Source organism: Sciurus carolinensis, chromosome 3 (genome assembly GCF_902686445.1).
Source record: "Sciurus carolinensis chromosome 3, mSciCar1.2, whole genome shotgun sequence".
Taxonomy (NCBI): Eukaryota; Metazoa; Chordata; class Mammalia; order Rodentia; family Sciuridae; genus Sciurus; species Sciurus carolinensis.
In genome coordinates, this window is record NC_062215.1 from 62,055,254 (window position 1) to 63,190,393 (window position 1,135,140).

Here is a 1,135,140-nt window from a genome sequence, read left to right on the forward strand (position 1 = left end):
GAAACTGACACAACAGTCTGAGCCCCAAAGCCTGACCCTGGGTGGAGCAGCCATTTGGTCCCAAGACATGGTCACTCTGAACCCATGCAGTTTTCTGCTGTAGGGTGTGTCAGGCAGACGCTGGGATCCCACAGTAGGGATGAAAAACTGAGGCTCAGGAGGTTAAGTGACCTGCTCAGTACCGCTGGAATGGGAAGTGGCAGGGCTGGATTTGGACCAGGTCTGGTGACACCCAAGCTCAATTGGCTAATCTGCTCTGCTGCCTTTCTTTCTTCAAGACAGAGAAGGAAACATGGAGAGAAAGGAGGCAGATGGATGAGAGGGATGGACATCAGGACAGACTTTTGCATTCCTTTATGGTCCTACATATATTCACAAACACTTCCATTCCCTGCTGGGCGTGTGTGCCTGTGTGGATCTAGACCTCTTTGGGCACATGTGCCTCTACTGGGTGTGCACCCATGGTGTGTACACGTGCATGCCTGTGGCCTTGTGGATGCATGTGGGTGTGTGTGCATACACACCAGTATGAACCCATGCCCAGGTGTGTATACACACACACACACACACACACACACACACACACTTAGCTGAACAAACATTCAACTAATCAGAGTTGGTGTTCAGAGGTCCTTTGTTGCTTAGGTTTAAGAGAATGTGTGTGTGTGTGTGTGTGTGTGTGTGTGTGCGCGCGCGCGTGCAGGTGTGTGGGTGGAAGTTGGCATTGAGGTGTATGTGTGGTGGGGGATGGGAGCTCAGCTTCCCCCCACCTCTTCAGGGCCCTTCCCTGCAGGGTTCCTTCCAGCTGTGGGGGCTGGGCCTCAGGGCCCCACAGCCCTCTTCCACCAGGGGCTTCCAAAAAAGTAATGTTTCAGCACCTGGGAAACGGCACCGGCACCGGGGCGGATCTCTGGGGACCACGTTGCCGGGAGTGAACTCCACCGCGTCTTCTCCCTGGCCTGGATGCTCCACCGCTGAAGACCGTTCCTATCCCTGGAGGAGCTGCAGGGCCTGTAGGAGCTCCAACTCAAGAGCAGCCGCGCACAAGGGTGGGGCGCACGCATCGCCCCCACCGGCCTCCTTCCCAGAGGCTCCAGCTTCCAACCCGGCTCTGTCTGTCCTCCTTGGTCGCTGCACCGCCGGGCACAGAGGACCCTCAACCCGGCCCACGCAGCAACTGCGGCCACCCAGACCTGGAGTTCTGGTAACCCATCTCCACTTCTGAGTCCTGCCTCCGCAGTTTGCCAAAGCTAATAAGCTGACCCGTTCACGATGAAACTTCTCCCAGCCATGACAAGTGGGAGAAGCAGAGGACAAACCGGCAACTTTTCACAAAGCTTAATTCTACTAATTTAAAAAACGGCCCTTTTCTGTACTCTCCCCCCTTTTCTTTCCCAAAACGAGTATGATCTTATACATTGGTGATGGTTTTATATTCTTAGTTGGCAAGATAAAAATGGGTGGTGGCCCAGGAGGCTGAGGCAGGAGGATAGCAAGTTCAAGGCCAGCCTCAGCAACTTAGCAAGGCCCTGTCTCAAAATAAAAATTAAATAAATAAATAAATAAAAAGGGCTGGGAATGTGGCTCAGAGTTTAAGCACCCCTGTGTTCAACCCCTGGGGAAGGAAGGAAAGAAAGAAGGAAGAAAGGAAGGGAGGGAGGAAGGAAAGAAGGAAGGAAGGCAGGCAGGAAGGAAGGAAGATGTGGACATGCCAGGCCCCCAATCTGGGGAAGATATTTTTCAGCTTACAGACCCCTCAAGTTTGGGACTTTCGCTCCGTCCACCTGTGCCTAGGATCAGGCGTTCTTTGTCTTTGGCATTTGTCTCTCCCCCGGGTTTCATGCTTGTATTTGCCCAAATAATCTAGTTGAGGAAATCCTGCCTAGGATTCAAAAAATCTTTATGCTCAGACTCTGGATTGAGTCAACAACAAATAGAGGAAAACTCTCTTTCTTATCCAGCGGTTAAACTTCAAGGGAACGCAGCCAGTCCCTGGGAAGTGGAGGGATCAAAGGCCTCGAGACAGTCAAGACTCTTTAGCGCAGAGCTGGCTTCAGAGCCTCTCTGGTCTCCCTGCAAGCGCGGAGCCACCATTTGGTGGAGCTTGCTTATCTCTGTCCACCAGTGGAGGCTCGGTCTCCCCAGGAGCATGGGCAGCTGGGTCCAGAGGAGGCTGGCTGGGTCTGATCTCTTAATGTATTTATTTAGAAGACAACTGTAGCTCCACCTCTCTGGGGCCATTTAGCATGGGGGCAGAGTTCTCCCTTTTTTCCAAAGCACCCTGAGAAATCAGAGTTTTACAAGACATTTGTATGCTGATCTGGGAAAAGGGAGTGCTACTAATCCACGCTGGAAAGATTTCCATAGAGGCTGGGGTGCAACCCTGCTTGCCACGTGCATGGCCTTGGGTTCTATCCCTAGAACCAGCAGGAAAAACAGATTTCTATAAAACTGGCTAAAAAGCAATCATAAAGCCAAATAAAATTCAAGCAGACAAACAAAAGGATTAACTTCAGTTTTCTAGAGAGTGGAATGTACCCGCGGCTGAGTGTCTGACTGGGTGGGAGGTGGGGGAGTCAGACCAGGACCTCAGAATTAGCAGTCCTGTGCAGGATAGGAGCTCACCTCAGAGAGGTTAAGTTACTCATGTAAGGTCACACAGCTTAGAGTCAGTGCTGGGAAGAGAACACAGTTTGTCTCACCTCAGGGCCTCAGCTTTTGGTCCTTGACTCCCTGGCCTCTTCAGTCAGCTGGTGGTAGGTCCTGCTGCTTGGGGTCACTAAGGAGGACAGGCTTGCTTGGGGCCAGCCTGGGATTGACTTCACACTCTTTTTTCACACCTGGGGGCTGCGCTGAGAGCACAGGCAGAAAGCCTTCATCTCTTTTTCCCCAGATACCAGCTCTGACACCTCCAATTTCCACCACAACCACTGCGTTTCTGAGTCAAGCAGGGTATAAGGAAAATCGCTCTTTTCCTGGAATAATTTATCATCTTGTTATTTCCATTAGCTGACCCTGTTTGAGCCTATTCTGGGCTGAGCTGTTTGAATTCCCAGCTTGGAAATCCCCAGGTTGGGCGGGAAAATGCTGCTTCCTGCCTTCAAGGGGATGTGGGAGGTGCTGCCTGCAGCTGTGTGTGTGGGGGGGGGGCACTGGAACACAGTGGGGAGGGGGCTAAGGACAGGAATCAGGGGGCATTTTAGTTTCTTCTGACTTGGGGGACAGGTGTGCTGTGGAGGCCCTTGGGCAGTGACTGAGGGTTGCTGGGAGGGGTTGGTATTCCAGGAAGTCAGAACCACTGACCGGAATGGGGAGGGGGCTCCAGGAAGCTCAGGCCCTCCTAGGCCAGGCCGTGCGCAGGGCACAGAGTAACGCTCAGGATACCGACTGTGTTTTCCACAGGTTGAGTGTCTTCAGGAGACTGAGTAGATGAGTGTTATGTTTTAGGTCATTTTCTGTTTTGGGTGCTGGGGATCAAACCCAGAGCCTTGGGCACGCTAGGCAAGTGCTCTACCACCAAGCCACTTACCTAGTCCTTCTTATTTTATTTTGAGACAGGGTCTTGCTAAGTTGCCCAGCTGGTCCTTGAACTTGTGATCCTTCTGCCTCAGCCTCTCAAGCTGCTGGGATTACCGGTATGAGCCACTGCACAGGGCCCTTTACTTAGGTTAGGAAATTTATTTTTCCTTTCTTTTCTTCTTTCCTTCACTTTCTTCTTCTTTTAAATGCTTACTTTTTTTTTTTTTTTTAAAGTTGTAGATGGAATGGACGGCATGCCTTTATTTTATTTGTTTATTTTTGGGTGCTGCCGAGGATCGAACCCAGTGCCTCACACGTGCTATGCAAGGGCTCTGCCACTGAGCTCCAGCCCCAGCCTGCCCCCTCTTTCTTTGAGACAGAGTCTCACTGTTGCCCAGGCTGTGGCCTCAGGGATCAGGCTGTGTCCTGCATCGGCTCCTGAGTAGCTGGGGTCACACTGTGCGACTATGCGTGGTTTTATGGTTTGGACCTTAAGTGTTGTCCTAAGACTTGTAGCTAGCTAGGTCCCAGCGGCTGGTGCTACTGGGGGCTGGTAGAACCTGCAAGAGGTGGACCTCTTACAGGAAGGAAGTTAGGTCACTAACTTGTTGGGGTCCGGCCCCTCCTCCCTCTGTCTGCTTCTGGCTGTCATCAGGTGACAGCTTTGTGCTACCACGTGCTCCCCACTGTGAAGTTCAACCTCTCCACAGGCCCAAAGTGATGTGGCCAAGTGACAAGGGATGGAAACTTCTATAGACAGTGACCAGAAATAAATTTTTCTCTTTTTAAGTTGTTTATCACAGATAGTTTGTCACAGTGACAGAAAGCTGACTGACATGAACATGCAGCTTAAACACAGGTTTTTTTTTTTTTTATGAGACAGAATCTTGCCAAGTTGTTGAGGCTGGCCTCAAACTTGAGATCCTCCTGCCTCAGCCTCTGGAGTTGCTGGGATCACAGGCATGCACTGCCTGCTGCACCTGGCAGCACAGGGGTCTTGAGCTTGAATCTTTGTTCTGCCACTTGCTGGCTGTGCTGTCTTCTGTGAGCTGCTTCACCTCTCTCAGTCTCAACTTCTTGGTGGTGAAGTGGTGTAGAGAGTGGACACTATCTACCTCCCAGTGTTAAGGGGATTATCGCCTAAGGTGAAGTACGTAAGGCTGGGTCTGGCCTCCACCAGGACAGCATGAGCACCAGGTGCCAGCTGTTCGGGGAGATCAATGCTCTCCAGTTTGGGGACTTTACTAGTTTTACCCCTGAAAATACAGCAGCCCAAGAAACTTCCAAGTTCTGGGGAAACTGGAATGGTGCTGGGCACAGTGGTACATGCCTGTAATCCCAGCGCCTTGGGGAGACGAAGGCAGGAGGACCTTAAGTTCAGGGCCAACCTGGGCAACCCACTGAGACTCTGACTCAAAAGAAAAAATAAAAAGGGCTAGCTAGGGATGTAACTCAGCCGTAGATCCCCTCCAGGTTCAATCCCAGCACCCCAAAGAAACAAACTGGTGTGGCTCCGTTATCCCACTCCACAAGAGGTGCCACCAGAGTCCACATCAGTGTCCTGGAGAAGGCCAAAGACCTTGCAAAGGTGTCTGCAAATGGCTGGAGCTCTCTGCATCCCCTCTGCTGAGGCCAGCCTCGTCTTAGCTAACTCTGCCCTGGGGGTAGAAGGGTCCACATTCAGGTTTCTGAATCACAGAGACACGGCTGTGTCACACAGCCCCTTCTGCCCCCAAATCCATTTCCACAAGGCATCAGGGCACATGGGAGACATCTAGGGTTGGACATCTACGGTGGACATCTAGGGTTGACATCACTGCAGTGGAATTACTGTCACGTGAAATGTGACGCAGCCACCCTGGGGAGCGCGGGGAGGTGGTGGGCAGTGGGGCTTCACTACAGAGTTCCCCATCTCTCTGACGTCTCTTCTTTCCTCTAAATGCTGTTCGTTCTGTTGTCCCTTCTGTGGCCCTGCTGATCCATGTTCTTGGCCTCATTTAAAGTATTTTCCAGGAGCTGGGTGTCCCAGCTACTTGGGAGGCTGAGGCAGGAGGATTTCTTGAGCCCATTTGTTTGGGCCAGCCTGGGCAACATAGTGAGACTGTGTCTTTTTAAAAATAATAATAAAAATGAAAGTCTTTTTCCTGGGCTGGGGTTGTGGCTCAATGGTAGAGCGCTTGCCTAGCATGTGTGAGGCCCTGGGTTCGATCCTCAGCACCACATAAAAATAAAATAAAGGTATTGTGTCCACCTACAACTAAAAAAGTATTTAAAAAAAATAAATTACAAAAGTAAATGAGGGGCTGGAGAGATAGCTCAGTTGGTAGAGTGCTTGCCTCACAAGTACAAGGCCCTGGGTTCAATCCCCAGCACCGCAAAAAAAAAAAAAAGTAAATGAAAGCATTTTCCTAAACAAAGTTTCCTCCTCAAAAGGAAATGTGGGGCCACCTGTTCAGATAATCCAAACATGTTCCACATGAAATTGTGTCAAATTCTCTGTTGAGAAGTGGAAGGCCCTAAGAATTGGGAAAGGTTACTTCTGTGGTTTATTTCAGGCTCTTTCGGAGGTAGCTGGCTCTGGGTCCAGCAGTCTGGCTGATTTCTTTGGGCTTGGGTAATGGTCTTGTCCCTAGCTCCTGCCTTTGAGGGGCCTGGGAACCATGCCTGCGCTGACCCCATTTCCAGGGATGAGACACTACCAAGCCAGAGCTCCTGGAGCACACTGGCTCACCCTGAGCTGAGCCCCACACTGGCAAGGCCACCTGTCCATATATCCATGTCGGAGAGCAGCGCCATAGCATATTTGAATGACTTATTTTAAAATACTTGTGTGTGAGTGAGTTTCTGGAGAGATCTGCATACACATTTAGGGTTGACTAATGAACATGTGAAGTTAATCCCAGTTAATCCTCAGCTGCACAAGCACTTCAGGGTTTCTGATTGACATAAGGAATGCGGGAGTGGTTTTGATGGGTAGAATTTGTGGGGTTTAGGGTAGGGTATCAGGAGGGATTATGCAAACTCTGGAGGGGGGTTGCTGAGGTGGGCTGGGTAGGGGCACAGGGAACCAGCGCCTCAACATGGGCCCTTCCCACCGGGAGCCCCCTCAGCTCCTGGTGAGCCAGTCTGGGTGGGTAGGTGAAGGGCAAGCAGGCCAGACCTGTGACTCTTCTCCTCAGGCGGTGGCTGCTTTTAGAGACCTGGTCTGGTCCCCAGGCTGTGTCATAATTAAGGTCCCTCAAACTGGGTCCTTGGTGGCCTGCGGGGCATGTTTCAAAATCAGCTCTTTCTGGAGACTTTCAGTTACTCTGAGCTGAATGATTCCCACGTCAGAAATCCATGGCTCTGGGAAGGGTAGGTTTGGGTTTGTGATCTGATGTCTTTTTCCTAGGGACAGGCCAGGAACCTGGGGGTGTTTTCATCTAACGGTCCCTCCACGCATGCACACACATATCCATCTCCCCAATGGGACAGTATCCATCCTTCTGTCCTTTGGTACACTGATCCACCGAGAACAGTCATCCACCAATCTTTCCATCCATCTGCCAAATGCCCCATCAATCCACTCCCCATCTATCAACTCACCTGCTCGTCTACCTTCCTGTCCATCCATCCATCCATCCATCCAGCAATATTTCTAGATAACTAACCAGTCATTCAAATATGAGTAAGACATGGCTTCTGTGTTTAAGGGGCCAGCAGAAGGCAGGGGCTATAGGGAACATGTCTTTGCCCCACCACATCTAGAAGCATGGCCCGGGCGGGTGGTATAGGGTGCTGATCCGTGTAGGCCCTCCCTTGCGGGCAGGACTCACACCACACAGCTTTGGGTCCCTTTTCCCCTGATGGAGGCTGGGAGAGAGGGAGGAGATGGGAGGGAGGAAAGCAGGAGGGAGAAGAGATGAGAGGCTTCACTTGTCAGCGGCTCAGCAGGTACAGTCAGACTTAAAATGTCCCCAAAGAGTGTCTGCGGAGATGCAGGGGTGAGCACACCGAATGATTTCTCCAGTAATTGGCGCTGAAGAAGCTGCAGACGTCCTGGGGTCTGCATCAAAGGGCTCCGAGCTTCGGCCTGTCTTCGGCCTATCTTCGTGAAGATGAGGGGAGTGTGTGGGGGCTCCTGGGGCTCTCTCCCCTCCTCCTGCCGGCTCTCCTCTCCCTCCTCTGTGGAGCGGCATGGGGGTGGGGTGGGGCTGGGAGGATGCTCTCCGTCCCTTTCAGCACAGCACGGCCTGGGGGTGGGGCTGGTGCAGCGGGCAGGGGAGGCCTGGAGAGCCCTAGGGAAAGGGAGGAGGGAGGGCGCACAGGCCTTTTCTGCAGGGACTCCAGGATCTAGCCTTGGAGAGGGCATCTGTCAATGTTCTGTCTACAGGGCCTGCCAGGGTCCTTCTCTCCGCATGGTATGGGCAAGGCCAAGGTTCCCTTTGGTCTCCCCGACCTGTGCAGAAGAGCCATCCATAGCTAGTCCTTGGATGAGCAGTGTGATCAACTGGCCATACTAGTTTATAAAGAGTTGAATCTATCTGTGTGTGTGTGTGTGTGTGTGTGTGTGTGTGTGTGTGTCGATGGCAAGGGCCCTTCCCATTGCACTTCTGCCTTGTGCCTGGGCACTTTGCTAGCAGCTGGGCCCTCTACCTGGTCACCTCATCCTGGTGGCTTCTCCTGCTGCAGCAGGAGAGGGCAGGGCAGGTGCAGCCCGGGCTGGGGACCCAGACAGGTGGACTCCCCAGCCCAATCTTGGCATCTGTCTGTTGTGGAGCCCAATTGTCAGGGAGGGAACTTATCTTTTCCTTCCACCCACCCACATTGGCTGGGGCCACTGCACACCAGTCAGATTAACAAGAGAAAGAATGCACCTTTATTTAATGAGTGTTATGTGATACTGGGGTCTTCACACGGAAATGAAGACCCAAAGAAAACTGTTTTTTGTAGCAGGGCTGATGACGGGTGGACCTTGTGGAGACCCAAGACAGGACAAAGGGGGTAGGAGCTAGATGTGGGGGGAACAGCAGCCTGCTTCCCCCACTCCCCGCTGCGTGCTGTCATTGGAGAGGACACTCCTTTCCTCTGGGTAAATGGAGGGCACCTCTTACTCAGGGTCTTTTGACCAGCTTTAAAGGAAGGCCAGAAAATCCTTCCTAGGATTTGTGACCTGCTTCCGGGAAAGATCAAAAAGAGTTTCCTGCACATGCAGCTCCTCAGATTCCTTCAGCTCCAAATACTCACTATTCCAAGGTGCCATATTTTGGGTAGCGTGTCCTGAACTCTGTGATGATGCCCCGGCAAGAGTGTCAAAGGGGAGCCCCTATGTTGTCAGCAGGGAGTGGGATGGGTTTAAACCTCCCTCTGGGTCTTCTCATCATCTGTTCCTGCTCCTTAAATTCTGGGGAACACAGTTCCGCTCTTCTTGACAGATGAGGGTAACAAACACACAGGGCTAGCAGCAGGTCCAGGTGAGGACCCGGGTCCCCAGACACACAGTCAGAGGCTCTTGTCACCTCCCTAGGCTGTCCCTCAGCAGAGAGTCTGAGGATTCACTCCATCAGGCCTTGATCAGGCCCTATTTACAGAGGCTGCATCCAGAAAGACACAGTCAGGCTTGTTAGGACCAGTTATATAATTTGCGGGCCCAGGATCAAATGAAGATAAGAGGCCCCTTATTCAAAATCATTAGGCATTTCCAGACACCAAGAGCAATGCAGGGGCCATGTGTGACTGGCTGCACAGGGAGCGTGCCCCTGCAGCCAGCACCGAGGCCGGGAGCACCGCCGCCGTGGTGGGAGCTGCCAACGTTCCCTGGTGCTCACCTGTTTCTTGTGAACGTGGGCCAGTGGGGGCAGGTGCTGGGGGCTAGTGAGAAAACTCAGAGGACAGTACTCTGCTTTAAAAGGTGACATAGACTCTTATGCACTGCTGGTGGTGCATATAATGGTGCAGCAGTTGTGGAAAAATTAAACACAAGAGCCACGCATGCTGGTGTCCACCTGTTCTCCCAGCTACTTGGGAGGCTGAGGCAGGAGGATCGTTAACTCAAGGTCAGCTTGGACAACATAGTGAGACCCCATCTCAAAATAAACGTGTGTGTGTACATATATATATATATATATATACATATATATATATATATATATATTAAACCCAATCAATAAAATGGGCAAAGGAACTGAACAGACACTTTACAGAAGAAGAAATACAATTGGTCTACAAATATATGAAAAAAATGTCCAACATCTCTAGCAGTTAGAAAAATGCAAATTAAAACTACACTGAGATTTCATCTCACTCCAGTCAGAATGGCAATGATCAAGAACACAAGTAACAATAAATGTTGGCGAGGATGTAGGGTAACAGGTTCATTCATACATTGCTGGTGGAACTGCAAATTGGTGCAACCACTTTGGAAAGCAGTATGGAGACTCCTTAAAAAACTTGGAACCACCATTTGACCCAGCTATCCCATTCCTTGGTATTTAACCAAAGGACTTAAAATCAGCCACAAGCACATCTATGTTTATAGCAGCTCAATTCACAGTAGCTGAACTAGGGAACTGACCTACATGCCCTTCAACAGATGAATGAATTAAAAAAATATATGGTACATACACACAATGGAATATTACTCAGTCACAAAGAAGAATAAAATTTTGACATTTGCTGGTAAATGGATAGAACTGGAAACTATCATGCTAAGTGAAAAAAGTCAATCCCCAGAAACCAAAAATCGAATGTTCTCTCTGATATGCGGATGCTAACTTACAATAAGTGGGGGGAGGGAAGGATAGAAATACTATGGATTAGACAAAAGGGAATGAAGGGAAGAGAAGAGGATGGGAATGGGAAAGACAGTAGAATGAATCAGACATTACCTTCCTGTGTTCATATATGAATATATGACCAATGTAATTCTACATCATGTACAACCACAAGAATGGAAGCTGTACTCTATGTATGTATAATATGTCCACATTCTACTACTATATATAACTGAAAAGAGGAAATAAAAAAATTTTTAAACACAGAATGATCACATGATCTAGTAATTCCACTTCTGGGTTTATACTCAAAGAATTGGAAACAGGGACTTGAACAGATATTTACAAGCTCCTGTTCACGGCAGCACTAGTCACAACAGCCAAAAGGTGGAAACAAATCAAACAATTCATAGTTAGATGACTGGATAAGCAAAATCCATCCATATATACAAAATCCATATCCATACCGTGGCCTGACATTCAGCCGTGCAATGGAATTCAGCAATTCCAATGTGGATGGACCTTGAAAACAGCATTCCAAGTGAAATCAGCAATACAAATGGACCACGGTGAGATGAGGTACTCAGAGTCGTCAGAAAAAGGAGAGGTGGAACGGTGTGTTTTCGTCAGTTTTTTCGCTGCTGTGACTGAAGGACCCGATAAGAACAACTGTAGAGGAGGAAGGTTTATTTGAGGCCTCGAGGTTTCAGAGGTCTTCCTCTGCAGAAGGCCGGCTCCATTCCTCAGGGATCCAGGTGAGGCTGAACCTCATGACCGGAGAGTGTGGCAGAAGGAAGCAGCTCACGTGGTGATCGGGAAGCAGAGAGACAGACGCCACTGGCCAGATACAAATATATACCAAAGCCACACCCTGATTCCCCTGCCTCCAGTCACCCCTGCGGCTTCAGTTACCACTCAGTTAATCCCTATCCGGGAATTAATTCACTAATTGGGTTAAGACTCTTATAGCCAGTCACTTCTACTCTGAACCTTCTTGTGCTGTCTCACACGTGAGCTTTTGGGGGACGCTACATCTAAACCACAGTACTGTGGTTGTGGGGCTGGACAAAGGAAAGAGGAGTCATTATTTAATGCGTACAGAGTTCCAGTTTGGGATGATGGAAAATTTCTGGAAATGGACGGTGGTTACTGTTATGCAATATTGTGAATGTATTTAATGCCACCAAACCATGCACTGAAAAATGGCTGAAATGGTGAATTATATGTAGTTTCACCACCAAATAATAAAAAGAAGGGGAGTGCCCACGGGATGATGAGATGGTTGTGGGCACTCCTGAGATGAGCTAGGGGGTCGAATTACAGGTCCCGTCTTGGAGCTCAGGTGACACATTTGTGGTCCAGCTCCTATAACTTTGTGAGGTGCAGGTCAGTTGAAAAATAGGTCCTGGGCTCCAAAAGCCTCACAGGCTACTTGGTTATTAGAAGCTCCTAGAAACCCTCTAAGCCAAATCCACCCCTGCACCTGCCCACACATGGCTGGAAAGGACAGCTGCTTCACCAAACCCACCCCCAGGTCCCAAAGAAGGAAGACTGATGTTAGTACCTGGGGCTCTCAGTCACCTTGGGACATGAGGCAATTTCCAACAAGGTGGTAAAACCTCTGTGTAATCACTAGGTTTTATTCTCATTTGTCACAACAGCAGTGGGAAATTTGCCAGTGGGACAAGGGACTGATTTCTCCCCTACCCACCCAGAAATTCCCATCTATGCTGCTGATACCACTCTAACCCTGCCCGGGGGGCCCCTGATTTGTTCTCACATGCAAATTCCAACCCCATACTGCAGTCTGGAGGGCACAGTCTTTGGCATCTGAGGACCCTGGATGCAAATGGAGCTCTCTTGACCTCTCTGGGTCTCAGTTGCCTCCTCTGTAAAATGGGAATAGTGAAAGTATCCGACCCTAGGTTGGTGAGGTTTCCCTACAGCTCGCAGCAGGTGTCTGACTTGACAAATGGTGGCTACGGCGGTTATTATCTTCCCTCCGCACAAAATGCTTCATCTCTCCGTGGCCTTGGCTCAGTGGAATTGAAGGCTCTGTTTGTTGTCAGCAAACAAAGCCCAGCCGGCGAGGAGGCGGGGGCGGCGAAGGAGGCGAGGGAGCCGCTGCCTGGAGTCCTCGGCGGGTCTCCCTCCCCAGCCGGGCAGCTTCTGCTGCGCCCTGCGGTCGGGCAGAACGCAGCGCTGACCAGTCACAGGAAGAGGCAGAAGCAGATAATGCAGGCTTCTGGAGTGCTGGAGAGGCAACGCCAGACCGCGGACGTTTTCCATTAGGGAAAGACGCCAGCCCTCACTTTTTGGGGTGGAAATGGCTCTAATTTGCTGAGTCTGTAGGAGGTGAATCCGCTGCGGATGCTCTTTGTTCCAGGGCTGCGCCGGCTCAGGGCAACACATCTGTCCGGGGACGGCACACAGCAGCAGATCTGTGTTTCCAGGAGTCATTTGGAGACGGGTTCACCCCTCAGCCTGTGGGGGCTGCGTCACCTCCCCCGCTTCCCCTGCCAGTGTCGGTGGCACATCCCCTAGCTGGTGTGGGTTTAGGGATGCTGGCCCTAGCAAATGCAGGTAACCCCCGTGGGTTCCACTGCATCAGTGGCTCTCAAAGTGAGGTCTCCCAATGGGGAAACTCAGTGTCACCTGGGAACTTAAAAATGTACCTCTCAGCCCAGCCACCTAGACCCTGACTCTGGAGAGGGGACCAGTGATCTGTTTTAAAAGTCCACTAGGTGATTCAGAGGCAGTAGGAGGGCAGGGGCTGTCTCTGTTTTGTGCACCATTAAGCTCCAGCCTATAACCCTGCACTGACCCCCAGCTGACGCCCAGTTACTGGTGATGTGTGAATGACCTCGGGGAGCAGCACTGTTCCCAAGCCCCCGGCAGAGCATGCACCATGCAACCACTATACTCCCTCCTTATCTCATCCCAAAACAATGCTCAAGGTAGGTGCTACATTTGGATCCTACAGGAGAAATAACAGGTGCCATTAATGTGCTGGTCGCAATGACAGGACCTGTGTAGGTTTTCATGGTCTTTATTTATTTATTTATTTTTGCAGTACTGGGTATAGAGCCCAGGGGTGCTTTACCACTACACTACGTCCCCAGTCCTTTATAGTTTTTATTTTGAGGCAGGGTCTTGCTAAGTTGTCCAGCCTGTCCTCTAACTTGTGATCCTCTTGCCTCAGCCTCCAGAGTCGCTGGGGGCTTTCATGTTTTCAATGTTCACAATAATCCTGTGAAGAAAGTATTATCTCCATTTTACAGATGAGAAAACTAAAGCATCCATAATTTGAGGTACTAGGTAGAAGGGCTGGGACTGGAAACCAGGTGTCTGAAGTTCACAAGCGTGCCACCTGCTGCCTCTTTTAGGGACTTCTTGGACTTTCTGGTATTTGGAACACGTTGGTCACTTCTTGTGCTATCTGATCTTTACTGACATCACAGGACACCCTCTGCTTCCCACCTGGCTCAGTTAATTTGTAAGTTACTTGGGACTCAGTGTTTTCTTGTTAGAAAGAATTTCTTGGTTCTCAGACCAGCCTGCAGAGAACTTTTGACTCTGCAAGTCTCTCCTGAGCCCCCACAGTAGGGCCTGGATCCCATCTTCATCCTAAAGCTGAGACTTCCAGGATTGATTTATGATGAAACTGTCTCTAGGAAATGAATTTGGAATTTACCCTAGGGCTGTAGGGTGGGGGTCCCTGTCCTGGGCTAGGTCTGGCCCAGGCCTGGGATTCTGTGGGGGCTGAATGTGGGGGTTCATGCTGCATGAAGCCTGAAAGGGATTTGGTGCCTCACAGAGACATAGGTAGAGTACCTGTAGCTTAGAAATGGAAGCGACAGCCACCTGCAGGTCAGGTGTTTCCCAGGTAGAGTGTGTGGCTACAGGATCTCCTGGTCTTTGGATGGGGTTATGTTCCTATAAACCCATGCTAAACTGAAAATATCCTAAGGTAAAAATGCACTGAATACACCTAACGTCCCGAGACGTCGTAGCTTAGCAACACCGCACTCTGTGGAGCGTGGGTCGTTTCCCCTCCTGACTGTGGGCTGACCGGGAGCTACAGCTCACTGCTACTGCCCAGCATGGTGGGAGAGGACCAACTGCATACAGAGAGCCGGAAAAAGATCAAAATTAAAAGTCCAAAGTCCACTTGCCATTCAATGTGGATTGCTTTTGCATCATTGCCAAAAAATTGCAGGTTGAACCATCCTAAGTCCAGGAGGTCTGTATAGGGAGCCGAGCTGTATTTTCTTGCCTGGCTGGAACTCACAGCCTCCACCCCCTGCCCTGTGGGTTTATCAAGAATTTGGGGGGCTGGGGAGATAGCTCAGTCGGTAGAGTGCTTGCCTTGTAAGCACAAGGCCCTGGGTTCGATCCCCAGCACCCAAAAAAAAAAAAAAAAAAAAAAAAAAAAAAAAAAAAGAATTTGGTATGTATTTTTCCATTAATTTTTTTTATTGTTATAAATGTAGGATATAGTTTTAAAAGGGCAACTGTCGTACAACGTTTATAACCTAGAGTAGCAGTTTCCTGCCCACTTCAGGTCCCTCTCTGGGCAAAACCGAGAACTCTTCCAGTTCCTTTGTACCTAAATCTCACACTGATTCTATTTCTTGACTTTTCAATTTTATACGATTACAAAATACAATAGGATTTAGCTCTTATTTGCAATCTACCCAATATACACGTTTCTTGTATATCCTTGTCTGTCTCCCCTGTCCTGTGCCAAGCCACACATCTTCACCATCACCTGGATATTCTCTGCCTCTCTCCCGGGTGTGTCCTCTTTATCCTCTTTCATGGTTTTCTTCTTTATCTGGTTGGAGCGCATCCTGCAGTAGCTGCCTGAGAAAGACTACAAGAGAGGTGAAATTTTTCAAGAATTCACGTATCTGAAAATACCTTCATTTTCCCTTTACACGTCACTAATATTTGGCTGAATATAAAAGTCTAGATTAGGAATAATTTCCCCTCTGAATTCAAAAGGATATTTCTTTACTGTGTGCTGGCTTCAAATTTTACTTTGAGAATGTCAAGGACATTTTAATTCCGGATCTTTTGTCTGTATGGGATCTATTTTTTCCCTCTTTGGAAGGTTTTAGGATTTTTTTCCCATTTATCCTGATATCTGGAAATTTCATCATATGAAGGCTTAAGTCTTCATGATTCAAGCATGGACCCAAAGGGAAGAGGAGAGGAATAAGATCACCATGCACCTGTCACTAGAGAACAGCATACACAGAACTGATGGGGAGGGCAGACTCCTACAGAGACCTGAAAGTCAATTCCAATAAGGTTGCAGGATAGATTCAATATTTGGTCAGTTTCAAGCAGGCAGGCCTTTTATTATTATTTTTTATCTTATGTTACTGGCTAGAGATGTTAACAAAAGGTAGAACAGAAGTGGTAAAAGTGAGCTTTGCCATTATTTAAACCAATATATATTATTCAAGCCATTACTGAGTACCCAAGATACAGAAATGACCTAAATGTCTACTGAGAGATGAAAGAATAAAACGAATGTGGTATATACACATATTGGAATATTATTCAGCCTTAAAAAAGGAGAAATCCTGCCAGGTGAGGTGGCACTTGCCTGTAATCCCTGTGGCTCAGGAGGCTGAGGCAGGAGGATCACAAGGTCAAAGCCAGCCTCAGCAAAAAGCGAGGCACTAAGCAACTCAGTGAGCTCCTCTCTCTAAATAAAATACAAAATAGGGCAGGGGATGTGGCCCAGTGGGCGAGTGCCCCTGAGTTCAATCCCCAGTACCCCCCACATCCCCCAAGAAAAGGAAAGATCCTACCATTTGCAATAAGGGGAATGAACCTCTAGGACATTGTGCTAAGTGAAATAAGCCAGTCAGAGAAGTGCCTGATTCCACTTACATGAGGTATCTAAAATAATTCACCTCATAAACACAAAAAGCAGATGGTGGCTTCCAGGGCTGGGGGTGGGCAATGGGGAATTGCTGTTAAATTGATAGAAAGTTTCAGTTATGCAGATGAACAGTGTATAGAGATCTGCTCCACTATGTTGTGTTAACAATGTCACATCATGTAATTACAGGTTTGTCATAATGATAAAAAAAGATTTGATACAGTTCCTTAAACTTCTTACTTTAAAAGATCTGACACAGAAAAATAATACAAATGTATATGTAGTATATATTCACATATATAAAGTATAATATTACAAACTTACATCCCCATTACTGAGCATTAAAACATACACTGAGTATTGAAACCCCCCTGCTCTTTTTGGGGGGGGTACTAGGGATTGATCCCAGGGTGCTCTACCACTGAGATACAGGCCCAGTCTTTTTTCATTTTTTATTTTACTTATTTGACAGCTCACTAAGTTGCAGAGGCTGGCCTCAAGTTTGTGATCCTCTTGCCTCAGCCTCCCCAGTTGTTACAGCTGTGCCCTGACATGCCAGGTGAAACACTTTAATTGCATCCCTCTTTTCCCCAGGTTGTGTCCTCAATCTGCTGCTTATCCTTCCATTTATTTATTCTTTCACTATGTAGTGTGTGTATATATATATATATATATATATATATATATATATGTATATATATATATATATATATATATATATATATATTGGTACCAGGGATTGAATCCAGGGATGCTCAACCACTGAGCCACATCCCCAGCCCTTTTTATTTTTTGACTCAGGGTCTGGCTAAGTTGCCCAGCCTGGCCTCAAACTTGCAATCCTTCTGCCTCAGCCTCCTGAGTCACTGGGATTACAGGTGGCACCACCCATCCAGCTAATATCTAAAATTTTTGCATGTTTTAAAATCATAACGAATGTATTTTCCAGCCATCTGTTTCTTTGCTCACCATGTTTGTGAGGTTCATCTATCTTAAGTATGGACTTATTTTCCACCAGTGCATAATATTCCACTCTTTACATATATCAGCATTTCTGCATCAATTCTTCTCTCAGTGGTAGACTGTTTCTGGTTTTTAGCTAAACATTCTACGCATGTCTCCCAGAACCTAGTAGAAGAGTAGGGAAATGGCTCTCAGCTCTCTCAGAAACCTGGCATTATCTGGTGAATTTTAAAATTCCTGATGTTAAGACTTCTTCCAAAATTAAACCAGAATTTCTGGTACTGGATCTGGCATGAATACATTTAAACTTCCCAGGTGATTCCAGGGAGCAGCTAAAGGTGACAACCACCGCTGTTGACCAGGGGTGCTCAAGCTGTGGCCTTTCCCCTGGAAGGATGTTCAAGGTTCACGCTCAGCTGCTCTAGCCCGCGAGGGAACTCTAGGTGTGGTGTGACAGCGCCCCCTCACCCGTTAGCAGGCGTTGTCAATCAAGCTCGCCGAGGCTGCGCGGGCCACACGGGCGGAGGTGTCATGTCTCTGTGCTGGGCACTGGCAGGCGTTCATTGCCTTTAGTCCTAGGAAGTACCCCTTTATTTTTTTCTGATCTAGTTTCCTTTTCAGTGTTCTGGGGGAGGGAACCCAGGGCCTCCTGTATGCAAGGCAAATGCTCTACCACTAGGTTACGTGCATGGCTTCTTATTCCTTTTTTTAATTTTTAAAACTGACACACACAACATATGAATTATACATATTTATGAGGTGCCATGTGATATTTTGATATGCCTATACACTGTGTAATGTTTAAATCAGGGTGACTATATCTCCTCAAATATTTATCATTCCTTTATGGTGGAAACATTCAAGACCTTTTTTTCTAGCCCCCCACCACCCCAACTTTGTGGAGCTGGGAATTGAACTCAGGAGCCCCCTACCACTGAGCTGCACCCCCACCTCTTTTATTTTTGAGATGGGGTCTTCCTAAGTTGCTGTGGCTGGCCCTCAACTTGGAATCCTCCTGCCCCAATCTTCTGAGTTGCGGAGATTATAGGCGTGTACCATGCCTGGCTTCTTCTACCTTTTCAAAATACGCAGTACATTACGGTTACCTATAGTCACCCTACTATGCAATACAAGCCCAGAACTTCTTGCTCCTAACTGTAAGTACTCATCTGGAAAAAAATTCAGTAATTTTCTCTCCTTTGCTTTCTGTTTCTTAGTTTGAAGTTCCTATTAGTTGGAAGTCAAACCTATACCAATCATTCTTTTTGTTTTTGTTTTTGTTTTTTTTGTATATTGTTCTTGACTTTTTCTTCTTTTTTTTTTTCTCTCAATGCCAAGATATTTTATAACTTGCTGGAACTCAGGTCAGTCCATCAGACTTTTTTCTCTTTTACATCTTTGTTTTTGTATTTTACTTTCCGGGAGAATCTCTTTGATCTCATGATCCATTCTCCTCACATATTTTAAAATCTCTGCTCTCAGCCAAGTGCACTGGTGCACACCTATAGTCCTAGCCACTTAGAAGGCTGAGGCAGGAGGATTGCCAATTTAGGCCAGCCTCAGCAACTTAGTGAGACCCTGTCCCAAAATAAAATAAAAAGATTTGGGTATGTAGCTCAGTTGTGGGTTCAGTCCACAGTATTCACCCTCCAAAATACTATTTTATTTTTAATTTTCAAGAGCACAGATACTTCCTTTAATAAAAAAAAGCTGCTTTTTGTTTCACATGTGCAGGAGCTTCAGAGGACTCTCCTGACTCCTGTTCTCCTGTGGATTGGAAGCTCTGTTTCCAGTTATTGAACTTAGTCCACTCCTGGGTGCCCTTGGCTTTTCACGCAATGAGTGAAACATGACGGGGCTCACAGGCAGCTCTGTACAGACGGCAGGGTATGTGGATGAGGAGCCCACAGAGGTGACTGGGTGGAGACCCACTGTTAGACTGGAGGACCTACCAGGTCAAATATGTCCACCTGTCCTCTTCAGTCAGTTTCCCAGAGACAAATTCAGAATGTCCTGCCTTGGGGGAAGGTGGGTGGGAAAGAGGTTTTGGGACTGAAGCTTTTCCCATTCATTCCCAAGCTTAGTAAAGCACCTCACTGTAGCCTTTGGCTGGGCTTGGGCTCCCTCACTCAGAATCTTTCTAGTTCAACTTCAGCCATCAGTAAACTGTCCTTCACCAGGTTAGGGACGAGCAGTCACCTGGCTGGTGGGCCACTTCTATTTTTTTTTTTTTTTTTTCACTGTTGAAGATGGAACCCAGGGCCTCCATGGGCTAGCCAAGTGCCGTCACAAGCTGCACCCCAGCCCCTTTAACGCGTCCTTCCACCAGTACCATTTTCAGACCCATCCTGAACATCTACCCAGTGCCTCCAAGTTCTGAGCATTCGGGGGATTCTGCAGAGCGAGAGGGCCTGTTGCCAGAGGGCTTCCTCCCTTCTAGGCACTTCGGGAGCAGGAAAGTTGACCCTAGACACGTTATACTGTCCTGTCTTCCAGAGGCCTTCAGATCTCTCATCCCCTGCCCTCTTCTCTCCCGTGCTTTTTCTGTGGTTTATGCCATTTTCATTGCTTTATGTCACTTCAGTGGGACTTTGGGGGACAGAAGTCTACTTAAATTTTTATTACAGATGTACATATAAATCTGATTATAAATCTGATATAAATCTGTGTAACTCCTTTTTTGTTTTGTTGCATAGATGATTTTTTCCCCATTCAACATTAGCTTTGTGAACTCCGTTAAAAATCACAGATCTGGCTCATTTCTTTTACCGTGATTTAAATCAATGTTACCACATCCCCCCCCCCCCATCCATTTCTCTCCTACTGCATCTCAGAAACAAGCAATTGTGGTCTTTGGGCCAACACTGGCTTAATGCAAATTCTAATCTTTATTGTTTTAATTCTGAAGCATAACATGTCTGTCACAGGGAAACAAGAGTTTCAGAGCTCAAGGTGGGGACACGAGGGCTCCTGGCCTGGAGACAAGGAGGCCCCTGGAGAACTGGTACCTGGGGACAGAGGGGAGGGTGTAGATACTAACACACAGGAACACATGTTCTCTTGGGGAAGGGTTTTCCAGAAGCATTTGCCTGCATTTTGAGTATTTTTCATGCCGAACCAAACCTGCTGAAGAGAAGTGAACTGTGTCTTCAGGAGTCTCCTGCCCTGGCTGAGCACAACCTGGGGAGGCCACTGTGGGTCAGAGAAACCTAACAAGGAGACAGGTTTCAAGCCGGCCCCTGGGCCAGCCCCAGGGGAGACAGGAGAGACACCCTTTTTGCTTCCCTGGGAGCTGAGGATGGGGGAAGGGGTACGCAGGTCTCTCATGCCACCTGCTCTGGGCTCTAACCTTCGCACCTTGAGGGGCCAAGCTCAGTTTGAGAGGGAACACTCAGGGTTGTATGTCTTCTTGCCATAAATACAAACACGCGGAAAGGCCCGTGGAGCATCCCCGCGGAAACTTCAGTGCACATGGGAAGGGCCCTCACGATGGGTGTGAAGGCCCTCCCGGCCCAACCCAAGACCCAAGCAGACTTAAAGATGGGTTAGAGTGGGGTGGGGCAGGGCTGGGGACAATAAATAAAGGTGAGTGACTGAGTGGGCTGGAGGGAGGGGAGTGGTGGTGAGGAGGGCTCCTTGGCAGAGGGGCACAGAAAGGCACTGGGTGGGGGTGAGCAGACTGGCCCCCGAACACTGGTTTGTTGATTCAGAGGTGATGGCACTGGGTGGCTGGTGAGAGCTGGAGGCTTGGCCAGGACGAGCCGGGAAGGCCTGGCTCCAGCTTCCTTTCTCTCTCTCAAAATCTTCCTCTGGAAAGTCTGCTCCATGCATCAAAGCCCCAGGAGCCACGTCAGCAGCGGGGACTCGCCCGGGTGTGTCTTTTGCCTTGGGAGGAAAGAGAAAAAGGCCACTGCACAGTGAGCAGGCATGGATTCCCTCCGTGGTGACAGCTGGACCTCTGGGAATGAAATGGCAGGCTCCTTACTGGAACTGTCCCTGCACCTGCTGCACAGTGACCTCAGGATGTCAGGAGGAGCCCTGGACATGGGAATGTAAGTTCTCTTCTAAGCCGGTCCTTTCCAGGTTGTTTCTTAAGCGTGGAACCCTGTCTATGCACGGGCCACATCTGGACATTTGCTGAGGACCTACTCAGGGTAGGCAGCCCCCAGGGACCCTGGAGCTCACCTTCCCCACAACCCCACGAGGGACATGCCAATGATAATGGAACTGTACAGAGGGTCTGCTGACGTTTGACTGCTTTTGACCTATAAACCACAGTTTCATTTGGTTCAACCTGATGGTTTGCCAAAATTCACATGGCTGTGGGTGGCAGGTTGGGCCTAGAACTTGGACATTCTTCATTCCAAAGTGACCTCTGTGGAGGACTTCAGGAGGCTGGAGGGAGAGGACAGGGTCTATTCCAAGAACACAGATGCCTCCACTGCCTCCCTGCCAAATGCCCTGGGAAAGCATCAGAGGAGGGCGGATGTGGGGAGCGTGGGTCCCTGTGGGTGGCTGCTGGGGTGCACAGGCTCCTGGAAGGGGACCCCTGCCCTGCTGGCAGGAGATCAGCTGCTGCCCTGGGCACATGTGCCTGTGGATCTTTGACCAGGGCGGTGCCCAGTTCAGTTAGGGCTTCTTCCGTAAGGGATATGGGGCTGGCCCTGAAGGTGCAGATTTCGTGACAGCCCCCTTCACTACCTGATGATCCTGGGCTGGGCCAGAGCCGGCAGGTGGGGCACTTGGGTTCTTGCCCTTACCCCCTGTGCCTTAGTTTCCCCTCCTATCAAATGGGGACAGTAAGACTCCCAACTAATCTGTCAACAGAATGAAAGTTGTCCTTGGAGGAGCGAGGGCAGGCTGGGCTCTGGGATCCTGGCTCCAGCACCCCCAAGATCTTTGTCCTAGGATCTGGGCCACTCCTGCTGGGCTGGGAGGGCTGAGTCAGCTTCCTCATTGATGTGGCGGGTTTCTGAAGGACAAGGACTGACCACAGCCCCCCATCCCAGGTCAGGCTGGCACATGATGGGGCTCGGTGAGAACTGGATGCCTGGCATGGAGTGGGCATGAGGTGGGAGTTCCTGTGACTGTTATGGAGATGGGGAGCGGCTTGGACAGACTGTGGATTCTGCTAAGCAGAGATTGGTAACGACCAGGGCTGAATTTACTGATGGGAGGGTTGCTACTGTTACTTGGGTTCCTCTCTCTGGTCAGGGCCAGCAGGGAAGGGATCTGGCTGACCTTTTGTCCCAGTGCACTTGGTAAACATCAAGAACTGAAAAACTGTCACCCTGCAGTCTTGGAGGAGGGAGTGACAGGACAGGGCTGTCCCGGGAGTGGGCAGAAGATGGGGAAGAAGGTGGTGAGTGGGTACTCACCAGGGCCCTTGGGCTCAGGCCAGGGCGGGGTGCCCCACTGAGGGTCTGCAGAGCCCATCCCCGTCTCACTGGCCAGGCTGCTCTGGCTTCCTGAGAGGAGGCTGGGCGGGTGGGTCAGCCCCATCCTGGGCGACTCCGTGCTGCCACCTGCAAGGACCATAAGTCATGTTTCACAGTAACAAGTCACTGACATGAAAATTCACAATTATTATTTTTTCCTGCTGTCATAGGATGAGGGTGTGTGTGTGGGGTAGGGTGTGTATGTTAGTTAATCCAGTGAGGCAGAGGGCCAGGGAGACTGCTGACTTTACTCACTAAAGAACCCTCAAATAGGGTTGTTAGGTCTCACCCAGCCGAGAGTAGAAATGGAGCCTGTACTATTTCTCTGTACTATTTTCTCCCAATCCCAATCCTTTCCTGTCCCCTGGTCGTGCTTGGTCACAGCTGAGAGTGGTGCGAAGGGAGGAATAAGAGCCCTCAGGAAGGAGGAGAGTGGGAACCAAGACTGGCATGGGGATTTCCTTTACACTTTTCTGTTTGTTTTGGGACTAGGGTTTGAACTCAACGGTGCTAATGGAGCTATGTCCCCAGCCCTTTTTATTTTTCATTTTAAGACAGGGTCTCACTGAGTTGCTTAGGGCCTCACTAAGTTGCTGAGGCTGGCTTTGAACTCGCGATCCTCTTGCCTCAGCCTCCAAGCTGCTGGGATTACAGGTGAGCACCACCGTGTCCGACCCCTTTGCACTATTCTTTCTTCCTGCAGTGCTGGGGATTGAATCCAGTGCCTTGTGCAGGCAAGGCAAGCCCTCTACCACCTGAGCCGTATGCCCAGCCCCCTTTTACACTTTTCTAATGAAGAATTTTGGGACTAAAGGGGCGGAATCTAGGGGCAGTTTTTATCTTTTGCAATCATCTCTGCCTGTTGATACCAACCAGTTGGAATACTGCACTGAGGACTCCAAGTCCCCAGCAGGGCTCAAAGAACCATGACCACCTAGTACTGTGCCACAGGCCCAGGACTGAGAGTGGTAAAAGGAGTGCCAGGCTTTGCCATCTCTGATCTTGCCCAAACTTCCATATGGGGCAGGAATTCCTTTCACACCAGTCTGGCAGATCACCTAGTCTTAGCCTCAGGACGGCAGCCCAAGGCACTTCATTCCGGTTTGGGGCAGTTATTCAGCCAGCTAGCCTCTCTCTCTTAAACTGTACCTTAAACTCAGCCTCCTGAAGTTTCTTTCACAGATCCTACTTCTCACCTGGGAATAAGTCTGAATGAAGCTGCTCCTTTTCCAGGAAGGTCCTTCGTGTGTGTACAGGGAAGGGAACGCCTTTCCTTTCCTCTCTAGGGCATTCTCTGCTTCTGCCTCAATGCTGAAGTTAACCCTCTGTCACATGGTAGAGTCACAGAGGTGAACTCAGCAATGTCAAAATCAGAGGAAACGCTGGAGACCACCTTCTCTGTTTCCCTTGTGCTAAAGAGAAGGAAGTATCACCTGGAGGCAGTGGCACACACTGGGGACCCCACTGTGGCTCCGTGGCAGAACAGAGCTAGTTCAGGGAACTTTCACAGCCTTTACTGTTCACAAGGCAAAGATCTCAGCTAGGGAATGCTCAGGGGGAGCATGGGAGGAGTCCCAGGTTCACAGGCAGAGGGTGTGGCCTGGCTGGCCCTGTCTCTTGTCCTTTGCACCCCGAGATACAGATGAGCCTGGTTCTACACCCTGCTCTTCAGGGGTGCTGAGACTTTAGCTTCTAGTGGACCCAGCCCCAGGTCCTCGCCGACCCCCGTCTATAACAACTCACATACCAGCCTGGAAGCCACCTCCAAGGAAGCGGCAAAGCCACCTGGCACCTGGGGCTTTGGAAACAGTGTCACACCCCACACTTACCTGATTCCCCCACGGGCTTGTCACCTTTTGTGTTCCTGACCCTGGTGGGTGGGAGTCTGTCCTCCAGGCTGGAGGAGCTGAGATCAGAGTCACTGTCACTGGAAACCACTGGAAAAGACAGACACAGGCAGAGGGGTCACCCCTGTGGGCCACTGCTTGGACAGAGGGGACCAGAAAGGATTCCCTCCTTTGGTGACAAAGGGCTCTTGCGGGGGCACTCCTTTCTGCTAAAGAGTTGAGGCCCGGTGTGGGGAGGCTGGGATGTGGGCCGCGCCTGTCCAGCGTCCGCAGGGAGGGCTCGCCCCTTGCCCAGCCATCTCTACATGTAGCGGAACTGGAACCTGCCTGCCTGGTAGAAGCTGATGACCACCTTTGCTGCAAGCACAATGCCTCTGGCCCCTAGCTGGCAAGGTCTAAAGGCAAAAGGTGACACTCTGCAGGGACGAGAATCAGGTTGCAGCTGACCCTCACGCAGCTTTCCAGGATTTTACACTTAGGAATTTGTGGGAGCTTCAAAACAACCCTGTGCGATAGGAGATATCATCATCCCATCTCTCAGATGAGGAAACTGAGGCAGGCACCCGAGGTCGTAAGTGGAGGAGCTGGAATCCTAGCCCAGGCAAGCTGGCTCCAGGACTGTGCACCTGACCATACTTGTTCCCCTGGAAGAGCAACCGGGGAGCCAGAAGGCCTGGGTTCTCTCAGTCTCTTCCAGTCCAGCTCACAGTGGGCCTTGCGAATGCAGAAGGAGCCGCCAGGCGGGGGTGGAGTCCCAGGGAGGGCGAGGGAGGGGGTGCTCCCGGTGAACAGTCTCTTCTTCACTCAGTAAGACCATATTTGGCTGGTTCATCAACAGTGGGCGTCATAATACAGAATATATTCATCCTTTAAACACTCTATTTTAATTTTAAACATAGAAATGTACATCCATTTGCCAACCTTTTGCGGCAGGCCTTGGTGCTTCTTTGAGGCTGGGCCCACACGGCCTTTCCTGTACAAACCACGTCCACGCTGCCTTGTCGATGGCTCCAGCTTCAGTTTCTTGAAATCAGAGCAGGAACTTGAAGACACTTGCTGGGAAAGCAATCTGACTGCAGAATCTTTCTATATTTTTCCCTTTCTTCCTCTTGTTTTTCACAGTTGTCCTGCCCACACCTAATTCAATAGATTTTTTTTTAAAAGAGCCAAGTTGCTTTTATCAAGGCTTTACAAGATCTTGGTTTTAATGAAACAGCCCTGATCTCTTCTCTCTTTTCATCAATTTACATAACGTTTAATTAAGTGATATAAGGATAATAAGGACAAATGACAGAAACCAGCTCTCACAGGTGATGGACTCAGCAGATGGGGCAGGATTCCAAGGTTTCTGTTTGTCTGATTTACTTTGAAATGCAAAATGCAGGTCACAGAGGGAGGATAGGAGGCTAGGCACTGGGCTAGGCACTTAGCAAGCCGATTTATGCAGTCTTCTCCCAGTCCTGAGCTGTAGGTACACAATGGTAGAAGATAAGATTAGAAGCAGAATTGATCTGTACAACGGAAGCTAATAGTTTGATCTGCCAAGCCCTGTCTGGAGCAGCCTGTAGGGAATTCTGAGACTGCATTGAAGTTCAGCAGGAGGAAGCGCCTGGTCATTTAGGGGAATCCACTGTGAGTATAGGAGGGGGAAATGGCAGCTTCTGTATGGATCTAGAGCCTTCTGGAAAGTCTCTGCGCCTTTAGCCTCTGTCATCTTTCAGCTAAGGGAGTCACAGGTCACAGATGAAAGCAGTCAGGTCGGAGCTGGGCTGACCATTTCAGCCCTAAGAGATTCTAATCCTGGTCTTCCACAGCACAGCGGCCGGCATACAGTAGGGGCTTCACGGAGGCAGGATGACAGGTGGTACTTGCCTCTGTCATCGTCACATCCTGCCAATTTCACCATGAAAATGGATCTTGGATCTGCTGCCTCCTTACCATCACGGTTAGCTCCTCCAGCAGGGACTCCTGTGACAGGTCCTGGTGGGGCCCCACCTGCAGGTCTTCCCTGTCAGTTCTCCCTCCGCACAGGGGATGTGCCAGCTTCCCCCTCTTTAAAGGCTCCTATGTGTGCAAGTCCAAATTCCTGCCCACCAGTGAGGGCGCATGGATCTTCTTTCTGTGGACAAACCCAGAGGCTGGGGTGAGCCAGGACCATGTGACTCTTCCTGACTTTTTCCCTCTTCTGTCTGTTCAAGGATCCTAACCTTTTCTGCTCTGGTTCTTCCCTTCCCCTGCCTGCTAGGAAGACTTCTTTGGCTATATGATCTTTTGTGCTTTAGAACTAAGGTGGACCTTGTGCCCCTTCACAGCACCTGAGAAACTGGACTGATCTCAGTTGCTTTTCTGGGCCTGGACTGAGCAGCTTTGAACATGAATCTGCCGAGACTGGACTTTGCGTCGGAAGCATTTGCGTAGTTTTGACTCATCTCCTGACTGACTAAACACCAACCCTGTGGGTCCCTGGATGAAACAGGTGGGAGGAGGTGGGCGGCAGGAAGAGATGCCTGTGGTTAATCCTCAAGAGCAGGGGAGATGGAACATTCTACCACTGTAGATCTCCGTGGTGGGACAGTCCCTGCAGAGACCTGGTGACCGACTTCCGCATTGGTTTTCCCATCTCTCTGGAGAGACGCTTAAACATGATCCATTTATGCTTCCTGACTTGGAATGGTCTGTCTTTCCCCTGGCTGACATACAGGATCATCTGTGCACTTCGGCGTTGGGGTGGGCTCGGGGCTCTGTGGCGTCAATAATGCCTGATCCTTTGGTGCTAAAGAGCAGACGCCAAAGGGGTCAGCAGGAGATGATGAAAAGGGCTGTCCCAGGACTCAGATTATGGTGGCAAGCTCATTTACCCCATTTCTCTGCCCCTTGCTCATTCTGTCGTCTGTTGTACGTGGTTACAGAGGTGGGCTTGGAAGAAGGCTAAAACTGCAAGATACCTGTTCCATGCCACATTGGGAGGACAGCATTTGTTGTGAGCTGTATGTTTTGTCCAAAATGGCAACCCTGGAAATGGGGTTAAGGTGCCAAACTGCCTTGTCCCCAAGGGGTACCTGTGTTGCATAAGGGTTAAAAAAATTTCCCTAAGTTACTGTCACTTGGCTTGTTCTTGAACTCCTGCTATAGACCCCAGAGGGCCCCAGCCATGGGAAAGTAGAGAACAGCATCAGATGACAACTGAGCTCACAATGGTGTCACAGAGCAGGGGCCAGCCAGCTGTCGGCAAGACTCATTTCTTTCAGACGCGCTGTCTCTCTCGGCTCAGGCAGCTTTGCTCATTGTATCTGGGATTTCAAGCTGGGGCCAGGTCTCAGCTTAGAGGTCTTTATGGTACAGACCCAAATCCCATTTCTAATCCACTCTCATAAACCCCACTTGAAAGAAACAAACCAAAAGCATCAGCCAGTGCCCAGCCGTGGCACTTACTGTCACTGATGGAGAAGATGCTTCTGAGAGGGCCTGGGTCTCACAAGGCCCTTTACCCAAATAGCCCCCGCTTTCTTCAGCAGCCAAGGAAGTAGTTCTTTCTTTTCCTGTCCCCAAGATGCTCCAAACCTTGGCTAATTTGCCATTCGATTGCCACCGCCACTTCTCCTCCTGCACAGCAGCTGGGATCGTAAATCTTCCAGGTCTATTAACAAAGCTTTGAGGCTCATAAATCTTTTGGCCCTTGCTCTTCCATCTTCCACGACACACTCCAAGGGTCTGAGGGCTGAGTTTTCTTCTTTCCTTTAATTCCCCAAAGGCTGTGTCCAGGATGGCTCAGTGATGAGAGCTTGTATTCTGCCCACGCCTGATCTTTCAGATCGAGGATGGGGAAACCCCTGGGAGAAGGCGGTCCCGGAGCCTTCTGGAAGAGAAGTAGCATTGCATGGATCCAGGGGGCTTTGCTGTGAGGCAGGGAGAGGGGAGGTCTCTCCTGGCCCTCCTCCAGGGTCCTGAGCTCCTTGATCGCTTGCCATGGAACCTGGCATCCCTGAGATTTCCCCCATCATGCCCAGGAGGGTGGCCCTGCTCTTCTGGGTGCTCATCCTCAGCAGTGGACAGACAGCCCAATACCAGCTGTGTCCACTTCTCCAGGGATGGGCAGGCGTCCCCCCACCTCCAGCTCCCTCTTGGATGGATTTGCAATTTGTCGATCACCATGGAAACTCAGAGTTTGGGTACATGAAGCGGGGGGGAAGACTCTTGCTTTTTGGAAAGTCTCTCTTGACAGCCTCAAAGGACACAGGTGGCAGCTGCTGTCCTGTGGAGGTAACTTGCGTGGGATGGGCCAGGGGACAGGCCGGATGGTGCTATGTGGCTTCACATTATTGCACTGGGACCTTGGGGACCTGCCTCCAGGCTCTGCTTGGCCACTGCTTCTCTCTGTGACTCCAGACATCTCTCCAGGCTTCATGGCCAAAACCAAGATGCGTACTTGGCAGTCGCTAGGAGTCTGAATCCTGGGACTCGGTTTGGAGTCAACTAGTCCAGCCGTGGAGAGACCCCGATGCCTCTTCCTGGTTGAGAGGCAGGGAATGCCCTTCTGTGCCACCCCACATCCGTCTGCCTGGCACAAGGACAGCAGGCAGCCTGTGAGCCCGGGAAGCACTTGTGAGCTATGGCTGCTCTGCTTGGAGGCTCCCAAAGCCCCCAGAAATTATGGGAATTAGAGAGGAAGGGAGATATTTTCAGCAAACATTCTGCCAAGGCAAAGCAGATGGTGGAAAATTTTGCATACTAAAAACACAAGAAAAACATTTTTTTAATGTAAAGGAATGATGATAAGGCCCTGGGGAGTGCAGAGACATTTCCAAGTAGTCCTCCAGAGCCCACCAGGCTGAGCGGCTGCAAATGTAGAGCTGTCCCTGCTGGGACAGAGGATGGCTGCCCCACTTGCACACAGGCCTGGGTCTGTGGCCTGAAATTTTACTGAGATGCCTCCCACATCTGAGGCTCTGTTTTGGTGGCAGCGGGAGGGGAGTGTGGGGTGGGGAAGAGGCACTGACTCTGAGTCAGACACTTGGGTCTGTGTCCTGTCTTTGCCACTTCCCAGCTGTGTGACTTTGGACCAGTTTCTTTACCTCTCTGTGTGCTTGGTAGGCTCAGCAATGAAATGGGGGATGAGGATCCCCTCCCTGGGTGTCTGAGCATTAAGAGGTAATAGAAGCTGTGTCTGGCACGTGGCAGGTGCTTGAGAGAGGAGACTATTTTATTTGTGTGCACGTGTTTGTGTGTATGTGTATGATCTCATAGGGCCATACTGCCTGGTGCAGGGCTGACCTTGGGGTTCACCATGTTTAGTGCCCAGGAGCACAGGTCCCGAAACTCTGCTTTGTAGGATGTCGAGGTCACAGGATACCTCCAGTCTGAGCTGGGTTGTGAACCAGGGCTATCCATTGCCAGGACCATGGCTCCCCCACCTCACCCAGTACCCAGAGGGCACCCACCGTCTCATCCTAATGTCTCTGCTCCTTTAGAAAATCTCCTTGTGCCAGGCATGGTGGCAGACATCTGTAATCCCAGCGACTCGGGAGGCTGAGGCAGGAGGTTTGTGAGTTCAAAGTCGGCCTTAGCAACTTAGCAAGGCACTAAGCAACTCAGCAAGACCCTGTCTCTAAATCAAAAATAATAAGGGTTGGGGATGTGGTTAGGCACCCCTGGGTTCAATCCCTGCTACAAGGAAAGAAGGAAGGAAGGGAAGGAAGGAAAGGAAGGAAGGAAGGAAAGGAAGGAAAGGAAAAGAACGAACTCCTCTCTAGGCAGCCAGTTGCCTCTCTACACCAACATTCCCCTCTGGGTCCTCTCTGGGCCTTTCCCTGTGAGTCAGAGGCTGTGTGTAGTATGAGAGGGAGACTTCTAGCTCATTCTCAGACACCTAGGGTAGAACTTGGGCTCTGCTTTGGATGCACCTGGAAAAATATCTCAGATTTCTGAACCTCAGTCTTTTCATCTATAAAATGGAGACAAAAATAACTACAAATAAAGTAAGGTTAAGCAGGACAAAAAGTTATACGAGGGCTGGGATGTAGCTCGATGGTGAAGCGCTTGCCTAGTTGGTGCGGGGGCCCTGCCTTGGATCCCTAGCACTACATACAAACGCGCACACACACATACATACATAGCTACTAGCTGCACATCTTCAAATGTTTTTAAAAGGTGGAATCTAATTTAGCCTCCAGCAGCCCAAACTATAGCCTCGATAGTCTCCTCTGCCCTGAGAAAGGAGGTATGAAAAGTGACCTCTCTCCTCTTCTGACATTGTATTTCTTTTCCTTCCAAAGCCTGCCTTGACTTCCCAGCCAAGCCAGGAACCACTGAGGGCAAGGCCACATCTGACTCCTTCCTTGAGCTTGACTAGTGGGCCGTAGGCAAAGCAGGCACAGGAGACCCCAGGGCCCTAATTGTCACCTCTGTCCCCATGAAGAGCTGGACATTCTACCATGCAGGCACCTCTCACTGCCTCCCCCTTGAAGGACATTCAAGGTGGACAAGCCAGGTCACAGGTATCCTCAGACTGAGCAGGGACAGGGCTGGGGGTGGGGGAGGGTCGGTCAGAGTCCGGTTGCCATGGACATTGAATGAGTGGGTCCTGGGGAGAGGCCCCGCTCTTGAGGGTCGGGTGGGAAGGGAGAAATGGATCTTCTTTTGGTTTGGAAATCCCCTAGGGCCTGAACAGGGAGAAAAGTGGCCCCAAGGCCCAGGGAGCCTGTCCTCCCAGGGATGGGTCTGCTGACAGCCAGGAGATGCTCAGAACCGGGCTGTCCCTCCCTCCCAGGCTCTGGGGTCAGGCGATCTGGTGTGCTCCCAGCATTCAGATGGCCACCAACCTGACCACCTCATCTGCAATTCAGGGAGGGTTACAGGACCACCTGGGAGGCCTGGGTGAGGCCGTGGCACCTGTGTGATGGTGAGGCAGGTGGGGCGCCCCCTTCTAGTTGCCACTGGAGGACCCTGAGGTGGCCGAAGGGTGGGTCAGAGGAGCAGCACAGACTGGGACGGGAAGGCAGACATGGAGAGTGGAGGGCTTCCTGTGCTTATTCATTCGCCATCGATTTTAATTTCCTCCTGCTCTCAGGCTCACAGACAGGTAGGAGGCACCACATAACGAAGATAAATCCTCAGATGGATAGAGATGTGGTTGCCAGCATAGAAATCCCGTGGCCTCTCCCTCGTTTGAGACGCTCTGGATAGAACAGGAGGTAGACGGATACAAGCTCAGAGCTGCTCCTCCAGAGAGAACGTGATACATAAGATTGTGGGATGGCGGCCTTCAGGGACATGGGAAGTCAGGGAGGGCTTCCTGAAAGAGGTGGAATTTAAGGATGGGTATGATTTAGGCAGGTATGAAAGCTGGGGTGGGGGCGTGCCAGGCATCCCAGATGGAGACCAGGAAAAGCCAAGGCCAGGCCCGTTCCCTGGCTCAGGCACTTGGGGTCCAGGGGGCCGGGCTGGGCTGGCCTGGGTGTTCTCTGCATCGGTAGGAGGCAGATTTTGCTTCTGGCTTCTGGCAGACATAAAACACAGCTAGTGCCCGCCTCCTGCCTCCTCCTCTGCTGGGATGAACGGTGTCTTCTGCCGTTCCCCGACTGCAGTGATTTCTTTTATTTAATCTCTTTGTGCCTCTCGCTGATGTTTCCCAAAATCTCTCTCTGCCTTTGCATTTCTTATCTGTATTTCCCCTCTCTTCTGGGTCTCCATGTGTTCTGAGTCTTCCTGGGTCTGTTTCTTGGTTCTTTTTCAGTTTCTATCTCTAGTCCAGATGGATTAGAGACCTCTGTCTCTGGACCTGTCTCTCTCTTCCCCCAGGGCGCTCTGCCATAGAGGCCAGGCTTCTGTGGCCTCTAGGGCTTGTGCCTGTTTCCTCACCTGGGCCAGAACCTCAGCCCCACCTCAGCCCCAGGGAATCTGCCCAGAGCCATGGTGTAAGGTGGGCCACCTGCCTTGCCTGGGTCCCATGGTTACCCAGGGGTACCCAAGGCAGAGGAAGCCTCTCCCCTTCCTGTGTGGACCCTCGGTCTCTGCTGCCTGCTCCTGGATCAGCCCCATCTGAAAGGCTGGCCTCACCCTGGGATGGGCAGGAGGCCCCAGAAGGACCTGCCAAGCACATCACTGCGAAGCTGGCACTGTTACTGCCCAGGGTTTTATTGGAGACAGACAAAGCAGGAGGCCCAGATTCATCCACTTCACGTGGGTTCCCCAAGGCCACTAAATCTAGAGTGGATGGAATTAAGTTGTAAGTTCACTGGGCAAGACAGGTGAGCAGCTGGAGAGGTCGGCTGTCTGCATGAGGAGCCCAGCGCCGCCCTGGCCCCGGAGGCGGTGCTACGCCCCTCGCTGCACTGGAGCCAGAGGCATGCTTTCCTGTTTCAGTTCATCGGGGGGTGAGAAACCCCAAGACCTCACCTTGCACTGGAATCTCCAGTCAGCTGAGGCCATCATCAGGTTTGGGCAAATTAGAGGTGACAGCTGTGCCCCATCCTGTGGTATGGCTAATGAGGGCCTTCTGCCCTTGTAAAATCAATCTCCAAGGCGGTGAGGACACCCAGGACAGGCAGGAGGGCTGCTGGGGAAGGGGAGGTGTGGCAGTGGGGGCTGGGGTGCCCTGGAGGTGGCCCTGCTGTTCAATGACACTGCACTTGTGTTTGGCTTAAACAAGGGCTCCAGGACAAGCCAAATTCATATGCAGGGTGCATGGGCTTCCCTTCCAAAACACAGCCGTCTTAAGATACGGCTGGGCCTGTTTCTCTGAGATTTAAGGAAGGGCAGAGTTTCCTGAAAGCTCAGGTCTCTCTCTTCCCTTTCTTGCTGAGATGACAGAGAAGGTTATTTGACCTCTTCATACTTTAGTATCCTCTTCTGTAAAGTGGACAATGCTGGAGTCCCACCAGGTTGTGGGGATCACAAGAAATACTAGATGCACTGTCCTGTCATGAGCAACCATGGAGTCTATGGCAGCTGCCACTGGGACTGCTTTCTTTCCTTCCTTTTCTTTCCTCCCTCCCTCCCTCCCTTCTTTCCTCTCTCCTTCCCTTCCTCCCTCCCTCCCTTCCTCCCTTCCTTCCCTCTCGCTTTCTATCTTTTTTTTTTCCCCCAACACAGAGTCTTGCTAAGTCTCCCAGGCTGGCTTCCAACTTGGGATCCTCCTGCCTCAGGCTCCTGAATAGTTGGGATGATAGGCATGCACCACTGCACCCAGCTTGGAGCTGTTTTATTTCACTTCACTAAGGTCCAAAGAAGTCCCATCCCTGTACAGTATGAAGACAAAAGGCACCCAAGCCCTCCCTGGTCCTGGTTGAGTGACAACCACAGGAGAAGACCAAGGAAGGACCAATGGTCAGTGTCTTCTCTTGTGGGGCTCCTGGGCTTGGGCTTCCTCAGCATGTTTTCCTGCCTCCATCATTCAAGTCCCCAAACAGCTGGCGGGGGCTACAGACAAGATGGCCTGACTACAACCTTTGCTCATTTGCTTACTGATTTTCTTGACTCAAATAGCAGTCCTCATAAAGGCCAGGCGCTTGTGTGTACCACGTGGCACCTGCACACCCCTTTCAGATGGTGCACAGCTTGCCCGTCCTCCTCTCCAGCCCCGCCTGGCTCATGTGTCTGTGTGTGTGGCTGGTGGCTTCTGTTATCTTTACATAAAAAAAAAAAAAAAAAAAATCAACAACCAGTCCAGGTACTTCCAGCTCCCCACGCAGGGAGAAAAATGAAGAGAGACGGGAAGTGGTGATTAAGCCTAAGCAGCGATCCCGCAGACGGGACCCGACAGGCAGCTCAGAAGCACTTAGCGAAAGTGGGGTGGGTGGGGTGGGACTGGGTGGCAGCACGGGCCTGGAGGACGTGTGTGACATGTGCAGGTGCCTGTGTTTGGGTGGGAGGCGATGTGGAAATGGGGCCGGTCAAGGCTGCTTCATGAGGGGATCTGAGCGCTGCTCTGCCACCTGCCTGAAATTCCTTTGCAAGGGTGCATGACCTTGGATTTGCACTTCAAGAAAACTGGAAGAGAATGGACTCCTGCCCTAGCTCCTCATCCATCCAACTCATGGGAATCCAACACCCAGAGGGAAAAAGACACCCCAAACCAAGGCTTTCCTTGTGGGGTGGCCCTGTAAGCCCCCACTGGCAAGGCCATGGAGGTGATGGTGGTGGGTCACCTCTTGCTCCCAACAGACACAGAGACACTATAGGCAGTGGTCATGGGTTACGATTAGGTGCAGGGACTCAGACATGTGACATGGTCGGGCTCCTGCCTTCAATTGACCAGGTAGAAGGTCAGAGCGTGCAGTAAGTGGGTGAGATATGAGAAGCCCTCACTTCTACAGAGAAGCCTGTCCACTTTTCTTACAACAGGTGCCCCTGATGATCCACCTCTATTCTCTTTCTTTTTATCAGGCTCCTCACTAAATTGCTTAGGATCTTGCTAAGTTTGCTGAGGCTGGTCTCAAACTTGCCATCCTCCTGCCTCAGCCTCCCGCATCACTGGGATTACAGGTGTGCACCATTATACCTGGCTCCTTTCTTGTTAATAACCCTGCAAGGGTGACGTTAGAAGAAAGTCAGAGATAATAGGGAGGGGTCAAGACTGCAGCAAACCAAAGAATGTGAGCCCTATGTAAAGGCAGAAGCTGCTACAAACCTGGGCCAATTTTTTAAAGAGTGGGGCAGACCTCCCACTTTCAAAAAAGAAGCCAGAGCTCCATTAAAAAAAAAAAAGTCAGATTTTTCCAAATTTAAAAAAGTTGACAATGAATTTTGAGCAGTAAGCTAGATTGAGTCACTGCTCTACCAGTCTGTGACCTATAGCATAGGCAAATGTCTAACCTTGCATGGACAGATGGCATCCCACCTCCCAACATGGATGCCTCCTGCTCTGCCCTGCCTCCTTCCACCTCTTCAGGTAGCCTGGCCTCCTGTAAGGACACACACTCCGAGGTGCTCTAAAGGCTTCTGGGAATTCAGGAACTATGGCCAGGCAATGTGATCAAAGTGGCAAGTTCAGAGTCCACTGGGGAAATACTAGGGAGGGGAGAGGTCGGTTGGGCGCTCTGAGGAGCTTCCAAAATGCTAATTTCCCAGAAACAGAGAAAGAAGGAAGGCAGCATAGCAACAGCTGGCTCTGGGCAGTGAGCAATCCTGTCTGAAAATAAAACATTTTACAATCCACAACTGAGGCTCATTAAGAATGAATGGATCTACTGGTATAAATAGCACGCTGTGTTAAGAAGTCAGGAAACAGCATATGCATTTGATGGAAAAACGGCTGCCACGGAACTGCTTATTAGCTCTGTCGGCTGCGGCTCTGTGCTAACAAGACAGAGGTCGCGGGTTCAAAGCCTGCGTGGGCCACGTGGCTTCTCCAGTCTTGGGTCACAGAATATATCTTCTGCCCTGGACCTGGTGCCAATATGTGGGCATAACACAGAGTTTTTTCCAGTTCTGGATCCATAGGACTCCCACTATAATATCTAGCCTCTGTTTGACTGCTCTCCATAACAGGGAGCTCACTACCCTGTCAGATACAAAACACTCCATTCTGTGGTTAGATGACTATAGATCAAGAGCTAGAACTTTCCTGTCCTGCTCCATCTCTACTTGGGGGAAGGTGGCCTTCACCAGCTGTGTCCTCTCTCATGTCTGACTGTGGACTGGATGCAAAAGGGGTGCTCTGAGCAGAAGTGAGGAGCCAATCACATCCTGCCCCGAGTGTGGATGGGGGGACAGGTGCAGAGACTGAAGGGCATGTGGGCTCGGGCTGAGCGCAAGCTGCTGAGCAGGCAGAGGGCAGGAATGGGGCTGAGATGCAGAAGCAGCTGTGGCCGCCCCTCCCTCTCTGGGGATGCTCCTCGGCAACCTGGCAGCAACCCCTTTACTCAAGCCAGTCTTGTGGGTGGGGTGGTCTGTTCCCAGTGTTCAAAAATCCTCTGTCCCAGTCAGAAAGGAAAAGCCAGCCTAGTGGTGATGTGGGCAGGAGCTTCACTCTGTCCCACAGGGAAGAGCAAGAGACTGGGATTCAGAAGCCTGGGTCCCCGGCCCTCATGGCCGCAGCCCGGCCGCCTACGTGACCTTAGGCAGACTTCCCCTCTTCATCCATCATGAAGAGTCAATTTCACCGTCTGTAGCTGCCCCATGGCTGTTCTGAGCATCAAATGAGATAATGACCATGAGTCACAGAGGGCTCTGAGGCCAGCACAGACCTGGATGACTCGGCTCCTCCAGGAGCACAGGGAGATGGCGCGCTTGGCGGGTGGGTAGACGGGTTAGCCAGGGGGTCACTCAGTCAGGGCAGCCCCGGATAAACCTCTGTGGCCTGAGCTGATCCAGACTGCTCAACCCCAACGGAACCCCGAAGCTCACTTTCACTGGAACACAGTTTGGGATTTTGAAAAAAATTTGCTTAAACTCTAGTGAATCACTGAAATGATAACAAAACTCCTATTTTTCTTCAAGTTACCCAAATGGAACAAATCCAAAACCTCGAAGTACTTTTCTAGAACAGACCTTGAAGAGAACCAGCATCATTCTGTTTGAAGCGGTCCAGGAGGCCAGTGTCCAGCACAGGAGAACGAGGGCAGGTGGGGGCTGGTGCATATGGGGGGGCTCCTGGGCAGGGGGCGGGGGTGGTTCTGGGGAGAGACTGTGACCCAGGCAGACCCAGACTCACAGAGAAGGGAAGTGCATTGGGCTCACAGCTTCAGGAAGTCCAGGCATTTGAAGCAGACTGTGCCCAAGATGGGGCCCTTTTTGTGTCTCTGCCATCCCAGAGGGGAGAGGTGAGGAGGAACTGGGTATTTGTATCTTGTGAACAAAGCTTTTTAGGATCTGGAGAAAAGGTGGGCCCAGCTCTACAGAGATGATGACCGTGAGCCCTCAGTACTGGTTCTGCCATTTATACCTCATGCCTCACAGAGAAACAGACCGGGCAGAAACAACAGCTGACTTTATTTATCACTGCTATAAACCTGGAGCAATAAATGATCTGCCAGGCAAAAGCAGCCTGGAACACACACTCCACACACCTCGATTGGGCAGGAGGGTGGAGAACTGTCCCCAGAGACGGCCAGGTCAGATTCTGGGGCCAGTTACCAGGAGGGACTCAGGTTGTGCTGTTCACTACCCCTTTCTGTGGCGAGAATGAGTGTCTGCTGTGGGCAGCCTTCCTGGGACCACCAAGGGGTCTGCAGGTAAATGCTTGGCTCAAATCAACACACAGAATCCAGAAAGGGGATCAGAGCAAACCCAGAGAGTCAGTTCCCTGTCCTCTGGGGCCACAGCAGTCACCAGCTGTCTTCAAGGTAACAGAGGAGAGGGCCATGTCTCCTCTTTCCTTGACACTTTCATGGCTTTGTTTATTTTTAGGTGGCAGCCTCGAAGTCCTGGACTCCTGGGCTCAAGGAATCTTCTTCCCTCAGCCTTCAGACTATGGGTACATGCCACTGTACCCAGCTTTCTTTCTTTTTTTTTATTCTATACTGGGAATTAAACCCATGGCCTTGCGCATGCTGGGCAAGTGTTCTATACTGAACTACATCCCCAGTCATTTTTGTTTATTTTGAGACAGGGTTTTACCAAGTTGCCCAGACTGGTTTTGAACTTGTGACCCTCTTGTTTCTTTTGAATAGCTAGGATTTTAGGCGTGCAACACCGTGCCCAGTTCATTGTCATTATTATTATTTTTATTTTCACAGAAATGGGATCGAACCCAGGGCCTCGAGCAAGTTAGGCGAGCACTCTGCCATCAAACTATGTTTTCAGCCCTCCATTATTTTATTTGTACATTTAGACCTTAAATGTGTTTCTGAATTAATATAAAAGGGGATGGAAATCTAATTACGCTAGCTCCAGTTATTAAACTGTTATTTTCCCATCGAAGTGAAAAGCTACCTAAATTCAGCTTTTACACATTCTTAGGTCTATTCTTCCTCTATTATAGTCTACTTATCTATTTATTTATTCTATAATAAATAAGCTATTCTCTAATTTCCTTATGAATTTTTAAATTCAGATATAATTCTTATCCCATAAAGTTTACCCTTTGAAAGTATACAATATAGTGGTTTTTAGTACAGTCATAAAGTTGTATAACCATCACCACTATCTAATTTTAGAACATTTTTATCATCTCTAGAAGAAATTCTGTACCCATTAGCAGTCATTCTCCACATCCCCCCACAGTCCCCAACCCCTGGAAATCGCAATCTACTTGCTGTCTCTATGGATTTGTCTATTCTGAACATTTTGTATAAAAGGGATCATACAATATGTGGCTCCTTTTGGTGTTTGGGTGTCGTACTAGGAATTGAACCTAGGACCCCATACATGCTAGGCAAATGCTCTACCACTGAGCTGCAGCCCTAGTCCTTAAATTTTCTTTTGAGACAGGGTCTAAATTGTCCAGACCTCAAATTTGTAATCCTCCCGCCTCAGTCTCCTGAGTCTTTGGGATTATAGGCGTGTGCCCCTGTGCCCAGCACATGGCCAAGTGACTCTGGCTTCTTTGACTTAGGTAATGTTTTCAGGATTCATTCATGTTACAGCATCTATCAGTACTTCATCCCTTTTCAGACCTGAGTAATTTCATTGATTATGTCACATTCTGTTTATCCTTCATTAGGCGATACTCATTTGGGTTGTTTCTACTTTTTGGATACTATGAATAGTGTTGTAAGAACACTTGTATTTCTGTGAACTTTAAAAAAATCAACTTATTCATTCCTTCCTAATAAATCCACTGAGAATCTGACAGGAATTATAATATGCTTATAAATTGGGAAGGGTTGAGATTCTTACCTGCCTCTCAGTTCAGGGCTTATTTTTTGTCCTTTGATAAGTGTTATAGACTAAATATTTGTGTCCTCTCCCCGACCCCAATTCATGTCAAAACTCTAAACCTCAGTGTGGTCATATTTGGAGATGGGGACTCAAAGGAAGAAATTAGGGTCAAAGGAGGTCGTAGGGCAGGGTCTATGGATTAGTGTCCTCATAAAAGAGACTAGAGAGTGCTATTTCCCCCTGTCCTTGAATTCATGCACTGAGCAAGAAGGCAGCCCACTGCATCCAAGAGCAGGGCCCTCACCAGGCAGCAGCCTGCTGGCACCTTGATCTTGGCCCTCCGGCTTCCAGGACTGAGAGGAAAACAAAGTGCTGTTGTTTAAGACCCCCAGCCTGGTGTTTTGTTATAGCAGTCCAAGCAGACTAGTACAATAATACTTTATGATTTTCTTAAAAATTTTTTTTTCTTGGTATTTAATTATTTTCGTTGGAATTACGAATGGGGTTTCCATTTTCTACTTCTAATTAGTGTAGGTTGAAGCTATTGACTTTGTTATAGATGTAGCTTAGGTCCTGGCAATTTCCAATTTTTCTTATTCATTCTAGAGGGTTGTTTTAGTAGAACCTGTTGAGTTTTCTTGCTATAGAATCACATCATCTGCAAACAGGTGAACCACTTTTCTTCTCTTCCGATATTAACAGATAATTTTATTTTCTTGATTACATTAGTTAAAAATTATATGGGCTAGGGGCGTTAGCTCAATGATAGAGTGCTTGCCTTGTATGTGTGAGGCCCTGAGTTTGACAACCAGCACTGGTAACAACAACAAACTATAAAATACTGTTGAATGATGAGGTATTCTTTTTTTTTTTTTTTTTTTTTTCAGTACCAGGGAATGAACCCCGGAGACATTCAACCTCTAAGCTTTATAAGCTATATCCCCAGTTCTTTCTATTTTGAGATAGGTTCTAAGTTGCTCAGGCTGGCCTCAAACTTGCGATCTTCCTGCCTCAGCCTCCCAAGCTGCTGAGATTACAGGTATGTGCATTCACACCTGGTGATGATGGGGTATTCTTGACTTGAATTTTAATTGAACATGGTTTGACTGCTTTAAAAATTAATATGGTATTTGATTTTTATATATTTTTTCCTTTTTTGGTAGTTTTATCAGGTACAGTTTCCTTTTACTTTCACATCACTTCAACTTTTTATTTAGCAAAATTGTTTGGAAATGTTCAGGCAAGGGAGACCTTTCAAAGTAAGACAGGAAACAGACACCACAAATCAAAAGACACACTTGACTTCACACACACAGAACTGTTTTTGAATGGTGAAAGATACTATCATAAAGGCTAAAACCTAAACCAGACCAAGTGGAAAGTTAAGAAGAGGAGAAAAATATTTGCAGCCCATTTGGTACCATGTGATATTCCTAACATATACGGAGCTCTGACAAATCAAGATTAAGAAAACAAATTAGCAGAAAATGAGCCATGGATTTGAATAGACCATTTTTAAAAGAGGAAATCTGAATAATCAATAGATAACAGACAAAAGAAGAGATATTTGAATGTCCACATTAAAACAATGAAACCCCACTTCTCATCCTGCATCTTGGCTCAGTAATATTCATGACCAGCCAAGATGCAGGTAGATGTGTCTCACAGGGGTGAGTAAAAATGACTAGAACAGCTTTATAATATAGTTGGCAACATCTGTTGCAATTTAAAACACGCCCCCCCCCCCATTTTTGAAAACTATACCACACATAAAAAAGCTGTGGTTAGAGCTGGGTGTGGTGGTGCATGCCTGTAATCCCAGCAACTTGGGAGGCTGAGGCAGGAGGATTGTGAATTCAAAGCCAGCCTCAGCAACTTAGTGAGGCCCTCAGCAACTTAGGGAGACCCTGTCTCTAAATAAAATATGAAAAGGGCTGGGGACGTGGCTCAGTGGTTAAGCGCCCCTGGGTTCAATTCCTAGTACCAAAAAAAAAAAAAAAAAAAAAAGAAAGAAAGCAAGCAAGCAAAAAGCTTTCGCTTACGGCATTTTATCCATAAATACATTTTGGAATTGCTTGCAGTGGTGAAAGGGGAGAAACCATCTGAATGTCCGTGAATAATGAAATCACGGTGCACTATTCTATGGGATTTTATTCATCCATTCACATGAATGAAGTAAAATCTATATCTAGTGGTCTGGAGGGATGCCCGAGATAGTCTTTTAAAAACAACGAAGTCATGGGTAAGAGTCTATTTTTGTGGCTCAACAAAAGCAAAACTAAAAATCTTACTGCTTAGATTTGTGTCTGTTTGTAGGGAATAGTGAGAAAGGGGTTTGGACGAGAGCAAGTAGAAGAGATGATTAGTTTTCATACCCTGTTGAATTATTTAACTTGTATTCTTATGTAATTAAAAATGAACAAAGAAAATCCAGAGGAGGAGGAACAGGAGCGCACATCAGAAACATCAATACGTTCTCGCGGTTGCTCTGAGGATTGAAAAGTTCATGGCTCGCCTCTATCGATTTTCCCTCCTCTTCCAACTGGGCACAGGAAAAAATGGGGCGGGCGGCGGGGTGGGGAGAAGTTGGGGGGAGCTGCAGGTGCGAGAGCCCAAGGGCTGAGAGGCAGAGGGAGAAGAGGGGAGATGGAGGGAAGAGCGTCAGAGAGACGGAGAGGCCGAGGGAGGTGGTGAGTGAGCTGGCGCTGGGATCTGCCCCATGCCCTTGAGAGGGGCTGTGGGCAGGAGGATGCTGGCCTAGGGGTCTCACAGGCCACGAAGAGAGTCGCCTTGGGAGAGAGAGTGTTTGTAGCAGCCTCCCAGTGTCACCTGGGGCTGTCCAGGAGACCCTGGGCCCAGAGGAACGTGCTGCACCTAATGAAAATCCCCCACGGGTCTCCTTGCAAATGCCCTGAAGCAGGTGGGTGGTTCATTCATCCATTTGTGCTCTTATCCAATAAGCTTCTATCCCGGGCTGCCCCCATGCTATGTGCTGAGGAACTGGCCTGACAGGACAGACGTGGCCCTTAGTTAGCTCAGTCTGGACCCACACCATGGCTGCAGCCCTGAGGCCCCAAGTCCAGCAGACTGCCTGGCCCCGGGGCCTGGATGCTGGGGCTCAGGTGGAGGGGAAGCCACACAGAGCCAGAAGATCACCAACAGGACATCCCGTCAGAGGTGTCCTGCGGGTTGCCTGCTGCCTGCTCCCTGAGCCCAATAGCTAGGATGGCAGCCAGCAGAGACTGAAACAGCTGGCAGCTTGGGGACCTTCCCAGAGGCTTCTGCCACTTCATCTTGAGGCCATGTGAACTATTAGGAAACCACAGGAGGGCTTTGGAGGGCCCTCCCTGCCCCCAAGCTCAGGACTGCTGCTATAAGGACTCAGGCTCCCCAGGGCCTTCTGCTCTCCCAGAAGCATCTAGAAGCCATCCTAGACCCCTGTGAGTACATGACCAGACCTGGGATAGCCAGAGGACTCAACTCCATTGGAAAGCACTGACCCCAGTTTTTGCACAAGATAACCATAGAGGACACAAAAATCACCCAGGAACAGGCTTTGGAGCAGCTCAGGGACAGTTAGCCATCTGTGGTTCTCCTGTGCCCTTCCTTGCCCACCTAGCATGGCGGCTCCCTCGGCTCACTGTGTCTCCTGGACCCTGCCTCCTCTGCCTCTGCCACCAGTTCCTCTTCCTGCCTCCACCCAAATTTGGTCCTGCTCACCCCCACTGCACGTCGTATCCCAGTGCTGCCCCTCTCAGTGTGGATGCAGGTGCCCTGGGCCACCACAACCAGACAGGCCACCAGTCCTCTTTGTCTGGCTGCCCGTGGGATGATATGTGTCAGGACTTTCACATCCCTGGCACAGGCCTGGTACAGAGGAGCCCGGTGCAGGGTGGGTATTGCTATCTGGTACTTCAGAGAACACGTTCCCACGGGGGAGCCTCTACATGGCCTGGTCTGGCCTTGGTGCAAATTGGTAAGAAACAGTGCTGATTTCAAGGTGTGGGGCACCCGCCTCCTTGCCCACATAATGAAAAGGCCATCTGTGTTTGTGTGGCTGAGGAGGTGGCAGGGGCTCTGCTCCTGTCCAGAGCATGTGTGTGCGTCTGTCAGCACCTATGGTGCTTGTGAGTGTGTGTGTGCGTGCACAAGCATGCACGTGTGTCTGTAAGCTTGTGTGTGTGCTTGTGAGTGGGTGTGCATGTGCTGATCTGGAGCAGACAGTGTAGTGATGACCCCTTGGGGTGCTCACAGGGACCTCAGGGCTTCTCCTCCTCAACCTGCTCAAAGCAACATTCTGATTCTGCTAGTGTCCACCAGCTTGTTTCCAAGGTCACATCTCTTCCCTCAGACAGAGGGACAAAGACACATCCAGACAGGGTTCCAGAGAAAGCCCAGCTTTGAGGGTGGAAAAGGGACAGGATGGAAGATGGCCCCTTCCTGAGGGCTGCCAGCCAGGGCACTTCCCTCGGGCCAGTGTCTGAGCTGGGTGAGTCCCCTCCCGCCTCCTGCAGGGACTCTCGCTGCCCTCTCTGCCCGGGGGTCTGTGACGTTCTGGAAGCTGAACTCATGGGAATTAGAAGTAGATAGTAGAGTAGAATGTGGAAGGAATGCAGGCTGCAGAAGGAGCAGGGCCATGGAGGAAAAAACGCCTGGAGAAGAGACAGGGAGGAGTTAACTCTGGTTCTGTCTGGAAGGGTCGACACACAGGGAGTTTTTGCCTCCTAGAGTATATTGCTTGACAACCTTCACATTTTTATTATAAACCTGAATTACTCTTGTAATAAAAAAAAAAAAAGGCCCAAGTGCTATAGTCAGATGTAGATCATTATCCACAGAGGTTCAAAGCCCCTGAGAAGCAGCTGCTAGGCGAAGCATCTTGGGGCTCCTTCCCCCAAGGAGCCTGCCCCTCTGGCTGCTATCTCACTTAGGACTCTGAGACCCCGGGTCCTGGGCTAAAACACGGTCGCGGCAGGGCGGGAAGGTAAGGGCCTGCCTTTGAACCCGGCTCTGCCATGCACTAGCTGGGCCAGGCCTCCCTCTTTGGGCCACAGGCTATTCCTCTGTAAAACGGGGCTATTAAATACCTTCCCTGTCTACCTGTCTACCTCTTGAGTTTGCTTGAGACCAGAAACCTTGAAAAGAAGCCTAGAAACACAAAAACATCACAAAACTGTGGAGAGCCCTCTACAGCACCAGGTGCTGTCCCAAGAGGACACATCCACCTCAGTGCAGCCACCACAAATGGCAAGGGCACTGGGCACAAAGTTACCTTGCTCATTAGGGACAGGAAGCCATTCCTGAGACACAAGATGAATGTAGGGAGGAGGTGGCCTTTTTACCTCTTGCAAGAAAACTTTACCTGACATCCTATTTCCGCAAAGATCTTTAGTGTTGCCTGTAGTACCCCTGCCTCTGAATGAGTGCTTGTTTGGGAAACTGCCCCCCTGAGAACTCTCCTGCCAGAGTGAGTGATCACTATTTGGGGGATCAGAGTTGCCCTCTCACTCGGGTGCAGGTGGGGAGCCAGGAGCACAGGAGGGGACAGCAGGGCACGGGCATGTGGAAGGTACAGTGGCACTGACCTTGCACCCAGGCAATGCCTGACTGGCTGACGGCCTGCAGGTCATCAGTGACGATTCTGGGACAGAGGGCCACGGGGTCTTACCTCTCCCTCGAGCCCACGTGTAGATGCGGCTGACCTCAGTGCTTCTGGGTTCTGGCTCTGCTGGCTCCACAGGCAAAGGTCGGAAATGGGGGTCATCAGCCCGACCAGGAGTCTTCAGGGGCAAGATGTATTTAGGGAGTCCTTTGTAGAACCAGGCCCCAGACCTCTTCCAAACCTGGGGGAGAGATATCAACTTGGAGCACAAGATGCAGAGTCCCCTGTGCTGTCCTGCCTTCTCTCTGGCTTCAGTCCCATGCTTTCCAATGACAGGAAGTGGGAGAGCAGAGAGCCATCAGAGTGGGAAGGGACTCCTGCCTCTGCCCTCCCTGGTCAATGGGCTGGGGCGGTCACTTACCTCTCAAGGACCCAGGACAAGTGGGAATTAATTCCATGGACTCTCCCCACCCACTTTAGGGACAACCCCACATTCTCTCTTCTCTCTCTTGCAAAGTGTGACCTCAGTGGGGTGACATTGAAGCATGTGGAACACGCTTATGAAAACTGTCCATGGCTGCCATCTCTGTCCTTTTCAGTTCTCAGATTCCTGGAGACGTCTAGTCAACCCCCTGCCCATCCCCAGTCCTTTCCAGCCTCTGCTGGAGACCTCCAGTCTCTAGCTGTGGAGAAACTTCAGGGCGCTGAGGAGTTTCTGACAGATCTGCCTGTGACAGGCTCCCGCCTTGCCAGCTGGCCTCGCCTGCACCTTTTCCCACTGGCCCCATGTCAGACCTGCTCAGCCACCAAACAGCTGCAGGGGTCAACCTCGCCCACCACCCACTGGTCACTGAGGTTCCTCGGCATGCTGCTCAGACCCCAGCTTCTCGAGGATGTTTGGTGGTTCCTCAGGTGTCCTGTGCCCCCTCCATCTAGCCACTCCTGTGGCTCATGTTTGTCACTGTCCCTCAAAGAGGGGCTCAGAAGTGGCGGCAAAGTTCCAGGCTTGGGTGGCTGCCCCCAGGGCACAGCCATTGGCTTCACCTTCCTCTTTCTTGCTTGATGCTGCCCTCGTTAGGTCCTGGTCCCCAGGAACCCCTCTCCACCCTGCCCTCTAGGAACTCTTAGAGTCGTGGAGGTCAGATGATGCTTGTTGGATCCCAAGCACATGCAAAAGCATCCTTCATCATTCCCCTTGGAAGAGGTCTGGGGGTGGGGAGGCAGTGAGAAGAGATCACACTAAGCTTGGAGGTGGGTACCCCTGGAGGCTAGGCAGAGCTCCAGGGAACTGAGGATGTTCACCTTCATACTGAACAAGAATGACAGGGCAGGAGATATTTGGAATCTGGGACCTGTAGCCTCTTGGGTCCTTAGGAGTCCCTCTGTGCCCCTATCACCCTCAGCAGGGTCACTCAGGCTTCTCCCTCCTGCTCATCTCTGGAAACAAGGTAGAATCAAACAGTTTCTCTACACATTCTGTGTGGCTTTGGGTGAATTACTTAACCTCTCTGAGTCTAATTCTTCATCGGCAAAGCACGATAACAATGCTTGTCTAACGGCTGCTGAGAAAGTTGGAGAATGCTCAGCACAGAGCCCAGCACAGTGATCAGTAGGTGCCACCTGCCTTCCTCTGACCAGCCCTTTCCCATGATGCACTGGACAGAGTGACAAGAGGCTTAAAGAAAATCCAGGCCAGGCCACATCACAGTATTTGAAAGCTCTTCCTTGAGGGCTTTTGCAGCAGGCACAGAAAGAAGTTGAATCTCAGAGAGCCTCAGGTTAGAATTCAGAGCAGCAACTGAGATAAGGTCCCTAAACTCTTAATGCCTACTTCAGAAAATACCAAGTCCTCCATAATCTCTTTCCCTGTGGAGGAAATACATTCGAGGTATTGAGTAAGGAGGGCTGGGAGCATGTGAAGGACTCATGTCACCTTGTCAGAGAAGAACAGGCCCTGCCTGTTCTAAGCAGAGTTTGAATCCTAGGTTTGTCACACGTACCAAGCAGCTGCTTGACTTGAACACGTCCACCTCCCTGACCCTCAGTTTCCTCATCAGCAGGCAGGGCATAGGACAGTGCTCTGTTCACAGGCGGCCAAGAGGATCAGACCCCAGAATGGTCAGAGCTGCCACCCACAGCTGTGAAGCTCATGATCACTGTGTCACCTTTTCCTCCCAGCTGACAAACACAGCCAGCTTATCACCAATGGACCAAATCCCCTACCAGAAAGAAAGAGTTTAAAATCAGAAGGCCAGAGTTGGCCAGATCTCTCCAAGACACTCCCACCCCTCAAATGCCCTCAGCCCCACACTGATGCCATGGGATGTTAATAAGAGCCAAGCTGGAAGGAAGGAAGGAAGGAAGGAAGGAAGGGAGGGAGGGAGGGAGGGAGGGAGGGAGGGAGGAAGGAAGGGAGAGGTGTGAGTGAGCTCCCTGGTCACACACACTTGGGAAGCACTAACCTCCACCAGCCTGCTGTCGCTCAACTTCTCAGAGCCTTCAATCTGCTAACACAGAATTTTCCAACAGGGCAAAAGAACATGCCATGCCCCCTGATGGGTCTTTCTATGCCGGCTGCAGAAACTTGACCCCAGTAATAAGTCTACATAAACTCATCACTTCCGTGTGCACCACTAACTTGCTGAGTGAGCTGCATCTCTTTCTCCAATTAGATGGAGTTGCTTCTATGCTCTGGAGTGCCAGGCACAGGACTACCGAGTCCAGAACATGCCCCTGGCACGAATCACTCATTGCTCCTCCCAACATCCCTGCACAGAAGGGCCTGGTTTGATGCAGTTCTTGAACAGCAAGGACTTGAGGAATGAATGCTTGCTGGAGCCCCTTTGGAAAGCATTCTGCAACCCAGGGCTGAATGCTTGGACCCACCAGAGCTTAGGTTTAAATTTAATGCACATATTCATGTGTTAATGGTATTTGGAGGTGGGACCTTCGGGAGGTAACTGGCATGAGATGAGTTTGTGAGGGTGGGGTCCCCACGATGACATCAGCTGTCTTATAAGAGGAAGAGCTAGCACGTTTGCTGTCTCACAACATGATACAAAGGCCCTGGCCTGATGCCAGCACCATGCTCTTAGACTTCCCAGTCTCCAGAACCACGAGCCAAATACATACTACTCAGTTACCGGTGCTTTGTTATTGCAAAATAAAATAGACTAAGAGAGTTATGAATGCACAAGTTCTAAAATCCACAGGGGCAAAAGTCTCCTCCCCTTCCCTGCGGTGTCTGGCAATAAGAGTTCATTGAGGAAGCTTTGTCATTACTCACTTTCCAGACGGGAACACTGAGGCTCCAACAAGTTCAGCAACTTGCCCAAAGTCAACGCGCCATTTTATTGGCCTCAACCCCATCCCAGGGGCTCAGTCTCACTTCCATGGATGCACAGCTGATGCTCACTGAATTGTAGTTGTAAGTAAATAAATCCTCAGTGGGTCAGGGAAGGCCACCAAAGCTAAGTGTCCTACAGACTGGATGCCCAGAGGGGAGGGAAGTGCCAGACAGGGAGAGGGATAACAGAGCGTCCAAGGCCACTCTGTCCCTGGAGAGCTGCTGAATGGCTCATGAGAACAGGCCACAGCAAGACAGCTGGGGCCTGAGCTGCCTGCAAGGGACTCACTCAGCCTCCCCTCCCCGCTCAGCAAAGGTCTAAATGGCCGCTAGTGCCAGCCTTGCCTGCCCCAGCCTGAGCAGGCCAGCTCCCTGTCCTCCAACATGGGCTGGGCTTCAGGGCCCCAAATGAAGTGGGCACGGACAGCCATCTGTGAGCAGGGGGCAGCGTGGGCTTGGGACCTGTGGTGCATCACCTCCCGCGCTCCATGGAAATTGCTTTGTCTTCTTTTCTTTCCTGAGAAATACATACAGAGCATGTAAAATCAGGACAATAACGATGAATTCAAATGAAGAAAACTACAGGTTGCTTATAACATGATCACAGAGAGCCCTGCTTAAACCATGGTGTGAGTTTCTTTTCTATTTCTTATTTAGGGCATATGCACACTTTTTTGTTTTATTTGAAAAATAAGATAGTAGATATGACTCATCCCCCCTACCACCCATGTATCATGGGATTGTTCTCTGTTAATAAGTCATGGACTCCACCATCAGTTTTTAATGGCTCTATAGTTTGGATTTATTAAATTTAATTCACCCAGCCCCGCCACTGATGGACATTGAAAGCATTTCCAATTTTGCACTCTCTCTCTTTTTTTCTTTTTTCCGTACCAGGAGCACTTAACCACCGAACCGCATCCCCAACCCTTTTTTGTATTTTGTTTGTTTGTTTGTTTTTGTGGTGCTGGGGATTGAACCCAGGGCCTTGTGTTTGCGAGGCAAGCACTCTACTAGCTGAGCTATAGCCCCAGGCCAACTTTACACTCTTAAGAGCAGGGCCATGGCCATCATCTTGGGTCCTGTGTCATTGGATGGTAGGGGTTATTGCCTTAGGTAATATTCCCAGAAGTGGGATTGCAGGCCGAGGGATGTCAATACATCTAGATGAGGATGCATATCAGCAGCTTGGGCTCCAGGAAGAAAGGTCACATCCCAGTGTGACACATAAGTGTCTTCAGGGTGGAGACCTTATCATATGTTTCCTGGGTCTAGTATGTGGACCCTGCTTGGAGTAGTTTCCCAGGGTTGGTGGGCTAGGGAGAAAGGCATTTGTCCAGTCCCAAGGTCGCAGGATTTAGGTGCCCTAGGAGGGACAATGGAGTCTCCCTGCTACTCCTAAGATGGATCTTCAAGAATGGGAGAGCACAGGGACAAGGACCCGATCCATGCCCAATGAGGCTTTGAGGACAGCGTTCAGCCCTCTGCAGCATGGGACCATGGTCCTGCTCACAAGTGTGTATGGTTCTTTTGGAAAAAAAAAAAAATTAAAATTCTTATTATGTTAAAATATATATAAAACTGACCACCTTAACCATTTTTCAGTGTATAGTCTGGTAGCATTAAGTACATTCAATCTCCAGTTCTTTCTATCTTGCAAACTGAAACTCTGTAGCCATTAAACAATTCCATCTCTCAGTACCCGGCAACTTTCCTTCTCCTTTCTGTCTCCATGAACTTGACTACCTCTACTCTGGCTGCCTCATGTAAGTGGAATCAGACAGTGTCTGCTTTCGTGATTGGCTTATTTCACTTAGCATAATGTCTTCAAGGTTCATCTGCGGTGTAGACCTGTCAGAACTTCTTTTTTGAGGCTGAAAAATATTCCATTTTATGGATGGATAAGTGTCTTCTTGATCCATTCATCCATCCATGGGCACTTGGGTTACCTCTACCTTTTGGTTGGTTTTTTTCTTTTTCTTTTTTTTTTCCTTGTAGTACTAGGGATTAAACCTAGAGGTGTTCTACCACTTAGCTATACACCCCCAGTCCTTTTTACGTTTTATTCTGAGTTCAGGTCTTGTTAAGTTGCTGAGGCTGACCTTGAACTTGTGATGCCCCTGCTTCAGCCTCCTGGGTTGCTGGGATTACAGGCATGCTCCATCACGCTGGGTTAGTGGTCCTTCCATTTTTAACTGTCTCCCTGCTAGACCCTACCACCCAGGAGGAAAGGTCATGGCTGTTTGCTCTTCCCTGTATCTTCGAGCTCCTAGCACATATTTGGCACATAGTAGGTACTCAATAAAAACTGGTTAAATGACTGGCGCCATGGGTAGTTTGTTGAATACGTGCACAGAGTCTGTTGGCATCCTGGGGAAGTGGCCTGGGGGTTTCACCCAAGTTCTTGGAATGAACCAAATGGACGACTACAGATTAAAGGAAGGATACAGAGGAAGGGCCCAGCAGAGTGTGCTGGTGGAGAGCAAGTCCCAGGGCCCCTCCCTGACTTGTGTGCACCCAGGCCCTCCTGCCCTAGCCTCCTTAGCTGCTCCTGTCTCCCCTGACATAGTGCAGACTCCAGGCCCCAAGCCTTAGCCTCAACTTCTGCCATAACAATCCATCTTCATTCCACCCCCACTAAAAAGAAGCACTGATCAGTAAGGTGCTTTTGGAAGACAAGATAAAAAGCACAGGACCCAAAGTATCAGGTTGAATTGCAAGCTCTTTGTTGAGGGGGGATTCAACCCCACAAACCTAGAAAAACTTCATCAATACAATATAATTCACTTATTATTTATGCTCAGTAGAGCAATGTCCCCACAGATCGTTCATTCCTGTGAGTCCACTGTAGTGGGGGCTCTGAGACTCTTCTCTGAAGTCCAGGAGGATGGTCTGATGGCCTTGACTGCCAAGATTGGCTGGCATCCTGGACTCGTGAGAGAAGTGGCAGCTCTCAAGTCCCTGCGTCAGAGGGCTCGGAGCACACAGGTGTATCACCCAGTACAGGAGACGCACCTGTGCAGATGTGCATAAAACAACACTGTCAGTATTTGGAAAACGCCTTCCGCGTGGGTGAGCAGGCCTGGCGAGGCGAGGACTGAGGATGCCAGCTGGGCTGAGTTCAGCGGAGCGACACCCTCCCCATGCCAAGCCACGCACACCCCGACCTTCTGCCTCGCTGCCCTCTGCCATTCTGCAAAATGCACAACAGTAACTGTCAATCATGTGACTTCTGCTTGGTGCATCCAGCCCCATCACCCACTGCCTGGCATCAACACCTGGCCCCTTCCCCAAGAAGAAGGGAGTAGGAAGACCCTGCGTGGGAACTAGCCCCTCGCCACTGCACCCTGGGCCAGCCCTGCAGACTGGAAAACACTGCCTTTCTGGCGGAGCCCAGCGCTTCAGTGAAACCCTACTCTGCTCCCCATGCGTGGTTTGCTGTGATAAGGCCAGCAAAGCAGCCAGCCTTGAAAATGCCATTTAATGAGAAAAGACCCACACAGCCACCATGGCACTTGCAGGGGGTGTCTGGCAGCATTTAATGCTCCCTGGTACCACTGCTTTGTGCTCTGCTTCGAGGTTTTCATTACGATTTCAGCTCACGGCCAACCTGACTGCAGATACTGATGGATATTAGCCAAGCTGTTCCCAGGGAATTTTAATTACCGCGATAACAATCACTAATCACTGGCATTTCCTAAATGGCTGTGGCTGGAGAAGGTGGTAATTGCCAGAGCCCTGTTGGGAAGAAGGGGAGGCCTAGTGGAACGGAGAGGGTGGGGTAGAGGAGCCTCGAGACCTCTGTCTGTCCACTGCTCCACGACTTCCGTGTGTGACCCCCTCGCTGCTTCCCACACACCTGGCATGACTCAGGTAAGCGTCTTCACTGGCTCGGGTGACTACTCTCTCTGCCGCACAGGTCAGAGCAGCGACAGTCCGTGACCTTTTCCATGTTGTTCCTATCACCTGTGATCCCTTCATCTGGGCTCCAAATAGGCAGCCACACTTCCCCTGGGAAGGCTTCTGAGCCACCTTGTGCAGAATCAGGGTCCCTCTGCTGTGTTGCCAGAGGGACAGCATGTCACACCTGGGCTGGAGTTCACGCTCGCCCATCTTCCTGACTAGGAAGCTGTGTGCTCTTCAAGGGCAGGGTTGTGCCTGAATCATCTCTGGATGCCCAGGAGCCAGCAGGAGCCTGCAATGTTGTTGACACTCCAGATGAACAGACAGAGGACCAAGCAAAGGAATGGTTTCCAGGGGACAGAAGGTGGGACCATGTCTTCGGGGAGACCGTGTTCTGTCTGCCTCACAAGTCCCAGGTTGACCCTGCCTTGAAAAGCATGGGAAATGGGTTTTACACCGTGGTCACTTTAAGGGTCTCTATAAGGATCAACCCACGATGGTGAAGCAGTGGTGCCCAACCCCGACCTCATCACCCAAACGCACCCACACGGAGCTGGCCTCCCGGGACTACCAGGCAAGCTGCACTGCACAGCACGGTCCTTGTCCCCACTCCTCCCCAACATCCAGGCACAGCTACTCTCATGCCCTCGACCACGCTGAGCTCTCTGCTGCCCTCAGGACTTTGTAGATGCTGTTCCATCCCCCTTCCCAAAGCTTCTATTACGCCATTGGGAAACCACTGTTATCCAGAAGCTTCCACAGGCAGAACCTTGCAGTGCCCCCAAGTGCACCTTCCTGTGCTAAGACTGCCTATTGACGTGTCTGGTTCCTGCTAGATCAAAAGGTCCACAACGGCAGGAGACACCCAGGGCACCCAGCACATGCCAGCACACAGTAGGTAACCAACAAATATGGCAGCTGATGGCAGAGAGGTGTGATGTTCATATTTCAAGACTTTAAATAACTGAGGTCACTTAGGAGATTCACAGGCTCTTACAGTGTGTTAGGGACTATACGGTGTCTCTCCTAACTTTTTATGCTAAGGCCCTAGCCCTCAATGTGATGGTGTGTGGAGGTGGGCCTTGGGGAGAGTATTTGGTTTAGAAGAGGTGATGAGGATAGGGTCTTCATTAGAGATTGGTGGTGTCCTTAGAAGAGACCTGGGGAGAGCTTGCTACCTGTATCTTTTTCTCTGCCAGGTGAGGACACAACAAGAAGGCAGCCATCTGCAAGCCAGAAAGAAGGCCCTCATCGTGGGATGAACTCAGCCTTGAGCTTGGACTTCTTGCTTTCTAGAAATGTGAGAAAGAAGTTTCTGGGTTGGGGGTGTGTAGCTCAGTGGTAGAGCATTTACCTAGCATGAGTGAGGCCCTGCATTTGAGCACTAGCACCACAAAACAAACTAACAAAAAACAACAAAGAGAAATTCTTATTGTCTAAGTTACTCAGCCTGTGGTATTTTGTTACAGCAACTCCAGCTAACTAATACAGAGGAAGTGCCTAGGGGGTTATAGTAGATGAAACAATGGCCCCAAATTATTGTATTCTCTACTCTTCAAGAAGTGGAGTCTATTTCCCACCCCTGTAATCTGGTCTAGTCTTATGACTAGCTTTGACAATAGGATATGGTAGAGGTAGCATGTGACTTCTGATACATCCTCCAGAACGTCTTAGAACACTGCCACCAATGTGTCACAGTGCCTAGTCAAGTGTACAAAGGAATAAGAAGCCACATGGAGGTGATCTAAGACACCCCAGCCACCAGCAGCTGCAGAAGGTCCCCCTGGACCTTCCTGAGTTGAGCTGTCTGAGGGCTACAGCTGCTAAGGACTCCAGGAGAGGTCAGCAAGAGAACCACCCTGCTCAGCCCAGCTCAAACTGCAGAGCCATGATCAAAGAAGGAATGGTCCTTCTAAGTCATTTAAGTTTTTGCACCATCCATCATGTTTTACCACTTTTAGAAAAAGTATCAGATATGTTGCTAATTAGCTGAGTGAAGTAGGATAGTCAAAGTTCAGGGATTTAAAAAGGCTTATTCACCAAATAAGAAAGTTGTTCTTATGCTATGAAAAAGGAACAGTTGGAGAATAAGGAAAGGAATGAAAAATATAATGCAGAAATGTAAATGCAAAATAAAGACTGGAAATTAAAAATGAGAAAATTGGGAATGTAGAGCACAAAGACCAAACAACAGAAAAATGTGAAAGAAATGATAAGTGACAAAGAGGCTCAATTTGAGGGGTTCAATTCCTAATAAAAAGAATTGAGAGAGCAACAGGAAAAAGAAATTCCTGGGGCTGAAAGGAGGACAAGTCTTCACAAAATGTTTTACTGATTCTAAGGCAAGAAAAATGAAAATTTAGAAAGCCATGTAGGCTGGAGATGTGCGAACCTCTGTGCGAGGCCCTTGCCACACACATGTCCAACCAAGAGCAATAGACACATAACAACAAAATCACTTAGTTAAAAATGTGAAAAATTGGGCCGGGAATATAGCTCAGTGGGTAGAGTGCTGGCCTTGCAAGCACAGGGCCCTGGGTTCAATCCCCAGCACCGCTCCCACCCCCAAAAATGTGAAAAATTCTAGAAACTTCCAAAAAAGAAGGAAAAAAAAAAAGGTTTTCTACAAGGAAACCAAAATCAGAATGACCTCAGACTTAATCATTGGCAATACTGCATGCTAAAAGATGCTGCATCTAGAATTCTGCCAAACTCAATGTGAAGGCAGAATCGACATTTTAAAACTCACAAGAATGCCACGTCTCCCTTGTACCCTTTTCAAGAAGTTACTTAAGGATGGGTTCCAGATCAATACAGGTGGAAAACAATAAAGAGGAAGACAGGATCCTGAAAACAGAGTCTCCAACTTAAGAAGACAAAGGGATATTCCTTCAGCGGGACTTTCCATGAAGACAGTTTTCTTAGAGGTCCAGGATAGAGCTGGGATCTGGAGGGATTCTCACAGGAGAAGAGAAGGCTGCACACAGTCAAGAATAAAACTGACGGCTGGGCGATTATCAAGAACACAAGCAACAATAGGTGTTGGCGAGGATGTGGGGAGAAAGGAACACTCATACATTGCTGGTGGGGCTGCAAATTAATGCAGCCACTCTGGAAAGCAGTATGGAGATTCCTCAGAAAAGCTTGGAATGGAAACACCATTTGACCCAGCTATCCCACTCCTTGGCCTATACCCGAAGGACTAAAATCAGCATACTACAGAGATACAGCCACATCGATGTTCATAGCTGCTCAATTCACAATAGCCAGAGTGTGGAACCAACCTAGATGTCCTTCAATTGATGAATGGATAAAGAAACTGTGGTATATATATAAAATGGAATATTACTCAGCCATAAAGAATAATAAAATTATGGCATTTGCAGGCAAATGAATGAAATTGGAGAATATCATGCTAAGTGAGATAAGCCAATCTTAAAAAAACCAAAGGATGAATGATCTCGTTGATAAGCAGATGATGACACATAATGGAGGGTGGGAGGGAGGTAAGAATGAAGGAAGGAGGGACTGTACAGAGGGAAAAGAGGGGTGGGAGGGGTGGGGAGGAAAGAAAAAATAACAGAATGAATCAAACATCATTACCCTATGTAAATGTAGGTTACACAAATGGTACGCCTCTACTTCATGTACAAACAGAGAAACAAGTTGTATCCCATTTGTTTACAATAAAAATACATTTAAAAAAATTGGGATTGTGGCTCAGTGGTAGAGTGCTTGCCTAGCATGCATGAGGCACTAGGTTCGATTCTCAGCTCTGCATATAAGTAAGTAAATAACTGAAATAAAAGGTCCATCAACAACTAAAAAATATATTTTTTAAAAAAGTAATATTTAGGAGCTGCATGACAAAAGATATAAAGTTTCATTATTCTATTCTTTTGTGAACAAGAAAACAATGTCAATAAAAACTCCAGAAAAAACTAAAAGTTACCCAAGAATACCATGGTCCAAATATCAGGTAAATAAAAATGTGACATAATTTTAAGAAATTAAGAGCTAAAAAGGAATCTATTTGATCATGATAGTAGGAATATTTTCCTTTGGGTGGTCCAGAGGTTAAGGTAGTTAACCAAAATGAAATTCTTACATACCATTGGACCTTGAGATATTTAACTTAAATTTAATAAAATAAATTAAAAAATTTAACTCCCTAATAATTATTGAGTACTTTGCACATGCCAGGTACCATTCTAGGAATTTTATCCACAAATTATTTAACTTTCACAAAAGTCCTAAGTAGTAGATATTTTTATTATCTCTATTTTACAGACGATGAAACCAGGTAGAAAGAACAAGTAACTCAAATAGCAAGGAATGGAACAAAAATCAGAACACAGGCAGTCCAGCTAGACAGAGCCTGCTTACCTAACCTTGTTATAAAACCATATAGAGTTTTACTCTATTAAATACTACTCACTGATCTTTAACTCTTAGGACTAACTAGAGATAAAATATTCTGTTTTCTTAGATTCTGTATTTGTCTACTTGGCAACCATTAACCACAGGACCAAATTAATGGAAAAATTTAATGGCATCTAAAAATAAGATTATCCAACTAATCCTGAGTCCACACCCCCAACCATTTCCTTTGTCTAACTTTCACACAAAGCCAGTATTTCCCCTGCCCTCAATCAACGTAGGGCCAGGTGCCACACAAGCAGGGACAGACTTGACACCCCAAAGGCTGCCAGAGTCATTCAAACTAGCTGGCCTCCAGCCGCCCCTGCCCAGCCTTTCCTGCAGAAACCCTGATCATGCTGTGCCCCATCCTGGCTCCTTTGCCTCCTGAGCGACACTCTGCTTCCCTGTGGTCCTGCCTGGTGTGCTGAGCCCCTCCTCCTGGGAGCTGTAGGCCCTGAATCCTTTCCATGGCCTTAGCCTTTTATTGTCATCGCTCAATCACCCTTATAAACGAAGACCTGGGCACACATCACCAAGCATGGAAGGATTAATTAACTGCTAAAGATCAGAATCTAAATGCGGAATTCCGGCAATCTCCTAGGAAAGATATAATCTAGAAAAGGAGGAGGTGGGTGTGCGGGAGGGAAGAAGAGGGACCTTGGTACCCACAAGTCACCTGGAAGGAGCCGAGTGTGCATGCTAAGGCCTTTGGGAGAAGAAAGAGGAAAACGTTATGTAAAGTGATACATTTACCCGAAGTGCTAAGAATAATAAAGTCATCAAAAATTAGGAGGGAGGGAGGGAGCAGGTAGTCCAAGCTAGCTAGCCGGCTGTTCACCTTTCCCAGCGCGAGCCGACGGGTCAAGAGGAGCAAGAAAGGCACCAGAAACCAGCATGGGGACAAACACGCACGTTTGATGGTGATGGACGGCGAGGGAGGAGCTGCGGGCGACTGCCTTCACCAGCAGATGCTTTCCCCAACAATTTGATTTTTTTTTTCTTAAATCACATGCATTACTTTGATTAAAATTAAAATATACCAGATTGGTAATTGAATGTTGATGTTATTCAATCCTTGGGCCACATGGCAGGTCGACACGTGGGGAGTTGGAACAGTCTCTGGCTGGCATATTGAATCTGGATGTGGCTTTAGGGAGAAGAGCTGCGAGCTCAGGAGAGGAAAGAAAAGCATAGATATATATATATATATATATATATATTTTTTTTTTTTTTTCTCTTTTTTTAGAGGAGTAAGATGGGAAAAGACTTAGTGAAGCTATGGTTAGTTTGAAAACATTAGCATGAGTTCATAATGTTGACATTTCTGTCCCTGAACAAAGTCAAGTCCCCCTGGCATGTCACTGTACCCACCTACCCTCCAGGAGTCAGAATCTTGGCAGCAGGAACCAAGCCTTTACTGCATGAAGATGGGCAAAGCTGGATCTGGTAGAAAACAGGAAGGGCCTGGGGCCCCACGCAGTTGGTCAAAGCAATCTTGCTCTCCAAGGCTGTTGGACAGTGCCCTGTGACCAGGTTTCTGAGGTGACAGGCTGAGTATGAGGAGCTATGATTATACCCAAGGCAAGAAACTGGGCTTGCTGTAGGACCTGAATGTCCCCAGAGGCTTGGTCCTTTGCCTGTGATGCTATTGAGAGGTGGTGAGACCTTTAAGAGGTGGGGCTTTGTGGGAGGTTGTCAAGTCCTGGGGGAGTGTCCTTGAAGGGGACAGTTGGACTTCCAATCCTTTTTTCTTTCCCCCTTTCACTTCCCAGCCTCAAGATGAGCAGTTTTTCTTGGTCACACACTCCTGCCATATGTGCTGACCCTCTTCTCAACCAGAAGCCAAAAAGCAACAGGTCTGCCTGATCCTGGACTGGAACCTCCAAAATGATTAGTCAAAATAAACCTTTTCTCTTCATAAATTGAGTATCTAGGGTATTTGTTATAGTAACAGAAAACTAACTAATATAGGACTCTGTAAGAGCCTTGGGCCCATGGAAATACTGAAAGCAAGTCAATGTGAGATGTACTAATGCAACATACATGTTTGTTTTTTATGTTTTAATCTCTATGATCATTTATTACTTTTTGACATCTTTTAAATATGTTTGAGTAGTCCATTCTTTCCTAAATACTTATCTCTTAGGTTTAAAATTTTTTTTTTATTTTTACAGACTGCATTTTGATTCATTGTACACAAATGGGGTACAACTTTTCATTTCTATGGTTGGTCATGATGTAGATTCATACCATTCGTGTAATCATACATGGACATAGGGTAATGATGTCTGTCTCATTCCACCATCTTTCATACCCCCACCCCTTCCTCCCTCTCATTTCCCTCTACATAATCTAAAATTCCTCCATTCTTCTCTTACCCACCACCCCTCACCCCCATTATGTATCATCATCCGCTTATCAGGGAAAACATTTGGCTTTTGATTTTTTGGGATTGGCTTATTTTTCTTAGCATGATATTCTTCAATTTCATCCATTTATCTGCAAATACCATAATATTCTTCTTCTTTATGGCTGAATAATATTCCATTGTATATATACACCACAGCTTCTTTATCCACTCATCTGTTGAAAGGCATCTTTGTTTCTAGTTCTGTTTTTTTTTAGTTATGGATGGACCTTTATTTACTTTTATGTGGTCCTGAGGATCAAACACAGTGCCTCATGCATGCTAGGGAAGGACTCTTCTACTGAGATACAACCCTAGCCCTCTAGTACTGTTTTCTGCTAGAAATGTTGTCACTCAAACCAGATTGGAACCATCTTACCCCCAAGTTCTGACTAACTGCTGGATTACCTGCTGCCCCACAAGCCTCCAGACTCATTTAAGTTGGATGGAGACTCAATTCATCCTGGGTATGACTACTGTGCAATGGGTAGTACATTTGTTCAGTTTTTCTGAGAAAGGGTACAAAGCAGGTCACAGGTCTATAACCACAGCAGCAGCACAGGAAAGAGACTGGTATCTACTCTTCCAAGAGCCTAGGGTGGTAGTTCCACCTGCCTCTGTCATCCAGAGAATGGCTGAGACTGATCTCTAACGGGTACTGTGACTCCATGGGCAAAAAGACAACTCAGAGAGGCATCCACGTCCCCTAAAACACTGCTCAAAGGTATAACAGGTCAGTTGGCCAATAGAAGAACTAAACAGCTCAGCCAGGGGGCACTCACGGGAGCAGAAAAATTCATGACGAAGGCAGAATTCAGTCCAAATAACTAATGAAAATATAGCTACAAAACATAAAAATGTGAAATTATGTTAAAAGGACAGAGTTAAAGTTAACAATAATCTGGGACTGGGGCTGTAGCTCAGTGGTAGAGCCCTTGCCTAGCATGTGTGAGGCACTGGGTTCGATCCTCAGCATCACATAAAAATAAATAAGTGAAGTCATGCTGTCCATCTACAACTACAAAAAAATTTAATTAAAAAAGTGAGTAATCTGATCCAGAATTTCAGATTATCTCAATGACAATCAACTGGTTGGAAATAAAAGCATTGGATTCCTCCTAGTAAGGGAGTTTAATATTTTTTTCTATTATAATGGAAGTAATTAGACAAACATTGCTTTGACTATTCAAAAAGTTACATACATGCATGTATATATCTAAGACAACTAGTAAAATTAAAACTAAGAAAAAGTGGCTGATGATACAAAATGGGGGTGGAGGGATGGGGGTGAGAGAAGAATGGAGGAACTTTAGATTACGTAGAGGGAAATGAGAGGGAGGGGGTGTGAAGATGGAGGAATGAGACAGACTTCATTGCTCTATGTCCATGTATGATTGATTACAAGAATGGTATGAATCTACATCGTGCACAACCATAGAAACGAAATGATGTCCCCCATTCGTGTACAAAGAGTCAACATGCAGTCTGTAAAAAATAAAAAAAATAAATAATTCAAAAGAAAAAAGAAAAAGACCGTTGGACATATTTAATTTTCTCAGTTTTCTTGCCTTCTCTTTTCCTTCCCCCTCCCTGTTTTCCTTGATTCCTTCCTTCTGTTTTGTTTGCAATTTTTGTTACCTTTTTTCTTTTGGCAGGGATTAAGTTTAGAGTAATTATCTTTTTTTTTGTTTGCTTCCCTGGAAGATGAACAACTCTGAAGGGGGAGTTTATTAATTCATTCAAATATCATCTATTAAGCTCCTCCTATGTGTTAAGATTGAGCTAGGTGGGGGCTGGGGAGATAACTCAGTTGGTAGAGTGCTTGCCTTGTAAGCACAAGGCCCTGGGTTCGATCCCCAGCACCCCCCCCCCAAAAAAAAAAAAAAAAAAAGGTTGAACTAGGAAACTAAAACCACACGTGGCCCCCGGCCTAAGTCCACAAACGGCTGTTTTTCTCTCCTGCCTGGGAGCGTGGTCGTGGTCTGGGTTGGTGTAGCTCACATCCACCCCACCCCAGGGAGAGCCACTGCATACATTCCGCTGGCCACGTTCAGCAAAGCCAGCCATCTGGAGCCCTCGGAAGAGGTGGTTGAGAAGTGTCAGACTTGCTGGGTAAAGCTGTCAAGGCCCGGGTCTCCTGCTCCCTTCTTCTGGCCCAGACAACAATCCGGTTCTGATCCTGCCTAAAGTGTTATCTCCTAATCGAAGTTGAGACATCCCTCCCCCTGAAGCATTAGCATATTTGTATTTTAAAGAATTTTTAAAAAATTACAGTAGTGGGACTCAAACATGCTCTACCACTGAGCTATACTCCAAGTCCCAGGATAACACTTTCAAATCCCCTGGAGAGCTGGGCTTGGAGGCACACACCTGTAATCCTAGCAACTGGGGAGGCTGAGGCAGGAGGATAGCAAGTTCGAGGCCAGCCTTAGCAAAAATAAAAATAAAAAGGGATGAGGATGTGGCTCAGTGGTAGAACACCCCTGAGTTTAATGCCCCATACCAAAACCAAAACCAACTCACAGATTTGTTTGTGTGTGTGAGCCAGAGCACACCCGCCTCACAGCAGTGAACAAATTCATTCTGCCTGGAGAGTCGCCTGCCTCTGGGTCTTGCTAGAGGCTGGCTGGCTCCCGTCTGGGTTCGCCAAGGCTCTGTGCAAGGTCCCAGACCTCCCCAGAACAGAAGGCAGGCTGGAGATCCAGCCCCAGCAAAGGCACAGCGCTCACACAGCCGCCCTTTCTTCCTGCCCAGCCCAGTGGAGCGCAGGTTTTCCGAGTTTCCTCTTCATTTCAAGTGAGGTTTTTGAGCAACCAGGTCAGTCTGGGAGGCAGGCAATCGCCAGCACAGCGGAAAGGAAAAAATGCAGTGAGAGAAAATATGATGAGGGTGCTATCTGTTTTCTTGACAGATAATTTAAACACCTTGGCTGGATCATTTCAGAACCAGAGGAAATGCTTTGGCTTCCATTAACCCCTGGCGAGGGGCTGCTCTGGTGAGGTTTCTGCACAATCACCACAGTTACTGGTGAGGAGCGTTTGCAAGCACCACGGGAGGAGCCTCCCTCGCTGGCTCCCCAAGACGGCCAGGGGTCTGTGCACCCTGGATTAGGGAGAGGCCCTGGGGCAGGCTTGCTAAGCTCAGAGCCTAGCCTCACCCGCTCCTCGTAGCCCACCCTTGGGGTCTGTGTCCTGTGGTGGAAACCTCAGTCCTTGCATCTCCCACATTCTCTGGGGTGTGGAAAGGTTCCCACAAATCACTAAAAACGGACGCTTATCTTCTCCCTCCAGCCCCCAGTGACATCTCCTCCCTTTGTCCTGATGGTCTTGCAAGTTTGGCAAATCCAAGGAGTCGAAAGACTCTGAGCCACTGTTCTTAATTATTTGCACTGTCAACATTTTGCAAACACTTCCCCTTAACCCTTAATTCCTGAGCAGCATGAAATCTTTGTGAATTCCCTGTTCCCACACAGGTCTGAGAGAACCTGTTTTGGTGAGGTTTGGTGGGGAAGCCAAGCTCTGTCCCCCGATGGAGCGGGCTGCACACAGGAAATGAATAGAGGCTGGAAGCAGAAAATTGGACAGGCCAATTACACCCAGCCAGGTCTTTACAGAGGAGCTTCATGATTTTGATTCAATTCCCAGAACAACAAATATGTCTATGTTTAAACACAGTCTCAGAAATATGTTCCAAAGCCAAAGTGAGACCGTTTCTGAGCTGACCCCTCCTGGGCAGGGGAGCAGGGGGGCTTCCGCTCAAGGACGCTTTCCTCATTCACGCATTCGATTATTGCTTCATTTCCAATCCAGTCTCGGTCCCTCCTCGGGAAAACCTCTAATTCTGAGGTTGCATGGTCTTCTCTGCTCTCCACGTTCAGCCTTCCCTAATCTAGTTCAGTTTTTTTATTCCCCCAGCTCCCAGCAATCTGGGAGACCTTACAGGATTTCCTCCATATCACTGATTTGAGCTTATTATTGTCTGATTTTTGTGATCTCCTGTATCTTTTGGGTTTGTGCCTGTGAAATCTAGCATACGTATGAAAACATTTCACACATAGCACATTGCAAAGAATCATATTCGAGTTAACACCTGTAAACTCATCAAGAAACCAAATATTAGAGGATCTGAGAAGACCCCGCAAGCCCACCCTCCCTTCCAAAGGTAAGCAGTATCTGGAATTCTGTGGTAAGCAATCTCTTGCTTTTCATTTTCAATTAAAAAAACAAGACAAGACAAGACAAAAAACTCCATTCAGGTTTGGTGGTACAGGCCTGTAATCCTAGTCACTTGGGAGGCTGAGGCAAGAGGACTGCAAGTTTGAGGCCAGCCTCAGCAACTTAGCAAGGCCCTAATCAACTTAGTGAAACCCTGCCTCAAAATAAAATATAAAAAGGGCTAGGGATGTGGCTTAGTGGTAATATGCCCCTGGGTTCACTCCCCAATACCAAACCAAAACAAAGTTACTCCAGTGAATGCATTTCTAAATTAAGAAAGCATTCCTTATTCCTTATTACCTGTTTTTTGAATGTCATGTTTTTGAGTCATTGTTCATTCTTTGGAAACTTGCTATTTTTTGCTTATTGTCTTTCTGAATCAACCTTTGGTGAGCTTAGCTGTCTGTTTTCTCTGCTATATAGTTTTTCATTACCAGAATCAATCTATCCATTCTCCTGTAAAAGGGCATTCGGTTGTTTCCAGATTTTTTGCTATTACAAGAAATGCTGCAACATGTATTTCTGGCATGTTTCCTGGAGAGCAAGTGTGCCCCACTGGCTGGGTTGAAGGGCATGCACGGGAGATGAAGCTGAGAAGGAGCTCACGTGGTGCCAACTGCAACAGGAAGAGGTACCAGCTGAGACTCCTACAGAAGAGGCTTTGTCATTTCTTTTGCAAACAGGGAGTACTGGGAGCTAGCCCATGACCATGACCATGACACTGACCTCAAGCTGATGCAGTGTCAGGAGCACAGGCAGAAGTTCAAGGGTCAGAGGGTTAACCAAGTCCTGAGACCCAAAGCAAGAGTCAGAGATGCAAATAGTTAGATAAGGGTCAGGGCCAGGCTGGGTGTTAGTTGTGGGTGCATTGACCAACTCTGTGACATAAAGACTTATAAAGTCAGGGCAAGAGGCCGCAGGGACCTGGAATCTCCAGAGTTGGGAATCACTGGGGGAAGATGAGGCTGAAGGACCACCTCTGTTCATCTGTCCTTCCTCCAACCTGCAGGTCAGTCCTGGAGCGGGAGGTCTGTGGACTTATCGCTGAGGTGGGGGTCACTGGTGTGGTAGAAATCATGAGGCGGAAGCTGGTCTAGAGGAAAGAGCCTGTTGGATAGCCCAGGTTCACATGCCAGCTCTGCATGTCCTGGAAGTGCCACCATGGACTTGTCACTGAAGGTCCAGGAGTTTCCATTTAGCTAGAAAATAGGACATTAATGCCCATCTCACTGAGTCTTGTGCCCAGCCTGCAGAAGGATCTCACGCAAAGGCCAGTTCTTCCTGTTTCCCTTCCTTATCCGATGAAATTTCTGGCAGCTCAGTAGGATGTGCATAGGAGAGGGGATGGGTGTGTTGTTCCAGAGCTCAGCACCACCTAGGAGCTTAATAAATACTTCCTGAAGGATGGAACCACCCTCAATTCCCCAGTCTCCATCTGTGAGACAGCTGGCTAGGGGGAGGGGCCCAACTGTGCCAGCCAATGTCACTTGGCATCTAAAAAATGGGCAGGAAAGTTGGATCCAATTTTTATTCAAATTCAGATGCTTCCCCCTGCTTTATACTCCCTTCCCCAGGGGCATGCATGGGAGGGTACCGCAGCAGGATGTGGCGTGCCCCACAGACAGGCACAGAGGGGCCGGTGGGGGCTGCATCAGGACAGTATCACATCAGCTGCCCCATGGAGACAGAGAGGGACCCTGCACCTTGCTGTGGTCAAGACTGGCCCGCAGACTAGAGTGTTCCCAACACCACCAACCTCTGAGCATAGCTAATGTGACTGAGTATCTGGGGGATGCTGGTAGAGTGACAGAGCCAAACGCTAGGAGCTGTGGGCCATGTCAACCCCAAAAAGCCTTCTGCTACCACTCCCAGCACTCGCCTCAGGGAAGCCCAGGGCTCGGCACCTAGAAGGTGGGGAGCCCCGAGCTCTACGGATACGTCAGGCTGACCGTCCCCCTTGCCCAGCCCGCCTCAAGTCTTTGCCGGAACTGAACCTTCTCAAAGAGGCCCATCCGGGCTAATGTAGTTTATATTTTTCTCTTAACCGTGGTTAAAACATACAGCACATAGAATCTGCCAGTCTAACCGTTTTTTGGTACACAGTTCAGGCACCTCCTGAACTTCTTCATCTTCCCAGACTGCGACTCTGCACCACTGAACACTACCTCCCCGCCCCCGGCACCCGCCATCCTACTTCCCGACCCTATGAATCTGACTGATGCTCTAGGCATCTCATCTGAGTGGCATCCTATGGTATTTGTCCTTTTATAAATGGCTTATTTCACTCAGCACAATGTCCTCGAGGTTCATCCAGGCAGCAGCATATGTCAGAATATCATTTCTTTTTGAGGCCAAATAATATGAATAATATTATGTATGTACCACATTTTGTTTATCCATTCATTTGATGATAGACACTTGGGTTGCTTCCATGTTTGGGCTATTGTGAATAATGCTGCTATGAACACATGTGTATCAGTATCTGTTCGAGTCCCTGCTTTCAATTCCTTTGCAGAGATGCCCCGAGGTAGAGATCCTGGAGACTGGGTAATTCCACCTAATTTTTTGAGGAACCAGCCACCGCCATGCTGCTGTCCACAGTGCTGCACCATTTCACACCCTGACCCTCAGCGCACAGGGTTCTGACCTCTCCACAGTCTCACCAACACTTGGTAGTTTCTGCTTTTCTATAACAGCCACCCTGATGAGTGTGACTTTAACATGACCACCTCCCTCCCTCCCATGCCCAATACTCCTGACCCCGGTGCTACTTTTTTTTTTGTTTGTTTCCATCCAGCAGGCTGTATAATTTGCTCACGTTTTACTGTCTGATTCTTACCCTTTATCCCTGGCCTCTTATCAGAACATAAGCCCTAGGCAGGAATATTGGGGTGTTTTGCTTATTGCTGTTTTCCAAGGGCCTAACACAGTGCCTAGCCTATTGCTAATACCTGACGGATACTGGAATATTGGATGAATGAAGGAAGAACAGAAAATAAGTCGTTGCCCAGTGTTTGCAGGAAGGTACATCTGGTTTCAACTTCTGGCTTCATCAATTACTCTCTGATGTTCGGGTTAGTGGCCTCCCTTCTCTGAGCCTCAGTTTCTGCATCTGTCACAGGGAACAACAGCTCCTTCTGTGTATATCACTGTGTTCCTGTGAGGATGAGAGATGTTCACTGCTGGGCTCTAGCTGGCACTCAGCTGATGCCCACTATCAATAATTGGGCTGCTTTGGTGCGCATGGTACAGGCAATTAGCTCGGAGGACTAAAGCAGTGTGCCGATGGCGTCAGGCCCCTCTTGGGTTGGCCAGCACATCACAGAGAAAAACTCTTTCTCCAGTGCAGACACTCGGGTAGGCACCCCAAATAAAGGGTGGGGAATGGGGTGGGAGGTTCAGTATCCAGGAGAGGGAGCATCGGAGGGTCCACACTAGGCAGAGTGCTCTGAGGGTTGCTGGGCGTCAGGAGCCTCCTCCTTCTGCCACCTGTACGTGTGTGGGAGGCTGGGAGGCAGCACGGATAGCGGGTCTCCTTGGCAGAGCCACAGCGGCGTGGGAGGCAACCAACACACTGAGGAAGTGTGACCATCCGGGTCCCCCGGGGACGCCGCGACAGCAGCCCAGAGTGAGCCAGGCGCAGATGGCAGGGTGCTCAGGCAGCCATCCGCCCCAGCGCCAGCCACCCACTCCAGAGCGCACTCACGGGCCTGCGGAGGGGGCCCTCCAGCAAAGCTGTTTGCAGCAAAAATCCAAACTGCAAGTAACAGCGGGACCAGGAGAGAACCAGCGTGGAGAAGCAGATGGCAGCTTGCAGCAAGCACAGGCCACCCTCCCGGCAGGCAGGTGCCAAGGATGCTGGGCTCGGCTGGCACAGCTAGTTACCTGACTCTCTGTGAGCTGGAGATGGTTTCAGTATTACTTGGGGAGTCACTTTCCTTTTTCACAATTCCCTCTGCCTGTCAATCAATAAGCAGGAGAGGGGGGCCAGGCGGAGGGAACACAGACGCTGTCTCATGGGCACTTTGGTCCCAGCCGGGGTTGCCTGCTATAAAACTCCAGGGAAATCAAAAGCACCTGCTGGGAAAAGGTTCTAAAGCGATCAGAGCAAGGACATTTCTTTGCAAATTTCTCTTTCAACCAGCAAACATTTCCTGAGCACCTTTATATGCAAAACACTGCAGGAGACTAAGTGTTGGCCTCTAATCAGGGTGCGTATGAGATCTGAACGCTAAGCCAAGGCTGAACAAAGGGGAATGCTCTAATTGTATTAATCAGCTTTCAATTACCTACAAATTGGTCTTTACCCCTTCCTAGCTCACCCCCACCTGAGTCCGCCAAAACCTTCTTATGCCACAGGTACCTGTTAAGAGGCTGGAGGAAGGGTTTCTAGAATCCGGGGGAATCCATTTAGTTCTTCCCCTGATTACATTACAATGTTCACTGAGTCACTCTGGTTTTTTGAAAATGGGTAGAGACAAAAGGCTAAATGATAAATTAAATGAATTTTCAATTTGCAACATTGTGTGTTTAGAAGTTCACCCCTCCTCCCACAGTCCCTCCCAACCCCAACTAACACACCCATGAAAAGAGGTGAAAAAAAGATCACAGTTGCCAGAGTTGGAGGGATGTGACAGTGGGGCCCCAGACAGCACCTCTCAATCACAGGTGACGGATGGGTAGAGTGTATGGTGGCACACGGAGGACTTGCCTGTCTGTCAGGGGGCAGGGGAAGGGCTCAGAAGCCTTCGGAGCAGCCTTCCTGACCCAGAAGGGTGCAGGTTTCTGGAACCACACAGGGGCTGTCCTCCCTCCTGCAGCTCTGCCATCGTCCCCAGGAGATTTGACTCCCAGACACAGCCAGGCTGGCAATGTGCACTGCATCTGGGAAGGTGGATTTCATCAGGCTCAGTGTGGGAGAGCAGAGAGGAAGAGCTGAGGGGAAGGCACAGACCGGGGGCTACTGTCCTTCATGTCCTCCCCAGTTCCAAAGGCCCTTGAAGGCCCAGGCACAGGAGAGCCAAAGGGGCCTCCTCCACGGAGCAGAGCATCACAGGTGAAATCCCAGACAAAGGGAAGTGCTGGGAGAGATCTGTCCATAGCCTCTGGGTCAACCCTGGAGGGCTGAGTTCAACACACCTGAGACGCACCTGAGAACGAACTGGGGCCAGGGAAAACTACCAGAGCAGTGTGTGTGTGGGGGGGGCACGTGCCTTTCAGAAGACTCAGAAAGAGAGAAAAGCCTGGAGAATGTCAGTACCTGTGAATATGCACGCCAGGTTTCGGAGAGAAGTAGACGACGGGCACCTTGGAAAGCTGAAGACTGTCCGTCTATGAACTAGCCAAAAGAAGAACACAGGCCAAAGGAGGGGAAGATGGAGGACCCAAGCCGAGGCAGGAGAGCAGAAAAGACCAGGGAGAACAGGAAGTGCTGGAGAGAGAACTCTGGTCACCTGCTCGCAGGAGCACCTGCTGGTCCAACTGCTTTGGAATATGATTGGGAATACCTAATGAAGCTGAATGTGAGCACATGTCCTGGCCCAAGAGACGCCCTCTCAGGTGTAGATGCTGGAGAAACTCTCATACCTGTGTTCTGGGAGAGATGGAGGGTGACAGAATTATTCCTAATAGCAAAGGAGTGGAGTCACTGACAAATCAACAGAAGGAATAAGCAGCTAGGGCTGTATTCATCACAGGGAACCCAGACAGCAACGAGAGGAATGAATATGGCCAGGTGCATCAATGTGATGAATTTCAAAATCACAATATTGAGGCCAGGCCTGGTGGCCCACACCTGGAATCCCAGCAGATCATGAAGCTAAGGCAGGTTTGAGGTCAGCCTGGGCCGCTTAGTGAGGCCCTAAGCAACTTAGTGAGACCCTGTCTCAAAATAAAAAAAACAAAGGGTTGGGGATGTGGCTCAGTGGTGGAGTGCCCCTGGGTTCAATACCTGGTACCAAACTTTACACTGTGCCACTGCCCACTAGCTCTTGTCTTGTCCTTACTCTCAGCTGTGACTTCATGGGTGTCCTCTGTTTGTCCTTCCATGCCACATCCTTGAACTGCCTTCTGGTTCCTGAGGTCCTTCCCCCATGAGCCTGATGTGCTATCTAACCAGCCCACTGGAGGGACACTTGGTTCCCTTTCTTGTTTCTCTCAATCTTGAACACGTGTCAGAGTTTATGAATTTGCCAGCAAGGAAACCAGGCAAGTGACTAAAGAAAGTGCCAGTCCACAGAGTTCCTGGAATGAGAATGGACACAGAGGGACATTCTGTGGGAAATGGAATGCACGTGTAGACGGCTAGTTTACAAAAGCCAAGCAGCTAGTTAGGCAAACAGAGTCTGGTGTAGTCACAGATGAATCGTGTTCTTTTTTGTTTGATTTTTGTTTTGCAGTGCTGGGCTGGAACCCAGGGGCTTGTGCATGCTACAGAGCCCCAGTCCCAACACTGCATCATATTTTTGAGAGCTGGGCTCTAGGAAATCACAGGCAAGGTAGTTGGGAGCACCAAACAGGAATTAAAAAAAAAAAATTGATAAGGCAAATGATAAGCCAATGTCTGTGGCCATAAATGAGAATGATAAGGTTTGTTGCTCTAAGAAATGATTGAAGTATATAGTTCAAGTGAGTTTTATGATACATTTTTAGAAAGAAAATGGTTCTTTTTCAAATTTACCCATACTTTTCTCAAAGGGTCTGTTCAATTTGATTTCTATTCCTTCTTTTAGTTAATTAATTAATTTTTAAAAAACCTTATCTATAGTCTCTTTTACAGGTTTTGTTTCTCCCCTTCCCTGGATATTACTTCCCCTAATTGCCAACTCTCCCTGATGATGGTTCTTCAGGTAGACAAAGAGGTAAAGGGTACAGAATTGAGTGGGAAATATTCTGATCAACTGTATTATCAGTCAAGTTGTGCTTTATGTAGCAAGGCAACAGTTATCAGAGAGCAAAGGACTCAGAAAACACACCATCCACGTGCCCTTATTTTGAAAAATTGCATCAAATTGCACACCAGGTACTTATGAATTAAATAAAAACAATAATGCCAGGGTCTATCAGGAAAGAGGGAAAGTGAACCCTAGGAATTCATTCTGAGGCTGAAATCTAAAAGGTAGGCCAAGGCTGGGTTGTCGCTCAGTGGTGGGACACTTGCCTGGAACGCACCAGGCCCTGGGTCCCATCCCTGGCGCTGCAAAATAAATATGTGAAGGAATTCAATTAAATAAAATGCATGCAAAAAGTTTTACATACAGTTGCTAATAAGAGAAAGAAATGGAAACAAATGTCCTAAATTAGAAGAGCCATATGACAGACTATGGTTGAGAATGTTTACAAAGAGTTCTTGATTACACTGGGAAATACTTAAGATCCAATGTTGATTGAAAACACAGGTTCAACAGTCTAAACAAGAAAGGCACAGAAAGAGGCAAATATGCCAAAACGTTGACAGCAGTTTCTTTGGATAGTAAGATTATGGATTTTTTTAGTGTTTTTTTTTTTTTTAATGCTTCTCTAAACATTATAAAGGTTTCTTGATGATCCATATTAATTCCAGAAAAGACTAAAATATATACACATTGTAAAAATGAAAGCTTCTAAGGGTAGCAACTGATAAAAAACAGATACCTGAGCAACATTCAATAGGAAAAATAAAATACTGTATACTGCTCTGACATGATAGCCTACAATTTATTCTCAGCACAGCGGCCAGCATTCTTTAAGAACAGGGAGGGATAGATCACATCCCTCCTCTCCCTGAGACCCTCCAAGGGCTCCTCATTTCACTGACTATAAAAGCCAAAGTGCTCACAGAGGTCTGAAAGGACCACTATGATCTTACCTCCTCCTACATCTCTGAACACCTCTCCAACCCTAATGTCGCTCCAGTTCAGCTGGACTCCTTGCTGCTGCTCAAATCCACCAAGCACAAACCCACCCAGGGCCTTTGCACTTGCTGTACCCTCTACTTGCCAAGTGCCCTCCCCACAGTCACAGAGTGTGCTTCAGATCTCGGCTCAAATGTCCTTTTATCAGTGAGCCCCTCTGTGACCCTACTACTAATCTCAACACCTCTTTTCCCTTTGCCTTGAGCACTTCATCGTCATCTCTGAGGTTACAGAATGTACTTGACTCTGCATGTGTTCTTTCTCTCCCATTAGAGAAGCAGTTTGGCCGGGCACATAGAAGATGCTCAATAAATATGTGTTGACTACCTGAATGAATAAATGTATTAGATTATAAACCCCTCAAGAGCGGAGGGACTAAGGCTCACGTTGCTCTACAGTTCAAGTGCATAAAATGGGCAGCAATACCAAACTGACAGTCCCAGGAACATTTGACCCGCATTTGACTCACTCCAGGAAAAAAAAAAAAAAAAAAAAAAAAAAAGATAGCAAGAGATGATGGAAGTGAAGCACCAAAAGGAAAGGAAGATCAGAGCACCTGGGCAGAGTGGAACAAGTTTCCATCAGAAAACCCAAGTTCTTCCATTAGGATTTGGCCTTTGCCGTGGGACAGAATGCCAAATTCTTATCACAGTCTCAGAACCAGTGCTTAAAATCTGACAATTTAAATGCCCTATTATGCTATCTCTTTATGATTAGATATTTTTCTAAGAAAAAAAGGCATTAGGAAACCTTTCACCCTGCCCCTCTTCCTACCCCAAAAGCAGACAGAAAACACAACACATGGATGTGGTACCCGTCGGCTCATATAGCATGAGCACATTTACAGCCCCAACCCTACCTACTATGTGTCCAAAGAATGCCTGACGCTGAGGACAAGGAACATTCTTGATCTTGCTAAGTTTTATTGGATTCTAAAAATTCAAGGACAAACTGATAGCCTAATGCATAACCTCATATTCTTTGCCTTGGGAAAGATAAGAAAATTCATCCTAAGCTATTTTGGACTTTTCTGGGCCCTGGAGTGCTCTGGAGATTAGGAAAGGCTGGAGGGGGCCTTCCCTGCATGTGGTAGGTCAGGACTATTAAGGAGCATGGAGGTAACTCGTGATGTGGCTGGGCAGAGCAGTGGCCTCAGCGGCCCTCCGCTAGCTGATTAAGTCTGCAAAATTTGTCTTTCCTTCCCCACTTTCTTTTCCTTGACAGCTCCTTGACCTCTGACCTCCCACAGTTCACTTGTAACCATCATTTCATCCTGCAAAAGTGTCTCCCCACAAGATCACGCGTGAAGGAATTTCCTCTCTGGAAGATATTAAACATCAGAACCTTGAAAGGGCTTCACTGAAGACCCAAAGGCTTCCTGTTCAAAGAGGGACTTTCTGAACGGGGGAAGAGAAGTTTCTAATATTGAAGGAGTGCCAGACATTTTGGCACCCTTTAAAGATCTTGCTGAATTCTTGCAGCATCTCCATGAAGCAGGCATTGTCATCACCATTTGGGGACAAGGCACAGGGACCACCAGGCAAGACCAAAGACTAGTTCACTCTCCCAGGCTCTGCTTGTTGCATTCTCTCTTCCAAACACACAGCAATGACAGATGGAAATATTTTTAAAACAACAAAAGGAAAATTACATGTGTTCAAAACCAAGATGTATCTCTCAATATATCTTGTGACGTGAAGGCCCTGCTGGCAGAGGGCCAGACCCAGAAGCAGGTGGAGGCACCTGGGAGATGGTCCCTCCAGGATTCAGGTACTTAAAGTGCCCCATGAGAGGTGGAGGGCCAGGGTCAAGACACTAAAAATGGGGCTGGTGAGGAGGTTTCACAGCTGGAAGAGGGCTGGGGGTGAGGGAGCACCATCAGTGGGCAGCAGAGCCGAGGGAGCTGGACAGGATGGACGAAGAAGTTGCCAAGCGTATGATCTTCAGAAGGGGAAAGATGAAATGGCACAACAGCAACGTTCAAAGGTGCTATGAGTGAGCATTTTCCAGGACTGCAAAATTTCATGGATCCTCAGATGATGAGCACAAACTAAGTGCCAAGAAAAATAAATAGAAAGATAAACCCATATCTGGAAAGTCAGGGACATGCTCCCTTGACCAGTCTCCTTCTGTCCCCATTCTGCCTCCCCATGGCCCTCCCCAGAAGCCACCTCTCTAGTCCTGTTGTTTCTGATCCTCCCTGATCGTGGGGTAATGAGGAAAGCCCTTAGCTTGGGGCTGGGAGACACAGTTCTAGCCTCCCCTTGCCCCCCGCTTCTGCCTCATTCACCCTCAATTTCCACCCCTGAAATGGGGTCAGAACAGGAAATGACAGAACCCTAGCCCCAGAAAGGACCTGGGGGTGGCACACTGCAGCAGGCCCTGGCTACGCCTGGTTTCCCACTACCCGCAGCCGTCCCCCACTAGCTCAGTGTCCACAAGTCACTGAGCCACTGTGCCTCCATTTCCCAATCAGGAAAAAGGGATACAAATAGTGCCCACTGACAGGGCTGAATAAGGAGGAAATGAACATATAAACCTAAGGGACTTATCAGCATAAGGTCAAGAGCTTAGTAAACATTCAACCTGGGCAGCTACTACAATCGCTGCAGTTACAGGCCCCCTCCAATTGCCACATACCACTGAAACCACGGACCCCACAAGCATAGAAGCAGGGCCCATATGGACGTGGTGGGCAAACCAAGCCGGTTGTCCCTTCCCACCCTTCTTCCCCGGACATCCCTGGATGGTTCCTCCTTGACCTCCAGAGAGGCCGCTGCCAGCAACCAACCATGTAATCCCCACACAGGAGTGTGCCCAGACCCCGCTGCCCTACCTCTCTTTGCTCACTGCAGATCTTACACAGCCACAGGGGCCGCTTCTGGCCAGGGGAGGTCTCGATCCCACATTTGGTGCAGACTTTCTACAAGAGAGAGGACACAGGGGCATTAATCCGTTAGCTGCTTAACCCTCAGGTGAGGGACTGGGACAATGGTAAACAAGAGTCACCTCGGCATCTTCCCAGGGATGATGGATTTTGCTTCAGGCTACAAGGACAGATCGTCCCAGAGGCATGGAAACCCTTGGCTAGCTCTGGGGTCCAGTGGATGTGTGCTGCCCACGCTATAAATTCCACCCCCATAATTATGTTCTATTAGGGCCTCATAAAAAAAAAGCCTGCTGATATTCACAGCTCCATCATTTTCAGCAGCAAAGAACTGGAAATAACCCAAACGCCCAACAGCAGGGGAAGATCCAGGCAAACACAACGGAATGCGGTATGGCCTTCACACAGCACGTGCTGCTACCGGACATGTGGGCAGGAAAGAATGTCATCCAGCAAAGAAGACACCTGTTTGTACATAACCATGCAGAAAGCTCACACGCCTGCCTGACAGGTTAGAGGACCCCATAGCGGGAAGTGCCCGTGAGGACTTGAGCATGTACTTTATGCCAAACCCTCTTTCCTAAATGGTCCTAAGACCCCCTTATACAAGCTGAAGGCCCATTTTACAGGTGAGGAATCTGGACTGTGATGGAATTTGAGAATTTGCCCAACATCATGTGGCAAGTTCGGACTAGGTTTGGGACTGACTTGGGACTGACTCTGGAGCCATGATATCATTTCCTCAGGATACATAAATAGCAAGAACCCAGATTCTAGTGTTTTTCCTTCTCTTGTTTAAGCATGGAATTTCTAAATACATATTTTGCTTCCCCTAGAGGCACTGCAACAAGCAATACCGAGGAGGCCAGAACAAACACAGGGAGGCAGAGGTGGATTTGTTGGGGCTGAGACTGGTTCCTGGCCCACCCCAGGCATGATTCAGCGATGGTGACAGTGGCTCCTCTGCAGGGGACTCAGAGCCTGCAGTTCCTGCAGGGGAGGGGGCTTTCTCCAGTCCCTACCCCCAGGCGAGGGAAGGCTGGATCTGTTACTTGGCCTTTTCTGCAGGCTGCCAACTGAGCAAGGAGCACACCTCTCCACAGAGAGGGAAATGTCACCAACTTGGCTTCCCAAAGCGTGTGTCACCAGCCTGATTGGGTGGCTGAGCCTGGGCACTGCGGGAGGGGTGGAGGGAGGGAGTCTGCACGCAGAAGAGAGGCTGTGACACACTGGCGGGGGCATGGACTGGCCACATTCCAAGCTCAGGTGTGAGAAACGTCATTTCTTTTTTTCTCTTATTTTTCCAAATAAAACAGAAAGTGCTCCAAGCTCCCATCCCTCTGTGCTGGCAGAGAAGTCAGTCCCTTCAGGTCCTGCTCGTCACAGGGGTCCCTCCCCAGCTCTTGGGAGGGTTCTAGGCTTAGGGTCTTTGGCGATCCAGTTCATCTGGGGAGGGTCTCCTGGGCACTGTTCGCGACTATTTTCTTGCCCTCTGAGTGATCATGGTTCTTGAAAGGGGTGGGGATGGCCCCCTGTCAGTCCTGGGCGTGGGATCTTTGCCCTGTTGAAGGTGAGCCCTCTACGGACCAGCAGCCTGTCTCCCTAGACCCGAGCTGCCATCCCGACCTTCCCCTCAGGGCTGCCTCTCTTTACCCCTGCACCTCTCATCCCCAATCCCGCTACTTCTAGGGCAGCACGGCCCATCAGCCAAGGTGGGCCTGGAGCCAGCTCCTTCCCTGAGGAGAGGAAGCAGGGGCTAAAGCTGGCTGCCTTTGTCGTCCTTGCTGATTTCCACCAGCCCCTATACAGATGGCAGGTGTGTAAAACGGCCCTCAGAGAGGCCAGATCTCCCTGCTGCATTCTTAGGGGTTTTGTTGACAGCTCACCCCAAAACAAAGTGTGCTCTTCCTCCCCAGGCTGTTGAATGAGACTGTGGTCTTTTAGATCAGGTGGCAATAAAACACCAATGGCTACCAGATATGTGTGTGTAAGAGGCACGGCAACCCTGGACATGAAGTATGGAGTGGGGGTTACGATCCCTATTGTACAGATGAAGCAGCGGAGGCTGCTCAGCAATGTCATGGACTGCTTCAGTTCTCAGCTAGTTAATGGCAAAGCAGGATATTTTTTCAGAGCTCAGGGGAGCAATCATGCCCTCCCCTCCCAGAAGCAGGTGCCCATGGCAATCAGGGGGTTGGTTCTGCTCAGGCGGGTACCTGAGGATGTGGCTGATGGCTCTCAAATGACTGGGCAGAGAAGGGACACAGAATGACCCTGGGACAAAGACTTCCCTGGGCATGCAGGTGCAGCCAACACAAGCTCATACACTCCCCAATGCTGGTTCTAGGCCAGACAGTTGGCTTTGTCCTGAGCAAGTGAGCTATCTATCTATCTATCTATCCATCCATCCATCCATCCATCCATCCATCCCATAGGAGGAAAGGGAGAAGTTTCCAGCAGCTCCGCTCACACCCCCCACAGGGTCTCCTCAGCCTGACTGCCACCTTCCCTACACACACAGCCAAGGGGGCGGGACAGTGCAGTCCTGCCCCTATCTTAAGCTCTGTCTGCTATAATAAAACTAATCTAGACTGGGTGGTTTGGACAACAGAAACTTCTTTCTCACTCAGATCAGAGTGTCCACATGGTGGGTTCTGGTGAGGGCCCTCCTCCTGGTTTACAGACAGCAGTCTGTGTCCTCACGTGGTGGAGGGAGAGAAGAGGCTCTGGTCTCTTCTTATAAAGGCACCAGGAGGGGGGTCCACTCTTGTGACCTCATCTAACCCTAATGATCTCCCAAAAGTCTCACCTCCAAATATTACCCAATAGGAGGAGAGGCTTTAACACAGGGATTTAAGGCAATACATTCAGTCCCTAGCAACCCCCACCAGGACTGGGCTCTTCCCTCTGCTTTTGCATGTTGGAAGCTCTAGAAATGGGTGCATTATCATCTCTCTCAATCCTGGAGTCATTTAAGAGTCCCCAGTTCTCCTTGGTGCTCTAATCCCCGTGACCCTGAACTTGGTCACCAATGTTGTGTTTCTGAAATGCTGTTCTCAGCTCATGCTGAGGCAGTGTAGCATGGTGCCTGTTACACAGGCTTTGGGTGGACTCTTGGGTAAACTACTCAAAACCTCTCCAAGACTCAGTTGTTCTCATCCATAAATGGGATAATGTTTATTCTCAGGATTGCTTTGAAAATTCACTTAGATATACATGAAAAGCAACCAGCACATCATAAACACTCAAACACCAGGGTTGTGATTAGTGAAACCCCTTGTCAGAACTTGTTTTAAAACTTTGCATGTTTCCCCCTATTAGGAGATAGCCTTCTGCTATCTAATGTAGTAGCCACCAGCCACAGGTGAATATTTAAAGTGAAATTAGGGGCTGAGGGTGTAGAACACTTGCCTAGTATGTGTGAGACACTGGGATTGAACTTCAGGACCAAAAAAACAGTTCAACGAAACAAAACAGTTCCTCAGTGGGACTAAGCTCTTTTTAGGTACTCAACTGTCACATCTGGCTGGTGGCCAGATATGAGACAGAACAGAAACAGGACATTTACATCATGGCTGGAAGTTCTTCTGGGTGGCAGGGGGCTGCAGGACTCAGCCTTAGCATGCAGGACTTGTGTTCTGCCTCCAAAGAACAGCAGTTCCCAAAATGACCCACTTCCAAGTAGCCAAATGTGTCCTGTGCTGGATGAGTCTGCGCCCCACCCATCTGCCTCTTCCTTGTTCTCTGATTTCGTAGTCCATGTGACCATCACCTGTGGGCACCTGAGGAGCACAGCTGTGTTAAGAGACACTGGTGAACAGGGCAGCGCCAGGCCTCACTGAGCCCCTGGTGATGCTTGACAGCTCAAAGTTCACCCGGCCCAGGCTGACAGGTGTTTGGCTGTATCACAGGGGTGAGGAGCAAGCAGGGTTCTGAAGGATGAAGGTGCACATGACCTTGGTAAATACTGTCTGATTGATCACACATCTATGCTGCTGGGGGCAGGGAACGAAAGTAGGAGGGAGGGACTGAAAACTGTCCTGTTCTCCATCCCTAGACCCAGGAACACGGAAGCCCAGCCTGGGGACAGGAGCAGGATGGATCAGTCACCCTCCAGAAGCAGGCTCAAAGGTTGTTGATCAGCTCCAGTCTGGGGTAGGATGTGGGGAAAGGGGAGAGTGACTTGTTCTTGCTGGGGTTAGGAACCCCCACTTTCCCAACAGAGTGTGGGTACAGTGCTGCTTGTTCCCCAGGTTCCAATAAGGGCTGTGGTTTCCAGGCAGGGAGAAAGCCCCTCCAGTTCCACCTTAGGCAGGCAGGGTGGCGGTAGGGGTTTCTGGAATGTCCCCTCTACCCCTTGCTTTGGGGAGCCCCATGCAGGCTAGGTAAGGTGGCATGACAAAGCATACCAACCTCCTTGAGTGCACAACCCTGTGTTCCAGCTACCAGCCATCACTGGGGGACCCTGCAGCCAGTTCCTGCCATCTCTTCGTCATGTCTAAGCACCTATTGTGTCTGTGGCAGGTATGGGAATAAGATGCTCCTAAGAGGCCAGGGCCACAAAAAGACAACAGGCTCCAGTTCAAACAATACATAATTGCTGCTCTATTAAATCTCAGATCAATAAGAGGCTAATGAGCCTTTTCCCCTTATGGGTTTTGTCTTTGTTTCCAGGTTCCAATACCCAAAATTAAACAGCTGGCATTTTAAAAAGCATATGTGCACGAGAGGCTAGGCCCGCCTCTGACTCACAGAAATGAAGCCCCTCACTGTCAAGGAGAGCCCCAGGTCCCAGGGAAAGCCACCTGCTTCCTGCAGGGGCTGCGTTTCCCTGGAGTGGAATTGCTCTGGGCACGTGAGCACTGGTTTCTGGGGCTCGACCGCCTCCTGCATCTTGCAGCCTGGATCTGTGTCTGGCTCGCTGCTGGGCCCGACTCAAAGCAGAAGGGACAAAAATCAAGGCCTACAGACTGTGTGTCCTCTCTCATCACCCTGTCTCAACCCCTCCATTCACCCGTTTGCAGGTGTGTGTCCCAGCCCTGAGCGCACAGGGAAAGGGGTGCCTTGGGGTTTAGCCCTGGGACACAGGACAGAGCCCTTTGGAGGCAATCCTGACCTGGGCACTTACCTCGGCCTCATCTCCTCATCTGTAAATCAGTGGTGACAGGCAGGGCCCCAGTTGGGAAGGCTAGGGAGACAGTTTGTGAATGGGCTTAGCTCACTGCGAGGTGCCGAGCAGGCAACAACCACAGCTCTTTCCATCGGATGTAGAGCCAAACACCCAGCCAGCACCCTGGGTGTTCACTCTCCTTCACCCTGCCCAAACGGTCCATCTCCAAGAACTCCAGATGTCCCTCCAACCTGCAGCACCCCTCCCCGATCCACACAGCCACCACCCCATGCATGGCCTATGCCACAAACCCCTTGGCAGGAGTCCCCACCCTCACCTTGGCCTGCTTCCAAGTGGCTCTTGACATACAGCCCAACTGATCTTTTCAAGATACAAATCAAATCATATCATTTCTCCCATCCCTGCCAGCTCAGCAGCCTTCAGAGGCTTCCTGATTGTCTTTGAAGACCCCCCACACCTTCTGCACGGTGAGGATGCCTGTTCAGGCTGGACCCTTCCTCCTCGCCAGCCTCTCTCACACCTGTCTCCTGTTCCACCCTGCTCTTTATCCTCTTCAGGTTGGCCTTCCTTCAGTCCCTGGTCCTTGCTCTGCCAATGCCACAGGACCTTCACATGTGCCGCAGCCTCTGTCTGGAATGCATCTGACCACTGTCTCCTCATCAGCCTACGCATCCTGCAGACCTCAGCAGAAACACCAGCTTGTTTTTTGCTGAGGCATTTTACCACTTAGCTACATCTCCAGTCCTTTTTATTTATGTGTTTTTATTTTGAGATAGGATCTCACTAAGTTGCTGAGGTTGACCTTGAACTTGCTATCCTTCTGCCTCAGTTTTCCAAGTTGCTGGGATTATAGGTATGTGCCACCACACCTGACTTCGAAATCTGTCAGCTCCCCAGGAGCAGAGGCCGTGTCTATTTCTCTTCACTGTCTTGTTCCTAATGACTAGCACAAGGACTATTTGCAGAATAAAGGCCCAAGCAGGCAGGAACTACTTAGAGTATCACAACTGAGAAGGTGAGATGTGGTCTCTCCTGGAACAGGCCAATCTGCTGGGGAGATAGGACACATGGAGACACGAAACACTCCTTCTGCAGCGCTGGGCAGGGAAGCTCAAATCCACACCAAGTGGTGCCGACCAGTGGGTGATGGAGGTCTGGAGAAGGTGGGTCTGCTGGCCACATGGGCTCCATTAGCATGAATCCAACTGGCCAGGCCCAGAGGAAATGACACTGAGGGCTATTGGCTAAGAGTGGGGAAAGGGATGTCTACCCATCACTCCGGGGTGTACCCTGTAGGCCACCTATGTGTGCAGGCCTGTTCCAAGGCCTGATCAGGTGCCCTCCTCAATGTCCTAATCTGAGGCATTTAAGTTATGTCACAACTTCCATAAGATGGAACCCCCATCTCATGCCTTCCCCATCACAGACTCCAGCTAAGAATCAGAAAGCACCAAAGCACAGACACTCTGCACCAAGGTCAGCCTGAAGGGCCTCACTGGACATCCCGGCCATTCCACCCAGGTCCCACCAAGGTCCATGGACAGCTTCCCAAGTTGCTTCTGCCACCAAGGACACAGAAGGAGAGGAGGGAAGGAAATTGTTCTGAGAGCAGGCACCACCACCTCATGGAACAGTTGTGTGGGACAATTTACTCACTGGGCAAGTGGCCCCACATACCTCCATGGGCCCTGAGGACTTCATGATATCACGAACCACACACAAAATGATGTTCATGAGGCTGTGTCAACCAAAAAGGATGAAACTGCGTTCAAACCTTCTATACAAAGAGGCCCAGAAAATGTACACTGCACTGCATAAATTAATATTGAAGATAGTTAATTTTTACAGGGTCTTGCTATGATTGCTCAGGATGGCCTCAAACTCCTAGCCTCAAGTGACTCTCCAGACTCAGGTTCTCTAGTAGCTGCGACTACAGGCAGTGCTGCTGCCTGAGATGCTTAATTAAAAAACATTAGGTGCTTCAATTCAACATTTATTCAATACTGCATGTAAGGAATTGTTCTGGGAATTTTAAGGATGAACAAGATATAACCCTTTGTCCTAAATGAGTATCATATTGGAAAGAGTTTATAAACTAGCAAAACATCTGGAAAATAACTTTCCTGACTGGTTGTGATGGTGCACACCTGTAATCCCAGTGACTTGGGAGGCTAAGGCAGGAGGATCACAAGTTTGAGGCCAGCCTGGGCAACTTGGTGAGACCCTGTCTCATAAAATAAAAGGGTGGGGGGGCTGGGGAGATAGCTCAGCTGGTAGAGTGCTTGCCTTGTAAGCACAAGGCCCTGGGTTCAATCCCCAGTACCAAAAAAAAAAAAAAAAAAAAAAAAAAAAGGGTGGGCCAGGGATGTAGCTCAGTGGTAAAATGCCCCTGGGTATCAAATTAAAAAAAAAAAAAAAAAAGGAAATGACTTTCCATAGAATTGTAACAAATTGAAGTTTCTCATCAGGAACTATACTGCAAATGATGATGGCAGAGGACCCATCCACATATGCCAATTAAGTGGGAGGAAAATAGGTATGTTCCAATGCCTTCTGTGCGCACAAAGCAACGTGAAGAACAGGGCTCCAGGTTTGTGTTCCCTGCCACATGCTGTGTTCCTGATGCTAGAATCAAATCTGCAAGATGAAAAATCTTCTCGTGTTTTGTGGAAAACTATACCAGCAATAAAAATGATGACGATGGAAATAGAAACGTGACAAAAATAATGACAAAGCTGTATATATAATGAAATGGAGTGATGTGTGCAATAAAGTAAAAAAAAAAAAAAAAAGCTCATAAACAGTCTGCATAGTATGATACTCCACCATAGAAATACATGCATATACGTGGTCAAATTAAAAGTTCACACACAGACAACTATCTGGGAGGATATTGGCTGAAACATGAATCAAATTGTGCAAAGTCAAATCGGTTTTTTGGTAGTGGGGCCTTAACCACTGAGCCACATCTCCAGTCCTATTTTGTATTCTATTTAGAGACAGGGTCTCACTGACTTGCTTAGGTGCCTTGCTGTTGCTGAGGCTGGCTTTGAACTCTCAATCCTCCTGCCTCAGCCTCCTGAGATGCTGGGATTACAGGTGCGCCACCGCACCAGCCTCAGAATCTATTTTAAATAGATATATAGCATTCCTATTTAAAGGAAGCCTATGCTAAATGTTTTGGGAAATTACTTGCCCCAATCCCTTCTTCCTCTCCATCTCCTTTTTTTCAGTGCTGGGGATTGAATCCAGAGCCTCACAAATGTTAGGTAGGTGCTCTTCCACCCCCAGTCTCCCAAATCCATTTTCTGATCAGCTCTGGACTTCTGCAGGCCAGGACAGACTTAAGCTAGCAGCACACACACACATCCAGGAGACAGAGCTTGGCTGATGACTGAAGCTCAAATGAAGGCAGTTAGCCTCATGCACAGCAACCCCCTACTTCCCAGACACTGTCACTGGGTCACTGACCCCACCCCCCACAATCATAAGTTCAGTCATGCTCAACCCCAGAAACACGGTCAGCCAGGCTTGCAGATGCTCAGCAGCCCTGTTGGGTGGAGAGGCTGGAAATAGTCTTGTTGCTATAGACTCAGTATGGGGAGACCGGGTCCTGCTGCCAAACAACTTTAAGTACATATAGTTCAGATATTGATGTACACATTATAAATATTTATACACTTTATTAGGTGCTTATGCTATGCTAGGCACCATGATGGCTGTTTTCTGAAGAATCTCATTTAATTTTCACAACCTTATAAAGTGGGTATTACTGTCTCTGTTTTATAAACAAGGGATCTGAGGCTTGAGGTTAAGTAACTTGACCATGGGGAGCTGGGATGTGACCCCTGTTCCCTCTGAGCCTCAGATGTAGGCTCCAGCTGTCCCAACCAGGTCTGGTTGCCAGGGCAGGATGCTTTTCCAAGCCCTTATCCTGCTGCCTGGCCCTGATTTCATCCTCCCCCTCTGAGCTAAGGCAGAGCTTGTTCCTGGTCCCCACACCCCCCTCTAGAAGTACAACTGACATTGAACCTCAGCCTGGCCCCTCTTCCCATTAATTAGGACATAGCCCAGGCAGCCAGCAGGGCTGAAGGTATGTGGAGTCCCTGACCTTACCCTGATCATCCACAAATACCGTCACAGACAGGACCCAAAGAAATACATCCTTAAGCACATCAGTTACCTGCTGTGTGGTCTGAGCTAGAAGCAGAAAGTGATTAGAGAGAGATTTTGGAAGAAAGGGGCATTTCTCTCTACACTTCTCACCTGCATCCCCTGCCAGGGACTCCAGTCTTTTCCTCCCAGGGTGCCAGTGGCCAGGTGAATCAGCCGGGCAGGGCCAGTCCTCCTCACCCAGGCTTCCTGAGCACCCTTGGTCAGAGCAGCTGCTGATGTGGCAGGCACTGCCTGCAAGCCCCAAGCTCCTGCCAGTCCCCCAACCACCTCTCCTAGTTGAATGAAAGCACCTTCATTTTCTGCTGATTTCAAGACACGCCTCCCTCCGCCTGCCACTCAGTCATCACCACCTCTGAGTAGAGGGGAGGGTTAAAGAAGTCAATAGCTTCAGCTCTTGATTATTAACATTCACGGAGCACATAATAAGCTATCACGACTCCATGTGGCTTCGGATCATTTCTGTGACTGTCTCACTGTCTGACAGGGAAATCAGGGGACTGAGACAAGTTGAGCCGTGGGGCTGGCTGGAGGCAGGTGGGCAGGGAGGACAGGGTCCCAGCATGTTGCCTCTGTTAACCCTTCCTGATCCTGGCTCATCTCCACATTCCCTGGCAGACAGGGGGACTTTTTTGGGTTTCTGCCTCGTTTCCAGTGGGCCATCTGGAACTGGTTGGTGAGGTGTGCACATTGGGTGGCAGGAACCACAGTGGAGGCTGAGATGCTTTCAACAAAAGCTTGGGCAAAGGGAAGGGGCTGTCCAATCAGAAGGTGAGAGGAGGGTTTGAAGACAATAGAGAATATAATAAAGTGCAGTCGAAGGGAGAAACAAAATGTGGCATGTGGCCTGAAGGAATTGATTCATTCAACAGGTATTGGTGGGGGACACAGTGGTGCTAGATGTGACCCCATATGAGGTATTAAGAAGTACCCATGGTGCTGGGTTGCATCTCAGGGGTAGAGCGCTTGCTTCACATGTGCTGGGTTATGGATTCGATCCTCAGCACCACATAAATAAATAAAATAAAGACATTGTGTCCATCTACAACTAAATAAAAAAAAAGAAGTACCACGGGAGTACTGAGTACTGAGGAAGAGACATATAAACACTAGTCTGAATGGAAAGAGCAGAAGGTCTGACCAAGACTGGAGAGTGCACTCACAGAAACACGTGCACAGAAAGAATTATGCACATAAACATGGAAGGGATGAAGGAGATGTCCCTAGAGGGCCAGAAGAGACAGCCCACAACAGCTTCCTAGTGCTGGCCATCTTGGGTAAGGGCCTGATGTTGATCCCAAAGGCTGGTGAGTCCCTCACAGGCTCATTTCCACTAAGGTCCCACTGTGGCCACCACTCTGTGACTCCATCCAGGTTCCCTCTCCTATAAGGGGTGCCAGAACCTCTGGGTTCAAAGCATGGGACACATGCAGCAGGAAAAGCAGAGTCAACATCATGATCACTATTTTGAAATTTCAATAGCATGAAAAAAGAAGGTGGAAAGTTTTTGTATTTATCTGAAGGGAGCCTGCCTGGGTTTTGGAAAGTTATAGATGCAGCTGTAAAGTCCCCCAGCAGAAGGAAGAGGAGCCTAGCAACTCCTGGCCCATAGGGTAGACTCCAGAATCATCTCCTTTACCCATCAAAGGATCTCGTGGGACTTTGTATGGGGACAAGTAATGACACTGATTCTCCACAGGGGTGACAGAAGACTGAAAATCAATGTGCATAAGCACTGAGAACTCCACTGAGGTCCGTTCTATCTGGGTTCTCAAACATAACTCTCTTGCCCTGTCACTGAGCCAACCTACAATGAATCCTTTGGAGGCTACAGTCCTGGAGCCCTCCTCGGCTTCTTCTAGCCCTAAAAGAAGCTGTCTCTGGCTTTTGCACCCTTCCCGCCTCCTCCAGCCTGGCCTCCTGAAGTGATGGCTAAGCCAGAGCTGTCAGCATGCCCTCCAGGCTGTAGACCCGTGTGCATCCGCCCATATCACTGGGGGCCTAACACTCAGCCCCACTGTCTCTCAGGACCACCACCATCCCACAGTGGCTGGCAGCTCTCCCACCGCAGCCGCCCTTGTCTTTCCAAGTCAAATTGCTTCAGGGCTGGGAGGCAGTCCAGGCAGGGGAAGGCCCAGGTGGCGAGGGAAACTGGCTTCACATCAATCTTGTTCTCCACCGTGTAACTTAGACTCACAACTCCTAATAACGATAATGGCCGCCATTTATTGAGCACTTATTCCACGCCTGGCACCACGCTCAGCGTTCAACACACATTATCATTACCACATTTAATCTCGTTGACTTTCACAACAGCCCCTTAAGGGAGGCTTGATGATCTGAATGTCACAGATGAGGAATCAAAGACCCAGAGATGCTGGGGTGCTTGGCCAAGTTCAGTGAGGAGGAGGTGGCAGAGCCAGGATGGGGACCCTGAAACATAATAATAAACACGAGAGTTCGGGCTGGGGGTGCAGGTCAGTGGTAGAGTGCCCGCTTAGCATGTATGAGGTCCTGAGTTCAATCCCCAGCACTGCACAAAAAAAAAAAGTTAAAAATAAAAAAGGGCAAGAGCTTATATAAGGGATGTTTTGTGTTGGACTCAGTGTGAGTGCTTTACAGGGATCATGCTTTTGGCAAGAATGGAACTGAAGCACAGGCTGCTCAGGGCATTTGTCAGGGGCCACACAGGTTATACGTGGAGGGCGAAGTTGTGCCTCACCCCCAGTTTCACTTCTCACTTATGCTATAGGACCTACACACTTGTTGAGAAGGATGCTAATGGGCCTCACTTGTTCTGAGTGAGCCAGGGAGAAAGCAGGAGGATGGAGCTATCCCCTGGAGACAAATGGCAAAAGCTTTCCAGATACTGGCCAGGCCAGGAACACAAAGCCCCATAGCCAGCTCTGCCTCCCCCAGCCCAGTCCTAGTTGCATAACAAACCTCTGCTTTCAGCAACCTGGGTTGGGCCTCCCACAGACACTGTCTGACCAGAAGCACCTGCATCCTGGGAACCACTCAGTCCAGGCTCTATTAAGGGAGTCTGGTTCTCAGATACCAAGAAACAAGAGGCCAGGTTGTTTGTTTTCCATGTCTCCATTCTGTATTCTGAAAGTGTCCTGTCCCTTCAGCTGCCTGAGCTCATGGCTGCAAGTAAGCCTGATATTCATGAGGACTGCCTTGAAGCCTCATCTCAGATGGGACTCCCTGTGGTCAGCCTTGACCATGCAAGGACCTGGGGCAGGCAGAGAAGATCCTAGAGCCAAAGTTCCAGAACATCTAATCAGTCTGTGGACCTGTGATACTATGAAATAAATATTTAGGTGGGCAAGGTGATATGTACCTCTAAACCCAGTGACTTGGGGGTCCAAAGCAGGAGGACAGCAAGTTTGAGGCCAGTCTTTCTCAAGATAAAAAATAAAAAGGGCTGGGTATGTATCTCATTGGGAAAGTGGATTGGGTTCAATCCCCAGTACACACACGCACACACGCACACACACACATATATATCTGGTCTATATTCCTGTTTCTTGACATAGAGCTCTAAAACTCTGGAAATCTCCAGAGTGGTAAGAGTGACTTGTTTGCTAACAAAGTGGCTGGTGATCCTCAAGATAGCTTTAGGATGGAGGCTGGTCACCAGAAAGACCAAGGCATGATTAGAGGGTTGGGATTTTCAGCTTCACCCACAACCTCAGAGAAGGGGAGAAGGGATGAAACTGATCACTTGTGGCCCAGGATGTCATCAGTCATGCCTGTGTAAAGAAACCTCCGTAAAAACTCAAGAGGACAGGGTTCTGGGGGCTTCTGGGTAGCAGAGCACATGGAGGAAGGCTCCCGGAGGGCAGTGCACCCAGCGGGGCATGGAAGCTCTGCACCCTCCCCCAGACCTTGCTCCACACGTGTCTGTCTGTGTGCTTTATAATACCCTTTACAATAAACCAGTAAATCTGAGTTCTGCAAGCTGACCTAGCAAACTAATTGAATCTAATAATGGGTTCTGGAAACCCTAATTTATAGCCAGCTGGTCCTCTACATTATTGCAACTGGCATCTTAAGTGGGGTACAGTCCTACCTATGGGCTGACCCTAGCTCCACATAGCAAGTATCGGGGTTGAATTGGGGGACACCTGGCTGGAGAATCTGGTGAATTTATTGGTAGTTGGTAGGAAGAGGTTCCCACACTTTTGGGTGACCAGGGATTACAGAAGTGTGCTGTATTGAGTAACTGTGTAAAAATAAGAAAAAGCCCTGTAATTGTTTTTTCCCCATATTGTCATGGCCTGACCTCAAAGATGTGAAGTCATAACCGTGCTTTGGGAAGTTTTAAAATCTCCATGGGAGGGGAAGGCCAGAGTCTCTAGTTAACCCTCCACTGTCCTATCCCTAGAACCTGGACAGCACCGTTAGCTAAGATCAGGGCCAAAGATGTCAAGGACATCAGCAAACACTTCTTAAGTTCCTGCTACTACTAGGCCCTGGACTGTCCCCTGAAGGAACAGTGAAGCTCACAGGCTGCTGGGGACAGACAAGAAAATGATGTACTTTATGTATAAGTATGTGCACGTCACACACGTGCACACACGATTGCATCTTCTTGCTTGGCCCCCACCTAGCTCTCTGGTCTCATCTCCCCCTCATGTCACCAAGGCCACCACACCCACATTCTTGTTACTTTTCTGCCTCTGGGCTTTTTCCCAAGTTGTGCCTCATGCTTGGTGAACATCTTTGTATCCTTCAGGGCCAACTTGGATGCCTCCTCCTCCTCTGTGACCCTTCCTCGGGTTTCCCCCAGGAAGTACTAGTTTCTACCTCCTGTGTCCCCACAGTGGGCTGCCATTCCCAGAGCGCCACTGAGTGCATCACACTGGAATTGTCTCTGGCTGTGAGACCTTTGAGAGAGAGGACTTTTGTTTTGTTTTGTTTTAGTGCTAGTGAAGTCAGAATTGGGAACAGGCAGTTAGTGTAGAAATAGGGGATCAGGTCAAATAGAGGAAATGGAGGCCATGAAAGCCATCTGCCTCTGGAAGTTGGAGACTGTCCCTGGGAGAATGGAATGTCAAAGATCTCTGGAGCCCATTGATTCCAAATTTACTTCAAAAAGGAAAGAGAGATAAGGGGGGAGAGAACAGAACAAAGGAGATCCTAATCTGTAAGAGTTGTAGGGCATGCTCACTTCTGGGGTATTCTAGAACATCAGCCGTGGCCCCCTTCTCCCTCCCAGGAGAGGTCTGTATTACTACTACTTTTAAATAAAATCTGCTTAATATGCTTGCCTTGGCGCGCTTCTCTGATGTCATACAACACCTGAGGAAGCAGAACTTGCCACTGGTAAAGGTGGTTCACTAGGGATTGAACCGGGGGCCTTGGGCACACTGGGTAAATGCTCTTCCACTAAGCCACAGTCCCAGCCCTCAACACAGTTCACATTTAATCCCCAGAGTCTGGCAGACACCTGATGCAGTCAGGTGGGAAGGAAGGACAGGGCTCAGTGATGAGTCCAAGTTACTGCGAGGGTTGGAATTCCTGAGATTCATGGGCCCTCTGGCAGCATTTAAGTAGGGGAGCACCACAATCTGACCTGGGTTTCAGGGAGAGGGCCTTTGCTGAGAATATGAACCCAGTCCTTCTCCCAGTAGATCTGTCCTCCACATTCTTAGTAGAGGCTTGTTTTCTGGAACATTCCAAGATACCTATGGAATTCCTAGAGCCCCATGGGAGGGAAGGGAAAGAAAGGAAGGACTGCGGGGTTGTTCCAAGACCACCGGGCTGGCCATCAGGATGGGCGGAAGTTGTGTGAACAAGAAGACAACATGGGGGCACTGATATTTGTGAAGTTTGTCCCTGGACACTGTTGGAAGAGCCGTATAGCAGCGGGTGATAGACAGGACCAGGACTTGGGAGAAAGGTTGGGGTGACAGATACAGGAGAGGGAAGGGCAGTACGCGGTGGGGAGTGGAGAGGCCTTGGGGATCTGCGCACTCCAGTACCATGTGCGCCACCTGCTGTCCATCTCACCACCTCCCAACAGGTGTTTCTGGAGGCCCAGGTTTTGCCTGCCTGGTTCTCAGATGTAGCACCAGAACTGGACCAGTCCCCAGCACACTCCAGATGCTCCATAAACATTTAAGTGAGGGAAGAAAGCATTAAGAAGTGGCTAAGGGCAGACCCTGGAGAAGCAGCACCCTTACTGGGGACAGAGGTGGCAGGGAAGGTGTTTGGGGCTGGGAGCCAGGTGCCAATGGGGTTGAGGTGAGAGGAAGAGGCCACATCCCTGCCTGCTCTCTAGAAGGCCCGTGGGGAGCAGACAGAGAGATTGGGGCTTGAGAGATGAATCTGAAGCTGGAGCTGGCAGGATGGAGAATGTTACAAAATGTAGGGCCCAAGTGGGATCAGGCCCTAGAGGAAGGAGGCAGAAGGGGCCCAGAACATAGCCATGTAGCCTGAAGCTGAACACCAGACTGCCACCTGACTAACTTGAATTGCTGGACCCCAGAGAACACAGTGAGGAGTCAGGGAGGTCTCTGAGTGCAGATAAAAACGGCCCGTCCAGAAACCAAGTCAGCCCAGAGCCCCGCCACACTCAGGAGACTGCCCCTGCCAACTCAGTGTGGGACTTTTGTGCCCTTCAGAAGCTCCACCTGTCCCAGAGGTAGCACACTGGCCTGTCTGCCTTTCTGGGATTCCTGTAACCCTCAAAAGGCTGGCCCATGAGAAAACACTCTCTTCTCTGTCCTCTTTCCAGCACTAGAGATGCAGTAAATATCTTCCGAGCCAACCAAAGCCTGTTAGAACTGTTTTGCTTTGTTTTTAATTTGAAAAACACAGCAGACTAGATAAACACCCTGGTGCTTCTTTACATTCTAAGAGCAACAGCGCTAATGGTCAATTAGAGACCCTGATGATGGGCAGGACAGAGCTCCAAGGAAAGCCCTGACAGGCCAGGCCCGGGTGGAGCCAGCACTCACAGCCACGAGTTCCATTTATGCTGCTAAAGTCAGCAGATCACAGCGGGAAAGGGACTGAGGGCTGTGGGCACTGCGTGGCAGCATCTAGACTTTATTTTGCAGGCATTATGGGGAGCCACTGAATACTTCAGGGAGAGCAGGAGAGTGACATAATCAGAGCTGCACTCGAGCAAGATGAATAAGCAGACCAGAGAATGAGCTGGAAAGCGAACCACAGTCAGAGACCTGGTAGGGGGTCCGATGATGGCATCCGCACAGCAGCCCCTCCTCTGGGCTAGCAACCCAGGTGCTCAGGCCTCACTCCCTGGAGGGTCCAACTACAGTCCTGTCTGTGCTTGGATGTGGTTTCTGTGCAGAAGGGTCCCCAGAAGGGTTGGCAGATCATCATCCCCCTCAGCCCCAGTTTCCACATTAATAATGCTGGGAGGATTGTCTCTCCCACAGAAGGTGGGATGATAAGGGTAAGGAAAGAGTGTGGGAGGGAGAGGGCTAAGCTTTTTAAAGGGTTATCATCTTCTCTTTTTCTTTCTGTGGTGCTGGGGATGGAACCTGGGCCTCACCCATGCTAGGCAAGTGCTCTGCCACTGAGCCACATCCCCAGCCCTTGGGTCTTGGTTTTGAGGTTAAAGGCACCATTGGGGAGAGGAACCAGCTTCACATCCTCCCTGGTGTGCAGTCCCTTGGGCCTGCCTTTGGGGCACAGAAGGACAGGCTAAATACAGCTCGGGCTACAGTCAGTGAATAAATCCAACAGCTGTAGGGAAACATCGTGGCCGGAAACAAAGGGGCGATTTGAAAGCAAAGAAGAATCCCAGGCCTCTGAAGTGTGGCAGCTGGCAGGCAGCAGAGAGGTGTGTGGCGCCAAGCCACGCCACAGCCTGGAAATGTCATTATCTGCTATTTACCACAACAGAGGACAAGAGGCTGCACAAAATCACCGTCCCCGGTATCAGCTGCCAAACAGATTTGCCAACAGCGCTTCCTGCTGCCAGGGCCTCTCACAGCTATAACGACCAGACCTGGGGAAAACTGCCACTGAGTGCTGTGGCAAGGGCCCGAGGGGGCACCAGGCAGGTGTCCTCAGGGAGAAGTCACAATGGGACAGACTGGATGAGCCCACAGAGCCGGCTGGTGTCACCAACACCCCAGCCAAAGGTTATAGGAGCTTTAACCATTCAATGAGGGGGCCAACCCGTGTCCACGAGGCAACAACCAAAACCCCCTGAAAACCTCCACGTGTAACCAGGAAAAGGTCTCAGGCCTTGGGGGAGCCCGGGCTGGCACCCCTCCTTACTGTATAGTCTGCCCTAGTGGCTGTGTGTCCCTCCCCAGCATTCAGGGCACAAAGTCATCAGCCTTAGCACCAAATGTCACCATCCTTTGGGGATCGCCTGCCTGCCTTCAGCTCTCTTGAATCCTAGGAAGTATGTAGGCAATGTTCTGAACTGAGCTGCAGGAGGAACTGGAGGAATGAGTCTTCTCTCTGAATCTGTTTCTCCATCTGGAGAAAGGTTAAAAACTCTGCCTTTCACCTATATGTCCTCAGGAGTGGGGGGCATAAGGGACACAGGCTTTCATAGTAGCGTCAGAGGCACAAGCCAACCCTTTGCTTCCTTCTGCTTGGAGGATATGGGCTCAATCCCAGGCTGAGCCCAAGCGAGCTGGGAAGCCAGCCCACCGATGCCTCACAGCAACGTCGAAGCGAGCGAGCTGCAGGGGGGAGGGAAATAACCTCAGCCCCCAGCTGTGGCTCGGGATCTGCAGCTGGTCACACTGCAAGGGCTGGACTGAGTCCGGGGGCTATGGGAAGAATCTGCAGAAAGGGCCCAAGAGACTCTAGGCCAACCCTTTCCTTTTACAGGAAGGTCCAGAGAGGGGACCTTATCCAAGGTCACATGGAAAGTTCAGAGCAGTCACTATCAGGCCAGCTGTGCTCAGCTGTATAACATGTTACCTGTGAATTTGGGCCACATGGTCCCACCCTGCCCTACCTGCTCTCTGTCTTCTGATCTGCAAGAGGACCCAGGAGGCTTTTGAGAACTGGATTTCGGATGGGTGGGTATGCCGGTGGGGGTGGGGGAGGGGGAGGCAGAGGAGGGCAGCAGAAGCCAAGTTGCAGAGGGCTGTGCCCCCTGGGAGAGGTTCAGTCTTAGTGAGAAACAGAATGGGAAGGGCCTGTGATCGGAGGGGTGGTGCAGGCACCACCCGTTTTTACTTGCTGGCAATGGGCTCCAAGGCATCCTCCGGCACAAGGACAGGGAGGTGGCAAGAGCCATCTAATCTAAAAACCACAGAATCAGAGCCTGGCGTCCTGGCACTGGCAGAGTTGGGCAAGGCCAAAATGGAGCATGAAAGCTATAATCTTTTGGTGGCTGAACTTGGGACAAACTGTGCCCTGCTGTGCTGCAGATGGCCCCACTGGGGTGGCCTCACAGGTGAGGGGCTGGGAGGGAAGAAACACCCCTTCCTGGTGGCCTAGCTCGCACCCACCTGGTCTGACTCCTAGGCCCCTCTGGGCAGTTTCATGGGGCTACAAGGTTGGTCCTTCTTGATTTTGACTCCTAACACACCTGGTCCCAACACATGTAGGTGTCCCCTGACTGGTCTTGGTTCACTTATTATAAAGAGGGGCTCTGACACTTCAACAGCAGGATGCCTCAGGATATGAGATCACAGAAGTATCTCCAGACAGGCCACAAGCCCCTTCCCCACACCTGCTCCTGTCCTGGCACTGCCCCGTGGCAAGCCCTGGCCATGTGTGCAACCTGGTGGGTGAGGCCATCAGACCCGCCCATCATGTGACCTGGCAAGGGATGTCTCTTCCACTTAGCATCGCTTTCTTCATCTGCAAAGAGCAGATGGCAGATGGTGACCTCCCAGAGTGGTTTGGATGATTAAGTGGGCAGGGGCCTGGCATGGAGAGAGCTGTCAATCACTGCAGCTTTTGTTATTTCTAACTCTTACCTGTCTTTGAGTCTCCACACCAGGTGTGCCAGGCCCTGGCCACTGTGAACTGGACAATTCAGTCTCTGCATGCTCGCTCCCACCTATTACACAGTCCTTTCAAATCTGCGTGTGAACTTAACCTCCCCCGAAGACCCCTGGAACTCATCTCCCTGCTCAGCGTTCCTGGAGGGCTCTGCTGCCAACAGGAGAAAACCCAAACTCCTCAGCCTGGCAGGTGGTGCCCTTTGTGATGTGCCTGCCATTCCCTCCCTCAGTCTGCCTCTGGTCCCTCACAGCCCTCGTGTGCTTTCTCCCCTTTCCCTTCCTCCCTTTTCTTCCCTCAGTCTGCCTTCTTCCTCCCTCCCCATCTCACTCTCCCACATACCCAAAGGAGCAGTGAGGCCATGTGCCCCCAGCCCTGCATCTCCTCCACAGAGCTGGGCCTCCCTGGCCCTCATCACGCCCTCCCAGGACAGCTCAAGGGCTAGCTCCACTCTGCAATGGAGCCCTGCCTGGTCTCTCTCCAGGGTCTGCTTCCAGTTGCTCCCTGTCTTCCACTTCTACAGTGCTTCTCACTCTGTGCTGCATCATCTGTCACCAACTCTTGAAGGGCAGGGTCTGGCATCTCCAGCTCCTCCCCCTGGGGGCCTGGGAAGATGCTTCATGTGCCTGGCTAAGTGGGCACAGTCTCCAGCGAATTGCAAAACTGACCCACAGGACAGTAAGGAAGGTCTCAGTATAGAAAACTGTGGGCCTTGTTGCGGGGGTGGGGGGCGCATGTGGTCCCTAAGCCCATCTTCCTTTGTCCTGATGATCCTGAGGATCAGTGGCATGCTGGTGGCCTGCTGGGGTGAACAGAATGGACTCTGAATTGCACCAAGTGACAGTTCTTTATTTCTTCCTTTGGGGGAAGAAAAGCCACCCTCTGGGTACCTAAATGGCAAGAAAAAAGTGCAACTTAATGGAGATGTTCTGCTCTCAGAGCCCTAGCAAGACAGATGTCCCAAGATGCTGTGCGGTATCTGGTCCTCTGACCCCAGCAACAGGAGCCAAGTCAATTCCTGCCAAACAGCCTTGGCAAACGTGCAAGCAGCAGAGAGGCCCCTCAGGGCAGATGAATTAAGTGACTTTTTCCGGGAATTTAGGAAACATCAGTAGCTGAATGAAAAAATCCATCTTTGTAATGAGACACAAACACATGTCTTCTGCATTGAATTAGGTTGAGGAGGAAAAAGGACATCGTGAGGCCAATTTGAAGGCAACACAGATGAAACGGCTTTTGCTCAAGGAAGCTGCTGTTTCCGTGGCTCAACCTGAGGGACTGAGGTGCTCAAGATTAGTTAAGGGAAAGGGAGTAGTTGAGAGGGAAGCCCTGCACAAAACTGATCTCCTAACCCTTATACACTGCTGGTCAGAAAGTGAAATGGTGCAGCCATGTGGAAAACAGTACAGCAACTCCTCAAAACAACATAGAATTTCCATAAGATCCAGAAATTCCACTGCTGTGTATATATCCCCAAAAAACTGGAAGCAGGATCTCAAAGAGATATTTGCACAACCATATACATAGCTAAAATATTACAACAGCCTAAAATATGAACGCAACCATCACAGATGAATGGATAAGCAAAATGTGGTGCATACACACAACGGAATATTATTTGCCCTTTAAAAAGAAGGAAATTCTGACACACACTACATTGCAGACATTATGCTGGGGGGGGTCTAATTAAAAAGCAGATTCGAATGCATAAGGTCTGAGGGGACCTGAGAATCTGCATCTTTAATGAGCAACAAGCGATGTTCACACTGCTGGTCCTGGCCCACACTTTGAGTAGCAAAGACCCTAACGGCACCTGAATTCTCTACAACTGCCCCAATGCCTCCAATTTTGGGAGGAGCTGGGGAAACTGGGGCAGGGGTCGGGTGGGGTTGAGACTCCCAAGCTTCATAGCCTGGAAGCGATATCCTTCTCAGAGGTCAGCAGGCTCTTTAGAAACTGCCATCTCTGAGTGGAAGGCTAAGTGCTGGGAATAAAAGTGATGGAGAGGGCAGGGCTCTGCCTCCTTTGATTATTCAGTCCAGTGAGCAGGCGGGAGAGTAACGAAGAACTTCCATTTGCTCCTGCCTCGGCTCAGCAGCCATAGTCCCCAACACTGAACAGAGAGGGGAGATTTTAGGGGAAAACAGCACAGCCTCCAGGGTTACTGCCAGCTTTCTTGATGGAGGTCTGGACCTATCATCAGCAGGACACACCTCCTCTTAGGGCAAAGGGGCCAGAGCCCAGCCCCTTCCCTGCAGTGCTTCCCTGGGCTGGGGCCACATCTGCTCCCATGCATCTGGACTTCCCTAAAGGCCTTTGAGCAAAATGCAAGCTGACCTCAGAGCCTCTTTCACTAGGACTTAGCACACAAGGTTCCAGGTCACCTCGCAGACAGGCTCCCCTGTGCCCATATCATAGGATCCCTTTGATTGAGACCAGAAAAAAAATCCAATTGTTTCCCTGAAATGGTGACAAGGACATCATGGGCTCAGATGGGTCCTTCCACAGCCCTGCATGGCCTCCCCATGGCTGGCGGAGCTGGACTCTCAATTAAACCAAAGGCTGCCTGACTCAGATCCTAAGCAATTAGGAGCGCCAGGCCTCTCTAATTAGCCAGCCAGCCCCTCTCCCTTCCCACTTCGGCCTTCAGATAATGAGGGTGGGCAGCCTGGGCGTGCAGACCCAATTACAGAGGGGACACAGCTCGGAGGACGGCATCGCCTTCCACTCATGCTCATTAGCTTGTGGTTACTGAATGCTGCCAGGGCTCTTGCTGGGATGCCTCTGTGTCCCCAGGACCACCTGAGGGTCTGTCCTTCCCCATTGGGCCTCGTGCTGGACAATTCCTGTATCAGGGATCTCCACAGCATTCTTTCTCCACAGCTTGCCCAACCCACACCTTCCCGTCCCAGGGGTGTGGCCCTCAGCAAAGGTGAGGAGGGGGAAAGCAGAGACGGAAATAACAGAGAGCCTCCCCCAAAAGGAGCGAGCCCAGAGTGGAGGGCTCCTGATGCCGGCGAGGCCCAGCAGTCTGTTAGAGCCCTGCCAGCCCTCCAGGGCTGCGTCCTTAACCCCAGGCCTCACTGTAATTAAATATGCATAATCAATTAACTTCCCTTCCTTGGGAGGTGAGGATCCTTTAACTGCATCCCCTTGCTAACACCAGCAGGCATATGAGAAGCATTTGTTGGATGAGTGAATGGATGACGTCATCCCTGCCCTCTCAGACTTCAGAAAGCCTGCAAGGGCTAAAGTTTGCAGGACTACATCGTGGCCCCTCTAATTATCAGGGGATTCAGATCCTAAGCGATCACTGCCTAGACATCTGTGCTTCTGTGACCATCTTCTGGAGATGGCAGGGCCCTACAGACCTGTCTCTGCTCAAACTTGTCCCCAAAATGGCCTTATGCCTTAGCTTCTCAAAGGTCTCAGCTCAGGTTACATCTCCTGGACCCTAGGACCTCACCCCTGGAGGTCACTAGAGCATGCTTCCTCCCTCCTCCAAGCCCCCCGTTCCTAAGTCAAACACCCTTGCCACATCCATGTCCTCGCTGCCATCCAGTTGTCCTGCTCCTCTCCACCCTCATGCCTCAGCTGTGCTGTCCTCCCTCCCTGATTGATGACCTTTCTCTCGATCTGCAAGGGGCCAGTTCCCCCAGGTGGCTCTCCCAGCTGCTCTTGGTCCTGGGAACTCAGGTCCCAACAACAGGGAGTGTTACTCCAGAGAATCCTGTCCACCTTGACTGCAGGATCTAGGGTAAGAGACACCTTCCTTTTTGAATTCCCCTTGGCCAGGAGTCACAGGATAGGCTGAACTAGTGATTGAGTGATAGCAGGTATAAGACACCAGCACGAAAACAGAGGGGCTTCCTGCCAGCTCCGGATCTCTGATGCTGGAGAGCGACAAAGGTGTCCAGAGGGTTTTACATAAATTTTGGAAAATAGGGAACTCACTGTGGAAGCTTCAATTTTAAGTTCAAGTTGAAAACATGAATTCTATTAAAGAACACATGGGCTGCTATGGACTGAATTGTGTCCCCTCAAAATTCACATATTGAAGCCATAACCCCAAAGGTGACATATCTGGAGAAAGTATCCTTAGGCAGTCATTAACGTCAAATGAGGTCATAAGGGTGGGGCCCTAATCCAAGGGGATCTGTGTCTTCACAGGAAGAGGAAGAGAGACCAGAGCTGACTCAGCATTTGTAGGCCAGGAAGAGAGCCCTCAGCAGACACTGAACCAGCTCAGACTTCCCAGCCTCCAACCACCAGGAAGTCAATGTCTGCTGTTTAAGGCACCCAGTCTGTGGTGTTTCGTCACGGCAGCCAGAGCCGACCAGTCCATGGCATGTCACTCCATCTCTCACAAAGCCCACAGGAGAGCAGGTCTGTGCTCTATAGCACCTATGCAGTCCGAGAAGGTGGGACCCTGGGGTGGTCTAGTCAGAACAATGATGGGAACAGCATAGCCAGGACCCTTCACCAGGCTTGCAAGGGACCACGTGCTGCTGGGGGCATCCATTTTCTACTTCATCCACTCTTCATATCCACCTGGAGCTGATGGAAGGTTTGTGACCCTATTTTACCGATGGAGATGTGGAGGTTCAGAGTGGTTAAGTGACATGTCCTGGACCACTCCTCGGTGCCAAGCTGGGATCTCATTCCAAGTCTGTCTGGACCTATAGTTCTGGACACAAGCACCTCGGGATCCTGCTGTTGGGGAAGAAAGAAGTTGGCCCTTCCCTGTCCATGCAGGAACATGGAGACACTCCTCAAGTGCAGAATGAGGCCCTTGGCCGCAGCTGGGAGCCCACACGCTGCAGAGTCTGTGTGGGAACAGTGGTTACTGGCACGCCTGGGGAGACCTGCAGCTCCTGAGACAGAGTGGACTAACAGCCCCTTGTCCTGTCTCCAGCAGCCTACGACTCTTTGCAGGCCGGGGTCCTCATTCTTTCCCATCTGCTTTGAATATACTGAAGAAACTGACCGTCTCAGCACAGGGCCTCTGTCTCTATGATGCCTTGTCCCCAAGCGCACCATCTCTCAGTGACAGCCATCACACCAAACCTGCCTCCATCACCACCAACCTGTCTCCTACTTGTCCTGTGTCCCCTGCAGTCCACTCAACATACAGCAGCTAGGATCTACCCTTAAAAGACAAATCAGATCACATCACACCCCTGCTCACACACTCCGCTGACATCGCATTTAACTTCCAATACCATTCCAGCTCCTGACCTTGAATTACAGTCATGCTAACCCCTTGCTCCTACTGTCCCGGATACCTTCATTAGTTCCTTGAACAAGCCCAGCTGGTTCTGTCTCAGGGCTTTTGTGCTTACCGGTCCCTCTGCCTAGGATACTTTTCCACCCAGATCTTCCCAGGGCTGACTCCTGCTTCGTGTCTGAGCTCAGAGAAGCCTCCCAGAGCACCCAGTTATATGCAATTACATCACTTTGCTTGAATTCCATATAGAGTCGTCAGTCTACTTGACATTATTTTAGGTTTATCCATTCATTTATTTCTCCTCTCCTACCCCTGAGAAATAAACTCCAAGAGAGCAAAGACTTCGTCTAACTTGGTCCAGGTATGGCCCAGGGCCTAACATGGGTCCTGCCCACAATGGGCCCCGTATTACTTAAAGAATGAGTGATGATGAATGAATGATGCAATCTTCTCAAAGACAGATGAAGAAAACTGCCGGATGCCCCTCATCAGCAGGGGCTCATCCAGTAGCCTCTCTTCCCGCCTCTGCTTGGGTGCAAGTCCTCTCAGAAGCTCAAAGAGCTCCTCTGCCTCCTGCCCAGTCCAGGACCTAGTCCTCAGCAAGTTGCAGAGTAAGAACCCCTTTGGCAAGGCGAAGTGGCACATGCCTATCATCCCAGCTCTTCAGGAGGTTGAGGAAAGTGGATCAGAAGTTCCAGGCCAACCTCAGCAACTTAGAGAGACCCTGTCTCAATAAAGAAGAAAGGGTAGGGTGTAGCTCAGTGGCACAGTGCTTGCCTAACACATGCACTGAAAAGAAACAGAGTGAGAGAGAGAAGAGAGAACAAATGAACACCACTTCAAATAGAAAAGTCCTCCTGACTAGCCCAGTGCTCCAGGGCACCAGGCTGTGGGGTGGTGAGAGAGACTGGCAGAACATTTCCCCATAGCCCCACATCCAGCTGAGGTCCTCCCCTGGCATTGCCACTGTTGCCTAGGAAATGGCTCTCCAAGGAGCAGCTAGCGTTAACTCTTCACAGCCAGGGGCAGTAGCTGGCCTCTCGGAGGCTCTGGAGGTTTCCAGGGAAGAAGAGAAGGTTCTGCCCTTGCTCATGGTGCCACGGACCTGCAACATCTGGAGCAGTGTAGGGCTGAGAGGCAGGAGGAGGAAACAGGCTGCCCGGCCTATTCTCCCAGGAAGAAATCACAAAACAACTCCACCTGCTCCAGTCCTGAGTCCCCCTGCCCGCAGTTTACACTGGTCTCCAGTCCAGGGTCTGTAGAGAGGCTGGCACACCATGACACCCGGGGCCCTGTCATACCTCCACCATACTTGGGCCAATTAATCCATGTTCGTCAGTCGAATTCACCACATGTGACAAAGTCAGGGGAAAAATGACCATACCTGAAATTCTCACCTTTCCTCTTATTAATTGGTTATATTAACCTCCTTCTCATTCAGCCTAAATGACACTGAAAATGCCCATCAAAGTTGCCAATGGCCTCCATGTTCCAAGTTCATATTTCCTTGACTGTTCTATCTCTTACAGTTCTCTCAACCTTTATCGCCCAGATTCCACTCTACCCCTAGTCTTAGATCTCCTGTTATTCCTTCCCAGGATTTATTACTTCTTGAAATCATTTATTTGATTGTTACTTGTTTTTAGTTTCCTCACCCAATGTCATCTCAAGAGATAAGGTTCTTTTTTTCTGTCTGGTTCACTGTAACAACTCCAGATTCAAAACAGTGACAGACACATGGAAGTTACTTGAGGATGGGTTCCAGCAAAAGTAGGATGAAAACAAAAAAGAGGAAGACATGGTATCTTGGGAGTCCTCTAACCTGGGAGGACAGCAAAGGGAAGTTCCACAATTGCTGTGTCATGACTATTCTAGACTGGAGCAGGCATAAGAATCTAAAAAGAGTTCTGTCAGGAGAAAAATAGGAAGTAGGTTCCATGTGATAGAGAGTAAAACTGAGATACTGAATATATATTGAAGATCAGAAGGTACATATTTCTTTGCGCAATAAGAAAAAGAAAGGCAATTAGAAACTTCAGAGAAAACTAAAATCAATCTCTTTCTCTCTCTCCTCTCTCACACACTATATATATATATATATATATATATACATATATATATACACATATGTATATATATGTGTGTGTGTATATATATATATATATATGTCTTGGACTCAATATGAAACAATTTAATATGTGACACAATTTACAATAAGGAGAAAATCTATTTGCTCTTGCTGCAAAGATCATTCTCCATAGTGTGACTAGAGACCAAGGGAGTAGACCAATAGAATAGAAACCATATTCCTAGCATATCACTTGGCCCTGAGGAAAATAGTACTTACCTAATAACATTTTTTTGGGTGCCTCTGTACCGGGAAAATTTCAAGAATCTTGAATTTAATATATCTAATCTTCACAGTTCTCCAAGGTACGTGTTATCATTACCCCTACTTACAGATGAGGAAATTGAGGCTTGAAATAGTAGACAAGTTTTCTGAGGTCATATGGCTAGTGTAAGAGCCAGAGTCATACCCAAAAGTCCACTTCTTAGAACTGACCCTCAAAGCAGGTCATCTCATCTTCAGGCTCTAGTCCTGCTGGCCAAGAAGCAGAGAATCTGACATGCATGCATAAACGTATGCGTGCACATACACACTCTCTCTCACTCCTGGGAACCAGGATGCAAAGCCACAGAGCAGCAGAGCTGGTCAAGGCAGGAGAGCTAGAATAGAAGGGTCAGAGCAAGGCCTTACCTTCCTGCAGTCTTTGCAGAATACTGATGAGCTGCCCAGGAAGCCGAGCACCTCCCCACAGAGCAGACACTGGGAGAGGCCATTCCCCATCACATTCCGTCTCATGGTCTCCAGTCGCTCCACCAGGCGCCTGCGGCACAGGACATGTAGTCAGAAGGAATGTGCTTCCTGTCCCCAAACAACCACTGCCTGGGCAGGGCCCCGACACTGGACCAGGCCACACACACTGTTCCCTCACTTAGGTAGATGTCCCCTCCCCGGCTCCTTCCCCTGGCTAACTCCTGACCATTCATTTATTCACCAGCTATCAACCAAGCACCTACAATGTCCCAGTCCCTGGGGATATTGTAGCAAACTAGCCAGAGAAAGACACGGCCTCAGCTTTCATGGAACTTACACTCAATAAGAGAAAATCCATAAACAAGCAAACTGGGTTCAGATAGGGAGAAGCACTATGGAATGCTAAGAGTGGGGTGTGGGGAGGGAGATTGAGGGGGCCAGAGGCACCGGTGACCAGAGAAGGCTCTGAGAACATGTGACCTGAGTGAGAGCTGAAGGATGGCCAGGACCCAGCCACCTGCAGAGGGAACAGCAAGTACTAAGTTTAGGGCTGAGAAACGGCCACCAGTAAGAAGGCCACCAGGGCTACTTCCTCAGGAGCAGGCAGTGATCCAGTGAGGCTGCAGGGGCGAGCAGGGGTCAGATCACGGGGGTTTCAGGTCACAAAATGGAGTCTAGATTTTTTTCTAAGTTCAATCTGAAGTCACTGAAGAGTTTTAAAGAGTGGAGTGATTTGATCTAAGTGACATTTTAAAAAGCTCACTCTGGCTTCTGTGCAAAGCTGGGATAACAGGGAGAGTGGAAGGGAGGAAGCCAGGAGGAGCTGCGGCTGTGGCCCCAGGAGGGAGGACAGAGACTGGGTGGGCTGCATTTCTGAAGCACCATGCCTGGCTTGGTGGTGGGGGAGGGGAGCAAGATCCAGGATGACATGGAGGCTTTGGATCTTAGCACTGGAGCAGATGAGAAGTTGTTACAGGATAGAAAAAAATGGCACCTCTTTGAAACCCTGAGATGGTGAGCATCTCGGGGGCTTCCCTGAACCCTGTCAAGCTTGGGCAGGTGCCTCTCCTACAGCCTCAGGTCACACCATAGACCCTGCCGCTCCCAACCGTGCAAACCCTACAGGCTCCATAGAACGGATGTTCTTAGCCACTGTATTGCCAATAGCCAGAGGCCACTTGGGGAAATTCTTGAGGGAAGGACAACATGTAGGCATATTAGGTCTCTAATCGTTACAGCCCCAGTGGAGGCCATGCTGTATTTCCTATTTCAGAGATGAAGAGACTGAAGCTCCACAATGTGACTGCTTGCTGGGGTCACAAAGCTCCCAAGAGTTGCAGCCCTCGTCACAGCCCCACCCTTCCCCTAAGATGAGCTGCTGCCACAGGAGCTGAGGGACAGCAGACTGGGCCGTACGGCTGCCTCTGCACACACCCTCCAGCAAGCACTCGTGGCTTCCACAGGGGTTCAGGTTCCTCACTCGGGGACCTGCAGGGCCTGGGGCAAACCTAGCTCCAGCCCTGGCAAGACCCACTTGTTCTTGGGGACCTTCTGTCACTGCACCCCAAGTTTCTGTGTGTCACACAAACACACAGGATGCACCTCTTCCATATGAACCATAAGTCTGTGTGGTGGCCTTCTGCGTCACTCCACGTCCCTGCCAACCCAGCACTTGCAGTAGAACCAGGCAACAGGAGGGACTCCTTAAAGCTGCTCAGAAAGGCAAAGGCAGCACCCTTGTGGCTGAGGGGACCCATGAACGCTCTCTTCCACCATGAAGGCTTCCTGGGGGAATCAGGAGCCCAGAGGTCAATCACCAGTACCTGAGGTTGGGGTTCCAGCCAGGTTAGATGAAAAAAATGAATAAACAGAAAGCAAAATCCAACCAGCCTTATATAAGCTCTTTTTGTGTTAAAATGGTATGTCCCTATTACTAAGGCACGTCCAAGAAACTGCATACAGCAGTCATCTTTATAAAAGTGCCTTTCTCTCCCAAACTGTGCATTTCTATAATGTCTGATTTTTAAGAGGGACCCCATAACTAATTGAAAAATATAAACAGAAAAAAAAAAAAGAGAGATCCGAATGAAATGAATTCCTGCCTAATGTAATGCAGTGCCACTGTGTTTTTCTGCTTGGACTTTTCTTATTTTTGAGACTTTTATAGGAAATATGAATTATTTTTATAATTACAGAAAGACACCACAAAAAAAGTTGGACAAATGAATTGTAGTCTACTCTGGATATCACAGGCGCTTAGAACAAGCTGCAGGCCTTGGGTGGAGTTGTTCGGGTTCAGCCATGATGTGAACCTGTCCCTTGGCTGAGCTGTGGCCGACAGGCAAGCGTGTGGAGCCCAACAGCCCTTGACGTGGCTCACCAGGCTCCTTCATGCGCCGTGACCTGGGCCTGTACGTCAGCTGCTCCCCCCAGCTTACAGAGGGGTGTACTGGGGCTTTGAGGGGTTAGGTTCTCGCCTGTTCTCCAGGGGTGTCTGCAGCGGAGCTAGGGGCCTCCCGACCGGCTCCTAGACGGGGCGAGCCCAGCCCCACAACCCGCTGGGCTCACACCAAGCGGCCTTGTCTTTCTCCCACCAGGTTCACCGCTGCCAGGCCGGTCTAGTCCTTACCCAATTCTCTGCTGCTCCATGACATCTAGCCGCTCGGCTCTCTGGATGACCTGCAGAATGGCGTCCACCTCGGCTGGGCTGAGGCTCTGGCTCCTCCTCTGCTTCTCCGTCTGGTAGGTGTGCACAGACCAGCCTGTCTGCAGCCTTGGGAGAGAACACCACTACTGACAGTGAGGCCTGCAAACCCCAGCACCCTCACCACATCCACAGAGCTCCCCGAGAATGGCCTGGGGACAGTCCAGGTGCCACATGTTCAGAGTCAGGTGCCATGTGAGAGCTCCTATAAGGCATGGGTGTGTGCCCGTCGCTAGGCTGCGTTATGTGACACCTGCTATCTCTCCCTCCAGAATGGGAGTTTCTAGAAAGTCAGACCCTGCCCCATCTGGTCCTGGCCCACCCCCCATCCTCCTTGTACGCTGTTCATCCCTCATTCCCTACATCCACAGAGCAGCCTCCTGTCAGCACACCTTCATGCCATGTTCTCTTCACCTCAGGGCCTTTGCACATGCTATTCCTTCAGCCTAAAACTTCCCCCTGTATCTCTAGCTAACATTTACTCCTCCCTTGAGTCTCGACACTGGAAGGAAGTCTCTTCTGATCCCCAGACTAAGTTAGCACCCACAACACAGGCCCCCACTGCCAATGATCACTGTGAAAATAGCTGAGCCACAAGAGTATTTGTACAAAGTTCTCCTCTCTGTCTTTGCTTTGAGACGTGGGACCGTATTGGTCTTGTTCACTGCTATACAACCAGTCCTGCATAGGGCCAGAGGACTGGTGGGAAGGCCTGCACTGGAGCAGGGAGGGGACTTCCCTTGGGTCCCACAGGGCCCAGTTCCCAGCTCTGCAGCCCAGGATTTGTACTACTGTCCTGGAGACTGCCAGGCTCTACTGGCAGCACACCCTGGGGAGGAGGCAAGAGCATTTGCTTTTCTGGAAGATTCCCTGACAGCTTTCAGCTGCCACTGAGCGAGAGACACAGTCAGGGAGAAGGCGGGGACGCAGGAGCGGTGAGCAGGGCACACCAGGCCCTATCAGAGCTCAAGCAGCTGAGCTCTCCCCAGACACTTTGCCCTTCCAGGCAGGACTCACTGTCTGCTGGGTTGGAGAGAGGGAGGGGGCCCGCCTTGTGTCCCTGGTCATTCTCCCTGCAGGAGAGAGTGGAGGCAGCTAAAGGGAGCTGAGCCATCCCGGCGAACAGGACAAATTAACTGTGGGGCAACGATTCCTGCAAATCACGCGTGACACCACTCTTCCTGGGCGTTTCAGATTAATTTTTCTATTCCCCTTTGAAGTTTTGGCTCTGTCCCCCTGAAGGCTCATAACATCTAATTGCAAATTTCTTACACTTGGTCCCTTTTGGGAAATGCTGGTTCCCATAATTGGCATAGTTTGACAGAGGCAAGGACACTCTAGAACTTACCAGATGCCAGGAACCCCCACCCCTCAGAGGGTAAAGAGGGATGGGAAGGGAGGAGATGTGTCTGAGAGCCACATTCCCAGCCCAGGAAAGTCCAGAGGGACATGGAAGGAGGTAGCAGGGTTTAACCAGAGCTGAGGGGACACCTGGCTCAGGGTCAACGGGAAAACGAGGACTCCCCAGTGCACAGACCAGAGCCAGGGAAGTAGAGAACCCTGCTAAGAGCACAGGAGAGACCTGAGAAAGAGTCCAGCTGTGTTGTGGCCTGAGGGACAGCTCTTCATTCCTAGAACAAGCCTTGGTCCTGTACTGTGTGACCATGCCAGGCACTAGCTCTGCAGTGGGCATCCAGAGACCACTCTGGATGAGACCGCTCTGCCTCAAGGGACGTTTGCACTCAAGGCTCAGTGACAGGAGAAAGGGAAAATGAGGTGGTCTGGTCCCCTACGGCCTGTGGTGATCACACAGAGACCTGAGAGTAAGCTGGACCCAGGTGTGGGCCCCAACCCGGACCACCCACATGTTAAATGACGGGCAAGGAGCTCAGCCTCACTTCCCTCATCTGAGGAATGGGAATAAATTCCACATGGTGGGTAAATGACTAAAGGAGTGAAGTGCCCAGCTCAGGTAGAGTGTGGCATGCATTTAATGGACACTTCTCCAAACTTTGCTTCAACTCTGGGGAATGAATCTTTCCAAAGAAAGGAAGGAAGCAGGGAGGGAAGGGGAAGGGACATCCTGGTGTGGCCTTGGAAGTACTCACTTGGCTCGCAGGGCAAGCTGCCGGTCATTAGGGCAAACCCACTGATCGTTCCCACTGCCAAAGATGGTGTCAGCCATGGCTTGGAGCACCCAGACAGGGGCAGGGAGTCACATCTAGATGAAAAAAGGGAGAAGACAAGGGAGCATGTCATTGGCTGGGAGGCAGATGGCAGACAGAATCCCTCTGCACTCAGGCACCAGACACTTGCGTTCCCACTGATGGCCTCTCGTTCCTCCAGCAAAACAAGCTCCCTCCAAGCTCCAGAATTCTGGGTGGGGTGACTGGGTGGATCATGTGGCTAGATGACCAGAGCGGACATGGCTGGCAAGACATCAAAGGGAAGTTCAGAAAGAGAAGACGTCTAGCCCCAGTGATTTTCAACTCGCTTGGCAAGGTCTAGAGGGCTTTCCATCCCTGACCTTCCAGCACAGCTCCTGCCAAGAGGGGTCCAACCGGGGGACAGGGAGCTAGACAGCTGGGGAAAGCCCTACCCGTTCCCAAACCTCAGGGATCCAGAATGGCAACCCCTGACATCCAAGCTGCATGCTCCCCAAGGGATCACACCAGAGACCACAGCACTCTGTGGAGCAGGGAAGGGGACAGGGAGGTGGCAGCGGCAGCAAAGACCTCCACCAGGCACAGCTCCAAGGGGCACTGTACCAGGGACCACCCCAGGAATCCTGCTCCAGAAAAACCTGATGGTTTAACACGAGCATGGTCTAGCTTAGCCACCAAGGACAGGGCCACCTCTTTAAGGGTCTATTATGAGAAGGCTGCTTGTGCATTCTGAAGGGAGGGTGTGTGTGTGTTGGGAGGAAAGAGCTGAGCTTGGGCTAGGGTGAGCAAGGAGAGTCACCCTCACTGGCCTGTTCTGATCTAATCTAGACCAGTGAGTGATTCCAAAACTCAGCATGTTCAAAATCCTGAGGTGGCCAGGTGTGGCAGCGCACACCTATCTCCCAGCAACTTGGGAGGCTGAGGTAGGAAGATTGCAAGTTCTAAGCTAGCCTGGGCAACTTAGCAAGGCCCCCAATAACTTAGCCAAAAAGAGAAAAGAGAAAAGGTGAAAAGGCTGGGGATGCAAAAATGTAGCTCAGTGGTAGAGTGCCCCTTGGTTCAATCCCCAGTACCAAGAAAAGAGTGAGGCTGGACATTTGTTTGCTATTTTCTCAAAATGTTAAACACAGACTTATGACTGAGAGTATGAAAACCTATTTTCCCACAAAAACCAGTACAGGAATATTCATAGCTACATATTCATAATAGTCAAAAAAAGTAAAAACAATTCAAACTCTCAACAACTGATGAATAAATAAAATGTGCCAAATGTATACAATAAATATTCTTTGGCCATAATAAGGAATAACATTCTAATACCTGCTACAATACGACTGAACCTTGAAAACATGATGTTAAGTATAAAAAGACCACATATTGTATGATCCCATTTATAGGAAATATCCAGATTAAGTCAATCTGTAGGGTTAGTGGCTGACAGGGGCTGAAGGAAGAGGGCAACGGGGAGTTCCCATCCCCCTCTCCCTGCCCCTCAAAAAAGCATGAACTTTTTGGCATATGAATTACAACTCATTTGATGTTTCGTTGTTGTTGTTTGTGGTACTGATTGAATTCAGGACCTCACTCCACCAGTGAGCTACATTCTTAGCCCTGTTTTAAGATATTTTTTATTTTGAGACAGGGTCTTGCTAAGTTGCCCAGGCTGACCTTGAACTTTTGATCCTTCTGCCTCAGCCTCCCAAGTAGCTGGGATTACAGGTGTATACCGTAGGCCCAGCTAAATGTTAGAAAATTTTTTTGAGGACTCCAACATATCCGGATTATATTTATTGGTATAAAATATAAAATATATAAAATTGGTATAAACATAAAACTGAAAACAAATTTAAAAACTTTTGTTAATTCATTAAAACTAATAAACCCAGGGCTGGGGAGATAGCTCAGTCGGTAGAGTGCTTGCCTTGTAAGCACAAGGCCCTGGGTTCGATCCCCAGCACCAAAAAAAAAAAAAAAAAAAAAAAAAAAAAAAAAAAAAAACTAATAAACCTATTAGGTATTTATTTTATGAAAATATCTGTTTCCAAAACAAACAATTAGTGAGATGAATGGCACTGTTTTACATTTTTTGAATCTATTTATGGCTTAACAAAAGACAACTGGATGTTCCTGTTTGATTTTTCATTCAACCTTTTGTGATATGTTGTTTTGTTAAAGTCCATTCAGAGTGTCACAGGTATGCAAGACAGTTAGAAAAGGGAGGAGGATTTTGATAGTTTTTCCAGATAATTGTGGCTATTTTTCCTTTGATATAGCATCAACACTCAACAGATATCGGTTTCTTAAAGATTCCAGTGTGGTATCTAAAGCCAAATGAATGAACTTTTCATTTTCTGAAAAACTGCGAGAGAACGATCAAGAGTCTTATTATGATAAGAAAAGTAGTATTCATCTCCTGGATCCGGGAAAGGTGCTGGACCACGCTTAGAGAACTGCTTCCAGGCCAACATCACCCCGTTGCTGTGAAGACCAGCAGGGGGCAGTGTGCAGAACACAGCTAACTGGCCTAAGCAGCAGCCAAGTCCAGGACCTTACCCACACTGGCCTCTCTGTCCTACAGGCACATCCAGATACCTGCTCTTGCAGGTTGGATCTGACATTCCACTGTGAGCCACCTCAGGAAAGAGACCAGGGCAACCCAGATCCCAAAGAGCCAGGTGTGGAGACCCCACAGGCAGGCCCCCACCGGCAGACCCAGGGGCTGGCCAGATACCAAGGGCCTCCCCAGATATCACCCCTGGGTCTTCTCCCAAGAGATGGTAACATACAAGCCAGGAAATTACAGGCTCAAAAAACAGGATTCCTCAAACCTCTTTAAACCTGTGCCCCAGCTCCAGCCTTTGACGCACTGTGGATTTCAGAGGATTTTGTTTTTGTTTTAAATTTGTTATCTTGTGAATAGCAGAGTCACACTGCTATGTGGGTGTGAAATGCATTACTCTGTTCAAAGCAAACATTTAAAACGTACTACAACTCCATACCCCTGTTTCTTTTTTTAATATTCTGGGAGCTTCAAGAAACGGAGGGGGCAGAACAATTCCTGCTCTGACCTGCAGGGGGCGCTACTGCCTGGGCCACTGCACTCAGAACAGCAAATTCTCAGCCTTCCTGCTCATACCTGCTGGGGTTGGACACAGTGAGGGTGGGGTGACCACTCTGCTCTGCCAGGCACCCGGCAGACACCCGGGAGTAATGGGGCAATGACAATCCAGAAAACCTCGGGGTTGCCCTACAGAAGACCCCATCTCTGCAGAAGCTTTTTAACTAAAAGGATATGGAACTGCAGGGAGGGGAAATGGAAAGAGAGGAGCCCCGATCTCTGATGCTGAAACCTTCATCACCTTGAGAGGAACTGGGAGCACCCAGAAGATGGTGGCCCCCCAAAACAGATGGGAGATGCTCTTCACAGCCCAAACCAATCACCCCCACACAAATCTCTAGGGAATGAACTTCTTGTCCCCTTTGGGGTTACTTCCTAGTGAGACCAGAGTTTTGGGATCACTGGCAAGGGACACCTCAAGCTGACCTTTGGCTGTGCTTTGATTCCCTGGGGGTCTATTCCTTTAAAAAATAATAACAATAACTTGAGCCAAAACAAGCCATCAATCTATGGCCACTCACAGGCTACTCTGCTCAGTTCTTCCTAAATCTCATCATTCTTCTTTGTTTGACAGATGAGAAGAGTGAGGTTAAGAGGCTGAGAAAAGGCGCAGCGAGCTGCGTGAGTCCTCGGCCCTCAGACTAGAACTGCTTTCTCTGCAACACGGCACCTTCTGCAGTAAACCCAGGGGTGGAGGAGGGCTTCGTGGCAGTGAGAGGTGGAAAGAAGAGGACCTGCGCACGTCTGGCTTTTGTGCAAACTTACTAGAAACCCAGGGACAAGTCAATTAGCTTCCTGGGGCCTCTGTTTCCCCCTCAGTACTCAAGAGAGCTGAGGGGGACAGGCTGGAAGGGAGCTAGCACAATTATGACACCTGATCCCCATCCTGCTGAGCTGCTTAAGGAAGGCTTAAGAAGAATGATGAGATTTAGGAAGAACTGAGCCCCTGCCCCAACCTAGTCCACAAAACAATAAGGTCCTCCCGCCTGCCACCTCTGTCACTGCTGGAGCTTCAGGAGAGACAAGTCCAGAGTCACATGCCATAGAGAGGTCAAGGGAAGTGGAAAGATGTCACCCAGGGGCTCAGTTTCATGGCACTGGCTAGGAAGGTTCATCTCAGATGCAAGTCTGTGGCTGAGCATGTCCCCAGGGGTGGCTCTGAGCAAAGGTCAGAAAAGAGAACATAGGAGCGTTCAGGTCCCAGCGCTGGGACCACAACACTCACCCCAGACTGGCTGGCATCTGGGAAGACACGACTGTCCTTTACCCACACAGAGCAGCCTCAGGACAGATGGGGAGAGGAAGAATAATTCCAAGAGGAACATTTTTGGAATCTGCCAACAGCCAGCATAGTTCTCCAAACCTCTTCAGCCTGAGCTGCCAGCCCCCCGATTCGGCAGCAGAGGAGGACCTCACCACAGACCCTGTTCCTGGTTCCTGACCCCTTTACCAGGGGCCTCCCTGGCCGAATGGTGTGCTCATCACCACCCTGACACTCCTGAGCTCTGTTCCTCCTCAAGGGGCGTCTCAAACAAGCGAGACAGTCAGTACAACCCACATCCTAAGAGGTCCTCCAAACTTGCACAGAGCAGTATTACATGTATTAAATACGCACTGTACCCTTGTAATAATGGCAATCAACTAGACCAACGTTAACTTATCAGGGAACCAAATGACCTTATAGAAGGTGGTTGAAAAAGCAGGGAGGTGCAATTCACAATAGCTAAGCTATGGAACTGACCTAGGTGCCCTTCAATGGATGGATGGATAAAGAAAAGGTGGTATATACACACAATGGAATATTACCCAGCCCATAAAGGAGGAGGAAATTATGGCATTTGTCAGTAAATGGATGAAGCTAGAGGCCATCATGCTAAGTAAAATAAGTCAATCCCCAAAAACCAAATCTGAACGTTCTCTGAAATGGGGATGCTGACTCACAATAAGTAGGGAGATGGCAGTGGGTGGGGAGGTTTACTGGATTGGACAGGGGGAAATGGAGGGAAGAGAGGAGGGGTAGGAATGGGAAAGACAGTAGAATGAATCAGACATAACTTTCCTATGTTCATGTATGCACACAGGACAGTGTAACTCCACATCACATACAACTGAAAGAATGGGAAGTTATACTCCATGTATGTATGTCAAAATACAGTCTACTGTCATGTGTAACTAAAAACAATGACAACAACAACAACAACAACAAAAAAACGGGCAAGGAGGTGAACCCACTCACTGGGGAGAGAGGGAAGGAACTGGCTTGGAGGGGAACAGAGGGAAGGTTTGTGGACCAGGGCTGGTTGGGTGGAGCTCTGGTCACCTCCTCTGTAAACCAGGGAGAGATGGCACAGAGGGTCTCTGAGGTCCTCTCAGCTGTAACAGGAATGGGGCATGTGCACCCGAGTGTGTTTGATGAACACAGCTAAGGCTGCTGCTGGGCAGGGCACACCTGTCACAACCAGCCCAGAGGTCCTGGTCCGACTGACACACTGTTTCCATCTCCTCCCCGGAAGAGCCATGGGCTCCCTGGAAGCCCTGCATCCCCCTCTCACCATCCCAGGGGCCCAGTACAGGCCCTGAGCAGACAAGCAGGGATTCAGGAAACAGACCAGACGTGCGAAGAACAGAAGGGGACTCTAGCACGCTCTGTGACTTGTTGACTCACAGGCAGTTTGTTCCTGGGGATTCCCTACGGGGTAGTCAGTCGCACGGCAGTGGTGGCGGCGGCTCCGTCTGACAGCTGAGCTGATTACCCGCCCAGGGGCTGCTGCACCCACCAGCCCTTCCTGTGCCAGGAAGCTGCAGCCTCCTGGTGCCATGTTGACCTCTGCTGGGTGAGACAAGCTGAATGGAGCTGCACCCAGCTGGCCAGGCTGGCAGACAGACAGACACTCAGACAGTCTGTAATGCAGAGACTAAAGGGGCTCTAGCAGAGGGACAGGAACAGGAGGGGTCTGTGATAATTTCCTGAGAAAATTCTTCCAGGATAGAGGCTCATATGCCTTGGGCAACTTTTGGAACCAGGTTTGTAAAAAATAAACACATTCTTAAAGGGAGATCAATTCTGTCCCTAAAGTCAAAAGCTTATTGCCTGGGCATTAGTCACCTAGGCAAATGCTGCAATCAGGGGGGACTGCCCCCCCACCCAGCAACCGTCATTATACAACCTCACTTGGCCATTTCCTGGGCACTACAGGATGGTATAAAGAAAATGCCTCCAAATTCACTCATCACCCACCCCCCATGATGACTCTTAACATCTTAAGGGTACATCTTCCAATATTTCCTTGGTATGTAAATGCAGATTTTTAATAAAATTGGGTGCTTACTACTTACATCATTTACTATTTTCTACTATTTGATACTCTCCCACATTATTAAAATTCTTCAAAAGTATGATTTTAACTATAATTTAGTATTATGGATATATTCTACCATTTTCCTCCAGATTTCTAAAGAGCAATATTACATGTATTAAATATGTGCTGTACGTTGTTCTTCATGGCAATAATTAACTGGACAAAAATTAATTTCTGAGGCAACAAAACAGGGGCTTAAAGAAGGTGGTTGAAAAAGTGGGGATGTGAAACCACCAACCAGGGAGAGGGGGAAAGGCGGGGAGGGAATTGGCTTAGAGGGAAACAGAGGCCAGTTTGGGGACACATAGATGATTTCCAATTTTGCTCTATATATTCAACACTAAAATGGATATCCTGGGAGATAAATCCTAGTGCCCATCTCTGATGACTTCCTTAGGATACATTCCCAAAAGGGAAAGGAAATGTGCATTTTTTGGAAACGTACTTTTGAGTCAGCTTTTCTACGGTAATGTTCACAGCCACTCAAAGCTGTCAGCTGCAGGCAGGCCTCCTGCCCGTTCTTTCCAAAGTGCATCTAGAATTGTCCATCATGAGAAATTGGCTGGAGGCAGCTGTGCCCTGTTGGCCTGATGTGGATTTTGTATTTCTGACCTCAGAACTAAGAGATGCAAGAAGCTATCTCTAGATCTCCTATTAGTTGGTTTTAATAACACGTACAGTGCACTAATTGCTTACCTTGGGGGTGGGGGGAAAGGCCTCTTTGCAAACACTCGTATCCACTTGAAAGAAGGTCTCTACCTCCTGAACAGATTTCGTGGACTAAGAGTCAATAAAGCCAGTACTGGTTTTAGCACTCTGAGTGGTGACCAAGAGGTCCAGGCAGGTCATGTAGCTGCTGGCCAGCAGAATATTCCCCACTAAACAGGGACATGGGCCGGCTGAGGCAGGAAGATCACAAGTTCAAGGCCAGCCTGGCCAACTTGGCAAGACCCTGTCTCAAAATAAAAAATAAAAGGGCCAGGGATGTCACTCAGTGGTAGAGCACCCCTGAGTTCAATCCCTAGCACCAAAAAAAAAAAAAAAATGGGGTGAAGACCTCCCCATGGGGTCCTGGTGAGGACACTGAAAGCATATTTCTGTGATGCTCAGAGCAGCACGAATAGTCATTATCTCAGGAAAACTGCTGTTCAACCCCCAACCTTCCAAACTTGAAATAGCTATAACAGAATATGAAAATATGACCCATCTGCAGCTGCTTCTAGCGTGCACCAGACTTGGAAGCAGACGCGCAGAGGGCAAAACCACCTGCCCTTAGAGAAGCATGACACACACTGGTGGCACCTCTGTCCGCAAAGGGGACTGGGTCAGAGACAAAGGCAACCCACCTCCTGAGACAGCTCCTACTACTCCCATCTTTTCTCTGGTGCTGCTCTCTCTCCTCCTTCGGACCCAGGTGTTCTCACCTCCTTGACTTCGTTTCAGAGATGCTTTTGTGGATACAACTGAGCCAATGAACTCTCCAGGGTGTGTCCCAAATGAACCAACTTGCATGGAGCCGTGGGGTGCAAGCAGCCGTGACAGCAGGCATTTGCTTGGCCAGGGGTCTGCCTTGATGAAGTCGCAAGTGGGACCCCATGAAAGACCCTCACAGAAACAAATCCGCAAGCCCAGGCATGAGGGTATGGACAGGACAGACCATCTCCAGTAAGAGAAGAGCAAGACAGAGGCAGGCAGGGGAAGGCTGGAAGGAAGCCGTGTGCCTAGGAGGGGACACCAACATGCAAGGGTGAACACAGGCCACCAGCAAGTACACAACCCTGGTTCCTAACAGCCACAGAGAGAGAGCTCAAGCACTTACAGCCACTGCAGCATTATCATGGCAATATCTAACAAATGACATTTGGCAAATAAAACCCCTACTCTGGCCTCAATATCCAGCTAAAAGCCCTTCCTGAACTATCCTGAGTTAATTTTCCACTTGCAGTGAAAAGACCAAAAGCCTGGCTATGGGGCAAACAGAGGAGGACGGCAAAACCCACTCCCCTCCCCACCACATGCCTGGGGAAGAGGACAGGGCACTGGGGAGGAGCTGGGCATGAGCAGGTCGCATCTGTGAGGCTGGGAAACAGGCTTCATCTGAGCCCCCGCTTGGAGAGCGCATGACAAAGACGTCTCAGCCTCCATGGGAAAGAATGCGGTGATCCATTAGTCATGTCTGCCCTGGTGTGGGAGGGAGAGAGGTTGTATATTTGCTATTGCCAAGTTTGCCACCCCAAGACAGCTAGCTGTGCATAGACAGGGGTGACAGGGGAGAAGAGGAGGGTGGAAAGGAAGGAGAAAAAGCCAGGATAAATATGAAAGTATACTTGCCACCAAGCTGGTGCTTCCGAGGGCCTCAAAGGCACTGTGTGAAAGCCCTCCGTTCTACACCCAGTTATTAATATTCCAGGGAACCCTTAGCAACAGGCCTTGACATCTGCTCTGTTACTATGATACGGGAAACAGGGTGATAGCCATGAGATAAGGTGAGCCCAGACATCAACATTTTCCCCATCTGTCAGCCCTGCTGGGAGGATGAAAGATTCAGACAGGCAGCCTCCAAGGCCTGTCTGAAACCTGACGGGACCACTCACTTGGAAGCGTCTTGGGCTCATTATGCATAAGGCAGAACCTGAGTAAATTCCGAAGATGAGACAAGAGCCCCGGGGAAGCCAGTGCCTGACAAATGTCCCTAAAACTCTGCCCTGTCATCATACATCCTGCCAGATCTGCCTCCTCCGGGTGGCTCTCCCATCCTCTTCTCACATCCACTTCTCCTCTTCTCTTGCCCAGATGGTGGGGAAAGTTTCCTAACAGGTCTTTGAACTTCCTGGGGCTTACCCTGCCCCTCTTCATGTGCAGCCAGAGAAATTCTCCTTACAATCTGGGTTAGACTGTGTGATTCCCCTTCTCAAAAACTTCAATGGCTCCCTGCTACCACAGGGAAAAAACCCAAGCTGTACTTGAGGCTGTCCATGACTTGGCCCAAATATCCTTCCCCTCTCACCTGCCACCACTTCCCTGCACAAAACTCAGGCTCCAGTCACTGGGACCTGGACGTGTTCTAGGTGCTCAGCCCTGTCCCCGCATCATTCATGTTGAACTCCTTTTCTTCCTCCCGTCTCGCTGCAGATGCCCAGCCCACCTGCTGTGAACATTCTCCAGCTCCTCCTTACTTGAGCCCTATCCGAATTGACCCCCACTTCCCTCTCCTCAGTGCTCCTGCTTGTATCCTTGTGGGTCTTCGCTCTGCTATCTCTATAAAGACCATGGTTCTGGGGATGTGTCTAGATGTCCCTAGGCTGGCACAGTGCCTGGAGCATGGCAAGTGTCTAGTACATCTTTACGGAACTGACACGAACCCTGAAGAGTTCACTGTGGCCCATGGAATAAGCCCAGCCTCCTCCACCTGGAATTTCAGACCCAACCTCCTTCACCATCTCAGCCACACACGGGCCCACCCCCTGAATGGCTCTTGCTTTTCTGCTTCTGGCCCACCCCGCCAAAACCACAGGATTTCCAGAAAGGACTCCAACTCTTGAGGAATGGTCAGCCATGCCATATATCCAGACACAATGTCATGGGCAATGTCCAAAACAGCAAATGACCTGGGAAAGGGTACACAGCATGATCAGGTGCCAGAAGTGGAATTGAACAGCTGACACAGAATCACAGCCACATTCCAACCATGGAAAACGCAGCGTTCACAGGTCAGAGTAGGAGGAGGGATTGTGAGAGGGCTTATTTCTTGAATCATCCTCAAAGAATGATTTAGTAATAGATAAACAAGGGTGCCCTACCCATCTTTGCAGCTCCCACTAAGATTCCTCCTCTTAGGTGGGCCCTCGAAGTCCCCAAGCCACCGCTCAGACTGCTGGACCCTCCTTTGCTGCGTCCTTGGAGGATCAGTCAATCCTGGACACCCCATGACCCATGCCACTGGTGCATCCTGACTCAGTCACAGACCTAAGAGTTTATTATTGTCCTCAGCAGGACAAGAAAGAGCAAAATTTGGGTTCACTGCAACATTCAATCAACACTCACCAGGCGCTGCTGAGCACCAGGCCTGGGCCCCAGCCACCTCAGTGCCATTTCTTGTGAGGCAAAGCCCAGGTTGGTTTCTTTTTTTTTTTGTACCCCTTAAGACTCACATGGTACACATACAGGAGATCTCACTTAATGCTGTGGGGGCATTTTGTTTTTGTTTTAAACCCAGGAAAGTAAAATTTCAGGAAACTTTAATAGCTTGAGGCACCCATTCCAGTAGGCCCCAAATCCCTTCCTGTCTCTTTAACTGGAAACCATTTTCTTCTTCCCAGGCCGACATGCTATGCAAAGCCTCCACCAGAAATGAGATGCAAAATATCCTTCTTCTTCCCCCTCTCCCTGGAGCTGCATGCTCTGCCCACACATTCCCAGAGGCGTAGCTTACTTTTGTTATTTCTGAAAGGTCTGACACAGGGCAGGTAATCAAGGCAGGGACTCCAGAGTAACCAGACTCCTGCCGCTGGTCACTCTGTGAAGGCCCAGGGAGGACGGAAGCCTCACGGGCTGGTTTCCCGCCCCAGAGCAGCCTCCATTCCCCCTGGCACCATGCAGTGTGTCCCCCACTCCATGCTGTCTCTTAAAGTACGATGCACTTTGTGGCTTACGCAGTTCTAGAACCTAGTTGTCCTTATAAAAAAAAAAAATACTGGGGATTGAATCCAGGGGCACTTTACCATTAAGCTACATCCCTAGCCCTTTATTTTTATTTTGAGATAGGGTGTCACTAAATCGCTGAGGCTGGCACCTGCCTCAGCCTCCAATTCCCTGGGATTACAGGCGCATGCCACCGTGCGGGACTTAGAACCTAGAAGTCTTAGTCCAGGTATCAGCAGGGCCAAGCTCTCTCTGACGAATCAGGGAAGGATGTGTGCCGAGCCTGTGTGTCAGTATCTGTTGCTTGCAGGCAAACCTTGGCAACCCCTGGTCTGCAGCTGCATTCCCAGAGCCTGTCTTCAGCTTCGCAAGGTGTTCTTGTCCCTGCGTCTCTCTTCAGGTGGGCTCTCCTTTCTGTGTCTCTCTTCTTTAACAGACACTTGTCATATTGGATTAAGGGCCCATCCTACTCCAGAATGATCTCGTCTTAACTGATTACATCTGCAGTGATCCTATTTCCAAAGGTCATATTCTTTGAAAGTACTGGGAGTTAGAACTTCAGCAGATTCTTTGGGGGAGACACTTTCCTTTTTTCTTTTCTAATTTTTTTTTTTTTGTGTGTGTGTGTGTGTGTGTGTGTGTGTGGTAGTGGGGATTCACCCGCTGAGCTACATTCCCAGCCCTTTCTGTTTTGAGACAGGGTCTCACAAAGTTACCCAGGTTGGTTGTGCACTTGGGGTCCTCCTGTCTCAGTCTTCAGAGTAGCTGGTACAGGGCATGAGTCACCATGTCCAGCTTGGGGGGCACATTTCAACCCATAACATGAACTCCATCTAGGGTGTAGGTGGACACAGGTGCAGTGCACACACAGATGATTATATTGGTCTAAAATGCCCCCGCCTGGAGATGCCATGGATCTGGAGAGGTGTCTAAATTTGGGGACAGGAGATATTATAGTTGATACAAAGAGAAGATTCAAGAAAATAACCTCCTTTGATTATTGCTTGTCATGGGGGTTCTTAACAAAGGATCCATGAATTTAGATGGGGAAAAATATATACCTTTATTTTCACTAGCCTGCAACTGAAATTTTCTATTTCTTTTAGTTATGAGAAATATTGTCTGTCCCTGTGCCCTGGTCATCAAAAGGATAACAGATTCTTTCCTATAAACACTGAAGAGTAGCGGATACCTTAAAATATTTACACTCGTTGCTATAAATATTTAAAAATTAAAATAGTGGACCTACTATAAGGTTGTTTGCTTAACATCAACAAAGTAGCACATGGATTACAATATCACAAGCTTTCTTAATTATTCTAATAAGTCAATATAATTGGTTTCCTCTGAATCTTATTTGTGAATTTTAAGCTACTATTTCACCATAATGTCAAAAAAGGATCCATGGCACCAAAAAAAAAAAAAAAAAAGAAAAAAAGAAAGAACAGGAAATGGAATTAGAACTTAGCTAAACAGTTATGGAAATAATATCAAGTCACCGGGGTAAGCAAGTCTTCACTCAGAAAATGCCCAAATTCTTCCAGGGGTTGCCTAGCACCTGGCTGGGGACACACAGTGAGGGTCATTAATTCTGTTTGTCTCTTAATGCAAAAACACAACCTGCTTTCATTTGTGTGATTTATGTGGGTCTGGAAAGTCCCAGGCAAACTAAATTTTTGCAAAGGAAATCTGATTCTAGCTCACACCTAGGTGTTGTTATTTAAGGAGCCCAGGAGAAACCTCTCCATGAAGCAGAGACACCTCTAGAAAGAAACCTGACCCACACCTCCTTACCTGCCAGTAGACCCAATCCTCAGGTTTGCTGACAGGGCAGACTCTAGGTCTGGGGAGCAGCTTCCCTCACTGCCACCTCCCACAGTGGCCTCTGCACAGTCCACCCAGCCACCAGCTCTCAGGTGGCTCTCCTGGGACACTGCCAGGTTCTTCTCCATCCTTCTCCTGCCCAAGCCCCTGGTCCTGGCTGTTTGCTTAAAGTCAGCAGCCAAGGCAACCCCCAACTGACTTAGCCTGCTATCTGCGGGCCAGCTGTCCCCTCTCATTCATGGAAACACAAACAGACGGTTTTCTGTTCCAACTCCAAGGTCAAGCACCGCACTGCCTGGGAACCAGCTGTCCATTTGCTACACACTCCCTGTGCCCCTGGCAGAGGTTCAGACGCCAAATAAGTGGGGATGCCATCATGAACAACCATTGCCAAGGACTCAGGTGGCAGTGGGGGCCACCTGAGAGTCAGAAAGGGGATCACCCCAGACCAGGGCTTGGTACATAGCAGGTGAACACGGGGAAGGGTCAAACAGAACCCATGGCATCTCGCCAGGAGTTTTCAAGGCTTAAGAGGAGCCGTCAAATAAAAACCACCCCTGCCTGTGTGCACTGCTTGGCCTGCCCCCGAACTACCAAATCAGGAAGAGAGCAGCCAGCAGCACCAGGTGCTGGCACCTGCCATGAGCTGACCAACTGGAACCATCATAAGCCCAAGGGTGACATGATGGTCACTGAAGAAACCAACCCTTGAGAGGCATAATCCCTTGCTCAATGCCACAGGGCTGGCACCTAGGGCCTCACTTGACTTAACTTACTGGTCTGAGCCCAGGTGCTTTCTCTCACCTTTTCCTGCCTCCAGTACTTCTGCAGCAAGTACTGCCTAATCGAAGCAACGAACCAGGGGATTTTCCCCAGCATTTACCACGCGCCCAGCACTCAGGAGTGTGCCAGGAGTTCACAGAAACTGAGTTGGGCAGGAACTGGCCAAAGAGGAATTCTGAGAAGGCTCGGGGTTACTTGGGCCAGAGCAACCTGGAAGGGGGGACGCTGGTGTGGCTGCCCAGGGCAGGCAACAGCTGGGATTGAGGTGCACAGACTGTGAGACTGGCCTGCAGTGCTGCTGACACTGTCCCCCCACCCCCGCGGCCCACAAAGCAGAGAGACTAAAGGGAGGCGTCTCTGAGAAGGTCTGAGATCTTTTAAAGACAACCCCTGCTCCACACGCTGCCCACCATCTGAGCCAGGTACTCACCAGATCTGAGGCACCTTATGATCCTAAGGGTTCCTCTGCCTCCGCCTCCGCCTCCCCTGCTCAGACCCAGCCTACTCTGCCTCCAAAGGCTCCACTCTGCTTAGGCGATTTCAAATCAAGCCCATGGTCCTCACCTGGAAGTTCACAGCCATCCACAAGCTCTACCTTCCATGCCAAATTGGTCTCCGAACAGGAACACTTGGCATCATCCCCCAAGCCTGTGTCTCCGCCCACTCCCCACCCACTGCCTCCGCCTCAAGCAACTGCCCCCTCCTTGGCATTAAGGTTATTTTTACTTCTTCCCAGTATCTCCCAGTTCAGTGGTTTGTGACTGTGTCTGACCTCTCCTGTTGTCCCTGAGAGTAGGACATACCCCATGCCCAGATAGGACTAGAAACACGGGACGTGGGGAGAGGAGGAGATCCAGAACAAAACCTGAACATGTAAGGCCAACTGGTTTTCAATAAGGATGTCAAGACTATTCAATGCAGGAAGATTAGTCTTCCAACAAATGCTGCTGGGAAAGCTGGAGAGCCACAGATGGAAGAAGGAAGTTGGACCCTTATTTACATCACCCTGGTTACAAAAATTAACTTAAAAGAGTTCAAAGGCCTTAATGGAAGAACTAAAACTGTAAACTCCTAGAAAAAAAAACACAGGGGTAAATCTTCACAACTTCAGATTTGGCAGTGATTTCTTAGATAACACCAAGAATATAAGTAAAAAAGAAAAAAAAGAAAAAACTAGACTTAATCAAAATTAACTTTTGGGGATCAAATGATAATATTGAGAGGGTGAAAAGATGACCCACAGAATGGGAGAAAATATTTGCAAGTCATATATATGATAGGGTTTGGTGTCTAAAACATATAAATAACTCTCACAACAACATAATGACAATTTAAAAATGGGCAAGGGATGTCAACAGAGGAGACACATAAGGACCCTGAAATCAACATTGTTAGCTGTCAGGGAAATACAAATCAGAACCACAAGGAGATACTATTTCATATCTGCAAGGGTGGATTTAATCAAAGAAAGGAAGGCTAAAGCGTTGGCCAGGACGTGCAGAGAATGAACCTTTGTGCATTGTGGATGGGAATGCAAAATGGTGCAACCACTGTGGGAAATGGTTTGGGAGCTTCTCAAAAAGTTGAACTTAGAATTATGATCCAACAATTCCACCCCTACATATATATCCAAAAGAACTGAAAACAGAACTGAGCACAGAGGCACAAGCCTATAATCCCAGCGACTTAGGAGGCTGAGGCAGGAGGATTGCAAGTTTGAGGCCAGCCTCAGCAACTCACTGAGAATTGTCTCAAAATAACAATAATAATGATAATAATAATTAAGGGTTGTAGCTCAGTGATAGAGCAACCCTGGGTTCAATCCCCAGGACTGAAAATAAAAAAATCCAAAGAATTGAAAACAGGTGTTTGAACAAAAACTTCTGTGCAGATGTTTGCAGCAGCATTATGTTTAATAGCCAAAAGGTGGAAACAACCCAAATATCCATCAACAGGTGAAGGGATTAACAAAATGTGGGATCACCATGCAAGGAATATTATTTGGCAATGAAAGGAAATATTCATTCATGCTACAGCACAATGAACCTCCAGAAGACGTTATAAGAATCCAGTCACAAAAGACCGTATTATATGATTTCACTTAAATGAAATGATCAGAATAGGCAAATTTATAGACAGAATGTAGACTAACAGTTGCCCAAGGCTTATTGGGGTGAGCTGAAAACAACGGCTGGAAATACAGGGTTCTCTTTATGGGGATGAAAATATTCTAAAACTGACTGTGATGTTCACACATACTATGAACATATTAAAAACCAATGAGAGCAGGGTGCATGGCCCCCACCTGTAATGGCTCGGGAGGCTGAGGCAGGAGATCAAGAGTTCAAAGCCAGCCTCAGCAACAGCGAGGTGCTAAGCAACTCAGTGAGACGCTGTCTCTAAATAAAATACAAAATAGGGCTGGGGGTGTGGCTCAGTGGTTAAGTGTCCCTGGGTTCAATCCCTGGTACCAAAAACAAAAACAAAGAGCTGGGTGTAGTGTTGCTCACCTATGATCCCAGCTATTTGGGAGGCTGAGGAGAGTTCAAGGCCAGCCTGGGCAAGACCCCGTCTCCCCAAAACAAAAAACAATGAATTGAACACTTTAAATACGAGTAAAGTGTATAGCGTGTGAATTGTATCTCAAAGCTGTTAAAAAAAAAAAAAAAAAAAAAAAAAAGTGGCAAAACAAAGAAGGAATCTGAGACCTAAACAGCAGCCACACAGGCTGTATCCAGGGCAGGAGGAGCTGGCCACTGACATTTTACTGTCAATTCACAATAGTCTGTCCCAATAGTCTGGGGACAGATTAACTGCAAATTAACCCTGATTAAAAATAAAAAAAACAAACAAACAAAAAACCAAACAGATGGTGCATTTGTGAAAACACTGCGTGAGGAGGAAGGAGAGGGGAGGAGAAAGGGGAGGAGCGGAGGGAGAAGCAAGAAAGCAACTGCAGTCAAGTTCAAAGAACCACTAGAATCCAGGAGGAAGGCGACAGGGGTTCTTTGTGTTGCTCTTCAGATTTTTCCACAATGGCTGAAAGCTTTCATTTAAAAAAAAACTTGCATAATGTGCTGTCGGTGGCTAAAGTTTGAATAATCTGAACAAAATAGAAGAATACTATTGAATTATAACCCATAAAACCAAATATCTAGTCTATGATATGTGAAAAAATACAGGTGAGGAGACAGTCCTCTCTTACGGGAAAGTTCCAATTAGTAAATGTAGAAGGAATGAAGGAAATAGACAAATCACCGTTAGAACTCTATAGTAGTTAGGGCTGGGCAGGGTGGTGCACCCCTGTAATCAGGCTGGAGGATCAAGAGTTCAAAGCCAGTCTCAGCAATGCAAGGCACTAAGCAACTCAGTGAGACCCTGTCTCTGAATAAAATACAAAAGAGCTTTTGGGATGTGGCTCAGTGGTTAAATGCTCCTGGGTTCAACCCCTGGTACCAAAACAAACAAAACACTATAGTACTGATTGTTATGGGCAAGATCCACTGATGGAAGTGAAATTAGTAGGCACACTTGGAGAAGCAGGATGTTGCAGGGTGTCTCTCCTACCTTTGTATTAATTACAAAGGAAAAACTAGTACCTTTATAGTGAAGGAAACTGGCAGACACCATGTGGCCCCAGTGATGGAGATCAAGACCCCCAGGGATAAAACATGGACATCATGAGGCCCCTGATCTGATGCACTGAGGACCCAGTGTCCTTCTGAGGAATTCTCCCCAAATGCAAACCTCAACCGAATCATGAGAAAATATCAGACAAACTCGAATGAAGGGACATGCTACGAAATAACCGACCAGTCCTCTTCAAAAACATCAAGGTCATGAAAAATAAATGAGGAGCTAAGGTTCTAAATATAACAGGAGAAGCTCAGTAAAGGGTGTACAGTAATTCCCTGGAGCATTTTTGAAATTTTCTGCAAGTCCGAAATTATTTCAAAATGAGAAGCTTTAAAAATCCCCCCAATTTTTCATGATTAAAAAAACTTTATATTATAAAGGTGTGTGTTGTTCGGAATTGCCTATACCAAGAGGCCAAGCGATCTGTCCCCAAGGAGGTGCCTGCAGAATACCCCTTCCCCCACATGAAGCCCTTGAGAAAGAGGGTGGGGAAGAGTGTGGGGGGGTAAGCCAAGACATGACTGTGGGTCTCCCCCACTCCACAGATCTGGGCTGGAGGGAGAAGGAATCTCTGAGGAAGGAATAAGAGTGGGAACTGTCTATCAAGGTCTTTGCTTATTTCTGAAAAAACAAACAAACAAATAAATAAATAAGAGGGTTTCACAAAAGGAAAACCAAGTACAGTAATCTAGAATTTCATGGCCAAAATGTAGCCTTGGTTTTATCAAGCAATTTGTACTTGTATTGGTTGAAAGTATGTATTTGTATTATTTCTTTTTTTTTTAATTTTTTCTTTTGTTATTGATGGACCTTTATTTTATTTATTTATTTATGTGATGCTGAGGATCCAACCCAGTGCCTCACACGTGCTGGGCGAGCACTCTACCACTGAGCCACAACCCCAGCCCCTCTTTGTATTATTTCTTTTTTTTTTTTTTTTTTTTGCGGTGCTGGGATTGAACTCAGGGCCTTGTGCTTGCAATGCAAGCACTCTACCAACTGAACCATATCCCCAGCCCAGCCCTGTATTATTTCTTTATTTCAAGATAGCATCAATTAAATCCTGGACATTTGTTGCAGGGGGGGGCGGGGGGGGTTGCTGGGGACTGAACCCAGGGCCTCATACATGCTAAGCACGTGCTGTACCACTGAGCTACATCCCCAGCCCTGGGTGACATTTTAAACTACTTTCAATCTACGCAGTAGCCTGTTGACTAAAAACTCGGTAACTTTTTTTTGTGATTTTTTTTTTTTTTATCTCTTCCGTCAATGCAATTAATGAAGATCAACTTTGTCTCATGACTACTCCATGTTACCAATTTATTCTCCTCCTAGACAATTTATGGTGCTCTCTGTGACCCACAAGGCAGAGCTGAGGCTGAGCTGGAAAGGGACACACTGAGTGATGAAGGGACCGTAGTACAGTGTTCATGACTGAGTCTAAGTGGGCAGGCAGGTATTCCCAGTCAAATTCTTTCGACTTGGGTGTATGTGTTTAATTTTTCATAATGAATTATTTTTAAGTGAAAAATACTTTTTATTTGTTCTAATTAATCATAATAAATTATTCATTTGCGACATTCAACCCATAACCTTAGACACAACCTCAGTGGGAGAAAACAGACGGTGAACTTAGGTGGCCTCATTTGCAGAAAAACATACTAGTGCCTGTTCCTCCTCCTCCCAGGGGTCTACGGGTGACAGGATGTCTAAAGGAAGTGGAGGGCCTTCTGGCACGGCACAGGTCTGGACCTGTGGAGTCTCCATAGAAATACAGTCAGCTCTTCAGGTTCAAATCAAATCAGAAAACAGGCAGCAGACGCTGTATTTCTTAGCTCCCAAGGAATTTGACATTGGATGCCTAGGTTGACCAAGCAGACCCCAACCTGGACGTTCTCTAGGTGGCTCTGCCAAGGGGCTGAGGAAATAAATGGCCCTGGTTATAAGTCCAAGTTTTGCATTCTGGCTCTGTGAATTATTTGCTGAGCGACCCTGGGAAACTTCATTCACATCTCTGAGCCTTACTTTGCCTCATCTGTACAATGAGTAACTGCCTGCTGGGGCTGTTGGAAAGAACAAATTAGATCGGGTACAGAGTCAGGGGGATTTTATCCCCAAAGAGACATCTAGCAATATCCACAGACATTGGGAGAGGTGCTCCGGATTGCTACCCAGTGGGGCGAGACCAGGGATGCTGCTCCTCCTACAACGCACAGAACAGCCCCTGTAACAGGGAATCACCCAACCTAAATGTGAATGCACTGAGGTTGAGAAACTCTAGCTGGTACAGGCAACACGAGCAGTTCAGGACCCATATTGGTGTGCACTCAGGGCAGGACGGTCATCAAAGTCGCCATCATCATCATCGTCACCAGCACCATCATCACTATCACCGTCATCACCACCATCAATGTCATCGTAAGTAGCACCATTGTCAGCATCCTTGGAAGGCCCAATACTCAGAAGAGCACAGACAGAAGGCATAAACTAAGGTTGCTGTGCTGACTGAACTACCAGGTCATTTCTCTGGGTTAAGGATTACCCTCTTCCAAAATGTGCACTTCTCTGAGGGAGCCAAAGCAGCTGGAGGTGGGGAGGTGGGAGGCAGTAGGGGGAGTGGGAGTGGAGTACCCTGGGGCACTGGGAGAGGGTCTAAGCCAATGACGATGATACCAGCCAACAGCCTCCCTCCACACTGAGTCCTAGCATCTCATATGAGTGAATTTATCTGACTCTCAACAACCTGGCAGGTCAGTGCAAATAGAGTAACATATCTCCCTTCCCCTAAACACTCAACTTCTGCTTCCCTGGCAGGAGGGAGCAGTGGCTTCACAGAATTTACCCCTGACCTCTGGCCAGCCCTGCCCCTGCTCTGACCGCTGTACAAGAAGGCACAGTTCTGGCCGGGCGTGGTGGCACACGCCTGCAATTCCAGCAGTCAGGAGGCTGAGGCAGGAGGATTGAGAGTTCACAGCCAGCCTCAGCAACTTAGCGAGGCCCTAAGCAACTCAGTGAGACCCTGTCTCTAATTTAAAAAGGGCTGGGGACAGGGTTCAGTGGTTAAGTGCCCCTGGGTTCAATTCCCAGTACCAAAAAAAAAAAAAAAAAAAAAAGGCACAGTTCTGTGTCCACGCTCTAATGGGGGCCTTTTCCTGACCTTCCCTTGCTGTACTGTGGGAAATGCCAGAGGGGCTCCTTTCTGGGCAGTGCAGAGGGCTGGTGAACCGAAGGTGCCTACACTGGCAGAGAAGCCAGTTTCAGGAAAAGGCCACGTGGTCTCCCTGAGAGGGACAGGAGGGTCTGGTAACAGGGCCACACCAAAAAACCAACCCCCAAAACCATCACCAAAAATGCAAGGAGCCCAAAATGTCTAGAGACACCGTGGAGAGAACTCTGTCCACCTGATCACTTTCTGGCCTTTGTGACTTCTTACCAGGACTCCCTCAAAACAGGAACGAACCCCCTGGAGCTCATCCACACAGAAGCTGCAGTGGGGGTGCCCACACTTGTAGCCAGGCTGCGAGGAAGAGAAGCAGCAGCCCAGGAGACATGGTGGGCAGGAGAAGTGGCCAGAGAGTTATGAATGGATGAGTCCCAGGGCTTGTGACAACATGAACACTTATGAAGTGACAGGCAGCCAGCAGCAGGGTCCCTGAGACTGAGAAGGGATGCCTCTTGGAGCGTGACATACTCCCCCTGGCACACACACACCAACTCTGTCCTGTAAGGACAGACAGAATTCTAGTGGACTCTGGCTCTCAAAGACCAGGACAAGAGGGAGACACAGAATGTCCCAGGGGAACTGAAGTTTTGCCTGTTAATTACCACTGACGGAGCACTTACCATCTACAAAGCTTGGTGCCAACTGCTTTCCAGAATCATCTCCTTTATCTTCCAAAGCAACCCTATGAGACAGGGGGTTTTCCCCTGTCCCTTTTGCTTTGTCTTAAAATATATTTTATTTATTTATATATTTATTTAGCAGTGCTGGGGATAGAACCCAGAAGCGTTCTACCACTAAGCTATATTCCCAGTCCTTTTAAGTTTTTGAGACAGGGCTTCACTTAGTTGCCCAGTCTGGTCTTGAACTTGTGATCCTCCTGCCTCAGCCTCTGGAGGACCTGGGCTTACAGTTGTGTGTCACTACACCAGGCTGAGATAAATTTTTTTTTGGTACTAGGGATTAAACTCAGGGGCACTTGACCACTTGACCACTGAGCCACATCCCCAGCCCTATTTTGTATTTTATTTAGAGACAGGATCTCAATGAGTTACTTAGCTTCTGCCTTTTGCTGAGGCTGGCTTTGATCCTCCTGCCTCAGTCTCCCGAGCCACTAGGATTATAGGCATGCACCACCACACCTGACCTGAGATACATTTAAAAAATTTTTTTAATTTGTTGATGAACCTTTATTTTATTCATTTCTTTATATGTGGTGCTGTGAATCAAACCTAGTGCCTCACCACTGAGTCACAACCCCAGCCCCTGAGATACATTTTTAACATCCTTATTTGACAGCAAACTGAGGCTCCAAGAGGTGAATAGCTTAGTCTGTTAAGTGGCAAAGCCCCGGGATTTAAACTCCGAGTTCAAGGTCTTAACCACGGGGCACCTGACCTCCTCAGCATTTTCAGGACACTTCCTTACTAAACAGAACAACGTGTGCTCGGAGGCTTTTCCCCATCAAAGTCATCCCACATACACATGATGATCTTTTTTTTTTTTTTTCTGTCCTATCAAATAAATTGGTACCGTTGAATTAGATCCTAAATGAGGAAGTCATATTTTTTCAAAAGTAAGAAAACATACCACTCAGCTAAAAGTCGGCAAAAGATTTGAAAAGGGGCTGGGGATACAGCTCAGGGGCAGAGCTCTGGCTTAGCATGCACGTAGCTCCGAGTTCATTCCCAACACCACACACAAAAAGAAAACACCTGGGCAGACAGCTCACCAAAGATGGCAAACAAATGGCAAACAAGCATAGAACAGGTGTTCAACATCATGAGTGATTAGAGAATTACAGATTACAACAAAAATGAGATTCTTCTACCCAACTATTAGTGTTGCCAACATCTAAAACATGACCATGACAACATCGAATGCTGGTGAGGATGAGGAGCCACAGGAACCCTCAATCACTGCAAAGTGGTGCAGCCACTATGGAAACCAGTTTCTTACAAAACTAAACATAAGAGCGGTCCCCCTTATCTGAGGAAGATACAGTCTAAAACCTGCAGTGGATTCCTGAAACCCCACATATACTATCAAACCCGACATATACTATGCTGTGTTCTAGAAATGCGTAAACCTTTAATAAAGTTTAATTTACAAATTAGACACAGTAAGAGGTAAATGACAATAATTACTAAATAAAATAGAACAATTTTAAACAATATACTGCAATAAAAGGTGTGTGAGTGTGGTATATCTGTCTCTCTCCCTCTTTTCAAATTTTTTTTTTTTTGGTGCTGGGGATTAAACCCAGGGGTGCTCTACCACTAAGCTACATCCCCAGCCCTTTTTATTTTTTATTTTGAGACAGAGTCTAAGGTCTAAGTTGCTGAGGCTGGCCTTGAATTTGTGATCCTCCTGCCTCAGCCTCCCAAATTGCTGGGATTACAGGTGTACTCTACCACACCCAGCCCAAATATCTTAATTCTTCATTGCACTACAGTAATATTTTTGGACCATGGTTGACCAGGGGTAACTGGAAATAGAAAAGAAAAACCATGAATAAGGGGAACTATTGTATTTTTACAATATGATCCACAAATGGTACGGAAACGAAAGCTATGTCTATAGGAGAACTAGCACACTAACGTCTTTAGCAGTTTTATTCATAACTGTGGAAACTTGGAAGCAACAAGATTTCCTTCAACAGGAGAATAAACAAAATGTGGTTTATCTCTACACCGAAATATAATCGGCACTGAAAAATGAGCTAGTGACACTGTTGTTTGAGCTGAGATTCCTTTAATGGTTTCATCTCCTCTGCTCTGGCTGGGAAGTGATTCGTCTTTGCTAAACGAGAAAGAGAAAGTGGAATCTATTTTATCCTATTAGTCCACTTTGAAGTAAAGTTGCCATGGGACAACTTGGAACATTAGACTCTGCTGCTGATTGCATCTTTATTTCACTGAACTGACAATAAAGTAACTGACGTTTAACACACTGTGCATAAAAGAAGTAGCAAAACAAATGAAACTACCATGGAAAACATACAGTGTCTGGGGGTTTTTTGCTTTTTTTTATTTTGTCCCCCCACCCCCGTATAAAGGTTTGAACGTATAGAGGGGTGCTCTACCATCAAGCTACACTCCAGCCCTTTTTATTTTTCATTTTGAAACAGGTACAGGGCCTAAGTTGTGGAGGCTGACCTCCAACTTGTGATCCTCCTGCCTCAGCCTCCAGACTTGCTAGGATTATATGTATACAGTTGTCTTGAGAATTACAGAACCCTGTTTCCTTCTGTCATTTGAGAAGTCATAGTGGTAAAAACCAAGACACCTGTTTAATCACAAATTATCTCTTTTATGTAAAGGCCTATATGATCAGTTATGTTATATAATAAAGGATAAAGTTTTTTCAAAAAAATTTTTTTCGTGGTTCAAAATACAGTCAAGCAGGGCTGGGGTTGTAGGTCAGTGGCAAAGCACTTAACTAACCTGTGTGAGACCCTGGGTTGAGTCCTTAGCACTGCAAAAATTCACAACAACAATAAAACAAACAAAAAAAGCAATCAGCAATTTTAAAACACCCAAAATACAATCACCCTATGTTTCTCTGTGTGTAACACCAATTTTTATTTTCCTCATCATCTTGAAGAAACACAATACGATATACTAAGAGAAGAAGTCATCTGATAAATGGGCCTCTTGTCCTTTCAAATCCCCTCCAAATATTTTCAGATGTTCCCAGGGTATGCTTCATAGAATAATACCCAAAACACTGATTACCAGCTACCTGATCAGGTCTCCTGTTGCCACTGCCATTCAGTCCGTCTTCCCTGGACACGCTAAGTTACTGCTTCCCTTCATCCCTTCTGAATACCACCTGCAGGGAACTCAAATCTTTTCTTTGTTCAGTACTGGGGATTGAACCCAGGGTCTTGTGCATGCTAAGCAAGCTCTACCACTGAGCTATGATCCCACCCACTTTCATTTCATTTTGAGATTGAATTGCGGAGGCTGGTCTTGAACTTGCAATCCTCCTGCCTTAGCCTCCTAAAATTACAGGCATGTGCCACTCTGCCTGACTTCATGAACTAAAATCTTGAAGCCCAAAGAGAATATGTTTTTCCTGACTTTTTACTTTTTCTTTTTTTTTTTTACTGGGGATTGAACTCAGAGGCACTTGACCACTGAGCCACATCCCCAGTCCTATTTTCTATTTTATTTAGAGACAGGGTCTCACCAAGTTGCTTAGCACCTCACTTTTGCTGAGGCTGGCTTTAAACTCTCAATCCTCCTGTCTCAGCCTCCCAAGCCAGTGGGATTATAGGCGTGCAACACCATGCCCAGCTACTTTTTAGACTTTTATTCTTTAGTTGGAGAAATACCAAAACAAGACCTCATCCTTCTGGCATCTTACAGAACAGTAATGAAATAGTTTCTCCTCATTTAATTTATGTTTTTTTCTCTAGGATTGGCTCCTTTGTTAATGGAGTTAGACTAGGAGTATTTCTGAGTCATAGGTAAAAATTTATATGAACACTCATATTTTCTATGAGGACTAAGGTTTTGTCACTGGATCAGACTATATGTGTAAGCTTGCTTTAGTATAAGGCCTTTCCTAGGAAGTTTATCCCACAAGCAGCACGGTGGAGCAAGTCCTACAGGTTTTTTCTCCCTGAGTTGTATCTCCAGTCCACCCTCTTTTATTTTCTTTTTGAGACTGGGTCTCACTAAGTTGCTCAGGCTGACCTCACACTTGCAATCCTGTCTCAGCCTCCCAAGTCGCTAGGATCGCAGGCATGCACCACGCCTAGCAAGCCTAGCAATTCCACTGGATAAGCCCGTTTTGGTATGTGCACAGTAATGACCCAATTACACTTAAGCCTTAATTCACAAAATCCATACATGTCTTTTGTCTTTCAGCAATTAGGAGCTTAGAACCAATGCATAATACCTGCCTGTGAAATTTTGGTGATATAATACATGTATAAATTATAAGTCAAGAAACAAAAGAAAGTAAACTAAATGGAGCAAGCCACCAAAAAAAAAAAAAAAAAAAAGAAAGAAAGAAACCTTAATTCTGATACGGCGGGGAGTTTACTCCAAAGGAGTGACTTAATTACTTAGCACAGAAAGGTAGAAAACAAAATGCCAGGCCTCCGCTCTGCAGAGCAAAACTGCTGTCGCTGAGGATCTGCCACCACTTATCAGACATCTACCCACCGACAAGAAGTGCCTGCCAAGTCTGTGGTGGAGAGTGGGTCTCCATTCCTCAATCCCAAAAAAGAGAAAGGAATGGCCTTAAAATTATATCAATGGTGAGGACACAAAAGAGGAAGAGCAACAGCCATGAACACAATTTCATGTTGAGTAACTGCAGCCTTGATTTCAGCAAACTCATGGAAGCCAAACCAAATGGATATAGACCCACTTCTGAGAAAGGTTCTCAGTCCTATGAACTCCCTTTTTGTAGAAGGAAAGGGGCCAGTCTGTAAGGGCAGCCACATCCAGGTAAAACTGTAGCCCGGCTGCTGTCAGCAAGGGGGTCGGCACCGGAGGAGGGTGAGATACTCCTTGCCCTACACAGGAGACGGGCTCTCAGGGCACGAGACGCAAGCTCAAGGTCACACAGCTCCGAATCTTGAGAAGAGACTTTTCAGACACACGGTTTGCTTTCTGCTAAGATAAGGAATGCATCACGTTGCCAGAGTACAACTTTTTACAAATTATTATATAAAGTTGTATATGTGCCATTGTTACCTGGGAAAAAAAAGGAACCTTGAACACATACTGTTAAGTGAAAGAATTGTCCGAAAGAACTTCATAACTATGATCCCAACTGTGTGACATTCTGAAAAAGGCAAAAGTACGGAAACCAAGAAGTTCAGAGATCTGGAGACGGAGAGGGAAGGAGTACACGGAGCACAGGCCTCCAGGGCAGGGAAGCCACGTCTCTCTGCAATACCACAATGGCAGATACCTGTCCCGGCACACCTGCTGAAACCCACAGCATGTACAGCTGAGGGCGGAACCTAAGGAAAACTATGAATTTGAATTAATAATAATGTATCAATATTGGCTCATCAATTGTAATAAAAGTATCATGCAAAATATTAATAATGGGTAATTGGGGGATCCAGCGGGTATTTAGGAGGAACTCTGTACTCCAGTGTGGAGTTGTGTGTGTGTGTGGTACTGGGAATTAAACCCAGGACCCTGTGCATGCTAGGCAGGTGCTCTACCACTACGCCACAACCCAGCCCTTTATTTTAATTATTTTATTTTGAGTAATTTCTGTTTTTTTATTTTGTCATTGATTTCTACTCTCATTCCATTATTTTGAGACAGGGTCTTGCTAAGTTGCCTAGGCTGGCCTTGTCCTTAGGATCCTCAAGCCTCAGTCTCCCAAGTACCTAGGGCTGCAGGTGTGTGACACCATATCCTGTGGAAATTTTTTTCTAATTTTTAAATTTTCTTCTCCACAGAGAAATAAAAACCCCATTCAACCTTCATGGGTGGGAAAGGCCCTCACCCCCTGCTAACAGTACATCTGCACACTGGGTTACTCCCTGCAGAAGGCTCTATCCGTGAACTACCTGTATCATGCTAGACGCAGCATGCGCATGTTGGGTCTTTATTTCTCTAACATTCACTTGGTCCCACCACGTGGCCCTCCCTGGGGACCCAGCCTAATGCAGTAGAAAGGTCACCAGTATAAATTCCCAATTCTTTCTTTACATCGCATGTATCATAATTTGAATCTGTGCATTTATCTCTTTGTTTACCTGTTAATCTCTGAGGCCCATGGGGAGCAGGGTCACCTCTATTTTTGCTTGCTCTGAACACCCAGTACGTGCTGCAGGGTGCACAGGATGAATCCCAAATGAATCCGACCGTGCTAATAAAAGTCAGAGTTGCAAAAGAACAATGAGGCCCAGAAAAGGTGCAGTGAGGAGCTTCCCCTGCCTCAGTCCCCCGGGGACTTCATAAAGGAGGAGTCTGTTCTCCAGGGCTTCCAGGGAGAGGCAGGATCCTGGCAGGCAGAGGTCAGGCAATCCAGGGACAGGAATGTCAAAGGAAGTGCCAAAGGAAGGGGCCTCCCAGGCTCCCTCTCTTCCCCAAATTTTAGAACAGGAAGTTGACTCAGAGAACTCATCAGGAAGGAAACTGCTGGGGCAGGTTAATCACTGCAGGGAGGTCACAGCCTCTGGCACCAACTTTGGACTGAGCGAGGATGCTCAGGAAGCAGTGCACCCCGATTCTCAAGTCTTCCCCAAAGTAAGGCCGATGAGAGGGACAGTGAGCGCCAACACACTCCCCCTCCCCACAGCACACAACATCCCCCAACGTGCAGACCCAGGGGTGTGGCCAGAAACAGCCAGTCCAAACAGGAAATGTCTCCAAGGTCAAGTTTTCACATTCTAACCCAATAAGAGTTATTATTGTAAAATTCAAGGAATGCTTCTCTCACGCCCTCAGTGATATTTTCCCAGAAATGTCTTCAGGTAAAACTGATTTTCTGGACAGTACAGACTCCTGTCTTATGTAACACTGGTAGCAGCAGCTAACCTTACCTACAGCATGACTCAGGACATCCCACCAGAATGCTGAGCGGTGCCACCAGCACCCCGTTTTGCAGGGCAGCCCCTACCCACACAGAGGAGCGTGGACAGGAATGTATTCTGTCCAAGGTAGAGATCCTGTCCACAGTCTGGCTACCACGGCCAACAGGCGGGGATGAGTCTGGAGTCAGAGGCTGCGACTAACCAACGGTATCATCCAGGACTAGTGAAGTGTTCCCACCTTGTCCAGGTTTGTCCAGGGTGAACCGGGAGAAGAGAATAAAGCTCCAAACACAGTATCCAGCACATAGTAGGCTCTCGAAGGAGAAAAAAAAGTATTTTAAGCCAAGTTGGTGTCTGAATGACTGATGGGTTTCTCTACCCTACAAGAAATGGGAGAGTTAAAAAAAAAAAAAGAAGAAGAGAGACCTAGATGACTCCAGGCCCTGCTGATGAATGAAACCTGGCCCGGGGCTATCAGCCAAGGCAGGAAACTGCACACTTCCTGCTCCTACAAGAATTCTGGCTCAGAGAGGAGTTTCCTCTAGCTGACCCCACCTACTTCCCCCAGAACATTCCAGAACATTCCGTGCTATGCCAGGAGAGAGCAGGAACAGGTCACTGGGCTGCTCCTCCCACCTCCTTCCAGCCCATCCAGGAGAGGTGCCCTCCTCCCCCTTTCCCAGGCCTCCATCCACAACTTCTGACCTATAGCCCAGCTTCCAGTATCTTCCAGACAGACCAAGGCTTGGCTCATCTACCTCAGACCTGCCTCTCTCCAATGTGTCTGGGCTGCAGGCCAGAGCCAGCAGGAAGGAGACAGGCCAGGTGGGTATGGTCCTAGTTTGACCTCTTAATACTCTTTTTTACTTAGGTCCCCAAGAGGTCATTCGGCCTCCAGTCCTAATGAGACAGTCAGGCCCCCTCTAAAAAGGGTAAATGCCCCCCAGGATCTTCACTCACAACTTGTTAGCTATTAAGAGTGTGGTGTGTGCCTTTCCCGACCCTCTAGCTCACTCGTACTCTAACAGCCTTGGTGGCCTCAAATACCAGGAGCATCATTAAAGCCAAGATGTCCTGGTCATGACTCTCCAAAGATAAACAAAGGAAAGATAAAACTGTTCAGGAGGCACCTAAACAGCAAATTCCCTGCACCCTTAACCTGTTACTCACATGATTTGTGTTTTCTTCCACTCCCCACCTATGTGTTCTCAACAGCTGCATCGACTCATCCTTATCCCAAGGCAAAGATGATTACACAGGGAGAGATGTGACATCTGGGTCCAGAGTGACTAGCCTTCCTTCGAGGCTGAGGTGCTTGCACAGGACTCGCTGAGAAAACACCTTAGAAAATGCGCCCAGAGCCCATTAAAATTCCCAGACCCTGGCCCACCCCTGCAAGCTGCCCTTTTGCATAAATAAAAGCAGCTCTCTCCGTGGGCCAGACACCCGCTTGACACCTCCTCAGTCAATGCTGTGTGTTCCTTCTGCTCAAGCAAGAGGTCCCAATAAAGGGTCTTGTTCCTGTCATAGTTGTGCCTTTATCTGATTCTTCTGATGGAGAGCACGAGAGCTGGCAACACTGGTACCCATCACAGCCGGGGTGCCTCCATCAGGACACTCAAGATCAGAGCCCGTGCCCTGAGGCAGATGGTTCTCAACACTATAATCCCAATCCACCCTACAGTCCTGACAGAACTTATCTGTCACAACCAAAATGGATTACACCAAAATTCACGCCCATATTTCTGGACCAGACATCCAGACATCCTCTTCTCTCTGCCTCGCTGGGTTCTGTCGCTCCCCACCTCAACAGATCCTTCCAAGAGACCGCTTCTGTTCTCATCTCTGAATCTTCCAGTATGTTGTTCCCAAACCTCAGGCATTTACATGCCACCTGCCACCGTCATGTGGCTCCTGTACCATTTTTCGCTCAACATTTTTCTTTAAATCAATTCGACATTTACTTAAATTTATTTTCAAAGGAAATTTTATAGCTCCACTATAAACATACAACAGTATCATTTACCATAAGAAGCAAATAAAAAAACAAGTTATGCTTTAATACCTGTGAACATACTCATTAAAATATTTAAACGCCTGTCTGTATACCACTTCAAATCCTCACACATTCTGCCTTGTCTATTTTTGCTTCCTCTGTGGCCCTTGGACTTGGGGGCCTTGTGGGGAGGGAGGATTTGTCACAGTCTCAAGTACTCAGAAACACACATCCTGCTGCCCCTATTACAGTCCTACATGAGGCACGGCATGCAGCAAAGTATTTGTCAGAACGTTCCAATTTGCTCAGTGGTAGGGTCCCATTTCCAACCTGAGCCCAGGCCCACCTGCTGCTAACCTTTGACCAAAACACACAAGCCTGGCACCTGGCAGCCCACATTCAAATCCAGCCCTGTCTACTGGGTATTCTGAAGGATGGTGCGGAGCATAGCAACAGGTCTCAGGAGGCGCCAGGAGGCTCCTGGCTCTCCTCCAACTTCCTCTCACAGCAGGGCCCGGGGAAGCCTAGAAAAGCAAGTTTCTAGTCAACCATTAACCAAACACTCCCCAACACAGACACATACCCTCTCCCTTTGGGAGGAGAAAAGTTCTGGAAAAACCTCTGCATGAACTGGGCCCCAAGCTCCAGAAAACAGAAAGCCATCTTGCTGGGTCCTCAGAGCCATGAGACCCAGAAAGACCTACCAGGAAGCCACAGTCGCTGGGGAAGGCCCCTGCTGAGCCCCAGACAGGACAAGGGCGCACTCCCTCCCACACGTTGTCAGGGGCGACCCAGGTGCTCCAGATGCAGATCTGAATCACTCAGACTAAGTCAATAAGTGGCAGCCACCAGGAAGGCCCAGCTGGAGCCAAACCAAGGCCTGGATTCTCTTTGGTGGATGGAAGCCTGGCCAAGATTACCCCAGAGCTGTTCCCCTGGCAACGAAGTCTTTAAAACTGAAAAGATGCAGGACATTTCCAATCAGAGGACAGTCCTCTTGGGGGATTTTTGCATCCTTTTTGGTGTGTGGGGTTGTTTCTTTTGTTTTATCACTCTAGACACTATTTTATGAAATTCAAGATTTTTCTTGGTTAGGAAGGGCACATTTTCTGGAAAGTTCTCTAAAACACTCATTATAGGCAGTAGTGCTGCACAGCAAGTCAGCATCTCAAAACTTCCTAAAGCCACCACTGCAAGGGTAGGGCCCCACCTGGTCATGGCTCCTCTCATGGAAGAGGGTAAACCGAGGCACAGGTAATTTGACCAATATTGTAAGAGGAACAGCCTCCCCAAAACACCTCACAGAGGTAATGAAATGCGGGCTCGCATGGCTGGGGAGCGCCTACCCCCTGACATCTGCCTGCAGTGAGAAGGAAGATGACAAGGACCTCCCTGTTGACCTTTTCATAGTACAAACAAGCCAGAGAAGGAAGAAAATGTTTTGGTGATAAGAAAAACACAACATTGGCAACCTTGTCCCTACGGGGGATGAAAACAGGTGTTACTGAGAAACTGATGACATATTCGCCCAGGGGTTCTCAAACTGGGTTCCGAGGAGCCCTAGAGGGTATCCGATACCTCTTTGAAGCTACTGCAGCTGAAGTAAAGAGGTGGGAATAAGGAGGGGCAGTATTCCAACTCAACCCAGAACAATTGGGCTTTGGTCTGCTTTATATATCAGGTTTCCAGATAAGACTTCATTTGAAGAAAAGATTCTATAGTTAAAAATGTTGAGAAGTGGGCAGGGGGTTGGGCCGGCCTATTATGTGGGAGGCCCTGGGTTCCAACCACAGCACTACAGTGGGGAAAGAATTAGGGAAAAAAAATTGCTAAGAGCTGCCAGTCATATAGAAGAGGAGAAGTGACAGGCATCGTCTCTGAGTTTTCAGGATGCAGCTGCCAGGTGTGCTAGGAACCACCTTTGAGCTGCAGTGCTCTGAGTTCAAAAGCAATGCAAGAGAGGGGCCTCATTTTCCAGGATCCAGCTTGGCCACTTTGTCCTTCCCCTGGCAGTACCCCGGGTTGGATGGACCAGTTCAGAAACTACAGGTGACACTAAAATCAAGTCAAGCCTTGAGCCAAGTCAAGCATTAGGAGGTGACTCAAATCCCAGCTGGGAGGGCAGCCCAATGTAGACATCAGAGCCAGGTCCTGGATCCAGAGGCCAAGTGGTGCCAGTGACCAGAGGCAATCTTGGACAATCCTGTGACAAGAGTGGGAGTGAAAGCTGGCTTCCCATGACCACAGCAGCTTGGGTATAGAAAGCCTAGTTCCAATGTGAAGGTCAAGATGGACCAGACATGAACGTGGGAAGAAACCTGAGTGTTTGTACTCTGCACACCTGAGAACTGCAGTGTCAATGGCAGCCTTGGCACTGTGCCTCCAGGGTCCAGGTGGCTGTGCACTGGTGTGCTGGGGGGTCAATTCTATCTTTAGCAGAGGAAAGACCAGGGGCCTCTGCTGGCTCTGTGCAGTGCACAAACATTTTGCCTGCCCAGCATTCCTTTCTTTGAGGAAGATTCTTTCTCCAGGCCAAATGTATCACGTCTGGTCCTTCTGGGTAAGAGAAACTGGTCCTGGCTGCCAATTCTTCAGGGGTGAATGTGACTGGGGCCCACCCATGAACATAGCCCCACTCCCTGGGCAGTGATTGGCTCATGGGTTGGGATGTGACAAAGGCCCAGACAGACAGAGTCTTCCCTTTGTCTGTGACAGCTGTGAGAATAGTATTGGCTTGGGATGGCCAAGAAACAGCCTGTCCACAAATGAAGCTCAGGGGAGTTGTGAGATGGAAGTAAATAATCCCAATGGCATTATCCACAGCTGGATCCAGCCATGCCTGAACCACTATTTAGGTTTCCAAGTTGCCAGGACCACAGATCCCCCTTTTTGCTTAAACTACTATGAGCTGGGTTCTTGTCATTTACAATCAAGACCCCTAGGGAGGTTACAGACATCTTCATGGATACAACGTGAGCCCTGGAAGTGAGCTTTCTGCTCCTGTTCCCAGCTATCCTTTGGAGGTCTGGGCCAGCAACAAGATGCCAGAGCAGTGGCTGCTTTCCTTCCAAACACCAATGTCCACTCCTAGAATTTGGCTCCTCTGCAGCAGTCTCATGGCCCAAGGGGAGCCCCTTTCCTGTGAGCTACTTCCACCAGCTGATATGACAGCCTCCTCTGTCACCAATATGACCTGCTCTCCCAGCATCTACCCACTTGCCCATGCCCCCAGGGACACCTGAAGCTGTCCCAGTCATCCCAGGCCTTAGTCCATCTCCCAGGCTCCATGCTGAAGCTCTGCCAACCACCTCCAACCACCTCTGGTCTGCCAGGCTAGTGCGACCAGACTCAAGGTGGGAAGGAGGCCTGATGCAGACATGAGAATCTTCAGCACTCACACGTGGGAAGCGCACAGCCGTTAGCGTCTGTCAAGCCAGCTTCAAGTGGGGATGCTGGCCTTGCAAGTAACAGACGCCCCAGCTTCTCACTGTCCGGTCAAATGGGTCTGGACAGGAGAGCAGATGCCAAATCCTTCATAATCTTCACAGTAACATTTGCAAGGAGGAGGCAAAACCAGATAAACTCAATCAGACATTGATTATACAATAAGTTAGTAAATTGATAAGTGATATAAATAGTAAGTCTGGGGTTATGGCTCAGTGGTGGAGCACTTGCCTCGCATGTGTGAAGCACTGGGTTCAATCATCGGCATCACATAAAAATAAATAAAATAAAGGCATTGTGTCCATCTACAACTAAAAAAATTATACGTGTGTATATAGATGTATATGTATATATGTGTGTGTGTGTGTGTGTGTGTGTATTATATATATATATATATATATGAAATTAAAAGTCCTTAGCTTAGTGATGGAGACACTTTAGAAAGTTCAAGAGGAGCCAGGCACAGTGGTGTACACCTGTAATCCCAGTAGCTTGGGAGGCTGAGGCAGGAAGATCTCAAGTTCAAAGCCAGCCTCAGAAACTTAGCAAGGCCCTTGGCAACTCAGCAAGATCCTGTCTCAAAATTTTTTAAAAAAAGGGGATGTGGTTCAGTGGTTGAGCACCCCTGGGTTCAATTCCTGGTACCTCCCCTGCAAAAAAAAAAAAAAAAAAAAAAAAAAAAAAGCTCAAGAGGAGGGAAATGAGGAGAATAAACCTATAACTGCAAAATAAAAGCATTAACAGAAACCCTGCTCAAGATCAAATGCTGTAAGTGTGATAAACACATATTTATTTTAAACTTCAGCAACGTGTTGGCAAGGATGTTAGTGAACTAGCTGCATGAAGCCCCTCTGGAGGGCTGGACCAGGCCAGCAGGAGGGTAGCCAGCATGACAGGGACTGGTCTGGGGTCCCAGGGCCAGAGCCTGCTGAACGGTGGTCCCCCAGGGTAACAGGCATGGGAGAGACAGGATGTAGATGGAGTCCAGAGATGAAGGCCGTGTGTTTCCCCAGGGAATATCCTCCACCACTGCCAGGCCAAGCTCAACCCTACTTGCTTTCCCCAGCTCTTGGCCACCCTGACCCTGCCTTCCTAAAGTCACGCTCACCCCATCATGGCTCCACTCCCGAGTCTGCTTTCTCCTGCCCAGTCAAGCTGGTGGCAAGTCTCCAGCAACTGGCCACTCCCCATGACCACCCTAAGAGCAACCCACATGAATCCTAACTCTTCTCTCCTCCAGTTCCACCTCTCTGCCTTTGCTCCTGCTGCACCAGGACCCCAGAGGTGCCTCCCCATTTCATCCTTCAAGCCAGTGAATGGCACCACTCCTCGAAGCCTTCCCAGACTGCCCCTTCCTTCTGAAAGGTACCTCTCCCTTCCCTGAAGTTCCCTCAACTGTTCACCTGTCCCTCTCTTCCAGCACTGAGCAAGTGCCAACTTACTGTATTTATGTCTATCTTCCCCTGCATCTGCACCGTCTTTGCACCCTCTGTATTCTTTCATTCATTCATTCCACATATATTAATTGAGCACCTACTACATGCCAGACCTTGTACTAGGACTGAGGAGATAAGGATGAGCAAGACAGATGCTGCCTCTGCTATCTTGGAACGCACATCTTGAAAGAGGAGAGGGAAAAAAAAATAAAACCACTAAACAAATAAACGTAAATATTTCAGGACAGGCTATGATCACAGCTATGACAAAAAGATGCTAGGTGATATGAACATGAATGCCCCGTGCAGATGGAAGAGTCGGAGAGGTGACACAGAGGAAGTGACCTTAAACTGGGGCCAGAGAGGTGAGTAGAGAGTCAGGCACACTTTCTAGGCATATAATAGGTACCTGCTAAAGACTTGTGGAATAACCATCAGGAATCCCCAGTGTGCACTGCGTTGCTCCGGACACCTCCCCGGCCTCTCCTCTGGAGTGTCTTGCCACACTCCCACTGGACCTGGGGGAGTTTTACAGCCAACACACCCCAACAGATGATAGGATATGTTCACCTGCGTCACCCTGCAGAGGCACTGGCCACAGTTGAAGGTGGCTCTCCACTCAGAATCCCCCATCACTCCCAATGGTGCCACCAGCACCTGTGCTGGAAGGACAAATGGGTTTCATCTTGTGGGCAGACTCCGAACCCCTGAGAATGGCTGCCTGGAACATAACACTGAGAAGGGCAGAAAGGCTACCTGGTCTAAGTGGGAAAGTGCCACGAATGATTAGTGATGTCTGGCAGGAGAGCAGGAACAGCAGCGGCACACGTGCCTCGCGTTTTCCTTGCCTCGGGTCCCATAGATGACTATCCAGGCAAGAAAGCTGCTTCAGCTCTAATGGTCTGGAAGCGCCTTCAGCCCCTGGCACCCCCTTCCTCACGGACTACAGGAACCACGACACAAATATTTTTTTCCTTGACTGCTCATCGGCTCAGAGGTCAGAGTCTAGTTCAAATACAGTAAACTGCGTGCGCATCCATGGCCTGAGAATGGATTCTAACTCCCCTCCTGGATTTAACCTTCTAGATAACCTTTATTTTTCCTGAACTTATTTTTATGGGTTTCTGTTTAATTATACATACTTATATACATACATACAGTATAAACATGCCTATAAGTATAGATACACATATGCACATATATATACATGTATAAAGCTACACAAAGGTCTGGTATAGAACACCTACTTTACCTTTTTATTATAAATCCATATTTTTATGGGTTTTTTTTTCAGTGCTGGGGATCACACCCCGGGCCTCACACATGCTAAGCAAGCACTCTACTACTGAGCTACCTCTCAGTCTTATATTCCTTATACAAGATACATACAAGATACTGGACAAATATATATTCTCATAGGCATCCTCTTGTGGGCAATTTCTTTCTTTCTTTTTTTTTCCAGTACTGGGGGTTGAACTCAGGGATGCTGTAACACTGAGCTATATCCCCAGCCCTTTTTTTTTAAATTAATTAATTAATTAATTTGTTCAAATTAGTTAAACATGACAGTACAATGCATTTTATGCATTTTGATGAGTCATACATAAATGGAGTATAATTTCTTATTTTTCTGATTGTACATGTTGCAGGATCACATCAGTCATGCAGTCGTATATGTACACGAGGTAATAATGTCTGTTTCTCTCCACTCTCCTTCCTATCCTCATGCCCTTCCCCTCCCTTCACTCCCTTCTACCTACTGTAAAGGAACTCTATTCTTCCCTAGCACCCCCCATCACCACTTATTGTGAATTAGAATCTGCATATCAGAGAAAACATTTGTCCTTTGGGTTTTGGGGTTTGGTTTATTTCTCTTAGTATGATATTCTCCAGTTTCATCCATTTACTAGCAAATGCCCCCAGTCCTTTTTAAATTTAAAAATTTTGAGACAGGGTCTAAGTTGCTGAGGCTGATGTTGAACCTGCAGTCCTCCGGCCTCGGCCTTCTGAGTAGCTGGGATTAAAGTGTTCACCACCATGCCTGGGGCACCCTCAATTTCTTTTTCTTTCTCTCTCTCTCTTTTTTTTTTTTTGGTACCAGGGATTGAACCCAGGGGCACTTAACCACTGAGCCACATCCCCCAACTCTTTTTATTTTTTTATTTTGAGACAGAATCTCCCTGATTTGCTTAAGGTCTCACTAAGTTACTGAGGTTGACCTTGAACTCATGACCCTCCTGCCTCAGCCTCCCAAGTTGCTGGGATTACAGACATGGGCCACCGCCACCCTCAATTTCTTTATGGAACATGATGGAGGAATGAATGGATAGACGGAAAGATAACAGACAGGGAAAACAAGAAAGAATAAGGCAGAGTCTTTGCCCGAAAGAATCAGGATTCACTTGCACCCTGATGAACACAGCCTTTTAGTTTCAGCTCTTATCAGCTATGCGACTGTGAAGGGAAAAAATTGCACACTCAGACACACACACACACACACACACACACACACACACACACCCCACCGGTCAACCCAAGGTTTTATCGACTACTAAATGCCCATCCCACAGGTAGCAAATTAACCGCGGAGGTTGGTGGCTGCACTAGGCAGCACCGGTCTACACGCGCTGCCGGCAATTAGTATTGGAAGCAAGATTCTAGGCAACAGCATTCAGCCATAAATAATAAGGCACCCAACTGCATGCCCTCCTTATAAATGCTGCAGGAATTCAAAGAGAAAGGAGCCATTAGAAGCTACATCTGCATTCAGAGTGTCCTTGTCCCCTCCCTCTGATGTCTGAGGGCAGTGGCTGACTGAAGGACTTCAATTCCTTGCTTCTCCCAGCAAGAGAGAAAGCCCCAGCCAAGATCAATCGTATTCCTCAGGACTGGAGGCGGCTGCCCCTGCGGCCAAGAGTCTGGGCCCCATGGCCTGGCAGTCTCCTGACCACAGAGTCTCCACAGAAGGGGTGGCACCGGGCATATCACCTGCGCCAGTTGAAAGGGGATGAGAGACAGCTGCCAACAGTGGGTTGTGTGGGTGGTGGACCCTTGCACTCGCCTCCTACCGGACTTCACAGACATTTCACGTCTCCTCCTGTCCCCAGTCACAGGCCCATTTATTCCACAATCACCAGGGCTCCAGCCGCCTGAATCAGCACCACTGTGCGTCAAACAGCAGGTGAAAATGAGACAATGACAGTAACTGGGGTCCTTTTCAACAAGTTATTCAGGAGGGCAACAGCCAGGCGTTTCTTTTCTGGAGGAACTAACAGAATTCACAAAGATAATAAGACTATTTCAAAATTCTGGAATATTCCCTGCCCAGTGAAAGGCTGAGAATAAAGGCGAAAAATTCAAGTGACAAAGTCTTGTGTAGTTCATCCCTAGTGGCCGACTGATAGGGCCCTAAGCTATCCAAAGTGGGCATGGAGACAACTTTTGAAATAAGATAGCGGGGCTTTCTGCCTCACCTGGTGTGGCTTACACTGTGACTAGTCCCCTTCAGACGGCTGACTCTCCCAGAGTGCACCTGGGTCAAGTCTCTCTGTCAAAGTCCTCCCTTAAGAATCTGGAAAATGGGGAGGGGCTTGGCTCACTGGTAGTGCACTTGCCTAGCAAGTACAAGACACTGGGTTCGGTTCTCAGTACCAGGGGGAAAAAATCTGGGAAGTGATTTGGGAGACTAAGGCAGGAGAATCAGAAGTTTGAGGTCTTAGCAACTCAGTGAGACGCCGTCTCAAAACTATTTATTTATTTATTTTATTTTATTTTTTACTTACTGATTGATTGTGAAAAGAGGCTGGTGCTGGCGCTCAGTGGTAGAGCGCCTGCCAACTGTGCATGTGGCCCTGGATTCAAACCCCCAGCACCACCAAAAAGAAGAAGAAAGAAAATGGCGGTGGGGGGTGCTCAGTCAAAAGACACAGAAAAGTCATCTGCAGTGCAAGAAAGAAGGGGCAATACAAAGACTGGGGCAGACACAGGCCGAAAAAGGGCTCCCAGTTTCCCCTAGTCCATGCACTGAGCCAGCCCTCCTGAGGCCTGGGTGTTCAGATCCTCCTCTGCTTCTACAATATATTCTGGTCTTTGGCAATGAACCCCCCTTTCTTTTCTGTCTCTACCTTTGAAACCAGGCCTGGTCAGCATCTTGTTCTCATAGCCTGACCAATATGACTGCCACTTGCTTCCCTACCCCCAGGTCATTCTCTGGGCTGATTAAGGATATCTGTGGGGGGCTGGGGCTATAGCTCAGTGACAGAGTGCCTGCCTAGCATGTGTGAAGCACTGGGTTTCATCCTCAGCACCACATAAAAATAAACAAATAAAATAAAGGTATTGTGTTTAAAGAAAAGAAAGAAAGAAAAGAAAAAGAATACCTGTGGGAGCCGGGTGCAGTGGCACACACCTATAATCCCATCCCAGTGGTTCGGGAGGCTGAGGCAGGAGGCTTGTGAGTTCAAAGTCAGTCTCACCAAAAAGTGAGGCGCCAACTCAGTGAGACCCTGTCTCTAAATGAAATATTAAAAAAGGGCTGGGGATGTGGCTCAGTGGTTCAATGCCCCTGAGTTCACTCCCCAGTACCAAAACAAACAAACAAACAAACAAACTGTGGGAGCCAGGTGCTGCCTGTAATACCAGCAACTTGGAAGGCTGAAGCAAGAGGATCATGAGTTCAAAGCCAGCCTCAGCTACTTAGCAAGGAGCTGAGCAACTCAGTGAGACCCTGTCTCAAAATATAAAACAGAGCTGGGGATGTGGCTCAGTGGTTAAGCACTCCTGAGTTCAATCCCTGGTACACACTCCCCCCCAAAAAAAAAATACCTGTGGGAGCAGTCCTAACGGATTTTTCTGATGAGCACGTCTTGTGAATCTGCCATTGTGCTTCATCCTATCACACGTGCATTTTTCATGTTAAACCACAATTACTGAAATTCTTGCCATCTTTCTAAATTAATTTTCCGGAGTTGGAGTGTAGTCTCTGCCCTTAGGCTAAGAATTCATTGAGGCTTTCTTTTCGCCGGGACTTTATAATGTCTAGTACACAGTATTTCTACTCCCCACATCTTTGCTCTGCAGAGTCACCTGGCTCTTCCTCCCACCACCTAAGGAAAAGAGATGGTCAACTAACAGGCAAAGTGCACAAGGTGTCTGTGTGTTTTGTGTAGCTTCAGAGTCAGACTGATATTGCCAGGCACAGATTTAGTCTTGTAATTTTGTTTACACATTGGGGAAAAAAAATTGGGTTTATGAAACGTTTCATGTAATTGCATCCAAGTTTTGCCAAGCTGGAAACTTGGACCTGTGTAGTGACTTTTTAATTCTAGTTTTCATAACCTGGAGATCAGACTGTTGCTTTCCCATGATGTATGTAGTGTCTCATGACTGGAGTTTGCATTGTGTTTGCTTCGTTTTATAGTATCTGTACTTCTTGTATTTTTCAAGAGTTATTTTGTAAACAGATGATGTATTTCTCCATTGAAAACACAATAAAATTTAAAAAAAGAATATCCATGGGCAGTTAGGCCACTGTCAAATTCTAGAACATTTTCATCATGTTCTGGTGGCACAAGTCTATAATCCCAGTAACTCAGGAGGTTGAGGGCAGAAGATCACAGATTGGAGGCCAGACTGGGTAATGTACAGAGGTCTAGTCTCAAAAGTAAGAAATAAAAAGGGCTGGGAATGTAGCTCAGTGGTAGCACACCCATGAGTTTAATCACCGGTACCACAAACATCAACTAACCTGGGGGCATTCAAATCAGTGGCTAGGAAGAGCAGAGATTTCAGTGCCAGAGGCTCCAGGGTGTATCTCCATCTAGCAGGGTGACCTGGAATAACATACCTCCCTGAAATGCAGGTGTCTCACACCTCAGCCTCTGCAGCTACATCCCAGGTCCTCTCCTGACCCTCTCCAGTCTGCCCTATTGTCACAGTGAGATCTTCAAAATGCCAGCCCTGTCTTGAAACTACCCTGCTTGAAATCTCCCCGGTGCACTGAGAATAAAACCAAAATCCCTTCCCACCTGGGCCTCTGCGTTCCCTTCAATACCATTCCCTGCTTGGGACCCGCAAGCACCCCAGTACTCCTACATGGGAAGTATTTCCCCTAACCCTCTCCCCACAATCTCTTTTGCCTAATTAGCTCCATCTAAAAATGTTTTTTTTATTAGTCCCATCATTGAGATATAACTCACAAACCATAAAACTTGCCCTTTTAAGTTTGCAGTTTGGTGAGTTTTAGTAGGTTCATAGTTGTGTAAGCATCACCAATATCAAATTCCAGAACATTTTCATCACTCCACAAAGAAACCATTAGCAGTCATTCCCATCCCTCTCTCCTTCATGGCCCCTGGAAACCACTGATCTACTTTCTGTCTTAAGGATTTGCATATTCTGGGCATTGAATATAAATGGAATCATAAAATATGTGACCCTTTTTATTCCCTACTTCATTTTTTTTCTGTTCTAATCTTTATTGTTTTTTCCCCTTCTCGTGCTGTGGTTAAACCTGCTGTTCTTTTTTTATTTTCTTAAAGTGGAAGATTATTAATTTGAGGTCTTTCTTCTTAATAGAGGCATGTACATAGCTATAAATTTTGCAAGTTTGGTATATTTTCATTTTCATTCATCGCAAGGCTTTTTTTTTTTTTTTTAATGGTACTGGGGATTGAACCTGGGATGCTCTTCCACTGAGTTACATCCCTTCCCCCCTTTTTTAAAGTTTTTGAGACAGGATCTTGCTCAGTAGCAGAAGCTGGCTCTGGACTTTTGAGCCTCCTGCCTCAATCTCCTGAGTAGCTGGGATTACAGGCGTGCACCACTGTGCCTGGCTTATTTCAAAGTACTTTCTAATTTCTCTTGAAATTTCTTCTTTGATCCACTGATTATTTAGGAGTGTTTACTTTCCACATTTGTGAATTCCCCAAATTTCTTTTCATTTTTGATTTCTTATTTTCATTCCCCTTTATCAGAGAACACACTTTGGATAACTTCAGTCCTTTTCAATGTATTGAGACTTGTTTTACAGCATCTCTCCTAGAGGATGTTTCAAATGCACCTCAGAGGAACCACTCTATTGCTGCAAAGTGGTCCACAGATGTCTGTTAAGCCTGGTTGCTTTATAGTGTTATTCAAATCTTTTATTTTCTTATTCATACTCTTCCTGCTTGTTCTATTCATTATTCAAAGTAAGACCTTGAAGTCTCCAACTTTTATTGTTGAACTATTATTTCTCCCTTCATTTGTTAGTTTTGCTTCATGTATTTTGAGGATCTGTTATTAGGTGCATATATGTTTATAATTTTTATGTTATCTTGAAAGATTTTCTCTTTCAATCATTACAAAATGTTCTTATTAGTCTTCAGTAACAATTTTTGCCTTGAAGTTGATTAGTCTAATATTTTAGTTACTTTAATTATTTTAGTTACTGCTTGCATAGTACATATTTTTTCATCCTTTTACTTTCTATTGGTGTCTCTGGTGACAGTTTGATCATATTTTTTATTGTTTTTTAAATCCACTCTGAAATCCCTGTCTTTTTATTGGAGGGTTCAGTCCATCTGAATTTAATATAGTTACAAATAAGACAGAATTTATCATATTTTGCTATTTGTTTTCTATAGTCTTATGTCTTTTTGTCCCTATAGTCTTTTTAAAATTTTTAAAAATATATGTATGTGTTTTTAGTTGTCAATGGACATTTATTAATTTATATGCGGTGCTGACAATCAAACCCAGTACTTCACATATGCTAGGTAAGCATTCTACCACTGAGCTACAACCCCAGCTCTATCCCTATATTCTTGAATATCTGTCTTCTTTTGTGTTAATTGGTGTTTTCTAGCATACATTTTAACTATCTCTTATCACATTTTAAAGTTATTTTCTTAGCAGTTACCTTAGAGATTACAATTATCTTTTTTTTTTTTTTTTTTTTTTTTCCAGTGCTGGTAATTGAACCCAGGGCCTCATGCACACTAAGCAAGCACTGTACCACAGAGCCATATCTCCAGCTCATATAATTAACATTTTAATTTAAAAGTCTAACTTGGATCAATAGTGACTTAATTTCAATTGTCTGCTCTAACAAACAGCCATGTGCTACATAATGTATTAATCAATGGTAGAGCATATAACAACAGTGGTCCTGTAAGATCACATCACCTAGTGGTGTGGTAGCCATCTCGTGTAAGAACACGCTTATGATATTTGCACAATGACAAAACTGCCTAGTGATGTGTTTCTTAAAACATGTCCCTGTCATTAAGTGATGTGTACCTTCTTTTCCCTCCTACTTCCTTTGTACTTCTATTGTCATACAAATTATCTTTGCACATTATGAGCCTGTCAATAAAGTTTTGTAATTATTGCTTTATGCAGTCATCTTTTTAATCAGGAGAAGAAAGGAATTACAAACAAAATGGATTTATACCTTTAAAAGTGCTTTTTATTTCCTCAAGTAGATTTGAGTCACTCTCTAGTCTTTTCAAATCAGCCTGAAGCACTCCCCTTTACAATTTTTATAGGGCATGTCTGCTAACAACAAATTTTCTGTTTGATTTATCTCAGATGCCTTGATTTCTCCTTTGTTTTTGAGGAATAGTTTTTCTGAATATAGAATTTCTGGCTGACTATTTCTTTTTTTTTTTTTTTTTTCTTGCAGTGCTGGGGATTGAACCCAGGGCCCTGTGCTTTCAAGGCAAGCACTTTACCAACTGAGCTATCTCCCCAGCCCCTGGCTGACTATTTCTTTCAGCACTTTTAACTTCGTCATTCCACTGCCTTCTGGCTTCCATGACGTCTGAGGAGACGTCAGCAGTGAAGTTGACCGTGTTAAGGAGTCCTCACCTAATGACTGAGGAACTCTAACTCTTCAGTTCTGAGCACAGCCATCTCCTGCTCCCTGGATCAGGTCAGACTCTTTGGTCCCTATACTCTTATGCTTTGAGCTCTCCTTTGTAGTTATTATTGCAAATGTAATTAAATAATGATAGAAATAGCTCTTTAATATGTGCTCATAAGTTCCATAAGACAAAAATCAGGCCTGCTCCCCAGAAGCAGCACAGTGCCTGGCATGCTGTGAACTTTCAATAAAAATTTACTGAGTGAACGAATAAAATTCTTAAAGGAAGCCGAATTACTGGTCTCAACTTTTCCCTCCCTCTATTAGTATAAAAGAGCCACAGCCTACGTGGGCCTGCTGGTGGGAATGTGCTTTCCTGCCCCCTGGCTTGGGGTTAGCCATGTGACTGGCTGTGGCCAAGGAGCTGTTCATGATATGCGGGGAGAAAAGGCTTGAGTAATTGAGCTCTCTCTCTTATACTCCTGCCTGTCACCCTGAAACAAACATGCCTTGGGTGTCACTGGTTCAAGGGGGATCAGAGAACAGGGAACAAACCTAAACCCAACTCACAGCATGAAGCCAAACAAGTCCCCCTGAGAATAGCCTAGCTCAGCAAAACCTCACCCAACCCACAGTTCTGTGAGAGAGAAATAAATACTTATTGCCATATGCCAGCAGGTTTCGGGTGCTTTGTTACGCTACAATATTGTGGCAATCGATGCCTAAGACATATGCACTGGCAAATCTGAAGACTGAGAGGAAGTCCTGGGGAAGGTCTTCCATGTGGTCCTTCATATGGCCCACAATTGGGTCCAGATGGATTCTCTGGGTAATTACGCTTCCCTGCTCCTCAACCTTTGGAGATGTGTCTTACCTTCCTCCCTCAACAAACCTGCACCCCCAGCACACTCCCCTTGCCAGCCCAGCCCTCCCCAAGTCTACTTCCAGCTCCTCTAGACTTGCCTCCACTTGCTGTCCATCCTCAGGTCTGTCCCAGAGCCCAGCACTAACCCTTAAGGGTCCATGACTACATCTTTTAGTAGAACTCACAGAATCAACTTCCCAGAATTTGACAGTCCCATAACTGGGATACTCATCTCTAGTACCAGCCTCCTGAAACAGTCCAGAGAGTACTAAGCACCTAGCACAGTGCAAGGCGCACACAATGGCTGCTTGATTAGAGTTAGGCTAAGTCCTCCCTACTCTGCCCCTTACCAATTCCACCACTTGGCCTGAGAGTGCAACTTCACAGCAGAAAGCCTGCAGTTCTTTCTCTGCTATGGGGCTGAGAGGCGGATACACCCTCACCTGTCCCAGAGGCTGAGATGTCTTACTACCTGGTCTGATACCCCAGATTCAGTGACAAGGAGGGGATGGGACAGAAGCAGGCAGAGCACACCTCCTTCTATTACAACTCTGCTCAATGCCTGGTCTAAAATTTTTTTTTTCATTCCAAATGTTAACTGCCTTTTTCAAGTGGGGCGTGAGACAGTTTATGGGCTAAACATAATAAAAAATAAACAACTTAAGGATCAAAGAGAACAGAGGCTAAGCAGAAAGCAGAAAGGGAAGATGTCACCGGAAATCTGGTGATTAGACTGAGCAACACATCTGGCTACAAGCTCTCCAGCAGCCACAGAGACAAGGCAGTGGAGGGGTTATGGAGCTCAACAGGAACCCAAAGACAGCAGCAGCCCTGAGAGGGAACCCCACTCAGATAGCTCCAAGCCCAAAAGGACACTGCAAACTGGGGAGACCCCCAACACTATCAATAATAACCACCACCTATGGGTCACAGGCTTTTCTCTTTTGCATGTGACTTCTCATTTAATGCTCAGATGAGGACACTAGGGCCCACAGAGGCAAAGCAATGTCTCAAGGTGACAAAATGGGGAAGAGGTAGAACCAGGATGAAAACCCAGGGCTCGGGGTACAACTCAGTGGTAGAGCATTTGCTTACTACGTTTCAGGCCCTGGGTCCAATCCCCAGCACCAGACAATAAATGTAACCTATAAAAAGTACCTTCACTGAAACATCCTGATTAACACTGCCAGCTGCGGTGGTAAACACCAAAATCTCAGCTACTTGGGAAGCTGAGGCTGGAGACTCATACATTTGAGGCCAGCCTGGGCAACTTAGCAAGGATTTATCTCTAAATAAAAATATTTTTTAAAAGGGCTGAGCATGTGGTCAGTGGTAGAACACTTGCCTATGCACTAGGCCCTGGGTTCATTACCCAGTACGACAAAAAAAAAAAAAAAAAAAAAAAAAAAAAAAAAAAAAAAAGGAGAGAGACAGAATCCAGAGCCTCAACCCTTAACCTATAACCAGCTGGCTCTTGTGGGACCTACCATATCCTTCTACCCTGAGTAGAGGCCTCTGGGTCTGCGCAGGCCCTTTTCCCTATTGAGGCCTCATTCCCCACACTTCTAAAGGTCTGCCCATCGTAGAGCCCCTTGGTGAGCGCTTGCCTATATTCACTGCCAACCTGTATGGACATGTCAAACCTGCCCCCCCTCACACTCCCCTTGCCAGCCTAGCCCTCCTCCCAGCATCGAATTGTCTCCGCTTGCTATTCGCCCCCCAGGCCTATCCCAGAGCCCAACACTAACCCCAAGTGTCTCTACTAACAGCTCCTCATGGAAGAATATCATACGGCAAAACTTGTCAAAGGCAAGGAGCCCCAACAGTGGAAACCTTTAAACCCTGGCTGAGCTGCTGCATGAGCCCACACTCTCAACATCAGAAAAAGTGGTGTCAGCCCATGGTTGAGTATTGGCTGCTCCCTTGACCTGTCCTTTCTATCCTGACCTCAGAGCATGACCTGGATGGAAATTCAATTTACAAAGGCAACTTCTTCTCCACAAAGGGTCTTTTCACTCCTAAGTTTCCCCCTTTGCTAAATTAGTTCCCAATCACCCTATCAAGGGTGACCTAGCTCTGTCCCAACAATGGCAACCTGAGGCCAGCCCAGCCCACAGGAATCCTGTGTGAATCAGAAGAGGTGTCCCTGTGTGGAGATGCTTAGAAACTCTGATAAACTGATAAGGCTAAAACAGGACATTTCACATCCATTTGCCAGAAAATAGACCTAAGTCATACAAATCAAAACTCTCGTCCACATGGTGTCCTCAGCTGGTGCTTAACCTACAAAAGCAACCTGGGCACCCTCAGCCTGTGCACCACTTCAGCTCAGAACGAATGAGAAACTCAAGTAGTTACCTCCTCAGTAGAACCTAAGAAAGGGAGACAGCCAGGATCTGAATGTTCTTCCCCCCAAATTTGTTTTGAAATCTTAACCCCTAAGGTGATAGTGTCGGGAAGTGGGGCCTTTGGCAGGTGATTAAGTAACAAGGGTGGGGCCTCTGTGAAGGAGATTAATGTCCTTATAGAAGAGACCAGAGGGAGGGAATGTTGGGGTGGGAGGTGTAGCCCAGTGGTAGAGCTGTTGCCTAGCATGTGCAAGGTCTGGTTCAATCCCAGCACTGCAAAAAATAAACAAAAAAAGGTCCAAGGAAGCTCAGAGGCCTATGAGAACACGGTGAGAAGGCACCTTCAAGGAACCAGGAAGTGGGCCCTCAACAGTCACTGAACCTGCCTACTCCTTAATCTTGAACTTCCCAGCCTCCAGGATTGTGAGAAGTAAATTTCTGTTTTTAATAAGCCACCGAATTTGCCCCAGCAGCTGGGGAGGCTGAGTCAGGAGGATTGAGAGTTCAAAGCCAGCTTCAGCAAAAGCGAGGTGCTCAGCGACTCAGTGAGACCCTGTCTCTAAATAAAATACAAAATAGGGTTGGGGACGTGGCTCAGTGGTCGAGTGCCCCTGAGTTCAATCCCTGGAAACCATCCCCCCACACACACACAAACAAAGGCAGCGAATTTATAGTATTTAACTAGAGCAGCCCAAATAGACTAGGACAGACATTCAAAGGCAAAGAATCAAGCCTTTTTTTTCCCTGTTTTTTTTTTTTTTCTTTTTCTTTCTTTCTTTTTCTTTTTTCTTTCTTTTTTTTTTTTTTTTTTTTTTGTTGTTGTTTTTGTTGCAATACTGGGAATTGCACCACTGAGCTACATTCCCAACCCTTTTTATTTTTTAAATTTTGAGACAGGGCCTTGCTGAGTTGCCCAGGCTGACCTTTAACTAGCATCCTCCTGTCGCAGCCTCCTGAATCACTTGGGATTCCAGGTGTGTACCACTGCTCCCTGCACCATGCCTTGTCTCTGCTTGGCTCAAGTTAAAAGTGCAAGGTCAGAATAAACCCAGAGAGTGGGAGGTCTTTGTGTCTAAGTCAAGGTCATGGTACTCCAGAGGAGTGGCTTCTGGAAATTAGGAAAACCTGCAGCAGAATTGGAAATGGCAGATGGAGAAAGGTCACTCTGAGATCCAAAAAGGGCCACAGTGGTGGGGAGGGAAGAAGCGAGACATGGGGAAACATGGGCAACCCGGTGGGCTCCGGGCCACAACCGGGACCAGTTCTTACCATGTGGGGTTAGAAATCATTTCACATTCATCTCTGACCTTTTCTTGGCCAGCTTTATGGTGGCACCTTCCTCTGATCAAATGCTCCCAGACACTGACATTAACAAGGACAAGCACTGTGACAATTCAGAGACCAGTGGAAACTGGGTCTTTTTCTGTCACTAATCTGTGTGATTCAATAACATTTAAAAAAGAAACCAGAAGAGAATTCATTTCCCTTTTCATTTTCAGATGAGGTCACACTTGGGGCAGAACAATTTAGATGTGAGTCTTTTTAAGCAAACAGTCCCTGAGGAATGGCATGAAAGAACTTTGGATGGAACACTTGTTTTCTGATCACTGCACCAAACACCCCCTCACCTAATCCCTCTCTGCACTATATCAAGGAGCAAGAGGGATGAACCCGGGTTCCAGAATTTAAGTCCAGAAAATAATACACATTTCGACATTTCACCTTCTAAATTAAGCCAGTGTTCTCCATTAGCTTTCCACTGGGGACCGACAGAAAATTGTTTCAAACTGGAAATTTAATTTAAAGTAAGGAGAGGGAAAGGAAAAAAAAAAAAAAAAAAAAAAAAAAAAGCAGCTCACCAAGCCCAATGTTGGAAGTAGTTTGCTACAAACTCTTTTTTTTTTTTTTTTCCCCCAGTGGAGGTGATTGAACTCAGGGCCTAGTAAAAGTTAGGCAAGTGCTCTACCACTAAGCTACACTCCCAGCCTGCGGCGAGCTTTTAAAATTAGCTTTAAAGTGATCTAAAGTGACTGCCTGTTTGAGAGTTCACTTTGTCAGCCCAGGAATCCAACTGTTCAAATGGGGTCATGGGGCTGAGGCTATAGCTCAGTGGGTACAGTGCATGCTTAGCATGCATGAAGCCCTGGGCTTGATTCCCAGCACCAAAACAAAGCAAAATGAGAAAACTAATGGGGTCATGTAAAAACTCAGCTTTGTAAAAGCAAGACAGACAGTATACTTCGGATGTGTGCAGCTTTCTGAATGGACGTTGTGCTTCAATTTAAAAGATAAACTTACAATTAGCCTAGGACCCACCAATTCTAAGAAAATTAAATCATGTAAAAGAAATAATATCTATAAAAGGAATTAAAAATATGTCAACATGAAGATTTATAGCTACTCCATTTATAACTCAAAAACAGGGCTGGGGTTGTGGTTCTGTGATAGAGTGCTTGCCTAGCATGTGTGAGGTCCTGGGTTCGATTCTCAGCACCACATATAAATAAATGAATAAAATAAAAGTCTATAAACATCTAAAAAATTAAAAGAAAAAAACTAAAAACAACTCAGGCATCCATCAACAGGTGATTGGATGAGCAAGCTGCACATCTTCATACAAAGAAATACCATAAAGCAATAAAAAGGAGGAGATCCAAGATGGCGGACTAGAGGGAGGCTGCGTTCCTTGTCACTCCATAACTCTGGTTTCAAGCAGAGGATATCTGTTTCTTGGTGAGGCAGTTTTTGCTGCATATTGAGCCCCTGGTGTTTACCCCATTTGTCTGCTGTGATCACCTGTAATCTGCCAGCATATCGACGCCTTTTTTGAGTGCAGATTGCTCACTGTCAGGCGCCTATCATCCACCATTTGCCTGCCTCTCGCCTGTCCATCGCCTGCCTTTCACCTATCCATCACCCAATGCACGAGGTTCACCTCCCAATCGTCCGACAACAGTTAGCAAACTGATTGCTGACCACCAGTGGAGCACCAGCTGCCTGCTGTTGCCTGGAAGTTCACTGTTACAGTACCTGCAGGTTTGATTACACGTGGCTGCCGCCATTTTGAGACAACAGCCAGGCCCCGTAGGACCCCTGGTTGGACTGACTGAGCCCTGTCTCCAGGATCCCTCAGCCCGACCAATCACTCCCTGCCTCTGGGGCCCTCCCATGGACTGACTTCTCCCTGCTGCCAGGACCCCCAGATCAAATGACTGTGCCCGATCACCGGGACCCCAGACTGACTGACTGCAACTGGCCTCCAGGATCCCACAACCACACCAAACACACCCAACCTCCAGGACCCCTGCCTGACCAACCGCATCCCACCTCCAGGACCTCCTGCTGACCACAGCCACACCCGGAGCTGCAACTCCCCATTTGCCAACACATTTGGAAGCCAGAGCAGCCATCTTGGATAATCCTGGAAGCCATAGCTCCGATCTTTAGGTGGGGCAAAACCCATCCTGAGACGCCTGCTGGAGGCTTAAAGCTCATTGTCAGATACCTCTCATGCATCAGGCTACTGAACACTGGGAGGTTTCATTACTATATGACTGTAATACTGTAGATTTTCTCTTTTCTCCTTATGGAAAAAATTTAAGTTTTTAATTCTTTACTTTTCTTGTTCTCTTTTCCTTTTGTTTACCAGTTCCCTCAGAGTCTCTTTCTCCCTTTTTTGCATGCTAACATCCAATTTCTTTTGATTACACTCTCACCCTTTCTATTATCTAGAACTTCTGTATATTCTTTTCTTATCCCATTAACAGCCACATTCTACATCGCTCTGCATCCTCTTTGTCCTCCATTAGAAACTGCAGACCTTATTGCAAACCTGTTTGTTTTACTGAAGATAATATTTGAACTCATTCTGTTTATTATGACAATTTTGTTATTGTCCTCATAGGGGCTATTTGGTCTAGGATTGCATAGTGTCTGAATTGGGCACTGCTAATATTGATCTCCCCTTAAAGAAAGGGTTTAGGAAACCTATAGGGCCACTATAAGTCTATAGCGGGAAATCTGCAATACCCCAGTTCTGCACTGCTAGAGGGGAAGATACATGAACAACATGAAAAAACAAGGGAAGAAAATGATCCAAACAAATCTAGATTCTATATTAATAGAATCCAATGACAGTATGTTAGAAGAAATGTCAGAAAAGGACTTCAGATTATACATGATTAAGATGATTCATGAAGCAAAGGATGAGATAAGAGAGCAAATGCAGGCAATGAAAGATAATACCAATAAGCTGAAAAAGCAAGTGCAGGAAGCAAGAGATCATTTCAACAAAGAGATAGAGATTCTCAAAAAAAAAAACCAAACAAAAATCCTTGAAATGAAGGAAACAATAAACCAAATAAAAAACTCAACGGAAAGCATCACCAAAACACTAGACCACTTGGAAGACAGAACCTCAGACAATGAAGACAAAATATTTAATCTTGAAAATAAAGTTGCCCAAACAGAGAAGATGGTAAGAAATCATGAACAGAATCTCCAAGAACTATGGGACATCATGAAAGACCAAATTTAAGAATTATTGGAATTGAAGAAGGCACAGATATACAAACCAAAGGAATGAACAAACTATTCAATGAAATAATATCAGAAAATTTCCCAAACCTGAAGAATGAAATGGAAAATCAAATACAGGAGGCTTACAGAACATCAAATGCACAAAATCACAATAGATCCACACCAAGGCACAGTATAATGAAAATGCCTAACATTCAAAATAAAGATAGGATTTTGAAGCTGCGAGAGAAAAGCATCAGATTACATATAGAGGGAGACCAATACGGATAGCAGCCAACTTCTCAACCCAGACTCTAAAAGCTAGAAGGGCCTGGACCAACATATTTCAAGCTCTGAAAGAACATGGTTGCCAACCAAGAATCCTATACCCAGCAAAACTAACCTTCCGATTTGAAGATGAAATAAAATCCTTCCATGATCAACAAAAGTTAAAAGAATTTACAAATAGAAAGCCTGCACTACAGAATGTTCTCAACAAAATATTCCATGAGGAGGAAATGAAAAACAACAATGGAGGTCAGCAAAGGAAGGAACTACCTTAGAGAAAAACCACTCAAAGGAGAAACCAAGCCAACTTAAAAACCAAAGATAAGCCAAATGACTGGGAATACAAATCATCTCAATAATAACCCTGAACATTAATGGCCTAAACACATCAATCAAAAGACACAGACTGGCAGAATGGATTAAAAAGAAAGATCCAACAATATGCTGCCTGTAAGAGACTCATCTCATAGAAAAAGACATCCACAGACTAAAGGTGAAAGGATGGGAAAAAACCTACCACACACATGGACTCAGTAAAAAAGCGGGGTTTCCATCCTTATATCAGATAAAGTGGACTTCAAGCCAAAGTTAGTCAGAAGGGATAAAGAAGGACATTTCATACTGCTTAAGGGAACCATAAATCAGGAAGACATAACGATAGTAAATATTTATGCCCCAAACAATGGTGCATCCCTGTACATCAAAAAAAATCCTTCTCATTTTCAGGAATCACATAGACCACAACACAATAATTCTGGGTGACTTTAACGCACCGCTGTCACCACTAGATAGATCTTCCAAACAAAATCCAACCAAAGACACCATAGAACTCAATAACACAATCAATAACCTAGACTTAATAGACATATATAGAATATTCCATCCATCAACGAGCAGATTCACTTTCTTCTCAGCAGCACATGGAACCTTCTCGAAAATAGACCATATGTTATGCCACAAAGCAGTCCTTAGGAAATGCAGAAAAATAGAGATACTGCCTTGAGTTCTATCAGATCATAATGGACTGAGAGTAGAAATAATGACAAAATAAAAAACAGAAATTACTCCAACACCTGGAGACTAAATAATATGCTATTGAATGAAACATGGATAACAAAAAAAATCAGGGAGGAGATAAAAAAAATTCTTAGAGGTCAATGAGAACGATGATACAACATATCAAAATCTCTGGGACACTATGAAAGCAGTACTAAGAGGGAAATTCATTGCATAGAGCGCATTCCAGAAAAGAATGAAAAGTCAACAACTAAATGACCTAACGTTACAGCTCAAAGCCCTAGAAAAAGAAGAACAGAATAACAGCAAAAGTAGTAGAAGACAGGAAATAATTAAAATCAGAGCTGAAATCAATAAAATTGAAACAAAAGAAACACTTCAAAAAATTGACAAAACAAAAAGTTGGTTCTTTGAGAAAGTAAACAAAATAGACAAACCCTTAGCCACACTAACAAAGAGAAGGAGAGAGAAAACTCAAATTACTAAAATTCGTGATGAAAAAGGAAATATCACGACAGACACCACTGAGATACAGAACATGATGGAAGCTACTTTGAAAATCTGTATTCCAACAAAATAGAAACTACCGAAGACATTGACAAATTTCTAGAGACATATGCTCCTCCCAAACTGAACCAGGACATACACAAATTAAACAGATCAATATCAAGCAATGAAATAGAAGAAGCCATTAAAAATCTACCATCCAAGAAAAGCCCAGGACCAGATGGATTCTCAGCCGAGTTCTACAAGACCTTCAAAGAAGAACTCATTCCAATACTTCTCAAAGTATTCCAGGAAATAGAAAAGGAGGGTACCCTACCGAACTCATTCTATGAAGCTAATATCACCCTCATACCCAAACCAGGAAAAGACACATCAAGGAAAGAAAATTTTAAATCAATATCCTTGATGAATATAGATGCAAAGATCCTTAACAAAATTTTGGCAAACCGTATCCAAAAACATATTAAGAAAATTGTGCACCACGATTCCAGGGATGTGGGGTTCATCCCTGGAATGCAAGGATGGTTTAACATTCATAAATCAATAAACGTAATCCATCATGTCAATAGACTTAAGGATAAGAATCATATGGTTATTTCAATTGACACAGAAAAAGCGTTTGACAAAATACAACACCCCTTCATGCTCAAAACACTAGAAAAAATAGGGATAGTTGTAACATACCTGAACATTGTAAAGGCTATTTATGCTAAGCCCATGGCCAACATCATTCTAAATGGAGAAAAACTGAAACCATTCCCTTTAAAAATGGGAACAAAACAGGGATGTCCTCTTTCACCACTTCTATTCAACATTGTCCTTGAAACTCTAGCCAGAGCAATTAGGCAGACCAAAGAAATTAAAGGAATACGAATAGGAAAAGAGGAACTTAAGCTGTCACTATTTGTGGATGACATGATTCTATATTTAGAGGATCCAAAAACCTCCTCCAGAAAACTTCTAGACCTCATCAATGAATTCAGCAAAATAGCAGGCTATAAAATCAACACACATAAATCTAAAGCATTTTTATACGCAAGCGACGAAATGGCTGAAAGGGAAATGAGGAAAACAACTCCATTTGCAATAGCCTCAAAAAAAATAAAATACTTGGGAATCAATCTAACCAAAGAGGTAAAAGATCTCTACAATGAAAACTACAAAACATTGAAGAAAGAAATTGAGGAAGACCTTAGAAGATGGAAAGATCTCCCATGTTCTTGGATAGGCAGAATTAATATTGTCAAAATGGCCATACTACTAAAAGTGCTATACAGATTCAATGCAATTCCAATTAAAATCCCAATGACATACCTTACAGAAATAGAGCAAGCAATCATGAAATTCATCTGGAAGAATAAGAAACCCAGAATAGCTAAAGCAATCCTTAGCAGGAAGAATGAAGAAGGGGGTATCGCAATACCAGAACTTCAACTATACTACAAAGCAATAGTAACAAAAACAGCATGGTATTGGCACCAAAATAGACAGGTAGATCAATGGTACAGAATAGAGGACACAGACACAAACCCAAATAAATAAAAAATTTTAATACTAGTCAAAGGTGCCAAAAATATGCAATGGAGAAAAGATAGCCTCTTCAACAAATGGTGCTGGGAAAACTGGAAAACCATATGCAACAGAATGAAACTAAACCCCTATCTCTCACCCTGCACAAAAATCAACTCACAATGGATCAAGGACCTTGAAATCAGACCAGAGACCCTGCATCTTATAGAAGAAAAAGTAGGTCCAAATCTTCAACTTGGCTTAGGATCAGACTTCCTTAACAGGACTCCCATAGCACAAGAAATAAAAGCAAGAATCAATAACTGGGATAGATTCAAACTAAATAGCTTTCTCTCAGCAAAGGAAACTATCAGCAATGCGAAGAGAGAGCCTACAGAGTGAGAGAAAATCTTTGCCACTCATACTTCAGATAGAGCACTAATATCCAGAATATATAAAGAACTCAAAAAACTCTACACCAAGAATACAAATAACCCAATTAACAAATGGACTAAGGATATGAACAGATGCTTCACAGAAGAAGATCTACAAGCAATCAACAAACATATGAAAAAATGTTCACCATCTTTAATAATAAGAGAAATGCAAATCAAAACTACACTAAGATTCCATCTCACCCCCATTAGAATGGCGATTATCAAGAATACAAGCAACAATAGATTTTGGAGAGGATGTGGGGAAAAAGGTACATTCATACATTGCTGGTGGGGCTGCAAATTAGTGCAGCCACTCTGGAAAGCAGTGTGGAGATTCCTTAGAAAACTTGGAATGGACCTACCATTTGATCCAGCTATCCCACTCCTCAGCCTATACCCAAAGGACTTAAAATCAGCATACTACAGAGATACAGCCACATCAATGTTCATAGCTGCTCAATTCACAATAGCCAGACTATGGAACCAACCTAGATGTCCTTCAATTGATGAATGGATAAAGAAACTGTGGAATATTGGAATGGAATATTACTCAGCTATAAAGAATAATAAAATTATGGCATTTGCAGTCAAATGGATGAAATTGGAGAATATCATGCTAAATGAGATAAGCCAATCTCAAAAACCCAAAAGACAAATGATCTCACTGATAAGTGGATGATGACACATAATGGGGGGTGGGAGGGGGGCAAGAATGGAGGAAGGAGGGACTGTATAGAGGGAAAAGAGAGGTGGGAGGGGTGGGGGGAAGGAAAAAATAACAGAATGAATCAAACATCATTATCCTATGTAAATGTATGATTACGCAAATGGTATGCTTTTACTCCATGTACAAACAGAAACAACATGTATCCCATTTGTTTACAATAAAAATTTTTAAAATAAATAAAATAAATAAAAAGGAAGCCAATACTGATAATCTCAAAAACATTTAGTCAAGTGAGAAGCCTTTCACAAAAGGACACATATTGTATGATTCCATTTAAATGAAATTCTAGTTCAGGCAAATTAACCTACAATGGAAAAGGAATCAAAATAGAGGCTGTTTCTGGGGGAGTTTGGATGGGGATTGACCAGGAAGGGTCACGAAGGAACTTTCTGAGCTCATGGTTATGTTCTCTATCTTCATGGGGGTCTGGTTCACTCAGGTCTATGCATTTATCTGAGCTCATTGGAAGGAACATGTAAGATTTGTGCATTTCATTGTATGCACATTTTACCACAAAATAATCATAAACAAATATTGAATTTTAGTTAGGGGCAAGATTGCTGAAGTATCTGACTGTTTTGTTCATCAAAAGATGCTATTAAGATGGTGAAAAGGCAAGCCACATACTGAGAGAAGTATTTGCAACACATAATAGGCACTGGATTAGTACCACGATGTGAATGCATTAAGATCTCCTAGGAATCGATAACAATCTAATAAGGAAAAAAGCGGGCAAAGAAAAGTACAAGACATGTAAAGGAGAAAACACAAATAGCCCATAAACACACTCAGCCTCAATAATAATCAGTGACATGCCAATTTAAATCACAATGAGCCATCGGTTCACACAGGCCAGGTTGGCGTAAATTAGAAGTGTGGATGAAACTAAGTGCCAGCGAGGACATGGGGCAACAGGTACTGTGACCCTTGACTGGAGGAACACACAGTGCTCTGGACTTTGGGGACAGACAGGAGATGAAGATACACACAGCCTGTCCCCTTATAATTCCACTCCTAGGTAGACAGCCTGGAGAACCTACACCTGGAAAGGATGTTGGTAACAGGAGAGAAAAGCAGAAACAATCCAAATGCCCACCAACAAGTGGAAGGGATAAATCAGGCATCTTTACACAAGGCAGTAAAAAATGGACTCCAGCAACATTCAACAAGAGGATGAGTCTCAAGAGCACACGTGCGGGTTGGGGTTGTGGCTCAGAGGTGAAGCGCTAGCCTAGCATGCGTGGGCACTGGGTTCAATCCTCAGCACCACATATAAATAAAAAAATAAAATAAAAGTATCGTGTCCAGCTACAACTAAAAAAAAAAAAAAATGAACACACATGCTTACCAATGTAGCTATTAAAAACTTGGAACACAGTACAATTCCATTTATACAAGTTCAAATGCATGCAAAATCAAACAATCAATTAAGGATATAAGTCTGTGTTGTAAGGCTATAAAGAACAACACAATAATAATTATAATGAAATTGAGGCGAGCATTTCCCCTGAGGATAGGAAGGGGAAAAGATCCTTTTAAGGAGAGGTATAAAATCAAGTTTTAAAGGGTTAGCAGGTGCTCTCTTAAGTAAGCTGGGCAAATGACTGCTTTATTAGTCTTCTTAAACTATTCATATATGTTTTATATATTCTTTTTTTTCGGGGCGGGGGACCAGGGATTGAACCCAGGGTGCTTAACCACTGAGTCACATCCCTAGCCCTTTTTATGTTTTATTTTGAGACAGGGTCTTGATAAGCTGCTTAGGATCTCACTAAGTTGCTGAAGGTGGCTTTGAACTTGAAGTCCTCCTGCTTTACGCAGCCTCCCAAGTTGTTGGCATTACAGGTGTGTGCCACCACACCTGGCTGTTTTATATGGCCTTTATATGTATATTTCATAATTACAAATTTATCAACCTTCAGCTAAGACAGAGGAGCACAGCTACTTGGGAGGCTAAGGTGGGCGGATTAACTGAGTCCAGGAGTTTGAGACCAGCCTGGGCAACACAGTGAGACCCTGCCTCAAACAAAATGTAAACATACATACATATATATGAAAACATTATCTATATATATATATGAAATTTTTATATAAAAATATAAGAAAGTTATGTATATATGCATATATATGTATATAAAACATATATATACATATGTATACATATAGAAAACTTTCTTATATTCCAACAATATTCAATTACAAAGAAAATGACGGCATGGTGGTACAGCTCAATGTTGGAACACTTGGCCTAGCATGCTTAAAGCCCTGGGTTCTATCCCCAGCATGAAAGAAAGAAAGAAGAGAGAAAGAGAAAGGGAAAAGAAAAGAAAGAAAATTAGGGGAAAACATTATATTCCCAACAGCAATGAAACAACACAAAACAGGACTGGAGTTGTGGCTCAGTGGTGGAGCACTTGCCTGGCACAGGTGAGGCACTGAGTTGGATCCTCAGCACCACATAAAAATAAATAAATAAAATAAAGGCATCGTGTCCATTTACAGCTAAAAATTTTTTAAAAACGCATACATACAAAACACCTAGGAAGTGGGCTGGGGAGATAGCTCAGCTGGTAGAGTGCTTGCCTCGCAAGCACAAGGCCCTGAGTTCGATCCCCAGTACCGCAAAAAAAAAAAAAAAAAAAAAAAAAAAAACACCTAGGAAAACACCTAGAAACAAACCTAACAAAAAATACACATTTTCCATTAAAAAAAAAAAAACAAAAAAAAAACATGAAACCCTACTGGGTGCTATAAAAGGAGAGATGACAGAAAACAAGACATGAGGCTGGAATTGGTGGGTCATACCTATAATCCCAGAGGCTAAGGCAGGAGGATCGCAAGTTCAAAGCCAATCTAAGCAAAAAGCAAGGTGCTAAGTAACTCAGTGAGACCCTGTCTCTAAATAAAATACAAAATAGGGCTGGGGATGTGGCTCTGGTCAAGTGCCCTGAGTTCAATACCCAGTACCAAAAACAAAAACAAAAACAAGACATGAAGGAATACAGGATGGTCCATACTTCTGAATAGGAAAACTCAATCTATTTATTATTTTATAAGTTTAATGAGGTTTTGATGGTATTTATAGAAAAAAAGCAATGGAATGACTATAACCTTCATGCAGAAGAATGAATAAAGAGGGAAGCATCACCAAGGAAAGCCAGAAACCGAATTTGCATGGCCAGACATCAAAATATATAAAGTCATAACAAAAAAATATAACAGTGAAGGGAAAAGAGACAGACTAATGAAAAAACAGAAAGCTGGAAACCAACATGTTTGCACACTCTAATAAAGCTGACATTTCAAGTCAGTCGGAGGAAAGAGGAAGCATCCCTAAAAATCCCCTACTGGAGCTGGGAGGCTGAGACCGAGGAAGAGGAGGTTCTCACTGTTCCTCTTCTGTACCTTCTGGCTGTTGAACAAGACAATGGTATAAACTGAACATTCCCAATCCGAAAATCCAAAATCTAAAATGCTCCAAAACCCAAAACTTTTTGAGTGCTGATATGATACCACAAGCAGAAAATTCCATACTATGAAACTTGCTTTGTGCATAAAATTACCTTCAGAGTATGCATATGAGGTGTATATGAGATAGAAATAAATCTCATATTTAGGCTTGGGTCCCACCCCCAAGATGCTTTATTATGTATTTACAAATATTTCAGAATCCAAAAACATCCAAAATCCCAAACTCTTCTTGGTCCAAGCATTTAGGATAATGGATACTCGACCTGTCATGCATATTCAAAAACTTAAACTAAACAAAAAAAATTAAATTCAAAACATAGCTATTGGGGAAAGAACGTAAACAGAAAGAACTGGTTGACAATTTGTACAAACCAGGGGCTTACCTTGTATCCTAAACTAAAATAAATTTCAACTGGATTAGAATTGAACATAGAGGAGAATAGGAAGACTGAAACCAAAAAAGAAAATACAGGTGAATATACATCTGACCTTGAGGTGGCGAAGGCCTTTCAAACTCAAAAGCAAAGGAAGAAATCATAAAATGAAAGAACTGAGAGACTGAACAGCATGTGTTGGTCAGTTCGGGATGCTCTAACCAAGTACTGTAGGCTGGTGGCTTACTCCACAGCTATTCTATTTCTCCTAGGTCTGTAGCTGCTAAGTCCAAGGTCAAGGAGCCAGTTGATTCAGTTCCTGGTGAGGGCTCTCTTCCTGACTGGCAGACTGCTGCCTTCTCCCCATGTCCTCGCATGACCTTTCCTTGGCAGGGATAGGAAGAGAGCTGTCTGCTGCCCCTTCTTATAAGGACACTAATCCTACTGATCAGGGCCCTACCTTTATGACCCCTTTTAACCCTAATTACTTCCTTACTCTGAGTAACCCACACTAGGGCTTTAGCCTCTGGATTGGGGGAGGGGATACATTCAATACATAAACATTTAAAACTTCTCAATGTTAATAATAATAATAGTAATAATAATAATAAAAGAAAAAGACCAAACTGAGGGGGAAATATTTGTTACATATGTCAATCAATACTTTAAAAAAATTTTTTTTAGTTGTCCATGGACCTTTATTATATTTATTTATATGTGGTACTGAGGATCGAACCCAGGGCCTCACACATGTCAGGCAAGCGCTCTACCACTGAGTCACAACCCCAGTCCCCAATCAGTACTTTTATAGATAAGTAACAGTAAATAAAACACAGGTTATAAAATCCTTTCCACAGTGTGATCTAAAGAAAATTTTTGTAATGGTGCTGGGGATCCAACCAGGGCCTCACACATGTTAGGCAAGTGCTCTACCACTGAGCTACATCCCAGCCCACTACACAACTTTCAGAAGACGGGGGAGCCTGGCACGGGACAGAGTCCTTGATGTGTGACCCATGTTACCAAAGACCCAGCAAGAAACCCCTGAAAAAGGCCTGGAGGAAGAGGGCATGATGGGGAGAAATTCTTTCCCTGTGGAAAAAGGAAGGCTTATTCGTGATGGGACAGACTCAAAAGCTCTATTATTGAGCTATTTCCCCAGCCCCTATTATATATTTTTATTAAAAACATACTACATTTATCAGTTTGCAACTTGCTCTTTTCACTTTACAATCTTAGAGATTCAACCATGTTGTTACATAAAGATCTAAGCCTTTTTCAAAGTTGCATGGTATTCTTTTTTTTTTTTTTTTTTGGGGGGGGGGTGCTGGGGATCAAACCCAGGGCTTTGTGCTTGCAAGGCAAGCACTCTACCGACTGAGCTATCTCCCCAGCCCCAGTTGCATGGTATTCTAACATTTGAAAATATGGGTTCCTGCAGTTCTCCCTCCACACCACCAGCAGACAAACAAACTGTACCATTTTCACCACTGCAAACTGCACAGAGCCTGTTCTAGAATCTGCCACCTGTGCACAGCTACCAGAGTGGTGTTTGTTTATTTGTTTGTTTGTTTTGGGGGGGGTACTGGTGCTAAAGATTGAACCTAGAGCTTCACGCATGCTAAGAATGTTCTACCACTGAGCTAACCCCTCACATATGCCAGTTTCTTTAGGGTAGGTCCCGAGTGGTAGAATAACTATGCTGTAAGGCAGTCACCCTTTTTATTTTGACAGGCCCTGCCCAATTGGGTCACTGTGATGCTCCTTTCCTAGCCTCATAGCCCATGGATTTATCCACCAGATCACTATCAAGTTTCTCTTTTTGGTTTCTGCCCAACACTTTGGCCTACCTGGCTTTTTTTGAACCTTGGTTTTGCCCCATAGTTTTTCCTCATTATTCAAATTACCATCTAACAATGAGAGCTGCTGTCCCCATCACTGGCAGCAGCATTGAAGTTCAAACCAAATGGTCTCCTGGTCACCCATCCTCGCTTCTGATCGATAGGACCCTTGAACGGGGCAGGAAGTTCTTCCAACTCCAAAATGCTGCATCTTGGTGTGCCAGAGGATATGCCGGCAGTGAACGGGGGAAGGGGGCTAAGCAAGGGGAAACTTTACAAATCCTGGATTAACCTAACCACTGGGATGGGCCAGACCCAAAGATGAGATCGCACCAACATGGAAATGAGGCAGGAGCGCCGCTGCGTGAGTCCGGCAGGGGGCGCTCTCCAAGGGTGTTCACCTCCTCGCTAGGCAAACCCACCACCAACTTCGTGCTGCCCACAGTGGTCACAGCGGCGTGCGACTGATTGTCTTGGGTGTAAGAGTGCTTTTATGTAAGGTGCCAACTACAGAACTGTGGACTTACATAAGGCGCTTGGGTATTTTTAGCAGCACATAACTGCCGTGTGAATGGCGGAGCCGCTCTCAGCGCCAGCGCCGCTACTTTACAGGCGGCGCAGTCCTTGAAATGCTGGCGTTTGCAGGCTGGGGCTGCTGCTGCAAGGCCGAGGCTGGGCTGCGGCACCACCCACATTCTGCAGCTCCTCCAGGACAGCCTGACTCCCGCAACCAGCAGGAAGTGAACACTTCCCCTCACTTACCCCCAGGGCATCCAGGGAGCAGGCCAGGGCTGCATGGGGACTGGGCACAGCCCCCCAGTCACCTGCTAGCTACACAGGCTCCCTACAAAGCCAGTGGGATAGAAAAGACGGGACGAAACTAGAGCTGACCCTGGCTCTAATCCCACATCCCAACCAGACCCGCTCTAGAATGTGGGTGCACACCCTCATGTCACCTCGCACCCATCATGAGAAATCCAAGGTTCCAGGTACAGTCAAGTCAAAGGTGTGGCCTCCTATTTCCTCTTGTATTCACAAGGGTTTAGGGTCACTGCTGTCTTTTTTGCTATTATGGTACATTTTATTCATGTGTAACAAATAGAGAAGGACACATAAAAATTGATGAATTCTGACAATATGAACACATCTATGTGACCAACACCTAGATTAAAAAAAAAAAAAAATCAGCCAACAGTGGCACAGGCCTGAAGTTCCACGAACTGGGGAAGCTGAGGCAGGAGGATGACTTGGGCCCAGGAGTTCAGGGCCAGCCTGGGCAACACAGTCCAGGCTATGTTTGATTGTTTTCAGTCCTGGGGATTGAACCCAGGGTGCTCCACCACTGAGCCACATCCCTAGCCCTTTTTTATATTTTATTTGAGACAGGTCTCGTTAAGTTGCTGAGGCTGGCCTCAAACTTGCGATCCTCCTGCCTCAGCCCCCCCAAGTTGCTGGGATTACAGGCGTGTTCCACCACACCCAACAAGATATCATCTCTAAAACAGAACAAAACATACATGACCAGCCTCCCACAGCCTTCCTCATGCCTCCCTAATTCTACTAGCCTGACTCCCAACACCTTAGATCTGTTTGCCTTTTTTAAACTTCACATAAAAACTAAATCATACAATAAGTGCTCTTTTACATGGAATCATACAATAAGTGCTCTTTTGCATCTGGTTCCTTTCGCTCAGTATTCTGCTTGTGGGATTCATCGTGTTGTCGTGGGTGGGTGTAGGCTGTTCATTCTCAGTGTGGTAGGGTTCCACAGTTTGCATGAATCCCAATTTATGCATTCATTCTACTACTGACAGACACTGGGTGATTTCCGGTTTTATTGGTTGTTACAAATAGTGCTACAATGAATGTTCTAATTCGTGCCTTTCCCTGCAGCCTATTGCCCATTGAAAGATATCATAAAACACGGAAAATCAATCCATTTTTGGTTCATTTGTTTTTTGTTTGGTTTTGGTTTTGATGTGTTTTGTTTTGTTTTTTCTTTTTTTGCAGTGCTGGGGATTGAACCCAGGGATACTTTACCATTGAGCTACATCCCCGCCCTTTTTTTTTTTTTATTTTGAGAGAATCTTGCTAAATTACTGAGGGTCTTGCTAAATTGACCAGGTTGTCCTTGAACTTGCCATCCTCCTGCCTCAGTCTCCCAAGTCCCTGGGACCACAAGCATGTGCCACCACCCCAGCACACCCATTCATTCTTGAAACAAAGTTCTTCCTTATCCATATAGTGCCAAGCAGACTACTGGCCATGGGAGTCAGACCTAGGATTACAGCCTCACCCCTTCACGTCCTTGTTGTATGTCTTTTAAGAAACACTCAACCTCTCTATGCATCATTTTCCCTGCCTGTAACATGGGAACAATATAATACTTCTTTCTTTTATTTTGATTCTGGGGATTGAAACCACAGGCATTTTACCACTGAGCTCCATCCTGGTCCTTTATACATATATTTTTAATTTTGAGACAGGGTCTTGCTAAGTTACTGAGGGTCTCACTAAATTGCTGTGGCTGGCCTCAAACTCAGGATCCTCCTACCTCAGTCTCCCAGGATGCTGGGAGTACAGGCCCAGGGCTTCACACGTGCAAGGTGAGCTCTCTAGCAACTGAGCTGCAACCCCAGCCCAGCAATCATAGTACTTCTAATTCTACTTCATTGAGGATTAAATAAGAGAAGTGTCAGCACCTGAGCACTCGGTCAGCATCAGCAGCTCTGACCACTGCCAAAGGCACCCTATCCTTAACACCTCAGAGGTACTACCCTGCGTGGGGTGGTTCCTGCCAGGATGTCTGTGAGCAAAGACCTCAGACAGGAGGAGACAGCAACTGAAGACAGGCCCTACGACACCTCCGCCTGGAGCTGGGCTGCAGCAGTAAGCATCCTGCTGCACAGACGCCTCCTGGTCCCTCTTTCTCTCCAGCATCCAAACTGCTGTCCTTTTACCACAGGGCACCATGAGTCACTCAAAATGTCACCTAAACCACGGTCATCATTTCAGGGGCACTATTAATGGTGGGCCAGCAGCCTGCTGACAACCTGCTAGGGCACCAACAATATCCCGGAATCACTGCCTGGAAAAAAATTCTTTTTTCTTTTGTTTTAGTGTCTATGCAAAAGGAAAGTAAAGAGGAGCGATTTTTTTTTTTAAGCGACAAAGATTGAAAAAGCCCCTTGAAGCATACAGTGCAGAGACCTAGGAGCAAGAGACTTAGGACTCACACTACTGGTTGTCATGGTAACGGGATTTCACAGCAGGAGCTCATTTTCATATGACAGTGACCTGTGGGAGAAAGGAAGGACGTCTCCTAAAGAAACTTAGTTGAAGGCCTTCTGAGGTGGAGGGTTAGTTTTGTTTGCCAAAAAAGGCATTTAAAGGTGCCTTAGGGGACAGAAATGACCCCAGGGTCCTTGCGAGGCTCTCCCTTTATTCCACAATTCTTATTTAAACTGATACCAGAAACAGCTCCTTTCCAAGACCTCCTGGGGATGTCAGTCTCCCTGAGTCACTGGTCCCACCTAACCATCTGTCTGTTACTAAGTCCTTTCCTGGGGTCCAGCGGAGTCCCAAGCAACCAACAAACTAAGCCACCAGTATGTCCTGCACAAGCAGGCCAGGTGCTGAGAGGGCACTGAAGATGTGGACCATACATGTGTTCTGGACAAACAAAATCACCCTATCTCAAAACAGTCTCAAAAGACTCTAAAAAAAAAAAAAAAAAAAAAAAAAGGACAGAATTAAGTTTCAACCTCCACTCTACCCCTGCCAACTGTGTGATTCCCGCATGTCCCTGGTCCTTTCCACATTTGCATCCTCAAGGGCAGGAGGAGCACAATGATCCTAATGCTAAAGGGCTGGGGTTGAGGCTCCTGGCAGAACTCTTAAGTAGCCCGTGTGAGGCCCTGGGTTCATTCCTCAGTGCCGCGAAAAAAAAAAAAAAAAGCAGAGAAAATCAGATTAAGCCTAATGCCTACTCTCTGAGTAGTGCAAGGACAACACAAAACGAGGGACTGTTCAGGCTAATTAACACACTGCTCAACACAGGACACAGAACAAGCCACTCAATAAACAGCTGCTATGGTTAAGAGCCGGAGAGGCATGTCTCAGTGTCCCTACCCAACACAATGGGAGGCTAACAGCAGAGAACAAAGTATTGAATTGTGTGGTGAAACCTGTAACCAGCCCATCAGTGAGGCCAGCAAGAGGAGACTGACTGGAATCTGGAAGAATGAACAGTCTTGGAGGGATATGGAGATTGAACTGGACGCTGAAGGATGGTAGGAGATGGTTTGGAGGTGGGAATGCCTTTATCAAGCATCCACAGGGTGCTGGGACCTAGGAATTCAGGGAGAAAGGGAACAGGCTTCCATCAGGGACAGGAGGGGTGGTGAATCAGCAGACAGATGCAGACAGCCACGGCTGGAGGGCACAGGGCCAGGAATGGGGCCCCAGTGCAGCAGGAGGGAGGTGGGAGAACCAAGCTTTGCAAAGAAACAGCATCTGAGCCAAGTACCACAGGGTAGGGCCAAGAAGGCAACAACAGGTAGAGAGGTAACTGGAAACAGTTTGAGACTGAGGCCACATGACTGAGACCCTTCACGCGCAGGAGAGGAGCTGAGGTCTAAAACCGAAGAAATCCAGGGCCTTCTCAAGCGAGGGGGCAAGTGACAAGGTAAAAGGAACATCATTTTAGAGGTGACACGCTGCATGGGGCTGGCAACAGAAAGGCCAGTCAAGAAACTTCTGAACTCTGGCCTAAGATGTTCCAGGACTGGAAGAGTGAGTCACAAAGGAGAGGGAGAGTCAAAGACACTTTAGAGACAAGTGTGGCATGACAGAGGGGGAAACCCACAGATGACAAGTGAGAGAGGACACTGCCTGAGAGGAAGAGTCCAGACTTGGATGTGCTGGGTTTGTGGTGGCCCAGGGGCATCCCACTAGAGCCCAACAGAACAGGGGTGGACCCCAGAGCGGGTGTTCCTGGAGGACTCCTGCAGAAAGCCCCATACACAGGGCCTGGAAAACGGTCCCAGAAAAGAGGTAAGAGGGTTCAGAAAAGGAAAAAGAACAATGAAGAACAAAGAACCAAGCCTGGGTAGGAGAGAAACTACCCAGAAATGACAGCAGAGAAGGCTGCAAAGAGGACACAGGCATACAGGGGTCAGCTTCCCAGGGGACAGGAGAATGGAGGGCCCACAAAAGAGCAGTGTTTGGAAACAAGATGACTTTCAGGAAAGCGGTTTAGCAGTTTCAGCAAAGTGGCAGGGCCAGCAGCCAGGCTGCAGAGGATTAAGGGAAGGGTGGAGGGAAGGAGGCGCAGGTGCAGAGCACTTGTCGGGAAAATGTGACAGTGAGAAAAGAGGAGGCAGAGCTTATTGCTCAGGCGCATGGTTTTCTTTTTTTTCCATGAGAAGTCAAGTGGATGTCAGAGCAGGGGGATGGAGGGCCTGGACACACAGGTGAGGGTGCGATCTCTCCAGGTATGGGAGCAGGCTGGGCAGAGCCTGGATTGCAGTGCTAGCCCGTCCAATGCTCTCACCAGGGTCTCTAAGGATATCTTTTCATTCCTCCTCCCCTGAGACTGCTAGGAGGATCAAAGTTCTTTGCAGACGGAGGGTGACACTTACCATTCACCTGAACCCCCCTAGCTTTGATCTCAGAGAGGGCAGGTTTCCAACTTCAGCAACCCCTGGGGGTGTGACAGACCACTAGGTGGATAATCAGGTCGCTCTGCCATCTGAGCAGACAGGCAGGAGTCAACAACCCAGGACTTCCCAACACAGCGCTCTCTATAGTCCAAGAAAGGAGGTTTCTGCACCACTGCGCAGGTGCCCTGGCCTCACTGCGAACCCAGGGCCATCGTCCTGAGTAAAGAGACGCTGTGCTTGGACTCAGACACTTCCCCCAAACCTCAGCCTGCGCTGGAAATAGGTTTCCGGAGTGGAAAACAAGCTAGGGGCAGGACTGTCGGGATGAAAGAGATGGGCAGGGCGCACGGTGGGATCCTCTCACCAGAGACAAATACTTCATCGCGCACTCGCACACACTGGGCGCCAACTGCCCTGGGAATCCCATTCCCGACCACCTAATCACGGGCGAAAGCAACGTCCAACGCGCAGAACCGCCACGGAGCCCCACGCCAATCATCTGGAGAGTTCGGTAGCCATCCTTAGCCAGGCCAAGCGCTGAGAGGCAGGGTCATGCCATCCCCACGCAGGTCCCCGTAGGCCGCCAAGACCCCGAGGCCCCTCCCGCCGCACGTGCGCGCCTGCTCGGCGCTGGGTAAACACAGCACTTGTTGACTCCTCTACGGCAACGCTCACCCCAGCGCCGCCTGGCGTCCGCAGTCGCCCGCGCCCTCCCCCATTCGGCCGTCCCCGCCTCGCCCGTCACCCCGAGCTGGGGGCGCATGATCTGCTCCACCAAGGACCCCGGACAGGTTGCGGGCAAGTGCACAAGCCAAGCGTGCAGGAGGCCTGGTCCAGGTGCTGTCCCGGGCAACTTTGGTGCAGCCCCAGGCTCGGGCGAGGCCATCGGCCGGCGCGGCCGGGAAGGGCAGCAGGGCTCCGGCCCTGCCCGCGCCCCGCGGCCCCTAGGGCTCGCCCCCAACCCAGGCGTACAGAATTCCCAGGTCCCAGCCGCCGCTCGGGCGCCTTCCTGCGCGCCCCCTCCGGCCCCCGCCGCGGAGCCAAACGCACTCCCAGGAGCCCAGAGGCTGGGCCCGGAAAGGGGGGCGGCCCCACTTTAGCCACACTTACCTGGGGGCTCGGCCCAGCCGCCTGGGCGCGCTCTCTGGCTGCCCTCTGGCGGCGGCAGCGGGTACTGGGCGCGCGCCCTGCCCCGCCCCGCCCCGCCTCTCTGCGACCTGGTACCTGTTGCCGCCGGCTGGAGAGCCTGGAACGAGTTACCTGGTAGACAAGGGGACCTCTGGATGGCTATTGTCTTCCCAGAACCGGTCTTAAGGGGTCCTCCTTGTTACTGGATAGCTAATAGCACTATCTTCTTCGAGCAGCTTCAAATCCCTAAATCCAATTCTGACGCCTGTTTTTATAGAAATTACCCATTCTAACAACCCCAGGAGACAAAAGAAAGGCAGCTATGGTTTCTGGGACCCGGAATAGTGCCTGGCACTTGCTGGAGCTCAGCATCTGTTTGTTGAGTGAAGGAGTAATCAACTGATGTGGCACAGAGGAAACTTGGTGCAGTCCGTAAAGGAAGGAGCCATAAAAAGCTAAAGTCCTCGTCAGCTTTGTCTTGGCTCCACTGACTCAAAACTAATGTGCTGTGAACTCCATTTCCACCCATTTTTAAGCCTCCATGACTGGTTCAGTATCCAGGTAGGGTGAGAGTAGTATTAAGCCCTACTACTTTCCATTCTTTACGTGGGAAACAATGATACCAAACATTTTTAGCTTCTGAGAAATCAGTAGCTGAGTGAAAACCAAATCTGGGAGTCCTGGTTACCAGCAACCTCCACCAGGACCTGGTTCTTTATGACCATTTGGATGCCAGACCTTCCCCGTGGGAACTGTGCTCTTGGACAGTAGAGCAGATCTGTGTAAGCTAGCACTGCCCCGTGGGCTTTTTGCATTATAGAAATGTATGGTTTCATTGACCACTGGCCACTAGCCATGCGGCATTGAATTTTTAATTTCATTTACTTTTACTCAAATTTAAATTGCCAGTGCAGCTACTGGCTGTGTATTAGTGCAGCCTAAACTTCATGTGCAAAATGGATATAACAATAGTCCTACTTTGAGGATCAAATGAGAACTTGTAGGGGAAGCCCCTAACACAAGGTGTGGCTCACTATGTAAGGGCTCAATCCTCGGGAGTTATTAATGTCATCATCACCACCCTCATCACCTACTAACCCCCAAATCTTTTTTTGTTTGTTTGTTTGTTTGTTTGTTTTTGCGGTGCTGGGGATCGAACCCAGGGCCTTGTGCTTACAAGGTAAGCACTTTACCAACTGAGCTATATCCCCAGCCCTAACCCCCAAATCTTGAGGGTGCAAGGACCACCTACCCACCCACAACCCCGCTCCTGCAGTTGCTTGAACCACTGCTTGCACAGTACACAACCCTATGACAGAGCACTCCTGGTCTATGGGGTGACAAGGCCTCTCTTTGGACCACTGACCACATGAAATGACACTCTGGCCTGAGGTCGCCTCCTGCAGCACCTCCCCTGCTCATGGCTGTGCCCCTTTGGAGCCATGTAAAGCGAAGCCTTTCATTCCGGCACTAATAAAGCTTTGCCTGAACTCTCCTTGCTCCTCTGCTGAGTGCTCTGGCCAGACTGCAGACTCACAGGTTTCACTTAACCCTTCTTTCTCCAGGTGTTCCATGACAGTAACAAAACAGCCTTTATCTGTCTATGCCCTGGGGGCATCTCCCGTGTGAAAGCCAACCTGGCCTCCCAGCTAACTCAAGAAGCTCTCTTTTCTTTTCCCCAATGTGAGCTGACCTCATCCTTACTCACTGGGGACTCACTGCCAAGGGGACCTGCACTTCCACACCCATATCTGCATGTGTGCACACACCCTGGACCAGCCACCAAACTGCACAGTCTCTTACTCCAAAGTCATGGACACGCTTCTGCCTCCAAGGAGTTTACAGGCCAGAGAGGGAAGCAGACTCCAAACAAACAAATGAACCTCACTCTGCATTGGATGGGACATTTTCTGTTGTCTCAGAATTCCTACTGGAGAATGAGACTCCAACTCAGATGGACAGGTGATAAGGAACCTTGCCAAGACTTCCCAAGAGGAGACCACCCTGATCCTTGGAACCTCTCCCCATCCTTGTGAAAGCAGTGGACAGAGTTCCTTGGGAGGGAGCTACCAGGGTGCAGTCAGGGGTGTGAGTGCTTGTCTCCGACACCCATGCTGCCTTCTTCGCTACTACCCTCCCCAGAAGACCTGCCAAGAAATTGAGGATGCCTGCAAGGTAGGAATCCCTGTCCCCAGCAGAATGAACTCTCGCCCCTCTATAGCTCCAGGAGCAGAGTATAGTAAAAGAAGAAAGTTGGGGTGACAGGGAAGTGGAATTGGTCTCCTGGAGTATGGCAGCAGCTACAGAGCTATATAGCAGGGTCACTCAACCACAGTACTGTTGACATTTGGAACTGAGTAATCATTTATTATAGGGGCCTTCCCATGTATTGTGGGATGTTTAGCAGCATCCCTGGTCTCTCTGCTCACTAAACAGTAATAGTACATGCCTACCCCTCAGTTGAGACAATAAAAAGTGTCTCCAGCCCAGCATGGTGGCGCATGCCTGTAATCCCAGTGACTCTGAGGCAAGATCACAAGTTTCAGATCAGCCTGGGCAACTAGCCAGACCCTGTCTCGAAATAAAAACTAAAAAGAGCTGGGGAGGTAGCTCAGTGATAGAGCCCCTGCTCCGGTTTAATCCTCAGTACCTCTCCCCCCAAAAAAGAAAGAAAAATGTTTTCAGATATTGTCAAATGTCCCCTGTGGGTCACCCTACCCTGTCACTCACCCCTCAGTGAGAACCATGCACCCACAGCCTGGTGCCTATTTCTAGCCTAGAGATTTATGGAAGGGGAGGGGGAGGAGCTCTATTCCCACCATTCCACCAGGGGAGTTTCCCAGTGACTAAGAGGAAACTGTGGAAGAAAACTGGAGTTGAGCAGCCTCGAAGAAACCCCAGCCCCGAAAGGAGGCCAGGAACCAAGGGGACCCAGCTGTCAGAGGCTGAGGGATGTCCCTCTGGAAGCTGGTGCTCAGAGGAGATCAGGAAGCCAGCCTGGCAGAAGGATTGCAAGTTCAAAGCCAGTCTCAGCAACATAGCAACACCCTAAAGCAACTCAGTGAGACCCTGTGTTTAAATAAAATATAAAAAGAGCTGGGGATGTGGCTCAGTGGTTAAGCACCCCTGAGTTCAATCCCTGGTACCAAAAAAAAAAAAAAAAAAAAAAAAAAAAAGGCTAGCCCAAGAGTATCACGAAATCACAAAGGGGCTTTGGAAAAACCCAAGTGCCCAAATATGGAGGAGACAGAAACAGAAGGATGAGGAAGAGAGAGAAGAGGGATCTCCCTCCCCACTGCCAGCCCAGTGCTGCAGGGAGAGGGGAGGGGTGGAGTTGGAAAAGAGGATGGAGCTTGGAGTTACAGATCTAGTGGGCAAATGATGACCTGGAATAGATATATCCCCATCCTAAGCTCCAGAACCTGTGACTGTGACCTTATTTGGAAAAGGGGTCTTTGCAGATGGGTCATTATATTAAGGCTCTCGCAATAAGACATCCTAGATATCTATTGGGCCCTAAATGAAATGACCTGTGTCCTCAGAAGAGATACACAGAGACCTGGGGATGCAGCACAGGGTCCTGGGTTCTAGCCCCAGCACAGGGAGGGAGGGAGGGAAGATAGATACACAGAGGGGAAGGCCATGTGAAGGTGGAGGCAGACAGTGAAGTGACATAGCCACAAGCCAAGGAACACCTGGAGCCTCCAGAGCTGGAAGAAGAAAGGAAGGATTCTCTGCCAGAGTCTTCAGAGGGAACCCTGCACTGCTCACACTTTGATTTCAGACTTCTGGTTGCCAGAACAGTGACAGAATACATTTATTATGTTTAAAACTCCCAGCTTGTGGTAATTTGTCAGAGCAGCCCAAGAAACTGGTAGAGTAGAAAACTGAAATTTGATCTGCAGGGGAGAAAATCTTCAGTAAAGTCTATTTTTCTCTGTGACACTTTTTTTGTGATAGATTTTGGTGAAGAATTCAAAGAAGGGTTGCATTCCAAGAGTCCAAGACAGCAGAGACAGGGTGGGTCCTGAAGCAAGAACCTCCTTCGAGAGCTAGAACCTCATGTTAGGGATGGAGCCTGCTTTGATTTCAAGAATTGCTGAAGCCACAGCTGATGTCTGCGTATTTAGAGTTCTTTCACAGAATATTGTTTGTTCTTTCTCCAAATCCGTCAAAAATGCACAGCATTTCCAAGAGGGCAGCAAGTGTGTGACTTGGACAGGTGCTAAGATCAGTAACACGAGGAAGATGGTGCAATGCCTGCTTTCCCAGACCCTCATTGTGAACAGGAAAGAAGAGAAACATGAAGGAATATCTGTACAATGTCAAGCCCGCTGTAAGATGATGGCTGCTGTGTTCTGATCACACTGGTACCAGATGAGGAAGGACCTCGTTTATCCCCACTTCACTGCTATGAAAATGGAGACATAAGGACCTTAAGTGATTTCCCCAAGGTCATATCGACAGGGAATGTCAGAACCAGGGTTTCGACCTGGGTACTCTGACACCAGAGCCCATTCTTAACCACTATGCTATCCTACCCCTGTGGCCTGAATAGGCCACAAAAGCACAGAGCAAAATGCAGAGGGTGCTTTTGGGGAGACTTGAAGGATGAGTAGGAGTTTTCCGGGTGGGCCACATGGGGAAGGCCATTGCAGGTAGAAGGAACAGCAGGTACAAAGACACAGGGAAGGTCCATGATGAATGTTAAAAAGTTGGTTTGTGGCAAATAGGGAGAGAAAGCAGAAGAGGAGGCCAGAGAAGGGCCCTGCCCACCATGTGGATTGTAGAGAGATGATTATTTCCAGTCTGGATCCTTGAATTCTGACACTCCATCAGGAAGAGAATCCACAATCAATCTTTTGTGTGTGTGTGTGTGTGTGTGTGCAGACACCTCTTTTCTATTGAATGGATGAGACAAGGATAAATTGATACTGGATTACATAAATGACTCCTCCAGGTGGGACCTCTTGCTAACTGAAGACTTTATGAATATGTATGTGGAATGCATCTTCATTACCACTGATTTATGTAATACATAATCCGCACCATAGATATTCATGCCTTAGGTGTAGATGGGTTCATTTATGGTCCCAAAGACAGACTGGCAGAAATTAGTGATTATACCTCAAACTCACTTCGTATTTCAAGGCACTTGGTATCCTTTTGGTCCAATAAACCATAGCTCCTTCTGGATGTTTCCTAAGATATAATTCACACATACAGTGGGACAGTGAAGGAGGAAAATCTATTTTTTATATTTCAAAAAGTCATGCGATGGGCTGGGGATATAACTCAACGGTAAAGTGCTTGCCTAGCATGTGTGAGGCCCTGGGTTCAATCCCCAGCATTGCAAAAAAAGCGGGGAAAGTTAGATAAAATCATGCATTTATATACTTTTAACCCCAAAGACTCACACCTCAAGTGTCTATTTGGGGTTTGAATGGTTTTATCTCCGGGGATGATGCTGGGTACTGTCCTGTGTTGATGAGAAGCCTGCCTATTATTGACCATTTATTTGTTCAGCAATGTTTCTGAAGCATTTTCTATGGATCGGTGCCTGTGCTGGGGACTAGCGACAAAAAAGAAGGGACAGTACCTGATCCTGAGGACTGTGGCTTAAGAGATGGATGATAAAAACAAGCAGACAGGCCTCTACGAACAACATAAACTTTGCTATAGAGGAGCTGCATTCACACCACAACCCTAGGGACCCCCCTCCCTACAGCAGATGGGGCAGCAGGCTGTGCGGGCAGGACTCAGCCCTCAGGGGTCTTCTTGCAGTGAGAGCATCCTGGGGGCAGATTTGAGGCCTCTGTTTCTACTCTGTGGGAGAAAGCCAGGAATGACACAAAAAGGAATCGAAGGCTCTTTAATTCCCTGATGGAGTTGGATTCCGTCGTCCTCTTCAGAAGATTGGAGCTGCGGGGAAGCAGGTGGGCACGTTGTTATAAACTGACAGAATGTTCTGAGAGTCCAGTATTCTCTAGGGAGTCCTTGCCAGTCCAGGACCACACTGGCTAGCACCCCTTGCCACATTGTCTAATGGAAAACCCAGAAACCCTCTTTCCCAGCTTCCCAAAATGCATCTTGGAAGGTTGGTTTGGAGCAACAGAGATACTGACAGCCCAGTACATTTTGGCGAGTACTCTATTCCCTGTGGAGCCATTGTGGGTGATATGGAGGGGGACTGACCCTCACCTTCCTTCCCTGAGATCCCAGAAGCACAGGCACAGCTGGAGATCCCCACTACTCTTTTTCTTCCCACTTTGACATTCTTTCTTCTTTAAATAGACTTTATTTTTAAAACAGCTTCAGATTTATGGGAAAATTGAACAGACAATATAGAGAAACGCCCCCCCCCCACACACAATTTTCTCTATTATTAACATCACACATTAGGCTGACTGTGATGATGTGTGCCTGTAATCCCAGCAGCTTGGGAGGCTGAGGCAGAAGGATGGCAAGCTGGAGGCCAGCCTTAGCAACTTAGTGAGACCCTGTTTCAAAATGTAAAAATAAAAAGGGCTGTCAATGGAACTCAGTGGTAGAGCATCCCTGGCTTCAATCCCAGTACCACAAAAACAAAACAAAAACAAAAACAAAGCCTGCGTTAAGAAGGTAGCACTGTTATAATTAATGAATTGATACATCGTTACAGAGCTCCTTCCTTTGTGCCCTATGCCCTTTGCCTGTTACAGGATTCCCTCTAAGACATCACATTACTTTTAGTTGTCCTGTTTCCTTAGTCTCTTCTTGGCTGTGACAGTTTCTCAGACTTCCCTGGTTTTCGATGACCTTGACAGTTCTGAGGAGTCCTTGTCAAGTGTATGGTAGGGTGCCCGTCTATTGGAATCTGTGTGGTGTTTTTCTTATGAGGAGACTGGATTTGTGGGTTTGAGGAGGAGGATAATAGAAGTGAAGAGCCATTTTTATCACATCGGACCAAGAGTACATATTATCAGTGTGACATCACTGTTAAACGTAACCTTGAACACCAGCAGAGGTAGTGCTCTTCAGGTTTCTGTATTACAAGGCTGCCCTTTCCCCCACTTTCCTTGCTGAACGGAAGTAGTGGGCAGTTATGTTCCTCCTTCTTTAGGGTGGTGTGATCTACATTAACTATTGGCTGATTTGTCTGTCTTTCCCCCTTTTTTTTTTTTTTTTTTGCTGTCCTGGGGATCGAACTCAGGGCCTTGTGCTTGCAAGGCAAGCACTCTACTAACTGAGCTATCTCCCCAGCCCTCTCTCCCCATTTTTTAATTTAGTCAATCCTTGATTTATATCTATTTTGTCTTTGTGGATATCTATTTTATATTTATTTATTTTTATATTTATTTATTTTATTGGGTTATAATCTGATTTGACTTTATTTATTTATTTATTCATTTGTATTATTTTGCTTTCATTTGGTTCCCACGCACCCTATCAATGTGGGGTTTTTGGTTTTCGGTTTTTTAGGGTAGGGAGATAGTTACTACCTTACTTTCTGTCATTACAAGATACTTGAGGCTCATTTTATATATTTCTCTGCCCCAATCCATTTCTCTGAGGAGCTGTGATTTCTTTTATTAGAGAATAATATATGTGTGGGTATACTCTTTGCTAGTGGACCCTTTTATTTTTAAATTTTTTTTTATTTTATTTTTAAAAATTTTTGGTACTGGGAATTGAACCACAGAGCCACGTCCCCAGCCCTATGCTGTATTTTATTTACAGACAGGCTCTTGCTGAATTGCTTAGGGCCTCACTAAGTTTCTAAGGCTGGCTTTGCTTTTTTTGTTTTGTTTTGTTTTGTTTTTTGTGGTGCCAGAGATTTAAGGCTGGCTTTGAATGCTGAATTGCTTAGGGCCTCACTAAGTTGCTAAGGCTGGCTTTGAACTCACAATCTTCCTGCCTCGGCCTCCTGAGCTCTGGGATTACAGCTGGGACTCAAACCCAGGGCCTCACACATGCTAAGCACATACTCTACCACCGAGCTACACCCCAGTCTCTGCTTTTTATCATGATAAACTACAGCAGGTCAAGGGAAGTTAAACCTCCCTACCCACAGAATGTTCCCATCTGCTTATTTAGGACCTTGGCTTCAAGGACAGGTCCTGGACTCCAGGCTGTGGAAAGGAGGGGGACAGTGGGAAGGGGGTCTCAGTACACTGGGAAGCCTCAGAGTGGCCTGCAGGCCGAGGTGCAGTCCTGGAGGGTGACACAGGGTGGGTTGGATAATGAACACAGCCCGTAGGTATGTGAACCCTGGAAAAGCAAATAGCAGCCTGAGGGTATCCCAGCAGGCACAAGAATGCCAGAGTTTCTAGGGCAAGGGTTTATTACCTTGGGTACTTGGTGGACCACAGCTTCAGGCCCTGCATGTGTCTTGAGACAATTAAATCTGCTTTGCAAATGACCATTTGTGGTCAGAATGCTGGTGAGCGCTTGTGGTATGCAGATTCCCAGGCCCTGGTAGTAAATCTGGAGGCAGGGCTTGAGATCTGCATTTTGATTAGTTTTACTAAGCATTCTGATGTACACTAAGGTTAGCTCTGCAGAAAGGCTGAAAATCTAGTCAGGCTACCATGTAAAAAAGTCTATTGGTGCCAACTAGATCTGATGTTCTCCGTTCTTTTTTGGCCTTGTGCAGAACACTGAAACCAAACATATTGCTTATTTTTGAGCCTCTGAAAAACTCAGTAAGGGCAATGTCATTGATTTCTCCTTTTTTTTTGGTGGGAGGTGGGGTACCAGTGATTTAACTCAGAGGCACTCAATCACTGAACTACATCCCTAGTCCTATTTTGTATTTTATTTAGAGACAGGGTCTCACTGAGTTGCTTAGCACCTCACCATTGCTGAGGCTGGCTTTGAACTTGCAATCCTCCTGCTTCAGCCTCCCGAGCTGCTGGGATCACAGGCATGTGCCGGTGCCTGGTGCCCAGTGATTTCTCCTTTCCTCTCTATAAACACTCTCTGATCAAACATCAGCCAGGCTCTTCTGAGTCAAGCCCCTCCACTTTTCTTTTCCTGTGCTGGGGACTGAATCCAGAGCCTCAGGCTTGCTAGGCAAGCGCCCTACTGCTGAACCACATCCCCAGAATCTGAGCCCTTTTCTTGACTAGACCTCAACCTTGGCTTATAAGAACTACTAACCTGCTGGGTGCTGTGGGCAATTCTGTAATAAAAGCTCCCTGGGAGGCTGAGGCAGGAGGATTGCAAGTTTGAGGCCAGCATGGGCAACTTTGCCAGACCCTGTCTCAAAAGGACGGGTGATGTAGCTCAGTTGTAGAGGGCCCAGGGTTCAATCCTTAGTAGCAGGATTGGATAGGGTATTGAGGGAAGAACAGCAACTTTCAGCACAAGGATTTCATCCACTTCCCTCCCCCCACATACAAAGAGACTTGAAAAAAATCTATCATGGTTTCAGTAGCCTAAAGCCTGGGATGACCCAGCCTCCTTGAGTTCCATTCTGAAAGAGCTCAAGGCTACCAAAATAACCGCTGGCATAGACTTTGGGCCTCCCTTTGGTTTAAAACTTTAAAAATTTTTAATTCTTTCTTTGCCCTCTGAGATTTGTATGTGTCCCCTAGAGGCCAGGACTGTCTTTCTCTAGGACCTGAGAGCTATTTCTTTGAAATGCAGTGGTAAGGAAGGATAGGACCCTGTCTTCCAGTCTCAGTGGGAGGGTAGGAGTCTAACTTCAGTAAGTGCCAGTTATGGGAACAGATGGCCTAATCATGAGGACATTGACCACTCACCCACTCTAATTTTTCACTTCCCTGACTGCTGGAGCCTGGCTCACTCCCCAGACATTCTCCCTTTCAAAGGCCAGGTCACCTCTACACAGATCAAAATTGAGCTCAGTTATATACTGAAATCTCTTTCCTTACTGTATTAGCACTTAATACAATCTGCCTTTACTCCTTTAATTAGTGTCCAGCTCCCCACCCCACCCCCACCCCCAGTCCAGTGCTGGAGATTGAACCCAGGGCCTCTGTGCATGCTAGGCAAGCACTCTACCACTGAGCTACATCCCCAACCTGTTCTGTTCTGTTCAACATAAGGTCTCCAAATCACCCAAAGCTGGCCTTAACTTTGCCATCCCCCTACCACAATCTCCGAGTCTCTGGAATTACAGGCCTGAGCCACCACGCCTGACCAGGTTTGCTTTGCTTTAACACTTTCCAGGAATTATGTTGGCCGCCCTTGCAGGTCCTTCTCGGCCTCAGACTAGCAGCGTCTGGGCTTGGTCATGTAGCAGCCCACAGAGGCAAGCATGAAGCCATGCTGAGCTATCAGCCAGCAAGACCTAGATCTAGTCACACAGAAGTCACCTGACACACTCCACTTTCCCTACTCAGGTGGGAGAGTTCCTGAGAGACTTCCTATAAGGAGAGGAGCAAAAATCAACACCAAATAAAGCAGGAGAGCTGAGGTCTTAGAATTCTGGAAACAGCCTGGGAGTGGTGGAGTAGATGCAGCAATTAATATTTTAAAGGCAATTAAATGTCAAAGAGGTGCCCCAGCTTCCTCTGAACCACGTATGGTGCATGGCAGAGACTGTGTAAACAGAATTGCTTCCTGGGACTTGCAATATGGGAGAGACAAGTAGAAATGGCCCAGAGAGCAACATGAGGAGGAATCACTGATATTCCCAGGCCCTGTGCGATCACTTTCTGTGCATTACCTCATTTCAACTTCACAAGGCCACTTTCCGACCCAAGAACTATTACTGGCCCCACTTCACAGGAAGCGACCCAAGACTTGGAAAGACTAAAGTTACTTACCCAAGGTCACAGAGCTAATAAGTGGTAGATCCAGGGTTCCAAGCAAGTTATCTCCAGGGCTGGCTCTTTATGGTTCCAGCACACTGCCAGCTCTGCCAGGGTTACCTTGCGAAAGGATCGGCCCCCGTGACTCCTCTGCTGGTCTAGGAGCAGGAAGTCCATTCATCTCAGACCCTCCTGTGCACTCTGGTGCCACTTTCCTGAGTTCCACAGGCCAAGCCCCCTTTCCTGATACCTAAGCTGTGGGGGACTAGGTGAAGGCCAAGGTCCTGGGGAGGGGGTTGTTTGCTCTGGCTACCTAGAAAGGGACAGGTATCATTTCAATGCAGGAAGGGAGACACTTGAGGCGTGTCCAGGTAACTGCCTCTGGGCGGGGCTGAAACAGTCATTAGGTCATTGCATTTGTAAGGTGAGGTCCTGAGGGAAACACCTCGGTGCCAGGGCTGGAGCCCTGGCCTTGATACTGGCTGTCACTGTCATTGGTTTTAGCAAATTGCACAAAATGTACTGAAAATTTGCATTTTCGAGCAACAAATGTTATCCTTCAGGAACAGCCAGGAGTTGAGGATGTCTCCTCACTGATCCACACACAGGTCATTTTGTGCAAAGAAACAGATACTGTCCTGAGGCTTAGCGCAAAGTGAGGCAAAATACAGCTGCACACGTGCACCAGGGGCCATGAGCAAGGGCTAAATGTTTTTCAAGTAATAACCCATTTAATCCTCTCAACAACCCTAGGGTGTGAGTACTCCTGTTATCGTGACTATTTTAAAAGATGAGGAAACTGAAGACTTTCCACGGTCCCCTGGCATTTGCACTGACATTTCTTCTTCTGGAACCCCCAGCTCCCGCCGGCTCTAGGCCTTGGTCTTGAAAGATGGGTTTTAAAAATGCCAAAAATGGGAGATGAGGAGGGTGACAGTGACCACGAGCCTTTAGCAAATGACAGGTCTCTGGGCCCTTCCAGCCTGTTTCTGTGTTGGATTTCTCAGCTCCGATGGCTAAACACACCATAAAAGTCACGTGGTAAGCCAGGTATACCATGGTGGAAAACAGGAAGTGAGAAAAGTGAAGCAATGGATCTGAGGTGAGGGGACTGGAGAAGGTAGAGGACAAAAGGAACTGTATTCATTTTCGAGGCTCCTGTAACACAGCCCACAGACCTGGTGGCTTAACCGACAATGTCACTGACTCCAGTTGTAAAGGAAGACAGTCCGAGATGGAGGGTTCAGCAAGTTGGTTTCCTCTGAGGTTTCCCTTGCAGGTGGCATCTTCTCACTGCGTCTTCTCCCCATGCGTTTCTGTGTTTTTTATTTATTTATTTTGGTACCAGGGATTGAACTCAGTTGCGCTTAACAACAGAGTCACATCCCCAGCCCTTTTTATTTTGATACAGGGTCTCCCAAAGTTGCTTAGAGCCTGGCTACATTGCTAAGGCTGGCTTTGAATTTGGGATCCTCCTGCCTCAGCCTCCAAGTTGCTGGGATTACAGGCGTGCCCCACCATGCCCGGCTAAATCTCCTCTTCTTATAAAGACATCTTTTATGTTGGATTCAGGCTACCTGGATGTCCTCGCATTAACTTATTACCCCTTTAAAGTTTCCATCTCTGAGTATGGTCACTGTCTAAGGTACAAGGGTTAGAACTTCAACGTGTGAATTTGAGGGGTGGGGGCACAACTCGACCTGTAATAGGATCATAAGGCTAGAGTTTTGTGAGGTTTCAAATTGCTGTTAGGAAACATTTTAGACATACTAAGGAATAATATGAAATATAACAATATACCCACTGCTGGGCATGGTGGCATATGCCTATAATTCCAGTGATTCTGGAGGCTGAGGCAGGAGGATCCCAAGTTCTAGGTCAGCCTGGGCAACTTAGTGAAACCCTGCCTCAAAATAAAAAAAAAATAAAAAGGGCTGGGGATGTAGCTCAGTGATAAAGTGCCCCTGAATTCAATCCCTAGTACAGCAAAATAACGATAATAATAATAATAATGTTTTATATTATTACTTATTTATTGCAGTACTGGAGATTGAACCCAGGAGTGCTCTACCACTGAGCCACTTCCCAGTCCTTTTTATTTTGAAATAGGGTCTCACTAAATTGCCCAGGCTAGCCTTGAACTTGGGATCCTCCTGCCTCACCCTTCCAATGGCAAGCATCACAGCAACTAGCTCCAGATCCTTTAAATAATCACTGCCAATGACTCCTCTGGCAACCACTAATCTGCTTTCTGTCTCCATGGATTTGACTTTTTGTATTTTTTTGCCAATTTCCTTTTTTGTTCAGCATTTAAGAGATCCATCTCTGTGGTCACGTTTGACCAGAATTTGTTTTTCATTATTGTGTAATACTCCATCGTGGGGCTCAACCAGATCTTCAAAATTCTTTCCTTTCATAAATTTATAGAATGTTAAAAATAATTTTCAAAATTAGTATTTTATGTATATGATAACAAGTCAAGCATCACAAAAGAAGACAGAGTGAAGTTATGTGTCTTTTCCTCTCTTTTCAACAATTTCACTGATTTCCTATATATCTTTTAGGAATATTCCAGGCATAGACATATATGAAGATTCAATATACACTTTTTTTAACCCATATGTTTATTTGGTAAATATTTATGGAGTGCTTGTTCTATGTAGCCCCTGCTTTAGATTTGGGAGTACAGCAGTGAACAAAACAAAGTTCCCAGCTTAGACTCAAGTAAAGACAGATAATATAGAAATAAACAATTCCATGTGTATGTCAAGTGGCAATAAGCGAGCAGAGGGGAAAGAAGGTAGGGAAAGGACTCTAAGCAAATTATGTGCACACATGAACATGTCACAACAAAGCCCACTATTATGTATGATTATAATGCACCAATAAAAAATGGCAGTAAGTACTGTGGAGGAAAATAAGGACAGCAAAGGGGCATGGAGGGGACATAGTCAGGGAAGCTCTCTGATAAGATGACTTTAGAATGGAGGGAGACTAGGTAGGGTAAGAAAGTTACAGCTGGGCTTGGGATGTAGCTCAGGAGCATAGTCTTGCCTAACATGGGTGAGGACCATTTCCAGCACCACCGGACAGGGTGGCTCACACCTGTAACCCCAGCGACTTGAGAGACTGAGGCAGGAGGATCACAGGAGGAGTTCAAAGCCAGCCTCAGCAACTCAGCAAGACCCTGTCTCTAAATGAAAAATGAAAAGGGCTGGGGATGTGGCTCAGTGATCAAGCACCCCTGGGTTTAATTCCTAGTACCAAAAAAAAAAAAAAAAAAAAAATACAGCCAGGAGGGAGCAGCAAATGGCAGGACCTGAGTTGAGAGGTGCTCCGCATGTTGGAGAAGCTGTAAGGGGATCAAGGCTGAGGTGAGAGGTGGCAGGTGCTGGCAACCCTGACGCTGCGCTCCACTTCAGTCCTTTTCCCAGAACACTCTCTTGATCTTCGCCCCACGTCAGCCTATATCAAGGGGCCTTGTTCTCTCTTGGAAGCTGCCGGGTAGTCTCCACCACATGGAAATGGTGCAATTTATCTAACTGGTGTTGGGGTTCATCTATATCTTTTCCTTTTTTTTTTTTTTTTTTTTTTTTTGTAGGTGCTTTGAGGTATGAAGTGAAAATCAGGAAGCAGTTGGACTGAGTATAAAAGAAGAAGAAAGAAAGAACAGCCCCGCTGCCAACAGTTGCAAAGCCCGGGGCAAAAGCAGACGTAGAGAATCAAGCACCATGTGTGTAACTATTAAATGTTTTAAATTAAATTGACAAACTGTTAAGAAAAATACATACTATTCTCCTACCTTGACAAATATACCTTCCTTACAACCAGAAGGGCCAGATTTCAATTTTGAATTTCAGACTCTTGGTGGCTCTGCACTGGCGCGTGGTTGCCTCCTCCTCTCCCGCTCCCAGCTCCATCCTGAGACGGGTGTCCCAGTGTGTCTGTCCAGGTTCCATCAACACTGCCCTGGGCCTAGGGTACCCAGGAGGGTACACCCACACGGGCATTTAAGCAGGCTGGGGCCATTGAGCAAGAAATTTCAAGGTCGCAGGCACTCAGATTGTAGGCTAGGAGAGAGAGGAGGAGGAGCTCTGGGTGGGCAGGACCCCTTTATGCAACAGAATTCCTGTCCCCTAGGAGATAGCAGCTGGAGTAGAGGAGGAGCAGGAAGCTGTGAGGCACACGACCCAGGGCAGGGACTCTTTTTGCCCAAGTCTAAGGCTGGTACTGCTTGAAAAGTGGACACTGGCTGTCTGCCTCGGGGAAGACACTGACAGTGTGGTCAGGACACAGCTGGAGGTGGAACCAGCAGGCCAGCCAGCTGAAGGGACCCAGGCTGCATGGACCCAGAAAGGCACAGAGCCACAGGCTCGACCCAAGGTGTGCCCACAGCAGTTAGAGCCAAAGCGGGAAGCTCAACTCAGTAGTCCTCAGCTTTCCCCTACTCATAACAACTGCAGCCACTGAGACCACAGGAGAAAGAATAAACAAGGAGGCAGAGCCAGGAAATGAAAATGCCCCCATCTCTCCTGTCGGCCAGCGAACATCATTGTAAAATCTACTGCTTTCCTGCAAGGCGTGCAGAATTGGGTCTGGAGTGTAGCCCAGTGGTTAAGCGCAGGCAAGAGGCCTTTGGTTCCATCCCCAGCACTGAAAAAAAAGGTAGAACTGTGAAAGTGGAATCCACCCCACGTGGAGACCAATGAGCACTGAGAGGTCAAACCATGTCTCAGTTTCCTCATCTATCAAGTAGGGATACACTCATGCGACCTCTCTCAGCGTTGTGAAAGTCTCATTGTCTCTACCTTGTTCACTCATTCACTTACAGAACATCAGCTCCATGCCAGGGCTGACCGTGGGAACAGAGATAAACATGCCACACTCTGATCTCAAGGAACTTGATCTGATAGAAAAGACCTACAGACAAATAGCTGCTCTCTAGAAGTAACCAGTTTCCTGTTACACTTCATCAGGATCAGAGTATTGTCTAGATGAATAAATAGAAGTTGATAAAATGTTTTGTTTGTTTTGAGTTGGGGTCTCACTATGTTGCCCTGGTTGGTCTCAAATGCCTGGGGTCCAGTGGTCCTCCCAACTCAGCCTCCTCAGTAGCGGGGATTATGGGCATGTGCCACTGTATCTAGCAGTAAAAATGGTTTTTGTTTGTTTACTAGTACTGGGAAATGAATCCAGGGGTGCTTAATGTTTAACCACTGAGTTATATCCCCAGTCCTTCTTATTTTTTATTTTGAGACAGGGTCTCTCTAAATTGCTTAGGGCCTCCCTAATCGCTGAGGCTGGTCTTGAACTTGTGATCCTCCGCCTCAGCTTCCCTGTTTGCTGGGATTACAGGTGTACCCCATCACACCTAGCCGTTTGTTTGTTTTTAAGTAAAAGTAAACAGTATTTTATTTCTGTGCTAAATTACAGTTTTCATAAAGATCAAATCTTGACTGAGGTAAAATTTTACTCAATACTTTCATTGATGAAGAAACAAATAAGCTAAAACTGGTTCAAAGAAGAATTTGAAGAACAGTATACACACTTCAAAAATGCTGAAATGAAGTTGCTAATAAATGTAAAGCTTGTTAATTTTTTAATATCCTACAATCAATAAAATGTAATGTTTTTGATCACCTTTTCCACCAGGTGTAATTCATTTGTATCCTTAACTAACAAAATTCATTTGTATGTTTGTGGGAAAGAATCATTTGCATTACTTTAAGTTTTTTACAGCTTAACTGCCTCCCCTATGGAATTAGAAAATAGCCTAGTTATTGGACAATCAAAGGTGTACCTGCCTAGAATCAGGTAATCCTCAAGAGTTAGCAGGACAACACTTGGCATTCCCTGGAGAAGACACCCAGCATTCTCTTTAGCCTCATTTCTAAAATACTTTTTTTTTTTTTTTTTTTTTTTTTTGCTACTGAAGATTAAACCCAGGGATGCTTTACCACTGAGCCACATCCCCAACCCTTTTTGCATTTTATTTAGAGACAGGGTCTCACTAAATTGCTTAGGGCCTCACAAAGTTGCTGAGTTGCTTTGAACCCTTGATCCTCCTGCCTCAGCCTCCCGAGCTCCTGGGATCACAGGTGTGCCTGGCTTTCCCATTTCTAAGTCTTGAACAATTGCTTCTGACACTGGCAAAATCAAGGGTGTTATCCTCGACCACGCCTGTGGCTCTCTCAGGTGGAACAGATGACCTCTCAAAGAATGTGCATTTTTTGTTTGCTTTTGAGGAAGTGTCGCCCCTTCTTGTCCACACTTCATTTGGTCACTGAAAGGTCTTCCAATCTTAGCTCTGAATCAGGTTCCTTGATCATCTTCTTTGGTCACTCCCACTCATCTTCAACCCTTAGCTTGAGCATCAGCTGTGGAATTTTCTTCTTTGCATGTAGCATTATATTTCTGCTGGGGGGTGTAGCTCTGGCAGAGCGCATGTATGGAGCCCTAGGTTCAATCCCTAGCACTAAAAAAAAAAAATATATATATATATATATATAATAATATATATAATATAAATTATATATAATAATATATGATATATAATTATTATATATTATAATATAATATATAATATATATAAAATATATATATATTTCCAAGATTCATTTATGTTGCAGGGATAGTTATAGTTCATTCTTACACTGATGTGCAATACTCCACGCACGATTATGTCAGAGTTGCTTCCAGTTTTTTACTGGTGTAAACATTGCTGATGCGAACCTCTTGCCAGTTCCCCATGACCACGTGCAAGAGTTTTGCTTGTATGTATCTGGAGGTCTGGGGTTCCCAGACACTCTCCCATCCTTGGCACACTGACTTTGTACTCAGAGGAGCTCTCGTCATGATTGCAATATATCTGTCAGAGTCCCAGGCACCAGATCCACAGCAGAAGAGGAGCACTTTCCTAGCAGCCTCCAGTAGATGTCCTTCAAGTCTCACTCGCCAGGAGTAGGTTCCAAGTTCCCTCTTCCACGTGCCATCGACTCGGCATGTACGTGTGAGGCCAGGATTACTACAAGGCTCAGAGGTTTCAGGAGTCTTCCCTGAAGTCATGGGCAGGGTGTATTTGCAGTACCGCCACCAGAACAAGACCAGAGCTCTGCAGGCAAGGGCTGGGGGTGTCAAGGTTGGTGGCTCCTGCTCCACCCCAGCCCTGACATTCACCTCCACTTGCCAAAGGCTTTTTCCTCCCAACACCTGCAACTCTACCTGAAGGCTTTTCTCTGGCTGTGGAAGGATGTTGGGCCTAGGCAGAGAGAGCCAGAAGCACTGGAATCTCTCAAGGTCCGCCAAAGGAGCCTCTTCTGAGTGGTGGTGGATAATCACCAGCTCCATTACCTCTCAGTTGGGATCCCTCTGAGCAGGTTTTGCACCACCTCGCAGAGTTCTCCAGAAGGACTGAGCTGTGGCTGCACACAGAGGTAACCAGCAGAATGACGAGCCCTGCATATCTGCCCTGCCTCTGCCTCACTCATCTACCCTCTACTGGTGTTCCAAGTAAAAACTTTGCTCTTGATTTCTTTTTCTTTCTTTCTTCATTTATGCGTTTATTTTTTGGTGCTGGGGATTGAACCCAGGGGTGCTATCACTGAGTTTTACATACATCCCCAGCCCTTTTTATTTATTTTGAGACAGGGTCTAAGTTGCTGAGGCTGGCTTCCAGTGTCCAATTCTGCTGCCTCAGCTTCCTGAGTCATTGAGATTACAGGTGTGTGTCACAACACCCAATCGTACTCAATTTCTTGTCCTAGAGTTTGTTTTGGGGCAAATCTGAACCATTCATTCCTATAGTCAATGGTGTCTGCCTAGGGATGTCTGAGCAAGGTGGAGGTTGGATCCATTGGATGTTGGATATTGGATATATGGTTCCAGGCTAAAGACAGAAAATTAAAAGTGATCAGCACATAGGAAATGGTTGAAATGTAGATCAGACTCTCTTAAGAAAATATACAGGTCAGGTGCAATGGTGCACGCCTTAATCTCCATGACTCGGGAGGCTGAGGCAAGAGGATCACAAGTTCAAAGCCAGCCTCAGCAATTTAAGGAAGCCCTAAGCAACTTAGTGAGAACTTGTCTCAAAATTAAAAAATCAAAAAGGACTGGGGTGGAAAAAAAGGGTGGAGGATGGTTAAGTGCCCCTCATTCAGTCCCTGGTGCCCACCCCCCAAAAAATAAAAGAAAATATATAGGCAGAGCTTCATGAATTGAGTCCTTAGGCCAGACCTGAAGAAGCCCAATGTTCAGTGGCTGAGAAGGAGGGATTAACGTGCAGAGAGACTGAGTGACCAGGGGACCATGTGTGAGGCTGTCGTTTGGGTTTTAAGTGTCTCCCAAAGATCCATGTGGTAAAGACTTGCTTCCCAAAGTGTCACTATAGGCCGGCTGTAAAAACTTTAAGAGGTGGGGCTACTAGGAGGTCTCTGGGACGCTGGAGGGGTGCCCTCGAGGGCAGCTGTGGAGCCCCAGTCCCTTCTTTCTCTCTCTCTCGTTCTCCGGCCATGAGGTCAGTGGTTTTGCTCCACTAGGCACTTCTACCATGATATATGGCCTCACACAGGCCCCAGGCAAAACGAGCCAATCATTATGGACTGAAACCTTCAAAACTATGAGCCAACAGTGGTCAAGTGCCCTGAGGTTCAATCCCTGGTACACAACAACAAAAACAAAACAAAACAAAAATAAACCTATGATCCAAAAGGAACCTTTTCTCTTTAAAAGTTGATTCACAGGTTGGGGAGATAGCTCAGTCGATAGAGTGCTTGCCTTGCATGCACAAGGCCCTGGGTTCAATCCCCAGCACCACCCCCCCCAAAAAAAAAAAGTTGATTCACCTCAGTTAATCATCAGAGTAACAGGAAGCTAACTGACACCTGGGTATCCCAAAAACCAAGCAAATATACTATTTCAAAAAAGAAGGAGAAGCCAGGTGGCACAGTAGTGTATGCCTGTAATACAAGTGGCTCGGGAGGCTGAGGCAGGAGGATCCCAAGTTCAAAGCCAGCCCCAGCAATTTAGCGAGGCCCTAAGCAACTCAGTGAGACCCTGTCTCTAAATAAAATACAAAAAAGGACTGGAAATGTGGCTCAGTGGCTGAGTACCCTTGAGTTCAATCTCGATTCCCACCCATCCCGGACAAAAAAAGGAGAGATCAGCAGTGCCCAATGTTGCTGACCAGTCAAGTACAACAAGGAAAGAGGTTGTCCATTGGATTCAGTGACATGGAAGAACACTGGTGACCTTGTGAAGCTGTTTTTTTAAAGTGATGGGGCTAGAACTCCAATCTGCAGGAGGTTGAAGAGGGCAAGGAGGAGACAGAGACAGCTGATGGGAACCAAATGAAGTGACATGCGATTGAAATACCATAAACATTTAAATAGCCTTCCTCACAAAGCATTTTATGATTGATAATAAAGTGTATTCATTGGCTGGAGGTGACTTTTCTCTTTCATAGCCCACTGGCTCGCTCAACAGAACTTCAATGCAACCTTCATGAAAATTGGAAGAGAAATGGCCAAGCTGTCTCCAGCCAGCTAAGCATTCAGGCAAGGAGGACCAGACAAGAGGGAAGACAGGCGGGAGGGCAGCCAGCCCTTCCAAGCACCTGTCTGCAAGCACCAGAGTGAGTACAGGACATGTGAAAAGCAAGCCCAGACATCTCAACTAGCAGCTGGTCAACTGCACAAAGGACTTCTGTCATTTATATTTTACTTAGCTCCTCAGGACAAGAGCAGACAGGCAAGAGGCAGATACTGAGCGCTCACGGCAGGCAGAACTGTGTTGGACACATTAAGGAGCTTGACAATGGGTGGGAGGACTGCAGGCATGCGCATAAACTAGCAGAAGGGCCCTTTGGAGTACAATCCATCCACACATACAGTCTGTGGATCAATACTAATGACTGTCATTTACTGAGTACTAAGAGTGCCAAAATTTATAGATCTGATGCAGTCCTCATCAAAACCTCTACAGGCTATTGTGAAGAAATAGACAAGAAGATTTGAAAATGTACACTAAAAAGCAAAGGCCCTAGCATAGTCAAAATAAGATTTGAAAAGAACCCAGTTGGAAAACTGACTATATGGATGTCAAGACTTACTATAAAGGCAAATAACCAAGACAATGTGGTATTGCTATAAGGATAGACAAGCCAGGAAAAATGGAACAAGCCAGGCATGGTGCTGTACCCCTATAGTCCCAGTGACTGGGGAGGCTGAGGCAGGAGGATCGAAAGTTCAACGCCAACCTCAGCAACTTAGTGAGGCCCTAAGCAACCTGGTAAGACCCTGTCTGCAAACAAAAAAATAAAAAGAACTGAGGCTGTAGCCCAGTGGTAAAGAGAGCCCCTGGATTCAATCCCCAGTATCAAAAAAAAAAAAAAAAAAGATCCATATGTATATAGTTAACTGATTTTCTACACAAGTGCTGAATCAAGTCAAGGGGTGGTGGATGTCTTCTCAAGGAAAGTTCCTGGAAGAACTGGGTATCCATTTGGGAAAAAATGACTCGGGGCCTCCCTGACTTTATTAACAAAATTAATTTGAGATGGATTATAGGCCTAACCTTAAAATTCAGAATCATAAAACTTCTAGAAAACAGTATACTATCTTTGTAATTTATGGGTAAGCAAAGATTTCTTGGGCAAGATACAAAAAAAGATATCAATAAAATTGTTTCATCAGAATTTTAAATGTCATCATTTAAAAGACGCCCTTAAGAAAATAAATAACCCGGTACGGTGGCACAAATAATGAGACCTAGCCACAAAATAAAAAGGGTGTGGTGGCACACACCTGTAAGCCCAGCAACTCGGAAGGACTGCAAGTTCAAAGCCAGTCTCTGCAACTTAGCGAGGCTCGAAACAACTTAGCAAGATCCTGCCTCAAAATAAAAAATAAAAAAGGGTCGGGTATGTGGCTCAGTGGTTAAGTGCTCCTGGGTTCAATTCCCAGTAACAAAAAAAAAGGGCTGAGGATGGGGATGTACCTCAGTAGTAAAGTACACCAGCTGGGTTCAATCTCCAGTACTGGAAAAATAAATAAACAAAAATAAAGGGGTTGGGATGTCGCTCAGTGGTAGAGGGCTTGCTTAGCAAGGCCCTGGGCTCCATCCCCAGTACCACTAAAACAAAACAAAAGTGCTCAATATCATTAGTCATCAGGGACTGGAACTTAAAGCCACATGGATGCATGGGTACACAGATCAGTGGTATACTGTTGGCTTAGCATGATCAAGGCCCAGGACTTGATTCCCAGCACAGCAAGAAGAACAAAACAAAGCAAAGCAAAACAAAAAAGACCCAGGGAAACACAACTTCTTATATACTAGAATGGCTAAAGTCAAAGGTTGGTATTATCTATTGTCCCTGTTATCTTTTGTTACAAAACATATCACTCCAAAACGTAGTAATTTAAACAATTAACAATCACTATTATGCCTCACTGTTTTCTTGAGTCAGGAATTAGGAAAGAATGGTTGGGTGGATTTGGCGGTGTGTGTGTGTGTGTGTATGTGTGTGTGTGTGTGTGTGTGTGTGTGTGTGTGTGTGTGTCTCTTTCCTGCTATACAGACTCCCCACCAGGAGGGGCTGAACCCAGGAACATCCTCCCACTGAGCTACACCCCCAATCCTTTTATTTTTTATTTACTTTATTTTACTTATTTATTTATTTCAGTACCGGAGATTGAATTCAGGGATGCTCTCCACTGGGCCACATCTCCTGCCCTTTTTATATTTTATTTTGAAACTGAGTCTCATTAAGTTGCCCAGGCTGGCCTTGAACTTGTGATCCTCCTGCCTCAGCCTCTCAACTTGCTGGGATTATAGGTGTGCGCCAATTCTGCTATTCAATGCAGAAAAGTAGGTGGTGGAATAACGGGAGCATCTCTCTCTCTCTCTCTCCCCACACACACTCCTCTTCACCCCCTCTCTCTCTACATAATGTCAGTGTGCTCTCCATGTGCTCTAGTTGGGGTTTCCTCACATCATGCCAGCCTCAGGGTCTTGGGAGTCCTTACCAGGAGGCTCCAGTCATAGGCTAACAAGGTGGGTGGATGCTGTGCCACTTTTTACGACCTAGCCTAAGAAGTCATACAGTGCCACTTCTGCCACATACTTTTGGTTACAAGTTAGTCAACAAACTAACCCAGATTAAAGGGAGGTAGATGTAGGCCCACTCTTGGGGGAATGAACAAATCTAGAAGAGCTTGTGGGATAAGAGATATAATTGCAACTGCGCTTGGATAATACAATGTGTGGTGGATACACCTGGAAAGAAAAGCAGGCAGCAGATCATCTCAGGCCATGTGAGCCACAGCCACCAAACAGTATTGACAAGAATTGTGATGAGGGGCTGGGTTGTGGTTCAGTGGTAGAGCGCTTGTCTAGCACATGTGAGGCACTGGGTTTAATCTTCAGCACCACATAAAAATAAATAAATAAAATGAAGGTATTTCTTAAAAAAAGAATTGTGATGAGGGACCCCTGGAAGGTTTTAAGCAAGAGAGTAAATGACTCCCCCCACTTTACTCCACCCCCACCTTTTTTTTTTTTTTTTTTTTTTTTTTTTTTTTTTTTGAGATAGGACCTCCCTAGGCTGCCCAGGTTGGCCCAGAATTCCTGGGTTCAAGTGATCCTCCTGAGTAGCTGGGACAACAGGCACATGCCACCACAAAAAAAATCTTGAGGGGAGGGTTTGAAAGCAAAGAGACAAGTTTAAGAATGGAGCCAATTCCAAGTGACAGCCATGGCGGTCAGCCTAGCCTAGGTGAGGGCGAAGGGCGAGAGTGAGAAATACAGGTTTCCAAGTGCTGGCCTATCCAGCTGCTTTATCCACTGAGACGGGAAGCAGTGAAGTGTGATTTGGATGTGTTGGCTTCCACAGTTCAGGGTGGAACAAGACTGGAACTCGCACAATAAAAATTTAGTTAAGAATAAACAGTACTTTAGAAGACCTAGGAGTGGGACCGGGCACAGTGTTGCATGCCTGTAATCCTGGGAGGCTTAGGCAGGAGGATCACAAGTACGAGGCCAGCCTCAACAATTTAGCTAGGCCCTAAGCAACTTACCGAGCCCCTATCTCAAAATAAAAATTAAAAAGGGCTGGGGATGTGGCTCAGTGGTGAGGCGCCCATGGGTTCAAACCCCAGTACCAAAGGGGGAAAAAAGGCATGGAGAGAACAAGATACGTCAGCCCAAGGATCTAGAACCTCTACCACCCTCATCCTCTGCACTGCGGACGGTAAGTAGGTGTTAAACTTATTGAAACACGCATGCGCACACCGATGTCTACGGGGGCGGGGCGTACCCGGCGGCAGTCTCCCGATTGCGCACGCGAGATGTAGGGCTGTTGCCATGGAGACGCGTGGTCCCCACCCGGCAGTCAGCGCCGGGATCGTCCCACCCGGCGGCCGCGGGTCCTGGGCTTCCCCGGATGAGCCGCCGCGGTGGGGTCGGGGCGGCGGGGTTCAGCGAAGAGTGCGAGGAGGACGATGAGGAAGAGGAGGCTCAGGGCGGCGGCGCTGCGGGCTCTCCGGGCTCCAGGCTCCCTCCCATCGCGGTCAGCACCTCAGAACTGGTCAAACGGAAGGTGAAGAAGAAGAAGAAGAAGAAAAAGACCAAGGGGTCGGGCAAGGGGGACGGTAAGAGAAGCAGCTAGCGCGGCCGCTTCAGCCATCTGACCTGAGATTCCTCCCCGAGGACCCACCTCCTCCCAGAGATGCCCTTCTACCTCGATGGCTTCAAACCAAACAGAAACTCTCCAATCCCAGACAGTGGTCCCCCCTGTCCCCACACATGACAGTTAAGTTGGCACAGTGATGCCCAGACCTACGCATTATGACTATCGTGTCCACAGCGACTGTCCTTCCAAGAGACTCCTTAAAGGTCACAGAAGTACAAATTTATAGTTTCCCAGAGATCCCACATGGCTACACTGGGAGTTCTCAATATGCACATAATTCCTCAACCCCTCACAGCACCCCCACAGATACCCACATTCCCAAGAGCCTCCCAGCCCCACAGATACCCTCTCAACTTCCAAGTCCCTCAGTCCAACTTCAGTCCTAAATACCCACACCCTCCCTGCAGAAACGTCAAGCCCTCTCTACAAAGAGAGATTTCTCCTGACCTAAGACACTGACAGACACTCACACAGACAGACTCCTGCCTTCCCCCAAGAGGTCCTCCTCACACCCTCATGCATGAAGGGGCACCTGCTTCTGGATGCTGGGTGGACACCCACACCCAGGTAAATGCTTATGAAGAATCCTTCCTGCATGGAGCCATCCATCCACCAAGGTGCAGCCCTGCTGTACACCAGACACTGCCCCATCCTCTTATCCCTTCCTAACACACCCTCATGTCAATGACACCATGCAGTGAAACTAAAGCAGGGCTACCCCATCAGGCACGTACACTACAGTCTACAAACACACAGCTACTGTTAGACACCCACATGCATGGTGTACACCCTGTATGCTTACCAGCATATCCATGCAGGTACTCCAGCCTCTCTGACAGCTTCACAGAGTCCCTGCGCTTCACCAAGCTCTTCTCATAGGACCCCAGATTTCTCCACAAAGGCGCTGAGTGCCCACTTTGAGGAGAGAGTGTGACAGTGACATAGAATTCATCTGCCCATGACTACAGTGATTCCATTGTCACTTGTGTGGTCCATCTCAGGGGATTTGATCATCAGGGAAATGACCCTGACCTCCCGTGTGGCTGGTTCAGACTCAAGTTTCTGGAACCTGGCTCTCTGTGTGCACGGTTGGAGGCAGAGGAATGGTAATCATCCCAGCGTCATCCTTGTCGTTTGGGGAAGGGAGCAAGGGGAAGGTTATAATGACTTCTTCAGGTGGAATTGTAATAAAAAGGAAAAAAAATCAATTCCGGAATATAAAGCAAAAGACCCTCTTGTGTATCTACAAAGCAAAATCAGGAAGTGCATTGTCTTTTCCGTGTATAACTTTGGACTGTTGAAATTATAGTGGCGTGTACCTAATACTGTCAGCAGGGGACACCAAATAGTTTTGGGGAAGTAGGAAGGTAAAGGAATGTCAAGACAGGAATTTTCCCCCTTCTTTTCTTTGCTTTCCTGCCTCCTGTTTTGCTGAGGGAGGTATTTCTGTCTCCTAAAAACTAGAAGGATGAGCTGATAAAAGAACCACAACTTGTAGTATTTATATGAATGTCATATAATTCTGAAATATGAAAGAAAGAAAGAAAGAAAGAAAGAAAGAAAGAAAGAAAGAAAGAAAGAAAGAAAGAAAGAAAAGAAAGAAAGAAAGGTGCACAGCAGAAGTATTTCCGGGTTGGCATAATACTGTTGTTTGATGTTGGCAGTTAGTGAAGCTCTTGGGTCCTTAGTTTCCTCCTGGAGAATAGGACTGATAGCTTCTATCCAGAGGACCTGCTTTCCAGTAGGTGCTCAGTGGTTGCCCGGGGCTGGGATGTAGCTTGTTGGCAGGGTGTGTGCTTAGTATGCACAAGACCCTGGTTCCATCCCCAAAACCATGAAAGGAAGGAAGGGAGGGAGGGGCGGGGGAGAGAGAGAAAAGAAAGAAAGAAAGAGAGAGAAAAAGAGAGAGAGAGAGAGAGAGAGAGAGAGAGAGAGAGAGACTGACTGACTCCTCTAGCCCCCAAATGATTTGACCCAAAACACATAGGTTGTACGAGACCAGTGGACTGGGCAATCTGAGCCCTGGGTGAAGAGGGGTCCCCATGCCCCTTCCATCTTGGATGGTTCAGGCATCATTCCAAGCAGGCTTAGGACAGATACGGTCAAAAACATTAACCTCCTCATCTATTCAGCAGATAAACATCAGAGCCGAGGCCTGAAGAGTCAGCCATTGTCTTCATCCTTCCACGACATCTTAAATCCCAGCAAAGACCATGGCCCAAGGTCAGAGCCCAAACAGGACAAAGAGGCAAGCAAGCACAGCCCTTCCTACTCCTGCACCGTGAGTCTCCCCCACTTTGCCGAAGTAGAAGAGAACCTTTCCAACCAGATCAACGAAAGCCTGCGCTGGGATGGGGTTCTCACCGACCCAGAGGCAGAAAAAGAAAGGATTCGCATATATAAAGTGAACAGGAGGAAGCGCTACCGGATTTTGGCTCTCAAGAGCTTCCACTCTGATCCCTCTGCCGAGGACAACCCTGAGAACTTACCCTACCTCTCAGACAAGGACTGCAAAGCCAGCAGCAGGCCACCAGCCCCGAAAGCTGATTGCCCTCATCGCTACTTTGAAGGAAATCTTTCTGCAAAGTTCCTATACTCTGATTTAGCCACTGCTCTGCCAGAGTGAGATCTACCCACAACACTGAATGATAAGAAAAGGAAATCAGACCCGTATCGGACGCAGCAGAAGTATGGTGTGTGGAGATAACCAAACTCTCCTTCACCAAGAGGCACCAAGGTGCCCAGGAGAGTCACGCTGCTGAAGAACACAGGAAATTTAGTGAACACACGCTTCCCAGAATTGCCTTCTTCTTAAGCTGACATCTCTCTTTGTTATGCAATTTCTCATCATAGTTGGCTGTCTATCATCTGCCCCTAAAAGGAAAAGAAACTGTAGATTATGCAAATTCTTGGTCTCAAACTAAGTTCATGGATAAACTCATACAGTACGTGCGTCTGTATACCTGTGAAAATGCCCTGAATATCCTGGAGACTTTAAATTAAACACACCACTTAAACTTATGTTTAAGAATAGTGGATTTCAGAATTTCATCCTTGGGAGGTCACAGTGGGAGGTCCCCAAAGGAATATTGCTGCTTTTATAAATACACTCCTTCCCTAATCCCCCCAAACGGCATTTTAAGCAAAGTTCTGGAGCATTAAAAAATACCTTACTATAGGTATGGTAGTACACACCTGTAATCCCAGAACTCAGGAGGTTGAGGCAGGAGGATGGCAAGTTCGAGGCCAGCCTCAGCAACTTAGCAAAACCTTGTCTCAAAATAAAAAATAAAAAGGGGATGTAGCTCAGTGGTAGAGTACCTCTGGATTCAACTTCTAGTACAAAAAAAAAAAAACAAGCCTTACAATGCTACTTATCCTTATCGTAAATTTTTATTCTTCCCTTTCACAAATATTTATTAAGTGAGTGCTATGTGCATCCTTCCAGAAGCAAGCCCTGATTCAAAGGCAAGGGAATTATTTGGAACATTGCCAAGTAATTGGTGCGTGGAAGAGAAGAACGGTGGCAAAGGGAGACAGCCAATCCAGGGATCGGCATTAAGCCACCTTTCATACTGGGCAACTGGAGCTTAATCCTATGGGGAGGTGCTGGGAAACCATTCAAAACCCAGATCTCAGAAGTATCACATCTGAGGGTGAGGGAGCTAGGGTATTATTCTCCCCAAAGGCATTGGCCGAGGGCTGGCCCTGGGCAAGGGGTGCTAATTCCCTGGCATTTCTAGCCTGCCTAACCGTGTGGGCCTGGAAGCCTGTGTCAGTTATGGGGAGAAGTCGCTTTCAGGCACAAAGAGGCAGATGGATGGGTCCAAAGGATCGGGGTGGTATCTGGGTTAGCATGAGTTACCTTCGAGGGGCAGAGTGAGGTCTGAAGAGAACCGCCTTCCAAAGTGTCCGAATGCTTTGGGACAGCTGAGACAGTGTACACGGGAGGGGTTAAAACCAGTACGAAACACCACAGAATGCTTATCTGAAAGCTGAGCAAAGCTCCCATCTTGGTTCTGCTGGCCCTTGGCTCACAGCAGCCCTCTTCTCTCCCTGTCCTGAAAGTCCAGTTACAGAGTTTCCACGTTTTTGCAATTTAGCAAAATATTCCCAAGGAACTTTTGGAAGAGTCCTCTCCTGCCCTGGAGAATGGTGAGCAGCGAGGCCTGGCCAGGACCCTGAAGTAGACAGGAGTGGTCTTCCCTGTGCTTAGTCCAGGCCTGTCCTCTCCACTGTCCATGGAACAGAAGTGTGCCCTGCCCAGCCACATGACCCTGCTGATGCCCCAGGGTATCCAGGTAAAGACAGCCGGTGGGGAGCACCTGGGCTGGCATCTCACATGCCCTCCAGATCCGTGGTGGTGGCTGGAGGTGTGCTGCGAGGAGGAGGCGGGGGCACGCCAGACCTGAAGAGGCCTAGGGAGCTCAGCAAAATCCTTCCTGGGTGGTGAGAGGCTCAGGAGGTGGCCTATGGTGACAAGGTATCATTCTGGGATAGTGGTTAAGATTATGAGTTCTTTTTTTGGTGGGGGGAGTCAGAATGTTAGGGTGTGGTTTCCTGCTGTTGCTATAACAAATTACCACAAACTTGGTGGCTTAAAAGAACACAAAGCTGTTCTCCTACAGTTCTGGAGGTCAGAAGTCCACACTGGATTTCAACGGGTCAAAGACAAGGTCTGGGCACTGCTGCAGTCTCTTGGGGGCTCCACAGGATAATTTTATTTCCAGGCTTTTTTCAGCTTGTAGAGCTGAATATTCCTTGGCTTGTAGCCTCTTCTTCATCTCCCAAGCCAGCAGCGTGGCAGCTTCAGGTCTCCCCCTTTCTATTGTCCTCACACCGCCTTTTCTTTCTTCTGCAGCCAGAACTATTATATAAAGACACTAGTGACTACACTTATGGACGCATCTAGAAACCCCGGATGACCTGCCCATCTGAAGATGCTTACTTGTGCTGCAAAGCCCTTTTTTTTCATAGAAGTTAATTGTTCCAATGAAATTATGTCATTTGCAGGAAAATGGATGGAACTTGGGAGCATTATGTTAAGAAATATAAGCCAGACTCAGAAGGTCATGTGTTTTCTCTGATATGTGGAAGCATGGGGACTCACTAGTGTGACTCCACAGATTCATCTTGGAGGTACAGGAGAGCTGAGTCAGTGACTTTAGCCGGATCTTCCTGATCTTCTCCCGACTTCGTCCTACCTCCCCCAGCTCATACACACCAAGTTCTCTCTCTCCTTTTGCAGCTGGATTCAGAGGTCTTAGTCCACAGAAGACTGACTCCATTGCTCTATTGGTGAGATGAAGCTGAACATCATGGTGGAAAGGCATGGAGGAGGGAAGCAACTTGGGACGTGGCAACAAGGAAGCAGAGAGCTAAGAGGATAAGCTTTGCCATCAGAGCTGACTGCGTCTCTTTTCCACCATGTGCTTTGTCACCTCAGGCAAATTGCTTAACTTCTCTGAGCCTTGGTTTCCCTTCGTTGTGAGAACCAAATGCTGTAATTATATAAGCATTTAGCATGGTGCCTGGCACCCGGAGAGCACTCGGTCTAGTCTTGAGAATTGTGACCAACGATGTTTTAGGCTGGCATAGCTAGACAGCCACTGCAGAGGCTGGCCTGGCGCTGGTGAAGACCACACCTCATTGAAGGGTGAGCTTCACAAAGAAATGTGACTTTAATGGGTGACTAACATACCATTCAAACAGGCCACACAACAAATTACAGGGGTCTGGAATATAGAGATTGTAGGAGGAATGAAGCAAAAAGTTAGTGTTCCAGGGAGGGGCCTTGGATCAGACAAAACAGTGCCCACTTGGAGCCTGGCACCAAATGGAGCCTGTGCTTAAGACAAAGATGGAGAAGCAGGAAGGGATTAAAGCTCCAGGGAACACAGAAGTGGCTCCAATTCCAAATATCTTGGATTAGAAATTGTATTTTTCTCACACCCAGGCTGTATCCAAGGACTCTTCCAGTAACAGAGAACAGAAAACACAATGAAAATTTGCTTACAAAGGGGAGTGATTTACTTATAAGACTCACAGTCCAACCAGGTATGGTGGCCATACCTGTAGTACCAGTCACTCAGGAGGCTGAGGCAGGAGAATTGAAAGTTCAAGGTTGGCTTTAGCAGCCTAGTGAGACCCTGTCTCAAAATAAAAAAATAAAAAGGGCCTGGGATGCAGCTTGGTGGCAGAGTGCCCCGGATTCAATCTCTGCTACTGCAAAACAAAACAAAAAACTAACGGTCCAGCCAGGCATGGTGGTGCACACCTGTAATCCTAGCGACTCTGGAGGCTGAGGCAGGAGGAGCACGAGTTCAAAGCCAGCCTCTGCAAAAGTGAGGCCCTAAGCAACTCAGTGAGACTCTGTCTCTAAATAAAATACAAAATAGGGCTGGGGATGTGGTTCAGTGATCGAGTGCCCCTGGATTCAATCCCCGGTACCCCCCCAAACAAAATAAAACAAAAAACTAATGGGCCAGTATTGTCTGTGGCTTCAGGCATAGCTAGACCCAAGAGTCACACTAGTTCATCGGAATTTCTCTCTCTCTACATCTCTCACCTCTGTCTCCTCTCTATTAGCTTCACTTTCAGGTGGGTTCTTACCACAAGGTGTCAAAAGTGGTCACATTCTTATAGTTGTGCAAAGAAAAGATTTACTCCTGTGTCCCTACTCAGTGTTCATATCGACTCAGAGCAGGTCTCTGGCCTGGCGAGGAGTGTGTACTCATCACTGGACTAATCCCCATGGTCGCGGAATGGAGTATGTGATGACCGACAGACCTAGAGTGTGATGGGGAGGTGAGGGGTCCCATGTCCACTGGCTGCGTGATCTGAACAGATTGTTGTAGAATCTAAGCAGAACCTATGCAGAGTGGCTCCTTAGATGCCAAGTAGACAGAGACTGGTCCATTGCTCTCCAGATGAAGATTGATTTTTTTTGGCAGTACTGGGGATTGAACCCAGAGGCACTTTACCACTGAGCTATACCCCCAGCACTTTAAATTTTTTTTTAATTTTGAGCCAGTGTCTAAGTTGCTTACGGCCTCACTAAGTTACTGAGGCTGGCCTCGAACTTGTAATCCTCCTGCCTCAGCCTCCTAAGTGACTGGAATTACAGGCATGCACCATCACACCTGCCCTAAAACTGATTCACTTTTTTAAAGGCCTGATCAAAGGTCATGGGAGTGGCCTGCATGGCAGGAGTTAATCTCAAGTAATTCAGATTGACTGCATGCTTATCTCCAGAACCACTGACCGTTGGCCAATGCCAAGAAATCTATCAACCAAAAATAAACAAGGTCTGAACCTCAAGTCCATGAGTTGTTTGGGAGCAGAAGGCATCAGGCAGTTGGCCCTATTTAGTAATAATAATTGGGTTGATGATTTGTACCTAATTTGGTGAAGCCTGGAGTTAGGCTTGAACCTTTAAGACTGGTCACAGCTAGGATGTGTGCAGGTGACCCTCTCACTATGAGACCCCTGGTGTGAGCAGAGAGCTAGACATTGACACTTCACACACACATCAATAGGGGTTGCAGACCTGGGAACAAGCACTCCTGTGTGAGCCTCAAGAGCCAGCACCTCTGGAGAAGAGACTGCAGGGCAGACCCACAGCGAACTCTGCGTGGCTCTTCACACTCTTCCCTTGAATATGGGCCGAATGGATGGACTCTAATGAATCAAACACGGCAAAAACCATGGGATGCTATTTGCAAGAGGAGGTTATAAAAAGAGACCGTGTTTAGGGGGTGGTCAGGGAAGGAGTGATTTTTGGGGGGGTGGCTGTGAAACTATTCTGCAGAATACTTCCATGAGGGACGCTTGCCATTATACGTTTATCCAAAACTGTAGAATGCACAGTGAACCCCAGTGCAAACTCTGCACTGCAGTTAAAATGATGCATCAATATCAACTCGTCAGTTACAACAATCATATCAAATGATTGCAAAGCGGCAAAATGAGGGAACCTAAGGGCATCATGGGGGTGTGTGGGAAATCTTCATAATTTCCACTCAACTTTTTTTTTTCTTTTCTTTTTTTTGGGGGGGGGATTGAAACCGGGGTGCTTTATCACTAAGCTACATCCCAGCCCTTTTTATTTTTTAGTTTGAGACGGGGTTTTGCTAAGTTGCTTAGGGCCTTGCTAAATTGCTGAGTCTGTCCTTGAACTTGCAATCCTCCTGTTTCAGCCTCCCGAGTTGCTGGCATTACAGGCATGCACCATCATGCCAAGCTTCCACTCAATTTTTTGGTAAACTTAACTGTCCTTAAAAATAAAATCTACTCAAACCTGTAGAGACAGAAGGTAGATCAGCGGTTGCTTAGGGATGAGGGAGGGGGTAAAGAAAGAAAAATAAATAAAGTCTACAATGAGAGGGAGACAACACGCACTGTGGCTTCCACGTGGCACACACTCTTTCCTTCTCTCCATGCTTTTGTCTGCCGGCTGCCACGTTGTGGGCCACCTAAGGAGAGGCTCAGTGGCACGGAACCGATGTCTGAAGAACTGCAGTGAGGGCCTGAGACCTGCTGCCCACCGCATGAGTGAGTTTGGAAGCAGGTCCGCTGCCAGGCGACCCTTGAGATAGCTTGCAGCTCCAGCTGATGGCTTGGTGACAGCTTTGCGAGAGACCCAGAGCCAGAGGCAGCCAGGCAGGCTGCACCCAGGTTCCTGGCCCTCAGAAAATGTGTGCTAATAAAGTTGGGGGTTTGGTTGTGTGTTTTTTTTTTTTTTTTTTTTTTTTTTTTTTTTTGCGGTGCTGGGGATTGAACCCAGGGCCTTGTGCTTTCAAGGCAAGCACTCTACCAACTGAGCTATATCCCCAGCCCGTGTGTTTTGTTTTTTGAGTCAGGGTCTCACTATGTTGCCCAGACTAGGCTCAAGAGATCCTCCTGCCTCAGCCTTCCAAGGAGCTGGGATCACAAACATGCAACACTGTGGCCAGTTTAATAAAGTGGTTTTAAGTCACTAAATTTGGGGATCATTTTTTTTGACAAGTGAAAACGATCAGTTAAAAAAACAGCTGGTCTCTCCCTCACTGCCAGCTGTGCTCTCAGCAAGCTGCCTCACCCCTCATGAGAGCTGGAAAATCCAACCCCAGAGCTTGTCCTAAGAAGTGGCGCCCTCCTGTAATCCCGGCAACTTGAGAGGTTGAGGCAGGAGGATCACGTTTGAGGCCAGTCTCAACAGTTTAGCAAATCCTGTCTCAAAATTATAAAAAATTAAAAGTGCTGGGCATGAAGTCCCCCTGCGTTCAATCTCCAGTACCAAATTAAAAACAAAAAACAAAAAACATATTTTAAATAAGCACCACAGACACCCACTTCTGGTGCTTGGAAGACTTTCCAAAAGTGATGCTGTGTCCTATAAGGTTGAGATCACTGTTGGGCTAATTCAGAGCTAGATTAGACTGAATGGGCCTCCTCAGCTTCCTTATTTTTGTTAATTATATGCCAATAAAGCTGCTTCTTCTTTTTTTTTTTTTTTTTTTCGGTACTGGGGATCAAACTCAGGGCCTTGTGCTTGTGAGGCAAGCACTCTACCAGCTGAGCTATTTCCCCAGCCCCTGGTGGCTTCTACTTGTTACGCTCATCCCAGGATAAGCGTATGTAGCTATTTGTATTGTTTTCTGGCATGTGTTTTGTGTTCTATCTCCTACCTTAATTGTAAGTATATTTTTATGGCATTTTATTTTTTATAAGTTCTTTCACTTCTTGTGCTTTAGGAGTCTTGCTAAGGAAGACAGATCCTAAGCTGACATGGTGGACATTTGGACCTACTTTTTCTTCTATTAGGCACAGGGTCTCTTGTTCTAGTGCCCAAGTCTTTGATCCACTTTGAGCTGAGTTTCGTGCATGGTGAGAGATAGGGGTTTAATTTCATTTTGATATATGTGGATTTCCAGTTTTCCCAGCACCATTTGTTGAAGAGGCTATCTTTTCTCCAGTGAATGTTTTTGGTGCCTTTGTCTAATATGAGATAACTGTGGGTTTGTCTCTGTGTCTTCTATTCTGTACCATTGATGTATGTTTACAGCAGCTCAACTCACAAACTATAAACTATGGGACCAACCTAGGTGCCCTTCAACAGATGAATGGATAAAGAAAATGTGGTACCTATGCACAATGGAATATTACTCAGCCTTAAAGAAGAATGAAATTATGGCATTTGCCAGTAAATGGATGGAGCTGGAGATTATCATGCTAAGTGAAATAAGCCAATCCCAAAAAACCAAAGGCTGAATGTTTTCTTTGATGTGTGGATGCTAATTCACAATAAGGGGGAGGGATGCTAGAGAAGAATAGAGGTACTTCGGATTAGGTAGAGGGGAGGTGAAGGGAGTGAGGGGTATTGAGATAGGAAGGATAGTAGAATGAATCTGACATTATCACCCTATGTACATATATGACTACACAACTGATGTGATTCTACATCATGTACAACCAGAAGGATGAGAAATCATACGCCATTCATGTATGATGTGTCAAAATGCTTTCTACCGTCATGTGACTAATTAGAACAAAATTTTTAAATGAAATTTTGGGCCTGGAGTTGTAGCTCAGTGTCTGAGTGCTTTCCTACCGTGGGTGAGGCACTAAGTTCAATCCTCAGCACATAGAAAAAATAAATAAATTAAATAAAGGTATTGTGTCCATCTACAACTAAAAAAAAATTTTTAATGATTTCTTTTTTACTAAAAGTTCTTTCACATCTGTTCCCTGAGTAGCAAGAAATATTATCTCTATTTTACCATGGAGGCTTTAAGAGAAGAGATAATTTGCTTGAATCACACAACTGATAAGAGATTTGATCTAAGGTGTCTAATAGTTTTTTTTGGAAATGTTTATCAAGCAATTACTAAGTATGCAGTTCTCTACTGGTAACAGCAGCCCCCACTTGCCAGGCATCTCCTCTGCCCACCAGTATGTTAGTCTCTTAACATACATGATTTCACTTCATCCACACAACGATGGTCAAGGTGCAAGGATGTCAGGATTCCCAGTTGCACATAAGGAAATCAGCACAGACTGGGACAGGGACTTGCTCAAGGTCACACAGGGACTAAGAGGAGAAACTGGGATGTCAAACCCAGGTCACTGATTCCAGAGATCCTGATTTTCTTTTTTAAGTATTTTTTTTTTTTTAGATGTTGATGGACCTTTATTTTATTCATTTATTTATACGTGGTGCTGAAAATTGAACCCAGTACCTCACACATGCTAGGCAAGTGCTCTACCACTGAGCCACAACCCCAGCCCCTGATCAGGCTGGCGCCTAGGCAGGCAGTAGCCACGCTGCATGCACACACTGCCAAAGCTCAGAAACGTGGCAAAAAAAAAAAAAAAGAGATCAAAGCAGGAACAGGGCTTTTCAGTAGAGTTGGTTGCTGAGGCTGGACGGGTGTGTTGGAAGGAGAGCCATTCCTGAAACTGTGGCTGGCAGAGGAGCTCCCTGGGGATGTAGGAATACCCCTACTGGACAGACCCTGGGACAGACGACAGGAAAACTCCCTCAGCCATCCTGGCCATGCCATACTGGTTCATGGTCAAATCCAGTCTTCAAAACCCTGACATATTCCCCTCTGATGACCACTGCAAAGGATCCTACTGTGGGGGTTTCTCAGCCACGGCCTGTGGGGATGAGAAAAGGGTTCACTGCCAGAGGACGATGTGGGCTATAAATAAATCAATTACCCATAAACTCATCTAATCAATAAACACACAAGAGCCAATACTTTTTTTTTTTTTTTTTTTTTTTTTTTGCCGTGCTGGAGATTGAACCCAGGGCCTTGTGCTTGCGAGGCGAGCACTCCACCAACTGAGCTATCTCCCTGCCCCCAATACTCTTTTTAAATGAGAGGGGGCGTGCTGGGCTGGGCCATACCAGCTCTGGTCGTGGAGTAGCCCGACTCTCTTTCACTTATAACACGCAGGTAAAGGGGGCCAAGACTGGGAGGAGCTTCTTCTGTGATGAACAGGATGGGGTGGAGTTAGGGGAGCCATTTTCTTAGGGAAACTATCACAGAACTAGGCAGGGAACCATTCCAACAGTGCCACATACGCCTCGGCAATCTGGGACAGACCTCCGTGTCTGCCAGTTTCGAGAAGTCAGACCTCTGTGTCACGAGGCTCAACCTCGTCTGATTCTGCTAGACACGGATGACTTCCCACCTCCTTCCTCACTCAGTCATTCCCATTCAGTCACAATATCCCAGACCAACTCTCCAGGCTCTGCCAGCGGCCTGCCGGCAGCTACTACTTATGCCTTGCCCTTGAGGATAGGTGCCTAAAGGCCTTGCTGCTCGAAATATATCGCTGGGACCAGCAGCACCAACATGACCTAGGAGCTAGTTAGGAATTTGCTTGTCAGCTAACTCTCCGGTACCCCTCTCCCCGCCCAAACAGACCTACCGAATCAGAACCTGTAGTTGAACAAGATCCTCAGCTGATTTGTATGCACATTAAATTTGAGAAGCCCTGATTGTTAGGAAACAATTCCCCAAAGGGAATTCTCATGTTTCTCATGTTTCTGCATGTCTTGTGAAGATAATAACTGGTTACTTTTGTTCCAAACTATCTTTTGAAGGATGTTTGTATAATAAACAGCTTTGGAAGACAAAGATAGTGTCTCCTCCACAGCAAAGAGCAGCTTTGCTTACTATCTATTCTAGAAGGTTCTGGTTCTTAAACTTATAGAGTTCCCCTCCTGTAACCTAAGAACCTCTTACTTCACCGCATGGGAAATGAGGCTGCAGAACCCAGAGCAAATGCTAGTATTCTGGCTACTGCTATTGCTGTAACTAACAAACCATCCTTTGTCTCTGACCCAAGGGTCTCGTGTCTTTACCAACATCCATGAAATTGTGGCAGGCTTCTAACTTGCAAATAGCATAAAATTCAGACACTTCCCAGTTCTCTGACCTGGTGTAAGAAACAGAAAGACCAACCACTTAACTCTCATTTCTCTATACTTAGATCACCAAAAGCTGCGTGATATTCTACACTCAGGTTTTACTTTTCAAATAACATCAGAAATACAAAAACATTTCAGGCAAATTAGAAAACACAGGTAAGAAAAAAAAGTTTTTAAGACACCTGATAGTCCCAACCGTTTGGAGAGAGATAGCCTCATCAGTTTGGTATCCATTCTTTCCGTCCTTTTCTGTTATTACATCTACACATAAGAAAATAAAATAAATGGGATAACAATACATACATTGTCTTTTAATGAGTCTATTAAAAATATGGCATGGACATCTTTCCAAGTCATTAAATTGATATCCATATCATGCTTTGAGGTGCTTGCTGCTTGCCTATATTCTGTTGTATATGGGCTATTTATTTAATCCCCTATTTGTGAACATTTGATTGGTTTCCTGTTGGATTTTTTTTTTTTTTTTTTTTTTTTCCTGTTCTGACAATTAAACCCAGGGGCACTTTAGCACTGAGCTACATCCCAAGCCCTTTTTATTTTTTATTTTGAGGCAGGATCTTGCTAAGTTGCTTAAGGCCTTGCTAAATTGCCGAGGCTGGCCTTGATCTTGCAGTTCGCCTACTTCAGTCTCCCAAATTGCTGGGATTACAGGAGTTCACCACTGTGCCCAGTCTACATTGTTTTTAAACTCTTCTAAACAACTCTACTATGAATATCCTTATATGCCCATCTGAATGCAATTTTCCAGTACTTTGGATACATTCTTGGGAGTGAAATTACAAGTCAAAAGATAATTAAAATAATTAACATTTTTATACCTTTTAACTCATGCCAGGTATTCTCCTAAGCTTTGCATGCATCAATTTATTTAAACCTGGCAACATCCCTAGGACAAAACTCTTGTTACCTCCATTTTACAGGGAGTTTAAGTGACTTGCCCAAGATCACACAGCTAAAAAATGGTGAAGCTGGGCTTTGAACTCAGGCATTCTGGCTCAGGTACTGCGTGCACCCATGGCACCGGATTACTAAATGCCCTCCTTGCTTTCCCAAGAGTCAGATAGGAAACAACATGGGAAGAATTTGTGGATCTTGAATTTCCTGTCCCTTATATAGCTGTAGGCAGTGGTAGAGTCCTCTCGGAGTTTAGTACCAGAAGGAAGCCCCATTCTTTTGGGGTTCATGTCCTTATCCTGGTTATGGTCACACAGGCTGCTTTTCATTTTGGCCTCGCTCATAAGGAAGCTCAGGACTAAGTCCTGTTCTCAGTAATAGTAGCTTATCTGGGTTCTGCAATGTATCCCCTTTCCTCCTGGCCTTCATCCTTTTACTGTGGTATCTTTTACTGCAGTCACCCCTACCCTATCTTAAAACTAGGTAGGTGCAAATAAATTCCAAAAATGAGTGAAAAAAATTAATTGTTACCTTTTCAAGCAGTATGGTGGTGCACTCCTATAATCCCAGTGACCTGAGAGGCTAAGGCAGGAGGATAAAAGTTCAAGGCCAGCCTGGGCAACTTGGTGAGACCCTGCCTCAAAACAGAAAATTAAATGGGCTGGGAATGGGGCTCAGTGGAACAACACACTGGGTTTGATCCCCAGTACCACAAACAAACAAACAAACAAAAACCCTAAGAAAAAATAGACTACCTATTTTGGAGCCTCTGTTAGAACTCCTGTAGGTGGGTGGACAGGCATTGTGCTGTCTCTGGGAACATCCTGTTAATTGTACTTGGTCAGCTTAATTAACTAAACACAGGAGGACAGTAATTTGTAATTAGTAGAAAATGATTTAATACACCAACACCCCTGCATTCTTATTCTGAAATAGAAGCCAGTAAACATAAAGAACATAAAATTCTCACTTACAAAAATTGCCTACTCAGAACCGGATGGTTGATTCCACACCTACACTACTGTGAGGCTGAAAACAGTATTTACAGTGCCACCATCTAAAAGCAAATATATTCAGGGTTCAGTAGTACACGCCTGTAATCCCAGTGGCTCAGGAGGCTGAGGCAGGAGGATCGAGAGTTCAAAATCAGCCTCAGCAAAAGCAAGGTGCTAAACAACTCAGTGAGACCCTGTCTGTAAATAAATAGAAAATAGAGCTGGGGATGTGGCTCAGTGGTTGAGTGCCCCTGAGTTCAATTCCTGGTAACCCCAAAAAGAAAATAAAACAAAATAATAAAATAAAATAAAAGCAATATATTCCCATATACTAGTCCATCCTTACACCATTGAAAGTTGCAGTTCTCCAAAAAAATTAAGTGATGGTTTATCTCTGGGGAGAATTTGAGTGACTTCTATTTTTGCTAATATGCATTTTCTAATTTTCAAAAATGAGCATGTATCATTTGTATGATAGAATAACCATAAAAGAAAGATAATAAATTTGCTTCATCAAATTAAGACTCCATTAATAAAATAAGAGGGAGAGTTGGATCTGGAGCTCAGTGATAGAGCACTTGCCTTGCAAGCTGAGGTCCTAGGTTGGACCTCCAGCACCACAGGGAAAAAGATAAGAGGACACATAGCCTGAGTGATAATATTCACACGTGGCAAGAGACTTGTGTCCCAAATAAGTGAAGAGCTCCTTGAAGAAAACATGAAAATACCAAATAACACTGTGGCCAAAGATTTGAACAGACACTTCATGAAGTGGAAAATGATGAAAAATGGGACATGAAAATGTGTCTCTTGCCAGACTATCTTTTTAAATTTGAACACAGGGTCTTGCAAAGTTGCTTAGGGCCTAAATTGCTGAGGCCGGCCTTGAACTTGTGATCCTGAGTTGCCGATATAGGTATATTTATGTACCTGGTTTGTGTGTTATATGTGCATGTTTTTGATTTTTTTTTTTTCAGATTTTTAAAATTTCATCTTGTGTCAGTTTGGGAGGAATTTTTTCAAGGAGTTTTCTATTTTGTCTAAGTTGTCTAATTAACTGGCATAAAGTTGTTTATAAAATTATACATTTTCAATGTCCATAAAATCTCTCTGACAGGATCTTGCAATGTTGGCAAGGTTGGACTGAACTCCTGGGCTCAGGTGATCCCCCACCTCAGCCTTCCCAGTATCTGGGACTCCAGCATACACTACCTCCAGCTTGTAGAACCTATTCCTTTCATAATATCAGTAATTTGTGTTTTATATTTCTTGATCAATCAAGCTGAGGTTTATCAATTTTTTCCAATCTTTCCAATCAAAATTCTGCTTTTGAAATTTTTCATAATTATTTGTCTATTTCTTTTTTCTTTGGCAGTGCTAGGGATTGAACCCAGGACCTTGCTACATGCTAGGCAAGTGCAGTGCCACTGAGCTGCACCCCCACCCAGCCCTATTTGTTCATTTCTATTTTGTAGATTTATACTCCTATTTTTATTATTTCCTTCCTTCCTCTTATGTGGGTTTCATTTTCTCATCTTTTTCTGGTTTTTCTAAATACGTGGAAATGGCCGTTAGAGGCAATAGGCGTGGGAGTTGTTTCTCACAGTTACTAATGACCTGGGTTCTGATTCAGGGTCCTCTGTTGACTCTTTAAGCTCTCCAACGTCTGTGATCAGTTCTCTGTATTAAATATCTAGTATGGGTTTGAATTTTGTCACTGACCCCTTCCCTTTTTTTTTTTTTTTTTTTTTTTTGCTCTCTTTTTTCTGTATTGAGGATTGACCCCAGGGGCACTCTGCCACTAAAATACTCCAGGCTTTTTTATTTTATTATTACTTTTTGGTACTGGGGATTGAACCCAAGAACACCTAATCCCTGAGTCACATCCCAGCCCTTTTTATATTTTATTTAGAGACAGGGTCTCCCTAAATTACTTAGGGCCTCGCTAAATTGCTAAAGCTGGCTTCCAACTTGTGATCCTCCCGACTTAGCCTCCAGAGCTGGGATTACAGGTATGCACCTGGTGTCAAAAATTTTTATTTTGAGGAAGGGTCTCACTAAGTTGCCTAGACTGGTCTTGAATTTGCAATCCTTCTGCCTCAGCCTCCCAAGTAACTGGGATTATAGGTGTGTGCCATTGCAACCAATTTGGCATAGCCTTTTTTAAATTATTTTTTTAGTTGTAGATGGCCACAATATCTTTATTTTTTTTTATGTGGTGCTGAGGATCAAACCCAGTGCCTCCTATGTGTGAAGCAAGTGCTCTACCACTGAGCTACAGTCCCAGCCCAGCATAGCTTATTGCACAGGAAATATTCACTGCTTCTCTCCACATTCATGGGAGAAGCATGGTTCTCTGACTCATTGATACTGTTTGTCCATGTAACTTGCTTTGGGCAATAGAATATGGGTGGAAGTTACAGGGTGTAGTTTCTGGTGCAGACCTTAAGTGTTGTTGGATATTTCTACTTGCTTCTCGTGAGCTTTGGACCTTTGCCCAGAGAAGAATATGACCTAAGTCAGTTGTCTAGCTTGTCTCAAAGTCAAGTGTAACAGACCTGAATTCAACACCTCTCCTGGGGGCAGAACGGCCCTATCAGACCTATGTATTTTAAGCAAGAAATAGATGTTCACTGCTCTCTGCCACTGTAACTTTGGATGGTTGCCCAGTATTGGGGAGAAGAAAAGCTTTCCTTTAAAATTTTGGAACTGCTGGGGGCAGGGGTTGTGGCTCAGTGGTAGAGCTCTTGCCTCGAATGTGTGAGGCACTGGGTTTGATCCTCAGCATCACATAAAAATAAATAAAGTCAAGGTATTGTGTCCACCTACAACCAAATAAATATTTAAAACAATTTTGGAATTGCTGCTGGGTACAGTGGTATATACTTATAATCCTAGGGACTTAGGAGGCTGAAGCAGGAGGATCACAACTTCAAGGCCAGCCTCAGCAACTTAGGGAGATCCTGCCTCAAAACAACCAACAGACAACAAAGAAAAAACTATTTGGAACTACTGATTAGCCAATTCATTTTATGGAAAAATTTTACCACATAAACCAATTGGAAAGATTAGTCCTCATTATTATCCCAGTCAAATAAGACTCAATTTCTATTTAGAAGACCTAGTCTTTTACAAGGTTTCAAGAAGTGCTGCAGTAAATGTATTTAGCATTGTTCAGCTTTTCACTTCTCTAAAGTTCTCTGACTGTAAAACCTTATTTGTATTCCTCAGAAAACACATTGGGAAATGATAAAAACAAACCACTTGATAGTGATTATATACAAATAAAATTATCAGAATTTAATTTTGAAAAGACGTATTCCTTGCAATAGGAATTGCTAGTCAACAGAGTTATACATTTCTTAAATTTCTGAGTTTACCAAAAAGACTTTCTAAGATTTATCATAATGTTGTTAATTATACCTGTTACTTTTTCTCTTGGGGGCAACAGCTTTGTGATATACTTGGAAGGGTTTGGGGAATTGAGATTTTTTTTTTTTTTTTTTTTTTTTTTTAATACTGGAGATTGAATTCAGGGGCACTCAACCACTGAGCCACACCCCCAGCCCTATTTTGTATTTTATTTAGAGACAGGGTCTCACTGAGTTGCTTAGCGCCTCGCTGTTGCTGAGGCTGGCTTTGAACTCATGATCCTTCTGCCTCAGCCTCCCAAGTCACTGGGATTACAGGTGTGCACCACCATGCCTGTCTTTGAAACATTATTAATTTCAACCCATTTCTGGTTCTCCCTCTCTCTTTCTACACACACACACACACACACACACACACACACACACACTTTAGTTTTACGCACTTTAGTTTTCCTAGCCAGGTGCATCCTCCTGTAAACCCAGCTACTACGCAGGAAGATCATAAGTTCAAGGCCAGCCTCAGCAAATTAGGGAGATCCTGTTTTAAAATTAAAAAATTAAAAGGGCTGGGATGTAGCTCAGTGGTAGTACACCCCGTGTTCAATGCCCCATACTACCCCCACCCAGCAAAAAAAAAACAAACTCAAGTTTCGCACAGTAGGTTTGTTTGTTATGTGACTCCTTTTATGCATACTGAGTTAAATGTCAGGGCTGGGATGTAGCTCAATGGTGAACACCCACTGCAGGGCAGGGGAGCAGCGGGTGGGAGTTCCTTTAAAATTTTGGAGCTGCTTGATTAGCCAATTCATTTTGGCCATGTGTTACACTAGAAAAACTAATTGGCAAAATTAGTCCTCATTGTCATCCCAATCAACCAAATAAAACTTGATTTCTATTTGGAAAAGGCCGGTTTTAAAATTTATTTTTATTATTTATTTATTTTTGCCATGCTGGGGAAGGAACACGGGCCTCATGCATGCTAGGTAAGAGCTCTATCCCTGAGCTCCACCCCAGCCCTAACTTTAAAAAAAAAAAAAAAAAAAGGTTACAGAAATGATACTATGTATTCCTAGGGCATATTTACTTATGACTCAACTCAAAGACAGGCAAATAAAGCTTAGAGCCTTCCACTTGATGCTTAAAAGAAATAAGGGAACAAAGGGCATCCATTTCTTTTCTTCTTCCTTTTCTTTATTTTCCAGTACTGGGACTGGAACCCCTAACTTCTCACATGCGAGGCAAGCACTCTATGACTAAGTTACATCCCCAGCCCTGTATATTTTTGTTTCTATTTTGAGTTGCCAAGGCTGGCCTTGAACTCTCCATCCTCCTGCCTCAGCCTCCTAGCAGCTGGGATTACAGGTGTGCTCAGCTGCTCCCAGCTGGGGCCTCCACTTTCAATATTTCATTCTGACCCTCTCTTTGCCCAAAGAGACTGATAGGGTGCAGGAAATTCTATCTCAAATTACAGAACATAGGCATGCTGCGTAATTTAAGTTGCAAGAAACAGAAAACACAGAAGCGGGGAAGGTCTCTCTGATCTTCTCTCTCCAGTTTCTACCCTGCCATGAAACTAGAATTCCTTCCCTTGCCCCTTCTGCCCTGAGGCAGGCCACAAAACCTAGGAAGGTCACTTTCTGACCTTCTCCCTCCCTCTGCCCTGAAGACCCTCCTGTGACAGGTGTCCTGCCTTATGCCTCACCCAGGGAAGGAATGTCACACAGAGATGCCAAAAGGAAACAGAACAAACAGGCCTTGCGAGGAACACTCCCTCCCTAGTTTATTACTATTTGATCAGACCTTTTTTTTTTTTTTCCTCTCTCTAATATAACTTCTGCACAACTATTCATAAAAGCACACAGGCCTCTTTCTGCCTTCATTTCTGAAGGTTCCTGTGTCATGTGAAGCTTGCATTAAATCAGTCTGTATGCTTTTCTCTCCTTAATCTGCCTTTTGTTAGAGGGGTCTCAGCCATGAACCTTGCAACAGGTGAGGAAGATGATAAGCTGAGACAGAAGAGATGTGGACATTTAATGAAAAGGGCCGTCACTCCTCTGTCTTGCTTTGTGAGACCCTGGAAGGGAGAACCTCCCCAAAGCTACCCTTGCTCCTCCTGCCATCCTTAATGGGATTTGGAGTTTGATGTGCACAGACAGGACCCCCCCCGCCCCCGTGTGAGCTCCCCTAGCAGGTTCTCTGCTGTCCACCTCTACTCCTGCTGTTTTCTCCTGGTTTGACTAAAGTATGCATTTCTTCTATAAGATGAGAGAAGGACATTTGGAAGGGGAGGTGAAAAAAGTGATCTGACATCTCCAGTCATGGCTGCATCTCCTAAAATTTCAATTTTATCTAAGAGTTGGGCTGGGGCTAAGTGGTGGAGCACTTGCCTGGCATGCGTGAAGCCCTGGGGTCCATCCCCAGCACTGCAGAAAATAAAAATTAAAAAGAGGAAATTTTAGGAAAGAGTACACATCAAATCTGGAAACAAATTCCCTTAAAACTATCCATGTCCGGGTACCTTGGGGGGAAAAAAAAAAATCTTCTCATGTCTGCAGATGTAGACTGTTAAACATAATTGTCTTAAAATTTCTCAAGACAAGGAGCTATTTTCCTCATTCTGCTGAAGGAAATATTATAATTTTACTTTTTAAAAAAGAGAAGCATCCCTCAGTTTTATATTTTAGATAATTTATTGTTGAATGGAGAAGTCACAAAGCAAAATGGAATGGGCCAGAGGTGACATGAATTTAAAACACAGTTTTGTTCAACGCTATTCTGGATTTCCTAAGATTAGAAATAGGAAAAAACGTCAAGTGGGAAGATACTCGTTCAAATGAAGTCTTTCTAAAAGTCTGTACTTTGAAAGGAAAACAACTTTTCTCTGAAAATACAAATCATCCTTATTCCATGAAAACCCTAATTTAGGAGACTGAGCGAAAGCCTTTTAGTTAACAAACTGTCTCTCTCAGGCACACTTAGGAATGTTTGCTTTTAATCAGTGAGTTTAAAAATCACCACTTCCACCCCGAAGACTAGCATGATTCCACCATGGACTGGTGGCATTTCAGTCACAGGGAGAGTTCCACGGCATCTCCACACGCTTCCGATTCTGCAATCCTCAGCAAAGCAGGTTTGGAGGGGGAAAAGGACTAGAAAGAACTGCAACTGGTTCCCTAATGAATGACTAACCACACGCCTGTCCATGCGCCTTACACATCCGCCATCACTCACTTCTACGTACTTGACTGATAAGGTTCAGGTTCTTTCCACACCTAGAGTGACTTGCCTGAACTCAACACGATCCCCTAAGAAAATCTCATGAGGGCCCCTCAAAACACCTCAGAGGCCACATTCTCCTACATTCTGTCCCCTGTCACTCTGCCCACAGTGTTCCTCAGAGCTCATCCAAGTGAGCTCTGGGAATTCTCCTAGCATAATTACAAAATCACACTTACCACTTAAGTGTCAACACTAAGAAATCAGAGAGAAAATCCACTTTTACCAAGAAATGTGGTGGAATTTGCTCTTCCAAAGGTAGGCAGCATCTGTTGCTCTGCACATGATGGAAGAGACTGTGGAGTCCCAGAGTGACACTCCTCATCTGGTCCCAGCTAAGATGCACCCTGGCAAACTTGGGACCCTGAAGTTGACTGCAGCTCCATCAGGGAATGTGTTCCATTTGTTAGGAGCATGAGCGATCAGACATTGTTGTCTGTAGAGGACACCAGATGCAATGGCTCTAAGAAGGCTCCAGTGCCTTTAAATGAGAGCAATTATCATGGCACCTGCTTTCATGGTAACAAAAACCCCTGCTGTGGCTCCAGGGTTCCCAGAGAGCTCTCAGTTCTGCTTTTTAGAACACAAGGAAGCCATCCATAAAAACCTGGAGATAAGGGGGAAGCAGAGCTTGCGGAGCTCTGTAACCCTGGAGCACTTGACATAATTTGGATGTATTCAAAGGAAGTCTGTGTGGTTTGTTTTTTCCAATATTGGGGGGGGAAGTCCATCTGCCACTTTCTATTCTCCAGCCCTGCAGAGAATGGCAGGAGGTTCTAAGAAGCAAGGGCTGGGGCTGGTGGGACAGTGGGGTGGTGGTGGTGGAAGGCAGGTGAGGAGGGGCAGCCTGGTGCCACTTTGCCCCACCCAGCACCATGCCTGCTGCAGTGGCTCAGCTGCACTCTTGAGGTTGCCTTGGGAACGTCTTCAGTTCACACCCAACCCCCTCGGTGGTTACTTCCACGAATACAGTGGCAGGAAAGAAATATCCACTATGGCTACAGTAGCTGGGTTGTGACATTATTCCTTATACTAAATTCACTGAAGCATAACCTCAGGGGACGTTAAGCAAGATTCCTCGTTTTTTGCATTAGACCCAAATTCTCTGCAATTTTGATACCACCAAGGTCCTCAGCTTGAGTCTACTTAGACAATCATGATGCCCTGGATCACCAGAAACATCTACATCTGTCTCCTCCTGGTGGCAGTGAGTCTTAGACATGGCAGCCCTGAGTGGAAACCTCCCGCCTGGAGTCCCCAAAACATTTTCCAAAGCATTCTTTTAAAATGCATCTCTCTCAGAAGAGCCCTCTGCTATATTTTCCTTTATGAAAAAATTTCTTTTATCAAAGTATTTTTGAAACCCCAAAATACCTATTGGGAGAGTTATACAAGATGTTAACCAGATGCCAAGTGTGCCAGGCCATTGCCAGAACCTGTGCCTGCAACCAACCTGCAAGGAGCAGACAGAAGCCACTGTCCCCAAACTGGGCCATCTGTCTACCTGACTTTCTGAAACAGGAAAGAATACAGTGATGTGGATTTTGTTTTTAAGGCATCTCTTATTTTGGTTCGGGGTTTTTCCATATTATAAAAAAAGATCTAGAGGATTCCAAAAGTTTTGGTTAACAGGAGATACAAATGGAAGTGGAAATGAAGCATGGAATGGAACTCAACTCTCCATAGACCGAACACATATGGGTGTCACGATCTACTGAAACAGCTCCACTTTCGGAGCAGGGAAGACACCTGTGGCTGGAAGGTCTTAAAACTCACTTTTTCTATCCCAGAGGCTTTTCCAACCTCTTTTTTTCAGACACACTGACAATGGAGGAAGAGCTGTCCTCCTCCCCTCCCTGGTTCAAACTGTTGCCACCGTTCCTCTGCTCTGGTTATCTTTTTATTTTCTCCTCAAATCAAGACTTTTGGGAAACTCTGGAAATATACTCCTTCTAAAGCAGCAAACCAGGAAAAATAGTCCTTTGAAAGATAATTTGAAAATTAAAAAACCAAACCAAGTATCTCAATAATTGCAAGATGCAGTGATTTTTTTTTCCTCTTCTTCCCCAGGCTGGGCTCAGAGGTATCCTCAGGTCAGACTCTGGGGCTGGAATGATACGCAAGGGCAACATTGCCCAGCTTGCCCAGGGTGGCCTAGGGACCAAGGCAGCGGAAGAGCTGGCTCAACCCCAAGCCTCCTGCTCGAGTCAGCACTCATCTGAGAGGCAATCACTGCCCAGGAACTCTGTGGCCTCGAGCTCCACGCTGGACAGGAACCTCCTCAGCTTCTTGTGGCAGTTGTAATCCAGGGTGGTGGTGTAGATGGTCTTGGGGTACTTGGGGTAGACAATGGTGGTGCTGAGGAAGCGTGTGGGCTTGTGGCGGGGCTCAAAGCGCACCTCGGCCTTGTAGTTGCGCCATGTGCAATTGGGGATGCAGGTGACCGTCTGGCTGCAGGAGGCCACTGCCAGGCCCAGTGGCAGCTGCACATCATCAATGAAGTGTCGCTCTGAGTCGTACTTGACGGAGGAAGTGTACCTGGAGGGGGAGACATCAGGCAGTATGAGGTTACTCCTCTGACCTAGGGGGGGCAGGGTCCCAACCATGACTCTGAATCTCCTGTGGTGCAAACACTGAGACCAGCCAACGTCGGTAAGAAGCAGCACAGTTTATGAAGTGCTTATTCTGTGCCAGGTACTAGCATTCCTAGTACTTTATTTCATAGGATCTAATTTAATCTCAACAACCCTGGGAAAGGAAAGCGAGCTGCAGAGATGAAGGTCACGGTGCCACCGAATGGAGGAGTTGGGACTGATTGATGGATGGATGGACTAGATTCTGGGGACTTAAATGCAGATGTGCAAGGTTCCAAGGTTTTCCCTGTGCTCAATGTTTCCTGTTGTAGGACAGAGCCCCTGGATTCTGTTCCCATGTACCTAAGCCTGGAGCCCTTAGTCAACCTTTAACTTATCCAGACCTGTTTCCTCTCTCTGTGAAGGGTACTCAAAAATAAAGGGGCAGAGTGACAAAACTCAGCAAGTGCTTGCAGTGTAATTATAGTCACACACCACTTAACAACATTTTGGTCAACAATGGCCCCATATACGATGATGACCCCATGAAATTGTATGGCCTAGAGACATCATAGCCTTCTTAGATTGTGGAATTACATTCTATGATGTTCACATAAAGACAAAATTGCCTAATGGGGGACTGGGCTGTAGCTCAGTGGTAGAGCGCTTGCCTAACATGTGTGAGGCACTGGGTTTGATCCTCAGTACCACATAAGACTAAATAAATAAAAATAAAGGTACTGTGTCCATCTACAACTTAAAAATATTTTTAAAAATTGCCTAATGGGGGGCTGGAGTTGTGGTTCAGTGGTAGAGCGCTTGCCTAGCATGTGTGAGGCACTGGGTTCGATTCTCAGCACCACATATAAATAAAAGAATAAAATAAAGATCTATCAACATCTAAAAAAATATTTTAAAAAATTGCCTAATGGGGCATTTCTCTGAATGCATTTCTGTTGCTTAATGATATGTGACTGTATTATAGAATGAAGTGGATTCAACTGTTCTACTATTTATAAGCAGCTTCTGTCCCCTCAAGGGATCAATTGGTTTTTAATGAGAGAAGGAAAAACCCCAGAACTCCTGAATGCTGATTCTGGAAGTTTGGCTATACCAGACCCTAGTATGTGATCTACCTTAGCCTTTGGTTTGGAAATCTCCCAAACGTAGGGACTTAGGGACCTGACTTTATCGTTGGAAATCAACTGCAACCTTAATTTTCATAAATAAGTTACCATTTACATTCCTCAGTTACTTTATTGTTTTTTAAGTCCTTTGGTAATTTAGAAGTTAATATTTGTATGGAAGCAATGCATTGGTGTACTTTATTGAATTACTACTGCAGTTTCATAGATGTTAAAATATGTACAAACATCACATACAGACACATCAAACAGCCCCTAACTGTGTCGGGTGACTGAAAACCAGGATTCTTTTCTGTGAATTGGATGGAAAGGTCTATTCTTCGGGCAAGTAGCTAAGAGGCTGGTAGAAGCTAATGTCATGAAGCCATGTCCTCGTTTTGTTGGAAATACAAGCTCCACAGGAATAAAAGGTTAAACTGCTCACCTCCAAACTGAAGAACCCCTCTTTGTTCCACATCAAAGGGCCCTTTGTATAATGCAACTGAAACTCCAGCTATAAAACCACCAGTTACCAAAAGTAAAATTCCTTTCTCTAAAAAAGATATATCTTTAAAGGAGTCTCCCCATGAATCTTTGCCCCCACATAATCCTGGATGAGATCATTCTGGAGGAAGACTGGCACTTGACCAGTGACATTATAACATGAGACAAGGTTATAGCACCTTGAAGAGGGGTTAGAGTATGGGGTGCATGTGGGGGGCAGCTCCAAGAAACACGAGTTAATATTCAGCAAAAATTTTAACATCCAATGGCCATGAGATATAAAGGGCATAAAGCAAGTTGCAGAACTTTATGTATCATATAATCTCATTTTTATTTTTGAAAGTGTCTACATTTAATTGGTTAGAATATTAAAAACAATTCTTAAAGAGTACCCACCAAACTATGAATAGTATTTGTCATATTTGCATAATTAACAAATTTTTAAATAAGAAATGATGTCTGAAATGAAAAATGAAAATTTAACAAATAAAGTCAAGGGATAAGGCACAGGGGCACAGGCCTGTAATCCAACGACCCAGGAGGCTGAGGTAGGAGGATTGAAAGTTCAAGGCAAGCCTCAGCAACTTAGTGAGACCCCTAGCAACTTAGCAAGACTCTGTCTCCAAAAAAAAAAAGTCTGGGGATGTAGCGTAGCTCAGGGTAATCCATGGGTTCAATCCCCAGTAAAAGGAAGGAGAAAAAAAAGAAATAAAATCAAGGATTGCTATATTTACCTTACTTCCGTTGGTGGTAAGGGGTCAAACTCTACTCCTTCGCCAAAGGACAGTGGGCACAGTCTTGGTGAACAGCTGATAGCCAGGGTGTTGGAGAGAGATGCTGAGTTCTTCCAAGACAGAGAAGAAGATAGTTAGGGCTACCACAAGCCAATGGACACATCCCACTGAAGGTCCTGCTTCTGAGCCTCCAGCTGATGGGCCCCACTATGACCTGTGTCCCTCATCCTGGGTACACCAGAGAAGAGTAGTTCCACAGCCTAGGAAGAGCACTGGACATGGAGCTATGAGTTCAAATATCAGGTTAACCCTGAAAGTATTCTGTGCCCTCAGAAGAATCTTGTCACATGCCCTGTGACCTTATCTGTACCCCCTGCCACCAATGCAGTTTTGTGAAAGGCAGAATAGAGGAAACAAACGAGAGCTCAGCAACAGGACGCTGGCCAGACCCAGGAGCTGCGGTAGCACAGCAGCAATGTAGTGAGAGAGCCTCCACGAACCAGAGCTTAACTCTTCAGAACCCTCAATTATGTGACACTCCCTGTCATTGTCTCAGCAACACTCCAGAAAGACTGGAATAGAGATTTTTTTTGAAACTGGACTCTGTCCCACTTCCTCTTTTGCCTCAGGGGCCATCAGATTCACACCATTCAAGACAGGAATCCTGCTAACTGGGAGCCTCATCACTTAGCGGGACACCAACAGTTCTCCACGTTGCCCCCACTACCCAGAACACTCAACGCCCCAGAGCACAGCCTTCCTGCAGGGTAAGCAGCTCCACCTGGTCAAGGCGCTGACACTCTGATTCATCAAGGAGACTCATCAGGAGGCGTTCTGCCCTGGTCACCTAATTTGCTGGAATCAGGGTTCTATGGTCTACTTGCAAAGATAAGCACAGTGCAGAGTTGGACCTCTGCAGCCTTTTGTATTCCCCTGGTGTCTTGAGATCTGTCATTTTCTTTGCTTAATTGGAGAGAAGGATCTACGCTTGTGCCAGGGTGTGGAGGTGGCAGTCCTACCCCAAGATCCTCCACGACACAGAAGGAGGTAAACATTTCTCAGGCTGGCCTTGAGACCCTTAATGTGTTACCAGGACAAGGTGTCAAGTGCCCTAGAGGATGGAAATACAAAGGTCTAAGGGAACCCAGACAGAGAGAAGCACTGAGTCCTGAGGGTCCAGCTCCTGGGCTTGGGTGAAGCCCAGGTTGAGGCAGGGGTGTGAATTCAAAACAAGGTCGGTGGATAGAAAGGGGTGCACGAGGTGTGCGTACTGGCTGCTGCAGACCTTCTAAAAACAGCCTCCATATAGTGACAGTGGGCCCTGCTTTGCCCCCAACATTTGGAGCACCTCCCAGGAAGTCCTGGGGAGTGTGGGATGACAAATCCACGAGGAGGAGCTGGGGGTGCTCTCCATACTCACCGGACATCCACATGACCATTCCCTTCTCTTGACTCTGCCTTCTCTGCTCTTCCAACCCTATCCACCCCATACATACTGCCTGAGCATCCGCCTTGCTCCCTGTGTAGGATGGGGGTGGTGTGGGGTGGCAGAGGTTATGACATACCCATACTTGGTGCCACTAGGGAATGGAGACTAAGCCACAGGCTCTAGCAAGGCTCTGGGAAACATCAAGGAAGGCTTCCCAGAAAAGGTGACATGAGTTGGGCATAGAAGGGTCAGCAGGATTTTGTTGAGAGAGGTAACCAGGTGGAAGGAGCGGCCTCAGAGGCACCACTGTGTGTCTGAACTGTGGTCAAGGCAGGTGGAAGATAAGGCTAGAAATGGCCAGATGGGGAAGGCTCCAAAAGCTAAGTTGAATTAAGCACTGCCTTGAAATGGAAATGAGATGTACTGAGGTCTCTGAGAGTTCTAGGAGGCCACAGCACCATCAAAGCTCCAAATTGGGACCTTAAGGGTGAGGGTGGCAAATACCCATCCCCAAGCCCTACTTTGAGCTTCAAATGTAGACAGGATGTGGCCTCCTGAGCTGTAGGTAAAGGCAACATACCTCAGCATCTGAGTGATTCCTAAGGCAAAATAGACTTGATGGAGTTTCGTTTTTTAAAAAATAAGTTTTCAATTAAAAGGAATAAAAGATTCGGCCACCTGAAGGCCTCCCATCATACTAAGTGCAAGACACTAGCTGGGTTAGGTGTTCAGGACAAGGGGGCCACCAAGGAAGCTGGGAGGTTCATGGAGTGAGTCTTCTTAAAAAGGTCCCATGGCTGGCCCAGATTTCTCTCTGAATGGAGAAGCCCAGGGCACATCCTTCCCCCAGAACTGCCAGGAGAAGGCAGGTCTTGGGGCCGCCTGAGATGGGCAAAGCCCGCGGGGTGCTGGGCCCACGGTCAGGGAAAGGCTGGATTTCCCTGTCGGTATCCCGGGAGCCCCAACCGCCCCGCCCAGGCAGGAATGTGGCTGAACCGCAGCCTGGCAGCCCCGGGAGCCGCCACCTCGAAGGGAGGAGAGGCGGCTCGCCTCTCCCGGGGCTCCCGCGCCTCCCAGGCGATGACAATTTTCCAGCCACCGGCTCCAGCTGGCCAGGCTCTCGCTGCGCTCCCGCCCCGGGCTCCCAGGGACGGCCACGCCGTCCGGACGAGCGGGTGGTGGCATTGACAGCGCGCCCAGGGCGGGGCGGCACAACCGCTGGTACTCCCCAGGGCCTGCTGCGGGTGGGCTGGGGAGGGAAGGAGTCCGCCCGGGGCCACTCACCGGGGCCGCTGGGGTCACCGTCGCATCGGACTCCAGCGTCCCGGGGGCCGGCGCGCGCTCCCCGCCGCTGCCTCCACCCCCGGCCGACGCCAGCCCCCAGTGGCTGGGGCTGGGGCTGGGGGGCAGCCCCGAGTCCGGGCTGTCCAGGACGCCGTCGCCCTTCTTCTTCGTGTCCACGAGCTCGGGCACATCCTGCAGGCTCAACCGACCCACCATGGCTGTGCGCGTGGCGGGCCCGGGAGCCCGGCGCGGGGGTCGCGGATGAGAGAGGGCGGAGAGGGGCGCACACGCGGGCAGGCGCCGCTGCCCTCAGGGCCGCCCTCCCTGCCCGGCCGCCTGCGCGCCGTCCGGGTCTCGCCGGCGGCCGCGCTCCGGGCCCCGCCCTCCGCCCTCCGCCCCGCCCCGCCGCCGGCCGCCCGCCCGGCCCAGCCCGCACTGGCCGCGCCGCGAGGCCCGGCGCCAGGGGCCGCTGCGCTCCCGGCGTGCCGCCCGCGCTGCTTTCTGCCCCGCGGCGGAACCCGCCCCAGGCGCCGATTGCTGCGCTCCGGGGTCTCCGAGCGAGCACTGCAGCGGCAGGACAAGGCACCCAGCCCCGCCCGGCCCCTCACTCTGTCACGGATGGACGCGGGAACCCCGCTCGTGCTGGGGCCCTGGGGTCGCGTTGGCCCCTTTGCCCTGTCCCAGTGGAGCCCGAGAGGCACTAATATCCAAAGACCTGGCAGTCCCAGGGGAGCCAGAGCAGAGTCAGCCTGCAGAGGCCTAGGAGAACGAGCAAACAACTGGAAATTATTAATAGTTAATGTGCTTCGTATGGCTCCAGCCGCCTGTTGGCTCAGCAGGGTGGACTCTGGCTCTCACGTCTGCCCCAGAGGAAAGACAGCCTACTTGTTACTCCTCGGGACTCCCGGGGGGGTGCTCGACTGAATAGACTGTGGCCACGCCGGACAGGGAAGTTCTATGGGCTCAAACACGAACCTCCAATAAAATGAGCCATCCCAGTAGGCTGCCCACAAGTTGTCTCAGGGGCCTGGAACGCCCCAATAGGGGGCTACAGCTTTTCGCTCACAGGAACTTTTGGTCCTACACCCCTCCTGATGGAATTGCTTCTAAAAATCAGTCTGGGTCCACCTTTCCCCTTTGATTTGACAGAGAAACTCTTCCTGAGTGGCAACTCCTTTAGGTAGATGATTGGCTGTAGGGCTGGGCTGTTGCCAAATTCAGTGTCTTTTCTAACAGAGATGCCCATGATCAGCAGCAAGGACAGAAAGTAGCCACCCTTCCCATGGATTCTGGTAGATGTTCAGTTAAGGATCTCAAATTGGGTCTCTTATCAGACCTACACAGCAGGTGCCAGCTCCGAAGAGGGGTGTACTCTGGGCCAGGGGATTTCCCTGGCTAGACAAGAAATTGGACTCTGTGCATGTCCCACAATGGCAGCCCTATCCACATCCTTGCAAAAACAAAACATATTTGTCCTGCCTGGGGCAGACCTGTTAAATGCAGAAATGTGAAGTAGGTAGATCTGTTAGCAAAGTTCAATCCTCCTTCCTCTATCCATCACCTTTAGGTAAGGAAACAGACGGACTAGACCTGCCTGCATCACACAAATGGTGCAAGGCAGCTTACTATAAACTGGAAACCCAGATCATCTCCTTGATGGAGAATAAAACTTGGTGAATGCTGGTGTGCTGGGAGATCATTCATTCATTCAGGGCATGTGAGAGTAGATTACAACACCCCCCCACCCCCACCCCCCGCAGTACAGTCCTGGACCATGGCTAGTGCAAGGACAGTCTATGCTGCCATACCTCCCTACCCTGTTGATATCATCATCAGCACGTCCCAGGCTGTGCCCTACCCCAAGACATCAGAGGAAGAATGTAAGTGCTTTCTGGGGTTATAAAAAGTGGTTTGTCAATAAATGGGAGAACGTGACTCTATGGAGGGAATTTGCCCACCAGGTATTTCCAAGTAGATCCTGAGAACTATTCTCTGAGCCTGTTTAGACTGGGAAAGCTGTCCAGGAAGAGGCAATTGCTCCAAGGGGGTGCTGGCCTTCAAGGTCATCAGCCTGAAAGAGATGGGATTGAGACTGAGAAAGTTCAGTGCGCCAGGCCAGAGCAGCCACTCTCCATCCGAGTGTGGATTGTTGCAGGGTTAATGAAAGGTATCCACGCCTGCTGAACCACTGAGTCTGGGAAGAATCAGCATTGCCAGCTCCTCGGGGATTTCTGAAGAGCTGAGGTTATCCACATTCTGGCAGAAAATCCATGGAGACGTCAAAACTCCCTTGACATACTAAAGGGAGTATAAAACTGCCAGCTTTGGGGTCCGGGTAGATCCAAAGGACCCCTCTATGAAATACCCCTTCCTCTCTGGCACCAGGGTCATTAAGCAGTTAGCCCAGGGTTTCACAGGAACTTCTGAACCCTGGGAGCAATGGCCATCAAACTGGACTCAGGAAACAACCAAATGATGACCTCCTTCCTCCAAGATTTCTGTCGGATCCCCAACTTCTTTAAATGGAAACCTGGAAGGGCTTTCTGAACTCAGAGACATCCTCTAGCCTCAAGACAACTGCCAAGGAACTCTGATGCATAAGTTGATCGACCACCTTGGTCTCCTTTCTTACAGACATATGTTCAACACTGATGCTTGCAAAAAAAAAAAAAAAATCAGAGGAGCTTGCAGAAAAATCCAGTCCTGTACTGTCACTGCTGGAGAAGTAGAGGAGGAGAACCATAGTCCCACATAGATTCCCTGGAATCATTCATATGTTCCCCCAAGCGATAAGCATCCAAGGCATCCTGCCTGATCAGACATCTCCTGGAACTCATGGTATTCCTGGTGGGGTTGAGAAGAGGTTTTCCTGCAATAAGAAGTAGCCAATTTCAACCTATCTAGGAGTCCTTGTGGCTGGGAGAGAAGGGGGATTTCCTTTGTTAACACATACAAACCATGTAGCTCAGATCTTGGAAGTTGGCTTTGTTTCCAGTGGTTTCAACTTGCAAATCTATATAGGCCTTTCGCAGAGCCTTGCTACCTGAACTTATCCTACATCTTATTCCAGATTTTCCCAAAGGACATTGCCTAAAAAATTCCAATCGAAGGTTGGGAGGGGTAATCAGTTATCTTCTTCCCCCTCCTGGAGACAGGCCTTCTTTTGAGGAATAGCTGGGTGCCTCTGGAAACCAAGGGTGAGGTGTGCCAAACAAGCATGGCCCAGGGAGACCACAGAGCCTGCATAAAGACTGGCCTCTTCTCAAAGCTGTCCTTTCAGAGTAGGGCCACATCCCCAGGCCTGGATCACAGAGACACCGTGTCCTCACAGGACTTGATTTCTGGCCTGAGGTCTTCTCCCAGAGGAACAAAAGCTACATAACAATGGATGCCAATCCTGCATTTTTGTTTTTTCTGTACTAAATTAAATTGATATCCAAATGAGTGTTAACTCAGACAAGAACAGGGCAGGACCCCTCATGGCTGCTGCTTATTTTGTGGAACAGCCTGTCTTCTGTGAACTCAGCCAGACAGGATTAAAAACACTCTTGGTCCAGTCTGCTTGCCCGTGCCAGTGCCCAGGGCACCTGGCAGCTCTCAGAGCCCCTGGGGTCTGGGTCATTCTGTTGTCCATGATGTAGAGGATTTGCCTTACTATTGAATCGGGTCCCCTCTTCGCTTTATATGCATCCATATCAACCAAATGCTGTAAAATAATAGAATTTAGTTACCTTTTGCAAAGAATGTTGAAAGGAACCTGTCACAGTTAATGAAGAAGGGATCTGAAAGAAAAAGACATGCTCTAACCTAGCACAATTCCCATGAGTGGATGCACTTGTGCCAGTGAGGTCCACGAGTAACCCTGAACCCCTGGGACTCACAAAGGTGGCATAGAACCAAAGGGGTACTAAAATTCTGGCATGGTAATTTCAGACCTAAGCAGCAGGCCTGAGGAAACAGGCAGGCTTCTTTTCTGACCTCTAAACTGGGAGATCACCAGTTTGGTTGAAGAGACTGGGGTCAAGCTCAGTTGGCAGATATCACATGCTGCTGGTGTGGAGTCAGGCCAGTGTCCCTTGTGTGGGAAGTCTCACAATGTCAGTCAAATATGGCTTTACTCTGGAGTAAAGAATTTGTGAGCTAAGAGCTGATTCTCCCAAATGCTCCCTAGTTACACCAAAAAGGGCCTTCCTTGGCCTCTGCAAAATAAAACCAGATGGGATTTTGCAAAATGCTGGGGCACATGGCTTCCCTGGACCTGCATCAATACACTTGTACTCCTGGCTCCGTTCTGCATATTCAGACTGGACAAGAACTCACAAGCCAGAAAAAAAAAAAAAAAAAAGAGCCCTTGGTTGAGCAATTGAAGTTCAGACCCTTGGCTCCCTGGCTGAAAGGCATGATACAGGGGTATACTGTCCTTATCCCTAAGGAGCACATGACTGGTCTGTGTGGCCACAGTCCAAAGGCAGCCTTGAAGGTCTCCAAGGTGCTGTAGGACCACCGGTAGATTCATAGATTCAGGTCTGCTCTTTAGGACTACCTGAAAATCAGGCTCTGCAGGGGCAGCCTGGGAAGGAATGAAGAATGGGAGTCCTTGGGGACAGCCAGTTTGCTCCTCACAATGACAGTTGACCTGCTGTGTCCTTCCCAGGAGCTACAGTCCCTTAGGGCATTCTTCTCCTACCCCAGCTCAAAGCAGAATGCCTGCAGGCTGGAGTGGTGTGGTTTGCAGCCACACACCGCTTAGTGCTGCTGATACTTGAAGACGTCCACACGCCTTTGAAGAAATGTTTTTCAGTTTTGAGTCTTTACCAAAAATTAGCTGGGGTTGGGGAAGGAAGCTGGGGTTGCTGTGAGAAGGAAGGTACCAAAGAAAAATCTCCGGTGTCTCATCTTTTCCCCGTCCTCATAGCAAGGGGTCAACTGGAATGGTATTGCCTCTTGCCCCTTCTGTGGGACGCCCCCAACCATTTACAAATATTTATGGAAACCTGTGAACGTGTCTCTCATAGTCTTTCTTATTCATGAGTAAATCTGGGCCTACACATGGGATGCCTGCTATTCATTTTGTCTTCTCTCTTCCAGCTTCCACTGTCTTGGTCTCTGGTTGTGTGAGGGTGCATCCCCACGGCCCTCTGGTGGGTTGACCTTGCTAAGGCAGTCACCAGCTCTACCAGTCACCTAGGAGAGGCTATGCTGGTGACACTGTGGGTGCCACTCCTCTGCCATTTGCCAGGTACTGCTTCCAATGCTGCTGGAGGCCAGAGGGCACGGTGGCTCCCAGGTGCAGGGCTAGGAGGCGTTCTGCAGCGGAGTGGCCCTCACCCCTTCTTGTTCCACTTGTATCATGGCTTCCTGCATGCCTGCCTCCTGCTCTAGGATTCAAACTGGAACGCTGCGGGGCTAGATCAAGAGACAAATACTAGTAATATAAATGTCCCTTTAAATTCCAAGTCCCTCTCCCTATCTCCTAAGCCAGATCTATCTTTCTGACTCCTTTTCTTTTTCTGACTCCTTTTCTTAAGACTTCTCCAAAAGGTTTCTAGGTCCTACACACAAAGAAGCTGTTGAGAGCCAGGTGCAGTGGTTCATGCCTGTAATCCCAGCGACTTGGAAGGCTGAGACAGGAAGATGGCATGTTTGAGGCCAGTCTCAGCGAGGTGGGGGGAGGCTGGGGGGGATACTGGGGATGTGGTTCATTAGTTAAGAATCCTTGGCTTAAATTCCCGATATTAAAAGAAAAAAAAAAAAAAAGAGGAGGAGGAGTGGGGAGGAAGAGGAGGAAGAGGAGTAGAAGGAGAAGAAGAGAAGAAGCAGCTGTCTGAGCCTGGGGATGATGTGGGTGCTCACCTTCAGCTCCAGCTGAGCCCCCCAGACCCTCAGTGAATATCACCCAAATTCCTCCTAGCACCTTGCTTTTTAAAGACCTCAAGGTGGCCTCTTCTACTTCCAGGGATGTCAGCTGACTTCCTTAGCATCCAGCCTGACTGCCTGGCAGCTTTGTGGGGTCAGGTCTACTGAGGAGAGCAAAGGGGAAAGAGCCTTCTTGTTAGCAGCCATGTTAGAAATCGAAGTTTCTAGAATATCAGAAACTATCCAAACCCCAAGACAGCACTTCATTCTTGAAACAGGTTGGATATGCAGAGGGACATTGAGGAGTCAATACTGGAATGTTCTTTTTACACATTGTCCAAAAAGAGCAGCCTAACAGGAGCTTGTCCTGGCCTCCCATCACCACACACTGACATTAGGGAGTCTGAGTTCTGTGCTCCTTATTGAAATGTTGCAGGACTGGGGTGTACCTGAGTGGTAGAATGTGTGCTTAACTTGCGCAAGGGCCTGGGTTTGACCCCCAGCAACAGACACACACACACACACACACACACACACACACACACACACTGCAGATGTCCTGACCTCGGTATTGGTGTGGGCTCATTCTGTCAACCCAGACCATCAAGTGTCTGGTATGTGCCAGGCAAAGTGTGGGAGCACAGAGAGGGCTCCACCCATCCTGGTAAAGGGAGGAAGGTGTAGTCTGAGGGAGACTCCTGAAGGCAGTGGACCTGAGCTCCACTATAAGAAATGGACAAGCAAAGAAGGAAGGGGCGGGTGGCTCAGTCCAGGCAGGAGCAACAGCATGCTAAAGGTTGGGAGCTCTGGGTGCCCCTTTGCTTATCACTGAGTAGTAGACCAGAGGCATCTTTTACACCAAATACTGCTTCATGGCCAACTTCTGGAGCTCTTTGGTGGCTGCACATAGGAATGCTTCGGCTGCCTGATCTGTGGGAATACAGGCTGTGTTGGAATTCAATCATGTCTCCTGGAGTTCATATATGCTTTCTGTCACTGACAAATACCTGAGATAATGTAAAAGGAGGAAAGACTTACTTTAACTTGTGGTTTCAGAAGTTCCAATCTGGGGCTGGGGAGATAGCTCAGTTGGTAGAGTGCTTGCCTTGCAAGTACAAGGCCCTGGGTTCAATCCCCAGCACCAAAAAAAAAAAAAAAAAAAAAATAGAAGTTTCAATCTATGGTCACTTGGCCCTGTTGCCTTTGTCTTATGTGGAAGAAGGGCCTGGGGTCCCAATGTTCCCTTAAAAGACAAGCCCCCAATGACTTAACCTCTTTCCATTAGGCCCCACCTCCGAAAGTTTCTATCTCTCAATAATGCCCGCAGGCTGGTGACAAAGCCTTTAGCATACAGACCTTTGGGGGGAGATTTAAGATCCAAACCATAGCACATTGTTGGACCAGATCTTAAATGAAACTTCATGGCAGAGTTTTAAAGGTGGTCATCTTTCTCCTCTGGCTTAGCTGCCTTAGGTGGGGAACGCTGCAGAGAGCCCTAAGTTCAATCCTTGTGGAGCCAGTCAGCTCCATTCCTGGAGAGGCACTCTCAAAAGCTGCTGCATTGATAGAGCACTTGCCTGGCATGTGTGAGGCCCTGGGTTTGATCCTCAGTATCACATATAAATAAATAAATAAATAAATAAATAAATAAATAAATAAATAAAATAAAAGATTCCTTGACAACTAAAATATATTTTTTTAAAAAAGAGATGCTGCATTGGTGACAAGGAGAAGAAGAGTGAGGGTGGCTTGCTCAGTATCACTGTGCTTCTGGCTGGAAATGTCAGGTCAAGTGCACAGTGATGAGCTATTAGGTCTCCTTTTGTACCTGTAAAGGTTTTGTTCTGTGATTATATATTCTAGCATGTAAAAAGTTAATGATTCTCAGGTTGGAGTTGTAGCTCAGTGGTTGAGTGCTTGCCTAGCATGTGTGAGGCACTAGGTTCGATCCTCAGCACCAAATAATAAAAAATAAATAAAATAAAGGCATTATGTTCATTTACAACTAAATAAATATTTTTTTAAAAAGTTAATGATTCTTATATTTATTCATTTTTTAAACTGAATTCAGTTTAATTCATAGGCCCCAGTTTCTTTCAAAATTAGGAAACTGTCTTGCTAGGTCAGAGTAGGTTTTTATCTTCTGAATAATGGCCTAGTGGCTTCTGGGTAATTACTTCTTCCAGGTGGTGTCTGGTAAGGCTTAAATAACATCCTGGCAGCAAGGAGGGTGATTGGCAGAGAGTGCCTGGTCCAGGGTCACCTTCCTACTTCTTTGGCTTCTACTAAGATGTAACTTGTTCTACTGGGCCATTGCAAGCCATCTGCTTTTGGTGTCTATATGTCACCTGTTTGGCACTCTAGGTGTTCCAACCCAAGGTCTCTTCCAGTGTGTTGGTCCTTTCACTACTTCTAGGAGTTCAGAGGGCATGGGAACTCTCAGTAACTAACCCTGCTCACAATGGAGAGTGTGGACTCAGCAGCACACCCTCCCTTGGGCCCATTTGCCTGGACAACTCCCTCAGACACTCGTTCCCTTCCTTCTGCCTTGTCGAACACAGGACTTCTCCCCGGGGCTGTGGTCTCCCAGGTTAATCGCTGAAAAGCAGGGACTAGGATCGTTCTCAAACTGATGGAGGTTTCTCTCACACTGGGGATCAGCCCAGGGTGTTAAGGCTCTACATTTCTTCTCAGTCACCTACCAGCCTCAAAATCAAGTTGTAGTCATTCTGGTTTTTCTTTTTCCCACAGCTAGTTAAAAATCAGTGTTTTTTTTTTTTTTTTTGGTGAGGATTGAACACAAGAGCACTCTACCTTTGAGTTACAGCTTCAGTATCCCACCCAGCCTTTTAAAATTTTGAGACAGGGTCTTTCTAAGTTGCCCAGGCTTTCCTTGAACTTGTGATCCTCCTGCCCAAACCTTCCAAGTAGCTAGGATTACAGGTCTGTACCTCCACATCTGGCATTTTTTTTTTTTTTTTTGATGGGAAAAAAAATTCATGTTAAGATGTACTGTCCTTATGGTGATGGAGAGTATTATATACAAAGTCCTCCAGGATTTTGGTATTTAGAATTTAAAGGCATACTTTAAATAAGAAGCAAAACTAAACAACATTCTAATACTCTGGCATGAGCAGCCATGGCTCTCAAGACTCATATTTCTACCGAAGAATTTAAAGTCTATACATGAGTTCAAATACAAAGAATTCAAGCTACTCTGTCTTTACCATTTGTACCCGAGGACATGTAAGACCATGTACCTGCTGCTGCAGTAATGGGGAAAGAGCAGAGGTAAAAAAGAATGAAAAAATAGCCGTATTTTGCCTTGCTGGGGCTGGAATCAGGGCCTTGCACATCTTAGGCAAGTGCTCTACTACTTAGCTACAGTCCTAATCCATAAAAATACACACTTTAATATCTAATTATTTTTTTACTAGGTATGAAAAGGATGACCATTGATCTCAGGCATGAACCAACAGAGCGTGTCCTCTAGGAGCCCTGATGGGGGTGGGGGGAGTCATGGTCTTTTACTCAATAACCCTTGAATACGGAAGCTTTCCTGCAAGACACAGAATGGGTTGGGTCACATTTGTTCTTGAGCAATGAAAACCAAAGGGGAACTTCTGCTTACTCGGTTTCTACAATTAAGTCTGCAACTACATCCTCCAGCTTAAGAAGCAGGAAAAAACATCTAGGGCGAGTGAGGATGTAGAGGGGTGGGTACCCACACACTGCCTGTGGCATGTGCAGTAAAACCACCTTGCAGAGGGCATTTAGGAAGAGCTGGAAACATTTTAAATATGCATAGCCTTTCACCTTTTTAAGTGGAAATGTAACAATTTTAGGAGGGTACCCTGTAAAAATGTGAGCACAAGTAAGCATAGAATTTCTAGAAAGATTTTCACTGATGATGCATTTCTAATAGCCAAAAAATACAACAACCTGTTTGTGTATTGATAGGAGACTGACTGTGTCAGTCTGTTCATGCTGCTATAACACAATACCACAGACTGGGTATTTCACAAGTGAAAAAATTATTTCTCATAGTTCTGGGGCCTGAGAAATCCAAGACTGTCTGACCAGGATTGTTCTCTGCTTCTGAGAGGGAGACTTGTTGTTAACTTGCTGCATGGTAGAAGGCAGAAGGACAAGGTGAGATGAAGAGCTTCCACCTCCCACGAACCTCATTATAAAGTCCTTAATCCCATTCATGAGAGCTCTGACATCATGACTTAATCACCTTTTAAAGGTCTACTCTTAAACACTATCCCATTAGCAATTACATTTCAACATATGAATTTTGGAGGGACATATACCATCAAACAACAGCACTGGAGAAATAAACAGTGGTATATCTGAACTATGAAACCCTACGCAGTCAGTAAAAAAGTGAGGGTTAGCACATGCCTGTAATCCTAGCAACAGGAGGTTGAGGCAGGAGGATCACAAGTTGGAGGCCAGCCTGGGCAACTTAGTGAGACCCTTTCTTAAAATAAAAAGAGATGCAAATGTAGTTCAGTGGTAGAGCAACCCAGTATGAAAAGAGGGGATGAGGAGAGAGAGAGAAAAAACGAGGGCTGGAGGTATAGTTCAGTAGTAGAGCACTTGCCTAGCATGTGTGAGGATCATCTGGGTTAGAAACCCAGTCCCCAACCACCCAACCACCCCCTTTCTCTCTCTCTCTCTCTCTCTCTCTCTCTCTCTCTCTCTCTCTCACACACACACACACACACATACACACACACACACATGCCTATGAGTTTTATAGGTGCCAAGGAAAAATATACTCAAGATATATTGTTAAACTGCAGAAAAATGTACTTAATATTTTTTTTGAAAAGTACCCCTCTCTCTTCCCCAATACAAACATAAAAAGTTCAAAAAGAAAGAGTAGGACTTTTAATATGTTGTTTTAATTTGTTAACTTGAATAGTAATATTGTACTTCATTTTATTTTTGTCTCGGCCTCCCAAATTGTCACCACACTCAGCTTTATTGTACTTTAAAGAACAAGCAAATAAATTATGAAAGTCATCTGGAAGAATAAAAAACCCAGAATAGCTAAAGCAATCCTTGGCAGAAAGAGTGAAGCAGGGGGTATCGCAATACCAGATCTTCAACTCTATTACAAAGCAATAGTAACAAAAATGGCATGGTATTGGTACCAAAATAGAAAGGTGGATCAATGGTACAGAATAGAGGACACGGACACAAACCCAAATAAATACAAGTTTCTCATACTAGACAAAGGGACCAAAAATATGCAATGGAGAAAAGATAACCTCTTCAACAAATGGTGCTGGGAGAATTGGAAATCCATATCCAACAGAATGAAACTAAACCCCTATCTCTCACCCTGCACAAAAATCAACTCAAAATGGATTAAGGAACTCGGAATCAGACCAGAGACCTTGCATCTTATAGAAGAAAAAGTAGGTCCAGAGCTTCAACATGTCGGCTTAGGACCAGACTTCCTCAACAGGACTCCCATAGCACAAGAAATAAAAGCAAGAATCAATAACTGGGATAGATTCAAACTAAAAAAACTTTCTCTCAGCAAAGGAAACTATCAGCAATGTGAAGAAAGAGCCTACAGAGTGGGAGAAAATCTTTGCCAATCATACTTCAGATAGAGCACTAATCTCCAGAATCTATAAAGAACTCAAAAAACTCTACACCAAGAATGCAAATAATCCAATCGACAAATGGGCTAAGGAAATGAATAGACACTTCACAGAAGAAGATCTACAAGCAATCAACAAACATATGGAAAAATGTTCAACATCTCTAGTAATAAGAGAAATGCAAATCAAAACCACCCTAAGATTCCATCTCACCCCAATTAGAATGGCGATTATCAAGAACACAAGCAACAACAGGTGTTGGCGAGGATGTGGGGAGAAAGGTACACTCATACATTGCTGGTGGGGCTGCAAATTAGTGCAGCCACTCTGGAAAGCAGTGTGGAGACTCCTTAGAAAACTTGGAATGGAACCACCATTTGACCCAGCTATCCCACTCCTTGGCCTATACCCAAAGGACTTAAAATCAGCATACTACAGAGATACAGCCACATCAATGTTCATAGCTGCTCAGTTCACAATAGCCAGAGTGTGGAACCAACCTAGATGTCCTTCAAATGATGAATGGATAAAGAAACTGTGGTATATATATATATATATATATACAATGGAATATTACTCAGCCATAAAGAATGATAAAATTATGGCATTTGCAGGCAAATGGATGAAATTGGAGAATATCATGCTAAGTGAGATAAGTCAATCTCAAAAAACCAAAGGACGAATGATATCGCTAATAAGTGGATGATGACACCTAATGGGGGGTGGGAGGGGTTAGTGTTAGGGTTAGAGTTAGGGTTAGGGAGGGGGGCAAGAATGGAGGAAGGAAGGACTGTATAGAGGGAAAAGAGGGGTGGGAGGGGTGGGGGGGGGAGGGAAAAAATAACAGAATGAATCAAACAATATTACCCTAGGTAAATTTATGATTACACAAATGGTATGCCTTTACGCCATGTACAAACAGAGAAACATCATGTATCCCATTTGTTTACAATAAAAAAAAAAAAAAGAACAAGCAAATATTATGACAGCATTTTTTTTGTACTTGGGATTGAACAGGGCACTTTATCATGAGTTATATCCCCAGCCCTTTTTTTTTTTCTTTATTCTTTTTAAATTAATTAATTAATTTGCAGTACTGGGGAAGGAACCCAGGGGCACTCTACCAAATGAGCTATACCTCTATTCCTTTTTAAAATTTTTATTTTGAACAGGGCCTTGCTAAGTTAATGAGGCTGACCTTGAACTTTCTATCCTCCTGCCTCAGCCTCCTGAGTCCCTGGGATGACAGGCATGTACCCCTGTACCTGGCTTAGATTTTCTTTTGATTTCCATGAGTGTTATTTATATAATCAATAATTAACAATTTTATGATAAACTCATCCTATTGGCTGACAAGAGTGGCCCAGGGTGACTGATGGTGAGGTTTTGAGAATGAGGAAATAGGGAAGGGAGGGGGTAACATTTAGAAGTGGGGACCTCAGGAAGGGAGTTGAGATGGCACGTAGGCACCAATGATGGGCCCTGCAAAGTGGACTGACCTCAGAAGTCAGCTGGCATTGCTCCTGTGACAGCAGGTACATTTTCTGAAAGAGGCTGGAGTGGAAACAGCAGGAGGCCTCAGACCTAGAGGCCTGGCCATGGTGAAGGAAAGGAGGGCTGGTGAAGGAGGCCATGCAGTACCCGGGCAGGAAAGGGAGGTCTCAAAGGAGTTAAGGGAGACTTCTGGGGTGGGAGGACTCAGCCATATGGCAAGTGTAAAGTAAGAGAGTTGCTGAGATGGAATTGGAATGCCCGAGAGGGAACGAAGTTGGGTTGGAGACTGTGGACGTCTTGTTTGAAATGCTACCAAAGCCGGTAGAAAAGAAGCATGTGGCTGAGAGGACAACAGGATCAAGGAAGAATGGAGACTCCTGTTCACTTCTGCAGGCAGCAGGGAAAAGGAGACCAGGCCTAAGGAACCAGGAGGGCAGAACAAAGACCCCAGGGCAGCCCAGCTAGGGAGAGTGGGACAGTGAGCTGTAAGTGGGCTCCACATGGGTGACTCAGGCTTTGCCAGTCCGTCTTCTTTCATGGCAGGGGCTCGAAAGCCTTGGGGCCTCAGTATTTCATCTACAAAAGGAGGGACTTTGACCAAAGTCCCCAAACAAAGAAACCAATGTACCACCCAAATCAGATGCTCCAATTCAGAAGTTCCCAACTGAACAGTTGGACCAACTGCTATGGGACATAGCAAATGCCCAACTACTGAGAGAGGGAGGGGTGCCCTGAAGCAGCCACAGTTCCCAGATCCATCACCTGGATCCGAGCAGCCCCTTCTACTGATTTGCCCCACTGTCATGTCTGCATTTCAAGTTCTGAAAAGTCTGAGACGCATTGCATATGCAGACGCGGGAGGCCTCAGGTATAACATTTGGAGCTTGTGGGGGTTTGGTAAAAGAATCTGCTTCCTTTCAAAGGTTGCGCAAGCCCCTTCCCTCCATGCTGGTTTCACCATTTCGTTCTTAGAACACACCTTGCACGGTGTGTGTGTGTGTGTGTGTGTGTGTGTGTGTGTGTGTTACTTAGCAGAGCGCTTCTTGTCCTTTCCTGAAGAGAGGGGCTTCCAGGGCTGTTCACACAGCATTTAGGTGACAGTTCAGGTGCTGTCGCTGAGTGCGTGGTGCACTTCAAATGAAATGGCGCTCTTTCCTGTACTGAGGGGATCATGCCAAACCTCCTCCTCCCCTTTGGGGTCAAAAAAGCAAACAGGAACATTGTTTTAAAAAGAGCAGCAGTTTTTAAACAGACAGAGGGGAGAAAACTTGAATTCTTCAGAGATGTTTTGATGGGGGAAGGGCCTTTATAAAAGTTTGATTCTAACTTCACATTTTAAAATGCATATTATGCTGGGTGCATGGCTCACACCGATAATTGCAGCAACTCAGGAGGCTAAGGCAGGAGGATCACCAAATTCAAGCCAGCCTGAGCAAGATCCTGTGTCAAAATGAAAATAAGTAAATAAGTAAATAAGTAAATAAATAAATTAATTAATTAATCGGGCTGGGGAGCATCTCAGCAGTAGAGTGCCTCTGGGTTCAATCTCCAGTACCCCCCCCAAAAAAACCCCTATTTTAAACCTGTCCTAAAAAATAGACATTAACAATTGTTTACAACACAGCATGCATCCTCCAGTGTGCCACGCGGGAGATGTCAACTGTTGAAGACCCTCAGTGTGTCCTTTTGCTGCCAGGGCTGTTCAGCTCCACAGAGACTTCTGGAGAGTCTCTTGGTGCCTTGGAAACAGGGCTGTTTAAAAACTGAAGAACATGATACTATTTCTAAGTCGTTAGCTGGATCAAATCGAGATTTCTCTATTGTGTGCAACCAAAGCAAACGGAAATAAATTATTTGGGGTTGATGCAGGTAAGTTGCCATCCATAACCTTAGATTTTAAATGCTTTCTATTTACTAAAATAGTTTCAATATTCTTACTGATTTGCTTTAAAAACTATTTAAACTCATAAAATATATTAATACTTTATATCTATTTTGTATAGTGAGGATTCCATGGAAAATTTGGTTTCCTAAACTTGAAAGCTACCTGTGGAGCAGGGTGCCAGGATGATGGAATGGGACTGGAGACAAACCCTGCCTCTGTTCCTTCCTGGCCACACAGCCTCGGATGCCACTTTCCCTCTGAGCCTGCAGGGCTCATCCACAAAATGGAGTTAATCACACCTGCTTAATGGGGGATTTTTAAAAAATAAATTTTCAGTTGTAGATGGACATGATAACTTTATTTATTTATTTGTTTTTATGTGGAGCTGAGGATCAAACACAGTGCCTCACGTGTGCTAGCCAAGCCCTCTACCACTGAGTCACAATCCCAGCCCTTAATGGGGGGATTTTGATCCCATGAGATTATGGATGAGACCCCCTTTTCTCCCATCCCTTTTTTACACCCTCCTCCCTCAATCATGAACAGGTCTCATTGAATCATCTAGACCTGCTTATGATCAAAGAGTATATGTGGGTCACACACAGCTGGGCCCTGCAGCCAAGGGCCAAGGCTGAACCAACTGGAGCCTTAACTATCATCAGCACCCTCCTCTGTAATCCAGCTCACTTCCTGCAGAATCAAAACTTGGGATCCTTAAGAGTTAAGCACAGGGCTGGGGAGATAGCTCAGCTGGTAGAGTGCTTGCCTCAAAAGCATAAGGCCCTGAGTTTGATCCCCAGTACCGCAAAAAAAAAAAAAAAAAAAAAAAAAAAAGAGTTAAGCACAGCAAGGCACAGAGATTGTATGGCTGTAAACACAGTGCCTCTGGAGGCTGAGGCAGGAGGATGGAAAGTTTGAGACTGGCCTGGGAAATTTAGCCAGACCCCCCCCCCCCCAAAATAAAAAGTAAAAAGGACTAGAGATAAAGCTCAGTGGTAGAGCGCCCCATGCATGGAGTGCTCTGGGCCTGGGTATGAGATTGGGAGGGTGTCTCAGTGTGAGCTGACGTTTTCTTCACACAGCACTTGATAATTTTTCCACTTGCCTGCTAAAGCTCTTCAGTGGTTGCTCTAGTCGGCCCGGATTCAAGCTTCTTTGGTGAAGAAGCCTGTGGAATTCGGGCTCCCTGGCAGCTGGTATTTCCCCCTCCCTGAGAAGTGCCTTCCTTTTCCATCAGCACAAAGCAGACAGACTCAAGGAGCTGGCGTTTCCTGTCACCATCTCACCTGGTACCCCTGTAAGTTGCAGAGTGCTTTACAAATACTTTTCTTGGCCCCGGAAGTGGAAGGAAGTTTGTGGAGAAGCTGTTCTTAATTTCTCACTTGCTGGAAAATTACCCCAAACAGAAGGAGGCACGGAAACTGCAAATTCCATTTCATTACTGAGCAGAAGCTACCAGAGCCCTCAGACTAAGTGAGAAACATTCCTAGGGGACAAAGCATTTAAAACTATTTTTATTTATTTTGTGGTGCTGGGGATTATACCCAGGGTCTCCTGCATACTAGGCAAGGGCTCTACCACTGAGCTGCATCTCCAGCTCAACTCTTTATTTTTTAAAGGTCACCCCAATTCATCCCCTATACTCTGAATCAATGGACCCCAAAGGGGACTGAAAGAGCCAGGCAGGAACTTTGCAGCTGAATATAAGGATTCAGTTGGCCTTGGGCAAGGTCTAAACTTGCAAAGCAACTTTAAAGGAATCCAAACTGTGAACCTCAATGCCTTCTTTTTTTTTTGGTATGGGGATTGAACCCAGAGGCATTCAACCACTGAGCCACATCCCCAGCCCTTTTTTGTACTTTAATATTTAGAGACAGGGTCTCACTGAGTTGCTTAGGGCCTCGCTAAGTTGCTGAGGCTGGCTTTGAACTTGGGATCCTCCTGTCTCAGCCTCCTGAGCCGCTGGGATTACAGGTGTGTGCCACTGGGTCCTGCTACCTTTTTTGTTTGTTTTTGGTACTGAGGATGAGACCCAGGGCCTGGTGCATGCTAGGCAAGCACTCTACCACTAAGTTACATCCTCAGTCCTCTGATTGGCTATCTTAAGATAATATTGCTTAGTTTTTTTGGACATTATAGGTTAAAAAGGGGGGGCGGGGCATGCAGGCAAGAATTCTGTCCCTGCCAGAAGTGGTTAGCTAGAGTCTAGTTACGGACATGAGACACTTGTTTGGAAGGAAGTTTTGGCAACCCTTCTAACTTGCAGGCAGAGGAAATGTGCCCCATTTTCCACCACAGGCGGTCCAGCCAACAGCACCAGGAGGAGGAAACTCTCTTCTGTATCTGCAGGTTTATCCCTAAATGCTACGGAAATAGCAGCTGCCAGGGCAAGGAGAATACAGAATGCAGTCTTAAAACTCTTGCGTAAGATGGATATTAAAATCATAACCTAATAAGGCAAAGACTAGATAATTCTGATACTTGCTGCGGATGCAGCTTGCACACACAGCAGGATATGTTGCCACTTGGCCATTTTATTAGTCAGCCTAGGGAGAGTAAGGTGGGGTGACACAGCAACTCTCCAGACCTGTTAGCCACAGACTCTGGCCAGGGCAAATGATAAGGAACACTTCACATTTCCCACCGCCATGTGGCGTACAGAACCATACACACAACCAGTCTCATGTCACCTTCACATCCCTGTTATAATCCCCTCTCACAGATACTGAAAGCTGAGACTCAGAGGATCAATGACTCGCCCAATGCCAAGGTGCCAGAACCAGACCTGACAGTAGGCTTTCCATGGAAGTTTCCCTTCCCCGTGGGCTCTCAAATAGACACATTCTTCACAGGCCACTGCTCACCAGCATCTTCCAAGCCTGGTTGTGTAGGTGAGAAGGCAGAGAAGTGGTGGGTAAATCATCTTTGACAGCCCTCCTGGGTGGGAAGCGAGGAAGTGTTTCTTTGTCCATGGGACTGATCCCTGGCTGCCCTACTGAAGTGGGGGAGCTGGTGCCAACAAACAATGGAAACTGGGTAATGATTTTGAAGCCAAACTAATGGAAGTGGTGCCACAGACCTTCCACTGTGGAAAGAAATATCAGACTTCTCAAAAAAGTTTTTGTTGCAAAATATCCACCCTGTAATGAAGAAAACAGGATTAACTTACTGTATACAGGAGAGGAATCGCTGGGGGGTCGCATGGGAAAGCAGGCTGCGCTTGGGACAGGAAGAGTAGGGAAGGGAAAGATAAGAGGGTAGAAACTCAGAATACGAGGAGATTCCAAGTATGGTGTGCATATTCAGAGAGGGTGCCACCACAGATGGGCAGGCCAGCACCTGGCTGGTGACCGCTTCCATCTCCTCTTGTGCATTGCTTCCTTAGATCACCAGGGAAGGGGTACATCTCTACCTGCCTCTTCACCAGGAGGAAGGCAGTCACTGGGAGGGGAGCCCAAGGTTCCTGGGCTTGCTAATTCTTTCCTGTAGCCCCTTCTGTTTTCTGTCAGCAATAGGGAAAGACATTCTAGCAAATGACATCCAGTAATGCTTTAATTAACTGCAGTATTTTGTGCTCCAATGTGCACCAAGAAATCACTTCCAGATGGGCAAAATGAAAGATATTTACACAAAAAAGTAATTCCTTTATTTTAAAGCAATTTAGGTCTCCCAAAGGTGTAGAACTCTGAGGGTCCAAGAGGCTATTTTGATGAATACTAGGATGGGACTGGAAAATTTTATTTAATATATAAAATGCAATGGTATTCCTTACATCTGCATGCATTTTCATGAGTCCATGTTTCCAAGGCTAGTGCTTAAAAGGCCCAGTGCAGTGAGTTCTAACCATTTTATTTTTAGGAATCTGACTTGGAGTAGACAAAAAGTGTGGAACACTTGCCTTCACCTTCAAGCGAGCTAGTTATTTTGAGACTTTTCTTCCTAGGGAGAGGAATTAGATTTCCAGCTGTTCACTTCTGGCATTTCCCCTAGTATTCTGTAAACAGGGAACCAAGCTTCCTTGTCCAACAGCAACTCAGGAGGAGCCGTGGAACATCCCCCGCATCAGGCAGCAGCCTTGGACCTGCTCTCCTGCCCCGTCTGCCCTTCACTGTTAACGTTGCTCTTGGCATCTCTGCTCTCACTCCTGTTTGATCTATACCATGGCACTACCTGACACATGAGAGAACAAGAACCCTCTGTGGGTGCTGGGCAGAGTCTTGGGTACTGGCTGTTTGTTCTGCCAGAGAGGAAGGTTTTTATTTTTGCTTTTCAGCACTAGGGATTGAACCCAGAGCCTCACACACACTAGGCACCACAAGAGAGGAAGGAGTGGCATTAGCTTTAGCTTCAGAACTTAACTTGGAGATCAAAACATCCCTGCCCTTTGTGACTCCTGTTTCAGGGGTGTAGTCCAAACAGAACTTTCTCCAGCCTGGCACCTCTAAGCCAGCTCTCTAGAAAGCCTGTCCATAATAAGAGTAACAGTGAATTCTTTATCGATTTATAAATCGTCAATATTTATTTTAAACACAAGGAGACTTCAAAGTTGTTTTTATTTTTTGTTTTTAAAGAGGCTAGAGAGCTGTGTGCAGTGGTGCACACCTGCAATCCCAGCGGCTTGGGAGGCGGATGCAGGAGGATTGAAAGTTCAAAGCCAGCCTCAGCAACTTCATGAGGCCCTGTTTCAACATAAAAAATGAAAAGATCTGGGATGTGGCTCAGTGGTTAAGCACCTCTGGTTTCAATCTTGGGTGCCTTAAAAAAGTATCTGAGGTTAACTGAATTATAGTTATTGGATGCTGCTTTCATCAATGGCTACTCATTTATATATGTTATTTTGAAGTAACAATAATAAGTAAAGCTTCTGTTTGGGGCTTGGTCATCAAAGAGGAAGACTCCTCATCAGTGTTGAATGAGAGTGCAGCTCCTGGCACCCCTGACTACCAACACGAGTTTGAAATGAAAGCTGCTGGCTATAAGCAAAGATCGCTGTACTGCAGTTACACTCAGAGAACCACAAAAATATACATTTATGCAAATGGGCTACAGGAACCCTGTAGCAAATTTTTGTGTATTGCAATGGTTCTTAGAAAAGAATAAACCTCCCATAGTCAGCCATCTATATCTGTGGATACCACAACTGTGGATTCAACCAAAAGTGGATCAGAAGTATTTGGAAAAAACAAAACAAAACTGTGCCTACATGAAATAAGTACAGACCTTTTTCTTGTCATTATTCCCCAAACAATCCAGTACAATTATTTGTGTAGCGTTTCTATCATGTTAGATATATAAGTGGTCTATAGATAATTTAAAGTGTACAGCAGGAGGTGTTTAGAGTATAGGCAAAGGCTATGGCGTGTTATATGAGGGGACTCAAGCATCTGCAGATTTTTATATCCACGGGGGTGGGGAGTTCTGGAACCAATCCTCCGTGGATATTGATAGACAAATGTAATCACCTATGGAGCGTTTAAGACTACACGCCAGGCCCTCTGCAGACCTACTGACTCAAAATCTCCAGGCATCTACATTTTTTAAAAGGGCCCCAGGTGATTCTGGTGCATGTCCCCAGGTGAGAAACATGCTGTCTCTCCAGGCTGCACTCCCCGTATTCAGTCCCCATCAATGAGACACTGAACATAACTCCAACTGACAAATGTTGACTCCTTGGGGATTTCTGACAATGTAATAAATCAGGAAAGCAACTTCCCTGGCGGTGACCACCAACTGGGAAAACAGCAGCTTGACATCTCAATGCCATTATGGAGATGTCCAGAAAAATGACTCCTCATGAATGAACTAAAAAGAGAAGTGTGGATCTGTAAACATTGAGAGTGACAAGAACCAGGTGCAGGAGTGCACTGGCTTTCCCAGCCTCCCTAGGTCGATGACAGACGGTTGAATTGGCTGTGCTGTTTGGAGACTAGCCCACCACCCCTTCTTTCAATTAGTGCATATAACCTTACCAGAGCACCATGATAGCACAGAGGAATCCCGCTAAGGCCGAGCCTCCCAACCCCCTCCCCGATCCTCCTGCACGTCTCTAATCTTGAATCTCTTCCTAACAGAGCTCCACTAACAGTCATATCTCTTCACCACTTATTTTCTTCTTAGAGATTTCAATACATAAGAGTTCTACTGACTAGCAAGAACAGGCTGGAAGTTGATAAAAGAAATGAGGCTCTGGGGCTGGGGGTGTGGCTCAGAGGTAGAGCATGCCTTACCCAGCATGCCTGAGGCCTTGGGTTCCATCTCCAGCACAGGGCAGAGGTGGGGTTTCAAAGTTGGAACTGATGGGTGGGGTCAGAGGGAGGGAGGGAAATAGTGTGGAGTGGTATACTGGGAAAACAAGATGGAGACAAACAGCCAATGTTTCTCACTAGCTTTTCAAACCTTAAAGTTTTCTACTGTATGGCTGTCACAAGTTTTACAGATTTTCAGAAAACTTCCTCTGTCCTGAACACTCAGTTCTGAGCACTATGGGATAATCTAATTTGATCTTGAGGCCTCACACACGCTTCATCTATAGAGAACTCTACCTTCTACCTCAGGGCTCTCCCCAGCTGGGGTCACCCTCAGGTTGTGGTCGTGGTTAAATAAGCCTTGGTCTCAAGTGAACCAAGAGAATTAAGGTGACTACCTGGTACAATACCTGCCTCCTGGATGCAGGATGATGCCAGGGGACTGCAGTGGCTCTATGGAGCAATTTTCTGCAAAGCTCTGCTGCCCAGAGCCAGTAGGTGAACAGGAAGAGCAGTCTGGACTCAAGCTGTTTTCTGGGCCAGGCCAGATCTGAGCCTGGAGAGTAAGGTCAATTTTCTGTTCCTGGTATCTAAGGACCCAGGTTCTCTCTCTCTCTCTTTTTGTTTTTAAATATTTTTAGTTGTCCATGGACCTTTATTTTATTCATTTATATGCAGTGCTGAGAATTAAACCCAGTGCTTTATACATGCCAGGCAAGTGCTCTACCACTGAGCCACACCAGGTTCTCTCTTGTTAATACACGGTGTTGTGCACACTGAACACCATCTTTATTGTTTCAGATGACTCTGGAAAGTACTCTGGGTTTGAAAGTGAATGAGCATGAGGACATCAGATAGTACAGGTTATCTATTCCCTCCTACAGTTCATCTGCAGAAAAAAACTAGAAAAGGTTTTCCAAGAGAACTTTCTGGTTTCCTTACATAGAAGGCAATTGCTTCCCCAAAAGTCAGGAACAGAGAGGGAATAAAGAAAGAGAAAATAATCTCACATAACACAGTGCCAAGCAGGATCCACTTATTATTTTTGGCAGTGCAGGATATTGAACCCAGGGCCTTGCACTTGCCAGGCAAGTGTTCTACCACTGAGCTGCACCCCACACCCGAGAACCCGCTATGGCAGATCTGGGTCGGTCTCCACAACAGGTCAGCAGCCCCAGTCTGGTTTGTTTCCAAGGCTTGGTTCATACAGCCCTCCAGAGTGAAAGACACAGAAGGCTCTTCTCTTCTGGAGACTAACAAGAAATGAGAACACAGGGAAACTTGGCCATGTCATAGAAGGTACCAGGAAACTGTGATTTACATGGAAAAGTGCACATGCTTCCACTGTCCTCATAAAGGCTAGTACTGAATCCTGCGTCTGGCACTCCATTCACTCAGCCAATCCCAGGAACACTCTTAGCCTTCTGGCTGCAGAGGTGACCTCCAATAGTAGCAGACAGGGGAAGGAGCAAGATCCAGGCTTCCTCATCCAAGTTGCTGGACAGGCATGTGGCAAGGAATAGGGCCCAGGTGTCGGAGGGTATGACTGTCATGGTGAAGCTACAAGAGCCAATGACAACTCAACCTTCAAGGGCAGCCTGGAAACAGCAACTGAAGCACAGGGACCTTTCACCCACTGCTGCCTCCGTGTCAGCAATGAGAGATAATCTAAACCGCCTTTTTATAACCCAGCCCTTACTCAGCTTCTCCCACTGGGACAGGAATTAATACAGGGCATGGGAAAGACACAGTAGCAACCTCAATGTCCAGAAGACTCAAGACTGAGGATCTGAGAGTCACTGGTGGGGGACGGGTACAGGGGCACTCAGGGCTTCCAGGAACTGGGTTTGGTGCCCCTTGTGAGACTGCTCCTACAGTCTCTTCTTAATTAGTTTCTCCAGCTTGCGGATGCGAGATGATTCCTGTTCTGGTGTAGGAGCCATCAGGGACAAGGAGCTGGAGCCTTCTGCCCCTGAGGGCGGGGTGGGGAGTCTCTGGCGCAGGAGTTCCAGCATGTTGCTCTGCTCACTTCTCTTCAGCCCCTGAGGGTGAGAGAGAGAGGAGAGTGAGTGGTCAGGAGGCGGCCCTGCAATGGCCCAGAGAGAAAGTCTGCAGTTAGTGTGGTCTCTACAATCAGCATAATTATTCCAGGCTGAGGACAAAAGCTTTCTTCAGGGAGATTAGCAGCCTTCAGTAGTACCCTGGGAGAAAGTACAGGAAGAAAAAATGGGGTAGGAGAGAAAGAAAGGGTGAAGAGAGAAGAAAGGACAGGCAAAGACGGAGGAAGGATGATCCTTCTGCTCCCTCCATTCTGTCCTCTGCTGAGCATCAGCTCCCAGTGCAGGGAGCTGAAGCCTACACGCCCAGGACTGCCCTCCAGGAATCTGGGTTGCATGGTGGGGTTAGCAACATGGATTTTTTTTTTGGGGGGTGGGTACTGGAGATCCAACCTACAAGTGCTCTATCACCAACTTACATCCCCAGTCCCTTTTTATTTTTTTGAGATAGCGTCTCTCTAAATTTCTGAGGCTGGCATTAAACTTGTGATCCGCCTACCTCAGCCTCCCCAGTTGCTGGGATTATAGGCGTACCCCACCACTCTGGGTTCACAACATGCATTTTGAGGCAGCTCCTCAGTAACCCATATTCCACCCTGCAGAGTAAGAAGGATGAGTGGGGTGGACAAGAAAATTCACTGTGCTCACCTTCATGTCTAGTATCTTCTGGAAGGTTTCTGTGTTGCAGTCCGTAAGGAGTTTGATGTAGTTGTCTACAAACACCACCAATGGTTCATGGGGGGCCATCACTACCTACCAAGGGAAGTGACAAAAGCAGGACCTTAAGGAAAACTCACAGGTATGGCACAAGGATCACCTCTCCTCTCTTGGACAGCTGACCATGAAAAGGGTAAGATTCCCTTGAGCAGCAGTGACCCCAAATTCAGAAATACCCTGATGGTCTATTTCACCTTCACATTCAATGAGCAATGTTTCCCAAGTTGCTAAACCACAAATCACAAATACTGTTTGCATTGTTTTTTTTTTTTTTTTTTGATGGTGCTGGGGATGGAACCCAGGGCCTCGTGTATGACATGCAAGTGCTCTACCACTGGACCACATCTGCAGTCCCTTAGATTGCTTTTTAATGTGCAGATTCTGGGTCTGTTCTCTGTGTAGTCTAATTCAGTGCACCTGGGAAGGAGATTTTTTGTTTTTTAAATAGGGACCATTTGGGAAACAGTGTCAAAGGTCTCCTGTTGGAAGCATTTCATGGGCACCGGTGCCTGTTCCTTCTGTCCATTTTTTTTTTTTGGTACCAGGGACTGAACCCAGGGGCATTTTACCACTGAGCCACATCCCTAGCCCTTTTTATTTTGAGACAGGGCCTCGATAACTTGATAAGATCCTTAGGGCCTAAGTTTCTGAGACTGGCCTTGAGCTTGTGATCCTTCTGCCTAAGCCTCCTGAGTCACTGGGATTACAGGGGTGTGCCATACCCCGCTCCTTCTGTCTGTTCTGGAGAACCAGGCAACAAAAGGAACTGATGTGAGTGGATCTTCTCAAAAACAGAAATCCCAAAGCTGCCTCACTCTTTGGAAGACCTAAAATCTGGACCTTCATTTAACCACATTCATTTAAACTACCAGTTAATACACAAACAGATGGCGTTGCAACCCTCAGATTCATTTCCATTTGGTTTTGGAAAGCAGCATCTGATTTTCTTCCCCCAGTACAATAATTTTGTTTTGAATTCCTAAGAATGTACCAGAGCAGTGAGGAGCATCTCCCTCAGAAGTCCTCTGCAGATCATTCCCAAACTGTATGTTCTCCCTGCAGAGAGAACACCAGCTGGAGAAGAAATCCATCAGGCTGCTTCCAGTTTCCTCAGGCCGTGGCTCAAGGCTTGTGTGGGGCCCCTGCCTGGTCCCATGGTGTCTGTGGGCTGCTGCTACTTTTTTCTCCTGCCATCATTTGAGTTATTCTGTTTGAGAAGTGGGCCTGAAGAGCCTACAGGCCCTGGACTTTGAGACCTTATCAGGATAGTTCTACTTGTTCTCTAGCCTCTGCCCTTTTCTCACGGTATAGGTGGAAATCAGGGAGATGTTAGAGATACTCTTGGCAGCATCACCTCAAGTACAATATCTTGTTAAGTAATGCTTTAAAAAAATTTGTTGATTAGATTCAGTTACTATAACATCTGTTCAGAGTTCATTTAAAGGCACAAAGTACAGAAAGCCAAAAAGGCTTATGTAGGAGGGGAGGATAACCGATAGCTAGGCCTATGAGATAGCCTAGGTTATGAGAAGCAAAGGGATTCCTGACTTAAACAACGGATTCACAGCGACAACTCCACTTAACTCCCAGTCTTGGCCAAATCTTATTACAAGAGAATCTCATGACAACAAAAAATTCCTTTGTCAGAAAGAATTACTGGTCCCCAAGTAACTGTCCACTGACTTCAAATAATATCTGATGAGGCCAAAATTTAGTCCAAACAAAGGCTGCAGATGATCATTTGGGACTGGTGGAGGAGATAGGCCCTATGCTAGGCTTTCAAAACCAGAATCCCCCCAGAATATGGGATCAAAATATATAACCAGTTGCTTAAAACAGAATCCCCGAGGAAGACACAACCATTACCTTGAGGATCATCTCAGCCCGGGTCATGCCTTTCACAACAATCTTAGTGTAACTGGCAGGGGCTTTCCTCACCACCTGTGAGCCAATGGAAGGGAGATCGAGCAGGACCATCTTCAGGGAGTGGGTGTCCAGCAGGAGCTGTGGGGCGAAGCAGTGTGTTACCAGCCACTTCATACAGACATAACACCTAATGAATTCATGCCGATTAACCACATTTTCCTGATTATATACGTAATACACTCTCATTGCATAAAATTTGGAAAATAAACAGAACTACAGAAAATATTTTTAATTCCCTTTACCCATGGAAAACAAGAAACCACAGTTAAATGTGGTATAATTCCTGCTGTTCAGTTTGTGTACATAAAACTAAATCAGAACCATACTCTGTGGGTGTGTATATATATGTGTGTACAGTTTTATAACCTGTTTTTTTTTCCACTTAATATATAAAGGTTTTGCATTCTATTCCCATTTTGGCAGTCTGAAAAAAATCATGAAGCTGGTCTTAGTGGCACATGCCTATAATCCCAACTACTTGGAGGTTGAAGCAGGAGGATCTCAAGATTGAAGCCAGCCTCAGCAACTTAGTGAGACCCTGTCACAAAATAAAAAAGGGCTGGGGATATAGCTATATAGCTTAGTGGTAGAGTGCTTACCTAACGTGTGTGAGGCCCTGGGTTCAATACCCAGTACTGAAAAAAAAAAATCATGATTTTTTAATGGCTATACAATACTCTGTAGGGGGTGTATGTGTGTGTGTTTGTGTACATTTGAGATATTACACCATTCTATTTAATTTGCTCCTAGATTTTCATCATTAATAACAAATGGTGCAGTGGACAACCTTGTACACGTATTCTGGGTGCATCAATGGCAGTCTTTGGGACAGGCCAAAGCAATGCAGACACATCTGAATTGCTTTCCAAATGAAGAATATGTATTTAACACCTGCTAGCAGCACAGGCTCCCTCATTAGCACTGAAAACTTTCGTAAATATCTTGCTTATTCATTAGGCAAAAAATGCTAATTTGCTATTGCTGTATTTAGATTTTTTTCTAGATGCTAGTGAGGATGTAGGAGATTTAACCAAATTTAAACAAATCTTGGCAAAAAGACTTTTCCTATTTGTTCTGGATGCTAATTTTCTGGAAGGATCTTAACTTTTCTGTCTATCAGTGGCTAGGAATGATGATAGGAATGTTTTATCATTTAGTCTTCATCCTGTTTTTTTTGTACTGGGAACTGAACCCAGGGTCTTAAGCATGGCAGGCCAATGCTCTACTATATCACTAGCATTTTAAAATTTTTATTTTGAGACATGGTCACACCAAGTTGCAGAGGCTGCTCTTGGACTTTTGATCCTCTTGCCTCAGTCCCCAGAGTAGCAGGGATTATAGGTGTGAGCCACTGGGCCCAGCTGCTCATCACATTTAGTCTTCATGAGGCCCTGTCTTTATGAAAGTAGTTATTCTCATTTTATAGATGAGAACATCAATGTTCCAGTTATTTAATAACTTGCTAAGACAAACTAATTAACAAGAGACACTATTGACTTAATGGCTATGGTGATTATAATTTTGACAATGGTAAAAAAGTCTGGGGAAGACATCAATGTTTTATCTCGAACAACTTAGATGGCACAGAGGTGCACACCTGTAATCCATGCTATTTGGGAGTTTGAGGCAGGAGGATTGCAAGTTCTAGAACAGCCTGAGCAACTTAGCAAGACTGTCTCAAAAAAGAAAAAGAAAAAATGATACAAACCAGGAGAGGTTAAATGCAATATTGACAAAGGAGACAGAACACATAAAATTCCTATAGATCAAGAAGAAAAAGACTGGGATTCGGTATAGCTCAGTGTTATAGTGCATGCTCCACATGAGTGAGGCCCTAAATTCAATTTCCAGCACAAAAAAAGAAAGAAAGAAAGAATGAAAAGATCAATGAGGCAAAGAATATGAACAGCTAATTCAGATAAGAGGAAATGCAAATGCCCAAAAAGCATTGTTTTATTAGTATTTGGTAAATGTAAATTTAAACTATAAATACATGTCATTCATGACTATCAACAAGTAAAAATTAAAAAGTTTGATTAAAAAATTTTAGGGTTGGGGTGTAGCTCATTGGTAGAGGGTTTGCCTAGCATGCATAAGGCACTGGGTTTGATCCCTAGGACCATTAAAAAAAAAAAATGTTGAAATGGATGTGGTATTAAAACTCAACTTAAGGTGACTATATTAATTAATTTAAGCACTTAGGAGGAAACTAAGTAATATTTTCTTGATTGAAGATACATATAAACTATCAGAGCATTTTTACTTATATCCTTTTAGAGAACTTCTTAACCATGTAAAAAAATATTCTCTTCACCCCCTGTTTGCAAAAGATTGGAAACAAATAATTTAAGTGTCCATAAAAAAAGAATGAATAAACAAATGGTGGCATATTTATGCAATGGAATATGATGCTGAAGTTAAAATGAGTGAACACAAATGACATATATCAACATGAATTAAACTCAAAAAACAATGAATTGGGTAAAATAAGCAAGAGGGGAAATGACATGTATGGTACGATTTATATAAAGCTTAGAAATAAGCAAAATAAAATCACATATCATTTATGAATATACACACATAAAACATACCAAAACACTTATGGGAACAGAAAAATCAAAATGAGAGTGGTGTTTACCTCTGGGCACTGACAGAGGATGATGGCAGGGTGGAATCCACAGGAGGCTTCCTGTGACTTTACATTAAAATGTAATGACTTACTTTACATTAAAAAAAGATGTAAAGCAAAAGCAGGAACATGTCACAGATTTTACTGAGATCTTTACATTATTTCCTATACTTTTATTAACAGGAAAAAAAAAATATATATATATATATATATATATATTTTAGGTATGCCATTTGACGCCTGGCAACTCTGTCTTCTATACAGCAAATTTTAAAAGCCTTGTCAAAGTCAAAGTCAAAGTCCTGTCTTAGCATTTATTTATTGGTAGGGAAAATAACGCCCAATGATTATATTTTAAAACATATGAGGATACTTTCTATTTTTTCTACTTTTTACTTTCCAAAAATACATACATAAATAATTGTATAGTCTTAAGTGACAAGATGAGTTTTTTTTTAATTAAAAAATTTTTTTAGTTGTAGATGGACACAATACCTTTGTTTATTTTTACATGGTGCTGAGGATTGAACCCAGTGCCTCACACGTGCTTAGCAAGCATTCTACCACTGAGCTAAAACCCCAGCCCCACAAAATGAGTTTTGAATGAACCAGAAATAATTCTATTTTTAGGAGTGATGTACTGAGGATTAAACCCAGGGGCACCTAATCACTGAGACACAGCCCTACCCTTATTTAGTTACTTATATATTTATTTTGAGACAGAGTTTCACTAAATTGATGACGCTGGCCTCAAGTTTGTGACCCTCCTGCGCCAGTTTCCCAAGTCACTGAGATTACAGGTGTCCATCACCATGTCTGGCACAAGACATTTTCATTTCCTGGTCAGTGACAATAAAATTATGACTTTACCAGACAGCTGAAGAGATGAAAACCTGGATCTCAGGTTTTAGAGAAGTATATAGTCAGAAAAGACAGGAACTAATGTAATAGATTTAGCAGCTGCCTGTGGGAAGTGAAGATAAAAGGTCCCTTTTATCATGAAAATCTGCCCCAGGCTTCACCTTTGAAAACAGCTAATAGTTCATCTCTTTAGGCCTGAGGCATGCAAGGCTGTTGCCGAATTTGTTTTTTTTTTTTGTTTTGTTTTTTTGGGTGCTGGCTATCGAACCCAAGGCCTTGTGCTTACAAGGCAAGCACTCTACCGACTGAGCTTTCTCCAGCCCCTGTTGCCGAATTTGTTTGCACCTCAGAGATAGTTTTTGGGGTGATGCTGCTGGATGCTGCTGATGAGCTGCTGAGGTGCAATGTTGGTCAGAGTGCTGTGCCTGCAAAAGTGTATCACCCAGCAATGGAAGTCACTGAGGGCCCCAGGATTTGATCCCCAGCTCTACAAAGAGCCTCACTTCTTGTTTTGTTTTGGTTTCTGGTACTGGGGATTGAACCCAGGGGTACTTAACCACTGAGCCACACCCCCAGTCCCTATTTATATTTTATTTTATTTTGAGACACGGTCCTGCCAAGTTGCTTAAGGCTTCTCTAAATTGCTGATGCTGGCCTCCAATCTGTGATCCTCCTGCCTCAGCCTCCTGAGTTGCTGGGATTACAGGATGCACCATCCAGCCCAGCGAGTCTCACTTCTTAAACAGTTTCTTGAAACTCTTGGGGACACTATAGCTACCACTAGGGATGAGAGTCTTAAGCAGGCAAGCTAAAGACACACTCCTAGATGGCAAGGAAACATATATGTGCTGCAAAGTTCTTCAGTGAGGTGGCACAGGGAGATTAGGTTAAGATATCAAGAATGGAAGGACCACGGTGGGGACGACGTATCTTGCTTCTTGTCTCTTTCATCTTTGTTACATTTTTTTTTTTTTTTTTTTTTCAGTGCTGGGTTTGATCAAACCCCAGGGCTGGGAGCTGCCAGTTCCCTTTCTTTCTTTCTTTCTTTCTTTCTTTTTTTTTTGGGGGGGGGGGGCGGGGAGGGTGGGTACCGGGGATTAAACCAGGGGCACTTAACCACTGAGCCACATCCCCAGCCCTATTTTGTATTTTATTTAGAGACAGGGTCTCACTGAGTTGCTTAGTGCCTCGCCTTTGCTGAGGCTGGCTTTGAACTCCTGATCCTCCTCCCTCAGCTTCCCAAGCTGTGGGATTATAGGTGTGTGCCAAAGCACTCGGCTCTAGTCCCCTTTCTTAATTAAAATTTAGGTATAACATACAGTATATTTAGGTTTTACATACAGTTAAGTTCGCAAACACTAAGCATACAGCTCAATAAGTGTTTACATATGCACACACTCTATTGCCTGTTTGAAGATACAAGATGTTTCTGACATCCCTGAAGGCTCCTTTATTCTCTTTTTTGGTCAATGCTCTTCTTTGCTCCCAACAAAGGTAACCACTCTTCTACCCTCAGTCACCATAGATTGGTTTGCTACTCATCAACCTACTATGCACATTCTTGTACATATTTTTGGTGGTCATAACCCCTCACTTCTCCAGGTGGAAAGAAAGTGCTCAAGAGAACGGCTGGCTCACTGGGCAGGCGTGTTAGTTACAGCAGAGACTGCCAACTAGTGTTCCAATGTGGTTATGCCAATTGCCATTCCTGCCAGCATGCATCCAAGTTCCAGTTGCTTTACATCCTAATTAATACTTGGTTTTGTCAATCTTTTTAAAATTTTAGCCATTTTGATATCAGTGTGATTTAGGTACTTTTCCCTGGTGATTAAGGTATTTTTTGGATATCCTTTTTTCTCTCTTTTGAAGTACAAATTCAAGGTCTTTTTTCACTTTTCTGCTGGTTGATTATCCCCCCCCCCTTTTTTAGAGGTTTTAAAAAGTATATCTTTAGAATATGAATATTTTCTCTGTGACTTACTTTTCAACTTTCAATGGTATCTTTTGATAAAGAAGAAGTTCTTAATTTTAAGAACTCCAAATAACCTGTACTTTTTCTTTGAATCTTTTGCCTAAGGAATCTTTCCCTAACTCAGGGTCATCAAGGTATTATTTTATGTCTTCTTCCAAAAGCTTTTTTTTTGGGGGTCCTGGGGATTGAACCCAGGGCCTTGTGCATGCAAGGCAAGCACGCCACCAATTGAGGTATCTCCTCAGCCCTCCAGAAGCTTTATTACCTTACTTTTTACTTTCAGAGCCACAACCAATCTGGAATTTATTTTTTAAGAATTGAGGTATAATGTGTCATAAGATTTGCTCTTTTAAAGTGTACAAGTTATTGTTTCTAAAAGTATATTCACAAGGTAACACAATCATCGCCATTTCCTAGTTCGAGAACATTTCATTGCTCCACAAAGAAATGTTGTACCCAATTAGGAGCCACTCCTTATTTCTTCTTCTCCCTTAGTCAATCATTAATTTACTGTTTGTTTTATGGATTTTCCTATTTTGGATATTTCACATAAAAGGAATTATATATACGTGGACTTTTGTGTCTCACTTCATTTAATGTAATGTTTTCAAGGTTCATCCATGTTACAGATTAAATGAATCCTTTGTTCTTTTTAATGGTTGAGTACATTTCCATCATATAATTATACAATATTTTGTTTATCCATTCATCAGTTGATGAACATTTGCATTGTTTCTACTTTTCGATTATGAATAATGCTACTATGAACCTTTGTGCACGAGTTTCTGTGTGAACATATTTTTTTCAATTCTTTTGGGTATATGCCTAGTAATGGAACTGCTGGTTATATGGTAATTCTATGTTCACCTTTTTGAGAGACTGCCAAACTGTTTTCTGAAATGGCTGTACAGGATTCTAATTTCACAAGCCTCACTGAAATTGATTTCTGTGTATGGTGTGTGGGAAAGGTCAAGATAAATTTTTTTCAAACATGAATATTTAATTATCCAGCACTACTTTTTGAAAAAACCATCCCTTCTAAACTTAACTCTGCCAGTTTTGTTATAAATCTGCTGGCCTATTTATCCCTGGTGCCAGGATCACACTGCCCTAATTACAATAGCATTGAAGTAAGTCTGTATTCTGAGGTGTAAGTTATCTGTTTTTTGTTAAGATTATTTTACCTGCTTTTGGTCTTTTGCATTTTCACATAACTTTTAGAATCAGTTTATCAATTTATACACTATACCCAAAACACATACACACATATGTAAAACACTAATGGGATTCTAATTGGGATTGTGCTTTACCTATAGATTAATTTTGGAAGTACTGACATTTTTCACATTGTCTTAAAAAAATTTTTTTTAGTTGTCAATGGATCTTTTATTTTTATTTATTTATATACGGTGCTGAGTATTAAACCCAGAGCCTTACACATGCCAGGCAAGTGCTCTACCACTGAGCCCCAACCCCAGCTCCCATTAAGTCTTTCAATTGATGAACATGAGCTGTTCCATTCTGTTATTTTAAGGTATTCTTTAATGTTTCTTAATATTGTGATTGAATTATTCTAAGGTATTTAATGCTTTCTGATGCTATTGTAAATTTTTTTCATTATTTTTCCTTTTTATCGGTCTTGAACTTGATTCTCTTTCCTCACTTTCCCAAGAGCTGGGGTTATGGGTACATGCCACTGTACCTGGCTACAAATGGTTTCATTTAAAAATTTCATTTCTAAATTGTGGCTGATATATAGATGTATATTTTTAATATTGGTCTAATATCCAGAAACTTTGCTAAATTTATATTCTAATAGTTTATTTGTAATTCTTTTAGGTATAATCATCACAATCATATTCTTTGTAAAAAATGAAAAGTTTTGTTTCTTTTTCATAATTCATATGCTTCTCTTTCTTTGAGAAATTTTATTTTAGCCACATGTGAAGGCACCTGCTATAATCCCAATTACACTTGGGAGGCTGAGGCAGGAAGATCACAAGCTGGAGGCCAGCCTGGGCAATAGCAAGACCCTGTCTAAAAAAAAAAAATAAGGGCTGGGGATGTAGCTTAGTGGTAGAGTACCTCTATGTTCAGTTCTTAGGACTGCTTATTTTTTTTTTTCTTTTTCATTTTCTTTTTTATTTTATTGTCCTAGCTAGGACTTGAAAAGCAATGTGGGATAGAAATGATCATAGCAAAAACTTGTCTTATTTGTAATCTCAAGAAAGAGAAAAGCTTTCTATATCTGGCCAATAAGTGTGATGTTTATTGTAACTTTTTCCAATTATTGGTTCATTCATTTTACATGCTTGTTCAGTGCTGGTGGGTCCTTCCACTTCTAAGGTTGTGAACTCTTCTGGGGTTGGCTGGGCCTGCCTTCTAGCTGTGTGTAGCACAATGGGAGGGCCCTTTTGACAGGGTGACAGCAGAAGAATGGAGCTCTCAATGGGAAAGACTATCTCACAGGTAACAAGATAGGTTAAAGCTTAGTGAAACAGAGGAAATGGAGGACTTCGTGAGTAGGTAAGAGCTTTAGAAGGCGCTTTAGAACAAAAAGTGCTGTGTAAAAGGGGGAGCACAGACACACAGAGATGAAGGAGATAGCCCAGTTTTTCTGAACATACATTCTCAAATCAAAAAATCTGGAAGAAGGGGGCTGGGGCCACAGCTCAGTGGCAAAGGGCTTGCCCTGTTTGCACCAGGCCTTGGGTTAGATTCCCAGCACCACAAGGGAAAATAAAAATAAGAAAGGAAAGTAAAGAAAGGGAGAAAAGAGAAGAGATGAGATGGAAGGAAGCTAGTTTAATTTCAGAAATTTTTTTATTGATTCCTAAAATAAAATCTTACTTTGGATTACTTTGGATTACATGGGTATATGTGGGGGTGAGACACTATTTATTTTAAGCCTTGTTATTATGGAGAATTTCAAACATATCTAAAGGAAACAGTGGTGTCATGAGGCCTTATGTGCCCGGTACCCAACTTCAACAACCAAAAACATTCTTTCACTGAAGTGGCTAATCCAGTGGCATTTAACTAGGGCTAATTGTTCTTCCCACTCCCACTGTGAACAGCTGGTAACATCTGGAGACACTTTTGGTTGTCACACCTGAGAACTCTCACTGGCATCTAGTGGCTGAGAAATCCCGCTATATTCACCCCCTACCACTTGCTCATTTTTTTTTTTTCTTGAGGTAAAGTGAACATACGTTGAAATGTATAATTCTTAACTCTGTAATTCTGACAAATGTCTCATGCATCCTAGATATGTTCTCATAAGTTTTCATTTATATCCATTATCAGATTCAACAATTTCCCTTCTATTTCTACTATGATAAAATTTTTTATTATTAAATGGATAATTAATTTTATCAATTCACTTTTTTTCTTTTTAAATCTTTTTTTGGTACTAAGGATTGAACCCAAGGATACTTTAACACTGAGCAATATCCCCAGCTCTTTTTGTTTTTTATTTTGAGTCAGGATCTCACTCAGTTGCTTAGGGCCTTGCTGAGTTGCTGAGGCTAGCCTTGAACTTGTAATCCTCCTGTCTCAGCCTCCCCAAATGCTGGGATTACAGGCATGTACCACAACGCTCAGTTCCATTTCATTTTTAAGGCTTACTTAAAAATACCCTGCCACCTTTTCAGGATTTACCTAAAAGAAGTGTGCCTGAGAACAACCATGCTACTTTCTAATTTTTCCAACTGCTATGCTATATATATATTCCTGATTCTTTCTTTCCCTCTCTGTAGTATTTGTACTTAAAAACAAAAACAAACCAAAAAACCCTTCATATCTGCTTTACACATTTTTTTTTCAGACGGCTTTGAATTAGGTGAATTTAAAAAGTCAACATGGTCAAAATATGGTATATACATGTAATGAAATATTATTTGGCCTTAAGGAAGAAATTTTTGACACATGGTACAATGTGGAAGAACTGTGAAGAAATTAAAACCAGCCAGACAGAAAAGAACAAATACTGTCTGATTCTACCTGTATGAGATACTTAAAGTAGTCAATTCATAGAGACAAAGTAGAATGTGACTGCCAGGGCTGGGGACAGGAGAGGATGGGGAGTAGATGATGAATGGGTACAGATGTTCAGTTTGGAAAGAGGAAACAGGTCCAGAGGCGATGATGGTGACCGATGCACAGCAATGTGTATACACTTCTAGCCACTAAGCATACACTTAAAAATGGTTAACATGAGTTGGGCAGGTGATGTCTCCTGTAAACTCAATGACTCAGGAGGCTGAGGCAGGAGGATTGCAAGTTCAAGGCCAGCCTCAGCAACTTAGAGATGCCCTAAGCTACTGAGTGAGACCCTGTCTTAAAAATAAAAAATAAAAATAAAAAAGGGCCGGGGAGTAGCTTAGTGTAAAAGTGTCCCTGGATTCAATTCCCAGTCCCAAGAAAAAACAATAGTTAAAATGGTGAATTTTGTGTTATAGATCACAAATTTTTAAAAGTTGATATGGTATGTAAAGATAATACAAAGGAAAAGGAAACAACTTAATAGACACAAAGTGTATTGCTCAGAGTATTTTAGACTACACAATATGATAGATCTAGAAGTGGATTTTTTTTTTTTTTTTTTTTTTTTGTGGTACTGAGGATTGAACCCAGGGCCTTGTGTTTGCAAGGCAAGCACTCTACCAACTGAGCTAAATCCCCAGCCCTAGAAGTGGATTTTGAGAGCGCCGGGTTCAGTGTTCTTATTTAAACAGGAAGAAACAGCTCAGAGCAGGAAAGCAACTGTTTGTGACCATAGGGACCTTTAACAGCAGAGAGGATTGGACCTCACATCTCTTTTCCCTATACCATACTTAGTGCTTTCTCTTAGTTTAGGCATTCCATTTCTGCTGTGTGTTCAGTTATAGATGGCTATGGTTGTAAAACTAATTAATGACCCTGCAAATCCCACAAGCTTCTCCGAAAATTACAAACTAGCAAGAAGCATTATAAATACCAGTATGGTTCAAGTCCATGTGCCCTTTCAATTCTGCTCAAGAGAACTCTGGGGCCCAAAAATAAATAACTCACTTTATATAGTACTCAAGACATGAATAAAGAACAAAAAATCATCATCTTCCCATTTTTGGTATTAATAATGAAGAATAACCTATATTTAGGAGCTAGCACCTTTGTGGCAAAGCAGACACAGCTGAGATTAGGCTAAATCTTATCTTTAATCTCACAGCTTTTGTTAAAGCTTGGATTTTAGTCACTCCATGACTTGAGGCAGAATCTGTTTCGGTCCATGAACATCTCTTTGTTCACTTCTTGATTCCTATGATCCTGCTGCCGCAGTGAATCAGCCTCCAGCAACAGGACAGCTTGGCTTTCAAAGCCTGATACTCAGAGCAGGCTTGGACCCAACTAGATCTGAACTTCACCTGGGAATCCTTCAAGGGCCACACTGCTCTTGTAGTCTCTCAGGCTGGACCTGTGGAGATTCCACTTCGTGTTTGCCTGGGTTCTGCTGAAGTAAAACTCTAGTTTCAGCAGATGGTTTTCTCATCCACACCTCAGAGTAGAAGTAAACACTGGCCAAACTGATATTTTTCTCCAGATACTAGGTTTGGATCTGAGCTGACTATCCTAATATTCTTTTAAAGAAGAGAAAGTCTGAGGAAAATTGATGTAATATTGGTTTTATGTGATAATGTGAAAATATCATGGTTATGAGACACTAAGCCAGTTGCAAGGCCTGGGCAAAGCTATAAACTCATGAGAACATGTTCCCGAGGGTCAGCTCTCTGTTTAGTGGCTTCACCAGGTTTGCAGAGAGAAACAGAATGGCCCAGAACTCTACAGCTTCTCCCAGACACACAATCACTCCGTATCCTCTCTGATCACACACAGTGAGGTGAACAGAATGAATCGCCATTAAACATGTGCTAATGAAATTGCAGAGAGCATGTAAGGGCATCATTCTGCTGCTTCCGACAGAGAGAATGAGCTCTGTGCTTATGACTGCAGAGGTCAAGAATTTCAGGGTGCTGAACTGCTGCAGTCAGGCCCAGCCAGCATCTGAATCTGCACAACCTCCCAGGAAGTTTTCTGAGATAACACTTTTGACTCTGGCTAAAGCTGGTCAGCCAGCCTACCAGTAGCAAGCAATGACTAGATATTTCTATATAGGCTGCATGTGAAAGAGGTATTAGGGAAGATGGGCAATGAAAACAGAGACAAGGTCATGTCCCTGGTCTGAGGAAGCTGAAAATCACTAAAAGCTTGCATTTAGTGTGGGCTGACCATGTGCCAGACTGGTCCTAAGCACACTATGTGCATTGTCTTGGTGAAACCTCATATCAGGTGGCACTGATTACTCTTATTTTATAGTTGAGGAAAGCGAAGTGGTTCCAGGTTAAATAATTTGGTCTAAGGACTAATAGTTGCTGTGTTGCAGAAACAAGATTCAGCCTATGATCTTTGTGATTCTAGAGCTCCCAATGTGAATGCTCACATCACATTGCCCCTTAATAACCCAAACTGATGTTTGCTCACACTGCACTTTTCTGATTCAAGAGATCTTGTTATGCACAGACATTACACCTGACTTTGAATCTCATGAGAGAACAAAATGCATGATGGCACATGCTAACTGAGAGGCATGACTGGGACCAGTACAGCAGAGTGGACAGTGTGAGGATAAGTCACTGAGCTATGAGAGATGGATCCTCTGCCACTCTGACTCATTTGTGCAAGGACAGGATTTATGGAAATGTCTTGAATTACATAATCTTCTTACATGTTTTCTAAGAGTTTGTAGATAAAATGCCTAGAGAGGATTTATCTTATTGAATATGTGAATCATTTTTGATTAGCATATGCACAGTTTGCATTTAAGTGGTATTTTGAAAGAATTAGGGGCTGAAGCCAGGCACAGTGGGACACACCCATAATCCCAGTGACTCAGGAGTCTGAGGCAGGAGGATATCAAATTCGAGGCCAGCTGGTTTCAAAATAAAAAATAAAAAGTTAGGGAGAGAGGGGCTGCAGTTGTAGCTCAGTGGTAGAGTGCTTGCCTAGCATGTGTGAGGCACTAGGTTCGATCCTCAGCACCACATAAAAACAAATAAATTAAATAAAAGTATTGTGTCCATCTACAACTAAAAAAAGTAAAAAAAAAAAAAAAAAAAGCTACTGATATAGTTCAGGGGTAAAACACCTGAGTTTGACCGTCACACCCTGCAAAAAAACATAGGGATTGAATATTATTGTTTTTCATTTCTTTTTATAGTGTTGGAGATTGAACCCAGGAATGTTCTACCACTTAGCTACATACCCAGCCCTTTGTGGTGCTAGGGAGGAGCCTAGGGCCTCACACATGCCTCTACCACTGAGCCACATCCCTAGCCCCATCCCCAGCCCTTTTAAATTTTTTTGTTTTTCTTTTAAAAGTAGTTTAAACTGCTCCCTGAACTAAAATTGTTCAAGTTTCAGATAGTATGACTTGGTAGTAGCTGAAAAGAGGTAGCTCTGCTGTAGCATGTAACCCAATCCAGTAGTGCCAAGGGATACAAACTAAGAGGAGCCTTGAAGTACAAAATTCAACCAAGCAGAGAGCTAATCATGAAGATTCTTAGGGGAGGTGATCAGAGTTGTTCAGTATTAAACAGATAAGCCTCTCTTTGTTTGTACTCATAAAGATCTCAGTCCAGCCACTGTGGATTCAAATCAGTCAGAGACTTTGCTGCTCCCTCTGCCTGAAATATTTTCTCTAGCATCATCCTTGGAGAAACCTTCTCTGACCATTTAATCTAAAGCCATGACCCTTTCACGTCCCCAAAATACTTTCATATAACCTTGTTTTACACCCTTCAGCATACTTATCTGATGTTGAAATTGTCTAATCTGTTAAATTCACAGTATTTGTCTCTTTTAGAATGTGAAGGAGAAACCTCTCACATCCTATTATTTGTGTATACCCTGTGCATAGAACCATGCTTGGTACTTAGATGCTCAAAAATTTAAAAAAAAATTTATTTAAAAAAAAATAAATGGATGAATGAATTAAGAAACCTGTCAGGTCATCATACTGTCCCCAACCAGGGAAATCAGTCATTTTATTTCTCCAGAGTAGATATGTCCTAAGGTATGTGCAGGATCTAGGACAAAAGTTGTGAGGCAAAGGCCCAATACAAGGTTCACCTTACCTGTTCTGCTCCCACCATGCTAATTGGTTTGCACTTGAAGAGGTGGGTGATGAATTTGGGAATAAAGGAGCTGTGAATAAAAGAGAAATGACAAATTAGGCATATGCTCTCTCCAGTAAAGAACTGCCTGTCAGCATCACCTGCCCTTGTTATTTCTAACCTAGGTCTTGTTTTATTTAGGTATACGTGGCCTGAGATGCTGGGAAAAAGGTGATCTTAAACCATATTGGTGAATTTTTTTGTGTGGTGCTGGGAATGAAATCCAGATCCTCACACATGCCAACAACACTCTACCACTGAGCTATACACCCCCGTCCTATGGGGGTGAATTCTAATTAGCCTCAGCCAGTCAAAGCATGGCATTCGCTTAGTGGCTGCTATATGTTCTGAGAGGGGACATACTCTAAGCCAGCTGGAGGGAAGGACTTTATTGCAAGGCAGGAGGGGGTGGCAGGCAGGGAGACACTCCCTCTTCCTTCTTTCGGCATTGTTGCATTTGGATGTGACAGCTACAGCTGCCAGTCTACCACCATTCTGAGGATGATGCCAGCTCCAAAGACAGCAGAATAAACAACCTCTCAGATCTGTCCTACCTCCGAACGTGTGGTTATATGAAATAAAAAACTCACCTACAATTTAAGCCAGTTTGAATGAGGGCTTTTGTAACTAATAGATGTAAGCACCCTAATAGATTTATGAGTGGAATATAATTGAGGGCTGGGATGTAACTCACTGGTAAAGTGTTTGCCAGCATGTGCAAAGACCTGGATTCCACTTCTAGCAACACACACACACACACACACACACAGAGAAGAGAGAGAGAGAGAGAGAGAGAGAGAGAGAGAGAGAGAGAGAGAAATTCACCAATGTAGTTTTCTCAGCATCCCAGACATGTATACCCAACAGATTTGATTTAATAGTGGAACACACATGCCTATAATCAAGGCACAATCCAAAGTGAGGTGACAAGGAGGTGTCACAGGGCCCCAGACTGCAGGAGAACGGCTGGAAATAAAGCAGGATTTGTAGATGAAGATAAAGGCTGCTGGTACCTGTCCCCTCACTCTTCCAATGCTGCTCCCAGGCCTGTGCCCTCCTTTGTCTTCAGTCTCTCTACATCTTTTCCTGTACACTTGTCCTCACTCTAACAGCTAATGACTTCCTGGACATCTTATTGAGATGACCATCAACCCAGCCTCTCCCAGATTAGCCCCACACTAGCCTCCAGGTTCAGTGGACTATATATCATCTACCTAGTTACCAAGTCAGGAACTAAGAGCTCCCCCAAACTACTTCCCACCTCAACCCCAACATCTAATCAACTACCAATTCTTCCCCTGAACTCCCAGGCACACTTTACCTCTGCACTATATCCCCAGACCTTTTTTAATTTTATTTTTTATTTTGAGACAGGGTCTCACTAAGTTGCTGGGGCTGGCCTTGAACTTGCCACCCTCCCACTTCAGCCTCCTGAGTCCTGAGCTCAATTACTTCCCAACTGGTCTCCCTACCTTCAGTCTCATCTTTCTAACCCACCTGTTACCAAAAGCATTTATTTCAAACATGACCAAGTCCCTCCCTTGACTGCAAACAAGACCTTCCTTGGTTCAGGTTCTTGTTTGGTTTTTGAGGCAGGGTCTTGCCATGTTTCCTGGGCCAGACTCCAATTCCTGGGCTTAACTGATTCTCTTGCCTCAGCCTCCTGAGTAGCTGAGACTACAGGTAGCACCAAAGTACCTGATCATATCCTTAATTCTGGATTTTCTATCCTCAGCCACATCCTGCTGAGCCCTGGCACCCCACACTTCAACTTGGTTGAGCTATTTGCAGGTCCTATGATTCTTTTGTGCGTTTGCTCACACTGTTCCTCTGCCTGAAGTGCTCTTCCCTAGCCTTGGGGTCAGCACTCACACAACCCTCCAACCTTGCTCAAGGACACCTCTTCTATGAAGCCTTTCCTCAGTCACCTCCACCATATTTTCATAGAGTTCTCACAGGCCTCTAATATCAAACCTACTTTATTATACTTATTTGTTTATATGTGTATTCTTAACAGGGTAGTGACTATTAAGGCAAATGGAGACGAGGGTAGTGTCTGGTAAGTCAGATCACTTAACTTGATATATGGGACAAAGGAAATGCTCAAGTGAATGCATGTTGAATAAAATAATAAATGTTTTAATAATGGTAGTAGCTACCACTTTTGAATGTCAGCCCAGTACCAGCACTTTGCCAGGAAGTTTACCAGGACTATTCGGGAAGGAATAGAAGTGTTGTAAATTAGAGTCAAAAAATTAATGTGAGATTGAATTCATGACTAATCAAAACTGTACCCACCACTATTAAAAGATTTGTCTTCACAAGAATGGGAAGTTATACTTCATGTATGTATAGTATGTAAAATACATTCTACTGTTGTGTATAACTAAAAAGAACAAATAAAACATTTTTAAAAAGAAATTTGTTTTATTATCTTTAATACTGAATAGAAGAGGAGAATCAGTTTAGTGGAGGAGAAAAGTCACCTGTGACTCAAATTGTGGTTTCAACCAGGGAGTGACTGTGACATATAAACAGGAAAGACTCTCCATGTAGATACCAAATGGAGACAAAAGATCCACTGATAATTCTACATTGGTGGGTAGCACAGGGAGTTAGGGGAAAGGAATTTGAATTCTAGGGGTTGGACCTGAGGGAAGGCCTGCTGATCAGGAGGGGTATGATAGGGACTATTTCGAAGGAATTAGAAGTGCTGTGAACCAGAGCCAAACAAGTAACATGAGGTTGAATTTGTGGCTGATCACAACTGTATACACAGTGTAGAACTTATTACATCCCATTAGAATAAGCTGTCGTTGTGTCCTTGAACTGGCTTTATGCACAAGTCTACAGGGCTTGGACTGGGGAAACAGGGATTCAACACATGTCTTCAGGGAAGAAGTTGCAGCAATGAGATGGGTAATTGCCAAGGGCTTCTCCATGCCATGAAGATGGTGATGGCTATTGTCCTTGGCTGGGGAAGGGTCTCCTCACAATCCCAACCCTGAGGTTTCTAGAGTAAGGTACCTTACCAGAATGAGAAGGTATTTGGACTAAAACAGAAATATAGCCTTGATCACAGGCTGAACTTTTCCAGATGTGTGAGATGGGCATCCTATTCCCAGTTCACTCAATATGAGCTTAGTAATAACACCGAAGGGCTCTGAGGGCTTTGAGAGAATGTGAGGCCTATGCTTCGGGAAGCCAAGCAACAGACTCTTATTCATCTAATGTAAGCTCTATCAGACCTCTGGGTGACCATGAAGGAGATTTCTAGTTGCAGTAAATTTTCACAGAAACAGTTCTGCCAGCACTTATGGGGACTGTCACAAGGTGATATATCAGCAACACTTTTAATGCACGTTAATGAGCATCCAGAGAGTGAAGGGAATGTCAACTCCTAGTCCATCTGCCACACTGAAAACATTAATGCCTCCCTGGAGAGTCCACTCTATCCTTTCTTGACAAGGTAGAAAATAAAGCTAACTCTACAAGCCACTCCATTATTGTTGCTCCTCAGGGATTTATTTGTGTCAGAGAGGGAAAGCCTTAATTGAATGCAAACTGGGAGAGATTTGGGGAAGACATAAACTTGGAGTCCTGAACTGGTGAGTTGGGACCTAGATGAGAACAATCCAAATACAGTAGCTTGGACAGGGCTGACCTTTCTGAAGTCCTTCCCTGAGAAGTTTGCCAAAATGTTTGTTTGATAATTGGTCAGAGGAGACACTGGCCCCGTGCACTGCCTGGTCTCACAGGAGACAATGCCACAGCCAGATGCTGATTGGCAAAGGACCAAAATATTTTCTTGCTTCAAAACTCAAGCCAGAAATGGCCACACACAGGGATGTGACAGGAACACATGCAGCTCACTGTTCACTCCATCTACCTTGGCAATGAAGTTCCCTGACTTGCTCTTCCCAATTTCTAGTTCCTTTTGGACACAAGGACATCCACAAGTAGGTAAGTCTTAGCAGCTACAGTAAATAAGTACTATGGGGGAGGAGGGAGAAAAGACTCAAAAGAAATAGAACTGATGTTTTCTACCCTTAAAAAAGTTTATATGAGAGAGTCAAAATGTACATGAGATCACTGAGAATAAGTTTAATTATCTAAACCTGGGCAAGGGGTGGTTATGTCCACACAGTTCAAAATAACAGCACCCCCCAACCCAACTCATTTTTGTTTGCCTTGATGTGGCTGATGATTATATTACTGCTACTGTATATGTGAACTTAAGTAGCAGTGGTTTTATTATTAAGATCCTTGTGGGTATAGATTAATATCAATTTGCCTGTAGGTACCAGAATGAGTCCCAGCTGGATGGTAGGGACACTTGGATTGTGAGCATGTTGGGTGGTGTGTATGGCATTAAAAGAACCCTGTTGCATATGATACTATGATGGTGGGTACATGTTATCAGATGTCTGTCCAGAACCACAGAAAGTACAAACACCAAGAATGAGCCCAAATGTAAACCACATGCTTTGGGTGATAATGTATCAGTGTAGGTAGGTTCATCAACCCCAACAAATGTACCCTTCTGGGGGGATGTTGATATTGGAGGACAGTATGCATATGGGCCAAGGGGTACATGGGAAATCTGCTCAATTATGCTGTGAATCTAAAACTGCTCTGAAATATAGTCTATTTAAAAAACAAAAAACAAAACAACTCAGTGACAAGAACATTCCAGGACTTACTTTGCAAATTTGATGCAGAATTGAGTGAAGTATTTCCGTGTGGAAGCCAGGTTGTCACGGATGATGGGGACATTCTGCTTAATGTGAAGAATGACAGAGGTGACATAGGGGCTCTGGTCACCAACATGTTCCACATTCTGCCACTGCATCTGAAATACATATAGGACAAGACCAGGCTTAAAGACCCTTCGGAGGTAAACAGTGTTACCTTTAAGTAGGAAAAGGAAAGGGTAGAGGGGAAATTCAGTCATTGTCATCACAGGAACTGGCTCCCTCTCTCTTGGGGAATTTCTTTCTGAGTCTATAACACAGTGACTGATCATGAGTAAAAAGAAGCATGTCCACCTTATCCTGCACAGGGAAATGGTCCTGCTAGTGGACCCCAGCATGCTTCAATAGCTTCCCTTTCCCATCTAAGTTGCTGTCTTGTAACAGGACCCTCATTAGGCAGAGCTGACTGCACTGGAACAGGGACTCTGTTCTCTGTCAACTATTCCACCAGCCAGACTGTGGGAGAAAAGGGTAGACATCTACTTCCAAGTAGATGCTGCATGAGCTATCATAGGTGGCAGGGCTAATGCAGTGAAACCTGAAAGAGGATCAACTTAAGTAAATTTACTTAAATTTACTCTCATGAGTAAATTGGGAGGAATTTGGAATTCTTTAAAAAGGAAACTAAAATTGCTACAACATGTGACATTTACTTCAAAATAATCCGGGGGCTATTTCTCTCTCTCTCTCTCTGCTTCCTGGTCATAAGGAGGTAAGCAGCTTTGCTCTACCAGGTCCTTCTACCATGATGTTATACCTTATTGCAGGCCCAGAAATAATGAAGCCATCTGACCATGGATGGAAACCTCTGAAACCATGAATCAAAATAATCTTTCCTCCTTTAAGCTATTTTCATTAGGTATTTTGTTACAGCAATGAAAAGCTGACTAACATAGTGCCTCACCTCTGACTATACTTTTTCAGGTTACTGTGTCCCTACTGAAGTCCAATCTGCAGACTCAGGCCACATCCTCTGGCTCTGGAACCAACTGTGCCATTTTAGGCTTCCCAGACTCTGTAGCCTAACATCAGTGTGCCTTTGTTGCAAAGTCCACCCAACAACGGGTCAACAGATAAGGTGTTTAGTGGACATTTCATACTTACTATCATTGTGGCACCTAATTGTCAAGCACTGGAGGAGCCTCCTCCAAAATCAGTTCAACCTCCCTCACCTCCTTCTGGTGAGACAAGTCTGTTCACTGAATGTGACCATCTTCCAAAAGGTTCATTTCCTCTTAACCGTATCTTGGGTAATGGTTAGGAAGAAAGGGGTGGGGCGCTCTATAGGCTTATTTTGAAAATTTAGGATTTGTGTGTGTGTGTGTTGGAGGGTGGTTCTGGGGATTTAAACCGGGGGCACTGTGCCACCAAGCTACATCCTCAGCCTTTTTTTTTTTAAATTTTGAGAGAGGGTCCTACTAAGTTGCCAAGGCTGGCCTTAAACATGAAATCCTTCTACTTCACCCTCCCAAACTGTTGAGATTACAGGCATATGCCACCATGTAAAGTTTAGGAATTTTTCCTGACATTTCTTGACAAAATGCTTCTTTCCCTCCCTCTAAAGGCTGCCCCAGTTTTGCCTGAGTATCAGACCCTTTGGGTACTGCCCAGTCAAAAGCTTGGCCTGGAGACTCAAACTCGGTTCTACCAGCCACCAAGACTCTCTTGTTGAACTGACATGGTCCTAGATCACAAAGATAACAACCACTTGATTGAGGACTCTGCTCCTCCACCACAAGCCACGGCCAGCTGAACAGTGGCCCTCAAAGATGTCCACATCCTAAAAACTAAATAAAAATAAAACACACAAAATAATATGGGGCTGGGGGAGGGGGCTGCAGGTATAGATGAAACATGATTAGTGAAGCTGGGTAACAGGTACACAAGGTTCACTATACTGTTTACTTTTGAATATATCTGAAATTTTCTACAATAAAAACATTTTAAAAGGTAGGCATGTAGAATCTTACATTCCTAAAACCTTTGGGATTACAATAGGATTTCAATAAAGGAAAAGAGGATCTCTGGCAGATGCTAAATATCAGAGGATAAGTCAGCAATATGGGGAACAGGGTAGGAAAGAGCCTCAGGGACTAAGTGGGTAACAGGTTTTGGGGGAGATGAATATGAGAGAACTGATGTAGTCTTTGACCATGAACAAAAATGGGCTCAAGTTCTGACACCCTATGGAGAACTAGGAGACATGCTCCACTGCAGTGTCTCTTTCCCCTGTCACACAGGGGGACAGAGTATCATCTGTTCCCAGTCTGTCCTAGCTGGCAAGGAACGGGCACTGGGATCCTGACAAGAGCAGGAACGTGCTGGAGGAGTCCTGCTGAGTCAGCCCCTCAGCAGAGCTGGACGGTTTGTTAGAAAGATCCCAAGCCAAAAACAAACCATAGACTGTTCACAGGAGGAGGCCAGTAGTTCTGAGGCCTTGATGTCTCTGGCAAGAAAACACTATTTTTATAGAGCTCTTGGGGAAAGGAAAAATTCAATACTGAGAGAACTAGTTTAAAGGAATCCTATTGTATGTGGATGATTCCCCGGCCCTGGGAAGCTCAAAGGACTGTTTTGTCCTAATGTTTCTTCAGATCAGCAGATATTTGGATTCTAAAAGCTTTGGATATGTGTACGCACAGAACCATAGAAAAGAAGGAAGGGAGTTCCATCTTCATTTCACAGATGAGAAAATAAGACACAGGGGTTGGGGGTGTAGCTCAGTGGTGAGGCCCTGGGTTCAATCCCCAGTACATTTGTAGAAGGGGAAGAAAAAAAAAAGCCCAGAGACACCAAGAGCCTTATGCAAGGCTTCATAGGCAGGTTCCAGACAGGAAAAGGAAATTCTTTCTTTCTTTCTTTTTTCTTTTAAGGCAGGTGAGCCTATGTTGCTTAGGCTCACCTTGAACTTCTGGGATCAAGCGATCCTCCTGTCTCAGACTCCTAAGTAGTTGGGAATTCAACTGTTTGCTACTATACCTGGTAGGAAAAGGAAAAATTTTTATTGGGGGAAAAACAGAAACAAACAATGGAGAAACAGTAGAAAGCTCCAACATGAACTGCCTTTATATCTGAATGCTTTGGTTATGTGTAATGTTTTCCTCATTATCTTTTACCTTTAGAGGTTCTTTTTCCATTTGATATTAAAGATTTAACCATTCTAAACAATGAACATCCGAGGTAACTGTCAGTGAGCTCACAGGGTAAGGCTAGAACGGACAGGTGCTATTAAGACTATACTTCATGTTCTTTTCCCAAGTTCTGTAGGAAGACTTGGAGCAGAATGCTCTGGGTAAACAGAACTAAACAGAGCTTGATGCCCCCAGTTAACATGAAGTTCTTCCACAGAAATGACTACTGCATTCCATGTTGGCACCATTGCATTTTTTTTTAATCTCAAAATAGCTTATAAATAAGTATCTAAACATTACAATTTTCCACTCATAGAAGACCATAAAAGGAGGTGGAGACATACTCTGTTGTTGGCTACAAAGCAGCTCTGAAGCAGGACAAAGCATGGGACGCGGAATTTCTTCAAGTTCCCACTGGTTAGTTTTTCTGTTCCTCATCTAATTCCTCTTGATAACCACTGGCGAAGATAGCACATGGCCACATTTGGGTATGTGTGAAGATATATGACTTGCTTTAATATTTTAGACACTATGGCTCCACTGGTCAAGTTAAAAAAAAGTATTAGCAAAAGTTAAGTGGGTTCATGATTTTAAATTTAAATCAGCTTAGTGAAGTAAGAAAATGATTTAATGTGCCGGGAAACAATGAGTGTTGACACTATTTTTACTATTTTTTAAAAATGTGCAAAATACAGTTAGCAGTAATTCAGTCCAACCATTACTTCAAAGGGTTGCTGTTTACTCTCAGTCATCCCAGATCACTTAAGGCTTGAGTCCTAACTCAAATCACCCAAGAAACCCATGTTATGACCTACCATGTGCAGGTCTCTTTGCCTGGCACTGTATACATCAGTTCACTTACTATTCACACATGGTCACATTCAGTTCTCACAGCAATCTCATAGATGAGGAAATGTAAAAACACTCAAAGAGACTAAGTAACTTGACCAAAGTCTCATACCTAGTAAAACAGTTCAGACAACCAGGCCTGTCTAAAGTCCAAATTCTATGCCAGGGTGCTTGCTAGACACTTGTCAAAAACAAACAAACAAACTAAATAAATAAATAAAAACATTTAACTGGAACTTTGTTCAAGGTCAGTCCTATTTCTCAAGGAGAAGTAAAGAAACATACAGTAATCAAGCAAAGCTCTTGTCCAAAAAAGGAAACATATATTTTGCAGTTTGCACTGGAAGAACAAATATCATGGAAAGCTACCAGAAGAAATAAGATTTCAAAGTTTCCAGGTAAACTTTTAATCTAACATTTAAAAGTTATCCCTCTGCAATGTAAACATTTTCCATTTGTGCTTTTTGTTTGGGGTGGTGGTAGGAAGGAATGGGGTTAAAAACCACATTGTATTCAACAGGTATTATATAAAAAACCAGAAACAATTTGCAAAAAAATTAGTACTGAAGGTTGGGGATATAGCTCATTTGGTAGAGTGCTTACCTTGCAAGCACAAGGACCTGGGTTTAATCCTTAACACCGCAAAAAAAAAAAAAAAAAAAAAAAAAAAAAAGTACTGAAGATGCAAGGAAATTAAGATAGTACCAGTTTAAGCTTCCAGGACCCCATATTTAACTACAGGGAGAGAATGTGGAGCCCAAAACATCTCCAGGGTTCAGTTTCTGCTGCCTTTAGTGCGTGGTCCATGCTGATGCTTCCCAAGGAAGATAATCACTATTCTCAGAGAGCCCACTATAGCAGAGTTCTGATTAATCCACTGATCAGACGACACTCCAAAACTAGCTTACTATGGATCTTGTTTTTTTTCTATTGCTATATAAAGCTTGGAAAGAGATCTCCTGAGAAATTAATTTCCTCAGTTGAAAATTTAAATTCCCACCTATTAATTTGGTCACTAAATTAGAGATATAGAGAGCACAGTCTCAGACATCTGGACTCTGCGAACATTTCAGGCAACTGGGGTCTATGCTGTGGTTTAGGCTGCTGAGCTGTGGGCTCCAAGCCAGGGATTTTACTCAGGCGCACGTGCACACACTCACTCTTTAACTCTTGTATGGACTACTTTTACTCTGACAACAAACATTTGTGATATTTATATGTACCTTCTGGGTGCACAGCACTGGACCAAGCACTGTGTGGGGAACAAAGAAGGGAAGGAATATTTATGACCACTTACTATGTTCCAGACACAGAGACAAACAGTTTCTCATGAACTTACTGCTTACAATGATGCAGTGAAGTGGGTATTGTTATTCCTGCTCTAGAGGTGGTAAAACAGGAGGGTGGATATCCGGGACTTATCAAATGAGGCACAGCCGGTCAGTAGCACTGAGGTCTAGACACTAGTTCACGAACCCCAAAGTCCATGTTCTTTCCATTTTGTGGTGTTACTCTCCAAAAGAACAGCTTCCACCCTACATGAACCTGATATTAGCTGGGGGCACTGAGACGAGCAAAATCTGCACGTAGAATGAGGGTGTAGAAGGATAGTGTAGACTTGCAGATGAGAATCATGGTGATGGTCATGCAGAGGAGGAGGGGGGAATGGCTTGTTTCCCCTCTTTGCTCAGAGATACATGTTCCCTAATTCCCAGGGGAAAAATCAAGATGATCCTGAAGAGAAAGTGAAGTAACAAAGGGTGTCTGTATATATTTCCATTCATTTCTGGGTCAATAGGAAGGCAATTTCATATAACCTTTCGTAAAAGCAATTTGAAAATATCTATAAAAAATTTTAGCATTCACATAAGCTTTGATCTCTGCAATTCCCTTCAGGGCAATTAATCTGAAGTTAATAGTTATGAATATTCAGAAAATAAAATATACATATGCACGAGGCTGCTCACCACCAGACTACAAATGTGAAAACCTGGAAATAAAAAGCCATGAAGAGCAAATGGATTAAATACATTTTTGCTTTCATTTTTATTTTTACTTTTTGCATAATGGGCCTCAGGGGATGGAATTTAGGGTCTCATGCCTGGTAGCAGCCCCAGATAAAACACATTTTAAGAGCAACAGCAGATTACAGTATTTAGGATGAAGATATGCAGAGTCAGACAGTATGAGTTTTAACACTATTGATACAATCTTCTAAGTGTGTGACTTGAGCAAGTTACCTAACTTCTCTAAGCCTGTTTTCTCATCTATAAAATTGGAATGATGATAATATTTATAATCAATTATTTAAAAATAATCCATAGAAAGCTGTTAACACCATGCCTCCCACATATTAATTCCATGGTAAATGTTAGGTACTGTTATGATATTAACAATAAATATTTTGTACTATGGAATACTATGCAACCACTGAAAATATAGCTCTGGATTAAATGATATAGAAAACTATTAAAACCTGTTAACAGAGAAAAACAGGTTACAAAGCAGTGTGTAAAGTATGAACTTTATTTTTAAATGTCTGCATAAAACAAAAGACTGAAAAATATATCTGTCAATTGGAATTATAGGTGATTTTAGAAAATGACAGAAAGAAACTGAATAAATTAAATTTCCTTACAGTCTGACATGAAATTTGTGTTAGGTTTTCAATACAGATACAATATTTTTCAAAATATCTGTACTTTCTATAATGAAGGTGATTTGCTTTTATCATAGTAAAAATATTTTTTATGAAAAAAGAAAGATGTGTCTGGATTACAAGTTGAAAGTGAATGTGAAGATTCCTTACCCGTGGTGCTCTGTGGGCCTTCTGAAACAGATCTGCATTTTAATGACTGAGGAAAATGAGAACAGATTTCAGGACTGTTCTAGCTATTTCAAAATGTCTATGGGGGATAGTAATGCAGCTTCCTAAATTAGTACACATTCACAATCCTGAAACCTAATACAAATTACATGTCAGACTGTAAGGAAATTTAATTTATTCAGTTTCTTTCTGTTGTTGTTGTTTTCTAAAATTACCATTAATGGGAAAAAGCTGAGTGGGTCTGATTTTGGACAGAGATTTAGATTCTTTCAACCTAGTGAGAAGCCCTAGTAAAAAGAATATGGTAAGGAGGGAACTCTTAAGGAGGTTATAGATTTTAAAAAATCCTACTTATTAGGGTTATATCTGGACATATTAATCCCTAAGACTTTGCAGAATTTATATCTAAAATACCAAACTCTGTATATTTCCAAGAATCACACCACCTTCTCAAGAATCAGGACACTTGGCTTTATTTCTGGCTTCACTACTAAAATCTGTATGATTTGGCATAATGTGAGAAAGAGAAAGAGAGAAATAAAGAAGAAAGAAACAGACAGATATATCAGAAGGACAATTCATTAATTTTCAGGGGAAATACACAAAGCCAGCAGGAATACTTGCATTAGTTACTCAACACATTTTCTCCCCTGTTGAAAGTCATGGCATCTGTAATGGTTAATCTGAACTGTCAACTTGATTGGCTTAAGAGATGCCAATGATTAAGAGGCTTCTAGGTATGTCAATGAGAGTGGTCTAGGAATGATTGGCATGTGGGATAGCGAACTGAAATGAAGATCCTCCCTAAGTGAGGGCAGCACTGTCCATGGTGGCTTGGATGGAATAAAAGTTGGAAGAAAAAGGAAGCAGCAGCAGATGCAAGCTTGATTCTTCTTGAACAGGTTCTTGATTGCTCCTGCAACTGCTTGAGGATATCAGATTCTCACTTCTTCACTCTTCCAAAGAGGACTCTGTCAATAATTCTCCAGGGAATTTCTAGAAGCCTTTGGTCTTGGACTGGGTTTACACTGTTGATCCTTCTTGTTCTGAGGCTTCTGCTTCTTGGACTGCACAGCTACTGGTTCCTCTAGCTCTTCAGCCTGCAGACAGCCATTGTGGACTATCCAGCTTCTGGTCGTGTAAGTCAATCTAATAAATTCCTCTTTTATAATCATTCTTTCTGTTGATTCTGTTCCTTTAGAGAACCCTGACTAATACAGCATCCAACCAAGAAAAGCTAAAGACTGACATCTAACATGATCACTGTGAATACCTAGAGAACTCATAATCAAGAATGTATGAATTCTTGTGTGAAGTTAGTAGTACCGGGTACAGGCTGTCTTACCACTCTTCCACTTTAGGCAATTTATATAAGCTGATTTTTCAAAGGTTGCCACATTTGCCAGAAGGACTCACTCTCACTGTGTGTGTGCAATGCGTGGGACAATCCTGCATGAAAAGACATGTGTTTGAATCCTCGCTCTGCTAACTGAGAGATCTTGGATAAATGACTTAATTTCTCTGTGTTTCAGTATCCTCTGTGAAAGGGGGAAATAACATAGCTACCTTATAAGTTTATTGATAGAATTAAATAACATAATGCACTTGGGTGTCTGCTTCCTGGTAAGTGCTCAACAAATAGCAATTTATCTCATAAAGCTCATCTAAGAAAATAATATGCAGTATGGGAAAGGTAAGTTTCATATAACTTATCAGTGACACTACTGTGCTCTCAAAGTTAGTGTCAGAGGAACCAAACTTCTACCATATCTTGCTTCTTGTACTTGGTCTTGGCCTGTTTAAGGCTGCTCCTCCACATGTTTTCTGTCGAACTTGGCCGCTCTGAAACTTTCTCTCCTTGTCTAGTAGCAGGGAGCTGGCCCTCACCTACAGGAGCTAATGAGCATTCCTAATTCTGACCTTTCTTCAATCAGCTCTGGGAAGTCACTTGCTGAAGATGCTATGCTACTTAAGTACACTGAGGAGTATCATATCACCCTCAGCAGCACTTGCTATGTGCCTAAAGATTTCAAGGAGTTTATGACAAAGACATATCTACAGATGTCTACTTTACTGGCTCCATCCATCTCAATCTGCTCAGTAGTTACCTGTCTCACTTTGTCACTATTCTTTGTTCAAATGGGTGTCCCTGGTCCTGAAGACAGGAAAAGTCATTCAGAGAATGCTACTATAAAGCAAATACTGTGCTATGCCATGGACATACAAAAAGGAATAAAACTTAGCCTTCAAGTTGTTCAAAGTTTAATAGCAAAGAGAGATATGAAAATAATTATATAACAGAGAGGTAGTATAAGGATTGGTGGTATCTTGAGGGTGAAAGAGGAATGCTCTCGGTGTGACAAGAAAAGGTGATATTGCAAGAGACCAGAATTTACCAAAACAATGTTGAAAAAGAACAAAGTTGGAGGGTTCACTGTTTATGATTTCAAAGATTACTACAAGGCAATAATCAAAGCAGTATGGTACTGGCATAAGGACAAACATATTAATAAATGGAATAGAACTAAGAGTCAAGAGAAAAAGCCCCACAATTATGGTTAGCTGTTTTTTAGCTGATTTTGGGTGTCAAGTCCATACAATGAGGGAAGAACTCTCTCTTTTGCAAATGGTACTGGGAAAGCTGGATATCCACATATAAAAGAATAAAGTTGAACCCTTACATCACATGATATAAAAAAATTAACTCGAAACAGATTGAAAACCTAAATGTAAGAGCTAAAACTATAAATTCTTAGACAAAAACATCAGGTAAATATTTGTGATTTTGGATTAGGTGGTGTACACTGGCAATTCAAACTACTCAGGAAGCTAAGACAGAATGATCACAAGTTTGATGTAGACCGGGCAACTTAGACACTGTCTCAAAATAAAAAAAATAAAAGGGATGAGGCTATAGCACAGTGGTAGAACACTTGCCTAGCATGCCCAAGGCCCTGGGTTGAAATCCCAACACCTCAAAAAAATTAATAAAGACTTCGGCAACATAAAGGGACATTAACAACAACAACAAAGACAACACACAGAAATGGGAGGAAATATTTACAAATCAAATATCTGCTAAAGGGTCTAACAGCCAGATTATAAAAAGAAATTTTACAACTCAACAATAGAAAGAAGACTCAATTTTACAATGGGAAAAAGATTTAATTGACATTTCTTCAAAAAGGATACGCAAATTGCCAATAAGCATATGTAAAGATGTTTACTGTTTTTAGTTGTCAGAGAAACGCAAACTGAAAACAAAATGAGGTATCTCATCACACTCACAAAGAATGGCCAAAATTAAAAAACAAAAAAGGAAAATAAATGTTGCCAAAGATGTGGAAATATTAAAATCCCCATACTTTGCTTGTGGGTAGTCCAGTTTGGCAGGTCCTCAAAATGTTAAATATAAAGTTATCAAATGACTCAGCAGTTCCACACCCAGGTATATACTTGAGAAAACTGAAGACATGTTCACATAAATGTTGATATCATTATTTATAAAAATTAAAAATGTGGAAATAATTCTAATGTCCATCCATTGATGAACAAACAAAATGTGGCATATTCACACAGTGGAATGTTATTTAGTCATAAAAAGGAACAAAGCAGGGGCTGGGGGCAGCTCAATGGTACAGTGTGTGCTTAGCATATGTAAGGATTGATTGTCAGCACTTAAAAAAAGAAAGGAATGCAGTACTGATACATGCTATGTCACAGAACACTATGCTAAGTGAAATAAGCCAAGCACAAAAAACTACCTATTCTATGATCCTGTTTATGTAAAAATGTTCATATAGGCAAATCTACGGAGACAAAGTAGGAGAATGGGGAGTGACTGCTACTGAGCATGAGGCTTCTTTTGGAGATGAAGATGTCCTGGAGTTAGATGTTGAGGCTGCTTGACTTTGTAAATGTACTAAAATTTTATAGTTGAAATGGAGCGAGTCCTGTATTATGTGAGTTATATCTCAATTTAAAAAAGGGGGGGTTGGGGAGATAGCTCACTTGGTAGAGTGCTTGCCTCAGAAGCACAAGGCCCTGAGTTCGATCCCCAGTACCGCAAAAAAAAAAAAAAAAAAAAAAAAAAAAAAAAAAAAAAAGGGGGAAGATATTAAAACTATATCATAAAGGATATGCTGCTGGGTGCAGTGGCGCATGCCTTTAATTCCAGTGGCTCAGGAAGCTGAGGCAGAAGGATCACAAGTTCGGGGAGGTGCTAAGTAACTCAGTGAGACCCTGTCTCTATATGAAAACAAAATAGGGCTGGAGATGTGGCTCAGTGGTTGAGTGCTCCTGAGTTCAGTCCCTGGTACCAAACAATAAACAAAATTTAAAAAATAAAGGATATGCTTATTGGGTAGACAACAGTAGGAAAGAATTTTTTTTTTAAATATTTTTTTTAGTTGTCACTGGATCTTTATTTAATTAATTAATTTATTGTAAAATATTTTTTTGTTGTAGGTAGACATAATACCTTCATTTTATTTTTATGTGGTGCTGAGGATTGAACCCAGGGCACCATGCATGCTAGGCAAGTGCGCCACCATTGAGGCACAACCCCAGGCCTGGAAAAAGAATTTCAGGCAGAGAGAATAGAATGAGGAAAAAGGATGCAAGCCATGATAAAGCAATGTAATATTCAGCGAAGGGGGAATGACTCCTAGGCTAGAGACAGCGAACACACAGAGGAGGGGCGGAAACGGAGCTAAGGAGGTAGAAACAGGATGAATGATAAAAGCCCTATATGCCAATGAAGGAGGAGACCAAGGCGAGACCTAACTGCATTGCCGAACTTGTTCCATCTTGTCAAGAAAGCCTTCTTTTATCAACTCAGAATCATCTAACGACTACTCCATCTTGGCAAGCCCCACTCACATTTTCTTCCCACTTATAAAGGACATCTATTTATGTCACTGTGAGTTATCTCCCCAGCAGAGTACACACACCTAGAGGGCAGCCTTGCTTCCAATCTTGAGCATGCTAGTCCAAGAACAGTAGTCTGTGGAATTACTAAAATGGTTCATGAGATTGGCAATTTTAATAAAACTGAGTTTTCCTGACTTCACAGACCTTTGCTCACATTCTACCCTATTGGAAAGCCTTCCTCACCACAAATTCATTCAAATCCTTGCCCTCTCCTATTTCAAATGCCACTTGCTTACAAAGGTTTTTCTTGCCTGCCCACTTGGGTATGAACTCTTCCCTTCTTGAAATTTTGTAGTTTCCTTACAGTACTGATTTCATCATGCCTTATACTGCAGTTTTTAGGACATTACTCTCAACACATCTCTTGTCCCTTGCCCACTGAAATCTACGTACCTTGGAATAACATCTATGCCTTCCCCGACTTCCTTGCAATTCCCAGCACTGTGCTAGGTACAGTCTGAGCTGAACTGTTCAACCTGCAGCAAGAATGATGGAATTGGAGAAAGAAATAATCACTGTCACAAAAGTTTTTAAAAATCCTAGGGGAGATCCAAGATGGTGGACTAGAGGGAGGCTGTGTTCCTTGTCACTCTGTAACTCCGGTATCAAGCAGAGGATATCTGTTTTTTAGTAAGGCAGTTTTTGCTGCTTATCAATCCCCTGCTGTTTACCCCATTTGTCTGCTGTGATCACCTGTAATCTGCCAGCATATTGACACCTTCCTTGAGTGCAGATTGCTCACTGTCCGGCACCTATCATCCGCCATTTGCCTGCCTCTCGCCTGTCCATCACCTGCCTTACACCTATCCATCACCCAACGCACGAGGTTCACCTCCCGATCATCTGACAACAGTAGGCAAACTGATCTCCGACCGCCAGTGGAGCACCAGCTGCCTGCTGTTGCCTGGAAGTTCACTGTTATAGTACCTACAAGGTTTGATTACACGTGGCTGCCGCCATTTTGAGACAATAGCTAGGCCCCGTAGGACCCCTGGCCGGACTGACTGAGCCCCGTTTCCAGGAGACCTCAGCCCGACTGATCACTCCCTGCCTCTGGGATCCTCACATCGACTGACTGCTCCCTGCCGCCAGGACCCCCAGACCAACTGACTGCGCCCTATCACCGGGACCCCAGACCGACTGATTGCAACCGGCCTCCGGGATCCCACAACCACACCAAACACACCCGACCTCCAGGACCCCTGCCTGACCAACCGCATCCCGCCTCCGGCTGACCACGGCCACACCCTGAGCTGCAGTTCCCCATTTGCCAACATATTTGGAAGCCAGAGCAGCCATCTTGGATAATCCTGGAAGACATAGCTCCGATCTATAGGTGGGGCAACACCCATCCTGAGACGCCTGCTGGAGGCTTAAAGCTCATTGTCAGGTATCTCTCATGCATCAGGCCACTGAATTTTGGGAGGTTTCATTTCTATATGACTGTTACACTGTAGATTTCCTTTTTTCTCCTTATTGAAAAAGTTTAAGTTTTTATTTCTTTACTTTTCTTGCTCTCTTTTCTTTTTGTTTACCTGTTCCCTCAGAGTCTCTTTCTCCCTTTTTTGCATGCTAACATCCAATTTCTTTTGATTACACTCTCAACCTTTCTATTATCTAGAACTTCTGTATATTCTTTTCTTATCCCATTAACAGCTACATTCTACATCCCTCTGCATCCTCTTTGTCCTCCATTAGAAACTGCAGACCTTATTGCAAATCTGTTTGTTTTACTGAAGATAATAATATTTGAACTCATTCTGTTTATTATGACAATTTTGTTATTGTCTTCATAGGGGCTATTTGGTCTAGGACTGCATAGTGTCTGAATTGGGCACTGCTAATATTGATCTCCCCTTAAAGAAAGGGTTTTGGAAACCTATAGGGCCACTATAAGCCTATAGGGGGAAATCTGTAATACCCCAGATCTGCACTGCTAGAGGGGAAGATACATAAACAACATGAAAAAACAAGGGAAGAAAATGATCCAAACAAATCTAGATTCTATATTAATAGAATCCAATGACAGTATATGTTAGAAGAAATGTCAGAAAAGGACTTCAGATTATACATGATTAAGATGATTCGTGAAGCAAAGGATGAGATAAGAGAGTAAATGCAGGCAATGAATGATAATACCAATAAGCTGAAAGAGCAAGTGCAGGAAGCAAAAGATCATTTCAACAAAGAGATAGAGATTCTCAAAAAAAAAAAAAACAAACGGAAATCCTTGAAATGAAGGAAACAATAAACCAAATAAAAAATCCTAGAGGAAACTACATGAACTAGGATGCAGGCACAAATAGTGGAGAGTATGCGCTGAATCAATTTGTGACCACTTGGCATGTTTATTTTCATCACATGGATTTCATTTTGCTATAACTCCAGAAGATCAGACAAAAAGTAACGGCCTTGCAGCTGCTGTGTTCCCAAGTCTGTGGTTTTTCTATGATATAAACAAAAGATTCTGGAGGTATGGTCTGTGTTAATATTTGCTGGTGTGGGTCTGGATGGCCGGGTAGGAGGCAGCTGGAGGGAAATCCACCTAATGAATTGACAGTTCATATAAGCAACACCTGGAGTGTTAACCCCCCTCCAAGTGTTACTTAAAAAAAAAAAAAAAAAAAAGCCCTAAACACTCTTCCTTTGGTAAATGTAAAAATTCTTTCACCAGCTGCATTCCAGGATGAAGTATGTGGCAGTTCAGGAGTAATGGCAGCTGGAACCGATCTCACTCAGGATGTAGCGACCACTCACCAGCAGCCAGGGGATAACTGGAGCCTACAAGATGAATCCTCATAGTCATGTTCCTTTAAAGAAATGCATTAGCCTCAAGTCTGCCTGCTCCGAGTGTTCTGCTTGCAAACACTGAGAATACTAGAAATACTTCTCAGTATCTGATTGGTGAAAGAATCAGCTTTTTGAACAGAAGCTTTGTGACATCAGTTTTTTCACAACTTCCCACTTCACTTTTTTTTTTTTTTTTAATAGCTAGAATTCACCTTCATTTTATTTCTTTTTTTAAATGTGGTGCTGAGGATTGAACACAGTGCCTCACATGTGCTAGGCAAGCACTCTATCACTGAGCCACAAACTTCACTGAGCCCCCACTTTACTCTTTAAAACCTTTCTAAAGACCATGTTTTGCTTTTAGTTCCATTTTTGTTACTGCAAAGCAAAGATTCAGGCCAAATGTCTGCTTACAGAATCTTCTGACAAGATGGAAGGAACTAACACTGAGCACCTACTATATGAAAGGCACCAGCCCTGGCACCCTCTTCTTGTCTCACCCTCACAACTCTAGGAGGCAGAAAGTCACATTTCACATACAGAGCAGGTAGCAGGCCCAGACAAGGTAAGTCCTTCACTCAGTGTCCTCAAAGGAAAAACTGGAAGAGTTAGATCTGTCTGACTCCAAAGTCCCGGTTCTTTCTATTGCCCTCTGCCACAACTCAGGATAATAAGTGCCAGGGAAGTTCTTCCTTCAGAATTTGTAAGAATACTACAAGAGCCTATGACTCTGGAATAGGCATTGGCAAACTTTTTCTGCCAGTGGTTTAATAGTAAATATTTGGCTTTGTGGGTTCTGTGGTCTCCATTGCAATTACTCAAGCTATGATAGCAGCACAAAAGCAGTCACACATCATTCATAAGTGAATGACTATGGCTATATTCCAAAAAAATTTCATTTACTAAAACAGGTAGTAGACCAGATTTGACCCACAGGCTATAGTTTGCCAACTTCTGCTCTACAAGGTTATAGTGGGCAGTTCCACATTATTTGAGCTTAAAAATCAATAAAGAATTATCTATTTTCAATTTAATCAAGAAACATGAGAGTTTTCTATACTCAAGACAATATGAGAGCCAAAGGGTGGCATAAGACGTGATCCATACACTTAAGGAAAGTATATTCTTTTGGGATGAAAAGGCGTAGATACATAAAAGCCAAAAATAAAATAATGAGCCAGCAGCTTTAGAAGCTGAGGCTGAAGCTCAGTTGTTGAGCACCCCTGAATTCAATCCCTGGTACAAAAAAACACAAAAACAAAAACATGAGATAGCATGTGCTAAGTGCCAAAGGAGGGTCAAGGACTGATTGATGGGTCAGCAGGATATTAGGAAATGAAGAATCCACAACCGGATTGAATAATCTTGCACCAGGGCTCAGAAAGAGTCAGAAAAACCTCTCAGTGGGCAAGAATGAAGAATGAGTCAGTATTGCTTTAAGCACTTACAAAAATACCCATTCTGGTGAGACCACATTAAGGTTTTTAGCACAAGTCAGATGATAATCAAAGACAACACTGCTTTCAGTCTCACCAAGCACTTTAGTTCCCTGTCTCATCCTCAAAGGACAAGCAATGTGTTAAGGTACAAGATAAAGTGAGCACTTTTGGGAACCCTGGGATGTCTTCCCATTCTCCTCTCAGCTGACACTTTAAGCATTGAAGTGTCTGTAAAAAGCTGTAGGCAAGGGTCAGCAGAAACCCCCTTAGTCACTCTTAGAAGTCTAGTAATAAGCCAGTTCCTAAAACCTTACCTTGCTCATGGCAGTCAGGGCAGGATCACAGGCCGCATCTAGATCCTGAACCAGCAACTGAATACTGCTGGAGATGACACTGCAAATCAAATCTCTGGGTCAATACTTTTAAAAATCACTGCTTGAATGACTGACACAGCCCCTTTCAAATGCTTTAGGCTCCTGTGTAAAATTTATTTTCATTTCCCAAAACTCAAGTTTTAATGAATGACCATGGAGGAGCAGTTAGCTCTTCTTTGCTTGGACTCTTGGAGTCCACCCTTAACCCCCTCCTCAATACACACACACACATACACAGGCAAACTCTCATACTGGTCTTATTTGGATGGGTGGGTACCCACCCAGTCAAGACCCAAACTTCTATAGCTAATCCCCCTAATTGTCATCTGTAAAACGCTCTTTGAGTTCTACAAAAGTAACTGTTTTATAAAATTTTTAAGGTCAGAAAAAAAAAAGGAGAATTTTGAATTTTCCTCAATAAATGGTTGGGTGAAAGCTAAAGTTTGGTCCATCCCTTTCCCATTTAATGGCAGTGGAACAGGAACTGACAACAACAAGAATATTGGGAAGTCATACCAAGGACAGAAATATCTTAAGAAAGTTTTACTGTTTGAACTTCTTGGCTATAGTTCACTCTTGGCCCCCCAAACACACACACACACACACACACACACACACACTCTCTCTCTCTCTCTCTCTCTCTCTCTCTCTCTCTTTCTTTTATGCTTTGTATTCTAAAACACAGGCTGGGGTTGTAGCTCAGTAGTAGAGCACTTTTCCAGCAAGTGTGAAGCTCTGCACGGCAAAAAAAAAGAAAAAGAAAAAAAGAAAAAAGACAGACAGATGGTCGGGCACAGAGGTTCATGCCCATGCCCACAGTGGTACAGGCTTATGTCCCAGTGTACTTGGAAGGCTGAGGCAAGAAGATGGTTTGAGCCCAGCTTGGGTAGCATAGCAAGACCTTGTCTCAAAACAAACAAACAAACAAAAACCCCTAAAACACAGAAGGGACTGGCCTTCTGTGGATGCAGGTGGGGACAGAGGGAACACCTGGAACTAGAACTTCCTGTAGGGATGGCCAAGGGAGAATTTCTTCTCTTGGGTTGTTTTGGAAAGTGCAATGATAAACAGCCACCCTGTTAGCTAGAAGAACAACCGCATTTGAGGAGGCAGAATGGGAGGCAGTTGCCAATTCTGATGCTTCTTTTTAATGGCTAATGAAGAATAGAATGGAATAATCACTATCCAACAGATGGCCTTGGAAACCTTTTAGCTTTTACGGTGAGTAGAGTCAACAACCTGACACATGCTGCCCCAAGAAGAAGAAAGGACAGGCCTTGAGCAACATGTGTAGGGTACATACGTGCTGAACGTGTCCATTTCTCCTGTGAGATTGATTCGTTCGGTCAGACTTACATCGACTTTTTCTTTGAGTTTTTCTTCTAACTGTTAGAAAAAGAGAAGCAGAAATATATTTAATAATTATCAAAGAAGTACCATAATAACAATATGGATCTGGTACAATCTAAACACTTTCAATGTGACTAGATTAATTCTCTCAACCCTGTAAGTAAGGATCTATTATTATCCTCTTCTTCCAGATGAGAAAATAAGAGTGGCCAACCCCAGACAGTAAGTGGTAGGGCCAGCACTATAACCTTTTTTTTATGATACACAAAAAATTCATAGTTAATTTTGAAAAGACCCTGAATTTAAGATATTCCCTGCCTCATGAACTTCAGACTTGCCCATCAACACTGGAAACCTTTGCTGGTGAGGGGCAGTAAAATCATTACTGAACATTACTATAGGCCAACCATCTTGCTGAGGTGCTGGAGACACAATGGTAAATCAAAGGAACACGTCAGCCTATGGCCTAGAACAGAAACATATGCTTCTAGCACTTCAAAGAAAAAAATATGATTGACCAGGAATTATAAATATCCCTGGGAATTGATTCATCTAGCAACCCTAATCCTATCACAGGCTAAGAATGAATGTTTTGTGTTAATTAAAAATTTTTTTTTCTTATTAAAAAGTACATGAACAAGTATCTTTGTTTTATTTATTTATTTTTATGTGGGGCTAAGGATAGAACCCAGTGCCTCACATGTGCTAGGCAAGCACTCTACCACTGAGCCACAGCCACAGCCCTTGTGTTAAATTTAAAAATGCTCTTGGAATCCAGGCACAATAGTGCGTGCCTGTGATCTCAGTGGCTCAGGAGGCTGAGGCAGGAGGCTCACAGGATTAAGCCCAGCTTGATCCTTTAAGGAGGCCCTAAAAGGACTGGGGATGTAGCTTAGTCATAAAGTGCCCCTGGGTTCAATTCCCAGTACCAAAATAAGTAAATAAATAATAAGTAGATACATGTTTAAGAAATGCTCTTAGAGATGTGTAAATTAGTGTAATCTTTTTTTTCTTTTTTTTTTAACCAGGACTTGAACTCACAGGCAATTAACTACTGAGCCATATCCCTAGCCCTTTTTTAAATTTTTGAGACAGGGTCTCACTAGGTTGCTTAGGGCCTTGCTAAATTGCTGAGGCTGGCTTTGAACTTGCAATCCTCCTGCCTCAGCCTCCCCAGCTGCTGGGATTACAGGTGTACACCACCATACTTGGAGAATGTAATATTTTTGGAAAGTCATTTATTTAAAAAGCAAAACTTTAAATACATGAAGTCCCTAATCTGGTAATTTTCCATCTAGAAATGTATTTTAATGGAATAATGAAAATAATGTACAGAGATATGCAAGCACTTCTTGCAGCATTCATTAATTAAACCAACAATTATCAAAAGCCTATTTTGTGCCAGGCTAACAAACTAAGAGAGTTATTCAGTAAACAAAACAGGTAAGATCCTGTTCTCATAAAGCTCACATTCTACTGTTGGTTTATGTTATTGAAAACGTGGAAACCATCTACATGTACATCTACAAGGGACTGATGAAACAAATGAGGGCACAGGCTTATCATGATTAAAATCTTCAGTATCCTTCCTATTACACTGAAAATAAAATTCAAACTTCCAACCATGATTTGCATGGCGTCCAGCTCTCTGGCCCCACCTTGTCTGCTAGCTTCCAGTTGCCCTGGCCTCTGAGGTCTGTGGGACATACAGGGTTTCTCCCTCAGGACCTTTATACTCCACACTCCACTTCCTCTCCCAAAGTACTTCCTGCTCACCCCTCCTAACAGCTCCACTGCTGTGTTGCGCTCCCACCTCCCAACCCTTCCAAGCTCCGCACTTGGCAGTCTCCTCCCCAACCCTCTGGAAGAGATCCTCCATGACCACCCTCCTTCCTAGGTGACTCTCTTCCTCCATCCAGCACTGCAGTGTTTGTTTTCTCCCTAACACTGATCACAAAATTGAAGTTGACTCTTGGCTTACTTATTGTTGGTCACCCCACCCCCAATTAGTTGTGTTCCCTGGAATAAAGAAACTTGTCTACCCTGTTCACCATCCTTAATTAACACCAGATGTAGTGCCTGGGACATAATAAGTGCTTAATAAATATCTCTAGAAGGAATGAAAGAATAAATGGAACACTGTATGCCATTGTTAAAAAAGCTGAGGTAATACTGACATGGAGACATGTCCGTGATTTAAACACAAAGCAATGTGGCCTTGTTGTAGAATAGCATGTAGAGTATGGCCCCATTTTTATTTAAAAAGATGCAACAAAAATGTTTGAAAGGATATACACTAGTTAAATAGATAACAGTGGTTGCTTTGAGGGGTGAGATTATGGGGAAATTTCATCTCTTATGTATATGATTTTATAATATTTGAAATTTTTGAGTAAATATTGCTTTAAAGATCTATTTAATAGGGAATATCGCAAACATTTACAAAATACACAGAACAGTATAATGCACCAAAGTGCCTATCAGCCAGTATCACCAGATTTTACCACATGGCCAGTCTCATTTTGTTTACATGCTTACTTACTCCCCCTCCCTTGATTTCTTTTTAAGCAAATCTTAGACATTCTGTCATTTCATCTATAAGTATTACAATATGTATCTCTATAAAAGATAAGGATTCTTGGCAAAAAAAAAAAAAAAAAAAAACCCTTTAATATCAAATACCACATATCACCTGGTGTGGTGGTGCACATCTGTAATTCTTGGGAGGCTGAGGCAGGAGGATTGCAAGTTTGAGGACAACTTTGACAACTCAGTGAGACTCTGTCTCAAAATGAAAAATAAAAAGGGCTGGGGAGGTGGCTCAGTGGTTAAGCACCCCTGCCATTGGGTTTAATACCCAGTACCACAAAAACAAAACAAAACAAAACAAAACAGTCCGCATATCTAGGCAGTGCTCGTACTTCTCTCATTGTTGAAACATTTTTAAAATACCTTGTTTGAATCAGTATCTAATTAAGGTCATATGTGGCAATTGATTTATATAGCCCTTTTAAAAATGAATATAGTCAACATAAAAAAATTGCATACATCTTTTGTGTTTAATTGGATGCATTCTGATGATTATATATTCCTTGGTAGTCATTCCCCCACAGTTACTTTATGATCCTTTGCCCCTTTCTAGTAAATCCCACCTCACCCCACTCCATAACCTTAAATCCATCAGCACAGATTAGTTTTACCTAATTCTGAAACATGTGAATAAGTGGAATCATACAGCATGCACTCTCTGATGTTTAGTTTCTTTGGTCTGACATAATGTTTCTGAGTCATGATTGTTGGGTATATCAGCAGTTCATCCATTTTATGGTCAAGTAGTAGCTCATTATATGGCCATGACATTGACATTTAACAGCCCATTAAATGTCCTGTTGAGGGACATTTAGATTGCTTCTAATTTCGAGCCATTATGAATGCAGCTACGGTAAACACCCTTGTATGTACCTTTTTATGGTTATGTTTTCATTTACCTTGGGTAAATAGCTGGGACTGCAAATGCTAGGTCATAATGTTTCCTAAGACACTGCCAAACTGCTTTTTAAAATGCTGTATATCCCAGGGACCGATTTTTTCCCCCCAGTACAGTAAGTCATATGTATGGGACAGTGGAGCAGCTGATAATTAGGGATTTTGTCAATGTGTGTTTTGGAGAGTGAAACATTCACAACTGACTATTATCCAGCAGGACCTATTACTCAGGAGTGTGATGAGTGGCAGGCAAGGTGTGATAGTACATGAACTTCAAGTTTTCAATCTGAGACCTTAAGGAAAAAAATAAAATGACTATACATATTCTTTTATATTCCAGTTATGAGAATTCCAGTTGTTCCACATTGTTGTCAATATTGACATTGTCAGTCTTTTCGACTTTTTAGCCATTCTAATAGCTATTTTCCCAGTTTTAATTTTGCACTTTCCTACTAGTTAATGATGATGAACACCTTTTCCTTTGCTTATTTTACATTTACATATCTTCTTTCATAAAATGTCTATTCAAGTCTTCTGCCCATTTAAATTGGTTGCTTGCCTTTTTGTTGGTGATATTAGGTGTTCTTTATGTATTCTGTTTTTCCAAATTTGTGTCTTGTCTATTTTCCTAATGGAGTCCTTTGATAAGCAGAAAACTTTAATTTGATGATGGTCAATTTTTCCAAAAATTTCCCTTTTCTGGTTAGTATTCTGATCAAGGAATCTTTGTCTACCCAAGGTTGTGAAGATCTTTTCCTGTTTTTCTTGTAGAAGCTTGGTGATTCTGAGCTTTACAGTTAAGTCTATGATCTGTGTGTGTATGTGTGTGTGTATATGTGTGTGTTTTACTCAAAATGGAACCCAGGGGTGTTCTACAACTGAGCTACATCCCCGGACCTTTTTATTTTAATTTTGTTTTACTTTTTATTTTATTTTTTGATTCATTATACACAAATGGGGTATAAATTTCATTTCTGTGGTTGTACACGATGTACAGTCACACTGTTTATATAATCATACATGTACACAGGGTTATTATGTTTGTCTCATTCCATTATCTTTCCTTCCTCCCACTTCCCCATTTCCCTCTGCACAATCCAACAGTCCTCCATTCTTCCCTTACTGTCCCCACCCCCCATTATATATCATCAGTCACTTATCAGAGAAAACATTCAGCCTTTGGTGTTTTGGGATTGGCTTATTTCACTTAGCATGTTCTCCAACTCCATCTATTTACCTGCAAAGGCCATAATTTTATTCTTCTTTATGGCTACGTAATATTTCACTGTGTATATATACCACAGTTTCTTTATCCATTCATCTACTGAAGGGCACCAAGGTTGGCTCCACAATCTAGCTATTATGAATTGAGCCGCTATGAACATTGATGTGGCTGCGTCACTGTAGTATGCTGACTTTAAGTCCTTTGGGTATAAACCAAGGAGTGGGATAGCTGGGTCAAATGGTGGTTCCATTCCAAGTTTTCTGAGGACTCTTCATACTGCTTTCCAGAGTGGCTGCACCAGCAATGTATAAGGGTGCCTTTTTCCCCACATCCTCGCCAACACCTATTGTTACTTATATTCTTGATATTAGTCATTCTAATTGGGATGAGATGAAATCTTAGGATAGTTTTGATTTGCATTTCTCTAATTACTAGAGGTGTTCATATATCTGTTGATTGCTTGTATATCTTCTTCTGTGAAGTGAAATAAGCCAATCCCCAAAAACCAAAGGCTGAATGTTTTCTCTGATAAGTGGATGCTGATACATAACAGGGGCGTTGGGGGAGAGGGGATAAGGGAAGAATGAAGGAATGTTGGATTGCGTAGAAGGAAAAGGGGGGACTGGGGGAAGGAAAGGCAGTGGAATGGGAGAAACATTATTACCCTATGTACATGTATAATTACACAAATGGTGTGACTCTACATCATGTACAGAGAAATGAAAAGTTGTACCCCATTTGTATACAACGAATCAAAATGCATTCTGCTGTCATGTATAACTAAAATGAACAAACCTTAAGAATTTTTTTTTAAATGGCCCTTTTTAGGATAGTTTTAGGTTTTTAGAACAATTGCAAAAAATAGTTCAGAGAGTTTCCATGTACCACATACCCAGTTTCCCATACTATTGACACAGTATTATACATTTATTATAAATGATAAAGAATATTGATATACTGTTTCTTAAAATTTTATTTTTCAATTCTTTGTTGCTCAGATTGCTATGTCTTTTGGTTTCTTCCTCTATTTTTCTTTGCTCCCCTGCAATATTTCCTAAAGAAAGTGGATTGTCACCCTGTATATTTTTCCAGTCGATCTGCCTACTGTATCCACAGGTATTAACTGACCTGTTTGTCTCTTGTATTTCCTGTAAATTAGTAGTTGATGTAGAAGTTTGTTCAGATTCTGATTCTTTTTTGGAAAAACTACTTGATGATTGTATTGTGTACTTTTATCAGGAGATATCTAACTCTCTCTCTTTTTTCTTTTTTTTTTTGGTGTTGGGGATCAAACCCAGGGCAGGGCCTCAGGCCTGCTAAGCAAGTGCTCTCCCACTGAGCACATCCCCAGCCCTGTCTCTTTTGGTGATGTCAGCAGTCAGTGATGCACGATGCCCAAACCCATTACACCTCAAGGAGTTATAAAGAATGATATTCTAATTCTTTTCTTTCTTCTTCAGGTATTAGCTAAACTTCTGGTATAAAGAAACAGTTCCAACTGTCAATAATTCGGTCTTCTTGAGATACATATCAGATAGGAAAGGCAGGATGAAAACTTTGTTAGTATTCAATTCACACCAGTGGTTCTTCAGACTTTTCAAAGGCAACAAGTGAATTAAAAAAAAAAAAAAAATCATGAGGGCTGGGGTTGTGGCTCAGTGGTAGCATGCTTACTTATCATGCGTGAGGTCCTGGGTTCAACTCTCAGCACCACAGAAAAATAAAACAAAGGTACTGTGTCCACCTACACCTAAAAATATATTTTAAAAAATCATTATAACCAAGTGGATTTAAACATGTTTTCAATCCATTATAGCTAATATTCTGATATAAAATAATGTTTATATGTCCCATCTTTGATAGTTCTGAATAAGACTGGCTCCTTATTAATTTCCCAGGGCTAATGTAACAAATTATCATTAACTTGGTAGCTTAAAAATAATAGAAATTTATTCTCTCACAGTTCTGGAGGTTAGAAAGTCCAAAATCAAAGTGTTGCCAGGGTTGGTTTCTTCTGGAAGTCCTCAGGAAGAAACTGCTAAATGACTCTCTTCTAGCTTCTTTGGTGTTTCTTGGCAGGTAGAGGCATTCCTCTAATCCCTGTCTCTGTCTTCACAAAGCTCTCTTCCCTCCATCTTTACATCTATCTAGTTAAACCTAAGAGACCAATCATTGTGTTGGGGCCTGCCCTAAATCCAAGATGATCTCATCTTGAGGTACTTAATTGTATTTGCAAAGACCACAATTCCAAATAAGGTCACATTTCTAGGTAAAGAGGGAGGTCAGGACTTTTAAGACGATACTAGTTTTTGATATTTCTCCCTTTTTTTTTCCCCCCGGTACCAGGGATTGAACCCAGGGATGCTTAACTGTAGAGCTACCCCGGCTCTTTTTTACTTTTTCATTTTGAGACAGGCTCTTGTTAAATTGCTTAAGGTCTTGCAAAATTGCCAAGGCTGGCTTTGAACTTGTGATCCTCCTGCCTCAGGCTCTCAAGATGCTGGGGTTATAGGCATGCACCACTGGGTCCGACCACCTGCTTTTTTTTTTTAAATAACATGCTATCTCAGGTTCATCTGTTCATCTTACACATTTCCTGCTCCAGACCTGGAATTAAGTCATTTATCCAGAAATCTCTCATTTCTTTTAGTGGAAAATGGTATTTAGAGATCCAGGCAGTTAAGAATGTATTTATTTATTTTTACTTTTTGGGTACTGGGGATTGAACTCTTGGGCACTCAACCACCAAGTCACATCCCCAGCCCTATTTTGTATTTTATTTAGAGACAGGGTCTCACTGAGGTGCTCAATGCCTCACTTTTGCTGAGGCTGGCTTTGAACTCCCGATCTTCCTTCCTTAGCTTCCCAAGTAGCTGGGATTATAGGTGTGCAACACTGTACCCAGCAGAATGTATTTATTTCTATTAACAGTAAAATTAATTTTCTCTAAATTAAAATATATTGGTTACATATATCATGAGTCATCAAAATGTTCTCTGATCTACTAATGATTCTAGGATTTTAAAGAATCTATTCTAGAAAAATAATCTGAAACATTTAAAAGACTCTATTCTAAAAGATATTCTTAGAATTATTTATAAGAACAAAAATTTGAGGTAGTATAAACAATTACTAGGGATACTGTTAAATAATTCATGGTACAGTCCCTTAATGGAATATTATATAGCCATAAAAGATGCTAGTAACAAAGACGTTTTAGTAACAGGACTAATGCTAATGCTGTGACACTAACAACAAAAATGAATTAAGATTATAATATACAAAACTATGTTTATAAAAAGTGATTGGAAGAAAATAACCAAAGTTGCTGATATGATTATTTGGAGTATGGGACTAGAAGTAATAATTTTTACTGTGATTTTTCTTTTTCTTTCTTTTTTTTGTATTATGGTTATTTTACCTTTTTTATTTTTTTATTTTTTTTTGGTACTGGGAATTGAACCCAAAGGTGCTTTACCAGTGAGCCCACCCCAAGTCCTGTCTTTTTGTGATGTCAACAGCCAGTGATGTATAGCCCTTTTCATATTTTATTTTGAAGCAGAGTCTCACTAAGTTGCCAAAGTAAATCTCAAACCTTGATCCTCCTGCCTCAGCCTCCAGAGAAACTTGGATTATAGGCACATACCACTGTACCCAGCTTGCGTATTTTATTTTAAAAAAATACTGTCTTTCTATGTGTGCAAGCTTTCTCTTTTGCACTTACACAAAACACTTCAATAGTGTTTCTTCATCAATGAACTCTGGGACCTCTGCCTTGGAGGTCCTGGCAGATGCTGACATCCTGCTTTGGGGTCCTGGGGGCTAAATGCATTGCCATCTCTGGTTTCAAGACCAAACTTTTGCAGGTCATTTCTATGCAACTCAATGTGACCATGTCCCCAAGCAGAGTATGTTACTGTCTCTGCCTTTACTGCTGGCTGGCTGACCCTCAACTTTGCAGTCTTTGTGGGAACACTTCCTATTTGGCCTAGCTCACATAACATTCAGCTGTAATATCTGAACTATCATTTATGACTGTCTTCCCATGATCTAGACATGAGTAAATAATAAACACAAAAAGTTGGAAGAGCAGAACCTTCCCAAATTATTTTCTTTCTCTAAGACTTAGGTGGATCCCAGACCAAATGAAAAAAATAACTTCTGATCCTATATCTAAGATTGAATGGAAATTTACTCTGGGTCTTCTGCTAAATCAGTTTGCTGAACTTCTGCCACTTGGGGGGCTCCAGTAGAGGCATGATCCCTTCCTGCTTCACAGTTCCTGAACGTCAGCATCCAAACAATGGTTATTTGTTTCAGCAGACTGAGAATGCTATGTAAATTTCAAGAGACTCATAAAAGCCCAAGGGATTTCACTTAGTTTAACAACACTTCTGAGAATGGAATAACTGGTTGTGACTCATTGCCACCAAAGTCTGTGTCTCAGTACCACTGAGTTTATTATTGCCTTTCTCACATGGTAGACAGGGCTACTGACCTACTTTTAAGAGGTCATGCTCGCTGAGTGGTTCATACTACTTAAGGGAGGGAGACCAGTCATACTTTCTTGCCCAGTCTCCTTTTAACAAGGCCCTTCTGTAAGATGGCTCTCTCAGCAGTCTCCTGGCTGGATAGTAAATTTTCCCCTGTGGGAGGCCCACACTAGTCTGCCCAAGATTGAATGTGGCCTTTTTGGGCTCATGCTCTTCATTCCCAGCTACGAGGCCAGATAGTCCAGGGAAAGGAGCTGGTACACAAGCAGCAGGGATGGCTTGACTCACCTGCTGGGTGGTGGCCAGACAGTATTCTGCTGTGCTCAGGATGCTGCAGATGAGGCAGAGCTCCTCGAGAGTGAACTTGGCCACTTCTGAGCCCTCCTTTTCCTTGAGGAGGCTGCTGATGGTCAGGCCCCCACTGCTGGTTGTGGTTCTAAAGAAAAGGAACAGGCACTAGTCAGGCTGGAACTTCTAATTTGTTCCCTGAACTGGAAACCACACATTTTAAGACAAAGAAAAAAAGGGAAGGAAAGGCTGGCTGTGCCCAAATAAATCCACATACAACGAGTTCTCTTCCTACTGACCTCACCTTGACTATTATCTGTTTAGATACTCTGCACTGTTAGGAGTAGGAAGAGACAATTCCAAGAGTGAGTCAGTAATCAACCCTATTAACCATGACAAGCTGACAGAGGGGGGCGTGCTGGGCTGCCTATCACTTTAGCTTTGAACTTCCTAATTCATGGAACTCATTTGGAATCATCTGTACCACAAAAGCTGCTTCCCTAACTATTTCAACTAAGATAATTCTGCACAGAATTTAAAAGTTGTGCTTACGGAAGAGTACATAAGCGAATAAGACATTGTTCCTCCCTGAAGTTCTTACTCCAGATATCCACAGGCAGTTCCCTCTGTGACTACAGTGTCTGAGGGGCAGTCCCTCATCCATAGACTCTGCTCCCACGTGAGATCTAAGGTAGCAACAATTACCTGCTCTTAAGTGGATGCTTCAGAATCCTCTCCTGGTTCTTTTTGCCCTGCCCCATTTCTGTGAACAGCATCTTTAAAAACTGACAAAATTCCAGCTGAGTATACCATTTTTTTCCTGCTGGGACACTGATTAATACACGGGAACAGGCTCACAGGATGATATTAAGTGAAAGCAGTAGAGTGTAAGACTATCAGTGACGTAGTCCCCATTCTATTACACTAACGAACCAAAGCACACATCTCACACATATATATATATACACACACACACACAAATATATATACAAATGAATATATATATATATATATATATATAAATGACTATATATATGAATAAAGAATGGAAAAATATATACCAAAAAGTTAAAAAGTTTTTCTTTGGGTGGTGAGATTATAGGTGATTTTCATTTTCTTTCTTGTGGTTTTCTGTGTTTTCTATGCTACAAGAACTTGTATTATCTTGATAATCGGGACAAAGTTTTTAAATTTTACAAATAATTTTTGTCATAGTCAAAGAAGTTCTCATTAGTAAACTATACCCGACACTTAAAATATACTGCGTAGCATAGAATTCTATTCTCTTTCTTCCAAATAATGTAAAACTCCCATTTGTGACAGTTTAGTAACAATGACAGAAACTAATTCTCAAATTGTTAATTTAGCCATGGGGTGATGGTTGGTAAACACTAGGTTCAGAAGTGTTATATTAGGTGATATTCTATCACCATAGAAATGGTATATAACCGAAACATCTCTAAAACGGTAGTTGAATGATCCACTTATTTTAAGTAGCAAGCAATATAACAATCTTTTAATGTCTCAGAATACAGTGGGGTCATTATAATCAGAAACTGTGCTGTATAACCCCCTTCCCACAAATCCTCCCTATCTTTAAACATCAGACTCTGTCCAGCATAGCAAGATGCACACACAGAGAGATTTTGGGAACCTACTCAGAGGGAAAACTGGATGCATGCTCCCTCTATCACTCTAGGGCATAACCACATTGAATGAGGCTTGAATGAAATTACCTATGCTATTGAGTAGTTATTTCCATCACCTCATTTTTTTTTTTTTGGCCAAGTAGCTATTGTTGAATCCTTATAAATCAAATACTTATACATAATAGGACTGACTCCCTAGAGTCCACCATGGTATGATGTGACCTGCACTGGCAGCCAGAGGGGTATCTCCAGTAATGGTCTTGATCGGATGTGGAATGTCAACAAAGGGGAAATAGCATCAGACCCTCAGGGACTTGGTAAGAGTGTTTTCCGCCTTATTACTCTTGGCAGTTTGGTAAACAATTTCAGAGTGGATTTCCTTAAGGATTCCCATATTTAGGAATATTCCAAATCCCACTTCACTATTCTGACTGTGAAGAGCAGGACTCACTTGGGCAGGTTGCCAGAGAGGATTTTCCAGGCGTATTCTCGGAGGTACTTCTGGAAAATGGTGGTCAGGGCGATCATTGGTTCTCCAGTACTGAGCTGTGAGCACTGTACCATGCACTTCTTGTAGTAGACGAAGAGGTCAGCACAGCTGGGAAGCACAGCACCCCCCTCGTCAGTGTTGGGCTTAGGTGGCCCCTGGGCTTTGAAATCAGCCACAAACCTATCAATCAGCTCTCCAAGGTTTCTAGGAGGAAGAAACTAAAATGTTATTTCACTTCCAGAAAGATAGAGCAAATGTACTTGTTTACAAAATACACATAAATTGCTGCCATAAGTAATCATTCCTGATGTTTCTAAAATTTTAAACTGGGTTAATTTTTAGCAATATCATCATTTACCACCATCATTCACCACATAATAGGAATCATGGTTAAATTAAATAACAGCAGCAATAGAGTTTGGCATCTATGTGCTGCTTTTCAAGGCATTCATGATCACTTTTGATCCTGAACTTAGTGGCAGAGCTACCTGAATGGTAGCTAAACACAGGATGATGCCTAAACAAAGATAAACTGTTAACAAACAAACAAACAAACAAAAACCTTAAGCTTTCCTTCTTTATGCAGTTTATAGTTTTTTCTTAGAACTTCCAAAATCAAAGCTGTATGAAACTCCCCGGAGAAGAGTGGGTAGGAGCCGTGTCAGGCCTGCCCAGGCCACGGTGAGAGCGGTTGCACTCTGTCTCCCCTTTCCCATTCAAACATCTCTGAATTTGCCTCAGTCACGCTGAGTCATCACCACCTAGAATCCAGCAGGGCTGAAACAACTGTTCTCTGGGCAGTTTTGCTGTGTGGACAATGGGAGGTCTCTTGACATGTGACACCTTTTTAGGCAGCTGTCTAAAGCTACAGGAATCCAGCTGTGTTTTAAAAATATATTTATATAATAGGAAGAAAAAGACAGGAACCACACACAGCATCAATTAGCAGGAATAGGAAAAAATTGACATTTTACTCAAGTGATTTTGTTATTCAAAGTTTACTATATCCAGATGTGGCCACTATGCCCTCAAAGAGATTCAGGCTTAGGCTAGGCCTTTGTCTGTGGTAACAAAAAGCAGGGAAGGACCTCATTAGTTGACCGTGGAAAGCTCCAAGGTCACCACCCCCACCTCACAACCTTTTCTTGCCCCACTTTTCCATCTATTCTCCCACCTCTCCTCCATGGCTGACCTCCACTCTGGCCAGTCACGCTACAGGTCCTCTGCTTCACCTCCTCCCCTGTCAACTGGGCCTCTGCCTATTGCTTCCCTGGCCAAAGCACTTTCCCTCCACTTCAGCTTGGCTCGGCCTCACTGTGCAACTCCAAGTCATAGCAATCCTCTCTCAATTGGAACTCCTGTCATTTGCCACTAGATTTTTTCTTCTTCTTGTGGTCCTGGGAATCAAACCCAGGGCCTCACACATGCCAGTCTAATGTCCTACCATTGAGCCACATCCCATGCCCCCCACTTGACTTTTTAACACTTTAGTATACAGTGTAAGGATGCCAAATGCCAAAAAACATGCCAACTTTCTCCTGCCTTGGGCCCATGGTGGGCAATGCTAATCAACAATGCCTCTTGTTTTTACTGATTACTGCTGTAATTCCAGAATCCTTCTTGAGACATCATTCCAGCCAGTCACCTCTCATAAGCTGAAGCTGGTACAAAAAACGAAAGCTGCTTGCTTTATAGTCGAAAAATCTTGCACTTCACATCTGTTATCATAAGCTCCCTATTAGTTGGGAGGATGTGTATATAGCAACTCAACTTCCACATTTTGTTCCAAAGGGACAGGAATGAAACAGTGGGAAGGTGGAGATGGGATGGGGGCTGGTAAAGTGGAAGAGAACATGTAACAGAAAGCAAACGATTCCATTTGAGTCTGCTTAGGAGAGATTCTAATCTCTCCATCAGTGGTGCCAACCAAAACGGGCCAGAGCTCTGAAGCGTTTTTACCTTAATCACTCATCTATTCCTCTAGAAGTTGGATACTTACTCACCTACTTCCTGTTTCAGAGCCAACATGATGAATAAGATTATAATTAATTAGGATCATATAGCATAAAGAAAAATTCTACACGAAAACCTCTAAAGATCTGTTTTGCTGAAAGCCCACTGAGTTCCTTTTGACGTTGCTCTCTAGTGTGCATGACAAATAGTTAAGAGAACCTTCCCTGCTCTGCATTCTTCCATTCTTTGCATTAGCATGCTTCAATACCACAAAAGAGATTAGGAAATGAATAGACCGTTTTTCAAAGGATAACTAGTAAAAGCTACCCTAGTGTGAATGGGTAAGGATCATTAGTTTTTTTTTTTTTTTTTTTTTGCGGTACTGGGTACGAACTCAGGGCCTTGTGCTTGTGAGGCAAGCACTCTACCAGCTGAGCTATCTCCCCAGCCCAGGATCATTAGTTTTGAATAGATGATCCTATCCAGCCAAATACTGATTGAAATTTTATTATGTGCAATGCCTGAAGGACTGTCAGTAAGATACAAATGAATTCAACTCTAAGAAGAAAGATTGTCATTTCTTTCAGGCATCAAACCTACCCTTAGTTTCAGCAAGATCTTCATGTAAGACTCCTGGAGAAAGGGATGTGTCACATAATGACCTTCTGACTAGAATCACAAAGAGGTATTTTTTATACCCTAAGATAACAACCCGGTAAGAGTTTATAAAGTGTCAAGTCCTGACCCAGACACTGTGGGTTAGGACAGTCCTTGCTGTTAAAGACTTGAGGAGTCCCAGACGAGTAAGTGCAGAGCTCTGATTCAAATCCAGGTCTATCTGGCACTCAGGTCCCCACTCTTTCCACTACACTGTACTTTTTCTGTGTCATCTGTGAGCTTGTGAACAGTCTAAGACTTTTCTCCTTTGATTTTTGAGTTAGTGCTATAGCAGAGTAGTAACTACATGAGATTAGTCCCCACCTGAGTTCCTTCCCTAGCCTCAGGATTATTTGACAGAGGGGAAAAAGGACTTCCTAAAGACCCAAGAAATTATACTCAAAATTAGTATGTGGATATAACTGGATTCTTTTTTTTTTAAACAACAGAGTCTATAGTTTTCAATGGATTCTTAAAAGGATCTATAATTCACAAAAGGTCAATAACCACTGTTTTAGGCATCAATTTATCTGACTCCTCTGACAGAAGAGGAAAAGGAGTTCTTAAACTCTATTTTCTACATAAGCTTCTGTTGCTTACTTTAGAGTGACCAAGCATAACCTACTCAGTCCTCTTCCCTAAGGGGCTCTGCTGCTTCCCTAGTGCCTGGAAACATCCTAGTCAGGCCAAGTAAAGGCCAAGCACTGCATTTTTCATGGAGAAATGGAGAGGCCCAGAGGAAGGAGGTCTGGTCTTTGCCCAAGTATCATGAATCATGAGTACTTTGTATGAATCAAGGTCATGTGAAGAATGGACACAGAATTACGATTCAGAAAAGTGACTCTTTGGATGAGGCAGGTTTTTGGGAGAGGATGTGGCCATCCCAGACATGCATGACCCTTTGAATTGGGGCTGATAAGAGAAGATGGGGCTCTGATTGAAAATGGTCATCAAAGTGGGTTGCCTGAATACCTGGTAATCTAACATGTAAATAAACAATCCTTTTACCTGTTCCTCAGAAGTGTCTTATGAACTTCCTGGAGGAAATTTACTTACTTACTTTTTTTTTTTTTTAATTTTAATTAATTAATTATTTATTTATTTTTGAGACAGGGTCTTGCTATGTTGCCCAGGCTGACCTCAAAGTCCGGGGCTTAAGTGATCCTCTGGCATCAGCCTCTGAGTAAGAGAGACCTCAGGCACCTACCACCAAGCCTGGCTTGGGAGAAAACTTTTTTTTTGCAGTGCTAGAGATCAAACTCAGGCCTTGGTATGCTAGGCAAGTGCACTACCACTGAGTTACCACTGAGTTCCCCAGTCCTACGAGGACTGTGCCCTTCTCTGTGCCTGCTAGATACATTCCCAGTACATAAAAAGGAGGAAACAGAGCCTTCACAAGGCAATCAATGGCAAGGCAACTTTATTTTTCCCTTGGGAGAGGGGGCTTGTTTTTGTTAACATAGACGCCCTTTTACAAAGTTTATTTTCTGAGGTTTTAATATGAAATACTTTATAAAATCAAATAGGTGAAAAATAATTCTGTCCCCATTTAAAACATTCTCTTAAATCTTATAGTTTATACCTGAAGCATATTTGGAAACAAATACTTGTTAACTTATGAGAGAAGCATTTAAAAAAAAAGTGGGGGAACACTGGCCGAAGTTTTCCCATAGAACTCCCCTCAAGAGCTTTCTCACAGCCACTGCTGTTCTCCTGCATGGGACCTCTCTGTATTCTTAGGTGTGTCATTAGAAGCCTCAGAGTCCAGGCCAGTCTGTCTTCAGGTAACGTGCCCCATTCCAGAAACCATATTTTTCCAAAATTTGTCTTCTAGCATTTGTTAAAGACCTTTAATGGATATTCTGACTGTTGGCAAAGATTCAGGGATGAGGAGGTCTTCCTCCTTTGCAAATATCCCCCACATGAATAACAGACACTGGAACATAATCATCTTCTGGCTGTGAAGAAACTGAGCCATGGTGGGCTAATATGTAAAAAATTTGGAGCCCATGAGTTTGTGAAAAGCACATATAGTAAATGGATTATCCATAAACTAAAATAAGAATCCATGAGTCCATATTGACATAAATGAACAAATGGGGGAGGAAAGTTCCTTACAGTAGAACTCCAAATCCAGAACAAATGATGGAAACAATCGTCATCAAGCAAACCTAATGATAATGGCTTCAGGCAAAAATCATGAAGGGATTCTGAAATGAGTGGGCTAAAATGTGATGCTATTTACATTGTCTCAAAGTATTTCCTGAAAGAAACTTAATAGTACAGTGAAAAATAGTAGTTTCACAGTGGAAAAGGTTGGCAGGCACCGCTTTACAAAAGTGATCAAAGTTAACATCAGTAGTACAGGGATTAATCTACATGGTGTGCCTCCTGATACAATGCACTGTAAAGGACATACCCTCACTTTTAAGGTCATCCTGCCAAATAGGCAAGGGGTTAAGAAGAAACCTCAAATGGACAGTGCTACTGGCCTACAATCCCAGCTACTCAGGAGGTTGAGGCAGTAATGTCGTTTGAACCCAGGAGTTCAGGAACAGCCGGGGCAACATAGTGAGACATGTGACTCACACACACACACACACACACAAAGTATAAGAAGAAACATCAGGCAAATCAAAACTGTGGGCATCGTATAAAAAAGCTAGTCAATTCCCTTTAAAAAAGTGTCAGGGGGCTGGGGTTGTAGCTCAGTGGTAGAGTGCTTGCCTGGCATGTATGATGCACTGGGTTCAAGTCTCAGCACCACATATAAATAAGTAAAATAAAGGTCCATTGACAACTAAAAAATATTAAAAAAAATTTTTTTTTAATTATAAAAAAGTGTCAAGGCCATGAAAGACAAAAACAAGAAACTATTCAAGATTAAAGGAGACTGAAGAGACCTGATGGCCAAATGCATGATTACGAGAGGAACTGGACCAGAAAAAGAGCATACGTAGGAAAATATTACCTTCCTGATTTTGATAATGGTGATTACACAGGATGTTAATATTATCTGGGGAAGGGTATGTGAGAATTTTTTGTTCTATTTTTGTAACTTTTTTGATAGTCAAAATTACTTCAAGATGAAAAGTAAAATTATACTTGAAAACATATACTTTAGAGATTAGGCTTTCTTACAATGTCCAGTGTCTGACATTGTAAAGTTTTGTGGGCTCACAAATGTCAGGACTCAATGAGGGCTCAGTACCCACAAGAGGGATTTAGGTTCATGTGGGGCTGTATTACAGCAAAACTCAGGCTTCCAGCAGGTGCAGTGGTGTGTAGCTGTAATTCCAGTGACTCCAGTGACTCAGGAGGGTAAAACAGAAGGATTGCAAGTTCAAGGCTAGCCTCAGCAACTCAGCAAGACCCTCAACAACTTAGTGAGACCCTAACTCAGAATAAAAAATAAAAATAATAAAAATAAAAAAGTGGGTTGTAATTAAAAAACCCTCAGGCTTCTGAGATTTATAGACAAAATAATTGATAACATTCAAAAGACATAAAAATATCTTTTTTCTTTTCTTGTGGTGCTGGGGATAGAATCCAGGGCCCCTCACATGCTAGGGTAAAACTATGCTTAATGAGTTCTAGGGAGGGTCAAAGGTACGTCAAATCCTTCCTTCCGCTTCTGAAAAGAGTTGTGCCCTTGTAAGACTCAACATGACCAGAAGGTGTAGAAATGCTGATTGAAATCAGCAAAATGTCTGTCACTTACTTGTCCTGGGACTCAATATACACATAGAGATGAGGCTCAAAACACTTGGAAACAATGCCATGAAATGGGTTGTCTGGGACTTTAGGCTTCTTGGGCTGTAAGAAAAAAAGAAAGAAAAAGTAAAGAGAAATCCAAAATTTGAGCAATCTTTGCAAAATTTCAAGCAATTTCAAAAAAAACATCACTTCAAAGTTCACTTTCAGCTTATAGGTAAGAAAGTACCCACTGTAATAGAAGTGAGAATATGTCTTACTTTATGACTCATTCCAGTGCTGTGAACAAGACACCAGCTTTGTTAGCATCCTTTACTTGCTGCGGATGATCAAAGACTTACTGCTACTTTGATAACACATGCAATTTTAGTTTGGCAATTTTTCATCATCTGGCTGACATTTAAAATTTTTAAATCCTGGCTAATCATAGCATCCACCTTACATGTGTTTGCTGTTGTGATGCTGTCACATGATCTAATTCTAACAGCCTCCATTTACTAATAGTTACAGGTCAAGCACTTCAATACCACATAATGTCTCATCTATTCCTCCCAATAATCCTTCAAGTAGGTCTTATTACTACTTTTTTACACCTCAAGAAATGGAGGCTCTGGGGTCTTGACAGTCTGCCCAAAACATCCGACAAAGCTTTCTATTTCCTAAACTAGGACTCTTCTCAATCAAACCAATGTTTTCCTGCAATGGCTCTTAAACTTGGGATTTTCATTGACAAGTAAATATAAGAAACAGAATGGCAGGGGATCAAGGGCAGGGTAGGTTGCTAACTTTTTGTTTTGCTACTTTCTATCCTTACCACAAATTCCTAAAAGAAAATATCTTATAAGCCCAAGTTTTATAAGAGTAAAAATAGCAGCATCAAGGCAGTCCTTTCTAAGAAAGGATGGTTGGTAATCCTGCCGGGGGGTTGGGAGTAGGGGGCAAACTATCTAATCTAAATTTTTTGCCAGAGACCACTGAAAACTAGCCCAGTACTTGTCCGTATCCTAATACTTGAAAATCACTGACAAACAGGTCACTTGGCAAGCAAGCATTTTAAAAACTATATTTGCTATATAATTCCTTTCCAAACATCTAAAAAAAAAAAAAAAAAAAAAAAAAAAGTAAGGCTCTTCTCACATATTACTTTCTATTCCTAAAAAAATGTCAATTCTGTCCACTGTCGAATGTCAGCAAAAGGACTCTAAGCCAAAGACATCTTGCTGTGGCTTATACTAGAGTAAAGTTTAGGTATAAGTTCGTAGTCACAATGTATTTGTTGAATGAATTACACATATTCTTTTGGCTAGGCCATTTTAGTGAAGTATGACTAACAGAAAGCTGTACAAACTTAATATATACATCTTCATGAGTTTGGGAGTATCTGTACACTTGTCTTATATATACTTAATGTACACATCTCAACATTAGATAAGTATACACATATGAAACTGGCATCACCATCAGAGTCATACCTATTACCTCCTAAAGTTTTTTCCCACTTCTATAATTATTATTATTATTAAGCATACTTAAGATTTACCCTCTTAAACTGCTCCTATCTTTTAATAAGCATTGGATAGCTACTGGGAGTTCCCAAAGACAGAAATAATAGTTACCTTTTCTGGTCATTTCTTTTGTTGTTGTTTGTAAAACAATGCAATGGTTAAAAACACCTGTAAAAACTCATAATAATTACCAAAAATTAAATGTCAACTTTAGACACATTCTATTTAATCTCACTCTCAGCTCTTGTCCTTTTTCACCTTTCAAGAGTTCCCTGCCTTTAATTTTTTGGCATGACTTGTAGAAACTCTGGTCCTTCTTGACTACACTGTGGCCTGTTTGCTCTCATCATCTGGAAGTCACTGCCCTAGGCTGAGGCTGCATGAGGCCTCAGGGGATGCACAAGACTGGTTTATCTCATTTGAATTTGCTGCACCCAGAGATGCCCTGGAAACTTTTTGTGCTTCCATTAGTTTAAATGCAGGACCCACAACGAAGAATGCAGGTAGTGAGGGACAGTCCTCACCCATTTGTCCTACCTTTTATAAGTCAGTATCCCTCCTTTCCTTCCTCCCTTTCTTTTTAATAAGGTAATTCACTAAATAAATTTTAAAATGTGATTTAATTTGACTTTGTAATACTAGATCCTGACTTCAGATTTGAAAAATATGGTCATTATAACCAGTTATCTTTTTAGTAATAAAATATAATCATTGTAAATTTAATTATTCCTTTTATTTAAAATTTTTTTGTCTTTTTTTAAAGAAAATATTCACACTTGTACAGGATATGTTCTGGTAATTATAAATGGGAGTTTACATAATAAAGAATACTCTCACTTTTACATGTATATTTCGTGTTTGGTTTTATTGACATAAAAATGTATATGCACATTCCCAATTAAACACTATTGATTGTGTTTTAACTTATCACTTTGAAATGCCTACATTATGAAATTTAAATAAAGTCTTTAAAAAGTAACATTGTACTGGTGTTCAATTTCCTGATTTTTCTGGTGGTATTTTAAGTGAATGTCCTCCTTCTTGGGAAATATATGCTGAAATATTTAGGGATAAAGGGCATTATGTCTATAACACTTCCAAACTGCTTTGAAATAAGGGGTGAAGGAGAAATAATGGGGAGGAAATTATAAAGTAAATGCAGCAAAATGTTAACAGTTGCTGAATCTAGGTAAAAGGTATTTGAGAGTTCCTTGTATTATTCTTTCACCTTTTTTATAAGTTTGAAATTATTTTTTAAAAGTAAGGAATAACAACAAAACACCCTGGGAAATGCGTGCTAATGATTTGGCAAAAAAATTGTTGATACCAACATTGGGACATTTTTTCCCCCTAGTACAGGGGTTTGAACCCAGGAGTGCTCCACCACTGAGCTATTTTTTTATTTTAAGACAAGGTTTCCCTAAATTGCCTAGGCTGGCCTTAAACTTTTGATCCTCCTGCCTCAGCCTTCCAAATCTCTGGGATTACAAGTAGGTAGTACCACTGTGCCCAGCAGCAGTGGGGCATTCTTAAGAAACACCTCAACCCCAACACATTCCATAGCCCAGAGAACACCAGTGTGTGGAAAAACACAGGCATTCAGGCCTGAGGAGAAAGAGGTTGGACCCATTTTCTACTTCTGACGATCACTCTAGTTCCGTTCACTGGCACCACTGAGGAAGGCTGAGAGATGAGCACACAGCCTTGCTCTGTAGTGTTTGCAACTTCTGAGCCTATAATTATTTGAAAATATAAAGCTGTTTTGTTTGTTTGTTTGTTTTTTGAGATGGGGTCTTGCTATGTTGCCCAAGCTGGCCTAGAATTCCTGGGTTCAAGGGGTCCTCTTGCCACAGCCTCCTAAGCCATTAGGAATAGGTGCACAACACCATGCCCAGCAACATAAAGCTTTTTTAACAAATAGTTCCAAAGAGCTGGACCCTGCATGTGAAGAACTCTTAGGAATATTGTAATCTATTTATTTTGCTTGTAGTTTCCTTTTTTTTTTTTTTTAATGTATGCATTAAAGTGATACATGATAAAAAAAAATCTATGCCTGATTAAGTCTTAGGATTCATCTGGTATTAAATACAGACCTCAAGTGATAAAACAGAATGACTTCCTGGTATCCCAACAAACTCATCTTGATCAGTCTTCACAGGTCATGCCTGATATGGTCCTAGAACACTCAAAAAGTCACGTAACCAGACAGGGCTGGTGTTCCAACTCCACCTGCAGGTGACTGCTCTGCGTGGTCTCTGTGCACTGACAGTACTATCTGCAGTGCAGAGAGGTCATTCAGTCCTCCCACCACAACATGGAGGCCCTCTCGCAGCATTTTTAGTGTGAGCCAAAGAAAGGGGCAACAGTGAGAGGGACTGCCCAAGTTTCTTTTTCTTACTTTTTTTCCCTCCTGCCTATAGCTGCTTCATGAATGTGCTCCTGTTTATGTGGTAGGTGCTGGAATTTCAGCTCAAACTGGTGTCTCCCTTTGCACTATGCAGCTCCCCAAAGGGTTGATCCTTGGCTTAAAGAATACACTAAGTCATTTAGCAGTAGCATTCAGGCTGGATTTCTGAGTGTGTGAATTCTCTCCAAAAGCTGCAGATGTTTAAGCTATTTCCTCCTGGAGTTTGATGGAATAATAAAAGGTTACTGTTGTCACAGTAAGGAGGTCTGCAGCTGGTCCCATTTCCTTTCATTACTATCCAATGTAAACAGATTAAATCTAACTGCTCGGATCACCAGAAGGGTACATTTCTAAACCAGAAATTCCTGATTTCTTCTCTTTCAGTACCCTTGGTCCCCTTTCAGATGTCATTTTCTATCACTGGGAATATCTTGGCAACAAATTGTTCATGCTCCTTTAAAGTGAATACTGCTTTGCAAGTTCACCCTCTCTTCCCAACAGCCAGGCTTAGCCTCAGTAGTGAGCAGGGAGTGACCCTTACCTTGAGGGCCAACTGCCTACTGACTGCAGCAAGGGAGTAACTTGGGTCACCCAGGGCAACCAGGAGGGGATTTTCACACAACCACCTCTGACTGGTTCCCTGCTGACATCCTGTGGAATCCCTCCCCAACACTCCACAGGGCTCCTGCTCTTTCTGTGCCCCAACTCCAGAAGCCCACAGGCTTCTGGGAAGAGGGAAGTCTTGGGGCTCCACCTAATCTGCCATAGGCGAGACAAGTGCTGATGAGGCATAGGAGGCTGGGGGTGACATTTGAGTAGGCATTAGTCACTAGTGTAAATGTTTTATTACTTATGAGGAATAGTTTATGAATTACTGTAGACCATGTAGACCAGGAGTTTTCCATTTAGTTTAGGTTTTCCTTTTTCTTTTTAAAACAGACAAAGTCCTAGGATCAAAAGAAATTTTACCTAGAATTTCACAGTACAATGTGACTAAGAATAGAACTCCTCTAGCAATGGGAACCCAGGTCTCTACTCTCTACTAACTCCCCACCATTTTATCTGACAGGGCATTAAGGAATAGAGTTTGAAAACTATTAACTACATCTAAAGATAAAGCAGGCAAGTCTATGGACAGTGAGTAAGCTATCTAGGGTCATGGGTCAGTTAATGGCAGACCAGAGTCCAGTATCTCCTCTACCACATGACTCTGCCTTACACCATGTATTTGTCAGATGTCAGAGTTCTGTATCCTTAGAAGGGCAAGTCTTGGTCTTACAAAAACTTCAAGCTTTTATGATAAGCAAAAAGTTCCAAGAATCAGAAAAATCTTATTTTATTGGGCAAAATTGACTTCACAGATAATGGAAAAATCTATCACAATCAAGCATAATAATATCCAGAGATGACCAGCTAAAGGAAAAACTTTTCACAGCAGCATGAGAAGAATCTGAGTGTTCACCTGCACAATTCTGAACATGACAATGGCAGTCACTAGCACTGGGGAGACATGAGAGCCCTGCAAATGGCATGAGTGGACAAAGCATGTTCCTAGGGTACAAGTGGCCAAGTGAGGGTCAGGACACTCCAGAAGAATGAGACCCCTCCAGCCTGAGTCCTGGCTCTCACAATGTGGGAACTGCATTTCTTTTTCTTTTTCTTTCTTTCTTTTTTTTTTTTTTTACCGTTTACTTATCTATTTTTATGTGGTGCTGAGGATCGAACCCAGTGCCTCACATACACTAGGTGAAACACTCTGCCAGTGAGCCACAAACCCAGCCAATGGGAACTGCATTTCTTTAGACAGAAGAAAAATTTTTTTTCTCCCATGCTAGCCAATTATCTGATGGTTTTAAATCAATCACACCTATTCCCACTTATCTTTGGGATACAGCCTCAAGGTATCTCTTTAGTTTTGTTCATTCACTTTTATACATGAGCTGCATTTCTATGTGCTTCTGTTTTTGAAATTTTTCTTAGATGTTGATAGACCTTTATTTTATTCATTTATTTATATGTGGTGCTGTGAATCAAACCCAGTGCCTCACACAGGCTAGGCAAGTGAGTCACAACCCCAGCCCCTCTGTGTGTTTCTTTTTAATGAGATATGAAGGTATTTAAAAAAAAAAAAAAAAGATCCCTGGAAAGAAATTCTAGCATCTGACTTCAAGACATGACTTCTAGTCTTAGCCTTTCTTTTTCTAAACTATGACCCTGAACAAGTCATTTAGCCCCTTGTGCTGTAGTTTCATCACCTATAAAACAAGAGGCAGGCACTGTGAAAGCAAAATGAAATATGGCATGTGAAAGAGTATTAAATTACAAAGCACCACAAAAATGTGGGGTATCCATGTAATCACAATTATTTAATCAATGGACCAGACACATTTAACTGCTCTGTGAATTCTACTTGGCTCCTGCCAGGATTGTCCACTACCCTCACCATGATAGTTACATAAGGCCAGCTGCAACATGTGGCTATGGGTTTCCCAAAGTTGGTCTTCCCAGTCAGCCTGGTGGTGTCTGGAGCAAAACAATACCATAAAATAATTCTCTAGCAGCCAAGTGTAGAAAATTAAAAAGAAGGATCACTTATCCAGAAAGGAAATGTTCTGATTTATTGCTCTAACCTCTCCTGTCATAAAATGGCAGTGAAACAAAAACGCCATTCTGTAGGGTGAAGGGAGAGGAAATTTAGAGTTGGGCAGAAAAATCAGAAGGAAATTAAAGTGCTAGTGTGCTTGGAAAAGTAACACTCCAAAGATGCCATTGGTCACCTTGATATTTCCAGGCCTCCCCAATGGCTTCCAGACCTAAAGTGATCAGCTTACACTGCATGGAGGCCTCTCTCAGCCCAGGGTGCTGCTAACTTCCCCAGGATCTTTCAGCCTCTCACATCATCACCGTACCAGATGAGAATGCAGTGGAAAGGTACGCTGACAAGTTCAGGAGATGATGAATGGGGCAGAGTAGAACTGTGCTGGCCCCTCCACGTGGTCTGATTAAGCTTGTGTGCCTTGCTGAATGCTGGAGATGAGGCTTTTGGGGAGCAAAGAACAGGGGTGGGAAGAGCTGCTTTTTCTGTTTTCTGAATGCAATTCCAGATAAAGGCCCTCTATAAAGACCCCCACTACTACAATCTCTGAATGTGGACAATAGCCAAAGGATCATATGTGAAGCCCACCAATCTCTTTTCAGACAGGAATACTGGGTAGATTACACATGGTAATGCAAAGCAGACTTACTTGATCTAATTCTCCCTTCTCGATTGCCAGCTCCTCAATTTCTGGGGCTGGCTCATCTTCCAGGAAAGGGTTGGTAGATGGTGGTGGAGACTCGAGCTTTTTCTATTAAGAAGACACAAGAGAGTTATCTTCTAAACATGTTCAATAGACTTCCCACCAGTCTTCTGCTTTTTCCGAGTCTCCCCAATAGCTAAGTCATGAGATCTGACCTCATAAGAAGAATGGAAGCAACAGTATTACTTTCAGGCCTTCACGTGACTTTTTTTTTTTTTTTTTTTTTTTTTAACATTTTTTAGTTGTCAATGGATCTTTTATATTTTATTTATTTGTTTATTTGTATGCAGTGCTCAGAATTTAACCCAGAGCCTCACACATGCCAGGCAAATGCTCTACCACTGAGCCATAACTCCAGCTCCCAACATGGCTTTTCCATTTTCTAGAAACATTGCTGTTCACCCTACTGCAATTCTAATCTAACTAAAATTCTCACTCATCCTTAAGTCCTTAACTTAGAAGTCTCCTCTTCTGGGAAGACTTATCTGTGAAGTTTGGGTTAGATGTCCCTGGCACATGTTCCAATCCTACCCTGTACATCTCCTCCCCAGGTATTTATTAAAATACTACTATTGCCCACTTTTCTTATCCTCACTAGATGCCAATATGGCAGGGATCATATTTGTCTTGTTCCCCATCCTATCTTTGATGTCTGGCATGTAAAAGGTGCTCAATAAACAAAAATGAATCTAAATGCCAGATGGATTTGAATTCAAGAACAAACTACAAAGTTAATTTTGCCTTTTCTACATTACAGACAGAAGTCCTTCCTCAATAAGTCCCATTACAACCACAACAGAAATCTCCTTCAGAAAAACTGCTCTCCAGCTCATGAATAAGATCACTATTTCAAAATATATCATTGAGTGGGACCATGGGCTCATGGGAAAGCCGGGGGCAGGAGACATGGGTTTTTGTTCCAACTTTGCTATGTTGGCAAAATCACCTAGCCACAGGAGCTTCATCTGCTGAATGAGGACATAGTCACAGGACTGTTTGAAGGATCAAATGTAACAAAGTGTGTGAAACTCTAGAAGAAGCACATGGTATGTACAAGGGTCACTGATGATGTTAATTCCAGTGCAACTACAGAATCAAGACAATTCTTCTGAAATTTTTTTAGAATTCTGACCTACAGATGTTGTTATGCCCAGGTGCTGCGAGTTTTAGCAGAAAAGAAGCCAAGTGGACAAGCAGGATAAAAGGGACTGGTTGGTGCCAGAGATGAGGTGGTGGGGCTAGTGATGGCATCCTGGAGACAAGAAGGTAACGGGAGAGGGAGTTTCTGAATGTACTTGTATCATTTTAGAATATGCCAGTGGAGCAAATTGAACTAATCCTTAGCTAAGAGGGACAGCAGATGGATAATATGGTGACTCACTGCCAAGCACCAGGATATCATCTGAAGGTGTTACAAACAAAAACCAAAAGCAAACCTAAACACACACAAAAAGAACTGCATCAGTGTTTGGTTTGGGTTTTAAGATAATTCTGCTTACACTCATTTAAACTACTTAGTTGTCCAAACGCTTGGAGATGCTATTATGTAGACAGACAACAGCCCTCACACTTGCGATGACTGCATAAGCTCAAGGTAATCACTAGACGATGATTTTTGCAGTATCCTGGTGAGATACAGTATGGTCCAACTAAGCAAGCATTTCATGTTTGCACCCTCTGAACTTTGGCTTCTTTACCTGATGTGGGGGCAGGGGTCCCAAAACCAAAGTTTACTTTAAAAAGCAATATTGCTAAGTTTTAGCTGTCATTTCAAGAACTGCTGATATTTTAAGGAGAGAGGAGGACTAGAGATAAAGGGAATCTTCCATGCCTAAGCTTCAACAACAATATAATTTCAATAAAATAACAATTACAATAAAAAAATTAATTAAGCCAGGCATGGTGGTATGCACCTGTAGACCCAGTTAATTGAGAGGCTAAGGCAGGAGGATTACTTAAGCTCAGAAATTCAAGACCCACCTGGATAATATAGCAAGATCCATCAAAAAAAATTAAATTAGTTAATAGCATTAAATTCCTAATTTCTTGGCTTAATTTTGGGACCACACTACTGAACTGAGTCACCATAATTTTGAATCTTTTGGTGCTCTGTAGATGTGGAAATAAAGCCTGTTAGCTAAAATTACAGCTTTGTTTAACTATTCAGTGATAGAAACAGGGTTTGAATTTTTGAATGTTCCTCATCCATTGCTAAATTCACTAGGGTTGATAATACCTTACAATTATATATAGGTGGGCCAAATTTTTTTTTTCTGCTACTGAGGATCGAACTTAGGAGTGGTCTACCACTGAGCTATATCCCCAGTCCTTTTTTTGTTGTTGTTGTTTAAATATATTTTAGTTGTTGATGGACATTTATTTTATTTATTTATATGCGGTGCTGAGAATCAAACTCAGGGCCTCACACATGCCAGGTAAGTGCTCTACCACTGAGCCACAACCCCAGCCTCTCCCCAGTCCGTTTTATCTTTATTTTTAAAATTTTGAGACAGGGTCTCAGGTTGCTGAGGTTGTTGAGACAGGTTGCTCAGGTTGGGCTCTAAACTACAATCTTCCTCAGTGTTCCAAATTGGTGGGATTACAGGTGTGCCATTGCACCCAGCCTCAGTTAAAACACACAATGTGTTATTGAAAATCATGACAAAATCAGAAGTCAGAGAAGTGAGCTGGGGGTATTCCTGGGCTCTGTTCTCCTTGTGGGAAGTGTCCAATGAATGGATAAAAATAGAGAGAGGCACCACATAAAAAGGCAGCACTGAACAAGCAGAGCAACATCTTAGGTAGTATAAGCACAGACTACTTGTCCTTGTTACTGGGCCAGAGGTTCCCCAAAGTTTCTTTCCTACTTCTACAGCCTTTCTCTAATAATGTAATGATGAAATTACTGAGGGAGTCATGGACACCAAGGAACTCCTGGCCTGTTTAGGGCACACACATTCCAAGTGTGGCCCAAGTCAGTACAAGAAAAGTGATCTGTTCCTTTATCCATCTACTCAACAAATGAGGTACTAGGTATTTGGGGGAAAGCAATGAGGAAGACAGACCTACTCTGTTCTCATGGAGTTCGAGTCTGCTGGAGGAAACAGGTTTTAATCAAACACCCACACAAACATGCATTAAGACCCTTGAAAGAAAAGTAGAAGTTGTAACTAAAGTATGTAGCAGAGGAGGTCACAGAAAATTTCCCTAAGGAAATGATGTTTAAGCCAGAACTGATGGATGCCCCAGAACTAAATATGTGAGGTGGATTAGAAGAGGGGGGTGGGGCAGAGCTTTTTAGGCACAGAAAATAGCATGTTTGTCATTTGTTAAAAAATCATACGCTGAGCATCCACTCTATTCCAGGCACCCTTCCTTGCACCAGGGATGCAACAGAAGAAAGACGAGGGAGGGAGGTACTGTGATGCAAATAAAGTTTAGGAACTGGGAGGGACTGGAAATGAGTGTGGGGAAGTCTTCTTTGTACAGAGTGATCAAAGGAAGTAATAGTGGAGCAGAGATGTAAGTAAGGAAAAGGAGCTAATCAGACGAAAACTGGGGATGAATATTCCCAGTAGACAGTTTTTGTGCCAAGGCTGGACAGAGCTTAGTGAGTCTGAAGGATAGAGGACAACACTGGGCCTGAGGTAAGAGAAGTAGCAGGAGCCCAATCATATAGCCTTTTTTGGGTCATGTAGGTTTTCTCCTATCACAAGTAAGTATTCATTGGGGGTTGGGGGTTTTAAACAGTGAAGTGACAGGATCTAATTCTTTTTGTTTTTGTTTTTTAGACATAGGGTCTTGCTCTGTTGCCCAGGTTACCCAGCTTTGAACTGGAACTACTGGGCTCAAATGAGCCTCCTCCCTCAGCCTCCCAAGTAGCTGGGACTACAGATGCAAGCCTAATATGGACTTCGAAACTATCAATTCAGTGCCATGGGGAGAATGGACCATATTGGAAGCAAGAAGACCAGTTTGCAAAGCTGCTGCAGTATTCCAGGCATAGGGACTGTGGGGGACTGCAGTAAGCTGGTGATATGGACAGAGTAAAGTCTCCAGATTCAGAATGCAGGAGAGAGAGCCAAGAGAAACTGCTGAGAGAGCAGAATTGAGGGTGAGGGGAGTATGGGAATCAAGGACCACTCACTTTTTGGCCTTAGCCACTGCACAGCTGGTGCTGCCAATAGCTAAGATAGGGAACCCTTGTGTAGTGATAGGGCACAGGTTCTGGATCTGACAATCCTGGGTTCAAGTTCAGGTTTCACCACTTGGAAGTACTATTGAACTTTTCAGTACTTTTCAAATTGCCTCAGTTCTCTTTTCTGCAACACCGAGGGACATTAACACCTGGCTCGCAGAGCAGTCAGGAGGACTAAATGAGATAATGTACATTAAGCATAAGAAAAGCAGTTTAATATACCATCTGGCACACAGGGAAAAGATGATAGGGGGAAGTTGAGTAAGTGGAAGCTTTCATTAGCATTTAATAGGCATGAGCAAGTAAGAAAAGCAGAAGGGCCGTGCCTCTTAGAGATGTTACTTGCAGAAGGGAAGAAGTGAGAGTTGCAGGCTTAAAGTCTTGTAAATACCACAAGTGACAGCCTGTCTCTACTGTCTTGTCTCCCTGGGATCTCTCCAGGAAATGAAAGCAATGGACCCATCAACTCACAAGTGCAAAGGCACATTGTGCAAAGGCACAACGGACTGCTCCTTCCCTCCTTCATCTACAAGAAGCCCTCACCTACTGCAAACACACCACCCTGCTGGTGAATGGTATAACATCCGAGGCGCAGATACAGCCTCCTGCTATTTGGAGGGCTCTATTACTGCTTAGATTAATTTGCCATTGCAAGAGAACAAGCCTTTAAAGACAGAAATCACTGGCACACACAGCCTCCTGTGCAAGAGCCCTGTTGTCAGAGCCCACCTGGTCACACCTTCATTCCTGCTTTGCAGCTGTCATAGACCATACTAGAATTACTAGTTTGGATTTAGATTTTAAATATCTCCAACACTGCTAGATGAAATAAAAAACTGGCCAAGAAGGGGATGGCTTTCCACTTTTAAAAGAATTCATTCTTTCGGCTATGATGAGAGTTGATTTTAAGTCCACACAGGAAGGTAAAATTCCTCATATAGCAAGTTAATTCCCACTGATTAAATCACATGGGATTCCCAGTACCTCCAAAACAGTAAGGGCCACTAGACAGCTAAGCTGTCTCATTCACTGTTTCGAAAAGTCTGGCTTTAGTTAGGTGCATATCCGTATCTGGATCTGTTGCACAAATTCCTTTTTGAGGCCCTAGCCTCATCACATTATCAAAGAAGGAACTCTGAAATTTGAGACATTTTTTCCCCCTTTCCCTGGAGGAGAAAGCTTTCAGTTATGGGATGAAAGGTCTACAGTTTCTGCATTTCTTGTTCCATAAATACTTTACTTGAGCCCAGTTCCTGATTTGTCCTTAAAGAGATGGCCTGGGGGCTTCAGTTGATGGTCAAGATCTGAAGCACAGAGCTATGCACACCTGGCGTTTACTATCACAGAGACCACCCTTGCTACCACATGTTCATACCTTACTTTGTGACGATTATTACAGGTTTCTTTCTCCTACTAGATCATAAGCACCTGTCTGATTCAATTTGTCATCTTTTTCCAAGCTCCTGCACAAAGAGAGCTTGAAAAATGTGTGATAAATGCTGGTTAGAGGAGAAGCCCTCAATAAAATCCTCTTTAGAAACAAAGGCAACATTTTTTATTTTCTGTATATGCTGTGTGTGTGTGTGTGCTTGTAAGGGACACTTGGAAATATACCCCAAACTATTAAATTGTGGATAACCTGTGGAGAATAGTTGAGAAAAAAAAGAGATCTTTCTTTTAAAACCTTTTATTCTTTCTGAGATTGTAACAAGCAGGCATTACTTTACTTTTTATTTTTTTGGTGGACACCTATTTAAAGGGCAAAAATGATTTACAACTCAACACATACAATATTTTTCTAAAATTCTTAATATTTTAAAATTGAACTGTCATTTGTACATTATAAAATTCACCATTTTAAAGTGATTTACAATTCAGTGGTTTTTAATATATTTGTAAAGAAATGCAATTATAACTACTAATTCCAGAACATTTTTCACCCTTAAAACAAACACTTAATCATTAACTGTCAGTACCCAATCCTGCTGTCCCCTTGCCAATCCTGTTTCTATGGGTTTGCCTAATCTGAACATTTCACATAAACTGAGTCATATTAATACATAACCTTCTGTGTCTGGCTTCTTTCGCTAAGCATAGCGTTGTGAGGTTTATCAATGTTGTAATAAGTGTTCAGTACTTCATTTGTTTTATGAGTAAATAATATTCCCTTGTATGCATTATACCACATTTTCTTTATCCATTCATCCATAAATGGACTTTGGGGTTGTTTTTACCTTTTGACTACTGGGAATAGTGCTGCACAAACATTCATGTATGAGGTTTTTATATGAACCTATGTTTTCAGTTTTCTTGGGTATATACCTAGAAGTGGAAACTTGTAATTTAAAAAGAAATTTCAGGTTCCTTTTCCCCTCCTTTCCGTCCTTCCTTCCCTCCTTCCTTCCTTCCTTCCCTCCTTCCTTCCTTCCTTCCTTCCTTCCTTCCCTCCCTCCCTCCCTCCCTCCTTCCTTCCTTCCTTCCTTCCTTCCTTCCTTCCTTCCGTGGTGCTAGGAATGAAACCCAGGACTTTGTACATGCTAGGCAGATGCTCTAACACTGAGTTACACTCTAGCCCCTGCTGTCCCTTTTTTATTTGGCAGTTACTCCTGTATATTAAGCATCAATGCATGAAGACTGACCACTTCTGAATTTTAATAAATCACCACTAATATCAAGAGTCAGTGCTGGGTGAGACCAAGCTGCTGTATTTATGAAAACCTTTAAGTAAGAATTCAGAAAGCAGTTTAACACAGGCTCTCTGAAACTTGAAAATGCTCATACCTTTTGCTCATACCTATACTCCCATTAATATCAAAATAATCTCAGTTGTGAACAAAAATTTGTTCACAAAAATGCTCATGAGGAGTTATTTATAAAAGTGAAATAAGTGACTTAAAGCCTTAGAAGAAAAGAATGGTTAGGGAAATTATGGAATATCTATATAATGAAACATTATGCAGTGACTGAGAAAGGACTTCAGGCATGACATATGAAGAAAAGTAGGATATAAAATTATATTTACACATTATGTGCAAAAATTAATTAAAAATGAATCAAAGATCTAAACATAAGAATTAAACCAGGCATGGTGGCACACACCTGCAATTCCAGCAACTTGGGAGGCTGAGGCAATAGGATCTCAAGTTCAAGGCCAACCTTAGCAATTTAGGGAGATCCTAAGCAACTTAGCAAGATTCTGTAACAAAATTAAAAATAAAATGGACTGGGAATTTAGCTCTGTGATAGAACAACCTTGGGTACAACTCCAGGACCATGCAACCCTTAGGAGAAAACATCTGATTCTGTACAACAGTTTCTTGAATATGACACCAAAACACAAGCAACAGCAACAAAAAATTAAGATAAATAGACTTCATCAAAATTAAAAACTTTTATGTGTCAAAGGATACTACCAAAAGGGTAAAAAAAAAAAAAAAAAAAAAAAAAAAAACCTATAAAATGGGAGAAAATGTTTGCAAATTATATATGTGATCTATCATAAAATAAAGAACTACCACTAAAAAAATTAAATTAAATTAAACTAAATTTTAATCCAATTAAATTAATGGATACTGGGGCTGGGGAGATAGCTCAGTTGGTAGAGTGCTTGCCTTATAAGCACAAGGCCCTGGGTTCGATCCCCAGCACCCAAAAAAAAAAAAAAAAAAAAAAAAATTAATGGATACTAAATTATAGTAAGGGATAACAACTACTGATGTGCTATTAAAAGTAGAGTGATGGGCTGGGGTTGTGGCTCAGTGGTACAGCACTTGCCTGGCGTGTGAGGCCCTGGTTTGATCCTCAGCACCGCATATAAATAAATAAATAAATAAATAAATAAATAAATAAATGTTGGGTGATTATAGATAATGTACTGTATATTTCAAAAAAGCTAAACAAAAGGATTTGAATATATATACTATAAAGAAATGATAAACATTTAAGGAGAGATGTCCATCCTGATCTGAACATCAGGCAATATATACATGTGTTGAGGCATCACATGGTACTCCCATAAATAAGTATAATTCTTATTTTTTTATATGACAGTTAAAAATAAATTTGAATTTTAAAAATGGGTTAAGGACTTGAAAAAAATTCTCTCTAAAGAAGATATACTAGTCATTGTGTTGGTGCATGCTTATAATCCCAGTTATTTGGGAGGCTGAGGCAGGCAGGGGGATCACAAGTTCAAAGCCAGCCTGGGTAACTTAGTGAGACCCTGTCTCAAAATAAAAAAATAAAAAGAGATGGAGATGTAGCTCAGTGGTAGAGCATTTGCTTCATATGTACCATACCCTGGGTTCAATCCCCAATACTGGAAAAAAAAATACACAAACACAAACACACAAATTGACCATAGCACATGAAAAGATGCTCAATATGATTAGTCATTAGGAAAAAAGAAAATATAAGCCATAATAAGATATTACTTTTCATTTATGAAGATGGCTATAATTAAAGAAAAAAAAAAAGGAAAAAGCAAGTGTTGGCAAGGATATGGAGAAATTGGAACTCTCCTACATCACTGGTGGAAATGTAAAACAGTGTGGCTGCTATCGAAAACAGTTTGACAGTACCTTAAAAAGTTAAATATATAGTTACCATACAACCCAGCAATTTTCACTGCTAGGCATATTCTTACAAAATACGTGCACACAAAAACGTGTACACAAATATTCATAGTATTATTCTTCACAGACAGTGGAAATAACCCGAATGTCCATGAACTAATGAAGAGATAAACAATATGTGGTATATCCATGCAATGGAATGCATGTACTGATACATAAGCCATAAAAAAGAATGAAGTTCTGATACGTGCAACAACACACAAGAGCCTTGGAAACACCGTTCTAAGTGGAAGAAAACTAAGTGCAAAGATCACCTACTGCATGATTTTATTTATGTGAAACGCCCAGAATAGGCACAAAAGCAAAAAGCAAAAAGTAGAAGAGTAGTTGTCCAGGGTTGTGGGAAGGAGGGAACTGTGACTGCTAAGGAGGATTTCTCTTGGGGGTAATTGAAATGTTCTGGAACTGAACAGTTGAAATAGTGGCATAACCTGGTGAATCTACTAAAATTCACTGAATGTCCAATTTAAATGGTGAGTTTTGGGGCACAGTGGCACCCACATGCAGACTCAGCTACTCAGGAGGCTGAGATGGGAGGATGACTTGGGCACAGGAGTTTGGGGCTAGCCTGGGCAATACTGTGTGAGACTCTGTCTGAATTTTAAAGAAGGTGGGTTTCTTCTTTTTTTTTTTTTCCCAGTATGAGGAATTGAACTCAGGGTCACTCTACCACTGAGCTACATCCTCAATCCTTTTGATTTTTAAATTTTGAGACGGAGTATTACTAAGTTGCTGAGGCTCACATTGAACTTGCAATCCTCCTGCCTCAGCCTCCTACGAGTTGCTGGAGTACAGATGTGAGCCACAATGTCCAGCAACAGGTGAGTTTATTTGTGAAAAACTTAGGTGAATTACATTTCAATTTAAAAAATAAAAACACAGAAAAAAATGTACTTAAAAAGTGTAATTTCAACTGGGTAAAATGTATAAAAAGAACACAAAATGGGTGTTGTGACTGAAAGGAAAATGGGTGGCTTTTTGTTTTCTCCTATAATTTTTGTTTTGCCTATAATTTTCAAATTTTCTATCTTGACAATGTATTACCCTCTTCTCAGAAACAAACGTGAACTTCCCCTTAGAATGTAATTCAATAGAAGAATATATATTTCTTTAGTGTAAAGAAACCACTTGCAAAATGTTTTTGGACACTGAAGGGAGCTTATCAGGTAAGGGAAAGCTATTTCCATGTAGGGCAGAACTGGCAACCTTGCCTGTCAGCTTCTTATAGTCTTCCTATAAGACCAGGGGTTAGGCTGCTGGAAGGCTGAGGTGTTGGGGGAGGTACCCTGCACAGGCTTTCCAAAGTACATTCTCTTGTGCTAAACTGCATGGTTGAAATTGCAACTACAGCTTCTATATTTGTAATGTAATTTTTGAAACTGGGCAAGTGTACATGTATATGACCCCTATAAGCCAAAGGATAATTCTATTTGGAAAGGCAATTCATGCACAGGCCAAGAGGAAGGGAAATCCAGCTGTATGAAATGGGGAATTTTTTTTTATTTTATTAAAAAAATAAACTCCCAAATTCAGTGAGACAGTTATAAAAACCTAACCCCATCTACTCTGCTTTCAAGCAGAAAGTTGAATATAATTTGTTCACCTTCAATCTAACTGAGTCACTAAAAATGCACATGGATATAGTTATATCACATCCTGACATTTGCTTTTAATTTCAAGGCATTTAAATTTAAAGACGACCTTGAATCCCTCCTAAAGGATCAGAAGTTGAGGCAACTGGAAGAAGCACCAGTGGTTCACTTGTTCTAGTAATAGCTGCAGCACAGGAAATGATCAAACTCGACAGAACTAGTACAAGAAAGACAGAGCAAGCCCTGTCCTTATGGCTCTTCTAGTCTTTGACATTTACCATCGAATGTCAAAGTCACAGTTCTAAAAACAGAGAAAAAGATGATGCATCCCACTGGTCAGTTGGGAGGAGCTAAGGTACAGCAGGTCTTTCTGCTGAGTCTGACACACTTTGAAGGCCATTCTTATTATCTCACTGATAAAGTCACCAAGGGTTTAAAGGTTCTGATTGACACAGGGAAGCAGGTAATGGAGGTAGTGGTGGGGTGTGGCATGGTCAAGGGAGGAAGCAGCAAAGCAGAATCTCTGGCCAACTTGGTGCCTTGGCTGACTTACTACCTGCTCCATGATCACTTTCCACGGAATTCACTAACTTTCTATGAAATGTGGCATATATTAAAGGGTATCAAGATATGCCACCATGGTTCATTTTGTAGTTTATTCCAATACCCTGAAAAAAATGGTAAGTCAAAAAGGATTTCAAAAGAGTCCAACATGGGCTGGGCACAAATGGCACACAGCTGTAATCCCAGGGCTGAGGCAGCAGGATCACACGTTCAAAGTCAGTCTCAGCAACTTAGTGAGGCCCTAAGCAACCTAGTGAGACCCTGTCTCAAAATAAAATATAATAAGGGCTTGGGATGTGACTCAGTGGTTAAGCACCCCTGGGTTCAATCCCTAGTACTAAAAAAAAGAAAGAAAGAAAAAAAAAAAAAAAAAAAGGCAAGAAACAGCATAGAAAGGAGGCAAGGGACCAGAAAATAGCAAGTCTTTAGGTGGAGTGCCAAGTAGCTAGACTGGGAGTCAGGATGTCCTCTTCCAGTGCGCTCTGTTGAGAGCATGGTCAGTAGCCATGACTGGTTTATCAGGGCCACTGCCACTAAGGATTGCAGAACACAGGTGGAGAAGATGTGGCCCAGTTAGTCCAGAGCAAGGTGATGGCGGGGACCAGGCTTAGTGTGAACATCATTTCCAGTAAAAACTTTCGCATCTCCCAGCAGTTAAGTAATAGTAAACCAATTCTTGGAGAACTGGATTGCCTAGTTGAAGAGGCCAAAGGAAGTTCAGTTGCTTTCTAGAAACTCATCTTTAAGAGTAAAAAATATTTGAGCGCTATGGAGCACCCACTCTTGGGACTGGTGCTGGGTCATGACAACTGGGACAAAGAATGGTCCAGGGTGAGAAGCTGACCTGTAGAAGTCAAATGATTCAGAGAAGTGAGTGAAGAAGAGAGCTGTTCACACAGATGGTTAACGAAGAACTCATAGTATTGTGTAGGATTTTCATGCCAAGAATTTTTAACCTGAAACTCCCTTAAAAACCTGATAGGAGAGGAAAAGCAACACCTGAACAATTGGGAAGGGAAATTTACAAACCAGTTCTTCCAGAAAGTTTCAAACAGATGACCAAAAAGGAAGGGACTGGGGGGAAAAGTTCAAGTGTTCCTAGTTGATCATGGCCATTGTCCTGGGGCATAGCAGTTGCCAGGAGATGAAATGGCTCCAGTCCAGGAGTTTTATCCTAGTTGAGTGTGTTAAGGTGAAGAGGGGCCGAGTGGCCCCAAGAAACAAGCACCTCCAGCCCTGCCCCCCTTGAGACAGAACATGCTGACAATCAGCCAACTTCTACTTTGACAATGATATACCCATGTTGTACAAAAAAGCATTGTCTTTGCAAACTGAAGCAGAGCTCCTGTCAGTTTTTCCTGTTTAGTTTCTCTGCCTGGATACCCTGCTTGCCAAGTTACAGTTTGTCTAAAAGGGATCTCCCCTGTCATGCTACACTACTCCATTTGACCTTTGGGGGATTTCCTTGGATAAGTGAAAAATACAGCATCTCCCAGGGAGACTCAAGTTTATAGGCTATCCTGATCATGAAATACAGCAGGACTATTTGTTCTCCTGTGATCCTAGACCTCCTCTAAATGTAAAATAAAAATCACCAGAAGGTAGGGACTAGTCAATGGAGGAGAAGAATAGCACACAATAGGTATATGGCACCAACGTACTCAAGAATCTTGGGTGGAGCCTATTTTCTGTCTAGTTTGCTGGATTACTGGCTCACAGAACCTGTCCTTATGTTCTACTAGCTCTGCCCAGAGGCCATGGGAGCTCAGGGGCTTCTCCCAGAGTGGGGTTCATACTCAATGCTTAAACCTCCCTGTCTTCAAGCAGCTCTCTGTAAAGCTGAACCCAGTGTTAAGTCTCTGAACACAGTCCAAAAACATGGCTTGGGTAGGACAGAGAAGATGGTTAGCATGAGGAAATCAGGCAGGTGCTAAGGCCAACCACTTACTTCTCAGGAGAGACACATGCTTCCCTCAAGGGTGTTTCTGTTAGCTAATTCCTTGGGTGACTTGAATTTTTTTTGAAGACATTTTCACCTGTTTTTACGAACTATTTTTTTCTCTTGTTACTAAAAAGAAATCAATTTTGAACATGAGTCAATAGGAAAAAGAGTATCTATATATCTTCTATTTATTAAGTATAGAAAGAGTATTTTGCAGTTCCAGTTGTATTTTACTTTAACAAAGTCATGAGTGAGCCCAAGCAGATAGGGCCTTGTGGCCTTTGCCTGAAAACCTGGCTATTGCCACAACCACTCTTCAGCCTGGCGCCCTGAGGACCAGCCTCTGATGCACCTACTCTGAGGTAGGTCTTGTGAGACAAGGAGAGGAGTCTACTGAAGTCCCAGAATCTTAGGACTAGAAGACTGAAAGTTAGAGAAGCTAACAGATGTGAGGGGTGAATGAGTGAACAGGATACCAGCTTTAACTCCCTACACTTGCTTCCCCTTCAATCAAAGTAGCTGAGTTTTTATGTTTTTTTGCATATTAGCTCAGCAACCATGATAAGATGCAAATGAGTACAGTACATAACTCCTACAGTAGATGAAGCAGGGATTGGCTGCAGGTAAATGCCCCTAGCACAGTGTGAGACGTATAGTAGATGTTCAAAAAAATGCTAGCTGTTGTTGTGTTTGGATTCAACATGAGGTTTTGTTAGAAGAATCGTTTGAAAATCACTGGTTTGGCCCATTTTAAAAAAATTAAAGACAGATATGATTGTGTGCCCATGGTCCCAGCTTCTTGGGATATTGAGGTAGAAGGACTGCTTGGCCCTGGAGCCAAAGGATGGAGGTGAAGCCCAGCCACCCCAGCCATTCATGTCCGAGTCCAGCCTCCTCAGGAAGGTCTTACCAGGGTTCCATCGGTCAAGGTGCAACCGGAGAAGCGTTTTGCAAGAAACCCTTCAAAGTTAGTTGTTCTCTGAATAGCAAAAAGAAGTAATTTCACCTCGATTTCCTTAGCTCTGGCACGCATGATTTTAGCAAGTTCTGCCCTTCAAAATAAAGAGATAAGAATGTCAAACAAACTGATCATTTGAGATAGAAGAAATAAACAGCTTATATTCAGAAAAAAATGTGCTATCACGTCAAACTGTGAGGTCTATTATCAGCTTGGTCTAATGCCTGGAGAAGAGATATACAACGGTCCTCCTTACTCACAGAGGACACATTCCAAGATGTTGCCTGGATGCCTGAAACTGTGGCTAGTGCTGGACCCTACATGTACTCTTTTTTTTTTTCCCTATCTACATATATGGTAAGGTTTAATTCATAAATTAGGCAAAGTAAGAGATTAATAACAACTCCTAATAAAACAGAACAATTATAATAGGGGGAGACTACGTAAAGACTACGTAAAGAATTTTAAGGTAAAATTATTCACCAGTAAAAAAAGAGAAAACTCTAGGATTATGGATGCTACTTTGTTACATGGTGACTACTGTGTTTACACCTTTAAACCTCTCAATAGCTTGCTAATAATATATATGAAGCACTTAGTATTTTACTAAAATGCACAGATATTATGTAATTTCAAAACTCATAAATTACTCAATTACAAATCTACCTTTCAGATAGCTCAATAACCATCTCTGCACCTACAGCAGGGACTCATGAGATATGGAACACCCATGTGAAAGGTGACATGTATATGCTTAGGTGGTACCTACCTGTGAAGCTTATGTGCAGCCTACCAAGGTGTTCTGTTTTAGAATGTAGGTTATTAGGGTACAGTGACATGAGGATTCTTACTAAGTACTAAGCTATCATCCTCTTCCCACACAAATAAATGGCAAAGTAAAAAAAAAAAGTGCCTCTGAGTTTATTTGAGAATGATGTATCTGTAGGACTTGAGCCAAAATTCTAACAATAAAAGCTTGGCAGAAGCCCCGCCATTAGCTGAGACAACAATAGCAGGTACTGACGCCCACAGAGACTTGTTGGCTTTAGTACACTTCCAGTCTCTTGCAGGATTCATTTTTCACAGAATTAGTTTTCAAGTCTGCTGATTGTATGCAAAAGAGAATTAATAAACAATTTTTCCAGGAATTCGCCATTTCTTTGCTAACTGGAATTTAGATGGTGACAACCCCAACTGACCCTGAATTAATACTATATTTTGTTAAACACTCTGGTCTAAATCTATGGTAGTAAACATGTTTCTTAAAACAACAGCCGCACAGAATGTATAACACTAAAAGCGAAACCTGATGTAAACGATAAAAGTATCAATGTAGGTTCGTGGATTGTAACATACTACTCTGGTGGGGGATGCTGATAACAGGAAAGGTTACATGTGTAGAGACAGGGAGTATATGGGAAATCTCTGTACTGTCTGCCCAATTTTGCTGTGACTCCAAAATGGCTCCAAAAATAAACTCTTTTTTAAAAAGCCAATGTCACTTGAAACATTTTTCCCCTATGATGTGTTTAAAGTATGCAATTTGACTGTACTTTTTCTGATTTTAAGAAAGATGACCACTATAAATTATATTAAGGTCACTGAGTTATATTTAGATCAGGCTTTTATTTCTGTTTAACCTGCAGGTGATATAATTAGTACTGTTAGATAGGAATCTATAACTAATAAAACCAGTTACCATCACTATTGTTGTACATGTACAAACAAAGATAAGAAAGCTTGGTTCCAGCTTTACATTTGTCATGGACACACTGATCTAATCTTGCTGGGCTCTAGTTCTTCAAAATAAAGGGACTATGTAGTCTGGACTACACTCAAGGATATTGCAGAGAGGATGAAAGAGAGGGCATTAAAATGCCCAAAACACTCAGATGCCAATATTATCAATAATAGAATATAAATATTGTATAAGGAAATTCATTCAACAAGTATTTCCTGAGTGTCTGCCATGTCCTTAAAGTAGATACTGCTTCTGTCTCTATGGAACCATGTATCTAGCAAGTCAGAAAATCCACATGATGGTGGACACATACACTGCAGGCTGCCACACGCAACACAGAAGGAGGGGGAAAGGTAGGGGTGGTAAATCACTATAAGCAAACCTGGTTGATGGATCCTGAGCTGGTAAAGGAGAGAAGGCAGACTGAGGCAAGTGCTGGGCAACAGGAAGACTTGCAGCCAAGAGGAGAGCTGAGGGTTGTGCAATAGTTGGTATGAGGGCTATATCTGGTAGAGACTGGAAGTGGTGCCCAATCCACAGGACAATATGAAACCAGAGTGGGAAACTGATTTTGAAAATTCAATTAGAAACAGCACCAGTGGAGAGTTGAAATATACCTTGTCACATGGCAGAATTCTACTGCAATTCTCTCGGTCATATACCACTCCCGTGGAAACATTCGTCCATATTTCTCCTCATAGTCCACAAGCTGGCGTTTCACCCAGGCATAGCGTCTGTCAATTTTGTCCAGCCAGGCAACCTCAAGAAGGGAAGGAACAAAAAACACTCCAGTGCTTAGTAGTAGTATTGATAGTTTAAGGAAAAAAAGCAAAAACAGAGAACAAAGAAAATGATAGCCATTTTGTATTTCTCACCATTTGAAAGAATACATACTACCATATTTACTTGGTCCAGGGATTCTTAACCCGGAGTCTATGATTGGGCTTTAGGGTTCTGTAAATTTCCTGAAACTGTACATAAAGTTGTGTATACATTGGTGCATTTTTCTGGGAAGAAAATCTACAGCTTTCATTACTTTCTCCAAGTGGTCAGTGACCTTGAAATGCTTAAGAACCACTGAACCATAAAGTCAGTCCCTAAATAAAGTATAAATTGATAAGCTTGGCAGTGTTTATTTTCCAATAAAACTCAAGTGTTAAATCTGACCTCTTCTGGTCAATACTTACATCTTGATTTTCTTGAAAAAGTACTAGATACTCTGACAGATGTTGTTTAATAAACTTCTTGATAATTTCTTGCTTGATTCTGGGGTCCAAAATATTAGCAACCAGACATGCATCTCGCAGGACATTACTGGGTCCTCCTGGCCTCTAGCAAAACAAACAACACACATGAATTCAAATGCCAGAAACAATCATTAAATTTCATAGCTTCTGACAGCTGCTACTTCTTGTTTCTCTCTTATTGTTATTACTCCCACTCCCTAGATACTCATTCTTTCTACTGTAGATGGATATTTTAGTTTCTTGTTCCTCGATGAAAGAATCAGTAAGCTAGTCTTGAAGTAGACAAGATAAAAACTACCCTGTGAATCAGCAATCAGACATTTTGGAAAACAGGGCCAGCAAGGATCATAGGAAATTTTATTTTCTGAATACCCAAACTGAAAGAGACCTTAAAAAGTCAGAATGACAGCAGTCTCTGATGTCAGAGTCTGCTGAAGAGGCCTAAAAGTCATAAGGACACCAGTGTCACTCCATATGTGCCACTTTTCCCTGATTCCAATCTCTGGGATTATTGTTGCTAATGTGTCATACTTGTGCCAAACTGTGTGGTCACAAACAGATTCCAAACCATCAGATTCATTTCACTGTTAGTCTAATATAGGCAGCCAAAGGTAACATACTGCGATGTTGGTCCCTTGACCTGAAAACAACAGTGGGAGATCAGGAGGCAATTTTTTTTATTACCTATAGCAATTTAGCCTCACCAAACCTTTTTATATGGTGAATCATTGAATGAATGTGGTTGACTGTGGACCACAAAGAATACTTGGAATCTACTCTTGAATTGGTTAAAAGTCATGTAGCTCTGAGAAGTTATTCAACCGCATTTGACAAATAATGAACTTGAATTAGGTGATCAGTAAGGGTCTTTCAAATCATTGTCATTTATTTTTGTCAATTCTGCCCAATTCTATCCATCTCAACTGAAGTTCAAGTGTTTCAAAAGTGTAATCTAAGCTGCCTGATACCTAAATTGTTAAAATGTGACCTGTTCCATAATTAGTCTCTATTATGTGGCCTGCTGAACATACTGACTGCTCAACTCTAGCTTCCAGATGAAAGTGCTTGATTTGATAGAGAAGTCAAAAAGGCCAAAACCTATAGGTTCACAGGTTTTCATTTTTTCATTTCCAAAAAGATTGACTAGGTTACCTTGGACATTTTTTGAATATCTTGGTTACCATTTGCAAGATAGGAAGAGTAACACAAAGCCTTTAAGAAAAGTTGCTGGGTGTGGTAGTACAGGCCTGTCATCCCAGGGACTCAGAAGGTTGACGCAGGAGGATGGCAAGCAAGTTTAAGAATAGCCTTGGCAACTTAGCAAGACCCTATCACAAAATAAAAAATTTAAAAGGCTGGGATGTAGCTCAGTGGTAGAGAGTGTGCATCTGGGTTCAATCTCTAGTAACCAAAAAAAAAAAAAAAGAAAAAAAAAGAAAGGAAAAAGAAAAAGAAGCTGTGTCAAACCCTATTTGAAAAATAGCTTAAAAAAAATAAAAAACCCATCACAACAAAAACTTTTAAGTCACTGAGCCAGAGAAAAGGAGGCAAGTCATTAAAGAAAATAATTATATTCATTTGCCTGGTGTGACCTGGCAAATAAAGTAGGTTGTGGTTATCTAACACAGATGGGTTTCACCCATCTTGTGAAATGTCTGGAAATGGTATGGGGCAGCAGATTGCTGGAAAGAAGACTGGCCTAGGAAGTCTGGTGCTCATAATCAATTACTATCCTTAAAATCCTTTTTTACCTCTATGACCTTTGTTATCCTTGTGTGGTCTATAGGAATAGTGGCTTTCCAATATCTACTCCCTCCCGGAATTACATCAGGTGACTAAGGAAGATGAAAAGAAAAGTGCTTTATAAATAAGTATCTGATTACCAGTGGTTGGCCACAAAATATGAAGATATTAAAATCAGGAGCAGGTTTTCTATAGAAAGCAATTTGCCAAAGCAAGGGCAGCTACCCCCGGCCTACTTCCTAAGTTTCTTTTATGGAGCACAAAGAAAAAATAATTAAGATATTTCCAGTTATTGAATTATAGAGCAGGTCCAGGAAATACTCCTTGGCTCAGTAAGTGGATGTATATCCCCATCCCCACCCACAAAACACAGCAAGGAATGCTGCTGGCCCATGTGCCTAGTTCATTTCTGCCTTGAACAATTTTTTTTCTCTCAAAGTAGCTCAGATAATAGAGAAAAAAGCTTCTGAAGGTTCTGCCCTTGCTGACACATGCAAAGCATTAACATGACATCTGCTACAATGTGAAGGATAGAACTAACAGCAGTTACCCCAGCACAGTGACAACCAAGTGAGGGAAAGCTTGTACATGAGAAGTGTAAACGATGGCTCACAAGCGAAATCCTGTGGGCTTCGCAGACCCAGCACAAACAACTACACTACCAGTGAGCAATGACAGGCATTAATTCTAAAAAACAGGCTTATCATCATCAAAAGTGAGTCTCCAAACTGTGTCACTCTGGGAGTTACATAAGCCCCTGGATACTCCTCCCGGTTGTCTTTTTAACCAACCTGAAACCAATAAGTTATGTAACAATCCTAAAAAACATCACAGCTTGAAAATATTCTTTTTAAACACAGCCATGAGAAAAAAGGAATTTACAGGGCAGGCAACATAAAGGGTTTGACACACATTAAATTAAACCAAAACAAATCCTCACTTTTTGACAACAGAGTCATATATTACTTTGGGATATTTAAAATCAGCGATGGTCTCATTACCTTAAACTTTCATCAAACAGATTTGCTACTGCCAGCAAACACTTTAGAATGATAAGCGAATAAATTGTAGTGAGTACAAACTAAGAGAGGGTGATGACAATATCTAAAGATTGGAGAGAAAATGCAAAACAATACCTTGGTACCCTGAGAAGGAAATGCCTCCTCGAAATCTGCCAGAATTTGCTGTCCCAGCTCGGTCTGTGCAGCCTTCACTCTGTGAGGAAGAGAGAACATATCATTACCTGGCATCATCTTCAAATACCAGCATGTAATTATACACCAGCTCAGGGGTCTGAATCGTTGAGTCTTTAGAGATCTTCCAGGAGGTCACCCATGAAGGGAGAGGGCAGTATGTCTAGATAAAGAGAAGTCACACATTAGTACCAGGTTTACAACCAGGCAGGACCACGGCACCTGATTTACTTTCAGGATAGATTTTCTATATCCCTAAAGTTGTAGGTTACCTTTTACCCGTCAAGACGCAGGATATGTTACTCTCCGCAACATTTCATTTGGTAGTTACGCTGCAGGAACAAGTGATGTAATAGCACCTGATTCAAACATATATCCATTTTAGACTAATGGGATAGCTGCTTTTCCACTGCTTGGAATACAGGATGGGAAGAGGGCTCCACACTGTTTCAAGATAGGGCTTTTCTTGTTTTTGTTTTTGTATTAACTCAGAAACCAAACACAGGATCATAATTTTTAAACAAATGAGCAAAAGTAATATTCTCTAAAGTAAAAAGAAAAAGTCAAGTGATCAAATGAAGGGCTCAACAAGAGTGAAGGCTGATGAACAAAGATTTAGATTCAGGGACAGTGAACTGCACCAAAAACTAGTTGGAAAGGGGCGGCTGGTACTTGACAGTGGTTTGTATGTAGGCTAGAAATTTGAGAAATACTTGTCAGTTTGAATAACAAGGAGAAAGGAGGACAAGGAGGATGAGACAGGAACTGCCTGTCAGCACTCCTGCAATCGACCTGTCCTCCAGGACACGCCCCTGCTGTCGGATACTGGTAAAGCCTGCTTGCCCCAGCCAGCCCCACAGCCTGAGTAGAGCAAAGCTCTGAAGCCACTGTTGCACTGCTCCCAGCCCGAGGCAAATACTTATCTTTGCTAAAAGCACCATAAAATAGCATGCTTCCTTTCTTGTCTTCACTCTGTTACTTCTGGATTGACTTTATAAAGTTTCTAGAAATAGTGAGCAACTTAAAACCACTTCTTTGGCCACTAAGGAGTATCTGGCAACTTGCTGAGATAACCCTCCAGATTAGTCAGGACTGCCCACCTAGAGTGGCCCAACAGATGATGGGAAACAGCTCTTGAGTGTGAACTATGATATGAGAGAAAAGAATGTGCTTTCATAAAACTGTATCATAGAGCATCTTGTGACTGCCTCAGAATGAGCCAACAGATGGCTTCCTATGTTGCCAGGTCACAAGACTGAGCTTCCAAAAGCTCAGGCCCCTCTGTTCCTACCCTCTTCCTGGAAGTACACAGAGCACATTAGTTCTTTCCTAAGCCATACAGACATTCCTGTAGGGAAAGTCCCACCCTGGCCAGATATACTCATGGCTGTATTCTCAGGGTTACTGACCACAGTAACAGTCAATGATACTGACTGACCTAGCTCTGACTCCATCACCCCCACCATTCCCAACCTCCATGTTCTTGCTGACCCTGGTGGCTGAAAGACAGAACCTATGAGGGGACGTGGTATTGCTGGAGCATAAAAGAGAAGGAATCACTAGACTCTGATTTGTAATGATCTGTAATCCATGTTCAAAGTTACTTCTTGAGTCAAGTTAGATTTAGATGTACAACTAGTGAACTGCACGTAACCATAAATCACTACTTCTACATAAGCCACAATTAAGAACTGTTGTGATATAGAAGGGTGAGGCTAGAGATCACTATATGTTGATTTTCAGTGTCCTCTCCAGAACTGATTATTCTATGATACCTATCTTATAGTGCTGCCTGGTGATGGCATTCATCTTTACAGATGGCTGGAAGTTGGATGTATTATTATTTTTTAAATGGAATATATGAGGAATTTGTGTGTTGTTCTTGTGCGGGAGTCATGCTAATCTTCTCTGTATCATGATTTTAGTATATATATGCTGCTGAAGCAAGCACTGGGTGTATAATTAATGCTGGAGCAGAAGAAAAAGTTTCTGCCTAGAAACATTTCTATCAGTAGTTTTTGAAGTGTCTACCAATGATTTAGATGAAAGAACATTTCCTTGTAGACATTACTGATGGTACCTATAAACCCAAACAATAATCCCAAACATTTTCAGAGTGACATGTAAATTGTAGTCTTTACAATCAATTACCTAAGGAGGATCCTAGAACTAAGTTAACAGACACATGTTTGGATTCACTCCTTTAGGTTTATTCCTCTTCTAACAATGAGAAGTAAATTCCTACTATAAAAAGATGGATCAATTGAGACTCTTTAGCAAAGCAAATATTTGAGTTGAATTACCAAGCTTTCCTAGTCATTCTTAAGAAAGTCAGCTTACAACTAATAGAGACTAGGATAAACAGATATTCCTCCTGTCATCCAAATAAATTCAGTTTGTCATGTGGTGGCAATGCAAAGTTGGTTACCTGTAGGAAATGAAAGATTCACTGAACTATCTGGAAAGGAAAATCAACCAGTGGCTTTCAGCATCCAACACGCTATGTGACATTGGGGTTGTTCAAATGTGCCCTTTCCTAAATGACTGGTCAGTTTTTCATAATGGGTGGTGGCAGAGGGACAGCAAATTATGATAATTATTTAGACATTTGTAGATGAAGTAACCTTGAATTTCTTGTTATCTTGTGAGTAAGAGTTTCCAAATAAATGTAATGACCTCCTGAATAGTCTGTGCTGAACAGAAAGGTTAATTCTATTTGCTCTTTCCAATAAGCACTATAAAAAATCTCAACCTGGGGCTGCGGTTGTAGCTCAGTAGTAGAGCGCTCACCTACTATGTGTGAGGCACTGGGTTCAATCCTCGGCACCGTGTAAACATAAATAAATAAATAAAAGTATATTTAAAAATTTTTTTAAAAGAAAAGACTCTCAACCTAAGTCACAAAGTGACTGAGAGGGACATCTTTGGGATCATCAAGGGCAATCCACAGAGTTTGAAACTGAGAAAGAGGCCCCCAAAGAACTTATCAAACAGTCAGGCCTGTTCATTCCTTGGTTTAGTTCTTTCTTTATTTTTTTGTTTGCTACACCATGTGACCTCCCAACCTGCCAAACTTCTCTCACATATAAGAGGTTAGAAGTAGCTCTGAAAAATACATTTTAGTTTGGTTTCAAGGTTTTGAAGAAAATGCAAGAATCTTCCATTCTTTTTCAGGAAATACTGACTAGAAACATTTGCTTTCATGGATATGCTTTAGCCAGGAAGATTTGAAATGTAAAGATATTAAAGAAAAAAAAAAATCTTTCCTTCCACGCTACATTAAACATTTAAGCATTTGCCAGAAGGGTAGTTGGAACAAATAGCAAGTCAAGGCCCATGAACTTCATATTTCAAACCTACAGGCAAAGACTTTAGAATACATTCTTTTATATGACTGCTACGATTTATAGACAGCAAGATATTAGACTAGAGAAACTGAAGCAATGCATAGGGCGTAACTCTCCTGCCATCACCCCTCCCTCCAAACAAACAGCTATTTCTATCATTTCCAGATGGTTCTATGATCACTATGTAAACATAAGGGAGGAAAATTCACCAGAAATGATGCTAAAAATAAGAAGTTTGGATTTTCCTCCAACTTTTAGTTGAGCATCAAAAACAAGAAGCTTTCTCGTCTTCTGTTCTTGTGTGTGTGTGTGAGGGGGGTGCTAGGGATGGAACCCAGGGCCTTGTACATGCTAGGCAAGCACTCTACCACTGAACTACACCACAGCCCATCTTGTATTCTTTTTAAGTGCTATTTACTCTATTAATTTCCACAAAATTATGGCAAATAGAGGTTGTGAAACAAATTAAAGGAAAAATAGGTCCTCCTGTGTTTGCAGCAATCCTATGTGATAATGAATAATGACTGAAAGATATTGATAGAATGTTGGATTTTTTTTTAAGGGAATGTCATTCTAATATTTAAATTTAAATTCCTTTAAATTTAAAACTATATCTTTGAAAAATGTTAAAAAGCAGAGAATACATCAAAAACTTAGGCAGCAAATGTTAAAAAAAAAAATGGAACGACATTCAACTAAAAATCTGCACAGCAAAGGAAACATGAACTATATATCCAATAAAGGGTTACTAGTCAAAATATAAAGGAACTCATAAACTCAATAGCAAAAAACCAAATAACCTAATTAAAATTACAGGAAAAGGACCCAAAAAGACATTTTTCCAAAGGAGACATACAAAAGACTAACAGGTGTGTGAAAAATGGTCAATATCACTTAATCATGGGGGAAATGCAAATCAAAATCCCAATGAGATACCACCTCATAGGCAATAGGATGACTATTATCAAAAGGACAAAATGTAAAATGTAGGCAAGGATATGGGGCAGAGAACATTTGGTAGAAATGTAAACTGGTATAGCCCTTATAGAAAGTAAAATTGAGTTTCCTCAAAAAATTAAAAATAAAACTATCATATGACCCAGCAATCCCTCTTCTGGTATATAGCCCCCCAAAATAAAACTAACACCTCATGATACAGGTATCTGTCCTCTTATTTTCGCAGCAATATTATTCACAATAGTCAAAGTATGGAAACAAGCTAAGTGTCCACTGGTGGGTAAATGGGATAAAGAAACTATGGTGTATTCTACTGTATAATGGAATATTATTCAGCTTTTAAAAAGGAGATTCTATCATTTGCAACAACATAGATAAATCTGGAGGACATTATTTTAAGAGAAATTAGCCAGATGCAGAAAAATACTGCATGATCTCTCTTACATGTGGAATCTTTAAAAATTAAGTCAAGCACAGTCAGTTTTCTGTATCTGTGGGTTCTGCATCAGTGCACTTAACCAACTGCAGGTCAAAAATACTGGAGGAAAAAAAGTGTTTGATGGGGCTAATGATTACAGAGTGCATATATTCACAGGTGCTCTGCATTAAATCTCCAGTACCACACACAAAAATATATAAAAATAAAAGTGTTCAAACTAAATATGTGCACCTTTTCTAGACAGTATTCCCTAAAAGATACAGTATATAACAACTATTTACACAGCACTTACAATGTATCAGGTATTATAAGTAATCTAGAGATGATTTAAAGTACAGATTGAATTAACTCTCATCTGCTTTCTTGGGACCAGAAATGTATCAAATTTCAGAGTTTTTCAGATTTTGGAGTATTTGTACAGGCTTTTTTGAGTCATGTCAACACTCAAAAAGTTTCAGATTTCAAAGCATTTCTGATTTCAAAATTTTTGGTTAGGGAAGCTCAATCAGTACAGGGGAGGATGTGCCTAAGTTATGTGCAAACAACATGCCATTTTACTCAAGGGTATACTATTACATGGGTACACTGATATCTCTTAGATATTTTTAGATAGGCTTTCAATTCTTTTGGGAACATACCCACAAGTGAATTTGCTGGATCACATGGTAATTCTATTTTTAATTTTTTTTTCTGTAGTACTGGGGATTGAATCCAGGGCCTTGCTAGGAAAGTGTTCTAACACTGAGCTTACATCCCCAGCCCTTCTTATTATTTTATTTAGAGATAAATTATTTTGCGTCTTGTTAAATTGCCCAGGCTGGCTTTTTTTTTTTTTTTCTTCAAAGCATTATAACCCCATATTTAATTGTGATGGTTTTTTTCCTTTTCTTTTTTTAGAAACAAGAGAATTTAAGTATTTATTTCATATACACAGAGACTGAACCTCAAACCACAATAATGTAGTCATTATGCAAAGAATAGATCAATATAAGTTGGAAGAAACAGCTGTCATAATTTCACACTAAATCAGTCAGAAACTACAACATTTAATCTAAGAACAAAAGGTGCCTAAAGTATCAGATGACCTTACAAATACAGAACAATGACATCTGTCCTGGACAATTCAGGGGTAACATGTTACACTTGAAATTAATTCAAATGTGTTGAGATTTAAACAAATAATCAGATACCATGCTGGCCTTTTTTTTTTTTTTTTTTTTTTTTTTTTAAGGCAGATTTCTAAAATCAAGTATGGCCAGGCTGGCTTTTAAACTTGCAATCCTTTTGCCTCAGTCTCCTGAGTAGCTGGGGTTACAGGTGTGCACCATTGCATCTTTCAGGAAACTGCCACAATGTTTTCCATAGTGACTATACAATTTTACATCCCTACCAATAGAGCACAAGGGTTTCAATTTCTCCACATCCTTGCCAACACTCATTTCCTATGTTGGTTTTTTAAATAGTGACCTTCTAATGTGTGTAAGGTGGTATCTCACTGTAGTTTTGATTTGCATTTCCCTAATGATTAGAGATTCTGAACTAATTATCTCATGTGCTTTTGGCCATTTGTATATCTTCTTTGGAGACATCTCTATTCTAGTCGTTTGCTTATTAAAAAAAAATTTTTTTAAGTTGTAGCTGGACACAATACCTTTATTTTACTCATTTATTTTTATGTGGTGCTGAGGACTGAACCCAGTGCCTCACATGTGCTAGGCAAGTGCTCTGCCTCTGAGCTACGTACAGCCCAAGCCCTTTTGCTCATTTTTTAATCAGGTTGTTTTTGTGTTGTTGAGTTTTGAGAATTCTCTGTATATTCTAGAGTTCTGTCTGATAAAGGATTTGTGAACATTTTCTCCTGTTGTGTGGGTTGCTTTTTTACTCTGTTGATAGTGTCCTTTGATGCACAAATTTTTAAAAAAATTTTATGAAATCCATTTTATTTTTTCTTTTGCTGCCTCTGCCTTTTGTGTCATTATCAAGAAATCATTATCAAATCCAGTGTTGTGAAGAAGTGCTCTAAATTTTCTTCTGATAATTTTATAGTTTCATGTCTTACATTTAAGTCATAGATTCATTTTTAAATATTTTTATTAATTATTGATGAACCTTTATTTATTTGTATGCAGTGCTGAGAATCAAACTCAGTGCCTCACACATGCTAGGCAAGTGCTCTACCACTAAGCCACGATCCCAGCCCCCACAGATCCATTTTGAGTGAATTTTGTATATGGGCTAGCTTATATGGTCCAACTTTAATCTCAGGCATGTTAATATCCAGCTTTCCCTGCACTATTAGTTGAAAACACTATTTTTTCCTCATTGAATAGTCTTGGCAACCTTACCATATCACTATGCTGCTTTTTACAAATACAGTTCTGTTATATCATATTCCTTCCGTACAACCAACTGGCAGCCCACTCCTAAACACAACTCCTTCCAAGGTTCTTATCTTTTCCAGGCTATGCTATTCTCCTAATCTATACCTCTTATACATATAATCCATTACACTTTTATAAAATATAAATGAGATCATGTCCCTTTCTGCTTACAAGTTTTCATTGTCCACAAAATAAATTCTTTAGAAAGACATATAAACTCTGACCCTATCTATCTATCTATCTAGTCAAAGTACCATGATGATGTCTTTTCCCACCCCCACCACTTCTTATCTTGGTGGTAAGATCCTCCTTCTAAGAGTCACATTAAAATTGAACTCTTCTATGACACCCACCCTCAGTCCCTGCTTCACTCTATCAATTCCTCTTCTAAGATCCTATATACTTTCTCTAGCACATACTAGTTGCATATGTGCTGTACTAGAATTTTCTATTGGTGTCTTTCTTCTCCATACAAAAATGGTGAACTCTTTGAGGGCAGAAAGTTTGTATTTTTTTTTTTTTTTCAATCGTGGTGCCTTTAGTACCCCAGCACAAGACCTATAATATACAAGGTACATAGTAAAGGTCTGGAAGGTAGAAGAAGGAAAGAAAGAATGAATGGGGAAAAAGGATCAACTTCAGATCATCATGAGAGAAGGGGTAGGTAACACTGCCTTTCTTCTCCTCACCACCCACTAAGCAAGTCTGCTTTCTCCGTCAGAGCTTCCTTCTCTCTTGCAGTTCATAAAGTCCTGTTCGTGGGCTTTCTTGGCTGCTTCACATTTCCAGTCTGATAAGGCAATCAGCCAACTCTACGTGTGATGGGTTAGGAAGGATGAGGGAAAGGGTGGTGATTTCCCCAGCACTCTGCCAAACTCTATTCTGACATTCCTTAGTAACTCCTTGGCATTTCCACTATGAGATGGCACACTGAGCACATGCTGCAACCTCCCCTTCCTGCTTTGAATCCTTAGAAATTATGAAAATATCTGAATAAAAATCCAGAACCAGGCAAGAGAAGAAGTGGTAAACTAGACACTCTGAAGACTTCCTGGTGGGACAAGATTAAAGACAAACATTAATGCCTAATGACGCTTCTCAAAAATGAAAGACAGGAAGGTGGTGGATACCAGGAGGAGCAGGGGGTCGGGAGGCAACCTCCAGCAGCATATGCTGGACTCCTGCAATAAGAGTATCTAAGCCAGTGTCCACGTCTGCATCCTCACCCTGAATTCTTAGTGAGGCTCTGGGTGTGGGCCCTTGGGTGTGAGAACCTCAGCAGTGGCCACAGGGGCTGATAACATCCAAGAATAGGGAGCCTCCAAAACCAGAGGATCAGCACCTGGTACACCCACCTGGCAGCCTGCAGTTCCTGCCCCACCTCACCTTATAAGAGCCATCTGTTGTACAATTGAGCAGAACAGCACACCCAACTTCTCCTCCCCTATTAGGTGGCGGTAAAAGCATTCCTCTTTAGACTAACAGAGAATGTCAAAAATAAAAATGAGCCTTTTGTTAAGAATCACCACATATTTAAAGAATGCTAACACCAAGAAGAGAGTTACTATACAGATCAGGTAATTCAGAGATTTCAGAGACATATAATTTATGTTATCTGGGATATTTAAGAGGATATATCCATGAAAAAAGAACCAGCTAGATATCCTAGAAATTAAAAAGCTTTATTATTAAATTTAAAAAGTCAATAGCTGGGACAAATAGCAGGTTAGGAACAATAAAGAATAAATTAAAACAGGAAGACTGAGTTGAGAAATTCAGAAAGCAGCCTCAAAGAGCAAAAAGCTGGAAAGTAGTATATATCCACTACACTACACAAACACACATAAAAATAATATGGCAGCAAATTCAGAAGTTCCAACATTCATGTAATAGGAATTCTACAAGGAGAGAATAGCAAGAACAAATCACAAAGACTACTCAAAGAAAAGGACAAAAGAGAACAATTCTTAGAACTTAGGAAACTCCTGTCCCCCCAGGCCTCTCATAGTGTCCCACACCAGAGCGAACTGGCCCTGAACCACTGTCTGGCCTCTGCCTCTAGGCTGCTGGGTTGCACAGTGGGAAAAGTAAAAAAAATTAAATAAAGAAATGTATAAGTCTTTAGATTAAGCATATTTAAAAAAAAACAGTGCAACAGAAATGAAAAGAACTGTGTCCTAATAAAATTCCCCAATCTTCCTAGCCCTAAATCTCAAATGCATCCAGAGCACGAGAAAACCCAACAAAAATAGGTCATCTTATAAAGGTGTAAGAATCAGATTGACTTCACATTTTAGCAAGCAATGACAAATATCAAAAAGTACAATAGCTAAAAAGCAGAAACAATCCAAATGTTCACTAACAGGCGAATGGATAAACAAAATCTGGTATAGAAATATAACAGAATATTGACCTTAGAAAGGAAAGGAATTAATGCATGCTAGAACTAGGATGAACCTTGAAAACATCATATTCAGTGATGGACACAAAAGGACAAATCTTGTTTGAGTCCACTTATATAAGACGGCAGCAGGCAAATTTACAGAAAGTAGAATAAGAACTGTGGAAAGGAAGAAATGGGAATTGACGTTTAATAAGTACATAGTCTGGGATGATGAAAAAATTCTATAAATGGATAGTGGCAATGGTTAGACAATAATATAAATGTATTTAATGCCATTGCACTATACTCTTAAAATAGTTAAAATGGTAAATTTTATGTTACATATATTTACCACAATGTTAAAAATTTTAAAAAGTCAAACATCTAAGTATCATAGAAGAAACTGAAAGGACAAAGATCTGCATCTAAAATAGGTAATATACTCAAATGATTTTATAGGCAAGATCTACCCAGATCTGACAGAAGATTATTATCCAGAATATATAATGAATTCCTGCTCATCAGTCAGGTATGGTGGTGCATGCCTACAATCCAAGCTACTTAGGAAGCTGAGGGAAGAGGATCACAAGTTCGAGAGCAACTTGGGCATCTCAGCAAGACCCTATCTCAAAATAAAATGGAGAATATCATGCTAAGCGAAATAAGCCAATCCCAAAAAACCAAGGGCCAAATGTTTTCCCTGATAAGTGGATGATGATATATAATGGGGGTGGGGGGTGAGAGAAGAATGGAGGAACTTTAGATTACGTAGAGGGAAATGAGAGGGATGGGTATGAAAAATGGTGGAATGAGACAGACATCATTACCTTATGTACATGTATGATTACATGAATAGTATATGAATCTACATCATGCACAACCATTGAAACGAAAAGATGTACCCCATTTGGGTACAAAGAATCAAAATGCAGTCTAAAAAAATAATACAAAAAAAATTTTACATTAAATTAAATTTTAAAAAAAGAGGGGTGAGAATGTAGTCAGTGATTGCTTAGCATGTATGAAGTCCTGGGTTCAATCCCCAGTACCATAAAAGAAAAAAAAAAAAAAAAAAAAAGGAAGAAGAAAAAGAATAATTACTAAAAATCAGTACTAAGAATGTGATAAATAATTTAAAAGACAAATGGGCCAAGGACATAAACAGACACTTCACCAACAAATGTAAATGACCAGTAATCAAATGGAAAGAATATTAGTCTTACAACTAACCAAGGAAATGAAAAGTAGCAGAATTAGATACCATTTTTCTTTCATCAGATTGATAAAAATGAAAATGGACAGTATCAAATGTTGAAAGTATAGGGAAATAAGCAGTCATGTCCTTACAGATGGTACTATAAAAATATAGAGTTTTTTTGGGGGGAAAAATGGGTAGTGTTATCATAATCTTAAATGTATATAACCCTGTGACTCAGAATCTATCCTAAAGAATACTTGAATATACATGAAAGGAAGTATATTTTAAAAGTTAGGAAAAATCTAGTTACATGAAAATAGTTAATCTGTGGAATGTTATAGTCTGGAATTCCATGCACAGAATGAGATAGATCTATACATATTAATGTGGGGGGAAAAAACTAAAACACACTGTTAGGTTGAAAATGAAAAGCAGGTTTCAGAACAAAGCATGTAGTATAAAGGCATCTACTTAAAAAAAAAATCAAGTAAATGAATAAATAAAAATCTGGAGGGCCAGGTATAGTGGTATCTGCCTGTAGTCCCAGCGACTTAGAACATTGAATCAGGACAATCATTTGAGCCCAGGAAGTTGAGGCCAGTCTGGATCACATAGCGAGACTGTCTCAGAAAAAGAAAAAAAAGCCAGGTGCAGTGGCGCACGCCTGTAATCCCAGCAGCTTGGGAGGCTGAGGCAGGAGGATCAAGAGTTCAAAGCTAGCCTCAGCAAAGGAGAGGCACTAAGCAACTCAGTGAGACCCTGTCTCTAAATAAAATACAAAATAGGGCTGGGGATGTGGCTCAGTGGGTAGAGGGCTTGCCTCACATGCACAAGGCCCTGGGTTCAATCCCTAGTACTACAAAAAGCAGGGGCGGTTGAGGATGTAGCTCAGTGATAGAGCACCCCTGGGTTCAGTCCCCAAAATAAAAAAACAAAAATTAAAAAAATAATCCCAGGGACTGGGGAGATAGCTCAGTCGGTAGAGTGCTTGCCTCGCAAGCACAAGGCCCTGAGTTCGATCCCCAGCACCACAAAAAAAAAAAAAAAAAAAAAAAAATTCCCAGAGGGATATGCATTACATTCACAATATTCATTATCTATAGGAAGAGTAATTGGGATTTGAGGTACAGTTAAAGGAAGCTTAAATCTCATCTGTATATTTGACTTTTTTAAAATGAAAGAGAATGTACATATGAATTACTTGTATAATTAAACATAAAGAAATTTAGGAAAAAGGAAGTCTGGCCAGGACAGTGACACATGCCTATAATTTGAGAATCTCAGTATGCTGAGGTAGGAAGATTGCAAATTTGAGGCTAGCCTCAGTAACTTAGAAAGAACCTGTCTCAAAATAAAAAAATAAAAATAGCTGGGGATGTAGCTCAATGGTAAAACACCCCTGGTTCAATCACCAATATTAAAAAAAGAAAAAAAAGTCTGCTGCAGTAAGGACTTACTAAGAAAGATAGCTGAATATGATGTTGCTGCTAAGGAATGTCCCTTCATTTCTTCTTTGCTGCAAGGAAGGTTAGGATTTGTCAATCACCATCATCTTTTCCTTCTTAGTGTTTCTCCAGTAGAAAAGGCAATGAATTAGCCACCCCTCACCCTCCTTTAGAATTCTCATCTTTCTTTGCTATAAGCATCTGCCCTTCTTTTTGTTGGATCTGTATCAGTTGAGATTAAAACTCAACAGTGGTAGGAATGAAAGAATAAAGTTAGAGAGAAAGTCATAATTTTGTCACATCTGAAGTTCTAGTGGCATATTTTTTAAAGATTGTCACAGCAGGGTTGGGGAGTAGAGCACTTACCAGGCAGAAGTGAGGCCATGGGTTTGATCCCAAGCAATAACAACAACAAAAAAGGGTTGCCCAGTCATACATCCCACCCTACATGCTCTTTTACCAACATGACTGCAACGCTTCTCCCATCCCAGGGGTAGGGGAAGAATTCTTTCCTCTTGAATCTTGAGAGCATTATGACTATAGCAGAAGTGATGCTATGTGGCTTCCAAGGCTAAGTTCTCTTGGGATGCCCATTCTTGGAATCTAGACACCTTACCATGAAGAAGCCCAAGCAGCCCATAGAGGACAGCAGGGATCCCAGTCCACTTCCCAGGTGAGCTCCCAGCTAACAGTGAGCATCAATGTACCAGCCATGGTTCCTTCAAATCCCTCTTCTGCTGCCTCAGTTGATACTGCATGGAGCACAGAGTCCTCACTGAGCCAGGCCAAGTTGCATGAGCAAAATAATTGTTTCAAGACAACAAGTTTTGTGATTTTTTTGATGATCTGTTACAAGAAAATAACTGGGACAGTTTCCTTCACAAATTATAGACAACTAAGAATTTTGCATATATACAACAGCAACTATCTGACACAGGTAGCTCAGAAGACATTGTAAGAGGTGTTATGAGGGATCCCAGCATCACACAGATTTAGACTATTTAACATCTGAGGTTACTTCATACAATAAGATTCAACCAGGAGCATGCAGAGCTCAATGCTTAAGCACTTCCTACACCATCTTTTCTCAAACAAGGACTGTTTTCTTCAGTGACATTTTACCTTTCAGAAAGCTGCCGTATCTGTGGAATTCCCATATACTTGTGGAAGTGTTCCAGAACATTCATTACACCCTGAAGGAGATTAGCAACTTCTCCATACTGCCTGCGCCTGGTCATGGCTCTGCAAAGAAATAAGAAGTTGAAAACTCTTTTAAAAAAACAACAAAAAACCATTAAGGACACAAGATACAGATATGGACCAACTTGCTCTAGCTCTAAAATACACATCAACTCAATTTAATCAACATTTTCCAAATGCTAGATATGTATGGTGCTGTGTTCTAGGTGAGAAAAAAATAAGACCTGGCCCAAATCCTCAAGGTGACATCATTTGATAAGGGAGAGAGTCAAATACCCATGAAACTAATTGCTAGATTAAATAGAAATTCAAGTCACATGCTACAGGTGGTACAAAAATGTGGGAGTGATGGATTCTCACTGCGTGGTGGGAGGAGAATCTTGGCAGGCTTCAATCTGGATTTGCATTGAGTATTATAGGAGAACAGAGAACAGAGGTAGAGATGTTACTGTCTGAGGATTGTAGTATATGGACAAACGAAACTATCTTTTCAGGATACACATTTACATACATTTAACATTTACATGTTAAATCTGTAGGTTTTAAGCCAATATAAGCAACTCTGTGTTGGAGATGTCTACTTTCCTACTGCTATGGTTAATGAAGCTTACATAAAAGATGCAGATAAAAATCAACAGTAAGGCACAAGGAAGTACAAACTATTAGATCTAAATTTTTCATTAGGGTTGGGCTTTTACACTAAGTGTATAATTTATGATTTCCCTTCAGAGGCATTTGAAAAGACAGGCTCAAATTCAAGTCGAGGTGCTATGTTGCCACTACTGGACACTTGAAGGAAGGAATATCACAGACTGTTCCTTCAGTCATGTTGACTTGTTCCCTGGTTGATCACTCCTTGCATGAGAATAGACCAGGGACTCCCAGAAGCCCAGGTAACACCCAGGAGTGCTCTGAAGGAGTCTGCTCTCTCCTCCCCTTTCCTTCCATGCATTCCTTTATTCCCACCATCCCAAGATTTTGGATAACATTTTTGTGAAGAGGCTCTTTCTCTCCTTTGTGAAATTACACTGAGGCTGGGACAGGGGGAATTCTCAGCCTGATACAGACCATAGAAGTAAACTGAAATGCTAGTGAAGGAGACTTTGGATTGTTCCTTTGCAGTAAATAACCAGTTCCTATTTTTAATATTATTTTTAACGTACTTATGTATCATTCCCTCTATAAGCCAAACAGGAAGCTATTGTCTTTGGAAAAATAAAAAAAGTGAGCCCCAGATACTCAGGAGGCTGAAGCAGGAAGATTACTTGAGTCCATGAGTTTAAGACCAACCTGGGCAACACAGTGAGATTCCATTTTTAAATAAATAAATAAATAAATAAAATGGGTTGAATGATACATCAAAGATCTGTTCCCAAAGGTCTTAGGTGACAGACAGTGCAACCCAGCCCAAACCAGCAGGAAAACTTGCCAAAGCAGAGGCTGTTGGGAGTGATTTGGGACCTGAATCACCTTGTCTGCCATAATGGTATAGCTCTACCTCACGTGAATGATCCCTATTCTTGGAATCATTCTCATGTTCTTTCTAGGTCCCCCTCAGATTCACCTGTACCTCACTTTTTTGTAAAATTTTGAACACCAGAAGGTGTAAAGCAGAAAATGGTGACTGAACACAGGGCAGAAAGTAGGGCAGGATGGTAAGCCTTCCCAGATGGGAAAAGAATAAACCTATGAAGCCATTTTCTTTATGTGATGGGTTTCTTGTGGGTCCAAAAGAGAAAGTCTACATGGCTTACTCGAGGGAATCCACACCACCTGCCAACATGTGCAGGTGGTTTAGCGTCGTGATTGAGGTGGTCAGGTGGCGTTTGGCATGATCTAACTGCTTGATATCACGGGTGATTTCTTTGACCTGAATATTAAAAAACAACAGAAGAGAAAGGAGGAATGTTAAGAAAGTTGTCAACACTTCTGTGAACAGTTCCACAAGAAAATAATGCAAATGAAGTAATAGTCCTGGAGAAATTATAAGCATCCTCACAATTCAAAGTCAAAATAATTTCTAATCTGTCTCTTTAAATTTATTTTGTCATTTCTTCAGACTTTATCCAGGGTTATAAAACCCCTCAGTGGATCAAACAACATTACCCTATGTAAATTTATGATTACACAAATGGTATGCCTTTATGCCATGTACAAACAGAGAAACAACATGTATCCCATTTGTTTACAATAAAAAAAAAAACCCTCAGTGGTGAGAAAGAAATGAATTTTATGTGTGACCCTAAAAAAATGACTCTAAGAGCTTATAGGGTGCAAGAGCCATGTCCAGCACATCTTCTCTTGCATAAGTTCAAAAAAGTGTGACTTCTGCCACTGCAGTTACTGGGTTCAACACAATATGGAAAGTATTAGTTAGTTTTACTGAGATGGTCTTTACTAATGGAATTAGGATTTATTGTGTGGTCTGCAGGAAAAAAAAAAGTCTTTCAAATCTCATACTGAACTCCTGTATCATGAGCTTAACATGGAACATTGTAAGAGAAGAGGGGCTTCAGGGAGTGAGAAGGCAATCTGGGGAATAAAAGTCTAAGAGTGCAACTCCAGCAGGCCCAAGAGAACGTGAGACTCCATCTGGAAATGCAAGTGTATGTCAGTCACTGGAAAAGTGGATTCAACAGAAAAGTTGGAAAAGTCCTCTAATTTTACCGACACCTAGATGAACTCTTTGACTAAATCAAGGCCATGATGACCAAGAAACTTTCTTAACAGTTTCTTATTGATTTCCTAGCTTCTGTGACACCTGAAAGGGAGGACCCTGGATACCAGGCACAAATACTCTAGCCACTGGATACATACACCTTTCTTTTAAGTATAAAATCCAGTAGTGAGTTAAGTTCATGTGCCCTGATTTTTCAAAGTCTTACCACCCTGGATGACCTGCACAGTTCACTCATGCCCACAAACCTATAAGCTTGACCTAGAACTTAGCAGTGAAAAGTCTCTCTCCTGGGTAATTCCCCATTAGTCCTGACTTTTTCCCATAACCTTTAGACCATCCAACTACTTCTATTTCTGTTTGGGGTTGGGGGAGGAAAAGAAGAAGGAAAAAGTTAAGAACTCCCTACCACTTTACTGAATAATTCACCTTGAGGTTAAAAAAAAAAAAAAAAAAAAAAAAAAAAGAAGTCAGAAGTGGCATAATAAACTGAAAATAGGAGTTTGGGCCTGTAATCTGATTGCCCACTTAAAACAATGAAACCATCATTCTATTTCACACACACACACACACACACACACACACACACACACAATCACTGCTCCTATTTCTGGGTTCCTTAGCTGCAATCCTAACATTAGGGACTTTAACTGCTGTGTTGAAAGCCATGACTCTGTCAGTATGCCTTCTCATTCTCAACACCATTCATCAACCATTAAATCCTGTATATTCTTCCTCTGCCTAATCTCAGGAATCTATCCCTTCCTTTCTCACTGCTCTCACCAGAGCTGGCCAGTCTCTGCATTCCCAGGATCTCCCTTATTCCCACCACATGTCCTGTGCTGCTTTAGACAAACTGAACTACATTTTATTCCCTAAACAAAACCCTTATTGGTAGAGCAAGGGTGCTCAGGTGAAACTTACGTGAGATGATTGTGCAAAACAGATTATCCAGAGTTAGTTTACTTTGACTGTTATCCATGGGCATCCAAACAGGACCTGTTAGGTTTTAGAGTCGGACAGATCTAGGGCTAAATCCCAGCTCTACCACTGACAACTCTGTGTCACAGGCCAAGTTTCTTAGTCTTACCAAGTCTAGGTTTTCTATTCTATAAAATGGGTAATCATAAAATAATAATGATAATGAAACCTATTCCATAAGGTGGCAGCAAGAGCTAAGTTAGATTGCTCGTAAAAAGGATGTGGCACCATGCTTGGCACCTTAAAAGAACTCAACAGGGGCTGGGATTGTGGCTCAGTGGTAGAGCCTGGCACGTGTGAGGCACTGGGTTCGATCCCCAGCACCACATAAAAAAAAAAAAAAAAAACTAAATAAACAAAATAAAGGTATTGTGTCTATCTACAACTAAAAATATTAAAAGACAAACAAACAAACAAAAAAAAAAACTCAACAAATACCAGTTCTTTCCTCATTCCTTCCTCTTCTTCCCTTTAGCAAAGCACTGTTCAGGGAAGCAAACTGCTTTAAAATAAGACATCTAATAACTTCAGATGCAGCTTACTTGAATGACATGTCATTGCATTGTCCCTGTCTGGAAGAGGAAGTATAGTCTAGAATAGCAGATTAGAATCATAAGATGATTGATGAGCAAAAAATCTGTATAATAAACTCTAGCAAAAGTCACATCTGACATGTCACCTAATAATCACACTTTAACAGCCCCTGGTAGTTCATCCTTGGGAAAGGACCATAATCCAAATTCCTAGTACTCTAGTCAGTGCTCTACATATACTTAATTCTCACAACAACCCTGTGACATAGATGCTGTCATTCTTATTTTATGGTTGAAGAAACTGAAATTCAGATGCATATTACTTAAAATTTCAATTCAGGAGCTAGTGCATTTCAGTGTCTCCATGGAGTACCAGTAGGTGACTGCTGGATCTCTGGTCAGCAGAATGGCCTTCTGAATACATCTCAAAGGACCACAAATTTGAGGAACAAGAACTTAATCAAAACCACATGTATGGATACTGGGCAGGGTGCAGCTCATCTCCCATATCCAGGACCAGTTTTAGTGTGATACTAAGTTACATATCATGTATCTTGATTTAGAAATATGTGATATGAACAAATGTTAGAAAAAAGCATACAAAATGACTAGGAAACTATTTGGGGGGAAAAGAAGAAAACTTTTCCTATTCAAATATGAGACTGCAAACGTAGTGCAGAAAGGACAGTGAGTCACTCTTGTCTAGTGGCTCCCCTTGAGTCAGTCCGGAATGCACTCACAGGGACTTGCCTGAAAGATGTGGATGACTGCGGCTGGCAGGAAGTGGGGGAAAAAGCCCATAAATTACCATGACTGGGAGAGAAGTTAACTTCCTCTGTGGATGTAAAAAATTTAGGAAGAAATCTAAACTCACCATTTGCTCCGATTTTTCTGCTTTGTCTTTGATATCTTTGATTTTGCCGAAGAGTTGTTGAATAGCTTTCTGGGCCTCTTCAAGTGCCTACAGTGAGAGAAATAAGTGAAAAACAAGAAGCAACACAAGACAGCACCAGTCACTACATTATAATCAATTCCAGCCTCAAAAGAAAATTATCATAAAGTCATCTAGATTCACTATACATATGCTGACAATTTTACTGTAACAAAAGAGTAGTGAAATATAGTCTAGCATTTAAATACAGGCAAATACTTGGAACTCTTACCAATCTGCATCATAAAGTTTTAATTCAAAAACTAAGCCATTTTGCTCTATCTTGGTGATTACTATACATGCTTTTGATGACAATTAACAGGACATGTACATCTATGGTATTTGGTTGTGTGTGCACGCACACGTGTGAGTATAGTAACCTTCAAAACCTATAAAGAGACAGAGACAGCTCTAAGTTAGGGGTAAGGAAAGCTCTGGATTTGAAAAGTTCCAAGAGACGGTGTCTGTCTTCAAAAAAATCAGCACTGTGTATGGGGGCTCCAGTACTGTAGCAAACTTTGAAGACATCTATAGTGTTGCACTTGAAAAACCAATGAAATGAAGTCAGAAAGGTACACTTCAAAAGTGAGCCAAATGTGTCTATGGAAATTAAAACCTTTAAACATGGATGATGCATATTAAAACTAATGACAACCTACTATCTTTTTTGAGTAGAGACAGCAACAGGAGGGGAGTTGGGAGGGTGTTGTGCTACACACCTGTTGAACACATGCACTGCTCTGAATCATGACTAAGGGTGACCTACAGCTGAAGTGAGTTCAGCTCTGAGTTCAGCTCGGCAGCTGGAGCCAGCCACATCAGGCAGCATTTCATTCACTCCTTCACCCATCCAATAAGTATATACTGAATATGTCCCATATACCAGAGAAGGGAAGAGAAGGCAAGACAAGAAGGCTGGGGGTTGAGCCCTCAGGCATTAACATTGGGAAGTCAAGAAGAAAAGAAGGGAACACAAATGCAAGCGAAAATTCATGAGAAACATGAAAGAAAAGCAAGGAAAATGATGCTACAGAGGCCAAATGAAAGTGTTTAAGGGAGGAAAAGAGTGATCATGTCTTATGTTGTGGAAAATTCATGCAAGATTGAGACAGAGAATTGCCCCTGAACTCAACAAGGAAGCTGCCTGCTGATGACCTTGATAAGCAGTTGCAGTGCAGTGCAGGAGGAAGTGCAGAGTGACAAGATGGAGCCAGCCATTCAGAGCCAGGGCCAGCAAATGATGACCCACAGGTCAAATCCAGTCTGCTATTTGTTTTTGTAAATAATGTGGTTTCTTTTGCGGGGGTGAGGGATGGCCTAATTCATTCATTCAGGTATTATCTATGGCTACTTTTCACCCTAAAATGACAGTGAGGATGGCTGCCACAGAGACCCTACAAGTTACAGAAAAAGTCTTCTGATGCCCGGTATAAACTATTTTTTTCAACAAGTTTTTTTGCTGTGAGAAAACAAGAAAATGGGGTAATAGATGGAGTAAAGGAATTTTTCTTCAGTACTGGGGACTGAACACAGGGCTTTGCTCATGCTAGGCAAGTGCTCTAACACTGAGCTACCAGCCCTAAAGGGAGTAATTTTTAAAGATAAGAGATGCTTGTAAATGTCTGTTATATAAATCAATAAAAAAGAAACTGATTGCAGGAGGAACAATGGAATAATTTTAGAAGGACTTTTTAATAAAGTTCTTTCATTGTCTAAAGTATAAGGATTAGCTGTCTAACAGGGTTATATAATCCTTTAAAGTGTACACCAAGGAAGTGAATGGCTTTCTAATGTGCCCGATAGGTAAGGCACTCATTCATTCTGGTTTAGCCAGGATAATCACAGTGGATGACCACTGGTTCAGTATAATTATTAACAACTCCCTCTCACTGTCAAAAGCGACTCTGGTAATAAGCTATATGGTCACTTTACCTACAGCATCTAGCTGAAGCTATAAGCACAGCTGGAATTCCACAAATTTTTGCTGACTGAATAAAAATACTGCCAGGCATGGTGGTATATGCTGTAATCCCAGCTACTTAGGAGGCTGAGGCAGGAAGATTGTAAGTTGGAGGCTAGCCTAGTCAACTTAGTGAGACCCTGTTTCGGAATACATTTTTAAAATAACTGGGGGTGTAGTTCAGTGGTAGAGTGCTTGTCTAGCTTGTACAAAGCCTTAGGTTCAATCTTCAGAACTGAAAGAAAAAAAATGAGCCAATCATACAATTGGCAATGCCGAGATTGCTGCTCTGTATGAAGTGGACTGACATCCATCATTCCTCCTAACTTCAGGTGCAATTACAAACAGTAGGTCAAAATCACAGCATCACACTTTTTATTTTTTAATAAATTATCTATTTATTTTATAATATAAATTTATATTATCTATTTTGCTAATATATAGTCTAACTCCCTAGATGCTGCTAGGGGGTCAGTAAATTCTAAATCCACTGAACACTTCTAAAAATTGTTGGGTTATATGAAAAAGTACCACAGAGGTCTTACAGGCAAATGACCACTAGAAAAGATTGATCTTGGGCATGGCTTGCATGAAATTCTATGATGTTGCATGTCATGTCATGTTACAGTGAAGTGCTGATGGGATTCTAGCCAAACACCCTAAACACATGACATTCTGCCAGGAAGGCAAAAAGGGCTAAGGTCTATACTTAAATCTAAGTCTGAACAAGGATGCCTTCTTTCCTCAGAGAAAGAGTTCTATCTCTACTCTCCCCTTATTCTTAATCTGGCATCCTACCATAATTGTCTCCACTGAAAAAAGCACTTTTTTCCTCCAGCAAACAAGTAAGACTCACACAATCTTACATTTCATCATCTTCAAGAAAGATAAATGTGGTCTGCCAGATTTTTTTCAGGCTGGAATACTTTTGCTTTTCATAATAATGTACTAAAGTTGGTGAAATTTAATATAATTCATTTTCCAGAGTCAAAAGGTTCCTCTGAAGTATTCACTCTATCAAGAAAGTCCATTCTCAATATACACCCTAATATTTGATATCTAACCTCTAATAATCAATAAGAGAGAAGAGCATTTTGTAATTGGAAGAATCACAAGAACTATAAAAGGATTTTATTTTTAAAAAATACTAAAATACTTTTACTACCTGGGTAATCAGAAAATGTGCTGAAATACTGACTCTGGCATTGTCCCTAGACACTCTTTAAAATAAAATGTAGCTACTTTTCCATTCTAAACTGAATGTAGACTAAAAACAAAACTGATCACCTCAAAATGTCTGCTTTCAATCCACTCTGAGTTTCTCCCTCTACCCAGAGTCTCTGAATTGGGCACGGAAGCATGGCTGCAGACTGTATCTGAGGGTGTTATTAGGCAGCACTTTCTATAGTTTGCCCTCTTTGGTAACTCAAAAGTCTGTAATCAGGAGGCACAAAGCAACCCACTGAGCTAGCCTCTAAGACTCAACAAAACCTTTTATAGTTCTTGTGATTCTTCCAATTACAAAATGCTCTTCTCTCTGTTATTGATTATTAGAGGTTAGATATCAAATATTAGGGTGTGTATTGAGAATGGACTTTCTTGATAGAGTGAATACTTCAGAGGAACCTTTTTGACTCTGGAAAATGAATTATATTATATTTCACCAACTGTAGTACATTATTATGAAAAGCTGTTTTTTCTGGGTATCATTAAGTGTAACCATTACTCTTAATTTCCCTTGCCTCCTAAAGGAGACTCTGAACAGTCTCCCAAAGCTACACTAGATCATGCTCACAGAAGATAAGCAGTATTGGATCTGTACAGGTTCTACTGTTTTCTTCTCCCCTCCCACTTCTTTTCTTTCTTTCTTTTCTTTTTTTTTTTTTTTTTTAAAGACCTGTTGTTAGCCACCTGTGTAGATAGAGGGGCTCTAAACCAACAGAAATGCTTTAAGAAACAGACATTGCCTCTGGCCTTAAAATGCATCTAATTTTGCAGTTTGCTCTATCAGAGATTATATTGCCTTTATTCTGTGAGTCCACAGGCAGTCTTTCAGAGATTTTAAACTGAGATCCTATTTGTCACCACTGCAGGAAGGAGGAAAGGTTGTTCATTTTCAGAAGAACTAGTATGGCTTTAGACTGTTTTATGAAAAAACAGATGCTAAATTCAAGGTTACCAGGAAGAAAATTAAAAATTTTCTTTTTCTTTTTCTTTTTGGCGGTGCTGGGGATTGAACCCAAGGCCTTGTATTTGCGAGGCAAGTACTTTACCAACTGAGCTATATCCCCAGCCCCAAAATTTTCAACCACTCTGTTATCATTTCTATTTTCCACCTTCCCATCTACCTGCTGGTTCTTTTCTATTTATTGCATGGAAAAACAACACATCATATTAGTTAAAAGCAAGAGCTTTTGAGCCAGCACACTGGGATTTGAGGTTTGGCCTTGCCATTGAATAGAATGATCTCTGTCAAGTCACTAACTCTCTAGAGGGACTGTTTTATAATTTCTAGAACAGAAATAACATCACCTATCTCAAAGACATTTTTTTAGGAAGGAACACAGGGTTAGGAAGTGAACACCTTTAGAATTGTTGGCCCTATACTATTCCCTTCCCCTGCCAATCTTTTCTCATCATGTTCTTATAGAGTCCATTGTCCAAAGGGCAGATGAGGTCCAAGCTGTGCCAATCAGAGTTTCCTGTAATATTTCCAAAACTGGAATTGGGAAAGAGGGTTCATCTCTCTGGTGGTGGGAGCTCCGATCTGTGAGACTGAGTTATAAAGCAATAAGGTTCCCCAGGAAGGGGAGGAGGCTGGTCTCCAGGGAGAGATGCAGTCCACAAAGAGACATGGACATAGCTGATATGGAGCACTGCTTCATTCTTGGGTTGCTTAATGAGTTCAGTTGAGACACTCCTCTTCCCACAGCCAGACTGTTCAACTTCCTTCAAATCAAGACACGATTGTTTCCAAAGACATGATTATTGTTTCCAAATAATCCCTCTTTTTGTTTAGGATATTTATTTACGGTACTGAAGATTTAACCCAGGGATGCTTTACCACTGAGACACATCCCCAACCCTTTTTTGTTTTTTATTCTGAGACAGGGTCTCACTAAGTTGCTTAGAGCCTTACTGAGTTGCTAAGGCTGGCCTTGAACTCATGATCCTCCTAGCTCAGCTTCACAGGTTGCTGGGATTACAGACATGTGCCACTGCACCCAGCTGCTTAGGACATTTAAATTGGCATTTTTTTTTTCTTGCAACCAAGAGAATTCTGAGTACATAAAGCACAATGCTCCAGGATTCACCAAATGGCAGTGATTAATATTATTACCAGATCTCTCACATAGAATGAAATATTTCATGTGAGACGATCCCTCTAAGATTCAAAAGTTGTTGACCCATCTATTTATAAATGAGCTTTATAAATAAAATGGTAAAGTTCATTCAGAAGAATGGCTCATAAATCAGAAGAATGGCTTCTTCAAACCATGTTGAAAACCAAAGATGGTCCAGAAAAGTTTAAATCTTTTGCTCATTCCCCCAATAGAGAATGAATACCTACTAAGTGCACTTGTGCTAGATACCGAAGAACAAGATGGCTACACAGGGGACCTGTTTTTAAAGAAGGTGTAAGGAAACATGTAAAAAATATAATTAACTATAAGATGAGAATAATACAAAGAGATATAAATTAAGAATCATTCTACATCCTTTGGTGAGTCAAGAGAATAGTCAAGAGAGCAGAAACACTGATGAGGTCTACCACATCTGATGAGCCCTAAACAGAGGTGCTGATGGCATCCAACTGAAGGTACACAACTAGGGCTAAGTAGCCTCTCTTTATAAAAAGTTCCTTCTGATGCTGCTGGCCACCCCAGCATTACTGTGAGCTGTTGCTATAGAAACAGAGCATCTGCAGCTGGAGCAGCAATAGTATCAATGCAGCCTGCTCCCACAATGATGCCAAACAGTAGGAGAGGCTTCAGTATTCTCACAGCCATGGATGGCAGCACGTGTAAAACACCATGCCTCCCTGTATCCTAGAACACGCCAGGTACCTTCTAGGTCTGGCAGCCCCAGTCAGATGCCAGATGGGTGCCTATCAGAGGAGAATCATTGGTGGAAACACTAATTCTTCCATAGCCCATTCTGAAACCCTGGGTATAAAGGGGCTTTATTTAAAGCACAGATTTCTTTCCAAGTTTATGAACCAAAAGAATGTAAGGAGCAAAGGGAGTAATTCTCACCTTATTTGTTAAAATGCTCTGTTCCACATAAGTTACTTTTATTTACTATTTCTGTAAACCACGTCCACCGAAAATGTGAACCAAAAAGCTCATTTTTTATTGTTTTTAGGAGACAAGCCAGAATTTAAATCACAAAATGAGGTTGGGAGACACATTCAGCCATGCCCAAACAAGACTAAACATTTATATTTTAAAGTTCTGCTTATATCTGTTATCACCCATAGCTAAAACACACTCGCCCTGAAATAGCTGGGAGTGATGGAGGCATCCATGCACAGTTCCCTTGCTGAAGCGTAACCCAGGTGGAGTGTGTTTAAAGCAGAAACTCCACATGGCAAAAGAGGAGGAAATATTTAAGCAAAGGCTCGGCTGCTTTTGCTGAATAAAAGGTACAGAAATCCAATACTGGGAAGTGGGGCATATTTAAGGAACAACTTGTCCAAGTTTAACAAAGGACTACTTCCCACAAATAGCTAAGCCTCCCAACTGCCAACTTTGAGGTTACTTACTTCATTCTAATTCCCCACATCTTACTATTACTTCTAATTTTAGTCACTTACTCTCATCTATATTATGGGTCTTCATTCAGGAGAAAACACCCTTTTGTGGTGTTATCTGAATATTCCTCAGCTAATTTTTAGAGATACCTTCTGTACCAATGTCCTGTTGGCTATGGGATCCCCTTGAGGTTTTCTCTGCAGGATCTGATCTCTTCCTATTTCACTTATTCTCTTCAGGATCTCAATGGTTCCTGTATTTGTTGAACCACAAGTATGCAGTGGACACAATTCTCTTTGCACAGTTTTGCTTCTTTCAGTCTGGTTTCTTCATTATGCTGAGAGAGACCCAGCTAGTAAGGCTAAGGTCACTGCCATTATTTGGATTCCCTTGTGAATCAGTTAATTTTTCAGGTTCTACAGTGAGGAAAAAAGTGGCTCTCAAATCTGCTTATAAATGTTTGTCACTGTTTAATAAGAGATTTTGATGTGGATAAGTATGCTGCATACTGGGAGAATTAGAAAACCTGTGATTTGTGATTAATTCACTAAGTGTGACTTTGGACAAGTCACATAACATACTCTCTGGGCCTATTTCTTCATCTACAACATGAGAAGAATAATTGTACATAGCCTAATTCACATCTTTGCAAGTATAAAGTTAAATTACATATGTAACAATATTTGGGAGAATGTAAGGTAAACATTTATACATTAGTATAAATGTAGTATAATAAAACAATTAGTATTATAGTCCAGACAAATAACTCAAAATGTATGTTCTGCAAAAACAACTCAAAATGTATCTTTGCTTACAGTGAATCAATCACAAAAAGACATATTAGCCTTAGCCAGTTGCAGTGGCACATGCCTATAAACCCTATAAACTCAGGAAGCTGACATAGGAGGATCACAAGTTTGAGGTCAGCCTCAGCACCTTAATGAGACTCTGTCTCAAAACAAAATTCAAAAGGCTGGGGATGTAGCTCAGTGGTGGAACATCTCTGGGTTCAATTCCCAGTGTGGAAAAACAACTACAACAAGAAACATATTAGCCTTACAACAGTACATTCTTAATTCTAGAGATCTGGGAAACTCTAAGGTCAACAAATGGTACTGGAACCTGTGCATGAGATACTGATTTAGTTACCAGAATCTCCTAACATTGGAATCTCTAAGTATTCAGTGAAATAAAGAAAAAGTACAGATTTTTTAACTTAAGCAGTACTTGGCCTAAATTATAATGATGTTTTATCACAGGAGTAACTAAGCTATCCTTTTATGTGAATGGGAACAAAGTTCAAGTAGAATGAGACAAGGGTGAGTAATTAGGTCTGATTTGGATTAAACACTACTTAATTCACCTCTTCTTCCACTTTATAAAAGATAATACTGAACCATCAAATTTATTCATCAGTAGAAACATCTGCAGAAGAAATGTCTCCCTTCTAATCATGAGCTGTTATAAAAGTGACACTCATATATTCTGCCTAACATCTATGTTCTAGGTATTATATCTAGAGATGAACTCAGCATCAGTTCAGAGTCAACAATACAGCAGGGAAATAGAAATCAGAATCCTGGCACATGACCCAATACTATGTGGAAGACTGTAAGTTTCTCATGCACTTTAAAGTTTTAATCGAGATGACTACAAAACACCAAACCAGAACAGACTAAAAAAGCATTATCCTTGGTTTTGCAAAATTAATCTCCTTCCAGAGGAGACCTGGGAGTCCAATTAGAGCAAAGGAAATTTTATAGCTTTATTACAGACTCCTGAAAATAGGGAGTTATTAATGGAAACGCTGACAGAACAACCACAGTACTGAATTCATGCTGTTTAAAATACTATATTTCCATGGATAAAAGAGGGAAGAGGAAAAGGGAGGCTAACCTCTTACATGAAGACAGAGTTTCAAATTCCCATCTACCATTCTAACATATCTGAATGACTTCTTGTGTCAAGGACTTGAAACCCAGGAAAGTTTTGCCCTGTCAGCAGAAATACTGCAATTTTTCTAATGCACAAACTCCAACTGAGGATGGAATTTTCCTTACAAAATCTCTGACTACCAGCAATCAAAAGCAAGAGTGACCTGGGTAACAGCCAGAGCAGTTACAGTAGTGATGAATGGCATTTTCCTCTTTAGATGTTAAGACTCCAGTTAAAACTTGTGACTGCCATTAACATGGAAACAAGGAGATGGCAAAAATTATGCTTGACCTTCCTTTCCTGGCTCCTAAAGAGTGCCAATTTATATGGATATGGCTCAAAAGAATAATAAATTTTAGTGTTCCTTCTTGGAACACTATTTTACTAAAACTATTTTCAATAATCCTGTTACAGACAATTGGGACTTACATTTCTAAGGACAGGAAGGAAACAGTCCAACTGCTGGACTTGCAACTAAATAAAAGAAAAATTCAGAGTAATTTTATTTGGTGTGGGGACACTATCTCTGTTAACAGGCACCGAACACTAATGTTAAAGTCTCTATAGCTTATCTGAAACACATAGTCTGTATGGATTAAATAAAGACAAAGTAGGAAGCAGGCTTATGTTAAGGCATTCTGTGTCTACTCAAAAAGATAAACTTATTAAAGTTCAGAAAAATACAGAAACAATATTTACAAAGAGATTAAATGGTTTTTCAATTTTTTGTTTCTTTCATTTTTTTTCTTTTGTTGTTGTTTGGCACCAAGGATTGAACTCAGGGGCACTTTACCACTGAGTCACTCCCCAGTTCCCTTTTTAAAATATTTTATTTAGAGACAGGGTCTCACTGAGTTGCTTAAGGCCTAAATTGCTGAGGTTGGTTTTGAACTCACCATCCTCCTGCCTTAGCCTCCTGAGCCGCTGAGATTATAGGCATGAGCCACAGAAGATTAAATATTAAAATGACTAAAATTTACCACATGATCCAGCAATTCCACATCTAGGTATTCAGTGAAAAGAACTGAAGGTAGGCACTCAAATACATTTATAACTAATGTTCACAATAGCCGAAAGGTGGAAACAACCCACAGGCCCATAAATAGATGGAATAACAAAATGCAGTAAATCCAAAAAACATATAATATTCTGCAGTCATAAAAAGGAATGATGTTATGATACACACTACAACATGGATGAACCTTGAGGCCATAATAAGGGAAGGATGCTAGAAATAAAAGGTCAAATATTGCTGAACTCCATTTATATAAAATACATAGAAGAACTGGCAAATTCATAGGGATAAAAGGTAGGTTAGAGGTTATGGAAGGCTGGGGAAACTGTTGCTTAATGTTTACAGTTTCTGTCTGGGATGATAAAAATTTCAGAAACAGAAGCAGTGACAATTGCCCAATACTGTGAATGTAATTAATGCCATCAAATAAAGATGGTTAAAATGGTAAATTTATGCTATCTATATTTTATGCAATTTTTTAAAATTTAATAATGTAGTATAACAAGACACTGAATAATATACTTAAAACAGATTCAGATTATACTGTAGAGTTATATCTCAATAAAACTATTAAAATGTGTTCCCAATTTTGTGCATCCAGGTTAAAAAAAAGCCATATTTAATAAATGAAAAAGCAAAAAATATGCCGTATTTAGCAAATGAAGTTGAATATATAAGTTCTTAGATAAAATAAAAACTATATTCAAAGACTATTATAAAAATAACAAAAAAAAAAAATCAGTCGTCTCCACCCACTGAGCCTTGTCACCAGAAGTGGTAGGTAGAGGTACAAATACCACAGGGGTGCACGGCAGGCACACGTAAGCATCCAGCACTTTAGCCCCAAGGCAGTCATGATCAAGGTCCCCATGTTTTAAAATGCAGGAAAATAGGCAAAGTCTTCAGAGATAAGTGTACTCTTTAGTGTTCCTATCTTCAAATAACATAATAAAGTATTAAAAGAAATTCAAAGTGGCACATACCTTAATCCCAAAGACTCAGGAGGCTGAGGCAGGGGGATCAGAAGTTCAAAGCCAGCCTCAGCAAAAGTGAGGTACTAAGAATCTCAGTGAGTCCCTGTCTCTAAATAAAATACAAATTAGGGCTGGGAATGTGGCTCAGTGGTCCAGTGCCCCTGAGTTCAATCCCCGGAAACCACCCCCGCAAAGAAGACATGGAAGAAAGGAGAATATTAAGGATAAAGGTATAAAGCAATGAATTGAAAGAGGAAAAGAGTAGAGTTGATAAATAAATCTAAGTACAAATCTTTTGAAAAGGCCTAAAGAAATTCTGGCCAGTTTAATCCAAGGGGTGGGGAGGAAATACATTATGAATGCAAAGAAAATATAAGCAGAGATTTAGAAAGGATGACTAAACTTAAACATCTGAGTGAAATTATTTTCAAGAATCTACACTTACTGAAATTGATTCAATAAATGGGAGATGTAAAGAGGGCAGTGTACTGAGGCAATAAGGAGGCTCTAATTAGTGGGAACAAGCAAACTTGGAGGTGCTTGAAAGCAGGGCAATCAGGATGGAAAGGTGAGGATCTGGTGGAAAAGTTATGGGACTTGACAAATGCCTGGATGCACAAACTTGGGAACACAGAATTCTACTGGCTTACATCATAACCAGCAGTAGCAGCAGCAGCAGCATTATTACTGCTACTTACTAAGTATGAGTGAGCTTGACATTGTGCCTGGTGTCTAAAGTATCATAACTCTAATTCTCACCACCTTGGAGTAGTATTATTATCTCCATGGCACAGGTGAAGAATCTGAGGCTCTGAGAAGTTAGGTCACTTGTCCAAGGTAACACAGACAGAAAACAGTAGAGCCCAAATTCAAACTGCAAAATTTTTCACTTGACTAGGCTGCCCTCTGATGTTATATTAATGACAATGTTCAATCGCCTCAATCCTTTTAGAATTTAAATAAAATGTTCAGTCTTTCATTGTGTATACAGGGGAGAGAAGATAAGCAGACTCTTTATAGGTTGTCTAAAAATGAGGAATTTTAGAAGACAAGTAGTAAAGAGCTCCAAATGGACAGCGGATGTGTGTCTGCCAAAAAAGCACTATCAAACAAAGTTTACTGCCTAACAATTTTTAAAATGCATTATAGGACTAGATTAAGAAGTTATAATTAGTATAAGAAATTGGTGGAATGAGACAGACATCATTACCCTATGTACATGTATGATTACACGAATGGTATGAATCTACATCGTGTACAACCGTAGAAACGAAATGATGTACCCCATTTGTGTACAATGAATCAAAATGTAGTCTGTAAAAAATTAAAAGAACAATTAAAAAAAAAAGCACTATCAAGGTTCACAGTGCGACAGCAGAATGAAGCATGGTGGTCAGACTGAACCCAGTCACATGACTGTGCTAAACAGTGAGCATAGATTTTAACAGTCCTTGCCTCAACTACAGTCAGTAGTAGCACTCTAGAAGTGGGCAAAACAGAACATTCACTTGGTTTCAATTTGTCAAATAAAGACCTCTGCACCAGACATAAGAAATCTGGCTAGGGAATGGTGGTGAGGCCCAATAAAAACCAGGGGCACTGTTCCTGCAGGAGGCTGAGATCTGAGCTGACTCCAGGGCTGCCCACCAGCCCCAGTGCTCTCTGCACTGCCAGGTCATGACCAGATCTTAGCAATTTCTCAATTTCTGAAGTTTAGTGTTGTTTGAAGGTATTCTAAGAGGTACAATATGAAGGAGGAGGAGGAGGAAGAGGAGGAGGAGGAGATTTGGGGGAGGGGGAGGAGGGGGAGGAGAGAAAAGAAAAAGACCAAAAAAAATTAGAAAGAAACAAGCTGGGTGTGGTGATACACACCTGTAGTCCCAACTACTCTGGAGGCTAAGGCAAGAGGAACACTTGAGTCTAGGAGTTCAAGGCCAGCCTGCGCAACACAGGGAGCCCCCCACCAACCCCGTCCCGTTCCCTATCCTATCCCTGCCCCAGAAAAGAAAAAAAGAAACAACCAACCAAAAAAAGTCTGATCATTTTCAACCATGAATGGGAAAATGTGAACTTATGCTTTAAAAACCCAGCCATTTTCAAGATAGTATGTTCTAGGAGGAAAAAGTAAGTGGCAATCCTTTTTCTTTTTTCCCCCAAACTATGGTACTTTTAAGACTTTTCAATCCCTGGCACCACGGGGGGGGGGGGGAAGACTAATGCCTCTATTTTCTTTAATTTTCATCAATCAGTGGACTTCATTTTATTCCCAAGAGAGGATGAAAGAAAGGATACATTTAAAGTGATGGAGGGTAAAAATACAAACCCTCCCATGAGTCAGCTGACAACAATGAATTCAAAATCCCACATGGTGAAGATGATGCTATGCTGTGAAGTCCCATCACCCACCTAGTTGAGAGCTGGAGAATGCTATTTTTATTCTAATGCTTGAATTAGATGATATGCTAATTTTTATGATGAAAAGCAAGGAATACTTTCTCCTTGGAAGGCAACATGCCATATCTTTATGATATGTTCATGAAGAGTGAAACAGGCAAATATTAATAGCCGCCTTTTCTGGGGAAAAGCAAGAAAGAAAGATAAAAAAAAAACATGGTTCTGGATAATACCTGAGGACAGGGGAAATCCTGTGTTTTCTGGGTCTGGCACTTTGTATTAAAGTGAGGATGAGGAGAAGAAGAAAAGGAAGTTCCTAATGGCATGCCACATGGCTCTGAACCCATCCATTTCATCTTTTCATCTAGAACTCAAATGAAGACATAGAGGGTATGTCTGGGAAATCTGCTAAAATGGGGATGTCATCATAAACTCTGAAAGGTCTCAATAGGCTGTAACAATCAAGCAAAATTAGCAAGGTAAAACCAAGGGTGAGACACATAAAGTCTGGCACTTAATTAAAAAACCTCTTGCACAAATAGAGGAGGAGAAGTTTAAATGAAGTTCACATGAAAAAGACTTGGGGCAGTATTGCAAACCATTGGAGCACAGATGTGTTTTGTTTGGCCTTTGCAGTGTTTGTGAAAAACATGAAGCCAACATTTAAAAATTGGGAGAGGCACATAAAAATCCAGATTTCTGGCTTCTCTGGCTTCTCTAGAAAACTGACAGAGCTGGCAACTCCAATCTGCATTCAGACATGACAAGGATTGGTTAGAATTTACGTGTGGCTATCCCCTTCACACAGAGAATTACACCACAGATGGAGGCATATGGATTGTATGGCAGCCTGCTTAAGCAATTTAGGTTAACTTCTTTTCTCTGAGGGCATCCATTTGCAACTCTTTACCTGGGGCTTCAGGGGACTGCCAACTCAACAGAAGCCCATGGTATGATACAACTGCCCAAAATGTCACCAAATCCAAGATAATGGAAGAATAGTACCTACATCAGTGGCTCTGAACTTTTGAATAAATAGTTACGGACTCCTTAAAGAATCTAAAAAAAAAAAAAAAAAAAATCAGTGAGCCTTCTCTCCAGAAGTATGTCTACCCCTACAAAAATTTACAATTAATATCAGGGAATTGACAGATCCCCTGAATGATCTCAGCCTAGAACAAGGAAGCAAAGTGTCCCTCTGTATGTTCCCATAGTATGTCTACTCCTGGGAACCACACTTTAAGAGGCAAGCTGACAAACTCCTATCCCAAAGCAAAGTTATCAGGATGATAAAGGATCTGGAAATTGCATCATAAAGTTCAGGAAACTTAGAATGGCTGGGCTAGAAAAGGAACAGTTAGAAAGGAACATAATAACCATTTTAAATTTCAGAAGCTGTAATAAGGAAAAGGGATTAGGCTTACACCGGTCCAGCTGGCAGAATTAAACCAATGAGGAACTACAATGAAGTCTATTTCACTATTTCAGTTCAGTCTAAGAAAGTTTCTTATAATTAAAGCTGTACAAAACTGGAATAGTCTGTCCTATCCATTGTGGGTCAATTAAGTAGTGAGCTCCCCACCACTGTAAGGATCCAAGCCTCTGAAGGATAATGTAATGTCACAGAAGTTATATAAAGAATTCCCAAACTGGGTGGAAGCTCACACTACAATTATCTGAAGCTTCTTCCAAATCAAAATTTTAGTGAGCAGAGCCAGAGAGGGCAATAATAATACTCTTCCCCTCCCATACCTTAGTCATGCTCTGATCAAAGAAACAGCCCCACTGCAGCCGAGCTCCACTCAAGAGACAGAAACCCAGTGGCTGATCCTGTCTTGGTGATTCTCAGCAAGAACACTGGGAATCGGTCGAGGTTTGGCCACTCTTGCAATTTCACATGCCAGCTTTTTCCTCTTCTAACCTGGCTCTTCTATTCACCTCCCTTTCCACCTACACTCAAGCTGTCCATTTTAATTGTTGGGAAGCTGCATAAATATCATAGCATATCAAATCATGTACTTGTTGAATTGACTCATTTTATCCACCAAGTTTCAAACATGTGGGTATTTAATTAAAGCTTTGGACTGATGATTTCAACAGATAAAAATGGGGAGGACTCTATGCCATATTAACTTTGTAAAAGCATCACCGTCTGGTTAGAAGAGGTCACAGACTAGACTAGTTCAAATTGGCCCACATAGGAGGTGGTCAACAACCAAAGAATTCTCCAAAATGCTTAGCATAGTGCTAACCACACAAGCTGGTGTTTCAGAATTTATAAGGAACTAAAGAAATGGCCTCACTGTGTCTTCAATTTCTAGAACACCCCTTGCCCCCAAGGAATTTTTACAAAGAACTCTTCAAAAATTCTTCTGTTAAAAATGTATTTTAAGACACCACAAACGTGAAGTAAACACTCTCCCCTCATTTTCACAGATTGAAAAAACATATCTATTCAAATTGAACGCAATCAAGATGAAATTTATGAAAGGAAAACTTCCTTTTGTCCATATCTCTGCTCTTCTCCTGAGTGTTCCTCAGAAGCATAGGAAACAAGTTCTGAAAGCGAACCTATCCTGTGTTCCAGGGAAGAGGGGAACGTGGGGCCTCTTGACCTATAAAACTCAATATTTTGGAACATCCATAATTCTCCCAAGTCTGTGCCAGTCAAATAGAGACTCCCTTTGGCAAACTACCCACCAGCCAAAGCTGAAGAGTAAAGCTTTTATGCCTAGGAGTTGACAAGGACAGGACCCAAAAGCTCCCTGGAAAAAAAAGTCTCAACTTCAGCTTGCATTACAAACTGTTGGAAAAGACAGATGGAGGGGATGACAGGAAAAGCAATTATTTCTTCTGGGCTTCCTCTCTGTCTGGATTCTAAGGAGACGAATACAAAATTCCATCACAGATTGAAATGCTATCTAAACATTCTTGAAAATGTGCTCTTGCTCTCTGAAATATGACCTGCTCTGCTGTAGCAACCTGTAACCCATTACCATGTGAAGGTGGGGAGTGCCGAATTCCTGCAGCCCACCTACTTCTGGGCCTGACTCCCCAAAACGGCTAGTTTGTGACCCCCAGGTTAAAATGTAAATAACTAAAAGATATATAGCCACATAGCATGACCCACCTAAAGTCATGATGAATCATCCACTTTATTTTCACATTCCTGGAGTTTTAAATACCTGTGACTCTCTTGGGTATATAAAAGTTTCTAGTGAGCTATTCCAAGTGTAGGCTGAATCATGCTCAACAGTAGTGCTATTCCAAATAGTAGTAAACCGGGACTATTCATACATGAATCTGGGCAGGAGGTGTAGCTCAGCAATAGAGCACAAGGTCTCAGGTTCAATCCTTAACACGGCAAGGTAATAAAAATCTCATGCAAGAACCAAGCTTTAAATCACTATAAAGGAACACTCAAAAACTGACTAAAATGATGATATAGTCAAGAACCTTTGTTTGTTTGTAGTCAACAATCATATACACACCAATATCCATTACAGTTGAATAAAATGTTGCAGGTGGACTATGTGGACTGAAATGTGAGGATGAGAAAGATGCAGTTCATACCTTCAAGAAGCTTAAAAACTAATCAACGGGACAAGATGTGTTCATCAGTAAGTCAAGGGAGACCACACAGCCCAAGACAAAGCATAAGCAGAGGGCTGTGAGAACTCTGGGCAGACAGAGAGAGAATGAATGACACTGGGATCAATTTTCTCCTCTACAGAATGAAAAGAGTAGGCCAGATGAATTCCAAGTCCCTTTGAGTTCTAAAATTCTGATTCCTTTGATGTTACCCAGATGAAGTAAACAGAAAATATCATAAGGGAAGTAGTATTTAAGCCAGCCCTTAGATGGGTAAGATTTTGAAATGTAGCTACTGGAAGAAAGAGAGAGGAGAAAAAACATTTTAGACACAAAAAAGTGTGTGAAATAAGCATAGGCCCAGAGAGTACAGAGCATGCTTGCAGAGCATCAGGTCTTCAGTACGTATAGAACTTAAGGAGAGACAAAATCATAAATGAAGACTGAAGCCTTGAATGCCAAGCTCAGGAACTTGAGTTTACTTCATTTGGTAAGACAGAGGCACTGAGGCAAATGACATGATCAGACACATGTTAGGAGAGTGAATCAGCATGGAGTGTTTGCAGGCTACCCTGTTCCTCTTCATTATCTCTAAGGGCCAGTTTTCAGGGGCCTCTTCTACTTCTTACCTCAGTAAGCAGAAACAAAGCAATAAGGGCTAAAACCATGCAGAAGTCCAGGACGTAGGATCTGTTTTACGAAACTAACATGTCTTCAGGCAAATACTGATTATGATAACAGAAAGAAGAGAGATGACTTAAAAATAGGCCAACAAAAGACTGTTAAGGGGGGAGCCATAAAGTGTGGAAAGATGAATAGAACTAAAAATGGAAAAGAAAGAGACTCATAACACCTGTGGAGCCAGCAGCAGAGGAAACAGGAATATCAGAACTGAGGAAATTTCTAAATAAGATTTCACCTTCCCCTTCCTCCCCCCCAAATATGGGCAAGCATAATGAAAATTTTCAGAAACTGGTTGTATTAAAAAACATCAAAAAGGAGCGATAGTGCTGGGGTTGTGGCTCCATGGTAGAGCGCTCACCAAGCATGCGTGAGGCCCTCCATCCTCAGCACCACATAAAAATAAAAGTATTGTGTTCGCCTACAACTAAAAGACAAAAATATTTTTTTAAAAAAAAAAGCAGAGATAACAGGACCAAGGCTATGTATAACAGCGCTCTCCTGACCCAACTACATTAGTATTGAAGAGGCAGGACCAGGCACTGTAGAGAGGAAGGCTAGAAAGGCATGCTCAGCATTTCTGATATGACAGCAATTTCTGAAATATGAAGCCTAAACAGAAGAATAGAATCCAAATAAAAAGAACATGGATAATAGATAACATCTGGCCCCTCAATCATTGAAGAATACCTCCCCCAACACCCTTCTTTTCCCCTTCCTCCCCTCTCAATATCCCTTTTTACTTAGATCCCCAAAGAACTGTAAATCTCTGAAATGAATCCACAGTTACCTGCTTCTGAAAAAAATAGGTATGAGGAACTGTAATTCTGTCACGTTACCATCTTTTGCAGCAATGGAAGTAATAGCAAAACCCCAACAACTTACCTGATAGACAAAAGTAGTCACTTTATTTAGCCATAGTACACAAAATAACACAGAGACATCTGACACTTGGTCAAAGACAAGGAAACCAATTTGCCCATTATAGCCTGCATGTCCCTGGCCTTGAATGAGCAGTGCTACACATAAGATCCTGGTCCAAGGGACATTGAGTGAGAGTTCAAGGCTGGTCTGGACATCCTACCCCTGCTATGTGGCTGGGAACAGGGGTATGAGGCATGAATGTTTCCTGCTGTATATGGATGGAACAATAAGAAAGTGCTCTGCAAACAGATCAACATTTTGTTCATTTGATTGCTGGGTCTTCTAGAAATTAGGGGAGTGTAATTAATATGGAGGAATAAGTTAAGTAAGTTACTTACTTGCCTTCCATCCTGCCCCACATTTGTCTGTCCTCTTACAACAGTTCGAATATTGTCATCCAGTCTCCTAGCGAAAAAATTTAAAGGACATAAATTATTCAAATAATCTCTATTTTAGGTGAACTAAAGGGGAAAAAGTTGGTAATTTACCTATCAACGTCTATAAACTGCACCAACACAGAACACTGAACAAGAGTTAGTAAAATTAAAATGAGGTCTTGAACCTAAGGGGCAGCAACACCATTACAATGTCAACCCCAATAGAGACTTATGAGTCGTCTTTGTTTAAAAAATGGCAGTATTTGGACCAGGCACAGTGCATTCCTATAATCTCAGTGACTCAGGAAGCTGAGGCAGAAGAATCATAAGTTTAAGGCTAGCCTCAGCAACTTAAGACCCTGAGGATTTAGCTAGAGCCTGTTTCAAAATAATAACACTAAAATAAAAAATAAATAAATAAATAAATAAGACTGGGGCTGGGGATATAGCTCAGTGGTTCAATTGCTGATAGAAAACAAAAAGTCTATTTTTACTTTTCAGAACTGCTTGAAAGAACTAATAAAATCTTTTTATTTTTCATGGACTAAATCAGGAATGACAAAGTTGCAGTAGCTTTACAGGAAGAAGCCAGAAAAATCCAAAATCCCTTCCTCAGTGACCTTAAAAGAGTCAAGGAGCCAGGGTGATATGTGCTTTCCCTATGTGCCCCATCATGCAATGTGTATGAGAGAGAATAATGGCTTCCTGTCCCTTTCCTCTACAGTTCAACAGGGGCCACTGACTGGCACTTCAACCACAGGAATATGTATTCATCAATTTCATTTTTCATTTGAAGAATTCATTAAAGGTATGGTAGTAAGAAGATAGAAAATACCTAGCCCAAGCGTGATGGTACACGCCTGTAATCCCAATGGCTAGAGAAACTGATGCAGGAGGACTGTAAGTTCAAAGCCAGACTCAGCAACTTAGCAAGGCCCTAAGCAACTCAGTGAGACCCTGTCTCTAAATAAAATACAAAATAGGGCTGGGTTGTGACTCAAAGCCCCTGAGTTCAATCCTCAGTACTGAAAACAACAACAACAACAACAACAACAAAACAACCTAATTCAAAAGTGATCTTTGAATCACCAGCATATTTCCATTTTCTATGCAAACCCTGGACAACTTAGTGGTCTCTACCAGAATTGTTACAGTTGAAGTCCAACAAAACAATAAGAGGTTCTTTGTGCTTCCTAAGGTATGGATACAACATATGCATGAGGCAGAGGCCTGCACAAAAAGACCCAAAAGTCGTAAAGAAAAAATGCATATCCTGGGTTCAAGATGAGCCCTTCCTCTTTTTTGTGTGTTACAAAAAGACACAAAACCCAAAGCTATATTTGAGGCAATGAAAACAATCTATTTATACAATGAACAGACATTTATAAGTACCTGCCATATGTAAACCCAGATATAGATAAGCCAGAATAAGGTTATTGAGCAGGAAGAACACCTAATGATCACCCTGGGCAATCACATCTTGGGTTGATAACAATGTTTAATCCTGGGCCATCACCTAAGTCAAGCAGCTCTGACATTATTAGCCAGTAGGTAACCAAGGGATACACATGTAAGCCCAGGTTCATATCTGACTCTTGGGAATACAAAAAAGGTAAATCCAGAGAAATAAAACCACTAAAAACAATCAGGAGCTATGATGCGCCCTTATAATTCCAACAACTCAGAGGCTGAGGCAGGAGGAACACAAGGTCAATGCCAGCCTGGGAACTTAACAAGACCATGTCTCAAGATTGGAAAAAAAAAAAAAAAAAAAAAATTTAAAGGGCTGGAGTGTAGCTCAGTAGTAGAGGGCCCCTGGATTCACAGTACCTGGCCCCAGTACCACAAAAAATAATAATAATAATAATAATAAAATCATTTTAAATACTGCAGAGAAGATTTTATAATTAAATTTCATTATTAACTAGTTTTTGAGCAAACTGTTACAGTTTCCTTAATTTTTTATGAATAATTAAAGACTAAGAATCAAATTCTTTGCAAGGAGATTTTTAATGGACATTCAGATAAAATAATAATGATTATTTTTTAAATTTGAGGTTTCAGTGCTCTCACAGAAAAGTATAATTTGGAATGTGATTAACTAAACTAATAACATACTTTTCATTAACTGACAACTGTATGATGTTACTTACCTTATTTTCAGTCTAATTTTGTTCACAACTTCATCTATATTTGCCAGAGACTAAAATAAAGAAGAAAGAGTGCCCAGCTGTTATTTCATTTCCTGGTATTCCCATTTTTACAGGGAAATGATGAGCTATAATATCTACTTATAAAATATCAAAAAGTTTAATCTCAGAGTATACCATTTTAACTTTTCTTAAAAAGTAAGGGGTTGAACACTTGCCTAGCAAGTGTAGAACACTTGCCTAGCATGTACAAGGTCCGGGGTTTAATCCCCAGTACTGGAAAAGAAAAGAAAAGCAGTACTTGCCAACTACTGCAAATCTAGCCCAGAAACTATATTTGGTAAATTAAGTTTCACTGGAACACAGCCATGCCCATTCACTTAACATATCATCTATAGCTGCTTATGAGCTACAATGGTGGAGTTGGAAAATTTTGACAAACACTGCCTGGCTTACGACGTCTAAAATATTTACTATCTGAACCTTTACAGAAAGTTTGCTAACCCCTAGCATATAGGATTGTAACAAATTCATATAACAAAATACAGCAAAGAAAATAAATAAACTATTACAACACACAACAACATGGGCAAAATACTTACTAACATAATGTTGAAGGGGGGAAAAAAATCCAGAATCAGAAGTATATACTGTATGATTACATTTATTCAATTTAAAAAAACACATTAGAAGTCAAAATAGTAGTTATCTTTGAGGGGGTTAGAGACTGTGAGGAAGCAAGAGAGGACTTTGAAGATATTTTATTAAATGCTTTATTTCTTAAAAATTTTTTTTAGTTGTAGATGGACACAATACCTTTATTTATTTATTTTTATGTTGTGCTGAGGATTGAACTCAGTGCCTCACATGTGCTAGGCAAGCACTCTACCACTGAGTCACAACTCCAGCCCCTATATGCTTTAATTCTTGATCTAGGTGGTAGCATTCTTTCTATGAAATTCATTGGTATTCACTTAAGATTTGTACACTCTATGTTATGTTACACTTCGACAAATTATTTTTTAAGTATGGAGATCCTTTAGAAAAAAATCTGGAAGGACACATACTAGCTGTTATAATATACTAGAGCAGATGTAGTCCCTGAAATCTGCATTTATAGTTTTAATCTATAAAAATAAGGGATATTCAATTTTTTTCTTCTTGCTTATGAGTATTTTTAATTACTCTATATTGACAAGGTACTGCTACTGTGGTTATAATAAAGCTTTAAGATAATGACAAAAGGACCATTTCTGACTTTAGAGTTGAGAAAAATGTGAGGAAATGATGCCCCCTAGTGGAAAAAAGAAGGTATAATTTTATAGTACCATTTTAACTCTGAAGTTTTAAAAACTTTATAAATCCTCAACAGATATTTCACCTCAGAAGGAATTGGAGGTGATGCAGGAACTGTGCTTATAAATTGCTCCTGGCTACTTCTTCTGGCTGTAGGATGCCTGAAGGCTTCCAGGAGCAGTTCTGGTAAGAGAAACAGGTCCCAAATGTTTGAGATGTCAGACTGGGCTGTTCACATCTCGTCACTGGTCTGATTTAGCCAGCCATTACTCAGAAATTTCAAAACTCTCAAAACAGACTGAAGTAAGGATGAACTCAGAAAAGAGAAGTCTCTTTAACTGAGAAATTCAGTTCAACTGGATTCAATCTGATTCTGTTAAGTCTGTCACTTCAAAACTGGACTGGGTATGATTTCAGTTACCACCAGAGGTGTAAATAGCAGCCAAGTTGTCACAGGACCTGGGGTTTAGCCCACCTCCACTTCAGCTAACTTGCTGAAGGGCAATAGAAATTTCTCTGAGTTACTAGTTCATCATATGCAAAATGGGCATAACAGTTCCTGGTTTATCTCTGCTAGAGCTCATTCTTTTGAAAAGAAATGTTTTTGTGATACTTAGAAAAAAATTATTTAAAAAATGTTAATATTTGGGAAATCTGGGTGAAGGGAAACCAAGAATTCTCTGTACTACTCTTATACCTTCTCTGAAAATGGGAAATTCTATCAAAATTATGTAATTTGTATACATATATGATTTTAATTATGAACATAAAAATATTTCAAGCTATTCAAAATTGTTAAAACATGTATTTGACCAAAAAGTCAGATAGTAAAAGAGGGCCCATAGTGAAATGCAAGGCTTCCAAACTCACACTGTATTGCACGACCCCCCCAGTTCTCTTTCTCAGAGGCAATGGCTCTGAGCCAGTTTCTTTTCTACATTCTCAGACCTAGTCTATGTGTTAAAAGCACATCCATAAGTATACTGCACCAGCTTTTTTCATTTAACAATATAACTTGGAGGTTGTTCCACATCAGTAAATACAGTTAGTGGTACAGAAACCATTTCTTAAATTTAATAATCCCTGGATCTGAAGCTCTTAGTCAAGCCATAACAAGTTTTCTAAGAATAACAATGAAAAATATTTATGTAGTCAGTTGTTCAACTGCATTTAAAAGAGTGAGGACCTGGAGACAACATAAAGACCTATTAATTGAAAAGTTAAATAAATTAAGCCTTGAACCTTTCTGCCACCCCTAGACACACTGGTCAAGGAGATTATGAAACAAAGGAGACTGCTTTTGGATACCATGCTAAGAAGGGGAAAACATGTCTTAAAATATCAGGCACTCCATGAATACAGTCATTAAAAGAACAGAAGCTGGGTAAAATGGCAGACACTTGTAATCCCAGTGACTAGAGAGGCTGAGGCAGGAGAATTCCAAGTTCAAGGCCAACCTCAGCAACTTAGTGACATCCTGTCTCAAAATTTAAAATAGGGGCTGGGGATGTAGCTCAGTGGTAAAGTGTCCTTGGGTTCAATCCTCCCTGCCAAAAAAATCCAGAAAGAGGGCTGGGGCTGGGTGGGGCTCAGGGGCAAAGTGCTTGCCTAGCATGTGTTAGGCACTGGGTTCAATTCTCAGCACCACATATAAATAAATGAATAAAATAAAGGTCTATCAACATATAAAAAATAAAAAATAAAAAAATAAAGGAATGCTGTCCATCTACAACTACAAAAATAAAAAATTTAAAAAAAAGACATATCCGAAAACTACAAAATACTTTGATTGACTGTTAGATGGACCCATGGGTAACTGCTTTCATACCTAATTTTCCAGATTATTTATTTATTTATTTATTTATTTATTTATTTATTTATTATTTTTCTTGGTACTGGGGTAGAACTCAGGGGCACTTCACCACTAAGTACATTTCCAGTCCTTTTTATTTTTACAATAGGGTCTCATTAAGTTGCTGAGGGTCTGGTTAAATTTCTGAGGCTGGCCTTGAATTTGCAATCCTTCTGCCTTAGTGGCCTGAGTTGCTGGGATCACAGGCATACAAACCACACCCAGCCAAATTCTCCAGATTTTTCTACTGGGGAAGTAAAAGGGAAAAGGTACTACCATTTGATGTGGGTTTATTATGCAACACTGTCCTAGACATTATAGAAAGTATTTCCCTTAATCCTCTCAACTATTGAGTCACACTATTATCCTTTTCAATGTTAAGATTTGGGAAATAGAGCCATTTACCCTGGTGCCATCTCCCAGCAACTCAGGAGGTTGAGGTAGGAGGATCTCAAATTTGAGGCCAGCCTCAGAAATTCAGCAAAGCCCTTGACACACTTAGTGAGGTCCTGCCTTAAAAAACAAAAAAGGCTGGTGATGTAGCTCTGTGGCAAAGCATCCCTGGGTTCAATCCCCCAGTAAAAAGGAAAGGAAAGGAAAAGAAAAGAAAGAAGGAAGAAGGAAGGAAGGAAAATAGAATGACTTTGGAAATAGGCTCTGAATGGATAGATGCTCCACCTAGGATGGTAGAGATGACATGAGATTCAGTGAGTCTGTCCGATTCTAAGGTTTCTGGTGTTTCTTACTCTATCATTGTGTAATGGGTCTTGACCTGCTTTTTATGCACCCTCAAATACCTGATAGATTTGAGGCACTTCCTCCCATCAGTTCAGTGCCTCCCTATGGTAGGAATCCTTCTGGAGTTGGGGGGAAACCAACGGGAATCCAGACTGGCTTCCCTAGATGATGGGAATATCCTGAGAATCACTTATCTGGTTTAGTTGTAATGAGGTTGTACAGTTCTAATTGTATAAAACTTTTAATATTTGATTTATTGAAAAGCATTCTTTGATTTTAATGACAATTCATGCTAATTAGAGAAAGTACAGAACACAAAAAATAGAACCCTGTGCTCCCAAGAGTATAGCCACTATTAGTATTTTTTGTATACTGCATTTTACTCTTCTACAAAAATATATGGCTTTTTAAAAAATAAACTGAGCCAGATGTGGTGGTACATGCCTGTAATCCCAGCTACTCAGAAGGTTAAGGCAGGAGAATCACAAGTTCAACCAGCCTGGTCAATTTAGTGAGACCCTGTTTCAAAATAAAAAATAAAAAGGGCTGGGAATGTAGCTCAGTTATAGAGCACCACTGGATTCAATCTCCAGTATCACAAAACAACAACAAAAACGAAAACAAAAAAAACTTGGGACAAGTAATTTGGTACCTTGCGTTTTTTCACTTAATAATATAGATTCAGGGGCACGGTTGTGGTTCAGTGGCAGAGCACTTGCCTAAAGTGTGAGGCACTGGGTTTGATCCTCAGCACCCCATTAAAAAAATAAATAAATAAAATAAAGGTATTAAAATAATAATAATAGTAAAAGATTCAGAGCATTCTGTGGGTTGCTAAAAGCTTTTTTATACAGCTCCATATAACTCATTTTTTCAAACTTCTTAATTATATTAGTTTTTCTTTTTCTTTTCTTTTTGAGATTCATTTCTTTTTTGGGTCTCACTACATCGCACAGGTGGATCTTAAACTCCCGGACTCAAGAAATCCTCCTCCTTCAGCCTCCCCTGAATGTTGAAATTATGCTAGTTTTTCATAAATTTATTTTCTCTTACTCAAACCTCCAACAACAACATAACAGATGATTATCTTCAGTTTACTACTAGGAGACTAAAAAGGTTTTCCCGACCATTGTTACCAAACCTGGCTACTCTTCAGAACACGTAGAGAACTCTGTTAAGTACAGGTTGAGCTTGCCCTGGACCCAAACCTAGTGAAATAGAGACATCCAAGGGCCAATCCACACTCCAGTCTCCAGGCAAGCACTTGCCACTCAACAGAAATACATCCCTTTCCTTGGAGTGACACTAAATCTATTCTTCATAGACTGACATCTTTTAACCAGTACACACTGTAGGTCCATAAAGTATATAAGTGGTTTTTGTCCAAATTTAGCAATAGTTAAAAGGAATGACAAGTTAGACCGCTACTTCCTATTACTTTTTCATGAAGGTCCATGGGCATCTGGGTTGGCAAATGAACTGCTAAGTATAATTCTGGAACCAGGGAAATAAAGGCAACCCTGTGTCATATGTTTTGAGTTATCCTAAGGAATGTCACTACACAATATCATGCACATTGAGCCCTAATTGGACAAGAAATATAACCGAATCTGTGGATCAACAAATGTCTTGTGCTACTTTTAGCAGTTTAAAAAACAAATACATATGCAATCATTTCAGGAAGAGGTGAGAACCTATGTGATTTTCAAATGTAACACTTTATTGAGTCAACCTTCTTGATAAGGTGGGATAAGTGAAACATTTTATGGCTAAAATTGCTATCCTGATGCCAGTTGTTACCAAATGATTATCTCTAGCTAATTCCTAGAACTCGTGATTCACAGAAAATGTTGAGCTATAAAGATTATTTGTGAAATCTCCAAAAAGACAATCACGCAGTATAATATTTTTAAAACTTTATTTTAAAAACTTATTATATCCATTAGAAAGTCTGGTGCAGTTAGGAGAATAACTTCTAATATTTTATAGCACAATAGGATAATTAACAATTAACTGCAGATTTCAAAATCGTAGCAGAGGATTTTCAATGTTCCCAACACAAAGAAATGACAAACATTTGAGGTAACAGATATGTTGATCACCGTGATCTAATCATTACACATTGTATACATGTATTGAAATGCCACACTGCAGCCAATAAATATGTACAATTACTACATGTCAAATAAAAGTAAAAAGTATTCTTAAGAAAAACAGAAGCACAAACATACAAACAATTCAAAAACAGAAAATTTGAAAGAATATATGTCAAGATATTAACAATGATGGGGATTATGAGCTCCATACTCAAACATACAGTTACATATTTTCACCAGGATAACCCAAATATGTTCAAAACTGAGCTCATGACATTTTCTCCTCTGACTCTACTTACCACTCACACCTGTTCTTCCTCTTTTTCTCAATCTTGGGTAAAGGTGCCAACACCTACTCAGTCTATCAGGCTAGAAATCAAAGCTCGAAATCCTTAGAGTTGCCTATAATGCTCAGTTAAAATGCCATTTCCTCGGGAAAGCGTTTTTGGATTCTTCAGGTGGCTTTCACCACATTTAGTAGGCTTCCTTTGTGGCACTTTTAAGCTGAGTGCTCTTTATCACTCTTTGCCTTGGTATTCTCACTGGATAATGAGAACAATGACTTTGTGGAAAATATATCATTAAGTACTTAGAATGGTGCCTGGTACACAGCAAACACTCGATAAATGTCAACCATTATTATAGTTGTAGTAGAAGTTAGGACTCTTTTAAGAGCAAGTAACAAATAATAATAATGATACAAATAAGTCACTGCAACTTCATAATTTACTCATAATCTGCAAATTGTGTAATTAATTGTTAAGACAGACTATAAATTCCATGCTGGTAAGGACCACATCTGTCTTGCTCTGCACATTTTTTCTTTCTTATAAGGGTGTGCAGAATAGGTATTTTTTGCTGAGTATCCTAATGAATGAATTTTAGATTCTACATGAGCCTTGACCTTCATCCCTTCAGGCACTGTGACTTCTGCCTCCTGAGTAGTTCTCAGGTCCTGTCCTCTCCATTCTACCACCTTCATTCAGGCTCTCAGCACCACTGTCAAGTGACCTACTGCATCAGCCTCCTAATTGGTCTTCCTGTCTCTAACATTTAGAATGACCTTCTTTCCCTTGTATTCCTTAGAAGATGTAACTGGCTGCTCGCTCTGCCAAAACAGTGTTCTGCCAGATTGCCACAAACCTGGCTCCTTCATATTTATCAGATCTCCCCTTGAACGGAACTGCCTCAGAGAGAGATTCCCTTTGAGCTCTTTTAATCTTCCTTTATCCAAAGGACCCTCTACCCAGGCCACCATGCTCTATCACTGTACCTGCTTTTCATCAGATCATTAACCTACACTTGAAAATTTCTTTCTTTTTATGAGATGAGGGTCTCACTATATTGTCTAGGCTGGGCCCAGGGGTTCAAGTCATCCTCCTGCCTCAGTCCCCTAAGTAGTTAGGACTACAGGCATGCTACCACACCCAGCTGTTATTTCTTATCTATTTATTTATCCATTGATGTCTTGTCGTCCTCCCTACATCAGACTCCATGAGACCAGGAATTAATCTGTTATGTTTACCATTTCTCCGCAGTTTCTAAAACAGTGCCTGGCACTTAGCAGTCACTTAAAAAATGATGGCTGACTTTGACTACTGAATGAATAAATGAATCCTTCAAGACATGGCAGAGGGTTACCTGAGGTTTCAATTTCCCTAGGAAGAATCATGTTCTCGCTCCTCACTATACTCTTCCATACCTCTTATAGCATTCAACAACGTCTTCCCCTACTTGATTATACACACCTCAAGGACAAGGACTGGGTTTTATTCATCTTTGTAGTCCCTGCACCTGGGGCAGTGACTGACAACACATGACAGGTACCCACTGAATACCTACAGAATGAATAAGTGAAAACCCACGAAAAACTCCAACTGCTCTTCTCCTGGCTCTGCTGCTTCTAATTCTGGTCCACTGTAAGAAAACCCCACCAATGTAGGCAAATCAACCAGCAAAATGACATAAAACAGAAAATCTAAAAATTTACATTTTGAAATAGGAGTGAAAGCTGCTTTGGTTTATCCTGCCTGCCTCACTCCTGCTTTTCCCTATCATGTTATGAAAAATTCTTTCCACTTTTCAAATACAACACAAAATTTGACCTGGGGCTGGGAGGGGGTCCTTATAACCAAAGGGTACAATTTCTAATAATATGCTCATAAACAATGAATTCTACTCTAACACAACTGGTTATAGAAGAGTTTTTGGAATTTAACTCTTATTTGTTTATTAAGGACTCTTAGATTACATGGTATAACAGACCAGTCACAACCTTCAAAATGAGCCAGGAACCAATGAAATGAGGAAACCTAAAACTCTATACTTACTTGTTCTGTTGGGAACAGGGTATTGATATATTCAACAGCATTGAAATCTGCTCGATCTAAAGGATCCTGGCTTGGAAATACCTATATAAAAATAGGAGGTTATATATTAAAACATCATGTTGGATATCATAAATACAACATTTATCAATTAAAAAGAAAATAAATTCTAAAATATAGGGGATTAAAAATAACTGATCTTTCTACTTTTTTATGTATTTTTTCTTTCCTATTAAATGGTAAGTTCCCTGAAGATTAAAAAAAAAAAAAAACTTTTTCATTTTAAAATACTTCACAAATAATCAAATATCTATTAAGGAAATAGACATCTAATACTACATCTATTAAAATAAATCTTTAATTTTCAACATCTGTAGTTTTAACATCTTGACATAATGAACAGAATATGCATATGTGAAAATTCCACAGATATCAATGAAATCTCAATTCAGCAGGCATTACATTATACCAGCTGATGATAGCTGTTATTAAGGAATCCTAATAAACTATGTTCTGCGTCTCGATCATGTCTCTACAGTAGAATTCACTATGCATTGAAGCAACTTCTGTGTGTGTGTTTTGCTGGGGAATGAACCCAGAGCCTTACCCATGCTAAGCAAATGATCTACCACTGAGCTACTCCCCTGCCCACACTGAAGCAATTTTTATGCAATTTTTATGCTTCAGTGTTAGGGAGAGCGAACATTCAGGTTGACATAAGAAAGCAAGCCACCATCTGAGAAATACAGTTAACTCCTTTCAAAAGTCACAACTTGAAAAACATGTAACAATAGGGATTGTAAAAGGAGTCAAATGATCTCCTGCATACTGGATTTTACCAGTTCAAGATAGTTTTGATGCTGGGAAGCAGTTTCTTCAGAGAAGAAACCTTCCAAAGAAATATAGTGTCAAAGGATCAAAATGTCTCCTAAGAGAGGTCAAAGACAATTTTAGAAGAGTTTAGGGCTTCTACCATGTCAAGGAGAAGCAGAGGTAAGGCAGGTGACAGGAAAAAAAAAAAAAGGAGAGATGTTCTTAAAATGCTTAACACTGTAGGGCACAGTGGCTCACACCTGTAATCCAAGCAACTCAGAAGGCTGAGGCAGAAGGATCACAAGTTGGAGGCCAGCCCAGGCAACCTAGCAAGACCCTGTCTCAAAATAAAAAAGAGGGGCTGGCAATATAGCTCAGTTGGCAGAGTGCTTGCCTTGCAAGCACAAGTTCCTGGGTTCAAATCCCCAGCACCATAAATAAATAAATAAATAAATAAATAAATAAATAAATAAATAAATAAAAAAGAAAAAGGGCTAAGGATACATCTCAGTGGTAAAGTGCCCCTGGGTTCAAATGCCAGTAGACACACACACACAGACACAAATTTTAAATGCTTAGCATTTCCATTTCTCTAATATACATTTATGGCAGAGATATATCACATGCACATATATATCATACACCCTTACGTGTAGGGAACTTACATGTAGGGAACTAGGCCTGTCATGAGTGTATGTCCAATTGTGAGCATGATGTAAGAGATGTGAACTACCCATTTCCTCACATGGCCTAAGTTTCCACATTCCTCTCACTGTTCCTGGTTGTTATCCTTGGTTTTAATGTTTTCATATAACAAAGTTCCTAAACCAAGCCAACTACTGCATTCAGTGATAACAGCAAGTAAGAGATTGGCTCCGGGTCTGGAGAAGAAAACTAACAAGACTAGACTTATCTAGTATATAAGAGATTCTTATACATTGTACTTCAAGGACAATTTAAGGAATTGCAAGGGTTACGTGTTTATATATGAATTTTCACTTTATGCATGACTTTGGAGCTTAATATCTGGGTAAAATGTGATTCCATTATCAACCCTTCCTAACTTTACACATGTCACTACCCTTTAAAAGTATGCTATTGCATAACTGTTTGCAAAATTGTACTCAATCTTAGACCACTAACTAAGAAAAAATTCTAAATTTATCTTAACATCAAGATGTCTGCTAACAGGCAGCCATGGTGGTGCATGCCTGTAATTCCAGTGGCTCGGAGATTGAGGCAGGAGGATCACAAATTCAAAGTCAGCCTCAGCAATTTAGCAAGGTGCTAAGCAACTCAGTGAAACCCTGTCTCTAAATAAAATACAAAATAGGATTGGGAATATGGCTTGGTAGTCGAGTGCTGCTATGTTCAATCCCAGGTACCTCCCTCCGCCAAAAAAAAAAAAAAAAAAAAGTCTGCTTACTAGACAAACTTAATGTTAGAGCTCAAACATATTATTTAAAGATAGCAAAAATGTGATCTTCTGAAATTCCTATCAAACAACAACTGATTGTGTTCTGCTTCATTCATTAGAGCCCAACAAATCCAAGAGCAACTGAAATGTATGTCATTAACTGACAAAAGGAGGTGGGTGGTGGAGCAGGGTGGCCTGAACAGGAAAAGTTTTGCCCAATGATTTGGTATCATCAGGATGTAGCAAATGTGATTGGTATGATCAATTCATGCACTCCTAGGTAAACACACATCCAAAAGTCTGTAAGTGGAACGACACAAAAATTTTATTTAATACAATAGCAGATCCATGGTTAGTATTAATGGCCAGTATCTTAATTATTATTAGTAGAAGTAATGTTTTATTTAGAAAAACTTCCCAGTAGTTGTTAAACGAGGCATAACCCTTCTTTTCTTAAATTATAACTCCATGACAATTCCTTTAGGGGAGGTTTTCTCTCTTTATAGGAGGGAAACTCTGTACAAAGGCCTAAATCACTACTTCTAATATCATCACTTATAAAATTTTAATAACCTTGAAAAGAGAATTTAGTCGACTTAAGAGTTTCTGAGGAGAAGAGAGGCCTCCTAGGAATATTTTCCAATGTAATCCAAACTGCAGGAATTTTTGCCCTTTTAGATATGGCAAAAGTGTCATTCTTTAACATGTACCTCTGCTCTGCTATTCCCTTCAGACATCAGTCTCCCTCTGTCCCCAATTCCAAGCCCCTCCCGAGGCTAGTTTGACAAATGCAAGGGGCTGTACTAACCCTGTAAATGAATGAAGCAACATAATCCACGCAGTTGTGAGGTTGCCACTCACAGGGTCCCTTTTCCTAGTGCATCCTTCAGGGGGTACAGTTCTTTTGCCCAAACCCAGCAAGACCCCCAACCTCCAAAGACAATCAAGGCCTAGAAAGGACGCTTCCCTTCCCCTGATCTAAAAACCCACGCCCATCTCTGCTTCCCCGGCCCAACCCCACCTTGCAATTCAGCCTCCTCGCGCCCCACCGCGCACGGGCAAGTCCCACCGCCCAGAGCTTCTGCATCCTCCGCACTCCGCTCCCAAGGGGCGGAACGCTCACCTGCTCAATGGCTAGTTGAACCTCAGGAGTGAGCTGCAGCACGGCTTCCAGTTCCTCCACGAACTCCAGTTCCTCTTCCTCCATCATTCCGCCTCTCAGCACCCTGCTGAACCCCTACCCCAACCGCCCTCAGACCTCCAGCGGTCACCCAGGTCCCAGAATTAGCGATCCCCCGGTTGCACCGCTCTAGCAAACCACAGCTCTGTCAGCCAGCCGGCACTTCCGGGAAACCGGGTACTTCCGGGATCCGAGGCACTCTGGGATAGCGGAGGACTGACCTCTGGAGGCGTGCCTGTCACGTCCAGGGAGTCCGCCAGGACAGCCCTTTAGCCGCGCTGCCCTTGCTTGCCCTCGGCTGGTCCATAAGATGGTGGGGGCACTCGTCGCTTCGCCTAAGGCGCGCCCTCGCTCAGAGGGCCCCGGTGTCGGGGAGAGCCTGTCCTCCGAGCCGGACGCCTCAGTGACTGGCAGCCCCAGCTGCGTCGTGACCTCCGGACGGCAACCCCCGCGGGCCTTGAAGCCGGCGACCCTTCCGCTCCCTGAGTCCCCTTGGTCAGTGGCAGTAGGTGTCTCCCTGCCATCGGGGGTGAAATGATCCCAGCTGGTAAGTGGCTATGTTGCCAAAGAGATCGGTAGGATGGAATAGCGTCCATTTGGTAGAGAGAAGTTCCCCGCGTGCCGGGCCACTCGTCAGAGTTTTCTGGGAATTACTGAAGCTCCCTTATTGAGTTGCGGGGGCGGGGTAAACCCAGGCAGTCCCAAGGCTGGAGAAATGTTTACTTTCCAAGACCCTGAATATCTCAGGTATCTGAATCCCTGTCTCCACTCCTGATAAGCCCTGTGATCTTGAACAAATTACTCCATCTGCCCTGCTTATCTTGCACTCAATGCGGTGAACATTAAATATTAAAGGAGCTATACAAATTAAACTAGTAATACAGGAAATATTAGGGTGTCTAGCCCTTTTGCACCACAAGGGATAAAGAAGCCAGATCACCCTGCACAACCACTTTTCCTGCAGACACTTAAACAATGAGGAATTGCAGCCAAAGTAAAGGTTGCTTTACCAGTTGAACATTGTGGAGTAGTCCCTGGCCCCACTGAGATTTTCTTTTTGTAATCAAAATTGCTATCGTAAATAAAAAGCTGAAACAATATAATTTCATTTCCCCCCTCTTATTTTCAATAGGACAAATAATTATATAAGCAATATAATTCCTAGCAACAAAGGGATGCTTAATGATACAAATTGACTATGCAATAGAGCATAAAATCATGGTTTTGATAATTAATGACATGGGAAAATATGCACAATATATTTCAAAAAAAGTAGAATATGTATTTAAGAAAGCGAAAACATATGGTACCAGTTGGTGTGTGTATATGTGTGTGTGTTTTGTATCTACAAAAATAATAACAAGGATATATTATTTTTCTGCATTTTCCCAAATGAACCTATAGTACTTCTTTTTTTTTTTTTTTTGGTACCAGGGTTTGAACCCAGGAGTACTTGACCACTGAGCCACAACCCAACTTTTGAGACAGTGTCTCGCTAAGTTGCTAAATCTGGCTTTGAACTTGTGATCCTCCTGCCTCAGCCTCTTGAGTCACTGGGATTACAGGTGTGCGCCACCATGCCTAGCTTCTAGTAATTATATTTCAGAAAATATAATTTCATCCCCATGTTTTTGCATGTATCAGTAGTTTATTTCTTCTTTTTGCTGAGTGGTATTTCATTGTGTGGTTATACTACAATTTATCCACTTCCTGGTTTAAAAACACTTGGGTTGTTTCCAGTTTGGGGCAAGTATGAATAAAGCTGCTATAAACATTTATGTAGGGGCTGGGGAGATAGCTCAGTCGGTAGAGTGCTTGCCTTGTAAGCACAAGGCCCTTGTTTCGATCCCCAGCACCAAAAAAAAAAAAAAAAAAAAAAAAAAAAAAAAAAAAAAAAAAAAATTTATGTAGAGATTTTTTGTGTAAACATATGCTTTCATTTCACCTGGGTATGTACCTAGAAGTGGGATTGCTAGATTGTATGGTATGTCTATATTAACTTTATAAGAAAGTGGTAAACTGTTTTCCAAATTGGTGTATTATTTTCACATTCTTGCCAGCAATGTATGAGTTGCAGTTGTTCCTAGAGCTTATTTTTTAACTTTTTTTTTTTTTTTTTGGGTGCTGGGGATTGAACCCAGGGCCTTGTGTTTACAAGGCAAGCACTCTACCGACTGAGCTATCTCCCCAGCCCCCCCTAGAGCTTATTTTAATTATTATTATAACAACTCACATTTCCTAGCCCTTCTGTGTGCCAAGCGCCTTGCTATGCAGATTACATGGATTGTCCTTTTTAGTCCCCACAACAATTCTGAGATTGGTAGTTATGATTATCTGGATTTAACAGATGAGGAAATGGAGATCTAGTTAAAACAAACAAATCAACAAACAAAAACTTGCCTGAGGTCCTATAGCTAAGTCTTTCTTTCATTCATTCATTCAATAAATTTATTAAATACCTGTTCCTTTTATTGACAGGACTAGACTGGGTACTGGCAATTCAGCAATAAACAAAATAGACCAAGTGCTGCCTCAACAAGCTATTTCTGTGTCAGGAAAGGGTAATAGTGAGCTGTCCAATGAAAGATAAGTAAAGGATATGGTGAGGGACTACTGATAGTGTTGGATTTGGGAGTCAGAGAAGGCTTTTTTGAGGAAAGGATTTTTAAGCTGAAGCAAAGGTTGAGAAGAGGGGATAGGGGATGACAAACAGGATGACAGGGCTTTGAAACCAAAGGAAGGGTGGTACACGAGGAAGCCAGACAAATAGGTAGTGCCAGATGGTGGCAGGTCTTGATGGTTATATTAAAGAATGGAAACCCTTTGAAGGATGGTAGGCGAGGAGCATTGTGGCCAGGTTTGCCATGCCTGTCATCAGCCCTCATTCCTCCATTTTTGTATCTCCACTTCTGAGCTGCCTGAATTGTGGAGAATCTAAAACCAGGATGACTTTGTCGAGTACCAATTCATGCTCTGATTTCCACCGATCGTCTTTTTCATTGTCAGCCCACAATTGCATTCCTGCTATGACCCCAAACTTCTCTGAAGCTCCCAATTCCATTATATCCCTTCCTTTTACAGAAACACTAATAATTATGAGTATAAATTTGAATTTAAGAGAGACACATAATACAGAAAGTGTAGGAAGTTAAAAGAACAGAGGTGGAGCTGGACATTAGGTTTTTAAAAACTGCATTAGGAAGAAGCAATACAGACAAGTGATTATGATAAGCAAAAGAGGGAAATACCTTTAACAGGAGAAAACGTGGATAAACATGTTAGATACTTCTTTGGGGTAGGGATGGTTAGTGGGGATTGAACACAGGGATTTTACCACTGAGCTACATCTGCAGCCCCTTTTATTTTTATTTTGAGACAGGGTCTTACTAAGTTGCTTAGGACCTTGCTAAATTGCTGAGGCTGGCTTTGAACTTGTGATCCTCCTGCCTCAGCCTCTCTAGTCACTGGATTTATAGGTATGCACCACCACCATGACTGATTGTTAGATAAATTATTTTTTTTTTGTACCAGGAATTGAACCCAGGGACACTTAACCACCGAGCCACATTCCCATCCCTTTCTTGTATTTTATTTAGAGACAGGGTCTCACTGAGTTTCTTAATTGCTAAGTTGCTGAGCTAAATTGCTAAGTGGCTTTTGAACTTGCAACCCTCCTGCCTCGGCCTTTGTTTTATATATATGTATGTATGTATGTATATATATATATATATATATATATTTTTTTTTTTTTTTTTTGCGGTGCTGGGGATTGTGTTATATGCTTTTAAGGTAAATAAAATGTGTAAGCTTATGGATATGAGAAATTTGGGTAGAAAATAAGGAACATGTGATCTTCTCATAAATGAGCTGAGTTTTTGTTTTTTAAGAATTTTCTAGGGCTGGGGATATAGCTTAGTTGGTAGAGTGCTTGCCTTGTATGCATAAAACCCTGGGCTCAATCCCCAGCACCACAAAAAAAAAAAAAAAAAAAAAAGAATTTTCTAGTTGGATGTATGGTGCTGCCTGTAATCTCAGTGACTTGGGAGGCTGAGGCAGGAGGATCACAAATTTGAGGCCAGACTCAGCAAATTTAGCGAGACCCTCAGCAACTTATTGAGACCATCTGAAAATAAAAATTAAAAAGGACTGGTGATATAGCTCAGTGGTAAAACACCACTTGGTTTAATCCCCAGTACCAAAAAAAAAAAAAAAAAAAGAATTTCCTGTTGTGTTGTGGAATGTCATACTTTGATGACAAAGGATTATAGAAAACATTTTCTACCTTGGAATCTCACCACATAAGGCATAAATTCTGTCTCTGATACTTTAAAACAAAGCAAAATCATCCTTGGGGACCACACCTTTTAATAGGCAAAGGCAAAAGGATGAATTGGAAAAGGAAGAATCCAACAGGCTCTGAGGGAGTTGTGTGGTACATCTCTGAGGAAACATCAGAGTGACATGAAACAATAACAGAGATCCCCAAATGAGGACATCTCAGAGTTTAATGTTTCTCATGGTGAAAAAAAAAATCATTTTAAGGATATAGGATGGAACTATAAAGTAATTTAAAAACAAGTCTTTGTTAATGAAATCCACTGAGATCTCTAAATTTCATGTGCTCTGTTAATTTAATGTTTTTAACTATTATAAGGAGTCTCAAATATCCTATTATATTTGTGAACTATTTTGCTGTTTTTGAAGTAGCTGCATTCAACTGCATGAGGCCCTGTGTTTGATAGCCAACACTGCAAAATACATACATACATATTACAAGCTGTCAGAATTACCTGGTCTATACTCACTAAATGCCAATAGATAGACCCTTCTCCTAACATTGATATAATCAGAAATACACAAATTTCCAAAATGCTTCCTAGGGCTCTCAAACCCAATCACGTTTCAATTCTGTTGTTAGTATAGATGACAAAAGCTCCCAGACCATCTTATAGTAGGAGAATATACTGTAGTGTAATTTCCACATGAAATGGACTTTATGGACTGTTTTTAGTAAATGGCTCATGATGACTGGTTCTTTTGTCGTGCCTTATTCCTGAATATCCTGAACACTGGCATTTGTTTTGATTGACATTGAGATGGTTCCGAATGTTCTCTGTATCCTAGGCACCAGTTTTGTTTTCATTGGTACTCTGGTTCTCTGTGCATGCCCGTTCTTGCTAAGCAGATCATAATCTCAACTAGTTTCAGCAGCTTCCCTGTTCCCACGGTCACAGTTGAGGCAGTCAGTCATGCATCTAGATACTTTTAAGTTAAACCCTTCCCATTGGCTACATTGGCTTCATATTCAGTAATCTCTTCACATACTCAACCAAGCGATAATTATGTAGGATCAAATGGCAAACCGTTTGTGTAAATCTTATATGTAACGACAAATACAAAAATATTTGTTTTGTAAAATTGAAATTAACAGCAATCATTACAATATAGCTACCATTAATTCCTTATATCTAAAACCCTTAAGTATATTACAATACTACTGCCACTTTGGCACTCTTCCTGTTTCTTGGTTCTTTTTCTGCCTGCTGAGTTTTGATGAGTTCCCTGAGCTGCCATACTTCTGGTCAAAGCCATAGTTCTTTTCTTTCCTTTAATATTTTTTTTAGTTGTAGGTGGACACCTTTATTTTTATTTATTTATTTTTATGTAGTGCTGAGGATCGAACCCAGTACCTCACACAAGCTAGGCAAGCGCTATACCACTGAGCCATAACCCCAGCCCCTAAGCCACAGTTTTTTTTTTTTTTAATTTTTTTAGATGTTGTTAGACCTTTATTTTATTCATTTATGTGGTGCTGAGAATGGAACCCAGTGCCTCACATATGCTAGGCAAACGCTTTACCACTGAGCCACAACCCCAGCCCCTAAGCCACAGTTTTTAATCTTTTTTTAAGACTAGACTGCTTGGAGGAGCTGAAGGACTCTACATAGATCCTTTCCCCATAAAAATGCATGTTTAGCTGGGTGTGGTGGTGCAATTCTGTAATCCCAGTGACTTGGGAGGCTAAGACAGAAGGATCACAAGTTTGAAGCCAGCCTTAGCAACTTGGCAAGATCCTGTCTCAAAACAAAAATATAAAAATAAAAAAACCTAAAAAGACTTGGGGATGTAATTCCGTGGTAAAGTACCCCTGGATTCGATTCATCTGTGCTCTATCTTTCTCTGTCTCTCTGTGTCTCTCTCTCTCTCTCTCTCTCTCTCTCTCTCTCTCTCTCTCTCTCACACACACACACACACACACACACATTTGCATGACACTTTGCATACAGTTTTAATGTAGGGGATTATTTTATGAATATTGAATTTTTTTTAACCCATGGCTCATGAATAACCCTTCTCACACAGTATTCTGATAAGAAGCATGATTTTTATCTCACTAATATGTAAATAATATTCTCTATTAGCCAAGAGTATTTTGCTTAGCTAAACTTTTTTAGATCTACCTTAGAAAACCAGTAAAAAAAAATTTTTTTTCAGCCAGGCATGGTGGCACACGTCTATAATCCCAGCAACTTGGGAGGCTGAGGCAGGAGGATCGAGAGTTCAAAGCCAGCCTCAGCAATTTAGCAAGGTGCTAAGCAACTCAGTGAAACCCTGTCTCTAAATAAAATACAAAATAGGGCTGGGGATGTGGCTCAGTGGTCGAATGCCCCCAGGTTCAATCCCTGGTACCAAAAAAAAAAAAAAAAAAAATCCTAAATATTTTATTGTTTCAGGTTCTAAGCTTCCTCCACCCCAATCCATCCCCTAATGAGACTCATTAAGAAACCACTCTTGCAATCATCCTTCGTTTCCAAATCTTTAATATTAAAAAATTCACTTTCCTTCTTAGGGTCAGTTACACATTTTAAACTGCCTGTGAAAATCTTTGCTTTGCTTGTTCTTTGTTTCTCTCTTTCTTTGCCCTCCTTGCGCTTGCCTGAGTGTATTTATTTATGTGTTGTGTTTAGAATCTTAGTCTTCACCATAGGCAGGATGGTAGAGTGAGGAAACTGACACTAATGTCTGTTATGTTCCAATCTCTGCTTTCGCTTTTACAACTCATCCCAGGGTTTTAACATCCCAGGGTTAGATCCTATTACAGTATCATTTGGAAAAATCAAAGCCATTACTTCCCAAGAGCTTACGTGATGCCTTGACACTTTAAAAAATGATGGCACCAAAATAATGTTATGTGCATGTTGGGTTTTAAAAAATATTACTTTTCATGTATTTTTCAAGACTGTTCTTGCTTCATTATCAAATTTCTAACATAGTCTGGGGGTGCAGCTCAGTGATTGAACACTTGTCTAGCATACACAAAGCCCTGGATTCAATCCCCAGTTCCCCTCCCCAAAATCTGACTACATCTCAAAATATCCACACATATACAGTATTGAACAATGTTCCACACACTTAACAATTAGTGCCATTACTTTCTAGGTGCTTGTTACGTTTTTTCTTTCTACTTAGAATGAATGTTTTTATTGGAAAAGCTTATACAACCTGGAAGTATGTGGAGGAAAATATGAAAGTCACTCTATTCTCCTAACCCTTTATACACACTCAAAACCAATACATTCACATACACACCTCCTCCCCACAGCAAAACTGTTGATAGTTTTGTATTTTTCTCACTAACCCTTTCTTTGCATGATTAGATAGCATCATATATACCAATCATATTTATAGTTTGAAATATAGTTTATAAATCTATAATATATAATTTATGCATATAGTTTGAAATCTACATATATATAGTTGACAAATAAATTATATTGCACTGTACTTATTATTCATTGATTTGTTCTTTTCCCTTACTGTATTCTGGAGATTCGTATTTGTATGTTGGTCTAGTTTATTTATTTATTTATGTATGTGTGTGTGTGTGTGTGTGTGTGTGTGTGTGTGTGCATGTATGCGGGGATTGAACTCAGGGCCCAATGCATGCTAGGGCAAGTGCTCTACCACTGAGCTACATCCCAAATCCCTAGTTCTTTTGAACATGTGCAACATATTTAATTACTATATTACTAAATATTTAGGTTGTTTCTGATTTTTTGGTATTACAAGCAATACTATGTTGTTCTTTCAACTCTTGGTTAGAGTTATAACAATATTACATTCTTTTAACACATATTTATCTTCTAGCACTGTAAACGTGCCTCGTGCCTCGGCTGGGGATATAGCTCAGTTGGTAGAGTGCCTGCCTTCCAGGAACAAGGTCCTGGGTTTGATTCCCAGCACCACCACCACAAAAAGAAAAGCACCTATATCCTTCTTTCCTTAGGTGTACTGGATATTATCAGTTATTTGTATATTATAAGGTTTTTATTGGCCTTTTTGTATTTCTTCAGTGTGTTTCCAGTTTTTATAATTTGAATAATTCTTCTGAGTCATTTGTATTTATTAATCATTTGTATAGTCTCTGACTAGTATACATATTAGCCTTAATATGCTGCGTACTACAAATATTTTCTTCTGTTACTTGTATTTTGATTTAATAGTGCCTTTTGATGTAGTTTTAATTTTATTTTTCTTTCACATATTTTTATTTTGTTTAATTTTTTATACTTTTTTTTAGTTGTAGATGGACATGATACCTTTATTTTACTTATTTATTTTTATGTGGTATTGATGATCGAACCTGCGCTTCACACATGCTAGGCAAGCACTCTACCACCTAGCTACAACCGCAGTCCCTTGTTTTATTTTATTTTATTTTTTGGGGTATGGGAATTAAATTCAGGGCACTTAATCACTGAGCCACATCCCCAGCCCTATTTTGTATTTTATTTAGAGACAGAGTCTCATTGAGTTGCTTAGCTCCTCACTGTTGCTGAGGTTGGCTTTGAACTCATGATCCTCCTGCCTCTGCCTCCTAAGCTGCTGGGATTACAGGTGTGGGCCACCATGCCCATCTCCCTTGTTGTATTTTTAATGTACACAAATTCTGTATGACATCTGGGATTTATTCCTTGTTTGGGAAGTTTTATCCAGCCTATATAAATCATAAAAATATTTTCAAGATTTTCTTCAAATACATTTACAGTATTTAACCTTTGATATATTTGGAATTTCTTTTATATTTGAAATGTGGTAAGGCATTGTGTTAGTTTTTTAAGGCTGCCATAACAAATTATCACAGGTCGGGTGGCTTATGGAATCTTCTCACAGTTCTGGAGGCCAGAATTCTGAACTCAGCATGTTGGAGGGTCAGTTCCTTTCTGGATGCTCTGAGAGTAAGACCTTCTCATGCCTCTCCCTCAGTTTCTTCTGGTGGCTGGCAGCAATCCTTGGATTACCAGATAAATTCACATTCTGAAGTTCTGGGTGGACATGAATTGTAAGGAGACACTATTCAACTTCTAATTTTATTTTTTTCTAAATAAAAGAATAATGTTTTTTGTACTTTTTCTTAGTCAGCCCTTCCTTTTCTCACATGTGTGACATACTTGCCATGGATAAAATTTAGTATGTTTGGTTCAGGACTCTGTTTGGTTTCATTGATCTATTTGTTTCTTCTATACTATTATAATAAGTTATAGGATATTTTGATATAGAGTAAATTCCCCCAGTATTATTCATTCAAATATTCTTGACTATCCTTCCACATTTTCTCTAATTTATGTGTTAGAAAGTGCTTATTGAGTCCATTAAGAACATGTTGGAATTTTTTTAATGAGATTGCATTGAGTTGATGGATTGATTTTGGGGAAGTCAACATGTTTACAATATCGAATCTTCCCTTGTGGGGCCATGGTCTCCATTTAACTAAGGCTTTTATGTATTTTAGTAAAGTTTTGTCCTTCTTCATAGATACTGCATAGTTCTTGTTTGGTCTAAAATGAGGCATTTTATAAATTTTAAAAAATATTGTAAATGGACCTTTTTTCCATTATATTTCTTCTTGTAAATTTTTTTTATAGTTGTACATGGACAGCATGCTTTGTTTCATTTTTATGTGGTGCTTAGGATCGAACCCAGCGCCTCATACATGCTAGGCAAGTGCTCTGCCACTGAGCTACAGTTCCAGCTCCCCATTATATTTCTAATTGATGTTTACTGCTCATAGAAAAAGTCATTTATATTTTGTATATTGATCTTATATCTGGCTACCTTACTTAAATTATTTTAATTTACTATATTTCCACTGATTTTTAATTTTTTTCTTAATAAATTAGTATATTGTTTGAAAAGAGCTAGCTTTTTTTCTTCTAATCGTTTCTTTGGAAACAATGTTATATCTCTCTTGAGAGTTTAGGAGTGTACTGTTATATTGGCCATGACCCCAATAGTAGAGTATTAAACAGCAGCAGATTGAGTGAGCATGGCACTGACAGTCCAAATAAAAGAAAACAAAACGCAAACCGGTCAAGCCACAGATGATACTGCATAATCAAACAATGGACTTACAACACATAAAAGAAGGAAGGTGGCAACATCTTAGCTACTAAGTGCTCCCTGTCCTTTGTCTTGCACTAATATTATATAAAATGCTTCTAAGACGTCTGCCAGGAAGCTCTGTTGTATTACCTGGCACATGGGAATTTTCTCTGCTTGAGGAGTAAAGGAATTTCAGCCTGGCTCATAATGCAGCAGTTCTTCCAGTTTTTAGACTGACCATTAATAGTTCATGAGGTCTATCAGAGATGACTGGTGACTCTCAGTCAGCTGCCACATAAGCACGAGCTGAGGTTCTTTCTGCTATTTATAATGAAGATTCCTTCCCAAATAAGACTTTTTAAGTCTTTGTAACTCATCAGCTTTCTCTACATTGTTTTTTGTTTCTGGCCATTTGGGTCTCACCTATAATCTTGTTGAGACTTAACTCATTGGGTTGAAATTAGCTGTGCCTGGTAAAAGACACTATAGACTTAGCTTCACAAAGAATGGTTTTCCTTCATTCATTTCTTCAATAAATACCAAGGGCCTATATAAATGTACTGTTTACTAAAGAGATTAATAGAGCTCAGCCTGTATACAGAAAAAAACTAGATGATTAAATAGGAGCTTGGTTTTCTGTAGATTATGATACTCACTCTAAAGACTGAAACTGAGTGGTAACAAGGACAGAACTTTGGATATTTAAGATTAAAGTTACCAGAAAAGAAGGTCTCATCTGTGTTGTCTGTGAACAAATGTGAAAACTTACTCTTCCTTCTTTGAAAGGTAAACTATAATAATTCAAATGTCAAATTACTTCTAACTTACTAAAAATGAAGTGTGTGCCAGACATCATGATGCATACCTAGCATCCTAGCCACTTCAGAGTGTAAGGAAGGAAGAGCATCACAAGTTCAAGGCCAGCCTGGGCAACTTGAGCCTCTGTCTCAAAAAATAAAAAGGACTTAGGATGTAGCTCAGTGGTAAAATGCCCCTGGGTTCAGTCCCTGAAAAAAAAGTAAAGAAAAAAAGAAGAGGAGGAAGAGAAGTATTTTATCAAATTTAAATAATATTGAAAAGGCTTATGAGTAAAATATTGATACTCAAAATTAAAGTATCATCTCAAACATATTACAAATGCACATAAGGAGGACTAGGAAGAATTCTACCAAAAGGTACAGTAATAACTCTCAATGATGGCAATATTTATTGATTATTATTTTCCATTGTGGGCATGTTTTACTTTTTAATATACTCCTTTTATGATTAAAAAACTTAAAAAAGTCACCTGCCTAGAGAAAGCAAGATAAACCTCCTGTGGAATTACCAATGAGATATGAAAGATACCAAATATTGTTGGTCTGAAAACTTAGGAAAGCAGCTGCTTTTTGTTTTGTTCACAGGAATGTATTGGTTCCTCTAACTTATTTCAAAGATAATTTCCTTAATGGTCCTTGACTCTTGTTTAAACCTGAGTTTAGAAATGCCTACTTTCAGGTAGATATGACTCTATAAACAGCCAATTTTTGTATTTATCACAACAGAAATACATACATGAAAATACTTTGAAAAATAAAAGGCCATACACAAAGGCAAGCACTATATAATTGGTTCTTTGTGTAAATTATGGGTTTTATTGACAGGGATCATTATCATTGTGTACAAGAGCAAAGGCTTCCCTGTGGTGTGCAGCTGTGGTCACTGTTTGCAGAAACCATGTGCTTGGGGTGTGACTGTGCTTCTCAGGCCCACAGTTTGCTTTGCAAATAATCCAGGATAAAACTGAGGAAGCTGCAGTCTGGAGGCTGGCTAAGGCCAGCTAAAGTATCTTCAATCCAATCAATGCTTAGGGAGAAGTTTAATAGCAGGGAATTGTGCTGTTGGGACCCAGGATAAAGAACAATAAATCCCTTGCCTATGCCCAGCACATAGTTTAACATGTATTTTTAAGAACACTATCTCACCTAACTCTCCCAGCCCCACTGTGAGGCAGGTGGAGGAACTCCCATTTTACACAGAAAGTTTAGTTGTTTGCTCCATGTCATGCAACTTATGGATAGCAGAGCCAGGACTGGAACTCAGGTTCTCAGATCCCAACCTCACTGCTGTCTGCCTTCCAGTCCCTTCCATCTGGGGAAACACACATACACATATCAGTGTGAGGCTATAATGATCAAGTTGTTTATTGAGTGCAAAGTAAAGGAGAAATTAAGAGGAGAGGGTGTAACTTTTTCCTGGTCACACTCTCAGTCCTAAGAGCAAGTCACCTCCCTATTTGTGCCATGTGTCTTTAAATGCCGTATGGCCTTTGTTGATGCTAGCCTAAAGGAACAATGTTCCTTAAAAGTCTGTTGTGGGGCTAGGGTTGTAGCTCAGTGGTAGTGTGTTGCCTAGCACAAGTGAGGCACTGGGTTTGATCCTCAGCACCACATAAAAATAAATGAATAAAATAAAGGCATTGTGTCCATCTACAATTAAAAATACATTTTTAAAAGCCTGTTGCTTTCTTTCTCTTTGTATGCCTCATTTTGTCTTTGTCTTCCATCCATTTCCTCCTCTTCAGCTATTATTGTGAATACTATTCTCTGGATCTGAATCTCTGTTCGTTTTCCTGTGACTTAAGGTGTATTTTGCCCTTTATTCCCTGTAACTATATGGATCTTTTTTTTTTTTTTTTTTCCTTCCTCATTCAGTACTGGGATATTGAACCAGGGCCTCATGCATGCTAGGCAAGGGCCCTACCACTGAGCTACAACCCCGGCCCTTTTTATTTTTTGAGTCAGGGCTAACTTGCTGAGGGTGGACTCCAACTTAGGATCCTCCAATCTCAGCCTTCCAAGTTGTCTTGGTCTCTGTTGATGCATCTTCTTCCTGTGCTGTATTTTTCTCTCTCCGTGTCTCTTCCTATTACTTCTTTTTTTTTATCCTCCTTCATTTGCACATTCTGAAGTGTAGCCCTAAACAAAATAACTTTTGTTTTAGAATAGGGTTTTGTTTTCTCTATTTAAGGTAGATGAATGATGGAGACCTCCACACTCTTTTTTTTCCTCTCTCTTTTGGCAGTACTGGGTACTCAGGGGGACTCTGCCACTGAGATATATCCCCAGCCCTTTTTAAATTTTTTTCTTTTTAATTTTGAGACAGGATCTTGCTAATTTGCCAAAGCTGAGTTTGAACTTGCGATTCTCCTGCTAAAACCTTGTGAGTAGCTGAGATTATAGGCATGTACCACCATGCCCAGCTCAGTTTCTTTTTCAATTCTGGGATTCAAGATAAAGGTGTTTCCTGTGTGAATCTTAATTGTTATTCTTGTAGAATCATTTTTCTGGATAGGGAAAAAATGTCTTTGATCAGGATGATAGCCCACGTATCACATATCTTATGACATTCACTTGTGAATGCTCAAATATTTCACAAGTAAATGTGATGTTTTCAATTTAAGACCGGAGAAAGCTGGTAGCAGACATGGGGCAAGTCCCTGTATACCATTACCATTATTCTAGATAATGGCATCTAGAATATGGCCTAGAGTAATAGGAGAAAAGAGACCAAAAATTACAATTGTGTACCTCAGTGGTAGAAGAATCCTCCCAGAGCCCTCCCAAACTGGGAGCTTTCTGTGTTCCCTATTCAAACAGTGAGACTCCAAAGTTAGTAAATGAGTCTTAACTTGGCATCTAGTTACCCAGACTTTATTCTTAAAACCCACTCAAGGAGCAAAATTACAAACTCCTTAAATCTCAATATTTTATGGCATGAAATAGTTTAAATCTCCCTAGAACAGGAATCAGGAACCCCAACTTCTATCTGGAGCCTTATAACTTCATAGGGTAGCAAGTCAGTTCACCATTCTGCACCTTGGTTTCTTCATCTGCAAAAGGAAACTGGTAATATGTTCAGCCTCACTGAGTTACTTTGAGAACCAAGGGAGATAATATAAATGAAAGTGCCTTGAAAAATTATAAAAGTATCATATAAACATAAAATGGTATTAATAATAGCAGCATCTGAGCCCATAAACTCCACCCCCATTTATATTTGTGAGCAACAATTAGGAATAGTGGTAATTAATCCAAAACTATATTGTAAAAAAAATTACACTCTCTTTGCTTATCAAGTTTGAAAGCAGTATAGTCATTAAACATATCGATCTTGAAGGCAGAAAGTACTGAGTTCAAATTTCAACTCTGCCACCAGCAATGTGACTTTAGGTAAGTTTATAATTGCTCTGGTCTGGGTCTTATATTGTCCTCCCTACATACACCCCCCCCCCCACACACACACACAAAGAGAGGATAACAGATTGTTATGAAGATTTAATGAACTAATGCATGCAAAATGTTTGATATAGTGGCTATCATATAGCAAATTCTCAATAAACATTAGGTTTAAAAAGTATCATTTACTGAACCCTTGAAATGTGCCAGACCTAACTTTAGGATACAAAATGCAAAGACATACTCTTTGTTTCAAAAAGCTAAGTCTGGCAGGAAAACATGGCATAGGAATAATAAGCAACATGCTTACTACTCAAATGCAGACAGATAAGAATATGAATTTATAAATTTGCTTAGAAGAGACACAGAAATCTTGGAGAAGGAAATATTTGATTCAAGACTTTTTTTTTTTTTTTTTTTTTTTTTTTTTGTACTGGGGATTAAGCACAAGGGCACTTTTCTACTGAGCTACATCCCTGGCCCTTTTTATTTTTTATCTTGAGACAGTCTCACTGTTGCTGAGATCCTTGCTAAGTTGCCGAGGCTGGCCTTGAACTTGTGATCCTCCTGCCTCAACCTCTGGCATCACTGGGATTACAGGTGTGCACCACCACACCCAGCTGATTCAAGACTTTTGAAGAGGGATGGGGGTGTAGCTCCGTGGTAGAGGATGTGCAAAGCATATGCAAGATCCTGGGTTGGATCTGCAGCACCAATAAAAAAGAAAAACCTTTTAACTTTTAAGGTGTTTTGTTTGTTTGTTTTGTCTATTTTTTTTTAAACCTTAGGTTTGATGCATTTGATTTGGCTTTATCACTTGCCCACAGGGGTTTGATTATTTGAAAATCCAAGGTTCATGTTTGCACTTGTTGGCTTTATGGTGATTAAACCTAAACATTCTGGTGACTTCATTGGGCATAGTGTTGGAAACTGATTTTACTTGCTATTTCTATAGGTGAAGCATCTGTTTTTCATTTCATAAAGGCACCTTAAGAAGTGTACAAACAGCTTCTTGTGTAGAGGATATATTGGTTCCTACCACTTGAAAGTGTTAGCATACTTGGTGCTTATTGCTGATCCCTCTGAGAGAATGCAGGGAGGACTTGTAAACACTTGTCACTCTCTGAAAAGCTGGGGCTGGAGGTGATGAGAATATATGGGTAAGGAACTGGAAGTAGAATGCGGAAAATTTGCTTTTCTAGAGAGAATGGAAAGTTCACAGATAGCTATTCTTTGTCCACATGTAAATTTGAAAATACAGAAAGACTCACTTGTCAAACATCTTGGTACCAAATTGAAGTGTCTTTCTCATTTCACCAAGTATACTATATGTGAATGTGGGACTTAGAGATGGTGCCCTAAGGGCTGGGGATATAGGTCAGTTGGTAGAGTGCTTGACTCGCAAGCACAAGGCCTTGGGTTCAAATCCCCAGCACCACAAAAAAAAAAAAAAAAAAAAAAAAAAAAAAAACTTCAGAGATGGTGCCCTAAATGGATTAAATTTCAGACTTTCCTTGAATTTTCTCCTACCTTTATTGTCAGTTACATTCCTTATCTTTTAGGGGAGGGGGTACTGGGGATTGAACTTAGGGGCATTCGACCACAGAGCCACATCCCCAGCCCTATTTTATATTTTATTTAGAGACAGGGTCTCACTGAGTTGCTTAGCGCGGCTTCTGCTGAGGCTGGCTTTGAACTCGCGATCCTCCTGCCTCAGCCTCCCGAGCCGCTAGGATTACAGGCGTGCCCCACCACGCCCGGCTAAATTCCTCATCTTAACAACATGTTGGAAAAGTTAAAAGTTGTCTTTGCCCCAAAATATCACAGCCTAATTAATAACAATAATACTACTAATAAAGGGAAATTGTCTTTTAAACCTATGAAACATCCTCAGATAAATGACTACAAATCTAAACAAAATCTGTGTTCATGCTCTATATTTCTGTACCAGTAACTGCCATGTTGAAAGTAATTTATTGGCATCTAGCAGAAACCTTCTGCCACTTTATAGAGGTCACAGAATCGTAAGAATTTACAGCTGGAAGAGCCTTGAAGAGCTTGTAATCCAGCCTTTTCATTCCACAACTGAGGAAACAGGGGCCCAGAAAGACTGAGCTCAGCCGTTCCAAAGCCCCTTAATGGGACTTTGATCAGCGTTTTGCTGGCTGACGATTTGAAAAGACCCCTAGTACCTTTCAATTGCAGTAGGGATGAATTAATTATATTCCCCACCCCCCACTTTTATTAAGTGAGGAAGATACAGACCAAAGCAAAGTAAAATTTCTCTCCCTAGAGGACAGAAGCCAGGAGTACTGAAACTAATGTACCGACCCATGTGATTGGTGCTAAGTGAAAATAAGACTGATTCTAATCCATTCAAGTTTAGGGCATCTGGCCCGAGAACTTTTAAATAAGGACACGTTGTCAACAACAAAACAGTTACCAAGACTGGACAGTTTCTGAACCCAAAGCCAAGAGGCAGTAAGGGGAAAGGAACTGCGGAATTCTGGGGCAGGATTAAATGCTGAGAGGTTCCCCCCTCTAGAAAAACTGCAGTAGTTGGGGGATATGGAAAAGACATCTTTGCCGTGCAGAAGGCTCACTGCTTATAAGATTCCCATTCCAAAGCAAGAGTGCCTGATAGATGAGGTCCGGTGGGCAAACGACCACGAGCCCAACCGCCCACTCCTTCCTTGCCCCAAAGAGAGTTGCCTAACCCTTGGCATCGAGCAGTGCGCCACGCCAAAGCTGGCCCCGCCTTGATGGTTCCCCGAGGGTCTGGCCCGGACGCACGTTCCTGCCTGGCTTTTTCGGCCCTCACCCACCCACCCCATTAGCCCGGGTCTGGGGAAGAGAGGAGATCCGCGGGGGAGGGGGAGGCGTCCGCAGTGACGGAACAGAAGCCCCGAGAGCCTCGGCGCTTCCCGCCACTGTTCCGCCTGGCGGACACTCACGCTGCTGGACAAGGGCGCAGGTCCGCGTACTCGGAACCCGCTGGGCCACGCGCGCGGCGGCTCGGGTGGGGACAGCTGCTCGCCGCCGCCGCCCACTGCCGGCCGGCGGGCCGGGGGAACCCGGGGAACTCTCCCGGCCCAGGGGCGGCGGCGGCGAGATCCCGCCCCGCCCCGGCCGGCCCGCGCCTATCGCGGCCGCCGCGCTGGTCACGCGGAGAGCCGCGCTGCGGGCTTGGGGCCAGCGCCCGGCGGCTGCCGGAGTCGCGGCGGGCCGAGGCGGGGGCGGAGGGTGGAGGTTAGAGTTAGGGACGGGCGGGCCGCGCCAGTCGTCGAGCCGCGCGGAGCCAACCTGAGCCACGCCAAGCGGCGCCGCGCGAGGCGTCCGAACCCGAAGTACCCATGCTGCTGACGCTGGCCTGGGGCTCGCTCTTCTTCCCTGGGCTTTTCGCGCTCTGCACCTGGGCGCTGCGCCGCTCGCGGCCGGAATGGACCGACACCGACTGCGTGATGATCAGCACCAGGTACGCGGCGCGGCCGGGCTGCCATCCCAGGGCTTGGGCGCTGCCCTCCCCACCCGACCGCTCGCGGCTGTACTGCGCCCCGGCCCGGCGGCGACCGCCCCTGCGCTAGGCTGAGGGCGGAAAAGGGGGGCGACAGGAAGCGAGGGGGCTCCCTTGCTCACTTCCCAGCTCCTGACCCTCTGTATCGTGCTTGCCAGAGTTTTCCAAAGACCTTTTGCGTGAAGAGAGAGGGGCAAGGGCGGAGGGCTGCCCACTCGAGTCAGGATGGGGAAGGAGGCTGCGTGCATCTCTCGGAGCCTGCTGCTCACAGCTGCCAGCTGCTTTGGGGGTCGCGGGGCGTAGTGGCCGGCTTCCCATTTTCCTCCTCCCAAGGGAAAGACAGGTTGAAGAGTTTGACTTTGTGCTGTCCACAGTACTGGATGAAGCGCGCTTTCTTTCATTTTTCTTCTCTGTCCCGCTTTAGGTTGGTTTCTTCAGTGCAGGCTGTGCTGGCCACGGGGTCAGGGATTGTCATCATCCGCTCTTGCAGCAACGTGATCACAGACAGGTAACATCTACTCTTGTGTGAAAGAAGTACACATAACAGGGTTGGGGAACTTTTTCGAAGTTTTCACATTTTAGTGGCTCACAGGCACCAGTTATTTATCAAAACATGCTGTTAGGTAGATGACTGGTGGGAAATCTCGGACACCATAATTAGTGCCTTTCCCCTCTCCTTGCTCTTTCAGCATCCCCAGTTTAGGAGAAAGGAAACTGAAGGTTAAACGAAGAAGTGCTAGAGAGCAGCAGAGTCTGCGTCTGATTGGAGGTGGCATTGGAGGACAGTGTGATTCAAGTTTTTTATAAGTGTGAAAATTATTTAAAAGTAGGAGTATGAGTTTTGGTTCTTTTAAATGATCTCTGTGGGTTCTTACTCTGGAGTATTCATTAGCAGAGGTATGTGCAGTGCAGTTAACAGGTCACTCCCTTTGACAGGAAAAAAAAAAAAATCCACCTCTCCCCCTTTCCCTGCAGATGCTGCTCTTGACTTTCCTTTGGATTTGCTAAAGGTGATGAAGAGGTTTCTGGTGTCTTCAGAAAACTGACTTGTATGTGTGTATTAGAGCTCAATCTAGAGGCAGTTCAGGAATGAGTGTCTATGTGCAGCTTTAGTGAGAGAAATCATAAATTAAGGCCAGAATGGTCAATTTTGTTTAGTTTTATTTACACCTGGGCAATGATGGCACTTTTTTTTAAAGCCATTTTTTTTCACCTGTGTTTTAGAATCACCGTCACTTTTTCCCAGTTAAGTAGAAAGGGCTGGGGTTGGGGTGTGGCTTGGTGGTAAGGTGCTTGCCTGGCATTTGTGAGGCCCTGGGTTAGATCCCAGAGCCCACACATGCACCTGCGCACACACACAGCCAGTTAAATTGAAGAGTGATAGTCAAATGTGAAAGGAAAGTTTGACAGCCTTTCCCGATTTCTCTCATATTGACTGTGCCATTGTCCTGCTTCTCACCTGTTGAGACAGGAATGCAAGGGGAGCCTGAGTAAGGCATCTCTGTTACCATGACCTGCAATCTTATTTGGGTTTGATCCTGCTGTGTTGATTTTCATGCTTTTCTTCTTATGCCAGTATTTTGACCAAAACCAGTTATTGGTATTGAATTACAGATGCTAAGAGAAGATGGGCCAAGTGACCTTCACGGCATATACCAGAGGCTAACAGCATTTGTTGGGCTTGGTTCAATTTTTATTTTAAATTAGCATTTTCTAATCATGCAGCAAGCTCCTTCCTGCCCGGAGTTTATCAAATCAACTTGAAACCTGCCTCCTATGCAAAGATTAAACTAACACAAATGTAACCTCTAGTTTGAGTTACCTATTTTGAGTTAACATGAGGAGGAGCAGCAAGGAAACACTACATGATTAACTTATAGTTCTCTAACACCATAGTTGTTTTCTGCCTTCAGAACTTGTGTATTTTAGAGGCTTAAGTGTATTCAGTAGCAAACATGAGTTTTGATTTTAGATTCTATCTTTTATATATCTTTATGCCTCAGATTGTTTGCAAAGTAGTGACACATTTCTGTTCCCTCTACCTCTTTGTGGGTGCACAGCATGTGTTAAGGGCACCTAGATTTTTTCCCCCTTTTGTGGTACTGGGCATTAAACCTAGAAGCCCTATACCATTGAACCACACCTCCAGCTCTTTTTATCTTATTTTGAGACAGGGTCTCACTAAGTTGATATAACTGACCTCGAATTTGGGATCCTCCTGCCTCAACCTCCTGAGTTGCTAGGATTAACAGGTGTGCATTATCATATTTGGTTTAGATCATCTTTTAAAAAGACCTTTGAGGATTCTTAGACCATACACCTATCGCGCTCCCTCTGCCCACAGAGAGAGACACGACAAACGTCTGAAGCTTTGGAAGTTTATTGTGCACAGTCCCTCTCCTACACTTCTCTTACTCCTAGCTTCCGCACACTCCCAGCTTCTCTTCTCTCAGCTTCTTCCAGCTTCCGCGCACTCCCAGCTTCCAGCTCAGCTTCAGCCTCCGCCTCCGCCGCTTCTTCCGCTTCTTCCGCTTCTGCCTTCTTCTGCCTCCCTACTCTCCCACCCACCAGGCTTATATACACTTCAACCAATCAGGGGAGAGTACACGAGGTAAACGGGGACAGTTGCAAGCATAGGATGGGTACACGAGGGGGGCATGCTCTAGTCACATCGTTAACTAGCCAATCATTGGAATTCCCTGGTTGTTTACTGTATAGCTGGCCGCTTTTGGCTCAGCGTCAGGCGCCATCTTGACCATGCCCAAGGCTGGGGGTCCTGGAAACCCCAACATACACCCAAATATTTTTCTGTTACATGCCTTCCCATTTTATACTTCATACACAATGTCTGTTGATAGGAGGGAAAGTCTATACATCTCTCAAAATTGTGTGCAGGGTATGGTATGGGGTCAAGAATTTCATCATATTTCTTATAGGGTTCCAGATCCCTAAATGGGTTGTCATAGCTTTAGGCAGTTTTCCTTATTGAACCACTTATATTTAAATAGTACCTTTTACACTTAAAAAGACTTTCAGGGCTGGCAATGTAGCTCAGTAGTAGAGTGTTAGCCAAGCGTGTGTGAGGTCCTGGTCTTTGAGGGGTTTTTTGTTTGTTTATTTTGGTACTAGAGAGTGAACCCAAGGCCGCTTAGCCCTGAGCCACATCCCCAGCTTAGGTCTTCACTTCATTGCTCAGGCTGACCTTGAACTTGCAATCCTCCTGCCTCAGTCTCCCAAGCCACTGGGATTACAGGTGTGTACCACCACACCCCGCTGAGGACCTGGGTTTGATCCTCAGTACTGCAAAAAATAAAAAAGACTTCCCTAGTTTTCATTTTTTAATCCTCACAATGACTGTCAGGAAAGTAAGACAAGGATTATTGTCTTCATTTTTCAAAGACAAGTTGCAGGCCGGTGGTATTTAAGATTGTAGTTTAGATATCTTGTTAATAAATCTTCAGAGAAGTCTACTTAAGGATCACAATTTCAGATCTTTTTGAATTGATACTGGGTGCAAGACATTAAAACTCCAGGTTCCATTCAAGGGGAGAGGCCAGTTAAATTTCAGTCAACCTTTTGTAGTTCTTGTTATTTTTACTTCTAATTGCTTCAAGAAAGCAGCTGAGGGGGTTGGGGAGATAGCTCAGTCGGTAGAGTGCTTGCCTTGGAAGCACAAGGCCCTGGGTTTGATCCCCAGCACCAAAAAAAAAAAGGGAAAGAAAGCAACTGAGACCATAAATAGGCAGAATGAGTGTTTTGCTTTTGCCCAAATGAAACCTGGCTAATTAATTCACCTGTAAATGAATTTTATTTTTCATTACTACTTGTTTGCCTCATAGTTTATTTGTGGTGTAGATTCATTCAGGAACATTTGACGTGCATGTGACACCCTCTGTATATTTCCAGGGTTGTAGTTCAGTGGACTGACTCTTTAGGAAATCACCTGAGACAAGATTAAAAGTACAGATTTGAAGCCCTAGGCATATAATTTAGAATCTCTGGGGAGTGGATCCCTTAATAAGCACTCCAGGTGATTCTGATGGTCAGGTAGTTTGAAATTAGTTTTCTTCTACCTAACACATGGGTGTTCAATAAAACTTTGCTCTGTGAATCTAATCCTTCCCAGCATAGTATATGATTTCAATTTAGATTCTTTAAAACGCTAAATTTCTCTGGAGTATTTGTTTATCTTTGGGGAACAACATTGTATTAACTGCTGGGTTTTTTTTCCTTTAATCTACTGTAGAAGTAATAAAACTACCATTTTGATTTCACAAATATTGACTCAATCCTGTTGGACAAATAAATGGGAACACTGACTTATCCCAGGCCCTCTCCTTTTCTGTAACTGCTGTAATGTGGTCCTTGAGCTCCAGGCTCATTTCCAGGCATGCTTTCTTAGCCTGTGGAACTGGGATTAGCTATAAAATTGTAAATAAAATGGTCAGGGTTTCTTCCCAGAAACTCCCTAGACTGGGGTTGCATGCAGATGACAAAAAACCTCATAGGCTTAGGGATTTTAACTTGGTAAAATCCCAAGAGTTGAGCAACTGAGGAGTTAAACTTGGAAAGATTGGATTTGTATTTCGAATACCTTCTAAACAAACTTCTCATTGGGGCTGTTGAATCATTTGTGAATTTATACCAAAGTCAGCTAATGGGCTGGCATTGTGGCTCGGTGGTAGAGCGCTTGCCTAGCATGTGTGAGGCACTGGGTTCAATTCTCAGCACTGTATATAAATAAATAAATAAATGTATGTCTATCGACAACTAAAAAAAAAAAAAAAAGTCAGCTTATATCACAAAATGCCAGAAATCCATTATAGTTGAATGACTAAATCAGGCAAAGATGACAACAGCTACTTGAACACACCAGGCTGAATGAATTCTTCCTTTTTGCTTTTGACACTCATGAATTTGCTCTGTAATTTAGAGAAAGTTGTCCACTCTCATTTATCATTTTCAGCATCTTCATTGTAAAGTGTTTAGAGTAATAACCTGATTAAGTACAAAGCTGAAGGGAACATGTTTGGGAAGAGATTGGCTCTGAGCCTTCATAATTGACATCCATAATTATTTCACAGACCATTCATATGCTTTCTTTCAGGCACTGGCTTGCCCGAGAATATGTCTGGTTTCTGATTCCATACATGATCTATGACTCCTACGCCATGTACCTCTGTGAATGGTACCGAACCAGAGACCAGAACCTTGGACACACTACCACTTTTCGAAAATTCCTGAATCAAAACCGCCTCATGATCACACACCATGCAGTCATTTTGTTTGTTCTTGTGCCAGTCGCACAGGTATGGCCTTATAGGACAGCAGCCTTGGTCACTTATTTTCTCCTGTTGAATTGAGTATCTTTACCATTACTGAGTATTTTGAAAAGAGAGGATTGCCCTCTTAAATCTGATATGTTTGTGATCTTTCTTACCAACAGTATTTTTAGTAATCTTCCAGCCTTCTGTGATTCCTTGGCATTTGTCAAAGGTTCTGTTTTTAGTTAAATAAAATGTAAATATGATACAATATTCAACAAGTTTGAAACACCAACAGTGCCAGAGCATACTGTGTGCAGTGTTCTTATGTCACAAAAAAACTGTCAAAGCAGATGGCCTCATAATGGCTGTCCAGATCCATCTTCCTATTAATAAGGAACAGAAATGGGAATGCAGAGAGAATGCACTTAATTCAAAAGTGCCTACCAGGTGGCACACCCTTGATTTAAGAACTTATGGCTTGCTAAGTATTAGAAACTATTAGCTGTGTATCATAAATGAAGAAACAAGGGCTCTGAGTTTACTTATGTCACTCAGTTGTACCGAGTGACAGCAGGTATTCTGCTAGACTGCTTTCTGGAAAAGAAAGGTAAATTGCATTAAAATTTTTTTTTCTTTTGTACCTGGGATTGAACTCAGAGGTGCGTAACCACTGAGCCACATCCCAGGCCTTTTTATTTATTTTGAGACAGGGTCTCACTAAGTTGCTAAGCTGGCCTTGAACTTCTGATCCTTCTGCCTTAGCCTCCCAAATCACTGGGATTACAGGGGTGTGCCAGCATGCCCGATGAGTGTATTACATCTTTAAGGAGTCTCTCTTTATTGCTTTGAGATCCCACCATCTAGCACATACTTTGTTGAGCTGAACAGGCTCAGTGCCATTGGCATGACTAAGTTAGATACGCAAATTAGGCTACAGAGTTCCTTTCCGCTGTCATTGAAATTCAAAGAAAGCTTGATGCGTGAGGTACTCAGCCTATCTGAATTTGCCTCTGGATCCTAGGATTGGGCCATCAAAATGCTATTGCTGCGGAAGCAGCAGAATATTAACTGGATCTACACTTGCCTATTTAGCATTTCTTTTCCCTTCATGGTCTCTCACAGTTACCCTTTTCAATAGCTCTAGTTAGAATTTTCCTTCCACTGGTTTCTTAACCTCCATTACTTATTTCCTTTTTTCCTCTATTCATCTGCAGAGGCTCCGGGGAGACCTTGGGGACTTCTTTGTTGGCTGCATCTTCACAGCAGAACTGAGCACTCCCTTTGTGTCACTGGGCAGAATTCTGATTCAGGCATGTATGAGTGAAATGGCAAAAACAGCACAGGAGGGAACAGACTTTGCTTTTCCTTTGGGGATTGTTGAGTTTGGAGAACTCCCTTAAGGCTAGGAATAGTGAAATAGGATGTCCTTCAACAGACTTAAAGGTCACTTGGTCATCCAAGTCTGTAGAGATGAAATTGTAGATTTGACCCAAGTTTGAAACAGTTCACTGTATTTTTTCCCTGGTCAGATTGTTCTAATCCACTATTCCCATTACCCCATTAGCTGGGTGACTTAGGCCAAATTTAAATACAGCAGTCTCAATAATCTTTTGTTTGTTAGAAATCTAGATGCATGTGTGGATGTCAAGGAATTTGACAGTCTGGGTCTTGATTGGTACATTTACCTGCTTGACCTTTACCATTGTGAGACTCGGGTTAGTTGTTCCCTGATACCCCACCTCTTGGTAACCCTGCATTCTCCTTATCTTTCTTTTGCAGCTAAAGCAGCAGCACACTCTTCTGTACAAGGTGAATGGAATCCTCACGTTGGGCACCTTCTTTTCCTGTCGGATCCTTCTTTTTCCATTCATGTACTGGTCCTATGGGCAACAGCAGGGACTAAGCCTGCTCCAGGTGCCATTCAGTATCCCTTTCTACTGCAATGTGGCCAATGCCTTCCTCATCGCTCCCCAGCTCTACTGGTTCTCTCTGCTGTGCAGGAAGGCAGTGCGGCTCTTTGATGCTGCCCAAGCCAAAAAGGATAGTTAATTGCTCCAGGAGTCAGACAGTGAGGGCACCTCATCACACTAGCTGCCTCCTTGATGCAGTATTCCATGGACCAAACTGCCCTGGGTGGCCTCTGGCATTTGTGTATTGGTAAGCAGATGGATTTGATTTTCTAAAAAATATTCCTATTACCTCCTCCTTCTAACCTGTCCTTTTGCAAAAGCACTTTTTTCTTGGTAATAACTATTGGATCATGTCAGACCTTCACTGGCAGCAAGGTGGTTTTAATTACAAGCCTGAGGATTCTTCCTTAGTTCTTATCTCAAGAGCTCTGGGAAGTCAAAGCATGGAATGTGAAGATTGATGGACCAGAGTAATAAGTGCCTGGGGACCCACCTTTCCAACTACTCAGGGCAATATCCACAATACTAGGCCAGCAGAAGCAAGGGTTGACTTGGTTTTGAAATAATGTGTTCTTGCAGTGTTGGCCTGGGAAAATCATTGTGGGTGTGTAGTTTTTTTATTGTTTACTACATAGCCCTTTACCGTTCTTTGCCTCATCCTCTCATCTTTGTCAACATTCAATTCTTTTGTCTACTGACTCCCAACCAGAAGTCTCACTTGGCAGTGGGTAGGAGGCAGGGCTGAGAATGTGAAGCACTTGAGTAGGTCTGGAGGCCAGTAGAGGTCAGCATGATGTTTACAGGCTGACTTGGTAGAAAGAGGAGTGTCACACTTGTGAGCTTGTTGCAAGAAGTCACAAGTACTATTCCTTTTTTAGCATGACCCCTCATGCCCAACTTTCCTTGTATCCATATGTATAGGATGCTGTCATAAAAACTAGAGGGGCAAAGTGAAATGATCGCCCCAGTAGTTGTTTACTGGGTAACCCTGTCTGACAGTCCTTTTCATATGAAGTGAAAATGAACTTCTATACTCCAAACCAGGGGATGTCTCATCTTAGACCACAGAGTACTTAGAGCCTCCCAAGAAGCCAGAACCTCTTCCTATTTTGAGCATATTGCCATTGAGTTCCAGAGACTAGAGAGCAAGAGGGCAGCCAGCCTGGCCAAAGCATGACCTGTGGACTGATGCCTTCACCCCCCATTTGCAAATAGGATCCATTGGTGCCAACACTAATCATTCCTTATCAACTAAGATGGGTTTGACTGTGCTACCATGACTTTTTTCAAGTGGTAGTAAAAAACTAGAATTTTAAAAGTGCCTTTTAATTCATTGCCCACGAACTTTTAAAGGACTGAATATGTGTCTCAGTTTCTACTGTTCGTCTTCAATAGGTGCCATTTAAAATGTAAAATGCTATGGGTTTTTGTTTTTTACTGTTGTTTACTGTCGATGTATGTCATCCATATGGTGATTAAATTGCACTAATTTCCCACCTCATTGTCCTTTGTGAAATATCAATACTGATTTCCTGTAAGAACCATCCTATGACCTCACTTGATTGCTGTGTGCTATTGTTTCTGCTGTTCATGCTCATGTAACCGGGAGTGTGTGCTAATGCTTTTAGCCTTAAGGAGGGCTTTGCTCATATTTTAACATGTTGGTTCTTGGTCCTAAGAAATACACTGAAGGTGCCAGAGTCAAGCCCAATTGTGACATGTAACTTTAGGTTTCTTCTCGATATAGGCGAATCTCAGTGAGTTAGGAGCAGAAGCCTGATCTTTGGTCACAAAGCAAAGTTTACTTTAGGCAGGGGAAGGAACCTGAGTAGTGCCCCCTTCTGAATGAGGGTATACAGGTGAGGTACATCTACTTTTCTCTCATCTCCCCAATCAGCTGTTATCATTCTATAATAATAAATTAGAAACCTTACATTCTATTTATCAAAATCAGGACAATGCCACTATAGGCCGAAAGTAATTATATCCATCCTCTAAGCACATCTCTGCTGTCACCAGACCTGGCCTTAATATAGTCCCTTCTGAGCATGCTGAATGGAGTTAGGACTCTTGACAGATCTCCTGACAGAACATACCCATGATCTTATGGTGAATGGTTTCTCAACACTTAGTTTTTCTTGTTCAGTCCTTTCATTTTTTAAAAGTACAGGCCTCTTGAGCATACACATCACAGGGCCAATCAGAGGCAAAGGCAGAGCTAGACAACTCTTTTCCAAGTTGCCATCCTTTCCAGGATAGCTCATGAAAAATACTAAATGTTGAAATGACTCTTGAAGAGGGAGACTTTCAATGTAAAAAAAAAAAAAACCCATGCATACCCTGTAATGTTTTCCACCTGGGTAGTTTTACCTTTGGGATTTGCCAAATCTAGGGTGGAGACATTCAGTTATGAATATGTTTATCCCAGTTCACTTGACCTTAAAGACTATCTAAATCAGAGCATATTTAATAATACCAGGATATTACTAAGAAAGACTCAAGAGACAAGATGAAACTCAAGAGAATTTTATTAGTTTGTATGTTATAAATACCTAAGAAACTATTTTCTTTACATTGTTATTGCCATATTCCTTTTACCTTGTGTACAATTTCACATAACTAAAGTTTGTGCTTCTCAGTTCTAGCCCCTCTAGAACCACCATGTTGAGGCCTAGCTTTTTTCTGACCTACATGTCAGAAGTTGCTGATCTTCTGCAGCAGGGTCTGGCGCCGCTCCTTGGGGCTAATGTTCTCAGCAATGGATGATAAGAAGCGCTGCTCATTTACCTTCTGGAGCAAGGAGCTAACAGAGGGGTTGGTCTTGCTCAGGGTTTCATAGCAGGTGAGGATTTCCAAGGCTAACACATACAGTGGTTCACAGACCTCTTGGTGCAGCATGGCCATGATGTGCAAAACATGACAGAATACCTGGGTATAAACAAACAGGCTTTCCTGGGTCAGGTCCTGGTCTTGTCCTTGAGCCCAAGGGCCAACTGACTGTATTAACCTAACTGAGTCCAGGAGATTGGTCAGACTGCTACAGAGGAGTTTGACCACGTGGCTCCAGCCTTCTATAGGAAGCCAGTTACGACAGCTCTGGCTGCAGAGAAACTGGAAAGCTCTCAGGAAGAGTACAGAGAGTTGGAGCTCTTGGGCAAAGGGCTTCAGGTTGAGCAGGGGAACAAACTGAATGTATTCCAGACTGTAAGGGACATGTAAAAGCTGTTTCTCCAATAATCTCCTAGTCAGCTGGTGAAGGTACTGCCAATCCTTGGGGCTGCACCAAGGCATGACTTGCACCAGGGCCACCAGAAAGCCCTTGCTGAACAATCTGACCTCCTCAGGATTGCCCACATCCACCACCAGGAGAGAGAGCATCTGCTCAGAGATACTGCTGGAAATGTAGCAGCATTCCATCCAGGCAAGAAGCCCTGTGCCAGGCCCATACCCTGGGTGGGCCTGGGAAGTCCACTCAGCCTCAGAAAGCTTACAGATCTCAAAAAGTGTGGCTGGCACCTCACACTTGAAGTGGCCCTCAAAGAAGTTCTTCAGTCTCAGGCCAACAGTCCAGTCTAGTTGTTCCATTTTCCGGTGAAGCCAGGACAGGGATTTGATCCAGGTATCTGGGGAGAAGGTCTCAGCATTGGCTAATACAATTTCACAGAGGATCTCAAGGATGTGGATCACCAGATCCTTCCCATCCAGAGAGAGGCACCGCTTCTCCGGAGGGAACTGCCAGAATTTGCTGAAGCTATCCAGGAGCCGGCACAAGCTGAAGATGAGGGGGAATGGGGAACAGCTCTGGAGCCAGTATTCCTCTAAGCCCACGTTTGCTTCTAGGGTCTGGATGAAGATCTTCAGACTGAGGTCCACCTCTTCAATATCCAGCATCAGGAAAGGTAGGACAAATTCTTTCAGCACCTCATCTGGCTCAAGAAGAGCAGCGACTGGAATCCCTTGGGGCTTCACAGGACTCATCAGACAGCTCAGGAGCTCCAAAAATTGCTTTTCTTCCTTGGGTGTAGAGAACTTTGTCCAGACAGTTTCTCTGAGGCATGATACCAAAAAAGTAGCAGCAGAAGAATTAGGACCTTGTTCTTCTGTGAACCTAAGGGCAGGGAAGGCAGTGAGAATCTGTGCCAGGAACCTATGGGTGCCAAGGTTGATCACAGCCATGCTGCACATCTTTTTCACTGTGATTTCTGGGTACAGTATTACCAAGCGGGACACAGAGGCAACAGCTTTAGCCAAGCCCTGTTCAGAGGCACTCTGTGTAAGCTGGTTAAATGTTGTATTTAGGTCTTCCTGAAAACCTTCCAAATAAGCCGACAACCTTTCAGAGAGGCCCTTTCGCCCCCAGCAATGAAGGACACCTGAGAGGACTTTATTTTTGTCTGGAAGGGAGAGATCTGCATAGCATTCCAGTATCAAGATGATCACCTGTTTGATCTGAGACTGGGGGATGGCTCTGTCGGTCATGCTGACTTCCATCACTGTTTCCAATAGCCTTAAAACTAAGTCTGGTTCTCGGAAGAGAGCCCTGTTGTTCACCAGGCAGGTTACCCACTCGTCTGAGAAGGCCCACTTCTTCTCAGAAGCAAAAATATAGCACATTTCCATGTGCCGGTCCATCTTCTGCTCAATAATGGCCATGGCAATAGAGGCAGTGATGTCCTCAGACCCTTTTTTGTTCAGTACCCTGCTGGTTTTCCTCAGGAAGTCCTTGACACACTCTGCCAGCTCAGAGACCACCTGCCTCTCCTCCTTGGACAAGCTGGTAGTATCCAGGTAGAGCTTCAGATTCTGGCTGAAGGAAGTCAAACTGTCACACAGCCGGTAACTACTGTAATTTGTCCCCTGACTGCCGTTGAGCATGACCTGCAGCTCCTCTCCCCACTCCTGCAGCAGACTGTGCAGGAACTCAAACCCTATGAAAATGGTTTCGTTGGGGAGTTTGGCCAGTGAGGTCAGGCTAACATCCCGCTCTGCCTCCCTTACTTTCTCTGCCAGAGCCTGTTGGTGGTATGGGTTCTGGGTGTCCGAATTCCACACGGAGATCACAGTGGCCAGTTTGTCCAGATACATGACTGCAGACACTTCTTGGGGGTCATCTTCCATCAGTGCAAACACGGTCAGCATGTCAGCTAAGTTAGCTAATGCATGGCACTTCATCCCGAGGCACAGGATTCTCTTTTGGATTTGCTTCAGTCCATTTAGTAACATGGCCAACAGAGGCATGGTTGGACACACATCTGGGTCTGACTTAAACCTCTTTGGAGGATGGGAGAACTCATCTGAAGATGGCAAGTACTTATGAGCCATTGTCCTAAACTGGGAGAGGAGAGGGTCCTGCTTATTGTCCTTATGTTTTATCATTTCCCACCAGACATCAAGGAAGAAGGCCACATCCCTGGAAGAAGTGTCAATAGTCATGTGTTCCAAAAAGCGCTCTAGTTCTGTGCGACAGATGGTGGTGGGCAGGGCCATCAGGAGTTGGATAAAGAGTCCAGAAGCTTCCAGAGACTTGAGTAGCTCAAAAAGGACTGTGTGATTGATGGTTGGGATCATGTTGCCCACCGAGAAGAATATATCTTCCTGCCACCGAATTTCAGTGTCTGAAGGGCTAACAGGATAGGGCTGAAGGACCTTGGCCCAGATGATGATCAAAGCTTTCTTTTTCCAGGCAAAGGGCTGAGAATATGCTGTTGCAGAGGAGATTTCCCTCAGGGCCTCCACAATGGGTTTCCCAACATGTTCCCAGTCAGACTTTGTCATTTCTGCCAATGCTTTGGGGCGAAAGAGCTGCTCAGCCAGCAAGAAGCCCCCATGCAGAATAGTCATTTCTTCACAGATATTCAAGGGTCCTGCACAGAAGGAATAAAATAAAATGTAAAGTTTTCAAAATATTAAGCAGAGCTTAGAGAGACAGCACTTAGTAGGCTGGCTGTCATTATCAAGGTTAGAAGGGATAAGGACTTTCGATGACCTCGGTGGGAGAGGTGGAAAAAGGGATGGTTGTAAGTCACTGCAGCCATTAGGACTTAGCTGAGGAATAAAAAAATGACTTCCAAGCTGCCTAGACTGGGAACTATAAGAATGATGGGTACTTTAGCAAATAAGGAAGAGAATCAGAGCAGGTTTAGGGGGAAGGTAAGTTCAGTTTTGGTTTCTTGGAGTCTAACATGGAACATTAAGGATGAGATGTCCTCCAGCAATGGCAATGCAGGTTTGAAGCTCAAGGTAAGTTCAGGCGGTATCTGCCCAGAGTGGCTCACTAAAACCAAGGAAGTAAATCCCTCAGGAAGAGCATGAAAAGGAAAACCGGGACTGCTGAGGTTAGATCCTCCCACAAAGGCAGGCCTGCAAATTTGGGGAGAAGGGTCTAGATAAGAGATAGCACCAAACTATAGGGGCCACAAAGCATGTATTATAGGACATGACAACTTCTCAGTGATGATTCAGACTAAGAAGGGCATAGCCACAGAGCCTCTCACACAAAAGCAATCAGACAAGCCCTACCTTTCCTTTTTTCTCACAGCCTTGCCAACAGGTTTCAAACATTCTTCTCCCTTTCAGGGAAACAGTTTACCCCGCAGCTTCTTCCAATCAAAGAGGTCAAGCTACTCATGGCCCTAGTTTTGTGATAGAAACTGGTGGGCAGATACAAGAAATAGTGCACTAAAGAAGAAAGTCATTCCTCAGTGAGCCATGAATTGATACATATTAAAGAAGGCATCTTGGCAGTTTTATCAGACACAGGGTCAAATCCTAGTTCAGACATTCAAATGTGATATGGTCTAAGAATTAACTTCTTTGATCTTCCCCTCTGCATATGTGGATACAATACAGACTTCATGATATAACTCTGAGGATCAAATGAAAATATACTAGTCGAATCCTGGGCACTGGGTTGGTGCTATTATCTCCTGATCCCATCTCTGAAGGATCGAAGAAGGTAAGGGTTAAATAAAATACAGCTATAGTAAGAATCAGGCTATTGGGAGCCTGATTAAACACATAACATTGATCTCCCCAAACCTTTCCACTGTTGGCAGGACCAGAATCTTGTCTCCATTCTTTACCTTTCCCAGCTCAAAAACATGAAAGAACGTTGGACACAGTGGCACACACCTGTAATCCCAGAGACTCTGGAGGCTGAGGCAGGAAGATTCCAAATTCAACACTGGCCTCAGCAACTTAGTGAGACCCTATCTTAAAATAAAAGGAGGCTGGGGTGTATCTCAATGGTTAAGCACGGCTAGTTCAATCCCCAGTACTGAGAAAGAAAAGAAGAAAACATGAAAGGATATAGGTCTTTTTCAAGTGTTTCCTTTGGCCTAAAAACTAAAATCAGAGTGCAAACACTGCTCACAATTCAGTGTTTCTGACTCCTCTTCCCTTTCCCAGGTCCCAGAGATGCTATTCCTTCCTCAGTCCCTCATGCTCCCAGTAGCACATCTTTCCTGTTTTCACATTTTTCCCCCCCTGGGTACTGGGGATTGAACTCAGGGGCACTCGATCATTAAACCACATCCCCAGCCCTATTTTGCATTTTATTTTGAGACAGGGTCTCACTGAGTTCCTTAGCACCTCCCCGTTGCTGAGGCTGGCTTTGAACTCACAATTCTCCTGCCTCAGCCTCCGGAGCCACTGGAATTACAGGTGTGCACCACCACACCCGGTTCTTCCACATTTTCATGGTCTAGGAGTCAGCGTTAAAAATACTGATTCCAGAAAACTAAAGAATATCCTGTCCTACCAACCATTTATGAGAGCACAAAAGTCCAAGGATCAGACCTATGCAACTAACTTGTGAAGTCAATCCATCCTGGCTCCTAGTGGGGAGTCAGAAGTCCAGAATTAGGAAAGGCTTTCTAATTCTTTCTGGGAGTTAGGGCTCTTCTTTCTGGCTTAGGTTGCTCCTTCAGGGCCCCCAAATACATTCCCTCATGACTATAAATTCAATTTTACTGTGCTATCAACTTAGTTGAGCAGATGTTTGGGCCCCAACACCTGCCTTCCAGACACTAACTCCTGGGAGCAATTAATAGCTGGGAAAACTCCAAGTACTTTATCACTAATTGTTGAATGGTGCTTGTGAATGTCCACTTCTTATGTTTATTAAGTGTTTGCTCTGGCAGGCACTGTGCTAGGTGGTACATGTGTAAGATCTTTAAATCTTCAAAACATCCTTTTGAGGATTATTATTCTTGTTTTAGAGATGGGATCATTGAGGCTCAGACACAATTTGCTCAGGATGTCACAACCACAAAGTGGTGGGGCTGAGACAGAAACTGCCACAACTGCACTGCTCCAAACTCTTCCATCTCTGCCATTCCACCACTGAAGAGCTGGCTGGGGACAGGGCCCACATTTCTCCACAGCCAACTATGACTGGCACATCTTGGGGTGCCTCACATTCCTCCCCCGTCCTTCCCCCTCCCACAGAACACCCTCTTGGCCTTATCCTCTTAAAGAATATAACCATCAGAGTGGGGAGGTTAGACAGGAGCCAGGGATTTTTATCTGCTTTGCGCTCCCATAACGTTTTCCAGGCCTTGCCTAAGGGGCTATGAATTGCAAGCAGGTTCAGGGGATGTAACCCCTCCCCACAACTGATAGCGCCCCTGTGCACAAAGCAGATACCCAACACTGAATACACGTGGTCGCAATGAAAACCCCCAAACTCTAGAAAGACAGGGTCATCATCCCCGCTTTAAGGAAGAGGAGACATGGGGTGGGTACACTTGCTCAAGAACTTAGTACACGTTCAGTAAGTCAGTCTATTTGAAGGTCCGTGATTCCCCGGGCCAGGGCACCGGCATTTTCCGAAGCACGTGCACTACTAACCCGTCAACTTTCAGGGGATCCAACTTCACAGCCGCTTGGATTTTTCCCGTGATAAGAAGGCCAGAAAAGAAAAAGAGGAGGGCCGCGGAGACCCATCTAGAGTTCGGCCACCCCCACCCAGGTCTCCAAAGACACCTCCTGGCCCTCAAACCCTTCCCCAACCTGAGATTTTCTTTGGTCCCGGGCCGCGCGGGAGTGTGCGGTGGAAGGGGTATGGAAGGACATCCCGCCCTAGGGGAGCTTGGCTGGGTGCGGCCCGAGCGGACCAGGAATGGGGAGCCGAGAACCCACCTAGGTCCATGGCGGCGACAACGGCGGTAACAAGGGCCGCCGCACCCGCTCCGAAGGCGCGAGTTCCGCGCCGACGCGACGGCACAATGGGCGGAGCCACAGGCCCCGCCCACGACCCCGTTCCACTCCTGCGCCGACTGCCGCCGAACGCCTGCTGTTCCCCGCGCACGCGCGCTCCTCACCAACGAGCTCGCGTCGTCGAGGCCGTCAAGCTCACAGCGCCCCCTCTCGGCCCCAGGTCTCTCCCCAGTCAACAGGCCGGTACCATTTGCACAAGCTCCTAGCCCAGCCCTGCTTCCTGTGTGCAGGGGATCCTATCTGTTAGTTCCTGGCCCCGCATTCACCCTAACCCAGAAACTCTGGGTAGCCCCGACACAGTTCATTCACACCGAATGTCCTTCCCAGGCTGCCCACTAACCAGCACACCCTGGTCACACTCAGACTCCCCCCAACACACACAGTGGGTCCCAGGGTCTCATTACTGAGCCTCACAAACACAAACACAATTGCCCTCAATGTTTTTCATACCATACTGCTTTTTAGGACAGCAGCACCACTCCTTAATTTTCCGGGATCATAGATATCCCTCCACCTCACCCTCTGGTACTGGGGATGGAACGCAGGAGCACTCTACTGACCCACATTCCTAGCCCTTTTTATTTTGACTGATTCTCCCTAACTTGCCCAGACTGGCCTCGAACTTGCAATCCTCCTGCCTCAGTCTCAGGATTACAGGCAAGTGCCACCACACTTGGCTCATAGAGGTCTTTGAAACTTTGATGGATAGTCCTCCCCAGAAAATGCACTGTGGGGCAAATCCAATCCAGTGGACCCCTAGTTTGCAGTCTGTACTTCATAAAACACACAAATGTCCTGTTTTTCCCACGATGTCTCCTTTTCCCCTTTCCAACATCTATCATCAGCCTCACGTGTTTACAACTTTCCGCCCTCCAGCTTTTAGCATCAGGTATCACCTAGAAGGACAGAGGCACCCAGCCTAAGGTACCCTTATGTGCCAAGTGGAATTTGAGTTGGCCTGTGCTGCAATCAAGCAGCTGAAGGGTCCTGTGAGCGATCAGGATAAACTGCTGATGTACAGCTACTACAAACAGGCCACTCTCGGGGATTGCAACATCCCTGCCCCTCCTGACTCAGATGCAAAAGCCAAGGCAAAGTGGGAAGCCTGGAACAAGAACAAGGGGATGTCTAAGATGGATGCCATGAGGATCTATACTGACAAAGTGGAAGAGCTGAAGAAAAAGGAGGCTGGTTAACAACACTTGAACAGACAAAAGGAAAATAGCATAACTCCTCTGGTAGGGAATGGGCTTCTTAAAAGACCCTGATGGTTGAAATGTCCTGAAAGGGTACCTAGGTTAGCTGAGACATCAATAAATTACTGAAACTGCAGGAGAGTGAGTGACTGCTTTAGGAAAGGAGAAACTGACTGTGAAAGTCCTGGGTATTCAAATGAATGAAAGACATCTCTCCTCTAGGTGAAATTCAATCAAACTGGCTTTCTCTGTAGTTTTGAATGCCATTCCCAGTCTTCCTATTCCCACAGCTATGTAGACATCTGGCAGTAGAGGTCATGGAAGTGTTGGAGAATCGTGTTACAAAAATGTCCAAGGTTGGAGGTGAGAGACCTTTTCCAATGATTTGGCTTCTAGGGAGGCTGAGGCCCCGCCCTCAGGGGCTGTCAACTTACCAATAACCTAACACTAGTGAAGAGAAAGGGACTCTTGTCTTCCAAAAAGTTAAAATCAAGTCCAAGCCCTTAGGGGAAGTTAATGTTTTGAGGAAGCCAAACTTTTGGAGAAACAGTGAAGTAATTGATGTATCACAACACAGCAGCTCAGAAACAATGGAGCAGATGATTTCAAAATCCCAGCCTCTCAAACTCTTCAAAGGCATTAGCAATCAAAGTTTTCTTGGAACTATGCAGTAGCTAACCTTGGTTTCTTCTTGAGAACCTGTGCAGGACAGTATGTATATGTATTTATATGTGGGATTTGTTGTAAGCATACAGTATACCCCTTGACCCAAGCAAGAGTCAAAGAGTCCAAGCCCAGTGTCAACACAGGGGACTCACCACTTAACTGTGTGCCAGTGGCTGGGATATGAAGTGCTAAGTAGAGTTCTTAAAGACATTTCAGAGAAATAGGTGTCCTGTGGCATGGCATTTCCCAGTACTTTTCCTCAAAAACTATTTTTGGGGGGCAAGGGATGTAGCTCAATGGAAGACCACTTGCCTCACAAGTACAAAGCCCTGGGTTCCCTAGTGAGGGAGACAAAAAAAAACTCCAAAACAAAAAAAAACTATTTTCACAGATCATGATATCAAGTCAGTTCCATGAGGGACCATTAAACAATAGAAGTAACAACTATAAAGACTTGAGAAGGCAAAGGAAACAAAGTCTCACTAGTTCTCTTTAAGACAGTTTGTTCATACATTTGCAGGAAGTTGCTACAGACTATGTACCATTACTTAAGAATAAAGTATATCCAGAATAGTCCAGTGAGTAAACAACTGTTTTAACTATAAACTGGGCAAGAACCCACTGTAGAATAGAATGCTATTCTCTCTTCTTTCAAGGACATTATGAACACATTTTGATGCTTTGAGGACCATGATTCATGTTAAATGTGAACAACAGACAAATAATAATATACCTTGCAAAAGGTACAATTACAAAATTGGGGGCAGTTTGGCAGTTATAGGTATGCCCTCCTATTTTGTAAATTATTATAGAACCTGATAAGGTAAAAAGGTGCCATAATTAGGATTGCAGAAAGCAACTGTAAGGAAGATTAAAATGAAACATAGTGTATACAGTGTGCTAATTTTGTGGAGGAAAGGGATAAAAAAAAAAAAGAATATATTTGTATTTGCTTAAATGGTTACCTGTAGGGCTGGGGTTGTGGCTCAGTGGCAGAGTGCTTGCCTAGCACATGTGAGGCACCAGATACGATCCTCAGCACCACATAAAAATAAATAAATAAAATTAAGGTATTGTGTCCATCTACAACTAAAAAAATATTCAGAAAAAAATGATTACCTATAGGAAGCAGGAGAAATGAGAATGACAGGGACAGGTAGGAGCAAGATTTATTGATATTTATCCTTTTATATTGTTTTGATGCTTGACCCATGTGACCCTATTACCTTATAAAGAAAGAGGTCTGATGCAGCCTGGAGTGATGGCACATGCCTGTAATCCCAGAGGCTTAGGAGGCTGAGGCAGGAAAACAGCAGGTTCAAAGTCAGCCTCAGCAACTTAGAGAGGCTCTAAGCAACTTAGCAGAACCCTGTCTCAAAATAAAGAGTGAAAGGGCTGGGGATGTGGCTCAGCAGTTAAGCACCCTTGGGTTCAGTCCCTGGTACCAAAAAAACAAACAAAAACAAAACAAAACAAAAAAGACTGGTCTGAGGCATCGGTATTTACTGTTCATTAAGACTAGAATAAATTTCCTATTGATTTCCCATATTGGTAGGGATATGAATTCTCAGACCAAAGAGGGAATTTTTTTTTTTTTTTTTTTTTTTTGGTACCAGGGATTGAAACTAGGGATGCTTTACCACTGAGCTACATCCCCAGTCCATTGTATTTTTTATTTTGAGTTAACTGCTGAGCCTTGCTAAATTGCTGAGGCTGGCCTTGAACTTGCAATCCTCTTGTCTCAGCCTCCCACGTAACTGGGATTACAGGCATGCAGCACCATGCCCAATCTCATTAACTATTACTATGAAATTTCAGAGGACAAGTTGAAGGCCTCCTGAAAATTGGCTGCTAAACCACAATGGCTCTGTGTGACAGGTGAGATGGGCAGAAAGTCACATAAAGGAAGACTGAACATCCATGGTTTTGTAATTACAAAACCAACGAATTACATCCAACAAGATGACTGGATTACCATCTAACCTAGAGGCAGATTACCTCTAACTCTCCATCTAACCTAGGAGAACTCTTGTAGCATGGCCATTCTAAATCTCTGGATTTAAACTCAAGACATACTTGAACTTAGTATGCTAGACTCCACAACCTCTCAATTAAAAATCGAAATGACTATTCTGAAAACCCAACTCTGAAAAAAACCAATGAGCTTTTCAACTTCATCTATTTAAAAGACCAGTTTGTATAAAATCGCCTTTCTGAACTAGAGGGTAGTTCAGTGGTGAAGCACTTGCATAGCATGTATGAGGTTCTGGGTTCTAAAACAAAAGCAAAAAAGAAAACCCACAATACTTTCTGCAGTTCCACAGTACTTTTCATTTAACTTAAATTCCCTATCTTAGGGGAGCAACCATGAATTTCAAAGCAAAACAAGTTATATATTCCTCCTCTAGGTAATAAGGCCATATTTTCCTACACAAACATTTATAATCTCTTTAGACTATGACTTGTTAATCTAATTTTCTATTATACTATTAAGTAATTCATGTTATTGTCTCCAATACTACTGTTTTCATGAAAAGAAACTACTGTTGCCATGTATTAGGCTGTTTCAAGGGGGGACTTCTAAATTTGTTATCGTAATATAAATGGTTTATGTAAATACTGAGTGACTAAACAAACACATACTAGTTTCTTTACCTACTTACCTTGTTTTTTTTGGTACTAGTGGTTAAACCCAGAGGCAATGTCACTGAGCTTCAACTCCAGGCTTTTATATTTTTTGAGACAGGGTCTCTCTAAGTTGCTGAGGCTAGCCTTTAACTTGCAATCCTTCTGCTTCAGCTACCCAAGTACCTAGGATTACAGGCTTGTGCCATCAGACCTGACTTTATCTTGTAATTTTTAAAATGTTTTCCTCTTACATGTTATCTCTTAAATATCTCTCTATGCATGACAAAAAGCATCATACATGGAAGAAATCAATGCTGCTTACCCAACTAGAACATCCTGCCTTTAAGAAATGAGCCCCCTTTTATTTATTTAATTGCCTGTCATGTTTTTCTTTGTTGTAATCTTTAATATTTTATTAATTCTACAGTCATTTAGCAGCCACGCATGGTAGTGTACAGTTACTGGGAAGATTGAAGCAAGAGGAATTCAAGTTCAAGGCCAGGCTTGTCGACTTAGGGAGACCCTGTCTCAAAATAAAACAGGGGGCAAGGAGCCTGGGCATGTACCTCGGTGGTACGGCACAGCTGGGATTCAATTTTAGTACAAAAAAACAAAGGGAAAAAAAAAAACAAGAAAGAAAGAAGTCATTTAGTGTTTACATTTGACCTTTATCAAGGAATTTAGAAGTTTGTTTCTCCAGAGTCCAAGTAGTAATTTTAAGCCTACTATTTTTATAGTCATTTTAAACTAAAATTTATGATTACTTTCTTACCTCAGGAGGGATGATCATAATAAATAATTAGGAAATAAAATTATAGAAAATAAAGAGCAATATAAATAAATAATTACTATTGTAACCATAGAGGAGGGTCTCAAGTTTAAGGCCAGTCTAATAACTTAGAGAGACCCTGTCTCAAAATAAAATATAGGGGCTGGGGAGATAGCTCAGTTGGTAGAGTGCTTGCCTTGTAAGCACAAGGCCCTGAGTTCGATCCCCAGCACCCAAAAAAAATAAAATAAAATAAAATATAAAAAGGGTTGGGAGGTAGTTCAGTGGTATAGTACCCCCAGGTTTGATTCTCAGTACTGCAAAAACAAATACAAACCCCCCCAAACAAACAAACATACAACAAATTGGTTGTATAGAACCAAAAGGAAAACACCAGATAATTTTTTTTCAGGCTGCAGAAATCATTTAATCCATTTGTACATAAAGAAACTAGCACAAAGGGACACAGGAACACACTCCTATAATCCCAGGTACTTGTGAGGCTGAGGCAGGAGAATAGTAAGTTTGAGGCCAACCTGGATAACTTAGTGAACCTGTCTCAACATTAAAACTTTCTTAAAAGGGTTGGGGATGGAACTCAGTGGTAGAGAACCCCTAGGTTCCACCCTAGTACCATAAATAAACAAAAAGAATAAATAAAAAGAAACTAGCACAGAGCCAAGTGTGTAGAAATATAACACATTAAATCCTACCCATCTGTTTTCTCTGGCTACTCAAAATGTAAAAGCAAGTCAAACGGGGTTTAACCAAATCTTTTTGTCCAAGGAACAGAATTTCTTTTAAAAAAAGTATATGTCAGACCTGCCAGAGAGGACATTAGAACAGTTTATTATTATCAGATGCTGGAATTATGATGATTATAAGCAACTGATCTGGATTTATTTGAATAGTCACTACAGTAAAATCTACATGATTCATCAAAATTCTCTCCATCCCCAACCAAAAGCTGCACCATAGAGCTGTTCCAGTCTTGAAAATAATTTGTTATTGATCTATTACAGTTACACAGAATGTGCAATTCCAAAGTGTAGATTAGTGAGTTCCCCTCTACCTGGATTAACGATAATTGGATTTCATTTCTAAAACATACCAGAGTTTTCAAAGATTGAAATATACAAATCTTCAGTACCCAGGTCTCCTTGCCTTGGTAGGGCACAATGAAGTTGTAAGAGCATTTATCAAAAAGAGACATATCAGGTCTTATAGGTGCCACGCAGGAATCATAAATGCTTGTTTCACATGATGTCTTCCATTAACCTGAAGCCTTTGGTTTATTTCTTTCAGCAAACCACTCATCACTTTTATCTGCTGCCATTGCCTACAGAAACAGAAATATACATTTATTCCAAGTCTGAAAAACAAGATATAACCCACCTTACATCTCACTGTACTATGCACAAAGAAGAAACTGATATTTAAAGAATGTTCATCCAGTGTATTTTGTTCAATGTGACAGAGATGCTGGTGAGTACTGAGCAACTGCTTGGTGGTTATCACTCTGCAGGGTAAAGGGCAAAGCCTGTTGGCTGACTGATGCAAGAGTAGGGACCATGAATACCTGGCTGTGGGGTCTGTGGTAGAATAAGAATCTTTAGTGTTATGAGACTCAGATTGGGAATGAGGCCAAATAAGAAAAGGTATATTGATGTTTTAGCTTGTGAGCCTTGAATGATTCACTTTTTAAAGGCTCCTCCTAGTCTATTCCACCAATATTTGTTTGGTTGGATTAGTTTTGTGCCTACTAACTCAAAGAGAATTTGTGTTAATGAAAGAACTCTACAAGGGTTCTTTTAGTGGTTTGGTAAGGAAAAACATTTATGCAGTCAAAAAGCAAGTATGGAAATACCTTTCTAAAAAAAATGAATTTTCATCACAAGCTAGGTACTATGGTGGATCTGGTGTGGTTGCTGCAACATAGTCTGAGGTTCTGGGCCTATATAGAACAGTTAAGGGCTCAGATATTACTTTGTACAGAGAGTGTGTATGTGCCTTGAGGTATTTACTACAATACAGCCATGAACAAAGTGGTACCTGACCAAAAAGAAACAATTAATTGGAGAAAGTGTAAAAAATACCCATCAGTAGGAAGTCACAATATGATGTCAGCAATTGAAAATGAGAAAACAAATATATATACTGTATATATCTGTTTAGAAACAGTAAAGCTGATGGTGGCAGTCTTGGGCAATGAGACTCAAAGATAGGGCAAGACATTACATTTCATTTATATAAAATCAGTACTGATTTATTATTTTGATGAAAATAAAAGGTACTTAAAGATCAAAGGTAAGATAAAAAGCAACAAAAATTCACAAGAGTTAGAACTGCAAATTTTTCTGTCTTTTAGGCACCATAAAAAGTGGAGGGACAGAACCCAGAAAACTTTCTGAGTTTTGACACACAAGTTGAAGAACAGGGAGAGAAAACACTCTTCAGGCAGAGAAAAGATTTGGGTTAATATAAACAGTTCAAAGGGACTAAAACAGGGATAGGTAAGGGACCTTAGGGAGAGAGGTAGAATAGGTTAGAGAGTAGAGAAGGGCCAGACATATCACATATTCTGTCAGAGGGTTTGGAATGCATCTTGAAGGTAATGGAGAGCTATCAGAAGACTAAACAGTTGTAAGAATTACTGGATTGCTGCTGTGGGAAGCTAATGCTGGCACCAAGAAAGGGGTGCCAGAAGATGGCAGGAGGCTTTTGCAGTATTACAGGGGACAATGAAGATATTTGCAGAACTCACATCTCTTGATGACCAACAGCTAACAGAATTTAGTAGTGTGAAGAAACAATATGCAAATGAAACAAAAAAAAAAAACTGATCCTGAGGACTGTGGCTTGAACATCGGGATAAAAGATATATGGTACATACCATCCACAAGAAGGCTACAGAGGAAGGAAAAGAACCAACTGTGAAGCCCAAAAGACCTCCACCCAAGCCCTTGCCTGTCACTTAGCTGAATGAATGATATTCATAGCCAAATGGCTTAATCTTTTTGAGTCTCAGTTTTCTCATATGCAAAGAGGAATGCTACTTACCTTACAGGTTGTGCTAAGAATTACAGAATGTACACAAAACACTTAAGAATTGTGTCAAGGAGCTGGCGTTGTGGCTCAGTGGGAGAGTGCTTGCCTAGCATGCATGAGGCACTGGGTTGGATTCTCAGCACCATATACAAATAATAAAACAAAGGTCCATCAATATCTAAAAAAATTTTTTTAAATAATGTGTCAAAATAAGAGATACTTAATAACAATCTCCACTGAATATTATTAAAAGAAGAATGGATTTCCTTTTTTTTTTTTTTTTGAGTTACAGACATGCTGAGTTTGTAATGTCTCTGCGATCCTACCGTGAAGAGGCTCACTGGACACAACACTGGTCTGGAAACCAAAAACACTAAATATAAAAAGTGGATAAATGGGCTTCCTGGCTCTTCAAGATTACTGGGCTGGGGATACAGCTCAGTGATAGAGCATTTGCCTAGTATGTGCATGGCCTGTATTCAAAACCTAGCACTACCAACAAAATAAAATAAACAGCCAAACCATAGTGGTGGTGCATGCCTGTAATCTCAGCAACTTGTGAGACTGAGGCAGGAGGATTTCAAGATTGAGGCCAGCCTCAGCAACTTAGAATACCCTTGTCTCAAAATAAAAAATAAAAAGACCTAGGGATGTAGCTCAGTGGTAAAGTACTCCTGGGCTAAATCCTTAGTACCAAAAACAAAAGAAAACAAAATAGGCAATCAATAGACTAGAAAAAAATACTTGCATTTGCAGATATCTACCAGATTACTTATATCCACAATATACAAAGAACTCCAACAAATCAATAAAAAGAAAAACTAATAAAAAAATAGATTTGAATGGGCCTTAAAAGATGAGCAAATACTCAAAGAAGAGAAAGGACATTTCAGGAGAATAAAACAATATGATTAAAGAAACAAAGTGAAAAATATATTCTTAGAGATTAGTGAAAAGCCTAGAATGGTTAAAATGTAAAAGAGATCAAAAGTCTACCTTTCAACTCATTTGTCATGAAATTCACTGGATCGTATAAATTGTTCTGTATTCTAATTAAATTAAAGCTAGTCACAAAAATGTAGGGCAAACCAACAGTATAAAAAAAAATGGAAATTTTAATAACTGGATTTTATCCCAGCACTGCAAAAAGAGAGTGAGAGGGAACAAGAACTGGATTTTAGGTGACACTGCTGATACACAGCCCCCACCCCAGTGCCAGGGACTGAACCCAGGGCCTTGAGGATGCTAGCACTAAATCACTGAGCTATCACCCCAGCCCATACTGTTTATTTTTTAAAAATGTGACAATGTCAACATGGTATGTAAGAAAATTGTTTAATTCCTACTTCTTTAGATTGTTGTAAAAAGTATAAAATACTGAAGTATTTTAGGAATTTTAAAAATGGTATGTTATCTGAGATTTGTCTTAGAAATTCCCAGCAAAAAAAAAAAAAAGAAAAGAAGGTCTGGGGATGGAAAGAAAGAATGATGAAAAACTATGGTACAGAGGTGATGGGTGAGAGTCACACAGGGGATTTGTTGTACTCTTGAGTATATTTGGAATTTTCAATTAAGAAATACTAAAAAATATAACCTATTGTGAAAAAAATGGACAAAAGACTTGAACATATAATTTACAAAAGAAGAAAGCAAATGGTCCATAAGCTTATGAAAAGGTGCTCACCATTATTAGTCATCAGGGAAATATAAATTAAAAACAAAATAAGAAGTGATCTTTCAAGTGTTAGGATGGCTAAAACCCAGAAAACACAAACCCAAAATGTTGGTGAAGATGTGGAGCAACTGGAACTCTCATACACCTAGGTACTTCCCCCTTACCCTCAAGTGATACCTTCTCACACCCCTAGGGGGATGCCAGAAACTGTGGAGAGTACCAAACCCTATAATTTAACGTGTTCCCATCTTAACTAGGTACTTTTATGTGCTATGGCAATAACTTTTGCATTTTGAGGTGCAATAGCAAAACTGACACAAATTTCTTTTTACTTCTTTAAATTTTATAGGTAAAAGATTTGTTCATACTGTTGATCTTAGAATCTCAGCATGGTTCTTCATTTTGATTTGTTTTCTTTCCTTATTAATCAAGAATTTTTACCTTTTCTTCTAGAAGAAGCACTTCGCAGCTTCCCTTTGGCATAATAAAATTGCCAACATCACTACTCTTGTGCTTTGGGGCCGTTATTAAATAAAATAAGGGTTGCTTGAGCTCAAGCACTGCTATATCAAGGCATTTAATCTGAAAACCAAGATGGTTACTGATTGACTAATGTGAGGGGAGTGTATACAGTGCGGATACACTGCATAAAGGGATGATTCAAGTTCCAAGTGGGATAGAACAGTAAAACAGGAGATTTCATTATGCTACTCAGAGCAGTGTGCAATTTCAAATGTAGCCATTATTTATTTCTGGAATTTTCCATTTAATATTTTTGAACACAGGTGACTACAGGTAACTGAAATCATGTGAAAAGAGAAACTGCAGTTAAGGGGGGACTACTATAGGATAATTACTATGGATAGCTATTTGATACTTTTGGATAAAGTAAAAGCAATTCTACTAGGAATTTACCCAAGAGACACAAAACATGTATCTACAAGAAGATTTAAACAAGAGTGTTGATAGCAGTCTTCTTTTTATTTTGTTATTTTTTTTTTTGCAGTGCTGGGGATCGAACCCAGGGCCCTGTGCTTGTGAGGCAAGCACTTTACCAACTGAGCTATCTCCCCAGCCTGATAGCAGTCTTCTTTATAAGAGATAAAAATCTGGAAACAGCTCAATTGTCTAACATTGTAGGAATGGATAAACAACTGTTAAAAAGATGAATACCACTCAAAAAGAAAAAAGGAAAGAAATAAATAAAACTTGATATATGTAATTACACAAAGGAATCTCAAAAATGTTGAGAGAAAGAAGCCAGGTACAAAAGAATATCTACTGAGTGATTCTATTTGTATGTATCCCAGAACAAACAAAACTAATCTATAGTGCCAGAAATCAGAACAGCACTTGCCTCTGGGAAAAGCTGTCAACAGAGATGTGAAGAAGGCAGGATTCTCAATCTCTAATATCAAAGAAGAGAGTTTAAGGGAAGGCATGAAAGAACAAGGGAAGAGTCCAGTAAAAAGTCAACTGAAAGGTTTCCTGAGATTCTATTTTCCTGCATAAAATTTATAAAAATGTATTTTCTATACATTTCCTGCTTTGTGAGGTTTGCTAAGCTCTATAAACCACAGAACAATCCCATGAAGAAGATATTCTTATTTTCTCAAATCTTTAGATAAGGAAGCTCAAGGAACTGAAGTAAATTGCTGAAGATCAGTTACATAGATTATAATGACAGAACTGGCACTAGACTAATTCCTTTAATCATTCAATAATCTATTTAGAGATAAACTAAGTGCAGTGGCATGTGCCTATAGTCCCAGCTACTTAGGAGGCTGAGACAGGAGGATCACTTGAAACCCAGGAGTTTGAGACCAGTCTGGGCAACAACTATAAGACTCTGTCTATCTGTCTGTCTGTCTGTCTGTCTCTCTCTCTCTCTCTCATACACACACAGCATATTCAGAAAATGTCTACTACATACCAGATATAAGTAAGAAGTTGGAATACAACAATGAGTAACTCCTTTGAAGATTGCTTGGAAAAAAATCTTGATTTTTAAAAATTTATATAAATTTTTAATAAGTTTTTTTAAAATAAAAAAAATTTAAGTCTTTAAATTTAAATCTTTAAATTTTTTTAGGGGTGGGGTGGTACCAGGAAGTGAACCCAGGGCTTTACACATGTTAAGCAAGCACACCCTATGCCTGAGCTACTTCCCCAGTCCTTTTTATTTTTATTTTGAGATAAGATCTTCCTTAAGTTTCCCAGACTGACCTTTAACTTTCAATCTTCCTGCCTCAACCTCTTAAATAGCTGGGACTACAAGCATGCACCATCATACAGGGTTGAAAAATCAAGTTTGATGAAAATAGAAAAGAAGTTTCTGGATTTGGCAAGATGGAGGTCCCAGTGATGTCAACATGAGCAACTATTTGAGTGACAAAGAGTCATTGCAGAATAGAGTGAAGTATAAAAGGGAGGTAAGAAGTAGAAACTGTGTGCAGACAGATTTTTTAAAGAAGAAATCTATAGCCCAGTGGCACACATCTACAATCCCAGCAGCTTAGGAGGCTGAGAAGGGAGATGGCAAGTTCAAGGCTAGCCTTAGCAATTTGATGAGGCACTGTCTCGAAAACAAAAAGGGCTAAGGATGTAGCCCAGTGGTAAAGCACCCCTGGGTTAAACCCCCAATACCAAGAAGAAAAGAAAAAGAAAAAAAAAAAAAAAAAAAAGAAAGAGAAATCTGTAAAGAAATCTAGAGAAGGGATATGGAATTAACACAAAGCTTTAAAAGATGGGAGCTACTGGAGCTTGCTTGTATGCTGATGAGAACAATTCACTAGGAAGAAAGAGACTGAGCTGTCAAATGGAAGAGATGAACAGAAAGCTAAGAAAATGAGAGGGGATAGTATCTGGCATTTCCATTCACCAAGCAGAATAATATAGTATACAGTCTCTAAGACAGTCTAAGTACACATAAGGGGTTATACAGGTGGCAATGAAGACACAGGTCCCTGGTTAAAAAAGTCACCTCAACAGCAAAAGGATGTGGTTCTAACAGTAAGAACATGGACCCTACTACTTTGGCCCTTCCCCATATACACTTTATGTCAACCCCTTTACGCCTATGGCAACATAATGTAGATATAAGACTCAAGGGCTGGGGTCAAAGCACAGTGGTATAGCGTTTGCCTATCAAGTGTGAGGCACAGGGTTCAATTCTCAGCACCACATAAAAATAAATAAAAGTAAATAAAGACCCACTGACAACCAAAAAAATATTAAAAACCAAAACTAAACAAAAGACTCACATCATCCAATAATTTGCTTCCCTCTGGATCCATTTTCGAAAGTTCTCGAAATGCTTCATCCCCAACAAAGCAAATTTCATGTCCATCCTATACCAATAAATATAAAAGCAATTTGGCAAAAGACATCTCTGAAGAAACCCCTGGTAGAGCCTGTCCCCTTGCTTAGTAATACTTACAGGGTCAGCCAGAATGACCACTTGTACTGTGGCCTTCCCTGGGGTATCCAGACTCACCAGGGGAGTCAGGATCGTCTGTTTCTCCCTTTTCATCAAGTCTTCTAAGTCTGGCAACTTGAGAAAAAGAAGGCAAAGTGAGCAAGGGTCACATACTACTTTTACAGCCTGGTTCTCATTAGCTCTAGAGGAGCATCTGATCAGAAAGAACCAAGGTGCCACTTGTTTAATTTTATTATCTTAATGGTTCTTGAAATAACTGTTGAACTTGATACCAAAGCCACAATCAGAATGAACCTAAAGAAAGGAAGGTCAAGGTTCTCAAGTGAGTGGAACTAGTCACAGAACTTAAACAAAAGTCAAGTTATCTAACATTACCTCTTTGTGGGGACAAGAAAAGGCAATTCTTCCAAAAGCTGCTGCATGGTCAACTGTACCCTTGATGCCCTGCAGCTCCAACTTACACTGAAAAGAAAGAAGAGTTTATGCTTTTGGACACGTTACATATGCATGTGGTAATAAAATTCACATAGTGGAGCTAGGGATGTAGCTCAGTGGTAAAGGGCTTGACTAACATGCTCAGACCCTGGTTGATCCTGGATCCCCAGCACTTAAAAAAAAAATTCAAACAGTACTAGAAGAAGAAAGTAAAATCAAAGTCTTCCTCCTTCTCTTACCCAAGAAGCAAACAGTCCCCATTTTCCAGAGTTTTATTCTAAGCACATTGTGTGTGTGTGTGTGTGTGTTTTGTTTTATATAAATGGTAGCCCAATTTACAAGTTATTCTATCATTTGTTTTCTCCACTTAATATTACTACACCAGTATATAAAGACTTGCCCCAGTCTTTTCAATAGCTGCATAGTAATCCATTCAGTTTTTTTGTTTTTGTTTTTTGGTAATAGGGATGGAAACCAGGCCTTGCACATACTAGGCAAGTCCTCTACCACTAAGCTACATCCCCAGTATCCCATTCTATGGATTAACCATACCTTTTAAAAAATTCCTCTAATCCAAAGGACATGAAGGTTCTTATCTTTTACTACTGCAAACAATGCTATAATAGATAACCATGTACATGCTTCTTTGTGCATATGTATGATGAGTATATCTATAAAAAGATATAACCCCAGCAACTTAGGAGCCTGAGGCAGGAGGAACACAAGTTCAAGGTCCAGCCTGGGCAACTAATAGAGACGCTGTCTCAAAACAAACCAAGATACCAACACAACTCAAAAAAAGGACTGGAAATGTCACTTAGCAGTAAAGCAGTTGCCTAGCACCTATAAGACCCTGGGTTCAATCCTGAGTGCCAGCAGAAAATAAAACATCCAAGAAGTACAATGGCTGGGTCAAAGTATAAAGACAAAATCAGGCTCAAATGCTAAGTTATTAAAAAAAGTAATAACATATACATATATAAAAATAGAGCATGTATTAAGTCTTGTCTATGTCTAAGAAATTCCATTTCTTCTTTTTCTGTGTGTTGGCAGTGCTGAGGATAGAACCCAGGGCCTTACATATTAGACGATTGCTCTACCACCATACCATATCTCAGCCCATTCCACTTCTAAAAGGCTATATTCCCAAACAGAAACAAAACTAGTATGAGTGGTGAGATTATCACTAATTTATATTTTCTTCTTTCTATCTGTATATTGAATCACTGTGAACAACCTTCATATTTCCCTCATTTATAGGCCAAACTCAAAGGAACAAGTTAGTTATTTCTCTCCAAGATCACTTACCTGGTTATCAGCATAGCCCAGCAAAGCCCTTTGCTTCTCTTTATCTTGTTCATAAATTTTCATTCCCAGTAGATTAGACCAGTAGTTCAAGGACTTCTGAAGATCAGACACTGCAAGAGTTACTTTCAATACAGGATCTGTAAAGTAATAAACCAGCAGGAATAGATAGGTCATTTTGGTACAACAAAATAAAAAAGACCAAGCTGGGTGTGGTGGTGCATCCCTATAATCCGAGAAGGAGGCTAAAGCGAGAGTAGTGCAAGTTCAAGGTCAGCCTCAACAATTTAGAGACTCTGTCTCAGCAATTTAACAACTCTGTCTCAAAATGAAAAATAAGTGCTGGGTGCAGTGGTGCATGCCTGTAATTCCAGTGGCTTGGGAGGTTGAGACAGGAGCATCAAGAGTTCAAAGCTGGTTTCAGCAACGGTGAGGCACTAAGCAACTCAGTGAGATCTTGTCTCTAAATAAAATACAAAATAGGTCTGAGAATGTGGGCTCAGTGACCGAATGCTCCTGAGTTCAGTCCCCCAGTACCAAAAAAAAAAAAAGGCTTGGCGTGTAGCTCAGGAGTGGAGCAACCCTGGTTTCAATTCCCAATCATACAAAAATACATACACACCAAAATAGGCTCAATCAAATGTAAGAATTTAATTAATGGGGGTGGAAAGATTGCTCAGTAGTAGAGTGCATGCCTTGCATATGTGAGGCTCTTGGTTTGATATCCCCCAAGAGAATTTAGTTTATGATTAAAAAAAGAATTTTAAGTCAATATGCAAGGGCACCTCATTTAATAAATGACACTAATTTAACTGGTTAATCACTTGGTGGGAAAAAGGTATATATATATGAATTAAATGCATTTCTGATGGGCTAAAGGACTAAGTTTAAAGAATAAAACCAATAAAATATTAAATACAGGTGATAATTTATACAATTTTAGATTGGAATATTTTTATTTAAACATAACACCCAAACTAAAAGAACCAAGAAGAAAAAAAGCCTGCCAGGTTAATTACACAAACAGAAAATTCCTAGACAACAAAAACCAAAAAAAGAATTCTAGGGCTGCGGGTGGTCACTGGTAAAGTATAGGCCTAGCACATATAAGGCCTTGGGTTGAATCCTGAGTGCCCCTTGTCCACCAAAAAAATTAAGATCAAAAAGTAAAGAATCAGGGAAAAAATTTTGCTACACAAGACAAAAATTTATTAATGTGAAAGTCATATTTAAGCACCAATAGGAAAAAGATGAACAGCCTAGACAAACTGGCAAAAGGTACAAAGCTGTTAGCCACAAAAGGAGGAACTGCAATGGTCACTGAACATGTGAAAAATTTATTCAGCCTCACAAATCATCAAAGAAATCTGAATTCATATAAACTATTTCATCTAACTGGCAAATGATTTGATTTTTCATTATTATTATTTTAATTTTTATTCTTTTGGCAAATAATTTTTTTTTCACATTGCTAGGAATTAAACCCACATCCCCAGTCACTCACAAATAATTTTAAAAGTTAGCAGTGTTAACTTTGTGTTTATGTTGGTGTTGGGTGGGGGGAAGACAGGAGTCACAATGATAGAATACTCAGAGTATAAATTAGTACATTTCTGGGCAATGATAATGATTTGATAATTGCCTGGCATGTATGAGGACAGGACTGGGTTCTGTCACTAGCACTGTTTAAAAAAAAAAAAAAAAAAAAAATTCTTGACAGAATGTATCAAAATCTTTAAAAATGTACATTGCAAAGGGCAAGTCCAGTTTCAGCAATTCAAAAAGTAATTGTGGATGTATGAAGGTCTTTCATCACAAAGACCTTTGTCAGTGTTGCCCAGAACAATGAAACATTAGCAATAACATAAATATTCAACAACAGAGAATTGTTTATCTTCCTACAATGTAATAATGCAATGGAATTCCTGCAATGGATTATGAAGAGAGATATATATTTAATTAATATGATTTATAGATATTTCATACATATAAACATATATTTTATATATATGGCAAGGTGTTTCTCACAAGTGCTTCCTCCTGGCAGACTTGATTATAGTTTCTCCATTATTTTAAAAATCAACTAGTCAGGTGTAATCCCAGCAACTCAGGCAGCTGAGGCAGGAGGATCACAAGCTCAAGACCAACTTCAGCAACTTAGCAAGACCCTATCTCAAACTAAAAAATAAAAAAAGGGATGGGCATGTGGCTCAGTGGTTAAGCACCCCTGGGTTCAATTGTGGTACCAAAACAAAACAACAACAAAAAACCAACAAGTGTCAGTTGATTTACAGCTTGAATGCAGGAACAGGAATGGGAAAAAATGTTTGAAACTACATAGGAGTGAATAATTCAAACAAAAAATGGATACCAGCTAGACTGACAGATTTAACTCCATTACCAACAGGAAATTAATGCCTTAAGGATATTACCATTATCTCCCAAGGAGGACAAACACATTAGAATTGTGACCAGCCTCAGCAACTTAGGGAGATCCTGTCTCAAAATAAAAATGAATAACAATGAATAAGTGATAAAGATGTGGCTCAGTGATACAAGTGGCCCTGGGTTCAATCCCTAGTATTGACAATAAATAAATAAATAAATAAATAATAAAGTCAGTATATAAAGCAACAATTGCCTATCAAAAAAATAACCACAGCTAGGAACAGTAGTGCATGACTATAGTCCTAGCAAATGGGGAGGTTGAGGTAGGAGGACCACAAGTTCAAGGCCAGCCTCAAGCAACTTAGCAAGGTCCTCAGCAACATAGTGAGATTCTGTCTCAAATAAAAATATGAAAGACTGGGGATGCAGTTCAGTGATAAAGTACCCCTTGGTTCAATCCCCAGTACCATAACAAAAAACAAAAGAAAAAAAACAACAAAAATGCTTTCCTCCACTGGTCTGCACCATGTCCCAAATGCTGAGTCTGATTTAGTTTTCAGTGCTACTTGTTTTTCATCTGGTGCTCAGCAAAAAGACCAGTCCATTTTATGTAGGAGGGTAGACTGGCTGTGTAGGACTTATAGCAAGCTGGCATTTCTGCACTTCATTGGTGACTGAAGGGGTTTTTATGCTTTTTGGTTTTTGTACAGGGGGACTGAACCCAAGGGTGCTTTGCCATGAGCTACAACCCCAGTCCTTTTAATTTTTATTTTTAGACAGGGTTTTGCTAAGTTGCTCAAGCCTTTGCGAAGTTGTTGAGGCTGGCCTCGGACTTGCAATCCTCCTGCCTCAGCTTCCAGGATTGCTGGCATTATAGGAGTGCCCCACCACAGCTGGCTTGGAAGAAAGAATTTATATGACTCTCTTCAAGTCACTTAGAGACGTGTGCTCACTGAGTGAAATGACAGGCAGAATTGTCTTTGATCCTTACCAGCGTCCTCCTGTAGCCCACCCGCCACTGCCACTACCCCACCCTGCACTTTTTTTTTTTTTCTATTGTTTTGGCAGAGAAGCAGTTGAATTTACAGGAATTAAATACACATGATGAAGCTGCATCTACCATGAAAAAACACACCCTGTGAAGTTTCTTTCCTGCTCTATGGGACAAGCAGTGTGGTGAGCTCCTCGCTTCTGTTTTGTCTCTTACTAAATACCAGCCTGGAGTTATGGAAACTAACGTCAGCTCAAGTGGTATGGCTAAGTAATCTAGGGATAGGGATAATTCTATTTCTCTTGCAATGACTGGTTCAGCAGCAGGCTGACCAGGAAGTTAGCTAAAAAATTTCAAGAAAGTTTTGCACTATTCTTTAAAAAGAGCAGTAAGAAGCTGGTTTCCTGATTCCTACCCAAAGTGAATGTGTGGGAACATATAGACCCAACTGCTACTGGCAGCCATCCTTAATCAAGAGAATTTAGTTTTAGGAGAAATACACCAAAGAAAACAGAACAGTTTAGAGATAATTTGGGTTCCTGATATCATTGCTGAGTAGTGACATGTAATTTTTCCATGAATAACTGCTCTGTGAGTTAAAAATTTTTCCTATCATCCAAATTAGTCTGAGTGGGGTATTCTATAATTTGCAACTGATAGAATCATAAGTAGGTACATTACCAATAGAACAGAACCGGTCTAGTTCTAAAATGAGAATATAATTACTCAAAAACAGGTAAGAGCACTGGCTTGTGAGGGACATGTCATGTAAATTCAGACTCTACAGGAGAAAATATATCTAACTCCCTCTCTTCTTCCATCAAAGGTAGCTTTAGACAGGTGCTCTGGTTTAGATCTGGAATGTCCCCAAATGCTCATGTGTTGAAGGCTTAGTCCCCAATGCAGCAATATTCAGAGATGGGACTTTTGGGAAATGACTGCATCACGAGGGTTCAGTGGATTGGTACACTGATGGGCTAATAATCTGAAGGTTTTATGAGGCGGTGGTGAAAACTGTAGGATGTTGGACCTAGTTGGAGAAAGTAGGTCATTAGGGGTATGACCTGGAAGGGCATTTCTTGTCCCTGGCCCCTTCCTCTCTCTGCTTCCCAGCTGCGATGACAGAGAAGCTTCCCTTAGCCATACCCTTTCACCATATTTGGCCTCATCTGAGGCTCAAAAAAACTAAGCCCCACCAACCATAGACTGAAGCCTCTCAAACCAAGTCAATAAACTTTTCTTCCTATATGTTGTTTATGCGGGTATTTTGGTCACAACAACGAAAAGCTAACACAACAGGTTTTTACTCATTCTGATGTAATTACCTGATTGAAGTAGACTCTGATTCTGCAAATAGAACTTATATCCTCCTGGGGCCTCAATTTCAAAAACTCCTTCTGCAACTTCACTGAGTGGCCACTCCAGCTTCCTGGCATTGCTGACAGCCTGGCTAGAAGCAAGTGTGATTCCCTATAACAAACAATGAAAACACCCACACACATAATCACAACAGATCTTCTACAAAACAAGGCACCAACATCCACTGACTCTAAGTCAAGTTACCTAAGATTTAATTGGCATTCAGAATTTTTCTTCTAGTAATTTCAAAGTACATTTTGGATATTTTCTCCCACAAAGATTCAGATCTTTATGAATCATAGAACAGAAGTTCAAATGTCAGTGAAGTATGGCCTATTTAATGCCAAAGATAATGTCTTCAAATGTTCAAGGGCTGGGGGCATAGATGAGTGGTACAGTACTTGTGAAGTATGTACAAGGCTCTGGGTTCAATCCTCAGTAAGGAAAAAAAAAATTTTTTTCCCGATATCTAGCCAGAGAAATCTTGATTTTTACCTTGGCCTGCCAGTTACCTATTTTGAGATTTCTTTCTTTCTTTTTTTTTTTTTTTTGGAGAAATGGTCTTGTTATGTACCCTAAGCTGGGCTTGATCTTGGCAATATTCCTACCTTAGACTCTGAGCTGATTTTTGCTTTTATTTTAATTTCTTCTATTTATGATTTGTTTAAATTTAGGGCTTCCTGGTGTTTGGCTTATTTGCAAATGTTGGTAACAATGATAACACAGTCTTCATTTTTGTGTAAAATAGGTACAAAACCCCAATTTGAGGGGGGAAAATGCAAACAAAACAATATAACATTTGCATGAGGCTAAGCTAAGATTGTGAAGCTACAGTGAGAGCCCAGCATGTCTCTGCTGAAACTTTGGGGCACCCACCAAACCAAGGGAGCATACTGTTCACTCCCATGGCCCCAGGAAGGGAGTTTTATATGAAAATAATGGACTTCTGGGGCTGCAGCTTCTGAGGTTCTACCTCTGCAAGTAAAGCCTGGGCATCTGATAAGGACAGGTTCTCCAGCCCAGGGTCATTTTTTGCTTTTAAAACAATAAAAAATTAAACCAACTATTAATGCACTCTAAATTTACTCTAAGTACAAAATAATGTAGATATGGCCTCTTGAAAAGGCCAGCCTCTTTTCTAACTTGGACTATTATAATAGTCTCTGCTCCAATCTTGCAATTCATCGCCCACTCTGCAGCCAGAGTAAACTTTTCAAAATGTACCGAACAGCCTGTTCTCAAGACAGCTGCTGGACCTTGCTCTTTCCTCTGCGCAAAACTCTTAATAGCTCTTCATTTCATTCAGATGGATTATAATGAACTAAAGGTTCAACACAATCTGATCCCAATGCCTACCACCTTTCTCCTATAATCTCCATTCCAGTCACACCAGCTTCCTTGCATTTTCTTCAATATGCCAGGTACTGCTTGAGGGCCTCTACACGGACTTTTCTCTCTGCCTGTAATGTTCTTTCCTGGATATCTACATGGTTAACTCCTTTATGTCCTCTGACCCTTTGCTCCAATGTCACCTCCACATGGACTCAGTCTCAACAAATTACTTCAGATTAAACAAGTCATCTACCCCAACCAAAAATCTACTGGAATAGAATGATATTTACCATGAAGTCATTGCCCAGCTTGTAGTCTCCAATGCCATAATTGTAAGTCAGCTCAGCAACAAAATGATCATCCTCAGGCCCAAATCCCACCATTGTTTTACTCCATTTCCCATCATAAGGCCTGGAAAAACGAAAGTAAATGAACCCAGATTTTACAATATGTAAAATCTGCTACAGTCCTCCCCCAAAGAATTACTGGGCACAGAATGATGGGCAGTCCCTTCTGAAACTATAAGTTCTCATATTGTTAGGATGACCTCAGAAGGTGCTGAGAGTGTTGTGGGCAGTGCTCATGGGCCCCCCTACAAGATTCAAAGATCACCTATTTGGCACTTACAGGAAGGAAAGATTCATTTACCTTTTCTTTTTCTGGCATTGGGAATTGAATCCATGGTCTCGTGTATACTAGGTAAGCGCTCTACCACAGAGCTGAGCTACATCCCTGGCCCTTTAAATGTTTTTATTTTGAGACAGGGTCTTGCTAAGTTGCCCAGGCTGGTCTCAAACGCATAATCCTCCTGCCATAGCCTCGTTAATAGCTGGGATTAAAGGCATATATGTTTACTTTCCTTTAAAGCAGGGAAAAGAATCCTAAAGAAAATTCTCCAATCTGACCTTGGTTTGTTTATTTACATACCAATCAACAAGCACACAAATCCCAACAGGTGTTGGATTTTCCAACTTGATGTGGCTACTAAACTTAAGAGATACTCAATAACCAATTTTTCATCTGGTGCATATATTTGGGTTTATGGTATAATATGAAATATACTGGTCTTTATTCAATTCCTGTCACAGACGTCCTAAAATCCTTGGAATTTCCTGAGATCTTGGGGTGTCTTTTGTAACTCATAGTAAGCCCTTTCCATAACAACTGAATTTAGGGTAATGAACTGTCTTAGAGTGGGGCCCCTAGATAGCCCTAGAATAGGGCTGACTCCATAAAGACCACGTGATTAGAGGGTTTGAAGTTTTAGCCTCACTCCCTTTGGGAAGCGGAGGGTCTGGAAATGAAGCTCCATTAATCTGTGTAAAACTATTGAACAACAAAACTTGATGAGCTTCTGGGCCACGGAACACACGGAAGTACTGTGAGGGTATATATCCAGAAAAAATATGGAAGCTCCACACCTCCTCTTTCCCACACCCTGCTCTATGTACCTTTTCTACTTGACTGTTCCCAAGTAACAACCTTTACAATAAACCAGTACATAGAAGTAGTGGTTCCCTGAGTTCTGTGACCCATTCTAGCAAACAAGTGAATCTGAGGAGGCAGTCATGGGAACCCCCAATTTATAAATGGTAAATCGGAAATATCAGAGGCCCAGACTTGTGACTGGCATCCAAAATAGGGGTAGTCTTGTGGTAGTGAGCCTTTAATTTGTGATTTCTGACACTAACTTTAGGTAGCTATATTAAGAATTGAATTGAACAGCAGGACACCCACCTGGTATTGGGAGAGTTGGAGAACTGTCTGATTTATCAGAAGTGCTATGTGAGAGTGCAGAGAAACAGGATGGTTTCCCCAGTGTTCTTCAAGTTACCTCCCTGATTTACTGACTCCTTCATTTATTCCACTGCTTCATACTCACTTTGAGAAACTGCCTTCTGTTCTCCTGGGGGTATTCAGAGCCTAGAGGAGATTTTAAGATACAAGGTATCATACCCATTACAGGCAGCTTTGCAGCCTTCTTCAAATTCTTCATGCCGTAGAACCTGGTAAGGGAATCAAAATAAATTGTAAGCTCCCTAAAAACTTCCTTCCACGTTGTTAAGTGACCCCTGCAGAATCACAGCTTCTCAGAGCTGGAGACATGTCATCTGGGGGCAAGTGAATGGATTCTGATCTTATGCTTAGATCTGGATTGTTAAAAAGCGAGTCGGTGATTTATCCAGAGATTGAGTCCCTAAAAGAGACCATACAAACCAGCCCTGATCAAAGCAAAACCTTGAATATGCTGACTCTACCCGCACTGAAAGGCTCCAAACTAGAAGAGATTGCGTTATCAATTTTAAGAGTATTATATGTTTTTGCTTGTTTACTATCCTTCCCAGTACACTGGAAGTTCCCCCAGGGCATAAGTTCAATAAATATTTGTGAATGTACTTAAGTGAAAAAACATGCGCAGACATAGTATGTCAATCCTCCTAACGCCCACCTTGGTGGCCCTCGCCTGTAATCCCTCCGGAAACTGCAGCAGGAGGGTCTATGAAGCTAGTAAATAGAAGACTATGACTATGAAGCTAGACTATGAAGCTAGTCTGGACGATTTAGCGAGATCCTGTCTCAAACTAAAATGAAAAAAGGCTGGAAATGTAGCACAAGTGGTAGAACGCTTATAGAGCATGTGGGAAGCCCTGGACTCAATCTCCAGTACCAAGAGAAGACAAAACAAAAAAGAGGCTTCTAACCAGTAACCAGGGACTCACAACTCTTCCTGACACTGAACACCCCGCAGGGCCAATGGAGAACGCTGGGCCCAACGCCCCCGGTTGAGGTTCACCACACACCCATTACCCCCCTCCTCCGCCAGGTGCTTCCAGTCTCGCGCGCCAGTCCCCGCCAGCCAGCACCTTCATCCCCAGGACATCTCGAAAGAAATGCGCGGTCTGAAAACGGTTTCCCACTTTGAATACGAAGTGTAAAGCTCGGCGACCCGACATAACTTCCACCGCCACACCGCCGTCACGCAGCGTCATGCAGCGCCGCCCCACCCACAGACGGCGCAGCGGGCTGGTGACGTCAGTATTAACCGACGGCGCGCGCTGATGACGTAACCAGCGGTACGGGGAAGATGGCGATGCTGGCGAAGGGCGTGTGTCGTGCCATGAGACCGTCGCTGCCGGTGGTTCAGACTTGGAATCTCAACGGGCGGCGCTGGGTCCGGGCACTGCGGCGGAGCCCCGTGAAAGTGGTGTTTCCATCGGGGGAAGTGGTGGAACGGAAGCGCTCCCCAGGGAAGCAGCCCCGCAAGGCAGCGTCTAAGGCGCATCCCCAGGAGCAGGGACAGAAACAGCCACTTCATTTGTCCCCGTCCCGTACGCCTCGTACCTGGGAAGAGACAGGGCTTCACTACGATAAAGCTTTTCCTGGGGACAGGAGGCTGAGGTGATGTGTTCCTGAGACTTGTCGTCTACTCCTGTTTTTCTTTTTGCTGCCCAGTGGGATCTTAACCACCACCTCCTCATGGAGGAGTTCTTCCAGAACAACCCTCTGGTTTTTATTTTAAATTTCATTTTATTTTTGCATTATGCGGAATAAGTGTCTCCTTTGGAATTCGTTTTTGTCTCTGCGAAGCTCTTTATGTCAGTTACAATTAGGTGTGTCTCAGTAAAAGGATGCTGGTACTTACCCATCTTTTTGTTTCTACTTACAGCAATGTAATGACAATAGTTAAGTCCAGGCCGTTTCGGGACAAGCAAGGAAAGATACTGCTGGAAGGTCGCAGGCTGATTGCAGACGCTCTGAAAGCTGGAGCTGTGCCAAAAGTTTTCTTCTTTAGCCGACTGGAATACATAAAGGAGTTGCCTGTTGATAAGTTGAAAGGTGTAAGCCTCATTAAGGTGAAATTTGAGGATATCAAGGATTGGTCCGACTTAGTAGCCCCGCAAGGAATAATTGGTCAGTGGTTACACAATGTATTGCTAGGTGTGAATACCTAGAATTTCTTGTTCATACTTGTCTTAGGGCAGCAGATTTTATTTAAACCAAATTTAAAGTGTTACTGCCTAATCTCTTCTTGGAGGCTTTGTACTTGTGTTGTCTTTGCAAAGAATTCTAAATTTTTCATTGTATTATGTTCCAGGGAAGTAACTCATTTATGGGAACAATTATATATAACAAGATGCTTGTGATATTTTAAAAGCTGTACAGTCTTGGGAGCATGCTTACAAAGGAAATTGAGTCTTTATTTGATATGAGTTTAAATATAAATAGCTTAGAAGTTTTGTTTGTTTTTGGTACTGTGGATTGAACCCAGAGGAACTTTATCACTGAGCTACATCTGGCCCTTTTTATGTTTTATTTTGAGACAGGATGTCTCTTGTTAAGGTGCAGAGGTTACCAAGGGTGGTCTTGAATTTGTGATCTTCCTGCCTTAATCTCTTCAGTGGCTGGAATCACAGCCACTGAACATGAGACCTTAGAAGTGACTCAGTCTATCCCTACTCTCATAACCCCTTCATTTTGTAGCCTTTGCAGAATATGTCCCAAAGTTAGTGCTTCTGAACTGGGATATTTGAAAAAGGAGTCCTTACTTGGCTGCATTCAGGTTTTTTAATTCAGATTCTTTTTCCTAGGAATGTACTTTGAATTTTTAAAACAAGCAATGGAAGATAAGACTAAAATAAATAGAGCAGACTGATAACTTTAAAAAAAATATTTAGGTTAGTCCTATAAATTATTAAAAACAAAAAATTTTAAAAAAAACCTCACCCAGTAGGAAAATGGTTATAACAACAAGAAAGTTCAACAAAGAGAAAACATAAATGAAGAAACTAAAGGAAAAAGGTCAAAATGGGCCAGTTAACTTGAAAAGCTGTTCAGCCTCTCTACTAATCAGGGAAAATGCAAGTTAAAACAATGAAATGCCATTTTTCCCATCAAAGTGGAAAGAGTTGAAACAAATACATAATATACTCTCTGATGACAAAGGTTTGAGTTGGGAACAGGTATTTTGTGTGCTCCAGATGTGAATAAACTAGAGTAACCTGTGGGGAGGGCAGTTTAGTGTCACTAACAGAGTGCATTTGTACTGTTTGTCCTTTTCACTTGTGGGTGTTTGTCCTAGAGAAATTTTCAGACACACACAGGGATATTCATTATAGCATTGCTTGTAATAAGGGTTTGAAATAATTTAACTGTCAGGGGAAGAACTAAATGAACTGTTGTATATAGTATTATTACAAAATAACATGCAAGACAGGAATAAGGTAGCTCTAAATATACATGGGCAGTTTCTTCAAGACATGTTATTGAGTGAAATTAGTCGATTACAGAATAATACATTGAGGGCTGGGGAGATAGCTCAGTTGGTAAAGTGCTTGCCTTACAAGCACAGGGCCCTGGGTTCGATCCCCAGCACTGCAAAAAAAAAAAAATACATTGAGTGCTTTTATATGTTGAAAAAAAAAAAAACACTTACATGTGGGTAGATGTCCCTATATTTAGGAAGATGCATAAAGGTTTTGGAAAGATACACTACAAGACTGAAAACAAATGGGATAGGCAGATCAGCACTGGTAGAATTTTGTTGTTGGAATTTTTTGTAGTCAGAATGTATTCATATATTCCCTATGTAATTACAAATACATAAAGAATAATAAGTAAATGAAAAATCAAATTATTTCCCACATCAGACAAGTGAACACCCTGTGTTGTTTCCTCAGGGATTTTTGCCAAACCTGACCATGTTAAAATGACATATCCAGAGACTCAGCTTCACCATTCACTGCCCTTATTTTTGATTTGTGACAATCTCCGTGACCCTGGGAACCTGGGGACAATTCTAAGATCTGCTGCTGGGGCAGGCTGCAGCAAAGTATTATTAACTAAAGGTAAGAACACCTGTTACTACATGGCTTGCTTGGCCTTTGTTAAATGAGTTAGGGCTCTGGGCAGACACTCATGGGTCTGAATCATGGATCTGCTCCTTGCTGGATGTGTGTCCATGAGCAGTATGCTAAGTGTCAGTTCCCTTATCTCTATAGTGGGAATAGTAACAGAATCTTACTCAGTTTTTTTGAGGGTTACTTGAGGTGATGCAAATAAAGTACTTTACACCATGCCTGGCACAAGAAATACTGACAAGAAGTCAGTAAATGTTGATTTTCTTTTAAAGTTATTTGAAACCTATTAGGTTATTAAAGAAGAAATTTTTAATCAGGGCAAAAAATTTTAACACTTGATTTCAAGTCTTGTATTTAATGATCTTGAGTTTCCAAATTGTGTGTATAATGAGACCTTTCTAGCACTTAAATTCTGAATCCTGTGAAAGGAATGTGTCAACAGTGTGATTATGCCTTTGTGATACATTTCCCTTAGCCTCAGGTGGGTCACACAGTCCCACAAACCAATTAACCTTATTACATTCCTGTCTCTTAATCAGAAATGGGGATTAATAGACTTGGTTCTAAACAGATCTGTCAATCTCTTGGGATGTGCCTGAAAGACCTGTTCTACCTTGGGAGTGTAGGAGAGGGAGAACATCATTCATCAGAAACACTTAGGCTACCATTAAATATACTAATAGTGGCAGCCATTGCTGAGACTTGTCTAACTTGCTTGTTTCAGCTGTTCCCAGTCACACCCTGTTGGAGTATATTTCTCTGCTGGTGCGAGAGCTAGGTGCTGGGATTCCTTTATCAGTACCCACCTACTCCATTGTTGAGTACTGTGATAGCAGGGGTGGTTTGGGAAATGTGTTTATATAATCCAAGTGGCGTAGTTTTCACATTGATACTGGTGGCTGGTCTGAAAGAGATAGGGAAAGACAGAGTAGGAAACACTTAGTATGGTGCCCAGTGTCAAGGACATGAGGAGGAAGGAGAAAGTCTCACCTTTTCCTTACTCCCCACTAGGTGTAGGGGTCAGACCAGATAGCTCCTCTCACAGGTGTGAGCCCATCTTCTGGTCCCTTCCCCCCACCTCTTAGCCTGCAGCCCATCTCCCATCTCTGGTCCCCTGCAGTGTGTGGGAAAGCCAATAGGTGGGGATATGTGTGGGCACTCTCACGTTCTCAGTGCCTTTTTATAATCCTTTTAAAATGCAGTCTGCCTAGTTAATCTGTTCTAAATTTGACAAATTAACTTTTAAAATGACTTGTCATGAGACTTGTGCTAACAAGTTAGGGGAGGATAGCAGATACGTGATATAGTCATGACGAGGTGCCCTGGTTGTGCCATCTCTCCCACCTTGCCTACAGTGAGAGTAGACACTGGGAAAGGTCAAGTGTCTGCCTTGCAGCCAGTGCATGGGAGTGGTTGGGCCTAGCACTTGACTCTATATAGAAGAATATGTTTGCTAACCTTACCACAGTATGACAGAAGGGGTATGTGTGGGTGACAGAACTGCCACCTGGGTTCAGGCTCATATTCCCCCTGGATTGCTGTACTGGCCTTCTACCTAATTGCCTCATTTCTAGTGTGGGAAATCTTTTCCATTCCAGACTGAACATTGAAGTCAAATGAGTGTTTCTGAACCATAAATCAGATTCTTTACTGTTGTGCTGAAAATCCTTCAGGGCATCATACTGTCTTCTGAAAAAAAATCCCAACTCCTCAGTTTAGCTGCCTTGGCCGCTGCCTGCCTCTCATCTCTTCTCCCACACCCCACCCCACCATCAGCTGCAATTCTTAGACTGTGGCATTCTCCCCCTTCTCTGACTTTGTCCTCTGCCTGGGCCTTTCTCTAATAAGATCCTTTTATCCTTCAAGACCCAGCTCAGTGTCATGGTCTCTTAGATGTTTGGTGTTTTTCCTGAAAGCCCTGCTTTTTACCAGGGTTTTCCATTATCCTGTTCATGTTTTTATATTGTTACTAATATTCTTGTCACCTGATTAGATATTGTCCCAGCACTGCAAGCTACTGTACCCTGAGTTCCTGGAGGTTGGGGTGTTTTAATTCCCTTTGCATCCCCTGTATAGTGTCTGGTGTATGTGTGGACAATGTCAAAGAGATGAACAGAATCCCTCTTCAGCACTAGCAGGGATTAATCCTGCAGTTCCTTTGCTAGACACCACCATCACTGGGAAGACTCTGGAAGATACCAACTATCAAGAAGACTCCACTGGAATAAACTTTTGCTTTATTTTCTGATCCAGAATTAATCTGATTTACTCCAGAGCTCCCAATCTGAGGCTTATGCAATCTTGATTAAATCTTCTCTTTATTTTCTAGGCTGTGTGGATGCCTGGGAACCCAAAGTGCTACGGGCAGGCATGGGGGCACACTTCCAGGTGCCTGTTATCAACAATCTGGAATGGGAAACAGTACTCAACTACTTGCCCCCTGATACCCGTGTCCACGTAGCAGACAACTGTGGCCTCTATGCCCAGGCCCAGATGTCTACTAAAGCCAGTGACCATGGCTGGGTGTGTGATCGAAGATTTCTGAAATTTCACAAGTTCGAGGAAGAAGAGGATATAGAAACTGGAGACAGTAAGGGCTGGCTCCCTGAAATTGAGGTTCAGAGTTATGACTTGGACTGGACAGAGGCACCAGCAGCTGTGGTGATAGGTGGGGAGACCCATGGCGTGAGCCTGGAGTCCCTGCAATTGGCCGAGAGCACTGGGGGCAAGAGGCTGCTGATCCCTGTGGTGCCTGGTGTGGACAGCCTGAACTCGGCCATGGCTGCAAGCATCCTGCTTTTTGAAGGAAAAAGACAGCTGCGGTTAAGGGTGGAACACTTGAACAGGGACAGGCGTTACCACTGAAATAGGGGACAGAAGTTCTGTTTGAGGATGCCTCCAGCTCCTGCCATCCCTAGCACACTGGAAGGAGGCTGGCAGAGTTGGTAACTGTGGCTTCCTGGGCCATACTCAGGAGGCAGGAGGTAGGCATTGCTGCTATTATACAGCATTGGAAAAACAGGAATTTCTACAAGTTTCTGCTTTTCCTCATAAATAAAAGGGTCAAAATTCTTCCTGAGATCTCCCATCTCTACCAATTTTGAGGGTGTGTGTGTGTGTGTGTGTGTGTATAAATATAAATTTTTTTTGGTGGGGGGAGGGCTGGGGACATAGCTCAGTTGGTAGAGTGCTTGCCTTGCAAGCACAAGGCCCTGGGTTCGATCCCCAGCACCAAAAAAAAAAAATATATATATAGATATATATATTTTTTTTTTTTTTTTTTTGCATGACCACATTAGTAGATCATGTGGCTCTGGATATATACATAATTTAATTGTCTACTGGGACTGAGGTGTAGCTCAGTGGTAGTGCTTGCCTACAATTTATGAAGCCCTGGGGGAGTCCACTAAGAAGCTTTTTTTTTTTTTTGGCCCAGAAAGTTCCCAAAGATATCTGATGGGTGTTTTACAGTCATTAAGTATTGGTTATGGGTCATGGCCAAGTCACCTCTGCCTGATAAGTGGTCACTGGAAAATAAAACTTTTATTAAGTATAGAACCAGCAGATGACATTAAAAAGTTTCATTTAAGTGTGGCCAGTGGGTCTCAGTGTCTCTTCATTTTTGGCCTAGCAAGGAGGGTGTTTCTGAGAGGAATAACCCAAGAAGCTAATGGCTGCAGGTCATGGAGGTCAACAGCTAGCTGTTCTTTGGGCTGGGATATGTCAACCCCTGGGGTCTGTTTAGGTCTCACTTCAGCAGCCACTGTTATACTTATTTTCCCCCTAATCTTTAGAAACAGCTTAATTCATCAAGTGGTATCACCCTCTTAGCACCTCTGCAAGGACCCTGTGCAGAAAAGGAAGAAATCTAGTTTTAAAATGTGCAGCTTACCCTGCAGCAGTGGGGAGAGCGTCACCCTTTTTACTAGCTTCTTGTCAATCCTATTTTATGTAGGACTCTCCACATGTCTGTGTGTGCTTTTTGTACATTCATAGGTATAATTTAGCCTGGAGAGTAGGGGACGGGTGGGAGACACTGTCCTTTCTCTTAAATGACTACAGGAGAGTAAATGGAGGTTAAGTTCTTGTTTGCTGAGTGATATTGGGAAATCACTGAATTTACTTGTTTAAATGTAACAACGTATATCCCTCCACCTACATAGAATGACAGCTGCCCAAGAATATGCCAGCATGTCTGGGTGCTGTGTGAACAGAGGTCTTCTGTGACAGGAGGGTGGCTGAAGTTCTGAGAGCTTGGAGCCCTTGGACCCGCCACTCTGCTGTAGGACCCACTGCAATTCTCTTAAACCCCCAGAGGAAAAGGACAAGCTAGGTGCCATCCAGGATGTAGCTGGGGAGGCAAGGACAGAGGCAGATGGCAATTGCTGCATCTAATGAGTGACTGTGGACTAGAGTGTTGGGACTCATTCCAAACACCTCTTTTACAACTACAAAGATAGGGTTGGAGTTGAGGACAACACTAGGAGTGTAGTTTTACTATATCCCTTTGGTACAGTGGTTCCTTTAATGAAGGAGTCCAATGGGACTCCTTGGGACTCTTCAGCTGCTCATTCCAGAGAGGTAGAGTGAGTTGCCAGCATGCCCAAGAGATACCATGGACCCCCTTTCCATCCCTTTCTGCTTCAGCTCCCTAGTAAAAACGTCCCCATGTGAGAACTAAATGGTCAAGCATGCCCCATGCTCCAAATTTCAGGTGGTACTGCTGTGGTGTGTTGGGGCAGGGGTGTTTGCAGTTTGCAGTTTGGCTGCATCCTCCTTCTCAACACTTGCGAAAAGTGCTAGAGAAACATAAGTCACAAAACCCATGTTTTTCCCAAATGAGGTCAATTTCTTGTAATTTGTGTCCCTGGATGGTGTTCTCCCTGGGTTTTGTTCAAAACTAAAATCAATAAAAGAACAAACTATATCCTTGAGAAAAAAAACAGCAATGCGAAACACTGGCAAATAAGCCCATTTTATCACTCTGGGTGTAAGAGAGAAAAAGGAGTTGATGTGCCATTCATTTGATAGTCTGTGGCTTCTCCACATGTCTGTGAGTTCTTTTTGTACATTCATAGGTGTAATTTAGCCTGGAGAGTAAGGGAAGGGTGAGAGACACACTGTCTTTCTCTTAAATGACTACAGGAGAGCAAATGGTGGTTAAGTTCTTGTTTGCTGAGTGATATTGGAAAATCACTGTCATTAATTTTTCAATTTTGAGGCCAACATTTGTTCTGTCACCATCTTTGCAGTGAATAGGAATAAACTGAGCAATATATAACAAGAAAAACACTGTTTGGCTGAAGGGTAAACCTGTGGGATGCTGGCCAGGCTCCGTGCCTTTGTCCTGAGGCACAGCTGCAGCAGCAGTTTCTGCCACAAGGTGGCGGGCTGCGCTTCAGAACCAACACCAAAGCTGGAGGGAGGAGGGGTCACAATTTTTCCTGGATTGAAGTTATTTAAAAGGAGAAAAAGAAGGTTGGGGTCAAGTTTCCCTCTATCAAAGAGCATTAGCAGGCTCAAAGGTGTCGAAGACCCATCCAGATTGTCTCATGTAATCTCAGTAGAAGCAAGAATCTGAAATTCAGGACACTGGACCAAAACTCAAGTGGACAGAATTGGGAAGTAAAAAAAACTGCTATAGCTCTTCCTGGTAACAGCCTGTGAGAGCTGCTCTGGGCAGAGGCCAATATCCCAATGTGCCCAAGTCATACTGTGGCAGCACACATATGGTCCTTCAGTTAGTGCTACAGGGCAGGGGGCACAGAAATCATCCTCCCCTGCCCCACCCTGGCTGCTGGCTGCTGGCTTCTATTTAGAATCCTGTTCATTAAGATCCTTGGACCTTCTGCCACTTGCCTCAGGGTTCATACCAACTCCAGATGTCACTACCATCCAAGCTGAGCTGCATTTAGATCCACTTTTGTCATTCCTCCATACAAAGACCCCATCCAAATTTCTTTGGCTAGCGCTGAAAACCATCAGCTGTACTGCAGAAGTTGGGGCTCCCCTCTTGATCCCTGCCTCTTCCCTCAGCAGCAGACTTCACTTGAGCTCACTTTTTGTTTTCTCAAGGAAGCACTCATATTGTCAGTTAAACTCTGTTACAAACTCTGAGACCTCAGTGAATGCACAAATAAACAAGAAGCCAAATTAATAGATGAACTAGGTCTCTTAACTATGGAACCATATCACATTTGAGCAGCCGAGTTGGCAGCTGTAAGCGAAGTCCTTACTGGGAGCCTCAGGAAGCACTGTGGATGTGCAATAGCCAAGTATGACCGAGACTCCCAAAGTGTTACGCATGGAAATCAGTTTGACTGCTCTCAAAAATGACATTCCTAGCTGTGTAAGAAGAGCTCCTTTTCTCAGTTGAAGCCTCAGTTGGTGAGCTGCTGCCAGCGTTCCTGCTTTCTCAAAAGAAGGGAGCACTGATTGAGGAAGAGGTGGAAAGATGGCTGCTGCAGGGTCCAGCATCAGCCTCCATTGTATCCCTGGGATGGGAAGGAGGCATGTACCAACTGTAAGCCTGCAGAGTGGCTCTTGATTGGCTGGGGACTTTCAGGCCTACTGATGTCCAAAGGAGATAGATTTTGGGGGAGCCTGACTCCTAAGACAACATCTATGATTTTCCCATTCTGGTTCATGTGGGTGACTTATTTGTAGCACTCAAGAATCTAGACCTGAGGCTACTTCTGCCTGGTTTGGGGTGCACATTGGCCTATAGAGATGAAGGCTTTCAAGAGTTGGCACGTTATTTAATGGAAATCCATATGTCCCTCAGAATGAGTTCCACCCACACCTACTAATACATTTCCTGGCTTAGGAAGTATTCCAAAACACCAATGGGGTGAGCCACACAGAAGCCTTGAAAAATGGGCTTATTTACTTCATCCTTTTGCACGTAAGTTACTTAGAACTTCTTTGTCACAAATCCCCCAGTAGAAGAAATCTCAGTCATAAAGCAGAATCAATATAAAATTTTACATATAACCTTTTCTTTTCTGGAACCACAAGCTCACACCACATATGCTGAGGCCATTGGCACTAATAACGAAGCTCCTAGTCAACAGTTATTTGTCCCTTTCCCTCCCATTTTCCCTTCAGCAACCTACTTGGAGGAGAGGACACATTCTTGTCACACTCTTGTCCCTGTTGGCATTGGCAATGAGGGATGTAGGTAATGTGGTTACTTCAGTACAACTGTTTTGGGGCAACCCTGAAAGTCTGCCTGGGCTTAGGGTCCCCAGGTCAGTACTTAGTTCCCAAGGCAGTTCTTACCAAGGAACTTCTGGGGGCACTCCTGAATCTCTGCAGTCTGTGAGCATTGCTACCCCAAGATCTGTAAAATAGTGCCACTCTAGAACTATCCTGCAAGCATGGGCCTGCCCAGGCTGGTCAGAGAAATGGCACTGTGTACAGAATGCGTGTCTCTCCCTAGTGACTGGGTAGGACAGGACCAGATGCTCACTGAGGTCCCTCAATGCAACAATTTCATGTGTGCAGCATTTCTGCACGTGACCTCACACATCCGTGGTTTTCTTTCTAGTTAAAAAGTGCAAAACTATAGTCCTGCTGGCAAGTCCCAGGCCATATCCTGCTGTCCTTCTCATTCCTGAATTCAGTTTGCTGCCCTGCAGCAGGGCAGGAGTGGGGAACAGCTTTTTAGTGTCTTTAATTAGGCAACAGGGAAAAACAAAGTCTGGCTGGAAATTACCATTTGAAGCTTGCCTGATGCCAAAAAACAGCACTGGCTCCCTGTGCTGGGATAAATGGTAGCCACTGATTTCAAGGACACGTGTGTACGGAGGTGGGTGGTCATGGCAGAACACCACCTGACTCCTGGAAAGGAAGCTGGTTTCCTCTGCCCACTGTACATATCAATTCCAACACACCCCATTTCCTTAAAAAGATCTTTAATGTGGGAAGACAGTTTAAAAAAAAAAAAAATCTCATCTCTGTTGTGAGAATGGCAACTGGATGTCATTGTTATGAACACAAATCTGGAAACTCCAAGGTGGCATTTCTACAGCCACCTTCCCGCCTTAACCCGCAGGACATGGTTCCCCCTGCTGCTGGCGGAAGCACTTGAATATGTCACAGCTGGTGTTTTAAAAACCTGCTTCCAATTAGCAATGAGAATTATAAGGTATTTTGGAGCTGCTCGGTGGGAATCATCATGCTGCCACTTGTCTGCATCAATGACCTTCAGGATCTCTTGCACCATGGAGAAGGGAATTTTTCATTGGCACTGTGAAGTGATTCTTCCCTAACATTTTCCTCCAAGGTAGCCACTGTACAGACCTAAACCTTTTTAATAACCCTTCCCACTGATCTTAACTAATCTATACATCTGCTCTAAAAGGGGAATTCTGGTGACAGGGATCCAGCTGACATTAGTAGTCAGTACTTCAGAAAAGTCAGTCCAGTACAGGCCACTAAAGTAACAGAGATGACCAATTTTTCTGTTGTCATCTATCCTTTCTGTTGTCTGATGACCATTTTTCTGTTGACTCACAGCAACTCCTCACTACTCTTCCTTCTGCCCTCACAAATAAGCAGCTGCAAAGAGAGTCCCCTATCCTCCAAGGCAACTATGACATAGGGCAAGGACAGAAATTCTATGCATCTTCCAAGGAAGGGGCCTAAGAAGCCTCTAGCCATAAGGCAGAGCTAGGCTTGGGCAGTCCCAACTCTTATCGCATTCTTCACAGAGAGACCCACCCATGCAGGAGTCCTTGTGTTTCCCCAACCGGCAATCTCAGGAGGGAAAGAGCAAGAATGTCCATAACAATCTATAACCTGGGGATTCATCCTGCAGCACATATCAAGCCAAAGAGATGGAGGCCTCCAAGAGGGTTCTGCCTCTGGCATTCTAATCAAAATCAATTTCCTGGCTTCTGGAAACCAAGATGATTTGACAGATGGCCAGGTTAGTTCTTGGGATTCTTTTCTTTCTTTTTCTTTTTTTCCAGTACTGAGAATCAAACCCAGGACCTTGCACATGCTGGGCAAGTATTCTAACACTGAGCTCTTGGGATTCTCGAAAATTCTGGAACATGGCTACTAGAGGTTCTCTATGCCCTCCCCCACATTGTCCACCCTCTAATAGAGCAAAAGATTTTTGCTTTTAAAAATAGGAAAGGTCAAATGGATGATAATGTCCAGAGATACCTGCTTTATTTCTAGGTGATTGTGTTTCAGGCTGGCAACATCAAATAGTCTAATTACCAACTAATTTCGTACCTCTGAACTACAAATCAACAATCCACTTTAGCAAGGAACAGAGTCAACAGATTATAGGGGTGGGGTTGCGGGGTTTTCCAAATAAATTGTTTTGTTTGGCAGATGGCTGAGTGGAGTCAAGGATAAGGCCTTGGATTGTTTAAAGACCCTGACAGCTGACTGAGATAGGCTAAACCCCTGTGAATTCCTGGGCTAGTCTTCCGCCCCAAATCCTAAGAACATAGTTGTTCCCTTATTGTGGTCAGTTCCACTCAAACAAAAGGACAGGTTACCTAGGCCTAGCAAAGGGTACCCAAGGCCTACTTGTAGTTGATGTGCCCTCTGTCCTCCCTGCTGCCTGAGGTCACAGTTCCTTCTGAAGGTTCTTAAGGACAAGCTAGGTTTCCAGTAAATTCTTGCTTTTCAGTTCTGGTTGAAAAGAAAAGGGAATGAGAGGGGGAACTGAAGGGAGTCAGATGTCTCAGCAAATATCCAGTGGCCTCAGGTACAGAGGCGGGCCAGAGATCTGTGCAATGCTCCTCTAAGAACTCAGGGCCAAGTTTCTTGGGAAAATATCAAGGAGAACTCATGAACAAAATTCCAAGACAGTAGAAGCTGTTTAAATGAGGAGGCAGAAACTTGGGTAAGGTCAAGACCAAGGAAGAAAGAGATAAAAGGAAGGAATGCAAAACTCTAATCATATGGTAGGAGCTCAGTAAAAGTAAGCAATTACATGAATCATTACCTTAGCTACTTGTTTTCTCACCAAAAAACCCCACACACTTCCTTTTGGATTTGGGGGTCCCCTGCCCAAGAACCCACTGATAAGCTATTTCTCCCTCAGACCAAGAAAGACTATATCTACGTCCCCTAGAAAAGGATGCTCTCACCAACAGCTCTGAGCTGATGCCTGCCGAGGCCATGCCCTTTCTCTACTCCACCAGTATGTGCGTGTGAGTGGAACAGCTCCCTCTGACTGCCTTGGGCTCTGTGTGCGCGTGCTGACTCCAGAATCAGAGCCAGAGCCCCAATTCAATGTCCCTGCATGCTGCTTCTGCAGAACAACCTAACCAATCCTTCACCAAGAGCTAGTGACCTGAAGAGAGTGCTGCAGTCCCAGTTCTGGCCACGTTATGCCATCCCTGTGAATGCCAGGCAGAGTCCCCAGACATGGTGGATTCTGCTGCTGCTGTGAAGATGTGCACCCTTGGGTGCTAGCTGAGGAGTTAATGCAGAAACAAGGCACCACAGAGAGGTTGGAACTTGGGTTGTGTGATTCAGGACCCGCTGGAAAAGTCCAAGGGCAGAGGGGAGGAAGGGGAGGAGGAGGAGAATAAGTCTTAAATAAGGTCTCAAAAGGCCGGAGCCCCACTAGATGGGCTCTGGTTTGAGTTTTTCTGCTAGGAAGTCATTCACAAAGGCCTCCACAATGGCAGGGGTGATCTCCTCCACGTCCATCACATACTTGGCCCGGGCTGACATGTCCAGAATGGTGAGCAAAGGGGCAGCTTCAGGCAGGTTGGTGTAATCTCGCAGGGAGTCAGTCATGTCATCCTGGAAGTCACCAGAGGGGAGAGAAAACCAATAAGTTTTAAAAAGAGAGAGTCCCTTGGGCCCAGTCTCCCCAGATTGCATGGAAGCGGGACAGTTCTATCATCCCGAAGAGCAGGTTCCCCTCCAAGAGAGATGGGTTCTTAGCATAGGCAGCAGGGGACCCTGCCCTGATGCAGGGAGGAAGAGCTTCATAAAATTCTCTCAGATCCCCCAAACCACCAGGTAAGTTGCCTTTGTAAGCATGAAAACAACTTTGGTATGTCTTCTGCTTTCTAAAAATGTGATGCCCTTTGATTGCTTACTTTTATAATCAGCTCTCAATTGTTTATCTAAAGCCATCTGAACTTCAACTCTGGAGTGTTTTTAAACAGAAACAACTCACTACCTTCCATCCCCCATGGTTTCAAAGAAGGTTGGAGGCGCAGAGTCAGCCAGCTGGAAAGAGGGCTGCGTAAGCACCAAGGTTACACTGCTTCACTGCATTTGTCTGAGAAGGACACTGGCACTTTCTCATGCACCCAGCAGTTGTGCAGGTGAGTTTTCCTCATATCAGATACTGCCTTATTCAAATATAAAGGCAAACCCAAAGACAAGAAAGATGTTCTGTCAGGGAGGAACCATTTAAGGTTACCTTTCATGTCACTGACCCCCCATGAGGTGGATAACCATCAATGGGCTTTACATACTCATCCTGGGGTTTCCCTATAAAATGCACACTATTCTAAACCCAATGAAAAAGACTGAGACATTGTTATGGTTTGGATGTGAGGTGTCCCCCAAAAGCTCATGTGTGAGACAATCCAAGAAGGTTTAAAGGAGAAATGATTGGTTTATGAGAACCTTAATACAGTGAATTAATTTCCTAATGGGATTAGTAGAGTGGTAACTGAAGGTGGGTAGGGTGTGGCTGGAGGAGGTGTGCCTTTGGGGTATATATTTTGTATGTGGTGAGTGGAGTCTCTCTTTGCTTTCTGATCATCATGTGAGCCAGTTCTCTCCGCCACACTGTTCCACCATGATGTTCTGCCTTACCTTGAGCCCCAAGGAATGGATTCTGCTCCCTATGAACTGAGACCTCTGAAACCATGAGCCCCCAAAAAAACTTTTCCTCCTAAATCTTTTTTTTTTTTTTTTTTTTGTCAGATCTTTTAGTTAAAGCAGCAAAAAAGTTGACTAAAACAGACACTTTGCAGAAAGAGAGCCTGGGTTATTCTTGCCCTTAAATGGAAATGAGCAGGAGGCATAAAACTTATGACTCACTCTAAGACAAAAAAAAAAAAAAAAAATGACTTTATCAAAGGCAAATCTTTAGGTAGAATATTAGTGATGGTCCTTCCTGTCCCCAAAACACCATGCACTTCCCAGCAACGCTGTGTGATTCAACATCTCAGGCACTTTTCAGGAGGCCTGGACAAGCCAAGTGTCCCACTGCTTGCCCTCCCTGGTTCCCACTGATCAAACCACATGGATGAATTTCAATGCCTGAAGGTTTCAGAGGGGATCATTTTTGCCTGCCACAGGGACACGATCAAGACAGAGTCCTGGACTCAGGCAATGCTGGATGTTCCACCTTCCAGTGCCTGACCCCCTCCTTTCCATGCTGCCTTGCTTCTGAGAGAACTGAAACCTGGAAAGTTCAAAAGGCCAGGAGTCCACATGAAATGCACAGGAAGAACATGTAGCCAGGTGGGGACAAGAGCAGCAGCCAACACAGGTGCCTCTGTCCAGCTTTCTGGTCTAGGGAGCCTCCTCCCGCTAGGCGTGAGCAGGTCCACTTGTCAGAATACATGGGCAGAAAGAGGAAGAGCACTGTTCCTGGAGTCACAGTAGCCTCCTTTCAGCTCCCCCTCTCTGCTACCTACTTCCTGTGTGACCCTGGCAAGGCACTTCCAGCCCAGGTCCTATGCTCTGTCAAACATATTTAACAAAATGAATTTAACAAAGGTTCCTAACACATGGAGCTTCTGCAAGGGTAAACCAAAGGCCAGCAAGCCCGGTCCTGCTGCAGAGAGAGCCCAGGGAGCAGTTTCGGGGCAGTCCTTTGCCTGGCTGGAGCTTCACTTTCCTCCTCTGTGAAACAGGACCATGATTATGTTCCCAGCCAGAGAGGTGAGGTACAAAGGAGACGGGCAGGTGAAGCACTTGGCCGGGTGCCCAGGACACAGAAAACCTGCAAATGCTCCTTTTCAGTCACATTTCTAAAGCCCCGCCCCACCCTGCGCTCAGCCCTTTCTGTTCTGCACCCATCTTTTCTTTGGAGCCATTCTACACGGGTTAGAGTTTAATAAATGCAGAGCAGCCTTCCTGGGCGCTTTGTGTGCAATGCTAGTGAGCCGGGAGGCAGGGCCTGTGAACCCTCTTTGTTCCTCTGCATCCCAGGGTTGGGCAGGGCGACTTGAGCTGCCCTCGAGAGGCCCTCTAGGGCCAGCAGGGGCAGCTATTGAGGAAGTGATGAATGGGTGGCTCAGGGTGTCTGGCTGCTGCCTGTCTTCTCGAGCCTCTCCTGGGATCCGAACACAGCGTGAAATAAGCATGGGCTCTGACCAACTGGAGGTACAGACGAGTGGATGAAGGAGGCAGGGGTAGACTAACAGAGTGTCAATGACAGTTTTGGGGAGCACCGGGGTCAGGTGGGGATGCTGCGAGCATGCGTAGAAGAGGCTCCTGTGGGGAGTGAGAGCGCCTGCGAGCTGAACCGCGCATGTGGCCATCTTGCAGATTGCAGCATCTGGCGGGTTGGCGGTTCCAGTGAAGGGGGCTCCACTCCAGGGCCTGCTTTCTAACCCTGGGAAAAGTTCCCTGCTTGGTCCAACCTATGAGGCCTTCAAGGGCCAGGCCTTAGTTGAAAGGGATTGGGAATGGTAACAATTTCCAGACTTGACCCTTTGCCTGGGCTGGCTGGATAACTGTAGGTCCCAGCTACAGCCAAAGCCAGGATCCCAGTAAAGAGCTAAGCTCATTTTGCAGGCTGATGCAGAGAACCTAAGTCCACACTTTATAAAGCACCAAGGGCACAGTTCTGACCCAGCACCACAGGAGAGAGGGTGGATCATAGAAGTTTGTGGCTGCTGCTCTCCCCAGCAACCTGTGTGGGCAACAGCCCTGGGAGGGCTTCCAACTGTCACAAAAAGGAAAGGAAGAAGAAGCAGCAGGGGTAGGAAATAGTTTTCCATGACTAGACACACCTTTTCTTCCACATTGCTCTATGACACAATCACCTTGGTCCCGGAGATCCTTCAAACTTCCTAGAGGCCAGTATCACTCACATTCTAAAAGTCCCCAGCTAAGTCAGCCAAGGCATGTCCTCTCTCCACACTCACCTCCCCAGCCACAAAGAACAGAAGTGGTGCCTCCTCCTCTTTGGCTTTGTACTTGGCAATGATCTTCTCAGCTATTGGCTGAATCAGTTGTTTGGCTGCCTCGGATTCTCCATCATCCTCAGAATCTTGACAGGGAAAAAGAAAAAACAAGAAACTCTGGCTTGTCAAATTATATAGTGGCCCCACCTCCCATCCCCACAGGCCTGGGGAGCTGTAGAAACACCCATCTAAACAGCCTCGCCATGGAAAAGAACACCCTCTTAGACACAAATCTAACTTTCTGTGTGTACCAGAGTGGCCTACACGCATGCACACATGTGTGCATGCACACCCACATGTACTAGAGGCAAAGCAGGCTCACACAGAGCTCTCCTGCACCCTGCTTGCCAGGAACAACTTGCCTCACTGAGTAACACAATGCCCCAGTCAGACAGCGATTTTCACTGAATTCTTTAAAAGCTTGGTTTCCTTTAAGCCAGGACCTGAAGTTCCTGGTAGTTTTCTTCTCAGTCACAGAATAAGATCTCCAGCTTCCTAGTGAAAATGGCAAAACAGGTGGTACAGGGGTGAGGACTGTGATCCCTTTAGCAGGTTTGATGGTGCTGGGGTGGGGGCACCATAGCTGCTGCGATGCCACCCTCACAGCTGACAGCCAGACTCTCCTGGGAGGTGGAAGACTGGTTACATGGGAAAACAGAGACCAGGCTCCCCAGCCTGGGAGTGGCCATGCAGAGGGTCCCAGGGCTCAAGCTGCTAAAACCTATAGCCAAGAGCAAGGACGGCATCCAGCCAAGGAATTCCATCCACAAATGCCACACCACACAATAAATTTGTGGTATGCAGAGACAGCAAGCAGGACACACTGTGGATCTCCATCTAATTCACTTTGCAATGCTATCCAACTTGCTTTGCCTCTCTGTAACCCTTTCCACATTGCTGCAGATGGTCCTGAGGTTCCTAATTGTTCCTGGGTTCAGAATTGTTTCCTAACTGGCCACAGATGTGGTGTGTATGCCTGCAGCAGGCAAGAAAGCCTCAAGGTGAAGATTCCCTTTCCCAAGGCTACTTCTCCCCAGGGAGCCACCATCCCCACAACTCAGGCCCAGGCTGCAAGTCAGTTGGTGTAAGAATTCCTTCAGGTCTGCGTATTGACTTCCCTCCTGAGAGTCCCTAAACCAGACCCCAGAGAATGGGTAGGATGAGTAACATACTCCCCGGGCCTCGGTGAAGCAGATATGGCACATCTCAGCCATGCCCTAATACGGCAATTCAACTGGAGGGGAGCAACAAGTCCTTAAGGCCAAGGGGAAGGTGGCTCTTGGCCAGCAGTTGCTCAGTTTGCAAAAGCAACCTGGGTCATCCCAGTGGGCTGCAGAGACCCTCCTGTGAATGTTTCTCTGCCTCCTGCCCAGGCTGAGCACAGCATCCAACTGAGAGGTGCAGTTGGCTACAGGGAAAAGAAATAGCCAGGAACTGGGCTGGCTCTAACAGTCCCTGGAGCAGTTCCTCAGAGCACAGAGGAACACAGAATCAGCTGGGGATGAGCCCTGGCTGAGGGGGCCGCCTCCTGCAGCTGCAGTGCATACAGCCCCGCCTCTTTCTTACTGGGTGGGGGTAGGGGCATCCTCCTGGCCTGACCTATTCTGCCCAGCTGGCAGCCCAAGCAGCTAGGAAGGAAAGCACAGCAGCCGGTCCTAGACCACCTCCCACAGGAGGAGAGCCATGAATAAATCACTGAGGTCAAAAGCAAGGTTGCAAGGGAGAGACAAAGGCCTGGGCTCAGCCTGGGGCAGCAAGAGGCCACAGGGACAGATCCATTCCGGCCCATCTCCCTCTGCCCCACCACTGAGCTCCATACCTACAAAAAGGACGAGGCAGGGGCCCTCGTTGAGCTGCACGGCGTTGGAGTCGGAGAGCTCCAGCACGGGTTTGGGGTGCCACGGAAACTCCCTGCAGTCCTCGTCATTGAGCACCTCCACCCGCCCCTGCCGGGTGATCACCTCCCCCTGCGGGTCCAACACAATGAGCGTGGGGATGCCTGCAAGACAGAGAGAGAGACAGGGTTCACTCTAGCTCAGGCACTGGCCTTGGGAGAGGAGGTGTGACTGAGAACACGATGCAGTCTCACAGTTAAGAATCTGGACCTCAGAGATAGAAACCCCAGGCTGAATCCAGGATCTACCACTAATAGCTACAGAACTGCTGTGGTTCTCCATAAAACCCTGACAAGTCATTTAGCCTGTCTGGGCCTCAGTGTCCTCAGCTGCAACATGCTAAAGGTGGTGTAGGTCCTACCTTTTCTGGCTCCACCAAGAACATTTAAAGAATTAAGCACATGCCCTGGGGTGGAGCTCAGTGGTAGAGTGCTTCCCTGGCATGCACAAGGCCCTGGGTTCAATCCCCAGCACCACAAAGCAAAAGTAAAAATATGGGGCCAGGGAGATAGCTCAGTCAGTAAAGTACTTGCCTCACAAGGCCCTGGGTTCAATACCTGGCACCGCAAAAAAAAAAAAAAGGCAAAAATATTAGTAAGAAGGTCTTGGCATATCAGAGCAGCCAATCACTGGGGACATCCTAAAGCAATCCCAAAGGCACAGGAGACCTCCCCATGTGCAGGAGTCTGAAACTGACCAATGTGATGCAAGAACGCATTTCCACATGGCACCCTTGCCTCAGATGCACGCAGCACAAAGCAACAGATGGGAGCAGAGTCCTCACACAGGCACAGAGGGCCCCCGCCACAGTGAGCAGGGGAGGAGCCTGTGGCGGGGGCTGCAGCCACACAAGGAGGGAGGAAGAGACACAATGCTGCCAGTACTGGCCTCTGTGGTCCCCACTCTCCCAGTCCCAGCCCTGCTGCCTGGGGAGGCTCTGATACATGCTGAGAGGGACAGTCCCCAGCGGAAGCAGTACATGGAAGTCTTGAGCTGTAAGAAATGTAAAACAAAGCTTGTCTGCATCCCGCTACTCGCCAACACACACACACAAAGTCTCAAGTGAACACTCAGAGAAAACCCATCCTGGATTACGGTCACCTCTAGGTTTGCCACCACCCCATTCACCTCCACCCAGGGCTAACCCACCAACCACAGAGTCAGCTTTGACCCTGTCCTTTGGGGACACTTGTCTCTCCATTGGCAATTGGTTCCCTCCCCACTGGAACTATCCAGTCACTTCTCCCAGGGCAGACCAGAGCTTGAATTTTATATGAAAGCCAGAGCAATTTAATATTTATAGATTGCAAAGTATTTGGTCAGTAATTTGCTCCACTGACATTTTACTTCTCTACGGGGGGAACACCCAAGTACCAGAAATATGGCTGTGGTGCTTTGTAACCTGCTGCGGCAGCCAGCCCAACGGGCATGCAGTGGTAGACCTGTCTTCAAAAGGAATAAATGAAACCATTATGTTCACACCTATTAGAAGAAGTGGCTGGGTGTGTGTTAGGGGAGAAGTCCAGAGAGAAATGGGCTCCTGAGGATTGCCATTCCCATCACATCACACACAGACACACAGCTGGCACTCCTCAGGGGCTTTTAAGATGTACTGGTGATGAGTAGGACTCCTGAGCATGAGTCCAGGCATTTCCAGCCTCATACTATTAGCTGCACTTTCCCTTCAATGTCTGGGCCCCACGTCAGATATGTCTTCATCCCTGGGCCTCAGGGCCTGGACTTGAGTCAGAGGCCTGAAGGGAACCCAGGGCTGCAGGTCACTTGGGGCCAGCCAGCTACAGATGAGTCCTCTGCATTGCCACATCGCAATCTCAAAAAGACTTGGGCAGAGTTCTTTAATCAGAGCTGGTAAGTTTCTGAAATTGGGCAGTTATGAGCACTGGGTTAAACCAGAGCCCGCCCACTGCTATGATTAGACACAGCAGCTGGCCAGTTCATAGCCTGCACTCCGGATGCTAAGTTTGTCTGGGACAGGCAGGCACAGAGGATGGAGAAGGAAGGAGAAGGAAGGTCAAGCAGGCCACTTCCTGGGTCAGTGCCTCAGTCTCTCCAAGGGTCTATGGTAAGGGGCCTTCTTTGTTATCATAGCTGCAGTCTCTCTTGGGCCCACAGACATGAGAAACAAAGACACAGAACCCCAGCTAATTGCAGGGAAATCTCCAGCTGATTCCACCCAGGACCAATTCCTCTGGGCCTGGGTCTCCTCACCTCTTCCCCTTGTGTTGGTACTTAGAGCATGAAAGCCTGTGTCTAAGAATCCTAGACAATGAGGTACACAGGGACAAGGGTAGTGTCAGGCATGTGACTGTGGTACATAAACAGAAACTAACTCAGTAAAATGGGTACAGTCAGACTCTGACCCAGAGAAGCCCCTGTGTTTGGCACGTGAATGGGGAAAGGTTCACACCCACTGTGCCTGGCTGGTCCCCTTCAGATGACCTTGGGTTTTGGCCCTACAGCCTAAAGAATGTGCTTTCCTCTGATGCTGAATCTGAGGGCTAGAAAAAACCCGCCTGTATGGAGTGTCTGCTCTGTGCCAGGCAGGTCACAGAGGCTACCTCACTTAATTGTCATAACAGGTGGCTGAAGGAAAGCACCACTATCCCTGCCTTATAAATGGTCAACTGGACTATCCACTGTCACCCTGCCAGTCAGTGGTCATGCTGGGACAGGAATCCTGGTCTGCTTGTTGCAAAAGCTGCTGTTTTGTCAGGCCTTTGCTGAGGATTTCTTCCAGCCCCTGAATGGGGACTCCCCTAACTAGGACCAGGGAAGGTCCCTATAGAAGCAGCTTCCTGTGCCACCTTCTTCCCTTCTTCCTTCTAAAGCAGTAGGGAAAGAGGCTGAGATTGCTTCCCCATCATGCAGTCCCTGAAGTAGGTTCTCCAAAGTCGAGACTTCTCAAGAGAAAGTAAGACAACACCTCAACAGGAAACTTACAGGGAATGGCAAACTTCTAATTGATGGCATTATATAAAACATCTTCCACACCAGCCAGGGGAACTTGCAGGGAATAAAAAAGGGACAATTCATTGCTGCTTAGCTAGGGCTTATTGTTTCCCAACCTGGATAGCTGGGATGTTGAGGGAAAACACAATTGAGACTCTAAGGAAGATCGGGCAGGTCCTTTCACTTCTTTGAGCCTCATTCCCACAGCTGTCAAATGGGAATAATGACAGTGTCCTGTCTTAATTGTTGTGGAGAGGAATAAATAAGATACAAATGTAAAAATGTTTCTAGCAAAAGATCTGGTATATAGCAAGTGCTCCATTAAGTATTAGCTATTAGTATAAATCAGTTCATTTTTTAAAAAGTCATCTTTAAGCTTATGATTTAGCTCATGAGAGTACAGAGGTAGACAGGACTGGTGCCTTGTTTTGGTGAGAGCAACAGAACTCTCAGACTGGGCTGGAGAAGTTAGCTGACGAACAGAAGCACAACAGTGTCAATGCGGCAGCAAGAGTCCTAGGAACAGCGATGCCTGCCAAGCATGGGGTTGGTGCTCTTTTATTTGTGCCAATCCAAACTTAAGTTTCAGTCTTAGAACAAATAGGGTATCTTCCTAGAGAGGGCTCAGGCCCAAGCTCCCATCCCTGGGGAGGTGGGCTAGACCTCCATCAGTTCCTAAGAATCCTTCCCATTATCTTCCTCAAATCACAAAGAAGCCTGAAATCCTAGTGACTTGGGAGGCTGTGGCAAGAGGATGGCAAGTTCAAGGCCACTCTCAGCAACTTCGTGAGATCCTGTCTCAAAAAATATAAAGGGCTGGGGATGAAGCTCAGTGGGGGAGCACCCCAGCAACCCATCCCCAGTACAACCAGCAGTGGGAGGGGGAGCACAAGGAAGGATGAATGAGGCCTGTGAAGCCAGCTCCAAACTCCTTCCTCCTCAGGGGAACCTATTCGTGTTTATTTAGAACCATCTTGAAGCTGAGTATACTGAGACTGTTGTTTGTCCACTGCTAAAGAAATACAGTTTGTGGAGGTGCCAGGGCAAAGAGGTCGAAATCATCCAGGACGTTGGGGAGAGGGAGGAGACACAGGGTTGCAACCCAGGTTTCTCTGCATCTGGATGGCAGCGTGACCTGAGGGTGCTCTGAATAATTCCCCCAAGATTGCTGGGGGTTGGAAGGAGAAATTGACAGAAAAGCAGATGCTGAGGCAGGAAGAAAGGGTTAGGGCACATCGCTGGGCAAAATACTATGTGACCATGAAAACAATCATTATGAAGACTATAGCAACATGGAAATGGTTTGTAATACATTGTTAAGGAAAAACTGCTACCTGTATATTACAACTGCAAATAACTACCTGTGTGTGCTGAAGAGACCAAAGGGATTCAGAAAAGTGGAAACAGTTGTGCTAGCAAGGCAGGAACAGGGGTGAGATGAGCTATATTTGGGTTTTCTTTTTTGTTTTGTCATGCTGGGGATTGAACCCAGGGCCTAAAAAACACAAGGGAAGCTTAGGTTTTCTTATATGATGTCATAATACATGGATTAACATAGAATGAGAAAATTCGAATGGAAGGGCAGCAGGGTTGGGTGGGAATGAAATACAAACCAATGTCTTAGCCAGATCAATGCCAGTTGTTTGTCGGATCCCTCTTCCCCTCCTCTTCCTGGCTCCCCCAAACTTTCCCTTATCTAGAGAGCAAGGGAAGGAAAGAAGGCAGCTGTTTTGTTAGTGCAACTCAGAGAAACTCACGAGAAGTCACAGGGATGGTTCTGAATGTACCTGAACTGGGCCAGCAGCATCTCAGGGAGGTGCCTGTGCCAGGAGACAGGCATGAAGACATGTATGGCAATGTTCTTACAATATGGAAAATCTAGAAGCAACCAAGTGCCCATCAGTGTGGAGCAGATAAATCAACTGGTACGTTTATATAATTAACACTTTCTGGCACTGAAAATAAATGAACTAGATATAAAGGTCAACAAGGGTAAAATCTTGAAAACATAATGGTGAGTGAGAGAAGCAAGTTGCAAAATGATATTTCAGCATGACAGCATTTTAAGCATGCTTCTAAACGACACACCAAGCAAAACTATATATTATTCATGGATTCATATATATGCAGGAAAAATGTGGAAACAGCTTGTGAAGTTACATTAAATGTATGGCAGCGTTTCCCCAGGGAAGAGGAAGGAGAAAGGCAGGAGAATAAAAGGACCCTCCCCTTTGTCTGTAATGCTCCCATTCATTTATGTTTTCTTTATCTCACTTTCAGGTGCTGGAGACTGAACACAGGGCCTGGCGTCCATTTGTTTATATTTTAAATACCTGAGCAAAAATGTCAATTGGGGTGGTAGGCCCATGGGCGTTTATTAAGGCATTTTCTGTCCTTACCTGCCTTTTTGTATGTTCTCACAATTAAACGCGACACACAAAGCAGAACACCAAGGCTGCCCCCAGTCTGCTCTCGGCAGCTGACGGGGCCAGTTCTAGACAGCCTGCACCAGCCCTTTGAATACTGAGATTTGTCTACAAAAAAAAAAAAAAAAATCCCAGAATCGGCAGCTTGCCTTCTACTGATAGGGAAAAAAAAAAAAAAAAAAAAACCTAAGCTCCAAATGTGTCCTTTTTATATCTACACATTTTTGACTCGGATCCTTTTTTTTTTTTTTAAAGGGCAAGAAAGAGGGCAAAGGAAGGGAGAGAAGAGAAAGGAGAGAAATAGGAGGAAATGGGAGGAGGGAAGGGAGAAGAGAGTGGAGAAGGATGGAACAAGAGGAAAAGAGAAACTGAAAACTAGATGCTAGGGCAGCAAAGGGCCCTTACCGTGTGGTCTCCTAGTCACCGGGCCAAAGCTGCTGGTCTAGCTGCCCTCCCGCCTGGGCTGCACGCTAGCCGGAAGCTATTCTGCCAGGGGCAGGGGTGGACAGGCACCTCTCTAGGCCCTGCACAGCCCTTAGGCTGCCTGTCCTCCCAAAGGCTGGGGGCAGGGGAGAGGGAGAGAGGAACAAAACCTGCTAGGGCCCCTAGCCCAAGAGAGAAGGGGCTCTAAGCCTCTCTGCAAAGAACAGGGTGTTCTCTGACAGCCCAGGATTACTTAGACAATTGCTAATGGGATTTGCCTTTTGCCAAGTGTGTCTAAATGGCTTCCTTAGAAAGGCATTTTTAAACAGCTTATAAGGCCACAAACTCCCCAATCTGCATAAAGTGCTGGGAGTAGAGAGGCCCTAGACTCAGGGGAAGCCAGCTATGCCCGTGATACAAAGGAAATGAATGGAAGCCAAATGCCAGGACCTTGTGAGTTCGGGTAGCCCTGTGAAGACCACTGGTTCACACAGCCTGGGCTAGGTTCGGGGCACCAAAGACTGCCACCAGCAGTCAGCCAGCTAGCAGCGGCAAGACTTTTGAGCCAGCCAACCTGGGGCAAACTCATCCAGCAACTTAGTAAGACCCTATCTCAAAATGAAAAATAAAAAGGGATAAGGGCATAGCCAACGGTAAAGCCCCCTGAGTTCAGTTCCCAGTACCCGTCCCCAAAAAAAGCATAATGGTAAGTGAAAAGAGACAGAAGTGGAGTGAGAGCCGGTGCACACGGGAAGAGTCACACAGGGAGTAGGCACTCATCCCAAAATAGCCCTGTATGATCTGCTGAAGACTGGACATTCACACAGCCAGAAACCTGCCGGGAGTCTGTGCATGCATATGTGCGCACGTGCATGTGTACATACATCTAAACATGTCAGCTGCATGACTGGAAGTTATAAATGCAGAGTTACACAAAAGCTCAGAAATATTCAGATTCAATAAAAAATAACTGACAGTTTTGTGATGCTATAATAGAGTAGGATAGAAAACACAGCTCCTTCAAGTTTGACGGTATTCAGACCATATTCACAGAGGCAAAGCAACGTCAATCTGGGGATGGTGCAGCCTGCAGGGGGAGCTGCTAGCTTCCAAGACCAGTGAGAGCAGTTATACCAGTCAGACCAGGGCTGTGAACTACAAGGACTCTGGCGGTGAGAAGACCAACCTATTTGACAGCAAGGACATAAGCTGTCAGTAGGTCAGAAATGCTGGCTACCCTCAGTGCATCAACCCTGATGCAATGAGAAGATACTTTCAAACAGCTGGAATAATCCTAAGTGGGCATAATTTAGATTTTATTAAGAGATGTGGTCTGTTAGAGTAACAGGTCCATCCTAGGATTCCAATGTTAAAATACACTATTGAGAACTTGATGCAGACTTGCATTTTGTTTTGGTATTGAACCCAGGGGCGCTTCAACCACTGAGCCACCTCCCTGGTCCTTTAAATTTTTTAAAATTTTGTGACAGGGTCTCACTAAGTTGCTTAGGGCCTAGCTAAGTTGCTGAGGTTGACTTTGAACTTGTGCTCCTCCTGCCTCAGCCTCCTGAGCCACTGGAATTACAAGCATGTATCACCACACCCTGCAGCTTGAGATTTTTAGGTTGGAACCCTATGACAGTATTCCACATTTAAGAGAACCTAAGAATCACCATATTTATGTCTAATTTACTAGAGTTAGATGGATTCAAACACCAAAGAACATTTTGTTTGTCCTTCAGTTAACTATTTTAAGAGATTTGCATATTTAAATCAGTTAAAAATGTTTAAAGGAGTAAACTCAAGTTTGTAAATAGGTCAAACAGATCCCTAATAAGAAGCTACTACAATTTCCTAAATATAAAATAGAACTAAAACTTCAAAAGCCAGGTGGAGTGACAAGTGCCCTCGTCCCAGCCAGCTAACTCAGGAGGTTGAGCCAGGAGGGTTACTTGAGCCCTGGAGTTCAAAACCAGTATGAGCGACACAGCAAAATTCCAACTCAGGAAAAAAAAAAATAGTGGAGTCCTGTTCTGATCCAGCTGATGTGTCTATGGCCATACCACTCTGAAAGCGCCTAGTCTCACCTGATAGGGCTGATGACAAAGCTCTCTCCCTCTGCCATAAGGACACAGGGAGAAGCTGAACATCTGCAAGAGAGGAAGAGAACCCTCACAAATCTACCTCCACCTTGAGCTTGGATCTCCAGCCTCCAGTATGGTGAGAAATAAACGTCTGTTGTTTAAGCCACCCAGGGTGTGGTATTTTGTTATGGCAGCCCCAGCAGACTGAGACAGTCACTTAGAGGGTGATGGTGGTTGTTGTTTTGTTGTTCTATGGCTCAGGTAGATCTGAGCACATCATGAGCTGGGAAAGGAGAAAGACAAGGAGGAAGGAAGAGGAGGAGGGCTGTCGTGTACCTTGGTAGTAGAGAACTCGCCTAGCAGGGGCAAGGTCCTGGGTTCAATCTCTGGCACTACACAGGGAAAATAAATAAATAAGATAAGATAAGGAAGAGGCAAGAAGAGTAAGAAACGAGAACAAAGGTAGAGGCTTGGAAAGTAAGGATGAGACTATGCATGAGGAAAGTGGGCGGGGGATGTTCAGAGGCATGGAAACTGATGAAGTCACAGGAAAGTTTCATGGCAAAAGGAGGACACTCAGGGGATTCAGGAGAGCTATCCATATTTCCACTCATGCAGGTCTGCTGAGGAAAGGGACGCAGGGGAAGGAAGTGATGGCCATGGGACCTCTGTCGGTGGTCACAAGGTGAGTTCCCAGCTGGCCCTGCTCTGCATCCCTGTCACTCTCCACCAGGTCCAGGCTGTGTAGGGCTGTAGAGGAATGCTCTCAGCAGCCCTGCCACCCACTTCACAATGTGGAGTTTCTTCTGCTTTGGTGGCCAGAGACGGTGGGATGTAAAAGCTTGCCTGAACTTGTACTTGAGAACAATGTTTCTGACTGGTAAGATCAACCTGAAACACAGCACAAGAACTTAATAACAACCTGTGCTTCACTGAGAAACCAGTTGCATAAGGCTCATGGATTAAAGACTCCCACCCGTCCCATCTCATGTGCCATTATATAGATGTTAAAGGTGACAATGTGACACTTGAGGGAGCAGAAGCAGGGAGATGGCCACCTCTCCTCTCCATATGGATCAGCCTGTGTGAGGTTGGACACCTGGCAGTAGAACACTAAGCTCCAGTGTGAGACTCAATGTATACACCAGAAATATCAGTGGGTGACCTGACACTGGGGATTTCTCTTCCAGTCTAGCTTAAATGTCAAAAGGGTCAAGTCCAAGGATGCTTTGGTTCTGGAGATATGGCCTCATAAGCCTTATCCCTGCTCTGTTCCAACAGCAAATCTCTAGTTTTCCTATTCTAACCTTTGTCCTAAAATGTCCCAAACCCCTCATCTAACCTCACCTATTCTATAAGGCCCTGTTCTAGAACCACCTCCTCCAGGAAGTCTTCCTGTATCAACAGCTCCAAGTCAAGGTTTCCTCAGAACTTATGCTATTAAATGCTGCCTTGAGAAGGATTCTGACCAGGAGGTCAATGGTCAAGGGCAGGCATCACTGTTCCAGGGAGAAACTGGAAGCCAGAGAATGAGGAAGCAGGAGGTAGAGAGTTGGAAAAGTAGATATTTCCAAGCTGAAGAGAGACTATCACAGAGGGCAGGGGATGGACACCATGGAGTCGGCAGACCAGAAACAGGAAGGGCCCGATATGAGGGTGGGCTGCAAAGGACGCTCATGGCTGGAGCTGGGTTCCAGAGGAATCTCACATTCTTTTAGTGTGCCTGCCTGGTTGCTGCCTGCCTAAGGACCAGGTCTCTCCAGATCAGCTTTGTGATCCTCAGCCGAGGGCTCCGTGGAGTCTGGGACCACATATGTACTTCTCCTCCTTACAATGCCAGGGTCTAAGATTGTACCAAATGAATGAGCCTCTGAAATCCAGCCCTGCATCCTCTTCCTTTTCCACTGTAGTCACCTACTTTCTGGCTGTCTGGGTCACCCCAAACAACCATGGCTCCGATACATGTTAACCACTGAGAATCAGAGGGAAAGTTTCCTTTTCTGCTTTCTGAAGACAGACATAAAACTATTAAATCTTTTGAGACCTGCCAGTGTTTTCCAGAAAGACCTTTCCAGCCTTCACCACATGTCCAAGTTCAAGTTGAATTATGAAGGGCTCCTCATCTCTAGTTGTAAGATAGTTCTTCTATGCCACTTACCATCCAAGGGTCCTCCAAAACACCTCAGAGTACAGTGGGGCACAGACTGACACCCCAAATTGGCTATATGTTATAAAAATGCTGTCCTTTGGGAACTTATTAGTTTCAACTGATCTCCCAAAGCCTTAGCACTGACCACCAGCAATACCTGTATCTCAATTTCCTTTCATTCAAGGGAGGGCAACTCTCTACTTCTGAGAGAAAAGGATTCTGCTCCCTGAATGACATGATGCTTGGAAACACAATGCCTCTAAGTGAGACGCCTCCTGGCTGAGCAGAGTAACCAAGGGAGGCTCAGCACCAGTCCCACTCCCTGGGACAAGTGTCAGTCATCTAAGCCCTCCTACAAAATTACATACATATGACCAACACTTATTGGTTCCTCAAGACATCAACACAATGCTCTGTTCTTAAATTATTTCCCTATGTAAATCCTATCTGGTCCACTCCAGGGCAGCACTGGGCCCCCCACCTAGTTATTTCCCACAGAGCTCAGTGCAGATAGCTTTGAGTGGAATCCTTCCACTTAAATCTACTCCATCTTTCCCCCCCACCAAAATGGCTGAAGAACCTTAAAAAATGATGATGCAATCCAAGAAAAATAAATGAAAATATCTCCCTGAAGGGAAAATAAGGAAGAGAACAAAGCTAGGGTCAAGGTCACACACAAATTGTAAGCTTTGTAAAATTGCTGAAGGTCACAAATTCAGCTGAGTTTTCTAAGGTCTAAAGCAAAGAAAGAATCGTGGTCCATAACAAAATTCAAAGTATACAAAAGATATTTCTTTTAAACAAACAAAACAAAAAAACCTGGGGCTGGAGTATAGTTTAGAGGTAGAGACATGCTTAGCCTGGCCTGCCTAAGGCCCTGGGTTCAATCCCCAGCACCAAAACCCCAAATGAAACAGAACAGAACTAAAAAACTACCACTTGTTTAAGCTTAGCTTTTACTGGGTGCTCTAGAATAATTTCTTGAGAATAAATTCCTATAAGTGGGATTTATAAGTTAAGAGTATCACATTGCTAAAAAAAATGTAACTTAAGGGTTCAATAGATTTTTAAGGCTACTGATATATATTGCCAATTTGCTCTCCAAATTTATATCCCTATAAATCTCCTGATTTATATCCCTACTAGCCATCTGCTATGTTCCCTACACTGGGATTAGATTATCTTTTTTAGGGGGTGGTTCTTAGCAAAAAATGTGATAAATGCAAATTTAGTGTTCTTATCTATAAATTATGAAATTATGCTGAATATTTTTCATATCCATACAGATAATATGTATAGGGTAAGTTGTCTGCCTCTTATATCTCCTACTAAATTGTCTGTCTTTAAACTGATATCTGAAGAAAGCTCTTCTTTTATGAAGGAGTATGGATTCTTTGCCATACATGTTACTAACATCGTTAATTGACTTTGTTTAAACATTATGATATTTTAAACTTTATCTTCTTTTTGTTTTGTACACAGAATTGAACTTAGTGCATTTAGCCACTGAGCCACACCCCCAGCCCTATTTTGTATTTTATTTAGAGACAGAGTCTCACTGAGTTAATTTAGGGCCTCGCTAAATTGCTGAGGCTGACTTTGAACTCACGATCCTCCTGCCTCACTCAGCCTTCCCAACCACTGGGATTACAGGCATGTGCCACAGCGCTGGGCTAAAGTTTATCTTCTTTAGGTGATAAAATAAAAATTTTCCTTCTTTTCCTCTCCGAGTTAGCCAATAAATACTTGTAATGTGCTTACTTTGTGCCCCACACTGGAACATTCCCCATTGTTACTGAGCAAAGAGAGGTTAAGTAACCTGGTCAAAGAGATTGCAGTAGGGTGGGGCCAGGGCTGGGATGTTGGTGGCCTACACTAAGGTGGTGGCTATCAGTAAATGTGGAAAGAAATAAGACAGAAAACAACGTCCTAGGAAAAAGATCCAGAGGGACCTGGCAGAAGGACAATTGACAATCTTGGCCTATATGTTTGAGAAGCCTCCCAAGTCATCTGTGAGAGTATGTTCCAAGGCTCAGCCACATCACAGAGTCACATTTTATGTACACTTGTACACACACCCACATACACAGCTGGAAGGGGGAAGAACAGAGGCCAGACCGTGGTTGAGGGGCCTTTGTTGGGGGAGTCAGAGGAAGCCACACATTGAAGACACTTGCTGGTGTGTATAGGGAATGGTTGAAAAATCCTGGGGTTGTCCCAGTATTTCTAAAAGGCCAAGATGGAAAATCGGTTAGCAGGAGAGGTAGGGCACAGCTGCACCTGGATATGACCCAGAAAGACAACAAAGTCTTGGTAACACTTAGGAAAGACTTGGGTCCTACCAACCTACTAGTGTGTCTCACTGTAGTTGGAGAAGGAACACCTCACGTCACAAGCCACAATAGAGGCTGAGGCTCAGTCAGGTGGAATGAACTGGCTGTGCAGTTAAAAAAATACAATCACATCTCCATTTTAAGAAAATCACAGAGTCACTTTGAGGATGAAGAACTGAATCCTATAGGCAGAAAGGACAAAATACAACCCCCATGTAATTTGGGGTAGAGGATGCTGGGAATGGAACCCAGGGCCTGATATGTGCCAGGCGAGCTAACACTAAGCAATTCTACCAACCCCTAGTTTAATTCCTATACCCGCTAATTAAGTACTTCACCAAGAAAAAGCCTGTTCTGCAGAAGAATGGGAAGGTGGTATTAATATAACAAACAATAAAAATACAGTTTGTTTCTCTAATAATCTTTTTTTTTTTTTTTTTGGAGCTGGGGAGTACCAGGGATTGAACCCAGAGGTGCTTAACCACTGAGCCACATCCCCAGACCTTTTATTTTTATTTTGGGATAGGGTCTTGCTAAATTGCTGAGGCTGGCCTCAAACTTGTTTTCATCCTGTCTCAGCCTCCCAACTTGCTGGGATTATAGGCATGTGCCACCATACCTGGCTAATAATCATTATTTCTGAAAATCACTATGATTATTACTACAAGTCCTGGTTTTCAACACTCTCAAGCAATTTCCTCACTCAAAAGGTTAATACCCACCACTCAGCCCCACCAAGATGCTTCAGAAATCATGAGAAGTGCTTTACATATATTACATATTCAGGCTGTCAGCAATTCTTTGTGTCAGCAATTTATCATCCCCATTTTTCAGAAGAGGAAACTAAGGCTCAAGGACTGAGTGATAGAAATAAAGGTCACTCTCTGTCACACACTAGTCTGTGTGACAATAAAACCTCAGAGATAAAGTTTTGGCCATGTTGTTTGGGAGTATGTGTTCTATGGCCCACTTACATCAGAAGTCACTATGTCAGAGTGTGAGAAGTAGCTGTCTTATGAAGACAAGTAATTACATTTACCCCAAGTAATTTTTAAGATGGTGAACATTCCTGGATAAAAGGGTATTTTTTCTGCAAAAAGGAAAGGGACATGGTGAACCTAGATGAGCAGTTGGGCCTTGGTTGCCATCCAAGGAGCCACATGGAGTCGGGCATGGGATGCCTACCTTGGATTCCATATAGCCGGTTGAGGCGCGACCGTCGAGCCTCATCGGTGTAGGGGACAGCAAGCCAGGGCATCTCACTGAAGTACTGTTTGAATGACTCCTCTGACCTGCAGAGAGACACCCATGGAGAACAAGGTCCTATTATCCCGAATACACCTCCACTCGGCCCTCCCCACCTATTACCAAGTTGTGCCCAAAGCCCCTACAGGGTTGGAGTTCATGACAGTCATGCTCTTCAGACACCAGGCAATGGGCATGTGCTATTCTACCTATTCTGGTGTTCACCAAGAAGCCAATGTCTTCACACGGCAGGCAGATCCCAAACTAAAATGCCAGGCAGGTCACTGCAATATCCCGCTTGCTCACATCCTACCAATTATGTTCGTGCCCAGCTTCTCATTTTCAACATGGACAGGTCTTACTGATCCAGGAGCTTAGACATACATAGCTGCTGCATTCTCTGCCATATTTCTACTTTGCAAAGGGAACCAGAATGTGTACAACACCACCAATTTAAAACCAAGCATACACCTCTGAGTTCACATTTAAGAAAGTCTAGGGAAGACAAAACTACTCAAGTGATAGTAAATACATCAGGGGTCCCTTGGGGCTGGGATTTGGGGATGAGGGCTGATTGACAAGGGCCACAAAGGAATCTTCTGAGTGATGGAAACATTCGGTATCTTAACTTTGATGATGCAATTATATGGGTAAATGCATTTGGCAAAACTCACTGAACTATGTACCTAAAAAATTTTCATTTTTTTGTACAGAAATTATATTTCAATAAAGGTGATGATGGTGCTTAAAGTTTTAGAAAAGTGACTGTTCCACCTGACATGCCTTTGGGTTTGCCCCCACTGTGTGCCGAGACAGGGAGCTGTGGGGCGGGACCCCGGGCCAATAAGCCGAGCCCGGGGTATTGCGGTGGCAAGGACGTAACAATGAGCAAGAGGCCTCCAGCGTGTTGGCATCTCAGCAACCCTTCTGCAAACAGCATCTTCAGAGACAGAAGTGCCTTGGGACTCGGGCTGAACCAGGCCTGGAGCTCTGAGCTAAAGGAAGCTCGGTGATGTGTGAAGCCAGAAAGAGACGAGTGGAGGAAACTGAGGCTAACGGCTCTGACTTGCTCCAGGAAGAACGTCTGTCCTCCTCACTTTTGTGATTCAAACAGCCCCCAGACAGAGTGCAGGACCAGAGCTAAGAAAATGACCGCATGTGCACCCAAGACAGCAGTTACGTCCCATCAGGTGCTGGCTCTCTGCCATCCTCCCTGCTCTGTATCTTTTCCTCACAAACTAGAAAGCTGTTTGAACAAATCAGAAAACAAATCCAAATCCCAAATGACCCAGGTCTGGATTGGTATGTGCCCCAGTATTTACAGCAAGAAGAGGTTTTTCTCAGTTCCCTCAGACAATTATATGAGGAAACGTGAAATGTATCTCTCTGGCCCTCTGCCCCAAGTTCCAGATATACCGTCCCCAAGCCCTGCCTCCACTCCCTACAGAAGGTGAAAGAAATGGATGCTAGCCACCTGGGGACAGGGAAGCAGCACAGCCACGCCACAGGCACACCTCACCTGTCTGCACTAACGAAGATGATCTCAAATTTCTGGCCTGCCTCCTTGATCTTCCGGTAGGATTCCACCAGCACCCGGGTGAGGCTTCGGCAGGGTGGGCACTGAAAGACAAGAGCAGGACCCTGCTGTGCCATCAGAGGAAGACCCAAGTAGGATTGGGACACAAAAGAGGTGGAAAGGAGCTTGCCCTTCTTCATGACCAGCATCCCGCACACACCCGGCCCTTGCTACATAGTGAGCCGGCAGGCAGTGGACAGAAGAGTGGACCCTTAGAGTCTTATGTGAATGGGTTAAGGGGAATATCCTCTCAGATCAGTCAAAAGAAGTCATTTTGGGCTAGGGATTTAGCTCAGTGGTAAAGTGTTCACCTAGCATACACAAGGTCAGCACTGAAAAAAAATTTTTTTAAAGTTGTTTTCTTGCTGGCTATTATCATTCATAACATTAAGCACTTATTGCATGCCAACACTACATCAGGAGCAGGAGAAGACAAGAAGGCCTGGGAATTCCTGCCTGAGCAGTCACCTCCAGAAGCCAACTACAGCTGAGCTCAGTGGTGACATCACTGCTCCCATTTGTCTGGACTTAGGGGGACCGACCACTCACCCAGTGTGCAGAGAAATAAACTCCCACGTGAGACCCCTCCAGGCTGCTGCTCTCCAGGGACTGCCCATTATTTCTAAGTAAGGGCCCTGCGATGACTTCCCTGAAGGGCTTAGGTCCCCACGGGAATTCCAGACCTGAAAAAGCAACAGATGGCAAGACTGTTAAGCTTCTTCTTCTCAACCTGGGACCCAGGAGCCTCTGAGCTGCAGACAGGACAACTTCATCATCAAATGCATTTGTTAAGAAAGCCACAAGATGTGCAGCTAACATGGAAATGAAGGGAGAACTCATTCACTACCTGCAGGGCAATGGTTCCCAAACCTGCCTGGGGCCACCTCTGGATGGAGAAGCAAGGCTGAGGACAAAACTGGACAGACTCCCCAGGTAATTCTGATGGTGGGCCAGGGCTGTGAATCCCTGCCTCAGGTGTTAACCACAAGTTGATCCAGTCTCAACCCTGTCATCTCAGAGGTTCTCAATGCCGACCACATGTTAAAATCCATTGGGGAATTTTAAAATATGATGCTCCTGGGCTCCATCTCCAGAGAGTCTGATTATATTGGTCTGGGCTGGAGCTAAGGGAACCAAGTGAGAATTTAAGTCTAATAAAAGGAAAGGTTAAAACCCACCCAAGCCAGATGGTCAACATTCTGATGACACTTAAGCTCCAGATAGGAAGAATAAATAATATGCTCCCAGTTCAACAGAACAGAATGTTCTCACAGGGTGGTCTGTGGCCCACTGCCTCAAAATCGCCTGGGGGATCTGGGAGTACAAGGAGAAGCATAGACCAGTTAAAAAAAATGCAGGTGGCCGAGCCCACCCTCAAACAAAAGAATATAAAAATCTCTGGGGAGCCGGGTTTGGTGGCTGAAGCCTGTAATTCCAGTGACTCTGAAGTCTGAGGCAGGAGGACTGTAAGTTCAAGGCCAGCCTCAGCAATTAGCGAGGGCCTGAGCAACTTAGTGAGACCCTATATCAAAAAATAAAAAACGGGTTAAGGATGTGGCTCAGTGGTTAAGCACCCCTGGGTTTAATCCTCAGTACCAAAAAAAAAAAAAAAAAAAAAAAAAAAAAAAATTCTGGGGCTGGAATCATGGAATCAGGCAATCTATATTGTCATTGTCAACAATCTTCAGTGTGTGCGTGCATGCAAGCATGCATGTGCATATGTGAGTGTGTGTTTAAATCTTCATTGCAACAAAAGACAGCAATGAAGCCATGGTGAGACAGGTTGAGCATCCATAATCCTTAAATTTAAAACTTTTTGAGAGTCCTTTTGGTGCTCAAAAAGTTTTAAGATTTCAGAGTATTTCAGATTGTTGGATTAAGGATATTCGACTGGTCAAGTCTGTGCAAATATTCCAAAATACAAAAAATTTCAAAGTCTGAAACATTTCTGTTCCCAAGCATTTCAGATGAGGGGTACTCAATCTATATTTAAATTGCAAGAGAGAGAGGCCCCACTTAGTCTGTCTCTGTTAAGGTAACAGCTGCTGTTGAAAATAGCACTAGAAAGCTGGGTATATGGTGCATGCCTGTTATCCTAGTTACTTGGGAGGCTGAGTCAGGAGGATGGCAAGTTAGAGGCGAGCATGGGCAACTTAGCTAGTCCCTGTCTCAAAATTAAAAATAGAAATGACTAGGAAGGTAGCTCAGTGGTGGAGCACTCCTAGGTTTAATCCCCATTACAGCAAAAAAGAGAAGGAAGGAAGGAAGGAGAGAGAAATAGCACTAGAGGCCAGTATCTGGTTCTTTTTTTTTTTTTTTTTTCCCTGCCTTTCAATAGCCTTCTTAGTCTTCAAAGCTGAACTTTCTTTTCTAGATTCCATCTCCTTTGGCCCATGAATTAAAGTTCCCTAGAGGGACATTCTTATTCCTTTAAAAATCTTAACCACGACCTACAAAATACCATAATTTCATCAAGACAGTGTTTCCTAGCCATGTAAACCCACTTACATGTATTATATTAGCACTCTGTGTACTAAGCAGGAGGGGGCTAGGGCAGGGGAAGGAGTGGGATTCGAGTCATAAGTGTGGCTAGAGAGGCTGAAGCTTCACCTTCTGGGTCATCACGGATCACAAGGAGCCCATTCCTGCACACGACCTTCCCAGTGGTGGCGTCTAGGAATATTAGCGATGGAATGTTGGAAATTCGGTATTTGTTCCAAAGTTTAAGCTGTAAAAAGAAAAGTATAAGGAGGGGGTTAAATCCAAACCAAATGAATCGCAGAGTTCTTTTGAGACCCTCAGGAAATGAGTGGGAAAAGCAGTAAAGTATATAAAGGAATAACTGGGCAAAAGCAGGATGCCTGGCTACAATCCCCATGTGCCCGTGTGGCCGATACGGAGAGGAGAACCCAGGCCCCACCCACACTCAAGCTGTGACAGAGGATGGTGGAGGACCAGGCTTATTCTCTCCTGCCTCTCCCACAGGCAGTCTCTGAAACGAATGACGATGAAGGTGGGTGACAACTATTTAGACACAACAGGACCTCCACCAGGTGGTTGAGGGAGGAAGGGAGGCTTCTCATTAGCTTCTCGGCCCACCAGCAGGCAGCAGCAGCCGGCCACTCCCCTGCTTTCCCCCTTGGACCCAAGGGAGAAGGCACAGCTTTTCCAACAAGAGCAGTAGTTCAAATGTGCCCCTCACGACCTCACCCCTCAGACCTGCACTTGGAATACCACTGTGGCTATAGATGAGTGCCACTTGGCCTGCCACACATGAGGCAGCAATGTCCCAAACCAGCCCCAACCCACAGCTCTAGGTGCCACTCAAAACAACCTCGGGCTGTTGACAGGTTGTTCAGGTTGGCTATGCAAACTGTCAGAGGCCCTGGATCTAAAGGAATGAAGCCGAGAGAACTGAGCACAGTGGCCTGGATGGGAAGCCAGGTACGTGCGGGCCCCTTGTCTGCTCATTGCCATGGTGAGAACTGCTTAGGTGGGCCTCTGGGTTTCTGAAACTTAACTACCAAGCCCCCAAAGCAATGCCATTAAATGAAATGGTGGGCTGGTGACAAGTCTATGGAACAGAAAGAAAGGAAGGAAATGGCGCAAGGCCCCACTGGTTAGGCTACTCAGCTGTGAGACTCCCTTCCAGACAAGGAGGTCCACTGCTCAAGCACTGGCAGGACAGGGCATGGACGTGACTCGGGATAACAGGCACCAGAAGGCCGACTGCATGCAGCAGAAAGACACATGTTACCATGATTGTCCCCCTTCCCCGACGGGGTACTGGTGATTGAACCCAGGGCCTTGCACGTGCTAGGCAAGTGCCCTACCACTGAGTTACCCCTCCCCTGCCACCCGTTCTTTTTAGTTTTATTTTGAGTTGGGGTCTCAGTTAAGTTGCCGGGGCTGGCCTCAATTTTGTGATCCTTTTGTCTTAGCCTCTGGGATTATAGGCGTGCCAAGAAATGTTAGGCTTCCCTGTCTGTGGAGACCCATGTCTTGGCAGGAAGGGTTGTGGGACCCCACCTCAAACTGGGTGGGCCCTGCTTGCAGCTGCCTGTTTTTCCCAGCCCCACATTTCCGGTGGGTTCACAAAACAGCCTCTGCATAGACAGTTTTCAATGGCCGATATTACATCATTCCAGAGAAACCTGATCCTGGGCTCCGATGAAACAGTCTTAAGAGATTTGACAACGAGACCATCCTGCCACTGGGATCAGCTTCATTAAGTTTGCTGTGCTGTGTACATGTCCAGCCAGGAAGGTAGGGAGGAAAAAAAAGAAAAGAAGAAATGAAAGGGAAAAAAAGAGAGAGAAAAGAAAGTTAAGATGATTAAAATTTTTTTTCTTTTTGGTTTAAAAAGTAATTTGTGTGTGTGTGTGTGTGTGTGTGTGTGTGTGTGTGTGTGTGTGTTGGGGGGAATAACTGCTGGAAAAAATTGAGAAAGCAAACCACAAAAACTAAAGTAAAAAAATAACCCATGATTCACCACTTAGGAAAGTTTAGACCATTTTACGTTTCCCCCAGTGGTAATTGTAAGAGCCTACTTCCTAGTACCCTCACCAACATTATCATTGACAATAGTTTTACAATTTGGCAGGGAAAAAATATACCTAATTTTTGTTGGCTATCCTTTTGTTATTGATGTTCAAGGTACACCACTGATACACATTTTCCCTCAGTGTGTTTTATAACTGGCAAGTGCTGAAATTAGCTCTGTAGATATTAACTGAGCACCTACTATGTACCAGGCCTCTTCTAAGTGCAGGGGTACAGGAAAGAACAGGGTGAGTGACGCTACTGCCCTTGTGGAGCTTTTGTTCTCATGGGAGAGACAGACAAGAAATAAGAAAAGAAATAGAAAAACAATTCCAGGTACTTGTAAGAAACAGGAAGAAAATACAACAGGGCAAGAGCAAGGGCAGGGTAGCGGAAGTGGCCTGCATTTTAGGGAGAGCACACTGGAGGCGGTTGGAAGAAATGACGATGGGCACAGACTTCACTCATGGAATGGAGCAAGCTGCATGCATATGGGGGAGGCCACCTGAGGCCCAGGAAACCTGTGTGGAGGCTGGGAGGCTGACTCCAAAGGCTGCACTTGACACAGAGTCAGCGAGGGGGACTGTGATGACATCTGAGGGCACTTGTTTATGGACTGGATCTTTCAGACCTTATAGATGTTGGAAAAACGATGGAGTTTTATCCTAAGTATAATAGAAAGCTACTGAGGGTTATCAGGGTAGTGGTGTGAACTGATTGACCTTTTAAAAAAGTCCCCTTGGCACCCTAGTTACTGTAAAGGAATGGAAAGTGGGGAAAGGCAGGTGACCAATCAGAGGCTACTGAGAACAGCCCAGGCAGGAGGTTAGAGCCACGGCAGGGCTTGGGCCACAGTGGCACAGGGAGGACATGATCTATTTTGAAGAAAGAGTCAACATGGTAGGTGAACAGATTAAATCTCAGGGAGGAAAGAGAAAGACCAAGGAGGGCCATGTTTGGGGGGCTGCTGTAGTTTGAATTTTAAGTGTCTCCCAAGGCCCATGTGTTACAGACATGGGTTCACAGTGCTCTTAGGAGCAACCTTTGGGTCACTGGGGTGTACCCTCAAAGAGGCTATTGGGACACTGGCCCCTTCCTGTTTCTTTGCTTCCCACCTGCCAAGAGCTTGCTCTACTAATTGTTCCCCATCATGATAGGATGCCTTGTTACAGGCCCCAAAGCACCAGAGTCACATGGTCATGGACTAAAACCATGAGCTAAAATAAATCTTTCCTCTTTATAAATTGACTATCTTACGTGTTTTGTTAAAGTAACAGAAATCTAATACAAAGGCTTGGCCAAGTGTGTCCAGGGGATGGGACCCCAAAACCAAGATGGCGATCAACAGAGGAAGAGCACATTTGAAAGGAAAGCGTAAGACGGAGTAGACAATCTTGAGGTGCCTGCTGGATGTGCAAGTGGAGATTTCAAGTTGACGCAGGGATTCATGGACTCTGGGGAAAGGGAGGGCTTGATATGCAAATCAGGGATCATCGGTGACTAGATGTTCAAGGTCATGTCCTGGATAAGAGCATCCAAGGAGAAGTCAAAGCTGAGAAAGTGACCCCAGGATAGAGCTGGGGATCACAGACACAGAGGACTGAGGAGGCCTGGTAAAACAGGGGCTGGTGGAAAGCAGAGAGCACACAACTATTTCAGCGGCTGCTGAGATGTGACCTTGACAAGGCCTAAGGGAATCAGAGGCACAGAAGAGCAGGGAACAAGGATGGCATGGTTCTATCCAGCACACATGCCTAGTGGGCCTGTGACCAACCAAATGCCAGTCCTCTTGCCAACACAGGATACATTAAGAGGAGAATAATTAAAAGAAAGGAGGTTATAAAAAGAGAAAGATGAGGTAGATTAGGGGATGAGGGGGGAACATAGATGATTTCTTTTGAGTTTTGCTGTAAAGAGAGTGGAGAGGGCTGGGGAGATAGCTCAGTCGGTAGAGTGCTTGCCTTGCAAGCACAAGGTCCTGGGGTCAATCCCCAGCACCGCAAAAAAAAAAAAAGAGAGAGAGAGAGAGTGGAAAAATGGGGGCATAGTTGGAAAAATACATACTGACGTCAGAAGGACATATACATCCCTCCCCGCTACTAGGGATTGAACCCTGGGCTGCTTAACCACGAGCCACATCCACAGTCCTTTACATATCTTATTTTGAGACAGCACCTTGCTAAGTTACTGAGGTTGGCCTTGAACTTGCAATCGATCCTGCCTGAGCTCACAGGTGTGTACTGCCACACCTGGTGAGAGGATATTTTTAAAAAGGTAGGATAACATTGTTGCCTGGGATAATCTAGGAGAGAAAGAACAAAACTGAAGAGAGGGAGAGCAGCAAGAACACAGTCCGTGAATGAGCAAAACAGTGAGATCTAGGTCATAAATGGGAAGGTGGGGTTGTAAAATAGCCCATTTTAAAAATCAATACTCTGACTTCAAAGCAGTTTTTTATCTGAATAGAAGTCATGCTATTTCTAAGTAAAGACAACTCTACCTTTTCTTTTCAACAGTTACACCATTTATCTCCTTTTCTTAAAGAATGATTATGGTTGGAACTTCCAGAACAATGTTAAGCAGCAAGCATTCTTATCTTCCTACCTGACTATATGCATATATCTGAAATTATCTCACCAGCAAATACAATATTAGTCATTGGTTTGAGACAGATATTCTTTAACATGTTAAAAAGAAAATATTCTTCCATAACTTTTTGACCAAAATTTGAATCAGGATTGGATGACTTCTGACGACGACGATGATTAAGTACTGGGACTGAACCCAGGGGCGCTTAACAACTGAGCCACAATCCCAGCCCTTTTCATTTTGAGACAGGGTCTCACTAAGCTGCTTAGGGTCCTGCTAAGTTGCTGAGGCTGGTTTTGAACTCCCAATCCTCCTGCCTCAGCCTCCAGAATCACTGGGAATTCAGGTGTGCACCACCATGGCTGGCTTATTTTAACCCATTGTAGGGCTTTTCATTAGTAGTTGCTCTAAGGTTAAAGTATCCTTGCCTTCTTAGAAGAAATACTCCCTGATCCTGGTCCTGTGTACACTATTAGGGATCATTAGGATCATATCTTTCCTGGGACTTGGAGCTACCCCAAGCAAATGACACCTTGTAATAAGACTCTTTTGGGGTAACTAGATTGTTCCCTAAAGTAAACTGCAACCTGTGAGCCTTAAACAGAAAGCTGGCAGATGCAACATGATTGTAGTAGAATGGTTTGAATGTGGCACCCATTTTATGCTCAAAATGTAAGTTATGGGCTGGGGAGATAGCTCAGTCAGTAGAGTGCTTGCCTTGCACGCACAAGGCCCTGGGTTCGATCCTCAGCACCGCAAAAAAAAAAAAAAAAAAGTAAGTTATGAGTTTGTCTCTTGGCAACATATTTTTAAAGAAAAAGAACTGGACATAAGTCAGTGGTAGAGCATGTGCTTAGCATGCATTAGGTCCTGGGCTCCATCCTCAGCACCAAAAAACAACGAACCAACAAAAACCACAACAAGAACCACCACAAAAAAGAACTGGTGGTGGGGCTTTGCTACTGGGCAGCCCAGCCGCTAATGCTCAGTAGAGATGCCCCACCTTCACCCCTTGCAGACTCTAGATAATGAGGAACTCAAATTACTTCTGAGTTCTTCATGCAGACAAAAGAATTTAACACCTCTCCCTGCCTTGCTCCAAACCACCACAGATCTATCATCTCTCTCAGAATCCTCCTTGGGGAACTAAGAAGTTATAACTTCTATGACCCTCATCATCCCTCTTACTTAGGGATCCCCCACTTCTTTCTCACTGGGTCTCAGGAAAACAGCAGGTCTTGGCTGTGTTTTACCCAGTCATCATTGGATCTCTGATTCCAAGGGCCACTGGTTTAGAGTTAAAAAAAAATTTTTTTTTTTTCTTCTAAACACGTCTGACACTGAAAAGTCAATCTTTTTATAGACTCACCCATCACAGTCTACTTTTATATGACAGTGATTGATTTGGAAACTTGTGTCATTCATCAGTGAGCTATGTCTATCTGTGGATGGGCCTGGACTCTCTTTCTCAGGCTGTGGCATCAAGGCTACTTAGGTCTGAAACAGTGTAGAAGATTCAGAAATAATCTTTCCAACCCTATTGATCTTGATACCTGAATCACAATCTGATTCTTAGGTCTGAAAAGGCATCTGGGACTGTGCTGAGGGTTCCCTCATGCTGTCTGAAAATAAGAAAAGTTTGAGTTTAAAGAAATGCTCCTATGTGCCTTAGTGTGCCTCAAATGCACGGAAGGTTTTCCCAAAAAGCCTCTGAAAATAACCATTTTTTGGGTCACTTGAGGACAAAAGCTAAGGGATCTTTTCACCAGCGAAAAATACACACACCAAAGAAGTCTGTATGTAATTTCACAGAGCTCATGAATCCCTTAAAGCCTGTTGGAGGAACCTGCCTGATCATGGGAGGTCTATGGGCCCGGATAAAGACCCCCTTGTCTTAAAGAGTTCATTTCAGTGTGGATCTTGACCTTGTCTCCACAGGGAGAGCTACAATACTGATTCATCTTCATTCCTGCTATTAAAATCTCCTCCAATAGAATCAGCATTTGCCTAAAATTTAAGATGATGGCATAGTGAAAAGTGAGTGATAAAATCCCACTATCCTGCTGCTGCTGGGGTCCTGACTCCTTCAGCACCGACTAGTGCCTATGGAATCTAACCCACCTTTGTCTTCAGGGTGGGCATACCCAAATCACTCAGGACTGAGAGCTAATTGCACTTTTTAAAGAAAGCATCCCTAAGAAATAAGTTCACATTTGGTTTTAGGGGTTGTTTGTTATTGTTGTTATTTTACAGTGCTGAGGACTAAACCCAGGGTCTTCTGCATGCAAGGTAAACATTAGGCACAAGACCCACCACTGAGCTATGCTGCCAGTCCTTACATCAGAGCATTTAATTATCAGTGCTTCCTCATCCTCTTAAAAGTCCTTCTTGGGGAGGAAACATGGTAGTATAGGGAAGAAATCAGGATTTGGAGAGGCTGGGCTGACATCCTGGCCCTGCACCTTATTAGATGTCAGCAGAGGACACGGGAACACTCAGGTCTTGCTCTTGGCACAGTCGTGCCCACACTGCAGGATGAATATGAGACTGAAAGGAGGTGAAGTGTGTTGGAGACACTCTAAAAGCATGTACACAGGGGACATGCCATTAATATTGGAATCTGATTTATGCTTATTTCCCTCTTGTCTTGTCAGCATCCTCTTCAAAAAAATGTTTCCATATCAACTTTATTTTACAGTTAATCAATCAACTGTATAGTTAGTAGGCTGTAAATGAAACTACTCAGAGAACGGGGATTTCCTTCTAGAGCAAATGGTATTTTGCCACAAGAAACTTCTACAACACAGAGCTATTGGAGCCTGTTTTATGTGGTTGGTTTGCCATTCTCCTCCTTTCTTTTTTTTTTTTTTGGGTGCTGGGGATGGAACTCAGGGCCTTGCGCTTGCAAGGCAAGCACTCTACCGACTGAGCTATCTCCCCAGCCCCTCTCCTCCTTTCTTTACCCCCTCACTCTCATGGTTAGATTTCCAATTCAATTTATTCTTGTATTTACTTTTGAGACAGGTTCTCACTATGTTGCCCAGGCTGATCTTGAACTTCTGGGGCTCAAGTGAATCTCCTGCCACAGCCTCCCGAGTAACTGAGACCTGACAACCACCAAGCTGGACTGGAAAAAAAAATTTTTTTTAATTACCTCTGTGGATTTTGCTTTTCTCACTACTTAAGGGATCCATGGCACTGCATCTGAATCTGAAAGGAATTCCTACTTGGTTTCCTCATCCCTGGCATGGATGACAAAGTGTGAAATACAGTCCAGTCTAGTACAAACGAGCGTGGGAGGAAAAAGGAGCTGAGTCAGGCACTTCTTAGCCCTGCCGTCTTTGAACTAGGAGACTGGATTGAGGGCAAGAGCTCACATTCCACTGTGTGTCACAAGATTTTTTTTTTTTAAGGCCAGTGGTGACTTGGGCACTTAAAAAGGGCTACACTGACTGTCACTGCTACAGTTAGGAGCGCCCAAGTGGCTTCTACATTTAATGTTTGTGCTCTCTCCTAAGACTGTTCTGGCAAAAAAATTTTAAAAGTCCATTCAAAGTTCATTTTGATGACATCTTCAACCCCTTTCTTCCATAGCTACCCAAATGTCAGGTGACTCCAATATAATATGCTGCAGCAAAACCCCAACATCCAGACATCTAAGTATTCCACATGAGTTCACTAAATTCAGAAGCAAGGCAACAAAGATGAAATAGGAAAGAAACAAAGAGGAGACAATATGAGCTCGACTTGGCAGAAATCAAAAAGGATGACAAAATGAGCTATCCAGTTACTTGAAAGTTCCCCTTCCTGGGCTTGACGGCTAGCTCTGGTTCCAAGGCTGTGGTTGGAACTATCATACTAGGAGCACTAGCCAGAAATGCTTTTATAGCAACCCACAAAATGAAGAAGCAAGTATCACAAGGGACAGGATTGGGAACTGGTAAACTGTAAAAATGCAAATGAGAAAAAACAGCTGAACTGAAAGGCTGGTGGAATCAGTCAGCACGTGCAGATGCCACAGGGAAATACAACCTGGTGATTTCTGAGAAGTCCCAGCTCACAGGGTAACACAGGACCCACCTCTCAAGCTAAGGCTGGGTCTTGCACTTGACCGGGGGGCTAAGCTTTTCCTTCTCAGCAGCTGCTAGAAATCTGTGGGGTGAAGCCAAAGCTAACACAGATGGAGGACTAATCAGCAAACTCCTGGGCCAGGTCAGCCGAGCCTTCTAAGGCACTTTGTCCCTGCCCTACCATCCTGTGCTGACCTCAATCAAGACCACCTTTTCTATGAGCAGCATTAAAAAAACAGACCCTGAGAAGTGTCCCCACCCTTCCTACCCAAACATGACCAAAGCCCATAGTATATACAGTCTGAGAGAAAAAAAATTTCACTTGTCCCACCCTCCAGTGTGGAGGGGATACATATCCTGGAGGTTACTTAGCACAAGCTCTGGAGTCAGGCTGCCAGGGCCTAAGTCATCTCCAGTCACTTAGCAATTGGTGACTTCAGGAAAGCTACCTGATTCTCTCTTGGTTCTTCCATCTGTAAAATGGGAATAACAGAACCTACACCTCATTGGGCCATTGTGAAGATTAGATGAGTTACTTTAAGTGTTTAAGAATAAGGTCTGACACAGGCTAGGTTCAATATAACATATGTGTTAGTTGCTGCTATTACCAGCAATTTTTACCATTGCTATTGTTATCCCAGCACCATCTACTAAATGCTCCCATAGGAATTTGTCCTCATATCCCCAGAGTTCAGACACAATTTTTGACCCCTTTGCTCTTGAGGTACAATTCCAAGTGTGTGATTTGGTCTATTGTTGTCATTTTCACCGACTGGTAGAGCAGCAGGTCCAGCACAGCACCCAGCATGTTATGCATTCAGTAACGAAAGAGGAAGGAACAGAAAGAAAGAAGGGCGACAAGGAACATAGTCCTGGGCAGTTAGACTGGATGCTTACTAAGCAATCAAGTTCAGTTATCTAAATGGTTTCTTCACTATCAAGTCTCCTCCTAGTTCCTTAGAGGCCTAGGATTGATTGATTGATTGATTGATTTAATTCCCTCCTTCGCCCACCTCTCATCCTCCCCTCCATTTTTTAGCAGTACTGGGGACTGAACCCGAGGCTCTCTACCACTGAGCTTCATACACCCGCAAATCCTTTTTTTTATTTTTTGAGACAGGATCTTGCTAAGCTGCTGAGACTGGCCTTCAATTTGTGATCCTGCTGCCTCGGTCCCCCAAACTGCTGGGATTATAGGTGTGTGCCACCACACTGGGCCCTGAACATCCTTTAAATTGCAGAATAAATGACTCAGTACAGTTGCTCTTCTCCTTTTATCCAACAGTGCCTTAACCTCTGTGTGCCACTCACTTTCCCATCTTTCCTTTGACCAGAGTCATCAGAGAACAAACCATGTGAGACCAAGAAAAAGATTCAGGTAGGCTGGGCCCAGTCAGTCAGAACCATTACCGGCCTATGACAATCCAAAGAGCTCCTACTGGATCTGCAACAATGACACTGGATTTTTATAGCTGGTTCAGAGAGAGGACCTGTGCCCCCAAGGGTCACAACAGTGTGAGGTCTAGAAAATAACCTGTCCACTCTGCTTCCTGCAGACAATGGCACCAGACATTAAACATGCCACAAGTCCCTCTTCTGGGTCCTTCTCTGCTACTATAGTAAAAAAAAAAAAGACTGGGTAGATGAGACATTAAAAATTTACTCTTCACTCCTTCAAATCTCAGAACAGTGAGTTTTCTAACTGATTTACAGCTGACCTAGCTAGGCTATGCAATCCAATAGGGCTTTATTAAATAGTGATTTACTTAAAACACTCTAATCAAAGTGCTGCAGCGGGAGGGGGAGGTACAGGTATGCAGGTGGTAAAATACATGGCCTTCAGGACCCATAGAGATTATAAAGTGGAAAATAGTTAAAATAATAAATTTTAGATTATGTCTATTTTATTGCAATAAATAAAGATATGGAACTATAACTATATGCACAGGCATGATATAAGGCAGCACTGCCAACTGCCGGAAGAAACAAAGAGGGCAGAAAGGGAGACTGGCTCCATCCGATTTTAGTGACTGCCGGGAAGAGCTCTGCATGCTAAATCAAACGCCCCGACCGTTGCCAACCACATGACCACCTGCATTCTAAACAAGGGCGGCTAGCAGAGCCAACAGCTCAGGGTTGAGTTTGGTCCTCCTTCAGTCAAATGTTCAGTCAGTGCTAGCCGGAGGGCAGTGTGGTGTTGTTCAATGGTCAAGAATGTGGGTCTGCAGTCAGACTGCCTGGGCCCAAATCCTGACTCTACTGTACACCAGCTGGGTGACCTGGGGCCTGTTACATCACCTCTCTGAGCCTCAGTTTCCTCATGAGTAAAATGAGGATAACAACACTACCTCACATCATCAGTGTGAGAACTACTGGGCTAACATGCAATATTTAGAGCACTGTTTGGTACACAGTAAGTGCTCAATAAACGCCAAAATAATGATGATATGACTGGGAGTGTCACTCTGTGATAGAGCGCTTGCCTAGCATGCATGGGGCCCTGGGTTCAATCCCCAGCACTGCAAAAAGAAAAGAAAGGAGAAAGGAAAAGAAAACGGGAAGGAAGATGATGATCCCTCAAGAGAATACTGCCATTTCTCCTTGGCCATAAGTAGAAAAATATGATGTCCCATGTAGTCTTTGTTTAGCATCCTTGTCCAGCTACACGTTCCCATTTCCAAGGGAAATGACCACTGGGGCCTTGTGTCCCTGTGGAACACCTCTAGACAGAGGGACCAGAAGACAACTCTACATAGTAAATGCCTTACCCTCAGCCTGGCGTGTAGGGACTTCTTGAGTCTTAAGGCCTCACTGTGCTTGCAAGATACTCTTTTACAACAGAAATCACTTTGCTGCTAGTGCAAGGGACAGAGATCTGACGTGCTACCTTTGTCTCTTGATCCAAGGGGGATGTCTACCCTCTGCAGCAGCCAGCCTTCCCCTCACCTCACTGGTTCATGGCAAGACAAACTTCCATCTTCGTGTATCACCCCAAAGTACTCACAGAGGCCCTGGTGATTCCCAGGGTAAAGGGCTGCACACTGTGCCTCTCTTAGATTGAACACAAAACAACCACTGTCCCATAAGCCTTGCTTCAAGAGGATCACTGCATTCTGGCAGTCCCCAATCCTCCACTGCATGGACGCAGCAAGTAGACGGCAGGGGTGAGAGATCGGGCCCCGGAGCAGATGACTCTGGTTGGAATCCTGGCAAATGCTTTACTCTCCCCAAGCCTTACTCTCTGCAGCCACATCTGGTCCATGGTCCCGACCTCCTAGGTTACTGGAGGCTCACTGATACAAAGGTAGGGCTTAGACATGTCCCTGGCACACAATGGGCACCCCCCAGTGCCCAGGCACACCTGAGATCAGGGAGCCTGTGCTAGGGTAACGAGTGTCACCGGCTGCAAGAGCACTGAGGGCACAGCACTTGACTATGGTGCTGAGGACAGCCTGGTGCCTCAGTGTGTGTGTATGTTGGGGGGTGAATAATCCACACAAAGAAATACAAACTTCTACAAGGGACTTACTGTTAGAGGGTAAGGAAAGCAAGGGGAGCGAGGGAGCTGAGGAGTCTCCTTCCCCGGCACCGGCTCCAAGAGGGGCAAAAGCACAAACAGAACGAAACCACAATCCTTCCAACACGACCCTGAGTTCATCCCAGAGAGGCAGATCTTTCTGGACTGGCATCTAGTATGAGTCTCCTTCTTTCTCAAAACAGGCTGGGCATGGTGGCACATCAATCCCAGTGACTTGGGAGGCTGAAGCAGGAGAATCCCAAGTTGGAGGCCAGCCTGAGCAACTTAGCGAGACCCTGTCTCAAAAATAAAAAATAAACACACACACACACACACACACACACACACAAATTGGAGGGCTAGAACTCCACCAGGATATAGTCCCTGGTTCTCACTACAACCCTGTAAAATACAGGGGTTGATGGGGGCCAGGCAATTAGGTTCAAGGAGGTAAAAACTGAAGCAGTGCTCCATGTGGCTTTGGAGGCCTTCAGACCCTGGTGGTGAAGGCCCCAGTGGGATACTGCTGAGGACGAAGTGTGAAAATAGCAAAGAGGCTGTATTCTAAGTGCAACCAGCACTAGAAGAAGCCAAGAAGAGGGAACTAAAGGAACTAAGGCACATCTCAGACCCGGGCCCTCCTGGCCTCCTTCTCAGGAGTCACAAGAAAAACAACCACGCTATTAAGCTTTCAGAGAGCAACATCTTCACCTTCAGAATGGCTTCCAGCAACAAAAATATTAATGTAATTATACATTAATGAGATTTTAGGGGGAGAGCAATGTCTACAAATACAAGGACAGACATGTACCTGGTTTCTCCCCACACTTTCAAAAGTGCAGACATACAAAATCTCTCTGAATTACTCCAATCCATGGCTGCCTTGGAGAGCTCCAGGTCCCTAACACTTGGAACTCGGTACTGTTTGTAACACCCATTAAGGAGGTTCATTTACTAAGCCATGTGACTTCCTGCCCAAATGACTCAATGAGCCGGGAGATGAGCAGTTTGTTGGGAGTACAAAGCAGCATATGGTTGCCAGGTTCTTCCTGGCCAGCACCGCAGATGAGGGAAAGGCTGCTGGGTTTCCCCATGCTGCAGTTCTCACAAGCTGACGGAGGGATTTCCTGCAGCCCATCTGGTATCAAAACCTCCACTGGGCAGAGTGGTTTGGAAAAGCGAGGGGGCGGTTTGTAATAACAGACTGCAAAGCGGAAAGCTCTGAAGAAGTGGCTTGCAGTTTTCCAATGAGGGGGACAAAGAGCCAGAGTGAGTCTGAAATCTGAGAGACATGTCCCAGCCCCAAAGGCAATAACTTCTACTGGGGGATAGGGTTTCTGTGCCTTGTGTCACTGGTCACTGTGGATTCTTCTGCAGATATGAGTGGGAAAGAGTTCAAGTTCGTCCATGTTCACTCTGAGTAGTGCTCTTCCTTCTCCCCTCCACTGGGCACTGATTGAACCTAGGGAAGCACTACCACTGAGCTACGTCCCCAGTCCTCTTTATTTTTCATTTTGAGACAGGGTCTCCCTAAGTTACAGAGGTTGACCTTGAACCTGTGGTCCTCCTGCCTTGGCCTCCTGACTCCCTGAGTGCACCACTACACATGGCTGAGTAGTGCCTTTTTGCTTGAACACTGGGACCTTGATCTGAAATTCTTTTTGAGAGATGTGTTACCACACAAGTTCAACCCAGGATGTTAAGGTCACATCAACAAGGAATAAATTCTTGAGTATTTTCACAACAGATCTTTATAGGACTTACGAGGTTAAAACAGAAAGGCAGAAAAAAAGTCTAGGAATAATGAAGGAAAAGCATCATGCCCAGTAGATTTAGGGGGATCTGGTGGGAGAACATACTTGTCCAGGCAGCAGTGCCTCCACCCTCTCCCCTCCTTAGTTGAAAGGCGGTTGATGCTACCAATTTACCCTAAGTGATCTATACCCCATGGCTCAGTACTAGATATAAGGTAATTAAATTTGGGAACTGCCTACAGCTGATGAAGGAACTTGCAAGAAATATGCCAACAAGTTTTCTCTGTCAGTTTGTTTTGTTTTTTAAATAGGAAAAAAAAATAATAATACCAAGAGACTTTTTTCATCTAAAAACAGATACCCCACCCCCACCCCCAAAAGGTATTAGTGCAAGTTCCCAGGACAGGACAACAGGACTTCCCCAGTCTTGTCAGTTCTGGCTGAGCTGGTGAGCTATGGCTCTGATGTTCCACTAACTGTCAAACTCAGTACTTGAAGGACACATCTAGCATGGCCTTGCTGCATGCCACAGAACTCCCAGCACCTGGTGCTACAGTGAGAAGGTCCAATGAGAAAAAGCCCAACTGCACCGACCACAGAGACAAGGGAGTTTCTAGATGTGACCCCCCAAGTCAACAGCAAGACAGCATTCCACCCTTCCAGAATCCTGCTGTCATCATCTTTATGGAGTTGGAAACCAAAGACCATCTCAGGTCTCCCTCGCTGGGCGAGTCCCCCAGGGAACTCAATCTCAGCAGCTTTGTGTCTTCAGGGTCTTATAGGTGGTGGGTCCTCAGGAGACGCCCCTGATGATGCCCTCAGGCTGACAGGATGTCTCCGTCTGCCGAGCCTGGGGAATGAGCAAGCCTCTATTGCGTTTTCACACATTTATCATGGTTCCTCAGCAGCTACTCAGTGAGTTGCTATCCAGAAAAGAAATCAGGCAAATAGTCTCCAAATGCTGTGCAGCTTCCAGTAGATCCGGAATGTGATTGCATAACGCCTACTAAACCAAATGCCATAAATTACAAATCAGCAGGCTGAGCTTTTCCATGTCCACTCTCCAGAATGAAAATAAGAGCAGGAAGTGTGGTTTGTGAGAATGACGGCAATCTTTATCACTTCAGCGCCATCCGTACCTGTTCCACCGTGCAGCCATTAGCACTCAGCACAGCACTCTTTCCAATTTCCTACTTGATGGTTATTTCATTGGGGTTTCTGTACCCTCCCACCCCGCCACCCCCAGCTGCATAGAAAGCTCTGTTTCTTGGCAGAACTTTCTGAGAGCCCAGTTATAAACCCCTTGTTACCACTTTCCTGCTTCAGGAAGTCCCCACTGAGCCCGGGCCAAATGACAAGGAGAGGAAAGGAAACATTTACAATGATGTGAGAAATTCCCAGTCTTGAAAAAAAAAGATCAAAGAGGATAGTCATGAGTGAGCTTGGCACAGGAAGGCCCTCCATAAATTGAACTGGATTGGTCCAAGACAAGTAACGTCACCTCACTGGGAACCAGCAAGTCAGGAGCCTCCTCAGTCTGAAATCAGCATCAGCCACACCTCTACGGGCCAGCTGTGAAAGGAATCCTATCCCGTACTAAGAAGCTGCAATTGCCACGTACTAAGATGCCTTTATACAGAAATGGACTGTGGCTTGCATTGTTCCCCTCCACCAGCTCTTGAAATGAAAGGATTCCACAGCACAATGAAATAAGTAACAGCAGGGAGAAAGAGAGAGGGAGGTAAATTGTTTGGAAAGTAGAAAACAGGGTGGAAAAGATGAAATTCAAGACAGATGTATGAGAACCGCAAACATATGTCCTTGAATTTATGCATCCAAATGATTTATGTAGAATCAGGAAAAGAAGAACTACATTTCAATGTAGATATATAGTAGTGAACACAAAACAAAGTATTACATACTCCTATTCTAATGAAGTAACATTGATTCACATCCTTTTCTGCTAAACAAAGCTATTATAAAACAGGTGAGTGAAGAATCTAAGATGAAACACTGGTAATCAAGCAGAGAATCTCTGAGGCCCCTGTCACTCTCAACAGGATGTCAACCACCAACGATTTATTTTCAATTACTGGGTAGTGATTTCTTATCTCCAAAAGGTACTGCTATTGCATAACAGCAGCAGAATTTGACAAATAGTAGCATTTGCCAGGTTCATGCCTAGCACTTAAGAGAAAATAAAGCAGGAAACGTAGATGGGTGTTTCCACTGAAACACAAAAGTCCAAGGCTCTAGCCGGAAAGACATTTTTACAATGCAGTATTAATGTGTGTTGTTTTACTTCTAAACAGTTAAGCTCAAAGGGGCACCACACAATTGGTTCCAAATGCCTCACACTGAGAAAAAAACACAGGCTGCCTGCTTCACTGGTTTAACTTCTCTCAGTTTGAAACTTTCAAAGGTGATAAAAAGAGAAAAACAGCAGGAATGCCCCTGGATGCCAGGATGCGCTAGAGAAATGGGGTGAGGAAGAGTCCAAGGACATAACACGAGGGGTGGGAGAATGACTGAGTTTTCCTAGATAGGTCAAGTGCCACATTTCAGGACAGTGCTCAGCTGAACATTAGGATCCAAGAATGTGCCTGGTCATTTGTCATTAATAGGCATTTCATGAATATCCCAAACTTACCAAGTATTTGTATTCACCTGCAAGGGAGGAAAAGAGTTGGTAAGTACCCAAACCTGCTTCCTCTTTGGTCAGTCTACCTGGGATGCTGTCTCTGCACCATGTGCATCCCCTACGACTGTGAGCCTAGGGCCATGCTTCCTCCATGGGCTCCAGTCTTGGACCACAGGTGATCACAGCAGGTATGAACACTTGACACTAAGACCATTCATACTCTCAACTGGGAATTTGGACTTGGATACAAAGAAGGATTCATTAAGATCAGAGGTACAAATATGTTATCAGAGGGCGCCATATTAATCCTGTCAGTCCCTGGAGTAGCTGCAGGTACCTCTCCCTCCAAGTTCTTGGGCTCTGGAGGCTAGTTTTATCCCTGCAAGTAAATAATGATCGTTTCCTAAGTGTGACAGGGATGTCAACAAGGCAGAGGGTGCTGAGGGTGGAGATGGAGACCAAGCACTCAGGTAAAGGGTGGGAACATGAGTAGCCTTGTTGGTCCAAGGACAAACAGAGAGAAATAGAGCTGAGAGAGATAGAGGAACAGAAGAGGGGCAGCATAAAGACACCAGAGAGGCAGAGAGCAGAAAGAAGCAAATGAGAGAAGCTGTGTAGTCCCAAAGAGGACAGGAGAGTCTTGCTTCTGCAATTCCACTCTGGTCCCAGCTGCACTCTATTTCCTGAAGCTGGATGTCCATGGGATTAATGACTGTATTCTGAGAATCTGACCAAATCCACTTATGCCAGCTTGTGTGAATTTCTCTTCCTTGTAAACAATTCCTAACTAAGACAGATGTGTGGGTAAGTGTGTGCAGAGAAACCATGTATACCATGAAACTTCCTGCTTAAAACATGAGAGAAAAAAGAAAGAAAGAAAACAACACTCTTAATCTTTTCAAATCCCTTCCTTATAGACAGTAACCCCTCTCATCTGCAGGGGATATGCTCTAAGACCACCCCTCCCAGTGGATGCCAGTAATCAAGGATAGTACCAAACTCTATATCTACTATGTTTTTTCCTTATATATACAAAAATTTAATGCCTTTTCCATCTTAATGAAGCACTCATGTTGTATCTATAATGTTTGTAGTTCAAGGTACAAAGTAAATCTAGATTTTTTTCCTTCTTCACAATTTCATAGAAGTTTCATTCTCATGTTAAATCTGAGCAACTTCAACATGACTTTTTTTTTTTTTTTTTTTTTTTTTTTGAGATGCAGGTCTCACTATGTCACCCAGGTTGGCCTAGAATTCCTGGGCTCAAATAATCTTCCTGTCTCACACTCCTGAGTAGCTGTGACTACAGGCATGCACCACCAACACTCAGATTAGAGAAGAGGTCTTGTTAGTTTGCCCAGGCTGTCCTCAAACCCCAAACTCTTGAGCTTGAGCAATCATTATGATTCAGCCTATAATTCCAAGCAGCCAGAATTATAGATATGCACTATGGCACCTGGTTACTTTTTCACTTTGTGGCTTCTCTTTGGAATATCCTAATTGCCAACATCACTACTCTTGTGCTTTGGGGGCATTACTGAGTAAAAGGACTACTTGAACACAAGCACTGTGATACCTCAACAATCTAGCTGATAATGAAGAGAGTTACTAAGTGACTAATGGGAGGGTAGCATATACAATGTGGATACATGGGCAAAAAAAATGATTCACATCCTAGGTGGAATGTAGTGAGATGGCACAAGATTTTATCACATTATTCAGAACAAAACTTAATTTAAAACTTATGAACTGTTTATTTCTACAACTATCCATGCAATATTCTTAAATTGTAGGTAACTAAAACCATGGAAAGCAAAAGTTCAGATAAAGGGGGAACTACTATGTCACTCTTCTATTCTCCCCACAGAACCTGGAGTCACAAGGAGGAAACTCTTCCTCATGCTAGCGATGCACAGATTGGTGCAAGATGACTTGCCTAAGATGACAGAGCAAATTAGTCACAGGGCCTCTTTACTCCCTGCCAACCACAGGTCCTGGAAATATACTTCTTAAATATAAGCCTAAAATACAACATACATTTCATATGCAGGCAGGTATGAGATAATATGAGATAAATCAGTCTACTTTTCTGACTTATGGGTCCAAGGAAAAGTGGCTGGGAACAAACTGCCAAATTCACCAAGAAAAGCCCCTCTTTGTAAGTTCCCATAGTGCAGCTCTCTCTCCAGAAGGTGTTGCACTCTGCCTCCAGGGGTACCTCCCTGAGCTGAATCAGAAGGGAAGAAAGTCTGAGGTTTCCTTCACAGACAAGATGAATGGTTACTTAAGAAACAAAAACAAAATCCCATGTCCCCTACAGCACATTCCAAGGGTATTTTTTTCTGGTGCTGGGATTCGAACCCAGGGCCTTGCATATGCTAATCAAGCACTCTACACCCCCAGTCTAGCACATCCCTGAGGTAAGACAGCAAACAGGACATTTCAGCAGCAGACACAGCAAGTTTCCCAATTTTAGTGTTAAATACAGATCACAGACACTCCTAGGCCAGGTGTGCCAGCACTTTGCTGTGTGTTGGGTTTCCAAAAGTCACTGGTGCCACAGAACCTAAATGGACAGGGTGTAGTTTGTGAGACTGCAATGAGACTTTCTCCTCTAGAACAGAAGTGTCCCAGTGAATCAGACCTTGAATATGCCACTAATCACTTGCTTAGGAAACTTAAACTGCTGAGGCCTTCTGAACAGAAACCACACACAAATGAGTTCTCCATAAGGAGCCCGGACTTTCTGGGACACGCTGGCCATTTTAAAGAGCACAATAATCCTGTCAACCTTGAGCAGAACCGAACTGTTAAATGTCAACACATTTCATACTAGTCTCCAGACCACCCATAGAAGATTCTTGTGTCCAAAAGCAGGGAAATTCAGTTGAGGAGCTGGGTTCCAGCACACTTGAGCCCTGTTCTTGGCTAAGCAACAGTAAGCCCCAGCATTCCCCAGGCTGAGATGAGGTGGCCAGCATGAAAGGCTGAGGCAAGCTCTGCCGGCTCCCCCACCAGCAGCCTCAAGTTGCAGACAGAGAGGAAAAGGCTCAGAAAGCAAGAGAGGAGCAAAAAGGGAGGCCAGGGGTCACTGTGGAGGCCCACTCCACCCCCAAGTCACTATGAAGGGCAGGCTGGTTGGAGGGCGGAGTGATGAAGCTGGCCATGCTGTGATGTCACTTCACTTCCCTGAGAAAGTTACTTCCACTGCAGACTGGGAAATCATCCTTCTTGCCTCCTAGGCTTGCTGTGAGGATTCAACCAGAGGCGAATTCCAGATGACTTCTTCTGTGACCATATTACCCAACTCTGTCATTCACACATACCATAATTTGTGCCCCCAACTCTGACTCTTACTTATTCTGCTTTAAATACTTTAAAAAAAATATTTTGAAAGAAAATTTTATACTGCTATAAAGCACTGCTTACCCTAAATAGAGGGTGTCCAAATAAAAATAAGAAAGAACAAATAATGGGCTGGGGATGTAGTTCAGTGGCAGAGCACATGCCTAGCACGCATGAGGCTCTAGGTTCAATCCCCAGTACTTCTGGGGGAAAAAAAAAAATCAGCTCCTCTTGCCTGAAGGCTCTGGGGTCTGCTTTCTCTATTGAAAAGGAGGTTGGCAAGTCTTCCCAAGGTTTAAAGATGGAGCACCACATCAAGACTTTCTTCTGATAAAACCAGAGACTTGGAGAATGGAAAAAACATGACGTAGCTCAGTCAGGGGAGCCAATCTCCGTAACAGTCCGGACACCTTCCATTCCTGAGGCACTGTGCCAACGGAGGCAATGGTGAGAAAAGGGAACAGGAACCTGGAGAGCAGGCTTACCTCTAGACAGCGCCCAGCAGGCTCTTCGCCGAGGAGGAGACGCTGCTGGCTCCGTGTGAGTTATCCTGCCATCTGGGCATCCCTGCTCCTCCTCCCCACACGCCCCATTAGCGGGAACCCACCTCAGTCACAGCCAGCGATGTCATAAACTCACCACTGACCAGGAAGTGGGCTGCTCCCTGCCTAGGATCTCTCCTGCCCACATCTGTGTCTTGCTCCCCAAACTCATCCCTGTTTGCTCTCTCTTTTCCACCTCCTGATAAAGTCACGAGGGAATACGTTGACAGCCTTGTATCTGAATGTCTGTACTGATGTCCAGAAAATTTGAGTTGGGGGGACTCACTTCCTTTCCTTCCTCACCTGGTTCCCAGAGCTGACAGCTGGTATTAGCTTTGAATCTGGGGTCCCTGAAAGTGTGAAGCAGAAAGGGCTGGTGCAGAAGGAAGAAGAAGGGAGGGCCCGACCATTGTCTGCTCCCTGAGGCAGCCCTGGCCAAAGAGTGGGGGTAAATGCCCATGAACAGCTAGCGTTCTGCTTATGCCAAACCAAATATACCCACCCTTTCAAAAGAAGCCTGGAGCTGTCTCCAGCACAAATTGCAAATTGTAAGAAAAGAGTTTCAACATTTATTGCAGTATTTCTGCAGGAACCACTTACATCAGAATCTCCTGGACTGATGAAGATTTCTGGGCCTCACCAAATCTGATTCTCTGGGGATGAGTCCTAAAAAATGTAAATTTTAAGAGCTCCCAGGTAACTGTCATGCCTACTAATGTTTGAGCTACATAAGCACCTTCCCACATGGTGCCTCTTTGTAAGTACTTTGCTCCCCACTCCCAGGTCTGCAGATCTCAGATCTGACATCCTTCCTCAGGGGAGCCCTCTCTGCCCACTGCCTGCTCTCAAGTCCTGACCAGGTTCCCTACTAGATGTCCAAGTCCTGCTATATTTCTTTCACAGTGCTTATCACAATTTCTACCTTAAACTATATTTGTGTGACTTTTCAAATAATGTGTCTTCCCCACTGGAGCTCAGTGAGGGCTGGGGATTCTTTGCTCACGGGTATACCCCAGCTTCCAACCCAGGACCTGGCACTAAGAAGACATACGGTAAAAATAAAGGCTTGTTTAGGTTCTGGAAATTCCTTGTAATAGCAGGTACTGGGAAGGGGGACCTTGCTGCTGAGATACTTTTGAATGTTCTCCATCTGCTCATCCAAGTAGAGTTTTAAGAGTTTGAAATGTTTCATATACTAACAGAATAAGAAGAGAGTCAGCCCCTGAATCTCCTTGGGTCTGACTATGCCCAATGAGCTCCAGGTCACCTATGCTCAGGGTAATGAGCAGAGGGAAGGGTCGGTTCTCTACTCAACCAGAGATATCTTCTCAATGGGACAAAAAACTTGCCTGCTACTTTGAGATTTAAACATGGGTAAAATTTCCCCCAGATCCCATAAGTCATAAGTTCTACTTACATAAATATGTTTGTTGAAAAGTTTTGTTTGAATTAGTATAGCTTTCTCTCTCTCTCTCTCTCTCTCTCTCTCTCTCTCTCTCTCTCTCTCACCCCCCATGCCTCCCTCCCTCCCTCCTTCTCTCTAAAAATATGCCCCCAGAAGGAAGTAATCCTTCCATTCTTCAACAAGTATAGGCCTGGTCCCATTTGATCCACCTCCATTTCTGGCAGCCAAATACCCACAAATGTTTAGCTCTGCCATGGGATATGTAGAATAAATTAAGTTTAGGGGGAAAAATCATAAAACAAGCCTTTGCGTCTCAAGACTCTGTGTACCTTGGCAGGGGGAATGTGTGTGTTACAACAAATCCTATCCAGCGTGCCAGAGAACTCAATCAAAACCAGAGAAACGATTCCTGTCATAGGAGACGGGCTGCTCCAGAGCAGCCCTCTAGGGGAGATGGAGATAAGGGGTCCAATCACGCCTTACATCTGCCAAAATTCTTCTCCACGATGGCTGAGGAAGGAAAAGACCTAAAACCCCAGAGGAGATGGTCATCCCAAAGTCAGGGCTTGTGCACAGACAAAACAAATATAACGCCCCACCAGCAAGCTTTCTCACTGAGGTCTCTGCCTCTGGAACTCTGACTGAATGTGTTCAAGAGGGAGAACAATCTTAAATCATTGTACGGCAAGCTCTAGAATGGGTCTTAAAGCATGGCTCCATTGGTCTTGCTAAGTACTTGTATTTCACTAGAAATTCCCATTTCCATGGCTGAGCCTGCCCTGTATCTGGATGGCCAAGTCCATCTAAATGCAACTAGTCTACAAAGTCCCACCTTATTATCCACAGGAGGTGACTAGAGAGATTTTCTTACCCTTGGTGAAAGAGAGACCAGACAGTACAGATTTGTTACTTGCTCTATAAGTTGGGGTTTCCAGGTCAATGTTTTATAGGAAGACAAGCCACCCCATGCTCTGTGGTACTTTTTACCACTCTGGAGAAACGCACCAGAAACATCAGATTATCTATGGCTTTTGTGAACCTTTGCTTTTTCAGGCAGGAAAAGGTCATAGGCCACGGATATGATCTCAACTTTGACTTCTGAGGAGCATTCAGAGCCTGTGTTGTGTAAGTCTAGGGAATTACAATCAGGGATGGGTGCATGGGTTCACACCTGTAATCCCAGTGGTTTGGGAGGTCCAGGCAGGAGGATCATGAGTTCAAAGCCAGCCTCAGCAATTTAGCAAGGCTCCAAGCAACCCAGTGAGGCCCTGTCTCTAAATAAAATACAAAATAGGGCTGGGGATGTGGCTCAGAGGTTGAGTGCCCCTGAGTTCAGTCCCTGGTACTAAAAAGAGAGAGAGAGAGAGAGAGAGAGAGAGAGAGAGAGAGAGCCCTGAGTTCAGTCCCTGGTACGAGAGAGAGAGAGAGAGAGAGAGAGAGAGAGAGTCACAACAGAAATATTATCCCAAGGGAGCAGATTCAGATTAAAACAGGCTTCTATTCTGGTCTTTTTTGAAACTTTCTCCTAGTAATCTAATAACTGAGCCACTTTTAGATGAGCTGAGCACTTGCCACTCAACAGCAACAACAAAAACCAAGCTGGCCTTCTTTTACTATAGATGATGCAAGTTAAGGGACAAAAGAACTTGCTAATTAACTGTTGACAAAGGCTGACCACCAGCTACTCTCAAGTTAAAGTTGATACTTTTGATAGATGCTTCCCAGTTTGGGGTTGATTTTAGTTAGTTTGCAAATTAAGCAACAATTCCAAATGACAAACCTACTTCCTTTAATTACCATCACAAATAGTTTATCTTAGAGAGCTCACCAGGTTCCGGGATCAAAACTATGTGGTGAGGGTTTTGATGCTTGGTCAAGGTGACTGAACGGGGTTGGATGTAGCTCTATGATAGAACACTTGCCTAGCATGCAGAAGCCCCTGGGTCCAATCTCCAGCACCAACAAAAAGAAGAGAAGTTACCAAATGGTTTTACATATCCTGTAAATTTTGTTCAGCTCCACGCCATGCCATGGTGAGTGGAACATGAGATCTCAATTACTCCCCTACCTAACTGAGTGCCAGAGAAAAAACAAACAGGTTTCTTTTTTTCTTTTTTCTCCAAGTACTGGGGCTTGAAGTCAGGGGTTCTTTACCACTAACCTATATCCCCAACCCCAACCACCCCTCCCTCCTTCCCTCCCTCCCTTCCTTTCTCTCTCTCTCATGTATTTATTTATTTAGACAGGGTCTTCATTAATTGATTGATTGATTGACTGACAACTGGTTTAGACAGGGTCTTGCCAAATTGCTAAGGCTGGCCTTCAATTTGTAATCCTCCTGCCTCAGCCTCCTGAGTCACTGGGATTACAGGTGTGAGCCTCCATGCCCTCTTCATACAGGTTTCTGAGAGGAGTCCTACCTCTCTTGCCAGCAGTCTTCTCTGCATGAAGACAAGCATGGAAGGAAAATGATGGCCTTCTAGCTTGTTCTTGTGGGGCTCTTTGGCTTTTACAAGAGAATGACAATCCACCCTCATTCTACAGTCCAGGTATATTCAGAAAGTGTAACACTGAACTCATTGCTATCCTCTCCAGTGAGAGAAAAGCCACATTTGGGGAAGAATGCTACAAGAATATGCTCCCAGCTGTGCAGTGGTGGAGACCTGTAATTACAGCTACTCAGGAAGCTGATGCAGGAGGATTGCAAATTCAAGACCAAGTCTGGGCAACTGAGCAAGACCCTGCCTTAAAATAAGATGAAAAGGGCTGGGGTTGTAGCTCAGTGGTGGAGTGTTTGCCTAGTATTCATGAGGCTCTGGGTTCAATCCCAGTACCTAATAATAATAATAATAATAATAATAATAAATATGCTTCCAGATAATCTATAATATTTGCATACTTTAAGGTAGAACTACAAGGGATTGAACATCATACTAACCACTCCTAGAAGCAGTTTTACTAAATTTCTCTTTGGTGAAATGCCATCAGAGACCATCAATGGTTATCTTTAAAAAAAAAAATTACGAACAAATTATATTATTGAAGGCATTACTCTATGGACCATACAAATTCCTCTGAATATAGGTTTCTGGAAAAAATATCCATGCTTATTTTAAGCAGTTGGTTTCATTTTATCTTGCAGACACTAGGAATTGTGGAACAGATAGGTTCCCTTTTTCCCCACTGGCTGCTAGGAAGCTGTTACAGTTTGGTTCTGGAATGTTCCCCAAACGCTGTTCTGTGAAAGTCTTGGTCTCGGTTTTGGTGCCATAAGGGGCGCGGTGGTAGAAATTTTAAGAGGTGGAACCTAGTGCAAGGTTCCAAGTCAATGGTGGTGTGACCCTGAAAGTGTTGTGGGTCCTGTTTCTTCCTCTCTTTTGAGTCCTGGTCATGAAGTGAGGGCTCTGCCCACCACATACTCACCACCATGATGTCCACCACCACAGGCCCAAATGCAATGGGACCAACCTCCATGGATGAAAACTTCCAAAACTGTGAACCAAACTAAATCTCTTCCCTTTATAAGCTGATTATCTCAGGAGTCCCCCCACCATAAACATAAACACACACACACACACACACACACACACACACACACGCTGGTATTTGTTACAGGAACAGAAAACTGACTAACAAAAACTCATGCAAAAGTTTACTTTACCATGTAGTAGGTGTACAGGTCCCAATAATCTGGCTACTTCTATTTTTGTACTCTTATTTATTTTTCTTATTTACTTTTTCTAGTTTTTTCTTCTTCTTTTTTTTTTTGCGGTACTGGGGATTGAACTTAGGGCCTTGTGCTTGCGAGGCAAGCACTCTACCAGCTGAGCTATCTCCCCAGCCCAAGTTTCTTCTTTTTTATTGTGTCTCACCTTCAATTTATTTTATCCTGCCACACTTTATGCTCCCTTGTAAGTCAGTTTTTTTGAACATGGATTGGAATGTGTGGGCACATAACTATTTCTAAAGGAAATCTCAGTGCTATCGACCTGACATAAGGATTCCCCACCCTGCCCCCAAAATATATATAAAACTACTGTGAGCTGGCTATACCACAATCCCAGCTACTTGAAGCTGAGGCTGAGGCAGGTGGATTACAAGTGCAAGGCCAGCTTGAACAACTTAGTGAGACCCTATCTCAAAATAAAAAATGCAAAGGGCTGAGATGTAACTCAGTGGTGAACACGCCTGGGTTCAATCTCCATTACCACAAACCAATAATAACTATAAGTTACTGTGAAAGTCCTATTTTTCAAGGATATTCTTAAAAAGTTGAGCATAAAAGCAGTGGCTGTGTCAACAGTTACTGCCTTTCCAAATACTGCAAGTGCCATCAAAATATGGCATTGGACAATGCTCCTCTAAGTGGGATTATTTATCTAAACCTGTTGGAGAGCTTTTTTAGGTGGCACAAGTTCTTTACTGAATCAAATAGTGGGGATCTTATTCCTTTCTGTAATTTTCTTTGGTCCTTCCAATTACTTTAGGGGAAGAGTCTTAGACTGATGTCAACAAATGATTAGCATTTCTCTACATTTAAGCAAAGATATGAATCTCAATTTTTAAAATGAGCATATTTAAAGAACAATATTAAGTAAACAATGACACAGTTGGCATCCTTACATGACAAAATCACAAAGGTGACACTGGAATGATGGAAAAAATATCAGTGCAGTGCAGACTTCACGCTCCCCTCTCTGTTCCATACCTACCCAGGAGTAGGTAGGGCCAAATCTCTGAGTTCATTTACTCCACTCTGAGTGCCCTGACATGAATGAAATGGACATCTTGTTCTCCAAGGAAGAATTGTGAGATGATCTGGTTTACAAGCTATCCCAACTTTTAACTTAAACTTGGGAGAGGTTTTTTTTTTTTTTTTTTTTTTTTTAAAGAAAAGGTTTGAGTCTGTAGCAGCTCATCACTATGGGAGCTTGTGGAGAGGCAAAACCATCCACCTTGTGGCCAGAAAGTAAAAGAGAAAGAAAGGAAGGAACCAGGGTCCCACCATCCTCTTCAAGGACACAGGGAGAGTTTTTTGCCAAGAAAATTTACCACTCAAGACATGAACCAAGTTATTTCAGGAAATACTTTCAAATTTAGTTTCTTGTCCAGTTATAGTTTCAAGATGAAGCCTTTTCACTTTGACCTCAAAACTATATTTAATGGAACCTATTAGATGTGTCCGTCCAAGTTGACTAATAGTTGAAAGTTGTCATTTGGAAATGGGATAAAAAGTCACTCCCTAAATACACCAAAGGAGTTAAGACTAGAAATACTGGAAAGATTCCTACAGAGGTCATTTGGAGTTTAGGGGAATTTTTGGTTTGGGTTTTCTCCTAGTTTTAATTGCTTATAAGAGCTCCTAACTGTCAAGTAAAGAACAACAACAACAAATGTGAAAAGTTAACTTCCCTGAGATGTTTATTCAAAAGAAAAAAATTTGATCTCTGCAACTCTTATGCAGGAGGGGATTAAAACTAGATAATATTGTATGAAAAGGAAAGGAAAACCCAAATTACCCCAGTACAAAACAACAGCTGCACCAAAAGGCCCGCCAGAGAAGGGACTTATCTGCTTAGTCACAATCTGTTTCACGGGTCCCAGATCTGCTGGGGCCAAATCACAGTCAGTCCCACTACTGTCAGAAGTGATTAAATAGACCATCAAAACCAAACTCAGACAGCTTCCTTCTACTTGAAAGGCCTGCCCCTCTGCTCATCCCAGTCATCCTTTAATGACCCTCCCACAGGGTGCTTGGCTTTTTTCACAGATTACTAAGCAACAGACAAAACTAAACAAATTAACAGCGAGGGAAGATAAGGAATTCCACTCTGTTCCAGACACGTTTCCTCTGGTCACAGCTAACCCCAAGAACCAGAACCTTAGACCATTCCTGTGAGTGCATAAAGGATAGGGTCCAACACAGATAGGCATCGGTTGCTTTTACAATAAAGAAGGCAAAAAGATAAGAAACTAATGCAATGGTTATTTCTTTCAGTGGAAGTGTGATTGTTTTATACAGATTGACTCCAGAACTGCATAAACATTTTACTTATTAGAAGAATAGAAATAATAAAAAGTGAGCTGGAGTTCTGGTTCAGTGGCAGAACACTTGCGTAGCACGCATGAGGTAATGGGTTTGATGCTTAGCACCACATAAAAATAAATAAATAAAAAAATAGGTCTATCAACATCTTTAAAAAGTAATAATAAAAAGTATGAGGGAAAAAGCAAATCCTAAAAACAAATGGGAACAGAAATATATGAACCTAACTGTGTTACGGCAATTATTACGTACCTTCCAATAAAGAGAAGTAATTCAAGTGACTTTTGAATACAGTTCTCTGACTGTCCATCCTTACTGGGATATAGTCAAAGGACAAAAAGAGTTAAAAAGAAATCTTGAATTCTACATAGTAGGTTTATTGTTGGCCAGATATGGAGGTCATACAAGTTCTAGTCATGGGACCAGAGGAACACAACACAAAATAAGAATAGGAAGGAGCCCTGGGATGCTGGTTCTGAATTGAAAATCTCTGGATGAACTTAAGATTTTAAAAAATATTTAGATCTCTTAGTTTTTTCTACTGAAAGTGCCCAAAGCAGTGACATACTTATCAGTGAGCACACTTCATGCCCATATTTTGGTTTCTAAATACCATTTCTCCATCTCTCCATCAAAAGTAAGCTCTTTCTTAGCAAAGGAGCTGATTCCAAGATTGGGGAAAGGACCAGTTCGGCCTGTACATCTTACCCTATGCCAGAAAAGCAAGGAAATACTGAAGACTGATGGGAACAAGTTAAAAGGACTCAAGAGACATTCTGAAAAGGCTCCCCTTTACCAAATTTGGGTTATTAGAACATTAAAACATAACCAAGGTGTTTTACTAAACAACTGAATTACTAAAGCAACTGAATTTTTAAAAATGAGTCCAAAGTGATACTAAAAAGGAAGTGGGCACAGGGGCTCTTCTTTGTAAAAGAATGCCAGCTGATAAATATGGAAAGAGAGATAATTTTAAGATCAATGCCCCATAATAATCCATGTAAGTACATATTTCGGCAAGGATCATCAACATATGAATAAATGCTAAAGCCACTGGACAACAAGTTATTGGGAATAGAATGTTCCCACAGTCCAAAGTTTCATACTGCTCATTGCCTGTCCATGACAAAGGAGAAAATACCTTTTTGAAGTAGAGAAATTTCGCAGACATTACCTTAACCAAGTGCTTCAACTATATACCATCGATAATGGGACAGAACGATTATGTGCCTCTGGGTGAGGCATAATATCGCCTTTGTAGTATTCTGGACAAAAATGTTTGACCTGAATCTAATCATGATGGAACAATCTGACAAATTCAAATTCTAGAAAATTCTACAAGACAATTGACCCATGCTCTTTGTGGATCACTGTTATACTTCATGGGTATGAAAAGGATATTGTTCTTAAAGGGAATACCTTGTTCATAGGGACACATACTGAAATGTTTAGGAGTGAAATGTCATGATATGTACAAAATATTTCCAAAAAGTTTGGAGAAAAAAAAAACATGCATACATGTGTACAGATTTATGTCAGAGGTTCATACTGTATGTTCCCCAGACCAGTAGCAGTAACATCTGAGAACTTAATGTGGCAAAATGCCTACTACTAATATATTTAGGAGAGGGAATTATAATGGGTACTCATCTTGTGGATTTGAAATTTCTCCCCAAACCACCAAGCATGGTGGTGCATGCCTGTGATCCCAGAGGTTTGGGAGGCTGAGGCAGGAGGACTGCAAGTTCAAAGTCAGCCTCAGCAACTTAGAGAGTCCCTGTCTCAAAATAAAAAATAAAAATGGGGGGCACTGGGGATGTGGCTCAGTGGTTAAGCACCCCTGGGTTCAATCCCAGGAAGGAAGGAAGGAAGGAAGGAATTTCCCAAAATGAAAAGTTGAAAGAGGGAAGAGTAAATTTTAATTCATTTTCTATCTCATGGAATCAAAACCATGGTTTTTCTTCAAATTGCTGAGTTTGCAAAAGTGTAAGAGGTTGGGGATGTGACTCAGTGGTAGAGTATTAACCTTGCATGAACGAAACCCTGGGTTTGATTCCCAGTACCACCACCATAAAAAATAAATAAATGAAGTATAAGGGAGTGAGTGCTACATTAGATCAATCTGTGTTCTTCAGCTGAAGTCCAACATGACATTAACATCAACCTCAAAGGTATTAGATCAAAGGGGGTCAACTGTATGGAAGGAAATAAAACAGAGGAATAAATCGGGTCCTGCCCATAAGAACTGCTGCCTCTGGTATACAGGCTGTTTTTCCCTGATAAATATTGGTTGGAACAAGATGAGTAGGAGGATTTTGAGGAACATATCTTGTGTTTCTTTCCCTCCAGACAATTCTCTGGTCCAATGTCACAGAAGACCTTTAACCAGACTTCTACCCAGAGATCATTTCTAAGCTTAATGGTAATGGAAACTATAATTACCCCATCTCTTACTTGGAGGCCCTTCTAATTAATGGGCCTCCAAAGGAATGTGTTTGGCACAGAAGGAGTGAAGAGGAGGAGGCACAGTTTGCTAAGCAGCTATGAAATCTCCTGGAAATGTAGATGACCCAGGGATTGTTCTGTCTATTGTCCAGGAAGGGTCAGAGGCCCTGACCTCATTCAAGGCTGTTGAAAAGAAAAGCACCTAGAAATTTAAGAGCTGATTCTGGCATTTACTTCCTGCTTCTGCTCAGGAGGCCAGGCTTCTGAATCTCAGAACTAGAATCACTCCTGGATTTATAAAACCTCATGCAACAGGGTTAAACAGATCATTTTGTCCTGATTTAATGAGGAGATGAGAATACCTAGGTCCCAAGAAGTCCTGTCTTCACAAATGTCATTGATGCCCCCACATCCTGGGCTGCCTTGCAGTTGTCATGCATTTGCTTATATCCTTCTGTTTTAGGGACCAACATTTTCCAGGCAAAGGAAATATCCAGCATTTTAGGCCGGCTGTCAGAAGCTGGAGTCTTACGTTTTATATAAACCAACCCCACTGTTCCCTGCAAGGACTTTGGCAATGTCTCTCAAAGTTAACAACATACTCATCCTTTGGTCTAATAATTGCAGTTCTAGAAAATTATTGTACAGGGTTGAGGATGTAGCTCAGTGGTAGAGCATTTGCCTACCAAGTGCAAGGCCCTGCACTCAATCCCCAGTACCATAAATAAATAAATACATAGTTATTTTACAGTTATGCATGCATAACTCTGCAAGAATATTTATCATTACATTACTTGAAATAGCAAAAGACCAAGGAAGGGGTGAAACATCCGTTGCTAAGGGGACTGGGTAAGTAAATTATATTATATCTGTTCAATGAAATACAATGTCGCTATTACAAAGACTGAAGTAGGTCAATGTGTGCTGATAGGGAAAGATCAGCAAGATACAGCAATAAACTTTTTTGACATCAAGGATGTTTTTATAAAGGACAGACATTAGTCATATGCACATATGCATGTTTATAAATTCAGGGAGAAGGATATTCCAGAAGGATGTGTAAGAAACTTAAGATTGATTATATCTGAGGAACTAAACCTTGTTATTTCTTTCAGTACAACTTAGATATTTTAACCACATGCATATAGTTCTGCTTTTATAATTAAAGAAAAAAAGGGCGAGGGCCTCTTCTTTGAGAAAAGTTCTGGCAGGCTCTGAGACTGTGCGATCTCAGCCCAGGCACTATCAAGTGAAGACTGTTTCACTGAATCAGCAATTAAGCGCTGGATGTGAACTAATCTGGTTTGCTATCTCAAAATACATATTCTTAGTGAAACAAATGATTTGAGCATGGGTCAGGGCAAGGCCAACATTCAAATACTGCTTCACTGCAAACCCTCAGCTGGGGCAGCCTCAGGCTGCAGTCAGAACATTTGAGTGGAAACATTTTACAGGAAAGAAAACTGATGCCAGCTTGGTCAGCAAGTTCCCTGGGTGCTCCCGGGAATTCTTCCCAGTCCCTTCAAGTTATGCTCAGAGCAGGGCTTCAACAGCAAGCAAAGCATTCGCTCCTTTCGTTGAGGGAAAAGTCCAGGAAAACGACACAGCTAAGTGATCTAAGGGTTTTTCTCTAAGTCTAGGAGAATAACAGTTTGGTTTTCTTTTTCTTTTTCTATTTCTTTTTCTTTCTTTCTTCTTCTCTCCCTGCCCGCCTTGGTACCAGAGATTAAACTCAGGGGCACTTGACCACTGAGCCACATCCCCAGTTCTATTTTGTATTTTATTTAGAAACAGGGTCTCACTGAGTTGCTTAGCACCTCGCTTTTTGCTGAAGTTGGCTTTGAATTCGCGATCCTCCTGCCTCAGCCACCTGAACCACTGGAATTACAGGCATGCACCACTGCGCCTGGTAGCAGTTTGGTTTTATGAATAATCCAAATGTGTGATTCATAAGAGGAAGAGAGTTTAACATTTGGGAGACTGAAAAATCTAAACAAACGATTAGCAGTCAATTAACCAGCAAAGGATGTGCAGAATCTGTCAAAATGTGAGTGAATGTCTTACAGAAGTGTCTGCTTGGCCAGTAGTGACCTGATGTTCTAGGACCCTTCAGAATAGGGTACAATAGAATAGAATATAGAATTAATTGTACCCTTCAGAATAGGGTACAATAGGGATGTGCATGCTCCGGGCAAAGCCTGAGGGGCTTCCCCACTGGACCGTTGATTCAGAGTGGTCTCCTGCCTCCACACCTGAGACTGCTTACCTCTAAACTATTCCAATGAACTCACTTCTCCCTTTAACCTTTGCAGACTAAATTGACTCTACCTGAACTGCTTTTCTCCTGTTTCCCAATTCTCCTCCTCCTTCAAGATCTGATGAGAATCTCTGGGAAACCTCCTTGTCCTCATCTCCCTCAAACTCTCGCCCAGCCATCAGAGGGAGGGAGTTGCTCCTTCACCGCCCCAGATCAGGCAGAGCTATGGTGGCCCAGTGGTAGTACAGGTCCTGTGCCAGGCCCACCATCCAGTCCATGTTGGTAGGAGAAAATGAGTAGAGAAAGGAAAGTATCAGGAAGGACAAAGAAGAAAGATGCACTGGTGGCATATACCTAGAATCTCAGCAACTCGGGAAGGCTGAGGGAGGAGGATCACAAGTTTTAAGACAGCCTCGGCAATTCAGCATGATACCGTCTGAAAATAAAAAATAAAAAGTTCTGGAGCTGTAGCTTAGTAGTAGAGAGCCCCTGTGTCCAACTCTAGTACCAGGAGGGGGGGAGAGAGAGGGAGAGAAACTGTCCTTTATCTTAATCATGGCAGTCAGCAAAAGATCCAGAACCACATGGAAGCCCAACTTGCTGATACTTCACAAGGCCAGGGGTGAAAGGTCTTCCCAAGGTTGTTTCAATCATTCCAGAAGCAAGGAAGTGGCCATGGTAGATGGCAACCCATGATCTGGCTGGTATTAAGTCCGGCCTCCTCACAGGTGAACTTCTAGATTTGGAGAACTGCATCCACCAAACTGTTCCTCTGCCCTCATGTCTTTTCCCATGTCATTGTTTGTTAACTTCCCAGCACACATCTGCTTCTCTTTAAAGGGCAGGCAGTCATGAAGCACCCGTGGTTTCATCAAAGGCCAGAATGCCCTAAGGAGGCACCAGAACAGACGCTGGTGCTATTCCTGCGGCTCCTGATACTGACCCTGGAGGGACTCACCAGGCACTGGCTCATACTCTGTGAGCAGGGGGCTTCCTGGTAAATCTGTTCTGATCCCATAAGAGCTGCAGATCTCACAAGGCCACCAACAGAACATCTGCTCAAGGTATTCTGGCAAAAGTTCATGTCCCTGTCACACCCATGTATTTTATACTGAGTCTTATTTCTGTAGCATTTATACTTCATACTTTAGAAAGATGCTCTAAGTATAATTGGCAGATGTAGGTTTCAATGGAAACACTTAGGGAGCTCTACCCACTAAGGAAAGGCTCCTCTCAACCTTGTTCTGGAAATTACCTAGAGAAATGAGTGAAAAGGAAAAGACAATAGGCAGATTTTTTTTTTGGTGAGGGGGTACTGGGGACTGAACTTAAAGGGTGCTTAACCATTAAGCCACATCCCAAGCCCTTTTTATTTTTTTTACTTAGAGACAGGATCTTGCTAAATTGCTTAAGACCTCACTAAATTGCTGAGGTTGGCTTTGAATTTTGAATCTTCCTGCTTCAATCTCCTGAGCTACTGGGATCACAGGCGTGTGCCACCAAGACCTGCTAAATAGGTACAATCTTGACATTGTTTTTAAATTTCTTCTATTCTCTTATAGTCCATGGACAGCTGATGAGCATCCAATTCTCTAAGTGTCTCTAGGGACCAATTTTTCACCTTTACTTTTATCTCAGCCTAACTGCCAATCCATTGGCCCAGTGTCAAAGGTGGCATGTGGGAGGCCTCTGGGAAGAGGCTTCAGGAAGGCAGGAGGGTGCTGGGCGCTGGTGCTTGCTTTAAGCCAGTGATTCTCAACTGGAGTGATTTAGCTACCTAGGAGACTTTTGGCAACATCAGGGGACATTTTTGGTTGTCACAACTGGGAATAGGGTGTTATTGGCACAGGGATGCTGTTAAACACTCTACACAACATGAGATAGTCCTCCACAACAAAAAAAATTATCTGGCTCAAAAATCTACAGTGTGAGGTTGAGAAATCCCACTGTAAGTTTGCTGGAATTCTTTCTGTTTCCATTCAGTCCCCAGTCACTTCCTAATTCCAATTTTCCAGCACAGAAATAGAGTAATAGATTAGCAAAAACAAAGGGAAAGTGAACTCAGAAGGAGCTGGTTCTTATGGATGAGCAAAGGGGAAAGCACCTTGAACTTACTGTTCGATTTGGGGAATTTGTGGGCAGTTTTAATAGTCTCATTTGTATTATCTGGTAGGAACATCATGCGGTGGGAAGGGCCAGACTGAAGGAAGAACCCTATCCCCATGTTCTTCTGAGCAAGTGGCTTGGAGTCACCCATGCTTGAGAGCATGGGTGATCTTTACAGCATGGTGATTTTAAGCATGGTGATCTTCATAGCTCTAGTTATGGAGTTGTGCTTTTAACCAAGAGTGGTATATACTTATCAGACATCTGCAGCGCCAGTGTGAGAGACTAGTTAGTATCATGAGATAAACAAGTGATCTATTATTAATATCACTTGAAGGGAAGTTTGTAAATCTTTTTGTTTTCAAATTTATAAATCGAAGCACAGATATTTGCTTTGCATAAGCTTCCTTGATTGAAAAAAGTTGACAGTACACCAGCTGATTGGGAATTACATGTTTTGTACATTCCTGACCTAACTGTACCTCGTTGCTGATGTACACTTGTTACCCCCCTAAGCTTGTAAAATGCTTTTACAAATAACGTGTCATAAAGCATCTGTGGTGCTATTTGCTTTATTTCCTGGGAGACTTCAGGGTGCCGGCATGGGGGAGGAATGTCAAAATTTGGACATGCCTATAGAAGTATATTACACGTGGAATTTCATATACCATGTGTAATGTGGCAAAAAATAAAGTTTAAGTTGAGGGCTGTGGTTCTAATAGAGAACAAAGAAAGCCTGAAGTAATACCAGCTGTAAGTGAAAGGATCAGGGATGGCAAAGAGTTCCACTACTGAGTTCTGGCCTTTCAGTCAAGCTGCCAACACTCACAAGGCCAAGATACTGAACCATACAACCACATCACAGAGAGTGTGTGAGTGTGTGAGTGTGTGTGTGTGTGTGTGTTGGGGAGGGAGTTAGTGTCAGATTCCACAGGTTAAGGACTCAATCCCCAAGACTGACCCCTCACACTAGATGTCAATTGCAAGCCCCAAGTTGTTTTACCTGTGCTTTGAATTGGACTGTGTTTTACCAGTTACAAATTGGGATGCCATAAACCCTTCTCCTTGGGTTCAGTTAATCTGCTTCAGTGGCTCACAGAACTAAGGTGGAGAGGAAGAGGAAGAAGTGGAGGAGGAGGAGGAAGAGAAGAAGGCAGCACTATGAAAATGCCAAAGCAACAAGAGGAAATTAAGCACTGGAGGACGCACACTGGGTTAGCTGGAGGGATGCAGGGCTGTGGATTAGAAATGCAGGTGCCCAGATAAACAGACTCCCAGGGTGAAGGCTAAGAAGGAGCTTTGAAATTCTGAATGGAGTGGGACCTAACAAAAATGGCACTCAAGGAAGGCAATACAGGTTGTAATAATATTCAGAACTCTTCATTTGTTTTTGTTGGCCACGCTGGGGATCAAACCCAGAGAGGGCCTCATGCATGCCAGACAAGTGCTCTACCCTGTGTTACACCCCCTCATCAAGTTCTTGATCACATCTTATTTTGGCCTTCTATTACATGCGGTGTGTCCTCTTCTCTAAATGCGTTTTGGTTGTGTATGTCTCTCCATCAACAGAGAAAGCATCTTGATGGTAGGAAATAAGAGCTATGTCCTCTGAAATCATCTCTTAAGCTCAGGAATCATTCTCACTGGCTTGGGAAATCCAACAGCACTTTCTATTGTATTACTCTTTGATTATTCCTTTGTACAATTTATATGGGATAATAATTCTAGCCTTCAGCACATTTTATGTCATCAAAAACAGTTCTTAATGGAGTAAACAAACATGTGACAATTAGATATGTGAATGGTGACTATTTTTTAAATAGCCAAATTTGTCAACCATTTCTGAGTTCCTTCTACATGTGAAGTTCTGTGCTATAAAATCTGGGGATATAAAGACAATTGATACATAGGCCTTGCCCTTAAGGAGGACCTAAGCACATAAGGAAAATTCATGCACATAAACTATTAGGAGGGGTTGGGGTTGTGGCTCAGTGTTAGAGTGTTTGCCTAGCATGAGGCTCTGGGTTCGATCCTCAGCACCACTTAAAAATTTTAAAAATAAATGTATTGTGTACATTTATAACTAAAAAAAAATTTTAAAAACCTGTTAGGATACAGGATAATACACGCACAGTAACACTAGCATTTGTAGGAAACCAGCTAATACATGTAAATTGCTTAGAACAATATCCAAGGCTCACACTTTGTTCCACATAAACATTAGCTATTTCTACTATTTAATCCTGTTGCGAGTCAGAACAAGTGTAGAGGAAAGAAACAGTGACACCTGAGCTGCTTTTGGAAGCATGAACTGGATTTGATGAGAACTAGATTTGATCAGACAGGATAGGAGGGAGATGGGGAAAGCACCCAAGACACATCGAGAGGCAACTAGAGCCTAGTACATTTGCCGAACTGCAAACTTCTCAAGGACTAAAGAATAGAAAGTCTTGGAGGCTGTTAGGGAGATCAGGAGCACTACAGGAGATGGTGAGGGAACCAGAACAACTCTAACTCATGACATCATTGATGGACTATTAGAAACGAAGTCAGACCTAGAACACCTGGGCTGAACTCTGGGGGCACCATCTGGAGGTAGAGACAGATAAAGAATTAACAATAATACAGGAGACAGGGAGGATAACAGATATGGACAGTCAAGTGATGACTGTACTGTGAAGGGAAAGTAACATCTAAAGGGTCAAGGGACATAACTTATATTTTAGCGCGCCCCATCAGAGAAGGAAGGGCATCCCTGGTAGAGGAACCATCACACACAAAGGCTCAGAGGTGAGATGGTGGTGGTGTGTTTGGAGACCTCTGGAGCAGAGCAATGTGGCTGAGTGAAAAGGTGAGAGTGCAAGAGAACATGCTAGAAGGCCAGATGGGGCTCAGTGATGGAGGGTCTTGAAGTTCACGCCAAAGAGTTTGGATTTAATCATCAACAATGAAGGTTTGTTATGTAGGGCAGCATCACAAACTAGTACTGTAGAAAGAGCACCAGGGAGTTCAATAGAGGAGGTGTGACTGGAATTTGGTGGATTCATCTAATTAGATTCAGGGGGCAGGTGGGGGAGAATGAGTGGAGAAATAATGCAGCTTGTAGTATGGGTAAACGCACCTGTGTGACACTAATCAGAATTAACCAGAACCTAAAAAAAAAAAAAAAAAAGTAGAATAGTTAAAAGCTCAAATATTTCTGAAATGTATGACTAAATAAGTGAATGGATAACAGGGAAAGAAAAGGAAAGAACAAAGTGGTTAAAAAAAATAGTGGGTGATGGATAAAATTAATTTGGTTTTGGACCAGGGAACTTGAGGTCTCTCTGGCAAGCAGGTTACGGACATGGTTGGGACTGATGAGTAGGGATGTCCAGCATGAAAACCTCACCTGAATGTGTCATTATTTGTTGGACTTCACCTTTCCACATCTTGGAAAAGCTAGTGGAGAGGATGGGCTCTTTCTGGCCTCCAGCAGGGGGCAGCAAAAAGAATGATTCAGAAGAAAACTGGCTAAGTAAATGGGGTTCAAGCCAAAAGCTCTAGAAACTTCTCTCACAGGTATGGAATCCAACCACAATGCCCACTGTGGTGAAGCACTGTATTGGTTCAAGAAGAAAGTGACAAACAAAAGGACATTGAGACCAAATCATCCTGCAAAAACAATCTCTGAGTTATGTTTTATTTGGTTAAGATTCCAAGCAAATCTTCTAAAGTACCAAGTTCAAAGGTGAGGTTTCATTGGAAGAATTACCAAAAAAAAAAAAAAGTGAGATTATAGTGATGTTTAAAAGAAATTATTCTTCTAATGGGGAAAAAAGTTCTTATCTTCTTCTAGGGCAATAAGGTCCCTGAAAACAACACACCCTTGAGCAAATCATTCTTTTTGGGGGTAGGAGGGGGAGAAGTCTCCTTATTTCCTCAAATATAAAGTAAAAGAATTTAATTAAACAACTTTGAACTCAGTACCAGAGCTGAGGTTTATGATAAGGCTATGATTAGGGACACATAAAAGGATAAAATGCCTAATAAGTACTTCTTTGTTGCCTGTTTGAGCCTTTCTTAGTAAACTAATGAGTTACACTTTTCCTGGAGAGAAAATCTTGGAAATCACCCATTTCCCCAACAGGACAGCATTTCCTGTAATTCACATGTGGTAGAGTTAAAAAAGATTGTTCAAACCTAGCTGAGCTAGACTAGGGAGAAAACTGAAAATAAGTATTTATTTTTTTGATTAAAGCCAAACAACCAGGCTCAAAATAGAGAGGCCACAGAAAACCCACAGAATCTCCCAAGTGGCCTTGAGCTGGCACACCCAAAGATGCTGCTCAGAAGGAAAAGAAGCAGAGAGAGAGAGAGAGAGAGAGAGAGACAGAGAGAGACAGAGAGAGAGAGGAGAAAAGGTGCAGTCAGCTCTGTTAAGGAGAATGATCTGGGGATCTGCCTCAAAAATTCTTTTTTTTTTTTTGGGTGCTGGGGATCGAACTCAGGGCCTTGTGCTTACAAGGCAAGCACTCTACCGACTAAGCTATCTCCCCAGCCCCTCAAAAATTCTTTATACATGTTTAGGAGCAGAGCATCCTTTCAGTCCCAAGAATAGGCTGACCATGAAGGATAGTACCGCCACCTAAAACCAGGTGGGGCACTGGGTCTGATAATAGGATTATTATCGGAAATGAGGTCCTTCTTCTCAAATCCCACAGTGTGAGCTGAAGTGCCAAGAGGTTAGTCAGACCAGATTTTGGTGGTTAAAATCCACATGAAGCTCCCCCTGCCTTTCTGCTCCATCGATGTCCAGGGGGGGGTTCAGCCCTGGCCTTTGCTCCAGGAGTGCATGCTATAAGCAATCAGATAGCACTATATACTGGGGTCAGGAGCTAGGACAAAGAGCAACCAGTGAGGATCTGAATTATTGACTGCTTTATCTTTAGATGGTTGTGAGAAGTCTTCCTGGAAAAAATATGATCAAAAGTTGGTCTGATAAGTAAACCAGAAAGGAGCATGAGGGAACTTTGCAGGGAGACAGAAATTCTATATCTGGTTTTGACTATTTCCATAGGTGTACCAGTTGTCCAAACACACTGAACTGGGCACTAAAAACTGGGGATTTGGGGCTGAGGATGTAGCTCAGTGGTAGTTGGTCTATCATACACTAGGCCCTGGGTTTGACCCCCAGCATTGCGAAAGGGAAAAAAATTTTAAAAAAGAACAGTGCATTTTATCCTATTATATTACATCTCAGAAAATGTACAAAGAGAAAAGAAAATCATTTGTTCCTCCATCTAGAGGTAATTGAGAATTCCAGAGTGAGAGGGTGCCTGCCTGCTGGGTGTGTCTACCTTCCCACAAGGGACTGCCTCCCCACTCCCTGTCTTTCTCTGCTATTTCTCCCTGTCTCAGTGAATGGCACCAACTATCCTCCACCCAGCTTCCCAAGTCAGAAACTGGGATTCCTGGGGCTGGGGAGATAGCTCAGTCGGTAGAGTGCTTGTGTTGCAACGCAAGCACAAGTCCCTGTGTTCGATCCCCAGCACCGCAAAAAAAAAAAAAAAAAAGAAACTGGGATTCCTTCCACATACTTTCCTTTTCTTCACTCCTCAGTCACTTCCTGGACAGTTCCAGAATCCACTCCTCTTATCTCCACCCCAAATGCGACAACCATAGTCTGGATCCAGGTTGCTATACCTGGCTCTCAACTATTTCCAGTCTGACTCCCCTCCAATCTGTCCTTAAGCAAAAACCAAAGACTTGGCCTTACCATCCTCCTGCTGCTCTAGATCACCCTGTGGATAAAGACCAAATTCAGCAAGAGGAGTCTGATCGCTCTGTACATCAAGCAAGTCTGTTGCAGCTGCCTAGTGTTCCCTCTCCTACCTTCCCCCGTACCATTCCCTCCCATGGCCACCTGCACACCTGTGCGCCTGGTAAGCCTTCTTTATGACTTTGATCAAGCATCACCATTCTTTAAAGTCTCTCCTCTAGGTGCCTCTCCTTTGCCCTCTGCCTTTCCCCCTCCTTTTACACTAACACAGCTTAAATGTTTACAAGATGGCTTACTACGACAGGGCCAGCCTCCAGGTGCAAGCATTTGACCTGTGTCAGCTCATTTAATAGCAATTATCACTCTGCATAGTAATGACTGGGTTTCTGTTTTGTCTCCCAGGTAAATCCATAAGTAGGGACTATTTTGTTCAACCTTTCCCTTAATTATTCAGGCACTGGGAAAATACATATACTAATTTAACAAAATTTTTTTTGAATGAGTGAATGTCACACAGCTCAAGGCACAAAATGGGATGTATTTCATTATACTTCAACAAGCAAAGTGAACCACCTAGAACAGGCTAGGTGCTGAGGTTTTAATATGGCAGGCTTTGGCAAAACCCAGCTGTAAACTGGGTGGAGTGGCACTCGCCTGTAATCCCAGCGGCTCTGGAGGCCGAGGCAGGAGGATCTCAAGTTCAAAAGCCAGCCTCAGCAATTTAATCAGACCCTAAGTAACTCAGCAGGACCCTGTCTCTAAACAAAATATAAAAAAAGGGCTGGGAATGTGGCTCAGTGGCTAAGAACCCCAGGATCAATCTCACGTACCCGGAAAAAAAAAAAAAAAAAAAAAAAAAAAAAAAAAAAAAACAGCTGTATCCAAATTATTTTCTGGGATGAGTCACTCAGATATCTCATCTGCCTAAATCTCTTCTTCACACACTTCTTACGAGTACCTCTTAAGAGGAGCCTGCCTACACCTTGCATTGTCCTGGCCTCTCACGCATTATCTCATTTAGTTTCCCTAACAGCCCTTTAGGGGGGCATCCTCAATGCCCAATTTGACACATGAGAAAACAGGTTCAGAGATGCTAAGTAATTTTACTGAAAGAACCAGAGTCGTGAATGGTACAGAACAGAAGGCTGCTTTCACACTGAAAACCTGTGTTCTCCCATCTTAGCACACTGCTTCCCAAGACAAAATGGAACACCTTCTTACTGCTTCCAGTGTTTTCTGAGCCACTGTTATGTCTACTTCATATAGAATGGGAAAGTGCTATGGTTTGAATGTGTCCCTCAAATTTCATGTGTTGAAATCTTAATCCCCGAATTCATATGTTAATGGCGTTTAGAAGTGGAGCCTTTAAAAGATAGTTGGGATTAGATAAAGTCATCAGGGTGAGGCCCCTTTGACAGGACTTGTGGCTTTCTCAGAAGATGAAGAGAAATCTGGGCTGACCCACTTATATTGTCTTGCCATGTGGGATGTCCCTTACCAGATGCTAAGCACATGCTGATGCCATACTCTTGGACTTCATGGCCTCCAGGACCCCCAGCCAAATAAACTTCGTGTTTATAAATTACTTGGTCTGCGTAATTTGCTATGATGACAGAAAATGGACTAAGACAGAAATCAAGACTCATGAGACTCCAGCCTTTCTGAGGACTCTCAGAGTGAGGACAGGAGGCAGAGGTGGGGTCCACACAGCCAGATAGCTGGCAAAGGATAGAGCTGCTAATGATGGAACAGCAGACCCCTCCCTCTGCCCCAACATTTGACCCCACAAGCTACACTTCTACCTGCCCAAACTCATCCTATGACAAAGAGTTAAAATGAACAGGGAAGAACTGTGTTCAGAATTTCTAGAGAATTAGAGAAAAAAAAATCCCCATATTTATAGTCTTACTTTTTTTTTTTTTTTTTTAACTGGGAATTGAACCCAGGGTAGCTTAACCATTGAGCCACATCCCATCCCCTCTTATTTTTTATTTTGAGACAGGGTCTCTCTAAGTTGCTTAGGGTCTGGCTAAATTGCTGAGGCTCGCTTTAAATTTGTAGATCCTCACGCCTCCACCTCTAGAGTAGTTGGGATTAGAAGCATGCGTCACCACACCCAGCTGATGTGTTTATAGACTTTCCTGGCTCTAAATTGAAAAAAAGCAGAAATTCTGAAAACCAAACCCTTAGCAGGTCAAGAAAACAGGACTGACAAGAGAATGTGCTACGTGAGGACTGCCCTAAGGGATAGGCAAGTATTGGAGGAAATTCTGAGCAGAGAAATTTCAAGGCGCCAGGATCTAGAAGACACTTGCAGGAAGCTGTCAGCTCAAGGTGAGACTCACTGTCAACCCCTGAGGATGTGGGGAGGTGATCTGCTTGCAGCCTTCTAAGAGGTAAGGTGAAGGGGAGGGCTGGATGATGGAACTAAAGTCACAAGGAAAACAGAGTCTACAGAACTCATGAGAATGTGAGGCCATGGGTGCCACGGAATAGAAGGCAACAGACACCTAAGGGCAAGGCCAAGGAGTACTAGGAGAAACTGGTGGTCACAACTTTCCTTAGCAGAGTGAAAGATCTGTAACTGCCAGAGCCTGCCTCTTCCTCCTCTGTTGTGTTAGACCCACCAACCCACAGAATTGAAAACTTCCCTTATTTATTTATTTAGACATGGTCTTGCTAAATTACCCAGACTGGCTTTGAACTTGCAATCCTCCTGCCTCAGCCTCCTGAGTATCTGGGATTATAGGCATGCACCACCACGCCTAGTAAACAAACACACACACTTCCATTTTTAAGTAGAAAGGAGCAAAACTCCCACCACAGAATTGTTTTCTATCTTTCCTTCCCATTCCTTCTTTCTCACACCAACGCAGCCAAGAACTGTGCCAATTAGGCTTGAGAGGTAAAGACTGGAGTAAAAAGATAAAGGAGACTGACTTGCTGGCACTCAATCTTGGCTTCTGAGATGGAGAAGTACCCCAGAGCGCTGCCCAGGCCTCTCTCTTCTCCCCCTGAGCACCCCAGGCAGAAGTTGTTCCTCACTGGCTGTTGTATAAGTAGTCTTTGTTCTTGGAGTTTAACCAGCACAGGCCTCAAATTTCCGCAGCTCTAAACTCCTCCTACTCCACCTTCATGACCTCAGGCTAAAGAAAGAAAAGAGCTGGCCATAAACTCCCTAGCTAAGGAGCTCACACCTCCTCTTAAGACAGATGGCTCTTAGGGAGACCCTCTGCTATGCTCGCCATCAAACCAGGCCCAACACAGGGATGGGGAGGCAGAAAGGCCCAGAAATAACCGGACAGGAAAGCTCACTTGGGAAAGACTTACAAAGAATCTAGCCCACAAAGGTCAAAGTACAGAAATGGGGACAGCAAAGTCACAAGACCATGGCCTTGTCTGCGGAATGACCATCTCTAATGGGGTTGGGATAATAGGTCACTGCAGTGAGTGCTCAATTTATTTCAAACAAATAAAATATGAATTAACTAAAACTTAGAATCAATCTAAAATTGAGGTCAGTATCATTCTTTTAAAAAAAATTAGCGTGCTGTGGATGATAGCGGCAGGGCATGATCAGCGAAATACAGAGAATGCTGGATTTCACACAAACAAGTTGTGGAAGTGTGTCTGGCATGGTCCAGGATACAGACAGTGTTTCTGGGGGGTCGGAGATGAGTTGGTCACTGGAGAGGGCAGTGGAGCAGGGAACAGGTCCTTATTCTCTCATCCACCTGCCTTTTTAAAAAATAACTTGGTTCAGAATTTGGTTTTCTAGCTACTTAATTTACAGGGAAATGTGGTATCCTGAGTGAGGGATACAAACATTCAGATACTAGAAAAGGAATGGACCACCCTTGTGAATTAATAAACTAACTGGAGCTGATGTCTGACCCAAGTTTCTCAGCACTTCTGGATGACCCCGTAAAAAGAGTTACTAGAATATGAACAGTTTTAAAGCATCTATATTCCAATTACTAATCAAGACCCTAGAGAATCAGAGAAAGTTTGGGACTTTTTCCCAGACATTTAGCTGAGGACACAGAAGAATTATTGAGGTGTATATGAAAGATGAGTCTGGCTGAGGATATTCTCTGGTGAGAGCCCTGTCAGGGATAAGAGGGACATTTATGAGTAAGCAGCTCTGTGTCAGGTCTCCTGGGTAGGATGAAAAGGAATAAGGGAGAGAGTTCTAGGAAGAGGGTTTTATTTAGGATGACAGGTCCCATAATGATCATGACTACCCCCACCCTCCGTGTTACAGGTGAAACCCAGGGCCTCATTCATGCTAGGCAAGAGCACCACCACTAAGCTACACCCCTGGCCCTGAGTATCTTTAATTAGAGCAAGAAATAGCCTCTAAAAAGGGTTAAGAACCTGCTAGTTCGTTCTCCTAATTCCAGCCTCCCATTTCTCCTATCCATTACTTAGTCAGGAACCATCATCTCTAGAAGTCAATGGCTGTTTCCTTCTCTTTTTGCCCATGTCTGATGCGAAGAAAAGGCTCCATACTGGCCTGGGAACTATAACGCTTGCTTTTGATGCTCTTAGACAATTCTAAACAAAGGTCCACATATAGCTCAAAACCCTGGCAAAGAACAGCATAAAAGGCAGAAAGAGGCTGGACAAGGTGGAGCTCACCAGAAGTCAAGGGCTCTACAGTTAGGACCCATCCCATCTGAGCATGGTGCCAGATTTCTCAACCAAAGCAGCTTCCAGGTCCCCAGTGTCAGGCAGACTGATCTCAGTCAGTAAAACTATGCAAGGCTATGTGCTCTTACAGAATCTCTCCAACATTATTCTTGGCTCTGTTAACATTGCTTTGGCTTTAAAAAGTCAATAAATAAAGCAAGCAGAAGGTCCCCTAACATCCAGGCTGGACTAAAGGGTTTGGCCTTTACCAAGCCAAAGAGAATATTTAGTCCAAGGAGATACAGTCTGCTGGATACCTGACACTTTCACATGATTTTTTTCCTTGGGAGGCCAGCAGTGCCCAGGGAGGCTTTGCTACATGAGAATCAATGTTGCTAAGCTACCAGAAGACACTTTGTTGAAGGAATAGCCAGAGACTCCAGGGGAAACACACACACACACACACACACACACACACACACACACAAAAGGGAAGAAGGGCAGGAAATAAAACCCCAACTGAAACCAGGTGTGGGTGCACACCTATATTCCCAAAGACTCTGGAGACCGAGGCAAGAGGATCACAACTGAAGGCCAGTCAAGGTAACTTGGTGAGACCTTGTCTCAACATTTTTAAAAGGAGGTGGGATATAGCTCAATGGTAAGGCACCCCTAGATTCAATCACCAGTAAAGCCCCCAGTCCCAAAAAGACCCTTAAGGCTCTGAAGGGTAACTTGTGGTTCCTAAAAGTCTCAGTTCTAGAAGGTATGAGAACCTTTTCCAATAATCCTGAATCGGTGTGATATAGAGAAGGTATAGAAACAACAGCTCTTGGGCTGATGGTGTAGTTCAGTGATAAAGCATTTGCCCAGCATGCACAAGGCCCTGGGTTCAATCCCCAGCACTGGGGGAAAAAAAAAGAAAGAAGTAAATTCTCATATTACTCTCCTGAATGCTTTAAATTGTAATGTAAACCCAAAAGAGGAATGTCTTCATTTTATTCTATTATTTATTCTAACATTTTTGCCTGGCAATCAGGGTGCAACAACCAAATTTTATTTAGTAGGAGATCAATAAAGACATGCTAGTTGAGTAACCAGTGCTCTCCCAGAGAAGAGGCCACAGTCATGAAGGGTTGGCAGAGGTGCTGGGGTAGGGGTGGGGGGCGCCCAGAGAGGATGTGTCCAGCATTAACAGGGCAGTGTCTGAATTAATGAGTGTGATCCAGGAAGTGGCCATTCATATGCTTTTGTCACCAAAGTCAACAAGGATACCTTCTTCTGCACCACCTATGTGGAGATTTTCCAAATCCTGGGCATTTTCAGTCCTTTACTTCCACTAAAACCCCTCAGCTTACTTCTCCCACATGAAGAGGCCAAGGAAAGAATCCATTTTATTTGTCTGAATTAGCCATAAGGTAAACAAATACAGAGAAAGCGTGTGCTGGCCAATTAAACAGGAATGCAGGCCCTGGCAGCTCCATGATCCGATTTTTCCATTCACTTGATGTGAGTGAACCACTCTTGCTGAGTTGGCCTCTGTGGCTTGGGGGCAAAAAGAGAGAGAGAAAGAGAGGTTGGGGTGGGGGCAGGCTTTCCATGTGTTTCTACAAGCCTGCTCCACCTCCCTCTTCCTAAGGAAAAAAAAAGCAAATTCTCTTCTTCCCTAATTCCCATTCAACAGAAAGAATGTAGAGTGGGAAGAACTTGGGCTTTGGTGTCTGAGACCTGGGTTTAAACCTTTGTTCTGTGAAAATGCACTAGTCATGGATGTCCAGAGCAAGAATACAGAACCTCTCCAAGCCTTTGATACCTCATCCACAAATCAGTGATGTCTACAATAGTAACAGGTCACCAAGGAACATTAGAGGGGCTCATTCATGGTCAGAAGGCATATGCTCAGTAAATGTTCCTTCAACTTCAGCTCATACTGAACCTAAGGATGAGGAGTAAGTACTCTAGTAGGTGCAGAAGTGGTGAGCAGGGTGGGCCTAAGGAGTTTTAAATGCAACAAACAGAATAACCTACATTTTACGCCAAGGCTGGTGGACAGGTCAGCAAGACTAAAAAAACCAAAACACAAAAAATGAAGAAAAAAAAAACAGAAAAATTTCAAGACAACTATAGGGTGCTTTTAGGTCTTCAGAAAACTGCTATTTAATTGGATATAATGAAAATATATAGCTGAGATATCAGAGAACTCTCTAGAAGCATCAAAATTTCAGATTCAAAATAACAAAGAACCAGAAAGTTGGGAGTTTTTCTAAGTATTACAGCACAAAGAGAAAGGCACTGTGCCCTTGTGATTAACAAACTGACTGGTCAGGAAGCAAATTCTAATCTTACTCCACCACCCACCAGCTCAGTGACCCCAGACTTCTCGGGAGGATTAAAGGAGAAGATAAGAGCATTAAGCACTGTCCCCTGAACATGGTAAATGCTTAATAAGTGATGTAGTTACTGTTGCAACACTGAAAAGCTCTGAGCCCGATACCTGTAATACAGATCCTGCAATTCAAGGGCAAAGGAAGATAGAAATAAAAGGAAAACAAAGATGGATTAATCCTTTGTGGCTACAGAATGCAAAATAAGGGTGGTGCCTGGGGTTTTAAGTTTAAAGACAGGAATATTTCAGAGTCCAGTGAGGAGCAAGGTACTAGAATGCTTTGTCTTCATTCTCCCCACACATGCCTTACAAAACGTACCCCTCCTCACAAAGAACACACTGGAACATGGCCAGTACCTGATCTCTCTCACTAAGCTAAATGCCCAAAACCCAGACTTATGAAGACATTCAATTCAAAACAACAAAAGTCAACACCTCATGTGTAAAGTATCTTAATTAAATAGTGTCAAACATGCCAATGTGAACTCAGTGTCTGGACCTACTTATTATGAAATAAGTTTGATTAAGAACAAATTCCTTTTAAGAAGAGGAAAGAACCCAGCAAATCTTAGGCACATCAAATGCTGTTCTCAATTATCCTTTTTTTCTGTGAACTTCACAAAGTACCAGCAGGTGGGACATAATTAAAGTTTTCATAAAACTTGTTTTACATGCCTCAGTTGGAACCTTTGTTCTGCAAAGCCTTTCCCTCCCCAGCCCAAAGATGTACCTATAAAGGAAGATTTAAAAAAAAAAAAAAAAATTTTTTTTCTAGTTATATTTTGGGTCTTATAACTTCAGACAGATGAGGATGGAGGAGGTAATTTATGAAAAGGACTACTTCTCTTTATGCATATTTACATTTTATAAGGGAGTGAGTTTGGTTTGGGTTCTCCTCCCATGCCCATCAGGGGAATAAAATCCTTGCTCCCACTTGATAAGATTTATGGAGCGATGAGAGATCCGCAGGACTGATGCTTGCTGCACCCCCAACCCCAGCTTCAGGAGTCTTCCAATTGCAAGAAGTGCTGACGTGGAGAGCTTGTGTTTTTGCCTTATAAATCTCTTTCACAGCAGTCATCGGACAGCTTACCACCCCACTCACATGCTTGGCATCCACATAAGCTACCCTTTTCTCCGTGGGTAGTTTTTAATTAATCATGCCTTGCCTCTGTTGCAACACTGGCATCACAAAAGCTAACAGTCATGCACTGCAGAGATCGACTCATGAAGATGCTCTGTCTACTAGGAGATAAGAAGGACAATTGTTTTTCTTTTCAGAAAAGGGAACTGAAGCACTGAGAACCAACTATGAGGCTTAAAAACAAGGGGCCCAAAACAGGGGACCCAAACTTAAGAAAGACTGGGGCTTTTACTTGTAGATGGAGCACAGTCTGCATTTCATTGGAGAGTAACCTAAGCTAACCCCACTGTACACAACCCACTAATTATAATTTTGCATCTTTCAATTGGAATCAGACCCTGGGGTCTGAATTTAGGAGGGTGAGAGTTAAAGGAAAATGTATAGGTTCTTGTCACTTTTTCCTCAATACCTCTTCAATCTACCTTTTGCCTGAGGTGGCCTTTCCAGTCCTGGAGCCTCACATCCCTTACTTCTACCTCAATACACCTACAACCCCCTGAGCAAGTGCCTGTACAGCAAGGTCTTGCAATGTTGGCACCATGGACATTGCCGTGGAGGCTTCCCTGTACGAGACAGAGTGTTTAACAGCATCTCTGGCCTCTATCCAGGAAATGCCAGTAACACCTACCTAGTTGTGACAATCAAAAATGTCTCCAGAATCACAGGAGATTTTTAGGGCAGTAATACTATTCTGTGTGATACTATCATGGTGGGTACATGTCATTATCTGTATTAGTTTTCTACTGCTATAGCAAAATGTCTAAAATAATCAACTTAAAAAGAGGAAAGGTTTATTCTGGCTCACAGTTTTGGATATTTCAGGCCACAGTTGATTGACCCCATCTCTTTGGGTCTATTGACAAGGCAGTACCTCATGGCAGGAAAGCATGGTAAAAGAAGCTGCTCAACTTGCAGCAGCCGAGAAGTCAACGAGAAAGGAGGAAGGGTCGAGCACGATGGTGCATGCATGTAATTCCAGTGGCTCAGGAGGCTGAGGCAGGAGGATCAGGAGTTCAAAGCCAGACTCAGAAACTTAGTCAGGCCCTAGGTGACGTGGTGAGACCCTGTCTCTGAATAAAATATATATATTTTTTAAAAAGGGGCTGGGAATGTGGGTTAAGTTCCCCTGCATTCAATTCCAAGAGAGAGAAGAGAAAAAAAGAAAGAAGAAAAGAAAAAGAAAAGGAAAGGAGGAAGGAGCAGGGACCCACCATCCCCTTGACCAGAAGACCTCCACTAGGGCCCCACTTCTTAAAGGTTCCAACACCTCCCAATACTGCCACGGTGGGGACTAAACCTTTAACACGTGGGTCTTTGGGAGACATTTAAGATCCAAACTATATGGCTGGGAATGTGGTTCAGTGGTAGAGTACTTGCCTAACATCTGCAAAGCCCTGGGTTCAATTCCTAGCACCAAAAAGAAAGAAAAAAAATATATATGCAGGGGTTTGGGGATATAGCTGAGCTGAACACTTGCCTAGCATGTGCAAGGCTCTGGATTCAATACCCAGCACCACCAAAAAACAAAACAAAACAAAACAAAACATTCAAACTATACCATTATGCCCCAACATGTAGGATACAAAGACTGGGCCCTAAATAAACTATGGACTTAAGTTTATAATAATGTATCAGTATTGGCTCATCAATTGTAACAAATGTATCACACTGATCCAGATGGTATCCATAGGGCAAGCTGGGAGGCAGAGAGGAGGTATTTGAGATCTTTCTGCACCTTCTGCTCAGTTTTCCTGAAAATATAAAACTGCTCTTAAAAAAAAAAAAAAAAGATAAAAGTCTATCAATTTTTTTAAGAAAGTCTTCAGACACTGCACCACATCCCTATATGTCAAAACTGCTCCTGCTGAGAGTCACTGCTCTGGAAGGAAGGGAGCTGCCTACTCAGGTCAAACACCTGGCAGCAAAACAGTCTCATCACTTTCTCAAGTTCATCAATACAATTGTATCAAGCCACATTTCTGGATGGAGGATAGAAAAAATTGAGTTTTCTGAGTATGTACAGATTGCCTAAATTCTTCCTGAGGATAAACTCACAGAGGGAGGAAGTGAGGAAAGACAGCACCTTGACCCCTACATTCAGTCTTTGGTAAGAAAGCCTTCCTTGGTTTTCACTTTATTGAGGATTATGTCTACAGCCCAGTAGCCTGAGATAAGGAATGGAAAAGCTTAGGCTTCAAAGAGGCCCACAAAAGTGTCAGAACCCCCACCCCAAGCTGGGGTCCTCCTGGTGGCCACCTTCACAGCTCTGCCTCTTGTGTACTGAGCCATCTACAGACTCTGGCAAAGACAAAAGTGAGAGGGTCTCGTGTGCACTAGCCCCTGCTGTGGGGGACCTGCGTGAGCATACTACCTCCTGCATAACTGAGGGTGACAACAGCAGTTCAAATGCATTTGGAGGCGGCAGAGCACATGCACACGTGAGCTGTGGGCAAACCCAGGTCCCTGCTGGCAGCCCACAGGGCACCTTAGAAGTTTCCTTGAATCCTGCCTCTCTCCCTTTTGCCCATGGCCTGATTTCATTTCCTTCATCTTTATAATTCATCTTCTCTAAAGGAGGAAGAAAAGATGCTTGCTGAAGAAGCAGAAAAATGAGATGAATACACATAAATCAGGAGAAACACTCAGGGTGGCTACCACTGCACAGCGAGGTATGAGAACAAAACAGAAACAACATATAAAACAGAAACAACAATGGCATTACCCAGCTCAGGAAGACAGAATCTTCTCCAAGGTCATTATATTTTCTCAACATTGTCAATATTTTCCAGTATCTTCCAAGGTGGAGCCTTCTGGAAAAATGGTTCTTGTGAATTAATTGTTCCTGTACCTTCCGCAGTTGCTGGAGGGTTAAGTTGGCTCACATATCTATAGCCCTAAACATGGGATCTGGCACACAGGAGATGCCAACCAGATGGTTTCAGGTATTATCTTTATTTGTATTCCAAATTCACTTTAAACTAAAATCTAAACAGTCATTAACACTACCCAGCCCCCCACCTCCCTCCACCCCCACTTCTCATCTCACTGCTGCTAGCCCAGGGATTGCTATTTGTTGTCATAGAGAAAGATGTTCCTCATGATAGAACCTTCTCATCTAGCTCAAAACTCCCTTATACTAACTACTAACAGACACTTGTACCTCTCCAGGCCTCTGGGACAATAAGAAGTGACCAGCAGTCCTGACCACAGGTAAGTGGCCACTCCACGTCTCATCTTCACATATCACTTGCCACATATCACACAGAATACTCTCTCTTTTTCAAATGGTCCTTTTCTAGGCTTGACCATTTAAAGCACACCTCTCATGGAGAAGTCCCTGCAGCAGATAAACACAGGATCAGTAATGGAAACTCCAGTCTGCCCAACAATAGTGCCACTGTCACACACACGTGAGCTTTTGTGAAAGCCAGGGGTTGGCAACCCCAGGCTGCCATGCCCAGGAAAATTATTTCCTGTGGGAGAAAGAAAACAACCTTCAGCTCCTGGCAGATCCCAGGCAAGTCCAAGCCAGGTTCACTGGAGAATGTGCATGCTCTGACTTTGGGAAAGGGAGGCAGAGGGGAGGGCTGTTCCCACCTGTGAATGCCCCAGTGGGGAAAGGCAGTTGGATGGAAATCGCAGCCATAGCATGGGGCTGGGGGCCGCAGCTCAGTGGTAGAGCACTTGCCTGCCATGCGCAAGGCCCTGGGTTTGATCCCCAGAAGCAGGGAGGAGAAGTGGGACAGGGAGGACACCACGGTAGCATCCAGGCCTGATTTTTTTCAACACTGCATAGCAAGACAGATCATGTGGTTGAGAGGAAGGAAAAAAAAAGAAACTCGATTTCTTCTTGAAAGCACCTTGCAGGGTTGGATGCATTTTTATCCCGTCAATCAGATGTAGAAAGGCAATCACTTAAATTTAATAAAAGAAGGAAAATGCTGGGCAGCTTCATTGACATCCTGCATGTTCTGTTATTACAGAAAGGAAATAGAGAAATTACAGACAGCATAACCTATTAGCTTCCTAATGCCTAGTCCCCTGGTGATTAGCAAAGAGTTCTTCAATACAGTAAGCTCTTCAACGCAGTGTTCAATGAATTCTTGGTTCATTATTATTTAAGGGTGACTTGACACTGTGCACCTAGACTTCTCCATGTATTGAGCTGACTGGGCAATATTTAATTTTCAATAACTATCCACCTATTGGCATATATTTCTTTCCTTTTGGCTCTTTGCCTTTGTCCTACTTTAGTTCCTCACTAGGCCTCTGCAAGAGGGCTCTTCCTCTCATTCAGGACTCAGGATTCCTCAAACTCAGAACCAGGGTGCTGGATCATTTTTTTGGTGGTGGTGGGGCCATCCAGTACACTGCAGGATGTTTTGTTTTCTTATTTGAAACTTTTTATTGTATATTTTAAGGTATATAGCATGATATACATATGAACAGTAAGATGGGTACTAGAGCAAATTAATACATCTATCATCTCACATTTAACTTTTTTTTTTCCAGGACACCTAAAATCTACTTTTTTAGCAAATATCCCAAATACAACAAAATATTGTTAACTACACTCCTCATGTTGTACATTACAGTTCTAGACTTGTTTATCTGCAGAATGTGTCACAGCCTCCTGTTTCTACTAATGGTGCTACCCAAGTCTGGACAAAAAGCCCCTTAGGGGCAAAACTGCCTCCAATTGAGAACCACTGTCCTAGTTCTGCACATTGTGTTCCTTTGGGAACATACTCCTCTTCACTTCCTGCTGCCTACAATACTTTAGGTCCTATCATTGCCTAACTCCTACTCTGTGGTCAGGAATCTGTTTGGTTGCCACCTCCTCTGAAAATCCCCCACATCCCTGCCCTCCCCCACAAAGAAAGTAGGGCTGGGGTGCCTCCTCTACACCCATCTCAATCTGGGCATGCTTATGTCACAATGTCACAGCACTGTCACTATCTTAATAGCACATCCATCCGTTAACAAATATGGAAATGCTGGGTATGGGAAATAGGGCATAGACTTGGGCTCCTGCTCTCTGGGCTTCCATTCCAGTGAGGGAGGACAGTCAATAAAAAATAATAAACAAGAAAGTGGCAGTTGTCAATAAGAGCTAGAAAGAAAACATAGCTTGTCTCTCTCCCCAAGGAGACTCAGCTTATTGAGGGCAAAGATATCTTTATTCATAATGATAGCTCCAAGAATTAGCACTGAGTTTAGAAAACAAAACCGGGGCTGGAGGTGTAGCTTAGTGGTTGAACACTTGTCCAATGTGTGAGGCCTGGGTTCCATCCCCATCACCACAGAAAGACAAAACCAGAAAACTTGGTACTTTCTTCCTCTCTCCCCAGGCATAGGTCATTTTCTACTCTCTGTTACGAAAATGCAAGTACAGAGTTCTCTCACCAATAAGCTTCTAGAGGGGGGATCTGGCTTAATTTCCAAATTTTACAGCATACATCAGAGAATTTTTGCTAACAAATGATATCCTCAAGCTATAGTTTTTAACACTAAAATTTCATTAAAGATATAGCTGAAAAGCCTGTGAAGACAGTATTTTACAGAAACTGAGGCTCAGGAAGGGTGACTTGCCCAAGGTCACAGGGTTAAATAAGTTGAAGCCAAGGGGCTGGGGTTTTGGCACAGTGGTAGAGCACTTGCCTAGCATGTGTGAGGTACTGGGTTTGATCCTCAACACCACATAAAAATTAATAAATCAAACAAAGGTATTGAGTCTATCTATAAAAAAAAAAAATTTTTTTTAATTGAAGCCAAGCTCCAGAACCCATATTCTTCTTCTGTGCAGATTACTGCCTCTTGTAGGAAGACAGATGTGCATTAGGAAAAAATACCAGGAGAAAATCTCTTTCCTCCCAGAAGGCTGTTGGCAAACCATCGCCAGCATTTAGGATTCTCCCTGGGTGGGAAAGGGAAGGTGGTGAATTTATTTATAGGCAAAATGAATCTGATAGCTCAAGGAGAAGAAAAATGAGTGGCATTAATTTTTCAACTTGCCACTGGGACTGGGCCTCAATGTTAGTGCTTTCTTAGCAAAGCCAAAAATCACTCAAAAGCTAACACCTACAAAGAAGGCAGCCAACAATGTTTGCCTTTCTTTTAAAACAAAGAAAGATTTGTAAGATTCAAAACCTCTGCCAGGCATGATGGTGCACACCTGTTACCCCAGCAACTCAGGAGACTGAGGCAGGAGGATGGCAAGTTGGAAGTCAGCCTAGCAACTCAGTGAGACCCTGCCTCAAAATAAAATTAAAAAAAAAAAAAAAAAAGAGCTGGGAATATAGCTCAGGGGTGGAGCACCCCACTGAGTTCAATCCCCAACATGAGTGAGGGGGGTCAGGCTCATTCTGCAGAGATGTTGAAAAGGACCCAACCTGCTGGGTTGGAGACATCTTCTGAGAGGAAGGTGGACCAGCTCCGACTTGGGGAAAAGACCTATCTGCATTCTAATCTGCATCCACTTAACCTCTCTAAGCCTCAACAGCACCATCTGTAAAATGCAGGGAATTGATGGGGATATCTAAATTAAATGGGATAGAAAGTAGCTGGCACAGAAGTGAACACTTTATCAGTGTTAGCTTCTTTACTTTCTACAGTTTATTCCAGAGAAGAACCTCAACCTGGGAAGTGGGAGACCTAGTTTCAACTCCCAGCTCTGCCCAGGCTCAATGTGACTCTATACTTCAGCTGCTCTGATCATCATCACTGGTAAATATCAGGAGTCACAGGATTAAAGAACACATCACCCAGAGAAATCAGTGCAAGCCTGTCAAGTTTTACATACCCCAAAACTGTTAGCTGAAGCTGAATTGACTATATTTTATCCTATAAACACTCAACATGAAAGCTTCACCCTCGCTTTGCTCTTTAAACATGGCCCAATGCAGTTGCCTCTGCCTGAACACTGCTGGACAGCAATGCCAGGCGGCGGCTCCATGGCTCCATGGTCATCTCCCAAAAATACCCTGATGGTGTTTGTCCCAGCTGGTCAGTCAGGGTTGAACCTGAAACCAGGAAAAAGTATTTCTACTAACCATCCACCTCTCACCAATCTGATCTATCATTCCCAGCTCCCACACATGCAATGGACAAATATCTATAACCCATTCCTAATACAAATATTAGCTCTCTTTCTTAGAAATTATAAAGGTCACAGGAAAAAAAATAAACCCTTTAACATCCAGTAGGTTGATTTCCATGAAGTTGGTACTTCAAGCAGAAGACACCACGGTATCTCTCTGAATGCCAAAAACCATAGTGAAGGCCCTCAGGATACGTAGAAGCAGATGTTTTTTCCTAAAATCTGAGCTGGTTCACCTGCCTTTTAGAAGATGCATCCAACCCCAGCAGGAGAAAAAAAGATGGCATGAGCAAAGATGCTATCTCCCTGGGTTGTCTTCCCTGCTTCTTCCCCCAAAGGGGTAAGCAGAAAAGCTACTGGCTTCCCAGGTTTTTAAAAAATCTTCCCTCTAAACCAGTACAAAAAGAAGTAAGGGACGAAGGAAAAGGTCATGGAATAGAATACCACCATGTCCCCTCTTCTACCATTCTGACTGTCATACTCCACCCAATTTGGCAATGCCCTCTGCAGAATCTGTTTCCCATCTTTCTTCTCAACACAATGAATGACTCCATTAATAACAGCAATAAAAGTAGTTTCTAGGTACTCATGTCTTCATTCTGCTATAAGTTTTCTGTGCATTAGCTCATTTAGTACCCAGGGATAACTTTTTTAAGGAATTATTATCCCCATTTTCCAGATGATACACTGAAGTTCAGAGAGGCTAAGAAACTGCCCTGTGGGCTGGGAATGTAGATCAGCGGTGGAGCACTTGCCAAGTGTGTGCAAGGTTCAGGATTCAATCCCTAGTACCACAAAAAGAAAAAAACAAAACAAAACACCTCCCTCCCTAAAGTCACACAGCTCATCTTATGATTTGGATGTAAGGTATCCCCCAAAAGCTCCTGGGCTGATGCAGGAATATTGTGAATATTCAGTAAAAATGACTGGGTTATGAGAGCAGTAGCCTCATCTGTCCATCCTAATTTGAATGAACTAACTGGGTGGTAACTACAGGCAGGTGGGGTATGGCTGTAGGATGTGGGTCACTGGGGGTATACCCTGGAAGGGTTCATCTTCCCTGTGGCCCCTTCCCCTTTCTCTCTCTGCTTCCTGGCCACTGTGAATGGAGCTGCACTCCTCTACTGCACCCTTCCTCCATGATGTTCTGCCTGAACATGGGCCCAGAACAATGGACTTGGCCAACCATAGACTAAACCTCTGGAATTCTGAGCCAGAATAAATTTTCCTCCTCTAAGTTGTTCTTGTTGGGTATTTTGGTCACAGCAATGAAAAGCTGACTAACACAGTCCCTAAGTGGCTCGGCAGGATTTGAACCCTAGTTGTCTAACTCCACAGCTGAAGAGCCTAACATCTGCCTTAACTCACAGCTTAGAATAACTCTCTCCAGGAGCGACCCCCTCAGAAGACCTCCAGAACAGATTCTTAAAAACACTCATATTCTTTTGTGGGAAAAAGTCAGTAGTCTGTGGACAAGGAGGAGTTAAGCCTACATGGACAAACTCAGAACTCCAAGTTTTGTGCACTGAAGTCAGACTTGTAGCATTAACTTTAATGTAAAGTTTTTTGGAGGTGATTCATGTAGAACTCCTGCCAAGAATTTTAATAATTAGACTGAATTAGTTCAAACTCTGTCCGTACATGCCTAACAACATCTGCTGGCCTGACAGTTATCCTGGAAGCCCTGCCAAGCCCAGGGAAGGGCAGGCTGGGCCTTGAGAACTCTCAGGCTCCGTGTGCGGCTCCTTGGTGGAGAAAGGCACCTGCCAGATTCCATCTGGTTCAGACTTCAGCCTTCCACCTGGCTAACACCTGGTCCTATTTTATCCTACCCCACAGTCACCAGGGACAAAAGGCAGGGACACACAAATTAGCAGAGGCACATAAAGAAAAACATTTCCCAAAAGTCTCCTTTTTTACCCAGACCTGAGGGTATAAAGTGTCTTCCTAGTGTGGTCACTTTCAGCCTTCTCCCTGCTCTGGCCAGCACATTCCCATAAGTAACAGGGACTTGTCCACATGGCAGTATTTCTTGAAGGGTAGGGGAAGAATCCAAATCTTTGCCCCCACTCCTCCCTTAAAGAAGCACAATCTTCAAGGGTGGGGTCCTGAACAATTTGGCAAAGCCCTCTGCAGAATCTGTTTCCCATCTTTCTTCTCTCTCTGGATCACACACAGGCAAACACACAGACACACAGACACACACTCATACTCTGTATATACAACATTTTGGATTTAACTCAGAATCCCCAAACATATACATTGATAATGCATCAAATCTTTCCTGGAATGCTGTGTCATTGAGCCATAGAAATTGCACTATAAGTATACAGAATTGGGCTGGCCACCAGGTGCAGTAGCGCACACCTGTAATTCCAGCAGCTTGGGAGGCTGAGGCAGGAGGATCTTGAGATCAAAGTCAGCCTCAGCAAAAGTGAGGCCCTAAGCAACTCATTGAGACCCTGTCTCAAAATAAAAAATAGGGCTGGGGATGTGACTCAGTGGTCAAGTGCTCCTGACTTTAATCCCTGGTACAACTGCCCGCCCCCCCCAAAAAAAAGAATTGGGCTGGGGGTTTTAGCCCAGTTGCAGAGAGCTTGCTAGCATGTGTGAGGTTGGGGGTTCCATCCTTAGCACCACAGGAAGGGGGACACTTTTTTTTTTTCCTCAAGAAAAATGTTTTCCATTCACACTTGCCCATTTACCACTAAATGGCTCCAGGCAAGTAACTGAAACTTCTTGAGATTCTTATAAAGGAACATTAAGAAATGCCAAGAAAACTTCCCTCACAGTACTGTTGTAAGCATCATATGTTATAATGCATATGAAAGTGCTAGGTACAGGTTATACACATGCTAATAACTGTTATTACAGCTATTTTAAGAGAATAGATCACCCTTTCAGATCAGTAGCATTCTTCTCTTAGGGTCTATAAACATTTTGCAAACACCTGTACTTCCTTCCCAGAGGCATAAAAACAGCAAGAAACGCACATTGATAATCCCCTAGTCCTGTTCCGTATCAGAAGCAAGATTCCTACCTTACAAGAAAAATCTCACCACTTCTCACCACAATTTCCAAGTGATATTTAAATTGCTTTATTGAATAGATGCTTGGTTTAAATGAATACCTTGTTTTAATAACATCTCACTGGGGCTGAGAATGTAGTTTGGTGGTAAAGCACTTGACTAGCATGTGCAAGCCTTGGGTTTGATCCCCGACACCGAAAAATAATTAATAAATAAATAAATAAGACCCATTACTGGTCCTGGTCAATAAATTCTGGAGGGAGCTAGCCTTGCTTCCAAGAGAATCTAACAATGCAAAGAATGTGTTCTGAACTAGCAAACAGAGATAGATAGAGAAGGTCATCTACTCCTACCCTACCTGCCCCATCTTGTTCCCCTTCTTCTAGCTTCAGACTCTCCAAGAGATTTGGAGAATTATCTGCAAATTTAGGTGACTGTTTCTGTCTGCAATATTTTAGGATTAAGAAGAGAACTAATGTCTAAATATTTCTTGATAGCTGAACAAAAGACCTGCTTCACCCTCCTCCATCTGCCACGGTAATGGAGACAACAATGCGAGCTTCGAGCGGTGAATACATGAGTAGTCATTATTTTGTGAAGATATGTATATATCTTCACAAATGCAACTGCTATTAGGTTAAGGATCAATGAAACCTGAGGTTTAAAAGACATCAGTGGTGCACACCTACAATCCCAGGTACTCCTGACTGTGGCAGGAGGCTCACAAGTTTGAGGCCAGTCTGGGCAACTTAGCATGACTCTCACAAAATAAAGTTTTAAAAAAGGGCAGGGGGTGTAGCTCTGTGGTAAAGCACCCTTGAGTTCAATCCCCAGTAGTAGTGTGTGTGTGTGGGGCGGGGGGGGGGGGGGGGGGGGTCAGTCACCTATGTATGAAAAACTGTCAACCAAGACCAGTGCTTTAATAAACATACCTGCTGCCAGTAATCTATCTTATTCAAGAGAGAAGAACCCACCTTGAAATCTTTCATGTTACAGAATAAGAATTAAAATGATAAAAATAATCTTTGGTTTTGTTTTTCAATTTTAATCTCATAAGGCATAGCAAAATCTGAAATTCCAAATGCTCATAAACTCAAACATTACACAACTGTCCTCCCTGAAATTCTACAATTTTCCACTGTTCAGCATGAAACAGATTAGAAGATTTGGTATTTGTATTCAGTGATACCAAACAGAAGTTATTGGTGTGCTTTTAGAACAAACTCTCAATATAACATTTTGACAGACCTGTACTGATTAGAAAAACAATAAAGCCATCGAGACCGGGGTCTGACATTTTACTACACACAAAAGCCAGCATTTCTTTATTTCTGCTGTAGTTTCACAGGGATGAAAAATGGAGGTTTGATAGCTTGTGTTCCAAAGGAAATGAATCTTAAAGAACTACTGTGAGTGATGCTTATGAACTGGACTAATGGGAAACAGCACACAACAGATGACACATGTCTTAAGAAATGTTAGCAAGTGATATCCCCTCTAATATCCACATGCATCCACAATAGACACTGCACAAGAATCATCCTGAAATATTTCTAGCCTAAAGGCAGTTTATTTGTCAAGAGAAAAATCTTAAGTGTCATTTTACCTATTCACAGCGAAGATTTCATGAAGACGTACGAAAGCAATTGTTTTCCTTCTAAAAATTCCAGTTCTGGGTTGCAGTGACATGTCACGCCTTCTAAATCAAACAACCCATGACTCAAATTCTAATATTTATAAGTGGCATAGAGAGATGATAAAATGTTTTCCAAATGCTGTGGGAATTTCTTTAAAGCTCCCAAAGTACAACACTGTCTGTTTTTTGTTTTTTAAAGAATTTATCATCGGTTCCAAGTTAGAGTGCAGTTACTACAAATACTCAGAACTGATGATTTAAAAAAGAAAAAGAAAAAACCTTCTACATACAGCCTTATTGCTTCGATGAACTAGTGCCAACAAATGTGGTCAGTATTGTTTCCAGATTCTTCAGGCAATTGTACTCTTCGATATGGTCAATCCAATCCTGTCTGTTCTTGATTGCTTAATTCTCAGTCATCTGAAAACTCAAATTGACTTTTTAAAGTGAAAATGTAGGCACACCTGGGCTATTCTGATTAGCAATAGAACAAGTAATGTGGGCAAAGTTTGCAGACTTTCTCTCATAGGGCTTATTAAAGGCTTATTGAGATAGACCATAGAAAGAAAGACCCCTCCTCCCCAACAAAGAAACCTTGGAGAAGACAGTTTCCATTTTCTGAGATGACAGACTTTAAAAAAAGATTCTTTCTTGTTCTACCTTATCTTTATTTTTTTTTTAATATTCTTTGCTGATTAGCTCCAATCTGCCGATTCTCTCAAAGGACTCCAAGTTCCCACAGTACATATGTATTCAATTTTATTGCTTTGCACTTGATATACTGCTTTGTAACTGTTCAAGGCATTTTTTAGTGAACATTATGTTTCTGTCTCCCAAACTATACTCTAAGCTTCTTAACAATAAAAACCATGCCCTGCCTTTCCCCTGGGATTTTTTTTTTTTTTTAACTATGACTGCATTAAACCTATAAATTAATTTTGAAGAAATGACATTTTTACAATATTTCACATTTCCAGTTAAGAACAGTCTGTTTCTCCATTAATGCAAATTTTTTTTCTTAGTCTAAACAAAGTTTTGTAGTTTTTTCCAACTGTAAAAATGAAACACGCACACAGTGAAAAATTTAAACTGAATCTTTCTCCCTTCCCAGATTCCAGTTTGATCCTCAGAGGTAATCCCCTTTGTCAGTTTCTTACATAGCTGTTCATATACAAAAATACCATCTTCCCCCCTCACTTTTAAAAAGTTGGGCCAGTTATGAATTTATCATCTCTTACTTGGCAAAAAGAAAAAAAATATTTTAAGGATACCGATCCATTTTCATAGAATAGGAAATATAGACAATGAAAGGATAATGTACACAGATGCTAAATAAATGTAAACACACTATACTCAACACCAACTACAAGTCTTTTTAATAGCCCCAAAAGATTCCACTAAGTGGAGAGACAATAATTTACCTAACTAGTCTTTTACTCACAGACACTTAGATCATTTCACATTTTATTTCAACTGCAAGTATTGCTACAATAAACATCTTTAAACACTGTAGATCCATGAACATTGCTACAGACATCTTTGTTTATATTTGTAAGATTTGTTGGATAAATTCCTAGAAATTGAACTGGTAAGTCAAGGATTAGATGCATTTTTAATTTTGATTGGCATTGCCAAAGAAACTGCATCAGTTCACATTCATTCTAACCACGAATGAGCCTGCTTCTCCACATGCTTGCTAACACCATGTTATCGAATGCTCTTTTTGCCAGTCTCATAGTGACACATTGTACTTCATCATTCGCACTTCTTTCATTGTAAGTGGAACCAGATATCTTTTCTAGTTTATAAATATGTTTACGTTTCTTACTCTGTTCAAAGTCTTTACCCAAATTGATTTTAAAAGCTATTTGTGCCTTCAAAAAAAGGCCCTTTTTATCTGTCATATACATTAGAAATCTCTTTTCCCAATCTACGGTTTATCATTTGATCTGGTTTTTGGTATTTTGAACAATAAAGGACTTTAAAAATCAGTATCATCTCTTTTATAGTCACCAATAAACTCTAGCTTAATTTTCTGAACATAAATACAGTCATCTCTTGGTATCTACAAGGGACTGGGCTCACGACTCCCACAGACACCCAAACACGTGGACGCTCATGTTCCTTACATAAAATGGCACTGTGTTTTCATATAACCTACTCATATCCTCCCATATACTTTAAATCACCTCTAGATTATTTATAACTAAAACAACATAAATGCAATATAAATAGGTGTTATATTGTACTGTTTAGGGAATAACAAGAAAAAAAGTCTATATACATGTTTGGTACAGACACAACTTTTTTTTTTTTCATTTTTTTTTATTTAGAGTTGGTTGAATCCAAGGATGCAGAATCTGTGGATTCAGAGCAATAACCATAGATGCTAACTGCCTTTCAGCAATGATGAAGTTAAAACATAAAAAAAGAAAACTAATGAATGGGTCAACAAAAATCTTCCCCCTGATTATAAACTATGGAAGAACAAATAGCTGTTAACCAAACTACTGTCAGCACCCAGTGGCATAGCTCAACAAAAGGGCATCTGCACACCCTTGGAATGGCCTTTTCTTATGTTTGGAAAGTTCATATGCTTGTCAGTTCTCTAAAGTCCAGTAATCCTCTTTGCCTCTAGTAAAAGAGGCTCTGGCTTAGCTGATTCATAATGAAAGTGATTACTGATGAAGAGTTTGGCCACTGCCCTACCACCAGAGACACTTCAACATGACAAGCCAGCTCAATGGGTTAAGAAAGGAGATCTGGTCAATGTCCCAGAGATACTAATGGCCCAACATGAGCTTAAGGGAAAAAATGATACCGAGGCAGGCTCTCCAATACCTGCTACATTCCCAGGCAATGAACAGATGACAGAAGTTCTCAGAGGACTTTTCTTTTTGGCATCTTCTCTTTTCTGATAATAGAAAACACAATAAAGTAGAAAATGCATTTTTAAATTATTTTTCTTTTTATCTACTCTGAGATAAAGTCACTTTGTCATAATGGTGTGTCCTCCCAAATTCAGGGAAGATTTCAAATACATTCTATACATTCTATTTGTTCTTGGTATCAGAACATTATGGTACCAAATAATGTCTGGGTAGATGGGATAAAAGTAGTACCAGTGTCCCACCAAAAAAGACTCTTTTGGTAGGAGTGGGGACATGATGAATTTACCTACTTATTTAACAAGCATTTCTTGAGTACTGATCCTATCTGAATCTGTAGACAACAGAGTTCATGCCTTCCACAAGTAGTCTAGTGAGAGGCTGAAATTTAGAAGGCAGCGATGGCAGTAATCTCCTTTAAGTTTTTTCATTATAGAATTCTCCAAGTGCTAAGGGAAAATATAGGGAGTGCCTTCAATCAGACCAAAAGTCAGGACAAAAAACCTGGGTATGATGAGTGTGGGTTACTCCAGTGGGAAACCTGGAAATAAGAAGGAAAGTGACAGGGCAAGAGCAAAGGACTTGGTAAGAGAGAGAGATTTATGTGTACTGGGACTGAACCCAGGGCCTCACGCATGCTAGGCAAGCACTCTGCCACTAAGCTACATCTCAGCCCTTTTTTGTATTTTATTTTAAGATGTGATCTTACCAAGTTGCCCAGGCTGGCCTTGATCCTTCTGGCGCAGCCTCTGTAGTAGCTAGGATCACAAGACAGAAGATTTTTAAAGAGGTGGGTATACAATAAGATGGTACAAGAAAGTGGTTTGTCTTTGGTTGAACAAGCAAGATCACTAGAAGAGAAAGGAATATATACAATTCAAATTTTTATTAAATGCTACCTTGTGCCAAGTGTGGTGGCACACGACTGTAATCCCAGCAGCTTGGAAGGCTGAGGTAGGAGGATCCCAAGTTCAAAGTCAATCTCAGCAACTTTGTAAGACCCTGTCTCAAAATTTAAAAAACATAGGGGTGGGGAGGTGTCAGGTGATGTGGCTCAGTGGTTAAGTACCCCTGGGTTCAATCCCTGGTACCAAATAAATAAATAATAAATGGTACCTTGTGCCAGGTATTGGACCAGGTGGAGACAATTTTGTAAAGATGAGTAACAAAGACATGTTTCTAAACTTCCAGGAGCTCACAGTACTAAAGAAACATGCAATTTAAGAGTAGGAGAGTATTTTGAGATGGGAAGAACAAGGTACTGTTAGGTTCATGGGAAGTACGTCTAAGCCATATTTGGTACATCTAAGCCTGATTCCCAAGTTCTCAGGACTTCTTGGAGCAACTGATGTTAAGATTTATGGAATCAACATACAGGTACAGGAAAGAAAGAAAATATAAGTTTTCATAAAGTTTCCTAAAATATTAAAGGGTATGGGGTGGCAGAAAGGAACTTAAAGTAGAAAATTTCAGAGTTGAAGATAAGTGAGATTATGAGTACCATATTCATATACAAAAAGGTAAAATTCTGAATGGTCTCTAGGTATTGTTCCTAAGAAAGAAGAAAAATGGAAAGAGGGTTGGGGTGTAGCTAGTATTCAAAGCCCTAAGTTCCATCCCCAGCACCACCAAAAAAAATTTAAAAAGAGGTGAGCATGAATTAGTAAGTAGTGTTAATAATCATCAGCACTGGTGCAGAAACAAGTATATAACAAGAATACCAGGGCTGGATATTTGGCATGGCAAGAGATCAACAAGGCGACAGTGACAGATTATCTGACCAGGAAGTGAAACACAAGTGGGTGATCACTTACAGGGTCAAAGCTGTACTTCCACGACTTCCCTCCTCCCACAAGTCTTTTTTCCCACTCATAGGCCCTAGAGTTTTGGCCTTTAAGCAGTCAGTTCTGTGTTTTATTTCTATGCTCAGTTTCAAATCTTGTTTTAAAAAAACGACTTCTTGAAAGGCAAAGACTGGGAGAAAAAGACTGAAGCTCTTAAGAGCTCCTGTCTAGCTGCCAAAGCATTGTTTCAGTCAAATGTCAAATGAAAAGGGAGAAACAGAATAATGATTTTATTTGAATTGCTTCCAAAGAAAAGTAACCTCCAGCAAAACTCTAGGCCCACTTTGCTGGAAATCCTGGCATGGCGACAACAGAAATGGAAGCAGAAAATTGCATCTTCTAGAAAGCATGGTATCAAGTAGGAAAAACCACAAGGGGCGATAAGCTTTGAGGTCCCTGTGGCTCAGGATCCATTTTATCCTTTTCTACTTTTTCCCTGCTGAAAATGAAATTACTTAAAACACCATTTTTCCTTTGTAGAGGATTTTTGGAAATGACTACAGGTCAAATCTCTTGTTTTAAGTAAAATTAATGTATTAAGTTTCAAATGTACTGAACTGAAAACATAGAGAATGAAAATAAATAAAAATGTATTTCAAAACTTTAAAATTAAGGAGGACTGGGGATGCAGCCCTGTGATGGAGTATGTGTGAATCCCTGGGTTTGATCCATAGCACCACCCCTACGACTACTACTAACAATAATAATTATTATTACTTATTCAGATTTCAGGATGTGGTTAAATGACAGTGCTTCCTGGTGAAAAGTGAAATTGCACCCTGGCTGGATTAGCTACTGTAAATACTCAAGGAATCCAAGTTTTCAGTGTTCAGGGATCCCTGCAAAGTACTATGAACCTTAACGTTATGCTCATAAATTACAACAGCCAGCAGGCCTTAAGACTGGTCAACACTTTAACCTCTTCCTCAGAACTTTTCAAACCAAGTTGAAGGCAGATATTTTCAGTGTTCTTTATCTTTATTCATTAATCACATTTATTAGACACTCCTATGTGTCCTGTTCTGTTAAACATGTTGGAGTTACAAATCAAATATAGACTTTGCCTCCAGCAAAACTCCTTGTTCTTAATGTGAACAAAGGAATGAAATGTTCCCTCTCTGACTCTGAGTCTTTGCTTATGAACCTAAAGTCAAGCCACAGGTGCCACACTGTCATCTGTGGCAACTGTCCCAGATCCTCCTGGTTCCTTCTCGACCTGCTCCCACTCTTTGATCAAGCTGTTGCCTCATTCCTGACTCTGTCTTCATTTCCCAGCCTCTCTGAATCTAGTTCTGATGTTTATGGGATCTTTGGCTTCACTTCCAACTCTCCCTCAAGGACTTGGCTCAGACCCACCTCACCATTTTATCCCAATACAGAAGGACTTTTCCACTCTGTCCAACGTCCTGGAAGCAAACTCTGGGTTCCAGCTCTACACGAGGCCTGTACAAAGTACATCGCTGGTGCAACAGAGCAGACAGGGTGGGACTCTCATTCCACACAAAGGAATAGCATGCTAGTAAAGAAAAATAACATGCTTTATAGTCAGTTTTGTTGACAAGAACCCCTAATGGATAATAAAACATTTATTGAGCTCTTTATGAAAAGCTCATGGCCCAGGACAGGGCCTGGCACATAATAGGAACTCAAGTATTTGTAGTCTAAGTGAAATATAATTTCATATAAGAAATAAAGTTGTGTGTCTAAATCAGAAAAAAAAAAAAAAACCTATAGGAAGATGGATCAAACACAAAAAAATCATCAGAAAATTCACAATCTCCTTTCCTAAAACAACAGAGCCTTTTCTTTCTATAATAAAAGAAATGAGGCTGTGCTGAGCCTGGTCTCGTGTGCCAGAAACAGAGCCACCAAACCTGGGGCTAAGGGGTCTGGTCTTAAGGTTATTTTCCTTCATAACATTTCAGTTTGGAAGGAAAAGGAAATAACGAAGTGAAGATGGGTTCCCAGAGTCCTACTCACAAATAAGATGCTGTGATGAAACTCACCGATGCATCTAGGGCTCCTCCAGTTTCCTTTGGACCCTCCTTGATTCCCCAGAGCCTCTCCTCCACCCTCTCACTTCTTCACAGTTGGCTTCTGCTCTCAGCCGTCTTGCCCCATTCTCAAAAAGCCCACTATCGTCTGCTCAGAGAGGCCACAGATGCCATCTCATGTCAAGTCCACTGCTTTGTTCTCAGTCCACTCTGCACCTGAAACTACTGCTCTTCCTTCAAAGTCCTTCTGAACTGGGATAAAATGGTGAGGTGGTTCTTCAGTGTCTGGGATTTGTCCTTCTCAGTCTCTGACACCAGCCCCTCTACCTGCCCCTAAATGCTAGGGCTGCTGGTGCCACCCTTGGCTTTCTTCTTCTCTCCCAAGGTGAGTTCACCTGCTCCCACAACCTGGCAAACACCTGGGATGCTCAGTGGCCTCATGGTCACCCAGCCTCTCTTCGATGATCTCTCTGCCCGAAACTAGTTACCTGAGAGACTCTCAAAGTCAACATTCCTAATCTGGAGGTTACTGCTTTCTCCAAACCTGCTTCTTCCCCTCTACAGTCTTGACACACAATGTAGGGATTTGAGGCAGAGCCCTTGTCATATCTGTCCAGTTTATATTCCCAGAGGGTACTTTTACAGCATCTAGCGCAGAAAAAGAACAAGCCTAAGCATTTACTGGGTGTTCAGGCTTTTACCACTAGCACTACCTCATGTAATCACAAGAGCTCTCAGGTAGGTACTAATGAGCTCCATCTTACAGGTGAGTGCAGCTGGCCAGCAGTTCAACACCTGCTCCTGAATGATAAGCTGACTTTATTTGTGAATAGTTAGAGTAAAGATTATAGCCTTTAAAGACATCCTCAATAAGGCCAGGGCTTTAGGGAGACAAAAGTTCCTGGTCATTCTCATCAGAACTTGAAGGTTTGACATGCCCTGGCAACTCTTTCCAAGAGACTTTCAGGTTCCTGAGAGGAGCACACTCAATATATCCCTACCTTTTGCTGTCACCCATCTAGAAGTCACACATTCCTGCATCATCAGAGGCCTCTGTTTCACCTGGCAACCTCCATGCTAATTATTCCTTCATAGACCAGCTAAGGCTAAATGCTCTCTTCACAAAATCTTCCCTTTGACCTCTACCATTAAAATCTCATTTGAAACCCCAGCACCGCAAAACAAACAAACAAACAAACAAAAACAAAAAAACCTCATTTGAGGGCTGGGACTGTGGCTCAGTGGTGGAGTCTAGCATGCACAAGGCACTGGATTCAATCCTCAGCACCACACACAATACTAAATAAAATAAAATTATTATTAAAAAATGTACTTAAAAAAAACCTCATTTGAATGAAATGGATACACAGGGAAGAAAACAGGGGTAGAGGGCGCGGAAACTAACTTAACAGGGGAAAGAAACCTTGAATAACAACAATCACATACATTTCATATTTCATACATTTTTGTCAACTTACCACCTGCCCCAAAAGGCACTGGGATCAGACAGTTTCATGGATAATTTCTTTTAAATATCTAAGGAACTGATAATTATCATGCTACTTAAACCATTCCAGAGCCCAGAATATGGATGATCAGTATTTTTTATTTTTTTAATTCTTTCCTATGTTTTATGAAATTCTACAGTGAGAATATATTACTTTAATAATTAGAAACACTAATCCTATTCAACTTACAGGAGTTTTTTACAGTCAGTTGAGTTTTTAAATATATTTTATTTTTAACTGACACACAATAGTACATATTTAAGGATTTAAAATGAGGAAACAATTATGAACCTGCATGAGGTTCTATCTAAAGGACATCCGAGCAAAAATCATGAAATGATTCATTGATTCACTGTGGCCCCTACAATATGCTACTTATCACACGTGAGACACTAGGGATGAAATGGTGAGTCCAATACACAAGACAGTTATCTTCATGGAGTTTACACTCTCAGGAGGAGAAAGACACCAAATCATCCCCCAAAGACACATAACCAGAAACTCTGATAACTGGTATAAAAGAACTAGATAGGACACAATGAGAATGCATTCCATACTGGGAAAACACTTTATCTGGGGTCAGAAATGGTGGAATACCATCAGTTGTTTAAAATTAATGATGTATTAAATGAATATTTGATAAATAACACAGGATAATATTCATGTAAAGTAAATGAAACGTGCACAACAATTTATATAGTTTAGTTCTGCTTCTAAATTTTTTTTTAAAGTACTGCTATAGTTTGGATCATGTGTTAAAAGCTTTGGTTCCCAGAGAGGTACTATCAGGAGGTAGTAGAACCCTTCAGAGGTAGGTTCCAGAGATGTCTTAGAGCAGGGGGTGGGTGGGCTCGAAGGGGACTGTAGAACCACTGTCTCCTTCTCTCCTTGCTTCCCAGCCTCCATGGGGTGTGCAGCTTCTTCCCACCATGATGTACTGCCTTGTCACAGGCCCAGAAGCAATAGCATCAGCCGACCATGGACTGAAATCTCTAAAAACATGAACCAAAATAAACCTACTCTCTTTTTAAGTTGGTTTATCTCAGGGATTTGTTACCATAATAGAAAGTTGACTAACACAATCATATTTACACAGAAAAATTATAATACTACTACAATAGTAAAATGCAAAATGTCTACAGAGGGAGATTTATTCTTTGTTTTTCTGTATTTTTCAAATTCTTTAAAATAAAATTGTATATGCTATTCTTTGTGAAAGCCTCGTTTGATTTTTAATTTTTTATTGTCATAAATCTATACATAAAATTTACCATCATCACGATTTTTAAGCACACAGTTCAGGGGCATTAAGTATATTCATACTGTTCTGAAACTACCACCAATATCATCTCCAGAACGTTTTCATTTCCCAAATGGAAACTGTGCTAATTAAACACCAACTCCTCATTCCCCTGCTTCACCTGGCCCCTGGCAACCCCCAAGACTCACTTGATTTTAAAATGCAAACATTCAAAGACCAAGCCTCATTCACACCTTAGGTGTAAATTACTTTCATCTGCTAAACTCCTATCACTCAAAAAAGACTGCCTGAGCAAAGCAGGCAGGAACTACAGTTATACAGAGCCAAAGACAGTCTAGGTGGTAATTTTGATTTTAAATGAGAAATGGAAGGGCTGCTTTGAAGTTTGGCAGGGTGGTCAGGGTATTCAGGTGTAAGGACCAGCGCACCATAAACCTCTGCTCTTTCAGTTTAATACTGATTGTCTTCTGGCTATTATGATGCACCAAAAAAACAAAAACAAAAACAAAAAACAAAAGTGTGTGTGTGGGGTCTGGAGTTCAAAAAGTGGAGGGGAGTCTAGGGAGCAGCTCAGCAATAGAGTGCTCGCCCAGCATGCATGCGTGAGGCCCTGGATTTAATCCCTCAGTACCTCAAAAGGACAGAAAGAGAAAGGATGTTGAAGAGATAGGGGCACTTAACTTAAACACCAATGAATGAGGAGCCCTCCTCAAATCCCAAAGTCAGGAATTTCCTTCACACAACTCTCGAGACAGCTGGCTGTGCACCTGCCTGAACATGTCCAACAACAGGAATACAGAGCCTGACATTCCAGAGAAGCACATCCAGACAGCTTCACAGACCCCAACCCATAAATATGGAAATGATTGTGGAGGCTTTGGATTTTTTCCGGATTTTTGTTTCTATTTATTTTTTTGTCTTATCTCTCATTACAAGTCAATCCCCTTTAACTCTCTCTAGAATGGTCTCAATAGAACAGTGCCCCAGCTCGAGCCACTGTTTAAGTTTTCATGACATCCTTGTTTCCCCACAGAGTATAAATAAGGTAGAGTCTTTCCCAGCACAGCAAAATCCATCACTGTAGTCTTCAGTGTATCTGAAACTCCCTTTTCCTAGCTAAGACCTAGCACATTTTGGGATATATATATATATATATTTTTTTTTCCTTCCCTAACATCGTGAATACTACGGCTGATTCTCTTTTCAAAAAAAAGCCATTTTTTCGCTGGGCATGGTGGCACACACCTGTAATCCCAGGGACTCCAGAGGCTGAGGCAGGAGGATCCCAAGTTCAAGGCCAAGTCTCAGCAACTTAGTGTAACTCTGTCTCTAGAAAGTGGGGGAGGGGATGTAGTTGAAATTCAGCTTTAGCTCAGCAGTTGAGTGCTCTAGGGTTCAATCCCTAGTACCCTTGCCTCCACCAAAACAACAAAAAAGCCATTTTTCATGAAGTTTTGAAGTTTTAATTACTTAAGAGTTACAATAGAGCTGCAATTCAAATCTGTCTCACAAATGACTACCTGTCAGGAACCTTCAGGATTGCTGGAGGTTCTAAAAAGTCAAGACAGTGTTACATCTGCAAATTCCTAGCATCTACAGTCTACTTGCACTCTATTTTTCCTCCTCTTTCTTTATTAACATTGGTATCCCACATATCCTTGGAATTTGCAGAACATAGTTCTGGATAATAAAAGGGTCTATTGATAAGGACTTCTGCCCATCTCCTACCCAATGCAGAAGCAAAACTGTTTACAACAACCCCAGGAGGCAAATGCTTGATCTGGAAGAGATGGAAGAAGCAAGGCACCTAGGGATGCTCTGGACAAAGGAGGCTCCGCATACCAGTCGGAGGTCACTGGGCTCACAGAGGCAGAGAACAAAATGCAAAAAGAAGACAGGACAAAAGGAAGGAGAAGAGAGAGCAAGATTATTTCAAAACAATGTCTAGGACATGTGGGAGGCCCTTGGTTCAGTCCCTACCACCAAAAATAAATAAAAAACACCTACAGACCAGCACTGCCCACCCCCTCACCAGCTGTCCTCTAACTAAACACATCTGCATGTAGTGTAACAGAAGAATCTCAACAACCCCATCCGCTTGTGTTAACCACATCAACTTCTCTGAGAAGCTGGACTGGTGGTAATTAAAAAAGAGAAGAGAGGATAAACACCAGAGGTAAAGGAAAACCACAGATTGTAAGCTTGGGCAAAAATTTGGAAGAATGACTGCATTCACAGGACTGTGGTAAGGAACTAATGAGGACACAGATGAAGTTGCTCTGCAGATGCATGCTGGACCCCTGAAGACCTTGCCTATGAGCACAGAGTATGGAAGTGTGCGTGCTAGGGGGTCTTAATGATTCGGCAGGACTTTTTTAAAAAGTGACATCCAACTAACTTACCTTTTTTTTTTTGGTTGTCAATGGACCTTTATTTTATTTATTTATATCTGGTGCTGAGAATCGAACCCAGTGCCTCACACATGCTAGGCAGGCGCTCTACCACTGAGCCAGAACCCCAGCCCCTAACTTCTTATTCCAAAAGAGGGACAGTTTGGGGGAAGAGTAGTATTCCTAACATATCTGACTTCAAAAGGAAAGTTTGCCATGAGATTTCCCATGCAATCCCCATGAATAAGATAAAGACTGATGGGCTAGATAAGGTGAACCGGTAGCTAGCTGAACCTAAAGATCAGATTTTCAGATGAACATTAACAGAGGGAAGTCTCTGTGTTCTAAAGGGGATGCATTCTGGCCATGTTCAGCTCAACGTTATTCTTAATTTCCTAGGGGGGGAAAAAAAAAAAAAGCAGCAGGGCGTATCATTCACATGTACAGATATCACAAAACTAGGAGATGAACAAATAAATACTAAAATCAGTCATGCAATGTTCAGAATAATTTTTTATGGCTGGTCTGCAATGTATGCTTAATTCCCATGCAGGAAAGCAGAGGCCTTAAACTAGTGAACTGTGTACATGCTTTGTTTGGCTTGTCTGATATTAAGAAAAAATTTAACCTTACTAAAAATCATGTAAAAATTAATAAGTTTCACATAAAAATTCATATTTTGAGCTTAAGAAATCAGAAGACCTGATGACACTGGGACCTCATTTCTGTAGGTGAAGCTACACTTCAAACTGCCCCTCTTTAGGAATAAGAAGTTAGTTGGATGTCACTTCTTAAAGAAATGGTGGCTGAATCATTAAGACCCCCCCCCAATACCGGCACTTCCTATACTCTGTGCTCCTAAGCGAGGTCTTCAGTGGTAACACCTCAGTGCAGCACCTCATCTGCAGAGCACCTTCATCTGCATCCTTCCTTACCACAGTCCTGTGAATGCAGTCATTCTTCCACATTTTTGCCCAGTGTCAACTTCAAGCTTACAAACTGTTTTTTCTTTACTTCTGGTATTTATTCTCTCTTCTCTTTTGTAATTATCACCAGTCCAGCTTCTCAGATGAGTTTGGTTACAACAGCTTTCCCATTGGACTGGGCTTGGTCCTCATTTTATATGTGTTGTATAGGAATACACACTAACACACACACACACACACACACACACACACACACACAGAGCACACCACCACCCTCATTCACTTCACCTACCTGGTCCTCTACTAGCATTTGAGTTGACTACTGTAGTAAGATCTTGATTCACATTATTCAATGTGTCCAATTAGCCATAAATTGTATTTGACCATACATTAAACTTCAGCTCAGTTTTCTCTCACTTTCCGTTTTTATGAGTTTTGTTCTTGCAAGATTCAACGTCATCACAACTTCATAATGATAAAGTGTATAACAGAGCATCCCGCTTTCCAGTGTGCTATCCTATCCTTTGATTTATTTTCTCCTCCCAATATTCCAGAAAGGCTGAGCTCAGTGTACGCAGCATAAGAAAGATCAACTATCTAAATGGAAACAAAGCCAGGATTTCAACTCAGGATTTGGGATAAATCTTGATCTAGCATTTCCCACCATACCATGTAACTTTCAACCCCCTGAAAACAGCTCTGATTCCAGGCTGATCCAATAGGAAGAGGTTGAAATTCAGCTTGCAAAGCAGCTGGGCTGCTCTGGAAAGAGAACGGCTTTTTGGAATCCTTGCTTTATTTCCGTTTTTAATCTTCTAAAAAAAAAAAAAAAAAATCTGTAGTGTTTCATCCAAAGACAGCTGATTCTCATTTACACTTAACCTGTGCTGAACTACACACTAAATTTTAAAGCTCTACTCTCAAGAATGCATTTTGTTCTTCAAGATCTCCTTGGTAACACTCCTAATTGGTATGGGGACTACAAAAATAAAATAAAATAAAAAGATTGGAACCAATCAGTGACTAGAGTTAGAATAAAAAATACAATTGGAAATATAACTTGGAAAAGTACTCAAGTAAAGTTCCAGGATAACAGCTGTGTAACAGACCCAGAGAACAACCTGTCCAGAATGGAGGACTGGAAAGTCCTGAGAAAAAGGACTCTCTGAGTTTTAAAGTTGGGGGTGGGGGGCACTAAGTAAAATAGCTGAATGGATCAAAAGTTCTAGGGAAAGAAACTGAGGACACAGTCAAATAATATAAGGGGGGGCAAGGCAATTAGAAATGTCAGGCAAAGTCAGTCAGACACACCTATAATCGAGAGGCTGGGAAAGATTGAAAGTTTGAGACCAACCTAGGCAACTTAGCAAGAATCTGCCTCAAAAGAAACATTTTAAAGGAATTTAGGGATGTAGCTCAGTGGTAAAGTACTTGCACAACATGCGTGGAAGGCCCTTGGTTCTAACTCCAGGACAAAGGAAAGAAAGAAGGAAGGAAGGGAAGGGAGGGAAGGGAGGGAGGGAAGGAGGGAGGCAAACTAACTTCAGGAAAAGTAAAAAGCTATATAAAAATGTAATCATAATATATCACCTGAATTTGCCATGGACACGTGTGTGTGTGTGTGTGTGTGTGTTGCTGGGGACTGAACCCAGGGCCTCACACATGCTAGGAAAGCACTCCACCACTGAGCTACACACCAGCTCCTACTGTATTTACAGAAACAATGCCACTATTGACTGATTGGATGATTTTCAACTATACACACAGCATGATTTCAAAGCATGAATCACAGTTATATAACAATATAAATATTACCAACCTTGACAAATCAAAGGAAAGCTACCCCCCACCAAAACAAAACAAAACAAAAGGAAAGAGAGAGGGGAAAAACAAGAGAATTAAAGGGCAGAATAGAGAGAAATCAACACTTTCAACTTATAAAAAGTCTTCATTGAAGGACAAGGACTAAAGGCATAAGCATCTTATTTAAAACAGGGCTAGGAATGAAGCTTAGTAGTAGTTGTCTTACCTAATATGCTCAAAGTTCTGGGTTCAAACCCAGAATTGAAAAAAGAACAGAAAACAAAAAACAAAGGTTAAGCCAAGAAAACCATAAATAGTGATACAGTCATACCAAGAGGACAAGAATTGAGTTTAAGTGAGTTTGATTCTCATCAATCCCAGCAGAAAAACAACAAATAATATTGAAAATATTGACACAGAAATAGCAGCAGGAATAGTTATTAAAGAAATGGAGTTAATTTTCAAGATATATATTATCTTTAAAAAAAGAAAGAAAAAAGTCACAACACTTAAAAGTGATAGCTCTTAATAATGGAAAGAAACAGAAAGATCACACTTCATTATAAGTCTATATACACCACTTCATTTTGTTTCACCCATGGCTATATTATTTAATTTAAAATACATTCTCAGCTGGGTGCAATCGGTATGCACTTGTACTCCCAACTAGTCAGGAGGCTGAGGTAGGAGGATCCCTTGAGCCCAGAAGTTTGACAAACCAGCCTGGGCAACAAAGTAAGACCCCATATGGAAAAACAAACAATTAACATATATTTTTAATCTTTTTGGAGGCCTAGAGAAAAAATGAAAACAAAAATCATCTGAAAAGTCTGTCTACCTAATAGACACAGTAAAACCAACATGGTACTGGTTCTGAGTAGTGATTCTTAATCTGTTCCCTGGACCAGCAGCAGCACCTGAGAACTTGTTAGAATGACAATATCTTGCGCTCGGCCCAGACTCTCAACTCTGAAACTCTGTGATGGGGCCCAGGAATCTGCATCATAACAAGTCTTCCAAGGGAATTTTTTTTTTTTTTTTTTTTGGGTCAGGTAGAGGTGGTGCTGGGGATTGAACTGAGGACTTCAGGCATGTTAAGCACTGACTGTACCACCAAACTACATCCCCAGCCTTCCAGGTGATTCTGATGCAGACCTAGTTTCAAAACCACAGAACTGTAAGGCAGTTTCTGGTGCTATCATCCTGTCCTCAGCTAAGTGTTAACTACATACTAAGGTAGTCTCAGGGGAAGGCCTGGGCCTCTTCTAAGAAAATATTTATTTTAAAGGAATCTTTAAAGCTGGTTCCTCAGGGTTGGGGCTGGAGAGAGGTGACCGCTACCCTGTGTGAGTTCTAGTGGGGCCCAGCAGAAAGGTCCATCAGGAAGCTCTGGGAGGTACCCATCTGCCACAGCCCATCAGCGGGCAGTGAGTGGGCTGGCTGACCCTTTGCAAGCAGCTGAGTGGGTTGAAAGTGCCCTGTTGTGGCTGGTTTTGCATAAGGCATCTGCTATTATAAGGAAGCTAGAGGCACTTCACTTCTGGCCTCTGACATTAGGAATAGAGCTCTCAGATATCCTTTCCTGACTTAAAATAGACTGAAGTAGGAATGGGGAAGCAATATATTACATCCTATGTACTCTCTGATGGGTTCCAGGAGCTTCAGGGCATATGCTCTGCCAACTTATTTCTTCTGATTCTGTTTGGAGGAAGTACTAACCAAGAGGAACAGTCTCACCTTGGGTCAGAGTTCCAGGAAGGTAGAGAACATCTCAGGCCTGCCATCATTTTCCTCTCCAGAGAGAGTGGCAGACATGGCAACCAGAAAGGTCCCAGAATCCCTCTCATCACTTAGCTCACAAAGCAACTTACTAATCAATCTTGGCAAGCAAGATGAAATTTATCCTAACCAGCTTAGTATACCCAAGTACTCTGTCATCAGCAGAAGACCCAATGACACAGTACCTAGTGTCTCTTGGTAAGAACAGGTGACTGCCATTCATGATTTATAATTCTCTGCATATTTTCCTTCCTAGGTAACAAGTTTCATAAGCCAGTTACTTGAAATAGGCCTCCCTTTTCTTTCTCTAAACAGCCTTGCTAGAAATTTAGGTCCAGAAGTTGGTGAGCTGATCTGTGGGTCAAACCATGCTTAACATCTCAAATATGAGAAATTAAGTCTGAAGTTCCAGAAACTGATTTAGAACTGGTCTCAGCACCCCCTGAACATAAAGTGAGCAATCTAAATTTTCTGCCCTACTCCCTTTCTCCAAAGTGCTTATTATATAAGCTGGAAAGCAAAATGAAAAATACAAATCAACACAGATCGGTGACAAATTTTTGAAAAGAAAATAACACCAGAGGTTCCAAAGAAGGGGGACATCCAAGAGAGCTGGAGAGGACTTTGTGGAGGTCATTGTTGGATTTGGACGGGCAGAGCACAGAGACAAGGACTTCAAGGTTGGTAGAACAATCTGAGCAAGCAGAGCCCTGTGTTGGTTCTGTGAGAAGAGGACTCGCCTGCCAGGGATGCCTGCTGGACAGTGGTAGAAACTAGAGCTAGCAATTGAAACTATTGCTCTTTTGGGTCCTGTGAAAGTTAGCTTTTTGTCACTGTAACCAAAATCCTGACATAGACAAGATAGAGCAGGCAAAGTTTATTTTAGTTCATAGTTTCAGAGTCTAAGTCCATGATAGACCAACTCCACTGTTCTGGACCCAAAATGAGGCAGGACATCATGGTAGAAGGGTGTGGTGGTGAAGCCCTGCTCCATTGTGGTGGCCAGGAAGCAGAGAGAGGGGAAGGGGCTGCAGGGAAAATGAACCCTCCCAGGGCATCCCCCCAGGAACCCACCTACTCCTAACACATCCCATGTGCCTAGGGTTATCACCCAGTTAATCCATTCAAACTAGGGTGGACTGATTAGGTCACAACTCTCACAATATTTACCTCTGAATATTTGTGCATTAACACAGGAATTTGGGGGGTGGAAGGACACCTCATCTCCAAACCATAACAGGCCCTATTGAGAAGGATTACTCTGCTGGCACAAGGGATGAAGCCTGGGGAGCTACACCTGAGGAAAGAGACCTACGTTTTCCTGTATTAAGGTCTTTTCTGAGTTCAGTAACACCAGTGGTCCATAGTCTCCCTTTTTCCCTGCCACACACAGCACAAGAATCCAGACCACTCTCCTGCTGCTTCTTCCTGCTGTCCCTGTCTCACCTGTCCTTCTAAGCAAGGTCTGGTTACTGTACCCAGCAACGCGAGATGTTGGGGGAATCACTGAGGGACTCTTTGATGACAGTGATAGTTATTTTTAGGTGTCAACTTGACTGGAATAAGGAATACCTAGGGAACTGGTAAAGCATTATTTCTGGTGTGTCTATTATTTCTGGGTATTTTCAGAGGAGACTGGCAAACTGGAGTTGGCAGACTGAATGGGGAAGATCTGCTCTCGGTGTGGATAGGTACCATCCAATCAGTTAGGAAACTGGGTAGAACATAAAGGCAGAAAACAATCTCTCTCTCTTTCTCTAATCTGAGATGCTCTTTCCTCCTGCCATTTGGACATTGGAACTCCAGACTCTCCTGCCTTTAGACTTCTGGACTTACTTTAGTGGCCCCACCAGGTTCTCTTTGGCCTTGGACTAAGATTGGCTTCTCTGGTTCTGAGGTTTTAGGACTTGGACTACTGGTATACCAGGGTCTCTAACTTACAGATGCCCTGTTGTAGGATTTTTCAGCCTCCATAACTAAGTGAGCCAATTCCCTTAATATATCCCTTCTCATCCATCTATCTATCTTATCTATCTATCTATCTATCTATCTATCTCCTGTTGATTCTCTCTCTCTCTGGAGCAACCCAATAAAACAATCCATTTACACCATGAATTTTGGTGCAGTCAGCCCACCTGTTTTGAATTTCAGCTGCATCATTTGTAATCTTACAACAGTTACCTAACCGCCCAGTGCCTCATTTTCTACCATCTACAAAATGGGTAATCTCACAGGTTATGTAGACCAAATAAATTAATATGTCTAAAGATTACATGTAGTAAGAGCTCGTTAAATATAGCTACTATCAGTAGAATTATGATCCCACATATTTACTATACTGGATCTAAGATTATTTTTATATATTATTTATTTCAAATCAACCAGTAAATCAGTTTCTTAGAAAGCCTAAATATTCTCAACTGCATCTAAATCTATATAACCAGCTGATTTTCCCACAACATTTTGAAGCTGAAAAAAACAGGAATTATTCAGTCCAATAACTCCCTCTTTTAAGAATGAGGAAACTAAGAAATGAAAAGGCTATTTATCAAATCTCAGTAAAAATTCTCTTGCACTCATTTAAATTATCGAAGGTTGCAAAGGAAATTCAAGATGAAGCAGCCAGACCCTCCTCTATAACCTGCTCAAGTTCAATCTTCACTACTGCTTTGGTAGTTCCTTCCCACTAACTTAATACCTGCAATTTAAATCCACCAGGACTAAAAATTCACCCAGTTTCAAATCCTCAAATGTTCCAAAATACAAGATCATTGAGAACCTCATCCCTGACAATACTGGGACCAAGAACTAATAGAACCAACCTCATACTAACTATTCTAGTTTCTCGACTGTTTTGTACCAGGTTTGTAGATACGGTTTACAGAAGCCCATGTTTGCATTGCAGCACAGAACCCCGACCTGGTGAGTGTGCATCGTAAGACCGAGGCAAGGCCTGTGGGCGAAGAGCTCAGCCAAGGGAGAAAATCTGATTAATAAAAAGATAAGCAGCCAAGAAATAAATTAAATGATGGCTCACAGAGAAAGCACAAAAGGCAAGAGGGGGAGAGACTTGATGCCCACATTGTGAGAGGGACAAAAATGCTTTAAGGAGAGGGATGGGGGAAGGGTAAGAACTGATTTTCTAATACTAGACTCACCATATGCTCAATTCCCAAATCCCAGCCAAAATGAGAGCCCCTCCATTGCTGAAGAGTCCCGGGGCAGTCTTCTGCTTGGATACACTTTTTGCATCAGGACTATGCATGAATGCCAGAGCAAATCCCATCCATCTCCACTCCTCACTGCTACACAAAATCACTCACAAGGCTTATCTTGAAATTCCTCCTTTCATCTGTGCCTCCCACTAACTTAAAACAATGTCTTTAAAAAACACTCAAGACCCCTACAGTAAATCCACAGCCCTATTATTCACAAAGCTCTTAATAGAAAACTGTTTATCCAGAGCTCTACGTGGTCAGTTTTAGAAAATATACCTTAATTTAAGCTTTTTATAAAATAAATAAATAGGAGCTTCCACAAATACATGAGCACTATCAATTTGGACTAGTCACAGATTCCAAGACAAGCAGCCAAGGTCCTTAAGCCTCAAGTACTAACATTTCCCTTGCCTTTTATTAATTGAAAAATAAACAGATGGGGGAGGTGGGGTGTATTCCCACTATGCAATTTAACAAATGACATGATGTTCTCCAGCTTCAATTTTTTTTTTTTTTTTTTTTGCACTGGGGATTGAACCCACTTTCTAGGCAAGCTCTTGAAAACTGAGCTGCATCTCCAGTCCTTCAATTAATTTTTAAATTAGTCATTTTATTTTGAACTTTATGATTATAAAAGTCATAAATGCAGACTAGGGAAAATAAAGGAAGTACAGTAAGAGGAAAACCAGGGGTCACTGCTGGAAAAGTCTTTGAATTAGTGACTTACAGACCATAAAATCTCACATCTGGCCAAATTCCAAAAGTAAGAACGCTCTCCTAACCTGGTTCTCGGCCGGCTCTCCAGCTGGACAGAGCGCTCATGTGCTGCCACTCATCACTCCATCATCTTGCTGTGCCTTTAAAAAGGCCACAGGACTCCACCCCGATTCCTGAGTTTGTGGGGATTCTCTGGCAAAAGTCACCACATGTCCTATATTATGTGGTCTGTGTGGCAGCCAGAAATACCCTGGGCCTAAGAGTACAGAGAAGTGGGGGCTCCCACCAGGCTACAGTGCTGACGGGGCACGCGCAAACCAGAGGCTTTTGTGGGTAAGTCAACCAAGGAAGTTTGGGGAATGGCAGCTCTTAGAAACAGAGTTACAAAATCAGGCCAGGGTGTGACCTGAAAAAGCAAGAGTCCTCAAGTCTCCTGGCCAAGGTAGAATAAGGAGAAAACTCATAACAAAAAGTAATAATGCTTGATGGAGACCTGGTAAGGCTGCAGGAAAAGGACAAAATGTCAGCCTCAGGATGCACTGCAGTAAGCAAGCACTCTTGACTATTGAGGTACACACTCCCTCGCCCAATAGGTACTAACTGAGCACCTACTGTGTCTAAGATCCTGACCTCTGAAGAACACAAATGTGAGTCACAGAAGGAACTACCTAGACAGAGCTCTGGGACAGACTGCTGTTAATGTAGCTATTGCTTGTTCTAGTCCTTCGGAACAAAGGCACCCTTCATTCCGTGCCACAACATTCCATGCCAGCTATGTCCTTCAGACTTACCTGAAATAAAACCTGCAGCCCTGCTACCATGAGGCCACACTATTCTCAGTCCCACTCTTGCTCACATCAACCATCTTCCATGGTGTGGCTGGAGCCTGCCCATATCACTAGCATCCCACTCACATTCAACCTACAGTAACTTGAAGTCACATGACCAGTCCTCAACACTGTGTGAATACTACTGACCGGAGGGCCTGCTTAATGCAATCTTCTTCCATTACACCAAAACTTTCCTCTATGACAAAGCCTTTTGATTTTGCTTTGTCTTCTTTCTCCCCTAAGTGGAAGAGATGCCCCCGAGACACTGTAGCTTAGGTGCCTGGCACGTGATGGCATATATGGCAGGGGCAGCTCTTACTACCTGTGTACCATGTACTACCAGGGCCAGCAGTGGCCCCAGGTGAAGCCTCTCCTGTGAATGGACATGCTACATGCCAGATGGCATAGCCCCATGATCCCCTCCTTCCACATTTTCCATTCCCCAAAGCAACCTGATGACAGGATGCTGCTGCAGGAGAAATGGACTTGGATGAAAGGCACAGGTAGAGGAGAAGCAGAGGAGTGCTAGCCTGATTCCGTCCTGGGGTACCAAACCCTGACTGTCAGAGTAAGAAAAAAAGGCCACAGACACCTGACCAACACAGAGGACAAAACATTAGTCAGGCGTCAGTGCTGTCAGCTGAACCAGTGTTCAGACCCAGTGGCTTTGTGATGGATTTTTTTTTAACTTGAAAGTAAATAGGAAATATTTTACATAAGCATTGCAGTTAAAACACATTTATTCATGTGAACTTATCTTTACAGAAAGCAGTAAAATTCTATAAAACTGGGAGCATTCCAGAAAATGCAGGACTTGTGCTCACCATCACAATACCCACTGACAGAAAAGGGACAGCAAACAGCTTTAGCAGATGGCTTTAGCCAGGACCTCTTCTGAAGGGTGTTCACACAGTGTGAAGGCCCACATGTGTGTTGATTCACAACTGGAGTGTGAGTGGCCTGACAGTGACACAGACACACCAGCCATTCTCTGGAGGGCAACTGATACAAACCGAAGTAGGAACTTTCCTTCTGATAACTATATCCTAATCTTTGAAGGTCATTATGATAATTAAGCGAGCTAATATTTGTAAGCACTTAAAGTAATGCTAAGTATGCAGTGACTGCTACATTAGTTTTTTTTTTTATTAAAAGTTTTTTATTTTTACAGACTGCATTTGGATTTATTGTATACAAATGGGGTACAACTTTTCATTCTATGGTTTTACACAATGTAGATTCACACCATTCATGTAATCATACATATACATAGGGTAATACTGTCTGTCTCATTCTACTATCTTTCCTTCCCCCACCCCCTCCTGCCCCATTTTCCTCTTTTAAAAAAGAAAAAAAAAATGAATAACATTTTTAAGTGTTATCATTTGACACAACATATTTATTTGGTGCGGGGATTGAACTTAGCATGCTAGCATGCACTCTATCATTGAACAAACACTCCCAACCTCTGTAAAACATATTTAACAAAAATTTGTTGTGACTGCAGAAGCTCAGAGTTGATAAGGTCACTCTCTATGGCTTCTAGGGGCTCCCACGCCAGAGCTCCAGTCACGGGGCTATCTGGCTGGGAAAGTTTGCAGTGTCACCGTCTTCGGGGCAACAGCCTGCCTTAGGTTCTTTGCTATTTGGGTAGCTGGTCAAGTACCCTAAATGGGCTGCTAGCTGGGTGTGAAGTTTAATTAGAGTCTCTTTTTCAGTAAAAGAAAGCTTGAGGTTAATCAAGATATAGACATAATTTTAAAAGCTGACCTAAAAGAAGGTAATTAGGCAAAGTAACAGATTTATTTACTTGACTATAGTAATTACTTTGTTAAGTATTTCAAAACAGTATGTTGTTGGGTGTGATGGGAATGCCTGTAACCCTAGTGACTCACGAGGCTGATACAGGAGGACTACAAATTCAAGGCTAGCCGCAGCAACTTAGCAAGACCCGGTCTTAAAATTTTAAAAAAGGACTAGGGATGCAGTTTAGTGGTAAAGCACCCTAGGGTTCAATCCCTAGTACCAAAAAGAAAAGCAAAAAAATATGTTGTATATCTTCAATATATATAATAAAAAGAGGTTAAAAATGAGATATGGGATATTTGAACAATAATTGGATATTTCATTATAGTAAGGATTTATTAATTTGGGAGTATGAAAATTTAGGGGCATGTCTTCATATCCTTACCTTGTGTACTTTTTATAAGTACACATTAAATATTTATGGCTGAAATGACATGATGTCTGGGATTTACTTCAAAACAGGAGAGGGGAAGTAGGACATGAGAAAGTATAGATGGATGAGAGTTTATGGGGGCTGATGATGTTACAATAGCTATACTGTATGTATAGGTTGAGCATCCCTAATCTGAAGTCTGAAATCCTAAACTTCATGAGTATCTCCTTTCTGGGGTTGACAAATTTTGGAACATTTTGAATTGTGGATTTTCATATTAGGGATACTCAACTGGTAAAGTTCTTGCATATATTCCAAGATCTAAAAAACTTTGAAATCTGAAATAGTCTGGTCCTAACCATTTCCGATAGGAGATACTTCAACCTGTATTTCAAATTCTCTATAATAAGAAATAAATTTTTGTTGTCATTGTTGTTGTTCTTTAAAGGAAAAAAGGTGGAGAGAGAAATGGCTAGAAAGAAGAACCCAGGTGGGGCTGGGGTTGTGACTCGGTGGCAGAGAGCTTGCCTAGCACGTGTGAGGCACTGGGTTCGATCCTCAGCACCACATAAAAATAAACAAATAATAAGGCATGTTCATCTACAACTATGAAAAAAACATTTTTTTTTTTTTTTTTCAAAAGAAGAGCCTGGGCTTTCCAACAGGAAAATGGTCAAAGCAAACAGAAGAACTCGACTTCCAACGTGGACCCATGAGCCTGCTTTGAAGAACTTGGAAAATAAGGATACCTCAAGATCATGAGATCTTGCACTGAATACTAAAGGAGAGTAAGAAGAAATGTGGGTGGGGGGTGAGGAGGAAAACTGAAATACTCTCCCTAATCAAGAAGAACTTACGTTTCCCCAGGGTTATTGCTAATTCAAGCACATTTCCTTCCCAATATGTCCACAAAGTTACTGGGGTCTCCCCCCAGCTCTCCCCAACAAACACACACACACCAGACAATTTCACTCTTCTCTACACAGATTCCAGAGAGGTATCCTGGAGACAGACATCAAAGGAATGAGAGCTGGCAGCCCACAACAGGTCACACTGTCGGGGGAGCACTAGAAACCACATGAAAAGCACAGAATTCACAGGGTGTTTTATTATTATTATTATTATTTAAAGAGCTCAAAATGTCTCATGTTTTAGTTTAAGGACAGCTACCTCTTGGGGAATGGCTTTGAAGTCAGATAGCCCAGAGCAGCACTTAGTGGCAGGCCAACAAGGGGAGAAAAGTGCTGCACCCAGCAGAGGGAGCCATGCTCGCTTATGGGTTGGTCTCTCGTCACTATGTAATAACCCAGAAGATTTATGCTTGGAATAAGGGCATGAAGGAAAGAAAAGGAACCACTGTTAGATAGAAAGAGTGTAGCAGAGACCAGATTGAAAAAGCTACCAGGCTGGACTTATAATTGCCCTGCTGGGCAGCAGCTGCTGTCTACAGAGGTTAAATGATAGAACCCCAGTGGAACCCGCCGACTAATGCGCCTTTGTTTGGAGGGAGCCAAGTGCTGGAGGACCAGAGTGACTGAGAGGAGGAACACACAGTTCACTTGGACTGTCCTGTGGATCTAGAAAGTAGTACTTTAGAAGCACAGGATGGGAGCACCCAGGGCAATGGTGTGGTATCTACAGGTGGGCAGCAAGAGCTTGCCCTGATGTGATGAACAGGTATTAAGTGGCCACAGTCACAGCTTATAGCTGATGTGAAAGCTAGGCCAAAGAAAAAGCCCGAAGCATAAACTGACCCCATCTCAGCAGCTCCCACAAACACAGAAGAAAGAGAACACAGATGTTCCCTGCTAGGACAGCCTCTTCCTCGCTCCCGGCAGGATACTAAGGAGCTGAACTAGAGAGATAAATTTATACTAACAAAGTCAAGATCTAAAAGGAGAGTCTGTTGGCAACAAGACAGAAAGGAAAATCAAGTAGAAAGTGCATGCCCTATCTGTGGGCAAACCCGGGACCTGACAAAACTTTCTACATTCAAGGACAAATGAACAAGGCATAGTGTGAAGCTGCCAGAAACAGTCTGCAACACAACAGCAAAATGTTGCACTTAAGATACTCAAAGCATGGGCCAGGGTTGTGGCTCAGTGGCAGAGTGCTTGTCTGGCACGTGTGAGGCACTGGGTTCCATTCTCAGCACCACATAAAAATAAATAAAATAAAGGTCCATCAATGACTAAAAACATTTAAAAAAAAAAAAAAAAAAAAGATTCAAAAACACAAAGAGTAGGGCTGGGGTTGTGGCTCAGTGGTAAAGTTCTTGCCTAGCACGTTTGAGGCACCAGATTTGATCCTCGGCACCTTGTGTCCATCTACAAAAAAAAAAAAAAAAAAAAATTTAAGATACAAAGAGTAGACCACTGGATACAAAAGGAAAATTTGGGAAATGTATGCTTATTTGTAGGTCAAAATGTTGAAGGGGGGAAAAAAAAAAAAAAAAAAAAAAGCAGGCTGGGATACCTGAATCCCAGATAATTGGGAGGCGGATGCAGAAGATTGTCAAGTTCAAGGCCAGCCTGGGTAACTCGACCAGACCCTGGCTCAAAGTAAAAATTTTTTTAAAGACTGGCAATGTAGTTAAGTGATGGAGCACTCCTGGGTTTAATCTTCAGTATCTTCCCCAAGAAGAACCAAATAAAATGAGGAACTATTATAAAGAAACTAATAAAAAAGCAATTGCTAGAGTTAGGGCTATAGCTCAGTGGTAGAGTGCTTGCCTAGCATACACAAAGTCCTGGGTTCAAGCCACATCACTGCCAAAAATAAAAAATAAAAACACAACAGAACCAATACTTGAAAGGAATACTGATTTTAAAAAAGGAAAATCAAAAGAAATTAAAATGATGAAAATGAAGATGACATTGAGAACAAATGACAGGTATATGAGAACTAAGGAAATAACAAATCTTTGATGCAGCAATTCTCCTTCTAGGAATTTATCCTAAGAGAACAACCAAAGACATGCACAAAGCATATATAAAAGCAAGTTTATAACAGCATGATTTGGAACTGGCCTCAGTGTCCCATAACAGTGAACTGTTAAATAAATTATGGTACATGTACAAAGCAGAACACATGTAGCTATTAGAGACCATCTTTTAGAAGAATATATTCTTACACACGAAAATTCTAAGACACACATGTATGTGCACACACAGAAAACAATAGGCTGCTTGTGAAGTAAGAACACCAATTACTTCTAGGTGGGGGCTGGGGAGGGTTTATAGGTGACTCTTCCCCCTGTATATTTTTTTGTATTTTCCAATTTTCTACAATGATCCAATTTTCTTTTTCTTTTTCTTTTTTTCCTTCTTTTTTTTTGTACCAAGGATTGAACCTAGAAGAGTACCACTGAGCCACATCCCCAGCCCTTGTTAATTTTTATTTTGAGACAGGGTCTCAGTAAGTTGTTTAGAGTCTTGCTAAGTTGCTAAGGTTGGCTTTGAATTTGGAATCCTTCTGCCAAACAGCTGGGATTACAAGTATGTGCCACCACACCCAGTTCCAATATTACTTTTTTTGGGGGGGGTGGTATTGAGGATTGAACCATGGGCACTCAACCCATGAGCCACACCCCAGTCCTTTTTTATATTATATTTAGAGAAAGGGTCTCACTGAGTTGCTTAGGGCCTCCCTCAGTTACTGAGGCTGGTTTTGAACTCACAATCCTACTGCTTCAGCCTCTGGAGTTGCTGAGATTATACCAACATTACTCTTAAAAGAGAAAAATACCCAATTAGTTTTTTTGCAAAAGAAGGAAAAAATTGCAGGGACTACCTCAAAATGCAGGTCTACTGAAAATCAACACCACTAAGGTAAAAGGCAGCTTTCTCTTACAAACACCTTGCCTGAACCACCCCTCCCCACTCAGGATTGGTCCCTCACAGCTTGTCTCATTTGACAACCCAGCAGACTTTTTAGAACGCTTGAAAACAGGATTCCATGGCACAATTGTAAATTCACAGTGTATGTTTGTCTCCTTAGATTTACTACCAGGTCAGCAGGCACTAGACTCCATCTTCCCTTCCCTGTTCCAACATACTTCACTACTTTAAAACAACCTGTCAATTTCAAAAGGTAAATATTAGGGTTAGCTCCTTCTCAGGCATCATAATTCTCCCTTGACTAAAATGTTTGTGAGTTTTAAACATCTGAACTGAGGTATTTGTCCCACATGAAGTTACCCAGTGAACAAATGACTTCTAGCTCTCTATTATCGATCCAAGTTCAAGGACCTCCCAGAAAAGTAACAGAAAGGGAGACAGAAGCTCTGCAGAGACTGACTAGCCCATGATTCTGAGATCACAATAGGACGGTCAAAAGGATTCCCAGGCAAGATTTCAAGTAATCACAGCCCATTCCTGCATACTTGCTCTCCACAGCTTGTACAACTTTGTCCAACCTTCAGACACGGATAACAACTAACAAGGCTGAGGATGTAGCTCAGTGGTAGAATGTGTGTTTCCTCAGCAAAAAAAAAAAAAAGGAAAGAGAGAGAAATATAAGTAGTACCTTGTCAATAAACCCTAGAACTTTCTTCAGAAGAACATTAACAAATTTAAACTAACTCCCCTAAAGAATTCATGCCAGCCCTATTTTATAAACATGAAAAAGAATGAGGTTACGAAAGGAAAATCAAAGATTCATAAAAATCACAATACTGGAAGAAACCTTAAAATTCATCCATATCAATATCATATCCACAGATGAACAGGTAAGTAAAATATAGTTTTACACATACAATGAAATATTAATCAGCTTTAAGAAAAAAAAGAATTCTCCAGGGGCATGGTGGTGCACGCCTGTAATCCCAGTAACTCTGGAGGCTGAGGCGGGAGGATCACAAGTTCAAGGTCAGCCTGGGCAACTTAATGAGACCCTATATCAAAATAAAAAGTAAAAAGGGCTGGGGACGTAGTTCAGGGATAGAGCACCCCTGAGTTCAACCCCCAGTATTCACTCTCCTGACAAAAGGAAGGGAATTCTAACATATGCTACAAAACAGGTAAACCCTGAAGGTATATGCTAAGTGAAATAAGCCAGACACAGATAAATATCGTATGTTTTCATCTCTATGAGGGTCAGAGAGTAGTCAAATTCATCTCAGCAAAGAGCAGAATGGTGGTTGCTGGGGCTAGCGCGAGGAGGAAAATGGGAAGTCATTGCTTAATAACTACAAGATTCTATTTGGGAAAATGAAAAAGTTCCAGAGATGATGGTGGTGATGGACGCAGAACAATGTGAGTATACTTAATGCCACTGAACTGTGCATAAAAACTGTTAAGACCATAAATTATGTCACATGTATTCTATGTCACAAGTTTTTACTTACTCACTTTATTTATTTGCTGTACTAGGGATTGAACCCCCTTAGCTGGGCAAGGTGGTGCATGCCTGTAATCCCAGCAACTCAGGAAGCTGAGGCAGGAGGATTACAAATTCAAAGCCAGCCTTAGCAACTCAGTGAGACCCTAAGCAACTCAGCAAGACCCTGTCTCTAAATAAAATATAAAAAAGGGCTGGGAATATGGCTCAGTGGTTAAGCACCCCTGGGTTCAATCCCTGGTACCAAAAAAAAAAAAAAAAAAAAAAAAGAACTGAACCCAGGGTCTTGCACTTGCTTCCACTTGCCAACCACTTTACCACTGGAGCTACATCCCAAGCCCTTTTTATTTATTTTGAGACAGGGTCTCACTATGTTGTCCAGGCTGGCCTCAAACTTGCGATCCTCTATGTGTGTAATGCACTCAGTTCTACCAATATTTTTCAAAAATAACTTTTACAAACAAGTCTCTCAGCTCATCAATTCTTCATATGTATCACAGGCTACATAACTCGCTTAAGCTTCCCGAAAGCAAGCCTTGGGATCTACCTAGGTAACTCGTGTTCCTATCTCATCCACATTAACCCCAAACTCCATGGAGATCAAATAAACTTCTGACTTCAAAACTTAAAGTCTATACAGATATAGATTTTGGAGACACAGGGCTGCCTCCAAAAGTTCTTCTCCATCAGCAGCAAAGGCCTCACTCTGTGTTCACTCGAATGTGGTTTTCCTCACCTGTGCACTGCGTCAGCCAGTGGTCCTGCTTTGAGCAACAGGAGGGCTCCTTCCATTGAAAAGATGGCAAAGGGCCAAAAGTACAGTAGATTTGTTTGTTTGTTGCAAATTGCTGAAACTGACTGGAGCTTTTCTTTCTTTCATCACTGGCAAATGGCCCAGTTCTGAAGAAGTCCCTCTGCAAGCCAGCCAGGTGGGTGAGGGTGAGAGTGGGGAGAGAAACCCCTTCTTTCATTTTCACCTCAGAAACACTAACATTTGTTTTGGGATTCCCAGCGAACTCCTATTCCTTTCTCTTAGAAATGAAACTGACAGAAAAGTCAAAAAAAGCTTGAACGGAGGTCATCATTTTTTTTAAATTATGGTCCATGGGGTCAGTGTTTCCTTTCAGGCTAGAGCCACACTGGGGAAAATTTAAAAACAGGTAATAACAAACCAACTACCAACTGTGAGACACATTTCGAGGAGAAAATTGGGTGCAAAACGGAAATGGATTTTTCTAAAATGGAGTCAGATGCCCAAAAGGCTCACCAGAGCAGAACCCTAGGAATAGCTGTCTCAATGAGCAATGACATCCTAGTGATTTGTACGAGCATTTCTTTAGTGTCTGTCCCTGTGACAAGCCCTGACCTCTTGTCACAGCCCTGGCCCACGCCCTCTCCTTAGCCTCCCAAGCCAGTCTTTCCCTTCTAAGTCCTCTAACAAAATTGCACCAATTTTCCTTAAACACCATGATCACCATCTCGTACCGCTACTCAAAGCCATTTAATGGTGGCTGAATCACCCCACATTGAGCGTCAACTTTTTTGCCTATTTTCAAGGGTCTCCATGTGCCAGGCCCACCTCAGTGCACAGTCTCCCATTCCTCTACTCCTAACGAGCACCTCTCAGGACCTGGGTTTGAGTGCTGATCTGCCTTCCATGGCTTGATGGTCCAGGATGTTTTTGTGATTGAAGCTGTACCTCACAGGCTTGTGCAGAGCCTGAGAAGAGAATGCAAACACATGGCAGAGGACTCAGGTCCTGGCACGATTAGCCTTAGTTTCCCTGCACACGAGTTCCCTCTCCTTGCAGCACTGTTGTCAGGGATAAACACTGAGGAAAGTGCTTGGAAAACGGTCAAGCTGTAGTGAAGAGGGTAGGTATATGACCACTTCTGAGTTCACACAGGGAATCTGCCTACTCAACCCCACCTTCTGGACCCAATGCAAGTTCTGCCCCTTTGGGGGTCTTCTCTGACTGCTCCAGGGGTCTTGAGTTCACTTCTGACTACTTCTGCACCATCCAACACAGCTCAATGCCATTTTCTCTTGTTTTTTACTGCTTCCCTGATGAGGAGGGGCTTCTCTCTATAAGCAAGACCATAAACTCCCAGGAAAACAAGCCCCCCATCCCCATATTCCTGAGTGCTCCTGGGACCTCCCTGTTCCCAACTCCCACCGGTACCCCAGGTTATCAGGTACACATGTAGTAAGTATTGTAGCCCTTAAGACCACAGTCACTAAGAGGTCACCCAGGGGATAAACTGGGCCCTTAAACATGTCATTTAGCTACAACGTTTTAAATTTGAATTATCTGACAACACTCATGAGATGAAAAGATTTCACAATGTGGAAGAATCTTCTTGGGAAGATTCCAGGTCTGCATTCCAACATGGTTGCTCTCTTAAGATGAAGGCCACTCTCACCAGTTTGGCCCAGGCCCACCCATCTCTTGCTACTTGCTATTGCCTCCTGACCTGCATTCCCACTAGTGGCTTACACGGAATAGAAAGTAAGACAAAATGAATTACTCTTATGTCTTTATCGAAGGTTGGATAGTAGAAAACTCACTAAAAGGGATATCAGTGCTGGGCAAGGTGGTGTACTCCTGTCACCCCCAGCTCGGGAGGCTGAGGCAAGAGGATCAAAAGTTCAAGGCCAACCTAAGCAATACAGCATCTTGAGACTATTAGCAACTTAACAAGACCCTGCCTCAAAATAAAAAGGGTTGGGGATGTAACTCAGTGGCAAAGTACCTCCCTGGCACCAAAAGAAAAAACAAGAAAGGGGAAAAAAAGGATGTCTGCTTCCAGAAAAGTGAAAGACAGCACATTTCTTTTTTTTTTTCCCCCTTCTTTGGTACTGGGGATTGAACCCAAGGGCACTCAACCATTAAGCCACATTCCCAGACCTTTTTTGTATTTTATTAGAGACAGGGTCTCACTGAGCTGTTTAGGGCCTTGCTAAGTTGCTGAGGCTGGTTTTGAACTCGCAATCCTCCTGCCTCAGCCTCCCAAGCCACTGGGATTACAGGCAAGCACCATCGCACCCACCTAGACAGCACATTTCTTTGTGGAAAAGAAAAATACTCCTATGTTTCAAAAGCACACAAAGGTCGTATAGAAATTCCCCATGTAGTCCATGAATTTGAGTGACAGTAGGTGTTTGTTTGAGCTTGCCGCCTTATCATCTGATCTACAGTCCCAAGTGGGTCTTTAAAAGAACTTCAGGGAATAAACAACTTCCCAGATTATAGTTAGAAGTCAAACCCTGAGAAGTCAGTGGATATTAGGTGTATGGTTGTTTTCACATATTTAACCCCAATATAATGAACAGGGGGGCCAACAGAAGGCCCTACCAGTAGGCCACTGTGGCCTGCACAGCCATCGGTGATGTTGGGCAGCCCTCTCTCACTTACCACTGCTGCCATCGCGCTACTTGAATCTTGTCAATTCTGCCCTTTCACAAAAATGCTAATTTTTCTGAGATGATCAGCCAATCAGCAGTTCCCTTAGGTTAGAACAGAAAACCACAGGCTGAAAATGTCCTTGGGGTCTTGGGACCTTGGCTGTTTTCACCCTGTTGGCTGCTCAAAGGGCTCTTTCTTTGCTGTCAGAGACACTCCCTGGGGTAGGGAGAGATGGTGTGTGTGTATGTAGGTGTATGTGTGTTGGGGGATTCTAGGGGCTTGAAAGTTCAGAAGGCCATTGTATTAGTCCACTTTATATTGCCATAACAAAATACCTGAGGTTGGGTACTTTATAAGGAAAAGGCTTAATTAGCTCACAGTTTCACAGGCTGAAAGTTCAAGATCAGGAAGGCCCATCTGTTCAGACTCTGATGAGATATACACACAACATGCTACAACATAATACAGCAGAAAAGTGTAAAAAGAAATAGTCACACACAGAAGCAGCCAAGTGTGTGGGGGTAATCTCAGTTTTTAAGAACCTACTCATTTGGAGAGACCAGCATTAATTCTTTCCCAAGGACATGTCCCCATGACCTAATCACCTTCCAGTTGGTCCCACCTCTTAAAGGTCCTACCACCTCTTCATTCACATTGGAAACCAAGTCATCCACTAGCACATGGATCTTTGAGAGGTATCTAAACCACAGCAGTCATCTTTGGAGAAGTGAGCTATTTGAACCACTTTTTTGAACTCCCTTTTGCAAGAGTCTGTGGTTGGTATACTCAACACACTAGCTTACCTTATCCCCAGTAACATACTGGCTGACAAATTCCTGCCAAAAGATAGAGGCCAGATGTGCCCAATACCATGTTCCCTACCATATACAGTGGTACACAGGAGAAAAGGATAGGCTCTGGAGGGAAGACCAGCAGACCAGATGATTCTGCCACTTCATCTCGATCTCTCTTTGCCTCAGCTGTCTCCTCTATAAAATGGGAGTAATGATGCCAACTTCAGAGCATCCTTGTGAGAATTAAATGAGACACATAAAGGACCTTTTATCTCAGTGCCTGCACATGGAAAGGGGCTGCCAAAGGAGGGCCTCCAACCTCTTTAAATGACAGCCTCAGTCAGTTATTAGGCAGATCAGCACAGCTCAGGATTTGATCAGGTTCAAATCCTTGATGGAACACCAGGCAGCATGACTAGGAAAATAACTCAGCCCAGCAATGCCTCACTCAAAGGGCTGTGTGAGGCTAATACACGCAAAGCACATAGTTGACAAAGGGCACACCCAACCAACGAGAGCTGCAGTTTTATGCTCCTGTTTATTATGTTTATTTATTCTCACTGTCCCCTCATTTGTGTGACCCATTCTAGATCAGGAAGCACTAGAAATACAGTAGTGACTGAAAAAGCATATTTACACAGATAATCATCAGGACCATTCAAGTTCACAAGGGTGGATAGGACTCATGGATGCTTATTCGAGATGGACTCTGTGTATGAATGACTAACCAGGACACTAGACCTACTCAACTCCTGAACATTATGGGCAGACGTAACGGGTTCTGAGGCATTTAACTGACTTGCTATAATTATGCATATAATTATACGCTGCCAGGTACTATGCTCTTTGCTGGGGCATAATCATGAACAAGCAGAGTGGGGATTTTTTTTAAAAGCTCCCCAGTGCACTCTATCAGCCAGGGTTGAAAATCATCACTTGAATGTTTCACTTGGACAAGTTCTTTTTTTTTTTTTTGGGGGGGGCGGGGTGCTGGGGATCAAACCCAGGGCCTTATGCTTACAAGGCAAGCACTCTACTGAGCTATCTCCCCAGCCCCGGGACAAGTTCTTGAGGTAAACACAACAGAACTGAATCCCAACACTGTTCCCTGCCTCTCCCGATAGGCTTTGCAGTTGAGAATCATGTTCCCTACGATAATGTTAAATCTACACCTCGGAACAGGGGGAGAGAGCAAGAGCAGAAAATGGCCTCCTCTTCCCTCCACTGGTCTTCTTTGCCATGGCCCCACCTTCCTTCCCCAACATGGAAAGGGGCTGCCAAGGGAAAGCTCCAAACTCCAGGTGAGCCTCCAGAATGAACTCCAGCCTGGTTGTAGCCCCTGGGACTGGTGCAAGCAGACACAATCCATCCTTCAGCCCCGCATCCAGGCAGAACACCCTGTGAGACAGCCCTTTGGTCAGCAGCTTCTGAGGGAATAATGCTGAGGTCCAAAGCTCAACAGTCAGAAGTTATTTGCCCTAAGTATGGGTCCTGCTTAGAGACAAAATAATTAGTAAGCTGATGACAGCCTGATGCTTGAGAAATCATTTTTTTAAAAAAGAAAAGAAAAAAAAAAAAAGTGGCTCAAAAGAAGCCCTTTAACTCAGAAGGTAGTCCCATCCACCTTACAAATTCAATGCCCTCTGAATACACATCCATCTGTCACAGCAGGGAATCTTTTAACTAGCAAAAGAGCAAGAGAAGGAATTCAGATCAACATAAGGGACTCCGGCAATAAAGCCAGCGCTGGTTCACCCCTTTCCCCCTGAGGCAGGAAAGAATCAAGGAAGAATTTCAAAATCTTTTTATACAATTAAAGAGAGGGATCTGGTGGGGGAAGGGAATGGGTACAGAGATGAAGAAGTTTAAGGTTTGCTATTTTAAGCTCAAAATAAATCATGATGGGAAAGGCCTAGAAGGTATGGTTTTCTTTTTAAGATCTTATCTACAGCAGGAACTGATTCTGGTGTTTGTGGGGAGGGTGGATTGGGTGAACTGTCAAGCAAGCAGGAGTCCTTTCACTACCCCCCACCCTCAGTCCCCAAACACAAAAAAAGTTTGGCGCATACTTCCAGAATTTTACAATCTTGAATGATGGCTTTAAAATAATTTAGATTCCACTATAATGAAACTCAGAGCTCACTATTAATTAGATATAAGGCCCACTACAAAGAAAGTCCAGTGGAATAGCCAAGAACTATACCCAAGATGATAGTAAATCTGGCACAAGAGGACCAGCAAATTAGGCACCAAACCAGTAAAGATGGCTCCATTAAGAAATCCACATTATTGTCCCAAGCTACTTTTGAATCTATTGTTGTCAATTATTACTTTCTAGAAATTAATTCCATAAGGCCCAATCCTTGATCATTCATAAGACAAAAGTAAACAAAAATGAATAGAACCCTAGTTCTGTGCATTATAAAAAGCATTGCCCTTGGGGCTGGGGACATAGCTCAGTTGGTAGAGCGCTTGCCTAAGGGCCTGGGTTCAACCCCCAGCACCACCAAAAAAAAAAAAAAAAAAAAAAAAAAAAAAGCATTGCCCTGAGAAAACTAAAGAAGTGCTTAGCTGGGCACAGTGGTGCATGCCTGTATCCGAGTGACTCAGGAGGCTGAGGCAGGAGGATTGCAAGTTCAAAGTCAGCCTCAGCAATTTAGTGAGACCCTAAGGAACTAAGCAAGACCCTGTTTCTAAATTTAAAAAAATTAAAAGGGTTGAGGATATGGCAAAGAGCCCATGGTTAAATTTCCAGTACCAAAAAGAATAAAAAATAGGGACTTCTTGGCAATTTCATGGTCTACACCCGTTAAGAATGAGGCTCTGGGGCTAGGGTTGTGGCACAGTGGTACAGCACTTGCCTAGCATATGTGAGGCACTGGGTTCGATCCTCATCACCACATAGAAATAAATTAATTAAATAAAGGTATTGTGTCCACTACAACTAAAAACAAAAAATTTAAAAAAAGCCTGAGGCTCTGTGCCTGAGGTCCAGGTCTTGGCTGCCTTAACCATTTCATTTCCTCCAAATACTACCTTTTGGCTGGGTCCTCAGATTCTCTTTTTTTATTGAATTAGTGAGAAAAATGTATGTATGCTAATATATGTTAACACACATAAACCCTCTTTACCTATTTTTAAAATTTTTTTAGTTGTAGATGGACACAAAACCCTCATTTTATTTATTTATATTTATGTGGTGCTGAGAATCGAACCAGTGCCTCACACACGCTAAGCAAGTGCTCTACCACTGAGTCACAACCCCAGCCCCCTCTTTACCTATTTTAATATTTAAAAGCTTATCACTCCAGCAGCACTGGAGGCTGAGGCAGGAGGATACTGAGTTCAAAGCCAGCCTCAGCAACATTGAGGCACTAAGTAACTCAGTGGTTGAGTGTTCCTGAGTTCAATCCCCAGTACCAAAAAAAAAGCTTATCACTCACATCATCAGATCTTTCTAAAACACAGAGTTGGCGTAAGTGGTTTGAGCACAACACTCGGAACTGACTGCAATGTTTACCGCCTGTTCTGTGAGATGCCGAGTTCTCTTTTGGCAGACACGTGTGGTTAAACCAAGGTCTTTTCCAATCAATGTGCTTTTACAATGTGAACCAGGGGGTGTCTGTCAGCTGTAGGGGAAACAACCTCCTGCTGCAGGCGCTTTGGCTGAGGCTGGCAAGCCCCACTTCCATGTATGGAAGTGGACAAATGCAGTAAAACCTCAGGCATGAGTCTGGGCAGGGCTGGGCTGGGCTGGGGGCCGGCATTCCTTACCACAGAGCCAGCACTGGCCTGAAGCAGCGGACAGCAGGAACCCCTGGTCCAGGGACCCAGGGACTCTTTAGTGGAATGGTCACATAGGAAGAAATGATGGGAAGCAGGAAAACAAGAGGCACAGCTCACTCGATAGTCAGAAGACACCCAGGAAGTGGAGACTCATCCAACTGCAACAATCACAGGACCCAGAGCCTAAGCCCCGAAAGCAGTGCCACATAGCTCACGCATGCACTGATCTCAGTCCTCTGGAATGCAGAATTCTGTACAGTTTGCCATCTGTCACCATCCCAAGGCCAGCACTAAAAGGAGAGTAGATCTTTCTTTTTTCTTTATTTCTTTTTCTTTCTTTCTTTCTTTCTTTCTTTCATGTGTGTGTGCGCGTGTGTGTGTGTGTGTGTGTGTGTGTGTTCGTGTGTGTTCCGAGAAACTCACGACAGTTACCCACTTCTTGCCAGGACAAGGATGGGGTTGCCAAAAATTTTAAGTCAAACTGTGGGGGCTCAAGTCTGACAGCTCTGGGTTAGAGCCCCACAGGTGACATTGACTAAGGGATTCTGAGCAAGATCCTTCAGGGCTCTGGCCTCAGTATTCACATCTGTTGGTGCCCTGTGCACCTGGGCAACTGTTGTATAAAATCTCTAGTGCTGTGCCTAGCACAAAATAAGACTATATAATGTTAAGTGTTTTATTAACAATAGTCAAATATAGAAATTGCTAAATGAAGGTTTCTACTACCTCTCTAACATTGACAAAAACAAGTTATATTTTCAAGCTTTCCTTATAGTTATGTTTACATCATTGCTCACCCCCTCTCTGAAGCACCTTCCTTGGCCTCTGTTCTTTTGCTGTTTGGTCCTGAGGCCCCTACTGGTGTTTCCCAGAACTCTTCTCACAGGCAACCTTCTTCCATCTCCGCACACTCTCTGAGACTCTCAGTTACTCTCAGGACTCTATTTGCAGATGACTTGGCTAAACCTAAATCTCTGAAGAGCATCACCCAAGCAACTAAACAGCTCAACATTTCTATCTGCTTTTATTTGCCTGAACAGCCCTCACAAACCCACCTTCCCCCTCAGTTGGTGACACCTGCTTCATATCTCATTGTCATTAACTCCTTCCTCCATCTCATCCAGCTGTCGATCAAGTATCCTAACACTTCTGGACTCCATTCCCTTTTCCCATCCCTACTGCCCTGGGGTAGCCTTTCGCATCTCACCTTTCCACTCTGCTGTTCAACAGAAATCTATGAAATTTATAATTATTTTAGCAGTCGCATTAAAAAATTGAAAGAGGATTGGGAATGTAGCTCCATCGTAGAGTGTCTGCCTAGCATGCATGAAGCCCTGAGTTCAATTCCCAGCACCACACATACACAGAAAAAAATAAAATTTAAAACTTAATCAGTCTTAACACTATTTTATTTAACTCAATATTTCCCAAGATTATCATTTCAACATGTAATTTATACTAAAAAGTTATTCAGGTATTTTACATTTTTTTTTTCATACAATGTCTTCACTATCTGGTGTACATTTAACACAGCATACCTGAATCAGGGCTTGTCACATCTCAAAGTGCTCTATAATTCTATATGGCTACTAGCTACTCTGTTGGACAGCATGGCTCTTGCCTCTTGTCCTCAAATCCACTCTTTATATAGCTACCATGACTATCCATCTAATCTCAATATGGAGCATCTCTGCTTAGAACCCATCAGTGGCCCCCATCAGGACAAAGTTCCAAGCTCAGATGTCCCTTCATTTTTGACCCAACTTGCCCATTGGTCTCGTCTCTCACCACTCACTTCTGCCTTTCACTTTAGGCTCCAGCCATGAGGAATTGCAAAATGCAGAGTACACAAAAATAACTATGGTGTGGTACCAACTTTGTTTTAAGCACACAATTACATAAATGTGTGTGTGTGTGTGTGTGTGTGTGTGTGTGTGTGTGAAGGCACAAATAACAAGTGTAAATCTGCACAGAAAAAGTCTGAAAAGATAATATGTAAATACTAAAATGTAAACAATCATAATCTTTGATTAGTGGAATTTGAATGAGTATTTTTAATTTTGCAAATCTGTATTTCCTTTTTTTTTTTTTTTTTTAAACAGCTTGATGATTAAAGAGGAGAGTAGTTACCTGAGGAAGGAAGGGGTCCTAAAGTCAAGTGGTCCTGAACCACAGTGGTTCTGCACATTTAGGATAACATTTTGGAGGAATGGGTACAGTTCCTCCTCCTTCTCATTCATGGGTCCTGTATTTGTGAACTGGCCTACTTACTAAAATCTACTTGTCAGCCCAAAATCAGTGTTCAAAATGCCTTTGTGGTCATTTTCAGACATGGGCAAAGTAGTGAAAAAACTGAAGTCTATCAACAACCTGGTTCCTACTGAGGTTGAGAAGTCACACTCTTCCTTCTTTCAGCTCATACTATGCATGTCCCTTTCATGGTCCATTTAGTGCCACATTTGTCACATTTTTTGCTTTCTGTTTTTGATTTTGCTGTTGAAAAATGGCCCCAAAGGGCAGTGTTAAAGTGCTGTCTTGTGTTCCTGAGTCAAGAAGGCTCATAAGTTTTGTTCAAGCATGAGCTAAATATAGTGCTGTTGGCAGTGAGCTCAGCTTAATGTTAATGAATCAACTACACACGCGCACACACACACACACACACACACACACACAATAAGGTGTCTTTAAACAGAAACACACATAAAACAAGGCTATGTATTGATCAGTAGATGAAAACACCAAGTGGAGTCTCACAGAAACCAACCCTGTGTGTCCCCTAGGAGCAATGCTTCAGTACTTGCTAATTTAGTGTTTGCAACAAACTTTATAGAATGTAACTACCATGAATAACAAGAATCAACTGTAGTTTGGTTTTAAGGATTGTAACATGGGAAACCATAAGGAAAAAAAAAAAAGAGAGAGAGAGAGAGAGAGAAGAAAATTGGTGCACTGTGGGTATAATGCTGAGCCCAGATCTGCCACTGACAGAGAATGGGAAAAAATCCAGAGGCAGGCCCTGCCTGGAAACCCAGGTGTAGAAATTCTTCCACCCTGGAGCAAAGCTACAGAAAACAGCATGCCACAGGACACAGAGGGGCTGAAGGACTGGTTTGGAGGCTAGAAGCTGAGGGTGAAAATCCCACTGCACCACTCTAAGTCAATTACTTAACCTTTGAATTAAGTGTCTTAAATACTGTGGGGATACATTCCAAGACCCCAGAGAATGCCTGAAACCACAGATAGAACCAAACCTTATATGTACTACATCTTTTTCCATACGCCTTGCAGTATCACCACACAGTACCAGAGTTCACGGTCCTTCCTTGGCAGTGTTTTGTATCACTACTCTTGTGCTTTGGGACCATTATTAAGTAAAATAAGGCTTAATTGAACACAAGCACTGAGACACAGCAACAATCAATCTGATAAACAAAAAGGCTACTAAATAATTAATGGGCAGGTAGCATAGACAGTGTATGAACACTGAACAAAGGGATGATTCACATCCTAGCAAAAATGGAACAGGGCAAAATTTTACCATGCTTTTCAGAATGGTGTGTAATTTATAAATTGTTCACTTGTGGAATTTTCCATTTAATATTTTCAGACCACAGTAGATCTTGGATAAGTGAAACCCTGCAAAATGAAACTATGGATAAGGGAGACGACGTACCTACTTCATGGATTGTTATGAAGATCCAATGAGATAATATACAAACAGCATTGAACAATGTGATCCCTGGAACCTAGTAAGAACTCAACAAACAGAAGTAGTTATCAGTGGCAATAGTATGAACACCTTGGCTCAGAGATATCTTGGTAGCTCCCTGAAGTCCAAACAAAGGAACAGGATTCCACCATCACCACCGTAAACAGGACAAGTTATTTCAGATGCAACACACCTCTCCACCCCCTCAGTACCATCTCTAACAAAGGTGAGAAAGGAATCAACTCTTATATAATTTCAACCCACCCAGCAGTAAGTAAATCCATCAACTTTCCAGGTAGACATAATCATATTAACTTCTATTGAGTTCAAACTACAATAAGTTGTAATTATTTGTCCATAGAGAATTTATTTAGAGTGTGACCACTCTGAAGAATTCAGAGTGGTGGGAGACAATAGTAACTGCATCTAATCACCTGGAGGGATATGGCTGTGCCTGCACACAGTCACCTAAAAGAAGATAATCATGCTTGCACACTGGGGTGCGTGACTCCATGATACATTTCCTCTTTGTTTAGCAAACTGCAAATCAACTCCAAGGAGACCCATGCTGGGTTTCAGAAAATACATGAAAATACACCAAGATGATTCATGAAGAGAACTGGCTTTAGAATTGATTCCCACTCCTGGGTTTCCTGGGTTTCAGAACATCTAAATTCTCCCTCTAGTAAAGTCACAGGTGTGACCCAGTAGCCCCCTTTCCAAATGCTCAAGTCTCAGAACAAATATGTGTCCAAGTTTTTGTTTTCCTCCTACTCCAGCACCTATCTTCTTGCCCAGGTTGGAATGACTTCCTCAAAGCAACATGGCAAATTCCCATGACTCCAGGCCCCAGAATCGAGTGCCAAGGTCCCACTCAGGTCACAGCTATCCTTCAACACAACACAACATGCTAACTAGCCTGGACAGGCCACAGGATGACAGGCCTCTTCTCCCTTCCTCGATGGCCCAACAGGAAAAAATACCACAGCCATCAAGTCATCCGAATGGAATTTCTGACACTTAAGCGCCCCATCAGCCTCGATCCACACACTGAAGCACCTGGCTCTTTTTACATTCCTTTCTTTACATTTCACATACTTTGGCCCTGGTAATCCCCTCCTTAAGAGCTCTGTTCTGTTGTCCAGTGAAGGAACATGTTTGTTTTTTCAGCATGAGTTACAGCCACTTGAGGCTTTCCACATAGGAGGTCTGACCCAAGTCCCGGGCCTGACCCCAGTCCTTCCACAGGAAAACGGCTCCGCTCTCAGGAACAGGCTCCTGGGACCGGGAAAGCATCCCACTTTCTAGAAGTCAGGATACATAAACTCACATGGGAAAAATAGGACTGCCGCATTTCCCTCTTTTCAGAACGCTTATCTCTTTTCTCTACAAGCAAAATTTGGCAATGACTTACAGACACTGGCTGGATTTTTTTTTTAAAGAGCTACCAGGAAGAATGTCAGGAAATACCATTGAGCTAGCAATAAGGAGACCCAAAACTTAGAGGCTACTCGGTCATGTGACCACCTCCTTTCTGGGCCTCAGTTTTCTCATCTGTAAATAAAGCTACTGAATTCCCAACATCCTTTACAGGGAAACACTCAATGGCCACGTTGCCCAATATTATGCAGTAAGGGCATTTGTATAATTATCATGATAGCACACACACACAAGCGTCTCTGACTTTGCTTTACTTTGAGACTCACCCTTGTCTTTGGAATTCCATTCCTCTTCCCACCCAAGTTCTGCCAACCCTTCTGACCTCTGTCCAAACCATTCATTCTTTCTTTCAACAAGCACTTGTGCCAAATTTTATTAATAAAAGGTATAAAATATGGTAAGTAAGGACATGATGATGAAGAGCAGAATCCCTGTCCTCAGAAACTTTCTGGGTCTGGTGGAACAAAGCAACAGTGACGATCACCTGACCAAATACTGTGTGCCCAGCAAGATGCACAGGGTTTTTCATATTATTCATCACCTCAAACCTCCAGAGCAACCAAGGTAGCTACCCCTACTCTCATTCCCATATTACAGATGGAGAAACTGAGGTTCAGAAAGACTGAAGTAATTTGCCTGAGGTCTCAAAACTAGAAAGTAGAACACATGGATGGGACCAGGTCATCCTTGAGGGACTGGCCTCCAGTCTGACTGGGTCATAGAACTCTGGGTCACAGGACTCTGGGTCCTTGGAGCTCCTGCTTTCAATCCCATCCCTATTAGAACCAACACAAAGGACATCATCCAATGGAGATTCTGAATTTATATATATATTTCATGCCTTATCTCCCAAGTTAAAGCATAAATATCTTGGACAGCAGAGACTTCTCTGCATCCTGACACTGCCTGAGGCAAATGAGATGCCCAGGAAACACATGACTGACCGAAGTTTGGCAGTGCCCAAACCAGGCAATGAAAAGCACAAACTTGGTGTTTGTAGTATGAGCACATACTAACTAAGCGAGGAATCTAGTTTGAGAGCTTCATAGACCCTGTCACTGCTTCCCCTCTACCGATATCATACAGCAGTGGAAAATTCCTAGAATTTCCTTTATTTTTCTTAACAAACGGAAGCCATTAACACTGAGTATCTTCTTTATGCTCTAAGGAAGCTTACAGAAAATATATTTCTGCAACCTGGCCTAGGATAAGATTCTGTGTTTTGAGTTTGGCCTCCTTGGTACAAACAGCATCTGTTTCCTATCCTGTGGCATGTCTGGAATCCAGAACTTCTTTCTCATTCCAAACCCAAACCCGAGAGGGGCCCAACCTCACCTTGCAAACAGACCACTGCCTGCTTCACAAAGTCTTCCCGCCTCCCAGTCAGCATCACCTAAAATGTATTTTCTCAAGATTCTGGCAAAGGAACTTCTGCTTCCCTTTAAATAAGTAAAAATGCTCCCACTGAGCACAGGCGGCTTCCATCGCTCATCAATTTTCAAATAGACATCATCTCCCTCCATCCCATTCTTACTCTCTTTAGCAGGATCAAATGAAGTTCCTCCTTCTCAACTTTCCCCTTGGTTCCCACATGGTTATTTATATCTGGAATATCTTTCTTTCTTAATCCACTGGACTACCCAGCTCTCATCTGAAAAGGTCACTTTCAAGTTATTCTTTGCAGAAAGTCATCTTAAACTCAGTAGCTGTGAGCTGGTGCTCCTCATCCGTGTTCCTTTGCTCCATACCAGGTGATGATGAGCAAGTTAGTCAGATGCTACGCAGATTGAAGGGAGGAAGAAAACCTTACGCTAAAACAAAGCATCCAGGAGCTGGGTTGTGGCTCAGTGGTACAGTGTTCACCTAGCACGCGTGAGCCCCGTGGGTTCAATCCTCAGCACCACATAAAAATAAAAAATAAAGGCATTGTGTTCACCTACAACTAAAAAATAAATATTAAAAAAAAAAGCATCCAAAAACAAGATGCAAGCCCTTTCAGGAAAGAGTCAAATTATTTTCTTTGCATATACTGATACTTTTATTATACAACTGATTATATTCAGAACATCTGAAAATCAGACACCCACTGCCCACACATGCCACCATCCTAACATGACAATAAGTAATCTGGCATATTTACTTCAATCTTTCTTCTCACATTTAAAATAAAAATTCTTACTTCCAAACTGACACTTTTTCCATTTTTTTTTTTTTGGGGGGGGGTGGTTTTTTGATGTGGTGCTAGGGATTGAACCCAGAGTCCTCTACTACTGTGCTACATCCCCAGCCCTTTCTATCTGTTATTTTGAGACAGGGTCTCAATCGCTGAGACTGGCCTTGAGTTTGTGATCCTCCTGCCTCAACCTCAGGAGTCACTGGAATTACAGGGCTGCACCACTGCGCCCAGTTTTCTTTCCATTCTGAAATCAAGTCCCCTTTTCAGGTTCACTGGATCTTTGAAAAGCTTTTTTACCTTTCACAATGTCTATTATCCATGTATTATTTAATAAACATTCCCATAGCAACCCTTTGATTTTTCATAAGCAACTTGCCTACATGGAAACCAAATGAATTATAACTTTTCTCAGCCACTTTATAGAGAAGAGAATACAGAGCATTCAGGAGAAAAAGGGAATAAGTGTTTGTAACATTACATAAGAATATATGTATATTTTTAAAAATTTTTTTTTTGCATTGGGTGTGGTGGCACACACCTATAATCCCAGCAATTTGGGAGGGTGAGGCGGAATGATCAAAAATTCAAAGTCAGCCTAAGGAACTTAGCAAGGCCCTAAGCAACCTAGCAAGACCCTGTTTCAAAATAAAAAATAAAAAGGGCTGGCGGCATTGCTCAGTGGTTAAGCTCATCTGGGTTCAATCCTTGGTACAAAAAAAAAAGGGTTTTGCAGTGCTAGGGATTGAACCCAGGGCCATCATACTTGCTAGGCAAGCTACATCCTCAGTGCTTTTTAATTTTTATTTTGGGACATGTCTGGCTATGTTGCGTAGGCTAACCTTGAATTTGTGATCCTCCTGCCTCAGCCCCCTAAGTAGCTGGGATTATAGGTGTGTATCACCACCCCTGGCTGGTAAGAATATTTATGATGTAACAGTCGCACATTTTTCTCAAATCAACAGATGCACTCCTAAGACTGGGCAGGGGAGAATACAATGAAGATCCTTCTAAAATGAAAATGAGTTCTTTAACACAACTATTTCATATTTTTATATTTCAAGGATAGTGAATCTTCTAAAACTACAGCACAGTTTACTAAGTAAAAATCTATACTAAATACAAATTGCCTGATGCTAGCTACCACAAAAGGTCAGGCATAATGCAAATGTCTGTGCACCGGGAAGTCTTTTGTCCCTGGATAAATCTGAATACTCTTGGAAGGGAAAACTGACAGCCTCAGAGAATGAACCTCTTAATTTACCCAAATGGCAGGGCCCAGCAGTAGGAATTTGACAGACACTGTCTTCTCATTGCTTTATGTCAGACTTAGAGAGGGGCCCCTCTTGGAGGAAAGGGAAACTGTTTTCAAAGGTCTCCTTCAGACTAGTGTACCCCCAGAACACGTCACAACAAGTCATTTTCCTTCTAAGGATAGTAGTGGTTTGGGGGATTTCTTTCCTCGTTTCTGTGCTGGGTTTGTTAATAAGAGGACATCACCTATAGTTATCACAGGGCTACGCAAATGATATTTTTAGTCTCTATACAGCAACTGTCACGACAGTCAAGAATCTAAGCAAGATCCATTTAAAAGCATGTGTATGAGGGGCACATACTTATATATATGCTTGTAGATTACCAAACACCTTTGGAGAGACATACATGAAATGGATCGTGGTAGTTGCTGACTACAGTCAGCAGTGGGAGTGAGGTTTCCCTGCATGCCTTTCATTCCTTTCCTTCCTTCCTTCCTTCCTTTTTAACACATTGCTAGGGACCTAGTACCCTGCTAAGTCACATACTCAGTTCAATTTTTTTTAATGTACTACCATTCTAGAAAATAATATTTTTTCAAATGCTAAATCAAATTTATGTAAAAATAGAAAAACATACATTTACATATATAGTATATGCACATGCTTTTTGTTGAAAGAATAGGCAAAGCACTATTAACAGCAGTTATCTTTGGAAAGAGGATTATTTTTACAATTAAGAAATGTTGGCTTTCTCTTGTAAATGGAAAAAAGTTAATATGTGGAAAAAGCGTATTAACTACATGCTGAGTCAAGGAATATAAGTGGCTTTTAATGTAAACAGTCAGCGGTAACACCATAATTTGCGCTGGATACACAAGACTTACAAATCCCTCTTTCCTCATGAAGGCATATCAGATTTTTATTCTAGGGATCTACGTTCACCTGGAACTACCAGCTCTGTGGCAGAGCACACTCAGATGACCTCAGGAAAAAAGTCACCAAAGCATTCACAGGCCAGCAGCACTTCAGAAAGTGCCTCAAAACTAGAGTGTTCCACCACAGCCTCTGCGAATTAATACTTTTCCTAAATCCAAATGAAAGGCAATATGTTCAAGTGGTATTAAGTAGTATTTTACTCTTAAGAACATTTGTACAAGCTTAAAACAATGAATCCAAGGGTTGAAGCCAGGGACCTTGTGCAAATTAAGCAAACTGATTTCCCCCCAGGAAAGTGCTTTAAGGCATTTAATTCCAATTCATCCTCAGGCCTAACATTGGAATAGTCAGAATTCTTAGGTGCCAAACAGATTCATATGTAATCTTAAATAGGCAAGTACACTTAAGTAAGAAAACAAATCTATTTCAAAATAAAGAACTGATTTGTCTTAAAAAGTTGAATATTAAGAAAAACCAACATATAGGCACCAGGGTACTTGGCTGCTTTATAGCTAGTTGGTGCCCACTACTAATTTTGAAACAAAATGCCACTGTTAATTAGCCAGGAAGATTCTCATCCTGCTTGTGATGGGGGGAAATAGCATTAAGAAAAAGACTCCCTCAGGCCCTATTAGGACCTAATGAGCTGGTGAAGGAAGGGGGGTGTTGGGGTCAGGAACAAGGCAGTCAGTATTGCCACAGAGCCTTTAGAAAAGGAAGGATCTGGGCCTCCTGGACAATGGGGTGCTCTCTACTACATGCTATCAGGCGTTAACTGGACATGGCTACTCCTACAAGATCTTTTGCAGGAAACAAAAGTGCCCACACTCCCTAAATGCCCAGCCAATACAGCAATTTTACTCCTTTAAAGTATGAATTACATTCAAGAGGGAGAAAATGTGCCATAAAGATCACCTAGCCGGGCTGGGGAGATAGCTCAGCTGGTAGAGTGCTTGCCTTGTAAGCACAAGGCCCTGAGTTCAATCCCCAGTACCGCAAAAAAAAAAAAAAAAAATCACCTAGCCATTCGTTGTTCATGATTTCATGACCTGCAACCAGCAGAGAGTATTGATTTTCAAAACAGCAAAATGGGAGAGATTCTGCAAACTACAGGCAATGGACTTGAACTTAACCCTTAAACAGATTCTACACCATACAGTTATTAGCCACACAAGAAAAGAAGTGATTAGTTATGAGCAAGCATGGGTTTTACCAAACAAAAATCATTTCAGACTATCTTTCCCAGAGAGGGAAAGAGTAAATATCTAAGTTATAGCAATCCGGGTCGTCTTTAGCTCAAGCGGTTACTTCCTCAAGCCGGACTTTCCATCTGTCTAAGTTACAGCAAGCTATGTCTTAAGCTCTCCTACAATAAGTGTGCAAGCCAAATGGATAAGTGTGGGTTAGACAGTAACACAATTAGTCAGATTTGGAACTGGCTGGATTTGAGGTTGTTAAACAAATGACTAACGAACTGCGATTAGCCTGGAGGTCCTTAGTACTGTGCCATGATCCCATCTCAACATTTTTTTTTAAATCAACCGTGTGGATAAAGGTCTAAAAGGGATCACACGTAATTCAAAGCTAGCAAAGGACTCTAATTATTGTGACGGCCACCTCAGCATACAAAATGATTTCAACAGACTTCAACAACTGGGAAAATCTAAATAAACTGTTGAAAATGAGGGAGATGAGATTTTAGACTCTGTTCTCATTTGTTCTGGTATATGATTAACAATGATTGGTGAAAAAGACTTCAGAGTTCTGGTTGATTAAAAGGTCAGTGGGTCAACACAGTGTGAAGTGACTTGTCAGAAAATCTAATGCAATCTTGGGCTCTAGTAAGATAAACAGAGGTAAGATCTAAAACAAGAGGGTAATGCTTGCCCTCTGTGCTTGACTCTGTGTTCATATACTGTGGAGTCTGTATTCAGGTGTGGGGACTACTCTTTAAGAAAAGCCCAGGAAGGGCTTGAGTGTAGTTCAGTGGTACAGCACTTACCTGGCATGCATGGAGGCCCTGGATTCAATCCCCAACACCGCAAACAAACATACACAAGAAAGGTCCCAGGGAAACCTGGAGAAGACTCAGGATGATGAAGCTGTGAACCCATGTCATACAAGAAATGATCCAAGAACCAAAGACACTTTGCATTTGGTAAGGAATTTTGTTTTTGTGGCATAAGGGATTGAACCCAGTGCTTTGTACATACAAGGCAAGTGCTCTGCCACTCAGCTACATCCCCAGCCTAGAATTTTGCAATGACAGACAGAAGAGTTACCTGTGGTTCTCTGAAGACAAGGAGGTCACCTGAGGAGGATGGCTGATGTAAGGATGGACTTCCTCAGTAGACAGTGTGTGTGGTCACTAGAAATGTTCCAGCACAGACTACACAGTCATCTCCAGGGCACACTCCCTCTAGGAACACATCCTGATTTCCCTTGATGTTCACCCCTTTCTAAGGTTTGGTCCCCTGGCTTATGATCCCACCCTTGGGGACACAGGTGCAGATGTCACTCAGACTTGGTCAGTTGGGCTATTACACATCTTGGCCACAGTGGTTAGTGCTGGATGGGAGAGTGAGCAGGCTGGGGATCTGAGAAGATGCGAAGTAAACCTGGAGCTGCTGGTAGCCTTCATGTCACAATGAGGAACAGCCTGCCAAAGGTCAGGACCCAGAGATATAAGCAGAGTAGAGAGATGGGGAAGGACAACTGTCCTTGAGCTACACAGGCCTCAAGATAACCTATGCCTATCCTCAGTTACAGGAGGCTGGGACCTTTCCAAGCCAGGATGTAAGAAACTACAGACTTAGGTAAGAGAGAGAACATGAATAGGAAGATTCAGAAGTGTACCAAGGGTGCAAACCCAAAGCCAGAGAAACTTTAAATGAACAGGAACAACAACAACAACAACAAAAAAAAAAAACTAAGGAAAAGAAGGAAGGGAAACTATAGGTGAAGATATTTAAGAAATGGCTTAAATGTAATGGGTAGACCTTATTTGAATTCAAACAACCCAACTGTGGGAGATAAAAACGACTGTGAGACAATCAGGGAAATTGTAATACTTACTAGATACTTGCTGATATTAAAGTATCCTAGATATTGTGATTACGTTTTTTAAAAAGTCACTTAGTGAAATGTTTATGAAGGAAATGGTATGTCTGGGATTGTCTTCGAAATATTCCAGTAGGGGCTGGGGAACCCATGAGCTGATGACTATTGTACCCATGTGGGTTCATGGGGATTCACTGTCCTGTTGTCCCCACCTGTGTGATGTTTAAAGTTGTCCATAAAAAGTTTAAAAATAAATAAAGGGAGCTGGGGATATAGCTCAGTTCATAAAGTGCTTGCCTGTCAAGCACAAGGCCCTGGGTTCAATCTCCAGCACCGCAAAAAATAAATAAATAAATAAATAAATGTCAGAAGAACATATGTAAATTTTCCCCGATCTATTCCCAGCTCAAAACAAAAATAGAATCCAATCAGTAAAACTGAATACCACTTCAGTAAAATAAGTACATGCTTCGCACCTGCAAGACCCTGGGTTTCTTCTCCAACACCAAAATTTAAAAATATATATATAAATTTTAAAAATTGAGCACTTGATTGACTCATCAAATATATGGCCTGGAATTATACCCATACTCAAAAACAGGGATATGTCATCAAATCAACAACAGACAAGTCATTATAGGTATCCTAGTAACAAACATGATTGCCTGGCGTGGTGGCACACGCCTATAATCCCAGAGACTCAAAAGGCTGAGCAGGAGACTCACAAGTTTAAGGCCAGACTCAGAAACTCAGAGACTCTCAGCAACTTAGCAAAACCCTGTCTCAAAGTAAAAAAATAAAAAGGTTGGGATGTAGCTCAGTGGTAGAGCGTTCCCGGGTTCAATCCCTAGTACCACAAGGAAAAAGAAAAGAAAAAAGAAACTGAATAGAAGATGAAAGAACTAGGTGCTTTGGAATGGGGGAGGGGCATAAAGAAGTAGGAAGGCTGAGAATTCCTCTCTCCTATAATCTGAATAACCATAAAACGTGGAATGAATGCCCACGCACCTGGGATGAAGTGCACTTACTATGTGCCAGGCACTGTTAAGCACTTTTCCAATACTGGCTCATTTAACCCTTAACAATGGGTTATGAGGTGGGTGTTGCTATCTCTATTTTACTGATCAGAAAACCAGACATGGAAATTGTGTAACTTGCCACAAAGTCACTGCTAGAAAGTGTGAGCTGGGATGCAAACTAAGAAAACTTGATCCAGAGTCAAAGTTCTTTTTCATCCACTAGGCAATGCATTTTAAATATTCTCTTCTAATAATGGAGCACTCCTGAAGGTCCCAGGGTATGAATGATTTGCAGAGCTACAGTCAAACACACGCCCAGAGCTGAAGGAAGTTGCACTTGCCTCCATTCACACCATTCAGAGCTCTGCCGGTCACGTCGTGACTTTTTCCCTATTGCATGTTGTTCCACCCAATCTTTATATTTCACATGAAACCCTGAAAAATGAGTAACAGATGAGGCAGCTGCACTGAGAGCCACCACGATCAAAAGAAAACTGTCTTGACCTGATCATGTTTAAAGGGGGAAAAGGCAATGTCTTTGGATTTTAAGCAGATTGAATTTATCCAGATTTTTATCCCAGGGATATTGACATAAAAAGGGGGGCAAAAAAACCCTATAGAACTGTAGAACCAATGTATCGAGATAAAATTCTCCCAGGAAAACAAAGAGACAACCCTCCCCTAGAACAGCAAGACTCGTCACACCCTGCTTTGTGATAATCCACTAACAATCTAAGATAAAAGCATCATTAGCTGTGGAAGTATTACTTGAATTTACCTGTAATTGGCATTTATATCAAAATAATACCATGGGGAGGAGGGGAGTAGGCGACAGTCTTGACAGAATGTTGAACGCTAAGCTTAAATTGTTTTTGAAAAAGAATTTTCTGAGGTATAGCCCATACGAAAATACACTGCATATCTGGTCTAAGAGTTATGACCAGCAAGCTGCAGAAAATTTACGTTTGCTTTTAATCACAGATGCCCCAGAACAAAAGTTTCCATTGCAGGGCTTCACTTCAGAATAACAGCACTCGAGCAACTTTCAATTACTATACTTCTTCCTTGTCATAAAGCAGAAAGCACATGTTTGAGATTTCACTGGAAGTTAGAACAGCCGTTTCTGAAAACCTCATAAAAGGGAGGACTGATTTAGTCCTAGGATCTCGGCAGGATACCTGAAGTTCAATTTTGTCTCTGAACAAAAGCACTAAAGCAGCCCGCAGGCTTTGCATAGGATGAAGGGGACTTGGGGGCACTTCACTGGCTGAACTAAAAAAAGCCAAATCATTAAAAAGACCCTTAGAAACCACCACCAGGGAAAGGCAGCAACAGAAAAGAAGTTCAGGCTCTCCTGTCTTCTGAGTAACAGCAAATGTGTTCAGCAGTTAAACTACCTCTATCTTATTTCAGAGTGTTCTACCCATACTGAGAGGGAATCCACATTGAAGAGAATGCTCAGCCCCGCCTTCCAGGGAGCATGTTTGATGTGAACATTTTTAAGATACAATTTCATGAACAGAAATGACAGAGTGGATTTAAGGGAGGTCAGCCAAGTTCTTTCATCCAACACTATGACCCTGGATCTAATCATCAGTTTGCTTTGCTTCAATTCTCTGATTCTTAACATACTTTGAAAAGTTAAAACACTTAATATCCACTGATTACTACTTGCTGGAAGAGGTAATATGCATGTTTTTTGAGCTTCTTAGAAGAAAGATGCTAGAGAAATAAAAACTATTTATGAAATGTAAAAGTGTGGAATGATAGGTCCGCAGATGAGACTACTTTAACAGACTAAGATACTTGGCATTTCAAAAGGGAGGGTCAAGTCGTTTCCTATTTTTGAACATAGAATTACAGGGCAATGCAGTTGCACAAGGAGCTACTCGGACTCTCCCAGTTGGGACGTCTATTTGCTCATCTAAGTGCTTTTTAAAATGCTCATTAAGGGCTGGGGTGTAGTTAATGGTAGAGCATTTGCCCATGTGTGCAGGGCTGGGTTCCATCCCTAACAAAGAAAAAAAAATCCACTTAAGAAACAAAAAAAACCACCCCAAAAATGTACAGAGAATATACAATTAACACAGTTCAGTTAAGGTCCAATTCTAACATTAAGTACTAAAATCAAGCTACGTAACAATGAAAGTGCACATTTCAATTTACATAATCTAGAATTATAGTGTTTTCAAGTTATCAATCTAAAAGTCATAGGCCTGCTTTACATGACATCATCCAATTTCTCAGCACCTCAACACCAATCACCTTCCCCTTCATTTGGTTGGGTTCTGACCTCAAGGAGCTCATAGTCTAACAAAAAAGACCGAGAAAATTTTTTAAAGTCTACCCCTGCAACTTGGGAGGCGAGGCAGGAGAACTGCAAGTTCAAAGTCAGCCTCAGCAACCTAGCAAGGCCCTAAGTTAACCTAGTGAGACCCTGTCTCAAAACAAAAAAAATAAAGGGGCTGGGATGGAACTTAGAGGTAGAGTATCCCTGGGTTCAATCCCCAGTAAAAAATTAATAAATAAAATAGAGGCTGGGAGATATAGCATATGAACTGCATGCTCAAGGGCCTGGGCTTGATTCCCAACACATACATAAATACATAAAAGTAATTTCAAGAGACACAGGAAAGCAGAGACATCGGGAAGCTCTACACTCAGTCAGGAAAGGAAGAGGGAGAATACAGCACATTCCAGAAATGCAAGTCCAGTAGAGTCCTGTAACACAGGTAAGAGACGAGACTGGAGAAGAGTCAGGTCCAGTAGTCTGGAGATGACAGCAAAGGCTATGCAGAATTCTTCAGCAGGAGAATGGCATGATCAGAGTTGCATTTCCTCCTTCCCTCTCTCCTCTTCTGTGGTGCTGGGGATGACACCCAGGGCACACTCAAGGCAAGTGTTCTAACACTGAGCCACACCCCAGCCCAGGTTTGTATTTCTGAACTTTTCATTCCTTTCTGAAAACAGTCTAGGGCAGTGCTACTCCATCAACGTGGGGTCCAAGGACCAGGGCCTGCTGTGAGTTATTTGTCACTGGTTCACAACAAAGTTAAGTACAGAAAACAGAGTAGACACTCAGAAATGCTTAAGATGACGGCTCAACAAAACTTGACATTCAAGTTTGTGATCCATGAGCTCATTTTGTTGAACAGGACAGTGACCAGTCTGAATGCTGTCAACTCATGTAAGGAATCACATGTGGCTCAAGCTACATATTAGTCATATGGAGCAGGACCATGTATCAGTGTGTAAATGACCGTAAATCTTTTAAAAATGGATCCCAAACTAGACCATGTGAGAAGTTCTGGTCTTGAGAGCCATTGCAGGGGGTCAGTATTAAAAGCAGGAAGCTCAGGAGAAAGTTGTTGGTAGAAATGGTCCAGAGGAAACCTGAACTGAGGCAACGATGGCAGGAATGGAGAGATGGGCTCAGAGTTGACAGGTATTAAGGAGGTCAAATTAACCAGACTCAGGGTCTTCAGGATGTGGGCGATTGAAGAGAAGTAAGGTGGCTCCCAGAATTCAAGAACTGATTTATTCTGAATATAATGACAAGATATAAAACAGCAGTACATAAGAGCCTCATGAAAGTCAGAATTCACAAGAAGATTCTAAATTCATAGCCATTTTCTCTGAGTGCCTTTGAATAAGCATAATGACAAATTAATGAAATACAGAAAACTAAGCACCCCGGTGGTTAACACTGTGCACCACCGGGAATTCAGATTGTGAAGAAAGAAAACACAACCTAGGCCAAGTCTCCACTCTCCCCCCGAAATGAAATCACGTGGTCAGGAGCCAAATCTAGTTCAGAAAGGGGCAGCTGGAGCCCCAGAACCCCCAAGCCCTATTAGGAAAAAAAGAAAGAAAACCCTCAAGGGACTTGTTCATTGCCTGCCCCAGCTGTACACAACACAAAAGCCTCCTTCCTCCAATTTATGCAGATATTAAAACAGGCCTTCTACCAAAAGAAAGAGTGATAAAAAGAGGGTTGGGGGAAATCAGGTGGAAATAAATCAGCGATGCTAACCTCAAAATCCACTGCCTTCCTCAGTGCTTTGCTTTACATTCCAACCTGTATCAGAAGATAAATCAGTTAGCAAGAGCTGTGGACAGCCGCTACCTGGAAAATGAGGATTAATCCAGCAGTGGCTACGCATCTGGGCAAACCTCTCCTACAGCATTCCAGAGCTGAGAAGGCAGGTGGCTCCATGAGGGGTGGGTTCTCTATTGCTCCAGAGCAGACCCTCCATTTCCCATGTGAAAAAACAGCAATCCTTCAACCTCCAGCCTGCCCAGATTTGAGCAGCAAGGTTCAGTGGGAAACAGGCCTAATGGCTTTGGGAAACCACAAAATGATTGCCAAGTACATAATTTCTTTCAAGAAGGGTGCCTGATGGTTGTTACCCATTATCATACCAAGGCTTCAGTGCTTAGCAATCTATAGAGTTTCAGAGTTGCAGAAGCTGGCCTCAAACTAGTGATCCTCCTGCCTCAGCCTCCCAACCAGTCTAGAGTTTCACTGGCAAATATAAATATGGAGCTCAGTACCTATCAGCAATTTCCCAGAACTTTAAGGAACAGTATTACTGTATATTCATCTGCTTTTGTTGTTTCATTCTCTGAGGTCTTTCTCCTCAATTACAACTGACTCTCTTTCGACTTCCTCACCATATCCCCTTGCATGTCTGTAAGTCATTGATTTGAAATTTTTTAAAAAAAAAGAAAAAAAAAATTATATATACCACCATTTGACCCGCTATCCCACTCCTTGGTTTATACACAAAGGACTTAAAATCAGCATACTACAGTGATACAGCCATATCAATGTTCACAGCAGCTCAATTCACAATAGCTAGATTGTGGAACCAACCAAGATGCCCTTCAATTGACGAATGGAAAGAAACTGTGGTATATATACACAATGGACTATTACTTGGCCATAAAGAAGAATAAAATTATGGCATTTGCTGGTAAATGGATGAAGTTGGAAAATATCATGCTAAGTGAAATAGGCCAAGCCCAAAACACCAAAGGCCAAATATTTTCTCTGATAAGTGGATGACCATATATAACGAGGTGGCGGGGGGAATGAAGGAACTTTGGATGATGTGGAGGAAAATGGGGTGGGAGGGGTTGGGGGATGGAAAAATAGGATGAAATGGACAGTATTACCCTATGTATATTTATGATTACATGAATGGTGTGAATCTACATTGTGTACAACCACAGAAATGAAAAGTTGTACCCCATTTGTGTACAATGAATCAAAATGCAGTCTCTAAAAATAAAAATACACACACATACACACACACACACACACACACACACACACACACACCTGGTAACAGTTTTGAAATTCTATGATGTGATACATTCCCAAAGGTTCAAGTTATGAAATGAATTACTAAATTTTATGATCACTTGTTAACTAATAATAATAGTAGCATTTTCTAAGCACTTACTATATGCCAGACAAGTGTATGTTATCTTGCATAGTCTTTACTACAATCATGTAAGGTAGGTAGTGCTATTATTAACTCCATTCTACAGATAAGGAACATAAGTGAGCTCAAACATCCATAGTCAATAAAAAGGAGAGCCAGACATGGAGGCACACACCTGTAATACCAGCTACTTGGGAGGATGAGGCAAGAGGATCACAAGTTCGTAACCAGCCTCAACAACAAAAAGCAAAGCCCAGCTGCAGTTGAGGCTCAGTGGTAGAGCAATTGCCTAGCATGTGTAAGGCACTAAGTTCAATTCTCAGCACTGCATATAAATAAGAAAATAAAATAAATTTTTAATAAAAATTAAAAAAAAAAAAAGAAGAAGCAGAGTCAGCCAGGCATGATGGTACACACATCGATAATCCCAGTGGCTCAGGAAGCTGAGACAGGAGGATTGCAAGTTCAAAGCCAGCCTCAGCAACTTAACAAGGCCATAAGCAACTTGGCCAAGACCATTTTTTGTCTCAAAACAAAAAATGAAAAGGGTTAGGGATGTAGCTCAGTGGTTCAATCCCCAATATCAAAAAAAAAGAAGAGCAACATCTGAACTCAGGCAGAAGGATATTTGTAGCTACTTGACTGCTTCTACACAGAAAAGTAAAATAAGATTTAAAAACACCATTACAAATAATGGAACAAGGAAAAAGCCTCTCAAGGAACATTGCTCTTAGTAATTTAATTGGACTGCTGTTTTATTAAACTGATCCACATCCTAGAAACACAGTCACCAGTGGCTGGTCCAGGCTCTTTATGAGGAAGGTAAAAACCCCTATTTTTCAAAGCTGTACCTTTTTTTACCATCTTAAAAGTGAAGAGAAGGGCTGGGGATGTGACTCTGTGGTAGAGTGCTTGCCTAGCATGCATGAGGTCCTGGGTTCGATTCCCAGCACAGTTTAAAAACAAAAAATGTGAATAAGAAAAGATAAGGTGATCTGTCCCTGTTCTTTTATTGGTCATAATATTTGGATCTGAGAACGAGTAGAAGAGATGGAGCTTATAGACTATTTGAGTTGGCACAAGATCCCATTCACCCAAAGAGCCAGAAGGATTTAGTTGAATTCTAGTCCACGCATCTGATTTAATCTGAACCAAAGAACCAACAAGAGCAGTCTGGGTAGCAGCCCAATACAGAGCATCTGAAGGAGGGCTCTACTTCCCCTGACCAAAGCAGGTAGGCTGGGTGGGATGCCCCCTGACTCAGCCCATCTCCCACCCCAACTTCCTCTTCCCTTTCTGCCCGTGCAGAAAGTTCTGGGACCAAGTCAGAGACAAATAACCTGTTGGGAGGGAAGTTACTGGTCTGCAGCTTTCGCGTCACTGGCACCCACGATGATCAAATGTTTTCCATCAGGCACCCAGGTAGAGCCAAGTCCTGTGGCTTAAAATGAAAAGCAGTGCTCTCTTCTGACCCTGAAGAGGATCCTGGAGATAGAGCCTCCAGTTTTTGACAGCTGAGTAACTTAAACTCATCTAAAGGGACAGATCCAATCCCCAAAGTCCAAATCTTCACCCCTTTTCAACTATTCATCACATTCTCTCTCTTTAGAAATCTCAAAAATGTCCACCAACCTACTGATTAAAACAAGACTAACCGCCCTAACTTCAGGATTATAGGTTTCCTGACAAAACTGCTCTTACAAATGCACTCAAAGTTCTATTATCATCTAATTACAATTTCTATACAGCTATATAATAATGTGTGTTGTGGAAGCCAAAAAGAAAAAGAAGAAGTTTTAATTACTTTTGTACCTACCACTAAAACAAGCAGAAACAGGACAACCTTCCATAAATATTTTTAAGAGAGAGAGAGAGAGATGCTGGAATTCTTTTACTTAGTGTTTTCTCATAACTTCAATGAAGGTGAGAGGAGCCAGACAAGATGCAGGCTGAACATATATGGTCATCCCTAGATTTTCTTACTATATAAAGGAGAAATTAATAAAGAAGAAAAAAAGAAATACCACACAGCATTTCCTTTCCCCACCATAATTTTTCAATTTTCTTTAGAGAAATGCCAGCCAATAAGTAATTAGAACCATATCCTTTGTTATCCCAATGGGAAGAAGTACACAAATGGTTTTAAAGAACAAATGTTAATGAGAACTTTAAAAAAAAAAAAAAAGTAATCTGGAACTTTGGTTCCCTTCAGTGTAAAACAAAATTCCCTTCTTTAAAGCTATTTTTATGGTTGGTGAAACAACATGAACAGAATCCATCAACAAAAGTTAAGTGTTCAGCCATCCAGTGCCCTGAACTGGGGGTGCCCTGCTTTTCACTGTTCTTAGGGTGAAATTAGCATTACAAACTCACAGAATTCTATGCACCCCATTTTAAACAAGAGACAAAAACTCAGTTACAAAAGAGGAATTCATTTTACATCTCTTTAGTTTCAAGAAGGAAAATAATTCCTTTCAAAGTGAATACATAGCTTTTGCAATTTCCAAGAGTATGTTTTTCATAAGAAACACAGCTGGAGCCTTTTTACCTGGTATACATCACCACCAATAAGAATGTTTCTGGGATCAGATCTTGAGTTGCCTATTCACCAACATTCAGGGGCAGAAACCACCTCCTTGAAAACTGGTCTGGTTTTAGAGAACAAAGTAAATTCTAGGATGTGAGTCAGAAAAACTAAAACTCTGAGCAAAAAATAAATTTGGGGGGTTGGGGATATAGCTCAGTGGTAGAAAACATATTTAACACATATTTAGCATGCACAAAGTTCACAGGTTTGATCCCCAGTTAAACAACAACAAAAAAAAATTTAATGAAAATAAATTTTTAAGATGCTAACATATCATGATTTAGGTACATCCAGCACTGTAAACTATATTTTCAAATGGGGCCCTCAAGGTCCTTCAGATGCTTCATCCTGGTGAAATTTAGCAGGTCCATGCTAGAGCCACAGAATCCTTTTTTGTTTGTTTGTTTGTTTGTTTGTTTGGTATAAAGGGACTAGCCAGGGTAGAGAGAACCAAACATGGCCTATATTATACCAAATATGCCTCTTTTTTGGAAAAAGCTTTAAGATTTTCAAAACACCTCAATTTGCTCCATATTTTTACTGTCCAACAATTTTGTTTTCCCTTTTGTAAAAAACACAATAGACCTAGGTCTGTAATATTTTATCATTCCTTGTATGTTTTCAAAAGCCAGAAATCACTTATATTGCTCAACGAGGACATTATTTTAAGTAGACTCCGGTCTACAACAGAAACTGGCCATAACAGCAAAAATACATTTTGGTAAATCACTTTCTGACATTATTTCTCCCCAAAATAGTCACATAAACAACCAGGGAAGACAAAGGATTCTCATATTTTGAAGCAAAAAGTACTAGCCATGCATATTCATATTCTATCAAGCATATAAATCAAATATGGGCAAAATAACCTAAGAAGTGGTTAAAATGCAAAGTCTTACCTCTGTGTGGTTAGTGAACCCATGTTTTTCCAATGTTAAATTTGCAAACTGCATTTGTTAAACTGTATTTCATACTTTAAATCTCAAGTCTGTACCTGCTTGGGATGGATGATTTACTTGAGACATTTGGGGTCACAGTACAAGCCTTTTGCTCTCACTAAATCTAAATCATGCTTCTCAACAAGATTCTATACACATAAAAGAAACACATGGCATGCGTTACCATCCTCCCTAGAGGAAACTAAACACCCCAGAATAGTCTCCCTCCTGTCCACCCCATAAACTGAGATTCTGCTCAGGAAGGGAAGGAGTTGGAATCACTCTGCATGAACACGCTAATTAAGTAAGAGCACTCCAAAACTTTTTCTGTTACCATTCATTACGAAATGTCCTGAATTTGTTTGACTGAAAAGGACATCTTCATCCAACAGATACACACAGGAACCCAAACTAAATTCAGCAGTAAACTGGGAGGAACCAGAAGTTGACAGCAAAGTATATATTTCCTCGAGTCCCCATTCTCCCAGTCAATCTGCATTTATGGGATCAGTTCTTCATTTAATTCCAAGTATGTCAAGACAACAGTGGCCCACCAAGAAACTAAGGGAGAGCCCTTAGCAAGGATGAGACTGCTCCTGGGCCTGGAGATGGCTGGACAGCCAGACAATGAAAAGCTCCCCGGAGGCCACTAATTCAGCCCCGGGAAAGAGGGAAAGAGTAGGGAAAAGGCAAGAGAAGAAAGCTCCCTTCTCGCCCAAAGCCATGGTTAGTGGCCGCCCCCCTGGGGCGAGCAGTGAGTGGCCTGACCTCGGACTCGGTCGCCAGGTCCCTAGTCCCTTGGGAAGGAGCGGACCCCAGGAAAACAGATTTCTCTCGAATAGAAAGGAAACTTCCTGGTTTGGGCATTATGGGTAGGGGGCTAGCGCCCTTCCCAACCCATTACAGGTATCCGCCAGGAGTTAAGTGGTTGGGGGAAGGGGGGTCCCTTCCCTGCACCTCTAGAGGGAGGTGGAGAAAGGTCACTAGGAAGGGATCCCGGAGAACAGTCACCCTTTCGCGAGGCTCCCAAAATGTGGGGACGAATGTTCTTGGGGTCACAGTTTAAGGCGGGGTCCAGGGGGCCAAGGGGTGTCAAAACTTCCCAGCGCGGGAGCAGCCTGACACCGGCACCTAGGAGTTGCCGCCGGCGCCCCAACCCAGGATAGAGGTGCGAGCTCAGAGAGGGACAGGAGAGGAGGCGCTGCCAACATGGAGAAGGAGGGAAGGGGGGACGGCAGAGTGGGGACGGCGAGGACCGGTCTCTCGGGAGAGCGCGGGCTGCGCTTCGAGGCCGGGGGCGCCAACAGGCCCACGCCGCTCACCTTCCTGTGCTTCTCCTTGTAAGGCAGCGCCAGCCACGGCATGTCCCGCACGAAGTCCTGCCATTGCCTCTGGTCCTGGTCCGAAGACACGAAGACGATCTCCAGGCGGCGTCGTGGCTCAGGCTCTGCGGCCGCTCCGGCCCCCGGCCCCGGCCCAGCCCCGGCCCCCGGCCCGGCCGCCGCGTCCCCCCGCAGGCGGCCGTAGAAGGCGGCCAGGCTGGCGCTGAGCTGCGCGCAGGGGGCGCTCAGGCTGCAGCCGAAGTAGAGCCCGAGCAGGGAGATGCCGCGGGCGCCAAGCGAGTGCACGTCCACCTCCTCGCCGCCGCCGGTCACCAGCTTCTCGCCAAGCAGTTCTTCCAGGAAGCCCGACATCCTGGCCCACCGCAGCCCCAGCACGCGGGCGGCGGGCGGGCAGACTGCTGCTACCCGGCTCCCTCGGTCCGCGCGGCGGGCGGAGGCGGCGGCAGAGGCGGCGGGCGCGGGTGAGGAGAGCCCCGCCCACCAGTCCGCCCACGCCACGCCCCTCCTGCCCACGCTTGCCACGCCCCCTCGATGGCCGGCCTGGGCGGTGCGGGTAGACTAGGCGCAGTCTGCCCAGGCAGGTCCCCAGCAGCTGGCGCCTAGGCGCCCCAGAGCGAGGTCTCGGGCTTACAGCGCGTGGCCAAAGAAACCTGACCCGAAACGCTCCACCATGACCACAATGCCTTGGGCCTAAGTGAAGACAGGAGAAGGGTCCGCTGAGCCGGAGCTTTCTAAGGCTGCAAACCATGCTGAACTGGATTTGGCCGCACTTCTGCCCGCGTTTCCTCTCTCCTCCCAATTCTAAATTCTCTCCAGACTTCTCCAAAGGTCTCTTCCTCCCCATCACCCTGTTCTGTACACCTGCTTGTTCCTTCACCTCCTTCTCCATTCTCTGTCCCCACACAAAGCTTAACCCTAAGGACACTTCGAACCCCACTGACCTCTCATAAAACTTATAAGATTTAGTGCCTTCGCCACACAGTATCACCATCAGGCTCTCTTGCTCGGCAGTTATTTCTCTGTGTATATTTTGTATTCTCTATTATAAGTGGACTAGAGGACTCCATCTCTTCTCTTTCTTGGGCGCCTCTGAGGTCCTAGGCACACAAGGGAAAGAATTCATAAGTACTAGGGAACTGACTGCAAGTCGCAGTATGGGATTTCATCCACAGGTCGCTAAGAAAGTCTCTCTTCCATCTCCACAAACACACAACAGATGCCGACCGCAGCCATCTCTAAATCAGTGCTGGCTGCTCTCCTGATTGGCTTCAAAACTTATATCAAGTCTGTTGATGGCTGAGAAACATTTTTCCTCAACTGACAAAATGTTCGTGGATGCTTAGGGAGAACCCTTTTCTCCCCATCTTTTAAAATTGGTTCGTTATAGTTGTACATACTGATGGGATTTTTTGTTACATATTCGTCCACGCACATTTACACAATATAACAATTTGGCCAATATCACTCCCCACCACTTTCCCCCTCTCTCCCCATCTTCCACCCCTTGATCACTTTCCTCTACTGATCTTTAGGGAGAAATTTGATTAAACGGGTGGTCTCTGGCAAGTCTCCCGGCTTCCCAATCACCCCTACCCACAAACACGACAAAAATGTATTTCGTGCCCACCTGCCAAAGAGGGCTTCCGTATGACAGCAAAAAGAAAAAAACAAAAACAAACAAACAAACAAAAACTATCAGCCCTCCAACGCTTTGGGAGTTATTTCTTGGGTATCTACCGCCATCTAATGGAAAGAGTGAAAAAGAAAAAGTTCTACCAGCGCCCAAGGTGTGAAAAATGTTGCCAAGAGGGACCAAGCAGAACATTTGCTATTTACAAAGGAGCGCCCCCACCAGGCACGCGCATACACACACACCTCATAGCAGGGCTCAACAGGATATCATTTAAACCTCCTAACTTAACTGCAAGCTTTGGCACAAACTTTCAAGTCCTAAGGTTCTTAATTTTGTCTAGAGTAGAACAAGGAATTGTAGAGATTTTCAGCTCAGTGAAATATTACCACATTAACTGATGAAGAAAATGGAGATGGAGGCCAATACCAGACCAGCAATTTCTACAACTTATATTTTCTTAGTAACCACCAAATATTGTTCACTTCATAAGCAGGATCTTTAGACTGAGAAATGCTTTTAAGCAGGCAAGATCCCTATGACAAAGGCGAATTTCATGTTAATTCTTAGGAAACTGTTATGCTTAAAATTTTGACCACTGCAAAGACAGGATCATAATAAAACACACAGAAAGCATCATTTTTGAGTGAAAACCTGTTAAACATAATAACAGAACATATATTAAGTTTTCAGGTATCTTTTCAAATCCTTTTCTTAAAAAAAAATTCTGTAAATGGGTTAAAATGCTTTATCTTCTCATCCAGCTCATATCTGAAATGTCCTGGGTGGGTACATGGGTTAGGCATGACCAAAAGCACGTTAGACCGAAATTTCTACATTCTGACATTTTTATGAGAACACTAAAAAAATGTAAAGGTAAGCATTTACATCCCATGGAAACCAAAAGACAAAGTATTTGGAATGGAGGTAGTGAAAAGGGAATTTGGGGGATTGCAAATTTGGGGAAATAGTGAAGTCATTATTAGAGTCCTTAACTTTGTATACTAGGTGCAAGTCTGGTATAAAGAGGCGGTTTGTTCAGCATTTTACTTTTATTATTTTACAGGAAAGCACTTTCCACTGGAATGTGTCCAAACCAGCATCTGGCACCTGAAAAAGTGAGAGTTCGAACATACTGCACATGAAATATAAATAAAATTTGGAGAATTGTTGGTGCAGCAGGCCTTGGTTAGAAGCCAAATATCGCAGCTGCCTTTTAAAGGAGTGTCGAAAGAGGGGATTTGCAATGGAAATCATTCCAAAATCATAATTCTAGTGGGTGTTTGTTACAAGAAGAAGCCTAAGGAGACTCATTTGGCTTCCTATAAAGAATTAGCCAATGTCCTTTGGCCTGAAGAAAGCACTACTCTCTGCTTATGCAATATAAGAGACCCACTTAAAGAGACTATCCCTATTGGTATCCAGCTAGTTATGCTACAAAAATTGACCGGCTAATCTTCTAACTATTGTTTCAAATTATGTATTAAGGAACTACAATATGCCTGGTGTTATTGGTTTTTTTCTTTCTTTCTTTCTTTTTTTTTTTTTTGTACTAGAGATTGAACCCAGTGGCGCCAAGCCACTCAGCCACATCCCCAGCCCTTTTTATTTTTTATTTTGAGACAGGGCCTCACTAAATTGAGCTGAGGCTGACTTTGAACTTGCGATCCTCCTGCCTGAGCCTCCTGAGCTGCTGGTATTACAGGCATGCACCACCACACCCAGCTAGAAAGAGATTTCTTCGAAGGCATTGGCTCATTATGTTATGAAGGGTGAGATGTCCCAAGACCTTCAGCCAGTCAGCTGGAGACCCAGAAGAGCCAATGGTCTCATTTCAGTCTGAGTCCAGAGACCTGGGAGTCAGGAAAGCCAATGGTGAAAGCTCCAGACTTCAAATCCAAAGGCAGGACATCCCACTCCAAAACAGTAAAAAGCAGAGAGTAAGTTTTTCCCTCCTTATGCTTTTTGTTCTATTCAGACTTCATGGATTGAATGAGACATGCCCAGGCTGGGTTGGGCGATATGCTTTACTTGGACTAGTAATTCAAATGTTAATCTCATCCATAAACACCCTCACAGTCACACCCAGAATAATGCTTAGCCAAATATCTAGGCACTCCTAGCCCAGTCAAATTGACACACAAAATGTACCATTATAAGTCTGTAAACTCAACACCCATATATATTTGTTTAAACCATATCTCCAAATAATCTACATAATTTCCAAATAAAGACAATAACAAAGTCATAATTCTAACATTATAACATTATAAAACTACTCTACATGCATATTAACCTCTTTCCACAAAAAAGAGATAAAGTCCTTGAGTGATGTTTAAAGTATATATATATATCTGTGTGTGTGTGTGTGTGTGTGTGTGTGTGTGTGTGTGTAGCACTGGGGATTGAACCCAAAGGTGCTCTTCCGCTGAACTACACCCCCAGCCCTATTTATTTATTTATTTTGAGACAGGGACTCACTAAGTTGCTAAGGACCTCACTAAATTGCCAGGGCTGGTCTTGAACTTATAATCCTCCTGCCTCAGCCTCCTGGTGGAAGGCTAGCTGGAATTATAGGCATACATCACCATGCCTGGCTTAAAGATTTTTATTTTTTTTATTTTTGTTGTCGATGGACTTTTATTTATTTTTTTTTATGTGATGTTGAGAATCAAACCCAGGGCCTCACACAATACTAGGTAAGGGCTCTCTCTACCACTGAGCTACAACCCCAGCCCTTAAAGCCAATACATCTTATGTTACATGATAAAATAATGAGAGAGAGAGAGGAAACAAAGATATTTTAGACACACACAAACATATTCATATAAAATAAGGAAGAAACACCCATGACAATTACAGTCCTTTTTTCTCTAACTGGTCATGTGGTGGCTGGTATTTATAGCCACCTTCTTCATTACCTGTTCTCTATTCCCTTTGCCTTTAGAAAGCATGTCAGATGATTGGGTCTTTAACTGGTGGGGGGACCCAAATCTTTATTTCTGAAGGGTTTGGGTCATTAGTAGTGTTGTCTAGATTGGATTGCTATTTTTCATTGACCTTAATCACAGGGTATGGTAATACCAAGAAACACTCTAAGGGAGTTTCTGCATTCCAGATATCCTCTTTCTTACCATCACTGTGGAGTACTAGTGCAATTTCAGGATCAATCACCCAGCCAGCACAATAACTCCCTTAATTGTCTGTTGACTCATAGGTGCAAGGGGTCCAAAGGAGCCAGGCAGAAGTCTTAATGTCTACTTCAGTAGAGACTGTTGAACCTCCTGGTAGAATCACTCCTCCTGGAACTAAGACCTGTATGTAGGCTAGCAAAGCATAAAATTGTGGGAACAAGAAGCAAAACTTAGCTGGAGATTTAACTCAGTTGTATGGCACTTGCCTCGCATGTACAAGGTCTTAGGTTCAATCCCTAATATCAAAACATTCAAAATTTAAAATTTTTTTAAAAACCCACTTTTGCTAGTGCATCATTAGGGATAAGTGTGAGTACTGGCACTTCCATTTCCACCCTGGGCCCATGAATCCTGGCAATAAGAGAAACATTATCATATATTGATTCTGACTCAGAGCATATACAACCTTTTACACTGACCTGCAAGCTATTGCTACCTAGCTGGCAATGTAACTGTGTCTTCAAAAGGTCATTTCACTGCCTCTCAAGCCAGCTGCTTCCGAATAGTAGTGATATGATGAGACCAGTGAATTCCATGAGCACGGGCCTATTGCCACACTTTTGCAGCAAAGAGTCCCTTGGTCAGAAGCTATGCTGTGTGGATAAAATATTCCTTAAGTCCACAGCTGGTAGTTTTGGCAGAAGCATTGCATACAGGGAAGTTTAAGTGTCTACTCTAAGAAGGACAAAATGCTGCCCCTTCATGATAGAAATAGTCCAATGTCACAAATTCACCATCAGGAAGCTGGCTGATCACTTGGGGGAATGATTCCTTTTGGGGGACTCAGCATTGGCCTCTGCTGCAGGTAGACTGGGCACTCAGCAGTGGCTAAAGGCAAGTCAGCCTTGATGAGAGGAAGTCCATGTTGCTGAGCCCATACATGATCTTCTTCCCTGCCACCATGGCCACATGATAAAATAATGAGAGAGAGAGAGGAAACAAAGATATTTTAGACACACACAAACATATTCATATAAAATAAGGAAGAGGCGCTAAGCAATTTAGTGAGACCCTGTCTCTAAATAAAATACAAAACAGAGTTGGGGATGTGGCTCAGTGATTGAGTGCCCCTGAGTTCAATCACCAGTACCCACCACCAAATAAAATCTTCTGTTGAGGTCATCCTTTGGTGAGCATTCACATGGGACATAAATTTCTTTCTCTTCTTCCCTGCCCCCCTCCTCCTCCTTCTCTTTCTTGTCAGTCTCCTTCTCCTCCTCGTCAGTCTCCTTCTCCTCCTCCTCCTTCTTCCCAGAAGTCTACCCACATGTGTCTCCCCCAAATTTTTTTGTCACCAATTTTATGATCATGCTTCTTCCAAGTCCCTGACCATTCAGCCAAACCACTGTCTACAATTCATGAGAGGTATGTAAACACACATCGGGTCAAATCTCCTTCCAAGCAAAGTCAATGACTGGTGCACTGATTGAAGTTTTGCCCACCAGGAAGATTCCCCTTTACCACTCTGCTTCAGAAATGTCCCAGAAAAGGGCTTCAGTGCAGCAGCTATCTACTTTTGGGGATAGGACTCACTGTTGTACAAGCCTAATTTTATGACTTGGTTATCCCTCCAGCCCTTATTTGTAATTTTTTTTAAGTGGAGAAAAACATACACAAACTAATATAATGCTTATATATGCATGAAATATATCTGGAAAGAGATTTTAAAAGTAGTAACAGGTTGCTTGGGGAAGGGAACGGAAAGACTAGGAATAGATGTGAGAAAAATATGCAAGGTATTATTCTAGTCCAAGAGAAAACAGTTTTGAATTTTTGATTAAAAACTTATTCAAAGGATAAGAAACTATAAATGGAGAAAGGATTTTTATATTTTATTTTATTTTATGTTTTGGCAATGCTGGGGATCTAACCTAGGGCCTTACCCATGTGAGTCAGGCACTTTCTATAGGGGCACATCCCAGCCCATGCAAAAGAAATATTTGAAGTTCAGCAGGACATCTCAAAATGAAAGAGGAAAAACATGTCTCTCACACACATACAAAAATTTCATTATAACCGCCCTGCTAATATAAAATAAACCTTCTGATGATAGAAGTTTTCCAATTCCACATAAAGAAATAATTGATTCAACAATATTGTAATAACTTGTAATTTAAAAATTAGCCCATTTAACAGGAGTTCCCTGTAAAAGATTTTACCTGTAGATGAATGCTATATTACAGGTTTTGCATCTGTTTTATCTTTTCCTTTTTAAAAAGTTGGTCTTCTGGGCTGAGGATGTAGCTCAGAGGTAGAGCATTTGTCTAGCATGCACAAGGCCCTGAACTTAATTCCCAGGACCACAAAAAAGTGGGTAGCTGCTCCTTTGTCGGTGATTCACTGATAAAGAAAATTGCTTGATAGGTGAATGAAGGAGAATATGGAGTTGAGATTTGATGAGGGTCAAAATGAAAGAAGGAAAAGAAGGGCATTGTCCTGGATTATAGCAGAAGGGTCGTGCTTTCTTTTGGGCAGTAAGGTGATACGAAACTTTGGAAAGTCATGATGATTTTTCTTTGGTGTGTGTGTGTGTATGTGGTACTGGGAATTAAACCCAGGGCCACTCTACCATTCAGTTACACCCCCAACCCTTTCTATTTTCTTATTTTTAGACAGGGGCTTGCTAAGTTGCTTAAGTCCTAAGTTGCTGAGGCTGGCCTCAAACTTGTGATCCTCCCTGCCTCAGCCTCCTGAGTGGCTGGGATTGCGGACCTACACCAGCATACCTGGCTATTGTTCTTTTTATTGTCCATTTTATCACTTAGCAAAGCAGATAATTATGGGCTACAGTTTTTGTTTATTTGTTTTATTTCATTTGTGGTGCTGGTGATGGAACCCATGTATTATATAAACACTCCTCCACTGGGCTACACTCAACAGACTCTAATTCTTAAAGTCTCCTAACTCTTTTTTAAATATTTTTTTTAGTTGTAGATGGACACAATACCTTTATTTTATTTATTTACTTTTATGTGGTACCAAGGATCAAACCCAGTGCCTCACACGTGCTAGGCAAGCGCTCTACCACTGAGATGCAGCCCCAGCCCCATCCTAAATCTTTTTTGACTTTCTTGTCATACATGCAAGGTGGTAGGGGGAAAAACATTATGCATATTTCCATTTCCTGCCAATGCTTTTCATATCAAATCTGAGGGTCATCAAATCTGATGATCATTACTGTGACTTTATTGCAGATACAGCCAAAGTATATATGATCCATTAACCAAGTCTGAAATGGGTCCTGACAACCCACTAGACAGCCAGACTGTTTGCTACATTACTAACAGCTTTTGGTAAACAAAACTAAAGCAACAGCACAAGAGATAGTAAGCAAATCTGGGTTATAAGTATGGGGAGTACATAAAACTTCCAAACAATTATGGTCTGGAGGAAATCTGCTCCAGAATATTAGACCACCCACCAGAAACAGGCTAGAACCCAAGGATCTGTCACTGAAATTGCACAGGAAAGCTTTTGTTCTCACCATGGCTTGTCATAGATCAGAATCAAAAATAATTAAGACATCATAGGGGCAAATTTTTCAAACATTTTATACTTGACTGAAGGCACAAGTCAAGGAAAGACATCTGGAAAGAAATGACAGGGTCAGAAAGTCCAAACCCAGCTCTCAAACACTAAAGACTATGAAGTATCAAGAATAATTCCGATTCATCACTTCTAGGTCCAAATGAGAATATCGAAAGCAGACAACTGGGAATGGAAACGTTCCAGTGAGAACTAAACTTGGACAGAAGCGTGTGCTTCTTCCTGGGCACAAGTTGTAAAGGAACACATGGAGTTTAGATTTCATCCTGGCACAGAGGAGAATTTTGAGCAGCAAACATGATTACATTAATGTGCTGAAAGATGGTCCTGTGGATGGTCTGGAGAAGAGCAAGGTAGGAGATATGAAGACTGATTAAGAGGCTATTAAACTGGACACAGTGGCGCTCGCCTGTAAATCCCGGCTACTCAGGAGGCTGAGGCAGGAGGATAGCAGTTTAAGGCCTGCCTCAGCAACTTAGTGAGATATGTCTCAAAATTAAAAAACAAAAAGAGTTGGGGATGTAAATCAGTGGTAGAGCACCCCTGGGTTCAATCCCCAGCACCACACACTTAAAAAACAAAAAAGTCTATTAAATAGGAAGTGATGGGCTTACACTACTGCACTGGCAACAGGTATGAGAAGGGAGAAGTCTGGGAAGACTTTTTTTTTCTTTTTTCTTTTTTTTGGGGGGGGGGTACCAGGGATTGAACCCAGGGATACTTGACCACTGAACCCTGGCCCTTTTTCATTTTGAGACAGGGTCTCACTAGGTTGCTTACAGTCTCGTTAAGTTGCTGAGGCTGGCTTTGAACTTGTGATTCTCCTACCTCGGCCTCCTGAACTTCTGGGATTACAGGCATGTGCCACCACACCCGATTTAAAAAGACTTTTTGAGTGGATGAAAGTACCATTCGGAAAACAGAAAGAACAGGTGTGAGGAGTGAAATAATTTCTAGTTTAGGTCCTTCTGCACCCAGCAGCCCCCTAGGCACTTCCACTTGTGAGTGAGAATAAAAGTCATACCTCCTTGCAATTTAGCAAGACAGTGTCTCAAAATAAAAAGGGTTGGGAACTTAGCTCAGTGGTAAAGTACTCCCAGATTTAATCCCCAATACCAATAATAATAATAATAATTAATAATTAATAATATCAGGACATAAAGCTCTGGGTTTGGGGAGAATGGTGAATAAGAAGGGGAATCACTGATGACCTTGAAAAGCAGAAACAAAAGTCTGCCTCTGCCTAGGCCTTCCACTGAGCAAGCAAGCACTCCTGAGGTCCAAGATGCCCACTCCATGAGTATGCATAGGTGTTGCTGATACATGAGCTTAACTGTGGAAGACAGGGGGAGCCAATGAGCACAGTGCCTCTGAGCTGCACGTGGGAGCACTGGTCCAAGCCAGTGGGCGCCATTGGTCAACTGCAGCTCAGGAAACCTCAAGACTCGACAGTTGGAGGCCGGACACCCTCAGCCTTACTTTAGTCTTCTGTAGTCGACAATGTCAAGCCCTGTCCTATCTGTCACTACATGCCTGTCAAATATCCTTTTCCAGGGAAGTGACTTCGGAGAGAAAAGCTAAGAGCCACTCCACCCACTCACATAGGAACGTGCAGCTCTGTGGTCTCCATCTCTACCAGGCAGGGTTTTGCCATCTCTAAGCCCAGGGCAAGGGGTTCCCAAATTGCAGCAGCACCGGTGGACAGCAGGGCCTCATTAGATCCCATCCATTTCTTCCTTGGTGCCCCAGAGACCCTCCAAGTAAGGACACTTCACTAGCTGGCACAACTATCTCCTATGTATATGTGATGCTATCAGGCTATGTACTACCCTAGCCCTCTTGAGTGCCTGATGAAAACTGTTTTGTGCAGCCTTCTGAACAGAATGGCCACTGTTTACTTAAAGGAGCCCTTAATGGTTTTTGGTCAACATCTTCTGAGAGCCCCAAGCCAGGCATCCAGGTGCCTTGTTACAGTACTGCCTCAGACCAGAGGTAAGACGTGTACTTAAGGGTCCCAGAAGGGTCACATGTTGTATATACGATGGGTCCAAAATGCTGCCACGAAAGGTGTGGGTGTGAGGATTCATGGGAGTGAGAAATCCTTTCTACTCTCAAGTCAGAAACGTTGGCATTTCCTGAGATTTTCTTGGATACTGTTAGGAATTCATTCCCCACTTTTCTGCCTCACTATCCCTCACTTACTGGTTTCCCCAAATAAGAGAAAGTGTTCTTGGTTCTCAAAATTTGCCTGTAGTGCCTCGCATGCTGGTTAATGTTTAGTGACGGAGGCAACCCAAAGGCCCTGACTTACAGCGTTTGTCTATTTCGGTGGTGTAAATATTCCCATCAGGACCAATTTCAAACTACCAACATCAGATCACTAGTCACAGCATTGGGAAGAAATGTGCAGCAGTCCCTCAGTTTATGGCATTTCTATCATACAACTATAATAGATACACATAACCTTACTAGATAATAGTAAAATGCAGTAAAATATTTAGAAAGTGATGAGTTTTGAGTATAGGTTAACTGTTTTTAATACCTTTTAATTGTCTGTATATATTGAATAATGACTGTGCTTCACAACCAGTTCAAAAATTCCTGAGAATTATGACCAGGTAGGGACAGCCTATTCCAGGGTAGCGCCTGACCCATTGTTCCTTCCTAACCGGCACCTTTGGCCATCCGGGTCTGCAGGGTTTTTGGTGGCCTTATATTAAAACTAGCCACTCTGCCTTATATGACCACGTGTGATAATATTGTAGTGATTCTTTGTTGGGGGGAGGGTACTAGAGATTGAACTTAGGGGCACTTGACCACTGAACCACATCCCCAAACCTATTTTGTATTTTATTTAGAGACAGGATCTCACTGAGTTGCTTAGCATCTTGCTTTTGCTGAGGCTGGCTTTGAACTCCTTGTGATCCTTCTGCCTCAGCCTCCCCAGCCGTCTCACCAGCTGTTGGATTACAGGTGTGCTGCCACAATGTGGGCTTCTTTTTTTTTTTTTTGGATACGGGGGACTGAACCCAGAGGCACTATATGATAGCCCTATCCCATTTTATTTCTTATTTTGAGACAGGGTGTCACTAAGTTGCCATGACTAGACTTGAACTTGTGATCCTCCTGCCTCAACCTCCTGAGTTGCTGGGATTCCAGGTGTGCACAGTTGTGCCTGGCTGTAGTAACTCTTGATTCCTAAACATCCTTGGATTTCACCTCTGACCTCCACTCCTCACCAGAGCATGAAGTTGTCCAGGTAATGCTGGTGTTTACAGTCGCCTTCTAGGAGGCCTGCAGTACCTTATCTTTCCAAGAGTTTCTTAGCCACCACTTGTCTATCCCCAGCTCCTAGTTGTCCTCTGATTTTGGAGGACATTGATCAAGACTCTTTAAATACAGAATCACCTGTTCAGTGATCTGAACTATCATCTGCAATAAATCCCTTGCTACTCAGCATCTACTGGACCATAACTGCTGCCAGGAACAGGACCATCAACATGTCTCACTGTTACCAAAGTCACACACAACTCAAATCCACATGCAACATACGGCAGGCACTTCTTACCTTGGGCTTCCTCATTGCATTCCAACTTGTGCTATTTCTTTACTTCTGGGCTCCAGCAGCCAGACAGCACCTGAGAGGACTGCAGATCAGGTAGGGGCTCACAGGCACAATCAGGCCTCCCCCAGTTCAACACACTAGCTCTCTGTACCACTACCATGAGTCCTTTGAGTGACTGGTCATCAATTCAGCATCATCTGACTCTTCTGTTTCCCTCACTGTGAACCCAACTCATCTTTAACTGTCCCCTGTTCTCTGACTTACTGAGATGCTGTTTTAATCCTGCATCCTGGTAACCAGAAGAGACAAGCTGGGGTGGAGAACCAAGCTGTAATTTAAGAGCTCTTGGACTCCCAGTGATGCCATGGCCAGATAATGTTCTGGGTCTGCTGGCACAGATTCAGCCCAGGGAACAGACATGGAAAACCACTTCTCACTTTCAGAGTGTACTTGGAGTGGGGGTGGGGTTCAGGTTTTCCATCAGGTGAAATCTATTTCACCTTTTGGAAGGAAATGGGGGAGGGAGACAGCAGATCAGTTTCTGTTCATTTGCTATCTATAGTCAGGGCTAAGGATGTTCTGTACAATGTTCTCTACCCCATGTACCATTTTTTTTCTAGTTGTAGATGGACAGCATGCTCTTATTTTATGTTTATTTTTTTAGTGAGGTGGTGAGGATTGAATCCAGTGCCTTACATTGCTAGGCAAGTGCTCTACTACTGAGCTACAGCCCCAGCCCCTGTCACATACCTTTGATACACAGAATTTCTCCATCTGATGACTCAATCCTCCATAAGGCAGACCTTTTCTTTTGGGGTTTGATTATTGCTCTCCAACTGTCCCATAGACTAGCTCTTTAGACCACTTATTGGTTCCCAAGGCTTCCTTGCCTGGAGTCTATCTCAACTTGTCTCATTTCTAACTTTGGCTCTTAAGATCTTAGATCAGTTCTAGAATGCTTGTCTAGCATGTGCAAAGCTCTGGGTTCAAGTCCCAATACCTCAACAACAACAAAAAATCTTAGCATGAATCAGAGTCCTAGGCACCTCCATCATCTGGAAGGACAGGGTGGTTGGCTGTGTGGAGTCAGAAGTGCCTATCAGAAATGTTTGGTTCTAGCCAGGTGTAGGGGTACATGTCTGCAATCCCAGCTAATAGGGAGGCTGAGACAGGAGGAAAGCCAAGTTCAAAGCCAGCCTGGATAACTTAGTGAGACCCTTGTCTCAAAATAAAAAATAAAAAAGACTGGGAATGTAGCTTAGTGGTAGAACCCCTCTGGGTTTAATCCCTGGTATGGAGATGGGGATGTCTGGTTCTTGTGTCCACAAGGAAAAACTAAGTTGGAGATAGGGGTTTAGGAGTTGCTGATGCATTAAAAGTAGTAGTATAGATGCCACGCGTGTAGACGAGGCTGCCCAGGCAGAGAGAGAGCTGTCTAGTGGAGGGATCCAAGAGCACCAACAGGAAAGGGTCAGACAGAGGTGTCTGCAATGAAGTCTGAGAAGAGCAGCTGGAGAGGCTGAAGCAAAACTAGGAGAGAGGGGCTCTATTAGAACTGTGAAGAAACTTCAAAGGAGGGAGGGGTCACTGTGTCATATGCAGTTGAGAAGTCTAGAAAAATGAGACCTGAATTAGGTTTGACAACTGGTAAGTCACTGGGGATCTCAGGAATAGCTCATTAGTTAGCCTGGTGGGAGCAGTTTAAGAAAAAAACTTCAAGCTCATATTATAATAAACTGCTATAAAATTTTAAATCAGATTTCCTCCACCCTCCAAATGATGTTGTTGAACATTTATCTCTGGCCTCTCCTACCCTTACTGTTCTCAAATCAGCTAATTCTGTACATTTCTCCAGTTCTCTTTTAGCTCCAAGTAATTTTAGATACTTTACTTCCTATTAGTGATAAAGTTATTTCAGTTTTACCTCCTGATGTATTTTACTCCTGTGTTTTCATTTCCATTCTCAGGGCTAACACTGTAGCTCAGGCCCTCCTTGCCTCACTCCTGGATACTTGGAATCTTCTCCCTTCCATCTTGCATGACCCCACGATGGAAAAATCTTCCTTAAACTACTCACATTCACTCTGTCATTCACTGGCCACGAGCCTAATGGTGACTTCCTTCTGGCTTAGCCTACTTTTCCTGTCTCCTCATAAATATTAGCTCCAGCTAAGTTTATCTGTTTTTTACCAGACCATCCCCACTGCCATCCAATCAAATATACATAGACCTTTTTCTGTATCTTCCTTTTTCCTCACGTAGTATCATCTTCCCGAAACATGTCCTGAGAAACTCTCACTCTCCTTAATGAAATTTTCCTTTCATTATGAAGCATTCTCACGGGGATGGCCACATGTGATCTTTCCCTATCTGGACTCACTGCACTTATTTCTGAACCTCATTTATAGTGCCTTGTCTGAATTTCTTTCTGTACTGTTTCAGACTATAAGCTCCTGGAGGGCAGGGCCCATGTCTCATGGATCTGTTTCTGCAATAATGTCTAGCATTTGTCTGAGGCCCCCAAAAAAGTTCTTTTTTTTTTTTTTTTTTTTGCGGTGCTGGGGATTGAACCCAGGGCCTTGTGCTCACAAGGCAAGTACTCTACCAACTGAGCTATATCCCCAGCCCTAAAAAAGTTCTTTTGAATGAAAAAAAAAAAAAAAACAAAAAAAAACCTACTGCAGATTTTTTTGGGGGTGGAGGCTCATGTTCAGTGCTTTCTCACAGTTTACCTTGAGTTAATGAATTTGCAGGCTGGTAAGTCCTTGAATTGGTTCAACCTAATATAAACTTGGCTTTTTAATTGTATTATTAGTCTAACTGGCAACTGACTGGCGTGAGTAGCAGCCATAGCTTCACTTGACTCTGTTGAACCCTCCTTGCCTCCATTGCCTATGGGTCCCTTGTTTTTCTTAGGCTGGGTTAGTCTTACTTATTTGTTAGCCTTTTTCTTTTTGCTTCAAAGTCTTAATTATCAAACAAAATATTTATGGCATACATTTATATCATGCTTCCATGTTTACTTACAAAACATCTACCATCAGCTTGACCCTGTGTTGCACGCCTGTAATCCCAGTGGTTTAGGAGGCTGAGGCAGGAAGATTGCAATTTTGAGGCCAGCCTCGGCAATTTAGCAAGGCCCTAAGTAACTTAGTAGAGACCTTGTCGCAAAAAAAAAAAAAAAAGAAAAGAAAAAAGAAAAAGAAAAAGAAAAAAAGAACTAGGAATTGAATTTGTCTCAGTGGTTAAGCTCCCCTAAGTACAATGCCCCTAGGTTCAATCTCCAGTACTAAAACAAACGAACAAACAAACCAAAAAACACTACCATCATTTGCATCTCAGAACACCTTCAAGTACACCCCAACTAAGCCGGGTGTTGTGGGGCTCGCCCGTAGTCCCAGCTACTTGGGAAGCTAAAGCGAGAGGATCACTTGAGTTCAGGAGTACAGGACCAGCCTGGGCAACAATTCAGCGAGATCCCGTCTCAAAAAAGAAAAAGAAAAAGGAAAAGAAAAAAGGACATCTCAATTTTCAAACTGTAAGGGCAATGGTGGGCACGTGCGACCCCTGCCGGCTCTCTAGAGCACTGAAGTCTCTCGAGTGTGCAGCGGCTCCTAAGCCCGCCACTTTTCGGAAATGTAGTTGGATGTTCGAATTAGAACTACAAATCCCGGTAGGCTTCGCGCTGCCAGCCCCAAAGATGGCGCTTCTCTGGTGAATCTGAATCTTGTTTTTCAGTGCTGTTACGGTAGCTGCACAAGCCTGGCTCAATGTTCACAAGAGGCTTTTGGGAAACATGCTAGCTCTCTCGCAGGGGTGCAAAGGCCAGTTTTTGCTTCCACAGCTTCATCCATGTGGCGAATCTGCTGTTCTGTACGCTGGCTGGCCTCTCAGGGACCAGACGCGAAGTTTGTGGAATCTGCTGTGGGAAGAAGGACGCAAGAGTAGGCTGCTACTGTCATGGCGGCGGCTGCCCCTAAGGTCGGGGTCTCCGCGCCTGAGGCGCGGGGTCCCGCTGAAGCCCCACTGCAGTATAGCCTTCTATTGCAATACTTGGTGGGTGACAAGCGTCAGCCCCGGCTCCTGGAGCCTGGGATCCTGGGTGGAATCCCGAGTCCGGCCAAGAGTGAGGAGCAGAAGATGATCGAAAAGGCGATGGAAAGCTGCGCCTTCAAGGCGGCCCTGGCCTGTGTGGGAGGTGAGGCGAAGCTCGTGGGGGCCCTCGGGAGGCTGAGGGCTCGGAGGGCCTTGGGATTTTCGGCCAAGAAGACCGCACGCCTCGGAGGCGAGCGACCTGTGCGTCTCGACCTTGACTGCACTCCCACCCGGCCCAGTGAACTCGGGTATTTCCTCGCCTCACCCTGAGGTTAGATTTCGCCGGTGGAAATTGAGTCAGAGAATCATTATTATGGTCAGGGCCTGCAGGTTATAAAATGGTCGACTTCGTTCATTCACTTAATCATTCATTCAACAAGTTACTAAGCAACTGTCATGTGCCGGGCGGTGGGGATACGGGATGAAAGAGGTGAGAGCGCTCATTAAGCTAACGTTTTACTATATGTATTAATTAGATATGGAACATGAAAAATCCCCAAGATAATGTGGCCTGGGAAAAGGGTGTGAAAAACAAGGCCATATGCTGACGTCAGGCTTACATCTCCCAAGACAAAGAGTGCCCAGATGCCAACTACAGAGAAGTGTTTTATCACCCCTAAAGTGACACTCCCTAGAGGGCATTAACCCCCTCCGAAGATAGTTCCAGCAGACTCTCAACCCAGGCGGTGGAAACCCTAAACCCTCAAACTGACACATTCCCTGACCCCAAACTTCTGAGGGCCCAAGAAAACTGATATGCTCACTAACCACCCCTCAAAATAACCTATATAAACCCAGTCCTTTTCTTTGTTCAGTGGCTTATTTTCCACCAGGAGAGTGGGTCCACTAATGCCATTTCAATCCTGCAACCCCATTCTGCATTCCTCACACATGCTGGGCAAGTGCTCCACCACTAAGCTACAACCCCAGTCCCCATTCCTGCATTCCTGTGTGAAACTTCCTTCCTGAATAAACAGCTATGCTGATTTGTGAAGTTTAAGTCTGTCCATGTCTTTTTGTGCTAACAATGTGAAGAGAAGAATATTGAGGAGGAGCCTGGCAGAAGAGTGCTGAAAACAAAGGGAACTGCAAATGCACCGGCCTTGGTGGGAACTACTGTGAGCTGCCAGGGGAGTGGGGAGGGAAGGTGGCTTTTTAAGAAAAAAATTGACCTTTTGAGTATTTGAGAATATACAGAATGCCTCCTGTGTGTTGGTAGAGAGGCTGACTGCATTCGTAGATGAGTTTGAATTTTACTGGGAATCAAAGACATTTGAGAAATGAATAGTGTGAGTGCCAATTTTAAAAAGTGAAATATATTAGAAAAGAGATCTTTTTGGAGCTGGGGCGACTTGAAAGAAAGAGCCATAAGCTGGGCTGGGGCTGTAGCTTAATGGTAGGGCGCTTGCCTAGCACCTGTGAAGCACTGGGTTCAATCCTCAGCACCACATAAAAAAAAAAAAAATTAATTAAAGGTATTTTAAAAAAGAAGATCCATAAGCAGGAACTATGGAAGAGGAGGAACCCATGATTTCTTTGAACTCACATTAATTTTGCGGTGATGAGAACACATCCGTATTGGAGTGTCCAGCAGCTCAGAAAGGTTGTAAATGGACAGCAGTGTGGGATTAGCTGTTTGGTAACTATGTGATCTTGAGAAAGTTTCATAACTTCTTGAGATTGGCAGAATCATGAGCAATGTTAGGAAATGAAAGGAGGAAGAAATGCTAGAGGAGACAGAAGATAGATCCTAAATTGTGTAATGTGGAGGCAGGTGGAGAGTTTTAGTGACTGGTGCACTAGTGGCCACACAAAAGGTCATCTTCAAATATGATCCCAAGCAATAACCCAGAAAACATGCCAAAGAAATTTTCATCTCTGTTTGTTTTTAGGATTTGTCTTGGGCGGTGCATTTGGAGTTTTTACTGCTGGCATTGATACCAATGTAGGCTTTGACCCTAAAGATCCTTACAGGACGCCGACTGCAAAAGAAGTCCTTAAAGATATGGGACAGAGAGGAATATCTTATGCCAAAAATTTTGCCATTGTGGGCGCCATGTTTTCTTGTACTGAGTGTCTGGTAGAATCTGTAAGTGTCCCTCTGTTTTCTGAGAAGTCCTTACCTGCTGCTATCTCACAAGAGCTGTGACTGAGTTACATCCTCAGCCCAGTTGATGATTTTAAACATTTGACTTTCTTGACCTGGGTGTGGTGGTGCATATCTGTAATCCCAGCTACACTGGAGACTGAGTCAGGTGGATCACAAATTCAAGGCCAGCCTGGGTAGTTTATTGAGACCCTGTCCCAAAATAAAACATGAAAAGGGCTAGAGGTGTAGCCCAGTGGTAGAGTGCCCCTGGGTTTGATCCCCAGTGCCTCCCTCCCTCACCCCCGCCCCACATAGACATTTTGGAGAACCTGAAAAGAAATTTTGATTATTTCCCAAATGCTGGATCTGATTTCAGTGCTCTAGTGCCAACTTCAGGAAGCATCTAGGAACACATTTACATTTTAGAAACTATTACTTTTAAAAAGATTAGGTTTCCTTTGGGTGATAACTAAATTAGCCAACTAGAAGCCCTGTGCATTTTCCTTGATCGTCTTGTCTGGCTTGTTTCTCTGGCTCTAAACTGCACTTCTCCACCCACAGTACCGGGGAAAATCAGATTGGAAGAACAGTGTCATCAGTGGCTGCATCACTGGAGGGGCCATTGGTTTCAGAGGTTAGTAAACAATTCTCAAATGGTTTTTCTTTGTGGCCTTGGCCAGCGTGCTGATGTTGACATTTCCAAGCATGAGTGTTCCAGGGACACTTGATATTCTTCCCTTCTGACAATTCTTAATTGCTTCTGTGTTAATTCAGTTTTGGTACTTGCTGTGATCTCCATCAGGGTTTCTCATTCTTGGCACTGTTCATATTTTGGACCAATAAATCTTTGCTGGGACCCGGGGGCAGTACTGTCATTGTAGGATGTTTAGCAAGATGCAGATAGCATCCCCTTCAGTTGTGACAACTATAAGCTTTTTCCCAGTGTTGCCAAAAGCCCCTTGAGGGGCACCCCCACTAAGAATCACTGGTCCACTCTATAGTAGAAAAAAGAACTGCCCCCTTATTAAGTATATCAGACAACTTTCTCATATAGATAAGTTGGAATTTGTTGGTTTCAGGATAGTACAGAAGCATAGCTAAGTCCAGTCAGCTCTGGATAACCCATTTGTCCACATGTGCAGGCTATCCAGTCATTTTAAGTGTTTAGACATTATTCTTAATTTTACACAGTTGTCAGTTGTTGTATTTTTGTTTTGTTTTGTTTTGCAGTGCTGTGGATCAAACCCAGGGCCATGCTAAGCATGTACTCTTCCACTGAGATACATCCTTAGTTCCAATTATCAGTTTTAATTTTATATCGAAATCAGAATGGTAATGTCATTCTGCGGTTGAGGATTCTTAGAATTTTTCCCATTGAAACCTAAATACAAACATTCTAAAAACGTTAGATTATCAACTGTAAACAAATGCAAAAACTGATCCCCACCATTTCTCCCTGTTGGCATGTTCGAATCTATGGTATACTTTCCTAGAAGCAGTATCTATTGCTGGGCCACTCTCCATCATTCACAGCCTGACCTACCCAGAGCAGAAGCCTCTCATCTTCTGAGAGTAGGGATGATATGCTGTCATTAAAGCCTGCTTTTGCTTCTTACACAGCCATATTTGATTTATAGAGTGACTTCTCTTTTGGTCTTCTCATTGCTTAGCTTTATCAGGGCCTCTGTGAGAAGCTCAGCTCCCTTCAGGACTGCTTTGATCACTTTCCCAGAAATTTATTCCATAAACAGATAGGGTAAAAGGCCATATGCTTTCATTTGATTCCAAGTGCTGGTTCTTTTTACCAGTTTCCTGCCTGTGGAGGGCTATTTCCATAAGACTGGAAGTAGTAATTCTCCGGAATGAGAAAACTTAAGCAAATGTACAGTTAGATGAAACACAAAGATTTACATCTTTTTTTGGTACTGGGGATTATATCCAGGGGCACTTAACCACTGAGTCACATCCCCAGCCAATTTTTTATTTTTTATTTAGGATCAGGGTCTTGCTAAGTTGCTTAGGGCTATACTAAATTGCTGAGGCTGGGTTTGAACTTGCAATCCTTCTACCTCAGCCTCCCCAACTGCTGGGATTACAGGCATGCGTGACCACACCCACCTGGTTTATATCTTATACGTTCTTCACTGAAGTTTTTTTTTTTTTTTTTTTTTTTTTTTAATTTTCTTTTAGTTGTGGATGGAGACAATACCTTTTTTTTTTATTGTAAACAAATGGGATACATGTTGTTTCTCTGTTTGTACCTGGTGTAAAGGCCTACCATTTGTGTAATCATAAATTTATATAGGGTAATGTTGTTTGATTTATTCTGCCATTTTTTTCCCTTCCCCCCCACCCCTCCCACCCCTCCCACCCCTCCCCTCCCTCTATACAGTCCTTCCTTCCTCCATTCCTGCCCCCCTCCCTAAACCCAACTCCAACCCCAACACTAACCCCTCCCACCCCCCATTATGTATCATCATCCACTTATTAGTGATATCATTCTTCCTTTGTTTGAGACAATACCTTTATTTATTTATTTTCATGTGGTTCTGGGGATCGAACCCAGTGCCTCACACATGCTAGGCAAGCACTCTACCACTGAGCCACAACCCCAGCCCTTCACTGAAGTTTTATAGAGCCATCATAGGTTGAATGACTAAGAATGTTTAAGCTAGTTTCTTTGCATTTGAGGGTAAACTTTTGGTATATGCAGCCTAACCCAGCATCTGTCACCACAGGTAAGGTAATATTACTTCTGTTTGCTTTACAGCTGGCTTAAAGGCTGGGGCCATTGGTTGTGGAGGTTTTGCTGCTTTCTCTGCTGCAATTGATTATTACCTACGGTGAGAGTAATTGCCTGTGGGGAAGGAGGACGCCAGCCCAGGATCAAAGCTGTTCTTTGGAGGACAGTTTCTGCACCACTTGGCACTTGCTTCAGGGACCGAAGACATTTGTTTTCCTTCACATAGTTGGTGTTTTGAGGGAGCCTCCTGGCTGCTCTCTGCCTCTAGCAGTCAGAGCAACCACACTCTGTGCCGCTCCTGGATTCCAGCCAGGCTTTTCAGGGGATGTACTATGCCAGATTGTCTCCTTGGAGTGATCAGGCGACATTGTGTTGACTGTTAGGAATTAAGCTCCACAAAAACTCAGTCCTAACCACATCCTGCCCTCTGGGTTGTGGGCATGGAGGTGGCAGCGTGTTCCTATGTACCCAGGAATGTCTTCTGCCTTGGAACACCATGCAAGCATCCATCTCGCATGCCAGGGCAGGGCAAATTCATGCCATCCAGCCAATTATGTCATTTGATTTAGTGTTCTGCCTTCCTTGTTAAAAGTGTATATATTTATATTATAGTTTAAAGGTTGGTTTATTTTCAAATTCCACAGTGTTTACAAATTGTGCCAGGCAGCCCAAAGAGTGACAATCCAATGGGAAAGAGTAAGAAACTTCCTGAGAAGTCCAGGAGTGTTAGATTCTCAGGGTTTGTGTGGACTGTGTCTTCTTCACCAGGGTCATTTATTTGGCCAGAGAGCAGCCCTCTCTCTGAAGCCTAGCCTAGCTGCTTTCTAGGATGCACTAAAACTCCCTGTGTGACTCCCTCTGGCCTCTTCACAGAAACCCTCCAGGGCTAGCCCATAGGCATGCCTGCAGTTTGCTGAACCACATGTTGGTTTCAGGTCCGGGACAGATGAAGTGTCCTACTGTGGTCATCTTGATGACTCAGTCACAGCAGCTACTGATGAAGACCAGACACTGTAGCGGGGCTGCTCACCACCACCCTTGTTCTCCACTGTCAGTGGATATTTTGTTTTTGACCTCATGGTTTTATGATGACAATGGCAGCTCAGAGAAAAAGGAAAAAAAAAAAACCCAAAACCAGCTCAGCCTCATTGTGTGCTATGGGCGTGCGCACACACACACAAATATATATATTTTATATACACACACACACACACTCATATGTGTAGTATACATATGTATGTAAATGGTCTTTGGTGATTGGGTTTCGCTGCTGTGCTGCTTTGCTCTGGTGCACTGGTGCAGTAGAGTTGATGAATTCTTGGGCTGTACCTCTTGGGGGAACAGGCAGGTAGGCTCAGTGGGGGCTCTGAGGTGCTGGCTGCCTTTCTACTGTACAGTAGCACACTTTTTTTTCCTTTTTTTCCTATTTGCTGTTTTCTATCCTACCCACCCTTAACTAGAATTCAAAGACTGAGCTTAAACATCCAGGCAGTCCCAGTGTTTATTTGTGTGATGTCAAAGGACAGCTGGTGACACCTTCCTTTAGCTGTTTCAATGAATGTGTGCTAGTACACAAGGGCTCGTGTCCTCTGTGATGATTCTACGTGATACTGGTCCTGTTCTGGTAAGCATGAGGCTCATCATCACTAGGCCAGTGGGAGCATTCCTCAGAGCTCTGGGACAACTTTAGGAGTGTTTCCTGTACTATCCCTAAATACTTCAAACCTAGGATTTCTTTGAAGCCAGGGCTGTCAGACAGTCCTACCTGGTACCTGTTAAAATGCTCAGATGCCTGGGATCTTCTACCAGCTGGTCTTGTGCATGGGACTGAGTACAAGAAATGCTGCCCTCATAATTGACTTGGCAAAGATGAAACTGGAGGATGTCAGTAGCCATCAGTTCAATAAGCCAAGTCTTGTCCACACTGACTATTCAATCAAGAGAGGAGATGAATAGCTTCCTGTTTTAGATGACTAGGGAGCCAGTATGAGCTCATAAACCAAACAGCAATATTCAGAGACATCTGTTCCTGATCTCCAGAATAAACACAGTATCTAAGGGCATAGGCTGGTGGGAGCTTACATTAACCCCTCTGGCTCTCCCAAAAGGAGGGTGGACCCGGGCCCTCTGGGGGATACAACTTCAATAAGTAGATTAGACCAAAAGGCTGACCCAAAGACATGCCACTTCCAAGGAAAATGCAGAGAAAAATTACAGAAAACCAGTGGACAATTTATTGCCATCTCTCCAAGGCATATTGATGGCCAGGTCGGTAGTTAGACATTTCTATCTCATAAAGAGGCCTGCAGCAGCCTGGTCTGAAGGGAGGTCTTTGTGCTGAGCAAAGAGAGGGCTGGCACTCTGCCCCGGTTCCCAAAAAGAAGGTTCAAGGACAGATAGCGAGGTAAATAGGTTCCTGGAAGTGCACATCTGGATGCAGCTGGAAGTGTTAAATATTTAGATTGGTGGTCTTCCCTGGACTACTGAAAACACAAACATCCACACCACAGGGCTGAGTTTTGTGCAAATGTTGGGGCTCTGCATTTTTTTTTTTTTTATTAACATTTTCCTTTCACATGGTTTACATCAATTTATAATAATCTACATAAGTTGAAACAGAACAGAGACAAAAAAATATATCCTTACCAACTTATTAAAGTCAAATATTAACGAAGGGTCCCATCCTACCTCTATCAGCAAAAACTGGCAGCCCTCACCCATTGCTCAGCAAGGACAGGCATGCCTGGGACTACTGTAGCCTGTCCTTCACGTCCTGTTGGCACAGGCTGCCCTGCTGAGTACAGTGACTGGGGGTTCTGGGCTGCACAATCCCTGTCTCAGGAGAAGCCACCAGGTATTTCCTCGGTGCAGCTTAGTCCAAGTCTGGCACCCGACCCCCTCCACTCGGTGGAATTTATAAATATTCTGAGTCTTGCATTTCTCAGCCCTTCCAGCCATCCTGTTCTCATATTGCCTAAACAAGCTGGGGGCTGCAGTAGCTTTCTGACTCTGAAAAGCAAACATTCTTCATTTGGGGGAGGCGGGAGACACCCATTTGGGGCTGTAACTAGCTCTAGCTGGGCCTCTAATTTGTTACTGCCAATCTTCTGGAAGCAAGAATCTTTCATGCCACATACCAATACCCAAGTGCCAAGCAGAGACTTTAGGGATGGGATCTCTTCCTTCACCTACCCCGATCAGGGCTCCTTGCTAAGCTGCTAACAGGCAGCCTGGTGGTCAGCATTTCCTTCCTCCCATGTGCAGAGCTTACTGTTCCACTGAAGGCAACAGGAGTAAACAAGATCAGGGAGGCCCCTGCCTCGCCAAGCAAGTACTCCTGCTTTAGGGCCAACAAACCCTTCTTTAGATTTAGACTTGGCCCTGAGCATAAGCAATGGAAACTCTTCTCCCCAATCCTAAGGGCCTAGAGTTGTTTCTGCCACATAGAAGAGCCAGGGAGCTGTGCTATGGTTTAAGCCCCTTTTGCTGGTGCTTTGGGAATAAATATATTACTCCTTTCCAGTACTGCATGATGGATCTCAAAGTTGGGAATGGTACCTCTTGATCCTCTGCAGTGGCAACAATGAGGTTCCCCAGCAAAACCCAGTCTTGAGAGGCAGGTGCCTGTGATTCTTCATCCTCTAATTTCTGGGAGTTTCCAGAGTTCATTCACAAAGCTGCATTTAGAAGCCGAGGCAGGGGCAGGAGCAGCACCATGATGGCTGGCAACTGCTGGACTGTGCCTTCCTTTCCCAGGGTCTGGAGCACACGTGGCAGTTGGGGCTGCCCCGTGGCAGTGCTCGGCTGTGGAGTGTGTGTGTAAATCTAAGGCAAAAGTACCATGAGGTATGTGAGGTGCCAGGCAGCCTCCACGATGGAGCCTGCATGCTTCTGGACACCTGCACCAGCCACAGAAGTTGCCCTCCAGGAAGCCTGGCTCCACCAGGAAAGCCTCTGAAACTCAGCCAAGTGCAGCTTCCCCACAACTCAGGCCACCAGTTCCGCATGGCACTGCCAACTGTTCCACCTGGCTTGTTTCCTCAGCAACCTGGACTCTCCCATCTCCCCAGATGCCTTCCTGACCCTCTGGCTCTCTTGATAGCAGGTCACTTGTGGATCTTTACACTCAAAGGAAATAGAACTCCAGGGGGAAAGAACTGAAAATTCAGCAGTAGAAGAAACAGTCAAAGATGCCTCACTGCTAGGCAGGAGACAGGACAGACAAACCCCAGAAATCAGCTCTCCAGCTCTGTGCTAAAGCTTGGGATTAGTGTGAGTCTGTCTCCTTGTGCAACATTTGCACAGGCAGCGAGGCAAAGCAGGTGTGCTCCCACAGGTGGAGGGCGGTGGGAGGCCAAGGACGGTGCCTAGCAGCATTGGATGGGCCGCCACTGCTGCCCAGGACCTCTGCAGAACTTTCCAGATGATGGAGCAAAAACTGAAGCTGCACATGCATGAGGGCGGCCAGGGAAGGAGGAAAGGGTGGAAGACACTGAGGGGAGGCTGTAGTCTAGGAGCAGGGCCAAGAGAGGAGAAGCTGGTGGCAGCTACACAGTGCCAAATAAAAACCCTTGGACTGGACTCAGGAGGAAAGAAAGCCTTGGGGGAAATGAAAGAATAAAGCAGGCTGTGTGCCCACACATGGTCGGTCACTACCTTTTCTGCATGACAGATATACATTAAACAATTCCCAAACAGCACGGAGCATTAGACACAACTAGAGGTACAGAGGGCAGGAGCCGGGGTGTGGTGGTGAGGCTGGGGGCTGGTCAGCTGGCTTTGTACAAGGTGGCACAAAAGATGCACATATTCCAGTTCTTGGAAGCTGGCTTCCCTTGGAGTCTGGAGTGCTGGGCTGGGGAGTTTCTATTGCAGTCTTTCAAGTCTGTGTTGGACTCTGGCTGGAGGGGCTGGCTCTGGCCATCCCCCACAGCCACCCCTCCTCCGGCTACACGTCAGTGGAAAAGTACAGTGTGTTCCGCTTCAGTTCTGCGAAGGAGATGGGGGGGTGCTGCAGGTAGTAGAGAAGGACCTGGACCTGTGGGGAGACAGGAGGGACTGAGGTTGGGGTCCTTGTCCTCCTGGCCCTCTTCATCTGATCTGTTGACACGAAATGGTCCCTGGGCTGGGGCCAAGTCTGTTTGCCCACTGCCACTCCCAAGGCTGGCTCTGGCCACTTCCTGGAAGCCACGCCTTCTTTGGAAGCCCAGGTGCATTAGCACTTTGTAGCACTAGAGGGCGCTGCGGGGCAGAAGGTTGGGGAGTCTTGGAGCCTCTTGCCCAACCTCAGCCATAAGTGTCAAACCTGGGCCTGAGGTTGGCTTGGCATCCCTACCCTGGTCTTGTAGGTATCTCGGGGAAGCCTCCTGACCCTGAAAGCAATCCCAGGATTTTCATGAGGATGAAGCCTCCAGAATTTTCCTATACCCCTGGGCTTGTTTTCTGAGACTGAGGTACTCCCAGGAAAGTAGCCAGCACCTGGCACAGACATTCTCTGGGCCCTGGTCTAAGTCACATGTTTTGGCCTGGAAAGAGCAGGACTATCCACAGCCCTGCCTTCCTGGTGGCATCATATACACTATCAGTCCAGCTGCCCAGGAGGGGAGAGGTGTGGGGACTCAGTTATTCTTCTTGCTACCCCTCTACCTGGGCAGTGCTGGGGTACCTGTGCCATGACATCATGGGACCAGATGTCTGCAGCTGATGTGAGATGGGCTTTGCTCTCCACTTCTGAGGGTCTCAGTAACGTGGGGCCGAACACGGTGGCCAGGTTGTGAAGCGACATTTTGTTGATGGGCTCCTTCTCGGCAACCCTGAAAGGAAGAGCAGGGACAGTAGAATTCACTCCCCAGCAGCTACTCAGAGATCGAAGGCCCTTGGCCTTAAGCTTACAGGAACTCCTGGAAGGATTCCTGGAGGGACTCCTGGTCTCCCTCTTCTAAGGGTGGTGACCTGCTGGTGGGAAGGGCACTAAGCCAGACCCAACTATGTCCCAGTTTCTAGGCCACCAGCTGACCTGATGGTCAGAAAGACCCACAGCCATCGACTCCAACTCCCCTGCCTTAGAATGTTACTGCTCTAAGAACTTTCTCTGCAATAGCACATGTTTGCTACAGTTCTTTGAGGTAGGTACTATTATTATCATCATCCCCATTGTACAGATGAAGAAACCAAAATACAGAAAGGTTAAGTGACTTGTCCACAGTCACAGAGCTAGCAAGTGTGTAGAGCTGGGATCTAAATCGGGGCAGTCTGCCCAAGAACCCATCCCCTTGACCATTCTGCTCTTTACCCATCATCCAACAGTCTAGTTGTGGGGAGTGGCTGCAGGAAGAGTCAGTGGGAGGAGCAGGGGGCAAGGTGGGGCGGGCCTGGAGCTAATTAGCTATTAATTAGACCTAGGTTCTGCCTGCTGTGCTGGGGCAGAAGCAGCTGCAACTCCAGGAGGAGCCCAGGGCTGTCTTTCCTGCTGCTCTAGGGACCTCAGAGCTCCCTTTGGATTTTTCCTGCATCTCTTGCATAACAGGCCAGATGCTGTAGATCTTCCCCTGGATGCTAGCAGGAGCTGCCATCTGTGCCTGGTGTCCAAGAAGGCCTAATATCACCAAACACAGCAAGAAGCAATGGGCCTTCACTGTTCTAGAAGTGTTTTGGTTTTGGGAGAGAGACCAACCCCAGGCAGTGTCCCTCACCACCTCCCTATGACACCATATAGTTCCTACCCTCTGGGCAGGAGCCACAGATATGCCTGCTAACTGTTTTGGAAACGGGCAAACATTGTAATGCTAGCAGGGAACTGTGCAGTGGGTAGCCCTCTACACACACACACACACACAGCCAGAGGCCCAGATGTGGGAACAGACTGTGCCTGATTCCCAGGGCAGAAAACCTAATGAATTTTCCCTCCCACTCCTCCTCTGTGCATCCTCCCCACAACACTCGCCAAACTATTTGGGAATTGGTTGGGGCTTTGGTTCTGGCCAAACCAGAGGGAAAATGTCTCATAATGGGAAAAATAAGACACCAGCCCCAGGCACATCCAGGGCTCCCTCCCAAGCCTGGTCTGGCTGTACTGCAGCAGGCGCCTGGGCCGGGCGGGGAAAGCTCAGGGGGCAAGGGTGCTGGTCCAGAGATCAGCCCTTTCAGGTTCCCTGGTTGTGGCTGGCAAGTCAATTTAAAGGAGACCTAGTACTTCAAACTACTATGTATAACTATAAAGCTCTAATAACAAACAAATAATTTAAAAAGGACTGGGGATGTTGCTCATCAGGTAAGTACCCCTGGGTTCAATCCCCGGTATCAAAAGAAAAAGAAAAAAAAAAAACCCCAGAAAACAGGACACCTAGTGACTTCTTCTCCCCATCCATGCGTAAGATTAATCGTAGGCTCAAAAGTGAGTGATTTGCTAGGTATCATGGTGCATGCCTGTAGTCCCAGCGGCTTGGGCAGCTGAGGCAGGAGGATCACGAGTTCAAAGCCAGTCTCAGCAACAGCGAGGCGCTAAGCAACTCGGTGAGACCCTGTCTCTAAATAAAATACAAAATAGGGCTGGGATGTGGCTCAGTGGTTGAGGGCCCCTGAGTACAATGATTCCAGGATACTTTGTGGCTAACTTCTAGTTCTGAACCCTGGGGCCTCACCAGCTTGAGCAGTTCTTGGTTTTCCCTGACCAGGGAAGAGGTGAGGGAGGGGAAGGTGAGAAGAGACTTAGTTTAGTTTTAGAAAACGTAGGTGCTAGAACAGATCTGCAGCTAACCCAAAGAAGACCTTGCTGGGCTTGGAGACTCACTCCCCCTGTCTATTAAATGAGGCATGAGCTGAGACCAGTGGGTTTCAAACTCCACTGACAAAACAACAAACACAGTTTACGATGCAAGCTGGTGCACGTCCGTAGTAACCGTGGTACTTACACTTCCCGCTGCAATGTACCCTGATGCTGCCCTCTTTGTCATTTCAAAAATGCTAAAATGGACTGGTTGGGGGGCCATCCTTCTACAGCCCACAGCTCTAGTCCTGCCATTCTGAGCATTTCATGGCCAATACCTGAGGCCTTTGTTAGGACCACATATTTCCCAAAGCAGAGGAGTATGTGTGCAGAAAGTTGAAAAGCAAACTCTCACACTGTTATGGGTGGCTTAGTAGAAGCCAGTACCCATGAGGAGATGCTGAGAAGGTGGGGTCCCATAGCATGACATGTGGGGCTGCCCTGGGTCTCTGGCCTTCCCCTCAGTGGACCCCGTCCCATTACCTTTTCAAGTGTTCCAGCAGGAAGAGGAAGGTGATGAGGTTGGGGTCGGGCAGGGAGCGGAGCAGGTGCATCATGCAGTTCTCCTTGGCGGCGGGGTCTGACAGGGCTGTGGGGAAAGAGGGGGTAGGGCAGGGCGTGGCTCCTGGGGTGGAGAACCCCTGGCCAGAGCTTATGTGGCCATGAGGCTGTGAGACCCTGTGGGCAAACCCAGGCTGCTGCGTTCAGGAGAGCAGATCCCATAGGGGAGGCCTGGCATCTGGGTGGTCTGCTAGCAGCAGGTTCCTTCAGGAGGTCCTCCTGTGACTGGTGACTTGGCCAGAAGGCAGGCTGGTGGGAGCAGTCCCCTTCCTTCCCTCCTGCACAGGTCTTTGCCACCAATGCCCCCAATGGCTAGGTTCAAGCCAGTGATGGCTTGTGCCGTCAGGGATGGGGATGATCTGTCACCCTCCTCTGGTGCTATCACATGGGAGCGAGCAGCCTTCGCCCAGGGCTCCTAACTCCCCGTGGGGGCCAAGGCCCTGGCTGCCCCAGGAGAAGGAAAAACAGGAGGGATGTGCCAGGCCTGGATCTGGCCCAAGTAGGTGGAAGCAAGAGTCCTGCCCTCACAGAGGTGAGGAGGAAAGCGCAGCACAAGCTGTCCCCAGTGCCTTCTGGCCCACACCAGCCTCCTCCTTGGCTCCAGGTTGCTGGCTTCTGACTGCCCACCTCAGGGCAGTCTTCCCTAGACATCTGTTTCCAAGCAAGCAGGTCAGTGTGCAAAGAGGACAAACTGAGGGCTGCCACGGGGATGTGAGGGGAGAGAGGCAGGCCAGAGAGGGACCAGAGGGCCTGCCGGGCCACTCTTCATCCTTGGGCCTCCCAGCCACACAGTCGGCTGGTGCAGTGGGCAGGTCAACAAGCAAGGGAGGCCACGAACCCCTTGCTCTTACTTCACTAGCAAGGGAGGCCTGGCTCAGCCCAGTCCAGCCCTCAGGACGCAGCAGCCTCACCAATGCCCTCCATGAAGGCTGGGTAAAGTCGGTCTGTGAGGAGGGGCTCAGGCAGTTCCCGGAAGTAGAGCTTGAGGGTGCCAGCAATGGCGTTGATGTCCATGTCACTCAGCATTAGCAGGATGTCCTTGTTGTCTGTAGGAGAGGGGGAAAGGTCAGGGACTGGCCTCCAAGTCTTCCCTCTCCCCAACAGTCAGTCTTCAGCCCTGTCCCAGCCCCACAGGACTGTCTCAAGGCAGACCACCACCCACTTCTCTGCCTCTGATTTCCCCCAGAAAGGTGGGGTATAGGTAGTTCCCACAGGTTCTGTGACTAAGCTCTGCTGACTAGGGGTGAGGGAGACAGACAGGCTGGGTTCTGTCCCTGGGAAGGGGAGGAGAAGGGAGTATGACTTATCAGCCAGAGTCCTAAAGTCAGAACTGTACCACATGGCAGGCACCCTCCTTCCCACCTGGAATCTCCCCATCGCTAATCTCTTCTGTGGAAGGCACTGTACATTTTTCACACGTAAAATCATGTTCTGACAGAATCTCAGCTTCCAGGTTGCACCGAGCAGCCATGTGCCAGAATGTTCCTGGTCGGGGTCCTGTCTTCTGCCCCAGGCTTGCCCACTGGGCCCCTTTCCCCTCATGGCTGCCAGTCCAGTTCAGGCTTCTTGACCACTGTGTATGCTGCTGCAGCCGCAGCCTGACCCAGCAGAATGTGGAAACCAGAGGGCCGAACCCCACCCCCACCGCCAAGGGGCTTATACAGAGGCAGAACTGTCCCACAGGATGCTGGGGCCTGGAGACAGATGAGGGGAGCCAACTCAGGCTCATAGCTCTTTAATCTCCCTGCAGCCCATTAGGCACCAGGCAATAAGCACAAAAGCCAGGAATGGAGTCTGGAGTCCAAAACTCTTGAGTTCAAATTCAGGCAGAAAATCTACAGGCTGGGTAACCCTGAGCAAGTGACTTGGCTTCTCTGATTTCCATCCATGTTCTTCTCTGTAGCAGTGGATTGGAGTGCAGAGAGATTACATGAGAAAATGCAGGGAGTAGGCTGGCCACAAGGACTCAGAAATAGTCTGCCCTGTGCCATGGTGGGACTGTGTGCAGGTCATAGGCCAAGGCTGCCCTGCCATCAGCTGGCTGGTCCAGGCACCTCGGCAGAGAAGGCCTCCTGGTCTAATGAACTCTCCTGCCAGACTGCTTGGGAACTCCCCATGCAGCTGGGCCTCCCAGACTCACTGGCATCAAATACAGCCTTCAGTGCCTGGATGTCCGTGGCTACTCCTGATATCCGGTAGATGCCAACCTCCTCGATGCCCCTCTTTTCCACCTCTTCCACACACTGCCGCACGATGTAGGGCACCTTAGAGCGCTCCCGCCTGGGGGACAGAGGATGCAAAGGGAGGATGAGGGCTGGAGGTAAGGAAAGGGTTAAGGAAGAGGCCATACCACCCCACCCTACCCAGCCCACCAGGCCTGCCTACTGAGCAAGGGTGCAGGTGGGAGAAAGTTCTGGGCGATGGCCCAAGGACCCTGAGAAAGAATGTTCCCTGAGATTCAAATGCTTATGGTGGGGGTGGAGGTGTGGTACAGCTCAGTGGCAGAGAGCTTGCCTAGAATGTCCGGGGCCCTGAGTTCACTTCTCAGCCCGGGAAGAAAACAAAGTAGCCTACATGAAGAGGTGGGTCAGGACCTGAAGAGGAGCAGCACAGAGGGGCAGTGTGACCTGACGCACTCGGTCCTTTCCTGAGGGCCAGCTACTCCCTGGACGCCAACCTGCTGCCGCCAAGCCCAGGGGCGGCCTAGAGCCGTCAACCTCCCCATTTAGCTTGAGAAGCAGCCAGTTTGGTATTTTTCCCATGAGATCTTCTAATGTTTCCATGCGGACTTGCTGATTCCTAAAGTATCGTGTGAACCAGAGAACACACCTCTGAGGGCCATTTTTGGCTTCCAAACTGGCCGTCTGTGACTGTTGAACTGGGGGTGATTGATTAGGTGCTGGCATAGGCAGCGGGGCTGGGAGATCAGGACTGGCAGGGACCCGAGCACTACTGCCAGCACTTGGACTCCAAGGCAGCACCTACTTAGTCACCACACTGATCTTCACCCCAAAGACACCGGTCTGCTTTTTGGACGGGGTCCTCTTCAGGCTCATGTCCCGGCTGGTGAATTTCATGGAGAATTCCACTTTGATCTGCTTGGGGGATGAGTCAGGGCAGGGATTAGTCCCCCCGGGCATGAGTGTCCGAGGACTGCCCCAAAACACAGGGGTCTCCCTCCCCAGCTTGCAGCAGCCCCTCCAGGCTTCCATTCACCCCCGCAGGTGGGAGTGGGGAAGGCGTGGGCAGAGGGGAGAGCCCGCTGTGCTAGGGGAGGGGGCGGCAGACACCTCCTATCCCCCGGAACTCACCCCATTCATCTCGATCACATCTGTGTGCCAGTTCTTGGTTTCTACAGTTTGTGGATCCAACTGCAGAGAGAAAGAGAGGGGCTGTGAGTGAGGGAGCGGGGACAGCTCAGAAACCAAGTCAGTACTGTCCCTGCTGGGTGGCAATTGCTCACCAGCCAGCAATGTTTAGGAAGGCAGAGGCCTTGATGCTTGCCAGGCACGGGAGTGCATGTCTGTAATCCCAGTGACTCAGGAGGCTGAGGCAGGAGGACCAGCCTCAGCAATTTAGCATGATCCTGTCTCAAAATAAAGAAATAAAAAGGTCTGCTGATGTGATGTAGTGGTACAGCACCCCTGGGTTAAATCCCCAGGAGCAAAATAAGGTGAAGTCTTAATGCTTATCTTGAAATCTTCAATCTTCAAACTTTAGGGTGGCTCCAGCCCTCTGGCCCCTCCCAGCCATGGCTGGTGAAGGACCCCCAGCCCCAGGGAGGCAAAGGACCCTCTGTTAGGCACTCTGCCCATCACATCACACTGACTCCTGATCACCACACTGGGAAATGGGTATTATTAGCCCATTTCACAGATGTAGCAACTGACGGTCACAAGAGGTAACTTCCTCAGCTATCTAAGCTGGAGTCGTCAGAGGAGAGAGCTAGAGCTTGGCCCGTGCATATCAGAACACTGAATGGGTTTGAATCCCTGCTCCACCGCTTGCTGTAGTGGGACCTGGGCAGCTTTTACCTCGCTAAGCCTCATCTGTACACGGCAGCCATTACCAGAACCTGCTGCACTGGACTGTTGTGATGAGATAACTTGGGTTAAAGGACTGGCTCCAGAACAGGCGAACCCTCTATAGGAAGTCCCCAGACCTGAGCTGGAGATCTGGGCGGGCGGGCGGGCGGGGGTGGCAGCGGTGCCAGCAGAGGGTCACAGCCATCCCAACACGGGACTGTTCAGAACTCCCTTCCTCTAATTCAGTGGTCTTCAAACTCAGTGGCTTGTGCACCCACAAAATAATTTTGAAGACCAAAGTGCTCCCTAGCACATTTTTAAATCAACATCTCAACATTTCTAAGGCAAGTTCAAATTGCTGCAAAGAATGTGATTTCCAGAATAATGTAAATATTGACAGCTTAAAATAAAACCATTACATCATGCTTTAAATGTATGCAGTGGAATCAAATTACTATAATGATTAGATACCCACCACCATGATCCACTTAAAAACACACAAACAAGCTCTTTGTTCCCTGCTCCATTTCTCCTTAAAAGATTCCTCCTAAACTATCAGCAATGCGAAGAGAGAGCCTACAGAGTGGGAGAAAATCTTTGCCAATCATACTTCAGATAGAGCACTAATCTCCAGAATCTATAAAGAACACAAAAAACTCTACACCAAGATTACAAATAACCCAATCAACAAATGGTCTAAGGAAATGAATAGACACTTCACAGAAGAAGATCTACAAGCAATCAACAAACATATGGAAAAATGTTCAACATCTCTAGTAATAAGAGAAATGCAAATCAAAACCACCCTAAGATTCCATCTCACCCCAATTAGAATGGCAATTATCAAGAATACAAGCAACAACAGGTGTTGGCGAGGATGTGGGGAGAAAGGTACACTCATACATTGCTGGTGGGGCTGCAAATTAGTGCAGCCACTCTGGAAAGCAGTGTGGAGACTCCTTAGAAAACTTGGAATGGAACCACCATTTGAGCCAGCTATCCCACTCCTTGGCCTATACCCAAAGGACTTAAAATCAGCATATTACAGAGATACAGCCACATCAATGTTCATAGCTGCTCAATTCACCATAGCCAGATTGTGGAACCAACCTAGATGTCCTTTAATTGATGAATGGATAAAGAAACTGTGGTATATATATACAATGGAATATTACTCAGCCATGAGGAATGATAAAATTATGGCATTTGCAGGCAAATGGATGAAATTGGAGAATATCATGCTGAGTGAGATAAGCCAATCTCACAAAACCAAAGGACAAATGATATCGCTAATAAGTGGATGATGACACATAATGGGGGGTGGGAGGGGTTAGTGTTAGGGTTAGAGTTAGGGTTAGGGAGGGGGGCAAGAATGGAGGAAGGAAGGACTGTATAGAGGGAAAAGAGGGGTGGGAGGGGTAGGGGGGAAGGGAAAAAATAACAGAATGAATCAAACAACATTACCCTATGTAAATTTATGATTACACAAATGGTATGCCTTTACTCCATGTACAAACAGAGAAACAACATGTATCCCATTTGTTTACAATAAAAAAAAAAGATTCCTCCTAGTTTGTATTTTTTATATTTTCAAATCTCTAACTCATCACCCTATTATCATTTGCTCCCCATACCTATACATTGAAATGAAAAATTTCCTGAGACCACAGGCTCTGAATACATAAAACATATTCTGGATCTGTTATTACCATGATCAGCAGTGCCCACTAATAAAAATAAACCAACACACTACAAATTTTAATGAATACAAAGTGGCCAGGTTAACACTGTGGTGGACCCGTATCTGAATGAGATAGGTAGGACAACTTTCCTATTTCAGAGCACAGATCTGAGTATTATTTTTTGCTAGAGTAAAATGGGGTTTAGCAGCGACTGTTCACATTTTTTTTTTGTTTTTTTATTTTAAAGGATGCAAATGACAAACATTTTGTTCACTAGACAAGGCTGAACAGGGTTTTACGACAGCAATGTTAAGCAAGTCTTTAACCTCTTTACATGTCATTTACCTTAAATTACCTATATACCTATGATCAAACTTTTTTTTTTTTTTTTTGTACCAGGGATTTGAGCCCAGGGGTGCTTTACCATTGAACTATATCCCCAGACCCTTATTTTTTATTTTTATTTTGAGATAGGGTCTCCCTAAGTTGCTTAGGGCCTTCCTAAGTTGCTGAGGCTGGTCTCGAATTTGTGATCCTCCTGCCTCAGCCTCCTGATTACAAGCATGCACCATTGTGTGTGGCTCAAACATTTTAAATGATCTCTTAGCTGATAATCAGGTCCTTGTCAGTTCAGTGGAAGGCAAAGAACTAGAAAGCTTTGTAACCAGCCATTGGTGTCTTTACTTTTCTTAACATCTACTCTGATGTTTCTAATGTTCCCTCTATTTTCACCCCAGAGGTCTGGGCCAAGTCCCCACAGGGAGCCTGAGCTTTAAGCCTTCCATCTACGGGGGCAGAGTGACGACAGTGAGGTGCCCATTTCAGGTGGGAGTTGAGGTCCTACAAACTGATTCCCTTCCAGCTCTCCTTGCCCACCCAGCCCTTGGGACATCTCTGCATACCCCAGAGATGAACGCCACAGCTCTGACAGGCCACCATCCCCATGGAAGGAAACTGGACCTGGGTTAGTCAAGTCCTTTTGTACCTTCTGTCTCCCACATACTGGCTGGGGACCGGGGGTACCCAAGCCTCCTACAGGTTCAGGGGGCCGTACCTGGCTGGCTCGAGGCCCCACATCTGGGCCAGCTGTGGCCAGGTCCCATCATCAGCAGTCAGTTCTCCGCCCAGAGAAGGGATGAGATTGAGAACAAGAAATGGAGAAAGCAGTGCGGGGAGAAGCCCAGGCCCTACGACTGCCTCGAACACAAAGGGAGTGGGAAGCAGCCACCAGTATGGCCGCTGCCCAGGCTCTCTGGTCCAGAGGCGTGAGGTCAGGGGTCTCAGTGGGTCCCATCAGAAGCCCATCATTGGTATCACTTTCCTGAAACCTGTCTCCCCTCAACTTCTTTTGTCCCCCAAACCCTACCTGGACCTGCAGCACAGGCTGCTCCTTGCAGTTCCTGTACCCCATCCAGACGGCTGGTTCTTGGACTTAGGGCCCAGGTCTGCCCCCAGCTCCATCCCCCAGCAGTGGTCAGAGCGGGCAGAGGGATCTCAGCTGACTGAGGCAGATGTGTCCTTTGGGAGACACATTCTGAAGTGACCAGCCTCCCTCCTTATTTTGCAGTGTTTGGGGTTAAACCCAGGCTCTACCAGTGAGCTCAGCCGGGTCCCTGACCAGCCCTCTGGAAGGCAAGTCTCTCCGGTATCAGCACACACCTCAGGCCACCTTGCTGGATTCATCCCATGCTTCAAGTGACCTGGCACTTCCTGCTATGAACTGAGTTGGTGGTCCCTGCCTGAGTCCTGGATTTAGCATGTGGACACAGCCCAAGCAGGGGAAGGGCAGGATGGAGTGTCAGGCTGACCTGGGTCTTCCATTCCATTGTGTGCATCTGAGCAGGCCACTGAACCTCCTTGAACCTCAAATTCCTCGTGGGGGTATCTATGCCTATGTCTGATGTGTTTTCTGTAAGTCTGGCACTAGAACAAACCTTGGACACACAGCGCCTCAGTTCACTATCATAACAAACCTGTGAGGTTTAAGCTTTCACAGCTCTTCCCATTTTACAGATGAGGACACTGAGGCTTCAAGAATATAAGGAATCTGGCCAGTGCCAAATATCTAGGGAATGAGAACTGGGGTACAAGATCGGCTCTCCACGACCCGCTCTCTGCTAAGGCTGCAAGATAATGTGCACTGTATCTAAGCAGGCACCTGCACCTGCAGGCAACGAAGGCAGCTGCTGTCACCTGAATTTATTCAGGAAGGCGACATGAGGCCTCCTGGCACAGGGTCTGGTGCCTGGGAGGTTGCCTCAAGCACAAGCTCCCATTTCCTCACTCCCCATCGCATGGTTCTGTTTTCGGGAGAGCGTGTGAGATAGGAAAAGTGAGTCCTGATGCTAAGACCCGACTCAAACCTACTTCCAGAAAGCTCTCCCAGAGGACCTCAGGCCTCTGGAATCCTGGTTCCTCTCTGCTACATGAGGAGCCTGCCTCCCCCATTTGCTGTGGTTTCACATGCCTCAGCCTGTCCGAGGCCAGCCCTGAGTAAGGTGTCCCTTTCTGGTTTGCTGTGAGTCCCCACCACGGCCATCTTCCTGTTCTCTGCTGCAGGTGTGGTCCTGGTATCAGCCCAGGAAGGCCTGCCCAGCCCTTTAGTGTCCTGACAATGATGCTCAGACTCCCAGGAGGCCAGCAGCCTTCAGAAACCAAGTCTATTTCAGGATATCATTTAAATACAGAGAAGGGAGGTGGGGAGTAGAGAGGGACATGGCACATTTTCCAGAGAAATGATGCTGCCTGAATTGCTGTGACTATTTATAACCCCTGGGAAATGTGGACTCTGCTATTTCCTGATTAGATTAGTGCTTAGGGTGGAGAAGCCAGCCCCTGGGACATCAGTGGAGGGGAACACCTGAGTGCTCACCCCCTAATCCCAATAAGTGCCATCCATGGGCTCTGGGGAGCAAATACCTGGGGAACATCAGAGCACCTGAAGGAAAGAGAGAGGTGCAGTCAGGCTGGGGAGACCCACCAAACCACAGGTAATGCATATGCAGTGGGTTCCCCCAGGGTGGGCACAGGCAGGACACAGAAATGGGGCACAAAATACCTTGGAGAAAGCTAGTAGCAGCTGGAGATCACTAAGAGCAACCTGGCCATATTCTTTTTGTCTTTGCCTTTAGCCATGGTCGAATCATGGCCACGCATTCTGACCTCTTCCAAAGAGAAACAGCTGACTTTAGGGCTGACGTCTGTGAGAGCACCGGGGCCCCTGCAAAAGATCCCAGGCCTCTGCTGGCATGTTACAGGTGGCTGGGAAGGCTGCCTCCCCTTTCTAGAGCAGACTGGCCCAAGAAGCAGCAAAGCAGACTTGTAGCAGGGGCAAGATCTGAGATTCCAGGGACCTGAGTGTCCTCCAGAGCTGTTTCAGTAACACCACAGGGCTCCCCAGCTCAGCCCTCCCTCCCAGCCCCAGGCAAGTGACCCCATCACTTTTTCCCTCACCCTTGAGGGCTATTCATGGCCACCTCCCAGTGCTTGGCATTTGGGAGGCACCTGGTGAGTGTGGGCCACCTTACCACTGGGGGTCCCCATTCCTGCTCCCTGGTGATGACACAGCAGCCGTGTTCAGACCTGAGTCTGACTGCTGGGCTGCACTGTCTCTCAGGCACTCTCCCTCCCCCACACAGCTTGCCCAAGGTCTTCTGGGGATGATTTCTGCTGCCTCCCTTTCCTGCAGATCCTTACATAAGGCCCTTTAATCTTCAGTAAGGGGACTGTGATGGGAGCTAGGGATAAACAGTCATGTTCTCTGGGGGTCAGAGGGGGGGGCACTGAGCAATCTTCAGCAAGCACCATCGGATGACAGGGACTCCTGATGACGATATTCAGCAGAGGCCCCACCTATGAAGGCTGAGCCCCTTCCCTTAAAGCACTCACCCCCATCACTGCCACAGCACATGGGACCGGAGACCCCGAGAGTTCGACCTCCCAGCATAACCCTAACCTCCTGCCCCTCAGGCCTGCTCCCACACTTGGCTCTGCTCCCACTCTTCTCTGCCCTTGGACCCCTGAGCCTGAGGCCCACCATCCCAGCCCTGTCTTGGAGAGAGGCAGACTTCCCTAGAAGCCTGGAGTTGGTTTTAGAGGTTAATAAAAATGAAGTGCTTTTTAACAAGGGCAGTAAATCCAGTAGACTGAAGTCGTCACCCTAAGAGGCAGGGCAGGAACGTTAGAAAATAACTCAAGAGGGACTTCAATAAAATCGACCGCTGATCAGGGCGCTAAATGGAAGGCAGAGCCATCTGGTTGTGTTTTTGGGATCCTTGCCACAGGCCGAGCATCAGGTCATGGAGACAGGGCCCTGATCCAGGCATCATGTCTGATGTGGGTACATTTCCTGTGGCTCCCACACCAGGGGCCACGGTGGCGGTCCTGGGCTTTTCCCCTGCCCCCCCCAAGCATGGTCACATGCTTAGGGTTGGGTCCCCTTGGGACACCAAACCAGCCTGTTATTGGGACATACCACAGGCGTGAGAAGCATGGCAGGGCGGGCAATGGGGAGAAGGAGCTGCCAAAAGCCTGCCTGGCCTCCCTGGAGGAGGGCACTGAGGATTCCGGCAACGTGGCTGCTCTGAGATTCAGGGAGAGGCCATGTGGAGAGGGAGGGGCTGCCAGGGCCTCTAGCCTGGCTTCCAGCTCAGCAACTGGGTCAGAAAAGGCTAGGGTCAGGCTCAGAAAATTGTCACCTCATCTTCCCAGTGGCTGGGCAACCCCTGCCATGTGGCCAAGCCAATTTTGCCTCTCTGATCTTCACCCTGCAGGGACCATTTGGGCAGGGCTGGCTAGGCTGCCCTGAGGTTGCCCTGAAGCCGAAGTCTGCCCACCTCCTCGCAGGCCAGCACCGAGGGGCTTGGCTGACTGTATTCCAAGGCACCCGGATGACGCCTTTTCGCCTCCCTTCCCCCTCTCAAGAACTTTGAAGTTCCCTGAGGCCCACATATGGAAGGGGTTTAGCAGTTCTGAATGAGGCTTTTATTGAAGCCAGGTTAGCCTCTTAGCACCCACGGCAGCCTGCCTTCCCCAATGCTCCCAATCCCGTGGCTCGGCCGACCCTCTGCGTGCCACACTGTGAGTCCCTGGGCCGGGCACAGCTGACCTTGAGCAGAAGCAGACAAAACTCAAAACTGAACTGCTTCTGGAGGCCCCCAAGTTTAGGCACATCTTCCCCAGAGCCCTGAGGCTCTGCTTCCTCGGAGTTAGCCCATCAATCTCAGCCTTCCCTGCTCCACGCAGCCTGGAGACTTTACTCCAGGGCCAGACTGCAAAACAAAAGCGAAGAAGCCCAGGGCCATACCGGTGGCACCAGGGTAGCAAGGGTGGGATAGTGGTCACTTGGGAATAAAGGAAGGGTTCAGGACAAAGCAGCACAGAGGCAGCACTCAGCAGCCAGTCCCCACAGGGATGGGACCACCTTAGAGGTCACAGTCCAAGGCAAGAGGCTTTCTGAGGTCCTGATAAGGAAATTTCAAGCTAGTTGCTTATGGGAAGGCCACAGGGCTTGAAGACCACCATGGGCTTAGAGGCCTCTCTCTGGTCTTGCTGAAGTTTGATAAAAATTATAAAATCTTTCTCTGAAACTGACTTCACTCTCCCGATGCAGGCCAGGGGCACTTTCTGGGCACAGAGTCTGCTACTAGTGAAAATGGAGGAACCACCAATTCCGCAGCCTGTGTGGCTGTGTGGACCCTTCCCTCGGGCCTCACATCTGCTCTGAGTCTCGCACTCACCACACACCATCCACAGTAAGGGGCGTGCCCACTGCTATGTAAAGCACGCCAGGCTGCGTACCACACACCCGAAGGCTGATGGACAGGAACCCGGCTCCTCCAGAAGTCCCCTAATCCAGGGCATGCGGCCCTGACCTCAGCTGGCCCTGTGACCACCCAGACAACTGGACAACTGAGGCACAGCCACAGGGCCAGACCTGGCTCTGGGCTTCCTCCTAGGAGACCACGGAAGGCAAGTGGCACTGTGGGTTAGAGCCAGGGCTGAGGCCAGGCTGCCTGGGTGTGAGCGGCAGCACCTCTGCGGAGCCTCATCTGGGTCATTCTTTGAGCCTCAGCTTCCTCATACATAACACGGTGTGGATAATCATAACACCCTGCAGGACACTGAGGGTTGGGAATGGTGTCTGGTACTTGGTGCACCATCACGAAACTGTACTGAAACTCCAGCAGCTTCACGCCACACTTAAAGGGCAAACTCCTCGTGGCCTGCAAGGCCCTAGGCAATCTGGCCACTGCCCCCTCATCCAGTGCCATCCCCTCCTCTCCCCATATGGCCTCTGTCTGCCTTTGAATACACCCAACTCAGGGCTCTTCCCTTGTTGGTTCCTTTGCCCAGAATATACTGTCCTTAGATCTCTCAAGGACACATCCTTCTCACCATTTAAATCATAGTTAAAAAATGACCTCCTCAGGGTAGGCCTCCCTCCCTCTACTCTCTAATCCATTACCACTGCTACTCTCTGACTCCCTGCTTTTTTTTTCTCTTTGTGGTACTGGGATTGAACCCAAGGGTGCTCTAAAACTGAGTTATACCCCTTGCCCATTTTTTTTTTTTTTTTTTTTGAGACAGGTTCTAGCAAAGTTGCCCAGGCTGTCCTTGAACTTGCAATCCTCCTGCTTCAGCCTCCCAAGTAGCTGGAATGACAGGCATGCGCCGCCACAGCTGATTTCATCACCCTGTTTCATTTTCTTCGCAGCACTGTCCAGCCTCATGATCTCCATACTGACTGACTCCTGCTGACACAAGTGCCATGAGGGCACAGCTTCACCTGCCACAGCCCCTCTCTATCACTTGTGCTCAGCACGTGCTCCATCAACATTTGTGGACCAAAGGCTGGGATGTGGGAGATGCAGACAGCAACGCCTTTCCAGGCCAGGACTCCTTCAGGACAGGGGTCAAAATGCTGCCTGTCTCTCTTCTCCTGTGTTCAGTGAATGACCTGGCCTTGGCTCAGGGCAGCCCTGTGACCTCTCCCATCCCACATTCTCCCAGTATGTTGAGGGCTTAAGGCTTAGGAATAGGAATCCTGGGTCATGGCCAAGATCATCATATGAACTGGATTCTAAGAGATCATCCCGTTTAGCTCCCTCCCTGTACTGATGCCAGGGAACCAGAGAGGTGAAGAGATTTGCCCAAGGTCACAGAGCAAGTTAAAACAACAAACACAGGACTGGAAAAATGAAGCCTCCTGACTCTTTCCAGCCCAAGGCCTTTCCTTCTCTAGCAACCCATGTCAAACAAGCCTGAGGAAGCCTCCCAGGGCACAGCTGAGACATTCAGGCACCTGATGGAAAGAGACACTGTGGATGTCACTGTGCTTGCCTGGGTTCATCTGAGGCACCAGCCCTGGTTGGGGTCCCTGTCCAGGATAGAAATAATCCTAGCTTCTGGTTCATGAGCAAGTTCCCGTCTAAGTAGAGCTAGAGAAATTTCTCTGGGTATCCCAGCATTTCTCCACCACAGGCCTTTCTGCAGAAGAAGCCCAAGAGAAGCTCCCATGGCCCCTTCCTCCCTCTCCAGAACTCATCCTGGGGGGTCAAGAGCAACAGACCCCACGGGAACCCAGGACCAACACCAGTTTTTCCCCACGCATTAGGGAGGCAGGTCCCAGGAGCAGGGGGCTGTCCCTCAAAGGTGCTAGGCAGCTGTCAAAACATAAGCGCCCTTTACCTCCAGCATATGACAGGGGAAAGGAAGCCAAAGTAGCCTGCTGACCAGCTCCCAGTAATGTGGGCAGCTGGCAAGGCCACTTAGCAGAGGGCTCAGTCTTTCCAGACCAGTGACCCTTCATCAACACCTGCCAACTTCCCCAAACCAGCACCTGCAGAAGTTTCTGGGTTCTTTCCAAAATGTCTGTCCTCCGAGGCCTGGGGCCTCACTGTCTCTGGATACTACTACAACTCTGGGCCCGGGCAGCTATGGCCTTTCAGGAACCACCTTGGTTGGCAGGCTCTGCTCTCCCTGGTCTAGGGCCATCCAAAAGACGGGGCAGCAAGCCCAGTAGGGCTGACTAGCCAAGCTGTGGGTGGGATCCAGAGATGCTGGGGAGGGCCAGTGCCCATTCAACCTCCCCAGATGCCAAGAAACAGTGCCCGGACAAGTTCACTTAGAGGAAGGACTCCTACCTTCGAGTCCTCTGAATGGCACACAGTTTATCCACAGGATGGCTCTGCTTCTGGGTGAGCTTGAACCTTCATCAAATTCTCAGAGTCAAAGACTCCTGCTCTGTAAGTCAAAAAGGCCTCTGGGGAGCTGACTTGGTGGAGAGAGGGGAGCACTGGGGTTGGGAGACTGCCCATGTGGCCCTAGGAGTCAGATCTCCTATTCCAGGGGTGGCAGGTGTGGTAGGAAGCACAGTGGCAGTGGAACGCAGCGGGTAACACTAACCCCACTTCCCACCCACCAGTCTGGCCAAGATGCTGGCCCACACAGGGACCTGTGAGGAAGCCCGCTGGCAGTGGGCCTGTGAATGGCAAAGACAGAGAGGAGGCAGGTTCTTTCCCTCTGGCAAATAAGGAGAGTGGTGGGTGGCCGAGGCCAGGACAGATTTCTATTGCAAATGTTTCATGATTTTTTTTTTTGATGCCCAGAGCCAGATGATGTGTAGGTGAGCGTAAGACACATCTGTATCTTGCACCCAAGCACCCATGTGTCCTCAATGTTAGGAATAGCCAGTAAATGGGTGAGTGAACCTCTGGGGAGTTGCATGTCATTTGCAAACCTCGTGCCATCAAGAATAATTGTCAAGTGGGTGCCGTGGTACTGCCTGTAATCCCAGCTACTAAGGAGGCTGAGACAGGAAGATGGCAAATTCAAAGCCAGTCTCAGCAACTTAGCAAGGCCCTAAGCAACTTAGTGAGATTCTGTCTCTAAATAAAAATATTTAAAAAGGGCTGGGGATGTGGCTCAGTGGTTAAGCACCCCTGGGTTCAATCCCTGGTACCAAAAAAAATAAAAATTAAAAAAAAATTGTCAAGTTAAATGATACACTCTGTAAGGAGCTGGGAGCTGTCCTGTGATGACAATCAAGCTCACAAAGAAAGGCACTCTCTTTCTTAGGGAGGGGATGGCTCCACCCGAGCCTTAAAGTTCCCCAGACAATGGCCCAAAAGGGGCTCCCCTGTGCTTCCCTGGGTAATACCTCTGACCTCTCTATAAGCGGGGGTCCATCATGGAACAGGTGGACTTAGCAATACCAGCCCCTCACTTCCTAAGAGAAGGTCTTTGGAAGTAGGGAATTCTCAAGCCCACGTGGCAACTACTTGAAGCAGAGGGCAAGTCACTAGAAGCTGTCCTTAATTCTCTTCTACTCCCCTGGATCCTGCCAGTTCAATTTGAGTCCCCACCTTCAGCTAGTATCTGGCCTGGTCTGGGTCAAAAGCACCTTTGCCTTGGTTGCAGGGAGACAGTAAGGGTGTTGATTTCCCCATAGACAAATGCTTCTGGCCTGGCCTCACTTTGGACCCTCTGAGCCTCTCTATGACTCCCACAAATCAATCTTTGGATGTTACAGAATTTGGGATGGGATTCCCCCTTCAGTCCCTTCCCCTCTGAAGTTCAACCTACAAATCTACAAGCAGGCAGGATGGAAGGAAGGGCAAGGCACTGAGCCTGGTTTACTTGCATGTGATTTAAAAGAAAAAAAAAAAAAAAAAAAAGGGAAAGGAAAGTAGAAATGCAAGTTCAAAACTGAGAACGCTGGCAGAACCCACAAACCCAAATGCCACGTGTCTCCTCTGCTGAACGCTTGCACAACAGACTAACTGCCAAGTCAGGGGCTGGAATGAGGCCTCAGCTCCAGAGTGCTCCTTGGGGACAAGAGCAGCCCTACCCTAACCCTGCCTCTCCAGGGTCCCAGGGAAGCTTGTGAGTGGTCCCTGCCTCCCCTCCCCCAGCCACCAGAGGCCCCATCCTATTTCAATGGCTCAGTTTTAATATTGAGACTTTTGCACTGGAACAGACACTTCATTCCAGCACAGGGACCCCCCAGATGAGTCATAGCCCCTCTTCCAGCCTTTAATGACACTTTGGTTAAATGGGAGCAGGAAGGCCACAGGTGTTTTGGCATCTACAACATTGAATCCTTAGGGTGAAGTTAATGAGTTAATGAGGAGGCTCCTCCAGCCAGGCTGGGCAGGACCTGGCACCCTTCCCCCACCCCACCTAAACTGCTGCCTAGTCCCAGCCCCCTTGTCCTGGCGGTGAGCCCACTGCAATGAAAGAAATAGGTTAGCACAGCTGGCAAAGGAGGGAAGCATACAGTGGGCCCCACTGCTGCCTGCGCACCTACCAGCCCACGCAGAGTGAGGCAGACACAGGAGGATGGATGTCCCTCTGTCACTGCAGTGTCCCTGACACTGACACACTTTGTCACACAGCATGTGCTAGGGGACTGAATCACCAGCTACACAGTGCGTCCCAGCACCAGAGCCACCCTGCAGTTGCGCTGACGCCAACCAGCTCAGCGGCACAGCGCCTGACTGGTCCGCCACTATCTCCAGAAGTCACCATCACATAGGGAGCTGTCAGACATCACCAGAGGCAAACTTAGTTAGCGAGTTCCTGAGGTGGCTCCTCAGTTTTGCCAGCCATATATGAAAGGAGAAAAAAATCTGGGCATGAGAGTTTAAAAAGCCAACCCTCCCTGCCAGGCACCTTCTCAAGGAGGCAGGTAAACTGAAGGGCTCTGTTTGGCTGGCCCTGGGTTAGGAACCTGTTGGGACAGTTTCTTGCCAACCTTGAGGTTTGGGAATGGATGATGAGCTTTGAGCTGGTGTCTGCTGGCCTCAGCAAGGGCTGGGGAGAGGAGATAGGGAGGGGATGGCTCCATTCTGCCGGGCACAGACAGCTGCCTCAGCACAGAGGGGCTCTGGTAACAGCCAGGGCCAGCAGGGCTCTGCTAGGCTGGTCCCTAGGGAGACTGAAGGTGACACAGGGGCCAAAGCAGGGCAGCTCAAGTTGCTGCCCTGCCCAGCACTTTCCAGAACTGATGTCACCTCTAAGGGGTCAAGTATGCCCCACTGGCAGATGAAACTAAACAAGAAGCCAACAGGCCCAAGAGTACTTCCTCTTGGCAGGTGCCAGGAGCCTCTCTGCTGGCTAGAAGAGCTTGTGCACAAGAGCCTCCTCTGAGCTACAGGAGGGCTTTCAAGTCTCCATCACAATCTGGCCAAGGCCACCTTTGTCACTACCTTGAAGGATGAACACAATTCTGCAAGCCAGGACTGGCACCCTGCAACGTCTTAGGCAGTTGATTCAGTCTGCAGAGTTATCAAGCGCTTACTTTGTGTTAAGCACTGGGTCTGGCTCTTCCTTGGATGCCCGATGCCAGGGCCCAGAGCCAGCCCCAAGGCAGCCTGCCCAGCTGCAGGACAGTCAGCTTCTATCTCAGACTTTAATCCCAACTCAGGTCCGGGGCTGGAGGAAAGGCCAGCAGTCTGCCCTGGCACAGTTTGGTCTGAGTTGCCTGCTGGGTCAGGAACCCCCTGGCACGCTGATTGAGTTGCCTGGTGCCTAACTGGCACCTGGCCAGCAGTCATCTGGGTGGTCCCTGAAGCAGTAGCCTATAGACCCCAGACTCAGCACATCACTACTTCCCCAACCCCTGTCCCCTTCCTCCCTAACAGGAACGCTCCCACAACTTGCACAAAGAAACCTCAGATGGTGGATGGTATTGAGGTGCCCCTCAGCAAAGAGGCAGCCAGCAATATCACAGGAAGTGGGGTGAGGGAGATCAGGCCTGTGATGGTTGAGTGGGTCAATGAGACCCAGGAACCCCCTGCCCGACCTGTTTATATTCCTGCTAGTATAGACTCAGAAAGCAGCCAGGCAAGGTCTACTTGCATAGGACACATTCCCCTTTTGTCGGAGACAGGGACAATTGCAGAGAAGGCAGCTAGGGTTGGGTTGGGGACAGCATCAAGTTCAAGTCACTTAGAGCAGACCCATACACATACTCCAGCCTCCCTGGGACTCCTTGGTTCAGGCAGAAAAAGTGTCCCCAGCAGCACCCAGCCCCTCTAGCCCAACCCCCCTGACCCCAGTGGCACCTTGTGGCGGAGCAGCTTGCTGCGCACTCGGCCCCAGAGCCGGGCACCAGTATTGGGGCCCCGCTTGCTCCCGGGCTCCTCCAGCTGATCGAGGCAGCAGCGCTCCAGGGGTTCGCACACTGCCTTCAGGCTGCAGTCGGGCTGAGGCAGGACGTCGGTCATGCCGGCGGCCGGCCTGCGGGCCAGCTCCGGGAGGGGACGCGGAGAGGCGCTGGTGGCGTTGGAGCGGTGGCTGTGCGGAGCGCTCAGTCCCGGACTGTGAGTCCAGCAGCCGGCAGCACGCGTTGCGGGGCTCGGCTTTCTCCTCCCTCTGCGTCCTCCCACTTTCCCTCCCCACCTCCTAGGAGACTGCAGCCCGCAGCGCACAGACCGAGCACACCGCAAGCGCCCGGCGCCTCCCCGCAGCTTTCTCACCCCTCTGCCTGCGGGTCGGGCCCGCGGAACGCCGAGTGCGTGCGCCGCAGCTGGACGCAGGCAGAGCGCAGAGCGCCCCCACTGCACCGAAGGAAGTGACTTAAAGGAGGCGCTGGAGCTGCCCCTCCAAAAACACCCAGCCCCCGGGCTTTAACTCTTGGCAAGCTGGCGCTGCTCCTCACTGACCCTAAGTCCCTCCTTCCAGCGCCTGCTAAATAAAGTTTGACAAGCAGCTAAACACAAGCCAGTCCCTTCCCGTCTAAATCCCTCCGTTAACTCCTTCACCACCAGGCTGCTCCAGGGGCCTGAGGTATCAAGGAGTCTTGGGGCCAAGCCAGAGCGGGCTTTCAGGAGCCAGGGTTCCAGCAAGAGCTGCGTTTTGGCAATAAAGAATTACTCTTCTCCTCTACAAAGGGTTCACACTGCCTTGGAGTTCTACTTTCCCCTACCCCCAACTCCTGCCCCAAGGAACCTCATCAATGCCACTTAGGTGACAGGCCAGCACTACCAATCCTTGTCTCATGGGGAATGTAAATAATAAAGAGGAAGTATGGTGGTACATAATTGTAATCTCAGTGACTCAGGACGATCAGAAGTTCAAGACCAGGTTTGGCAACTAGCAGGACCCTCCAAAAAAAAAAAAAAAAAAAAAAAAAAAAGGTTAGGAATGTAGCTCAGTGGTAGAGCACCCCTGGGTTCAGTCCCCAGCACTAGGAGGAAAAAAGAAAGGAATAAGAGGATCCCTAGTGTGGCAGCCCCCTGGGCTTTAGCAGTCCCACTGGTAATCAAACCACTGTGGGCCCTCTGGAGGAACATGGGCAAAAGCCAAGGAGACTCTGGTCATAGATGACTAGCAGGAGGCTAGTCATGCCATGGCCTTGCACATCTCACCAAAAGACTTTTGCAAAGGACACCCAATGGCAGAGGGGCAACCAGTCACATATGTGTCGAGCACCACAGGAGACAGGGAGTAAGACCTTGTTCTTGACCCTTTAGTTAGTGCATGTTCTAACTAAAGAGTGAAAAGTGAATCACTGCTTACCATGCAAGTTAGAGTATGATACTTAGAGACAAGAGAACAGCCTGAACCCCAGATGGTTAGGATGGTCACAACCCAGGTGTCCAAGACATCCTGCCACTGTAGAGCTGGGCATGTGGAAGAAGCAAATCAGTATCTGCACAGTACCAACCATGAGGCAGGTCCCATGCACAGGGCTTTCAAATAGCCAATTGCATTTATGTGAACTTGGTGTTCCTGTTTCTCTTTTAGAGGTGGTGAGAACTGGGGCTCAGGAAGGTTAAGTTTTTGCCTGTGGTCATGCTAGGGAGTGTCAGTCTCCTCCGAAGCCCTTGCTGTTCACAACCACTGTCTCTGAGGGTTCTTTGGATTCAGGAAAAAGAGCTGGGTCTGGACATTGCTTGGTAGACTATAGTTGGGACAAAGAGACCAGTCCTTGGCATCCAAATGCCTTGTGTGTGGGGAGATCTCACCTAGCAACCTGGAAAGCATTCTAGTCCCTGGAATGCTTTTATTTTGGGGGGGAGGGGGTTCTGGAGATTAAACAAGTGAGTGACACCCCCAGATAAAATATTTTTTTATTTTGAGACAGGTGCTTGCTAAGTTGCTGAGGGTCTCACTGAGTTTTTGAGGCTACCTTTGAACTTGCTATTCTCCTGCCTCAGCCTCACAAGTTGCTGGGATTACAGTCTGCCCCACCACACCCATCTCCTCGAAGCTTTTTTTTTTAAGTCTTTTTAAAAATATATATATATGTATATACATATATATATATATATACATATATATATGTATTTTAGATGTTGATGGACCTTTATTTTATTCATTTATTTATATGTGGTGCTGAGGATTGAGCCCAGTGCCTCACACATGCTAGGCAAACGCTCTACCACTGAGACACCACCCCAGCCCCTCTTTGAAGCTTTTTGAGAAAGGGGTAGTTTCATGGCAGAGTGGGCCCAGAACAAAGTGGTCATAATCAGAGCTGCACTTTTATCAAGCTGCTGATACCATGCACTCTCTACACAGACTAATTCAACCTCTCCCAAACTTCATGAAGTATCCCACTTTTACATTTGAGAAAACCAAGGACATTGAGTCAATTAACTTGCCCAAGGCCAGGATGGGTCAGGATATGAAAAGAGGTCAGGTTACCTCTACCGCCTCACCCTGCAGGAATGAGACCTCAGTGGGGCAGGATTGGGTCCTGCCTGCCTAGTGGAGGTGGGGCCTTGGGCTCTGGGTGTCCCTGCAGGGCACCTGAGTGAGCCCCATCTCTTTCATGGCTCCACATGCCACCACCTTCTGCACAGTGCAGGTGGGGCTGGGTTGCCAAAGACGCACACAGCCTCTTTATACCACAGCCAAAGCTGTCCAAGGCCACTTTAGCTAAAGGTGGGCTGAGCCACACCAGCTTTGCCAGTACCCCAAGGGGGAGGTGATGAGACTAACTGAAGGCGAAAGGTGGGGATGCACCTGTGTCCCCTGCCCCGCTGAGGCCTGAGACACTTCCTGACCTGTCTCTCGCCTGCCTCTTCCAAGGCACTTGGGTGCCACCTCTGAAGAGTCCTGCTCTAGTCTCATGAGGGACAAGGTAGGCGCCTTCAGCACAACTGCTGCCAAACCTATTTGCTCCAGGAAGACTTTGCTCATTCCTTCAGTTCTGTATCTTCACCCCATTCATTTAATTCAAGAGGCAGGAACTGAGGACCTGGCGGAGTGCCTGACCTGGGGTCGGGGCTGAAAGAATCAGAGATGAGTCAAAAGCTAGCATTTGACAAAGTTGCCAGCCTGACAAAGGGGAAGAGATGTGACCAAACTCTCAACAAGAGGCACAAAGGTTTTTATGTATTCATTACCTATCAGTTGTGCACCTACTATGTGTCACACCCAGACAGACTAGGCCTGGGCTCTTCCCTCAAGAAACCCAGCATTATGGCTCATGACAGTGCAGATAAAGTGCTATGAAAGTTAAGAGAAAGAAGAGAACATTTCAAGTCAGAAGGAATTGGGGACAGCTTTGTGGAGGAGATGGGGCTGGAGTGGGGTTCTCTGAGACAGGGGAAATGAATGCCCAGCTTCTCTCTGCACTCTTTCAGCAAATGTGCAATGGTTGGTTGTATAACTGCATATTCTTTTCTTTTCTTTTTTTCCTCTCCAGTGCTGGGGATTGAACCCAGGGCCTTGTGCTTGCGAGGCAAGCACTCTACCAACTGAGCTATGTCCCCAGCCCTGGTTGCATAACTGGTTGGGAAGATGCCATTATAATTGCTCATCACGTTCACCTGCTGCAGGTATCGTTGGCACTTTGCACTGGCTGGTTGACTTCAGAACTAGACCCTCACTGGCTGAAGTTCTCTTCCCTTTAGCTGGGTCACATGTCACAGGGTACAGTCTGGGGAAATGGTGTGCTGCTCCCCAGCGCTAGGTGTGTGGGAGAAGGGGGCGAGCAGGATGAATGCTGTTCCCAAAGCCCTTCACTTGTCTGTCTTAGAAACCCCAGGCTCAACACTTGTCTGGGTAAAGCAAGCTCTGATTGGATGAACGATGGCCAACTGGTCTCCATGGTGATGCAAGTGCCTTAGCAGATGGGTAGCTGAGTTGGGATGCTCTTCCCCAGAGTTGCTCATCTTTCCTTTTCTCCCTATGGACCCGGACCTTCCTTTGGGGACAGCACAGATTTGCCTTCTCTTCCCCAAGCCTGACTCATTCCTTCCTGGAACCAGTGGCCTAGGACTAGGGTGGAGGAGGAGTTGGGTAAAACAAGTGTCCCCAACAAGTTCCTCAAAAGCGGCAGTCTGAATTCTAGATTCTGCTGCCCATCACAGACCCTTCACCGTCTCTGCTGGATAGGATAAGCTCAGGTTATTCTGACCACCCAGGAAGTGACCATATCCCCTTCGGCCTGTGTCCATCCCTTCCATCCAGCCACAGCTGGCAGAATCTGCCTCTGAGGACATGCAAGGGCCCCCGGTCTGAATAAACAGAGCCTGGGCGGTAAGGCCCCCACGAACAGATGTCGCTGCCTTTGGAATTAAAAACATTCCTGGTGGACTGTCCCATCCTCCCTCATCCCCTCCCCAGGCTCTCTGCCAGAGGAATGAGGAGCTGTCTCTAGGGAGAAGTGGGTAGGACCCCAGGCTGTATGCAGGGAGGGGAACCAGTCACCCAGCACAGCTGTGATTGAAGTAAAATCAGGTTAAAGTGATCAGCAGAGGAATCACTGAGGGGGAAAAAGGTCAACAGGGAATAATATGTAGCCTGAGACATGTGGGTGGGAGAGGTAGGGACTGCCACAGTGCTGCCTTGGTGACAGCTGGGGGTGGGTACAGCTTCTAGGTAAATCCTCCAGCCTGTGAACATGAGGAGGAAGATTCTTCTTCAGAACCTTGGGATATGGCTGCTACTTCTCTGGAGTGACCTCCTTTTTTTTCCCTTGAACGATTTTCATCTTCTCCCTAATCAAGACTAGAACCCTGATTCCTTATCCCTGTTCTTCAGTTCAAATGATTAAGCTAGGAAAGGGGGTTTCTGAGCAGCAACCTAGACCTAGGCCACAGCTATCCCCCATGGGAACTGCTCAGGAGCAAGATGGGGAAGGGGCCACACTGAAAGTCTCAGGCGCAAGAGCTGGGCTTCCCAGAGAAGCCTGGCATTGGGCTGATGATAAGGACCAGGAGAGATGTGGTGTGGCTGCCAAGAACACTCCTCTCAGCCCAGAAGAGCATGGCATGGGATGGGCCCAAAGGAACAGAGCTGAGAGGCATGATGCCTGTGGAAGGTGAGGTGGGCCAAGGCTGTGGGTTACAGGAAGGACGCCAGGGAGTGGTTCCTGCCCAAGGACAGACACAGGAGTCTAGGCTGTGTGAGAACCAGGCAGGGCGGTACACAGGAGCCCAGAGACACCATGGTCCGTGGTGAGTCCTTGGGAGCTGAGTGGAGGACAGCATGTCACGGGGAAAACTGTGGGGAAACAGTGAGGAGCTCACCCTCCCAATAGGAATGGCTCTATAGTCTCCACGTTCCTGTGTACTCTCAGCAAGTTCTGTACGTACCTTAACCAAACCCATAGGTCGGAGCAGAGGGAAACCGAGACCTGTTCATTTGTCTATCTATCCATCTGATAGGTTCTGAATATCTGCTATGTCCAAGGCCTGTGTGAGGACCAGGGATGGGAACCCCTTGCTCAATGTCACCAAGCGGCCAATGGCAGAGTTGTAGTTCCACTCACTTATTCATTCATTGGTCACCAAGTAGATCACCACCACATGCTGGGTTGGGGGGCCTTGGCACAGCTCACAGTCTAATTCAGTCAAATCTACCTCTGCACCCCCATCACTAACCTTCTCCTCCAAGGAGATCATTGGACAGTAATCAGGGCTCTTTCGGGCAGTCAAGGTCCAAGGTCCCAAAGCTCCCCAGGGGTCTGGTCCTTGCCTGCTAAACAGCTGTGCATGAGTTTGCAGTAGTCTGAGCTCTGGAACTCCAACTCTGTCAATAAGTGGTTATTGGCTGGGCATGGTGGCACATGCCATAATTCTAGCAGCTTGGGAGGCTGAGGCAGGAGGATCACAAGTTCAAAGCCAGCCTCAGCAAATTAGCGAGACCCTCTCTCTAAATAAAATATAAAACACTGTTGGAGATGTAACTCAGTAGTTAAGCACCCCTGGGTTCAATCCCAGTTATACACACACACACACACACACACACACACACACACAAAAGTGGCTATTGGTGGTTACAGACAGACACCCAGGGTGGGGCTGGAGAGCAGGCTTCAGGTTTAAGATGTGCACAGCATAAGGAAAGGAGGGAGCCAGCATGGACAGTTACTTGCTCCCCAGCCCACGCCAAGCCTGCCCAAGGTGACCTGCCATCATCCCATCTTCCAGGGGCTTGTGCTGCTTCCCACACAGCCACCTCAGGCTGGTGCCCCCCTGCCAAGGCATGGTGACCCTAGGTGGAAAGAAGAGGCTGAAGCAGCCCAAGAGCTTGTGTGCTGAGGAAGGACTGTCCTGATGGCACACCCCTGGCAATCCCCAGTCTTTCTCACGGCACATTTGGTCACGGAAAAGGGTGGAAAATCCACTTGAGCCTTTGGGAACATCTTGCTTCTCCAGAACTAAACCCACCCAGGGAGAGAGTAGGCAGGAGACATTCCTCCCCCAGTGTCCATATACTGCTTTTTGACTCCAGGACACAAGTCACAGCCAGGAGCATACTCAAACCCCCTTGGCCACTTGCCTGCTTCCCGTCACAGGAAGGAGGAGGTATGGCCAGGGTCTCCCAGCACAATCAGTGGGCAGGGCACCCCAGGTGCTATGCTCTGGATACATGGGTCTCCCAGGCCAAACGTGACAGAAGGGGTTGAGTCTGAAAGTGGGTCATGGGGCAGGTCTGAGGAGCCTCGCTGCTCCCTTCTCCCCATGCATTGAGCAGCTCCCTTCCACTCAACCAGGAGCATAAAGGGACCAGAAGAAAGCCCCGGGCAGCTCAGGAACCTGGGCCCAGCACTGCCTGGTGACCATGGACTCTTTCTCTGGGTTTTAGTTTTCACACTTGTCAAATCAGAAGCTTGGGTTAAATTGTATTCAATGAATTTCTTTTTTTATTTTGGCTGAGGATCCCCTCTACCCTTTTTGTTCAAATAAAATCTTATGCCAAATCTCTTTTACCTCCCCAAAAAGAAGCTGAAGCAGAGAGTAGAGGCCCTGGCTGAAGCAAGGATGTGGGACCTACTGTTCCCAACTCCTCTGTCCTATAACTGTCGCCTTAAGAGCCCCTCTTGGAGTTCCCAGGCTCTGCAGACAGAACCTGAAGCCCTGGATTCTCCTTTCCAGAGTTTCTGACTCAGACCTGAAGTTCTGTGGGTGGATCACCAGTGCCAGTGCTTCTCGTGGGAACTGATGCTTCTCTTGACCACAGCCCCTGGCCCTTGCTCTCCCGCAGGGTGTGGGGGTGTGGAGGCAGGGAAGATTAGGGGCTTTTTAAGGAGACTTCCGGGTCAGAGTCCTAGATCCGGAAATCATTTCTTATCTCCACTTCTTTCCCCACTTTGGGAAAACTGTGTGCTTCTGCAGTCTGATGTCGGTTCCCCTCTGTGGCCTCTCAATGGCATAACACTTATCTCATCTAGTCAGTCAGGCTGGTGTTTTATGGGGTCATGTTGGTTCTCAAGTCACGCTGGGGTCTGCCCTGAAGTCAGTGCAGCTCAGCCCTTGCCTCTGAGGGTGTAAGCAGGCTGTGCGGGACCCCGTACCGGCATCCACAGGTAGCCTCAGCCCTAACTCAGTGCATTCCTGGTCATTCTTCTGCTAAGTGCTTTTGAAAAAAAAATCAAAAGTGGGACCGCCCTAGGGACTAGTTTTGGGGATTTCCAGGAAGAGGAGGCAGCCTCTGTAGGGAAGTGACCTACTTACCAAGCGCCATGAGTACCTGTTTTTACCTCCACAGGCTCATCTGAAGGCCACCCAGGCTTCAGAGGACTTGCATTGGGAGGGCACCTGAGACCAGCCAGCTGGCATCAAACCTAGGTCTTCTGTTAGGGAGTCCCCATCCTACGGCTGAGAATACCCATCTTGGGGTTTGGTGAGAGGCTGCAGTTTGGTGAGAGGCTGATTATTCCCAGGGCCTGAAATAATCAGTTTGCAAGGTACTCTCTGGATTGGATTCTCAGCTTGTCACACATCCCTCAGAGGTGGGCCTGCGGGGGTGGGCACCAAGCCTGCCTGCCAAGGTGGCATTCCCAAGTGGGGAGGAGGGAAGGAGATCTGAGCCTCCATCTGCTTCCTATTGAATGTTTCCCTTCTCCAGAATTCACTGGCAGAGCCTAGGCTCCCCAAATCAGGAACACCTGGGCAACAGAGGCGCCTGCGCTGGGGTTCACATTAGGCATTTAGAATAGCATTTGGAGAGCCAGTGTCCTGCCCCTGGCTTTCTTTTGCAGAAGATAAGCCTCCTGCTGTCACCTTTCCAAGTATCACCAAGGCTTCCAGACCTACCTTGAAGAGTGACAGTAGATAGGGCACTGGGCTGGGAAAAAAAAATGGATCCACATCAGTTGGGGTGGGTGGGCCCCCGCACGACAATAGCTCCAGTCCCCCAGGCCCTGGGAGGAGTGGTGTCTGATGCAAGGAGTCGAATTGGGCCTGGTACTCAGCCTCCCTATCCCCATGTACCTCCAGGACTGGCAAGGTGGTGGTGATGGCGGCAAAGGGAAGCACCCACCTGGGCTGACTCTGAGAACAGCAGGGACCAGGGATACAAAACACAAACTAGAGGGAGACACAGTCCCTGCCATACATATCTGGCCCAGGCTGAGGGTAGGGAGGGAGTCCATCTTCCAGGGGAGAGGCTATGTTCCAGGGCAGGGAGCTGCCTGGGGTTGTGAGGTATGCCAAGATGGAGGGGCTTGGGGGACTAGGGTGGTGGAATGAAAGAGAATGGCCCACCGGTCAAGATTTTTTCATGGCAGCCTACTCTGCCCTCCACTCCAGTCAAAACAAGGCACCTCCCAGGAACATGGGCCCAGCTGTGGCCAGTGTGACCCAGAAATAAAGGCCTACAGGATAAATGGGACAAGGTGTCAGGAATCCACTTTAATGGTCCTGTCATCTGTCCAGGGAGGAGTTCCTGGTCATTCAGGACATCCCAGAGCCCTGGCTACCAGGCAATAGAGCTGACCATCATGACCCTCAGGGGCCAGAAGGAGGGAACTGCAGTCGGGAGCCCTTGACTTCTGCCCTAGCAGGCTCCTGACCCATGTTCTCCCAGAGCTCCCTCCAGCTCGGCAGAGTAATTAAAACCAGAAGCTGGCTGACAAAGGACCCTTGTTCCAGGGCTCCTCACTCATGCTGCGCTCTGGGCCTGACCCCGCCAAGCCCTCGAGAGATGTTGGGAGGACAAGCCCAGAGCTGCTCTGCCCTGGGCATGGCAGGCAGTGAGGGCCCCAGACTTGACTTCCCCAGCCACTCTAAGGTCAGTCCAGCAAAGCTGGGTCTGACTCCATCAGTATAAGAAAAAGGATGGTCAGCTAGTCATAGGCCCAAACACAGGGGTCACACACAGGTGATAGCCTCAGGAGGGGGTCACTTGACAAGCTGTAACCAGATTGTCTGAAGGAAGGTGGGGGACAGGGGACCTGAACCTGCCAGCTTAGGGTAAAGGGCCCTCATCATTAAACAAGTACTGACTCTGTGCCAGGACCCATGGCAAGGGCTTCAGGACTCTCCCTAGAACCCATTTTAGAGATGAGGACATTAAGGCTCAGAGAGGTAAAGTAACTCAACCTGTTACCCCAACTAATGAATAGAGTAAGCAAAACTTGAAGCCCCTGCTCTGTCTGTCCTCAATGCTGGCTGAATGATCAAAATTCTCTCATGGTTTCTTTACTAGATGGTGAGGTCCTGTCCATTCTTTGGATTCACAGCACTGTGCCTATCATTTAAAGGGCTCCCAATAAACCCTAAGTGAAATGAATAAATCAGTGAAAAGCCTGGCTATGCATGTCAGAGCTCTAACCATCTCTTTCAGGTACATTCTATTCTTTAAGCCCCAGAATAATGTGGTGATAGCCAGGGCATGGTGGCGCATGCCTGTAATCCCAGTGGCTCAGGAGAATGAGACTGGAGCGTCTCGAGTTCAAAGTCAACCTCAGCAACTTAGTGAGACCCTAAGCAACTCAGCAAGACCCTGTCTCTAAATAAAAATATAAAAAAGGGCTGGGGAAGTGGCTCAGTGGTTCAGTGCCCCTGGGTTCAATCTCTGGTACCAAAAAAAAAAGAAAAAAGAAAAAAAAAAAAAAGAATATTGTGATGGTGAATATTTGATAATTATCCCATTTAATAGATGAGGAAACGGAGGTTCCAAGAGCTCAAGAGACACTGACCTTCAGTTTGGATTGCTCTTCCCACAGCATCAGGGTCACTGCACTTCCACATGCAATACATCTAAACCACTGAACAAGGGGAGGAATGGACAAGAGGCCCCAGGAAAGAAGGGTCAAGGAGCCAGGGATGCCTTCCTGGGGAAGAGAAGGTCAGAGGATGCTCAACATTACAAGGTTCCCGATGATCAGCTGTGCCTTGGGGTCACGGGGCATTACAAGGTTCCCAGTGATCAGTTGTACCTTGGAGTCCCGGGGCCCTGCTGTCTTATTATAGCCAGGGGTGATGCAAGGTGTGTGACCCTAGGTAGGGACCTGGGTCTGGAGAGGAGGCTACAAAATCTTCATCCCAGAAACTAGACTTTTTTTTTCCTTACCTAAAACTATGACAGACTAAGATGTTATTATTTAATAATATTGTTATGAAGAACTAAGGAGTTATTATTTAATGGGTATAAAATTTCCAGTGAGGAAGATAAAAAAGGTCTAGAGAGGGATATTGGTAAACGTACTTAATACCACTAAAAATTATTAAAATGGTCAATTTTATGTCATGTATATTTTACCACAATTAAAAAAAGAAAAGAATAAAAAGTTAGAGGGTCTAGATATGGTCAGATTTGCTAATCTGGACTCTGAAGACAACCCCAGTCCTGGAGGCCAGGGGTGTGGCCTTCATGACCTCTTCCCAAGTATCCTTTATAATAGCTCCAATTTCTTACAAGCTTCCAAGTAGCCTGGTCAAGAATGTTAAAGAAATCCTCCCTGGCCTGCCTATTCCCTCTAGACACAGGCTCCAAGCTCTCAGAGGGAAGAGAACAGACGGGCATCTCATCAGCATGAACTTAGCAACCAGGGGTGAGGGTGAGTTACTACCCAGGATAGGACAGTAGCATGTCTATCTCGGCCTGGAATGCTGTCCCTTCCCACTCTGGGGTCTAGAGCACTCTTGTGCCCAAGAAGGGCTGTCCGTGCAGGCTATGGGAAAGTGCAGCTGCCTCCCACACAGCAGAGCGGAGTGATGGGGGGGCAGTCCCAAGGCTTGTGGCCGAGATGGGGAATGGGAGGGTGTGGGTAGGTAGACAAGGCACAAAGGGGCTCCTCTGGCTTAGGCAGTTCCTGGGTCTCACAGATCCCTCTCCAGTCTGAGGTCAGGGGTAGGAACTGAGCTGTGGGGGACCTATGGTAGAGCTTTCCTCTCTGGCCTAGCCAGCTAAAAAGGGTTGGACCCTGGGAATATGCTAATCAGTCAACAGGCTGGTCCCAGTTGGGGATAGCACATCTGGAGCCTGGAGCAGCTTGGTTGGAAATAGACTAGGATAAACATACAGGAGTCCCCTGGGAGCAGGAAGCTAAAGCAGGCAGTGGGGGTTGGGGAAGTCCTGGATGAGTTGTAACCCTGATGGCTGGGCTGGGGGTGGGGCAGCAAGGAGGAGGTGAACAGTGGGGCAACCTGGACTGAGAATCCACAGGTAATGACCCCTCAGGTCTGGAAAGAAAGGAAGATCTCCAAGGACCAAGCTGGTGAGGACATTCACTAAATCTGCAGTGACAAAGGACAGACCCTTAAGAGTTGCAGGTTACACCCAAATCTGTTTCCATCCCATCTAGGATCATTTCCAAGCATGACCAGCTTTGGGTGTATGTGTGTGTGGTGGGGGATATCCCTGAATTTGGAGCTCTTGCTCAATCACTAATGAGCTGTATGACCAGCCATGTCACTCACCCATTCTTGTCTTGGGTTCCTTCTCTCCAAAAGACAGGACTGGATTCCTTCTGGTCTCAAACCTTTCAGATCCTCTTCTTTAATTCATTCCTTCACCTCCCCTTCTATTTGCAAAGCTCACAACCTCCCTGCTTAGAGCCAGCTGGGCTCTTCAGCTTCCTGGGCTGCTCCCTGCACATTCCTGCCCCCCCCCCCCCTTCTACTGTTCCAGAGCCTGCCCACCTTGCTCGAGAACACAGAGACTAAAGACAGTAAGTAGTCACTGTGCAGGCCATTTTATAAAATGATTGACAAAGTATATAAAGCACTTTTGACAAAAGATACATGTAAAGACTATATCCAGCCCTAGAAAGAAGGGGGTTTATGATAATATTCCATAAAAGTAGAATAAAATACACACTGTGATTAAAACTATATAAAAACATATATACCCAAGGAAGGTGAAAGGGACAAAATAAAATGGGTGTTCCAGAGAAGTTGGAGTGGGATGGTTTGTGACTACGTTTCAAGTTGCTTTACTATGATTGCGATTTTCTTTATGATATAAAGCTGCCTTTGGACTCAAAAGACCCAGTTTTCTGCAATCACTTTTGCCCCACCTCTTCCTTGAAGCCTCCCTACCTCCAGCCCACGATGACCTTTTCCTCTTTGAATTCCTGGGGTACGAGTTTCCATCTTATTACTTAATGGGAGCAGTGGGAGGCCGGGAGCACCTTGTGAGGGGCTCAGGAGCCAGAGGTTCCCCTGGTTCAAGTCCTGGTCTTCCTACCCCAGTTACGTGGCCTTGGACAGGTTGCTTCACCCCTCAGTGCCTCAGTTTTCTCACCTTTACAATCATGCTGACATTCCTGACCCACAGGTACTATTAAGACACCCCCCTGAGATCACAGAGTGAGCACTGAGCACAGGGCTGGGCTCTGTGTAAGTGCAGGTTGTATTACTGCTGTTGGCATTGGGCATCGGGCATTGTTCCCTGGTGACTTGATGTATGTAGAGTGGGTTCTTCAAGGCCAGGACCTGTACCCTTAGGCACACTGCAGGTGTATGATAAATCCCACTCCCTCTGCTTTTTCCCATGCGTTCTACTTCCTTCAGGTGCACCAGGCAGAAATGCCCCCATCCAGAGGGGACAGTAATCCAGGCAAAGGCAGACTTTGCTCTCCTTATGCAATAAAACAGAATCCTGGGGCAGAACATCCTGGCTTATTGTCCAGGTCACTAGCCTTGTCAGTGCTCTTTAAGGAGGTTAGGAATTTCTTTGTCCTTCTTTCTTTTTTTTAATAATTTTTTTTTTTTTTAGTTTTTATTTTTATTCAGTTATTTATATGTGGTGCTGAAAATTGAACCCACTGCCTCATACGTGAGGCAAGCACTCTACCACTGAGCCACAACCTCAGCCTTCTTCTTTCCTTCCTCCCTCTCCGCCCTGTCTTTCTTTTTCTTTGAGACAGGGTCTCACTGTATTGCCCAGGCTGGTCTCAAACTGGTGGTCTCAAGAGATCCTCCTGCCTCTGGCTCCCCAGAAGTTGGGATTACAGGTGTGTGCCAGTGCACCCAGCACTGAATTTCTTGATGAAGGTCTGAGGCAAGAGGACATGGCACAGAGGAGAGAGCATGGCCTTCACTGCATACTATAAGCAGAGATGCTTTGGCCAAGATTCTTAACCTAGGCCTTGGTGTCCTCATCTGTGAAACAGGGAGGACAGAATGGTCATTTTCCTTGCAGAGCTATTGCAAAGATCACATGAGACAACATTTGGAAACAGGCTTTCAAGAGCACAAATGCCAGACACACATGTTGGTGATTAGAACTGCCATTTATCTGTCACTAAATGCTGCCAGCCCCTGCCTCCCACTCTAGATTCCATGACCCACTGCCACATCAAGCAAAGTCTGAGAGGGCCACTCATCACAGGAGCAAATTCCTGGAGCTCAGACTGGGCTGAGTGGGAGGGGGCCTAGGAAGCAGCAGAAGCGGGCCTCTTCTCCCTGCCTTCCTGCAATATGCCTGAGGATCTGGCCCCACTCAGCCCCATCCTCAACACCTGCCACAGGGGAGCAGGTTTGTGCTCAGGGCTCATGCCAGTTCCTTCTTGGGCCAGAGGCAGGAAAAAGAGGTGGGATGAGCTGCGGGAACAGGTCATTCTGTGGTTCTGTGGGGCTTGGTCACGTGGGAACAGCTTGGTGTAGACTGTCCATCTAGCCCAGCATCCTCACTGGCTCTGAGGGCATTCATAGGGCTAGACTTTATGGGCTGTGGCACACCCCCGGGGAGGTACCCTCTCCCCAGTACCTAGGGGGCTGGTGAGATGGCTCTGTGGCTGGGGCCCGAGGGCTGTGTTGGGGGCTAGGAGGAGCTGAGCACAAAGGAACTTCAAAGTCCTATGGCTCTGAACTGTCCACTCATGGGCTCAGGTCAGCTGGCAGTAGGAAGGTTTATGTTTCTTTTAATATCAACTCCCAGGCATTTAACATTCCTCGAAGCTTAAACACAGAAACATTTTCCTTAGCAGACTGTGCTTTCTGCTCTGCCAAACATAACCTGGCTGCCTCCCCTCCCCCACCGCCTCCATCTGCTCCTGTCTCCAAGATGCAGTGATTTATGGTGTGCTTCTCTTAGGCCTGTGAGTTAAGTGGGAGGGAGGGACGCAGCAGGCTTAAGTCCAGATGGGAGATTACCACCTTCGTGGCCTGGACTCTAATTTCTAGAGGGGTTGTGGGTCATGATGCCCACTGACATGATTGCCCTGGACACCCTTTCTGCTCTTCCATTCCACAGTCACCAATGGCAGCCACTCATGTCTTTTGGATGGGGTCTCCTGGTGGCTAGAACTCCTCCCCTGCCTGTCCCTCTGGCCCAGCCCAGGGATGTGGAGATGGGGCTCCCACTGCTTATCCCCACAAAGTAGTTTCTGGGGACTAGATTTGGAGAACTTCCTCACTCCATTCCTAATTCCTGAATAATGAAAGATTGGCTTCTGGTTGCCTAGCAGCACTGTCTCCCTGACGACAGTGCTGAGGAGCAGGGTGTAGGTCCCATAGCATCAGGAAGGGATGTGCTCAGGAACATGGGTGACATAAGGCAGATGGCTAGTCCTCTACCAAACAGTGCTCTCCCCCTGAGTCAGGAGTGGGGGAGTGGGAGACCCACAGAGGTCCCAATGCTACCAGGAATATCTAGTTGAGAATCCAATACCAAATTTTAGCTTCAACATGCATCAGAGCACAAACTCTTTCTGCAAAACAGCCTGACCCCTGCTGTGGGTGGGGCTATCACAGCCTGTACACCATCACATTGGAGCCATCGTTAAGAGACCCAGAGAACTCAAAGTTCAGGACTCAGTATGTATCAGTTATCATTTCCCTTGATTTCATAGTCACAGAATCGATCCCCACTTGTATCATAAGCACGAGGTCACACAAGGTGCCAGATAGGAGTGTGGAAAGCTCCACATTGCATGTTATCTATCCCCAAGCCTAGTTCTCTTGACAGGTAGGTAGACAGCAGCCATCTTCAAAGCTGACAGAATGGTCTAGACATGCAAGCTGCAAGCAGGGATTTTTTCCTCACATACATTTTCAGGGCATCAAGAAACAGAACAGAGCCAGACACAGTGGCACATGCCTGTAATCCCAGTGACTCGGGAGGCTGAGGCAGGACTGCCAGTTGGATGCCAGCCTTAGCGACTTAGTGAGGCCCTAAGCAACTCAGCAAGACCCTGTCTCAAAATAAAAAATAAAAAAGGTTGGGGATCTGGTTCCATGATTAAGCACCCTGAGTTCAATCTTTAGTACCAAAAAAGAAACAGAGAGAAGGCATGTTCACTCAGCCTGACTGAGGATCTGCCTCTACTGAAACCCAAAGTATCTATTCTAAGTTGGTGACTCCCAACTCAGCTGAAGACGGTCCAGCAACCCTAGCAACAAGTCAGAGATCAGCCCTAGGAACCAGGAGGACCCAGGCCCTCTGGTAGAATGGCAAGTGCTCAGGGAATACGCCTCATTCCTATCCGGCATCCGTGGCAGAACTGCTCATCACACAGCACTCCCCTCACGCTCATGACGCAGCCTCGACACAGTGTTCTAGGAAAAAGCCACCAACAGACTGAAACTGGAGTATAAAAACAAAGGTAGCTGTCATTCCTCAATTCCATCTGCAGAAGTATGAATGATCCACCTAAGCCTGCTATAACCCCACAGGTACCTGGCTGCTCAGTAAGAAGCCATCTCTAGGAAGGATGAACCACCACCTTGGGGAATTTTTTTTCAAACCAGTTTTGAACTAAAGTCACAAAAGGCCAAGCACCTTAACCAAGAAGACGAGATAGGAGGGAGCCTTCTCAACTGGTACCACACCACCTGGCAACTCCCCAAGTCTTGGACCCTCACCTGAATCTGCCCTTTGCCCATGATCTTGTCCACGATCTCGTTGTTGTCCTTGTTGACCTTGGTCTTGTCATAGCATTTCTCGTAGCACAGGATCCTCAGGGACTGAGACCCCTCCAGTTCGATTTCAAACTCCTGGAGAAAGATGGGACAGAGGGTCTTCAGCCTCGGAAGCTGGGGTACAGGGTTTTGTGGCTAGTGTGGGCCTCAGCTTTGCAAGGCTGTGGGTGAGCAGGGCCCATGAGGAGCACATCACAAGACAAGAGGAGCATCTCATTTTCTGGAGCTCCCAGAGACCTCCACTTCACTGATGAAGTGGAGTTTGGGGGCCAGAGCTGAAACCCTAGTGTCTGATACCTGACATAAACACTAATCTGAAGCCGGCTGAACAGGGATGGAAGATGCTGGGTTAGGGAGACAGAGCTGGTCCAACCAACAGGCATGGCCACCCTTCCCCCAGGAACAGATAGGTCATGAACAGTGATTGAGATGGGCATGCTCGGTGACACACAGGAGTCCTTGTGGGGACACCTGCCTCCTCCACTCACCTCATCCCACTTGGGCTCTGTTGTGTCCCGGAACACCCTGGTTTTAGCTTTACTGACAAAATAGCCAAAGGAATCCACCTCCAGGGTACAGTACAGGTCTGCAGAGGGAAGGACAGACAGAGACATACCAAGTGAGGCCCGAGAGGCCCAGAAACAGGTCCAGGGGCAAGGGTAGTGGTGGTGAGGGCCTTGAGAAGGAAAGGGGACAATGCATCAGTCCTTTCCAAAGTCCCCTTCAGAAATGCTCTAAAACAAAGAACCTGGGCTGAGGTGTCAGAAGGCTTAGATCCTGCTGAACCACCTAATGATACCAGTGCCACCCTGGAAAGTCCCTTGAGCCCTTTGAGCCTCAGGTTCCCTTGTGTGAAGTAGAAATGGTTCAGTGATCACAGAGGGATGCCAGAGAATCAGAGCAGATAATGGGGCTAAAAAGGCTTTGAACACGCCAAGGCACTGTCCACACACTGGCCACGTTCTCCTTTTCTCCAGGTACACAGTAGGTGCTCTGCAAATTAACAGTGTCACTCAGTCCTTCTGAGCTCCTAGTTATCCAAAGATCAAGGAGACCTGGTTCCTGCCTTCAAAGAAATCAGTGGGAGAGGCAAATTATAAGTGACAAAATAGCATGACAGGTGCTGTAAACACAGTTTGCCCTGAACCAATGGGGACACAGAGGGGGAGCCCAATTCTCCCCAGGAACTCAGGGAGGCTTCCCAGCAATGCCTGAATGGCTGTTTGTGGGCCAAAGGCAGAAGTTCTGAAAGGGGCCTGCAGGGAGACAGACAGGAAAGGGAGAGGGAGGGGGCAGGCTGAGGAGAGGAGTCAGGAGCCCTGAGTTATTGGTCCTGTGTGATGTTAAGTCCTTTTAGTTCTCTGTGACTCAGTTTCCTCACCTGGTAAATGGGTAGGAACTATAAGCTGTCTGACTCATAGATTCCTGGGTAAAAAGTAGATAAAATATACATAGTAGATAAAGTGTAGTTTGTAAAATATGAAACAGATTTAGTATTACTAAATCTACAATTCTAATAATCTCCAGACTTAGGGGATGATAATAAAGAAGAGAGAAAAGGGATGGTGCTGGCACTGTGCATACATGATCATCTTTGAGTCCACTCTCAGGTCAGTGTTAACAAGTGTGACTGCCGTTTATGGAGAAGGAAGCTGAGGATCAGAGAGGTTAAGAAACTTGCCCAAGGACACATGGCTTGTAACTGGCAGAGGTGGGGGTGAAGTCCAGGTGCTGTAGCTCCAGGGTTTCAGATACCTGGAATGAGGACTTGGGGAGAGTAGATCATAGAGACAGAGGGCAGGGTGCGTCCCCTGCCAAGAGGAGCTGGTTCCTGGCCTTTAGGGGAATGCCCCATACCTCAAGGCATACTAGCAGGGCCCCAGCCTGCAGAGCAGAGCAGGCGGGCAGCCCCATACCATGGGTCTTTTTGTAAAAGATGAACAGGGTCCACCCAACTTCTTCCTAAGGTAAGGTATTCAGGGGCACTTACTAGCTGATTGTTTAAATCCCTTGGCAGAATGGACGATGACGTGGAGGAAGCCATAGAGTCCTGGAGACTCGTCGTCTGAAAGAGAGAAAAGCGCCCCAGGTAGGGGGTGTTGAGAAGTTCACCCACGATTCTGCTGGAGGCTGGTGGGAAAGCTGCAGACCTGGGGAGATGCAGCTGGGTGGTCTGACAGCACCACCTGGTGGCTGGCTGGAAAGTTTGCAAAGCCCACTGCTTCCTCCAATGTGAGCTGTACCAGGTCTTAGTGCCGGGTTATCTTCCCCTCTGCTCAGCCTATACCTACACTCCTGAGCCAGATAGATAGTACTGTTCTCCAAGGTTACTTTCCCTCCCTGTGAATCTTGCTTACACCATGGCTGCCCTCCTACTTTAGCCTTTCAAGGGGAAAACTAATTTGATCAGTCACTCTGCTAATGGAAGAGGGAAGGCTCAGCTCTGATCCCTGCCTGGGACACAGGGGTCCCTAGTTGATCCCACTAAGTCAAGGAAGGCTGGCTTCGAAACCACTTTCAGAGAGTGGATCCTTTCCCAGCACCATGGGTAGCCAGAACCCACCTGCTCTGGGCCAAAGTCCAACTCTGGTCACAGTTGATCCTGCTTAAAAACCTCCCACAGGTCCCTCAGTTTGGATGACTTCTAAACTCCCTTACTTAGCATTTATGGCCTTCCAAGATCCAGTCCCTGGGAACTTCTGGGTTAATTTCTCATATACTACTCTCTCCATCCATCATCTTCCTCCACCCCTTAGGCTACAGTCCTTTGCTTCCATTAAGGAACTGCCTCAGGAACTCAACACCATCCCAGTGCCCAGGGTGCCAGATTCTTCTCTCCCAACTGAGAGGGCTGAAGAGGACCTGGGGGCCATTTGGGGAGTCATTCAAGAGTAACCCCTATTTAAGATATTATTATGGTTTGCATGTGAGGTATCCCCCAAAAGCTCATGTGTGAGACAATGCAAGAGGGTTCAGAGCAGAAATGACTAGGTTGTGAGAGTTGTGACCTATCAGTGAATTAATCTCAATAGGGACTAACAGAGTGGTAACTGAAGTGGAAGAGTGTGGCTGGAGGAGGTGGGAACTGGGGGCATGGCTTTGGGTATATATATCTGTATCTGACAAGTGGAGGCCTCTCTCTCTGCTTCCTGATCATCAAGTGAGCTGCCATACTCTTCCACCATGATGTCCTGCCTCACCTTGAGCCCCAAGGAATGGAGCCTGTTGTCTGGATTGACACCTCTGAAACCCTGAGCACCCAAATAAATTTTCCCTCCTCTACGATTGTTCTGGTTGGGTCTTTTAGTGGCAACAGTGAAAAAGCTGACTAAAACAGATCTCTATGTACCTAGCAATAAAATACTCCCAGCACAGTTAAATAGAAGATCAGACACTGGTAGCCATGTATCTTGGCCTGGTCCTTACAGAAGGACCCAGCAATGCCCTGGGGACTTGGATCTGCTGCTTGTGCAACCTCAGGTTCTAGATCTTACCGTCTTTATTGCTGGTGACAGGAATGTTGTGTACAGTCCTAAGCTTGAAACAGGATCCTGTGAGTACCTGGAGCTCCACTGAGCTCAGGACAAAGGCCTGGAGATCTATAGGAGGAAGCAAGAGAGGAAGGAGCATCAGCACAGGTTCACTAGGATCTGCTGCTCTTCCCTGGGGGCTGCTGCAGAAAAACAGCGTAGTTCTAGGGTTGGAGTTGGCCCTTGGGAGGCAAAGACCTGGAGATATTCACAGGGGCACAGCTGTGAGTGCTGTCAGAGGAATCTAAGGGAAGAGGCTTATGTATGTGTGTATAAGAGTAAGAGCAAGAGCAAGTGAGAACAGCATATCCCTGAACTCTGGGTCCAGTTCTATCACCAATTCATTGTTATGCGTTAAGTGAATTCACTTAAATTCTTTGGGTTTCAATTAATCAGAAATATCAATTAGGTGCCAACTCCCCTGGCATCTTACAGGGTGGCTGTGAAGACTGAAGAAGAGATCACTGACATGTGAATGTTTAGAAATGCAAAAAGCTGGACTGGGGACATAGCTCAGTTGGTAGGGTGCTTGTCTTGCAAGCATCAAAGCCCTCAGTTCAATTCCCAGCACCGCAAAAAAAAAAAAAAAAAAAAAAAAAAGAAATGCAAAAGGCTCATCATTGGCATGGGCACCATCAGGGCAGCATGGTGGACTTTACCCTTCTTCTGTAGTTTCTGAATTGCTTCTCTCCACTCTGACCTCTCGTAGTCCGAGGATAGTAAGAACAGGTAGCTCTGAAGAGAAATGAGAATTCAGTGGGGTGACGATAGTGAGGCCAAGCATATTCCCCAATTCTGGGGCTCCCAGAAAAGTTCTTTACCCACGGAGCCCTGAGCTTAGAGGAGGCAGTTGGGAGGTGGGGAAGGGGTGCTCCTCTTTGGGAAACCAGCTGACAGGACTGGCAGTGCTAGTGGTGGCCAGCAGAGGGCACTGGTTCCACACGGGTAGGGAGAGGGAGTTCAGGGCTGGGACCACAGCGGCCTCATTGGAAAGTGGGGGACCAGGCACCATGGACAATGGGCTGCCCTGGACCAAGAAAAGGAGTTATCTCTGTCCCAACTCCGCCCTTCCTGACCTTTCCATTCCGATTGTGGATCCGAAACGGGATAGTGGGAGAATTGAGCAGCAGTAAGAACTCGTTCTCAAACATCTTCTTTTTGAGGCGCTCGATGGCCCGGCTCTGCCCTTTGTTGGCTTTCTGCAGGGGACGAGGCACAGATGGTTTCCCTCACACTCAGACTCCACTTCTCACTCAGCAGCTCTAAGCACAACATTCCCCTGTGTGTTAATCACGATTTTTTTATTTTCTATATTTTATGATGCTTTGATAGCTTGGGGGCCTACCTAGGTGAGGAGAAGCCACTCCTCCTCTCGGGACTGGCTAACTCTTAAGGTCATAGATGACTTTCCCCCAAACCAACACCTAATCCAAACCCCAAATCCCCAACAACCACTTATAGGACTCTCACCCATCAAGCCAGTATTTCTTCTGCCCTAAATCACCCAGGGTCAGGGATAACAAGAGACCACCCCAAAGTCCAAGCCCCCCAACTTTATTTGAAATAGGCAATGCTAAGCTGTTCCCCCACCCTGGCCTCCTTCTTCCACAGAAGCCTAATTAACGCTGTGGTACCATGGCCTGTGTTTTCTGCTTCTGTCTGTTGATGACCCTGTGGCTTCCCCCTGGGTCCCTGTGTAATGTGGTAGACCCCTTCTCTCAGGAACTCTAATAAAGATATTTCAGTGGCTTAAACTCTGCATTGTTTTTTTGATCACCTCTATAAATTAAATCCTGGGTACAACAGAGACATGCCAGGCGTGGTGGCACACACCTGCAAACCCAGCAGCTCGTAAGGCTGAGGCAGGAGGATTGCAAGTTCAAAGTCAGCCTCAGCAACTTAGCCAGGCCTTAAGCAACTCAGTGAGACTTTGTTCCTAAATAAAATATAAAAAAAGGGCTGGGGATGTGGCTCAGTGGTTAAGCACTCCTGGGTTCAATCCTTGGTACCAAAAACAAAAAAAACAAAACAAAACAAAAAAAACCCCAGATGCCTGTCAGCCCCAGATGCTGTCTTGGCCACAGGGTCTCTGACAGTAGGGTTCCAGTCTCTGAATCCAGCCTGATATCCCACTGTGTCCCCCTGCCCCCTGGCTCAGCCTCCTGCTCCAAAAAGCCATTCCTTCTGCCAATGCAGCCTTCTCCTCCACATGTTTAACTTTCTATTTTATTAAGAACCCCCTCCCTTTTATTAATTGCCATTGTGCTTCAAGTCTCAGTTCCAGTACCCTCCTTGATTAGAATTAATCTCTCACTACCCCCTCCCAGTATTTTTAAAATTTGTTTCTCTTTTTTTAAATCTACTACTCTGGCAAAATTATTACAACTGCATGGGGAACAGTGGCTCTCACATGCTGCTGGGGGAAATGTAAGCACACAACTTCAGAGGTAAATCTGACAATTAAATGCATACACTGTTTGCCCTAGCCAGCATTTGTAGGGAATTTCCCATAGACATGAGGACAGTGATGTGTACTACTGTCCTGCCTCCTCTGGGTAAAGAATCAGAAACTATCTAAAAACTCCAATATACTGCTGTGTGGTCAAGCAGCAGAACATGACATTGCCGTTAAAAAGAATCTGATGGATCCAAAGAGCTATAAGGTACAGTTACAAGAAAAGCTTACAAAGTTGGAAAATAACTTGTGGTCTTGTTTCATTTAAAATACATGTTTAAGACAGGTGTGGTGGCACTTGCCTATAATCCTAGCACTTGGAAGGCGGAGGCAGGAGAATCACAAGTTCAAGGCCAGCCTCTGCAACTTAGTGAGCCCCTATCTCAAAATAAAAATAAAAAGGGCTGGGAGTATACCTCAGTTTTTAAGTGCCCTTGGGTACAATTCCCAGCACTGGGGAGAAAACATAATAAAATATATAAATATAAATATATATTTATCTTTATATATATACATATATATATAAATATATACACCTTTAAAAATATATCTATACACACACGTGTACATGTCTACAGCTGCCTTCTTCTCTGGGTGAGGCGCTCTGTCAGGTGTCTGGCATACCCTTTTTAGCTAGTGGAGCTCAGTAAGCACTGACCTGACTAAGCAGAAGGCCATGTCTGCTTGGCCACTAGGGAAGGCACAAGACCTGCCAGCCCCAGGCCTGGGAAAAACCATGCCTGTAGGCTGCCCCTGGAGGAGATGATGGGCAGCACCAGATGGGGAAGGAGGTGTCACTGTAGCAGGCTGGGCCCCAGCCCTGCTGGAGGAGGACCCCTGTGCTTGTCAGAGCACTCCCTCTGGGCAGATGTACCCGCTCCTCACCTTCACTCCTAGGCCTCTCCCCTGCCCCAAATACCCCTATAACTGTGGTCTTCTTTTCCTTGTTCAAAGGGAGACATTTGAGTCAAAAGGATCCTTAGAGGTCATTTGGTCACTTATTCATTAATAGTTGTATACTAATCACCCATTTACTACATGCTAAGTACTAGGGGCACAGAACTAGAGAAAACAACACACGTGCTGGTGTTCAAATTCTAGTGAGGAAGAGATAAAGCTGACCAAGCTATTATAATCAATACTGGTCAAGCAAAACCAAAGATGAACAGCAGGGACAGAGAGCAGGGCACCTAACCCAGATTATAGTGAGGGTGGATACCGGAGAAGGCTTTCCAGGGGAGGTGAGGTCTAAGCCAAGCCTGGACAGACAAGGAAGAGAACAGGCCAAACAAACCACTCCACACCCTGCCTTCTGTTCACTGGGGAGGCTCCTTCAATGTCCTTTCCTCTAGCCATTGTTTTCAAATGTAAGAATTTAAGGCTACATATTTTCCTCTTAACAGTGCTTTGGTTATATCCCCTGGGTTTTAACACGTATGACCCTCATTTTCATGCAGTTTTATAGTCCACAGTTTCTTTTTTGTTTTTGTAACTTAAAAGTTTTAACTTTCCAGTCATTCAACTAATATTCTAGTTGTTGACTTCTAATTTTATGGCAGTGTGGTCTATGAATGTTACCTGTATGCTACTAATTTTTTTAAAATTGAAATTTCCTTTGTGGCTTAATTGTGTATGTATGCATGTGTGCATGTGTGTGCACGCATGCTGGGGATTGAAGCTGGGGTACTTTATCACTGAGCCATATCCTCAGCCCTTTTTACTTCAGACAAGGTCTCACTAAGTTACTGAAGGTTTTGCTAAATTGCTGAGGCTAGCCTCAAAGTTGGGATCCTCCTGCCTCGGCCTCCTGAGTCACTGGGATTATGGTTGTGCACCACCATGCCCAGCTCTTCGTGACTTAATATAGGATAAATAATTATGAAAGTTCCATGTGTGTCAAGAATCTCAGCACTCTGTCAAGGCACAAGTTTCTGTGCATTTTTAGACCAAGCATGTTAATTGTGGTACTCAGGTCCCTTCTCTCCCTTTTTATTTGCCTACTTGATCTGTCAGTCCTTAAGAGATCTCCCAGGCTTTTTCTCTTGCATAAGTCCTGCTTTTCCTTAAGAAGCTCTCCTTGTTCTTCCTTTCTTGCTTCCTTTTTCTACAGTGTTCAACATATACTGTTCTCCAGAAAACTTCCCATAATTTAGCCCACTAAATTCTGAGCACTCACTCCTTGGCCTTCCTGCCACCTGCAGAACTAATCTGCCTTAGTTTGGGGCTTTCTCTTATCACCTACACATTTGAGGGCTCCCACTCTTGTGTTCTGCCTCCCTTAGCAGATCCTCAAACCTTACAACTCCCCTTTTCTGTCCCCTTCCCCCAGCACACCTGACTTAAAGGGACCCAGTCAAAATGGTCCCAAGGCTCTGCTGCCAGGCTCTCCTCACCTCCTTCTGGATTTCACTCTTGAGGGCAGAGATCTTCATTTTCATGTCCTCCAGCTCATGGTCTGGGAAGGGGTGCACGTGGGGGCTGGCCTCAGACTCCTCGGGGGATGGGAACACTAGGTCGGCCAGTGGGATGTACCACTTACAGTCATATTGCTGGTGCTTCCTGAAAACAGCCAGAGGGAGACATGAGCCAGAGGGAAGTTGGCTTTTCAGTCCTGAACTATTGGGCCCAGGACCAAACAATGACCCAAATGGGATCTACTGGGAACTCTCCAGGGGTAAGAATGAATGCTGTCCTGGAGAGCGAGATTAAGAAATGCACACATAGAGTAATGACAGTCAGGTCTGGGGTCAGCCAAGCAGGGAGGGCTCTCGTCCTTCACTTTGACAGTCTTCAGATTCAGCAGGACCGGTGTTTTTAAATATCCCAAATCATTTGTTTATTAAGAAAAACAACAGGGATGCAAGGTTGGTTCAACATCAGGAAATCAATAAATGTAATTCACCATATCAATAGACTTAAAGTCAAGAATCACATGATTATTTCAATAGATGCAGAAAAAGCATTTGATAAAATACAGCACCCCGTCATGCTCAAAACACTAGAAAAAATAGGGATAGTGGGAACATTCCTTAACATTGTAAAGGCCATCTACGCTAAGCCCATGGCCAATATCATTCTAAATGGTGAAAAACTGAAAGCATTCCCTCTAAAGACTGGAACAAGGCAGGGATGCCCTCTTTCACCACTTCTATTCAATATCGTCCTTGAAACTCTAGCCAGAGCAATTAGACAGACCAAAGAAATTAAAGGGATACGAATAGGCAAAGAAGAACTCAAACTATCCCTATTTGCTGATGATATGATTGTATACTTAGAGGAACCAGGAAATTCCACCAGAAAACTTTTAGATCTCATAAGTGAATTCAGTAAAGTAGCGGGATATAAGATCAATGCACATAAATCTAAGGCATTTCTATACACGAGCAATGAATCTTCAGAAAGAGAAATTAGGAAAACTACCCCATTCACAATAGCTTCGAAAAAAATAAAATACTTGGGAATCAATCTCACAAAAGAGGTGAAAGACCTCTAAAATGAGAACTACAGCACACTAAAGAAAGAAATTAAAGAAAACCTTAGAAGATGGAAAGATCTCCCATGTTCTTGGATAGGAAGAATTAATATTGTCAAAATGGCCATACTACCAAAAGTGCTATACAGATTCAATGCAATTCCAATTAAAATCCCAATGATGTACCTTACAGAAATAGAGCAAGAAATTATGAAATTCATCTGGAAGAATAAAAAACCCAGAATAGCTAAAGCAATCCTTGGCAGAAAGAGTGAAGCAGGGGGTATCGCAATACCAGATCTTCAACTCTACTACAAAGCAATAGTAACAAAAACCCCATGGTATTGGTACCAAAATAGAAAGGTGGATCAATGGTACAGAATAGAGGACATGGACACAAACCCAAATAAATACAATTTTCTCATACTAGACAAAGGGGCCAAAAATATGCAATGGAGAAAAGATAGCCTATTCAACAAATGGTGCTGGGAGAATTGGAAATCCATGTGCAACAGAATGAAACTAAACCCATATCTCTCACCACGCACAAAACTAAACTCAAAATGGATTAAGGATCTCGGAATCAGACCAGAGACCGTGCATCTTATAGAAGAAAAAGTAGGTCCAGAGCTTCAACATGTCAGCTTAGGACCAGACTTCCTCAACAGGACTCCCATAGCACAAGAAATAAAAGCAAGAATTAATAACTGGGATAGATTCAAACTAAAAAGCTTTCTCTCAGCAAAAGAAACTATCAGCAATGCGAAGAAAGAGCCTACAGAGTGGGAGAAAATCTTTGCCAATCATACTTCAGATAGAGCACTAATCTCCAGAATCTATAAAGAACTCAAAAAAACTCTACACCAAGAATGCAAATAATCCAATCGACAAATGGGCTAAGGAAATGAATAGACACTTCACAGAAGAAGATCTACAAGCAATCAACAAACATATGGAAAAATGTTCAACATCTCTAGTAATAAGAGAAATGCAAATCAAAACCACCCTAAGATTCCATCTCACCCCAATAAGAATGGCAATTATCAAGAATACAAGCAACAACAGGTGTTGGCGAGGATGTGGGGAGAAAGGTACACTCATACATTGCTGGTGGGGCTGCAAATTAGTGCAGCCACTCTGGAAAGCAGTATGGAGACTCCTTAGAAAACTTGGAATGGAACCACCATTTGACCCAGCTATCCCACTCCTTGGCCTATACCCAAAGGACTTAAAATCAGCATACTACAGAGATACAGCCACATCAATGTTCATAGCTGCTCAGTTCACAATAGCCAGATTGTGGAACCAACCTAGATGTCCTTCAATTGATGAATGGATAAAGAAAATGTGGTATATATATACAATGGAATATTACTCTGCCATAAAGAATGATAAAATTACGGCATTTGCAGGCAAATGGATGAAACTGGAGAATATCATGCTAAGTGAGATAAGTCAATCTCAAAAAACCAAAGGAAGAATGATATCGCTAATAAGTGGATGAGGACACATAATGGGGGGTGGGAAGAGTTAGTGTTAGGGTTAAAGTTAGGTTTAGGGAGGGGGGCAAGAATGGAGGAAGGAAGGACTGTATAGAGGGAAAAGAGGGGTGGGAGGGGTGGGGGGAAGGGAAAAAAATAACAGAATGAATCAAACATTACCCTATGTAAATTTATGATTACACAAATGGTATGCCTTTACGCCATGTACAAACAGAGAAACAACATGTATCCCATTTGTGTACAATAATAAAAAATAAAAAAAAAAAAAGAAAAACAAACCCTTGTTGATTAGACTTACATTTTCCTATTCCCCATCCAATACCTTTGCTCCCCTCTAGACTATCTAGACTTAGGCTCCCATTCATTATCCTTTAGGCTAGACACAGGATACAGATGTTATTCTAGATGCCAACTCTGATTAGTAGGGGTCACTGAGGGTACTGGATTAAAGATTATAAAGTTATATCCAAGCAACATGGTTGATTAGTAATGTCTGCAATGGGCAAAGGACTTGTGCAGAGGCATGTAGGCTAATTATTGACATTTCTGCTTTAGAACTATCTGGAAGGTGATCTAGGTCCAGGGAGTCATTCCCTCTATTGAAGCTCATACGATCTCTCCTTCTCTGACTTCCTTAGAACTTTAGGTTTGTACCTCTCATTCCAGTTCCTTATTGCAATGAGCACATGGCTTATCTACTGCACAGCAGTGTATCTGGCACACAGTAGGTGATAAGTAAATGGAGGTGGACAAATATATGGCGTGTGACCTTGGGCAACTTATTTACCTTCTCTAGGACTTTCATCTGTGAGGTGGGGATAATAATAAACACATTGTTGGGAAGAATAGAAATAATGTATTCAAAGCATTTGTCATAGCACCTGGCATGGCATAAGCCCTCAATAAGTGGTGGCAGATTTAATGAACATTCACAGAACTGCAGTTAGCAAAAATTTAGAGATGTCTAATAAAAGGAAAATGCTTAAGTAAATTATGGCATATCCACTTGTAACATCATACAGGAAAGTATAATGATGATTATGAAGATCAGGCAGCAATGGGGAAAATGCTTATGACGTGAAATAGAAGAAGCAGAGCCCCAAATTGGGCATTCACTCTGATTACAATTATACGAAAGAAAAAAAAAAAAAAACATAAGGACATTTAAAAAACTGGGAAGGAAATAAAACTGCAGGAGACTGGTGCTTATGTTCGTGTGGGTGACAGCTCTTTTCTGTCATGTCCTGATATTTTCTTTATAATTTAAAGCATGATTTATTTTTAGAAAAAGACTATATAACAAAATAAAATTAATTAATATACTTTCTATAAAGAAAGAAGAAAAACCATACAGATTGTCCCAGGTTGCTGAGGGCTCTACAAGGGTCAGGGCCTGGTTCTCCCTACTGCGACCCCAAACCCCCATCCACATACTCACCCTGCAGAGGTCTTCTTCAGCTTGGCACACAGCAGGACATCTGTAAAGAGGAAGACATGCCGCAGCTTCCGGGAGCTCTCCGACATTTCCACCAGGAAGCCGTCCTTCACCAGCTGCCGTGTCTGAAGGAGATGGCACCCCCCCACCCCGAGCCTGCTCAGAGGTGGGTACAGCTGAGGGCCCAGCCTGCACTGGGGACACTGCCCTGATAGGGAGGGTAGAAGGGAGGGGTGGTATTGCCTAGAGGTTAAGAGAATTGGCTTTGGAGTCCTAGGCTGGAATCCAGACTCTGCCACTTCTTAGCTGTGACCCCAGGCAAGTTCCCTAACCTCACAAATCTCAGATTTATCACTATACAAGGAGGAGAACATCTGCCTCGTAAGGTAGGATTCGTCAAGATGGTGTATATGAAACAGCATGGTGCCCACAATTACAATGTGTTTGACAAATGGCAGCTTTCTCACAGTTCTCACAGCGCCCCCTGGATGGACCTAGTCCAGAATGACCTGGTTTCTCTGGCCTGAGCCATGAACATCCTCTATCCTCAAAGAACATCCTAATTGAGCCTGGGAAGTTGATTTACTTTCAGCTCAGCCTTCACCTGCAGACCACTCAGGCCTGTTTCTGCTACTTCTCAGTGTATTTGTCAATCTCCCCCAGTGGATGGGAGATGCTGGGTGTCCCTCAGTGGGGCTGTAGCAGTCCTAGAGCCACCTCTAACCTGGGCTCTACATGGACGGGGCATTTTGCTGCACATGGGACTCCAAGAGTTTCCTCCCTCCCATCCTCAGAGCCAGTGGGCTTCTCTGGAGCTGTCACTTTCTAGCCCAGCCTCCCCTCTGTGCACTACACACCTTGTGACCTACATATGCTGCAAGATGTGGGTGAACATGTTGAAAGGATACAATTAAGACGACCTGAAATTGATGGTGCTCTAAGCAATCTGGAGATTTTTGAGCTATCCCCAGAGTACAACAAACTAATGACATTCCTAGGCATTGCAAACCAGGGCTGGGAACTGCACCAGAGACAGTTCCATGCCCCGCTAGTCATGCTCCAGACCCTGTCCCTCATTACTTCTCTTCCCAGGAGACACTGGAGGCTCATAAATGTAACAAAGGAGCATAAACCCAGTCAGCCTTCACTCCTAAATGCCACTTAATTACCTCTATTGGACAGGAAGCACTGTATCTAGGCCAGGATGCTGACCCACAAGGGTCAATGTCCCTCTAATTCTTCACATTGCTTCCCCTCACTGGGCTACCCACTACCCTTCCATCAAGAAGGGTCCCCAGGAGAGCTGCTATGCCAATCTAGGCACCCACATGGAACATTTCAGCAGCCTGCGAGGTCGCAGACATCCGTGACGTCAGTATCTTCTGCTGTCAGCTCATTCCCAGCTCCAGCCTACCTGCTGTGCAGGCTGAGCTGAAGCTGCTCAGAGTTTCTGTTCCCTCAGCCTCCAGGGAGAACAACATACCTGCCAGGGGGGTTGTCTATAACTGGAGGCCCAGTTTCTCTGGTATGTGGCACAATGCTTGGGGCTTACAGCCAGACAGCCCCAAGTATAGAATCTTGTTCTGCCACTTATGACTGAGGGACCTCATGCCAGATGTGGAGAGACTCTCCAGGACTCAATTTCCCCTTTCGCCTCATCGGGTTATTATGAGGATTAATGAGACACTGGAGTTAAAGTTGTTAGCCCAGGGCCTGAAATGCCATAGGTAACCAGGGATGAGGAGTAGAGAGGCACAGGACACTCGACAGTGATGCCCACATATGAAGGACAGCAGGGGCATCTGGTCAACTGCCTGCTCCTTAGCATAGGTGTGAGGCTGGGCAGGGTCTTGAGCTCACCTCCCCTTTGGGGGTAGTGACTGCAGTCCGGCGGGGATCAATGTCCTCATTGATGCTGGACAGGAAGTTCTGGGAGATGCGGAGGGCATCCTGTAGCAGCGGGTAGTCTGGGTGGTCCACAGGTGTGTGCTTCAGAAGATCCTGGGAAGGAAAGGACGCAGTAAGTCGAGAAGGACGATTTTCTGCTCCATAAGACAGTGGGTAGTACTCAATCTTCACCAAATGAATTCTGAGGTGGGCACTCTAATCTGGTCATGCAAGCTAAAAATCTGAACTAAAAATTTAGGGTTGGAGTAGTCAGGGTGAGGGTAGTGATCCCCATTATTCCTTCTGCATCATGACTTCTTTTGCTGGTAGGGGAGGCCAGGTGTAGTCTCATCTCACCAAGCAGCTCAGAGAGACACCCCTCTACTTGCCCAATAGCTAGCTGCTCCCAGGACACCAGAGATCAGGAGGCAGAGGATGTGGAAACAGAAGTGCCTGCCTCTTAGGGAGCATTTGGCCAAACATCAAGCTTAGTAGCCAAGCTATATTTAGGCCCTGGCCCCGTTGGCATGGTTACTATAGGCCAGGCAGGCGCAGTTGAGGCCCAGGGACCCTCTGCTCAGCTCCCCAAATAGGCTGTTTTCAGTAACTCCAGTACCCTCCCGCCAAACTCCTAACTCTTCCCTGGCCATTCAAGGGGCTTGACACTCACATGTAGGACCAGGGTACTCCGAGTGACTCGGTCAATGGGCTTGTAGAGCAGAGCTGTTGGGGAACAGGGAAAGGAGACAGGACGGTGACATATGAGGAGCAACTTAAGACCCTGGAGATCAGCTTCATCCCCCAAGCCATCTTGTCAGCCTACATGAACACCCACTTGCTGGGAGCCAGAGGGTGTTCCACAGTAACCTGTACATCCACTCTCACTCCCAGGGCAAGCCATACCACAGCAACAAGCGGACACACAGCCCAGACTCCCGTGCCACCTCTGCCTCTGCATCTCACTGCCCATCACACATTTCCCAGACCCTCCTGGCCTGGTCTGGCTCAGCAGGTGTTCCCCTGCATGCTCCCCCACCCCCACACCTGGACACGCCCTTCAGGTCCAGCACACTCTGGGTCCCACACAAGACTCTGGGCTCAGGGAAGAAGACGTGCTGTTTTTCCAAGAAAGGCAGCTTCTCCATTCTTGTGCTCCTCCAGTTGGAGGCCTGGCCCAGTCAGTTGGGCATAGCATGCTTTGCTCTGACCCACACATCTGGTCTCTTCTCTATGAGGAAAGACCTTTCTATATGTCCTTGAACTCCCAGATAGAACAGGAAAGGCTGGGGGGCCAGGAGGCAGGCCAGACCTCCACACCAAGTCTCTGCTCTCCAGCCAGTGGCAACCTGAGGGGCAAAGAGTTTCTGAAGGGATTCACTGGGACTTTGGCTATGGTAGTCACCAAGAGGTTGGGCAAATGCAAGCTCAGTCAGGCCCCCATGAGCCACACCCCTCTGTGACCCAAACACCACATGAGGATTGCTGGCATTCAGCAGGGACAGGTGGAGGCAGCAGCTGGCAGCCCAGTACTTCCAAATATCCTTCCAGCAAGCAGTTGTGTCCCCCTCCCAACATGGTGGTTCAGCATTGGTGGCCCTGCACCCGAATGCCCCAGTCCATGGGCATGACCTTTGGTCTCCTGCCATAGGAGGTGTAAGAGGCAGGACATTGGTTTGGGAAGGACCCCAACTGGGTTTCTCATAGGACCAGGTTGTGCCAGATTCCACTCATGCCCTAGCCAGTCCCCAAAGTGTCCCCCCAAAGCCCTAGATATAAATACCCTGTGAATTGCTAAGTAGACACTTCAGGGAACAATCTGCTGGCTACGAAGAAGATGCGGTCTCAGCGGTATGCCAAGAGTCTTATCTGCAGTCTTTGCTTGGCTGCCCATTAGAATCACTGGGGGAGCTCTTAAAAGAGACAGATGCCCACCCCCCACCCCATCGACTAAACCCAAATCTCTGCGGGGCGAAACAGGGTAGCAACATTTTTAAAAAGCTCCATTGCTGGTTCTGATGCATAGTCATGGTTGAAAACCACTGCTTTATGCAAACACACTTTCTATGACTTATTTGTAGCCCTTTCTTATCTAGCAATTTCTAGAGGTCCTCTCTGTGGGCTATGGGAGCTAGAATGTGCAGGACCAGGCTTGGTATGTCCTGGGACAGTGAGGTAAAGCCCAGTTACCAGGTCGGGGGGAGGGCACTTCTGAAGCTGCTGTAAGGCACCCCACCTACTTGTGGCTCAGCCCATCTTCAGGGGGGAAATCACCCCATGAGAAGAGAACCCAGAGACACACAAGGAAGTGCAAGGTCAGCAGACACCTGACAGGGTGGGCCCTTGAGTTCCAGTCCCCAGGAAAACTGATACTGCACTGTCAGCTACTCCTGGCCTCTCTGAGTCCCAGGAGGAAGAGGTTTCTGTACAAACGGTGGGTTGGGTTTCAGAGGGGTTATTAATATGCTTGTAGTCACCTCAAGAATCCACCTGACAGGGGCTGTGGAATGTGTACTGCAGCCTCAGCCTGGGCCAAGTGGGGTGAGGACAGCTGGGAGGAAAAATGGGGAGAGAGAAAGACAGGAGGAGGCTCTGGAGCCACGGTCAGATATAGAGAGGAAGGGCAACTCCAGTGTTTGGGTTCCCCATGGCCCCTGAACACCTGCTTCCCCTAGGTGAGGTGCTCACCCTTTGCTCTAGGAATTCCTGCCCCTTCCCTGTTCCCTGGCTCTTGCAGGCCAGCCTGGTTTCCCCTAATGCTCACCCACTGTCCCCACTCCCCATGCTGTCTGGCCCAGCATACCTGCCATCTGACAACTTGCAAAGCATGTCTCTCCCCCTACTCCAGGAAGGCTTTCCCTGACTAGGACTTTGGCAAACAATACCTTGTAGCACACAAAAGTCAGACCCCTGGCATGAACAAGCTGGTCTCTCTCCTGTTTGCTGAGAATTTACTCCATCCAATGGCACTGAGTTAACTGCTTGGTGTGCATTACTTCCTGTGATTAAAATGGGAAGCAATTTTCACCAGCCCCATTTTACAGATGAGAAAACTGAGGCACAGAGACGTTCTGTGACTTGCTTACAATCACAAGGCCGTAAGTAGTAGCTGGGTTTTGGATCTCAGTTTACCTATGCTTCTAATGGTGAGCTGCCTTCTTCCTCAGGAGAGGGTAACCCCTGTGAAAGTTCAATAAATGACACGATGGTTCTCAGACAGATTTCCCAGGGGTGTGTGGGATGACCTCTAGTTACTAGGGTGAGCCCCCTTCTTGAGAGCTGGCTTCTTAATTCCTCATTCCCTACTTTGATGCTGACTTCAAATAGGGTATTGCAGGAACCAAAGAAACCCTGAACTCCAGGTCCTGGGCCTGTTCCACGAAGACTAAGCTTTCTTTGTGGAGGGAAGAGGAAGCAAAGGAGACCTTTTCCCTTTTTCTTTTAGGGAAGCAGAGTGGAGACCTGACCAACTCCTAGGCCAGACCAAAGAAGAGCATTTCCCCTCACTCTCTGAACAATCCAGCATCAAGTCCCGCTCTCCTCTAGACCCCAGCCTGTCAGAATCAGCTGAGGGGCTGAGGCTGGCAGGGCAGCTTCTATCCTGTAAGTACAGTGCCCACAGCTGTCCTGCTCGGGCTGCTGGAAAGGCTGGCTGCCTCTGAGGCTGCTTCTATCATGAGCAGACTTCAACACAGGTCAGCCCAGGAAGGTGAAGGGGAGGTAGTCCTGCACAGAGTCCTCTGGGAAAGAGCCCAGAAAACCTCATCCATCATCTCTCCTCCAGCAATCAGTCACCCGCCCCTTAGTTCAGCCTTTAACAAGGAGCCCCAGGTTACCACGGAGATAGGAAAGCAAAGTGATTGAGAAGGGTGCAGACAAAATGCCTGGTGGGAGGGAAGAAGGTCCTAAAACCAGCCACCTGCTGCTCCGACACACATGGGCACAGAGCAGCTGGCCTGGAGGCCACACTTGCCCCTCACACCCTGCCAAACACAGCTTAGGTCATCCCTAAGGCACTTCTTGTCTTGGAGAGCAGGACCCGCCTGCTTCTGGACACCTCCCGCCTAGGCCCACTTTGGCCTCTTTTGAGCAACAGCTGGGCGGACAGCGCATTTCTATCTTGGGACCCTCGCCCCTAGCTAAGGAAACAGGACACAGGATGCTCCGTGTCCCTTTCATTAAAGGGTGGGTGTGTGACCTTCACAAAGAAGCAGCTGCCACACCCCCTTCTCCCAGAGCTGACCTTCTGTGCTGAGTGTGGGAACCTCAGCTCAAGAGTCTCTGGAGGCTAGCAACAATCCTCCTGGGAGGAACCCAGTCCCTCCTGGCTCCCCCAGCGCAGTCCTGAGGAGGCGGCATGTGTGCCGAGCACACAATACCCTGGCGGCTCAACCTCCTCTCCTGTCTCCGGAAACAAAGAAACTCTCAACTTGTCCCTCCAGCCCAGGCTGGCACCCTCTCGGTTCGAGGCGTTGCCATCCACACCCTCTGCCCCTCTCCACCTGGCCCCTGCCGACCCTCTCCCTGGCCTCAGGGTTATTGTGCCTGTAGGTACAGCCTACCACTTCATTTCCTTAGCCTCTTGAGGAAGTTGCTCAAAGCCTCTCATGCACACATTTAGCCACCAGTTCCCCACAGATCCTTGTGGGGAGACCTGGACCTTTCTAGACTGGTCCTTCCATTTCAGAGCCACCCTGTCCTGAGCAGCCCCTAGACTTCAACTCCACTGGCCACAGGGCTGTGCACACAGATCCAACCACTTGCCCAGCCTCCCTTCTCTCTACTGCCCCTGAAATCCTGTTGGTTACATTTAAGCCCATTCCAGCCAACCCTCTGCCCTCCCAGTGGGTTAATTCCCATGCCTCCCATGAAGAGGCGCCTGGGTTACCATAAGTGCAGTTACAGCAGAAGCGAATGATGAGAAGAATTTCCATGGCAGCCTCTGTTCCTGCAGCAGGGGCGTGTAGCCATTGCTCCCGGCTCCCGGCTCCCCTCAGCAGCCCAGCCACTCGGCCACCTTGCCGGCTGCTGCTGCACAGCCTACAGAATCAAGCAGCCGCTTTCTTCCAAGTGCTTCTCCAGCAAGGGGGAGGGCAGGAGGCGCGTGGAGAGGCAGGAGGAGGGAGGGGAGGGAGGAGGGACCCAGCGCCTGCTGGCATCCTAAGGAGGAGCACGTTTGTAGCTGGCCCGCTGCCTGGGGAGGAGAGGCTGGATTTCTCATGTGCATGTGCGAGAACGAGCCCGGATGCGCGGGCACGTACACACACACACACACACACACACACACACACAAAGCAGGGAGGGCACCATGTTCACAAACAGCCTGTAGTTCACAAAACCCAGACAAAGGAAGGTAACCGTAAAGCAGCCCAATTCCCCAAAGTACCTTCCATGGTGACTGATGTGTGGCTGTCCTTGGAGTCCTTGGGCCCTTTCACTTTGAGTTCCTGCCAGAAGGAGGAAAAGAATCACTACCTGGTCTGTCCCCCTCTTCCCCTCCCCCACTGTGAGCATAATAGGAAGAGGGGCTTTGAAACAAATGCAAGGAGACAAAGGAGACCCAAGGTCATAGGGTGCCTCTGCCTCGCCATCTAGATTCCCTGGAGCCTCCTGAGTCCAGCAGCTGGGGTGTCGGCAAGAAGGGCAGTCTGGGTACCAGGGTCTGGACCAGTTGGTAGGAAGTGCTGAGGTAATGGGAATTCCTCAGACCTGTCTCCTGAAGCCCAGCAATTCCTAGGATCTCCCAGAGACTGGGCACGGCAAGAGCAGGATCCCACCCCCTAGGAACCCCTGCAGAAGACCCTACTCATGGATGTGTACATATCAGGCCCAGGGCCGGGGTTTGAATGGACAAGCACCAGGCCAATCAATCAATTCCTGGGGCATGAATGCCCCTGAGACAAGGAGGGGTCTGTGCACCTGCACAGGGGAAGCAGGGAGGAGGAGGGCCTGGGGCAGAGATGCTGAAGGCCATAGGCTACACCCTCCCCAAAGAGCAGGGCCTCACCACCAACCCAGCCCCCTGACACTCCCCACCACCTATATCTGTTCTGGGCACAAGAGAGGAGACTGCAGGGAGGAATAGCCACCACAATGGCCTCCTGGAGTTCAAGCCAAGTAACCCAGGAATGAGTGCTGGAAACAGATTCCAGTGACAGTTTATGGCATCCAAACCTCTCCTATGTGCTTTAGAGGGAGAGGTGCCCTGGCCCTTGCTAACAGGACAGTACAGCCTGCAATTGGAGCTGAAATGCGATCTCCATTTGGCAGGCAGAGTGCACAGAGCCTGGACAAAGAGTGTCCTAAGAAGGCAGGGGCGAGGCGAGGCCAAGGTCAGGTACCCAGGTGATAGTGCCTGCTCTGCCAGGAGGAAGGAAATGCCCAGACAGCAGGAGCTCATTTCCTATGCTAACTGTTTCTAGACAGAGAAAACCCTCAGGGACTGAGCTTGGGGTGTGTGTGTGTGTGTGTGTGTGTGTGTGTGTGTGGTGTCTAACTCAGCTTCTCTGGGCTGCATCTCTTTCCCTGATGCCTGGATTCCCAGCTTTAAGGAATTTTGCTCCATGCCCCCCTCCAGTGCAGCCTAGAGGTATGAAATCACTCCTGCTGCAGAGGAGAAAGGCCTAATTGCAGTAATTAAGTGGCAGCGCCAGCAGGAAGCAACAGCGTCATCCAGTGAGTCAGGATGAACAGCCACCTGGCAGAGGGCCATGGGCTCGGGACAAGCCAGCTTTGAGAGGGGTTTAAGCATGGGTGTAGGGATTTCTGCCCATGCACACAGAATGGGCAATAAGCCCAGGCTACGAGGGGAAATAGCACTTTTTAGACACTCTTTGGACCATGCTGGCCCTGGGCATCTAAGTAGCTGTGGCAGGGCCGCTCTGAACACAGGCTGGGGAGCCCAGTTTGTTCCTGGGGAGGGCTGGAAGCTGTGAGGGGAAGCACTAGTTCTCTAGCCTCATGACTCCACTTGGAGGGACCTCCCTACCCTAGCTCTGTCCTCCTGGAAAGAGGGTGACTCATTTGACCCATGGGTTTGGGAGAAGAAATTGAGTCCAGGCCTCTCCTCTCTGTACCCTGAGTTAGAGGGGCAGGCTCTGCTCCCATCACAGGGAGGAATCTGTGGCTTGCCATTCCTGCTAGATTCAATAGATACATTTACTTTCAGAGGTAAAGCATTAGCAAGCATCATGTGGCTATGGATTCAAAGCCATGTGTTCCAATCTGTTTTTTTCTAATAATCAAGTTGACACTTTCATCTCTATCTGTCCAACTCTTGTGCAGCCTCTATGTTGATTCCAAACTTGGGCATAACCCTTAACCCCAGTAGTTTCAGGAAAACTATCCCATGTCTCACCAACTTTTTTGGCATCAGAGGTGAGACAGGGAAAGCAAAGGAACCAGAAGGACTTTCTGGCAGGACTTCCAAAACTACGAAAGTATGCTCTCTCCCCAGAAACAGAGGTTTCCTTGCCCTGACTTGAGAGGTGTCTCTAGGGTCGTTTTGAATAAAGAATGAACTGGGCTGCAGGCTGAAGGATCCTAAAGTACGATCCCCTTCTTGCTACTTTCTGGATAGAAGTGCTGATGGCAGGCAATGCCATGCTTCTAGTCTCAAATCTTCCTGGTAGTAAAAAATTACCCAGGAGCTTGTTAGAGTGTAGACTGCAGAGCTGCACCCCAAGACTTCTGAAATTAGAAGCTGCAGGAAAAGTGCCTGGAGATCTGCATTTTGAACAATGCTCCAGCAAGTTTGAGACGAGTTGGACAAGTCCAAACAGCTCATTCTATAGGAGAAGAAACAAAGGTCAAGAGAAGGGACGTGACTTGCCCAAGGTCACCACTATATAGGATAATACTGCTTTTTATGTTTTGCCTTCTCTGTTCCTCTCTCTAACCTGAAATGGGATTAAAAAAAAATCAAACCAATCGATATTCTTATATTAAGAGGAAAAATGTCAGGTGTCAAAAAGCAAATATCAGGATAAGTGTTACCCATGAGGGGAACGGCTTCCCTGACTGGTGAACAAGGGAGGAGACAGGCAAAGGCTGGAAGGCTCCGAGCTGCCTGGGGTTGTTGGAAAGGCTGTGTGGGGAGCTTCCTACCTCTGAGATCTTCTGGAACTGGTTGTTGGACTGGCTGCACTTCTCCGCTGTCTCCAGAGCGACTTTATAGTTATCCACAAATGCTTTGTATACTCCAAGCTGGCTGGCCTGCACAGAAAAGACAGAATGGACAGAGAGGAGGGTGGGAGTGGGCTGGGGGAGGATTAATGAATGGATGAAAGCTTAACCAGAGCTCCTGGAGCTCCCTTAGCACTCAGAACCTCTAACTCAGCTCCAAAGGGCTCGCTGGGAATGGGAGGCCTGGCAGGATGAACATATTACAGTATCCTTTGAACTTGACAGTTTCCATGGAAACGGACTCAGCCAATAAGGTTAATAAGAGGGTACTTAGGGGGAGGAGAACAGGGCAGAGGCTTTGTTGGCAGGCCAGAAATTCAACTCATCATAACATTTAGCTTTCTTTAGCACCATCCCAGGCAAGTCCCTTAATGCCTCTTCGTCTTTCACAAACTGTAATTCGCAGGAGCACAGGGAGACAGGGGAATGGGGTGGATAATATGGTCTGCTCAGTTCCCCATTTCCCATACTGAGTGTGGGGCACAGCATTTAAAGGGGCCCTCAGGTTCCCATCCCTTAACCCAAAACTTCCCCTGACTTGTGACTACAAAGAGCCTTGCCTCCTCTGGGGAGCAGGACAAATCCCATCACTCCTTTCTGTAAAAGGAGAAACGAAGGTTCACTAATTTGATTCCTCAAATATTTATGGGAAGTCTTCCCTGGGCTGCACATACATATTTTCTCTAAAAGATGGAAATTCAAACTAAAGCTACAATGACATACTATTGCATACTGGTCAGAAGGGTTGAAATTTAAAAATTTGATGCTATCAAGGGTTGGCAAGAATGTGGGGAAATGTGAACTCTTATAGACTGTCTGTAGGTATAGGTTAGTACAATTATTTGGGGAGAAATTTGTCAATAATTAATAAAGCTGACAATAGGCTCAAGTTCAGCCTACCATGTAGCAAATTCACTTCTAATAGAAACAACAGTACTATGCTTCTCACTATGCTGCCCTACACAGTGGCCATGAGCTACATGTGGCTACTGAATGCTAGCAATGTGGCCAGTGCAAATGGAGATGTACTGTATGTGTAAAATCTACACTGGATTCCCAAGGTTCAGTACATAATAGAGGATGTAAATTACCTTGCCAATTTTAAAATATGAATTAGATGTTGAAATAATATTTGGATCTGTTGGAATACATAAAATATATTCTTAAAATTAACTTCACCTGGGCGGGTTGGGCTGTGTGTGGTCCAGTGGTAGAGCACTTGCCTCTTGTGTGTGAGGTACTGGGTTCAAACCTCAGCACCACATAAAAATAAATAAAATAAACGCATGCCGTCCATCTACAACTACAAAAAATTTTAAATAATTTAATTTCACCTGTGTACTTCTTTCTTCTTTTTATTGGTGGGGGGTACTTTTTATGTGTGTGCCTGGTACCTGGCATCATTTATTTGTTTATTTTGGTGCTGGTGATTGAATCCAGGGCCTCACACATGCTAGGCAAGCACTCTGACACTGAGCTACATTCCTAGCCTCCTTTTCACTTTTTAAAAATGTGGTTACTAGGGCTGGGAATGCATTTCAGTTTTAGAAGGTTTGCCTAGCATGTGTGAGGCCCTGGATTCAATCACCAGCTCTGCTGGGGGGGGGGGTATTACTAGAACATTTAAAATTATATATATGGCTTGTAATTATTTCTGTTGGATATCACTACTCTTGAAAAGCCTGCATATGTGTGTATCCAAGATGTAAATAAGGATACTTGCTGCCTTTCTCTTCTTTCTGATAGTAGAAGGGTTAGAAACAAATGCTCATAAATACTGGAATCTATAGACACAGCAGTTCAGATGAATGAACTAGATTTATATGTAGCAACACCAATGTGTTTTGAAGCAAATGCTGAGTGAATTGCAAGATGTGACATATATAGAAACTTAAGCAAAATTTTAAAGTACATGTAATGTCATAAAAAGATGTAGATATGAAGTAAAAATATAAACTACAGTATATAAAGTACACATCAAATGCACATCGACAGCTGCCTTAGGAGAGAAGGGGAAGGGAAGGGAAGACTTCACCGTCACGTGCAATATTTTAATTTTCGATTGTAAAGTTTTGCCAGGGATTGGAAGTGTAGCTCAATGGCAGAGGCCCTCGGTTCATCCCCAGAAGAAAGAAAGAAGGGAGGGAGGAAGGAAGGAAAAAAGAAGAAAGGAAGGGAGAAAGGAAAGTAAGAGAGAGAGAGAGAGAAAATAGGAAGTTAGTTTTGGTATTTATCTTCCAAGTTTAACATCTGTTAATTCTGGGAGGTGCCTACACAGTTGTCTGCTATGTTATTCTCTAGATTTTCTGGTTTAAATGCTTTTTTTTTTTTTTTAATTAGTAGCAAGGGGGTACAGCTGCTGCCAGGCTTTATCAAAGGCTTCTACTTTCCACCAAGGTGCTGGGAAAAGTGGCTGTCTCAGAGTCCAATTCTGGCCTTCTCTGCTCCCTGAAGAATCTTGAGCAGTTCAAGGACCCAGAGGCTGGGCAGGTGGGTTGGGTGCACTATCAACTGGGCCAAGAGCCTCCCAGTGCAAAGATAAAGCCCTTTATGGAAGTTGGTGCAGCTGGGGGACAGAGAAGCCAGAGGGGACAGTGAAAACTGGGATGCCTGGAGGAGCCAAGGCCGGAGCAGTGTAGGTTCCAACCCCCCAGGGATTAGACTTAAAAATCAAACAAACAAACAAACAAAAACAACCATTTCTGGGAAGGGGCAGGAAGAGGAGGAGTTTGGGTTCTTTCTGGGCAGTCCTGGTAGTCTAGATGTGCTAGACGACTGCTTCCTAAGGCAGAGTGCAAATCACTGAAGTCTTCCAGGAAAAGGCTCTCCATGCCTCCCATTCCCATGAGAAGGATGCAGCCTGGCTGCCCGGGCTGGCATGCTCCACTAAGCCAAAAGCAGGAGCCATTTTTGTATAGGTTCATGTGCAGAGGTCACAGGCCATCCTGGAAACTGCCACCTCCAGTCACTGGAGGGCCCAAGGTCTGGCGTGCCAGGGTCATTAACTGGAAAGTGGAGGTTGCTTGGAAACAGCAGCTTGGCACTGTAGTGATCTCATAAAACAAACAGCAGAGATGCTAATTCCCTTCTCTCAGTAATGAATAATCAAATACCCAGAGACTTTAGCTGGACATAAACTGCCTCCAGATGCCCAGCTTGCCCCAGCTCTACCCAAGCCCTGCCAACCCCACAGCCCCAGAAGTCTCAGGCATTAGTTCATGATGCTGGGGGTGGGTATCAAACTCACAACCGGGCCTGTGGAGCTGAGACCAGAACAGGAGGCTCTGGTGACAGCTGGGTCCAAGTGATGAAGAGAATTGGGATAGCCTTTCCACTGTCCTCTGGCTACTCGGCCCTCACCACTGGTTTACACTCTTCTGTCCTCATGAGGGCTGAGAAGAGGCTTTCCCTCAAGTCAATTACTTCAGACTCCAGAGACCAGAGAAGCATGACTGAAGTTCACCATCCCTGTACCAGGGAAAACATCTGGGGCCACTAGAATCAGAATTATGACATTCCCTTGAAATGATGCCTTCTATGGGGCACAGTGGTGCAAGCCAATAATCCCAGTGACTCAGGAGACTGATGCAGGAGGGATGGCAAGTCCAAGGCCAGCCTCAGCACCTTAGCAAGACCCTGACTCAAAAAATAAAAAAGAGGTCACGTGTGGTGGCACATGCCTGTAATCTCAGTGGCTTGGGAGGCTGAGGCAGGAGGATCATGAGTTCAAAGTCAGTTTCAGCAACTCAGTGAGGCCTGTCTCAAATAAAATATAAAAAAGGGCTGGGGATGTGGCACAGTGTTAAGCACCCCTGGGTTCAATTCCTAGTACAAAAAGAAAAAAAAACAATGATGCCTTCTGGGGCGCCCACTCCTAATAACAGTAATAATAATAACCACAGTAGTAATGATAATGGCTGAACACTGAACATTTACTAATTCACAACCTCCCAGGCCCTGTTCCAAGCACTTTTCAGGTATTAACTCACTTATTTCTTGCAACAAGTCACTGAGGTAAATACTGTTATTACCCCCATTTTACAGAAAAGGAAGTTGAGTCATATAGAAGTAAAGTTGCCCAGTCACAGGATCATCTGTGGCAGAGCTGGGACTGAAACTTGGCTGTAACCTGGCTCTAGAAGTTGTGCTTGTCCCCACAATGCTACTGGTCTTAAAGAGCAAGGCTCTCGATCAGGACACAGGTGTCTCCCTCCAAGCCCCAGTCCTCCCCAAATCCAATGGTCAAGGTCTTGGCACATTCATTCATGTACTGACTGCTGGGCTGGTTCTGGGGGTCTGGTGAGAAGGAAATACAGTGTGTCTGCCCTCCTAGAGCTTGTGGTTTTGGGGAGACAGGCAGTTCTAAGTGCTCACGAGGGATGAGCACAGAGGCTGGGAAAAGCTTTTCTGAGGGAGACACTTTTAAGCTGGGAGGCGATCAAAAGGCCAACAAGATAGGGAAAGACATTTCAATTAGATGGAACCACACGTCTGCAGAAGTCAGAAAAAGTCTGCAGTGTGAGCTGAGAGCAAAAAGCCCTGTGTAAGAGGGCACAGAGGGCACAAAGGGGAGGGAGGTAGCAGCCAGAGGGTCAGCAAGCAAGGGGTCTCACAGTCTTTCCTGGAACCTGGCCTTTAGTGACTGTCGGGGAGTCACTGGGGGGACAGAGCAGAGAAGAATCAAGGTCTGGTTAGGGTTCAGATGAATCTTTGCTGCTGCCAGCAGTAGTGGGTAGTGGGAGGAGAGCAGACTGGAGGTGAGGGTCGCTCATGAGGCCACGGCAAGGGTCCAGGAGAAGGTCAAGGGTGGTCAAGAGGAAGGGTGTCAGAGGGGTGGAAAGAAGTCAGTAGCTGTGAGGGACATCAAAGAAGTGGACTCTATGGGACATGGAGATGAGGGAGAAGGGAGAGGGTAAAAGTAGGCTGGGGAGGAAGAGGTGCCCAGGATGAGTTAAAGGCACTACTGAGATAAAGGCAGGAAGCAGAGCAGGTGACTTCAGAGTTAGTGAGTCTAGTTTGGAACGTGCCGAGTTTGAGGCCCTAGGAGTGACCAGCTAGTGTCAGGGCAGGGGAGGAAAAACGGGGGCACTGCTTCCACCCTACCCCTCAACCATTCACACCCAGGGAACAAGCAAAGAGCCACGGACTCCTCTCTGCCTGCTGGGCTGCAGAAGTGATGGTGGGACAGCCCATGGAGAGCCAGGTGGAGGCTTCACAGGTCTCTCTGGGGGTGTTCCAGCAGAGGCAGAGGCAGAGCTAGGAGAGAGGGTTACTGAAGGCCTGGGAACCAGAAGACTTCTGTGAGCACCACCCCACAGAGTCTGCACCTGAATTCTACTCATGCGCTTCCTTCCCCTGCAACAGCGGGTGGGGTGGGGTTCTCGGTGCTTTCTGCTCTGGGGACCTGCACAGATGATCATTAGCTGGTAAAGTCTCCACCAGTGCTCAGTTTTACACAGGTAGCACTGGGATGTGGTGAATCCTCAAGATCTCAGGTGAGCAGTCCTTGTCCCCCGATCTGGTACATGCCTCTCTGTCCATGGAGAGACAGGGGACTGAAAGACTGGCAGGGGAGGTTTCATTCCAGGACTGGCTTGAGGAGCCCCCGTGGAAAGAGAAAGGGGCAGGGGGAGCAGTCCTCTCCCAGAAGCACTGGGGCTCTTCCCACTATCCCTGGAAACACTCCCAGGGAGTCAAGGTTCCAGGACCAGATGCCCCATAAACCTTGTGTCCAGGACTCAGAGATGACTCAGGCCTTCAGGAGGCTAAGAAGGCTCAGGTTGGTTAGTCTTCTCCCAAGGCCTTCTCCATATACTAGCAGTCCCACCAAGACCCTGCATGGGGTTGCTCCCTCCATGGAGACTCACCAGCTTCTGGAAGAGGTGGCCCATGGTGACCTGGCTGTCCCACTGTTGCACCTTGGGGCAGAGGTTGTCATAAAACTCCTTGTGGATCTCGTAGATGTCCTGGATCTTGTAGAAGATGGTCTCAATCTGCTGGATGGTGAGCACAGGCTGGGATGTGGTGGCTGTGGCCTTCAGGGGTTTCATGGGCTGGGAGAGGAAGAGGAAGAAACAGCGGGGGTGGGGGTGAACAAACCAGAGTGTCGGCCCAGCGCAGATTGTGGCACTGATTAGTGCTTTGTGCAGCCCAAGTCCTGCCTCAACAGGGCCACCTGAAACGTGGTTTGTACCTTGGAGCCCTTGTCACAGGCCCCAACAAGCCATATGCAACAAAGGTGAACCTGACAGCCAGAAAGTGGCCCAGAAGTCAGAGCACACCCCCCACCCCCATCTGAGCTCACAGCATCCGGCTCATGGCCCCTATGGGTTTGCAGATCAATTTCACAGGATCTACATCTCACAATGGTCTCATACTCTGAGTCGCAAGCTTTCTTGTCACACTTCCATGGAAGGGAGGGTTGCCTGGGAACCCAACTACTTAGCTGTTTCCTTTCAAGAAAAAAAAAATGTAGTTGTAGGACTTGAGGACTCACAACCAGCTCAGATTCACTGATGTTTCAGTTTCCCATCACTTATCACAGGGAGAGGAGTAGGTTGCTACATGCCACCCTCCTACTTCCCACACCTGTGGCAGACATTGCTAAGCGATCATAATTATCTTTCCCACTGAGCATGGTTGTCTGTGTTCTCAGACTCTCTCTCTATGCCTCAGTTGACATGAAAATGAAACCTATCTATCATCCCCGCGTGTCTAAACCAAGATGTGCCAGGGCCTGCAAGTGGAGAGGTGAGGTGACAGATGATAACTCAGAACCATTGTGCAGTACTGCCTGGAATAATGGATCCTGGGTACGCTCTCTTCAGAGTGATCCTCTGTGTTTTCTAAGTCACCTATGATAAAGTTGGGCACTCTGGTACACAACTGTGGTCCCAACTACTCAGGAAGCTGAGATAGGAGGATCACTTGAGTCCAGGAGTTCAAGACTAGTCTGGGCAATAGCAAGATTCTGTTGTGGAAAAAAATAATAATAATAATAAAATGGATAAATAAATCACCCACAATGCACAACTACTACTTTTGTAATCAGAAAAACCCCAAAGATACCCAGACTGTACTACAAAAGCCCTGCAGGGGATAGGGTCTGGAAACCCGCTGTGTGGAGAGGACATGGGGGAGTACATTTCCCTGGAAGAGAGAAGACTAAGTCAGATACGGGTGATGTTCTATCTGGTGGCTGTGTGGAAAGGGGACTCAGACTTAGTTTGAGTTACTCTGCAGACCAAGGAGCAGTGGGGAGAAGTTAGGGGCCTGGTTTGAGCTCATTAGAGCTGCCCCCACACTGCCTCCTGGGATAAGGTAGTGAGAAGCATTCTAGCAGCGAAGGGGCAACTCCCCTGCTGAAAGTGCTGTGGGTGGGAACACCTACACGGAGGGTGGCCACAGCCATGGCTGGCTCCCTCTGAGCCATGACCACCAGCTTGAGCTGATCACAGCAGCCAGACCTCCAGCCAGGCTTTACTCCATCCTCCCTCTGATGATGGCAGAGCCCAAGCTTGTCCACAAAAGGACGTCTCCTCTACTCAAACACCCACACAACGCTCTGACTTTGGGCTTCCTCTTCCTCTGGGCTTTACAAAGTCCACACACAATGATGGAGGCAGAGTAAAGCAGACTTTTTTCTGCTGACCCTCTCAGTGCTAGAACCAATGACCCTCAGCATGGAGTCCTTGCTGGGAAAGGGAATGGGGTTCAAGTTGGGTCAAGCTAGGCAGTGTGGGTTTGAGTTCCAACTCTGCCACTTAATGGCTGTGGGCAAGTTACTTGCCAACTCTGGGCTTAGCATCAGCAGTGGTTTCATTTATAAAATTGGGATAGTATTATTTTCTTAGGAGAACTGATGGGAAGATCAAAAGTCATGCTTTACATGAAATATCTAGTATATGCCAATCAGCAAGTGGGGGCTGCTACTGTTACTACTATTCACCCCACAAATAATGTCCAAGATGAGGCTAGGCCTGGGGTATTCAGTGGTATATAACACATGCACAATCCCTGTCCCCATGGGGCTTCCCACCTAGTAGGGTAGACAGACAAAACACAAGTAAAAAATCGAACATCTCATGACGCACAGCAGTAAGTGCAATGAAGAAACTGAAGGGACTAAGGAGGGGACCTCCTGAGACAGAATGATGAAGGACAGCTTCTCCAAGAGGGGACATTACCCTGAAATGGAAGCAAGAGGGCCCAGTATTGCAGACAGACTTCCCAAATGCCTGGTCCTGAGGTAGGAATGAACTTAGTGAAAAACAGGAGCTGAACATATCCGTGAGCCCGTATGCAGCGGGTAAGGGGGAAAGAGGGGCTTAAGGCAGAACTGGATGCCTCACAGGCAGGGCCAGATCATGCAGGGCAAGGAATGCAGGCCCGGATACTGGGATTGAACCCAGGGTGCTCTACCACTGAACTATGTCCCCAGTCCTTTTTATTTTAGGATAGAATCTTGCTAAGTTGCTGAGGTTGGCCCCAAACTTGACTTCCTCCTGCCTTAGCCTCCTGAGTCACTGGGATTACAGGCATGTGCCACTGCACCTGGAAAGAAGTACAGCTTTGATGATGCAATGGATCATGCACTGACCCAGCTTTCCCTGGAGGGATTTAGGCAGGGGAGTGATGGAGGTCCAATGTTCAGATTATTTTTTACAATCCATCATCTCTGCAATATATTTGAGTAAATCAGATCAACACAAATCAAACAATTTAGTAGACAAAGTAAGATAGGGCTATTACCCAACTTGGACTGTAAATATCAACCAGGTGGTTACAGAGTAGCTCAGGGGCTTCACAGAAGAGACAGGCAAGAACTGGGCCTTGGAGGTTGGGAAGATCTGAGCAGGTCAGGGGCTGGAGGCTGAGGGCTGGTTAAGCTTACAGGCAGGGAAACAGAAGGTACCAGAAGAAGGCAAATCATTCTCCCAAACCCAGGCAGAAGGATGCAGAGCTCGCCCTTGGGTGCAATGTTTATCCTTTTCACCTCTATGCAGGATCCAGGGGAGGGGCCCAAGTTGCCAGAGTCCCAGAACCACTCAGCCTTGACCTGTCTCAGTGCAATCCCTACTGCAGAAGGAATAAAGGAAATGGAGGGCAGGGACAGTCCTAGGAATGCAAAAAGGATCAGATTTCTCAGAAGCTGCTAGGGAAGCAGACGCTCATCTGCTGCCTATACAAAGACAAGGCACAACTACTCTGCTTCCTCCTCAACTTCCCACTCAGTCTACAAAAGGGGAAGAAAAGGAAGCTCGATGGCGGTCAGTCACATGGACGGCCTGCACCCGGGGTATTAAACGGTTCTCGCACAAGATTGAGGACCTTTGCTTCTACCCTTGATTTCATGTGTAGGATGGGGAAGGGTTGGTCAAGTCCTTAAGGCCTGTTATTTTTATGTGGTGAAGCCTCAGGGGCAGGAGGGGCCAAAGGGCTCCCCTCGACCCTTTCTGAGCTTTGACCCAGCACTGCTAATCTGCCACAGGGCTAGCATTCCAGTTACTTCCTCCCTCCTCCTAGATCCTGCTGCAGAGAACAGGAGTGGGACACTGGATCTCCATTTTCCTGGGGAAGAATTCTTAGAGAGAGCTCCTGGGCCACCTCAACCCTGGCTCTTCATTTCTTCCTGAGTGCTTCTCAGGAAGACAGGGTTGGGCATGTCTGCTTTGTCCCCCAGCAATTGGCCTTTCGAAACAGGGGAAAGAAACCTGCCCACTTCCTCCACCTCCTACCCCAGAAGGCGTGCTAGTGGCTGCCAGACATGTCTGCTAACCTATCACCTGGGCTCCTACTCACAAGAGCCCAGGGAGGAGATGTCATTGACCTGTTTTACAGATAAGAAAGCCAAGATGCAGCAGGACTATGAACTCCAAAGCAAATTGCCAGAATGAGAGTCTAAGAAAGGAGGGCCAGTGAAGACGGTTGTGGACTTCTTGGCCCAGTGGTGGGATGTGCTATGGAAAGCAGCTCTGCACCCTGTGGTCTGGAACAGGCAATACACAGAAACCCAGCCACTGCCCAGAGCCTGGGAGATGCAGAATTACAATGCATTTGGTTTTGGTTTTCTACTTCCTTTTCTACCTCCCACCTCAGCCCAGGTTCCCAGACCTTGTCTGTAAAAAGAGTCCACCAGGAACCAGCAGGGTTCCAGAAAATTACCAAGCATGACCTCAGCCAGCACCCCAGGGACTGGAACAGAGGTCTTTATGTGACGTCCCTGTTGTCCTGTGTTATGTACAGGCTTGGGTACACACGCCCAGCCCTTTGCATACCAGGAAGTGCTAAGCGGAAAAAAGACACACATTAGGTAGGAGCAGAGTGGTGGGAATGGGGCAGGAGGGGGAGCATGAGCTGAGGGAACCGGCCCCCTAACCAGCCAGGAGCGAGGCCACACCAAAGAACAGAGGGTTTAACTCTCTAGTAGCTGAGGGGGGAGGGCTCCTGGCTCACAGAAGGGGGAGGGCTTGACTCCTTATCTCTGAGATTTATCCTCTGAGCCTATGGCTGTGGAGGGTCCTTCCCCTTCTTTCTAAGCCCTCCAGCCACAGACCTGGCCTCCCACCTCAACTCTCCCTCACTCCCTCTGGCCTCTGCTCAAGAAAGAACCAAGAAGGAACCCAGAATGAATAAGTTTGGGGTGGGGTGGGGTGCCTAGCCTCATAGTTTTGCCTTTGGGGCACAAGCTATTAGAAAGGCAGGGCAGGGAGGAGGAGTGCTCTTGGCCCCTAAATCTGTTATCTTTGCCCAAATGAAGAGGGCGGGATAGAATCTGAGTGGCATGCCTCTGAAGAGGGTGGCACCTCCCCCTCCTTCAGGGAAAGGGCTTGTCGACAGGAACGAAGAAGCCCTAACCTGTCTTCTCTGCCAGCACCTGAGACAATAACAGTGTCATGTGATGCTCAGGCTCTGTTCTAAGAGCTGTATGTACAAGTTTATGTCATCCTCATTAACTCCACAAAGAGTACTATTTGTGTACCCGGTTTATAGATGGAGAAAAGGAGGCACAGAGACTCAGTCACCTGCTGAAGGCCAAGAGCTAGTAAGAAGGAAGAGAGGATCCACAGCCAGGCAGTCTGATTCCTTTCAGGGAGGCACCCTGTTAGTGACAACCATGCCCTCTTTTGGGGTAATCCAGTGTATAAGGTGTTCTTCACATATGTCTAACTGGTAGTGTGTCTGCCTTCTAAGAGTTGAGAGTCTTCAGTACCCAGCAGTGTACTAGGTACCAAAGGATGACCCGACCTAACACAGGAAGAGAAAGAAGGTAAACAGTATTTCTGAAGTCCCTGCACATCTGCAGTCTTAGTCACCTGCAGTCAACCATATCTGAAAATGTCAATATTTGTTTTGACTCTTCAAGAGAGAGAGGCCACATTCACATGCTTTTTATTATAGTATATTGCTATAATTATTCTATTATTATTCTTAATCTCTTGCTATGTCTAATTTATAAATTAAACTTTATCACAGGTGCATATATGTAGAAAAAAAATAATATATATATAGGATTCAGTAGTATCCAAGCTTTCAGGCATTCATTGGAGGTCTTGAAACACATCCTCAGTGGACAAGAGGGTGCTAATGCAGTTTCATCTTCATAGAAGGAAATAGAGGATCAAGGGCTCATGCATAGCTTTCCAAAGACAGTGGTTTCAAATCTTCAACATGTATAAGAAAGAATGTGGCCTTATTTATGCATATATATCCATCCATACATACATACAGATAAACATGTGCAACAAACCAAGGGTTCCTGCAATAGTATTAATCCTTACTGTGTGTGATGCACATTGATATTTTCTTTTTCCATTTGTTTTAAAATGCTGGTTCAACCTACTACCCACTAAGAGGTGCAATATGCCTGCAATTAATGGCAGGGTGAACACAAACAGCCCAGTGTATCATGAAGTATCTTCGCACTTCTGTAGTCATTCCTCGGGTAATAAAGATCTCTGGGACACTGAGGAACATCATCTCACATCATAGCAAATACACAAATGTGTGTCTTACCTGTAAGACGGAGTTTTAATTTTCTACACTTACATTTCTAACTCCCTTTTTCTGATAGTACCTTGACTGCAAAGCACCCAGGGGAAAGAACTTTATATGCTGCAATCACTCTGCATAATATCCAGACGCATCTAATAAGCACTTTCTTCACACTCACAAACACCTTACATCTGCATAGAAGTTTGATCTCTGGAAAACATTTTCATGTTGCCCTCCCAAACTGATTCTCACAACAGTGCCCCCATCTTGGAAAGGGTCCTGGGAGGCATCACTCTGGAGGACTCAAGTTGGTCTAATGCCTGAGTTGTGCTGCTTCTCAAAATAACAGACAGCTTTCACCTCGAATTTCCTGACGCAGGGTCTCTGGGATGGTGCTGACATCTACTTTCCCAGGGAGAAGGAATGACTTTGACAGAAGATGACAAAGAGGTCTCAACTTGATTGATTGGTAGAGAATGCCAGGAGCCAGCATGGAGGAAGGTGGCCAGGTGCCCACCTGGATAGAGCAATGCCAACACCACGGTCATGGGCAATGAGAGTATTTGGCTCCCTGACCTATGCTCTTCCTCTTGTCCTTCCCAGAGCAGGGTAACAGGGTTAGGACATATGCAGGTCCCCTTTCCTCTCCAATTCTAGAAGCAGTTTTAGAGCATGACATTGGCCAACAGTAGAACAAGAAGGCCCCAGAGCAGATACTCACCAGTAAGAGGGCTTCCAACTGGTTAATGTAGATTTCTTCACTGGCCAGGAAGCCAGAGAGAACCAGCTTCCTCATCTCCAGGCCCTTCCCTGCCTCCACCTGCAGAAAGCAAATCAAAATCCAACAGCTTGTGAGAAAGAGGCCAAAATCCCCAAAAAGACTGTTTCCTTGTTTTGTTTTGTTTTTCTCTCTTAACAAACTCTTTCGCAAGAATAAGAGGCAGTTGTTATTACAGAAATTTTGAAAAATACAAAAATATAAAAGCAAAACCAATCGCCCATATTCCTGTTCACATCTTGCTTTATTTCCATTGTTTTTCTTCCTTTCCTTATTTGCTATCCACCCATTCATCCACCCCTCCGTCCAGTTGTACATCCATCCATCCTTCCATCTGTCACCTTAGCCAACTTTGTCACAGTAAGCAGGACAACCAAGGACCTGCCCTCATGTCTAGTGGGCAGTTTAATGGGGGAGGGGGGGTTAAAGACACATATGATGGAAAATCAGTCATGACTGAGGCAGGGCATAATCACATGGGTGGGCACAGCAAGGGTCACAATCTAAGTCTGGGGGACATAGAGAGGATCCCAGAGGAAGTGACATATAAACTGGGAGAAACGGGTAGAGAGAATGGGAGTGGGCACATGAGCCCCAGCCTTGTGGCCATTTCTGATGAGATCTTCCTACCCCGCAGGGGGATGATTCCACAACAGAGGGCCCTTCCAGCTTACCTGTGGAAGCCCCTCAGCGTTTCCTCGTTGTGTAAGCCACAGACCCAAGCTAGACTCCTTCTGCTTCCTGAATTCCTGCTCCTCTATGGTGGAGATCAGTCTTGAATACCCATCAACTGGCCCAGTGCCTGTACTAGGCACCCCCAAATTTTTCTTCAGTGAAAAAATCTGTAATTATTCTCATCATCTGGGATCCATACAAGGCATTCCTGGCCCCTCTCTCCCTTCCCTCTGCCACATTTCTAAATCCCTTGCCAACATCTTACATCAAGTCTTCCCTTCGATTCTCCTCCCCTCTGCAGTGGTTGAAACCCAAGGCCCACTCAGTCACCTGGATTCTAACTGACCTCTACCCAGCTCTCCTCCCTCCTATCCACCTGGGGCAGCTAGACCAGTCTTCTAAGAATACCACCTGATGTCTGATGCCTGTTGAGAACTTAATATGAACAATGCAAAATTTGATTAGGTTATTTGTTCATTTATTTATTATTCATTCAACAAGTTTTTAATGAATGTCTGTTGGGCTCTACAGGTACAATGGGAAATAAACAGACAAATAGTCCCTGCTCTTGTGTGGTTTATACTCTAGTAGGAGAGAAAGACAATAGCAAACAAATAAATATACAACCACCATCTGTGATGTGTGTCCAGCATATCCTTTAAACACCTACAGTGGCCCTGGTGTGTCTCCCTACCCTTCCTCTGTCCCCCATGGTTCAGAGATCTATCTATCCAACATGCTGGAAGCATCCATCCACTGAACTTTGGTTCCTGCCATTGCTGCTCCCACCCGATTCTTCTCCTGACTAAATGACACCTCTCCTTAAAGACACAGCTGCCATCTTATCTCTTTCTCGAGTCTCCCGGGACCACCCTAGCCTGCAGCACCTTGTTACCTGCCCAGGAACTTCTGAGCTTTGCAGCACCTGCCTCTCGGCCTCTCTTCCCTGAGGGCAGCACCACGGGACACACCTGACATTTACTGGGGCTTGCACATCTTTTCCACATTCTCAGTCTTCAAAATCCTACTGAAATGGATTCTGTATTTTCTCATTATACAAATGGAAATAAATTATGTTTACAAAGAGGGAAGGGAAGGACCCCAGTCACGTGGCCAGGACGTGGTGGAGCTGGGATTCCAACCCAGTTCTACCAATTCTTTGTTTCCACTGCTCTGAGGAATTCCCACTCTCCTATTTCTTTTTCAAGCATTGGGCGTTTGTGTGTCATCTCAAACAGATCCTTCCTGGGCACCAAATGCATACCCTGATGTCAGCTGGGAAAAGCACGACACCATCAGAAATCTCATAAACCCCTGACAAGAGCTACTTTCTCCTAACTGGACACGTGCCCCAGTGTGTCCTCACAGGTTTTCCCAAGCCATTCTTTCCGCCTTTCCCACAGGTGAGGGGCTTAATTAACACTTTGCTGCCCACGAGCAACCCAACTGGTAGATCTGTGTAGAGGCCACTGTCCCTAAAGTCTCTAAAATGATATCTGACCCCCCAGGTAGAAAGAACAATGACTCCTCAGAGATGTCCACATCCTAATCCCTAAAACCTGTGAATACATTACTTTAATGACAAAAGTAATCTTGCAGATGTGATTAAATTTGAGATGGGTTCCTGGATTATCTAGGCCCTCTATAATCAGAGGGGTCCTTATAAGGAGGAGGAAGAAGGGGCAGAGTTAAAGAAAATACAATGTGACAAGAGAAGGAGGGAGTCTGGAAGATGCTACACCGTTAGGTTTATTTTGTTGTTTGTTGCTTGTTTTTGGTGGTTCTGAGGATTGAATCCCCTGGGGATTGAAGTACTACCACTGAACTACATCCCTTTTCATTTTTTATTTTCAGACAGGATCTCACGAAGTTGCTAAGGCCACCCTTAAAGTTGCAATCCTCCTGCCTCAGCCTCTAGAGTCTCTGGCATTAGAAGGGTGTCACCATGCCTGGCTTACACTGCTACCTTTGAAGACAGAAGATGGGACAGGGAATCAAGGAATGTTGAGGGTCTTTAAAAGCTAGAAAAGGCTAGGAAATGAATTCATTCCTTAGAGCTTCCAGAAGCAATGCAAATATGCTGAGCCTTTTTATGACCTGTATAAGGAACACAATCTATTTTGTTTTAAGCCATTAAGTTTGTGGCAGTTTGTGTGGACCTCCAGCTTTTAAGAAGAACAATAGTTTTTTATTGATGGCTACAGAGACACTGTGCTAAATGCTTTTTGCTGCAATCTCACAATCTGGTAGGTATTGCCATTATCTCCCTGAGGCACACAGAGCAAACTGCCAGCTGCTCAGAGACAGCACAGCCTCCAGCACACACTTAGGCACAAGATCAGAGTCTAGAGCAGGGTCTTCAGCCCCTTGAGGTCAGATCCAAGGCCACTGCCATCCAAGTCTGACAGACCCCTCCACAAAGGGGCTCACACTCCCCCACCATGCCCCACTTCCTTCCTGCTCTCTGCCAACCAAAGATTTGCCTGAGGCCTTGGCAAATACCCTCTAAAGGACATCCCCTGGGGTACACTATGGGCTGAACGGCAGAGTTGGCTGGACCAGGACCCCAGGTAATTGGCAATCCCAGCCCCAAAAAGGCCCTCAGCCTGGCACCAGCAAGGCCCCTCAGACCCTGTGCCAGCCATGTCAGCAAGAGCCTCTCTTCATGGCTCCCACCTCATGATCTAATCCTGAACGCTGGTTTTGAGAGGACAGCTCAGGGAAGAATCCCTACTCTGGGCTACATTCCCTCTGAAGTTTTGGCTAGGATGGGGTGGAGGCATTAGGTAATTTAATGATGTGAAATTAAATTCTGTACATTTTACTAACAGGTCTATTGCTCAGTTACCAACTAAGACCTATTTCATCTTTGCTTTCTCTACACCCCACATTAGAACTATTTCTTCAGTCCCTCTGGGGTTATTCCTATCTCATAAAACACCAGGGCTCAACATTCACTCACTCCTCTCTATGACATGCCAGGCACTGGAACGCAAAGGTGAAAGAAATAGTTTCTGTCCCCAACAAGCTCTCCAGAAGGGTCCACATAGCAGAATCCCTTGGACAAGTCCTCTGAAGAGGTCAGAGCATAGGCTCTGCCATGCTGCTAACCAGTTCGCAGCATAGGAAAGCCCCCTTCCAAGTGTCCCCTCTTCCTCTCCAGAGCTCACAAAACACAACCCTGGTGGGCTCATTCAGATGAAAGTCTATCAGCTTGAGATTCCCAAATCAAGGACATCAGGTCACTATGATAGGGGCAGTATCTACGAATAAACCTTAGTCAGCTCTGGCCTGGGCTTCCACAGAGCTAAATAAAGCCTCTGAAGGTTTGGTTCTAGGCCAAACCAAGAAACAATCTCTCTAGGAGCCTCGATCTCCTCCAAGACAACAGTAAGGACTAAACAGGCAGGGCTGACTCTCTGGTTGTGCTTCAAAGCCAGAGACTGAGATTGCAGACAGCAGACTTTGGCCCAAGGACCCATATCAGCTTGCAAGGAGCACCAAGCAGATCTGCTCAAAGTAGATACCACTGGGGTCAGAGGTACTGCACATGCCCAGGGACTTAAAACCAAGCCAAGCATCAACCTCAGGACAGCTGGGCCCTCTCTGAGCTACATGTCTCTTTCAACTACTTCCTTGGCAGAACTCAGAGCAAAGAGGAGAGGGGATGGAGGATAAAGACCAACTTCCAGCTGTTCCCTCTTCATGTTCTGGGCTCTCTGCTGGTGTCTAAAGTTTTAGGCAGAACCCATAGGGGCCAAGCAGTTGTTCCTAACTCAACTTTACAGCTTTGCCATACTCTCATACCACTTAGTATTGTTCTTCACAACAACTGACTTTTTAAAAGAAGAGTCTTATCATAGGACTTAGAGCTGAAATCACAGGAAAGATATGCAAGTGATTTTTTTTTAAATAACACATTAAAATACATACTTAACAATTAAAATGAAAAAAACATATCCAAGTGCCACCTAAAATCATCCCTCAAATCAGCACCTATGTGGCTCACACTGCAGGAAACACCCAATGGGGGACAGAGGCAGGGCCCTTACTGCATGTAGAGGCAGGAGAGACCTGGGCAGGTGAAACAGAAGCACAGGCATTTCACACAAACCATTAAAACTTGGCACAGAATAACACCTGAAGGGTTAATGTGCTCTATAAAAGGGCTTTTATTCCTGACAAATGAGTTCCTTGAAATAGCAGCTTCCACAAGTCCCCGCCCGCCAGCCCTATGAACCTTTAAATAGAACTGCACGAAAAGATTTTGGGAAAGTATACACCGTTTTACAGATGGGAGGTGATGTTGCTATCAGTATCTGCATTATGAGTTTCCAGATCATTAACTCCTCAAAAGGAAATCTGGGTTGAGATGCAGCAAACTCCAGTTACAGCTCTGAAGAAAACCATTGCCAGCTTCACATCTGTCCCCCAGGAAGATGAAGCATCTCGGAAACTACACTAAAATCAGAATTGATTTATAGGACTGGCATTTGAGCACATGCTCAGCAACACAACTACTGTTAAAGGTAAGTACCCCTGAAGCAAAGTAATAGCAAAGAGCGAATTGCCTTGGATTCCTACCAGCTGCCTTGGAGGAGTGAGCCAAGATCGTCTGCAGCCCAACACGAGCGCACCATCCAGAAAGGCCCCTTGGCCATACACACTGGGAACACACATGCACACTCACAGTGCACACATGCACCCAGTCTATCACAGACTCAAACAGAAGTGGTGTCGCCTCTGAATCTGATACCCTTTTATAAGAACACCTCTCATACCTTGACTGTGTTCTCATTCTCTGTCACCTGAACACTTGCCAACCCTTGCTCTGCTCTTTGTGAGAAGGATAATGCCTTGTTTACCTCATCACATCCTGGAGGGATGCTCTGAATACAACATAACCTGACTGCATTTGTTGAATGAATTAAAGAGTTTTCTTTCCCCCTTCACAGACCCTGCCTGTCATCCTGCCTGAGGTCAGGCCTGGTGAAAAAGAAGGGCTTGGGAGAGGTGTTCAGGATGAGCCAGGGAGCCTGAAATTCCCCAGCACTCAGGAAGGAACCCCTGCTCCCGTGATGGAGACAACTCCAGGAAAGGAGGAGAAAACTCCATCTAGGCATCAAGGGGACCTGGGAGGAGAGGCAATTTTAGGAGTAATATGTGTCTGGGCCCCCTTGTCAGTCACATACCGCCTCCTGAGAACACCTCTCAGATGCAACAAGGCCAAGGTACACCCTTTGCAGGTCTCAATGAGGCTCACTGGTTTCACAAATTCTCACTGGCACCAGCCACACACACCAAGCTCCACGTCATGTTCAGCAGTGAGGATAACATGGTACTTGCCCTTGAGGAGAATAGGACATAACTGAGGAGGTAGATATCTAGAGTTCTGAACAGTGTAAAACATCAACTAAGACTGATGTATAAGCCAGAACCCAGGAAAAGGGTGGGTGCAGGGGGTAGCATATGAGTGGGATTACATCTGTGCGGGATTACATCTGTGCTGGGGAGGACTTCTCGGAAAAGTCCCTTAGGAACCCCACTGAACCTCCCATCCCACACATTGCTAAGTTCCCAGCAGGCACTCTTGATTCTCAGACTTCCCCCCATCCTGTTCCTGGTGGGGAGACTGGTCAGACACTAAGTCTGCAGAGGCCTCCATGTGACTTACCCCCAGTGCTCCAAGTCAGCACCAGATCAAAGCACAGGGGTTGGGTGCCAGCCCCGGCCAGCCTCCCATTGCAGCTCCTCTGCAGTCACTGCTCCACCCAGACTCCACACATCAGCCATCTACCTACCCTGAGTCTGCAGGCTATTTCTGCCTCCATTAGCTCCTGGGAGTCACGCTGTAGTGTGGGCGGGGCAGGGCTGAGATTCTCATCTGATGGTGAGGGAAGGCTCAGAGAGGATCAGAGACAGCCTCCTACCCCCAGCAAAGCTCTGTGCACTACGCCCTCTAGGGGCCCACCTGCTGTTAGGCAGCCTGGCTTCGCAGTGTGCAAACTCTGCCACAGTCCTGGAGGGCCCTTCCTTCTAGCCACAGAAGAGGGGAGCTGAGAAACAGCTGAGGTAGAGCTCTTAGAGGTGGGTCCAGGTAAAAGAAAACCCAGCATGGTGTGTCATGCCAGACCAGGGCAGAGCTGGTGTTCCGGGGGGTGCATGCCCTCCGGAGGGGGAGGAAGGCCAGGGGGTTGGTGTAACCATTCCCCTCCAGCTCTGCCTCCAGGTGCAGGGCTGTAGAGAACTCTGAAACACTGGAGTGGGTGGGCTGGTCCAGCAGATGTTTCTTGCGTATGCCAACTTTGGGAAAAGCACCTACCTATCTGGCTGGTGTCTCAAAGGCAGTTGTTACCTCCACCTCTTCAGCTGATTCAATTATTTTCCTTCAAGGAAGCCCAGTGACCTCTGGCTCTTGACCTCTGCAACTGCTCTCTTGCCTCAGTCAAGACACCAAGTCCCCAGTATCCTCACTAGGAAAAGGGGTGGCTTCCTTAGCCTGCACTTCTTGAGTGCCCTTATCCTCCGGTTGCCATGGAAACAATGAATTATTGCCCACCGGTTTCAAGTCAGCCATCTCCTCTGGGGGAAGCAGGCTCATACCACTGACAGCCCACCAAGTGACTCATGTCACGGCCAGAAAGAGCCCCCAGCACAGCTGGGGGAGAGGAATGCCCACAGTCACTGCCCCTAAGGACAACTGGTGCAGTGGGGGCAAGCACGAAACCTCTCCCCCAGGAACAGCTGCCAGGAGAGCACAGCCCTCGGTTCCCCTCCCAGGCATGCGCCAGCCCCTCTCACACTGAGTGAGGTGCTTCCACTTAGCCATGAGGCTTGTGCACACACCAGCCATTTCTGCCCGCACACGGCTTTGGCGGCAGTCGAGAGCTGCCAGCCCTGCCCCCTCCCCGACAAGCATCTAGGGCGTGTCACATTCCCACCTTCACAGCCATCAAGAAGGGGGACCCTGAGCCGGGGCTGGTCGGGGTTCCCAGCTCACACTCCTCCAGGAGAAATACATCTTCATCTTCCAGAACCTTGTCCAAAAAGCCTATTGCCTCCTCTTCCTCTTCCATGGCAGCCGGAGCCCGCGGAGGGCAAACAGGAAGCAGGGTCCACGCAGCAACAGCAACAGCAACAGCAGCAGCAGCAGCAGCAGCAGCCGCGGCCGCCGCCGGGAGAGAGGCAGGCAGGCAGGCAGGCAGGCAGGCAGGCGGGCGGGCGGGAGGGGAAGAGCGCGGGGCAGGCCTACACCAGCATGCTGGCCTCCCCGGAGTCAGTCCTGGCACCTGGCCACCGGCTCCCGATGAAAGGCTCCATTATGAACCTTTTCCTGCGGCCGCTTTCCAGCCCTCCTGCGCGCAGGGCTGCGGGCCCGCCTCCCGCGCGTCCCCACCCTGCGAAAGGGGAAGCCTGGCCTTCGGGCAGCCCCTGCCGGCCACGGGCCGGCCGCCTCTCGCGCTGAGCTCGGCCTCCGCCGGCGTTTCAGGATTGTCACCCGGACTGTCGAGAGGCGGGCGGCGCAGCTGCAGGCGCCCTCCGCGGCCCTTCCTGGCTAGCGCACAGGTCCCGCGCAGGCGGGGCCCCAGACGCCGCTCAGTCCTCGCGCTCCGCTCGCCCCGGCCGCCCGCTGCCCGGGTTCCGTCCCGGCGCCCCGCCGCCGCGTCCCCGGCCCCACAAAGCCCGCCCTTTCTGGACTCGGAGGCTCGCGTTTGCTCTGAATACACAGGAAATGCACGTCTTGACTTGCGAGGTGGAGCCGTTCGTTCCCTCTGTGGTCACCGGGCAAGCGGCTGGCGGAGGCTTCTGGTGCGGAGGAGGAGGGAGGGAGGAGGCCGCAGACAGGCCGGGCGGGCGCAGGGGGAGGTCTGCTTCCCAGAGACAGGCTTTATTTACAACTTCTCGCTAGAGCCGGCAGGCAGGGGGAAGCAGGAGAGTAGCTTTCTCGCACAGCCGTCCCCCCTCCACCTGGTCACCACCGGTCACCGTGGGACTCTCATAAGCCAGAGCCCCCTTCGCACCTCGGCCTCAGGCTCCAACGCCTAAGCGGAGGGGAGGCCCAGGCCTGGTGAGAAACCACTGTTGCCATCCCTACCATCCATGGGTGAACAATGCTTTGTAACAATAAAAAGGGGCCTGACCTGCCTTACCCCCAACAAGAGTGCCAGAGTCCTGAGCACGTGTCACCTGGCACCACGGACCAACCAGGTGCCACATCCCCATCTGTGCCACTTACAGGTGCTACCAAGACTAGCAACGCCACTTCCTTGGAGGAGTTTCCCCTCAAGAGGGGCCTCCCCCAACAGAAGCAGCTCTACAAGGCCAGGACACATATGACCTAGGACAGGTAGCACTGCCAGTCCTGCCCACTCCCAGCTTGCTTCTCACCCTTACAGAAACCAAATTTATCCGAGGGTGAAGCCCCCATGTTGGTCTCCTAGCCTTGATCCCTGAGATGCCCACAACTCTACTCTAGCGGGGTGGAGTCTAGAGGCGGCTCAGGAAACTCTTTCACAACAGAACATCAAGGGCAATGGTGACAAACACTAGCACTCCTGAAGAAGCAGGTGAGGTAATCAGTGAAGGAACCAGGTAGGGGCTGGGCAAGCTAGATAAACCTCCCTGGCTCTAGCGGATGGCTACTATTCTCTGTTGAAGAGAAGTGGGAAATCTCCTGCTTTAAAAAATGACTACAAATAATTTACCTGATTTTAAAAACATTATGTGGTCTAAGTGAACAACATCTGTGCCCTGAATTATTAGGTCCACAGATTACAGGGTTGCCTTTATTCTTGCAACGGGTTGTTTCTTTGAGACAAATAACTTGTGTGGGGACGGTTCCCTGTCCCATTTCCTCACTGGGCCTGGCATCTTGGTGTCAAATTCAGCTTCACACACTACTAAAAGACCATTTATCTGTGTAAACCTGTATCTTAGGTTCCACCAACCAGGCAGTGCAGAATCTGAGGCTGTCTATCAATGCCTGGTGTGTCTATGACCAATCTCTCATGCACATATCACATTCCCTGTCAGGTGACAACTGTACAGCCACAGATAAAGAGTCAAACTGTCAAGACCATTTCCAAAGGAAAGTCAAACTGCACCATCCTGGGTCCAGGTGGTGCCACCTTCTCTCTGCTCAGCACCTTAGCTGAGAACAGGCCTTCTGCTGAACCACCAAGCTGGGTGGAGAAAAGAAGCAAAGGAAAAGAATGGGCATGGTTTCTATCCGGCCTCCCAAATTCTGTATAAGTTCTGGCTCTAGATGGGGTTCCTGTCGATCTATCAGTAGTAGAAAACCTGTCCTTGCTGGCCACAGGATCCATCCTGTTACCAAATACAGAGATTTGGGATGGGTTATCTGGGCCCCAGAGACTGTAAGGCCTGGTCAGGGAACTGTCCCCTCACCCCAACCCCCTCTCCCTCCAGTCCCTGGTTTTTCCCTGTCCCTGCCCTGGCTGGGTTATAAATAGCCAGGGCACATATGAAGGGCCCTTTCAGCCACAATTCCTCATTTGGTTTGGGCGGGTAATGCTGTTCCCAGGGTTTGGGAACAACCAGGCCTGGCATTCCCCAGGGCACAAGTGTGTCAGCTTGGGGCCCTGTGCCACAGGTTCTTCTGTTTCCACCCTGCAGGATCCAGTGCCTGGCATGAGCTCACATGGGTCAGACAAGCAGGAGACATGAGAAGAACTAAAACCCCAAGGAACTGTGTGTGTCCCTTTCTCCACTCAGGAGAACATGAGGTGTCCTTAACAGTCTTCTAGAGTATCCCTGTCTCTATTCTCCATACTCCTAGCATGGTGGGATCAGCACCCAATTCTTCCCCAAAACCTTGAACCTCACAGAAGCGACTCACTGAACATTCAAGGCATCTCTGCTCCACCCCACTACAGTTGCCTGGAATTTCCAGTGAGTAAGTAGGATGCCCCCTCCACTGGACTCCTCACAGGCCCTCAGACCTCTCCCTGGGGGGGAGTGACTCACAAGTCCCCACTTCTCCCTCCCTTTCCCTCACAAATGCCCTGAGTTGGTCCTGGACCTGAGCTTCCTCCCTGTGTCCTCCACACTCTGCCTGCTTCAATCTGGCTCCTGAGCCTCCTCTCCAGAGAAGCAACCACTCCAAAGGTCCCCAAACTGCCTGTTCCAGAGCCAGTGGCCCTGTTCTCCTATGCTTCCCCTCTGCCGCCTGGACTTTCTCAAAGCCCTCAGGTCTCTTGGCCATGGAGGTGCTCCTTAGCTTAGGCTGGACCTTCTTTCTCCTGCCTCCTATACAAGTGGAGGCACCCACTCAGGCCTCTGGCCTCAGGCCTTTGTGCTCTACCCTTGGAGAACTCATCCCTTCTTCCTAGGCTAACAGCAGCTTGCTAGGTTCTAGGTATGACACCTGCACTAGAAGTTGGATCACCTCACTTGGGAGATGTAGCTGCAGTCCCTCAACTCCACATATCCAGACCAGGAGGCCCTTCCTCCTCCCTAAACCAGCTTCCCCTTTTGGCTTCTCCACTTTTGTTGGTGGGCCGCCATCTCATGGCTCTTCCTTCCCTCTGGCCCCACACATCCCTTTTACCAACTCCTTTGGTTCTCCCTTCTTTTCCTTCCCCAAAGCCACCACCCAACCAAGGTTTGTAGCACCTCACACCTACACAATTCTGGTCATACTTCACTTGGACTCCCCATGTCATCTGTCATCTACCTGTTCACTGGCTCCATTCATTCAGACCCTGAAAAGGCCTGGCAGGGCAAACACACGATCTGCAACAGGACCCCTGCCATTGGCCCATTCTCTCTCTATAAATTTTTTGATTCTTTGAAAAATGTCTGAACAAACGAGGCATGGTTCTTATTCATCAGCCTCGATGGGAACACAAGACAAAGACCAGTCCTGCCAGAGAGGGAAAATTCACAGGAGAGTGGCTTTTGGGTGTCACCTGGGTGCAGGGAAGAGTTTTTCTTTCTTTCCTTCTTTGTTGGTACTGGGATTGAACCAGTGCTTTACCACTGAGCTACATCCCTAGCCCTTTTTATCTTTTGAGATAGGGTCTTGCTAAGTTGCTGAAGCTGGCCTCAAACTTGAGATTCTCATGCCTCAGCCTCCTGAGTTGCTGAGATTATAGGCCTGTGCCACCATACTCTGCATAGGGAAGGGTTTCTAAGCACAGGGAAGAAAGTTTGTGTGTGTGCACGTGTGTGTGCGTGCATGCAGTACCAGAGACTGAACCCAAGGCCTTGCACATGCTTGGCAATGCTCTACCACTGAGTTACCTCCCCAGCCCTTCTTGTTTTGTTTTGTGACAGGACTTTGCCAAATAGCTCAGGCTGTCCTTGAACTTGCAATTCTCCAGCCTCAGCCTCCAAGTAGCTGGAATTACAGGTGTGTGCCACCGTGTTTGGCATGAAATGTTTTTTTAAGGAAACTCAGGAGGCCATACTCACAGGACAGAAGAGAAAAGGGGTAGGAGACAAACGTGAAGAGGCTAGCTGGAAGGATACCAAGAGGCAATGAAGCACCCACCAAATCCACATCTGGAAGGCTCCAGCGGGTTATTCCCCACAAATGGTCTTCTCTCCCACTCATCCTGTACCCTCGCTTTCACAGTCCCTTGCGATTCAGTCTGCAAGTATTAATTGTCTGCTGTGCATTACCAAGCACTATGCTCACACTCAGAATGCAGTCACAAACAGGGGACACTATGTTACCTTCGTGGAGCTAATGGTCTCAGAGGAAGAGTGACCATTGTGACTGACTCCCAAGGCAGAGCCAAGGGAGGGGCAGTGCCAGGGGAAGGGCAGAACTGGGGAGGGGCACATTTTAGAACTATGCAGTTGAAGTACAATTCCTCTGGAAAGGGTAGCATGGAAATATCTATTGTTGATTTTAAATGTTCACGCCCTCTGACTCAGCAATTTTACTCTAGGGAATTTCTCTGAAAAAAAAAATTCTAGAAGGACACAAAGATGTATATGTACAAAGATGTTCATTGCAGCAATACTTATACCAGTGAAGACTGGAAAGAGCCCAAATGTCTATCAAAAGTGGACTGGTCTGGCAGGGCAGAGTGGTGCACTTCTAATCTCAGTAACAAGAGAGGCTGAGACAGGAGGATCCCAGTTAGACGCCAGCCAGGACAACTTAGCAAGACTCTGTCTCAAAATAAAAAATAAAGGCAGGTGCAGTGACTCAGACCTGTAATCCCAGCGGCTTGGGAGCCAGAGGCAGGAAAATTGTGAGTTCAAAGTCAACCTGAGCAACTCAGCAAAGTCCTAAGCAACTCAGCCAGACCCTGTCTCTAAATAAAATATTTTAAAAGGACTGGGGATGTAGCTCAGTGCTTAAGCGCCTCTGGGTTCAATGCCTGTACCAAAAATAAATAAATAAATAATTTAAAAGGGCTGGGGATATAGCTCAGTGATAGAGTACTTGGTTGGTATAAGAAAGGCCCTGGATTGGATTCCCAGCACTGCAAAAGAAAAAAAGAAAAGGGGTGGGGAGTTGGTTAAATGAATCACACATATCCATAGAATGAAATATACTGCATATGTTTAGGAAGAGGAACAAGGTTGACTTTAATTACTAGTATGCAAGATATCTTAGTCTTATTAACTAAACAACATGAGCAAACTTCATAACTACCAATAGCATGATCTCATTTTGATTTTATATATATATATATTTGATTTTATATATATATATATATATATATATATATATATATGAGAGAGAGAGAGAGAGGGAGAGAGAGAGTTTATACATGGAAAAAAATGAGAACCATACAACCAACTCTTGGCAGTTCTCTTTGTAGGGTGGGAATTAAGGAGACTTTCATTTTCTACATTATGTTTTTCTGTTGTTGGACTTTTTAGTGATGTAATCAGGGAAAATAAAGAAGTTATAAAAGAAGTGTGGGGGCTGGGCACATGCTTATTAGCATTCGCAAGGCCCTGGATTGGATCCCCAGCACCACAAAAAGAAGTATGTTAAGTATTATGACTGGGAATTTAGAGTAAGCTAAGGGTACAAGGAGGTGCATCTGAGGCAGCAAAAGAGAAGTCACTGGAGGCTTCCTGGAGGAGGTGACATGAAAACTCACACTGAAAAAAAAGCAGGAGTTAGCCATGCCAATGGGGGCTGGGAGACAGATAGGATAGAGAATGTAAGGTCCAAGGAAATGAGCTCAATTTGGCTGGAGGACAGTGAGTGTTCACATATTCATTCACACAGTATTTACTGAGTACCTACCATGCTCTAGGCACTGGGAACTACAATAAGCAAAAGTTTTGTCACAAAACTGACAAACCCTTGTGGAGTTCACATTCCAGTAGGGAACTGGTCATGAGGCTGCAGAGGTATAGGCAGGGGTCAAGTGGTCAGGTCAGACACAGTCTTGGCAGTTATACGGAGTTATGAATTTCACCTGATAGACAAAGGGAAGGCATGGGAAGGTTTTTAGCAGGGAGTGACATGGCCATTCTTTAATGCATCCCTCTGGCTGACATCAGATTTCTCTTTCTAAAACACTGTTCACTCTGTGCCCAGCAGGAAGCCACTAAATCAGCCCAAACAAGGGCAGTGGGGCCTGGCTGATGACTCAGCCCCTCACACTCCAGACAATAACCTCTGAAGGGCCATGTACATTCCCACCTCCACTCTGCCTGGTTCCAGTTTTCTTGGCCTGAAGCACTTTCTCCCTTCTCTCTGCCTGTCCCTGGCTCTCCCAGCTTTCTTGGTAGAAGGTCAAGCCCCACTCCAGACTTTTTGGAGTTCAGTAGATCTTGGGCCAATGAGAACTGGCCTCCAGAGGCCAGTACTAGGTAGATAGAGTCACTACAGCTGCAGATAGAACCAGATTCACCATCTTTCTGCTAACCTTGCTCCCTCCTCTTCCTTCCCTTCCTCTGTTATAGTAGAAGTCACTCAAAAGATGAATGGAGTTCATAACATAAAACAAAAGTTGGGTAGAAGACAGTATACCACATTGTTTATGTGAAAACAAACAGAAACACTCCCTTAAATTCTGGACTTGAATTCTAGTTCAAAATCCTCTTGCCAGCCAGGCACAGTGGCTCACACCTGTAATCTCAGCAACTCAGGAGGCTGAGGCAGGAGGACTGCAAGTTTGAGGCCAGCCTCAGCAATTTGTCAAGGCCCTAAGCAACTTAGTGAAAAGTTGTCTCAAAATAAAACATAAAAAAGGGCTGGAGATATGACTCAGAGGTAAAGCACTACTAGGTTAAATCCCTAGTACAAAACAAAAAACAAACAAACAAACAAAAACCAAAATCTCTTGCCAGCTCTGTAACCCTGGGCAAGGCATTTAAACTCCCTGTGCATTGGTTTCCTCATCTGTTAAGTGGGCATAATCATAGCACCTATCCTAGGGCCCCTGTAGGACTGGTGCACATGGGGTAGTGTACACCCTCAGCTAGCTCCAGCTATTCCTCCTATTCTTTGGCAGGTGCTGTGTGTGTGGGAGAAATACAGAAGAAGGGGCCCTGGCCCGCTCTCAGACTTAACTCCTATCTGTTCCAATGAACCCAGTGTTCCACCCATACCAGACCATTCTCCTTTTCCCAAACCTCCAGTGGCTTCCCCACATTCCAGAAGGTACACAGCCCCCTTGCCCAGCATGTTCTTCCTGACCAGTGTCCCAGCAGAGCACAACCCACTCTCAAGGATACCTTCAGCATGATCCCCTCCCCATTCCCTCCTCCCCTTCGGGTATTTACATCTTTTAAGGCTGCTGCACAGACGACCTGAAAATAGGGGAATTTGGGGCTATGGGGTATACCTTAGTGGTAGAGCAGGTGCTTAGCATATGCAAAGACCTGAGTTCAATTCCCAGCACTTCAAAAAAAGAAAGGAATAAAAGAGCAAAAGGAAAAGAAAAAGGGTTTTAAAAACAAAAAGAAATAGAGGAGTTTTGTTTGTATGTGTGAATCCCTTGTTCAGATTAATTCCCCCCAGCACCCAGAACAGTATCTTGTAAAAAGTGGGTGCCAGGGCCAGGGTTGGTGGTGCATACCTCTAATGCCAGTAGCTTAGGAGGCTAAGGCACAAAATTGCAAGCTCAAGGACAGTCTCAGCAACTTAGTGAGACCCTGTCCTAAAAAAAAAAAAAAAAAAAAAAAAAATTTAAAGGGCTAGTTTGTAGCTCAGTGGTAAAGTGCCCCTGGGTTCAATTCCCAGTTCGGTCACCTCAAAAAGGTGGGAGCTCAGAAAATCCTAGTGAATGGGAACAATCCCAGGAGACTTACAGGGCAAGGCGAGAGGTCACCTGAGAAGATAAATGAAGGGGTTCAGGTTAGATGATGGCTGGTATGGAACAGTCATGTGAAGGGGGCTCCTAGGGCTAAAGGGAACTCAAAAGACACTACCAGTCAGGCATGGTGACACATGCCTGTATTCCCAGCAATTTGGGAGGCTAAAGCAAGAGGATTGCAACTTGGAGTTCAGTCTCAGCAACTTAGTGAGGCCCTGTATCAAAATAAAAAATAAAAAGGGTTGGGGACGTGGTTCAGTGGTTAAGTGTCCCTGGGTTCAATCCCTGGTACCAAAATCAAATAAATAAATAAATAAATAAATAAAAGGGGCTGGGGTTGTGGCTCAGTGGTAGAGCACTTTGCCTAGCACGTGTGAGGCACTGGGCACTGCATAAAAAATGAATAAATAAAATAAAGGTATTGTGTCCATCTATAACTAAAAATAAAATAAAAAAATAAAAGTCCACTACCAGTGAAGGAATCTCCTTTCTACCTTCAGTCACCAGCCTTTGCTTGAATCCTTCCAAGGACAGGAAGCTCATTACCTGTCCTATTGCAGGACAGCTCCAGCATCTGAAACCTTGTTCTTGGTGTTAATGTACTCAACTCTTGCCTCACAGTAACTCTATTCTCATCCTGTCCTCCAGGACAACACGAGATAGTTTTCTTTCATTTTAACTGGGAAGTGTCTGCCTAATTCAAATGCAGAGTACGAAGGGGCAAAGTTAGCCGTCTCCCCACGCCTGACCCAGTCACTCTTCAACACACTGCCCGGCTAGGCTGTAGGTGCCCCCTGGCCCTGGGATTCTATATCACATAACTGGGTTCACAGAAACCAGCTACCCAACCTGAGCACTTGGACCTATCTTCCCTAGCAGCTGCTCACCTTACCGGTGAGCCTGTGGGGCCATTTCCATTCACTAAGTCTTTTCTCAGCACTGTCGTTTTCCCACTTAGTAAATGCCAGATGTCCTGGGTAAGGGGAACCCCTGCCTTGAATGGCTATTCTAGACACCTAGCTTTCTACCTCCTTTTAGAGTCACAGTTCTCAGTCTGGGGTGATTTTGCTCTCTAGGAGGCATTTGGCAATGTCTGGATACCTTCTTCTCCTTCTTTTTTATTGTAATGGGAGTGAACCCAGGGGTGCTTTACCACTGAGCTACATTCCCAGTCCTTTCAAATTTTTAAACTTAATCTATCTACTTATTTATTTGTGGTACTAGGGGTTGAACTCAGGGGTGTTCTACCACTGAGCTATGATCCTTAGTCCATTTTTATTTTAATTATTTTATTTTATTTTTTGGTACTGGGGATTGAACCCAGGGACGCTAAACCGCTGAGCCTCATCCCCAGCCTTTATATAGAGACAGGGTAGAACTGAGTTGCTTAGGGCTTTGCTAAGTTGCTGAGGCTGGCTTTGAACTCTCGATCCTCCTGTCTCGGCCTTTCAGGCCCCAAACTTGCAATCCTGCCTCAATCTACTGAGTCAATGGAATTACAGGCTTGCACCACTTGGTCTGGCCTTGGATAACCTTTAAATATCATAACTTAACTTGAGGATGCTACTGGCATTTAGTGGGGAGAGGTCAGGGATGCCGCTAAACAACCTACAATGTGCAGGCCAATCCCTCATAACAAAGAATTGTCTGGTCTTTTCCAGATTACAACCCCTGCTTGAGATGTACTTCAGAACCAGAAGCCAGGTTCTGAGGAAGGAGTAGGGGTGAACATTTGCAGGGCCAAACACAGTGAGCAAGCCCCATGTTGTCTGCGTTTCCTGGTACTGCCTTTCTTCCTCAGTCCACAGATCCTGGCAGTGGGTTAGTGTCCATGAGGGGGTGCTTAGAGCTTCAAGGGAACATGCTCACTGTGAGGGGACAGGGAGGGAGGGACATGCTGGCAAAGTGGGAAATGGCTCAGATCAAGTGTCTAGGTCTGAGGTGTCCCCAAAAAACTCCTGGGTGACAATGCAAGAAAGTTTAGAGGTGAGATGATTGGGTTACAAGAGCCTTAGCCTGATCAGTGCATTAATCTACTTGAATGGTTAACTGGGTGCTAACTATGGGCAGGGAGGGTGTGACTGGAGTGGTATGACACTGGGGTGTGTGCCTATATATTTTATCCCTGGTGAGCATAGCTCTCTGCTTCCTGGTTGTAATGTCCTGAGCTGCTCTCCTCCTTCATACTCTTTCTTTTTCCTTTTCTTTTTTTGGCACTAGTGATTGAACCCAGGGGTACTTAACCACTGAGCACATCCCCAGTTCTTTTTATATTTTATTTAGGGACAGGGTCTCACAAAGTAGCTAAGGTCCCACTAAGTTGCTGAGGCTGGCTCTGAACTCCCAATCCTCCTGGATCAGCCTCCCGAGCAACTGGGATTACAGGCGTGCACCATTGTCCTTCCCACTCTTCTACCATGATGTTCTGCCTCATCTTGGGACCAGAGCAATGGAGTCAGCTATGGACGGAGATCTCTGGAACTGGGAGCACCAAATAAATTTTTCCTTCTCTAAAACCGTTCTTGTCAGGTCTTCTGATCACAGTGGCAAAAAAGCTGAGGGCAATAACCCCCTTCCCGACACTCTCCTTTGTCTCTCTCTTTCCCTTGAGTTCCCCATGGTGGCATTCTCCAGAAGGGCTTTCGCCTAGCAAGAATGCTGCTAAGAACTGAGTCATCCTTGTTGGGACCACAGCAGGAAGGGGAAGGCCCAAGGGTAGCCAGAGCTAGAAACATGCGAGAGAGCTGGGGTTCACATCCCAGAAAGGGTTCAAACTCAACTAACTCCCCAGGAGGTACTGATCTCCATCGACAGCTGAGGGGGCTGAGTCTCAATGGGTTGCACAAAGTCACAGGGCCAGAAGAGGTAAAATGAGGGCGTTGGGCTCATGTTCTGGAGAGGGGAGAGAGCAGTGGTTTACCACTATCCCATCACTGACTAGGTTGCAGCCTAGTTTCTACATCTATAAAATGGGGAAATAATGGTGCCCACTTCACAAGGTGGTGCTGAGGAGCAAATGAGCTGACAGTTATAAAGTGCTACTGCAGTGCCTGGCAGTTTGTAGTTTTCCTCTTCTTTCTTCCACGCAGGCCAGAGGGTCAAGGTTCCGTGTGGCCCTCCAGATGGAAGATACTGGCTCATAACTCTGCTGAGTAGGAGGTCAACAAGAACATCTTCCATCCGAAAGAAAAAACACTCTAGCCTTGTTAGCACCAACTAGTGGAGAAGCTAGCTAGGTCACAGTGACTGGAAATAACTCTCTACTGATTCTCTGTCGCCCTTTTGCACCCAAGAGAGCACAGAGTCCAGAGGTCATCCAGCATATGGCCCCTAGGTGTCTCACCTCTGTGTGGCTGAACACCCCTGGCTTTTACAGCACTTGTTTCAGGGGGCAATTTAACATCATGTTGGTGTGATTATTTGGGTCCATCACATCCTGTCTCTCCCCAAATTTCAGGGCCTCAAGAACAGAGAATGGGTCCGATTGAACCAATCCTCCTATCTACAGTGCCCAGAACCTATAGATTAGCGCACTTTTATTGAATAAATGTTACTTTCTAAGTAGCCTTATTGGCAGATGTGAAATACATTAATGAACTCGGACCCCTGCACACTAGCAGGGAAGGATCCAGAGAGGATGTGAAAGCCACCAGGATCAGCTGGGTAGTCAGGCGGGTTTGTCAGGGAAGACACCCTGGAGGGGTAGGGTGAGTGAGGTCAAGGGTGTAAAAAGCAGAGAGGGGTGGCCTGGAGAGGACAGGGAGAGTGAGCCAGGAAGGGGACGGAGGATCACAACTCAAGCATGTTATCTGCCTACTTCTGACTTCCCTCCTCCCACCCTGCCCTTGAATTTCTTCATGTATAAAAGGGGGGACTCCCCCAGAGGCCGCAGGTGTTGGGTAGCAATGAAGCCCATGGGCCCCTAGCAGAGCACCTGGCACGTGGGAGCCAGACAGCATCCTCCTCTTTACATCAGGGACTGAAGACCCAGAAAGGGGAGAAATAGGGAACAAGGTTACTGAGGCAAGGAGGCTGGTGAGCTGAGAGCATATCTACCTCCACCATGGCCATCCCCAAGCCACCTCACCAGGCCTGGGACACAGCATGAAGGGACCAGAGTGGGGTGCAAGCTCAGAAGCTGCCACTCTCCACTTGCCCTCCCCCCTTCACTTGGAAACAACCTGTTTGCTTTTCACCCCCAAGTCCCAAGCCCCAAGCCCTCAGAAGGGACTGAGGAAAAGGGGAGAAGCAGTGATTCTTCCCAGCTTCATTCCGAGACTGCCCTTACCCTCCCTTTCTCCTCCATGGTTGCCCAGAGCTACTCGGTTCAATTCCAGACACTATTTGAGAACTCCTAAGTGCCTGGGAGCTGCCGGTGGGGCCCACAGAGATGATCAGGGATTGGAGTTCCCAATCTCATAACAGCAGATGCATCCCACAAGTAACTATGTGACCCTCCCAAACAGCAAGGGGGCCAGCAGCCGGTTATAAAAGCTTCACAGGGACAGGGCATCTGAGCAGGACCTGGTAGCACCACTCGGGCTTCGGCACCACAAAGACCCAAGTTTAAATAAAGCTCTAGCGCCACTGGCAGTGCAGTCTCAGGCAATTCTGTCTCCTCTGAGACTGTTTCCTCACCTGTAGAATGAAGACAGAGCACACACCTCACAGGGCTGTGGTAGACCTTAAATGGGGCAACAAGGTCTGCAGCTGTGATGATGACGAGGAGATGGAGGAAGGGGAGAAGTGACCATGTCAACTCACCTCCATCCTTATCAGTGGATTCTCCTGCCAGCTGGAGTCTGAACCATGAACAGACTTTACAATTTACAAAGCATTCTGCTAACACCGCCTCATGGAAAACTCGTGACAGCTGTGTGAGGTCAGGAGGGAGGAAATGCTCAGGACCTTCACAGATGAGCAAACTGGAACTCAGAGAGGGTGAAGAACCTCCCTAAGGTCACAAAGCTACAAAGTGGTAGAGGAGGGACAGAACCCAGATCTCCTCTGTGCCTTGTGGCCCTTTTTATACTGCACCTCCCTGGAGGGGAGACAGGAGTTAATGACCTATGGGGAGCAAGACTGTGGTTCTGGCTGAGGAATCCCCCACATGTCAGCTGAGCTAGAGTCCCCACTACTCCTTCCCAGCATGCAATGTGGCACTCCCAGTTGAACTGAACCATCAGTGGTCTGTGACCTTGACCCTGTGCCAGGGTGCTCTGCTCCGCCGAGGCCTGGGGAATATCTGAAGGGCTGGGATTTAGGGTTCATCCAATACCTCTGTGGGCTCAAACTAAGAGGAGAGCAACAGAGTAAGGCATTTTGGGGAGTGAGAAGTATGTGTCTGTCAACACCTGAGGTTCTGCTACATCTGGGGCTACCACATGTAGCAGGAGGGACCCAACCCCAGAAAGGAGGTGGGCTGCAAACGTAGATTCCTTGTGCAGCATGTGCTTACTAGACTGGGTCCTTGCAGTGCTCCTGGTTCCCCACATCTCTAAAAGCTGATGAGAAAAGTCTAACAGATCTCACTCACCAAGGACTGAGTATCACAGTGAGCCAGGCCAGATGCCCCAGGCCATTCTCTCAACAGTCCTTCAGGATAGTCAGTGCTATTAGAGATGAGGAAACTGAGACTCAGTGGTATTACAACACTTGTGCAATGTCTCACAGCTAGAGAGAAGATTTTCATCTTTCTAAAACTTAAGTTCTGGGCTGGGGATATAGCTCAGTTGGTAGAGTGCTTGCCTTGCAAGCACAAGGCCCTGGGTTCGAACCCCAGCACCACAAAAAAAAAAACAAAAAACAAAAAACAAAACTCAAGTTCTTTCCATTCTCTGGGTTGCTGAAAGTAAGACTATGATTGCTGAATTATGAGTCAACTTGACTGAACCACAGGGTGCCCAGGTATATGTCTAAATATTATTCTGAGTATGCCTGTGAGGGTATTTCTGAACGAGATTAATATTTAAATCTGCAGACTGAGTAAAGCCAATTACCCTCTTCAGTGTGGGTGGGCTTCAGACAATCCACTGAAAACCTGAGTAGAACAAAAGGCTGAGTAAGAGGAGACTCTTCCTAACCGACTGCTAGAGTTGGGACACTAGTCTTTTCTGGCCTTTGGACTTGAACTGAAACATCAGCTTTCTTGGACATCAAGTCCACTGGTTTTCACATTGGAATTTCTACCATTGGCTCTTCAGGTTCTTAGGCTTCTGGACTTGGACTTGAACTACACATTATCTCTTCTGGGTCTCAAGCAATCCACTATAGAGACTGGGACTTCAGCCTCCAAAATCACATGAGTCAATTCTTTCTAGTAAATCTCTTCACATATTATGTGTATACACACACACACACACACACACCCCCCTTACAGTTTCTATTTCTCTAAGGAACCCTGAGTAATACAGAGACCAATCCTTGAGCTTTCAGGTTTAGTTGGCTGCATATTTGGATGTAGAAGGCTCAGTCACCAGGCTCTGCCAGAGGTCAGATATCTGAATATCTAGAACAAAAATCTGATTTGGCTGTAAGTTCCCACTGTTCTCAAGTTCCCAACAGGAAGCCCAACCAAGCGAGATCAGCCAAGTTGCAGAAACCTTGACTCTTTTTTTTTTTTTTTAACCAAAACATCCCCAAGTACTCAGGAAGAGATGTGGGCACCCCCTAGACACCCCAAAATAAATAGCAATACTTGAAGTGTCCACTAGGTGGGGCCAGCGATGCAGCGGAAAGGGCTGAAACGCATAGGCTGGAATCTTCACTGCTATTCCCAAGTTGGGTAAATTGCTCCCTACACCTATCTGGAGTGGCTTCTAGTCCAAGGTGTAAAAATCAATATTAGAGGCCCCAAGCACTTCAGCGAATTGCCAATTTGTAGCAACTCTAAATTTCAAAGTCCTCAAATTAGGTTATTCCCTTATGAGCTACCAAGCAAAATGGATAGCCACAAAGTGAAGTCACTGCCCTAAGCTCCAGAGTACCTGATAGGGGCATCTCCCCATGATGTGTATGACCTGTTTCACTAGAGGAAGCGCCAGACAGTACCTTTCACCAGATAATCTAACAAGGAAGGAACAGGGACAAGAGGCAGTCAGGAAGGCAGAAAAGGAAAAGGAAATGGCAAGGACCTGACCCTGTGCGGAGATGCTACAGGACATCTTCCTGCACCTGCTCACAGTGGGGTAAGATCTGTGTCTCTGCCTGGGCATCTCTGAGCCCTGCAGTTGCCTGAGACTGGAAGGCAGAGATGAGGAGCAAGAGTTCTCTCCTTTCCTTCCCTTTGGTTGGAGTCCAGATCCCAGAATTCCTTCTTCTCCATTGGGTACAAAATCCTGTCCCTGCCTGTCCAAGACAGTTTTCTCTAACCCACCACCTCTTTTTAGGACACTGGAGAAACAACACCCCAGAATGCTAGCTCAGGGGCACCTGAAGGTGACCAATACCCTTGCCCACCCCCTCCACCTCCCACCTGCACCCCCCATCCCTTCCCAAACTTGTACTTCCTGGCAGCTGCTGAGCTCTGCGGCCTCTGTTACCATGGCAACAATGTGGCTTCCCCCAAGTGGGAAGCTGGTTGCCAAGGCCCTTGTTGCCAAAGGCTATAACAGCCACCCCAGTGCGTGAAGAGGGAGTGAGAGCCTGTGCAGGGTGGGAAGGAGCAGGGGGTTCTCCAGAATGGTAGAGTCCAGGCAGCCTCCAGATGGAGTGGGGGTGCTAGGCCCCAGAAAGGGGAAACGTATCACACAGTCTCTCAGTGATGCTCTTCTGTGGGCTTCAGAGAAAATAAAAGAACCCCCACAAAACACACCTGGACAAGCCTGAATCAAGCAGGACCAGGCTCTCCTACAGCTCACCCCTCAAACACTCACACACCACCAAGAGGAATAGCTTTGATTCTTCTCCCAAACTCCAGAAAAAGAGCCCTGAGGAATCTCTGTCTTGCTGGCTCATGTGTCTCAGATGCACACACACAAGCTGGGCCCAGAGTCTGTCCCTGTCACCAGGAACAGCATTAATTACAACAATGTGGCCCTTCACACATTCCTATCCCCTGCCCTGTCTTGAAGGATATGCTTAATACTCCTTATAAAATGCTTCTCTTGGAAGCAGAGCTCCTGCCTCTGTTGACAAGAAGAGATGTGGACACCATCAGGGTTTACTCCTTTTCTGAGTCAAGAGCACAGGGCTGGAGGGCTTCTGTCTCAGGCAAGACTAGAGAAGCAGCCCTTTCCAACCCTCAGGGAGCACAGGGCCAGCCTCACCTCTGCTGGGCCAACACCGGGACATACACCACCCACAGGCCACCCATGCAACCACTGTCCAGCCTGGGTGCAGACAGAAGGGTCTGGTCTTTCCTGGAGCCTCCTCCCCACCCTGCCAAGCAGAGAGACTGCAAGGTAAAGCTGGAGGAGGAGGACTGGTTGTCCAGGAGGTATGGAAGCAGATGCTGATAGAAGAGAGGAGTCAGGTGCAGGGGTGGCAGAGAGCAGCAGGTAGGGGAAGAGGAATGGTAGTCTGAGGGCGGCCCCCAGTGGAATGAGAGGACCAGAGTCCCGAGAACACCAGGTCCATACTCCCCCAGTATGGCCCCAGAGCCCAGCCCAGGACACCCAGGTTGCTCTATTGCCCTCCCCTGAAGCCTTCTCTCCCAAAACCCCAAAGGAAAAGAGGTGTATACCTACCCCAGGTGCCAGCCCCTCGGGTGGGGTGGGAGAGATGCCATCCCCACCACCCTGGCTGCGGGTGCTGAGCTGGGGTGACATGGTGGGCGACTCGTCGATGTATGGCATGGTCTCCGAACCCTCTGGGGGCCCCTTCTGCTCCTCATGCCCCTCTGCGTCGTAGTCGTCGGCCCCGTAGCTGAAGTCTGAGACAAGGAACAGGAAAGGCCACTGAGAGTCCTCCACAAGGGCTGCCAGGGACTGGTAGCGCAGTGGGCGCCGGCGGCGGCCCCCGGCTGCCATGGCCCCGGCCGCACCATGCACACCAGGCCGGGGCAGGGGCTGCGCAGGGGCCCAGGCCTAGGGAGGGGCGGGGAGCGCCAGCAGGCACCGGGCTCTGCTCGGTCACAGGCTGCTGGGAGTTGGGGAGGAGCGGCTCTGCTGTTGCCACCCGCTTAATAGCATGTCAGCCGCGTATTTCGAGCTGTTGTTTCCTTTGCCTCCTGCCTAATTCCACGTCTAAAAATTAACAGTGGGAGCAGGAGGCAGGACGCTTCCAACTCTCCTCTCTGAGTCACCATTTTGCTTTTTATAGGGAATAAGGAGTGGGGGCGGGCAGAGCGATGTCACTTCCTCAGCCCCTCCCCCTTAGGTACCATTTGTACACTGAGTCCCATCCCTCCAGGGGGGCAGGGAAGGCTTGGAAGGGATGTTGAGAAAGTGAGCCCAAGGGGTACCTCACCCCTCTAATTCAGGCCCTGGGTGCGGGACAGAGCCCAAGGCAGGCAGACGTGGGCGAGAGGGCTGTGCCCAGTCCTGGCAGGGACACGGTGAGCAGCAGACTCCTCAAAAGCCGGCACTTATGTCTATAATTCCAATGTAGGCTTCCTTCAGAGGAGGAGGGAAGGGAACACAACAGGAAGTCGAGCTGTGTTAACCCCCTCAGTGCTTGTCAGCCCGTTGGGCTCCAGAGCCCACGTGCAACCCCCCCAGCCGAGGATTGGACCATCAGGGGACAGGGTAGCACCAGGGCTTGGCACTGAAAGGGTTACAGGGGCAGCCTCACACAGGCCCCTGCATCACACACTGGCTGGGGAGCTCTCCTCTAGCAGGGTGAGGGCCTTCCAACTTGCCCAATCACTACCCCTTGGCCTGTTTGCATTCCACCAGCCCAGAATGGAGAGGCCAGGGCAAGGTCCGGCAGGGCTGCTTTCAGCTGGCTGGTGTTGGATCTCCTCAGGCTGGGGCCACTTTCTGGAGATGCAGGGACTCCTCTCTAACTCATCACTGGCCAGGGGCTAAGAGCATAACCTTTGGAGAACAATAACAGCTGGCACCATAGTGTGTAGGGGGGACATAAAGGTTACAGTCTGTCCCTCTGAGCTCCCAGATAGCCTCACGTCTCTCCTGCACGCTGGACTGCCCAGAAGCTGCATACAATTGTTAAATAGTCCTGAGCATCTTCGAGATGGGAGGAGTGGCCCAGTATCTTGGGGTCATGCCCAGCGTGGGGAGGAGTCTGGCGGCGTCTGTCCCATTGTCTGCTCAGACATTGCATCCTCCCTGGCATACCAGCTCAGAGCACTTATAGCACATGGCATGCTGGTGTCCTTCTTGGCCCTGCCTGTTTGTTCCTGAGCCCCTGGGACAGGAAATGAGTATCTCAGCCATCACTGTGTGCCCAGCACCCCTGGCCAACCCACAGCAGACTCACGGCAAGTGTGTGTGGCAGGAATGAATGAGAGGAAATGCACCGTCAGGCTCAGGTCTGACGTCTGAGCCAGGCCCTAGCTAGCCAAGTTTTCTGCAGAGACCCTGACTCCTCCTCTTCTGTCACAACACACCGGTCCCCAGGCAGCCAGCAGCCTAAGAATGGTGTCAACAGGTCACCAGGGCACCCAGCCACGGCCACACTCAGTCCAATCTGGCCCTTTGGCAGCCGAGAGCTTCCCCCAGGCTCCCTGCACCTGCTTCTGCTGATGTCCTCTCCAGTCTCTGAACTGATGACCTATTAAGCTGTCAGGGAACATGGGCTATTTATTTCCTAAGACAGGCCATGCACAAGAAGAACACAGGCCCTAATGACAACCCAGGCACTGAGATGTGTATGCCATATATTCAGGAAACAGGTCCACTGCCCCTTCAGGCCACAAGGCCCGTGTCTGTGGCCGGCAGGAGGTGAGCAGACTCTAGTATTTCCAGGGACAGGAGGAAGGAGAAAGGCAGCGTCAGGTCTGCAGAGTCTGGCACTGAGGGGCCTGGCTGTCTGGAGAGACCTGCTCACTTGGGCAAGCTCAGGAGGGACTCGAGATATCAGGTTGACCTCCATCTCTCCTCCAGCAGGCTCCAGGTTGGTGTCAAGGCTGGGGGAAGTGAGCTAGAGTGGATCTTGGTCTGTTCAACAGTTTAGATTCCAGCAGGTCACACCAGGGGTCATGGGAATGAAGCCCTCACTCTCCAGGTATTTCCCATGAGCAGAAAAGATGACAGGGAAGGTGGCCTGTCTCACCTTCACCTCACAACATGGAACCCCACAGGGAGGAAGGTCTCTGCTGGCCTTCCCCTAGGTGGGCACAATGTATCAGAGGGACAGATGACCAGGTCCCCTGCCTTTCAACTTAACTGTGAAGTTTTTTTAAAAAATTTTATTAATTTTTTACTTGTTCTAATTGGTTATACATGACAGTAGAAAGAATTTTGACACATTGTACACAAATGGAGCATAAATTCTCATTCCTCTGGCTGTACATCTGGGAGGTTCTTATTCCCCTAATTCACAGAGAAAGTAACTGAGTCCCAGAGACATTTACCTATGGACACAGAAAGAACCGAACCCAGACCTGTCTGCCTGCCTCGAAGCCATCCTTTCCCCTTTGAAGTTCCCTCCAGAGAAATCCTCCTACTCTGCCCTCCTGATAGGAGAGACCCAACGAAGGGGAACAGGAGAGCCCAAAGATGGACTGCCAGCACAGCGGGCAGGCAGGATGGGGACAAGGTCCAGAGAGCTCTCTACAAGCATTCCTAGAGCATTCCTCTTTCATTCCTACCCTCCATAAAATCCCAAGAGGCCAGGAGACACTTGCCAGGAAAAGGAATACAGAAAAAGATTGAGAAACCAATGTTTCAAGAAAGAAGGAGCCCTGGGGGAGAAGGAAACCTGCCAAGCACAGGCTTCAGCCTACCAAGGCCACAGGTGGGAACGCCAACTGGACTGCAGCTTGGCCACCGGGTCTCTAAAGAAAGAAAAGGCAGATGAAGTGACAGTCAATTCCATTTCCCTCTTGGTAACAGAGATCCCATTGTATTTGAAGTGGCAGTATGCCCAGTGACCAGTTAAAAAACTACTTTTCCTAATGCTGTGGGCCATGTGATCAAGTTTTCACCCTGAGATGGATTTGTGTGGGACTTTAAGAAAAGCTGCTAAAAGAAATGCACTCCTTATTCCCCTCATTATTCCTCCTTCTGTTGTCAATATGGAAAGCAGGTGGGATGGCTGGAGTTCTAGCAGCCACACTGAACCATGAGATGACCTTGAGAATAGAAGCCAGCACTGAAGATAGCTGAGCAGGATAGGAATCTCTGCTGCAGGATGGGCTACCTCTGGACTGCTTTTACACAAGAGAGAGAGAAAATGCCAATGTTCTTTAAACCATTGTTACTTAATTTTTCCCTATGACCTTCGTTATTCCTTTTCAGTCTCTTTGGTGAAATCTTTCACTGCCACAACCCCTTTAAAGATATTGGTGTCCCTTATAGATCCTTACAATAGAATTGCACTTATCAACAAAAAGGTAAAACAACATAAATGACTCTCACAGACATTATACTAAGTGAAAGAAGTCAGACGCAAAAGAGCACATCCTGTGTTTTGTTAAATGAAGTCCTCGAATAGACAGAATTAATCTATGGTTGAAAAAAATCAAAATGATCGTTGCCTCTGGGGTGGAGCAGGGACAGGACTGACTCGAGTGGGCACAAGGGAACTTCCTGGACTGATGGAACTGTTCTGTATTCTGAGAGGAATTCGGAAGACAAGGGTGGACGCATTCATCGCAGTTCATCAAGCGGGACTCTTCAGATCTATGCAGTTCCTGAATACTGAACTTCAGTTAATGCTATGCCTGCCACCCAGGTGCAGTGGTACACATCTGTAATCCAGAGAGAGTTCTGGCAGCAGATTCATCTCTGATTATTTCCTGGGCCTCTTCCCTTCAGCAACCTCAAACCCAAGCTTTTCCTGAAGTTAAGACCCAAGATTGGGGCTGGGGCTGGGGCTCAGTAGTAGAGTGCTTGCCTAGTACGTGTGAGGCCCTGGGTTTGATTCTCAGCACAGCATACAAATAAATAAAATGAAGATTTATCAACAATTAAAAACAATTAAAAAAAAAAACACAATGACAAAAAAAAAGATACAAGATCATTCAAGTAGGAAACCTAGGAGTCTTCCCAGATTCCTCCTCCTTCCTATGGCTCATCTCCTACACCCCACTCTCCCTTCTCCTTCCCAGCCTCACCGACTCTTTTTTTTAATTTTTAAATTGTAGATGAACACAATAGCTTTACTTTACTTATTCATTTTATGTGGTGCTGAGGATCAAACCCAGTGCCTCACAAGTGCGAGGCAAGTGCTCTACCACTGAGCCACCATCCCAGCTGCTCACCAACTCTTATAGGATGATTCCAACACTCCCTGCAGCAGCCGGATTGCAAACCTGGTCTCCATTTACTTGGTCACAACCCAAACTCCTCAGTCCAGAGCCCTTCTTGGATGGCACCTGCCTCTACTTTATAGGAATATACTTCTGCCCTGTAAGACTTCTAGGTTCCTGTAGTGGGTTAAGTAGTGGCACCCCCAAAACAGATGCCCAAATCTTAACCTCTGGTACCTGTGAATGTGATTTTGTTAGATGTAATCAAGTTCAGGATCTTGAGATGAGATCATTTTAGATTAACAGGGTGGGGCCCAAATCCCCACTTGTCCTTCAGAGAAGCGGAAGGGGAGATGTAGACACAGAGGAAGCTGCGTGGAGACTGGAGTGAAGCCGCCACAGGCCAAGGAACACCTGGAGCCGCCAGAAGCCAGAAGAGGCAAGAATTCTCCCCAGTAGCTTGGGAGGGACCTGCCCACCCCTTGATTGAGGATTTCTGGCCTCCAGAGTGTGGAGAATAAATTTCTATTGTTTTAACTTACCAATTTCGTGGTCATCTATTTTGGCAGCACTAGGTAATGAATACAGTCCCCAAACACAGGCACTCCTGGGTCTTTGCACATGCTATTCCAGGGCCTAGAACACTCAGTCCTTGTTTATCTGCTAAAAGCCTATTTAGCTTTCAAGTTCAGCTCAGATGCACTCTCTCCTACCAACTTCCTCTGTGTTCGTCATACAACAATATCTGGGTATGTAAAGTACTTATACAAACCAATGAGGAAAAAAGTGAAAACCTCAACTTTCTAAATGAGCAAGGGACATGAACAGAAAATTAAAAAGAAAACTAAAAATGCTCAACAGATACATTTTTAAAAATGCGAACCTCACTTGTAAACAAAGAAAATACAAACTACTTCCCCTTCTTTGTTGTAATTTCCCTATCAAATTGGTGAGGGTTTCTCCCAGTGACTTGGGAGACTAAGGAGGATCTCAAGTTCAAAGACAGTCTCAACAATGTAGTGAGGACCTAAGCAACTCAGTAAGATCCTGTCTCAAAATAAAAAATAAAAAAGTCTGGGGATGTAGCTCAGTGGCAAAGTGCCCCTAGGTTAAAAAAAAAAAAAAATGTGGGAGGAAATTATGTGGATGGGGCTGGGGATATAGTTCAGTTGGTAGAGCACTGGCCTAGCATGCATGAGGTCCTGGGTTCAATCCCACACACCACAAAAAATAAAATTATATGGATGATATCCAGGTATAGTGGCGTATACCCATAATTTCAGTGACTTAGGAGGATCACAAGTTCAAGGCCAGCATGGGCAACTTAGTGAGATTCTGTCTCAAATTTAATAAAAAGGGATTAGGGATACAGCTCAGTGGTAGATGCCCCCAGGTTCAATCCCCGGCACCATAGATAAATACAACAAGATGTACACCATCTTGTTAAGTGAAAAAGATTAATGATAGCAATGTACAGTATTATATGTTTGGAAAAAATAAAAAGGTCTATACATACATGGAAGAAAGCTTGGAAGGCTATAATATGAAACAATTACAGAGCCTCCAGATTCTGGGAATTTGGAAGAAATAAATGCTTGGTTTCTGATCCCCAGGACACCAGAAGACACTGCTTGTTTTCTACCTAGTATCCATTTCCCTGCTTCCATTACTTTGGCTTTATTTTTTATTTAAAAATTTTTTTGGTACTAGGGATTGGACTCTGAGCCTTGTGCATGCTAGGCAAAGTGCTTTACCATTGAGCTAGATCCCCAGTCCTTTTTAAATTTTATTTTGAGACAGTGAGTGTCTTGCTTAGTTGGTCTTGAACTTGGATCCTCCTGCCTCAGGCTCCGAAGTACCATTACCTTGGTTTCACATGAGGTGGCAATGGTCCCTGTTCCAGGCAAGATACCTACTTTCTCTGTCTCTTTTACTACCAGTAGTGGCCATTTGACATCATTCTAGCCAGTGAGACCCAAGTGAAGCATCCTGGGGCATCTGGTCAGGCTTTCTTCACTTTGATGATTAAGAAGGGCTTATTGCCGGGCATGGTGGCACACGCCTGTTAATCCCAGAGGTTTGGGAGTCTGAGGCATGAGGATCATGAGTTCAAAGTCCACCTCTGCAACTTAGAGAGGTTCTAAGCAACCTTTTTGTAATAAAATACAAAAAAGGGCTGGGGATGTGGCTCAGTGGTTAAGTGCCCCGAGTTTCAATCCCCTGTATCCAAAAAAAAAAAAGTCTTCTTGCCTTGAACTCAGATGTGATGACTAGAGCCATAGTGGCCAAATTGCTGCCATGAGAAAAAGGTCTAAAAAGAATAGAGACACTTCTCTGATAATACTGAGCTACTGAACTGCACTAAAAACAGCCTACTTCCTTTTTTGCTAAGTGAGAAAGGTAAATTCCTACATATTGGGGTTTTGGCTACTTTTTAAAATGAACGCATTTCTAAGTGATTCCTTTACAGTCCAGGAGAGGTAGACAGTCCAATAAGCAATAATACTTCACAGACACAGTGAAGCAGAGAAGGGGGAGCGGGCAGCAGTGGAGGTGAGGGGATGGCTGGAAGGACTTTGGCAACACTGCCAAAGATGTGATAGAGATAGATTGTCAATCACAGAGGCTAAAAGCAAAGACCCTGGGTTCGGACAGCCTGGGTTCCAGCCCATGCTCCATCCCATCCCAGCCTCTGTACCTCAGAAGAATGCCTGGCACAGGGTGACCATTTACCAATAGACTGACTTAATAAATTAATGTGAAAGGAGGACTACAAAGGGATGGGGAGCACAGGGCCACTGTGAGGGTTCAATTGGATGGATAACACATGCAAAGAACTTGGCACATAGTAAGCACCCAGTAAATCTTAGCTTCTATTATTAATAATATCATTAATTGAACCTTGAAAGATGTGTGGGTGCTTGCCAGGCGGGTGGGGGACAGGAGCAGAGTTCTAACCAACAGGAGGAGGCCTGGCAATGGCACGAAGTGTGAAACAGCAGGGTCCCTTAAGGGGACTATAAATAGCCAGGCAAGGCTGGAACACGGAGTGAGCAGGAGGGTGAGGTGACAGCCCTGGGGAAGTGGGCACAGACCAGCTCACCCCAGGCCTCCTAGCTCAGTTAGGGGATAGGCAGGAATCAGAGGGGTCTGCTGATCCAGCCCACCACCCCAGGGTCTTGCCTGCCCTAGGAGTGCTGAATCTTGCTAACTCTAGGCAAGTCTCCCTGACACATGCTCCTCGGTCAAAATGCAGTCACAATGCAGGCAAAACCTGGGACTTCCAGATCTCCTAGCAGTCACCTAGATAAGTGACCACACATGAAGACAGGGGTACGTACTGCAAGCCCATAAGAAAGCCTGAGTCCTCGAGGCTGGACAGATGACAGAACAGGAGCCAAGCAGTGGTAGAACAGTAATGGGGACCTCAACACACTCTTCTCAGGCAATGCAGAGAACTGGCTTGCGGGAGGCAGGTTAACCAACTAACTGACCCTTGTTCCTACCCTCTTAAGCTCTGCCAGATGTGAAGGGAAGAAGTGCCCAAATACAGGAGGGTGAGCTATTTACACCAATGACCTACAGATAGAGCTGAGAACACAACCCCCAACAAACTGAGGGAAGTCTGGGCCCCTTCCAAACTTTTCCTGGGCACACCAAGGACCTGAAGATGCAGGACAAAGTTAAATCTCAGGTCTGAAATGGTCCTGTCCTCCCAGGAAGGGTGATACAAAGGCTGACTATAGGTGACACATTTATTTTCTGTCTGGAAACTAATGACGGGAATGGGGAAGGGGAGGAGAGCCAAGGGAAGCCCAGGCATGACCATCATTCCCAACAAAGCAGCATCAAAAGTCTTCAGAGAAGCTGGGCACAGTGGCACACACCTGTAATCCCAGCAGCCCCAGAGTCTGAGGCAGGAGTAGTAAAAGTTCAAGGCCAGCCTCAGCAACTTAGCGAGGCCCTAAGCAACTCAGCAAGACCCTGTCTCCAAAAATAAAAAATAAAAAAGGTGTGGGGGGGAATGTGGCTCAGTGGTTAAGTGTTCAATCCCCAGTACCCGCCCCCCCCAAAAAAAAAAAGTCTTCAGAGAGCCAGGTTTGGTGGCGCACGCCTATAATCCCAGCACTCTGGGAGGCTGAGGCAGAATAATCACAAATTCAAGGCCAGGCTCAGCAACTTATGGATACTCTGCCTCAAAATGAAATTAAAAAGGGTTGGGGATGTAGCTCAGTGGTACAGTGCCCCTGGATCAAGCCCAGTATCTTGCCCCCCAAAAGTGGCATACGGAGGAGGAAGAGATCAGCTTTCCATATGGTCTGAGTGTGCAGAACTGGGGCAGGAGCACACTGACTTTTTTCTGGGTCCTGATGAATAGATTGATATAGGTGAAGCTCAGGTCCAGAGCAAGATGGCTCTAGGAAAATTAGGACAACCAAGGCATATGTGATGATCTGGAGTGCAGCCAACAGTCCCCATACAGGTTGTCAAGGATGGTAGCAGTGGGAATGGAAAGGAAAGATGTGGGAGAGTTGACAGAAAGTGCAGCCAGGAAGGGGGTCCTTTGGGTTTAGGTGACTGAGGGCTATGGGTTGGGATAGTGGGAAAAGACCCTGAGTTCAGGTTTAGGCAGGGTCTGGACTGGGAGGAGGCAAGATCATGCCTGTGGAGGAGCAGATCTGCCATTGGACTGGTGTCTGTTCTAGAGACGCAGATCTGGGAGCCAGGTGACTCTGGTCAGCCGAAAGTCAGTTGCTACTTTTTTGGGATACCACCTGGGCCAGATCATGCTCTTTGGAATAAAGGGACCAGGGGAGGTATATGAGATACAAAAACTGCCATCAAACCTACGATGGTAAGATCATCATCTTTTACTTCACATGAAAAGGACAGCTACACCACCTGGACTGGGTGCTATGAAGTATGAGATGGAAATGGGATTGAAACCAAAATGCACTACCACTTAGAATAGGCCCTCCCCTTGACCCAGTGCTCTGGGGAGTGACAAGGTCAGAATCAGTGAAATAACAGGCAAGCACCATTCACCTAACACCCACAGGGGAGGTAAGGCTCCTATGGAGTCTTCTAAATCAAAGCAAGGAAAATTTTCAGTTCTCACTTCAACTCACAGCAGCATTCAAGATGGTGGCCCACTCCTCCTTCCGGAAACACTGGGTTTACCTGGCTGCCAGGACACCATGCTGTTGGTGTTTACCCGCTTACCCAACACTACATCTCACCCCTTTGTTGGGTCCTCCTGGTCCTAACCCTTTTCACTGGACCACCCCAGGACTTGAGGCTTGGGCCTCTTCCCAATCTTCTCTCACCCTTTCAGTGTCTCATTCAGCCTCATGGTGTAAAATGCCATCCACATGCTGACAATTCTCACATATATATTTATTCAGCCCACATCTTTCTCCTGAACCCCAGGCTTGATCCAACCACCTACTCAAGTTCAATATCTAATGGGCTTCCCAATGTAATGCGTCTAACCAAGGTGCCCCAGACCTGCCCCACCGCAGCTTGACCCACCTTAGCTAGTGGCAACCTCCTTCCTCAAGTTGTTCAGGCTCATCTCTGGGCCCTCTCTCTGTCTCACACCCACATGTAATCCTTCAGAAATTCCTATTAGTCAATAGGAATACCAGTGGAATATACCCTGCATCCAGCTATGTCTCATCTCCACCAATAACAACTGGTCCAAGTGATGCCAGTTCTTCCTGGGCTAACGAAATTTCCTCCTGATGGGTCTCTCTACTCTTGCCCTTCCTGCTATAATGTATTGTGTGTGTGGGGGGGGGAGTTTGCTGAGGATTGAACCCAGGGCCTCATACATACTAGGCAAGGGGTCACCTTTGAACTAAACCCCCAGCTGTCCCTACTATGTATTTTTTTGTGGGGAGGTACCAGGGATTGAATCCAGGGGCACCTAACCACTGAGCCACATCTCTAGTCATTTTAAATATCTTATTTAGAGACAGGGTCTCACTGAGTTGCTGAGGCTGGCCTCAAACTGGATCATCCTACTTTAGCCTCTCTGGTCGCTAGGATTACAGGTATAAGCCACCATGCTTGGCCCATCCTCAGCATTTAGAATAGTACCTAGCACATGGCAGGTACCCAATGTTGATTGGGTGGATAGATGGATGGATGGATGGATGATTTGGGTTCCATGAGGGTGAATACTCTGACACAGGTACTATGCGGTGAAAGATATGCCTTTGCTCTTGGCATTTTTAGTCTATTCAGATATGAAAGGCAAAACTCAGGGGAGCCTCTGTCACCTTGAGAATAGGTACCAACTGCTCACAGATCAGAAAGAATGAACAGAGAGAAAGAATGCTGGGTTGAGACTGGATACTAAGAATCACCCTGGATGAAGGGGTAGGCAGAAGGAAGACACCACTGGAGCCCAGGAAGAAGTTGCTAGAGATTAGGAGGGGAGGCAGGAGTCATCATGAAGCCACAGGAGAGAGCATCTAGTGGTCAGGTGCTGTGGAGGTCCAGGATATGGTCAAAGTGGAAGAGCGAGTCTGCTTGGGAACTTCAAGGGAATGGGGGACTTTGGTATAGCACTTTTGGAGATTTAGAGGAAACAAAGGCCAAGTTCAAGGCAAGAGAGTGAGCAAATGGACAGTGAAGAATGACATGGTGAGGTAGGGCTGCTCCTCCAAGAGGCTAAGAACAGAGCCAAGGCCCAGCTCCTTCTCCCAGAAAGAAGGGCCTGGAGATACCAGTTTTCCCTGTGCAAGGGCTGCTTCTGCTTTCAGGGAGAAGATGCTCAATTTCTCTTCATGCTGAGTAAAGAGGTTATTTCCTGGTCACAAAACTAGACAGACAGCAGGGCAGAGATCCGTGAAGTCAGACACTGGAGGCTAGGCCTGGTCTGAGTCTCCAGAGTGGTTCAGAGCCCAGGTCTGACTTGAGGGTACAGGTTTGCAGAAGACTATTAGGGAGAAGGTTGCAACAGAGTCCCTAGTCTAAGAAGAAAGTAGAAGACATATTGACCCTGGCCTGACCACCCTCACTGCTCTGAGAGGGCCTCTCAGTGTCTCCTGGCTGCCCGCCCCTTCTGCAAATATGCAGCTTATTTCTGTGTCTGAGCGTCGCTTGGACTTCTGCAGCCTCCTGGGTATGGAGACTTTTGCCCTGTTGTCACCATCTGTTCTGAGGCTGACCACCTCTAGAGAGATCCTCCTGTTCTCCTGACACAAGCCCAGTCTCATAGGCCCCATTCCCTCAGCTGTTGCTCATCCTTGGCTCCCTCTAACCCGATGGACACCGAGCCCCCAAGGCACACTGGAAGGTCAGGGTCTTCTCATCCACGCCAGAGCTGAGCTGCCACAGAGCTGCAGAGGTGAGCTTGAGTGCCAGCTCTGGACTATCAACTGGCTGGCTCTGAGTCTCTGTGAGTCACAGGTTCTCTGAGCTTCAGTTTCTCGTGTGTAAGATGAGGATCACAATACCCAGGCCCCAGGGTAGTTGTGAGAATGACATTAAATAACATAATGTAGGCTAAATAAAGTATCTGGGGCAGAAGAGCTTTCAATAGAAGTTGCCAGAAGCCAAGCTGGAGCCATGAAGGCACAGGAGAAAACAGGGTCTACAACTACAGGCTCAGGTGACCCCAGTTGACCAGAGATACTACATGTCGTGGCCTAACACCAAAGTAAGGTGTCCTGGGGAACAGTGCCTAGGACAAGCTCCCTCCTTCTCAGCACCCCCTGCCCTGTGACTGAGGAAAGAGGACCCGCATAACATAGTGGTCAAGGATATATAGGCCCTGGAGTCAAACTCTATCCCCAGTATTCCCTTTTACTAGTCATGCAACCTTGGATAAACTACTTGCACCCTCAGAGTCTCGGTTTTCTCATCTGTAAATGGGGATAACAAACAATGACTATACCTCATAAGGTTTTCATGGGGTACAATGAGAAAATATATGCAGTGCAAAACACCTCGCCTTGGGAAGTTCTAAATAAATAGTAGCTATTATCATTATGACCCCCTGACATCCTTCTAGAGTATTAAGTACCCTCAAGAATCTCCTGGTTCATAATAAACAAAACCAGGGCTTTGGTAATTCATAACTGTGTTAAGTCTACAGCAAACATTCCTCCATCAGCTGACCCACTTGTTAATTGGGGGCTATCCCATAGGGAGTTTACATGGAGTTTTAAGATACCTGTCTTCACAGTGTGTAGGTATCTCCAGAGGGGTTTGGAAGCTCCAGATGTCTGGCTTCCACCCTAGAGGCTCAAACTGAATTGAATTGAATTGATGTGGGGTGGCCTGAGCATTAGGGCTATTGAAAGCTCCCCTGGAGAGCCTATTGTACAGGAAAGCTGAGATTCATCAGTTTAAGACCAGAACTTGTTAGCTTGGTGTTAGATTGCTGGCCTGGCATGCATGAGGCTCTGGGTTTAATCCTCAGCACCACAAACAACAGCAACAAAACAATAATTCCGAGGCTATAGCCTTGAAAGCCCAATGGAACTAAGACTCGGAAACAGCCCTACGGAGCCATCAGGCAGCATGGGATCAACTCCCTGAGCACAGGGAAAGATGCCTGTAAGAGACAGGGTTTGAATCAAGTCTTGAGGGAAGAGAGGAGGAGACGGACAGAAAAGCTTTGCTCTGAGGTACACTGGGGGCAGGCAGGGAAGGCAGTCCATGGCTCATTCGCTCAGGTCCCCCGGCTCAGCCTGCAGCAACAGCCCCACCCTCATCCTGAGAACTTCAGTTAGGCCTGGAGCCTGGGCACTAGCAGCACAGAGCCAGCAGTATGACTGAGCAAAGAGAATGGGATGGGACAACTCCTTCCTGGAGGGGCAGCTGGTGTCACTGGAGTTCTCTGTCCTGACTCCGCCCCCACTGCTGGGAACAGACTCAAGACCCCCCACAGGGTGCAGCAAGGCCTCTTTGGTTGCTATGGAGACAAGATCTGATCATCCACCTCCGGGATCCCTCAGGGAGGGAAGCAAGGCAGAGACCGTGGCGCCTGGAGAAGCCCAAGGTTCCAAAGCCTGAAACAAAAGAATCTCAGGTCCTGGATAGGAGTAGCTGAGACAGAGGGCAGGGAGGAGGGTGCTTTTCAAACAGTCCTGGACCATCTGAGGGACCGCTGGGAATGCTGGCATTCTCTGCACTGCTGTACAGTGTACACAGCAAGCCCACAGCCGGGATCTCATTTCATCCTCACAACCCAGGGAGACTGTCAGAGTAGCTATTACTCCCCCAGCAGGGGGAGGGGAGAGGAAACTGAGGCTCAAAGAGGTTCTGGGTCTCATCCAAGGCTACCTGTCTAATAAAGAACTGAGCCTCAATGTTCAGCCTGCTCTTTTCCCTTTTGTGCTTCGACATAATCCCCCACTCAGGCAGTGGGGCCTGTAATTCCTGATTACTCTGTAGGAAAGGCAGTTACAAGCCCACTGATCACACAGGACTGATGATGCAGAATGGCCAGATGATCTTCCTCTATGGAGGGCAAGACTACTGCGTGTGTAGGGAAGCAACAGTCATTCAACAAACATCCCCTACCATATCACAGACCAGATGCAGTGATAGGAACTGACCCCTGGCAGTTCTCAGCACCCCTAGCTCCATCACCTGCCCCCGCTGCCAGTCAACAGGATTCCATGAGACTAGGACCAGGCCAGGAGTCAGACAGATTTGGGTCCCAGTCCCACCTCTAAATAATTTCTGGCAAGTTGCTCATTCTCTTGGAGCCTCCACTCCATCATCTGGAAAATGCAGGTAGCATAGCTGCCCTGCCCATTGCGCTGAGCTGTTCTGAAGAGAAATGAGGGATTCCAAACAAAAGGAGCATTCCACCAACAAAAAAGCATTCAGTCCATCAGACAAAACCCCAAAAAAGAGAAAACATCCTCTATGAAGTCAAGTATCCCCTGGGCATTGATATATCTGGTTTCCCCACTAGGTGGCAGGAGCCTGGAGGGCAATGGCAATGATGGTCCTCTTCTATTTACTGTGTCTTTTTCATGGCTCCTAGGACAATATTCACACACACACACACACACACACACACACACACACACACTCGGTAACTGCTGGCTGGTTGACAATTCCCTAAAAACCCTCCAAGTCTCTTCCTTTAACAATCCATTCAATTATTTAGGGTCTGGGGGCCAGGAGGTCACTCTGACACATCCTACAGGAGTTCTAACCCCTGCTGAAGTTAACAGCGTTAATCTACTTCCTGCCTCCCCTCTGAACCTTCTCAAGAATTGATAACAAGTAATGAGCCTGGACTGATCTGATTTAAGGCTCTGCTCTTCCTTCCCTCTTCTCTGCTCAGCCCCAAAGCCCCAGAAGGGGGAGCAGCAGAAGGGGGAGCAGTCAGGAGGCTGTGACTCAGGGGAATCAAGGGACCATTAAGGCATGACCTCCGAATCCAACCGCACTTATCACCCGCCTGCAATGGCTTACTCAGAGCCCCTCTCCCATATATGGTTTCATGAGTCCTTAGGGTATTCATGAAAAATTAAATGACTCTCAATCTAGTGCTGAGGAGCAAGAAGGGACAGTTCAGAGGACAGATAAGTAATGTAAGATCCAGAGGGGTTGTAAGATTCTCAAAGCAGGGCTGGGGTTGTGGCTCAGTGGTAGAGCGCCTGCCTAGCATGTGTGAGGCACTGGGTTTGATTCTCAGCACTGCATATAAATTAATAAAATAAAGGTCCATTGACAACTTAAAAAAAAAAAAAAAAAAAAAAAAAAAGATTCTCAAAGCAGTCCTGCAGGCTGGCGGCAGCCAGGATGGGAATCCATGTGACCCTCATCTGCCACCCTGAGGCTCCCACTCCTCCCTGCAGAGGTCAGCCAAGGCATTCCCACCTTACATACTCTCACTCCCCGCAACAGAAGCACTTTTGCCCATTGCAGCTGGGAGGCCACACTCCCTGGCATTCAGCTCAAGGGGCTAGCTTTCCAGCCAAAGCACCCCTGGACCTTAAAAATAATTCCACTGTTAGCAGGACACAGTGGCACACCACTGTAATCCAGTGACTTAGGAGGATGAGACAGGAGGAGTCCAAGTTCAAGGCCAGCCTGGGCAACTCAGTGAAACTCTGTCTCAAAATAAAAAGTAAAAAAGGCCAGGGATGTAGCTCAGAGGTCGAGCACCCCTGGGTTCAATCCCCAGTACTGCAAATAAGAATAATGATGATAATGATAGTTCTTACTATTAGAGCTGGGGTGTGGCTTAGTGGTAGAGCACTTGACTAGCATGCACCAGGTCCTGGTTTAATTCCTAGCACAAGAAAAAAAAAATCTTCTACTGCACAGGGCTATAAATGGGTTCCTTTCTTCCCTCCCTCAGTTCTAGAGTGCCAGTAGGTTTACCTGTTCTAAGAACAGATGAGAGGACTCACCCAAGTTAACAGCTTCTTCCTTGGACACAAACATCACCTTTCCTCCAGGGTGGTGCAAAGCCAGGTGAGAACTGAGCTCAAGAATGCAGGCCAGCCAGCTCGTTTCTGCTCTTTGCCCATGTTCTCACACGTGTGTGGGGTACACCCACTTCCTTGTGACCAGGCACCTGTGATGCCCCTGCTCTGGTCAGCTCTCAGTCTCTTCATGGGTACAGACACCCACCGGTCAGAAATCATTTAGAGGCATGTGGCTTTGGTTATTAGTGTGGCCCTGAGTTTTGGTTTCCTTGGATGGGAAATGGAATGACAGGATCGTTGTGAGGCCGCCATGAGACACTGCCTGTAAATAGCTCAGCCCGGTGCCTGGCACATGACAAAGATGATGATGATTCTGCCACTCCTCTGACAAGTCAGTGACACACAAATCCTGACACTGCCCAGCCACCTGCCACCACCACCTTGGCCACAGAACAGGTTTATGAAGGGCCTTCATTTAAATGATTTGGCCCTGTGTTATCAACATTACCAGCATTCAACAATATCCCATTCTCCTCTCCTTCCAGCTGCTCTGCAGTTGGTTAGGGCCATGTGGTCAACTCTGGTCAAGAAAATGTAAGTGGATATGACATGTGTCATTTCTTGAGGGAGGCAGAGAAAAGCCATGCACAATTCTTTCTCCCTCTTCACTACTGAAGTGACAGTGGAGGTCCTGGGTTCCAGATGGTGCAGTCTATATCAGGCTGGATCCATGAGGGACCATGTGAAGCAGAGGCCCTGGCCTACCTGCAAAGAACCAGTGAGCAAAACAAGTCTTGCTCATGCTAAATCAGGAGGATTCAGGATTAATTAGGTCCCACAACTTGCACTAACACCCTCCCACCAAACTCTGGGAGAGTGGGAGGTGGCCCACTCCAGTCTCAAAGAAGCTCTACATGTACTGCCCTGGGCCTGCCAGACCCTTTCTCCTAATACCACCCACGCAAGGCTCACGGTAAGCCATAGCCACCTTCTTCCTGTTCAAGGGAGAACCAGGAACCTGGTATCCTCTTCTGGGAGCAAAGGGAAAGGAAATGTGGAATTTCCTTCAACAAGCAGATTTGACTAGAAGCCCCAACAGCTTATTATTTGGTAGAAGCTGGCTAAGCCCATAACACCAACACAGTAACCCACCTACTCTTTCCAGGTTAAGTCAATGGGTCCATCCCAGATTAAACTCCAAGGATGGCCTACTACTGATATGTGAAAATAAGCCCAAAAGTAGACAGAGAAATACACATGTTCCTAGCAGCATTATTCACAACAGCCGAGAGGTGGAAGTTGCCTAAGTGTCCGTCAACGATGAGTGAATGGATAGACAAAATGTGACATGTACATAATGGAATGTTTTTCAGCCTCAAAATGGAAGGATAGTCTGACACATGCTACAATAGGAATGGACCCTGAGGACATCACACTGAGTAAAATAAGTTGGTCACAAAATGACAAATACTATATGATTCCACTTGACTACCCTAAGTAGTCAAATTGAGAAAGAAAGCAGAACAGTGGTTGCCAGGGGCTGGGGCAGGGGAGGATTGGAGAGTTGGTTAATGGGTGCAGTTTCACTCATCTGCAAGGCTGAGTTCTAGAGAGGGATGGTGGTGGTGGTTACACAGCCATGTGACTGTACTTAAGGCCACTGAACTGTGCTCTTAGAAATGATTATGATGGTACATTTTATTTTACGTATATTTTACCACAATTTTTAAAATAGAATAAAATGTTATTTTTTAAAAAAAGTAGACAAGGAAGGAACAGAGATAGAAACCCTCGACTGGGGATTGGCAGGAGGCAAGGTGGCTGAACCAGGCCCAGAGCCCACGCAGCTTCCAAAGAGGGTTTTGGAGTCACCTTCTGAGTTACAAAGGCAGGTTCCACCTCCAGAGCTCATCTGTTTTGCTGCCAACATCCCAGCACAAGATAAGCCTGGCTCACTAGGGCTGCCAGGCACTTGTGGCCTCCAGTTTCAACATCCCTCCCATTGGAATTCTGACAGGAGGCACCCACTTCAGAATTCAGTCTATCCCTCTACCCAGCATCAAAGGGAAATGTCTCAGGGAAGATGCAGAATGGCCCAGGGGTCACAGCAGGAAAAGAAACATCCCCCAGGCCACAAGTTTCTCTAACTCTGCCCTATCCTTCTGCTACCACTTAAGCACAGCTCCGTCCTCCCACCCAGCAGTCAGAGATGCCAGTCCTCCCTCCCACCAGAAGGCAATCCCCTCCAAGAACCAAGCTCAGGGTCAGATATGATCTAAAGGCTGTCAGGAGATAGTGGTGTGAGATGTCTCAACGTGGCCCTCACAATAAGGGTGCTCGCAGGCCACAGGTCAAAGAATATAGGCCAAGAGAGAAGGCAGCAGGTCCATAGGCTGGCAGGACCTGCCCAGCACTAGGCGTGAACCAAAGCAGGACGCAGCTAAAGCAGCAATGGGTCAGTTACCTCTGTTCCAAGGAGAGTTTCTGGAAGCATCCCTTCTGTGCCTGAACATTTGAGCATGAGGCCAAAGGAGGGACACAATCTTCCTTAACAAGACTCCCATAAAACCAGGGCCTACGGGCAGGCAAGTGGGCACACTCCAGTCTTCCAGGAAAAATGAATGCAAGATTCTGAATTGAGAGCAAGAGGAAGGTTACATGGTCCAGAAGCTTCCTCTAGCAGCTCGTCGGGGGGGTGGGAGGGATAGTAGTAGACAGTGAGTGCTTTCATTGCACTGGCTCAAGAGCCAGGCTGCTCCGATTCAAATCCCAGTTCTATGGCATGGTACTGGTAGCAAAATAGACATCTAGATGAATGGTACAAAATAGAGGGCACAGAGACAAACCCACATAAATACAGTTACCTCATACTAGACAAAGGTACCAAAAACACACATCAGAGAAAAGATAGCCTATTCAACAAACTGGGAAAACTGGAAATCCATATGTAACAAAATAAAATTAAACCGCTATCTCTCACCCTGCACAAAAATCAACGCAGAGTGGATCAAAGACTTAGGCACTAGAACACAGACCCTGCACCTAATAGAAGAAGAAGTAGGCCCAAATCATCATCATGTCGTCTTAGGACCTGACTTCCTTACCAAGACTCCTAAAGCACAAGAAGTAAAATTAAGAATCAATAAATGGGATGGATTCAAACTAAAAAGCTTTTTCTCAGCAAAGAAAACAATCAATAATGTGAAGAGAGAGCCTACAGAATGGGAGAAAATCTTTACCACACGCTCCTCAGACATAGCACTAATCTCCAGGATATATAAAGAACTCAAAAAACTTAACACCAAAAACAAACAAACAAACAAACAAACAAAAAAAAAAAACAGTGAATAAATGGGCTAAGGAACTGAACCGACACTTCACAGAAGACATACAATTGATCAACAAACATATGAAAAAATATTCATCATCTCTTGCAATTAGAGAGAAATGCAAATCAAAACTACTCTAAGATTTCATCTCACTCCAGTCAGATTGGCAATTATCAAGAATACAAGCAATAATAAGTGTTGGTGGAGATGTGGGGAGAGGGACACTCATACACTGCTGGTGAGAATGCAGATTGGTGCAACCACTATGGAAAGCAGTATAGAGATTCCTCAGAAAACTTGGAATGGAACCACCATTTGGCCCAGCTATCCCACTCGTCAGTTTATACCCAAAGGACTTAAAATCAGCATACTACAGTGACATAGTTACATCAGTATTAATAGCAGCTCAAATCACTATGGAACCCCTCCTTGATGCCCTTCAACAGATGAATGGATAAAGAAATTGTGGTACATATACACAGTGGAATATTATTCAGTTTTAAAGAAGAATGAAATTATGGCATTTGCAAGTAAATGGATAGAACTAGAGAATATCATGCTAAGTCAAATAAGCCAATCCCAAAAAACAAAAGGCCAAATGTTTTCTCTGATAAAAGGATGCTGATCCATAGTGGGGGGGTAGGTAGGGAAGAATGAAGGAACTTTGGATTATATAGAGGGGAATGAGGAGAGAGGTGAGGCAGTGGGGATGGAAAGGACAGTAGACAGAGACAGACATTATTACCCTATATACATGTATGATTACACTACTGGTATGACTCAGTACCACGTACAACCAGAGGAATAAGCCTGGTACCAAAAAAAAAAAAAAGAAGAAGAAGAAGAAGAAGAAGAAGAAGAAGGTATGTTCCGTTTGTGTAAAATGTGTCAAAATGCATTCTACTGTCATGTATAACCGATTAGAACAAATAAAATAAAAACTTAAAACTAAAACAAATCCCAATTTTAACCATGTGACCTTGGACAACTTGCTTAACCTCTCTTATTGCTGCATCTGAGGTGCCTTAATATCTTCATTTATAAAATGAAGATAATAGCAATAACAACACTCAAACTCTCATAGAGCTTTAGTGACAGCTAAATCAGGGAGTTAGTTCAGGTAAAGACCTAAGAACAGTGCTTGGCACATGGTAAGTTATATTACTGGCTGCTATTGTTACTGTTACTATTTCTCCCCATTGCCCTGGCCCTGGAAAAGACACCAAGAGGAAGACCAGACCACTCGTGTCTTCTCAGAGGCTGGAAGCAGCTGCATACAGTGTGGGCAGCACACAGGTTGTCCCACACCATGAGAGGCACAAGAGATGACCCCCCTCTCCCCCCGGGGACAACTACACTTCCCATTTTCATGGTCTGCCTCTCCCTGCGGCTGCTGTCTGCTCTCAGCCGTAGATCTGAGTTCCATCCTGAGAGCCTTGGGCCCTTTGACAGGGTTGGGCAAGCAATCCAGGTACAGTCTGCAGTAATATCCTCATTCCTTCAACCACAGTTAGCAGAGCACCGTGCCTCCTGGGAGCCACTCAGGGAGATGGGGAGAAGGAAGGGACACACAGGCACACAGAGACAGGTCTCTCTGGGCTCCTGCAAATGCACAGGTGCAGCCATCAACACTCAGAGGCTCACAAGCACAGTCCTGAGCCCTCTTCCACTGCTGGTATATTGTGTGTGTGTGTGTGTGTGTGTGTGTGTGTGTGTGTGTGTGTGTGTATGCATGTGCACGCACACACACTCCTCATTCCTGCAGGGAGGGTGTCATGCAAGCTGACTCACTATCATCTTTCCAGAAGGTAATAGCAGAGGCAGTAGAACATTTGGTTAAGAGTTCATGCTCAAGCCTGGCTTGAATCCCAGGCTCTACCTCTTAACGAGGTGTGTGACCCTGGCAAGTCAAGCAACCTTTTAAAACCTGTTTTGTCTTTGAAACAGAATAATAATAGCACCCAAACTCACAGAGTTTCTGTGAGGTAGGGATGGATAAATGCATCTCAAAAGTGCTTAGGAGAACTGACTACCATTTCTATGACTTGAATGTTCAGTAGTAGGTCAGATCTTCTGATTGACAGGATTCTGCAGGGGCCCTAGTTCTCCTCTTGTTCCGTGTCTTACTTACCCAGAACCACTTCACTGCATGTCTCTCTGCTGAGAACTCATCTGACAATTAGTCCTAATCTCTAGAAGTTCCTAAGCAAAAATTCCAAGCTCATTCTATGTACCAAATCTGGGTTTTACTGATGTCCTACCCTGACCTCAACAAATGCTTCTTGGATTTTCCCCTGCCCATGGGCTCCACCAGCCATGTTCCACATCTCTCAGCCTTCCTGTTCAGAAATCAGAAATAGTCATTCTCCACAGACACTATGGATGTTTCCTGAGGAGACTGCCATGGCTTTTCCACCATAGGATGGACAGTGTTTCTTTCTTTTTTTTTTTTTTTTTTTTTTGTACTAGGAATTGAACCCAGGGTTGCTTAACCACTGAACCACATCCCCAGACCTTTTAAAAATATTTTAATTAGAGACAGGGTCTTGCTGAGTTGCTTAGGGCCTCGCTAAATTGCTGAGGCTGGCCTTGAACTCATGATCCTCCTGCCTCAGCCTCCGGAGTGGCTGGGGTTACAGGCATGCGTCACTGTGCCAAGTTGGACAGTATTTCTTTATTGAACATCCTGAGAATTCCTGATGCTGGGGATATCTGGAATCCAAAAAAGGACAGAACCACAGAGCCCAGTGATTGAGGTTTAACTCTCTGGACAAGTCACTTAAACCCTCTGGGTTCCTGAGTTTGTTCTTCTGCAGAGCAGGGACAGCAGACGCCCTCCCCAGGGTAGAGGAAAGTATATAACAAAAAGATGGAAGAGGAGTTACTGTAATACACACACATGGCAGGTGCTTAGTGCACCTAGAATGCAGAGTTTTACCTCCTTCCCCCCTGAAGACAACAGATAGAAGAGATCTGAACTGAGAAGAGATCTGCACAGAGGTGTTGTGCTGGTTTGGTAAAGCAGCCTGTTATCTTTAGCAAGATGATATATTCTGTTAGGTAGTTAAGAAAAAATTCACAACTCAGCCTGGGCAGGTTTCACTGGCTGTGATTCAGAACTGCTTCTATTCTGGGAGTTGGATACATTCTGAACTCCTTCTCCTTCCCCATATTCTAGTTTACCTGGTCAAATCTCCACCTTACCCCTGCCCTCAGAAATAGGCAGAAGGGTCAAGGGAACCCCCCCACCCCCGGCCCTGGGTCCCAAGAGAACTTGGCCTAGCCACCTGTGTCCTTTGGTCACACACACCAACCCAGCCTATGCCCACACAGCTTTTGGAGCAGCCCCATTGTGCTACAGAGGCAGATGGCACATCCTCAGAAGGGCTGGGAATACAGGCCCACCAGACCCGTGTGCCCATCATCTGACAGTATCACAAGGTGAGAAAACCACACCCTGCGAATACCTCTCCCATCTCACTGGTTTGAAGCCTGGTGGGTCACCATAGCAACAGGCTCCCTCTCCAGCCTGCCAGGCAGGGCTGATGCAATTCTCAGGCAGTGAGCAACTCCAAGTTGTTCACACAGCTCTGTTCCCACTCGGGGCGGGTGAGTGGGGAGGACAAATGAAGAGGGAGGAGATGGGCACACAACCTCCAGAATCGCTGCTCCCCTTCAACTCTGATCCAAGAGCTGGATCTAATGAACGAGGGCCAGGAAATAAGCAGTGAGCAATGGGTTCTCCTCCCATGTCCCTAATAAATGTGGTGTCGCCGTAGTGGCTGCCACTTCTAGAAGATGCATCTCTGTCAAGCTTTAGGAGATCCGGGGAGGGGGAAACAGCCTGTATCCTGCATTTCTCTACTACCATGTGGGCCCTTCCCTGCCTTCTGAGTCAGCACCCCACCAGCTGAGCACACCCTCTTCGCTCAGCCCACAGGCAGCCCAGCTCTTCAGAATTCAACAGGTGCAGCTTCTCAGTCCTCTGCTCTGTTATACTCTCTGCCTTAGTTGCATGCAATAAGCACCCATAAATCCCAGAGCTCCCTGTAAGCCAAAATGTCCCCATGATACCACGGAACTATCTATCCCACTCCTCAGGGGTCTGTGGCTGCCCTGGGGAGTTCTATTCACTCTACGCCGAGTACATAACAGTCAGGAGTCACCTGACCTATTAAATTACCCATGACCCCATCTTCATGGAATAAGCACTCAGAAAATGGGGGGAAGGGGCCAAGTCACCCAGTCTCCCCATCCACCCACCAAACACACCAAAAAACAGAGAAGGAAGTCATATTAGGAGAGCTGGCAACACTAGTGTCCTCTAGCCTTCGGCTCCTACCCATTGATGCAGGACTCTCCCTCCGGAGGCTGGTGTCCTGGTAGAGATGCCTCTAGAGCCAGGAATGCTTCCCTCCTGCAGGCCCAGCTCCCTTCTCCACCCCAACAGCCACCTCCCGCCCTATGCTCCCTCCTACTTGCCCACATCAAGGGCATCCACCCAATCAGGAGCTGGGCCTCCACACAAACAGGCCCTGCTCTGGGACCTTGCACCCTGCCAGAGGCCAGCACTGAGAGGAGGAGGAAAAGCATACCTCCTGGGAGGGGCAGTCCCGCAGGGGCCTCCCAGTGGTCACCCTGACACATGCGGGAAGTGATTAACTCCGGAAGCCCCTTGGGAGATGACATTCAGCTGTGGGATGTCCTGGTAATGTGTCCTGGGGGAGCCTCCACACTTCGGAAAGCAGACCGGCAGAGGTGGTAAACTGCTAGAGCTGGAGGTGCCTCGTAGACAAATGGATCAGTGGAGTAGATTTGATAAGTCCTGAAATAAACGCCTGTATTCATGGTCAACACATTAACCATACCAAGACCATTCAACAAACGGTGCCAAAGCAACCAGACTGCCACATGTAAAAAGAAAGAAATATAACACTTCAAAAATTAACTCACACCGTCATCCAGCTATTTGGGAGGCTGAGGCAGGAAGATCACAAATTCACGGTTAGTCTGGGCAACTCTGCAGGACCTTACCTCTAAATAAATAAATAGGGCAAATAGGGCTGGGGATATAGCTTTGTAGAGTACTTGCCTAGTATGCACAAAGCCCCAGGTTTAATCCCCAGTACCATTAAAAAAAAAAAAAACCCATAGAATAGGATAAAATATTTGCAAGCCACATATCTGATAAAGGACTTGTATCTAAACTGTATAAAAAAATCTTACAACTCAACAATAAAGACTCCAAACCCAACATCTAAAAATGGACAAAGAGGTCTGGGAACATGATTCAGTGGTATAGCACTTGCCTAGCAGGCACAAGGTTTTATCCCCAGTCACACACACATATGCATGTGCACACACACAGCAAAGGATCTGAACAGACAGTTCTTCAAAGAAGATGATGGTGGCTTTCCTTCAGTCCACTGACAGTCAATGTGCACTTACATGTATGTGCCAGGTTCAGTGTAGAATTAAAGGGACATACCTGGGAGGCAAAGTAGACTCATCCCTTATGAGGATTCCTGTGGGTGTTCAGACACTAAACACATTCACTATATGTGCAAAATATGTATTGGCCACTTCGTTCTCACAATAAGGTTGGTACTCCTAGAGTTCCCATTTCATGAGGAAACTGAAGCAAAGAACCGGCTGGGGTTGTGGCTCAATGGCAGAGTGCTTGCCTAGCATGTGTGAGGCCCTGGGTTCAATTCTCAGCACCACATATAAATAAATAAAATAAAGGCCTATTGCCAACTAAAAAATAATAATAATAATAATAGAAACTGAAGCAAAGAGAAGTAAGATAACTGTTCGAAGATCACACAGTAAGTGGTAGGACCAATATCACACTCAGGACAGCCTTCCCCAGAGTCCATATGCTGAACCATGACATGACACTGAGCATTATCAGAAGTGATTCATTCTGCTGGGGACCAGGGAGCTGCTTGAAGAGGGTGATGGAGAAGTGGATTTGAAGGTCTTCATCAGGTAAGCACAAAAGGAAGGTGAATGATGGAGACAGAGCCAACCATCAACACAGTTTGGGGAACACTGAAAGTTCAGCACTTCCAAAGCTGAAGGGGTGGAGAGGCCCACAGGTCAGGCCACAGATGCCCAGGAGTCTATGCCAGGTAGTGGGACTCCTCTCAGGGCAATAGGGAGCCATGAAAGTTTTCAAACAGGAGGGAGGCTTGCTCTGGACTTCAGCGGACACTGTGCTAGGTTTGTTTTGGTTTGGTTTTGTACTGGGGATGGGACCTAGGAAATTCTACCACTGAGTTACATCCCCAGTTCTTTTTGAGACAGGGTCTCCTAAATTGCCCAGGATAGGTCTTGAACTTGTGATCCTCCTGCCTCGGTCTTCCAAATCCATGCCATGCTGGTTTGATTTGATTTTAATTTGAGGAAGTTGTCAGGAAGCTGGGAGGGGCTGCTGAGGAAGGGGTAGTTCCAGCTGGCAAGTTTGAGGAGTGACGATGACTCAGGGGTGCATGGTGGAACATCTCATGCCATCTGCCTTGTTCTATCCACATCAATGGCAATAACAGGGTAGGCAGATGGGTGACCAGATACTGCTGACCACCAAAGAGTAGAAGGAGAGGCTCTCACTGCAGGGCATGTGCACCTGGTGCCTGGGTGACCCTTGGTTTAACTTCAACACTGTGATCCTCACTGAGCACAATGGGATCCCTGTGGTGACCCAAATTAAGACACGCATCTCCACCAGCCTGCTCCAGAGGGAAGGGCTGCCTAGGAAGCACATACTTTGTAGAGAAGAACTCAGCACTGACAGCAGTATGCTCACAAAGGGAGGAGTTCTCAAAATTGAGCTTTAGCCAGTGCAGTGGTACCCTCTGGTAATGCCAGAGACTCAGGAGGCTGAGGCGAGAGGATCACAAGTTCAAGGCCAGCCTCAGCAACTTAGGGAACCAGTGTCTCAAAATAAAAAATAAAAAGGGCTGGGGGACTGGGTATGGTGGCACACACCTATAATCCCAGTGGGCTGGGGAGGTTGAGGCAGGAGGATTGTGAGTTTAAAGCCAGTTTCAGCAATTTAGCAGCAGTCACTAAGTAAAAAATTTAAAAAGGGCTGGGGATGTGGCTCAGAGGTTGAGCATCCCCAGATTCAAGCCCCAGTACCAAAACCAACAAAACTCAGTAACTGAACTTTGCTGACAGAGAACTGGGCCAGGGCGCTGCTCCCTGCACAGGGGGTAACAGTATCCTGTGAAAAATATCAACCTGTTTAAACAAGAAGTCATCTCCTGACGTCCCGGCTGGGTCAGGGGGTGGCAGTCAGAATTATCTCATCCAATCCTCCTAACAATCTCATGGTGAGCTCTATCATTGTTTCTATTTCGTAGATGAGTAAACCCAGGTCCAGAAGGTTGACTAGCTTGCTCACCACCTTGTGGAGCTGGGATCTAAATTCAGGGAGCCTGGGCCTAGACCAGCTTTCTCTCCATCTCCACCATCCTTTTAACCATAGTTTGTTTTTGTTTTTTGGTACTAGAGGTTGAACCCACAGATGCTTCACCACTGATACATCCCCAGCCCTGTTTATTTTTAATTTTGAGACAAGTTCTCTCACTAAATTGCCCAGGCTGGTGTCCAACTCATGATCTTCCACCTCAGCCTTAGCCTGAGAAGCTGGGATTTCAGACACATGACACAGCACTGAGTTTAACCATGTGTGTGTGTTTTTTTTTTTTTTTTTTTGTACCAGGGATTGAACTCAGGGACACTCCACCACTAAGCCACATCCCAGCCCTAGACTGTATTTTATTTAGAGACAGGGTCTCAATGAATTGCTCAATACCTTGCTTTTGCTGAGGCTGGCTTTGAACTTGGGATTCTCCTGCCTCAACCTCCCAAACCGCTGGGATCACAGGTGCATCCCACCATACCCAGCTTAATCATGGGTTTTTACCTCTTTCCAACACAGCCATTATGTCCAGAGACACTAGTAGAGAATTAATCAATTTCAAGTCCTGATATACACAGGCAGGTTCAGCAGTAATAATAACAACAGCCCATATATAATATATACAATAAATTATTGTATCCTTATACAGTCCACTGAGGCACTATTATTATCCCCACTTTACAGATGAAAAAACGGAGGCACAGAGAGATAAAGTGTCTTGCCCAAAGTCACAAAGCCCCTGGAGTGGCCAAGTTTGGACCCCAGGCAGTCTAGTTCCAGACACTACCTTTTCTCTTGCTACCTGACTAAATCAGCAATACTATAGAACTCAGAGTTCTAATGTGCCCAGAGGGCTGGCTTCTCAGGCCATAGCCCAAGAGACACAGGGCAAGGCCATAGCTAGAACGTGCCCAGCAGGACCGGGGAGAAGCTGACAATCAGGACAGATGGAAGAATGAGAATGCACTGGCACTGTGGTTACCCATCAGTGGGTGTGCAGACAGACAGCTGGTGAGACTGGCAGGGCCATGGCCTGGGCCTGCCTGCCAGGCACAGACCACAGAGCCACCAAAGCAGACACAAGGCACCATGGGGTGCATTCAGCTCTGCATTCTTTGAAACTGTAGGTCAACCTGTTAGTGGATCATGCCATCAGTCTGGCAGGTTGCTTTTTGGAATGGATTGCAAAGTAATATCTTACCTACTGAGGGTAGGTATTGTTTTGAGAAGCTTTTCATTCATGTGTGTATATCTATAGATAAAAATATATATAGCATGTGCCAATGGGTTTTGTCCCTAAACGTGGGAGTAACATTATTACTACTAAATAAGTTGTAGTTTATTCCTACAATGGAATTCCAGGCAGTTTTGACAATGAATAAATTTGAGTTATATGCAAGAACAAAGATGAACCTCAAAAACATAATTATAAGCAGAAAAAAGGCAAGTCACAGAAATATTCTGACTCTATTAATATAGATTGCAGGCAAAACTACACAGTTACATTATTTAGGAATGTGTTCCTATGTAGGAAAACAAAGAAGAGGAAATGACTAACAAAAAAAAATTCAAGATAGTGTGTGCTTCTGTCTACAATGGGTGATAGGGACAGCACTGTGGGTTGAACTGTGTCCCCTCAAAAAGATATGTTGGAAGCAAGTGTGGTGACCACACCTGTAACCCCAGTGACCAGGGATGAGGCAGGAGGAGAGTAGGTTCAAGGACAGCTTTGGCAATTTAGTGAGATCCTGTGTCAAAACAAAAAATAAAAAGAGCTGGGGATGTAGCTCAGTGGTAAAGTGCTTGCCTAGCAGGTGTGAGGCACTAGGTTCAATCCTCAGCACCACATAAAACAAATAAATAAATAAAGGTATTTTTAAAAAAGCGCTGTGGATGTAGCTCAGTGGTAGAGCAAATCCAGTGGTAGATACTGGGTTTAATCCCCAGTATCATGGGGCTGGGGAGATAGCTCAGTCGGTAGAGTGCTTGCCTTGTAAGCACAAGGCCCTGGGTTCGATCCCCAGCACCCAAAAAAAAAAAAAAAAAAAAAAAAAAAAAATCCCCAGTATCAAGGGAAAAAAAAAAAAAAGGATATGTTGGGGTCCTAACCTCAGCACCTCAAAATATGACTTCATTTGGAAATAAGGGCTTATAGAGGCGATGCAGTTAATATGAGGTTGGTAGGGTGGGCTCTAATTCAGTGTGACTTATATCTTTATACAGTGGGGAAATCTAGGCACAAAGTTACATGAAGATGGGGACAGGGCATCTACACACCAAGCAACACCAGAGACTGCCAGTCAACCACCACAAGTCAGGAGACAGGATGGACAGATTCTGCTTATCAGCACTCAGAAGCAACCAAGCCTGCTGCCACCTTGACCTTGAAATTGTGGCCTCCAAAACTATAAGACAACACATTCTTGTTCTTAAAGTCACCCTGTCTGTGCTGCTGTTATTAGCAAATGAACATAGTGAAGCACACAGAAGCTTCTCAGTTCCTTCAGTGGGACAAAATTCTTTGGAAGTTTCTCTGAAAGAACTGACCACAGGTCCCTAAGGGCTGAGAAGAGAAGGACCTACAGCAGGCCTTCCCTAGAAACAGGGAAGGTGGACCCTAGGCCAGAATACAAATACAGCCAGTGCCCACTGTACTCTGGTCACTTACTGGTTCCCTACCCTGGGCCAGGTACCCTCACACTCCATAACAGAAGTTCCACGTCACAACTGCGTAAGTAAGTATAAATTATATTCCAAATTTACAGTGGAGGAAGCTGAGGTTCAAAAATATAACAACTTCATCAAATCAGTCTTCACGGGTCTCTTTGGCTCTAAGAGAATGTTGAATCCAGACCAATATTTATTCATCCATCCATTCATTCATTCATTCTTCCTTCATTCACTCACTCAACGAGTAATTGTTATGCTTCAGGCACTGCTCCAGGAGCTAGAGATCTAACAAAGAATACAACAGACAAAATTTCTTCCCTTTCGTGCTGAGTTCATACAGCTAACACACAGTGTGAATACCAGACCCTGGGGGGAAGATTGGTCATCCTACAGAGCCCATGGCTGGATTAATGGAGGCGTTAATGTTCTCTGTTGAAAAAATCACAGAAGGGGAGATGGAGCACACTTTAGAGCACATTCCATCACAAGTTACTAAAACTTAACAGAGTCCACGCCTCAAGAAGGAAACCAGTTAGTTATACAAAAATCTTGTCCAATGGAGTCACTTGATGGAGTTATTGTTTACCTTCCAGTCTCCAGGGGGTGCTGCTGAGGAGAGGGTAAGGGGCAGCTTAGGTCCCTGCCTCCTACAGACCTTGAGGACTCCCAGCCCAGCCACAGTTCCCTTCTCAGATATACAAGGACTGAGGTCCCCAAATCTTGCCTCCTGCCTAGCAATTACCCTGGGCTTTTGAGAAAGCTCCAGTATCCAGAAGTCAAGGTTTTTCCAGTTGGGCTTAAGGACACCTGTTAACCACCCCCTGCCTGACCAGCTAGTGGATCCATTCTTACTCTGAACCCCAAAGCATCCCCATGAGGTGCATTTCACTGCTGAGGGTCTCATTAAGTGACTTGCCCGATGCTTTGTGGCCATTAAGTAGGAGCTTTGGGATTCAAATCTAGGGTACGCAATTGTGCAATTTCTCTTTCCTTTACCCACATATCCCTCAGAGTTTAGAGGCTCTCCTGCAGAAGTGAAAATGTATAAAAGACTCAGTCCTGCCAGGTTCCCAGTCAGTGTTTATCAGTAATAACGATTATCCCTGACTCTGGCATAACACAGCATGGTTACACATCGTCAGCATTATTATCTTAGCTGATTATTACACAATCAAAACACACATGGGGTGGGTTTAGAGAGAATGATTCTACCTGGATACAGGCTGGCTTCCTGGAGAGGGCCTCTCTAAGTCTACCCTGCTGTTCCCCATTTTCTGTCCCAGAATGAGATCAAAGGAAGGAAGTGGCTAGAGGCTCTTTGTGGGACACCCAGACTGTGTGCTCCACTAAAAGTGGCAGCTTCTGCTAGAAACCCTCACCCCACTGCAAGGACTGGGAACCAAACCCTACCCTGCTCACATTGTGGTCATAGTCCTGTTACAAGCTTCCACAACCCCCAATACGACTGTATTATCTGTTTTCTGTTGTATCAGGATAGAATGAGGGTTTCTCGGAATATCCCTACAAGCACTTACCTTGGGAAATGGGAACTGGGGGAGAAAAGGAAGATGGCAGAATCCTGGAAAGAACTGGCAGCAGAAACAGGGAAAGTCCTTGGTCTCAAATTTCTCTTTGAATTAGCCCAAGTTAACCTGAGGAAAATAGGGAAAGAGCTTCACACAGAAGCCTGGGGTGGCAGAAGAGAAGAGGTAGGGAAGCCTTAGAATCTGAGCTTTAGGCCAAGCAGGGTTTCTAGTGCTACCTGAGCATTCTGGAAACTGATTCATGACCATAATTTGGGAATGGGACCAGAACAGCTCCTCATAACAATAGGTGCTTCCACACTGCCATGTAGGGCAAGGACAGTAGTGTGTGATGGCCCTGAGGGGAAAGTTGCCACCTGATGGTTCCAGCGCTTTCCCATTTATCCCCCTTGACATAAGTATCCAAGACTGGTGCCCACCTAATGGGCTAGTATGCTCTGCCTTCACCTGCATGGCCAAAGTCTGAGTATCAGAGAAGAACAGAGAGGAGGGATCCTTGGGGAGGGTAGGCAGTGGTGCGTTGTTTTGATCTTTACTTCTAGGTATTTTTCTAACCTTCTATCACTATACTTTTTTTTTGTCCCCATCATCGGGGATTAAACCAGGACCTTGAGCACACTAGACAAGTGTTCTACCACTGAACTACATCCCTATTCCTTTTTATTTTACTTTGACACAGGGTCTTGCTAAGTTGCCAGACAGGCCTTGAACTTACCATCCTCTTGCCTCAGTCTCCCCAGCAGCTGGGATTACAGGCATGGGCCACTGCCCCCACCTTATGCATTCATTTTATAAAGGCGAAAATAATCTATGCTGGAGAATCTATAATGATTCTCAGGAAGAAACAAAACATCACATAGTAGCAGAATTCCTTGTGAATTAATAAGACTGAAGTGAACAAGTACAGATGTGAACAGACAGGCCAGGAGGCTGGCCTGTTAGGGACACTCCAAGGCTGCTCAGTAAACACTCAGGGATATGCTGGGGTTATGTACACCAGAACAAATTGGCACATGGCCAGTGTCTCCAAGGCCATCAGGGTGTGCTGAGCAGGAAGAATCAATCTCCTTTGTGTGCTCCCCACGCCTGGCTGCCCTCTCTCTATGTAAGCATCACAGGGGAACCCAGGAAGTCACACCTCCCTCTGGGAACAAGATGCATTATCACCTGCTTTGTGAAACTATCCCTGTAGGTTTCCATGTCCTTGACCTTGAAAAAAAAACTACAGCTTTTAACTATGGCAGCTGGTAAACAAGATGCAGCAATACAGTGTCCTGATTAGGAAAAGGAACACAGATTGCTTACCTAATTCCTACCTCAGTGTTCTCATCTGTAAAGTGGAGACAGTAAGTATCTTCTTCACAGGACTGTTGTGAAGGATAAGAGTTAATATATATGAAGTGCTTGAAATGCAGACACAAAACAAGTATTAGGCTACTCTTAGCAATTATTCCTGGCATCTTTCCATTAATTACACAATTATTTTTTGTGTCAGCTCTTGAAAAACAATCTCAATATTTCTGTGACATCTCCACAGAAATGTTCCACCAACTTGGCTTATGTGGACTGGTGGGTGGTATAAAGGGGACAGGAAAGCAATATAATGAGCAAGTGGGTAGGAACTTTGCAAAGTATTACACACATAACCATTTAATCTGATGTAGGAACACCAGAAAAAAATGCAAGTTAAACAAAAACGTTAGATAAGTCAAGTGTTTAGTGTACATAGACCCCAAATTTTGCATGGGATATACTTATACTTTTAAAAATTATTCAATAGTTACCTAAAATTCTAATTTAACTGTGCATGCTATTTGATTTTTCAATACTGGAGACTGAACCATTTTCATTTTACTTTGACAACATGTTGTCAAATGTGTTGTCAAATACATCAAGAGGTTGTTGAGGCTGGCCTGGAATTTGTGATCTTCCTGCCTTAGCCTCCCAAATAGCTGGGATTACAGGCAGATGTCAAGGTACCCTGCTATAACATACTATATCTTTATTTGCTAAAAAATTCAGCAATGCTTTCCTAGGGTTAGTTGGGTGGTTCCCATTTTACAGGGAAGGAAAACGAAGCTCAAAGGGGTTAAGTAAATTGCCCGGGGTACATCCCAGCAGCCATTCAAGGCCTCACGTCCTAAGGGCAGCATGCACAGGCCTCCTCCAGTTGCACACCTCCTCTCAGGAGGCGACTGGACTAGACTCAGAGAAGTGAGCCCTCTGTTATCTGCCTGCAATCAGAGCCTGTCCCTCAGCCCCTGGACGGTTAGTAGCCCAGGGAGAGGGAGCTACTAGTATCCAAAACCAGGGCTTCAGGAAGTCTTGGACAGCCAGGGGCAGGAGGTGACAGAGGGGGCTGCGCTCAGCCAGGGTGGTACCGGTAGCCCTTTTGGGAGCTGCTCCTGCCTGGCCTGAGATCTGGAGGCAGAAAGCTCAGGAGAAAACTCAGGAAGCTCCAGAGGAAACCCCTCAGGCAAGTCCTGAAATAGTTCCACAACAAAGACAGAAAAGAGTAAGAGCATCTATGCTTTTGAGCTCCCAGCAGGGGGACCAGGCTGGCTTGAGTCCAGCCCACAGACCACAGTGCTCCACAGCCTGGCCCAAGTTCACAGGACCCCTCCCCACAGCTCATACAGATGGCCACCAAAGAGTGCCAGGCACACACCTTCCCCAGGAGGGACCCCCACCACCTCTACTCTCCTGGACTCCAAGGTGGTGTTTCACTTCAATCATTCTCAGTTCTATTTTTATTCAAACGTGACAAGGAAAAAAAAAAAAACCAACAAATGTTCAAAGCAGGACAATTAAGTCACCTGATTCTAATCTTTCTTCTTCTTCTTCTTTTTTTTTTTTTTTTTTTTTTCACTGAGGAGTGAATCCAGGGGTGCTAATACCACTGAGTCACATCCTTGGTCCTTTATAATTTTTATTCTGGGAAAGGATCTCCCTAAATTGCTAAATTACTGATGGTAGCCTTGAATTTGTGACCCTCCTGCCCTACCTCTGGAGTCTGTGCCCCAGGGACTCTATAACTTTTAAGCCCAGGGCCCATGGCTGACTTTGGCAAAAGAAGGAGAATAGAGGGTTTAAGAAACATCTGGAGGGCCAGGCAATGTGGTACCTGCCTGTGATCCCAGTGGCTTAGGAGGCTGAGACATGAGGATTGCAACTTCAAAGCCAGCCTTAGCAACTTTTTGAGAATCTGTCTCAAAATGAAAAGGGCTGGGGATGTGACTCAGTGGTAAAGCACTCCTAGGTTCAATCCCCAGTACCAAAGAAAGAAAGAAACCTCTGGAGAGCTTCTCTCTAGAACCAGGAGTCCAGGTCTAGAGCTGACTCCCTAGTCAGTAACTGTCCAAGAAGGTGACCTTCAACCTCATCTTCACCTGCACTTGCAGAGAAAGGTCCACAGGCCCAAGATTGTTCCTCTAAGCAAAGGAAGAGCATGTGTGAAATCAGTGTGTCTGGAAGGTCAGGAGTGGGGTTGGGGGTCCCAGGAGGTGATGCCATGCCAGAGGTGGGTTGTAGTAAGTCTCTAACAAGATCCCCTTGCCATGCTGAGTTTAGATTCTATACTGCAGGAAAGAAGGAGCTAGGAGGTGCTAGACTGTCATGTGGCTGCATACAGTTTCTTCTCACCCCAGGTGAACAGCATGGATACATCACTGGGGGCTCCTAAGAAATGCAGAATAGGAGGCTGGTCCCCATCTGCAGAATCAAAATGTGCATTTTTCACAGGACGCTTTCAATATAAGTTTTAGTTTAGACCAGGCTCTGAGTCACAGCTAAAACAGAGAGAGGATCACTGGTTTTATCTGTCCAATATCCTTTTCTGATTGCCCTTCTGCCCTCCTGGCAGCCAGCTCTCCCCAGTCCCTCCCCTGCACACTCCCTGCTTGAGATTGTCTTGGGAAACCAGGTACCTCCCCATCACAGGTTTCCTCTCTTCAAACTTCCTCCACAAAACCAATCTCCCGACTGCCTAGAGCTCAGCTGGGTGTAGGGTTCAAGACACACTACCCCAAAAGACGACTACAGGAGATCAGAATATGCCATCTCAAAATATACTTCCTTGGCATATTTGAGATACTTATTCTGAGATACCAACAGAAGGGAGTAGCTCTGAAAAGCTGTTCTTGGGTAAAAGAAATTTACATCTACAAGGGAAATCTACATCAGTAAAAGTATCTGTATAGGAAGAAAACTGCTCCAGACAACATTTTTTGTTTTTGTTTTTTTTTTTTAAAACCCTGGAGACTTTCCATCTACATAACAAGAAAGCTTTATACACTACACAATTCCCCTCCCTGCGGCCACATTCCCATAACTTGTGCAGTCACCATCCCTGCAGAAGCCCCAAGCCCCTTTTTTCTGTAGCTCAGGATGCTATACAGTAGTCCCTTGGCATCCATGGAGAATTGGGTCCAGGACCCCCTGAGGATACCAAAACCCTTGGAAGCTAAAGTCCCTTCTATAGGCAAAGGATGGGGGCGGTAACTCAGTGTTCAAGTGTTTGTCTATCATGTACAAGCCCTGGGTTCAATCTCCTGCACTGGAGGAGGAGGAGGAGGAGGAAGAAGAAGAAAGAAGAAGAAAGAAGAAGAAGAAGAAGAAGAAGAAGAAGAAGAAGAAGAAGAAGAAGAAGAAGGAGGAGGAGGAGGAGGAGGAGGAGGAGAAGAAGAGGAGAAGGAGGAGGAGGGGGGGAGAAAGGGGGGGAGAAAGGGGGGAGGAGGAGGAGGAGGAGGAGGAGGGGGAGGGGGAGGGGGAGGGGGAGGGGGAGGGGGAGGAAGAAGGAAGAAGGAAGAAAGAAGAAGGAGGAGGAGAAGGAGAAGAAGAAGAAAAGCATTTGCACATAACATCAATGCTATGTAAACAGTTGTAACATTAAATTGTATATAACATCAATGCTATTTAAATAGTTATTATGCCATATTGTTTAGGGAATAATGACAAGGAAAACAGTCTGTAACATCTTCTGTACGGATGCATTTTTTTCCCTGAAAATTTAAAAAAAAATTTTTTTTTTTTGGTTGTAGATGGACACAATACCTTTTTATTTATTTATTTATTTATTTTTATGTGGTGCTGAGGATTGAACCTGGTGCCTCACTTGTGCTAGGCAAGCACTCTGCCACTGAGCCAGAGCCCCAGTCTCCCTAAATATTTTTGATCTGCAGTTGGTTGAATCCATGGATGTAGAACCCACTGATACTGAGGGCCAAATGCATATACATCAATCATCTGAGCCTTCTTCAAGACTCACATTGTATGGGACTCCCATGCATAGGCATAGATTTAAAGCAGTTTTTCTCCTGTTCATCTGTCATGTCAACTTAATTAGTAGCCCAACCCAAGAGCCTGGAAAGGGTGGAAGGAAGGGAAAATACAGTGGCTAAATGTCCCAATCTCCAGGAAGAGGAACTTAGAAACATATAAATGCCTGCCACCACCCCCACCCCCACCCCCAACCCCACTACCATGAGGTTCTCTAGTAAAAATCCTAGCATTTGGTCACAGGAGGGAGCATCCAGACAGACCTGGATTGTGACCTAAGGGAAGGCGTTTAACCTCTCTAGAAGCTTCAGGTTGGGGAGTGGGTGTCCTCAACCATAAAACAGGATAAGAATAATCAGGACCTCAGTAGGTAGCTGAAGATTAAATAGGATATTGTTTGAAAGGTGCTTAGGATAATATCTGGCATGCTATAAAAGCAGCCTTTGTTATTCTTCATGCCTCTAAGGAGTTTAGAATCTGGCAGAGAAGAAATGACAACTGGCATGAATCATTATAGAGGTAAACAGTGCAAGACAACAGATAAGAAAGTGCTAACTGGTGGCCCAGAGCAAGCACAGTTAGAGATTGTGAGATGGGGATCTCACTAAGAATGCTAAATGAAGCCAGGAGGACTTCCTGGAGGTGGTGGGAACTGAGCTGAGGTTTAAAGTGGGGAATTCACTGGAGCACAAGTCTGCTGGGCCCCAATGGCTAGAACAGAGGGAATGTGCTAGGATGCTGGGAAATCCAAATAGAGAACAAGAGGATTCCTAAACTTGGGGATCTTGAAGGCAGTTTGGACCAGATATGGTGGGAAATGCCCCACTGAAGGTTTCTGAGGACAGGACAGCTTGCTGATCCTTTCTGTAGCTTAGGGAATACTGACAAGGGGAGGAAAGGCTATACCTGTTTAGTAAATGCATTTTTTTTTTCTGAATATTTTTGGTCTGCAGTTGACTGAATCCACGGATGCACATAGCCAAGTGAAAAGGGAGGTCTCAGACTCAGGGAGGGAGCTTGAGGACACTCCAAGCATCTGCTATCTGGGTTGGCTGAGGTGGCAGTGACCAGCCACCCCACAGGGCCCAGGCCAGAATCTGCTATTCAGTTTCTATAAAATGTTGCTCTCTGAAGGTTCTGCACCCACAGACAGTATATACTATCCACCATCCAGGACTCCCAGGCAGGAAATGTTTGGTCAGAGGCTGCCGTGAGGTCTGCAAAATGTTTGCCAGTCTGAATCAGGGGAAGTGGCCATTCTACATGGTTGGGTGGCACGCCAGCTGGTCTCTCATTAACTCTCTCAATAATACACTAGGAAATTAACAACCATTTCTGCTCCATTAACACCAAAGTTGGCCCTTCAGGGAGAAAAATGGGGGTGGGGAGGACATGGATTTTGTCTAGACAGAGGCGCTCATAAAGGCCAGATGCCTAAGCTTCTGCACTTGGGAAGGGGGTGGGACGAGGAGACCCTGTGTGCCCCCCACAGTGGGGGTCCCCAAGGAAGAAGTCACCAATGCCAGTCTCATCATCCTTAAAATGAGGGTAACGTCCTATCACAGGTTTACTGTGAGGATGAAATGAAATTGTGAATACTAGCTAGGTCTGCTACCCTACAGGTGTCCACTTAATTGCTTTGTCATTTTTACTTTTATAAGGAAGTGGACTCCTAAGAGAGACATGTCACTGGGTGTGGTACACACCTATAATTCCAGACACTTGAGAGACTGAGGCAGGAGGATTGCAAGTATGAAGCTGGCTTCAGCAACTTAGAAAGACCCTGCCTCAAAATAAAATAGTTAAAAGGGCCAAGAATGTAGCTCAGTGGTAGAGTGCCCCTGGGTTCAATCCCCAGGGCAGGGAGAAAGAAAGAAAAAAGACATGTCAAGGGGTTGCTTTTCATCTAGCTAGAATTCAGGGCCACAAACAGGCCTTACTTGGTTCAGGGTCCTCAGCCAGTTCCCAGTGAGTGGGAACAAAGAACTCTGGTGCCCTGCTACCCAAACTATGGTCCCTGGACCAGCACTAAACACAGCAATAGCAGCAGTGCTCTGCAGCCTACCAGCATGCAGAATCTCAGATCTCATTTCAGACCTGCTGAACTGATTGGCTTTATAAGATTCCCTCTCCCGCCAGGTGGTTCAAAGGCATATTGAAGTTTGAGAAGCTGCTAGGTATTTGATCCTAGGGAAAACTACCTCCTTCCCTCCCAACTCCCACTACAGGAAATATTGGGCCTAGAACTCTGAGTTGATGGAAGTAGAGGATGTTAGTACAGAGGGCACTTTGATTAGCATCTGCTTGCTTGTCACACTGAATAAAATTACTCCCAGTCACAAGTTAAGAAAATTATTCCCTTTTCCATTCCATTCAATCTTTCCTATTACTGAAGAAAGATTCATTTTGGTGCTAGTGTGTCTTTAACATCTCTATCTATCTCCCTTTAAACAAAGAAGCAGGAAGGCTCAGAATTAGATCCTTCCAAGGGCAACAGTGTGTAACTAGAATTAATAACAATGCTTAGTTTTCAGTATGGTTGTTTGTAAAGGAAACTTTTATTTTTGCAAGTGTACAAATTTCCCATTAATTTTCTTTCTAAATAAGTTACATCTTAATGAATCAAATGAAAGAAAAACATTAAATATGTAATAACAAAAGTGTGTAATACAGCAAAAATCACAACAGTAGTGAGCATATTAATGACTTGAGTTTGGTAAATTATTATTCTCTACAGTTAATAAAAGCCTTTTGAGATCAGTGTGTCTACTTTTTGCTTTTTGTTTTTTTTTTTTTTGTTGTTGTTGTTGTTGTTTACACAGTCGGTCATGACCAGCATTTTCTTTTTAAAAAATATTTTTATTAGTTGTTGATGAACCTTTATTTATTTATTTATTTATTTACTTACTTATATGTGGAACTAAATCAATCCCATGTCTCATACATGCTAGGCAAGCACTCTACCACTGAGTCACACATTTGTTTTTTATTTTAATGGAGTGGAATGTTAAAGGATAGAAGAGCATAAACATATGAATGCACTGCAAATGTGGAAGGGTAAAGGCTATTGCGAAACTTTGTTTCAGTGTGCAAGCTTACAATTTAAAATGTCTATACTGTGTGTGGGTAGCAGTTCAAGGAGTTAGCAAGTCACTCCTCTAGCCCAGCCCAATCTCCATTGATAGGGGCATTCTGAATAAATCCCAATGTGTAGCATTAACTCCTTTGGCCAGGCCACCCATGAAAAAATTTCCCTTAACGCTATACCCTGGACACCTCCCCAGCACAGCCCTTTGGCTCTCTCTCCCATGGCACAGAACTGACAACAGTAGCCACTGCATGGAGAAACTAAATGAATGGGTGTTCCCCAGCCCTGCTGAGGTGAGGGAAATGCAGGAGGTGTGCACCGAGTCACTGTTTCAACCTGCACAGAAAGAACTAGGGAGAAGCACTAAAGGGACAACATGCCCTTTCTGGAAGGATAGGACTACCCCATTATTAGGAACTGCCTCCCTGGCCTCTCAACTCTCCTGGGCTTAGGCAGCCTTGAGTCAGTAGTCTTCCCGGAAAGAGGACTCTTTCCTTGAAAGGTAGTGATGGGGAGGGCAAGGAATAGCAGGAAAATGCTCTGGGTGGGTGAGGAATGGGGAGCATCAGCGGGTGGTAGCTGGAGGAGGGAGCTTGTGGAGGCTAAGCCTTTGCTCTGGCGACATTACAGAACCTGGGGGTGGGGATGGGAGTGGGAGTTGGGAGACAGGAGCAGAGGTGAAGCCATAGGAGGGAGGAGGCCCCTGTAGTCAGGTTCAGGGTTATGTGAGGAAAGGAGGAATCAGGAGTAACTAAGGCCCTAGAGACAATTGAGATTCCACATATTCATCCCTAAAAAGGACATGTGACTAGGAGGGAGTGGCTCATGGGTCTATACCCAACCAACCAGGGGCTCCTAAGAATACTAAATGAAGGAAATGAGCAGCTCCTGAAATTTTGAGCAACAAGAGGAAAAAAAGAGACCGGAGGTTGGGGGGACACCTCCCCTACTCCTGATTTGGTTTTCAGCTCACGGGAGGCTTTCTCCCTCAGTCTCACTACCCAAATACCTTTGGTGAAATGGGGCCTCTGATCTTAACTGGGCCTTTTTGACCCCCAGCCAAAGGCAGGGTCTGCCACCTACACTCAAGACTTCTCCCAGAGGACTAGGGTCTCAGAAAGGGTTCTCTGGGGTTTCAGGGGCCTTAGCAGAGGAGGGGAGTGGGACTGGAGGAGTTGCACCATGCCACCATCATTAACATGCTGTCCTGGGTGAGTTCAGACAAAGCAGCCAGATCTTAGCCCAACCAGCTGTAGGCCTAGCTAAGGGACTTTGGTGCCTAGTGGCCTGATTTATGGTTGAGGGCTCTCTTTATTTTTCTTCTGAAACTGTGGAGGTGAATTTTAAAAGCCCAAGAGCAGGTCCAGCATACTTGGGCTTTGCCAAGTCCTCTCTTCCAGTTCCCACTTCCTTGCCCCTGGCCCCACTTTGCTCTCGAAACTGGGCACTAGCTACACCCCAGTCCCGCCTCCAAAGCCTATTCTCTCTTGCATTAATAATCAGGCCTTCTTGCCAATAATCCCAGGAATGAGGTTAATGCTGACATATGGCCTCCTGAGTGCCTGTGGGGAGAATACCTTGAAATAGAAGAGGTACTGGGTTGGTGGGTGCTAACAGGACACTTGGGGGTTGAGAGCTGCCCACATATGATGGGTTGGGGGGAGTCAAGAGACAGTCTTCATAGTTGTCATTCTGGCTAGAGATGAACCAGATCAATCAAACTCAGTGAAATACCAGTTGCCAAGAGGCCCTCACTGTGTTGCTGTGAAAGGCCAGAGTGTGGAAGAAAGAGCATAGTGTAGAGTCAGGCAAACCTGATGCTTGATGCCTGGCTTGTCTTCAGCTCCATGACCTTAAATTAATTCTTAACTTCCCTGAGTTCCAGTTTCCTTCCCATCAAATGGAAAAAATAATTCCTGCCTCATGAGATAGGGACAGGTGACAATATATGAAGTGCCTAGACCTGAGCTGGCACATAGGAGGGGTGCTCAACTGGCCTTGGCTAGAATCATTATTATTGTTGGAACCTGAGTGGGGCTCTAGGGCCAGAGGGACCTAAGGTTTGGCCCAGCAAAAACTGGGAAACCTTCAGCAATAATTGAACGTCTCAGAGCCTTGGCTTCCTCATCTATATAAGGGGGGATGATAAAAGGTATCCTTTTTGGGGTTTATGATAATGCACAGAAAGAACCTAACACAACATCTGGCACAGAGTCGAGATGATTAAAGTTTGCTTCCATTCTTTATAGAACAAATAGAGAAATCTATTTTTCTATGAACTCAGCAGGACTGATGGACTTCTTTTTATGGGGTCCAGTGGTTCTGGGAGACCCAACGATGAGGTTTCTCTGCTCTTCTGCAGAAAACTATTCTCGAAGACCACTGGTGTACTATCACACAGAAGACACTGCCACCTTGATCCTAAAATTCTCAGAGGGGTCTTTCTCCCCAAACTATCCCTTGAAGAGAAAGACTCACTTAAAAAGATTGCTCACAGGCTGTTTAGACCCGGGATAATGCGCAGCTAGCTGGGGGTAACCACAAACGAGGAAATCAATTGCTGCTATGGGGAGTACATGTCCCCCAGCCAGGGAGACAACTAGGCTTAATTACACAGCATCTTTGGCCTTCACAATCTTGATCCATTAAACCCTTGCTGCTCTCTAGGAGGCAATACCCAGGAGGAAGGGGTTAGTCCAGCCCACTAACAGGATCAACCGTTCAATTCCATGAAGATAATTACAGACACATCCTTCCTCAATTGACCTAAGTAAACCCACAGATCCCCAGTCAATCCTGGGTTTGTCTAGGCAGTACAAGTTCCATTGGCATATGCAGAGGCCAATGGCCACCATGCCTGGAGTGAAGAACAGAATGGCACCTGAACAACTGGTCCCCACAGACTGGTTCATCTAGCCTCATCTCCTGTAGGTCAGACCTACCCTGATACTTCTTGTATAGTCCATAAACTCATATTCACCTTTTGTCCTGATGTGTGGTGGGGAAGGAAGGGCAGGAGGGAAAGTCAGGAGTTAAGTATGGGGGCAGAAAACTGAGGGAAACCAAATCAGGTCTGAATCTGGGGACAGAACTGGCAGCTCCACCTACAAATTGTCATAGTACCAGCTGGTTCTGCCTTAAAGGTCTTTTTGCCAAATGCTTCAGGAAGGGGAGGACTGGGCATCTATCCTCAACCTTGCATATGGGGGACAGTGCCCCATGCCCTGATTTCTTTCTTCTTCCCCAATCAGTCTGCGGCAGGTTCTCCCCAGGCTTCAGAGATAGTGGAACATTCCCAATCGGGGCACCCAAGGCTCTAAACGACCATATTTTACCCTGAGTAATGCAAGCTGAGTCAGGCCAAGGTCACACATCAAAAACAGCCTCTTCACTCTTCTACCCCTCCTCACAAGGCAGAGGACTGAACTCAGAGCCTTGTGTAGCTAAGCAAGTGCTCTGCCACTGAGTTAAGTCCCTAACCCCAAAACAGCCTCTTCTTGTGCAGCCTTGGAGACTGTGATAGAGGAGGCTGTATGCACAGCCTTCTCCCACTGGTACAAGCAGCCCTCAGAGGCAAGTGCCAAGACACTGTAGGTAGAACATGGTAGTGATTAGCCTGCGCATCTCCTTAGCCTGCCACAGCCAAGGGCCTTGAAGGTGGCAGGCTACTGATTTGGCCTGCCTAAAGCTACCTAGTTCCAGGCTTACCAGCAAAAGGCTCCAGACGAATCAAACAGCTGCAGCAGGAAATGCTGCAGTGAAGCCTTCCAATCACAAGCCCTAGCAAAGCGGGACTCCCTTGGGGGGTCTCGACTCACTACAAGCTACTACAATTACCAAATCCACATGCCAGGAAACTTGTGAATGGGCCAGCTAACAAGTTTCTAGGATTTCTAGTGGAGTGCGGAATTAAAGGAGTCAAGGACTCCTATGAAAGAACTTCTCTCTCATACTCATGCAACCAAAAACTACCAAGGGTTTATACCTGAGAACTGAGCTAGGAACCTCCTAAAAAGTTGGGAGTGTGACTCAGTGGTAGAGCACTCACCTAGCATGCAAAAGGCCCTGGGTTCAGTCCCCAAGACACACACACACACACACACACACACACACACACACACACAGGCAATCTGGTCCAATTCTCTATTCCTACCCATCCTCTTGCCACCTGCCCAACCCCTTCCAAACTCATCTGCAAGAAGATCCCTGTTCAACAGTGAGGACTGTGACAGTGTGACAAGCTGGACAGCTGAGCAGTTCAATAGCACTAATCTTCAAAGCACTTTATAAACATTAACTAATTAATCCACAATCACCCACAAGAGACATCACAGCCTCACTTTATAGAAGAGTAGGCACAAGGAAGACTCAAGAACTACCTCAGGAAGCAAATCATATCTCAGACAGAGAATAGCCCAAGTCTTCCTACCTTCAAGAAAGGCAGAGTGGATTTTCTTATCATCCCCCCTTAACCACCCTCCCAGAGCATCTTCTTGCTAATTCTTACAAAACGTTCCCGTCATTTCTTCCTTTTACCAAAGAACAACAACAGCAACAATCACAACAACAAAAAGTTTTTCTGAGCAGATGACTTAATTATTCTGCCAGCCCCACCTCTGAGACTCCAGCAACCATGACAATTATGGGCTGGTGTTGACAAGAAGGAATAAATTACTGGGGCTATTCAGAGCACAAGAAAGCATCCATCTGCAGGTGTTTGCTGGCACATCAGGGGCCGTCTGGTGTGGCCTGGCTGAGTGAGCTGCTCTGATGAAGTTCACAGTGTCAGTGGCTCGATCCTTGGTATGCCAAGCGTGGCGCTAAGATGAAACTAAGGCAGGTTCACGGTCATTTGGAGATGTGTTTGTATCCCAACAGCCTCAAATATTTTCCTGGTCTATGGATAAGGACTCAGTCTGTAAGGGGCATGAAAAATATCATGAGAGACTGAAGTATCCCTTGGAAATGCCACTTGGAGTAAGAGACATTAGCTCCAAAAGGCAGGATTCTCGTAATTACAGATGGTCATGTTCTATCTTCTATAAGGTCCAAGAAACTACAGGTTTTTGCTTGGTTCAGTGGGATACGTATGTTTGGGGATCAGTGCTGAGTTGCTCAGAACAAAAACAAGGAGGTTGAAATAACAAAGGAAGGGACCTGAAATGCAGCCCTCAGTCCCTCTTCTAAAAAATCCTGACCGTTTGAAAAGGAGCCAAGTGACGAGCCTGCCTACAGCCCACATGTCTCAATCCAGACATGCTTGGAGATCTGTCTCCACTTGATGGAACATAGAAAGTTTCAGAGCACCCCTCATTTTTGGGTTGCTTCACAGAACTTAATTTAGTCCAGTCTTACCCCATGGTATAGAACACAACTAAGAAGTATTGAGCATCTAGTAGAAAGTGTGGTTGGTGACAGACACAGAGAAGTTAAGAAGAAGAAAATAGCCTACAGAGAGAGTCAAACCAGCCCTAGGGAAAAGAAGCTAGACAAGGTATTAAGGAATGAAGTTGGCATTATTATATTCATGCAGGAAAAAGAGTAGTAGAGACAGGAATTTGGGATGACTGGAACCCTCACCTGCCACTCCAGTTTACCAGCAGAGGACTCTGCTCCATTCAGTCCCAGATCCCACAGGCAGCTGGGAATCTAACTCACATCCTTGAGTCTGACAAATCATCATTACTCCAGTCCTTCAAGACTTCTACTATAAGGAAGAGAAGGGATTTGACATCTACACCTTCTCTAATGACCATCAAGTGTGATGAAGTGGACATACTACTCCTGCCACAGATGCTGAAAGAGTAGTTTGACAATTCCAAAAGCAAGAAGGCCCTGGTGTGCAGTCTGGCACCTTAGGAGTTCCTGGGGGCTGCAGATGGAGCTTCAGTCATTCCTTCCTGGGCTCTAGGCCCAGCCCCCAGTTCCTGCAAGAGTCCAGGGACAGGTTGGGGTCAGGATCATTGAAGCCACTTACCCTGCTGGACCATTTTTGGGAGAACTTTGGGATAGAGAACTGAAAAGACAAATGTCTCCCATTCTATGTTACAAGTCAAGGTCTTGAATAATCTCAGACATATCTGAAGCTCAAAGTCCTCGTCACTGTCCTTGGGTATCATCTGAATTCCTGCTCTGTCATTTATCAGTTATATGACCTTGGGTAAAACAATTTAAGTTTACTGGGCCTCCATTTCCTAATCTGTGAGTTCAGTGACCTTGGGTAAAATAATTTAAGTTTACTGGGTTGCTATTTCCTAATCTGTGAGTTCAGTGACCTTGGGTTAAATAATTTAAGTTTACTGGGCCTCCATTTCCTAGTCTGTGAATTCAAGAGCTGTGAGGTTTGGTCAGAGTGGTAGAAAGTACCTAGCATACAGTAGGTGCTCAGGAGATGCTCTGCTCACCATTACAGGAGCAACACTAAGGTTGAGCCTCTATCATTGCATCATTCACATCTCTCAGAAGTCACACCAGCTGCCCTGGGTGCACCCCCTTTACAATTTCTGATGATCTGGCATTTTGGGGGACCTATCATCTCAGGATTGTGAGCCTCATAAGCAAACAGCTTCCTGAGAGGCAAAGGAACTTCCTCTGGGAGTCACAAAACCATGCTGCCAGGCAAATGACAGCCCGGGTATTTGTTTTAATTTAGGCTCTTGTCAAGAGGAAACTTGATGGCTTACAGCCCAAACATGACTACACAGCACCTCCCCAGGAAGCCTCATGCTATGGGGCTCTCAAATAAGCTGTTCTGAAGAGGGAGGCAGGAACTCCTCACATTGCTGCCAAGTCAGTGCCCCCTGCCTGCCTCATTATCCAGCTGTCCCAGAGGTCCAGAGGCCACGGTGGCAGCACCAGGATACAGTTCAGATGCCAGCCTACCTGAGCCAGGACTGGTTTACCGTATCCCAAAGAGGCCCTTGGCCTAATTCCCTTCTATGACATTCCTTCGGTCAGGAATTCTCAAGGCAGCCTCAGGCAATTTTGCATCTCAGATCCAAGTTGGATATGGTGGGGGACGGCCTCTTAAAAATAATCAGGTGTGTGTGGGGGGGGAGTGGGTCTTCTTCAGCATGGAGAGAAAGTCAGAGATGTGTTTCCATAGGATTCTATGCTTTGGGAAACAGAAACCAGTACTGGGTTTTGCAAAAAGCCAGAAATAACCAGGAATATAAGCAGCATGTGAATGTGAAGCATTGTTATGACTGTTATTTGCAAAAGCACAGCTAAGCAGAGGTCACTAATCCTTCCTGCAGATCAGGAGCTGATCTGCATCAGAGCTCTGAACAGATGTATGTCCCCATTCACACACACACACACACACACACACACACACACACACGTCACACAACCTTGGGCCCTAACCCTCACCCAATGAAGTTGACCTCTGCAAGGAAAGGAGCAGATGGAGTGGCTGGGTTTGGCCCAGAATGGAAACCCAGGGGATCCAGTTTTGCCCCTTTGATGTTGAAAAACCAAAGCAGAATGAACCATCACAAGGAGAGCTCCTGGGAGGAGGCGAGCAAAGAAAGTAGGATGGGGTGGGGGGAGGAGATATGAGGAATAAAACAGGATTCAAGGGGATGCAGAGAGAAGAGGCTGGATATTGGGTACTGCACAGCCTTTCAGGGCAAGACCTTGGGACTCAAGCTATCACCTTTCCCCTCCTCCCAATACGACTGTCATCAAGGAACTCAAGCTAAGACCCTTAAAAATGTCCTTGAAAAAAAAAAAAGCAATAAAAATGTCCTTTTTGTATGGTATCGAGTGTCCAGACTCAGAACCTGGCTCCACCTGTCTCCTGGATTCCTGCTTCAGGACTCTGAGCTGGGAGACGTTTAAGAGGTGGGAGGGTAACAGTCAAGTGGATCAGGAAGGGTGGCAATCTACTTACTATCTTCCTCACAGGCCAGCAGGACCCTCTTCCTGCATCTGGAGAAAGCATCTGGAGATGGTGTATCAAGGGAAGGGTGGGGGAGAAGAGGCGGTGCCGGTGCCGTTTTAGCCACCTAAGCCACACGGGGTGGGGGTGGTGACACAGCTCCCGGTTTAGTCCAAGTGCCCAGGAAGTCCCAGTGATCAATTTACACATCCCCCGCGGCTAAAGAAGAGCAATCACATGATCCAGGCAGATTTGGGAGCTGTGAGGGGTGGGGAGCCCTTCTTTTATTTGAGGGGGGGCGGTGATAAGGCTGGGAGTGGTGATGAAGACGGTAGGGAAGACTGCAGAACCGGGGATTTCAGCTTCTTCATCCAAAAGGCCCTAGTGAGATATGCACTTACAGTCTTTTCCCAATCCAATCAATCCCACCTTAGCCCCGAACCACACATCGGCCTCGGAATATCCCTGAGGTGGCAAACTTGAGCGCCAAGGATTTCCCAAAATGGCCTTTCTGCTTCACCATGGACAGAGAAGCCGCTAGTCAGGGAGCCGAGGTAGCACCCTAAAAAGGGTGCTCCCATCCCCCTGAGGGTCGGAGAGGGCTGGATTACACAACAGGTGGGAGGGGGTTAAAGCAGCTCTCTAGCCCGGTCGGTCCAATGCCCCTATCCCCTTGAAGTCTGCTCTGGGGACCCCATCTTTTGCCAATCTCGGGGACCCCATCTACAGACGATCACGGGGATCCCATACAGCTCCCCCGCCTCCCGGTCCGCTGCGCACCTAGTGGAGGATGCCCGCGGCCCCCAGCTCACGCCGAGCTCCCAGAGAAGCCTAGCGGATGGGAACCGGGGCCGTCGGGGCGCCTCGCCAGGCGCGGAGACCCTTACCGCCCGGCCTCCCCGACCCGAGCGCACACGTACTGCTGTACAGGGTGTCGATCCAGGAGAGGCGCGGCAGGCCCCGGTGGCTGAGCGGCTCCATGCCCGCGGCTCCGCACGGCTGCGGCGGCGGCGGCTCCGTCAGATCGGAAACCCGACCCTCATCGCACAACAAAGGAGGGAGGGCGCGGGCAGGCGGGCTGGGAGCCGGGAGGGGCGACCAGACCCGGAGACCGAAGTTGCCAAGCGCAGGGTGGAGGCAGGGAGGCAGGGAAACAGGTAGCTGGGAGCAAAAAGCCGGAGATGCTAGGGAGGAGACGAGGGCGGGCGACTGTTCTCGGGAACCCTTCGGGCCGCTTCGGCCAGTGCGAGCACCGCTGCAGATCCCCGCGCCGCGGCCCCGCAGTCAGCCCGCCAACTAGCAACTTCCCCCGAGCTACGCGGCGCCCAGGGGCGGGGGGCGGGGGCCGCGACCAATCCGCGTGAGGCTCCGGCGCGCCCCCACCCCCAGCCGCAGCACGCCTCCGAACCCGGTGGGTGTGTGGGCAGCAGTCCCTGGCCACACCGACGCCCAGTAAAGAGGGTGGCGAGTCCGAGCTCGAGGAGTGGTCAGGCGGGGTCTCTGGGTTGCTGCACAGACCCAGGCTCCCCTTCCTGCCCTCGTTGGGCTGAGCAGAATTCTGGCAACCCGCAGACAGGGGCCGCGGGAAGACCTATGGGCCCGCAGGGGTGACATCACCTGCCACCCCAGGATCTCTAAGCGCAGTTTTGGGGCTGGTTCGGCGGCCAGGCCCCTCCCCTGGGCGAGCCTGGGGAGTGGCGCTGACGGGGTTAATGTCCTGAGCGCCGGTGGTTAGGCTCCGCCGCTCCGGGACTGTTGGTTTCCAAACCTTAACAGTGCCTCCTCATCCATTCAACCACCCTTGACCTTAAAGTGCATCTGTTCCCGCCCTACACACCAGAGGGCGGCTCTGGAGAAAAGCAGGAAAGAGCAACAAGGGGCAGCGGAGGAACGACTTTCTCTCAGAAGTGCCCCTTTGGAGTAACCGGAAGGCAAACTCCAGGAGCTTTGGGCATCTCATGAGGCCTATCATGTATAAGTTGAGGCCTATCATGTATAAGTTGAGGGAAGTCTGGGGTCAAGATACCTCAGAGAACAGACAAAATTCCTCCTAACAAAGATCCCCTCAAAAGTAGTAAAGACATTGGGAGTGGGACTTTATGTCTTATGAATGCCAATTCTATGGGACCCAAGACAACTTTCCTATATATTTGGTCCTGTAGTCACACTGGAGATGTGACTGAAGAGATGAGTGAGGCTAGGGTGGACTAGGGAACAGGGGCTAACATCCTTTCCTGAACTTCCTGGGAAGAAAGCAGCATGGTCCACCAAGGGAGCCTGCACTAGACCATTTATTTACCAGGATAGTGATATTTCTAATAATGGAACAGTCCTCACCCCACTCCATCTCCTACCCAGACAGCTTAAGGGCAAAACCTTCACGATCCAGTTCTACCAAAGTTTACAAGGAGTTAAGCTTACTCTGGCCTTTGTGGAGGGCAGTGGTTGTTAGCATCCACTGAACTTGGTGGTGGTGGTTGGGAGAAGTCCTCAGTATTCCCAACAAACATCTAGTTCTTAAGGGGAGAAGCAGATCCTCACCCAAAATGCTGGGAGGAAGCCTGTGCCCAGTCCCATAAGCTGCCTGGGTACAGGCCTCCATAGCTACCCAAAGGAAAGGTGGCCACCAGTTCACAGTGGATTGGGTTGAGCACCTGAGAGGTGCAGGGGAAAATGCTCTGAGGTGTGGAAGCCTCTACAGGTGGCTGTTGCCAATATTTTCTAAAATGAGCCCCTCCCTGTATCTACTTGGCTCTCTGTCCCCCACCCCACCACTCTTGGTTCAGACTCTAGCGCTGCATCTTGCTGCTCCTCCCTGCTCAGCTGCCACCCTCCCACCATCTCTGACTGGCACATAAGATTGGGAGCGCCAAGCAGGCACCTGGAGCTTGGCAGGGAGGGAGTCATGCATCTCCAATGAGAAGCTCCAGAAATAGAGCTCCCGGATGAGAGAGGGAGCATGTAGGCTCTCCAAGGAAGCAGACGGAGGACTAGAGAGGGGCCTCAGGCTTCTCTTCTTCCTGCATGGCACCCTCAGAAAGCACAGGCAGAACCCAGGAGAGGAGGAAACAGGAGCATGAGCTGCAGTCATCCTCCATCATCAGCCCAGGGAGGCCATGGCACTGTTCCCTTCCCAACAACAACAACAACAAGACTGCCTGGACCCTCTCCCCACACTATGGGGATTTTCCTGATGGTCACATCCGGAGCTGACTGTGAGGAGGCCATGGATATGTGTTTCTGTGTGAGTCACATACATTTGCATACATTTTACATTTTTATCTACAAAGGCTTTAACAAGCTATTTTCAGTGTTTTTCAAGTTAAAATCTTGCAATTTCTCTCCTTAGCATTGCCATAGCTTGCTTTTTTCCTACATTCTGTCCAATTCTCCCTGGACCTTCCCCTCTACAACACAATGTAAGGTAGAGGGAGAAACTACCTGGGCGGCAATATTTCTAATATCTGACACTGAATGTCAACTTGGATCTTAGCGTTTTGTTCACAAGGATGTCCTCACTGTGAACATCACTGTTATCTCAGTTTTTCTGCATTTTCCAGATGAGAAAATTGAGGCATTGAGCAGCTAAGTAACCCAACCAGACCAACTGGCAAGGACTGGGACTTTAGCTGTCTGCTTAAATAATGTACATGCTTGCCTTCACTGTCAGCTGACTGTTAAACACAGGGTATTGAAGATCCCTGGAAATCCTGGCTGGTCCATTGGTAAGACCTCCTTCTAGGAAATCTTTCTAGTCCCATTCTAACTCTAGATGCCCATTTCGGAAAATGTTAGTTACTTCAAGATTTTCTTGATGCCTTATGGGATGACCTCCAGTGTTAATACCATATAGCCTGATTCTGACCTTGGATACTGCGATGATTAAATGGGACTTGGAATACCATGGCAGTTTGAGATTGGAACAGCTGCCTTCAGATCTCTGGCACCTAGGGCAGGAGGGAAACTGGGGAAACCCTACCATGTGCCTGGAAAGGAAGGAGTTAAAAGAGTTAGTTACTCTTCTCAGTATTTTGCCCAAGGAATGCTACCCTGAAGTGCTCTTAACCCCAGCCATCAACCCCAATCTGTCAGAGCAGCAGGAAGGTGTTCTTGTAGACAGAACTCCCTGATTCAGCTAAGTGCCTGCACCAGCCTGTGCACCCCAAGGTACTGAGTCAGCATCCATCGCACCACCTCCTCCACTCCCCTACTAACCAGTCCCTTGCCCAGACCCTGGGGCCAGGGCTCTTCATCTTTCCCAGCTTTCCCTCCAGCCTCTGCACTCAGGCTGTCCTCAGTTCCTCCATCTCCATGGTGACCTGCCCACTCCTCCCTCACCAATGGATTTAACAGGAATTTAAGGGTTGTACACTGCCAGCAGTGCAGGGCTGATGATGTGAGGCTGAGCAGGAAAGAGATGATAGATCCCATTCTGAAGGCCAGCAGCCCTGCCCTTTACTCCCAGGGTGGTATGTTGCTATCCAACTATTTGGCCAAAATGAAAAAAAATGTGATGATCTTAGAATCAAAACCGGGTATCTCCTCCAATCCCTAGCATGGCAAACAAAACAAAAACAGCAGCAAAAACTGTGTATCTCCACTTTTCTTCCCTCTCACATTAGCAACAACCCAGCTCCACTGTGCACAACAGGAAAGACCCACGAGTCCCTGCTTTCCTTGATCACCCAATAGTCACTGCTGGCAAAGAGAATGTTGTCTGCATGCTAGGGTCAGCCAGTGTGTGCAGAAGCTGGATGCATCGGCGTTGAGGTGTGTGGCACTCCACATTCAAGTGAAAAACAGAAACAGACCCCGGTGACTAATAGCCCAAGAGTTTGCACCCTCCCAGCAGATTTGTTCTTTAAAGATGGGTCAGTATTTTTTGAACTATAGAACCCAGCACCCAGTTCAGAGGATGAACAGCAGTCATATAGGCTTCCAAAGCAGCTGTCACCACTGTGTTCCCAGATTAACCCTCTGCCAAAAGTCCAATAGACTGACATTCAATGCATGTTGAATAAGTAAAATTAAGGACAGGTAACATTTATTGAGTGCTTGGTAAGTTCCAGGCACTGGTCTATATGTTTTATGTGAATTATCTCACCTAATCCTCATAATAAGGCAATGAGACAGGCACTACTATTATCTCAATTTCACAGAAGAAGAAGAAAGGCTAAGGCATTGGCCAGCTAGCAGATGGAGACACTTGGAAACAAACCAAGTCTGAATCCAGAGTCCACGTGTATAGCTCTGTATTGGGCTGTAAAGAGTGATCAAAAGAATAAACAGAATGAAGTTAAACTTGGGGAAGAAGAGATCAGAGTTACATAAGGAGTCAAGGCAGTGTTATTCCAGAATACCCTAGGGCCACTGATAATTAAACAAAAAGAGAAAACCATGTCTGCTACAACAGCATAGATGATCCTGGAGACAAGTTGAACACAATCCAATGGCATTCTCGTACGTGCCAGGCCCTGCCAAACCCCACTGCCTCTATGCCTCACTGCCTCTATGCCCCACACCAGTCTCCATCACCTACAGAAGGTGGGTACCTGGGGGTCAGGTAGATGACTCCAGATCTCCTGTTGGCAGTAGCAGACCACAAACTTTGCTTCCTTTCCACTCCTTGCCTCATTTCTTTTTCCTTGGTACAGTAAAGCAGTATCTACTCTTCTGGGATTCACCCTCACCCCTTGGATCTAGAAAGAAGAAAATTCCCCAGACATCTTGAGTCACCAATCAGGGAGAAGGCTTGGCCTAAGACTCTGTCCTTTAACCTCTTACTACCTGCCTTTTCCCAGCCTCCTGATTTTCCAGCACACAGTGAGATCTACAAGTAACAGAGATGAATTTGCAGCCATCTCAAATTCATTTCTCTATTGAAGTTTTGTGTCAGCTTGAATCATGGGAAAGATCTGCAGTCCCGGTAAGATGTAGACCTTACTCCCAGGGAATTGCATTCACCCCTTGTTGCCTCCCTCAGCATCACTGCCAGGAGAAAGCACAGAGACATCCAGGTCTCAACACAGTGACACTTCCTGCACATACCCATACATTCCCCAAGGGCTGTGTTCAAGCCCTGTTCCCATAGCCAGGGCCACAGCAAGTTCAGTATCATGCACAGAGCAGCTGGCTTAGAAGAGACTAACCAAGCTGCAATTTCAGGAGGGTCTCTTGCCAAGCCCCAGCTAACATGGCCCTCGGCTGACATTGCTTAGGTTGTACCACCCAAGGATCACCATGAGAGTTTCCCTAGAGTCAATCAGAAGGCTCGACAGCATGGTCTGGGGTCCCCTCCATCATTTACTTACCACTGAATCCCCATCAGCATTTGGAAAGATGCCAGCTGAAGAAGAGACAAGAGGTTTCTCTAAGTCCCCAAAACCCAGAGACCAAGTTAAATGGCTCCAATTTCATCAGTTCCAAGGGACGCAGGGAGGCATGTCCAAGTTGAGCTCAGAACTTACAGGCTGGCCCTCTGCCCTCCTGTGGTCACCACTGCCCTGAAACTGGCTGTGCTCCCCACTCTTTCAGCCAGAGTTCTGCTGATGCATCCTGGCCCTGCACTGCTCTGCCAGGAGCTCTGACGCCACCCACCAAGCTGGCCCTGTCCCCATCAGGCCCAGGAGTAGCCTCAGGGGGTGAGGGCTGTCAAGGAGACTGGCTCCAGGAGGTGGCAGCTGAACAGCCAGGAAAGTGAAGACAAAGGAGCGTTTGAGCCTGGCCAGTGGTGCTTGCCATTGGTGGAGTCTCGCTTTGGGGTTAATGGATGAGCAAGCCGGTGTGTGACTGTGTCTCTTTAAGAACTGGACCTCTTTAAGGCAAGTTCCCTCTGCAGTCAACTCATGCCACCACCGGTCCTGCGGCAGAGAGCTGGGCTCTTAAGCGCCATCTGCTGTCCCCAAAGAGCAGAACCTTAGCCACCAGAGGTGTTCCAGCCAAGTGTTGCATTTAAATTTCAGCTTCCCAACAAATTCTGCCCAAGTCTGCAGGTTGCTATTGTAAGCAGCAGCGCTGGAGGGGTCAGGAAGAGCAGGAGTCTCAAAGAGCGATGAGGGGGGAGAATGTCCAATACACCAGACAAAATCTTCAGCTAGATCCTCTCAAATTGGGGGGACTTTCCCAATCTCCCTGCTTATCAGCTATAGGGACCTGAGGCACTGCTGAACATACCCTTATTGACTTAATCACCGAGACAGTGACTTTCAATTGGGAAGAGGTAGTTGGTATTGCCCTGCCAGAAAGTATTTTTAAATGTGCAGGAGAATTTAAAGTGGTCACAACAACTACGTAGTGACTAGCATTCCATGGGCAGAAGCCAGAGATGTTACAATGTCCTGCAATATGCAGGACTGTCCCAAAGAATTTCTGACTTCAATGCCAACAGTATTGAGAATACTACACACTTGGGAGGGAGAAACTGAAGGCCATTCCTTAGCAAATTCATATCCCATCTTCTTTTCCTTATCATGTCACCTTTGGTATCCTCCTTAAATAAATGTCATTTTATAAACTTAGGGAGTGTCTGGCTCAGGCCACCTTCATAAGGGAATTCAATGTTCTACCTTTCCTTCCCAAGAAGCAAGGCACACACACAAGGGAGGCAGTACAGATGTTTTAGCTAGCCCAGTTCCACCAACTGGAAAAGAACTATTTGGATTGGTTGGAATGTCATGTGGTCATGTTCTTTGGGAAGAATAAAGAAAAAAAAAAAAAAAAAACAGGATCCTAGAATCAGATTTGGTGCAGAACCATTGCTGCTCCACTTAATCTTCTAACTGTTCACATAAAACTCCAACCAAAATATCCCCAGTGTGCACAGGAGTCACTTGCTAAGCAGCCAGCTTCGATGCTGCATTCTTTTTTCATCCAATCAGACTCTGATGGAAATGGAATAGAAACTTAGAAAATATTCAGACCACTAAGGGAATTTCAGTCTCAATTCCTGGAATCCTTCTCCTAGACCTATCCCAAATTTGCAATGCAATTTGTTTTTAGAGAAGGGAGGCAAACTGTAGCTCTCTATCAGAAAAAGCAGTCTCTGGGTGCAGGCCTATCCTGTTTCTTTCTGTCATCTTAGGAGTCTGAGAGAGAAGAGCTGGTTGCTGGCAGTAATGCTGAACTCCATTGCCCAGTATGCTATAGGCTGAAGCCAGCACTAACCAACTCCCAGAGATGACTTTGAACCCAAGGGCACTTAACCACGAGGCCACATCCCCAGTCTTTTTTTGTATTTTATTTGGAGACATGGTCTTGCTGAGTTGCTTAGGGCCTCACTAATTTGCTGAGGCTGGTTTTGAACTTATGATGCTTCTGCCTCAGCCTCCCAAGGTGCTAGGATTACAGGTGGGCAACACCACGCCCAGTCAGAGATGACTTTTTTAATGCACTTTTTTTTTTTTTTTTTTTTTTTTGCAGTGCCAGGGATTGAACCCAGAACCTGTGCTTACAAGGCAAGCACTCTACCAACTGAGCTATATCCCTAGCTCCAATGCACTCATTTTTCATGACAAGCCCCTCCAACCAGATGGGAAATCTTGCAATGGAAGAAGTACAATGGAACTAATTTGGGGCCCTTGCCCTACTAAGAACCTAGCTAAAGAGGGTCTACAGGCAGCCTAACAGACAGGTAGGACTAGGGAGACCCTCTGCAACTGCTGCTTGCACTGAGCCATGTGACCCCTGGGCAGTTCTCAGAGCCCAGACTCATTAGGTCTTCTGAGAGTCTGCTAACAGTGAAAAAGTTTCCTTCTCATTTTCCCTTCACCAAAACAAAGAGATGAATAAAACTCTCAATATTTATTCAAGGTCTGGTTCATTGGGCATATCTGGGAAAATCAACTGAGGCCATTATGTCAGTAATCCAGAAGGGAGGTCTTCTAAGTTTCCTGCCATTTTCTCACCTGCTACCTAGTAAGGATGTTCTAGCATACTTAATACTCTCAGGGTTTTTCTCTCTTCTGAAATGAGGGGACCTGGTTTGAATATGATTTGTTGTTTTCCTGGAACTCATGAGGAGTTTAATACCCAAAGTCATGTTTATGGTATTAAGAATGTGGAAACTTAATCTGACTGGCATTTAGCAATGAGGACTTTCTCTTTTCTTTTCTTTTGCAGTGCTAGGGATGGAACCCAGGGCCTCCTTAGGCAAATGCTCTACTACTCAGCTATACTCTCATCCCCAAAGTGGGGACTTTGGAAAGTGATTAGATTAGATTAGATTAGGTCATTTTGGTGCGGCCTCATGATTGAATCCTGGTGGCTTTGTACTAAGAGAGAGAGACCACACAGAAATACACTTGTACTATAATTAAAAAGAACAAATTTAAAAAAAATACACATGCATTTCTGCTGTGATCTGATGAAGCCAAGAGTCTACACTGTGCTGTTTGGACTTCCAGCCTCCCATAAAAAAAGAGGTAATAAATCTCTTTTCTCCATAAAGTAGCCTGCCTTGGGAATTTTGTCGTAGAAATGAAAAACTGACTAATAAACTTCATGAGAGGTATCAATAAAGAATAAAATAAAAATAATAAAGGTGAAGCAACAATATAAGCAAATTATATTATGCTTATTATGCCAGGACTGATCTAAGGACTTTACATGTTTTAAACCATTTAATTATAGCAGTAACCCATGACCATTCCAGAATCCATGTTTTAGCCCCTCTGTTTCTCTCCAATAGAAGGGAAAGGGCATTAAACTGAGCATACCCTGTGTCTAGAGCTTGGCTCAACTGGGCATGGTGGTACACACCTGTAATCCCAGCGACTTGGGAGACTGAGGCAGGAGGATCATAAGTTCGAAGCCAGTCTCAGCAATTTAGCAAGCCTTAATCAACTTTTAAATTTTTTTGTAGTTTTAGATGGACACAATACCTTTATTTAATTAATTTATTTATTTGTGGTGCTGAGGATCAAACCCAATGCCTCACACATGCTAGGCAAGCGCTCTACCACTGAGCTACAACTGCAGTCCCAGCCCTAAGCAACTTAGTGAGATCCTGTCTCAAAACTAAAAAAAAAAATAAAAGGACTGCAAATATAATTCAATGGTAAAGTACCTCTAGGTTCAATCCACAATATCAAAAAAAAAAAAAGAAAGAAAGAAAGAAAAAGAAAAAGAATTATCAATAAATCCTTGTTCAGTCACTAATTTGCTGTGTGTCTAAGTAGCTCCCTTTCTCTTTTTTAGGGGTGCGGTACCTGGGATTGAACTCAGGGGCACTCAACCAATGAGTCGCATCCCCCGCCCTATTTTGTATTTTATTTAGAGACAGGGTCTCACTGAGTTGCTTAGGGACTTGCTCTTGCAGAGGCTGGCTTTGAACTCATGATCCTCCTGACTCAGCCTCCGGAGCCACTAGGATTACAGTCATGCACCACTGAGCCCAGCACCCTTTCCCTTTTTGGGCCTTGGTTTTCTCACCTTGACATGAAGGGATACAAGTCAATAATATCTAAGAATCCTTAAGAGATGGATAACCATGAAGCAGTTAACAAGGGAGGGGAAAACTTTCTTCTTTCCCATCCCTCTGTTACTGTATTCCTGGAATTTAATGGGTTTTGAGGGCTAGAAACATTATTTATTAGCACTGAATATTCCATGAGCCATGTATAAGTCAGGGTTACTTTGCCAAGGTTGCTAGTGAGTGTAAATTTGAGATATGCTCAAAAATCACAAAAAGGTAAGGTAATGCCTGATGGGTCAAAAGTAGTGTGGATAGTATGTTATGAGGGTTCACCATCTCCAATTGAGTTGATGCCTAAATGCTTCTTCTTTTTTTTTGGTACCAAGGATGGAATCCAGGGGCACTTAACCACTGAGCCACATTCCCAGCCCATTTTTATTTTGAGACAGGGTCTTGCTGAGTTGCTTAGGGCCTCACTAAGTTGCTGAGCTGGCCTCAAATTTGTGATCCTCCTATTTCAGCCTCCCAAGGTCTCTGGGATTATAGGTGTGTGCCATCATACCCAGTCTAAATGCTTCTTGAAAAAAGTGGCATTTGAACCAGGGCCTGGAAAGACAATGTTTCACTGGCAAAAATGATAGAGTGGGAAGACAGGGCATTCTGGGGAAGAAGAAAAAGCAAAAGTAATTGGAGAAGCAAAAAAGGGAGGGGAAAATCAAGTTGGTATATGCCCATGGTCCTAGCTACTCTGAAAGCTGAGGTGGGAGGATCACTTGAGCCTGCAAGTCTGAGATCAGTTTGAGTAACAAAGTGTAACTCTGTCTCAAAAAAAGAGAAAAAAAAAAGAAAGAAAGGTGAGAGCAAGTGGAAGCGGAACTAGAGTAAATGCCTTGGAGAACAGAGAGACTTGCTAATTGAATGTGTGACCTAAGCATGAACTTAGTGGCCCAACAGAATTTGCAGCTTTTCTTAGGCCTGTCTTTATTAAGAAGCCTTTCTGGGACATCTCTTCCTTCTCAATGCATAGCAGGGCTAAGGGTCCACCTCCCCATCCTGAGTTCACTGAAAGCCTTTCATTTAACTCTCCTCTCCCTGGCATCACAGATACTTATATTCTAGGCATGAGCACATTACCTTCACTTTTTTATTATGTGACACCTCTATATGGAATATACAATCACTACTCTTATTTTCTAGAAGAGGCTCAAGGCCAAACTTCCAGCAAGTAGTAGAGTCAAGTTCACAGTCTGGTCTGGCTACCAGTCACAAAGGTTTGGCAAGCATCCTAACCAGAGAGCCCCTCTGACACTCATGGCAGAAGCTGGGTTCCAGGCAGTGTGGCTACACGAGAACAAGAGGCTCATGTGCATTTATCCGCAGAGCTCTTAAAGCTACTCTTCAGGGAAAGTGGCAGGGCCAAGACACAAAGACAAATTTCCATGCTTTTCCTCCTCAGCCGAAGTCTGATGAACTCTAGGGTCTCTGCACTACTCTTCGGGCATGAGGCCTGTGCCTGGAGGGTCCCTGGTGACAAGATGAACTATTCTGCGGGACATCTCTCTCAGAAGCAATACCCAGGCTGACCCAGGCTCAGTCGAGTATATATTGTAAAGTGTTTTTGTTGTTATTGTGGTGGTGATAGGGATGGTGCTAGGGATCACATACCCAAGGCCTCCTACAGGCTAAGCATGTTGTCTATCCATTTCTATCAGGAGCATTTTAAAGGAAAGTATCCCTTGGCTAATGTCTAGGAGGACACAGGGGGTATCAGCTCTATATTTGGCCTCACTCAACTCCTTCCCCACACTTTCATGAATCTGCTGCCCTGGGCTTAAAGAAGAGTACCAATACATGTAGAACTTTCTGGATCGTTCTTTGCTTGGTGCTCTGAAGGGGTGTGTGTGTGTGTGTGTGTGTGTGTGTGTGTGTGCGTGCGCATGTGAAATCCCTTGGAGAAGATAACAGAATTTGGTATGTGGTGAGGTGTGAGAGATTCACTTTCCTAAGGAAGAATTCTGTTCCTCCGTGCAGTGCCTCCGTGCAGTGCCACCTGGCCAGAAGCCCTTTACCTACTCCTTGGAGGCAGCCTCCAGCCCTGCCCAGCCCCGGCAGCACTTTAAGACATATCATTCCTATTTCAGAGTCACCAGGAAATAGACCTAGACCTCCTACTCTGGGATGCAGAGGGTGGATGCCTGGAGGTGCTGAGCTGCAGCAGCCTTAACTTCAATCTGTGTGATTTCAAACCTCTGCCTCTGCCCACCTCTTCCAGGTCAGTCCCATGCCCAGTTTTAGTCTGACTGGTGGGAGATGGAAAGACACTGGGTCTCTGCCTCAGGCTACCTGGAAGCCTCAACTCCAGGGGCCTTTTCAGATCTTAGACATGATTCAGATGAAATCTGGCTCCTTACCCAACCTCCTTCTCATGGTCCAATGTGTCCCAGACAACTCATTGCCCAATCCCTACATGTCCCACTGAGCTATTTTTCAGGTTCCTATTTCTATCTGATTATGCAAGTTTCTTTCTTCCAGGAAGTCACATGCTTGTCACATGAGACTAGCCACAGGCTACCAGCAGTGGGAAGGGTTATGGGAAGTCCTGGGCCCAGGCCTTGGGTAGTGACTCCTCATTCCCTATAGCCAGCATCCCAAGGAGCTTTGACTCACTTGGGGAGAAGCCCAGCATAGGCCCAAATGAGACCATGACTTGTTTTTCAATTTCCCCAGAAGACAGTTCCCAGTTTGACCCTCTAAATACTTAGGTAGCCCTGGGCTCTGAGATTTCTCTGTCCCTCAAATCCCTTGTTCCTGGGGCAAATGCACCCTATGTCTGTCAGATCAAAGCCACACTGCAAGCCAGAGACAGGAATGTGTGCTACTACACCTGGCTGGTGAGAGCATCCACATGGGTTAGTTCTTTAGAGGCCCTTCAGGGGGGTGAGTTGCTTTTTCCTGGAGGCAGAGGAGCTGCTTTTGTAGAGACATATTTACTTCCCACCATAAGTAAGCAGAGATGAGGAAGTGCCACCCAGAAGCATCCTCACCTTCAGGGCTCCAGTTCTCTGTTGCTGTCTCACAGAAGCCACAGGTGGAGCTGTACACGCAAGCAGGCCATGCTTCCTGACAGACAGGCAAGAAACCTTGTCTTCCTGCAAAGACAACTAACCCCACATCAGTACACGTGGGCACATCTACCCAAGGCAGAGTTGCTGAAGATTTCTAGTTTTGCTTTTAAGACTGAAAAGGAAGAGGTTCTGTCTTGCCAAGGAGAGTTGCCCTACACCAACAGAAGTGGACTTCCCATCTGGCCTGCCTAAGTCTGCAAGCAAAGGTGTCTGGGTCATAGCATAAGGCACTGTCTCCTAACTGGACCCTTGCTCTTCTGAGGGAGTTGGTAAAGGTGGGGGGACTTTGCTCTGGAATGGTCAGTCATGGATACCATATTCTAGAAAGCAAAACCTCTCTCTAGCTCTGCAGGTGGAAAACAGATGAGATATGCCAAGGTCCTGCTATGAAGAACACTCAAGCTGTTGGCTCAGAAGCCACACTGCAATTAGCATCCTGTCATTTGCTCATTTGTACGTATTTCATATATCATCAAAAGGCCACATGGAGGGTGTGAAGTATATAGGCTGTTTGGTTGTTTTTTTTTTTTTTTTTTTCAAATACTGGGGATTGAACCCAGGGCCTCCAATATGCAAGGCTAACACTGAGATACACCCCAGCCACTGTTGTTTGTTTGATTCTTTTTAAGTTCATTGAGTTATTTTTTTCTGTAAGTTTATTCCATTATTTTTTAGACATGAGTTGGGGTGTAGCTCAATGGTAGGGATATGTGAGGCTTGGTCCCCAGCAGCAACATTCTCAATCTCTCTCTCTCTCTCTCTCTCTCTCTCTCTCTCTCTCTCTCTCTCTCTCTCTCTCTCACACACACACACACACACACACACACACACACAAACAAAAAGAGTGAAATGTGACCCACCCATAAATGCACCACACCAATTAACATTTTCCAGCCTTTCAGGGGATGCGTACAACAGTATCTTTACATACTTAGAGTGGCTCTGTAGACTGTGCACAAAAATTTCTCAATCTGATCTTTGGTCAGTCTAACATTCATTTTTCTGTCCTACCATTACATTAAGCAGGGCAAGTTCTACCTAGATGAGCTATGACTTCACTTTGCTCAAGGCTAGCCTCCTAGGCCACAGACACAAAGCTGAGCCTCTATATAGAATCTTCAGTACATCATTCAATTCTTTCTCTGGTCTCTTGGGCAGAGGGAGGAACAGTACCTGAGTTGTCAGTGCAGTTCAAGGGAAGAGATAAGGGCTCATCTGTAGCGTCCTCAATAATAGAAGCCAAGAAGTGCTCCTGACAGGGCCTAGGGGCTCTTCTGTCCTCTGGGCTGGGCTCTAGCTTTGACACTGGAAGGAAGTCGTGTGGTTGACCAGGGCTACACACCTGCCTGACAAGCGGCTATATTAGTGACATCAGCCTTTCAGCAATGGAAACTGAGGAGGAGGAGGGAAAGGAGTTGTAGGAAGAACTGTAAAGAAAAAGTTAGATTTGGATTCACCACCCAAACCCCAAACCCTAGCAGGAACAAAGTGAGTAGAGGGCTGGGTGTGCCACTCCAACCTCAGAAGACAAAAGACTGAAAAGCTTCCCAGACTTTTTCACACCATGGTACGTGCAGGAAATGACACCGTACACACAGAACACTGGGGTAGACAGACGAGCTGTGGTCAGAGGCGAAATGGGGGGAAGGGGAAATTATATTTCTTCATACTTTCAACTCATTCTAGACAAACTCATTGGGAAATGAGAGAGGGGGCAGAGAGACCAATTTTGACTTTAGAAGTCTCTCCACTGCCTGCCAAGTTAAAATCAATGAAGCCTCTTCCAAGGCTGCAATTCCAGCCCCACTGCAGGTGAAATGTGGCAGTGTCCAGAATTCAGTTGCACGGACAGTGGGGCATAGGACACTCTCCCTAGGAGGACATTCTATAGCTGGGCATGGCCACTGATAAAGCAGAGTAAATAGTCTGGAAGATAATGCCATCCCTGGTTTGGGTCAGACATTAGTCAATTTTGTCAAAAGGACTCAGGAGCTCACAGGCCCAATGACCAAGGTGGAGACTGACATTTACTTTGACAAAAGCAGGGCTGCCAACACAGTAGCTGGTGTCTCCTGGAGACTTCCTCCTGGCTTAATCCATCCTCCCTTGGTGAGGTGGGGGAAGCACCTGCTAACTGTCCTGGGCACTACTAGAAGGACTTTGGTCCCAGGCCTGCAGCAGTATCATTCACAGGTATTTAGATCAGCAACAGCTTCATAGCCCAGTGTCTGGGCTGCTGCTGGTTCAGGACACAGAGAGGGATGGTTTGGCTCAGGATATGGGTTCTAGAGACAGAGTAGACCTAAGTTCAAGACTGGTGTCCCTAAGTAACCTAACCTTTTTGAGCTTCCGTTTCTTTCAGTATATAGTGATGATAGCAATGGTTGCTATCTCAACTGAAATGGTTGAAAGTATCAAAAAGCAGCTGTAAGACCCCCAACACAGTGCCTGCTCCACTGTAAGCACCCAAGCAGTATTTACTATCATCATGTATGCCGGTTGAGTTTTGAGCTCATGGCGCGCGCACACACACACACACCCCTACATGCTATGAACTTAGGACATATCTGAATATTATACTTGGGGCATGATTCAATGCAGAATTTCTTAATAACAGTTTCAGCTATACTAGAGCCCCACAGCTCATACTCAAAAGAAAATCTCATCTATTTCTATTACTCATCTTAGACATCAATGTGATCATTCACTCTAAATTGCAAATTGAAAAAGTATCCCTGCTGTCTCTTCATATTCTCTTCAAACGCAACATCAATCACACATATGCGAGCATGCACACCCGATAAGGTCATACTTAAGGGCGTTTCTCCTGGGGACAGGGGGTCTAACTGCCTGAGGCTCTTCTGAGGGAACCCAGTTACCATGTGCTCCCCAAGGTGTATAAAGAAAGCCCTTCACATGTTTTCATACATTAGCTCTTGGTAAATGCGTGGAATTTGATGATCCTGTTAGGGAAGAGAAGATGATTCATAATCATCTATTACTAATTCGCCGACCTTCGATGAAATCCCGTCTAGGTTTAGGGTTTTAGAAATGTTGCTGCTGGAAATAGCTGGATTGGAGGCAAATGGCTCTCTCACCAAGGAGGCCCAGCTGCCTGTGAAACAGTACATTCAGCTTTCCCGCCCCAGTACTAGTTTCTCCAGTATAGACTGAGCGGCAGAACCTGGGGAGGACCCCTTGAACAGGGCTTCTGACCGACCTCAGCACGGCTCGGAGGTGGAGGGGGAGTGGGGGAGAGTGGGGGTGGGGAACGGTTCCTGGTCACGTGACGGGCGCTGCAGCATTTAAACTTGAAATAGAGCACCCGCAGCCAAACCACGCGGGCAACCAGGGTTACCTCTTCCTGAAAGCACGATTAATCCAGCATCAAATTAGAAATGCCGGATGCTGCGAGAAGCCAGGCGGGGGAGTCGGCTTTGGTTTCTGAGGTTTACGCAGTAGTTGGGATGCAAATGCATTCAAGGTCTGGGGCCTTTTCCTATGACTCACTCATAAAGGCAGATGCCGCAATGCTCCCGGGGCCTGTTTACACCCTCGGGATCTTGTGGGGTGAAAGGATGCTCAGGCTCCCCCCAGCCGTAGGGAAAGCCCTGCAAGGCGGATGTGGCATTGGCGTTAACCCCACCACCGCCCAGGTGGACAGCAGGAAACGGTACTTACTTGACATGGGAGATGAAACAGAGCATGGACCCTTCATTTTGGATTTAAAATAAATAGCTCAGAGTTTTTGTTTCCTGGCATTGGTGCCCACGGGTCCACTGGGAGAAATCCTGGAGCAGGCAGAACAAGAAAGCACAAGGCCCACCTGCCCAAGAGCTGGGCCAGCCTACTTCCTCTAGGTTTCTCCCACAGCTCATCCCACAGGGGCAGGTTGAAGTCCTTAGCATGAGAAACCTTCCCTGGAGGAACTTACAGATGTCTGCATAGGGCTTAAAACCATCTAGCAAAAGGAAAGATCTGAAATCCAGATGAGAGTCTTCTGAAATTCAAATAATCAAGCAAATGTGTGCCCCACTCAGGTTTCTGAAAGGACAGCTGCTAAAGGAGAGTGGACCTGAGCTGAGAGGTCTCAGCCCCATCCCAAGTGTCCCTGCATCCCTCAGACCGTTCTGGGTTTGTAAAAAATTCATCACTGGGCAAGGCTCCTACATGTATGTTTTCAAAAGTGGTGCCTGCCTCAATTTCTGCAAAAAGAGGCATTGACTCTTTTCAAAATGCAAAAATGGGTTCAAACTAATTAGTGGTAGTCCTTTGCTATGTGAAGGCCCAACCTCAGTTAGGCCTCAGTTTTTCTCCTCCATAAAATGAGGTTAATAATACTAACCTCTTACAGTTGTGAAAATAAATGAAACAGTGCATAAATTAGATGCAATACCTGTAAGTGTGCCATAAAAGGACTGAAGGATACATAATCTACAACATAGTGTTAAATAAGTGCAGGTTCCTTCTGGAGAGAGGAGTGGAAGTGGTGGGAAGAGGTGACAGAAACTGACATGTTTAGTTCAAAGATTTCAGTACTGATTGAATCTTTTATACTGAAAATGCATTTATGTAATTCAGGTGCTTAGTAACAGGTCTGTGTCATGGTAGATACTCAGAATTTTTAAAAATTGAGATATTCATTCTTATTTAATTTTAACTTGGCTCCTGGTTCAAAGTGGAAGACAGTGCATGGAGCTTGTGTGTGTTTTAAATCATTGTCATATGCCTGTCCCTCTTAATTCAAATCCATAAACTTGATATGAATCATATATTAAAACAAAACCCATTATCAGGCCAGGAAGATAACACAGGGTACTCTCAAGGATCAGGAATTCCAAGGAACCCCTGAAAGATGGAGGTAGAGAGATCAGATTGGAGGAAAGCAAAGGCCACAACACATCCAGGAGTTGGCTCCTGCCAAAACTCAGGAGAGTAGGAGGAAACAGATCCTGGAACAGGAGAGCAGGCAGGGGAGCTATGTGGAGACTAGCAGAGAGGCAGGAGGAGAAGCCAACCAGTTCAGCACTCAGATATCCTTCTGTCCCATCTCACCTTCCCAGTTCTAAACTCAGTCCCCAACAGGCTCTGGCTTCAGCTTCCTTTTCTACATTGTGGCTTCATTTCATCTCTGGTTAATACATTACATCTCTGGTTAATATATATATATATATATATATATATATATATATATATATTTTTTTTTTTTTTTTTTTTTTTTTTAACCAGAGATTGAACCCCAGGGGCACTGAACCACTAAGCCACATCCCCAGCCCTATTTTTTTTTTTTTTTTTTTTAAGGCAGGGTCTCACTAAGTTGGTTAGGACCTTGCTAAGTTGCTGAGGCTGTCCTTGAACTTGTGATCCTTCTGCCTCAGCCTCCTGAGCCACTGGGATTACAGGTGTGGGCCACCGTACCCAGCAAGAAGCATATCTTATTTTTCAGCACAGCAATTTTTTTTAATAAGAAAATGTTTAAGCATTACTGTGTTTACAGCAGAGGAAGAAGATTAAAATATGAATTCACAGCAGAAAATTGATCAAAAGTTTGAAATGATCAATTTTCTAAGAAAACAAAGTCCAAATAATTGAAAGGAAAGTCTGAACAGATTACTAACCTTTAAAAAAATGGACAAGTAGGTAGAGATCTACATACTAGACCTAACCAGTTATAAAGGTAAGGGCTTCTAAACCATTGCAAACAGAAGGTTTAGAAGGCATTGTAAAATTGCCCACGTTACATAAACTGAAACAGGGCACAGAAACAGATGGGAAGCTACTCAACTAATTTTGCGACACCACCATAATTCTGGATAAAGACAGTGAGAGAAAAAGAGAGGGAAGGAGAGAGAGAGAGAAAAAAAAACAAACAAACTGTGAGTCAACTTTTCCTTTGCCACAGATAAAAAGAATCTTAATTTCAAGGATCATATTGAATCTAGCAATCTAGCAATATTTTTTCCTAATTAGCATATCTCAGAGCCACTATGCACTGCACAATTTATTGCCATGTGAGAGGGTTTTTTAGTATACAACTGAGCAGCCCGAAACCCTGTATATTAGATCAAATAGGGTTTATACTGGAATATAAGCCTTGTTCACCATTGGAAAATTTGTGTAGTTCATTTCATTAATAAATTAAGGAAAGAAAAGCATATGAGTATCTTAATGTATCTGAGAAAAGCATTTGTAAAAAGTCAATATTCATTTCTGTTTTAAAAGAACAGAAAAAATACTCCAGGAATCCAGAAATAAAAGAACAAAAAACTTCCTCAAGTAAATCTATAATTAGCACCCCTGGGTTCAATCCCCAGTACAAAATAAAAAGAAAAAAGAAAAAAACTATTATAGCATACTATTTAATCACAAATCATTAAATATATTCACATTAAATCCAAAAAGTAGACAAAGAATTAACAAAGAAGAAATAGGAATACTCACAGAAAGTAATCAGGTTCATGTATATTGAGATGCCTTTTTTTTTTTCTTTTCCAGAATGGGGATTCCAACCCAGGACCTAGTGCATGCTAGGCAAGTGCTCTACCACTGAGCTACACCCCCAGACAGGGTCTCACTCAGTTGCCCAGGTTGATCTTGAATTTGGGATCCTTCTGCCACAGCCTTCCCAGTAGCTGGAATTACAAGTTTGTGCCATTGTGCCCAGGTGAGATGTCATTTTTGTCCATTAGATTGACACAAATGAAAATTAATAACAAATATGGGTAATAATGTGAACAAGTTCTTTTGAAAAATATGGTGAGGTCAGGTATGGTGGCACACATCTTTAATCCCAGCGCTTGGGAGGCTGAGGCAGGAGGATTCCAGACGAGATGGGGCATGTTCAGGGTGGTATGGCCGTAGACTGGAGGATTCCAAGTTCAAAGTCAGCCTCAGCAATTTAGCGAGGACCTAAGGAACTTTGTGAGACCCTGTCTCAAAAATAAAATATAAAAGGGCTGGGGATGTGGCTCAGTGGTTAAGTGCCCCTGGGTTCCATCCCTGATACCAAAAAAAAAAGGGGGGGGGATATAAACTGGATTGGCCTTTTCACAGGACAATTTGACAGTATCTATAAATGTTTAAAATGCACATAGTTTTCAACTTTATAAATCCATGTGTAGAGATTCTCTAGAGAAATGTTCATACATATGAACTTGTATTATGTAACATAAATGGTTTTTCATTACAATGTTGTTTGGAATAGCAAAAACTGAGATATTCCAACAGGGATTAGATTTGTCCCCTTTGCCTTATTTCAAGCAAGGGAAGTGGGAGAGGTGAGCTCTTGGAATCACAGACCTTGTGACTATATAATTCCTTTGGTAGCTTCTCTTAGGAGATCGACTATTTTGGAGCCACTGATGTCAGAGGTGGCCTCACTGCCGCTGTCTAGGAAAGAGGGTGTAAGCAACCCCAATGAGTTTGGAGGGTTTAAAAAGAAAAATTGCAAGACTCCCAGCTGGGTTCTTCAGGGTGGCAAGGACAGGGTGATATGGATACTAGAGGTTGTCCTGCCGGGCCTTCCTGGGCAAGTTGACACCTGAGAGGCATCTCTGCCTGTGTCCTGAAAGAAGTGGATGTCAGGAACAACTCCTCAGGGACCCAAGTGCGAGGTGCCCTCAGCCAAGCTTAGCACTGAGGAATTAGCATTTCCTCTCTCCAGGAACAATGGCAGTTGTGCTAGGTCTGGATTGTGTGAGCCACACACCACCTCCGTATGCCAGGGTCATGTGTTGTCCTGTGAAGAACCAGTCTGAGAGGCACACCTGTGTCAGCGAGAAGCCCTTGCACTAACGAGATGGGGGGATAACAGCACTGACTACAGCTTCTTTTTTGACTCTGGAAGGGAGAACTTCAGAAGGGGACTTCTGGACTTTCTGCTGGTAAATATGTGGATACGGAAGCTGAACAAATAGGGAAAATGCCAAAGGAAGCACCCCAAGATAATGGAGCAAGTGTTGTCGCTTACATACGTGCTGGTCAGCTAACTAAGATGTGGTTATTGCTGTTCAGCATCACAACAGCAGTGGTCACCATCAGTGCATTAAAACCTACCTTGTAAGCCAGTCAAAGCATGGGTTTTTGTTTTGTTTTAGTACCAGGAATTGAACCAAAAGGCACTTAACCACTGGGTCACATCCCCAGCCCTTTTTTAATATTTTATTTTTGAGACAGGGTCTTGCTAAGTTGCTTAGGGCCTTGTCAAATTGCTGAGGCTGGCTTTGAACTTGCCATCCTCCAGCCCCAGCCTCCCGAGCTGCTGGGATGACAGGCATGCACCACCATGCCTAGCCACATAGGTCTCTTACCTACACATTTATACAGTGAATGTGTGTCTATTAGTCTGGTAACTGGTTATCTCTGTCTTTGCTATTCTAGGAGTACCAAAGCTCTTGAAGCAGAATTTTGAACTCTTTCCCCTGGTATACGGCTTTTCACAATTGAGGTGTCAGTTAAAAAAAAAAAAAAAAAAAAAAAGTTTGCTTTAATTGCCTGCATCCCTTTCTCTTAGATAGAGGAGTTTATGGTAGCCCAGAATTGATCTCTCATGGGTTATAAAATCAAACATACAATGCTTTTACTCTCTGGACCTGCTTTGAAGTGGATGACATTTTATTGTCCACATTCTTCTCTTGTAGCCTTCTGATTCTTGGTGATTTGGTTGCTCCATAAACATTGAAAGCTGCAGTAAAGGTATTTTATTGACTTTTTTTTTTTTGGTACTGGGGTTGAACCCAGGGCCTCAGGTTTATTGATCTTTTTTACTGATTGTTTTCGAGATTATAAGCACTCTATCCTCTCCACAGTGACTTTAAAAAAAAAAAAAAAAAAAAAAAAAAAAAAAACAGGAAAAGCCAGGTATGGTGGCCCATGCCTATAATCTCAGTGACTTAGGCAGTTGAGGCAGGAGGATTGCAAGTTCAAGATCAGTCTGGGCAACTTAGTAAGACCTTGTCTTAAAATAAAAATAAAAGGGGCTGGGGGATGTAGCTCAATAGTAGTATGCCCCTAGGTTCAAACCCCATTGCAAAAAAAAAAAAAAAAGGAAAAGTTCCATTTATCAAAGCCCAGCAGATATGTCTGATTATTTACAAACACACTAAATTTACAAATTTCAGCAAAGCTGTATTCTTTTTTTTTTTTTATTGTAAACAAATGGGATACATGTTGTTTCTCTGTTTGTACATGGAGTAAAGGCATACCATTTGTGTAATCATAAATTTACATAGGGTAATGTTGGTTGATTCATTCTGTTATTTTTTCCCTTCCCCCCAAAGCTGTATTCTTAATTCCACAATAATCTCCACCCCTGAAGAACACACACATATTTTTTCATGCAATCTATATCCAAGTTAATGAAGGCTGATCTCCTTGAGGGAGAATATAGGCAAAAAGTAATTAACTTTTGAGAGATTGAAGTTCAGCTCACCTGGGTTGGGACTCTACTCTGTAACTGTCCCCTGTCACTTGCATAGAAAGATTTGACCCCAACCCACTGCCCTCCTTTCCTGAGCTCAGCAAGGGGAAAGAGTGGGGTGAGCATTCAAAGCAAGGAGGATGGCTAAGCCCAAGGGTTTTTCTTGAGCCCAGGGGTTAGAGTCAGCCTGAGCAACAAAGCAAGACTCCCATCTCCTAAAAAAAAAAAAAAAAAAAAACCAACACTGTTAGACACCAAGATGACTAGCTGGGGGCAGCAAAAGGGACACCTGCATGATTCAGGCCCCAATCAAGTTTTGGAATAGCAGATGTGAAAGAACTTCTCTGTACCATCATCCAAGTGTCACTCAACTTTGACTCTTGTGTTTGCTCTCAAGTCAAAGGTCACCTTGGCTCCTTCCTGTGACTGCTGGCTGGCTCCTAACACAAAAGGATAGACTGTCTGGCAACTCCTTATCTATTTACACACAAACTCAAAAAGGCCTTTTCCCTCCCCATTTTGCTTGAAAACATAAGTTCTTAAGTAAACTGAGAACTTCTTTTTCTTTCTTTCAATGTCAACCTTAAGGGCTGTGTAGACAGAAAGAAAGGGTTCTATGTTTAAAACTCACCAGACATTTACTACCACCTCACATCAAGCTCTTAGCAAAGCCTGCTGAACTCTGAGGTGGCTGGGCTGGCTACTAAGAATCCCCTGGGTTTGTTAAAAATATAGATTCCAGATCCTGGCTGTTTGGCATATGCCCTGTATTTCCCACTATTCAGGAGGCTGAGATAGGAGGATGGCTTGAGCCCAGGGGTTAGAGTCAGCCTGAGCAACAAAGCAAGACTCCCATCTCTTCAAAAAAAAAAAAAAGACAGATAAATTCCAGGCTTTTCTCAGATCCACATGGATTCCATTTCAGTGTGGCCCAGCACAAGGAATCTTTTTATAACGTTCATGCAGAGGATTCTGATTTGCAGTCAGTTCTTTAGATTATTTTGGAAGTGGAAGAATAACAGTTTAGTAATTTCCTCAATCTTTCTTTCAGACGAATTAGCAAACACTTATCAAGGAGATAGAATGGGTAAGATGTTATGGCAAATCCTAGGAAAGCAAAGAGTGAATAATATGAGTTTTTCTTAAGGCCTGGCAGCCACTTGTGCTAAACATTTACCAAAAATTTCCTCCTTCATCCTCAGGACATTCCAGGAGATCCGCATCCATTGCACAGATAAGAAAACCAAGGCAAAATGACTTTTTAAAATTCTCACCCCTAGTAAGGGGCAGAACAGGGTTTCAAACCCAGGCAGTCTGGCACCAGAGCCTGTACCCTGTACCACCATGAGCCAGTATCTACCTTCAACAAATCCAGTAAGGATGGGGTAACATCTAAATTACTGTAATAAATTACTAAATTATTGTAATAAGAGTCTGAAATTCCCAAGAAATCCACACCCGCTTTTTTTGTTACCAGGGATTGAACCCAAGGGCACTTAAACACTAAGCCACATCCCCAAGCCTTTTTTTGTTTGTTTGTTTAAATTTTGAGACAAAGTCACACTAGGCTGCTTATAGCCTTGCTAAGTTGCTGAGGTTGGCTTCAAACTTATAGTCCTCCTACCTCGGTCTCCAGAGCTGCTGAGATTACAGACATGTGCCACTACACCCAGTTCCCCAAGAAATCCTTGAATGCAGCAGCAAATAATCAGAGTCAACCCATGTGAGCACAGCATCAAATCTTTCTTCAAGACATGGCCCAAACAAACAGCAGCCCAGAAAGCAAGAAAGAAGGTTGTTTATTTCCACTTTTCAGTTTCTAAAATCTCTTCATTTTGTGATGTGCTCGGGGTGGAAGACAGGTCAGGGAAATAGGCAGAAATGAAACTATAGATTGTGTTTTGTTTCAAACACTGTCTGTAACCAAATTCCCCTAAAGACTGTGATTTGGGAGACAGAGAAAGCTGCCTATCAATTTGGGACCCAAATAGGAAGCTGAGGGGCATCTTTTTTTTTTTTTGGGGTGCTGGGGATCGAACCCAGGGCCTTGTGCTTGCAAGGCAAGCACTCTACCGACTGAGCTATCTCCCCAGCCCCTGAGGGGCATCTTAAGAGCAGGAAGATGACCTTATTTTAGGTGAACAAGAAGATGTTATTTAGTCTGGATTAAGGTTGCAGAGGTTGAAGGCCATAGTCCTAATTCATAAATTCCTCTGTCCTTTTTCCTGTGTTCCTTTTTCTCAGACTGCGTGAAAACCTCAGCAAAGATACTCTTACCCCACGGTGATCTTATTCCTCCAAAGAAAACAAGCTCTGTGGTTGCAAAGCAACAAAATGGTTCAAAACAAGGCAGTCTAAGACACTGTTTCTATCTAAGGAGTGATCACCCCTAACAATTTGGGCAAAATATGTAAATAATTCCTTAATTGGTTAAAATTACCTATATTAACAAAATCAAATATGAAATGCCTACAGTTAGCTCAATAGCAATTTATTTATATACATTTTTTTTAATTTTTTTATGGTGCTGGGGATTGAACCCAGGGCCTTGGGCTTGTGAGGCAAGCACTCTACCAACTGAGCTATATCCCCAGTCCCAGCAATTTGTTTAAAATTTTTTTTTAGTTGTCAATGGACCTTTATTTTATTTGTTTATATGCGGTGCTAAGGTTCAAACTCGGTGCTTCACACATGCTAGGTAAGCCTCTACAAGTTGCTTACCATCAATAGCAATTTAAAAGAAAAAACAAAGAGGGCTTTAAAATTTGAGTATAGGGGCTGGCGAGGTGGTGCACACCTATAATCCCAGCCACTGGAGATGCTGAAGCAGGAGGATCTCTAGTTTAAAGTCAGCCTCAGCAATTTAGCGAGGCCCTAAGCAACTCAGTGAGACCCTGCCTCTAAACAAAATATTTAAAAGGGCTGAGGATGTGGCTCAGTGGTTAAGTGCCCCTGGGTTCAATCCCCAGTACCAAAAACAAAAACAAAATTTGAGTATAGGGGCTGAGAATGTAGCAGCAATAGAGTGCTTGTCTAGCATGCACAAAGCCCTGGGTTCAATCCCTAGTTCTGAAAAAAAAAAAAAAAAATGTATACAAAGCTTGTGACTATAAATGTTTCTTCCCCCTAATTTGTCAGCTACTTCAATGTATATATGATAAATTGTACTTCTCTCTGCATAAAAATTCAGATGAAATCATATTGCCAAACTCTAATTTTTGTATCCTAAAATAATGCTTTTATGTTATATAAAAATTTGAAGCATAGCCAGGAGTGGTGGTGCAGGCCTGTAATCCCACTGACTCAGGAGACTGAGGCAGGAAGATTGAGAGTTCAAAGTCAGCCTTAGCACTTACCAACTTATAGAGACCCTAAGTAACTTAGCAAGATCCTGTCTCAAAGTAAAACATAAAGGGCTGAGGGTGTGGCTCAGTGGTTAAGTACTAAGTACCCCTGGGTTCATCCCCTGGCACCAAAAAAAAAAAAAAAAAAAAAAAAATTGAAGCATAAAAGTAATGATAATATTGTTTTTTTCCTCCCCCTTTCATCCTCCGCAAACCCAATAAACAAAAGAGAAAACCAAGGCAGTCACCCTAAGAAATATTTCACAGACTAAAAGCAGCAACAAAACAGATCCAGAAAATGTTAGTTTGGGGCCTACTTAATAGAACTATGGTACAAAGACGGGTGATGTCCACCAAGACTCCTGCCCCAGTGCCCTCCTCAGAATGGAGCACGGTGGCTGGGGAGCAGCTGCCCAGTCAGGGCTGTACTTGCCAGGCACCCTGCATCTCAGAGGGGACATGTATGTGGTCCTTGCTAATGAAATATGAACAGAGTACATGGGTACCACTTCTGAGCTGAGTCAAGAAGCGTTGTCTTCCCTTTCTTGCTCCCTCAATGCCCTCTGAGAGCTGAGAGCACTAGGATCCAGAGAAGGGAGAACCACAAGGGTGCCGCTTGGGTTCCAAGTGGCCGTGGGAAGCAAATCTTCTCATCAGAAGCACGCACATTCTCTGTTGTGTGAACCAGTAATAAACATATAGCTGTTCAGCTTTTGAAATATTAGAGTGGGTTTGTTACAGTGGCTCTAACTCTAATATAAATTGTTGCATTCCAAGGTACTGAGATGCGGTAGCGGCAGGTGGTGGTATGGGAGGAAGAGAAGGCTTATTTGTGAGTGCAGAAGCACACTAGGAAAGAAATACATTTCCTTCTCCAATGGAAAACGCTTTAACACAAGAATTTTGATCTCACATGCCTGTAGAAAATAGGCAGTTAGTATAATACTAGTAGATATTAACAACTAAAAGCACAATGTACCAGGTTGAGCACTTACATTAACTTGTTTAGTTCTCACAAATTTGTGAGGTAGATAAACTATAATAAACCCCATTTTGCAAAGGGAAGTGAGGCCCAAGGTAATTTGCCTAGGGTCACGCAGCTAGTAAGGGGCAGAGAGAGGCAGGATGCAAAGCCGGGCAGCCCAGCTCTGGAGTCACTCTGTTCACTGCCGTCTCTGTACTCAAGGCAAGTGGACAAGGGGCTCAGTAGAAGAAGGCTAGAGCAATCAGAGAAACCACACCCAGTCCAAAGGGGTCAGTCATTCAGTTCCACCATATGTTTTGCCAGTCTTCCCATTTTTCAATAAGTCAGAAATCCAGATTTTTGTGTAAAATCTCCATAAGGGTTCAGTTTTGTCTGAACCCCCTGCAGATCAAACAAAGCACACCAACAGTTAGCCTGGGGCCAGTCACTTGCCGCCCTGTGGCCCCTGCATCCAGAACAGCTGTCTGTGCTGCCCAGAGGCCCTGGGGATTTCTGGGTCTGGTGGTCTTTGGGCCCACTGATATGAATAATTAACTTGTTTTCACAGTGCTGGCCCACAAAGGTTACCAACAAGCCCAGCATTCAGAAAGCAACTCCGTGCCCTTCTGAGACAATGAAGTCAGGCGTGGGGGATCCTAGGGGTGCTTAGGAGCCCCATAATGAAGTCTGGTGTTGTGGCCTGTGCTCAAAAGAAGCCAGTGGATGCCCCTGCCGGGCTGGCTCGGTGGGGCCTAAGAGTGTCAGCAAGGCTCGTTAGAGACGTGACATGCTGCGGCTTTCACTGCTGTCAGCAGGAGTGGGCTCTGGATTCCTCAAGATGCTTTAAAATAAGACAAAAAGACACAATTATGCAGCCAAACGGAGGCAAGGCAGCTGCATACAAAGCAGGGCTTTCTCCACAATCAAGGACCACAACCCCAGCTAGACAGCACTGAGGTCTCACCTTCCTCCCCAGGCTGCAGCTGGGAGGCATCTGTAATTGGATGCTCCACTGCTCCAGCTCTTGGATTATTCAAACTGCAATTTCCAGAAGCCTCGGGTTTCAATTAAGGATGCGACCAGGCAACAAGATGAGCAAGATACCATTTTTCACCCTTAAGAGTCTATTTCAGCAATGCACATGGCCAAACTAATAACAACGATGGCGATAATAAGATTAACCAACACACACTGAGTGTTTATTACAAACCAAGTGCTTTTCAAAGTGCTTTATATATGTGGATCCATTTAATCTTCACCCCACTTAATTAGACACCGATATCATATTATCACTTCCAGTCTACATATACAGAAACCAAGGCACAAACAAGTAAATTTATTCGAGGTCACATAGCAGTTAGGTGACAGAGCTGAGATTTTTTTTTTTTTTTTTTTTTGGTTCCTTTTTGAAATACTGGGGATCAAACCCAGGCAAGTGCTCTACCACTGAGCTGCTACACTCCCAGTTCCAGAGTTGGGAATTTTCTTTTCTTTTTTGATACTGGAGATTGAACCCAGAGGCCCTTGAACACTGATCCATGTCCCCAGCCCTTTTTTTTTATATATTTAGAGACGACGAACGGTCTTGCGGAGTTGCGTAAGCCTCGCTAAATTGCTGAGGCTGGCTTTGAACTTGCAATCCTCCTGCCTCAGCCTCCCCAGCCACTGGGATTACAGGCACACGCCACTGAGCCCGGCCAGAGCTGGGATTTGAATTCAAGTGAAGTGAGTGATCCCAGACAGCATGCTCTGGACCATCACACCAGTGAATTTACACACGGGACTGTATGCCAGATCCTGCACTAACTGTTTTCTGTACATCATTTCACTTAATTTTTACAACACCAAGTGAGGTATAATCATCCCCATTGTGCAGAAAAGAAAATAGGTTTATGGAGAGGTGGAGTAATTTTGCTAAGGGCACAAAACAATGAACGGCCTATGGTCTCACTATAAACCCAAGTCCTTTTGATTCAAAGCCAGGTTCTTTACGTGGTACAGAGTCCCAGCTCAGCTCATTTAATTTGGGCTGTAGCCTGAAGAGATTACCAGTTAGTGGTGAGATGGAGTAGATAGTAACTTTGGTCCCAGAAAGAGTTGAGGGCTGGGGAGATAGCTCAGTTGGTAGAGTGCTTGCCTGTCAAGCACGAGGCCCTGGGTTTGATCCCCAGCACGGCAAAAAAAAAAAAAAAGAGTTGGAATCCAATGCTAGCTCTATCCTTTATTTGCTGTGTGATTCTTGGCAAGTGACTCAATGTCTCTTATTTACTTACTAGTATGTAACAGGAATAATAATACTTAGTCTTATAGAATTATGAATATGGTATGTGAGTAATATATACTTTTACTAAACACTCGACATGAAAATAATATACCATTATAGTCAGCTGTTCCCAAATTACAAATTGATGGTTTCAGACTTTTGCTTACAAGTGTATTCTTTATGACTTGAAATGGCCGGGTAAGTGGTAAGTAGGTTGCCAGGATAGCTCCTGAAATCTAATCAACAGACGAAGACCTTGAAAACTGCATTGCACTTCTGGGATTTTCCTGAGTAACGCACTTCCAAATGTGTAAGATCCCCAAGGAAATCACATTTCTCAGACAGCGGCACAATCAGACACTTAGGACTCCCACTTTCACAAATAGACTTAATATACACTAGATCAATGGCATCACAGACAAAATAGGTTTCCATGGTTTTTAATTCTCGGATCCTTTTCACTGTTAGTGATTTAATGGTTTTATATCTGGAGCAATGGACCTTGCTGAAACAGCTTGTTATTTTCATTTCAACAGTCATCAAAACTGATGTGGTGGGCGCAGTGGCACATACCTGCTATCCCCATGACTCAGGAGGCTGAGGTAGGAGGATTGCATGTTGGAGGCCAGCCTCAGCAACTTATCAAGACTATCTCAAAATAAAATTTTACAAAAGAGCTGGATGTAGCTCAGCAGTGGAATGCTTGTCTACCATCTGCAAAGACCTGGGTTCAATCCCCAGTACCATACACACACACACACACACACACACACACACAAATTGGTGATGTGTGTCTGGTTTCACTTCATAGTTGGGATTCTTGGTTTTGATTGCTACGGATGGTGGCACAACAGAATATGCCCGTGTGACCAACCCTCATAAAAGTCTCAGACCTTGAGACAACTCATTCCTTTGGGCAGATATTCCAAATGTATTTCATTTGCTCTAAGAGAGAGAGAACATTCCTATTTGGTCACAGATGAGGAAGGACATTGAAAGTCTGTGCTGTGTATCCTTTGTTTAAAAAAAAAGTCTCCTCCTCCTCCTTCATTGATAGAATCTGCTGGGATCTCTGCTCTGCACTGCCCTCCGTCTAGGACACAGGATGTCAGAGCAGCCAGCTAGAGCATTATGCACTGCAGTAGTAGGAAAAGAGATCTCTGAAGGATCTCAGATAGGCATTCAAGTCTCTGATTCAGAAGTTGTGCACACCAATTCCTTTCACACTCATTGGTCAGGACAAGCACATGATCCCATCAGACTTCAAAGCAACCAGGAACATAATCCTGCCTCTCATATTCCCAGACGACAAAAGAGGATCAATCAAAATGTTAGTCCTAATGACTAACATAGGTCTCGGTTAGTTGGGAGGGCCTGTTTGTCCAGGTTTGAAGCATCAGACTTTCTCTGCATTGCCCACCTTCAGAAAATGATACATTCCCAAGAGGAAGAGGAGTACAAAACGGCAAGGAGTGCCATTGGTGAGCAGATGGACAGGGTAGTAAGTGAGATGGGTGCATTGAAATCTCAGGGATGCATGAAAGTTTGAAAAAGGCTTCAGGAAGAATATAATAGCTCTTTTTTTCCCGTTTTCTCCCTCCCTCTCTCTCTCTTTTCTTTCTTTGGCATTGGGGACTGAACCCAGGGGTGCTCTACCACTGAGTCACATCCCCAGTCTTTTTTTATTTTTTAACAATAACTTTATTGCACTTATTTTTATGTGGTGCTGAGGATCAAACCCAGTGTCCCACACATGAGGCAGGTGCTCCACCACTGAGATACAACTCCAGCCCTCCCCCAGCCCTTTTTAATTTTTATTTTGAGACAGGGTCTTACTAAGTTGCTGAGGCTGGCCTCAAACTTTCAATCCTCCTGCCTCAGCCTCCTGAGTTGCTAGAATCATAGGCATGCATCATCATGCCTGGATGCCAAATGCACTCTTAAATGAGACCCAGCACCTAGGTCTACCTGGGGAAGACTTCGAGGAAGAGGTGGCCTCCTAACTGAAAGATGTATAGGAATATGTCATATGGACAATATAGAGAGGGCACTCCGGGGAAATGAAGACAGGAATGAGAGTGGTGGTGTGTGAGGAAACCATAAGCAGTTCAGTACAGGTGCAGCATGAAGTGCACGCAGATAGGGTGTTGGGGAAGATGGAGATGAGAGCGAAACAGTTCACAGATGGCCTAGCACATTTGTATTTAAGGAGCTCAAATTTTTCTCTTGGAGGTGACAGAGAGCCATGCATGAGTGTGAGTTGGGGGTGCAAAATTTGACTTAGGGCATAGAACAAGCATTGTCTTTACTGTGGAACATAATCAGGGGCTGGAGAGAAAAAGGTAGAGGCAGAACAATCAGCTGCTATGGTGTTTTAGGGAGGAGTGATGAATGAACATGCAGATACTCAAGCATTTATTGAGCACCTCCTATGTGCCAGGCACTGTGACATTCTGGGGCTACAAAGACAAAGAAGGTATAGGTCAGAACCAGGTTCCCTGAGGCCATGCCAGTCACAGCCCCGGGGCATGAATGAGTGGTGCTTATGGAACCTCAAGTGTGGGATATTGTAATTCCTGCCCCAAGTCCAGAAAACACACACAGGGTGGGGTGGGCCAGAGGCAGCCCCACCATCAGCCATCCCAAGAGGCTCCAGGGCCAACGCCAGGGCCAGTGCAGTGATGGGAAAGCAACCGAGGAGACCAATTCCCCTCTTATATTCATGTCTCACCCAAATGAGTCCTGATGTCCTGTGCCACATCTGCTTCCGTTACTTTAAATCTCTGCACATGGCAAATCAGAAAATGGAATGGCACTGTTATGGAGAAGGCTACACTCAAAAATCCCCCTCCTAGAAAAGGATTTGAAATTACAAAATGATGGTGATCACACCATTTTTGTGCATTTGTGAATGCACTAAAAACCATGATTATACACATCAAAGGGGTAAACTTTATAATGTGAGTTCTCTCTTGAAAAATTAATTTCATAGGGGAAAAACAATCCTATCATTTAGCATTGAACAATTTGGGGCTATTTAGTCAGTTAACCAACCAGGGCCTCAGTTTCCTCATCTGCAAAGTGAGAACTGTAGATAGCCCATCCTTCAGGAGACTCTTCTGAATATTAAATGTGAGAATGTAGGTAAAGCACTTAACTTACTGCCTTGCAAATAGTAGGTGCTAAATATATTCTAGTTCTTTCCCTCTTAAGTGCCAGTGAGGGGGTTTTTTTAGGTATTTTTTTATTGTAGATGAATTCAATACCTTTATTTTATTTATTTTTATGTGGTGCTAAGGATCGAACCCAGTGCCTCACACATGCTATTTCAAATGCTCTGCCACTGAGCTCCAGCTCCAGCCTGCCAATGAGGTTTTTTTTTTTTTTTTTAATTGTAAACAAATGGGATACATGTTGTTTCTCTGCCTGTACATGGCGTAAAGGCATACCATTTGTGTAATCATAAATTTACATAGGGTAATGTTGTTTGATTCATTCTGTGCCAATGAGGTTTTTAAGACAATCTTTTGCTAAGCAGCTGCAAGATGTGACATGAGCTCCAAGCAACCTCTCTTCAGACAGTCTTGTCTCAGGCAGACTATAGCAAAATCAAACGGGAAGACAGAACAGGAACTGGAGCTGACTCTTACTGTAAAAAGGCTGCAGATTTTCTCTGCAGCTACACAGTGCAGAAATAACACGGGTGGTTCACGTGGAATAGAGCCACACACAAAGAAGCAAGGAGAGTCAGATGGGCACAGAGATATCTGTTTATAATTCTAGTATGATACACAGTCCAGTGTCCAAAACAGCCAACTTGGCCCCAATTCCTGGAAAAGTCCACGGGGCTATAATGTATTCCTGGCAGCAGAGATGATAGATGTTCTAATCCCCTTTGATATGGGTTCTTTGAAATCAGAATGAACCCAAAACAAACTTTACACGACCAGAAATTTCTAGCATTGTACCAATGTAGGGAATTTTTTTTCACTCTGCTTTTCATTTATGACAATTCTAAAGTCTTCCAGGTACTTATCAAGTGTCTGCTATATGCTCAGTGCTGTGAAGGATACTTTGTGAGAGAAAGAAACAAACCATGGTCCCTGCTCTCGAGGAGTCAGCTAATCTCTCAGTTTGAGAGCACTGCTTCACAGCCATGGTGCCTTGCACAGAGCAGTGGTTCTGTTGTTTGTCCATAGGGTCAATGAATTAATAGATGGCACAATAATAACACAATTGTACAGTGTGGGGCTCACTCTAAGAACCACAAGATGGGTTGGAGTAGTTGGAAAAGGCTTGTGCCAGAGGCTGCTAGTTGCCTACTCAATATCAATTCTTCCATTTTTTCTTTTAACAGAGCCCCCATTTTATTTGAGGTGGCCATATGCCCAGATTAAATACTACATTTCTCAGCCTCCCTTGTAGCTAGAGGTGGCTAATGAGATAAAAACAGAAATTATTAAGAAAGGCTTCTAGGAAAGGGCCTTAAAAGGCAGATCACAACAGCTGCCACTCACTCTTATGCTCTTCTTCCTGTTCTTCTAATTCCTGCCTGAAACGTAAATGTGACGCTAGATCACCAGCAGCTATATTGGACCATGAGGCAGCCTTGAGACCAGAAAGGTAGAAAGACTCAAAAGCCTGAATGATCACTGAGTCACCATATTCTACCTGAACTACTTACCTCTTGGAGTTCCTTTACACGAGAGATAGATACACCTCTATGTTGTTTAAGCTGCTTTTTTCAAGAGTTGGGTATCATATGCAGCAAACCATATCTTAACCAATACATGGAAAAGCCAGAACCAAAAGGAAAGTATTGGTTTTGGGATTGGGGATATGGAGATGGGAGGGCATCTCAAATGCCCCAAAAAAGCATGAGAAATGACCCTGGCAGGAAAAAGCATTAGCTGAAAGCAAGTTCAAGACCAGCCCAACAGATGTTAGGGGAAAGGAGTTTAACTGGGAGGGACCAGGGACCACAAAGGACCAATAAATTGCTCTTTTTGAAGGAGCAAAGCACCTGTGGACCGAGAAGAGAAAAAGGCAAAACAAAGAGGCCTGGAGAACTTCGTTATGTGAAGAGATACAGACAGGAGCAGTGGCCTGAGTCAACCAACTGAAAACTCCCAGCTGGGTACAGTGGTGCACAGCTATAATCCCAGAGGCTGGGGACGCTGAGGCAGGAGGATTGCAAGTTCAAAGCCAGCCTGAGCAATTTAGTGAGGCCTTAAATGATTGTGATACCCTGTCTCAAAATAAAAAATTTTAAATAAGAAGGGCTGGGGATGGAATTCAGTGGTTAAGTGCCCCTGGGTTCAATCCCTGGTACCAAAAAGAAAAGAAAAAAAAAAAAAAAAAAGCTGCTCTAATAATACCATCTAAGATCTACTAAACACCATGTCCTGGCCCTATGCTATGTACTCTCTGCCCAGCATTTCATTAAGGTCTCACAAGTCTATGAAATAGTCCTATAATTATCATTTTGTAGACAAGGAACTTGAGGCTTTGAGAAGGTCAGTAACTCATCCTACATAAACACCATGACCCTGCAAGGTAGGTAACCCCATTTTTGTAGTGACAATTCCTTTTTTCAGATGAGGAAAGGGTTTCTTCCATTGTTTCAAAGCCAGAAAAAAGTATGAAAAGCTTGACATTTTTTAAACTTTATTTTATTATATTCCTTTTTATGTGGTGCTGAGGATGGAACCCAGTGCCTCGCACATGCCAGGCAAGCGCTCTACCATTGAGCTACAACCCAGTCTAAGAACTTGACATTTTGGGGGAGGAGTACTGGAAACTGAACCCTGGAGTGCTTTACCACCAAGCTACATCTCCAGCACTTTTTTTTTTTTTTTTTTTTTTAATTTTGAGACAGGATCTTCGTAAGTGGCTGAGGATCTTGGTAGCTTATTGAGACTGGCCTCAAATTTATAATCCTCTTGTCTCGGCCTCCTGTGTGCTGGGATTACAGGTCAACACCACCAAGCCCGGCAAGATCCTGATTTTAAAACAGACCCAGAGTCAATTGCTTTGTGAATTAATCTTTTAACCAGAAGAAAAACAGATAAACCAGTTTTCAGGCTTGGTTGTGTTTACTACATGGATAGAAGAAAGGTGAATTAAACCCACCCATCACCCTTGGCTAGCAGGTAAAGTGTTGAAAGGTGTCGTGGGGGTGGGGAGGTAAGGTGATAAGGGTGAGGGGTGGAAGGAAAACACTGAAGAGCCAAGCAAACTGGGATGCAAGGTCCACTGAAGGTACCAATGGACCACAGCAATTCACTAGCTCATGCATCTTAAATAAATTTGTTTTGTTTTTTGCAGTACTGGGGATTGAACCCCAGAGAACTCCACCACTGAGTTACACCCCTAGCCCTTTTTTATAATTTTTATTTTTGTAGGTGTAGATGGACGGCATACCTTTATTTGTTCATTTTTATGTGGTGCTGAGGATCCAACCCAGTGCCTCGAACATGAGAGGCAAGCACTCTGCCACTGTGCTATAACCCCAGCCCGCCCCCAGCTCTTTTTATTTCTATTCTGAAATAGGGACCCACTAAGTTGCTTAGGCTAGTCTCAAACTTGTCATCATTGTGTCTCAGCCTCCTGAGTAGCTGGGATTAAAGTCATGTGCCACTGCGCCCAGTTTCAAATAGTTTTTTAATATCTCTCCACAACAGGGATTGGGGAAAAAATTATCACAGCTAAGGCTAAAAATTCAATACTTTGAATTAAGTTATTCAGACACATCCACTGAACACTAGGAATTAATTCTTCCTGGAGAAAAATCTCATTAGTCATTGACAGGAAGGTGAAAAAACCCATCAGCTTACAAATGGGCTAGGTAACTTGAGTACCTAGTAGGAAATGCATTTCCAATAAAGATTAAAAACAAAATGTCTCCATCAGCAACCTGGCAGAATCCAGTGGCAGAAAAATCTGCGATGACACAGCTGTCCCAGGACAGCATTACAGATTGGATGTTGGAAGTGTCAGCTTTGCCAGGTGTGGTGACACACACCTGTAATCTCAGTGACTCAGGAGGATGAAACAGGAGGATTGCCAAGTTCAAGACCAGCCTCAGCAACTTAATGAGGCCCTAAGCAAAAAGGGCTGGGGAGGAGGCTCAGTGGTAAAGTGCCTCTGGGTTTGATTCCTGGTACCAAGAATAAATAAAACAATAAAATAAAATAAAAGTGTCAGTTCTGTAGACCGAACCAAGTTCAAATGTTGACTCCACCACATGCTAACTGTGGGGCTTTGACAAGTTTCTTCACCTCTCAGCCTCAACATCTTCACCTGTAAAATGGGATTAATCATTTCTGCCCACTGAGATGGCTGCAGGGCTACAGGAGATGGTCTGCTACTCCTGACACTATGACTTTGGTAGGATTTAGACATTGGCATTTGCTTAAAATTCCAAGAAAGAAGAGGCTACTGCACATAGTGGAAAGAGCCTAGATCTGACCTTGAGGCTACTTTTAGGAAAAGGACAGGAGTACATCAACTCTAAGATTTTCTTCCAGTTTGAGGCTCTTGAATGTCACCAAGGTTCTAAATAACATCTTTAGTAACTAACATGATATAACTGTAGTCACCCACTAGAAAGTCATTTCTTGATCTAAAAACCAAGCATTTCTATCCAGGAGCCAAAGAGCCAGAGAAAACCATGGCAGAGGGGTCAATAACCTGAACAGTCTCAGCCTGATGTGAGAACCTTGATAAATGCTTGCTGAGCAAAATAGGTGGGTGGGTGAATGGATGGATGAATGAAGGCATTCCAAGGGCCAACAAAAATAGAGAGCACTTGTTTTCACTGAGCAAATTTTAATGCAAGGAGAAAATGTTACCCATTTAAAATATTAACATTATTTTACCCTTTGGCCTTAAGCTTGTGTTAGCCTCCCAAGTAGCTGAAATTATAGGGCAAAAGGCACTATGTGCGGTTATTTTCTTGTATTTAATCTTCTTAACTATTCTTGGAGATAGATAGTAATATCTGAGACAGTTCAGCTTGGTGTTTGAAAGCATGTACTTGGGATCCAGACTTCTTGGGTTCAAATCCTAAGTAATCCTTTTATAGGCTGGGTGACTTTGGCGGCATTATTTAAGCTCTACAGGTCTCATGATTCTTATAGGTAAAAATGGAAATAACAGTAGTGCCTGTCCCCTGAAGTTCTGTGGCATGAATTAATTCATATGGATAATATGCTCAGAATAGGAGCTGGCAAAAGTAAACTCTAGGTAAGTGTTCCCTATTCTTGATATTCCTACCTGAGGGATGGAGACAGAGGTTTTGAAAAGGGCAGTGTGGATTATCAATGGCTTCATACTTGGTAAGGATCAGAGCCAGGACACAGAGGCAGGTCTGACTTCACAGTACACATAACATGACACAGTTGTCCTGGCTCTGTCCACCTGTGTCCCCTATTCACATCACCAACCATTCACACCAACATGCTAAAAGAAAGATACTAAATGAACTGGCAGTCTAACTTTATCTAGACAATGATTCTGTCATGTGCACAAAGAACCCTCAAATGTGTCTTGGTTTAGGGATCTGCCCCTTATTTAAAAGAAAATGTCCCTCTTCCAAGGAGGGGAACACCTTGCCTTTGAGCCTTTTTATATAAGGCCTCGTATATTCTCTGTCCTTGAAACCCTGAGACCTAGGCAAAGCCTATTATTGCCAATAAAACCTGCCCTTCAGTTAAGTCCTCTGGATACATATACTGGGTGTGATCGCTGGCACAAAGAGAATAGTATGAGAATCAATCCAATCAAAGCCAAGATTACTACTGTCTCCCCATGTTCCTGGGAGGTTCTACAAAGAGCCAGAGTAGTGCTAGGGGAAAAAATATGTTAAAAACATATGTTATAGACAATCAAACCATCTTTGATCCCAAATGATCTGGGAGTAGGAAGCTTTGAAGAGTCAACTAAAAACAGGGAAAAAAAATCAAAAGCAAGAACAAAAACAAAAACCTCATAGCAGTAGTTAGTTGACACTCATCGCTGTTATGTGCCAGGACCTGTTCAGATTTGGTTAGAGATAATATCCTGCCTAATCCTCATATCAACAGTATGGCATAAGCAGTGTTTATCAGCCCCATTTTACAGATGAGGAAAACAAGCCACAAAAAAGTCAAATAACTTCTTCCAAGTTCATGCAAGCAGCATGAGTCTTAGATCATGGTCTTAATCAGTGTTTGTACCACCACACATATATACTTGAAATGGAGTTTTAAAACAGCATAGTATGTGCACAAGGCATAGCACTGCCATGTGCAATGTTTCCTTCTTCTTCCACTCCCTCCCTCCCTCCCTCCCTCTCCCGCCCCTTTCCTTGTATGTGTGTGTGTGTGTGTGTGTGTGCACGTGCGGGCCCACGTTAGGGATTGAAACCTACATGTTGCACATTCTAGGGACACCCTTTACTATGGAGCTACACCCCCAGTCCTGATGTTTTTCTACTCTAACATATTTTCAAATTACAGATGGGCACAATACCTATTTATTTATTTTTATACAGAGCTGAGGATCCAACCCAGTGCCTCACACGTGCTAGGCAAGCACTCTACTACTGAGCTACAAACCCAGCCCCTATTCTATTTAATTCCTATGACACATAACATTCAACAAATATGTCTGGAACACTTAATATATGTTAGATACTGTTCTAGGCTGCTGGGCTGTCAGTGAATAAAAGAGGTCAAAATTCCTGCCCTCCTTCAGCTCCTATTTCACCAAAGAGAGAGAGAGAGGGAGGGAATCCAATCCATAGGCAAAATCATAGCATCTGAGGTGGTAATTTGATGATTTGCTATGGAAGGAAAAAAAAAGCAGGGAAGGTCAAGGGTGATCAAGAAGGACCTTGCAATGCTTTCTGTCTGCTACAATGATTTCAGAGGGTTGTTGCTTACAGTGTGAAAGCCTCTGCCCTTGATTGTTTCACTCTAGTTTTTCCCTGTATGTTTGAAGGTCTTTTTTCCTAGATTGTGTGCATGTGCACATACATGCATCACCGTGCACGTCTGTGTACACAAGTATGTGTGCATGTATGTGTGCACTCATATGTATGTATGTGCAAACCCACCCCTATTAACTTCCTCGCAGAGGAGGTTTGGGATACAGGAGGCAAGGCCTCCACATGCAGCTATAGAGTCCCCTACACAAGCTTGCCCTGCAGAGTGGGTCTGGTGTGAGACCTGAAATACAGCTCTGGCACTAGTCAAAGCCATGAGTGCCAAGATATGCCTGGCTGGAGTCTTTAGTCCAGAGGAAGAATATTATCATCAGTCTATCCAGAGGGGCTACCTTTTGCAATTCATTAGCCCAGAGGCACTGTCAGTTTCTAATTTACATCAAGGTGCCTGTGTGTGCTAGAGTGATCTTAGGGAAAGAAACCACTCACAGAAATAAAAATCAGTCCTGAGGGAAATTCCAGTGCACTGGGCACAACTGACAGAGTGATTGATGCAGATCTTTGGAGATGGGATTGGAGCCAGCTCTGAAGCAGCTACAGTCACTTGGGTAGCCTCCATTGAGGGCATTTGGAACTTGGCACTAGAATGAAATCTTCAGATTCTCGTTTTAAGTTAAAGGGACACATAAAAAATGTTACTAGCATGGATGGTAAAAGCATTACCTATGGGAAAAGCAGCCAATCCCTGTTAATGAATAAGTGTAATTGATCAAAACAGATGACTTGCTGGACCTTCCAAATGCGCTTTTAGCAAAGTGGACGGTTTCTCATTCAAATGCAAACTCACCCAGATAAGATCTAATAATGGAGATTTTGGAACAATCCCAGCATCAGTGATTTCTTCTTCTTTTTTTCTTTACTGAGTGGGAAGGCATCCTAAGTTCCTGGATGTGGCCTGACTCAACTAGGTACCAATGTATGCTTTTCACATGGCTGTAGGGACCCTGACAGTCCCCAGATGCAGCAAAGGGCCAGTTACATGTCACACCATGACCCCATCTGATCTTTACTCTTTACCTCATTTCTATTCCCTGACTTATGAAGAGCTGGGTAGTCATTCAATCCAGTGCAATCATCCATTTATTCAGCCAATATTTATTGAACATTGTGTGGACCATCACAAGGGGATTCAAAGATGACTAAGACCAGGCCCTGTCCTCAGAAAAGAGGGAAGATGTAAAGGGAAACAACAGATGACAGAAGGCTCTAAGCAAAGGTCTCAGTTCACCTGGGCAAGCACTTAATCTTTCTGGACTTCAATTTGCTCCTTTATCAAGTGAAGGCTCTGGACTAGACAGGATCTCTGGGCACCAGGCCAGATGAAAACTATATAATTCAAAGCCTTGCCCTACTCTCAGGTTCCCAGGCTACTAGGAAGCTAACAAACCCAGAGTCATTTACTAGAAAGGTGAAAAGTCAGCAATGGGGAACTGGTGAGCATTATGTACCCTTTCCAGAGTGAATTTGGCCCCAGCACAAGATACAGGTTGGAGAATATGTGAGATAAGTTCAGAAATTTAAGTAGATTTATAGACTTCACACCAAGGATCTGGGGAAAGGGGGGAGCCACTGAATTTTATATGGAACCCTAACAGGTTGGTGCAAATGAATCTGTGGAGGTTAGGCTGGAGCTGGGTGGTGGGAGTAAGTGATGTTACAACAGAACAGAAAGGCTAAGACCTGAAGGGAAACGTTCCACCCATGGTCAGGCCAAGCCCACTGATCCATCACTCTCTGCCATAGCAATCAAACTTATTTTAATAAACTCATCCAAGCCCCAAATTCACTTTGCACTCTTTTTATAAGTTCCAAAAGTGACTTTAAGGTTAACAAGTAAAGCTTGCCCCACTTCTTCCCAGATACCTGAGGTTTAACAGGACCACCCACCAAGGTCGGCCAGGGAAGAGAGCCAGCAGACTGGAGGATATACGAGGAGGGATCTGCGGGAGTCGGGGTAGCCTACCTGCAGAGGAGCCGTCCTCGTGGTCCGAACTGTTGTGGCTGCAGTCGCTGCCTCTCTCGGGCGAGCTGTGACTGGGCGAGTCCCGCTCCGGCACCCACAGAAACCTCTTGCGCCCCCACTGGGGGAAGTGCTCACGGACCCCGCGCCGGGGAGGCTCATCCTCTGCGGGGAGCTGGGCCCGACTGTCCTTGGCCTCCGCCTCCAGCTGCTCCAGGTCTCGGCTCCGGCGCTGCTGCCGCCGGCCCCCAGGGAACAGGTGCATCCAGCGGTGGGGGCTGCACGCCCGCGCTGGCTTCTCGGTCTCATCCCGGGTCCCGAACCGGCAGGGGGCCACAAGCAAGTGGCCGAGGACGAATTTCTCGTTCAAATCCACTATCTCGAAGTCGTGGTCACTGTTGTCGCCCCCCTCGTCCACGCCCGAGGCGTCCGGCTCGCCCTCTTCCGAACCTCTCCCCGCGCGGGTCCCTGAGGACTGCTCCTCTCTGGGCGCGGTGGGCACAGTGCCACTGTGTCCCGGGGGCGCGCAGTCCTCCTTGGGCCTGAAGAGGAGGCGAGGCTGCAGTAGCTGCTGGTGGATGGCGGCAGTCAAGCTGCGCACCGCGCCCCCTCCCTCCGCCGGCACCGGCCAGGTAGGAATATCCAAGCACACGTAGGGGGGAGGCTCAGTCTTCCCCGCCTCCTTCGGGTCGGGGCGCGAGGGGCCCGAGGAGCCTGAGGCGCTTGAGGGGTCTGCAGGGTCTGGGTCGCCGCCCATTGCGCCCTTTTCCTCTAGCTGTGGCGGAGCCCGCCCCGGCCCAGCCGGCGCCAGCTCCTCAGCGGAGGCTACAGGGCTGCCGCCTTCTCCGCCCGCCGGATCCCCGCAGCCTGCGTCCAGCTTCTCCCCGGCCAGGGCCGCCTGCAGGTACAAGACTTTGAACTTCTCCTCGGCCAACACCTGTTGCAGCCGCTTCAGGTTGAGTTTGCAGCGCTCCAGTTCCCGCTCCATGTCCAGCACCGACTCCAGCCTCATGACCGGTGCCTCCTCCCCGGGGAATTCGGCCTTCCAGTGGCGTTCAAACTCCTCCGGGTCCCACATGCTGAGCGCCCCGTCGGGCCTCGCGGCCCGGATCCTCTGCGCCACAGCCGGTTGAGGTCGCGCGGTGCTCTCCCAGGGAAGCCCACGATGGCGTAGCCGCCAGCCTTTCGCTTCAGCGCCTGAAGGGGAAAAAAAATAAAGTTTTTCCCCTTCCGCCCTCGTGCCTTTTTTCTTCTTCTTCTGGGTTTCGCCTTCCTGACGTAAGCAGCCACCCGCGGTGGAGGCGGGAGCCTGAGGACCCTATGCCCGCCCCGGGCAGAACGCGTGGAGCCGGCGGTCTGCGGTCGCACAGCTGAGCCAGACGCCCCGCGGACTCCGGCTCCGGGAAAGCCGTGGCGGGGGCGGAGCCTCGGTGGCGCGGGGCCAGAGCCCGCGGGCGCGTCCCCGAGCTGCGCGGGCGGCCAGGAGAGGGCCACTGAGGGGCGGGCCTGCGGTGCTGCCCACCTCAGAGATGCTGCAGACACCAGGTGCTGGCCACAGCAAGGCCCGCTCGCACGCGCTGGGCCCTTGTTGCTGCGCAGCTCCGCCGCAGCGCGCGGTCCGCGCCCCTTCCCTGCACCGGAGCGCGGGGTCGCGCGGCCGGTGGGAGGCGGGAGCCCGTGTGAGGGAGCGCGCGGGGGCGCCCTGGGCCCCAGCCAACCTCCCGCCACCCGGCTTTCTGCAGCCTCGCCTGCCCAGAGTCAGGGTGGCGCCCAGGACCAACAAGGAAAAGGTTCGAAAAAGGCGATGTGACGCGGCGGCGAGGGCAGCTGTCTGCTTGCTGATCCATGGTGCCGCCCGGTGCAGGGATTTAGTGAGCTCCTTGAACTAACTTGTCCAAGATCACATGGCAGCTTAATCCCAAACTGGGGATCAAACTTTGGTTTTTGAGTTCCTTTAAACGATCTCTTCGCTGCTCACTAGAGCTTCTCCGGAGAAGTAGGCAATGGTGATAAGTTCCAAGGGGTTCTGCTTGGACGCTCTGGAACTTAAAAGCTGAGGAAGCACTCGTGTAACTGAACCAGACCATGGTTGCAGGGGCCTAGTCCTAGTAGAGGACCCTCCCCTCCTCCTCTTTATGGCATCAGACAATCCCCTAGGGAGGGAAAGAAGGAGCTGGGGAGCAGCTGCCTGTGGGCTGGATTGAGACTCCCGCTTCGACCTCTCTCTCTCCCTCCCGTCGGGACGCCCGGCACTTTTCCTGCCTTTCTCTATTACAGGGTCCTGAGTGGGGTCCACGCTCTGCCAAGAGAGTCCTTGATACATCGTCTCCTGCTTGTGAGGAAATTGATACTCACAAGGGCCAAGAAGATTTGGCAGCTGCAACTTCTTCCCATCCTCTGAAGCTAAACTCGGGGACCTTCTCTCCAACCACTTGCTACTCACTTCAACCATGGGCACAAAAGTGCTCCCACTTTTCAATCCTCTTCAATTCATCCCTCAAGTCTAAAAGGAAGATATTTCTTAACCACAAATGAGATGGTGCCAATGCTTTTTGCTCAAAATCAATCAGTGACTCCCCATCACCCACAGGGTGGAGTCCAGACTCTTTGCATGACACAGAAAGTCCTACCTACTTTGGTCTCTGCCCACTTCTCTTTCTCCTATGTTTACTAACAACACTTGTCCCCAAAGACCTGGCTTTCTTTTACACATACCTTTGACTCTTCCTTGGAGTTCCTGTTTTCCCCCTACACACATAGGAAACTCCCTGCAGCCTGGGGACCTCCACTTCTGAAAAGCCTCTTCCAGCCCCTCCCTCTCGTTTCTTTCACCGCCCCGAATCCTGTGCAAGCCTTTATCTGTTTGCTCTCTTTCCACCTCATTATAATTATTAACAACTTTTATTTCCTCTCAGAATGTGAAAGGGCAGGGACTGTCTTTGCCACTTTTTGTATTCCTGCTGCTGCTTGCAGTGTGATGTAGAAATGATTGATACTTGTCGAAGGAAAAAAAAATGAATGAGTGAATGAATGAAGAGATGAACACATCCCCCACCTTGCCATTCCTGCTCTGCTCCTCCGGCTGCTTATCATTTCCAAACTGGGGCAAATGTGCTTCCCCCAGAGGCTTCTCAACTCTGGAATTTCTTTCTTACCAAAGTCTGTGTTCCCTTGTTTTATTATCCCTTCCTTCTTTTTTTTTCTTTTTTATTTTCTTGGTGTGCCACTGGCATGAATCTTCATAGTATTAGTCTTCATGCTAGACTGAGACGGGAGAATGGATATGTTTTTAAATACACTAACTTATTATTTCCCAATCTAAGTGATTTCTCAATTCTTTATCTAGTTCCTTGATAGCTTTCTGTCCCACCTTAGTTCCATGTGATGAAGCTCCAGAGGCCACCACAATTTTCTCCCAGTGAGTGCTTACAACCAGCCAGTGCAGGGGTATTCCATCAAATGGAGTCTATAGGCATTGTGGCTTCTGTTAAGATTTCAGAAAGAGAGAAGAAATGCCGCATGGCAGTGATGGATGATTCCAGTCAATAGCATATTGATTGGGAAATCTTTCAGTGTGTATATTTAAATGCACAAAGAAAAAGAAAATTTTAAGTTACTATAAACATCAATTTCTGAATGTATAAGTTCCCTGGGAGGGTAGTTTCAACTCTGTCCTTTAATTAAAGCAGTGATATGATTCCCTTTTGGCCCAAGGAAGTTGTTACCAAAACCACTAATTTTTTCCACCAGGGCCAATATAGCTGGAAATGCCAGCATACATCTTCTGTAAACAGATCCCAGGAGCAGCCTTCATTGTCTCTAGCTGGTGGATAGTTCAGCTTTATTACCTGGCATCGGGTTATCATGGGGACGGGAGTAGGGTGACTGACAATTATTGAGTCCATATTTCTTGTTGCTATACATCTTTGATCCCATCGAATCTCTCACAACAACCCTGTAAATGAGGTATTATTGTTGCCACTTCAGAAAGAAAAATGAAAGATCAAAGAGGTTATAGGTCATGCAGCTGGTCTGCTGAGTTCTAATAAAGCTCAGCAGCTTTGCAAAGGTGTGACCCAGGTGCATCTGTCATTGACATTTATTCATTCAATATATATATTTTTGAGCACCTTCCAGGTGCAGGGCCAGGCAAATTAAGTTTAAACTTTGCAGTCTGGCATATGGGATTCTCCACCATGAATCCTCTGACCCCAGCCTACTTTTCCAACATCATTACCTGAATTTCTTTTGCTGACTGTCTCATTTAACCCCCAAACTGAGTGACGCCTCTGTAGAAGATGCCTTTTGTGTCCCATTCCACCTGTCCATGGCATAACTTAGATTTTTGCTGTAGCCTCAGTGGACAGTTCCCACAGGCTGCCATCTCTCTCTCTCTCTTCATGCACCTTCCCCTACTGCTCTCCAGTTTGGGGGGCGGGGGGCAGTTTCCAATGTCACAAGGCTCTCAAGAGTTGCCCAGATGGAATTTTCCATAGGGAAATTAACACCCCCAGGAGCATCCCCATGGCCAGTGGAAAGCATTGGTTAGTAAGTCCCCAAGAATCCTATCTTTGGAGGGTCTTTCTGAGACATGCTTTAGATGATTGTCCAGGGATCTTCAACAGCAAGGAGCCCCAGTTGTTCACAGAGGCAAGTGTAAACCAATTGATAAGGAGCTATTGGCTTTCTGTCTCAGCCTCCCTTTGTCCTGCTTTCTGGGACAACCATCCAAATAAAACACTTCCCCTGGGTCCTTGTCTCAGCTTCTGCTTTAGTTGCCCTCCAGAGCCCCCATGCTCGCTCTTCATCTATATAACCACATACAGCACTACATCATTCTTCCCTGGTCTCGCATGCCTTCCTTCACCAGGCTGCTTCCTTCTCTACCTGACAAGACTCCCGTTCACTGTCAAACCCAGTTCACTGTGACTTCCTCTCTGCCTTCCCTTCCCCACATCCAGTTAGGCATGGCTGTCTACAGATCCAGCAAGGGTTCACCACACTGTAATTAATTCTATGGCTCTTAAGTTCACAGCTTCTGAAATCTCAAGTCCTCAAGTCTCAAATTCATGACTTGTCAAGTTTCAGATGCTCCTGGCCAGTTGGCACCTCTTACACCTCCAGTTGCCCCAAAACCTAACAAGATATGAAACAGAATCAGTGCCTAGCCGGTGTCTGCTGAAGGGATGAATTAATGATGTACAAGTAATGAATGATTAGTACTCATCTGGGTTCTTTGGACCCCAAACCATCTTAAAGCAGAATCACCCTTATCCAATACACAGAGTGGGAAGACACCTGTGAAGGCCATGCTGTTAGGAATTTTACCTTTAAAAAAATTATTCTGTATCAACAAGCAACCTCTAAAGAAATACAAAATTGGGGCTATCAGTCATTCACACTTCAGTGTGAACTGCCTGGCTTCTTTCCTCATGGTTACCTGAGTTTAATAAGAAAGGACTGGGTGGAGGAAGAGAATGAACGCAGATTAGCTAGAAGGAGGAGGAGACCAAAGGTGGGGGGCGGGTGGAGTTATTCTGGGGTGGGGCCTGCCTCTGAATGCTGAAGGTGGGAACACGGAAAAAAAAGGTCCCTCCCTTTGAGAACCTGGTCTACCAGGCTTTTGTTCTCTAACACAAGTGTTCTCCTGACCACAGATTAAAATAACCTGGGAGAACTGTTCAGCCCATCCAAATTTGGATTTCCTCCAATTTCAATTCTTTTGTAATCTCAGGAATGGGGCCCCACAGAAGGATTTTATTTATTTATTTTTAGCTTTATTGAGGCATGATACAATGAAATTCACTTTAAGTGTGCAATTTGATAAATTTTAGTAATTGCATATAGTCATGTATTCTCTACAATAATCATGATACAGAACAGTCCTACCTAAAAAATTCCCTCCTATCCTTTTGCAGTCAATCTCTTACCCCAACTTCCAGCCCCAGGCAAACATAGCTTTCTAGATTTCTGACAATATAGTTTTATCTTTTCTAGAATTTTATATGAACGAATGTAGTCTTTGGTGTTTGATTCCTGACACTTAGCATAATGTTTTTGGGTTACATCTGTGTTGTTTGTATATTTATATTTTCTTTTCTTTTGTTCCCCCTACCTCAAATCAGGAATAGGCATTTTAATGTTACTTTGTGACAGTCAAAACTTATTATAATGTGACAGAAGTTTTATCATTATCTTGCACATAAATGTGGTTTGATGAGACAAAGAGTCACTAGAGGTTATATAATTCGCTTTTATTGCTAAGGAGTATTCCATTGTAAGAGTTTATTTATTTACCTGCTCTCCAGTTCATGGACATTCGGGTTACCTTTGGTTACCTTTGACATGTTTTCAGCTCTCTCAAACAAATAAAGGATTGGGATTGCTGGATCTTAAGACAACTTTATGTTTAACTAAGATACTGCCATATGATATTTTCCAAAGTTGTAGTAACTTTTGGGATGGGGGCTGGGGAAGGTGGGGGTTCTAGTGATTGAACCCAGAGGAGCTTAACCACTGTCCCACATCTCCAGTCTTCTTATGTTTTATTTTGAGAAAGGGTCTTGCTAAATTACTGAGGCTGACCTCAAACTTGCCATCTTGATGCCTTAGCCTCCTGAGTCACTGGGATTACAGGCGTGTACCATGCACCCAGCGGGCAGTATCATTTTTTTTTTATTTAATTTTTTTTTTAGCAATATTGTTTTTGATTTCTACCAGCAATGTATGAGAGTCCTGCTCTACATCCTTGACAACACCTGGTGTTGTCTTTTCATTTTTAGCCTAGTGGGCATGTAAAGATATCGTATTGGGGTTTTAGTTTGCATTTCCCTAATGATTAATAATGTATAAGTTTTTTTATGTCTTTATTTTATTCATTTATTTATATGTGGTGCTGAGGCTCAAACCCAGTGCCTCACACATACTAGGCAAGTGCTCTAGTGCTGAGCCACAACCCCAGCCCATTGTAAGATCTTTCTAGGTACTTCTTGGCCATATCTTCTTTTTAAAAGTATTCTGTTCAGTCTTTTGCTTATTTTTTATTGGATGTTTGCCTTTTTATAATTGAGTTGTAATAGTTCTTTATGTTCTTTACTCATGCCCTTCCCTGGGTATGTTTTGCAAATAATTTTCTGCTAGCCTGTGGTTTATCTTATTTTCTTACCTGTGACTTATGAAGAGTGAGTATTTTCTCTTGCAATGAAGCACATTTTATAAATTTTTTAATAATTCAAACTTCATGTGTTCTACTTAAAAAATATTTACCCTACCCATTGTAACAAAGATTTTTTTCTCATTTTCTTCTAGAAATGTAATAGATTTAACTCTTATGTTTGAGACTAAAATCACTTTTAGTTAATTTAGGGGTATGGTAAAGAGTGAGGGTGAAGATTTTTTTTTTCATGTAGATATACAGTTATTGCAGTACCAGTTAGTAAAAAGACTCTATTTTCCCTCACCAAAGTAATTTGGTGGCTTTGTCAAATATCAATTGAAAATGAGTCTCCTGAACAGCAGACGCAGAGAAGCAGATTTTTGTGAAAACACTGATGTGCAAGACCCTCACCCTCGAAGTTGAGTCCAGTGACATCATCAAGAATGTCAAAGTCAGGGCTGGGGGCTGGGGCTCAGTGGTGGAGCGCTTGCCTCCCATATAGAGTCACTGGGTTCGATCCTCAGCACCACATAAAAACAAAGTAAAGGTATCATGTCCAGCTACTACTAAAAAATATTTTTAAAAAAGAATGTCAAAGGCAAAATTCAAGACAAGGAAGGCAAACCACCTGATCAGCTGCATCTAATATTTGCAGGTAAACAGCTGGAGAATGGCTGAACTCTTTCAGATCACAACATCCAGAAAGAGTACGCCGTGCACTTGGTGTTTTGCCTGTGAGGTGGCATCATTGAGCCTTCCCTGCGCCAGCTTGCCCAGAAGTACAACTGTGACAAGATGATCTGTCACAAGTGTTATGCCCCCTTGCACCCCCATGCTGTCAGCTGCCACAAGAAGTGTGGCTACACCAAAAACCTCCACCTCAAGAAGGTGGTCAAATAAAGCCCCTCAGCTGGCTCCTTTCTCCAAAGGGTGGCCTCCTGCCCAAGCCCCATGTATGGCCCTGGGACCTCAATAAAGTTTCCCTCACACTGACTGGAGCAGTTTAAAAAAAAAAATCAATTGAGCATAAAAATATGGATCTATTTTTGGACCCTCTTCTGTTGTATATGTCCATCCTCATGGTAATACCATAGTCTTGATTATTAAAGTTTTAGGTAGGTCTTGATTTAGGTACTGTGTTAATCAGCCTCTCATCACTGTGACCAAATACCTGACAAAAACAACTTAGAGGAAGAAAAGTTTATTTTGGACTCATGGTTTCAAGAGATTCAGTTCACGGTCAGCCAGCTCCATTGCTCTGAGCCTGAGATAGGGCATGCTGCTTAGCTCATGGCAATCAGGAAACAGAGAGAGAAGCCAGAGACAAGATACAGTGCCCAAATCATGCCCTCAGGGGCCTACTTCCTCCAGCCACACCCTGCCTGCCTATAGTTATCACCCCAAAATCCATTCAGATCACTAATCCATCAAATGGATTAATCCATTGATGAGGTCACAGCTCTTGTAATCTAATCCTTTCATTTCTGCATTCCTGCATTGCCTAACACAGGAGCTTTTGGTGAGACATTAAAGATCTGAACATAACAGGTAGTGGAAGTCCTCCAACCATACTACTTTTAAAAACTTGTTTTGTCTCTATTTCTAAATCTTTGCCTTTTGATAAACTTCAGGTACAGCTGCAAGTGCTGTGCTCAGGGTACCACCCACAGTTCTGCCCAGCAGACTGTAAATTTGGAACTCTGGCAATCCTCCCTGTCAGGATTAATAATTCACTAGAAGAACTCACAGACTCAGAAAAACACTATATTTATAATTACGGTTTATTACACAGGATACAAATGAACAGTCTGGAACCTTGGACAAGGTCTGGAGGGACCCTGAGCACAGCAGCTTCTGTCCCCAATGGAGCAAGGTGTGTCAGCCCCCTGGATGTGTTCACCAATGCAGAAGCTCTCTGAACTGCTCTATTTAGGGATTTTTATGAATATTTCATTTCGTAGGCATGATTGATTAAGTCGTTGACCATTGGTGATGGATACAATCTTAGGTCCCCTCTGCTCTCTGGAGGTGGAAGTGTATAGGGACAGGGGTTGGAAGCCCTGAAATTTCTAACCCTCTAATCTCCTGGTTGGTGTTTCTGTCCCTGTTCAGAAGTTAACTAGCACCCACAAGAATGGGATCAAAATTGTAATGGGTTGCACCCTATGTATGTAAAATATGTCAAAATACACCCTACTGTCATGTATATCTAAAAACAACAAAAAATTTTTCAAAAAAAAAAAAGCAGCTAACTAGCAGGATAGCTTGGAGTCATCTTATTAACATATAATAGACAGTAAATTCAAAGGGTTTTAGGAACTCTGTGCCCTGAACTAAGGACAAGACCAAATATTTGAGACCAAATATTTATCTTTTATTGTACCATGGGTGTGGATCTTCCTCTTTCTTTTTAGCAGCTTCATGGCATTCCATTGTATAGCTGTACCATGGTTTATTTAACATTCCCTATTGACCTATGATGCAGGCATTCTCTATCCCTGCTAGTACTAGCAATGATTTATTTAAATTTAAATATCTCCTATTTTTTTATAGGACACAAGAAAAGGAAGTATATTTGAAAAGAGGCAGATTAACATGCTTGCATGTCAGAATGCAACATTTTCTGACTATTTTCAAAGGTTCATCAATAGTGTGGTTTTGCTTTTAAAATTTGTTACAAATATATATGAAGAATCTAGCTTGTACAAGGATCAGGATGCAAAGCTATTCACACAAAATGGAAGAGAGAAGCCCTGCATTCCCATACTCAGAAAAAGGGAGTACTGGGTGAGAGCCACAAGAGGAAACAAAGTGCTATGAGGACTCAAAGTAGACAGGCCAGGTCGGGCTGCTGCTGCAAAGCTTTCATGCAACAGATCACTCAGCTGGAAAAATCATGTTCAGAGGCATCTGGAGAAAGCCACGATTTAATGCCAGTTTAGTAAAAATTAAGCTCTTGATATAACAATTATTTAACCACATAAACAGTCTCTAAAAGTAGATCTTTCACAAATAGAGAAGTACAAAAGATGAATTAACATATCCAAAGTCATATAGTTTTAGAGCTAATTCCTTGTTTTATATATATATATATATATATATATATATATATATATATATATATATTTTTTTTTTTTTTTTTTTTTTTTAACATTGATCAGGGCACTTTCTGTGAGTCAGGCACTGTGGGCAATGCAAAAGCACAAAATGTGGTCCCTGTTATTAGTTTATACTATGAAGATCCAAGATGTCAAGTAAAAGCAAGTGTATGCCACTACCCCCTCTGCCCTTTTCTTTGGTTGAAACACCGCAGGCACTTTGTTTCCTGCAACTACGATCTTAGGCTGCCCGTTATTCTACTGAATTCCGAAGATCATAGCCTTTTCCTGAAGAAACTCCTTTCTTCAATGCTTCAGGCCAGTTGTGAGTCTCCAAATAAGTGACCAGGGTATCAAATACTTGATTGATGGCCAATATCTCTGAATGATAGTTTTTCCCATTCTGGAGCTTGACCATGTATTCCTGGATCGGCAAGCAGGCTGTCTTGACAGAATACTCCTGGGCCTTTTGAAACATCACCTTCCTCTGAATGCTTTCCACAAGTCCACCAAAGTTTACACATTCCACATCAATCTGCAGAAGCTGGAAGCTTTCAGAGACCCCATCTTCACCTATGTCCTCTAGGATGCCTTCTTGCCCCTCCAACTCTGGTGACTCTGTTCTCTGAACACTCCCAATTTCCAGTCCATGTGCTTAGATCTCTGGGACCAATGCCTCGTGCAACAGAGGTGACACTAATATCCCCCATTGATGAACATTGAGTTGCTTGCAGTTTTTCTGCTATCAATAAGACTGTGTAGGAAGCATCCTTGTAAATGTTTCTTTAGGTTACATTCCCCAAAATGGAATCCCTGGTCAAAGCGTATGTGTGCTGACATTTGGACAGATACTGCTAAATTACCATCTAAAAACTGGACCAGTTTTCGCTCCCATCAGCAGTGTGCGAGACAGACCGTTCTCTAGCTCTCTGCCAACATTGGATGTTTTCAATTTAAATTGGTCGTTGTTGCTGTAGAGGTTGGGGTGTAGCACAGTGCTAGAGTGCATGCTTAGCTTGCATGAGACCCTGGCTCTGATCCCCAGTACTGGAAAAAAAAAGTTATTGTAGAAAATTTTATTTACTGATGGGGAACAGTGCGGTATGTCTGTACTGTACTCCCAACTTCTCTGGAGTTTGAAGCAGGAGGATCTCAAGTTTGAGGTCAATTTTGATGACTTAACAACACTCTATCTCAAAAAAAAAAAAAAAAAAAGTGGGGGATGGGCTGTGAATTTGGCTGAGTACCCCTGGGTTCATCCCCAGCACTGCAAAATCAGGGTATTATATTAGAGGTGCTTATTTCTTGTGGGTTGTTTATTAGTCTGTTCATTATTCTTTTCCAGTAGGCAAAGCTAGAAACACATTTATTTAAACTATATCATGAATCTATAGTGTGTTTTCTAATTAGTATTTGAGGCAATAGAATTTTCACTTAATCTCAGTGATCTCACCTTTCCCTCTCCTTTTTCCTGCTCAAAAAAGAGTCCCCATTTTCAGTAGCACTAATTTGATTACTCACACACATTCTCATGGGATTTGTCATTATTTACATGTCACCCACACTCAGGGACCATGCTAATACTCTGTGTTGCTCTAAATTTAACATATGTGCTGCCAAAGTGAGAACACACTTTATAATCTTTAGCAATCTGCAAAGTGAAAAATTGTATCTCCTCGTAGTTTTATTTAGTATTTCTTTGGCAATTGGGGGCTGGTGTCTTTGCATTATAGACAAGTCTCTGGTTTAAACTTCTTTCCCTAAATTGTTGATAGTCTCCAGAACAGTGGATCCCAAACTTCACGTATCTCATACTATGTGTTTTTCAAATCCATAAATCACCATGCTATTGCTTACTGAATATATTTTTATTTACTGAACATCTTCTTAAGCAGTCACATGTAAATGTAACAAACTTTATAACAAACTTTGGTGTCTACTTACTTATCTAGTGCACATTTACATAAATATATTACTCTTGAAATTAAAAAGTGGGTATCACCTGAAACATCTCATGATGTTTCACACCACCCTTGAAATCACTGCCTTAACTAGAGCCATGGTACATGACTATAATCCCAGCGGCTTGGGAGATTGAGGAGGGAGGATCGAGAGTTCAAGCCAACCTCAGCAACTTAGCAAGGCCCTAAGCAACTTGGCAAGAGCCTATCACAAAAATAAAAATAAATGGGGTTAGGAATGTGGCTCAGTGGTTAAGCACCCCTGGGTTCAATCCCTGGTTTTAAAAAAAAAATCATTGCCCTATAGGTGTTGATATTCTATGATTGAAACAAAGTGAGAGACATCATTGCACCATGTCAGTAAGTTTAATAAGAAAGACTCTTCTGAGGAAAACCAAAACCTCACTTGGTGCTGGAGGCAGCTGCTGCTCAAGAATGGCTTGATATGGAAAAGAGGACCTGAGACCTGCCTGGGGCATTGCTGTGAATCTGCGGGGTGTATGGGAAACCACACTGTCTCTCTAGTCCTCAGTTTCCTCATCTGTAAAATGGGGAAGTTGAAGTAAATGGTTTGCAATTCCTTCCAGGTTTGAAGGCAGACCCCTCTGACTTTGTGCCCTGAGTTCCTAGTTCAGAAATGAGAGCATTGTTCAGCTACCCATTTCCTCTCACTGGGGTTCCTATGTCAGGACTGGTGGTCCCAGTCCACACCACCAAGTCTCACTCTAGCATCATTGATGAAGAACTCACACCCGGGGAACCAACCAGCTCCTGAGCACAGGAAGCACCTAAGGGTGACAGAAGAACTTAAGTAGCTCTGAATCCTGGTAGAGCCAAGATTAGAGCAATGATATGTAATCATTGGAAGAGGCCAAGAACTGCCGTCAGGGGGGCACAGACAGCCCGGATAGGGGCAGAACCCAGCATTCTCAAGACCAGCAGAGACAATCCATGCTACCCCAGAAGCCCAGGTCATGTCCTGCTTGTCCATATTCCAGCAACTGGTCCAGTTTGGTGAGGATCAGATGTGCTTGTATGTGTGCACGTGTCTGTGTGTGTGTGTGTGTGTGTGTGTGTGTGTGTATGTGCGTGTGTGTGTGTGTGTGTGAGAGAGAGAGAGAGAGAGAGAGAGAGAGAGAGAGAGAGAGAGAGAGAGATATGTCCAGAGAAGCAGAAAAACACAGTGACTATGAACCAGAGAGAGCCTGGGACTGAATATCACTCTTTTATTTTTTAGATTTTTTTAAATTGTAAATGGACACAATGCCTTTATTTTATTTATTTATTTTTATGTGGTGCTGAGGATCTAATCCAGTGCCTCACACATGCTAGGCAAGTGCTCTACCACTGAGCTACAGCTCCAGACCTGAATATCACTCTTGACACTAACCAACCATGTGGCATTAGATAAATTACCTTATGACTTGTGCCTCAGTTTCCTCATCTGCAAAACAGGGATCATAACACGACTAACTTCACAAGAGAATGTAAAGGACTAAAGGGTTAACACATGAAGAACGCTGTGACCCTAAGCAGCTTATGCACTTCTGTTTTCATGTGTACAAGAGAGAGGGGAAGAAAGCAAAGGAGTGAAGGAGAAAGAGCAAGCTAATCCACATTTCTCCAGTAGGGTGGAGTAAGAGTTCCCAGCCTGAGTTCACAGAGGTGAACTTCTCTCACAGAGCAAAACTACCTAGAGGGGATTTTGTCATTCCTATGGAGCCCATGACCCCAAGTTACATCCCAACAAGGTGTGTCTTGCTTAAAAAAACCCTCATATTGCTCAGTGGTATGTGAACCTCATGTAATCTGTTTAGGGAAGAAAGTCAAGATGCCAATAATTCTATCTTCTATTAAGACCAACCAGGGATTCCACCTTTGGGTCCCCTTCTTCCACCCAGGAGAAGTCTGCTTTCATTTTTCTTTAATAAAACTTAAAAAAAAAAGAAAAAAAAAGACTGACCAACAGCTCCAAGGTATACAAGTTGCACTGAGTCTGTGTGGACAGTTGTGGGGCTTTCCATGGCCTGCACCATCTAGAATGAATCTGAGGTGAATCTGAGGAGCAGGCTCAGATAGTCCTGTGTGCAGAGAAAAGCATAAACTGCTCTGTAGAGCAGGTCAGGAAGCATGCTATGGCATGAAGCTCAGTTCCAAATGGCCAGTGCTATGGCCACCCAAGCATCCCAAGACCAACTGGTGGGGTAATCCCTTCTAGATGCCATGCCCCCTGAAGATTCAGCTGCCCCAAAGGAAGCTGTTTCTTCTTCCATGAGAACAGAACCTGAGTGGGACTCTGGGGCACATGCCTATAATCCAAGTGACTTGGGGAGGCTGAAGCACAGGATCACAAGTTCAAGGCCAATCTCAGAAACTTTGAGAGGTCCTATCTCAAAATGAAAAAATTAAAAAATAAAAAGAGTAGAGGTTTAGCTCAGTGGTAGAGCGCCTCTGGGTTCAATCCCCAGTACCAAACAAACAAACAAACAAAAACAGAACCTGAGACCTATTGTGTCATGCATGTGCCATTTAGATTTTTTGTTCTGTCTGTCCAGTACTTTTTTTTGTACTTAAAAAATATTTTTGGTTATTTCCTTGTGCCCTTGTGTGTGTGTGTGTGTGTGTGTGTGTGTGTGCGCGCGCGCGCATGAACTTGCGTCTGGAGAGGCTACTTCCCCTGGCTCCTTTCCTCCAGTACTAGGGAAAGTCTGAATCCTTGAACACCTTGGACTCTTTTGCTTGGATTTTTTGTTGCCCTGGACATTCTCCTCAGAGAGTGGGCACCACACTCAGAATGAAAGGTCACATGTCCTCACTCATTGTAAAAGCTCTGAAAGGGGCTGGGGAGATAGCTCAGTTGGTAGAGTGCTTGCCTCGCAAGCACAAGGCCCTGGGTTCAATCCCTGGCACCGCAAAAAAAAAAAAAAAAAAAAAAAGTTCTGAAAGGCATCAATAAGTTCCTTCAAGATCTTCAAAATATTCCTCCTGTCTCCTGACTCACGCTTGAAATTACTTGAACTACTTCAAGGCTTTATGTTCTACATTTAGGTTCGGCAAGATTTGTTCTGTAATGACCAGATGGCAAGTATCTTAGGCTTTGTGGGGTATATGATCTGCATACACAGAGGTGAGTGTCTCTCACAGCAAAGGCAACCCCTGCTTCTGTTGTCAGAGGGATCAACTGTTCCTTTGTAGCTGAATAGCAGCAGCCTTAGACACACGTAAATGAAAAACATTTTCTGTGTGTGTGTGTGTGTGTGTGTGTGTGTGTGTGTGTGTGGTGCTGGGGATTGAACCTAGGGCCTTGTACATTCGAGGCAAGCACTTCTACCAACCAAGCTATATCCCCAGCCCTAAGAACATTTTTGTGTTCTAACAAAATTTTACCCTGGGCAGGCATGGTGACGCACATCTGAAATCTCAGTGACTAGGGAGGCTGAGGCAGGAGGATCTCAAGTTGGGCAATCTAGCAAGAAGCCATCTCAAGTGCTGGGTATGGTGGCACACACCTGAAATTCTAGTAGCTCAGGAGGTTGAGGCAGGAGGATTGCAAGCTCAAAGTCAGCTCAGCAACTTAGGTCCTAAGCAACTTAATGAGATTCTATCTCAAAATAAAAAAAATAAAAAGGGTTGGGGATGTGGCTCAGTGGCCCCTATGTTGATTCCCAGTACCACACAAAACAAACAAATAGATACACAAAAAAACTTTAGTTATAAAAGTAGGGGCCAGACTAGGCCCACTGTTCATTCTACATTTATGGAGAAGGGTTGTGAGATGTAACACATGCCAAGCACTATGGCAACAACTTGATACGCGGTATTCCATTCAGTCCTCAGAATCACTGTGCAGTATGCTAGAGAGCCCACTTTATAACTAAAGAAACTGAGGCTTGGAGAGATTAAGTAACTTGGTTATGATTGCACAGGATATTATCAGAATTTGACCTCAGGTATGCAGAATTGATAGGGAACAGACAGGTGTGAATGGTGGGAACACAAGGCTAAGGGAATAATTCTATAAAATGGGTCCACTCTGTTGACCCATACATGTTTTCTTTTCCAAGAAGCAATTTACCTGCATCCCTGCCTGGCTTAAGCAGACAGGATATGTCACATTCCTCAGCAATCTATCTGTTATCTGCAGGAGAAATATAGGCCCGAATAAATGTCCATAAGAGGAACTCAAGTTACGCTGTAGGAGGGAGACTTTTGTGTCCCTTTCCACAGACCAGATCCCCAAAACCCAGGGAGATAAGTATAATTCCTTCTAACAATAAAATGTGTAAAAATTTATGGTTAAGAATCCAATTAGGGGCCTGGGGTTGTGGCTCAGTGGTAGAGAGCTTGCTTAGCACGTGTGAGGTACTGAGTTTGATCCTCAGCACCGCATATAAATAAACAAATAACATATAGGTACTGTGTCCATCTACAACTAAAAGTACTTTAAAAAAAATCCAGTTAGGGCTGGGATCATGACTCAGTGGTAGAGTGCTTGCCTCACACATGCGAGGCACTGGGTTCAATCCTCAGCACCACATAAAATGAATAAATAAAATAAAGGTATTAAAAAAAACAAAGAATCCAATTAGATGGGGCTGGGGTTGTGGCTCAGTGGTAAAGTGCTTGCCTATCATGTGTGAAGCACTGGGTTCGATTCTCAGCACTACATGTAAATAAGTGAATAAAATAAAGATCTAAAAAACAGTCCAATTAGAACCAGTCAGTATGAGCCAAAGTGACCTAGAGTTGTCACAGTAGTGGAGACTTGAAAGTCTGATGTCTTTCTGCTGTCAATCAAAAGTCAAGAGGCAGACTGGCCCTAGTGGGACTCATTGGAAACTTCTCTGGGGTTCCCAATAAAACTGGAGTACAGGAGAGGCATGCTGTCCCTCTCCTCTCTAAGAGGACCCACTCTCTCCCTTGAGTGTCCCCTTGTCCCTTTCTCATTTCTTCTTATAATCTCATGTCTGTTCCTCTGAGTAACCTGTCTGAAATCTTTCTGACTTGAGTACAAGAATTGGGGTTTGAGGCCTGCACAGTGGTCCACACCTAGAATCCCAGCGACTAAGGAGCTGGGGTAGGAGGATCCCAAGTTCAAAGTCAGACTCAGCAACTTAGTGAGGCACTTAGTAATTCAGCAAGATTTTGTCTCTAGGGACTGGGGTTGTGGCTCAGTGGTAGAGCGCTTGCCTGGCACATGTGAGGCACTGGGGTCCAGCCTGAGCACCACATAAAAATAAATAAATAAAGTATACAATTTGATTAAAAAAAAAAAGAGTCTAAATAAAATATAAAAAAGAACTGGGGATGTGGCCCAGTTATTAAGCACACTGGGTTCAATCCCCAGTACCAAAAAAAAAGGCTGCCTGTTTCCCAGAAAGCCCCAGCAGTGTGACAGAATTCCAAAGCCTATGCTTTGTGACTCTGGGGTAGAGCACTTGCCTAGCATTGAAGAGGCCCTGAGTTCAATCCAGCAAAATACACACCCACACACAATCTCAAACCTGTGTGTTTTCTATAGAAACAAAAACGTGCAGAATACTGAAACTAGATGGGCCTCAAGATCTCACCAAATCCAACATCCTCATTTTGTAGAGAGGAAATGGAATAATGGGCAAGAGCACACTGAATCAAACTAGTCTGTCTTTCCTAATGCCATCACTTGGGGCACAGCATCTCCCTTCCTGGGTAAGTGGTCTTCAGGGGGATTTCCACTACCTGAGTGGGCACTAACTCTTCCGTTAGAGTCTCATCTTCCTTAGCACTGATTTAAATCTCAGGTAAACTCTCCCTCATGGTTGCACAACAGCTGCCACGCACTCTTGAGGCTACATTCTTCCTTATTTGCAAACTTCCTCCAAAGAGAACTTTTCTTTCTTAGAAACCTCTGTAATCCTTTCCTTGCTTCTTATTGGTATGCAGTTCCCACTCTATTTTATTTTATTTTTTCTTGATGGGGAGTACCGGAGATTGAACTTAGGGGCACTAGACCACTGAGCCACATCCCCAACTCTATTTTGTATTTTATTTAGTGACAGGGTCTCACTGAGTTGCTTAGCGCCTCGCTGTTGCTGAGGTTGGCTTTGAACTTGCCATCCTCTTGCCTCAGCCTCCCGAGACACTGGGATTACAGGCGTGTACCACCGCACCCTGCTGAAGTACCCATTTTAAACCAATCACTGCAGTCAAGGAGTGGGACACTGTTTTTAAGTCAGTCAGGATCCTTCCCTGTACCTGGGGTTGGGTTAATTATATCTAAACCACTTGGCTGATTACCAGGGAAAGATTATTAATTTCCCTAATAGAAATCAGGGCTGCATTTGCCAAAGAAGAGGTGTTGACAAACAAAAAGTTCTGCTCTGGGTTGAACTCAGGGCTTTCTCATTCCTGAGAGTTCACTCTTCCATTGTGTTTCCCATCCAGGCAGGAGAGGCTGCTTTTGCAGACACTGTCCCTCATTATCTCTTAGAGCTAAGGTGAGCCCTACTCTGCCATCTGCCTGGCACATAAGCCATGTGCAACTGCAGCCAGGGCAAATGTGGGCGGCTGTGTCCTTACTGGGTACTTCTTTGGTGTCCGAATGTGTGTCTAAAAGTGGGAGTGTGTTCAATTAACCCATTGTAGAAGGGATTGGGAAATCCCCCCACCCCATACTGGGGATTGAACCCAGGAGTGCTTAACCACTGAACCACATCCCTAGCACACCCCACCTTTTAAAAATATTTAAATTTAAATGCTGCTGAGTTGCTTAGGGCCTTGCTAATTTGCTGAGGCTGGCTTTGAACTTGCCATCCTCCTGTCTCAGCCTCCGGAGAAGCTGGGATTACAGGTGTGTGCCTCCACATCTGGTTGGTTTGGTGATGTTTTGAGTGGAGGAAGTAGCCTTGAATACAGTAACTACTTACTGCCCAGTTTGAGTCAAAATGGATGCCAGAGAACAGAGAAGGCAGAGCCTTCTCTCACTGTTTTATTGATGTCCTGGCATAGTCTCAGTGTTACTTAGGGTGCCCTGCTCAAAAGCCCTTGGTAATGGAGGTCAGAAGGCAACAAGCAAATTATTGAGCTTATGGCCTTTTCCAGAGTTCTCCTTAGCAAACAGGTAGGTACAACAGTGACATCACAGAACACCTTCACAGAGTGCCAAACGACAAGACCTATGATGTTAAGAAGCATGACAGCAAGGTGTGGTGGCTCATACCTGGAATCCCAGCAATTTAGGAGGCTGAGGCTGGAGGATCACAAGTTGGAGGCCAGCTTCGGCATATTAACAAAACCCCCAGCAACTTAGTGAGAACCTGCCTCAAAATAAGAAGAAGTGAAAAGAGCAGGGATGTAACACAGAGGTAGAATGTTTTTGGGTTTCATCCCCAATGCTGATAGGAAAAAAAAAAAAAAAAAAGCAAACATGGCTCTGGTTGCTGTTTACCTTATGAGCAGGTGGAAGTTGCCAGGCCCATCTGCCCTTCCTATGCTGATCAGAGAAGGGAGAGGCACCAGATGTCCTCTGAAATCTGGGCCCTAGAACAAAGACTGACATCAGAGACAAACGCAAAACACAACTGTGAATCGTTTGTGGAAACAAAAGGGGAGGTATGAAAGCCCATGGCCCTTTGGGGGCCTCACTTCCTTTCATCATTTGGGTTGTGATAACAACTACACCTAGAAGGTACTTGGCTATTCTGTATTCTTTGTTTGCATTTTAATTTTCTCCCAAATTTTCCTTGCACTCAGAGTTCTTATCATTTAACCCTTAATCTTTGAGGGAGGTTTCTCTGGGTTAGATCAGCAGGTTAAATAACAAAATTAGGGCAATTTCACTCTCTACTTCTCATACCTAAAGAATTCAAAGCGGGAAATCAAACAGAAACTCTGTGCCCCCAGGATTCATAACAGCACTATTCACAGTAGCCAAAAAGTGGAAAGAACCCAAATATCCATCAACAGATGAATGAGTAAATAAATATGATACAGCTACGTAATGGAATGCTATTTGGAATTGAAATTCTGATACATGTACAACATGAATGGACCTTCAAAATGTTATGCTAACTGATATAAGTGAGACACCAAAAACAAATATTGTATGATTCCACTTACATGGGATACCTAGAAAAAGCAAATGCATATAGGTGGAAATAATGGTTACCAGGGACTAGATGGGGTGGCTAGGGTAGGAGAGAATGGGGAGTTAGTGTTTAAAGCGTTTGGAGTTTCAGTATGGAGTGATAAAAACGTTCTAGAAATCTTAGGTGGTAATGGTTGCACAACAATGTGAAGGTACTTAGTGCCACTGAAAATATCACTTATAAAACGGTTAAAACTGGGCTGGGGTTGTAGCTTAGTGGTGGAGTAAGTGCCTCCATGAGCAACGCTCTGGGTTCAACCCTCAGCACACACACACACACAAAGGTTAAAAATTTTATATTGTGCATATTTTACAAATCTCTCTCTCTCTTTTTCCCTCTTTGCTACTGGTTATTTAACCTTGGGGTGCTTTTACCACTGAGCCACAACCCCAGCCCTTTTTATTTTTAACTTTGAGACAGGCTCTCACTAAGTTGCTGAGGGTCTTGCTAAGTTGCTGAGGCTGGCCTCTAACTTGCAATTCTCCTACCACAGCCTCATAAATTGCTGGGATTACAGGTATGCACCACTGTGCCCAGGCCACAATAATCTCTTTAAAGTCAGAGTTAGAGGTGACCTGTAAGTAGGGGACAGCTCCATTCTGTCTCATAAACCACCTCATCCTTATCTCAGGTCCAGCTGGTGACTAGAAAATCAATGTCTTGGTTAGAATAGAGTTTGTTTCAAGGCAATCTCTTTTGGTTGCTGGGAGTTGTGGTCCATTTGCTGCTTTAAAAGCAGGTAAGGAGAGTTGGCCAAAGCACTGAATGTCACCAGCTGTACCACTCTTTAGTACTTATCCTAAAGTGATCATACTACAGTGATACATGCATACCCATGTTTATAGCAGCACAATTCACAATAACCAAACTATGGAACCAATCTAGGGGTCCATCAGAATGGATGAAGAAAATGTGGTATATATACTGATGGAGTTTTAGCCAGCCATAAAGGAAAAAATGAAATTATGTCATTTGTAGGAAAATGGATGGAACTAGAAACCATTGTGTTCAGTGAAGTAAGTCAAACTCAGAAGGTCAAGGGTCATATATTTTCTGTCATATGTGTAAGCTATAGAGGAAAAAGGGAAAAGAAAGGTGGGGGCAGAGTTCATGAAAATCAGGGGGAGATTAGTAGAGGAAAGAGACCAAAGGATGGGAGGCAGGGAGGGAGGGGGAAAGTGCTGGGGAGTGATATTGGCCAAATTATATTGTTATATCATGTGCATGTATGAATATGTAACAACAAATCCCATCATTATGTGAAATTATAATGCCCCAATAAAAAAATGTGGGGGGAAAAAAAAACTAAAGATCACACCTGGGATCTTTACTAGCTATACTACTCATAATAGATGAAACATCTGTTTTGTTCAAATATCAAAAAAAAAAAAAAAGCATGTAGAGGATCTGGGGATGTATCTCAGTGCCCTGGGTTCAATTCCCAGCACTACACACACGCACACACACACACACACACACACACACACACACAGAATATCATAAAAAATCTTCCCTCTGTTATTCACTGTTCATTGTCCCCATGTGCCCCAACTTGTTTTTAATTTCTTGTCTATCCCATAGGCTTCTGTGAATAATATTATCCACCCTCCCCCAATTTTTTTGTTTTTTTTCAGTGCTGAGGATTGAACCCTGGGCTTTGTGTGAGATAAGCAGGGGCTCTACCATTGACAAAAGATACAAAGATGCACTCAGTCTTCTTTTTTTATAACCTAACTAGTGCCTGCTTTTCTGCAGTTTTTTGGGTTTTTTTGTTTTGTTTTGTTTTTACGCTGTATAAGAATTTTCCTTACTCTCTTTCTACAATTATACATGATTCCAACACATGTAGTTTTTCACAATTTTGGGGGAGGTTACCAGGGATTTGAACTCAGGGGCTCTTGACCACTGAGCCACATCCCCAAGCTCTCACTGAGTTACTTAGTGCCCCAATTTTTCTGAGGCTGACTTTGGACTCATGATCCTTCTGCCTCAGCCTTCCCAGCCACTGGGATTACAGGCATGCGCCAGCGTGCCAGGTTTAGTTACTACAATTTATTTAACTATTCCTTTACTGTTGAATATTTATCTGGTTTCCAATCTTTTGCATGATATAATTGCAAAGGATAACCTTGTCTAAATGCCATTTTGCACATGTGTAATGATATCTGTAGGAAAAAATTCTGGGAGGGGGATTACTGAATCAAAGGGTACATAAATTGGATACTTTGGTAATTACTCAACTAATTGCCCTTTGCCAATTTATCCTTTTACCCACAATGTTTAAGAGCACTGTTTTTTTTAAATAGCCTGGCCCATGCAATGCAATTTCCAAATTTTTGAATTTTTACTAGTATAATGAGTGAAAATGACATCTTGATATAATTTTAATTCACATGTATTTTATTATGACTGAGGTTGAGCATCTTTTCATAATAAAGAGCCATTTTTTTCCTTTCTGTGAACCATCTGTTCATATCTTTTGCTCAAATTTTCTCTTAGGCTACTAACCTTTTTCTTATCAATTTGTAGGAGACCTTCTAATATTAGGGAAATTAAACCTTTGCCTGTAATACGAGTTGAAAATATTTTTGCAAATTTGTCACTTCATTCTGACATTGCATTTTATTGTCTTAGTTTATTTTGTGCTGCTATACAGAATACCTGAGCTTGGGTCATTTGTAATGAATTGAATATGTATTAGCTCACAGTTTTAGAGGCTGGGAAATCCAAGGTCAAGGTACCAGGAGGTTGGTGTCCTAGGAGGGTCTGGTCTCCACTTCCAAAATGGTGCCTTGAATGTTGCATCCTCCAGAAAGAAGGAACACTGTCCCTTATATGGTGAAAGAGCAGGAGGCAAAAGCTAACCCCTAATTTATCCTTTTAATAATGGCATTAATCCCACCCATGAGGGTGGCTTAAATACCTCTCAAGTATCCACCTAATCCAGAGGCTGAGGCAAGGAAGATGGCAACTTCACAGTAAGTCTGGAAAGTTAGTGAGATTCTATCTAAAAAAAAAACAAAAACAAAAACAAACAAACAAACAAACAAAACTTAACAGGGTTGGGAATGTAGCTCATTGGTAAAGAGACCCAGGGTTCAATTCCTAGTGCTGAAAAAAAAAAAAAAAAATCACAATGAGAAATTTCAACATGAACTTTAGAGGGGACAAACATTCAAACCATTACGCTTAGTCTATCATTTGCTTTACAGAATTTTTTATGTAGTCAAACTTATCTATTTCTTTTTAATAGCATTTAGATTTTGTGATAGAATGAGAAATGCTGTACTTTGAAATTACAAAGAATGTTTTCATGTTTTATTCTATCACTCTAATGGTTTCATTTTGTTCTCATTTTAAGTTTTGATCCAAATGAAATTTGTCCTCACGTGCAGTGTGAAGGATGGATCTTACTTCCTTTTCCCCAGTTGCTACCCAGCTGTTTCAATACTACATATTGAGAAATCAATCTAATTTCCTCACTGGTTTTAGAGTCTGTCTTTTTTTAAATACTAATGAGCTAGATGACACTTTCTATTTTTTTTCCATTGGTCCGTCTCTCCATGCATATGATTCAAGAATTCAGCAAGTATTTATTGGGTGATTTTCCTGTGTTAGGTGCCATTCTAAGCATGGGGAATTTAGTCTTGAACAAAACAGAGGGAAATCCTTATTTTGGTTGAGCTTAGATTCTAGTGAAGAGACTCAGAAAAATAAATAAATAGGTGTATATTAGATAGTGATAAGTGATAAAGAGAACAATAAAGCCTGGGCGCAAGTCGAAGTTGCCTTTGAGTACAAGTCAAGGAAGTCAACCATGAGGATATGTAGGAGGGGAGGATTCTAGGCAGAGATATGGAAATGCAAAGGCTTGGAAAGTGGGAATTAGATAGGCATATTTGAGGCAAAGTCCAGAGGCCTGTTTAGTAAGAACTGAGAGGGAGATGGTTGGAGCTCAGCTACAGTTGACGAGGACACTAGATGGCACAAGATCTTGAACTTCATTCACCAGTGCCACACCCTCTTGGACACCAGACTTTGTAGTCTTTTTAAACATGTGGTCAAAGGTGGGGGCACACTTGTAATCCCAGCGGCTCAGGAGGCTAAAGCAGGAGAATCCTGAGCTCGAAGCCAGTCTCAGGAATTTAGCGAGACCCTGTCTCTAAATTAAACAACAACAACAACAAACAAGTGATCAAGCTGGTTCCTTGTCTTTGAGTTTCCAGTGAAGCACAGAAACAAAGGCTTTCACTCAGCTTGCTTATTTGGGACTTGCTCACAGGTATGGGAGTGAGGGTCGGGTGGATAGACTGACAGAGAACCAATACAAGGATGCAACATGGAGTCAGCTGTCATCGGAAGCCACTGTTGCTCAACCCTGCGGCACTTTCAGGGGAGGCTTTTTGAAACTGTTCTCAGAACTGTCTGCCTTGGGAACAAAAAGGGGAAGACTTTATCTATCGGTTCCCTTTCCCCATCAATCAATATGGCACCGTGGGTGTTAACGCCCCTGTTCTCCAGTTGAGTACGCATGCGTCAAGGGGTTTCTGTGGCACACTGCAAGGCAGTTGCAGGAATAGAGCAGCATCTGTTCAGGTTGCACCTGGGTAGAACTGGTTACTGTGGCTGCGGCCGGATTGAGAGAGGGGTAGAACGACACAGCCTTCCTTCTTCTTGTTCTCTTTTGGTTTTCCTGGATCTTTTTATATATGCGTTTTTTTTTTTTTTTAATCATGTGAACTTTAGATTCACCTTATTTTAGCTTAGAAAAAAATAGTGACATTTTTGTTGCATATACATTAAATGTACCAATAAAGTGAGGGAGATTGTCTTGATGATATTAAATCATTGTCTTCAGAAACATGTCCTTCCATTCTTCAAGTCTTCTTCCCATAAATTTCACAATTTTCCTGTTAAATGTATTCAAGGGCGTTTAAAAAAATTATTAATGTTGTTACTTTCCTTCCATTATATGCAGAAACTGGGTACTGTTTGGTTATGAAGCCTACCGATTATTATGTGTTAATTTGTACTCTACTACTTTAATGCATTTATTATTATTTTGTAATAGGATTTTCATCTGTTCTTTGTTTTTTCCCAATATGTAACTATAATATCTGAAACTGTGAAGGCAGTGAATCATGGTGGTCAGGAATATAAACCCTGAGTTTGGATCGTGGTTCTGATCATTACTACCCTTGTGATTTTGGACTAGTTATCTACTTTCTCAGAGTCTCAGTTTCCTCATCTGGAAATTGAGAATGTTAGAAGAACCTTTTTCATCAGAATGTTGTGAGGATTAGTAAAGTTGATATGTGAAAAACAGAACTGTGCTCCTTAACTCTTGGTTAATGTCCAAATTTTGATTTTTTTTTTTTGATACTGAGGATTGAATCCAGGGCTGCTCTACCATTGAGCTACATGCCCATCCCTTTTTTGAATTTTATTTTGAGACAGGGTCTCTCAATGGCTCAGGCTGGCCTCAAACCTGCAATCCTCCTGCCACTGTACCCAGTTCCCTCTCTTTTTGCAGTGCTGGGAATCAAACCCATAGCTCTCACATGCACCCTCAACCTATAGAAATGTAAGTTGGTAGTTGTTTTCTTACAGCACATTGAACATAGCATACCATTCTTTTCTGGCTTCTATTGATACTATTAAAAAGTCAGCTGTCAGTTTCTTTGAGTGTAATTTTTTCCCTCTGTTTTAAATTTTTCTTTATCTTCAGTTTATCTAATACAATATTATATAATGTGTCTAGGCACAGACTTCCATTTTTTTTTAAAAATCTTGTTTGGAATTTATCTGGCTTCTTTATTCTGTAGATTGATATCATTTGTTTGTTCCAGAACATGTTATGAACTACTCAGCTACTTACCTTTTCAAGTATTGCTATTGCCCTGCTCTCTTCCTTTAAATCTTCCAGTTAAATCCATGTTAACCTTTTCAACCATGTATCTTATGTCACTTATGGTCTCTGCTGTATTTTTCACTCTTTTGTTTCTCTATGGTTCATTCTGGGAGTTGTCTTTTGACTTGTCTTCTAATTCACTTATTTTTAGTCTATTGTGTCTGCTGTTGACTAAGCCCAGTTGGTTTTTAATTTTAGTTATTGTAATTTTTCAGTTCTAGGAGTTCTCTTTGGTTCTTTTTCTAATCTTAATCTAATCTGTAGTTTTTAGTTCCCTGGACATTTTCAAACTTGAATTTTATTGCTTTGGACATAGCAAGCATACTTGTTTGAGAGTCATTATGCCCTCGTCCCGTTAACTGGAGTCCTTCTGTTTCTATTAACTGTTTTGTTATTTTGGTTGTTTTTCATAATGCTAGAGATAGAACCCAGGGCCTCACAAATCTCACAAATAATTAAGCACCCTGGGGTTCAATCCCCAGTTAAAAAAAAAAAAAAGAAAAGAAAAAAGTTTCTATTGTATTTTAATTTTTCCTTCATAGAAAGGATTGTTCTAAATTTATGTATTTGGGCTGGAGGTATAGCTCAGTATTAGAGTACTTGCCTACCATGCGAAAGACCCTGGGTTTGTTCCCCAGCACTGGGAAAAAAATAAAAGCAAAAACAAAAACAACAATTCATTTTTTTGTTTGTTTTTTGTTTTCAGTTTTTGTTTTCCTTTTTTTAAATTTATTTTTATTGCAAACAAATGGGACAGATCTTGTTCCTATTTGTACATTAAGTAAAGGCATACCATTTGTGTAATCATACATCTACATAGGGTAATGGTGTTTGACTCATTCTGTTATTTTTTTCCTTCCCCCCACCCCTCCCACCCCTCTTTTCCTTCTATACAGTCCCTCCTTCCTCCATTCTTGCCCCCCTCCCACCCCCCATTATGTGTCATCATCCGCTTATCAGCAAGATCTTTTGTCCTTTGGTTTTTTGAGATCAGCTTATCTCACTTAACATGATATTCTCCAATTTCATCCATTTGCCTGCAAATGCCATAATTTTATTATTCTTTATAGCTGAGTAATATTCCATTGTGTGTGTATATATATATATAAATATATATATATATATATATATATATATATATATATAAATAAAACCACAGTTTCTTTATCCATTTATCAATTGAAGGGCATCTAGGTTGGTTCCACAATCTGGCTATTGTGAACTGAGCAGCTATGAACATTGATGTGGCTGTATCTCTGTAGTATGCTGATTTTAAGTCCTTTGGGTATAGGCTGAGGAGTGGGATAGCTGGGTCAAATGGTAGTTCCATTCCAAGTTTTCTGAGGAATCTCCACACTGCTTTCCAGACTGGTTGCACTAATTTGCAGCCCCACCAGCAATGTATGAGTGTACCTTTTTCTCCACATCCTCGCCAACACCTATTGTTGCTTGCATTCTTGATAATCACCATTCTAATTGGGGTGAGATGGAATCTTAGTGTAGTTTTGATTTGCATTTCTCTTATTACTAAAGATGGTGAACATTTTTTCCTATGTTTGTTGATTGCTTGTAGATCTTCTGTGAACTGTCTGTTCATATCCTTAGCCCAATTGTTGATTGGATTATTTGTATTCTTGGTGTAGAGTTTTTCGAGTTCTTTATAGATTCTGGAAATTAGTGCTTTATCTGAAGAATGAGTGGCAAAGATTTTCTCCCACTCTGTAGGGTCTCTCTTCACATTGCTGATAGTTTCCTTTGCTGAGAGAAAGCTTTTCAGTTTGAATCTATCCCAGTTATTGATTCTTGCTTTTATTTCTTGTGCTATGGGAGTCCTGTTAAGGAAGTCTGATCCTAAGCCAACATGTTGAAGATTTGGACCTATTTGGACCTACTTTTTCTTCTATAAGATGCAGGGTCTCTGGTCTGATTCTGAGGTCCTTGAACCATTTTGAGTTGAGTTTTGTGCAGGGTGAGAGATAGGGGTTTAGTTTCATTCTGCTGCATATGGATTTCCAGTTTTCCCAGCACCATTTGTTGAAGAGGCTATCTTTTCTCCATTGCATATTTTTGGCACCTTTGTCTAGTATGAGAAAATTGTATTTATTTGGGTTTGTGTCCATGTCCTCTATTCTGTACCATTGACCTACCTGTCTATTTTGGTACCAATACCATGCTGTTTTTGTTACTATTGCTTTGTAGTATAGTTGAAGTTCTGGTATTGCGATACCCCCTGCTTCACTCTTCCTGCTAAGGATTACTTTAGCTATTCTGGGTTTCTTATTCTTCCAGATGAATTTCATGATTGCTTGCTCTATTTCTGTAAGGTACTCCATTGGGATTTTAATTGGAATTGCATTGAATCTGTATAGGACTTTTGGTAGTATGGTCATTTTGACAATATTAATTCTGCCTATCCAAGAACATGGGAGATCTTTCCATCTTCTAAGGTCTTCCTCAATTTCTTTCTTCAGTGTTTTGTAGTTTTCATTGTAGAGATCTTTTACCTCTTAGTTAGATTGATTCCCAAGTATTTTATTTTTTTTGAGGCTACTGCAAATGGAGTTATTTTCCACATTTCCCTTTCAGCTGTTTCATCGCTTGCATATAAAAATGCTTTAGATTTATGCGTGTTGATTTTATAGCCTGCTATTTTGCTGAATTCATTGATGAGGTCTAGAAGTTTTCTGGAGGAGTTTTTTTGGATCCTCTTAATATAGAATCATGTCATCAGCAAATAGTGACAGCTTAAGTTCCTCTTTTCCTATTCATATCCCTTTAATTTCTTTAGTCTGTCTAATTGTTCTGGCTAGAGTTTCGAGGACAATGTTGAATAGAAGTGGTGAAAGAGGACATCCCTGTCTTGTTCCCATTTTTAAAGGGAATGGTTTCAGTTTTTCTCCATTAAGAATGATGTTGGCCATGGGCTTAGCATAAATAGCCTTTACAATGTTCAGGTATGTTCCTACTATCTCTATTTTATCCAGTGTTTTGAGCATGAAGGGGTGTTGTATTTTGTCGAATGCTTTTTCTGTGTCAATTGAAATAACCATATGATTCTTATCCTTAAGTCTATTGACATGATGGATTATGTTTATTGATTTACAGATGTTAAACCATCCTTGCATTCCAGGGATGAACCCCACTTGACGTGGTGCACAATTTTCTTAATATGTTACAAAAACAACAATCCTTTGTCCACTACAACCAGAAGAGGAAGTTCTGGGTTATGGTAGTAAAGTTTTGTGTGATGAACCATCCTTGAATTCATAGAAAAAAATAACACATGGTCATGATATATTAATTTGAATATGCTATATTCTGTTTATTAATATTTTGTTAATACTTTTTGCATTATGATTAATTAATGAGATATTTATATTATATTTTAGTGAAGTTGGGGTAGGCTAGGGAAGAATAGAGTTACGTTGTATTAAGTAGAGGGATTGAAGGGAGGAGAAGGGATATGGGGGTAGGAAGGATAGTAGAGTGAAACAGACATTATTACCTCATGTACATATATGACTGCATGATTGATGTGATCCTACAATCTGTACAATCAGAAAAATGAGAAATTATGCTCCATTTATGTATGATCTATCAAAATGTATAAATGCATTCTACTGTCATGTACAACTAATTAGAAAAAATAAAAAATCAATAAAAAATGTTTTTTATAAGTGGACCCAATACCTTTATTTTATTTATTTATTTTTATGTGGTGCTGAGGATCAAACCAATACCTCACATGTGTTAGGCAGGCATTCTACCGCTGAGCCACAACCCCAACCCCTTAGTGAAGATTTTATTGAGTTTGGTATCAGTTCTGTGCTCATATTTTTAAAATATTTTGAAAGTATTCCCTTTTTTTGTGGACTATAATAATTTAAGTAACCCTGGTATTATAGTCTCTTGAAAGGTTTTATAGAATTGCCCTGTGAAACCATCCAGTGCCGTGGTTTTAATTGTGTTGGTTGGGACTCTTGCTGGGGGCTACGGAGGGGTGAAATATAATAAATGACAGACAGTATTTTATTCACACCAGTGCACACAGCTGGAGCTAGAGCCATTGCATGGTTAAAAAACAACAGCAACAAAACATTTAGTTATAGAAATTTTCAATGCCAAGAAATTTTAAAGATTAAATTCTTGTTTTTTGTTGTCCGAAGAGTAAAAAGCCCTTAAAGCATTTTCTTTTACTTATTTCATGCTCTAGCCATTCTCAGAGATCAAAATCTGGACATAGAACCATTTCTCAAACATTTATTCTGCTTTAAAAATGAGTCTAAGTTGCTTCAGGTCATAATGATAACCCTTCCTCTCGTTCCAAAGCTCATCTGTAAAATTTGACATTTACTCATCAGAAAACAATTTCTGTTTGTAGGCTTCTTATCTGTGCTCTTCTCCCTCACAGGAAGAGGGCTTTATCTCTTTTGGTACTCCCATAAGCAGAATAAATGTGATTAGTAAGCATAGAGAGGAAAGCACCATGCGAAGGCAGAGTATTAGATCTACACTCAGATTTTGCAAAATCAAAACAAACAAAATCCCCCTAAGAGCAAAAGCCCCCAAATCCTTTACAAAAGTCTTATATATTAATGAGCTGTTTTCTCATATGCACAACCAAAGTGGCCTTTGTGAGGTAGTCTGGTTCCCTAAGAAGCGTTGGATGTAGAGCGTAATTTGGGGCTTCAGAGTAACAGAAGACAAGAGGACATCTGAATTGGAACTCCCTTCCCCCACAAGTCTGGGGGAGGTTTGGAGTTAAGTTCATTGCCGAGATAAGTGACTGAATTTCAAAAGGATATTATCAATCCAACCAGCAAGCAATCCTACAATATGTGAAATTAATTAGCCACTAAATAAGGGAAGCTAGACTTGAAGTTGCTCAGAGCGGGCGCGATGGCGCATGCCTGTAATCCCAGCAGTTTAGGAGACTAAGGCGGGAGTTTCCCAAGTTCAAAGTCAGCCTAAGCAACTCAGCGAGGCCCTGTCTCTAAATTAAAAGAAAGCGGAGGAGGGGGCACCCTGGGGATGTTGCTCAGTGGTTAAGCCGTCTGGGTTCAGCCCCCTACCAAAAAAAAAAAATTTAAGTTGCTCAGATACACGTCTTCTCCTTGAGAGGAATTATACTTCTTGTCTCTGATTCTGCAGTGTCTGGCACCAAGTATATGCTCAGTACATGAAAAGAATGAACTAAATTAGCAATTTACATGAAAGTACACATTCGTTCATTAAGTATTGATTGCATGTCAGTGTCAGGTATGTGCTGAGTGCTGGTGACAGGAAAAAAGACAATCCTGGACCCAGGATTTGTGGTCCATGACAATAGATGTGGACGGTCCAGCGGAGGTCCCCGAAGGGACCGTGTGTAAGGGCTCACTCTGGAGAGGTTTCCCACCCTTTGTCGATGAGCCTTGCAGAACACAGAACAAAGGGAAGCAGTATATTCAGAAATGGGAGTCCGGGGCCAAATGGCTCAGGTGCCCAGCGCCTCTAGTTGCCTCCCCCTACCTTCCTTGCAGAGAGCAGCGATGCGCTACTTGGAGCATCTACTTGGATGTGAAAAGATGAAGAAAACAGAAGCGTCCGCCTTGGCAGCCTCTGACAGCCTGAGGCCCTAAATGCGCAGAGATTATAATCTGCTTCCTTGCTGTTACCAGAGAAGGAAAACCAACAACAGAGGTAGAAAGAACAGCAACCAAGCTCTAGCAGATGGTGGGGGTGTGGTTTCCACAGGGATGGAGGCGAGAGCATCTAAATCAGGCGGTGGGGCGCCCTCTGCTGGAGACAAGGACGTTCTGCGTCCAGCGGAGCATGGGCGAAGCCCAGTTGGACAGATTGCTGAGACCCAGTTACCAGCCGTGTCCTGTTCCTTTCAACGACACAGATCAAATCCCCAAGGGGAAACATCTACCAACATTGATCCAGGCCCTCCCATCTTCCCTACTCTCCAGGGGAATCAGGAACTAATCATGAATGGGTGACTTGCTAAAATTCCATCTGCACCCAGAGTCTCCACTCCCCACCCTGCTGGCCAAGTCACTACCTCTTTTGGTGCCCCAATGCCTTTATGAACCCCTTGAACAAAAGGTATACACAAACTGGACTAGAGATACAGCCCAGTGGTAGAGCACTTGCCTAGCATATATGGGTCCCATCCTCAGCGCTGAAATAAAAAGGTATAGGAACTATTATAAAATATCTAATCTCCCTCTTTTTATTTTTGGTGCTGGAGATGGGACCCAGGACTTCATGCATTCTAAGCCCATGCTCTACCCCTGCCCTGTCTCTCTCTTTTTCTGCAAATACAAGGACTTTGGGTACAGTAATAATACAGATAGCATGGCTAGAGAGGTTCGTGTCTAGTTTATTGGCATATTCCTTCACTCCCTTTTAGAACAGCATATCATTTGAAGATTTTCTTTAAAGAAAGTCTTTAACGCCCCCAACTAATCTTGTCCAAAGAGCGATAATTATAAATTCCAAACAAAAACTTAAAGGCATGTGTGCCTCTCTCAGGCTTTTCATTTTGATAGATCTGCTAATTAAAAGCTATAATTTAACAAATAATGACCTAACCATCTTACTCTGAAATCAAACAAAAACCCACTGCTAAAATGTTGGACTGGATAAAGATAATGAATCCAGGCACAATTCAGACTCCTGCTGGGCCCAGCCTGGCCCCCTTCCAGCAAGGGGCCTGCCGCCTTTGATTAGCTGCAATAGTTTTCCAAGCCATTTGGAGCAAACTCACTACAGGGAGGATAAGTGAGCAATTTATGAGGCTAAGTGTTTTTTTGGACCCTCTCCCACTGCTGATGGAGCAGGTTGGGATATTTATCCCTTCCTTGCCCTCACTCATTGTCACTTGGTCAATTTCATTTTCTCTCCATCCTTCTTTGGCCCCTGGGGGAGAATATTGTTTGTGAAGTAACAAGGAGTCAGGAATCGTGAAAAGGAAACTGGCAGTGAAACCAGGTAATGCCTGCTGTCTTCGACATCCTAAGTGGTTAATAAAATAATAAATGATGAAAGCAAGATTGCTTCCCACCCACCGCACCCCCTCCCTTAGCTGGGAATTGGGCATCTGTGCCAGGCTAAAAATAACCTGGTGTTCTGGAACCTCCCCCGCTGCCCAAGCTCATGCCAGTCTCCTGTAAGTGCCACCCAGCGCTCTGCATCTGCAGGAGTGATCATTCTCCATGGCAGGAGGGCCTCAAACACTGACCCCTTCCTGGAGTCCTGGGAAGGGGAGAGAATTAGGGACTCTCTTAAAGAGCATCGGGTAGTGGCAAAGGGCTTCCCATGGAGCTGAGGCGGGAAGAGTGAGCAATAGGTGAGACCCAGGCAGAACACAAACCTTGGACACTCTGGACCTGTGTGCAGGCTCGGGGAGGAAGGAACCTCCAGGCATATTCAGGTTACATTCCCATTCCCAGACCTCAGCCTGAGTGGTTATATCCTGGGGTCACTGGTAACAGTCCAATAAGAGTTGTCATCAGCATCATCAACATTGTCATCCCTCCGCTCTACCATATATTGAGTGTTTATGATGTGCCCAGCACTTTGCTAAGTACTGAATGCTGATTCATTCCACTGATCCTCTCAACAAACATAAAGCAGTAATAGATTTTTTTGTCCCTTTCATTTTCCCCTAGTCTGTTTCTGGATTCTCTTTTCTGACCAACTGTACTGTGCAAGCCAGTTCTTGAATGCCTTCTCCATTCAGAGTCCACCTCTGAAGAAAGTGGTTATCTTTTTGGGAAGGATGAGGTGGTTTTTTTTTTTGCTTTTTAGTTGTAGATGGACATAATAACTTTATTTATTTAATTTTAAGTGGTGCTGAGGATCAAAACCAGTGCTTCACATGTGCTAGGCAAGCACTCTACCACTAAGCTACAACCCCAGGTCAGAATGAAGTTCTTGATTCACCTTGTGTCACGTGACTAAACTGTTCTTCTGGTGCCAAAGTATTGATCCTGGGATTGGGCGCTATGTTAATCAGTTTTTCACCACTATAACGAAACACCTGAGACCAGCTTACAAAAGAGGTTTATTTAGATCCCAGTTTTGGAGGTTCAAGGTCACTGTACCTGCAACCACTCAGATCTGGTGAGGGTCTTTGAGACTGTGTCATATCATGATGGATGGCAATGGTGGGAGCATTTGCAGGGCACTTTGTCAGACAGGAAGCCAGGAAGCTGGGTAAGGCTCAGGCTCTTATAGCAACCCTATTGGGAGAACTACTAAAGGGCATCATTAGGACCTCCTTAATCCCTTCTGGGGGCACACCCCCAATGACCTAAAGACCTACCATTAAACCCCACCTCTGAAAAGTCCCATGACCTCAGCACCACCACACTGAGGACCAAGCCTCCAGCATATAGATTCTTGGGAGACAAACCAAACCCCAAGCATAGCAGAGCCCAAGCTTGAAGTGGCTATGATCACCTGGACATAAGAATGACAGGGATGCTCCCTATGAGATCGGGACAACACCCCCCATCAGATCTTGTCTGGAGGCGTACATATGTGATGCATACTGGGACAACAGAAACCTACTTCCACTGAGATGACTAAAGGACAACTAGACAACCACAATAACTGTGTGTACCCAGATGTGCGTTTGCTGAGTGCGAGGTGCTCTGCTAAACACCCTTCATGTGTTCTCTTATTTAATCTCTCAACAATCCTACAACATAGTTGCTATTAGCATCTTCTACTTTAGAGCCCAGAAAGCAGAGAATCAAGCAATTCATCAACTTGCCATGGGTCACACAGCCATAGTAGGAAAGAGATTCAAACACAGGCACTGGGACTCAATAAACTGTGTTCTATTTTTAAAAAATAATTTGTAGTTTATATTTTTGAAAAATCACATGATCCAAGGGTTCTTTAAATAGCATAAATGGGCATTTAGTAAAAAGTTTAGCTTCTTATACAGCCAGGCACAGTGTCCATCAGTGAGACAAGCAGCCTTTGAAAACTCAAATCTCACATCTGCAAATGTGGTTAGCAAAACTTTACCTTTGATTATAAGAAATGAGACTCCAGTTTTGTACCTGTAGATGCAACGTTTGATCTTGCTAAACAGCCATAGCAAAAACATTGACCCACATCTGACATCTAGACTGACAAAATAGAAGTAGTTAGATTATAAGACAAGCTGATATTACAGATTTACCCAGTCTGATATTTTTTAAAATCAGAGTATTCAAGCTGGGTGCAGTGGTGTGCACCTGTAATCCTAGTGACTCAAGAGGCTGAGGCAGGAGGATTGTAAGTTTGAGGACAGCCTCGGCAACTTAGCAAGACCCTGTCTCAAAAATATATATATATATATATTGAAAGGGGCTAGTGATGTAGCTTAGTGGTAAAGCACGCATGGATTCAATTCCCTAGTGCCAATAATAATAATAATAATAAAGAAAGAAGAAAAAGCAACATATCCATTTTTCCTTGTTAAAAAACCATTAGAAACAGGGATGCAAGCAAATTTTTCTAATGTTTACAAATTCCAGCAATGGTTTTATATTGTTTTGTGCCCTCCATAACAGGGAGGGAGGGCATCTTGACAACATTTGTTTTTTTGTCCCATTTATAGAAACATATGATCCTGCAGAGCTGGAATTTTTCTTGAATACTCTGATTTTTATTTCTGTGTTTTGATTTTTGAGATAGCATCTCCCTATGTTGCCCAGGCTGACCTGGAATTCCTGGGCACAAGGGATCCTCCTGCCTCAGCCTCCTGGGTCGCTGGAACTACAGGTGCACACCACTGCACCCAACTTGAATACTCTGATTTTTAAAAATATCAGACTAGGTAAATCTGTAATGACAGCTTGCTTTATAATCTGACTACCTCTATTTTGTCAGCCCAGAAATCAAATGTGGACCAGTGCTCTTGCTATGGCTGCTTAGCACAAATGTTGCAGCTTTAGGGGCAAAATCGAAGTCTCATTCCCCAAGATCAAAGTTAAATTCATGCTAACCATGTTCCCGAATGTGGGATTTGAGTTTTCAAAGGTTTTTTCATTGATGGACATATTGACCTACTCTATCTGAAGTCCTCAGAGCAAAATTATCAACTATCCGTTCCCAGTGTCCGCAGCCTCTCCAGCAGTGACCTGACCCAGGCTTTCAGAGCTGGACTCCAAGGGTGAGGCTAATAACTGATTGTAGCATTCATGTGACCTCTTCTTAAGGATATTTGCATTCAAATGAGGCAGAGTTCAAGTTCAAGTCATCCTCTTCCTGAGAAGAGTCTCTAGAAGGACAAACTCCATCTCCCCAGTCCCTCGTGCATAGCCTTTTGATCAAGACATACCCATTAAATGGGAAAGGATGGTATCAAACTCCATATTCATGAGAACTTTGCAGATTGCAAACAACTGCTCTAACAGCTAAATACTCTGCTTAAATAACAAAGAGAATATTTTGGCTCATATAACTGAACAGTGGTGGCATAGATCTTTAGGAAATAGTTTGATCTGGTCCTGAGATAGTGGAACCCTTGCCTTATTTTCTGGCTCACTTTTCTTGGTGCTAGCTCCATGCTCAGACCCGCTCTCCCCTTTGCGGTCGCCAAATGAAAACAGTCATTTCCCAGAACTAGAGTCATGCCCTTGCATGTCCAGCAGGTGAGAGTTGACTCAGGTCACTTCCACACAAGAAGTGTGTGGATTTCTGCAGCCTGGGGTATGGCTCAGTGGTAGAGTGCTTGTCTAGCACGTGTGAAGCACTGGTTCAATCCTCAGCGCTGCACATAAATAAACAAAGGTCCCTGGACAACTGAAAAAATATTCATAAAAAAAAGGAGGCTTTCTAATCCCCAGAGCTCCAGCAGACATCTTAGGGCCTTTCATTATCTTTCAGGAGTAAATGTTCCTCCCACCAGAACCATGAACTGTGGCCAACAAGATGACACCGCTGACAGATTTCAGCTGAGCCCACCTGAAATGCTGAAAATGGAGGAGTGGTGAATCTCCAACAGAAAATTAAGATCACTTTGGTGAGAAAAAGGGCAACAGATTCCAGGAAACAAACAGAAATCTCAACCACACCACTGAGGAGGGAGCAGTTCTTTGAGCAACATTTCCACCTGCGCCTCTATCCTGGGCACTGGGCCCCTTCCGACAGCAGTGGCTTCTAGTGTGAGAGTCAGAGATCACAGAGCCCTGGACCACCCAGCTGCAGGAGAGGAGAGGATGAACGAAGGCTCAACTCCCTGCACTACACTACAGAGTCCCCACCCTCCCCACATACCAGATGTCACCAGTCAGTCAAACTTTCCTTTGGGGGCTAAGGGTGTGTAGCTCAATGGTAGAGTTCATGCCTAGCATGTTTGAGGCTCTGGTTTTGATCCCCAGCACCACAAGAAAACAAAACAGAAGCACAAAACTTCCCTCTGCCTTTCCTTCACTACCAAATCTCTGCAGCAGTTTTTTTTTTTTTTTTTTGGTGTTGTCTGGTTGATTTCTGAGACGAGGTCTCACGATGTTGCTCCTACTGGTCTCAAATATCTGGGCTCAAGGGACCCTTCTGCCTCAGCCTTCTGAGTGCCTGGGACTACCAGGGCACACCACGGCACCAGGCTGTTCTACAGCAGGTGTGAGATCTTTAGTTATATCCATTTGCCTTGATTTCATTGATTTCATGCACTTGGGGAAAAGTTCCCTGATTCTTTGTAGGGACTCATTTTATGTACATGCCTGAAATAGTCATTGCTTTGGAAATTGTGGTAGCACTTCCTGAATAAACCTCATGTCACAGCAGCAAAGCAGAGCAGGGATGGTTTGTGGTAAAGGCAAAGAAAGGCTGACAAAGACTGTTTCCAATTAAAAGATACAAAAGGCACATGACAAGCAAATGCAAAGCATGATCTCATATAGGAGGCTAGACCAGAAGAGAAAAAGAGAGACCTATTGAGGATTTTATTGGAGCAACTGACAAATTTTGAATATGAATCATAGATTATTGTATTATTTTGACAGTTTATACAGATTACGTAGAAGGTGTCTTTGTTCTTAGGAAATACACACTGTCGTCTTCAAGGTCTTGAAAGTCTATAACTTTCAAATTGTTCAAGAAAAAGTACTGTATAAAAAGAACAAAAATGATAATGCAGCTGGGCATGGTGGTGCATGCTCATAATCCCAGCTACTCGGAAGACTGAGGCAGGAGGTCAGCAAGTTTGAGGTCAGCCTGGGAACTTAGTGAGACCCTGTCTCCAAAAAAGGTTGGGCATGTGTTTCAGTGGTAGAGCCTTGCCTAGCAATTTTTTAGATCTTGGGGGGAGAAAAAAAAGATAGTGTAAATGGGACAAAATGTTTAAAATTGGTGACTCTAGGTAAGGATTATGGGAGGCCCAATTGTCAGGGTTCGAATGCTACCTCACCTGCTCACTAGGTAGCTCTAAACTTAAGCTCTCCAGCGCTTAACGGTCTGGTTTATGGTAAGTGTGATGGGCTGACAGAACTGGCTCCATGAGAATGTTATAGGCCAGACTCTAAGGGAAATGACTGAACAGACTCCATTTTGCTCTGAGACTCCATGTTATGTAGGAAATAAACTTCTCCCATGGGAACACCCTGCCTCTGTGCCCATCATCAGTTACTTGGTGTGACATGTTTAAGAATACAGAATGATAATTTCTATGTAAAGAAAAATTTCTCTCTTTTGATTCCTATTGCTCCTAAACAATGCACCATATGAACAGTGATTGTGTGGATCTTAATAACCATTCTTTAGTTTGTACCTAGGTAGGGGTCATTTTGACCCACTTCCCCCTCTGTCGATGATCTCATGATGTTAATATGTAATTTCGAATCATAGCAACAGACACTTATGATTAATGTGATTTTTGGTATAAGAACTCCTACAACCCTGTGGTCGGGGCTGTTCTCCCGATAGTCATTTTTTGGGGCATTGTGTGAGACAGTCAGCTGGCCAGCTTAATAAAGACTCTCAAATTTGGACTTCTCAGTGGTGATCGGTCTGTTCTTAAGTTGTGCCCTATAACAGTAAGGATCTAATAAATTCCTAATATTTTTATTTTTAAACATTAATCCTTCCTTCCTTTATTTATTTATTTATTTTTATGTGGTGCTGAGGATTGAACCCAGCACCTCACATGTGCGAGGCAAGTGCTCCACCACTGAGCCACAACCCCAGGCCCTATTTTTATTACTATCCCTCTCTATGCACAGTTCTAAGGGAAAAGAGGTATAAATAAAATTATTTCTTCTAGGAGCACTGCTGGGAATGCAGGATAAAGGGAGGTCCTCCCACCTTGTCACACAAGAAAGGCTGGATTTTGTCGCACGTCTTGTATGTATATGGTGATAGGCTTTAGGCATTTTTCTGCAACTTGCCTATTTCACCCAAAACAATCTCTTGGAGATTTTCCCATAATAATGCCAATAATACTTCACATTTACTGACATTTACTATGTGCCTTTCATGCTTCTCAGTGCTTAAATGATTTATTTAATCATCACAACAATTCTATGAGACAGATGCCCTGGTACTCACCATTTTATGGATAAAGAAACTTAGGCTCAGAGAGGTTATGTAAGTTGCCCCAGGCCAGAGCATCAGAATTTGAACTCAGCTGGCTTCCAGAGCCTGTAACCTTAATTGTGGTATTTTCCCTGTAAGTACTTCAAGACCCACTTCATTGGAAGAAGGTAGAGGGGGGCACAAAGGGGGCTACGCAGTATTCCACACAAGGATGCTATCAAAGCTCATTCAGTTATTTCCAATTGATGGGTATGTAAGTGATTTCCAATATTTGCTATTTAAAACCATGTGGCAATATACACCATTGATCAATCCTTGATAATATTACTGTGTTTAACACCAATATTACTATGTTACAGGAAAAAGAAATTAATTATATTAGAACAATTTGAGCAACCAAATAAATAATATTGGATTATAACCCAAAGTTATATTTAAAATGTTGGGGGGTGCCAGGATTGTAACCTGAAGATGCTTTACCATTAAGTTACACCCCCAGCATTCACATCCTTTAGTTGTTATTGGTGGTTTTGTTTTGTTTTTTTGAGACAGTCTTGCTAGGTTGCTTAGGGCCTCCTTAGTTGCTGAGGCTAGCTTTGAACTTGTGATCCTCCTGCCTCAGCCTCCCAAGCTTCTAGGATTATAGGCTTAATGCTACCATACCCAGCTATATTAAATTTATATTAAATTTTCATTATTCCATAATGAAATATATAAATAATTGAATAAATAAATGAAGAAAGGATAAATATCCAATACAGAAGAATTTCAAATTTTTGCAGATGCTCTACTGTCAAATCAGGGACTATAACTCCGTACTCCTTCAGTATGGGACTTCCTTCCAAAGTGTACAATATGGGAAGGGGCAGGAGAAAGAGTAACTTTACAGTGGAGAAAACTGACAAACACGACCCCAGTTCAAGGTCATCATGAACGCCCATAAGCCATGCTGATAGTATGTAACCTTCACATGTGGCATATAAATGACACTTTACCTATGTGGCCATCCTTGACCAAAGCCATAACCCCAGTTGTGTTGGTCAGCTATTTGTCACTATAACAGATATCTGAGATAATCAAATTATAAAGACAAAAGGGTTATTTTGGCTCAAGTTTTGGAGATTTTACTTCAGAGTCAGTTTGGCCTGTTGCTTTGGAACCTGTAGTGAGGCAGTCCATGATGGCAGGAGCATGTGGCACAGCAAAACTGCTTAACTCAGGACCAGGATGCAAAAAAGAGAGGAAGGCAGTGGGGTCCCACAATCCCCTTCTAGAGCATATCCCCTATGACCTAAGACCTCCACTTGGCCTCATCTCTTAAAGGTTTGACCCCTCCCAATCGCACCAAGTTGGGGACCAATCCTTTAACACATGAGTCCTTGGAGGATGTTCCAGTCTAAATTATAGCACCAGAATAATCATGAAAAAAAATCAGAAAAATGCCAGTAGTGGGGCCAGCACCCTTCAAAATGTCCAGGTCACCAAAAACAAGTAGTCTGAAAAACTGTCATAGTCAAGAGGAGCTAAAGAGATATGATGGCTCATTGCAATGTGTTGATTGGAACCTGGAACAGAAATGGAGCATCTGAGTGAAGAACTCTGAATGAGCTATTGACTCCAGTTAATAAAATTGATGTGTTCACGTTGCTTCTGTAATTATAACAAATGTACCATAGAAATGTAATACATTAATAATAAGGGAGTGGCATGGTGGCACATGCCTGTAATCCCAGTGGCTCGGGAGGCTAAGGCAGGAGGATCTCCAGTTCAAAGTCAACCTCAGCAACTTAGCAAGGCCCTAAGCAACTCAGTGAGACCCTGTATCAAAATAAAATATAAAAAAGGATTGGGGGTGTTGCTCAGTGTTTAAGCCCCCCTGCGTTCAACTCCTGGTACACATACACACACACAAAAGCCTGGTTTCTGTAAGGGATGGTAGTGGAGGAGCTCAGCAGCAGCCCTCAGCTTCAGAGGGCAGGAGGAAAGGAAGTGCAAGTGGATGCAGACAGACTATTTGTAGGCCCAGGCAGGAAGCTGAGGATTCATACCTGAGACCTCAATTTTTCTTCTATGACAGGAAGTGAGGGTGGGGCTGTGTTGGGAGATGAGTAATCAAAGGGAAAAACCGAGTTTGCAAAAGTGATGAGGCCTCTGAGAGGCCCTGAGGGGAGTGAAGGACAACGCTGACCAGGGCTGAAAAAAGAGCAATCTCCTTTCCTTTCACAGATAAGAATACAACTTCCATGTTCCTACTGGCAACCCCAGAGAACCCCAGCCCAGGTCCGTCGTCGGACTACTTGGAGTTTCATATGTTGACCAGCAGAGGGCGCAGAAACACCACCTAAATTTTCTTTTGCTTTTCCACACTCCAAAGTTCTCGAGTTCCAAAGCTTTGAAGGACAAGGTTTTCAGCGTTACCACGTTTAAAGGATGAGGGCCTGGGGATGTGGCTCAATGGTAGACAGCTTGCCTAGCATGAGTGAGACCCTAGTTAAATCCCCAGCCCTGGAGGGGAGGAAGGGTGGGAAGGAAAGAGAGAGGGACAGAGAGGAAGGAGACAGAGGCTCCATGACAGCCCAAAAGAACAACTTTGAAGAGAAAGAATTAACTTATGCTTCTGAAAGCTAATTTATTTTACTTTATTCCCCCACAAGACCCTCTAAAGAAGATCTGGCAAGGAGAGGGCATGACTGCCCAAATGAAGGTGTGGCACGTTCTAAGTGTTCAGTCTCCTTGAATCCTCATGACCACCTCTGGGAGGGTCAGTAACGGCACCTCTATTTTACAGACCATTTAACAGAGCCACAGAGTGGTTCAGGAAGTTAGTGGAAGGGATCCACTTGACTCCAAGCTAAGCTGCATTCTCATTTGATTTCAACCAATTAACAGTCAACGAGTGCATGCGCTGTTGCACCCCTCCTCCAGGAGGTGCTCTGTGAGGAAAAGACTCTGTGATTATATTTGGGAGCCCACAAACTCCATTCCTGTGCAGGTCAGTACATGGGAGAATCTGAAGTCAGGTAGTGAAGAGCCTGCTGGGCTTTGTTCAAACTCAGCTTTCCCAAGTCTTCTGCCACATGGCCTGAACAGAGCAGTGGCTGTGAAGCTGAAGAGGAGAAGACAGACTGGAGAGTGAGCCCTGATAGACAGTTGCCAGCTTGGTTGTCTTGGGCTCTTGGTAGGTGAGAGGGGTGGACAACGAGGGAGGGAGCTTAGAACAAGGCTGCTTCCTAGGCTGGGCTGGACCAACTAGGTAAGTGATGATTTTGTTCATCTTATTTGCCAGGTGGAGCCAGGAAGAGGAAGAAGTCTTGGATTTGGGTTCAGGTATCTGTAGAACAATTACCTGGAAATTAGGAATGTGGGTCTGAAAGATAGGAGGGAGAACGCAGCTGGTAACAGAGATCTGACATTTAGGGCTGGGGGTGTGGCTCAGTAATCAAGGGCTTGCCTGGCATATGTGAGCCCTGGGTTTCATCCTTACCCAACCACCTCCCCACCACCACCACACAAAGATCTGACATTTAAGGGGTTCATGGGAGAAAAGGGGGAGAGAGAGGGAGAGAGAAAAGAGGGAAAAGAAGAGGAGGAGGGAGAGGAGGGGGAGGGAGGGAGGAGGAGGAGGGAAGAAGAAACCAGAGACTCAAAGGGAAGGCTCATGTCTAATGGGGAACCCAGTTTCTGGAAGGAGTGGTGAGCAGATCCTGTACTTTGAGTAAAGCAAGAAGAATGGAAACTGCAGGTGACATATCAGCCATCAGGATAAGCAGGGTTCCAGCAGAGTGGAGAGAAGCTAATCCAGATTATTATGGATGAATACATGTGCTGGAATGAGGTGAGGCAGTGAGGGGAATTCTGGGTGCAGCAGGGTCCGGGGGTTTGAGACTGGTTACTTGAGCACTAATGGTGGCCTCCAAATACTGCTGTGAGCAATCCCTCTGATCCACATACAGACATGGCTTCACCTGCTGAGAGGTGGAGTCTGTGTCCCCTCCCCTTGAGTCTAGGCTGGCCTTGCCACTTGGCTTTGACCAAGAGAGTTGGCGGAAATGCTGTTCCTGGTCCTCAAAAGGACACTGGCAGCTTCCTATTCCTCCCACCTCTTGGAACCCAGCAGCCATGCTATAAGGAAGTCCAGGTTGTCCTGCTGGAGTGACTGGCCAAGAGGAGAGGCCACACAGGAATTGAGGTCATGTGACAAGAGAGGCTTTCTTGGGCATTCTAGTTTCAGAAGAGTTACCAGATGAATGTAGTCACATGGGTGACCCTCACTGATATCACAATAGGCCCTGAACTGCCCAATCAACCCATGGAATCATGAGAAATAATACATGTCTTTTTTTTTTTTTTTTTTAAAGGTGCTGGGGAATCGAACCCAGGGCCTTGTGCTCACAAGGCAAGCACTCTACCGACTGAGCTATCTTCCCCAGCCCCCAATACGTGGTATTTTAAACCACTAAGTGGGATAATTTGTCACAGGTGAACAGGGCAAGAGGAAGGAGCTGGGGAGAGATGCAGATTCCTGGCAAAAGGGGCATAACTGATAGAATGAGTTTGTCCAGAAGGCTGAAGGGCTGGCCTGGATGGAGGGCCTGTGACACAAAAGCAAAGGACGAGCCAGGTGTGGTGGTACACTTATGTAATCCCAGTGACTCAGGAAGTTGAGGCAGGAGAATTGCAAATTTGAGGCCAGCCTCAGCAACTCAGCAAGACCCTGTCTCAAAATAAAAAATAAAAAGGGCTGGAGATGTAGCTCAGTGGAAAAGCTTCCCTGAGCTCAGTTTCCAGTACACATATGTGTGTATATATATATATATATATATTTTTTTTTTTTTTTCCTGAGGTTCAACTGACCTGTGCCATTCAGACCCCAGACAGTCCTGTTTGGGTTGGCACAGGGCAAACAGGCACCTCTCCAGGGAGAAAAGGACCATTCTGTTGGAATTTTTCACTTTGTCTATAGTGTTTTCCAGTTTGTTTTTCTCTTCAAGCATTTCAGAGATTAAAACTTTATTATGTTGCTTAAAAATCCAAAAACTAAACAAAACACAACAAAAGACAGTGATGCACAGAGGTGCTTACAAGGTGGGAGGAAGGATTGAGGCTGGGAACTTCCCTGCTACCCACAAATGATTTTTTTCCCATAGTGGGAATCGAATCCAGGGCTTGGCACATGCAAGGCTCCAAATGACTTCTACTACTTTCTTTGTGTACAAAGAGTATGGGTCCTATGTCAGAGTGAAGTGTCAAGATTAGGGGTGGGGTATAAGTGAGCCCTGGAAGGTTGGACCTGTGGTGGAACCCCCCAAAACATGAATCCATCAAACACACACAGCACCTGGTGGGCTCAGCTGCCCTCCAGGATAAAAGGTATAGTGGACAGAGGGAGAGGGCAGTGGGAGGTTCTGACTCAAGTGCTGTCTGGACCTATGATTTGGGACAAGTGACTTCCACTTTTTGGGGGGTGGTTAGACTAGATTAGTAATTCTTAGACTTTTTTGGATTATGGATTTCCCCTGAAAATTTGATATAAACCCATAGATGTAATATTTTAGATACATGATATATATTTTATATATCTTTTTCTACTGACTAGAATGTAAACCCAACAGGGAGGATTTTGTGTGTATTTTGTTCACTAACAGACTAAAACAGTTCCTGGCGCTTAGGTGTGCCATAAACAGTGATGACTAGATTGGGATTGGGATTCAGAGACCCCACCTGCGCATGTCGGAAGATAGCCCAGGTTCAGAATCCTGGAATAAGTTGATCTCTTTCTGTCCCAACATTCTTGGAGTCTACAGAATTCTACCCTGAATCATCTTTGCTTCTTTTCTCCCCGATCCCCACCAGTGCTGGGGATTGAGCCCAGGGGCATTCTACCACTGAGCTACATCCCCAGCCCTTTGTATTTTTTATTTTGAGACAGGGGTTCACTAAGTGGCTGAAGCTGGGCTAGAACTTTCCATCCTCCTGCCTCAGTCTCCTGAGTTGCTGGGATTACAGGAGTGTGCTCCAGGCCCAGTTATCTACCGTGAATCTTTCTGGTGTAGACTATATAGTTGACTCTATAACCAAAACAAAGCTCTAGTCCTGTACCTAGGGGGAAAATATTTGCTGAACAGCTCCTGTGTCCAGGGAGCTAAGAGTTATATTAAATGCTTTCATGTTGTATCTTAATTAGGATCACACCACCTTATGAGGAGGTTTTTATTATCCTAATTTTTCACATGAGGCGGTGTGGTGGTGCACACATGTAATCCCAGAGACTAAGGTAGGCTGAGGCAGGGGGATTGCAAGTTCAAGGCCAGCCTAGGCAATTTAGCCAGACTCTGCCTCAAAATAAAAAATAAAAAGGGCTGGGGATGTAGCTCAGTGGTAAAGCACCCCTGGGTTCACTTCTCAGTTCAAAAACAAACAAAAAACTCAATGAAAACTAAAACAAAATTTTCAAATGAGGAATCTGCGGCTCAGAGAGGTTAAGTAATTTGCCTAAGGTTATTCAGCTGGTCAAAGATGGAGCTGGGATTTAAACCTGCCTGTCAAAATCTATTGAAAGGTCTTTCTTCCATGTCCTGGTTGAGGGTCACCACCCATTCCTCCTAGCCTGAGGACTGTGGGTTGCTAAGCACTGCTTGGAGGAGAGACTCACCTCCTCTCCTGAGCTGCCACATGCCACAGTGGATAGGATGCGGTGGCTGTATCTGAGGGCAGGCTACATATCCTACCAGAGGAGCAGCTGTCAGAAGGGCGGACCCCGGGCCCACAGCCCTGTCCTCACTGGAGCCAACGAATTCACGGGCAGCCGTGAACTCAGTCGAGCTCCCTTCAGGCTTCCCGGTGCCCGCTTCTGGCCGTGTGGCCTCCCTTGAGGCTGCTTCACTTGCAGGAGGTTCTGTTTCCACATCTATGAAATGGGCATAAAAACACGGCGAAGCGCCGGGAGGCTGCAGAACCGCGGCCCGGGTCCTCTCCGGACCCGCCCCGCGCAGGGCCGGTCCCAGCCGGGCGCTTTCCCAGGCAGTGAGGCCCAAGGGGCGGAAACCGACCCGAAGTAAGCCGCTGTGGACGGAACCACAGAAGTGAAGCTCTGGAGCAGGGACCCGATCGCCGCGGACCCCCGCCCGGAGCCTGGCTCGGAAGATCGGAGACGGGTCGGAGCCGAGTCGGAGCCGAGTCGGAGCCGAGCGGGACTCGCGGTCCTTCGCCCCGGGCGTCGCGCTCCCCGCGCTCCCGACACGGCCGGGCTCAGGGTCCTGGCTCGTAAATCTCCTTCACACGAAGGGCCATAAATCAGGGCCCGCCGGGACCCCCCAGCTCCCAGCCCCGACCCGTCCCCTTCGGGGAGGGCGGGGCGCAGGAAGCCCCTGGGACAAGTGGGCGGGGCTGCCCCGGCCCCGCCCACTGCGGCTGCTAATTACAGGCCCGCGGAGCCTGATTTACTGCGGGGCGGGCGCGTCTGGGGAGTCTGGAGGGGCCGGGTCCGGGGCTCCCCAGGGGCTCCCAAGTTCTCAGGACCTCGTTGAAATGACCATCTCAATAGTAAACTGCTCTGTGCTTTATATAAATTAAATAGAAACATAAGAATAGCTAATTTGGAGAGACTGTGTGCCAAGCTGTGCTAAACACTTATTAATTTATTCATCAAATATTTATTGAATGCCTAATAGATGCCAGAAGTCTTGCATATATTATCTCCCAAAATGTCCCCAGCCCCGAAAGTTAGTCGTTGTGGTTCCCATTTTGCAGATGAAGAAATGAAAGCAAGAAACAATTAAATGACTTGTCTAAGGCCACTTGACTAGTAAGTAGCCCAGGATTCATACTCTTGACCATCTGTCGCTAAAAATCTACCTAAAAAAAAAAAAAAAAAAGATTATCTTGCCTCTTTGCTACCACTTGCCTACAGTCGTCTTGCTCCATCCTTCAACTGTGTGCCTTTGGGCAAAATGCCTTAGCCTCTCTGAGCCTTAGTTCCCCTCATTGGCAAAAGAGTACTCTGTCCTACTTATATCACAAGGAGGAGTTTGGAGGATCAAATTGAAAGGAAATTTATGAACATACTTATAAATTATGAAGTTCAGTATGAAAGGGTATTAGTTAAGGTGATTTTGGGTGCTCCAATAGATAAATGACCAACTCTCGTGGCTTAAACATAAAAGTTTATTTCTTGCACATATAGGCTACATTAAGCGTGCGTGTTCCTGGTCACAGTTTTTCCTGGACAGTTCTGCTCCAAGCATGAAGGACCCAGAATTCATCTCCCTTGTGGCTCTGTCATTTCCAGCCTGTGGCTCCCAAAGGTCCTGAGCCCACCCTAAGGTCCTGAGGCTAACAGGAAGGGGAAGGAGCATAGAGATTGCTTATGGGAGGTTATTATGCGCAGACTCGGAAAGTGGACTTCCTTTCTGTTCACACTCACCAGGAACTCAGTCAACTGCTGGAAAGAATAAGAAATGGCATGACCAAGGCACAACAGATTACTCCAAACCTTTTGGTTTAAAACAGCAATAAATATTTATTATAGTCAAAGTTTTAGGGAGGGGCCTACCTGGGTCATTTTCTTCTCCTTCTATGCAGGATAGACATGTAAACTCCTGCAGCCTTTTTGTCACCATGAGGGAAGAGAAAGAAACACCATGAGGGGGGCTGGGGTTGTGGCTCAGTGGTAGAGCACTTCCCTAGCACATGTCAGGCACTGGGTTCGCTCCTCAGCACCACATAAAAATAAATAAAGTAAAGGTATTACGTCCATCAACAAAGATAAATATTTTTAAAAAACACCCTGAGGGGAAGAGATATGAAAACAATTCTATGAGCTGAGGGTGTGGCTCCGTGGTAGAGTGCTTGCCTTGCATGCACAAGGCCCTGGTGCTGCAGAAAAAAAAAAATTATGGAATAGTCATTGAACTAGACAAAAGAATTTAAATTTTCCCACAAATTAATTAATTAATTAATTATTTTATTTATTGTGGTGCTGGGGATCAACTCTAAGGGCGCACACAACCCCAGAATTCATCTCCCTTGTGGCTCTGTCATTTCCAGTCTGTGGCTCCCAAAGGTCCTGAGCCCACCTCCCCACAGAGTTTTAAACATTCCCAAGAACACTTAAAACAATTCTGAAAATGAGAAGACTGAAGGATTTCCCAAGGAGGCAGATATTACACAGAGGTGATTGGAGTTGGCATGGCAGAGATGTGGAACTGGGAATCACTGGGGACAAGATGAACTATTTACCAAATGGGGTTAGAAAACTCGATACCTGAATTCCAATAATAATCATGGTGATAGCAGCAATACCAGTAATAATACAAATAATGGACACTATTTATTGACATTGACAAAGTGCTAGAAATTTACTTTTGTATATTTACTGCAGTTTACTCTTCCACCAGGTATTATCATCTATTGGTTCCACTTAAGATATGAGAACACTGAATCTCAAGAGAATGAAGATGACTTCTTGAGCCCACACGTGACTCTCAGCTTCCTGAGCACAGAGTAGGAGCCCTGATTTTCCTCTCCAGGATAGTAGAGCCCTTTCCTGAGAGTTCCTGACCTTCAGCACCCCTAGCCAGGGCAGAGGCTGCCTCTCCCAAGAGGCAAAGCCCTCCATCCACACCAAGCCAGGCCCCCAGACCTGGAATTCCTACTTCACTCCCACTGACTCTAGGGCAGATCTAGCCGATTAGACTCCCTGCTAAAAGCACTGGGGCCTCTTTGTCATTTCCCTAATGAGAAGCCAATCACCCGGTCATTAGTGGGTGGAGGTGATGAGGAGTTTGGTGCTGGGGTGGGAGGGCAGGGGATGTTCTTGGTTATCTGGATGATTTACAGCTGCAGTGGCCAAACTGACCTGGGAAGGGAGCAGAGAAGAAAGTTAATATGCAGAGCAGACCTTCTAGAAGCTAGGCCCCCAAGCTAAGAGCTTCACATGCTCTGTTTTCTTTAATCCTCCCAATAAATCTGATGAAGCAGTGTTATTATACACCCCCATTTTACAGACAAGAAAACTGAGTTTTAGAAAGGTTAAGCATCTTGCCCAAGGCTGTAGTGCTACTAAAAAATGATAGTCTTATTCTAGAGCCTTCTCCAAAACAACCACTCTGCTGTCGGTGATAGGGGCACTGCAGGTGTGTGCAGGTGAAGAACTAACAAATATCTTGGCTTTAGACTAAGAAGGAACAGCATTCAAGAAGCACATGATTGGCCGGACATGGTGGTGCATGCCTGTAATCCCAGAGACTGAGGCAAGAGGATTGTGAGTTCAAAGCCAGCTTCAGCAATTTAGTGAGAACCTAAGCAACTCAGTGAGACCCTGTCTGTAAATAAAATACAAAAAAGTCGGGGCATGGGGATGTGGCTCCATGGTTAAGTGCCCCTGGGTTCAAACCCCATTTCCAAAAAAATAAAGAGCGAGCCAAATGTGTGCATGAATTTGCAAAAAAGAACCCCTGGGATGTTGAAAAAGTCTGCCAGGAAAAGGATAATAAAAATGACAACTATATATTAGTATTATTATTTGTGATACTGAGGATTGAATGCAGAGGTAATCTACCACAGAACTATATTCCAGCCCTTTTTATTTTTGATTTTGAGACAGGATCTTTGGAATTACAGACTCATACCATCATGCCTGACTCGTTCTTTATTTTGAGACAAGATCTTGCTAAATTGTGCAGGCTGACCTCAAAGTTTCGATATTCCTGCCTCAGCCTTCAGAGTGGCTGGGATTACAGGTGTGTAGCACTGCACACACCTGTAATTAAATATGCCAAGTCCTGTGCTCAGGATTTTCTGTGTATGGTATCATTTAATTCTCACAATTTTGAGGTGGTTACCAATTTATGTATTTATTTTGCAGTGCTGGTAATCAAACCCATGGCCTCATGTAAGCTAGGCAAGCACTCTACCACTGAGCTACACCCTGCCCATCAATCCATTTTACAGATGAGGAAACCAAGAGTCAGGGAGGTTAAGTCACTTGCCCTGGCTCTGGAAGCTGGTACAGGGGATTGGCTTGGGAGTAAGAGAGGAGGAAAGGGTGGTTGCTTACTTTCTACTATGAGTTGTAAGGATTCTTGGTTTGAAACAACAAACTCCAACTTTGATCACTAAGCAGAAGAGGGAATTATTGGGCAACAATGAATTAGCTCACAAAATCAATGGGAAGAAAGGCTCAGGAACTAAGTTTGGGAAATTCAGGAGCTTGGGCAGCTGAACTGGTGGGCTAGCCAGTAGAATCCTCTGAATATCCCCACAGGACTTTGAAGGTCACCAGCCCTGATAATGGCACAGTGACTTCTCCACTGTAGCTTGTTACTCTGGGACACCTGCTCCAGACTCAGGTTACAGAATCAAGTGCCTGAATTCCTGTCTGGTGTAGCTGCCAGGAATCTGCCTCCCAGAACCCCACCACACCCCTCCCCAAGATAGGGAGACCGATCCAATTCTGCATTGCAAACAACAACAATGAAAACAAAAACATTGACAGCTCCTGGTGCCCCAGGTTCCTTAACCACCCAGGAAGAGGTGTCCCATGTTCATACTTGGACCCTAGTTCAGAGAGCCCATTGCGAGGTACTGCTCAGAAACCTCAGGCCTCCAGTCTTGAAGGAGGATATGAAGATAATGCCTTTCTTTGGTCATCTGCCACATCCAGTTCTATTCTCTGAAGTGGTGTTGACTCCTGGTTCTCTCTCCATCACCTGCAGGGCTCAGACCCCCACCTCTCTTCTGGATCCTTATCTCCTAGGGAGTTTGTCTTAGATCCATTGTCCACACTGTTCAAAGGTAGTCAAGCTACAATTCAATATAACTATGTCACTCCCCAGTTTAATAATCTTTCCTTTTTTGTTTTTTTGTTTTTAGTGTTGCTTTGTTTTGTTTTTTGTGGAACTGGGGATTGAACACAGGGCTTCGCTCATCATGCTGGGCAAGCACTCTACCCCTGAGCTGCCTTCCCTGTGCTGTCTCCTCCCCTGCTTTAAATTTTATTTTGAGATGGAGGCTCACTAAGTTGCACAGGCTGACCTTGAGTTTGAAATCCTCCTGCCTCGACCTGCTGTATAGCTGGGAGTACAGATGTGTGCCACCTTGCCTGGCTCTGGTTTTTAATGTCCTTTTATAGTTCTTAGTTATTTATAAGGACACACACACACACACACACACACAAAGGAGAGATTTTGTCGGCCAGGTGCAGCCATGCACACCTGTAATCCCAGTGGCTCAGTAGCTTGTGAGGCAGGAGGATCCAAGTTCAAAGCCAGCCTCAGCAACTTAGCAAAGCCCTAAGCAACTTAAGGAGAACCTGTCTCAAAATAAAAAATAAAAAGGGCTGGGGATGAGGCTTTGTGATTCAGTGCCCCTGGAGTTCAATCCCTGGTACCCAAAAAAAATTTCTTTTGTCATGATGCCAGTGATCCCCAGCTCATCTTCCATCATTTCCTGATTTCCCACTTCATGGTTTGGCAGAGTCAATTTACTGTATTTTCCACATCATCCTACAGTGGCTTATACTTCACTCAACTGTCAATGCCCTTCCACTCACTGTCCACTTGGTAAGCTGCCATCAATCCTTTGAAATCCAGTTCAGGCATAATTTCTCCTGCAAAACATTTTCTGACCCCTCAGAGTTCATGCTCCTTTCTTGGTACCACTTGCTAATCTTGCACATTCTTTGATTTCATGCTATTGAAATAACTGGCCTTTCCCAAGAGGTGGCAAGCTCCAGGAGGACAGGTACCACGTTGGTTTTGCTCAGGGTGGTTTCTTCATTACCTAACCCAAGACCTGGCAGAGAGTAGGTGCTCAATAATTACCTAACTCAATTAGCCAGGAAAAGCGAAGCCATGGGATGAATGAAAGAGAAGAGAGTTTTGGGAGATGGGATTGGGAATCGACAAAAGGCAACTTCCACAGTTTGTGCGCTGAGGCTGGGAGAGAAGGCATAAATTCCAGGAAGTAGGGAAGGACTAACTTGGAGAATACATCTGAGCACATTTGTATTTCCCAGGAAGGCGCCAGTGGAGAGGGCAAGCTGTGAAACCAAGGGAGGGGTAATTGATGAGGCAGGGTCCCCAGGAGAGACAGAGTGGAGGCAGGAGGGAAGAGGAAGTCACTATCCAGAAACCAGGCAGGGACATGTGGGGAGGGAGGAAGGACACAAAGACCAAAACTGGGTGCTGGAGAGGGATGCAGAGGAGGGAGTCCTCAACCCGCAGTGAGAGCCAGAGGCACTAATGGTTTTTCTTTTGTTTTTTAAGATCCATCAGTGGAAATATTTAATGACTTCCCCACTCCTACCAAAGAAAAGTGAATGCGTTAGTGGCCTACATGACTATGTACCATCTAGTCCTGTCATCAGTCTGTGCTCATCTCTTACTCAGCCTAGGCCCACTGGACACCTTGCACCCACTAGAACCTGCAGATGCCTTCCTGCCTCAGGGCCTTTGCACACATTGTTCTTTCTGCCTGAACTCTCTTCCCCCAAACAGTTATATTATAGTTCCTTATCTCTTTCAGGTGCTTACCCAGATGTCACCTTCTCAGGTGGGCTTTCCTGACCCCACCACCCCTCACCCCACGCATGCATACTCAACACTTCCTACCTTTCCTAGTGTTATTTTTTTCTGCAGCACTTATTGCTGTCTATTATACTCCTCCCACCATACTGGGGATTGAACCCAGGGGTGCTCTATCACTGAGCTGCATTCCCAGCCCTTTTGATTTTTTGAGACAGAGTCTTGCTAAGTTGTTTATGCTGGCCTTGTACTTGCGATCCTCCTGCCTGGGCCTCCGGCATTGCTGGCCGCTCTGTTGGCCTAATACGCTCCTAATACATGTCTTATAGTACTTATTTACTGCACACATTACCTATTTTCTTTATTATTTGCTCGCACCACGAGAAAGTGACCTCCATGAGGACAGGTTTCTGGCTGTTTTATTCACTGGTCTATGCCAGTAACTACACCAATAGGCGGTCAATAACTTTTCTGTTAAGGCTGGGGACTAGCTTGGTGGTAGATCGCTGGCCTTCATGAATGGGCCCTGGGTTCTCCTCCACGAAATGTTGTCGTTGAGTGTCAGCACGAAGAGCCAGAGTCTAACACTGCGCCCAAATCTGGATTCTAAAATTCAAAGATCTACAGTAAGCCGAGTCAGAGCTGAAACGCGGAGGGTCGGGTTGGGGAGAGCAGGGGGACTCGGACAGAAGTTCCAGGGTGGGAGTTCTGCCCTCCCTGGGGGGAGCGGGGCCGGAACTTCCAGAGAAGAGCAGGAATTCCTGAAATCCGGGCCGGCCGAGCGGTAATAGGCACCTTCGCGGCCGCCGGCGGAACCGCCCGGCCCTAAATCACGGCCTCCGCCCCTCCTCCCGCCCGGCGGCCCGGGAAGCGCTGCTGGCGGGCATGGGCGGCTCCAGCCGCGGCGGGCACCGGCCGTGCAGGTGCCGCGGAAATGCCTGCCCCGCTGCCCGCTTTGAAGTCGGCCCGCGCCGCAGCGTCCTCCCGGGCGCGGAGACCGCCTGCGTCCCCTCGCGCCTCCTGGCCGCGGAGGACAGAGCGGCCGGGGCGGAGTCGCTTTCCCGAGCCGGCCGCGTGTCCGGAGTGTGGCCTCGGAGTCGTGCCTCGGGGCCGGGTCCTTCCCGACCTGTGCGGGGCACAGCGGCGGAAGGGCGGCCGCTCCCAGCACGCGAAGGACAATCGCGCGGTTCCACATTTTCTTTGCTTTTATGACGATTTAAGGGTTCGTGTTAGGAACCAGAGAAGTCTGTGGTTCCAGCTCGTCTTTTTATTTTTGATTTTTTTCCTTACTGATCTACTAGTTTTGTTCACTTGAGCCCCACAGTTGTCTCTTGCAATGAATTATTTCCCTTCATGCACTGCAGGGATGGGGATGTTTCAAAGTTAATGAGCGAGAAGGAAACTGTAATCAAAATTATCCTTAAATAGGGCTTAAATTACAGTACACAACAGCATTATATATTTAACCCTGAACAATGTTTTTACACAAGCTAACACTTAATAACTACTGAGATAGATTCTGAAGGGAATGATTATATATATTTATATATATGTATATAATATATACATATATATACACATACAATTTTTTTTCCTTTCTAAGCATTCAAACTGCTTTGAGGAGACAGTTTTGAATTCAGTAGCTCTTGGATGAGATTCAAGGTTTTGCTTGATGCTGTGGCCACTACAACCATAATTTGGAAGCCATCGCTTTAAGACAACTATTGAATTACCCCCAGGTGACCTGGGTGCATGGGAAACTCTAAAACATTTCTACTTGGCTGCAAAGTTTCCTCCCTCCTGTTTTAATATAGAACCTCATAAAGTTACCTCGAGTTAATACATTGGTTTGTGGTCATCTACACAAAGGTCTTGTATGTAGTAGGTGTTTAATAAATGCTTACTGGATATGAATATAAAGCCTGCTTGATCTGGCATATATGGAATTTCCAGTCTCATAATTATCTTCTTACCAGGGATTGTGCCACTTATTGAACAGTCAGCAAATATTTCCTCACACCTCCTGTGTACCAGGCACCTGGGAAATCAGAGGTGACCTAGGGGTGACCCCAGCATGAGCACAGAAGTGCAGTACAATATGCTAAATTCTAGACTGAACTGGGAACCCTGTGGGACAGTCTCAGAGCTGGCTTCACTGGGGAGGAAAGGACAGCAAGCAGCTGAGGCTGGTGACTCATTGCTGGCCATCTGAACTCAATCCAGAACTCCGGCAGGCAAAGAGACCTGAAGCCCTCCCTGCAGATGCAGCCAGAGAGCTGCATGCTGATCCTGAGTCTCCGCAGGCTTCACCTGGCTGGCTGGCTGGGCCCTGACTCAGCTGCAGCAGGGGCTAAGGGGTGGGCACAGCCTGTCACTTCTGTTCTCTGGTGCTTTCCCTGGGATCCCAGTGGCCATGGATTCTGGTAGCATGGGTCAAAGTGAGTCAAGGAAACCCCAGGCAGCAAATCTCAGTCCCAGCAGGCAGGCAGTTGGGCGGCTCTGGTCTTCTGCCTTCCAGTTCACATTCTCTTCTGCTTGTCTCTGCCCATTGCCCCCCTCAGCGTTCCAGGTTTTCTCTATATTAGTCAAACCTTTAAAAAATTTTCATTCTTGGTTGAAACTAATTAAATCTCTTAAAATTTCTAATTCAAAGGATAGATGGTAGGTCTCTGATAATGACAATAAGTCAGTGGGGGGATTTGGGTAGTGATGGGGTGTTCCCTGAGCTGAACATGCAGGCCAGGCCCAGATGGATTAAGACCCTTGTCTTGGAAGAAAACACACCACAGCTAACCCTCTAACTGGGGGCAAGGTCCTTGACTCTGTTTCCTGTCTGCATCATTATAATGAACCTTCCATAGGGGACTATTGTGAGGCTAAGCTAATGTATGTTTAAAAGCACTTAGAATAATGCCTGGTCTATGAGAAGCATACCATAGAATTCAGTGCCAGCATTATTAAGGTCATTATTGCTATGGTTAATTATCACCAACAGCATCCTATCCATAGTGGTGTGTGAGTTCTAGGATGCTGAGTCACTGGAATAAGAAAGGTGCTAGATGTAGGCTAAGCTGATTTGCCACCCATTTGTACCTCCCCGCAGCTCTTGGGCTGCCCCAGGCAGATTCTCCCCACTATGAGGCTGCTTGGAGATCAATGGGGCACCTCCATTCTTCTGTGGAGATGGGGATTGCTCATGGCTCGCCCTTCTACTTCTTCAGACCCACAAAACTCTTGATTGTAGGTCAAAGTCTCCTGAGAATCTGGGTGAGTTTAGATCCAGAGCTTGAGCTTAGTACCTACACTTAGGGCCGGCTTCATGTGCATGGGACCTGTGCAATGGTTTAGAAGCACCCTAGATTTGGTTTAATGCTGTGCTATGACCATCTTCAAATACTTTGAAACAAGGGGCCCCATGTTTTCACTTTGCACTGGGTCCAGCAAATTACTTAGTTGGTTCTGCCTACACCTTCATAGAGAAGATATCTTCCATGCAAAGAAAACTGAGGTGCAGAAGGAGGGACATGACTGGCACAAGGTCACAGTGTGAGAGGTGTTGGCTTGCAGTGGGTGAGAGGAAGAGGTCTCCTACCTCAGACTTCCTTTCCCACCTGGAAGGTCCAGATCCTCTGCCCTTCTCTGAGGCCAGGGGCTTTTCTGAGGAGTTTGGGCAAGGCTCTGATTTTCAGTGTCTGGGTAAACAGGGCAGTCTAGAGTGGCTTCAAAGGACTAAATGGCATGGATGAGGGTGAAAGAGAGATGGCCGCGGAATGTGACACTAAGGAACCAGATGCCTAGGCTATGGCCCATGCCGTCTCCTACTCTGATACCTACTAAGACTGACATTCCACTACTTGAGCTGGATGGGTGGGCATGGGTGCTAAGACACCTATGGTCTAAGAGCTGCATATAATTCTGCGTGAGGGACACAGGTTTGTGTGATTGTGTGTTGTGGGGGAGGCAGGAGGCTGCCTGAGTCAAGAAGAGAACCTGGGGCACTTAACCAGTGAGCCACACTCCCAGCCCTTTTTGTATTTTATTTAAAGACAGGGTCTCACTGAATTGCTTAGGGCCTAAGTTGCTGAAGCTGGCTTTGAACTTGTAATCCTCCTGCCTCAGCCTCCTGATCTCGCTGACTTTTAATTCTAGATAAAATTGCACTTTTGGGAAGAATAGACCCCAGGAAATACAAAAAGTCCTTAGGCTACTTCTAATCTAGTGAGCGAGACTGACAAACAGTCACACAAATAAATACATATAGTTTGTTTCCTAGTGCCCCTAGTGTTTCTCTGTGGAGAAATTCAGTTGAAATAATGGGATTATTGTTGCTGGTGCTCTCTGGGATGAATGTGAATTGCATCCTTCTCCTGGCTGATGCCACAACAGGCCTTGCATTCGGTTTATGACTGGGAACGAGATGAACCTTAAGAAACTCAAAATAACTCCCTATGGATGCCTGAAATTCCATTGGGGGTCTTTCTCTAGGATTAAGCATTTTTCTTTTCTGAGACCCTGTTTAAAATTCAAATCCCTGGTGGTAGTGGCGGGAATGATTTGGTGAGTTCATAACAGGATACTGCTGTGTCATGAGATAGGACTGTCCAGGATCCTTCAAAAGATGTCCCTGATTGATTGATACTACAAGGAGAGCTAGAGGAAAAAGATCTCCAACACCTTCTCTGCTGATTCAGCCATACTCTTTCTGAAGAAGGGGAAGTCAAAGGGAAGTAGGGGGAGAGTTGAACCCAGTCAAAACCCCAATTCAGAATCCTGACCAACCTCAACTTGTAGCTGAAAAAGCCTGAAGTTCTATTCAGTTTACCTACGGGGCTCTGCGGGGTTGACTGTCAAACCTGCCCCTCCCTTATTGATCCTTCTGGGGTGGTCATGCTTTTCCTCAATGGCAGCTCTGTGGTTGGTTGCCCATAAGACTTGACAAGAACTTTGGAGGTTCTAAAGCACACCCAACCCCCCACTGCCACCCGTCTATGAGTCTATCAGTTCTCCTGCCCAGAGGCTACATTCGGCACTCTATCTGGGGTCAGGGGAGAGAATGTGGATCCCTGTCACCCCAGAGAGATCCTTGGAGTGAGCAAGTTCCTGGTGGCGACTGGAGTACTGCCCCGGGCGTGGCCAGGCTTCCCAGCTGGTCCCCATGTGTGTACAAGAATCTGCATGCTTCCTTCCTGCTTGCTTCCTTCTCAGTTCCTCCCTCCCTAACCTACCTGGGGGCAGGTAATAAAGCAGGAGGAGGGAGATGGATGGATGGGGAGGGCGGGGAGCCACGTGGTGCCATAAAGCCCAGCTACAGAAGGCTGTCCAGGGAGTGTCCAGACCGCAGGAGCCAGCGCTCAGAGGGTGGACCGTCAGCCTCACCTACCCAGCGCCGAAGCAGCTGGGCCTGGGAATAAGCCATGCTCCGAGGCTCGCCAGGACTAGGCCTCAAGGGCCTGAAAGGGACCGAGGGCTCTGCAGAGGACTTGGGAGGCTCTTGCCCAGAGACTGGGAGGAATTTTGGGGTGCTGAGGGAAAACGGCGCCCCCCGCAGCCTGGGCGAGGCAGAGGAGGCTGCGGGTAGGAAGCGGGCCAGGCCGGTGCGGTCCAAGGCGCGGCGCATGGCCGCCAACGTGCGCGAGCGCAAGCGCATCCTGGACTACAACGAGGCCTTCAACGCGCTGCGGCGGGCGCTGCGGCACGACCTGGGCGGCAAGAGGCTCTCCAAGATCGCCACGCTGCGCAGGGCCATCCACCGCATCACTGCTCTCTCCCTCGTCTTGCGTGCCAGCCCCCCTCCCCGCTGGCCCTGCGGTCACTTGGAGTGCCACAGCCAGGCGGCGCGCGCAGGGGGCGCTGGGGACGCCGGCTCTAGTCCCCAGCGGCCCGCACCGCAACCAGGAGGGCCCAACCTCGTGCGCCGGGACGTCGCCAGCCCCTTTCTGCAGCCTGCGCCGCGCTGCGCCTCGTGCTCGCCACACACACATATAGGACGGCCCAGGGAGGTGGCGGAGGTCCCAGGCTTGGGCCAAGCCTATGCAGGAAACTTGCGCCGATGTCCCGGGTCTCCCTCTGCTGGGCCGCTTGCCTGGTCCCGGGGCTACCTGCGAACAGGCACGGGATTGGGCTACCAGCACTCTTGAGCCGGACACCAAGGAAAGCCCGGTTGGCAGGATGACTGTAAAAGGGAAGACGGCAAAAAAAATTGTCCCGGACGGAGCAAAATTGAATGAGCTGAGACCTGAGGGGAAAAGGAGGCTTCTTGGCAGCAGGAAGGAACTCTGGGGGTTGGAGCGTCACCTCCACATCCCCGCCCCAGGTGGCTGCTCTGCGAAAGAAGCAGGATCCTGCTTGGCTCCTAGGTTTGGACTTGTTGAACTCTTCTTGGAAAGTAGCCTTTGCATTCCTGTGCCTCTGAGCCGTTTTCTCGTACTGCTTTTGGACTGGGGGACTTGTGTGGGAGTGTGGGTGAGCACTTGTTTTGGTCTGATGACACAGTGTCAGGACTCTTCCCCTGTGGCTGTCCCAGGTTGAGCTGGGCTAGGCAGGTAGAAGCATCCAAATAAAAAGAAAAATTATCATTTCTGTCTGCTACCACGACTCCACTGGCTCAGTGGCCTAGGGTGACAGGAAAACCTGATGGTGGGGGAGGTTTACCAAGAAATTTTGGGACCAGGGACTAAATCCCACAGGTAGACCTCAGGAATGACTGAGCACAGAGAATAGTTCAAGGGGAAGAGAGACATTCAGAAAGGACATTCTTCCTGTGCCCCTGGGAGGGAATTATCTGGAAAAAATTAATGGGGAGGTTAAAGATGTGATCAGTCTCATCTGTGGCCTTCTCTGCAAAACTACCATCTGCAGTGAGCCACAACAGTAGCCACCATGAAAGGAGAGTCTGGGCCATTCACAGGGAAGGAAGCTGAGGGCAGGGCCAAGGATCAGGGGTCAGGAAGTCCTGTTTATACTTTGAGTGGTAGGCAGGGCTCTCAGAGAATAGTGGACCAGCACCTCTGTGATGAGGGGTAGACCTGGAATCTAGGAAAGATTATGGGGAAAGGGTTGAGGGGGGAGGTCTTCAGGCCAAGGATGCAGAGAGAGCAGGAGGCACAGGATCATCCCCTCCCTGAGTATTCTGGAAAATTCTGCTGTATCTATGATGAGCTCATGCCTAGTCTAGTTCAGGCTGACAGGGATAATTTTGCAGGCAGTGCTTGCAGGACTGAGGATCCATTGTGCCAGGGGAAGGCTGAGGACTTTCTGGTCCCTTCGGAGGACTGGGCTCTTGCTGTCTGAGAGCAAGGGTTACATAAACCAGCTCAAATGGGGGACTCCACAGCAGCTCGGGAGATGGCCATGGGCATAGACCCAAGGGAGAGTGAGGTTTTCTCAGAACAGTTAAGGTGAGGCTCACTGCTGTAATTAAAGATGTCTTTGCTTTCTGCAAGCCCTAACACTGCTGGCACACTTGGCACCCTATCCCTAGCCACAGGCTCAGGGCTCCTGATTTCACAGTCAGGGCTAAGGCACAAATCACAGGAAAGTTTTAACTCTGGGTCTGACTACGAGCAAAGTGCAGGACCTGAGCCTCAATCCTGCCCACTGAGCCTGACAGTGACATGGACAGACAGTGGAAAGGAAAGAGCCAGACCTGCCTAGAATCCAGTCCCTGCTCTGTCACTTCCTTGGCCTCTATTTTCTCACCTCTGACTGAGGTCACCTTGGGTGGCTATAAGGTGAATGTGTTTCATAATGTACAGTTTTGGAGCAATTAAAAAGTGTTCACAAAGTGTTACTGTTCGTTTCCTGTTATAATCTTCTGATGGATCAGCCTAGTGATTTAACCTTGTTTGGCCTCGGGTTTATTCTATGGAAACATGATAAAATCACCATCGAGTCCTGTTTTCCTAAATTCCAGGATTTAAAGAAAGAAAGGGTTTTTTTTTCTGCACCCAGCGGTCCTCTCAGCCCAGGAGTGGTGAGGGCGCCCCCTGCAGGTGAAATAAAAACAAGGCAGGTGAGAGAGTTCAGAGGGGTGTGACCACTTCCATTTCTTAGTTTATCAGGGTGCGTGACCTTGTGCAAATAAATCACCCAGCCGATTTGTCTTGGGGTTCTCATTTGTACTGTAAGCTAAAATAAGTACTTACATCATAGGTTGTTGTACGGACTACACGAGACAATGCCTTTAAAACATGCAGCATGGGGTTCAGCCCACATAATCACTCACTATAATAGTAATTATATAACAGCATTTTTAGCAGCTTTACAGTTCACCAGGACTCATACGCTTAGTCTCTTGGCCCCTCTTAGAAGTATGTACCTTCCTATGCCTTCTTTTACACCAACTGCCTTTGTCACAGGGAACAAACAGTGCCTGCCGTGGCTCTAGCACTGAATGAGACATAACAGCAAAAATATATAAGTATAAAACCCAGTGTTGTCAGGGACATGGAGAAAGGGGCACATTTTACAGATTTCTAGTTATACTGTATATCTCTTCCTTTTTTGTAAGTGTGGAAAGACCATGATAAAAATACACCAAGAAAGTAATCCAAGAGGATTTTTTTTTTTTTTTTTTTTTTTGTACTCAATTTGCAAAAAAGTGGTCACAGCAGTCTGGTACATAATAGTGAAAGATTTTGAAAAACACATATGCCCAACTGTAAAGGCATGGTAAAGCAAACTCTGCTACTTTAACAGAATGAACATAACAGTGAGTTAAAAGGGCAGATCACAAAATGGTCCATGCCCACCAATTATTATGTAGGCAAAAATGTAGGTGCCTGCACAGATGGGAGAGGATTTGGAGGGATAAATGTGGTTTTTAATTTTCATTAGATTCTTCATAACTGTTTTTAAAAAGTGAAAGATCTGTCTCCTTAGGACAACCCCAAAGAGGAGTAGGGACATATTTCGTGCAAGGACGTCAAGGATGATGTATCCCCAGTGGGCTCCTTTGGAAGGACTCACCTCACTAGATGAGAAATATTGGGGTTCTTACCGACGGGAGCTTCATCAGATATGTTTTCCTCATGCTTCATACATGTGTATGTACATATCTGTCCACAGATGCCAGAAGGCTTCTGTTGCCACTAGAGAAGGGGTGGGTGACTGGGCCCAGGAATGCTTCAGTGAGAAAAGAAATCTACTCAATGACACCTGCCCTGTCAGCCCCTTAGGGTTTCCAGACACCCAATCAGATGCCCAGAATGAAAAAGGTTGCAGGGCAGATAGGAGGGGGAAGGCTTTATTTCCTCTTCACCTTGAATTAGGCTGAACCTAATTTGCAACTTTGGAGGTTTCTTTCCTGTTCACCCCACCACACAAAGGACCCTCATATGTAGGCCCACTTTCCCCTCCACTGTATCCCTAACCTCTTTCAGCATCTGTCCCACTTAAAGCACACAGGATGGGGGTGGGCAGAGATGGGATTGGGGTCGGTGGGGACACACTCTGGGCACTTGGTTCATGTTTCTTTCCTCCAATTCACCCACTTGGCCTTGATGGTGAGCCAGGCCCAGGACTAGAGAGCTGGGGTTCCTGCTGCCCACTTCAGGTACCCATGCAGTTGGGAAGGGGGAAAGAGAGAGGAATTCCTTCTTTTTGTTTTCTGTGTCCACACCAGAGAGCAGCAAGGCCACTCAGCTGTGGAACATCTAGAGGCTGATCCAAATGTCTAGCGAATCCAGGGTTCGTCACTCAGATTCCCAGACAGGCAGGGAACTTGGAGCTGACCCAGGAGTTCAAAGCCCTTCTGAAGGGTGCAGCTGGCCCAGCTTCTGTAGGAAATTTGCCCAGAGTTCCAAGACTTTTATGCTAAAAATCTGAAACCCCAGCCAGGTGTGGTGGCGCACACCTGTAATCCTGGCAATTTGGGAGGCTGAGGCAGGAGGAGCGCTAAGTTCCAGGCCAACTCAGTCAACTTAGTAAGACTGCCTTAAAAACATAAAAAAAATAAAATAAACATAAATTAATAGGGCTGGAAATATAGCTCAGTTGTAGAACCCCTGTGGGTTCAATCTCTAGTACCATAAACAAATAAAATGTCTGAAACTCCAATTTTTATGTGGAATAAATTTTTAAAAACATCGGTCAATTCTGTGCAGAATAATCCCACTTTGTAGGACGAATATAGTCCAAGGGCTTCCATGTACGACTTAGATTCCCATCTAATGGGAATCTACCTAGTGTAACTGCTGACGCTGGAGGGGGCCCTGAAACCACTGGCAGGGTTGGGCTTCCACTCTGGTTATTCCCCTCATCACACAGTCCACTAGGTGGCGCTGCAAACCCAGCATCTTGCACAGGCAGAACAAACCTGGTCTCCTAGTGCACCCACCCCAGTCCATTCAGGCAACCTTGCTGCCACCAACTAACCTGAGAGTCTTTTTTTCCTTTTCTTTTCTTGTAGAATTAAAAAAGATCTCTTTATGTCTGGTTCCTTCTTCTAGGCTACATGCTGCCTAACAAAAATATATAATTCAATTTTATTTTTAAATTGAATTTTAATTTTAAATTTTCTACTAGGCATAGTAAATTTTTTAAAAAAGTAAGAAGAAATAGGTGACATTAATTTTAGTAACATTTTTACTTAGTCCAATATATCCAAATATTATTACTTCCACATGCAAATAATATAAAAATATGAGTGAAATATTTTACTGTTTTTCTGTTATCAAGTCTTCAGAATCCTGTATTTTACATGTACAGCACATCTCAATTTGTCAAGTCATTTATTTCAAGTGCTCACTATTCATGTGTGGCAAGAGGCTACTCAATTGAATTGGGCAGATGTAGGTCCTGCAGAGGACCTGAGCCCCTCTACCCAAAAGCCAGCTCCCAGGTTGTAACATGGAATTCCGTGTGCCTGGATACTGAAGGATCAGCAGTCTCAGGGACCCAACTTGCTACCCTTGGATAGAGCTTTCATAATTGAAAGGCATTGACATATTGTGAAACCCCTGGGGAGAGGAACAGCACTCACTCCCCTGGTCAGGCTCCTGGCCTGGGGATTAAGGGGCTTCCTGGGCTCTATGATGAAGACACACACACCTCCCCTGAGGGCTGCATTTTGCAAATAATAATGGATTTACCTTATTGTGCAAAAATTCTTAATTTAATATAGCTGAATTTATCAAACCTAAAAATTTACCCTATTACCACAAATATTTTCCAAACTTAACTTCCAAGAGTTCTTTCAGTTCTCTGGAGCTCTTCTTAGGTGAGCCCTGGCTCTTCTCCAGGGCTCTGCTTCCTTCCCTGTGGCCAGTGGGCTCTGCCCACTTCCTTATACCTGTCTGACCCAACCTTTACTGAAAGCAACATTTTTTTTTTTTTTTTTTTTTTTTTTGTACTGTGTATTGAACCCAGGGGCACTTAACCACCAAGCCACATTCCCAGACCCCCAATCTCTGAAGCCCTTCCAGCCTACACACACACACACACACACACACACACACACACACACACACAGCCCTACCTCTAGGGCTCCAGATCACCTTTACAAAGCAAGGTAAGGAGAGAGGTCAGGCATTTAGAAAGGAAAAGATGCAGAGAATAAGAGGCAGAAACAGAGGGAGGGAATATAAGAGGGAACACAGATGAGAAGGAATCAGGAAAGGCAGCCACAACCAGAGCTGGCATCTGCCTGAGCAACTGCTGAGCAGGAGGGTCTCTGCCTGCTGCTCTTTATCACCATGGAAAAGTCCCCATGGGCATGAAATGGGGCCACTCTTCCCCCTCAGACCCTCTTCCCCAGGCCTTGGTGGGCTGCTTAGAAACCCAGTCAGTGGGTCCTCCAGGGCCACCTTGCTGCTCACATCTCCCCTTCCCTCTCAGAGCCAGGAGGAAAACTTGGGCCTGGAGATCTCTAAGGGTTGAGGGTCAAGGTCTGGAAGGGATGTGATAGACCCAGGGCCCAGCATTTCCTACCAGACAGGAGGAAGCAGGAGCCTGCTGGTTAGAGAGGCAGAGGGCTCAGTGCCCAGGATGGCTGAAGACATGTCTTTGTTTTCCCCATCCAGAGTCCCTGGCCCAGAGGAGCAGGTCCTGGGGTTGCAATGGAAACCAGAGGCCAGCCCAAGTCCCTCTGGGCTGGGCTGGGCTGGGCTGGGCTGGGCTGGGCAGGGTTGAGGCAGAGGCAGGATGCTGGGGTGGCTCTCTAGGGAAAGGGGAATTGAAAAGGAAAGGCATCTCCAAGGAGGGTGGAGAGAGAGGGAGGCTGTATGGGGAGCAGACACACACGTTGGTGCGTACGAACGCGCACACACACACACACACACACACACACACACATAGCCGCCCTGCCTCAGTCTAAGCCTTACTCCAGAGAGGAGCATTCTTCTCCTTCTTTTGCTTCCCCGCCCATCTGTGCTGTCAGCAAAGTTGGCCTCAAACTTGAGCAGAGCTGAAGGCTGCAGCTCCCTGGGAGCTCTGCAGGGGCGGTGCAGGCCCTGGCCTCTGAACCCAGCTGGCCGTAAGAACCCAACTGGCTCCTTCTCACCCTCCCGGCACCCAGCTGGCCCTTGGGCTCCTGGGCCACACTTCTATCCCTGCCCTGGAAGCTCTCACTTTGGGCTGAGGAATGGTGTGCTGAGGTCCCTCTGGAGCCCCTTGTCCAGGCCTGGAGCTGGAGCAGCCCAAAACCCAGGCCAACATGGCTAACCCAGGGCAGCCTCAGTTTCCCCGGGTGCAGGAGGCAGGTTCTATCTCACCGCTGGATCTGCCCGAGATGGAGAAGCTCCTCACCAAGGTGGAGGGCAAGGATGACAAAGCCCTGAATCTGTCCAAGTCCTTCTCAGAGGCACTGGACCTGGAGAAGAACGGCCACAGCCTGCCCTTCAAGGTGATCTCTGAGGGGCACCGGGAAGCCTCACTCCCTGGCTCCCTTTCCCGGGCCAGCTCAAGGAGGGCATCCTCTGTCGCCACCACCTCCTTCGCCCAGGACCAAGAAGTCCCCAAAGATTACCTCATCCTTGCCATTGCCTCTTGCTTCTGCCCTGTCTGGCCCCTCAACCTCATCCCCCTCATCTTTTCTATTATGGTAAGTGCTTCTCTTTGTTCAGGGACAGGGGCTGGACCTTGGGGTTGGCAGGCATGTCCTCAGGCAGGCATGCCAGGTAGGATGCAGAGAAAAGAGAGCCAGGAGCTGGGGTCTCATGGGAAGATCCTTGCTCAGCTTCCTACTCCCCCTTCCAGAGAGGCCAGGGGCTGAGGGTCTGTGGGTGCCATTCTTTCATCTTTGCTCCGGGCATCACAGCTTGATTTTGCCCCATTCCTGCTGGGGAAGGGACTCAGGGAGCTGCCTGGAGCTGAATTCTATGGGGCAGAAAATCGGCCAAGTCGGGGGTCCTGCTTATTTGGAGGCGGTGGTTGCCCCAAGGAATCATTCCTGTGCAGAACTCTGTATCAGCAGGGATTGGAGTCTCAGGGCCCCCTGTACCCGGGAGGGGAGTCAGACCTCAGGGGCCATTCTAGCAGCCTCTGCCAGCTCTGGTTTCCAAGAGCTGGCAGTGAGTTCTTTGCCTGCACCAAGGGCCCCAGGGGACTGACTCCCCTCCCTGGGGCACACAAGAAGGGGTGAGTCGGCTACCTGCCCCCAGGATCCGTGTGGGCCTCAGTGGTTACACAGGTCCCACCATCTGTCTTTAGAGCGAGGGAGGTTGGTCTGGGCACAAGAGAAAAAATTGAGAGTTAGAGGGCAAGAGCCTGCCTCGCCAAGAAGGAGCATGTGGGTTAACCTTTACTTCTGTGGGGTTTAAATTGTCTTAGATTGTTCCCCAGCCAAGTCATTTTGGGTAGAGCTACTTAGGGAAGATCCCACAGAAAGTGTCAATAGATGTTGTCAGGTGACCCTTGAGGTCCAGGATGGAAGGAGGGAGAAGGATAGGCATGACAATGACATTTAGAATGAGGTTAGGAGCGGAAGGGAGCAAACTCCTGCTCCCCAGGCTGGTCAGGGCCAGAGGACCAGGTGGGGTGACATTGTTTCCCCTGGAGTGACGTGCTGCTGACACATCTATTGCCAAGTTCCTAGGAGCTGTGGTCACTCTGGCTGTCCTCTGAGAAAGTCCACATTTCTTTAAACATCTTTGTCCACTTCACTAAGGCCCAGCCTCCATCTAGAGGAGGTCTTCCCTGACCCCCATCAAATCCAGGACCACCTCCAGGACATCAGGGGACACTGGTAACATTCTTCTTCTTCTTTCTTTTTTTAAAATTAGTATCGGAAATTAACATCCCCAGTTCTTTTAAAACTTTTTATTTTGAGATAGGGTCCCACTAAGCTAAGCTTGTGATCCTTCTGTCTCAGCCTTCCGAGTTGCTGGGATTTACAGGCATGCGCTACCACGCCTGACGGCATTCTTGAGTATGAGGGACTTGGCATGGGTTCAAGAGACAGGGCTGGACAGGCCTCACTGGGACCTTCCCAAGAACTTCCTGTGCGGCCTGTTGCACTTGGGGACAGCTGGGGGACACAGTCAGGCCCCAGGTGTGTGGCCAGTGGCTCTGGGCAGGGCCAACCTCTTGGATACAGAGAAAGATCCCAGTAGGGGGGACAGACTTTGGGGAGGGAAATCACACAAGGGCTCACTCAGGAGAAAACAGACTCTAGAATCTGTCTCCTGGCATGAGGGTGGGGGTGCAGAGTCCAGGCTGGGCAGGAGCTGCCTTCCTTAAAGGGAACCTGGGCCTCAGACAGTAAGAACACTGAACTCACCTCATGTCCTTTTAAAGTTCTTGAGTCGGGTCAGGTGTTGCTGGGTTCGGTGCAAGAAGTACAGCACTAAACCAGACACCATTTGCCAAGTTGCAGTGATATGCCGTCAGTGGGAAGAAACATGGAAATAGGTCCTTACGAAACACTGCAAGAACTGCCCGTGCTAGACATAACCACAAGGGAATTATGGAGTCCCAGACGAGTCACTCAAGCCTCTTATCCTCAGTTTACCTATCGGAAAAGAGGATATAACCATAATGCCTGCAATAGGGAGTTGCTGGAGGGTAAAATGGGATGGGCCACTCAAAGTGCATAAGAGCAACACCCAGCGCATCCTAAGTGCTATTCCATGGTAATAGTAACTAAGTGGCAGCTGGGAATCTCCCTACTGGGGGATGGGAAGCCACTGTAGGTTTTGTTGTTGTTGCAGTGCTAGGGATCAAACCCAGGGCCCTGTGCTCTATCACTGAGCTACATGCCCAGTCCTGGTTTTACTAAATAGTTTCATTGAGATACAGCATATAGCATACAATTCACCCATCTAAAGGGTGCAACTCAATGGTGGTTTTAAATTTTTTTTTTTTTTATACTGGGGATTGAACTCAGGGGCACTCAACCACTGAGCCACATCCCCTGCCCTATTTTGAATTTTATTTAGAGACAGGGTCTCACTGAGTTGCTCAGCAACTTGCAGTTGCTGAGGCTGGCTTTGAACTCGTGATCCTCCTGGTTCAGCCTCCTGAGCTGCTAGATTACAGATGTGCACCACCACACCCAGCTTAAATTTATACACAAAAACAAAATTCTACATATTGGGGGGTGCCATATAATATTTTATACATGTATACTTTGTACAATGTCTAAATCAGATTACACCTATCTATCTCCTCATTTATCATTATAACTTTCAAAATCCTTTTTTCTAGATATTTGAAATATAATGTATGTTATTGTTATCCAGAGTCACCCCACTGTACAGAAGCACCACAGAGCATCTTACTCCAAACTATAACTTAGTACCTGGTGACCAACTTTTTCCTATCCCTGCCCACTGCTGTCCCCAGCCTCTCCTAACCACCTTTATATTCTCAACTTCTATAAGAGTGACATTTGTAGATTACGCTCCTTGTCTCTCTGTGCCTGGCTCTTACTTAACACAATGACCTCTGATTCCATCACATGTTGCAAAGGGCAGAATTTCATTCTTTTTTACAACTGAATAGTAATTGAGTGGTTTTTAGAGTCCTCACAGATAGTTACAACGTAGTCACAGTCAATTTTAGGACATTTTCCTCATCTCCTTAAGAAACCCTCTATACTCTAGCGGTCATTCTCCATCCCGTGAGCCTCCAGCCCTAAGCCAACACTGACCTTTCTCTCTATAGATCTGCCTATTCTGGATGTTTTGTGTCAATGGAATCAGAGAATATGTGGTCCTTCGTTACTGGCTTTTTCACTTAACACAGTGTCCTCTTGAGCTTCCTCTCTGTAGTAGCATGCTCATTGTAGGGTTTAGAGCTGAAGTATTGTGGCCAGATTTCCATTTTGGTGGATGTGTCTGGCATAAGGCAAGAGGAGGGGCTGAAGGGGATGAGCCTGACACAGAGGTGAAGAGGCCTGGACCAGGGTCAGGGCAAGGGGCAAAGGGGTTTCTAAAACTCTCCAAGAGTTGGCTACATTGACCATTCATTCATTCATTCATTCACTCATTTGACTCATTTGCTTGTTTAGAGGGAACTAAGTGGTAGAGGATACCTAGGTAGCTGTCAGTGTCTGAGCCTCTTTATGAACCAGGCACTGTGCTAGGCATTTGGGGGAATAGATGACTGATGTAAGTGGATGGAATTTTGGGGCATGGCAGAAGAATACAAGAGTGATTGCAACAGGGACTGGAGGCAGGCAGGGACTTGCTCCAGAAATTTAAAGTTTGTTCCAGTGGCTCTAAAGAACCCCTGATGGGTTTTAAGCAAGGCAAGATGTGGTTAGTTCATATTTTTAAAACCAACACTCAACTGCATCATGTCCAAGCAGGGGTGATGAAGGTCTGACTTCAGCAATGGGCTTGGAAGGAAGGATGGTGAGAGGAAAATGTTAGAAGGGAGGAGCTCTGTTTGCCCAGGTTGTGACTATCCAAAAATATTGGCGCCATCTTGGAGAGAGCCCTAGGGCCTACAGCACTTAAGGCAGAGGGAAGTGACCAGAAATGTGTTGTGAAAAGGAGATTCAAGGAGGTGAGAGGAAAGCTAGTTAAGAGGGAGAGACATCCAGGGCAGTGAATCTGAAGGAGAAGTGGACAAAGGCTGTGGAGAGGTCAGGTTCAAAGAGAACAGGAGTGTCCACTGAGTTGGCCATTCATAGATCCCTGGTGCCCCTGGTGATGAACAGGCCCGGACGAAAGGAGGGGTGGTGATTGATGGGGTGGGATTCCTGAAGAGGAGAGGCTAGGAGGGCAGAGGCAGGTAGGAATACTCAAGAAAGGGAGGTACTCATGCTCTACATCTCCATGTTACCAGGGTCATGGAAGGCAAGGTGATTTGCTGAAAATAGGGGCATGGTGGCAGAGGGAAGGTGACAGGTCAGTGGCTGAAGGGCTTTGCTGAGGTTAGAGTTGATGGATGGGGTTGTCATCAGCCTGTACTATGGTGGAAGTTTCTCCAGTTGTTGGTAAGCTATTGTAAGTCTGTAGATATGGACATTGGGTCCACCCAAGGATAGGGATGGCAGAGCTGCCATGGAAGTAGGACCAAGTGGCACAGGTGAAGCAGGCAAGAGTGACTGAGATGACATGGCTGAAACAGGGCTGAACAGGGAATGAGTGAGGCCAGGGAGGTGGTGACAGCCAGACTGCCAACCTCATGTGAGAGCACACTTTGCAGATATTAACAAGCTCAAGAGAGGCTGTTGGGTGGTGGGGCTCCTTCCATCCCTGGGGTCAAGGACTTGACCCTGCATTTGTTAACCAGTGGAGGCACTTCATGTGAGGTTGACATCTGGTTAAATTGTCCCCATTTAACAGAGGAGGCAGAGTTGGGCCTTTACTCACAGTCGCACAGCTGGGATGAGGCTCATCAGCTGGATGCTGAATCCATTGTTCTCTTATGGCCCCACCCCACATCTGGCTCTTGGGACAAGGATGATGTGAAACTCCAAGGAAGTCAAACCTCTCAGCCATTTGTTCAGTGAAGGGAAAATTCTACTTCCCTCTTTCTTCCTTCATGCCCTCCTCCAATTCTCCCTCTAGACCCTCTAAGTTCAGCAGTGTCCTGTGGCTTTGACAGAGGCTCAGTGTGACCCAGGGCTGTTGAGTCTTTGGGGCTCTGTCTGAAGAGTAGTGGACACAAGTGTCCAGATCCAGCTCTGTTCTGGCCTCCCATGAGCCTCATCATCTGTGGTCAGTTTTCTTCCGGGTCAGGCTGAGAAGTAGCCGTGTTCCTGCCTGCCAGTAAGTTCTCCATCTATGAGGGTAGCTAGGCCTTCAGTCCCCCCAGGTAGTGGACCTTCAGTCAGCAATAGTGATAGAACAAGCATCAGGCAGATGTGTGTATGCATCCCAGCTCTGTCCCTGTGAGCCTTGTGACTGTCCATATCACTCATCCTCCTGCCTTAGCTTGCTTCTTCATTTATAAAATGGACACAATAAAACCATCTACCTCAGGGGGCTGCTGGGAGGATCGAGTGAGCTAATGTATGTGAGGCACTTAGCACAGAGCCTGGCACAATGCAAATGCTTAATAAATGCAAGTGGTTGCTGTTGTCATTATTTATTCATTTTTTGATTCAGGGGATTGAACCCAAGGGTGCTCTACCCCTGAGCTGGGTCCCCAGCCCCCTCCATCACCTTTTTAAAAAATTTGAGACAAGGTCTGGCTAAGATGTCTGACTGGTTTTGAACTTGTGATCTTTCTGCCTCAGGCATAGCTGGGATTGTAGGCATGAGCCTCCGTGACTGGCACTTACTGTTATTATTAGTACTAAACAAAACTTTGTAATGTCAGAGGAAAGAGCAAATTCCTTGTGACTGGGCAATTTTGATTTTAACCAGTTTTGGGAGAAGTTGAGTCTCACCCTTCATTACACCATCTGGGGGAGGCCCGTCTGTGGTTTTGGTGGAGGTTAGTAAGGACCCCCTTCTCTGTGGGTTTTTCCTGTAACACACGGGGGCACCATAGAGATCCAGAGTGCATTAGGCATTTTTGGTAATCTGATGATTCTTACTGATGTATTGTGGGCATAGCACATTTTTTTCACACCTGCATTCCTTTATGCATTTATTCATCCACAGAGCAAGTGTGTTGAGCCCCCTCCAGGGGCATCTGCTGCAAACTCAATGGTGTCTTGAGGCCTGAAGGCACATGTGTGACTGAGATGTGTGGGTTCATGGCTCTGTGGACAAAGGAGAGATTGGACTTAACACTGCTGAAAAAAAGAAAGAAAGGAGATTTTTTTCTCTTTACGATTTCTTTCCTCCACCCAAGCAAACACTCATGTGCCTCTCTCCATGGTCCTGAATCATTACTAAAAGGTCCAGCTATTTCTCTGGAAGGTCAGGACACCACTCATCTCAAATCCTGCTCCTGTCCCCCTTCATGTCATCCTTACAGCTGAGGAGTCCCTTGGTAATCATTCGAGGCAACCTCAGAATCTCTAATGCTGGGTGTCTTAGAAATCTGAGGCTTTTCTCCACCTTGCCTTCTCTTCCTCCTAATGCTGCCTTGTCATTGACGTCTTGAGTTCAGTGACATAAGCTGATCATTTGCAGAGCTGTAGGTGGCATGGGTTAGTGGGTGGGGCCAAAACCCAGATGCCAGGTGTCTTTCCAGTGGCATCCATTGTCTTTATCTCTCATGAATCTTCATTAATTTTGAACATACCACTGGTGAAGTTCAGTGGTTAGAAAACAGACTCTCTTCTCATTCTTTGTCTTGGTTCTTTTATTTTTTTCTTCCTCAAACTTTTACTGAGGATCTACTGGGTCCTGGCATTAAGGTAGATGTAAGGGATACCAAGATGGAGTCTAGAGAAGGAAAGTGACAGGGACACAAGAAATAATGACACAAAGTGATAAGAGAAAGAGAGAATGGTGCAAGATGCCATGCCTTGGGAGACCCAAGGAGGGGCCAACTAATTGCTTCCCCATGACTGCCCAATAAAGTAGGTAACTTTTCTTTTCTTCTTTTCTTCTTTCCCCCCTCCACCTCCACTTCTTCCTCCTCCTCCTCCTTCTTTTTCTTCTTCTTCCCCTCCTCCCCCTCCTCCTTCTCCTCCTCCTTCTCCTCCTCCTCCTTCTTCTTGCAATACTAGGTCTGGGAATGAATCCAGGACCTCATGCATGCTAGACAAGTGCTCTACCATTGAGCCACATTCTTAGCCAGTATCTATTTTTTATTCCAATTTTAAAGATTAAAAAAAATATAGAAAAAGAAAGCCACTTACCCAGGGTTTCAGTCAATAAATGGCGGAGCTGGGACAGGTATCCAGGTGGTCGGGCTCAGAACCTGGGCTCTTATCCAGACTGCTCTGCTGGGGAGCTGGAGTCTACACTTGCTCCTGGTTGGGTCCCTTCTGTGGCCAGTTGGGCTTGTGGGTCTCAGGATGGGTTGTAGTTCCGCCCATGCTCCCTTCTCAAACCAAATCCACCCTTTCTGCCCCTCACTGGCTGACTCTGGTTCATTGTCACTAAGAGGTCCAAGGTCCAGAGGCATGAACACTTGCAGCTTCCTGCCCAGGGCCATTTACACACCTGTGGAGTCATGAGCTCACCCGCACCTATATTCACCCAGTCTCCAGGGACAGGTGTGCTCGCTGCTCTGTCCACAGTTCGTAGCTGGGCCCAAGCCCAGACCTCAGCTCTCTGCTGCCCTGGGACATTGTGGTGTGGCACCAGTCACTCCCCGACCTCATTGTCCTCTCCCTCCCTCCTTGCCAGGTCTTGTCCTCCCCCATCTTGGAGAACCTTGCCTCATCCTGTCGTAGCTCCTCTGCCATCTCTCTGCTCACCCACGGCAAAACTTCAAGACTGTCTTCTTGCTGTTCAACTTGCTCCTTCCCTGCTTGTTTCTCATGTTGCTCCTTTTAGTTTCCTCCCCATGACTGCTCTGAACCTCTCTCACCAAAGACACCCACGGCATCTCATGGTCACTAGCTTCCTCCTTGTGCGACTTGACCTCCGTGCATGAGAAGCCACCATGCACCTCTTGAGCCTCCATCTCAAACTTCCTGGATGCTCCCCTGTCTTCCCCTCTGGTCACTCCTCAGTTCCTGTGACAGGCTTCTTTTCCCCGACACCCCCTTTGCCAGTCAGTGCTCCCACACAGGAGATGGGGCCTACGGACCTGTCCTCTTTCCACCTGCATGCTTCCTGGACCTCATCACATTCCTTCCCAGTGCTGATGATTCCTGAGCTCTAGGCCTCTGGATCCCACTGCACCGACAGGTTCACAGCATCCAGGCACCCCCACCTGAACAGGGCCAACCCTGAACAGGACTCTTCCTCTGTCTCTAGGAAGAGCATCTCTGCTTACCCATCCCTCAAGCCAAAAGCTTGGGAATGGTCCCTGCAAGCCCCTCTCCACACTGCCTTTCACCTTCTCTCTTTGCATTGTCTCCAATCTGAATTCTTCCCCAGTTCCCTACTTAGTATGAGTCTTTGAATTTGTCTTCTCCCCACCGCCACTGAAGCCAGATAGATCATTCCTAAAATGCGAGTCTGCATCCCCACTTAAAACCCCTCATTGGTTCCCAATATCTACAGGACTAAATCCAGACTCCCCTATGCAGCAGTCAGGGTCCTTGTTGATCAATTGCTTCTCTTACTGTGTGCACATGGCTATCTATGCTCTGGCTCCACTCCTGCCTCATAGGAGTATTTGGAGGATGAAATGCCCTAAGCACTATGTTCAGGTGATGCGAGTATCATTCTGGCAGAGTTGGAAAAATCTTGTTGGGCTTCACAGAGGAGGTGGCATTGGAATGGAGACAGCCCTTGAGGAAAGGGGAAGGTCTAGACCTGTGCTGTGGGCAGGCAGAAATGCAGGCAGGAGCAAAGAAGCTCAGTGATCTCATCTTGTACAACTCAGATCAACTGTGCCCAGAAGTTGTAGGACAGAGGAGTAGAGCATTTCAAACAGGAAAAGTAAACTGACCTTAGTTGGATTTTGTTCTGTGGACAGTGGGGAGCCACTGAGGACTGAGTAGGAGAGATACCTCTCAGCCTCCATCATCTCACTGAACTTACACAACAGCTCCTGATTTGCCTCCCTGTCCCCACCCGCTCCCATCCCCACAAGATACTCAACAGGGTCTTTTAGAAAAGCTGGTATTCAATCATCTCATTCCCTGCCCCTGACCAGACATCCTTCCCTGGCTCCCACTGCTTCTGGGAAAAAAGACCCACCTCCTTTTGGTGCTGCCAGAGCCTGACTTGGCCTGGCCCTGCCTGCCCCTGTAGCCAGCTTGTCCTCCCTCTTTCTGCTCCAGCCACACGGCCTTTTATCCATATTTCCTTCAGCCAACAGCTATTTATTAGCATCTACATAGTTGACACGCAGGACATTTGCATATGATGTTTTCTGCTGGAACACTTTTGTTCCTTTTGAAAAAAATATCAGCTTAATTTTTACTCCTCCTTCTTATCAGATCCAGGCTCCTTCCTCCAGAGAGGCTTCCCTGACTCCCCTTTAATAAGTTTCATAGTACTGTACATCTCTCCTTGTAACTAACCACAATTATAATTTCGCCTTTATTTGTCCTTTAGTTGTGTGACTGTAAAGGAGGCCAGCAGGCTAGGCTGTAAGTCCCATGAGCCTAGGAACTGGGACTGCTGCACCCTGCTGCAGCCTAGTGGTCTGGCACCGTGTCTGGTATAAACATCTGTGATGTGAGATGGGAGTCGGGGAAGTAGAACAAGGGACAGAGCTGGTGCCAGGGGATCTTCAGGAGTCTGTTGCCATGGCTCCGGTGAAGGTGTGCTTGGAACGAGGGCAGGTGAAAGGAAGTTAGAGAGGAGAGTGGCCCTGGAATTGACTGGATGGGGAGGGGACAAATGAGCAAGGTGAGTACGCTCAGTGGTAGAACTCTCCCCCGGCAGGCACCAGGCCCTGGGCTCCCTCCTCGGCACTGCAAAACTAAATAAGCATACACACTAGCAAGGTAGGATGGCAGAGTTGTGACCTAGAGGGTGGACTCTAGTCTGCCGCCAATAACTGGGACTCTGGAGAGGTCACACGGGTAAGAAGCAGATGGAGTTAGATGTCCTACTGTCCCAGAAGTAACTTGGAATGAAAGTGCAGAGTTGGTGGGAGAGTTGGTGAGGATCTGAGAGGTGAAAGGACCTTGGTCCTGAATCACGGGCACAGAGAGAGGAAGGGTCACATCTCTGAACTCAGCTTTTACTTCAGGGAAGTGGAGCGGCACTGCTAATCCCTTAGCATGATTTTGAGGCTAAATGAGATCGTTAGGTACGGTCCTTAGACAGCTGCCTGGTGCAAAGTAAGGGTTCAATAAATCACCATTACCATTGTCCTCCTCCTCCTCCTCCTCAAGGTACTTAACTACTTTTCCATGCTGAACTCAGGGCCTCTAAGAATCAAAAAATAAAATAACAAATGATTGAACTGAAGCCCCCAAAGTAGTCATACATTGGTGGACTGCTTCCTATGCCTGTTCCCAGGAGGGCTGGGGCAAGTCCATTAAGTCCAGGAAAAATAGAGGAGATCTATAGTAAAGAATCTAAGGTCATTCAGTTACCCAACCCTCAGTATATATATCCAAAGGACTTAAAATCAACACATTACAGTGATGCAGAATGTTTACAGCAGATCAATTCACAATAGCTAAGTTATGGAGCCAACTTAGGTGCTCTTCAAAGATGGATGGATAAAGTAAATGTGGTATATATACACAATGGAATATTACTCAGCCACAAAAAAGAATGAAATCATGGCATTTGTTAGTAAATGGATGGAACTGGAGACTATCGTGCTAAGTGAAATAAGCCAATGCCAAAAACCCAAAGGCTGAATGTTCTTTCTAATATGTGGATACTAACACACAAGAATGGGGGAAGAAAGAATAGAAGTTCACTGGATTAGACCACAGGAAATGAAGGGAAGGGAGGAGGATGGGATAAGAAAGACAGTAGAATGGATTGAACATAACTTCCTATGTTCATATATGAATGCACAACCAGTGAAACTCCACATCATGTGCAACTGCAAGATGGGGTCCTAAATATTCATACATATATATACACTCCATGTATATATAATATGTGAATATACACTCTACTGTCATGTATATCTAAAAGGACAAAAGAACTTAATTAAATTAGTGATTAAAAATAAATAAATAACAAATAAAATCTGAGGTCATGGAGCCAGCCCTGGCCAGCAGGTGACCCTTGACCATCTTAGGCAGGGTCATAGGGCCACTTGCAGATTCCTGGACATACCTCCTATCAAGGCACCTGGGTCCCCACCTGCATCCACCTGATTTCACCAGATTAACTAGGTTCAAGAAACAGTTCACCAAGAAGGAACAAGGTGTTAGAACAGGACCCTGGTACCTCAACCCTGGCTTTCCAAGACAACCCTGAGACCCTTCCCCTTTCTCATATGATCTGAAAGGTGGGCTTGGTTGAACAAGATGTGGTCTTGGGTGGGAAATAGTAGGAGGGAGGACAGTTCCCTTTTTTCTTCGGTGGCAAGGGGGGAACTCACAGAACAAAGGAGACAGGCAGAACCATCAGCTCCCTTGGGGTCCCAGTGAGGCTGTAGGACTGAGCCTTAGGCTGAGGTCCAGGGGACTTTGGCTTGTCTGCTCCTTGTCTGCAAGTTGGCCTGGATCTACCCTCTCTGACCTGGGCCTCCACTGTATCACCTGCCCCTACTACCTGGCCCTGTCACCATCCTAGATTTCTTGGTTGGCTTCCACCTGTTCCCTGCCAGTGAGGGGCAGCTCAGTTAGGGGGCCCCCCAAGAGGCCCAGGCCCCTTCTCCAGGGGAGCCCTTCTTTCCTTTCCTAAGGGGGGCTGCTGGAGTGGGTGGCAGTGGGGATGACGTGTGTCTGGAAGCCCGTGCAAAGGCCACCAAGGGCTGCCGTCCTGAGGCCTCTGCTGTCCTCTCTCTGCAGTCTAGAAGTAGCGTGCAGCAAGGGGACCTGGATGGGGCCCGGAGGCTAGGCCGCCTCGCCCGGCTGCTCAGCATCACCCTCCTCATCATGGGATCATCATCATCGTCGTGGCTGTCACTGTCAACTTCGCAGGTGAGGCCCAGCTGCATGGAGCAGGGGGAGCTCCTGGGCAGGGGCAATGGTGGGTGAGGGGAGAATGCAAGCTTGTGGGGGCCAGAGTCTTATCCTCTCATTCCAGAAAGGTGGGCCAGTCCCAGTAGTGACGACTGAGGGGGGACGAGCTTTCTGACTTGTCTTATGCCTGGGCAGTGAATCAACAGAAAAGGGTGTGGAGAGGGCACAGGCCTTGCAGCCAGACTCCAGTCTCAGCTCTGATGGCCCTGGGACCTGGGCCAGTGTCCTGTCTGGCCGAGCCTCAGTGTTTTTCTTGTATAAAGTGCCAGGAAGAAGCCTCTGGAGTGGAAGCTTCTGTGAGCATCACTTGAGATAATGGATGTGACTCTGGTCTCTAAACTCCGGGCTGGAGGCACAAACTCCTGGCTGAGACAGCCCGGGGCGGCTCAGAGCAAACAATTGCGTGCAGAGAAGTCAGGAAGCAACACTTTGTGAGCACCAAGGTGACCCAGTGGAGTCATTCCAGCCAGGGATCCTTTTCAAAGGAGATTCGCAGCTGCTCATACAAGCCCACGCAGCTTCGTGAGTTTGGGAGCTGCCCCCTCTCGAGCTGCCCATGCCCCGTGCACTGGGACATGTCTGCTATTTCAGTGATCAGGCAGATCTTTCTCTACAAATATTGCTTCTCAAATGTGTTCCATGACCCACAGCAAGGGCATCAGGGGGGACCATGTCTGAAATGCCCCACCCCTCCCACCCACTGAGTCAGATCTGCAATTTTTGTAAGATTCCCAGTTCAGACATTAAGTGTGGGAGGCGCTGGTCTGGAGTGTGGGGAGCTCAACTTGGGGGCAGAGAGCTTGGGATTCGGGTGGTGGGACCAGGGACAACCATGGGTTTTCAAGAGAGGGAAGTGTTCTGGGTTTTGGTTAGCCTGCCTGGACTCAGAATCCAGGGCCCCCACTTTCTTCCTGTGGAAACTGAAGCATGTCCCATAAGCCCTCTGAGCCTCAGTTTACTGCTTTAATGCAAAGAGAGATGGATGTGCAGGTGCATGAGAGGCAGGAGCACAGGGTTAGGGTCACCTTATGGCTTCATTCCTAGGGAGGATCTCTCCTTATGATGGCAAAATGGAAACCAGCAGATCTAATAGTGGCCCAATAGCTGCATACATTTTAATTAGGCCAGTAATTAAGTGGGAAAAAAAGTGCCTGTTTTTCTTTTGTTTTTCTTTCTTTCTTTCTCTCTCTCTTTCTTTCTTTTTCTTTCTTTCTTTCTTTCCTTCTTTCTTTCTTTCTCTTTCTTTCTTTCTTTCTTTCTTTCTTTCTTTCTTTCTTTTCTTTCTTTCTTTCTTTCTTCTCTCTTTCCTTCTCTCTCCTCTCTCTCTTAGTACTGGGGATTGAACTCAAGGCCATGCACACGCTATGCAAGCACTCTACCACTGAGCTACATCCTCAGCCCTTTATATTTTTATTTTGAGACAGAGTCCACTAAGTTGCCCAGTCTGGCCTCGAACTTGCAATCCTCCTGCCCTGACTCCTGATCCTGAGTAGCTGGATTATAGGTGTATAGGTGTGTGTGAAAATGACTCTTTGTCAACAATTATAGCAAAAGTCCTAGGGCCAATTTTGATTGGCCCAGTTAGTTTTCCCACTAGGAAACAAAAACCAAATCCTCAATGCGGGGACTTGAAGACCCAATGTTCTGCACTCTGTTCTGCCATACCTGTTCTTTTCTTTACAGTTCAGAAGAAATAAAAATAACCAGGGAGCCGTGCAGGCAGAGGCAGACCCTGGCCAGCCTGAGAGCTCTGAACCCACACCCTATCCGCCATGGGAGGACTGGATGGTAACTGCCAAGTGCCCACTTGTCCTCAAACTCCAAAAGCACAAACTCGGAGGGAAACCCCAAGTCACCCCACTCTCAGCCCACATTGGATGGGAAAATCTGGAGAAAGAATGGAAAAGAAGAAAGGAAAGAAGGAAAGAAGGAAATTAAATGTACTGTGAAATCTACGAATAATGTGGTTTAATCTCGCAGACACATCCTGCATTTTGACCCCAAGGTCTGGTTTGTTTCTCATGCCCACAATTTCCTGGGACCTATGAAGTAGCTAAACTGCCAGAATGAGAAGAAAACCAGCTCCACAAACAAGACCAACTAGTGTAGGGAAAGCAGCAGCCCAGGCCCTTCATTCCGTGGACAGGAGCAAAGATGTGGGACTTTACCTTTTATATTTTTCTCGAAAGCACACTTTGCATGCTCTGTGCCACATGCCTGCTGTGACCCCCTACCTGAACTCAGGGGTGAAGCTGCCACTCAGCACATGCCTTGGATACTCTCGGGCACCCAGTGGTGCCTCGTCCTGGAAAAGAGGCAATGGCCACACTTAAATCTTTGCAGGGTGGGATATTGGCAAAGACAAGTACAGGGGCAGCATGACCCTGTCATGACACACTGACCTCTTCCTGAACTTTTCAGCCTCACAGTCTCTCTGCTGAGGACCCTGGCCCCAGCATGTTTCCCAGGACAACTCAGTGTGCCTCTTGCTCCCCGCTCCCCACTCGTGTGCTGTAGCCTGGGACACCAACCAGGAACTTCTGGGACCTGACCCAACAAAGGGCAGCCTGTGGGGAGTGCAGAGCTCATCCTGCCAGATCCTCCAAGATCCGGGGTGCAAGCTTGAGAACCTATGCAAAGTGGCTCAGAGGTCCAAATACAGAACACTCAGGGTCCTCATGCAGAGGCTCCCAGCCCAGCCCCATCTGATGCTCTGTGCTTGGCCCTGTGTCCCTGGACATCCACGAGCAGAAAATGCTTTCTCTGTGGAAGTGGTCTGGGGACCACCCCTGGGGGACTTCCCATGAGCTTCCAAGCTGCTAGGGGTATTCGAGCTGCCTGAAAAGGAATGGGCTGGGTTGGATCCCAAGACAGAGGGAAGGGCTTAGTCGAAGGGTCCAGTATTTGCAGACTGAGGGGCCCCAAGCTTGGGAATACACTCACATGTCCATAGGCAGGGGGCTGGACACCATGGCCTCTGAGTCTTGGGACCTAATGGGACACCTGAAAGGGGCTGAGCAGGGCCCTCTGCCTCCCTGCTGTTTGCTGGCCCTGTGACTCTCCCCAGGTTTCTGCCCAGCAGAGGCTGTACCCTCAGGGGCCTCACCTGCTCCCACGTGCCCCCCAACTTCAACTCAGACCTGGGGAGGGATGCTCCAGGCTTCCCCGCCTCACAGTCAGGGTTACCACCCTCAATGGAGGACAGGTTCTCAGCCACAGCCCGTTTTGCCTGTGCCCCATCAGGACCCTTGTGGCCCTCTCTGAGGCCCTCGCCTGGCTCCCCGTCCTCTCAGAGGCTCCAGCGCAGAGTGAGTTAGCACAGTCTCTGGCTGCTGCAAGGTGCTCTTGGTGCTGTGGCGGCTCTGAACCTTCCAGACAGGGCCTGTGTGACCGCTGGCAGGGCAGGGGAGCTGGATGGATCCCTCTGGGACTGGTGTCCCTACCTCAGTTCCCCACTAGGAACTCCCATTCTGAAGAGGGGGGACTAGTTTGGTTTGCTTTATGGGCTCTTGAGACCAAAATAGAGGTGTCCGTTGTGAGTAAGAACAGGGGGGCGAGGGTATGAACCAGAGTAATCATATCACTGGGAGATCAGGACAGGTAGGGGAGACGTAAGGTCTGTCGAATCGTCACTTGCAGGCTCTGGTCTTGCATGTCTCCTGGTAGGCCCCAAGGTCCCCAGGTTCAGCAATCCTGGAGAAGAGGGAAAGGAACTGCATGACAGTCACATGGGGGAAATGAGGCCGCGGTGGGTCTCTGACCGCAGCCTGTGCCTCAGGCAGCGCAATGCCCAGGCCTTCCCACTCTGCGGTCACAGCCGCACAACAGGCCCCACTGTGAGGGCACGTGCGCGTACACACACACACACACACACACACACACACACACACACACACCCTCCCTCCTGCTCCAAGCCAGAACAGTCGAGGGCCCTGCTAAGGTGAAGCCAGGAGCAGACAGCCCCAGGAGTGGCTGGGCTGGAATATTCTTGCATTCAGATCAGAGCAACCTGAGAGTCTTCTAGTGGTACTCGGGTCATAACTCAGAAGCCTCAAGAAGCCAAAGTGAACACAGGGCAGGAGTGAGAGAAGACCGAGGGAAGGTCCCCGCAGCCTCTGACCAAGGCAGCCTGGCATCTCCAGGCCGCACTGAAAGCAGGAGGAACGGTGATCCTGCTGTTCCAGCTCCATCATGGGGTCCAGCCACCAGATGCATGAACACAGTGGTCCCTGGGCTGGGGTGCTGACCCAGCCTCTCCCTGGGACCCCTCCCCACTGCCGTCACCATTCACACCAGTGACTCTGTATTTCTTGGCATGGAAAAGAAATAAAGCTGAACGTAACCTGCTCACCTGCTGTGTGTGTGCACTGCTGAGGTCCAGGGGGCTCCAAACAAACTGACGAGGGAGCAGTCCACTCAGCCTGTTGGTTCCCAGGTGGGGGTGGCCCCTGGGGGCCCTGGGCACACTGGGGCTCTACGGCCAACGCAAGGCATTTCTCTAAAGAAATCACCCATCCTTACCAGGCCTCAGTGTGTCCCACTGGGCCACGCTGGAGCCATGGTTGGCCCCCAGGTGTTCTTTCTGGATGTAAAGAAAGCTCTTGGGCTGGAGAGAGTGGGCAGGAAACCAACTGTGGCTGGCTCCAGCCATGTGCTGGGCTCTTTGCACACAATGATAAGTACATGTGGCTATTTTAATGTCCCATGAGGGAGGCCAAGGGGGCAGATGGGTATGGACAGAGCCACCAGACTGGGTGGTCAGTGAGAAGGGAAGGAAGTGCTGCCAGCATGGAGGGCAAGAGACTGGGGCGGAGCAGAGTGGACTGGGGCATGGGGTGGGGTCGGGCTCACCTGGGTTCAAATTCTGCCAGGCTACTTACTAGGAGAGTCCTCGTGGGGGAACTCCGTAGCCTCTCTGTGCCTTCTCAACCAGGAAATGAGAGCAATCCATGGAATAATCCATGTTCAGACTCCAGACTCCCTCTCCAGCTGCTGACTCAGACTCACCAGTTCCCTCCAACGTGACAGAAACAGAGGGCTGCTGCTGGAGTGTTCATGGGAACCAAAGATCTGTCCGGGCCCGGCCTGTTACCTAGTTCTTTCCCCATCACTGGTCTGCCTGCCTTAGCTTGAACATGTCCTCAGGCCCGCCTCATGCCATGGAGGAGTGGGCCTTGTGCAAATTCTGGCCCATGGCTCTGGCTTTGCCTAGTCCTACGGAGGGAATAGTGGTTAGCTTCCCTTACTTCCCAAAGCAACCAGGAAGTGGCTGTGTGCACATCAATCTCATCTCAGGAGTCCACGCAACTCAATTTAACAAGCACCTTCTATATGCAGACCTGGGGCCAGCAGTGGGCATGCGGAGATGAACAAGCACAGGCCTGGCTTTGCAGAGCTCCTGACCCAGTGAGAAAGGCCAGCAATTCCAGTGGACACTCAGGAGGGTGTGGGTGGGTGCTCACTAGAGCTCCAGCTGGAGCAGCAGGCTGCACCTGGATGGGGAGAACAGGGGCACTTCCTCTAGGGACCTTCAGTGCCCCTCCTTCCATCCTCCCACAAACTTTACTAAGCACATATTATGTGCCACCTGCTGTACTGGATCCTGGGGACACAAGATAAAAAGGGCAAATGAAGTAGGATGGCATTTCCGGCAGTGTCCTCTTGTAGCAGAAGCCCCTCCAGATCTTAAAAAGCATGTGAGCTCTTCCAAGGGAACCGTCCATTTTAATGTTTTTGGCTGCACCATCTAGCATGTGACACTCATATTTCTGCGCAGCCTTGTACCTCAGTGCTGCCAGCAGTGATATTTACAAAGGTATTTTAAGTTCCACCTGGGGGTACAAAATTAGATGCAATGCCACCAGGGTGATACTACAGGCAACACTGGGGTGAATGGGCACCTGCTGCACAGCCCCTGTGATGGTAACCACATTGATTTACTGCCTGGCTTGGTGGTCTGAACGTTTCTTTGCATGATTTGTCAGACACAAGTCAATTTCATAAATTTAAAAGGGGCTGAAGGGAAGGCTTGTGTTTTGGAATCACTAAGGGAAAATTTGGAGCTCCCATGACATAAGAGGCTTCCAATGACAGATGACTGTGCTTTTGGTCAAGGGGACTCCAATTCCCCATCTATAAACAGGGTGATGATCCCACGGCTCTGTGGGGGACCAAGAGCATGAGCGTGGTGAGAGGACAAGAGCTGGGCACATATGTGGGACATAAACAGTAATGTTCCTGGTCCAGCCTGGTAGCCCCTCTCATCCCAGAATCTGGAAGGTCTGGGTCCCCACAGGCTGATTCATGAGTCTTAGGTCTCCTCTACCCAGCTTCCTTCTCTGATGCACAACAAGCCTGTGCCCAGGAACCAAGCACCCCTAACCCTGTGCCAACCTTCCATGCATCAGCGATGCAGTCTTGAGCAGGATCCAGCCCCTCTCTGGGCCTCAGTCTCTCCAGGTGAAGGAATGAGCTGGTCTAGAGCAGGCTTCTCATCCTGGTCACACATGGGAATCATCAGTGAGCAATATACAACCCTGATACCTGGGGTGCCATTCCTAGCAAATCAGGCTTAACTGGGGGTGTGGCCTGTACATCCAGGTTTTACAAGCTTCCTGGGTGTCCTCATGGTCATTTGAGGCCAAGAATCACTGATCTAGACTCTACAGCCTTGCTACTCAAAGTGTGGTCCCTAGACCATTAACATGAGCATCTCCCAGAACTGTCAGGAAAGTGGAAGCTGAGGCTGCACCCTTACGTCTTCGCTCTACCAATTAAATGGCTCACATGCACGTGAAAGTTGGACAGGCTCTGGTGGAGATACCTGAAAGTGGCCTCCTCCAGCTCTCTGGTTCCTCAGGAGTGGGCCAGCTTTGCCACAGTCTCAGAAATGGAGAACCCTGAGAGATACTTCAGGCCTCTTCTTCTCCACAGGGCCTGTGTCTCCCCACTGGAAAGAATAACCTTCCTTCGGTCCTTCTTGCCCTCCTACCTTTATGGGTAGATTGTGTTTACCGAGAAATCTTGAAAATCTTGTTTCTCACCACCTTGCTTGCTTGAGAAGCAAAGAGAAGGGTAAGAGAAACCCCAGATAATCTTGGGGGGGCCTCATAGTAGCAGAGGCTTGCACCTCACTTTCTAAAGTGTTGCCAGTAAGGCTGCAGCCTGGGGTGGGAGGGTCAGAGTGTGTGTACCCCAAAAGTATGATTCCTGAGGGATGGTGGGGCCTTCTAGAATCTGCCCAGGCATGAGAGAAAGCCAAGTGGATGTCTTAGCTGCCTGGATGAAAATTTCTACTAACAATAAAAATGAACACCCCAGGCGCTCTCTCTCTCTCTCTCTCTCTCTCTCTCTCCCTGGATTGAATCTGGGGGTGCTTAACCACTGGGGCCACATCCCTAGTCCTTTTTATTTATTTTCTATTTTGAGACAGGTTCTCACTAAGTTGCTTAGGGCCTTGCTAAGTTTCTGAGGCTGGCTTTGAACTCGTGATCCTCCTGCCTCAGCCTCCTGAGCTGCCACCATGCCTGGCTACACCCTGGGTTCTCTAGAGTGTCCAACCCCAATCTCCAAGCTTAGAGGAAGAGGGAGAATGAAGGTACCCTGAAAAGCTATGCTGTCCCCAGAACCCCTGCCCTGGACAGGAATTCCCATTTCCATGGTCAACTTAAGTTCATATGATGCCTTCGTGAAAATTCCAAAATGGCCTCCATGGGCAGAGGAAGTATGGAAACTGAAAAAAAGTCTCCCTTCCTGGGGATGCTTGAAGCCTCAGCAACCAGCCTGGTGCGCTAAGGGTAGCTAGATTTCAGAGGACCTGGCTACCACCTGACAGGGCACAACCCGACTGGCTGCTCTGCTGGGGGAGAGCTGTGGAGAGACTTTCCTGGATCTGGCAATAGAGCTGCTGGGCTGGAAGCTAGGCCCCGCCAAGGCTTCTGCCTCCTGCATTATTGATCTGCTGCCTTGTCTTGGGTGTGAATAATTCATCAGGACAAGGAAGCACCCGAGTTTTGCAAATTGGAGGCATCCCGGCTCCTCCCCACATCTCCCCACTTCAACTCTCAGTGTTTTCTCCTCTTTGCTTAATGGGTTTCCGAGAGAGAGGAGGGAGAGAGAGAGAGAGAGGCTGAACGGAATCTCAGGTTTCTCCTCCTGCCCCACAGGGCAGGCCCGGGAATGCCTCCAGCTCCCGGTTTGGAATTGCAAGGAACTTGGTCTAGGCCAGGATGGAGCTGCCTGCAGCCCCTGGACCACAGAGCGCTCCCCTCTGTGCATTCACGTCTCTGAACCTCTACTTCCTCCTTGGCCAGTCAGAGACAATACAGGTGGACTGAGCTGCACATTCTGTTCACCTGCAGCCCATGTTCAGTAAACACGAGCTGATGTTGATGTGATTTATAATACATGATGGTTTCTTTCGCTGTAGCTGAGGTCTTGGGAAGGAGGAGGTTGCTGGATAACTGATAGGTGGGAAGGTCTGTGGTTAGAAATTCAGGAGGGTGGGTGCCAATGGGGATAGGGTGATGCCCCAGCTAGGGCACCATCGGTTGGGGTGGCAGGAAGGAGCAGGGGTAGAGACGGAAGGACATCAAGAATCATCCAGAATTCTATAGTGATTTTCTATCCCTGAACAGACTTTTCCAAACTACATTCTCTGCAGGTTGGCAAGGGAGGACTCCCAGGACACTGCAGCTGTGGGGGAAGGGCAGGCACGGGGTAAACCAGCTCAACTCTAATGCGCTGAGGATCTTGAGCTCCATTCTGTTCGACAGTTCCATTGAAGGCATGTGGATTAAGGGTAATGTAGAATGTATGATCCTTAGGCCAAACTTGGGCATGCAAGAGATGTTGACCTCTTTATAATCAAATTTAATTTCTCCTTTGTCCCCATTCTGCCAGATTGGAGAAACTCAGCTCAGTCAAATCAGATCCCTTGTCCCCTTCCTGGTGTGAGAAACTCACTCACCTGCCCAAACCCAAAGCATGGCCTGAGAGACAATGGTACAGAGAAAGCAAGATTCTAACAACCGTCTTGCAAGATCAGGTGCCTGCTGGTCAGGCACATCTGAAGCAGTTGCATTCAGCATCTTTAGACTGGTGCACAAGGTCCCTCCCCCTGGTTCCTCACTGGCTGAGTACTAAGTACTAAGGGGCATACTAAGTACTATAGTTCCCAAATGTGACCTAGGTTTTACGGTCTCCTAGTGGGTTATTTTAAAATATATACCTTTAGTTGCCCTGTCTCCCTTTGTTCTCTAGTGGTGGGGAAGTCTTCCTGCACTAAGTGCCTTTTGGCATGTCCACAGTTCATCTCTGTGGGTCACCCCCACCCCTTCCCTCTTACCTCCTGTAAATCAAGAGGCTGTGAATTTTTAGCTCTGATGTTAACTACTTGTAACTTTCCATGCTGCTCTCCCCTCCAGCTGCCTTTCTTACATCCCAATTTTACATTTAAGGCTAAATCCTGTATTCTGAAAATGGGCCACTGGATTTTATATTTCTCATACAGGGGGTTATGGCCCACGAAGGTGACCGTAGTCTGGTCCTCACTGTTGTCACTGAGATATCCTGATTCCATTGTTCTTAGTTCCTGTGGATGGCTGTTGAGTTGACCTTCAGTCCCCTGTTGATGCTCTGGTCCCTCATATACTTTTCCTTCTGAATCCATTGGGAAATAGCTGAGGCCCTCCAAACACTGGTGTTTACATAAGGTGGAATTATTTTTTTCTCACTTAACAAGAAGCCCACATCTAGGATGCAGCTCAGTGGTAGAGCGCTTGCCTAGCATGTTCAAGACTCTGGGTTCCATCCCCAACACTGAGAAAAAAGTTCACACGTGGGTCGCCTAGGGAGATGAAATACCGCCATGGTGTCATCACTGGTTGTCACTGAGATAATCCCTCCATGGTGTCACCATTCATGTCCCAAGTATCTTCAGTCCTCTTGCTTCATGATCCTGGCTTAGGGCTTTTGTCTGTCTGTGTTCTATCTCATGGTCACAGGATGGCTGCTATAGCTCCAGTCATTTCAAGTAGCAAGGAGAAAGAAAGGAAGGAGGAAGAAAGGGGGGAAGGCAAAAATGACACATGAAAGCTGAATAGTTTTCTTTTATAGAGCTTTCCTGGACATTCACCTAGAGACTTCTGCTTTATGTTCTTTGACCACAGGTGGTTCATAGAACCACCTCCACCTACAAAGGAGGCTGAGAAATACATACATATATATATATATATATATATATATATATAAAGACATATATATATATATATATATACAAAATATGCCCCAAGGAAAATCAAGGTTCTATTCCAAAGAAAATGAGACTGGGTACTGAGTAGCACCTAGTGCTTCAACTGGATGTAAATTATCAAGGTATTAGTTAATTAATGTATGAACGAAAGTATCAAGTTAAAGTACAATCATTGAAAGAACAGTTGCAGAATGCCTACCTGTGTGCCAGACACGACTGCGTTTGGGGAACTTAGAGTCTAGTGTCTGGAGAGATTAAACAAATTAGTTCATGATCACAATCTAGGGTAGTGTTACCAATCCCAGGCCTGGATGTTCATCCCATGGGAAAAAAACAATATCCAAGAGCCACGTGTTGGGGAGAGAGAAAGGCTTTATTGGGGGTCAAAGAATGAAGAACTGGGTGCTCTGCTCACAGATCACTATCTCAAATTCAGGGAGATGCAGGACAAGAATAATGAGGGCCAGCTGGGTACAGTGGCATGCACTGAGGTCCCAGGTACTCAGGAGGTTGAGGGAAGTTCAAGAACAGCCTGGGCAACTTAGTGAGACCCTGTCTCAACACGAAATTAGAAAAGGGCTGGGGATGCAGCTCAGTGATAGAGCACTCCTGGGTTCAACCCTGGCTACAAATGATAATGATGATGATAATAGTGAGAGAGGGGGGGCTAATAAAGGGAGGAATATTCATGTATTTTCTGGGAATAGGTGGAGATCTTTCAGGAAGCTGGGTGCCACCTACTCTCACTCCTTTCATGGTCTGGCATTTCTGGTCGTGGTGGCTGGCAGGTGTCCTTTGCTGGGGATTGAACCCAGGGCCTTATGCTTGCGAGGCAAGCACTCTACCAACTGAGCTATCTCCCCAGCCCCCTGGCAGGTGTCTTTAGGGGAAGAAGAGGCTGGGCAAGTCAAGTCCAGAAAAAGCATCTCCCAAATGATCCGCATGTCCATGTGCAGAGCTGAGTAGAAATCTGGCCCAAAGGTTAAGGAAGCAAAGGAGACAGATACAGTATGAAGGCACAGCTGCCAAGCCTTTTCACCCTGTTCTTCTCACCCATGTGACATCTGTAGGTCCAAGCAAAGAGTCAGAATTTTCAGCAAAAGTGGCCTTTAAGGTCCCTGGGCGCCTGTATCACCACAACCCACATGCCAAAAGTGTCATCCACAGCAAAGTTCATAGGAGATGAGTAAGGTATTGCCCAGCTGTGTGACCTCCCAAATTAGTGATTTTAAAGACATTTATGAGCAAGTGAAGCTTGGGGGTTTTTTAGAGTTTTCCCTGGTAACAGCAGGTGTTGGAAACACCCATGAAAAACTGTAATGGGGGGACCTATACAGGTAAGGGAATCAGGGGCACTCTCTCTGAGGAAGTGACATTTACACCATTTTCTGAGGAAGACATCCAGGTGTAGAAGGGGGGAAGGTGTTGAGTCGGGGCCAGCCAATGACTGGCATGGGTCAGGTCAAGGTGGGACAATGCTGGGCTCCTCATACAGCCATCAGGGAGGTCAGTTAGTGAACCTGGCTCATGCCCAGTGATTAATCTTTTAGTATAAGTGGATTAAAGATTATGATGGGTTGATTGATTGCTCATTTCCTATGATAAAAACCATTTAAAGAAGGAAGGAAGGGATAGGCAGGCATGGGGGCTCACACCTAATCCCAGCTTTAAAAAAATAAAAAGAAGAAGAAGAAAAGTCAGATAATCTGTATCTACACTGGAAGCAAACATGGACTCTAATTCAGTCCAGTTCTACAGCTCATACAGAAAGCTGCCACGTGCCATGTCATGGTGGGCACAGGGAGGAGGGGTGGGAAAAGTAGCTCCGGCTTCCAGGAGCTCCTGGAGTCTTCAGGGAGGTGTAGGGAGCCAGCCTTCTGCTGGGTCTGTAGCGACCACCCCAACAGGGGACAAGGAGGTAGGCCTCAGCCTCGTGACTGGGAAAGACCGTTCTACAGAAAAGGGTCCCACCGTCCAATAGGTCTGAAAAACCCTGAATTAAATCAAACTAAATCCAGCGACTTGACTGGAAGGCTTCTCAGAGCCTTTAATAGGCTGAAGTACACCATGACTCTCCAAGAAATAATAGATATTCAATATTTCCAAAATTGAATGGTCTGCCTAGCTCTTTCTTTGAGGGACATTTTCTTCTAAATCTACTTTAGATTTGCAGAACTAAGCATTTCTCTGTGTTCATTAAAAATTGTTAACATTCTTTTTTTAATGACTGGATAACACATATAATCCACAGCCTATTTACTTATCTGTGCCCTCCCCTTGCTGGGCATTTAAGAGTCCAGTTTTTCTCCCTTCTGTTGTTTTTCTATAATTTAAAATAGGGCTTAAGCACTAAGAGGAGCAAATTTTTTAGGTGTTTCTGGGCAGGTCTTGCTGCTGCTGTTCAGCTGGGCTCCCTGATCTCCCAAGCCAGACAACTGGCTCCCCACAGGGGCACCTGACTAGGTCACCATGGCAACCACAGGAGTCAGGAAGGGAAGATGCTCACAGGATGGGGACTGGACAAGGAAGTCCAGGCCTTGAGGTTGACCAGACTAGACTGTTGGGGGACCCTGTGGGGATGATGGCCTTTACTTTCTTCATGTCTCTGGGGAGCACCAGGCTACCACAGGTCAGTCAGAAGCCTCCATCTTCCCAGGAGCCTGCTGGAACAAAGCTCAGGCTGGTAAGTTGAGTGACTGGGAGCTAATTCGCCCTTCATTCCTGCCTTGGCGTGAGCCCATGCCTCCAAAACTTCTTTAACTCTTTTTTATTGGATGGAGAATTTTCTTTTAGAAATTTCTCAATTTGGTTTGAATTCTAGGTTCCTCAAGGAAGCTGTAACAAGGATCTCTTTTTGTGTAGAGGAAGATGTCTCTGGGTGAGAGCAGAGCAGATCCTGGCTTTGGAACACTCCCAGGAATGCAGCCAGTAGAGGGACCGAGGTGCAAGGACCTGTGTCCCAGAGGCCCCTGTCTGATGGTGCAACACTCGCCATGACTCTCAGACAGTTGTCCAATTCTGTAGAGCATCCCTCCTCCATGGAAACTTTCTGTGTGCCCGGGGCCAATGCGAGATTCATTCTTTAATTGACAAAAGGGGTGTTCCTGGGGTGCAGCTCGATGGTAGAGGTAGAGCACATGCCTAGCATGCACAAGACCCTGGGTTCAATTGCCAGCACTGCAAACAAACAAAACAAAAGCAATAGCAAGCTATTTATGTCAAACTGCTAACAGTAGCCACGTGAGTGGGCAGTGCGATTGGGGAGGTGAAAACGGCTGCCTTTTGGTTTTTATTTCATAAGCCTTGTATCACTGGAAACTTACACTGAACTTTATTCCTGTATTACTTTTATCATTCATAATTTAATTAAAAATAGGAATATACGAGGGAGGAAAAATTATTCCCTTTAATCCATTAGCTGAAGCAATCAATGTGAATATCTGAGCATTATTTGTCTTCCAGGCTTTTAAGAAGGGATTTGTTTTGAATATACAGCAACAGTCACTTTATAGGACTCAGCTAAGTGCTCTTTGCACAGCAGCCGGACTTTGCAGAGCTTTTAAGACGCAGGCCTCTTCCATTTTCCTGGAGCCCGCCCTCTGCAGACATGCCAGCCTCACCCAACCAAACAGACTGGCGCTCAAGGTGGGGGTGCGGTGAGCGTGATCAGAGGGGCTGGAGGCCCTTGGAAACCCCCTCTCCCTCTCCCTGCTCAGCCTCACTGAGCCTGATTCTGAAAAGCTCCCGGCCCTGTGCATTGCCCCAGGGAGGGTCCCAGAGGTCATGTGTCCCCAACCTTTGCTTTGGATTCAATCCTGGCTCTGGGTCCTCACCAGAGACTGGACACTTCTGTCAGGCTCTTGTGGCCAGTCTCTCCTGGGCCCCACCCTACCGTCTTTCTTTGCTGTGATACTAACCCTGCCCTCCTGTGACCCCCGCTGCAGGCAGGGCTGCTTGGCCCCTGCTTATCCACTGGAGACACAGGACTCTTCACGTCCTCCTCCTTCCTCTATGGAAGTCAGAGCCCCTTCCCCACTTATTGGGCCATTCTGAGCCAAGGTGTCCATGGAAGGGGCAATATGGATGCTGGGAAGTGTGTATTAGGATTGAACCCGGATCTAAGAAAGGGCCAGTGTGATTTATTTCCACCACTAAAACCAGATCCTACAGTTCTCCCAAACTCATCCATCTGTTGGGAGCTTTGGGAGGCTGGTTCCTTCTGGATGGTTGGCAGATAAAGAACTTCTAGGGTCTCAGGACATTCCCTGGAGAGGGAAACACAGTTCTAGGCTGAGCTGGAGGCCCTCCAGGGGGAACCAAGCACGAGGAACTTGTGTTTTGATCATGACCTCTGGGAGCTGCTCTTGGGCTGGCTAAACAGGCAGGAGGTAAACATGCACCCAAGGCAACCAGCATGTGGATCCCTGCACAGCAGGTTTAATTATGAGTGTGACACAATGACAACAGGACAAAAAGTGGGGCAAATAGAGGGGAAAAAAATGTCTTCTGCAGCCTGTGGCCTCCGCATATTTTATGCCTGGGTATGTCCCTTCGCCCTCCTGGGTGATTTTCCCCAGGGCTGGGGAGTGTTTTGTTTCTTCCCTAATTTTATTTTCATTACATCATTGCTACCAGGTCCTTGCAGCAAAATTGGAAAATGTAAAAGACATAAAGAAGAAAATAAAATCTTTCCCCTCTTCATAGCTAGCCACTTCCTTTCACACCAAGCAGCCTAGAGTTTGGCACTTGCTGCCATCCAAACTCATCTTGTTGACTTATTTACTTGTTTACTGTCTATTTCTCTCCATCATACTCCTAAGTCCCATGAAAGCAGGGACCTTGCCTGTCTACACGCAATGCTGTGAGCCCAGGAGAGGGCCTGGTGCGCCCTACTGCATGCCTGATGGACGAGTACTCAGGGGAGGTCACCTTTCCTGCTACTCCCTGTACTGAATTCTGTACCCGAAATGTAAGGAAGTTTTCATGTCAGGTGGGGGTGTGGCTGAGGGTGGCTGTGGGCACAGGGAAGGCACGGAGAAGGTGAATCCCATGAAGGTGACATGAGAGTCACATGCCTACCCTGAGTACCCCGAAGAGGGACAGAATGAGGAAAAAGGAAGGGTTCCTGTCAGACCCCCACTGTGTGATGACTTTATCCTTTATCCTCGTAACCCTTTGGGTTGTTTGTCTAGAAATCAGAGAGGTTCATTGACTAGCTCGAGATCTCACAGCTGGTCAGCAGTGGAGTTAGAACAGGAAATGCAGATGCAATAATAAGAGCTCCATCTTTTAGAAAAACCTATCAAATTAGAAACCTGGCTTACATTTTAAGAAGGGTTTCAATTAATAAGAAGCTCTGAGACACATCTCAAGGGACTTAAATGCCCTTTGCATTTGGATGCTGTTCTGTCAAAAGTCTTCGTCTGTGTTGCTAAGAAAATGGATTTCATAAGAGTGAATTTGACAGAGGGGTCTGGCAAACTAATTAACTGAGGCAAAGGTCGCAGGAGTTTCTGAAGGGTGACCCTTCCTTGAGGAAAATCAGGTCTCTTGCTGTCTGACTGATTTCATATGAATTTGCCTTGATCCATTGAACGGTAAAGCCCTGTGTTGGTTAAACATCTTTTAGATGATTGTGACACCATTGTGGTTAAGGTAGGAGATGGTAAGAGTTCTTCACTTACATGCGGGTCACCACCTGATTTAAACTAGATATCACGTGTCCTTGCAAATTAAAAATGAACTACCCCACCTTTCTTCTCTTTGTGCTTTCGAAACTACAAATGGTCCCAGGGCAGTTTTTGAAGTGATCCTTGCAGCCTGCAGCCTCCCCACAGCAAGTTTACCAGTGTGATCCAACAGAGAGACTCGGTTTCTAGTTCAAATTCTGCAGGTCTTTCTGTCCCCCATAGCTGGGCTCTTTCCACAACCACCCCAGCGCTGTCCTCCTTCCTACAGCCGCAGCCATCCGCACTCAGCCAGCCAGGACTGTATCTTGTGTGCACTTAACATGACAGTCCAACCCATCATTTTATTTTATTTTATTTTTTGGCGCTGGTGACTGAACTCAGGGCCTTATCATGGAGCTACACCCCCCAGCCCAACTTTTTTTTTTATAATATCTTTATTTTATTTAGTTTTGTATATGGTGCTAAGGCTCGAACCCAGTGCCTCACGCATGGTAGGCAAACGCTCTACCACCGAGCCACAACCCCAGCCCACCCAAAGCCCAATTTTAACGAGAAGTCTAAAGGTTCTCTTCTCTGGATTCCTGTTCACGTTCTGGGAAGTTCGTTCCTAAAAGTTTCTTCAAGATTAGTCCTGGCCTGATTGGTAGCACCGAGTGCGCCCTCCACACACACACACATCAAGGGTAAAGTCCCAGCTGCCCAAGGAGCCTCTCCAAGAAACCCCGTGGGGGCAGCAGCTGTGCCCCAGAGCCCTCTGCCCCGGAGGCCTGCTGTGCTCAGAGGCATCTCCCCAGAGCAGAGGGCGGGGAAGCCTGCGCCTGCGCACTGAAGTTTCGGAGGATGCATAGTCCTGAGGGAGAAAAAAGTCCACTTCCCTGGAGTTTTCTCCCTGCTGGAAGGAGGTATTCATTGATGGAAACATTAAGAAAGCCCTGGGCTGGGGACTTGGCATGTGACTGGAGAGCAAACAGAAACTCACCCCCACCAGTGCAGGGGTGACGCGGTGACGGGCAAAGCACAGAGCAGTGGAACCCGCAGCAGGTAGCAGAGTTCCATTTTCACCAATGGTTTCTCATTCTCAATGCTAGTCATCTGGGGGAGCCTCCGGACGACTCCATTCCACTCTCAGAAGCTCAGTTTTGTTTTAACAGATTCACAAATAACATTTATTGAACATCCACCATATACCACTTCTTTTCACATCTCTTTTGAGCCTCATGACAACCTAAAAATAGGGATTAGTCTTCTCATTTTACAGATCAGAAAACAAAGCCTTATAAATGTTGGAGTTATTATCCAAGGGCATACATCCGGCCACTGGAAAATAAAAATTGATATCTTTGTCTTCCATCCTGACAGATAAGACTCTTTGAAATCAGTTTTTCTTTTATTTCTTAAAAAAATTTAAAATTGTGGTAAAGTACATATAACATAGAATTTTCCGTCTCCCCAGCTACTCTGTTGTTCAGAAGCTAAGCTAGGCCACCACGTGTAGGGCAGTGTCAAGGAGGGTTAGAGGAGAGGCGGGAGGCCTACTCAGCAGCTGCTACACGGGTTACAATGAATGGGCCCAGCCTTTGTGACAAGCATGGGGACAGAGAGGGAAATAGAGGACTGAGAAGCCACCACAGGGTGACAAACATAAGGTGTCTCATTTGGAGATAACTTGTCCCTCCTGAGGAAATGATGATGTGTAAACCATAACTTTCCTGGCACTGGATCAAAAGTTCAAGGCAACTTAGTGAGACCTTGTCTCAAAATAAAAAGTAAAAAGGACCAGGGCTGTAGCTCGGTGGGAGGGCGCCACCGGGCTCAATTCCCAACGCCAAAACAAAACAAAAGAAAACCATCCCTCAGCCACTTTGAAGTACACAGTGCCCTGGTGTCAAGGACATTCACTTTTACAACCATTGCCACCATCCCTCCCAGAGACCTTTCCATCCTGTAACACTGAAACCTGTGCCTGCTAAACAACACCCCTTCCCACTCCCCGCCCGACCCGGGCAATCGCCATTCCACTTTCAGTCTCTAATTTTGACCATCTAGCTGGCTCAGGTACGTGGAATCCTAGGATTTATCTTTTCGTGTCTGGCTGCTTCTACTCTTAGCCTGATGTCCTCAAGTTCATCCATCCTGCAGCGCACGTCAGGATCTCCCTCCTTTAAGACTGAACAATACTCCATTGTGTGTGTCCTCATTTTATCTATCCACTCAGCTGTTGATGAAAGTGTGTGCTGCTTCTACCATTTGGCCATTGTGCAAAATGCAGCTATGAACACAGATGTGCAGATATCTCTCTGAGACCCTGCTTTCAATTCTTTGGGGGCACATCTATCCATACTATTTTTAATTTTTGAGGAACTTCAAAATTTCTCTTTGCAGCTTCTTACATCCTCACCAACAGTGTACCAGAGTTCCAATTTCTCCACATCACCAACATTTTTGTCTTTTAATTTTGATAGTAGCCATCCTAACGGATGTGAGTTGTAAGCCCAGTTTTATATCCTGTTCACTGTCCCCCAAAAGAGTGAGGATGTAAAGGGAATAGACATATGGACATTGATCAGACATCAGGACCTGCCATGGAGGGAACTGAAATGTTAACGAGGCCTGGAGAAACGGAGGGAAATAACCACCTACATGGTTACCACGCTTGGTACATGGTGCCAATACTGTACCAATGCCAATTCTCTTCTTTTTGGTGTATAAATTCAGTATAATCCTGATTAACATTCAGCAAGGTTTCTAGGAAGCTAAGTGATTCTATAACTTATGTAAAAAAACCACAAAGAACCAACAGATAGCCAAGATAATCTTGAGGAAGAAGAGCAAATCTGCAGAGTTAGACTACTGGATATCAAGACTGATCACAAAATTACAGTGAAGATTGAGTGGTATTAGCTGGGTATGGTGGAGCATACCTCTAATCCCAGCAGCTCAGGAGGCTAAGGCAGGAGGATTGCAAGTTGAGGCCAGTCTGGGCAACTTACTGAGACCCCGTTTCAAACTAAAAAACAAAAAAAAAAGGACCAGAGATAGCTCCCTGGGTTCAATTCCTAGCACTACACACACATACATACACACACACACACACACAAAAACACACATACGAGAGTAGTATTAACACAAGGTAGAAGAAAAGATCAATGGAAAAGAGTAAAATATCCAGAAGTAGATCTAGAGACACACAATTGCTTGATTCATAACACAGATGCCACTCTAGTGCAACGAGGAAAGGACCCAAGCACACTGGTCAACTGCATGTCCATGTGGAAATGACTTTGGACCTCTGCTCTCACAGCACTCACAGAAATCAACTGCAGAAAGAGTATAGTACTAAATGTGAAGACTGAAACGATACAGCTCCTACTGTTGGAAAATATCTCTGAGGCCTTGAGAGTAGATGAACATTGACCACAGAGGAAAAAAAATGGATAAACTGAGTTACATTAAAATTAAGAATAGCCAGCTACATTGCTGATAGGGTTGCAAATTAGTGCAGCCACTCTGGAAAGCAGTGTGGAGATTCCTTAGAAAACTTGGAATTGACCATTTGACCCAGCTATTCCACTCCTCAGTTTAAGTCCCAAAGGACTTAAATTAGCATACTACAGTGATGTAGCCACTTCAATGTTCATAGCTGCTCAATTCACAATAGCTAGATTGTGGAACCAACCTAGATGCCCTTCAATCGATGAATGGATAAAGAAACTGTGGTATATATACACAATAGAATATTACTCAGCCATAAATAAGAATAAAATTATGGCATTTGCAAGTAAATGGATGCAGTTAAAGAATATCATGCTAAGTGAGATAAGCCAATCCCAAAAAACAAAGGCGGAATGATCTCTCTGATAAGTGGGTAATGATACATAATTGGGGGTGGGAGGGAGGCAAGAATGGAGGAAGGACAGATTGTATAGAGGAAAAAGAGGGGAGGGGAGGGGGCAGAGGAAGGAAAAATAACAGAATGAGACAAACATCATTACCCTATGTACATGTATGATTACATAAATGGTGTGACTCTACTTCGTGTACAACCAGAGAAACAACAGTTGTACCCCATTTGTGTATAATGAATCAAAATAAATTTTAAAAAATACAAAAACACTAGGGGGAAAAAAAAAAGAATAGACAGCTACTTGGGAGGTTGAGGCAGGAGGATCACAAGTTGGAGGTCAGCCTCAGCAGCTTAGAGAGACCCTGTCTCAAGATAAAAATAAAAAATAAATAACAAGAACTGGGGACATGGGCTGGGGAGATAGCTCAGTCGGTAAAGTGCTTGCCTTGCAAGCACAAGGCCCTGGGTTCAATCCCCAGCACCGCCAAAAAAAAAAAAAAAAAAAAAAAAAAAAAAGAACTGGGGACATGGTTCAGTGGAATAGCCCTGGGTTCAACCCCCAGTAACAAACAAACAAACAAAAACAAAACAACAAAACCTCCAAACATATAACCAAACCCAGGAGTTTGAGACTAGCCTCCAACCATTGTTTTAAACCATTAATTCTTTTTTATTTGTTCTTTTTAGTTATATATGACAGTAGAATGTATTTTGACATATCATATATACATGAAATACAACTTCCCATTTTTGTGGTTGTACATGTTGAGTTACTCTGGTTGTGTATTCATATAAGAACACTGGAAAGTTATGTCCAATTCATTCTACTGTCTTTACTTTTCCCATCCCCACTCCCTTCCTCCCATACCTCCCTGTCTGATCCGGTAGGTGAACCTTCCCCCACATCTCCCCACCTATTGTGAGTCAGCATCCATATATCAAAGAGAATATACAGTCTTTGGTTTCTTGGGATTGGCTTATTGCATTTAGCATAATCATCTCAATTCCATCCATTTACCTGCAAATGCCATAATTTCATTCTTCTACATGGTCAAGTAATATTCCAATGTGTATATATACCACATTTTCTTTATCCATTCATCTGCTGAAGGGCACCTAGGTTGATTCCATAGCTTAGCTATTGTGAATTGAACTGCCATAAACCTTGATGTGGCCATGTCACTGTACTATGCTGATTTTAATTCCTTTGGGTGTATGCTAAAGAGTGGGATATCTGGGTCAAATGGTGGTTCTGTTTCAAGTTTTCTGAGGAATCTCCATACTGCTTTCCAGAGTGGTTGCACCAATGTAGTCCCACCAGCAATGTAAGAGTGCACCTTTTTCCTCACCCACACCCTCACCCACATTTACTATCACTCGTATTCTTGATGATTGCTATTCTGACTGGAGTGAGAGGAAATCTCAGTGCAGTTTTAATTTGCATTTCTCTAATTGCTAATGATGTTGAACATTTTAAAATTTATTTCTTGACCAATTGCATTTCTTCTGTGAAGAGTCTGTTTGGTTCCTTTGCCCATTTATTGACTGGGTTATTTGTAAAACCATCTATTCTTAAGAAAGTAAAAAGACAAGCTACAAAAAGGGGAGGGCACGTTTGCAATGTACTTATCCAACAAAGCAAAAATAACTGAAAAGATGTCCAATAAACATGCAAACATCTGAAGGAGCATTTCACTACAGAATGTATCCTAATAGCTAATGAGCACTTAGAAACACTCAGCCTCATGGATCATCAGGGAAATACAAATTTGGACCAACAACATCAGGTGTTGTGAGGCTACGAAGGACTGGAATATTCATTCACTGCTGCTGGGAACACAGATTGGTGCAACTACTTTAAAAAACTGCTTGACTGTATATTCTGAAACTGAATGTATTCATAACTCATAATCCAATAATCCTCCCCAATCTATCAACAGAAAAGTATATGTATAGTCAGAAAAGTTCATTGCAGCAAAATATGTAACAGTTCCATACAAAAATAAAAATTGCTGGGTGAGGTGGTGCATGTCTATAATTCCAGCAGCTCAGGAGGCTAAGGCAGGAGAATGGAGAGTACAAAGTCAGCCTCAGCAACTTATCAAGGCCCTAAGCAACTCAGCCAGAGCCTGTCTCTAATAAAATATTTTTTAAAAGGGCTGGGGATATGGCTCAGTGGTTAAGTGCCCCTGGGTTCAATTCCCAGTACAAAACATAAATTTATAAATAAAAATTATCCATTTATAATAGATTGGCTAAGAACAATGTGGAGATTCAGAGGTTCTCAAATGTGAGTGGACCTCGGAATCATAGGGAGGCTGGTTAAACGACTGATTTCTGGGCTCCCTCTGTCCACACAGGACTCATCTTATATTCCCTACCCCTTAGCTGCCTTTATCACAGCTGAAGACATCAGCTGATCACCTCCTTCCCTTCCTCCCTCCTGCCCCACATCAGCAAGAGAGAGAGATAAGGAGGTCTGCCTTCTGGCCACTAGTACAAACAGGAAAATCTCTCTCACGTTGGGTCAGTCCTGTACCCTTGACTTTGTTGACATACTTATAAGCATGAACTCACATAACCCTGCCAACATAATTAGGTCTTTATTATGACATAATTACAGCAGCCATCTTTTTTTTTTTACATTTAAAGAAACAAGTTTATTATTTTCATAACCAACATGTAAATGGGCACTGATAGGCAAAATAATGTCAGTTGATAAAAACAATGACAATTCACAGTAGGCCTACATAATACATGATCATATAACTGCAGAACTCTTTAAACACAAAATTTAGCTACTAGAACCAGAAGTTGAAGTCGGATTGAAGGTGTCCTTAATATTAGGCCTAGGTCTCAAAAACCTACCAATTCTTGAATGAATTCTACTGTGGAACTGTTTCTTGACTACTTGTTGCATCTCTTTCAGTGTGAAGTAAAACCTTTGAAATTCAGGTGTGGAGTCCACAAAGTCAAGAGGGTAGTCCAAACTTTCTCTCACAGCAGATTAATTCAGCAGCCTGCTTCTCGATTCCTTCTCTTTGGACAATTCCCTTTGTAATTATACCTTTAGGTTTTGGAGGACAACCTTTTTCTTCATCATCTCCATTTAACCACACCTTATCATCATCCAGCTTTGTTGCCAACTCACCACATTTTTCAAGAATCTCTCTGTAACCTCTACCTCTAAGCCTTGGAGATCATAGGTTCCTTCTTGTAAAGATTTTCCCAGGCATTTGCTATGGTTATTTTTTTTTTTTTTTACTTCTTCCCAACTTTTTGCCCAATTAAAAACTGCATTTTTTATATCGTAGATTTTAATCTTGGAAATTCCTTTTTCTCTTTTCTGTTGCTCATCTTTGCTTTCTTCAAAAATTACCAGACTCTCTTCAAGTTGCTTCCATCTATAAAGTCATTTGCAGCTCAAGATTACACCCTGATTCATCGGTTGGATCAAAGTTGACTGTTATGAGGAAAGAATATACATTTTATTCGACCATCTCACTGGTTAGTAATTCAATAGAAGGGTGAGCTGGGGAACTATCCAGAAGTAACAATGCCCCAACATCCTCTTCATGGAATCTTAGGACATTAATTTGAAAATGCTGAACCTCAGGAACAAAGTTTTGAAAGAACCATTCTGAAAACAATTCTCTGGTGAACCAAGCATCATTACTAGGTTGATATATCACAGGTAAGGTACTTGTGTCACACTTCTGGGCAGCTTTGATTTGCCAATAATAACTGATTTTAACTTATGGGTTCCATCTGCATTTGCACACAAAAAGATAACCGTTCTTTGTTTATTTTCCTTCTTGGCAGGCAGATATCTTTTCTACTTGCCTGAGTGGTTTCTGGCATTGACTTCCAAAAGAGGTCAGTCTCATCCCCACTGTATACCTGAGCTAGATGCAGTTTCTCCTCTTTGATTATCATAGTCAGTTTTTGTCTAAATGGCTCAACATTTTCTGAAGCTGAACTTAGGATCTGTTCTCCACATACTTTTCGGTTCCCTATTATGTGCCTTTTTCAAAACCTAAAAAGCCAACCAGTGCTAGCTTTGAAGTCTCTTTGCCCTAAACATTGTGCAAATCTCTCTGTAGCATCCTGAAGCTCCACACCTCTAACAGGGACAGCAGCTGAGCGTTTCTGTTGGTACCACATGTAGACTGCATCATCTGCATCATTGAATGTAGCTCATGTCATCCTCTTTCTCTTCTCAGCTCCTACTAATGGCATGTCCTGCTTCAGTACCAAGTCCAAAATCAATTTCTTATTCTTTTTAATGTCATAAAATGTTGATTTACTGATTCCAAGTTCATCCATTACACTTTTAAGAGATCATCCAGCTTCAATCCTGCTGAGAACCTTAATTTTTTCCTCCAAATTCAATGTTATATATTTCCCTCTTTTATTCATAGCGAATTTGATTTCCAAAATAAAAGAAAGGGAAACGCCTTACTGAATTGGGAAAAACATTTTAAAATAAGAAAAAAACTAATGGAGAATCCCAGAAGGTTCTGGCATTTGTATTGGAGGGTAATGGGCTGAAAGGGATAAGGGCTCATGATTGAAGTGCAAGTCTTATGGACTCAGAATGTTGTCACTATCAAAGTCCTGCCTGGCTGCTGAAAGAAATGGGAAATCCGTTTTTGGAACCCCATTGTTTTTTCTCTCCCTGATGATAGGGTTACCTACATACATTCTCTAATTCAACAGAGGGAAAGGGACAAAATGAAGAGGAGATGCATTGAGAGACATGTGCTCACAAGAACAGAACCAGGCGAGTTAAATCAATACAAAGTTGATGCTCGAGAAGGGAGTAGGAAAGACTCAAAGGCAATGACAGAGTAATCTTGTGTAGCAGAGATGCAGTGTGGCTTCTCTTCTTCTGAAATGACCCGATTTTACCTCACTGCTGGAACAGAAAACAGTGCTCATGTTGGCTCTGTTTGACACATTTACTGGGCAACAGTTCATCTACCCGTATAGACCCCAAGCCTCAAGGACCCTGGCATTGGAACATGTAGACAGCTGGAGCTTGGGGACAGTTGTATAGACCCTCTAAATGAAGGAAAGTCAGTAGGTTCTGTTCCACATATGAATGAAATTCAACATTTATTGTATTCAAACCTGAGTGTCTATTATGTTGCCAAGATTATATGTAAATAGTTTGTTAATGGCACTTTTCCACTCTCAGATCTTCTTCCTTGGGTATACCAAATGTATTCTCAAGTATTCTTTTTTTCACTGAAATGATTCCATATTTGGGATATCATATTTCAGAATCATGGAAATTATCAGAGCTAAGTCTGAAAGTTTTACAAATACTTAACCATTTTTTTTTTTAAAAAAGGTCTACCATTTCACTTTTGTCTTTGTTTACATTAGGATGTTCACATACTTTTCATATTTGAGACTTTAATTTCTCTTTAGTGTAGATTTTACTTAATTTGAACCAAGAATCAGTCGCCTGAAGAATTCAAAAGGTTTCTCTAATGGTGTTTCTGACCAGTTGTTTCTCGTAAGTCCTTCTGCTAGCACACTTTTCTGTACCCTCAGGCCACCTTTCAGGGCCTCCTGGTGCTGCCCAAAGCCATTCCAGGTCTTGAGAAATGTTCTACTTTAGATTAATTCCACGGTTTTCCTCCCAGATAAACACTTTCATGAGAAGAAACAAAACTGCCACTTTTACCCATTCCAGGTGCTGCACGAGCTGCCTGCTCTCCAGGAGCCCGCAGCCACAGCCGGCATGGCCCGGGCAGGGTAGCGAGGTCGGGCCCGAAAGCGGGAGACTCCTTCGGCTTGGAAGCGAGGGTTCTTCCCGGCGCCGGGAGGGGAGCCGCCCCTCCGGAACGCCCTGAGCGCAGGCGCGCGGTGAGGCACCTCGCATGAAGGATCACAGCAGCCATCTTTACCACCCCTTTTAGAGAGAAGGAATTGACCGTTAGCCAGAGCAAGTGAAAACTCACACTGTGAGGGAAAAGTAGAGATGGGATTGAAACCCACATCTGTGACTCTGGGTCTGATGCTCTCTCCTTCAAAACTGGGTACCTAGAATGTCAGGCATGCTTATTTGTCTTCTCCAGCTATCCAGGGGCCTCCAAGCTCCAAGTCCAAGGCAAGGCCTGCTTGCCCCCAGTGGCATATACTGACACTCAAAGCAAGATGCTTTTTGCCTGATGTGAATGCAGTACTGTTTAGCTCTATGATGTGCTTCTGGTCATTAAGAGCTCAGTCCTGAAAGGGATTCTACAGGCAGTGTCTGCTGTTTCTTTGGCTCATCAGCTGTCTGGGGAGGTGGACGCAGCTGTAATGAAATGCTGATTTTTTTTTAAAAATTAATTAATTATTTTTGTTTTTTTTTTTTAAATTTATTTTTATTGTAAACAAATGGGATACATCTTGTTTCTCTGGTTGTACATGAAGTAGAATACCATTTGTGTAATCATATATTTACATAGGGTAATAGTTTTTGATTCATTCTGTTATTTTTTCCTTACCCTCACCCCTCCCACCCCTCTTTTCCCTCTATACAGTCCCTCCTTCCTCCATTCTTGCTCCCCTCCCACCCCCCATTATGTGTCATCATCCACTTATCAGCGAGATCATTTGTCCTTTGGTTTTTTTGAGATTGGCTTATCTGAAATGCTGATTTTTTTATCTAATCTTTTGGAGAGAGGCAGAATGCCTTGTTCTTCCACATAGGTTTTTTTTTTAAAATTTTTATTTAGAGACGAAGTCTCACTAGGCGGCTAACAGCCTTGCTAAGTTGCTAAAACTAGTTTCGAACCTGTGATCCTCCTGCCTCAGCCTCCTGAGTTGCTGGGATTGCAGGTGTGCCCCACCTTGCCTGGCTCATATCAGCATTTTTGAACTAACTTCTTTTGACTTTAGCAGAGCCAGGTGAGAAGCGGTGACTCTTGGAGTGCAGCTTGTGGCCTGGAGGTATTCAGCACCAAGGCCAGCGTCACAAGCTCAGTTGAAAGCCAAGCAGCCATAAAGCAGAGGTTCTTCAACACTGGCTGCAAGTTGGAATTACCTACACAGCTTAAAAACATACTTTTTAAAGGTCTCGGCTTCATCCTAGTCCAATTGGATCAGAAGTGCTGGGAGTAAGTTCCAGCTCTCTTACTGATGTTTTCTAAATGCCACTTAAGCGGGTGATTCTAATACGCAACAAAGATTGGGAACAACTGCAGTAATGAATCCACACAGGAGGTGGAGTGTCCCAAACATAGGTAGCACTAGGGGACCATGAGACCATGAGTTTAAAAGGAAACTGGAGGGAGAGGTCATTTAGTTCTGCCTGCTCCAGACTGCTTCCATGACTTGATTTCTGGCCCACTCTAAGTGGGTGAATGCTAATCTCTCCATCCTGGGGCCATCCCGACCTCTCTTCTTAGGACATCCAAAAGTTCAAGAAACAATTAAACATCCCTCTTGACAAACTGAAAAGTGCCACTGGGTCTTCAATCCATAACACAAACCAAAAACCATCCGCCCATGAAGAAATCATGAGGTTGTAGACTTAGTAGTCTGAGAGTTAGCAGAATGTATTCTGCCTTTAAGATTTTTAAAAAGAAAGCCAAGTGTCACTTGGTTATTTATAATGAGATCAAAATAAGATATGACTGCATAGTTAAAAAATAGGGTGTTGGTTATATTTAAACAATCGGGTTGGGCATCTGCATGATGACATTCAACGTGCCATTGCAAAATGTGTTGTATATGAAGATTTAATGATGTGAAAGTTGTATGTGCTGCATAACATGAAAAAAATCTGATCATAATACAGTATTTACCATATTATCCCCATTTTGAATAAAATGTGTGTTTTAGACATTTTTTTTTTTTTTGGTACTGAGAATTGAACCCAGGGGCACTTAACCACTGAGACACATTCCCAGTCATTTTTCATATTTTATTTAGAGACAGGCTCTTGCTGAGTTGCTTAGGGTCTTGCTAAGTTGCTGAGGCTGGCTTTGAATTCTTTTCTTTTTTATTTATTTACTTTTATTTTTTCTTATTATTTTAAGTTGTCAGGAGGCCTTTATTTTACTCATTTTATGTGGTGCTCAGAATCGAACCCAGTGCCTCATACATACTAGGCAAGCACTCTACCGCTAAGCCACGACACCAGCCCTGGCTTTGAATTCTTGTTTCTCCTCCCTCAGGCTCCAGAACTGCTGGGATTATAGGCATGCACCACTGCACCCAGCTAGACATTTGCAAATAAATAACATGCAAAGTAATAACAGCCATTATAGAATGTTGGGGGAATAGAACATTTTATTTGCCTTGTGTGATCCATATTTTCAACATAAACACATGTTAATTTTGTTGGCAAAGAAAATTTTACTTCAAATAGCTCAGATACTGAACCAGTGAATTGATCCATAACATTTTCCCATTTTCAACACAGAATTTCAAGGAGTTTTAGGCTGAAATACACCAAATTTCACGTCATAATCAATGATGTCCAAATTATGACAGCAATATACTTCCCTGGAATAAGTAACTTCTTTAAAAAATACTGCATTGCTGGGGATTGAATTCAGGACTTTGCACATGCTAGACAAGCACTCTACCACTGAGCTATAACCCCACTAGGGGACCAGTCTTGCTAAGTTGCCCAGTCTGGGCCTTGAACTTGCAATCCTCCTGCCTCAGCCTCTTGAGTAGCTGGGATTTGGGGCATGCACCATCACACCCAGTCAAGAACTTCTTTAAGGAAAATGTCAGTGTTTACTTAGAATTAACTATCAATCTGGTAGGACACAGCATAGGAGATGAATTTAATTTATGTGAAATTTTTATGAACTAATGAATGGATTGAAGAACAAGACGGGAATAGTCACAAAGAGGTCTTGGAAGAGAAAGCATTTCTTGTTAATTCTCCATTGCTTTCTTAAAAGGACGTGAACTTGGATGGGGCGCTTACCTGCCCAGGGTCTACAATACCTACAAGCTACATCACATCCCAGGTGGAAAGCAGAAAGCACGCTGTGAGAAGGAAAATGAATCAAACCTGTGGTCAGACAGGCTGGGAGAGCCCTTTCTGGGTTCTTTTCATTGGTGACCTTCAATAGAAAAAGGGCAGGAAATCAGGAAGCTGGAACAGTATTCACTTCAATATAAACACCACATTCTGCTTGTCTTAGTGGAGCCATGGCCCAGACGTCATCATTGCCAACTGTGCGCCACCATCAATGATTGAATCCGATCCAGTGCGGAACGCTCACGGTCCCATTAATGGTTCAGTGCTCCAATTTCCTACCAGCGAGGAGTTTCTGAAGTGCTCTTGGCTAAACAGAACAGTCTCCATCTGTCCATTAAGAAATATGCTTTCAATACTGATGTTTTCAAAGCAGCTATTTGTCTTTTTAAAAATATAATTTAAATGATTAAAAAATGCAGTCTATGCTAAGTGAAAAATCCAGAGTCCTCCCCATCTATGACCTCCAGTCTGCTCATTTTTTTCACTAGGCAACTGCTTGTAAGATATTTTCTTGAATATCTTTCCCAATATTCTACACCCTATAACAAACAGCGTATTAAAATGGGTGAAATATCTGAACAGACATTTCACCAAAGAGATATGCAGATAACAAGTGCACACATGAAAAGGTGATCGACATCCTTAGTCATTAGGGAAATGCATGAGAGATCACTGCACATCTCATTCAATGGCTAAAACTTACACAAAATGTTGGAAAGGATGTGAACTGGGACTCTCTTATACTCAGTTGCAAAATCAAACACTTAGGAAAATAGCTTGGCATTTTCTTAAGGGGTTAAAAACACATTTGCCAAATGATTCAGTGAATCTTCTTATAGGCATTTACCAAAGAGAAGAGGAAGTATGTTTATGTAGACTTGTGCATGAATGTTCAGAGCAGCTTTGCTTGTAATGGGCCCCAAATGGAAACCTGAGAGGGCAAGAGCAGAGAAGTGGATGAGAAAATTGTGTCCCATTCACACAACGGGACACTGTTTCAGAAGTGAAATAGAATGGGTTATTGGGATACACAATGACATACTTGAATATCAAAATAGTAAAGCTGAGTGAAAAACGCCAGATTCTCCCACCTCAAAAGAATACATATTCTATGATTCCACTTATATAAAACTCTAGGTGCCTATTATCCCATTGACTTGGGAGGCTAAGGCAGGAGGATGGAGAGTTCAAAGTCAACCTCAGCAACTTAGTGAGGCCCTAAGCAACTTAGTGAGACCCGGTCTCAAAATAAAATATGAAAAAAGACTGGGGATGTGGCTCAGTGGTTAAGTGCCACTGGGTTCAATTCCCAGTACCAAAAACCAACCAACCAAACAAACAAACAAAAATTCTAGGAAATGCAAACTAATTTATTGTGACAGAAAGCAGAGCCATGGTTACTTGGGATGAGGGGTAGGAAAGGGCTGGAGGAGTTTGGAGGGTCACAAAGGAACTTTTGGGGGTGATGGATATAGTCACTATCTTGATTAGGGTAATGGTTTCCTAGGTGCATATGTAAGTCAAAACTTATCACATTGTTCACTTTAAACATTTAGTTTCTTGTCAGTTACACATCAAGAGAGATGTTTTTTTTTAAAGCATGTATGTGACACACATGTATCATTTTCTCCACTTAGCAATGTCTTAGAGATGATTTCTCATCAGTCCACAGTAAATTACCTTTCTTTTTTTTTAATATTTTTTTTTGGTTGTAGATGGACACAATACCTTTGTTTTTATTTATTTTCATGTGGTTCTGAGGATCCAACACGTGCTCACGCGTGCTAGGCAAGCGCTTTGCCTCTGGGTCGCAGCCCCAGCCCCAGTTACCTTTCTCTGTAAAAGCTACCTTATTTATTCACTTACTGATGAACAGTTATTTAAACTTTTTTCATTTAAAATCAATGGTGCCATGAATATCCTTATAGATACATCTTTTTATGTCTATGAGATTCTTAGAGGTGGAGTCACTTGGTCATAGGTTATGAGCATAGGTGCTACAAGATTGTCCTATTTCTCTTACTGGCTCAAGTCTTATGACTCTGAAATGGAAAGGATCATTTCTCATGGACTGCCAAGCAGCTACCTGAATTCCACAAGAGGGATCTCCTTGGCGATCACTCTCCCACGAGCTGTCCCATTTTACAGCTACTATTTGCTTCCAAAGTTTTCTTTGATAATAGGGATGTCTTGAAATGGCTGTGGATACTTGGGGTATTTCAGCTGACCAATCACAGGAAAAGAAAATGGAAGGGTTAGGTGTACACAACAGGGAAGGGGTGGTTAATGAAGAGGCAAGAACGTATGACAACATGCAATTCTAAGTCGCTGCACTTTAGTTCAGGGCAACTGGATTCTTCTATTTATCTCTTTCTCCCTTTTCAATATTTCCTATGTTCCTTGTGCTGGGGAATATAAAGATGAACTAGGACAGTCACTGCCCACAAGGTACTCACAGTCTCCTCATGGGGAGACTGGGAGGTACCTACTGAATGTAACAGGATGGGATAAAATGCTCTGATGGAGGTTGAGGGAGCACAGAGGAAATCAGGAGGCACAGAGGAGGGGCGGGTCAGGGAGTCTTTCCAGGGGAAGAGGCATGGGTTGAGTATTTATGTTCCTCCCTTCAATGTCCATCTATTGAAATCCTAACCTCCAGCATGACAGTATTAGACTTGGAAAGACAATTGGGTTAGATGTGCTGGTCCTCCATGAATGGAATAATTGACAAGAAGCTTGCTTTCTGTGGTGAGTATACAAGAGCCATCTGCAAACCAGGAAGTGGATCCTCATCATACACTGGATCTACCAGCACCTTGATCTTGGATCACCCAGCCTCTGGAACTGTGAGAAATGAGTTGCTGATTAGCCGAGTCTAAGGTAATTTGTTCTAGCAGTTCAAACCAAAAAGACATGTGGATCTTAGTCAAAATTGAGGGGAAAGTCATGCAACATACAATTATTTTAAGATGTATAATCCTGTGGCATTTAGTATATAGTCAGAGTTGTGCAACCACCACCTCTGTGATTCCCAAACATTTTATTACACAAAAAAGAAAACCCTATGCTCATTAAACAGTTTCTCCTGATATCTAGGATTTTAAAACAAGCAGGAAGCATTTCATAGGCAGGCTTGGAAAGAAGACCATTCCAGAAAGAGGAAGTTTCCAAAGGTCTTGGGACATGAAGTCACCCAGAATGGTGAGAATATGCGTGTCATGGGGGTGAAGGAGTGATGGACAAGGCAGCACAGAAGACAGGGCAAGCAGAGTGGAGATCAGATGTCCCATAGGCAGCATAAGCTGGTCAAAGGTGTAAGGAGGAATAGAGGCTCATTTGAACCATCTCCATTCCCAGAGGGGCGCTGCCAACTTTAACATGAATTCAGTTGGAGCCAGGGTTTCTCAATATTGGCATTATTGACATTTTGGCTGGATAATTCTTTACTGTGGAGGCTTGTCCTATGCACTTTGTCCTATGCACATTTACTAAATACCAGTAGTAGCCTCTCCTTCTCTCTCCGCTTTGACAATCCAAGATGTCTCCAGACATTGTCAAATGTTCCTGGGGAAGGCACCTCTAGCTGAGACCAGTGGAAGAACTTTTGACCCAGTACTCACCAGTTCTAAAAGAGAGATTTAATACTCTGGTGCAGTGGGAGGCATGCGCTCTGAGCTCTGTGCTGACAACAGGATACAGGGCAAGACCATCTATAAAGGCATTGGATTCTAAACTCATGAAGACAAGAGAACTGGTATTAAAACTTTTGTGGCATTTTAAAACAATTTCTTCCTCCATTCACTCAGCAGTCACTTGATGCCTACTATGTGCCAGGAACTGAGGACACCATCGCTGGGATGAGTGAGGGAATTATCAGCTTTTTCCTTCTAGGCACACAAAGGAGATGCCAACATTCTAAAAGAACAGTAGCTCCTTGTTGATGGGTGGGGAAAGGAGGAAGGTGGGAAGACGACAGAGATGTTGAGCCTCCTGTGAGATGGGAAGTGGTGGGGAGGAGAGACCATACGCTTGTGTTGGCTTCCCACCAATGTCCCTTGCCCTCACAGTGCCCCTGTGAGGGTGGCAGCACCTTGGGGAAATGGCTATGGGATGGGACAAAGGTGGCACAGGGTGGCACAGAAAGGAAGGAACTGGTGCCTTCAAAAGACTACATGGCTCAGTGAGCATCTGTGGAATCCAGTGTGAATCTGAGTGTCTGCTCCAAAGAGTCTGGACTGTGAAAGACTCTTGGGAGTTTTGCACAACCCAAGAGGCAAAGGGAAGTAAAATCAAGTATGAACAAGGTTGACTTTTATGTTTTATTTTTTGCAAGCCCAGTAGGGTAGGGGCTCTAAATCAAATTTAAATGGTTTGAAAAAGTTTAGTGACATTTTCTGCATAAAATTCCTATACATGGTATATAGTTGAAGGCAATAGTACCCTGGCTCTCAGGGACTTGCTGTCTAATAGAAAACTTTTCAGTCCTCACTGGTCATCATTTCTTGAGGACATTTTGAGTAATTCTATACCATCATTATCTTTTATTTGACTTGATCTCCACAACTGCATAAAGTTGCTAGAGTCCATTTTGCAGCTAGGAATAGTTTAGTAACTTGCCCATGGCCTAAAAGTATCAGATCCAGCACTAGAACATAGGATGCCTGACTCATTCTTTCCAGGAAGTCCTACTTATAAATGGGAAAATGGTTAGGCCAAGGGCAGCCGACTGCTATCAGGAGGACCCTGTGATTCTGAACAAATATTTCATCTTACAGAATTAGTGTCCTCCTCTGTAAAAGGAGAAAGCTACTTCAGTAAGTAAAGAGGACTTCGTGTGTTTTATGTACATATTAAACAAAGTGGTGGGCAGACATTTTTTGGCTCTTTGACAGCATACTGCCCTAGATTCTTAGGTAGCAGCCAATATCTAGGACAGTGATGACAGGTTATTCAGGAAGTTAGGTTAGGTCACTATGTGTGGGAGTGATGTCAGGTGGAAAGTTAAAGGCAGGATATCCACTCACAGTGGCTGTTATACAGGTAATGAAGAATCCAGTCGACACAGGATCCATCTTGTGGTACATGCAGAGAAATAAGACTGAGGACCTATTCCAGGGTGAAAAACACAAAGTACCACAATCAGAGATAACTTGTCACTTTCAGGGAAATGACTGTTTAAATCACATGTTCCTTGCATTAGATTAAAAGAAAGTATATTTGTTTGATCCTTCTTAAGCTGTAAAGCAATTTGCATAAAAGACTAGATATTCAAAAAATATTTAAAAGAAATGAACTAGTTAAATAATTGTTTCTTAAAAGTTTTCTCTCTCAAAGGAGGGAAACTGAACACTGTAGATCAGGTAACAGACAAAAGACCATTGTCAGAGGGCAAGAACACCTTCAAGTAATAGCTAGTATTCCTCTAAGCAGGAACTTAAGACTTCTTGGCAGTCTTATTAGTTTTTAAGTATCTTGGTAAGATTAATAGTACAAGAGTTTTGCAAGCAAAGCAGCTCTGCTGAACTGGGAAATCTTAGCCAAGCTGAGCAGAAATCATCAGGCCAAAGTGTATTCCCTTCTGCTCCAACTCAGTCACACAAATCTATACCTTCTGAAGGAAGAAGATCCTTTCCTCCTGGCTTTTGCTTTAGACAAACAAGAAAAAATGTCCCAATGGCAAACATTTTCAGTGAGTTTTCCGGCCACCTGTTCATTTACTTCTAGGCATTTCTGATATCAGACAAGGGTGTGTTGGGGCAGAACCTCAGAGCCTTTTATACGAAAAGGGCAGATCAGTGCCGGGCGCAGTAGTGCACACCTGTAATCCCAGAGGCTTGGAAGGCTAAGGCAGGAGGATCATGAGTTCAAAGCCAGCCTTATCAACTCAGTGAGGCCCTAAGCAACTTAGTGAAAGCTTGTCTCTAAACAAAAAGTAAAAAATAAAGGGCTAAAGATGTGGCATAGTGGCTAAGTGCCCCTGGATTCAATTCCCAATACCAAAAAAAAAAAAAAAAAGGCAGATTAAAAAGCAGTGACAGTCCTTTAGACTGGACTCAAAGGGAAAGGCGTCAACTGAGGTTCTGTAGTGATTGCTCTGAGTCAGGCCTTGCCTCACTTTCTAGGAATAACTCAGGTTCTATACTAGAGTATGAAGAGGTGGGTGGGGAATGTGGTCCAAGTTAAAAACACTTAAAAAAGAAACATTTTCTAGTGGGGCTCAGGGGTGCACACCTATACTCCCAGTCACAGGTGGTATAGCACCCCTGGGTTCAATCCCCAGTATTGGAAAAAAAATAAATTAGTGGGTTGTTCACAAGATGATTTTTTTTTTTTTTTTTTTGATACCAGGGATTGAACTCAGGGGGCACTAAACCACTGAGCCACATCTCCAGTCCTTGCTCCCCTTTTTTTGAGCAGGGTCTCACCAAGTTGCTTAGGGCTAAATTGCTGAGTTTGGCTTTGAAATTGTGATCCTCCTGCCTCAGCCTCCTGAGCTGCTGGGATTACAGGCGTGGGCTACCATGCCCAGTCACGAGTTTTGAACATTGGTTAACAGTATTTTAGCACCTTTATTTTTTTATTGTGGACTTTAGGACATCATGAAAAGTACTTGTTAACACCAAAGATTTCATAATTACTAGTCCCAAATTGCCTCTGTGGTTATCGTTCCAATACAAACAACTGTAGGCACAACCATTTAGATATTTAATTTATTATTAAATTACATAACAAAGCTTCTTCTATACAGTCAGAAAATGCACATTTAGATGAGAACAAAAATTAAGTACAAATACAATAAAATTGGTTCCAAGAAGCTATTTTAAAAGCAAAAAATTAGAAAGTGCATTTGGAAAAGAATAGATTTTAAAAAATCTGTATTGGCATTTTTCATGAGAAAACATCTTCCATCATAGTAAAGTGTAATTGGAATTGATTTCCCCCTTTCTAAGAGCTAACAGGATATAAATGGATGAAAATAATTTGATACTAAAGTCAGATCTTAGGTTAGGTATGAAGAAAATGAGAAAGATCCCTTATGACATGGCTCAGTTTTGTCTCAGCTTCTTACCCAATAAACATTGTTAAAATTTCCTTGTTCCTTTCTCATTTTCTTTCTCTCTATGAAACTTAAGGGTATGTAGGTTTATAAAGGAATAAATAAGATTAGTTTATTAAGACCATGATGAAAAGTTCTGCATTATTTTGGGGAGCAGGCTAAATAACTTCTAATCTAAAAAGAGAATGAAACAGTCATTGTAATTTGAGTAGAATCCATTTGTTCTTTACTTACATTTGCCAACAAACTCAGGGTAACACTGGACATGGTCATTTATCCCCAATAGCTTAATTTAATATTACATGTTAGAAAACTCAATCAACTTCCAGAAATTATATCTGGCTAATGACGAAACACAGGTTATTAGAAACCAAAAAGGCTAGATCAAGTCCTAAAAGTCATTTCCATCAAGTTGGGATCATTAACAGTGAAACATAAAATTCATGGAGGGAATGAAAATCAAGGTGCCGCAATTCCACAGGGGCCAAGTTTTGCATCAAAAGGCCTAGTAAATATCTTTTTCTATTCAGATGTGTTCACATTCAAAATGGGAGAACTAAGTTAATATTATTTGGTTCCAGGTACAAAAAGTGTCCTCGAGGTGTATTTTCTCATCTGTCTCCATTCTCAGGAGTTTACTCCCATGTTTGGTCAGAGTATGGGGCAGTATGGAAAAAGGTATTCTCTACAAAAGTGAATTTTGGTAAAAGGAAAGAAGAATAGTGGAGAAGGAAAGCCCTTTTCTAACATTAGGAAAATAAAAAGTGAGCAATGCAGGTTACAGGGAGTCCTACAGCATCATTAATAATAATAATAACAAAAAGAACAAGATTTCCAAGATGGATAATCTTTAATATTTAGATATCTGAGCTTAAACTTGAGCAGTAAATTAAATATTTTCACTAAGGTCATTGACAAGCACTAAAACATAATCTTAATATACCATTCTGAACCAGGCACAGTGGCACATGCCTATAATTCCAACTTCTCAGGAGGCCAAGGCAGGAGGACTGCAAGGAGGACTGAAAGTACAAGGCGAGCCTGGAAAACTGCAAAACCCAATCTTAAAAAACAAACAAAAGAAGAAACAAAAAACACTATTTGAAAATTTTTGCCTTTTTTGTTGCCATGGGTTTTCAAATTTTGTTCATGAAATTAAGTTTTGAATAGTTAGTAAAAAGATCCAAAATGGAAAGACTTATATAAGACAATGGCCCAGTGAGCATAACTTTCCTAAGAGGCAACATTTCACTGGGACCAGAAATAGAAAATTCCTTCTGACCTCATCTGGGCTCCGAGTGGCTTTAATAAGTACCTAGCTGTTGGCTCCTGGGTCTAGCAACCCCTCTGTAAGCAAGATGGCAAAAAAGGGGAGAAAAGTCAGATGATTAAAAAAAAAAGAAGAAGAAAAGAAAAAAATTTAAATGGCTTGAGACTGAAACTTAAATAAGCAATTTCAGGATCCAAATTAAGATCCTTTCCAAAAGGGGCACATAATTTCCTTTCTGCAAACAAAGGCAGGAACTGAAGAGGAAGGCAAGAGCACTCTTCCATCCATGTACACACTCTCTTAGCTATCTGGGGCATCTCACTATGGGTGACAGCAATGGGAGGTTAGTCAGACCCATCTGACACCAACATCTACACCAAACTTTTACAACTTCCTTGGAAGAACTAGTTCCTTTATTTTCATAAAGATAATAACCAACAAAATTCTATTACTTCTTGTAAGCACAACCATCCTGGAAAGGCTCATCAGCCATCACTGTTTCTTTGCTTGATTGCAGCAAGCTAGATTAGCCTGTGTCTTAGTTTTACTCTCACACAATCAGGTTTAATGAATGAACCAAGTAATTGGACCAGTAATAAAGGCGGGTAGCATAATTAAATAAATAACTTTATTTATGATATTTCAGATTTTATAAATGCCAACTATATAGCAACCAAAGTCCCATAAATTCTAACCGAGGCACAACCACCAATCAAGGCCCTTTGAAAAATCAAAGATAATACGAGTATCAGGGGAGAGAAGTTTTGTTTTCCCAAAAGAGAATTTAACAAATGAATTTCCCCAATCTTTTAAGTTTCACAATGGGAAAACTTAACTTTCTTTTAAGGGCATCCCCAGTCAATGAACTGATCAATCAACCCATATTTATAAAAATAAACCCCATAGTTAAGAAAAATATATCAAATGCCCTTCATACCCAGAATGTAAGAAAACTGACACCAGAAGGATAAATTTCTCAAACAGTCCCACATCTGATGTTAGTCCACCCATGAGGCAGTTCATCAAGTCCACCTGAACAGCAGCATATACACACCATAGTGAAGAATGACAAACTAATGTCCTCATTCCCTGTGGCACAGTATGAAGCTGATATAAACATCAAAGTAAATTCCAACGGGGAAGAGCAGCCTTCTCTTGGTGAGGAGTATAGATGTTAGAAGTCTTTAAACTATCTGGTAGTTCAGTAAGACAAGTAATGGATTTACAGAAACTGAGAAATGGTTAAACTGGGAAAGAATTCTGGTGAGTAGTTTACAGTTTTGTCACTGTCCAGGGATGGTAATAGAAGACTGGTGCAGTGGAAAAGTTTAAGAGATTTGGAATGAATAGATTTTCACAGAACACAGAATTCCTGATACATCAGGCAGTAGTTCTTAAACTTTTGCTCCTAAGTTGTGAAGCATTTACAAAAGGATTATCTGGATAGTGACTCCTGAATGTCTTTTTTACATGTGGTTTGTTGAATAAATCTCATTGAAAATTGAGCAGTCTCCCTGCCTCCAGTTAGCAGCATTAATGCTGACATAATAAGCAAAAGTTGGGGGTGTTACAGACATTGGCTATTAGTTTCTTTCTTTTGTCGTTGTAGAATTAAGATTTCATTATCTTGTAGTAGTAGTAGATTTCATTATCTTGTAGTGGAAGAAAAAACAAAAAAGGCAAAGCAATGACTGGTTCCTTAAAAAAAAAAGGAAGGTCTGTTATTCTTGATATTTTTCCAGCAATAAAGTCAACCCCAGTATTTAAAAAAGAAAAGACAAAAGCTTTTTTGCTGTGTTTTCCATTTCAGACAACCTAAAACATGCTTGTTGTTGGCTTATCAGCATTTCAAAAGAATCTGTGAAAAATGGAGTTTTCCTTGAATATCAAAAGAGCTGGGGACAGAATAGAAATCTATAGCCCAGACTATCAAGAAAGGACTTGTGATTTCTCATCATGAGTGTTAAATAAAAGAACAAGAATTATTTTTATTCACAACCCAATCAGCCGGCTGAAAGAAAAGCAGTCTTTGGACATAGAGAAACCTGGCATTTTGAAGAGTTCAGCTGTAAGATCTGGCTTGTCATCAGACTTCAACATTGTCACTGAAGCACGGAAGTTCTGTTTTTTGATTGGTTTACTTACCTCCTAGGGAGACAAAAGCAACTGAATGACCCCTCTCCTTTTTTTTTTTTTTTAAACTAAAAAACGGGGAAATGTGTGTTAGAAAAGATAGCACAGAAAAACTGTGGCTTCAGCACGACCTGACCATGTCACAGAGCCATACTATTAGTTTGAACTCATCCAGGTTGTCAGATTAATTGTCAGGACAGTCAACTTCTCCTTCTTCCTTTTCCTTATTCCAGATCACGGCATGAAAGTGGTGGTTGTCAAGAGTCCATGGAGATGTCCCATCAATGGAAAGCATACAGCAGCAAAAGGATGGTACAGATACCAATTACGCCACCTAGGATGAGTGAGTCTCGCCGCTTCCTAAGGTTGATCCTCTGGATTAGACTGTTCACAGCAGGAAAACGATCTTTGGGAAATGTTTATTAAGGTCATATTTGAAAGAAATCTCTTTATTGAAAAGTCACGGGCTGGGGAGATAGCTCGGCTGGTAGAGTGCTTGCCTTGCAAGCACAAGGCCCTGAGTTTGATCCCCAGCACCACAAAAAAAAAAAAAAAAGAAAAGTCACAGGAATTAAAAGAATAGCAATGAGTGGAGTCCAGAAAGAGTAAGTAGTAAGAAGAAATTAGGGGGCATCACACTGAAGGAGTCTTTAGCAAACACATATTCCAAAACTGGGACAAATTCAAGTCTGCCAGTTTTGTATGCAATACTCAAATGAAGAGAGAAAAAGAAATGACGACAGTGCCCATGTACTCTGGGATTACTACCAAGCTTCGGGTCAGGGTTGGGGTCAGTGTGGTTAGGACCAGAGAGATTCTGCAGGGCAGGGAGGCATAGTACAGACAGCTACTACCTCCCTCATCCTACTCACCCTGTCCTATTTCCCCTGTTGCCCCCCCCCACTGCCTTCTTTCAGGGGATTGGGCAGTTCTGCCTGCGGGTTTTGAAAAAACCTGATCCTTTCTCACAGAGAAATAACTGTTCTTGGATTCAAGAAAATGGTAGAAGCCAATCCTAGGGTCTATATAATTAGGTACCGGTAAATTATTTAAAATTTAAAATGTACTTGGCAGCAATAGGCGGAATACATTAGAAAAAAGGGTTAAAATGTTCTAATCGATTAAGAGAACATTAAGATGGGAAATTTTCAATTTGGGGGTTTTTGTAATAGTTCTAATTCCATTTTACTTAGTATTTCAAGATATCTTCCTACTCTTACTTGTTTGTATGTTGTTGACCAAAGTGCCCAAACTGTTTTGTATTTCTGGCAATGGGTTTTGACAATGCAGATGAATCCTCTTTATTAACAGAGGTAATTTATATTAAGTTCAGGAAAACCAGTGACACAAACCCCCAAGGATACTAGAGAGCTGGAATAATTCCCCCTCCTTGAGAGAATTCACTGTGTTTTTCTGTAACAAAATGACTCTCATCATGGACTACATTTGTGTACATATATGGTCTAAATGCTCTGTGATCATGTCTTTTAATCTTGAAATTTCTTCCATGTCTACAGAATATATACTGCAGGCATTCATGTATTTTTTGAACTAATTGAAGGAAAAAATACAATTGGCAGAAATAGTTTTTAAAATGTGGAAAAATAAACAAGTACTGAAGTCACAAAGACTTTTACAAAGTAATAATTTCATATGGAGAAAATGCTTAATCTTTTCTTGTTTAGTTAAATAATGATAAACAAATCCATTGAGATTATGGTAAATTTTTGACATCAAGAAACTATCAATAGTAGACATAGTTTTTCCCAGTTTACCTTTAGAAACAACCCCTCTCCCCTATAATAACCTAGTTCAGTGCATGTAATTAGGTGGGGCTGACCCTGCTCTCTGCCATCAAGAGGTCATATAAACTCAGAATTGGTCAGTGAGACAGTCCCTTCCCTTGGTCAATGACTGGGTTAGGAGTGGGCAGTAACTCAAGCTGGGGCAACCATAGTCCTCATTGGGGCTTTTGTGACAACTATTAGAACGGACTCTATTTTTCCCCAGTTTTCTGATTTGGTGTTGAGTCATCTCTATAATCATGAAGAAATGCCTGCCTGAGAGTGAGGTTAACAGAGGAAGGCCAAGTTACAAGATGGGAAGGGAGGGTAAAGAGAGAGAAAAGGCAAATTTCTGATGATAAAATCTGAGCTAGTGAATCCAGGCATGCCTTAAGTCAAACTCTATCTCTGGAATTTAGTTATTAATTCCCCTCTTTACTCCTTAAGTCAATCTGAATTAGGTTTCCGTTGCTACTTCTCTATGCTATGGAGTCCTGACAACTCACACCCATTTTGCTTGTTTGTTTATTTTTTGTTATTCTAGAATGAAGTGTAAAATTCCTGGGTGGCTAACCTGTACCAGGCACTATTCTGGGCTCTGGGATACTTTATTCCCATAAGAGAACTTATGGTCCACTAGGGAAGAAAAACATTCAGGTAAAGAAGAAGACACAAATAACAATGGGGACAAATTCTAATGGACAATTTAGACAGGTTTTAGTGAGTATTATAAGTAACCCAGCTATCCAGCCTCTACATCCATTTAAAAGTTTCAGTGGTTTCACTAAATATTCTAACGTTTTTTAAGTAGTCCCTGTTTTTGCTGACAACCAAGTTCATAGTTTAAGAAGGACAGTAGGGCTGAGTGTGGTGGCTCATGCCTGTAATCCCAACAACTCAGGAAGTAGACACAGTAAGATCTGAAATTTGAGGCCAGCCTTGGCAATTTAGAGAGGCCCTAAGTAACTTAGTGATACCACGTCTCAAAATAAAAAATAAAAAAAGAGCTGGGGATATATAGCTCAGTGGTAACTCCCCCCTCCCTTCAAAAAAAAGACACCAGAATTTCATGAAAAAATGCAATGGGAACTTAAAATGTGAATCTCTAATTTGTTCCTTACTGACTGTGGACCTGGGCCAGGCTACTTTTCTGAGCAAAATTCTTCATCTGCAAAACAATAATAATTTCTACATTTTTTTCTTTTGTAGTAATGAGGAAATAATGCATGTAACAGTACTCAGTGAACTGTATAGCACTACATAAATAATAGGCAATTCCGGATGTGTGGTTTATGCAAGGGTAACAAGACAAGACAAAATCCACCAAAGACTGGAAAATATCAACAAACTCCAGGATATCCTTTTCCTTAAGCAAATAAGTATCCATGATCTTTTTTTTTGCGGTGCTGGGGATCGAACTCAGGGACTTGTGCTTGCAACACAAGCACTCTACCAACTGAACTATCTCCCCAGCCCAGTATCCTTGATCTTAAATAGGTAAAAGTGACCTTGAATTATCTGGGACTAGAATATACTCAACCTTCTCCATAGTATTTGGGGAAGAAAGATTTTTTTCCCCTAAAAGGCTTGTCTTCTTTGAGAATAAGTAAAATGCTTCTGAGGGGTAAGTTTATCAGTTTTCTTACTGGGTTTCTTGGAAGTATTAACAATCTGAATTTAAATTAGGAAATTGAAAAATTAAAGAAGTAGCAATCACAACAAATAAGCATCTATCCTGGAATTCAACTTGGGCATGAAGAGGCACAACACTTCTTTCAGCAGTTATAACTCATCTGTATACATGGCTATCATCTAGCACCTACCACTGACTGACAAAAAAGCATATAATTTATAATGTTTAGATAAGAATAACGTATACTGTGGAGTCCTACCATGGATTCACTACATTTACATGTAAGATAACTTTGTGAACAATTTTAAAATTCAGGTTTTTTTTCTAAATCTAGTAGTATTAAACTCCTGGTGATACCTTCAGAAAAACTATGAACTTTCACAAATTAGGAAGTATTCATCTTAAGTAATTACTCAGGGGCTCTATTGATGCCAGTTACCTCCCTTGCCCACCACCAAGAAAATAAAAGGAAGGAAACAGAAAAGAACAGGTACACTCATCCACCCACCCCACAAAGCAGGTTTCAAACTTTCAAAAAGGATACTGGCCAAAGTGTTCATTTTGCTGTGAATTGACTTCAACATTCCTCTCTGTGAAGTCATATTTTCTTTTGTTGCCATAGCAATGCTTCAAGGAGGGAAAAAAGAAACAATTCAATTGTCATTTAATGTTAGTCTGCATGGATTAATCACACCCCTAAAAGTGAATGGAAAACTATGGTGAGCAACATCAACATGGGAAGCACCAGGCAGAAAAATTGGGGGAAATTCACTTCCCAGATCACCTTCCATTGTCTTTTTTCTGAATGACCTCACTGCAACCCAATGATGTCTTTGTGTGAGGCAGTAAGTCATTTGTTTCTTTCAACCTAACAAATGAAGTAAGACATTAGCAAGTCACATAAAGATTCTTTAAATAGTTTTAAATGGATCCAACTACTAAAATATTCTTAATCAGGAAAAAATGTTGAGAGGGAAGCAGAGAGTTACAACCATAAAAACAGAACCCAAAGCACATATTCATATACAACCAGCTCAAGTTATGAACAAATTATGTTTCAGAATTCTACTTGAGAAACACTAGGCAGATTTTGGGACATACAAGCAACATTATGCTGGGTTTCCATACCAGCTGACAAAGGTCACAGACTGACTGATTATGACTGGAAAAGGGGGAAAAGCCACTCTTTGTAGAAAGCAATCTCTTCCATATGACTACTCTGAAGTCCTATTTAAAAGAATTGAAGTTAACATTTTTTCACTAGCACTTCCAGAATTACTTATTTTCTCTCTTATATGCATGTACATTAGAATTCCAGAGGGCACAGTGAGTATCCATTTTGATATGTAATACACAGAGGAGTGCTTTAGCTATTGACATTATAAAAATCTATAGGAAACAGAATGCTTGGAGCAATTCTGAAAATATCTGAAACATTTAAAAAACAAAAAGTAAAAAAGCAACAAAGACTGAGATTCTGGGAAGATGGCAAGTACAAATTCCTGATCCCATCTCCAACTCTTCTTCCTCCAGAACAAAAGCAGACATGCTAGGGGAGTCCATCTGGGACCCCAAGTTGCCTTGAGAACTCAGGGCAGAAAACCAGGTGGAGGGCTGTACTTTCTCAAGTGAGGAGAGAACTAAGGAAACAATAGCATAGAACCCTAGATTTTCTTCAATTCTTGTACAAAGATTCTGGTTCTCTTGCTTCTTAAGGAACCCAGACAGTGGAAGACTATGGGTCTGCATGTACAGGAGCTGCAGAGATGGAACGAACTGCTCCTAGTTCCTATAGCTGGGAAAGGACTGCTGTTCAGAGACTTATAAGCAGAGAGCATATAGTCTAACAGCTGGTGAGATGTTCAGCCCCTAAGGGAAATACTGCTGGGCCTTCCATCAGCAGCTGGATGCCACTGCCTGGGTCTCTTAATATCCTGGTCTATCCAGGAGCTGATGAACACAATTTTGGGCAGTGGAACCAAGTGAAACCTCAGAGAATAGACTATAAAGTATCTTTTTTACTTTCTTCCCTGTACCAGGGATTGAACACTGGGACGCTTAACCACTGAGCAATATCCCCAGGCTTTTAAAATTTTTATTCATTTTATTTTATTTAGTTGTAGATGGACGCAATACCTTTATTTACTTAAATTTTTTAATATGGTGTTGAGGATTGAACACAGTGCCTCACAAGTGCTAGGCAAGTGCTCTACCACTGAACAACAACCCCAGCCCTTTTATAGTACATTTTAAGACAGGGTCTCACTAAGTTGCTGAGTCTGGCCTCAAACTTGCGATCCTCCTGCCTCAGTCTCTTGAATCACTGGGATTACAGGTGTGTGCCATCACACTCATCTACCAGGTTATCTCACTAAAGTGAGATACTAGAGGGAGTACTCTGCACAAATGACATATGAACCAAAATTTTAATTTCAAGATTTGAGAAGGCAAAGAACAAATAAAACTGTGTAAAGAGATATATAAAAGGATACTTACTGAAACATTTTGGAATAGCAAAAAACAAACAAACAAAAACACTAAATGACATCCCACAAAGTCAGTGACCTCAGGGAACAAAAAGCCAGGGAACAAGAAAAAGTGAAACAATCTGTGAAAGATGCCGCTGAGATGGGCCAGAAAGATGTCTCTGTGGTTCTGGAAAAGGAGATGATCCTGTCAAGGAAGGCTGTGAGCAAGTTCTATGAATCCAGAGTGCACACAAACTTGGTGCTTATAGGGATGAAGAAACAGCTGATGGTTCTGTAAGTGCCAGTTCCCCGCAAAAGAATTGATGAAAGTCATGCAGAGTCTCAAGAATATTCCAGAAATCCAGGCCACCATGTGGGAACTATCCAAAAAGATAAGGCTAGGTTCAGAGACATATCAGAGAACACTTTTGAAAACACAGATGAGCCAGGCACAGTGGTGCACGCATGTATCCCAGCAACTTGGGAGGCTGAGACAGGAGAATCACAATTTTGAGACCAGTCTCAGCAATTTAGCGAGGTCCTGAGCAACTTAGTGAGAACTTGTCTCAAAATAAAAAATAAAAAGAACTGGAGATATGACTCAGAGGTAAAGTCCCTCTGGGTTCAATCCCTGGTACCAAAAGGATAAAACAAAAACAAAACAAAAGTATAGATGATTAGGAAGAAATGAAAGAAGCCAAAATGAAAAGTGATAAAATTCTGTTTGAAATTACAGCAAGGGCCTATTTTAAAATAGGCATTATGATCTTGCAAGTAACAGAATTCAAACCGAGGCTGAGGAATCTTAGGTCAACCTCTGAATCTATATATCTATTATTGAAATTGGGACTGTCACCATCTCCCATGCACTTTGACTCACAAGTGGATAAAAATTAAAAAATAATTTCCACAAAGCACTTTGTATTCCTTGGGGAATGAATATTATCATCATACATTAAGTTATTACCTTGTAGAATATGCATGATTTCCAGTATCACATAAAGTATATTCAGACATACTTTCCCATCTCATTCCATCATTTGGAGTTGAGTTGAGGGAAATCTAGGCTATTATTTCAAGGGTCAAACACTTAGGAGGTGAAATATAAGCTCCAAATAATATATGCTTTTAAAATAATAAATCATTGATGTTCTTATGGGAACTTCAACTTTCTCACCTGCTCTGTGAACTAAGTTACTTACTAATTTTTCAATAATAGATAATACTAGTTATATATTTAAAGCTAAACAAATCTATAAATTTAAAAATGTTAGTTCTTTTTAATAAATTGATGACAAAAATCTATATTCAGTTGTACAATATTTTAAATATGTATCTCCAAAAAGAAAGGGTAAATTTTGACATGTAGACTGAACAGAAGTAATTTTGTAACCATAACTAGTTTTATAGTCAGTGATAACTATTATATTTTGAAATAACAGGTAATATTAAAATGAAAGATGAAGTAGCTTTGGTTTAACTAGAAAAATAATAGTAGCAGTGATTCAATGGTTCTCAAGTTTTCCTGTCATTTGAGGTACCCCCAATTTTTATACTTATGTTACTAACCCTTAAATAGGCCAGCTCTAAACTGAAAACTTAATTAAGGTACCCCATCCTAGATCAGGCAGAAAGAAAGAGAAATAAAATGAAAGAAAAAAAGGAAAAGAAATACAAGGAAACTTTGATCAGACTTAGGGAAAGAGTTACAAGGAAATATTTCAGTTGACAAGTAGGTAATTCCATGAAAACTGTTCAGACAGAAGACACAGTGCATACTATTTATACAAAACTTCAAGAACATTATTAAAACCTATTATTATAAAGAGTATGATCTATTAATATTATTAAATAATGATGGTAACATAAAAAGTTCATGAGTCCCTACTGATAGAAACAAATACATAAGAAATGAATATTGAAATATTTAGGAATAAAGAGGCATAATGCCTGCAACTTATTTTCAATTAGTTCAGAAAATAAACTTAAAAAGTCATGTGGCAAAATGTTAACATTTGGGGAATCTTGGCAAGGGTATATTTAATCTGTTGTACTACTGGAACTTTTCTGATGTTTGAAATGATATCAAAATAAAAGGCAAAAAAAGATTAGTATTAAATAATATAGCTATTACTTGTAGGTTACCTAGTAGCCAAGCACTGTACAAGGCACTTTTCTCATATTACTAATCTTTATACCAATCTTACAGGGCAGGCATTATCATCAATCTTTGATTTTAAACAGATAATAAAATAAAAACGGAAATAAAAATTAAGATGGCTATAGTTTGGTCAAGAGAGAGTAAAACTTCTCTGGCCATTTGTTGGGCTGCAGTTTTCGGAGACAAGAAGTTACTCATTCTTTAACTTCCAGATAAAGAATGCTATTTGAAAAGAATAGTGTCCAATCCTGGGACTTCTGCTGATTTGCCAGCTAACCCCTTCAGGACAGACCCCTAGCAGATAACTAATACTTCAATGTAGGAGCAAACCCTCAGCACCAAATAATCCATTCAAAACAATTTATGTAGGTTGACGTTGTTGTAGCCCAGTGGAAGAGAGCTTGCCTAGCATGTGTGAGGCATTAGGTTCAATCCTCAGCACAACATAGAAATAAATAAATAAAAATAAAAATATTGTGTCCATCTACACCTAAGAAAACAAAACAAAATTTATGTAACTAATAGGGTTGATCAAAAATTGTTCTAGGGGCTAGAGCGCAGCCAGGTAGTAGAGTACTTGCTTATTAGCATGTGCAAGGTCCTAGGTTCCATATATAGAATCATACAAAAACAACAAAAGTTCAAAACAAGTTACTTCAACATTATTTCCCCTTTTTTCTTTAAAAATCCAATCCTGTAAAACTAAATAGAATAATAAAAAAAGAAAAAAATACATAAAAATAAAAATCCAGTCCTCTTTTCCTTTGATGGAACACTTGTTTGGTTTCTAACTGAACCTGTGTTACCAATTTGCAAATCTACCCTGTACCCAAATAAAAGCTGTTTTTGCTTTTTTAACCTCAGTTATGATTCTTGGTTTACAAAGGTTCCAAGAAGTTAAAGCAACTTATCTAAGATCAGAAGTCAATTAGCACGGCCAGGTTTCAAACCAAATCACACTCCAAAGTTTGAATTCTTTCTACAAGGTGGTAATTATAGTAATGGTTTAGATAAAGCTCTTATGCTACAGTTAGCGAGACTCCAATTTCAATCCTCAACATTATCTATTAGTTATGTGAGAATAGGCAAACTACTCAGTTTCATGTTTGTTTTGGAGACAGTGTTTATATAATGGGCAATTTGAGAGGATTACATAAAATGTGCATGCAAAACACTTGAGAGCAGGATCAAAGCCCATAAAAAGAATATAAATGTTTATTGTTTTCATGTACTTTATTCTACATTTCCTGAAAAGTAGTGCTTTACACACTGCTTAATTCTAAAGCACAGAAACCATATCTAGTCATTACTTTTTTACTATCATAAAATACATAAAAATTTCAAACTTAGACAATCAAGTCAAACAAATGTTCCTTAATTTAAGCAAGAAACTAGTTCAATGTTATTATAGATAATAATGTAGTAGATTTTCTATAGCTGCTGTCACAGAAACCAAGGTTATATAAGTGGTAAAACAATCAGATTATGTTTAAGACTGTTTTCCATTAAAAAGTGAAAATAAAAAGATTAAGGCTAAAAATATTAAGTATGAATTAACTGGAAAAATAACCTAAATTAAACAGCCTAATTCCAATAAATATGGAACTAAATGTTTTGGGCTTCAAATGTCTCTTTAAGGGAAGTTACAGTATAAATACATTACTATGTAGTGAAATTTTCATGTTCAAGGAAGATGACTTGATTTTCACTTCAGTTAATAGGGTTAACTTCATCTGTTCATTAAATATTATGTGTAAACACACACCAACAAAGTAAAACAAAAAGAAATTATTCTTACCTTATTGTTTCTTCTATCAGACGATCTGAGCTGCAAAAAGAAAAAAAAGAAAGAAAGAAAAAAATTCAAATCCTGGAATTATTAAACATACTTAAAACTTGTACTTAATTTTTCTACATTTACAGACCAACTTTTCAGCCCTTTATGTACACTGAATACCTAGATTTTTGAAAGTATCTGGAAGAAATTCTAGACTCTGAAATTAACTTACCCACATGGACATAATGTATATCTTACTTTTGTTAGCTTAAATATTTTCTCACAGTAGATACCTGACTGTTAAAGTCAGAACAATTTTTGTGTGTATGGCACTGGGGATTGAACCCAGGGGTGCTCTAACACTGAGCTATATCCTCAATCCTTTTTAAGTTTTTTAAAATTTTGAGACAGGGTCTTGCTAAGTTGCTGAGGTTATCCTGATCCTCCTGCCTCAGCCTCCTGAGTCACTGGGATTACAAGTATGCATGTCCAAGCCTGGCTAAATCAGAACAATGTTAATGACAGCATAAAGAAATACAAGTTCTTTAATCTAGATAACTCCAAAATGTCACCACCATCTATCCAAAACTTAAGAATTACAACAACTTTTTGAGACAGGATAGATAAATACAGTTCTGATACCTGTAAGAGTAACAGGGACTTAAAAAGCTTGCCTCTTCTAAACGCAGTACCCTTAGACCTACAGATGCCTAGTGGGTAACTAAAAACAGGATAAAGCTTGGCATCTCTGCCTTCATTTTATATCTGTTTTCAGGTCCCTGTTCAGTTCTGCATGTAGGAATGTGAAACATTTAAAGAGCATTCATCCCAAAACTAGTAATATAAGTTTTATTAATCCTTAAATTAGCTAAACTATCGTGTCCCCCTTCATGACTAAGAGATTTGCAGGGACTATCAGCTTTTATAGCATCAGACACTGGAGAGGTACCTAGAAGTCTCTTGTCATTCCCTTTCCTGGAGGGATCACAGATCTGATAAACATCCTGAGCAACAAGGTGGAACTAACACCCCTCAGGCAATAAAGAACTTCTCCAGAGCCACCTCACCGAACTAGAACTGACAGAATGATTGTCCAGACCACAGTCTTAATTAGGGCTAGGGTTGTGGCTCCATGGTAAGAGCACTTGCCTAGCATGTGTGAGGCACTGGGTTTGATTCTCAGCACCACATATAAATAAATAAATAAATAAATAAATATCCATTGACAACTAAAAGAACATTAAAAAGAAAAGAAAAAGACAGCTTAATTATGCACACTTCTTGCTCCCTGCTGCAATTCTTCCTCTATTTAAACTCAACATTCTTGTCAATGCTGGATCTCACTCTGTCTTCCAGATATGGCCATATTGCCTAAAGTTCTTTTTCTGCTTTTTACCATTACCTCTTCCGGGGTTTTGTTTTGTTTTGTTTTTGGGCAAATGGCTACACATGGTTTGTTTGGACCTAAGAGTCAGGGCTTTGGCCTAGGACTGCAGTAACATCCGTAGTAATTATTTACACCTTAAAGTTCCTTCCATTTTTGGGAAAGAGTTTTTTTGGAAGCTAAAATGAACTTCATCTTACTAAACTTCAGAATACAAGAATGTGATTTAAAACAACAAACATACATCTATAATCGGTAAATTGTATGCCTTTATGCATCACACATTAGAAAGAAAGAAAAGCAAAAAAGTCATTTTAGGGAGAAGTTTATAGGTAGCTAAGTTTGGTAGAAGTGCAACTTTATAGCAGAAAGTAAGAAAACAAACTTTCAAATGAAGTTTGTATTTTCAAATGAAATTTGTATTCATTTGGCACACTGCAAGGTACACAATGGGCACACAAACAAATATTGCATGTTTTTCTCCAACTACTCTTTCCAAAAGAATTTCTAAGTCCATTCTATAAAATAAGTTCAAGTTTCATTATAAAATGGAATAGGAAATTCAAGTTACTGTATGAATTGGGAACCAAGATGGGCTTTAAAATGTCATAAATAGCCAGGTTCATAAATAGCACATCTGTAATCCCAGCCTTGGGAGGCTGCTGAGGCAGGAAGATCGCAAATTCAAAGACAGCCTCAGCAATTTAGTGAGGCCTAAGCAACTTAGTGAGACCCCGTCTGAAAAAAACAAAAACAAAAACAACAACAACAACAAAAAACATAAAAAGGGCTGAGGATGTGGCTCAGTGGTTAAGCACCCCTGGGTTCAATCCCTGGTACCAAAAAGAAAAAGAAAAAAAAAAGTTACAAATACCTTGTAAAAATCCTGTCATTAAGAATTTAAAAATCACAGAGGGTGGTTAAAAGCCAGACTGTGCTGGTGTGGCAGTTTAAATGCTGGTTCTACCACTTACTAGCTATCTAATATTAGACCTCAATTTCCTCATCTGTAAACTGGCAATAATAATAAACCCTATTTATTCAGAGAATTAAAGAGGTTCATGTATGTAATGATTAGATCAGTATATGGCATGTAGTAAGAGCACTGAGTGTTTTTTTGCTCATTATGATAGTTTCTCAGTAACTACAGATTGATTCTAAATTCAAGCACAAAGTTGACATAAATTTCCAAACAATTTCCTATTCTGATAAAATCTATTCATTATTAAGTATGCATTTATTCTTTTAACAAATGTGTACAGAAGTCTGAAGGGTACTGGGTCACACAGTAGCTACAAAGGCACTGACCACTCTAGACTTTACAATGGAGACAGACAACACACAGACCAAGAGCTGTCTTGGTAGAGTGGGTAACAAGGTCACAAATGAGGGTGTGATTAACTTGGGTTAATAGCTCCTTGTCAGCACAATGGTTTGGTGGAATGTCCTTATCAGGGCCTCTTAGTACATTAAAGGGCATAAAAAATAAGATATTCCAAAATACAGACAGCATAATGCAAAAGTAATGCCAAGCTAAAGACACTAGTTTTGTGCTAATAGTCTCAATGATTAAAATCAATGAAATAAACTATTAAATTAAGTGCATGAGCAATCTATAAATGTGCTAATTTTGTTAAGAATAGTGATAGTTCTTACAATGCTTATTAGGAGCCATGTCCTCTCCTAAATGACTGTTTGAACTTAATCCTCACAATAGCTCTAGGAGACTGATTCTACCATTCTCTTCATTTATAAATAAGGAAACTGAGGCCTAGAGACAGGAATTAATTTGCCCAAGAGTCAAACAGTTATAGAGCAGAGCAAGGATTCAAACCGAAGCAGACTGACTTCTGAGATTTGGCTTTTGCTATTTCAATAAAAGACAGCTCTCCCCCTCTCTCCACCACAATTAGTTCCAGTTTTACCCTACTTATAGAGTATCTCTCATCCCTACTCTAGCAAGAATCATAGTATAGGCCCTGCTAAGAGGATGAAAAGAAACTGCATGCTGAGAAAATATTTGCAAACCACGTATGTGACAAAAGATTAGTAACTTTGAATACAATGGTTAAAATAAAAACGATCCAAGTAGAAAATTGGTAAAAGACATGAAGAGACATTTCACTTAAGAGGATATGCAGATAGCAAGTAAGCACACAGGAAGCTGTTCTATATCATTAACCATTAGGGTGATGCAAACTAAAACCACAATGAAGTATTACTACATACCTGTCAGAAGAGCTAAAATAAAAAATAAGTGAGAACAGCAAACGTTGGTGGGGATGTGTAAAACCGGATCATTCACACATTACTAACAGAACTATAAAATGTATGCAGTCACTCTGGAAAACAGTTTTGCAGTTTAGAAGCCAGCTTAAAAAACTAAACTTGCAAACACCATATGACCTAAAAAGGAAACTCCTGGATATTTACCCGAGAAATGAAAACTTATGTTTACACAAAAACCTACACAGATGTTTACAGCAACTTTATTTGTAATAGACCAAAACAAGTAACAATCTAGATGTGCTTCAATGGATGAACAGTTAAGCAAACCGTAGTACATCTATACCATGAAATACTAATACTACCCAGTAATAAAAAAGAGTCGGGGAGAGGGGCTGGGGGTGTAGCTCAGGGAAGAGCACTTGTCTCACATGTGAGGCACTGGGTTCGATCCTCAGCACTACATAAAAATAAATACATCAAAGGTATTGTGTCCATCTATAACTAAAAAAAATTTTTTTAAAGGGAGGGACCATTAATACACGTGACAACCTGGATCAATTCCCAGAGTATTATCCTGAATGAAAAAAGTCAATCTTATTACTCTAGAGGCTGAGACGAAAGGATCACCTGAGGCCAGCCTGGGCAACACAGCAAGACTCCATCATTAAAAAAAAAAAAAAAAAAAGGGGGGCTGGGGAGATAGCTCAGTTGGCAGAGTGCTTGCCTTGCAAGCACAAGGCCCTGAGTTCGATCCCCAGCACCCAAAAAAAAAAAAAAAAAAAAAAAAAGTCAATCTTGAAAGGTTACATACTGTATGATTCCACACATACATAATATTCTTGAAATGACAAAATTATAGTAATGGAGAATAGTGGTTGTCAAGGCCTAATGAGGCTGGTAAAGGTGGGAGGGAAGTACATGTAATGTGTCTATAAAAGACATAATAAGGGATCCTTGTGGTAAAAGACATGCTTCATATTTTGATTATATCAATGTCAATATCTGGGTTTTAATATTGTATGATAATTTTCCAAGATGCTACCGCTAGAGAAAACTGGTAAAGAATATATGGAATTTCCCTGTATTTCTTACACTTGCATGCAAATCCATAACTAAATCAAAGTAAGAAATTAAAAATTCAAAAGCAAAAGTATTGAGCACTGTACCAAAGAACAACCATAAAAACTCAATGCTGGCTGGGGTTATAGCTCAGTAGTACCTGCCCAGCATGAGTGAGGTACTGGGTTTGATTCTCAGCACCACATATAAATAAATTAATTAAATTAAAAAAAAAAAAGCCAATTTATACAGAATTCAAAGCTACATACCTTAAGTAGGACACAATGTGAAGCAGCATTAAGAAAAACTGAAAAACTATCTATGGAAATACATTTCTATCTAACTCAGTGAATGCCTGGAAAGAAATGTAAAAATACAAAGCCAAGTATTTAGCACAAATCACCAGAAAGCCAGCAGGATACACTTCATTATCTAAAGATTTAATAGTATTTCTCTTGTATCTGTTCTCAACCATAAAGTCAGAGCTCAAGTTTGGTAACTAGCTAAAAAACTAGACTAACTACTAGGCTGTAGTTAGAAAATAATTAAATTTTGTACTTCATAGAAAGTTCCCCAAAAAAAGTAGGGTTGAAATGACTACTAAGGAACAGCTTTCCGTTGTTATATGTAAAGGAAACTCTCTGAGGTTCTTGTGGCACACAAATATAATCCTTGTTTTAAGTATAAGTACTTTCCTTAAGAGGTAGCTTTCTGAAAATGACATTTCAATTTAAATCATATTTCATATGTAATAAAGCCATTTCCTATTTACATGAATAAAATAAAAAGTTTTATAAAGCAAATACTTTTGTCTCTGTAATGTATAAAATTAGATTTTCATATAGGTTTTCTTAAAAGGATACATGAAAAAAAAAAAAAGGATACATCGAAATAGATCATTTCATATATTTGAGATCTGACAATTTATTCTCAATTATAGTAGTTTTATAGCACCAACTGAGCTACAATGAAAGAAAACAATGTTTGCTGTATTAACTGGAAAAAGAAAACAATCTAAGGAATACTAAAATTACTATCGCATATATCCTACCCTACAGAGGAAGGAGTTATTTTCTCCTTTCAAATCCCCTTAAATATTAATCATTTTTCTTTTGTCCTAAAATACACTGTAAAGCATATTTCAAAATATAACATACGTGAGTACCCTGGAGTCATCCTCAGAGTGATCTGTTTTACAGGAAGAAGACACTAACACTAGCCTAACCATGCATCATGCATGTAGCACACCAGAGCTGTAATATTCACACATGAGTATTTCACAGACTGCCCCCATCCTAGCATAAATACAGGAAGGCCAGTGATTTTTAAATTTATTCTCAACTGCCCAAAATCTCTAAATCCTTATTCATTTGACTAAGACCAGATAAACTGAATAAACATTATTCATTAAAAAGCATCCTGGACTTTGTGTGAATGCAATTCAACAACACATTGGCTCCATAAAGATGGCATAATCTAATAAAAATTGAATCTAAAAGTGCTTTCCTTTGGGATATAAAAATATATAATCAAGAAGCATTATCCTTCTTAGACAAGTATTTTATAACAGCCCAGAGGCATTCTGTAAAGTCATCGACAGCCTGTAATTAAGGAATAAATTTCTGTTTCTCTCAAGACCAATTTAAACAAGCTAAAAACAATGAGCTAAATTTCATCACCAATTACTGTGTACTGAGGAATTACTAAAGACACATTTAGATAATTTTATTTTTTAAAAAATTATTCATTTCCCCCTCAAAAGCGCAAATAGTGCATGTTGCAAGAGTAAAAATGTGAATACAAGCATATATTGTAAAGCAATTTAAACCAACAAAATATAAGCACCTGGTGAAATCACTTGAGATAACACCTAATTAGAATTCTCTTTTAAAAGGGTAGGTGAGCAAGTTAATAAACATGTAAATGAGTAATCAGGTAAATACAAAAACAAACATAATAGATAAATAAAATTTAAGAACCAATCCCTCTGTAAGGTGCAACAATTGATGATCTGAAGTAACTGGCCAATCAGATCACCTATACCAAGCACTGTGGTGCTGCAGTCTCATTCACAATTAACGAAAAAGACCCTTAAAGTGTATGTCTTTTTTTTTTTTTTTCCCCCTATGTAAATATCTCTTAAAATATGCTAACTGAGGGTGGGGGACATTGCTTAGTGGAAGAACAGGCTAGCTCCTAGCAGGAGAACAAGGCTCCAAATTCAATTAATCCCCAACACCAGGTAAAAAACAAAACAAAACAAAACAAAAAAACCTAAAACCCCTAACAATTAAGTAAGTTACAGAAGGTTACATATATGCTGTTTTAATGCTAATAGATTTTTATTTTACACATAACATCTGGAAAATACAGAAAAACAAAGATGAAATTAGAAACCATGTGTAATTTCTTTACTATTTACATCAATAGATTGGCATATTTCCCTACAGTCTGAGTAAACAAAGGAATATATTTACTACCTTTTATCATGGTTTATTTAGCATAGAAAATCTGTCCTATAATCACATGAATTTACCTAGTGACAAAAAGTTAAGCACCTGACTCAGAATTTTACCCAGCTGAAAAAGAAAAAAAAGAAAAATAAAGGTAAATCATTAGCAGAGAGATCTTGGAAAGTTACTTTTTACTTTTCTTTCTTTCTTTTTTTTTAATTTTTTAAATTTTTTAGTTGTAGATGGACACAATGCCTTTATTTTATTTATTTATTTTTATGTGGTGCTGAGGATCGAACCCAGTGCCTCACACGTGGGAGGCAAGCGCTCCACCATTGAGTCACAACCCCAGCCCATTTTTCTTTTTTAATAGACTTACTTTTTGGAATAGTTTCAGGTTTACAAAAATATTAAGTACAGAGGGCACAGAGTTCCCACATACCCATTCTCTCACACCTATTATTAACATCTTGCATTAGGGTAGTAATTTGTTAAAACTGATGAATAATATTGTTATTAACAAAAGTCCACAATTTGCATCAGAGTTCACTTTTTGCACTCTACAGTTCTTTGGGTTTGGACAAGGGCATATCGTCATGTATCCACTATTACAGTATTATATATAATATTTTAACTGGCCTAAATATCTATGCTCCACCTATTCGTTTTTTCTTCCCCCTTGCCATCCTAAACCCCTTGCAATCGCTAATCTTGCCTTTTCCAGAATCTCATAAACAAGTAGTTGGAATCCTACAGTATGTAATCTTTTCAGATTGGCTTCTTTTATGTATTTTCAAGTTCCTCCAAGTCTTTTTGGCACTTGATAGCTTACTTCTGAAGAATACTTAACTCACATGGATGTGTCACAATTTATTTTTCCATTCACTTATTGAATAAAGCTGCTACAAACATTCATGTGCAAGTGTTTGTAGATGCAAGTTTCCAAGTCATTTGATAACTAGGAGCATGACTGCTGGAATGTATGAAAAGACTATATTCAACTCTCTCTTTTTTTTTTTTTTTTTCTGTGCTGGGGATTGAACCCAGGGCCCTGTGCGATTTAGTTATATCCCCAGTCCTTTATCTTATTTTGAGACAGGGTGTTACTATGTTGACCAGGCTGGCCTTGAACTTGTAATCTTCTGGCTTCAGCCTCCCAAGTAGCTGGGATTATAGATGTGCACTACCATGCCCAGCTTATGTTCAGCTTTTTTTTTTTTTTTTTTTTTTTGCAGTGCTGGGGTTCGAACCCAGGGCCCTGTACTTGCAAGGCAAGCACTTTACCAACTGAGTTATCTCCCCAGCCCTATGTTCAGCTTTTTAAGAAAATGCTGAACAGTCTTCTAAAGTGTTTGTACCATTTTGCATTCCCACCAGCAATGAGAATTCCTGTTGTTCCACATCCTGGCCAGAATTGATATTATCAGTATTTTGGATTTTAGCCATTTATTTCATTTGTTTCTGAAACCTTTAAAAAAAAAAAAAAGTTCCTTCATGTATCATTCAATATAAGCTAATCTTCTCCACATAGGTGAAAATGGAACTATATTTTTTCAAAAGCAATTTGTAAATTATAGAAGCCAATTATAGATACACTGTTGATCTAGATCAAGGCACTTAAATACCTCATAGCCTCTCTCTCTTTTTCTCTCTGGAATCTCCTTCTTAATTCTCATCATAAACAACTGTCATATATTTCAAAGTTCAGCTTGAAGTCCTGTCCTTGTGAAGCCTCCTCAATCCCAACTACACTCCAGGAAAAACTAATTCCTCTTTACAATCTAATATTACACTCTCAAAACTATTTTTTTATCAGTTCACTCAGGAATATAATAAGTACTTAAGGTACATCAGACACTGTGTTATGAGTTGAAGAAAAATAAATTAGTAAAGCTTACAGTTTTTTCACATACATTATCTCATTTAACACTTTTGAAAATACAATGCCTCACAGATCATCACACTTATTTGTTTATAATTTCTCTAACCAGAATGAGCTCCCAAGAGTAAAGATTAAGTCTGATTCATCTTTGATTCCCCAGAGTTTAGTTTAGTATAATACCTAGCACACAGCAGACTCTAAATGCTTGATAAATGCATGAATAAATGAGTAACAGTCATTTCTTGCATTAATAAAATAACAATCAGGGTCAACACTGAAACAATCCTAATAAGTTTCCAGAGGGAGAAGGGGATAGTAAAATATTATACAAATACATCTGGGGAGAGAAAATTCCTGTGACAGAGCACCTCCAACCCAAGTCTTACTGTTTAACAAAGTCAACTGAAGATTCTATATTAAAGTTTCTAATAAGGTCATTCTGCTTAGCCATCTATTTCAATATGGCAGGCAACTATACCACCTGAGCCAAATGGAACTTTGATATGTAATCTTAAAATACCCCATGAATGGAATGATAGCCTTTTTTTTGGGGGGGGGGTATTGGGGATGAACCCAAAGGTCACTTAACCACTGAGCCACATCCCGATCCCCTTTTTATTTTGAGACAGGATCTCAGTAAGTTGCTTAGGCCCTCACTAAGTTACTAAGGCTGGCCTCAAACTTGTGATCCTCCTGCTTTAGCCTCCTGAGCCACTGGGATTATAGGCATGCACCACCATGCCTGGTGAAATGATAGCTATTTCATGAAATAATCACATGCTATCACTTCTCATAAGCTAAAAATCCAAGTCTGTACTATATAAGTAAACCCTAGAATAGATGAGAGATATATCAAGAAATTTCCCTATTTCAAAGTTTGTGGCTACTAATATTACATATAATTTCTGTCATATACTTCCCACTTTTCCACTTCAGAGCAACTGCTGCCTGAGAACCACTATCATTATTTTTTTTTATTTTTATTTTTTGATACTGAGGATTAAATTTGGGATGCTTAACCACTGAGCCACATCTCCAGTCCTTTTTTGAGACAGGGTCTCAGTAAGTTGCTTAGGGACTTGCTAATTTGCAGAGGCTGGCCTTGAACTCATGCTTCTCCTGCCTCAGTCTCCTAAGTCCCAGAGAGGACAGGTGTGCACCACCACAACCAGTTTGTTTTTTTTTTTTGTTTTTTTTTTTTGCGGTGCTGAGGATTAAACCCAGGGTCTCATGTTTGCAAGGCAAGCACTCTACCAACTGAGCTAAATCCCCAGCCCCACAACCAGTTTTTGAATGGTGTTTTCTCCTTGGGGAAATGTTTGACAAAGAAACAAAGAACGTGTATGTGTATACATAAATCATTTTATGTGTAGTTACCAAGTAAATAACGATAAGCAGAAAATATGAAGCTAAACATAAAGCCAAAGTGTAAATACTGCTGTCAGTATAGGTGAGGCTTATACATTAGCCAAGCGATGTTGTTCTCAACACCATCTTCAGAGCATATAACATACAAATTTATATCTCAATAAAACTACACATCATGAATCATTAGGGTCCATAAACAGTTGAGAAAACTCGTGTCAAATCCTTGAAGACCAGGAGTCTATCTTATTATTCCATTCACAGATGTTATATCTGATCATTACTTAATTAGAAATTGGAGGTTATTAATCTATACAGAACTATACAAAGAACTTCTGAGATAAAATCACTGCTTATCAAGGTCACTTAATTATGACCACAGTCCTCTTATTTTTCAAATATGCTCATGGTTCATTGATACAATTAGAATTTCATTTAATTTCTAGCATCAAAAATATTTCAAATTCTATTTAAGAAATGTAAATTGAGAATACATAAAAGGATTTCTACTCTCTTTCTCCTTTAGTATTTACTTTCCTTAATCTTACAACATTCATTATGTTCTGCTTATAAAGAATGCCTCACGGTTTACAAAGCCCGTGCACAACTATTATCTTAGCAACTCCATAATCAAAATCATCCTGAGGATCAATGCAGTACTGTAGAAGCAATACAACTGGAGGACCTGGGCTTGAATTCCAGCTTTTAAAGCTGTGTGACCTCAGGGACAGCTGTCTAAAATTTTAAGAGAAACAAAAAGTGAAACCATTTTTAATGTTTTTAAAATGCCTACCTAAAATATTTCTGCAAACACAACTTTTTTTCTTTTAATTTCTTTTTTTTTTAAGCCATAGGTAGACACAATACCTTTATTTTATTTTTACGTGGTGCTGAGGATCGAACTCAGGGCCTCACCTGTGCTAGATGAGCACCCTACCACTGAGCCACAACCCTAGTCCACAACTTTGAATCATGCAAATAACAAGGCTGGTAAACTTTAAAAATTCAAAATATCAAAAGTTTAAATGTAGACTAATAAATGTCATAAGAAAAACAGCTGTTAAAAAGTAAATCTCCGGGGGCTGGGGTTGTGGCTCAGTGGTAGAGGGCTTGCCTAGTCTATGTGAGGTACTGGGTTCGATCCTTAGCAGCACATAAAAAGAAAAAATAAAGTTAATGTGTCCATCTACAACTAAAAATATTAAAAAAAAAAAAAAAAGTAAATCTCCACCTGGGATTGTAATACTTCTTTAGTCATTCATGGACAATTAAAAGTATACAATTAAAATACAAATACAGTTACTGGATGTATTCTCAGATAATAATCCTATCTGCTAAATAGTCAAAGTAACAATTCTCAACTATAGAAGATTTTGTTTACTTAGGTATAACTTGTTTTATAAAATGGGTCTTCATTTGAAAAATTATTTGAAACAAATTCTTTACATTTTTAGAGTGCTTTTAATTTATGAAATGACAGCACTAAAGTCATTCACCCTTACAACTGTGTAACACTGGGGGAGGGGCATCGACTATTTAATTTTAAAGATTAAAAATAAACAAAAAATGAGTGGCCAGGTCACTTGCTTTTCAGAGAGGTGAAAAACTGGTGTGTTTCATTCTTAGTAACGTTATGCCATACTGGTTCCTTAGTACAATAAAAATAAAATTTTAAAGAAGGGAAGGCAGTGTCATGTGGGAGAACTATGGAAATGGGTTAGAAAATGTGCATTTAGTAAGAGCTATACTATTAAATAGTTATGAGACCTTGACCTACATCCTTTCTGAATCTTGTTTCCTCATCTATAAATAAGAGAGATGCTTTTATTATTATTTTATTGTATACAGGAATTTAAATTTTAAAAAGGAATTTCAGGGGGAATTATTTTGCAAAATAAAAAATTGGTACATTGGTAATTTCTCTTTGAGTCCTCAAAATCAATTTTGTATATATTCAGCATTTAGATTAATCCTTCTTGTTATAGTATGTACTCAATAAATACTTGGAGAAAAAGTGAATGAATGAAACAGGTTTTCTACAATGGGACATACATATATATCTGTATGTACATAAAACCAAAATTAATACCTTCTGTTTATATCCATTTGTTCATACAACAAATAGATACTAAGTATTTATGATATAAAACAGGAACTTGAGACGCAACAATGCCAAAAACTAAAGAAGCTTATATTCAAGGAGGGTCAGATACTAAAAAAATAAAAAGAACAAATGATTACAGATTGTCTTAACACTTTTTGAGGAATACAAAGTACTTTGTTAAATAATAGCAAGGGAAGGCCTACATCAAAAAAGAGAACTGTTTGAGGAGATGACAAGTGAGCTTAGACCATAAAGATGTCTATTAAATAAGTTATATGCAAAACTACAAGAAGAATATTCTAAGTAGATTAAATAAATAGCATAAAAGAAAAGAGTCTAAAAAGAAAAAAGGCTGATGTCTTTGAGAAAAGAACCAAACAGTATGACTGGTACCTAGTAGGCAAAAGGAGAGAGTGGCATGGATGGAGTAATGGAAAGAGGACAATGAGTTTAGAGATTTAGGTAGCAGGATGATATAGGGCCCTATACTGGTGGGGAAATGGAGGGAGGAAGGGAGTATTAAAGTAAAAGCTCATTTCAATAAATATATTTAAAACAGGGATTTTACTTAACCACACTATTTCAAGGTATAAAGCTTATAGTACAGAAGAAAGTGCAGTAAATTCAAATTGTTGTAACCAATTGGCTAATAACTACCCCAGAGCCCTGAACATGCCACATCATCTTCTGATAATAGATTTTCCAATCCTCTAGCCAGAAGGATGGATTTGTGACTCAGGCTGAGCCAATTACAGTAAGCCACCTACTGGACCAGAGATAAATCCAAGCAACTCATTCCTATAGCTACCAAAGAAACTAAATATTTAATTTAAAAATCTTGTCACGTGGGCTAGGGATATAACTCAGTTGGTAGAGTGCTTGCCTTGCAAGCACAAGGCTCTGGGTTTAATCCCCAGCACCGCCAAAAAAAAAAAAAAAAAAAATCTTGTCACAAAGAAAACTCCAGGCTAGGATAAATTCACTGAAAATTCTAATACATATTTAAGGAACAAGTAACAAGCCTGGACAAACTCAGAAAATAATAAAAGGGACACTTCCCAACTCATTTAATGGGGCCAATATTATTCATATAATACAACCAAAGACATCTCAAGAATAGAAAATTATAGACATTTCTCAAAATAATGCAGAAAAACCAAATAAAATAAATCCAGCAAAATAACAGAAAGGATAGCTTGGCAGACAGGCTTGTATCCGGGAAACATTGAGGCCGTGGCGGTCAGGGCCTCGTGGCGCTGGCTCATGGGAGACTCAGTGGTGGCTAGGGGACTGGACGACCCTCCGTGCTATTGTAGCAGGTGAGGAGGCAGAGTGCCGTGGCCAACATACACCCCACTGTCAGACCACAGAATGATGTGGCCCACAAACAGCTCTCAGTTTTTGGAGAGTATGTAGCCGAAATCCTGCCCAAGTATGTCCAACAAGTTCAGGTGACCTGCTTCAATGAGTTAGAGATCTGTATCCATGCTGATGGAGTCATCCCAGTGCTGACTTTCTTCAGGGATCACACCAACACACAGTTCAAATCCTTGGCTGACTTGACAGCAAGGGAGGTACCAATTCGGCAAAATCGTTTTGAGATTGTCTAAAACCTGCTGTCTCTGTGCTTCAACTCACTGATCCGTGTGAAGACCTATACAGATGAGCAGACACCATTTGAGTCCACAGTCTCTGTGTACAAGGCAGGCAAATGGTATGAGAGGGAGATGTTTGGAGTCTTCTTTGCTAACCACCCTGACCTAAGAAGGATCCTGAAGATAGCTTTGACGGCCATTCTTTCTGGAAAGACCTCTCCCTATCTGGCTATGTTGAGTTATGCTATGATGATGAGGTGATGCGGGTGGTGGCCAAGCCTGTGGAGCTGGCCCAAGAGTTCCTCCAGTTTGACCTGAACAGCCTCTAGGAGGCTTTCCCTGCCTATTGTCAGCCCCCTGAGAGTCTCAAGTTTGAAGCTGGAGACAAGAAGACTGAAGTCAAATAGCTCCAGGGAAGGCTTGTGAATTCTAGAGAGCATCTTATCTATGACAGAATGTTCATGTAAATAAATTCCCAGACTAAAAATAAAATAAAATAAAATAAATAATAGGATAATAAATACATCATAATCAAGTGGGGGTTGTTTTAGGAATTTAAGATTGGTTTACTACTTGAAAATAATCAACATAATTCACCATATTTAGCAATAAAGGAGAAAAACAATCTCTTCAATAGATGCAAAAAGAAAGACATATAAAGAAAGAAGAATTAATTCAATCCCATTCATGATAAAAATTTTTAACACAAAGAACCATGGAAGTACTGTCCTCAAAAGCAATAACACCTAGCACACAAATCTTAGTTTCCGAATACCACTCTTCAGTGATAGGAACCAAGTCTGCTTAGAGATTCCAAGCTGGGCACAGTGGCACATTCTGTAATCCCAGCAACTTGGGAGGCTGAGGCAAGAGGATTCCAAGTCAAGGCCAACATCCACAATACAGTAAGGCCCTATTTCAAAATAAAAAGAACTGGGGATATATAGCCCAGTGATAAAGTGCTCCTGGGATCAATCCCCAATTCCAAAAAAAGAAGTGGTTGATTTCAGAGTTGAGGTAGGGAAAATTTAAGATAAGTCATAAATATTTCATGCTGCCAGAAAGTAAAAGAAGTACTCAAAGAAATGAGAAATATCAAATGATAGAAACTAACCTGAAGGAGCTCCCAATGGCAAATATAGAACAATTCAAACAACAAAGTAATTCTAGTGCTGGATTAAAACCCACAGTAATATATGAATCTAACCTGATGTAGATAATTAAATGAATAAAATAAATGCTAGAGAAAAGATAGCTGTTTCTTACAGAATTATCATTAATAAATATAAAAGGACCTACGGAAATAGAAAATCACCAATAAGTAAATACTACAGTAGTAAACGGAGATGTAAGATTCATGAATGAATGTTAAAATCAGTGGGAAATGTTTGAGAAGAAAGATCATTTACATAGTCTCCAAATTTTGTCTGTTTCTTTCACTCACCTATCTAGATAAGATCTTATGCTGACCAGGCTGGCCACAAACTCACTATCCTCTAACCCCCAACTTCCTGAATAGCTGGGATTACATGTATGTACCACCACGTCTAGATTCAAATCATCCTTTTAAAAGTAAACTACTGCATTTTTAACTGTTTCATTTCTTTTTTTTGAAATTTTTTTTAGTTGTAGATGGACATAATACCTTTATTTATTCATTTTTATGTGGTGCTAAGACTCGAACACAGTGCCTCACACATGCTATGCAAGTGCTCTACCACTGAGCCACATCCCCAGCCCCTGTTTAATTTCTTTTTGAAGCAATAAATATAGAAATACTAATGCAATCTAACCATTATTTTGTAGTGCTTAAATATGCTATCCCTTAAATTACTCTGTACCACAAGAAGATATTAATATAGTTTTTGATACAATGCAAAATTCTTTTTATAGTGGTCTTTATCAAATGTTTATGACAAGGCTATGACAATAAAATAAACATACTCTAGGAGACAGTGCCCCCTTGTGCCAATCAATAATATTCAACAAATTAAGGAAGAACAACCAATAATTAGTTCCAACACTATATAAGCATAAAGTTCCTAAAAAAGCCTTGATCAGCTGGGAGTGCAGTCATTGGTAGAGTACTTGCCTGTGCACAATAAATAGAGAGATAAATAAATAAAAAGACCCTGATCTTTCTGTGTGTTCTTTTGGTTTGTTTTGTTCTGAGACGAGGTCTTGCTGTTGGCCCAGTCTGGTTTCAAACTTGGAGGCTGAAGTGATCCTCCTGCTTTAAGTCAACTTAAATAGCTAGGGCTATTGGTGTGCACCACCATAACTGGCTCTTTCTGTGTTTTGATTTTAACAGCTTATATTTAAAGTGGCGATCTTTAAAGATAAATGAATTGGACAATACCTAAATCACATATGACATGACTAATTTGACATTCAGTAGCAGATAACTTCAAAACTTTTAACACTATTATGGATACAAGCTCCTCAAGTGCTTTTGGGCTGAGTTTAGAGATAAGTATTTTTTCTAATCCTTAAGTTCCACAACAAAATACAAACAGCAAAACAAAAAAATCAAAAAACCTAGTATACTTCAGAGAAAAATAGATGACAAAGAAAATGACTATGGTGACTTGCTTTAAAATAAGCATATATTTCATTCAAGTTTTTAGGTATTTTCTTTTGATATCTTGGACAACAGAACTTTTTTTTTAATTTGATATATATGGCCTAATTACCCTTTATAAAGCTTCTTCAGTATGTGATAACAGACCATTAAAACATAAATAATCATTACTATAAGTATATACAGTACGTGCATAGTTACTGTGCATATGTGTGTACATTCATGTGCACATGTGTGCACACACAGTTACTGAAACGCTTTATTACAGACAAAAGTATTAAAGCACTAGACTTGCTAAAGAGAATACATTAAGAAAATAAAAAACATAACAAGTAACAAGTGATGTAAAACACTCAAAAGCACTGTATCTTCCTAATGGTTGGAACGACCACAATTCCTTTTTTTTTTTTTTCATGGTACTAGGAATTGAACTCAGGGTCTGGTGCATACTAGGCAAACATTCTGTCACTGAGTAACAGCCCAAGCCCACAGTTCCATTTCTATTGAGCATAGTCATTAGGAAAATTAAATGAATTACCATTGATGAAGTACTTTCTATGATAATGTCATAAAATGTTTGTTGCATAAGTGAATTAATAAACATAAGAAACTCACAGAAGTTATATTCAATAATACCTACTTTCTGAGGTGGTCATGTTCTTTCAAAAATAGTTCAGTTCTTCTGTTGTTTACTCCAGATCCACTTTTATATGACCTAGAACACATAAAGAAAATTTAAGAACATTTTTGGAAGACAGTATAAAATCAGAGTAAGTGACTGACCCTACTGATAACAAAAGTGAACAAAGTGTGCCTCTTTCACTGTTTTGAATAATTAAAATATTTTAATTTCCTTTAAAAAATGCTATTATAAATAAATATAAATGCTTCTCTAATTAAGACCTAAGAGTTCACTATAGTTTTCACCAAAATAACCCCACATTCTTAATCAACAACAAAAAAAATCTTACTTTTCCTTTCTTTGTCTGTTATCATCTATATCTTCTTTACTTCAAGTGGAAGTAAAACAATGGACTGATTAGAACATGGAGGGGAAATCTACTGAATCAAAATGTTTTTCTTCAAAACAGTACATGCCATCCATCAACTAAAGCCTAAGGACCAATGTAATGAAGTGTTCAGTGAAGTGCCAATTTTGGCATACTTAAAGATTTCTATCTTAGTTAAAATTTACAAAAAAAAGTCTTATCACTACTGCTAACACTTTCATTTTTCTGTTTTCCACTAAAAATAAAGTATCAAGATTGAATTTTTAAAAATTCAAGTAACTGCACAAATGCTACTCTAAAAAAAAAGAGAGTCATGTTGCTAAAACTGAGATTCTGGCTGAGAAGCAGCACTACTATACAAAGCACAACAGAAAAATACCAGGAAAAGGACAATGATACAACCAACAACATATTGGACTTGGAAGATTGATGACTTGGATTTAATAGTCAATTAACCTTAGACAAGTCTCTTAATACCTAGTTTTGTAAAATAAGACTAATAATTTCTATCTTTATCAAAAGATTATTATGAAAGCAAAAAAGATAATATATGGAAAAGTACTATGTAACTGCAAAAAACTACAAAACTCTCAGGTATTGTTTTTATGCCTCATCTCACTAATTATAATCTGCCTTGTGCTATACTATTTTGAATAATGTACCTTATTTCCCTGCAGCACCTAGATTATAAACTCCTACAGGCCAAGTTGGTCTTTTCATTTCTGTTGACATGTCTTACTCACAGTTGGCACTCAGGAAACAGTGTAATGAATGGTTGCACATATTTTTATCATCATTTTTCAAAACTAAGTTATTATAGAGGGTTGCATTCTAGTCACTCCTATGAAGTGTAAAAGTGCTATTTATACATTAAAGACCACCCTCTACTGCGGTTCTTACTGTACTCCTCAAAATGCATATGTAAGTCAACTGTACAGAAACTAAAGACTTATATAAACCCAAAAAGCAAAAATAATATTAATGATTGTCACAGTAGTACAACAAAATAAGGGAGTTTCAGGAAAGTGTTTCTCAGAGTACACACAATACATATCAGTTTATGATAAGTGTATATCATTGTTTATGAAACCTAAGTAGCATAAATTTATCACAATGAGACAATGATAGGTATCATCAGATGGCCCAAAAAAGGAAAGTTTTCAGCTTCAATCAGATGGCCACAGGACTAGACTTGATGTCAGTCAAGTTTATTTGTGAAAAAAATTTCGAGAATATGAATGAAAAGGCTGAAGATGTGGCTCAGCAGTAGAGAGCTTGTGTAGCATTAGCAAGGGCCTGAGTTCAATCTGCAGTACCACCAAAAAAGAGTATGAAATGCTAGAATATATCATCAAGAGTGGGGTGAAGGAATGGAAGAAAAGAATAAATCTTTAAACTTATGGACTGAGATAAGCGTAAAAATGTTGAAAGTCCTTAAATAATTTGAGGTAAAATGATGAGTCTGCATTAAATCTGGAAAAAACACATATTTCAGAATTTCAGGGAAATAAAGGCTAACTAATAGCTACTGAATATAAAATTGTTAGGATAAGGGAGAGGAATAGGAGATGGATATTAAACAAGGGAAACATGGAGAACTTCAGTTATTGGTGATGTTGTAATTCTTAAGGTTGGTAATATGAGACCAGAAAAGAACTCATGAAGATATGATCTAAGCTGGACTTTGAATAAAGACAGGAAGGTGAAGGTTGGTGGGAGACAATGGTAAAACTAGGGAACCAAGAGATAAGACTGACAAAGTTATCAGGACCGGATCGTAGCAGCAATGTTCAAAAAACATTGAAATGATAATTAGAAACCCTGAAATCTACATTCTGACTGCAGTTAACTACAGTTATATTCTAAATCTTAATAAGCACTCTACAAAATAAAAGGTAACTTACTCAATATCTTTTCGTACTGATCCCATGAGATTCTCCCTTTCCCGTATTGCCATAAAGTTTGCTTTGGTTTTATGAAATTCATGTGTATAATCCTGCAATAAATCAACATCTAGTCTTAACATAAGTCATGTCATCACACTGTAAATTTCTAAACCCTATCTTTCCTTTCTATCTTCTAGTACCTTGTCTTATGAGGTAGAAATATAAAGAAAAAAAATCCTAACATAAAATGATTTCAGGTAGTCCAGGATAAAATTTTGGAAGTTTTGTTTATTTAAACTCAATGGACCTACTTAATAGGTTTATTTCTAAATTTCCTCTTTTTCTTCTTGCAGTGCTGGAGATCACACCCAGGATCTTGAGCATGCCCGCTTTACCACTGAGCTACACACCCCTCAGCCCAAATTCCCTCCTTTTGGTGACCCATTGGTAATTTATTTTGGTAATTCCGAAAATGAACAAATGAAGAAGAACAAAATCAGAAGAATCACAAGGAACAAAATAATCTTTAAAACATTTTCCTTTATTTTTATACTACTGTATTTTTAAAAGACATTAAAGAATATTTATTACTTTTTTTAATTCAAAAAAGTACATAAACAGGATGAATCATCTTCCAGAAAGCATCTATTAATTAATCTTTTAAAATCAAATAAAACACACGAACTTGGGGAGAATAGAAAAAGAGAACCCGAAGGTATAAGGGTTAAAAGAAAATAAGAAATCTTGCTCCACCACTCATAACTATTATCATCCCTTTCTTGTATTTTCATTCAAGAAACGTGTTTCTACATATTCAATCTTGTCTGTTATTTCTTTCATTTTTTCCCCCCTAGCACAGAGGACTGAACCTGAGGGCACTCATTACTGAGCTACATAGCCAGCCCTTTTTAAACTTTTAAAAATTTGAAGCATGGTGGCACTCGCCTGTAATCCCAGTGGCTTGAGAGGCTGAGGCAGGAGGATTTCAAGTTCAAAGCCAGCCTCAGCAGAGAGGCCCTAAGCAAATCAGCGAGACCTTGTCTCTAAAAAAATATTTTAAAAAAGGCCTGGGGATGTGGCTTGGTAGTTAAGTGCCCGTGGGTTCAATCCCTGGTACCAAAATAAATAAATAAATAAATAAACAAGATTAAATTAACTGAAAAACAGTCTTGCTAAATTGCTGAGACTGGCCCTGAACTAGAATTCCTCTTGCCTTCATCTCCCAACTTGCTGGGATTACAGGTGTACACCATTGTGCCTGTCCTGCTTTCACTTTTTGCTAAAGAAATCCCAATATACATTCTGATACACACTCTTTTTTATAGATCATAAAATATCAAGCAATCTTTCCATATAAGCAAATAGAAATCTACAACACTTTTTTCATTTTTACTTTTGGTTCTGGTGGTGTAGGGGACTGAACCCAGGGTCTCCTGCATGATAAGCAGATGTTCTACCACTGAACTATATCCCAAACCCCTACATCACTCTTTGTAATAGCTGTATAGAATATTATGACTATCATAATTTAATAAATTCACTAGTGATAAACATTCTAGTTGTTTTCATTTATTTGCTATTAAAAATGCTGCAAAAGGGGAAGGGAATATACTTAATGGTAGCATACTTGCATAGTATGTGTGAGGCCCTGGGTTCAACTGTCAGCACAACATATACAAACACACACATACACAAGCTGCAGTAACCATTTTCTGTACATATATTTTGTTGAATAAGCAGGTTGGCATATGACTATAATCCCAGGTACTTTTGGGAGGCTGGGGCAGGAGAATGGCAAGTTCAAGTCCAGCCTGGAGAATGTAGCTCAGTGGTAGAACACTTGCCTAGCATGTGCCAGACCCTGGGGTCAATTCCCAGTACTGAAAAAAAAAAAATTTCTGATAGAGATAAATTGCCTACTGGAACGATTATACCAAAATTTACAGACCCACCAATAGTTTATGAGTGCCTATTCTTCTACATACTTGTCAATGATGGGTTATAAATATTTGTTAATCTGATAGGTGAAAAAAAATCTCATTTTGATCTATTTTATTTGGGAATATTACTGAACATCTTTTGGTTTCAGCCTTTTTTTTTTTTTTTTTTTTTTTTTTTGTGCTGCTGAGAACTGAATTCAGGCCCTTGAGCATGCTAGGCTCTACCACTGGGCTATACCCACAGTCTTCAGCCACTCACTTAAGTGAGCAAATTTATATTCTTTGCCTATTTTCCTACTAATTTGTCTTTTTTTGGTACCAGAGGTTGAACCCAGGGATGCTTAACCAGCCCTTTTTATTTTTTATTTTGAAACAGGGTCTCACTAAGTTGCTTAGGGCATCACTAAATTGTTGAAGCTGGCCCAGAACTTGCAATCCTCCTGTCTCAGCCTCCCCAGCTGCTGGGATTATAGACATGTACCCAACCACGCCCGGCTTAAGTTGTCTTTTTTTTTCTATTTCTATTATTTCTCTGAATATTAAGCAAATTAGTTATTTCCTTTAGTTTCTGGTATTAGATCTTAGAAAACCCTCTACTGCTCCAAAGTTTATAAATTTCAACCATGCTTTATTCTAAAATTTTATGGTTTCTTTTTCTTTTTTACTTTCCTCTCGCATTACTGGGGACTAAACACAGGGTCTTGCTCATGCTTATTTTTCTACATATACTCTTTGGTCCATCTGGAATTTATTCTGGTTGTGAAGACTGAGATAGAAATTGAGGTAGTTGTCCTCCTGCCCCCAAATAATTAGTCAATTGTTATAGTTCCATTTATTTTATAATTTCTTTGTCCTGATATAAAACACAACTTTTATCAGAAACTAAATTTCCATGCATATTTAGTCTATATATGAACTCTATTCTGTTCTATTGGTACATATATTTTTCCTTCTAGAATCACAATGTCTTAATTATTCTAACTTTTTAACAAATTTTAGTAATTGGTAGAATTAGGCACTGCTTATCTTAATTTTTAGAAGATGATCTTAATTGAACTTTACTTTTCTTAGTTATTCTTGTATTTATATGATTCCAAATAAATTTTTTGGGTCACTGTGTCATTAAAAAAAAAAAAAAAGACAAACAATGAAAAAATCCTGCTACTTCCACTGGGATGACATTCAATTTATAAGTTGATTTAGAGGGAAATTTTCCCACCCAAAAACAGAGTAATTCTTTCCTTTGCTTAAATTTTCATCTATGTCCCTCAGTATACAAGTTCTACATAAGAATTTTATAGTTTCATCATTATATTTATGTATATATATATATACATATATATATATGTATTTTGTTTGTTTGTTTGGTGCTGGGAATTGAATGCAGGGCCTCATGCAACACCTTCCATTAGATTTCTAACAGGTGACTCTATGTAGGAAAACTGCTTGTTTTTTTTTTTTTGTTTTGTTTTTTTTTTTTTTTTTTGTGGTGCTGGGGATTGAACCCAGGGCCTTGGGCTTACAAGGCAAGCACTCTACCAACTAAGCTACATCCCCAGCCCGGAAAACTGCTCGATTTTATATATTAATTTTGTAATCCACCATCTTACTGAATTAAACGTTTCTAATTTTTTTCAGTTTATTTTCTTGGGTATAGCGGTCATATAGTCTTATCCTGCCACAAGACAGGAATTTCACTTCTTACTTTCTAATATTTATTTCAGTTTTCTTTTTACTAATTGCCCACCAAGAACTTCCAAAACAATGTTAGACATTTGGAGTTCACGTGGGTATATCTGTCTTGTTTTTATCTCCAAAGGGAACATTTTCAGTGCTTTACCATTAACTCCAATGCTAATTTTTAATCTGAGAGTCATACTTCTGCATCAGGTAAATAATCTTTCTATTCTTATTCTTTTGTGTATTGTGCTGAGGAGCAAACCCAAAGGTCTTATGCATGCTAAGCACACACTCTACCACTGAGCAACACTATAGTTTTCGTCCTGTTTTTAAAAAGCTTTGAAAATTAGAAATAGTAGCTGAATTTTATCAATATTAACAATGTTTGGCTGGATGTGGTGGTGAATGCCTTTAACTAATCCTAGCAATTTGGGAAACTGAGTCAGAAGGACATCAAGTTCAAGGCCAGCCTCAGAAACTTAGCAAGACCTTATCTCAAAATAAAAAAAACTAAAAAAGGTCTAGGGATGCAGCTAAATAGTAGAATGTCCCTGGGGTCAATCCCCAATACTGGAAAATAAGAGGCAAGGGGAGGCTTCTAACTGAACTACTACACTTTTAATACCACCATATAAATCTTTGCATTTATTTGGTTTAGTTTTTTTTATATACTTTTAACATTTTCCCAACCAATACACTATTTATAGTAAATTACTCCCCCTTGCATATTATCTTGAAAGTCTGATAAAACTGTAATCTAAAACACCATATTATTGTCGATGCATGAATATTGGCTATGTTCTGTTACAGCTAGCTGACAGGTCTTCTAGAAGTATATGGACCAAGTGATAAGTATTCGATTTCATAAGGAAAAAGCAAGAGTTATTAAATATTTTCAGAATTTTACACTACTGACCAAAAAAGGAAAAAAAAAATATATTTCTATAGCATGTCATTTATCTTCTCAGAAAATTTTTCTCTTTATTCTTTTAAATACATATGTACCTATCCTATTCAGGGATTAAAAAACAAATGAAACAAAACTCTTGTGATAATGTAAAAAGTTTCAAGCTTTATATTACCTGTAATATGTCTCTATGTCGCTGTAACGTATGCATCAGTGCTGCATTCAAGGAGGGGACACCTGCGCTATTGGTATATTCTGCCATTTTATCATTTACCCCTGTAAGCTAAGGAGAAAAAATAAATTTAAAAAAAAATTTAGAAAGCACCATAAGCAGCTAAAAGCAAATTATTTTTTTTACATACGTATGCCCTTTTGACTGACAATAGAACAAAACCCAAGATAGCAGGCAAGGATTCAGCATGTTCCCCCAAATAATTCATGAAGGCTAAAATAATACCCATATAACTTGGGGATGGCTGTCATTAAATTCAAGTGGCATGGGAAGGAACACACCTTAAATGAATGAATGATTTCAGTAAATATGTCTGCATCAATTCAACACAGTACCATACATAACAAGTACACAGTTAACAGCAAAACAGTCCACAGAAAGCACTTACCCTTGCCAAAAGTTGTTCAATCTCAATTGCCATTGTCTCAAACATTCTGTCTTGGCTTGATCCATTTAAAAGGGGTGTTGTGTCAGAACTAAGGAAAAGTTCAATTAAAAGAATCCATTACTCAATTCTAGTCCTTTAAAACAAACCTAATAAGGTAATTATTCTTTTTTATAGATGATTTTTTAAGCTTTATTTATTTTTATGTGGTGCTGAGAATTAAACCCAGTGCCTCACATGTACAAGGCAAGCTTTCTACCACTTAGCTACAACCCCAGCCCAAGGTAATTATTCTTAAAGAGGTCAAGCACACTCCTGAAATAGTCCCTTTATTTATTTAGAAGTTATGATATTTACAGTTTTCCTATAAAGGTCACATATGTCCTACAATATTAAATTCAGTATAAAATATAATGAAATGTAATATTTTCCCAAGCTTTAATACACCTACTCTTAATAATGGAAAGAAATTCCAAATGCTTGTTTACAGCTTCCCAAGTGGTAGAAAGTAAGCTATGGCAGCATCCAATTAAATTTTTAATTTGATTATGTGAAAGAAAACTGTAGAACTGTTGAATGTCTTATATGAAAAGTCATTGAAATGGATTATAGCTTATGTTATGGGGTCTGAGAAATCAACTCTTAAATTTTTACCCTCCAAAATTACAGTTCCTTAAGCCTTAAGTTCTCTCTTTTTTTCTCTTTTTCTTATGCACCAGGGATTGAACCCTGGGGGGCATTTAACCACCGCGTCACATTCCTAGCCCTATTTATTTTTTATTTTGAGACAGGGTCTTGATAAGTTGCTTAGGGCCTCACAAAATCACTAAGGCTGGCCTAGAACTTGTGATCCTCCTGCCTCAGCTTCCCAAACTGCTGGGATTACAAGCACGTGCCCTGTGCCCAGAGGTCTCTTTTCTTGACTCTTACCAAGAAGAAATAAAATTGAGATTTAAATGATCCAGAATGGATAACTAGCTGTTGAATAATCAGCCTGTAGATGCCATGTCTGGCATATTTATATACTAACCCTCTACATCTCCACTTGTAACATGCAATCATCTCATTTTATTTTGCAAAAATGTATTCACTATCTTTTTATATCTGAATATTCAGTCAAAATTCTAACTCTAATTTTAAAGTGAAACATATGTTTAAAAGGCTCAAATTCTAATATTGCATATCCTGAAAGTTTCTTTTGCCTCTTTTTGAAAAACCACTATCCTTCCTTAGGTCCCCAAGTATTACCATATGGAGAGATGAATACAAATTGGAATTACTCTGGACACAGAAAAATGCCTTCTTCACCATCCTAGGAATCAGTTAAATTTAATTCCTTTTACTATGCTCTCCGATCTTTCTGAAGACTTTGTCCTACCTAACAGTGCTAGGGTGTGGCAAATGAAACAGATTAAATCATTAGTTCAATATCAAAAAGTCCTTTAGCTACCACTATTTCCCCCTCTATATTTCCTTCAATAGCAGTAACAACAAGCAGTGAAATAACCAGAAAATAGCTAATATGAATTTTAATTTTAAGATGTTTAACTAAAGTTTTTATTAATTCTTGAAACATTCCAATTTATCTGCCCTAAAATATGCTATCAAAATATCTAATTCTTTATTATGTGTGAGAGCCAAGTCAAAGGGTTATCTCCTAGAATGTCCCCAAGCAAAAAATGTTCTGTATACTATTAATACAGATCCTCCCCTATCAGATAAATAAAAAGGAACAATGGGCCAACTGAAAGTAAGGTTGAGGGAAGAAACTGCCTTCGTCTTGTTTGTGTGTGTGTGTGTGTATACATACATACATATACATACATATATATATATATATATATATATATATGTATATACATATATATATTTTCTTTTCCTACCTCCTGGGACATAGTAGATGCTCATTAAATTATTCATTGAATGAATGAAATGAATGAATAACAACAATCTCTGCTACTGGTTATTTCATATTCACTATTCTCAGGACAGTATTTGAGTTCAGAGAAATGGTCAAAAACTCATTCTTCACCATCCTAGGAATCAGTTAAATTTAATTCCTTTTATAGATGTGTGATGATTTATGACTTTGAAGTTCTCAAACTATACAAAGGCAGGAAGGAAAGATTCTAGAAGAAAAATTCTGCACTGCTGAGTTTATTTATTGTGACATGTTTTCAACCTGGCATCAAAAAAAAAAAAAAAAAAAAAGAAGAAGAAGAAGAAAAAGAAAAAAATTCTCTTTGGCACGTACATTGGATTTTGATCCTCACAACTTTAGGATTTTTATTTAAAGGGTCAGTTAGACTGAAGTAATTCTACAAAGTCAGTCCCAATTTGTAGTAGAATTTCTTTAGGAATGATTTGAGGATAGTTTTCACTTTAAAAGAGTTAACAAGAGTATGATGCTTATAAAGAACAGAGAGCACAGAATAAGCATCATGGAATACTATCTTTTAACAAACATGAGGTTTAAAATTGTATACTTGCTGGAATAACCAAATGGGAGACTTAAATTCCATAAAAACGTTTTCAACCATATAAGTTTACTTGTAAAAAAGAACATTCCTCATTCTCTTTACTTGCTAAAAACAATGATGCTGAGCCCAGAGCAATGCACTACAATGAAGTCCATGTGACTTGCTACCAACTTATTTTGAGGTTCCCAGAGTCAACTGCTATCTTTGCAACCTGTGTGCCCTTCCTAATAAGGAACAACACTTTGCCTATAATGTTAACATAAGTCTTTAGTTGAATGTGCATAATACAGTAGGTGGGCTATATGGAATGTGCATAATACAGTAGATGGGCTATTTAGTGTGTGGTGGGCTCCATATATAGAAAGATGTGGGTTCAATTTCAAGTTAGGTTTTTGTTGTTTGTGGGGGTTTTTTTTGTTTTTTGTTTTGTTTTGGTCCTGGGGATTGAACTCAGGTGCACCCAACCACTGAGCCACATCCTCAGTCCTTTTTTGTATTAGATTTAGAGAAAGGGTCTCCCTGAGTAGCTCAGCACCTTGTTAAGTTGCTGAGGCTCACTTTGAACTCGAGATCCTCCTGCCTCAGCCTCCAGAGTTGCAGGGATTACAAGTGTGTGCCACCACGCCCAGCCTGTTGTTTATATTTTTTAACTGAAAAATATCCCACCCACCACTAATCATTGAAAAAGCATGCAAGTAAGAGCGAATCAACAACTCTGCCACCAACAATTTCATTGCAAGGATATACAGAAACATTCTACATAAAAAACGTTCACAGTATTTACATAAAGTTCTTAGAACAGTACCTAAAATATGATGAATACTCTTATCAGTTATTAAAATTATTAATTAGCAAAAATTAGAAACAACATCCATCCATTGAAAGGTTAAACCCTGATATACAGAGTACAGTACTACAAACAGCAAATGAAAATACAAGCTGTGGAAATGCTTCCGCAGCTGAATCTCAAAGCTAATGTTAAACAAAAAAGCAAGGTGCAAAATAATTATTGTAGGCTACTATGAATTGCCTAGGAATATAAACACATGTAGGAAAAGTATATGGTGGGATACACACGCATATGAATCAAAGTAGGATGCCATCAGGGCTTCAGATGAATCAGTTATGGTCATTTCTAAAAATGGGAGACAGATCTATGGGAGTCCTTTATATCATTATTTACACCTTTCTAAGTGTCTTAGACATTTCCTAGTATTTTTGTGAAACAAGTAAATGACTTTAAGTAAGCATAAGATTCCAAGATATGAATATATTTTCCATAAGTTCAATACAGTAATTTGCTAGTTTCTCACAAAAAGTATCAAAAATAAAAATAGTTTTGATGATTAATAGTGAGGATACACGTTGTATAAGATTTACTATAAAAGCATAAACACCAAAAGAGCAGTATGTATACTTTGCATTTGGGTATTTTCTCAGACTCATTTAGCAATTAGAAAACAAAAGATACCATGTGGGCACATCAGCCATGTTTCTGTAAACTGGCTAAGCGAGGAACTCCTCTTTCTCTGTTTTTTGGTGGTGCTGGGGATTGAACCCAGGGCCTTGCACATGCTAGGCAAGCTTATATCCCCAGCCCCAGAACTCTTATTTATCCTGCTTGTTTTGTTTTTTGTGGTCTTGGGGACTGAACCCAGGGCCTAATACATGCTGGGTAAGTGCTTTGCCACTGTGCTTTGCCACTGAGCTACATCTCCAGCTCTGGAACTCTTATTTTTATTTTATTTTGTGTGTGTGTGTATGTTGCTGGTGATTGAACCCAGGGCCTTGTGCATGTGAGGCAAGCACTGTACTGTGGGGAGCTATATCCCCAGTCATGGAACATTTATTCTTGATACAAACTCATTCTTAAACTCTAGTTTCCTCCTGAGATCATCACAAACTTTACCTAAGGATCCCAAATAAATGCTAGTTTTAGGAATTAAGAAGAATTTCAATAAGTCACTTAAAAATAAAACAACTGTGACAAAGAAAATAAAACATCAAAAATTTGCCAATAGGCAAATTACAAAGGTTATATATTTTAGTTTAGTTTGCTTGTTTATTTGTTTTAAATCTCTAAAAACATTTTATAGTTTAAGGCATAAGAGACAGAATCTGGTAGTACCTATACCTGTCGCGTCTTCCATCTCGGGTGCTGCTGTGACTGTAACTTGTACATAGTTTACTGAAGGAAACTAGTTTCAGGTCAAGTTCATTTTCCAGTTGTCGAGCCTGTTTCCTGAGATCTTTAACAAAATTATAAACGCAAATAATTAGACACGAAGATTCTATCATTAGACATGAAAATCATAAGACTATTCTGAAGAAAGCAAACTATAAAAATGTTCATATATTGACATTTGATTCAGTTCCTCCCCCTTAAAGACAACCAAAGACTTAACCAAAAAAGTAAATTAATCACTTATTTAAACTTCCCATGGAGCAGGAAGGGAAGTAGCAGTGGGAGATGCAAACATTCAGCTTTATTCCAAAGACAGATGATAAATGTTCTAATATCCATGAAATTTCTAGAGTGGCAGAGTGCTTGCCTAGCATGCACAAGGCCCTGAATTTAATCCCCAATTCAGCAATAAAATAAAATAAAACAGAGAGACCACAAATTACAAAGAAAATGAATGTTTTATGATCAGGACTACATCAATTTACCAGCTAACTTTATGTAAGAAAGAAGCCACAGTAATTTTTGACAGGAATTTTGCTATCTTTTTATGTTCTGAAGCTTTGTCAGGCTTATGAAATTCTTTTCTTAATAGTAAAATATCTAGCAATTAACATAAAGAAAAATATTGCAATTAATAAAAATTTTAAATCATCTTTTCGCAAACTTACTGAAAAATTTGGGAGGTGAAATTAACCATCTGCTACTAACAATGTCAAATATGAGTATGACAGAAAAAAAAAGCATACATTTTAAAGGCAGAAGCAAACAAGCAAGCAGAGAAATTGGTATAGTAGCATTTAAGGGGCTGAGCATGAGAAGCTCAGATATATGTGTGGATTTCCAGATGTACACTTATTCATGATGGTTAAAATAAAAGGATTAAAATATAGGAAGTATGGTATAAGAATGTCTCAGTGATAAAGAATACAAAACATTATTTCAGATACTTTGCAAACAGAAGTAGGAAGCACAGTAAGATAGTGGAGCATATTTTCCCAGAGGCAAAATTCCTTGTTTGAATTTCAGCTGTTATCTGCAGGCTCTAAGACTTACTTGCAAGCTACTTAATCTATAAATCTTTTTCAAAAAATCTCTTATCTTGAAGATTTTTCTATGCATTAGAAAAAGCAAATGCTTAAAGCACCCAGTCGGGAGCATTTTGGCAATAATGAGCTGCTATTTTATTACTGCATGGTGCTTCAAAAGAGCATAACCTGAAGACTAGTATTAAAGATACCAGTAGGCACTTCTACATAATTTAAAAATATTTTCTAGCTAGTATACACATTTCAAATGGGCAATTCAAACAGTATGCTTCTCTGTAATTTTAGTAACTGTCTTTTCTTATAGAAACATCAAGTAAAAATCACTTTGAAAATATGTCAGACTAGTATGTACAAACTTAAAATTCAGTTTCTTAGACCAAATTGCTGATGGTGACAATCCCATAGTTTCCAGAGGCTTCAATGGGTAGCAAGAGGACGCAGGTCATAAAGGGTACAGGGATTTGGAAAGTGGTTTCTATGCTGCAGCAAGGAAAGAGGCAGTTGAAAGAAAAAGATGAGACTTCTTCCATCTTTGCTGTTCATCGAGGTCCAGGAATGAATTTTATATGACCTCACTTGATTGGGTCATATTTTCAGGAATTAAATAAATGCACCTGTCAATCACAGGAAGTTTTTTAGTTTTCTTTTTTTGTGGAAGAGGTACAGCGAATTACAACTCAGTTTCTCTCAACTTTCTCTTTTTAACAAAACCGATCCTAGACTCCAGGGTGAAGGAAAAGTTATTTTCTGTCTTCAAACACCCATTCCTGGAAATCTCAGCCTGAAGCTGCCACCGGGATCCAGTAGGAGACATTCCGCTCATTAAGTCCCCGGATGGACGGGACTAAGTTCCTTTCTCTTTTCCCACTCAGTTTTCCAACAGTGACATCAACTCCAAGGCGTTCACTACTCCAGTCTTCCGGGCTCTGGATTTTCTAGCTGCACACTACTCAGTTTGTACCAAAGCCCCGTTGTCCGAGCTTCACTATCTCTCAACCATTTTTACTTTGGTGACTCCGGCCCCTCTTTCTCTCCAACCCCGTTCTGTCCACTCTGCTCAACCCCTATTCCTGGTCTTGTTCACACCGTTGGGTCAGGCCAGCCCTCTCCCTCAGACCATTCGGTTTCCTCGGTCCCCAGGCCCCAGGGATTCCACTAGGCAATTCCTCCTCTAAGCTCGGCCGCTCCGGAAGCCTGACTCTTTCCACTGCTGCTTCTCCCAAGATCTATCCACACTCAGCCCCGCTACCCATTGCGGGACCCACCCGGAGGCCTCGCCCTCACCTTCCCAGTAATTGCTGGTTCCTGCCGCCATCTTTGTTGTCCAACGTCAGTCGGGATAGGAGAGTAGAGGCGATGCGGGCCAGAGAGTCACCTCTGCCCCTTCTTCCGCCCTGAGCGCCAGGGCCGATGGGATACTGGAACATCCTCAAACACCGCCATCTGGTGGGTCAATTTGTTATTTTACAGCTTTGGAGTAGCAAGATGAAAACTTGAACTTAAGCTCCTGAAGCTCCAGGAATGCAGGTCGGCTGCTGTTCGGACCTGTTTGGCGCACCAAATCTTCATCATCTCCTTCATCTTGACTTATCCCTTCGCTCAACAGGTGCCTACACGACTGAGAGGAGAGTCATCCTCAGACAGAATTCCCTCAATTTCCCGCACCTTCCCAGCCAACCTCTTAGGAAGCCAGAGGTTCTTCCTCATCCTGTCTCCATCGTCCATCGTCAATCTAACATCTGTCATTGTGCTCCATCGTCCAGTCTCTGTAGCATCTGTGCCGTTCTCCACTGGCCACTTTGCCTGGGTCTACCATAGTTAGAGTTTCATTCCCTTTCCAACCAGCAAATCTAGAAAGTGTATACTGATTCCATATGCTCTCCTTCTGACCCCTCAAACCATTAAAATCGATGTTCGAACCCACCCTGTACAGATATATAAATTATTACAGTCTATTGGAGTTGACATTTTACCAGTTCTGGTGAAATTGTAGTCATTTTACCTCGTGACATCCTTTTCCCGACTCTCATTTGTAATTGTCTTTAATATTTCCTTTACCTGGGCATTGAGAATCACGTCAGACAGTAATTTTTGCTTCAACTGTCAAACTTACAGAATCCATGAGAAAACCCTACTCTGTTTACCCACATTTTAATCACTTCATTTTCCTTCCTTCTTGTTGTTCTAAGATTCCTTCTCTTATCATTTCCTTTCTGTTTTAAGAAATTCCTTCAGTCACTTTTTCTAAAGAGGTCAGTAAATGACAAATTCTATTTTTTTTTTTTTCCATGAGAATGTCAATTTCTCTTTCATATAAAGTCTGGGTTCTTTCTTTTCCTTTTTTTTTTTTTTTTTTTTTTTTCCTGCAGCACTTGAAAAAAAAATATGCCAATTCTTTCTGGCCCCTACAGTTTCTGATGAGAAATTGGCTAGTGTTTGAATTGTTTTGCCATTTTTTCTCTCTCAGTTCTTTCAATAATTGTTCTTTTTCTTTAGTTTTAAAAGTTGATTATGTGTCTCAGGGTAGATTTCCTGGAGTTTTTCTGTTTGGGATTGTTCAATTTCTTGGATCTTTTGCCCAATTTGGGAAATTTTCAGACATTATTTCTTCAAATTTTTTTCTGCCCCGTTTTTATCTTTTTTCTGGGATTCTGATGACACAACTGCTAGATATTTTGATAAAGTCCCCCAAATCCCTGAGATTCTGCTAATTTTTAAAATATATTTTTCCATTGTTTAGATGGAGTGTTATCTACTATTCTGTCTTCAGGTTCACTGACAAATTGGTCTTTCCTTTGCCCCTTCTATTCCTCTTTTGAGTCCATTTGCTTAGTTTATTTCAATTATTGTACTTTTCAGATCTAAATTTCCAATCAGTTCCTTATTTTATCTTCTATTTCTTTGCCAAGTCTGTATCCTTGATGAAAGTGTGTGTGTGTGTACGCACATGTTTATTTTGCTAGGAATCGAAACCAGGGCCTGATGTATGCTAGTGTTCTATCACTGAACTACATCCCGAACCCTTTAATTTTTTTTTTTTTTAAATTTTGAGACAGGGTCTCCCTAAGTTGCCCAGACTGGTCATCCTGCTCCAGGCTCCTAAATAACAGAGATTATATATAGGAATGTGCCAACCATGCCTGTCAATGACACTTTAAAAACAATTTTTTTGTTCTAAGTTTTTTTTATAATTGTTCCCTAAAATAATAATGATTCTCCCTTCCCCCTCCCCCTCCTCTTTTGTCATACCGGAGAATGAACCCAGGCCAGGGTATGCTGGGAAACTTCTCTCTACTACTGAGCCACACCCCCAGCCCTTTTTACTTTTAAGACACGGTATAAGTTGCTGAGTCTGGTCTCCAACTTGCAATACTCCTGCCTCAGTCTCCTGAGTAAAGTTGCTGGGTTGCCTGGCTAGTGCCTCAAAATACTTTTACTATATCTATTTTAAAATCCATGTCAGATAACCCCAACATTTCTATCATCTTGATGTCCAGGTCTGTTGATTATGTTTTTTCACTCAATTGAAATTTTCTGGATTCTTGGCATGAGTTATTTTTTTTTTGTATATTATATGTATATATATATATCCTCTCCTATATTTTAGGTATATGCCTAATATACACTATATTGTAGGAATCATGAGACTGAATTTTGTTTAAATCCTCCATTTAAGCAGATTTCCTCCTACACTGTGCTAGAGGGGGAAGATGGGAATTGCCTTGTTTCTTCCAAGTGGGGCTGAAAGTGCAGGTTCTCCCTTGGCCTTCATGGATATCCCAGGTGTGGGGAGAGCCTTATTAATGCTCCCCATGTGACCCCCACTGAGACCACAACAGAGATCCTCATTATTACTGTACAGCAGTGAAAGTCCTGATCCCCTATTTTGCCTTCCTTGACACCACTAGATGTGTGTGTGTGTGGGGGGGGGTGGTACTTCTTTACAGCCAGGTGAGGGTCCACATCTAGCCTCTCCCCTCAGCCTTTGCTGGTCAGGGGTGAGAATGGGACTTGATTTGTTCTGTAGCATTTGTCCGGAGTAGCACAATTATTGTCTAACAATATTCTGTCTTGCTAGGCTACTCATTTCTTGGTATTTTGTCTAGAGAGAAAAGGCTTTCCTTTGGATTTTTGTTGTCTGCACCTTTTAGCACTTTTGGATTTCCAGACTTTCTAGCACACATCATAGGATAAATGAAGCAAAGAGAAAAGCCAGGAACTCACTTCTTCGTTGTTCTTCAGATTCTGAGGTTCCTAGCTGGCCTAGTCTGCCTTCTTTCCACATTTTTGAACATATGTAATGTATAAATGTTTTGTTGTATTTAGTGGGAGGAATGGGGGAAATACATCTATCCCATTTTGTCTAGAACTGAAATTCTCCATTTAAATTTTTAATAAATTTTAATTCTCTGCTCACATTCTTCATTTTCTATTTCCATTATTAAAATATGTTTGATAACTGAAAAATCTGTACCTCCCATGGAACTATTTCTTATTTTTCCCCTTTGATCTTTCATTTGATCTTATTTTTGATAAGAGTAACTTTTGATTGGATACTATATATTATAGATAACATTTGAGGCTCTGGATATCTTCCTCCAGACTGTTTCCTGCTGCTTCTTGCAGGCAGTTCAAGGAGCTTAACCCCAGCATGAGGCAGAACTAATGCCAGGTGGGATTCTATGCTTCTTAAAGTTGATCTATTTTTGGTTAACCCTTTGAGTGGGTTTGTTTCCTCAGGGAAAGCATCCTTACCAGTACCCCTTGCATTTGATAGGTGGGCTGAGCTATTCTTTTCCTTCAGCCAGTGATACTGCCTGAAACTGCTTGGGTTCTGTGCTTCTTGCCCGACCTCTCAATCAGCACTTACAAATCAACAGATGACTCAAGATAAACATTTTATTATCACTGCTCACCTCCCTTTGCTCTAGGCTCTTGATTTCATTAAGTCCTTCTTACCTTAGTGGTTCTGTAATTCCTCAGGGTTTTTTTTTTTTTTTTTTTCATCTGACTTTTCTAATTGTTCTTGATGTCTGTTTCAAGCAAGTCTACCTAGAGCTGAAAGTAGAACTAAATTATCATGTCGTTTATTTGTAGATTGTGTAGATGTAGTTTCCACATACATAATCATATCTGCATATAATAAAATTGTTTATCATATCTGTTGTTTTCATGACAGATCTGTCAGTAGAGCAAAGTTCAAGTACTTCAGTGGGTTTTTTTGTTGGTTTGTTTTGGTGATGGGGAGAGGGTGAATGGGCTCCAGTTCTGTAGTTCTCATTTCACAAGCAGGATTCTGAATTGTCCTCTTTTGCTTCTCTCTTTCATCCCTAAGGGTGTTTTTCTTTGTTCATTTATTACCTTCATTTATTACCTTTCTTTGTTCATTTATTACCTTCATTTATTACCTTTCTTTGTTCATTTAATACTGGAAGCTGTATTCTAAAGACTGCCCCTTTAAATCACACCCACACTCTTTAAATTGTGCTCACTTTGAAGTACCTTGCCTCTTTTGTGCTCTGACCTGCTTGGACACACGTTTTAGACCATTAAGACTGATGGAGCCAGGTTCTAGTGAGACCCTAAGTTCAGTCCCCAGTACCAAAAAAAAAAAAAAAAAAAAAGAAAGAAAAAGACTTTGGTGGACTTAGTCTGGCAGCAGTTTTAGGCGTATGTTGGAACATTCCGCTCTTTGGCATTCATCTTGTCTTCCCTGCAGGCTGTTTCTGTGAGGCCTGTGGTGTGGTGGGGTTGCAGGGTGGCACGTGGAAGTATATGCTAAGATTTGGTGATTTTTCTCATTTTATTCAATTTGAAGTTTAAAAATTCTCACTTCAGATTACACCGAGGGTGTGATTTCTATATTGATTTTTTTGTCTCATGTTTTGCATTATTTTGTAATGAAATATTGTAGTTTGTGATTTCCAGAAGTTCTGCTATCTTACTGTTCTGTGATATTCATAGGTTTATCATAATATTTTTTGAAAATAATAATTATTTTTGTTTTGTAGCATTCAATAATGTCAACATCTGAAACCTGGATAGAAATTTTCTGCTCAGTTTTACTGATGGTGAAAAATTCCGAGGTCTCCTTCAACTCTAGAATAGAGATACCTTCCACTGGAGATCTGAGTTTAACTCAGTCACCTAGAAATAGTGCCACGGGGCTTCACCCCTGGGTCAACTAAGCTATGCCCAGCCGACCAGGCTCTAGACATCCCATCTCCTATGCCCAGTCCCTTTTGAAATGTTCTGTTCAAGTTCTGCTAAATAGAAAGTGTATACAATCCTTTCTCTTTGCCCTCCCAGCACCTACACCCTCCACATAAAAACACAGCAGCCAACTCTGTTATTCTCTTAAACTTTGTAAATTTAAAATTATTAAAATTTAAAAATTTTAAAAATTTTATTCTAAAATTATTTTTTAAAAATTCAGTTCTCCAGTCCAGTAATTGCAACAATCTGCCCACTCCGCATCTATTCTATAATCTGTCTTCAGGATCAATTCTTAAGGATCCTAACGTATTTTCAGACTCAAAAGCCTGTCTGATCTTGCAAAACTCTTCTATATGATACGTAAGTAACAGTAATTATAAATATTGGCATCACTTCAAATATTTGAAATTAGTAGTGATTCATATCTCTCAATCTAAACCTTCCCCATAACCCCCTTCACTTTGATGAAACCTCAGTAAAAATCACAGAATATAATCTATATTATCCTAACAATTTCTATTTAATCTGCATTCTATTTCTACATGTTCCATCTTCAATTTCTCCACCTGTTTTTATTTTCCATCCACAGCTTTGCCTTTATTGTTGCCTTTTCATATTGCTTCCATTTGAATAAATGCATTTGCTCCCTTCTCAATATATTCCCACTTTCTATTGCCATACCTTCAGACCCCGGTAGCTCTCACCCTTTTGTCTTTAGTCTTACAGGTTGGCCTCTGAATTTGAACGCCTTTTTACAGGCTGACCTATCTCGTCTTGTTCACCTTGTCTCCATTTGTTTACACAAAAATAGGGAACAAGGAGCAGGATCCCATGTGACCTCAACCGGAAGTGCCAAAGAAATTGCATGTTTGCTTTCAACATACTACCAGTTAACATAGGGAGAAACTGCAATGTGAAAGTAAAAACTGGGCTGTCTGATTTCACTGTTTTCTAAATTGTGGGTAGTAACTAATGGCCTATTTACTTGAAGTTTGGAATAAATAGTGTAGAACCGGATGGCATTCCAATGCAAGTGAGAATGAGAGATGGCGGCCTATACAATGACACTTATTCATAATTGAGTACTGTGTTAACTTATCTCATTTAATCCGCACTATAATCCTATCAAGGATTATTCCTTAACCAGTAGAGAAATTGAGACAAAGAATGTTACAAAACTTGTGCAACATAAGGTCACATAAGAAGCAAATCAATCAGGTCGGTCCACGCTTGAACCTCTCTGCTTTACTTCCACTTTTATTTCTCTACCCTGGACTATTAGTTCGTTTGTCAGCAGAACCCATGTTTCTTATATAACTTCTTTCCAATCTCTATTACAGTAGCAGTATCAACAAATTGTTAAATAACAAGTGAATACTGAATTCATCATCACTGCCTAAAAGGGCCAGAACACATTATTCCAACTGGGTTTTATCTAGAAAAGGACCAAAATTTTTGTTTTTGTTTTGTGACACTGGGGGATAGAACCTAGAGTCTTGTATGTGCTAGGTAACTGCTCTACCATTGAGCTACATACATCCCCAGCCCTGTACTAAATTTTAATGTTTAAACTGGGTAAACCTTTCAACTTTTTTTGTACTGGGGATTAAATACAGGGTCTTGTGAATACTAGGCAAACACTTTACCACCAAGCTACCGCTCAAGCCCTTTTTGAATTTAAAAAATTTTTTTGAGACAAGATCTCCTTAAGTTACCTAGGCAGGCCTTGAACTTATGATCTTCCTGCTTCAGGCTCCCGAATAGCTGGGATTACAGGTGTGTCACCTTGCCCAGCTACCTTTTGACCCTTCTTTATATCCTAAAAGATAGGGCATAAAATAGAAGGGAGTGAGCATATCTATACTGTTAAAATGCTGAATTGCTACTATTTGTTGTATCATTGTACAACAACTGAACATATCTAGTGGAATTACAAACAGAAGTGAAGTGTAGCTACTATATGCCATAAATATTTCAGAAGAAAGTTTTCAAGTCAATTCATAAAGACAGAAATGTTCTATAGGTGACACCCTGAATTCCCATCCTGGTACTATTCTTTCCCTAGAATAGGTTAAAAAAAAAAATTAAATATATAACTTTAAAACTGGAACTATAACTGTCTGATCTATTCCTTTTGATAAAAGATTATGAGACAAAACACAAAGACAAACATCATAAAATAACTTTTATACAGGATTAGTAGATCTGTTTACATATAAAAAACAGAAAGGACCTCATTACAGTTAGATTTCACATAAATTACACAGATTGACTTTTTAAAACTACTATTCAACTTCATTTAAAGTCCCTTTTAAAAATTTCATTTTGAAGGCACAGTGCATGAAATAAACCATACTGTAGCACTTGAGATGAATGGGTATTGGGCATGTCATATAAACAGCTATATATAGTTCTGGACCTGGGGAGCATCATTCTAAAAAAACAGAGAGGTGAAAAGAGCATTAAAAAAATACCATTACCTCCAGAAAATCTGCAGCATGGCCAGCATAGAATGTAACTAGTACACTCATGTTATGCCATTTATAAAAATCATAATCATACATATTTACATAATTTTTATCCAATTGCCTCAAAATGGTAACTGACTTTCAAATTTAATAATGTAATCTGTCAAATCGAAATCAACCAGGACAATATTATGAAAGTCAAGTGGAATCTAATGAAATTATTGCCCAAAATAGGAGAATTGGGTGTTGGGAGAGATTTAGATTTCCTCATGAACTAGAAATCCAAGTTCAGTTGACATTAATCAAGGATCCTAATCATTCCCCAATCTGCTTTAATTAAAACAAATCAGAAACCCAAAGAGTTATCAGAAAGTTAAAGCCACTGAACACTAACCATAGTGGAATTTTTAGTAGTAACAATAAAGCAAAGATTTAAGGGAAATGCTGGGTTGCTACTATTAAAACAGTTCCACCAGAGTACCATAATACAGGGCACTATCATAGCATTCATAGCCAAGAAGCTTTTAATACAAGGGGCAAAACCTGGCACAAGTGTCTTCTGGCATCAAGAAGATAAAACTATTTAATGCTGAGAATAAATGGAAATGGAGGAGCAGGTCATGGTTACTGAGTAACCTTGTATGAGCTCAGAAACACAGTAAGCTCAGACATATGCACTACCTTTTCTTTATTTGTCAACTTATAATTAGTTTTAAGTTCAATATTCACTAATTTAGCAAATCCCATTCAGATGAAAGTTATTAAAGATTGACCAATCACACTGGGTCAAAAATACAATGTTTCCTTTCTGGAAGATGACAAAGTTCCAAAGCAAATTCCCTTCAATGAGATTTGCTAGCATTCCTTGATTGGATGGGATCTCACTTATTACCCAAGTGTTTCCACAAATTTACATCAAAACCAGAGTCTTTCTTTCTAAAATTACTTGGGCTTATCTTTTTGAACCACATAATTAGTACATTTATACAGGCAGACACTTTGAACATTACCTACTCAATCACTTTGCTTTTATTAAGGAGCTGGGAGGGAAGAAGGCTTACAGACTGATCACCAGGACAAAACCATGCCTTGTGAGTAAAGAAAGGCACAACTCTGATTTGGGCACATTTCTTAATACTGTGATACTTACTTGCCTACATGACTCCAAGGAAATGAAAAGTCTCTAAGAGAAACACTGAAGAAATGCATTCCCCATCCCATATGGCTTCAATGCCTTTAGTTGTTAATGTGGTCTAATATTAGATTAGATCCACAAAGAAAAGACAGAGCAGGGCTGAGAACACAGTCTTAGTAGTCATGGATCCTGTACATTCATGTTCATAGGTAACAGGCTGAGAAGGCCTTGTTTTCCAACTAAATGCATTATTTAGCAAGTAATAAAGACTGAGCAGAATTTGGTTTTCCTTCCAGGAAAAAGTAATAAAGGAACTATTTGTGGTTTAATTTCTTTAAAAAAAATTACACATAGCTAAAAGGCATGGCCTTTAGTCACTGAGATGTATGTTAAAGACACATTTAATTCAAGAAAGAAGTAAATGTAAAGGTATCCTCTAGTGAAGACCACTGCTTTTAAAGCAAAGGCTGTTGCATCAACTTGGTTTCATTTCTAGTTGCAATGTCCCAAGCAGGGCCAGTCACTAGTAGGCCCTTTGTTGGTTCTCTGACTTTGCACTCTTAAAAATAAAGCTGAAAAGAGCAATACATCACATCTTTAAGGAAATGTAAAGTGTTATTAGAAGAAATTAAATCACATATATTTAATATTAGCATTCCACAAACTATTCTGTATATGTGGTGATACGACAGTGAGGTGGCAGAATTTAGAGTTGCTAATATCAGGATTAACATCAGAATGGTTTAACGTTAAGTCATTCGAAATTATCACCACATTTATTAACAAATATTATGACCTCATTATTCCTGTAAAGCAAAATCTCTATATTATAAAGCCACTTTGGATGTATTTCTCACAAAACCTGGTTGAATGACCTAGGTTAATGGAGTAAACAACTCCACATGAAGACTTTGGGATAACTGATACATTAATGGATATAAAACACAATTTGAAAAGATGAGAGCTAGTTTTTTGATCCCCTGATTTAGTACAAGTTCAGCAGCAACTTGGCCATTAAAACATTCAAAGGTATTAAACCATTAAATCATTGGTAAGACTCATACTTACAAAAAGCATCATTTCCACTGTATAAGACAGACACAATAAAATGCAAAACTTTCAGGTCTTTGCCTGACTGGCAGTGAAGATGTCACTTTCACACCACAGCATTTTACCACATGGCAGTCCATAGTTTACATTTTTTTTTTTTTTTTAAATGGAGGGAGCCATAACTAAAAGCTTTCAACTGAACTTTTAACAAAATTGGATGGTCATAAAAAAGAGACTGTCGAATGAAACATTAGGACAAAGAACCCCATCACTTGCAGAGGACTATGTGAACAAGACTGGTTGGGCTATTTTTAATGATAGTATGCTATTACCGAGTGAAGGCTCGGGCTGGAGCATGAAGTGTAGATATTTTGTGTTCAAATGTAGAGTAAGAATGTGCAAGTAGGTCTCTTCCACACTACCAGATATTTTCAATAGAATTCAGATTTGTAGATGGCTGGGTCATCTGAAAACCATAGGTGTACAACATAGAAAAAGGTTCAAATTTAGGAAATATTAAAGAATTAGGCATTCCTAGGATAAACTAGTGCTTCACAGATAAAAGCAGCAGCACCTGTGGATTTTTACCAAGTTAAAAGATAGGCAACATGAGTTTCATCTTTTGCTAGATCTCCCTCTCAGCTCCATTCAAGTGGACAATGAGACCTTGCACAATAAAGTCAATGAGTTCTCCCTTAAAATGGGGATATTTAGAACTTTGCTAAACCTTACAAGAGAGGTAGTAAAATCTTGCTTACAACACAGCCTACCATTTCTGATCTAGCCTGGAAACATGTAGAAAACAAATACGGAAGCCCACTTATTCATTTCCTAATGTTACATATGTTTAAAAATCATTCAATCCATTAAACCTGAATAAGAGAAACTCCAGCTATCTAATAACTAGAGAAGAGTACTCCTCAATAGGTTGAGAATACTTCGAGTTTTTAAAGCTTTGTGTCAGAATCTGACTGCTGTCCCTGCTTTAATGTTTCTGGATTCTTTTGGCCTTTAAAATAAAGGAAAAAAAAAAAAAAAAAAGCTAAAGCCACTAGTAAACACCCGATGTGTAAAACACAACATCCACTAATTGGCTTTATGCTGTTATTACGTAAGCTCCAAATAGCTTGTCTTAAATTAAGAAGAAAAACAAAGTGGCTGTCCCATCTCTGCTGCATAAATAGAAATCAGATTTTTTAAAAAGGTTAAGAGTACTTTAAGGAAGGGAAGTTCAAAACTGCCAGAGAAATTCACAGAGAATACAGACTTAGCAGGTTAACTTCCCAAAGCTCTTTGAAGAAGCAAGATAGTCTCTCCTCTTAATGCAGTGTCTCCCAAGAGGAACTGTAATTTTGCTTGGTACTTATGCTGGGAGATATGCAAAGTGTATTTTTCAATGTTTGCTAGAATATAATGTTTCCTCTTCAGTGTCCGTTTCATCCTGGAACTCATGGCTTAGGAGGGACTTCTTGGAGCCAGTGGACATCATGCGAATCTCATCTTCATACTCATCATGATGCTGCCTGAGCCGATGAAAGCCATCCTTGTGTCTGTTGGACTTGATTGAGCATATGCACCAAATAATGCAGGCTGTTAGGATCAATGCCGACATGGTGGCTCCTGCCAAACGAAAACCATCATGTGGGGACATATTGAAGGATATGAATAAGCAGTTACTTACAATGATACTTTAAAAAAATTTTTTGGTAGTTATAGATGGACAGAATGCTTTTATTTTATTTGCTTATTTTCATGTGGTGCTAAGGATCGAACCTAGTGCATCACATGTGCTAGGCAAGCACTCTGCCACTGAGCTACAGCACCAGCCCACAATGACACTTTTAGTAATATGTTCCTCATTTACTTTATTTCATGTATTTAAGAACAAACTTTTATTTATGGTAGAAGCAGTACATATACAGTATGCAAAATTAGAAAATGCAGATGAGCAAAAACAATAAAAATCAATTATGAAAAACATCTACATCTTTACATTTCTACTACCCAGAGGTCATTTTCAATTCACTTAGTGCATATTTTTCCTATTCTTTGTTTATGCATGTGTATGTACATGCATTTTTTTCTTTTTTGACAATGAAACTTACATTGTTGTTCAACAACCTGCTTTATATCAATCACTAACTTCCACTTTTCCTTTCCAGTGAATTTTCATTCAAAACCTCTTCTTTATTTAAAATTTGCATATAATGTTATCAAAATAAGAGTCTTAGTTAAAGTAACAACAACAACAACAATAATAATAATAAAATTTAAGGGGCTGGGAGTGTGGCTCAGTGGTAGAGCACTTGCCTAGCATGTATGAGGCACTGGGTTCGATTCTCAGCACCACATACAAATAAATAAATGTTCATCAACAACTAATAAAAATGTTTAAATAAAATAAAATTTAAGTTCACAATAGCTAATGGGTGGTAGAGCCAGATTTAAACCATGGTTGAATCCTAGCTACTGTGTCTTTAACCACTAAGTTTTTCACACTTTCATCTGGTTCAAGCTAAGAACTCTTTCAGTGCTCCACGACAGGCTCTATGATTGCACCATATTCCTAATATACCACTTTCTCTCCACTAAGAGTCTCTCCCGTATTCACATTATAATAAAACCTAGTAATTTTGCCTCAAGTCTATGTTGTGTTTAGAAGTGAGCCAAGATTCTTTTGTGTCAAACAGATAAAATACAGCTGAGTATTAATTTTATCACATTTTTTCCCTTTAGCTTTCAGTAATTCAAACAGTATACAAATTAAATCTAGAAAAAAAAAAAACAAACATTTCCTCTTTCCTGGATCTTGGAAAACCAGAACTAATGTAAGTCAAAGTCCTTGGAACTTATGACCTTAATATAAGGCAAACCATCCATTCAACAACTATTCATTAAAATCCACTCCCTACCAACCATGGTTCTAGGCTGTGGGGATGCAGGTAAACTCCATGCTGCCCATAGCTTATGTTTTAGTGAGAGAGATTGAAAATAGACAAATGAGTATAAATATATATGTGTATATATATATATATATATGTATATGTACACACACACACACACGCGCATATATAAAATATGATGGCAGGTAGTTATAAGTGCTATAATGGAAAAAACATGGGGAAGAGATAGTGACATGGATACTATATTATCTAGGGTGATCAGAAAGGCCTCTTTGTGGAGGTGACACCTGATAAAGTGAGGGGGCAAGCCAGGAGAACATATGGGAAAACAGTGGTTTAGGAAAGTCATGTTTAGATAAGGAGACATTAAAAAAAATGATTAGCTGCAGGTGATTATGGAGGTGATCAATCTCAAATTGAAATAGCAAAACTGGTTTTAACTTCAACTACTAAAAACTAAAATTTCTTTACCTGATACAGTTACCACAAGCTCCCTTGGCAAACCAAATATCCGGTTATCTGTGTCAAAGACTATTACCACAGAACTAGCTGCATCATGATGCACAAAGACCTGGAAAGATAAAGAACAACCATGATGAAAAAGTTTACTCAAGGCATATTATATCTCTGCTACAGTCTAAGGGCCTTTAAAGCAAACCACAGAAATGACTCATTGTCATCCAAAGTATACAAAGTGCTATAAAAATTTCCCTTTTGTTGCCAAAGGGATTACCAAAAGATAACAAGTTACCACAATCAAGAAGTGGTCACACTTTTTATTTTATTCCCTTCATGCATCAATAAATAGAAGTATTATTAAAAACAAGAGTTTACATAATGCTATTCAATTTGAGTTTCTTACCTGTGAATGTTGTTGCTGGTACCCATCAGCAATGGCATTAATGTTATGGACACCTGGGGCTAATAGTACATGGAAATAACCTCCCTCTTTTGTGTGTACTTTTATTCCTTCATTGAGTACAATTACTGCTTTAGATATTGGTTTTCCAGTCTTATCTTTAACAAATCCATGAACTCCCTTGTGAACCTGAAAAAAATGATTAAAATATAAATTATATTTTCATGCCAAATATTCTAGAGGCAAGATTGAAGCATGACCAAAAACAAATGAACACCACACACAAAACACCTGAAAGGCTGGTTTATTCTTTCTTCCCCCGCTGAACCAGATCACATTTGTTACTCATTAATGCTTGAGAGTCATAGGGATGGAGAGAAAAGAGAATGCTGATATAGTCAAAGCCTAAAGCATTAGAACCCAATCTTCCAACGCCTTTCCACCATAGTACCCTGACTCCAGGAACTGTGTGACAGCCAGATTGAAGAACTTGCAATACCTCACAAGGTCAAATTATTTTTCAGATATGTGGATGCATGACATTTATTTAAACAACATAACATTAATAAAACTCTCTATATACTGTGTTATTTAAAATAAAAAATATAGATTTTTTTAATAAAAGATGAAGACAACATTTTGATAAAGGTTGAACATACTCCTGGGAGTATGATTCTTAGTTACAAAGGAAAGACTCACCTCTACTAACATGCTAAGAAGAGATCTTTTATTTTCTACCCACAGGGAAGGGAGTTGTGCTGCACTAGGAAAGTAGCAGCAGCTTATGTACACTGTGATTTCTGGGCAATGGCCGTAGGTGACGCTATAATCCTGGAATATAAAGTACAAAATTAAATATAGGAAAATTGATAAGAAAGAAAAATAATAAATGGAATAAAAAGAAAACCTGAGTGATATAAACAAAGATCTGTAATGTATTTTACAGCAAATATAAATAAATAAACCACTAAACCACTCTGTATAATAATGGGTTGAAAACATGACAGCTCCTAAGAGAACCACTGAGGACAGGTCAATATCTAATTCATTTTTACATCTCCAGTATTCACTACCATGCCTGGTAGGTAGAAGGGTTCTATTAGGATCTATAGAATAAATGAATAAATTTACAAGTACATGCAGAGAGCCAGCTTCCCTTTATATCCTGGAACTTCACTACTGCTCTTGAAGCTCTAGAGATGAATAAACTCCTGGCCTGGGATTGTGGCTCAGTGGTAGAGCTCTGGCTTCAATTCTCAGCACTGCATTTAAATAAGTAAATAAAAGTCCATCAACAACTAAAAAAAATATTAAGAAAAGAAGAACAAGCCCCTGCTCTCTGATACCCTCAGTCTGAAGTCTGCTGGTGACAATAGCCACTGCCTACAATATAGCATTTATCCAAACACAGGAACTGCCTGGGTGAGCAGGTTCAAAAACTTCACTTACACCTTTCCCTTCCAAACATGTTCTTTTTCCTAATTTGGTTGATGGTACTAATGAAATCTCTTGTCTTTGACTCCTCTGTCTCATCATCAGCCATAATTTGCCAAAACCTGTCAATTCCACCTCTGTTATCTTTGAATTGTTATTCCTTGACTCTCCCATTGCTACTATCTTAATCTACCTTTTTTTTGGTGGTGGTACTAGGGATTAACCCAGGGCCACTTTATCATGGAGGTATAACCCCAGCCCTTTTATTTTTCATTTTAAGATAGGGTCTTACTAAATTGCCCAGGCTAGCCTTGAGTCACTGGGATTACAGGTGTGAACCCCCATGCCCAGCCCATAATCCATGGTTTGGTTTTGTTCTGTGTTTTTTTGCAGGGGTACCAGGAATTGAACTCAGGGTCACTTGACCACTGAACCACATCCCCAGCCCTATTTTTTTTTTTTTTTTTGGGTGCTGGGGACCCAGCCCTATTTTGTATTTTATTTAGAGACAGGGTCTCACTGAGTTGCTTAGTGCCTCACTATTGCTAAGGCTGGCTCTGAACTCCAGATCCGCCTGCCTCAGCCTCCTGAGCCACTGAGATAACAGGCACGTGCCACCATGCCTGCCTCCTCAGTTCACTTTTAAGAGGTTAATTTTTCCATACCATGGCTCAGATCATGTTACTATATCCTCACTCAAAGACTTCAGTGGTTTTCCATTCCTACATACAACATTCAAGAAAATTGAAGGAGCTTCAATTTCCATTCTTGTCTCCATCACACCTCATATTCTAACTAAACAAGACTGTTTATCAACCTCTGTCCATATTGCTTCCTCTTTTTGCTTCACCATCTCTGTCCTACATCCTCTCTCCTCTATAAAGGGAAGGCTGCATCTTTGACTAGGTGTAGTTTTTAATTTCTCATGGCATGTTAAGAGCTGCTTTTTTCTAGATGAAATCAATCAACTCTCTAACAGTCATTGCTTAATAAGCCAGGGAATATGCCATTTTTTCACTATTATAGCAAAGTGTCTGACATAGTACATTCTTAGTAAATATGGTAGGAAAGGGAGGCAGAGATGAGAATTAAGTCAATTTTCTGGCTGCATATGTGAATGCAATGACCAGCTAACCATCCATCTGATTTGCAGTGGGTGGACCACCAATTAAAATGCTGTCAAAAAGAAACTATAAAGAACACTTACATAAATGGAAAGGCATACATGTTTATGGGTAGGAAGACAATGTTATTAAGATGTCAATGCCACCCAAAGTGATCTACAGATTCTGCACAACTCTAATAAGATTCCAACAGGTTTTAATGCAGGAAAAACAAACAAATAAACAAAACAAAAAACAATCCTTAAATTACAAGGAGTCTTGAAGAGCCAAAAGGACCTTTAAAAAAACAAAGTTGAGTCAGGTGCAGTGGCCCATGCCTGTAATCTCAGCAACTCAGGAAGCTGGGGCAGAAGGATCCAAATTTGAGGTTAGTCTCAGTAATTTAGTGAGGCTCTCAGCAACTTAAAACTCTACTGCAAAATAAAACATAAAAAGGGCTGGGGATGTAGCTCAGTGGTAAAGCACTCTGGGTTCAATCACCAGAACAAAAAAACAAAATAAAACAAATAAACAAACAAAAAAAAACCAGAATATACCAAAACAAAACCCAAATTTGTTGAAGGACTCACACTTACTACAAAGCTACAGTAATTAAAGCAGTGGTACTGGTGTAAGGGCAGACATGTAGACCAATGGAACAGAATTGAAATTCCAGAAATTAATCCATATGTTTATGGTCAATTGATTTCTTTTTAAATTCAGGGCCTTTCACATGCTAGGCAAGTACTGTCTACCACTAAGTTATATCCACTGTCCTTTTAAATTTTATTTTGAGACAGGGTCTTGCTAAGTTGCTCAGACTAGCCTTGAACTTGTGATTCTCCTGCTTCAGTCTCCTGAATAGTTGGGGTGACCATGCCTGGCTTGGGTCAATTGTTTTTTGACAAGGTGACATGCCAAGACCATTCAATGGGGGAAGAACAGTCTTTCCAACAATGGGGCTGTGATAACTGGATTGCTACAAAAAAACAAATGAAATCGAACTCTTATCTCACACCATATACAAAAATGAACTCAAATGAGTTAAATCTGTAACTTTTAGAGGAAACATGGGTAAATCTTCATGACTCTGGATTTGGCAATGCATCTTAGACATAACAAAACCATGAGAAAGCAAAAAATAGATAAATTGGACTTCATCAAAATAAAAAAAAATCTTTGTACATCCAATTCACAATAGCCAAACTATGGAACTAGTCTAGGTGTTCATCAACAGATAAACAGATAAAGAAAATGTGGTACACATACACAACGGAGTTTTATCCAGCCATAAAAATACAGAATTATTCATCTGCAGAAAAATGGATGGAACCTGAGACCCTTTTGTTAATAGATATAAGCCAAACTCAGAGGTCAAGGGTCATATGCTTTCTCCAAATGTAGAAGACAGAGAAGAAAAAGGAGAAGAAAGTGGGGAGGTGATAACATGAAAAGCAAAAGGAATCAGAGAGGTAGGGGAAGTAGAGGGAGGCAGGGGAGTGCTGGGGAGGGATACTGGCCAAATTATATGGTTATATTGTGTGCATGTACTAACATGTAACAACACCATTATGTACCACTATAATGTACCAATAAAAAATTGTGAAGGGGAAAAAAAGAAAAAACCAAAAAACAAACCACTGTGCATCAAAGGACATGAACAAGAAATTGAAAAAGACAAAATACAAAATGGGAGAAAATATTTGCAAATCATATATCTGGTAAAGATTCAATATGCAGAATATATAAAAGAATCTTCATGAGTCAACAACAAAAGATAAATAACCCAGTTTTAAAATGGGTCAAAATGTGGTGGTACATGCCAGTAATACTAGCAGCCCAGGAGCCTAAGGCAGGAGGATTGCAAGTTTAAGGCCAGCCTTGACAACTCAGCAAAGCCCTAAGCAATTTAGAGAGACACTGTCTCAAAGTAAAATATAAAAAATGGGCTGGGGATGTGGTTCAGTGTTAAGTGCCCTTGGGCTCAATTCTCAGTACATACATACATACATACATACATACATAAATAAATACATAAATAGGTCAAGATCTGAATGGATAGTTTCCCAAAAAAGATATACAAATAGCCACTAAACATATGAAAAGATGCTCCAATATTGTCAGTCATCAGGGAATGCAAATCAAACAACAAGATACAACTTTATGCCAATTAAGACAGTTACATAATTAAAGTAACAAGTGCTGGGGAGCATATAGAGAAATTGGAATCCTTGAACACTTCTGGTGGGATTATAAAATGGTACAGTGGCTGTGGAAAAGTTTGGGGGTGCCTTAGAAAATTAAATCAAAATTTACAGTAGGACTCAACTTCCAATCCTGGTACATATGCCCAAAATAAGTGAAAACAAGGGATCAAACAGACACTTGCACACCTATGCTCATTGTAGCATCATTTGCAACAGTCAAAATACAGAAACAACCCAAATGTCCATCAACACATGAATCAATAAACTAATGCAAGTATATACATAGATTAGAACATTGTCTATAAAAAATAAAGTATTGATACGATACAAAATGGATGAACTCTAAAAACATCATGCTAAGTGAAAGAAGACAGACACAAAAGGTTAAATATTGTATGAGATCACTTATATGAAATATTTAGAATAGGAACAGTCATAGAGACAGAAAGTAGATTAGTGTTACCAGAGCTATAGGGAGAGGGGAATAGGAAGTTACTACTTAGATGATACAGAATTTCTGTTGGGGCAATGAAAAAGTTTTGGAAATATATATGGTGATGGTCATACAACAATGTAAGTATAATTAATGTCATTAGATTATATGGTTAAAATGGTTAAAATGACCAAAGGGGAAAAAAGACAGAGACTACTATCACATTAATTTAAGCCTAAGCATATCAGGAAAGCCATGAGGCAGATGTCATTCACTGTGCTATAACAGGAAAGTTACCTATTCTTTCATTCAGTGGCCAATATTCATAATTCCATTCTGACAGTGTTCTCATAAAGCATACCTTCATGCTGCCCAGGTGACTATGCCATTCTGCTCCACGCATCACTCCTCCTGGAATATTCTCATCTATAAAAGCATTGAGAGATATAGGGTCAAAGATCATAAGGCAAGACCCTCCCCAAAGGAACCACAAGAACAATTAGTAACAAAGGATAGGAAAAACATCTACCTGACTTATTTGGGCAACTGGGCTGACCCATATGCATTGATGGATGATTATTTGCATAAAGAGATGCCAAATGTTTCAGAGTCTCTTTGTTCTCCACTAAAAAAGAAAAATTAATAAGAAATCTAAAAGATTTTTGTCTAAGTTCAACATCACAAATATAAGTCATCTTCTTCTAATAAATCTTGCACCATGCTGAAGATTACTGAGACATTACAATTAGTTACATGGTTTTGTTTAGTCCAGGATAATCAGACACAGAAGACAATCATCATCCTTACATTAAAAGGTATTAATGGTAAAGCTATATAACAGGCTAAAAAACAAACTTGTTTTGGTGTGGCAAACTGTGGCCCATTAATAATATTCCTTATAAGTTGTACTAAAAACAGCACAAACTACCCCCATGTGCTATGATTCCACAAAGTTTCAACAAGCAACTGTTTAACTCACCACAAAATTGCAACCTGTTAGTCGAGGTTTAAAGCAGGGAAGGGCAATTCTATACTGCTGATATTTAATTACAAGAGAGTTTCTTACCATAGGTATTGTGCTGTTTTTTTGCGTTTTCATTCCCAAGGTCCCTACACATAATAATTGCCTAATAAATGATCATGTACTGAACTGAACAGATGTTTGAAAAAGATGGCTAGACTCAATAAAGCTAGGCCTTCATTAGATCTGATCTATCGTCTCTGAACTGTTGATTATTTATATATATATATATAAAACATATATAGTATAGACAATATAATATATACTATATATATAGTATACACTACTACACACACACACATATATAGTATAGACAATCTTTTTGGGGGGATTGGCTATTTGTTCATAGAGTGTGCTCAAATACCATTCAAAAAATTTATAAGGGACATTATTTTAACTTGGAATTTCTACCTATGCTTATATAGTATATAAGTGAAATGACATTGTACATACCTGTCTGTACTGGCTTGTCATATGGGTATGTGACTAGCACAGAACCACCATCTAAAGCAACAGAAAGACTAAAGTCTTGTTTTTGAATTAAATTTTCAATAATGGCTTTAGTCTCAGGCTGGGAGGCATTATCTGAAAAAGAGAAATACCAAATATAAAATATCAAGTTCTAAATTTTAGTGTATCTAAGAAAATATTCTCTACTTGAACACAATCAAAATGCTGACTTCCAAATTTGTAATTACAAAATTTGTAAATATTTATTTCTCCATACACTACTATCTCAAATAAGAAATATACACTCTAGAAGGTAGGTTATTTTGAGTTTTACAAATATCAGGATAATGTGTATAATTAATGATGTTAAGCAAGTTTAAGAAAATTCTTACTGAGAAAAAGATGTATATGTCCTGCTTTAAAAAATAACTGAGGGCCAGCTGTGGTGGTGGATGCCTATAATCCCAGAGACTTGGGAGACTAAGGCAGGAGGATTGCAAGTTTGAGATTAGCCTCAGCAAGTAAATAAGGGGCTCAGCAACTTAGAGAGATCCTGTCTCAAAATAAAAAATAAGAAGGGGTAAGGGATGTAGCTCAATGGTAAAGTGCCTCTGTGTCCAATTCCCTGTACCAAACAACAATAATAAAAACAACACAAACTTAGGGAATATATCACCCACCTTTGAAACAAAATAAAATTTTCAAAAAGTATGGTGTTTTCTGCAGCATTGTTTGTAAAAACAAAACATTAGAAACGAAGTAAATGTCCCTCATTAGAAAATGGTTGAATAAAAAAGGGTATTGCCATATATTAATGGCATACCATGCCATTGATTTAAATGTGATATTGGTTAAATTATATTGTTATATTGTGTGCATGTAGGAATATGCAACAAAAATCCTATTAATATGTACAACTATAATTCACCAATAAAAAATGTGGAAAAAATGGTAAAAGTTCATAAGTACTGAAATGGAAAGACTTAATCATATATTTAATGAAAAAAGTTACAATCCTATCAACTTGGGACGCTGAGACAAGAGGATCACAATATGGAAGGGAGAGAGAATACATACACATCCTACACAACCAGTGATGAAGCACCTCAATAATATTGATTGAATTTCTATCTTAAAAAACTTTAATTACTTTTGCAAATGAAAAAGGAGAAAAGTTCAAAATGTTTTTTGGATGTCTGTATTTATTTATACCTTGTAATCATAACCTAGATATGAAAGTACTCCATTACCAACTTACAAAATGGGATCAACCAATCTCCTAGCAAAGAGAAAGAAAATTATCTCCAAAGTACTTAAATGGTCTAAAAATTAGTCTTACTTGTGAAATCTGTATCCAAGTCTTTACCACGGGCATTTGTTTGTCCTATCTTTGAAGTACAGTCTTTTTCTTGTGCTCGCTCTCGCCCATCTGGATTTAGAGAAGGGACAATCACAATCCTGGTCCTGTCAATCAGCTAAAACAGAAATTAATAAGTTTAGATCCGTGTGTAATTAACAGATACTTTTCCATGCCTCAGAGAATCTTTACTGTTCATTTAAAATATCATTTAAAAGGAATTTAAATTTTAAAAAATTTTAAAAATAAAATAAAATTCCTTTTTGCTCTAAATAAATTTAAAAAGAAGCAAAAAAAACCAAGGGATCTCCTGATGACATAGGGGCCAGAAAATAATACCTGCACCCCAAATCCAGTCTGTTTCCTGCTTTCCTATGTGAGGTTTTATTGGTATACAATCATGTCCATTTGTTTACATGACTATTTTTGTGCAATAATGGCAGAATTGAGTAATTAGAACACAGAATGTTTGTGTTACAACATGAAAACTTTCTTTTTTTTTTAGTTGTAGATGGACACAATGCCTTTATTTTATTTATTTATTTTTATGTGGTGCTGAGGATCAAACCCAGTGCCTCACACATGCTAGGCAAGCACTGTATCACTGAGCCAAAACCACAGCCCACAAAGCCTAAAATTTCTAACAATAAATCAGAATAAGTGATGTTTGGCTTATTTACTCTAGTAATAATAGTCTATAGGTTGAAAATATTTGAGACCCTTTAATTCACTGGTTCATAAATCTCTTCCCTGGGTAAGATTTTTTTTTAAGGTATACCTTGGGTTTTATCACTGGCCTTCTGAATTAGAATTTCTGGCGATTACCAGGTATGTATATATTTTCTTTCTTTTCTTTTTTGGTACTGGGATTAAATCCAGGGACACTTTGACACTGAGCTACATCCCCAGTTCTTTCGGCTCTTTTTATTTTATTTTTTATTTTGAGACAGGGTCTTGCTAAGTTGCTTAGGGCCTCACTAAATTGCTGAGGCTGGCCCAAATTTGTGATCCTCCTGCTTCAGCCTCCTGAGCCACTTTCTGGCTACTTCTGAGCCTTAGCTCAAAACAAAGACATTCTAAAGTGATTTCAATTTATGAGTGCAATTCAAGTCCAATTAAATCAGTAAAGCAAGTTTCCATAAACTAGGAGTTTTGAAACTTTTATTAGGTGGTTTACCTAAGATATGTCATTTCTTATAACCATAAGACCAGTAGGTCACAGATACGGTTAAATATATGAATAACCCTGGCTGGGGGTGTTACTTAGTGGCAGAGCGCTTGCCTAGCATGCATAAGGCTCAGAATTCAATCCCTAGTACCACAAACAGAACAACATATATCTAAGGAGATTTTTTTTTTTTTATTGGGGGGGCAGTTCTGGGAGCATATGGAGTTTCTAAAGAAAAACTAATGCCTCTGTGGATGGAGTCCAAGCATTGGTATTTTTTAAAACCTCATGTTTCTAACGTATAGCCAGGGTTGAAAACCACTGTCTTAGATATGCTCTCATTTTAAAAAAAGAATGAAAAAATATCTTTGAGATACTACCTGCAACTTATAAGAAGTCATCAATGGAATTTTTGGTAAAATAATTTTTGATCAAGTCTGATTGAAGTTCACCTTGCCTAGTTACACAGGTCCCTTCTGATCCTTATCATGACATTGGTTCTTTCCAAAATTTCTTTTGAGGGAGGCAGTATGTTACAAGAAAACCCATGGAACTTTAGAGTGAGTGAGATACGCTGTTTTTTTTTGTTGTTGTTGTTGTTTTTAAATTTTTTTATTTACTTACTTACTTATTTACAGGAAAAAGGACACCAAAATAGATTCTACACTTGGGTTTAAATGCCAATTCTACCAATTACTAGCTGTACCACATACTATAATTTAATGAATACCCATGTCTTCGTTTCCATATGTAATTGGAGATAATCATTTTCACAGAGTTGAGAATTAAATTAATGATATATGTAAAGTATACATAGTACCTGGCACACAGTTTATATTCAATAAATATCAATTCTTTTCCCCTTTACTAAATTCATTATAGACAATGCCAATTAATGAGTATTCTAGAATAATGCACTCTTTCCTTCCTTTCCCTGAGACAATACCAAACTACACTGCTTAAACATACATGACTATGGGGCTGGGGTTGTGGCTCAGTGGTAGAGCTCTTGCCAAGCATGTGTGAGGCACTGGCTTTGATTCTCAGCAGCACATATAAATAAATGAATAATATAAAGATCTATCAACATAAAAAAAAAAAAAACCACAAGACTAAGCCCCTGGATTAAAGTTCTTGTCTGCAGTCCTGAATGGTTAAAGTAGACAACACCATATCACCGTTTGTAAAGTCTCTTAGCAGCCAAGACGTCCAACAATTTTTATGTATTACATCAAAAGAAAACTATGACTTTCATGACATTTTTCAACATAGTGTTCTAGTTATAAGCAACTGAAAATGGAAGTTCCTCAAGTTAGAATGTATAGAATTTTAAGTAAAAATTATAAGGGGTACCTTGACTTAAATAAAGGAGTAAAGAACTGAATGCAAATATCCAGAATTTTCTCCTCACTGCCTCTTAATATATACAAAGATATATAACAAAGGGCTAGGGATGTAGCTCAGTGCTAGAGTGCTTTGCGTAAGGCCTCAAGTTCAATCCACAGAACCACAAAAAGGAAAAGAAAAAAGAAAGAAAAAATATAATAGAAAGATACTAGTAACAATGAGCATATACAAAGATCATTCGTTTTTAAAGAGTAACACAATGTACTTAGCATAAAATTTAATTTAAGAAACATAAAATTTTTAAATGGTATCTTGACGTCCATGTCACTGAACTTTTTTTTTTCCTGGTACTAGAGATTGAACCCAGGGGTGCTTTACCACTGAGCTATATCACCGACCCCTTATGCCTTTTTTTTTTTTTTTTTGAGACAGGGTCTCACTAAATTTGAGGCTGGCCTCAAACTTGCAATCCTCCTGCTTCAGCCTCCCAAACTGCTGGTATTACAGATTTTTGGGTTTTTTTTTTTTTTTTTTTTTTTTTGCGGTGCTGGGGATCAAACCCAGGGCCCTGTGCTTGCAAGGCAAGCACTCTACCGACTGAGCTATCTCCCCAGCCCAGGATTACAGGTTTGTACCACTGTACCCAGCTAGTTTTTTTCCTTTTAAAGCATGTCAAAACAGACTGTCTCTTACTTGGGTAACAGCTGGGTTCTTTTTGTAGTTCAGGCAGAGAAATTCTGCCAGAGCCAAAAGAAGTTCAGTTCCAACTGGAGCATTTCCATGAATACCAGCAACAAAACGAATCTTTGGTTCTTCAGGTTCAGATACATTGGGTTTATTGGAGATTTCAAGGGACCAGATGTGACGATATTCAGCACTCTGTCCCAAACTTTCAAAGGCCAGAAACAAAAAGCAAGTAATCAAGCATTATATTATTAACACTGATTTATGTATTTTTAAAACGAAAATGGAAATAAAACATTAAAAGGCTTTAAAAAGTCTTTAAAGAAATAATCATGTCAAAAAACCTTAAGAAAACTTATTTTCCTTGACCAAAGAAAGTCAAATAGAAGCAAAATAGTATCAGATTTAGGAAGGAATTTGATTTCATTCAGCATTCCTCCAAATTTGGTCCTCTTCCTACCATCTTCACATCTGTCCCATCTTTTATGATCTATGTCTTTTAAATTAACTCATTTAAATTTTCATTATGGAAATAATTAAATATGTGTAGAGAACCTCCCTTTTAACTCCATATCTATGTAAATAACACACTTTATACTCTACTGTAAATGCAGTATCAGTTTTGCAATAAAAATAATTCAACGAAAACAAAACAATGGTCAAATGTTCTGCTTGCCCAAGAGCTGTGAGTTTTAAGGCCTTCTTTCTTTTCTATATGGGGAGATTTACTACAGTTAGATAGGAAAGTATATTAACATTAAAATTGAGAAAGGTTAATAGGATAAAAGATTACTGCTTTCTCATGATGCCATTCAATGATACTGCCTGTCTGCTGGTGTGCCACCTAAAACTCCTGTCCCCCACCACCAGCAGGCATGCCCCATTTAGGGGAAATAGTTAATGGAAAAGCACATCTTGAAATAGAAGTTTAAAAAAAATGTAAGCTAACTAGATAGCAAAACTGTGCCTAATTTGGGGATTATTTTAAAACAAGAAAGCTTATACCCTCTTTATGGCACTACGATAGATGATTTTAAAACCTGAATGAGGCAGAAATATTCAAGAATCAGTCAAGGAAGGGAGGTAATTGGTATTGCCAAAGTAAATATCATGCTTTGCATCTATAAACAGTATAAGTCAGAATTCAAGAAGCTTTTCTGGTAATATAAAAGGACCAATGAAGAAAGGCAAAAAAATAAAAGGCTAGATAATGTTCATTAGAACAGAAGAGAACTATAAACTCAGGGCAAAACATCAAGTCCCCAACTATGGTAGATAGGCCATAAGAATCAACTAATCAACCAATCATGGAAACAGTTTTGGAGTAACTGTAACAAGAACTGAAGAGGACCTATAATAAAACAGATAATGCAGAGAAGTGCTAGAAAATGAAGGAAAAGACTCTCAGTCATCAGTTTTACATAAGCTAGTACTCCATATTTTCCCAAGAAGCTTCAATTAAATATATACCTAAAATTTCAGGTAACTAACTGTAAATAAAGACAAGAACAGGAAATTACAGTAACCACAATTCATTTTCTAATTTGAGAAAAAGATTACACATGGTCCTAACAGGTGAGCTCATAGTTCCAAATTCCTCCCCTTGTCACTAACGAAATAAAACAAACCAAGCAACATTTAGTTATTATGTGAATGGGCACCTGATAAGCGAAAAGGGGTTGAGCATTCATTAGGAAGAGTAATTTTACATTTCCTAAAGCCTCAAGGTGATACATTGTTAATCTAACAAATAATTCTCCTCCAATGTTCCTCACAGACTCACTGTTTAAAAAGATCTCCATCAACTATCTGTTACAAAATAAGAATCTCCAACTCTCTGTACATTCAGCTCCCAAATAAGTCTAAATTATGAGACCCATTCAAGGTGGGTAATAAATCCTCTTAAAGAAAAGAAAAAGGGAAAGGCAGTAGCAAGAAGGTTGACACTCACGTGGTAAGATTCGTAATATGTGGATAGTTCATTACAAGTCCTCTCAAAAATTCTGATAAGTCTTTATATGAATGGTATCGATAAAGAGCCAGATTTGAGGAGGAGCTTAACATAATGCCTTCCAAGCCATTCTCAGCTGAAAGGTCTTTAATTAAAGCTTCAAACTCTTTAGTAGTTGGGTCACTTGCATCTTCAGTGTTGGTGCTATCCCCCCTTCCTTTCTTTGATTCCTTGTTGCCATCTGTTGAGGATCGAACAAGTGTGAAGTTGACCTGAATAGCACCTTCGCTCTTGACAGTCACGTTCTGAGTAACTGGGTTATACCTATAATAAAGCAGACAGATCAGAGCCCTGCTTCTTCAACTGGAGTACCCAAGCACTGGGAAATAGAGGATACAGGAATCCTTGGAATAATGTAAATTATCTCCCAAAAGAGTCAAGTTTTTAACTTGGATATAACTTTATTTTTTTTAAAACATTAACAAAACCAGACATTCATGTCAAATATGAATGAGTTTTTAAGATTAAAAATGACTTCAAATGAAAGTTTGTGCTTGCAGTGGATGATACCCATGTCTCCTAGAATCTGAGTTCACCTGTCTGCCATCAGAGTATGTAAGTGGAAAAGTCTGGAAGCTTAAGAACATTCACTACCAAACACATCACTGTTGCCCTACTTCTCAGATACCCTGCTGCTTTAGTTTATTGAATACTGCCAAACGGAAGGAAAACAGAAAAGACCTCATTGCTTATTAGTGTAAGGTTCTAACTCCTCCATTTATTTATGGTCACCAGATATTAACAACTATAAGTGTCTTCAGGTCTTCACAATGTTACCCTCGTTCTCATGGGCCTTTAAACTAACTCCTCAAAAATAAATTAGCCAGAAGCTGTGGAACTAACCTAGATGCCCTTCAACAGATGAATGGATAAAGAAAATGTGTTATATATACACAATGGAATTTTTAAGAAATTTTTTGTTCATTCTTTTTATTTATACATGGCAGTAGAATGTATTTTGACATATTATATATACATGGAGTATAACTTCCCATTCTTCCGGTTGTACACAATGTGGAGTTACACTGGTTACATAATGGAATATTACTAAGTCATAAAAAAGAATAAAATTATGGCATTTGCTAGTAAATGGGCAGAACTGGATACAATCATGCTAAGTGAAACAAGCCAATCCCAAAAAAACAAAGGACAAATGTTCTGATGCACAGATGTTAACACACAATAAGGGGGGCAGGGAAGGATATTTGAATATGAACTAGGTTAGGTAATATCAGAGAATTACTATCAATTTTCTTGGGTAATGGCATTTGTGGATGATATAAAGGAGATGGATGCTGAAATGTTTGGGGGGAAAAAACCTGAACACTTCCAATTTATACTGAAACAGTTCAACCAAAACCAGGCATCCTGTATATGTGTTTCATCTAGAAAAGGCAAACACAGCAAAATATTAAAAATTGTTAAATCTAGGCATAAGAATAAGTGTTTATTGGACTAGTTTTGTAACTTTTCTGAATGTTTATATTTTTTCAGAATAACATGTTTTTAAATATTAGTACCAACCCCTGGACTTTATGCCACACCACTTAGGAAAATGATCATAGCAGAAATGTACTAGTACAATGTAGTAGATTATCCTAATTAATCATTGGATTAGACAAAAGGAATGAAGGCAAGGGAGGAGGATGAGAATAGGAAAGACAGTAGGATGAATCAGACATAACTTTCCTATGTTCATATATGAATACACAACCAGTGTAACTTCATATCACGTACAACCACAAGAATGGGAAGCTATACTCCATGTTTGTATATGTCAAAATACATTCTACTGTCATATACAACTATAAAGAACAAATTTTTTAAAAAAAGAAGTTAACTAGGAGGGGAACTATCCTGTGGTAGCCCATACGCTTATTGAAACATGAAAAAATATAATGGGTAAAAATAAAAGATTTCAGATCAAACTGTCAAGTGGTTCCAATTCCAAGTCATTTGTAAAAGAAAATAAATTACAGGTTCTTTTTCTCCCTCAATAAAAAAAGTCATGAATTCATTTTCTTTTTAAACAAATAAACCTACACCAGGTGTGGAGGTGCACACCTATATTCCCAGCTGCATGAGAGACTAAGGTGGGAGAAACCCTTGAGCTCAGGAGTTTAAGGCTAACCTGAGCAACAAAGTGAGACCTAGGCTTAAAACAAAACAAAACAAAACAAAAACAAACAAAAAGTTTAAATAAGTAAATCTTGGTGAAAAAAAATCTGTAAAAAAAAAAAAAAAGATTGAAAATGGTCTTACTTAGAGAACCTGCAATCAGGAGAAGATTTCACTGAAGCAATAAGGCAAATGTGCAGCAGTAAAAATGAGTGTCTGTGAGAGTTTTAAAAGGTTTTGTTTGAACGTGAACCAATGTAAAGTACAATATGACTAGGGAATGTGGCAGAACAGGGGTATTTTCTTTTTCTACAACAAGTACTTTCCAGAATTGTCACCAATAGTGAAGGAAATCCCTTATGATAGCTTCTGCATCTGGACAGGAAATCAGAGTAGAAGAAGATAAAGGAGCATAATTCCACAGATTTCTTATAGTTGACAGTTCCTGTACTCACTTTGCCACTAGTAGGGAGTGAACCCAGCTTTAAACTTCATGTTGCTCTAGGACTTTCTGGAAATAATCTTCCAGAATGGAACCTAGTTTTTATCCCCAAGACTCAATTCTCAGGCATTCATCACTCACCCTCGAGCAGATGCTGTGATTTTATAAGTTCCTGGAACCAAGAGACGCCAGTAATCGCCATTTTTGTAAGTAGTCACTGGGTGATTAATTTCAGCAACACTAATGGTGGCATTTAATATACCCCTGCCATCAGTGGCATCAAGGACAAATCCTTTAACACCTTGATGAACCTGGATGAAGGACAAGAACACCATCACCATCATCTAGTTACTTTGGGAACTCATATCCAAAATTACAGATCGTTAATAATGTAAACAGAACAAATAGAAATTTAGGTCAGAGTAAAGCTAAATGTAAATGCCCATTAAACAAAATATTTTAGTCTCTAAAGGCTAATTTTTCATAGGTTAGGTTTACCTGTATCATGAAAATATAAATAACACTTTAAATTTTGGAACAGTCTATTTCAAAATACAGGATATTCTATAAGAAAACAGGCCTTGGCCTCTTCAAAAAGGAAATGTCATTTTTTTTAAAACGGAAGGACTGTAAGAGAGTAAAATGAAATAATAAATGTAAGATAAAAATACAGCTATGAAATCCATTTTGGGGACAAGTGTGGATATTTGAATATTAACTAGGTTAGGTAATATCAGAGAATTACTATTAATTTTCTTGGGTAATGGCATTTGTGGATGATATACAGGAGATGGATGCTGAAATGTTTGGGGGGGAAAAACCTGAACACTTCCAATTTATACTGAAACAGTTCAACCAAAACCGGGCATCCTGTATATGTGTTTCATCTAGAAAAGGCAAACACAGCAAAATATTAAAAATTGTTAAATCTAGGCATAGGAATAAGTGTTTATTGGACTAGTTTTGTAACTTTTCTGAATGTTTATATTTTTTCAGAATAACATGTTTTTAAATATTAGTACCAACCCTTGGACTTTATGCCACACCACTTAGGAAAATGATCACAGCAGAAATGTACTAGTACAATGTAGTAGATTATCCTAATTAACCACTGGCATATTACTTATAGTTTTTACCTATAAGTTACCATGCATATCCAAACAGAATAAAATTAATCATTTCACAGTAAATCACTGAATAAAAATCTGTACCTTATAACCCATCTATCACTTGACAAACACTTAGGTGTATAATTTATGTTGATCTTTGATAAGGTCAGAGTAAAGGGACTACTAGCCGTTAAGAAAAAAATGTCACTATCTTAAGTTTTTTTTAGTGCTGGAGATTGAACCTAGGGACACTTTACCACTGAGCTACATCCCTAATCCTTTGTATTTTTTATTTGGAGATAGGATCTCACTAAATTGCTTAGGACCTCACTAAATTGCTAAGGCTGGCCTCAAATTTGCAATCCTCCTGCCTCAGCTTCCCAAGTTGCTGGGATTGCAGGTGTATACCATTGCACGTGACTTATTTAATAATTTCCTTCAAATGTTTTCCCTATAAACAAACTTATTTGCATTCATGAATTTTCTAGATAAATATACTAAACAAACTGGAATACAAAGATTGGGTAAATACACTAGAACAAGTTGAAATTCAAAAGGATATATTCTGAAATCACTACATGAAAACCATGTGTCCACCCAAAAATCTTGCTCTTGAAAGGAACCATACTTGACTCCTGAATAGTCACCTGCTTCATAAACTGGATTAGAGATCTTCGATTCTGTTCCCAAAACCTTGGCAGATCTTTCTCAAATGGGTATTTCACACAACCTAGTTCGATAGTTACTTCAAAGCAATTTGTTTGTAAATAGTTCCAGTCCTGCATACCACCTAAAGGACAAAAAAATAAAATAAGTTACTCTGAAGTTCTAAATAGTTCAGATCTTAAAAGGCAGGACGCACACCTAGCAAAAAGCCAAATTCATTTTGTATTAGCACTGGTTGAAAACCAATAATGCATTCATGGGAGGGCTCTTTGATGCTTGAGGTCCAGGCAAAACATCTGGATTCTCTGTGTTCAAAAAGAATTCAAGTGTAGCCTATACTCTTCCTACTGGCAAAGGTAAGGTTCTTTACAACAACCAGAAGTAAAGTGCAACACTTCCACTCAACCCTTTCATTAAGTTAAAGCTCATTACTTTTTGACTCAAAAGTCAAAAAGCACCAAATTCAAAATAGCTGAAAAGGTTATTTGAGTGTTGTAAACTATTTAAACAATTGTGGGGGGGCGGTACTAGAAATTGAACCTAGGAGTGAGCTACCACTGAGCTATATATAGCCTTAGTCCTTTTGATTTTTTATTTTAAGACAGGGTCTTTCTAAGTTGCCCAGGTTTGACTTGAATTTGTGATTCTCCTGCCTCAGCCTCCTGAATCACTGGAATTACAGACCTATATCATTGTACCTGGCTAAACAATATTTTTTAAAAGAATGATTCTCTCTCAAAATTAAAAAAAAAAAAAAAAAAAAAAAAAAACATAAAAGTAGAAAATCCAAGTTTTAAGGCCTTGATAATCTTTACCTGGGACATTATACCAGTTAGCTCCATTTGTTATTCCATGAGGAAAATATTCATTAGGGTACATATTCTTGCAAGGTCTACCTTGAAACATCTGGGAATTTTCCTGTGGGTGGGAAAAAGAATCTTTACTTACATGTGTTAGTGTCTACATCAAAAAACATACAAAAGATATAAGAAAATAATAAAAGTGACTACCAATACGGTATGTGAAGGGGTAGGAGGTGAGGGGATGGGGCTATAGGAAGCAGTGAGACTTTTTAATGTATAGTTTTCTATGCCAGTTAGAGTTTGACTATGTGAATTTATTTTTCAAAATTGAAATTAAATGTGCTTTGTAAAGAAACACAGAAGACTTCACTTGTTACTTGCTAGTATAAAATCCAGCCCAACAACTTTCTTAAAAAAAACTGGCTCATATTCATGCATTCATTTCATACCTCCAAGGAACTTGAAAAAAAGACAAAACGCATACAATTTGGAGTAAGCAGTTTTCCCTGACATACAGGGGACTAAGATGGGTCCTCTTTGCTTTGCCTGCACAATGTACAATTATCCTACTACAATGGGTTATACATTTTCTGCCCTTAAAACAATACTCTTTGAAACAGTTTGTGTCTTTGTGTTCTCAGCATCTAGCCCAATGTCTGGCATCCAGTACATGTACAACTGCTTATTCAATGAAGGCGAAGAAAAACTGCCATGGAGACACAAATAAATGCCATTGGAATCCAGAGGAGAGAAATATTACTTCTTACCAAAGTGGCAAGGAAAGTTTCCTGGAAGAAATTAAAATTTGAGAGATGGTCAAAACTTCATTTCTCTCTTTTGGAAACAGAAAAAAGACAGAAAAAGTGTGAAGAAAAGAAGAATAATTTCCCATTTCCCCACTACCTTGAGAATTAACCTTTAAAATTTAAAGTATATGAATGGTCCCCTTCCAGAAACTTAATATACCAATTGAAGGTCTGTGATCCTATAACACTCATAATAAAAATCATTATTTTAGATCATAGTAATAATTATACACATGCTCTTTTTTTGGGGGGGGGAGTAGGGAGGGAATTGACTCTATATCCCCAGTCCTTTTTATATTTTATTTTGAGACAGGAGCTCACTAAATTGCTGAAGCTGGTCTTGAACCTGCAATCCTCCTCTCCCAGTCTCCAGAGTTGTTGGTTTTACAGGCATGTGCCACTGTGCCCAGCTTGTACATATTCTCTTTTGTTTTCTGGTTTTCCATGAAAGGCTTGTACAACTATCTTCTATGCCTCTGTCTTTATCTTCATTTCCATCAATAGCTATCTATCCATCCATCTAATTATATACATATACTACCATATCATTGGACTAATACGCATATTAATTTTTAAGACTTATTGACTCAATGATCTGTACTACAATTGATGGCATCTTAGAATGGAGGAAATATAGTTTCATGGCCCTAGTAGAATGGGACAAAACACAGGTACATTTTGATAGATAAGGGGCTTCAGAAATGTAGAAATGAGTATAAATCAATAATCACTGGTCGATTCCAAGTTTTCTGAGTAATCTCCATACTCCTTTCCCAGAGTGGTTGCACCAATTTGTGACTCCACCAGCAATGTATAAGTGTACCTTTTCCTGCAAATCCATGCCAACATGTATTACTGCTTATGTTCTTGATAATAGCCATTCTAATTGGGGTGAGATGAAATCTTAGGGTGGTTTTGATTTGCATTTTTCTAATGGTGTGAATCTATATCATGTATAACCATAGAAATGAAAAGTTGTACCCCATTTGTGTACAATGAATCAAAATGCAGTTTGTAAAACTAAAACTAAAAAAAAAAGAAAGAAAGAAAAAAAACTACATCTGTAACTACATCTGTAAAAAAAAAAATAATCACTGGGATAATCATAACAAATACTACTTATTGAGTGCTTATTTAATGCCGGTCATATATTTTCTACAATATGTATATTACAAACATATATAAAATTTTAAAATTAAAGAATACATTTAAAAATCTAAATAGAATATCTAACATTCCTCTTGCATCTTAATAGATCATCTAGTATAAAGTAACTCTGGATACCACAGTTCTAAGACAGTAACTATTAACATTTTGACTTCCTTCTGAGAACATAAGAAGTCAATGAAGACTTCTAATAGATGACATAATATATTAATGGCTCTGGGAGGCTTATTTTACAATCCCAGGAGGTTTATTATACAATCTTTTCAAAAAGATGGTGCTGAGAAAACTGAAAATCCAGATGCAAAAGAATAAATCTAGACCTCTTCCTCACATTATACCCAAAAATTAGCTCAAGATGAATCATAAATCTGAACGTATGAGCTAAAACTATAAGATTTTTAGAAAAAAAAGGAATAAACCTTTATTTCCTAGCTATTATATCAAAAGCACAAATGAAAAAAAATATTTTGGACACCATTGACTTTTATTCTGTCTGTCTCCTTCCTCCTTTGTTTTTATTTTTTGACTTATCTGTAGTAAAGGTTTTGTTTCATATTCTCAATACGTGTTTGGCATATTTAATCTGTTTCGGGTGTCAACTAATAATTTTCTTCTGCTTCTTGACTGCTTTTTGGTGGTGAGAGAGTTTCTTTGTTTATATGTGTAAAATTTCATTTCCTGACTTTTTGCAATAGTTCTCATGGACTTTATCTTCCTCTGTTCATTTTTATGATTTTGGGCTATTTTACATGAATCCTAGTTTAAAGGTGCCCTTTTCTCTCAGTCTAGTAAAGATCAGGTACTTCGGTATGGTTATTTTGTTTGGGTGGGAAGGGTGAAGTTATAAGGCTTTGGACTTTATAGTTCTTTTCAGCCTTGTAAAACCCTACATTTACCCCTTTTTTCTTCTTTTCTCTTCACCATCTAATTGCCAAAGGGCACCTAATCATTTCTTTCATTTTTTTTCCCTCCTCCACCAGGAGCTATGAGTTTGGAAGATTTCCTTTTAAACTTACTCATCCTTTTAAATTGTGTTTATCCCTTTAAATCACACCAGTTCCTTCAAGTTGTATGCATTTTGTAATCTCTTTCCAATATTTCAATGCTCTTATCTACCCAGTTCCTTTTTTAGTATTTTTGGCTCTAGAATGTATGTAATGTACAGTCATTCCAAATCACCTTTAAGTCCACATTTCATTAGCTCCCCCCTTCTTCTGTCTTTTCCATAGATTTCACAGTCGGCCTTTCTTTATCACAAAGCTGCATGCTAGGATAAAGGTGGAACCAACACAAGGATTTCCTGTTTTTTTAAACTCACAGTTATTTTGCAGTTTCATGATCTTTTGTAACACCAGGGACAGTATTTTGGTAGTTGTAAAGTCATTTTGTATCATTTTGGAAGAAATTCTGGTAGGTTGATTGTTACATATCCATTACCGTCTTTGGCCACTCAGAAGTCTCCCCAAATTATTTATTTTTGAGAAATTCAGAAGCAAAACAATAAAAAAAAATTCTGGAAAGGTATCTTTATGGGGGCTTGTTAAAGTTAATGGAAGACCTTATTTTTAAGGTAAGTTGCTTATTAGCCAAGGGGGAAGAAGGCTAGGAGTAAAGATGGGACTTTAATGATCACCTTTCCCATTAACAGAAGATTCAAAGACCTAAGATTCCAGAGAATGCAGGATGCAGTGAGATCAAGAAATGGATGAGAGGTGGAGGTTGTGGCTCAGTGGTGGAGGGTTTGCCTAGCATGTATGAGGAACTGGGTTTGATTCTCAGCACCACTTATAAATAAATAAATAAATAAATAAAGTTCTATCAACATCGAAAAATATTTTTTTAAAAAATGGATGAGAATAAGGATAGGATACACACAAATAGTAAAGGAGAAGACGGAATCTACATGAACTCATACTAGGTTACTCAGAGTTGCACTTTAACTCAATGCAAAGTGATCTACTGAGAATAAGAGGAATGGAACTAGAATAGAAGAGGACGAAAGCTTAGAATTATCATAGGGTCATAAGAGCCAATTACAAAACACTTAAAACTAGGACTGAGTGCTCAGCTGGGGTTAGAGATCATACATATGGAGTGTAGCAAACTGCCATGACTATATGCCTATTCTGGGCTGTACTTACTGGGATGGAGAAGAGAGTTGGTGGCAACTACTGAGGACTAAATATTGGGAAAGCAGATATGATACTCCCTATGAGTATCATTGAAAACATAAGTCCATGGGCCTAGACTAAGTAAAAAGAGAAATCAAAAATTTCAATTGTCTAAGGAAGAAAACTAAGGAACTAGAAATCTCAATGGAGTTGAAAAGCAAAATCCTGAAAATGAATACAGAATGTGACGGGAATATGTGCAAAATCTGATCACTTAATTTTGATTCAATGATTGAAACAATATCTATTCTGTTATTACTTTATGTATGTCCCTCCAAAAAATGGTATGCCCAAACCAAAGGCAATAAATCTTTAAGGTGAAATCAACAGCTGTGCTCCTTTATTAGCAACCCTAAATAATCTCGCAAGGTCCATTCAGAGAGGATGGAGAAAAGGTGGAATGATAAAAGACTGTGATTAAAAGAGTTGCAGTAATAATCTTCATTATCTATAATCAATAAATCACAGTCTAAATCAGTAGATCCAAAATTAAAATTAATATGCCTGGCCTAGGACTCAACTTTGAATATGTTTTCTAAGAACCATTTTTAAATGAACTTTTCACACACACAAACACAAATTTTTAACATTTCTGCTTGGTAAAAAAAAAAAAAAAAAAAATCCACCTTCCATTATAGGAAGTTTAGAAGACACTGAAACTTCTGCCTGTTTCCCCTTGCTGTATACTACTATAGGATTTAAAATATCTTAAACCAGTCATTAGCGATTTTTTTTTTTTCTGTAAAGGGTGGACAGTAAAATTTTAGGCTTTACAAGCCCAAAAGTCTCTGTTGCAACTACTCAACTTGTCCTCTGCATCTACTAAGATGGCTGCAGGGTTTTACTTTTTGAGTTTGTTGACTTATTTTCAGATGTTAAAAGAAAAAGCAGCTACACAATCCATAAAAGTATGTGTATACTACATGTCTGTATGCCAATAAAACTTAACTTACAAAAACAAATGGTGGGCTAGATTTGACTCTAGACCCTCCACTTTAACCTCTCATTTACTGGACTTACTGTCTTACGATAAGTTATTTACAGACTTAGTGTCTGTCAAATGAAGTAAACTAGCATGCACATATTCCAGGTACTATTCTAAAACCATAACTGAACACATTACCTGTTAAAGGCTAATAGAGAAGGGCAGGTAGCATGGCCAAAAGTGAGGTGAGAAACAAGAAAAAGTCCAAAGTCTGACTGAAAAGAGTCATAGAAGGCTTAACAAAGAAAGCACTTGAATTTCAGGACTTTATTTTAAAGCATCTTAAAAAATGAATTAATTTTATAGCATCTGATACTCAAACACATACCTACCTTGGAATAAGAAAGGGCTATTTGTTGAAACACAGCATCGTCTGGTGATTTACTATAAATGGCAAGCCCTTGTTCATCATCATCAAAAGGGTAGTTAACCACCAAAGAGCCTATAAGGGAAAAGAGGAAAATACATCATGTTACAGGTTTCAAGATGGGTCATTAACATAAAGTAAGTTTTTCACAATACTTTTAGAGAAGGGAAATCAATAAAATTTCATCAAGGCTAATATCTTCAATATAAACGGAAAATAAAGAGTAAGGGTGTGGTTCAGTGGTAGAGTGCTTACCTAACATGCAAATGCCTAGGTTCAATCACCAGCAATGTGAAAAAATGAAAAGGAAAAATACAGCAATTTCCTAAATAAAAATCTAAGTAGGCAAGTGAGAAGGTTGATACCTAGAAGTTGCCTTCACTAGAAAGGTCTTGGGAATTTATCTGAATTTACCTATCATGTAATTTATCTGTCAAAGCTGAAACTAGAAGTATTCAGGTATAATTCAAACAATTTTATTTTTATAATATTTAAGATGCAAAAAATTGAGCAAATTTTGATACTTTTTCAGTAAAATTCAGACATTTTAATGGAATTTTAAAATAAGAGACCCTTGAGATCCAAATATTCTTTCCCCCTCATTTTGGAGATATGGAAGCTAAACTAGGGAAATTAAATGACTTATGAATCTTATGGATAACAGAGCCAGCACTGACCTCTCTCCCACACACAACTAAAAATTTCTCCTATTGTCCTGCTGGAAATAATTCAATTGGGGTTAAATCATATAACTTTCTCTGACCTAAGATAAAGAAAGTGGTATTTCAGAACATAGAAAGGATATCAACCTCCCTTCAAGCTTCCCACAAGGCAAAGTGATCAGTGTTTCTCATGCAAAACCTTTGAGCTACATATGCTCATCTCCCATCACAGAACTGTATCTTTTATTTCCCTATAGTCATATTGTTTTCATTCGTTTATATGTCCACTTACGATACTTTCTACTGAGTCATTCATCTTTGTGCTTTTTTAATATGCCACATCAAAGGAATGGAAATAAAAGGAATGGAATATTCAACTTCATTTCAGGAAATAATCCTGTAATAATAAATGCCAACATACATTCATAGGAATAAAATTTTTTTAAAAATGCAACCTCTTGGGCTGGGGTTGTAGCTCAGTGGTAGAGCAGTTACCTAGCACATGCTAGGCACTGAGTTCCAATCCTCAGCACTAAATAAAAAATAAAGTTTTTTAAAAAATGCTCTTTCAAACCCCAAATAGCTCTAACAAGAACAAGATACTTTAACACCTCTTCTGACTCAAATTTAACTACTCAAAAACATTTAATTTCACCCTGGATCCATGGCCCATATGTAAAAATTCAAACAAAAAAAAACTTAGCCATCAACTTCTAATACTTTCAAATGACTAATTTTCTTTTTTCTTTTTTTGGTACTGGGGATTGAACCCAGAGGTGCTTAACTACTGAGCCACATTCCCAGCCCTTTTTTATATTTTATTTTGAGACAGGGTCTCGCTGAGTTGCTTAGGGCTTTGCTGAGCTGGCTTTGAACTCACAATCCTCTTGCCTCAGCCTCCTGAGCTGCTGGGATTACAGGCATGTACCACCATGTCTGGCTCAAATGGCTAATTTTCTAAAGTAAAAATAAATAAATGAATGAATGAATGATGAATGAATAAATAATAAAAATTTTTAAAGGGGTCATAAAAGACTTAATGTTAGCCAGGTTACTTGGGAGGCTGAGACAGGAGGATTACAAGTTTCAGATCATCCTCAGCAACACAGTGAAGTCCTAAGCAACTCAGCAAGACTCTGTCTCTAAATAAAATACAAAAAAGGTTTGAGGATGTGGCTCAGAGGTTAAAGGCCCCTGTTTCAATCCCTGGTTCCAAAAAAAAAAAAAAAAAAACAAAGAGAAAGTCCAGGTAGATGGACCAACTTGGTCAAACGAATGAAGAAGCTATAGGGGGATGCTGATTCCAAGTTACCACATACCAGTCTAGTCATAAGAACTGTATAGGTTGCTGTGTGGCAGTGTCCTGACTCTGCTCAATAGCAAACATATAGGATATAGTGAGTGCATGTACTTGCTTTGAATAGGATTTTATTTCTTTTTGAGAGAAAACAGATTCCACTATCACTGAGGGCAAATTCGGTTTCTAAACAGTTTTTTTCTTTTTAGCTGCTTACTTGTGCTACATTTCCCAATGATGTTATTTTCATAAAAATGTTGATTTTATTGTCGTGTGACACAGAATGAAAAGTTAAATCAACTCTTCTATTAATTTTAAGAACAAAGTCTGTTTTCCAGTGGAGAATATAACTAGAGGATAACATTCCAAAACTATGTTTGCTTGCCTAGTATTTTTCCTAGGACTAGAGAGCCTGTAAGTCTTGTTGACTATTAAAACTTCTATACATTATGATGCTAAGAAGGGATCTTATTAAACTTTGAGTCCTGAGGAAGGGATCCCATTGTTTCAATATTTATGCAGAATACAAGAGGATATAGAATTTAAGTTAAAAACAGAGAATTTCTCTCCACTGAAGATGGTTGTGTACCGAAGAGTGTGAACTGTAACATACAGTCTGCTAAAAAGAGAGTCCATGAGGATTTTATTCATTCACCAAGGATTTATTGAACAGAGTGCTAAGCAAGTGATTTAAGGATGATTAAGACATGATTCCCACAGTTAGGAGCTTGGTCATGTGCTTACAAATTAAAGGTTTGTACCCATGAGCCTAATATGTAGCAAGTGTACTATTATTGGCACAAGTAAAACAGAATCTCCCTTCAAGGTGCTCTGCCCTCAGCAAAAGTAGAAGTCAACACCCCATGCAAACAAACCCATATGACAAGAATTATGTGTAAGGATAGGTGGGGGACCCAAAAAACTTCTCAGTGGAGGGAATACATAGCAGAAGTCTTAGAGGAAGTCACATGAAGTGTTCTTTTACTTAACCCAACCTTTGATATAAGATTAAAAAATAAAAATCCTTAATAGTGGAAGGAAGGAAGGAAGGAAGGGAGGGAGGTAGGGAGGGAGGGAAGGAGTGATGGATGGAGGGAGGGAGGGAGAGAGGAGCGAGCCAGACACAAAAGGATAAATATTATATGGCTTCATTTATAGAAAAAATACAGAACAGATAAATACAGAGAGAAAGAACTCATATTGTTGGTTCTCTGAGGTTGAAGAGAGGGGAGAATGGGAAGGAACTGCTTAACAGTTATGGGGTTTCATTTGGGGAGATGAAGCTGTTTTGCACAAAGATGTAGTAGATTCTCAATTGTGAATGCACTAAATGACACCAGAATTGTTCACTCTAAAATAGTTAATTGAGAATTTCATCACAATTTAAAAAATTGGTATCAAAATTTCTAAAAAGGAAATCTTACTTTTTCCTATATTCTTTCAAAACTCTTCTAAATTGTTAAGTTGGCAGTGAAGGGGATCAGAATATACCACTCAAAATAAATTACCTTGGCTCATTATTTTGAGTTGAAGACATCTGGGAAACAGCAGATATAGGAAGGGCTTTGTGCTCTCCCAGTTTCTGCCTAGATGCCTGGTATAAATTTCTGGTGAAAAAGGTGCCTTCTGGGTACCAAAGGGGTAAAAAAATCTTATCAAAGATAGGGAGTCAAAGCCAAGATGAGTCTACACAAACAAACCTTACTGTAACAGCCTCTATCATCCATAAATTTACCCATATATTTCCTAGTAAGTTTCCTACAATTTACTGCCTCCAGAATCCTAAATCTCTTTCCTTTGTCTAGACACTTTTCACAACATATCACCCTTGGTTAAAAGAATAAATAAGTGCTAAAGTCTAATGGCTGCTTCTTTTAGAGTTTTACTGTTTTCCTGCAAAGCCTCCCCCATCTCCTGTGCCACAATAAAAATATTAACATCAAACAAAATTCATATGCTTTCCTCCTGTTAAACTATTAATTACCTATTAATCACAAATTTCAGCTGACAAACCTGAGAGTAGAGGAAAAAGTTTTTCACCCCTACCAGGAAAAAAAAGAAAAAGAAATGTATTTTCTTTTTTTAAATCTCTGTGCCAAGATTTTAGAACCATATAAGAATTTTTAAGATAAAAAAAACAAAGTATGCCATGGAAAGAAACACATCTGCATGAAGATGCCTATGTCTTAACTATATGCAAAGTCTTGAATGGGTATCTGTAAAATATGTCCTAGAATATAACTATTATTGAATTTTCAGATTTAGCTAACATGAATATGAATTATTCTGAAAATATTTTTATTTTTTCTTCTGAATATATTTTTAGAAGTTCAAAATGAAAAATATTTTCTACCAAACATAGCATAAGATACACAAAACATTTAAAAAATCAAAACTTTATTTTGCCAGCCAGGATGTAACTTTGTAACTCCAATACAACTCTCTGAGAACAGCCCATGATTATTAACTGTAGAATTATTTTTTTCTACTACTGGCAATCTTCCAAAGAAATTTTTAGAGAATCTCAATTTACTTCCTAAATCTAAATATCCATAAAAATGTACTGTTATTCAAAAAGGTATTCTATATGCCATCAAATCTCAGTTGTGATGCTTCTTTTGGACAGTCCAACAAATGTTCACACCAAGTTTCTTCCCTGTTGTCTGCAAAGCTATGCTTTCACTCTTTCTTTTAAAAAACTGCTTTATTGACATAATTCACATACCACAAGACTCACCCATTTAAAGGTTTTTAGAGTACTCACAGAATTGTACAACCATTACTTAGTGTCTGGTTGAGAACATTTTCATGACTCCAAAAAGAAACCCAGAACCCATTAGCAGTCACTTCCCTTCTCCCTCTCATTCCAACCCAAAGCAACTTCTAATCAACTTTCTGTCTTTATGGATTTGCCTATTCTAAACATTTCAAATAAATGTGATCATATTATATGTGAATGACTCCTGTCACTTTGTTTTTCAAGGTTCACGTATGGCTCAAAACAGAGGTAAAACCACTGCCCAGTCACCACCAGCCCCATTCCAGCCGTTGCCACTGCCACCAGGGGCAAGAAGGCCATGATCCAAAGGAATCAGAACAACTGAGGAAGCTGTTTATTGGTGGTTTGAGCTTTGAAAATACAGATGAGGGCTGGGGATATAGCTCAGTTGGTAGAGTGCCTCGCAAGCACAAGGCCCTGGGTTCAAATCCCCAGCACCGCAAAAAAAAAAAAAAAAAAGAAAGAAAGAAAAGAAAGAAACTACAGATGATAGTTTAAAAGAACATTTTGAGAAATGGGGAGGCACACTCACAGATTGTGTGATAATGAAAAACCCCCAAACAAACTGTTCCAGAGGCTTTAGTTTTGTGACTTACTCTTGTGTTGAAGATGGGGATGAAGCAATGTGTGCTCAGCCACACAAGGCTGACAGACATGTAGTAGAACCAAAGAGAGCTGTAAAGCCTGGTGCCTATCTAACAGTGAAGAAAAACTTTGTTGGTGGTATTAAAGAAGATATAGAAGAATATAACTTGAGAGATTACTTTGAAAAGTATGGCAAGATTCAAACTATAGAAGTTACATTTGCTTTTGTAACTTTTGATGATCATGATACAGTTGACAAAACTATTGTTCACACACTATTAATGGGTGTAATTGTGAAGCAAAAAAGGCCCTTTCTAAACAAGAGATGCAATCTGCTGGATCACAAAGAGGTTGTGGAGGTGGATCTGGCAACTTTATACGTTGTGGAGAAACCTTTTGAGGTAGTGGAGGTAACTTTGGCCATGGTGGAAACTTTGGTAGAAGAGGAGGTTATGGTGGTAGAGGTGGTGGCAGCAGAGGTGGTTACGGAGGAGGTGATGGTGGATATAAGAGATTTGGAGGTAATGATGGCAACTATGGCAGTGGTTCTGGTTATAGTAGTAGAGGAGGCTACCGTGATGGTGGACCAGGATATGGAAACCAAAGTGGTAGATATGGTGGTGGTGGAGGAGGAGGATATGATGGTTACAATGAAGGAGGAAATTTTGGTGGTGGCAACTACAGTGCTGGTGCGAACTATAAACAGCAATCAAATTCTGGACCCAGGAAGGGGGGCAGTTTTGGTGGAAGAAATTCTGGCAGTCCCTATGATGGTAGTTATGGATCTAGTAGTGCAAGTGGTGGATATGGTAGCAGAAGGTTTTAAAAACAGCACAGTTCTTAGCAGGAGAGAGAGCGATAAGTTGTCGGAAAGCTGCAGGTTACTTTGAGAGAGTTGTCCCAAATGCATTAGAGGAACTAGAAATCACAGAAAAAACGATGATCCATAGTCAGTAAAGTTACTGCAGCTTAAATAGGAAACCCTTCTTATTCAGGACTGTCATAGCCACAGTTTGCACAAAGTGCAGCTATGATTAATACAAAGTAGTATCAATTAGATGTAAATTCCTGAGGTCTTTTATCTGTTGTAGTTTTGTCTTTTTCTTTTTCTTCTCATTACATCAGGTATATTGCCCTGTAAATTGTGGTAGTGGTACCAGGAATAAAAAATTAAGGAATTTTTAACTTTTCAATATTTGTGTGGTTCAGTTCTTCTACATTTTAGTACAGAAACTTTAACAAAATGCAGTTTTAAAGGTGTTTCCTTGTGAGTTAACAGTGAAGAAGATCATTGATGACTACTATTTCGTTCAAGTTAACTGTAAAGAAACACCTGCTGATGAGCAGTTTAAGGGGAATCTATTCTTGTCATTTCCAAACCAAGATATCAATGGGAGCTGATATGTGGAGAGAATAGATATTTGTATGTTTGAAATGTGTGTTAGATAAATAGGATTGGGTATTTAAATTAGCATATTTGTGAATTTAATAGCACTAAGATTACCTTCAAATGAAAAATCTCAAAATTCCTATTTGGTTTTTGTGCTTTTTCTTTCAAAATGTAATGATTTTAGTGTGACAGATTTGCTGAGTCCTAGCTGGGTTTAGAACATCTCTGTTCTATATTTTCCTTGGTCACATTTAAACTGCTGCCATAGTTTTTGGGTGTAAAAAATGTCTGCTACCCTCTATTTAAATTCTGAAAAAGGGTAGTGGATGTTTTCCCCCTCCAACCTTAAAAAACATTGTTAACTTTTTAAGATACAGGTCCACTAAGCCTGCTATACTGGAGCAAATTAGTGGGTTCCTGCTTTTGTTTTGTTTTCTTTTTAAAGTATGAGGCCCAAACATCTTGACTTCCTTTCCTTGGCTTAATTTTTTCCCCCTGATAAACTTGCATAGCAAGATAATAAAAATCATGGCACTGAACCCTTAACTGGCTGACATGCTTTCCAGATTTTACCCTATACATTTTGCTAAATAATCAAGGACAGTTTAGGTATAATTGTCCAAAATAACTTGATGCAGCAGAAATGTAGCACAGTTGCTTAGGACAAGCTTCTCACTTCCCAAACACCTGAATTCCAAATTTGGATCCTTGTGTACATTTCAACCTAAATTATGCTGGTGTGAGTTATCAGCTTGTTTTGGAAGACAATGGTTGAAAAGAATTATAGATAACAAGGTCATATATACAAAAACCAATGTTTACTGTTTTGCACCAGTAAGTGCTTAAAATTTCATTCAAGTCCTAAAAAGAAAAAAGTTAATCTTTGTTGTAACATGCACCAGTACTTGATTTCTTTTCATGCCAAATGGTAATCCTTTGTGACTATACCACATTTTATCCACTTCTCAGTTAATAGTTGTTTGTTGTTTCCACTTTTCAGTTATTATAAATAATGCTCAATGAACATTCATGTACAAGTTTGTGTACATGTTTTTAGTTCTCTTAGGTGTTGATACCTTCATTTTTATTCACACAATCATAGCTGGACTTTGGTATGATTTTTAATTTAAAAAAATTTTTTTTCAGTTGTCAATGGATTTTTTTTAAATTTTATTTTCTTATTTATTTATGCGATGCTGAGAATCGAACCCAGGGCCTCCCACATGCCAGGCAAGCACTTTACCACTGAGTCACAACTCCAGCCCCTAACTTTTAATGTTGACCTTTCATTCTATCCAGTTGATCTATTCCTGCTGAACGATATGGAGGTGCATAAGCTCAGACCCTACTATATGAGAATGAGGTCATTGTGCTACAGTTAAAGATATATATATATAGCAATGAAAGACAAAGGAATGCCAAAATCTAAGCTTACATTGAAGAATTTATGAAATTTTAGGGAGAAAATAGTACTAAACATTTGGACCTATTAGTGTTCACTTTTTTATGAATGACAAAAGCATGTTACCAAGTTTCAAGTATGAGAAATAAATATAAAACATCTGAAGTACTACAAGAGGAAGAGGATGGAGGAGGATAAGAGAGTAGGGGTGAACAGGATGGAGGATGGAAAGAGGGAGAAGAAAGAAGCAGGGAGAGAAAAAAAGAGAAAGGGAAGAGAAAGGAAAGGAGAAATGTAGAAGAGAAAAGGGGAGAAGGGGGGAAAAGGGTAGGGGAAAAGTCAGGAAACTGACCTAAAGGGTAGTGAGAAAAGATCTTTACTGTTATCTACCACGGAAGCAGTAATAGAATATTCATTTTAAGAAAACCTAAGACTATAAACAGATAAAATTTCACCAGGATTTTAAAATACTCTCAAGAAAAACTAAAGCTCTAAAAAGAAAAAAAATAAAAAGTTAATCTATGTTGTAGCAAGCACTGGTAATACACCATAAAGTTGCCATACCTCCGTGCAGGTTTGCAGACAGGACAAATGGATAGGCCTTCATCCAGCTCATTACAGCAATAGTTTCTGGTTGGGTAGGATCTGTGATCTGAACAAACTGGTCTGGGAAATTTCGGTTCAGGTCAAAGTTGTTGCTGTTGTTTCTGCCAATTGCACTTATTGAATCTCCTGTGGGATGAAAGATTAAAACTTAAATCATGTTACTTATATTTTAATCCAACTCATACTGCTTCAGCTATCTTAATTCAAAGGTAACTGCGAACACATGCTTCACTATTATCAATTCCACTGTGATTAAATATACCTTTTTTATGCTATATACTTTAAAAACCTATCTCTTCTAGGTCTTTTGAACCGAGAGGTAAAACACACCATCCTTTCATTTTTGTCCTCTGGTCATACTTTGAGAGAAAAAAATCCAATTACACAAATTATGTTAAAAGCATTGCTCAACTGTCAATAATCCACACATAATGACATGATCACAATGTTGAGGGAGTATTACTGACCAGAGGGGGACTCTATTGTACTTTTATACAGCTCACTAAGACACTGTAAAGAAACAGACGAAATGAAAAGAAAATTTTGATAAGCTTACATTAAAGTGCTACGAAAAGGTAAAGTTAGCCAAGGACACAGTTGAAAATTTAATTTGATGAAGGATAAAGATTCAATTTACACTTAACTATACATATTCCATTTTAATAGGAGGTGAGAACCCTATTACTGTCATTAAAATGAGAAAAAAATTACATGTGAATGAAGAAAACAACTAGAGGACTCACTAGTGGCAAACATTGCACCTTTCTCGGAAAGGGGGTGGAGGGAATGTGGGAGGAATTTGTGATGCTGATAACTCCTTAGGGAATTAATCTGAATCATATATAAGGATTAACCCTAGCCTATTTGTTCAAGAGAGCTTCTGGGCAGTAACAACCAGCTAATTCTCCCAGTGGGCAGGTCAGTGCTAATAACCATGTGGCTGCATATTCACACTGAGTGGCCTGTTCTACTGACAGAGATCACTACCTAGAAGTAATTGTGGCAGAGTAAAATATCCCAACCCAAAGGGATTTATTGGGCATATTTTAAGTAAGTTGTTCAGAGAAACTGCATAGGAATAGCTCTGAAAAAAGAAATTTACATTCATCTCCATTAGTAAACAGCAATTGCGTGCAACAGCTTTTCTATCTGATAACCCCCTTTCTGCCTGGGAAAGGTATTTCCATAGGAAGAAGAGATTGGGGATTTGACACTTGGCCCACAGGTGTCCTTTACCTGGGATACTTTATCCATGTAACAAACAACTCTTTCTCTCTATGTACGTTCTTCCCTCAACCTTCCACAGCCTGCAGGCACTTCCCTTGCAAGAAGGCCAAACCCCTAACCCTTTGTTTAGCTGTATATAAGCTTAAACACCTCACCTGCAGTTGAATCTCATTTTGTGTAGGACTCTTGTGTTTCCCCATATTAATAAATTTGCTTTTCCCCTGTTAATCTGCCCATTGTCAATTTATTATAGACTAAAATTATCAAACCTTCAGAGAGAAAAGAGAAAATATAAAACTTCTCTATAGAATCATGGGCTAGGAAAAGACAGATTCTCACTCTCCTAGTGTTCTGCATAAGGCACTCTCTGTAAACCTCTCCCCGACCTTACCATACTGCCCCCCAGGAAAGGTGGACCCACCTAGAGGAAGGAAAGGTGGGCCTAACAAGAGAAGCTGATCGGGAAGTCAACAATTGAGCAAATTTTGAATATGTATAAGGAGCCCAGCGTGGTGGCATACACCTGTGACCCCAGCAACTCAGGAGGCTAAAGCTAGAGAATTCCAAGTCCACGGCCAGCCTCAGCACATGAGTGGGAATGTAACTTAGTGGTAAGCCCCTGGATTTAATCCCCAGTACCCAAGAATAAATAAAAAGAATATGCCTAAGAAACAGAACTGGGTCAAAAACAGATTATATCTGACTTCAAGTATATCTGGTTTGATTTTTTACTTAAAAATAAAGATTTTTTTATTGATTTTTTTATTTGTTCTAATTACTTGTACATAAGAACTACTGTTAAAAACGCAAGAAATTTGTAAAGATTTTGTGCTATTTTTAACATATAAGAACCATTACCAAAATGAAATAAAAATTCTATTAAATATAAACTTGATCACATAATGAACAATCTTATATTAAACCACTTATAAGAATAAAAACAGGGGGCTGAGATGTTGCTCAGTGGTAGAGGGCTTGCCTAGCACCTGTGAGGCACTGGGTTCAATCCTCAGATCAAAAAAATAAAATAAAATAAAGCTATTATGTCCATCTACAACTAAACATATATTTAAAAAAAAAAAGAATAAAAACAGGGAGAAATTACAGGAAACAAGTTCAAATTCTCTTCTATTTCAAAGTAATCAAGCCATGTGATAATAAAAAGATCAGCATTTAGTTATTCTTTACCTTCCTGAGACTTTTCATACCCATCAGGATTCATGGATGGCATAAGGTGAATTCTAGTATTACGAACCAGATCTGTTACTTCAGGGTCTGTTCCAAAGTTCTTACAAAGGTATTCGATGAGGTTCAAAAGCAGTTCTCTCCCAACTACTTCATTTCCATGCATATTTCCAATGTACTTAAATTCTGGTTCACCTGAAAACAAAGCAATTTTATGTAAGTTTTTTTTTTTTTTTTATCCTTTTCAGTTATCACAGACTTTGTTTTATAAAGATCCTGAGCCAAACTGGGTGTGGTGGCATGCACCTATAATTCCAGCAACTCAGAAGGCCTCAAAATTAAAAAAAAAAAATTTTTTTTTAAAGGGCTAGGCATGTAGCTCAGTGGTTTAGCACCTCTGGGTTTAATCCCTGGTATTAAAAAAAAAAAAAAAAAAAAAAAATCCTGAGCCAAAAATTTAGGAGAACAGGTATTTTGGCAAAAGAAAAATCTTTACATCTCATAAAACATCTTCCTTACTAACATGTATGTCTGAGCAGGTTTAAAGCATACACATATACACACACACATACATGTGCATTTAATATAAAAAAATACTATTAGGAGAAGAAATTAAATCTATGTACGTATTAAATACAATGCCTAATGCAGATTATCAGATGGATTTTCTTCTTTTCTGGGGAAAGACGGGCTACATTTTTTTATTTTCTTTTTTGATTATTATTACTATTTTTTTTTTAAGTACTGGGGATCGAACTCAGGGCTTTGTGCTTGCAAGGGAAGCACTCTACCAGCTGAGCTATCTCCCCAGCCCTGATTATGTTTTTTAATTCAAGATATATATACTATAGGTGACCTTTCTGGACAAAGCACAGCAATATAAACCAAAAGCTTTCAGAGGTCAGAAATTATGTGTAAGACCATACCAATTACCTGGTTCATGGACACCTGGGTTATCAGATATCTCCATCACATAGAGTTCTCTTGACTCTACCGATTTTCCCAGTGAATAAAGACGAGTAATATTAGGATATTCATTGGCAAATCTTCTCAAGAAGATTTCCATATCAGGGAAATGGTGGTGGTGAAAATCTTTGGGTTGAATTGGCTGGTGAGAAGATGATGTTCCCTGAGGAACATTAAGGATAGCAACAGAGCTAGGAGTTGCTATAGCCTCAGTCGTGTCAGGAATTAATGCAACCACAGCAGTTGGCTGAAGAGGAAAATCCACCTCTGTAGCTGGTCCTTCTTTCACTATTATGTTATTAATAGTCAATGGCATATATCTGAAAAAAATATTTGAAAAAGGAGATGGCTTGGGATTAAGACACACGATACTTTAACATCATAACAACAGTAGCCCTGACATACTCTTACACTTAGTAGTCTATCAAAACTCAAAACTAAATAAAGATAAATGTGCAAATATAAGAGTTTTAGGATGTTATCTCATATAGAATCTCAGATTAAGTCTTTAAAGAATTATTTTTCTGGGCTGGGGATACAGTTCAGTTGGTAGAGTGCTTGCCTTGCATGCACAAAGCCCTGGGTTCAATCCCCAGCACCACAAAAAAAAAAAAAAAAAAAAAAAGAGAATTATTTTTCTTAACAACCTTTACAGGTACCACACACTAAACTGCTTACCAAAAAAAAAAAAAAAAAAAAAAAATCACATTCAAGGGAAAGCATATGCTTATTACTCCACTGTAACTGTTGCTACACTACTCAAAGCATAAATTATCTAACTTTTGCAGTGTTTTATCAAACTGACGTCGCAACCTCTTTTCCTAAGTAGTAAATTTCAAAATTAAATGAAAGATCATGAGTTAAATCCTTATGAAAGTGAGTTTTCACAGATGTGTACAGGGGAGGTAGAAAACCACTCCTCTGGTATATTAGAAAGCCAATGACATTCTTCGAACGTCATTTTCAGAGTCCTGGGTTTCTTCCACAGTTTTTTATCTAGCCAGTCTTGAGGCAATGCTTTACACAGCTGAACTTCTTTTCAAACTTATAAAATTGTTCTTCCTCCGAATGCTACCATTATGCTTCACGCTGTTAAGACTGTGACAAAACACTCCATGACAATATTCTTATATAAAAGGAGAAAAAAATGAGACAATAAGAAAAAATAAAAGCCAGATACAGTGAGTAACATTTACAAGACCTATTTTTCTGTCTTAGGTATAAAAGAGGCTTGACATTTTAATTAAAAATCTAGTTTAAATTCTTACCCAGGTGAAACTACTGTAAGATTATAAGTTCCAGGAACGAGTAATCTGTGAAAATCACCAAATCTCCCTGCTGTGATATTATGATTAATACCAGCCACTGAGATGGTTGCATTCTCTAACCCAGATCCTGTTACTGAATCTTTGACAAATCCTTTTATTCCAATGTGAACCTAAAATATAAGAATAAAATCTCAGAGACAATTTGGAAAGCAAGAGAATATAACACCTCTCTGCACTGATAGAATTTCTAAAAGATAGGACTACTTTTCTATCTTTCCAAAATATTTTTCAGTACACTTGAAATAAAGTACAGATGAAAGTATTAAATCCTTAAAGTCATAAATGACTGGACTCCACGGACTCCACATTAATAAGGTGCTTTTGAAATTCCCTCTCCTCAAGTCAGGCTTCTAATTTTCTCAACAAAGTATAATTTCTGGTATATCTAATGGTTGATTCATTTGTCTGGTATTTAAATTAAACTAATATTCATGGTTCATATAGTGGTAAAGGCTCTCTAGCAAATATGAACACATGACATGGTAAGAACCTGGAAGTACAAATTTACAGAGTTTTTTGGAAAGGTTTTTTGGTGCTGGGTATCAAACTCACAGCTTCATGCATGCCAAGCATACATTCACCCACTGAGTTACACCTCCACCCCACCAGTAGTACAAATTTAGCTAATCTAGTTTGTAAAAGTGTTCTAAGACAGGCAAAGGGAGCAACAATGGAGCAGAGAACTAGAAGTAGGGGACAGAAGAGGCAGAACTAGAATATGTTGTAACAGATTGTAATATAAAAATCTCCAAAAATTATCTCCAATCTTAATAAAAACTGATCTGATAAATGATACCTAATAAAAATTGTCATTCATAAGTAACCAAATTTCTCCCTTATTTAATCCATTATTTCTGTACTCCAGTCTTCCAGTCAGCTACTTTTACCTTTTCAATCAATGTGATCAAAGACTCACGATTGTTCTCCCATTCCTGTCGAAGCTGTGAAGCAGGTGGATATTTGCAACAAGACAGTTCTAATGTAATCTCAAAACAGTTGGCCCATACGTAATTGTAATCCTGCATACCACCTGTAATATGAAGGAAAAAAACAAACTTACTTGATGAAGGAAAGGAATTCTACCCTCCAAAAGACTGAAGAAACTAAATCACCCTTCTCTTGCCATGTATGAATTTTCTTTTCATTAAGCTGTCTGAAATTGGAGAAGCTTATTCAATTGGACATCCATAAGGAAGGTTAGAGGAATATACATTGATAAAGGAATATACATAAAGGAAATACACTTAACTAGTAGGATGAACAGTTATAAAGAGCATAACTACATCAGTTAATAACAATATTGAGGGGGCTGGAGTTGTGGCTCAGTGGTAGAGCACCTGCCTGGCATGTGTGAGGCCCTGGGTTCAATACTCAGCATCACATATAAATAAATAAATAAAATTGAACAAAAGATTCATTGGTAACTAAAAAAATATATATTTAAAAAATATATATATTGATAAGAGCTCTTTGAGCTCTATATTGAGTGTTTACTACATGCCAGACCTATCCGAAAAGCTTTACATGTATTAACATTTAATCTTCATAATTAAATGAAGTAGGTATTAATATTTTGCCATTTTACAGATGTGAGAAGTAAAGTACAAGTGGTTAAGATTTATAGCAGAATAACAACGAAGGGTGTATGTGATCTTTAAGTTGTAAAGAATATTCATGCCAAAGCATCATTAAGTATCTACTATTCAAACTGTACTCCCCTTTATCAAGGCAGCAAGAGAAAAAAAGACAGTAACTAGGGTGGCATAGCTACATAAATCAGGGAAAAATAAAACACAGGAACTCTTTCAGAATGGGTTTAATAGAAGACGGAATTAAAAGAGGAATAAGCATCCCTGGCCAATCATCTTCACCACTTTTATACCTACACAAGCCCACAAACTCATTTTGTAGAAAGTCTTTTACCTTATCAATCCTGTCACTTGATTTTTCTCACATCTTATTTTATGTGGATAAAGACTAGAGTGGAGACTATGATCTTACTTTGCTCTATCATATGGTTTCCAATGCCCTTTTTTTGCATATTAAATGATCCCTGAAAGATGCCCTGAGAGCCCATGTTTGGCTCATTCAATGCACTACTCATCAAAATCCTCCTCTGTACCTGTGCCTGACAAGGGAGACTTCCTTTTTCCCAAATCATCCCCAGATATTTCTCCCCCTTTGATAGGGCATAGTACAAATGTGGGTTTTGAGGGTCATCTTTTTCCAGTTCCAGCACATTTCAGGTGATGTTATACAAGATCCTTCAGATCAGAGGAAGGAGAATAATTTCCCTTTCATTGACTTAGTACCAACAGGTATACTTAAGCCATAGATTCTTCTGCCACTTACTGGCTGAGAACCCTTTGGTATTAACATGGGTCTTTACATATGTGCAAGTGAGCATTAGATGATCACAAAGGATTCTTCCAACTCTCAGATTCTAAGATGTTTAAAAATACATGCTGGTTTGATTATAAGAGAAAAGGCAGGACAGAACACTTGATTAAATAGATAATTCTGAAATCTGTTGGTAGAGAAAACTCATTGTCACAGTATAAAGCACAGCTTACAAGGAATTCATCAAAGAACTGGGGCTTAGATAACAGAAGAACAAACAATATAGTGCAATTGGTGAAACTTGGTCAGAAATGAAATAGCAACAATATTGGAGCCTAAACTCTCGATCTCATTTCTGTTGAGGTTTGATTAAAAGCTCTGAGACACACCCGCTTTTGAACTATGTCTATCTTACATCATAAATATGCCCACCTTACCTCATAAATATGCCCTATTTCACTGATATATTCATAGAATAAATACAGCTGAGGGGGAAAAAAGGCTAGGTAAAGAGTAAAGAATCAAAAACTAGTAAAGGCAAAATTGAGCAAGGAACCTTGAAAAAATTCAGGACTCCAACAAATACCATTTGGAAAAAGAAATACAAAGAAAGAAACTGAATACATTCCCAAAGTTACCTGAGCAGGATCACACCAATGCTGATGTGATGTCAGATATGAAATGTCAGGTATCTCAGAATAATTAAAGGAGATTATCCAATTCCATTCACATTCATCCATGTTAATCAAGTACTTAAAAATGAGGCCAAGTTTTTGTTTACTATCAAGAGGAAGAGACAACTGTATCCATAAATAGTTAACGTAAACATGAGAATAGAGGGCAGTGATAATGGTTATAAAACAAAGTGAATATATTAATGCCAGTGAACTGTACATGTAATATTATTAAAAAGGTTATTACTATATTATGTATATTTTTCTATAATTTTTTAAAACAGTAATTGAGGTCCTATGGGCCTATGCCAGTAGTCTAGTAGTTTTAGGGCTGAGGGAAGACCTAGAAAGGTTTCTTGGAGACTTTTCTTTTTTAATTTAGTTAGGTCTCAAAGAAAGATGAGTAAAACCATATGAGCCAGAAAAAGGGATGCAGGGGAATCAGGAGCACTCCAGTTGGAGATGAAATGGCTTTGTAAAAGGTGCAGGATAGGAGGGTCTGGCATTTGTTGACAAATATCTGTGAGGCTGATAAGCCACAGTATTAGGGCAGGAGCACAGAACTGCAGGGGTGTAGTTAAAAGCAAAGGCTGGAAAGGCAAGCAGGGTCTAAGAGGCTGGGGATAAAGGCTTCCTTGCTTTTCTACAGCACTGGGTACGGGGTGGGGAGGACAGAGAGTATTTTGTTGGTTTTCAATATGAAGCAGGATGATCACAAATTCTTAGTGAGACGCTCAACAATTCAGCAAAATCATGGCTCAATAAATAAATAGATAAAAAGGGTTAGGGATATAGCTCAATGATAAGTGCACATGCATAAAAATGATAAAGTAGGTGGCAAAAAAAAAAAGGGGGGGAGCTTTACTCATGTTATACCAAATGAACTCTACAATCCACATATAAAATGAAATCATAGTGCCAGGCACAGTCTGTAATCCCAGCAACTTGAGAGGCTGAGGCAGAAGGATCACAAGTTCAAGGCCAGTCTCTGCAACTTAGCAAGGCCCTAAATAATTCAGTGAGACCTGTCTTAAAATAAAAAATAAAAAGGACTGGGGATGTAATTCATCCTTGGGTTCAATCTCCAGTACCAAAAAGAAGAAGAAGAAGAAAGAAAAAAAAAAAAAAAAAAAGGTGGTTAATTAAATGCTTCAAAAAAAAAAAAAAAAAAACCATAACAGAAATCAGAAGCTAACATAAGTATTTCCATATGCGCCTAGAATGAAGAAAAGTCTTTTTAAGCATGACATCAAAGTGAGTGAAAGCATGAAAGAAAAATAATGATAGATTTAACTATTTAAAATTTATAAAACATCTAATAAACATTGTAAAAATCATAAAATACAATACTATGAAAAAATGACAAAGGATTATAGAATGTTTCTGGGTAACAATTTGGAAACATTTATATAAAATCTTTTAAGTAGTCATGACTTTAACACAGAAATTTCTTTTCCAGAAATTTATTCTAAGATAGCAGCTATGAGGAGAAAGACTACAGTGTTTAAATTGAAGAAAAATAAACATGGAAACAACAACAACAGAGGAAGACCAGTTCAGTAAATTATCATATAAAAATGAACTATCATGCAACCCTTTAAAGTGTTAGACATATTTACCACATATTAGTCAAAAGGTTATATGCACATCTTTTTGCATGATATCTGTAAGTTTTTTCATAGGATACAGAATTTTAAACAATTCTCCTTTACTCAATTATAAAGCAACTCAAAATACTTTGACAACCTCTCTTAAAAACAAGTTGAAGTTTTTTTAAAGTCGGATTTATGGAGGTATAATGTATATGATGTAAGATTCACCTTATTTAAGTATACAGTGTAATGTATAGAGTCATATAAGTATTAATAGAATTAGGATATGGAACATTTGCACCACCCCAGAAAGCTCCTTGCCCCAGCTTCCATGTCCTGGGCAATCATTAATTGCTTTCCCCATATTTTTGCCTTTCCCAACATGTCATATAAATGGAATTATGTAATATATATAGTCTTGTATCAGGCCTCTGTCATTTAGCACAATTCTTAAGGCTTTTGAGACTCATTCATGTTGGTGAATATATGTATATATATTTATTATTTATTATTTATTTTATATATTTATAAATAGTAATTATTTTTTTGGTGCTGGGGCTTAAACCCAGGGATGCACTGAGTCACATCTTCAGCCCCCCTTTTTTTTTAATTTTTATTTTGAGACAGCATCTAGCTAAGCTGCTTAGAGTCCCACTAAGTTGCTGAGGCTGGTTTTGAACTTATGATTCTCCTGCCTTGGCTTCCCAAGCCACTGGGATCACCAGTATGCACCACCATGCCCAGGTAAACAGAACTTTTTATTAATAAGTATTCTATTATATGGATGTAATATAATTTGTTTATTCATTCTTGTGTGTGCATAGCACTGGAGATTAACCCAGGGTCACTCTATCAACTAAGCTACATCCCCAGTCCATCATCTTTTTTATTTTGAGACAGTCTTGCTAAATTGCTTAGGGTCTCACTGAGCTGCCAAGACTAACCTCAAGTTTGTGATCCTTCTCCCTCACCATCCTGAGTTGCTAAGACTACAGGCCTGCATCATTTCCAGGCTTGTTTATTCATTCTCTATATGATAAATATTTTAGCGGTTTCCAATTTTTTGGTAATCATGAGTAAAGCTATGCGTAGATCTTAGGGTGGACAGATGACTTCATGTCTTTGAGGTAAATACCTTGGAGTGGTATGGTTGAGTCATAAAAGAAATTTAAGCTTAACTTTATAAGAAGTTTGTTTTTCAACATACTTCTACCATTTTTACATTGCTACCAGCAATGAATGAACGTTCCAACTACTCCACATCATCAGCTAAAAAGCTGCTCAAATAACTGGTCAATCTTTAAAATTTTAAGCATTCTAATGAGTGTGTAGTGGTTTCTCCTTGTGGTTTTAATTTGTATTCCCCTAATGACTAATGTTGATATTGAATTTTTTTTTCTTTCCCATAAAAGGGTATCTTTCATGTCCTTATTTATCATCCACATTGGGAGACCCTGGAAGTCAGAGACTTGGTCACATTGCAGATATGATGAAGTTTGTGAAAGGGACTCCATAAAGTTGTCTATGAATTCCTGGCTCACTCCTGTGCTGCGCATGTGTGGCTCTGATGTTAAATTGCACACCAAAAGCATAGAGAACACAAGTACAGAATAGGTCAATGCCTGGTTCCTAGACTGGCCCCTCAGTGATGCACACACGGATAGATCTCAGCAACACCACAAAGGTTTTGAAAACTGAACTCACATTGGAATCACTGCCTTTTATAGGCGAGTCAAAACTTGTAGCTGAACCTAACTGGGTCATTCCCTGCTAGAACAAACAAACACAAAGTTACCATTTAAAAATATACATATATGATTTCAACAAGACCTATGGGCTAGAGGTGTGGCTCAGTGGTAGAGTCCTTGTCTACCACACTCAAAGATGGGGTTCAATCCCCATGACAGGGGTGGAAAAGTAGGGGACTGGAGAATGCAAAACAAACTAACATGTCTAATCATGAACACTAAAATGTCCAAGATACAATCCAAAATTATCAGATATACAAAGAACTAGTAAAAGTCTCAACAAATTACAAGGAAAAAAAGTCAACAGACTTCAATTCCAAGATGACCCAGACAATTATAATCATGCTTCAAAGAATTATGATTAAACATTCTTAAAATGCAGTGAAAGAAAGAAATACAATTTGCTTATTCATTCTTTGTGTGTGTGTGTGTGTGTGTGTGTGTGTGTGTATCACACATACAAAGAACAAAATAGAAATTTTAGAAGTGGTTTGGAATGGTGGCACACACCTGTAATCCCAGCAGCTCTGGAAGCTGAGGCAGGACAGTCATAGATTTAAGGCCAGCCTTAGCAATCCAGTGAGGCCCTAAGCAACTTAGCAAGACCCTGTTTCAAAATAAAAAAATAAAAAGGGCTGGGGACGTGGTTCAGTGGCTAAGCATCCCTGGATTCAATCCCTAGAACCAAAATAAACAAAGTTTAGAAGTAAAGAACTCAGTAATTGAATTTAAAAATCTATTGGAAATGTTCAAAAGAATGGAAATGACTGGGGAAAGAGTGAGTTATCTTGAAGACTGACAAAGAGAGATTACCTTTGCACATGCTAAACAACTGAGAAAGGGGTGGAAAAAAGGTGAGGAGGACATGCCTACCATATGTGAAGCCCTGGGTTCATCCCTAGCACTGAAAAAAAAATTTTTTTCTTTAAAGAAAAAGAAGAAGAGAATTTTACAGACAATATTAAAAGGTGTAGCATTGTCACTGGAGTATCAGAAGAGAAAAAAGTAGTACCATGCTTAAAAGTTTTTGGACGAAATAATGGCTAAAACCAAATTTGGCAAAAAGACATAAACTTACATTTCAAGAAGTTCAGCAAATCCCAAACAGGATAAACTCAAAGAAATCTATACCTAGATGCTTCATAATCATACTGCTGAAAACCAAAGATAAAGAAGTCTTGAAAGTAGCCAAAGAAAAATGATAAATTGATACACAGGGAAAACAATTCAAACGACTGAATTTCTCAGCAGAAGTCATGGAGGCCAGAAGGGCCTGACACAAAGTTGTAAAGTGCTTTATAAACCAAACAAACACATTAAAAAAAAGAAGAAAAAAAAAATATCACCCCGTAACCCACGATTTTATACCCTGTGAAAATAACCCTTGGGAATAAAGGCAAAACAGATACCTGGTGAAGGAAAACTTAAAAATCTAAGTAGATTTGATTTAAAAGAAATTCTAAAGGAAGTTCTTAAGGCAAAAGAGAAATGTTATCAGAGAGAAATCTGGAACTTCAAGAATGAATGAAAAGTAACAGATATGGTAATGATCTGGGTAAATATAATAAACCATTTTTCTCTTAAGTTCTTTAGACAACATATGACAGACAGTTGAAAGAAAAAACCATGCCATTGGTGGCATTGTCAATGTATACAGAAACAATACTTGTGACAAATACAACATAAACTGGGAGGATACAGGATGATAGGAAGGGTTTATACATTACTTTTCTTTCTCTCTTTTTTTTTTTTCTTTGACCATGATGGAATGAAGTAGAAATCAATAACAGGAATATATCTACAAACTTGACACAATCTCATAAAAGTAAAGCATATTTTCTCTGAGTCTATAACAATGAACTAATCTTAGAAGGTAGCCAGTGAGTTGTGATAACTACTTTAATCTATATTTTTCAAAACTCTCAAGAGCCAATCAATGTTAGAAGAGCAATAAATTAATTTTATTTCACAAGGCAAAGAAGATAGACCTTTACTAGCTTTAGAATATCAGAAAGTATTCACCAACTTCAAGTTTTAATTTAGAAGATCTTTAAAAACCTGGAAACAAATGGGAACATTAACTGTCTGAGTTATGGATAATGTAAAAAAAATTTTTGTGAGATACCACAAGTAGGCATTATTTACCATCTATGTTAAATTTAACATTTTTCCATATTAAATGTCAAAGACTGTATAATAAGTAAGTATAAGTAATTTTAACTAAGTAGCTGATTCCAATTTTTTGTCTTGATTTTTTTTTTTGATTTATCGTGCACAAATGGGGTATAACTTTTCATTTCTCTGGTTGTACACAACGTACAGTCACACCATTTGTGTAATCATACAAGTACATGTGTAATGACGTTCGTCTCATTCCATTATCTTTCCTTCCTTGATTCTTTTCTTCAATACAAAATCTATCCACACAAAGCTAGCCTCACTATAAAGGGAACAGGCATTGATCTGTAAGTAGATATAATACTACTAATAGTTGTAGCTACTGCCAGATTCAGTTAATGCATTTGTTTATTTTTTTAGCTGATATTTCATTTGGTTCAACATAAAGAAAAATGTCAGATTTTACAATATCTTTTTTTCCCCCCACTTTGGTACCAGGGATTGAAGTCAGGGACACCTAGCCACTGAGCCACATTCACAGCCCTTTTTGTATTTTATTTAGAGACAGGGTCTCGCTGAGTTGCTTTGGGCCTCACTAAGTTGCTGAGGCTGGCTTTGAACTCATGATCCTCCTGCCTCAGCCTCCCGAGCCATTGGGATTACAGCTTACACCACCAGGCTCAGCTAGATTTACAGGCATGCACCACCATGCTCAGCTAGCCAAAGAAAATTTTTATTTGGGGAGTAAACATTCAGCTTCAGTAAAATAATAAAACACTTTAAAAATAGTATGAAGTATCTGCTACTTACCCTACTTAGTAACTATCATAAATAAGCAAGCTTCTATTATCTATCAGTCTCTCAAAGCTATCCAAACCAATGATCTTCAATTTATTCACACTAAAATAACTAAAAAATTATGCAACATCGGGTGTGTGTGTATGTATGTGTGTGTGTGTGTGCACGAGGCACGCTGCTACTGAGGATGGAAAACAGTCTTATGAATACTAGGTAAATGCTCTACCACTGAGCTGCACCCCAGCCCAGCTCACAAATTTTTAAGTTGGTATTCAAAAGTTTTGATTTTAAGTTCAAAGAACTGCAAACAAAGTAATATCCTGCACAATACAAAATTTTAAATAAAACCTTTACATTACTTTAAATGTTTCCAAATAAATGAAAACACCATGGAGATTTGATTCCTAGAATTGTCTTTATAAAAAAAGTACATGAACACACCTCTTCTTTTTTTTTTTTTTTTTTTGCAGGTGCTGGGGATCGAACCCAGGGCCTTGTGCTTACAAGCACACCTCTTCTTTAACAGTAGAAATTTTACAACTTCCCTTTTCTTCCTTGAACTTTTTTCCCACTCCACTTCCTCCAGCAGAATTTAATTTGAATGTGATATACCTGCGTGCTTTAGCCATCCTACAAATGTTTCAATCTATAATGACTATGTATGTGTATTTACATTTTTCTTATCTCCAATGATCATAATGCCCTAGTGTTATACTCTGTCATCCAGATTGTATTATTACAATAACCACTGGCTTACATTTATCAAAAAGGCATAGTTTCAGGGGCTGGGATATAGCTCAGTTGGTAGAGTGCTTGCCTCGCAAGCACAAGGCCCTGGGTTCAATCCCCAGCACCACAAAAAAAAAAAGGCATGGTTTCATTACAATGTTTTACAAATAATAAGCATAACAAGAAATAATTACTAAAATATATCTTTCATATATGCATCTGCAATTTTTCTTTTCATTTGCATTTATTTAAAACTACTCAAATCAACTGAGTGAAATCAGGTCTCCCTTGGTAAGCAAAGAAGCTGAAAACAATATTTTAAAAATGAACAAGCAAAGTCTTCAATTCATTAATGACATAGGTATAGTGTTTCCTTATCCTGTACTTTGAAGCACCCAGTTGAAAATACATCTTTTAATAAAAGCTTTGGGGTGATGCTTTTACAATAGTATTAAAGAAATCACCAAGTTGTCCCTTCTGTTTTGCTGTCCCAAAAAAGTGTAAAAACTCCAAAGCAATATACTACAATGTGATTCAGATGGGCATAAAAGGATGCCAGTCTTCAGTCAAGTGGGAGAAGAAGATATGAGAGAACCTCCCAGGCAGACCAACATTAGGAAAGAGTAGAAACAGACACCAAAGATCTGGAATTGAACTTTCTTAAAGCTATCTAAACTAACTAGTCTCCTTCTCCCCAAACCAATGATTTGCTTTTCAGCCTCAAGCAGAAATCCAATAGAAAAAAATATAGTCAATGCTTCAGTGTTAGACATAAAACATGTAGGTTTTTTTTTTTTTTTAAATACCTCACCAGGCCAATTATTAAGTATAAAACTATATTAGTCAAGAAATTTATTAATCTTTTACAGGAAAACTATGATTTTTTTTTAAATAGGAAAAGCATTTCAGAATACAGGAATATTGATAAACAATTTCCAGTTTATATTTAAATTTAGAGCTCAAAACTATAGTAGATCTATGTGAGATATGTTCCAAGAACCCCAATGAATGCCTGAAACCAAAGACATTACCTAACTCTATGTATACTATGTTTTTTCCTATACATATGTACCTATGATAAAGTTTGATTTCTAAACTAAACACAGTACGTGCTTAACAAAAATAAGTAATAAAATAGAATAATTATAACAGTATATTGTTAGTTGTGTGAATTTGGTCTCTATTTCAAAATATAGTAATGAACTCCCCCACTTTCTTCATGTGATGGTCTGATACAGCATTAGGTTACTATGTAAGGGTGACCTGAAGTCAAGCACTGCCATATCTCAACAGTCATCTGATACACAAGAGACAAAGGGCAGGTGGCATGTACAGCATGGATATACTGAACAAAAGGAAGATTCATTTTTGGGTGAGACAACAGGACACTGCAAATTTCATCATGCTGCTCAGAACAGTGCACAATTTGAAACCTATGAACTATTTGTGTCTAGAATTTTTCATTTAATATTTTCAGGCCATGAATGAAAACTGGAATTCTTGAACCAAACCCCACAGATAAGGGGAGACTACAGTAATTTTAACTAAAACCTCAGAAAACAAAGCTGCAGATAAGGGAAGACTATTAGTTCAAAGGACAGTGAGAAATTCTTAAAATTAATTCTGACTGCTTTTAATTTCTTTACAGAAAATAAGTAAGTTAAGTGATGATGTTGCACTACCGAAGTGATCTTACAAGTTGATGGCATGATGCTCATAAAAAATGTTAAATGGAAAATATGAGCCAAATGAATGGAAAACAGAGGTTGTCTTTAAAAATTCCACAAATTCCTAATCTTTAAATTCAGGTTGACTAAACCTTAACTGAAATTGGTCTTTACATTCTGAGCAACTTATCTTTGAAAATCTATTTCCTTCACCACTCCCACTAGATATATATTTGCTAATGATATGATTCTACAGAGCTCAACAGTCCTGCCTCTGTTTTTAGTTCCAACTTGGTCAACACCATCTCTCACAGAGATCTCTGAACTGCATTTCCCTCTTTTTAAAAGCATTCTCTCCCATTCTGTATCACCTGAGTTAAAGAGGAAAAAAAAGGGCTGTGGCGGGCAGGGAGTACATCCACTTTATAGACATATTTGTGAAGATTGAGGGGCCAAACCCTAAATAGTAGTCTTCACATGGCCCTATTATCACATTATAAAGTACACTAGCGCAATGCTCCTAAAGGTCAGATTCTATATTAGGCTATACTTCAGTTTACTAAAGCAAACTCATGACTCAAGTAGAAGCAAATATTCTGTTGAATTATGGTTGTACCTTTTTGCTTTCCTTTTAGATAAGAAAACACTCCATTTTAAAAAGAGAACAAAAGAGGAAGAAGAGAGTCAATCAACTCTTCAATGTATGAGATCAGCTAAGACCAAAAGTACTGCACTGATATACGTTTGATTATCAGTTGTACTCACAAATGAACAGACTGATAATTAGTAGCTGAATTGTCAGCATTCCTTAAAGAAAACATCCTGGTACATCCTTCATTCACTTTGGAGGTGAAAAAGTGTCCATCTGTTCATTTATAGAAATGTTTTAGTTGAATTTCTGGCTCCAAGCAATTAATTATGCCAGGAAAAAATATCAATTCAATTTTCAAAACCATGTACTCTGACATATGCTTTCCAAATTTCTCAAAACTCCTTAATCTGCCAGGTACAATGGCACATACCTATAATCCCAGCAACGTGAGAGGCTTATAAGGAGGATTCAAAGTTCAAGGCCAGCCTCATCGATTTAGCATGACCTTGAGCAACTGAATGAGACCTTGTCTCAAAACAAAAAATAAAAAGGACTGGGGATGTAGCTAAGTGACAAAGCACTCCTCAGCTCAATCCCAATACCAAAACCAAACAAACTCCTAAATCTCAGAACCTATTTCCTAACTGCCCTTGGGTACTTGTGATCAGAATATCAAGTACCACCTCCAATTTTAACTCTTCTTCAGAAAGTTAGGGAGAGAGAGAGAGAGAGAGATAAGAGAGGGGGGGGGGATGAATCAAATCATTTTTTCTATATCTCATTTATTCTGGCTCAAAATCCTCAAAGTCATCTCTGTTGGTCCTTCCTCTCCTTGATGTTCTGTTTTACCATTTAATCAGAATTATGCAATTCTTCTCCCACATATTCCTTTTTCATTCCCACACATCCCTCTAAACTCCTTATCTCCTAAAGAGACTAATTCCAACTAACTGTAAAAACCTCTCTAATCTCCCTTCCTCTAGGACTGTCCCTTCCAATACATTTTATACAAAGAGAACTCCAAAAATAGCACCACCCTGTCCTTATTATTAAAAAAATTCACATATAACATGAGATACAAAGAAACTATTAACATAAGTTGGATAAGCATTATACTGCTAAGATAACAACAACAAAAAAAACACTAGGTGGGCAGGAGAGTGACTACTGGGGAGGTTTCAGAGGATGTACAGGTAAACTGAAGGAAAACATTCTAGACAAAGAATAGCCTAATGTGTGAAAGTTCATTTTTGAGGAAGGACAAGTAGTTCAGCATTGCAGGAGAGGTAGAAGATAAGGCTAGAAAAAGAGGTTGATTGGACTCTGCTCAAGTTTAGATTTGATTCTATCAAAATGTAAAACCAACAGAGACACAAGAACCCTTTAAGTTTTTGTATGTTTGTTGCTTTGCTTTTAATACATTATTTTTTAAAAACAAAATAACACAAGTATTTAACAGAATTAGACATATCTTCCCTAAGAATGACAACTGGTAAATTACTTAGTTATCTATACCTCAGATTAGTTAAGAGACTACAGGAAAATTAGATATGAGGGCAATATTCTTTCTGTACATGTTCACTAAGCCAAATTGGTTTATTTATGCTATTCAAATCCACTGTGTTTTTGAGGGTATTTGTTTGTTTTTTGTTTTGGTACCAGGAATTGAGCCTAGGGGCACTTAACCACCACTAAGCCACATCCCCAGCTCTATTTATTTATTTATTTATTTATTTATTTATTTACTTATTTATTTATTTTTGAGACAGTCTCACTAAGTTGCTTAGGGCCTGGTTAGGGTGCTGAGACTGATCTTGATCTTGAGATCCTCCTGCCTCAGCCTCCCCAGCTGCTGGGATTACAGGCTTGCACCACACACCCAGCACCTCCACTGTGATCTTATTCATGTGTCTTCATGATCTGTTACTGAGAGAAGCACAACTTAAATTCTCCACTCTACTTATGAGTTTGTCTACTCATTAATATCAGATATTGTGGGGTTTGTTCTTTTGATTTTTTTCCTTGTTTTAGATTCCAATTTTCTGGTGTCATATGAGTTAACACGTAATGTCCTGAAAACACTGCTCTAGATAAGTTTTCTGGTCCATTCTTGGATAAATCTGCTTGTTATACCACTGAAAACTGGTAATTATTTTCCTCATGCTCTTTCCTTTCCAGCAGTCACCTACTTCCAGTCAAGTATACCTCAATATTTAGAGCACATACATACTGCTTAGTTTGATCGCCACTTTAGAGAAAAAATGGTTGTCCACATGATCAAAGGTATTCATATTCACAAAAAAAAAAAAAAAAAGAACTAGGTACATCATATGCTATCTGGTTACAGTTTATAACTCTGCCCAGGGAATAAAGGAGAGAAAAAGGTTTGAAACATCCAGAGAACATTTTCTTCTTCCCGAAGGAAAAAAAAAAAAAAAAAAAAAAATCAAAATTACCAATTTGAAAAACCTTAGTCCCCAAGTCAGCAATGACTTAAAATAAAAAAACAATAATAATAATTTAAAAAACATAAATATAAAACATTATGGCAGTTGTCCTAACAAATCATAGTATAAATAGACACATGAGCAACATGGAAAGCTGAAAATTTCCTATCTCAATACTCATTCAAATTATAGGGAGGAGAAACTGCGATAAATTGTGGCTCAGTCTGCACTTGAAATGACTGAGACATACAGACAAGTCAGGGCAAAAGAAAACCCTCAAGTAATAAGTAATCAAATGCAACATGAAGGTGTTTTGTTCCTACTTAGAAGTTGAAAATAAATAAAGTCTACCATATGGTAATGAATAACAGGGTTTTCTTTCAAACTATAGGTCATTACCCATTAGTAAGATATATTAGTGGTTTGTGATAACTGGTAAGTTACTTTTTTTTTTTTTTTTTTCCTTCACATAAGAGGATTTATTAAGCAAACAGAGTGTCTCCTTGCAGGATAAGAGAGAAAATGAGAGGAAAAGAAAGGGAAAGAGAAAAGGAGCGTGCAAGAAAGAGTGTGAAAAGCGAGGAGGAGAGAGAAAGCAAGTCAGGGGGAAAGCAAAGAAGTTACTTTTTAAAAATGAAATGCATCAGGCATGGTAGCACATGCCTGTAATCTCTGCCGCTCAGGAGGCTGAGATAGGAGGATCACAAGTTTAAGGCTAGCCTCACCAATTTAGCAAGGCCCTAACAAACTTAGTGAGACCCTGTCTCAAAATAAAAAATAGGAAGGATTGGGGTGGGGCTGGGGTTGTGGCTAAGTGGTAGATCGCTCACCTAGCAGGTGAGGCACTGGGTTCAATCCTTAGCAATGCATAAAAATAAAATAAAGGTATTATGTCCACTCACAACTAAAAAATTTTTTAAATTTTATAAAAAGGATTGGGGATGTGGCTCAGTCATTAAGCACCCTTGGGTTCAATCCCTAGTACTAAAATAAATAAACAAACTGAAAACAAACAAACAGAACAGGCTATAAGAAATAATACCGCAATATATTTAAAAGGTTAAGATTTAAGGTACTGTGGTTGTGGCTCAGTGGTAGAGCACTTGCCTATCGTGTGAGGCACTGGGTTTGATCCTCAGTACCACATAAAAATAAATAAATAACATAAAGGTACTGTGTTCATCAATAACCAAAATACTTTTTTAAAAAAGATTTAAAAAATAAGTATTATTCATAGACTTGTTTTAATTTTATGTACACACATATATGAAATATATACTAAAAACTAAAAGGTGTTTCATATTATAGATCACTACTAAAAATAGAAAATCTAAGCTGGGTGCTGTAGGACTACATTGCTGTAATTCCAGCAACCCAGGGGCTGAAGCATAGAAGGATCTCAGGTTCAAAGTCAGCCTTGGTCACTTAGTGAGGCCCTGTCTCAAAAATTAAAAATATAAAAATAAAAAAGAAAGAAACAACTGGGGTTGCTCAATGGTAGAGCACCCCTGGATTCAATTCCCAGTACCACAGGAAAAAAAAAAAGGTAGGCAAAAGGCATTCGACTCAGCACGTTGTGCTTTAAAAAAAATAAAATAAAAAATAAGAAGGTGCCCTGCTCCATGAACAAGTCCTTCTTAGGCTTGCAGAGTAATGAGGCTTTAGCAGGTAAGCATAACTATTCACAGGCCTTATCAGGATAATCATCCCCTAGATGAATCCTGAGGGTTTGAAAGATATGTTGAGAGAAGCAGGGACCTCCTACATAGGCAGCTAGATATGCTGAGTCAACCCTGGCTATGGAGGTAAAGTGGTAGAGGCCAATTACCCCACATTCCACACTAGTAATACACTGTATGATCCTCACAAGCAGGAACTGTTTCTGGTTTGCTCCCACTATGTCCCCCTCACCTAATACGGCATATGGAATGTGGCAAGTAATGTTTGCAGTAAATGTTTGCTAAATAAATAAATTATATTGCATAAGTCATTCCCTCTCTCAGGTCTTGAATTTCTGTAAAGCAAAAGGACTGGACTAGATCAATATATTCCCTTTCAGTTTTAAAGGTCTACATATACTTCTTTGAGCTATAATTCCTAAATACATCATATAGAATATCAGTAAAATCACTCTAGGACATCAGGGTTTGTATATATGCCAAGTCACAAGGTTTCACAGCATCTTACTCACTGCAGTCCTGCCTAAGATAAACAAAATGAGTTTGCCCTGTTGAAATGACTGAAACCATCACAGCCTCCTCAAGGAGAAATTGTTTTAAATTTGCTAAGGTAGAAAGAGCAGCTGTTATAGAAATAACATAAAACATGTCTGACCATTCAGCTAAAATGAGAAAAGTTGATGCATAAAAACAATAATAGCATCAACAAAATTTTGCTTCTTCAGAAAAATGAAATAACCAAATGATCTAGTAACTAAATAACCAAATGATCTCTGACCTTAATATCACAGTACACTTACTTTCTGTGAAGGCAGGATATTTGTTTTTGAAATAGTATAATATAGACTTATATTCCTCAATTGTTGATTAGGAATTACTTTCTAACCTTCTAGAACTTTTTCCAAAAAGGGCAAGTAAATTATTCTTCAACTTATTATTTTAAGTAACATCATCCCAAATTAATCTGACTAACTCACAAAACCACCAGTTCACAAAATTAGATTTTATTAAATGTATCTACTAAAGATTGACATGTAAGGATTACACATTAAAGTATGTCCCTTATCTATCAAAAAAAAAAAAAAGTTTCAATGGTTTTCAAATCACCTCTAACTGTTATGGGGAACAGTTTGGCTTCTAAATATTTCAAACTTCTTTGTAGATGCTTGTTGTAGAAACACAGGTATGAACTATGGTGAGATCAGAAAACTCTACAGAGATATTAAGTCTTTAAATTGACTGAACATAAAAAAGTCAGAAAGCAATTTAAAAGGCTTAAATAAAGGCAAATAAGAGACACATAATAAGACACTTTGTATGTGACCATCAATAAAAAGATAAGAAAGCCCAAAGGCATTTCACCATAAGCAGATTCTAAGAGAAAATGTTTATAATGATGACATTTCCATGAGTTGACTTGTTCCTTCTGCTTTTTCTTAAATAGACTGTTTGTGCACAAAAAGTTATTCTTCGAAGTATACCAAAAAATTTAAAAGAGCAATAACCATTCTCATGACACTTAAAAACAGGTAAACAATTCAAGTTTACTTTAACAATTCTTTTAAAATAGCATTCCATGAAAACTGAACCCCTTGTATGTTGCTTGTAGAAATGCATGTAAATAGTATAGCCAGTATGGAAAACAGTTTGGCAGGTCCTCTAAACACAGAATTACTATTTGATTCTAGCAATTCCATTTCTAGCTACATACCCAAAATAACTGAAGAGAAGACGAGAACTTAGATACTTGTACAACAATGTTCATTATAGCATTATTCATGGTAGCAAGGTGGAAGCAACCCAGTGCCCATCAACAGATGAATGAACAAAATGTATTTTATACATTCAAGGAAAACAACCCATAAAAAAGAATAAAGTGCTGAAACATGTTACACAATGAATAAAACTGAGAACATTATGCTAAGTGAATAAACTAAATAGATACAAAAGAACAAATATTGGAAGATTCCAGTTATGTGAAATATCTAGAACAAGCAAGTTCACAGAGGTAGACAGATTAGAGGTTCTCAGTGGCTACAGGGTTGAAGGGAATGGGAATTATTATTTAACAATTTCAGAGATTCTGTTTGACATAATAAAAAAGTCTGGAAACAGACTATGATGATGGGAAATAGATGTGAATACAAAAAAAACATTAATTTTACATTTTAAAATGGCTAAGCCAGGCACAGTGGCTCACACCTGTCATCCCAGCCACCTGGGAGGCTGAGACAAGAGGATCCCAAGTTTGAGACCAGTGTCAGCAACTTACTGAGGCCCATGGCAACTCAGTGAGACCCTCAAAACAAAAAATAAAAACAAAAAATAAAAAAGGGCTGGGGATGTAGCTAAAGCACCTCTGGATTCAATTCCCAATACCAAAAGAACAAAAAAAAAAAAAAAAAAAAAAGCCTAAAATGGCAAAATTTTTCACTATTTAAAAAAATAGAATAATTCCATGATCACCCCACAGAATAAAATACACGAGGAAAATGTGGCTCTACACCAAATGGAAAGATCTCACTGATGGTTATATTAACCAAGTTGTCCAACATAGTCACTTACAGCTGATTTTATGTCTTCTGATGTGATGTGATATGATGTGGTCTATATAATGATGATCGTGCTAGAAAATTGGGCATGAATTTTAACATGAAAAAATTGCCAAATTCAGAATATGCAATGTTCCATAGGAAAATGGTCTAGACTCTTCACAAGAATCAAATGCCAATTCCTGAACCTTGACTGGATTCTAGATCTGGAGAAAACAGAGCTACAAAGGATATTTTGGGGATAACAGGTGAAATTTGAATTATGGAGAGCATGTAAGATGTAGGATATTGAATTACTGGTAATTTCTTGGTTATGATAATGATATATAATTGTATAGAAGACTGTACTTGTCCCTGTACTTTAGGAAACATATGCGATGGAACTTATGGGTGAAGTATCGTGAAAACTGCAACCTATTTTTGGATGGCTTGGCAAAAGATTATATGTGTCTGTGAAGGGGAGGACATGGGTATGTGTGGAGGCAAAGCATGTAGCCAATAAGATAACAGTGGGTGAATTTTAAATAAAGAGTATATAGGTGTTCATATATAAAGACTACTATAGGTAGTCTTTCAATTTTACTATGGGTTTGAAATTTTCAATATAAAAAAAAATTTTTTTTAAAGTTAGAATTCCACAAAGTTTCCTCTCTTGACTATGCTAAAGAAAGCTAAATAAAAGAGGGAAATATAGCATATTCAGCATTTTGCATACCTTCCACATCATACCAGTGTGCACCATTTGTGATTCCATCTTTGAAAGTCTCATCTTCATCTCCTGGACAATGAGGCTCACCAGTTTTCATTATGGGGTGATTTGAAGCATAAGCTTTTGCCAAGTATTTAAAGACTTCATCATCTGAGGTTTTGCTATAGATTCCAGTTGCTTTGTGCTCTGGAGAATCATCAAAAGGATAGCTTGCTACCACTGAGCCACCATGCAGATTTCCAGAAAGCACGAACCTTTGAAAACATAACCAAATCACATATCACTAAAAAATAAATGAAAGACAAAGAAAGCATAATGCATTTAAAAGTACCACAATATATCATTCATAAATGAACTCATTCTCTGTGTGTGTGTGTGTGTGTGTGTGTGTGTGTGTGTGTTGCTGGGGATCAAACCAAGGACCTCCTATATATTAAACAAACACTAACAATGAGCTATATCCCCAGACCCATAAACAAATTCAAGTATCTCTCTTGGAGACCTAAAAGACAACTCTATCAGCTGTTATAAGCAGACCACTACTAACAGCAACAAAAAAGAAAATGGAAAGAAAGTATCATCAATTTAAAATTTCAAACAGCTTCAAGTTAACCACCAGTAACATTTAAAGAATGTTCTATCATTGAAAAAAGTAGTTGAATCACAGTATAAATTAATGTTTCAAGAGATGTCTTATTTAAGGAATTCCAAATTCACGTGTAATATACTTTATTATGACTTTTCTAATATTCAACCTTTTTTTAACCTATAAAAATGACAATTTCATATAGTTTAACCTATCGTTTATGTTCCATAATATGTTAATTTCATAGAAAAATGTGGCTGTACAAATAAATATTTGTTGAATACCTAAGTTAGTTTATGCTTTCTATATTTACTGTTCAAATAATTTTAAAGATAGGGAGTCTAGTTTAAAACAGGATATATTGTGTTTTACTCCTGTTTCACAAAATACCTATACTAAAATCACATTTTCAAGAAAGAGGCCACAGTTGAGAAGTTTCAGGAAAAAACAAAAAACAACCTGATACAGCTAGATGTTTTCAGAGAAAAATAATATAGCATATCAAAGACTAGTCTTCCACTGCACCAAGAAATGGGGACATTTAAAAAATGAATTGACCTGGAGATAAGACTGCTCCCATTGAAACAAACAAACAAACCTTTTTCTTGCCAGGCATGATGGCACATGCCTGCAATCTCATCAACTCAAGAGGCTGAGGCGAAAGGATCACAAGTTCAAGGTCAGCCTCAGCAACTTAGCAAGGCCCTATGTAATTTAGCAAGACCCTATCTCAAAAGAAAAAAGTTTAATGAAGGCTAAGGATCTGACTCAGTGGTTAAATGCCACTTGGTTCAATCCTCAGGAGAAAATTAAAAAACAATAAAAAAAAATACCACCATCAAAAAGTTTTTCTAGTGTTCTGTGTATGTACGTGTTTGTGTTTTGCTAGGGATTAAACCCAAGACCTCATACATGTCGCTCTACTATTGAGCTATAGCCATAGCCCTGTGTTTTCTATTTTTAAGTTAATCAATTTATAAGCTGGTCAAAAAAAAAACAAAAAAAAAAAACATTTTTTTTTTTAAATCCAGGGGCACTTAACCACTGAGCCATATACCCAACCCTTTTTTATTTTTTATTTTGAGAAAGGGTCTCACTTAATTGCTGAGGCTGGCTTTGGATTTGCAATCCTCCTACCTCAGTCTCCCAAACTGCTAGGATTACATGCATGTGCCATTGTACCCAGCTAATCTGGTCAAATTTATAGATATAGAAATACTGAAAAACTTCTTTTCTGGTGAAAGCTACAGGAAAAAAAATTGCTTACATTCTGTTTACGCATCTTTCCCTTATGTAATAGATCAAACCATTACAAGTAAATATTAAATACTTTCTCTTTGTACTGTAAATTGGATTTTCTTGCTTCTGCCTTTCTATGGTTGAAATTAACTAACCTATAGAAATTCTACAGGGGGTTGATACATATATAACATTTCTCTATATATACTTGGAAGAAAATTAAATCTATCATATGTCTAATTTGAAAGGTTATTTTAAGCATGATCAGCATCATCCCAGAAGAGATCAAATAATGAAAATTACTTGTAACACAGAATCTGTTCACATCAGAAGAAAAAAATTAGCCAATAATGCTGTAATTAAATACTAGAAAAGACTATAAAAAGAGACTAGTTTAGGGGCTGGGGAGATAGCTCAGTCGGTAGAGTGCTTGCCCTGTAAGCACAAGGCCCTGGGGATTAGCACTCTTCCAGACACCATTTGGTATAGTGGCAATAGCACAAGCTTTGGAGCCAGGAAATTATGGTAAAAATGTTCAGTCTCCCAGATCTGTGGCTCAAGAGTAAGACAATCAGAAGTTTCTGTCCCTAAATCAATAAACCCTAGATTCCTTCTTATCTATAAAATGAGGATTAATGCTACCTGCTTCCCAGCACAATGACTGCTTTACAGCTCCTGTTCAACAACAGTTCATTCCTTTGGAGATATCTAGCATCATGTTTAAGGAATCACTAACATACTGATTATCATTGTATTGTCTACTCCCACTGTCCCTCTTAAATGACACAGAAATAAAAACTAAGTACATATTCTAACTTCTAACTCTATACTAACAACCTCCCCCCTGCCCCACACCAACCCTACGTATTAAAAATTTACTTTATGGTTTGTATTTCTACGATTTAAGTACTTTTTCCCCCACTGAACTTTGAGAAAGCTATAAGAAGGCAGGCCCAGTTCAGGCAATCCATTCAGCAACAAATATTTTCTGAGTGTCATCTATGAGCTAAACACTGTTTTAGGCACTAGGAATACATTATGAACAACAATTAAAAAGCCCTGAACATTCTAAGTGAAGTATGCCACTTTCCATATTTTTAATTAAAACTTTAAAATCCAAGATTCTCTACTAAATGCTATTTTTCATTTTGTTCAAATTTCCTGTAACACTTCTCAGAAATATATTTAAAAAGGTATAACCATGGACTCTCAGAGCAATAAAATATCTGCAATCTACTTGAGTGATAAATTCAAGTAGATCTTCCATACTCTATTTTTTTAAGTACTAATGTCAGGATTTCAAGAGAAAGTAACATCAATCACAATGGCTAAAAGATTACTCTTTTGAGTTTTTGTCAAACCAATTTTACATATCAATTCCAATCTTATTTGAAAGGTATTTCATGGACTCCATTCAAATCAATTCTCTCAAGTGTTTCTCATACTTGACTTCAATATTATATATCACTCCTTACTTTAAAATAGTTGGGCTAGTGGCTAGTAGCTCATGGTAGAGCCTAGCCTATGTGAAGCCCCAAGTTCAATTCCCAGCAATTCAAAAAAATAAAATATAGTGCTCGCTTCGGCAGCACAGAGAAGATCAGCATGGCCCCTGCACAAGGATGACAAGCAAATTTGTGAAGTGTTCCATATTTTTACGGACCAAGGAATTGGACAGACACTTTACAGAAGACATATAGATGATTAATAAATATATGAAAAAATGTTCAACATTTCTAGTAATTAGAGAAATGAAAATTAAAACAGCTCTAAGATTTCATTTTACTCCAATTAGAATGGCTATTATCAAGAACACAAACAATAATAGATGTTGGAGTGGATGTGGGGAAAAGGCACACTTTTACATTGCTGGTGGAGTTGCAAATTGGTGCAGCCACTCTGGAAAGCAGTGTGGAGAATTCTCATAAAACTTGGAATGGACCTACCTTTAGACCCAGTTATCCCACTCCTTGGTTTATACCCAAACGACTTAAAATTATCATACTACAGTAACACAGCCACATCAAGGTTTATAGCAGCTCAACTCACAATAGCTAGATTGTGGAACCAACCTAGATGCCCTTCAACAGATGAATGGATAAAGAAACTGTGGTATATATACACAATGGAATATTATTCAGTCATAAAGAAGAATAATATTATGGCATCTGCAAATAAATGGATGGAATTGGAGAATATCATGCTAAGTGAAATAAACCAATCCCAAAAAACCAAAGGCCAAATGTTTTCCCTGATAAGAGGATGATGATATATAATGGGGGGGGTAGTGAGAGAAGAATGGAGGTACTTTAGATTATATAGAAGGAAATGGGGGCAGGGTATGAAAAATCATGGAATGAGACAGGCATCATTACCCTATGTACATGTATGATTACACGAATGGTATGAATCTACATCGTGTACAGCCATAGAAACAAAATGATGTATCCCATTTGTGTTCAATGAATCAAAATGCAGTCTGTAAAAAGTAAATTAATTAATTAAATAAAATAGCGGCTAAACATATGATAATAAGCCTATAAATATTAAAAAGTTAATTACTAAATTAATTCTTATGTTCACTAGACAATACTATAGATAAAAAATTGAGAATGTGATGCCTGAAAAACTACAAAGATTCAGGAAATGGTAGATGAATATGCACAAGCCTCCCAAAATAATCTGCACCCACCCCAAAACTATGATAATGATCTTCAAAACATCAAAAAATTGGGTTTGTGGGTATAGCTCAGTGGTAGAGTGCTTGACAGGCCCTGAGGATCAATCCCCAGCACCATCAAAAAATCATTTATATGCTATCTTCTTTTAAAGTCTGAACAAGTAAATTTACTTAAAGAAATCTAGTGTGTCAAAAATATGGAGTTGGGCTAGGGTTGTAGTTCAGCATGTGTAGGGCACTGGGTTTGATCTTCAGCACCACATAAAAATAAATAAATAAAAGTATTGTGTCCATCTACAACTAAAAAAAATATTTTTTTAAATGGGGTCAAATAAATTCTAAACTTCAATACTGACACTAAAATTTTTTATAATTTCTAAAATACTTGTCTCAATAATCAATAGTACAAAAAACACCTTTTGGGTAAAGCATATAAAGTAAAACAAAAAATAAAAATAAACTTCCCTTTCCTAAACTGGAAGAAATGAGTCTTAAAATTTTACATATTCAAAATAACAAGTCTATTTCTAACATAGCTCAGTGAGTAGGAGATCAAGAAATTACCCCCCAAATTTACTTCACTAAATACAAAGAAAAAGGTAGTTTTCTCATACAGCCTGTTTGTGTCTTTCTTTTTAATATCTATCAAAGCACCAATCTCAAATTATGTGTGTACTTACATTTTTAATTTAATTCACATATCGGTATCCTTCGTTATTGATTAATAATTAAAAACACATTTTGAGTTAATTTTTGAAGTCTACAGACGAATGGATATACTCTTTAGCCTATACAATCACCTATTTTTTCTTTCTGATCAGTTACATGCTTAAAAAAACAGTGCAGTATGATTAGGGTAGTCCACTACCACAGAATAAAATGACTCTCCATATAATACCAATTGACCCACATGAGTTTTTAAAATCCTCCCAAGCTCCTATCATTGAACTAACCATACTGAACCAAAACTCAAAACTGTTAAATCACTAGTGATATGAAAGAGACAATCAGAGAGCAAATTTGGGGTGCCAGATTAAAAACTTAAGGCTTTCAGTATAACCTCAAGGTGACTTAGACTAAAAGGAAATTTTCATATTTGGTCACAGCAGAACTAATACCGAAGAGAAAAATCCCTGCAAGGGTTGTGCCAGGGTATTGTGAACACTTAAGCAATGAAAACAGTTCAGTTGATATATCACCTCAGAAAAAGGCTGGCCATCACAGCTTTTGACAATAAGTGTTACGTCAAAGTCAAATTTATGCAACTGTGCAGAGGTCATGACGTGGTCATCTTTAAAAGAAAAAAAAAAAATCGTCCTAGAAAGTGTATGTGAAATATCTATAAGGGCTCTTCTAAAGGGAGTAAAGTGAAAAGTGAAAGAAAAAGAATCTGGAGCTGTCATAATGCCCATCTTCTAGATCTGCTGTATCTGACTGAAATCTTATATAAGAAATGATTCCAAGTCCCACAGAGAAACTTCTTCATTTATTATTATCTTATCTTACCTGTCATTCAGAAATCTCCAAATCAGGATGGAAATTAGCTACTACTTAAGAAGTCTTATGAAGACACAAAAATGGGGAGTATGCTGGCAACCGTGATGCTTGAAAAAACAAAGCTGTATATGCTCACTTCAGAGACTATTCCATTTGTAGTAAGTTCCCTTTTCCTTCACTCCTCTCTCTTCCCTTTCTGCTGTAAATCCTACCTATTATCTTCAAACTCAGTTCAAGTTCTACTTCTTCCACTGAGATGGTCAATATTATTTCAGCTCAACCACACTTTGCTGGTGGGTACAATTTCAAGTATAACTGGGTAAACATCTCATATAGATTTATAATATTTTCTTCTTATACACTAATTTCTTAAGGCCCTCATTCTTACAAAGTTTTAAAAATCCTACACAAACTTAATAACACTCAAGGTGTATATCAAGTGTGACAATTAGTTATTCTGCCCAGGCTCCATAATAAGGTGCAAAAATGACATCAGAAACTCTTGCAGTCTAAAATAAAACAGTTCACAGATCTGTGCAATTTCTCCAGCCAAGTCCATCTGCTCCTTAGCAGAGTCAGAAGTAAAAACTGGCGGAGATTCAGTTTCTATCAAATAATCAAGAGGAAGATTCTGGGGTTGTCATTTGCCATTTCTGGGCTTTAGTCTCTTGCCCTAGTAAGGGCACTGAATAAGAAGTGAATTGCCTGAGTCTAAGTCCCAGTTATACTCCTCACTAGGCAAATTAGTTTAACCAGTTTCACCCTCAATTTTCCCGTATGCAAAACCAAGATGTGAATGGTGTCTATGTCATCCAGTTGTGGCCAAAATCAAGTGTGATAATGCAGTCACGGAAAGTGGTTAGAACAGTGCTTCTAGAAATAAAATAACAATATTGACAGTTTATCTATAAAATGAGTGAGCTGACCTAGGTTATCCTTAGGGTCTCAACCATCGCTTATATTCCATGGTCCTGAAAGAAGAGGGACAGAATGCCAGAAAGGAATCTCCCCTTCAGCCATGCCTTGACCAAATGACATCCTCTAGGCACCGCTTCTTTGACAATTAGCGGGACTAGGAGGCTCCTAGGCCTGGGCTGTTTCTGTTACAGGGTGTCACCCTCCATCCTCACTATTCCACCCCTTAGGCCGGCAAGCATTGTTTGAGCGCCTACTGGGTGTCAGAACCAGCATCTTGCCCTTGAAGGCTCACGTGGATGCAGGAGAGAGGTCGGAAAACACTCACTTGTTTCTGCGGATCCAGTCTATGAGGGCGCGGACCTCTGGCACTTCGTCCAGGGCTGGGGGCTCGCCGGTACTAAACTGGTCCGGGAAGCTGCGGTTGAGGTCACGGCCACGGCTGTTGTCTCGGCCGCTGACCCCCCGCGGGCCGCCCTCGCTGAGGCCGCAGTCACCCTCGCGGGCGCGCTCGAAACCATCGGGGTTGAGGCTGGGTAGCACATACACGTCGGTGGTGTTGAGCAGACGGACGAGACGCGGATCTCCGCGCCGGTAGCCGGACGCCAGCTCGCGGGCCAGGTAGACCAGCACCTGCCGCGACACGGTCTCGTCGCCATGCATGTTGCCCACCAGCTTCACCTGCGGCCGGCCGGGCAGGAGCGGCCCCGCAGCGTCCGGCCCCGCGTCGTCGTCCGCGAACAGCGGCCCCAGGCCAGCGGTGAGGCGCAGCACCCACAGCGGCCGGCCCTCCACTGAGCGGCCAATGCTGAAGAGGCGAGCCAGACCCGGGGGACCCGCGGCCGCTGCCTCCTTCAGCGCCTTGCCCAGCTCCTCTTCGTGGTAGTAGTGGTCGAACTGGCCCTCGGCAGCCTCGGCGCCCGCACTCGTCGTCGTCGTCGCCTCCGCCTTCTTGATGTGTGCCCCCCGGGCTGGGCTCCTCATCAGCAACAGCAGCAGCAGGCACAGCGGCAGATGGAGGCGCCCGAGCCGCCAGGGTGGCCGCGCTTCCCAGCCGCTCGCCATCTTCCAGCAGCGCCGCTAACCCCGGCTCCGCTCCCGCGGCTCCGCTCTCCGGGCGGCCGGGGCCCGCCGGATCCCCTCCGCGCCTAGCAACCCCATCCCGCCCTCCGGTCGCGGCCAATCGCGAACGGGTCTGCTGCTGCGTCACGCCAGGAGGCGGGGCTATCCTTAAAGCGACCGTTTCCCTCTGGGCGTGCCTTCCCTGCTCCAGTCCCGGAGCAGTTTGGTCACTTGCTTCCTTCCCGAAGGTTTTTCTCCCTCTCCTCCTTGCCTTCCTATTTCCTTTCCCATGCTTGCTCTGTTTCTTCTTCACTCTGTTTCTTCTTTATGGCTTCTCCCCTTAAATTGTCACCCCTTTCTCCTGAGTACTCTTACTAACTCTCTTTCCATCTTTGTTGCAGCTTTTCTCAGCTGCGTTTTAACATTTAGAGCTGAGAATCCAAAGAATCAAAAACTGCCAAAGAATCAAAAGACTCGAGGAAAACCAATAGATTTGAAAGAATCAACGTTCAAAGAATCAAAGGACGCATTAGTCCAATCTCCTCCGCCCCCTTTCCTCTGGATGCCACCTGCCTTAGCTTGAAGCCAGCTGCCTGCATGCTGTGAAGAGAATGGGACACTTGGAGTAGAAGGCCCACTACTTCACAAGGCAGTCTATTCCATTTTTTCGAGTTGCTATGTAGAAAGATGTTTCCTTAATGTTAAGTGGAAAATGGCTAGGTAGTATGCCCCCTTTGTGTTATTTATTTCTTTGGAGTCACCCCAATTGTTTTATTACTGCCACTAGTTCCCTGAGTGTAGTGGTTTCAGACCTCCTTAGGCAGATTGTATTTCATAGTTCACCTGTCCACCTCTCACACCTTTTCTGAGCCAATCATATGTGTATAACTGTGACCTTGGAGTGACATGTTTTTAAGTAGGCTTGACATTTCTGGAAACGCTTGTAAAGCGTAATTCCTGGACTCCTCAATGTTTGTCTAAAGCTGGAGAATACAATGTTTCATCAAAACTAGAGAAGAGGGCTTCTAAACTGTTCTTTAAAGTAGGTTTTAATCACATTAGCTTAAAGAAACACAAAACTTTTATAAAGTGTGAAATTCTACCCCTCTAACAACATAATTGCAATAACTGTTGTATTTCCTTCTTTCAGAGCCAGATATTTCAAGACCCAGTCCCTGAACTATAATTGAACCCTAATATGACTAGTAGGGTTCATTCATTTCTCACATATTTATTGAGCAAATACTGTATGCCAAAGCTAGGTGCTGGTAAGCAATTCTTTCTTCTGCCAAACTAGAGACTTAATGCAGTTTGTGGTGAGTACTTAAGGAGAGATCCAGGAGCACAGGTAAGGGAACTCTCCTTCAACCTGAGAATGAGAAAGGGAAGAAAGAAGCTGTCAGGGAAGATGGGGGATTCCGGACAAAAGGAGAAGCAAGAATAGAAGGCTCCCCAGCACCCCCAAAAAAAAAAAAAAAAAAAAAAAGAATAGAAGGCTACAAGGTTTGAGGGCACATACTGCAGATTAGGATTACTGTGTAAAGGGAATCACAGGTGTAGAGATATCAAGACACAAGCCAGAGAAGCCAACCTGAAGAGACTTGCATACTGGGATCTGGTGGGTACACTTGATTAAGAAGGCTATGGAGAGCCACAGATGGATTTTTAACTAATTTGGAAAAATCTCTGACAGTAACATGAAGAATGGAATGGGAGACCTGAGACACAAGGCTGAGAGACGTGTGAGAAAGATATAATCCAAGAAGAAAGAGGATAGTCAGCTGGCTCCAAGTTATAGCCTAAGCAATTTGCAGGTGTTACTTGAAGTATAGAACAAGAGAAAGCACAGGCTTAGGTGGAGATGATGAGAATACTCTGCATGAGAGCAAGCAAGTCACTCCAGTCCTGGGAACTCTTCTCCATGACCCATTTGGTCTACTCTACCTTATTATGCACAGCAGCTGCAACTCATCAGAAACAAAGCCCCAACTCTGTGCAGAGACCTCTCCCCCCAGGGAGTGCTTAATTATTACACTGTGCACTTTTACAATAATCCAAATCAAAGGAGCCCCTGGGGACATGTTAACCTCTAATCAAGCATTTCCTTTTCTACCATTTTACTCTCCTTTGAATCCTCTTCCCAGCCCCTGTGTCCTGCAGCCCTACCTAGTAAGGCCAGCTTAAATGTAAATAAACAAGCATGAGGGCAGTTGAATAATATGACGTAACTTGAGCCAGCTCCCTCCCAGGAATCCTCAAGCCTCCCATCTGCATTTGAAGCTTTTTTTCAGGGCAGGAGCTTTCTTAGCAGGTACACTGTGCCTGTGGTTGCAAGTGAAACCCAAAGCCCCAAATCAAGTCACAGCTCACTGGAGGGGAACAGCAGGGCGGGCAGAAGGCCCACTTTGTATTTGCCTACAGCTGAATACCTTCATCTGTGTCCCAGGAGCCTGGAATCTTGTGACAGGTATCTCTTTCCTACTCCCCGCCCCCTGGAAAGTCTTGGCTCACACATGAGGGAAGTTGGGAAAGGCTTGAAGGTAAAAAACTTCCTGTTCACGTAAGTGGAGTGACAATGACTGGATTTTTAAAAACAAGGCAGAAGCTATTGGATGGCCAGCCTGATCCAATAACCACTTTCTTTAAAAGATTCATAGGTAATTGAGTCACAACATAGATCATAAACTTGTAAATGCCTCATTGTCTGGCACAAACACCCACAGATTTACAAATTTAATTTGCCAAGCATTTTTGGAGCACCCAAGCTAGTTAAAGTTCTGCTGTGCTGGGTGCAGGAAGATTGAAAGATGAATGAGGGAGATATTTTCCCTCCTAGATGTCAGAACCTAGTAAAGGTACCTAGAACATAACCATAACAAAGGGTAAGATATATCTGAAGACCAAAGGTATGTAACATGCACCATGCTGAACTATACTGGTTGATTCATTTCATCCACAGAGTAGTCCTATCAGATAGGTAATATTATCATTCCCGTTTCAAAAATAAAAGATAGAGGTACAAGGTCACAGTTAGTAAGCTCCAGAAGTCTAACTTCAGAATCCATGTGTTTAACCTCTACAATAAAACGGCTTCTATGTCATGAATTTAAAAACAAAAACCTGCTTTTGGCACACAAAGGATAAAGCAATTATTATAAGAAGTCAGAGAAAACTTCTCCAATATTGTTAGATCATGAGCTTTGATATTAGAACCGACTTCAAATCCTGGATCAGTCATTTTCCAGCTGCTTTAACTTCAACAGGTTGTTTTGTTTTTCTGAGAATGAAATGAAATGATATATACATAAAACATAATGCTTGATATATAACAAATCATCATTATTACTATTTGTGTGTGTGTGTGTGTGTGTATGTGTGTGTGTGTGTGTTGCTAAGGATGGAAGCCAGGGCCTCATACATGCTAACCCTCTACCATGCTAGAGCTCATAGAAAGTGTTTTACCACTGAACCACACCCCCAGCCCAATTTTTGTTTTTAAATAGTAATAAGAATTCTCAAACTGAAAAAATAATGAATAAAAGAACATTCTAGGCAGAGGGACCAGCAAGGATAGAGGCACAGAGGAATGTAGTGAACAGTGGCAGAAATATAAAACATTTTGGGAGGAGCAGCAGGAGTCAAAACTATAAAGGTAAGATAGCACCAGATGATGAAAGGACTGGAACACCATGCCAAGGGGGGGTTTGCTTTATTCTACAGCAAATTGAAAACTTGCAGAGCCATTTGTGAGAAGGAATGGTGCAGATCACCTTTTTTTTTTTTTTTTTTTAAGCAAGAGAATTTAAGAAGCTACCTGGGGCAGGCTATAGAGTGGTTACGATGCAGACAAGAACTGATTCTGGCAAATTTAGGATGACAGATGTTTAGGGGTATATAACATGCACCATATTTGAGAGATGTTTAGGTTTTTGGATTAATAAGACTGAGCAATTGCTTCACTAAGAAGGAAGGAAGAAGTAAAAGATGACTTCATAGGCCTATAAAGATGATCAGGTAAGTGACCTTGTCATTATTCAAAATAAGGACAGCAAGAGAAAGGAAACTAAACAGGAGGGGTTTGGGGTATGTGGAGGGAAAAAATGGTTATTAGGTTTGGGACCTTTTAGGTTTGAGATATCTATATGTAATCCAGAGGTGGATATATCTAGCAGGCATTTGGAAGTTTCTGAAGCCTGTTTCAGGTGAGTTGAACAGGCAAAGTGAAGTGTAACCCCCACAGGTAAAGGCATGAAGAGAAGCAGAAAGGCCCAGTTGACCCCAAATAGTTTCTCTCACAGATCAGAAATTGGAGCATTGTAGAGTCTTCCTTCAGATTTAGACTTTGCATCTCTTAAGTCAATTTAAAAGTGAACACATTTATTCATTTATTCAATAGATATGAATTATACATATACTATATTTAGTCAGGCACAATTCACAGCAGTGAACAAAATAGAAGAAAATTCCTGGGACTGGGGATGTAGAAGTGGTAGAGCAGTTACCTTGTAAGCATGAGGCCCTGGGTTCAATTCCCAGCAGCACAAAAAGCGAGAGAGAAAAAAAAGGAAATTCCTTCCTACAGGAGAGCTTATGATAGGAGGAAACAGATGGAAAGTGAATTGAGTTTTAGGCAGTGATAAGTACTGTAGAGAAAAATAAAGCAGGGAGTAGAGAGAGTAGATGCTATTTTCAATAGGGTGGTGGTCAGGGAACGGCTCACTAAGGAGAGGATGTTCACGACCTACAAGATGAGGAACTGAGCCCCATAGATGACTAGGAGAAGAGGAAAACCAAGTGGGAAAGCCTTGAGGGAAGAGTGTGCCTGAAGTGTTGAAGGCGGGGTGGGGAGAGGATCTACTGCCTGAGTACAGGGAGATCAGTGGGAACGGGTGGAAGGTGCAAGATGCGAAGTGGTAGAAGATGGATCACAATATAAAGGACCAGGGGTAAGAGTTATTGCAGATCATTTAGGTCTATAGACCACAGTCGGGGACTTTGATTTTTGCAGAGATGTGACCTGATCTTACTAAGCTTTAAAAGTATCACTTTGACCTTGATGATGACCTTGACAGTCTGTCCAGAGGCAAAGGAACCACATAGGAGGTTGTGCAAAAATCAAACCAAGAAACAAAATGGCTTGGACCAGCATGTTGAGAGAGGTGAAGCTGGTGAGAAGTGGTTGGATTTGCGGTACATTTTGAAGATAGAATTGACAAAATTTGTTGATGGGTTGAATGTGAGAGAAATGGAAGAATCAAGGCTAAATTCTGGATTTGACCTTATCAACTAACTGGAAGGAGAGAGGTGCCATCTACTAAGTGGAGAAGATTTGGGGAAGAGTAGGTTGTGCCAAAATATCAATAGCTCAGTTTTTAGAGGTCTATTAGACATCCAAAGAGATAGGCAGTTAGGCATATAAATCTGTAGTTCTAGGAGAGGTCTGGACTGAAGATATCCACTCAAGGGTCCTGGGTGTAATGATTATTATACCATGAGGTGGGATCACCAATGGAGTAAGAAAGTAGGGGAGCCACAGAAACAGATCAGAAGGTGGAATCCTGAATCCTTGGGGTCACTTCAATCTATACAGGTGGGAACAGGAGGAGGAATAAACAAAAACAACTGAGGAGTGATCAGCAGGAGAAAAGTCAAGAGAGGGTAAGCTCTAAGGAGCCACATGAAGAACATGTTTCAAGGAGGAAGGGATCAATTGTGTTAAAAATGCTACTCAGAGGGCAAGTAAGATGAGGACTGAGCTGGAGAACCCATTGGGTTTAACAATGCAGAGATTGCTGATGGACTTTCTGAGAGAAATTTTCAGGGAATGGTACAGGGAAAACCTGAATGAAAATGGTTCAAGATAGAATAGGAGGCAAAGTGGAATTGGTGAAATAATTCTTTTCAGGAGTCTATAAAGAAAAATAAAAAAATGGAACAAGCTGGAAGGGGCCATAAAGTCAAGAGAGAGGTTTTAGTTTAGTTTTTGCTCTTGGTTTTTGGTTTTAAGATAGGAGAAATTACAGATTGTCCATTATTTCCCATAATCATATGGGAATGATTTAGTAAAGAGAGAAAATTTAGACTAAGGAGGTGCTCAGTGGTAGAGCACTTGCCTAGCTTGCATGAGGCCCTGGATTCCATCCCCAGCTCCATGATAGAGTAAATAACTAAAACAGAGAGAAAAATTTGATTATGTATTAGAAGAGAGAATTGCTAGAAATTCGCCTTTGAGTATGATTAATTGAGAAGGATGGACTCTTACAGACCAGTAGAGGGATTCATTTTAGGTAGGAGCACAAATATTCAAATGTGGTCACAAATGGAAAGGCAGAACCTATGGGTACAATCATTAGGTAGGTAATCCTGGTGTAGTAGCCCACACCTGTAATCCCAGCTATTCTGGAGTCTGATGCAGGAGGATGACAAATTAGAGGATAGCCTCAGCAACTTAGTGAGAACTATACCAAAATAAGAAATAAAAAGGACGAGGATGTAGTTCAGTGGGAGAACACCCCTGAGTTTAATCCCCAGTACTGCAAAAAAAAAAAAAAAAAAAAAAAAAAAGTGAGTAGGGGAGGTGTTGAGAGCTGACTGATGTTCTCTAATGAGTGCTTTTATTTTTTTAATGAATTGGGAAACAAGGCCATCAGCTTAGAGTAAGGATGTTGGAGTAGGTGTTGGAGGTTTGAGGAAAGAGAAAGGTATGAAATAGTCATCTCAAAGAGTAGGAGAGGGCCAAGGGTATAGCTCAGTCAGTAGAGTGCTTGCCTTGCAAGCATAAGGCCCTGGGTTTGAACCCCAGCACTGCAAAAAAAAAAAAAAAAAAAAAAAAAAGAGTGGGAGAAAGAATAGAGAATAATAATAGAAGTTTTCAGCCATTAACACTTAATAGGACCCAAGAGTTTCCTAACACAGCATCTATACCTGAAAGCTAATGGGACATAGAACAGAAAGGTTTTGTTTTTTTCGTTTGTTTAAGAAACTGTCTGATATCATAAAAAGTGTGGTTGTGGTTACAGTTCAATGAATTGGGTTCTGAAAAACCAGTAGCTCACCCTGAAGGGATGGGAGGCCTCTGAGTTGATGAACATAGAGAAGGAAAGTACTAGATCATAATTAAAACCTCCATTTCAATTTTGCTCTATGTCTGGGTCCACCTTATTAATGCCCCAAGTGGCCACTCCCTCTGGATCACCTCAGCAAGAAGAAATCAAATCCCAAAAAACTTGCAGTCCAAGAAACTAGTGATGGTGAAGTCATCTCAGAACCCAAAAGGCAACCATCCAATAGCAAATGTCATTCACAGTCAGAGTGATCACCACTATATTTATGTGTGTTTCTGTGATGTTATCTTCTCAATGCTGACAACAACTCAGAGCTGGCAGGACAGCCTAGAAAGGTTCTAGTTTTAAGTCACCAGTAATCAGCTCAGGCAAGGATCACAGAAAGACATACAGCAAAGCTGTGATCTTCAGTTTTGTCTGCAAAAGCTCTCCAGAGCTCCCTACCATCATACCTTGAAGTTCATTGCACTTCACTCAACCTTAGGCATGTGTGTATTGTGTGCACACCTAACTCACAAGGAGAAAAGGTGAGAGAAAGTAGCAAGCAAGACTAAAACAGATTTACATATTGGGGAAATCTGTGGACAGGATGTGGGAATAATTTTCAAGGTTAAGTGAGCATTAACAAAGAATTTAATCCAAATAACGAAGAAAGAAGAAGAAGAAGAAGAAGAAGAAGAAGAAGAAGAAGAGGAGGAGGAGGAGGAGGAGGAAGAAGAAGAGAGAAAGAAAGAAAGAAAGAAGAAAGAAGAAAAAAGAAATGCAACATGCAGGTGGTCCAGCATATGGTTAGTGCCTTGAAGGAAGAAATTGAAGAAGCAACTGGGGGGCTGGTGTTGTAGCTCAGTGGTGGAGTGTTTGCCTCATATGTGTGAGGCACTGGGTTCAACGTTCAGCACTGCATAAAAATCAACAAAATAAAGGTGTTGTGTCCATCTAGAACTAAAAATGTTTGAAAAAAAGAATTAACTGAGGGTCAAAGATTCTTTAACTTAGAGGAATTGACAAAAAGGATGATGAAAATACAAAGTGGCATTCAATTAGGATTTCCATATAGTTGTTGATGTGTCACAAGCTGAAAACAAAACAAAACAAAAATCATGAACAATTTTAATTCTGAAGAGGAATTTTTAAATGGAACAAAACCTCAAAATGGGCAAATAAGGGACTGGGGATATAGCTCAGTTGATAGAGTGCTTACCTTGCAAGCACAAGTCCCTGGGTTCAATCCTCAGCATTGAAAAAAAAAAAAAAAAGGGCAAGAAATTTTGGCCAGATCAGTTCTTGCAGTTGCTGTTGGTTTTGTACCCAGATCTTCTCTGCCAGGCCAATGCAACCACCTCCTTGCTGCAGTTTACACCTGTACCCTTCTGGGGGAAGATTTCTCTTTGCTGACAGAATCTTCTTTGTCCAGCAATCCCTGAGAAGTTACACACATTGCCTCCCCCTACCCCTACCCCCACATCCCTTGCCAGGATATAATAGGCTCCCTCGCCTCTGGAAGGGACAAACTTTGGAGTAATTAATGCTCCACAGTTTTCTGTGGAATCAGGCTGAAGTTAGAGTTCTTTCATCCTTCCTTAACTTCTTCTCTTGTCCTGATTCCCTTAATCCCTCAGGTTTCTCCTAAGGGCACTCCCTCAATAAATCACTCATACAAACATTCCTGTCTCAGTCTATGTTTTTAAGAGAACCCTTAAGAACATCAGGTAGGGCCTGGTCTATAATCCCAGCAGTTTGGGAGGCTGAGACAGGAGGAGAATCTCGAGTTCAAAACCAGCCTCAGCAACTCAGGGAGGCCCTAAGCAATTCAGTGAGACCCTGTCTCTAAGTAAAATATAGAAAAGGCTTGAGGATGTGGTCAGTGGTTAAGTGTCCCTGGGTTCAATCCCTGATAAAAAAAAAAAAATACACCAGGTAGGATGAAACTCTAGAATACCTTCCTCTGTAGATTAGAAGGAATACATTTTACTTCCTTTGCTTTATGTTTTGTTGGATTTTTTTTAAAATTTATTATTTATTGTAAACAAATGGAATACATCTTATTTCTCTGTTTGTACATGAAGTAGAGGCATACCATTTTTGTAATTATACATTTACATAGGGTAATGGTGTTCGATTCATTCTGTTATTTTTTCCTTCCCCTCCATGTTGTTGTTTTTTTAAAACTGAGTTTGCTCTTAATTCCTAGGATTCTTCACCTTTCTAGGCCAAAGAGAAGTGAAATATGTTTATTGAGACTCCTTTTAAGATTTGCCCTTGGGAAGATATTGGGGAATGAAATTGACCAAATTTTATTGTTGTATCATGTACATGTACAAATATGTACAACAAATTCACTATTTCTTTAAAAATTTTTTTTGTAATTATAGATGAGTAGAATGTCTTTATTCTGTTTGTTTATTTTATGTGGTTCTAAGGATGGAACCCAATGCCTCACACGTGCTAGGCAAGCACTGTGCCACTGAGCTACAGCCCCAGCCCCCAAATCCACTATTATTTATAATTATAACTCAACAATAAATTTTTTAAAATAAATTAAACTAAATTAAAAAGACTTACTCTTGGTTATGTAGACCTGTTTTTTTGTGGTTTTGTTTGTTTGTTTGTTTTGTTTTGTTTTCTGGTGCTCGGGATTACACTCAGGGCCTTGCATATGCTAGATAAGTGCTCTACCACAGAGCTATACCTCCAGCCCATTTTACATTTTTGTTAGACCTAGGGCATGGATATGCTGCTGCCCCTTCATGGCCAGGATAGTGATTTGATCTGTATCTCCAAAAGATTAACTATTAGCCATCACCAAGTGGACCGTAATTCTAGTCTCATGAGGCAGGGAGTAAGGGACGTGGTTATCAGATACTTTCAGTATCAGAAAACCTGACTCAATCTAGATTAAATAATAAATAGAATTTATTGGCTTATATAACTGAGAAGTCCAAAGGAGAAATCTGAATTCAGGTGTAGCTTTATCATGTGGCTAAATGGTCACCAAGCACTGGTTTCTTTTTATCCTTGGACTTGCCTTCCACAATGTTCACTTTATTCTAAGTCTGATTCTCCTTGTGATTCCAAGAGGGCTGATAGGACCTCCCAAAGTCACATGCTTTCTCATTCACATTCAGCTAGAAAACAGAAGATGTCCTTTGTCCTAGCAAAATTGCCTAGTTTCACACAGATTGGAGCAGTTTAGGTCATGTGCCCACTCCTGAACCAATAACTGTCACCAGGGATACAGAATATGCCAATTGGCTAGTCTTAGGACATAAACTCCATTGCTGGGTCCAGGGATGGAGTTCGATTCCCATGAATTACTTGGATCCACAAATGGAAATCAGGACTGGGTGTGTGGCTCTGGAGCTAAGGCAGGAAGATCACAGGTTCAAAGCCAGTCTCAGCAACTTAGTGAGGCTGTAAGCAATCTAGTGAGATCCTATCTCAAAATAAAAAATAAAAAGGGCTGCGGGTGTGGCTCCGTAGTTAAGCACCTTTGCGTTCAATCCCTGGTACAAAAAAAAAAAAAAAAGGAAAAACCCCACCAAACTGAAATCAGAGCCTTGGGCAAGGGGGTAGTGGAGAATGGAAGCACCAATTAATACCAATCTCCTTATCAGAAAAGCAAACACAGCAGAATGTTGAGCATGACTTGTCCTGGACTTGGTGGTGGTATAACTGTGTATGGGAAAGAAAGAAGAAGAAGTCCCACAATGTTGTGAATTAAGTGCAATTTGAACAAAGTGCTAATAGCCAACACCTTCATGGTACTTTAGAGTTTATAATATACTTTTCATACAGTCTGTCTCCCTAATACAATTTGAAAAGGAGCATTTGTCCTTATTCTGGGTTATTCTGACCCTCTCCCCCCATTTGGGGAACACTCCATCTTAGCGTCTTGGCAGAAGGCAGGACCTTCTACCCACTCCACAGGCCGAAATGACTAGGGCCTTGCTCTGCCAGTATAGGGGATGTGGCCTAGGTTTGGCCAAACAGATGAACCCGTGACAATTTATATGGGGAACTAGTGATACAAAGAAGTGGAGTTGGGGATAATTCTTTCTGACTGTGGTGAAGTAGAGATGGAAGCAACCTATAGTTCCTGGAGCAACAGAGAAAACAGGACACTCAGCTCCCAGTGCCAATTCTGTTGGCAGGACAAGCTGCAGCAGCTGGTACTTGGTGACGTAGAGTTGTTTCTTAAGTTCTGCCACTTGCTTTGGGGCATTGTTCTTATCTGTGTATAATCTCTTCTTTTCCAACCCGTCTAACAAATCTGTGCATTAACCAATGTTATTTTTAAAATTTATGTTTAACTCCACTTATTTTATGCTGAATTGATTCCTATGTTATCATAGTTTGGATCTTATATGTCCCCCCAGGTGTTAAAAGCTTGACCACCAGCCCATGGCGCGATTAAGAGTTGATGGAACCCTTAAGAGATGGGATCTAGGGGAAAGAAGTTAGGTCATTAGGGGCATGCCCTTGGCAGGAATATTAGGATGCTGGTCTCTTCCTCTCTGCTTCCCAGTCACCATGAACTGAACAGACCTCCTCTGCCACTTGTCCCAGCCAGGATACACTGTGCTGTTATAGGCTCAAAGCAATAGCACCAACACCGTAGGTTGAAAACTCCAAAACCATGAGCCAAAATAAATCTTTCCTCCCTTTCAGTTGATTTATCTCAGGTATTTGTCGCAGAGAAAAAAAAGCTGACTAACACACATGCCCTAAGTTTTGTTTCTTCAGATTCTTCTACAGTATATTTTCTTCTGTGCACCCTCCTCTCTGGCTTAGGAACAATTTGTTCAGATCCTCTTGGTGGGGCAGGAGGAGCTCACTCACGTACAGGTTAATCCAACCATGAGCTCTAACTACGGCTAGGCATCTTGGGTGCTTTGTCCACCTGGATGTGTTCAAAGATCAGAGAATCTACATCTAAATTCTTAAGTTCAGCCTTACTCTCTGCTTTTTAAAAAATATACAGTAAAAATTCGGCACTTTTTTTAGGCTACCAACTTTGTGTCCAACTCCCACTGTTTGACAAGGGGAAACAACTACCAACTCCACCATTTTAATGAGGGAATGCTACCCATTGTGTCTTTAAAGTGACATCTCTCAGGTACTTGGTGGTTTCTTGGCTAGGCCTACCCTTGGTGGCTTGGGTAATCCAATGGGCGTTTTTTGCTTTGTTTTGTGTATATGGTGCTGGAGATTGAACCCAGGTCTCTGCTCATGCTAGCAAGCACTCTACCCCTGAGGTACCTTCCCAGTCCTCACAAGTGTTCTTACCATGAACATGAAGATTTGAACCTCTTGCTTTGCACAACTTTGTGGGGGTGTTCTGGGTCAAGCAATAATATACCATTTCCACAGATCACCTAGGACCACTTACAAGGAAAGCCAATATCTTTTTTTTTTTTTTTTTTCAGTGCTGGGGACTGATCCCCAAGGCCTCATACATGCTAGGCAAGTGCTCTACCAGAGCTACATCCTCAAACCATTATCCTTTCAGTAAATGCATTTTCAACTAGAATCAGTTTCTGTGGCTGCAACTTATTGAAATAAAACCCTTTGAGTTCTGTATTACCACCCTCATTTTACAAGTGAGAATACAGACTCAGAGAGATGACAAAACTGGTGCCTAGGACCATGTTATTTTCCAACTTCAAACTACACACTTTTTCAGTATGTGTGTCACTTACAGATAAAGAGCAACTGGGACAGGCTCCTTCATTTCCCAAAACAATCCTTTCCTCTCCTTTTCTGTCTAGTGCCTAAAATGCACTATTAGAGAGGAGTTCTCTGAGACCTGAGGTTTGTTTGTTTGTTTGTTTGTTTGTTGTGTTTTCTCAATTAAAAGGCAAACACTCCAGGGATCTTGAGAATGTATCTGCTGAAACCTAGGGAGTGGGTGGGAAAGGTGAGGAACCTCAGCTTCCAGAGGACTTGTTTAGCAGGCTGCTTGGGAGCAACGGCCCATGGGAGTGGAATGCCGGTGGGGTAGACATAGAAAAGGGAGAAATATTGAAGAGAAGGAATTAGGTTGCCAAAGACAAGGCTACCTATGTGAAGGGCAAAAAATAGAACTTACATCCTATTTCTCAAGAGGATCTTTGGCTCAGCTTTGCATTTGGAAAAAGAGTGGAGCTCTAAGTAGGGGAAGCCCCAAGGAAAAATAGATTGCTTGATACTGATGGTTCTCAGCCCTGATTATCCATTTAGCATAACCAAGGGAATTTTAAAAATACTGGTGCAGTGGGGAATGAAGAATGGCTATTTAATAGGTACAGTATTCCCATCCCCTTGTCCTCAAGGAATGCATTCCAAACTCCCAACAGATGACTGAGACCATGGATAGTGCCAAGCTCTCTATATACTATGTATTTTCCTATGCATACATACCTATAATAAAGTTTACACATACCTATAATAAAGTTTAATTTCCAAATTAGGCACATCAAGAGATTACAACAATAACATAATAAAAAAGAACAATTATAATAATATACCATAATAAAGTTATGTGAATGTGGCCTCCCTCATCCTCTCTCTCTCTAAATATTGGTAAGTTTTCTTTATGAGCAATGATAATATTTCTTTGCAGTTTGAGGTGCAACAGCAAAAGGAAAAAGAAATTCTTTTTCCTTCTTCACAATGTCTCAGATAGAAGATTAGGGTTTTGCTGTTGTTGTTTTTCTTGGGACTGAGGATCAAACCCAGGGCCTCACACATGCTTGGTAAGTGCTCTACCACTGAGTTAGCTACGCATCCCTAGCTCCCAGAAGATTCCTACTATGTATCTAGCAACATCAGTTTTTGTTTTCTTTCCTTACTAAAGGGAGAAGAACTTACACCTTTTCACTGAAAGAAAGCACTTTATGGCTTTTCTTTAGCTTATTCAAATTGCCAGCCTTCCTACTCTTGTGCTTTGGGGGTCATTATTAAGTAAAATAATGGTTATTTGAACCCAAACACTGTGAAACTGCAACAGTGGATCTGATAATTCAGAGGAATACTAAGTGATAAACGGGCAGGTAGTGTATACAGTGTGAATACACTGGACAAAGGGATGATTCGGTCCCAATGGGTTGAACAGGACAGTGTGAGATGATTCCATCACACTACTCAGAATGGTGTACAATTTAAAACTTATGAATTATTTATTTCTAGAATTTTCCATTTAATATTTTTATGTCCTGGTTGACCATGGTAACTAAAACTGCAGAATGTGAAACCACAGATAAGGGGAGACTACCGTACAGTTTCCTTTCAGGATGACACAACTGTTGTGGAACTAGATAGAGTTCCCACATGAGATGTACAATGATATGTACAATGCTCTAACCACCGAGCTACACCCCAACCCCCTAAGATGGTTAGTTTTATATCATGTGAACTTTGCCTTTAATTGTAAAACAAACAAACAAAAATACTGGCTCCCCACATTCCCTGAAAGGAGAGAGAGAGAGAGAGAGAGAGAGAGAGAGAGAGAAATAAAGAACATAGATCAGGACAGAAATTTTTAGAAAGAAAAGATTGGAGACAGCTCTATTAGGAAAGATATGTTTGCTCTGTAATGAGCTCAGTAACTTCCTTCCTGATGCCCTCAAGATATCTTCAGTGAAGATCTACCATACTTGACTTTTTAAGACTTCTAGAAATTAGATTTGGGTTTTTTTTTGGATGTGTCTCTATGCTGAGATAAGGTTAAATATAGCTTACTTTAGCTTGGGCTATATTAATACTTACTTTATAGGTTTGCTCAAGGCTGAACCTAGATTCTAGCAACAGATTCAAATGGGACCAAGTGCTAGCTGTGTCACCCAGACATAGTAAGTTTGCCCAGATCTGAAGACATCTTCCAGTTAAAACTGCAAGAAATTAGGACTGTGTACTATTGCAAAAAGGATTCAGAGCACAACTTACGCCCTGTAACCAGAGAAGTATTCAGTTACCAGCGATGCTCTGGTAGCCAGTAATTTCAGCCTCCAATTTTAATGAAAATACTTGCCGAGACTGAACTGGCATAAACAAAGCACATTCACACCCAGCCAGCTGGACTCCATCTCAAGAATACAAGCTGAAGCACCAGAAGGTGAGGAGATTGATGCTATTTATGGGAACACTCTGCAGCCATCTCTCTGTTACAGGTCTGGATGGAAAATGATGCAAAGGGATTTAGAGCCCTACAGAAAGAAGCTACCGAAATACTGCAAACCCATGCTAATGCGGAAGCTCCCTGGGAGAACCTGAAAGCCAGGGACACAAAATAGGGCAGTGGGTTTTCAAAATGAAAGAAGCAATTGTGAGAAGCCATTGCCAACTCATATGCTCGGTAGGGAAAGGAAAGAACAGACAATGAAGCCAGAGAAAATAGGGTGAACTGGTGCAACCCAAGATAAGACAGAACTGGTAGAAATTATAGCACATCTCTACAGGCGCCAAAGCAGATGTTTCAGTCAAGTTCTTTAGTGTGTCTTCCCAATCCTGCCCCTCACCCCTTATTTTTGTCCCATTCTGAAGCCAGAATTGGGGACAGGCAGTTAGCGTAGAAATAGGGGATCGGGTCAAATCGAGGAAATGGAGGCCATGAAAGCCATCTGCATCTGGAAATTGGAGACTGCCTCTGGGAGAATGGAATGTCAAGGATCCCAGGAGCCCATTGATTCCCAAATTTACCTGCCCTTGTCAAGGACTACAGGCTGCCTGAATCACTTTGGCCCTCCTGCTGCCATGTGCTTCTCACCTTTTTGTTATGTCACCGGGCATCTCCTGGGCCTAGTCACATAGACAGGAAGGAGAGATAAGGGAGGAGAAAACAGAACAAAAGAGATCCTAACCTATAAAAGATGCAGGGGTGCTCACTTCTTGGCTTTCTAGACCATCAGCCATGGCCACCTTCTCCCTCCTTTAAATAAAACTGTATTATTACCTTTAAATAAAACCTGCTTAATATGCTTGCCTTGGCGTGCTTCTCTGATGTTATACTTCAACACCTGAGGAAGCAGAACTCATCACCAGTAGACAGTGGTATCAATTCCAGCACTTGGTTCTACTCTACAAGGTCTTCCATTCACGTATTAGTTCATCCAACAGATTTTGGTGAAGCACAATCTTTATGTCAGACCCAGGACAAGGTTCTGGGGATACAGATGTGACGAGAACACAACTAAGGGCAGACTAAGAGCCTCAGAGGCTTTAAGCAATAAAAGATTAGGGTGTTGCCTTCCCCAAAGAAAATTCAAAATAAAATGTTATTTTTCAAAGTGATACAAGCCCTTACCTATATGCTGAAATAATGTCTTTCTAAATTAGGAATTACAAAATTCAGATTTCATTAAAGATGAAATCTTTAACTCTTGCTGTCTCCCTTCAGGGGAGACTCAGCTATAGGTACTCCTTGCCTTTAAAAAGCTCACTGGAGAGGGCTGGAGGGCTTGGTGGTAGAGCATTTGCCTAGTATGCATGAGGCCCTGGGTTCCATCCCCAACACAGGGGGAGAAAAATAACATGAATCATGAAGGTATGGCTTTAGCAATTGTGGACTTAGTCTGCATATCCTTGAACACTTGAATTAGAGGTTAGTGAACTGAATACAGGTACCATTGGAATCCAGAGGCTGAACTTTGCAGATAACACCAACTTGGGGTTGAACTTGGTGAATAGAAGGTCCAGGGAAAAGATGTATTGGAATGGGTCAAGGCCAAGTTTCTGAGATGGCTTCCATAGCCAAGAGAATTAAATTTGGAACCCGAGAAACTGAGAAAGTTACAAGCTAGACAATGAAAGAGGTGTTAGAATCAATGATTTACTCAGTAGTGCTGGATTCCAAAAGTGAGGATTAAGTAGTCAAAAGAGAATACAGAAAGAGAGAATGTGAGCAGGTTAGCAAAGTAGGATTTTGGCTCCTGGGCCCAACAACTTGCTGCTTAACAAGAGTACTACCTTCCCAGTTCCTCAGCAAACCTGAGAGATTCCTTAGTTAGCCTAAATAGAATGAGTTCATGGCTGGTTTAGAAAAATTTATAGCTGAGAGATGTAAAAATTAAGTGAGGTTAGACATGTCTAGGCTATGTCCCTGGCTTGTGGTTGTCAGTGGATTAAAAAACAAGGATTTCAAGACTTTGGGATTTTTGTAGAAGTGTAAAAATTTCTTTAAAAATCAGGAAGACTACATAGACATTGTTTTACCTGCCTCAAAGAGTACTCTACTTCTTTGGGAACTTCCCCTCCCCATTCCAAACATAGTTATGGCAGAGTTGCCCAATAACAGCTTCTCCATTATTCAGCCACAGGGTGAACAAAACCCAGCTGGTCTCCTCTCCTAATGCTGTGATTGGTTCATAGATAACACAAGTCCCAATTGATGATAATCAGAGTTCTCTAGCTGGAAGTGCTGGGAAGGTGCTTTCTTTTCTGCTCAAGTAGACTCTGGATAGAAGTCTTGACTTGCCAGAAAACAGGGCTGCAGTGTAGTGGGAACAAGTGAACTGTAAGGACGAAGTTCATGTGCAGAGAGAAGCAGAGGGGAGAGCTGCAGTGCACAGGAGAGAGTTCTGAAGGTGGTTCCAGTCACTCCCAGGGCAGTGCCTTGTCTCCTCCATGGTTTGGTTGTGGGAGGCAACAATTCTGCTTTCTACTTTAATTTGTGTTACTTCAACTTCGATTCAGAGTCCTATCCTAGGACAGCCATCAAGGAATATTTTCTGAAATAAATTGACTGGGGGAATTTATAAAAAGTTGAACAGGGAACTGGGGGACATAGCTCAGTGGTAGAGCCCTTACTTTGCATGTGTGAGGCCCTCAGTTCAAATCTCAGCACCAAAAAATAAAAACTAAAAAAAGTTATAGAGATAAGATCACATACCCACTGGAATGGCTAATATTCTAAAAACTGTCAATATTAAATGGTGAAAATGTGAAAAAAACTGGAACTCTTCTACCTGGCTGGGGAGGGAGGTATGAGAGGGTAAAATGGTAAAACAAAACACTTCGGAAAATTGACATTTTAAAATAAAGTTATACATATTATTCTCTGGATAGCAATTCTACTTCGAGGCATTTACCCAAGAAAAGTAAAAATATATGTTCACAAAAAGATATACAAGTATGTTCAGGGGGCTATGGATGTGGCTCAGTGGTAAAGCATGTGTCTAGTATGCAAAAGGCCCTGGATTCAATCCCCAGAATCTCCAGCTTTATTCAAGAGCCCCAAAATAGGGCTGGGGAAATAGCTCAGCTGGTAGAGTGCTTGCAAGGCCCTGAGTTCGATCCCTAGTACCGCAAAAAAAAAAAAAAAAAGAGCCCCAAAATGAAAGTAAACCAAAGGAGATTGAACTTTTTTTTCAAATTGTGTATATAAGGCAATAGCATAATACTTAGCAATAAAAAGGAATGACACTGTGACTGATCCCCAAAATATTATGTTAAATCAAAGAAGCCACACACAAAGGAATAGGTACACACTGCTTAATTCCATTTATGTAAAGTAGAACAGGCAAAACTAATCTATGGTGATAAAAATTAGATCAGTGTTTATCTAGGAGAGGTGGAAAGGAAACATAAGGGAACTTTCTGGGGTAATACTAATGTTCCATATTTTACTTAGGGTAGCAGTTATATTGATGTACATATTTGCCAAAACTCATCAAATTGCGCACTTAAAATCTGTGCATTTTATTACATGTAAATTGCCCATTGGTTTTTGTTTTTAAAGGATATTTGGTGGGATGTGGTGGCACACTCTTGTAATCCTATTAACACAGTAGACTGGGATAGGAGGATTGCAAGTTCAGGAAAAACCTCAGCAAATTAGTGAGACCCTGTCTCATAAAAGGGCTGGGGTTGTAAGTCAGTGGTAAAGCGCCAATCCCCAGTACTGCATTACTGAATTCAAATATTTATATATATATATATATATATATATATATATATTTGTATACACCTATGTTTATAGCAGCATTATTTACAATGGTCAAAAGGTGGAAGTAATATAGGTGTCTATTGACAGATGAATGGATAAACAAAGTCAGTGAATACATATCCTGGGACACTATGCAACCCTAACTACTCAGTCCTAAAAAGGAAGAACAGTTTAACATATGCTACAACAGGAATAAACCTTAAGGACATTAGGGTAAATAAAAGAATCAGGTCACATACACAAAATATTATTTGTTTCCACTTATATGAAGTCCCTGGAATAGTTAAATTCATAAAGACAGAGAGTAGAATGGTGGAGACCAAGGGCAGGGGGATGGGAATAGGGAGTTATTTCAAGGGTGCAGCGTTTCAGTTTTGCAAGAGGACAAGAGTTCTGGAGATGGGCAGTGGTAAATGTTGCAAAACAGTGTGAATGCACTTAATATCACTGAACTATACACTTTAAAGTGGTTTAAGATGATAAATTTTAGGTTATGTATATTTTACCACCACTGGGGGAAAAAGAGTGTTGAAAAGAAGTTGCCTACTTTCTACTTTCTGAGGCAAGGACATAGAAAAACAGCAAACCAGCAAACCAGCCTCCATCTACTACCACCTGCTTTTCATAAAAGAAGAGATAATTTTGAAACTAAAAATGTAAGAAGGACATAGTCTCAGGATTTTTTTTTTTTTTAAGTTTTTTTCCCCTTTGAACCCTGTAAATAAATTTTATAATCTCTGGCATGGATCATGGCTGTGAATTAAGTTTGAACCCAGTTTTACCTCTTCCTATTACAAGTGACTTGTGTTTTCTGCCTAGAATCCTGTAAGATTATTCACTTAGTTTGCGAAGTTTAGTTACTTCAAGTAGCTATGCCATGTTTTCATGTCCATGTTAATTTTTCCTACATTTGGACATGTTCCCCCACATCATTTTGTTTTTTATTTCATTGTAGTTTAATAATAATTTTAAAAATTATTTACAATAATCACCAGTTTGGAGATCAGAGTTTGGAACCACTGCAGTACAAAGTGGGTTGATGTTAAACCAGGGATGAGAACCCTGAGCCCACTGAAACATTGTTTGATCCAATATGACATTTCCTGGATCCTGAAAGCATGCTTTCATGCAGGTGTAGAAGAAAATCATGTAAAAATGTCCCATGAACAGTTATAGGGAAACAGAAGACCAGCGCGGTCTCTCCACCAGAGAAAGAGCAATGGTGGGGAAACCCAACATTCTGCCCGATGCACTCACAATAGCGCACTTGCAGCTCTCCTGCACCTATATTCTAATGTGCGTGCCTTTAATGTGGCACCAGCTTCCCCAGCAAGAGCTCTTGCAACTGTGGCTTCCCAGAAGGCAGGAAGTGAAGCAACCCTAGCTTTTGCAGCCCAAAGGTTGAGCCTGTGTGGTAATGGCAAGGTAACAAGAAAAGGTAACAATAGGGGGATGAGGGTGTGACTCAGTGGTAGAGTGCTTGCCCAGTATGCATAAGGGCCTGATTCCATTCCCAGCTGGTTTGGGGAAGAAGAGTAAAAAGTAACAAATATAAGACCATAAGAAAATTCAAAGTTGATTGCAAGCTTCAATCTTTGCTATGGAGTTTCAGAAAATTCTGAGAGTCTGCCCAGTGACTAAGCTTCATGTGGTGAGGAACAAAGTGAATGGACATTGAAATTTGAAATGGTCTAGGAGTTCTTAGGGTCCACATGCAGTCTACTCACTTCATATTCTTTAAGTGGTATTAAAGTGTTTTATTAAATTAGCATGATAATGTTCCTTAATGTATATCCAAAATTATGTATTAAAAAAAAAGGGAAACTGGACGCAGTGGCGCATGCCCGAAATCCCAGTGGCTTGGAAGGCTGAGGAAGGAAGACCTCAAGTTCATAGCTAGCCTCAGCAACTTAGCAAGCCCCTAAACAAATTAGGGAGACCCTGTCTCAAAATAAAAAAATTAAAAAAAAAAAAAAAAAACAAAACAGGGGATGTGGTTCAGTGGTTAAGGGTAAGTGCCCCTGGGTTCAATCCCCAGTACCAAAAAAAAAAAAAAAAAAAAAAAAAAAAAACCAAAAAAACAAAGGAGGGCAGGGAATCTGATATGTTTAGACATATTTTTGAAGACAACAAACTTTCAGAAAAATGGCAAATAAGTACAAAAAAATTTTCCCCCCAATGTTGGAAATGGAACCCAAGGCATTATATATGCTAAGCAAGTGCTTTACCATTGAGCTACACTCCCCGACCCACAAAAAACTTTTTTATGCCCCTCTATTGGGATTCCCGTTTCAATGTGCTGAAGCTCTTTTACCCTATGCCAGAACATGCTTCCACAGGGATGCTCTTCTAACCCTTCCTGGGCTCTGACACTGTCACTTGGTCATCTTCATGCACTGACACCTTCCTCATCTGGCTCAGACTCTTAACACTACACTGAGCCACCACCTCACATGAACACCCTCCTTACTCTATATAGTCTCCAACTCTTTGTTGTTGTTGTTGTTTTTTAATATATTCTTAGTCGATGGACCTTTTTATTTTATTTATATGTGGTGCTGAGAATCGAACCCAGTGCCTCACACATGCTAGGCAAGTGCTCTACCGCTGAGCCACTACCCCAGCCCTCCAACTTTCTGTACTGAAGCAATCTCCAACACAGGTACCGTATTCAGATTTTGGCACCCTGTGCTGGGCTGTTCCCTTATGTGTATGCCCTCTTTGTTCCACTTAGGTTCTGAAACCCTTGCTGGGTCACACAACCATTTGAATGTTCCACTCAGTTTGCTCGGTAACTCTTCTTCCTTGTTCATATATATGGGTCCTAATTGTAATATCTTTAATTGTTTTGCCTTATTTCTAGTTTTACATGGATTCAAGATTTCATGATTAAATATATTTTCCCATTCCCTAGTTTTTTATTCTGGAATAACTTAATTGACAGAACTTCATCATCAGATAACTTTTGCAAAAAGTTTACGTGTACCTGACCTGAGATAAATTTTTGCATGTTTGATACTGTTCTTCGATTGCTTTTATACATGAGTAGAAATTTAGTTGGGTATAAAATCATTGAGTCACATTCATTTCTTCTACGAACTCTGTAAATAATTCTTATAATCTCTGGCATGGCTCATGGCTGTGAATTAAGTTTGAACCCAGTTTTACCTCTTCCTATTACAAGTGACTTGTGTTTTCTGTCTAGAATCCTGTAACATTATTCACTTAGTTTGTGAAGTTTAGTTACTTCATGTAGCTATGCCATGTTTTCATGTCCATGTTAATTTTTCCTACAACACATCCCTACATCCCTAATTTTTCCTACAACACATTTGTGGATTCTACATTTCAGGAAACTACACTTTTCTCTTTGAATATGTTTGTTTTCCATTTGTTCTGCTTTCTTTTTTTTTGTATCTCAGGGATACAAAAAATATATTTTTATATAATTATTTTATATAAAATTATATATATGATGTATTCCTGTTGTGTTTTATCCAGGTATCATTTCTATAACTTCAAAATTCTGTATAGATAAGGATAATAATTATTATCATAGGTGTGATCCAACTATGAGAATTTTTATGTTCTATCTCAGTTCAGTTCTCAGATACTAAAAATTTTGTAAGTGATCTTTATTTTGTATGCGTGCAGGTATGTGCTTGAAGTGCTGGAGATTGCACCCAAGACCTTGCACATGCTAGCCAAGCACAAAACCACTAAGCCACACTCAGGCCTAGAACTAATTTTTAGTGTTTTTTTTTGTTTGTTTGTTTGTTTTGACAGTACTGGAACTCAAACCCACGGCTTCCCATATGCTAGGCAAGCAATTTGCCACTGACCTACATTCCCTAGAAGTACTATTTATTTATTTATTTGTTTATTTATTTATTTTGTACTGGAGATTTAATTCAGTGGTGCTTTACAGCTGAGCTACATCTCCAATCCTTTTTATTTTTTATTTTGAGACAGGGTCTTGTTAAGTTTCTTAGGGTCTCATAAAATTTTTTGGGTGGGGGCAGGTACCAGGGATTGAACATAGGGGTGCTTAACCACTGCGTAACTTCCCCAGCTTTCTTTATTTTTTTATTTTGAAACAGGGTCTCCCTGAGTTGCTTAGGGCCTCACTAAGTTGCTGAGGCTGGCCTTGCACTTGTGATCCTCCTGCCTCTGCCTCTGGAGTCACTGGGATTACAGGAGTGTGCTATCACACCCAACTTTAATGTTTAACTATACAAGGCAAAGATATAAGTACTTTATATGTGCTGGCTCAATTAATTATTATGATAACTATATAAAATAAGTATTATTATGCTATTAATAATGAGGAGTTAGGCCTTAGAAAGGCTTTAAAGTTATATTATTACTAAATGGTAGAGTAGGTTTGGAATCTGAGTGTTTCAAGCAATGTCCACACAACACAATACTCTCTCTTTCTCATGATGGGGAGTCCTAAGGGATAAAAACAATGTGTATGCCTCCAAGGCATATTCATATCTCAGGAAGACAAATCTGTTGGTTCCCATGATGTCATATTATCTTTATAGTAACGTATGTTAGAATTATAAAACATATAACCTATAAAACTGTAAAAAGTAATTTTTAGCCACTGGTCACCAGTTTCTTTTTTTCAACTGCACTTTAGATTTTTTCACCACATGTCCCAAAAGGTACTTAAGTTCAATATATTTTATTAATGAACTAATTTATTTGTGATGCTGGGGATAGAACCCAAGGGCACTCTATCACTGAGCTGCATTCCCAGTCCTTTTTTGTTTGAGATGGAATCTTGCTATATTGTCAAGACTAGTCTTGAACTTGTGGTCCTCTTGCCTCAGCGTCCTGAGTTGATTACAGGCATGTGTCAGTGTGCCTGACTTCAAGATATATTTATGTACATTTTACAATGTACATGTATGATAAATCACATGTGTACATAATTTAGAAATAAATCAATATGCTAGGGATTCATGCTCAAGAATTTTTATTAATAATGTGTGCTCTCCAAAGGGTTTGGAGACCAGTGTTTTAGAAAGACAAATCTGAGCCTATGTATGAATTAAAAAAAAAAAAAAGAGGGAAAAGAGAGGGCAGAAAGATGAGGACCAAGAAGGGACACTAGTTCCAGAAGGGACACTAGTCCCAGTTACCTCTGCCACACAACATTCCAGGTCAATGGTAAAAAGAGGCTGAATTAGGAAAAAAATTAATTTTGAATGGAAAGGAAAAGATTCAAGAGAATGAGTAACAAGAAGACAGAAGTAACAACCCTTGACAATTAATGGTGTATAGAATGTAAGGGGGTATGTGTGTGCATGTACACGTGTGTGTGTTTACACACTTGTATATGTGTGTATAAACCAACATACATATGTATATATGTATACATATATAAATATCTTAACATGAAATTTAAAAGCAATTGAAATAGATTTTTAATTTAAATTTTTATTTGATTTTACAGAAGTCAAAACATTTTTATTCTCCATGTAACTGAATAAATTCCACTGTTTTAAAAAATATATGTATATTTTGGTTTAACAAGCTGTGATACAGTGATTCACAAGTATGTTTCTAATTTCAGTTTATTTTGAAAATAGGTTTTAATTGCCATGATAGCTGACAAAGATATTCTTGAAGTTACAAGTACTGAATGTACCAAAAATGCATAACTAAATCCTAATATTCATTACCATCTAGTAATTATGCAAAGTTTTATTGGAATTCAGTCAGTGAATTGACTGATGTTAAAGAGTTATTCTTGCAAGCTAATTGAAAGGTATTGTAAATCAACAACTGGAATATTAATAGGTTACAATTTAAAAATTTTTTTTAGTTGTAGATGGATGCAATACCTTTATTTTATTTATTTATATGTGGTGCTGAAATCAAACCTAGTGCCTCACACATGCGAGGCAAGTGCTCTACTACTGAGCTACAACCCCAGCTTAGGTTAAAATATTTTTTCCTAGTGTTTTTGAGCATGCAGATAAAAGTTCTTCGTAAGTAATGATACAGTTCTATAATTTTCTGGAATAAAACAGTCATGGAAACATTTCTAGGAATTCATTTTCAAAATGTTTTCCTAATAAATAGAATTTCTGAAAAGCAATTACTTTTCATTCACTGTTGAACACTTCCATTTCCATAAAGGTACTGATTATATGTATTTATTATTTTAAAATCACCTGTAGCAGGTTTTTTGTTTGTTTGTTTTTGTGGTGCTGGGGATTACCACTGAGCCACATCCTCAGACCAGCAGTATGGTATTTAAAGTCATTTGTCATCATAGAAAAGGTCAGAAATTTTTAAACACTAGTTTTTTTACAGGAGAAAAAAAATGTGTCGTTCATCTTTTAAATTGACAGTTCTCTTAAGTCCTTTACCCCCAAATGATCTATGAAGTTGTTTGATACAATTGATTTTTATGGTAGTTCTCCATCTCCGAGCACAGTAGAAAGATTCTTCTTTCTTTTTTCTCTTTTTGGTGCTGGATCGTGCACATGCTAAGGATATAGTCTACCACTGAACTACAAACCCAGCCCTGATTCTATTACTTAAAGGTCATTTTTTTTTTTTTTTATGTGTGTGTTCTTTTTGTTAGTTTGTGTTTTATAAAAATAGTCTTAATGACAACCCACAGCACACAAATTCCTCTCAGGAGACTTCTCTTACTATTTGTGACAAGTGACAAGTGTAACTGCCAGCGTCACTCGATAGATTAGGTGTCAGTAAAGTTCAATAATTTTTTAAAAATCTATGTGTAGAAGTTCTAATATACCTTCTGTAGCTCAGGGCTACATCCTCTGCACATCCAGGGATGAGCACACTTTCCCGATTTAGCGATCACTGTCCTAAACACCTCTATGAACCGTTATGATCCTTTCACTCTCCTGCTAGCAAACCCTTGTTCTCTTTCCGTTGTCTGTGTCTCCATTGATAAAACCCAAACACTTTTATTTATTTATTTGGTATTGGGAATTGAACCAAGGGGTGCTTTACCACTGTGCTGCATTGCCAGAATTTTTTGAGACAGCATCTCCCTAAATTGCCCAGGCTGGTTTTGAACTTGCCTCCTGCCTCAGCCTCCTAGGTGGCTGGGATTACAGGAGTGCATCACTGCACTAGGCCAAACTCTCTCTTTCTTGATAACGCTGCTCTCTTAATTCTCTCCCAAGCACTTCTATGATCCTTTCACTGCCCTGCCAACAAACCCTTGTTCATGCCAGGTGTGGTAGCACATGCCTGTAATCCCAGCAGCCAGGGAGGCTGAGGTAGGAGGATTGCAAGTTTGAGGTCAGCCTCAGCAACTTAGTGAGGCCCTTAGCAATTTATCGAGATCCTGTCTCAAAATAAAAAATAAAAAAGGCCTGAGGATGTTACTTAGTAGTTAAGGGGCCCTGGATTCACTCTCTGGCACCAAAAAACAAATAAACAAATAAAATAAACCTTGTTTTCTATCCATTTCCCATTTATCTATTGAAAAAGCCAAACTCTTTCTTGGTAACACTCCTTCCCCAGTTCTTTCTGCCTTCTCACTAGCTCTGCTTGTAAGGAATTCCCACGAAACCACACTGGATGTGGGAAATCACAGAAGGGAATTTATTAAGCAAACAGAGTGTCTCCCTACAGGGTAAGAGAGAAAATGAGAGGAAAAGAGAAAGGAAAGAGAAAGGGCGGACGCTAAAGAGAGTGGAAAGCAAGGAGGAGGAAAAGCAAGTGTGTAGGAGAGAAGCAAGAGAGGAAAGATGGTGGTTGAAATGCGGGCTAATGGGACCAATATCAGAGAAGGATACTTGCAAGCTGACTGATGAACCAATAGCTAGCTAGGATATTCACAGATTGACAAGTGGTTGGGAGGCAGGGAAAATGACTGCAATGGAATGGGCAGAGGAGCAGCTTTATACATTACACTGCTGAGCCCTTCATAACTGCCCATTCTTCAGACTTGGGGACTGGCTCTGCTGCTGAGCAGAGGGACCAATCTCAGCAATTCACTGTTCCACCTAAACCAGCCTTTCTGCTGGATATTGGCTGATCTTAGGATCTTTGTTCCCTGGACAGATTTTCCTGCCTCGTGCCCTCATTCCTCAGTGTTTGGGGTTGAGTCCAAGGCTAAGTAACAATAACAGCCAACACATCACTTACTCCTTCACTATTATTGTTCTGAGTGCTTTATATATGTTCACTTATTTAATTCCCATAACTGTGAGATAATACTATTAATATCCCCATTTTATAGAAACTGAAACTGAAACAGGGGTTGGGTACATAACTTCCCCAGAGTTACTAACTGTAAGTGATGGAGGTGAATGGGTTTGACTCTTGGTTGTCAACTCCAGAGTATATAAATCTGGACTGTTCTGTCCTGCCTCAAGCAACTGGCCATGCTTATTATGGTAGGGGTAGAAAAGTACTTCTAAGTCAGGCAGCTTTCAGCCAATGGCATGCCAATTCAATATGATACAGTGTTACTCTGGGGTGGATCAGATTTTCAAGTTCAAAGATTCTGGCACTAACTGGGAGCTGAAATATGAAAGAAGACCAGGAGCCATAGGTGGTTTGAAAGCTAGAGAGGAAAACAGAGATTGGTTGATTCCAAAGAAAAAACACCTGACAGCGAAGAAATAGCCTGACAGAAAAGATGAGTAACAGTTTTTTTGTGTGTGTGGTACTGGGGATTGACCCCATGGACCCTCTACCACTGAGCTACATCCTCAGTCGTTTTTATTTTTATTTTTTTGAATCAGTCTCACTAAGTTGCTGAGAGCCTCACTAAGCTGTTGAGGCTGGCCTCAAACTTGAGATCCTCCTGTCTCAGCTTCTCAAGTTTCCAAGTTTCTGGGATTACAGATGTGTGCCACTGTTAACTTTTTTTTTTTTTTTAAACTGGAAATTGAACAGCTTAACCACTGAGCTATGCCCCCAGCCCCTATTTTTTTTATTTTGAGAGAGGGTCTCACTAAATTGCTGAGGCTGGCTTTGAACTTGCAGCAATCCTCCTGCCTCAGCCTCCCAAGCCTCTGGAATTACAGGTGTGTACCACCAAACCCTGCATTGACTCTTAATTACAGTTTCAACACAAGAACTCCTTCTAACCAGATTGCTACACTCTTGAGCTGTCTCTGTCTTATTCCAAAGGTGGCTACCTCCTCACCCCTGGGAAATATCAGGAGATTAGAAAGATAAGCATGGAAGTACAATTGCACACTCCTTCCCCCAAATTCATTTTTTGTTTGTTTTGTTTTTGTGGTGCTGGGATGGAACCCAGGGCCTCCTTGCATGTTAGGCAAGTGTTCTGCCACTGAACTGTACCCCCAGCCCTTCCAACTTCGAATTCACAGCAAATGAGACCCCCAAAATTAAGTATTGTTACTTTCTAAGCAATACCTATTTTTTTCAGTAACTTTTACATTTAGGTCCATAATCTTTTTTGCCAATAAAAGGCAAAAACGAATTTTTTTTTTTTTTTTTTTGCCCACTGGGAGAAACATTTATTTCCAGGGGCAACTTCAGTTTCTAAAGTAGGGCAATACCCTGTGTCACCAGAGCCCCTGTTCCAAGTTGTAGCATTCAGTAGTTCAGCAGTAGTGGCTGCAGCGTCTCTCTGGACTGATATATCCCACTTTTTAGGCTGTGATCCTGGTTGCTTTTGGGACCCTCTTGTTTTGACCATTCTTTGAACTTACTTATCCATCCTCCTTAGCAATATCTCTTTAGTGAATTTTTGTGCTAAAATAAGCTGGAGGAAGTTTCTGTTACTTGCAACTAAGAACTCTGATTTGCATTTTTATTATTATTATCAACAATCCGCCCTATTTCTAAAGAATTGGTAGCTCACTTTATATTAAAGTATTAATATAACCCACAAGTTAATAGTACACTTAATGGTGGAAGACTGAAGTCTTTTCCTTAAAATCAGGAACAAGCCAAGAATGTCTGCGTTCTATTCAATGTCATACTACATATTCTAGTCAGGGAAATTAGAAAAGAAAAAAATAAATAAATAAAAAATAGATAGGAAGGAAAGAGGTACAACTTCCTCTATTTGTAGATGACATGATCTGATCTTATAAGTAGAAAACCCTAAGGAATCCACTAAATATTTATTAAAATTAACAAACAAGTTCAACAAGATTGTATAAAACAAGAACAATATGCAAAAATCAATTGTAGTTTTATACACTAGCAATGAATAGTCAGAAATGAAATTAATAAAACAATTCCATTTATAGTGGCATCAAAAAGAATAAGGTACTTAGGAATCAATTTAACATAAGAAGTGCAAAACTTTTATACAGAAAAGTACAAAATATCATTGAAAGAAATTTAAGAAGGCTGGGCACAATGGCCTTCTGGGTACACCTGTAGTCACAGAGGCTTGGGAGGCTGACGCAGGAGGATCATGAGTTCAAAGCCAGCCTCAGCAATTTAGCAAGGCCCTAAGCAACTTAGTGAGACCCTGTCTCAAAGTAAAATATAAAAAGGGTTGGAGGTGTGGCTCAGTAGTTAAGCACCCCTGGATTCAATCCCTGGAAGAGAAAGAAAGAAAGAAAGAAAGAGAGAGAGAGAGAGAGAGAGAGAGAGAGAGAGAGAGGAAGGAAGGAAAGAAAAGAAAGAAAAGAAAGAGAAATTAAAGAAGACCTACATAAAAGGAAGAGACATTTCATGCTCTTGGGTCAGAGAACTTGATATGGTTAAGATGGCAATACTCCAAACTGATCTATAAAGTCAATGCAATTCCTATCAAAATGCCAGTATCTTTTTTGCAGAAATTGATAAGATGCTCCTAGCATTCATATGAAAAATGCCAGAGACTCAGAATTACCAGAACAATCTTGAAAAAGAACAAAGTTGACGGACTTATACTTTGTTTTCAAAATCTAATGAAAATCTACAGTAATCAAGAGAGTGTAGTAACAGTGTAAGGATAGATATGTAGATCAGTAGAATAGAACTGGGTGTCCAGAAATAGCCTTCCTATTTTTGGTCAATTGATTTTTAGTAAGGATGCCAAGAAATTCAGTGGGCAAAAGAAGAGTCTTTTCAACAAATGGTGGTGTGGTGGGTCAACCGAATATTCACATGCAAAAAAATGAATTTTGACTTTTGTCTCACACTATATCCATTAAAATGGATTATGATCCTGACAGGTGCAGTGACTGAGGCCTGTAATTCCAGCTCTTCAGGAGCCTGAGGAAGAAGGATCAAAAGTTCAAGGCCAGTCTGGGCAATTTAGTGGGAGCCTGTCTCAAATTAAAAAAAAAAAGGGGGGGGGGGTGGGGAGCAGTGCTGGAGATATAACTCAGTGGAAGAACACTTGGGTAGTACATTCAGGACTGTAGGTTCAATTCTAGTCATGAGGTGGAGGGGGGAAGGATTATCGTCCTAAATGTAAGAGTTAAAACCATAAGGCTCTTAGGGCTGGGGTGTGGCTCAGTGATAGAGTGCTTGCCTAGCATTCGTGAGGCACTGGGTTGTACCACACATAAATTAATCAATCAATAAAAATAAAGGTCCATCAACAACTAAAAAATAAATTAAAAAAACCATAAAGCTCTTAGAAGAAAACCTGGGAGTAAATGTTTGTGACATTGGATTAGACACCAGAATATAAGTGACAAAAGAAAAAAAAAAACTAAGCTACATTATTTTTCTTTCTTACTTTTTTTTTTTTTTTTTTTTTGAGACACGATCTTGTTATGTTGCCAAAACTGGCCTTAAACACTACCAGGAAAGCGAAAAGACAACTGACAAGATAAGAGAATGTATTTGAAACAATATGATTGATAAGGGACTTCTATTTAAAATATATAAAAAAGCTTCCTTTGCTATACTGGGAATTGAATCCAGTGCTTTATCTCTGAGCTACCTCCCCAGTCCTTTTTTATTTTTTCTTTTGAGTCAGGGTCTCCCTAAATTGCTCAGGCTGGCCTGGATTTTGTAATCCTTTTGCCTCATTCTCCTGAGTCAATGGGATTACAGGAGTGCACCACCAAGCCCATTGAGAATCTTACAACTCATTAATAAAAAGAAAAAAAAAACAATTAAACATGGGCAAAGGAGCCCAGTGGGGGTGATGCATGTCAATAATTCCAGCAACTCGAGAGGCTGAAGCAGGAGGATCACAAGTTTGAGGCCAGCCTGGGCAACTTAGCAAAACCCTAACTCCAGATAAAAAGTAAAAAGGACTGGGGATGTAGCTCAGGGGTAAAGTGCCCCAGGGTTCAATCCCCAGTTTTAAAAAAAAAATGGACAAAGGATTTTAACAGATATTTTTCCAAAGAAAATATACAAATGGCCAATAAGTACATGAAAAGATGCTCAACATTATTATTCATTAGGGAAATGCAAATGAGAACCACAATGAGATTGCAAATGAGTACAGGGTTTCTCTGGGGTGTGATAAAAATGTTTTAAAATTGATTATGGTGATGATTGCATAACTGTAAATTTATACATTGAGTTGTGTATATTGAATAGTTGAATTGTATGTAGGTGAATTATATCTCAATAAACCGTCCCCCCCAAGAACCCACGAGATGTCACTTTTTGCTTATTAGGTTGGTTAAAATAGAAAAGAGAGACAATAACAAGTGTTGATGAATGTGTAAAAATTGCTACCTTCATACATTGCTGATAGATTTGTAAAATGGTGCAGCCACTTTGAAAAACAGGTTGGTAATTCTTAAAAATGTTAAACATAGAGTTACTGTATGACCTAGTAATTGCACTTGTAAGTATATACCCAAAAGAAATGGCAACGTATGTTCATACAAATCTTGTATATGAATGTTCGTAGCAGTGTTATTCATAATAGCCCAAATTGGGAAATAATCCAAATGTCCATGAACTGATTAATGAATAAACAGAATGTGTTATATCTATACAATGACTATTTAACCAAAAAAGGAATGAAGTTATGTACTACAGTATGGATGAATTTTTTTTTTTCTTTTTTGTACAGGGACTAAACCCAATGGCACTTGCTTAACCACTGAGCTATATCCCCAACTCTTTTTATTTTCATTTTTTTATTTTGAGGTAGAATCTTGCTAAGTTACCTACGACCTAACTAAGTTGCTGAGGCTGGTTTTGAATCTGAGATCCTCCTACCTCAGCATCCCAAATTGCTGGGATTATAGGTATGTGCCACTGTATCCAGCAACATGGATGAATCTTGCATACATCATGCTAAGTGAAAGAGGTCAGATACAAAAGACCACATATTATGTGATTACATTTATTTATTTATTTATTTACTGGAGATTGAACCCAGGGGCACTTAACCATTGAACCACATCCCAGCCCTTTTTATTTTTTTTATTTTGAGACAGAGTCTCACTGAGTTACTTAGGGCCTTGCTAAGTTGCTGAGGCTGGCTTTGACCTTGTGATCCTCCTGCCTCAAACTTCCAAATCAATGTGATTACATTTGAATGTAATGTTCAGAATAAGCAAATCCAGAAAGGAGATTAGTGATTTCCAGAGGCTGGAAGTCCCAGAGAGAACAGGGAATGACAGCTAAGGGTTTCTTTTGAGGTAATGAAATGTCTGAAATTAGATAACAGTTGCACAATTCTGTGAATATACTGAAAAACATGGAATTATACACTTTAAAGGGGCAAAGTTTATGATAACTATATCTCAATAAATCTGTCTTTAAGGTCTTTTTAAAATCATGAATATAATAGTGTAAATATCGCAGATCGGAATAGTATTATAAGGTGAATAGGATACTAGTTAAAATAGACTCTGTATGTTATAGGATAAGCATCTGAAAATATTTTTTAACACAAGCACCCAGAGAGTAACAACACAAATAGTAAAAGGAACAATGACTACAACTTTTGGATCTTATTGAGTGTGAGGGTTAATTTTATGTGTCAACTTAACTGAGCTAACAGGTGTCCCAGATATATGGTAAAACATTATTTGAGAGCATGCTTGTGAGGTGCATCTGTAAGACATTAACACTTGAAATCAGTAAACTGAGTAAAGAGGACTGGTCCTCACCAGTTCTTACTAATTGGAATAGGCATCCTCCAATCCTATGAAGGATCAAGTAGAACAAAAAGGTGAAGGGAGGGGGAGAATTCCCCTCCCCCTCCCCTCCCCTCCCTTTCCCCTCCCTCTCCCCTCCCCTCCGCTCCCTCTCCCCTCCCCTCCCCCCTTCCCCCTTCCCCTCTGCCCCCCACCCCTGAGCTGCAACATCATCTTCTTATGTCCTTGAACACCAACTGTCCTGGTTCTAAGGCCTTCAGACTTAAACTGAACTGTACCACCAGTTTTCCTGGATCTCCTGCTTACAAATGGCAGATAGTGCCATTCATAGTCAAGAATCAGTCCTATAATAAGTCAACAAATAGAAAGGCAAAGAGATAGATTCTATTGGTTCTATTTATTTGGAGAACCCTAACTGATAGCAATTTGTTCATCCCTATTCCTTGGTATATTATTTATTACAAACTTGTTCATATGTTAACATAAAGTCATCCAAGATTTTATAACAGTATTTTCAAACAAAACATAGGGACTTCTCTAGAATAGGAAAAAAAATTTTTTTTTCTAGAATAAGAACAAAATTATACTTTCCCAACTGGTGAATTTTATTTCTAACTAGAGAAAATACAAAAACCATAGCAACATCACTGATATCTCCATTTCTTTAGCAAAATAAGGCTATAAATCACTCTATTGCCAAATAGGTATAAATCCATTTGCCCAAGTCGAACCAATTTATGCTTGAAGAGAAAGCAAACAAAAATCCTTTATCTAATGACAGTCTAGGCTGTTGCAAAAATTCAATGGCATACAATGTAAATAACTCTGAGAATATATAAGAAAAACTAAACTCAGTTTCTCCTATATCTCACTTAACAATCAGATTTCTGTAACTAAATATGTAGGGATTTTCCCTCCACACAGAAAGAAATCAATTATGTTGCAGACACCAGCTGGGTGTCCTCTAATTCAATTTCATTCTGACACTATCTACCTGGAGAAAGGTCAGATCCCACAGGTTAAGGGCTCAGTTCCCAACTGCCACCCCTCCCCCACTTCAGATGCCAATCACAAGTCCTGGGTTGTTTTACCTGTGCTTCTGACCTAGAGGCTATAAATCAGGGTTTTCACAATTCCCTCCTCAGAGTCCATTAGAGTGGCTCACACAACTCAGGAAAACACTTAGGTTTACTGGTTAATTATAAAGGATACAAATAGGGTTGGGGGTTGATAGTAGAGCACCTGCATAGCATGCACAAAGCCCTAGGTTCTATCCCCAGCACTGCAAAAACCAAAACCAACCCTGATGAGCACCGCATTAAGATGTGAATAGGACAAGAGATGGGAAAGGGATGAAGAGCTTCCATCCTCTCTCCAAGTACACAACCCCCCAGGAACCTCCATGTGTTCTGTCTGCTACCTTGAAACTCTCCAAACCCTGTCCTTTTAGGTTTTTATGGATGCAGCTTCATCTTTTTTTTTTTTTTCCCCAAGTACTGAACCCAGAAGCCCCTTACCACTGAGCCTTTTTTAGTTTTCATTATGAGGCAGGGTCTCTCTAAATTGCACAGTTTGGCTGTGAACCTGTGGTCTTCCTGTCTCAGTCTCCCAAGTAGCTGGGATAATAGGCATGAGTTACCATGCCTGGTTTATGCAAGATTCTTTATTTATGATGGATCACATCACTGACCATTAATGCATTAATGATCAACAACCTTCACACTCTCTCCCCTACCCACTTCCTAGAGGTTGGGGACAGGAACTAAAATTCCCAATGCTCTAATCCTGCCTTAGAGTCCTTCCTGTGATCAACCTTCATCCTCAAGTTATCTAGGGTCTACCAATCACCAGTCATCTCATTAGCATACAAAAGACATTGCTTTGAAGATTCCAAGGATTATAGGAGTTATGCACCAGGAAACAGAAAGACCAAATATACATTCCACAACATCACAAAAAGGAAATGCTATTATGTATGCACCCTAGAAGATACATCCCTTCAATAGAAAGTAAATGACCAATATGCTGAATATAAATCTGCCTTTGCAATGTGTGTACCACATATATGAGAGAAAAAGATGCAATGACATTTTATTCTATACACCATTGCAGACTTGTGCTGTAGGAAAAGAGATATTTCATTTATAACAATTTTTTTGTGTGAGAAAAATACATGTTAGAGATAATACTGATGGAACCCTGGCCATATGTTTGTTCATTGTGATGCTGGAGGTCCAACCCAGGGTTTTAGCAATGAGACAGAAAAGCAACATCCCCTAAGATTAAAGGAGTAAAAACCCTGAGGGGAGGATGAGGGCAGATGCCCTTCAGGGACCTTAACATATAGCTTGCTGACTGGTAAGAGCATGGTTTGTGCCTTTCCCTATCCTGTTACTTACTCCCTCTCAAATTGTCCTATTAGCCTCAGAAACCAAGTGCATCATGAAATCCAGGAGGTCACCATGACTAAGGACAAACAACATAAAGGGTAAAACTGTTGAGGATTCACTGAAAAAGCAAATTCTCTGTTACTCATATGATTTGTGTTTTCTTCCACTCCCCACCTAAGTGTTCTCTTAACAGCTGCATCGACTTATCCTTATTCCAAGGCAAAGATGATTACACAGAGAGAGATATGACATTTGGCTCCAGACTGACCAGCCTTCCCTCAAGGTTGAGGTGCTTGCACAGGACTCGCTGAGAAAACACCTTAGAAAATGCACCAAGAGTCAGTTAAAATTCCCAGACCCTGGCCCACCCCTGCAATCCTTACATCGGAATAAACACTAGCTGGCTTCTTTTTTCAGGGAGCCAGCTTGATGCTCTCAATCAATGCTATGTATCCCTTCTGCTCAAGCAAGAGGTTCCAATAAAGAATTGTGTTCCTGTTACATTGTGCCTTTTTCTGATTCTTCTAATAGAGAACATAAGAAACCACCAAGCCAGAATAGTACACTCTAAGCAAGCACCCTACCATTGAGCTACACCACCAGCCCAGGTCCTAGTTTAGTAAAGAAGGGGTTGCTCTAAGAATAAAAGTTTGCACCTGAATGCCAATCCATCCACTACTTAATTTATAGAAAGCAATTAGTAGACAACGTGTGCCCTGACCTTGAATCAGGGTTGAATCACCCAAATGTGATCTGGGTACAACCACTGAATGTTTTTTTATCCTTCCATGAGATAAACAGGCAATGAGAATAAGACTGTTTTTTACAGCGTTGCATGTTGTCTATCATGATACTCCCACAAATTTTTTAAATAAATGAAACGATTTGTAGTATTCTTCATTGGCACTCCATGCCTGTAGAGACAATTCTCTTTTCTTAAGTGGATAATCTCAGTTCTGTGTTTACATTCTGGTATGATCCGAACCTGCTACTTCAGGACTGATTGAGTTACAATTTTATATATTGAGAATGAGTATAAACTAGTAGCATTTCTGTATTAGTTATTCATTGCTATATAACAGGTAATGTCAAAACTTACTGACTTAAAACAACAAATATTTATTGTTTCACTGATTCTGTGGGCAGGAATGTGGATGCAGGTTAGCTGGGAGATTCTGGCGTGGATCCCTGATGAGGCTATGGCTAACTCATCAACTAGGGCTGCATTCATCTCAGGACTTAATGGGACATGGATTGGTTTCCAAGCTCACTCAGGATGCTGTCAGATCTCAGTCATCCTTGGCTGTTGGCTGGAGATATGAGTTCCTTGCCACGTGGGCCAAATATCACAAAACACAGCAGCTGCTTCCCCCAGAGCAAGTGAGCTTGGAGAAAGAGGGTGAGCAAGTTGGGCAGGTCACAGTCTTCTTGTAACCTGATCTCAGAAGTGACATCCCATCACCTCTGCCCTATTCTATTTGTTAGAAATGAGTCATGAGGTCCAGCTGGCATTCGAGGGGAGATTACACAAGGGCATTGTGGGAGAGTAAAATATTCCACCCCAAATAGATTTCTTGGGCATATTTCTAATTGGTTACTTAAAGAAACTGCAGACACTGAAGGCTCTGAAGCTGTCCTTTTGTAAAAAGAAATTTACATAAGTGAACAGCAAATGGAGGAAAAGGTTTTTCTATTTTATACTCTCCTCTTTTGTGAGGAAAAGTATTTTCATAAAAAGGAGAGAATGGGGGTCTGGCACCTGACCCAGACAGAAGTGACCACAGGTGGCTATTACCTGGGACTTCATCTGCATCACAAGACAGACCTGGCTGGCCTGCACTTTCTCCCACCAACCACCAGCTCCCTTCCCCCCAAAGCCGTCTTGCCTCTCTTTGAGTTTCACACTCCATGTATGCTCAATGAAGTTTGTTCTGTTTTGTTATCTATTGTCAGTTTATTTGATGGAGTAAAATTATCAAATCTTCAGAGAGAAAATAATAAATGTAAGACTTTCCTTCAACATGAATACCAGGAAGAGGGGATCCCTTGGAGCTATTTCAGAGGCTACCTCCCACAAATTTCACAGACTTCCATACTTTGCCTGGAGTAGGATGCCTTACAATTCACCAGGTCTTGGTCAGTGAAGTTTTCTAAGGGTCCTCCATCTGACATGGCCTGCATTCTCAGTGTTCTGTGATTCAAGCAGGCAAAGCCTGGCTGGGAGTATAGCTCAGTGGGGGATCACATGCTGAATATTCATGAGGCCCTGGGTTCAATCCCCTTCCCTCTCACACACACACACACACACACACACACACACACACACACACAAAAGTGTAGGTAGAACTTGACTGGCTGTGTTACCGTGTTAGAGATAGGTACAAGGTCTAAGTCAGCTGGATCTGACTGAAAAGTCTGGTGTCCTCAGGTACACACCCATTATGGAACTGGTGGGTTTCCCCTGTCTCCTTGGTGGAACAGGTCTAAACCTGTTGTTCTTCCTTCCAAATGGGAGGAACAAAGTTTGCCATACCAGCCCAGGGCGATCCCTGGACTTCATAAATATGAGACAGAAAATGAATTTGCATTTTGAAAATCATTTCTGGTTTTTGTTGTTGTTGTTGTTACTCCTGGATCAAATCCAAACTAACAACGCAGCTTTCTTAGTTCAACTTCAAATCCTAAATTTATGCAATTTAAATCTAGCTGTGTAATAATCTGAGCAGCCCCACTATTGCTACAATGTTCTTCTTGTGGAAGGTATTGACCCTAAGAAAAGGGCAAAAGTTACAACAAACCATTACCAGGTTTCCACTGGTAATAGGATAAGGAGCCAGGATGTGTACAAGGTTGACTGTGTCCAGAATATGGGCAATCTGCAAAGATCTGACTTCCTATACTGAACCGCAGGGATGGGGCCAGAGCTAGGTCAGAGCAGGAGCTAGTCCTGGAGGTTTTAGCACATAGAAGGATTAACAGGAGCTGTAGAGACCTGAACTAAGCTCTCCTGCCATCTCCCTGAGTGCTATCTAGATCCAAAAGCCTGCCAGATATAAGACCTGTAGGTCAAGTGCCTAACTCAGATTCTCAGAGCTGTCAGGTACCTTTAAGAACAAAATGGGAGTGGTCAGGGATGAGGAAGTGCAGATAAAAGACAAACAAAGCTTGTCTACTTCTGGAAGAGAAAGGAAGGAACAAAAAATCTGTATAAGGCACCAACGTGTACAGTGTTTGCGTTGTATATGCAATGCCAGCCAGAGGCTCTTGGAAAACAAAGGCTCTGTGTTTTCCTTTGGAGGCCTCTGATCCGTGGTGTCAGTGACTTTCTTTAGTGTCACCCACACCCAGGCTTATGTCAGGGCTATGCTGCCCTCACTTTCCTTTTCACAGCATGCTGAAAGATTTGGAGGGTCTTTGGAGTCAACAACAGCAATGTAGAACCATAGTATCTATCAGTTTCTTAGGCTCAAAGTATTTGGTTGCAAAATGCAACTCCTGGGTTGTGGAAAGGACCAGAATTTACCTTAGGGAACAGGAGTTTGTCAGAAAAAATGTGGACTGTGGATATTTTTCCAAGAGATTCTGACCTATATGTAATGTGATCTGAGGATTGAACCTAGGATCTCAATGGTGATAAACAAACATTCTACCACTGAGCCACATCCCAAGCCCTGACATTTAAATAAACTGTCTAGAGCTCACTCCATTATCGTTAGTCTGTTCTTCCTTGAGTACATGCTGGTCCAAGAATGTCTCTAGTTCAAAAATCCATTTCCCAGGGTCTACTGTTTTAAAATATAGTTTCTCCAATAGGTAGAGGATTAGGGTTAGTCCAGAAATGGTTAGTGTGGGAGGCTCAGTGTGGCCCCTCAAGTCAGACAGACCTGCCCTGAAACCAAGATTCTCATACTGGAGTCCAAAGATTACTGGTAGTTATGGAATGAGAAGAAGAAGAAGGAGAAGGAGAAGAGAAGGAGAAGGAGAAGGAGAAGGAGAAGGAGAAGGAGAAGGAGAAGGAGAAGGAGAAGGAGAAGGAGAAGGAGAAGGAGAAGGAGAAGGAGAAGGAGAAGGAGAAGGAGAAGGAGAAGGAGAAGGAGAAGGAGAAGGAGAAGGAGAAGGAGAAGGAGAAGGAGAAGGAGAAGGAGAAGGAGAAGGAGAAGGAGAAGGAGAAGGAGAAGGAGAAGAAGAGGAAGAAGAAGAAGAGAAGAAGAAGAAGAAGAAGAAGAAGAAGAAGAAGAAGAAGAAGAAGAAGAAGAAGAAGAAGAAGAAGAAGAAGAAAGTTGTGATGTGCATTTAAAAAAGGCAGGTGAGAAACTAAAAATATTGACAACACCTTAATGGGAATCAGTTGGGGGAGACAGAAAGGAAGTGTGCTTAGCATACTAGAGCCTCCTAACAGGAGGTCAATTAATAAACCAAGAAATGATGGGGGTTGAGGACATAGCTCAGAGGCCCTGAGTTCAATCCCCAGCACAGGGAGGAAAAAAAGGTATTTATATTTTTTTTCAACAAATATTTACCATGTACCAATTATTGCTCAAGCTTTGGGGATTCAGGCACAAAATAAACAAAAGGAAGTCACTGCACTTCTTATTCTAATTATAAACCTATTGGTTAAAGATAGAGACATCAAAGTGACTGTTAGGTCGGAATTTGGGTGACTATATGACGGAAAGCGGAGCAACTGAGGCAAAGGGCAGTGCGCCACACGACCAATCAAATGGGCAGGAAAACTCCACTGGCCCCTACCTCCACCTGTCACTGAGCAGGACCCCCGCCCATTCCGGCCTATAAAGACCCTGGGTGTGTGTGTGTGGAGGCACATGCGATTTTCTCCTGCTCCCTACCCTGACCTGTAAGGGGGAGGGGGGCTGGGAATTTCGCTGAGAGCCAAATTCCAATAAAGCTTGCTTTGGCCACTTTCTGTCTTCTGTCTGATTTTATTTGACCACTAGCGTGCCCCCAAGCTTACAGTGACTACCAGAAGAAACAGTCTAAAAGTCTTGAAAGAGTTGCCTGGGGGAACAGGTTTAGGAAAGGGGAGGCATGGAGAGAAATAATAAGTGATTGCTTCTCCTGGTAAGTTCCACTATGTTATTTGATTTAAATTTTATTTAAATAATTAACAAAATACTTTACTCTTTACTTGCTATATGTTCTTAAAATAGAGTTCTTAAATTCCTTGAACCTCAGTTCTTTAATCTGGAAATCAGAGATAATTTCTCTGTCAAAGGAGTTTTTATTTGTTTGAGATGCTGGGATTGAATACAGGACCTTGCACATGCTAGGCAAGCACTCTACCACAGACCTACCCACCCTAGGCTCCTCAAAGAATATTCGTTACAGGAATATGTGGCACGGAGTAGGCATACAAATGTCAGTCCCTTCCCTCATACCTCTCACATAATTTTTTACAGCTAAGGGTCTTTATGCTGAGATGTCAGATGACATCAATTGTTAGACCTGGCCCGAGCAAATCACATGACTTTGCTGGTTTCTATCCATGTGATAAAAAGATGCTCATCTCAAATTTCTCTGTGTGCTAGAGGAATAGGATGTCCATTGGAGAGAACTCTAGAAGAGCTTTGATCTTCTCAAAAGAACATGGGCTCAGTGGTAGAATACTTGCTAATTATTCAAGAAACCCTGAGCTTGATGCCTAGCACTGTGAAGCAAACCAACCAACCACTGGCCAAATCTTAACATGGTTTCCATGTGGAAAGTTGTCTATATGTGCTTCTCCCTTGTGGAAAAATAGGGTCATCTGCTGTCCTGATTGTATTCCTGCGTCAGAAGGTTTCATGGTCAGGTACTTAATCCCTGAGGTACAGAGGGCCTCCTGATGTAAGGGTGAGAACAATTGTGAATTCAAGAAAGACAGATCACTGTCTGGGATCAGGATGTAATTAGTAGAAAAACACTACAGATGTCAAAGTGACAGAAAATGGAGGATTGCTGAGATCCAAGCTGGCTGGAAAAAAGAGAGTGTACATATACACTCCTGTGTGTGTTTATGCAGATACAAATACACAGGAGAAGTACTCATGGGTTCTTTGGGGTGTGGTGCAAGCAAGGATGTAAATATCTAACAAACAATTCTAAAGGGGAGAGCCCTGACTGTTAGTAATTGCCAATTTCAATGATGCAAATATTGTCACTCTGGCCAATTTCAAGCTACCAAAACAAGTCACTGAATGCAGAGTTGGAAAAAGATACACAGAATTAGTTCTCACTAGTGGGTATAAAACAATTTCAGCACATTGCTGTTACAGGTTTCCAGAATCAATTTCTTTCAAAACTGGAAAATCTCCCAGCTCCTTACTGTTATCTGCTTCTAAAGGTATGGATATAGCTTTTATTCTGGAACCCATCCATAGCTCCCAGTTTCTTCATTGTTACCAAATCGAGCTCTGTTTTGCCCACTGTGCAGTATACCAATCTCTGAAGTGAAAGTTTTGCAAAGGAGAAAAAGTTTATTCATGAGGAGGCCAAGCATGCAGAGTAACAGGAAAATGGATCTCAAATCTGCCTCCCTGAATTGGGAATATTTATGAGCTCGGGCATGGGGAAAGGTGATTGGAGGTCACTAAGAATAGAAGAAGCAGGTTAAATCTGATGGGGTTATTCAGGAACTATTTGTTCAGGTTTGCCCTCAATTTCAATTCCACCCTGATCATTTATTCCTTTGTAAAGTTCATAGTTAGTTCATCACAACTCATAGGAACTCTGGAACTGTAATTTTGGTGTTTTTTTTTTTTTTTTTTTCAAAATCTACACAATGGTTGGCAAGACCATTTGTTTATTCAGAAAGCAGCCAACAGGATGCTACAGACCTGTTGGCGAACCACTCCGACCCTAAAGATTTGTCAGACTCCTGCTGGCCGCAGAAAATTCTGGGCATGCAGGAGGAGGGAACACCTTATTTCTGGTGCCCCCACAATTTTGGCATTTTGGAAGTTTAGTGGGTGCCAGGTTCCTAAGCATCAGTATGAACCGCCTCCTCATCTCACAGGAAACCCTCTCATGGTCTCCAGGGGGGCTTCCCTTTAAAACTCCCCACCCTCTTTCCTCTCCTCTGAAATCTGTATCCTAGAGCTAGTCAGGACCTATGGGCCTAATGTGTCTATACTTTGTGTGTGGGGTGGGGTGGGGGAGTTCTTCAAGGGAAAAGATACAAAATGACAAACATTCAAGGACTAGAGTCAGGGTCTTTAGAAGGGACCTGTGCAAATGAAGGTCCCTGATGTTTCATTAACTTTCATTAAGTACGCCCTCCAAAGCCACAGGAGGAAATTGGCGGTTTGCCTGATGATGGTAGGTGGTGGAATGTCCTGTGTTTTTTCCTTTCGGATGAGGAAGAAGCTTTATGAATCCTGTTCCCACTTGCAAACTCTGCCTTCAAGACTGATACTGGAGGACGTCACCCACCTTCTTTGTTGCTGGAGATTGAACCCAGGGCTTTGTGCATGCACTCTACCAAATAAGCTATATCCCCAGCCCAGACACCGTCTTCTGAAGAAGTCATTTTATTCTATATTTCTCCTGCTATATCCCGGCTCCTACCTCACTGCTTGGAGAGGCCAGTCAGGCCTGTAACAAGCAGAGACCTGCTTCAAGAAGTATCTTCTCCAACCCCTGGTTCCAGAAGCTCTGTGGGCAAGAAGGGACCTCTAGTGGTCAGTCACAAAGGTCACATCACTGCCAACTTCTACCTATTCTCTGCAGGGTGTTCTGGGGCTGTAGTTCCAAGAAGTGGAGGAAACTGGGGAATAAAAACCCAACATAGTTTCTAACTTGCTAGCAATCTGGAGGCAGGGGGTTTTGGGGAAAAGGACACAGGTCCTGTCTTAGTTTTATTTCATTGTGTTTGTGTGTGTGTGTGTGTGTGTGTGTGTGTGTGTGTATGCTCAGGTGTGTTGCTGGGGATTGAACCCAGGGCCTGGCATGTGATAGGCAAGTGCTGTAGCACTGAGCTACATCCCCAACCCCATCTTAGTTTTATGATCTTTAGCCAAAGACCTGCTAAGCCTTGGTATCTTTACCTGTACAGAGGTGATAATCATGGGCACCTTTAGGTGGATGTGAAGATCAGATGAAAGAGCAAGTAATATATAGTCAGTAAAATTAGTTCTCTCTTATGGGGCAAGAGACAGGAGGATCACAAGTTCAAAGTCAGTCTCTGCAATTTAGTGAGGCCCTAAGCTACTTATCGAGACCCTATCCCAAAATAAAAAATAAATTTTAAAGGGCTGGGGGCCTGGCCTAGTGGTTAAGCATCCCTGGGTTCAAACCCCAGTACCAACAAAATAAATTAGTTCTCTTACTCCTCTCTTCAAGTTAAAATTTCATGGAGGGCAATGAAGGAAGAATATAGGACAGATTAGAGGAATTTTTGGTTTTGATTTAGGTAGGTGGTGGAGGGAAAGACGATGTCTTAGTCTATTCAGACTAAGATGGGAGACCATCCCCCAGAAAAACACACATATGTATATACACGCACACATACACACACAATTTTTGCTTAAAGTTTCAGTAATTTCCTTGATGTTCTAAGAAACCAAATTAAGAAACTCTGAAGTAAGACTTTTGGAAAAAAATGCAGGGGGCAACCAATAATGGATTTTGATCTCCTGCTCTGCCACTAAAGAGCTATGTCCCTTGGACAAATCCCTTTACCTCCCTGCATTTCATCTCCTCAGCTATTTTAAAAATCCAAGGGTTAGGAGGGGTGGGGTTGTGGCTCAGTGGTAGAGTGCTTGCCTAGCATGTGTGAGGCAGTGGGTTCCATTCTCAGCACTGTATATAAATAGATATATAAATAAAAATACAGGCCCATCAACAACTAAAAAATATTAAAAAAAAAAAAAAACAAGGGTTAGGCTGATGTAGAATTAATAGATACAAGATAGAATGATAAGTTAAATGTGAGTTTCAGGAAAACTATCACTTTAAAAATATAACAATATGCCAAATATTGGCTTTCTCATGAATAAGCTTATTAGTAGTTGCATAGAACATACTTGTTCTAAAAAAAAAAATTATTAGTTAATAGAGTGCCCTGTATTTTGACTTGCTAAATCTTGCAACCCTTGAGGTGGCAATTCAGGTTTTTGTGTGTGTTCAGGGAATCCAACACAGGACCTTGCACATGCTAACCATACTATATCACTGAGCTACACCCCCAGTAGCAATTCAGGTCTTGATTTAAGTTTTAAGATTTTTGATGAGGAAAGTATCCTGAGCTGTGCACAGTGGCATATACCTGTAATTCCAGTGGCTTGGGAGGTTGAGGCAAGAGGATTCAAAGCCAACCTCAGCAACTTAGCAAGGCCCTAAGTCAACTTAGCAAGACCCTGCCTCAAAATAAAATTAACACATCTTAGCAAGCACCAAAAAACAGAAACCCCCAAAAATCCTAAAACAGTTTTAAACCAATATTTATAAAGAAAATCATAAAATCCAATGTTTCTGCATCCTCTATTATGTTACAGTCCAGTTTTGTGCTTTACTACACAGTTTGCTTACAGGACTTCTGAGCATTGTAAACATAAATAGCATGGAAAAGGTTAAATACCTGTGTTCAGATTGTAAGATCTAGTCCAGACTTGCTGTGTATATTGTAAAGTTAAATGAAAAAGAACCCCCCTTTGTATTATAGTTATGTGGTCTTATGTATGATAAACAGTTGAATAATTTATAAAAAATAATAATGATTTAAAAAAAAATAAAAGGGCTGGGGATGTGGCTCAGTGGTTAAGCATCTCTGGTACAAAAAAATAAATAAATAAATGAATCCTGATATGTGGTGGTTGGGGAGTGGGTAGAGGATCATCATTGATCACTGTTTAGCTGAACTCCTATGACTACCTTTAAGAAGTTTAGTGGACATTATGTTGGATTCTGGGTCAAAAAAGGCAACACACTGGGACCCTGCATCAGTCCAAGAACAACTCTATCATCCCGATGCTAAGATCTCCAAATTTCTAGCTTTTCTTTCACTCTAAAACCTTCAGTGGAATTCCCAATGACCTGACCAGACAATCCTGCTGGACTGCAACCCTCTCGCCTTTCACTGAGTTGTTGTATTTGTCACATCAAAGTTAGTTACAGTGACGTGAAGACTGAGGCTGAAGACCCATGGATGGCCTCACTCAATACTTGGCTGCACCACCTGTCAGGTCTCTTCTACACTTTAGTTGTTTGCTTCTCTCTCCTACTTTTCACTCCCACACAATGGAAAGGACTAGGAGGCGTGTGCATCCATGAAGCCAGTCTTCCACAGGGCAGGCCCGAGTATACATCCCCCTCCTGGGGAAGGGCACCCAGCTTGCACCTCTACTTTATCTGAGTGGGCAGGATGCCCACTCCTTTCTTCCTTCACTCCTGCCTCTTGAGTACCTGCCATGCGTTAGGCACTGTGCTAGATATATCCCCTTTCCTAAAGGGTTTTCATCTTCATCACCCTGGTCAATGCCTAGTCCCATAGTCTTTAAAAACCCAGGAGGCTTGTTAAAGGTAAGATTCCTAGGTCTTATCAAAAAGAATGAAGGAAAGGTGATTCTTTTCTTTGCAACTGGGGCCTGAACCGAGGGCCTTTCAAATGCTGAGTGTACTCTAGCATTGAGGTATATACTCCAGGCCCCTGTAATTCTTATACTCACCTTAGTCTGAAAATCGTGGCTGCCAGTTCCTAGACTCCTTTTTCTTTTACCTTTCCAGAAATGCCTGGGCCTGTAGAATATGGAGTAGATGGGTCTCTATTTCTGGAATTTCCAGATTTAATGCTGCCCTTCCTTCCCTACTTTCCAGGGACTAAGCTATTTATGGAAGCTATGGAGTATTTAACTCTGTTTTGTTTATTTTTGTGGTGCTAAGGATTGAAACCAGGGCCTTGTACATGCTAGGTAAGCACTCTACCACTGAGTTACACCCCAGCCCTGAACTTTATTAATACTCAAACCAGCCGAATTACTTGGGCTTAATGGTTAACTACTAGGTTTACCTAATTATGGAAAAATCTTTTCTCCCTCTGTCAGCTATAGGAAAGAGGAATGTTCCAGGAATGTATATGACCTTGGACAATCATATAATTTCTTTGACTCTCCAAAAGAGGCGCCATGCTACCATTTTTCTTATTGGAAATCCTTCCTCAGCACCTGAGGGTAATCTATGGGTCTCCAGGATCATCTTAGTAACTTTTCACTCTAGAATATAAGACCCTTGAAGCTCCAGAGTTTTGTTTTCCTCATCTATTTCTCAGAGTACTTACTTAATATGGAGATCAGTGAACACCATTCATCATAGTTTTATAGAACTTTTATAATTTTCCACAGATGGCAATAGAGTGACTTAAGAAACCATATTTTCCTAATCCAAAACAAAACCACCATATTGGTTTTAATGAGACTTGTATCCCAATATGAGAATACTTGGCACATAGTAGATACTCAATAAATATCTGCTAAATATATTTCCCCAACATTTTAATTATAAAAAATGTCAAACGTTCAGAATAGTTAAAAGAATATCACAATGAAGATCTATATACTCCTACCTGGATTCAGTAAATGTTAGTTAACATTTGTTATATTTATTTTATATATGTATGTGTATTTATTTATTTATTTATTTTTGGATGCTAGAGATAGAATCCAGGGCCTTGTGCATGCACAAACTCTACCACTGAGCTAGATTCCCACTCCCATTTTTGCTAGATCATTTGAAAGGCAGTTGTACTCATCATGACACTTAACCCCTAAATATTTCAGCAGGCATCTCCTGGGAATTAGGACATTCTCCTAAATAATTTCAATACCATTATTACACCTATGAATACTTAACCATTATATCATCTAATATCCAGTTGTAGAAGTTGTTGATGCCCTATCCACACCCCCTTGGCCTACATAGAGGTTACCTGCAAACAATTCTCATATAGTAAGTAACTTCTTGTGTCTTTTTCTGGACATTCTTGGCTCTGGCTTGAGAGAGTACACTGTCCCTCAGAGGGTAAGCTGAAAGGGCTGGGACAACACTCCATGGCTGGAGAGAAGTTGTTGGATAAATACCCAAACTCCCTTTCCCATCATGAGTTGATCATACGATGTGTTCTACAGACATGTCAAAGGTTCCATGTTGATAGTTGCTGACATCACTAACTTGTCCATTACATCCTTTATTAGTTTTCCTCCCTTCTCTATCTTCTTACTGTGCTTCCTGAGATCACCTTTAAATAAACTATTTGAATCCAAAACTTTGTCTCAGGGTCTGCTTTGCAGGAACTAAGAACCAAGACATCTGTCCCTGGCCAAATTCATTTTTAAATGATAATCATAGAACACACTGCTCTTGGATCCATAGAGAAGCAAACTCAATACCTGCTTTAAGGGGAGCTTGGCCCCAGCCAACAGGAGTTGCTCTTAGTGATGATCCTTGCTTGAGCAATGTCATAGTGAGGTTGTGCTTGTTTATTATGCCCTGCCCAGCCTATCATAATAATATTAATACTAATAAGTAGTTACTGCTTAATAAGAGCTTATTGTGGAGCAGTTTTACATGTTCCATTTCATTTACTCCTCACAGTGATTCTGTAGGGAGGGAACTATTATTATCCCCATTGTATTGATGAAGCTGAATCTCATAGAGAAGTTAAATAACTTTTTGAAGTCTTACAGCTAGTAAGAATCAGATCTCTGGTGTGCTTAACCAGTGTATGAAAATGTGTGAATAAACATAAATATTCTTCTATTTTTGTATAAACAGACACAATAGTACTTGGCAGATAATATTTGCACTGGTAATAACACCATAAACATATGTGTTTTTATCAGCAAAATAAGTTATACCCAACTGCTAATTCTTAAAAGTCTATTGCAAGGACTCCCCAATCAGGTGAGAGCCTCAATGAGCTAAAACTATCCCTGGCTTGGCACAGCTTACACACTGTGCCCAGGTTTCCTATAGTAAGTAATACTTTGCCAATATTATTTAAATTGTGTGGAATCTTCTAGTGTTTCATCTGTTGCAAAAGTCAAACCTCTCCTTGGACTTGTCCCATCACAACCCCCAGGCTATCAGATCGTCAAAGCATAGTCATCCCATTGAGTATGAGTTCAGCAAGATGTGCTACAAACTTTTGCACAAGTTCAGTCTTCCTTGAAACAATACACCCCTGTTAGCAATATCCTGCCCCACCTAGAAACCTAGGTACACAGAAGAACTTAGATCTTAAGAAGATGTCTTTTTCAATTACTATCTTCTCTAAGAATCCATAAAGAGAAACAGACTTTGAACCCACTTTATCTAATTTATTTGACCCTACTGTCATAAAATGTTCAAATTCAAGGATTATAAAGGATAGTAACAGGGAAAGAATTCAGGGTTCTGGGGCAGAAGACCAGTCAGGCAAGGAAGTCAACTTTTCAATACTTACAGGTAAGTGGTAAGCCTGTCTTGAAGTACAGATAGACAAGTAAGGGAAATTCATTTTTGAAAAACTACTGTCTTAGTGGAGAATAAGGAAAGAAAAGGTATCAATTCTCCCCTTTCACAGGATGGGGGAAGATCTGCCAAGAAGCCCACACTTCAAGGTTTTATTGAGTACTTATAGTGGAGAGTGTTTGAAAAAACTCTATTAATGACCAAATTCTGAAATCATCACTATTACAACAGTATGATAAAAATATATTTGGCAAAATATTAAAATTACAAAAGATTCAATATTAGTACTAATCACATCTTATTATTAAAAGATTTATACAGGCCTGCCAACCAGAAGCGGTGAGCCTGGCAGGGATAAAACTTGCTCCTGTCACGACAGGCCTGGGTCAGGGAGGATCTATTATACCCAAAGTAGTCCTAGGTACTTTCCAGTTTTTTTTTTTTTTTTTTTTTTTTTGGGTGCTGGGGATCGAACCCAGGGCCTTGTGCTTGCAAGGCAAGCACTCTACCGACTGAGCTATCTCCCCAGCCCCACTTTCCAGTTTTTGACAGCTAATACTTAGGTTAAGGGGACAAAACTCTGTAAATTGTTAAGTCAATGGAATAGCCAGAGATTGAAAAGGATTAACAGTATCTTTTAAAGGAAGAGAATATTAATCTAGGCATGAGGGTGGTTAAGAGTATGGTCTTGGGAGTCCTGGGTTTGAATCTTGACTTTGACATTTATTATTTTGGGGAATCTTGAAAAAAATGCATCATGTCTTTATACCTTTAGAAACTACTTCAAGATGGTGGTGGTTGTGGACTCAATTGGGATTGAAGGAATGTATGTGAAGTGTTTAGCACGGTGTCCACTGCATGGAAGGCCTTCCCTATGTGTTTCTACTATACTTAAAGTAGTAATCTTTCTTTCTTTTCTTACTCTCTCTTTTTGAGTGCTGGGGATTAACTCAGGGCCTTGCATGTGCTAGGCAAGTGCTTTACTACTGAACTACATCCCTAGTATACTATTGAAGTAATGGAAACATTTTTCTCAGATGGAAGAAGAGAATGTTTTAGGAAGAAGGATGCAGGAGCAAATGCACAGAAGGGAAAAAGGATGCCTTGATTACTTATTAATTTTGGTCCATTCTGGGTTAAGAAGGAAAAGTATTAAGAGGGGAGTTGCAAAGGCATTAACATCATTTAAAACTAGAGGCTATTTTTTAATTGAGTCCTTTCTGACCACACATAGTTGGTTCGGGAGGCTGAGGCAGGAGAGTCCCAAGTTCAAAGGCATCCTCAGCAACTTAGTGAGTCCCTGAGCAACTTAAGGCCTTGTCTCAATATTTAAAAATAAAATAAAAAAAAGGGACTGGGGATGTGGTTCAGTGGTTAAGCACACCTGAATTCAATTCCCGGTACTAAATAAATAAATAAAAATACAAAATAAAAAGGGCTGGGGATGCAACTCGGTGATTAAGTGCCCCTGGGTTCAATCCCTGGTACCAAAAAGAAAAACAAAAACAAAACAAAAGAAAAACTCCCTATGACCAGAGAACAAAATGACCAAAGATGACCCAAGAAAGTCTTTCAAAACAAGTTACTTTGTTTAGTAAGGACCATCTGAGAATGAAGCAAATTTCTTTTCTCTTTCTGTTAAGAGGATGTTCTGTCAATTTCTCTAGGGAAGACTGGTTTTATTTTCCGCCAGGGATGCTCCATATCTTATAGCCTATTTCTTTGTATTTTTCTTTTGGTCGCCTGAAAAAAAATTTTTTTTTCCTTAATACTAAAAGTACTTTGAACTTAATCAGAACAGAATTGTTTAATTAAAAACTAGAAGTAGTACCGTTATAACTGGGATGACTCATCTGGTACTCTATTTTAAATGCCTCATAGACAGGAAGAAGGTTCATAAACTCATTGTAGACCAAAGTACAGAACCAACTGCATTCTTTTCCCACAGCAGATCTGACTTCAATTCATTAAGGATGGCACAGAAGAGCAGCCGTCTAACGCAAGAGTACATATTACTCCTCACAATTTTATTTTTGCCACGAGAGACGACAAGTAAGTTAATATTCTCTTTGGCCTCTTTTTAGATAAAGAAAAATTTCAGATTAAAAACGTGATGGATGGGCATTGGGTACGTATTTGAATTCCAATTTGAAATGTACACAGTTGGTATGACTTAGTATAAATGTCTGATAACATAATAAAAAACTAAGTGGAAAAATATTGTTTTTGTGGTTTTGATAGTACAAGATAGGGTGATACAGTACCTAATTCTCTGCAGAGTTGCTGCTGAACTCTTCCTACATTTTAATGCATTTCAATACTAATCTTATCCAAAACAATCCTCTCATTATTTGAACATACTACTTACAGGAGAACCTTTCCTGCAATTTTCTCCCACCTCCGCAACTGGAAGTAGCTTCTCCTGTCTCTGAATTTTAAAAGCAATACATAATCATGGTAATAGAAATTAGGCAAGGGACTCAGGCATAGTACTTAGTATGTGTATGACCCTGGCTTCAATTCCAAACACCAAAAAACTAAAAATAAATTAGGTACTCTATGAAAGAATAAAGAAGGGCTTCAAATGTAGCTCAGTGGTAGAGCACTTGCCTAGCATGTTCAATGTCATGAATTCAATCCCTAGCATTGCCCCCCCCCCAAAAAAAACAAGTAAAAATCCCTTGAAGACCCATTATCAAGGGGTAACCATTCAGCATTTTGATGTCTTAAATTTTTTAGAAAATAGTAGGCCACAATTCCATTATTTTTACCAAAGCCTTGTGCTTTTTAAAAACATTTTTAATATTTTTTAGTTGTAGATGGACACAATACCTTTTATTTTATTTGTTTATTTTTTATGTGATGAGGAGGATCAAACCCAATGCCTCACAGGTGCTAGGCAAGGGTTCTACCAGTGAGTACAACCCCAGCCCAAGGTTTGTGCTTTATAAAAGACAAATTGGGGTGGGGGCTTTAACTCAGTGGTAGAATGCTTGCCCTGCATGCTTGAGACCCTGGATTCAATCTAAAATAAAAAGGACAAGTTAATATTTACAGAATATATTAGCATATATTATGGGGGGTGCAGAATTATGGCAGCTAAAGTTCTAACTTTTGTTATTTGTTCTGAACCAGGAAAAATAAAGACCAAAATTCACATACATTGCTATGTAATGTAAGGATTTCGAAAAATTAGAGCTGGGGAAAAAACCAAACAGCTATATATCCTGGTCACCCACCCCAGAAAAAGTTGTCTATCCCACAAATCATTGCTATTTAGACATCTTTTTATTTAACTACACTGCCAAAATAGTGTCAAAACATCAGAAATGCAGAACCAAATTTGTTTATAATCCAGTCATCTGATCAGAAAAGCAGTTTCAAGTCATTTTCTGCCCCTATGCATATTCAATTTTTGATACACTTGCAGTAATTGTCAGAGATTTAATGCATATTCTGCCTTTTCGCCTAACGTTATGCCTTAAATAATTTCCCACTTTGCTATAGTGCTTTTTCCTTTCTATTTCCCCATTTCTGCTCCCTTACTTTCCTACTTCTAACTCCTAAATTAAACGAATTAAGTCTGTTAAGTACTTCTCTAATTTTTCTTTACTTTTAAAAATCCTAGTCAATGTATGTAAGATTTCTTCCCAAGTCTTTTCCTCATAAACATATAGATTACATATACACACATAATATGTTTATATTTATTTATATATACATATATATGCATATAGGATCATTCTGGGATTATTCTGCACATTCTAGTTTCTGACCCAGTGATTCTCAAATGTCACAGCACATTAGAATTACCTGGGGGGCTTCAAAAGAGCCCAATGCCTGGTGAATCAAATTGACCAAATTAATATTGTTACATTGTATGCATGTATAAATATGTAACAATGAATCCCATTATTATGTATAATTATAATGCATAAATAAAAAATCTGGAAAAAATGTTTATTTTTTAAAAGTAAAAAATTAAATAAAAAAATAAAAATGAAAAGTTCAATGTCCAATCTGCACTCATGTCAATCAGTTGGCTGTCTGGTGATGAGAGCATGGCATCAGGACTTTATAAAAGATCTCCGGTGAGTCAGGCATGGTGATGCATGCCTGTAATCCCAGTGACTAGAGGCTGAGAAAGGAGGCAAGTTCAAGGCCAGTTTGGGTAATTTAGCAAGACTCTGTCTTAAAGTAAAAAAAAAAAAAAAAAAAAATTAAAGGGATTGGGTATGTAGCTCAGTGGCAGGGTACTTGCCTAGCATGTGTGAAGCCCTGGGTTGTATTCCAAGTACCACAAAAAAAAAAAAAAAAAAAAAAAAAAAAGCTGCAGGTGATTTCATTGTGGATCAAAATTTGGTGACCACCAGTTTTAATCATTTTCTTTTAAAATTAATAATATTATGAATGCATTTCCTTGTAAAGTCATATAGATCATAGGACCATTTTTAATTGCTGAGAATACATTTTGTTGCACTAATGTAACATTCCCCTATTGATGAATATTCTCGGTGGTTCACTCAGCATATCTTAATATATTTCTTCCTATATTCCCAGGTAGTTCTGTTTTAACTGTGAATGGTAAAACTGAGAACTATATTCTGGATTCTCAACGTGGCGTCCAAGCATCTCTGGAGTGTGCTGTTCAAAACCACACAAGAGACGAAGAACTTCTCTGGTACCGAGAAGATGGGAGAGTGGACTTGAAACCTGGAAACAATATCAACTCCAGTTCTGTCTGTGTCTCCTCCATCAGTGAAAATGACAATGGAGTCAACTTTACCTGCAAGCTGCAGAGGGATCAGACAGTGTCTGTCTCAGTGGTGCTGAATGTTATTTGTGAGTGAAGGGAAAAGATAATCAATCTGAATGTCTGTGCTACATTAAATGGTAGTTGAAATCTAGGTCTTGATTTTGCCAAATGATCCCATTAATGCCCCCACAACAAAGCATAAGAGTGCCTACTTCCCCACACACTCACCAGCACTGAGTATCTGCTGGTCTCCTTTGAATTTTTCCTTTTATTTTTTCAATTAAGAATTAGGGTACTCTCCTTTTCATAAATGTATTGGCTATTTGTGTTTCTTTTCTGTGAAATGCCTGCTCATGTCCTTTACCTATTTTTCTATTGGAATATTTGCACTCTTTCTCATTCATTTTTATAACAACTTTAAAAATTAAGGGAAATTGGCCTTTGCAAATTTGGATGGTAAGCAGTGTTCCTATTTATTTATTTGATACTGGGGTTTGAAGCTGGAGTGCTCTACCACTGAGTTATATCCCCCTTTTTTAATTGTATGTCTCCTTTTTTATTTTTATTTTTTATTTTAGAGAGAGTCTTGCTAAATTGCTGAGGCTGGTCTCAAACTTGGGATTCTCCTGTCTCAGCCTCCTGAGTCATTGGGATTATAGGCATGCGACACCATGCCCGGCTCCTATATATTTTTGAATTTTTTATAGCTTTTTTTTGGTCATGTTGAACATTTTTACATTATGTTTAAAATTACCAATCCTTTCTTTGGTGGTTTTTAGCTTTTGTATTGTGTTTAGAAATATCTTTACTGGGATCATTTAATATTACCTTACACAGCTCAGTTATAGTGTTTGCCTAACATGTGCAAAGCACTAGGTTCTATCCCCAGCACTGCAAAACAAAACCAAAAAATGCGAAGCTCTTCAATGGTTGAGTTTCAGATACCCCATTGTTGGAACTATATACAAAATTTAGGGGACCATCCAATGATACTACATAGGTGCTTATATGTGTTGTATGGGTGGAAAGCTAAACAAGGTTCTAAACAAGGGAGGTGTGGTTGGGATGGTGAAGGACCATGTAGAGTAGAACAATGGTGTGGGGTGGCATGTGGTAAGATTTGGTAGAAAGAGCTCTCAACTTGCAACATTGTAATAAAAGTCAAGTTTACTTAATCCAATGAGCTCAACTAACTTTTCTGTGAAAATTTGATGTCCTTGCTACCAAAATACATGAGTGGAGAAAATGCTGAGTAACAGCTCTGGAAAATCCTGACATCCTGCAGTTTGAGTTTCCTGAGTGAATCATTTGCAGGTTCCCCAGCAAAGGAACTTTGTTTTTTATTTTCAAAGAATTGATAAGATGTGATTTTATTTTTCTGGTGGTGGTGGTGGGGGGATCAAACTCACAGCCTCACTCATGGCAATAAAATGTAATTTTTAGCAAGCTATCTCTTGGCAACTTTGATAAAGAAGCCAAGACTACCAGAGGACATTGGTGGTTTTGTAATTCAGCCTTATGAACTGACAGATGAGAAAACAGGCCTGAACTGGAGTCCCAAATCATAGTTGGCACTGAGAACAGAAATGAATCCCCAGGCTCCTAATTTAGTCTTTCCCCATGGTACCTCCTTAAGGGAGACATGGCAACAACGCCAATAATATGATTTGGTGGTTTAAAGAAATTGCCTTTAGTTTTCCAGCCTGGAATTGCTTTTTAAAAAATGTTTTAATTGGCAATTGATCTTTTGTTCAATTTTATTTATTTATATGTGGTGCAAGAGTATTAAACCCGGGGCCTCACACATGCCAGACAAGCAATCTACCACTAAGCGAAGACTCCAGCCCTTCAAATCACTTTTAAAATCATCTTTATAACAATCTTCTAAATACTGTGGCTACACACATATATACACATATATGTAACCAATTGGTCAATGATTCATAGTGACAATAATTGACACATACTAATCAACCAATAAACCAAAATGAGTTTATAAATGTGAGAAGAATATTATGTACTATCTAAAGGAAGTATTATTATTGTTGTAAATAGCAGAGCAAGTGGGAGCTGGGTGTAGCACAGTGGTAAAGTAAGTGCTCAGCATATGTGAGGCCCCTGGGTTCAATCTCTAGAACCAAAAATTAAAAATAAAAATAAAAATAAAAATAAAAAGTAACTGAATGGAGCCTGAATGATATGCTCTTTGGAGAAAGGTATAAAAAAATAGCTTCTTTCATTTGCTATTATTGCACAAGGTATAAATTGAGACTACCTCTTTTGTACTATCTATCAAAATTTAAAGTATGCCTACCCTGTGATATAGCATTTCTCCTTTTAGATATTAACCATGGAGAAAAGCATGTACATGTGCATACAAAGATGTGTGTAAAGATACTTATTGTAGCATTGTTTACCATTTTTAAATGAAACCATCTAATGCCCACCAAACTGAAGTAGTCCTATTTTATACTACAGCACTCTAAAAGCAGTAAGCTAGTTTTTCTGTTTGTGATTCATTGTGGTATCTCAAAAACATGCAAGTTATTAAGAGAATTAAGTACTTTACATAAATGTTTCCCATGTTCCTAAAAATACATTTTTTCTCCTATGGATACACTATATATATAGAAAACGATTTTTTAAAAAAAGATCTGAAAGGATTTATTCCAAATTCATAGCAGTGGATATCCCTGGGGAGTCAGAAAATGACAGACCAGGGTCGAAGAGGGTCTTAGGTTTATTTGAAATGCACTGATTTTTTTTAAAAGGGAATATTCCTGTATAACTGACATACTTAAATATTAGGCTTAAATAGCTACGTTAAAAGAAATAACCAATAGGATTTGTCCACAAATGAAACTTTTCTATTTGGTAGATATGTTCACTATTCCAGCAGCTTCCTACATATCTGAATACCATATAACATCCTTGTTGGATATGGATACAGAATTCAAGCTCATTCCAAAGAGCAACAAAATGTCATTCTTCTGAGAAAGTTATTAATAGTGCAGCCTACTCAGGGTCTAATTATTCAGTGTGCAGATTATACAAGCTCCTTTTTTCTCCTCCATGTCTACCTCCTTCCTACTGCCCACTCTTTAACCATTTTACTAATCTTCTGCACCTTTGCCAGAAAATGCAAGGGACACAGAGAAGAGGGGAAGTCAGCTCAGCTGTTTCTCCCCTTAGATGTTGGAAAACTTTGGTGGAGGGTTTGATGGATTGGAATTATCTGTGAAAGATTCAGTAAATGTGTTTGACCATCTATGGTTCTATAGCTGTTCTTATGAAGGGAGTAAGGAGTAACGCATGGAGGGATGAGAGGGCCTACTAACCTCCCATCAATGCCAGAGTTGCTAGGATCAGAACACCTTCCGGGAAGAGGGCATTTTTTTTTTTTTTCTTTTTTTTTTTTTTGCGGTGCTGGGGATTGAACCCGGGGCCTTGTGCTTGCAAGGCAAGCACTATACTAACTGAGCTATCTCCCCAGTCCTAGGAGGAGGGCATTTTTCTCTAGAGGATCACTAAGGAAATGCAAATATGCATTGGAAAATATGTGGCCATAGTCAGGCATAGTGGAGCATACCTGTAATCCCAGCAGTTTGGGAGGTTGAGGCAGGAGGATTGCAAGTTCAAAGCCAGCCTCAGCAACTTAGTAAGGCTCTAAGCAACTTAATGAGTCCCTGTCTCAAAATGAAATGTACAAAGGGTTGAAGATATGGTTCAATGGTTAAGTGCCCCTGGATTCAATCCTTGGTACAAATTTATATATCTACATATATATATATATATTTAGCCAGGAAATATATAGCTAGATAAAATGCAAAAATAAGAGGGTGCAGGTAGCCTTCAGAACTACCACCACTACAGTAATAATAGTAGCTAGCACTACCATAAATTCTTTACAAGGATTATCTCATTTAACCTTCACAACAACTCATGAGGTAGGTATTATCATCCCATTTTTCTTAGATGAGGAAACCAAGACCTTAATAGTTGAAGAACTATCTCAAAGTCAGAAGTAAGTGGTGTAGATGGAATTAGAGCTAATGCTAATGCCTGCCTTCTTAGTATTACACTGTTTTAGGCAACTCTAGCACAACTTAGTTTATTATATTTACCCTCGGAGAGCAGACCCAAGTTTTATACTCTTGAGTTGTTACAAATTGTCTAGTTGGCACAGATTCAATATCATATACAAGGATGTTTAGAATCATATACTGTTTCATTGTTTGTCTTCTCCACAATAAATGTTCTATGAGATTTAGAACTAAGTGTGTTATTTACCATTGTATCTTTATTTCCTAGCCCATGCTGAGCACAAAGCAGGTACTGAATAAATTCTTGGCAAATGAGTGAATGACTACATAAGAAAGACTGAAGGAAGACCTTGAACATGGGTAAACTGCTGCTTATGTTCTAATTAAACTTATATGCTTGAATCTTGCAGTTCCTCCCCTCCTAAGCGGAACTGAGTTCCAAACAGTTGAGGAAGACAGCAATGTGAAGTTGGTTTGCAATGTGAAATCCAACCCCCAGGCTCAGATGATGTGGTATAAAAACAATAACTTTCTCACTTTAGAGAAAAACCATCACCAAATCCAACAGACAAGTGAGTCTATTCAACTGTCAATCACTAAAGTCCAGAAATCTGACAATGGAACCTACAATTGTATTGCAAATTCACCTCTGAAAGTGGAAACCTTGGACTTTCACCTGATTGTTAAAGGTAACTCTCTTTTTAAGTAATATCCAGCATGGTGAAAAACTCATAATAGAGGCTCAGTAAATATTTTTGGTGACAACAAACGATGACACTTGTACTAGAATCTAGATTTTTTTTGGAGAATTATCCCCACCCAGGGAATTTCCCATTAAGAATTCTAGTCAGTTCTTTTAAGGGAATTATGCCCTTCCATAGCAAATGCTACCTTTTGAGCAAAGGTCTTTTGCTAGAACCAAATGTAGGAAGCAATTCTGATTGTTTTTTGTTTGTTTTGTTTTGGTACCAAGAATTGAACTCAGGGGCACTAACCACTGAGCCATATCACCAACCTTGTTTTGTATTTTATTTGGAGACAGGATCTCACTGAGTTGCTTAGTGTCTCGTTTTTGCTGAGGGTTGCTTTGAACTTGCCATCCTCCTGCCTCAGCCTCCTAAGCTGCTGGGATTACAGGCTTGCGCCACTATATCCGGCTATATCTACCCAGGTTTATCACCTCTGCAATAACAGAGAACAATGAAGATCTAAGTTTTTTTTTCCCTCCTCACTTTTTTGCTCAGACCAAAAGAGAAAGGCGAGATACCTGGTGTAGCAGATGCAGAAAATGCTCATGCACGCATTCTCTGGTCTCAGGCCAGTATGCAGGAAGCAGCCAAACAAGCTGAGGCTCCTATATCTTGTTAGAACATTATTCACTTTGTCATTTGCTTCCCTGTACCTACTCATGCTACTGTTGCCAGTGTCCAGGAAGCCAACTGAACCCCTGCCAAAAATGATGGATTGATGTACCCAGTACTGATGTATTCTTTCCTCTTCCCGCCCAGTAGGGGTAGTCAGGACATGAACAGAGTGGCTGATGGGAAGAATTGCTGTTGGTTGACTTCCCATCATTGTGACTGTTCAGTAATTTGTCCTGCAGAACAAATTACTAGGCACTACTTGCTTTAAAAACCAATCTCACAAATAATCTAAGTACCTACAGATACAATATCTATAGATACTAAGTACCTATAGATAGAAACAGTAGAAGGGACATCACCTTGAAATTTGTGGCATTTTACCTTCCCCAGGTTCCCATAAGCACAGTAGTATGCCTCATGCCATGTCATTCTAACTGACTGTAAGACCACACTTGGGGGCTGGGAAATTATACCATTCCTTTCAGCTAAAAAGAAATTGTAATTGTTCTATGCCACAGGCGGGGTGTGGGGGGGAATCTCATACAGCTTGTGTGGCAATCAGCAAATTGCCTTTCGGGTGGGCAGAAACTTGTTTTGGGTGGAGCTCTTCCAAACCAACTTGTTTTTCTTATTTCTTCTTGCTTCGTTACTTCCCTGACTGTTGGCTGCCTTTATAACATAAGCGCTCTGCTGCTGGTGCTGAGGCTCAGTGCCAAGTTTTCCATAAGGCTCTCCCAGCTTCATTGCTCAGTGGGGTAGTTTCTAAATGAAGCCATGCAAAGCTAGAAATGACATCACAGAGCTATGCGTGTGTGTGGTGCTGGCGATCGAATCCAGGGCCTTCCACATGTTAGGCAAGCACTTTTCCTGCTGAACTCCATTCTCAGCCCTTTTTTCTTTAATTTTTATATTTTTGAGACAAGGTATCATAAATTGCCCAGACTGGCCTTGAATTTGGGATCCTCCTGCCTGAAGCTCCCAAGTATCTGGAATTACAGGCATGTGCCACCATGCCCAGCATCATGAAGTTTTCTTGAGCCCATCTGCCAAAATTATTTTACCACAATGAAGGAAGGAGGTGGAGATACCAAATCTGGTTACAAATGAGAGCATAAAAACAGGACAAGAGGAGAGGTGCCGTTATGTTTGTCAAAGTCACTTCCAACAGAAACGTAGACTCCAAAGTGAGCCAATGGCTCAGATAGTTTTCAGCTTGTTTGTGGAATGAAAGCTGTCACACATGGCTTCATTTTATTCATCCTGGTAAAAAAATATTCCAACCTGTGACCGAATTCTGATTTCCTAATCATCCCATCTTTGCTTCCCCTTTGTTTTGATATCTTTCCTTGCCACCAAAGTAGAGGGGTCCTTAGTAAGATAAAGCTCCTTAGTGAGTCCCAGAGCAGGCTCCAGAAGAAGGCCTATTGAACACAGTTTCTCCAGAGGGTTGGTAAGACCCACACCTTTATGAGAATAATTTTTAGGAACAAAAATTTTAGGAACAGCTAAGAGAGGGCAGAAGTGAAGGATACTTAATCCATTTGCTCCACTAAAATTATTCTGCATAGGATCTGGACAAATAATAGGAAGAAAATAATTAAAAGGCAATTGATGAGTGTGTTATACATTTATGGGGGAATAAACTCTATTTCGTGTCTTGAGGCACATAGGGTTTGGACCTTGAGATTAGATTCATCTAAAGTTGCCTCTTCCCCTCCTCCTCCCTTTCTCCCTTGGTATGCTCTCATGACCCTATTTCTCTTATAATACTTACCTCAGTCTGTAGTTTTCATTTGTCTAATGTCTGTTTCCCTCATTAAAATATAAGCACCATGGAGTCAGGAACCTTCCATGTCTGCTCCTTTCTTTCTCAGGGCTAAGTCTAGCACCTAATGCACATAGGTCACTCAGTAAATATTTGCTGATTACGCTTCAATTCACAAACTCAATTGTACAATAAATAGCATATTCTATTTTTTTATTCCTCAAATTTTATCTAAGCCACAATTGGAGCCCATTCCCTTCCTTGGGTGGCACTGGAATTCAGGGACTTGGATAAAGTCACTTAAAAACCTTTGTTGCCAGGCATGGTGGTGCACACCTGTAATCCCAGTGGCTTGGGAGGCTGAGGCAGGAGGTTTGAAAGTTCAAGGCCAGCCTCAGCAACGTAGTGAAGACCTTAGCAATTTAGTGAGACCCTGTCTCAAAATAAAAAATAAAAAGGGCCAGGAATGTGTCTTAGTGGTTAAGTACCCCTGGGTTCAATCTGTGGTACAAAAAAAGAAAAAAGAAAAAAGAAAGAAAGAAAAAGAAACCTTTGTTTTGATCCTAAATGCTTCCACTTTGAAGCATTTCATTCCCCTCTCATATCAAACATATTAAAACAAGGCACATTAAGTGTATTTTTTGCTGTAAACATTTTGAAAGGAGCTTTATAACTTATGTACCTTTTGAATTTTGTTATAAATAAGTTATTAATTTCATTCTCAAGTTGAAACATTAATATTTAACTGTTGGATTATAGTTAACACAGGGTTACATTTTATAGATATTCAAACATTTAATAATTTTGATGTTTTCTTTTTGTATTTTGGAGACAATTCTTTATCCCCCACCCCACCTCCAGGCTTTCAAATACAGGCATCATGCCTGTCTGATGAGAGAAATAACTCTGTGCCTTCCAAGGGCTTAGATAATATTCCAACCTGTGACTGAATTCTGATTTCCTAATCATCCCATCTTTGCTTCCCCTTTGTTTTGATATCTTTCCTTGCCACCAAAATAGAGGGGTCCTTAGTAAGATAAAGCTCCTTAGTAAGATAAAGCTCCTCCAAGCTGTTGCAGTTGCTGCTGATCTCTTCTTGGTTCAAGTTAGTAGACACTGTCCTTACATGCTTTTTATTTATTTATTTATTTTTAATAGTTTTTATTTGTCAATTAACCTTTATTTGTTTATGTTATATGGTGCTGAGGATCACACCCAGTGCCTCACACATGCTAGGCAAGGGCTCTACCACTGAGCCACAATGCCAGTCCCTCACATGCTTTTTAAAAAGCTATGGAGGGCCTGAGAGAGGTGTGGGGGGGAGATTCTTGGCTAAAGTTGGAAAGGCTTAGAGTTCTATTTCCCTAGAGGCACCATGCAGTTACTTTCTATAATGTCTTATCACCTGTTTAGAGTACTTTCACAGTACACATATAATTGTCCCTGGTGCTCCCACGGCCCATAGACTTCTCTCTCCTTCCTTGTCCAGAAAGCTCTCCACCCTTTATCTTCTTGCTCTCAAAGACTTCTTCCCCTACTTTCCCCCTCTGAGATACCTTCTAATATTTTGGGGGTTTTTTTCAAAGGTAGGAAAAATCATTGACTTCTGCCTACTTCTACTTTGGAACAGAAATTGTGGATGAAGAAAGCACAAAGTGGTCTAACTGCTTGCTTTGGGGGAGCTATTTATATTATAATAAATTGCTCTTTCATAAAGGAATGGATTAAAAAACCTGCTTCTGTCATTTATTGGTTCTGTGACTTTGGACCTGATCTCTCAAAGCCCTTACTTCCTTGTCTGTAAAATGGAACATATCTACCTTTTGGCATTGTTGGGAAGATTTAATTAAGAAGATGATATATGTAAAATGCAAGATACAATGGCTGGGACCATACATATTAAAAGCACATAAATTAGAAGCATATAATTGTTCATTTTTCTTCCCTGTGTTTGCATTTCCGGCAGATAAAGCTGTGGTGGTACCAATAGAACCCATTATTGCTGCATGTGTTGTGGTCTTTCTGACACTGTGCTTTGGACTGCTTGCTAGACGACAAAGAATCATGAAGGTATGTAAGTATTCTGAGTTATGAGGCAGCAAGTCATCTAAAGGGTTGGGGTGTAACTCAGTGGTAGAGTGGTTGCCCTGTATACATGAGACCCTGGATTTGATCCCCGGCATCACACACCCCCACAAAAAGTCATCTAAATAATGACAGAAAACTGGCTATAAAAATAACTTGAGGGCTGAGGTTGTGGTTCAATGGTAGAGTGCTTGCCTAGCACGTGTGGGGCACTGGGTTTGATCCTCAGCATCACATATAAATAAATAAAATAAAGGTATTGTGTCCACCTACAACTAAAAAAAAAAAGTAAGAAAATAAAAAAATAAATAAAATGAAGTTGCTCAAAGAAACAAACATTGCATATATATTATGAATATTTCTTCACAAAGAATAGAAATACATACAGACAAGGTCTGAATGAAAAATAGCTGTGGTGTTAGGGGTATGGAATATGGTAGGAGATTTTGAGTTGATTTTTCTTCCTTTTAAATTTCCCTTTATTGTTGCTATGGTGTCTGAGGTACAATAAATAAACACAAGGAGGAACATCTGCTCTGGATTCAGAAATCTGCATGCTTACCTCTTGAGTACAGTCACATGCTCCAGCTGGAGTGGGCTGGGGTTTGAATTGTCAAATGGTTAACCTCATTGCTTAGCATGATTCAGAGTACGTGCATGCATAGGTTAATGCACACATTTGACTCTGCCAGTTAATTCAGTGCCAAAGGAGAGCTGATAGGGCAGAAAGCCTCTAAAGAAAGACCAGGATGCCCTCAACTGAACTCACCAGTCAACAAGGGGCATCCTCCTTGCAACAAATAACTAAGTGTTATTCAGGGCAACAATGTCTCCCAAGAAGAAATTCACCCCACGCTTTGTAACAATCCAAAAGCAATTTTTCCCATATATAGATATATAAAAAAGAAATGCCCAGCTATCTAGGGATCCTGAAAGCATCCTGATTAAGAGTTGCATCATTTTGAAATTCAATAAAAACTATTTAGGTGGTCAAAGAAATGAGACCTCAGCCAGTGCAGAGGTGGCTGTATTTCCACAGCATCTGCCCCTAAAATTTCTTGATGTATTCAAAATGTTTATCTGTAGGCCTCAGAAAAACAGGGAAACCCATTGCTCTTGTTGTGTTTGCTTTTAGCTCTGCATAAAAGAGAAAGACCCTCACACAGAAACAGCTCTGTAAGTACTCTGAACAGGGTCCATTTCCACAAGCAGTGGGCAGCAGTAGTGCATCATTAAACCCATTTCAGGCAAAACTCCTCCAGAGATGGGTGGTACACGAAGATGAAAAGGTTCAGAGGGGAATAGAAGGTGCAAGAAAATCTGCCACCAGTTTACAGTAAGACAAATTGGAAGGCTGCCTAGAACCAAGAACACCTTTGTGTCTTACGCCTACTCTCTAAGCAAGTTTGGCCAATGCTTTTGCAACTGCATTGCCACACAAAGCAAATGACTGAGAGAACCTGCCCTAAGGGAAGTCACTGCTATAGTACTTCACAACCAGGTCAGGAGCCACAATCCTCATCTTAACTACTGCCTTCTCTTTGGAGCTTTCCTTTAGTCTGTTGGCTTCACATATGTGGAGTGCATATGGGGTAACAAGAACAAAAGCATCCATTGGAGAGGATAGATTTTGTTTTGAATTTTTTTTTTCATATCACTAAGATCGTTATAATTAATTTCTTGGTTTATTTCAGATGAGAAAGCTGAGATGCCATCTAAAAGGAAAAGTTGTGCATCAGGACCTCCTCAATTTATGTAGTCCCATCTGTATTTATTGCTATTATTAAATTCACTCCTGTCATATTGTCAGAGGTTATGATGAAATGTTTCATTAATCACTTAACAGTAGTTGTTATGACTAACTTGATATACTTATGGAACAATTTTATGGAGAGAGCTGTTCAGAATGAAAAGAAAGATTTCATTAAGTTTTCTCCTTTAAGTATATGTGAATTAATTAAGATTTGTTCTAATTAGATTGATAACCATTTACCATTTGATTTGTATTTTTTCATGTAGGATATCAACAGACATTTGGAGTCCCCAAATCAGTCCAATTACCAAAAAATAAAAATAAATATGAGGGAACAACACAGAGTGATCAATTTTTTTTTTTAAATTTCTAGGGAAACACATAAAAAATGCTTCCCTATTTATCACCTATTTTCACTGTCATTTCATAAAAGAAATGTCTTAGGACTAAAGAAAGAAGACTATAATCTCAATATTTAAGACAGTCCTTTAAATGGAATACATTTAGTCTTATGAAAAATTCAGCATATGTTCTTATTTTTCTCATATCACCATGGCTGACATGGTCACAAAATTGATCAGTTCTACATGGAAATGAATGTGTGAAGAGCAAGGGTGGGAGCTGACCAGTGTGTTTTAAGCATCCTTTGATTCTTTTTCCATGGTCCTTTGCATAGATCTAGGTATTAATTATGAATCAGCCTGTACTTTTCTCATATATATCAACTTCAAGTTGCAGCTTGCTTATAATACCACCCTCATCCTCTCTTCATAAGAATCTATGCTTCTCTTTCCCACACAACTGACTTGAACTGAGGAAGAGGCAGTGCTAGCCAGAATCACCTTTGGTATCTTTGCTGTGCTCCACCTCTACCTTAGACAATAATAATAATAGTTATTATTATTATTTTAAAAATTATTTTTTCAGAAATTGAGGATCACACCCAAGGCCTCACATATGCACATATGCTAGGCAAGTGCCCTACTACTAAGCTACACCCGAGCCTGAAAAAAAAATTGTTTTCATCTAATGTTGCAGTAGCTAAATGTGCCACAGTGAGAGAGAAGAGATGGAGTGGGGAGATCCACTGTCAGGCAAGTGGTAAAAAGGCTCTTACTGACATAGAATCAAAAAGAAGAAATGAGCAGAATATATGAAATCTCAACAGACTTGTTTCTAAAAAGAACAGACACAATCTTGTTAGGCTCCCTTTGCTTCCTTGGAAACTTCAGCATGGATTGGACAGAGAGACTATGGTTTACAGATTGCTATGTCTTCCTGGAGACCCGGGCAGGGTTTTGTGGGGAAACCTCAAGATCATATCCCTCCTTGGGATTTCTCAAAATAAAATCTGGAAGCCCTGTGAAACTGCTGTAAAGATAAAGTGGGAGGATTGTAAAAAATCTGAAAGCTTAGATGACTTAGTAGAAGCCTGGAGGCTGTAAAGAAGAAGAAGAAAAAGAAAGATCTAAAGCAATAACAGTTTGGTATAGTTTAGAAGGAAAAGGGAAATAGAAAATTTTACATATCAAAATGGACTTGGAATCAGGAAACCAGAGTTCCAGTCTTTGCTGTCTTGTGCAAGTCCTTTTCCCTCCATTGGACCTTTAGAAAATGAAGAGGTTGGATTAGGAGAGACTTAAAGGACACATCAGCTTGACAATCTTAAGATTCTCCAAAGATTTCCACATAGTTTAGTCAAATGCAGGCAGGACTTGGCAAGAAAGACAGAAAATGTAATACCTTTGCCCCACCTAGCAGAATTATGAATCAGCTTTGTTCTAGATCATGTAACAATCCTTGAAATTACAGGTCATCAGTAAAGAGTTTCTTCACCTGTATAAAATCCAGTGGCCTTGTACATTGGCACTGACAAGGAACATTAACTAGTTTTAACAGAGCAGAATATCGTAAATGATCATTACTTTTCGTTTTGCCTTTCAGTTTAGAAAAAACAGAGCTTGTATTAAAAACTTAATCTATTGTTAAAATCAAAAGTGAGCCTGCCTTAGAAGGACATGAAATTCCAGAACTCAAAAGAGGAGGACCCTACGGGCTTTCTCCAGTGTGTCTCTACCCACTTTGAAGTACCTGAAATTCCAACACTCATGCTTCTGGTTTTGACCATAGGACAAGTCCCAGGGGAGGAGTGACAAGACCAGTGGCCCCTCTCTCAATCGTTCCACTAATAAGGACTCCTTTTATTTATTTATTTATTTTCTCCTTTTGGGGCCCCAAGTTTTTTCTTTTATTCTGATGCTGAGGATCAAACCCAAGGCCTCAAGCAAGTTAGGCAAGTTCTCTGCCAATGAACTATCTCTCTCAGACCCCCCTATTTTTTTATTGAACTTGTTTATCAAGTTTTTTGGGTTTTTTGGTGGTACTGGGGATTGAACCCAGGGAAGCTCTACCACTGAGCTGTCCCCAGTCTTTTTTTTTTTTTGAGACAAGGTCTCACAAAGTTGTTTAGGGTCTCATTTAGTTGCTGAAGCTGTCCTCAAACTTGCAATCCTCCTGTCTCAGCTTCCAGAGTTGCTGGGGTTACCTGCATGCATCACTGTGCCTGACTGCACATATGCTTCTTCTTCTTCTTTTTTTTTTTTTTTTTTGGCGGTGCTGGGAATTGAACCCAGGTCCTTGTACTTACAAGGCAAGTACTCTACCAACTGAGCTATCTCCCCAGTCCCACATGATTCTTTAAGAGAAGTCAGCAATCTGAATTTTATGCATAGTTCTCCTAATTTAGAATTTGTTCATGTTATTTGTTTGCTTTAGTCCTGAATATCAAGGAGTAGAAGAATCCTAGACACACATGCCCTTCTTGACCAGGTAGGTTATAAACCAGTGTCCACTTGGGTTTTCATTCTCTCATGGAGATTTTTGTGAAATTGCTCTTGTGATTTTCCCTCATTGCCTCCTGTCCCCCAGAGCTCAGGCATGATCATGAGAAACTAACTCAGTTAGTTATACTGTGCCAAGGACTTTATCTACATCACTGTAACCCATAAACAACCCTAAGATGGAGTCAGAATTGTCCCAACTTTGAAGATGAGGACACTTAGGCTCAGAATGCTTAACTAACATAAAGGCAGTGACTAAGCTGGAATTCACACCCAAGCTGATCTAAAGCCTGGGGGCTGACGTAGGGGAGGGGATATCACAGAAGGAGCAAAGGTTGCATAATAACCTCACCTCTTTGCCAATATGCCAGGAGTTATGAATGATGTCATATCAATTCTACTTCTAATGACCCATAGAGAATTTATTTAAGTAAGTAAAGGGAGTTTACAATAACCTTGGTCAGAGAGTCTTTGGGAAATGTTATGACACTTCTTGAGATAGTTTGCAGTATCTAGGGGTGTTGCAGAACTGAAGCTGAGAATCGCTGCCTCAAATAGATGCTTCTCTTCCTGATGATGATAATCATCATGTATCACTCTTTGTCACAGGGTTTGCAGAGATCATTTCTCATCTTTGCAACAAGGCTAAAAGGTGGGTGTCGAAATTTCCATTTTACAGGTGAGCATATTAAGGATTAGAGAAGCAGAATGACTTATTCAAAGTCGCACAATGAGCCTGAGATGGAGCTGGGAGTCAAACCTGGAGCAGCCTGACCCCACAGTCCCTGTTCTTCCCTCTATACTACATGGTCCTGGGCAAAGAGTGAGGATACTCAAGGTACTCGAGTCACTGAGAGCATATTGTTCCTTCAGGGCCTGGGGACGGTGGCTGAAACATTTATCAGTCACTGGAGATCTTTGTGCTCTTCGTATATTCTTGTTCCTTTGTCATTAGGTAACGCGTGTTACTTGTTATCATCAAGGGTCTATGGATAGAATTAACGGTGCCACTCATAGGTAAAGCAAAGCAGAATGGCTTCGTGTTTTTTAAGTTCTTTCTCTCCCTTACACGGGAATTGCGGAGGATGTCAGAGCATCTGTCGGTGTGGGGTTCTGAACAACCACGTGGAACAGAACTTCCTGCTCACATGTAAATGAGAAATAGAACTGTAAGGAAAGAACTGAATGAAGGAAATAAAGAGAGAGAGGAGAGGCGGTTCAACAACACAGGCTTACTTAGGATAAATCTGCAGAGGGGGGAATTTTTGCGGTTAGGCCATGGCTCAGGGTTTGTCAGGGAAGGCCCTTGTGGTCATCAGCTTCATTCTTTGTGGTGGTCACTGTTCCATGTTGAACAAGGTGTTTCTTGAGATTTCAGTCCCAGATAACAATTTCCTCTCTTGGGTAATGATGGAGTATTGTCTGGGGTTTAGGTCAGGCTGAGTCAGAGTTACTATGGGGTGATTTTTTCTAAGATGGAGGATAGGTTTCAAAATGGCATTGCCTCTGTCAGCTTCTCCCTAACAAGAACCTCACATTAAGTCACTGGATTTTCGAGAAAATTTGTTACTGTAGCATAATTTAGCTTATTCTGACTAATGCAGGTTTTATTACAATAAGAATTCAAGAGGAGCTAGGGATATAGATTAGTGGTGGAGCACTCGCTTAGCGTGCTCAGGGTCCTGGCTCAATTCCCAATACCAAAAGAAAAACAAAACTTAAGTAGAATTCAGGAGAAAGTTTCATCTAGTTTGATAAAATAATGTGTAATTTCAGGGGCAAGTTTCTTAATAACCTCCATCCCTCTCACCATGGACCCTGAGTCAAATAAAATGTTGAATAACCTGCAACAAGAGCATGTTTTTCTCTTTGAATAGATTTACATCTAAAGACAACACATCTTAGAAGAGATAAGGCAGCAATATGCAAGTCTGAATAAAATTAAGTAATTTGTCTCATTTTATGAAAAAAACATACTCAATCTCATGCCATTGACTATAGAAAACAAAATACGTCCATTAATCACAATCATCTTAATGCTCAGGTAATTTTTTTTCTCAAGTTTATCTCTGCAACACCGATGTGGCAAACAGCACTGTGCATCATTTTCATTCAGATAATACTGGAAAACACTGAGGACTCTTGTGAATTCACAAAAAATTGAGTTCTCAGAGAATTATATATATATATATATATATATATATATATGTAAAGTGCATATTATATAATCATATACGATATATATTAAATTATATATGTTAAATACACAACACATACATACTGTGCAAGATATATATTATATGTATATATACACACATATCATATATGCATTTTTATTATATCCATATGTTATATACAGACACATATAGAAAACTTGGAGACCTAGAGCTCCTACCAACAGATTTCGGAAGTGTTTCTGTGGAAAATCATGACTTATTGGTCCTCATTTCTTCTAGAACTCTTTTTTTTTTTTTCCAAAGATTTATTTGTGTTAAAAATAATGATAAAAAATGAAAAAAAAATAATGGTGATAACACATTTCTTCTTAGAATTCTCAGTTCTGAGGTTCTTCTCACAAATTGTCCTTTCTGGTGCCACCCGTGCTTCAGCCCTTACAGTACATAGGATTAAAGGGCAGGCATCAGGGCCAAGTGTTCCAAAATGATTCACAAGGCACAGGGTGCCAAGGTCTTCTAGCACTCTTAATAGCAACCACAGCGTTAACCCCTGTTTGAATAAAGTACTAATAACAATCTTTTACATCTTCATGTTACCTGCTAGATTATAAAGCATTTTTATACATATCTTTTTGATTCACACAGCCACTCTGACATAGATAGTGCTGTCATTACTTATGATTTGCAACTGGAGATACTCAAGTTCAGAATCTAGCTTAAGTGGTTAAACTATCACTCACATACACTACTTACTTCCAGTGGGTATTGTTAGGAATTATCAAAACTGAATTCTCTGTGTTAGCTGAAGTGTAGTAGCATTGCATGAGAATAGTTACATTCGCATAAGCACTTGCTTTATGTTGTCCTAAGCACTTTATTTTTATTTTTTATTTTTTAATTTTTGGTACCAGAGATTGAACCCAGGGGTGCTTAACCACTGAGCCACATCCCCAACCCTTTTTATTTATTTTATTTTTATTTTGAGACAGGGTTTCACTAGGTTGCTTATAGCCTTGCTAAAATGTGGAGGTTGGGTTTGAACTCGTGATCCTCCTGCCTCAACCTCCCCAGCTGCTGGGATTATAGACATGTGCTACCACGCCCAGCCCTAAGCACTTTAAGTATAAATCACTTAATCCTTACAACAATCACAGAACAAGGATCCTATTGTTTTTTTTTTTTTTTTTTATCATGTCCATTTTACAGGGAAGGAAACTGAGCATCAAGGATTTAAGTCATGTGTCCTGGGTCATGTAGCTTATTAGTGGCTGAACCAGGATTTGGACTCTTGGATCCTTAATCATTAGACTGTCTCTTACATTAAGAATGAGTATTATAAGGAAATTTCTATATGCCAGAACATACATATAGACTAAGCTAGCACCCACTATTGACACATTTAACATTTGAATTCAAATAGAAAGCAGATATAGAGAGACAGAGAGGGAGAGGAGAATGGGGGAAGGGGTGGGAGGAAGAGTGAGAGATTAACCTGAAGTGCCTATGGTGAAGCCTGACATTTTACTCAAAGAACACCAACCCTAAAGTGAGCATGAAGTGGGGTGGGGGCAGAATCAGCTCCCCTGGCCAATTCTAGTTCCTCTGCTTCTATAAGCTTAAGCATCTCATGAACTGAGGATGAACCTAGTGTTCAAAAATTTGCTATTTGATGGGAGTTGGGGATGTAGCTCAGTGTTACAGTATTTGCCTAACATGCATAAGGCCCTGGGTTTGACCCTTAGCACAGCAGGAAGGAAAGAGGAAGGAAGAAAGGATTTACAACTACTTTATTTGATTCTCAACCAAAGAAACAGCTACCTCTTTCTGTGCTAGAATAAGAGCTAGCTCTGCTGGACTTACAAGAGAAGGTACTTGGGTCTCTGAAGATAACTTCTGCTTACCTTCTGCTATAGTTTGGATCTTAAATCTCCCTGCCACCAAAGTCAGGTATTAAAAGGCATGGTCCCCAGCTTGCTATGCTATTGGGAGGTGATAGGAACTTTAGAGGTGGGGCCCAGGGAGAGGTCTTAGGTCACTGGGGTTATACTTTCAAAGGGGACTGTGAGACACCAATCTCTTCCTCTTGCCCTTTCACTTCTTGGCCGCCTGAATCTCTCCCACTGCATGCTTTCCCATGGTTTCTTGTGCTGCCTCGGATCTACAGCAATAGGGTCAAACCATCCTGGACTGAAAAAGTCTGAAACTGAAATAAACCTTTTCCCTTATTAGGTTGATTATCTCAGGTATTTGGTCACAGGGATGGGAAAGCTGATGAACACACCTTCCCTTGACATTTCCAAAGAAATTTTAACTGCAATCAATTTTTGCTTGACTTTGGAACCTAGTGCTTGAGTAAGCCACAGCTCTACGTTTATCTTTGAACACAATCAGTGCTGAAGTGAGTAGCTAGATTCCTGTAGTTTGTCATACTACTCCACTGTGTATTTCACACTGTTCCTGGAAAAGTTGTAGACACCAGACATACATGAATCTGCCTCATGTATATACAGTTACTTTGAAAAAATTGTTTCTCATCCTGGCTTAGCAAGTAAATGAACTGCTCAGTTCTAGGAATTCATATAATCTTTCATAGATTCGAAACTGTGGTATCAGAGCAGAAGATAATCTGTAAGATTCTGTGAGCCCTCATATTATATGATTGACATTAAAAAATAAACTTACAAGCCAGGTCCAGTGGTATATGCTTATAATCCTAACAACTCAGGAGATTAAGGCAGGAAGATCACAAGTTCAAGGTCAGCCTCAGCAACTTAGAGAGACTGTCTCAAAATAAAAATTAGAAAAATTGGGAAGTAGCTCAGTGATAGAGAGCCCTGGGTTCAGTCCCCAGTGCTGTTGCAATAACAACAACAACAAAATACACACACACACACGTGCATACACACACACACATTTAGAATAATGAAATCGTTCTTAAGTGGCCTTACTACTTCCTTGTGTGTCACTGTACAAACTGTATGTACCTTTTGAAACAAATTCTCAGTCCAAAACAGATAATTTTTTACTTCAGCTGTTCTTTGTAGATTTTACAGGCAGTTCAAGGGCATGATTAAACAATTCCACCGAAGATGATATAAACTTTGTTGCTGCTTAAGAATCGTAGCCTTGAATTCCTGAAATGATTTTATAGTACTTCATAAAAGTGTTTAATAGCAAACTCAGCTCACTTGGAAATCACCAGTCTAAAGGACTTTGCTCCAATTTGAGATGTGGGTCATATTTGCTTTTAAGAAAATGCTTAATGATGGGGGCTGGGGCTGTAGCTCCATGGTAGAGCACTTGCCTAGCACACGTGAGGCACTGGGTTTGATCCCTAGCACAACATAAAAATAAACAAATAAAATAAAGGCATTCTGTCCATTCAAAACTACAAAAAAATTTTTTCAAATAAAAAAATACAAAAGAAAATAATGATTTATTAACAGTTAATTTTTGCTACCAATTCATTTTGATCACTCTAGGGATAAAACTTTTTTATTCCATAATGCTATTAATCATCTAATTGATGCTTCTATCATTGAGTCCTTGTTGAGTGACCGTCATTATTTTCTACCTGTATTTTACAAATTAAAATGGGCCAATGTGAAAACTTAACAGCTAGAAACATATATACCTAAGAAAAATATCATGAGAATGTTCCATTTGTGAAAGACTGGAGTAAAAGTCACAAGAAACCTAAACTATCCACAACTGGTTGCTTTGTGACAAACTGGAAAATAACATACAAAAGCAATCAGCAATTCATAAATCTGTAGGCTCGTTACTGAAACCAGAATGTCTAAAGTATTTGAGTTTTGAGGTGCTTTCAGTCACATATCTTTTGATCCTCAGGCTTGCAGAACTTAAGTGCTTAGTCTCTGGAATCAGATTACCTGGGTTTATATCTTTTATAATAAGCACTCAATATACTTGAGCTATTATAGCTAGTATTATTATCCACCTCACTTTTTAGAAGAAGAAACTGAGACTCAGAGATTAAATGACTGTACACACCTATAAATAGTAGAGTTAGGATTTAAAGCCAGGTCTAGTGGACTTCAAACTTTGACCTCTTTTCCTAACTTCGTGCTGCTTTCTCATTTACTGTAAGAAACCAGGATTTCCTCTCCACCCCCAAAGCCCCCTTTGTTCCTTTCAGGGTGCTAGGGATCAAACCCAGGGCCTCCTATGCTAGGTGAGCATTCTCCTTCTGAGCTATACCCCTACATGCAATCAGATTTTCTAAATGAGGGCTTTTAGGAAACAGATTTTTTTTTTCAGTCTTAAAACAAGAGAGACATTTTCACCCATTTTCAAGATGAGATGTATGTTATCTCTTTTTCAGTTTTCATTTGGCCTGTAAATGTGTTCTGTTTTACTTCTGTCTAATGAATCATTCTTGGAATAAGGAAGAAAGAAAGTTAAGTGAAAGGAAAATAAGGTGAGAATCAACAGAAATTGAATAACAAAGTAGAACGAAAGGTATGCACTAGAAAAGATGGACTGGAGTCACCAACTCTTGTATACTAACTTTATTTTTGAAAAATTTTTACACTTTGTCTCAAGAAAAGGAAAAAGAATAACATAATTATTATACTTAAGTATTGATTCAGATAGTAAAAAATGTAGTTCCCAAACAAAAGAAGAATTAAAGAAAGTTCTGGTTTTACAGCTAAGTAAAGCCAGTCTAACAGCATTCCTAAAAAGAAAGCAGGACCTGTGTTCTCCAATGGCATATAATTATTATTTTCTCTCAGGTCCAATTTCTCCTTTTAAGTGTCTGTCATTTTCCTATTTATTTATTTATATTTGGAAATACTGGGGATTGGACTCAGGGGAGAAGAAGTCTTTACCCCTAAGCCTTTTATTTTTTTGAGACAGGTTTTCCAGACTGGCCACGAACTTGTGATCCTCCTGCCTCAACATCCCAAGTAACTGGGATTACAGGTGTGAGCCACCCCACTTGGCTACCCTTCTTTTTCTTTTTTCTTCATTCCAACTTTTTTGTACTTCAACAAAATTTAGGTCTTGATGAATGTAGGTGATTGTTTCATCAGGGTACAAAGAGAAGCTTTTTCAGAGAAGCCCTATCAGAACGTCCTCATAACCAGATCCCCACAGCGTTGAGAGTCCGTGTCTCATTGTGTTATATTTCACAAAGAGCCTCCTTTCTCCCTGGCAGAAGGAAATAAAAATGGAGGCAGTTTTCCTGTGTCTTTCAGGATAATGTTTCAACTCCTTGGTGGACATGATTGGCCCTCCAAGTTTACCTCTGTCCTCTCTTTAGTCCGTGCTATGCTCAAGTTTGCAGTTTCCAGAGACTTGCTGCCATAAGATTCTTTCTTAAGCCATTACCTCTAAAGAGAATTCCATTTCCCCAACTACATCATTTGATAAACTCTTAATTGTGCAAAACTTGGATGATCTGTCGTTTTCCAGGAGTGTTCCCTAGGGCTCCCAGTCTGACTTAGAAAATCCTTCTCTATGTTCTACATCATGCCGTACAAACCTCTACCACAGCACAACAGTTAGGGTTGGGGTGATCCACCTTCAAAATAGATTCCATGTTTATCCAGTTTTTTTCCTTTACTGCTGCCTTCTTGATCCACATCACCATTCACTCTTGCCTGGACAGATTATTGTCTTGTAAGACAACTTCTTACATTCCTTTCTCTTTAGTCCATCATTGACACTGCAGTCATACTGATCTTTTTAAGAAGAAATATTAAATGTACACAAAAATATAGATAATATATGGGCATAATGAATAGAATGAACACCCATGCACCAACACCAAGAACTTCAAATACCTTTGAAATTCATAAGGTCTACTCTCCAAAGGTAAATACTAACTATGTTGACTTTTGTGTTTAACATTCTTTTTGTTTTTTATTTTTCTCCCCCTGGTACTAGGGATCAAACCCAGGGGCACAGTACCAATGAGCCACATCCTCAGCCCTTTCCATTTTTTATTTTGAGATGGGTCTTGCTAAGTTGCTGAAGTTCTCACTAAGTTGCTGAAACTGACCTTGAACTTGAAATTCTTCTGCCTCAGCCTCCAGAGTCCCTGGAATTATAGGCATGTGTCACCATACCTGACTTTCTTGTTTGTTTGTTGTTTTTTGTTTTTGTTTTGTTTCAGTCCTGGAGATCCCTTATTTTACTTATTTTTAAAAATTATTTGGCCTTTCATGTACATATCTCTAAGCAACACATGATTCAACTTTGCTTGTTTTTGAATTCTGAAAAATGGTGTCATACTATTTGCTTTGCAATTTTCTTTTTGCACTGAACTTTGTTTCTATACTTATCCATGTAGATTTCCATTTCTTTTTTAAAATATTTTTTAGTTGTCAGTGGATCTTTATTTTACTTATTTATATGTGGTGCTGAGAATCAAACCCAATGCATCACACATGCCAGACAAGCGCTCTCCCACTGAGCTACAACCCCAGCCCAGAGATTTTCATTTCTTTGTAGTATTCCATTGTATGACTGTATCACAATTCATGTAAATGCTTATTGATGAAATACTAACTTTTGTTTAAGTTCTATACAATCACCAGCAATGCTAAAATAGTCTTGACAATGGCTTCTAGTATACGTAGGCAAGAATTTTTCTAGGGAAGCACTGTCCAATAGAACTTACTGTGATGATGAAAGTGTTCTACATCTATATTGTTCAATGTAGTAACCATACGTGGATATTGAGTACCTGGAATATGACTCCTCCAACCGAAAAACTTTATTTTTAAATCCTTATTTATTTATTTATTTATTTGCAGTACTGGGGATTGAACCCAGGGCCTCGTGCTTGCAAGGCAAACACTCTACCAACTGAGCTATATCCCCAGTCCTATTTATTTTGATACTAGGGGTTGAACCCAGAACCTTGCACATGCTAGGCATAATACCCTGAGCTATACCCCTAGCCTAAATTTTATTTATTATTATTATTATTATTATTACATTATTATTGTTATTTTGGCACTGGGGATTGAACCCAGGGGTGCTTTATCACTGAGCTACATCCCTGATTCTTTTTATTTTTTATTTTGAGTCAGGTCTTTGCCAAGTTGCTAAGGGTCTCAACTAAGATGCTGAGACTGGCCTATGGTCTAGTGACTTGTGTCCTGATGTCATAACACGACACCTTACACCATGTGTTTGTGGTGATGCTGGCCTAAACAAACCTACTGCTCTGAGGGCCTATGAGAGTATAAATTATAAACAGTACATACAATTATAAACAGTACATAATGCTTGATAACAAATGACCTTTTTATCCAGGCATGGTGGCACAAGCCTGTAATCCCAGCTACTTAAAAAGCTGAGGCAGGAGGATCCCAAGTTCAAGGTCAGCCTCAGCAACTTAGCAAGACCCTTTCTCAAAATAAAAAAAATGAAAAGAGCTGGGGATGGAACTCAGTGGTAGAGCACACCTGGGTTCATTCTGCAGTCCCCCCCGCCACACACACACAAAAAACAGACCATGTTACTGGTTTATGTATTTATTATATTATACAGTTTATATTTTATTTTGAGTCAGGATCTCACTAAGTTTCCCAGGCTGTCCTTGTACTTGCAATCCTTGTCTCAGTCTTCCAAGTCACTGTGATTACAAGCTGTGCACTGCACCTGGCCTCAGAGAAGCCATTCATGCCACTTTTAACCCTGATCAGTCACTATCACATCATCCTGTTTTAATTTCTTTATACCACTATTTGAAATTATCTGCATGTATTTGTTTATTGTCTGTCTCACCCACTAGAATATAAGAACCAGGAGGATGGGGATCTTATCTGTTTGATTTTTCTGTGTATTTCTGTGTCTAATACAGTGCCTGACACGGCAATTCTTTTTTCATTTTTAATTTTTTTAGTTGTAAATAGACACAATATTTTTATTTTATTTATTTATTTTTATGTGGTGCTAAGGATTGAACCCAGTGCCTCACACATGCTAAGTAAGTGCTCTACCACTGAGCTATATCCCCAGCACCACAGCAATTTTTGATGAAAATTTTTTTGTATTGATCAAAAAACAATGACTAATTTTGTCCATTTCCCCCCACTAAATTAAAATTCCTTGAAGTCAGAGCCTAAATAAAGTCTTATAAATTTTTGTATTTCAAATATCTAGGACAGTTACTGCCAAACAGTAGGTGTTCAATAAGCAGTTGAATAAATGAATGGGGGGAGGGCAGGGAGAGAGAGAAATTTCAGAGAAATATAATGCCAACCTATTGCCTTTATGGGCAATAGTGAAAACTTAAATCATGTAGAGTTAATCTACTTCACTTGCTCTTAGTTACTTGTTTTTAGTCAGCTCTAAAAATCGTCCATTTTAGAGGTGTAGATCACATCTCTGACATGTGGGTTATGATGGTAACAACTGATAAAGTTTGACTGCACATTCGCAGACCACCAATTGCTTCCTAGCTTCTAATCACCTTTCCCTACACCTCAGCCTGGAGTAGCCCCAATCGCTACCCTGGGGGAGGAGGATTTGAGAGTTGCTTCCCTGTCTCCATATGTGGCCACCTCTTGAATAAACTTTCTTTGCAAAAGTTGCTGTTTCAGTGATTGGCATACTGCATGCTGGGCAAAACAGACCTGGTTCAGCGACAGTATCATTTGAAGATGGTTCTCTCTCATTTTTCTCTTTGGGAGATTTTGTGGATATGGTAATATCCCTAAGAATAAAGGATATATAACCTTCAAAGTGCTTCCAGATCTGACTATATCATCCTTTCAGCCTCTTTCTTCACCTCTTGTACACCTCCTCTCCCCCACCATTTACTCTATGCTCATGTCACACCAGGTTCTAAAGCATTTGGCATTTATGAAAAGGAGACAGTCTTCAAACCTTCACATAAAATTTTAAACTTCCACAATTCAGGTAGGCACAGTGGCATATGCTTGTAATCATAGCAACTAGAGAGGCTAAGGCAGGAGGATGGCAAGTTCAAGGCTACTTGGGCACTTAGCTAGACCCTATGTCAAAATAAAAAATAAAAAAAGGGCTGGGCATGTAGCTCAGTGGTAGAGTGCCCCTGGGTTCAACCTAGTACCAAACAAAACAAAACCAAAAAACCCTTCCACGATTCAAGGCTATTTTTCTCATAATAATAAGTATAAATTTATTGATGGGAAAATACTATTTTTCTAGTTAAAATGGCTCCTCCATGTGGCAATAGCATAAATAGTTCCTAGTTCACCATTATCAATTTATAAAGTATACAATTCCTGACAAATGTTAAATATTGTGAGGGTTTCACATTGCTTCAAATTATGTAGCTATAGTAAGGTTTTATGAGTGGTTTATAATGAACTATTTTAAATTCACACATTTCAAATACAGTTGGATCTCTGTATACATGGGTTCCATACCCACAGACACCACATCTGCAAATTGAACCAACTGCTGAGTGAAAATATTTTTAAAAATGCATCTGCACTGAACATGTACCAACTTTTCCCCTTGTCATTATTCCCTAAACAGTGCAGTATAACTATTTACATGGCATTTACTTTGTTAGATATCCTAAGTAATCCAAGAGATAGGGTCTTGCTAAATTGCCCAGGCTGACCTCAGACATGTGATCCTCCTGCCTACGTCTCCCAAGCAGTCAGAATTACAGCCACCATACATGGTTCTATGCCATTTTATATACGGGAATCAAGCATCCTCACGGGGTCCTGGAACCAATACCTTGCAGTTACCAAGAGATGACTGTACTCAAAAATCTCAATCAAACTTTCTCATTGTTCCCGATTCACACCCAAGTCCATCCATGCCTCTGCCTGTATCTATCCTGTTTCCTCTGCCTAGAGTGCTCTGTGAATTGCCTGCATCTAGAAAAAACAGTGACTGACAGAAATGTCATATCCAGAGGTAGAAATAATTGCCAGGATAACAACATCATTCAAGATCAGTGGATAATGTTTCAACAAAACAAAACAGTAAAACCCCAGACATAATTTATAACTAATGTCAAATATGTTAAAATATTTAAAATCTGAATCTGAAGGAAGCTCTTTGACTGAGGGAGAAGCGAGGTAAGGGTTGGATTAACTCTGGAGTTTAGGAACAGCAGGGAAGGTAGAAGTTCTAAAGCTGCCAGTTCACCTGTATTCAGACAGATATGGCACATTCTGGAGGAAAATTGTAGTGAAAGGATATAAATTCTTTGGGTCCAGGATCCTGCATTTCAAAGACTTACCAGGTCAGTTCTGGCTGTCTCCGCTCACTCCAGGGATGAGGGTGAGGGAGCAGATGAGGGTGGAAGGGGAGAAGTAATTCTCCCAAATACCACCTACATCACTCTACATCAGGGGTTAAAAACTCAAATATCCACAGACAATAAATGTAAGTGAATGAAGTAAGCTAGATATAAAAAAAAATCATGTGGACCTCCTTTGATTTTTTTTTCCACTTTCAATGGGGAAATGACTATCATGGGGAAAAGACAATATTTTTCAGAGAGACCAGTGACCCAGACTTATATACAAAACTTCTCAATACTAAATATTGGCTCAAAAAATTTAAATCACCATGCAGGTCAAACAAAACATCTAGGGGCTGAATTTGGTCCACAAGTTTTTGGTCTGGTGAAGTATCAGGAGACTTTCTGACCAAAGCATCTCTCAAAGTTGAGACAACACTTAAAGTGAATGAGTTTCATAGAATTGCAAAATGTATTGAATTCTAGCTCAAACTTCTATTCAACTTAAGAAACTGATCTTTTCCACCAAAGTAGAAGTAGTTGACCTACACATATCAAAGATGAGTAGACAGCACAGGAAGGACCTCAGGATGGAAATTTGGCCTTGAGACCAGTGCTGTTTATTTCAACTAGGCGGAACCCTACAGAAACAATAGGCAGAAGACCTATGTGCAATGACAGATGGTGCTGCTTTGTAGGATTTTAAAAGATTTTCTTTTCTAATGATACACAGATTTGATGCTAGAATTCTGTTCCTAGTTGCTTCATCCAGTGAGGTGTCACTAGGTCCTACAACATCTCTTCCAACTGGAGTTAGAGGGATAGGGCCTAAGAATTCTATCCTTGGGGAAATGTCTTCCTGGAAAACCAGTTCTATTCTGTACCTCCTCTTCATGCCCACATGGGGGCTGAGTGTGTGGGTGTGAGTTGCCAGGTGGAAAGCTGGTAGGAAGGGTGCCACCCTGGTAACAAGAGCAGAGCAGGAGATCTGGCAAAGAGATGATGATATCCATCTCTGGGTATGGGGTGGGGAAGTATAATCACTGGCATGAAAAGGGTGGCAGCAGTTGTAAAACTGGTCCCCTCCACCTTCCCCCATGATTCCATCTCCTCCTCTTTTCCTGAAATTGTTAGTAATTGTACCCTCTCTGACATACATTTAATTTCTCATCTGGACTGATTCCTTCCTTACATCAATAGATATAAATTTTTCCTTTCTCCCAAAAGAGGTTCCCTAATATTTATTTCCCTCTCAACTTACTGCAAAGTGGCTTCTGTCCACCTACCCTTCTATTGTCATGGCCCTCTCTAGAGTTGTCTCTGATGCAGCTGTCATATCCAATTTTGCCTTTTCGACAACTTGTAGTTTCATTCACTATCTTCTCTTTGTTTCTCTGAGATTCCAGGATAAAACCCCCTACTCTACTCCAGACTTGTGACTGCTTGTTCTTTTTCTTTATCTATGTTTAAATTTTACTGTTTCCAGAGCTCATGCTAGCCCCTCCCCCATGGGGGATAGCAAAATTTACATCAAGCCCTGATTGAGCACAGCAAGCACAGCCAAGCTTGGACGGGATTTCTGCCCCTGCTCACCACACTCAGACTGGTGTTCTTGTGCCCTGAACACCCTGTGCAACTAACTGCTTGCTGCAGCCCAGAGTACTATCCTTGGTCCTTATCTCTTTCTTGCTCTGTCCTCTTTCCCTCTGCAACCTTGTTGACTTTCATGGTTCCATCTCTAACCAATGTGACTTATCTAATCTCTAGACATTTTTTCATGTGACTACTGGACTTCTCTTTCTGGGTTTCCCGGAGGCACTCCACATTTTCCATGGTTCAAACTGAATTTAGATCTGCAATTTACATACTCTCAAATATGCCTATTTTTCTGTATTACCTCTCTTGGTAATGACACCACCTTCCTTAGTCTCATTCAACTGAAAACTTCAAGATCCTTTATGCCTCTTCCCTTTCCACAGTCTAAGGCTTTTGTTATCTTCCAAATGTAATACTGGAATAGCTTTCTAACAAGTTTCCCCATTTCTAGAATTCCTCCCCTTTAAATCGCCCTCTCCATTGCCAGCAGATTTTTTACACAGATCTGAGCATATTGCTTCTTTGTTTAAAAAATCTATATTGGCTTCTAATTAAACATATGATAAAGTCCAGATGCTCAGGTGTGGCATATAAAACCCTCCATATTCTGACCCAAACCTACTTTTCCAGTCCTACACCTTGCCTCTGATCTCAACATGTTCCTTGCTCTTAACCACATCAGACTGTGATGCACAGTGACTTGATCATGATTTTACCATGTGCTTTAATGTCTCTGTACCTTTGTAGGTGTCTTGTATTCCCTTCTCCAGTCTTTGCCTTGTAAAATTCTATCCACTCTTCAAGATTATGCTCACTTGTGACCTCGTGTCTGTGTGTGTGTGTTCCTAGGGATGGAACCCAGGACTTCATCCATTCTAGGAATGCAGTTTATCACTGATCTACACCCCTTTTCATTCAGGCACCCTAACTCTAATTAACAGTTCACCATTTCTCCTACAGTATAATTGGTATTCTAGTAGAGATTCTCTAAAAGTTGTTTTGCATCTTTTTCATACATTATTGAATTATTTAAGGGCAAGATTAAGTTTTTTATTCATGTTCATATCATCAGTCACTTGTCCAGTGCCTGGTATATGTTAGATTTTGAATAAAATTTTATGATTTTAATTGGACAGGAAGCTTAAACATCATTTTGTAAAAGAAGTAATGGTTTCTTTCAGCATGATTTTTAGCGTGTTTCTTTTCTTCAGATACTGGAAGAATCTCAGAACAGGATAGTTAATGGGGCCCCCTGGAGACAGTTGCTATGTTATATTGCCAAACTTCAGCTCTGTCCCTCTAGGGACATAAAGATTGTGATTTCTCAAATGACTGGTGCCGGAATGTAGATTTGTGCAGATATCAGAACTCCTTAGAACTAATGATGATTTTCAATCTACGACCAAGATTATGGTTCAACAGAAAATTCTCTTTGTTTTGAATAGCAGAGTTTCAGTGTAAAGGCAAATATATGTGTACTTGTTTGATCGCCTGAGGGTCCCCCAAACCTTGGAAAGCTGCTGAGGTATCTTGAAAGCCTGGGGTGGGGACATCATTTACAGGTTTTGTAGAGCGCCTGGCAAAACAGTATTGATGTGTAAGACTAAACTCGTCATTCTCTTTAGTACATACTGGGTTAAGTGGGAGCCACTCATGGACTCCGTGAAGCCCAGAATGTGTAGTTTCTTGAAATGAGCAGATGTATATTTGTAGAACCCGTGATAGTAGCTTCTGAGTGGGTGGGAAAAGGATTGGTTCCAACTTCCCTTCAAGTATAAGAACTTGGTACTAACTAGAATCCAAGCAACAAGTTGTCATTGAAAATGCAGTGATTGGTCAGCAAAGGATGCTTAAGGAAAAGTCTTCGGCTAGATTTCTCCAGACGTGCCAGCCCCTCCTAAGCCCCGTGCCTAATTTTGGGCCCCTCGATTCCTTCCCACCGCCTTCCAGCGCTGTTCTGGCTTCTCAAAAGGCTTAATGGGATCAATTCCTCGATGTTAGAATATTCGAGGTGTGGGCGCAGTGTTTTTGGAAGCCCT

The 1,135,140-nt window shown here is 43.4% G+C and overlaps 17 protein-coding genes, 1 long non-coding RNA gene, 4 other non-coding genes and 4 pseudogenes across 49 annotated transcripts; 13 read left to right on the forward strand and 13 right to left on the reverse strand.

The window, feature by feature from the left end:
- Positions 1 to 20,952: 20,952 nt before the first annotated feature.
- Positions 20,953 to 174,549, reverse strand: Rph3al (rabphilin 3A like (without C2 domains)). Of its 9 annotated transcripts, none has more exons than XM_047544624.1 (9): positions 174,523 to 174,549; positions 105,970 to 106,082; positions 103,787 to 103,930; positions 101,098 to 101,227; positions 73,801 to 73,887; positions 44,847 to 45,021; positions 24,401 to 24,508; positions 22,512 to 22,658; positions 20,953 to 21,018 (listed from the first exon to the last, which is right to left on the reverse strand). In XM_047544624.1, the coding sequence occupies exons 2-9, from the start codon at positions 106,044 to 106,046 to the stop codon at positions 20,984 to 20,986; spliced, it is 903 nt and encodes a 300-aa protein (XP_047400580.1). In that variant the 5' UTR covers positions 106,047 to 106,082; positions 174,523 to 174,549; the 3' UTR covers positions 20,953 to 20,983. The 9 variants fall into 9 exon arrangements, with proteins under 9 accessions (XP_047400580.1, XP_047400583.1, XP_047400577.1 ...); XM_047544627.1 differs by lacking the exon at positions 174,523 to 174,549 and adding an exon at positions 173,392 to 173,416; XM_047544621.1 differs by lacking the exon at positions 174,523 to 174,549 and adding an exon at positions 136,827 to 136,953.
- A 24,109-nt stretch (positions 174,550 to 198,658) lies between these two features.
- Positions 198,659 to 202,234, forward strand: Liat1 (ligand of ATE1). Its single transcript, XM_047546165.1, has 2 exons — positions 198,659 to 198,949; positions 201,123 to 202,234. The coding sequence occupies exons 1-2, from the start codon at positions 198,742 to 198,744 to the stop codon at positions 201,614 to 201,616; spliced, it is 702 nt and encodes a 233-aa protein (XP_047402121.1). The 5' UTR covers positions 198,659 to 198,741; the 3' UTR covers positions 201,617 to 202,234.
- A 5,516-nt stretch (positions 202,235 to 207,750) lies between these two features.
- On the reverse strand, positions 207,751 to 207,824 carry Trnas-uga (transfer RNA serine (anticodon UGA)). Its single transcript has one exon. It is a non-coding gene; the product is annotated as a tRNA-Ser (tRNA).
- A 12,023-nt stretch (positions 207,825 to 219,847) lies between these two features.
- On the reverse strand, positions 219,848 to 228,495 carry Rflnb (refilin B). The gene is made up of 3 exons (XM_047547647.1): positions 228,118 to 228,495; positions 225,405 to 225,514; positions 219,848 to 223,007 (listed from the first exon to the last, which is right to left on the reverse strand). The coding sequence occupies exons 1-3, from the start codon at positions 228,331 to 228,333 to the stop codon at positions 222,677 to 222,679; spliced, it is 657 nt and encodes a 218-aa protein (XP_047403603.1). The 5' UTR covers positions 228,334 to 228,495; the 3' UTR covers positions 219,848 to 222,676.
- Positions 228,496 to 246,518: 18,023 nt separating this feature from the next.
- On the reverse strand, positions 246,519 to 403,645 carry Vps53 (VPS53 subunit of GARP complex). 3 transcript variants are annotated; one of them, XM_047547064.1, is made up of 22 exons: positions 403,518 to 403,645; positions 382,557 to 382,637; positions 374,248 to 374,297; positions 372,056 to 372,122; positions 353,433 to 353,519; positions 350,122 to 350,237; positions 348,290 to 348,409; positions 334,961 to 335,039; positions 332,022 to 332,165; positions 331,452 to 331,594; positions 329,046 to 329,187; positions 315,152 to 315,253; positions 308,002 to 308,096; positions 301,632 to 301,874; positions 299,532 to 299,679; positions 289,993 to 290,075; positions 288,630 to 288,708; positions 272,297 to 272,445; positions 267,555 to 267,624; positions 253,862 to 253,999; positions 251,927 to 252,031; positions 246,519 to 251,263 (listed from the first exon to the last, which is right to left on the reverse strand). In XM_047547064.1, the coding sequence occupies exons 5-22, from the start codon at positions 353,433 to 353,435 to the stop codon at positions 251,093 to 251,095; spliced, it is 2,130 nt and encodes a 709-aa protein (XP_047403020.1). In that variant the 5' UTR covers positions 353,436 to 353,519; positions 372,056 to 372,122; positions 374,248 to 374,297; positions 382,557 to 382,637; positions 403,518 to 403,645; the 3' UTR covers positions 246,519 to 251,092. The 3 variants fall into 3 exon arrangements, with proteins under 3 accessions (XP_047403020.1, XP_047403019.1, XP_047403018.1); XM_047547063.1 differs by lacking the exon at positions 403,518 to 403,645 and adding an exon at positions 385,907 to 387,334 and having other exon boundaries at positions 301,632 to 301,778; XM_047547062.1 differs by lacking the exon at positions 403,518 to 403,645 and adding an exon at positions 385,907 to 387,332 and having other exon boundaries at positions 246,520 to 251,263.
- On the reverse strand, positions 336,863 to 336,968 carry LOC124981513 (U6 spliceosomal RNA). Its single transcript, XR_007108026.1, has one exon. It is a non-coding gene; the product is annotated as a U6 spliceosomal RNA (small nuclear RNA).
- Positions 402,012 to 412,750, forward strand: Tlcd3a (TLC domain containing 3A). Of its 2 annotated transcripts, XM_047547065.1 has the most exons (5): positions 402,244 to 404,038; positions 404,502 to 404,585; positions 409,185 to 409,386; positions 410,559 to 410,654; positions 411,124 to 412,750. In XM_047547065.1, the coding sequence occupies exons 1-5, from the start codon at positions 403,917 to 403,919 to the stop codon at positions 411,391 to 411,393; spliced, it is 774 nt and encodes a 257-aa protein (XP_047403021.1). In that variant the 5' UTR covers positions 402,244 to 403,916; the 3' UTR covers positions 411,394 to 412,750. The 2 variants fall into 2 exon arrangements, with proteins under 2 accessions (XP_047403022.1, XP_047403021.1); XM_047547066.1 differs by lacking the exons at positions 409,185 to 409,386; positions 411,124 to 412,750 and having other exon boundaries at positions 402,012 to 404,038; positions 410,559 to 410,616.
- A 1,014-nt stretch (positions 412,751 to 413,764) lies between these two features.
- On the reverse strand, positions 413,765 to 420,482 carry Gemin4 (gem nuclear organelle associated protein 4). Its single transcript, XM_047547786.1, has 2 exons — positions 420,396 to 420,482; positions 413,765 to 417,118 (listed from the first exon to the last, which is right to left on the reverse strand). The coding sequence occupies exons 1-2, from the start codon at positions 420,403 to 420,405 to the stop codon at positions 413,949 to 413,951; spliced, it is 3,180 nt and encodes a 1,059-aa protein (XP_047403742.1). The 5' UTR covers positions 420,406 to 420,482; the 3' UTR covers positions 413,765 to 413,948.
- A 923-nt stretch (positions 420,483 to 421,405) lies between these two features.
- Positions 421,406 to 421,669, forward strand: LOC124981418 (diazepam-binding inhibitor-like 5). The gene has a single exon (XM_047547787.1). The coding sequence runs from the start codon at positions 421,406 to 421,408 to the stop codon at positions 421,667 to 421,669; it is 264 nt and encodes an 87-aa protein (XP_047403743.1).
- Positions 421,670 to 426,530: 4,861 nt separating this feature from the next.
- Glod4 (glyoxalase domain containing 4) lies at positions 426,531 to 444,719 on the reverse strand. 3 transcript variants are annotated; one of them, XM_047545818.1, is made up of 9 exons: positions 444,569 to 444,719; positions 443,661 to 443,710; positions 441,995 to 442,115; positions 440,339 to 440,483; positions 435,638 to 435,774; positions 434,270 to 434,356; positions 433,895 to 434,008; positions 433,719 to 433,805; positions 426,531 to 427,071 (listed from the first exon to the last, which is right to left on the reverse strand). In XM_047545818.1, exons 1-9 carry the CDS (start codon positions 444,692 to 444,694, stop codon positions 427,006 to 427,008), a joined length of 933 nt encoding a protein of 310 aa, XP_047401774.1. In that variant the 5' UTR covers positions 444,695 to 444,719; the 3' UTR covers positions 426,531 to 427,005. The 3 variants fall into 3 exon arrangements, with proteins under 3 accessions (XP_047401774.1, XP_047401775.1, XP_047401776.1); XM_047545819.1 differs by lacking the exon at positions 443,661 to 443,710 and having other exon boundaries at positions 444,569 to 444,693; XM_047545820.1 differs by lacking the exons at positions 443,661 to 443,710; positions 444,569 to 444,719 and adding an exon at positions 443,442 to 443,590.
- A 52-nt stretch (positions 444,720 to 444,771) lies between these two features.
- Positions 444,772 to 450,634, forward strand: Mrm3 (mitochondrial rRNA methyltransferase 3). Of its 2 annotated transcripts, XM_047545816.1 has the most exons (4): positions 444,772 to 445,103; positions 445,372 to 445,616; positions 447,383 to 447,550; positions 449,892 to 450,634. In XM_047545816.1, exons 1-4 carry the CDS (start codon positions 444,790 to 444,792, stop codon positions 450,425 to 450,427), a joined length of 1,263 nt encoding a protein of 420 aa, XP_047401772.1. In that variant the 5' UTR covers positions 444,772 to 444,789; the 3' UTR covers positions 450,428 to 450,634. The 2 variants fall into 2 exon arrangements, with proteins under 2 accessions (XP_047401772.1, XP_047401773.1); XM_047545817.1 differs by lacking the exon at positions 444,772 to 445,103 and having other exon boundaries at positions 445,424 to 445,558.
- A 6,091-nt stretch (positions 450,635 to 456,725) lies between these two features.
- On the reverse strand, positions 456,726 to 602,778 carry Nxn (nucleoredoxin). The gene is made up of 8 exons (XM_047545397.1): positions 602,301 to 602,778; positions 481,412 to 481,529; positions 479,351 to 479,484; positions 478,745 to 478,845; positions 477,166 to 477,272; positions 463,520 to 463,699; positions 461,662 to 461,786; positions 456,726 to 458,341 (listed from the first exon to the last, which is right to left on the reverse strand). The coding sequence occupies exons 1-8, from the start codon at positions 602,670 to 602,672 to the stop codon at positions 458,159 to 458,161; spliced, it is 1,320 nt and encodes a 439-aa protein (XP_047401353.1). The 5' UTR covers positions 602,673 to 602,778; the 3' UTR covers positions 456,726 to 458,158.
- LOC124980143 (uncharacterized) lies at positions 527,922 to 533,268 on the reverse strand. The gene is made up of 3 exons (XR_007107748.1): positions 533,144 to 533,268; positions 532,706 to 532,793; positions 527,922 to 527,998 (listed from the first exon to the last, which is right to left on the reverse strand). It is a non-coding gene; the product is annotated as an uncharacterized LOC124980143 (long non-coding RNA).
- Positions 602,779 to 618,132: 15,354 nt separating the features above from the next.
- Positions 618,133 to 639,302, forward strand: Timm22 (translocase of inner mitochondrial membrane 22). Of its 2 annotated transcripts, none has more exons than XM_047547667.1 (4): positions 618,133 to 618,454; positions 620,244 to 620,440; positions 621,002 to 621,074; positions 638,784 to 639,302. In XM_047547667.1, exons 1-4 carry the CDS (start codon positions 618,217 to 618,219, stop codon positions 638,813 to 638,815), a joined length of 540 nt encoding a protein of 179 aa, XP_047403623.1. In that variant the 5' UTR covers positions 618,133 to 618,216; the 3' UTR covers positions 638,816 to 639,302. The 2 variants fall into 2 exon arrangements, with proteins under 2 accessions (XP_047403623.1, XP_047403622.1); XM_047547666.1 differs by lacking the exon at positions 638,784 to 639,302 and adding an exon at positions 623,211 to 635,672 and having other exon boundaries at positions 618,150 to 618,454.
- Abr (ABR activator of RhoGEF and GTPase) lies at positions 624,966 to 815,570 on the reverse strand. 5 transcript variants are annotated; one of them, XM_047547660.1, is made up of 23 exons: positions 814,363 to 815,570; positions 725,629 to 725,813; positions 700,950 to 701,048; positions 694,102 to 694,287; positions 688,157 to 688,264; positions 685,437 to 685,497; positions 680,724 to 680,776; positions 680,027 to 680,167; positions 678,170 to 678,291; positions 674,151 to 674,316; positions 670,379 to 670,501; positions 669,962 to 670,037; positions 669,267 to 669,371; positions 667,763 to 667,837; positions 666,261 to 666,358; positions 665,716 to 665,847; positions 634,821 to 634,880; positions 634,495 to 634,607; positions 633,650 to 633,789; positions 632,421 to 632,555; positions 631,432 to 631,537; positions 628,849 to 628,996; positions 624,966 to 628,221 (listed from the first exon to the last, which is right to left on the reverse strand). In XM_047547660.1, exons 1-23 carry the CDS (start codon positions 815,435 to 815,437, stop codon positions 628,132 to 628,134), a joined length of 3,597 nt encoding a protein of 1,198 aa, XP_047403616.1. In that variant the 5' UTR covers positions 815,438 to 815,570; the 3' UTR covers positions 624,966 to 628,131. The 5 variants fall into 5 exon arrangements, with proteins under 5 accessions (XP_047403616.1, XP_047403617.1, XP_047403618.1 ...); XM_047547661.1 differs by having other exon boundaries at positions 624,970 to 628,221; positions 634,495 to 634,604; positions 814,363 to 815,568; XM_047547662.1 differs by lacking the exon at positions 814,363 to 815,570 and adding an exon at positions 773,807 to 774,393 and having other exon boundaries at positions 624,981 to 628,221; positions 634,495 to 634,604.
- Trnad-guc (transfer RNA aspartic acid (anticodon GUC)) lies at positions 802,252 to 802,326 on the forward strand. Its single transcript has one exon. It is a non-coding gene; the product is annotated as a tRNA-Asp (tRNA).
- A 3,756-nt stretch (positions 815,571 to 819,326) lies between the features above and the next one.
- On the forward strand, positions 819,327 to 822,415 carry LOC124979413 (ubiquitin-60S ribosomal protein L40-like; annotated as a pseudogene).
- Positions 822,416 to 873,069: 50,654 nt separating this feature from the next.
- Positions 873,070 to 873,792, forward strand: Bhlha9 (basic helix-loop-helix family member a9). The gene has a single exon (XM_047543007.1). It carries the CDS (start codon positions 873,070 to 873,072, stop codon positions 873,790 to 873,792), a length of 723 nt encoding a protein of 240 aa, XP_047398963.1.
- Positions 873,793 to 880,307: 6,515 nt separating this feature from the next.
- On the forward strand, positions 880,308 to 904,111 carry Trarg1 (trafficking regulator of GLUT4 (SLC2A4) 1). The gene is given in 4 exon segments (XM_047543841.1): positions 880,308 to 880,694; positions 892,500 to 892,584; positions 892,587 to 892,631; positions 903,996 to 904,111. Coding segments are annotated over 4 exon segments (633 nt in total).
- Positions 904,112 to 920,742: 16,631 nt separating this feature from the next.
- Positions 920,743 to 973,484, reverse strand: Gosr1 (golgi SNAP receptor complex member 1). 9 transcript variants are annotated; one of them, XM_047544535.1, is made up of 10 exons: positions 973,431 to 973,484; positions 971,044 to 971,164; positions 966,439 to 966,526; positions 965,994 to 966,101; positions 961,310 to 961,401; positions 959,036 to 959,110; positions 945,357 to 945,368; positions 941,765 to 941,794; positions 926,485 to 926,566; positions 920,743 to 922,391 (listed from the first exon to the last, which is right to left on the reverse strand). In XM_047544535.1, exons 1-10 carry the CDS (start codon positions 973,459 to 973,461, stop codon positions 922,353 to 922,355), a joined length of 678 nt encoding a protein of 225 aa, XP_047400491.1. In that variant the 5' UTR covers positions 973,462 to 973,484; the 3' UTR covers positions 920,743 to 922,352. The 9 variants fall into 9 exon arrangements, with proteins under 9 accessions (XP_047400491.1, XP_047400490.1, XP_047400492.1 ...); XM_047544534.1 differs by having other exon boundaries at positions 920,743 to 924,304; XM_047544527.1 differs by lacking the exons at positions 920,743 to 922,391; positions 926,485 to 926,566 and adding exons at positions 931,928 to 932,326; positions 935,882 to 935,964 and having other exon boundaries at positions 971,050 to 971,164.
- LOC124981229 (NADH dehydrogenase [ubiquinone] iron-sulfur protein 3, mitochondrial-like) lies at positions 954,285 to 956,221 on the forward strand (annotated as a pseudogene).
- Positions 973,485 to 980,530: 7,046 nt separating the features above from the next.
- Positions 980,531 to 1,051,735, reverse strand: Cpd (carboxypeptidase D). The gene is made up of 21 exons (XM_047544988.1): positions 1,050,944 to 1,051,735; positions 1,043,705 to 1,043,952; positions 1,024,941 to 1,025,083; positions 1,023,994 to 1,024,163; positions 1,022,693 to 1,023,045; positions 1,021,763 to 1,021,954; positions 1,019,306 to 1,019,473; positions 1,010,592 to 1,010,701; positions 1,005,143 to 1,005,245; positions 1,004,309 to 1,004,451; positions 1,002,694 to 1,002,863; positions 999,933 to 1,000,256; positions 997,991 to 998,186; positions 994,765 to 994,900; positions 993,429 to 993,560; positions 992,484 to 992,579; positions 992,316 to 992,380; positions 987,477 to 987,608; positions 986,781 to 986,966; positions 986,390 to 986,489; positions 980,531 to 984,635 (listed from the first exon to the last, which is right to left on the reverse strand). Exons 1-21 carry the CDS (start codon positions 1,051,678 to 1,051,680, stop codon positions 984,409 to 984,411), a joined length of 4,131 nt encoding a protein of 1,376 aa, XP_047400944.1. The 5' UTR covers positions 1,051,681 to 1,051,735; the 3' UTR covers positions 980,531 to 984,408.
- Positions 1,015,542 to 1,016,775, forward strand: LOC124981232 (heterogeneous nuclear ribonucleoprotein A3-like; annotated as a pseudogene).
- On the forward strand, positions 1,047,110 to 1,047,180 carry LOC124981488 (uncharacterized; annotated as a pseudogene).
- A 50,691-nt stretch (positions 1,051,736 to 1,102,426) lies between the features above and the next one.
- Tmigd1 (transmembrane and immunoglobulin domain containing 1) lies at positions 1,102,427 to 1,115,687 on the forward strand. The gene is made up of 5 exons (XM_047542760.1): positions 1,102,427 to 1,102,546; positions 1,105,055 to 1,105,336; positions 1,109,704 to 1,109,982; positions 1,114,389 to 1,114,492; positions 1,115,643 to 1,115,687. The coding sequence occupies exons 1-5, from the start codon at positions 1,102,468 to 1,102,470 to the stop codon at positions 1,115,685 to 1,115,687; spliced, it is 789 nt and encodes a 262-aa protein (XP_047398716.1). The 5' UTR covers positions 1,102,427 to 1,102,467.
- Positions 1,115,688 to 1,128,056: 12,369 nt separating this feature from the next.
- On the reverse strand, positions 1,128,057 to 1,128,130 carry Trnaa-ugc (transfer RNA alanine (anticodon UGC)). The gene has a single exon. It is a non-coding gene; the product is annotated as a tRNA-Ala (tRNA).
- Positions 1,128,131 to 1,135,140: the final 7,010 nt, after the last annotated feature.

Coding starts and splice junctions, on each gene's coding strand:
- Rph3al (XM_047544624.1), bottom strand. CDS start 106,046: ATGGCTGACACCATCTTTGGCAGTGGGAACGATCAGTGGGTTTGCCCT. Junction 103,931..105,969: donor CAGCTTGCCCTGCGAGCCAA/GTGAGTACTTCC, acceptor TTCTCTCCCAAG/GCTGCAGACAGGCTGGTCTG. Junction 45,022..73,800: donor TCTGCAGTGAGCAAAGAGAG/GTAGGGCAGCGG, acceptor TCTCTCCCCCAG/GTTTGGAAGAGGTCTGGGGC.
- Liat1 (XM_047546165.1), top strand. CDS start 198,742: ATGAGCCGCCGCGGTGGGGTCGGGGCGGCGGGGTTCAGCGAAGAGTGC. Junction 198,950..201,122: donor GGGGTCGGGCAAGGGGGACG/GTAAGAGAAGCA, acceptor TCATCTATTCAG/CAGATAAACATCAGAGCCGA.
- Rflnb (XM_047547647.1), bottom strand. CDS start 228,333: ATGGTGGGTCGGTTGAGCCTGCAGGATGTGCCCGAGCTCGTGGACACG. Junction 225,515..228,117: donor CGGTGACCCCAGCGGCCCCG/GTGAGTGGCCCC, acceptor CTGTCTTGGAAG/AACTCAGCATCTCTCTCCAA. Junction 223,008..225,404: donor TTACCACCAACGGAAGTAAG/GTAAATATAGCA, acceptor CTCCCCCTCCAG/GTACACTTCCTCCGTCAAGT.
- Vps53 (XM_047547062.1), bottom strand. CDS start 385,993: ATGATGGAGGAAGAGGAACTGGAGTTCGTGGAGGAACTGGAAGCCGTG. Junction 301,875..308,001: donor TATATTGAGTCCCAGGACAA/GTAAGTGACAGA, acceptor TCTTCCTCCTAG/AAACCTTGGAGAGCTGATTG. Junction 252,032..253,861: donor GGGCTGAGATGATCCTCAAG/GTAATGGTTGTG, acceptor TTCCCTTGGTAG/GTAGTGATGGCCCCCCATGA.
- Tlcd3a (XM_047547065.1), top strand. CDS start 403,917: ATGCTGCTGACGCTGGCCTGGGGCTCGCTCTTCTTCCCTGGGCTTTTC. Junction 404,039..404,501: donor TGCGTGATGATCAGCACCAG/GTACGCGGCGCG, acceptor GTCCCGCTTTAG/GTTGGTTTCTTCAGTGCAGG. Junction 410,655..411,123: donor TGGGCAGAATTCTGATTCAG/GCATGTATGAGT, acceptor TTTCTTTTGCAG/CTAAAGCAGCAGCACACTCT.
- LOC124981418 (XM_047547787.1), top strand. CDS start 421,406: ATGTGCCAAGTGGAATTTGAGTTGGCCTGTGCTGCAATCAAGCAGCTG.
- Glod4 (XM_047545818.1), bottom strand. CDS start 444,694: ATGACGCTGCGTGACGGCGGTGTGGCGGTGGAAGTTATGTCGGGTCGC. Junction 434,357..435,637: donor TGGGCTATGCTGATAACCAG/GTAAGTGATCTT, acceptor CTTTCTTTTCAG/TGTAAGTTGGAGCTGCAGGG. Junction 433,806..433,894: donor TGGTCATTCTGGCTGACCCT/GTAAGTATTACT, acceptor TTATTGGTATAG/GATGGACATGAAATTTGCTT.
- Mrm3 (XM_047545816.1), top strand. CDS start 444,790: ATGGCGATGCTGGCGAAGGGCGTGTGTCGTGCCATGAGACCGTCGCTG. Junction 445,104..445,371: donor CCTGGGGACAGGAGGCTGAG/GTGATGTGTTCC, acceptor TTCTACTTACAG/CAATGTAATGACAATAGTTA. Junction 447,551..449,891: donor CAAAGTATTATTAACTAAAG/GTAAGAACACCT, acceptor TTTATTTTCTAG/GCTGTGTGGATGCCTGGGAA.
- Nxn (XM_047545397.1), bottom strand. CDS start 602,672: ATGTCGGGCTTCCTGGAAGAACTGCTTGGCGAGAAGCTGGTGACCGGC. Junction 479,485..481,411: donor GATCCGTGATGACCCAGAAG/GTGAAGCTTCAG, acceptor TTGCTTTTTCAG/GTCTGGAATTCCCGTGGGGA. Junction 461,787..463,519: donor CTGCCTCGTCCTTTTTGTAG/GTATGGAGCTCA, acceptor TTCCCTGTCAAG/ATTCTGAGGATGATGGAGAA.
- Timm22 (XM_047547666.1), top strand. CDS start 618,217: ATGGCGGCGGCTGCCCCTAAGGTCGGGGTCTCCGCGCCTGAGGCGCGG. Junction 620,441..621,001: donor CTGAGTGTCTGGTAGAATCT/GTAAGTGTCCCT, acceptor CTCCACCCACAG/TACCGGGGAAAATCAGATTG. Junction 621,075..623,210: donor AGGGGCCATTGGTTTCAGAG/GTTAGTAAACAA, acceptor TTTGCTTTACAG/CTGGCTTAAAGGCTGGGGCC.
- Abr (XM_047547660.1), bottom strand. CDS start 815,437: ATGTGGGACCCGGAGGAGTTTGAACGCCACTGGAAGGCCGAATTCCCC. Junction 701,049..725,628: donor CCGAGGGGCTGGCACCTGGG/GTAGGTATACAC, acceptor TGCTTTCTGCAG/GTGGAGGCAGGGAAGGGCCT. Junction 631,538..632,420: donor AGCCTTCATGGAGGGCATTG/GTGAGGCTGCTG, acceptor CTTTCCCCACAG/CCCTGTCAGACCCCGCCGCC.
- Bhlha9 (XM_047543007.1), top strand. CDS start 873,070: ATGCTCCGAGGCTCGCCAGGACTAGGCCTCAAGGGCCTGAAAGGGACC.
- Gosr1 (XM_047544526.1), bottom strand. CDS start 973,461: ATGGCGGCAGGAACCAGCAATTACTGGGAAG. Junction 971,165..973,430: donor AACCAGCAATTACTGGGAAG/GTGAGGGCGAGG, acceptor ATTTTGTTAAAG/ATCTCAGGAAACAGGCTCGA. Junction 932,327..935,881: donor CAAAATGAACACTTTGGCCA/GTATCCTTTTTG, acceptor CATTTCCCAAAG/ATCGTTTTCCTGCTGTGAAC.
- Cpd (XM_047544988.1), bottom strand. CDS start 1,051,680: ATGGCGAGCGGCTGGGAAGCGCGGCCACCCTGGCGGCTCGGGCGCCTC. Junction 1,019,474..1,021,762: donor GTATGAAAAGTCTCAGGAAG/GTAAAGAATAAC, acceptor TTCATCCCACAG/GAGATTCAATAAGTGCAATT. Junction 986,490..986,780: donor ACCAGCAACAACATTCACAG/GTAAGAAACTCA, acceptor TTATCTTTCCAG/GTCTTTGTGCATCATGATGC.
- Tmigd1 (XM_047542760.1), top strand. CDS start 1,102,468: ATGGCACAGAAGAGCAGCCGTCTAACGCAAGAGTACATATTACTCCTC. Junction 1,105,337..1,109,703: donor AGTGGTGCTGAATGTTATTT/GTGAGTGAAGGG, acceptor TGAATCTTGCAG/TTCCTCCCCTCCTAAGCGGA. Junction 1,114,493..1,115,642: donor GACGACAAAGAATCATGAAG/GTATGTAAGTAT, acceptor GTTTGCTTTTAG/CTCTGCATAAAAGAGAAAGA.